The sequence below is a fragment of the Mustela lutreola genome, chromosome 6 (assembly GCF_030435805.1).
Source record: "Mustela lutreola isolate mMusLut2 chromosome 6, mMusLut2.pri, whole genome shotgun sequence".
In the NCBI taxonomy this organism is placed as follows: domain Eukaryota; kingdom Metazoa; phylum Chordata; class Mammalia; order Carnivora; family Mustelidae; genus Mustela; species Mustela lutreola.
Genome location: NC_081295.1, coordinates 71,278,034 through 72,431,466, shown reverse-complemented (window position 1 = coordinate 72,431,466; position 1,153,433 = coordinate 71,278,034). Strand labels below are relative to the sequence as shown.

Genomic DNA, 1,153,433 nt, shown 5'->3' with positions numbered 1-1,153,433 from the left:
TGACTCTTGCCCTGGGGAGAGGGGAAGATAACCGCATTCATTGGTACACTCACAGTTACAGCAGCTGAACATTATAACTCCCAGTGCAGAGAGTCCCCAGTCAATCAGTGTGTCTGCAGCCCTGGCAGGCATCTGGCATGACTCTTGGCCCCACCCACCAACAAAAGCCTCTCAGGGGACTACAGAGAGTGAGTGCTTTGTGGTCCAGTATGACCATAGCCCGGGCAAATGGGCTGAAGGGAGGCATTTGATCTGATTGTTGACACCATCCAACTAAAATCCCTTGGTGGCCCCAAACTGGTCCCTTAACAGCACAGGGACCAAACCCTGAAAAAAGGCAAAGTGGGCCAATTGCTGTTCCATGGACTGAAGGCAAACAAGGCTCAGCCATAACAGTAGGGCACACACAACTGACATAAGAGATACCCCTTAAGCACTTGGTTCTGGTGAACAGGGGACATTACACCAAAGGACACCACAGGAACTCTTCTTCAAAAAGCTACTATTTTCAAGATTAGAAGATTTAACTGTTTTCCTAATACATAGGAACAATCACAGAGGGTTAGACAAAATGAGGACACAGAGAAATATGTCTCAAATGAAAGAATTTGAAGTGGCAGTCATAAAGACATTCACTGTGCCTGAGAAAAGAGTGGAGCATCCCAGTGAGACCTTCAACAAAGAGACAGAAAATATAAAAAAGAACACGTTGAGATGAAGAACTCAATAACTGAAATTAAAAATGCATTAAAAAGAATCAGTAGTAGACTGGAGGAGGCAGAAGAACTGGTCAGCAAGCTAGAAGACGAGTATTGGAAAGCAACCAAGCTGAAAGACAAAAACAAACAAACAATTAAAAACCAGAAAAGAATAATAAAAAATGAGAATAGGTTAAGGGAACTCAGCAACATCAACAAGAGTAATAAAATTTGCATTATAGGGATTCCAGAAGGAGAAGAGAAAGAAAAAGGGACAGAAAATTTAATTTGAAAAAATTTTAGCTGAAAACTTCCCTAATCTGGGGACAGAAACAGACATCCAGATCCAGGAGGCAGAGAGAGTCTCCAACAAAATCATCCTAAGGTTGTCTATGCTAAGACAAATAATAATCAAAATGGCAAAATGTAGTGATAGAGAATTTTAAAAGCAGCAAGAGAAAATAGTTACATGTAGGGGAAATCCTACAGGGCTATCAGCTGATTTTTCAGCAGAAACTTTCTTGGTCAGAACAAAGTGGTATAATATATTCAAAGTGGCAAAAGGAAAAAGCCTACAAACCAAGAATACTCTATCCAGCAAGGCTATCATTCAAAATGGAAGGAAAGATAGAGTTCCCCAGACAAACAAAATTTAAAACCATTAAAACAGTCTTATAGGAAACATTAAAGGGAATTCTTTGAGGGGAAAGAAATTTTCAGGCTTAAGAAAATTAGGAAAGGAAAAGAATTCACAGGCAAATACAAACATAATAAAAGTACTAGATAAATCACTTATAAAACCAGTACAGAGGTTAAAGCACAAAAGCAGTGAAGCCAGTTATATTAATAAATATTAGTCAAGGAATTCACAATGAATGTGAAGCATGATATATGCAGAGAATTCGGATGGGTGGAGAAAAATTTTAGTGCTTTTAGAATGGGTCCAAACATAAGCAGCTATCAATTTAATATAGACTGCCAGATGTATAAGCTATTATATCCAAGCCTAATGGTAACCGACAAATGAAAAACTAGTAGTAGGTATGCAAAAAAGAAAAAAAAAGAGAGAAAAGAATCCAAGTATATCACTGAAGAAAGTCAGCAAACCACAAGTGAAGAGAGCAAGAGAAGAAAGGGATGGAGAACTGTAAAAACCATAAAACAAGTAACAAAACAGCAATAAGTACATGTCTGTCAGTAATTACTTTGAATGTAAATGGTTTAAATATTCCAATCAAAGGACATAGGGTCAAACTATGGAAAGAACCTAGATGTCCATCAACAGATGAATGGATCAAGAAGATGTGGTATATATACACAATGGAATACTATGCAGCCATCAAAAGAAATGAAATCTTGCCATTTGCGACAACATGGATGGAACTAGAGCGTATCATGCTTAGCGAAATAAGTCAAGCGGAGAAAGACAATTATCATATGATCTCCCTGATATGAGGAAGTGGTGATGCAACATGGGGGCTTAAGTGGGTAGGAGAAGAATCAATGAAACAAGATGGGATTGGGAGGGAGACAAACCATAAGTGACTCTTAATCTCACAAAACAAACTGAGGGTTGCTGGGGGGAGGGAGGTTGGGAGAAGGGGGTGGGATTATGGACATTGGGGAGGGTATGTGCTTTGGTGAGTGCTGTGAAGTGTGTAAACCTAGTGATTCACAGACCTGTACCCCTGGGGATAAAAATATATGTTTATAAAAAATAAAAAATTCAAAAAAAAATTCAAAAAAAAAAAAAGGACATAGGGTGACTAAATTGATAAAAAACCTAGATGCATTTGTGTTTTCTCTACAAGAGATTTATTTCAGGCCTAAAGACACATGCAAACTGAAAGAGAAAGGGTGGGAAAATTCATGCAAATGAAAGCAAAAGGAAATTTGTGGTAGCAATATTTATATTGAACAAAAGAGACATTATAACAAAGCCTATAGCAAGAGACAAAAAGCACTACATAATGATAAAGGGAATAATCCAACAGGAGTATATGATAAGTGTAAATATGCACTCAACATGGGATCATCTAAATACATAAATCAAATCTTAACAGACATAAAGGGAAAAATTGACGGTAATACAATGACAGTAGGGGACTTCAACAGCATACTTACAACAATGGATATATCATCCAGAAAGAAAATCAAGGAAACAGTGGCTTTATTTTTTTATTCTCAAAGATTTCATTTATTCATTTATTTGAGAGAGAATGAGAGACATAGAGAGTGCAAGTGAAGGGAGAAGTGGAGAGAAGGGGACAAGCAGACTCTGGGCTGAGTGTGTAGCCCAATGTGGGGCCCAATTTCATGATCCCCAGATCATGACCTGAGCCAAAACCAAGAGCTGGATGCCCAACCAACCGAGCCACCTAGGTTCCCTGAAACAGTGGCTTTAAGTGACACATTGAATTAGACTGAGCTAACAGATATATTCAGAACTTTCCATCCAAAAACACATTGTGTAGAATACACAGTCTTTTCAAGTGCACATGAAACATTCTCCAGAACAGATCACATGTTAGGTCACAAAACAAATCTCAATAAATTAAAAAACACAGAAATCATATCATATGTCTTCTCTGACCACAATAGAATGAAACTAGAAATCAGTCACAAGGAAAAACCTGGATAGAGCATGAACACATGGAAGCTAAGTAGCATGCTGCTAAACAATGAATGAATCAACTAAGAAATCAAAGAAGAAATAAAATATATGGAGAAAAATGAAAATGAAAACCCAGTGGTGCAAAATCTTTGGGATAGTACAAATTCTGCTCTAAGAGGGAAGATGATAGTAATGCAAGAAGCAAGAAAATTCTCAAACAACAGGAAGAAATGGGATAGAGACTAAAAGAATAATAGAACAGATCAATGAAATCAGGAACTAGTTTTTTGCTGAGATAAATAAAATGGATAAACCTTCAGTTAGACCCATCAAAAAATAGAGGACTCAAAGAAATCAGAAATTTAGGAGGAGAGGGGAGCCTGGGTGACTCAGTCAGTTAAGTGCCTGCCTTTGGCTCAGGTTATGATCTCAGGGTCCTGGGATTGAGCCCCACATTGGGCTCCCTGCTCAGCGGGGAGTCTGCTTCTCCCTCTGCCCCTTCCTCTTGTTTGTACTCTCTCCCTCTCTCTCTCAAATAAATAAAATCTTTTAAAAAAATTTTAAAAAAGATTTTATTTATTCATTTGACAGACAGAGAGGGAGCATAAGCAGGGGGAGCAGCAGACAGAGGTAGAGGGAGAAGCAGGCTTCCTGCTGAGCATGTTCCCTGTAGAGGGAACATGATGTGGGTCTCGATCGCAGGACCCTGGGGTCGTGACCTGAGCCAAAGGCAGATGTTCAACTGACTGAGCTGCACAGGCACCCCTCAAATAAATAAAATCTTTAAAAAAAAAAAAAAGAAATGTAGGAGGAGAAATGACAATTGACACGACAAAAATATAAAGGATTAAAGAGATTATGAGAAACTGTATGCCAACAAATTAGACAAACTAAAAGAAAGATAAATTCTTAGAAACATATAACTTGCCAAAACTGAAGTAAGAAGAAATAGGAAATTTGAACAGACTGATTACTAGCAGTTACATTGAATCATTAATGAGAAAAACTCCCAATAAATAAAAGTCCAGGACTAGGGGACTTCGCAAGTGAAATTCTACTGAGGAAGAGTTAATACCTATTCTTCTCAATTAAAAAAAAAAATAGAAGAGGAAGGAGACCTTCCAAATTCTTTTTTTTTTTTTAAGATTTTTAATTTATTTATTTGACAGACAGAGATCACAAGTAGGCAGAGAGGCAGGCAGAGAGAGGAAGGGAAGGAGGCTCTCTGCTGAGCAGAGAGCCGGATGCGGGGCTCAATCCCAGGACCTTGGGATCACAACTCGAGCTGAAGGCAGAGGCTTTAACCCACTGAGCCACCCAGGCACCTCGAGCTTCCAAATTCTTTAGACAAGACCAGCATTATCCTGATACCAGAACCAGATAAAAAACAGTACAGAAAATAGTAAGTACAGGTCAACATCTCTGATGAACACAGATGCAAATATCCCTAACAAAATATTGGCAAACAGAATCCAACAATACATAAAAAAAAAATCATTCATCATGATCAAGTGGGATTTATAAATCCCACTTGATGCAAGGTAATTCAATATTTGCAAATCAATTAGTGTGATACATCACATTAACAAGAGACATGATAAAAATGATATGATCATCTCAGTTGATGCAGAAAAAGCATTTGACAAAGTACAACATCCATTCATGGTAACAACTCTCAGCAAGGTAGGTTTAGAGGGAACATACCTCAATATGATAAAGGCCATATATGTGAAATTCAACTAACATCATACTCAGTGGTGAAAAACCAAAAATTTTCAAAATCAAGAAAAAGATAAGGATATTCACTCTCACCATTTTATTCAGTATTATATGGGATGCCCTCACCACAGCAGTCAGACCAGAAAAAGAAATAAAGGGCATCCAAATTGGTAAAGAAGAAGTAAAACTTTTACTATTTGATAGTATAAATAGAAAACTCTAAATATTCCACCAAAAAACTACTAGAACTATAATTCAATTCAGTAGAGTTGCAGGATACAAAATTAATATTAATAAATCTATTGTATTTATATACACCAATAATGAAATAGCAGAAAGAGAAACTAAGAAAGCAATCCTATTTAAAATTGCATCTAGAAGAAGAAAATGTTTAGGAATAAACTTAACCAAGGAGGTGAATGACCTTTAGTCCCCAAACTGTAAAATACTCGTGAAAGAAATTTAAGATGACCCCCAAAATGGAAAGAAATTCTGTACTAATGGACCAAAAGTGCCAACATTGTTAAAATGTTTGTATTAACCAAAGCAATCTACAGATTTAATGCAATTCCCATCAAAATACCAACATTTTTCACAAAACTAGAACAAAGAATCCTAAAATTTGTAAAGCACAAAAGACCTTGAGTACCCAAAGCAAACTTTAAAAAGAGGAACAAAGTTGAAGGTATTGCAGTTTCAGATGTCGAGATATACTACAAAGTTGCAGTAATGAAAACGGCATGGTACTGGAATAAAAATACACACAGACACATCAAAAGAACAGAATAGAATCCAGAAATAAACCCACCTGTTTACGGTCAGTCTATGGCAAAAGAGGCAAGAATACACAATGAGAAAGACTGTCTCTTCAACAAAGGGTGTTGGGAAAACGGGGTACCTCTATGCCAAATAATAAAACTGGACATCTTTCTTATACCATACACAAAAATAAACTCAAAGTGGATCAAAGTGGATTAAAGAGACTCCTAGAAGAAAGCATAGGCAGCCTGTGGCTTGTCTTTTTCTTTTCTTAAGGGTGCCTTTAAAGCCCTGTTATGTTAATATGTGTATCTATAAGCAATATATGGAGGGATAATTTGGCCTTTTTGGTTTTGTTAAGTTAGAACCTGAATCTACATCCATTTTAGCATCTCAATTATTTCACTCCTCATTACCTTACAGAAACTCTTCTCCTGGTCCTAATTCATTATTTTTAATGACTGTATGCCATTCTTTGGTATGCATTCCTTTATTGATGAGTTTTCAATTTATTTTTTTCTCCACAATAGGTTTATTTTTTTCCTCCACAATAGCCAGTGAAGCCACAACCATATTCATATCTGTATATGTATATTCTGAGAAGTTGTGCCTTTCTTTCTATAACTTGGAGCTCAGGAGTTTGAAATTTGTCTCAAAGACAGTAGATAATTTTTATTTTGATAGATATTGCTGAATTGATTTCTGAAAAGGATATGATAAATTCACTTTTCTACTAGGTGGTTGAACATCCTTTATCCCTTATTCACATGAGTCAGGAAGATGTCCATTTAAAAATGTTTGCCAGTCAGAAAAGTAAAATATGCCTGGACATTTGAATTTCTATGATGACTATGAAATTTGGGCATTTTTAAAAAAAGATTTTATTTATTTATTTGACAGAGAGACCTCACAGTAGACAGAGAGGCAGGTGGGGGGTGGGTTGGGGAGCAGGCTCCCTGCTGAGCAGAGAGCCCAATGAGGGACTTGATCCCAGGACCCCAAGATCATGACCCAAGCTGAAGGCATCGGCTTAACCCACTGAGCCACCCAGGCACCCAAATTTGGGCATTTTTCATGTCTGCTGTTTGTCTGGATTTGTTTACCTTTTAACTTCTATTTAAACCTTCATGCATATTTCCATTGGTTGTTTGCCTTATTCTTTTCAGAATAAGTGTGTTTGGATATTACACATATTATTTTTTACCATTTGAATTACAAATATCTCTTCCAGTCATATTGTCTGACTATTGGTTTTGCTTTTGGTGTTCCTGGCTGTAAGAATTTTTAAATTTTATAGCTCTTGGTCTTGCTTAAGAAAATCTTCATCTCTACACTCATGTAGTTCCTTAAAATACTTGTATTCTCTCATAATACATTTTTAAAATCTTTTTCTAATATTTTGAGGTGGGTAGTAAGTTCCTTTGTTTGTGCATTTCTCCTTTAATAATAAAGTAGTGCCATGGAAGTAGTGACATCCCACGAGGAGATGCTTAGAGCATAGACCTTGGTTTCTGAAAACCACTGACGTCTGGAAGGAACAAAAGGCCCTTGGTGAAATGTCTGATTATAGATTGTGACCAGGAAAATACAATCAAGTCCTGATTATTGTATGGTATAATAAAGTGAGAAGTTGTTCAGAAACTAATGAGCTCATATCAAAAGACGGGAATCACATTGAAGTCTCTCCCACTGATCTAATTTGAAAAAAAAAAAGAGAGAACAAATAGCAATGATCATAAATGCTTATAAAATATTTGAATAAAAAATTTCCATGAGTCAATAGATATATTCCAAAAAAGAAAGAAAAGACACAGAGAGAGAAACTAATATAGGGGGAAAAAGGTAGATTTAAAAAGCACCAATATGGTATCTGATTTAAGCAGAAAGATAAAGGGAAGCGAAAACCTGTGGCCCATAGATAGTTGGGGAGGACGATAGTTTCTCAGTGATAAAGTATCACTCCATAGGTTTCTTACTAATTATGAAGGGGAAAATGTACCTTTATTATAGAAAGATCTGGCTGTCACTATTCCATCCAAGTAGGCAGTTTTAGCATTTGCTAATTATAGGACCACTTGACAGTTTCGATTTCTTCTGCTATGCAATGTAAAGTATATAAATCATTACTAATACAGTAGTCTTGACAAAAATATTTCTTCTGAATAAAGCACATGCTTAACTTATAGTTTACAATTATTGGAATTAGAGAAACAAGTTAAATGCATCATTTTGAAATAATTAGATGAATCCATAATTTGGATTCTCAAAGCCAACTGTCTGGACTTTGTAAGAAAGTCAAAGTCAAGAAAAAAGAAAAATTGCTCCCTAAAAGAGTAGGAAGACTCTCTGGATTAAAAGTGATTTCAGATCTTGCCATTTGCAACAACGTGGATGGAACTAAAGGGTATTATGCTTAGCGAAATAAGTCAATCAGAGAAAGATCTCCCAGATATGAGGAAGTTGATATGCAATGTTGGGGGTTTGGAGGGTAGGAAAAGAGTAAATGAAACAAGACTGGATCTGGGAAGGGGGGAGAGAAACCATGAGAAATTCTTTTGTTTTTTTTTTTAAAGATTTTATTTATTTATCAGAGGGGGGGGGGGAGAGCTAGCACAGGCCGACAGAATGGCAGGCAGAGGCAGAGGGAGAAGCAGGCTCCTCGCTGAGCAAGGAGCCCGATGTGGGAGCCCGATCCCAGGACACAGAGATCATGACCTGAGCCGAAGGCAGCTCTTAACCAACTGAGCCACCCAGGTGTCCCCCATGAGAATTCTTAATCTCATAAAAGAAACCGAAGGTTGCCAGGGGAAAGGGGGTAAGGAGAGGGTGGTGGGGTTATGAACACTGGGGAAGGTACATGCTATGGTGAGTGCTGTGAAGTGTGTAAACCTGGCGATTCACAGATCTGTACCCCTGGGGCTAATAATACATTATGTATTAATAAGAAAAAATCAAAAAATTATAAAAAAATAAAAAATAAAAGTGATTTCAGAGACATAAGAATCTTTCTTGCAATATATGAATTTTTAAATGGATATTGGAGTTTTAAAAAAATGATGAAATATTTTTTAAGTGTAATTGGGGAAATCTGGGTAACAACCTAATGAGATGACATTGAAATTATTAGTTTTTTCCATTGTGATAGTAGAAGAACGTTCTTATTAGGGTATGTGAGCTGAAATGTTTTAAACGTAGGTTTTACAAAATGTACAAAAATGTGGGTTTTAAATGCTACCAAAGTCTTCATATAGAATGAAAATCTTTTAAGTACTACTTACTATTCTTCATTATGCCACCTGGTGCTCAACAACAACAACAATATACTGTTTTTGTTACCAACAAAATAACTAAACATATACATATAAGAGAGAATTATTTAAAAAAATTGGTTATCCTGATACTATTATATTATATGCTGCTATGGCACACACTACTTAAAATGCATGAGTCTTTCTAACACATATGTCTAGATAGAAGTCAGGCAAGTCAGCTGTTTTCTACCATTTAGATGTCATTATGTTGCAATCACTTAAATAAAGATTTATTTGCATAATCTGCAAAAATAATTTATTCTAAAATGTTTCTTGAAGTGTGTGTATATATATACACGCATACACACAGACACAGGATGTGTTTTATATAAGTATGTGTATTATGTAATATATATCATATTTTTATAAAAGAATATGGTCTGAAAATGTACTTGAATTTGCTATTTTGTACCTGATATGCATTGCAGGAATTTCAAGGATAGAAAAAAATATATATATTATCTTGAGTAACTCTCTCCACTTCTTACTCTATCTTTCCTTTGGCAAAAAGAACCATCTGATGGCAAGTGGCAAGTGTGGAATACCATTGCTCCATATTGCTGGTTGTTAAAAGTCACTCACCTATGTGGATTCTATCTTTGCAACACACTAAGTGTTTGAAGTATCCTGCGTCCAGCTGTCTGGGTAGGATTGTCTATTCCCATAGATTTAAATTATCCTTTGGAGGGGTGTCTCAAAACCTGCAGTTAGGTGTGAGCATCAGGAAGCCCATGGAGTTATATGTTTAAAATGAATCCTCCAATCTAGCATTGCGAACAGCAATGCTGGTATTTTGATATCCATCTCTTTGATACCTTCTTCTATTTCTGAATTGTTTAGCTCTTGAAGAGAGAGAGAAAATTTAATTTAGTGCCCACACCACAATGTTCAACACTTAGTAGTGCATAGATATTGTGTATTTTAAGCATGTATGATCATAGCCAAAGGGAAGCCAGAATAGTGCTGTTTATTTGCATTTTAATTTGACTCCAGAATTGTTTATGTTGGGCCCTTTGGTCCAATGCTAATTTAAATCACTTTCAATAGACATTAATTTCTTCCCTTGGTGCTTTACAACCCTAAATAATAAAAGAGATCATAATTTACTTTCAAGTCCATATTTATTCTACAGGTATGATTTTTTAGCTTCATGAGGGCTTGGAAGACTGATAAATGGTAGCAATATGGTAGTTTTAGAAACATTTGGATGGCAACTTAGTTTTAAATCCCAGTTCTGCCTTAGAGCGATTCTGTGAGTAGGTTATGTTTACTTCATCTCTATATCTCAGTTTACTTATGTGTAAAATAAGAATTGTAGTAGTATATACCTCATAGAGTAGTTGGAAGGATTAAATGAGCTAAGGCATATGCAGTGCTGACTGTGTAAGTGCCCTATAATCCTAAAGAATTTTGCACCTATTGGGGTGCCTACGTGGCTCAGTTGGTTAAGTGTCTGCCTTTGGCTAAGGTCATGGTCCCAGTGTCCTGGGATTGAGCCCCACATCAGGCTCCTGGCTCAGCAGGGAGTCTGCTTCTCCCTCTCCCTCAGCCTCTCCCCTTGCTCATGCTCTCTCTCTCTCTCTGTCTGTCTCTGTCTCAAATAAATAAATAAAATCCTTAAAAAATTGTTTAAAAATATGTAGCACCTGTTATGCACACATATTTGATAAGTAGCTAAAGAAGTGGTTGGGAAAGTTGGGAGTTCATTCTTGCTATAATTGTGGTGAATGATGGTCCATTTTCAAAGCTTATGATGAAACCCGAGGATAGACTTATTCTAAAATCAGGACAGGCAACAGTCATGACCTTTATCCTAGAGAACTGAAAACAAGTAGAACGACACTCTGTAAAAGATAAAGACATCAAAATAACAAGGACAGATTTCTGTGAAGAAGGAAAAAGAGAAGAGTTAAATGATCAGTTATGGGTGAGGAGAAAAGTTCAAAAGAAGAAATCTCCAAAAAAGGAACTAAAAAAAAAAGTGATTATTCTGAATTGATCCAACCACCAATATGCTAATTGAATAGCATCTGAAAGACTGTAAATTGAAGTATGTGTTTTTTCTGACCATTATTTACATAGACATTTCTCAACTTAATGGGAGCAACAATAGGCAACTGGAAAATGTCAATTAGCCAGCATGCCCAGCTGGATCGTCCTTGATGTTCATGATGAAAGCTTCATCTATGGAGAGACTTTATATTTTATTCTAGATACCAGACTGATGACAGAGATAAGACATGCATATTCTTTGGAGTTTGTAGTTTCCTATATAATTATTATTATGATAATAATTATTATTATTCTTTGATTGGTACTTCTTAGATTTGGAGAGAAAAAGTTTGGTGAGAAAAACATTAATGTGCACATGTATTAAGATTCAGCTGCTAACTTTCATATTTAAAAAATGATTCTTTACATTTAAGCTATATTCCTTCAGGTGTGATCTGTTGAATCTATAGCATCATTAGTGGTATTTAAATGTCTCTAGGCCTGACAGTTCACTTGGACTAATGCAGAGCACAATGAGCAGTAGTTTCTAAGAAGTTAGTAGTTTACATAGCAAATTTGCTTAATTTTAGTTTATAATAATCTAACATTTGGGAAAGATTAATTTATTTGGATATTATAATGACATTTCTTAGGAAAACATGCTTATTTTTGGAGACATAAGGATGCGATATACAGGAGTCTGATATATATAACCATGGATGGAGTTAACATTGAAAGTTTTAAGTACTTTTTTTTCAGAATTGGGATTTCTATTTTCTTTCTCTGTAGCAAGCTAACCTTGAGATATGTGTGAAAAGTAAAGGGTGGTTGGCAAAATATAATGTTATAATGTGAAGGGAAATCTGATGAAAGTATAATTGATTCAGAGATCTTTTTGTTGAACAAATGAAACCAAAGATATTTTTCCCCCAATATCACAAACTAATTGCATTTCTTTCTGATTTCCTTGGAGACACACATAGAATAAAATGTAATAAATACTGCACTTGTGTGTTTACTTACCAGAATGTTCTCCTCAGAAAAAGTAATGATACCCTTTCATTGACATCATCCAAGTGATAATATACTTTTGTTTCTATCATTGGAGTAATAATAACCTTTCAACCACATCACCACACAGTGCTTCTTTCTTTTATTGTACATAATGCATAAAAATAAAAAGCCTATATTATTTCTTAAGGAGAAAGATTGTTATTTAAATAAATTCACAGACATCTAAAAACTATAGTTCCTTTTTAACAAGTACTAAAATTTCTATAGATACTTGTAACTTTGTACAAGAATTTGTACAATACTCTTTCAATTATCACATTGAAATCACATTCAGATCTCTGCTATTACACATCTCAAAAATATGACTTAAAATGAGCTTTAGTTGTTTATATCAAAATTATAAGGAACTGGATTTTTTTTTGACCAAATACTTTTTAAGCTGTTTCAAAGTCTGACTCGCATGAAATATTATTGATAAGTAAATTGTAGGTTACTAGAAGATAGATATCATGTTCAAGTTTTATGTTGATGGATAAATTCAATGTAATTTGATAAGGGTTGACACTACACATAGTGAAAATTTTAAATTTTCTTTTAGGTTGTTTTAATCACTTAAATTAACTCATAGTTTTAAGGTAAAACAATATGTGTCTAATGGAGTCCTTTATGAGTTGATGCCTATCATAATAAATTGTATACAGTATAAAGTAAATTATAACTTTGATATCTTTACTTAGTATTTCTTAAGAATAAACAAATTCTTTCTGGTTTTGCTGAATTTTGCTTCACTTTATCATAAATTATAAAACTGTGATTTTTCATGGATGAAGGAAACTCATATAGCATTACTCTATATAATAAGAAAAGCAAACCACATATTAAATACTTCAAATAAAAAACTCTTTTTAATAGTCATAAACTAAACAGAATGCTTCCTCATGCAGGCAAGAAACTCAGAAAACAGGCTAAGGGAACTTTATAGCAATTAGTTTTAAAAATTTACGTTATTAAATATATGTTTAATAAATAGGTGCCTGTTTCTGGTCTTAGTCTGTACCCTAAAATGCTGCATCTGAGCTGGATAACACTGGTTTGAAGGCACATTTACAAACGGAGGACAGCTATATTACCATCGTTTCTGGATTTCTGCTACTGCAGATACTCTCTGGGTTAAAGTCTAAAGTGCCTGTTGGATTTCATTGGAAGAAAGGTAACCCAGCTAAAGCTTTTTCCAAAATTCATATTTATTTAGGAGAGCAAGAAAATAACCTCAAGACTGGTTTTAGTTGTTTTAGAGGTCAGCTTTTGGTTTTCTTTTGGAAGCAGAAGGATTGTTCACCACATTGGTGCTATTAGTGCTGGAATGACAGTGTTATTTATTTGGTGTGACTTAACATGCCAGGTCCCTTTTGGGGACTACTAAAAGTGATGTGTTATTTTCAGCAGTGATTAACATTTTTTTTTTTTTTGGTAGTAGCTTTATTGACATAGAATTCACCCACTTACGGTGTAAAATGCAACGTCTTCTACATATTCAGAGTACGTAACCATTGCTGCAATTAATTTTAGAACATTTTCATCACCCCAGAAGGAAATCCCCTTCTCCTTTACTTCCTACTTCCTCTCAGCTACCGTCCTACTGCCCCAGTGTTAGGCGACTACTAATTTACCTTCTTTTTTTATGGATTTGCCTATTCTGGACATTTCAAAATCACAATCAGATAATCAATCAACCAATTTGTGATTAGTTTCTTTCTCTTAGCATAATGTTTTCAAGGTCATCCACATTGTAGTATGTATCAGTACTTCATTGCTTTTTTAAAAAATTATTTTCAAATTTTTTTCCAAAGTTCTCACATATTTATTAATGAACCAACCCACTGGTGCAGAAACATAGTAATATAGAAAAATCATTTCCCCAATAAAACATATCAATTGTTCAGGTAGTAGTGATATTTATAGAGTGATAGGATATAAGCACTTGACCTTCATGAAGCATCAGTATATATGTGTGCCATTTCATGTGTGAGCCCTTATAGACCCAGCTTGGTTCTTATCCAATGCCTCTTTATGGAGTTGTGACTGATTTTACTATAGCTTTTCATCTAAATCTATTGAGGAATGGGGTGATTCTATTTTTGTTTCTTGGCAAGAAATCATTTTACCCTGAAAGTCTTTTGAGAAGACATGGCAAAGAACAGTCAATTTCACACACTATGTTGGCAGAGAAAAGGTTTAATGCCTTTTTATACCAAATAAGATTTTCTTATACAGGTTTACATATTATTGTTCATCAGTTGAAGGGCAGTTAAGTTGTTTCCATCCTTTGACTATTATGAATAATGCTGCTATGAGCATTCCTGTACAGTTTTTAAGTGGGTATATATTTTTACTTAAGAGTGGAATTGCTAGATTATATGGTAACTCTATGAATAATCATTTGAGGATTTGCCAGACTGTTTTCCAAAGAGGTTGTGCCATTTTATATTCCTACTAGTGGTGTATGGATGTTCTGATTTCTATGCTACCTTGCCAACACTTATATTGTCTGTCTTTTTGGTTGTGGTCATCCTAGTGTGGGTAAAGGGTATCTTATTGTGACTTTGATATGTATTGCCCTGATGATGTTGAACAACTTCTTGATGCTTTTTGGCCATTTGTATATTTTCTTGGAAAAGTATCTATTCAGGACCTTTGCTTGTTTAAGCAATTATTAGTATTTTTATTATTTTAAAAATTCTTTAGGGGCACCTGGGTGGCTCAGTGGGTAAAAGCCTCTGCCTTCAGCTCAGGTCATGGTCCCAGGGTCCTGGGATTGAGCCCCGCATCGGGCTCTCTGCTCAGCAGGGAGCCTGCTTTCCCCCTCTCTCTCTGTCTGCCTCTCTGCCTACTTGTGATCTCTGTCTGTCAAATAAATAAAAATTAAAAAAAAATTCTTTATATATTATCAATTTTTCTTTCAGCAGTTTATTAAAATGAATACCTGGGGCGCCTGGGTGGCTCAGTGGGTTAGGGCTTCTGCCTTCCACTCAGGTCATGATCCCGCTTTCCTGGGATCAAGCCCAGCATAGGGCTCTCTGCTTGGCAGGGAGCCTGCTTCCCTTCCTCTCTCTCTGCCTGCCACTCTGCCTACTTGTAATCTATGTCTGTCAAATGGATAAATAATTAAAAAAAAATACCTTAAGTGTGTGTGTGTGTGTGTCTATTATTAGCGAAACATATATAACTTTTGGTCAACACGACATAGAGAAACTAATTTGATTTTTCTTTCAATTATTCTGGAGTCTGTTTGACTACCAAACTTTGTGGATTTTAATATGTTACCCAGAGCACAGCTTATAAAATAAAGGATGTATTGATTGGAAATTAAATTCAGAAAAATAAATTATCTGTTGTGGGTCTTAGAAAGATATAATATGAGAGAAAAAGTAAATTTTCATAGAATTATATATTTTTCTAATGCTTTAAGTTTTTTTAAGAGGAATAAAAAATTTTAGCATTTGAGCGGTCTTCTTTCAAATATTTTTCAGAATCCTTCCCTTGTATATATTATTACTTTTAGGCCATAAATTAAATTTAAAAGAATATAAGTATTTTTATATTTCAACAAAAACAATCACCTCCACTCCCCACTTCCTTATCTTCAATTGAACAAGTAAGGGAAAGAGTAAAATTCATGGTTGCCCCATTTATGTGGCTGATCTGGCCCATGTGGCCCAGATAGTATAAGCCTAACTTATATGGAAGGGCAATTAAGAACAACAGAAGCTTGGAGAGGAAACCAGCTGCCACAACTATGTCCAAGTATGAAGTATTCCTGCATGTGTACCTGAAGGAAATGGACAAGACAGCAGAGTGGTCATGATGGGACCCAGGTTCCCTGGCATTTGAAAGAAGGGTGAAAGGTACTAATGATCCTTTCCTTTGGGTATCTTTCCTTGGGTGAGGGATGTAGTATGAAATTCATCTTAAGTAACTGGACAAAAAGAATGTGTAGCTCAACAGATGCCTGACTTCCCTTTTATGAAAGGAAGATTATGAAAGGTAGATTATGAAAGGTATAATTGAAAGTTATTTCAACTTGCAACCTCACCAGACTGTATGAATTTCTTTTAGGACCTTGTATATTTTGATCAGATAACAAGATTTTACCATGGAAACAAAAATGAAATGAAAAAACTGAACAGACTGAACTTGGTTATACACAGGGAATCAGCATTTAAAGTATAATCCCAGGGGTGCATGGGTGGCTCAGTCAATAGAGCTTCTGAGTCTTGATTTTTGCTTAGGTCATGGTCTTAGGGTTGTAGGATAGAGACCCATGTGGGTGGGGCACTGCATGCAAGAGAGTGTGCTTAGGATTTTTTCTCTCTCTCTCTGTCTCCCTCTTCCCCTCTCCCCATCCCACTCATATGCACGTACTCTCTTGTTCTCTAAACAAAAAATAAATTAATTAGTTAAGTATAATCTCTATTTGAAGTGGTCTTTGAAATAGAGCAGGGTATGAGTGTATGGTATAATTTGAAGATAAAATAAATTCACGTGTAACTCTTGTTCAGTGACAGATGAAATTCTAAATACTGACAAGTGCGACAAACAAGAACATGCTGACTGTAAGTCATGATCCAAGAGCTGGACATAGGGATAACACTGGTGACTCATTTGAGTAATAGCTTTTTACACCAGGTGCCAGCAGCAGTGTCTTCTGAGCTGCTCTTTCTCCTACCCACCCTTCTTTACTTTAGCCAATAGACATGCAAGTGGAATTTTGCTGTTTAACATACCAAGCTCTATGACAAGATGAGTCACAATCTAGTGATGTGAAGGTGGAGAAGACCATGTATTAGGCCAGGAGAGATGCAAACTGTTCATACAGAGGAAAAAAAGCAAAAAGGAAGTAAGAAGGAAAGAAGGATTAAGAGAAATAAAATCTAGGGGCACCTGGGTGGCTCAGTGGGTTAGGGCCTCTGCCTTCCGCTCGGGTCATGATCCCAGAGGCCTGGGATCGAGTCCCGCATCGGGCTCTCTGCTTGGAGGTGAGCCTGCTTCCTCCTTTCTCTCCCTGCCTGCCTCTCTGCCTACTTGTGATCTCTGTCTGTCAAATAAATAAATAGATAAATCTTTAAAAAAAAAGAGAGAGAGAAATAGAACCTTAAGGGTAAGAACTTTATATTTACAAATATGCTTTCCTTTAGCTGTGGCTTTTGCAAGTGTGTGCCTGTATTTTGTGGTCTTCGTAAATCATGGCTATTTAACCACAAGTTTAAAGTTATTAAATTACCAACAGCCAATCCCCTAAAACTTATGTGCATGAAAAGATGTAAAAATAAAATAAAACAAAGAAATTTCCTGTTTAAAATTTAATGCTGATGTGATTAAAAACATATATCAACAGCTTAAAGGCTATCAGACTTCATAATCAAGGAGTAGGCTTGTTATAATACAAACAAGCTTCATTGTCATTTCTGGGTGCAGATTTAATTTATTCTTATTTTTTTAAAAGCCGAAAATGGTAGGAGGTGATTCATTTATTTGGATGGAAAACTACATCTGGGTCAGAGTTAATAGCCTTCTAAAAGTAAAGTATTATTTGAGAAGGCTTGTGGGTATGCCTGGAGCTTTTTACTTTTATATCATTTGCTAATAAGCTAGTTATCTGGAAGCTATTAAATTAGAATATTTGATTTTACTGAGATTAAAAAGAAATATTGGACTCATAATAATTGGTACAGAAAGCTTCCGTTACATTCTGCGACTTTTTAAAATCCAATGTCATGGTTTGTTTCTTCTGTTACAGGGTTTTTTTGTATTGTTTTGCTTTGTTTTACTTTAGGAAATATTTCTCTATTTGTATGTAAAATAAAATAAGTATGACAATTGAATAAGATACTATTCTTAGCTGATGTTTTACAAGGCTTCAAACTTTAGAACTATGACTGATTTAAAGAATTTCATGGTTAATATTTGTGCTGTATAAATTCACCAGTTTTTACTAGCGGCTAGTAAATTCCCAAAGTCTATCTTTGAAGGATAATTTGTTATACTCAAAGCATTTTTTCTTCTGACTCTAATGGGAACATAGGTATAGTGTAGGAAAATGTGAGACTATTTGCAAACTACTCCCAAACAAACTAAAATTGAGAAAAAAAAATTAGAAATGAGAGAAATGTCATAGCCAACACTTGTATTTGGCAAGTGTTATAAGGTTTTTAGATTGTAATTTTTAATATTTGGTTTTTCCTTTGTTTTCCTTTTTAAATTCTTCTTTCCCTTCTCAATTCTTTGTTTCTTTTCTTTTTTTATTCTATCAAAATTACTTTTTGCTACAAATAAGATATTTCCACTCTGGAAAGAATTTTGGAATGTCAGTGATCTTCCATATAGTTTTGCAGGCTCAAGATGTGTGTGTGTTTGTGTGTGTGTATTAGATAAGTTTTTATTCTAAGAAAATATGAAATATAAATTTGAATTTATTATCTTTCTCTTTGCTTAACACTTTATATAAATTCTACATAGTTTGTAAATAAAGCTGCTGTAAATAGTTCAGAATCTCTGTGGTCATATTCTTTCCTTAAAATTTTATACTAGAAATCTCTTTATTGACTTATTTTAACTTGAAATATAGTCACATGTAGACCTCCCTATAATACTTTTTTTTTTTTAAGATTTTTATTTATTTGAGAGAGAGAGCAGGGAGGAGGGGAAGAGGGAGAGGGAAAGGCAGTCTCCCCGCTGAGCAGGGAAACCGATGCAGGACTCAATCCCAGGACCCTGGGATCATGACCTGAGCCAAAGGCAGAGGCTTAACCAACTGAGCCACCCAGGTGCCCCCTATAATACCTTTCTCAAGGTTCCAGCTTTGGGACTGCAAATATAAAGATATCATAATTAATTTCTCCAAGTGGTTATTAAACATAGTCTTCAAAGATCACCTTCACCGGGAGTAATTGATTTATGAATGAGATTTTTAAAATTTCACTGATGAGATTATTGCTTAGAGATCTTGGAAATCATTTTTCCACTGCAATGATATTAAAAGAATGGGACTTGGTCCAAGAATGATCCTGAAACTGGTTTATCTATCTCATAATGAAGCTGAGGTATAGAAATCTGGACCTTAACTTCAATGTATTATTTGCAAGAAAAAAAATGGGTTGAACACTTTTGATTCTCTGCTTTACCAGGGTTCTACTCTGCCTCTGTTATCTGATTCTGACTCCTAGCCACACAACTCCATGCGGACAGAACCAGGCATTGCTCAGATCAGGTTCACCACAATTTCATGCTAATTTTAACTGAGTTCATAGCTCTTCCTTTTAAATGTGTCTCTTACTGGGTCTCTAGCTAAATATTCCCAAGAGTAGCTGCCAAGGAGGTTTTATCTTTCCCCTTATTTTTCTAATTCCATATTCCCCCTTTCCTCAGGCTTCATCCTATTCCTCACAAATGATTATTCTTCCTACTTAATCTGAAAACATTCAGAGATTCAGGGCACTTTTTCAGCTTGTCAGTTTGTGATTTGCTTCAGTTTTAGAGAAAGAGATGATTCTATTATAAAACCAACTTGGCTCTTTGTCCTTGACCTAGCTCTTTCTGTTTCAGAATGGGTATTATTCTTATAGATATTCTTTTCTAGTCTAGAATCTTACACCCTGCTTAACATACGCATTTATTCTCGCCTCCCTCTCTTGCTACTGTCTTCTTTCCTTCTTTCCCTTTATTGCAAAACATCTTCAATGTTGCTTTCATCTCTATGTGACCTTAAATTCATTTAATTGTTTTCTTTTCTTCCCATTCTATTGTCAGCTCTAACTGGCATATATTCATTCTCAATCTACTTAATTCTTTAATACATTTCACCCCTGAAAATTGCTCTTTCTCAATTTCTTTTTTTTTTTTTTTAAGATTTATTTATTTATTTATTTGACAGGCAGAGATCACAAGTAGGCAGAGAGGCAGGCAGACAGAGAGAGGAGGAAGCAGGCTCCCTGCCAAGCAGAGAGCCCAATGCGGGGCTCGATCCTAGGACCTTGGGATCATGACCTGAGCCAAAGCAGAGGCTTTAACCCACTGAGCTACTCAGGTGCCCCTCTTTCTCAATTTCTAGGAAAGCTCTGCAATACTCAAATTCTTCTTCTCTTCCTATCTTTTAAATGCTGTCTTTTTCAAATATTCTTATTCACTCCTCTTCTCTTGGTATTAAATACTTACTACATGTCAGGGATCTCATATCCTCCAGGAATGCAACTCTCCCTTCTGTGTAAAATAATCTTAAAGTAACAATTTCTTCCTCTTTTCAAAGGGTTTTTGCTTAGATAATTATATTTAATCCCCAGTACAAATCTGTGCGGTAGATCTTACACTCATTTTACAGACTATAAGATTTATATTTTTCAGCTTTAAACTACCTGGCCACATTCCAAAACTTAACTAGCTATATATGGCACTTAGGCATTCAATACAAAGCAGTAACATATTCAGGATTAAAATTATAATCTTTTTCCTGTCCAGTGTCCTCCCTCCCCAACATCCCTGTTGGAATTAAAAATATAACTACTAGCCAAGTCATTTAGTTCAAAATCTGGAGTTATGTTCCCTTTCAAATAGTTGGGGCTTCCAATGGGATTAATCTGGATCATCATCTCTTCATCCCAACTATGATTCATTTCTACCCACAGGACTCCTGACATTATCTGTGGGTTTTCTGCACCAAACGGTTCTCCCATTCTCTGTGGACTCAACTGAGTGTCCTACAATCTAATTCAATTAAAACACTAAGTACCTGGAGTTAATGCAGATCTCACAGATTAAGGGCCCAGTCCCACAAGATTGTCCCTCCACTACAAATGACAATCATATGTAAAGGGTTCTCAGGTTACTCACATTTTTCTTCAACATGACTACAGATAAAAGGTTCTTACAAGTCCCTCCTCAGGTTGTTATAATGGCTCACAGAACTCAGGAAAACACTTTACTAATTATTACCAGTTTATTATGAAGGATATATGTATATATGTATGTGTGCATGTGCGCGCACACACACACACAACCCTGGCAGGAAAAACAGCAGAGAACACAGCTGCTGGTTGTTAGGTAAGAAGATGTTTACTCTTCCTCCTCCACTGTTGCTCCCATACTCCAACACCAAAGAAGAAGGTGCTATCAAGGAGGAAGTGATATTCCAGTATATAATACTCTATATTCCTGGGATATAAAGGATATTTTAAAGAATACAAATGAATGGCCAGATAAAGAGGCACACAGAGTAGGGTCCCCAAGGAGTTTGGGATGCCCCACCCTCCTGGCATGTGTATACATTCACCAATGTGGAAGTGCTCTAAACCCTTCCATTTAGAGTTTTTATGAGGACTCCATTGCATAGGTATTATTGATTAAATCATTGCCATTGGTGCTTGAATCATTTTCCAGTCCCTCATCCTTTTGAAGAGAGGTCAGGGAATGGGGCTGAAGGTAGTTTCCAACCCTCTAATCATATTGTTGGTTACTCTGGCAACCAGCCACCATTCTGAAGCTATTTAGGGGCCCACTAAGAGTCATCAAGAGTCTTTCTTCACATGAATACAGATATCATTGAAAGGGGCTTATTATAAATCACAGGATACCCCTCTCACACTAGCATTCAGGAAATTCCAAGGATTTTAGGAGCTCTGTTCCAGGAACCAGGGATGCAGAATAAAGATGTATTTCTCATTGCCCCACATGATCACAGTGGCCTTTTCTGTTACCTATCAACTCATCCTTTAAAAGCTCATTCAAACATTTATTCCTTCATGCTATCCTAACATTCCCAGGAATGGCTCATAACTCTCTTCTGTGGCACTTGTTTGCCCCCGTCCTGATATTGCTGAACAATGTGGCTGTCAGAGCTCAAGATCTTGGGTCAGCCAGGCCTGCTCCAATCCTCATGGTGCTACCTACAAGCCAGATGACTTTGTTGCAAGTCACTTAACTTTCTGAAGCTTCATTGTTCCATAGTGGTGGACAATGTCAATAATAACAATGTCTCATTTGTGTGATGTTTAAAATTATTAAATGAGATATTGCACATAGCTGGGACACCATAATTGCTCCAAAAGTTACTGGCTAACTCATCTGCTATAGCATAATATTATGAAAATATGCCCAATGTGAGATTTGAAAATCTAGTTACCAGTTTTGTACCCTTTGGCTTTATAGTACTATGACCTGGTCATGATAGCTAAACTCATAGTACTTTTATTACCTGTGCTACAAAGTGGGATGGGTTATGATGTAAATAAATATTTGTGGGATGATACCAATTTTTCTGTAAGGATATTCATAAGCTAAGATTATTGGTAAAATATAAACAATGACTAAAATGAACACTTGAACAGAGGAATCAGGTTTTATATATCTTCACATTTTGTTCATTAGATGAACAAACATCAGTTACATAAACAAACATGAATAATAGAGCAACTTATACATAAAAAGCCTTGATTGTTGATCAAATTAACCTTGATATCAGTTCTCCATTTCTCAAATACAGATACTTTCCAAATTCTGTTGATTAAGAAAAAACCTCTTATCTTTATTATTTTCCCCTGTAACCCAAAGCCACTGTCCTCATCAGGCCCTGGTCTCCTTTGAGAATAAACTGTTAAGTACCGCCTACTTGGCTGCCTTGCCTCCAGCCTTTAACTCTATTCATCCATTCATTACCAGGATGTAGAAAAATCCTCCTTAAACACTCATTTGGCCATATCATTCCCTTGTTCAAGAACCTTCAATGGCTTGTTGTTTTCCTAGCAGAACAAAGCTAAACTTCTCCCCTGAATTTTAAAATCCTCCATCTGTTTCTGCTCTTCCTAGGCAATATTATTTTCCATTATTCCTTAACAAGCTTCCACTGCCCTACTGAGACAGGTATATTTTTTGTCTCTAGTAAACTAGGCCCTGAAGATAAAAATTTGCATAAAATATTCAGTAGCATGTTCCGTATTTTTCTCTTACTTCTATGCTCCTATGCATGCCATTTAAGTCTCCTGGAATGCCTTCTTCTCTCCCATCACTTACATAAATCTACCCAAACTCTATGAGCCAACAAATGTTTTTACTTCTCTATTAATCTTCCCCCCTTTTTAAAATAGCATTATGTAGTCTTTTAAAATAGTCTGAACTAGATGATTTAGTCACATGGTATATGAAGCCTCTGTTCCTCAGTGACTACCCATTTCTCTGCTCCCAGACACATTTTATGTATAAATAATATTATATATGGACACCCCTCATCTCTTTTCCACTCCTCTTTTGAGTACAAATAACAAAGGGAATGTTAAAGCTGTCCCTAAAGGGGTCATATTCTAACAGAAACATGAATGAAACAATTGAGCATGTTGGATGAAGATCTGGAGAAGGAATATCCCAGGTAAAACAAACCACAATTGTGAAAAGTCCTTCATGTGACAGCAAGCTTGCTGTGCTCTTGGAGAAGCAGGGTGGCCAGTGTGGTCTGCTGAGGAGACTGCAGATGAGGTCATGGGAGTGGGGCTGCCAGGGAGGTATATGGCTAAAAAAGGAGAGTGACCTAAGCCATGGTAAAGAGTTTAGCAGTTATTCTCAACTTATTGAAAATCTTTTGTAGGATTTCGAGCAGACCATGCTATGAACTATTCACATTTTAAAATGACTGTTATGGATAGTCTGTTGAGATTTGACAACAGACAAGTACAGAAGAAGCAGGGAAGCTATTTATTGGTTTCAGCTGAAAGGAAGCTGTAAAAATACTTTCTTAAATGGGTTTTGATATTGCAAATCAACTGAAATTCCAGAAGACATTAATGACATTACTATGTATTGAAACCTAAAAGACACAGGCAAAGTGGAACTTGGGGATTAATTCATAATAATAAAAGCATCTATTTAAAGTGTTGAAAGTGAACTGAACATTTAGCTAAGCAAGAGTCAGATTAAGAAAGTAGGATAACATAATTTAGGTGGGAAGGACGGAGAAAGAAATAAGTAGGAATTAAATATAAAGAAAAGAAGACTAAAAACTGGTTCCCAGAAAGGACAAGTGAGAAGGAGAAAATTGGAAAGCTTGAAGAAGACACATTAACTCCTGTTACAGGTAACTTTTGTGAGGCTTGCCCACCTTACAATTCCACCTTTTCTAGGATTGGCCTCCACCATACAGTGATCAATTCTTGGTGGCCTTGTCCGTGGCTTGTGCTGCCTTTCATTGAGCAAGGACTAGAAAACTCCCCTGGGCCATTTATGTTTTTTTCTCCCCTCCTGGAAATTTAGCATTTAAAATTATGAGAGGTATGGGGCACTTGGCTCAGTCTGTGGAACATAACTCTTGATCTTGGGATAATGAATTTGAGCCCCATATTGGGCATAGAGTTTACTTTAAAAAACTTAAACATAAAATCTTAAAAAAAAATACAGTTTTGAGAGAGACTGAGCATTATGCTTTCCCCATTTTTATTTTCATAATAGCCTTTTTCTTTTACAAAAAAGAAAGACATATACCTCATTCAGTGATGAACTGCGCCAATGTGTAAAAACCACCAAAGTGCCAAGCAAAGTACTTCAGAAATATTAATGCTGGTTTTGAGAAAGTAAATACCTAATAATTGGATAACAAATGCTCTTGCAAATCAGGGAATTACTTTTTCATTGAACTAAACAAAATTTAAGGAAAATCTAATAGAATTTCCATTCATAAATCATTAAAAATAATTTTTAAAGATATATCAGTAAGTCATTTTTGTCATATAACCAATAATGAGTTCAAAGAAATAGATAACTTCACTGTACCAAAACTCCTTCTTAGACCAGTTAGGAATGTATGTGAATAAGCTTTCTCAGCACTTATATCTATGCAAATGAAAATAGGGATAATATGAAAGTTGAGCCCTATCTCATTTGACTAATAATAACACTCATCACTGAATTTATTAAATAATAAAATAATAAATAATAATAATAATAACATAATAACTAATAAAATGGAAAAAAATACAGAAAACCTTTAGTCTCATCCCTTTCACTAAGAAATGCAATTTTAATTAAAGTTTACATTTTATGATTGGTAATTGCCCAAACTTGTAAATTTGTTGTTTAAATCAATTGAGAGCAACTAGTAATTATATGGTTATGATTAAAAAAATCGTTTAACACTTAGAAACCCAGAGTCATGGGGGGCCTGGGTGGCTTAGTGGGTTAAAGCCTCTACCTTCAGCTCAGGTCATGATCTCAGGGTCCTGGGATCGAGCTCCCACATCGGGCTCTCCACTCAGCAGAGAGCCTGCTTCCTCCTCCTTCTCTTTCTCTCTGCTTGACTCTCTGCCTACTTGTGATCTCTGTCAAATAAATAAATAAAATCTTTAAAAGAATAAAATATTTTAAAAAAACCCCAAAGTCAAAGAAAATTAAACATTAAACTTATAAGCGTAGTTTTCTTGTAAAAAATATTAAAAGCTAATAGAAGATGCTTTAGCATAAAAATATATATCACCTTGGTATAAAATTTTATGGGATTAAGTGAAATAACAAAATGGAAAAAAAGGAATAATGTAAAATGTTTTACTTAGCTTTTAAAAAAAATGGTTTGTGGCAGGTGTCATATCATGATGGTATTTAGATTTCCTGGATACCTTTTAAAGTGATAGAATGATTTCATTTTTCAAGTTCCATATTTACAGTATATACCTACAATTATCTTTTTGTAATTACTTGATTTACAATGTAAAATCTTAATTTTCAATTTAAAAACTCTTTACAAATATCACATCATGATGTTGTACACCTGAAACTAATGTTACATATCAAGTGTATCTTATAAAAACGTTTTTATGGAGATATGTAAGCCAAAGTTTGATGACCTCTCTTTTAGAGAGAAGACCTAACCCTGGAACCTATGCTACAGAGGTCCGGGGAATGCCTCTTCCTTTCACAAAGTAAGTTACATCTACAATGAAAAGAGCCTTAACAGGTGCCAGATTTTTATACTGTCCAGGTTAAGGACCTATAAACATTGAGCTTGGACCCTCAATAGGCTACTTGCTTTCTGTATATTGGACAGGTCAATATTTATTGATTCCTCAGTTTCTTTGCTGAAAGGTGAGAAAAAATACAATGCCTATCTCAAAAGCTGTTGAAGTTCTTTGTGTGATGGGTTTTGCTATCATCATGCTGGTATCAATATAGCAATTTCCACTATGTCCTGTTTTATTTTTTTAAGATTTTTTTTTTTAAAATTTTTAAGTAATCCCACCCATCCAGCGTGGGTCTGAACTCACAACCCTGAACTAACAACATGTTACTTAGCTTGAAGGAATCCAGTGCCTGACATGCAGGAAGAATCTGAAATATCAGTGGTTAATATAATGAAAAAATGGGCTCTGATTAAGGTTAGAGAAGGGAATGTTAGAATATTTTAAATAAGTAATTGAAAAAGTAATTGTGAAAAACTGAATTAGATTTGTCTTTAAGAAAATATACTTTGCTAACTTCTACCTGTAGAAAGTAGGAAGCCTGAACAGACCAACAATTATAGAACAGACTCCTACTTGAAAAGATACTGGGATTTGATTAATTTGATAAACAAGTTCTTTTAACTTGTATAAGATGTTTATGTTTTTAAAAACTGGCTCCCAAAACAGGACAAGGTAGGAGTGGGGGTTCAGTTGATGGAGCGTTTAACTCTTGATCTTGGGGTTGTGAGTTCAGACCCACGCTGGATGGGTGGAATTACTTAAAAATTAAAAAAAAAAATCTTAAAAAAATAAAACAGGACATAGTGGAAATTGCTATATTGATACCAGCATGATACTGATAGCAAAACCCATCACACAAAGAACTCATTTACACATGCACACAAACACAACAAATCCTACTTATAAAATATGATTTAAAAATCAAAGTTTACTTTAGGAATACAACCGTACTGACATGATAGAGAAACTGGTGTTCTCATGGGACTAAGAAAAACAGAAAGCCAAATACTTATATTGAGAACTTCTGATGTGAGAAATAGCAACATATACGATATTCCTGGATAGGAAAGCTCAATTTTCCTTAAGTTAATCCTAAAATGGAGTGTAATTCAAATACAATTTCAGTGTAATCATGATTTCAAATTTTATCTGAATTAAATTTATCAATATATGCAAAGAAATGAGCATATTTGGACCCTCTTGGTGGAAGTGCTATTTGCTACAGTATTTTGAGGAGGGTAATATGGCATTACATATATGTAGGTGAATAACGTGCACAGTCTTTGATCTAGCAGTGAGGTAGATGTTAACTGATTGGTAGGGATCTTAGTAAGGGAAGAAAGCAAATGAAAACTATGTTTAATGTCATCTCATTTTGCTAAAAATCCATATTTATATATTTAAATGTATTTGGATATACAGAGGAAAATATCTCAAAAGATACACATCCGAATGTTAACTCAGACATTGAGAATGCTTTATTACCTATTGCATACAGTTCTATAACATTAATTCTGTTTTTTGTTCTTTTTTTAACAACAAGAACACAATTTTTGATAATTGAAATAAGTCAGGTCTTGGGGAAAATCAGAGATAGGTTGACAGTGGCTATTGGATAAACATGTTACTTAGCTTGGAATTACAGTCAGAGAGATATAGATCAATAGAGATAAGTCAAAGTCAGAAAAATTAGCTTCTCACAGCCTCTTTCCATGTAGTAATTAGAGACAGATCTGTGTTAGAAACTGATTCACTCTCACTTCATGTAAACCATACTATACTTTCTGCAGTCAAATATTTAGACCTAAGTATAAGACTTCATATTGGTCTCTTTTAATGTTACCTGGTCAATTAAAACGATTCTCCTTGCCTTAATCCAGATGGTTTGGGAACTTTGGGTAAATCAAATCAACGTATTTTTCTTTCTAGTTTTACGACAAAATTTATATTTATCTATATTATTGCTGAAATGGTTTCACTATGTAGAACTAAGAACAGAATATACTTGGAGTTTTAGTGTTAAAAGTCTTGTTTCTTTGGGTAATTACTTGACCATATGGTAATTGTTTTTCAATTTTTTGAGGAACCCCCATAACTATTTCTCACAATGGCTATACCAATTAACATTCCCACCAACAGTATCTGAGTGTTCCTTTTTTTCCATATCCTTGCCAATACTTGTTATTTCTTGTCTTTCTTGATACTAGCCATTCTGACTGGTATGAGGTGACATCTCATTATGTTTTTGATTTGCTTTTCCCTGATCATTAGTGGTACTGATCATTTTTTTTTTTTTAAGATTTTATTTATTTATTTGACAGAGAGAGATCACAAGTAGGCAGAGAGGCAGGCAGAGAGAGAGAGGAGGAGGAACAGGCTCCCTGCTGAGCCAAGAGCCCAATGTGGGACTCGATCCCAGGATCCTGAGATCATGACCCGAGCCGAAGAGCCGAAAGCAGAGGCTTAACACGCTGAGCCACCCAGGCGATCAGTGGTACTGATCATCTTTTCATGTGTCTGTTGGTCATCTGTATGTCTTCTTTGGAAAAATATCTATCAGTTCCTCTATTCATTTTTTAATCAGATTGTTCTTTTGGTGTTGAGATGTAGAAGTTCTTTTCTATATATTGGATATTAATCCCATCAGTAGACAAATGGATGAGGAAGATGTGAGATACACATACATAATACGTATTATGTTGTTATAACAAAGGATGAGATTGTGTCATTTGTGACAACATGGATGGACCTAGAGGGTGTTATGCCAAGTGAAATAAGTCAGACAGAGAAAGACGTATAGCATATGATTTCCCTCATATGTGGAATCTAAAAAAACTCAAATGAATAAACAAGCAAAAAGCAGAATCCGAGATAATCCAGAGAACAAACATGGTTGCCAGAAGGGAGGGTGGTGGGGGGGAATAGATAAAATGGATGAAGAGGAGTGGGAGATACAGGCTTCCATTTATGGAATAAAAAGTCAGAAATAAAAGGCAAACATAAAGAATACAGTCAGTGATAGCATTGTATGGTGACAGACGGCAGCTATACTTGTGGTGAACATAGCATAATGTATAAACTTGTCAAATCGCTATACCATACACCTGAAATTAATGTAACATTATGTGTCAACTGTACTCATATAATAAGAAAAAAATTCTTGTTTCAATTATATTTTTAAAGGAAAGTCACACTTATGCAAAACTGTGATGTCAGCCATTTACCCTTGAGATTTTCCCACATTACAGTCTTTCCTTTTGTTGCTTTACCTTCTAGTCATATGATAAAATAAAATGCTCTGTTTCCATCCAGAAGCATTGTCCTCTCCATTCTTCCCCAATTTTTCCCCATAGCTATTCCACAGCCCTTAGGTATGGACCTCACCTTCGGTCGGTCAAATTGCTCTCCCATCGATCATTGATATACCTTTCATTTGTTTTCTTTTTTCTTTTTCCGATACAGGCAGCTGTCCTTAGTTTTCACATGGAATATGATAAACACTTTTCTTTTAACACTTTACATGTTATCTCTCCCAGGAGGTCTAAATTTGAACAAAGAATTTAACTGCAAATCTTTCCATAGAGATATTCCAAATAAAAAATAAGATCTGTATAAACCAAAGGACTTGGGAAAATAGCCTAAAACACCCCAGCAAATACTAAATTTATTTGAAGCCCCATGGTTTATAATTTAAGCATTGTTGAGTTCTACCTCATAATATATGTTTATTTTAATATGAAATTATGGTTTCAAATATAAAATAAAATGAAGCATTTATTCCACAAAATCTTTAATAAAATTGACTCACCATCCCCAAGATGTATTCTGTTAATACCATCACTTCCTTCCACACCACCTTCCCAAAGCAGAGTATTCACTACTTTCGTTTCATGTGCATTTGTGTTGGGAGTACATGTGTGTGTGTAAGTAGGGTATTATTTTGTATCATTAATTGGTAAGGAAAGATCGCCTTCCCAATGTCTCTTAGGGGCCCCCAATGCTTATGTGTAGGAGTTATATGCAAAGAAAGCAAAATGTATGTTTAAGCTCCTTCCTAAGATTCTGTGCACTTTGAAAGCTGCATTTCAAAGAAGCCATTTCAGTGTCTTAGGAAATTAGTCACTGGAAGGAATTGATGCAGATTTAAAAGAAATGGAAGTTCCCAGAGAGTGCTAATGCTCTGCTAGAATGAGCTTCAGTAGGCAGGTAAATCAGTCATACAAAATGAAGTTATGTATGCACCTATTAAAGATTACCTTCTTGCTAAATAAATGAAAAATTTTATGACAGATACATTGCTTGTAATTGAAAGTCCCTGATTGCGGGGGCGTAATGACAACTGAAACTTGCGACAACCTGTTTGAATGAATTCCTTTTATAAAAATATTGAAAACACAGATTAAGAAAGGGCATTTTACTTTCTTCCAAATGTTTAAAATCACAGAGATAAAAGGAACAAAATAAATCTTTTAGTACTAAGTCATCTCAGAGAGTAGTCTTGTTTTTGTTAATACAAATACAATTCTTTCAAAGCATTATTTTAAATAATTTAGCGTGTGTGATCTAAATAATTTATAGTTATGAGTTAGATAACAGATGTTTACTGGGGAACCATTTATGTGAAACAAAAAAGGGATATCTTTTTGGATAAAGGTTAGGGGGCACATACAGGGTAAAGTCAGAAGATGTAAGTGAAAATCAAAAGGAAAATCCACTTTGAACAAAATTGAGGGACTTTGATAAAGCTCGAGGGTTTTAAATGACTAACAGAAATAGTTTGCTGGTAGAACTGGCACTCAGAAAGCTTAAAATGCTGGCTGTGAATGTCTCGCTGAGCAGAAGGCTGTCTTTCCATGGAATCATTAGAACAAAGCAAAAGAAGGAATCCGTGTCTTAAGAATTAGTTCAAATGTGTTGGATGGCTGATGGCTGAGGTACCAGCAGTCACTGGTGATAGCTGCAGTTCTCTTGTCCTTTTAAGTTCTATGGTCCATATTATATTGGCCATTTCATCACCATATTTGGTTTCCTTCTCATTCCTTGTTTTTCCCCTCATTCTTTTATTTTTTCCTTGTTAAGCCCATAGGAGTGAAGGGAAGTGGCAGAGCTGTCCTCAGCACAAACTTTGCTGAGGCAATCTTCTGTCACGTGGCACCTGAAACTCAAAAGGAGACCATTACATGTCTAACTTCTGCTTACTCTGTGCTGGTGCCAAGCCAGCTCCAGTCAAGAGCCTTTGTAAATAACGGCAATAAAACTTCTCAGCAAAGAACTTCATGGCTTTCTTACATGTTATATTTATTTCTCTAGAAACAATTCCTCCTCACTTATAAGATTTCCCTGTCCCAGCATGTCCTCTTTTCACCAAATCTTCCTCTGGTTGAGTGACAATGAGTTCACATGAGGCAGTAAGTCACCTTTGACCCCTCATTTCACTTCATTTTGTCACAAGTGACAGGTGTTTAAGTCAAACTATTTCCCTTTTTCTGCAGGACAGGTGACCTTGAGTTTGTGGAAGGTGAATTTTTCTATGCAAACACTAGTGCGGAAGTAAATGATTCTCTCAAGATTTCCTTCCTCAATACTTCACGTGGGCCTAATGCTGTGGCTTCGGTATAATTTGTCATCTTCAGTGCAGCTGGGCTTAATGTTTAGGTGAATGTTTTCCTTTTTCCTTGGTTGGTTCTCTCTTTGCTCATTCAAGTGAAGCTTGTGCCTTTTCCTCTTATTTTTTTCTTTTCTGATTCGTACACTTGCCATGAGTGAAAGGGAGTGCAGGAGGTGAATGGTTGTTTGAAAGATTTTCCTAAAGGATTTTAGTAATATCTTCAATGATAGTGATTTTATGTGTCTACAGACAGTTAAGGTAAGTGAATTAGGTATTTTGATTTGTTTTTGCCTTATAACGTGTGCTATTGAATTCTTCCCCACATCTTTGGAGCTTTCTGGTTTTACGTGAATTTGGTTTCTAAAGGCCAACACTAGGGGTCACCCTTCCTTATTTTAAGGTTTTAGTCATTGCCTAGAACCCACTGACAGCCCATTAATCTCAGAGGAAAGTAAGCAATTTTGTAAAGGAAAGGGAAACTCTTTTGGCTCTAATGTTAGTAATTTTGCTTTTTTGTTCTTCCTCTGTCATGGAGCCCAGATTTTTAACAGAGTTTTGTGAATGAGAGAATGCTATTGAGTTTTTTCCCGCAACAAATACTTTTTTGAGCAGAAGAATGAACTCAGTTGATTTGAATTAGGACCGTAGAGACAATAAACATTTTAGGCATAGTATTTAAGGTTTCACTTGAAATCATTAAATTTAAAAATGAGTTCTAAATTTGATACTTTACTTATGACAATAATTTTGCTTAATAAAACAGTAAAAATATCTTTATAAAACAAAATGAAAAATGGGAGGAGTTAGGTAATTAATGATTATGCATATCCTAACTGTAGGTTTCTAAAAATTACATAAGAATGAAATTGTAGAGAAAAGTACACACTGAATTGTATCATGTTGCTTGGTCACGCTTTCTTAAGTCTGTGTGTCTGACTGAGGGAGTACTTCCATCTACAACAATGCTAAGATTGTGTCGATTTGCAATCGGTGGTTCATAGATTCAGTTTTGAGGATAGGTCTTACAGTTTTGTTAGGAAGCTTATATCTCTCAGTACCTATTTCTTCTCAGTTGGAATATTTCACACATAATGTGACTCTAAAAAAGATTGCGTAGCATCGGAGAGAGTACTTCTTCTTCCTGGAACTTTGTTTAACAACCTTTTTCTTTCCTTTATAACTCTTATCTCTGCCTGCTTTCCCTTACGTTTCTTCCTGGTTGTGAACTGACTCCCACTGATCTTTCATTTCAGACGTCTAGCTAATAAAGATAATATGTTCCATTATTAAATGTGTATTATGTGCTAGGCATGAAGTCTTCACATCTTTATGTTATAGGTCGAGAAGCAGAGAGGCTCAGCGGTGTAAGAGGGCTGGAAGTCAGCTCTGAACTTGGGCTAACTGACTGGCTGCAGAAAACATCTCCTAAGCTTTAGACTGTGCCAAATTTGCCCGCTGACCACAAGACTGTGTTATCAGTCACACATACAGAAATACACAAAGAGCACCTAGTGACCCAGTAGGTGGCACATATAAGATTACCTGTAACCCTCTGAAGATAGTGAGGCCATTTCAAAGAAATAATTCCAGCTGGGGGATCCTGGACCTAGTAGTGGGATGAATAGGTCAGCTAGCTATTTGAGGACAATGGAGATCACACCACACCCTAGGCTTTTTCCAAATCAACTTAGAAGAACTAGTCTGTCTGGTTCAGGTGTTGACAAGAGGGATAGCTTCCATAGCAATAACCAGGTGCAGATTCTGTTGCTTGTTTGCAGCGATGGTCCAGTGTGTTGAACAGGAAGAAGGGAGTGGTTAAATGAAGATTTAATGACATTTCATTGGTTTTTTAGCTATTTTTTTCCCTCTGGGTAGGCTTTCCCAAATCCAGAGGAAGAACAAATGTCTCCTTCCTCTGGGGTCCTATAGTAATGTGTGCATATATATATTTACTGTAATTTTCTCATTACCTCATAATTATGTCTTTAGTTTCCTATTCCTGCACTTAATCTAACTCACTAAAGCTGAGACAACGTCTTATTCTTTCGACATTCCTGACGTGTTTCCTAATGTCAGACGTATGAGTAACTCAAAACAATGGGTATGAAGAAATGAACTCCCCATTTTTAAAGGACTCTTTGCCACGTTTTGCAACATGAAACTAAAGTATTGCTGAACACTAAAAGGTGGTTTGGGGTTGGGGTGCGTGTGAGCAAGCAAATGCAGCAGGCTCTGGGTAATTGGGAGAGAGACAAGGAGAGAGAGCAAACCCAAATTAAGTTTTCAGAAAGGAAAGGGAAGTGATGAAGCCCGTCCCATTCCTGGACCAAGGTAGCTATTCTGTTAATTTCTAGATGTCAGTCTCTATATTGTACTTGGAAGGTTAAAATAATCTTTTGCCAAATTGAGTTTGATATAAGTGATGAAATTTTCCTCACTTCATTTTCAGAGTTGACTGAAACTCGCTGTGGGGGCTGAGGAAGCATGGCTTTGCAATCTGATACCTATGGAGGCACTTCTGTCACTGTATCCACACGCGCTGCTTCTGTTCTTTTGCACTGATCCACCCATGAAATCGGCCCATTTACCATATTTGCCACAAAATTTCCTCTCACACTCAGTATTTTTTAGTTTAGAAATTCTCTTCAGGACTGATGAGGCCATCAGGACCAGTCACATGGCCACTCTATTTTGGCTGTACTCTCTCCAGCAAACCCATCCTATTTCTCTCCTCTTTCCTCTAACTCTTTCTCTCTGCCTTGTGTGGCCTTGGCACTAGCAGGTGGAGCAAAGAGAAGAACTGAACAAGAAAAAACTTGATATGGCTAATGTTTCCACGAGCTGGCAGTGAGTTCCCTGGGACCTGATGTGGTTTCAAACTACCTTTTCCCTAGAAGGCACTTTTCGGGGTTCCTCATAGACTTCCTACCTTTCACGTCACATTGCTGAGGGTCCCACACCTGTAGTTTCCTTGTGAGGGAGAGTTCATTGCTCACCTTTATATTTAAACCAGCAAAACTCTCTAAATGGTTTCTTTTTTTTTTTTTTTTTAAAGATTTTATTTATTTATTTGACACAGAGAGAGAGGCAAGTAGACAGAGAGGCAGAGAGAGAGAGAGGGAAGCAGGCTCCCTGCTGAGCAGAGAGCCCGACGTGGGACTCGATCCCAGGACCCTGAGATCATGACCCGAGCCGAAGGCAGCGGCCTAACCCACTGAGCCACCCAGGCACCCCTCTCTAAATGGTTTCTTTAAAGGCATCCTCTGTTTTTGACGTAAAGACCAAAGAATCCCCAATTCCCTTTCCCTTGGGTTGAGGAGAAGTGCAGATAACCAACTCTCCAAACATTCACCACTAAGTTTCTCCAACTCTTTTATACACTCAGTATGGGTGAGGAAAGACCCCCCCCCCAAAAAAAAAAAAAAAAAAAACAATTCCTCTCAGCACTTTCTGCAAATCTCCTTTTGGAGAGGTAGTCTTGCACCTGACTTTGATAGGTCGTCTCAGGGCCTTGGCAAAAAATTGAGATTAAGACAGTTTGGTTAACAGCCTATTAATCAAGTTATGGCTTGTGCTAATATGCTGAAAAAGAACTAAACCTCCACGTGGTTGAAATGCTTGCCCAGTGTTACTATCCTATAAATGGAACAATCTACTTATTTTTATTGTGGTACAATATGCATAATGTAAAATTTGTCATTCTAACCATTTTTAAGTGTAAAATTCAGTGGCATTAAGTATATTCACATTATTGTGTATTGAATATACTTCCAATCAAGGTCTTTCTACTCCCAGGGTGTGTGCATGTTTTGTGACCAGAGATTTTTGTTCTGTTTATGTCTTGCTAGACTTCATGAGAAGTTCATGAGGCTCTTCAAATACCCTCTCCTTCTTTCTCCAATCCTTCTCTTATATTCAAGCATCTCCTCTATATCTAATGGGTTTTCTTGTGTAAATATTTCACTTTTAAGTTCTACTCAAAACCTGGATTCATTCAAAAATTCTTATCGAGTCCCAAGTACTGGTTGAGGCACTGGCGTTAAAACAATGAATGTGACAGATAAAAATGTCGGACCTCCCAGAATTTCATTCTATCACACTTCTTGTGCAAATCCTTTGACTCAATAACTGTACTTCTAGAAATTTATCGTATAGGGAAGTTTGCTTGAGTGCACCAAGTTTTATGTAAGATGCTATTGATTGTGGTACTGTTAGTCATGTGAAAAGTTAGAAACAAGCTAAAAGTTAATCAATATAGAATTGGCTGTATAAGTTATGATATTCATTGTGTAAAAGTTTCCTGTACCAATTAAAAATAACAGGGTAGGTTGGAGTCTGTATGTTTAGGCATAAAAGATTATTTATCAATGTATATACATATTTGCATAGGGGAAATTCTGGCAGCATATACATAAAAACGGTTTCCTCTGGAGGTGGAATTATGACAGCCTGTTCTTTCCTTGTATACTCCTATGTGATATGACCATGTTTCAAAGGGTGCATTTTGTTTGTATCATCAGTTTTAGAAATGTACAACCTTATTAGTAATACTAAAAATTCAATTTAACTACATGAAATATCATTGTTGTCTTTTAGATCGATTTGAAAAAGGAAAAGAAGAAATAGCAATGTTGGCAAAGGTGTGGAGAGATAGACACTCTAGTACATGGGTGTCCTGTTGACATCACTTTTTCTAGGGAGCAGTCCTTAGGCAGGGTTCCTTAAGACAGCCAAGCTAGCTTGTGGCTTTAGGCAATAGTGCCCCCTAGCGGTTGCCATTGTCTGGTCAGGCGAACTTGCTGAGTTCCAAGGCACTGAAAGCAGGAACTTAGGTAGGAGTCTAGGCCTGGAGTCCCTGCGTGGGCCATGCTTGACCATCCACTAAGCCACCAGTCTGTCCACCCCCAATTCCTGCCTGTTATCTGAGAAAAAGGCCAGTGATATGAAAGGAGAGAACTATGTTATCAGGCATCCAATGTGGAAGAGCAAGCCTCTAGAAAGGGAGAACTTTTCTTGTTGGCTAAATGAAAAAAGCACCAGTATTCAGAGATCCAGGAATGGGCAGTGTGTGGGCAGCTGAGGGGCTGTGGGAAAGAGAGGGAAGACTGGAAGACTGGAGGACAACTACCAGGGTACCACGGAACTGGCTATAGCTCCCTCCACTCCTCTAGGCCAGCTGTTACAGGAAGAATAGTTAGGAGAGTAAAACTCCCTCCTAACTTGTGTTATCACACTATATTAGACAGATTTGTATTTGCAACAGGGAGGCCAGTGTAAAAGATCCACATATCAAAGGCCAAAAAACATATCTGTTTACCTAAAACCTCCACTTCCAGAAATTCATGCTAAGGAGAAGTACTTGGTATCCCCACAGATTTAAGCACAAAAATGATCATTACAAATAGCAGAAACTGTCTAAAATCCAATGCTAAGGGATCACTGAACTATATTTATATCTTTATCGTGGGACTGGATCCTGGGTAGCCTTAATAATCACCATGAAGAATACTTATTGTCAAGGTAAAATATTAAAATATTTTTATTAGGCAAAAACGTCAGGTGACAGTGTGCCTGGGTGGCTCAGTGGGTTAAAGCCTCTGCCTTCAGCTCAGATCATGATCTCAGGGTCCTGGGATCAAATCCCGCATCAGGCTCTCTGCTCAACAGGGAGCCTGCTTCCTCCTCTCTCTCTCTGCCTGCCTCTCTGCCTACTTGTGATCTCTGTCTATCAAATAAATAAATAAAATCTTTTTTTTTTTATTTTTTTTTTTTAAAGATTTTATTTATTTATTTGACAGAGAGATTACAAGTAGGCAGAGAGAGAGAGGAGGAAGCAGGCTCCCTGCTGAGCAGAGAGCCCGATGCGGGACTCGATCCCAGGACCCTGAGATCATGACCTGAGCCGAAGGCAGCGGCTTAACCCACTGAGCCACCCAGGCGCCCAATAAATAAAATCTTAAAAAAAAAAAGTCAGGTGACAAAATAATACATAACCAATTTTTTTTAAAAAGATTTTATTTATTTATTTGACAGAGAGATCACAAGTAGGCAGAGAGGGAGAGAGAGAGAGAGGAGGAAGCTGGCTCCCCGCTGAGCAGAGAGCCCGACGTGGGACTCGATCCCAGGACCTTGAGATCATGACCTGAGCCGAAGGCAGCGGCTTAACCCACTGAGCCACCCAGGTGCCCCAATACATAACCAATTTTGTAAGAAATATAAAAAGCATGTGTATATCCATCTAATTGAGAGGATACTGTATATATACCAAAATGTTAACAATGGTTTCCCTGGATAGATGGGATTTTTAAATGATTGATAATTTCTTCTTTATACTTTTATGTGTTTCCAATTTTTAAAAATAGACATATATTACCTTTATGGTTAGAAAATATTTAATCTCGGGAAGTATCGATATATGTACAATTCACATGCTTCTTTTCATGCAGTTGTCCTCATAATAGTTTTTACTGGTGTAATTTAAGAGTCAGTGACTTTAGAGCCTAGTATGTGTCTTTGAGATTATCTCCTTATTATTTAATCAGAAAGAATGAAATGATATATGTCATATGTTTTACAAAATGTATTTTAGTCTTTTGTTTTTTAACTAAGAAGAGTGGCATGTGTAGGCTGGGGAAGTATTCTTCTCTATAAAATGGAACTAATGCCACTATCTATCCTGTTGGTTCTTTGAGAAGTAAATGGAATTGATTCATGGTAAAGGCTTGGCTCATAGTTAATGCTTTGTAATTATTACCTACCAAGAAACAATAATATAATAGACAGGATACCCTGTATGCTATATGATATTCTAAAAGCATGTCTTTTAGAATATTGTCTCTTCCATTGCTTTTAGTGTTTAGCCCTGGTCATGTGTGCAGAGTTTCAGAGTTATATTCTTAGTGTTCCTCCAACTGGTTGGGTAGAGATGGATGAACAATGTGTCCACCATTTAATGATTATTATTTCCCATCTTTCTTTCTCCATCAGATAAATCTGTTACCAAAATCCATATGGATGCAAGGCTATTAAATTCTGTTTGGCTCTACATTTGACTTCATTTTAATCAGTAGCTGAAGGAAAGTAGCATCTTCTTGGCAAAAGATTCTAAGATCTGTTGATTTTTGTTCTTTAATGAGCTTGCTTCTTGACGCATCAAACTTTGCTCAAATTCATCAACTGAGTAAACAACGTAGAAAGCACTTCTGAGTGGCTCTATATTCTGGGATTCACAGAGTGAGTAACATTGGGGGACAGAGAAATTAAGGAAGAGATGAGCAAATACAAAAGGCAGATATAACTTCATATTCACAGTAGAGCTTTCTCAAATCCACACAGATGCTTAGGAAATTCGGAGGAAAGCTGAGTTTTAACTGTTAATAATTTTATATTTTTTCAGTATTGTAATATTTCTAAATAAATAAATGATAAGGCTCCTATGTATTTTTAATCACATCTTACTAAACAGAAATTAGCAGAAAATAAAAAGGATCTTTAAAAGCATTCAGCTGGGTTTTTGTTTTGTTTTGTTTTGTTTGGTTTGGTTTGGTTTTAGTTTTGGTTTTAGATGAGTGAATTGATTTTTACAATCTTAGTATAAAGGATGATTTTTGTAGTTATTTTTTGTAATTCTTCCCTGTCAGTGAGAACTATGGATTGGGCAAGCCAGACTTCTTACAGTAGCACAAATGTACAAAGTTAAATGCATTTACTGAAGTATAAAACACATACCTCTATATAATTACAAGCCTATTAAACCACAGGTAGAAACACCTAATTTCAATGAAATAAGTTACTAATTTTGAGTAGTTTGTCATGGGAATTAGAATGAACAACTTTTCAGGCTATGAATTATTTATCAACAAGAAATAATCATCGAATGATCCTTTGCCATTATTATGCTTATGGGGTCAGAATTTAAAAAATAAACAATATTTGAGGTATCAAAAAAAAGTAGCAAGCTTGATTTAAATCAGTTCTACAAAGAATTCAGGACTTTTGTCTTTCATGATTTCTGATTTAGCAACTTTTGCAAATCAAAAACACAGATAAATAGAGTGCTGGCTTGTCAACTTCAACGTTACTGGACTATTCAAGCAGTCAGTCCATATTCTGAAACCATGTATAAACATTAGCTTACTGATTTTTTTAATGCACATTTATTCTGCCAACTGGAACTCATGTAATTATCTCTAGAAATCTCACTGGTCTAACTTCAGATTTTGATTTGCAAAATATAAAGCAAGCTTTTCTGGGAACTTAAGAAAATAAGAAATATTAACTAATTGATCTCAATCAAATTACATGTTGGTACTATTTCTAAAAATATGATGGGTGAGATACCCTAAATGAACCTCCCAAACAAAATAATTACAATGCTTTTTAAAGTATTTAAATATCTTGAGATATATTGCTTAGCTGGCCCAAAGGAAAGGAATTTAAAAAGGACAAATAAAAAGTGAAGCCAAAAACACCTCGAGGTAATGAAGAGCCAAAATTGCTTTTACACCAAAAGATCTAAAGCCTACGCTTGGAAGGATAAATGGATTATAGACAATGGGATACAAAGGCTAGAACCCATGCAGGATTCACATTTTTCTTAGAGACATTTGCGCATGGCTGAAACCCTTGTGTAAGGATCTAGGGTAAAGAGAAAGGAACCTGCATGGCCGAAGGGAACAGTGAGGGCATTTTCCTATTTCCTATCTCAACCTTTGTTCTGGGAAGAAGGAAAAAAATAATATGAGAATTTGTATCCAAAAACCAACCCTCCAACAGATTTAAGGTGCAGATTCATATCATGTTGGTCTAAAACATTTAAATGGAGAATGTAGTTTTAAATTGTTTAGGGTTGGTAGTGCCTCCAGGCAATTTCCAAACACAAATACAATTTCTTTCTAGAGAAAAAAAAACTTCAAACAGGTCCTCAAAGAGTTTTCTCATATCAAGTTTACAGAAATATGAGGGCAAAGTTAAAAAAAAAACTCAATCTCTCTCTCTCTCTCTGTCTCTCTCTCTCTGACACACACACACACACACACACACACACGAGACCAGAGGAGAGACCCAGATGAAACAACAGACTTCACCATCAGATTCAATACTTCAGACTTTGTTAAATATGCATCTTAAAATAGTAAGGGTAACTGGGAAATTGTATACAGATAGAGGAGAAGGAAAAATATGATGAAGAAAGCCAAACTCTAATCTCGAAGAATATAAGAAACTAGTGAAAGCAAGAAAAGAAAACAGGAAAAAAAAAATTCATGTCACTCTCATACTGTTGGTGAGAATGCAGGTTGGTACAGCTACTCTAGAAAATAGTATGGAGGTTCCTCAAAAGTTGGAAGTAGATCTACTCTATGACCCAACAATGGCACTACTCAGTATTTACCCCAAAGAAACAGATGTGATCCAAAGGGACACCTGCACCTCAATGTTTATAGCAATATCCACAATAGCCAAACTATGGAAAGAGCCCAGATGTCCATCAACAGATGAATGAATAAAGAAAAAGTGTGAGATCTATATCTATTTCTATATCTATATCTGTATCTATATCTATATCTATACATAACACACATACTGGAATATTATTCAGCCATCAAAAAATGAAATCTTGCTATTTGTAATGACATGCATGGACTAGAGGGTATTTTGCTGAGTGAAATAAGTCAATCAGAGAAAGAAAATTATGTGATCTCAATTGTATGTGGAACTTAAAAAACAAAACAGAGGATCTAGTGGAAGGGAGGGAAAAATAAAATAAGACAAAATCAGAAAAGGAAAAAAACCATAAGAGACTTAATCATAGGAAACAAACTGAGAGTAGCTGGAATTGATGGACATTAAGGAGGACATGGGATATAATGAACATTGAGTGTTATATAAGACTGATGAATCACTGATCTCTACCTCTTAATAATACACTGTATGTTAATTAATTGAATTTAAATGTAAAAAATTCAGGTAAATAGCAGCATATAGAAAGTTGATATAAATTAATCCAAACATAGAAGTAATCACAACAAATATAAACTTGTTAAACTCTAATCATATATCTTCCAAACTAACAGGAGAATGTAATGAGGTTCATTGATTCTAATTCAAAAGAAGCCTAGAAATTCATGAGGAAAAAAGAAACAGAAAAAGTAAACAGGATCATAAAAATACTTAAGGAGGTCATGCAAGTCAATCCAACACAGTTAAAATCACAATAAATATAAATGATTGGACCAAATTTATAGTTAACACAAAAAATACAGAGTGAGAGTAAAAATTAAAATGTCTGCTGCTTATATGAGATAACTTAATACTATAAAGACACACAATTTAAAAAATGAGAAAATGGTAGCACCCCCCCCCCCAAATGAAAGAAAGCTATGTTATTTTCAGAAAAGATAGGCTTTTAAAGCGAAAAGCATTAGATATGAAAAAGGTACAAAATGTTATTGAAGGGGTGTGGATGAGATACCCTCAAAGATGCCACTTTGGAATAAAGATTATTTTGACTTAAAAGTAATAAAAACCAAAGAGATTCAGGAAACATTCTCTACCTCCCCTGTAACTGCCTCAATTTACATTGGAAAGGAGAGTCTGTACCAGGAAGAAAGCACCTTGTTTTTCCAAACATTTCAATTTTCTTTCACCTTCCTGCTAATGAGCTTTCTCCTCTTTCCTCCCCTTCGTGTCCTTAACTCCCCCACCCTCCAACTTTAGCTCATATAAGCTTCCTGTAGCCTCATTGTCTTTGGAATTTCATGGCTGTGTGGATTCCCTATATGTACGCTTGTTAAATTTGATTTTCTCCTGTTAATCTGTTTCATATCAATTTGATTCTAAGTTTGGCTAGAAGGACCATAGGGCAAAGGAAGATCTTCCTGCACTATAAAACAAAAACATTAAAATAGTAAATGAACAAATGTCTTATTAGAAGATTTAAAAACTGATTCCTCCAGGAATTGATAGTTTAAGGAGAAAAAATGAATAGTAAAGATACATCATATTAATTCATTTGATCTAACAAATACAGAATGACACTCCCCCGGTATCCTTACAATGACTTGGACAAACTCAGTATTGGCTATTTTATCATTCTTCACTGGTGTGCATTACATCTATTACATATCTTTTCCATATATAAGACATATATGTGAATATGTATTTCTAGGCTTTTTTTCTGTGTTTATGCCTGCCTTGAGATAATACTGACAATATTATTATGATTTAAATAAAAACAATGGTAGCGCAATATCCCCATGTTGTTTTTCTTCTTCAAAACTTTATTTTTATTGGTAAAACCATTGGTTTTCCATATGAAATTTAGAAGTAGAAAAATCAAGTTCCATGATCAGGATGTTGTTTGGAATTGCACTTAAAATATGGATTATTTTTTAGTGCTCCTGAAATAACATATATAATATAAGAAATAATTTTTATTATATTTTATAGTAGATGATTACTGATGCTACTTTTTTATAAGTGTTTTATTATTTCTAACAATATGACCCTAGATTCCTTCTGATTTTCTAATTAACCATATTTTCTAAACATATAGCTAGTTTTATCTTCCCATTCATACTCTTGTGACTCCAATTTTTTTCTTTTTTTGTCTTATTGAAATGGTTGAAGCCTCCAGTATGATGTTCAATAGAATAGTAATAACAGGCTTCTTTGTTCTCCTTCTGATTTCAAAGTCAATATTTTATTATGTTTCCTAAGAATTTTTGTAAGTCTTCTTTCTCCTGTATGTAGTAATTCTCTTCCTATTCTATTTTTTTCTGTGTGTGTTTTTAAAAACCATCAATGTTGGGATACCTGGGTAGCTCAGTGGGTTAAGGACCTGCCTTTGACTCAGGTCATGATCCCGGTGTCTTGGGGTTGAGCCCCATGTTGGGCTTCCTGCTCAGTGGGGAGTCTGCTTCTCCTTCTCCTATTACCCCCTCCATGCTTGTGCTCTCTCGCTATCTCTGTCTCTCTCAAATAAATAAATGAAATCTTAAAAAAATAAAAATTAAAAAGTTAAAACCATCAACGTTGAATTTGGTCAAATGTATTTCTCTATTGAGGTTGTCTTATGGGTTTATTCTTTTAATTTGAATCAATGGTATCCTCCATTAATATTTTATTTTCATAAGACTCCTTTCCCAGGATCTAATAATTCTTTTTAAAGTCTATTTTCTTTCTTTCTTTTTAAACCATTAATGTGGAACTTGGTCGAATGTATTTTTCTATTGAGATTGTCATTTGTGTTTACTCCTTTGATTTGAGACAAGGTTATCTTACATTAATATTTAATTATCTTTATGGTAAAGTCAAACCGAATATATGTGTGTATGTGTTTAAGATACTGCTTAGAATTTTTGAAAAAAATTTTTTTGCAGACATGCTTGTGAACAATATTGATACTTAATTTTCCTTTTTCCTAACTGTCTTGGACGAGTCTTAGTATCAGGACTACACTCTTAAAGTAGTTGGAAGGTATTCTATCTTAAAAATGTTTTGTTCCTTGAATTTTTACCGGAAGTCACCTTGTTGGGTGGAAAATGAATAGGTAAATGTGTATGTGTGTGTGTGTGTGTGTGTACACATATATGTGTGTGTATATATATATTTTCTTCTTATAAAATAAAGTTCTTTGTTACTGGTTTCTTCAGTTTTTCTACTTATTATTGAGTTATTATAGCAAAGACGGCTATTTCTTGTGTTCAGATAAGAAGTGATAGTTATTTTAAAAAATATTTTATTTATTCCTGAGAAACACAGAGAGAGAGAGAAAGAGGGAGAAGCAGGCTCCCCACAGATCACCTAGGATCACAACCCAACTCAAAGGCAGATGCTTCACCTACTAAGCCACCCAGATACCCCAAAAGTGATGAATATTTTAAAGGGAGAAGAAAAAAATTAACTTGAGGAAAATTAGTTGGGTGCCTATTTCCATATATTTAATAGTCTAAGTAATTATATCAAAAATTTTTATAGACTTTTATAGACTTTCTTTTGTGTTTTATGCTTGTTCTATTTCTGATAGGGTATCATTAAAAAAGTATGATGTTTGTGGGTTTTAAGATTTCTGTTTATAATTAAAGCAGATTTTGCATTTTATATTTTAGGCCTGTATAGTTACATGCATACAATTTCATTATTTTTTTTCTTATAAGATTCTTTTATGATTGTATGACAACCTTCTTTATTCCTATTAATGTTTTTTGCTTACAATTCTATTTTCACTGATCACAATATCAATATTGCTTCAACATCTTTGTATCTGTTATTATTTGTGATACAATTTTTTTATCCCTTTATTTTCAAACTTTCTGTGTTGCTTTGTAGCCTAGAATACAGATCAACATCTATGTGTTCATATATATATATATATATTTCATTTTCTTGTATGGATTTAGAAGTTAATTTTTTGTTTAATTCTAAATTAAATAAGTACAATTTTTTATTCAAATCTATTTTCCTTTTAGTATTTTTCTTTTCCCACCACAAAATAATAAAGATCTTAGCATGATTTGCTCATTGAACAATCTCTGAAACTTCCTTATCTTGTTAATTTAGCAAAGAATTTTAATTCCCCACTTTAAAACACAAAATTATTGGGACGCCTGGGTGACTCAGTTGGTTAAGCAGCTGCCTTCAGCTCAGGTCATGATCCCAGCATGGTGGGATCGAGTCCCACATCAGACTCCTTGCTCAGCAGGGAGCCTGCTTTTCTCCCTCTGCCTCTGCCTGCCATTCTGTCTGCCTGTGCTCGCTCTCTCCCCCACTCTCTCTCTGATAAATAAATAAAATCTTTAAAAACAAAAAACAAAACCCCCCCCCCCAAAACCCACAAAATTATTATTTTTCAAGTGTAGGTAATTGAAATTGATACAGTATTTTATCAATTTCAATGCTGACCATTTTTTTCTATTTTCTCTACCTTTCCTCCTTGTTCACTTTTCTTTTGATAATATACATGGTTTGAATTTCAGAATATGGCTAGAGTAGATAAATGAACTTAGATACTGTATGTCTGGAAACGCCTTAATTTCACCCTCACTCTTGAGTAACAGTTTGATTAAGTTGACAGTTTTCTAATTCTTTTTCTTCTTTCTGTCCTCAGCTATAATTATTCCACAGAATTTTGAAATGCATTGTTGCAGATGAGAAGTATGTCTTCTCTCTGACTGTCATTTGTAATTTGTCCTTTTTGCTCTGGTAGTTTTCAAGAGTGTCACCTTATCCCTGACGTTCTGCAGTGTCAGTACATTCAGTCTATGTATGGAAGTTATCAACAAATCAGAGTGTACTTTTGGTCTGAAGGCTCATGCTTTTTTCCATTTTGGAGAATTCTGAAGTACTTATCTCTTCAAATATTATGTGTTAGTTTCCCCGATTGGACAAGTGGTTTAAGCCTTTCAGTGTCTTCTATATTCTTCACTGCATTGTCATTTTTATTCCTCCTTTTCAAAATTGTGTTCTTGATGAGTTCCTTCCTTTATGTTTATTTTCCTAATCACTCCATAGTTGTTTCCATTTCTATTTTAATCACACATATTGCATTTTATTTTAATGACATTATTTTTTCATTTTTGTATGTTTAAATGATCTTTTTATATTCACAATGTATTTCTTAAGGATTTCTATGTTTTGCAATTTGTTAAGTTTAAAGGGAACTAGGTCTCCTTTTTCTGTTGCAAATATTCAACATATTTATTTTAAAACTCTTGTCCCAATTTTTAAAAGGAGACTGAAATTAATTGGAATGAATTTACATTCTAATTGCTGATGTCCTTGGCTGTCTTTTAATGTTATTTTTCTTTATGTGTTTGGGAATTTTCACTGGCTCTCCCCATCTCTCTTTTCCTCCTCCCTCCCTTACTTCCTCTCTTCTCTTTTTCCCACTTAGTCACACCACCCTGCCAAGCATGTTTTCATTTACTTCTAGCAGGTTCTCTGATCCTCTATTTCAGAAGCAGGTCAGATAATGACAATTAGTAGTTCATGGCCGATGGTGATATTGACAATATCAGATCTATTCACAAAGCCAGTGATTAGTTTGGTTCAACTTCCTGGAACAAGGTTGCATTTATTCTGCTTATTTTTCTAGTTCTAAAATATCAGCTTCTCACATGTTTCACATTTATATTCTATTTCTGGTCAATGGGAATATTTATTTTGAATTTGAAAGTGGCTATCTCATTTTGGATCTCTATGCTTTGTCATTGCCATGCATGAGGGAAGTTTATGAAAGTGTACCCTTTGTACTTTTTCGACCTGTGTGTTTATTCAACTTAATATTCATTTTTTTTTTTTATCATTCTTTCCTGTCCTGACCCATATTCTGTCTTCTTGGGATTTTAATCATTTTTGAAAGTTGGCTACAGGTCTTCCAAGCTCCTTTTAAATTTGTTACACATCTGGCTATTGAATTATGAGCCACTACCACCCTCTTAACAGTCCTTCCTATAGTGTTAAAGCTGCTATTCTACCCACTGCCCCCGGCCCCAACCAGTCCTTTGCACTTCACTTTGTGCCATGTTCTTTTCTTCTCTTGTGCTTTTTGCTATGTTCTGCATGTTCTCTGAAATGTAGCATTTAAAATTTTTTTCTATTAATCACCAAACTATTTTGATCTTATTTTAAGGACTTTCTGTTTTAGCCGCCTGACACAGGGCCCTTGATTTTATGGGATGTGTTCTTGTTAAGTGTGACTAGATCACATCTCTGTTATTAGTGTGACTAGATCACATCTCTGTTATTCTAACCTTGGCTCATCCATATGTTCTTGGAATTACTCTAAATGCGGAGGTTTGCTTTTTGCAAACGCACATGACTCTCCTCTTGCAGGCATTTTACATGTTGTAGTAGCTTGCTTGGCCCAAATTCAGCACATACCAAAAGTACTCGAGTGTCTATGTCTCCAGATGCAGTTCTCAAAAACACTGGATGAGGTGATAGGGAGCTTTGACAGGTTCCTTGCTTCTCATTTGGGATGACTCTGAAGCATGTTCCCTCTCCTCTAGTGCGTTAGTTAAGATTTGGTTTCTTAGAAGGATTTTGTTTGCCCATAGTGGTAATTTACTTGTATTGCATCTTTTGTTGTCTTTTTTTTTCCTCTCTACTCCTCTGTAAGTATTGATCTGAATCACTTCCCAGACAAATTACTTATATTCTAACCCTTCTGCCTGGGTTTGCTTCTGGGATAATTCAAATTCAGATATCAACTATCTTGTCTACATGTCTATGTTCATCCATTTCTATTTGATCTCATAGCAGATATTGGCAGCACATTTTGACTATCTCTTCGAATGTTTTAGTTTGCCCTTTATACACATGTCTGCTTTTTGTATATACTGAACTATTTACCTACTCCTTAAAAGAAATCCTCTTATTTTTGCAAAATGTAAAGGATCCTAGCAGTGATATTTAGTAAAATTCCCCCTTACCAACCCCTAGGGCCTGATGAAGAGTCTCTCTTTGACCAAACTTTAGTCAGGCTCCTTTGAATCCTTTTCCCAAATGGGCCTTCACTTAGACGTTTGTGTTCTTTACATTGTCCAATTTTAGCAAGAATTATACTAAGTTCACTTAGCCAAAGCCCCTCTATCCTTGATATCTGATTAGGTTTTTTAGCCTCGCCATCCCCCAGGGGAAGTCTGATCATCCTGGCCTGACTTGAACAAAAATTCCGTTAGGTCAGTTCAGTTAGAATCCTCCCTTATGTAACCCTCATGTTTCCTCTTAGTAATTTTCCATCCAGAGGACCCCCCCCTTCCCACTGTTTGTTATTCCTGCTATTTACTTTCCTTTGTTGTATTTAGAACTGAGCCCAGTTTTATACTGAGGTTTTTTTCTCTATATTGCAATAGTCCTGAATAAAACCTACTGTCTAGCTCTGGTTTTCTCTGAAATTCTTTGAAAGGGCTCTTCATTTTGGTCTTTCTTATTTTTCTTTCAAAACACTGCAAAGCTCCTAAAAAGCAAAAAAAGCTAAATTCACAGTATGGTCTTTGCAACCAATGTTGCAGTTTGGAGCAGGCATAGGCAAGTTTTTAAAGTTCTCTTCCACAATGGATTTTGTGAGTTGGTTGACTTTTTGTCAGCAAAGGTATAATTTCACGGTGTGTTTAGGGGATAGAAGACTAAACCTGTTCAATTAACTTGAGAAATTAAAAGAATAGAGGGCGGATGGTATGATTGAATGCTTGGCTTATAGGATTCAGAGGCAGTGGAAACTTATAGGATTACTATTTCTCTTTCTCCTCCTTATCTTGTATAGTGATAGGACAGTTGTTTAATGAGTAAAATGATAAATCTTTGTGAATGTGTTCTGCAGACATAACTAACTTTTATAATGCCACAACTGGCAGGAACTTTCCAGTTTCCTCTGTTTTGTTTTGTGTTGGTCTCTGCTTTTTCTATTTCTTTTGGCAGGGAAGTCATATTGATTTCTGCCATAGAAAGAAGGCTAGATACTGTCACTAACTGCACTACAAGGCAATATTATCTCAATAATCAGCTAGCTGAATGGATATCCTTCAAAGGCAAAGATGCCACCAAGCAAATTCAAAAGCATTTAAACCCAACTTACTTTTAATCATTCCCCAGTCTGCAATAGGCAAATATTGACACTGGCCACTAAAGTCTGTAAGGCAAAGAGAATAATTTCCATGACTTTTGAAAAAAAAAAAAAATCCCTGGAATAACTTCGTCAATTGTTGATTCTTTTTATCTCTTTGAATTTGCTTATTGTTTTAGATTTTGTCCTTCACTCAGGCAATTTTACAGAAAAGAGGCTTTCATTTGCATATTCTGTTGAAGAATTCAAAGCATGTTTCCTTGGAAACTTCCTTGTCTGGAACAGTTATTTACATAAACAATGTTTTCATCAAAGTTAATGTTTCCAAAGGAAGGAAGATATTAATAGTTTGTCCCAGTTAAAGCATGAATTAAAATTAAAATATTTTTATACCAAGGTTCATCATGATTAGCAAAATTTGGTTACCTTCATCAGCAACATAAAATAATTTAAGAAAAAATAACTTTCCAAGTTAAATATTAGGTTACATGTTCTCTGCCTTATGTAATGATATCCCCCTACTCAATTCAGGACTGGTAGGTGAAAGTTAATTGAAATACTTGTTTAGTTTAAAGTGGATATAAGAAAAAAAAGTAGATACATATTTTAACATTTCCCTTTAAATTAAAACAAGTGGGGAGCCTGGGTGGCATAGTCAGTTAAGTGTTTTGATTTTGGTTCAGGTCATGATCTCAGGGTCAGGAGATTGAGTCCTACCTTGAGCTCTGCACTTAGCTTGGAGTCTGCTTAAGATTCTCTTTCCCTCTCCCTCTGTCTCTCCTGCTCACACTTTCTCTCTCTCAAATAAACAAATCTTCAAAATATAAAATAAAATAAAATAAACAAGTGAATTTGTATTCATTTGGTAATCTGTTGATGGAGATCCAAGACTTTTACTTTTCATGGGTCTGCTGAGAGAAGTTTTACTTTTTCTTTCTTATATAAATACGCCTATAACGTGCTCTGTGCTTTCCAATTTTAGTTCCTTACACTTAGAATGAGAGCTCATGTACTTGCAAAAAAATTGAGTACAAATGCCTTCTAGATTTTTTTTCAAGTCTGTCAACTTTTTACAGTTTTCTTGTCTATACTTCATACAGCACAAAATTTATGTTAGTGACTCACAATTATGAAACCTTTCAAAGTATTTAACTTACTTTACATGGCAAACACTTCATCAGTCATATTTCATCGATTTGCATAAATTTTAATTACATAATTGTAGTAACAAGTACAACTGGCATAAACAACTTAGGAAATCCAAGTGAATCTTGGTAAGCATACAGCAAGCTACTGTTGAGAGTATATGCACTTAAAGAAATTTGCTGATTACTACAGGGGAGAAAAACTTTCATACCCTTTTACATTCTGAGCCTAGACCTAAGAATTAAACTGACATAGATTAACAGTAAAAGAGCACACACATTTTATGTAATACTTTTACATGAACATAGGAGTTTTCAAAAGAAAAATGAAAGCTTAAACAAGCTGTTAGGCCCAAGTCTTATATACCTTTTTAAATAAGAAAAGTAATTTGGGAAACATGACATGACAATGGGGCTAGAGCTAAGGGCAGGTAGGACAGAAATATGACCCAGGAAATTCGTGGGGGAAATTAATGGAAGAAAAGGGTTTTCTAGTAGGTTCTTAAGTAGGTCTTTTTTTTTTTTTTTTTTTGGAAGATTTTTTTTATTTATTTGAGAGAGAAAGAAAGTGAGTGAGCAGAGGGAGGGACAGAAGGAGAAGGGAAAAATCTCAAACAGACTCCTCACTGGACAGGAAGCCAGACACTGGGCTTGATCCCATAACCCTGAGATGATGACCTGGGCAGAACTCAAGAGTCAGGCACTTAACCAACTGAGCTACCCAGGCGTCCCTATGTAGGTCATTTTTTTCATTCAACTCCTAGTCTCTGGTGACAGGACTGTTTTTCTCTTCCCATCACAAAGAGGGCATCTTTCTCATGGGAGATTTTTTGACCTGCTTTTATAGAAAGTGGGAGGTTAGCGAGCCCTTCCTTTAGTGCTGTTTCTCAAGTGCTTTAACTCACAAAAATCAATATGCCACAGTGGCATGTTTTGAGGTGGTGTGTTCTGAACCCCTTCTGTACTTAGGGGTACTGAGCTCTGTACTTTGTCCTGGTGATACAAGAGTGAATAAAACAGATGAGAATCCCTGTCAGCCTGAAGAGATTGATATTAGTAAGTAAATAAATATATAGTTTAGTAAATAACTATTGCCTCTCTTATGACAAATCGGGATGTTCTCTGCCTGAATACCTTCACACATTCACAACATGCCTATAGTCCTTTCCCTGCCTGAGATCCCTGATGTTGAAATTAAAAGTTATTGCAATGGTCCTTCCCATATTCAATGGATTCAAAGGACTCTTCTCCATTTTAACTCTCTGAAGCTGAAAAAGATGATCTAGCTGAAGATGTGACCAGTCTTTTCATTTGCCTTCTCCCTTCACCATGACCTTTTTCTTTTTCTTTTTTTTTTTTTTTTGGCATTTTGAGCAATATAGGTAGGTATGTTGGTTAATGCTTTTCTCCAGCATGAGGTCTTTGAACAGAAGTATAAGGGGACTTAAAGAACCGTTGACAGCATTCATGGACATTAGTTGGTATTTTTATAGTAGGAATAGCGAGAATAATTTACTCTTTTGAGTCAGTCAAGTGGTCTGAATCTTCCTCATGTATTTATTACATTATGATTTTTGAGCATGAGAAAATAATTAAGCATGCTATCATTATTTTTTTCTGACTGGTACACTGAAAATATTTTCTTCTATGAAATGTAAATGCTGCTTTTACCTTCCTTTTATATATTAATATTATTATTATTATTTTTTTAAATTTCTTTTCAGCGTAACAGTATTCATTGTTTTTGCACCACACCCAGTGCTCCATGCAATCCATGCCCTCTCTAATACCCACCACCTGGTTCCCCCAACCTGGTTCCCCCAACCACCCCCGGCCCCTTCAAAACCCTCAGATTGTTTTTCAGAGTCCATAGTCTTATTTTATCAAAAAGATTTTTTTTTTTTTTTTTTTTTTTTAAGAGAGTGTGTGCATGCACAAGTGGAGGGATGGGCCAGAGGGAAAGGGAGAGACAGAATCTTAAGCAGGCTCCAAACTCAGAATGTAGCCCAAGGTTGGGTTTGATCTCACAACCCTGAGATCATGCCTTGGGAGAAAACAAGAGTTGGATATTCAACCAATCAAGCCATATTTTAAAAATAAGGAATATATTCACTTATTACTGTTTTTGTCAGGGCTACAAACCAACTTTCTAAAATTTTTATTTTCAATAACTTGTTTTTTAAATCTATTCAGTACTTTTTCTTTTATAGCATATTATGTCATAATACTCCATAGTACTTCAGAAATAAGATATAAAGAAATTTTAAAAAATTATATTTGGTCTATTTTACCTTATGAAGAAACAAGAGGACTGGGACTCTTTTGAAATAAACAGAAACACTAAACATATATAATGTGGCAATGTATCCATTAGAATACTCCCCCTCTGTCAGTAAATAGAACACTATTTTTCAACTTTACCTTTTCTTATTTTTCTTTTTACCAAAACAAACTCAGCTGAATTTGTGTTTTCTTATGGAGCAGTTTTAGGCACAGCAGAGTCAGTTTATGGATGGGAATTAAGTGGTGGAGTGAGTTTAGGTCCAAAAGAAACAGATATAACATGCTGGCTGAGGTTGCTTGATTTTTTTGGTGGGTTTGGGGAATGATTTCGGCCAGTTTTAATTTTCCTGGCTCTCAGAAAGTAGTTTTGACAATGTTTTCCAGTTGGAGCTAAACTTTTTATTCATTCTTTCAGTGTTTACTAAACACTAAGAGGCAGGCATGAGTCTAAGCATTTAGGATATCCCCGTGAATAAAACAGTCAAGATTCTTGGCCTCTCAAAGTTCACCTTCTAGCTGGAAAGATATAAACATTAAAAAACAAACGTTAGAAGTAAATAAACAATAGTGTGTTAGATGATAAGCAGTATGGAGAAGGAAGTAAAGGAGAGTAAGAAGGGTTGGTAGTTTGGGGAACCCTAGATTGAGAGTAAGTCCCATTTGGAAGGTGGTGTATGAGCAAAACTCTGAAAGAGGTGGGGGGTAAGTATGGTGTGGAGAGGAAACTGCCAGAGTTTCTGAGTACAGATCTACCTGGGATGATGGAGGGTAGCAAGGGAACCAGGAGGCAGAGCTGAATGACCGAAGGAAGTATTAGATAGAAGTCAGAGCAGTAGAGTCCTATGATCTCAGCATTTCAAAAGGATCTCTCTGGTTGCTGTGCTGAGAATAAAGTGTATGTGGCCAAAGAATGAAGTGGAAAGAACAGTTGGGAGGCTGTGAGAAATAAAAGAGATGAGAAATGATGGTGATCCAAACCCTAGGTTTTTACACGGTGGAATTCTGAATATATTTTGAAGGCAGAACCCTCAAAATTTTTATCATTTTTTTAAGAAGCATTCTGTTTTGTTTTCTGTATGTTAATTTTGTATCCTGCAACTTTTTATAAAAATGTTATAAAATAACCAAGTCACGGGCATATATGTACAGGATAGGAAATATAGTCAATAATATTGTAATAACTTCATATGATGACATTTGGTAACTGGACAAAGATAGGGAACATTTTGTAATGTATAAAAATACCAAATCCCTATGATGTACACCTGAAACTAATAAAGATATTGTATGCCGATTATATGCCAATTTAAAAAAGTATTCTCTTTCTTGCATAGGATGGAAATCATATCTTGAAAAGGTTGTTAATGCTTAGTAGTATTTCTAGACACAATTTATTACTCTTCCTTAACATGAAAAAGATTTGGAAGCTTATGTGGCTTATGCTCACACACAGACATGTCATTTTTTTTAAAAATATTTATTTATTTATTTATTTGACAGACAGAGATCACAAGTAGGCAGAGAGGCAGACAGAGAGAAAGAGAGAGAGAGGAGGAAGCAGGCTCCCTGCAGAGTAGAGAGCCAGATGCAGGACTCGATCCCAGGACCCTGAGATCATGACCTGAGCCGAAGGCAGAGGCTTAACCCACTGAGCCACCCAGGCACCCATCATTTTGTAAGTGGGAATGATAAATGATTAGAGATGTATTTCACAGACTACACATGGATTAGTTTTTAAGATGAACTTGGCTCTCCCATTATATATAATTTCTCAGCACCCTAAGCATAAACATATCTACTAGAGAAATACTGTACTTCATTTTAAATTATAACTTAAAATTTATATTCAAAATAAACATCAGAGTTTAAAAAGTTGATATATATGCATAAAAATGTGTGATATATGTACATATCACACATATATTTTATGTTTTTAAAACGGACCTTCCTAAACAAATAATAACTTTATTTCTTCTCTTTTATCACCAACTTATTCGAAATGAGGAGGCTGACATTTTGAAGGTACTGCAGATGATCTTACATTTTTCCCTTTTCTCTAAGTGCCAGTTCTGGTCAGATATTGAAAAACAAATCAAGTATCACCAACCTATTTAACATTGTTGTCAAAATCATTCAACTTCACATATAGCTGCTCTCTAGATCTTTGACTCACAATTATGAGATGGTATCTAGTGTTTTCTTTTTCATTTTTTTTACCCTAATCTCTATTTTAGCAGCTTATTTTCTTTCCAAACAATTGAAAATTATGTCATAAGCAGCTTATTGCCTTCTACTGACATAAAGACATATTGAAAATTTTCTGAGCTTGTAAAAAGTGATGTGATAATGGAAAAACAGAAATGGAAATGATTAAAGTGAATATAAAAATAGAGAGTGGATACACCATAGTGATAAAATCCAGTCATCCTAGATAGAAATCTGACCATATCAAACATCTTTCACATCAGCTTGAGTTTGACAGCCTGAGTCTTAAAGACAGTTAAAAAATGTGTTGAGGATTTCAGAATTTCTTCAGTTTGAGTACTGATAAGCTTGCTTCTTCTAGCAAAACCAATATTCTCTTTATTGGAATTCAGGCAATTAGCTCTTCATGGACAACGTAGCCTTAAAATGATGACAGAAACAAAGAAAAAAAAAAGATCTTGCAGTAAATATTCTGTTTGGTTCCATGCACTTAGAAGATAGTCTTAATGTTTTATTTAGATCAATTTTTTGTCAGACACCACTCACAAATTTCTCTCTTTCGCCAGATCTTTCCCCTGAATATCTGCCTGTATATCTGTCTGCTTACAATTAATGAATTTCCAACTGGACTCCCAATCTGGTCTTCCCTCACCTTTCTCTACCCAAACTCCATTAAAGTCATATATGTCTTAATTGATAGCACTTAATCTTTTTAATTTCTCTTGCCCCTAAATTTGGATTTATTCCCAATTCCCCTTTCCTTTATCCCACATCCAGTTACCAGGAAACTGTTTGCATAATTTCAAAGTATATAATCACTTCTCTGTTTGAGACTAGATTGCAACTAGACTACACGTGAGGAGTCGACTTCTTAATGGACTTGCTACTTCCTTTCTTGCTTTTTTACATTTTATTTCCATTGCAACAACCTAATGATGCATTTAAAACATAACTTTCATATCATTTCTTTGCTGGAAACCTCCCCATTGGTTCACTTCTTTGATTGGATAAGAAGCTGAAGTTCTTATAATGGCTCATAAATACCTACATGATCTGGCCTACTCTTAGGTCTCTTACACAGTAATAATATTCAAGATCTACCATGAGATGGAGCACTAGCAAACCTAGATTTAGATGGAGACCCTGAGGGGCTCACCGTAGGAGTGAGTAAAAATCAGAGGAGTCTGGACAAAATATAATCTAGATCCTACTTAGTTCAGCCTCTGATTAGATTATGATGATAACTACCCCACCCAATGCTACTTGGTAAACAAAGAGAAGAGAAAAAACACTTTTGGAGGAACTCAGTGTTATCTGAAGCCACTCCTTTTTTTTTTTTTTTTTTTTTTAAACACAGAGTTTGTGCTCCTTCACTAACACTAGGCGTGTTATAAGATAGGATCATATGATCATAAGAGAAAAAAGTAGTCAATAGAAGGATATTCATAATTGATCCAGTTTTAAAGTTAGCAGATAGGAACACTAACATAACTACAAATAATATGTTCAATAAACTAGAGGAAAATGTGTGACAAGATGAAAAGTTAGAGAATATTACTGTAGAATTAGAAATTGAGAAAAATGGTATTTTGGACTAAAATTAAGATAGGATTCAATGAAAATAATCTGATTTGAATCCTTGAAAGAGAAAGAACAACTGAGATATATAGTACACGTGGATGCAGTCTGGAGTTTTAGCAGGAGAGAAAATATGTGGCAGAGGCAATATTCGACTAGATAATGAGTTTTCCAAAACTGATGGAAAACTTAAGAAAAAGACTCAAAGAGTCTACTGAAGAAAAAGAAAGAGTCTACTGAAAATCTCTAGCAGAATAGATACAAAGAAAACATGGCCAGGCATATCACAGCAAAACCATGAGAACTGAAGACAAAGAAGGAATCTCAAAAGCAGCAAAAGTAAAAAAGATACTTCATGTTCAAAGACTTACAGCTAATTGCTCAGTGGAAATGTGGGAAGTCAGAAATCAATAGAATGGTATCTTAAAAATGCCAGGTAGGAGGGAAAATGCCTACATGAATTTTATATCAAACAAAATAATCCTCAAGGTAGACAAATTAATAATATTTTTTTTTAGTATATGTGCTGCCGAAGCGAGCGCAATTAATAACATTTTTAAGTCAACAAGGAGTGAAAAGGTCCTACCAGCCTATCTGAATGAACAGAAATACTTGGAAGTAAAAGAATTAGAAATATGGAAATTCAGGAGGTAAAATAAGTGGGTAAGTTCCAACATACACTGTTAATACAAAATAAAAGTAATGATTAATGATGCTTAGAAATGTGAAGAATTAAAATATACAATAATAAAAAATATAAGAGGGGATAATAATCAACTTATATGGTTAACATTTCGACTTTTTTAATCTCTTTCTCTGGAGCTACAAGCTAGAGGACTTCCAACAAATTGATACTGACAATTTTACCAAATATTTTACCATTGGTTGATACAGTCCTCTATCTTTTTCACTTCTAATATCAGTTTCCTTCCTATTGCCTAATCACTAAGTCAATGAATGCCACTTTGGGGGAGGATGAATTCCTGTCTCCTCAAAGGACCTTCTAGATAGACTAAGAATCAAATTAACATGAGACAGATAAACAGGAGAAAATAAAAATTAGTAGTGTACATATAAGGAATCCACTTAGGCATGGAAATTCCAAAGACAGTGAAGCCCATTGATGCCTATATAAGCTAAGGAGATGGTAGGAATCTGGGAATACAAAGGGGAGAAAGACCATTAACAGTAAAATGAGAGCAGATGTTTGGAAAGCAAAGGTTGCCTTATCATTATGCAGGTTAATTTCTTAGGTAAAGAGGAATCTGTTAATTGCTCTTTCCCTGGTACAGGCATGCAGTTGTGGAGGAAGGGGAGAGTTGAGGAGTCTTTCCTGCACCTGCTGGATTTTGATTGCTTTTAAGTCAAAAATAGTGTTGATGCCCAAGTGACCCATGTTGGGACAGCCTACCTTTTGGCCCCTATACCCTACATACAAGGTATTTTTTAATGGAAGCATCCCACTTCAAATTACTAATATCTATGTCAAGATAATAGCAGACATTAAATACAATTAATAAACAAAATATATGCAAAACAAAATTTTGTTGGATTTATGTAACTGAAAGGTTTTTTTTTTGCTTAAGTAAGATCCAATACAAGAACTTTCAATTGATAATTCGTCTTGTATCTAGTGATTCATGACCGCAGGCTCCTTTCATCTTATGTTTCTAACACCCTTTAGAACTTCAAAGTCCTCTGCATTTAGTTGGCAAATAGAAAAAAAGAGTGCGCATAAAGCAGAGCTGTTTCTCAGCCCGAGGAGACATCACTTTGACTCACATTACATTGCTGTCACTGCCTAAAGGTGGCAAAGAATTGGAATTGAGGACTTTGGATAGACAATAGACTTCCCATAGTGACTCCTACATTAGTAAAGACAGATCATACATTTTCCTTGACATTTAACCAGTTCTATCACAGAAGACTTTTGAATGGATAACTAACAGAGGGATTATGAATTTATAAACAAAGCTGATCTCCTATAAGTGTAACTTTATGCCACTTTCATAATTCAATAAACTTGATGAGGTATCCATGCCATGGGGATGGAAATGCTATATATTTTGTGCCATTATGAGAAAATTCAGTTAAATGACTTGTCTAGGAGTATCTATCACTAAAATGTTAGCTATATGTTGAATACAATAATCAATTACATATTTGTCAGAAAATACATACATTTTACCTGAAAGAAATATTTTGGTCTTTAAACCTATCTACAATTTATTTAATTTAATGAGTTAGAGATACCAGAAATAAAGAAAAGGTACTGGTGAGAGTGTTTTATATGTGGATCTCATGTGACTCCTCCTTGAATTCTGCCTGCAAAGCAAAAGAATCCTTATTATACAAACTTTTAAGATTTAAATTAGCCTTTCAAAACTCACTCCTCTTAAATATGGGATGGTATACAACAAATAAAAATGTGCATAATTAAGGAGATTGTGCAGAAATGCTTAATTTCTCAAAATCACTCATACTTTATCACTAAAAGAAACAAATGATAATTATGGTCCTCTCATCTGTGACCCAAGCCCATACCTCCAGAGGAGAGAGATGACTATTTTGACAATGTAAATTCAAACTTACAGGCTATTTGCATATATTAGATACATGCTGCGGTATCAAGTCCAATTAATTGGGGAACATATTTTCTGAGATGCAATAACAATATAGTACTCAGAAATGTGTCTTACAGCATTAAATCTAAATTAAATATCAACTCTTGATTATTCATACTAACCATTTAATAAAGAAGAACTACTTTTTAGATTTTAATTTACAAATAGAAACATTTAAAACAATTACATTCATCCATGAATATATTTATTTCAGCTCAGAATAAAATGAGATGGCTGTTTAGAAACTGCTCAATCTTATATACTGAGCTTATGCCTCCTATTAATTTGCTCAACCCATTTAGCTTTAATGAAAACCTCTCACCAGCTATCCATTTTCAATATCCTTATTAAATTAGTGCTGAAAAATTGTGTCTATAAAGCACGAGTTCATTCACTTGAATTGAGTTCTTGCTCAAAAGGCACCTTCCAGTATGACATAATAAAGACACCATTAAAAAGTTTTAAACATCATATTAAATGCTAATTAGATCTGATCAAATACATATTAAATTTTTATTGTGGTTCATTTTGTCCTTGATTTATTATTGAATATAGCAGTTGCATTTTTTTATAATTGGTGGTGAATGAATTGATTTAAACTTTATAATAATCATTAAGACTGCAATCAACCTGTTGATTTTTCTTTTGTTTGACACAGGATTTTAATTTGGAGTTCACAATGGAGTTTTCTGAAAAGACACAGTGGATAAAGACCTACCTGTGAGGTATGCATTTATGTATTTATCTGTATATTTATTTATTGAACAAATTTGACATATAACATTATATAAATTTAAGTGTATAGCCTATTATATTGATACACTTATATACTGTAATGACCGTTATAGCAATATCTATCAAATTACATAATTGTAGTGCAATATTATCTATATTCATTATGCTGTGCATTAGATTTTTATTGTTCATATATTATTCATTGCAAGTTTGTACCCTTAAGCCCTATCAATCTTAGATTAAGATTTACATATAAAGTATATGTAAAAGTATATGTAAGTATATGTAAGTATCACTTATATTACATATAAGTTATAGTATATAGTATTTGTTTTCTCTGTCTGACTTACCTTACTTAGTATAATGTGCTCAAGGTCCATCATGTTGTCACAAATAACAAAATATCATTCTTCCTTATGGTTGAATATCTATCTCTCTCTCTCTCTATATATATATAATATGTTATATATAACATATTTTTAATCTATTCATCCGGTGACAGGTGTTCGGGTTGTTTTCATATTTGACTCTTGTGAATAATGCAATGTAATTGGGAGTGCATATTCCTTGTTGAAATCTTTTGGGTTTATACCCATAAGTGCATTGCTGGATCATATGATAGAGCTATTTTTAATTTTTTGAGGTAATACCATATTGTTTTTGATAGCTGTTAGACCACTTAACATTCTCACCAACAGTGTATAAAAATTGCCTTTTTGACCACATCCTTGCCAATATTTGTTGTCTCTTGTCTTTTTGATGATAGCCATTTAACAGGTGTGAGGTGATATCTCATTATAATTTTGATTTGCATTTCCTTGTTGATCATTGAAGTTGAACATCTTTTCATGAGCCTGATGGTCATTTTGATGACCTCTTTGGAAAAATGTCTATTTAATCATATAATTTCACTCATGTGGAGTTTAATAAACAAAATAGAGGATCATAGGGGAAGTGAGAGTAAAATAAACAATATGAAATCAGAGAAAAAAGCCACAAGAGACTCTTAGCTATAGGAAACAAACTGAGGGTTGCTGCAGGGAAGATGTGTCGGGGGATGGGGTAACTGGGTGATGGGCATTAAGGAGGCACTAGATATAATGAGCACTTGGTATTATATGATGAATCACTAAACTTTACCTCTGAAACTAATAATACACTATATGTTGATCATTGAATTTGAATTATTCAGTTCAATATTGAATTATTGAATTATTGAATTTAAATAAAATAAAAAATGCCCAAGACCATACTATAATTTTCAAGAAATATAAAGAAAAGTTTAAAACTTGCTATGTTAGGGGTACCTGGGTGGCTAGGTGGGTTGGGCCTCTGCCTTAGGCTCTGGTCATGATCCCAGGGTCCTGGGATCGAGCCCCGCATTGGGCTCTCTGCCCAGCAGGGAGTCTGCTTCCTCCTCTTTCTCTGCCTGCCTCTCTGCCTACTTGTGATTTCTGTCCGTCAAATAAATAAATAAATAAATAAATAAATCTTTAAAATTTGCTGTATTAATACTTAATAAGCAGTGATTCACAAAAGAAATGTCAACTTAGTTCTTCGGCCTACCTTTTAATCAGATTTTTTGGGTTTTATGTTGTATGAGTTTTTAAATATGATTTGGATGTTAACTCTTTTTTTCCCCCCAGGAGAGGTAAAAAGTGAAAAGTGTCTTCATTCAACATATTAAATAAACTCTTTTATTTAAACAACATATACCAGGAGAAAGCGCGAATGCAGTCCCCCACTACCACAAATTATGCAGTCGAGTTTCCCACATTTGGGGAAATCACAGGGGTCAGCACATCCAGAGTGCAATGGATAAGCCTCACCCTGGGAAAACCACCTTCGTGATCATGATACCTCCCCTGCCAGGTAAGTATCTGGATGTTAACTCTATATGATAAGCGGTTTGCAAAGCTTTTCTCACATTCTGTAGATTGTCTTTTCATTTTGTTAATTTTTAAAAAACTAAGTAATTGGTTTATTATAAAAGAATATAACTCAGGAACAGCTAGATGGAAGAGACGCGGACAGCAAGGTATGTGTTTGTTAATTTTGCTATGCAAAAGCTTTTGAGTTTGATGAGTCCCATTGTTGATATTTGCTTTTATTTGTGCTTTTGGCGTCATGTTTAAAAATCACTGCCAAGACCAGTAACAATGAGTTCTTTCCTGTGTGTGTGTGTGTGTGAGTGTGTGTATGTGTGTATGTGTGATATTTGTTTTGTCCTCAAGGCTAACACTGGAAAACAATGTGTGCATTTCATTACCGGAATTAAAAAAAAAAATTGATCATTTGTAAAAATTACACAGTACTTGAGGGCAATGACTCTGTCTTAAAATTTTTTTTATACCTAGACTATAGCTAAATAGTTCCATAGCTCACAGCTTTACTAAGGAAATGAGGGGAAAGCAGGGAGATAGAAATGGAATCTCATTTATCACCAGAACCAGGGCGACAAATGAGAAATGCCTTGTAGTGGCCTGTCACAAAATCAATCTCCTCTATGAACATAGACTATCTTTCTGTTTGTTTTCCTTAATTTATCTCAGATTACTTTTCAGAATGTAGGACTGGCTTATTTTATCTTGAATGTCTTCCCAAGTATTTATGTTCTTTAATGCCTATATAAATATATTTTCTTCCTTTCTTCTTTCCTTTCTTCCTTCCTTTTCTTTTAAGTTTTATTTATTTATTTATATTTTATTATTTTTTAAAAATATTTTATTTATTTATTGGACACACAGAGAAATCACAAGTAGGCAGAGAAGCAGACAGAGACAGATGGGGAAGCAGGCTCTCTGCTGAACAGAGGTGCTCTCAGGACCCTGAGATCATGACCTGAGACGAAGGCAGAGGCTTAATCCACTGAGCCACCCAGGCGCCCTTAAGTTTTATTTAAATTCTACTTGGTTAACATACAGTGTAATATCTGTTTCAGGAGTAGAATTTAGTGATTCATCACTTATATACAACACCCAGTGCATAAATGTATTTTTGAAAGTTTTCTTTTCACAATTGCTTGTTGTTAATATAGAAAAATGGAACTGACTTTTTATATTGACTTTGTATTCTATGACTTTGTTAAATTCACTTAATTATTATAATAGTTTGTTTTCTTAATTTAAATTTCTGTATATAGTGATGAAATCTGTGAATAAACATAATTTTACCTCATTTTCTTATCTTTATTTAAAATCTTTTTTTCTTGCCTTATTATACCTCCTAAGACTCCCAGTAAAATTTTGGGTAGAAGGCATCTTTGCCTTATTTCACATATTAAGTGAAAGCATTTGATATTTTACAAAAACAGTTATGGTTTATTGTATGTATCCTTCATCAGTTGAAGTTGTCTTTTATTTATAGTTGCTGTGGATTTTTATTATGAATGGGCGTTACATTTGGTCAGTTGTTTTTTCTACATCTATATGATTTTCTGCATCTATGATTATATGGCTTAATTTGTTAATGTGGAATTACATGGATAAATGTTCAAATATTAAACCAACTTTGCATTCTTGTATTAAACCCCAGTTAGTCAGGACATATTATCTTTGTGTATATTCCAGGATTAGGTTTGCTAATATTTTGTTAAGGATTTTTGTACCCATATTCATGAAAGATACTGTTCTATACTTTTCTTTGCTTTTAATGTGCATGTTCCAGCAAGGCTTTGGAAACCCTGCACCCCAAAGTGCGTAAGACTGCATGAATTCTGTTTCACACTCTTCTTTCACTACTACTTTTCAATAAAATTCAAGGAGTTGTGGGACAAATTGTCTAGCACATGAACTTATTTTTTGCATCTTGGGTGCTTCCAGATTTCAGTCCTCTCTGCCAGCATAAACTGTTCTTAAAAGCTAAGCTGGTTTCTCCTCACTTCTGCAATCTTACCATCTATGACAGACCCACTTATTGCCTATTTGTACCCAGACAAGTCATGTGCCTTTCAGACCTAGAAGCTGTCTTGGCTTGCTACTTCTCTATGTATGTATAGTTCATTTCTTGCTGGGATTCTGCTTCTCAAATCTTCCATGAATCTGTCAACCTTTGATAGTCTCATAAAATATTCGGTACAGGTTTATTATCTTTCACCTTTTCTTGTTGCTACCATGAAAACTATATATTGTTTGACATCCTTCTACATCCTACTCAGAAGCAGAAATTCTTTCAAATATCTTATATTGTGTTTCCTGTTTGCTCAGATACAGAATTATTCTTATCTGTTTGTTGATAAACCAGTGTTTTTTTCCCACTAAACCTTTTCACCATTCAGTCCTGCAGGGGTCCAGCATCTGGTTATGACCATAGTCATGTCTCTTATTTTCATCTGTGCCTTAAAATCTAAGACTTTCACTCATTAAAATCAATAAATATGTCATGAAAACTCATCATTAGGTCTTAGCAGGTTGCCAGTGTTTTCTTTTTTCCTTTCTTCTCTTACTCACTCTCTTAGCAACCATTGGGAATTACCTTACCCTTGCCAGCTAAACTCTGCTTATAGATGCTTGTTTTCTATACGTTATGCAAGTGCTCTGTGGTTGGACAGTATTGAGTGTGCTATACTGATGGAAAACATAAGTCACTTCTTAGGCTTTCAGTAGTTTTTAACCTTTAACTCACACAATATGGAAATACTAATTTTCCTCCTCCTCCCATATTCATGAAAGATACTGTTCTACACTTTTCTTTGCTTTTAATGTGCATGTTCCAGCAAGGCTTTGGAAACCCTGCACCCCACTAGTACTTTTAGTCTCCTTTTATGACACTTAACATGTTCTGTCCTGTATCATTCTGTATTATGGCTAGTTTGCATGCTTGTCCTACCTGCACTACAAGAATAAAAGTTCAATGAAGGAAGAGATTTTTCCTACATTCTTTAGATCAGTGTGCATGCCTGACACCATACACTGTACGCACTTCTCCCTCAATGGAGGAACTGGTGTGTGGAGAGTGTAATAATGTGGATAATTTTCACAAAGAAAAAGCAAAAACATTTCTGTCAGCCAGGTAAAATACTGAAGCTTTTTTCCCCCCATAAGAATAAATCACGTGGCAAGAAGACACTTACCTCGGAGTCATGTTTTTTTTAATACCATGGTTGCCAGATTTACTAAATAATAGTATAATAATAAACATACAGTTAAATTTGAATTTCAGATAACAAAGAATAATGTTTTAATATAACTATGTCTCAAATTGCAATATTTGCTCACATTTAACTAGGTGTCCCTCTTTTACTTGGCAGTTCTATTCCAATTTACTAGATATCCAGAGTACCTTTGTTGAACACTTCCTAAGTATAGCTTCCTTGGACTATAACAAAGATCTCCCCTTGAATCCCACTTCTCTTAAAAGGATGGTTTCCTCCGTATTCTTCTTCCTATTTCCCAAGGTGACAATTAGCAAATTGACAAAACTAAGCTGTGTTATAAGTGAATAATAGGGAGTTAATTTTGGAATGTTCAACTCTCATGAAACATGTGCCCAAGATAATTGTGGTGTTTTAGAGTCAGTATCATAATCCACAATATTCTATTAATGGAAATTTCAAACCAAGACAGGTATTTTTAAAAAGCAAAGGAGAAGTTTGTTGTCTTCAAAACAACCTAGTAACATGGCTGTTAATGACACCTATGTTAGGAGGAGCACTTCCTCCTTTTTGGGCTCAGTAACATATAGACTTTGTAATTATTGGCTACCTGGTCTTAATAAAATTAAAAACTTTTTTGAGGGGGAGTGTTGTTATTTAAAAATATTTTAAAGAATTTTCTTGGAATTCTTTAAAATTTCAAATGATCCCTTGCAGTCTAGGTTCTAAAAATTAAGTGAAAATTTATTATAAAAACTCAATTGAAGCCAGTAACTAAACCCACACAATTATTCACATGACCAGTGTTTTTTTTCTCTCCAGATTATATATACTTATTTAATAGCAAATTTCCTCATTATTAAATTAAGCAGAAAATCAGAACATAAGATACAATACAATTAGAATCAAGAAGAAATAAACTGCTATCTAACAGGTGAATTTTTGCATTTGGACCTAAAGTGAACCTTTTCATTTAGCAATTTAGATTTAGGTTAATTCTCTCTGAAAGTATTATTATTACAAGAGAGGATAAAAAAAGAAATTAAATATTTTCAAGTAAAATAAAAAGAATTTTTATGAGTGTTTTTTTTTTCATTTAGCAATTTAGATTTAGGTTAATTCTCTCTGAAAGTATTATTATTACAAGAGAGGATAAAAAAGAAATTATAAAATATTTTCAAGTAAAATAAAAAGAATTTTTATGAGTGTTTTAAGAACACAGTTTATTTTTATGGGCTAATAGAGATTCCAAATTATAGCAAAAACAATTTTTACATTGAATATAAGGAAATACTTGTATTTGGAATCTATAAACCAGCAAAGATAGCTGTGGATACTTTTCAGAAGAACATTAATAGTCATCACTCTGGCATGGATATCTTCTTGATGATTTTGTACATTATAAAGCCTCACCTGTGATTCATTTCTTTACAACAAATCCAATGTTAGAGTTAAAAGGGATTATTTTTCCTGTGATCCTCAACCATGTCTTCCCTACTCAACATATTTGATGGAAATGGTGAAAGGTCCCTAGTGGCTGCAAGTTCAGCATCTTTTTAAATTTTATTATTATTACTATTGTTTAGGGCATATATTTGAGCTTATTAGAAACTGACAATTCTCTTTTTTCTTTTCTTTTCTTTTTTTTTGGGGGGGGGAGTAGAATTCAGTGGTTCGTCATTAGCATACAACACTCAGTGCTCATGATAACAAGCGCTCTTCTTAATAACCATCACCTGTCTAGCCCATTCTCCACTCACCTCCCTCTGTCAACCCTCTGTTTATTCTCCATCATTGTCTCTTATAGCTTGTATCCCTCTCTCCATGTTTTCTTTTCTCCCTCTCTATATGTTCATCTGTTTTCTTTCTTAAATTCCACTTATGAGTGAGGAGATCATATGTATTTCTCTTTCTCTGATTGATTTATTTCATTTAGCATAATACACTATAGCTCCATCCACATCTTTGCAAATGGCAAGATTTCATACCTTTTTGATGGTTGAGTAACATTCCATTGTGCACACTCTCCCTCCCCCCCCACACACACATCTTTTTTCACCGTTAACCAGTTGATGCACATTTGGACATTTGGGCTTTCTCCATAGAGAGAGCTATTGTTGCTTATGTTGCTATAAACATTGAAATGCATGTACCCCTTCAAATCAGTATTTTTGTATCCTCTGCGTAAATAACTAGTAGCGCAATTGCTGGATCATAGAGTAGTTCTATTTTTAACGTTTTGAAGAAACTCCATACTGTTCTGCAGAGTGACAGCACCAGTTTGCATTTGCACCAACAGTGCAAAATTACCGCCTTTCTCTGCATCCTCACCAACACCTGTTGATTCTTATGTCATTCATTTTAGCTATCCTGACAGGTATGAAATCATATCTCATTGGGGTTTGATTTATGTTTTCCTGATGATGAGTGATACTGAGCATCTTCTTATGTGTCTGTTAGACATTTAAATGTCTTTTTTGGAAAGTGTCTATTCATGTCTTCTGCCCATTTCTTAACTGAGTTATTCGTTTTTGGGGGGGGTGAGTTTGATTAAGTTCTTTATAAATTTTGGATACTGACCCTTTATCAGATATGCTATTTGCAACTATTTTTTCCCATTCCTTAAGCTGCCTTTTAGTTTTATTGATTGTTTTCTTTGCTGTGCAAAAGTTTTTATATCTTGATGAAGTCCCAATAGTTTATTTTTGCTTTTGTTTCCCTTGTCTGTGGTGATGGGTCTATTGGGAAGTTGCTGCAGCCAAGGTCAAAGAGGTTGCTGCCTGTGTTGTCCTCTAGGATTTTTATGGTTTTCTGTCACATTTAGGTCTTTCTTCCATTTTGAATCTATTTTTGTATGTGGTTTAAGAAAGTGGTCCAGTTTCATTCTTCTGCATGTTGCTGTCTAGTGTTCCCAACACCATTTGTTAAAGAGACTGTCTTTTTTTCCCATTGGATATTCTTTTTTGCTTTGTCAAAATTAGTTGACCATAGAGTTGAGGGTCCATTTCTGGATTCTTTATTCTATTACTTTGATCTATATGTCTGTTTTTGTGCCAGTGGTATACTGTCTTTATGACTATAGCTTTGTAATATAGCTTGAAATCTGGAATTGTGATGCCTCTGGTTTTGTTTTTCTTTTTTCTTTTTCTTTCTTTCTTTCTTTTTTCTTTTAAGATTTTATTTATTTATTTATTTGACACACAGAGAGAGATCACAAGTAGGCAGAGAGGAAGGCAGAGAGAGAGAGAGGAGGAAGCAGGCTCCCTGATGAGCAGAAAACCCAACACGGGGCTCCATCCCAGGACCCTGAGATCATGACCTGAGCCGAAGGCAAAAGCTTTAATCCACTGAGCCACCCAGGCACCCCTTGTTTTTCTTTTTTAAAGATTTTATTTATTTATTTGAAAGAGAGAGTGAGTGTGCACACATGTGTGCACAAGCAGCGGGAGAGTTAGTGAGAGAGAGAAGGAGGCAGAGGTAGACGGAGAAGCAGGCTCCTGGCTGAGCAAGGAGACCAATGTGGGACTTGATCCCAGGACCCTGGGATCATCTCCTAAACGAAGGCAAAGGCTTTACCAACTCAGCCACCTATGTACCCTGTTTTTCTTTTTCAGGATTGCTTTGGCTATTTGGGTCTTTTGTGGATCCATACAAATTTTAGGATAGTTTGTTCTAGATCTGTGAAAAGTGCTGTGATATTTTAATGGGGATTAAATTAAATGTGTAGATTGCTTTGGGTAGTATAAACATTTTAACAGTGTTTCTTCTAATCCATGAACATGGAATGCCTTTCCTTTTTTTTGTGTGTCCTCTTCAATTTCTTTCATAAATGTCCTATAGTTTATAGGTCTTTTGCTTCTTTAGCTAGATTTAATCTTAAGTATCTTATTGTTTTTGGTCAATTGCAAATGGGATCAATTGTTTCATTTCTTTTTCTGTGGCTTTGTTCTTGGTATATAGAAATGCAGCAGAATTTTGCACATTGATTTTATAACCTGTGACTTTGCTGAATTCATGAATTAGTTCTAGCAATTTTTTTGTGGATTCTTTCAGGTTTTCTACATAAAGTATCATGTCTGCAAATAGTGAAAGTCTGAGTTCTTCCTGGCCAATTTGGATGACTTTTATTTCTTTTTGTTGTCTGATTTCTGAGGCTATGACTTCCAATACTATGTTAAATAGTAATGGTAAGAGTGGACATATTTGTCTTATTCCTGACCATAGGGGAAAAGCTCTCAGTATTTCCCCACAGAGGATGACATTAATTGTGAGTCTTTCATATATGGCCTTTATGATGTTGAGGTATGTTTCATCTATCTCTACTTTGTTGGGGGCAAGTTCATCAACTTAGTGAAAGACTGAGAAACTACAGAGAGGCATGGCTAGTTTGATTGAGTTCTCTAAAAATTCTGATATCAGGGCGCCTGGGTGGCTCAGTGGGTTAAGCCGCTGCCTTCGGCTCAGGTCATGATCTCAGGGTCCTGGGATCGAGTCCCGCATCAGGCTCTCTGCTCAGCGGGGAGCCTGCTTCCTCCTCTCTCTCTCTGCCTGCCTCTCTGCCTACTTGTGATTTCTCTCTGTCAAATAAATAAATAAAATCCTAAAAAAAAAAAAAAATTCTGATATCATTTTCCTCCCTTAAGGATCTTGTTTTTGGGGCACGTGGGTGGCTCAGTGGGTTAAAGCCTCTGCCTTTGGTTCAGGTCATGATCCTAGTGTCCTGGGATCAAGCCCCATGTCGGGCTCTGCTCCATAGGGAGCCTGCTTCCTCCTCTCTCTGCCTGCCTCTCTACTTACTTGTGATCTCTGTCAAATAAAAAAATAAAATCTTAAAAAAAAAAAGGATCTTGTTTCTAATGTAATTTTTTTTAATGAAGCAATTGAGTTGTCTGACAATGTCTAGAAAATTAGGCAAGAAGTTAGAATTGGAACCCATGTCTTTCATTTTCAAATGTAGAGCACTTACTAATGTATCATGTTTTAATGCACCCCTCTTAAAATTATCTTAGTGTCAGTAATGATTTATCACTTCAGTTCACAAATACCTATGGATTCTTTAACCTCTTTTAAAAAAACAAACAAACCTGATTTACCTTAACTCTTATAAAACAGAAGGTCTCTGGCAGAGAAATACTCAAATATGAATTGCCGAGTTATTCTGAGTTTGAAGCTTCCTGACAAACCTGGAGGTGTCAATACAGTTTTAACAGTCTTTAAGCAGATTTTATCTTCTTTTATCATTTTAGGTTTTGAACATACTATTAGAATGTTTAATCAAAGATGAAAAATGTCAGAGTTTTGCCCTAATGACTAATTTTGATGAACTCATCCAACCAGTCTGGTTTGCATTTCCATACTGTGGTTTCACTAATTTCATAAATTCAGACAGTACTATAACTAGAAGGATAATTTTAGGGGACAGCAGACAGCGAGGATTACATTACTTTTCTGGTGCTAAGCACAAGTAGGTGACAAGAGGCATCCTTACACAGCTGCAATCTGTCAGTGCCTGCTGCAGGTACCTGCTTCTTGAATGAATCTCTAGGAGCTTCAATTCACAAGCAATTGAGTTGGATCAAAATAAATCTTCTTTTCATTCATATACCCACCATGTGAATTCTCTCATGTCCTTCAGTTTAATGTCTGAGCTTTGAATGATACTGTTATGTCTTTAACTTTATTTTTATCTCCTAAATTTGTATGTACGTAAATGCTTATCAGATTCTTTTAGTAGAGATTCATTTATTAAAATAAAAAATCAGTGAATGCTTATTATGTGCTAGACACCCTCGGTCTTGGGCACAGAGCAGTCAATAAGACAAAATCTTTGTTCTCATGAAACTTATAGTCTGGTTGAAGCTTAGAATTTTATACCTTAGTTGGTAAAGATTTTAGGTACACACACATGCACACATATATCACATATATATTTCTATAAACATATATATGCATGTCTACATACATGTGGATGTATATATATATATATATGTGTGTTTGGTGATACATGCTATGAAAAATAAAGTGAGTAAGGGGACAGAGAAATTCACAAGGGTACTATTTTAATTGGTCAGAGAAAGCTTCCCTGATGAAGTAGCACTTCAGCAGAAATCTAGATTAAGTGAAGGAGTAAGCCAGGGTGATATTCAAAGGAAGAGTATTTCAGGCCAAGAGAGGAGCTTGCTTTGTCTGAATTGCGGTTTAGAAAGTAGAGTGTGGCTAGAATAGTGTGAGTGTAGACTATGAAGAGATGAAGTATGAGATGTGAAGAGCCAGGTCATTTGGGGCCTTTTTTGGCCTTAATAATGTTTTTGGGTTTTATTCTTATTCATTGGCCATATACTGTAAGGTTTTGCATTGAGGAAGAACATAATCTGGTTTATGTTTTAAAAAATGTAATGTATGTGGTATAAAGAATAGACTGTAGTGTAATTAGCATAGAATCAGAAAGACAAATTCGGAGGCTGTCAAAATAATACAGGCAAAAAATGATGGTACTTGGACCGATACAAGATCTGTAGAGGAGTCAGATCTTCAGTGTATTTCCAAGATAGAACCAATAGGCTCTGCTGATGTCTTGGGGATGAAATCCAAGAGGAAGAAGAACTAAGACAACTTCATGATTTTAGCCCAAGATTCCCAAAGAACAGACATAGTCATTTTATTGAGAGGTAAAAATAGTATTAGGTAAGTAATGATTTCTAGAACCTTTCTTAGTAGATTAACAGTTCCTGCTGGATGTAAGTAAAAATGCTTCCAAAAGACTGAATTGGTTGAATACCTCTTTATGTTAATTCCTGAGTATTTTTCACCCTTGCTAATGAAACCTCAGGTTGGCAGCCAAGATAAAAATGATTGGTGGAGCCATTAGGGGAATATTTACAGAGGCTAACAACTATCTTGTTTGACAGGTAGAAACAAGGACTACTTAAGTGGTTTTAGGGGCTGGGAGTGACCTAAAAAAAAAAAAAAAAAAAAGAGGAATGTCAATCTTACCACAGAATTCATTACTTCATTATCTATTTGCTAATATGAAAGAAATTGGAGAGGTTCCCCACCTTCTGTAGTAGGATTTTATATCAATACTAAATTTTTAAATGCTAGAAATTAAATCAGTTTATTTTTTACTTTTTAATTAGCAGGAGAATATTTGTTGTTCATTCAGTCCTGAAAGTAGAAAGGAGAAATCTAGGAATAGTAGATATATTGGTGATAATCAGACTGACAGAAAAATAATTATTAGACAAACAGCATGACTAGAAAAAGATACTTAACAGAAAATTAAAAATAATGTGTAAAATTATTCTTCAAATTTGTAAAATGGACTTTTTCTCATCTGGATGTATGCTTTTAGATATGTATGTCTGCATTTCATAAAATCCAGGACATTTTTTTTCCCCCTAGGGGAAGAGATGATTTTCAAATGGATGTAGTAATTTTAAAAATACAATAGTGTACCAAAATTCAAACATTTCCAGTTTTGATACAATATTTTGTGTACTATGTTAATATCCTACATGAGGGGCTCTAATAGCAATCTCTTATTTTTCTGAAAGAATGGTGTTATGCTATCAGATATTTGAAAACAAATCTACCACTTATTTAAGAAAAAAAGCCACAAATCAAGAATTTCTAGCTTCCTAAAAGCAGGAATGTCTCCAAATTTTTTTTTTAATGTTATTTTAAACTCAATTGTGAAATCTCTAATTTTTCACTGAGAATTTATCACTTATTCAGTTCACATTGTTACCAGAAAGCAGTACTGTTCTCTTTAAGCTACAAACGATTATTTCTTTTGCAGCACGTGGAATGCCCTGTTGCTTTTGAAACCTTTACCATGATTCCTAGCCATATTCCTCATTGCTTTCGTGATCAGGCTTTCCAGTGTTTCCTTTCCATTCACTGAATGGATGACAGTTTTTAGCTTTATGCTGCAGTCCTTGGTGATTGCAGCAAAGGTGGGTGATTTTTGCAGTAGTATAACCTGTTTTTTAATGTTCTCATCTCTACTCTTCATTTCCCTCAAATATCCTAGACATTTTTACCTCCCAGGACTTACCCATCTCTTAATATTCAGTCCCAAATTCCAGTTTCTGTCCACATTCTCTTCTCATTGAGCCCCTCCAGCATACCTTTTCTTGCCTTCCCTGGGATCTCCCACATTTGGACCTTTTATTTTTCCTTCTTTGCCTGATCCTGCCTTCAAGTGCATTCTTAGTGCAGATATCTTGGTGATTATTCATGGTCTTTCAAATACTTTTATCTTATATCAAATTCTTCTTGCACCCTATTTGCTGGGTGAACCAACCATATGCCTTAGGAATCCTGGTTATAAGAAACAGAAATTTCTGGATCACTACAGCAGAAAATAATTTATTGAAAGAATACTGAATAGCTTACAAATTAGTGGGAAGATAGGCGGACAGAAAATGGGTGGGCACTGGTGGAGACTCTAAAATGAGCTCTCAAACAAGAGCAGGTTACAGGGACATCTGATTAGGATGCTGATGGGGTTCAGGACATGCTATCCCAAAATATGCAAGATGGCAAACAAATACCTTAAACTGAAGAAGACTGAGAAACAGGGAGGTCTTTCTGAACCTTCTACCTATTGCCTTTCTTTCCTGAAAACAGGAGATAAATTTTACATGTGAAAGGTACCCTCCCTGTAGCAGAAGAGAGACATTTTATCACCAGAGAGAATTTAGGCTGGCAAGACATCTGTATAACAAAACTTGTTAAACTAAGTCTTTTCTTCCTAGTTACATCTTCACCATTTACTACCCTTAGGCCAATCTCTTTTGACCTGTGAATTCATCACAAATTTATTGTTTCTTTGTTTAAAAGGTATAAAAGCTTCCTGCTTTGTTAATTTCTTCAGGTCTTCATTCTCTTGTGAAGGATCCCACCTGATGTAGGAAGGCTCCCAAGGGATGTAGGATGTCAGGATTCAAAGCCAATGTCCAAGAAAGAATTCTTGAGATGTCTTTGGTGCAAAAAAGTGATTTTATAAAAGCATGGAGACAGGAGGAGGAGTCAAGATGGCGGAGAAGTAGCAGGCTGAGACTACTTCAGCTACCAGGAGATCAGCTAGATAGCTTATCAAAAAATTGCAAACACCTGCAAATCCATCAGCAGATCGAAGAGAAGAAGAACAGCAATTCTGGAAACAGAAAAACAACCACTTTCTGAAAGGTAGGACTGGCGGAGACGTGAATCCAAAGTGACGGGAAGATAGACCCCGGGGGGAGGGGCCGGCTCCCGGCAAGCGTCGGAGCAATGGAGCACAAAATCAGGACTTTTAAAAGTCTGTTCCGCTGAGGGACATCGCTCCAGAGGCTAAACCGGGGTGAAACCCATGCGGGGTCAGCGTGGCCTCAGGTCCCGCAGGGTCAGAGAAGGATCGGGGGTGTCTGAGTGTCGCAGAGGTTGCGGGTATTGGAACAGGAAAGCCGGCTACAGAGACAGAGCCGACAGTAAGCTCACAGCTCGGTGTTACCTTGAACGGGTCGCAGGCTCGGTGAGCTCGGAGCGCGGCCGGAGGTCAGGCAGACGGGAGTAACTGGGCGCTGTTCTCTGAGGGCGCACTGAGGAGTGGGGCCCTGGGCTCGGCTCCTCTGGGCCGGAGACCAGGAGGCCGCCATTTGTATTCCCGTCCTCCGTAACTCTATGGAAAGCGCTCAGGGAACAAAAGCTCCTGAAAGCAAACCTGAGCGGATTACTCACCCTGGCCCCTGGTAAGGGCGGTGCAATTCCGCCTGGGGCAAAGACACTTGAGAATCACTATACCAGGTCCCTCCCCCAGAAGATCAACAAAAAATCCAGCCAAGACCAAGTTCACCTACTAAGGAGTGCAGTTTCAATACCAAGGAGAGCAGCAGAATTCCAGAGGAGGAGAAAGCAAAGCACGGAACTCATGGCTTTCTCCCTGTGATTTTTTTTAGTCTTGTAGTTAATTTAATTTTTTTTTCATTTTTTGTTTTTTTTCTCGCCTTCTGGTAAAATTTTTTTTTAACTTTTACCCTTTTCTTTTTTAACGTTTTTTAACTAGTTTATCTAATATATATATTTTTTCTTTTTTATATTTTTCATTATTCGTTTTCGTTTTTTTTAAATTCTTTTCTTTTCTTTTTTTTTTCTTTTTTTCTTTTTTTTACTTTCTCCCTTTTTGAACCTCTTTTTATTCCCTTTCTCCCCCCTCATGATTTGGGATCTCTTCTAATTTGGTTAAAGCATATTTTCCTGGGGTTGTTGCCACCCTTTTAGTATTTTACTTGCTCCTTCATATACTCTTATCTGGATAAAATGACAAGACAGAAAAATTCACCACAAAAAAAAGAACAAGAGGCAGTACTGAAGGTTAGGGACCTAATCAATACAGACATTGGTAATATGTCAGATCTAGAGTTCAGAATGACAATTCTCAAGGTTCTAGCCGGGCTCAAAAAAGGCATGGAAGATATTAGAGAAACCCTCTCGGGAGACATAAAAGCCCTTTCTGGAGAAATAAAGGAACTAAAATCGAACCAAGTTGAAATTAAAAAAGCTATTAATGAGCTACAATAAAAAATGGAGGCTCTCACTGCTAGGATAAATGAGGCAGAAGAAAGAATTAGTGATATAGAAGACCAAATGACAGAGAATAAAGAAGCTGAGCAAAAGAGGGACAAACAGCTACTGGACCATGAGGGGAGAATTCGAGAGATAAGTGACACCATAAGACAAAACAACATTAGAAAAATTGGGATACCAGAAGAAGAAGAAAGAGAGAGGGGAGCAGAAGGTATACTGGAGAGAATTATTGGGGAGAATTTCCCCAATATGGCAAAGGGAATGAGCATCAAAATTCAGGAGGTTCAGAGAACACCCCTCAAAATCAATAAGAATAGGCCCACACCCCGTCACCTAATAGTAAAATTTACAAGTCTCAGTGACAAAGAGAAAATCCTGAAAGCAGCCCGGGAAAAGAAGTCTGTAACATACAATGGTAAAAATATTAGATTGGCAGCTGACTTATCCACAGAGACCTGGCAGGCCAGAAAGAGCTGGCATGATATTTTCAGAGCACTAAACGAGAAAAACATGCAGCCAAGAATACTATATCCAGCTAGGCTATCATTGAAAATAGAGGGAGAGATTAAAAGCTTCCAGGACAAACAAACACTGAAAGAATTTGCAAACACCAAACCAGCTCTACAGGAAATATTGAAAGGGGTCCTCTAAGCAAAGAGAGAGCCTACAAGTGGTAGATCAGAAAGGAACAGAGACCATATACAGTAACAGTCACCTTACAGGCAATACAATGGCACTAACTTCATATCTCTCAATAGTTACCCTGAATGTTAATGGGCTAAATGCCCCTGTCAAAAGACACAGGGTATCAGAATGGATAAAAAAACAAAACCCATCTATATGTTGCCTCCAAGAAACTCATTTTAAGCCCGAAGACACCTCCAGATTTAAAGTGAGGGGGTGGAAAAGAATTTACCATGCTAATGGACATCAGAAGAAAGCAGGAGTGGCAATCCTTGTATCAGATCAATTAGATTTTAAGCCAAAGACTATAATAAGAGATGAGGAAGGACACTATATCATATTCAAAGGGTCTGTCCAACAAGAAGATTTAACAATTTTAAATATCTATGCCCCCAACGTGGGAGCAGCCAACTATATAAACCAATTAATAACAAAATCAAAGAAACACATCAACAATAATACAATAATAGTAGGGGACTTTAACACTCCCCTCACTGAAATGGACAGATCATCCAAGCAAAAGATCAGCAAGGAAATAAAGGCCTTAAAGGACACACTGGACCAGATGGACATCACAGATATATTCAGAACATTTCATCCCAAAGCAACAGAATACACATTCTTCTCTAGTGCACATGGAACATTCTCCAGAATAGATCACATCCTCGATCCCAAATCAGGACTCAACCGGTATCAAAAGATTGGGATCATTCCCTGCATATTTTCAGACCACAATGCTCTAAAGCTAGAACTCAACCACAAAAGAAAGTTTGGAAAGAACCCAAATACATGGAGACTAAACAGCATCCTTCTAAAGAATGAATAGGTCAACCGGGAAATTAAAGAAGAATTGAAAAAAATCACGGAAACAAATTATAATGAAAATACAACAGTTCAAAATCTGTGGGACACAACAAAGGCAGTCCTGAGAGGAAAATATATAGTGGTACAAGCCTTTCTCAATAAACAAGAAAGGTCTCAGGTACACAACCTAACCCTACACCTAAAGGAGCTGGAGAAAGAACAAGAAAGAAACCCTAAGCCCAGCAGGAGAAGAGAAATCATACAGATCAGAGCAGAAATCAATGAAATAGAAACCAAAAAAGCAATAGAACAAATCAACGAAACTAGGAGCTGGTTCTTTGAAAGAATTAATAAAATTGATTAAACCCCTGGCCCGACTTATCAAAAAGAAAAGAGAAAGGACCCAAATAAATAAAATCATGAATGAAAGAGGAGAGATAACAACTAACACCAAAGAAATACAAACTATTATAAAAACATACTATGAGCAACTCTACGCCAACAAATTTGACAATCTGGAAGAAATGGATGCATTCCTAGAAACATATAAACTACCACAACTGAACCAGGAAGAAATAGAAAGCCTGAACAGACCCATAACCAGTAAGGAGATTGAAACAGTCATTAACAATCTCCAAACAAACAAAAACCCAGGGCCAGACGGCTTCCCGGGGGAATTCTACCAAACATTTAAAGAAGAACTAATTCCTGTTCTCCTGAAACTGTTCCAAAAAATAGAAATGGAAGGAAAACTTCCAAACTCATTTTATGAGGCCATCATCACCTTGATCCCAAAACCAGACAAGGATCCCATCAAAAAAGAGAGCTATAGACCAATATCCTTGATGAACACAGATGCGAAAATACTCAACAAAATACTAGCCAATAGGATTCAACAGTACATTAAAAGGATTATTCACCACGACCAAGTGGTATTTATTCCAGGGCTCCAAGGTTGGTTCAACATCCACAAATCAGTCAATGTGATACAACACATCAATAAAAGAAAGAACAAGAACCATATGATACTCTCAATAGATGCTGAAAAAGCATTTGACAAATTATAGCATCCCTTCCTGATCAATACTCTTCAAAGTGTAGGGATAGAGGGCACATACCTCAATATCATCAAAGCCATCTATGAAAAACCCACCGCAGATATCATTCTCAATGGAGAAAAACTGAAAGCTTTTCCGCTAAAGTCAGGAACACGGCAGGGATGTCCATTATCACCACTGCTATTCAACATAGTACTAGAGGTCCTAGCCTCAGCAATCAGACAACAAAAGGAAATTAAAGGCATCCAAATCGGCAAAGAAGAAGTCAAATTATCACTCTTCGCAGATGATATGATACTATATGTGGAAAACTCAAAAGACTCCACTCCAAAACTGCTAGAACTTGTATAGGAATTCAGTAAAGTGTCAGGATATAAAATCGATGCACAGAAATCAGTTGCATTTCTCTACACCAACAGCAAGACAGAAGAAAGAGAAATTAAGGAGTCAATCCCATTTACAATTGCACCCAAAACCATAAGATACCTAGGAATAAACCTAACCAAAGAGGCACAGAATCTATACTCAGAAAACTATAAAGTACTCATGAAAGAAATTGAGGAAGACACAGAGAAATGGAAAAATGTTCCATGCTCCTGGATTGGAAGAATAAATATTGTGAAAATGTCTATGCTACCTAAAGCAATCTACACATTTAATGCAATTCCTATCAAAGTACCATCCATCTTTTTCAAAGAAATGGAACAAATAATCTAAAATTTATATGGAACCAGAAAAGACCTCGAATAGCCAAAGCGATATTGAAAAAGAAAGCCAAAGTTGGTGGCATCACAATTCCGATTTCAAGCTCTATTTCAAAGCTGTCATCATCCAGACAGCATGGTACTGGCACAAAAACAGACACATAGATCAATGGAACAGAATAGAGAGCCCAGAAATAGACCCTCAACTCTACAGTCAACTAATCTTCGACAAAGCAGGAAAGACTGTCCAATGGAAAAAAGACAGCCTCTTCAATAAATGGTGCTGGGAAAATTGGACAGCCACATGCAGAAAAATGAAATTGGACCATTTCCTTACACCACACACAAAAATAGACTCAAAATGGATGAAAGACCTCAATGTGCGAAAGGAATCCATCAAAATCCTTGAGAAGAACACGGGCAGCAACCTCTTCGACCTCAGCCACAGCAACATCTTCCTAAGAACAATGCCAAAGGCAAGGGAAGCAAGGTCAAAAATGAACTATTGGGATTTCATCAAGATCAAAAGCTTTTGCACAGCAAAGAAACAGTTAACAAAATCAAAAGACAACTGACAGAATGGGAGAAGATATTTGCAAACGACATATCAGATAAAGGACTAGAGTCCAGAATCTATAAAGAACTTAGCAAACTCAACACCCAAAGAACAAATAATCCAATCAAGAAATGGGCAGAGGACATGAACAGACATTTCTGCAAGGAAGACATCCAGATGGCCAACAGACACATGAAAAAGTGCTCCATATCACTTGGCATCAGGGAAATACAAATCAAAACCACAGTGAGATATCACCTCACACCAGTCAGAATGGCTAAAATCAACAAGTCAGGAAATGACAGATGCTGGCGAGGATGCGGAGAAAGGGGAACCCTCCTACACTGTTGGTGGGAATGCAAGCTGGTGCAGCCACTCTGGAAAACAGCATGGAGGTTCCTCAAAATGTTGAAAATAGAACTGCCCTATGACCCAGCAATTGCACTACTGGGTATTTACCCTAAAGATACAAACGTAGTGATCCAAAGGGGCACGTGCACCCGAATGTTTATAGCAGCAATGTCCACAATAGCCAAAGTATGGAAAGAACCTAGATGTCCATCAACAGATGAATGGATCAAGAAGATGTGGTATATATACACAATGGAATACTATGCAGCCATCAAAAGAAATGAAATCTTGCCATTTGCGACAACATGGATGGAACTAGAGCGTATCATGCTTAGCGAAATAAGTCAAGCAGAGAAAGACAACTATCATATGATCTCCCTGATATGAGGAAGTGGTGATGCAACATGGGGGCTTAAGTGGGTAGAAGAAGAATCAATGAAACAAGATGGAATTGGGAGGGAGACAAACCATAAGTGACTCTTAATCTCACAAAAGAAACTGAGGGTTGCTGCGGGGAGGGGGGTTGGGAGAAGGGGGTGGGATTATGGACATTGGGGAGGGTATGTGCTTTGGTGAGTGCTGTGAAGTGTGTAAACCTGGTGATTCACAGACCTGTACCCCTGGGGATAAAAATATATGTTTATAAAAAATAAAAAATTAAAAAAAAAAAAAAGCATGGAGACAGGACCCTTGATAAGGAGGAGTTGCCCTGGGGTCAGGAAGAATGGCGCATTATAAACGTTTAAGTTGGGAGGGGATTTGGATAGCTTTAAGTCTCTAAGGAATTTTGAAAGCAAAGTTTCCAGGACCTTGAGGGAGCTAGTTATTGTTGGGAAAAGGTCATTTATTATTGTCTAATAAAACCTGAGTCATGAGACCCTTCATATGTATACCAGTGGGTCATATGCTTGAGGGATGATTGCTGAAATGTATCTTGGGGGATAGAGTTAAAGGAGATTTATAGAAATAAAGGATCCTGGAGGTTGGGCTAAAATTGCCTTTTGCCCTTAGCAAAATATTAACATCGAGGCAGCTGAGTTCCTTAAGGAATGCCTCTGTGCCTATTTCAAGGACTTGTCAAAGGGCTATAAGTAGTAAGGAAATATTATCATTTTTCTTCTGTCTTTGTTTCCTACATCATCATGTACATGTACAAATTTAGTAATGTAAAAATTTAATAAAATTTGAATGCTTTCCTCCTATTAATCTCTTTGTTAGTGTAAATTTCGGACCCAGCCAGACCTTAAGCCAGCCAGACCAGACCTTAAGGTGGTTGAAGATAATTTTTCCTCCCCAACAATGTTGACTTTGAAACTGCCAGCCACACTGATGTGACTGCCTCCGAATAGTGCTGCTATAGTACCCCAATATTGATACTGGTGGATTATCAGAGGTGTGTTGCTGCTATTCACAATTTCTAACCTGGATTTAAGCCTTTGCATCACTTACTCAAGATTCAAAGTCTCAGATGGAAGAGTATGTTAGAATTGATATAGTTTTGAGTAGTATTAGAGCTGGGGTCCTGACCTAATGGCCAAGAAAGAATTCTTGAGACATTTTTGGAGCAAAAAGGTGATTTTATTAAGCCACAGGGACAGGACCCATGGGCAGAAAGAGCTGTTGCACTAGGGTTGTGAGGAATGGTTGATTATATACATAGGAGTTGGGGGAGGTGAGGATAAAGGGAGGTGTCTCAGGACAAAGAGGGCTTTTCATATGCTCAGAATACTGCAGGCTCATTATCTTCAAGGTTGTTTTTCCTTCTAGTAAGGGATTAACAATAAGACAGTTGGGAGCTTCCTGGAGAAATGTTATATTCTGTCTATTTCAAGTATTTGTCAGTAGGCTGAAGGTTATAAGAAAATTTAATTTTATTTAAATTCCCTTCTGCCTTTGTTTCCCACATCAGAGTGACCCTGGTTCAAATGTTTATATTCTGATTTTAAGAGTGGTAAATACGAAGCTCTTTCTTTCATCTTTATCTTTTGTAGTGGGAGGTGAGGCAGGACATCCTATCAACTACACAAAATGAGAATTTTCTCCCAAATAGTAAATAAAAGTGTTTGGAAGCCAGATGACCAAGACCTGAAGTACCAAGTTAATGTTAATCCAATTGACTTCCTCATTGCACCTGTATATGGGCAACTGAGCACTGTTCCTAAATAATACTGATTCCTTATCATTTCTTTCTTCTGTTTTCCATGACAGTGTTGCATATTTTCTCCTTCTAGTCCTTTCTTCTCTTATTCTCAGGAGTTGTTGTCATTGTTTTCTTTAGAGAGAAAAGTAGAAGTTCAAGAAAGTTCCTTTCAGTGTCCTGCCACCATGCCAACAAATTAATCTTGTTATATTCATATTTTCTTTCTTCCTTCATCTCAGTTGTTAATCTTCCTACCTGTGCTCTAAATTCCCTACCTCTATCTCTCCTTTTTCCACTTTTGCGGGTTCTCCATTTGGTTGATTATTCCCCCTGCTATCAACTTTTCCTTTTTTTTTTTTTTTTTTAACTTATTGTAACATTTAGTACTTATATGACATTTAGTACTTCAAATTATTAACATTAAAAAGAAAAAGTTTTCTTTAACCTATATGACTTAAGCTACTTCTATATCTTACTCAAAGATGTTTGAAAGCTTTTCTATAGTTGTCCTGAAAGAATGCCTTCTTATGGGTGGTTATTTCTGGAACAATTTTGCTGGAATCAGATGCAAAATTGAATTGAGCAGTTTGCAGAATTATAAGGTAAATAAACATACAGACTTTCTAAGTAACCTGATATGATTTGGATGTTAATAAGGAAGGAATAGGACCTGGGACTTTGTTGACTAAAAAGGAGTGTTTTAGATACTCCCTTGCCAATGAAGAGCTCCTTTTTTCTTGTTCCAAGAAGACCAGCCTCTTCTTTCTTCAGTCCCTTATAATATTCTCATCTATGTCAGTTGCTGGAAATGGAATATGAATTTCCTCGCCCTCTATTGATTTTCTGTTGCTGTCATAACAAATAACTTCAAATTTAGTGGCTTAAGACAATATAAATGTATTGTCTTACATTTTTCTAGGTTGGAAGTTTAAGCTGGGTCTTGCTAAGTTAAAATAAAAGTTTTCAGTAGGTTCTAGGAGGGAATCTATTTCTTTGCTTCGCCCAGCTTCTAGAGGCTGCTTACCTTTCTTGGTTCATGGTCTATTTCCTCCATCTTTAAAAGAAGCAATGGGGTCAAATCCTTCTCACATTCCAGCACACTGACCTCCTCTTCTTCCACTCACTTCCACTTTTAAAGAACTTTGTGATTACATTGAATTCACTGGAATAACTGAGAACTATCTTGTCAATATCCTTAACTTAATTATATCTGAAAAATCTTTTTCCATTTAAAGCAACATATGCATGAGTTTCTGGGAATTAGGACAGGGCACCATTCGTCATCATTATCCTAATAATGACAAGACCACAGCATCCACCTCAAATACTCAACTGCTTATTGCCCCAGGACCCATAACTATGGTCATTTATTAGCAGGCTTCAGGGTGGTAGGTAGAAAGAACAGGGAGGAAATAGCTCATTTACAAAAAAAGGCAAGTTTTTTATATACATATTGTAGATACCTAAGGGATAGATTTGGGAATTCATTATAGTGTTAAATGAAGGAGGACAAAATGTAACACTAGATTGGACCAATTTTTTGAAGTGGATAACTTACTAGATATTCTAGATTTTATATGTTAACTTGAGCAGCAGGTAATAGCTTTAATAATTCGTTTTGCTGGTGATGGAAACTTTCACTGAGAGTTGATATCCATATCTTCCCTAGTATAATGTAAAGGAAGGAATGTAAAAGTCTAAGCAAATAGGAGTGTTGGAATATTTATCATGCATGACAGTATATTGCCTTTCCATTATATATTCTAAAGAGACCAACGGATTCTTGCTTAACTAAGGTATTGAACACCAGTGTCCTTGACAGCCCTGTGGTGACTGTCTTCTGTAGTCTAGTCATGACCACAGAAGATGCTGCCAGTGAGTTGGTTCCCTGATTTTATTAGGGATGATGGGATCCAGAGTGACAGAAGCTAAGCGTCAAAGCTTAAATAGGATCAAAAATAACGTATGTACTTTTACAGCAATGGGCAGTAGGAATGAGGTGGTAATATGAATATTTTGACCCACAGGAATCTCTGGAGAAAGATATTTTTAAAAAATGATGTCTATCAAAGATGCATTTAACTCATTATTGATGCAAAAACAGTATGCTAAAGCTGATACAAAAAATTGTAGGGTAGATAGAATTATTTATAGCTATAGAAAGAAAAAATGCTAGATTAAGATTTCTAAATGACATAAAATTTTAATGCCCTACCCGGTATATAAAGTTTTTCTATGGTATAAAAATCATTTGCATTTCTATAGGACAAAATTAATCTGCATTGCTATAGAAACAGAATCATCTGCATCATTACGAGTTTTCTCCTCACCAACTGGTACACTTACAGAGTTGTAAAATACTATAATCAAACCTACATGTCCCTAGGGGTTAGATAATCCTAGTTAGATAAACCTGCTACATAATACTCTACTGTGACATTGAAAGGACATGCAATCATCCAATTGCTTATTTCCAAGTTTTGGATTTTTGTTTTTCTTAACAGTTCTTTCTTTTTGTACACATATTCCTTTCCCCCCTGGCCACAGTCAATAACTGATGCTTTTTGTCACTTATATAAAAAGATTTAACTTGCATAAAGTCATATACAATCTATTCTTTGGATCTTTTGCTTAGTATAAAATTATTGGGCTATATATCTTTTAGTATCTATCACAAGTTCATTATTTTAGTTGTTGTTGAGTCATATTCTATTACATGGATATACTAAAATTTGTTTATCCATTTATCTACCAATGGGCTTCTTGTGTCCTTCAGTTTATAGCTATTTTGAATGAAGCTATTAAGAATCTTCTAACACAATCCTTTCTGTGAACATATGTTTTCATCCCAATTGGGTAAATACAATGGATGGAATCAATAAGTTGTATGGTATGTGCACAACTTATAAAAAAGAAATTCTCAAAGTGGTTAAATCACTTTATATTCCTACCAGTGGTATATCAGAGTTTCAGGGGCTTCCCATCCTTACAACACTTGTTATTGTCAATCTTGTTTTAGCCATAATAATGGGTAAGTAGTATGTCTTAGTTCAGGCTGCTAGAAGAAAAATACCATAGTTTAGATTGAACAACAAACATGCTATTTCTTATCATTCTAGAGGATAGCAAGTCCAAGATCGAAGCGCTAGAAGATTTAGTGTCTGGTTAGGACCTGATTCCTGGTTTATAGATGCTATGTTCTTATTGTACTTCATATGACAGGATGAGAGTAAGAGAAATCTGGGTCTTTTATAAGGGCAGTAATCCCATTGCTTCATCATCATGACCCAATTAGCTCTCAAAGTCCCCACTTCCAAATACCATCTTATTAGAGATTAAGTTTTAGCATATAAATTTTGAGGGATATAAACATCCAGTCTTCAGTATAATAGTAACTTATTATGGTTTTAATTTTCATTTAGCTAATTATTAATCACATTGAGCCTTTTTCCATGTATTTATTGGTCATTAATATGTATTCTTTTGTGGGACACTTGATTAGGTCTTTTGTCTGTTTTAGGGAAGAGGTGTTTTGTCTTGTAGTGTAATACCCTCTAATTATCTTTCTTTTCTTGTGATTGGTTGTGTGTGATATGTTATGAGGAAAATATAGGAATATAAGATTTATATATATATAAATATATATTATATATAAATATATATTATATAAATATATATATTATATATATAAATATATAAATATATATAAATCTTATATGTATATATATGTATATATACATATAAATCTTATATATAAATATATATAAATATATAAATAAATATATAAAAATATATATATAAATCTTATATGTATATATATACATATATATATACTTTAAAGATATATATATATACACTTTAAAGATTTTATTTATTTGACATACAGAGAGAGATCACAAGTTGGCAGAGAGGCAGGCAGAGAGAGAGGGGGAAGCAGGCTCCCCACCAAGCAGAGAGACCAATGCGGGACTCAATCCCAGGACCCTGAGATCATGACCTGAGCCGAAGATAGAGGCTTAACCCACTGAGCCACCCAGGTGCTCTATATTTATTTTTAATATGTATTAATACACAAAGGTTTTTTTTCTTTCATTTAAAAACATACTTCAACCCTACTTTGATGAACTATGTGTTATTATGAATTTAATTATTTAGTAATGTTTAGATTTGATGAAGAACAAAAAAAGATCAGTCTGAATAAATCATTTCTTATTAAAAGTTCTATTTTCTCTATGCTATGTTGTAGATGAATGAATGAGCTGTATATCTCAGCTATTAGTAAGAAAACTTGTATAAATTCAAGGTAATATTAATAATTTTAACTCATGCATTTTAAATATAATCTAAGGGTTTAAAATACATAATTTATACAAAGAGCTGAGAATATGGCTTGATTTATTTTTATAGCAATAAAGTATATTTTTGAAGATTGAATAACTTATAGATGATATTGAACTGAATTCTAAGTAAATAAAACACACTACAATAAAAGTATAAACTTTTGAAATTGAATGTAATACTAATAGAGATATGAAAAATTCACATAGGAAAGTATAGTTGAAATTATTTGTAGAAAAAGATATAAATATTAAAAACCTTATGTAAATGTAGGAGATATATTTGGAAAAAAGAGAAATTGCTCATTTGACTGAAGAAGGATTTGTTTAACTTTGATCATTCATTAATTTATTCAATATACAAACATTTATCGAGATTAGCAACTACAGTATAAAACATTGTTATGTGTTAAGGATATAAATTATATAAGACCTCTAATCTCAGTGAAGTCACATGTTTGTAAATATCATATTTTTATACTATGTTATAGGTGATAATATGAATATATAGCATATATACTTTTTTTTGCTTTTTTTATTGTGTTATGTTAGTCATTGTATCAAAAACGGATGATATATTTTATGGTGAGCACATATACTCTTAATGATAGATATGTGATCTATATATTTTATAACATTACTAATAGCTCTGCTAATATTATTAATTATATAAGCCTAATATCAATATTTTCTAGCTTAAAAATAATGTTTTATTGTATTTATATATTTTATATCAAATAAACAACCTAGCAACTCTAACAACAGAAAAAGATTGTCATGAAGGTTGCCATTGTACAAATCAGTGAGAAAACAGAACATAGGTTGTCCCTCTGAGTTTGCTCCTTTCTCTTGGGCTTCACTTTAATCTGAGAAAGCAAAACTCTACCTAGTTAAAAGCTTAAAAGAAAACAGTTCCTGAGGGGAGCAAAAGAGATCACGAATGGGAGACTAAAGAGAGTCAGATGCAAAGTTTCTGTGCTGAAACTGTGCCTTTGTAAGACTCATGAGTTCCAACCAATATTATTGATTCCCACTGCATGTTACCCATATGGCCCTTTTTCCTTTATCTTGCCCACCCTAATTATTGATGCCTTTCTTTGCCTTCATAAAATGTCAAGTTCCCTCCCCAGTGAAAGTGGGGCTCAGGAGTTCCTTTCCAGAACATTTGAGAACATAATAACTACTGTGTCCCCTGGTTCTTCAGTGTATACCTTAAAGGTAGCTGTAATAAACTAATTCTATATGAAGAATTACAACTGAGGATTAAATGAACCAAAGATCAAATTTAAATATTGTATATCTATTCTAAATCATCATCATCAGTAGCTTTGTATTGTTTTCATGAATTCGTAAGCATTGGCAGAATAAAACAACTAGAATTAGGCAGTTACTGCTGGTCTTGTACTTGTGCTATTTATTTTTTGGAGAATGTTTAACTTACTCTCATATTTAAATGTGTCACTCTGAAGGAAGTGATTCTTTCCTTCTCCCTCTCAAACCTCAGCATTATCATCACCACATGCTATCGTGACTGATCCGTATATCCTTTTTGATGATGTTAGAACTCATTCCACTTAGAGTGGTACTGTTTCCTCTTTGTAGCAAACCACAGAATCTTTTCTGATGTCTCTGAAACAAACAAATACATGAATGAACAGAAAAGATTCTCATGATAGTTTTCTAGAATTTTGTCTCTTATTGGTTTCTGTGTGGAAGAATATATATATATACATATATATATATATACATACATATACATATACATATATATACGTATATATGTATGTATATGTATGTATATATATATATATGTATATATATATATATTCTTCATGTGAAAGACATGGTAAAGGCACAGTGCTGGTCCATGCATTAAATTTCCAGACTTTCAAACTGCAGGGATTTAATAAATGGGAACTGACTATAATGGAATAATGAGACTAATTTTTTATGGAATGAATGAATTTTCATAACTTGAGCAGCATTTTCCAAAGCAAACCCCTATAATAACCTATGGGATGATTCATGGAAATATGAAGGGTTTTGTGGCTTAAATAATGCCATATAATAAACATAAACTATATCTTAGGTTGTAGATTTAATGCACTTAAACATAATAATCTCTCTCATATTTTCTATTGAAGAAATCTGCTTGACAAAGTAGTTCCCAAGTTTATTTGAAAGGTGGTTTAGTGCATTGGTAAAGAACGTCTACAATCAGATGACTCAAGATCAGATCCTGATTGCATTTGCTTCTTTGGAGAGTTTAGACCACTTATTTAATCTTTCTGTTTCTCGGTTCCATCATGTACAAGATGGAGTTAGTAATAATAACTGCCTCATAGGGTTCTTATGAGGATTGAATGAATTAATATATATCAGGTTTTTTGAGTAATATTGACACAAGTGCTCTAAAAAGATCTGTGATTTTAATTTGAGTTTGATATCCTTTTCTCATGTAGTACCCACTAGTAAGTAGTAGCCTGTGGCTAATAATGTACTTATCATTCACTGACTAATTCCCAAATGTTGGTTATGTGTTAAATGTTGTCTTGGTCAGTGTGGGCTGCTATAACAAAATACTAGAGTGGCTTAAACAGTAAACATTTATTTCTCATGTTATGGATATTAGAAAATCCAAGATCATGGTGCTGGCAGATTCCAGGCCTTGTGAGAGCCCATTTCATGGCTTATAGATTGCTGTCTGCTTAGATCTTCATGCAGTAGAGAGCAGAGAGTGAAGATGCAAACTTCTGTGTCTCTTCTTACAAGGGCCTAACTACTCTCTCCAAAGGCCCCATCTTGTAATATCATCAGATTAAAGTTTTAGGATTTCAGCATATGAATTTTAGGGGGGAGCAAAAACATTCAGTCTATAACAGCAGTACTACTAATATTTATTTTTATTTTAAAGATAAACTGAGGCTGCTTAATCACTTCAATCAATCAACAAATATTTACTTAGCAAGATATAGGTATCAGATCTTTATCTGTGGGTAAGAGGCACACACAGGTTAGAAAACTTATTCTATCTGATTCTGATGCTTGTGCCAGCAGTGGCTGGAAGTAACAGTCTTCTTGTATTTATTTAAGATAATGGAGAAGTTGAGCATGACTATCTGAGAGTGCCTGGGTGGCTCAGGTGGTTAAGCAACTGTCTATGGTTCAGGTCAGATCTCCAGGTCCTGGGATCACACCCTAAATTGGGCTCCTGGCTCAGAGGGGAGTCTGCTTCCTTCTGCCCTCCCCTTTGTTCTTGGTCACTCTCTTTCAAGTGAATAAATAAAATCATATATATATATATATATATATATATATTTTCTCACCAAGATCTCAACTTCAGAAGAAGAATCTATTGTGTTGAGAATTTTCACATGTGAGTGCTCCTAGGGATGGTTTTTCATGGCTGACGGCATCATGGGTAAGTGTCTGACCCAAGAAGGGATGATCAGTTACCTAATGAGTTCTACCAAACACGAATAATGGTGATTAAGTAAATAATTCCACACTTGCTTTTAGGGCACTTGAATATCAGACATACTAGGAGGGAATTTTTAATCTCATTAATGTGGGATGGAGAGATGGTTTATTGCTAACTCACCATAATGGTTAAGTCCTAGTTGGTAGAACAATAAGTATCAGGTGCATCTGATTTTCTGCTAGAACTGATACTGTACTGATAGTATCTGTGAGGTCTGGCTTGTGGCTGTTCATATTTTCCTTTCTTCCCTTATATCTTTCTAGAACAGAAAAATTTCGACTAGCCAAGAAGGTGCAAAAAAATGCTGCTAGCACTTTCTCAGTTCTAACTTTCACAAGTATCAGTATTCACATATGGAAAGGACCCTTGTTTCCTACTAGAGAAAGAAGGTGGAATTTTAGTTATGGGTAGGAGTTTTTTGAGAGAAAGAAGAGAGAAAATTATTCTATTAATTTTGAGCTAATTATCCTTTAAGAGGGAATTAAACATGGCAAAAAGCATTATAAAGAGATATGATTTCCTCCGTCCCTTTAAAAGAACTGTGTGTTATTCAGGGAAAGAGATTGTGACCAAATTTGATGGAATTGTTTGTGCAGGTGCAATGAGTTCAGGGGCCCTGCAGAGCACAGTCTTTGCCCACAGACAAAGTATAGCCCAAAGTTAGTGAAAAAGTTATTTCTACATATGCATGGAACACAACATCCTTCTAGTCCTTTAGAGGCCTACAGCCTGGGGCATTGGAGTTTTCATGACTAGAAGCAGTGATTCTTTTTCAAGGGCTTCCACAGTTAGGGAGGAAGGACTTTTGTGAGCCTAAAGGAGAGCCGAAGAGGAGTATAAATGTGACATGATGACTGTAGCTGACAGACTGGTTTCTAAGTATAATTGAAACATGCTTTGAGTACTTCCAGAAAAAAATTTAAAAACTTGGAGAACAAGTTGAGGGGAGCTTATTTCATGCTTAGGCAGAGAGGAGAGAAGATGATGACTCATAATTAAATATCTCTCCATTTTTAAAAATCACAGTCTGCTAAGGCTTGGGAATACTGGTTATAATTAAAATAAATCCCTATCAACTGAGATAATATTGGTATATCCTAAAAGATCCCTTCCAATCTGAGAGAGCTTAACACACACAATTATATGGTATACTACCTACAAGAAGTAAGTACAGACAGCAGTAGTGAGGATTATTTTCTATTAAATTAATTTGAGGATAGAAAAGACAGAGTTATTTTGTTATTTTTATTTTTGGTTAATTCAAACCAGAAAGGCCTGAAATCAAAGAATTAAACAACAATCGAAAAATCCCATGATAGAAATTCTTTCCTAAAACTAAATAGTTGAATTTTGCACAATTTAACAAATTATTAATAATTACTATTAAAAATGTATGTACTTCTTTTTTCTAAAGATTTTGTTTATTTATTTATTTATTTATGTGAGAGAGAAAGAATGAGAGAGAGAGAATCTGAAACAGAACCCACTCTGAGCACAGAGACCGATGGAGGTCTTGGTCACATGACTGGGGGATCAGGACCTGAGCCAGAGTCAGATGCTTAACCCACTGAGCCACTGAGGAGCCCCTGCACTTCTTTTTATTCAACTTTTTATTTTGGAAAAAAATTATAGACTTGGGGGGTTCTTGAATGGCTCAGTGGGTGGAACATATTACTCTTGATCTCAGGGTTGTTTGTTTGAGTCCCACATGGATATAGAGATCACTTAAAAATTTTTTAAAATCTTAAAAAAATTTTAGACTCAGCAGAAGTTGCAAAAATAGTACAGAGAAGGTCCATGTACGCATCATCCAGCTTCTGTCAATGGTGACATCTTGCACAATATATTATCCAAATCAGAATACTGATATTAGCAAAATATAATTAACTAGACCAATCACATCAACTACCATAAACCACAAAAACTCACCAAAGATGAAATAGATAATGTGAATTGATCTGTAATTTGAAAGCTCTGGAAAACAACATTCAAGGTGGTTTCACAGGACAATTCTACCAGTTCTATATTAAGAAGAAATAATATCAGATCTACACAATCTCTTCTAGAAAAGGGAAAAGGAAGCAATACTTCCCAACACTTTTGGGGGACTAACATAACCCTATCACCAAAACCAGATGAAGATTGCAGAAAAAAGCAAGCTAATTTCTCATGAACATAGACACAAAAATATTTTAACAAAATATTCATGAATCGAATCCAGCAATATATTGAAAAAATTATACAAAATGACCAAGTAGATTTTATTCCAATTATGCAAAACTAGTTCAACACATCAAACTCATTAATGTATCTATATGTTAAAAATTATAAAACCATGATGAAAGAAATAAAGAAGATCTAAAGAAATGGAGAGGGAAACTATGTTCATGGATTGGAAAGCTCAACATAATGAAGATGTCAATTCTGCACAAACTGGTTAAATACAATTCCTATCAAATTTTCAGCAAGATTTTTTTCTTGTAAACATAGACAAATAGATCTTAAAATAAATATGCAAAGGCAAAGGAACTAGAATAGCCCAAGCGGTTTTGAAAAAGAAGAATGAAGCTAGAGGAATCACACTACCTAATCTTAAATATATATATATATATATATTTCTATGTCTCTACTTAATATTCTCAATCTTTCTCGCTTTTGAATATATAAAAAACAATTATAATGATGAATGTGTTTTCATGTTCTGTCTGCTAATTCTAACATCTGGTTCAGTTCTGGGTCAGTTACAATTGATTGCTTTTTCTCCAAACATAATTTCCAGCTTCTTTGGATGCTTGTTGACTTTTTTTTTTTAGTCTAATGACAGGAAATATAAATCTTACTTTGTTGAGTGCTATATACTTTTGCATTTCTAGAAATATTCTTGGCCTTTATTCTCAGTGAAGTTAAGTTACTTGAAAAGAATTTAATTCATACTGGTCTTGTTTTTACAATTTGTTTTTCAGGACAAGAGCAGCATTTAACCTAGTACTAATCTTACTCCATTACTAAATCAAGACCCTTCTGAGTACTCTACACAATGTGCCTTGAACTATGAGGTTTCCCACTCTGGCTGGTAAGAGCTGTCAGTATTTCTGGTCCTGGGTGAGCACCAGGGACTGCTCTATCTAGTTCAGGTGTTTTTGTTTTTGTTTTTGTTTTTTCTCAGCCATAGGTAGTCTCCTCACATCCATGCACCAGTGAATGCTTGTCTGTATCCTGGAGGCAAACCCTCAATAGTTCCAGGGGTTCATTCTCTAAGAAGCTATCTTCTCACTGGTGCTCTTTCCTTTGATTCTTGTCACCTTGGTCTTTCTGGATTTCCAGTACAGTTTTCTCTACCTAGGGAGTCTGCCATTCTCTTACTCTGTAACCCCTGCTTGCACAAAAGCCTGGACATCCTTTCAAGTTAGTAAGCTGGAGCAGTAGTAGAACTCACCTCATTTGTGTCCCATCTTGCTGGGATGACCATCCTTCATCTGACATATTGAAAATATTGTTTTATATATTTTATTTGCCTTTTTTAGTTGTTTCAAGTAGGAGGGTAAATTCAGTGCTATTTGGGAGCTATTTGGCTCCTTTTGGGCCAGATGTGAAATCCCACCATTTCTACTTTAGTTCTATTTTATTCTGGACATTTAAATTTCTTGACTTCTCTTCCTTCTTCCATTCTAGTAACTTCCTTTTGCTACAATCAGAGTAATTCTTTTAAAATACACAGTTGGTCAAATACGAAAAACTTCATGGCTTCTCAAAGCATTTAACATGAAGAATAAAATCGAATAAAAGCTTAGTAAAGTTTACAGGGCTTCTTTTAAAATCTGGCCTGAAGGGGCACTTGGTGGCTCAGTGGGTTAAAACCTCTGCCTTCAACTCAGGTCGTTATCCCAGAATCCTGGGATTTAGCCTCATGTTGGGCTCTCTGCTCAGAAGGGAGCCTGCTTCCTCCTTTCTCTGCCTGCCTCTCTGCCTGCTTGTGATCTCTGTTTGTCAAATAAATAAGTAAATAAACAAATAAATATCTTAATAAATAAATAAATTTTAAAAATCTGGCCTTAAGCCATCTAACCCAACATTTTCTAGTATTTCCTTTCAGACCTTATACTCCCATCATGTTCATTGTGGAGCTCTTCAAAGGTGTGGATAGTCTTGTGTCTTTAGATAGTCACTACTTCCTTGCACTTTTCTCCTAGCTGTCTCCTACTTATCCTTTCTCATTTAAAATATATTGTCCCTAGGTTTAACCCAGCACCTAGCACATAACAGGCCCACAATACAAACTTCCTTTAGCATATTGTTATTTAGGATTGGTGTGGGGAGGATGGAGGTGAAAATAGAAATTGATCTGGGGTATTTGTGACTTTAAAAAAAATCAAATGAATTCTAAATAAAATTATGTTACTAATGCTTATATTCTCATCATCTTTCTATTTCTGCTGAATAGTTAGGAATATGACTGTTTCAACAGCTCAAGTTTGCAATGGAGTTTATCCACCTGCTCCCTTTTCTCATCACTCCTACTGAGTTTTTTGGCCTTTCTCCAGCGCTCTCTGTTTAGTGCCAGATTTTACCCCATTCAAGGTTGGCGTGCTTATTCAATTTTATTCCAGGAAAGGCCCTTCTACTCCTTTCCCAGGCCAGCTGGCATCTTCTTAAAATCCTTTCCAATATCCATGGCCTATCTCATGTTCCAGGTTCCTCTTGCCTTGGCTTTTTCTCATAACACACCAGATTCTCTAATGAGGCAAAGGCTATTTGTCTTGACTGGTGGTGGGCAGAATTCCTAGTCCTATTACAAGCCACCAAGCAGAAATTATTTAACTAGGAAGAAAAGATGGCATTTAAAATTTTTAAAAAATGGTTAGAATATAAAAATAAAAAACAAAATCTTTTTTTCTATACTTTAGATAAAGTTTCTCAAAAGAATATTTTCATAAAAAACTACAATGTTAATTATTGACATATAGACTGTTTTTTGGAACATAACTCAAAGGCATTTTTTAAATTTGAATTACTTTAAAGTAAATGTACAATGATATTTTTGGAAAAGTAATTTTCCCTGCTTTTAATTTTTGAGAACTTCTTGAATATAGACTCAGTTAATATTTGAATCATATATTCTTTTGTCATAAAATATTAAGTACAGGTAGTGCAAAGCACAATGCTTGATTTGGGTACACATATGCATCAACAATGCACATTAGTTTCTCCCTTTCTGTATGTGTGTATATGAATAAATAACTAAAAGGAGAACAGTGTGGAGATTCCTCAAGAAATTAAAAATAGAGCTTCCCTATGACCCTGCAATTGCACTACTGGGTATTTATCCCAAAGATACAGATGTAGTGAAAAGAAGGGCCATCTATACCCCAATGTTTATAGCAGCAATGGCCATAGTTGCCAAACTGTGGAAAGAACCAAGATGTCCTTCAACAGACGAATGGATAAGGAAGATGTGGTCCATATACACTATGGAGTATTATGCCTCCATCAGAAAGGATGAATACCCAACTTTCGTAGCAATATGGATGGGACTGGAAGAGATTATGCTGAGTGAAATAAGTCAAGCAGAGAGAGTCAATTATCATATGGTTTCACTTATTTGTGGAGCATAACAAATAGCATGGAGGACAAGGGGAGATGGAGAGGAGAAGGGAGTTGAGGAAAATTGGAGGGGGAGGTGAACCATGAGAGACTATGGACTCTGAAAAACAATCTCAGGGTTTTGAAGGGGCGGCGGAGTGGGGGAGGCTGGAGGAACCAGGTGGTGGGTATTAGAGAGGGCACAGATTGCATGGAATACTGGGTGTGGTGTAAAAACAATGAATACTGTTATGCTGAAAAGAAATTTAAAAAAGGCCACTTATTGGTTCAGAGGTGAACTATAAAATTTTAGAACATCTACAATGTCTAGCAATGTTATGTAACTATTATATATATATATATTTTAACGTTGCAGAACTGATATATAAATTAAAATGTGGCTTCCTTTATATCCTGTTGTTTCTTTGTTTGTATCCTGGGGATACAGAATTGGGTTAATATTTATCTTCATCACTTACTCTCCATCAGTGACTCTTGCAAACCTTATTTATTAGTTTGTTTTTGTTTGCAAGCATGATACAACAGATATCAGTTAACCTAGGACCCAAACTAGAACATCTAATGATCTGGTTCTTGACATTTCTGCACACTACCTGTCATCACCTTCTAATTATTACTATTATCTTGGATCATACATGGATATTATCTTGCTTTTAAAAATATATCTTAGTTATAACTGAGTAGTTTTTATCAAGCAGATTGTTTTGTTTTACATTTTCAAAAAATGTTTTATTTATTTATTTGACAGAGAGAGAGATCATAAGTAGGCAGTGAGACAAGCAGAGATGGAAAGGGAAGCAGGTTCCCTGCTCAGCAGAGAGCCTGATGTGGGGCTCGACCCCAGGATCCTGAGACCGTGACCTGAGCCAAAGTCAGAGGCTTAACCCACTGAGCCACCCAGGTGCCCCTGTTTTCCTTTTTTTTTTTTTTTACATTTAATTGTTTTACATTTTTAGCTTAGAAAAATATATTACGCAGTATTTTAACTTTTTGTACTTACTTTTCTCATCTAAGTTTAGATTGCTTACTTTCATTAGTGTTGTTGTATGTAATGTTTATTTATTCATTATTTGACATTATTATATTTTATAAATATATAAGAATTTAGTCATTTACTTATTTGTCAATATATTTTTGACTGTCTTTAAACTTTTGCTATTACAAACATTAATGATATAAACATTCTGCATATAAATCCGGTTTACCTTTGGAAGAGTTTCTCTTTGGTACAAAATTATCTGAGTTAAGTGTAAGTTTTCTAGAAGTTGTAGAAAAATACAACATTTTTAGACTGAATTTTGTTATTATATAAACTTACATATCCTAGACAAATTCTATTTATTATGATGTACATGTGTATAGAAATATAATAAAAGTAGTATATATGCATGTTTAAAAGTATTAACTTTTTTAAAAAGTTAATTTTGGGGGGAATTTCAAATTTGCTGTCCAAAGATTAAATTCAATCTACAAATGTTTTTCTTTGTTGTCTTATTTAAAAGATATATCCCTTTTCCTAATTTAAAAAAAAAGCTAAGTGCTCTGTTGTGTCTCACTTGTATATCAGTTAATGTGAACACAACATCCATTTCTGTATGGGACAATATTTCTTTTGTTCAGCTCAAAAAGTAAGGTAAGAGTTGTGACTAGATTTGACAAGTTGGGAAACCTAGGAAGCATTGTCTGAATTTCATTTTCTCATATCTGAGAGCACAGAAGTTTAAACAGGCAATTTGGAATAAATACATCAACTAGTATCTGTTCAGTGTTGGTATTATTCAACATTACTTTCAATGACCTGAAAAAAATGAGATTATCTTTTTGTCCTAAATCTTCTCATTCAAATCATTTATTTTATAACTCCTTTTTACAAAATAAAACCCCACTAAACTTTTTCCCACGACCAAGTAGGACAATGGCTAGTGCTTCCTGAAAATACCAAACAGATGACTCAGAGTCATTTTTTTTAGGACTGACTTTGTGCTCTGAAATTTTTAAGATTGCATTTGTAACTTATTACTTTACCACAAGGGTGCACTAAGAAGCCCTCATAAACACAAGAATCAGCTATTTAATTTGCTATAACTCATTTGTCCAGAACAGTAAAATGTTTCTAATGATTCACATAAAGCTGTTTATACTCTAAGAACTTTCCTACATTGTTAGAAATACTGTGCAGAGGAGCAAAAAATGAATTCTCTTCACAAAGAAAATACCAATAAATAAGAATTTCTTTATTATAGTTTATTATTGTCTTTAAAACTGTTTCATAAATTTTTTCAGACATTAAAATGAATTAAAATCATTAAAATGATTTTTTATTTCTTTGGCAGTTGAAAAGATAGTTACATTCTTTCTAAAAGAGTTTTAATTACTTGGGAGAAATAGTGATAAGATCTTAGTATATATTCTGATTATGAACTGTAAAAGTTTCATATATTATATTAGAATTTTACCAATTTTTCTTTATTACTTAGATTAAATAAAATTGTATGTTGAGATTTTATGAACCTTACATAAATCAAGAGACACTTTATATACTGTATATACCAACCTGGACTACTAGAAGTGAGTTTTGTTTTCTTACACAAATAAAAAGCAAATAATAAATGAACAATAGTGCTCCATATCTATTTATGTTTATATACCAGTAACATATCATATTACCTTTGTCATCTCCTTGACAAAAAGTAGCAATCATTTTGCTTTTTGATACGTTTTGCAATTTTCAGCATATAGGTCTACCACATCACATCTCTTAATTTCCAGAGAGCATTATTAGCTGCCTATTACATGTCAGGCACTCTGATAGATCTCGGGGAATCAAGGTTAATAACAATAGCAGATACAAAGGCTTCTTTAAGGCATTCACTGTTATTAGGAAAGTGGTGGAGATGGAGTTATTAGAAAGGAGTGTGAAGGGTCAAACCTTTCTTCAGTATTCATTCTAGAGTTTGCATTAGCAACAATCAGAATGAATCTCTTTGAAAGTGGTGATGCAACATGGAGGCTTAAGTGGGTAGAAGAATAAATGAAACAAGATGGGATTGGGAGGGAGACAAACCATAAGTGACTCTTAATCTCACAAAACAAACTGAGGGTTGCCGGGGGGAGGGGGTTGGGGAGAAGGGGGTGGGATTATGGACATTGGGGAGGGTATGTGATTTGGTGAGTGCTGTGAAGTGTGTAAACCTGGTGATTCACAGACCTGGGGATAAAAATATATGTTTATAAAAAATATATGTTTATAAAAAATAAAAAATTAAAAAAAAAAAAAAAAAAGAAAGGGACACTGTCTCATATCATGTTTTTAGGTTGGGTAGTAAAAGAAGCTCTAAGCTGGGAGGCAGTTTTCGGTTTTTGTCTCAGCTTGCTCAATGAAACTTTGGGAACTTCAAAAGATCTAGTTTTCACATTTGTAAAATACAAGAATTAGAGTAAATGTTCTTTCAATTTTCCTTGAACTTTAACATGCTGTGATTCTACTTATGTGACTGCATAATTAAGAGATTTATTCTACTTAAATGCAAAAGAAACTGGATTGCAAACTGAACATTTTGTGGCATCAGGACAATAAATATATTGTAGACTTTTGATTTTGAACATAAAGACATTATTCATTTTTATGGTTTAATTCAGCTGTAGGCGCCTTGTGAACATGATAGGCACAAAATGACCCTTACATACAAAATAATCCTTTGAATGCAACATTCCAGTTTACTGCTATTCATCACTGTAAATTTCTTAGTAGACTAATTGGCTTGATAATTGGAAATATGGAATATCATTTCAAGAAATATTTTATATTGAAGATTCAATATTGTGGGATTTTACTGAGGACTTCTTTATTTTCTGTTACATCTGTCATCACCTTTAATTCACAGTTGAAAATTATTGGTTTCTTATGAAAGATATCAAACATATAAAATTGACAGAATGACATAATAAATTCCCATATATTCATCACACAATTTTTCTTTTTTTTAGTTAGCTGCAATTGTAATTGACATATAATGCTACATTAGTTTCAGGTCTACAACATAATGATTCAACAACACTATTCCTTATGCTATGCTTACCACAAGCATAGCTACCAGCTGTCACCATACAAATGTTATTAAAATACCATTGATTATATTCCTTATGCTGTACCTTTTATTCCCATGACTTACTCGTTCCATAACTGGAAGCCTCATAGGTCTGATTCTGCTTTTTGTTTGTTCATTCATTTGTTTTGCTTTTTTAGATTTCATCTAAAAGTGAAATCATGGTATTTTTCTGAGTTATCTCACTTAGCATAATACCTTTTGGACCCATCCATATTATTGCAAATGGCAAGATCTTATCATTTTTATGGCTGAGTAATATTCCTCTCTCTGTGTGTATGTGTGTGTGTGTGTGTGTGTGTGTGTGTGTGTGTGTGTTGCATCTTCTTTATCCGTTTATCTATCAATGGATAGTTGGACTGCTTCCATATCTTGACTATTGTTAATAATGCTGGAATAAACATAAGGGTGCATGTATCTTTTTGGAATAGTGTTTTTGTTTTCTTTGTGTAAATATTCAGTAGTAGAATTGTTGGATCATATGGTATTTCTGTTTTTAATTTTTGAGGCACCCTCCCCATACTATTTTCCACAGTGGCTATACCAGTTTGCATTTCCATCAATAGTGCACCAGGCTTCCTTTTCCTCCATGTTCTCACCAACAATTATTGTTTCTTGTGTTTTTGATTCAAGTGATTCTGATAGGTGTAAGGTGATTTCTCTCTGGTTTTGATTTGCATTTCTCTGATGATTAGCAATGTTGAATATGTTTTCATGTGTCTATTGGCCATCTCTGTATGTTCTTTGGAAAAATGTCTATTCAGGTCCTCTGCCCATTTTTAATTATATCATTTGGAGGATTTTTTTTTTTTTTTGGTGTTGAGTTGTATAAATTCTTTATGTATTTTGAATATTAACCCCTTATTTGCTATATAGCTTACAAATATCTCCTCTCATTCAGTAGGTTGCAGTTTTTGTTTTGTTGATGATTTTCTTCACTGTGCAAAAGCTTTTTAGCTAATAGTTTGTTTTTGCTTTTGTTTTCCTTGCCTTAAGAGATATAATATTACTATGACTAATGTCAAAAAAATTACTGCCTGTGTCTTCTTTTAGAAGTTTTATGTTTTCAGTTCTCACATTTAGGTCTTTAATCTAATTTGACTTTAGTTTTATGTACAGTTTAAGAAAAAGGATCCAGTTTTATTCTTTTGCATGTAGCTGTTCAGTTTTCCTAGCACCATTTATTGAAGAGACTGTCTTTTCCCCATTGTGTATCTTGCCTCCTTTACCATGGGTTAATTGACCGTTTAAATGGTGATTTATTTCTAGGCTCTCTGTTGTTTCATTGTTCTATGTGTCTATTTTTGTGCCAGTACCATACTGTTCTGATTGCTATAATTTTGAAGTATATCTTAAAATCTGGAATTGTGATACCTCCAGTTTTGTTCTTTCTTGAGTGCTTTGGCTATTTAGGGTCTTTGGTGGTCCCATGCAAATTATAGGATTATTTGTTCCAGTTTTATGAAAAATGCTTCTGGTATTTTGACAGGGATTTTATTGAATCTGTAGATTCTTTGGGTAGTATGGACATTTTAACAATATTAATTCTTCCAATCCAAGAGCATGAACTATCTTCTCACTTTTTGTGTCATCTTCAATTTATTTCATCAATGTTTTATAGTTTTCAGAGTACACATTTTTCACTTTCCTGGTTAAATTTATTCCTAGATATTTCATTCTTTTTGGTAGAATTTTAATTGCAATTATTTTCTTAATTTCTCTTTCTTAAAAACAACCTGAGGGTTTTGAAGGGGTGGGGGGTGGGAGGTTGGGGGAGCCAGGTGGTGGGTATTAAGGAGGGCATGTGTTGCATGGAGCACTGGGTGTGGTGCAAAAATAATGAATACTGTTAGGCTGAAAAGAAAAAAAATTTCTCTTTCTGCTATTTCATTTTTAGTGTATGGGAACACTTCCAATTTCTGTGCATTAGTTTTTTATTCTGCAAGTTTACTGAATTCATTTGTTACTTTGTATCTATCTATATATAGATCTATTATCTATCTATCTATCTATCTATCATCACCATCATCATCATCTATCATCAGTAGAGCCTTTAGAGTTTTCTATTTATAGTATCATGTCATCTGCAAATAGTTACAGTTTAACTTCTTTCTTTCCAATATGGATGCTTTTTATTTCTTTTTCTTGTTTGATTGCTGTGGTTAAGACTCAAGTACTTTGCTTGAATGAAAGTGTTTAGAGTGACCATCCTTGTATTATTCCTGATCCTAAAGGGAAAGTTCTCAGTTTTCCACCACTATGATGTTAGCTGTAGGTTTTTCATATATGACCTTTATTATGTTGAGATATGTTCCCTCTAAACCCACTTTGTTAGGAGCTTTTATCATTATCATGCAGTTTTTTAAAAAAGATTTATTTATTTAGAGAGAGAGGGAGAAAGAAAGAGCATAGGAGGAGGGGCAGAAGGAAATTCAGAGAAAGAGTCTTTTTTTTTTTTTAAAGGATTTTATTTATTTATTTGACAGACAGAGATCACAAGTAAGCAGAGAGGCAGGCAGAGAGAGATGAAAGAAGGCTCCCTTCTGAGCAGAGAGCCCAATTCGAGGCTTGAGTCCAGAACCCTGGGATCATGACCTGAGCAGAAGGCAGAGGCTTTAACCCACTGAGGCACCCAGATGCCCTTGCAGAGAAAGAATGTTGAGCAGACTCTTCACTGAGTGCAAAGCCTGACACCAGTCTCAGTTCCATGACTCTGAGAGCACAGCCCCAGACAAAACCAAGAATCAGAGGCTCAACTGACTGAGACAGCCAGGTCCCCCTGTCATCCAGTTTTAACAATAGTCAGTCCATGACAAATATTCATCACTATGTGCTATCCACTGCTGATTATTTTCAAGGAAATCCCAATATTGCATCATGTCATCTGTAAATATAATGATAAAGCAATCTAACCCACTTATAAATCAAGTTTAGGCTTTTTCCTACTTCTTCAGTTGTTTGTTTTTGACTTCTCTTCTCCCTTATGGCCATTGCTGTGAGAATAGTGTAAGCATGGTAGGGATTTGGGATTCTGGGATGTCTGCGTATGTGTTTTATTAATTAAAGTGCATTAGTATTATTTAAACTTGATCCCAGATGTACCATTTTCATCTTAATATGGATTGCTGCTGAGCCTGCCTGTCTTTATGGCTTAGTGGACCGAATCAAACACAGTTTATGAGAGGCAGTTCTATATATATGGTCACTTTGTTTTATATTGTCAAATGTTTCAGATTACCTGGTGATAGTTCACCATGAGCTATTCTTCAAAAAGTGCATAATTCTTCACGCAAATGGCACTACCTTGTTCCATTACCCCAGCTGCGTGTAGTGCGATTCAGCTACTGGGGCTTGCTATGAATTTCTCACTAACTTTTTCAATCACTGAGACTTCAATTTTGTTATAAGATCTACTAACCTGTATAGCCTAAGCAGCAGGTTTATTAGATCATAGCCTGAACCTGTTTCATATCCATTTTGTGCTCCAGCTCTAGTCAAAGATAGCAGGATTTATGGTATTCAGGATACAGACCAGATCGGTATTCCTATGTGAGGAATGTGCTGCCTTCAGAAACTTAAAAAGTTGAAGCAGCACTGTATTTCCTACTTTGTACTTCAGCTTGCAAGATGCGATAATTTGTCATTTAATCTGGAGAAAGTATCCTGCCATTCCCCTGACCACTGGATCTCCTAATATTTTACTGATATACCAGATACCTAAATCTTCATAGATGTTTTCTTCCTTTCATTTGGAGCTCATGTGTCTTGCCAAGGCTTGCAGTGTGCCAAGCACCTTTTGCTTATCCTGCCTGATCGCATATCACTGATATAATGGATCAGTTCTGGAGTATGCCCATATGATTCAGGTCTCCTTGGACTGAATAATAATATGGAGCTAGGAAGTAAACTTAAATTTAAGGCAAACTGTGATTGGTTTTTTTGTTGTTGGATATTACTTATGACTGCAAACCTTTTCTGTTTCTTTTTCCTGATTGGAATAAAAAAATACACACACAAAGAGTCACTCACACATTCTCTCAATCTACTACAGATCATGTACTTGAGGGCTTATTAATGTGCTGGAGTAAAAATAACATGACAAATGGGCTACTATTTGGTTGAGTTAGCAGCAATGTATAGTCATTCTCCAGGATATGTGTTTTTTGTAGGAGCCAAATAATGATATAAATGGATATAATGTGATAGGGACCACTACTCTATCATCTACCATCTTCTACACCACTCCATCTCCAGGATGCAATATTTTCTTTGATTTTCTATTTTATCTAGGAGGTGAGAAGGGTGGAGAATACAGATCCCAAGTCTTCCTTTTGGTAATCCCCACTATAATAGCTCTTAACCTAAAGACCAAGGAACCAATGCAAGGATTACTCCATCTGCTAAGAATACCTATCCCAATTACATATTCAGGGATCATGTGGGTATGTGTGTCTAGTGAAACCACTATAAACTAGATTTTAGCCAAAATGCCATTTATTACCTCATCTGCGCCCAAGTCATTTGCCCCTCCCTCTAAAAGGGCCATAGTGATTCTTTGTATCTTTAGAGATCAATGTCAATGCAGATTCTGTGTCTCATAGTCTCACAATATCTGGTTATTCTTAGTGTACAGAGACTTTAGACTTAAGAAGATAGTCATAGTTCCCGCTGAAGAATGATGGTAATGATGGAAATCATTACCATCTATATTTCCTATGGCATTGCAGGTTCCTAACTCCTGGTAAACTAATTTGTGTCTTTTCATATTTATTTGGTATTGATTCTTAGCAACCAAATTGCAGGCTGAGTGGTAAGTATATGACTTGCTAGATAGTTTCAAATTTCCCTCCATAATGATTGTATTACTTTTCTTTCACACAGCAGTATTTGAGAACACCTGTTTCTCTATAGCTTCCCCAGAAGTAAGTACTAAATTTGGGATTTTTGCTAATATGATAGGTGAAAAATATCTCAGTGTGATTTTAGTTTGCATTCTTTTTTTATCACAAGTGTGACTGAATATTTTTTTCATATCATTAGGTGCTATTTGCAGTTCTTTTACTGTGAACTCTGTTCTTAATTCCCGGAAATTATTGTAGAATTTGTGGACTTTTTCCTTCACAATTTTAGAAGCACTGTATATATTTGTGATGTTAACTGTTTTCTTTGATAGATGTTTGAGCTTTTTTCCCCACTTTGTCATTTTATTTTTTTTCAGTCATGCATGTTTTATGTAATAAAAATGAAAACTTTTCATCCTTGTAGCTTTCAGTTTCTAAATCATAGCAGAAAAGTTTCCCTCACACCTAGGTCACATTGCAATTCACCTATGGTTTCATTAATTAATTGCTGCTGGGAATTGATCCATTTGGAATTTGCCACCATGTATGGTATGAGGAATGGATACAATGTTATTTTCCCTATCCAGATCTCCCAATACCAATAATTAAAAAGTCTTGCTGTGTAATAATTTTTCATATGTAATTAAATCTTTAAAAAAATAAAAAATAAAACAAAAAAATTAAAAAAAAACAAAAAAAATTCTGTGCCATTGATATGTTTGCCTATTTGCACATTAAGACCTTAATTATAGAAACTGTATAATGTATATTGATATATGGGAGTGCTTCTAGACATTAATCTGTTTTCAGGGATTTCATGTCTATTCTTATTTATTTATTCCTCCAAATGAACTTTATAATAATGTTACCTAGCTCAAGAAAAAATATTCTTGATATTTGTGTAGAGTTTACATTAAATTTACAAATTAACTTAGGGAGTACTGATGTCTTCATGGCACTTAGTCTTTTTGTCCACATATACTTTTGTGTTTTTGGTGATTTCAGTGTGTAGGTTTTATATATTTCTTGGTAAGTTTACTTCTTGATTTATAGGTATATGCACATGCATAAGTCTATAAATATATTTATGTATATAATTTGTTAATCTAAATATGCATGTTTGCTATCATAGATGGGGTTTTAGCCAGGTTTATTTTTATATATGAAGTCTAAAATTTTGATATTGATTTTATAACCTATGTTAGCAAACTGTCTAAACATTTGTAGTAGTTTCTCCATTATTTTTTTGTGTTATCCAGAAATATAATTATTTGATTTGTAAATAGAATTTACCTCATTCTTTCCAAGTAGTTTGGCTTTAATTGCTTCCTTGTATTTAGTTTATTTGGCTAAAATTTCCAACAAAATTTTAAATAGTAATGGATATACTGGGAAATTTTGTCTTTTAAATTTACAGGAACAGTTCTAATATTTTTCCATTAGCTAAGATATAGACTTTGGATTGAGGTAGATACATTTTATTAAGTTAGGAGGTACCAATTAATTCTAGTTTTTTTTTTTTTTTAAAGAATGTATCAAACTTATAATATATTGTTTCTTAATGTATGGAAATGAACTTCATTTTTCTCCTTAGTTCAGAAGATATGGGGATTATATAAAATGAAATAAACCCCATTTGCTTATGCTGTATTATTTTTTAATATATCACATATATTTTTTCAATTTTTTTGCTAATATTTTAGGTGCTTTTTCTTCAGTATTTGTAAGTGAGTTTGAGTTGTAGTATTTTTGTTTGTTTGTTTCTGATCATTGCTTGGTTTGGGAATCAATGTTATACTTCTTTCAAAATGTAATTTAGAAGTTTTCTTTCTTTATCTTTCCTCTGGAGTAGCTGTGTTGGAATAATCTTATTTTACTTTTTTTTATTTTTTTATTTTCTATTTTTTAAAGATTTTATTTATTTATTTGACAGAGATCACAAGCAGGCAGAGAGGGGGGGGGGAGGAGGAAGCAGGCTCCCCGCCCAGCAGAGAGCCCCATGTGGGGCTTGATCCCAGGATGCTGGGATCACGACCTGAGCCAAAGGCAGAGGCTTAACCCACTGAGCCACCCAGGCGCCCTGGAATAATCTTATTTTAAAGGATTAGTATAATTCCCTGTTTGTTTGTTTTTTATTTGTTTGTTCTTTAATTGGTCCCAGTTGAACTGTAACAATTTTCTCTTTTTATTTTTGACAAATGGTATGTTTAATCTTTCTATTTCTACTGGGGTCAATTTTGTTAAGTTTTACTTTTGGGATAAAATTATCCTTTTCATCTAGAGCAAATAACATTTGCATAGAATTATGCCAAGTACTCTATTTTTGGCATTCCTAGTTTTCATGATATTTCCTGTCTTTCCTATGTCCTTTTTTCTACCTTTCTTTCTTTGGTTATTTCAGCTAATGGATTTTGTTAATAATTTCAAAAGTCTGGGCTTTGAGTGTGTTAGCTCTACTTTTTTGTTTCACTGTTTTTTTTTTTTTCTTTAATTATTTTATTAATTCCTTTCTCACTTTTGGTTTATGTTATGGTTCTCTCTCTAACTTTTTTTAGCTGGATTTAAAAAATTCAATTATTTTTAATGGTAGTTTTATTGATTTAAGTACATAATACCAGCAATTGGCCTATGATAACTGTCTTAATTATATTTCATATATTTTTATTCTGCTATATCCTGTCTTTACTATTATTATTTTCAAAAATTTTGGGTTTTTTTGAATTATGATCAAAGAGTGGTGATTGTATTATTTCTACTTTTTGGAATTTGTTGAGGTTTCTTTGTGGTATATAACGTTCTACATTCTTATTTATTTTTTTCTACTTTGTCTCGAATTGATAGAGGTATGTTAAAATTTCTTACTGGTAGTTTATTTCTATTTCTCAAATCTGTGGATGCCACTTCTTGAAAGTTTTTGTTGTATTACTTTTTTCATAAATATTAATAATTGTACATCTTCATTGTGAATTGTAAACTTTATTAAATATTTTACTTTGCCTCCATTAGTGTTTTTGTTTTGAATTCTACATTGTTAAGACCATCTGTCTTCTTATTATTTTCATTTTCCTGATGTACCTTTGTCTTCCCCCATGTTTTTCTTTAACTTTTCTGATACACTTTTGTAAGGAATGACTTCAGAATGTAGCATTATGTTGGATTTTGTTTTGTTAACAAATTTGAATAATTTGAAAAAGAAAAGTAAGCCCACTTTTATCAATGCAATTAATATGATTATCTTCAATTCTATAATCTTAGTTTTCATTATTTCATTTATTTTTAAATCATTGCCCATTGGTATTTCAATATGAATATTAAAGAATTTAGTTTATTTGTTTCCTAGGGTTACTGTAACATGCTATCACAAATTTAGCAACTTAAAACAACAGAAATTTATTCTTTCATAGTTCTGGAGGCCCAACATCCAAACTGAGAAAGGCTATACTTCCTCCAGAGGCTCCAAGAAAGATCTCATTTCTTGCTTTTTCCAGCTTTTGGTTGCAATTGGCATTCCTTAGTTACATTGGACCAGTGTTGGCCTCCATGGCCAATTACCTAAAACTCTTCTGTCTGTTCTCCTTCGTGTTTCTCCTACAAAAATTTTGTCATTGGATTTAGGTAATCTTCGGATTATCCAAGATGATCTCATCCCAAGGTCCTCAACTTAATTATATCTGCAGAACCCTTTTTCCAAGGAAGGTATAACATATACAGTCTCCTAGGATGTGATAGGAATACATTTGAGTTAATTTTTCACCTTCTATAATTTTTGTTATGATAAATTATCTAGCCATCTAACTTGAACAGTCATCAACATTTTGACTTACTTAACTATTCTCTGATTATTTTTACTAAAGTGTTTTAAAGTGAATCCCAAAGTCATGTCGTTTCAACTCCTAAATGCCAATATTCATCTCAAAAAAGAGGGAGACATTTTCTTACATAACCATAGTGCCATTATGACATCCTGCATAATTATAATTTTTACTACGATCTAATACCTAGCTCAAATTTCATCAATTATCTAGAAATATCTTTGTGATTAGTTGAAATTAAAATCTAAGAAAAGTATTTTCGCTGAATTTGGTTATGTGTTTTAGATTATTTGTGAGATGGGATTGGGAGGGAGACAAACCATAAGTGACTCTTAATCTCACAAAACAAACTGAGGGTTGCTGGGGGGAGGGGGTTTGGGAGAAGGGGGTGGGATTATGGACATTGGGGAGGGTATGTGCTTTGGTGAGTGCTGTGAAGTGTGTAAACCTGGTGATTCACAGACCTGTACCCCTGGGGATAAAAATATATGTTTATAAAAAATTAAAAAAATTTAAAAAAATTATAGATTATTTGTGATATAGAATAATCTTATCTCCTTTAGTTTTTTATGCCATTGACTTATTGAAGAAACCAGGTCAGGTGTCCTGAGGAATTCTAGAATTTGCACATTTCTTCCTGTGGTGTCATTTAGCTTGCTTATCCATCTGCAGTATTTTCTATAGACTGGAATTTAAATGTAGAAGTTTATAATCAGGTTCAAATTGTTTTTGTGTGCCAATTTTGGACTACATAAGTTAGTCTTTCCACATATAGTATAAAATAGCTATAGGGTATCTATCCTTTTACAGGTTTGTAACTATACTGTTTTCTCTAAAACCATAAGTGAATTTTAGTTCTACAAGTAAATGTATACTTAAGGCATCTTCTAAACATCACGCTAATGAGTTCTGATTTTTTTAGGTTGCCTGAAACATTACTTCTTTTTAATTTTCTTTTTTTTTAAACTTTATTTTTATTAACATATAATGTATTATTAGCCCCAGGGGTACAGGACTTACACACTTCATAGCACTCACCATAGCACATACCCGCCCCAATGTCCATAACCCAACCACCCTCTCTTTACCACCCTCCCCACTGGCAACCCCAATTTCTATTGTGAGATTAAGAGTCTCCTATGGTTTATCTCCCTCCCGATCCCATCTTGTTTCATTTTTTCCTTCCCTCCCCCTCAAACTCTCCACTTTGCCTCTCAAATTCCTCTTTTCAGGGAGATCATTTGATAATTGTTCTTCCCTGATTGACTTATTTCACTCAGCATAATACCTTCTAGTTCCATCCATGTCATTGCAAATGGCAAGATTTCATTTCTTTTGATGTCTGCATAGTATTCCATTGTATATATACCACTTCTTCTTTATCCATTCATCTGTTGATGGACATTTAGGCTCTTTCTATAGTTTGGCTATTTGGACATTGCTGCGATAAACATTTGGGTGCATGTGCCCCTTTGGATTACTACATGTGTATCTTTAGGGTAAATGCCCAGTAGTGCAATTGCTGGGTCATAGGGTAGCTCTATTTTCAACTTTTTGAGGAACCTCCATGCTGTTTTTCAGAGTGGCTGCACCAGCTTACATTCTCACCAACAGTGTAGGAGGGTTCCCCTGTCTGTGCATCCTAGCCAGCATTTGTTGTTTCCTGATTTGTTAATTTTAGCCATTCTAACTGGTGTGAGGTGGAATCTCATTGTGGTTTTGATTTGTATTTCCCTGATGCCGAATGATGTGGAGCACTTTTTCATGTGTCTGTTGGCCATCTGGATGTCTTCTTTGTAGAACTGTCTGTTCATGTCCTCTGACCATTTCTTGATTGGTTGATTGGATTATTTGTTCTTTGGGTGTTGAGTTTGATAAGCTCTTTATAGATTTTGGATACTAGCCCTTTGTCTGATATGTCATTTGCAAATATCTTCTCCCATTCTTTCAGTTATCTTTTGGTTTTGTTGACTGTTTCCTTTACTGTGCAAAAGCTTTCGATCTTGATGAAGTCCCAATAGTTCATTTTTGCCCTTGCTTCCCTTGCCTTTGGCAATATTTCTAGGAAGAAGTTGCTGTGGCTGAGGTCAAAGAGGTTGCTGCCTGTGTTCTCCTCCAGGATTTTGATGGATTCCTTTCTCACATTGAAGTCTTTCATCCATTTGGAGTCTGTTTTCATGTGTGGCATAAGGAAATGGTCCAGTTTCATTTTTCTGCATGTGGCTCTCCAATTTTCCCAACACCATTTGTTGAAGAGACTGTCTTTTTTCCATTGGGCATTCTTTCCTGCTTTGTCAAAGATTAGTTGAACGTAGAGTTGAGGGCCTTTTTATGGGCTTTCTATTCTGTCCCATTGATCTATATGTTTTTGTACCAGTACCATACTGTCTTGAAGATAACTGCTTTGTAATAGAGCTTGAAGTCTGGAATTGTGATGTCACCAACTTTGGCTTTCTTTTTCAACATTCCTCTGGATATTTGAGGTCTTTCCTGGTTCCATATAAATTTTAGGATTATTTGTTCCATTTCTTTGAAAAAAAAAAAAAAAGGATGGTATTTTGATAGGGATTACATTAAATGTGTAGATTGCCTAAGGTAGCATAGACATTTTCACAATATTTGTTCTTTCAATCCATGAGCATGGAACAATTTTACATTTCTTTCTGTCTTCCTCAATTTCTTTCATGAGTACTTTATAGTTTTCTGAGTAGAGATCCTTTGTCTCTTTGGTCAGGTTTATTCCTAGGTAACTTATGGTTTTGGTGCAATTGTAGATGCGATTGACTCCTTAATTTTTCTTTCTTCTGTCTTGCTCTTGGTGTATAGAAATGCAAGTGATTTCTGTGCATTGATTATATATCCTGACACTTTACTGAATTCCCGTACAAGTTCTAGCAGATTTGGAATGGAGTCTTTTGGGTTTTCCACATAAAATGTCTTATCATCTGCAAACAGTGATAGTTTGACTTCTTTTTTGCCGATTCGGATGACTTTTATTTCTTTTTCTTGTCTGATTGCCAAGGCTAGGACTTCTAGTATGGTGTTGAATAGCAGTGGTGATAATGGGCATCCCTGCCATGTTCCTGGCCTTAGTGTAAAAGCTCTCAGTTTTCCCCATTGAGAATGATATTTTGAGGTATGTACCCTCTATCCCTACACATTGAAGAATTTTGATCAAGAAAGGATGCTGTACTTTGTCAAATGCTTTTTAGCATCTATTGAAAGTATCATATGGTTCTTGTTCTTTTTTTAATTAATATATTATATCACTTTGATTGGTTTGTGGATGTTGAACCAACCTTGCAGCCCTGGAATAAATCCCACTGGTAATGATGAATAATCCTTTTAATGTACTATTGGATCCTCTTGGCTAGTTATTTTGGTGAGAATTGTTGCATCTGGGTTCATCAAGGATATTGGTCTGTAATTCTCTTTTTTGATGGGGTCTTTGGTTTTGGGATCAAGGTAATGCTGACCTCATAAAATGAGTTTGGAAGTTTTTCTTCCATTTCTATTTTTTTGGGACAGTTTCAGGAGAATAGGTATTAATTCTTTAAATGTTTGTTAGAATTCCCCTGGGAAGCCATCTGACCCTAGGCTCTTGAGATTTTTGATGACTGCTTCAATCTCCTTACTGGTTATGGGTCTGTTCAGGTTTTCTAGTTCTTCCTGGTTCAGTTGTGGTGGTTTATATGTCTCTATTTGCATCCATTTCTTCCAGATTGTCAAATTTGCTGGCATATAGTTGCTCATAATTTGTTCTTATAATTGTTTGTATTTCTTCGATGTTGGCTGTGATCTCTCCTCTTTCATTCATGATTTTATTTATTTGGGTCCTTTTTCTTTTTCATAACTCTGGCCAGGGGTTTATCAATCTTATTAATTCTTTCAAAGAACCAGCTCCTAGTTTAATTGTTCTACTGTTCTTTTGGTTTCTAGTTCATTGATTTCTGCTCTGATCTTTATGATTTCTCTTCTCCTGCTAGGTTTAGGCTTTCTTTGCTGTTCTTTCTCCAGTCCTTTAGGTGTAGGGTTAGGTTGTATATTTGAGACCTTTCTTGTTTCTTGAGAAAGGCTTGTATCAGTATATATTTTCCTCTTGGGAATACCTTTGCTGTGTCCCACAGATTTTGAACCGTTGTGTTTTCATTATCATTTGTTTCCATGGATTTTTAAAATTCTTCTTTAATTTCCTGGTTGACCCATTCACTCTTTAGTAGGATTCTCTTTAGCCTCCATATATTTAGTTTTTTCCCCAAATTTCCTCTTTTGATTGAGTTCTAGCTTCAGAGCATTGTGGTCTGAATATATGCAGGAAATGTTCCCAATCTTTTGGTACCAGTTGAGACCTGATTTGTGACCCAGGATGTGATCTATTCTGGAGACTGCTCCATGTGCACTAGAGAAGAGAAGAATGTGTATTCTGTTGCTTTGAGATGGAATGTTCTGAATATATCTGTGATGTCTATTTAGTCCAGTGTGTCATTAAGGCCTTTATTTCCTTGTTGATCTTTTGCTTGGATGATCTGTCCATTTCAGTGAGGGGGCTCTTAAAATCCCCTACTATTATTGTATTATTGTCAATGTGTTTCTTTGATTTTTTTATTAATTGGTTTATATAGTTGGCTGCTCCCATGTTAGTGGCATAGATATTTAAAATTGTAGATCTTGTTGGACAGACCCTTTGAGTATGATATAGTATCCTTCCGCATCTCTTATATAGTCTTTGGCCTAAAATCTAATTGATCTGATATAAGGATTGCCACCCCAGCTTTCTTTTGATGCCCATTAGCATGGTAAATTGTTTTCCACCCCCATACTTTAGATCTGGAGGTGTCTTTGGGCCTAAAATGAGTTTCTTGTAGACAGTGTATTGATGGGGTTTTATCCATTCTGATACCCTGTGTCTTTTTATTGGGGCATTTAGCCCATTTATGTTCAGGGCAAGTATTGAAAGATATGAATGTAGTGGCGTTTTATTGCCTGTAAGGTGACTGTTACTTTATATTGTCTCTATTCCTTTCTAGTCTGCTACTATTAGGCCCTCTCTTTGCTTAGAGGACCCCTTTAAATATTTCCTGTAGAGCTGGTTTGGTGTTTGCAAATTCTTTCAGATTTTTTTTGTCCTGGAAGCTTTTTAATCTCTCCATCTGTTTTCAATGATAGCCTATCTGGATATAGTATTCTTCACTGCATGTTTTTCTCATTTAGTGCTCTGAATATATCATGCCAGTTCTTTCTGGCCTGCCAGGTCTCTGTGGATAAGTCTGCTGCCAATCTAATATTTTTACCATTGTATGTTACAGACTTCTTGTCCTGGGCTGCTTTTAGGATTTTCTTTTTGTCACTAAGACTTGTAAGTTTTATTATTAGATAATGGGGTTTGGACCTATTTTTATTGATTTTGAGGAGGGCTCTCTGTGCCTCCTGGATTCATGCTTGTTCCCTTTGCCCTATTAGGGAAATTCTGTACAATAATTCGCTCCAATATACCTTCTGTCCCGCTCTATCTTTCTTCTTCTTTTGGAATCCCAATTATTTTAATATTATTTCGTCTTATGGTATAACTTATCTCTCAAATTCTCCCCTCGTGGTCAAGTAGTTGTTTGTCTCTCTTTTACTCAGCTTCTTTATTCTCCATCATTTGGTCTTCTATATCACTAATTCTCTCTTCTGCTTCTTTTATTCTAGCAGTAAGAGCCTCCATTTTTTATTGCACCCCATTAATATCTTTTTTGATTTGAGTTTGGTTAGATTTTAGTTCTCTTATTTCTCCAAAAAGAGCCTTTATTTCTCCAGACAGCGTTTCTCTAATATCTTCCATGCCTTTTTTGAGCCCAGCTAGTGCCTTGAGAATCATCATTCTTAACTTAGATCTGACATATTACCAATGCCCACATTGATTAGGTCACTAGCCTTTGATACTGCCTCTTTTCTTTTTCATGGTGAATTTTTCTGCTTTGTTATTTTATCCAGATAAGAATATATGAATGAGAAATTAAAATACTAAAAGGGTGGCAAAGATCCCAGGAAAATGTACGCTAATCAAATCAGAAGAGACCCCAAATTGTGGGGAGAAGATGGGGGTAAAAAGAAATTAAAAAAAAAAAAATATATATATATATATATATAGGACTGGTGAATAGATCAGAGCCACCCTCTTGATTTTGGTTGTATTTTGATCTCTTAGAAGAAACAACCTCCCAAAATTTTAAAGAAAGAAATATATATATTTGTGTGTGTATATATATATACACACACAAAAATAAGGGTAAACATGATGAAGGGATGGAATATGACTGTAAAGATGAAAATTTAAAAAAAATTCTAAAAAAGGAATTGATAAGATAATTTGTTGGGAAAAGAAAGAAAAAAAGTAGAGAGATTTTGCTCAGGCCTGAGACTAGAGCAAAGCCCTGTGCTAGATTTAGGGTATATTTTGATCTATTAGAAGAAATTGTATCCCAAAATTTTTTAGAAGAAAATACCCTATATGTATGCAAAAGATAAAGTTAGATACAATAAAGTATAAAATATGACTATAATAATGAAGGTTTAAAAAGATCTTTTAGAAAGGTATTGTTTGAGTTATGAACATTGGGGAGGGTATGTGCTATGGTGAGTGCTATGAAGTGTGTAAACCCAGCAATTCACAGACCTGTACCCTGGGGCTAATAATACATTATATGTTAAGAAAAGAAAAAAAAAAGAAAAAGAAAGGTATTGTTAAGAAAAACTAGTTAAAAAACATTAAAAGAGGAAAAATTTTAAAAATTAGAATTGGAAAACATTTTTTTTAATTTAATTAACTTTGCAAGATTAAAGAATCATGGGGAGAGAGCCATGAATTCCCTGCTTTGCTTTCCCCTCCTCTGGAATTCTGCAGTTCTCCTTGATAAGTAAGCTTGGTCTTGGCTGGATGTTCTTGCTGATCTTTTGGGGGAGGGGCCTGTTGTAGTAATTCTCAAATGTCTTTGCCCAAGACGGAATAGTGCCACACTTGCCAAGGGCCAGGCTAAGTAATCTGCTCATATTTGCTCTCAGGAGCTTTTATTCCCTCAACACTTTCTGTAGAGGTCTGGAAGATGGGAATGAAAATGGTGGCATCCCAATCTTCAGCCCAAGGAGCCGAGAGCTTGGGGCCCCACTCCTCAGTGCACCCTTGGAGAGAAGCCCTCAATCACTACCATCTCCCTGGTCTCTGGCCACACTCCAAGTTCACCCAGCCTGTGACCAAACATTTCTGTCTCTGGCACACAGCCCCATTTGGAATCTCCAAACTCCTGCTGCTCTGCTCTTCTGGCGGGTGAAGGTGGGTCTCCCCAGATATGCTACCTGTGGGGTCCCTGCTCAAAGAGCAGTGGTCTAACTCTGCTGCAGATCACAGTTTAAGGTAACTGTGAGCTGAGAGCTTACTCCTTGGTTCAGTCTCTGTAGCTGGCTTCCCCGCTCTGATACCTACGAGCTCTGCTACACTCAGACACCCACAATCCTTCTGTAATCCTGTGGGACCTGAGACCACACTGTCCCCATGAGGACTCCATCCCCACTTAGCCTCTGGAGTGATGTCCCTCAGTGGAGCAGACTTTTATAAAAGTTCATTTTGTGCTCTGTTGCTCCACTGCTTGCCGGGAGTCGGACCCTCCCCTGTGGTCTATCTTCCCGTTGTTTTGGATTCATTTCTCCACAGGTCCTACCTTTCAGAAAGTGGTCGATTTTCTGTTCCTAGAATTGCTGCTCTTCTCTTTGATTTCCTGTTGGGTTTATAGGTGTTTGGAATGGTTTGATAACTATCTAGCTGAACTCCTGTGACCTGATGTCATCTCAGTCTGTTACTCCTCCACCATCTTGACTCTGAGTACCTGAGTAGCCACCTTTAAAAAAAAATAAGATGCTGGAAACAAGGCATTTGGCAGGCACGTGTGTTACAGTAAGGATTAATGGAGTACATGACACTGTTGTGGCCCTGAAGTGTTACTTTAATGGATTCTTTCAGAAGTACTTATGTAAGTAATATTCTCTGGGTTCTAAATATTTCTAATAGTTGGATGCTTTTGTGCTTATATGTGCAGTATGTTTCTATGTATTTTTGGTAGTTTGCCTGAATATAAAACTCATTGGGTTATATTTTCTTTTATTTCTTTCTTTTTCTCAAATATGTTTCTTTGTTGTTTTCTGACATAAAATGCTGGGTGTCAAAAATCTAACAGCAGTCTAATTTGCTTTCCCTTTAAATATTTTGATGTTTTTGCCTAGACGCTTAACTCTTCTCTCTCCCATCAACCTCCCTCTTTTCTTAAAATTTAATAGTTTACCTAAATGGATCTGGGAATTTCCTTTTCTGGATCATTTATCCACATATACAGTGTGCCCAACAGTATATTTTCAACTTCTCTTTTACCAGGAAAGTGTTTTGAATTGTGTTTTTAATATTTGTTCTGTTTCATGCTCTTAATTTTCATATGTTGGATCTTGACTATCTTCCAATGATACATATCATTTTATTTTAAATATCTTTTTGTCTTCATTTTATTTTGATTTTTAAACATCAGTCCTTCTCTATCATCTCTTTAAGTCATCATTCTTGCTGGTGGGCACATCCCTTCTAGTTTAGTCTTATTTCCAAAGTGATTTTTTCTTTTATTTATAATTCTAAGTTTTGTCAGCAATCTTTCAAGCAATATTTTTGTCCAGTAATCACATCTGTAACTATGTGTAATTATTAAGCTATTAATTCATAGCTTATAATAATTTCTTAATTTCTTTGGACTAATTTAAGTAAGTGTTTTTAGAAATGTTTTTCTACTGCACTTTCATTGTCTACAGGGACATAAATTTAACTTTAATCTCAGTTTTATTACAATAATTTCATCTGTGATTTGACTACAATTATTTTCATTGCTCATGCTTGAGATTACTTTTCTTGTATTATTAGGAAAGAAGAAGGATAATATTATATTTCCTAGCTTTATGGTTCTAGACCTCCCTCTTCTGTTAGTTTAGTGAAGTGTTAAAAAACACGTATTGATACTCTCTGAGATATTATACTTTTTTCCTCCTCTTCAACATTAAATGATAATTTTTTTCTCTGTCCATCCCACTTCTTTCCCATGTTCTGAAAATTTGGATTCTGTCCCACAGAAGGTTTTAGAAGAAGCTTTGATTGTTGTATTTTTTTGGCTTGTTTGTTTGTTTTTAAATAGAGTTCAAAGGACTCAGACTACTCCAATACCATGTGACCTTACTATGTTTTCCTACATTGTACTCACAAACTGGACCCTGTCAAATCCTTTTCCAAATCAGTTACTGTTCCTGTATTTTTTTTTTCCAAACCTTCCAGAGCTTGGTGATTTGAGGGTTCTCTAACTCGCATGCCTCACAGAAGTCCCTATGCTTTTCCTTTGCTTCCTCCTGCATATTTAAGCAGCAGGACTATTTGGGTTTTGTTCCTGAGGTATACATTTTTACCCATTAACATTTTAGGTTCATGAGGTAAACGTTTTACCCAGTACTGATGTAGAGGTTTTCCATAGTTTTTGATTTTGCTGCTCTGAGTGCCCATCTCTTTTTATGGGAACATTAACAAAGATTCAAAACTACCTGTATTAGTTTGCCTGTAATGTATCATAGACTGCATGGTATAGTTTTGGAGGCCAGAAGTCCTGGAAGTAAATTCAAAGGGTTAAAAGTGGGAGAATCTTTATGTTTGTCTATTTAGCTGAACTCCTTGCACAGAAAGGACCAACAGATTATTGCAGAGTTCTGTAGGTAATTGGAAATGACTGGAAAGTGATGATGCAAAAAACTTTTGGTAACCTTGAAAGTTAGGCAGAAGAACCAGACCATCTGAGGAAAGAAAGTGAAAGCTGATCAAGGCTTTTAAGACATACAGCAAAATCAAGATTAATCTATCTGCAGTATGGTTGATAGATTCAAAATAAGGTGAAAATTGTAGATTATTTTACAGTTTGTAAATATGCTTACATACATTTTCCAAATGCAGATGGAAAGTTAAAAAATGAAGTCTTATTTAGCTTTGATAATTCTGAAGGAGGTTTTCACAAATGTTATTTCATCTACTCCCTGCAAAAACACTTTAATGGATTTGCTAATGTTCATATATTACAAATGAAAAAATTAAACCCTGGGAATGAAATAATTGCTTCAATAACATATATTTCACAAATGTTAAAGTTAAGATTTGACTTAAGGTCTCTCTGACATCAAAGTTTATGTTCTGTCCACTATCATGCTGTAGTGGTCACTACAGGAGGTCACTATGTATCAGAGGTGTTATAAGATATATATTAGAGACTTGGCAATGAGAAGGTAGAGGATAAGCACGAGAAATTTGAGGAAGGAGAGTGAGTTAGTGGATAATCATATATTTTTCAGGTCAGGGATTACATCTAGTCATTTTTCCATCTCCTGTGTTCAGCATAAAGTGGCAACAGACTGGCCTATTTTTAATTTCTATGGGAATGGAATAGGAGAACTTAAGATGGCAGAGTAGTAGGGGGACCCTGGGCTTGTCTCTCCCTTGAACACAGCTAGATCAACCTCAAATCATATTGAACAACTAGGAAATTGATCTGAGGATTAAGAAAAGAATCTGCACAATCGGGAGAAAACATGGCAGATGCAAGGTTTGGAGATGTGACTTGGAAGAGAGAAAGGCTATAGTGCTATGTAGGAGAGAGAACACTTTTCACACAGAGAAGTCCGGGAGAGAGGGAGAAATTGGGAGAGAATGGTGTGGCAGTGCATAGGGTTCCAGAAAGATGCCATAGTGTGGGGGTCCCCTGGGTCACACAGGGAGAGAATGTCCCTATTCCTGGAGTACATTTGGAAGAGAATATATTGCCTCTTTAAGGACAGAAGACTCTCCGGGTGCCATTGAGTGGTTGTTCAACAGCAGGGGATAGAAGCACAATAATAGGGAAGATAACTTGGTCACAGCTTTTTGATGTGCTTCATCATAGACTTTGGGCACTCATGAAGGCATGCTACTTTTTTCCAGGACAGAAAGATTCCAGGTGCAGTGCTGTGAGGCTCTCCTGCAGGAAAGCCTTGGAAACAGAGGAGGAGATTGTTCATTTTTCTGTGATGGCCTCCTGAAGAGTGGGGGTTACAAGTTCCCCTCCAGCATGGTAGTACTTTGGAGAGAAACACAGACATCCAGTAGAGGACAGAGTCACTTACACCAAATTCTCCACCTCTGTGATAGACAGATGCATCTTTATTAAGGCAGACTTGACTGTAAGCCAATGCAGTCGACTTTTCCCTGGAAAGGACAACACAGGCCTTCTACATACATCAAGACTACTAATCATAGAGTACTCCAAAATATCAGCTTCATTCTAGTGGAAATGGGACCAGGATTGTTTTTGTTTTTAATTTCTATTTATTTTTTGAAACATTTTAAATTTATTTATTTATTCATTTATTTATTTATTTATTTTTGACATCAGGCTTATAGTTTTTTGTTCATTTGTTGGCTTGTTTATTTGTTTACTTTTCTTTTTTCTTTTTCTTTCTTTTTTTTGTTCAGGCCCCCCCCCCCCCTCTTTCTTTTTTCCTTGGAATCAAGCATATACTTTTTTGTTTGTCATTTGTCTGTTTGCTTTCTTGTGCCTTTTTTCTTGGATCAGGACTTTCTTGTTGTTGTTCTTTAGGCTTTTTAAACAAACAAATCAAAACAAACCTAGTTAAAGGTCCAAACACTTCTCACTGTTAGCAAGGAAGAACTCTGCAGAGGACAAATGTGTGAGAAAGAGCAGCCAAAACACAGCAGCAGAGTGCACACAGCATACACTAGAAACAATTTCTGAGGTGCCAGGCTCTGGATAGTGTCTAACTCCTTCTCAATATAGGAGCTGGAAACATAACACGCTTTCATAGCACACAAAAGACAGAAACCTAGGCATGATGATAAGCTAGAGGAGTTCTCCCTCAGAAAAGAGAAAGAAGAAATCACAGCCAGGAATTTGATCAAAACAAATATAAACAATATATCTGAACAAGAATTGAGGATAGTAGTCATAAGAAATACTAGGTGGGCTTGAAAAAAGAAAGAAATATAGAAGAATCCAAAGAAACCCTGGCTGAAGAAATAAAAGACATAAAAACTAATCACTTGAAATAAAAAATGCTGTTAGTGAGATGCAAAATCGACTGGGTATAATCACAACGAGGATAGAAGGAGCAGAAGAACAGGTGATATAACAGGTGATATAAGAGATAAGATTATGGAAAATAATGAAGCTTAAAAGAAGAAGGAAAGAAAACTATTGGATCATGAATATAGACTTACGGAACTCAGCAGTTCCACAAAGCACAATAATATCTATATCATAGGAGTTCCATAAGATGAAGAGAAGGAAAAAGGAGCAGAAGGTCTAGTCACATGAATTATAGCTAATAATGTGTGGAGGACACAAAAACTCAAGTCTAAGAGGCACAGAAAACTCCCCTCAAAAATAAACAAAAACAGGTCAACACCAAGACATAACATAGTGAAACTTGCAAAATACAAAGAAAAAGACAATTCTGAAGGCAGGTAGGGACACAAGTTCCTTAACCAATAAGGGTACAAACATAAGGTTACCTGCAGACTTGTCCAATAAAATGGCAGGCCAAAAGAATGTGGCATGATATATTCATTGTACTAAATGGGAAAAATATGCAGCCAAGAATACTTGATCCAACAAGGCTGTCATGCAAAAGAGAAGAAGAGATAAAGAGTTTTCAAGACAAGAGAAACTAAAGGAGTTTGTGAACACTTAACCAGTTCTGCAAGAAATATTAGAGGGGACTCTTTAAGTAGGAAAGAGAGGCCCAAAGCAACAAAGACTAGAAAGGAACAGAGACAATCTATAGGAACAGTGACTTTACAGGTAATACAATGCACTAAATTAATATCTATTAATAATTACACTGAACGTAAATAGACTAAATGTTCTAATAAAAAAATTAGGATATCAGAATGGATTTAAAAAAAAGGCCCATTGATATGCTGCTTATGAGAGACTCATTTAAACCCAAAGTCACCTCCAGATTGAAAGTGAGGGGGTGGAGAGAAATCTATCATGCTAATGGACATCTAAAGAAAGATGGACATGCTTATATCAGATAAACTTGTTTTTAAACCAAAGACTGCAATAAGAGATGAAGAAGGGCACTTTAGCATAATAAAGGGGTGTATTTAACAAGAAGACTTAAAAATTATAAATATTTATGCCCCCAACTTTGGAGCAACCAAATATATAAATTAATATACAGCAAACTTAAACTCATTGGTAATAATATAGTAATAGTAGGGGACTATAACACCTCACTCACAGCTATGGACAGATAATCTAAGCAGAAGACCAACAAGGAAACAAGGGCTTTAAATGACTCACTGGATCAGATGAACTTAACAGATATATTCAGAGCATTTTATCCTAAGGCAATAGAATGCATATACTTTTTGAGTGCACATGGAACATTCTCCAGAATAAATCACATAGAGTCACCAATCAGTCTTCAACCAGTACAAAAACATTGAGATGATACCATGCATATTTTCAGACCACAACACCATGGAACTTGAAGTCAGCCACAAGAAAAAATTTGGAGAGACCACAAGTACAGGAAGTTAAAGAATATCCTACTAAAGAATTAATGGGTTAACAGGAAAAGTAGAGAAGAAATTTTTAAAAATGTGGAAGCAAATGGAAATGAAAACAGAACAGTCCAAAATCTTTGGGATGCTGCAAAGGCAGTGATAAGAGAAAAGCAAGAAAAGTCTCAAATACAACTTTACAACTAAAGGACCTGGAAAAAGAACAGAAGATAAAGCTGAAAACCAGTAGAAGGAGGGAAATAATTAAGATTAGAGCAAAAAGAAGTGATATAGAAATAAAAATAAAACCAGTAGAACAACAAAACTTGGAGATTGTTCTTTGAAAGAATTAACAAAATTGATAAATCACTAGCCAGACTTATCAAAAAGAAAAGAGAAAGGACCTGAATAAATAAAATCATGAATGAAGGAGGAGAGATTACAACCAACATCACAGAAAAAGAAACAATTATGGGATTATGAGCAATTTTATGCCAACAAATTAGGCAATCAAAAAGAAATGGATAGGGTGCCTGGGTGGCTCAGTGGGCTAAGCCTCTGCCTTCAGCTCAGGTCATGATCTCAGGGTTCTGGGATCGAGTCCCACATCAGGCTCTCTGCTCAGCGGGGAACCTGCTTCCTCCTCTCTCTCTCTCTTCCTGCCTCTCTGCCTATTTGTGATCTCTGTCTGTCAAATAAATAAAATTAAAAAAAAAAGAAATGGATAAATTTCTAGGAAAGTAATCTACTAAAACTGAAACAGGAAGACATAGAAAATCTGAACATACCCATAACCAATAAAGAAAATGAATTTGTAATAAAAAATCTCCCAACAAACAAGAGTCTAGGGCTGGAAAGCTTCCCAGGGGAATTCTACCTAACACTTAAAGAATAATTAATACCTATTCTTCTGAAGCTGTTCCAAAAAATAGATATGTGAGGAAAACTTTCAAACTCATTCTATGAGGTCACCATTACCTTAATCCCAAAACCAGACAAAAACCCCACCAAAAAGAATTACAGACCAATATCCCTGATGAACGTGGATGCAAAAATTCTCAATGAGATATACCTAATCAAAACCAACAGTACATTTAAAGGATTATTAAAGTGGGATTTATTCCTGGGCTTCATGTGTGGTTCAATATCTGTGGACCAATCAGTATGATACATCCCATTAATGAAAGAAAGTTTACGGTCCATATGATGCCCTCAATAGATGCAGAAAAATCATTTCACAAAATATAGCGTCCTTTCTTGAAAAAACCCTTAAGAAAATAGGGATAGAAAGAACATACCTCAATATCATAAAGGCCATATATAGAAGATCCACAGCTAACATCATCCTCAATGAGGAAAAACTGAGAGTTTTTCCCTTAACGTCAAGAATACAACAGATGTCCACTCTGAGAGTCAACAGAGAACTGTAAAAAGTCCTAGCCTCAGCACTCAGACAACAAAAAGAAATAAAAGGCATCCCAATCAGCAAGACAGAAGTTGAATTTTCACTCTTTGCAGATGATATAGATGATACTCTGTAGAAAATCTGAGAGACTCCACCAAAAAATTACTAGAATTCATGAATTCAGCAAAGTAGCAGGATATAAAATCGACATTCAGAAACCTATTGCATTTCTACATACCAGTAATGAACCCGCACAAAGAGAAATCAAGGAATCGATTCCATTTACAATTACACCTAAAACCATAAGATACCTAGGAATAAATCTAACCAAAGAGGTAAAAGATCTGTGTTCTAAAAACTATAGAACACTATGAAAGAAATTGAAGAAGACACAAAGAAATGGAAAAATAGTCTATGCTCATGGATTAGAAGAACAAATATTGTTAAAATGTTTATACTTCCAAAAGCAATCTACACATTCAAAGCAATCCCAATCAAAATAATACCAGCATTTTACACAGAGCTAGAACAAACAGTTCTAAAATTTGTATGGAATTTTAGAAAAGATAAGACCCTGAAGAACCAAAGTAATGTTCAAACAGAAAAGCAAAGTGGGAGGTATCACATTCCCAGACTTCAAGCTGTATTACAAAGCACTAGTCATCCAGATAGTATGGTATTGACATAAAAACAGACAGATCAATGGAACTGAATAGAGAACCTAGTAATGGACCTATAGTTAGATGGTCAACTAATCTTTGACAAAACAGGAAAGAATATCCAATGGAAAAATGACAGTCTCTTCAATAAATGGTTTTGGGAAAACCGGAACAGCTACATGCAGAAGAATGAAACTAGACCACTTCCTACACCATATACAGAAATAAATTCAAAATAGATGAAAGATAGGTAGCCATCAAAATGTAAGATGGGAAACCAACAAGACCCTAGAGGAGAAAACAGGAAACAACCTATTTGACCTCCGCTACAGCAGCTTCTCACTAGACATGGCTCTGGTGGCCAGGTAAACAAAAATGAACTATTCAAACTTCATCAAGATAGAAACAGTCAACAAAGGAAACAGTCAGTAAAACTAAAAACCAACCTATGGAATGGGAGAAGATAATTGCAAATAACATATCAGAAAAAACGTTATTATCCCAAATCTATAAGGAACTCATCAAAATCAATACCCAAAAGACTAATAATCCAGTTAAGAAATGGGCAGAAGATATGAACAGACATTTCTCCAAAGAAGACATACAAATGGCCAAAAGACACATGAAAAAGTGCTAAACATCACTCATTGTCAGGGAAATACAAGTCAAAACCACAATGAGAGACCAACTCACACTGGTCAGAATGGCTAAAATTAATAACTCGGCAAAGAACAGATGTTGGCAAGGATGCAGAGAAAGGAGAACCCTCTTACACAATTGGTGAGAATACAAATTGGTATAGCCACTATGGAAAACAGTATAAAGGTTCCTCAAAAAGCTAGAAATGAAATTACCCTACAACCCAGCAATTGCAGAACTAGGTATTTATGCAAAAGATACAAACTTAGTGACTTGAAGGGGCACACGTATATACATATTCCATATGTATACATACATAATGGATATTACTCAGCTATGAAAAAGAATGAAAATATTGCCATTTGCTACAACTTGAATGGAAGTGTAGTATATTATGCTAAATGGAATAAGTCAGAGAATGACACATATCAGTGTGGAACTTAAGAAACAAAACAGATGAACATAGGGAAGGGAAGGAAAAATAAAACAAGATAAAAATAGAGAGGGAGGCAAATCACAAGAGACTCTACAGTTTTTTTGTTTTTGTTTTTGTTTTTAAAGATTTTATTTATTTATTTGAGAGACAGAGAGCATAGAGGGAGAGTGGGAGGGAGGAGCAGAATCCCTCCTGAGCACAGAGCCTGATAAGGGGCTTAATCCCAGGACCCTGAGATCATGACTTGAACAGAAGGCAGATGCTTAACAGATTGAGCCACACAGGTGCCCCCAAGAGACTCTATAGGTAAGAGAACAGACTGAGGGTTGCTGGAGGCATGGCAGGTGGGGAATGGGCTAGAAGGGTGATAGGTACAAAATAGGCCAATTGTTGGATGAGCACTGGGTGTTACATGCAAGTGATGAACCACTAAATTCTACTCCTGAAACCAGTGCTACACTATATGTTAACCTACTGGAATTAAAACAAAACAAACCAAACAAACAAAAAAAAAACCCAAAAAAGTAGGTATAAGAAATTGAAAAAAAAATTTCTATGGGAATGCAATACTAAACCTTAGTATTATGCAAGTCAAAACAGCACTCTTTAATTTTGTGCTTCCCCCACTAGAGTAAAAGTAAATGGTGAAAAAAGTAATAGTATAATTATCTATAGATATATTTGTCTTATATGTTAAAGAGAAGCTTATTTCTTTAGTCATTTTTCTTTTTAGTGGTCAGTTATCTCCTACTTACTATAGTCAGAGAGAAGTTTAAGGAAAGAAAGAAAATTGAGAGAAGAAAAAGAGGATGAATAGTTACTGATTAAGTCTTTCTTTTGAGGGAGCTAGAATTTAACTCAATAGCAGTTCAACACTGCCATTTTACCTCCACCTTCTCTCTGGTTTATTTTCTGGTCTTTAATGTTTCTGAATTTAGCGTGGTTTTTGGTCCTCTTTTAGTTGCATCAAGTTATGGATAATGAAAGATGTTCCTGTATTGTCTGCACAAAATAGGGAAGAGAAACAAGGGATGCCAATGACAATGAAAACTTTGGCAGAGTGAGTAGTTTCTCACATATACTATTTTGAATTTTTTTGGGGGGGTTGTTTTTTAAAGATTTTATTTATTTGTTTATTTAGAGACTGTGTGTGAGCAGGGGGATGGGTAGGGTGAAAAGCAGAGAGAATCTCAAGAGACTCCATGCTGTGTGTAGAGCCTGATGCAGGGCTTGATCTCACGACCCTGAGATCATGACATGAGCTGAAATCATGAGTCTGACAGTTAATTGGTTGAACCACTCATGTCCCTGTAATTATGATTTTTTTAAAAAAAATTTATTTAAATTCAATTTAGTTAGCATATATTGTATTATTAGTCTCAGGGGTAGAATTTAGTAATTCATTAGTTGCATATAACATCGAATGCTCAGCATATTGCATGCCCTCCTTAATGCCCATCACCCAATTACCCATCCCTTCACCCACCTCCCCTCCAGCAACGCTTAGTTTGTTTCCTATGGTTAAGAGTCTTAAGGTTTGCGTCCCTGTCTGTCTTTATTTTATTTTATTTTTCCTTGTCTTTCCCTATATTTTTCTGTTTTCCTAATTATGTTTTAAATAAGTTAAGAATGAAGTATTTGTGTTAAAGCATTATGTTAATATTTGTTAAATTATGTTATTATGTTGAAATAATGGAATCACATTAAAACATCAGGCATATATTTTAGCCTCATTACTAGTATTGAATGTTATTTTAAAACTCATTTTGATTCACGTTATAAAATTATGAATTTCATAAAAGCAAACTTTAAACAAAATTAAATGTATTACATTTATTTTAACAAATAACAAATTAATACATAGGAATTAAGGGAGGTTGCATTAAAAAAATTTTTTAACTTAAAGAACATTGGTTAGAGTTCCCATTCCAGTAACATTAAATTTTATTAAAGCAATTCTCCTGTTGACAGCCATTGTAACTGGATTTTTTTTTTTAAGTCAGCTTTATCATAAGCCTCTTTTATTTTTTTAAAGATTTTATTTATTTATTTAACAGAGAGAGATCACAAGTAGGCAGAGAGGCAAGGAGAGAGAGAGGGGAGAAGCAGGCTTGCCACTGAGCAGAGAGCCCGATGTGGGGCTCAATCCCAGGACCCTGGGATCATGACCTGAGCTGAAGGCAGAGGCTTTAATCCACTGAGCCACCCAGGCACCCCTGTAACTGGATTAAAAAAAAAACAAAAACAAACTTTTTAAAGATAGTAAAAGGAATTAAAAACATCAGAAACTCTATAAGACACAGTTTTAAAAGAAAGGAAGTAAACAAAATGATCCTCTTTATTTTTTGGTTTTCCCCACAGAGGATGCTTCCCAGTTTCCTAGGATATACCAAGTAATAGAATTCAATACAAATGTAATCTTATGGACTGAAAAGACAGAGGTTGAAAAAGACAGGAGTAGATAGTGAAGGGAAAATTCTTATAAAGGGAGAAACTCAGAGAAAGGATGCCCACCCCCAAATTCTGCATGGACAGTTCTGCATACATATCATCTTCAACTCTTTAGATGTTTCCTAAAATATGCATATGATAAGCAAGGCTCCAAAGAACCAAGAGGTAAGCAGAAGCTGGGAGATCTAGGAAATGAGAAGAGATTTCAACAGCTGTCTCTTGCTCAGGAAACAGAATTTGCCATTTAAATGTTGCTAAATTCTAGTTTCCAGAACTCTGAGACAATGCATTTCTGTTGTTTAAGCCACTCATTTTGTGTCTTTTGTTATGGCAGTATTAGCAATGAGGAAATCATATGCAGCAACATATAGCAAAGGTAATGAATCCTGACCAAGTACAGTTCATTCCATAATGTAAGGCTGGAAAGGTTGGAAAGCAACTTTGAAATCAATCATTGTAATTTTAACACATTAACAGAAAAAAGTAGGAAAGAAATAGGATCATCTAAGGATACATAAAAATTATGTGAGGAGATTAAACATTGATTCATGATTTAAACAAACAAACAAACAAACAAAAACTCCCCCAAAACTAGGAATACAGAAAGATATCCCTAACCTGATGAGGACATATATGAAAATCCTACAATTAACATCATATATAATGGTAAAAGATTGAAAAATCTGTCTAAAATTGGGGAGAGTCTTATTACTGTCACTGCTTTTCTTTTCACCATTGAAATTAAAGTCCTGGCTACTAAAATAAAGCCAGAAGAAAAGAAAAGCAGTAAGATTAGAAAGGAAGAAATAAAACTTTTATTGGAAAATGACATGAATACTTCAAAAATCCTATGCATTTTACATAAGAAAACGAAAAACAAACAAAAAAAAGCCTACTAGAACCAATGAATAAATTTAGTATGGTTACATAAACTCTTCCAGAATATTGAAGAGGAAGGAATATTTTCCAATTTATTCTTTGAGGCCAGCATTTTGTCTGACACCAAAAGCACACAAATGCACTACAAGGAAAGAAAATTGTAGACTAATGCCCTTTCTGAACACAGATGTAAGATTTATTGACAGAATTTTAGCCAATGAAATGCAATACATACAAATGATAAATATTATGCCCAACTGTAATTTGTTCCAGTGATATAAATCTGATTTAACATTTGAAAATCAAAGATATGATTCACTACATGAACAAATAAGTATAAAAACTATATAATCATCTCAATAAATGCAGAAAAAATCTTTGATAAAACTTTTAGTAAAATCTATTCCTGTTAGAAACATTTCACAAACTAGGAATAGAAGGTATATTATTATTCTTCGGAAAAACATAACCAATAAGATTATCCATCTATCTATCTCTTATCTATCTATCATCTATCTTTCTGGGGAAAAGGAGGGAAATGAAGATGAGGGAGAGAGGGAAGGGGAAGGGAGAGAAAAGAAGACATTTATTTTGGAAAAATTAACTCATGCAATTGTAGGGGATGGCAAGTTTGAAATCTGCAGAGCAGTCTGGTAGGCTAAAAACCTAGGGGAGAGTTGATATTGCAGTCTTGAGTCTGAAGGCAGTCTGGGGGCAGAATTCCTTTTTCTCTGGAGGTCTTACATCTTTTCTTTTAAGGCCTTTAATTGATTAGATGGTACCCCCACACACACATTAAAGAGGATGATCTGTCTACTCCGGTAACTACTAATGTCTACTGATTTAAATGTGAATCACGTCTAAAAAATATCTTCATAATAACTTCGAGGCTGGTGTTTGACCAAAATCCTGGCACAACAGCCACACATCAAATTAATGCACAGGAGGGAAAATCCTTAACTTGATGAAAGTCTTTTATAAAAAACCCTCAGTGAACCTCATACTTGATGGTGGAAGATTAAATGCTATCCTCCTAAAATGAAAAAAATGGTAAGGATATTCAATCCCACCACTACTAATCAACATTACACTCCAGGTTTTAGCCAGTACAATATGGTAAGTAAGTAAGTAAGTAAATAAATAAATAAATAAATAAAAGAAATTCAGATTTAAAGGAAAGTAATTTTATTTGTATTAAGTATAATTATCTTGGTCGAATGTTTTATGGAACCATAACCAAATTACTATAACTAATAAGTGAGTTTAGCAATGTGGCAGGATAAAAGATCTGTATCTAAAAATTAATTATGTTTCTACATACACACAATGCAAAAAAAGAATATTAAATAAAAGAATACTATTTATAATGTTATCTAAAATATGAAATAGGGTTTAATCTGACAAAAAAGGGCAAGACCAAAAAAGAGAAAGACTAGAAAACCCTGCTGAGTAAAATGAGAGAATGAAAAAAATGAAGAGGTACACTTGTGTTCATGGGTTGGAAGATTATTTTTTGGATGTCAAGTCTCTACAAGTTGATCTGTATATGCAATGAATTATATTCATTTATATATTGTCTCAGGTTGCTTTAGCTCTGCAATAAGACTTGCTTAAGCCTAAAGTATTTATTTCCTGACTCTTTACAGAAAGTTTGTTGATCTCTGCTCTCTTTTGTTTTCCAAAACAGATGGCCTTGGATCTTTTTTTGGCCCCATCTCTGTCACTTTCCATTCTTGCACTCCACCCATGATGAAATTGTTACAGATCATGTCATGTACTATGCTGTCTTTTATCTGTGGCGCTTTACGTGTTGTACCTGCAATATTCTTCAATCACCGTACCTCCTATTTGACTGACTTATCTCTCTCTCCTTCTCTCTTTTTTCCCCCCTCCAAGTCCCACTTTTAGATACTGCTTCCTTTAGAAAAGTTCTGAAATCTTAGAGAGTTGCCCTGACCAAATCCTCCTATTGAGCTCTGTACATTTTCTAACATAATAGTTAACATACTGTAAATAATTGCTTCTGTCTTCTCTGAAAGATTGTAAGCTGCGTGAGAAGAATAATGTCTAAGTTTTTTATTGGAAACAGCACATAATATCTGTTGAGTGAAAATTATTGAATGAACTAATAAATAAATGACAACTTAGGAATGAGATAGCTTTGGACCTGGATAGCATGGTCAAAGAAAGCTTTTATAAATATCACAATGGCATTGGTAATTGTTCCCTACCAGAAGTCCATGGCATTTTTCCTGGTTAGTCTAAATTCTAATTTGAGACACACAATTACAGCTTGATGACTCTAACATTTAAAAAAAAAAATCATGGAGTCATATTACAAAGAATTCCTCTATAAGCATTTATGAAATTAACCTTTCCTTCAGCATAGTGTTGATAGAATTCTGTCTAGAACATAACTGAAATGAGGCTCTTCTAGTACTATGATTTTATTTTAAGTGAAAATAAAAAGTAGTCTATTGACTGATATGCTAACGTGGGATGTGAATTCCCTGGGCTCGTTTCCCAGACCAATCACTAACTTATTTGTATAAAGAGTGCACACTTTTATCTGTAACCCAGGATCTTCCTATTTAAAGTATGAGACAGTTGCTATCTCCATAATTCCTTAATATGGTTGTTGAGAGGATTGACATCTCTTTACTATTTTAAAATAAAAGATTAAGACAGTTTCTAAGTGTTGCTCATGGAGGAAGAAGCACAGCCCTGTTTGCTAGTGGAGTGGTAGATCACAGCAGCTAGGCCACAAAGAAGACAGAAAATTACATTTCTGTCATGTAAAAAAAACCATATTGATATTCAAGGTAAACAAATGAATTGAAGTTGCTTTAAAGTAAAAATGAAATTGAAATTAGTGTGTGATGAAGATAACCATATGGTATTGACAAGTGAGACTGATTTGCCAAAGGTTTACCAGTGAAAGTTACAAGTGGAGTCCTGAATGCAAATTATTAGTTGAAATAGACAATTACTAGTTAACAATTAGAGAATTTGATCCAGGACAGCTACATTTTGATTGCATTTTGACTGAGACAAGATGGCTCTAATAATAAATGTTTGGTAGTTTGGATTAAATGCACTAGGAACAATTCCAGGAAGCTAGAAGTTACAGTGAAATGTCTCAACAACGAAGGGGTGATATTTGAAAAGAAGATACAGGCTCATTATTGAGATTTCTAGAAGTTGTAAAGGAGTGGTAGACAGAAGTACTCATTTTTAGTTAAGGATCTATGTCATATCAGTATATTAGAATATAAAGAAATAGTAAACATAGATTGCAATATGAAGTTGTAAGTTGACTAGAAAGAATACAAAGTGACATCAGTCATGTTGTCCCAGAAAAATAATGTCTTAAAATCTTTCTCCATTTTTTGCACAGTGCTTTTGGCCCCCACCTGTGTGAGAGAAAAGGGGATGTGAAGAAGAAGCTGCCATCATCCCCACAGAACATTTTTAACTCTGCAGCTGAAAGTGACAGCTTATGGAAAATTGGTGGAGATACAATAGAATAAAGTCACATTTTTTTTTCTTTCAGAAGTTAGGGTATACAAACTAAGATATAGAAGTTTTACAAAGCCTACCGATCTAAATCTTAGAGGAGAGGTGAGCAGAAACTGTTGAGTTAGAGTGGAAAAAAAAAAAAACAGATAAAGAATGAACACATCATAGGATTACTGATGTTCTTTGTTCTCTTTAGGTCATTACCCAGTTTTCAGAGGTGAACCATAGACTGTGTTAGAAAGTAAGCAAAACAATAGAAATGAGTGAAAAACCACCACCAAAATCCTTTCCCTCCAAACCTCTATACAAATATTTACGAAGAAAAATACTTGAGAGCAAGGGCAGAACTGAAGCTAATAAATATAAATTAAGAAATCATTTGGGAAAAGATTTATGACATTTATACAACTCATGAAGTATTTTTAGAGGGAATTTTAGAGGGAAGCATTTTTAGAAGAAAAATAAAAAACTCTTCAGTGTTGGTTTTAGGGGATCAATTGTTTACCAATCAAACTTATTTATCAGTTGAGCTGTTTTCCTAAAAGATGTTATCATAAATGACAATAATAATAATGTTAAAAAGCCTTCTGATATGTGAAAAGTCAATTTATTAAACATGATTCCACCGTCATTGACTAATGAAAGCACTGTCCATGGGTGTTGAATAACAGAAGTAAGTTCTGGCTCTTTGTTAGGCACTAGAGATTCTGGAGAATCTCAGGTGGCAGACAGTCTTTGCTCTTAAGCTGCTTATAATACAGTGAAAAAGAGATATAGAAACAAAAAATAAACAACAATGTACTTTTGGAGATGTGTGCATGGTACATACATGAAATATTGATGAAAGAGCTCTTATGTCTCACATTCTCAGAATGGATGCTCAGTTTGGAGGACAGAGAGAGACCTTACCTGTTTTGTTCAACACTATATTTCCAGTTCCTAAAATAGTGACTGGAACGGAATAACACTAAAACTTTTTTTAAAAGAATGAAAAGAAATTGTCAGCTCTGCAGTGTTAAGCTAAATTTCTCTGTGGAGGTGATGTGTAAACTGATTCTTTAGAAAAGGCAGGGGCACTTGGGTGGCTCAGTGGGTTAAGCCTCTGCCTTCAGCTCAGGTCATGATCTCAGGGTCATGGGATCAAGCCCCGCATCAGGTTCCCCTTAGGGAGCCTGCTTCCCCCTCTCTCTCTGTCTGCTTCTCTGCCTACTTGTGATCTCTCTCTGTCAAATAAATTAAAAAAAAAAAATCTTAAAGGAAAAAAAAAAAAGAAAAGGCAGAGAAACAGCATACCAATATGCCCAAGGCACAGAAGGATAAAGCAGCTTGATTGTCTGGTCAATAGCCAGTAGTGGCTGCCAGACTGTCCAAAGAGATGAATTCTCTAAAAGCTCAAGAGCCTGGAGAGATGAGCAGGAGTCATTGCCTTAGATGGATCAAAATATGAATATTTGACATGGAAATTTACTGAGATAATGGAAGACAATCACTTGCCTGAAATTTGCTTCCTGAAGGAAATGATTTTCAACCTTTCCAAAAATATAAAAATCTTTGAAGGGGTACCTCAATCAGGACAGAGAAATTTCTGAGACATGGAGATGTCAGGAGAGTTTGGGAGGTGAAGTCTAGATTGCCTTTGGACATGGGGAGACAGGCCAGGATAAATAGCTTTTAAGATTCGGACTTGTCAATATCATGGTATAGTTAGTCACTTACTGTTCAAGAATTCTCTCCCATTATCACCCATTATCACCCAGTCTTTAATAAGAATCATGTCCAAAGGTATAGCCTAGTCTTGAGTGACTGGAATATTAAGACAGTACCTTGAGATACCATCATGGATATCCAATGTCCAAGGCAATTAGATTTTATTTTATTATTTTTAAAAAATATTTATTTATTTGGCAGAGATCACAAATAGGCAGAGAGGCAGGCAGAGAGAGAGAGGGAAGTAGGCTCCCTGCTGAGCAGAGAGCCCGATGCGGGGCTCGATCCCAGGACCCTGAGACCATGACCTGGGCCAAAGGCAGAGGCTTTAACCCACTGAGCCACTCAGGTGCCCTGGCAATTGGATTTTAAATAAGACATTTAGCACAGTGCTCAAATACACAAGTCATGCATATATGGCCTTTATTTCTTCTACTCTATATTGAGTATCCATTTTTCTCTCACTGCTTTATATCAGTGAGCCTCTCCTTTAGTGTTTGTCTTTTTCTTTTCCTTTGTAAAAAACATTTATTGCTCTCCTTCCTGTATCCTAAAATGTTTATCCACATTCTGTCCAATAAGCCACATTTATTAATTGTATTAAAAATCTGAGGATTATCACTAGCAAGGTATCTAATGTCAACATAACTCTGTGTATTTATTTTCTATGCTTGAAGCTGTGTTTTCGTTCATCTCACAAAATCATGGCCAACACTTATGGCCCACCACATGCTCTACCTAGTCCTTAAAATCACTTCAACCCTACCAAGTCTGTCAAACTACTTTTACCATTAGATTAGTGCCACTCATTAGGTTTTGATGCATGGTTCTAGTGTGTCAGCTATGGTGTCATGGATAGATTATAAATGCCTTGACCATAAGACTTTTGTGTATATTTGTATCCCATATAGTACTAAATTCAAAGCCAAGCAGATGATAGATATTTACTAAGAGCTTGTGGTTGCTGACTTAAAGAAAGGCCACATGTGTGTGGAGAATTCTTGAGTCTCTGGACCGTACTAGTACTTGGATCTATCTGAACAGGGAGTAGTAAACTGATTATTCAATGCCGGATGGTGCACCTTCTATTTCATTTTCTTATCAGACATCTTTATGACCTTCCTTTTATCATTCTACTATTTTCCTTCTGCCATCAAGGATTTGTTCATTCTGTATCTACAGAATCTTTATGATTAGAAAATAACATGAGGTAAACATGGAAAGAATTTGTTGCTTATCACCAAATAAGAGATATTGCTCATCACTAGTAATGTGATACAGCAAGCCCTTAATCACTGGAACATTCTGGGTATATTACTGAGCACAACAAAAATGGAAGAGTTACACCACACACATATGACTTTACAAATTTATTTTCAGAATTGATGAAGCAGTAACCATAAATAGCTGATTATATTTTGCTCTGTTATATATAAATAAAATAACTAAGTATAGACTTATCTTCAGTGTCTTAGTTAGCCATATGGTTATCAGATATCTAAGGATCTTTGCTGTTATATAAATAAAGAATGGAATAGTGCTTAGTTGAACTTTTCCTTTTATGCTGTATAAATGTAGAAAAAATAGGCAAGAACACTGGAAAACTCATTAATGATATCAATATTGCACAAAAATTCTATATAATCAACTGGACTGTTGCTATAGAATTGTAATCCCTCTCAAAGTCCTTATTACCCAGCTTTCTGAATACAGAAGTTTTCTAAGTTATTCTAAACAGCAAAGGAGAATCATGTACACAATTGACAATGTAATTAACTGAATTACGGTAGTATTTTTCTAATGAGTAACTTAGAATATTAGAAAGGCAAGATGGTGTATTTTCTGTATTTGTTCTGCAGAGTTCTGTTTTTGCTTCTAATGAGCATAACAAAAGATTTTTTCTGAGTTGTGACAGGGAAGGGAAGACACTCATTTTTCTTTAAGAATATATGTGATTGTTATTGCCCGAGAAATTGCCTAAAGGCCCTCTTCTCTATTATACACTTTCTCATAAACAAAACAAGATAAAACAAAATAACAACAATAGCAATGACAAGAACAACAACAAGATAGTCTCTCAAAAGCCATGGAGAGTTCTGAACAAATAAAGACCTTCCCTTGAGCTTTGCTGGGTTCCTGGGGTCTACTGCCTCAGCTTTAACCCCTCAATACCCTTCAACTGTTTTTTGTCCTAAAATTGAAGAGTTGAAAATTGATAATACTAGGAAGACTACTTGGAAATGCTTGGTAAGTGACCAAGTATGCAGTCATATGCTTTTAAAATGCTATTTAAAGTTGACTAGATGTGATAAGGAGAGGCCTAACTTTAAAAGGAAAAAGATTCCATATAACATATACAGACTTGTATGCTACTTTTCTTTCTTTCCTTCTTTCTTTCTTTTTTTTTTTTTTAAAGATTTTATTTAGAAGGATGTCTGGGTATCTCAGTCATTTAAGCATCTGCCTTCAATTCAGGTCAGGATCCCAGGGTCCTGGGATTGAGCCCCACATTGTGCTCCCTGGTCAGCGGGGAGCCTGTTTCTCCCTCTGCCTGCCACCCCCCCACTTGTGCTCCCTCTCTTTCTCTCTCTCTGACAAATAAATAAATAAAATCTTTTAAAAAAGGATTTTATCTAGAGAGAGAGAGGGATCATGAGCCAGAGGTGATGGGCAAAGGGAGAGGGAGAAAGAGAATCCCAAGCAGACTCCCTGCTGAGCATTCAACCTGACATGGGGCTTCATTTCATGACCCTAAGATCATGACCTGAGCTGAAATCTTAACCAACTGAGCCATGCAGGTGTCCCCATGCTACTGGTTTTGATTGTTGTTGTTGTTGTTTTTTTTTTTTTTTTTTTTTTTTTTTTACCATGGCACATGTGATGAAGTGATGCTTAGATGGATACTTTTTGTGTGGCACACTTAATGCATGCTTTGTAACTGTTAACAGTTAATTCTTCAGTTAGTTATAGACTGATCCTGTTTTTGAAGAATTACAATCGCATTACCTCTGATTGGCTCTAATTTGTGGATATATATATTTTTTAAGCCAGAAAAAATGCTTTTGGAAATGAGGACCACAGTCTGTGAGAAACATGTTGGTGCTAATAATGTATGGTTACTTCCTCCACCTGTCTTAGTCTTTCCTCAGGAAGTGGGACACAACAACCTTGAGGACAATCTGATTCTCTAGTGAGAGTAACAGGTAACTGTCTCTAAGCCTCAGCACTGTTATAGGATGTCACTCAGTTGGTTTATGTACTCACATTTTCATTTACCCATTCTTTGAGAGTCCATATAATCTGGCTAGAGTGACTGCTTTCACTACCACTGAGAAGCTCCTATAGTACTATAAAAGCATGTCCACCATATCTACCTTTAGGATATTAATTCAAACTTATTTTTATCACTAGTATTCACTCTTATCCTCATCTCCAAACACTGCCACAGATAGCTCTAAAAGTGCACAGAGTTGGCAGAGATTTTCTTTATTGATTTCAGCATGGGTGACCAACAATGTGTAATTGTATTTTTCAGTAATTACTGCATTTCAATTTATCCTAATAGACTTTTTCACTGAGGTTACAAAGAAGAGGGTAATCAAATATATGAATTTTAAAAAAATTCTTTGCCAAAATGTATCTTTGGCAGTCATGGAGGTGGGCTGTTTGAATAGCTCTTCCAGAGAGAACTTGTTCAGGGGCCCCTGGATGGCTCAGTTAATTAAGCAATCAGCTCTTGGTCTAGGCTGAGGTCAGGACCTCAGGGTTGGGAGACTGAGCCTACATCCAGCTTGGCGCTCAGCACAGGGTCTGCTTGAGGTTCTTTCCCTCTCCCTTTCCACCTCCCTCTTGCACATGCAGACACATGTTCTCAAATAAGTAAGTCTTAAAAAAGAGAGAGAGAGAACTTGTTCAACTGCAGTTAGCACAGTGAGCTGATAATCTATATAGCTGTCTGTATCTTCAGTCTCTTTCAGCCTTTGGTCCAACTGCATGGTATTCTCAGCCAGCTCAGAGTCATGACTGAAAATGACTGGTCCTGGCATATCTGCCCAATACTCCACTAAGGAATATCTTTGCACATAGCTCTCTGTTGACTGGCTAAGATTTTGTCAGATCTGTATTACTGTTAGAAGTTTTCCCTGCCTAATACTTCTTTTTGCTCCCTTTTCCTCTCATTGTGATTTCAAGTTTTTCTCTGTGACATCCACTTCCTTCAACTCTTATCTTTTATAGGCATTACTGTTCAATAAAACTTTTCGTCTCAGAATCTGTTTTCCAAAGTACCCAACAAACATAGTATTTTAAGTAGCTTGTTAAATGCTTGAAAAACTGCTGTAGTTTATAATCTAATTTTCGTTTTACTCTCTTGATTAATTCCCAAAGAAGCAGAGCTTGAGATAAGGGTTTATGTCCAGCCAGCATATTTTGCTAAGTCATTCCATCAGTGGAGCAGCAGATAGCATGAAACAGATAATTCAAGGGTAGTTGCTATGAGCTACTAGGGCTGAGTTCCATTAAAGACCTGTTGAGGAGTCTGTTCAAACCCTGCAGAATTGTCTCCTGGAGGAAGGGGAAAAGGGAGTAATTTTCTTTAGCCCCATCTTTCATCAGTCAAAGGTTGGCCTTGAGTGTTAACTCCCTGTCCTGTCAGGTTTGCCTGTGTAACAGAAATGCTGAGTGTATTCCTGCTGGCAATCCAGCAGTGGGATCACAGAAAATCATCCCCTTGATAGGAAGAGAGAGAGAGATGTGAAGTAACTGAGTCAGGATGCTCTCATTTGCACCACTGCACAGCTGGTAACTACAGATACGACTGCAATAAAAGGGTGAGTTAAGTGGCTGTGAGGTGTGGTAAAGGTGCCCAATACACCCCTCTAACAGCTTCATTGCTAACTAAGTTAGGTTACATTTCTCCCATCTTAAAGGCTTGTGGCGATTTTTCATCCTTAAACATCTATTTTTTAAAGAAATTCTGAAATTAATAAAATTATTAAGGATACCATAATAGAACCCTACATACGCAGCTTTAACAACTGCCAATATTCAGCTACTCTTATTTCATCAATCCCTTCCCTCACTTTTTATCCTGGTACATTTTTTTAAATAATTTTTTCAATTTATTTATTTTCAGAAAAACAGTATTCGTTATTTTTTCACCACACCCAGTGCTTCATGCAATCCGTGCCCTCTCTAATACCCACCACCTGGTATCCCAACCTCCCACACCCCCGCCACTTCAAACCCCTCAGATTGTTTTTCAGAGTCCATAGTCTCTCATGGTTCACCTCCCCCTCCAATTTACCCCAGCTCTCTTCTCCTCTCTAACACCCCTTGTCCTCCATGATATTTGTTATGCTCCACAAATAAGTGAAACCAATGATAATTGATTCTCTCTGCTTGACTTATTTCACTCAGCATAATCTCTTCCAGTTCTGTCCATGTTGCTATACAAAAGTTGGGTATTCATCCTTTCTGATGGAGGCATAATACTCCATAGTGTATATGGACCACATCTTCCTTATCCATTCGTCTGTTGAAGGGCATCTTGGTTCTTTCCACAGTTTGGTGACCGTGACCATTGCTGCTATAAACATTGGGGTACAAATGGCCCTTCTTTTCACGACATCTGTATCCTTGGGGTAAATACCCAGGAGTGGTACATTTTGAAGCAAATCCAAGATAACATATTAGTTTTCATCCACAGTAAATTGAATATATATCTCTGCTAGAAAAGAACTTTTAAGTTAATCATGATATCATTGTTATATTTAACCAAATAAACTTAACATCCCATCCATGCTCATTTTCACCCGACAGTTTCCAAATATGTTCTAAAGTTGATTTATTTGAATTGGGATCTTGACATTGCATTTGGCTGAATGCCTCCTAAGTCTTTAAAAAATATGTTACATATCATTTATTTTTTGAAGTAACTAGATCATATGGCCTGTGGAATTTCCCACTCTATTCCTTTGACTGATAATAATTTCATGGTATTGTATAACATTCTTCCACACTAGAATTTTTTTTTTTTTTTTAGATTTTATTTATTTGAGAAAGAGTGAATGAAAGAGAGAGAGCAAGCAAGAGCAGGAGCAGGGGTTGGGGAGAAGGAACAGAAGGAGAGGGAGAAGCAGACTTCTTGCTCAGCAGGGAGCCTGACATGGGGCTTGATCCCCAGATTCTGGGATCACAACCCGAGCTGAAGGCAGCTGCTTAACTGACTGAGCCACCCAGGCACCCCTCACACTAGGGTTCTTAACTGGGTGTCCCAGATCCATAGAATTAAAAAAGTTTATGAATGTGTGCTGGGAAAAAAAAAAGACAGACATCTTTATATTTCTTAATGCCTCTAACAGAAACTTAACTTTTTCTTCGTCTTGAATATAAGCAACAAACCACAAAAGTATTAACACGACTATATAGGTTTTTATTTCTATCATCATAAATAGATGTTTTTATGTCCGTATCATATTACATTTGTTATAGAGACCTTGAAATATTATTTTCCTTCATCATAACTTTTAAAATTTTACTGTGATTATGATACATCCCATTAGATTCCAAATAACCACAATCATCTGGTCCACAAATATGGCTGGACTACTCAGCAGCAAACCTGGACCTAGTAATTATTCAAGGACCACACAGTGATTTCATGAGTTCTGGACAGGCCATATGCATATTCTAAACTCTCAGTTTGTGTTACAAGAATTGGGTAGCCTTTTCAGGTCATGATCTCAGGGTCCTGGGATCAAGCCCCGCATCAGGCTCTCTGCTCGCAGGAGGCTGCTTCCCCCTCTCTCTCTCCCTGCCTGCCTCTCTGCCCACTTCTGGTCTCTATCAAATAAATAAATAAAATCTTAAAAAAAAAAAACAATTGGGTAGACTTTTATAATCAAATGGGAGCACAAGCCACGCCTATAGACCACATAAGTTAAAAAAACTCTTCCCATTGATGTAAATACATTTGCTATTTAATGTAGCTTATTATGAGTATAAACAGATTGTATAGTGGATTATTCATTTGTTCTAAGTTCTATGAGTAACAAGATTCTTTTTTCTACTACTCTTTGAAAAGGGTACTTACCCATATTATGAAATAAAAACATTTTACATACTGAAAAATTATAGTTAAAACTTGATTTCAAGGAAGGCTGTTTACCTATGTGAGAGAATTCTTAGAAGTGTTCATGTTGAAGTGGATTCTGATGTATTTCTTTGACAGTTCTAACTCGGTTGCAGATCCTCGTCTCTGACACTTGGAGTTGAAGAAAATAAAGGACAGTGAAAAAGTATTGTTTGTTAGACATAATTCCTTTTTACTATTTTATTTGAAGTTTGTGGAAGTTCTTAAGTTGTTGAGAATGATTCATCAAATTTTAGGTGACAAACATTAGGGATTCACATTGTGTTTAAGTCTTTCTTTTCATGTAATTATTAGGTGAATAATATTAGATGAAGTAAGATTATGGCTAATTTTTAACAAATGCTGGTAATGGTATACTGCATAAGTGCATCACATTACCTGATATATTTCTTGATGGATCACTTTAAGTATTTTAAATTTTACTTAAAAAATTAGGTTTTTAAAGTTATAATTTACTAGTATTTATCAATGTTAATGTTCATAAGTTATTGAGTTCCTATCTGCAATATTACAAAATTTAGAATCCAAATAATTAGTGGATAATTAAATGGAAATTTAAATTTAATGAATACATAATATTATATATCCAATAATTAAATGGAAATTTAAATTTCCACTTAAAAAACATAAATTTTTTTTTTAAATTAAAGATTTTATTTATTTATTTGACAGAGAGAGATCACAAGTAGACAGAGAGGCAGGCAGAGAAAGAGAGGGAAACAGGCTCCCTGCTGAGCAGAGAGCCTGATGTGGGACTCGACCCGAGAACCCTGAGATCATGACCTGAGCCTAAGGCAGCGGCTTGACCCACTGAGCCACCCAGGCGCCCAAAAAAACATAAATTGTTATTATAATAATATTTGGAGGAAATAATGCAGTTTGTTTTGAGTTAAGGAATTCTTTCTCCCCATGCACTTTGTCAAAGTCAGTTATTTCACATTGAGGTACTAAGATTTGTAGTCATGTAAAATAGTGGTTCTTGAATTTTAGCCTATATCAGAATTACCTGAATTTAAAATTCAGATTGCCAGGGCTCCAGAATTTCTGATTCAATAAATCTGGAATTGGATTCAGAAATATGTCTTTCTAAGAAATTCTTAGAAATCTTAGTGGATGCTGATGGTCCAAGAATCACATTTATTTTATTTTTATTTATTTATTTTTAAGGATTTTATTTGTTTGTTTGTTTATTTATTTATTTATTTATTTGACAGAGTAAGAGAGCAAAAGCAGGAGGAGGAGTAGAGAGAGAAGGAGAACCAGACTCCCTTGCTGAGCAATGTGGGACTTGCTCCCAGGACCCTGGGATCATGACCTGAGCTCAATGCAGACACTTAAAACAACTGAGCCACCATTGTACCCCCAAGAACCACATTTTAAAACTACTACCATGATATATATGAATTTATTCAATCATTAGTTCAACCCCTCAAAACAAATTTGAGTACCTACTGTGTACCAAAATCTGGGGATAAAAAAGTAGAGAAACTACATTTTCTTTTGTTTAAAATATTTCATTAAAGTATAATTGACATACAATATTAGATTAGCTTCTGGTGTACAACATAGTGATTTAACAATTACATACATTATGAATGTTCATCACAATAATCATAGTTACTGTCTGTCACTGTAAAAACTTATTTTTTTTCAAAATTTTATTTATTTATTTGAGAGTGAGAGAGAGCATGAGAGGGAAGAAGGTCAGAGGGAGAAGCAGACTCCCCACAGAGCTGGGAGTCGATGCAGAACTCCAGGACTCCAGGATCATGACCTGACCCTAAGGCAGTGGCTTGACCACCTGAGCCACCCAGGTGCCCTGTACAAATTTATTTTATTATTAACTATATTCCTTGTGCTGTACTTTCTATCCCTGTGACTCATTTATTTTATAACTGGAAGTTTGTACCTCTTTTTTTTTTTTAAGATTTTATTTATTTATTTGACAGAGATCACAAGTAGGCAGAGAGGCAGGCAGAGAGAGAGAGAGGGAAGCAGGCACCCTGTTGAGCAGAGAGCCCGATACGGGACTCGATCCCAGGACCCTGAGATCATGACCTGAGCCGAAGGCAGCGGCTTAAGCCACTAAGCCACCCAGGCGCCCAGGTTTGTACCTTTTAATCCCCTTTGCCTATTTTCCCTATATTCCTCTCCACTTCCCCTTTGCCAACTACTAGTTTGTTCTCCCTATTTATGAGTTTGTTTCTTTGTTGTTTGTTCTTTTTAAATTTTTTAGATTCTACATATTAATGCGATCATATGGTATTTGTCTTTCTCTATCTGATTTATTTTCCTTAGCACAGTATCCCCTAGGTATTCCTTTTTAGCAGCTGAGTAACTTTCCATTGTGTGTATATGTCCCATCTTCTTTATTCATTCATCTATCGATGGACACTTAGACAGCTTTCATATTTTGGCTATTGTAAACAATGTTGTATTAAATATATGGTCGCATATGTCTATTTGAATAAGTGTTTTCATTTTTTTCAGGTAATTACCCAGAGAATTACTGGATCATATGGTACGTCTATTTTCAGTTTTTTGAGGAACCTCATTTTTCAAAGGTTTTGAGGAAAACCTATATTTTCTAGAGTAGCTGTATTACTTTACATTTCCACCAACATGCATGAGTGTTGCTTTTCCTTCATGTCCTGACCAACATTTCTTGTCTTCTTGATACTAGCCATCCCATTGTAGTTTTGCTTTGCATTTCCCTGAGGATTAGTGATATTGAGCACATTTTCATGTGTCTCTTGGTTGCTTGTATATCTCTTTGGGAAAATGTCTATTGAGGACCTCTGCCCATTTTTAAAATCAGATTATTTGAGCTTTTTTGGTGTGGACCTATTTGAGTTCTTTATGTAATTAAGATGTCATGACAGTCATGACATCCATGGCTTATTAGATACATCATTTGCAAATATCTTCTCCTGTTCATCTGGTTGCCTTTTTGTCTTATTGATGGTTTCCTTTGCTGTGCAAAAGATTTCTAGTTTGGTGTAGTCCCAGTTGTTTATTTTTGCTTTGTTTCCCTTGCTTGGGGAGACATATCCCAAAAAACACTGCCAAGATTGATGTTCAAAGGATTATTTCCTTTGTTTTCTTTTAGGAGTTTCATGATTTCAGGCTTTGCATTTAGGTCTTAAATCCATTTTCAGTTTATTTTTGTGTATGGTATAAGAAATAGGTTCAGTTTCATTCTTTTGCATGTAGCTGTCCAGTTTTTCCTGAACCGTTTATTGAAGACATTGTCTTTTCCCCATTATATATTCTTTATTATAGATTATTTGCCTTCTTTATTATAGATTAATTGACCATATAAATATGGGTTTATTTCTGGGCTTACAGAAGGTACCTTTTCTTCACTAGAGGGAATTATTCTAAATGAGTGTCTAAGTTAACTTTATATCACAAAATAATTGACAGTTTTCAGCTTCTACTGCAATTTCACATGTCTACATCAATTTTACATCACTCATTTTTTTCCCCATGGGAAATGAATCAGTATTTTGTTTATAAAATTAAACAATTAGACTTAAAATGTAGTAGATTAAATATAAAGCTATGTCACTAAATATAAAAAGCAAGTAGGTCTGAAGATTTTATATTTATAAACAGATTGGGATATTATATTAGTTTTCTAGGGCTGTTATAATAAAATACCATTCATTGGGTAGCTTAAGCAAAAACATTTCTAACAGTTTTGGAGGTTGGAAATAGAATTGCTGGCAGGGTTGGTTTCTGGTAAGGTTATTCTTCTTGGCTAGTAGATGGCCATCTTCCCACTGTGTCCTCACATGGCCTTTTCTAGTGTCTGAGCATTCTTGGGTTTTTCTCTTACAAGGACACCAGTCATATTAGATTAAAAACCTCACATCATCAGCCTTATTTTAACTAAATCACCTCCTTGAAAGTCTTGTCTCCAAATGCAGTCATATGGATTAAGGCCCATCCATCTGACCACATTTAACCTTAATTATCTTTTTATATTACTTTGTATTTTTTTAAAGACTTATTTATTTATTTTAGATTGACAGAGACAGAAGGCATGGGGGGAAGGGCAGAGGTAGAGGGAAAGAGAGAATCCTTTGTGCTGAACATGGAGCCTGATGCAGGGATCAATCTCATGACCCTGAGATCATGACCTACGCCCAAATCAAGAGTTAGATGCTTAACCAACTCAGCCACACAGTTGTCCCCTTAATTATCTTTTAAAGGCTCTACCTACAAATATAGGTTACATTCTGAGGTACTGGGATTTGGGATTTCAACATAAGAATTTTGGGTGAACACATTTCATCCCATACAGATATTCACAGATATGAGAAAACATACCTTTAAGGATACAACTTTAAAACTGTCCCCTGACTTATACCTAAAACATCACCATTCTTTTTCTCATAATCAGTCTTTCTATAAGCATATATTGAGAGACTATAACATTTCCAGAACTCTTATAGGAGCAAAGGGAGGAAGCTTACTTTGCTTTCAGTTTTGAAGGTTATTTCTAAATGTCTGTGTGTAAACACATCTATTTGCAAATTGTGATGCATAAGCCTTTAGAAATAGTATTTGGTTAAATTTCCTAGAAGAATTAAAAAAGTCCATTTAATTTTTTATTATTTTTTTAAAGATTTATTTATTTGAGAGAGGGAGAGAATGAGTGAGCACAGAGGGGAGAGGCAGAAGGAGATGGAGAAAGATTCTTAAACAGACTCTGCAGGGAGCCAGTGGGGCTCAATCTCATGACCCTGAGATTATGACCTGAGCTTAAATCAAAAGCCAGATGCTCAACCAGCTATGCCACCCAGGTACCCCTAGTCCATTTAATTTATAATGTGGTTGAACTACTATATAGCTCAAACACAAACTAATGCAAATTCTAAAGAACTAAATATAATTCAGATTTTCTTTTCTTCTTAAAAATTTTATACAAGATATCCATAGCAATAATGTGGAGAACAGTTTGGTAACTATATGGTCCTGTCAGATTGATTAGGTGACTCAAAGGAAGGTTCTTTTATGAAAGAACTAGTTATGCTGGTATGGGCAGTGTTGAGGAAATAAACAAGGTATCTTGGGATTCTCAGAACCTAGCCATTATCTATGTATAGATCCAAAGGGTCAAAGAAAAGAACTCCTGTAATGGGAGCCTAGTGAGAAATAGAATCGTTTTGGAAGTGACACACAGTGGGAGCTGTAGATAGTGGGTGGGTTGGTGGGAGGGAAAGTTACTCTCAGAAACAACCCAAAATAAGGAAGGAGTAAGGAAAAAAAAATCTCAGTTTCTCTTTCTTTTTCACTATTCTCTTGAGGGTGTCTTCCTTTGTTCAAATCTGACAGTAAACGAGATGAAAAGGGAACTTCAATAATGTAATCCACTGGGATTAGGACAGAAAGAGAATAGATGTGGTGGTGGTCGCGGGGCGGGGGGCGGGGGGGTGTAGCCCAGGGGAAAACAGCAAATTACCAGCATAGAGAGATTGCATTGGAACTGAGATTGTTGCTAGAACAGTCGTTCAGGTATGTTATTTACAGACAAGAATACTTGTATGTTAAGCACTGTTATGAAATGAAGTTTATATTTTGCCTCTGATATCAAATCACAGAGAAGACTAAGTGACATGAAAAAATTGCAGAGCCATAAAGAGTAAGAAATAATCATGAACTAAGTAATTAACCAAAATTGGAGGCCCAGGCTGAGAGAGAAATCACAGGGTGGGGAGCTGTTGCAAATACATATTTTATCAAAAATCAATTTGAGCCAACTGACCAGTTTATTTAATGGTGACTTTTTTTTTTTTTCTTTTTGACCCTCTGCTCAGCGTCATGGTAATTCCATGGTTGATAGGAGGTGCTTTTACCAGTCCATACAATCTGTTTCTTTGAGAAGGCTTTGACAGCAAGATCTTGGCAGTATTCCCAAATGACAAAGTCTTTGGTGGCAAAGTCTTTCTATCTTTGGAAAGAGTTGTACAGTTTTTGAAACTGTTAAAGTAGCTGAGTGGTACTTGGATTCAGTATAACTGGATAGTATTTTAAAAATATTTTATGTGAGCATAAATATATGAAGTGATAAGGTGAATGAGTCCTAGAAGAATGATAGGAAATTATGAAGTATGAAAACCCACAAAACAGCAAAAACTATAAAGTTTTATAAGATATTTTTATATCATTTATTAAAATAATTGGAATAATTATAAATAAAAAATCTACCATCTGATCAATTTATTCCCATCACTGCATAGTTTCTTGGCTTTCTGAAATGCAACATATGAATGACAAGAAAATTAATCTTTTAAATAGTTTCTAAAACTTTATTTCCTCAGACTAATATTTCTAAATTCAATCTATCTGAACTTACAAAACCTGAAACTCATTATTTCTTTAGTTATCAGTGGCACAAAATATCCATCACTACTGGAAATAATTAGCTTGCTTAATTGCTGGATTTAATGCTATTCGTTAATTAACTGTTTATCATCTCTTACATTTGTAGTAATTAAAAATTTCTTAATCTCACAAAACAAACTGAGGGTTGCCGGGGGGAGGGGGTTGGGGAGAAGGGGGTGGGATTATGGACATTGGGGAGGGTATGTGATTTGGTGAGTGCTGTGAAGTGTGTAAACCTGGTGATTCACAGACCTGGGGATAAAAATATATGTATATAAAAAATATATGTTTATAAAAAATAAAAAATAAAAAAAAATAAAAAAAAAATTTTTTTATATTGTTAAATTTTAAATTGGAAAAGGTCTGATATTCTGGGAAAATAATACAATGATTAATCCCATTGATTAATCTTGAAGTTAGATTTCATGGATTTGAGCCTACTTATCTGCTAGCTGTTTACCTTGACCAAGTTATTGAATGTCTATAAGCCTTAGTTTCTTAATCTAGAAAATGAGGAGTAATAATGGTATTTACCTCCAAGAATTATTATGATGAATAAATGAAAATGGATTACTGATTAGTCAATAATTTAAAAATTTGAATTACTACTAATACATATAACATATATTATAGATATTAAAAATATCTAGGAAATAATATAAATAAATAATAAATAATAAAATAAATAATGTTTAGTTGTTTATGTTTCAAACTTATGTTATATAAACTTGATATTTATGGAACTTAATATTATCATCACAGTACAATATACAACATTCTCATACTTTAGAATGTGATATGGTTACACAATTCAGTGCATGATATTCCTAAGAAAAATAGTAAACTAAATATTTAAAAAACTTATTATTTCTCCTTTGCAATTATTGATCTTTAAAGTTATTATTGGTGACTTTTTTATATTGATGACTTTTGATAAAGTTTTAATATTGCGTAGTCCATCTCTATATCAAAACATAATAACAATAATTTGAGTGAATTTTTGGAGGGGAAAAACCCCATAAATGTTAGAGGAATTGCCCCTAATAAAATTCGAGATATTCTAACATATTAACATCTCCACTTGGTCTTTCCATCATTCATGAAGCACGTGGTATATGTACATATAATCTCCAAGATAGAGCAAAAATCATATGGCCTTTCAACAACAATAAAGTGAATTTAAAAGACATTATTATTATTTCTGTTTATAAAAATATCTAAAAAATGAAAATAAATTATTAGGGTAATTGATAATTTATTTTTTATCACATAAAAATAGAAAAGGACTAAAGCCATTTGTGTCTAATGCCATATTTTAAAAGCAGAATTTCTAGCGAAAGACATTTCTAGAGACCAGAAATCCATATCAATAGATAATATGACTTGGTTTGTGTACCACATTATACTGCAATTTTTATTCTTTATGTTACATGTCACACAAAAAAATTCCAGTGAAAGTGACTTAAGGGCCCATTTTTTTGCTTTTTCCTTTCCGTTGTCAGTTCATTTGAGCTTTTCTCATATTGATAAAATAGCGGCAGCAATTCCAGTCTTTGAAACCACACATCCTGCAGAAATAGAAGTGTTTTTTTTCTCAAGGATTTAAATGAAAGTCCTAAAATTTACTTTTTAGAATTTAATTTCTGGCTGGATTGGCTAAGGTCACATCCATTTGAACCAGTCACTATGCAGGAGAATGGAAGTATACCTACTGGCTTAGGTCAACAAACTGCTACTTCCCCAAATTTAACTTTCCCCAGAACACATGAGCCACATGGTGGAATGGTATATCTACCATTCCAATTGAAATTAATGAATTTAGGGAAAATAAAGAAGCCAATAGGTACCAACTAGATGACTAACAAATGTACTACAATCACTTTTATCAAAATCAGAAAAAGAATCACAAAAATCACAGAAACTAATCTTGAGGCTTTTGTATATACAGCTATACATCTTAAATTATGTCTAGAAATAAATAAAACCACATCTAAGGAAAATACCCATGGATATTCCCCATAATTGCTTGACATTTTTTTCTCACATAGAACCTCTAATCTGAGAGGTTTTACCTACTTTTCTATGTAAAATTTGAAGTTTATGGATCTGGATTTCTAAGAGTCTTAAATGACTGTGGTTGTGTGTATTGGGTAATGTGTCCCAAATGAGGGCGTTACCAGGGATGAGAACTGAACACTGGTTTTGAAAATGTACCTTAGCTCTTCATGACATCTGGAAGACACTTGTCATGCGGTTCCATTATGCTCAGTTCAGACAATTTTTCTTCTGGAAGCATGGATGATATTGCATTTTTCCCCCCTAAAGATTTTACTTATTTATTTGACAGAGAGAAAGAGATCATAAGTAGGCAGAGGCAGGCAGAGAGAGAGAGGGAAGCAGGCTCCCCGCTGAGCAGAGCCTGATGTGGGGCTTGATCCCAGGACCCTGATATCATGACCTGAGTCAAAGGCAGAGGCTTAACCCACTGAGCCATCCAGGTGCCCCTGCATTTCTTGATCTGGTTGAATACTGAATGATTTAAGTATGCCAAAGTACAATGTATATCCGGGTTGTACATGGTTTTATCTCTCCCCCTACTTCTCTGATATCAGCAAATAGTCCCACCTCTTTCCTTCAAATAGACTTCCAGAACTGACTACTGAGTCTGAGGAGGCAAAGAGTTAACATTCTCTTCTGTCTTTTTGGTTTTAGCAAATCACCCTGGATGAGCTGAGGCAAAACTCCAAGTAGAATGAGCTTAGAGAACATTAAGTCAGTATTACAGCACAAGCTCAGAATGGCTTGTGTTAAAAGTTGACAGTTCCTTTAAATTCTTTAGGGACTGCAAAAGGCAATTTTGTTTACAGTTCAAATAAGTGAAATAAGAGCCCGAACCAAACCTTTTAAGGTTTTAGAGCCAAAATTCTTCAGTATTTTTTATGCATTTTTATCCACATGTCACAACTACACAGAGCAAATAAACATGGGTATATGTCTGTCTTGGAGGAATTAGAAGGATTAGGGATAAGGAAACATTGTTTAGCCTGGAAAAGATTTTCAGGAAGGACACCTCCATAGTGTACATATCTTCAGGCCAAACCATGCTTAAATTCCCCAGAAAGATTATAGTTCTAATATTTCTTAAAACTCTTGAGAAGAGCAGGCTCAACCCACAATTTGATAGTTGAGATACTGTATACTGTATGTTAATGAAGCCACTGCTTATTCAGGCCTTTCAGGAATTTATTTGCACAAAGGACAAAGACTTAGATGTGGTTTGTACTTGGTTAGGATGGGAACCTGACACCACGCAGAGACAGACCCATGGACTCTTTCTATAAAGGACTCCATGAACCAAAGGAAGCTCCAGCCATGTTGATTAAATACTCTGGTTTAAAATGTGACAGAGAGAGAGAGAGAGAAAGAGACATTTCACTTGTTTATTTTAGCTGAGCAACACAGCATGACACATACAGAATAATAATTGAAGAGACCTCAGTGTCATTTTGTTCTCTAGTGGGTTTATAGCTTTGAAAGCCATAAGAGAAGTTGTTCTTATTCTGAAATAATATTTTCATGGAGGGTACAGAGAGCAGCCCCTACAGTGCCTTGGTAGATAGCAAACTTCAGGGAAATGTTGAAGTAAGACCAGAAAGTCACTTGTTAGCATTTATGAGGTAACAGATGGTGGGGCACTGGGTGGGGGTGGTGAGTATTTTTCATTGACAGAGAGGATCATGATCCAGAGGTATTTGAAGTATTGCCATTAGTAAGATTATTTCATATTGGAAGAGATGCAGACAAAAGCCCAGTTCTGAGCTCTGTGATCTTAAAAAAGTAAACAAACAAAAAGAACAAAACAAAGATGATTCATGAATCTCAAGGCAAAGAATGGTATATTCCACTTATGCTATGTATTTCAAGAGCTATCCCCACATTGTTTTCATTTTAATTATTTCTGACTTCAGTCATGTAAATAATAGTAAGTTTCTTTAAGTTTGAGGTTAGTTTGATCACCGGAGACATGGAGAATTAAATCAATTAGGAAAGACTCAGAGGTCCCTTTTATGTTATGAGAAGCTAGCATTACATTTGGAAATCTTTAGAGTGTAATTCTTTAGATTGCTTAAAGTCAGTAGATTTCAGAAATACTTACTTGTGAGGAAAACTTGTAATGTCTTTGATGGATGGCATGAATGACTTCTCTATCATTGCCCTAATTCTGAAATATTTTTTAATGATTTTAAGTAAAAAAAAATTTATAAAGTAAATTTCAAGTATGTACGTTATACTATATAGCTTTTCATATAGCTCTTATTCTGTTTATAGTAGAAATAATAGTTTCAGGTATTCAACCAAGAACCTTATACGGAGCAACAGACATTGAAGTAAAATGGATCATATTTCCTATGAAATTGCTAAAAGAAAAAATAAACCTATGCAGCTTTAATAATATTATTTTAGAGTATGGAACTAGCTGTCAGAGTTGGACTGGTTCATTCAGGCTCTACAATTTTTCTTCTTTCACAATTGTTGTCTCCACCAGCTTTATTCTAAAACTGGTTTAAATACAAGGGAAGGAAGAGTAAAGATCACTTATTCAGTAGATCGAGGCTCAAAATCATCACCATGAGCACTAATCCAGCTCCCACTTCTTTATTCCTGAAAACTGAGATTTTGGCTTGCTTCTGTTGGTAGGGTGCATGAATTAATTAAATGAATTCATTATCTTTATGGGTAGAAACATGTTCTATGAAATTCTCTACTTTGGTAATATCATTAAGAATTCCAATTAAGGAAGTTTGTTATTGTCATTAACTCTGTTCTCTACTTCATATTCTTCATGTAATTGTTCATCAAATCCTATGCTTTTTACCTCAAAAGCCAGTCTCATCTGATTATCTCAATTCTTATTTTCCTACTCTGAGAATTCCATTATCTTTTATCCAGTCATTTGGTATTGTCTCTTCTGGGTTTCCATTGCTGTTGAGTCTCCATTTTTAGTTTGCCGTTCAAACACTCCCAGAAGCATTGAAATTAATATGTGCAATGGCAAAGAGTCACAACCCAGATGTCAGACTACCTGCATTAAGATTCTAGCTCTTCCTTTTCAGCCTGACCTTGGGCAAGTTGCTTAACTACTCTGTTCCTTGGTTTCCTAGTCTATAAAATGGGGACAGTAGTTCCTAGTTGCAAGGAATAGGAAAGAAAATTTACAGGAGGCACTTAGAAGACAGCATTCTATAATGCTGACGATCATAAAACATGGTTTTGATCTGCACCCTTTGATGACTCTTTTTTTAGCCAGCTGAGTATATCTGCCCCATGGCATACAGGAATTTTCACAACGATTCCAGGGTACCTTTCCAGGCTTGTCTCTATGCCTGTGAACATACTCTATCTGCTCTGAAATGTATGCTATTTTATAGACGTATACAATATGTTCCAACCACATATTTTCTCATTTTCTCTTTCTAAAATGATCTTGCATTTTTTTTTCTTTTTTTGATCTTGCATTACTTATTAGTCCAAAAAGCCCCATTTGTATTTCAAGGCCACACTCAAATTCACCTCTCCTTGTAGCTTTTTCTGACCCTTGCTTTTTGCAATGGATATCATTTGTGTTTGGTCTATATCCCCCTCGGTTCTGCCATTTCTTTCTATGTACAATAGCCTGATTTCCAATGGTCATTTTTGGGCCTAATGGCAGCCTTTGGGCTGTTGGACTTATTTTGTCACCCTGCTAGTCAGTTTACCTCACAAAATAAGAACTGGGAAGAAGAGATGAGGTATAGAAATACCTGGGAATTAACATTCATTGGGAGCAGCCCCTAATTACTAAGTATCATACAATGCTATGTAATGTGGGGATGTGCTTTGCTGGAATAATCTTGAGGTATGTGTTTTACTGTGTTTCCTGGAGATTCTATCACAGATAGCTTAATAGTGTACCCTCTGAATGCTGTGCTCCTTTCTGTAAAAAAAAAACGTTTGCATTCTAACTCTTGGCTCAGGATCTATTCTTAGAGGAGCTCACAGTAATACACTCCTTCATGTACTTTCCATAGCACTTTATACATGCTCTTTCTGTTCTTTAGAGTATTTTTTTATAAAAGGTTTTTTAGTTTTTATCTGTTTTGCCACTTCCCCTGGACAGTGAGATGTTCTAGCAAAGGGTCATATCACATTTATCTTTGTATTTGTGCATTTGTCTTGGGCTGGACTTGGCCCCTCATTGACCTTCAATAAATTTTTCACTACCAAAATGAACCGGAATTATCCTTTATGTCATCAAAGTCCCTTAATCACTCTTCTTATCCTCTGGCTCCTCTAGGCTTATGGAGTATTTGATCCTGCTTCCATCTTAAACTTCCCTTCAGGGACTTAAATCTTGTCCCTAAAACTCAAACTCATGACTTTCCTTCTAATTGATCACTGTTCTGTTTTTTTCTTTTCTCTGTTTCTGATTTCCTGGCTTGTCTTTTCTGAAGAAAAAGAGAGGGAGAAAGGAATTAAGAAGGAAGAGCGAAAGGAAGTGAGAGAGAAAAAGTAAAAGATAGGGAGAAAAGCAGGGAACAAAATGAAAGGTGGGGCTGGGAGAGAGAGAGAAGAAAGATGAGGAAGGGAGGAAGAAGTACAATGACAGGAAAAATTGAAATGGAGATGAGTGTTTAAAGTTCATGTGAGATACTTTTGCTCTTTTCAGTAAGGTAGAAGATGAAATCAACTGATGAAATCAAGAAACATGAAAACATATGTTTGAATAGAATGAAGAAGTCTTCAAAACCAATGGGAAGATTAGTAGTTGGGTAATCACTGATGAGTCAAAGCATTGGCATTTCTTCAATCTATTGATGATTACAGAGCACCTATTACGTACATATCCCATACATAACAAACAGAGTGAGACCATGGCATCTGGGAACTAATGCAACCTTATTACCATTTATTGGTCTTTTCGTTCTCATTTTTTGGCCAAGCTACCTCAAAATGTATATGAATGATACCATTAACCTAAAATATGAAAATACTCAAAAACAATATAAAAGTGTTACTAAATTAATGATTTAAGCCTTGAAAGAAGCATCCTTTTGTAATGTATAGTCACTATCAGTGTCAGAATTCATTACTTTACTATTTTGTTGTCCAATGAAGAAAAAAGTACCTCTGGCAATATCTCTTTCTTTATTATCTTTGTGATCCAGAAAGTAGGTTATTGAGTCATTGTCCCAAAGCAGGAAAAAAAAAATGTCTGCTGATTTCTGCTCTGAGCTTTACAATATATTCTAAAGTAAAGTGTAATTTTATAACTAGAGTCTTCTGACCCAGTTTCAGAATCCTAAGAAATTTTAAGCCTATGGCTAAAGTCTTAATCTAATGAGTCAGGTTTAAAATTCAATCATAATGTTACATTCTTCTTTCATATGACATTTCCTTAGCACTTTATCACTTTTCTCCAAAAGATAAGCAATATTGTATGTGAAAATTACTATACACTTTGGACCTTATGAGAAAGTTAATTATGCAATTATAAACAATGCCCGTAATGGGTAAGAAGGTGAATTTGGCATCTGACAGACCTGAAATACATTGAAATATAATTTTTTTCCTGTCAGTTATTAGCTGTGACCTCAGAGAATCTATTTAACCTCACTGTATTTTAGTTTCTCTTCAAAAATGGGGAAAATAATGTAAGAATTTAATGAATTAAAAGATAAAAAGCTCAGGGGCATGTGGGTGGCTCAGTTATTAAGCATCTGCCTTCGGCTCAGGTCATGATCCCAGGGTGCTGGGATTGAGCCCCACATCGGGCTCCCTGCTCATTGGGAAGCCTGCTTCTCCCTCTCCCACTCCACCTTCTTGTGTTCCTGCTCTCGCTTGCTCTCTTTCTGTCAAATAAGTAAAATCTTAAAGAAAAATAAAAAATAAAAAGATAGAAAGCTCATGAAACATTGCCTGGCATTGAGAAGAATTGTTCTTTTATATTAAATTCATATTGAATGGTTGCCTTTCTGTTTGTTTGTTTGTTTAAGCTATTCATTATACATTATACAGCTATCCATTATACCATTGTCTTATATACAGGGAATTCCCTACCTAAAAACCCTGGGGAAGATGGAGTTGATTTTCTCTGTAGAAGTTGATTGGCAGGTATTTATGATGCTCTCATGTCCAGCCTCCTTTCCACGTACTTAGGCTTGGAAACCAAATGCATGTACCTATACTTTGAATTATGGGATAATGATGCAAAGAAATATACAAGGAAGTGAATGTGTTTGGTGGAAGGCAGAGATAACTATAGCAGTAATAACCACCTTCCAGATGCAGCAGTGATAGTGTGGAGAGTCCTGGATGTGACATTCAGAATTGTTAATGGTGCTTCCAGTGGCTTGGAATGCTCAACAGTGGCAAGAGCAGCATGAGGAGTGGCCAGCTCAGAGGGGATGATCTGGCTGCTGCCCTTGGTGTGTGGCCTCTGTCTGGAACACCTTCTGAAACATTCTTTTCTCTTGAATCAGCCAGTGTCATTCTTTGTTGCTTTCAGTGATGATCCCTGACTAATATAAAATTAGGACCAGAAACGGTTGCAATCAGTAAGCCCAAGGGGAGAATGGCCTAGGCAGGGAGGAGAACATGAGCACAGGCACGTTAAGAAATCTGGGATTTGTGAACTGGCCTAAAGGCAGAAGAATTCTAGTAAATATTAAAGGATAGAACGTTGATAGCCAATGGCATGTGGTACCTGAGCCACTAATTAAATAATCCCCTGGGGTCATCTACTGTAGAATAACGATTCAAAGTAAGGCTATGAGAGACCAATAGCTGTTACAGTTGAGTATGAAAGGAAGTTCAATGAATATGAGAATTTTTTTTTTCTAAATTCAAGGACTCCTTAAAAAGGGCTGGTTTGCTCAAATTTCAAAATTCTTGGCTTAAGGCTATAAATAAAACACTGTAAATAAGAGATCGTCTTTGCCCATGTTAAACAAGAAAAACGTTACCTTTTGTTGCACAGAGCTTTGGGAGAGTGACTGGAATCTAATAAGCACATAATATAAATTAGTAATTATTATTATTGCTTATATTGAAATTATCACCTCCATATTAATTGTTTGACCATAGAAAATTCATGTAACTAATTTATGAAACCACCAAAAAAAAGGAAGGAGGAAAAATTAGTATGTCTAGAATAGTTTGAAGTAGAATTGCAAAAAGGAAAACAGATGGGCAATATCCAGGAAGAAAATTTTGCTCAGTATTGCCCATCTGCTACTCTTTGCTTGCATGCTTTGCAGTAATATAAATTTTCAAACAGCCAAGCAATATAATCCTCAATCTACTTTAATTTATGTTTGCAGCTCATTGGCTGCTGGCAAGGGGATGGTTAGATTCAGATTTGATGATAAAGCCATATAGTTCCCATATTTATCCCATGAGAGACAAAGCTGTACAAAAGATTAAAATTAGTAGGAGGCAATTATTCTCCTTATTAATCAATTCTAGACACATTTGGCAGCTTGTCTCCAGCAACAGAAGTGCAAGTCAAATAAAGGTGGTGAGACTCTTTCCAGCAATGTTATTTTAATTGAAAGCATCAAGCTCTTTTTTGGTAAGCCATAACCCACTTTACCTAGGAAAGTGTTAAGATTAGTATTTTTCATATGAAAATTACATAGTTTTCTAAAAGCACCATCAGTATTCATTATCTTATAATTTAAAGTATGCTTATTCACACTAAAAATAAACAGAAGATTATTTGAGTCAGGAACTAAAATACAATGCATTATTTTTTCTCCTCATGGGAGAAAAGTTGATACAATTTTGACTTTTAATAAATGGCCATTCACATAGATCCAGATCAGATGTCAGATGATGGGTTTTTAAGGCTAAAGGCAGGACTAAAATAAAGTTTCCATACTTAGCAAGTAGCTACCAGTTTACACAGAAATAAAGATGGTAAGGGATAAAGTCTACATATTACTAGAGCAGATGATCATTTCTCTGTTTTAATCAGTCAATTCAAGCACTAAGTTTTTAAAAGAGTTATTTTTACTTACTTTTAATATAGAAGAGGAAAGTAGATCAAAGGCATTTCCTTTCCTTTCTCTTGATGATTCTTGGTATTTGTAGGGATAGGTATGCTCTAACACAGCCAATAGCAACTTTAAACTCTCAAGGTCTTACAACAGCAAATGTTTATATGCCTCATGTCCACCATTATCCCATTCTAAGACCCAGGTTGATGGTATCAGCTTCTCCAGAACATTGCTAGTCCTCATGACATAGTGGGGTAAAGTATGGTGAAGCAAGCAGAGTGAGATATCCTATTTCATATTTCACTGGCCAAAGTAAGTCACATGACAAGCCAGTATTCAACACAGTGAGGAAGTGTAATCCCCCACCCCTCCACCCCCGGCAGGTAGATGAATATTTTTGCAGTACTTATCACAAATATAACCGGAAGAAGCCTTCTCAAATCCCTGCAGGCTGCTACCTGAAATGTGCAAGGGGAGAAGAATTTTAGTTATAAGTTGGTCCTTTCTCTAATATTCCCATATTAGAGAGAGAAAGGATCAAATAAGTAAAAAAAGCTAAAATTGATTTTTTATCCTAAATATAATCTCTAGCCATTCCTAAATTACTCTGGTTAAGGTATTTTGAGGATATGTGTCCTGATAAGAACAGGGTGCTTGAATTTGTAAAGGCCTTTTACTTACTAATTTAAATTAAGAGAGTCTATCAATTCATTTTGTTTCTCATTACCTCTTTTGACATAAATATTCTTTCAGTTGAAAATTTCTATAGTACTCCACTAGTTATAATGAATCTGTAAGTAGTTTGTTGTTCTTTATATATTGCCTTTTATAATTTTTGCCTGCATGTAGATCATGGAAAAATTTTGATCTCTACTAAATTATGATAGGATATAAAGTAAAATAGGTTGGTGGCAAATTTGGATTCTAAGGGATATTATTTGATACTTAAGATGTAAATTTCAACTCTTTTTCTTCAGAGGATCACTGTTTCAGGGAACATCCTATATTCTCAAAACTGTAAGTCGAGTTTAAAGATGTATTTTACATTTTATATAAGGGATTTAAGTTTACCTGATGCAGAAGTTATATTAAAAAAACTGAAAAGAACACATTTTCTTTAAAATGGTAGAAATGGTTTTAAGGTATGCTTTATAAAAATTTATATATAAATTGTACATATATATAGATATATTTATAAATGTGAATTGATTATTCTTTGAAATCTTTCCATTACTTCTGTGACTCTCCTTAATTATGCATTTAAATATCCACTTTCCCTCGGACTCTTTGTAAGAAGAGGTGGGTCCCACTTTTGCTTGCCTCCTTGTTCCTACATGAAAGACAGATTAACACTCCTGCCCTCAGTCTTCACTCTCTCCTTCATGTGAGGAGGGAGTGAATAATCTGGTTGGTAAACTGGGGGGTAGGAATACGAATTGGGCTTGTGAAGCGGAGGCTTTCCTATTCTTGGGATTTGCCTGCACCTCATAAGTAAATCTTATTTGGGTAGGTTCTGTAGGGGTGGGGTGCTTGTAGTTCCCAAGGATTGACTGTAAGTAGAATAAATGTCTAATTCTGGGGTCTGGTGTTAAGTTCTCATGGATACGTAGTTGAGCAATGTTCTCCGATACTGTCGTCATGTACACTGATTTTCTGTTTCTCCTCTGCCTGACTTCCTTGTCTTTTAATTGATTCTGAACTCAGGCAAGGAAAGCATTGCTCTTCTTCACACCCTAACCATCTATCCTCCTTTTAGCCATCCCCGTACTTTGTTCCTTGCCACAGATGTACAGCTCTTCAATACCTGGTTATTTTGTCCAACTTTCATGTTCCTCCTCTCCTGACTGAAGTGAGATTTCTGGAGGTGAGGCTGTGCATCTACAATTTCAGAAAACTGCATGTATTTTTTGGTGTGCTCCCAGGTTAATGAAGATTTTGGCTTACATCAGTTATATTGATTGCATATATCCTTCAAGTTCATATATGTAGTTTTACTTATAATTTTTGAAATAAACATTTGCAATTACTAATGCAGGCTATTCATCTTTTTTTATCTCCCACCACCTTTTATCCTCACTTATCCTAAGAGCTGAAAATTATCTTGTTGATTTTTGGTGTTTGAATTTTAAAGTACATTAGGTAAAAATCACTACAAAAATTATTGATGACTATTTGCATATTATTTCAAAAAGCCTTATATTGTATAAAAACATATTTACTAGAACAGGAAAGTTCTTCATTGTTAATTTTGCATCCTTATATGTAATGATTGGGGACAGTTTGGTACAAGTAGATTTAAATTTATTTTCCTCATTTTAATTTTAAAAATATATATTGCTTAGTAACTTTTTAAACTTAATAAATCTTGGCGAAATTTCCATGCCTATGACTTTATCTCTTTTTGATAGTGGCTTAGGATTCTATAGGATCCTAACATTTTATCCAACCATTTCCCAATAGATAGACTTGAGGTTTCTGATGATATACCATTGTGAATACTCCTGCAACAATCAACCTTGTACCCATTATCTTGTTGTTAACTTGTGCGAGGTTAGGCTTTTTTCTCTAATACTATCTATGAACTCCTGAAAAACCTCATATTCTTTGAGATAGAGCAGTTAAGTTTCCAGGGCATAAAATAGGGTTTTGAGAGACCACTTAATACCTATGGGCCTTTGAAACCAGAGCGCCAACAAAAACAAGTTGGTACTTGGGGAGATTGTGTGGACTTCCCTGCCAAGAGAGCTCTGTGTGCCTGCAGGCTGACACAATGGATATCAAAAATGTAAAAAAAAAAAAAAAAAAAAAAAAAAAAATCACTAAATGGAAATGCAGGAGCATTACCTTTATAGACGAAGTGGTGCTATGAGCTGGATGAGTGCCACGAAGGTGAGCACAGGTGGCAGGAAAAACTGCCATCAGGTGAGTGAAATAGGACTGAGGGTGAGCCATCATAGGAAAAGCCTGGGTGCAGGCACTGAGTTTTGATTTTCTAAAAAAAAGAGCTGAATGGGAGTCCTGGTACTACTGTATTAGCCCAGCTGTGACTCTTTTTCTCCTCAAAGTTTTTATTTCTACTCGTGCTTTCCAAGCTTCCTTTGCCTGGAAAAAATAACGTATAAACCTACACAACTTCTGTTTGATATTTGCATTCATCCCCTTATTTATGAATCAAGAATGAGTAATTCATATTCAAGAAACATGGGCTGAGGTAAAACAGACTGTGTTTATGAACCATATGTTTCTGCAAGTGGAATAATTGGGTCAAAGGCAATACATGCTTTGCGAGGATTCTGACAAATTGTTCCCAAAAGGATGATAATAATTTACTATCACACAGTATAAGGATGTCAGTTTTTCTTATTTTTTTTTTGTATTTTCACAAGCACTAGGTATGATTGAGCTTTAAATTTTTTTGATCAACTTACTTTACCCATCCAAATTGAACCAGATTTCCTTATTGTTTTCATTTAGATTTCTAGATAACTATTGAATAAATTTTTCATCAAATTTTAAAAAATGTGAATCTTTGTTCTAGTGATTTATTTGTTGATATTCTTTGCCTAGTTTTATACTGGGTTATTTGCTTTCTCAGTAGTGGTTCATAGAGACTTTTTAAAAGCAATGTATATAAACCATGTACCCATTAAACATTTTGAAAAAAATTCTCAGTCCTTTGTTTATAATTTAACTTTATATGTGGTTTCTTTCTACATGAAATTTTCACATTTTTCTATGATCAATTCTAATTTCTCTCTTGTGGTTCTAAACCTTCTAACTTGTTTAGGAAGAACTTTCAAACTCCCATATTACTACCACATTCTCTCATACTTTTATTTATACTTTTCAAGTGCTTTTGTGTTGTTAAAATTTTAAACCATATGGTACTTACTTTTATGTAAGGTATGCAGTAGCAACCTAATTTCAATTTTTCCCCTCAACTGATAGTGGTCACAGTGCCATCCCTTCTCCACTAATTCATGAACATTTGTAAATCTAAGTATACATTATTAAATTGATCTATTTCCTCATTGCTGCAGTGTTTAATCGTCCCTGCTACTGGTGATGGTGGTCATGGTGGTGGTCATTCTTCTCCTCTCCCTTCCCCTTCTCTTTCTTCTTTTTTCCAGTTTCCAAAAGTTTTTTTTTTAAGATTTTATTTTATTTTATTTTATTTTAAAGATCTTATTTATTTATTTGACAGAGAGAGAGAGAGAGATCACAATAGGCAGAGAGACAGGCAGAGAGAGAGAAGGGGAAGCAGGCTCCCCGCTGAGCAGAGAACCTGATGTAGGGCTCGATCCCAGAACTCTGAGATCATGACCTGGGCCAAAGGCAGAGGCTTAACCCACTGAGCCACCCAGGCGCCCCAGGTTTTATTTTTTTAAGTAATCTTTACACCCCAAGTAGAGCTTGAACTTACAACTCTGATATTAAGAGTCACATGCTCTACTAACTGAGCCAAAAGTTTTTCTTTTTCTTTTTTTTTTTTTTTTTCATAAATTTGCTTTAGAAAAGGATCATTGATCCTGTTACTTTCAGATTAGTGGAATGAAGAGCTTTATCTAGGGACATATCAAGTGGTGTCCAAGGAGGCAGATGCTTTGTCTACCTCTTATTTATGCCTCCAGTCTTAAGGACAGACATGTAGTCAACCAATTCTTAAGACTTAAATCATTGGCTGATTTCTTCTTCAGGACTTTTTACTGAATCACTACCACGAATGATGTCTGTGTCAACTTAAATACAAAAGTCCTCCAAAATGGAACCTGGCTTAGAATCTGCTAGATTAGTCACCCAACTTCACTGCATCCAAGCTGTCCCACACCATGGCCACACCAGTCCTTAGTTCCAACCAGCTCCAGGAAGAATAAGGTTAATATAATATCGCTCCAGAGACCCAAAAGAACATCAGAGTTACAAGATGGCATCCCTTTTGCATTCAGACCTTAATGATCTCTTCTATCAGATCTTTGTGCCCTCTGTCTTGTTTGATTGTGATGAAGCTGATGGGGGCTAGATGAGAGCTGTGCTGCTATGCCAGAGCCCAGTCTTGGAAATTTTTTTTTTTTTTAATCAAATTTTTGTTTTGGAGACTTGTAAGCTTCTTTTCCTTAAAAGAATCTTGGAGTGACAAAGACACTTTTCTTGGCCAAACTTTGGTCAGGACTAAGCTCTGACTTTGGGCATCCATTACCATCTCTGCAGAGTTGGGTTTTAGCAAGTCTCCTGCTAAGTCAGGGTAGAGAGACCTCCTATGCCTAATATTTAATCCCCCAGGGTATTTGATCAAATTCCTTTCCTCCAATGCTCAAACCTCAGTATCTGATCACCCTGGCCTTCAGCAAGAATCCTGTTAAGTTTGTTTATCCAGAATCTCCCTACTCATGATGTCTCTTCTTAGAAATTTCCTATCCATTTTCCACCTTGCAGCTATAAATCCACATGTCCTTGTGGTATTCAGAGGTGAGGCCAAAATATCTTAGCTGCTGCAAAAACAAATAAAGCCTTTTATAAAAAGATTTATTTAATTTAGAGAGAGAGACAGAGCATGTGCGTGCATGCATGTGGGGGAAGGGCAGAAGGAGCGGGAGAGAAAGTCTTAAGCAGACTCTGCACTGAGCGCTGTGCCTGACACAGCTTGATCTCATGATCCAGAGATCAAGACCTGAGTGGAAACCAAGAGTCAGGTGCTTAGCCTACTGAGCCTATAAGGAACTCCTTGAATAAATTCTTAATTTCCATCTTTAACATTACCAGAATATTTTTTTTAACGAGTATCAGATTTCATAAATAATTCTTGAATTCTAGCTAGCATTAACTTTGAGAAGAATTTATATATTTTAAGTTTGATTCTTTCTTCAAGAAACATGATCTGTATGTCTCTATCAATAGATTCTGAGGACTTGCTTTTTCTTTTTCTAAACATCAATTAGAAGTCTTTTATTGGAGGGCATCTGGCTGGCTCAGCTGGTAGAGCATGTGACTCTCCATCTTGGGTTGTGAGTTCAAGTCCCACATTGGGTGGGGAGATTATGTAAAAATAAAATCCTCAAAAAAACAGAAGCCTTTTATTTTATCTTTTATAGTTTTAGGAAGGATATATGCCTACACATGCACACACAGGTAAGTAGTTTTAAGATTTAGAAACATCAGAAGTATTAAAAACTTAAAAAACACATAATTTAAAACTTCAATTATTTGAATTTTTAAAACATATTTTATTGATTGATTGATTGATTGATCTATTTATTTGAGAGAGCGCTCACACATATGAGTGGGGGGTAGGGCAGAGGATGAGAGAGAAGGACAAGCAGACTCAGAACCTCATGTGGGGCTTGATCTCAGGACTCTGTGATGGTGACCCAATCCAAAACTAAGAGTTGACACTAAACCGACCAAGTCACCCAGGTGCCCCTTGAATTTCTTTACATTTATTTTGCGAATTTAAATAATACGTTTTAAATTCTTTTCAGTCAATGTTTCCCATCTTCAATGAGAAAGACTAGAACAAAATTAAAAATGTATGATTCAGAAAGTTAAATGCATATACTGGAAATGAAATAAATACTTTCAAGTTCGGGGGAGGGTCGATTTGTAGAATCTATACCTCAAAAGTTATCAAAGCTTAAAGCTGCACCAAGACATTTGAATACTTTGTCTATGGATTTAGTATAATTTACGTGAGATGTCACTTAAATGTAAATTCCTTACTAAAAGGTCAATATGTCATTGTAGATACATGGGAAAAGCTTTTATTGGCATTGTATCTTGAAAATAAGACTAAATTTTAAAAATGGAATATCTCTCTTTATTTTATCTAATAAAAAAAGTATCATTTTTAATTGCTCTTATTTTGGGCCTACTAAGGAATGAATCGATAGTGTTTTCCTAGAAGTTTTCTGACAAAGTTATATAAAAGAATGATATGAAATCAATTTTTTCACATTCGACATTTAAATTCTATGCAGAGTTGGACACAGAATTCTAAAGCAGAACACTTTTGCTAATGCATCCAAGCTCTGTTTGCTAAACATTTCAATCTTAAAACTATTTTGTTTAAAGTCTTCATTTTATTACCGTGCTTCCTTCTCTTCTCTTCTTTAAATTGCTAATTTTGAGTAGTCTGGTTTGTGACTTGTGTTGTTCCCCAAATCACTTTAACGGACTTCATGCAGTGTTACAAATTTTGCATGATTTTCATTTTCATACTGCAGTTGATTTACATTGTATTTTTATTGTATTATTTGAAGTCATATCTGATAATCAGTAAGAGAATGACTGACAAATAATTTAGTTTGACATGTAGGGGTAGATATTTCACTTGAGTCCAGGAACTAATTTTAAAATTCAGCTATTAAAATGGACTATTTGGGGGCACCTGGGTGGCTCAGTGGGTTGAGCCTCTGCCTTCGGCTCAGGTTATGATCTCAGGGTCCTGGGATCGAGCCCTGAGTCAGGCTCTCTGCTCATCTGGGAGCCTGCTTTCCCCTCTCTCTCTGCCTGCCTCTCTGTCTACTTATGATCTCTCTCTGTCAAATAAATAAATAAAAATATTTAAAAAATAAATAAAATGGACTATTTTAATGTCACAGTTACCTAATAATGACTATATTTTTCTCTACCTAACCTCACAATTGTGGGGACTCAGAAAATTTCTACATAGATCAGCATCATACCCTTTTATCATGCAAATATTATTTCCTCATGCATTTTCAGTCAACTTCCTTTTCTGTTATGTATTAGGTATCTTCCCAAGTTAGGACCTATGGATATATTCTATTCTTTTACCTGGTGTGTATATTTCACAGCTTTAACTAGTCCTCTGTTGGTGGAAATTAAGGAAACTTCTAATTTTTCAATAGCACAGTGAAAATCATACATAGGCTTTTTTCTAGTGATATGAGAAAATTTCTCTCAAACAAGTTGCAAGTGGATTTGCTGGGCTGAGAAGACAGCTATTTTACACTTTCATATATTTTATTGTACTTCTCAGTGTATTGACCAATGATATACTTTCGTGGACAGTATATGAGCTCCCTCAATCACGCTTTGTCCAACACTTGAATGTTTCAACTTCTTTTCTGCCAACATGATGGATGAAAACTGGCATTTCATTGCTATTTTAATTTGTGTCCGCCACTAACTGACAAGGTTGTGTGTCTTTTGTGTGGGTACTGCTATTTGCATTTCCCCTAGCTAATACCCTCAGCATATTTTTTACCTTTTCTTTCCCGTTAAGTTGTTCAACTTTCTCTTTGTCACTTAGAAATACCTTCTATATTCTATTTTTTTAAAACAATATATTTTTAAAAATTTTTATTTATTTATTTGACAGACAGAGATCACAAGTAGGCAGAGACAGGCAGTGAGAGGGGGAAGCAGGCTCCCTGCTGAACAGAGAGCCTGACTTGCGGCTTTATCCCAGGACCTGAGACCATGACCTGAGCCGAAGGCAGAGGCTTAACCCACTGAGCCACCCAGGCGTCCCTACCTTCTATATTCTAGGTACTAAACTTTGATCGCATCTACATTAACATGTATTTTCTACTTTTCTGTTGCTTATCTGTTAATTTTATTCATTTAATGTTGATATTGTTTATGGCTTTTGAATTTGGGGATGTTAAGAAGGCTTCCTTATCTCTGACTGTAGTTCCTTCTAATGTCTTTCTGATTTTATTTTTAACAGTTTTTTTTAAATTTCTTTTCAACGTAACAGTATTCAAAAAAAAAAAAATGGTTTTTGCACCACACCCAGTGCTCCATGCAATCCATGCCCTCTCTAATACCCACCACCTAGTTCCCCCAACCTCCCACCCCCCGCCCCTTCAAAACCCTCAGATTGTTTTTCAGAGTCCACAGTCTCATGGTTCACCTCCCCTTCCAATTTCCCTCAACTCCCTTCTCCTCTCCATCTCCCTATTTTTAACAGTTTTACAAGCTTCTTCATCCCCTGGAAATTTGACTTTGCAAAAAGTGTGGAGCAAGGAAACCCTGTGGACTCTACCTTTAAATTATGTCCAGAATCTTTTCCTTCTTTCCTCCTCTACTATTACTCTGGTTCAAGCACCATCACAAGCTCTGGATTTATTTCTGCAGTGGATTGCCAATTGATCACCTCATGCCAACACCTGCTCTTGACAGTCTATTTTCAGCACAGCAACTAGAGTCACCTTTTAAAAATGTAATATAGCAATAGCTGCTCTTTTTACTCCAAGTAAAACCAATGTCTTTAAAATGACTACAGTGCTCTGGCTCTATCATTCCCAACTTGTCTCTCTCCACTTTGCCTGCCTCTTCTTCAGTCCCTTGCCACCAGAGTGCACTGGCTGCACTTTTTACACCACCCTCAGATTACACACATGATCTGTGTTCTACAGATAATAGTGGCTTGCCCTGGCCCATGGGGCTGGAGCTAAGCTGTTGGTGTGGCAACTGCTTCCTTTAGGTTGATGTCCCCACCATGCCTGCTACTCTTCATGCCTCTCCACTATATGGGTACAACCTCTCTCTTACCTACTGTTTTGAGGTTCCGTATTGCACTGACCTTTAAGACAATGGGCACTAGCTATCCGTTTTATTAGGCTCCCGCATGTGCAACTCAGAAGTGTGAGGGGCTGATTCCTACATGATGAAATTTGACAAAAGGGGGATGGGAGAAAGTAGATGAATTCTCCCTTTTCTCTTGTGTTGGAGGCAGAATAGGTTCATGTGATGTCTCTGGAAACATCTTGTATAACTGAGCAATCAGGGTGCCAGACAGTCATGTCTAGATCGGTAACACTCTGCCTTAGTTTGTTCTATCTCATCCTCTGTTTTACTCCATTTTCCCGGTGCTCCTTCTTCCCTGCGATTGTACTTCCCAATAAAATGCTAGCAAAACGTGTTTCCTTTACAGTCTGTTTTCTAGAGACACAAGACTAAGACAAGTCTCATTTCAAATCTCACTTTTGCATTGAGGTCTACCCCAGCCCGTCATTCACAGCCCTAGCCCCACATCTCCCTGACTGCTGCATTTATTACTACCTAACAAGTGATTCACTTAATCATCATGGTTATTATTTTCATCTGTTCTCCTTCCCCAGAATAAAAGCTTTATTATTATCATTAATATTTTTTATCTTCTTTCCTTCTCCAGAGAAACAGTCTTAAGGCTATAGAGAAACAAACATCGCTGTCTGTTTTATGGACAGCATCATCTCCAACACTAAAGCACACTAAGCACACAATAAGGCCTTCAGTCAGTATCAGTTGAATGAATGAAAGAATGAATGGTGGCATTAATGCTATTGACTAAATGTAACCATCATCACACGACAATGAATTTGTACTTGTCTCTGCTTCTTTATATTATTAGTTGCAGGTTAAAGGCCTGATGTGGTTGAAGCACCTGGGGGCAGTGCTTAGCAGTCTTGTCCTCATCAGTTTCTAGAAAGCTTGTTGTCTTCTCTTTTGGGCAACTAGGCTCCTCCTACTAGGAATCAAATAATGGTGGATTCCCAAAAGAACAAGTCAAAAAGGAGAGGGAGGGAGAGAAAAAAAAAAGATAAACATTCCTTACAGAATTGCATTACATTTATAAATGAATTAGGAGTGCTTCATTATAATATTGAATAGTCTTCTCCAAGGGTAAGCTAGGGGCCTTGGTGGTTCAGTGGTAGAATTCTTACCCATCAAGAGCATATTAAAACCCTTTATTATTTTGGTCTTCTTTTTAGGTTATTCTGACTTTTGAAAATATTGTTTCACATATCAGTTGTACACATTTCTCCTTACATTTATTTCTAGATAAAATTTTTCAGAACTAGTTTGAATAGATTCACATTTTCTAATTGATTGTTTTGGGTATATACCACAACTATGTTTATTTCCACAGTATTTTTATATGTATCTTCCTTGCTTTGTCATCATTTGTCATTTTTTACATTTAATCATTAAATTTATTTGGGATTTTATGTACAGCATTTAGTGAAGATATAACTAAATTTTACTTTTTCCAAGTGCTTATCAATTGTCTAGATCTTTATAGCTGGGTATTCCTTTTTTTCTTCTCATTAATGCAATGCAAATGAGCATTCATTAAATTATTTTGTATGCTTACACTTGCTTCTGGGCTAGTGTTATGTCTTTTTTTTTTTTTTTTAAGATTTTATGTATTTATTTGACAGAGATCACAAGTAGGCATAGAGGCAGGCAGAGGGAGAGGGGGAAGCAGGCTCCCTGCTGAGCAGAGAGCCTGATTCGGGGCTCAATCCCAGGACCCTGGGATCATGACCTGAGCCAAAGGCAGAGGCTTTAACCCACTAAGTCACCCAGGTGCCCCTGGGCTAGTTATGTCTTATTATTCCATTCATCCTCATTCCTCAACTGTATGGAGAAATATATTCCCTTGATGGTGTGGTGTCGATATGGGATGGCTGAAGTGCCTTCAGAAGAACTAAAAATAACCAACTGGGTATTTCCAAGGGCAGTTACCTCAACATATCTGACTGGCACCTGGCAGCCTTCCTGTATTTCCTATCTCAGTTATTAATACAGCCAGACAGCCAGTTGCTCTGACCTAAAACTTAAGAATAATCCTTAAATCCTTATATCCGGTTGGTAAGCAAGTTTTGCTAATTTACTCTCTCAAATGTCTTCAAAACATTTTCTCTCTTCCCTACTGACACTGCATTCATTGGAGTACTGTGTTCTGTCACATGCTTAAGTGTCACCTCCTCAGAGAGGGTTTCCTGACACCCTATTTAAAGAAAACTTCACTTAACAATTACCATTATATCACCTGGTTTGTTTTCTTCATAAGTGCTGAAACAATTTGTAATGACTCATTTGAAGCTTTTTTCTTAATTACTGTGTGTTTCTCCACTACAATCTAAGTGCCATGACAGCAAGAACTTACCTTCTTGTATTCTGTGGTAGACAGGGTATCTAGTTTCCAGATTACAGTAAGCATAATATAATAATTTATTATAAGAATGAATGAATGACATGATTCCCTCTTGTTATAAGGTTCATTTCCTTCCATTTTCCTTATTTATCTTACCAACCATCCACACTGATAAGATTTTTTTAAATTAAAAACAGAGATCTGATCATGTTGCTTTCCGGCTTAAAATTTTTCAAAATTTTCAGTGTCTTAAGAACAAGATAGACATTAATTTTCTCAGCCTATAAAGAGCGATAGAATTATCTTAATCTATTTTAAATGAAGTTTTGAGTAGAACTGAATGTCCAATATTAGGTCAAAATTATAAAATTCATATTTGGTCTTACATTCTGCATTTTATTTTATTTTTTTAAAGAGAATTTTTTAAAAGATTTTATTTATTTGATACAGAGGGAGAGAGGTTACAAGTAGGCAAAGACACAGGCAGAGAGAGACAGGAGGAAGCAGACTCTCTGCTGATCAGAGAGCCTGATGTGGGGCTCGATCCCACCATCCTGGGATCATGATTTAAACTGAAGGCAGAGGCTTTAACCCATTGAGCCACCCAGGCACCCCTCATTCTGCATTTTAAAAAATCTGATTCTTTTTTTTCTGTATTTTTAAATTTTTTATTGTTATTTTTTAAATTTTGTTTTATTTTTTTCAGTGTCTCAAAAATTCATTCTTTGTAGATTTTTAATTAAAAAAATAAATTTGTATAGATTATATCTAGCCTTTCTTCATAGATGTTTTTGACTTAATATTTCCCATATATTAAATTCTATTTTTTCAATTTCCATGTTTTTTTTTCTATTTTTTAACTTTGTTATTCTTTTTCTATATTTTAGAATCTTAACAGTTAAACAATATGCTTTTCCAGGTAGAGTTATAGAAAGCCCATATCCTGTGGGTTTAGTTTCTCTCATGCTCTTCTCCCTTCTACAGATCACATGTTTGTGTGTGGCAGTTATCCAGGAACTTACATTTTAATATCTTTTCCTCTTTAAATGGAAATAATTTAAAAATCATTCATAATTGGCATTAAAATGATGTCTTGGCCATGTTGTTCATTTTTAATAGCTTTCTATGTTATTTTGGCCCTATAATATATTGGGAGTTTTTTAAAACTATGAAGTTCATAAAACTATGAAATATTAAAACTTCATAGTTTTAGAACTATGAAAGTGCTTAGGTGACTCAATTGGTTAAAATCCAACTCTTGGTTTTGGCTCAAATCATGATCTCAGGGTAGTGAGATCAAGCCCTGTGTCAGCACTCAGCAGAATGTCTGCTTGAGATTCTCTCCTTCTCACTCTGTCCCTCCCCCTAGTCTCTGTCCCTCTTTTCCTCTGCAATTAAAAAACAAAAACAAACAAACAAACAAACCAACAAAAAACCCCACAAGCTACGAAGTTTAATGATATGAATTAATTCCTAGTAAGGTGAACCATAAAATATTATTTCTAAGTTTTTTCTCTTTTTAGAGTTTTTAAAAAATGTATTTATTTGACAGAGAGAGATAGCATGAGCTGGAGGGGCAGAGAGAGAGGGAGAGAAATCTCCAGCAGACTCTGTGCTGAGCATGAAGCCTGACTCGAGACTGGATCTCCCACAACCTTGATATCACCACCTAATCCAAAACCAAGAGTCAGATGCTTAAAAGGTAAATACAGATAGTGTTATAGGCTGAATGTTTATATCTCCTCAAAATTCGTATGATGAAACCTGATCCCTAATGTGGTAATATTTGGAGGTGGCACATTTGGGAGGTGATTGGCTCATAAGAGTAGAGTCCTCATTAATGAGATTATTGCCCTTGGAAAAGAGACTCCATAGAGTGTTTTTGCCTGTCTGTCATGGAACCTGTTAGGCAGGAGTTGACTTTCACCTGACACTGAGGCTGCCAGAAGCTTGATCTTAGACTTCCAGGATACCAGAACTGTGAAAAATAAATTTCTGTTGTTTATAAGTCACCCAGTCTATAGTAATTTGTTATAGCAACCCAAATGGACAAGACACACAAATACAGTAATATAAAATAAACAAATTGAAGCAAAGAGAGAAAAAATAATAAAAAAAAAATAGAATGAGAAGTGATCTGAGAAGTAGAGAGGAGACAGAAGATTGTTGAAGAAATTACTTAAATTTTCCCCAATTTTAAGAAAACTGTAAGTTAACAGTTCTAAGAATCTTTAAGCAAGATAAATATCAAAGAACTTATATGAAGGAACATAATAAAATTTATGCAAATTAAGGATTACCCAATAATCTTTGTGGGGGGCTTTTAAAGCATTTAATAGGAATTCATGATCAAACAAAGATGATTCTATTTTTAAAAGAATAAATTCACATACTGTACAGAAGCAGGATAGTTGAAAACTTCCAAAATAGAAACCTGTTTCATACGGCCTTGAAATTCCACATGCTTTGGTTGAAATCAGGAAGCATGATTCACCTATTTGGGTGTGAAAATCTGATGTTGCAGTGAACCATCAGGTATGTTGTTGAATGATTTCAGCCACTACCATTTAGTGATTTTTAGATCAGGGTCTCTTCTGCATATTCTGTTATGGTAAGCACTACACAGTAATCTTAAATTCAGACAGAATAGAAATGGAGAAAGATAAGAATAACTGCAGACTTCTTGTTAAGAATTCTATAGTCCAGAAGACAATGAAACACCTTTAAAATGTTACAGGGGAAACAACTTCTCAAGCTACATTTCTCTATGAAGAATAAAGGCTAAGTAAAACTTTTTCAGCAAATAAAAGTTAAGATGAATTTCTCACCAAAAGATAATTTATTATTATAGAAAATAAGAACTATTGTGGGGATTATAACATATAGAATGATGATATATAAACAATAACAGTAAAAGGGTAGACAGAGAAAAATGAATGTACTTTTTAACATTCTTACATTATATATGAAGTAATATAATGTGAAGGTATGATAAGTTAGAATCATATGTTATATGCATATACCTATAATACAGGTATGTGTATATTATAACAATGTATGTTATTATTTATAATATTGTATATGTATATAGTACATACATGTATACATATTATATGCAGTATATATTTACAATAGTGCAGATAAAAACATAATGCTAAAAAGTAATTATTCAAAAATAAGCAGAAAAAAAGAAAAAAGAGTAAAAATAGGTAGAACAAATAGAAAACATATAAAAAGAACTATATTCGACCCAATTATATCAATAATTCTATTAAGTATAAAGTGGCTAAGCCAGAACTCTATGATAGAGCTTTCAGTACAGGAAAACTGTCCCATCTAAATATAGTTTATGTTGTCCACAATGGCTTTTAAATGCTTGAACTGTGGCTATAGTGACTAAAGACCTGTTTTTAATTTTATTTGATTTTAATTTATTTAAACTTAAATTTAAACAGCCATATGTGGCCAGTAATTACTGCATTGAACAGTATATTTCTAAACATTCCAAAAAGATGACAAAAGTTATCAGTCTAGATGAAAAAGCAAGACTCAGTTATATGTTGGCTATGAGAGATATCATTTACATATAAAGACTCAGACTGAAAAATAAAGAATAGGGGCACCTGGGGGGCTCAGTGGGTTAAGCTTCTGCCTTCAGCCCAGGTCATGATCTCAGGGTCCTGGGATCCAGCCCCACAGCAGGCTCTCTGCTCAACAGGGAGCCTGCTTCTGCCTCTCTCTCTCTGCCTGCCTCTCTTCCTACTTGTGATCTCTTTTTCTGTGTCAAATAAGTAAATAAAATCTTTAAAAAAAAAAAAGAAAAATAAAGAATGGAAAAAATATGCCAAGAGAACCTTATCAGAAATATAGAATGAACATAGGAATAATATGAAATTGACTTTAGCAGAAAAAAATTAATAAAGAGACATTTAATAGTGATAAAAGATAAGTTTTTGAAGAAGACATTAACAGTACTAATGTATTCATACTGATAGCAGAACTTTATAGTATGTGAAGCAAAATCTTACAGAACTGTGGTATGATATTGTGACTTACGAGAAATATATATCTGGTCACTAGATGATCACAGTATATTTCTCACATATATTTGGTCTTGTCCATGGTTCCTCGATCACAACTCCTAAAATCCTTGGCAGTTCTTATGATAAGACAATAAAGTCTTATAAAATATGACAATAAATGTGCCTTGTTATTAATAAAGGTGACCTTTAGAGCCCACCCAAGGATGATAACTGGTTGCCAGGAGGATCAACCATGTGATTAATGGATTGGGACTTTCAGTCCCATCTTCCCTGCCCCCCAACCTCTGGGGAGGGGAAAGTAGTTGGAGGCTGAATCAGTCAATAATCAATGATTTAGCCATTTGTGACTATGTGAGGAAGTCTCTATAAAAAGCCATGAGGACAGCATTTTGGTCCCTTTCTGAAGACCTTCCATGGTTGGGGAACCATAACACTCACATCACACATCCCACATACCACCGTCAAGCCAGGCTTCATGTTCGATGAGGACAGAAGGTCTTTTGTTTGGGACCTTGTTTTATGTATCTCTTTAGCAGGCTTTTGATTTACATCCTTTAAAATATCTTTTAATTATCTGGTAAATGTGTTTCCTTGACTTCCTTGAATTCTGTGACCTGCTTTAGCAAGTTAATCTAAAAGGGAAGTCATTGGAATCTACAATCTGTGGCTAGTAGGTCAGAAGCACAGCGACAGCTTGGAGTTTGCATCTGGTATCTGAAGGGTGGTTCTAGGGTTGGGAGGAAGTCTTGTAGGACTGAACCCTTAACCTGTGGAATCCTATGCTATCACCATAGAGTATCAGAATTGAGTTGAATTGAGTTGAATTTTTTGCCTGATGTTGTACATGGGGGAATCCCTGCTTACACTGGAATTGGGTCTAGGTACTCTAAAAGAGGTGGTTTTAAAATATACCCACACATTTTTGATACTTAATCCTTTAAAAGGTGGAGGCTAATTGCCCATCTCTTAAGTGGGATCTGTATTTTTTAACCTGCTTCTAATGAATAACATTTATCAGAAGGGATAGTATGTGACTTATACTGCTAGGTCATAAGTGGTAATATAGATTGCTCCTTGTCTGTCTCTCTCAGACAACATGCTTTAGGGTAAGCCAGCTGCCATAGCATAAGCAGCCCTATGGTGAAACATATGTGGCAAAGAGCTGAAGCATTTTGCTGACAACCATTTAAAAAATTTAGTCCAGCCCATTATAGCCTGTTGGTAACTATAGTCCTGACTAATGTCTTGCTGGCAACCTCAAAAGAGACCCACCCAAGTGAAGAGAACCATCCAAATAAATTATTCTGATTTCCTGATTCATAGTAATTTAAAAATACTAAGTGTTTAGTATTTTAAGCTTCTAAATGTGGGGAATGATTTGTGGGGAATGAAACAATGATTTGTTATGAAGCAATAGATAACTAATATAAGACTTGAAAGGTAAAATAGAAATATCAAAAATTATAGCTGGAGATTTCAACATTCATCTCTTAGTAATTGATAAGACAAATAAACAGCTAAAGAATAAGTATAAAGAACAATGCTATCAAATAATTTTAGTTAATTGACCTTTATGGACTATTCCATCTAAGAATAACAAGATATAATCATTTTCAATTGAATATGGAACTTTCATTAAGATAGATCACATGCTAGAATAAAAAGCAAGTTGCAATGCATTTAAAAATATTGAAATTAGGGACGCCTGGGTGGCTCAGTTGGTTAAGCAGCTGCCTTCGGCTCAGGTCATGATCCCAGCGTCCTGGGATCGAGTCCCACATCGGGCTCCTTGCTCAGCAGGGAGCCTGCTTCTGCCTCTGCCTGCCATTCTGTCTTCCTGTGCTCGCTCTCCCTCTCTCTCTCTGATAAATAAATAAAATCTTAAAAAAAATATTGAAATCATACTGAATATCTTCTCTGCCCATAGGAAAACTAAATTAGAAATGAATAGCAATAAGATACCTAGTAAGACCTAAGAAATTTGGAGATTAACAACTGTCTTAATCCATTCTGACTGCTATAACAAAATACTATAGACTGGATGGCTTATAAAGAAGACAAATTTATTTGTCAAGATTTGGAGACAGAAATGCAAGATCAAGGTGCTGGCACATTTTAACACCTGATGAGAACCCACTTCCTGGTTCATACGGGTCCTATTTTTCTGTGTCCTTACATAGCAGAAAAAGGAAAGGGAGCTCTTTAGAATCTCGTATGACAGCACTAATCCCATTTATAAGGCTCCGTCCTCATGAACTAATTGCCTCCCAAAGGCCCCACCTTCTAATATTACTTTGGGCATTAGGATTTCAACATGAATTGTGGGGAGACACAACTATTGAGACCATAGCAACAACACACTTCAAAATAACACACAGGTCAAATAAGCCACACACAAAAAAGAAAAAATTTTGCATTAATTTTTTTAAATTCCAAATTGTGGGATACAATAATAGCTACCTAAATTATATAAGAAGATAGGTCTCTAATCAATGAGTTAAACTTCTAGTATTAAAAGTTAAAGTATGAAGTAAACCTAAAATAAGTAGAAGGAAGAGAATTTTAAAGATACAAGGATCAATCAATATAAACAAAAATCAGACAAATAATAGAAGGAAATAAATATAGAAAGAATAGAATAATGAATAGAATAATAAAATAGAATGAATAAAGAAGAAATAGAAGAATAAATAAAAATGACAGATACCTATAAAAAAAACCTGATGTAAAAAAAATAGAGGAGACACAAATTACAGTATCAGGAAAAAGAGGTCATCAGTGCCAATCATAAAGACATTAAAAGGATAATAAAGAAATATTATGAATAACTTTATGCCAACAAATTTAACAACTTAGATAAAATGAATTCCTTAAAAATTACAAGTCACCAAACTGATATAAGATAGAAAATCAGAATCATTCTATATCTACTTAAAACATTGACTTTGTAATAAAAAAAATTCCCTCAAAAGAGAACTATGGGCCCAGATGATTTCACCAGTGAGTTCTGTCAAATATTTATGGAAAAAATCATACAAATTCTACACAAACTCTTTCAGAAGGACCATATTCCAACTAATTATATAAGGCCAGCATTACTTTGATATCAGAATCAGATAGAAATATGATAGCTAAATATTAGTAAATGAAAACTAGAAACCTATAAAAGGGATACTATATCATGACATATCATGTTTTATGCCAGGACTGGGAGATTGATTAACAGTAAAAAATAAGTCACTGTGATTCATCATATCACCCAAATAAAGAAATAAAGTATTTATTTATTTATTTATATACAATAAAGCATTGCCCAAATTTATTATGCATTTGTTATGAAAACTCTCAGCAAAAGAAGGGAACTTCCTGAAATTTTATAATAAGATGTATTGAAAACCTCATCATAATTATCATCATCATAGACATCATCATAATAGTCAGTGAATTACTGATTTCCCCTCTGATCAAAAACTAGGCAAAAATGTCTACTTTTACCACTGCTATTCAACATTTTTTTTTAGTTTTTTTAAAAAAATTAACATATGACATATTATTTGCTTCAGAGCTACAGGTCTGTGATTCATCAGTCTTACACGATTCACAGCACTCATCATAGCACAAACCCTCCCCAATATCTGCTATTCAACTTTTTATTGCAAGTCATAGTGAGTGCAATATGACAAGAAAAAAATGTAAAAGCATACAGATTAAAATGGAAGAAGTAACACTGCCTTTGTAGATAACATGATCCTATACATGAGATATACTGAAGAATCTACCTATAGCCTATTTGAAGTGACTTTAACAATTTTGCAGAATCCAATGTATAATACTCAAATCACTTGTACTACTATTAGCATATTAAATTTAATGTGAAACATTAAATTAAAAAATACAGTTTATAATAGCAAAACACAAAACACTTAAGAGGTAAATTTTAAGGTAAATTTTAACACATACACGTTGAACACTACAGAGCAGTGCTTAGAATAAAGATATAAATAAATGAAGACAGGCTGTATTAATGGATTGGAAGACTCACTGTTGCTAAAATATCAGTCCCCTCAAAATTAATCTGTAGATTCAATGAAAAGTCCCTCCTACATTATTTTTTGGGGGTAGAAATTGATGAGCTGACTGAAAAATGTATATGGAAATGTAAAGGACTTAGAATAGTCCAAAGAGTTTTGTTTTGCAAAACAAAATTGTAGGGTTTACTTTACCTAACTTTGAAGCTACTATAAAGCTACAATAATAAATACTGTGATATTGGCATAAATAAATATATTATTTAGAGTCCAGCAATAGACCCACATATGATCAACTTCTGAAAAAGGGACAAGGTAATCAGATGGGGTAATAATGATTTCTCCACAGGTGGTGCTGAAATGAATGGGTATCTGCATGGAAAAAAAGAGTCCTTACCTGAAGTACTTTACTTCATAGCAAACACCAAAATTTACTGAAATAAATCATAAACCCAAATGTAGTAGCTATGATTATAAAATCTCAAGGAAAGAATAGAGAGGATGGTGTTCACCGTTTTGGCCCAGGCAAAGATTTCTGAAAAATGGGACACAAAAGGTATTAAGCATAAATGAAAAAAAAAAATCTTCATAAATTGGACTTAATCAAAATGAAACAGTTCTTTTCTTTGAAAGCAGTTGTTGGTTTGTAAACCAGTGCCGATGGATAGGGGTCAAGGAGAGACAGAAGAAAGTCAGGGTACTCCAAGACTGGTAGGTAGTAAGTTTAATGAGCAAGGGAACTTCCATGAGGCTTGTCTTAGGAGGCCTTAAGAAGAGCTCTATAGCCAGTTGTCAGAATCTTGAGTCTGTATAGAGGTCAGGCATTCCTAGGTTCAGGCATATGTTTGTTGATCCTAGGTTCAGGCATATGTTTTCAACAATACTACTGTCCAGATGTTCTCAACAATACTACTATCTCAAGGCTGTGTCCTTGAGGCAGCTGTAGTTTTGGGAGGGCAGGCAGGCAGAATGCATATTCCAAGGACAGAGGAGGAGCCTCTGGTTTCCTGAATCCATCCCACAGGTCAGCTGGAAGTCATGTCCTCTTGATGACCTCCTCCAGCATGAGTCAAGAAATTGAAAAGTCAACCCACAGCCTGAGAACAATAGGCACTATATAAAGTGTATTAGACAAAGAATTTTTCTCCAGAATATATATTAAAATCTTACAACCTAACAATAATATAACAAATGAGCGAAAGATCTGAACAGACATTTCATTAAAAAAGTAATATAAATGCCCAATAAGGACATCAAAACATTTTCAGCCTCATCAGAGAAAAGCAAGTGGCAGTGCCAGTAAGGTATCACAGTGCAACCTAGAGAAGATAAAATTAAATAGCATCAGTGGTTGGTACACATGCAGAACATCTGGAACTCTCAAATCTTACTGGGGGAGTTTAAACTGATAGAACCATACTGTAATAGTTCATACTTCATAGTTTCTCACATACTCACCAAGTACCCCAATAATATCACTCTTAGGAATTAAGAAATACAAACATATGTCCTTTCAAACACTGCATTCAAATATTCATGGCAGCTTTATTCTTCATAGCTCAAAACAGGAACAATTCAAATTCCGCTCAGGTGAATGTATAAACAACTTATGATAATCCATGTAATAGACAATATTTGGCAATGAAAAGGAACATACTACTGACAAGAGCAACAGCATCGCCATACCTCCAAAATACTGTGCTAAGTGACGAAAAGACCTTTCTTTTCTTATTCCATTTATATGAAATTTCTGAATAGCTAAAACAATCTATAGTGGCAGAAATCAGAGCAGTGGCTACCTGTCTGTGTGGGAGGCTGTAGAAATTATTGCAAAAGGGCAGAAACATTGGGCAAGTGACAGGCTTAATTGGGGCCATTGTCAAATGCGAGTTTACATTTTTAAAAATGTTTTTAAAAGATTTTATTTATTTGAGAGAGAGGGAGAGATAGTGTGGGTGGGGAGGGGAGAAGCCAGAGGAAGAGGGTGGGAGAGAATCTCAAGCAACCCCACTGAGTACAGAGCCAAACATCAGGCTCAATCTCACCATCCAGAGATCATGACCTACACCTAAACTAAGAGTCTGACACTTAACTGACTTGAGCCACCCAGGAGGCCTGGGAGTTTACATATTTTAAACATATCAAATGGGTGCATTTATTTTGTGTAAATTGTACCTTAATTAGGTTGAAGAAAAATTGCTCTGATATTACTGGTTTTGTATCTTAATTTTTGTTAAATAATTTTACAATTTTTCCCCTATGTTGAATCACAAGCAGAGTTGATAGCAGAGATCATAGTCTTATTCTCAAGACTTGAGCCAGACTCCATTTTGCAATTTCCACCCAAAAAAAAAAAAAAAACCACCAAAAAACAAAAACCCCACCAAAATAAAACAACAACAAAAAACTATTATAGAGTTTCTTAGAACTAATATTAACAGAACTAAAGAAGATGGATAATATTGAGAGCTATCCATTTCCTTGGGCGTCATTTGACCAGATGTTCTCAATCAGTCCTGGTAGGAACAATACCTCCTTTATTTTGCTGAAAGGAAATTCATAGATAATATCACTTACTTTCAATATAGTATTTAAAAACTCAATATAATGGCTTAAGTATAAAATAAAAGAGGAAAAAAAGTAATCTATATAAAACAAGGTATATCTCAATACATAAATGTTTGGATAAAACTTACATTTAGTAGTTTGCCTATATTTAGTAGGCAAAATAGAAGCCTGAACCTATTCCTAGAGTCACCATCAATGCAACAGATGTGTATTGATACTGTCTGGGGGACACTACCATGAACAGACATAGTGTCAATGATGTGATTTTTCTGAGATGGTAAACACCTCCTGGTAAAGTTCAGAAACACAAAGTATAAGATTTCCTCCACTTACATAGTAGTTGCATCCTGGAAAAAAACAAACAAACAAACAAACCTGCAAAACATTTTAGGTGCAGCATAGACTTAAATTAGGCTTCAGATATAATTTTTCACCTACATGAATGCCCAGTGGCCCATTCGGAAGTCCCTGGTTAGTAGCATTGTCCCACTAAGTATGGGACAACTAACTCTGGGACCTCATAGTACACTGATGTCATTAGTACTCCCAATCACCGAGTAAGCCAGCAGACAGCCTGCAAATCCCATAAAGACCCAGTAAGAAGTTTTCAGGCACAATGGGAACCTCCGATCATAAAAGAAAAAAAACAATAAAAAAGCTAGCAAGGAGCTGTCATTGGAAGCTGGGGTGGCAGGAAAATTCTGAGGTAAAGAGAAGCAGTTTGGAGCCTGAGAAGAAATGCTGGCTAAGGCCTTTATCCTATTTTAACAAAAGTCCCCTGACTGAACTGAAAACCTTACTTTTAATTTAACCTTTACGTTGGTCATAAGCATTGCAGTGGAGCAATGGAGATTTAAAAATTTTGTTCCACCTTGGTTGTCCTGCCCTCAGTCTATCAAGCAGTAGGTCAGTGCCCTGGCCTGACTTACAGAGGCCCGGAACGGCCTTCAGCCCCCTGGTAACTTCACAGCACCCCAGGGCCTTTGGGACGGGGCTGTGTCTAGCGTTGGGTCACCTGGGTACACAGTGCCCGCACACAGCTTTGCCAGGCCTTCTCAGGAGGTCCATCCACTTGGCTTCGGTCAAGTTCCCAGCTGTGCAGACTTCCCACAAATAATGTTTTCCATGTGTAGAGACTTTACGGATCACAAAGTGCTTTCCTATCAGTTACCTCCTTTAATTTAAAAAACAAGTTCAGCTAACAGATCAAGCTAAGGAATGATCCCTTCTCCGAGGGAAGGACGGCTATAGGAAGGGCTGTTTCACCGAGGACCCTTTAAGGGCCTGCGCCTCGACGGCTGCGGGACGAGGGCCTGGGAAAGAGGAGGGAAGGGGAGTGTCCTCTTTCTGCCCCCACCCTCCCGCGGCTGCAGAGCCAAAGCCGGGGGGGGGGGGGGGGGGGCTGTTTCCTCCTCTTAGCCCGCAGCTGCTGCTCACAAGCCCGGGCCGGGGGACTGGGCAGCAGCGGCTCCTCGGGCTCTCGAGACTTGGATCCGCTCAGGGCCACCGCAATGCCAGGAGCGGCCGGGGTCCTCCTGGTCCTGCTGCTCAGCGGGGGCCTCGGGGGCGGCCAGGCGCAGCGCCAGCAGCAGCAGCAGCAGCAGCAGCAGCAGCAGCAGCAGCAGCGCCAGCGGCAGTCCCAGGCACATCAGCAAAGAGGTACAGTCGAGGAACGGGCTCTAGGTTCCATCCTATGCGGGGCTCGGGGCCCCTCACTGGTCCCTTCTTCCAGCAGTCCCGGGGCAGGGACCGATTTCTGGCTCTGCTCTCGGGTAACTAGGGCGAGAGGCGCTGAGCCGGATGCCAGGACACTTTCAACTCCCTGAGTACATCGTGGTGGGTGTGTTGGGGGGATTGCCTACCTCCCCTCAAAGAACATGAAGCCCTTTTTCATTGTTCATTCGTTCTGAGAGAACTTGCTATCGCTTTTACATACTGCCAACTGATTTCCGAAATCTTCCAAAGTGGCAAACTTTTTAACCTCTTGAAAAATCAAAAGTTTTTCCAAATCCGATTCCATCCCTGCAGAGAAATGTTTCCCAAGCTGTGGCTCATCTTGGAACTTTATGGAGGGCAGCTGAGACTTTTTTTTTAAGGACTTTGTTTCTAACTATTTGAACAGAGTTTGTAAAGTAGTTAAGTAAGTGGGTTTTTTTCTTTCATGCCAGTGGGACCTCCTCATCTTTTTCCGACTCATCCTATCTCAGGTATCCTTTTTTTTTTTTTTTTTTTTTAATAGTGAAATTTCTCCTCTGACTTAAATACAGGCAAGACTTTTATGTCATGTTGACTTTAATTAAGACCACAGTGACCAGATACATACTTCAGGGGACTTTGGAAAATGGTTTTATGTAATGTAACTCAAATTACTCTCTTCAGAGTGCTGTAGTGTTTTTATGCATATAATTTCTGATGCTCTTGGGAGTCTTTGAAGAGTTATTTTATGATCATGAATTTTGAAAGAAGCACATGTACAGCGTTTTAAAACATAATTTATAATACATCATTTTAGCAAACATTTTTATGAGTCGGAAAACATGTATTAAAGTAAAAAATATTTAAGGTTTGGTTTCAAATATCAAAATATTTACCCTAAGAGTACAGAGTCTGGAGGTTAGCAGCTTTTGAAAGTTTTGATGAGACTGAATCTGTCAAAGTTTTGAAATACATGTATCCCTCTTTAGTAAACTGGAATAAAGTTATGTCTAACCATTTTGATAGTTTTTATATCTAACATTTCTAGCAGTACTATTTTATCTTGAAAGGAGTACAATCTTCTTGCTACAATAATAACTCCATAATTAAAATTCCTAGATTAAAAATGACCGTAAGTTCACTATATAACTTTTTTCTTCTATTTTTGCTTTTCCTTCTCTGTGAGGTAAAATGGGGTCAGTGTGGCTTAATTAATAGAATTTATGAGAGTGAGTTTGAGAATATCTCTGGCTGCTGATTTTTAAAAAATAACTGCTTTAAAATATTAGCCTTGCTTAGTTACATGATATCTTTTAACAATACGTATTTATTTAATACTGTTAAGCAGCTGGGAGCAAAGAAAAGCCAGGATCAACCCTTCTGTTCCCTTGGAGTGGAGCAGAAGCTGAAAGCATGCAGAAGACGGATCAAGTGGGTCACTGAGAAATTTCCTAGTGTGCTGCGCAGCCCTCTCGTTCTCTCTTCTTCCCCTACTCCATTTCTAACTCTACTCCTCTCTTTTCTCTTTCCCTCTTCTCATCTCTGTCTCTCAGTCTCTTTCTCTCTCTGTATTATATAAGATAAAATTAACTCTGATTTCTGTAGCTAAGGTCAATGCAGAAAGGGAAGTTTATACTGCCGTTCTGTTCAGAGATCACTTGAATGATATATACAATAAGGAATTCTGAGCAAAATAGTTACAACATAGAATCTACTATAGACTGCTATCTCCTGCATCCTAGAACCTATTAATCTATTATTATAGATCGTTTGTGATATATTTCAAGTTTGGCTCAGGGATAAATGGTTGAAAATTGCTAATATTAAAAGTACATATAAGATATGTTTTATAATACCTTAAATTTATATAGTTTCCTAATTTTAAAATGCCTTGAGCTTATTTCACCTTCAACTATTATTATTATTGGACAAATTTTAAACTGGAGGCTTGGAGTAGTTGTGACTTAAATTCATGAAGCTGATAATAACTTAATTTTTAACAGCTAAAGACACCTCTAGTGTTGTTTATATGCTAAAGTTCCCTTTTTTATGGTACCAAGATTTCTTTCATTTATTGTGGGGGCCATGTTTTCTTTTTAACGTGGTTCTGATAAAGCACACTCTAAGTGAAAATCACTGGATCTGAGTATGACTGACCAAGTTTTTGGCTATCACCAACTTTTCTCTTTTTGATTATACTAATGTTGACTTTCTTGGCCAAGCATTGATTGTTTAGAATGAGTTCTTTTTTCCCTTATAGTATGGTGCCATTTTATTAAGAATATTGACAGGGGCGCCTGGGTGGCTCAGTGTGATAAAGCCTCTGCCTTCAGCTCAGGTCATGGTCCCGGGTCCTGGGATGGAGCCCCACATCGAGCCTCGCATTGGGCTCTCTGCTCGGGGGGTAGCCTGCTTCCCTTCCTCTCTCTCTACCTGCCTCTCTGCCTACTTGTGATCTCTGTCTGTCAAATAAATAAATAAAATCTTAAAAAAAAAATATCGGCAGAAGCAATCATTCTTAAATGTTGTAATTGAGTTAGAAATTTAACCAGATTTTTTTTGTTTTTAATTTTTTCTTTAAAATCTTGTGTAGTTTCTCTAGCTCAATGAGTTGTACGAATAGCATTGATTCAGTAAAAATGATATTCTAAGGAAATTTTTTAACTAGGTATGATTGACAGAATAAAATGATGTAGTCAAAGTGGTTCTGTGTTTCAGCAAGGCAGTAGATAAAATCTTTTCCTGATATTCTTATGAATAATTTGTGGAAGTGGGAATCTAATGGTAGGTAAATTGCAGCTGATTGGAAGTTTCTGAAGAATATTGCCTAGTGGTTTAAGGTTAATTTGGAAAGATGTCTCTGGGAGTGTGATGGAGGTTTTGTTATGTTCATTTATCCCGGTGATAGCCTGATGGAAAACATAAAATCCAAGCTTATCAGAACTGCTGGTGGTCCAAAATTGATTCATGTGGCTAAACTGGTTAGTAACAGATTCAGGAATTTTGGAGGTCTATATAGCCTGGACCATGAACAGAACCTATGGAGAACTGGTTTTGTTAATTTGTATGCAGACATTAAATAACTTCATTTACCCTCTTCCGAAAATGTTTTGTTTCCATTATAAATACAGGGATGAGTACAAAAACAGGAGGAGAAAGGGCAGTCTGAATTACAGCAAGTTCAATATGAGCCTATAGTGTGACATGGTGACAGAAAAATGAACTCATAAAAAGACTCATAGAAACAGAGAGAGCTGTTGTTCTAGAACACATTGGAGTGCTTCATTGACAAACATAGGTCAATTCAGAGGAGGAAGAAGAGAGTAGTTAGAAGTCTGGAAAGATTTCCAGAGGAGGACTATCTCAACTGAAAACTATTCATTTGGAAAAAGACAGACTTAGGAAATCACAAGTGATATCCTGAAATTTGGGGATGGCTGTTTTGTGGAAGAGAGGATAAGATGTTCTTTCTAAATCCTGAACTCAGATCCACAGGAGCATATGACAAAGGGGAAGGTTTGAATTAAATAAAACGAGAAGAAACCTTCTCTTTCTTCTTGCCCCTCCCCGTTCTGAGCTGTTCAGAAATTGTGTGTTGGAGCACCTAACTTCTAGAAATGTCCATGTGTGATCACAGGTGCGACTGGTCAGGGATGAGTTAGGATAAAATGCCTTTACAGAGACATAGTTAAAACTCATTAAGTGGGGCGCCTGGGTGGCTCAGTGGATTAAGCCGCTGCCTTCGGCTCAGGTCATGATCTCAATGTCCTGGTTTCAAGCCCCGCATCAGGCTCTTTGCTCAGCGGGGAGCCTGCTTCTCTCTCTCTCTCTCTGCCTGACTCTCTGCCTACTTGTGATCTCTCTCTGTGTCAAATAAATAAATAAAATCTTAAAAAAAAAACAAAAACTCATCAAGTAAGTTTCCAGTACTTCCTTAAGCCCCCAATTCTAGTATTACAGTCTATTGTTTTTGGAGTGCATACTTGCATTTGAACTTCTGAATTCTTAAAGATGTCAAGAAAATATGAAATGTATATAAATGTGTTTTTAGATACCTTCTGGGATTTAAAATAAAAACATGTTTGAGATGATCCTCACTCATTTTTGGCAAGAACACTTAAAATTTTCATATGGAATTTTTACATCACATTAATTGCATGGTTCTGAAACATCCTATGCTATAAAATATGAGAATGCTTCATGAATTACCTGAGACTTATTAATTTTTTTTGTATCACTTTTGCTACATATGTAAGTTTTGTACATATGTTTGCTTAGTCACTACAGACTGGCCTAATAGTTTAGTAAAAATGGTTCATAACAGAAAAAATGTAGGGTTAAGAATAAGAACATACTCAACATTAACAATTATATTATAGATGTGGTAGAAGTTTTTTAAAAGATATAAATTTTATATTATATATTTTATCTCACATGTCAGTGTATCCAAATTGCTGATTGGTCTTATTCCTAAAAGTTTTCTATCCTAGGATTTCATGCAAAGTAATGAACCAAATCTCCATCAAGAATTGCTAGGAATTATGAAAAAAACTGCACATGCTTTGCCAATTTGTCCCTAATTCATTCTGAAATATGGGATAACAGTCTCCTATACTTTAGTAACCACAGTTTTACCAATAATAACCAAATAGTTTATAGCTCTTTGGGATATACGAACTATGACTCTGTAAAGAAAGCACGAGTCTATATATTTATGGCAGAGACTTAGTTAAATTGGAAGAAGAATTTCTGAACTAGTATGACTTAGAGTTTTTATACCATTCAATTATATTACAATAGTGATATCTCAAAAAAGTTTACTTTTTGGTAGATTTCACATATTTGTATTTTCTTAGTCCCCATTTATTTAAAGCAGATCATTGTCACTATTTTTCTGTTCATACATTTAATAAATTCTGATTATTAATTGACAAAGACTGTTGTGATAGACTTTTCAACTTGTACCTTGGAGACCAGATTATTGTTCCTCCTTTTAATCCAAACAGATTTAGCATTAAATGATTAAAAAAAAATTCACTGAAACTTTGAGCTTTCACATCTTTCATAATCTGCTTCAGAATTATGGGGCCTGAATTCTGGACTACCAGCAAAGTAGAATTGGCACAATAGGAACAGTTAACCTTGACCTAACCCATGCAGAGCAAGATGAGTGGGGTGGCTGGCTGTCTGAATTAGACAGTGCAAATGCATGCTTGATTTCAGTCAGCATAACTATTTAGTAGGATTCTACTGTGTGGGTGTAGTATGGCTGGAAGTTTCCAAGTAGGGTAATAATAATAATAATAATAACAACAAATAATAACTCCAAGTCACCTGTGTAGGTTGCAATAGGTTCTTTTTTCACAGCTGGAGATTAGGAAAAAGGTCGGGAAGAAACTTGTCACTGATCAGACAAATTGTTTAGGCTTCCAATGTACAACATTGGGGTTTAGGAGCATGAGTTTAAACTGGGTAAGTAGGTAGGAACTTAGGCAGAAGTCCAGTTGTGGGGATTGAGAAAACAAAGTAGAGGTTAGAGAAAGACAAAATCAGAGTGTCACATGGCTCTTGAGACTCATGCTGGGCTCCGTGTATACCAGTCAGACAGAAAGAGGATGGGTTCTTCACTGTACCAATTGCTAAGATGGAGTTCAGGAAGTTGTGCAGGAAGTTGGTGGGCATAGGACTATGTGTAATGGAATATGGTTAATGAATGACTGTGTTCAGTAAGTAAAACAGAAAAAAAAATCCCTGCTTTTCTGGAGTTTATATTCTAGTTGGGGTGGAGATAGAGACAAATATGAATATAGAGTGAATAAGTAATGTATGAATACCTATATTTTTAGAATGTAGTGAGTGATGCACAAACATATATACCAGGGTAAGAGGGGTTGGGGGTCTAGGAATAGAGAGAGATTGGTTGCTATTTTAAATAGAATGATAAGGGTTGACCTCCTTGAGAAGGTCACATGTGAGCAAACCCTTGAAGGTGAAGTGGGAGTGATCCATACAGACACCAGGTGAAAGAGCTGATGCCCTTAGTGCAGGGAGCAGGTTTATAAAGGTCTACAGGTGAGCGCAATGCAAAGGGTCAGGAAAACACTCGGGAGCTGGATCATTGTAAAGAATTTGCCTTTTAGTTGGAGGGAGATGGGTGGAATTGGAGAGTTTTGAGCAGAGTTAAATGAATGAATGAAATAATAGCTAATATTTCTTTTCCCAGAGGGGCTTTAATCCACTTCACTAGACCAATAATCCAAATGTAGTATCAATTGAGCTCCATTTCCTCCCCCATACATCTCATTCTTAGAGTATAGCTCAGTGACTCCATTCGAGAGTATTATACCTCAGCAGTCTATCACTGGGAAACACAAAGGTGTTTTGTAAATTTTTCTTTTTTCTTTTTTTCTTTTTGGCATCTCCATCCTATTATGATTAAAAGAATTTCAGTATCAGGTGCCTGCATGGCCTAGTCAGTTAAGTGTCTGACTCTTGGTTTTGGCTGCGGTCATGATCTTGGGGTGGTGAGATTGAGCCCCTCAATTCCCCCCATCAAGCCCTGCAGAGTCTGCTTGAGGTTCTGTTTGTCCCTCTTCCCCCACCTTATGCACATGTGTTCTCTCTCTCAAATATTAAAAAACAAACAAACAAACAAAACAACTAATTTTAGTACCTTAAAACAACTGAAGTAAAGGGAATTTCTACATATCCCTTAATTTGCCCAGTGTTCTTAGAAATATGCCATTTCTTTCTTTCCTTTCTTTTTTTTTTTTTTTTTTTTAAGATTTTATTTATTTATTTGAGAGAGAAAGAGAGCATGAGCAGGGGGTTGGGGCAGAGGGAGAGGGAGAAGCAGGCTCTCTACTGAGCTGGGAGCCCATTGTGGGACTTAATCCCAGAACCCTGGGATCATGACCAGAGCCAAAGGCAGACACTAAAATGACTAAGCCTCCCAGGTGTCCCTAAGTCATAGATTTCTTAGAGTAATTTTAACTAATGTGGATGTTAAAAACAAAAATATGTATATCTTGGAATTCTCTTTTATTATTTTTAGTATCAGAGCTAAAGTTTAGATATTATTTTTTTTAATTTCTTTTCAACTTAACAATTCATTGTTTTTTTTCCTTTTTTTAAAGTTTTTTTTTAAATTTTTTAATTTCTTTTTTTTTTTTAAAGATTTTATTTATTTATTTAACAGACAGAGATCAGAAGCAGGCAGAGAGGCAGGCAGAGAGAGAGAAGGGGGAAGCAGGCTCCCTGCTGAGCAGAGAGCCCGATGTGGGGCTCCATCCCAGGACCCTGAGATCATGACCTGAGCCGAAGGCAGAGGCTTTAACCCACTGAGCCACCCAGGCGCCCCTAAATTTTTTAATTTCTTTTCAGCGTAACAGTATTCATTGTTTTTGCACAACATCCAGTGCTCCATGCAATCTGCGCCCTCCCTAATACCCACCACCCGGCTCACCCAACCTCCCAAACCCTGCCCCTTCAAAACCCATAGGTTGTTTTTCAGAGTCCACAGTCTCTCATGGTTCATCTCCCCTTCAATTTCCCTCAACTCCCTTCTTCTCTCCATCTCCCTATGTCCTCCATGTTATTTGTTATGCTCCACAAATAAGTGAAACCATATGATAATTGACTCTCTGTGCTTGACTTATTTCACTCAGCATAATCTCTTCCAGTCCCGTCCATGTTGATACAAAAGTTGGGTATTCATCCTTTCTGTTGGAGGCATAATACTCCATAGTGTATATGGACCACATCTTCCTTATCCATTCGTCCATTGAAGGGCATCTTGATTCTTTCCACAGTTTGGCAACCGTGGCCATTGCTGCTATAAACATTGGGGTATGACCCAATGATGTACTGTTCTAATGACTTCTTTTATAAAATGAACTTTGAAATGTTACCTATTTTTACAATCAGAAACTTATTCTATGTTCTGTTTCAATTTTTATAACTTATTTAAGGACTGCTGTAAGTCTTGCAGTAACCTTTGGAGTAAAGTAATACAGTTTTGGCCTGACTACATTCTTTTAGTTAGAACAAGAGTTAGGTGGAGAAAATTGCATAGCTTCTCTCTCTCTTTTCTTCCCTCTCTTCCTCCCTTCCTCTTTTAATATCCTGCTTATGAATAAAATGAGGTTTTCAAAGAGATAATTCTAACAAATACAACTTTTAAGAAGATATGGAAGACAAAATTTCACTTAAATCTTACCAAAAGCCAGATAATCACAATCTCATTATAGCTTTGAGGCATAACCTAAATTTACATGGTGAGTTAATGCTAGACATTTGCTTGTCACAGATATATGATATGGGTAATAAAACAGTGTTTTTTCTGGTCATCTTGAATGTGGATTTTAACATGGAAATCTGATGCTATTTGGTTTTTATTCAGACAAGTGACTTTTAGAAAAAGATCATATAGTGTGTTAGAGGTTATTATTCATAGCACTGGCTTTCTGTGACAGTCATAATCTAGTTCAAATAGCAAGTTAATCTATGCAAATAAAGAATGACTGAGACCTGAGGAACTATTTAGTGCCTGGCACTTAGGAAAAGCACTTTGCATAACGTTAACAAAGGCTTTCTATGTAAGGTCCTCTTAGTTGACCAACAAGCTGTGCTTCTCTGCAAGTTTCTTTTATACAACAGCATCTTGAGCACCAGATGCTTTAGACTGTTTAATAGTATCTAGCTCGTTGTGGGCATTAACACATGGATTTACCTAGTAGAGTTGTCTAGTAGGTTAATATAATTATCTTCATTTTATAGAAGGAAAATAGATGCCTTGCAACTTGTCAAGGAAAAACAGAAAGTCCAGTGCAAGCTTTCGAATTAGAAATTAGGATGGGGTGCCCGGCTCGCTTAGTTGGAAGTGTACAACCCTTGATCTCGGGTTGTGGGCTTGAGCCCTAGGTTGGGTGCAGAGATTACTTAAATATATTTAAAAAACAAGAAAGTAGATAAGTTTCTGCTCCCAATTTTTTGGATCCTACATCGTCAACTCTTTTAGACTTTTAAATGCTTTCTTATCTTTTATAAAACACCTTGAAATAATCATACCTCCATTTCTGAGTTCAGTTAGTCTAATTAGAAAACAGAGTCACTGGGTATTGTGAAAGAACAAGAAAAGTGTTGTCTTTAATGGTCTTTTTCATTTAAATACACACAAAACTAGGGCGCCTGGGTGGCTCAGTGGGTTAAGCCGCTGCCTTCGGCTCAGGTCATGATCTCAGGGTCCTGGGATCGAGTCCCGCATCGGGCTCTCTGCTCAGCAGGGAGTCTGCTTCCTCCTCTCTCTGCCTGCCTCTCTGCTTACTTGTGATTTCTCTCTGTCAAATAAATAAATAAAATCTTTAAAAAAAAAAAAATAAAAAAAATAAATACACACAAAACTACGCAGAAACACACCCATAATGCTTACAATTTTGCATAAATGTAAAAATATTTGTCAAATTTTAGTTTTAAATTCTTAGAATTTTGATTATTGGACACTGGACTATAAGAAAGTATTAACTGATTATGGCTTTCCTGAAGTCACCTTATATACATAATTCAGTGAGCTAGAAACATAATGATATTTATTATAAAATGAATCCTTTAAAAAAGGTCTATATATATGTGTGTATGTGTATATTTATATTTCAGTGAATGAAATGAACATGAACCAAACATGTATACCTGATTCAGAGAAGAATTAATATCAAAATTCCTTTTGAAAGAAAGTAGAGCACTGGCATTTCTGTAAAAAAATCTAAAGAGTTCAATCTGAAATTGAACTTCTCTGTTAGAAAATTTTGCAAACTTCCTACAATGTAGGTGTATGTGTGGCAACAATGAGTGTATATGTATGTATCATTTACAGTTTAGAACTCACAGTACCTAGTTAATGTATTTAGTATATTTATATTAGTATATTTAATATACAAAGACATTTAGCCATTTGATTTGTTTTCTTAAATCAGATTTTCAGTTTCATAAAAAATCTTGGATAAAGGAATCTAAGAATTAAATTTGCAGAGAAGTCTAGTTGCCTTTAATAAAAGATTATGAACTACAGAATAAATTATAAATGGGATCATTATATTTTTTTAGTCCAGTAGCTGTACCATTGAAACTCTAAGGTGTACTACATTTTAAGTTGCTTGCAACATATAAAGTTCTATTCTAAAGGGGAAATAAGGTTAGTAGAGTTTGCCACATCGAATATATTTTTTCTAAAGCCTGTATAGCTACCTCAATTTTCTGGCTTATTGCCTGCTATGCCTTTTTCAATTACCGAATAAAGCTGAGAGTATGAAACAGAACATGAAGTAGAACAATTGTCATTTCAGGGAGCTACTTTATCTCATTGGTTTGTTGTGAGGAGTATATAAAACAATGAATATAAAACATGGAGCATCTATTAGGGCCTAAAAAAGGTGAGTTTTCAAGATGCTTCAAGAAAACTGAACTAAGTTTAAAAACTGTCTTGGTGTCAAGAAATTCTGTCTTAAAGCAGCACTTTTCCTCCAACACTGTGTTATACCAAACTCAGCTGAGGCTGTGTATGAAGGAATTTGCTTAAATACTGGAAAACACAAATGTATGAATTCAGTTTTATTTGGAATTTCTGTTGTAATGTTTTGCCAGTCTGAACTTTATAGCTTAGCATGCAGAAACTACCTATCAAGATATACCTCTTTATAACTTTAATTGTCATATGCATTCCTCTGCTTTGGAGAGAACTTTGAATAGTAGAAAAAGTGTCTTTGGGAGATGGCAAGAATGGGATTCATAGTCATGTTACTCCTCTTTTATTGAGATCAAAACCCCAAATCAATGGAGCTTAAATTTCCAGTTAAAGTAGAATTAAATTAGATAATACATGTAAAAATAGTTGGCAGCTAATCAGTAAATATTAGGTCTTCTTTTTCTTTATTGCTTGATCATAAAGCTCAAAAGTGATGTTTGCAGTACATATGAGAGCAGTTTTGCTTAAGAGGGGTGAAACATTCTAGAATCTTCCTTGAGTAGACCCTAAAAGACTATAGATAGCAAGCTATGTCATTGAAGAGAGATGGAAGAATTCTACCAAGGTCACACAACAAATCAGTAACAGAGATAGGAAGAAACACAAGGTCCTATATTTAGCTAATAGTTATGTTGGTAGCTCAATGTGAGAAGTGATTTAGACATGTAACAGGATAGAAATCTTAGCAATACTTTGTGGCTATTTATATTTTAAATATGATATAATTAACATTTTTTCCTAGGAATCGCTCATTTTTGGACATGCATTTATTAGGGTTTGGTAAACTATTTTTTAGAGAAGGGTTTTAATGTGTAATAGGTAAGAAAATTGTATGGTCCATAGTAAGTGCTGTATAAAGATTATTTATTATTTTCAGCGGATGAAATACGTGTCATCACTGACATCTGCCTGAGTAGAGAGGGTAATTCAGTATCTTTGACACACAATGAAAGTTAATGTCGGATGGTCTTCAATGGAAAGTATAATTGAGTTATAGAAAATCTCTCAAAATAGACCCTCTTTATTTGGACTCTTTCTGTTCACTAAGGTAAAAAAAAAAAATAGTCTTGGAACACATTATTTAATACCAATCTAGATTGGGAAAAGTTTTAGTGTGTCTTCTTGCACATTAAATCTAATGGTGAAATTCTAAGAAACCAAAGCCCAAACCAAAAACTACTTCAGGAAATCGCATAACCGCAACAGATCTCTAGGGAGACCTGCTTTTATAAACTTGGTAATGTCAGATTATGAAAAAGCTTTAGACAAAAACATTTCTTATAGGCCCTTTGGCTCTTCAAAAAATTTCAATCATGCTTAACATGTAATACAACCATCCGGCTTTTCAATTTAGCACATTAGAAAAATCACTAGATTTCCAACTAGAACTCTAGGATACAAGTTTTGCCATTAGCTCTTCAGAAAGATATCACCTTAAAGAGCAGATAAGTCTTCTGACTATTCTGAAGTTCAATTCTCCATCCAAAAAAATATGTTTAACGTTCAATTATATCTCCTGGAGATGTTATAAGAGTTAATTAAAATATACAATATGAATAACATTATTAATAATTCTGTTCATTATTAGAGTAAATTATAGGTTTGGCCGAAGACACTGATGGTTTGTGAAGTTCTGCTTCACCTCCTTCCTTGGATTTTTTTTTTCCCCCTTCCTAGTGGCTCTTAACTGTATTTAGTTCTTCTGTATTGAGAATCATGACACATTTTCCTCCTTTCTTTTTTTTTTTTTTGTTATATACCTCCCAGTAACAGAAAAAGTTAATTCATATGGAAGGGAAATATTTTAAAATGCATATCCTATCTTTATTGATTTTGCACATAAATATACTTTATATGCAGACAATATTACATTTAAAAATTCACCCGAGCACCTGGGTAGCTCAGTCAGTTAAGCATCTGCCTTCAGCTCAAGTCATGATCCGGCATCCTGGAATGGAGGCTGCCCTGCCCCTCCCTCTTCTCCCTCTGCCCCTCCCCATGCTCATAATTTCTCTCTCGCATGCACTTTCTCAAATAAATAAATAAAATCTTAAAAAAATTCAAAATTCATTTTCATTCTTGTAAAAGATATTTTTTGTCAGTTTCAAAAACTGATTTTATTCAAGGGTTCCTGATTCGATGCTACCTAAGATAAGCTAAGAAAGTGATGCTGTCCTACAGTTCATTATCCATTTAGGGTTTGAAAGCTTTAGCTATAATTTTGGACAAAACATTGCTCTTTGAGGCCATTTTCCATATACTAGGAGATCCATGATTTTTTTTAATTAACCCATGACTATGTTTGGACTATTCCAAATATAATTCCATGAATTAAGTTAAATTTGGTTCAAGTATATAATGAATCTAGCCTGTTTATGATTTTCATTTATGTACTAAGTGAAAAACCACTCATATTCAGACAAACTTCATGAACAATTGCTATTGCAGAAAGCTAGGAGGGCATTTAACCAGTTAGTTTCTCTTTTATGATTTTAAGCTCTTTAATAATTAGAAATTAATAATGTTAAGTTACACACTGATAGGACTGTTTGTCTTTTATTTTTAGCTATTGCTTTATCTCCAGTGTCCAGTCTGGCATATGGTGGGCATTTAATTAAATAATTGTAAAATGAATGAAGAAGCCACTCTTTGGTTAGACCCAAAGGGTGCCTTTTTAAAAAATTTCACATGTACTGTTTTTCTTAATGCTTTTATATCTTAGTATTTTTATAAGTTATACATTTCCATAAATACTGAAACACAGTGGCACAGATAACAGGGTATTGTTGCCAATGACACTTAAGTGACAAATATAATATTTTAGAAGCATTTTAGAATGCTTTATCTTGCTTTTAAGATGTACTTTTCCCCCTAAGGGTATTTCAGGAAGAGCTGAGCAATTTTTGAGCTTTGGATGAGGAATGAATATTTCTAGCTTAGGAGTTTTCTGATGTGAGAACCTTTTGAACAAGACTTATAATAGAGAAGATTAAGATATAAGTTCTACTTCAACAAATGGTATTTGGAAAAACTGGTCAGCTATATACAAAAGAATGAAATTGGATGACTTTCTTAATACCCTACACAGAAATAAGCTCAGAGTGGATTAAAGATCTAAATGTGAGACCTGAAACCATAAAAATCCTAGAAGAGAACACAGGCAGTAATTTCTTCAAGATTGACTATAGTAACATTTTTCTAGATTTGAGTCCTGAGGCAAGGAAAATGAAAGCAAAAATAAACTATTGGGAGTTCATCAAAATCAAAAGCTTCTGTGCAGTGAAGGAAACAATCAAGGATACTAAAAGGGAACCTACTGAATGAGAGGAGATATTTGCAAATGATTTATCCGATAAAGGGTTAGTATTCAAAATATATAAAGAACTTACACAACTCAATGTCCCCAAACCAAATAATCCCATTTGAGAATGGGCAGATGACATGAACAGACGTTTCTCCAAAGAAGACATACAGATGGTCAGCAGACACATGAGAAGGTGTTCAACATCACTTATCAGGAAATGCAAATCAAAACTATGATGAGATATTCCCTTATACCTACCAGAATGGCTAAAATAAAAAAACACAAGAAACAAAAAGCACTGGAGAGGATGAGGAGAAAAAGGAACCCTCTTGTGCTATTGGTAGGAATGCAAACTCATACAGCCACTAAGCAAAAACAGTATGGAGGTTCCTCAGAAAGTTAAAAATAGAACTACCCTATGCTCTTGTAATTGCATTGCTGGGTATTTACCACTAAAATACAAAACCACTAATGTAAAGGGTACATGTACCCTATGGACATGCATGAGAAAGAAAAAGAGGCAAACCAAGAAGCACTCTTAGCTATAGAGAATAAACTGGTGGTTACCAGAAAGGAGGTGGGAGGGGCATAGGTGAAATAGGTGATGGGGATTAAGGAGTGCACTTGTGATGAGCACTGGGCAATGTATGAAATTGTTAAAACTCTATATAACACACCTGAAACTAATATAACACTGTATGTTAACCATATTGGAATTAAAATAATACCTTAATAAAATAAAAAAAAATTGTTTCCCAAAAATGATGTAAGTTCTAGGGATAGACTAGAGAACACTCACACAGGGAGGCTTGGTTAACATGTTTCCATTTTTCTTTGTCTCCTTTTAGCAAACACTGCAATCCTTTATATTTTAGGGGGAAAAAAAGCTTTTGAAAAACTATTCACTAGGCCTCCACAATATGTCAAATAATGTATGTGCTGTGCCCTTAAATGTGATTTCTTTCTTGGAGTTATTAAAAGTCAAAATGATGACATACTTAATAAAAGATATTTGTAGTCCAAGAAAATTGTCAGCCCGTATTCTTATTTTAGGAATGGAACTCTAAGGCCAGGTGGAGCTGATTTTGTTTCTTAGAACCTTATCCTTATTGTGTAGGACAGAGATTGACATGTAGAGTGATCACAGTAAGAATCAATGATGTATAGAAAGGATGAATACCCATCTTTTGTATCAACATGGACAGACTGGAGGAGATTATGCCGAGTGAAATAAGTCCAGCAGAGAAAGTCAATTATCATATGGTTTCACTTACTTGTGGAGCATAAAGAATAACATGGAGGACATTGGGAGAAGGAAAGGAAAAGTGAATTGGGGGAGATAGGGGAGAGGAAGCATGAGAGACTGTGGATTCTGAGAAACAAACTGAGGATTTTGGAAGGGAGGGGAGTGGGGGCATGGGTGAGCCTAGTGGTGGGTTTTGGAACACTGGGTATGGTGCATAAACAATGAATCTTGGAACACTGAAAAAAGTAAAATAAAGAATCAATGATGGAATAATAGAAGAGCTAACTTTCAGGAGGGAACACATACTGATGGGTATTGGGAAAAAATGGAGATAGTTAAGATATGATGCTATCAAAAGTAGACAGTTAAAATTTTTACTCAAGATAGAATTTACTTTGGGAGGGAGACAAACCATAAGTGACTCTTAATCTCACAAAATAAGCTGAGGGTTGCTGGGGGGGGGAAGGGAGGTTGGGGGAAAGGGGGTAGGGTTATGGACATTGGGGAGGGTATGTGCTATGGTGAGTGCTGTGAAGTGTGTAAACCTGGTGATTCATATACCTGTACCCTGGGGGATAAAAATATATGTTTATAAAAAATAAAAAATTATTTAAAAAATCAATTAAAAATCAATTAAAAAAAGATAGAATTTACTAAGACATGGAAGAAAGGTGTAAGATCATGGAATGCTAAAATATAATGTTCCAATTAAATGGTTAAATGTAAGTGATGCTTCCAGAAGTTTACCTCCTATCATTTTAAATAGATTATAAAAAGTAATATTCAAGGCTTCCCACCTGTTTCTTTTATAACTCCTCCGTATTTTCCAAGCTCGTTGCTTGGAAAGAATTATCTCTACTTTTTCTAGATTAGTCCATCTTTTGTGAGAAAGATAATTATCTCCCACTGTGCCTTTACTAAGTTGTTTGAGCTATCAAGAAAACTTCCTTTTTCCTTAGCACATCTTAGGTTTCGATGTCCTATCTCTTCTTTTTCTACTTTTAAAATGGAGTTAACATTGGGGCGCCTAGGTGGCTCAGTGGGTTAAAGCCTCTGCCTTCGGCTCAGGTCATGATCCCAGGGTTCTGGGATTGAGCTCTGCTCCACAGAGAGCCTGCTTCCTCCTCTCTCTTCCTGCCTGCCTCTCTGCCTACTTGTGATCTGTCAAATAAATAAATAAAATCTTAAAAAAAAAAAATGGAGTTAACAGTTCATTTCGTCTAGGTCCTCACTGGTGAATTTACGGTGTCTGATCATTTCTGTTGTTAAAACCTCCCAGATCATTATGTATAGTATAAAAAGTTATGTCATTTACTTGATTTGTCATTTTTCTTATGTGTTTATGTGCTGATAGGATGGGACAGGTGGAATTTGTGTTGAAATCGTATGTTTTCTTCTTTTTTAACACCAATTGCGGCACCTTGGGATTGAATTCTGTGTGAACTCACTAGGCCACAGCAACATTTTTCAACTGGGAATTTACTTAAAAATCCTAGGAATGTGGCATACTCTTTAATTTTTATTCTCTTGGTATGTGTTCTTCATGGATAAAGAGATGGTAAAATGATTGAAAAGATAACAGGAATCAATTAATAAAGAAGCTCTGCAGTCAACTGTAGAATTATTGTCATATTAACAAGTTTCTTTCAAATTAAATATTCCCCCTAACCTAGGAATTAATATTAAACAATTTTTGTGTTCAGAGCTCAGCTAATACAACTTTCAGATAGAGCAGATCCTATAAAGCAAATGTATTTAAGTAACTACATAATACAGTCATGATTTCCATGGAGAGAGAAAATCAAATCCTATCTGATGGTCTTAATTGCAGCCTCCTTTCCACCATGCCATTATCATACGTTTTACATTTGTGTAGCACTTGGTGTCTAGGATGTTTTATCATCACTTCTATGTCTCTACACAAAGCTTTTGAGTATCATGTTGTATAAATGAGTATACTGCCATGGTTGGAGGGAAGGGGAATCAATACTTAAAATGATAAATTAAAAAAAGAGAGAGAATCCCACATTTTCTAAATCCCAGACTTGCATTTCAATTCTATATACATTTTTGTTCTAATATGAAATGTAACAAATTTTTTTAAAGGGAGAAAACTAATATGAAAATTGTAGCATTATGATATTTATGGATGGTAGGGGTATGATTTTTGAAAATAGAATCTGTGAATAATCCATGACCTGTTTTTTTTTATTATTTAGTCCAGAAATGATGTTTTCTCATGTTCTCCAGAGGAAAACCTGAATTATTTTATCTATGTACTTAAGATATTACTCACTCCTTCCTCTACTTAATTGACGTGTTTAATTCATTTTTATATTCCATTTATAAATATGACCAGACACAAATTAGGACATGCATATTGTATTGTTTTATATTAACACACACATATTTTCTATCTTTCACAGTGGCTTCGTGTATGGTTTCATATATTAGGGAATTATAAATTGAATTTATGATAATTTGCTTAGTAAAATATTGATGTTAAAATCTAATGTTACTTTGAATATTGCTTTAAGGGCTATGGGAGACTTACAGTGAAATCATCATTTCACCAAGATTTCTTTCTAATAAGTCATTCACCATTACTGGAATTGTATTTTGTGCATTATATTCCATTGACGTAATTTTAAACTTCCATTCTTCTTCACTATAAATGGAATTTCATTATATCTGACTCCACAATAAGTGGGTTACAGTATCGTTGACATTTAGTAGAATTACAGATCTTAGTGTCTTTTTATACTCTGCATTAAAATGTATTATGTGCTCCTTCAATTCAATTTCAAAGAGAGTACTATTGATTTACATAGTTGTTGTATAGAAGACTTCTGTGAAACTCCATCGCTTGATTTCATTGTAGGCTTTTTTTAATTCTAAAATTATTTGAAAATATTTTTTAGTGTGTTTGCAACTATTGGATAAAAATGAGATAAAACTTAAGAGATTATAAATATGCTTGTGTGAGTTTTCTCTATTCTCTTTAGCAGTAAGTCTTTATGAAACCTTTGTGGATCTTAAGCTGTAGCTTTCTTTTGCAACTTCCTTTTATTTTATACTTTATTATGAAAGCCCTTGTAGAAAATTAAGCATTATACGCAGTGCTTAGAATGCCTTTCTCTTTAAAGAGTGAAATGAAAATATTTCTTTTGTCTCAAGCTCAGGGGCAGAAACCTAGTGGGAATAAGCTTTTTTATCTGGAAACTTGTTTGGGACATTTGATGGAGGGGGCTACTGTGGAGGCTGGGGAAGGAGGGGTGCTGAAGGAGGTAACAAAGACAAGGGACTTCAGTTCTAGGAGGGCACACACTGGGATTGCCTCATCTCTCCCTAGATCTCAGAAGTAGGCATCCAGCTGCAGGTAACCCCTTTTTTGGCTCAGAGGGGCCCTTAAAGGACCAGACCCAAAGGGGGAAAAATTGCCCTAGAAGAGTCAGAAATTTTAGTTCTAGAAGCATGTCAAGGGTCTGAGACCCAGGAATGAGTAATGCCTGGGCCACATCCACTCTGTCTACTTTGGTAAGAGGAACATTCAAAATTCATCCAGGTCCAGATCCCCCAGTAGGTCTGCACTTGGACCTTACCACTCCTTCCCCTTTCTCCTCTTCCTGCTCTTTTCTGTTCTGGGAGAAAAGGGTCACAGAGTTAGTAATGACCTCAAGATACAGCTTTGTATTTCATCATTATGCCACCCACAGCTTTAATTTTTCAGCTTGGTTTGGGGGCATCCTGTTTGTAACTTACAGTAACAGACTTGGAATAGAAATGCCCTTGACAACAATCTTAATGAGCATTTTTAATTCCACAATAAAGTAATTCAGAGAATTGTTTTCCTTTGTATCTATCTCCCAAGATAAGAGTATCTGGAGGCCAAATTTCCTGCTGAGTTCTTCGGCATTATTGCTGGGTCAGAAACGAGGCATTTTAACATGAAACATGTTGTTCTGCATCTGGAAGCCAGAATATAATAAGCATTGTTAATTTAGTTAAAAGACAGCTGTTTAAGATTAGCCTTCTTGTATATGTGTGGGAGTTAAACAGAATAAGGTCTCTTTCTCAATATGTATGTTTTTCTTTCACTTATATGCAAATTTTAATTGATGAAGGAATTAAGGAACCAAATGAAATAATAAAGAATTTTATAATTTTTGTTGGAAATTAGTTGACCAGTATGCTTCTGAATGGCAATATAAGTTCCAGCTACTAGATAATTTTGAAAATCTTCTATGCTATATGACTTGTATTCTGGGTCATAATTTCCAATAGTATAAACTACTAAGCCAGATAAAGCAACTCTATTTCCAAGATCTACCTTCATGGTAACTATTATTTAAAACCCTGGCCTCATTGATGCCTTTCAGTGAAAGCACTGTTGTGTTTCAAAATATGTATTTTGATCATTGTCTAGGTTCTGCACAGTTCTGTAGATGCATGTAATGAGATTTCTTTGGGAAATATGGTTTGTATTTGAGTTTAAACCTCTTATTTTATTTAGCTTTCATAAGCTTTAATCATTTTTCTGATTTTTTTCATTGATTTTTTTCATCGAAGTAGTACTAATTTTGTGTCAGGCATTTTATTCGCTTTGTTTCCACAATTCCTGAGATCTCTGAAGACTGGTATTATTGCAGGTATGAGTCTATAGTTGAGGAAATCAGGCCTGTCTGATCGTAAGGTATTTACATAATGACATAAAGTTATCATGTCTTTTTTTTAAACAACTGTTTTGAGACATAATTTACATACAGTAGAATTCCCATGGAAGTATAGGGATCAATAAGTGTGTCAAATGTATATGCCCATGTGACTAGCATTCTGATCAAGAAATAGAACATCTCTGCTTTCTCAGAAAGGCCCCACTTGCTCTTTGGAATCTCCTCCTACCCCCACAACCCCTTATCTGATTAGTTTCATCTGTTCTAGAAATTCCTCTGTATGAATCATCAACTATGTACTTTTTTGTGTCTGCTTTTTTTCTCTCAGCCTAATGTCTGAAAAAATCATCCATGTTTTTGTTCAAATTTTTGTTCTTTTTAATTGCCAAGAGTTTCCAATGTATGAATGGATCTCAATTTTTAATTTAGATGTTGATGACATTCAAACAGTTATCAGTTTTTAGATATTATGCATGAATTTGCTATATGCAAGTTATGTACATTTCTTTCTATGAACATATGTTTTTATTTCTCATTTTATCTAGGAGCAGAATTCCTGAGTTGCATGGTAAATATACATTTAATTTTATAAGGAATGGGAAAATATTTTTCCAGAGATGTTGTATCACTTTACTTTCTCAAAACAAAGTCATGATTTTGATCTAGTGAGAACAAACCAAGTGTAAATATTGGGCAAGCTAATTTGGGTTGAAGAATGATACTATAATTGATCATTTTTCTTTCTACTCCTTTCTCTTTTAGAGAACTACAAAAAATAAGAATTGAAGAGCTTTTCTATATGGGAAGATTTTATTCTTTAAGAGGGTTTATGGCAGATTTGAGATTTTTTCTTTTCTTTTCTTTTTTTTATGATTTTGTTTATTTATTTGACAGAGCAAGTAGGGGGAGCAGCAGAGGAAGAGGGAGAAGCAGGCTCCCTGCTAAGCTGGAAGTCTGATTCAGGGCTCAATCGCAGGACTCTAGGATCATGACCTGAGTGGAAGGCAGAAAATTAACTAACTGAGCCACCCACTTGCCCCCAGATTTAAGATTTCTATAAAAATTCTACATAGACATAGGAGACAACAGATACACTTTGTTCACCTTTTAAAGCAGGATTAGTTACTTGTTAATTATTTTACAGTATTATGGTCATGGGTAAAGCAATAATAATAATGTGAAAAGAAAAATCCCAATTTATTCATTAGAAAAGAATGTGTTGAACATGTCCTATGAGTAAGAAAAGGTTTTCTATACTGTACATACAGAGATGAGCACAACATAATTTTTTTCCCCTGTAAGAATTGTGTAAGTAGGAAAAAAAAAAGAATTTTCTATACTGTACATACAGAGATGAGCACAACATAATTTTTTTCCCCTGTAAGAATTGTGTAAGTAGGAAAAAAAAAAAGAATTGTGTAAGTAGAAAAGTAAATGTTTGTATACAGGGAGATTAATAAAGGCAGTATATAGATGGTGAGACAATCTCACAGAAGTGGTAAGTTGAGCTGAGCCTAACAGAGGAGCAGAATATTTTTTAATCACATTATTTTATTTTTTATTAAAATATAATTGACATACAATACGTTAGTTTCAGGTGTACAAAGTAGTGATTTAAAAATTTTCTAAATTATGCAGAGCTCACCAGGAAAAGTGTAGTTACCGTCTATCATCATACATAGTTATTACAGCATTGCCAACTATATTCTCTATGCTGTATTTTACTCTCCATTACTTAGTTATTTTATGCCTGTAAGTTTGTGCCTCTTAACCCCGTTCACCTATGTTGCCCATCTTGCTTTCTCCTCCCTCTTGCAACCACCAATTTGTTCTCTGTATTTATGAGTCTATTTCTATGTTTTTGTTTGCTTATTTACTCATTTATTTGTTTTTTACATGCCACAAGTAGATGAAATCATATGTTATTTGTCTTTGACTTACTTCACTTAGCAGAACACCCTCTAGGTCCATCTACATTGTTGAGATTGTATTCTAGTTTATGGCTGAGTGATATTTCATTGTATATATACCATGTGTATATTTTCTTTATCATTCATCTATTAATGGACACTTAAGTTGCTTTTTCTGGGCAAATACCCATCAGTGAAATTACTGAACTGTGGTTGGTTTTTTTTTTAAATTTTTTTGAAGAACTACAGTTCTGTTATCTGCAGTGGCTACTCCAGTTTACATTACCACCAACAGTACACCAGGGTTCCCTTTTCCTTGCATCCATACCAACACTTTTTATTTTTTGTCTCTTTGATACTAGCTTTTTTGACTAGTGTGAGGCAGTATCTCATTGTGGTTTTGATTTGCACTTCCCTGATGATTAGTGATGCTGAGCATCTTTTCATGTGTCAGTGGGCCATTGCTGTGTATTCTTTGGAAAAATGCATATTAAGATTATTTTCCCATTTTTCATAGATTTATTTATTTATTTTGGTGTTGAATTATGTAAGTTATGTATTTTGGATATTAACTCTGTATGGAATATATAATTTGCAAATATCTTCTTTCATTTAGTCAGTTGCCTTTTGATACTGTTGATGGTTTTGTGTAAAAGCTTTTCATGTTGATGGAGTCCCAATAGATTATTTTGCTTTTGTTTCCCTTGCCTGAAGAGACTTAGCTAGAAAAAAAAATGATGCTAAGACCAATGTCCAAGTGATTATTTTTCTTTTAGGATATTTGTGGTTTAATTTTTAATCCATTTAAGTTTATTTTTGTGTATGGTGTAAGAAACTTGTCCAGTTCCATTCTATTGCATATAGTTGTCCAATTTTCCAAGCACTATTTATTGAAGAGACTGTCTTTTCCTCATTATATATCCCTGACTCCTTTGTCATAGATTAATTGGCCATATAAGCATGAATTTAGTTCTGAGCTCTCTATTGTGTTCTATTGATATGTGTGTCTGTTTGGATCCAGTACCATACCATTTTGATAACTTAGCTTTGTTGTATACTTAAAATCTTGGATTGTATTACCTTCAGCTTTCTCAAGATGCTTTCTTTCTCTGAGATTCTTTTTCAAGATTGCTTTGGCTATTTGGGGTCTTTGTGGTTTATATACATTTTTGGATTATATTTTCTATTTTTGTGAAAAGTACTGTTGTTATTTTAATAGAGATTTCTTGACTCTGAAGATTGCTTTGGGTATTATGGACATTCTAATGATATTAAATCATCTAATCCATGAGCATTGGTGTATGTTTTCATTTGTGTCATCTTCAATTTCTTTCATCAATTTCTTGAAGTTTTCAGTGCATAGGTCTTTTACTTTGGTTAAATTTTATTCTTTTTGATGAGATTATAAATGAGATTCTTTTTAAAATTTATTTTTGTTACTTCATTTTTAATGTATAGAAATGCAACAGATTTCTTCAAATTAATTTTGTATCCTGAAACTTTACCAAATTGATTTATTCTAATAGTTTTTTGGTGGAGTTGCTAGGGTTTTCTATATATAGGTTTCTCTCTATATATAACATTCTACATATGTTATGTCATCTGTAAATAGTGTTAGTTTTACTATTTTTTAAAATCACTTTGGATGTCTTCTATTTCTTTTCTTGTCTGGTTGCTGTAACTAGGACTTTGAGTACTATGTTGAATGAAAGTGGCAAGAAAAGACCACTTTTTTCTTTCTTTTTTTAAGATTTTATTTATTTATTTGATAGACAGAGATTACAAGTAGTCAGAGAGGCAGGCAGAGACAGAGGAGGAAGTAGGCTCCCTACTGAGCGGAGAGCCCCATGCGATGTGGGACTCAATCCCAGGACCCTAAGACCATGACCTGAGCTGAAGGCAGAGGCTTTAACCCACTGAGCCACCCTTAAACCACTTATTTCTGATCTTGTTTCTTATCATATAGGAAAAACTTTCAGCTTTTCACCATTAAGTAAGATGGTAGCTGGGTTTGTCATATGTGGCCTTTATTATGTTCAGGTATGTTTCCTCTAAACTCACTTTGTTGAGAGGAGAGAATAATTTGTCTGGGCAGATATGGAAAAGAACAATTCAAGAGAGGAAGGCATGGGCCATGGGAATGGCTGATTAGAGAAGCAGGAAAGTTTTAACAGGGTTGATGAACTGAGAGAACAGAGATTAAGTTTAGGCTTACTATTAGTGAACAAAGAGGTTAGTTTCTGATGATAAAAGGGAAACTCAAAATTTTGAAAATCTATCCTTCCAAGAGATTATGAACACTAAATTGGAGTTGCCTAGTGAGTACTGAAAGGAAATGCAGAGAATAATCATTGGTTTTGATGAAGTTTGTAAGCTATGAAAAAGGTCATGACTATGTTAGCATTTCTCAGTAGCCGGAGACCCTCATTTTTTATTTAAAGGATATATATATATTTTATTTAAGAGAGAGAGTTTGCATGTGAATTGGGGGAGGGACGGAGGAAGCCAAATGAAGAGGGAGAGAGAATCTCAAGCAGACTCCCCACGGAGTGCAGAGCCCATTGTGGGGCTTGATTTCACAACCCTGAGATGATGACCCGGGCTGAAATTGGATGCTTAATTGACTCAGTCACCCAGGAACCCCCAGTAGCTGGGCACTTTTTTAACGTCCAAATTTCGTATTTTCAGTAACTTTTCTAATTTGATTACTTCGGCCAGAAAACAAGCTACTCTATCACTGATTTAACTATTTTTCAAAATTATTTATTTCACTGGTGTATGTTTTCTCTAAATAAGACACATTTGTGTGTGCATGTGTGTGTGTGTGTGTGTGTGTGTGTGTGTGTAAAAGAGGTTAGTTTTACTCCCTAGAAATCCTAAGACTTTTTATATTGGATGTAAATCTATATAAACTTGAGCTATCTCTTTACTTGTTATTTAAGTGATATTAATAATTTGGTTTTACTTATTAACTTGACATATTCTAATACAAAATTCCTTTTAAAATTGTATACTTGTAACTTATAGAAAAATAGTGACTAAAGCTACTATTCCCTTTGGAATCTGATTTGTGGGTATTGTCTACACTATATTTTATAACTGTAGTATTAAAGCAATCAGAGTTAAGCTCTCAGAGCAGATTAGAGGTACTTACTAGCAATAAAATATAGTAAAAACATGCAAGTCATAAATATATTTTTATGTAATGGAATTATCTCAGCACATTGTTAATCTAAATTAAGTGAGTTTATAATTGAGGTTTGTATGCAAGAAAAGAGAAAATTTATCTGTTATGCAGACTACCTATGTTTTTAATATCGCAGATAAAGTCTTAAGTATCTTCTGAGAATAAGTGTGGGATGCCATTAAATGCAGCTCTCCTCTTCTGCTAGAGTAAAAATATATGGCAAACCTAACCCCAAATTTAGAGAAATAAAAAAAGGATTGTGGGGAAATGGAAAAGAAAAAATTAGAAGAGAAGAGGAAAGCTAATTTTCTCATCCTTTTTCCCCCAAGGTTGTTAACCAAAATAATTTCTAATTGAATAGTTGTGGAAAAATAGAAAGGTGGTTTATTTGTATTTAAAAAAATTATCCCTGTATGGCTCAAGGTTTGATTGAGTTAACTGTCATGACTCCTAATAGCCACAAAGTTTGGAGATGCTATATTAATTTGACATCTCAAATCAATGGCTTGTGCTCATTGGCCTCCTAGTGTAAACAGGGAGATGAATGGTGCATAAATAGTATTTAGGTGCATTTGATTTTACATTTTAGAAAATATATACACGTTTCTTAGAAAATTGGAAGTTCAAATTAGCAAATAAAACGTGAAGTGAGCAAAAAAGAAATACTACTTAAGAGGTGACCTGTAGGGGCACCTGGGTGGCTCAGTGGGTTAAGCCTCTGCCTTCATTTTTTTTTTTTTTCAGCTCAGGTCATGGTCTCAGGGTCCTGGGATTGAGCCCTACATCGGGCTCTCTCCTCAGCGGGGAGCCTGCTTCGGTTCTCTCTGCCTGTCTCTCTGCTTGTGATCTCTGTCTGTCAAATAAATAAATAAAAATCTTGAAAAAAAAAAAAGTGACCTGTATAATTTAACTGTGTAATCCTCTAATATATGTATGTAATATTTGCTTCAGTTCAGTATAGCTTCGGGCCCCAATCCCTCCCAGCCCAGTCTCAAGGATACCTGTTTTTTTATTTGTTTGTTTATTTGTTTGTTTTGTTTTGTTTTTTAAAAGATTTTATTTGTTTATTTGACAGAGAGAGAGATCACAAGTAGACAGAGGTACAGGCAGAAAGAGGGAGAAGCAGGGTCCCCTCTGAGCAGGGATCCCAATGTTGGGCTTGATCCCAGAACGCTGAGATCATGACCTGGGCTGAAGGCAGAAGCTTTAACCTACTGAGCCACCCAGGTGCCCTGAGGATGCCTAGTTTTGAAATAGCTGTGCGCATCTCAAAAGAGGAATTTGCTTCATTTCTAATTTATTTTACTGTCTTGATTTTAAAGATATACTATCTATCTAAGTAGACAACAAAGCCAGCATTCCTGAACACCTCCATTTCGATGAATCTTAATTCTTTTACTCAAGAGTTAAGGTAAATACAGCAAATTCTCTAAAACAAATAGGATTGAACATGGGTTAGTCATTTTTTATTTCATTACTATTGAATCTAAATATGTTTTCATTTATAATATCCAAAATGCATTCTTAAATTTGGTAGGATATTCATATTGTATAGGATTTTACAAAGTTCTAAATTCAATAGGAAACTCATATGGTACTTTTCAAATGAAAAGCAAATTTTTTTTTTACAATAAACAACAAAAATATTTCTCCCCAAATGTTTTTACACCTTGTGTAAATTACTGATTTTTGAGTAACAGTGAAAACACTTGAAACCATTAGTTAGACCCATTTATGAATGGGGTAGCAGTTTGTTGCTAGACTCTACTCTATAGTAGAGATAAGGCATAGATGGGAGAATAGTTAGACTAATTTGAAATGCTTTGCTTCACGTGAAACTTTGCCAGAATGCCATTGCTATGTATTCAGTATTTGGGCAAGTGCTGAAAATCAACATCTATTTGCTTTTGTCAAACATTTTGTATACATTCTACTCAGACTCACAGGAAGAAGACAGAATAATGGGGAAAAAATACTGGTTTTCTTAAAAAACCTACAAAAACACATACATACATACTTATATACATACATTCTTATATATACATATTTTCCCTTTTTTAATTGCTCATCTGCTTTTTAGATTAGTCTGTGGTTGACTTTGAAGAGCTTGTGGGAGTAGAGGGTAAGAGCTAAGGAAAAATTCTACCCAGAGAATTTGTGATTCTCTTAGTATTTTGTGGAACAGCATGAGCGATCTCCTCCAATTGTGCAGAGTAAGTACAGCCCACTGAACACTGCTTAACAGCAGTTTACCACAAGCCAGTTATAATGTCAGAAGCATCAGAACCTTTTCTTTTCTTCTATATTTGAATAATGATAAATGCCTTCATGCTGTGTGAGAACTATTGAAGTGTGTTTCTCTGCAGGTAAACTTGGCAGTGTCTTATATAACTCTACTCGAAGGGAGTATTACTTAAACAGTATGAAATACATTGTCTGACAAGAGTTGTATTACAATTTGGAATAATGTTTATGCAAGTGGATAGTCTTCCAGTTATTTGTCGTTAAAAAAAAAAAAATGGACCTCTGAGGCCACAATAATAAAACCCAAGTCTTTATTTGGATATTTGTAGTGAAAACTATAATTATTCTTTGTGGGAGAATAAAGCTCAATTATTAGGCCGTAGTCCATCAAATAGGTATGATGAGAGATAACTTCCTTGCTCTTTATTTCTGAAATAAAAGGCATAAAATAATAAGTCACTGTTGTTTTCAAATGTCTAAATATAATTTTCATCAAAATTGAGTATGTACCTGATGGTTGATTATTTGCCTTTGGCTGCTGTTATTTATTTTCTAATTGCTATGCCATTCTTTGCTGTTAGCTTGTCACTATCCAGCTCTCCTGATGGCTATAGTCCTACTTCAAATGAAAATTTTCAGTAGGGGTTTTATGTTTCTAGCTGGTCAGTGCAAATAGCCAGGTAACCAAAAAGCATCTTTAGCTAGTAGGAGTATGGGAATGGAAGCCAAATATTTAAAGTCCTTAGTAAATTTTGAAAAGAATTTAATTCTATTGATTCATATTCTCATTCACTTAGTTTCTAGGCACTTGAGAATAAATGTAGTAATCAGAGAGAACACTAAGTGTAAATACCAATTTTAGCAACTGAAAAAAATTGTATTTGAATCACAGTTTCTGATACATGAATACTTCATTAGTTATATGACCGCTTGTAAAATGGAATATGAAATGCCCTTATAATTGGGAATGGCAATTGAGTACTGAAATCTGAAAAATCTCACCACTCGGATCATGCTTCAGTAAAAAACCTGGTATTTCAAGTTTTGCTCATTTTGTGATTTCTTTATTATCCAAAGATTGCGTTTAAGTTAGAATCTTGTTGCATACAACCCCATGATCCTTTTTTTATAGGGCAACGGGGGTGTGTGTGGGGGTTCCAGTTGTTTGGACATTTAGTCTAAGAGGCATCACACTACTCTGCCAAGCTGCTGTCCACAGTGGCTGGAGGGTCAGGCATAGCTTTTCCATCCAACTGCTTTTGCATCCCAACTGTCAGGTAAAAATGGAAACCCGTTGGTCCTTAAACTGGATAGTTTCTCTATTTTAATACAAATGATTTCAGTTAAGTCACAGTGAAGATGGTAAGATTAGATCTGATGGGGTGGAGTATTGGGAAGTAGAAATTTTTAAACCTTAGATTTAAGATAGGTGAGGAGTGTTGACCACTCCTCTAACCCAATTTCCTTATGTTTACTATTATCTCTTCTCTACTTCAACCCACCTAATTCTTGTTCTTTCTTTCTTTCATTTTCCTTGCTTTGGATTTCTTTACTTTACTTTATTCCATAGTGTCTCATTATTTCTCCTTACCCTTTTCTTTCCAGAAACAGAACATGAAGTGAAGTCTCCTATTAAAAAAAAAAATCTGGCAATAGAATAGTATATGCTTATTACTTACTTGTATAATTAGAACTTCATACAAACAAAAACAGAGAAAAATTTCCATCATTCCACACCAGAAATGAATCAAATAATTTGAAGAATAATAATTATATGGAAGAAAATTTATTTTACTTTACTTTTTTTAGATATTTAAGATTTTGTTTTATGTTCTCAATTTAAAAGTAGTTTTATTTTTTTATTTTAGTTTCTTCTATACTCCTTTTCCATGCTATGAAAGCTAAATTGAATTTTATTTGCTTTATATATGGCCTATTAACCTTTGTGGAGAAAGAGACTTCCCTCACTTTCTTTAGGATTTGTATATTTTTATATTTGTTTCTGGTTGTAAGGAAAACGAGAAGAGCTTGACATCAACATTAGTTCTTCCTCATAGAATTTTGATTGCACCAAAACCCTTTTACAGAATGTGTATTATGTTGAATATTATGTCATTTGCACACATCTATCTCTTTATTTTACTCCCTATCCCTATAAATTCCTGGTTGTTGTTGTTTTTTAAATCTCAGTATCCCTCATCTGTCCTCCTTATTCCCTTCCCTTTAACCTCATTGTTACAAAGTGCTATGAGTCAACCCAGAGTTAGTTTAGTTATTTTCTTGTGAGTGAGAGTGAGCAAAAGTAATTATTTTCCCTAACTCAATGATGTTTCCCAAAAAACCCATCATTACTGTTAATTTTCTAAAGTTATAATTCAGTTTAGGGAAGTAGGAGTTCTGTATTTGATTCTAGAAATATTGGAAACATATGTTTTGAGATCTAAGTAAAGTTGCTAGAAGGGATATATATATAAACACACATGCACACACATATATCCATTCTAGTAATAGTTGTGTTTAACTGAAAATTTAATTTATTTCATCATAAAATATATATTGGAGTCAATAAAAGAGAGAATGTTGGAATTTGCACATTTATCATCTCCTTTTCTAGCTCTGCTCCAATAAGCACAATCTAGAAAAGAACTGTTACCCAACCCATTGGCCACTCACAAACCTAGTAGTCATCCTAATCTTCATTTCTTTCATTCTTATCACACCCAGCATTCCCTTGTAACAGGTGTAAAATTCAGTGTTGTGGGAAAAAAAAAAAGCAAATTTTGTATTTCTAGTATAGAACTCGACCTGTGACCCTGAGCCTCTTGTTTGCTTATGGTAACTGACTAGGAGTTTTCAGGTAATTTGAGTTAAATTTAGTAATTTGGGTGACACTTATTTTCATTTAAAATTGAGTCATTTCAAGGTTCAGCCTTCCTGATCTTTCTCCTGATATGGAATCTAAATGTAGGGGGAAACGTGCAACATCATGGTATCAGGACAGGAGGTGAGCATTTTGGATCCTGATTGACTTGTGTCAACTAGACAGTAGATTACAGTTGCTTCAACTGGTAGAGATTAGGAATCCCTCCTAGTACAGATTCAGTTCTCCCACAGTTAACTTCAGTGTTAGCTTCAACCATATAGTCCATCTGGTCCATGATTTTCTCCTTTGCTGGTCCCTTTGCACTGCGTTCTGGTTATCTTCAGCAGATGCATGGATTTGCACTCTTTTTTCTTCAATAATGGGCTCACAAGAATGTTGGGAGTTTCCTTCATCCCCTTTTGAGAACCATGGAGCTCTTGGGGGTTGTTACTCAGTTTCTCTGCTTGTGCCTATTTGTACATGAGTCATATGCAGTAAACTCTTCTGTTATCTACAGGTAGCAATTTTGAATGTTCTGTGTTTTATTTTTGTTTTTTAATTTCAAGATTGATTTTATTTATTTATGTCTTTATTTATTTATTTGAGAGTGTGTGTGAACGGGGGGAGGGACAGAGGGAGAGGAAGACAAACAGGCTCCTTGCTGACTGGGGAGCATGGTGTGGGGCTTATTCCCAGGACCCTGAAATCATGACCTGAGCTGACTGATACCAGGAGTCGGATGCTTAACCAACTGAGCCACTCAGGTGCCCCTGGGTATTCTGTTTTAAACTTCAATGTACAACTGATGTCAGTCCATCCTGGTACTAATAATGCTCATATTACTACTACTACTGCTGTCATCCAACAAGTTACATAGTAACTGATATTTGCCATGTCCTATGATAAATGTCAGAAATATATTATTTTACATAATTCTCAGAACAATATGATGATGTAGATAATATTGTCCTCATTTTGTAGATGAGGAACTGGGGCCATAATATCAAATGACTCACCCAAGGTTGTACTTATTAACTGGCAGACCCAGGTAATCTGACACGAGGGTATGCATTTCTAAACCACAACCTCTGCAGAGGACTCCTGTATGTCTGACTTTCCTCTTCTCACCTCTAACAGTTCTTTTGTCCTCTGTGGGCTAAAGCTGGACTAGTCTAAGGATGGTGCTGGCAGATGGAGGAACTCATTCAGTGGAAAACATGTTCTGTCAGCTCTTAAATACACCGCTGATGCTCACCTGAATTCTGACTTCTAAGATTCAAAAACCATAGATTTGGGGTCTATATTTGTTGTTCTCTTTCTCCCCTGACCCTAATCTCAGGCTTCCCACAATAAAAGGACACCATCGTATAGTCTAGGATTCAACCAGTGTTGGTCACATGGAAGAAAAACAGAACACATTAATGTTTTAAGTTGTTCACTGTCTACCTCACACTTATGAAAGAAATCCATTCAGTCTTATTTGCTGCAAATCTGTTAGATGAACCTTATGAAACTGATACTGCTGTGGGTTAAGAATGGTGAATAACAGCAATTTCATATGGTTCAGCCTAATGTTGCATCATCAATTTCCTTATAGGCTCTCAATCATTACAATGATCCAGGCCGCCATCACCTCACAGCTAGAAGTGATCACAGCTGTCTTTTAATGGATCTTCCGGCTTCCCAATTTACCTTCTCCCATTTGTCTATTATTCTTCAGCTAGAGTAAGCTTTATAAATTATAATAGCACTGAGCCACTCCTCTGTATAAAATGCTGTCATGGCATCTGATTGACTTTAGTATAAAACTCCAGCTCCATTAATGTGGTCTGTAAGTCTTGTAGCCATATATGTCCCAGTTGGTCTCTGACAGCTCCGGCTTACACCTGCTGCCCCTGCCTAATTATTAAAGAACCCCTTTTTTATTCTCCAAAGTGGTCTGTTTTGGTTGATGAATTATATGATCACCTTTATTTATAAGGTACCTCATGATCTGGCATCTGCATTTCTCTCCAGCCTCATCTCTCACCACTTTTAAAAGTCATAATCTAAGTTGTAGACATCCGGAACTCCTTTGATTTAGGGAGAATGTCATACTGCCTCTCAGTCTCAACTTGGGCCCATGATGGTGTTGCTGTCTACAGCGTTCTTCAGTTAACTCCCTAATTCATGTCAGTTTGTCACACAATTGCATTTATATGCTTCCTGCAAGAAGCACTTCCTCATCTCTAGACCAGCTTGCATTACCCTGTTTTTCTGTACTCATATTTGCTCTGTACCTCCCCAATCAAATCCTCTTCCCACTTAACTGTGTTTTTATATAACTTTTGTGCTTCCTTTCAGACTATTAGTCCTGGCAAGCCAGGACAATCCGTTTATTCACAACTGTATTCCCAGCGCTTAATAAGTATTTATTGTGTCATAGTGTTGCTGAAACTATACATGTATATATTGAATGGGTTTATGAGACAAAATTAATTTTTATGTGAATAGACAGATGTTGAGCAAGTAGGAAGCACTATAACAAGGAGAAGAGAAAGGAAGACCAGAAAAGGACCAAGTCTTGAGTTTCCAGAAAAGAACAAATGGAAAAAAACCTGAGAGGCTTTGAACTGACAGTTTGGATGGACACCTACATTCCATTTCTGATCATCTGATCCTGGCTTTGCAGGGCTGTTCCCACTGATCTTAGCAGGAGCATTTCAAAAGCTTCCTGGAACCCAGTATATTTTTCTTACCATGTTCAAACTAGAACATCTTAAATAGTCACATAATTTTTCAGTAAGCACAAAAGGTAATTATGTTTGCATTTGAGGAAGTACTGGACTAAGATAATTTCCTCTTTTAAAAGTTGGTGATAGTTATGTTAAACAAAAGCAAAACAGTTTCTGAAATGGTGACTAAAAGTAGGGCTGTCTAAATCCAGCTTATAGCACTCACTTAATATGAAAGTGGGAAGCTATTTGTAAGCTATTGTTGTAAGCTACTGTTTGCAAGCCCTTGTCATGGATTGCACCGTGTCCTCCAAAAGATATGTGAAGTTCTAATCTCCAGTACCTATGAATGTGAGCTTATTTGGAAGTTGGGTCTCTGCAAATGTAGTTAAGGTGAGAGCAGGCTGGGTTAGGGTAGGCCCTAATCTAGTATGACTGGTGTCTTTGTAGGAAGAGAAGGGAGAGAGATACAGGGAGGAAGTTGTGTGAAGATGGAGGTAGAGATTGCAATGATGCCTCTTCAAGCCGAACAGGACCAAGGCCTGCCAGCTACCATAGGTTGAGAAGAAAGAGGTGTGGCATAGATTCTCCTTCACACATCTAGAAGAGATCAACTCTTCTCTGAGATCTCGATTTTGGACTTCGAAGCCTCCGGAACTATGAGTAAATTTCTGTTGTTTTAAACCACCCAGTTTATGGTAATTTAAGTAGCTCTAGGAAACTATATAGTTACTCTAAAAAGAAAAATAAGTATATTCAACGTATTTGATATGGAGAGATTGGAGCTCGAAATGGTAGAATGATTACGGAAATAATTATTTAGGGTTTAAATGCTTTGCTGTGCTTTCTTACTGCTCTCAGTCTCACTGCTGATTCTTTCAATAACATGATTACAGGTGTCTTCTAGTGGTCTGATCAGTGGCAGGCCATGCTGTAGGAATGCATGACCCCTCAAATCTCAGTAGACATGTATATTACAGAGGTGTAGTCCTCAAGCACGCGATGCCCAGTAAAGGTCTATCTGGAGACTCAGAGTTCCTGTTTTCCTCTTGTGAGGTCTCTAACTGAGCAGGTGGCTTTCGACAGTTGCAGCCTCAGAGCTAATAGGAGGGTGGAATGGGCCCTCCAGTTCTTCAGTGCTTCAGCTAGGGAGTCCTATCTACATTTTATTATCACCAAATATTTAGAGGCCCCTCCAAAGTGAGGGGGCTGAGAAGTATAGAGGACCCGAGGGATGTTTGGTATGAACTCTTTCCATGTATTTGCTTTTAAAAATATATATATTTTACTTATTTATTTGACAGAGCAGGAGCAGGGGGAGCTACAGGGAGAAGCAAGCTCTCCACTGAGCAAATAGCCCCATGCAAGACTTAATCCCAGCACCCTGGGATCATGACCTGAGCTGAAGGCTGACACTTACCTGACTGAGCCATCCAGGAACCCCTATCTCTGCATAATTGTAATGGCAAAAGAAAGTTTTCTTCCCAATCTGTTACAATTACATGATCTTTTCAAAGATTCTAGCTCCTCCCTTATTTTGGTTTCTCTTTCCCCCTAGTAATAGTCTATTAAAAATTTCTTTTCATATATATATAGCTATTACACAAGTCCTTCACGTCCACAGTGTTGTTTGTCTAGACCAGAACCACTGACAACAGCAATAAAATTCTCCTCCATCCAAAACCATTTCTTTTTCCCTTTTTTTTTAATAAAAGATTTTTTATTTTATTTGCAAGGGAGGAGGGAGGGCTTGGGTGGAGGAGGGGCTGAGGGGAAGCAGACCCTTCACTGAGCAGGAAGCCAGTCCAGGGCTCCATCCCAGCATCCTGAGATCATGACCCCGGCTGAAGGCAGATGCTTTACTGATGGAGCCACCCAGGCGCCCTCCCCCCAAACCATTTCTTATGCAAATGTTCGTTAATGTTCAGTTCTAATATGTTTGAACTGCTTAAGGAGAAGGATGACAGTAGAGGAGGAAATAAGAAGAAGAAAAAAAATGAAGAAAACGTAAAGAGAAGGAGAACAGAAAGCCGGAAGGGGAGGCATCCACTGAAGTTTTTAGAATAAAAGAAACAGCCTGACATTTTAATTGTATTATTTTGTCTATCAACTGAATTATCAGTTACCAAAATTCAAGAAAATATACCCCAGGAGGAAAAAATTCCCTTAAATAACAAACTAAAACTTTACCTAACATTCTCCTTAATCTCTTACATAAAAATCTATATCCCTCCATTAGGTATGTTTAAGAGCTGAATGCACAGGTGGCTAGAGTGCCCCTCTAATTCCCCCCAGACTTCTAGGTGGAGCTCATACAGATGGGTTATTTCCCTGCACGTGGATGTTTATCTAGCTCTAATACAAGCCAGCCACCCTTTCACACCAATCTGATTACAATTGCTCTTTACAGGATTATATCCTTTTTTAGAGAAGAAAATCATTTAACCAGAAATAGCATCAAAAAGCCTTTCACAGAATACATATGCTTTAAGTCCTGTATTCTTAAGATATTTATATGTGTTTGCAAAAGCAATATAGGAATATATTTTAATTTTAAAAATATCAACCCCAGTGTCTAAGGATGGATGAGAGGATAAACAAAATGTGGCATATACATACAATGGAATATTATTTAATCTCAAAAAGGAAGGACATTCTGACACATGCTATACCGTGCATGGACCTTAAACTTTTGGTGAATAAAATAAGCCAGTTACAAAAGACAAATACTGTATAATTCCACTTGCATGAGGTACCTAAAGTAGTTAAATGAAGTGCTAGAAAATAAAATGGGCTGCCTGGGGAGGGGAGTAGGAGGAATAGGCCGTTATCATTTGATGGGTACAGAATTTCAGCTTTTGAAGATAAAAAGAGTTCTGGAGATAGGTAGTGGTGACGGTTGCATAACAATATGAATGTACTTGAGGCTACTGAACTGTGCATTTCAAAATGGTCAGCATAGTGGGGCACCTGGGTGGCTCAATCAGTTAAGCATCCTACTCTTGGCTTTGGCTCAGGTCATGATCTCAGGGTCGTGAGATTGGGCTCTTCACTGGGCATGGAGCCTGCTTAAGATTTTCACTCTCCCCCTCATCTCCTCATTGCCCCCCTAACCCCACTACCACCTTGCATGTGTGCCTGCTCTTTCTTTCTTAAAAAGTATCAAAATGGCTAGGACCGTAAATTTTATGTTATGTTGTATTTTACAATTAAAAGAATTCAAACATAACATTCTTACCTTTGTGTTCTACCCAAAGAAGATCACTGTTTTTATTCTTCAGTTATAAGGTCTTTAAAAAATATATTTATAACAATATATATTCTCATATGGCGGTATATATATATATATTTTTTTTTTAAATTAGTTTTGTTTTTCACACAGTCCTGTTTTGTGCATCTTTGTTCTAACAATGTTTAAGTCCTATTCTGAGAGATGGGACAGGAAACCTTCCCTGGGCCCCAAATGAAGAAGCCTCTCATTCTCTTCTTTACTCTCTTTATGGTCTTAATTCTTTTGGAACAAGACTCTGTATCAGTCCTCCACTACTGAGCCATTGTGGTGGAATTTTTCATGGTCCAACAGATCTAGGATTTCTACCTATTACTTCTACCATTTCAGTATTGCTTCTCCTACAATTCTCTTTTATGCTGAAGATTATGCATCTCTCTGTTTATCTAATTTGTCTATCTGGGGAAGCGATGGAATGTTGGACTTCAAAGATAAAATTGGATTTTAATAACACTTCAGCTGTTTTAGGTTTGAATCTGTTCTGAGTTTCTTTAAAAAAGCTTTTTGGTGGTAGTGGGACTAGGATTAGAGTACAAATATTAGCTCTCTTTTAGGTGTCTGATCTATAGATATGAGCAGTTTACAGTTTCAAGGATCAGAACATACCATACCCCAAATTTATATCCCCAGAGGTTACTCAAATATTTATGTTATACTTTAATAGTAATATGATTTGTTCTGAGCATATGGAGTGAACCCAAGAGGTAGAATTGGAAAGAGAAGTTTCAAAACTCAAATGCTTTAATAGACTCTCAAGTTTGACTTGACAAGCTTTGACAGCTTATATCTTGTTTCTTTTTTCAACATAGGGAAATCCAGAATAACAGTGAGATGTTCATGACTAACCATTATTTAATATGAACATTGTGTCTTGATTAATGCAAGATACTATAGACCATACTTTTGAGTATTTATGCTCCTTTTAAAAATCAGTTACCTTTTCTCAGATAAATAATTCAGGAAGTCTGAACTTTCTTTTCTGTCCCTCCTTTTTTTTTGAAGTCTATAAAGACCACTTTGCCAATGAGAGATATTTAGTATCATAGTCAAGTTCAGAGTTGATAAGGTATTTTAATATTCAACAGATAGAATGTTGTAGTATTATTGGTAAGACTGTGAAACAAATCCTAGTACACTTTAGCTCTGCTAACAAAGATGAAATGGAGAATTAAATATGTATATGCAGAGTCTGATTAAGGTTGACATCCAGTTTGAATATATTCATTCTCTAAGGTATGGTTTTGGGTAAAAAAATCATCAACCAAGCCTAACATAGTGAAGTTGAAAGCAGTAGAACACAAAGATCTGGTGGATTGTAAGGGACTGAGAATATTCTATGGGTAGTGGGACTGTTTCCTCATTGGCAAACATACCAGCATTCCTCCTCTCTCCTCGACTCCTCACAAGCAGTGGCCTTTAAGTTTATTTATTTTTTGTAAGAAATGCATTTAAATTGTGACCAGTTCTTTTTCTCTCTCTAATATATACACACACACACCGAAAATGTTATAAAATGTCTTCAAGTAATACTTAGACTTACTACATTCAATGCATTCCAGTATTTCTACTCTGTATTCTTTATTTTTAGTACCAGATTTAACCTACTAAATTGATTTCAATATTCACTCACAGATCGTAATAATAATTTAAAAAATCTTCTTCAGTGTGATTCATTTCATATGTTTGACTTCATTAGGGCAATAATTGAATGTGTGTTGACTGAGTAATGGATCCTTTCATATTTACTCGTGTAGACAAGTAAACTGCTTCTTTGAGCTGAAATCTTTCTTCAGATTTGCTTGAAATCCTTCAAAATAGATTCACCTCATTACTTCTTTACTAAATGTTCATGTCTGTACATGTTAATGCAAAGGGGAAAAAAGCTCTTAAAAATAGAACTGTTACAATGCCATCCAAAGGATCATTTTTAAGTATGTGCTTATTATCCTAGTGGAGATTAGTAGTCTTCATTTTTATTTATCTGTTGACCTTCTAGGAAAAAGGTGAATAAGCTATAAGATTGTATTAACAAAAAGACTCCTGAAGGATTGAGAATTCATAACTATTACCAGTTTTTTAAAAAGGTTTTATTTATTTATTTAACAGAGAGATCACAAGTAGGCAGAGAGGCAGACAGAGATAGAGAGAGAGGGAAGCAGGCTCCCTGCTGAGCAGAGTGCCTGATGGATGCAGGGCTGGATCCCAGGACGCTGGGATCATGACCTGAGCTGAAGGCAGAGGCTTCACCTACTGAGCCACCCAGGTGCCCCACTATCACAAATTTTAATAATTGAAATAGTAGTGCTCCTTCTTCCTGGACAACTTTGCTAATTCTTTTCTGCATTATTTTTTATTATCAGTAGTTTGTTTTCTTCCAGAAATATGAAGACAGTAAAATAAGGTCAACATTCTCTCCTATGGGCTCAAGAATGTGGTAAAATCAGTCTAATGATGTATAATTTATAGTCTTATCTAAGCCCATAGATTTAGACATCTCCATCAGTAACTCTAAAATCCTTATTCCTATATTGGAACTCTTCTGTGAACTTCAGCTCCTAATTTTCAACTGTCCTTTGGATATCCTTAATCATATTTCCCTGCCAGGATATATAAGTTAACATTTGTCTACACTTAACAATTAAGCATTCTCTCTCTGAAGTTCCTTATTCTGCGTAGGTTTCCAGTTCTTTTCTGAAAAAAATGGTCTTCTTTTACTTCCATATTGTTTCAAATTCAATTATACAAGCCCTCATGAATACCTTAAAGTTGAATAAATGAATGAAATTAAGATGACATTTGATTTTAACACTGCCACTCTGCTCTTTAGAAACCATGTGGGTATTGGCAACAACAAGGAGACAAATAACACCAATTAATAATTCTTCAGTTAAAAAATGTAAATGTCAGGGATGCCTGGGTGGCTCAGTTGGTTAAACGGCTGCCTTCGGCTCAGGCCATGATCCCAGCGTCCTGGGATCGAGTCCCACATCGGGGTCCTTGCTCGGCAGGGAGCCTGCTTCTCCCTCTGCCTCTGCCTACAATTCCGCCTGCCTGTGCTCGTGCTCTCTCTCTCTCCCTCTAACAAACAAATAAATAAAAATCTTAAAAAAAAATGTAAATGTCATTGTACTCATTTTCTTTCAAATGATTTTCTTAAAAATTATTTTTTCTAAAATCCATTTTGACTTTTACTCCTGTATCTGACTTATTTTGACTTTCAAGCCTCTTTGTGACTCTAGTTTTTATGCACTTTAAACAAATAAAAATTACTTTAATGAACTGTTATTTTCAAACCGTTATTTTCCAAATAGTGCACTTGGACTGTTATTGTAAAATCTATTCTTATTCTTTTCAATATTGCTTTATTTAAGAAAAAATAGCAATTACTATATTTTTTCCTAAGCTGACTTAAATGCACCAGTGATTTTTTTTTTATTGTAATATAAGGACACAAGTCAATGACTATTTTTTTAAACTGTCCTAACTGGAGGCGCCTGGGTGGCACAGTAAGTGTCCGACCCTTGGTTTTTGCTCAGGTCATGATCTCAGGGTTTATTTGAGTGTCTCCCCGCCCCCCGCCCCGCCAATACCCCCTACCGCTTTGTTCTCTCTCTCTCTCTCCCTCATGCACTCACTCTCCCTAAAAAAATCCCTGAAGCATTTTTATTTTACAAAATTATACTTAAATATTCCTCCATCTTTTATTATAAAAATAACCTTCACAGTAATAGCAAAAAGAACAAGATTAGGTCATTCCTCATAACGTATTATAAAAGCTTGGCCTCTTCTGTGTGGTCCCCTTGAGTGATATTCTCACAAGTGGAGCTCTGTGTCATTCGTTGATGCTCTCTGCAAAAATGCTCTCTGCATTTTTTGCCTATGTGAAATCTTCAATAGGAGTGACTAAGCCTTATGCAAATCTCTCTCGTTGTTGTTCCTTCCAGTAGTGATGCCTTGAAGCCTGAGAATCAATCACTCCACAAGTATTTATTGAGAGCTTACTGGTACTCAGGCGTTGAGCTGTTAACTGAAGAGAATACCAAAACTGGGATATAATCCCTGCCTCAAGGGCTTACACTCAAGACAAGACTTACATCCATTACAGAAGAATATAAGAATAAATTATTAAATTCTAAATTTCACTGTAGAGACAATGAGTGAAAACAATTGAGAAAAAGGAGGAAGCAGTGTAGGACATGGATGATAGAGGAAAGTTGCCCTTAAGTGAGGCTGGAACCAGGGTGTGAGTACTTGGTGACAGCTTGTGGAATCTGACAAGGATCTCCTGGATCCTTGTGGGAAAGCCAGGATCCGCTAGAATTAAGATTTCTGACTTCAGAGCCAGACTGCCTATGTTTTAATTATAGCTTTGGCATTTGCACACTATATGATTTTAAGCAAGTAATGAAAACTCTGTGCCTCAGTTCCTTGACCTGTAAATATGAAGATGATGGTTATAATAAAAATCATATGAGTACCTGTCCTGTAGAGTTTTTGTGAGGATCAGATGAAATTATAGGAAAAAAGAATTGTAGGATCAAATGAAATTACGGGAATTGTAGAAAGAAAGTAATTACTTTCTTTCTCGGGGAGGGAGGCGCAAAGGGAGAAGAGAGAAGCTTAAGCAAGTCTCCATGCCTGATGCAGAGCTTCACCCATGACCCTAAGATGAGGACTTGAGCCCAAATCAAGTTGGACACAACTGACTGAGCCACCTAGGCGCTCCTATGATTATTTTTAAGTAATGTTTTATGAGGTCCTTAGAGTGCGAGGGTCAGTTTACATGGCTTATTTAATCGTTACTACAATCTTATGAAGAAAGTTTTGTTGTCCCAGGTTTCAAACAAAGGAACACTTAGGTTATAGAAGCTGTCACCAGTTAGCACATGGAGGAGATGGTATGCAGATGTTGGGTTTTTATATCTAGCTCACAAACTGAACAGTTCACAACCACATCTCCCTCCCCTAACATGTATAAATGCTTGGATTCCATCAAAATAAGGAAAGATCAAGGCAGTGGACATTCAAGTTTCCAACACAACTCCTCAGAGTATGTTCTTTTTGGTAGTCCTCTTCCTACCCCAGTTGGTTTTTGTTTCTGTTTGTTTGTTTGTAAAAATTACTGTTTGAGTTTTGTATGTATCATAAAGAAAGCAAGGAAGGTACTGGGAGTGCCAACATTTCAGGATAAGCAGCAGAAGAAGAGCCAGAAGCAAAAAGAAGAGAATTCTGTGATCTGGACTCTGAAACCATTCCATGTCTGGTAGTCTTATTCTCAGTGAATGACCCCTGCTACCTGCTCCAGAAACCTCAGAATGAACCCACTCTTTTCTTTCCATCTGTACTGCTTGTTACCTCTTCAGAGTCCAAATATCACAATTTTCCACTTGTACTTTCACTACAGATTATTAACTTGTCTTCTTGCTGCTTAACCTTTTTATTTTGAGAATCCTCCACTCTATACTAAGTTCAGAGTTATTTTTCAAAAAACTAAAGGTGTGCAACTTTTAATGTCTCTACTCCATTCAGATCCTTTGCATGCTCATCACCTAGTCTATAAAAGGCTTTCCTCCGCAATTTGGCTTGGCAAACTCTCCTTTGTCAACACTCAACAAAAATGGGTACACTTCTACCCTCTTGATATTAACAATTTTCTTTTTTGTTCCTGTCTCTGTATCTTATCCTGTCTTTATCTTGATGTGTCATGATTTATCTTCCTCACTAGAGGTAAGCACCAAGAGATCAACCATTTTTTTTTTTCACTTCTGTATCCTTATGCTTAGTACACAGCAGCTACTTAATAAAGATGTCTTGAATGAAAGCATGAATCGATTTACAACATCCTCTTCTTCAACTGACTTTGAGTTTTATAAGGTTTGCAACTGCTCATGATTCATTTATTTATTTTTTGGTAATCAACAGAATATTTAATACCCAGTACAAACTTAAGCATATGGATAAACAAAAGATTAAATGCATAAAGATTTTAGAGGGAGGCAGAAAGAAAGATTTCAGGAAGCCCACCCATGGATGAGAAAGCAAATGGATATTGTAGTTACAAGGAAGTGAGTTCGGAGTGCAGGACATAATCAAAAGCAGAGAAGAACAGTAGGGTTAATAAAAAAGCAATGATCAAGCAGATTGAGTAGAAACCGGAATAGGTATCTCTCCACTATCTTATTGACCAACGCCTACTTCTCACAGGCTAATTAGCTCAAGCACCACCTCCTCTGAGAAACAGGTGTTTCTCCTAAGCAGATTGTGTTGTCTCTCCTGGTTCTGCTCTGAGCAAGACCCATCATGGCCTTCTAAGACTTCTCGTCCCCGTTCTTGCCCATTCTCATCTGTTCTCCTCACAGCAGCCTGAGCTGGTTGTCACTCCCCTATTTTAAAGTTTATAATGGTCTACCATTGTTTTTATAATTAAGACCAAAAAAGGCCTTCATCATTCTGGCATGTGATGGGTTGTGCCACTATTTTTCAGGTGATATGTTGTTCATACTGGATTCCTTTGATTTTCTGAATATGTTCCATTCTCTCCACTGCTTTAAAAAGCCCTTATCTCTGAGGCTTCCTAGTCTTTGGAAGATTACCCCCACCTCCCCTACTCATTTTTTCAAACTTCAGTTGAAATACCATGTCCTTAGAGAAATCTCATTAGATTGCCACCTATCCCCTCACTAGATCACATTCCCTTGTTAGGGTACTGTTGTTTCCTATGCTTTTCCATTTTTAGCACTCATCATGTATTATAGCTGTTGACTTTTTGAGTGGGTTGATTAGTGCTTCTTTTTTCTCTGCTGTAAGCTTTAAGAGGGCAAGCATATTTCTCTTTTCCTTACCATCACACTCTTGAATCCTTAGCAGACTGTTTTGGCACTGGCAGACACCTAAGAAGCATTTGTTGGAATGAATGGATATTGAGCAAGGGAATAAACAGATAATGTATTTATGAATGAATAAAGGATATATCACATTTTTGCGGCAAATATTTTGGTTATCTGCCTGGCTAAAACTAAGAGTGTATTCTTATCCTGAGATATGACTTGGCAGCTATAGAATCAAAAAGAGTATGTTAGATATGCAGAACACGATCATATATATAATATATGTTACTGTATACATATAAAAATATAATGTATATATATTTATAGTATAAATATTAATGAGATATGTGTAATATTTCTAGAAGTACTGGACCACATATTCTATAAAGAAGTCAAGAGCAATGTCATCAAACAAGCTTGGGGCTTTTAAGATAAATTGTCTTGCTTTCTTTGGGCAATGGTGGAAAATAAGGCTTGCTGGAGTGAAGAAAGGGAATAGAAAGCTTTCAGAATAAGGAAGAACAATTTAGATTAAATGAATTTATCTCAAACTTGGAACAAACACTGACTTAAAGTCTACTAGTTCCCAACCATATAATATGAGATGCTAGGGAAGTTGAGGTAATGAGGTGGGAGAGATTTATTGTGAGCTCTTGAAAAGCAAAATACATAATCAAAATTTGTGTTAGGAAGATTAATCTGAAAGCTTTTGAAAGATGCACCTAAGATAGGTAGTAGATTTGTTGAATGAATGAATGAATGAATGAACAAAATGAAATTAATTGAAAAAGTAGCCCTGCTTTTTTATGAACATTCTGTGCATTCTTTTTTTTTTTTTTTAAGATTTTATTTATTTTATTTGGCAGACAGAGATCACAAGTAGGCAGAAAGGCAGGCAGAGAGAGAGAAAGGAGGAAGCAGGCTCCCTGCTGAGCAGAGAGCCCGATGCAGGCTCGATCCCAGGACCCTGGGATCATGACCTGAGCCAAAGGCAGAGGCTTTAACCCACTGAGCCACCCAGGCGCCCCAACATTCTGTGCATTCTTATTTAGCTTGATTCTCTTGACTGTGAAATTTGACTTTGTATTTCACTAATTATTTGGTTCTGTAATGTTTTATTTATTTATTTTTTATTATTTTTATTTTTTTTTTTTTGAGGATTTTATTTATTTATTTGACAGAAAGAGACACAATGAGAGAATGAGAGAGGGAACACAAAGCAGGGGGAGTAAGAGAGGGCGAAGCAGGCTTCCTGCTGAACAGGAACCCGATGCAGGGCTCGATCCCAAGACCCGGGGATCATGACCTGAGCCAAAGGCAGTTGCTTAATGACTGAGCCACCCGGGTGCCCCTCTAATTTTTTTTTAAAGAGATTTTTAAAATACAGTTTTCAAGATTCAGAAACCAAAAAATGACGTGCTAAGCAAATAGATGAGTTTAGAACAGAAAAAAAAAAGAGTTGGTAAATATATAAGTGAGAAACGTAATAAGGAGCTTCATTAACAAGGCACACCATTAAATGCGAACGTATTCTTATATGTTTGTGTAGGTGGTACTTTTATTCTGTGTGCCTGACATGCTATCATCTCCTGTATTTTTCAAATACACCATGCTACCAGGGGTCATCACCTTGTCAACATATTCCTCTGTCACCAAGCAGTTCAGAGGTAGAAGATGAAGGGGGCCAATGTTGGTCTCTGTTCATCTGAGCTTGAAAAGAACATCTCTTTTCAGAGAAAACTGAAAATTTAGCTATGCTGAAAGTGTTCTACCACACAAGAACAGCAAAACACAATCTCATTAAAACAAGCTCAGAAAACAATTCCAAGATACGTGTTTAAAAGCAAACCAAACAACTGAAGCACAAATAGTGTGACCTTCTCTTGACTTCTGCTTTCTCATCTTATTCAAGATCTGTTTTGGACATTAAGCTTTGTTCATAGCCATAACTTTTGTGGTTATTCACCCATCTCATCTATTATTTTTTCCCTTTCTATTTTTTATTGAATTATTTTAAGAGAAACTTGAAAAAATCTTGATCAGCAAAGGTTTTCACTCAGGTGCTTTTAAAATAACTGTATGTCTCCAGTAGCATTTAGAAGTATCTATACTATTGTCATTTAAATTGCTGCTTTATTGAGATTTCACTGAACTACAGAAATCCTTTTCTTCAGTTTAAAAGGAAAAGTAAAAAAAGATGGACAGCATTGAAAACCATTGAATAAATTATTATTCTTTTAATTTAGTTTTTTAAATTATGAATTGACTCATTTAAATTGATTCTAAATTTGTGTATGTGTGTGTTTGAATACTGTTGTTATGAAGATTAAAACTTTTTTTTTTTTTAAGATTTTATTTATTTATTTGACAGAGAAAAATCACAAGTAGATGGAGAGGCAGGCAGAGAGAGAGGGGGAATCAGGCTCCCTGCTGAGCAGAGAGCCCGATGCGGGACTCGATCCCAGGACCCTGAGATCATGACCTGAGCCGAAGGCAGCGGCTTAACCCACTGAGCCACCCAGGCGCCCGAAGATTAAAACTTTTGTTTCCCAGTTGTGTATATTGGGAATGCCAGATTTCTGTAGTTGATGCTTTTGTGGAATAAATAATATAGTTTCAGTAGAATTCTGTAGAGATATGTTTTAATGGGATTGTTCATATTGAGTGTTATTTTAGATGACATTTAAAATATCACATATTTTTTTACCCATGTATTACAGGGCATATTGAGCAATTATACATCACTAATTCTTTGCTTCTCTTACAGTTTTTTAAGATTCTTTTTATCACTGCTTTGGTTGTATTAAGCCCAAGTACTTACCAAAGGGGAACTCACTTGGGTGGCAAGGCATGGAGTTGAGGGAATGTTCTGGAGACCTTTGGACAATGTGCTGGCTAGGCTGTCGTTGATGTGGAAGAGTGCCTTCTGTGGAAGCTTTCCTCAGCCTTGCTCTACAGGACTCTCATTGCGTTGCATTTCTACATACTCTAATATATATGTATTTTTTTCTTTAAAAACATAGGCTGTGTACTTTTTAAGGTACCTAGATCTTATTACTGTGTGATCAGAGAATACGTCTTGGGCAACTTCTGCTTTTTGGAAATAACTCTGATTTTCTTTGAGGGCTTGCATAGAATACATTTTTCCAAACGGCCGGGAGACAATGAGAGTTTCAAAAGTTTTTTCTAGTCACTAGTGTATCAAAAAACAAACAAACGAACAAACAAACACAATATTGGAAATCATATTAGAAAGGAACCACCAAATTCTACTTATGAATAATGTTGAAGAATACTAGGAGTGCAACTATATGACATAGATGAAGAAGAGAAGGAGAAACAAGTCTACCTTGTCAGAGTACCTATTGCACAGATGCAAAGAAAATCTCGGATAGTCAGATGGGGGCATCTGGTGAAAAAAGAGCCATTGATGTTCACAAAGATTTGGGGAGACCACTTATATATTTATGATGGCAAACTCATTCAGTACATATTAGTATGATGAAATGAAGATTTCGAAAGCTTTTCAAAGGTTAGAGTGATACGTCTATTGTGATGCAATTTAGTAGTGATATGTCAAAACTCTTGTAATTTGTTTCCCCGAAATTGATCATTTCATACTGCATAGGAACCAGTATTTATAATTCTCAGGGGCTCAGTGAACAGGAAATTCATTAGGTGTCTATCTGTGGTAGGATCACAAAAAAGCTGATGGAATGTTTGATGATTTTTATAGGCATGGTTCTCAAACAGTGGTGTGTGGTTCACCTGAGTCCAAATCATCAAGGATGTTGAACAATGCACATTCAAGGGGCTCTACCCAGATTAAAGGAATTAATCACAATCTGGATTTGAGTACAGAAATGTGCATTTTTACCAGAATCCTTAATGCACACCCAAAGTTTGCAAACCACTGATCTAAAGTAAGAAAGGTGATGGCCCTCGTTTATCTTCTGTTTGCTAAGTTAAATATGGAAAACATAAACTTCCCATGCCGTACTTCAGAGGGATATGGGAAAGCAGGTTACCTTTTGAGAAAAGAGTAGACATGGCAGTGAGGGGCATAACATCCTGTCATTTCATGTCATTAAGGGATGGCTGGATGGCAAGTATTTATCATGTATCAGAGCAGGCTGAACAAAGATGCATCCACGGTCTTGAAATACCTAAGAGAATACCAGTATGAAGTATATTCATAAATGTGTCTCACTTACCTAAAAGACTTGATTAAAAATGCATTTTAGAAGATTTAATTGTGCCTTTTCCTCTAGTGACCATCTGTTAGAATTTTGAATACCTAGTCCTATGAAAAATTTATGTCAGTAAGATATATTTGTTATAGCAAGCTTCTCATTCCTGGACTTTTTAATCAGCATCACTGTTATTAGCCTGACCAACCAGCTTGCCTACTAATCCATCTGATCCATGTCACACTCCTGCAGCTGCGAGTGGGAACAGCTGCTGTTCTTATTTCATTCTCCTTCTGGCTGTCATGACATCCAGGTACTAATAACTGGGGATAGGCATTTAACTAAAAGCAGTTGTTACAGTAGCTTGAGCTTAAATCTCTACTCATTTTCCACAAAATGAAGTTAAAATTAAATGTCAATATCAATAGCGACACGTAAATTAAATATTTGGGGTTGGTAATTTTTTTATTAAAGAGTTTAATTTATTTTAAAGAGAGAGCGTGGAGAGAGGCGCAGAAGGGGAAGGACAGAAAAAGAGAGAGAATCTCAAGCAAACTCTGCTGAATGAAGAGAGAGAAAAGGGGCTTGATCTCACGACTCTGAGATCTCAGGATTCTGGGATCATAACCTGAGCTGAAACTGAGAGTCGGGCACTTAACTGACTGAGCCACCCAGGTGCACATGGAGTCAGTAATTTTTAATCATGGTTGTTTTTTAAGTGACTAATTTGGATTACTGAGAGCTTTGTGTATACATAATCACTTGTGGGGCAATTTAGGTTATTTAGTTTTAAGATGGCCCCCAAGGATTCCGAAACCAGGGATACAGTCCTATATACAGTTAACAGAACAGCAAAGGGGTGGGAAGGGTGTTATAGAGGCCTCCCCTGACCCTAGTCGTAGTCAAAAATCTACATAAAACCTTTGATTCCTCAAAAACTTAACTACAAGTAGCCTACTGTTGACCAGAAGCCTTACCAATAACAAATAGTTGATTCATACATACTTTGTATGTTACATGTAATATATATTATAAAGTAAGCTAGAAAAAACAAACCATTAAGATAATCATAAGGAAGAGAAAATACATTTACAGTACTGTATGTATATTGAGAAAAGTAGCATGTAGGTCCACTGGTCAGCGCAGGGGATGCTGCGGCTCGAAGAACAGCAGCATTGGTGGGGAGGTGGGGGGCTGGCCCTGGGATAGCCATGTTCTGTATCCTAGGTAGCCATGGCTCAGCAGTGGTGGCTTCTGGGCAGCCCTCGAGTGGGGATGGCATGCTGCAGATGCAGGGTAGCTGCCTCCGTCTACATGGAGGTGAACACCTGGCCTGTGGCCATCTAGTTTTGGCTACCTGTGAGTGCATTGTCCCTGAAGAAACCATGGGACCAAGACACCAGCATAGGGAGGGGTCCAGGCCTGGCCTGGGAGGGACCCAAGGCCATGGCTGTCCTTGAAGAGCCCTGGAGCCTGGTGCACAGAGGAGTGGTGGGGGGACTGGCAGGGGTAAGGATGGGCACATGGGGCTCCCTGAACAGTGCTGTTCCTCTGGGCACCTTTTAACACTTCAGCCTAGCTTCCTGTCCCTGCCCCCAGCTTGACCTGACCATCCTATTGGGACATCAGGTGACTGGGAGCCCTGGGCCTCCAGAGGCTGCTGACATCTTTGGTGGGGCCTCCCCAGTACTCAGAGAGCAGCAGGCATGACCTCTGAACTAGTAGCCATGGAGACTGGGGTGGGAGTTTTAAGTAAATGCCTTATGACCTTTGCTATCAATTCTTAAAAAAGAAGGCTTGTAAGTTGACCCACCCAGTTAAACCCATGGTTGTTCAAGGGTCAACTGTAATTACTTCGCCTTGACTATGAGTGGGACCTTTGAATATGATGGGATGTCAATCCCTTGATTAGGTTACGTTTTTTGACAAAGTAGAAGGGAAATTTCAGATATAAATCAGGTGCCTAATTAGATTACTTTGAATTCAAAGGGAGATTATCCTGAGTGGACCTGGCTTAATCAGGTGAGCTCAAAAAGAGCATCTAGGGGCGCCTGGGTGGCTCAGTGGGTTAAAGCCTCTGCCTTCAGCTCAGGTCATAATCCCAGGGTGCTGGGATCAAGCCCCACATTGGGCTCTCTGCTCAGCAGGAGCCTGCTTCCTCCTCTCTCTCTGCCTGCCTCTCCACCTACTTGTGATCTCTGCCTGTCAAACAAATAAAAAAAAAAAAGAAAAAAAAAAAGAGCATCTAGAGTTCAGAAGAATTCTCATGCTAGACTTGAAGAAGCAAATAGCCATGTTGTGAGAGGGTGCCATGCCAAGGAACTTTGGGGGCCTCCAGGAGCTGAGAGCAGCCCTTGGGTGATAACAAGCAAGAAAGCATAGCTGGGCCAGTGCCGGGTTTGCAGTCTCTGAGCCCCTGAGCAGAAGACCAATCTATGCCAACTCCGAGCCTGCAGAAACTGTATTATAATAAATGCATTTTCTTTTAAGTAATTGAGTTTGTGGCAATTTGTTACGCAACAGTAGAAACCAAATATATCGAGATTACAAAATATTATCACCAACCAAAAATACATTACTCGAACACTGGATATTTTCTCTCAAAATACATGCAACTCCAGTTTATATAGCCTGTAATTATTGGTTAAAAAGAGGATCAGATGATAACAGATCCGACAAGTTTGAGTGATCATAGGGTTTTTTTGTTTTTTTGTTTGCTTGTTTTTACTTTTCCTCCAAATCAGCATCCAGTTTGGACATTGCCCACTTTTAATTTTAATTCTCATATTGTTACTTTCTGAAAGTTGAGATTTTTTTTGTTGATAATTCTGTTAACATTTGGTAGGTATGCCTCTTTGGATTCCAAAAGTAAATTATTTAAGAAGATTGGGAGACATACTTTTTAACTGTAGATAAAAAAGGAAAATAGAATGATGATTTATATTTTCTTCCTAATTATAGCCATTAAATATAAATTTAATGATCTGTACCTTCTGTGGCTTATTAAATTGTTTGGAAAATAAACTGTTATATCATACATAGCTTTTCTCATGCAGGCCCATAGGCTTTGTTTATTAATGTTCACCAGCTTGGATTAGGTATTATCCTGTGCCAAATAGAATGCTAGATATGGGAATATAAGATGAATAAGATTCCAAATCTATAGAATGTTTTAGTATAGTGTGAGGGAGAGAATCATAAAGAAATAGTGTGGCAAAGTATTTTAGCTATTGGTTTGCATATTTTTTTTTCCTTATGATTCATTTGGATTTTCTGAGCTTCTAATGGAAGCTTGATTTAACCCTTTCATTAAAATTAATTGCTCTTTCTTTATGTCTCTATCTGTAAGAAAAGCATTAAATAAACAGTGGAATCTGATAACATTGTTCTATCCATGAGATGCTGAGTGAAGAACAGTATTTTACACTTGTATATCCAATATACAATCCCAATTTTATATTTTGTACTCATATATATGACATATAAAAAAGTTGGCAGGCACCTGGGTGGCACAGTAAATTAAAGCCTCTGCCTTCAGCTCAAGTCATGATCTCAGGGTCCTGGGATCGAGCCCCACATCGGGCTCTCTGCTCAGGTAGGGAGCCTGCTTCCCTTCCTCTCTCTCTGCTTGCCTCTCTGCCTATTTGTGATCTCAGTCTGTCAAATAAATAAATAAAATCTTTTTTAAAAAGAGTTAGTGGGGCGGCTGGGTGGCTCAGTGGGTTAAGCCCCTGCTTTCGGCTCAAGTCATGATCTTGGGGTCCTGGGATGGAGTCCCACATCGGGCTCTCTGCTCAGCAGGGAGCCTGCTTCCCTCTCTCTCTCTGCCTGCCTCTCTGTCTACTTCTGATCTCTCTCTGTCAAATAAATAAATAAAATCTTTAAAAATAAATAAATAAATAAATAAATAAATAAATAAGAGTTAAGCATCTTGAGAAAAATATATTTAAAAAAAAATTTGGAAGTAAGTTACTCATGAGGTGAATGAAGGGTTAAAACCCCTAATGAGATTGTAGGTAATTAAAAAGATTATATTTTCCTACATAATAAGCATGTATTACTTTTAAAATAAAAATAAACATTTTTTTCCAAAAAAAGATGAGTGAATTCGAAGTGAGGAAATTAGACCATGGTTCTTACATATTTTTAAAAATGTATTGAGAGAGGGAGTGTGTATGTTTGAGAGCCCAGGAGGAAGGGGTGGTGAGATGGGTGAAGAGCAGAGGGAGAGAAAGTCTCAAGCAGACTCCACAGTCTCACAACTCGGAGATCACGCCCAGAGCTAAAACCAAGAGTCAGTTGCTTTAACTCTCTGAGCCGCTACATGCGTGTATGTATATCAATTACATATATATATGTAGTATGTACAAATATTACACATATGTATAATATATGTACACATATATATGTATTTGGTTCAACTTGATTGTGAAGGAACAGAGAGAGGAATTGTGGGAGGTGGGGGGAGATGCTGACAGGAAAAACTTTGAGAAGTTAGGCTTAAATATCATCGTGGTTTGGGCAGAATGAAGAAATTGCCGGGAGAGGGTGAAGTGCAAAGGAGAAAATAAATAGCCCAGGAAGATTTTCCCTGAAGCAGGAATGACTCAGATTTGAACAGGTGACAGGTTTACTTGAGAAGAAGAGAGAAGACCTCTTTTGTAACTGTAGGAGAGGACATGAGAGTTGATGTAGCCATAAAAACACAGAGATGAGAGGGTGGGAGTTTTAAGGGGTCCATGCATGTGGCCTAAATTCTTGCTTTGGATTAGGAAGCCGGGTCATTAGCTAAACTAGAGAAGGATAGGACAGGAACAGTCTTGGGGAGGTGAAGGCTGGGAAAATCTAAATACATAACCAGAAAGGGGTTTAATGTCACCTTGGTGATCAGACTTGTGTTTGGATAGGATGGTCACTCTGAGGTTGGGCTACCATGAACTGGTCTTGAAACTCTACAGGATTACCAATTTCTCTCTTCATATGCGGAGGTTATACTGGTTCTGTAAAATACCTTTGTCACTTTCCAATGTATACTTCTGGATTATCTTTCTAAAACACAGACTTATTTGTTTTATTCCTTCATCTGACCCAGTCTGTCTGCTCTCATACTCGGCACACCACTGGCTCTTTCCATACATACAGTGTGCATGTGTTTCAGTCATCCCAAATCTGAACATTAGTGTGAAATTACAAAATTATGGAAATTAGAAATTTGGTATTTCCCAGGGCACACTCCAGATCTGGGATGAATATAGTGAGAATTTTTTAATGTTTTTAAGAAGTAATAATTAATCTTATTTGGTTCTCATGATAACCCCAGTGAGGGCTTTCTTACTTTAATATCATTAAAAATATGAAGAAAAGGTTACTTAATTTCTCAAGGTCACACAGTTCCCAGTGGGAGAGCTGGAACTCAAAACTAGACGAGGCCGAAGGGTCTTTTTTCCCCCCTCTTGTCTCCTCTTGTTCATTATCTTAGGGCAAACCTGTTGCTCTCTCAATTAAAGTGAAGCAGAGGGAAGAGCGTTTCAAATTGCTTGATGAATTAACCCTGTGGGAGGTCAGAAGAATGCCAGATAACTCACAGGGACAAAGAACACAAGTATCAAAATCAGAAAAAAACAAAATTGAAGAAGGGTGGGAACAGAGGAAGGAGAGATGAAGAGACAGGGAAGACAGGACGGAAGAGAAATATTTGATGAGCTTGTAAAGAACTTTTTTTTTTGGCTACTGAATGTATGTATATTTAGATACATTTACTTAAAAAAAAAATCCAACATGATACATTCAGTACTTTAAAATAGGGTAATTATTTTTGCTTTCATTTTAAATGCTTACGTCTTACTGTAAAGTTTTAAAATTTTTATAGATGCAGGTGAAATGCTCAGTTTTCACGAAAATAATCACATCTTTAAACTTAAGGGCATATATTTTATGTGACAGCCTAACATTTACCACCTAGTGTTAAAGATGAACCAATTTGGGGAAAATTAAAAATTCTTTTGGTGTGTTTGAGGGTTTTAGACAGCCAACAAAAATGTGAACCTTTATTGTTTTATTTCTGATGATTTCTGAAATATTTTGAGTCTAAATGAATATGTGTGAATGCTACATGGAGAATTTAGGGAATTCAAAATATCACAAAAAATATTTTTTATGTGCTTAAAATATATCAGGTATTGTATACGATGCTTAAAGTTCCAAGACAATGATTGCTGAACTCAAGAAACATTTTTTAGACAGGTGGAGAAATGAATAAAATGAAGTATGGCATGATACGGGCTTATTCCTCTAGTGAATGTGGGGTGCACGGAGAAAATGATACACTGGACTGCAGCCAGGGGAGAAGCTCTGGGATTGGCACAGGCTTGGCAGGAGGGAGAAAGGGCATTGAGAAAGGGCATTTCCCAGTGCTCTGGGAAAGAGCACTCACTTGACCCATCAGTTTTGAAGCAACTCCTCACTAAGGAGCCAGGAAAGGAGAACACATGATAGGAAGATGGGTGAGGAGCGAGGCAGAGCAGTGCCTCAGAGGAGGCCCTGGGTGGACTTTATTTACAGTGTTTCTCCATCTACACTCTACTAATACTAGAAGTACCATAAGTCTTATGGACATTTTGCTTACTTAACTTTTAGTGGCAAGTTCTTAGTTTTCCAGTCAGTGACATGTTAAGCACCATTGTTAGAAACTGATTTAGGGGAGTTACAGGGCCATGTTTCCTGGGGATGAATACCCTTCTCTCACTTATTAGCTTTATGACCTTAGGCAAGTTACATAATCTCTGAGCCTTGACTAAATTGGGGTCGCAGAACCTTCCTTTTAAGAGTATCGTAAAGGGGGCGCCTGGGTGGCTCAGTGGGTTAAAGCCTCTGCCTTCGGCTCAGGTCATGATCCCGTGGTCCTGGGATCGAGCCTTGCATCGGGCTCTCTGCTCAGCAGGGATCCTGATTCCTCCCTCTCTCTCTGTCTGCCTCTCTGACTCCTTGTGATCTCTCTGTCTGTCAAATAAATAAATAAAATCTTAAAAAAAAATATCGTGAAGATTACATATACATATACATGTATGTATACATACATACTATTATTTTCCATATATACCTACACTCACTGACATATAGATATGTAGATATATGCATGTGAGGTGCTCAGCAGAGGCCCTAGCACCAAGTAAGCACTGAGTAAATATTAGATATTATGATTTAGTTTACTTGAAACACTCACATGGTATAGCACCAAGGACATGGAAAATAACATAAACTTCAGCTATTGAAATTTTGTCAGACTATTGGGTATTTATGATAGAGAAGAAAAAGAGGGATCTAATAGTATAATATTTGAAGTTCAGAAGATGGTCTCAACCATAATGCGACTCTATTATTATTATTATTATTATTATTATTATTATTTTGGTCTGTGTGAAGTTTCACTGATGGCTATTTCCACAGAGCCAGTAAAAAGCATTGACTGTGGAATCAGACAAGTATGAATTTGAACTGTAGTTTTTTTCCCTTCTACTAGCTGTTGACCTTGTGCAAGTGCCTTCAACTCTCTATTTTTTTAATGCTGTGAAAAAGGGATTCTTTCCTCACAAGATTGTCAAGGGGATTAGATGTGATAACAGGTGACTAGTAGCACTGGGTCAAGAAAAGTCCTCAATGAATGGTAACTGTTATTAAAAGGAAGATACTACAGGAAACATGGTGCCATTTTCAAATCAAAATCCTGGCTCAGTGTTAGGGCCAATATCCTCTGAAAGAAATCTCCCTCCAGCATGATGTTTAAAATTAAAAGTCTTCATTTATAATGCGTAATAAAGGAGTTATGAAGTTATCAACATATCAAGCACATCCATCGAAGTATAGCTTGAGTCTGAGTTACAAAGTGATCTATTGTGATCTGAGCGAGAGATGCAAGCCCCTAGGCATTGGTTGTAGGATAAATTCTTTTGGTATTTTCAATCTCTGTCATCAAAGTTAGGTCTCCTTTACAGAGGGAAAACTTTCTCATTGTCCCCAAAGCTCTCCACATGCTATGAAGAGGCTGTTTGTCCATTTTGACTTTACTGTTTTAAAAATCCTTTATTCTTTTAATTTTTTAATTTAATTTAATTTTTTAAAAATTTTTAATTTTTTATAAACATATATTTTTATCCCCAGGGGTACAGGTCTGTGAATCGCCAGGTTTACACAGTTCACAGCACTCACCAAAGCACATACCCTCCCCAATGTCCATAATCCCACCCCCTTCTCCCAAACCCCCTCCCCCCAGCAACCCTCAGTTTGTTTTGTGAGATTAAGAGTCACTTATGGTTGGTCTCCCTCCCAATCCCATCTTGAGAAGAATCTTTTAATTTTTTTTTTAAGATTCCATGTTTTATAAGCAATATCAAGCCTCACAACTATTTAAAAAAAAAAAACACTTCAATTCCTAACAATTATTATTTTCTGAATTGGAATATGAAAGACTTTCTTCATATGGAAAATATTTCCTTATAGTGCATTATATTTTAATAGCTCTTGAAAATTCACCTGAGTGGTCTAGTGTTTATGGTAACCTGGATATTAGCTAACAATAATAGAAATTAATTCCATACATTGCCAACAACAAATATCTTTTGAGCATCTACCATAAATAAGGCACTGTATTAGATGGTCAAGATTCAAATATGAGAAGAGATCATTTCAGCTCTTGAAAATCTTAGTTTACTGAGATAATAGGCTTCATTACAAGTAACTGTAGTTGAATTTAACAAAATTAAATTTTGCGTATTCAGAGGGCAATTCAGACCTTCTGTAAAAGAAAGAGGATCGCTCTTTTATATTAATAGTAATAATAATTATTAACATTGTTGAATACCTTCTATGTACTATCCTAGATACTTTATGCCTAGAATTTAAAAGGATAGGTAGTTTTTCTTATATTGGTCTTCAGTTGTACATGCAGAAATGCAAATTTAGCCTTTGTTCACCTTCTGCCCAGAGAGTGTAGAGGAGGTCTGATTTAGCCACTTGTTGACCAGGGGCTGCAATCAGTTCATCAGGACTCTGCTCTCTCTCCTCTTTATTTACCTTATTTTTTTTTATTAAAGTACAGTTGACCTACAGTGTTACACTAGCTGCAGGTATACAACATAATGATATAGCAATTCTACCCACCATGCAATTCTGTCACCAGTGTTACTACATTATTGAGTATATTCCCTATGCCATGTACTCCCCCTGATTTATTTATTTTATAACTAGAAGTTTGTACCTTATAATCCCCATCACCTTATTTCACTCACCCCAACATCTGCCCCCTCTGGCAACCACCATTTTGTTCCTCATAGTTGATCCTGTTTCTGTTTTTGCTTTGTTTTGTTTCTTAGATTCCACATATAATTGAAATCAAATGGTGTTTGTCTTTCTCTGATATAACTCAGCATAGTAACCTCTGGGCCCATCCATGTGTCAAAAATGGCAAGATCTCATTTTTTATGGCTAAGTAGTATTCCACTGTTATATGTATACACCACATCTTTATCCATCTATCAATGGACACTTGGGTTGCTTCCCTGTCTTGGCCATTTTAAATAATGCTACAATAAAAATAGGGGTGCATACATCTTTTTGAATGTATTTTCTAAAGAATTTATTTGAGAGAGAGAGCACGAGAGGGGTGAGGGAGAAGCAGAGGGAGAAGCAGGCTCTCTGCCGAGCAGGGACCCCGACGCAGGGCTTGATACCAGGGCTCTAGGATCATGACCTGAGGTAAAGGCAGACGCTTAACCAATTGAGCCACCCAGGTGCCCGTTTTTGTTTTGTTTTGTTTTTCTTTTGGGTAAATACTCAAATAGTGAAATTACTGGATCATATAGTATTTCTATTTTTAATTTTTTGGGTAACCTTCATACTGTTTTCTGCAGTGGCTATCACAATTTGCATTTCTACCAACAGTGTACAAGGGTTCCTTTTTCTCCATGTCCACACTATTGTTATTATTTGTTTGTTTTTATTTGTTATTATTATATGTATTTGTTATTTGTTATTATTATATGTATACTATATGTATTAATAATACACATTGTTATTATTAGAATCTTTGATTCTAGCTATTTTGATGGGTGTAAAGGGGTATCTCACTGTGATTTTGACTTGTATATCCCTGATGATTAGTAATGTTGAGCATCTTCTCATGTCTCTATTTTCCATCTATATGTCTTCTTTGGAAAAATGTCTATTCAAGGGTTCTGCCTTTTTTTTAATGGGATTATTTGTTTTGTTTGTTTGTTTATTTGTTTTCCCTTTCAAGTTATTTGTTTTTTTGGTGTTTGTTATAAAAGTTATAAAAGATATTAACCCTTTATTGGATACTTCATTTGCAAATATCTTCTTCCATTCAGTAGATTGACTTTGTTTTTGCTTTTATTTCCCTTGCCTCAGAAGACATATTCAAAAAATGTTGCTAAGGCAGATGTCTAAACAATTACTGCCTATGTTTTCTTTAAGCAGTTTTATGATTTCAGGTCTTAGATTAGGTCTTTAACTCATTTTGAGTTTATTTTTTTTGTAATGTAAGAAAGTGGTCCAGTTTCATTTTTTTGCATGTGGCTGTCCAGTTTTCCCAGCACTATTTATCGAAGAGACTGTCCTTTCCCTCCTGTATATTCTTGCCTCCCTTGTCATAAATTGTGATCTATTAAGGATCTCTCCACAAGGCACCTAAGCAGGCCCTTTCGGGGTTAGATAGTCTTTAGGACTTTAAATCTCAAAAGAAAGGTCTCCTACCTCTAAGGTAGCCATTAATCACTGAAGATCCTGCATGGGTTATGTGTCCAAACCTGTCATCAGGGACAACAAACCTTGGGTAGCTTAGGTCACATTTCCCTGAATATCACATAGGTAAAACTGCTTGATGTGGGTTCCATAGCTAATAAGTGACAGCTAGAGTTGGAAGCTATGCTCCTTCCAAATGATCATCCTTCTGCTTGAAGTACCTTTCAATTGAAACTGCTTCCTAGTTTGTTTCTTTAATTTTGTGTGAAAAGATATTACCATCATTTTTAAGTAAAAGCAATAAAAAAAAAGTCCTATAACATTTTCTTCCCACAATGAAATTAGCTTTTACATAGAGTGGATTTCATTAGTAGATGTAATCTCGAGGGAGAAAAACAGTTTCTTTAAAATATTAGGATATCTTTTATTATTTAATGTCTCCTGGATTCTAGCATAATTGACAGCCTATGTGGTAATGCATCCTATTCTCCAGATAGGCTCCTTGCAAAAAAACCACAGCAAACCTGTGGCTGTATTGTGTAGTCTGCACATAGGAGTGTGTGTGCACACAGATGTGTATGTTTTATGTGTGTCAGTGTATGTGTGGTGTGTGGGAGTGGGTGTGTGTGTGTGTGAGAGAGAGAGAGAGGGAGAGTGAGGCAAGAAGAGGGAAAGCATATGTTAGCTTTTTAATGTACTATGATCATTTTGTTGAATGTTTCTTTTTCTATCTTCCAAACTAATAAAGGAGCACTTTTGGGTGTGCTATTTAAAGGAGATGAGCCTTGTTTCTTTTCTGAGGGCACTTTTAAAAGGAGCTCATTTCTTAGATGTTTCTAGTCAAAATGACAACTCTGTGAAATACATTTGCATTATCTTAGGTGTATTTATTGGCAGTATCCTTTAAATGTTGAGTCTCAGCTGATTTTTTTTCCTGATCTTCAGGAAGTTCAGGGACCAGATTAAATCCTGCAGGTTTTTGTGTTAGTGTTGTGCTAAATACCATGTTTCATCTCTTCTGCTTCAGTTCTGTAGGGATGTTAGATCACTGTTGTTTGAAGGTACGTTTGAATTTAATGTCTGTCTCCTTGGCCAGTGGATTATTTCCTAATTTTAAAAAAATGTGGCGTGTGCATTGGAGAAGGTACTTATTCTGAGTGTCAGGGTGTTGTCATTATTAGTAGGAGAACACATCTCTCAAAGACAGAAAATATGAGCCTCATAACAATGCCTTATAATATGACTCTCAAAGGTGGCTCTTATTTTAGCTGTTATGAAACAGGAAGAAACATCACAGATATTAAAGTGTAATATCTACAGTCACTGTAGCATACTATTAAATAAAATGAAGACATGAATATTTAAATTAGGATTTGTTTTTATACTATATTATTTCAGGAAGAAATTGCAAGCTCTGGAAATTCTTTGTGCCTTGGTGGAAGAAGAATCTGGTTTTTATAGCTCTTTAAAGGAATATCTGCATCAGCAGGAGATTGCCAACTGTCATCATATTTGATTTTATTTAATATTTCTTAAGTACACAGCAGTTGTTTTTATGAAGGAGGGGTTTGTTGACATTTACATTACTGATTCTTTGATTTAGTTTTTACTCTGAGAGCTGACCTGTCATATGAGATAAATCTATACTACAGCAAAGCTCTGTTGTAAAAAAGTACACAGCCAGATAGAACCCATTTGAATGAAAAAGCTAACAAAATTATAGAAGGAGATCTATTTATGATCTTTTAAAACAATCCTTTGGCTTAAGGCAGAGAACTATTCTACCACCAAATACTGGATTGCATGAAATGAGTCTGTGCGCATTCCAGCTTAATTTTCTTTATCATTCTAAGTACTCTACACATGAATTTAAATTTCAGCCCTGTTAACATGCATTCTTCAGTGTGTCAGGAGAGGAAGATTATGATTTATGAGCTGGATAAACCTATAAGACACAGGTGGGAGCAAGGAAATTACTAAGTGTAAGAATCACTTCACAAGGAAATACTAAATAATAAAATCACTATTGAAAACCTTCACACACATCTTTTTACCCACAGTAATACGAACTGTCTTGAAAGAGAAAAAGTTCAATGCAGTAATTATTGGACTCATTCTATTTAAGGTAGTGATAAATCTTGTTTGTAGTGTTTTATGTAAGAACTGAGGGCTAATAAAAGTGAAGTCTTACATAATATTTACTCTCTATACCAGGAAATATTATGAACTCTTTACATATAATTAATTAATTTTCTCACTGACTGCTATTGTTATCCTTAATTTACACAAGAAAGCAGAGATAGAGGTTAAGTAACACACTGAGCCCACACCGCTGGTAAGTGGCAGAGCCAGGATTTGGGCACATAAAAAGGCTTTAGAATCTGGGTCCTTTGCCACTAGTCTATATGGCTGTGGCAAGTGTGTTATAGAAAATTATATAGAGAGGACAGTCCTAGTTTCATTAAAATTCAAAATCAAAAAGTGAACCTATGTGGAAGCACTCAAAATTAGGAATATTTTTTTCAATAGAATAAAATTAATAGAAAATAAAATGTGATCGTTTCATCCTTATACTACTTTTACCACTCCAATTATGGGCTTTTGGATTCCGTTTGGGCTTCTAAATACAGTTTTTATTAAAATAAAAAGATTTATTTTATTTCTCTCTGGCAATTTTGTCCAATTTGAGGAATAAAAATAGAGCTGCCTATCATAGACTAAAGAATTTTAAGCTTTCGTGTTACAGAAACATTTAAAATGCCTCTATTTCTTGGAGGAGAGCAACGCAATGAGGATAGGATGGAAGCAGAGTGCTTAATCAGTAGATCTAAATAGATTCTAGTGTGTAAAAGTTTCGGTAAAGTTTTTTAGGCAAAAAGTAAAAATAATGTCTCAGCTGATCAAAACACCCGAATGCATATGATTCAATATATAATATATTATCATAAATTTCTGCCACCCTTATAAAAAATTCACACAATTTGGAATGTGGGGAGCAAAAACTGTCAAAAATGCACAGTGCTATATACCATGGTATATATAAAGCCATGAGTACATGGCATCTCAATTTTACTCGGGGGCAATTTTAAACACTATATTTATAATTAAATAAATATATTATGCAGTAGAATAAAATTCATTTGAATTTGTAAAAGATCCAGTCTGACTCCTCAAAGAAATTTCAGAGTTGTGGCTCATAAATGGATGCTATACCACCAGACCCCAGGGTATATTCAATTTATTCTTTTCTACCTTTAGAGATGTTTGGGGGGAAAAATAGTTTGAGAAACACTGAGTTAATGCAGCTTCCCATAGATACTCTGTAGATTGGTAGTAACTTTTTGATGCTTACTGTGAACCTAAGAGTGGTCATGCTGGTTATTTTTATATACCTTTTATGTACTAGTCTATGTTAATCAGAGAGGATAGATTGACGAATAATGTGATTAGTGAAGGAAAACAAAGAACAGTTAATATAGAATAAACACAAATTAAAGTTACATGATATTGTACACAGCATAGGATTGAAAAGCATGAGTGCCTAGTAAATTTTTTCATCTTGGTAATTACTGTTTTATGGATTTTTATTCTCTGCCTGTAAAGATAACACAATGTTATAATATTGTCATCTTTTATTTCTAGTCTGTCCTGTTGTTCAAATTCATGTTCAGACCCCAAGTAATGTTTCAGAAGGCCATGAAGAAGATTTTTTTTTTTTTTTTTAAGGAACACTGACACGGAATGATGACAGGGATGGACTTTATGTGTGACTGAGCATGTGTGGAGGGAAGAGAAATGCAAAGTAAATGCTCTGTAAGACACAATGAATAAAAATATCGGAGCAGTGTAACCCTTCCACAAGTTAAAGGTTGCACTTTCATTCTATCTGTGGTCTGAGTAGAATATCTAGGTGGGGACACAATTCCTCAGGCTGCTTTTCTGTTTTTGATTGTGGCACCAAAGGACTGGCCAGGGAGAGAAATGATTTGCCTTCATGGTGTCGGTCTTATTAAATTGGAAAATTTTTCCAAACGTTCACTCAAATTGTTGAGTGTTTTTTACAAATAGTTATTAGATGCAAGGCACAAGGCTAATTGCTGGTTGAATATAAAAGGATTTGGACTCGAGTCCAAATTATTTCTTGAATAAAATTCTTTATTTTGTGTCCATTGATAAGCCATTAAGTCCTATAGGTTTATATTTGGAATTCCCTTTTGTCTGAAATTTACTGCACCACGCTTTAAGGGATTATTTCAAGTCCCCTACTGGTATTTGATACACTGTGTCTTCTGTCTTTATGTCATTCAATTGATTTCAAATGTATATTTCCATTATATATATTTTTTCCTGGTTGAAATATTTATCTTTTAAAAAATTTATTCTGTGGCAGCTGCTTCACTATAATTATTCCCTTTATCCAGACCTCCCAGTAAAGTCAGTGTCTTCTCAAAGTTATGGTTACTTATGAATATGTGAAAGGCATTGTTTTTTTTGGTAAGAAGTGTAGAATAATACCTTTTCTCTTGTTTTTAATACTCTCCTCAGTGTTGCCCAGTGTTTTAATAATCTTATTGGCTGTCTCAGGTTACTTAGATCTGTTGTCTTTATGGATTCGTTTACACAATATCAACAAGGTTCCTGAGAGCTCATAGCTCAATTTCCATTAAGTATAGTATTTTTCCTAGATTGTACTACTTCATGCCAATTTCCTGCCTATGCTATTGAGAGTTTTTCCTGAAATGTATTTCCTTCTGTGTGTTTGACCATCAAGAAGATATGTGTCATCTGCAAATCTGAGGTTTCACTTAAAAATTTTCTTAGCCCATGCAGGGGATAATTTACTTTATTTTGACTTGGTTCTTTTTATCCCTTTCCCTGTTTTCTATTCCTAATCCATTTTATTGCTTTTTATATTAAATTAAAATAATTAAAAATTTAAATTTTAAAAATTACCAAGCATTCCTTTTTTCTCATTACAAAATATTATAGACCTATACTGAAATTTGGAAATTTCATAAAGGCAGAAATAAGTAATCTCACTAGTCAAGAACAACGTCTGCTAGTATTTAGCATGCATTATCTTTTTATTTGCAGGTATACATTTTTACTTATTTGTAATCACTCCTTATCTACCATTTTAAGTATGTATTTCTTTATGGCTTTCAATCTCTCATCTATATTCTTTTATTATCTGAATGTGACTTTTATTCCAAGACTATCAAGTATTCTTAATCCAGGTGAATTAAAAAAAAAAATCTTTGGAGTACTTAATTTATGAACAGATCCCCTTCCAAAACTTCCAGTTTTTCTGTTACACAATTGTCAGTAGGTTTCAGCCAGATCAGGCTTGGGATAGTTTCACCTTGGTTAAGTTACTTAACTATGTTTATAAGGAATTCAATTTATTATAAAGTTTAAAAATGCTTACTTATTATTAAAAAAAAAATCAATGCTAAATGTCAAAGCAGTGTTTCCAAATAATTATAGCTGTTCATGTGTTTTGATTTTCATTTTTCAGCAGCTGATCTTCCTGATCTATAACACATTTTTTTTTAAAGATTTATTTATTTATTTATTTGATGGACAGAGAGCACAAGTAGGCAGAGAGGCAGGCAGAGAGAGAGGGGCAAGCAGGCCCCCCACTGAGCAGAGAGCCCGATGCGGGGCTCGATCTCAGGACCCTGAGATCATGACCTGAGCTGAAGGCAGAGGCTTAAACCACTGAGCCACTCAGGTGCCCCTCTATAACACATTTTTGCATGACTTCTGGATGGTATTGTTAACGTCTCTAGGTTTCTTAAAGCAAAATTCTTATAACTATCATTTTTATGTTAATGTATTTTTATACATTTATTTTGAAAACAGAAGAATAATAGGTTTCTGGGTGCCCATGGGGTTAATATTATTATGAAGTAAAATATTATGTGCACAGTTGAAGCTCATTGTGTTCCTCACAATCACATCCTTCCTCCTTCCTGCAGAGGAAACCAGTTTTAATTTGTAATATGTGGTCATGAATTATTTTAAATAATTGTTATGGTAATTGCGTTTATTCTGCACCTTCACCCCCCACCCCCGTTATTATCCTTATAATAGATTTTATAACCTGGAAATATGGATGTGCTTTAAGTTTTATCATCACCTGCCTGTGGCCCCAGCAAGTTCTACGATGTTGTACTGTATTCATTCATTCATTCATTCATTCATTCATCTTTGCTTTTTTTTAACTTTTTTTTTAATTTGAACATAGCAGGTTGACACATGATGCTTCATTAATTTCAGGTGTACAACATAGTAATCCAACAGCTAGATATATTTTTGCTTTGATCACTCTAAGCGTAAGAGGTTATATGTATTTTCATTCATTTAATTGTATCAAGGAATACCAAAACATTAAATAATACTGAAAAGCTTATGACAAAAAGTTGCAATTCCTCTATCCCTCCTTCACTCTAAGAGGAGTGACTGATCTATCTTAGCTCGTCCTTCTAGCATTTATCTCCAGATTTTTAAATCATATAACAGCGATATCTTAATTTTAAAATTTTAGATACACTGTTTCCTTTCTTCTTATGGGATATGAAGATTGAACTCTCATCTAGCCCATATGCACACTTCTTCCTCTATCTGTCAACATGTATTTATATTTTGAAGTGTTTAATGTTGTCATTAAAGCTGTATGAATATTACTCATACCTGATCTCTGTGGTGCCCTACGCCTATGTTTTCTTTCTTGTACATTTTTCCCCTAATAGGAATAATTGCCTTTTTAAAAAGAATTCTTAGTTTGCCAAATATGTTTCTCTAATTCTAAACCATGATCTTTGACAGAATTGTAAAACCCCTTGCAATACACTAAATCACACTTGGGACCATATTAGTTGATTTTTTAATTTTTTTTTTTTAAATAATCATCCTGGAACTCTTCACTTCCACATTTTTGTGGATAACACCCTCTGTAGTGTTCCTAGAAAAAGTGAATGAAAAGTAACTCACATGTCTGAAGATGTCTTAATGCTTCCCCTTTTAAATATTATCTGGCTCCAGACTTGATTAGAAAGCGTTTCTCCTCAGAATTTTGAAGGTATTGCTTTGAGGCTCCCAACTCACTTCAGCCACCCTGGCATTTTTCGTACACCTGAACATTCAGATTTCCACTTCAGATCTTTTTCACTGACTGGTTCTCTACCTGGTGTGCTTCTCCTCAATATAGTTGCATTACTAACATCCTTTCCTTCCTTAAAAACTGCAAAAATGTACCATTTTCAATGATTCTCCTTTATACCTTTACTTTATTATATTTTATTTTATTTTAAAATTATTTATTTATTAGAGAGCAGGGGGTAGAGCAGAGGGAGAGGGACAAGCAGACTCTGATTGTGGAGCCTGATGCAGGCCTTAGTCCCACCACCCTGAGATCATGACCTGAGCAGAAATCAAGTGTCCAGAAGCTTAACTGACTGAGCCACCCAGCACCCCCTCCCTTTATTGCTTTAATTAATTTTACCATTGCTCCTGCCCCCTGGCATTCTTGAGCTCCCTAAATAAGTTGCAGTATTTCTTCTCTTCTTATCATCTCCAAATCAAATATTTTACTAATGAAGATATTGGATACACCTTTTTGTTGTGTCTGTCTACACTCTCCCTGCTGCTCCTCATACCCTGACAAAATGTAGACTCTTAAAGGGTATAGATTTGTATCTTACATTTAAAAAAAGGGGGCGGGGGACATATATAAGGCAACCAGATGTATCCCTAAACATCTGGAAAAGTATAAGGTACATGGTAGGAATTTTAAAAAAAAGTTGTTGAATGGTTTTCTGATTTCCCGTGTTAAAGGTGAGATGACATGCTAGTTTTTCCCTTCCTACATTTGTGATCACATTTTTTCCCTCTATAAGCTCTTACAATCTCATTCTGATCTACAGTCTTCTGCAATTTGATGATGATAATGCCTTGTGCTGTAAGTTTTATGACTCTGGAAACTCATACCTTTTATTCATGGGTTTTAAGTTTCATTACTAATTATTTAACAATTTAGTATCAATCTATGGGTCTTATTTGGATATCAGACTGATTCTCTAAATTTTTATCTTTTTTCTAATATTTTCATTTCCTTTTTCTTTTTATTCTATTTTTTCTACCTAGGAGATTTCCTCACCTTTATCTTAAAATATTTTTGTTAGTCTAACTTTATTTTTGGTAACTTGTCTGTGCTTTGAATACCCTTTTAAACATTGTGATATTACCCCCTTCTTCTTTCATTCATACCTAATGTCCTAGTTCTCTGGTGTTATAGAAGAGTTGTTAAAGTTTTTATCCTGTCTTTGTTTCCTCTGAGCTCCATTCCCCTTTTCTGATTTGTTTTCTTTCATGGTAGATGTAAAACGTCTGGGGAAACTTGGCTGTCCAATTACATTTATCTGAGATGCTAAAATTGTTAGATCTGTGGGTGTCAGAAAATCTTAACTCACTCAAATATGATCAAGTTGTCATTTAAATGGGAGACTTCCAAGTAGTGTATCTGTAGAGTAATCTATGGATATGCATTTTCAAGTTTCTTACCTGCTCGCATTCCTATTTGGAAATAGTGTAAGGGTTAAGAGTTAGAATGGCCATCATCACATCATCAGCGTGTAGGTGTATGCTTTTTTGTTTTCAATATGGAACCCTACTTTCACCCCTATCTTTTACTGCATAGAGAGTGAAGACTTTCGGGTTCAGTTTCTCTGAAGAATAAATTCCTGGTCTCCTGCCAGGTCAGCAATGGTGTAGCAGCTAGATTTTAGGAGGTTGGTGAGGGCATCTGAAGACCTATCTCATTGTTAAAGACGGATTTTGCAGCTTTGGTTCTTAGTCATGCTTTATAAATTATTTGATGCCTCAAATTTCAGAGACTTTCTGGGGCTCAGCAGCTCAAACTATTCTTTTTTGCTCTGATTTCCTCCTCCCCCTTACAAATACATCATTGCCCCAGCTTTCTCTACTCTGGGCCAGTACCACTCATTCCATCTACCATATTTCCATCCTCTATGAATTAGTCGACATTTCTTTTCTGTTGTCATCTTCTGTCTAGTTATCCAGTGGCAATATATTTTTTATTACTTTACTCTTACTTTAAAATGTTTCATAAGCAAGTAGGATTTAAGGGTGTATGTGACCATCTGTCATCAAAGTTCCAAGTTTTCATGCTTTAATGTGACGCACAAAAGGATATATTACTTTCATCCCATTACTTTTGAAAGATTGTGAATCTGAGCCCTATGTTTTCAATCAAATTACATACAAATAGTGTTAAACTGTTTAATTCCACGTGTGTTACACTACTTTGGAGAAGTATATGGTGACTTCACAGATTTTTCAGTGGCAGGGCTATTGTGAGGATTGTGAAGAGGAAGCTCTGAGTTATTCTTCAGCTCCATAGAGATAAAGACAATGAAAGTTGGTCTAAGTACATGAAGAGTTTCGTTGCAAGTTGAATCGTGTTTTTTACTTTACTAAGCAAGTAAAATTTGTTGTTAGCATGTGTTTATAAAGGCAAAGAGTCTTGAGTGATTTAGTCCAAGTGTTCAAATTTGTGTAATAATGACCTCTGGGTCCTAAAGAGGTCTCTGAATCCAAATCAAACCCACAATAATTTCTAAAACATTGTGTATTTATTTAACTGGTGGCAGATAAAACATTGTGTATTTATTTAACTGATGGCAGAGGTAAAATGCAAATAAAAATTATTTCAAGGTCAATGGCTCTATTTCCCCTTATTTGAAAGCGGACTCTTCTGAAATGGCAAAGAAAAAGCTTTTCAGCTATCTCTCCTATTGATGAAAGGGCAACAAACAAATACCTATTTTTCATGCTTCTCAATAAAATAAACTGACAATGAGAGATTATGTTAATTACTTATATATCTTTGTTGTCATTAAATCATTATTTTTTGGGAAAAAAAAAAGTACATGGTTGCGTTGGGGAGAAGACTACTGACCTGAGAAACAGAAACAGCTTAGTTTGTTCTGGTACAGTTCTTTCACTAACTGGTGTTTTTAGTCTCCAGAGTATGATCACAGATAAGTGCAGGACTAGATAATTTTGAAAACCCCCTCGTCCTATTCTCCCCCTCTTTCGCTGTTGTTGCCTTTCTCCGCTTCTTGATACTAAGATACAGTTGCTGCTTTCAACTGGCTCACATTCTAGGAGTGAAAATATTGGTACACGTTATTGACAAACATACAAGTAATGTCACATGATCATATTGTTACTACTGTAAAAAGGTGTGTAGAAAACACGGAGGTAATGTGGATTATTTTAAAAACCATTGTATTTCTTACCTAGTAAGGTACTAACCACTTCAAATGTAACCGAAATGTAACTGGAATCCATGTCTCAAATGACTGAGATCCTTCACATCTGGTTATCTTTAGACCCTGGGTTGTGTAAAATTCAGGGAGTATTTTCCACTGAGTGCTTTGTTTACTGTTATAAAATCTTAAACTGTTACATCAAAGGAACACTTTCATCAAAAGAACCTCAGCAAAACCTCAAAACAACCAAACATTTCACTCGTCTGTTTAAACTATCAGCAGAGGCAGCACTGTTATCCCCGCTTATAAACTAACTAGTCCCATCATCGTGGCCCTTCTGAGTATCCTTTCCCCAGGGCCCCAGTTCTGCAAATCACTAATGAACCCTGGCAAAGAAAGAGTTTAGAAAGAGGCAAGCCATAGCATTTTCACTGACAAAACATTTACTGAAGTGCTATTTGTGTGAAGCCCTGGGAAATTCATCATCTGAAAAGTCTGAATTACCATCCATGAAGAAAGTAACCCACTTGGGGGACGTACCTTCCGCATTCTCCTAGATTAATTTAAGCCAACATGCAGATGTTTGATATGCTTCTCGCATGGCATTCCACAAGGTTGTGTTTTTCCTTTTGAGGTTTGAATATGCTGATTACCTTTAATAAGCAGTGTCATTCAGTGCACTTAAAAAAAATAATTTTTTTTTTTTTTTTTTTTTTTTTTTTTTTTTTTTTTTTTTTTTTTGGTGGAGTAAGTAGTGGGAAAGAGCAGTCATTAGAGACTCGCATCTGGAATTGTTGATCGAAAGGGAATCAAGAGAGTCGAGCCCTGTATTTTTAAAACGGGAGTGATCTCCATTATTACTAAAAGAATCTGCAGGTTATAGGATACCTGACATGGGAAAGGAATGCTTGAAGAGTAGCCAATGATGTTGAACTTGCTGTATTTTCCAACTGACTTGTTTTTCTTACGAAGGCAGCATTTTAGTGAAATTGTGTTTGCTTTTCTTTCGGAGGGGTTCTAATTGAAGTTTGAAGGTTCATTACACAGTGCCTGGGAATATGTTGTCAAATATAATTCACCTCTCCCCTAGTGGATGTTGGCATAATTTTTTAGGACGGGGACTCCAGCGTACTCAGCTGTCCTCCTATTCTGCTCCACTTTCATTCATCGAAGAGAGAATTTCTGCCATGTTTCAAATCTCTACTTTCAAGTGTCAGCACACTGAAGCAAATATGAAAAAGTTGGTTTGAAGCTAATAGATGAATATTGGCATTCAGACAACATATGATAGGCTAAAACTTCTGTCTCCTTCAATTATATAACCTTAAGGGTTTCACAGACATATCCCCCCAAATCAAAGAACATGCTACTTCTTCAAAGTCATCTACATTTAAGTTTAATCAGAAAAATAAAAATCAGGGGTGCCTGGGAGGCCCAGTTGGTTAAGCATCTGCCTTCGACTCAGGACATGATCCTGGGATCCTGGGATGGAGCCTTGCAATGGGCTCCCTGCTCAGTGGGAAGCCTGCTTCTCCCACTCCCTCTGCTGCTCTGCCTGTTTGTGCTCTCTCGCTCTGTCAAATAAATAAATAAAAATCTTGAAAAAAAAAAAGAAAAAGAAAAATCAGCAATGTTTGCTCCTACACTTCCCACGTAGCAAGATATTTCTGGTTTTATTTGGGAAATTGAATATACGTGGGGTAGGCTCGGATTGCCCAGTGAAGGGGTCTACTTCAGCGTGAGTACTGTTTTTATTAACAGATTTTATAAACTGGCTTGGTAGTTTCTAGTTCTGTGGCAAGAGCAGTCTATCATGATAAACCTGTAACATAAATGTATAGGATACATTCTTATTTCAAGAGTCTCGAAGAGGAGTCCCCTCATGAACAATTTATATCCGAGGATCATAAAATGGAAGTTCAGCAGTAGCACAAGCAAGTACAGTGAATGGTGTGTCGTTAAGTTCCTTTAAATCATGAAAAAAATATAGTTTCAGAGATGTATTAATCTTACTCCAAATATATATATTTCTGTAAATAACAATAGGAAGGAAGAGGTTCTATTTTTTAGCAGTCCTGAGCTGACCGTTTATTAGGAAACTAGGCAAAAGGAGGACAATGGTCTCTGCTCAGAGTGAAGTATTTTGCTGTTAGACACTCGGCAGCAATGATAGCTGAGCTCTATCACTGTATTCTCTTGTGCATGTTTGATGAAACTCCTTAAATGCTAATATATATTTTGGAAAGCACAAACTCTGTTATATTATGTTGTATTTAGAAGAAAATTGGTCAGAGGATATGAATCAGATTTGGTAACATGGTCATCAACCAAACTATTCTGTTTATTTAATTATTCAGAACAGGGGTGCCTGGGTGGCTTAGTGGGTTAAGCCTCTGCCTTTGGCTCAGGTCATGATCCCAGGGTCCTGGGGTTGAGCCCCACATCAGGTTCTCTGCTGAGCAGAAAACCTGCTTCTCCCTCTCTATCTGCTTGCCTCTCTGCCTACTTCTGCCTACTTGTGATTTCTCTCTCCATCAAATAAATCTTTAAAAAATCTTAATTATTCAAAATAGGTAATGATGTGAAAGAAAATTGAGATTTGTCCATTTTTATTATACTCCCATCTTATTTCTTGTATATTTGAATACCTTCACTTTATTCTTCTTTCAGCTCAGATGGGCTATGCTCTAAGGGGCTAAGGAAATGAGAGGTAATCTAGAGTGAATGGATTTCAGAGTTTGAGTGTCTGTAAATAAGCAGTTATCAATGGCATTACATTAATGATAACATTTTTTTAAAAGATTTTATTTATTTATTTGACAGAGAGATCACAAGTAGGCAGAGAAGCAGGCAGAGAGGCGGGGGAAGCAGGCTCCCCACTGAGCAGAGAGCCCGATGCAGGGCTCGATTCCAGGACCCTGAGATCATGACCTGAGTCAAACCCAGAGGCTTAACCCACTGAGCCACCCAGGTGCCCCAATGATAACATTTTAAGAATTGTATTTAAGCAGTTTTAGGGCACCTGGGTGGCTCAGTGGTTTAAAACCTGTGCCTTCAGCTTAGGTCGTGATCTCAGGGTCCTGGGATTGAGCCCTACATTGGGCTCTCTGCTCAGCAGGGATTCTGCTTCCTCCTCTCTCTCTGCCTGCCTCTCTGCCTATTTGTGATCTCTGTCTGTCAAATAAATAAATAAAATCTTAAAAGAAAAAAGAATGTATTTAAATAGTTTAAAAATATCTCCTGGTGAGTTACATTTATTTTAAAATGTTTAAAAACGAATCATTGAAATGTTTCCCACTCTTATTCTACCCTTAGATAGCAATATGTGAAACCATCTAAAGTCATTCTTTATTCTGGTTTTCCCTTCAAGGGTAGTTAACAAAATAATGTAAGAAGTCCTATACTTCTAGTACCATAGTTCCTCTTTTCTGTTGAAATATAGGTAGCTATTTAGAAGATTAGATACGTAAACCAATCTTTTTTTTTTTTTTTTTTAATGCTTAAGACAATCTGACTAATCTAAAATACTTCTTAGTAGTATTAATTGTCAGTAAGGAACATTGAGATCCACAGGTAAACTTATAATAGAAAATTTATTCTTTTAGTAAATTTCTGATACTAAATAGAAGAGATCAGACCTAGATTTTTTTTAAAAAGGCTTTTCAATTAATAGACTTCACATTGGGTACGACCTGGTATCTGAAATTCAAATGTTTTGATGTACTTTTTGGCTAAGCAGTGGTCTAAGTAATCGGCCACAGATTTAAAAATGTGACTGTCTTAATATTCTGTGTTAGTAGAAGTTCAGAGGTTTGATGCTCGTTTAAGTGCAATCGAATCTGAGTTAAATGATTTTTGGAAAATGCACATTTTGTCTACAATTTTTACCTTCTATGAACTTCTGGAAGACTCCTCTGTTGTTCTTGGTTAACAAAGAGACCCTTCAACTTAAAAAAAAAAAAAAAAAAGCTAAAACAATACATCAGGACAAAGTTGGAAACAAAGAAAAATAATTTGAACTCAAGGGATTTTCCTTAGCAAAGTCTTAGGAATATGCTAGCTCTTTTTAAGAAAAGAATTGTATATAAAGTCCATTTAGCTGAATAGATTGAAAAATCCTTATTATTTTGATTAATGATTCAATTGTTATATCCATGCTAAATGTTCATAAAAAGGCATTCATTCACATTTTAAAATGAGGGTAAATTAAGTGAAAAGTAGGTCAGTGTGCTGAGAAATAAGCTTTTCTTTATCAAATAGTTAATTCTGTATTCTTTTAAAGGAGAAAAGATCAGCTCAGCATATAAGGTACTTGTGATAATGAAAGTACTATATACAGGAAAACCGCTTTTGTTTTCAATCTAGAATCGATTAATTAAATTTTATTGTAGATGTATTGCATAAAACACCTTTTAAGGGCAAAAATATTTTTCATTACATTCCTAGTTAAGGTTCAAATTTGAATGACTAACTCAAGTGTAGGTGAGGAAGTTGTTCAGGCTTTACACAGATTGTTAGAGAAGTAACAAGGTGGTTATGAATACCATCTAAAAATGTACCCAGGACATTAATTCTCAATCTATTTTTGCCGCTACAAGCTTTCAGGCCTAGGCCTTGTGCTGAGACACAAAGCAGCCTCAGGGAAGATTAGTTACCATCTCCGCCCAATGGGGTTTGTCTGACTGCTAATTAACACATACAGTCAAGTTCTGTACTATTCCCAAAGACTTACAAAATCAAACACTGATGAAAAGAGAATATTAACTAAATCGATTTTTAAAGAAAAAGGAAATGCATTTTTTTAAAGGTACAAACGAAAAACCTAACAACAGTCAGTATCAATTGTTTCATTAAATATTCGTTGAGTAAGATGTCTGTGTGGACCCTGTTAGGTTGATCTCAGGTGCTTTGCAGGAGTGCTCACGTGCTGTAGGTCACGTTCAGAGACACACTCCTGACCACTTTTCATGCTACTTATTCCTGTCCGAGACTGTACTGAGGAGACCACCAGAATGTGTACTGACCTGTAATTGAGGAGTATATTTGCCAGACATTTTAAAATTCTCCCTGCTCAAGATTGTAGGGGGATCCCTGTCAATCAAGAGCACGAGGTGTGCCTGGGTTCCCAGCGAGAAGACCCCATTCTCTCCCTAGGGAAGCACAGATTTTACTGCTCAGTGGCTCAGACATGTTAGTCTGAGCTTCGCACGTCAGGTTATTTGTAAATTACTCAATCTCTAAAGATAAAACATTCCTAGTCCCAGGTTCATCATTGCTCAAGGACAACATCCCATACCTTGTGCAAAATCGGTCCTAAACTGTGAGGACCAGTTTTGCTCTTCAAGGATTTGCATTAAAGATACCTTCATTTGGGGTGCCTGGGTGTTTCAGTGGGTTAAAGCCTCTGCCTTTGGCTCAGGTCATGATCCCAGGGTCCTGGGATCGAGCCCCACATCGGGCTCTCTACTCTGCGGGGAGCCTGCTTCCTCCACTCTCTCTTTTCCTGCCTCTCGCCTACTTGTGATCTCTGTCAAATAAATAAATAAATAAAATTTTAAAAAAGATATCATTCATTCTAGTTTCATTCTAAAGCTGAAATATGTTTATTCACTCAAACAGAACGATCTCAATATAAGACAACTATTAAGGAAAGGCTTTTCCTCCAGTGTGGGAATAGCTGCCATGCTGACTGGTCTTTATAAAGACTAAAGTGAAGTTGTAGCAACACAGATGTCCTGAATGGGATTGTCTGTTCTGGGCAACTAGGGCTTAGTGAATATATTAGGGTTGAAAGCATGTTCATGTTATCCTTCCATTCATTTATACATTTAACAAGTATTTTGGACTGCTTTTATGTGCCAACCACTGTTCTAACCAGTAGAGAAAAAAAACAGAGTAGATATTTCTCTGTTTTTGTGATTCTTTCATTTTAGCAGGGATAGGTACTGGCGTGGGGGGGGCAGGGGAAGACAATGGAAAGGAAACAAATCAATTAAGTAATTTCATATAGTGATAATGAATGGGAAGAAAGTGAAACAGGTATCTTGATAGTTCATGGGGGTGGGCATCACTTTGGTGGTCAGGGAAGGCCTTGCTGGAAGAGATAATATCTTACCTGATGTCCAGCTGGGGGACTGTCCAGCTACGAGAGATCTGAGATGCAGGGTATTCCAAATGGATGAAAAATTCAGAATTCCTCAGAAAATGGATGAAAAATTCAGAAGTCCTAAGATGTAAATGAAAGTCTCATGTGGGGATAACTTCTCCGGTTGGAGGAACAGAAACAAAGCCATCAAGACTAATATGACCCAGGGTAAGGGTGGTGTGAGATAAAATCAGAAGACATGCAAGGGCCATACTGTGTCGGATCTTGTAAATTGTGGGGATTTGTTTGAATTTTATTCTGAGTGCAGGAAAAACCACTAGATGATTTTGAATCTAATTCTTTTTCAATATTTTGTTGCCCTGCTATTTGGAAAAAATGGATTGTAGGAAGAATTGGAGGCCGGCAGTTATTCTAGTAAAGACACCACAGAAGACTTGGCCAAATTTGATTTCTATAATTCCCAAACCCTGAAAGAGAGTACTAGGCCTTCTTCCTCAGTTGTTCCTATTCATTATGGGCCAAGACTCCTAAGCAGATACAATTTGAGAACAATTACTGTTAATTCTGGTTACACTTTGGTCAATTGAATAGGATTAATATAACTATAGGGCGGATGACAGAGGGGAAATCATTTTTTTTTTAACTTCTTTAGTCTCCATATGATGACAATACCACTTGGTGATAATCACATTTATACAGCTCAGTAGAAATTTTGAAATCTTAGGTTACCACTGACAGTTCAATTTCTAAAGGCAATTCACATGAATTCCCAGTTCCTTGATAATGTATTTCAACTGTTATATTACAGCTTTCTGTATAGTTTTAGACTTGGGTTAATATTTTCTGTATTTTAAAGGAAATTAATATTTTATATGCAGAAGCCATAATACTGTTGCTATTTATATAAAATAAGGAAAATTAAAAATACTCTACACATGGAAGACATCATATACTTTGGAAATAACTGATTCAGATGGGTTCAGATCTAATGCCGGGTGAAGATCAACATCAAATACCGTGATAGCTGATAGTTATTTTGAGGTCTCAAAGGAGATAATAAACATCTATGAGAAAACAGAATATGGGTAGGTGGTGGTGGAAATAATTCTTATTTCAGGACTAAATTAATTGAGTAAATTAAAGATTCTGGCTTTTAGAGGGAGAAATACATTATTTTCTTTAAAATGTCTAAGTTACAAACTGCAAATCACCAGCATTATTATGATTACAAATTATCAAATTTTATATTAAAATTGAAATAATCTTCTAAACCCCATGCCATATTTTAGCCACAAGACTTTTTGTTTTAATTCTTTTTTTTAAATATTTATTTGTTTGACAGAAAGAGAGACAGCAAGAGGGAACACAAGTTGGGGAGTGGGAGAGGGAGAAGCAGGCTTCCCGGTGAGCAGGGAGCTGGATGTGGGGCTCAATCCCAGGAACTTGGGATCATGACCTGAGCTGAAGGCAATTGTTCAACCACTGAGCCACCCAGGCATCCCTAATAATCAGTTAAAAGAATGCACACTTATAGTTACTCTTATTATGCTCCATAGTATTTTTAAAGATTTCTGCTGGGATAAAATGGAATCTGAGTTCAAGATGTAAAGGTAGAAATTAAAGTGTGTGAAGGTCCTTCAAATATTCTGTCACTTTTAATAGTTCTCTTCTATATTACTTGACTTACCAATGTTAAAAGTCTGCAAGAGTCTTTCAGCTGCCTTTGATTTTCCTAACCCCTTGTGGGCACAGTTAAAAAGATGACTTATTTGGGTCTTTATAACTGACATTGGATAAGGTTCAAAGTTTTAAGTGATATAAAAACAGTTTAAGAATAAATAATATATTTTTAAAAATTCTCATAGCAGTTTTTTCTTTAAAATTGATTCCTGAATGGCAACATACAAGCTTGCATTATAGAATAGAATATGCAGTTGTTGGAAATCATGTTTTGCCTTATTCTGCTAATTTGTTTCTCTTGTCAGGATGCTTTTACTTAAAACATGTTTTGTGATTAGTGCTAAAATTATCATCTCCAAGTTGATCCTTCCCCGTTGGTTTGTCTACACTACCTGTCTTCTGGTGAAATGAATTAAATTCTAATTGGAATGACTGTAGCCTATAGCCATGAACACTGATAGCTATGTGTCTCTAAAGAGAAGCACTAACCTTTGTTGGCATGTCTCTTGAAGTAAGATTCATTTGCAGTAGGGTTGGTTTTATTGGTGGCTGTGTGGGAAGTTTAGAATAGGGGCCCAACCTACTCCTTCTGATCCTGGCATGTGATACCCTCTTTCCCCTTTAATTAGCTTCAGAGGTTATGTGTGACCATGGCTTTGACAATCAGGAAGAGCTCATCTCTTTTGCCCTCCTATGCCTGGCGTTGAAAAGGCACAGTGAAGACTGGAGGAAAAATGTTAATTTTCTTACAGAGAGGAAATATTTCAAACATTTTGTTATCAACATTTATAATTTAACATAATAGTTGAACTGATAATATAAAATTGAATACATTATTTTAGCAGATAATATTAATATTTTTAATATGCTTGGTGTTGTCTTAGATACCTATCTTACCTAAATGCAGTAGGATACTTGCCCTCAAGAAATTATGTTGTCTTATTATGGACTGAGATAAGAAATGAATGTTGTCACAGGAAAAAATGTTTAATTTAATACTAATATAGAGAACTTAGGCAAACAAGTGATGTGACAGTACAGAGGAGGATGAAAATCATTGTGAGGTGAGTAAAGACAGAGAGCATTCTAGAAGAAGTGGCACTTGGAGGATGTGTGGGGATTAAATAGAGAGAGAGTAGAGAAAAGACAGGCAGGTCTTCCAGGCAGAGTGTCTAGAAGCAGAGCCTGTAGAAGAGATTTTAGTGTCAGCAATTTCCTGAGGGGGTGCTCTCAGGAGAAACTTGTGACAGCAAAGAAGCAGCAAAGTGTAGAAGAAGAAACTGGACGAAGGTGTCCTGTCAGGAGAGACTGAGCCTCAGCCCAGTACATGGTGTGGTCTGGAGAGAGATCTGCACCACACAAGGGTTTCCTCTGTAAGGATTGGGGTGTCAGGTCAGTCAGTTACTCTCTACCACCAGAGGTGTGGGGATAGAATGAGTGGTATAACTTGTGTGTCCTTGGGCAACATGAATTTCACCCATAGAGGCAGTTCTCTAGAATGGAAGGTTGCCACCAGAAGCCAATAGTAGTCAGCCCTTGGGAAAGGGGTCTGGGCATGGCACCAGCAGGATTTCCTACACTGGGGAAATAATTGTTAGGTGTGAGAGATGAAGCTAGCTTGCTGGGGAATATCCCTTCATGCAGAGTTGTCGTGACTTGTAGTTAGTATTACCTTATTAAGCATTAGCTGTTGCTTGTTCATGTTTTGAAAACAATGACATGGCTTTAAAAAACATCACTTTGTAAAAGATCCCTATCATTCCTTTCTCTGCTAATAAGACAGTAGATTGATTAAGAACATTAGGTTTTGAGTCAGACAGATCTGGCCTCAGACCCTAGCGTTGCCCTTGCTGTATAAATGACTGTGTGAGTTCCTGAACCAATCTCAGATTGCATGTGCAAAATGTGAGTAATCATGTATGCTTCATAATAGTTGATTAAGGGCTTTAATCCTTGGGAACCATTCAACACGATGCCTGGTGTATAGTAAGTGTTCAATGAATGGTGTTTAGTAGTTTAAATAAGTCAAACTTTTATTCTTTCAATATAGAGTATTTGAGGCTATTGTTGATTATTTTGGGGGGGGGGTTATTGACAAAGATGGGACAGGGCGAGACATGTGATATGCCTTGGGCACACTTGTGTTTGTAGGATTTGAGAGTGAGTCTGTTTTTAAATTTTATGTCCCAGAGCACTAGCCCTGAAACATCATCGGAAAGTAAATCTTTATGCTGAATTAGAAATAAAAAATGATACTGGAAATGAAGTTTTATAGATATGTTAGAGCATCCATAAAATCCATTACAAAGGGAAATATATTAATAATGAAATGATTTTGGTAATACCTTGAGAATAGCTCTAATCCCAAATGATCTCTATGTCTGTGCCTCTTGTAAAGGCTTTTCAATATTCCCTGAAAAGTATTGGTATTGTTTTAGTAATGCTATCGGTATTTCAATTTAATTTTCATATCCTTTTATTCTTGAGATGTTAAATTTCATATCCTTTTATTCTTGAGATGTGAAATTTCAACTGCAAGTGTTGAAAATATATGGAAAAATAACAAATTACAAATTAATCAATTTGTTTTTTAATATTAAAGCAGTTACTAAAAATTACTACATTACAATGGAAAAAAGTAGTTTCTGAAGCTGGTAATTCAATAATTACTGCACTAATAGCTGAAGTCATTTTTATGTGTGGTAATCCTAAATCAAAGTCTTCATAGGATGCTCCAGACCTCTTAATAGTTTGACTCAGATGCTAATGAATTCAGGACATTAGAGCTCATTTGAGAGCAGGATTCATGATTCCTTTACTGTTCAGTACTCCTACCTCTCAAAGACATAGCCACATTCAAAAAAGGACACTGATAACAGAGTTTGACATTCTGTATAATTTTTCCTCTGCCTATCCTTGAATCAAAAAGAACAGGAAGCTATTTTTAAAATAGAAGCTTGATTAGAAACATATTATTTTCTGCCTTTTTCTTTACATGATTTTCTTCAAAAGGCCTTTAAAAACTCCACTGATGATTAAAATATTGAAAGTATAACAGTATTTAGAGTATGACTTTTAAATACTTCCTGGAGGGGTGCCTGGGTGGTTCAGTTGCTTAACGGTCCAACTCTTGATTTTGGCTCAGGTTATGTTCTCAGGGTTGTGAGATCGAGCCCTGGGTCTAGCTCTGTGCTCAGCCTGGAATCAGGCTTGAGATTCTCTCCCCCTCCTTCTCCCTCCCCCTCTACTCCTTCTCCTGGTCTCTCAATCTCTCTCTCTCTTTCTCTTGCTCTCTCTAAAAGAAATACAATCTTTAGAAAAATTACTTCTTATAACTATAAACGTCTCTACCTCTGTGACTTAATATTTGGTCTAATTGTCCTTAGGCAATGTTCGTTATAAGAGTTTGCTGGATTTCTCATAGGAATTTGAGGTTGAAGGAGGGAGAAAATATAGGTGGGTAGATGAAGAAGATAGATTTTTCAGTCTACTGGAGGACTTTGTTCAGACAAGGGACAGTTCATGTGTAGCATTAACCCTATTATTTTACCTGTCTCCAAAAATAACCACTACAAATGGTCACCAGTCATGGGACTAGATGGAGTTCTTGCTTTGTGGTGGCAGTTCTGTGGGACCATATAGTTGATGGTCCCTTCCCCAGGAGTCTTGAGAATTGCCTTCTAGCACAAATACAGACTCATATGTCAAGTAAATGCATTTTCCTCCTTCTACACCTTTTTTTTTAAAAAAGATATTATTTATTTATTTTTAATTATTTATTAACAAGAGAGACAGCAAGAGAGGGAATGCAAGCAGGGGCAGTGGGAGAGGGAGAAGCAGGCTTCCCCATGACCGGGAGCCCGATCTGGGGCTCAAGCCCAGGACCCCAGGACCATGGCCTGAGCTGAAGGCAGACGCTTAATGCCCCCATTCTTCATTGCTTTTAAAGCTTTTCACATGCACCATTTAAAAGGTCTAAATATATCACACAGTAGTAGCCCAATCAAAGTAAGTGGTCAGACACCAACATGCTGTACACAGTACATCAGCTGGCCTGTCCTGTAATCCAGGGTATTCCATTTATGCCCAGTCAACCAGCTGGCCTTCTAGTTGCTTTATAAAACATAGAGTTGATGGTCAAAGAGCTCACAATAGGACAAAACTGCTCCTGCATTCTACTGAAATTGTTGCTTGAAATCATACCATATTTGCTATTAGTTACTAGCATCCAGTTTCTTTCAAAAGATGTTTTTATAACTTATGAAAAAGTCAATTCTGTATGTAGATAGTATTTTAAACCCCAGTATCCATACCTCTTGGGGTGTATATCAGCATGCCAGGAGACAGTCAAAACTGCAAGATAAATGTGACACTGTCTTGTGGAATATAAATTCTACTTAAAGCTTTTGATGAAACATGTGGTAAGAAAAACACTGATTTGCACTAAAATATATTCAAATATACAGTGAGATGGAACTGAAAGTTCACATGTAGTTTACAAATAAAGCCCCAAAAGTTAATATTTTCTGGAGGTACTCATTGACATTTTCTTTTTGTTAGTACTATTGATACCTGGAAAAAGTTTGAAAAGTACTGCTTTAGACTGTCATTGATTTTGAGAGAAATATTTACAGAATAAGTCAATTAGAAAATCCAGTGGAAATGAGCCTGTAGATTCACTGACCAATCCATCCATCCTTCCATTCATCCATGCAATATTTATCAAGTCACTCCTATGGACTAAATATTTTGTTATTAACTTTGAATATAAAAATTAATCAAATAATTATATCTGCATTATGATACTTACAATCTATGAAAAACAATTTAAAAATAAATAAAATATGGTGAGCTAAGTACAACAATAAATTAAACAAGATAGAGGAACATATGACAGAAAAACAACAGATACTTTGAAGAGTTAGGGAAGACTTCCCAGAGAAAGTCACAAAAAAATCTGAGATTTTTCTCCCTCCTTCAACCTCAAATTCCCATGAGAAATCCAGCAAACTTTTATAATGAATATTGCCTAAGGACAATTAGATCAAATTAGAATTTGTAGTATGGTTAGGAATGGGTGGATCGGGGAGAATGTTTTAGGCAAATAACTTAGTGTTTCAGTTTATAGGGAAGTTCTAGGTGAGAAAGTGTACAAACTCTTCCAGGGACTAAAAGAAGTTTGGAATGTTTGGGATTTAAATGTGGAGACAATGATGGAAGAGAAGGAAAATTCAGGAATCAAGAGTAAAGAGAATGGGGGAACGTTGAATCATAAGCAAGAATCTGATCATGAACCACTTTGTAAGCCTTACTAAGGAGTTTCAGGAAATCCCTCTGGAGATAATGAGGAAAATGAATCAAATGGATCAGGACAAGAAAATTCATTAAAAAGCTATTGAGGTAATTGAAGGGATTATGATAATGACCTGAACTAGGAAGGCGACAGTGAAGATGGATGGACATGAATGGACTGATGGACTTTGTTAGTAGTTTCATTCAAAAGAACTTGGTAATAGATTAGATGTAAAATACAAGGAAGAAAAGGATAAGCATGAAACTCTAATTTTCAAGTTGGTTAAAAGAAACACAGATTTTGAGGAAAAAAAACAAGAGTTTCCACTTGGATATGTTTTTCTTTTCATTTCTGGTGCCTGATAGATACACACATTCAAGTGTCTAAGCAGCAGTTGAATATTTAGAGTCAAAGCTCCAGGGAGAACTCTAGGTGGTGATTATGATTTGGGAAATTTTCACAAAGTAGTCATTGAAACCCAAGGAAATGAGTGATACTGCCCAGACAAGTTTGTAGGATGAAAAGAAGGTATAGTAGAAACACTGTGAAAGACATCAACAGGAGAGGAAGAGATGCTTTGTGTAAGGATATACTGAACATTTTGATTTTTCTGTTTGAGAAATACATTTTCCCCATGTTTCAAGCTATTTACATTGGTATCTTACTAATGAAGAATGAATCATGTGAATACTATTGACATTCATGAGGATTGTGTCTTGGGACCTTCAAATCTGTAAATAATATCTTGGTACATTTGAATCCCAAGATATTCTGAAAATCTTAACTTCATGGGTTTGTGTTGCAAGATATTCTTCAAATATAACACGTATTAAACTGATCCATACGATACCTTTGTGAGCCAATAGAATATATGGCCACAGATTATTATTCTTGTTCTCCAAACTAGGGTTACCAGATGATAGAGTTACCAAATTGAAGACATAACCCATAACTGGCTATTTTTTGCTCTTTGGATATATTCACAGATGCATTCTATTTTGGCAATATCTGTAATGAATATCTTTCTGTCTTACAACCTTTTTCTTTATGATAATCCTTATTTAGAAAGAACTTTACCTGGTTAACTTTCAGCCTCTTAATTTTTTTTGAAAGTCATATTTTTAAACTATATGAACCAAATTTTATATATGATAAATCCTGACTCATTAGCTTCAATACTGCTCTCAGCCTCTGTTGCTTTAGAGGAATGATTATATATATATACTTTACATTTCATTTGAATTAGGTTTCTGTTGAGACAAGTATTTTCTGAATGTGTCCTCATTTCACAAAATTAATTTATTTTCAAACTCTGTCTAATTTTACCACTGTTTCGATAGTTTTATAGCAGGGGAAAATGTATTGAAACAATTTAAAGACTTTTAAAATTTTTTCCTTTTTGTCAGATAATATGGTTGATTCATTCCCTAGCTATATTGGAACCACTGCAAAATCAACATTTTACTTTTAAATAAATCCAAATGTATATATTCTGGTTAAACACTCTTAGCAGTTTCAGTTAACTTTCCTTTAAAGGGAACTTCTATTTAATAAATACACTATTAAATAATTATTTCCTGAGTTATTCTGTAAGAGGGGATGAGTATGAAGTGGCAAACTGGCAGTAAAATAAGTATCCTAAATGTCCACCAGATTCACTGACTAGCTAACTGACTCACGTTAACCAATTTTGAGATTCAAAGCAAGGCCTGAGAAGAATTACCAATGAATGTTTGTAATGAATTATTGGAGTTGGATTGTAAATATTTGAAACTTCACATATTAAGTCCGTGTATGTCAAGTATCCAATTATTTTTTCAGCAGGTTGTTTTTTTTTTTTTTTCTGACCACCTATCCTGTGCCTTAGTCACAGATACTGAACAAAAAACAAACTTGTCCTTTCTTTAAGGGTACTGCTCAGTTTGGCGGGGGAGGGGAGAACTAATCAGTCAAACTAACATCAGGATAATTTAATATGAGGTAAGGCAAGGAACAGGGTTCTTGATAGTGTGTCTCCAAGGAATTAAGACCCTGTGACAAACAGCAGTCAGAAGATACTCTCTGAGAAAGTGATTCTTGCAAGAATGAGTAGGAGCTGGGTAGCAGAGTTGGGTGGGCAGTGAGGGTTGGGGAAGATGTTCTGAGAGAGAGAGAGATCACATAACCATAGTTTTTTTCTCCTGTACTCAGAGTGGGCATGGAGCCCTTAAAGATCTGAAAATGTCATTGTGACGGGGACACAAAGGTGAGGAAAAGAGAGTTGGAATTGTGGCAGATGTCAAATCATGCAAGGCTTTAAGGATTGTACTAAGGATTTGGAGCATTATACAAATTATGTAGCATTGATTACTTGTCAGGGTTTGACCAACTTATTTTGAAAAGGGCCAGAAAGTAAATCTATTTTTGCAGCTCTTGGAGTCAGCTGCGGTAGGGAAGAAGCAGTCGTAGACAACAGGTGTGTGAATGGGTGTGGCAGTGTTCCAATAAAGTTTTATTCAAAAAACAAGTATGGGCAGTACCTTGCATACTCCCTGATTAGATAAATCCTGAAGTTACTGCCTTATTTCCAAGTTTCTCCATTTGAACTGGTGCAAGGATATTTTGGGGACTTTAACAGTGCCTAGTCAGCAAGCATCAATGTACTTCATACATTGAAAACTGGGTTAAGAAAAAAATTGGACTCCTTTGATTTTCCTTTGAAGTCATGTCATAAGAAGAAAGCAGCAGGCTGGTTCATCTGCCAAGAGAAAGAGCATAAAAGACAAAATGAAATGCCAGAAACTGGATTACTGGAGGGAATGAGTGCTAAGAAAATGTTAAAGAGGTTTCTTGAAAAGCAAGGATCACTTGGGAGGTGAACTTGTTCAAAGCATGCATTAACTCACCTCTTGCAAGAACAAACTGTATTACAAGGCTCTGCTCCAGCTTGTCTGATATACAGCACCTGTGGTCTCTGTAGACAACAGGCTCTGTACTTGAAAAGGATTGAGTTTAGTGCTCATGCTGTAGAGAATGATATACTATCATGAAAGTGTTCGGATGAAATCTGGAAAAGCTAAAGGGACTTTTAAAAAGTGAATTTGGCTCCAACTCATAATCACGGTATTAACTTATTTGAGTAATTTCCTAAAAGTTTTTTTTATGCTGAACTGACCAGTTTTCTACAATTTTTATCCAAGTCATATAGGGTATTTAAAAATTTTGGAATTAGTCTGCCGGACACAATTTCAAGAAGGTATTTATTACTCAGGATGGGCTAGGTCATGCTGCATTAACAAGCAAACCCCAAAGCTCAGTGTCTGTAAACAACCAGCATTTTTTGCCCCCACTCACAATACATGTTCATTGTAGTCAGTGGGGGGCTCTACTAATCATAGTCACTGATGGAGCAGTCATCAATTCAATGTTGGGGGGCAATGATAGAAGGAAAGTGATAGCTCTGGAGCAATTAAATGCTTGGTCTAAAGCGACATATGTTCGTTTTTTTCCTCACAATGCAGTAGTCAGAACTAGTGAAAGGCCTCCATTCAACCAGCATGGGCCAGGATATTCAGCCTTACCATCCCTGGGCCAGAAAGCAGAAAATCAGGAATATTTGGCAACTTTGACTGTCACCGACATTCTTATATTTGCATGTGTAATTATTTCATTGATGCTTGTTTTGTCAGCTTAATGGGGTGGGCTATATAAGAGCAGGGACTATGATGGGTTTTCCTCATTTTCCTCTATCTTGTGTCTGAAGTAGTGCCTGGCCCAATGAGGGGCTCAAAAAATATTTAAGTGGGTGAAGCAGTCTATCGAGTTTAGTTCTTAGATAATAGAGTTTGCAAGACAAAGTGCCCCTTCTTGTTGTCAAACTCATCAGGAATGTTCTGTGTAATATTACCCTTCAAGGAGATAGAAAATCACAATTGAAAATAATATCCCCAAATCTCTCTCTCTCCCTCTCTCTTTTTTTTTTCCCTCTCTCTCTTTTTTTTTTTTTTTAAGATTTTATTTATTTGAGGGAGAGAGAGAGCAAACGAGAGAGAGAAAGAGAGTATGAGCAGTAGGGAGAAGTAGACTCCCTGCTGAGCAGGGAGCTAACTCGGGGTTTGATCCCAGAACCCTGGGATCATGACCTGAGCTGAAGGAGACACTCAACTGACTGAACCACCCAGGCGTCGCCCAAATGTATTTCTTTTCTTTTTTTTTTTTTTTTAATATATATTTATTTATTTGAGGGAGGGATTACAATTAGGCAGAGAGACAGGCAGACAGAGAGAGGGGGAAAGCAGGCTCCCTGCCGGGCAGGGAGCCCGATATGGGGCTCGATCTCAGGACCCCGAGATCATGACCTGAGTCGAAGGCAGAGGCTTAACCCACTGAGCCACCCAAGTGCCCTTCCCAAATGTATTTTTAAAACAGATACAGTTTAGAAGGAACTAAGACACATTTTTTAAATGGTCACCTATTTCTTATTGTAATAGGAGAGGCTTTTCTCATGCTGCATATTTAACCTTAGAGGTTTACTCTATTGGTTCATGCTAATCTAAATTAGTCTGCTGTAATAAACAACCACCCACATTTTCATGGTTTAATACAATAGGGAGTTTATGTCTCTCGTACTACTTGTCTGATTTTGATTATTAGGGAGGTAGGCAAAGGGGCCGTGCTCCATATAGCCAGATGAGGACTGAAATGAATGGCTGCTCCACTATATGGAACGTTTCTTGTCACTTTGCCTGAGGCAGGGACATCTAGAGAGTCCCATGCATTTTTTTCCTATGCCCCTTCTGTCTAACGTGTGACAGTCACTGGCCAGACTCTATCACCTGGCCTTATCTAATGCAAGGTATCTCAGTGCTGCAGGAGAGCAGGTGGGATGTTTGGAGGGCTCCACTTTTACTAACACACAGATAATCTGGACAGACGTAGTTGAAAAAGGTCTAAATATTTATATATAGAAGAGCCCCTTTGCAACTATGGCAGTTTTAACCTGAATGTGGAGCTCACTAGGAAACAAAGGGTATGTTGAGATAAAGTAGCTCAGTCATGGTTTGCAAAAAGTATGCATATAACTCATTTGATGATGAAATGAAAGGAAGAATGTCAAAGATGAGACAGATTGCATTCTTAGTGTCATGTCTGGACCTAATAAATGTAGGCTGTCACTTCTGTTATGGTACAAAACAATGAAAGACTGTTTGCTATTAGGAGAAACATTTAATGACTTGATGTCAACAATCATTTCTGATATCAAGTATTAGAACAGTGTAGGAGAAAAATGATTATTTTGCTTTTCTGGATTGGTATCATATACACTAACATTTGGTATGTATTTTAAAATATTTTGCTAGTTGTCCTGTAAACACCTTGACTTTTTGTACTATATGCCACTTGAAATAATAATACTCCACATGTAATGAATAGGTTGCTGATAATAACTTGCCAGGTTCTAGACATTAATACTGAATGAAAGAGGTTCTCTTTAGGATTTAATTTTCTTTGTGGCAAAGAAAGTCCTGGGTTTTGTTTTGCTTTGTCTTTTTTTTTTTTTTTTTAATTTTTTTAAGGTTTTTTTTTTTTTTTTTTTTTTTAAGAGGGACATTTCTCATGGAATAATGGGTCATATCAGGTTACAGTGAGGAAAGTTTTGTTTACTGAGCTGTCCACATATCAGTTAAAGGAATTTCACATCTATAAATAAATAAGCTTATTTTTCCATGGTGCCAGAGAGATAATGAAACTTTTATATAAAAATATTTCTACCAGCTGAAATATCACGATTGTTATTCTCGTACTCTGCAGATACTTACAGAACTGTGTGTCTGTTTTAGAATACTGGGGTAGGTGTTTTAATTTTTCTTACATCTTGAGAACTACTTACAACAATAGATTTGATTTTAATGTGTATATCTTAAGATGTCTTTGAACCAATACTAATAAAATGAACATAACTCTAGGAAACCAGTCATTGGAAAATGTAGGATTTTAATTTAAATTTAAATTGGTGCAAGATAGTATTCAAAAGGTCTTAGTACTTATCTTTCCAATTATGGTTGTGATTACCACTTGGTCCAAACCAAGCTGCCTACTACCCTTTTCCATATTTCCTGACCAGATGGCCAAGTCAGAAACCTGGAGCCATCTTCTCATTCTTTTTGTCCCTCATTGTCATAGGTAGTTAGTCCTATAGTTTTCAGTCCCTAAATACCTCCTGAGTCCCTTCCCTCTGCCCTAGTGTTTCTTCATTAATTCAGGCTATTGTAAGCCTATTGTAAAGTCAAGCCATTCCATCTCCCTAGGGTGATCTTTCTATAATCTACAGCTGGTAATATTCCTCTAACTGAAATCTGAAATGGCCCCCCATCAGCCAGGATACAGTTCAAACTCCTGCAAGTTGGATCTCAGTCCTCTCATGATCTCACCCTTGTCTGCCTTCTTGCCTCATTTCCTGTTGCTTGTCTACACACCATCTGAACCTGAGACATTAAAAATGACTCCGTTTTCACCCAAATACCACATTCTCTCTTGTTGGCTCTCCTTTGTAAATACTGTTTTACTATCTTCAATACAGAAACACAACCCCCAGCTCTCAGTTCATCAACTTCTCCTCATCTCTTAGTTGCCATCTTCTCATTCTTTTTGTCCCTCATTGTCATAGGTAGTTAGTCCTACCTACCTACCTACCTCCTTTCAGGAGCCATTCTGTAGTTCCTGGTCAATTAGGCAGTTGATCTCTCTAGTCTCGGCATAGTCTAGTCTTCCAACATGGCATTTGTCATATATTATCAAAATTGCTGTTTTATTTCTTCACTGCATTGCTCCTTGAGGATACCAACTGTGTCTTCTTTGTTTATTCATTTTTTTATACAGAGAAAAATTTTTAAATGCAGACAAAAGAAATGATAAAATAAATACCCACATTCCCATCTCCTGAAATAACAACTTTTGCCATGCCATTTTTTCTTACTAAAGAAATAAAATACAACTAATCCCTATTTCTATCCTAAATCCTAATCCTCTTCTGCCCTTCTTACAAGCAAATAACATCATGGGTTTCTTGTCATTTTGTTTTCCATTAAAAATACCTTTACATACATATTATGTATCTATAGCCAATATTGTATGTAGTGCATATTTTTCCAATTAAAATTTTTATAACTTTTATAAGCTGCTACTTGCAATTGTATTTTGATATTTCCTTGACATGTATAGATTTCACAGACATAATATTGAGTGAATATACCAAGAGATAGAATGCTAAAATTTGATTTCTATCCATTTTAAGAGTGAAAATGGGATATCACTATTACCTTCATTTGCCATTTGATTAATAGTGTGATCAAGCTTTTTCCCATTGGCCAGTCAGATGTTTCTGGCTGAACATGGTATTAATGTTTTTCTCCAGAGAATGAAAGGGTGAAATTCCATAGGCTTGAAGAAGTGGGGCTGTTACAAGATCCATAGGCAGGCAGCTTAGTCAGAGCCCACTTTACTGTGAAAGAGTGGCAGCAGGAGAAGACAAGGAGGGAAGATGATGCGAAGAAGCTTGGAGTTTATTTTCCAATGATGGGAATTTATTAATGGGTTTTAACTAGGGGAGCAGTTGCTTCAGAGCTGTGTTTCACAACAAGGAGCTTGTGAAGGATACTTTAGAGGTCAGGGCAGCAGGGATGAGAACTGGAGTGGGAAAACAACTGAGAAAAACACTGCAGTGGACCAGACAAGAAATGGTGATGGTCTGAAATGAGGAGAAAAAGTGGAGACGTGGCCTGTGCTTGCCATTTATTTGGGAAATTGAATTTTAGGGATTTGGGTTAGATCAAGTATAAAGGTTGGTATTTCATGCTCATAGTATAAATATTAATTATATGTACTTAAGGTATACCACTGATATTAGTTATTTTTCCTTCATTAAACTGAAAAGTAAGGTAATCAGACCCCTATTAAACCTTGTCCTGTGCTTGTATACTCAGTGCTAGCACATAAAAAGCAAGCAGTGAATAAATATAATGGCCATCTAGACATGACTACCTGTGTTTTGTGGAGTGTGGTTATTCTTGCCAACTCTACCCTTTCCCTTGCTATCTTTCAGTCATTCTTACTTCCCCATGCCCCAGGTGTGAATCAGCCATCACATCTTTTTGTTGTGTTTCCTGCTGTGATGCTGGTGCAATTCAGAGCTACTAGCAAATTTTCATGTTTTATTTAAGGGGATCTCTTCCTGTTCATCAGGCAGTCATGTTCTTGCCATGGTATCATCACTGTGTATCACCGATTTGACTAATGCCTCCTTTTTCATAGCAGATGTTTCACAACTTATCTCTCCCCATAGGGATGCACTTACATGTATTTAGGCATGAAGATCATGAAAGCATCCAGCTTTGAACTCCCTCTGCTACTCTCCCTTTCTCTAAATTTCTCCTTTTTTTTTTTTTTTCTTTCAAAATGTCGTCACTTTCTGGACACTTTTAAAGGGAAAAAAAAAGTGTCTTACAAATTCTGCAGGATCCAAATAACAAGTTTCTCATAGTAAAAGGCAATTTTTCTATGGATGAAACAAAGTTTCTTTGTAGAGATGAGAATTTAAATGGATTTTTTTTGCAATGGGAAAGGGAGATATTTTTCACCAGTCTTATTGGTTTCCTTCTGGACTTCTCTAATTTAATTTTGATAGTCATTTTTGATGGCAACAGATACAGTTTAATTAAATTTTACTCCATTCCTCAGTTTCCCTGGGGGAGTACCTGTGGGTGTGTTTTTATTACAAAACAACGTAAGTTGCCTATCTATACCTTGGGAATCACTTGACTGCATTGCATTAGGACAGAAAATAAAGGTTCATGAATATTTAAAAGTTTACTACTATCACTTTCTTACTCTTCTGTGTAGACCTACAAATTAATTAGTTGGTAGATCTGAAATATGTGTTTTTTATTATGTATTCAAAGGCTATATTATTTTTTAGTCCTCTGATATAAATCTTAATACAGTATCTTATAAGCATAGCTTAAAAAAAAACTCTTGTTCTTAGCCTGTCTCATTCTTTTTAGATTTATGTCCACGATGTGCATGGTTCTGAATGTGGAATGGGTCTCTGTGAAGAAAAGTGGGTCAGATGGTTTGCTTGTGCAGATTGGGGAGAAACTGATAGCTTCCCAGGCTCTTTTGAAGGGCGCTGTTTTAAAATACGGATTAGTCAAGGTTTACGGTGCTGTTACCAGCCTGAACACTTCAAACCACTATGCAATTTTCAAGTAGTCAGTGCTTATGGCAAAATTCTGGTCCTTTGATGTCAGGACAGGAATAGACATTTTGTTGGAAAGTGAGGCAAAAATAGAGAAAAAAACATTGTATGATTCTTTTGTTTTTTGGAGGGGATTAACTTTCATAAGAATTTTTTACTCCTTTAAGATCTAGAAATCTCAGCAAAATGGCAAACCAAAACAAAACAAAACTTCAGAACCCACTTAAGGATCTGATATTAAGCTTCTAATGTTTAAAATAAAATGATATTTGGAAATATTTTAAATAGTATAATATGAGGAATCCCCCCAGTATACATTACTCATTTCAATAATTACCACTCATCACCTAATTGTTTTTCTCATCTGTAACCCCACTGGATTCTTTGAAGCAGTCTTGGATATTATATCATGTAATCTTCAATCTGCTAATATGTAAGTATGCCTTTCTAAAGACAAGGATTCTTTTTATAAAAACATAATTCCAATACTGTTGTACACTAAAAAATAAATAATTATTTCATATCATCACATAGTAAAGATCTAGTATCTTTACTAGATAAATTAGATAAACATGCCTATTTAATAGAGTAGCTGAAATTCTTATATGAAGAAGAGCTTTCCAACATTAACTTTTTTTTTTCACCCTCACATAGAGTTCACATAGGAAAACAGGTCAAATACTTGATACTTTCTCTTTATTACACAGGTTTTAGAAATGATGAGTTGGTTGACTAGTATTCTTTAATTGGTGACCAATTGCTTTTTGTATCTTAAAGAACTCATGGGTTTTTAGCATACATGTTTCAGTGGATTACAGTTACTCTTCTTTTCAGTGCTCAAATTGTCCCATCTTTTTGTCTTTTTGTGGTAGGAGTGTCTTCAGTGTGGTTTCCTAATCTTTTTAAATCAGTCTTCCTTGATATTCTCTAAACTTTCTGTTATACTAAGATATTGCTGGATTGTCTTGCCTATTTCTTGCTCTAGTCTTAGAAATAGTCATTTCTTTGAGGAATCCTGGTTCCTTTAGAGGGAAACGATACTTAAGAGATTCACTCCAACTGGACCTGTAGAGCTGTTGACTGTTAATCACGTCTTTCAGGGGATTATATGAGAAATGTATATTTTTTAATAGAGAAAATCCCTAATGAACTTCTGCTGATATATACATTTACAATTATAGGACTTAGAGTTAACTTCTTTAAATTTTATATTTATATCTCTTGTCTCAACCACTGAAACTTTTTTATTCCTAATAACTTATTTGCTTTCATGTTCTCTCCTCATATATACAGTTTCAGAATTATACCCAAATTATCCTATATAATGTAGTTCTGAAATGAGTTTTTAAAATATTCTAGTTACTATTTTGTGTTTCTGAAACATCCTTCTAGCCATATACAGTCAAATTACTTTTTTCCTTTTCTTTTCTTTCTTTCTTTTTTTTTTAGAGAGAGCATGTGAGCCTGGGATGGGGTGGGGGCAGGGCAGGGGGTGGGATGTGGGGACAGTGGGAAGAGGGAGAGGGAGAGAAAGAATCTTAAGCAGGCTCCATGCCCAGCACCAAGTTTTGCTCAGGGCTTGATTTACAACCCTGAGATCATGATCTAAGCCCAAATCAAGAATCAGATGCTTAACTGGCTGAGATACCCAGGCACTCCAGAAATTACTTTTATTTTAAATTTATTTTTTAATTTTTTAATTTTTAATTTATTTTTATTGTTTTTTTAAGTAGTCTCCTTACCCAACATGGGACTTGAACTCATGACTCTGAGATTAAGAATCCCATGTTCTTCTGACTGAGCCAGACAGGTACCACCATGTATAGTCAACTTAACTTAAAAAAAAAATCCACTTGAAAAAGTCATTCTGTGGTTAAATCACAGACTCAAATTACAACTTTGTTTCATATGACTTTTGCTTTAAGAAATTTTTAGATTTTCTGCATTGTATAATGATACAAAACATAGTTCCAAAGTCAAATCCAGAGTAGAGTATATTCAGAGAAGATTAGACTCCCTTTCTGTCCATGCATTCTGTTTTTTCTCCCTGATGTGTTGCCTTTTTAAAAAATATATATTTGCATTATCTTTTTCAGTTTTTAGGAATATATAAAAATTGGTTATTCAAACAATCCATTTAAAGTTTTTTTTCTAGTTTTCTGCTGCTATAAGTCATCTTATCATTTTTAAATATTTTATGTGTTTATACATATATTTTATATTTATATATTTATTATATATTTAAAATATTTAAATATATTTTATCTACTATATTATGTTTTATTACATATTAATATATATTATATATTTATGTATTATTTATATTTATTATATAGTATATATATTTTTTATGTTTTATATATTTTCTGTGTACTTGTCAGTGTATCTTTAGGAGAGGTTTCTTGAAGTGTGACAAGTCAGAAAAGGGGTAAACATGAATGTAAATTAGCTAAATATTGTCAAATTCCTTCTATGAGGAAGAGTATTCTCTAGTTGTAAGACCAATTAATGAGAGTATATGTTTCTCACCCCACCCCATAGATTATTCAGCAAATCATGTGCCCAAACTTTATATTCCAAAGCTTCTTTGAGGTTATATCTAGTAGCTGGTTGGGAAGAGGAAAAGGGGAAACTCAGTATGATGGGAAGAGTCCTGGGTCACAATGAAAGACCTAGGTTCAGTTCCTGGCCTGTCAGTGACTACTTATTTGACCTTAGACAACTTAGCCAAGTTTTTTATTTGCCCTATAGATCTGTGATGAAGACTGAATCAGAAGACATTTATAGAATATGTGACAGAAGACCTTACCATGTAGTTACTCAGCATGTAGTTTTAAAAATGTAAAGCAATAGAGATTTTTAATATACTTGGGGGTGGGGTACCTCGGTGGCTCAGTTGGTTGGGCGACTGCCTTCAGCTCAGCTTATGGTCCCGGAGTCCTGGGATTGAGTCCCACATCAGGCTCCCAGCTCCATGGGGAGTCTGCTTCTCCCTCTGACCTCCCCTCTCATGCTCTCTCACTCTGTCTCTCACTCTCAAATAAATAAATAAAATTTAAAATACTTGGAAATTTTTCTTTTTTCTTAAAGTCAAAGGAAATTAGTTTTTATTTTTAGCTTTTAAAAAAACATTTACAGAATTATCAGTATTATCTATTGAATGTTTGGGGAAATTTCTAAAAGTCCCTTGGTGAGAACAGATAAGGGGATATTTCTTACTGGCCAATGATGTTTGGATTGTTACCACCTAGACACCATGATGACCTCTGGCATCACCTCCAAGGCCACAAATCCATGTGCAAACATTAATTATAATAGTTGATATGTATTTTGTTCAAACCTCATGCCAAGCACTTTTCCTGCATTAATAATTATATAGTTATAATTATCACAAAACTGTAGTATCAGGGTTCTTATTATCCCCTTTTTATCTGATAAGTACACTGGGGTAAGAAAGACTCAGTACCTGCCCAAGATCATATAGCTGTTATGGTTCAGTCAATATTTGAAATTGGAGCTGTGTGTGTGTGTGTGTGTGTGTGTGTTTTGTATATTTGGGTTTGAGGGAAGAAAATATTCAATGCCATAAATAGAGACCAGTTCAGTGCCTAATAGGTAGTGTGGCTATATATCCTCATTTGCCTGGGACTGTGCCAGTTGATTCTTGATACTTTGATATAATTGCAATAGCACCAACTTTCATTCTCAGATGTCACTGTACTGGTGGGTAAAAAGAGGCTCTCTTTTCAGGCAAGTAACAAAGTGATTTAATATTATAGTAGTTCAAAGTGTTTAATGGGAGCATCTTCTTTCCTAAATTAAAGAAAGTCCATTGAAAACACCATCCTCCTGCTGTGTGGTCTGCTGACTTCTTTATTGTAGCTAGGAATTGATCCAACCTGCATTTGTAGTAAACATCCCCTTAGAGCTCCAGTCCCTCGTGGGGCTCAGTGTGGGGTTGTAGAGAAGAAAAAGAACAGGCTGCTCTCAACACTGGTCTCTGATTCCCTCCATTTTAACAATCCACATGTTCCCAGGCTTAGACCTGTGCCTGGCACTAACTGATCACGTAATGTTTTTTGACTGATCAATGACCCTTACTTGGTCTCTTACCATTGTGAAAGAAGTCAAGAAAGGTAGTTTAACCAGAGTACTCACTTCAGTTGAGGACTCACCTAAACATGTACTTCCATATTACTTCATTCTCTTGTTTCAGAAAGAAATGGCACTGACTACAACTGGAAGCTATGTATGCAACTTTTATCACTACACTTTTTTTAAGGGGGGGACGGGTAGGGGTGGAGGGAGAGGGAGAGAGAGAACATTTAATAGGCTCCACGCTCAGTGCAGAGACCAGCATGGGGCTCGGTCTCATGATCCTGAGGTCGTGATGTGAGCCAAAATTAAGTTAGCCCCTTATCCTATTGAGCCACCCAGGTGCCCCCTACGTTTGTTTCTTAACAGAAAAGTCAGGAACCTGGGCTAAAGGGTCTATCTACCTAAGTCATTGCTTGGCTTTATTTTATTTATACTGTAATTTTTTTATTTATGCAGGTATTGTTGAGCTGTTGATCTGATCATCAGCCCCTGAGATTTTAGTCTATTTAGAGGGCACCATGGAAGCACAAGTGAGAGACTTTTAAGAGTAGACATAACCATGCAAACTTAATGGAGAAGGTTAAAATGTCCACTTGATGTTAATAAAATAAGCTTAGCAATGCCAAAAGGAACACAGAGGCTGTGGAGATGTGATCTAGGATAAATAACATTTAATTTTCTCTATAAAATATATTTTCAGTAAAAAAATAAAACACAGGTAAAATATTTATTTGGGTAAATGTTTTACTAAGGAAATTTTATTTCTTAAGAAAAACCTGCTAAGCCAGTATGAGACTAAGGCATTGGACTAATGTGTACATAAATGCTACCATGGACATGAGAAGGGCTCAGGTGGTAGGGAGCCTAGTCCTACGTAAGCATTACCTAGACAATGAAATAGTCAGTTGTTGGGGTTCTCATATGTTCTTACAATTTAGACTGAATTAAGAGCTTTCTTTTTTTTCTTTTTGAAATCATGGGATAGAGAAATTTTGTTCTTCACATTTATTTTCTATGTTGATGGAGATTGAATTTCATCTGAGATGAGCCAAACAAATTGAGACTGAGACATTTGATGTAGAAAACTTAGAAATTTCTTGGGGGGAGGAGTCAAGATGGCGGAGAAGTAGCAAGCTGAGACTGCTTCAGCTAGCCGGAGATCAGCTAGATAGCTTATCTAAAGATTGCAAACACCTGAAAATCCATCGGCAGATCGAAGAGAAGAAGAACAGCAATTCTGGAAACAGAAAAACAACCACTTTCTGAAAGGTAGGACCGGCGGAGAAGTGAATCCAAAGCGACGGGAAGATAGACCCCGGGGGGAGGGGCCGGCTCCCGGTAAGCGGCGGAGCAACCGCGCACAAAATCAGGACTTTTAAAAGTCTGTTCCGCTGAGGGACATCGCTCCAGAGGCTAAACCGGGGCGAAGCCCACGCGGGGTCAGCGTGGCCTCAGGTCCCGCAGGGTCACAGAAGGATCGGGGGTGTCTGAGTGTCGCAGAGCTTGCGGGTATTGGAACGGGAAAGCCGGCTACAGAGACAGAGCTGACAGTAAGCTCGCAGCTCCGTGTTACCTTGAACCGGTCGCAGGCTCGGTGAGCTCGGAGCGCGGCCGGAGGTCAGGCAGACGGGAGTAACTGGGCGCTGTTCTCTGAGGGCGCACTGAGGAGTGGGGCCCTGGGCTCTTGGCTCCTCCGGGCCGGAGACCAGGAGGCCGCCATTTGTATTCCCGTCCTCCGGAACTCTACGGAAAGCGCTCAGGGAACAAAAGCTCCTGAAAGCAAACCCGAGCGGATTACTCACCCCGGCCCCCGGTAAGGGCGGTGTAATTCCGCCTGGGGCAAAGACACTTGAGAATCACTACAACAGGCCCCTCCCCCAGAAGATCAACAAGAAATCCAGCCGAGACCAAGTTCACCTACCAAGGAGTGCGGTTTCAATACCAAGGAGAGCAGCAGAATTCCAGAGGAGGAGAAAGCCAAGCACGGAACTCATGGCTTTTTTCCTGTGATTTTTTTTAGTCTTGCAGTTAATTTAATTTTTTCTTTTTCATTTTTTTTTTTCTCGCCTTTGGGTAAAATTTTTTTTTAACTGTTACCTTTTTCTTTTTTAACGATTTTTTACTAGTTTATCTAATATATATATATATATATTTTACATTTTTCTTAGGTGTTTTCTTTTTTTAAAAATTCTTTTCTTTTCTTTTTTTTTTTTCTTTTTCTTTTCTTTTTGTTTTTTTTTCTTTCTTCCTTTTTGAACCTGTTTTTATCCCCTTTCTCCCCACTCACGATTTTGGATCTCTTCTAATTTGGTTAAAGCATATTTTCCTGGGGTTGTTGCCACCCTTTTAGAATTTTACTTGCCCCTTCATTTACTCTTATCTGGACAAAATGACAAGACGTAAAAATTCAACACAAAAAAAAGAACAAGAGGCAGTACCGAAGGCTAGGGACCTAATCAATACAGACATCGGTAATATGTCAGATCTAGAGTTCAGAATGACAATTCTCAAGGTTCTAGCCGGGCTCGAAAAAGGCATGGAAGATATTAGAGAAACCCTCTCGAGAGATATAAAAGCCCTTTCTGGAGAAATAAAAGAACTAAAATCTAACCAAGGTGAAATCAAAAAAGCTATTAATGAGGTGCAATAAAAAATGGAGGCTCTAACTGCTAGGATAAATGAGGCAGAAGAAAGAATTAGTGATATAGAAGACCAAATGACAGAGAATAAAGAAGCTGAGCAAAAGAGGGACAAACAGCTACTGGACCACGAGGGGAGAATTCGAGAGATAAGTGACACCATAAGACGAAACAACATTAGAATAATTGGGATTCCAGAAGAAGAAGAAAGTGAGAGGGGAGCAGAAGGTATACTGGAGAGAATTATTGGGGAGAATTTCCCCAATATGGCAAAGGGAACGAGCATCAAAATTCAGGAGGTTCAGAGAATGCCCCTCAAAATCAATAAGAATAGGCCCACACCCCGTCACCTAATAGTAAAATTTACAAGTCTCAGTGACAAAGAGAAAATCCTGAAAGCAGCCCGGGAAAAGAAGTCTGTAACATACAATGGTAAAAATATTAGATTGGCAGCTGACTTATCCACAGAGACCTGGCAGGCCAGAAAGAGCTGGCATGATATTTTCAGAGCACTAAACGAGAAAAACATGCAGCCAAGAATACTATATCCAGCTAGGCTATCATTGAAAATAGAAGGAGAGATTAAAAGCTTCCAGGACAAACAACAACTGAAAGAATTTGCAAATACCAAACCAGCTCTACAGGAAATATTGAAAGGGGTCCTCTAAGCAAAGAGAGAGCCTACAAGTGGTAGATCAGAAAGGAACAGAGACCATATACAGTAACAGTCACCTTACAGGCAATACAATGGCACTAAATTCATATCTCTCAATAGTTACCCTGAATGTGAATGGGCTAAATGCCCCTGTCAAAAGACACAGGGTATCAGAATGGATAAAAAAACAAAACCCATCTATATGTTGCCTCCAAGAAACACATTTTAAGCCTGAAGACACCTCCAGATTTAAAGTGAGGGGGTGGAAAAGAATTTACCATGCTAATGGACATCAGAAGAAAGCAGGAGTGGCAATCCTTATATCAGATCAATTAGATTTTAAGCCAAAGACTATAATAAGAGATGAGGAAGGACACTATATCATACTCAAAGGGTCTGTCCAACAAGAAGATCTAACAATTTTAAATATCTATGCCCCCAATGTGGGAGCAGCCAACTATATAAACCAATTAATAACAAAATCAAAGAAACACATCAACAATAATACAATAATAGTAGGGGACTTTAACACTCCCCTCACTGAAATGGACAGGTCATCCAAGCAAAAGATCAGCAAGGAAATAAAGGCCTTAAATGACACACTGGACCAGATGGACATCACAGATATATTCAGAATATTTCATCCCAAAGCAACAGAATACACATTCTTCTCTAGTGCACATGGAACATTCCCCAGAATAGATCACATCCTCGGTCCTAAATCAGGACTCAACCGGTATCAAAAGATTGGGATCATTCCCTGCATATTTTCAGACCACAATGCTCTAAAGCTAGAACTCAACCACAAAAGGAAGTTTGGAAAGAACCCAAATACATGGAGACTAAACAGTATCCTTCTAAAGAATGAATGGGTCAACCGGGAAATTAAAGAAGAATTGAAAAAAATCATGGAAACAAATGATAATGAAAATACAACGGTTCAAAATCTGTGGGACACAACAAAGGCAGTCCTGAGAGGAAAATATATAGCGGTACAAGCCTTTCTCAAGAAACAAGAAAGGTCTCAGGTACACAACCTAACCCTACACCTAAAGGAGCTGGAGAAAGAACAAGAAAGAAACCCTAAGCCCAGCAGGAGAAGAGAAATCATAAAGATCAGAGCAGAAATCAATGAAATAGAAACCAAAAAAACAATAGAACAAATCAACGAAAGTAGGAGCTGGTTCTTTGAAAGAATTAATAAAATTGATAAACCCCTGGCCCGACTTATCAAAAAGAAAAGAGAAAGGACCCAAATAAATAAAATCATGAATGAAAGAGGAGAAATCACAACTAACACCAAAGAAATACAAACTATTATAAGAACATACTATGAGCAACTCTACGGCAATAAATTTGACAATCTGGAAGAAATGGTTGCATTCCTAGAAACATATAAACTACCACAACTGAACCAGGAAGAAATAGAAAGCCTGAACAGACCCATAACCAGTAAGGAGATTGAAACAGTCATTAAAAATCTCCAAACAAACAAAAGCCCAGGGCCAGACGGCTTCCCAGGGGAATTCTACCAAACATTTAAAGAAGAACTAATTCCTATTCTCCTGAAACTGTTCCAAAAAATAGAAATGGAAGGAAAACTTCCAAACTCATTTTATGAGGCCAGCATCACCTTGATCCCAAAACCAGACAAGGATCCCACCAAAAAAGAGAGCTATAGACCGATATCCTTGATGAACACAGATGCGAAAATACTCAACAAAATACTAGCCAATAGGATTCAACAGTACATTAAAAGGATTATTCACCACGACCAAGTGGGATTTATTCCAGGGCTGCAAGGTTGGTTCAACATCCGCAAATCAGTCAATGTGATACAACACATCAATAAAAGAAAGAACAAGAACCATATGATACTCTCAATAGATGCTGAAAAAGCATTTGACAAAGTACAACATCCCTTCCTGATCAAAACTCTTCAAAGTGTAGGGATAGAGGGCACATACCTCAATATCATCAAAGCCATCTATGAAAAACCCACCGCAAATATCATTCTCAATGGAGAAAAACTGAAAGCTTTTCCGCTAAGGTCAGGAACACGGCAGGGATGTCCATTATCACCACTGCTATTCAACATCGTACTAGAGGTCCTAGCCTCAGCAATCAGACAACAAAAGGAAATTAAAGGCATCCAAATCGGCAAAGAAGAAGTCAAATTATCACTCTTCGCAGATGATATGATACTATATGTGGAAAACCCAAAAGACTCCACTCCAAAACTGCTAGAACTTATACAGGAATTCAGTAAAGTGTCAGGATATAAAATCAATGCACAGAAATCAGTTGCATTTCTCTACACCAACAGCAAGACAGAAGAAAGAGATATTAAGGAGTCAATCCCATTTACAATTGCATCCAAAACCATAAGATACCTAGGAATAAACCTAACCAAAGAGACACAGAATCTATACTCAGAAAACTATAAAGTACTCATGAAAGAAATTGAGGAAGACACAAAGAAATGGAAAAATGTTCCATGCTCCTGGATTGGAAGAATAAATATTGTGAAAATGTCTATGCTACCTAAAGCAATCTACACATTTAATGCAATTCCTATCAAAGTACCATCCATATTTTTCAAAGAAATGGAACAAATAATGCTAAAATTTATATGGAACCAGAAAAGACCTCGAATAGCCAAAGGGATATTGAAAAAGAAAGCCAACGTTGGTTGCATCACAATTCCGGATTTCAAGCTCTATTACAAAGCTGTCATCATCAAGACAGCATGGTACTGGCACAAAAACAGACACATAGATCAATGGAACAGAATAGAGAGCCCAGAAATAGACCCTCAAATCTATGGTCATCTAATCTTCGACAAAGCAGGAAAGAATGTCCAATGGAAAAAAGACAGCCTTTTCAATAAATGGTGCTGGGAAAATTGGACAGCCACATGCAGAAAAATGAAATTGGACCATTTCCTTACACCACACACAAAAATAGACTCAAAATGGATGAAGGACCTCAATGTGCGAAAGGAATCCATCAAAATCCTTGAGGAGAACACGGGCAGCAACCTCTTCGACCTCTGCCGCAGCAACATCTTCCTAGGAACAACGCAAAAGGCAAGGGAAGCAAGGGAAAAAATGAACTACTGGGATTTCATCAAGATCAAAAGCTTTTGCACAGCAAAGGAAACAGTTAACAAAATCAAAAGACAACTGACAGAATGGGAGAAGATATTTGCAAACGACATATCAGATAAAGGACTAGTGTCCAGAATCTATAAAGAACTTAGCAAACTCAACACCCAAAGAACAAATAATCCAATCAAGAAATGGGCAGAAGACATGAACAGACATTTCTGCAAAGAAGACATCCAGATGGCCAACAGACACATGAAAAAGTGCTCCATATCACTCGGCATCAGGGAAATACAAATCAAAACCACAATGAGATATCACCTCACACCAGTCAGAATGGCTAAAATCAACAAGTCAGGAAATGACAGATGCTGGCGAGGATGTGGAGAAAGGGGAACCCTCCTACACTGTTGGTGGGAATGCAAGCTGGTGCAGCCACTCTGGAAAACAGCATGGAGGTTCCTCAAAATGTTGAAAATAGAACTGCCCTATGACCCAGCAATTGCACTATTGGGTATTTACCCTAAAGATACAAATGTAGTGATCCAAAGGGACACATGCACCCGAATGTTTATAGCAGCAATGTCCACAATAGCCAAACTATGGAAAGAACCTAGATGTCCATCAACAGATGAATGGATCAAGAAGATGTGGTATATATACACAATGGAATACTATGCAGCCATCAAAAGAAATGAAATCTTGCCATTTGCAACAACATGGATGGAACTAGAGCGTATCATGCTTAGCGAAATAAGTCAAGCAGAGAAAGACAACTATCATATGATCTCCCTGATATGAGGAAGTGGTGATGCAACATGGAGGCTTAAGTGGGTAGAAGAATAAATGAAACAGGATGGGATTGGGAGGGAGACAAACCATAAGTGACTCTTAATCTCACAAAACAAACTGAGGGTTGCCGGGGGGAGGGGGTTTGGGAGAAGGGGATGGGATTATGGACATTGGGGAGGGTATGTGATTTGGTGTGTGCTGTGAAGTGTGTAAACCTGGTGATTCACAGACCTGTACCCCTGGGGATAAAAATATATGTTTATAAAAAATAAAAATTTAAAAAAAAAAAAAAAAAAAAGAAAACTTAGAAATTTCTTCAGGCTAAAATTGTTCATTTAAACAAGTCTATTAGATTCAATTTAAATTAATGGGGTACTGAATAAAAATGAAGTTATCCTTTCCTAGCAATTAAGTGAGAAAAAAGGACAAAATTATTTTATGATGTAATATATATTGAGTTTCGAGAACAGCAAAGAACTATTTGTCTTCATGAAAACATGTCTAGAGAATGGCGATGGTGGTAGTATCTGGATTCAGGTTGCTTAAAAATCATGATTCTCCAGAAGTTTGGATTCTGTTTGCATCTGGTTTCTCTAATTCTATAATATGTAGTTGAACATGCTTATTGATTTTCCAATTTAAAAAAGGTAAACAAATGACTGAAAATAGGGCTCCATCCTCCAAAGTTCAAACAACTGAATGGTAGTAAAGCACACACATGTGAAACATTTGTTCTTACATTATAAAAATTATAAAAACCAAGATAAAGTATGAGGATGGAGAAATGCAGGGGGCATCATGTGAGCTTTTGTTTTCATTTGTTTTGTTTTTTCTTAAGTGTAATCAGGCATGATGCCATTTATGCTCAGTATATAAAACATCAGTTTATAAAATAGGATTCAAATAGCTTGCCTGGGCTATGTAAGCATAGGCCTTTGAATTTGCACGGAAATACTTGATTTACATTTTTCAGCCAGGCTGCTAGAGAGCAAGACATTTTCTTCTCATGCCTCAAGTGCTCTATTAAATCTGTGCCTTGCAGAGCCATCCTGAGGATTGCAGAGAATAGATACCAAGGGCTTGGCACATAGTAAGTGCTTGTAAACTGTAACATACCGTGCTTGAGTTCACATCAGGCTTTGTTGATATTTACAAAAGCCAGTTTTCTAGATAATTTGATGACTAGAACTAAGAGTAGTTGTAAATCTATATTGTTTAAACATGTTCTCTCTTTATTATGGCGCCTGTTAAAACCGAACACAAAGCTCTAGCAGCAGCCAGGATATCTCACATAACTGTCTCAGAGTTCTGTTTACAGGGCTTCCACCACATACAGTATGTGGTGAGATTTTTCTGTTTTTCAGGTCCTTGGCCTGGTGCTGTTTTAGAAAAAAAATATTATCCTCTTTGGTATTTCTTATTGGCTCCCCGAAGGAAGCAATTATTTTAATTATTGATGATTTAACGGGGGACCATTTTATTCTAACTCCTAGGAATAAAACAACAACAAATGAGATGCTTGGGAAACATCTCATAAATGTGTCTAACGAAGAAAACATACATCTTCAACTATGAATATGCATTTAGAGCCTGGCTGCACGCCAGCACTCCTAACCAGTTGTTCTGTGCTTCAACTTCCTGTTACAGTAGAGCCTGGAAATGGAAGCTCTGGGTCCACCAGCTAGAGGTAATGGCACCCCATAGAGTTTTGCGTCTTGGAAGAAGTGGACTTCTTTGTGGTGCAGCGATGAAATATTTATCAGTTTGCCTTAAGCCAAGCACGTAGGAAAAGACTAGTTTGTATTTTTTTGTTTTGTTTTCAAGTAGGCTCCTTCAACTCATGTCTCTTGCCTGAATCAGAGAGCTTGTTGTTCATGGAAAAGCTTTAAGCTGAAATACTTTCATTGTGTGAATGTTTATTACCTTAAAAAAATGAGCTAAAAATGTTTTTGGGCTGCAAGTGATAACGTGTCAATATGCCGTAAGTCACAATATTATATATTGTTTATATAATGAAGAGGATCTTTCAACCAGCATGCATCCCTACATTTAAAATTATAAAGACTACCTACCCACAGCTTAGAATGTAGGTATTATTTATTTATTTTTTAACCATTATAAAGGGGACAATTCCATTTTATTTCCTTAGTGTTGCACAGAAGAGTGTGATCCAATCAATTTAAACAAGTATAAACATAGAGATGATCATTTAGGTTGAATTTTGATTCAGAGGTAATCCTTAGGATTTGGGGTATTGCACAATCTGTCCCATGAAAGGGGGAAAAAAAAATCACCTTCTTGGGATTTTTATTATTATTTTTTTCCCTGAGAAGAGCATCCTGCTGGGAAGCTTATTTTATTCTCCTAGATTTGTTTCCTTTTATTTTATTTTTATCCCCCTGACAGTGATGACTGGCTTACAAATAGAAATTTGCATCAACTAACACAGTCCCTTTTCCTTCTACTGTTGATTTCAAAATTGTTCTGCAGTTCCGAAATATGAAACACTATTGCTATTTTTTTTTTAAAACTTGTGCTCCCCAAAATGTAAATGGAAGAAACTGCTACAATCTATTATGGAAGCAAAAACATTTTCATATTTGCCTTACAGATTTTTTCCAAATAAAATACAGTCATGTTTGTAACAGCACATAAAAACTCCGTTTAGAATTCCCCACAATAAATGGAAGAAGATAAAGCAATCTTCTTCTTATATTAAACAGTGAAGTAAAAAACATGATTAAAAAAAACCTCTTCCTGTTTTGTTAGGATATGAAAGTCTGTAATAGTTGCTAACTTTAAAAAAATTCTTTAGGTGAAACTTATGGTTGGCAGTGAAATCTATTATAGAACAATGTAAAATGATATTGGAATTACATATGTAATTAAATGATGAGCTATTTGGGAAAAGTGACCATTCGAATTTTAATTTTCTTAAGTATTTCCTTTGAGCTCATGAGGTCTATACATGTGTTTAATTTCCAGTGAACTCAAAATTCTGGAATTAGGCTCTGTTGAGTATTACCGTGGGAAATACATTCATAGTCTAGTAATTTTCTTTTATGTCCACATTATTTTAAATCAGAGCATAGATTTGCTACTGTGTTTTATGGACAGAGCACATTTATTTGTGCATTTCTTAGCTCTTTTAATATTATAGCACATAGTCGAAGATAATTGATAGGATCAACTGGTAAAAAATTATAATATAGTGATGGAGTCTTGGCATTTATAGATTTGGGATTTACAGTTACATCTCTTTCAGTTTCAGAAATTTGTGAGAAATCTCAAAGGTGTCTAAGGCAGTTTGAAATTTATAGGCACAGAAATCTGTGCTCTGACTTCAGTCAGTTAGCATCCAGTAAATTAGTCCAGCTGACTACCCAGTACCAACATTGCAATATTGCGTATTAAAAATTGTTTGCACCTGGCAAGGTATTGGCATACTTATCATTTTTGATAAAAATCTTTTTTTTTTTTTTTTTTACCAGTTCTGGGTATGTGGGTATGGGACTCAGAAATTGGCATTTAAAGAGAAGTATATACACATACAACCATACAGCATGTTTTTGTATTTAAATTTAGATAAAATGTCTGTGTTCTGTAGTACCCCATTACCTTAACTGTGTAGTGGAGAGAATGAAGAGTTGAATTCCTGATTAGCTAGGTCAGAGTAGGAAGACACAACTATGTATTTCTTTTGTGTGATGACATTTCAGCTTTCCCTTTGTCCTTTCTGTTTTCACTTCTTACTGATGGTTTTATTGTAGATACTTCACTTACATCATCTCATTGAATATAGTAGTATAAAGAGAAAAACCAACCATAACTGAAACTGAGTCCAATTCTCACTTATGAACAGGGCTATCCAAAAGAAGAATGGAAATTTCATTTAAGAGAGCTGAGTTTTTTAAGTAAAAATATTTTGAGCATCATCTGCCAAATATATCATGGGCCTTATTTAATTTCTCTACTTGTCAGTGAGAACATCCCTGAGACACATCATGAAATCTTTCTGTGGATGAAATCACTTAACCCCAGCAGTGAGTGCCACAGATTGTTAATTTTAAATCACAACAACCACATTTCTATGCACATACATTGATCATGCTACAAACATTCTGACTAGAAGGCTGAAGAAAAAATAGAAAAAGCCCCTCTTTTTTCCATATGGAAATGTCACTGACCAGCAGAAATTGGAAAAATATCCATCAAGAATTTAGATGTAATGTAGATAGGTTCTGACTTCACAAGAGTGAACAGTTATTTCTCACAAATTTCAGTAACATTGTCTTGACAGTGGTTCCTGGGGCCTCTGTGTTGCTAGGCAACTCAAAAGGGGATGGGGAATTTACACTCAAATTTACGTGTATATGTTAGATTTTATACATATTATATTGGGAATGTATTATACACATCATTAAAGGCTAGTTGTACATTTCCATTCTGTCTTTTGTGTGGGCTCCTCAGTAAATGCATGAAAGACACTCTATCTGAATCTTGGCTCTCCCTTTTTTGAAAATTAACATAAACCTAATATATGCATTGTTCTAGTAGACTATTGTGGCTACATGGAGGAAAATAGGTAGCCTTTTTTGATGTAGGATGAAGAATTTTTCTTTTAATACAAGCTTTACTCTCTCTGTGTGTGTGTGTGTGTGTGTGTGTGAAAGAGAAAGAAGCAATGTTTCCAAAACAAGAAATCTATGAAAGAAAAGAATAGTCTCTGAGTTCTAACTGATTCTTTTCATTTAATTACAATAATTAACAGATACAGAAGAAAACTGCATAGGCAACTTAAATCCAGTAAATTATTAAAGGTCCAAACTGTGGATATTTAAACTAAAGAGTAAACTAAAGAGTAACTGTAATCAATTTGGGCTTTTTGAAAAATACTGTATGATCTTAAGAAACTGGTGGTATAATTTTAAGTGGTTGGGACAATTATACTTGAAAATTGGAGTGGTTTTGAGAACTGCATTTTAAGAGTTAATGTTATATCAATGCCACAAACCACAGAATTACATATCTGTAACAAAAGAGCTTAAGGAATAATGCATAATGGATTGTGATGGCTGAAACTGCTGAAAATTGATGGTCTAAATCAAAAGGAGGATTAGGAATCTTTGTGGGATGATTACACATCTGTAATTTTGTGGGAAGAGCAGGTAAGAAGAGCCAGGAATACTAGGGACTTTTATTTCAAGTAGGACTCCAAGGATTTGGGGGTATATATCATTTATTAACTTGGTTTCCGATTAGCTAAATGGTCCAAATTTGTGAAAGAAGATATTTTTAGTTTATCACACCAGGATTATGGAACCACTCCTGGACAGTAGGACAGAGTTTACATTCTCCATGCTAAAGGAATGCTAGATGGATAGAATCTGATACATTTAGTGTCTGATACACTTTGAGTTCCTTACAGTAGTTTGGATCAATATTTAATTGAATGTTTTTGTTTGTTTGTATTATTCCCATTTGATTGAATGTATATAGTTTTATCTTTGAAACTGGAGATAAAGCTGAATGTAAGTTTTGTATATTTTATCAAGATTATTTGTTTAATTTGCATTTATTAAAAGAATCTAATGTAATATCTAATATAATCTACTCTGTAGAAATTTAGAGATAATTAAAAAGTATCTTAATGGGTATAGTTTTCTGAGCAGAGAGAATGAAAGGCCTGTAAAAGTTTATCACACCAAATTGCATATAGTCAATAGAAGTTATTTTGTGGTCTACCCACAAAAATAACTTTTCATTGATAATATATGTCAGATTACATATTATTAAAGATAATTTTATTATACATAGCATAATATTATATATACTACAATAATTTTATTACACATAGCATAATACTATATATACTTAAGATTTCTGTAGGATGAAATTGAGGGGTGTTAATAAGAGCTAGATATTTAGTAGAGAAATCCCATGATTGCTTAGATTTGTTAATCTTCAGTGACATATTCAATTACTTAAAGATCTGTGAATCTCAGAATTCATTATAAATAATATGGTTTAGCATTTTTTGTTATTTAATAATTGAAATCTGAGTCTCCTTTGGCTGAGTTTTTGGGCCCTATCTTTGTTTTTCATGCAACTTTGAACTTAGTTTTCTTAAAAATTGAATTCAGATACTATTTTCCTAATTATATGCTATCATCCTATTTTATTGATTATTCTCTTCTTAATTAGCCAATTTTTATGTCAGTTATGACCAGTTTTTACATAAAAATCATTTACATGGTTTAATATCTCTCTATCAACCAAAATAAATCATAATTAGTACACTTAGTATATACCAATATATTTTTTTTATGGATGGCTAAATATCACACTTTTTTCTTTACTGGTTATAGATTTTTGATAGATATATAGCCAAATCATACTCTTCTCTTAATTTCCATTTATTCTTTCTATTAATCTGTATATGAATTCATTCTTTGCTAATAATATGAAAGTGAACAAAACAGATAAGTCCTTTATCTTTATGTAGCTTGTAAATCTAATGCAGTAGGCTGTCAATCAATAATTAAATAATGTAATTATATATATGATAAGTGCTCTGAAGGAAATAAACAGGGCAATGCAATAGAAGGAGTTGTGTCAGGTTATTTTAGACGAGAAAGCTGTTTGTAGAGGTGACAGTCCCCCTGAAATTAGAAGGATGAAAAAGAGATGGGCATGTCAAGAGTTGGGGAAATAAGTTCATCAGGCAGAATGATGAACATGTGGCTAGGCACACTGGTAAGAAGGTGGTGAGTTCCAGAATTGGCTAAGATGGACAGGTATAAAAGAAGTCACCGAGGAAGTCGAAGACCTGAACGCTGGAGTATGTCACAGGTGTAGATTTCATGGTTATCCAAGGAGAGGTAGGAAAGAAGATGGTGAACCAGCAACCATGACTATAATCCCTGACTGGAAAGTGGTTTTATGAATGTGATGGGGGATATAGTAGATGGTATAGCCTGATGATAGAAGCTTCAAATTAGCTGAGCTTTTTGGAGGGTGGGAACTTATTTGGTAGTAGCATAAAGCCTCACAGCCAAAAAACCCCACAAAGTCCACATGCAACCCATTTCAAAGTCTTGAAGAGTTTTAGAAAATTCAGTTTCCAAATCAGAGGTGTGATGATAGTGGCCATTTCCTTTCAAACAAAAGCATGTCTCAGTACTCACTGACTCACAAGCACATGTGTTTCTGGGTAATTTAGCAAGAATGTAGCTCTGTGAAAGCAGGGATCATGTTTGTTTTGTGGACTGTGCATTAGTCTGGGACTAACATTGTCTTCTCAGTAAATATAAATTGGCTTAAGTAAATGGACTAAATCATAATCTCAGTTTCTTGTTTCTCTTGCTTTCATTTTAATTTGCAAATTGGGAGCAATGTAATTTTCCTCTTTTGTGGCCTTATTTCTCTCTGTTACATGCTATTATACTACAATGCTCATATTTTCAATACTTTCTAATTATTGCCTAGTTTTAAATACTATTAATTAATAACCTGTTGACACTTCATAACATTCTGTTAATTGGCATTTAACACATTTCCCACTAAATGTATTTCAAGATATATTTATAGATAGTGCTTATAGACACCAATTCATCGTAGTTTCAATTTATGGGATCTAAATTTTCAAGTAAAACCTCAAAGAATTATCAAATTCCCCACAAACAATCAAAATATGTGTAAAACATCCTCTGAGTTTTCAGACATTTGTTTTGGAAAGGAAAAAAAATCTATACTGGAGGAAAATTTTACTTTATTTTGTTTTGAATGAAAACTTTTCTATATGTTGTGATTTTGCTGTTCTTTTTATGTAAAAATGGTATTTTTTTCCCAGTTTATTCTCAGTGATTATGCTGGAGCTGAGGTTAGATTTGTTAAGGCAGTGATTTTAAGGACTCTCTCTCTTTTCTCTCCATCCTTTCTTCCCTTGCCTAGTCCCTCTCCTCTCCTTCCCTCTTCTTCCTTTCCTTTTCTTTCTTTGTTTCTTTCTTTCTTCTTTCTTTCCATATAACTCTCACACATTTCCTAAGAGGAAGGATGGGTAATGATTAGATTACTCTAATATCTAATCCTTAAAATTTTGAAAACAAGTTTATTAACATCATCTATTGTGCTTTGTTTACTAAGATGTGATATAAAAAAAAAAACTTGCTTATCTTGTCGAATTTTAATACTAATATTTCACCAAACTGATAGATATTGGTAATTTTTTTTCCTTTCACCACTTTCCAATATTTTTAGTAATTTAATAGTAATTATCTAGTTTTAATCAAATTCTAGTTCCTATGCTAAATTACAATATTATTATTTTGGAAACATTTTTAATTTGCTCTAGAGGTCTATAGATTGAGCCAAAGAAGTATAAACTCAGAGTAAAAATATAAATAAAACAGACACACACACACACACACACACACAAAAAATTTTTGTTTCTCTGCCTTTTTGTATATTTATTTCACTACCTATTAACTCTTTTATTATTAACTCTATTTCACTACCTATTAACTCTTTTATTATTTCTTGTTTGGGAAGATAATATTTTCAGGTATTCCCTATTTTTATACTTTTGTTCAGAAATCAGTTTGACATTTATTGTATTTTTAAGGAAAGTATATGTTAAGTATGATGTAATTATCCCCAGGTTTTGGTAATAAAAAATTAAGAACTCTAAGATTGAAAAGCAATCATCAATGTCTCTTATAGCAAAGTCTACTGGTAGACATTCATCATAGGGTTATGTTAAATAAATATATAAATCTATAATTAAATAACATTGTGGGGCATCTTGGTGCTCAGTTGGTTAAGTACCTGGCTTTTTTTTTTTTTTTTTTTGGTCAGGGCTGGCATGATCTCAGGGTCCTGCCTGGGGAAGGAGCCTGTTAAGATTCTCCCTCTTCCTTTCTGCCCCTCCCCCTTACGCACTCTCTCTTTAAACAAACAAACAAACAACATTGGAAGCAAACCTCACAGACTAGATAAGAACCAACTTGTAAAATCTTTAAAATTCTTCAGTTCTTCAATGAGAACCAGAGACATGTCATTTGTCATTGTTATCACAGGAAATGTTATTGTTTGCTGCATTATGCTTCTGTACAATTTTAGAGTGCTATTTTGAATTGCTTTTCGTTAGAGTGTAGTATCTTTTTACCATTTGTGTCAATAGATATTTTAAGGAAGAAATGAGTGATAATCTTAACTTTATTTTGTTTTGTCTGGATCTTCGAGATTGGGCACTAGCCTATGAGATCTCTCATCTCTCCTCTGTATTCCTAATCTCTGATGAACCCTACTTCACTGAGCTATCCACACCATAAGCCGCTCCATGCAGCCCTCCTTTAATCACTTTCCAAATCAGCCACTACATTCTGGATGTGTTGCATCTGACATTGTTCTAAAACCCATCTGCTTCTTTCCAGTTCTACAACCAGTACCTTCATTCAGAGTCTAAATATTTCTTCCTGTGATTTTTGAACAACTTCTTACATCCGTCATCTGCCACCTTCTCCTTGCTCCTCCCCTTCTCTTATCACTCTTGCTTCATTCCCCTGTTGCAATCCCCTGAACTCCAATCTAAAATGTATGTTGAAGTGTTCCATAAGGTCTGCCTCCCCTTTACAATCTGGTGTTTGCTCATCAGGACAGTGTAATCCTTGACACTTCTCCCACTGACACACTGTCCTCCTGGCAGACTGAATAGCTCCTTAGAGTTATTTTGCAGTGAACTTGCCATATGTTTTGTCTTCCTCTCTGCTCTTGAACTTCCCAGTACTTGCATGCATAATATGTCCTCACCTTTTAAGAATTTCCTAAAATTTTCCCTGAAATTTGAATCCCTCAACAGTCCCCACTTTGGGCGACCGAGTCTTTGCCTTTCTATCATGTCCTACATGAATATTATCACTGAGGACTTCAAGTGTGTGTTTCCCATCACGGGCCTGAGTAGCGTGCCGACGGCTGAGAGGAAGCAGTCTAGTGGAAGGAACCCAAGGAAACTTGTCTCTGAGATCTCTGCTGGCAGATCAGTGTTTTACTTAGATGATATTTATGAAAATATAAATAACCATTTATATTTACAAATTATAGGGAAGTTCATTTATATTATTATAGGGAAGTTCAGAGAGATGACTGGGGAAAAGCAGAGATGAGGGATCCTAGGCCTCTCTTAGTACTACTATTGCTGTTTCCTACACTGTGGAGTGAGCTCCGGGCAATAGGGACTATGTCTGTCCCCTGTGTCCCCTGAGTACCACATAGTGTTTGGCAAATAGATTGCATGCCATGTACATAGTAGGTTTTTAATACATATTAAGTGAATCGGGGATTCTAGATGATATCAACGCATCCAATGTTAAATGGCTTTTAAAAAGTAATTCCTCTGTGGCATTGAAACCTATTTAAAAGACAAATGAAACTTTTTTTTTTCTCCCCAAATGACATGTCTGATCTATGCTTTTTGATGAAGATGTGTGGCCTCAAATGGGAGTAAACCAAACCACTGCCATGTACACATAAATAATCACAAGTAGCTGGTCTAGCATTTTATTCCTTAATGGAGGTTTAGTGAAAGGAACCTCTGTGGCCAGTGCTCTTCTGATGAAGGAATAAGTTAGATATGTTAAAAGCCCGCTTTCTCCATTTTAGGCTGCCATTTTTTTTTCCCCTAAGAGCCACAACACATTAGGCATACCTCAGATGTCTTTTTGAAATGCAAGAACACAAATGTATTGTCAGTAAAATGGTCTGTGTTGATTAGTTTGTCTTTGGGGTGCAGTTGCCTCATCACTGATGGAGATGCTGCTGGTGTTTCCTGCAACCTGCTATGGTATGCGGGCTTTATTGGCTTCCCAGCAGTAATGCTGACACCGATTGTCAGATTTTATGGGCAGTTTTAAACCTAATGAAATACATCCTTGAGAAACTTCCTTCACCATTTTAGTATCTGCACGGTGCGAAAGAAAAGAACAAACATTCACAACACAGGATAGTTCAGGACTGCAGTCGCAGGAGATGATGACAACATGCTTATTTTGCTTTTGCACATGGTGTCATTAACTGCACCATGGGACACTGATGCTGCCTCATACCCTGGTATTAATCTTTGTGCCAAAGCTTGCAGAAGCCCTGCGTGCTTCCACTGACGTAAGTGTTGCTGTCTGTCTTTTTGATCTTAAGATTACGCCTTCAGGATAAAAGGTAATGTGAGCCTGCTGAACTTAAAAAAAAAAAAAAAAAGAAAAGAAAAAAAAATTAAAGTTAGTGAAAGGCAAGAGGTGTTCATTTTTTTCCAGTACTGAAAATGAGGAGTATAAAGCCACACAGGAGACAAGAGATCTATCACTGTTGGGTAATTTACATACATTATCCAATTTAATCATAACCCTGGGAGAGTTGAAATATCGTTAGTCCTATTATATCAATGAGAGACTGAGAGGTGTGCTGGTATTTGATCCCACGTCTACAAGAATCCAAAGATACATCCTTAATTAGTACTTTAAATAGCTATCAAAGCACTTGTTTTACTAAATTTTTATTCTTTATTAAACCTAGATACAAAAAAAAAAAAATCCCTATTTTCTACAAGCAAAGAGATGCTGGCAAAAATGTATGTTGAAGAATGTATAATCCTTCCATTTTTTTTTTCTACCTCTTTACATATTCCTGAAATGGTGGTATAGTCAGGATCTATGTATTGCCAGGAACTTTGGCAGGATGGTGAATTACTTTTTGGATAGATTCATTTGTAAGAATTTTCCAAATGATTCACACAGAATCAACTAAATCTTCTGGAAAACATTTTAGAGACCACAAACACACATTGTACCCAGGATGTAGTGTGCTTATAACAGTGTGGTCTGTGATTTTCCTTTAAGCATACAAAATCAAAGACCTAGATTAAAAAAAAAAAAAAAAAAAGGCTGATTTTAGCACTTTCACTATAAAACAGATACTTTCCTATAAGAGAGTATCTTCATTCATATTGAACATACCAGTATCTTTACCAAGTACAATTAAAAAAAAAAAAGAAAAAAGAAAAAAACCAAGCCATTGGGCCCTCCTCTGGTGGTGATGGGAAACTGATCTCCCTTGAGGGTCTTTAGAGAGGGTAGATGCTGTCTACCTCGAGAAAGACTTAATATAAAAAATGTTTATAAAATGCTTGAGCCACCTAGAAATAAATTAACGATCTTCCCACCCAGACCACAGTCTCTCAAGCAGTTAGTAATAATTTCTCTTTTTGTTCTTCTAACCACTTTGGAATTAAGGCTCAGACTCTTTAAAAACTGACTATTATGTTGAGTTTTCCAAAAACCTCAAAATTTTGACAAATGTTACACATTCTCTTCTAATTAAAATAGCTATTTTAAGAAGTGAAAATGTGCTTAATTCAAAAATCTGGGTTGAAAATAGATATTTGAACAAGTTCAGAAAAATGAAGAAATAATTTTTTTGAAAAAGTGTGAAGTCATTAATTAAATATTTGACCTTTTGTGGCTTCTCAAATGTCCATTTTCAAAATGATAGAAGCAGATAGAAGGAAAAGATATGAATGTCCTTTCAGGGCAAGAGGAGAAAAGTAATTTAAATTGCCTTGATACATGTTCATAGATTGTAAATGAGGACTTCTTAAAATTTAAACCCTTGAATATGATATCTAGGCTCAGAGTGAGTCTTTATATATACAATGCAATTCTGACTGCCTGCCAGCTGTGTTCGGATTTCAGAAGATGACCTTCCCTATAAGCTTTATATGTAACTCATAAAATGCATGGCTCTGGAGAACAATTATCACGACAGGGAGTGTGCTTTCTTGATTATATTGGTGGGGTCCTGTTTCCTACTTCTGTTTTTGAAGGATATTAAAGGTAAGATTAAAAATGTTCCAGTTGTTCTGCTTGCCCGATGGTAACAGTGGAGGAGACGAAATTGATTCTAGTTTATGGCTCCGTGTTTCAAAGTCATTCAGCAGCACCTGTTGGCCGGCAGCTGTTGGAGATTATTGCCAGTTTCCTTGTCAGAAACAGTGTGGCAACAATAATAAATCAGATTTAAACTGGTTACTGAAGGAGTTTGTTTAAAAGACTTAAAAGTCTTTTTTATAGCTGAAGATGTTAATTCTAAGTGGTGAACCAGAATGAACCCGCATATATCTTGGTACCAACTTATATTTTCTAAATCTGGATAGTGATCACACATGCAGTGAAGCCAGGACAGTTTTCTTCCAGAAATACAACAACATCGAAAGCCTCCCTGCCAAACAGGGTTGAAAAGTTGGGAAGGGTTAGGATATTTCTTTATTTTTTTCTTTATTTTTTTTTTTTTCTCTTTGGTTCAGGTAAAACGGAGGATACAGCTCTGGTAATTAGAATTTCATATAGCAAATGTTCACATACACTGTGGATTTGAGGAATCAATTTTCACTAATCTAGAAAATTCTCTTCTCAAGAGAGAAGAGATTTAAAAACTTTCATGATCTATTTAAGTTCAATGTGTCTTTCAATGAATAGGGAAAAGTGACTCTCAGGTCATAATGTGGAATTGATTCCTCTCTTCCTAGCATATTATGATATTTCACATTAAGGCAAACTAGAAACATTCATGGGTGAAGAGGGAGGAGGGGAAATGTTTTTTACTTTATTATTTTCATGGTAATACATAGTTTATGGAACCCATCATTCCTGGTTGTCTAAATATGTGTTTTCCCTGAAGTAAAACCTCAAAAAATTCAGATGTTTTCGGGTTCTTTTGGGGAGGTGAATGATCTAGAGTTCAAGCAAGCATTATATGACTTTTTATTTAGTATACTTATTTCCTTTATCTTTACCTATACATACAGGTACATCCATATCTATATATTCAAATGGTTATTTTTGATATTCAGGTTTTATTTTTGAGAAAAGTAGGTTTATTATTGATCTTCTCTATCTAACTGGAGAATAGCTCACCTTGCTCATTTTTACTTTGCAAACCTCCTTGCTATTCTTTTTACCTCCCTCCTACTCTTTATCTTTCACTAACAGAGCCTTCAGCTATTAAGGCATATTGGTCTGTTTTCAGAAGAGTAACTGAAATTAACCACATACATCATTTTGGTTGCAACTTGGTATGCACTTGGTTTGCAACATCAAGTCTCTGATCTTTCAGTAAAGGGAATAAGAGATGCTACACACACTCTTCATGAGGAGAAGCCTTTAATTTGGGAAACTTGAGGATACCGCCATCCCCTTTCCACGTGAAATTACTGTGACTTGTCTTTTGTGTCTTTTCAAATATTCATAGAGTTACTTTAGGCTCCATCTCACAGGGAAGAGTTGCATTCTGTGCACCTGTGGCTTGTCCATCATTGAGTCTTTCCACGCATAGAGAGTGACCCTACTGAGCTTAATGTCAAGACTGAGCAAAGAAAAGACATTCACAGAGATTATTCTTAATATCTCCTATTCTAAGATCACCTGTTTCTCCTATAGCTGCTTACTCCAGGACTTTTAGGGTCAGTAGGAATGTTTTTCAACAATTTTTTTAAAGATTAATTTATTTATTTGAGAGAGATAAAGAGCATGAGGAGGGGGAAGGCAAAAAGGAGAGAAGAAGATTCTCTGCTGTGTGTAGAAAACCCACCCCCTGCCACACCACAGCCACGCCCAGGCCAAAGCGGAGACTCCATTCTGACCCTGAGCTTACCACCTGAGCCGTCTCTTAATTGACTGAGCCATCCAGGAGCCCCAAATATGGTTCCTTTTTAAAAATGTTTTTGATAGGGATGCCTGGTTGGCTCAGTCAGTTCAGTACCTGCCTTCCACTCAGGTCATGATCCCAGGGTCCTGGAATCGAGTCCCACATAGGGACTTGCTCAGCAGGGAGCCTGCTCTCCTCTACCTGCTGCTTCCCCTGCCTGTGCTCTCTTTCTCTCTGACAAATAAATAAAATCTCAAAAAAATGTGTTTTGGGTATATTTGTTACACATGCCTGGTAATTTAAGTGGTAAAGGGAGAAAGATGAGTAAACAGAATTTAAGTGTGCTAAGGTTCTTTTACCATTCTTTCTCCACCCCCCCAATAAATTTTAATTTGGTAACATACAAAAATTGTAAAAACCAGAGTAGGTTCGGGGCACCAGGGTGACTCAGTCAGTTAAGCATCTAACTCTTGATTTTGGCTCTGGTCGTGAGTGATCTCAGGGTGGTGAGATGAAGCCAAGAGTCCAGCTCCATGCTCAGTGGGGAGTCTCCTGTCTCCTTGAGAGTCTCTCTCTCCCTCTGCCCCTTCCCCAACTTGGGTATGCTCTTTCTCTTAAAAAAATTTTTTTTCCCAATAAAGACTAGGTTTAATGTTATTGGATACAGAAAATTTATTGCAAGGAGATAAATAAGACAATAGATTTCCCTACTATTGCTTATTTTCTTTATTCTGTTGTTCCTTTCTACCCATAACCTGCTTGTAAATTCTCAAGATTAATTTTAGTCATTTCATGCAATTTTGTACTGTACCTTGTCTTTCTGCAGAGCAAAGATAATACTGTGGTTCAAAACTCAGCTTTCCACAGCCCTTAGGGAATATGTTTTTATTATTTTTCAGCAAGAACACTTAAAATTTGTGGAGCTATATTTTGTACTTTCTTGCATTCTTAAATACAGATAGATAATAAATTTATCTATCTCTTTAGCTCATTCACTATTATTATTCTGATTTGAGTATGATGATCAGACTGCACACTGTTGGTTTATTTAGAATGTTTACCTCTGTCTACACATAATCCTAAACTCCTGTATAATCATCACCCTTAATTTGATTCTTCAAAACTGTCTTAATTTGGAGTTAAAATCAGTAAAATTGGTACAATTATTTATGAAAAAAAGGATTCTTCAGTGGATATAATACACATTTATTTACACAATAAGGAGACTTCATTTGTTTTGGGAATACTTCCTGTTTCTTAACTATCTACTGGAAATGGTCAGTTACCATTTTTATATGTCTCTAAGTTACTATACTTTCATTAGAGATAATGGACTTTTGTCCTAGCAGAAAGATACAGTGGAAATAATGTTTGCCCACTGAAGAATACACTGTAATGCTTGGTTGGTTGGTTGGTTGGTTGGTTTTTTTCATTCATCAAGATGATTGTTCATAAAGAAAATATAAATATTCCATTGACAAAGTTATGTATTTAAGTTTATTAAATGAAATAAATGACAGTGAAAAAGTTATTTTCAAACCTGCTGTGCTTGGCCCTACTAATTATGTTTTTGCCTATAGAATATAGATTTTGGAGAATTTATTTAGAATCAGTGATACACATGCTATTTTTGTGTGATAAAATATTAAATGTTTTCCTTAAATAAGAAAGTACTGTAATTCTCCTTTCCCCTTCAATGTAAACAGAGCACACTCATTCTTTAAAGAGCAGCAAATTCCCATTTCTTCTAGAAGTATTATTTATAACCATCGGGCTATGGTATAAAATTCACTTTTAAAGTTAAAGCAAATATGGCCAAATGTCTCTGGTCTTTCAACTTTTCTCTGTGATTGGCAATTTATTAAATAAGATTTTGATAAATAGAAAAATGTGGTAGCAAATAACTAGGTAGCTCTTAAGGTAGTCAAGGAAGATTCGGTGGAAGAACCCAGAGCTGCCTGTTGCAGGAGTCAGAAGAATGCTGCTATAGCTGGAGGATAGAAGATATGGGTTAGCAGAATAGAATGTCCCTATTCTAGACAACAAATTGTCAGAAATGTGGACAGAGCCCTGAGCATGTAGGGTTTAGGAAATCAGGAGAGACATTTGGATCTTCTTCTAAGTAGGGTTTAAGTAAAGATGGGGCACACTTTCAACTTATATTTTTGAAAAATATCTTTGACTGCCATATGGGTAATTTATTATTCAGGTACAAATTTTGAGGTAGGGAGAACAAACTCTAGTAATCCAGGTGTGATGATGGTTTACATAGGGTAGGTTTCAAGGAACCTACCCTTCATAGGGTAGGTTTCTGCTACCCTACCTACATATGGTAGCAGACATGTTATGAGATAGTTTAGCAGGTGGAGTCATCGTACTTACTGGTGAGTTGAATGGAGGTGATGAGAAAAAAGGGAGATGGTTAATATGGTTAGGGAAGGAGAATTAAGGATAGATCTTAGATTTTGGTCTTGAGCAGTTATGTAGCTGGTGATATCATTGAATATGAGAGAATAGATTGGGAGGAGAGTAAGATTTTTAGGGAGGAAAGGCCAGAGAATAAAGAATTCTGCCTCAGCTATATTGAATTTGAGATATCTTCTAGGCATCTACATAGGGCAAAGTCCTTGAGAAGGTGGGAGAAGTTGTGATACAGATTTTACAGACCACATGGGGAGAACTTGCTCTTTGATACGAAGAGCATGGTTTCATCTCTAGCAACTGGAGGGAAACTAGTGTCTGGGACCAGATGCTGGTAGATTGGTAGATTAGTGTTGTGAACATGAGAGGGTTTCTGTCTCTTTGTTTCTAAGTGCCTGAAAGAGTATGAGGCAAGGCCAACAGTGAAAATAAGGTAGGGGAGAGGAGTATCTTGTGCACTTGAAGAACAAGAAAATATGGATACCTCATTATCTTACATTTGGCTACTGTGTGCTTTGTACCCTGGCCTGGACAACCTAGTGGAAGCTGGAGCTGTATTTATCCCCTCCGCACTTTTACCATGTCAGTGGGCAGGTCTAGTTCTAGGTTCTGCCATTTGTGGTTCATTATTCATGCATACGCCAATATTTGCTGTGTCAACTTCTTGAGTAGCAGAAACTGCATATAATCATTGTGACCTTGAGTTTTTCATCATTCCATCATCTGGATTTCAGTTACATCAGAAGAGTCCATATATGGGCTGCCTGGGTGGCTTAGCGGGTTAGGCCTCTGCCTTCAGCTCAGGTCATGGAGTCCCGCATCGGGCTCTCTGCTAGGCAGAGAGTATCACAGTCAGCATTCAGCAAGCAGTTAATATTGCCCGGAGCTACTGCCCCGCCCCTCTGCTTGCCCCTCTGCCTACTTGTGATCTCTCTCTGTCAAATAAATAAAATCTTTAAAAAAAAAAAAAAAAGAAGAAGAAGAAGAAGAGTTCATATATAAGTGCTACCTGCCAATGAGATGTTCCATCAGGGATACTGAGATTCTCTGAAGTTATATTTTTGGAGCACAAAGCAGAAAAAAATGCCCTTAGTTCTGTGCACACTTAACTAAGTAGTTGGCCATGGGAAAATTATTTAGCCTCCCACCTTTAAAAGAAGGAATATAAAAATCTTACTATGAAAAACTAAGGATGTAAGGCTTATAAGATGATAAGTATTCAATATTGTCATTAGACTCTATCCAAGTACAAATATATCAGGTATTATTTTCTGTTGGGGAGAATTATGAAGCCATAATTCTTTGAAATATAACTCAGGAATCTATTCAAATAAGAAATTACATACAATTTATTCCAAAGTAACTTTTTAAAATAACTGAGAACAACTATACTGAACTCAATATATAGATAATTTATCCATAAAAATGTAAACATATTAAGTAAGGGTATATACTTACCAATATAGAGGTTGAAAGCGTACATGACAATATCTGAAAGTACAAATCAAGAACACAAATGTTAAGTTATTTTGATCATATTAAATCTCCAGGGTTCTCCCTCAAAAACATATAGGTAAGTTTAGGCTGATCAGAATTACCAGTGTCTTTGCCCTGAGATCATCAAAGTCCAGTCTAAGAATCACTGGTGACAAATGGAAGCATAAGAGAGCCAGAAAAAGGACCTTACTTATGTATATCAAGAAAAGGAAATAAATACTACCTAAATCAGTATTTGCTTCTCCCTATAGTTTATCTTTGTTACAGATTGTGAATATATTTTTTAAAAATATATTGCTCAATGTAATGATATTCATAAGTGTTTCACTATGAACACTTTAGATATGTAGTATGAAATATCCCATCTTTGATAATTATTTTTATTCACCATATTCTTGCTAACTCTAACTTGATTAAGAAATTTAATGCCCTAACACTCTGGAATTTGAAATGTTCTTTAAAAAAAAAATTTTAGTATGTTGTCTAAGGATGGTATCACTTTTAATAAGCAGAGTATTCCTTATTGCTCCTAAATAAATCACTTCTTTTTATGTAGTCTGCACAAGGAATGAGAACTGATGCATAAAAATACAGCCTTTTACTTTGCAAGGTTGTTTATGCATCCTGGGCCTGCTTATTTTTGCAATTGTGTGCATTGAAAAATCACCATTTGTGTTTTGTAGTCTGGCTTTTGACTAGAGTGGAAATTGGGATTGGAGACAATGGGAAGTGTGATGTGCAATGTATGACCCTGCATCCAATGGAGAAAAACCACCAGTCTTGTCTACGCTTCAGTCGGCACGAGGTTTTCTCTCAGTTTGTTTAGAAGAACCAGATCCTGTCATTTGCATGGCATACAGTATTTGACAGAAAAATTTTCTTTTGCCCTGTATCACTTGAATGCTGAATGCCACAGAACTTCCGTCTTGCTGAAGAATAGTTTGAGGTATCCTCTGTGACAATGATAACAGTAAAACTAAATACAACTTTAAATTATTATGCATATTAGGCTAAGAGCTATTATCTGAATGCCAAAGGGAGCCAAGAAAAGTCTCTATGATTCAGATTATACAGAAAAACATTTTAAAGACAGGTATATAATACAAACCACTTTGGAAAACTCTTTGGCATTAGCTACTAAGTGAATATAAGCATACTCTTTTCATGCTGTTCAGCCTGAAGGCATATACTCAAGAGAAATGTATTCTCCTCTGCATCAAATACACATCCAAGAATGCTTATAGCAGCCCAGTTCAATCTAAAGCATGGAACATACCAATGGCATCATAGTATGGTAAAGTATTCTGTGGTATAGTCATATAAGGAATACCATAACGCAGTAAAAAAGAACAAACAGCTCCTATATCTGACAGAATGAGTAAATCCTCAAATATATTATTAAGCAAAAGAAATTTGACATAAAAGAGTACATACTGCATGATTCTGTATATGACTCAAAAGATACAATTTATCATGTTAGAAGTTAGGATAATAGTTATCTTTGGAGAGGGTAGAGATAGGAGTGGTCGAGAGGGTGGATTCTTGGGTATGGGAAGTACCTTCTCTTGACCTGGGTAATGATTATAAAGGCTTTTATTTATGATAGTACACGATAATATTATGATAATATACTATATGGTACACTAATATTTTTATTTGTGATAAATGAAATTATATGAAGATAAATGTATGCATTTTCCTCTGTATATTGTACATACAAAATACATGCCATATTTAATATACATAACTTACCTATTACATATGTAACATACATACTATGTTGATATTTAAATGTACTAATTTTAAAATATTTTTAAAAAGAAGGAAAATCTCAGGCAATAAAAAAGAGTCCATTTTCTCTTCACTGGAGATAAATAAACCAATTATATATAAGTCATATGGAGAATTTATGTATCTGTTAAAATAAACTACACTCCATTTAGATTTTTTTAATGGATTACAAAACAGAACTTAGTTACATTTTAGTCTCTTTAGGAATTAAAACGGAAATTTATTTTCTTTTCCTGAACAGTCATCAAGTATATTAACCATAAGCAAATTTAACATAATTTAACATTATTTTAAGGATTCTATAACTCAAGTCAGTTGAATTTTTCTTGGTTTTCATTAGTTCAACATTTCAACTTTAAGTTAAACTATTTTATTTTGCCCTTCCTATATGTGACACACTATGGTTTCTATATGATCAATGTTTCTAATATGGCCTCCCAGTTAGAAAATTTTGGACATAAGAGTACTATTGATTGTAGCAAGTGAGTAAGTATGTAAGTTTATAGATTACCTACCTACTACTCAAAAAGTGCATTATTAAAGGTAGAAGACTGGTATAAATGTGCCTGGCACCTGACAACTGAACTTAGTAATATAAATTCTAGCAAAATGTTAATGTTCAAATGCATGATATATTAATTTTTAAAAACTATTTTTTATAATCCCTTGGGATGCATCATCAGGGAGGATGATAAAGGAGATACCAAGAGCTGCCACTTACTAGGCATATGTGCCATGTGCCAGGCACATGATCCCACTATTTTTGTTTGTTTGTTTGTTTTTAAAGATTTTATTTATTTATTTGACAGAGAGAGAGATCATAAGTAGGCAGAGAGACAGACAGAGATGAGGAGAAGCAGGCTCCCTGCTGAGCAGAGAGCCCGATGTGGGACTCGATCCCAGGCCCCTGGGATTAATACCTGAGCCGAAGGCAGAGGCTTAACCCACTGAGCCACCCAGGCGCCCTCCATGATCCCATTATTGATAATACATTTGCTACCCATGTTTCTAAAAAGAGATAATTCAAACAAGATTTTTTTTTCTGCCTTAGAATGGATAAAACCATTATTTAACCTAGTAATGATCATCTTTTACATTGCTTTAAGAAGCATATACCATAACTCTCAGGGGGTTGAAAATGCCAGGAAATTAATTTTAAATTAAACAGGAAAGTTAAATAATATTAACAAGCTTGAAGTAAAAGTTAATAATATTAACAAGCTTGAAGTAAAACATTTAAAATAAATGTTAAAATTAAAATGTTTAAAATAAAAATAAAAACATTTTTATCCACCCATTCCTAATTCCCTCCCAGTCATGTTCCTTTTAGGTGTCTAATGTTAATATTTTTAAATTTTATCTTCTGATACTCTAGATAGGCTTTGATTCATATTTCTCAATTTGTTAATTTTAGGTACCATCAATTAACAGTCTGTTTTTCTAAATTACAATTTAGTTTTCTTACATCTGATCTTCATTGACTATCCTAATATAGCTATATCACAATTTTATTTTATTTTTTTAAAGATTTTATTTATTTATTTGACAGAGAGAGATCACAAGTAGGCAGAGAGGCAGGCAGAGAGAGAGGAGGAAGCAGGCTCCTTGTTGAGCAGAGAGCCCAATGCGGGGCTCGATCCCAGAAGCCTGGGATCATGACCTGAGCCGAAGGCAGAGGCCCTAACCCACTGAGCCACCCAGGTGCCCCCTCTCACAATTTTATTTTTATTTTTTAAAATATTCTGTTTACTTATTTATTTGAGAAAAATGGAGTGTGAGCAAAGGAAAGGGCAGAGTGGGAGAGAGAGAATGACTCCCAAGCAGACTCCATGCTCAGAGATTATGACCTGAACTAAAACCAAGAGTATGATGCTTAACTGACTCAACCAGATGTCCCATCATCAGTTTTTATGTCTTTTGATGTAATATTCAATGTTAAAATACCTACTGTTCCTGTCTTGAGAACTATCTATGTCCTGTCTTGATAGCTTATTTTTCATGTTTGTTTCCTGACTTTCTAATTCTTCTTGCACTTCTTGTACTATTATATCGTATCCCCCAAACATATTTCAGTATATTATTCTAAATATCCCCACTTTTTTTTTTTTTTAAGCTGTCTCTGCCCAAAGTCCTCTGTGTTTTGTTGAATTTGGGGTAATTGTTCCCTAGGCTTACTGTAGTGTTTTCCTACATTTAATTCACAACTTCCTTTTTTTTTGGTTTTTTTTTCATTTGGCTGGAGCACATCCTCAAGTAGTTTCTGAAGAAATGTTGAATGGGCAATAAATTTTCTGAGTTTTTTAAATTTTGAATAATTGTATAAAATGCTAGTCACTTTTAGTTTATATACTTAGTCCTATACTTAGTCCTTCAAGTTTGGATAATTTTTCTCTCTGTGTGTGTTTTACTATAAATTCTACCTCCATTCTATTTTTTTTTTTTTTTTTTGAAGCTTGTATTTATCAAATTTGGTCTTCTTGTATTCTTGATCTATGTCATCTTTCCCCATTCTAATTTTACCCTATTTTTCTTTTGTTTCTCTTTTATAAGCAATATCTCAACTCTATCTTTTGAAAGTTGTATTAAAACTTTATTTTAGAAATATTTGTAAGAGTCCATTCTTATATTACTCTATTCTTCTTCTCTTTTTAAATTTCTTCAAGAATGTAATTGGAGATTTCTTCCTTTAAGAAAAAAATGCTATCATCAGTCATTTGTATTATCTTTTGTCTTTCAAATTTTTCTCCTCTTAAATCTTGGTTCTTCTTTTCTATGAGATACATTTCATTATAAAAAAAAAAAACCTGCATATATTTATTCTCTTTCTCTTTTTTAAAAGATTATTTATTTATTTATTTGAGGGAGAGGAGAAAGCAAGCAAGAGAGCAGGGGGGCACAGAAGGAAAGGGAGTAGTAGTAGGCTCAGCAAGGAGCCTGACTTAGGGCTCCATCCCAGGACCCTAGGATCATGACCTGAGCAGAAGGCAGATGCTCCCCCAACTGAGTCACCCAGGTACCCTGCATATCTTTATTCTCTATTAATATTTCACTGTGGATCTAAAATGATGTGATTAAGGAGTTGATTGAGATGATTGAGGAGCTGACTGAGAGGGGTGTGAGGAAGGACAACAGGTTGATTAGGTAGGGAGCCAGCTGTTTTTGCTAGGGCAGTGTCAAAAGCAAGAATGTGTAGATTTTTTTTTTTTTTTTTTACCCTCTGGTATTATGGGGTTTCTTGAGAGAAGTAACCTCCATACCTTTCCATGGGGCATAGATGGCTACAAGGATTCGGGGTTACAGGTGTTCTTGACCACAAATGGAAGAAGTATTCACCTATGTAGAAAATTTTTATTTCTTTTTCTTAAATTTTGTCTTTTAATAGAATAACATTTTATGAATAACTTTTATTTCACATAAGTGATCCATTAAAGAAAACTTCACAGTTTTAATTCCCTTGGTAACTCTCTGAAGTTTTGCCTTTTGGTTGTGTATTTCACTGGATAGTAGGCTGAAATCCCAGGATTTGGGGAAAATCCCAGTTTTAAAATTATAGTCCATTTGATTATGTAGAGACCTGCTTGTGATAGGGCAGCATCTCACGCACTGAGCAAAATGTTGAATTATTGAGCATGTTGTATTTATTCCAAAATATTTCATCTTTGAATTGACTACTCTTCTATGCTGACTTTTCTTTGCACGAAAGTTAAAATAATTTGGGAAAGGCAAATTATTCAGATGCTGAAATCACGGTGTCATTGATTTCAAGTAGATTATAGGCTGGTAGAATTGGATATATGTTTTATGTAACATAGCTTATTTCTTAATATTATACAGTTCATACATGAAATTCTGGAAATAAAAATGTTTAAGTGCTGAGAAGCACTTTTTTCCCCTCCTTTTGGTACAAATACACATGTATGTATATATAGTGTAGTTAGTTCTGTACCCAGAAGAATTAGCCGGAGCTTTGGAGAGAAAAGGTAAGAGGAAGAATGCCCTGAGCATCTCTTTGAATAGCTCAGGCAAGAACAAGTGTTATTATCCCAGGAGGAAACTGTAAGTGACTTTTTTGTAATTGGAAGTGTGTCCTGCCCTGATAAGAACTTGTGGATAAGGAAACAAGAGACCAGTAAATAGCCAAAAGGAAGAAAGAAAAGCTTGCTGTGTTCCTCCACTTAAATACATGTCATTTCTCTGGGGACTGCAGGTTTTACAAAGAGATGAGGACCAATTTGGGATGCTACTTACCTCTGTTTCCAAAAGAAAAACTTTCCTTGAGAATATGGTTATAAGTAGGCCATGGACCAAAAATAGGCCATAAGGCATGCCAGGCAGCTTTATGAACTTCAAGGTTCTAGGAAATTTCATCCATTGGAGAGTTCCTCAGTGTTTTAAACAGTTTTAGAAAGTAAACAACAGTAAAAATTAACCATGCTAGTAGAAATCTCTTCTGTAAGAAATGACTCGATGGGAGAGCCCATGTAGTTCTGATGCTGTTTTGTTGTCTGGATGGTTTGCTCTGGCTATTTTCTTCTCGATTTTTAGTATATAAATAAAATTTTGCAAGGCTGATAAAAGAAAATAAAGTAAGCTTTCGGGAGGCTTACTTTAAGATAGCATCATACATTTTTGAGGTTTTTAAGACTGAGATTCTATTTTGTTTTACTTAAAAGGAATGCTATAATATTGCACATTTTTGCTTATTCATGAAACTCAGAAGAAATTCTGTCCATTGACAAGCTCTCATTGTGTATTCATCACCACACTAAACCCTCATTTACTCTAAAATTAAGTGTTCAGTGATATGCATGTTATAAATTCATTCTCAGTTGTACAATTTTCTTGGTGCCTTGGAAATTGAACTTTAATCACTTAGCCAGACTCAAGCAAAAATAGTACTTTGACATACATTGTCAGCATGTTCTTAGATTTTGATAAATGTGGGCAAAATCAATAGATAGATACAGGGGGAGAGTCCAAATAAAATCATCATACTTCAGAAGCTTTTCTTAACATAACTCAGTGCTGTAAACTTTTCCTTTGAATAATAAAACAGTTTTGATGATAGGAAAGCATCAACCCCACTTTCTATTCAATGAATACGTTTTTGCTGGAGGTAAAATAATAACAAAATAAATATAATCACTGACTTTAAAACTCTGATGCACTTAAAGGCAATGTGGGCCCTAAAATTATTTAGTGCATCTAGTTTAGATATGTGGGAATGCTGGATCCAATGCCGATATCAGATTGGCACTTTTAATTTGAATATTTTCTATAATTGGAGTCCTATCCATCCAGTTTCTTTCTTCTCTCATAGATATACTTTTAACTTACACCTTATCAGCTCTTTCCTTTCAGAATTTCACTTTGCTTAATTCTTCCCCTTTTTAAAGATTAAAAAACAAAAATATATACATTGCTCTCCTTTGCATCCATGTCCACACTTGCTGCCTCATATCCACTCTCTCCTCAACTGGTGACAATCTGCCTTCTCTCTATAAAGATCTTCTCATTAAGTTCACCCTTAATTTCTGAATCCAGTGAAGATTTTTTCCTGTGTTCCTTGAATTCTTTGTGGCATTTGTCATGTCTGAGCACTTCTTTTTTGGAGGACTCTTTCCCATTGACTTCCGAGATGACATTTACTTTGAATTCTCTTCTGACCTCTTACGTCAATCCTTCTGGGTAATCTTTAGAAGTTCCCCTGTGTAATTCTTCCATATTGAAGTTCTTCTGAATTCCAAACTTTAGCTGCTTTTCAGTTCCGCAGGCTTTCTCTGTGCATCTGCAAACATCCCCTTGGCATCCGTTCCAAGTGTACTTGGGAGATTCTCAGGTCTAGACCTTCAACCTGACCTGTTGTAGAGTACTCTTTAATCATGGTTATGTCTTGCTTGCATTGCTAGACTAGCACTCAGGTTTGCTTTTTTTCCCTAGTTTTACCAACCTCATTCAGTTATTCCTTTAATCTCCCTGCCTTTTAACATAAATTATATTGTTGTATTTATATTAGATTGTATTATGTATTTGATTTTGCTTATTTGCTTGTAATTCATGTACTTCATTATTAGCTCACTAAGTAACAATTCTATATCACTATTATTTTTGTCCTTGTCTTTCACTTCATATCATAGTACTGTTATAAATGCTTAATAATTTTCTTTTTGTGACTAGGTACATGAATAAATATAGTCCAGCAGTTCCAAAGCTAAATGATAATGACCAAATGAGAACTACACTTTCAGTTTGGAAGGGTGTTTTAGCAGCTACTTTAGCAACAGCCTGGGAGAAGTTCTCCATCTCTTCCTTGCATTTGCAAAGCTGATCTGTATTTAAAACAGGGTAATTCAGAAATTTAATATAGAATTTAAATACAACCTTAGTGTTGGGTCTACTAAAGAACTATATTATATACTGAGTACATGAGATAAAAAAGTTAAATGATGTGTAAAAACATTTAGGAAGCATGATAAGTTACTAGTTTCTAGAGGAAATATAGTATGCCTAAGGCATAGATTCAATAAATTAGTGTATAGTTATAGATTTGTCTAAATAAATTCATGTTAGGTCTTGATAGAAATGAGATAGCCAAACTTCTTTCCATTTTTTTATTAGGCAGAAGTATTCTTGAAGCCCATTGAAATGAAGTCCAGGGCTATGCGGAATACTTTGTTCTGACTTGTGAAAATTTAAAAAGTAATTTAGTGCTAAATAGTTTCAGGATTCAAAATGTATAGAAATAAGTATTGCAATGACAGCAGTTCTCATTACACATAATGAGGGCTCATATCTGAGTGAATCTGTTGAAGGGTCTAGTTTGAATCATTAGGAAAAGGGAGAACTGAGGTGTTATAGAATGTGAAAAATCAACGAAATGTGCACCTCTGCTATTTTTACATAAAATAGACCTTTCCCTTCCACTTACAAAAAAGCCATTTTTTTCCTCACTCCTGGATTGCTTATTTATCTGTATGAAGTTATTATTAATTTATTATTGATTTCCAAGAAAAGTACACATATCCATGCACATTGTCTTTACATTTAAAAGTGTGTATTCAGACTTACTACGATATAATAGAAGCTTAAAATATGAATGTTATTTTTATGAAGGACTTTTTAAAAAACAGTGATCTGAAAACATTATTGTTCTTTCTTAAAGCTGGAGAGACTGCATTTTGCTATAATAGAGCTACAATTACTCTTTTCATCAACAGCTTCGTTAGTAGGTCAAGGAGAAATCATCCCTAACAAGAAGAGTCCATGGAGAAAAGAGACTAACCATATCAGAATTGAAATTAAATTGAAAAAATTTAAATCAAGGAAACTATTTTTGCCTCTTTTTGGTATGATGTGCAAATTCATGCATTTTAAATGGGAAATGGGAAATTTCATAGCCGCCGAACACCACTGATGTGTGCTCTGTGGGCAGGGTGGATGCAGGTACAATATACTTGTGGCAGCCTTTGCTCATTTAAGGAAATTACATTTGAAACATTCTGACTACATTATAGAGCCACAAGAAACTTTACAGTGATTTCCTTTTAGTGGAACAAAGTACATGCTCTTTTTCAGTCCAGAATCATTTTCCAGTCTTGCTACACTTAACAGGCGGTGCAGATCCAGTTATAGAAAGGAATTTGCTGTGCACACACCTGCACACACACACACATGCAAAATTTTATTAATACCTGTGTACTTCTTTGTGTGTGTTACACTTACTAGAATTTGTGCTTTAATATGAATATTTACTTCATTGATAAAATACCCTTCACTTACTCTCACTGTATATGGGTTCAGGATTTCATATTTGATATGATACAGAATAGAATGATGGGTTATGTGAAAATGAGATCATGATATCAATGATCTTTCTATGATACAGAATGAAATAGGGGCTTTGAGCAGATAGAAAAAGTACTTATAATAATTAAATACATTCATATTATATCGACTAAATTGGTTGAATTTCGATTTCCTTGCTAAGTTACATAACATTTTAATTAACCCAAAGACATTGTCAGGTTGCAAGTAGTACAGTGATATTTTGCATTAAGACACTTGCATAGATGTACACTAAATTGAGCCTAACAGCAAGGATGAATGTAGCAGACATACATTTAGATACCAACTCCAAGAGTAGAGCTGTTTACAAGCAATTAGTGTATGTGTATTTTATTAGAGAAAGGAGAATTTATTTATGAGTGGGGGTGCATTAACTCTTTCAGACATAAGGGTTCTAGTTCCCAAAAAGCTGCATTCATGTAGACAACACTTTAAGCCAGTTTTTAGCTTCCAGATGTTTTCTGATGTTGGAAAGTGAAACACTAGGGTTTGAAGTGGTTCTGGGGACACAGCCTTTCCTGTCAGGGATTCTAGCAGATGCTGATATAATTTAATATTCGTGGAAGACAGAGCAAATATAGAATAGCATCAAATTGATTTTTCAGAGTTTTCAAGCCAGATGTCCCTTGGCATTTACATGGAAGAAGTCTACTCTGTACCACGTTGCATATTTTCGTGTTCAAGTTCTCAGCCATAGTATGTAGTCATTGGTGTTTTGACAGCCATCTGCTTAGGCCTTACTTTCTCTATTCAGCCATAGCTAAAATTGAACATTTTTCAAAGTGGAAAATTCCAGGTAGTTTTGATTATAAGAGAACAGAAAGCTAGTATTCAATATTAGAAATAAAAAAGTGGTATGTATCTTTTGCTTAGTAATAACTCCTGTATTGAAAGAGAATGTGTTACAGCTATGCAAAAACAAATAAGCACTTTGGAAGCAGATACCCTAGTTCTTATCAATAGAGTTTATTTTAATTTTGTACAAGGCTCTAGCTAGACACCGACAGAGTTACAGAAATGAGTAACTCCAGAGTGATTATTAGCCCAAGGTGGCCTCATCTTGTACATAGCAAGAACTCTATAAATATTTGCTGAATGAATGATAAGTTAATATGTTAGAATCCGTATATAATAGTTTGTAGAAATTTTTACCAATAGCTGATAGGTTTTAATATGTGGAGTTGTACAAACACACACAGATGTATGTGTGATAGGTTTGTTTATATAGTGCAGGTGAATGAAAGAGTTTGATGAGAACTTTTGAGCACTGACTTGTACCTTTGAACACCATATGCTAGGCATTCTGAATTTTCAAAACTAGTATGTAATATTTTGTTCTAATGTCATGAGTATATCTACATAAAACCAAATAAAATTTTAAAAATCTTTGAAATGATTAATTTTGTGATATAAATTAATTGATAAGGAGTAGGGAAGGATGGGGAAATTTTTTTAATCAAGAGGATGGATTTTTCACTGATTTTGAAGGTAATATTACATTGAGAACTATGGATAATAAATCAGATAAGGCAATTAACGTAACCTGGGTATGTTTTTCCCCCAGTTTTACTGAGATTAATTGATATACAGTACCCCATGTTTCTGGTGTATGGGATAATGATTTGACTTATACATATTGTGAATTGATTACCACAATATGTTTAGTAGATGCAAAAAAAAAAAAAAGAAAAAAATATGGCTTTTTACTTATGATGAGAACTCATAGGATTTACTCTGTTAACAGCTTTCACCTACACTGTGTAGCAGCGTTAACTATAGTCCTCATCCTTAGTACTAATCCAATCTTAGAGAGGTAGTGCTGTCAGATTAAGATAATGAAATCTTTGACTAGAACCTGAAGTTGTAACTGAGAATAATGAGACAAATTCAGAATAGATTTAGATAGGGAAGGGGGTTAGGGCCAAATTATGGGCTACTTGGAATACCTAGATGAAACATTTGTATTTAACTGAAGAGTCAAGTGAGAGATATCAGGGGATCCAGAGAGGGCCAAGAACGGAAAGAAAGTGGATTTGAATTTTGAGATTGTCGCCAGCTCAGTATAGATTAAGGTCTACAGTATCTTCAGACCTTCATCTGACCATAATGCACAGGAATCTAACAAATAATGATCTTTTCTACCTTGATTAAAAATGGGGCTTTAAACTGTATCAATACTGATCGAAGATAATGTGAATTTAAAGCAGTTTTGAAAAACAAGGATTAAACCTGATAATTAGAAGTTGAAAGAGAAGGATTTATCTCAGCTCCCTCTACAACAATAGGCACGCACACATTCACATACAAAATACCATGTATTACTCACATTTTAAATGACATACATTTCTATTGCTCTTCGCAGTGTAATTTTTTCTGATTCATATTGAAAACCAGACTTTTATGTTGTATTCATGCATTAATTGATCTATTTATCAAACATTTCCTGAACGCTTTCTTGAGTCCATCATTATATTAAGCAGATATATTATTAAACAAGTTTTCAATTTAGTTTAGAGAAAGACAGTAAACAAATATTATTACGAGTGTCTAGAAATCCTAAGGCCCTAAATCCATCTATCAGTTTCATAAGCATGATTTACAAGCCTGCTTCATTACTGACAGGGTAGACAAAATATATATCGCTAAAGAGTAACACTTTGCTGGGCATGCTTGCAGTCGCCAAGAAAATATATAGCATTTTGAAAATGTTGTTTATATTTCTTGTTTCAACATGTTTGGGACTAGTTAATGTTTACAGTTTTGTGAGTGAATAAATCTATATACTGAAAACATTTCATTCAATAAGTTGACCTTTTTGAGTTTTGAATAAATTTTGGAGCCTGAGGGAAAAAATATGGTCCTTAAATTTAATTTTCTATGTGTGTCTAAGTTGAAGCGCCTTGTATTATCAACTCTTTATTATTATTGTCATATTTTCAATAAATGAATTACCTTTTGAAATATTCTATGCTTCCCAGTAACTTCTAGCCATCACCCAATCTGGTGACAATCTCGAGATTCAGTGTTAATAATGAAAAACAACCAACCTTTGGCTGTCTTGACATGACTGAATCCACCAAATATATATTTCCTTTCCAAAATAATCCAGGATATATTATCTAGATATGATTTTAGATGATACAGTATGTTGTTTACATTTATCAGTAGTAAAAAATGGATAAAATATTATTAGATTAAAGGAGAGAACAATAACTTAGAGAAATGAGCAGATACCAATCGGAAGTTTCATCGATAAAACTGAAGAGCAATTTACTTTGAAAGCAAAAATCTCATGACACTAAAATGAGATGACGAAAAAATTACACTATGTGCAAGTGTGGAGAAAAAAATAGCTTGTGATACTGTAGTGATCTGAGAGCTCATTATGCATCAGCCATGAAGAGTGCTAACTACCATGCAATTAAAATACTAGAGTATAAATAAGAGTGTATCATGTGTGGTGGCATATAAAAACTCAGAAGTGGATGGAATTTTAGTAGAGTGATCCTCTTGAAAAAGGAAACTGATTAGGCATATTTAATTAGAGAACGGTTACGTAGCCACCTTCTATAGTATCTTTTTAACAAGAATGTCTCATTTTGGATATTATGCTTATAATAAGATTGATACTCCAAAGACCAGTCTACCCCAGATGCTTGTAGGGATGCTCTCCTTCAACCTCAATATTCTATATCCCAGAGCCCATCAATTTCCCTCTGTCAATTTGCCCGTCAGGATTGGGAACTGAGTAAGTTTTGATGTAGACAACTAGTAACCACTGCAAGTTATAATGAGTCATAGTAATACCTCTCTTCTCTATTTGTGTCCCCAACTCACTGATTCCAGTGAAGACGAAACACTTTTTTAAAGATCTGGAATTAGTGGCAATGGTGTTTATTCTTGGGGGAACTCTAATGAAAATTAGAAACTTTAAAGGTGACTAAACTTATTACAGAACGTAAACTTGATGATGAGGAGCTGTTTTCTTACTGCCTGTTAATAATTGGAAAAAAGAGACATGTTCCCAAATAGATGAGTTGTGAGAAAAACTGGGGGTGGGGGAGGGGGAAATACCCCCCAAAATCAAGGGAAATTTTTTTGAAATCTTTAGTGAGTGGTAGAAAGCAGTTTTTCAGAAATTTTTGAATTTTTGAAAATCTCAAGTTGACGTTTAGGAATGGCATGATCACTTTTTTCTTAGACCAACCCATTGTAGAGTTTTCTTGCTTCTACCTATTGACTCAGAAGTGCTAGCCTGCTGAAGACAACCTCTGACTCAAGGCTAGAATATGAGTTTTTCTTTCTGCAAGCTGCTGACTCAGAATCAGATCCTTTCCTAATACCCTTATCTTTAATTTCATCATCTCCAAACCCAGATTCCAGGTCTTTATCTAGGTATGCAAGATAAAGATTAGCTTAATCTGATTTCTCTGGGCTCACTTCCACCGTTCTCTTAGCTTCATCTCTGGACTTGACTTCCCGCCAGACTGCCTTTGAATATCTCTGAAATTTTCTTCTTGTTGCCTGCTGTCACCACCTACTTCTGTTTTTTTTATTTATCATATCCAATATGGAAATGTTTCTAATAAACCTAGTGCAGAAATTCTATCATATAATTCTCTTACAGTGGTTTGAAGCTCTGAAGAGAGGTGTCATGCCTGTGTTTTTTATTCTTGTATAAATACTGCCTATCTGAGTGCCTTATGCAGTTGGAGGCATTCAATGAATATGTGTTACATACAGTTAAAGAACTGGAATTGAGTTTGAAAATTCCCTTACCTAGGGAATTAATTATCATTACTGATCTTCCATTATTTTATCTATAAAACTGAGTTTATATTGCCTATCCTATATCTTAGAGTTTCTTGAGATTAAGGAGATAAATGAAATTATTTAGTAATGGACAGTGCTACACATATATTATGATCAGTGAATTGCACGGCTCAAACAAACATTAATGGTACATGCCCCGTGACAAAGGCGCATGGTTTTTGTTTTTGTTTTAGATCAGATGTTCTAGAACAAATATACTAACTCCATGCAGAATTTCTAAGAAAGAAGTTCAAATTGGTATGACTAAATCAATTCACAGAATCTCATTCACTAGTAAGACTCATTAATTTTAGGAATATAAACTGAGCACCCATTTGGTGTCAATAATTCTAGTTGTCTCTGAAAATAAAAAAGATTAAGAAGTTTTAGTCTTTGTCTTCAAGGAACTTAGCATTTAGTGGTCATTGAATGTTGATAAAATAGTAAAAAAATTTTTGTGACAAAACCTCCTTTTATCTGAGAGTTTCTATGTGCTTGGTAAATAAGAAGTATTATTAGCAACACTATGCTAAATGACTGTAAAATGCTGATTTTTCACTTCAAGTATTTACAAGAGCAAACAGAGTATTTGTGAGTTTTCCTGCATATTTATGTGTGTGTTCAAACAGCTGCTAGAGAACAAAGTGTTTTGCTATAAACACTGTCAAACCTCACTTCAAAAAAAATTTGTCTATAAAACAAGTATTTCCATAGATATACTGAAGCTGCGTAGAATTTGCTTTTAAAGCATAAAACAGAATTAGATGCTTGAGTCAGCTGTGGAGCATTTTTTTATGCAACTCTCATTCTAATTCTTCACCCTGCAAAGCAGGCTGAGACCTGACACAATTTGAAAGTGATAATGCAGTATGAAACGTACAGGGGCAGTCCAGCGGTAGGTCTAACATTAACATTGTATTTATTAGAACAGTACATTTTTATCCTCCAAAATTTTGTTTTGTTTTGTTTTTGTTATTGTTGTTTTAATAGGAAAGTATTGGGGGGGATGGGTGGGTGGAGATAGGGTTTTGGGAAATACATCAATCAATCAATGTAACTCCTAAACCAAAAATTTACCCATTGAACCAACCTAATCCCAGTGAGAATTCAAGGTGACTTATAACAAAACACAAAAGACGGTTTTGTGTATTTTCTAAAACAGAAGCTGAGAAACTACCCAGAAGTAGGGATTTGAGTTTAGGAAAACAATTAACAAAATAAACTTTAAAGGAATATTGGTTTTAGCCCTTGATGCTAACGTTATCTCTCTGTTGTCAAATCACCAAAACGATGAAAGAACTAAATCTGTGTGGGTGTTTTGTTTTGCTTTGCTTTGTTTTGGGGTTTTTAACCCCCCTTTGGTATATTGTTTGTTTTGCTTTTTTCATGATTTATTCTTCTTATATTTTGACAAAATGAAGTTTTTCACTTCTTCAGAAGAGGCACGCCTTGTATGCCCTAAATTCTAAGGTGGATTTTTTCCTTGGGCAGTATTTTGGAACACCTTTATGCATCTGGCCCTTGCTGGATTCTGAGAATATGATGATAAACAACGTAAACAGAGCAAACATAGCTTCTTCTGTCAGGGAGCTTCTGTTCCAGGAAGAGAGATAGACCTTGGATAAATAATCATTACATAACATTACAAAATATGATCAGAGCTAGAGAGGAAAAGTAAGGCATAGTCAGGGATTTTAATGGGGATTTGAAAAGGGTTAGCAAAGATCTCAGAGGAAGTACGCTATCAGGAGGAAAGACTCATGAAAGACAGGAGGTATGAAGAGTAGAGGAAAGTTAAGGAGCAGGGATATCCCGGCTAAGTCCTGAGGGAGGAAAAAGCAGAACCTTGTCTAGAGACTGACTAAAGACAGTTTTCCTTGAATGTAGTAAGAGGAGATTGTAAACCAGGATAATTTTGACTTTTAAACCTAAATTATAATCCATTAAAATATTTTTAAGAGCAGTGACTTAATCACATTTGCACCTTTAGAAAATCCAGTTTGTTAAAAAAGGGTCAAAAAAAGACAGAGGGTAATAAACAGGAGTCCACTTGAGAGGTTCTTGCTGAAGTCCAGATGTTAAAAATGCTGTAACGTGGCCCCAAGTGTTGGTAGTGGCACTAGAGAGCAGATCTATCGGAAATTAATTTTGGAGTTCCAGTAGTATTTGGTGGTGGTGTGGCGGCCACAATGAATGGTTCGGAGCTTTCTGTATAAGGCACCAGGTAGGTAAAGTAGAATGTGCTCAGCAAGAGAGAATTTAGGAGTAGCCAGTTGGGGGCAGGGCCAGGTGGGGGAGGCATGCTGTGGGCATCCTGGTAGTGCTGGAGCATAAGAAATCATGAGCTCTGCTTTGGGAAAAGTTTGAGATGTTTGTGAGATGTCCAAGGAAGGTATCAACCAGCATTTGGATAAGGAAGCCTGGAGCTTCAAAAAGGTATCTGGCCTGGAGATAAAACTTGGGAGTGGTTGACTTTGCAGATAGTATGTAAATGGCCTCCAAGCCGATGAGATTATTTCGGGAGGAGGACAAAATGAGAAAAGGATACAGGATCAAGCCCTGAGGAACTCTTATACATATTAATAAAAACAAATAAAAAAAACAAAGCAAATGAATGTTAATGCTTCTTAAGAGCATTTTTTAATCTATTTTGGGGCGCCTGGTGGCTCAGTGGGTTAAAGCCTCTGCTTTCAGCTCAGGTCCTGATCCCAAGGTCCTGGGATTGAGCACCGCATCTGGCTCTATGCTTGGCAGGGAGCCTGCTTCCCTCTCTTTCTCTGCCTGCCTCTCTGTCTACTTGTGATCTCTCTCCTCTGTCAAATAAATAAATAAAATCTTAAAAAAAAATCAAATAAAATATCTGTTTCATCATTGGAGATAAGAAATTGTCTAGCAGTCCTTAAAGAGCAGGGTCCATGAGGAAGAGCATCTTTCCTGCTGCCATTGTATGCATCAAAGCTTACATGAGCCCCTTCTGATATTTTTGTTTGAGGGATGCAAATGCAAGCCTATGCCCCTTGCATAGCAATTAGCTTCGAGATTTATCATATTTTTATTTTTACATTTTGAATGGTTAACCGCAGATAGACACAAAATTTTCGATTTGTTTTCAATGGTACAAACACCTCTATTAATGGGTAATTGCCAATTTGAGGCCCTCCATTTCATTTTCAGTGACTTAAAAGTGTTTTTGCATTTCCTTTTTTTGCCTTTTTGCTTCTCATTTTGAGTTTGCAGGCAGACCTGCCAAAGAGACATCTAGTTTATAGGTTTGGTTTTGTAAGCCAGGCAGAGGAGAGCAGATACTGAACATATGTTCCGCTGATATTGATGAAGTGAAGTTGGAAGAAGTTGGAAGCAGTCTATTTCTCCCCAACTGCCACCCCCTCAAGGAATATTTTGGGTATCCTTATGGTAGAACATTCTAAATAAGTATCCTAGCTATAATAATTATTTTTCATTATAGGATTTTGAAAACCTTTAGGATGAGTCAGGATTGTTCTACAAGTAGAACACTAAAAAACAAAACAAAGTAGTTTGTAGATTCTAATTTTACATGGATAGTGGATAAGACTTCCATGCAAAGTGAAAGGACTAGAAATTTTATGATCAGAGCAGTCCACTGAATACTCAATAAGGATGGAAACGGGAGTACAGGAACCTGTATTTTGGGGACATGAATTAAAAATGAGATAAAGAATCTTTTCAATCTAGCCTGAGAATGATGGTTTGCTAAATGTGATTTTGTTGTTGTTGTTGTTCTGTATTTTAAGAAGTCTTTATTGATCAGAAGTAGTGTGCTCAATTTTCATTTACCAGGAATCGGATAGGTAGAGTTGGTTTTGAAAAAAACTATTTGGAGGAGTTTGAAGAAGTTTGGGTACAAATGCCTTACCATTGTCATAGAGACACATTGTTATGCCCCTTCCTGGTGTATCTGTTAGTGTTCTTACCAGAGATCTGGGTTACCATGGCAGTTATTATCTTGTGTATGTACAAGCTTTAGGTTATGACAAATTAATGATATGATCCTATTTTTATAAGATAAATGATACCCTTATGAGGAATTTAATAAAATCTTACAGTGCTTGTCAGGGCCAAGTTCATAATGGCCCTCATAGTCCTTAGTCTAGTAAGAATATTTGCTACATAGAGTGATATTGTTACTCTACAAGCAAAACAGGCTTAAGAGCCATTGGAGTACATATGGTTACATTTGGTTTATTTTATTTCCAATGATAATGAAAATACTTACATTTTCATTTTAATCTCTCTAGACAGAAGGGTGTACATAATTTTTAAAATTCATTCCACATAGGATCATGTACTCTTTTCTTATTTAAAAAGAAGAAAAGAGACCAAACCAACTCAGAAGTCTCCAAAAATATTCTTTTATTTTGGAAGCTGGAAAGGGCAGAACTAAGCAACAGTACAAGACAAATTTGAAAGGCCTATAAATGTGAGTCTGGACTAGAATACATGCTCTCCTTGTTTCTTCTTTTCTTTTTTTTTTCTCCCCCCACCCCACCGCCCCAACCACTGGATTTAGCATTATTATTTTTTTTTTTTCCAGCTTACAAACATTGCTGTGTCTGGATGGCTATTAGTTCAAATTGGACTGATTTTCTAGTTCTCTAAAACTCTTCATCTGCATCACATATCAAGAGCATTGAGTTACTTCCTGCAGTGCACAGCTGGAAATCATTCTCTTAGGCAACATTTTGTTTTATCCCATTTTTGTTTTATACCAGTGTGTTCCCACACACCCACATAGCTCAGAATTTCAACAGACAAGTATCTCCTTTTCTTCCTTGATGCCTCTTAGAACATTTTAAATTGGCAGGTTCTCTTTTGTCTTTCAAATACTGAACCACTTGCAAACAGCTCTGTTTGCTTGCATGAATATTTTTAACAAAGCTCTACAGACCTGAAAGACTTAAATGGAAAGTTAGAGACATTCAGTTTCCTCTTACTCTTCAAGAGGTGATAGGGGCTTGGCATGAACAAGCAGGAGAAATACAATGCACCAAGATTAAGATGATTAAAAGGGGAAGGAGAGAGAGACACGTACGTAATGGATTGTTGTAAACAATATGTGATGATTTTTTAAAGTTATTAAGAAATTGACTATATTATATTAAAGAGAAGTCATTGACTGGACGACTTTTCCATACCAAATTTCTACGTACCACCTGTTATTAATTATGTTGGTGAGGGTCTTTGCAAACTTAACTATAGATGTTAACAAGAGGCATGATTTGAGAAATTAAAATACATATATTATGAATGCCAAAATATAAATATATATATTAATATCTCTGAGTAGTAATAACAAACTGTAATATGCAAGGCACAGACAATGAAGGCAACTACTGCACCATATTCATTTAGTTTAATATTTAGGCTGATGAAAAAATATAATAGAAATTATTTTTGCCAGACTGTATTAGAAAGATTTCCTTTAGAAACATGAGTTAGGTTATCATCATTTTAAAGTGATGGTTTACCAAACTTTACACAGTTCAAGGTAATCAAAAAGGAACACACAAAGAAGAAAAAACAAACAAGAAAAAACCTTCCATTGTGAAGCAGAATTTTTAAAGTGATCACTTCACATTATGATCATTGTATAAGCATTGGGTCTTTGTGTAAATAATTGTGATGGCTGTCACTACTATTGTTCCTTCACATTTTGTCCTAAAGATGTTTAAGTGAAGCGACTGCCTATGTATCTATTTAGTTAGTTATGATAAAATTACCCTCTTGATCTTTGTATATGTGCACACTTGCATGTGTCTGTGTATGTGTGTATTTATGTGCATTTGTGGGTGAAGGAGAATGTATAAACATAATGTAGGGCCTTTGTATCCATGTGGCTTCTTGACCAGAAGCAGCAGAAATCTCCAACACTGTTTTACTTAGGCTCAAATGTATTTATCACATAACTTGCAGAATTGTTGGAACGTTCTCAATACAAGGCTTGAGAGATGGTGTTTATCAAGGCCATTTCCAGGTTTCACTGCCTAAATGATCTAGTCAGGGTCTTCTTACAGACATTGCCCTTAACGCCTTCCTTCTCTGCCACCACTGATACTTTTATCTCGGTCACTATTATCTTATTTTTCTTATTCCCCAACCCTGTTCTTCAAGGGCTCGATATGTAAAGCCCCAGGCTGAAGCCCTGTGCACGTGCCTCCAGCACATGCCCCAGCTGCTAAAGGAAGGGAAAAAGAAAGATCTTCTCTACTTCCACTTCCTTATCAGGATACCTTATCTGCATACCCTCTGTACTAAATACAGTGGCAGTTACCTAGGAATGGAAATAGAGGCTGGATTTGGTCAGGCAAGCAATGATAGATACTCAGTATTTTCCAATCACTTGGGTTCTTTGCATTATTTCACTGAGCTAGAGTGCCAAAACAGAGTCTTTACATTTCTACCAAATCAAGGAGCTGATCAATTTAATGGCTTTGGTTTGCGAGATTTCTTTCTAGAAAGATTACACATATCTGTATCTGTTTCTTTTTATTCTATAAATTTGGATTTGAGCGTTGTTACAGTCCAGTGTTCTCTCTACACTCAATGATGTTATAGAGTAGAAATCTATTTTGTAAAGGATATTAAAGTTTCAGTATGATGAGTGTTGTAATAAAATAGCAACTAAGTACTGTGTAGACACCAAGAAGGAAACTAATTCTTTGTGGCAAAGTCAGGAAACACGTCCACAGAGCAGGGATATTTGAGCTGGGTCATGAAAGATGAGTGGGTAGCCCTTGTACAGAAAAAGATATTGTAGAAGGGGCGAGATAATGGATGACATCATGCATGGCAAAGAATTTTCAAAGCACCCGATATAGTTGTAAACAGTAAAGTGTCAGTACACTTGACATGTACAAATAAGTTTAGAGAGGTAGGTTAGGGGCTGACTATAAATGTCTAGAGGACTAAGGAGTGGCTCCTCTACTCTAGGCAACATAGAGGTCTTGAAAAAAAAAAGTGATGTGATCAGACTTAATTTTTAGAAAGATAATTTTCATGACACCATGGAAGATAAACAGAAGTGGAGTTATACAGAAAGACTAGTTACTGGGCCACTACTGTAGTAGAGGTAAGATCGGATAGGCAATCCTTATATAAAAGTATAGACAGATGAGGAGAGAGAATGTTAAACTGGAGACAAAAAAAAAAGTAAAAAATAAATTGGAAGCAGAAATCTTAGCATGGGGAGAAGTAAGACATCTTTGTTCTCAAAGTACCCTTTAACATTTTCTGGTTTCTGTGAAATAACATTAAAGCTGGCTTATGTTCACCTTTTGAGTAAGAATGCCAGAAAACTGGGGGATAAAGATAACTGAATCAGTTAGTAATATTTTCATGGTTGGGCTTCATGGAGTCAGCCAGTAATAGAGATGAGCATGTAGAATGGGTGGATGATTTGAATTTTTTTTTTTTAAGATTTTATTTATTAATTTGATAGCAAGCGAGAGAGGGAACACAAGCAAGGGGAGTGTGAGAGGGAGAAGCAGGCTTCCTGCTGAGCAGGGAGCCCAATGCGGTTCTCAATCCCAGGACCCTGGGATAGTAACCTGAGCCGAAGGCAGATGCTTAATGGCTGAGTCAACAAGGCGCTCCTGAAATTCTTTTTTTTTTTTTTTTAAGATTTTATTCATTTATTCATTTTTTTGACAGAGGGAGGACGAGAGCACAGCAGGGGGAGTGGCAGGCAGAGGGAGAGACAGAAGCAGGTTTTCTGCTGAGCGGGGATGTGGGACTTGATCCCAGCATCCTTGGGATCATGACCTGAACCAAAGACAGACACTTAACTGACTGAGTCACCCAGGTGCCCCGATTTGAACTTTATATAAAAAAAGAAGATACAACTGACTAGAGGAACTGATTCATAAGTAGCAGTTAGAAGCCAGGAAGACGATACTTTTCCTCTTCCAGTGGTTCTTGGGATCCACCAGGGAGAGCTACAGGGTGTCACTGTCAGAGGAAATCAAGGCTTCAATTACAATAAGAAGGCTGAAGAAGTGTTTTCTTAAAACAGAGAAATTTGGGAATAAGTGTCAGGATTTACAAAACCAAGATGGAAGTTGGTCTGTAAGGATACATATGGACGGGAAAAGGACAACTGGATAGCACCAGACTGAGGAATGGGTGTAGGAGGTGGAAGGAATTTTCCTTTAGAGCAGGGAGGGGAGTGAGGCCAGTGGGTTTCATTAATTTCAATTCATTTGGAATTACAGTAACTGAGTCTGAAAATTAGCAGTGACATTTAGATTCTGGGAATTATTTTCTTCATTCATAAGATTAAATTCTTATGAGGCTTCTTTGAACTGAATTCTTTTTGCTACCAGATAACAGCCTTCCAGCTCGTCACTAGAGAAATGTCACCGACAGCCACAGAAACCAGTCTGAACCATGCCACACAGCAGATCGCTTACTAGCATGTTGAAGACATTCCTCTCCAGCTCACTTGTAGTTCTTCAAAAGACAACATTATGTATTAAATATGATTCAAAGTCAAAGTTCTTCATTTTTATGAACTAAAAGCTGGAAGGATTGGAAATCTGTACAAGGAAAACAGTCACCTGCTGACTGCTGGCCTGCTGGGGTCTTGGAGAGGCTTTCAGCTGTTTGGCTGATACTATGCTTTGCTCTTGCTTGTTTCCACTGATTCTGACAGGGATTGAAAAGATAGCTTTCCTCTGTGGTATCCAGAAAACATTGCCACATTTGATTTAAGAGATGTCAATTTAAAATGTTATTGTTACTGGTATTGACAATTTATAAAAGACAAAAGATTATATAAATCATATATATACATATATGTACATCTACATATATGTGTATATGTATAGACAGTTCTATATAGATATTTACATATACACATATATAGGCACATGTAATACTTCTATAGATTCTTTGCCAAATTTTATTGAAATTTCCTCATATACAGAGAAGTTGAAAGAATCATATAGTAAACAGTCATATACTCAGCATCTAAGATTCTAAAATTAGTATCTCGCTGTATTTGCTTTATTATACATCTATCTATCTGTACATAACTGTCCGTCTTATATTTTGATTCCTTGCAAACGTCGTGCCTCAAGTCTTCATCATGAATATCATTAACTAGAATTCAGTATTGGTTTACTTTATTTTTTAAGCTAAAACTTAAACAGTGAAATGAATAAGTCCTTGCTGGGTGTTGCATGCACTGATTGAGAGTAACCTTCAATAAGCTTTAACAGATGTGCACACTTGTATAATATATTACCATCACCCCAGAAATGGTCTTAATGCCTCTTTCCATCAGTCACTACCCCTCAAATCAACCAGGTTTCTCTATTTTATTTTCCCATTAGATTAGATTTATCTGTTCCAAAAAGTCAAATAAATGAATAATAGAATATGTACTCTTTTTTGGTAAAACTTCTTTTGTTTGGCATAATGCTTTTGAGAGTCATGGTGTTGTTTTATGTATCAGTAATTTGCGCTACTTTAATGCTGAATAGTAGTCCCATTTTGTGAATAAACCACAGATTTTGTATCAGTTCTCCCATTGATAAAAACCTGAGCTGTTTCCAGACTTGGTTATTATAATAAGAACTTCCATGAACATTTTGCATATGTCTTTTTCATGGACATGTACTGTTATTTCTAAGTGTGGAATGTGGGGTCAAGAGATAGGTCTTGGTTTAAATTTATTAAAAAAACAAAAACAAAAACAAAAAATTTTTCTTTTCTAATGTAGTACTAATTTACACTCCCAATAGCAATGAAGTGGTGTTCCATTTGCTCCACAAACTTTCAAACCTTCGAAGTTGTCAGTCTTTTTAATAATCTGCCACTTACTGTGAAACATAAGAACCTTGGAAATATATAGGTCTACTTACCATGATCTCTCCATCCATCATAACTTTATCAGTTATAACGTTCATAACTTTCATCAGTTATAACTTTTATAACTTTCATATGGTTTATCATCATAACTTTCATCAGTATTACATTAACATACATTGTAATGTAACCCTCACTACCCCCTTCAATATTATAATTTTTTCTTTAAACATTAAAATGTACTTAAAGACTTAGGAAAAAAGTCACTTTATATTCAAGTTTGTTTACACTATTTTTTCTCTCATCTCCCATTTACTATTAATCTCATGCTATAATTTTTTTTTAAATATTCTAGATACTACATTTTTCAGTTCTGGAAAAAAAATATATACATATACATATATACATATACATATATATATATACCATATATATATATATATATATATATATATATATATATATTGGTTTCTATTCCTCCACTGGGATTTCCTATTTGTCTTTTCATTATAACCTTTGTGTGCCTTTGATCATAGGTTTAAAGGAGCTTAAAAATATTTGTATGCTAACTCCAACATTGGGTTGATATCAGTGTTGGTCTTTATTCATTGCTTTTCTTTAAATATGGGTAGTATTTTATTGTTTCTTTTTATGTATAATATTTTTTAAAAAATACTGTCTGGACATTTGTGAATGATACATTGTAAAAACTCAAAAGATTCTGTTATGTTTTTCTGAAGAATAGTCCTCCATTTTTTATTTTTGTGTTATATCAGTTAGCTAACTTGTGTGGATTCAAACATTAAACTGTAGTCTCCCCTGTGGAATGCAGCTAATGTAGATCTGTGTTTTGTACTTTTAGCCCAACTTGGAGTATAGGCTGAGCCAAATTCAGTTCTCGTATTAGTGAAGGATTTGGGAAGAGATTATATACATGTTTTTGGTTACTTTATATGGTTTTCTCTTTTCCAGCATTTTTTTCTCAGTTTATAGCAGCTATTGTTGTTCTTAGTTCTGTTCTTTGGTTTTTCAAGATTGTTTAGAAAAAGATAGATGAGAGGAACTGTGAAATTCTAGTTGAGTTTTCACCACTGTGCCTGGTGCAGTCTGAAACACATTCAATATCTTCCTTTTTCTAAGCATATGTATCCCTCCCACCTTACCTGTTTTGAGTAGTTCTCCATTGTTTTCAGGTATTGGGGGTTTTTAAAAAAATATATTTTCTTCAGAATTCATAGCTACAATCTGTGAAGGGTTTGATTCACTGGGAGCCACTCCACAATTATTAAAAATAGAACCTCTATATGTAGGTTTTAAAAGTGCTTCTGCCCTCTGAAACCAGGGTGTGGGATTTTGAGGTTACAAATCAGCACAATTATGTGTATGTGTATGAACACACCACAGTATTTAGACTAGCAAATATAGTATAAAAACATCCAAGTAAAAATTTGGTGAGTTTTCTAAATATTTGCCATATTGTAAAAATTTTCTATTCTTCACATGCTATGATTTAGCTTTTTCTAGATTATTTATTAAATGTCTACATTATATAACAGAATATTATTTTCTGTATAGTGATCATATTCTAATCTCTAATAAAATATATAATAATATTGGGAGAATAAATGTTACATTTTTTCTTTTTTTTTTTCAAAGATTTGTTTATTTATTTGACAGAGAGACAGTGAGAGAGGGAACACAAGTTGTGGGAGTGGGAGAGGGAGAAGCAGGCTTCCTGTTGAGCAGGAAGGTTGGTGCAGAGCTCCATCCCAGGACCAGGATCATGACCTGAGTTGAAGGCAGAGGCTTTATGACTGAGCCACCCAGGTGCCCCTAAATGTTATTTGTTTTTGTTCAGACTTTTTTCGTTATGCCACAAATCCAACTAAATTTACTTAGTTTAGATACTATTCAGAAAGAAAATGTCAGTCATAATCGTATGGGTAATGATGACTGGCTTTTATGTCATTAACATTACATGACCTCAAATTGAATTAAGAGGCTCTAAGTCAATACTCTATAAATGTTCACTGTCTATTTGTAGTTCATTTACACTCACAGTGTTTACATAATCTTAACCAAGCCACCCACATTGAATATAGCAATAAATATTGCTCTGCTGCTTTTGAAAGGGAAAAAATAGGTACAGCTTAATAGATTTAACATATAATGAAAATGGGCTGCAATCTATAATACAACCTGCTGAAGATTCAATAAAAAACTCAACTATTGACTGACTCTTCAAATTGGTTGTTAGCAACTAATTGGATACCTTCCCTGACCAATACAAATTACTGATTTTTAAAAAAAAAATAAACAGCAATATAGCTGATAAAATTTCAAAAGGCAACTGTTCTTGGCCACAAAGCAGGGCAATTAAATTGAAAAGCTTAATTTTCAGTACATGATCAATAAGTTTAACAAGTCAATGGAAAGAACTGAAAGATAATAAATGTAAATTTTATTAATATCTTTGTTTATGAGTAGAAAAGTCTATGAAGCAACAAAGGGGTGGCAACGGGGCAAGTTGTTTCTTCTATTAAATATGTAAGCTGATAAGCTGAGGGCCAGGTTTTGGCTCTTCTTCATGCCCTGAGAAGAATAAGTCTTCTATGTTAAAGGGCTGAATTCAGATCTTAGTTATCAATCTTACTAATTCTTATTTTTGTGTAAATTGTTTATCTTCTCTGAACTGCAATTTCTTCATTTGTAAAATGAGACTGATAAGATCTACACAATGGGGTGACTGAGCAATTAAGTCCTATCACTTAATGAACATGAAATAGCTTGAATCGGTGTTACTTCTCTACCTGTGATTCTTTTATACCTATGTCATTTTGCTCACATTTTATTCAGTGTGGTAATTGGGACGTAATCCAATTCTATATTTTCAGACATCACAATCACAATATACAGTAGAAAATTTTCATCTGCCTTCTTTCCTTTCTGGTCCCCTCCCATGATTACTCAGAACCGAGAATGTGCAGGTCGAGCCAGCTCAAATCAGGCCCCACACAGGCTGCACCAAAGCAGGGCATGGGGAGTCTTACACATACCCGTGAAACAGAGAAACAGACTCAAGGTCAGGGTCAAAGATGGAACTAGGCAGAGTTGAGGAAGGAAGGAGACAAAGATCACAGAACAAAACTGACAGTGTCCTGGGGCATTAGAATTGGATGGCCACTGCTTGAGATGCCTTTTGTATAAATAAACTGGCTTTGGAGGACTTACAGAAGTGGTTGAACTACCTAAACTTACTCTGCAGGCCAGCAAGACCAGAAGTTTTGACCTGAAAACAGGATGCCTGACATATGTCTTCCTTCTATTTTTCAATTTTGTTCTACACTGTACACTAAAAGCCTGGAAAAAAATCCCACTAAAACAAGTTACTAACAGTGACAAATAGGCAGTGGGTTGTTTTGATGTATATGTGAACCATTATATATACTCTGTGTAATCTATATGTGTCTAGATCTGCAGCCCTATCTGTATCTGTATATCTTTATACCTGAATCTGTATCTGTCTCTAAAAATCACCTAATCTAACTGGTTAAAACAACTATAGGGGCATAGTTGGCTCAGTGGGATAAGCCTCTGCCTTTGGCTCAGGTCATGATCTCAGGGTCCTAGGATCGAGCCCCACAGTGGGCTCTCTGCTCAGCGGGAAGCCTGCTTCTCCACCCTCCTCCCCCACCTCTGCCTGCCTTTCTGCCTACTTGTGATCTCTGTCAAATAAATAAATAAAATCTTAAAAAAAAAAAAAACAACTATAAAGTCAATGACTCCATTAGTCATTCAAAATTCACATAAGTTTTCAGAAAGAAGTCCATACTCCTATGCTGTTCCCTCTGCCTACTGTGTTCACTCTTCTCTTCTTCCTTTTCTCTACCAGATAAACTACTATTTCCCCTTTGAGATTCAGCTCAGATCTCTTCTCGCAATAAGCCTATCTTAATAGTGTTTTCATTCTCAAATCTTTTATGGTATCGAGTATATCATGCTCAGTGCATATTTGGTGAAATAATAATTGTACAGTTAAATGCAAAATGGTGATGAATGACAAGAGAAAGACAGACAAACTTTATTTAATTGTGTATCTCTTTCCAATCTAGAGAATAAAATAATGCTTTGGGAATGATCAAATTATTTTAAAATTTGTAATGTGGTGAACTTCACAAAATTGAGGTAGTTTCCAATAAGCCTCCTATATAAGTAAAACTAAAAAATAAAGATAATAAATAACATTTGTATTTATAGTACTTTACCATTTAGAAACCACTCTACATTTCCTCATGAAATATGTAACAGTATCTTTATGAATGGCTAATATTTTTCTGACCTGTGATCCTCTGATCATATTAGCTGTATTCATGTCACATTGGTAGAATGTCTTATTGAGTGGGGTCAGAGCATACAGATGAGGAAAATGAGGGGGTTGGAGAAATAAACTTATCAGGAAGAATGAATACGATAGTGACTGCAGCTGAGTAAAAAGGTAAGTTCTGTCTCTAATGTCAAGAGAAACAAAAGTAAAAATGAACTATTGCAACCTTAGCACAGCAAAGGAAACAGTTTTCAAAAAACTGAAAAACAACTTACAGAATGGGGGAAGATATTTGCAAATGACATAAAGATAAAGGGTTAGTATCCAAGATCTGTAAAGACCTTCTCAAACTCACACCCAAAAGCAAATAATCCAGTCAAGAAATGGGCAGAAGACATGAATGGACACTTCTCCAAAAAAGACATATAAATGACGAAGAGACACATGAAAAAAATGCTCCACATCACTTGCCATCAGGGAAGTGCAAATCAAAACCACAATGAGATATTACCTTATACCAATTAGAATGGCCAACGCTAATAAGACAAGGAACAACAGATGTTGGCAAGGATGTGGAGAAAGGGGAACACTCTTACACTGTTGGTGGGAATGCAAGCTGGTACAACCACTTTGGAAAACAGTATGGAGGTTCCTCAAGACATTTATAAAAGAGTTACCCTATGACCCAGCAATTTCACTACTGGTTACTTATCCCAAAGACACAAATGTAGTGAAAAGAAGGGGCACATGCAACCCAATGTTCATAGCAGCACTGTCCACAATAGTTAAACTGTGGAAGGAGCCAAAATGTCTTTCAACAGATGAATGGGGAAAGATGATGTGGTTCATAAATACAATGGAGTATTACTCAGCCTGCAGAAAGGATGAATGTCTACCATTTGCACTGACATGGATGGAACTGGAGGAGATTTGTTAAGTGAAATAAGTCAAGCAGAGAAAGACACTTATTATATGGTTTCACTAATATGTGAAATATAAGGAATAATGCAGAGAACCATAGGAGAAGGGAGGGAAAATTGAATGGGAAGAAATCACAGAGAGAGACAAACCATAAGAGACTCAAGTCAAATTATCTTTAATCTCAAATGTACTTTCTCCAAGACAAGTTTTTCAGTTAGAGAGGCTTCTGATAAATGTATTTAATATATTGTTATTGAAAAGAGATCCATAAAATACAAATACTAGTCATGTATGAAGCAAAATTGACATTGAGTTGTAGAAAGTAAAGACCCAAGTTCACATGGAATGAAAAGATTTCTCAAGTCTACACCAAGTGGGTCTCTGTGATTTTATCTGAGCAGGCTTAAACTTCTATTGTATCTAAGAAATAAGTATTAGTATGATCATAGACTACTATACTTATTGTTTCTGATAATATATTGCCATATAATATGGCCTTATAGCACAGAAGACAGTAAAGAATGGTTTTCCAAAATCTTTTCATCATTTGCTCTTTTCTCCAGTTTGGATATAAAGAAATTATAACAACCACTTAATGCTAAATAATAATTGGAGCATAAAAATGACTACAAAAACATAAATGCAACTTGTACAAAATCTTTACATATGATTATAGTTTACTACTAGATATAAAATAGCTGAGATGGATGAAGGATCTTTTGCTGATAACATAAACAAGTTTTTTCTTTAGGTTTTTCTTTAAATGTGTGTTAGAGATAGGACTTTCTTCCTAATTAAGTATTAGAGGTTAAAAATTAAGATAAGTTTAGATTTTATATTTAAGACCCAAAAAGAAATGTTCATTTGAGAACACATGCTATTTGTATAGAATATTTAATTAAGTCAAATATTCAATTTTTGAATACTGATTATTTAATTTTTAATTAATGTTCTGAAAAATATTCTATCTTAGCTTCATCTTAAAATGCAGCAAAATCATAACCATGTTGTTTCTGGCCCACAAATCTTTCATTTGTCCTTCTTTTCCAGGTTTATTCCCTGCTGTCCTGAATCTTGCTTCTAATGCACTTATCACCACAAATGCAACATGTGGAGAAAAAGGACCTGAAATGTATTGCAAATTGGTAGAGCATGTCCCTGGGCAGCCGGTGAGGAACCCCCAGTGTCGAATCTGCAATCAAAACAGCAGCAATCCAAACCGTATGTATTTTAGTATGTATTTGCATGATACTGGCTAGGCTCTGTAATTGAGAGATTTTGAGTTGAAGTATCATTAAAGTCAAGGGTCTGTGGTCTCCCAAATTTCTAGAATTTTTCTTCCATTGGGAAATGCTTTATACTCTTCTCTGACATTGTCAGAGTTCTTTATATGTACCATTGTCAGAGTTCTTTATATGTACCAGGTGCATTGCTTGAGGAAAGTTTTCTAGCTGAAGACCTGTGTCAGTCATTAAGTTTACTGCCTCCAGAATAGTATGTGGATGTGTTGTTAATCCAAGCTTTAGTCATTCATGGATCACTTATGTGCTAGGTACTCCAGTGAAGATCCAGCAGGAATAAGGTGTGGTCCTTCCCTTCAGTTAATGAAGACATGGGCAAAAAGTGTAAAGTAAAGAATCAGTATAGGGGCCTGAAGGAGAGACAGAAGTGTCACAAATTCAGACCTGGTACAAATGAAAGCTAACTAAAAGAAGGGTTTTGTGCAGAGGTTGGAATCAGATTATGGAGGTTCTTAAACACCACAAGAGGAGTGTTTTAGGACAGGTGTCATACAAAGCCCTCTTGCTGGCTTCTGTGAACTACACGAATATCTCAGATTCATTTATGTATTTATTCAGCAAGCATTTGAACACCTGCTACTAGCAATGCATTGTATTGACGCATCATGGTAAATCATACATAGCCTTTGACTTAACAGACTTAGAGGGGAAATAGGAGAAGCAGAAAAGTAAAGTGAGTGTTAGGGGAACACGAGGGAGGTTATTTAACTATTCCTGGGAGAAAGTGACCCATGTACTGAAAAAATAAGAGTAAGATGAAAAGTATAACAGAAAAAGCATGTGCAAGTCTTGGAGGTATGGAAGAGCAGGATACATTCAGTTAATTATGAGTAATTTGATTTAACAGGTAAAGAACTTATATAGAGAAGGAAAGGATGGTGTGCAAGAATTCTAGAGATAGAGATTGATTTGGAGATACACATTGGGAAATTATCAAATATATATATTGGGAAGGTTAGTAATGTAAATACGTGATGTCAATGAGGTGAGTTATAATGGGGATAAAACTTCACAAGTATATTGTTTTAAAATTTGCTTAGTTTCCTTCTCTTTTTAAATTGCGAAACATAATAAAATGAAGGAAGCTTTCTCTCACAATCTACATTTTTTAAATCTCAAAACAAAGTTGGAAGGTATTGTGCATTCTTTATCAGAACGGGTTAAAGGGAAGAATGCATAGTCTCCTCTCTATTGTATAATTTAGAGATGCTGAAAATATTTTATTTGGAGAATTGGGGGCCTTTGTGATTAAAGTTGGTGGTCCTGTGTATCAGAATATTAAAACAAAAAGGTTAAGAAAAAGATGGTGACCATCAGAAAACTTCTTGCCTTTTAACAGCTCTGGTTATTTCTATGATGTCGATTATTATGATATGGGCATAGGAGTGGGGAGCGATGGAACACATCTTACCTGTCTGCTTATTTCTGTATAGAACAATAAGGATAAAGAACCCAAGTCAAAGCCCTGTGGAAATATCAAAAGCTAAGGGAGGCAGGTTAAGTGGAATCTAGAAAGTCAATAAAGAGAAACAGAATCCAAGGAAGGAAGTCAGAAGATTCAAGTACCATGCATGTGAGGAAGGAAAGAATTATCAGGAAGAATGAGTAAACCTCAATGTTAACTGCTTCCAAGAAATTGAGTAAGAAAAGTGCAATATAGATTTTCCTTGATTTTGACAATATGGGAACCTTGTTAAAGCAGTCAGTGGATTGATGGTGGCAAGTCACACCGCAGAGTTGATAAATGAGTGGTAAAGAGGAATGAAAGGATTATAGGAAGATTCCCTCAAATATCCTTGATGTGAAAGAGAATGGAGGACTTCGACAGAGGAAAATGTCGTATATTGAAGGTTTTCAGAGTCAGGAAGCATTTGAGCAAATTTCAGTGCCAAAAGGAAAGGCCAGGAAAGTTGAGGATAAAGTTGAGGATAAAGGTGGGGGTGGTAGTTCTCTAGAGGTAAAAACAGATGAGTCACTAAACAGGTGGAAAGCCTTAAATTAGGAGACACACACCTTTTAACTGATCAAATCAGAAAGAGGGAGGATGAGTAGAAGAAAATAGAAGGAAGTATTTAGGAGGGAATTCTTATTTAATGCTCTTGATTTTCTGATTAAGATATGTGTCTGGGTCTTCTGTTAAAGAAAGAAGTAAAATTTTTTTAACTGCTTTCAGGGAATAGGAGAATTGCTGAGCCATGATGAGAATAACATAAGAATTCCATATGGGGTAAAATGGAGGAATCAAATATTTGTACTGAGCCTCATGGAGTCTTATATACGTAGTGGTTACATATTATAAGTGATGTAGGATTTCCGAGAAGGAAAATATTAATGGGAACTGAAGTATCAAGAGAAGTTTCCAAGAAGGTGGTGAGACTTAGTTGGGCATTAAAAAGACTAATTGCCTGAGATTAGAGGGAAAGGTATTCCAGGAAAGAAGAAAGACAAGAAACTATGAACAGTAACGAGACAGAATAGAAAGCAGATGCAGAGACTGGGGTGGAAAATAATTGAATGGAGACTCTTGGCTGGAAAAATGGATGAGATGCATTTGCGAAACTGAGTCCAAGAGCGACTCTGTCACTTCCCCCTTCAGTCTTGTGTCTCAGTTGGAAGACATCTGCATTTAGGCAAGCCCATCCCATAGCTTTATATTGAGACAAAGGTGAACAGAATATTTTAGTAACTAAGTAAGCTGTAAAGGAGATAGTTTTTCTGTTTCCTCATTTTTATTTACCTAAAGTGTTCTTTAAACTTATAGTCTGGATTTACTTTGTGTGATTAATTTTAAGGTACCAACTTCAGTACATTTCAATTTCCTGTTTTGAAACTAGAAATTTAGAAAGAACAATACCCTGTAAGATTAAGCAACTAGCAATAAACTACATGAATATATTTTAGGAGAAGTTGGAGCAACAGATGATAAAGTTTTACAAATTCATTGAACAGCTAGAACAAATCTGGCAGGCCTGTACTCAATTGCCATAAAGAGAAAAGGAAACTTGAACTTCCTGTTAATAGATTGTGCTTCCCAATTAAAAACTAGCAGTTTGAAAGATTTACCTCATCAATGATTCCTTTGCCAATTTTCTGATGCAGTTAGCCCTTAGATTGACTTGTGTAGCTATCCCTGTTGAGGATGTTATAAGTTTCTATCTCATTCTAAACAAGGGAGGTATGCCAACAATTAATCAGTATTTGCAAATTAATTATGATTAAACTTTCATAATGGGGATTATAGTTAATTGTTGATTCATCTCCCAGTCTTCATTTTCGTGACTAATTCTCATTTCAATCTGACCTGAGGTGGCAGATATCAAAATTTCCAATTATATAGCTTCTCTCAGAATTACCTAAGAGCCACAAATTTGATTTGGAAATGTGGTTTTGTGTGTGTGTTTTTCGATCACATATTAAACCCACAGTCTATAAAGAAGATTCCTGAGGATGTTTGGGGAATGTTTGCTGTGATATTTATTTTTCTTCAGAAGCAATGTCAGAAATATTTCACTCGTGGTTCTGACTTCTAATGTGCCAATTTCAGCACCACTGATACCACAAGGGCATTTATCTGATATTTGGTTTTGCTTATGGTATTTGCTGTCGTTATGAAGACCTGACACCTTTCCTAGCTTCAACAGAACAAGTGCCAATTATTAAATACATTCAGCAGTTTTACTTTTCAATAATGAGATAGGATGCCCCATCTCAGTGGACTGCGAATATGAGAAGACTTGATACAAAGCAAAATCCATCCAGTTGCTTAGCTGAACTAAATAATTTATCAATAAAAATAGAATATTTTTGTCTTGTCCTGTGCTCTCACATTCCCATAAGTAACTCAAGGACATAAGACTCTATGAATTTAATTAAAAAAGTCATAATAGGCTATTGTAATAAAACTAATATGGTCAAAGTATTTGCTCTAAAAATGGCAGATTTAGTGAATATGCAGTTTTGAATAAAAATTTTTCTTTTGAAGATTATTTCATTTATTACGAAATAAATTCCTGTTGCATTGAGGACTTCATTTTGCTTGGTTTTGTTGTTCTTTTCAAATTTTTTATTAAATGCATTTCAGCTCTAATTAAGATTCAGAACAGTGTACATTTTGAACAGATGTATAATTTATTTTATGTATATGCATAATGGTTAGAATATTAATAGCTGTAATGTTCCTCTGGTAACCATGTTAGTTTAGAGTTCTCATCCAAGGTATGTTTACTGATCCATGGAAAAATGAGAAAGTGAGAAATTCTGAATTTTTAATGACAACAATGAACACATTTTAAAGGACTGTTCTTCATTTAGAAATTATGTTTCTTTAAAGCTTCTGTTGGTTTCAGTTTTTCATTATTTGGTAAAGTAATAGTGTCAGTGTATTAAATGACAGTGAAGTTTACTGTGGTTACTGAAGTTTACTGTGACTTGCATCATTGAAGAGCCGGGACTCTCATCAATTCCACACATCTCTCATCTACATTTTTTCAGTTGTTTTTTCTGAAAATTAATCTGGGAATCACTGCTTTGGAGTGGAGTTTTGTTCCCCCTATTTCAGAAATTGCACACACAATTTAAATGAGATGCCATGGTTAAATACCAAATGGTGGAGCCAGGAGTAACATCTAGCTCCGTATCTTCCAACTCTCCATATTCCAGATCTCATGCTTTTTTCATCACCGTTATCATCAGAGTACATGTCTACATTACTACATGATGTAGGTAAAGGGAGGGTTCATGATTATTGCTTGTAGTGATATTGTTTGATCATTATTTGAAATATTCCTTCCATTTACAAGAAAGATTGTGTTCTAATCTAGAAGGTTACTTTTAGGCCATTAATTTGAAACATCTCCCCAGAGAAGTAGTGTTAAAAAGTTCTCAAGACTGACACCCCAAGGCATATGTAATCCGTAATGTACAGAAGTGTAGCAGGGAAGCTAGCCTCCAGTTTGTGTACATTTCTGTGGTTAAATATATTGGCTTTCAAGTGAGAATTTAGGAAGTTAAGTAGTTTAGTGCAGCCCTTGGGATAGAAATAAGAACATCTCCATCCACCTCCAATCCTGCCATCTTCACCTGTGAATGAGCTGGGCCTATTTAGAAGAAAGGAAGAAAAAACCCAAAAATCTAAAATGGAATTTTTGTGTTACTTGGAAAATGAGAACAGATTTCAGACAAGAACCCATGACTAAGAACCAAAACAGAATGAGGACTTTGGCACTTTAGGGGTATTGGCTGCTGTTGTGAGAGGCACAATGCTAAGTTGGAGGAAATGTGAGGTTTGAGGAGTGTGAGAAGGAAAGGGATGTCAAGAAAAGACTGCAGGAGTGGGGTGGGGCGGGGTGGTGTGATTGTCCATCCTCCTGTCATCTGTCTCCAGTCTTCCTTTTAATTTGCAGACTGAGTTCTGTTCTCATATACCTGGAGTAAAGGTGAGGGAAGATCCACATTCTGTTGGTAGGACAGAGTTTCGTGTGCTATTCTCTGTTCTCCATTGAGTTAGTGATGATAGGGATGGGCAAATGCTAGATGGGAGGTTTGGAGTATCTTTCATTTTATATAAATATATATTTAAATATATACTTATTTATGAGAGAGACAGCATACAATGTGAGCAGCGGGAGGAGCCAAGGGAGAAGGAGAGAGAAGATCTCAAGCAGGCTCCTGGCTGAACATGGGAGCCCCATGTGGGGCTTGATCTCACAGCCCTGAGATCATGACCTGAGCCAAAAGCAAGAGTTGGATGCTCAACAGACTGAACCACCAGGCACCCCATCTTTCATTATATTTTTAAATAGTGGTTAGAAGTTGGCCAGTAAAGGACTGACTACAAAAAGTCTCATAGGATGGATTTGACAGCATTTTATATTAAACCCATATAACCCCAGAGTGCCCAAGTCTTGGTAATAATGAATGTGTCAGAAGGATAGATCTTCAAGTACCTTTCAACCACAATTTAGGGTTTTTTGTTTTGTTCACAAAGTGGATGGCTTACTAGAGCTGCCTCAGACAGTATAGAGCTTTGCTTCTTTGAATGACTGACACATCCATTAGATCTCAATATTATTTCTTCACACTTAATTTCTGTAGTAATCTTTAAAGTTCCCTATTTGAATTGATGACCAGAGTGTTGAGCACTTCTTCTCTTACAGCCTAACTATTAAGGCATTTCATGCTACCTTATAGAGTGCTGTGGAAAAGTTGGCATTAATGAAATCTGTTGAAGATGTGAATTGCTCTCTTTTTATGTTATTTTGATGTTTGATATTCACATGATGATGCTTTCAACTTAGTTTTTATTTTTTTTTCTTTAAAGAAATAGCTATACATTCATTATATGATTTTTTTTTTTTTTTGTCCTTTCACATATTGCTGCTGATTCAAAAGAGAGACACCCGATTACAAATGCTATTGATGGAAAGAACACTTGGTGGCAGAGTCCCAGTATTAAGAATGGAATTGAATACCACTATGTGACAATTACACTGGATTTACAGCAGGTATAGTGCCTTTCTTTTTTTATTGTTTTTAAATCATTTTCCACTTTTAAAGTTGTATCTTGGATTTACTATTTGTTTAGTTAGTGTCTCTTGGGTGAAAGGATACTTTTCTTATTGCCCTCTGTTATTAATATGAGGCACAAAGGGGCCTCTTCCTTTAGGATATTGTTATTTAGAAATAGTTGACATTTATTTCTAAAGCACAAGGAAAATGAGTTCCCATGAAGTGTTTAGAACTGAATTAGGAGCTGATTCTGTTTTGACTAATGAGAGTGAATGATGAAAATATAGATCAACAAAATTTTACATAAAGAAAATATATTGGTGCCATTTTTAACTTTTAAAATAACACAGCGCTCCTGCTCTGCTCATGGTGTGTGCTCTGAAAGGTTCTTGGATAACAGAGCTCTTGAGTAAATTGCCTCTCATTACTGAGAGTTGAACAAGCTGTGACAGTTGATTCTTAAATTAAACTTGGGCCACTAAACGAGGTAACAAGCCTTGTAGTTGTACAAAATTGATGTTGAAGTTATTAGAGTTTGTGTGGCAGAGGCCTGGGTGCCTTCTACACTTAATCTCTTTTTTCTTTCCATTCACAATAAGTGAGGTCACGTTGAACTTACTAATCAAGAATTACCATCACCCCAAATTATTTAGGCTTGAAAATTGGATAGAATCTGGTAAAATGTTGCCATATTTTGCTGTTATTCCAAACACGAAAGCTAATTTAATTGACTGAGGGCTGAGACTGGGGGCGTTTAACTTGGATGACTTCTGTATCATCCTGTTTCTCCTTCCCTGGAATCAGTGTAGGAAAGGCTCTCAGTTACTCCTCCCATACCCAGTGGAGTCAGAGCAGCAAAACATTGTGAGTTAGTGAAGGTGGAATGGCTAAGATAATTAGTGATAGATACTTTGTATAGGTTGTAGATGTTGAGAATCCACTGGTGGTCACAGTGAAGGGAGGCACCAGCCAATGGGCTTAGTCACATTTCCAGGGGACCAGATAGCCACCAATCACTTCACATATGGATGCTTTTTGTCATCAACAGGAGTATAATCTCCCCCCCCACCTTCGCCCTCCCTGCTAGAGTTTGAGTCCATTTTTTGCCAGGGTAGACACACTCAGGAACTAAAAATTGCTGTTTGGTGAGTCTCAAAGGAAACCCTCCTCTCATCCATCTAGGACAACTCAGGACCTTACCAAGGTGACAGGAGAACTCAGGGCTGCAGCTAAATTGCCAGCTGGCAAGGATTCATGTCTACTCATTCTAACAGTTAATGTCAGCCCTGAGTTAATGGCATTTCTCAGGAAGTCTGAGTACTATCAAGGAATAACAGGGCAAACTACAACACTGATCAATCATGCATTAGGTCAATGAAGAGTTGTGCATGAATACCCTCAGGATCCTACCCTCAAAATGCACTTCATCCCTCTTCTGATAAAGACAACTTGGCCCTTTATCAGTCACCATGCTTCTCCTTGTTCATTTGGTTATTGAAATTCAGCCTTCCGAATCAGAAGTAAGTCTGCTGTCTGTTGCTTTGTGTCATGTTCTGGGATAGGGAATTAATAAATAGTGATGGTCAATTTCTCTAGTTAACTCTCAACTTACTCTTTAAATGCACATGGAGCACATATCCACATATCTATATATTTTTAGCATTTTTGTTTTTAAAATTTCTTATTTAAATTCAATTTAATTAATATAGTCTGTAATATTAGCTTCAGACATAGAAATTTAGTGATAAATAAGTTGTATACAACACATAGTACTCATTACTTCAAGTGCCCTCCTTACTGCCCATCATGCAGTTGCTCCAACCCCCCCACTCCCCTCTAGCAACCCTCCATTTGTTCCCTATAATTAAGAGTCTCATGATTTGCCTCCTTCTCTGTTTTCATCTTACCTTATTTTTCTTTCTCTTCCCCATACTATATTCATCTGTCCTACTTCTTAAATTCCACATGATTGAAATCTTATGGTATTTGTCTTTTTCTGACTGACTTATTTCACTTAGCATAATACCCTCTAGTTCAGTCCATGTCATGGCAAATGGCAAGATTTCCTTTTTTTTTTTTTTTTTAAAGGTTGAGTAATATTCCTGTGTGTGTGTGTGTGTGTGTGTGTACGTGTGTGTGTGTGTGTGTGTGTGTGTGTGTGATGTGTATCTCCACTCATCTGTTGACGGATATCCGGGCTCTTTCCATATTTTGGTTATTGTGGATAATGCTGCTATAATATTGGGGTGCACATACCCCTTCAAATCATTATGTTTGTATCCTTTAGATATATACCCAATAGTACAATTGCTGGGTCATAGGGTAGCTCTAATTTTAACATTTTGAGGAATCTCCATACTGTTCTTTAGAGTGGCTATACCAGTTCGCATTCCCATCAAGGGGGTCCCCCTTTTTCCACATCCTTGCCAATATCTTTTGTTTCCTAGCTTGTTAATTTTAGCCATTCTGACAGGTGTGAGATGATATCTCATTGTGGTTTTGATTTATGTTTCCCTGATGGTAAGTGATGTCGAGTGTGTTTTCATGTGTCTGTTGTCCATTTGTATATCTTTGGAGAACTGTCTGTTAATATCTTCTGCCCATTTCTTGGCTGGATTTTGTTGTTATTGTTTTGAGTATTGAGTTTGCTAAGTTCATTATAGGTTTTGGACACTAGCCCTTTATCTGATAAGACATTTGGAAATGTCTCCCAGTCCATAGGTTACCTTTAAGTTTTGTTGACTATTTCCTTTGCTGTGCAGAGGCTTTTTATCTTGCTGAACTCCTAAGAGTTAATTTTTGCTCTCATTTCTCTTGCCTTTGGAGATGTGTCTAGCAAGAAGTTGCTTCTACCAAGGTCACAGAGGTTGCTGCCTGTGCTCTTCTCTAGAATTTTGATGGTTTCCTGTCTCACATTTAGGTCTTTCATCCATTTTAATTCTATTTTAGTATATGGTATAAGGAAATGGTCCAGTTTCATTCTTCTCCATATGACTGTCCAATTTTCCCAACACCATTTGTTGAATTGACTTTTTCCAATTAGATATTCTTTCTTGCTTTGTTGAAGATGAGTTGACCATAAAGTTGAGGGTCCATTTTTGATTTCTCTATTCTGTTCCATTGAGCTATGTATCTGTTTTTGTGTCAGTACCGTACTGTTTTGATGATTACAGCTTTGTTTTTTATTTTTTTAATCCCCCCATTGACTATCTTATCCTATTTATTTATTATTTTTTTAAAATTTTTTTATTATGTTATGTTAGTCACCATACAATACATCATTAGTTTTTGTTGTAGTATTCCATGATTCATTGTTTGCTTACAACACCCAATGTTCCACTCAATCCGCACCCTCCTTAATACCCATCACTGGGCTCACGCATTCCCCCAACCTTCTTCCTTCTAAAACTCAGTTTCCCAGAGCCCATAGTCTTTCATGATTCATCTCCCACTCTGATTTCTCCTCCTTCATTTCCCCCCTTTTTTTGATGTCCTCCATGCTATTTCTTAGGTTTCACAAATAAGTGAAACCATATGGTAATCGACTTTCTGTTTGAATTATTTCACTAAACATAATCTCCTCCAGTCCCATCCAAGTTGATGCAAAAGTTGTGATATAACTTAAAGTCTGGATTGGTGATTCCTCTAGCTTTGGTTTTCTTTTTCAACATTGCTTTGGCTATTTGGGGTCTATTCTGGTTCCATACAAATTTTGGGATTGTTTGTTGCAGCTCTGTGAAAAACGTTGCTGGTATTTTGATAGGGATTGCATTGAATGTGTGGATTGCTTTGGGTAGTTGAGACATTTTAACAATATTTGTTCTTCCAATTCATGAGCATGGAATGCTCTTCCATTTGTTTGTGTCTTCCTCAATTTCTTTTGTATGTATTCTATAGTTTTCAGAGTATAGATCTTTTTTACCTTTTTGATTAGGTTTATTCCTAGGTATCTTATTTTTGGTGCAGTTATAAATGGAATCAACTCCCTTATGTCTCTTTCTATTCCCTATGTCGCTATGTATAGAAATGCAACTCACTTCCATGCATTGATATTATATCCTGCCACTTTGCTGAATTCAATGAATGAGTTCTAACAATATGTTGGTGGGGACTTTCAGGTTTCTACATAGAGTGTCATGTCGTCTGCAAAGAATGAAAGTTTTGACTTCCTCCTTGCTGGTTTGGATGACTTTAATTTCTTTTTGTTGTCTAATTGTTGAGCCAGGACTTCTAGTATTGTATTGAACAACAGTGGTGAGAGTGGACATCCCTGTTGTATTCATGACCTTAGGAGAAAAGTTCTCAGTTCTTCCTCATTGAGGATGATATTTGCTGTGGATTTTTTCGTGTATGGCTTTTATGCTATTGAGGTATGTTCCTCTATCCCTACATGGCAGAGAGTTTTTATCAAGAAAAGATGCTGTATTCTGTCAAATACTTTTTTGCATCTATTGAGAGTATCATATGGTTCTTGTCCTTTCTTTTATTGATGTAGCATATTACATTGATAGATTTGCAGATGTTGTACCACCCTTGCAGCCCAGGAATAAATCCTACTTGGTCATGTGTGAGTAATCTTTTTAATGTGCTGTTGATTCTTATTAACTATATCTTGGTGAGAATCTATGCTCATTAGGGATACTGGTCTATAATTTTCATTTTTAGTGGATTCTTTGGTTTTGGAACTAAGGTAATTAATGCTGACCTCATAGAATGAGTTTGGAAGTTTTCTTTTCATCTCTGTTTTCTGAAATAGTTCCGGAAGAATAGGTATTCATTCTTCTTTCAGTGCTTCAAACCTATCAATATTAATTCAACAGATCAGAGTCTACCTGAAAGCCCATTTTACACTGAAGCCATTTTATATTTTCCTAGGTTTGCTTTGCATTCCCCACTCATGCATTCTCAAATAGTATCTAAAGAGTTATGTGGATATTTTTTCCTACTCACTCTTCCTCCTGTTTAGTTTAATAGCCTTAAGATGAGTGAATAATCCAAGACATCTTTTATAGTTCAGTCTTCATAGCAAGTTGTAGGTTTCTATTTATAAGACAGTACTATCTAACTCCAAAGTCTAGAATACACCTAGTGTAAGTGGTACATCTCCTATATCTCAGGGTGTCACTGCTGCCCAGTGTCCTCATTTGCTTGGGCCCCTGCCTACTTCCTGCAAATCAACCTACTGTGTGTTCAAGAGAAAGGCAGCCCAATTTGCAAAACAATAAATCTTTATTTTTACTTGACTCACAATTTTAATTTAGTCAGTGTTTTGATGATGTAAAACATTAAGAAGGTTTTATGATTTTTTTTCTTTTTCTTTTTCTTTTTAAGATTTTATTTATTTATTTGACAGACAGATCACAAGTAGGCAGAGAGGCAGGCAGAGAGAGAGGAGAAAGCAGGCTCCCTGCTGAACAAAGAGCCCGATGTGGGGCTTGATCCCAGGACCCTGGGATCATGACCTGAGCCGAAGGCAGAGGCTTTAACCCACTGAGCCACCCAGGTGCCCCGGTTTTATGATATTTTTATAATGGAATTCCTCAAGGAGGAAGAGCTTGAAACCTCTTATTTTGTCTTAGGCTTTGGAGTAACAAACTGGAATGTGTTCCTAGAAATTTTTTAGCTAAGGACAAAGTTGCAGGCAAGCATATTTCAGTGCATTGACAATACAGAAAATGTAGACATCCTTATTATTTATTTACTTCTCACAAAAATCTTAAAAGGGCAGCTGGAATTATGATCCTTATTTAATAGTTAAAGAACACTTATGCTTAGAAAAGTCAAGTGACTTGGCCTTTTTACAAAGCCTATTTCGGGTGGGGCTGAGAGTTCAGCCTAGAGTGTTTGAATCAAGATCCTGAACTATACCACCACAGTATGATATCTTGACTTCTGTGAGAGAGTGCAACCAACAACTATTTTGTTGTAAAACAGGAGACCAGAGTTTTCATTTTCTTGTATATTTTAGTATGCTTCTAAAATGGCATAACTTCTGTCTTTTCCACCTATGGCATGAAAGATTAATAGGTTATTCAGCATAAAATGAGCTATTACTCTACCGGGAGTCAAGGACAGCAGTTTTATAATGAATAGGTAAATATCACTAAATGTTTGTTTGTTGTTGATTCAGCAAAGAGTTGACCACTCCTTAGTTCTCCCTTTCATTTTGAGCTGTATGATTTCAGCCAGTGCCAGTTTTGTTATTGTTGATATATGCTTGGCTCCTCTGTGAAATCGTTTTATTTTATTTTATTTTATTTTGAATATTCATTCATATATTCACTCATTCATTTAAATTCAAGTTAGTTAACATATAGTACTGGTTTCAGAAGAAAATTAAGTGATTCATCACTTACATATAACAACCAGTGCTCATCCCAACAAGTCCCCTCCTTAATGCCCATCATCCATTTAGTGCATACCCCCTATTTTCTTCCCCTCCAACAGCCCTCACTTTGTTCTCTATAGTTAAACTTCTCTTACGGTTTGCCTCCCTCTCTGCTATTATCTCATTTTATTATACCTTCTTTTCCCCATGCTCATCTGTTTTGTTTCTGAAACAAAGGGGGCATGTACCCCTTCGAGTCAGCATTTTTATATCGTTTGGATATATACCCAGTAGTACAATTGCTAGGGCATAAGGTAGCTATATTTTTTAACCTTCTGCAGAAACTCCATACTGATTTTTTGAGTGGCTGAACCACTTTGCATTCCCACCAACAGTTCAAGAGGGTTGCCCTTTCTCCACATCCTTGCCAACAACTGTTGTTTTCTGAGTTTTTGATTTTAGCCAACTATCAGGTGAGGTGGTATCTCATTGTGGTTTTGATTTGTATTTCCCTAATGATGAGTGATGGTGAGCATTTTTTCATGTGTCTCATAGTCGTTTGTAGGTCCTCCTTGCAGAAATGTCTGTTTGTGTCTTCTGCCCATTTCTTCACTGGATTATTTTTGGGAAGTTGATTTTGATGAGTTCTTTACAGATTCTGGATAGCAGCCCTTATCTGATACATCATCTTCAAATAACTTTTCCCATTCCATACGTTGCCTTTCAGTTCTATTGTTTCCTCTGCTGTGCAGAAGCTTTTTATCTTGATGAAGTGCTAATAGTTCATTTTTGCTTTATTTCCCTGCCTCCGGAGATGTATCTAGTGAGAAGCTGCTGCAGCGGAGGTCACAGAGGTTGCTGCCTATGTTCTCCTCTAGGATTTTGATGGTTTCCTGTCTTGCATTTAGGTCTTTCATCCATTTCAAATTTGTTCTTGAGTATAGTATAAGAAAGTGGTCCAGTTTCATTCTTCTGCATGTGGCTGTTCAGTTTTCCCAAAACCATTTGTTGAAGAGACTGTCTTTTTTTCAACTGGATAGTCTTTCCTGCTTTTTGGAAGATTAGTTGACCATAGAGTTGAGGATTCATTTCTGGGTTCTTTATTCTGTTTCACTTATCTATGTGTCTGGTTTTGTGCCAGTACTATGCTGTCTTGATTATTACAGCTTTGTAATACAGCTTCAAGTCTGGGATTGCAGTATCTCTCACTTTGCTTTTCTTTTTCAAGATTGCTTTGGCTATTTTGGGGTCTTTTGTGGTTCCACACAAATTTAAGGATTGTTGGCTCTAGTTCTGTGAAAAGTGCTGGTGTTATTTTGATTGGGATTGCACTGAATGTGTAGATTGCTTTGGGTAATAGAGTTTAACAATATTTGTTCTTCCAATTAATAAGCATGGAATGCTTTTCCATTTCTTTGTGTCCTCTTCAATTTCTTTCATAAGTGTTCTATCATTTTCAGAATATAAATCTTTTACCTCTTTGATTAGGTTTATTCCTAGGTATTTTATGGTTTTGGTGCAATTATAAGTGGGATCAATTGCTTCATTTCTGTTTCTGCTGCTTCATTATTGGTGTATAAAAATGCAACAGATTTCTGTACATTAATTTATATCCTGCAACTTTGCTGAATTAATATATCAGTTACAGTTTTGATGGAGGCTCTTGGGTTTTCTACACAGAGTATCATGTTGTCTACAAAAAGTGAAAGTTTGACTTCTTCCTTGCTGGTTTGGATGCATTTTATTTCTTTTTGCTGTCTGAATGATGAGGCTAGGACTTCCAGCACTATGTTGAACAATAGTGGTGAAAGCAGACATCCCTGTCATGTTCCGGACCTTAGGGGAAAAGCTCTCAGTTTTTCCCCATTGAGGGTGATATTTGTTGTAGGTCTTTTGTATATGTTCTTTGTGATGGTGAGGTATGTTCCTTCTGTCCCTACTTTTTTTTTTTTTTTGAGAGTTTTTATGAAGAAAATATGCCACATTCTGTCAAATATTTTTTCTGTATCTACTGAGAGGATCATATGGTTCTTATACTTTCTTTTATTAATGCGTTATATTACATTGATTGATTTGCATAGATTGAACCACTCCCCAAGCCCAGGAATGACCCACTTGATCATGGTGAATAATACTTTTAATATATTGTTGAAATTGATTAGCTAGTATCTTGAGAAATTTTGCATTGGTATTCAGGGATAATGATCTGTAATTCTCCTTTTTTTTTTTTTTAAGATTTTTAAATTTTATTTATTTATTTGACAGACAGAGATCACAAATAGGCAGAGAGGCAGGCAGAGAGAGAGGAGGAAGCAGGTTCCCCCACTGAGGAGAGAGCTTGATGCAGGGCTCTATCCCAGGACCCTAGGATCATGACCTGAGCCGAAGGCAGAGGCTTTAACCCACTGAACCACCCAGGTGCCCCTGTAATTCTCCTTTTTAGTGAGGTCTTTAGTTTTGGAATCAGGGTAATGCTAGGCTCATAGAATGGGCTTGAGACTTTTACTTCCATTTCCATTTTTTGCAACAGTTTCAAAAGAATAGGTATTAATTCTTATAATTCTTCTTTAAATGTTGTTAGAGTTTCCCTGGGAAACAACAACATTGTTGGTTGGGAGATTTTTGATTACTGATTTAATTTCTTTGCTGCTTATGGGTCTGTTCAGATTTTCTGTTTCATCTTGTTTTAGTTTTAGTTGTTCATATGTTTCTAGTAATTTATCCATTTCTTCTAGATTGCCCTGTTTGTTGGAACATAATTGTTCATAATACTCTCCTATAATTGTTTGTATTTCTGTGTTGTTTGTTGTGATCTCTCCTCTTTCATTCATGATTTTATTTGGGCCCTTTCTCTTTTCTTTTTGATAAGTCTGGCAGGGATTTACTAATTTTGTTAATTCTTTCAAAGAACCAACTCCTAGCTTTGTTGATCTGTTCTACTGTTTTTGGTTTTTTTTTAAATTTCTGTATCTTTTATTTCTGTTCTAGTCTTAATTATTTCCCTTCTTCTGCTGGTTTTAGGCTTTATTTACTGTTCTTTTTCCAGCTGTTTTAGGTGTAAGCTTAGGTTGTGTATTTGAGACTTTTCTTGCTTCTTGAGGAAGGCTTGTATTGCTATATATGCCCCTCCTATCAACACTTTCTTGCATCTCAAAGGTATTGGACTGTCCTGTTTTCATTTTCATTTGCTTCCATATATATTTTTTAAATTTCTTTACTTTCTAGGTTGACCCATTCATGTATCTGTGGCCTTTCCTAATTTTTTCTTGTAGTTGACTTCAAGTTTCATAGCATTGTGGTCTGAAAATATGCATGGTATGATCATAGTGTTTTTGTACCGGTTAAGACCTGATTTGTGAGACAGTATGTGATTTTTCTGGAGAATGTTCCATTTGTACTCAAAAAGAACATGTATTTTGCTGCTTTTGACTACATCTGTTAAGTCTATCTAGTGTAGTGTGTCATTCAAAACCATTGTTTCGTTTTTGATCTTTTGCTTAGATGATTTTCCATTGCTGTGAATGGGGTGTTAAAGTCCCCTACTATTATTATAGCATTATCAATGGGTTTCTTTAAGTTTGTTATCAATTGATTTATATATTTTTCTGCTCTCAAGTTGGCATAAGTATTTACAATTGCTAAATCTTCTTGTTAGATAAACCCCTTTATTATGATATAGTACCCTTCTTCATCTCTTATTATAGTCTTTGGTTTAAAATCCAGTTTGTCTGATATAAGTATGGCTGCTCCAGATTTTTTTTGTTTTGTTTTAATGTCCATGAACATGAAAGATGGTTCTCCACCCCTCACTTTGAATTAGACATGTTTTGGGGTCTAAAATGTATCTCTTGTAAGCAGCATATCAATGGGTCTTGTGTGTTTAATGCATTCTGATACTCTATTTTAATTGGAACATTTAGTTCATTTACATTCAGAGTAATTATTGATAGGTATTAATTTAGTGCCATTGTATTACCTGTGAAACTGCTGTTCCTGTAGATTGTCTCTGTTCCTTTATAGTCTTTGTTGTTTTAGGCTTCTCTTTCCTACTCAGAGTCCCCTCTAATATTTTCTGCAGAGGCTGGTTAAGTGTTCTCAAACTCCTTTAGTTTTTTTTTTTTTTTTTGTCTTAGAAACTATCTCTCCTTCCATTCTACATGATAGCCTTGCTGGATAAAGTATTCTTGGCTACCTATTTTTCCCATTTAGCACATTGAATATATCATACCACATTCTTGTCCTGCCATCCTCCTTGGACAAGTCTGCTGGTAACCATATGTTTGTACTCTTATAGGTTAAGGACCTTTGTCCCTACCTGCTCACAGAATTATCTCTTTATCTTTGTATTTTGCAAGTTTCACTGTATGTCCTGGTGTTGGCCTATTTATGCTGATTTTTGAGGGGAGGTCTCTATGCCTCTTAGATTTGAGTGCCTGTTTCCTTCCCCCAGATTAGGGATTTTCTCAGCTATAATTTGTACAAATAGACCTCCGGCTTCTTTTTCCCCACTTTTCTTCTGGAACTCTTACGATACAGATATTATTGTATTTGTGGAATTGCTGAGTTCTCTAAGTCTATATGATCTAATAGTTTCCTTTCCTTCTTCTTTTAAGCTTTATTATTTTCCAAAATCTTATCTCTTATATTACCTGTTTGTTCCTCTGCTCCTTCCATCCTCATTGTAATTACATCCAATTAATTTTGCATCTCACTTACAGTATTTTTTATTTTAGGCTGACTAGTTTTTAGGTCTTTTATCTCTACAGCCAGGTTTCTCTGGGTTTTCTATGCTTCTTTCAAACCCAGATAGTATTCTTATGGCTTTAATTCTAAATTCTTGTTCAGTTATATTGCTTATATCTCTTTGAGCAAATCCCTAGCTGTGAGAATTCCTCCATCTTGTCATTATGTCTAGGTTTCTGGCTTTTGTGTGCTGTGAAAGTTTGTTATGTTTCCTGCTCTTATAGTAATACTATTTTAAGAAGGGGTCCTACACTGTCCAGGGCCTGGCACTTCAGGAAGTATGTCTGGTGTATGCTGTGTGCACTCTACTGCTGTGTTTTGGCTGCTCTTTCTCACAGTCTGTCCTTTGCAGAATCCTCATTCCTTGTAGTGGGGAGTGTTTAGACCTTTAACTAGGTGTGCTTTGATTTCTTTGTTATGATAAGCAGGGTTTAAAAGAAAGAAAGAAAGAAAGAAAGAAAGAAAGAAAGAAAGAAAGAAAGAAAGAAAGAAGCAGTAGCAACAGCAGCCTGATCTGAGAAAAGGAAAAGGAACAAAAAGAATGAACAAATGGACAAGCAAAAAACTTTAAGTCTGATTCCAAAGAAAAACAAAGAAAGGAGGAAAAAATAAAACAACAAAAAAAAAGAAGCATGACCCAAAAAAAGAGAAAAAGAAACAAGCCAACGTATGAGCAAGAAACTATAAGCTTGATTCCAAAGGGAGAAAAAAAAATAATTAAAAAGGATAAAATACAAAATACCAATAGAAAGCAAACAAGCAAGCAAGCTGGTCCTAGTTCCACCAAAACTGAAGCCAATGCTTTGGAGCATCAGTAGACTTGGTACATTCAGCGGTACCTGTGTTGGTCTTCTGGGGATGAGGCCTGCTGAAGTGCCTCATAGTCAGAGGTAAATATGGTAAATATGCCCTTGCTGGGCATAGGGGGATGGGGTTTGATATAAGTGACTCCAGCCTCCCCTGGAGGTGTTATGTTTTCTCTGAATTCCAGCTATGCAGCCCTGAGGGGTGGTGGTGATGGAGGAAGATGGCATCACCCTGCCCTCTCATTGCCAGGGCGGGGAACTTGTGGCCAGGGAGGGGAACTTGAAATGACCAGTGCTCAGGAGGCCCTCATAGAAAAGCAAACAGTCTTCCTTCCCCTGTCCGAGGCTTTTGTCAGCTCCCTGCCATCAGGCACATTATTGGCTCATCATCCAGTGCCACAGTTCTCTTGTGTTTTCTTTCCAAATGATGCCTAAGATTCCAAACAATAAATCTGAAAGGACCTAGCAAGGTGTAGACACACTCCCTTCCCCCAGCAATGTACCAGACACTGTTCTGTCCCAGAAAAGCAGGCACATGGTCACCCAGGTGCTTGATCTATGGTGATGCATAGCAAAAAGCTGCAACTAGGTTATCTGCCTTTTGCGTGTGCCTCTGTCCCCCACTGTAGAACTGTCACTCAGTGCCACCTGGCAGGTTTTTTTGTCCTTGGAGAGCAAAATACCCTCTTCCAAATGTACTCCAGAAAGGGAAAAATTCTTTCCCAGTGTGACCTGGGGATCCCCACACCATGGTGTCTTGCAGGAACCCTATGTGCTGCTCTGTCTCCCGCTTTCTCCCTCTATCCCTGACTTCTCCCCAAGGAAATGGCTCCCTCCTTACCCTCATAGCACCGCAGCTTTTCTTTTCCCCAATGTACATCCCTGAACCTCACATCTGACACATTCTCTCCCTCTAGTTGTACAGACTGTGTTCTTAATCTTCAGATTAGTTTCCTAGCTGTTCAAAATGATTTGATACTGATTTGGTTGGGTTTGGAGGATGAGGCAAGCCCTGGGTCCCCCTACTACTATGCTGTCTTAAGCTGACCGAAAACACTTCTTAATAAAATTACTATTTTAAAAATAAACAGCCACCATTGAATTTTCTTGATCAAATCTTTATAGATTACACTGGGAAATTCCTTTTACATTTTAACATTCTAGATGAGCTCTAAAAAAGAAAAATAATAATAATTTATTGAGAAGATAATGGCTATTTATTTTATACATAGGTTGTTTTCAGATTTTTATTACTGAGGGATTATTAACTTTTCCCAATTCTGTTATTTACTCACAGTCTATCTTGAGCAAATGATTTAATCATGCTGTGCCCCAATTCCTAGATTAGCATAATAAATATTACAATATCATGACAAGAAATTTGAAGTGATGCTAACAGCAAAATAGCAGTTTTGTGTATTGTGAGGTCCTGGTATCAGCATAAACTTGAAAAGAAACTTAACTGCACCAATTTGTATGCAAAAATCCATATATGGCAAAGAAAAACATACAATAATTTAGAAGACAATAATGAGGACTTGAAGTTTAATAGGTTATCCAAAATATCCACTTTTAGCTCCTTTTCAACCAGATTTTTTACTGCAATATGTTTTATATCTGATCTCAGTTTATGACTTAAAAAAAAAAACTGGCCATTTTCTCTCCCTTTGATTTATTTAGGAAGAAAGCTGATTATTAGAAAGAAAGTGGCAAGTCGGATCCGCTACAGAGGGGCACCTTTATGAAAGACTTTGTTAGCATAAATTGAGGTCATTTTCATTCCTGGGTAATCCAGGTATGTCATGAAATTAGTTATGCCCGTGTGTAGGAACCTCCTTCTCTTTAAAAAACAATTCACTTCTTTTCCTGGTCCATCCCCCAAAACTAAAAATGCATTTATCCAGAAAGATTGTTTTACAGCTACAGAGATCTTGACCTAAATATTTTACTCATTTATTTTATAGAGACCTATTTAGTGAGTTATATTAACAATGTTAAATGAGGCTGGGAAGGAGGTTGAATTAGCATTTCTATGCAAATACCGTTCTTTTCTAATCCATGTGAGTAGCATAGAAACATATTCTCTAAACTGTTAATGAAATGCTTGAACACTTTTGTAATAATAAAGCATGAAATATATTGAAGTATTTCAATACTTTCCATTTTTTCATATATTCAGTATTTGTTGTTTAAACATAAGAAGGATGGGGACCCTGGGTGGCTCAGTCAGTTAAGCAGCCAACTCTTGATTTTGACTCAAGAGTTGTGATCTCAGGGTCCTGGGATTGAGCCCTGTACTAGGCTCCCTGCTTAACAGGGAGTTTGCTTGGGGATGCTGCCCCTCCCCTGCTCATGCTATTTCTCTCTCTCTCTCAAGTAAAATAAAAAGAAATCTTTCAAAAAAGAGACATAATAAAGATTATCAGATTTTCAACCTCAAAGGAAAATGTTATTCTTTAATTGCATATTCTTTCCTGACGCTCTTCTTTCTCATTCCTGTTAAAAGAATCTGTTGTTCTGTAGCTTAGAGAACATTAGCTCTGCCTATTAAAGCATGCAAGAAAGAAAAAGTGTGATAGATATAGTTCATAGTTCATTATTCAGGAGGTTGAAAAGTGTGTAAATGATGTACAGTTAATAGCTCATTATCTAAATAAGCAAAGAAACGTACACATATCATATCTTAAAAAAACATACAAAATTTAAATAGTGTTAAATATTGTTAAATAGTGTTGAAATTGCTTCTGTTCAATACAGTCTATTTGACGTAAGTTTTTCCTCCTGGAGACAGATCTCTACAAAGGCATTAGCCCACAGAATGGTCATCAGATGTTTATTTCCCACTGTATACATCCACTCCATTTTGAGTCCTTGAAGTCAGAGGTTTCTGTTTATTTCCTTGTGGGGGTTGGCATTTAGCAGGAACTCAGGAGATTTGATGAAAGAATTGTCCATGTCTCTTCTTCAAATCACTGAAGTTTTTCTTAGTGGTGTTTGGGTCAGTGCTAAACTGATGAATACAAAACTAACTGTAGAAGAGATTGTAATCTATGCATTCAAGATGTTCTACTTGGATACATCTTGTTTAGAATAACAGAAAATAATTAAAATCACTGTTCTTAACTTACTTCAGTTTTTTTTTTTCCTTTTAAGATCATTGATTCAATGTCACAAGTAGGATCTATGGTTAATTAGAAAATGTATTCTTCTACTAAATAAATTTATGCTGACCTTTTAATCATTAATGAAGGTGACAACCATCTTTAGTGTCTATATATTGTAGTACATTAGTTATAATTGTCTTTGCTTTAGTCTACGTTCAACACTATAGTCACATTGATCTTATTAGTGCAAAATCAGGTTTTATTACTTCTTGCACTAAAGCCTCTAATTTCTTTCCATCCCACCTAGTGAGAAAAGCATAATGACTCATGAGGATTTATAGGATCTTTACTTTACCCCATTTCATCTTTGGACTCATCTCCCCTCTTCAGTTGCACTGCTGGTGGTTCTATCAGGTCTTAAGGGTTTCTTTGTACTAATTGTTCCTGCCTTGGGGCCTTTGCACTTACAGTACCTCTGTCTGGAATAATTTTCCCCAATTTACATGTAATCTTTTTCCTCACATTCTTTCAGTTATTATTCAGGTGCCATCTTCTTAGTGAGAACCTCTCTGATAATACTATTTAAAATTGCAAACTCCTCTCCACTTCCTAGCCCACTTCCTTGATGTATTTTTCTCCTCCATAAAATATATTGCAGCCTAACTTACTATGCATATGTTACTATTGATGTTTAATGTTGTTTACCTCACCTTCCTAAATAGCATATATGGTCAGTAGTTTTGCACTACTGAGGATGTGTTAGAATGTGGATTCTGTAGTTGTTGGCTGTGGTGTTATAAATATGTCAGTGAGTTATGTATGTCTTTGAAAATATATATTGAGACTGTTTTGTTAGGAACACACAAACTTAGGATTGAAGTTGAATTGGTCATTTCCCATATTATTGCTAGCAATAATTCTACCCTTAAGGTTGACTTTTGTAACTTTAGTAGGCTTCCTTCCTGTTAGTATTAACATAATATAGTTATTTCCATCCCTCTTGATATCTTTATATTTAAGGAGTATCTTTTGTGAGCATGGTGTAGTTGAATTATTTAACCAGTTCGACAATCATTGTCTTTAAGTTGGATATATAATTTATTTGTGTTTAATGTTATTACAGATATTTGGGCTCAAAGTGCCATATTCCTATTTTTTTAATTGGGATAATTTGATGGATTATGAAAAAAGTAAGAAAGAATATTTAAGATTGGGATCATCTTGGAAAAACTGGGATGCATGAGTTTATCAACTAAAGCAGTCCTAAACAAAGTAGGTACAATCCAAAGCAAATAGCACCGTATCCTTTATGGAATCTATCCTGAAAAATATATAAATAAAATAATTTTATGATGCATTTGAAAAATGTTAATTGAACAATTGCTACTTGACACTCACTGTTTTTAGCTAGGACATCCAGCCATGAAAGAGACAGAAAACCTTGTTTTTCAGGATTTTACATTCTAATTTGAGGGTGGGGGGGCTATGGTATTTTCCTGGGGTGAGAGGAGAGACATGGAAAATTAGGTATATAATTTAATAGTGAAAGTGTTATAGAACAAGAAGAGCAGGATAATATAATAGAAAGTGATAAAAGTAGCTACTTTGTGTGTTCTGTCTATGCATTTTTCAGAAAGTGATATTTGAGCTGAGAATTGAATAATAAAAAGTGCCAGTCATGAAAAAAGTAAAGGTCTATATCAGGCAGGAATAAACTTGGTGTGATGAGGAATGGAAAGAAGGCCTGTGTGGCTGGAACACAGTGAACAAGAGCAAAAGTTATGAGATGATGTCCCCAAGGTATCTAGATGTAGTTAGTTCCTGGAGGGAGACGTCAGTCCTGATAATGAGTTAGATTTAATTCTGAGTATAATAGGAGACCTAGAATGAGATTTACGTCAGGAATAATATGATTTCATTTATCTTGATAAAAATGTTATTCTGCCGGGTAAATGGAGGATGATTGCGGTGAAACAAGTGGGAGGTGATGTGGCAGATAGGAAAGCACTGAGGTGCTCTAGCTGAGGAGACAAAGGAGACCTGGACGCTTGTGGTGTAAGGAGGGATGGACAGAAGTCCTAGGTTGAGATTTACAGCAGAGGTTGATATGGCCAGAGTTGATGGCATAGAGAGAGTGGGGCGGAGATGTTGACGCCTAGGACTTTGGCCTGAACAAATGTACTCTACTAAGATTGTATGGACAGAAGGAGGAGCAAGATGGGGATGCTATGTAGTAAGTAAGGGCTCTTTAACATGCTTTGTTTGAAAGGTACCTTATCCCTCAAAGTGGAAACATGAAAAGAAAATTGGATTTATAAGTCTAGAGTTTAGTGGAGAGACCAGAAGTAATGATATGAATTTGGATATCCCTGGGAAAGAAATTAAACACAACACTAAGGCCTTGTTTAAGATCACCTAGAAAGAAAGTGTAGAGTTAGAAGGATGTGCTAAAATGAATCATGGGCACTTCCGATATAGAGGTGACTGGACTTCAGAGGAGAGGATGGGAAAGTCGGAGGAGCGCAGATAAAATCTACCCAGAATGAGGGAGTGATCAGCGGTGGTGGTGTGAGCGGGATGAGTTAAGGAACTTAGAAATTGGAAATATCAGAATATAGAAAAAAAAAACCCAAACACTAAATTTCAACAAATGACAGTCTTTTAAGAGATCCTTAATAAAAGGTGGATGACTCCAAACACAGATTTATTTTGGAAACTCCCACCACAGCAACACCTTTTAGTGTTCAGTTTATTTATTTAAATAAGCACATATTGATACTGTAATTTTTGAATTACGGCAACGGCTAATAAAACTGTACAGAAAAAAATTGTAGCATCCTTTACTTATTAGCCAGATTGTGTCTAAATATATAATTTATATGTATATGTATATGTAATATATAATCCCTGTCAAAATACCTCAGTTTTGCTTGCTTTTACAAGTATTTTAATGTGGCTTTTCAGCCAAGTGTGCTGTCAGCAGGTTATGGTAGATTAATCTCAAATTAGCTGAAACAATAAACTGAACTGAAGAAAAATCGGCCTTCTAATGTACTACAGTCAAGGAAATCCAAGTCCAAAACACTAATGAGCAGTTACCTCTCTGCATTGGGTTATTATGATTATATTAATTTAATAAGTCAGTTTGGGAATCAAAGATGAATAATCTTCAAAATACAGAGTAAATACTTAATTTAGCTGTCTGCCTTCATAGAGTTCACTTTTTCTGTCCAAAAATCTTACAGTAGTGGGCTGGAATATGTGATTTTCTTGCAATACTATTTAAATACTATATGCAGTTTTGTTGCATCCTCCTTCTCACTGCCACCTATTCTCCATTAATTCATTTCACATGCTAAGCTTTTTCATTCATCAATGTTGAGAATAATTTATTTAATTAATAGTTCTGAAACTGTGGCAATATTTATAAAATGAGGAAAATCAAGAAATGGAGTAATAAGGAAGTAAAAAGATGGGGCACCTGGGTGGCTCAGTGGGTTAAGCCTCTGCCTTCAGCTCATGATCTCAGGGTCCAGGGACAGAGCCCCACATGGGGCTCTTTGCTCAGCAGGGAGCCTGCTTCCCCCTGCCTCTATGCCTGCTTCTCTGTCTACTTGTGATTTCTCTCTGTCAAATAAATAAATAAATAATCTTAAAAAAAAAAGATTTTCCACTGATTTTAGAATACACTCGATCATTAAAACTAGCCATAAAATAAGTTCTAACCTAAGATTACCATTTACTTTATTTTTTATAGTATGTATAATTGAGGCTTCACACAATTTTTTTCATAAATTATATGACATCCTAATGTCATGATTAGCATGGCCCCACCTGCCATTAGGGGACTTCAAGTAGCCCTGCCACCATTTTATTAATGTAACTAGATAAATATGGGCATGTACCAGAAACAGAGGAGAAGACATTGAGTAGGTGTGTGTCTTAGTCCATTTGGACTGCTATAACAAAAGGTTACAGACTGGGTAGCTTATAAACAACAGAAATTTATTTCTCACAGTTTCGGTGGCTTGGAAGTCCGAGACTTCTCATTGTAGCCTTATGTGGAAGAAGGGGCTAGGGAGCTCTGCGGGATCTCTTTTCTAGGGCACAAGTTCTAATCATATGGGCTCTGACTTCATGAGCTAATCACATCCAAACTCTCCACTTCATAATGCTATCACCATGGGAATTAGGATTTCAGTGTATGAGTTTGGTAGAAAGGTATGGACACAAACAGACTACAGCAGTGTGTTATTCTATTGGATTATGGAATATAGAATACCCTCTGTGATACATAGTACCCTAATATCTTTCTTTTAAGAGAACCTCCTGGGGCTTCCTAATTCATCCCTGAAGTTTTGATACGTTAGAAAAGTTCCCTTTCTGAAAGCTATTGTTTTCATTTACATCATTGTATTCTTTGGCAATCAACATAATGTTTTTCACTTTCTTTAAGAAGAGACTCTGTGTTCCTGAGTTACGTTTCATTAAAGATTATCTTTTTTTTTTTTTTTTCCCCTTAAGCTCAAGTAGTATTTAACACTTTGGACCATATTTTCCTTTACAATTAGCCTCTCAGACAGAAGCTATGGTTCATTTTTCTTAAATTTCAGTAAAATCCACATAACATGAAATTTATCATTTTGACCATTTTTATGTTTATAGTTCATCACCCCTATCCAGCTCCGAACTTTTTTCATCTTACGTAATTGAAATTCTGACCTATTAAATAATAGCTTCCCATTTGCCCCTCCCCCCAGCCCCTGGCAACCACTATCCTACTTTCAGTCTCTATGAATTTGACTACATATGTCCTATCATTGGTATCATGCAATATTTCTCTTTTTAAAAAATATTTGTCTTTTTTTAACTGGCTCTTTCATATAGCATAACATCCTCATGGTCCATTCATCTTGTAGCAAGTGTCAGAATTCCCTTCCTTTTTAGGGCTGAATAATATTTCCTTGTTGTATATACCACATTTTCTTATTCATTCATCTGTCCATGGACACTTGGGTTGCTTCCACATTTGGGGTATTGCAAATAATGATGCTACGAACATAGGTGTATGAAAATCTATTTCAGTCTCTACTTTTATGACTTTTGGTGTATATACACAGAATTGGAATTGCTAAATCATACCCAAGTTCCATTTGTAATTTTTTTGAGGAACTACTATAGTTTTCCATAGTAGCTCACAATTTTACATTCCCGCCAACAGTGCATAAAGATTCCAATTTTTATGTCCCCTTGCAAAGACTTGTTATTTTCCATCCCCCCTCTTTTTTTTTTTTTTTTGATAGATGACATCCTAATGGGTGTGAGTGGCAATGGTTCAGATTTTCTTTTATAATAACTTAAGACCATATGCTGTCAGAAAGAATAGCAGTAATGAGTGCCCATGTAACATTTGAGAATCTAGAAACATGACAGGTACAAGAATTACATGAAAGGAAGTTAAATCCTGAATAATTTTGCTCAGCTTGCTAAAATGACTCATCAACAAAAGGCCAGGGATAACTAGAAGATTCAGGAAATACACAGTTTTACTTATTATTGGTATAAATTATGGTTTTTATAATATAAATCACGTAAATATATAGAACACTTGTGTCTAGAAATACAACACAGGTACTTTTGTCTCTAGGGATTAATTACTGACACTTTTTGACGATCAAAAAGGGTTGTCCTGCGCACTGGGCAAAATGATTTATATGAATCATCTTTTTTTTTTTTTTAACTCTGTGAGAAAGATGCTGTTACAGATGAGAACATTTTGTATCAAGGAGATTTAACAACTTAATCTGCCAAGTAATAGAGCCAGAGTCCAAATTCAGTTCTTCCTGATTTCAGAGGCTGCTGTATATACTCCAAATAGACATTCATGCAACTTAACAAACTCCTTACCTGAACCTTGCAGTAATTAAAAGCATCAGGACTTGTCTGTATATAGTATATACATTGGCATATATAATGGCATGTGTACATGCCAATAATTGTGATAATCTTACTAAAAACAAAAACACATTAATATAAAGAGTGTTAACTTTAAAAAATGCCACCTTTACATTAAATTTAAGCATTTATCAAAAGTACTACTAACCTCTGATATATATGTAGAGATATAACTTGAAATATTGAATTGACTATTTAAGTGTCTGTGTTTTTAATTTTTTCAAATGTTTTGGAAGGAGTTGTCACATTATTAAATGCTATTTATTGGTCATCTTAAGTACTTTTAATGAATCATACATAATATGTGGGTCTTTGATAAGAAAATTCTTTGGGCAATTAAAATTACAGTAGAGTAAACATTCTTCAAGAAGACTTGAGAAAAATCATCATTGATTCAACTTGGTCAAAGTAATTTCTAGAAGTTTAGATTCTTATTTCTTCACTTTTAGTATGATTCATAGACTTTCCTAAGGAAGGGCTTTTAAACTTTTCTTTGGTAATTACAGTAAAAGTCTGCCTCAGTGTGTTCATATCAATATAACTTATTTTTGCTTTATTTTTTAAATTTCATTTTATTTTTTCAGTGTTCCAGTATTCAGTGTTTATGCACCACACCCAGTGCTCCATGCAAATGTGCCCTCCTTAATACCCACCCCCAGTGTCACCCAACCCCTCACCCTCCTCCCCTCCAAAACCCTCAGTTTGTTTCTCAGAGTCCACAGTCTCTCATGGTTTTTCTCCTCCCTCCTATTTCCCCCAATTCGCTTTTCCTTTCCTTCTGCTAATGTCCTCCCGTTATTCCTTATGCTACACAAGTAAGTGAAACCATATAACAATTAACTTCCCCTTATTTCACTCAGCATAATCTCCTCCAGACCAGTCTATGTTGATACAAAAGTTGGGTATTCATCTTTTCTGATGGAGGCATAATATTCCTTGTATATATGAGCCTTATCTTCTCTATCCATTGTCTGTTGAAGGGCATCTTGGCTCTTTCCACAGTTTGGCGATTGTGGCCATTGCTGCTATGAACATTGGGGTACATGTGGCCTTTCTTTTCACTGCATCTGTATCTTTGGAGCAAATACCCAGCAGTGCAATTGCAGGATCATAGGGAAGCTCTATTTTTAATTTTTTAAGGAATTTCCACACTGTTTTCCAAAGTGGCTGCACCAACTTGTATTCCCACCAACAATGTAAGAGGATTCCCCTTTCTCCACATCCTCTCTGACACTTGCTGTTTCTTGTCTTATTAATTTTGGCCATTCTAACTGTGTAAGGTGGTATCTCAATGTGGTTTTGATTTGAATCTCCCTGATAGCTAGTGATGATGAACATTTTTTCATGTGTCTGTTAGCTATTTATATGTCTTCTTTGGAGAAGTGTCTGCTCATGTCTTCTGCCCATTTTTTGACATCATTATCTGCTTTTTGGGTGTTGAGTTTGAGGAGTTCTTTACAGATCTTGAAAAGCAACCCTTTGTCTATAGGGTCATTTGTGAATATCTTCTCCCATTCTGTGGGTTGCCTCTTTGTTTTGTTGACTGTTTCCTTTGCTGTGCAGAAGCTTTTTATCTTGATGAAGTTCCAAAAGTTCATTTTCACTTTTGTTTCCTTTGCCTTTGGAGACGTATCTTGAAAGAAGTTGCTGTGGCCGATGTCGAAGAGGTTACTGCCTATGTTCCCGTTAGGATTTTGATGCATTCCTGTCGCACATTGAGGTCTTTCATCCATTTTGAGTTTATCTTTGTGTGTAGTATAAGAGAATGGTTGAGTTTCTTTCTTTTATACATAGCTGTCTAATTTTCCATATAATTTTTAAAGTACTTAATACATAAAGACATTAAATAGAATTCCATACTCTAAATTTTACAAAAAGAAACATTTCTGAAGACATAGAAAATAAATATAACATTTTAAACACAAGAAATAACACGTTTTTATATTGTTCTCAAAGGTAAAAAATGAAAGTTAAGGTGCTAAAACAACTTGTTGGAAAAAATGAAATATTACTAACTTGTTTAATCTGTATGTCAAATATCTGGGGTTTTTCAAAGTCTCATATCAGTTGGAATTTCTTAAAAACATAGAACCTTGACAAAATAACATTTTGTGCTTGAAATGAAATTTGTACTGCAAGATTGGAGTAAAAGACATCATTTCATATTGTACTATTTAAGTGTAGAAATTTATGAGTTCTTGGTAATTCCTTTACACATTTTCATTACTTTTTGAACATCTGTGTGGTGACTGGCATACAATAGGTGCCGAATAAATAGCTGTTGAATTGATGGACAGCTTTGCTGAATTTGCCTCTTTCTTTTTTTTCTTTCTTCTTCTTCTTCTTTTTTTTTTGAATTTGCCTATTTCTGAGGTTTTTTCTTTGTGTTGCTATAATACTACTTTCTTAATTAGATTATTTCTTTCCTCTATAGTTATGTAAATTATTCCTCACTCAGGAATAGCGTAAGTGGCTAATCCAACCTCCTACACTTAACTTTTCAGTAATCTAAATTTTATAAATATTCAATAAACTTAGGATGGAATATCTTTACTTTTCCAGTAGGAGCCTGTCTTGTAAAAGATTCAGTTTCAACAAAAAACACTTGTAACTTGGGTACTGAGTTTAAGAAGTTTTTATAGATTTTGGATACTAGCCTTTTATCTGATAAGACGTTTGCAAATACCTTCTCCCATTCCATCAGGTTGCCTCTTGCTATTCAAAAGCTTTTTATCTTGACGGAAGTCCCAATAGTTCACTTTTGCTTTTGTCTCTCTTGCCATAAGAGATACTGAACTCTAGGAAACAAACAGGGTTGCTGGAGGGGAAGTGGGTGGGAGGAGGGGTTAACTGGGTGATGAGCATTAAGGAGAGCACTTGATTGAATGAGCACTGGCTATTATATGCCACTGATGAGTCACTAAGTTCTACCACTAAAACTAATTTAAAATAACCACTTGTATCTATTGATTACATAATATGGGGATTCTTTTTTAAGAATGCAAGTTATAGCAGATGATATTGTAAATTGTAAAAATAAGATTCTTATGTAAAGTCCTAAATTTAGCTATATTGTCAGTTTCCTAAGAATAATCTTTGAACCTGTCAGAGATTGGCTAGCTTTAATTCCCTTGATTTTCATTTAAAAATCCAGTTCCAAAATAATTTGTGAATGACATTCTGCTATAAAAGTGTAATTCATCAAACATCTTTTTCTTTATCTCTTAAAATCATCACTTTTTACCATGTCCAGTATGGTTTAAAATGTGTATTTTTAAATTTAATGGCTTTTCTATTGAACTTTCATATTTTTTTTTTCATACACATCTTGGGATTTTTACCTAGATTTCATAGCAAGTATAGCTATATTTATGGATTCTCTTCTCATGAACTAACTTTTTGATTGGTATTATGCTTTATTGTCTTATAAAGGTTTGTTAACAGCATTAATATTTGGGTTTATTTCCTTCCATTTCTCTTCTCCCCCCCCCCCCACACCAACACCTAAGCACACATACAAATAGATATGCACTTTTAAAAATTTTTATTTATATTCCAGTTAACATACAATGTAATATCAGTTTCAGATACAACATAGTGATTCAGCACTTCCCATATAACCCCCAGTGCTCATCACTAGTGCACTCCTTAATCCCTATCACCTATTTCTCCCATCTTCCCACCACCCTCCATCCGTTCTGGCAACCATCAGTTTGTCCTCTATAGTTTATAGTCTGTTTCTTGGTTTACCTCTCTCTCTCTCTTTTTTTTTTTTCTTCTTTGCTCATTTGTTTTGTTTCTTAAATTCTACATATGAGTGAAATCATATGGTATTTGTCCTTCTATGACTGACTTATTTTGCTTAGCATTATCCTCTCTAGCTCCATTCATGTTGTTGCAGATGGCAAGATTTCATTTTTTTTTTTTTTTGTAGCTGAGGATTATTCTAGTTTATATATATGCCACGTCTTCTTTATCCATTCGTCAGTCAAGGGACATTTGAGCTCTTTCTATAGTTTGGCTATTGTTGGTAATGCTGCTATAAACATTAGGTACATGTATCTCTTTGAATTGGCATTTTTTTCCCTTTGGTTAAATATCTAATAGTACAATTGCTGGGCTGTAAGGTAGATCTATTTTTAACTTTTTGAAGAACCTCCATACTGTTTTCTAGAGTGGTAGCATCAGTTTGCATTCCCACCAACAGTGCGGGAGCATTCCCATTCCTCCACATCCTCACCAACATTTAATGTTTCTTGTGTTGTTGATTTTAATGTTTCTTGTGTTGTTGATAGGGGTGAGGTGGTATCTCATTGTAGTTTTTGTTTTTTTTAATTAATTAATTTATTTTCAGAAAACAGTATTCATTATTTTTTCACCACACCCAGTGCTCCATGCAATCCGTGCCCTCTATAATACCCACCACCTGGTACCCCAACCTCCCACCCCCCCGCCACTTCAAACCCCTCAGATTGTTTTTCAGAGTCCATAGTCTCTCATGATTCACCTCCCCTTCCAATTTACCCCAACTCCCTTCTCCTCTCTAACACCCCTTGTCCTCCATGATATTTGTTATGCTCCACAAATAAGTTAAACCATATGATAATTGACTCTCTCTGCTTGACTTATTTCACTCAGCATAATCTCTTCCAGTCCTGTCCATGTTGTTACAAAAGTTGGGTATTCATCTTTTCTGATGGAGGCATAATACTCCATAGTGTATATGGACCACATCTTCCTTATCCATTCGTCCGTTGAAGGGCATCTTGGTTCTTTCCATAGTTTGGCGACCGTGGCCATTGCTGCTATAAACATTGGGTTACAGATGGCCCTTCTTTTCACGACATCTGTATCTTTGGGGTAGTCTCTTCGATATCAACCACAGCAACTTCTTTCAAGATATGTCTGCAAAGGCAAAGGAAACAAAAGCGAAAATAAACTTTTGGGACTTCATCAAAATCAAAAGCTTCTGCACAGCAAAGGAAACAGTCAAGAAAACAAAGAGGCAACCCACGGAATGGGAGAAGATATTTGCAAATGACAGTACAGACAAAAGGTTGATATCCAGGATCTATAATGAACTCCTCAAACTCAACACACATGAAACAGGCAAACATATCAAACAATGGGCAGAATATATGAACAGACACTTCTCCAATTAAGACATACAAATGGCTAGCAGACACATGAAAAAATGTTCATCATCACTAGCCCTCAGGGAGATTCAAATTAAAACCACATTGAGATATCACCTTACACCAGTTAGAATGGCCAAAATTAACAAAACAGGAAACAACATGTGTTGGAGAGGATGTGGAGAAAGGGGAACCCTCTTACACTGTTGGTGGGAATGCAAGTTGGTGCAGCCTCTTTGGAGAACAGTGTGGAGATTCCTCAAGAAATTAAAAATAGAACTTCCCTATGACCCTCTCATTGTAGTTTTGATTTGTTTTTCTATGATGATGAGTGATGTTGAATATATTTTCATGTGTCAGTTGGCCATCGGTATGTCTTCGTTGGAAAAATATCTCTTCATTTCTTCTGCCCATTTTGTAATTCGATTATTTGGGTTTTGGGGGGTATTGAGTTTTATAAGTTCTTTATATATTCTGGATACTACACATGCATTTTAAATTGGTAGCATACTGTAGATAAGGTTGTCCTTTTCAACCATGTTTTGTTAACTGGATATTATGAACATCTTCCTCATGTAATTATGTGGTCTTTGAAATTTAGTTATTTAAAAATTAGATCTCAGACATCTGGTCTCATAGATTATGTTCCTGCTTCCAGACCTCCTTGGGGTTGTGGACTCCCTAAAATGTAAAGGTAATATAAGGGAGACAGAACACCTAGCAGGATCTCAGGAAATACCATCTACTTTATAGTACTTCCATGTATCATAGGAGCAAGTAATGTGCCCTTTCAAAACAAGGTATAAATCAATAATTAAATAAATTTAAAGATGTATTCTATTATTGCATTATTTACTATCCCTTTTCTTCATTCTATTCATTACAATAATAAAACCAAACCAATCCCAAAAATTCAAAATCAAATACGCTATTGGCTGGTGAATTATAAGGATAGATGGGAGTGAAGACTTTACCCTCAATTAGAAGATACTTCCTGTCTAATATATTTTTTCTTCTCTCTCTTTCAGTTAAAAGTTTCAAATAGATCCTCTTTCTGCTTGATAGGCAGTGTTCTTTCCCTTTCAAGATGATATGAAAACAAACAACTTATATCTTGTGTATCAGCTAGGAAATAGATGAAAGTTTTGCTACTGATTATAATAACTAATATTTAATGAGTGCTTAACATGAGCTGGACATTGCTCTAGCACTTCATGGATGCTATGTTTTGTAGTCCTCACAACTTTGTGATGGGTTGTATTATTATTTCTGTTGTCCAGGTGGCAAAGAAAAAAAAAAAAAAGAGGCATGGAAAGGTTATGAAATTTTTACAAGTTGCCAGAGCCCATTTATTGCTATACTGAATCTGTCTTTCAACAATTCCACATAAACATCTAATGAGGCATCCCATATTGTATACCTCAGAACAGCAGTCTTGATGATTTAATCTAGTTATTGAAATAAATAAATAAATAAATAAATATAAATAAGATCTCTGGGAATTATCTTGGATTATTTTCCCTTCATACCTCTTATTCAAGTTCAGCAAACCTGACCTACAAAATATATCTTGAACCTGACCATTTATTATCTGCCCCTCTCCCTTACTATTCTAAGCCACCATCATCTTTTACTAAGATTAGAACAGCCCCCTGAATAGTCTTTTTGCTTTCACATCTCTTCTCATAGCCTAACTACCAAACAGAAGCCACAATAATCTTTGAAAAATATACATTGGATTTTTTCATCCCTCTGCTCAAAATCCTTCCATGGCTTCCTGACATACCTAGACTAATGTCCATACTTTGTGCCGCACCCTGCAGAGCTTGCAGGACCTGGCCCTTTTGTACTTCCCCAACACCATAGCTAGTCACTGTTATGCCCCAATAATGGGTCCATGATTAAAGGAGCGAGACTGATGTAAAGCGAAGGTCAAGCAAAGCTTTATTTTGCGCCAAGCATCAAGAATCTAACGGAACGTTCAGGGACGCACCTCTTACAAGAGAGGGCAACCCTTCTCTGTTTTACAGTCTAGCTTTTAAGGGCAAAGGCCATGCGGTTGGGCCTGGCCACGCACAGGTGACCAATGAAATTGTAACACACCCGGGAAACTCCACAGTGATGCTAGGTGACCAATTGAGTTACAATTTACGCTAGTAGACATTTGAACCAGCCTATTACACCTTGATTGGGATTGGTGCCAAAAGGGCTCCCAAAGGGCTGGAGGGAGGGGCATACTCCTTGGTAGCCAGGGAGACAGTATGCATCCCCTCACTGATCGATGTCTCCACCTGGCCTGACCCACCCTTGTATCTGGGTTTTGTTACCTGGAGCTGGTTTCCAGGACTTGTTTTTAAGTGAATGCCCTGGGGGAAGGGGAGCAGGGACAGTTTAAGGGTTAAACAACAAGGTTTTTGTTTAACCTCAATGGAAGCCTCTTGCTAAAATTTAAAAATATAAAATAGGTCCTTACAGTCACAATCTGTTGATCCTGTTTCATTCTCACCATATTGTCCTTGAGATGAACCAAATTCATCCTTATGCCTGGCTCTCTGTACTTGCCATTTCTTCTGCCTTCAGTGCCCTTTCCAAGATCTTGACATAGTGCCATCTCTCATGTCACTAAGGTTTCTGCAAAGGTCACCTTCTCAGAAAACCCTTCCCTGATAACCATCTATTGTAGAAACCTCTACCTAGAACTGTATTATTTATTCTCTTACTTGTCTGGTATAGTGGGATCCTGGCAAGTGTTTAACAACCGGCTCTCCAGAACGTAAAGATAAACAGCCATGATTTATAGTGATAGCCAATTTCTATGATATAAAAACTCCAATCAGGACTGATTTCAAGTTTCCAATATGCTGTCATATTGAACAAGGAATTGGGAAGAAATCCATACAGTCAGCTTTTTTTTTTTTTTAAATTGAAATGTATTTGACATATAACATTGTGAAAATTTAAGGTATACAACATGTTAGGCTGACACATTTCTATCTGGTAATATGATTGCCACTTAAGTGATAATTAGCACCTCTATCACATTATGTAATTATCATTAATTTTTAGTGGCTAGAATAATTCAATTCTAGTCTCTTAACAAGTTTGATAATTATAATGCAATATTATTGTCTCAATTTGCCATACTGTTCATTAGATCTCTAGGATTTATTTACTACTCATTGCAGGTTTGTACCTTAAGGCATCTGTCCTATCCACCCCACCCCCATTCCTTGGTAACCATTATTTTATTCTCTGTTTTTAGGAGTTTGGCCTTTTTAGATTCTATATAAGTGATATCATAACTTGTGCTATTTTTCTCTGTATGACTTTTTTCAACATAATCTGCTCAAGGTTCATCCATGTTGTTGCAAATGACACGACATCCTTATTTCTCATGGCTGAACAACGTACAGTGTGTATATGTATATACATATGCATTCATGCATTGACGGGCACTTAGGTTGTTTCTATTTGCTTATTGTGGATAAGCCTACAGTAAACATGGGAGTGCAGATATTTCTTGAATATCTTATTTTCAGTTCTTCTGGGTATATTCTCAGAAGTGGAATTGCTGGGTCATATGGTAGATCTATTTTAATTTTCTGAGGAACCTCCACACTATTTTTCATTGTAGCTGAACCAATTTACATTCCCACCAGTAGTACAGTCTAGCTTTTAGACTAGACTGTTTCCTTTTCTCCACATCCTCACCAACAGCTGACTTTTGAAAGCCAGTGTAGGCTGGCTTCAGCACATCACGGGTGTATTGCCTGCTTTTCAGAATATAATCCCCAGGAGAAAGCTATGTTGTTATATTAACCTCTGTATTTTAACACTTAGTTTAAAGGCTGGCAGAATAAGTAGTGTGTTACTCAATAAGATATGTAGAATACATGAATCAATGAACTAATTAATGTAACACTTGGTGGGCCTTTAAAATATGTATGGATGTACAGAATTTTAGAATCTATAATAGGAATCTTAGGGGAAAAGGTGAGAGTAATGCTAGTCGAAGCAAATTTGACTACGGGTATAATTGACCTTCCCATCCTTAATCAAGGAACTCCTCCCCACCCCCATTTGAATATTCTCTCTAAAGCTTTCTGAAGAGATTACTGAGAATGTAGACATTTAAATGTATTCTATTCCTATTTAAATAATTGCATTTATGTTTAGGCTGCAAAAATTATTCTGAAATTTTTCCAGTATGTTGTATACCTTAAACATTTGATGCGTGTCTAAACTGTTGTTTATGTCAAGAATATCTACAATTTAAATTTTGACCTTCTTTTGATTGTGTTATAATTTTAAAGTGACCTAGACACACAAAAAATTAGATTCAAGAATTTCAGTAGTGATAGGACTATTCTTCACTTCTATTGGTAATGATACTTGATAGTATATTGTGCTGACAGGGGCAGACAATGAGAGAAGAGCCTCCTCCACACAAAATGTGTGTAAAGTCTGCTTCCAAAAAGTGACTGTATTTACTACCTCTGTTTATGGCCACCTAATTGCAAGACCATTCTTATACTCCCTGCGATAAGGAAGGAGGCCTCGTTCTTCATACCTCTTGTAGTGCTTTGCTAACAGCTACAGTTACTTTGCAACAATCCACAGCATGTTTGGGCTTAACAGAATCTTGGGTTCATGATCAAACACTTCATTAAACTGTTGTTTATAGTGTCTCTATTTACAGTTATTCCTTCATATTTGCTTATGGTGGAATTGTTTAGATATTCTGTTGTCATCATTCTCTGCTGTGTAGATGGATTCAATTTATAGTGTTAGATTTTACCACTGATGACCTTGAAGCTTTACCAATTGATGTTGAGTAATGCTAGTCAGTCACACTGTTCAAGAAGCCCTATGGGTTATCTCGTATGCCTTGGGTATCACATGAATCTTGGGTTCATGATTCCACGTTGGTGAAATACTATGTCTGTTTCCCACAGATATATCATTCTTTGTGATTTATTTCTGGATATTGTGATTAAATATTCTATTGGACAGTGATTTCAAAATCAGAATAGAATGATAACACTTTGTTGTACTTCAAATGGAAATGTGTATGGGTTTTTTCTAGTGAAGGATCCTATTTAAATTAATCATGTTAAGAGCTAATAGGCTTCTCACAGGAGGACATTAGTTCTATAAAGTATCTGAAATTATTTGCTCTTTTTTTTGGACAACTGTGACCATGACTTTTTGTGATATTTGTAACCTGCCTACTTGGAAGGATTTCAATGTTAAAAAATTATCCTATGTCACTTTTTAATCATTCCTTTTCCTTTTTGTACTGTGAGCCCTATTTTGATTAGTTTTGATATTTTTCCAGTGGAAAGGGGTTTGTTTTCTTTTTAAGAGAGCTTTTTATTTTGGTGTAACCAATTAATTAGTCCTACATGGAGAGCTTTGGAAAGTCCATAAGCAGTCAAACTTGACTCCAGGACAAAACATTTATTGGTGAGGGCAGCATAGAGAAGACAATAAAATCTTCTATGCACTCTGTGGGTTGTTGTGGATCTTCTTGGAGTTTTAGAAATCCAGCTCTCAGCACTCCATAAGTCTTTTTTGAGTTGACATCAGCAAAGTTATACCATGATTTGGGTGCATATCTCACTCAAAAAGAATCAGCATAAATCTAGGCAGAATAGAAAAAATGAAGAATTTGCAGTATGGTTGTTATAAGAATTTTATTATATGTCCTCTTAAAATGGTAGCCTTTCAGACATATTTATCATAACTTTTTGGCACTCAGTCTTTAGAAAATGTCTACATAGTTATATGAGTGTCATCTCCTACCCTTAGTTTTAAATCACAGCCAGAATGACATCAGGCTCCACAGATTTCTCATTTTTCATTTCATTTACACTCTTCACACTTCACTGGCAAGTGAGGTCACCTCTTTAAAATTTGGGGTAAAGGCCAGCTTGACAAACTTTGGCAAAATGTTCTCTTTTGCAAATTCTCATTTCAGAGGGAGAATATGTGATTCAGGCATATTTTAGATTGTTCTCTCTCTCTTTTTTTTTTTTTTCTAGTTTTATTTTATTTTTTTCAGTGTTCCAAAATTCATTGCTTTGCACCACACCCAGTGCTCCATGTGATACGTGCCCTCCTTAATACCCACCACCAGGCTCACCCAACCCCCAACCCCTCTCACCCCCCAAACCTCCATTTGTTTCTCAGAGTCCACGGTCTCTCATGGTTTTTCTCCCCCTCCGATTTCCCCCAACTCACTTCTGCTCTCCATCTCCCAATGCCCTCCATGTTATTCCTTATGCTCCACAAATAAGTGAAACCATATTATAATTGACTCTCTCTGCTTAACTTATTTCACTCAGCATACTCTCTTCCAGTCCTGTCCATGTTGATACAAAAGTTGGGTATTCATCCTTTCTGATGGAGGCATAATACTCCATAGTATATATGGACTATATCTCCTTTATCCATTTGTCCATTGAAGCACATATTGGTTCTTCCCACAGTTTGGTGACTGTGGCCATTGCTGCTATAAACATTGGGGTGGCCCTTCTTTTCACTACATCTCTTTCAGATTGTTTGCTTGTTAATATTGTCACACCTCTCTGTCAGTGATGAGGGGTGTGTCATCTGTACATACTAATGTCATAAAATGGTTAGGTAGGTTCACCCTGTAGGTCCTTGCAGAAATCACTGCAGAGGTCCCTGGAATTATTTCAGAATTGGCATGCTATTTTTGATTGCCTGTTCAATTGATTCAAAACTGAGAGTCTATTACATGTAAGGCATTAAAAGACATTTATAAACTGTTCTGTAGTTTCTACTATTAGCAACGTATAACTTAGTTTTAAAACAAGAGCAAGATTTCTTCTTTACAAAGCAAGATTAAATTGTTATTAGAAATAGTAAGTTGTTATTTTGAAATATTTTGAAATGGGACTTGAGAATGTAGCTAGATTAAAAGTTGAGCTGTGGGAAATATCTGTATTAAATGAGTTACTTGAAATATTCTTAGACATAGAAAGTATTATGCAAAAAGCAAATCAGGCAAACTGGATTTATAAACTTGCTTTATAATTTCCTAATCATGTGAAGTAGAACAAGTTACTTAGTGACTTGGTTTCCCATAGCTGCCATAACAGATTACCACAGATAGAGTGCTTAAAACACCACCAATATATTAATTTTATAATTTAATAGGTTAGAAGTCTGAAATAACCCTTGCTAGGTTAAAATCTAGGTGTGGATAGGGTTGCATTGATTTCTGGAGGCTCCAGAGAAGAAATCATTTCCTTGATTTTTCCAGCTTCTACAGGCCACCTACATTCCTTGACTCATGGTCCTTTCCGCCATCAGCAGAGGCAGAAATGGGTTGAGTCCTTCTCGTGTTCGATTACTCTGACCTCTTTTGCTTTCTTCTTCTATTTTTAAGGACTCTTGTGATTACATTTGGCCCAGTCAGATTATCCAGATTATATTGCCATCTCAAGGTCTTTAACTATATCATATTTGCAGGTATTTTCTTTCCACATTAGAAATTAAGATATGGACATCTTTGAGGGGTCATTATTCTCACTACGATACATACCCTCTCTCATTTTTTTTTTTTTTTGAGACTTTATTTATTTGAGAAAGAGAGAGAGAGTGAGCTCAAGAGAGAAAACACAGGTGGGGAGGAGAGGGAGAGGAAGAAGCAGACTCCCTGCTGAGCAGGGAGCCCAACATGGGGCTCCATCCTGGGACTCCAGGATCATGACCTGAGCCAAAGGTGGATACTTAACTGACTGAGCCACCCAGCATTTATACACCCTCTCATTTTAATTTCCTAATCTGTTCCTACCTATCTTGTAGGGCTCTTGATCGCAGAAACAAAGTTCTGCATGCTGAAGTGCCTTGCAAATGCTAGGCTTTAAATAAAATGTAACTTTCCCCAAGGAAAAGATTTTTAAGAAGTAGAACATGGGGTCATTCTTTTGTTAAGGAAACTTGAATTAAAAAGAACCACAGCAGGTAGACCCATACAGAGTTTGGAGAGAAATTCAGGACATGCTATCTTCTGAAAACACTTTCTGTCTTCACTCCCTCTCCTATTGTTTACTTTCCATTTTGGGTGAAGAGCTGTATTAGGACACATTTTTTTTTTGATCCCTAAATTATAAATAGTGTCAATACCTTTTTTTTCCCCCCAGAGATAAAGAGAGTTCGCCAAGGGGGGAGAACAGAAGTCAAAAACTGTAGAGACTTCAAAGAAGATGAAGATAAAGAAAAAAAACATGAATTTTTCAACTAGGTTTCTGGTAACTCTTCTGAAAATGATTAAAGTAGGTGGGCTGCCAGGTGTTAACTAGAGAAGGGATAATAATGTTATAAACAACAGAGGGTACAGACTACACTTAAGAAAGTCCCTAAAGAAAAGTAAGAAAGTGGGACAGTATATCAACATGGGAATAGTTCTTTCTATTTCATTTGTAATAGCTAAAATTGAATAAGTGTTAAGTGACTCTGATCTGTTGAAAGAATTCATGAACCAAGATCAGAAAGTTTTATTCTGTCTTTGATTTGTTATTCTACACTGCTAAGTTATATTTCTAACTCTTCTCATCAATACAAATCTTTGCTATTATTCCCCAAATGCTTTGAACTAGAGTGATTCATTCATGTCTGCAATGTCATAAATTGGAGAATGTGTAGATTCTTCTCACCCTGCTAACTATAGAAGCACAAAAACAAAGGCAATGCTCGGTATTTCTCAAGGGTGAATAATTTTTAGAAGACAAGCTTTAAACTGTCACATTTCTTATTGTCTGTGATTCACACCAATATTGTGCTCTGTGATGGCTTCATTGAAAGGACTGTCATGTTCGATGGGGGACCCAGCCTACCTGCTCTTTTACCAGTAGCTGGTGTGAAAGCGATGCTGTGCCAATGGCTTGTTCACAGGAGGCAGGTCAATCTTTGAAACCATAGATTGTTTCAGATAAGAGAAAAATATGTGAGGAGAGAAGAGATGTGAAGGGCAGTGCTAAAGAGAAAGAAAATGCTTGTCTGAGTTTTACCTGCAGCTAACATTGTTAAAAATGATATCAACTTAATGAAGCATGAAGTAGTAAAGGCATTAATAAGCTGGGGGAGGACCTTAATTCATTCCAATTTGGGTTCCATTCACTCATGTTACTAGTTTTCTTAAGACTGAACTAAAATTTTGATTCCTTCTAGGCCTCTAATGCCCTTTAGAGTTGATAATTAATTTGAAAGAATTATTAAGATATATTTATTGAGCTTAGGATGTAGTGTAGTCACAGTATAAAGCAGAGTTCACATTTATCAAGATAATAAAGAAAGCGCATTAAAGATTTGCTCAGTAGGAACAAGCACTAAATTACCGGTAGTGCTAAAAACCACTGTGTAGAAGATAATCATTTGTTTATTAAAATATGATGCAATAATAACATTTTAAATTCTGATTATTAAAATTTCCCAACATACTCCCAAAACGTTATAGAAGAAAGAATATCATAGACCCAGGTGTACCTGATACCCACCTGTAAGAATTAACCTATAGCCTTTCCTGTGGCAATTCTACAAGAATCCTATCCTGCCCTGCAGATTCTTTAGAAGCAAATTCCGTATATATCATTCTCTCTATAAATATTTTAATATGTACCTCTGAAGGATGCAACTCTTCTGTAAATAAAACCATTGTCACATCTAAAATTTAGCACTATTACTACTACTTTAATACTGACAAATATCCCTTCAGTATTCAGATTCATCACAGTTACTTCCAAGTTTGTTTTAACAGTTGTTTGGTCGAATTAGGGTGTGCGTGAAGTCACATACTGCATTCAGTACATCTCTAGGGGCTCTCTTAATCTATAACCTCATTAGTTTTTATTTCCTTGCAATTTTTTCTTCTTTTTAAAACTGAAGTACAATGAACATCCAGTGTTGCATTAGTTCCAGGTGTACAATATAGTGATTCAGCAATTCTTCACATTACTCAGTGCTCATCGAGATAAGTGTACTTTTGATCACCTTTCTCTATTTTACACATCCCCCTCTTACCTCTCCTCTAGCAACCACCAGTTTGTTTGTCTCATTTTCTTTGTCTGTTTTGTTTCTTAACTTCCATGTATGAGTGAAATCACATGGCATTCCTTTTTTTTTTTTTTTGACTGACTTATTTGGATTAACATTATCATCTCTAATTCCACCCATGTTGTTGGAAATGGCAAGATCTCATATTTTTTTGTGACTGAATTATACTCCAGTGTGTGCGTATGTGTGTGTATGTGAGAGAGAGCTTCTTTATCCATTCATCAATGGATGGATTCTTGAGTCCCTTTTATATCTTGGCTATTGTAAATAACACTGCATTAAACATGGTATTTTCATTTTCAAATGATCTTTTTGAATTAGTGTTTTCATTTTCTTTGGGTAAATCCTCAGTAGTGGTATTACTAGATCATATGGTAATTCTATATTTAATTTTTTAGGAATTTCCATACTGTTTTCCACAGTGACATATTAATTTGCATTTTCACCACCAGTGCATGAGGGTGTGTTTTTCTCTACATTCTCCCCATTTATTATTTCCCATGTGTTTGATTTTAGCCATTTTGATAGGTGTGAGGAGATACTTCATTGTTGTTTTGACTTATATTTCCCTGAGAATTAGTGATGTTGAGCATCTTTTCAAGTGTCTGTTGGCCATCTGTATGTCTGGAAAAATATCTAATCAGGTCTTTAGCCCATTTTAAATTGTATCGTTATTATTATGGTTAGTGTTGAATTGTAGAAATTCTTTATATATTTCGGATATTAACCGCTTACTGGATGTATCATTTACAAATATCTTCTATTCAGTAGGTTGCTTTTTTATTTTGTTCATAGTTTCTTTGCTGACCAAAGTTGTGGGGGGTTTTTTGTTTGTTTGTTTGTTTGTGAAATCACAACTGTTTAATTTTGCTTTTCTTTTCCTTCCTTGGGAGACCTATCTAGAAAAATATTTCTGCAGCTGATATCACAAATCACTACCTATGTTTTCTTCTAGCAGTTTTATGGTTTCAGGTCTCAGATTTAGGTCTTTAATACTTTTTTTTGTTGTTGTTTGTTTGTTTGTTTGTTTGTTTTGTGTGTGACACAAGAAAGTGGTCCAGTTTCATTGTTTTGCATGTGACTGTCCAGTTTTCCCAGTACCATGTGTTGAAGAGACTTTCCCCCCTTTGTATATTTTTGCCTCCTGTGTCCTAGTTTAATTGACCATATGTGTGTGGGTTTATTTTGGGCTCTCCATTCTAATTTATTGATCTATATGTCTATTTTTGTGCTGTTAACATACTGGTTCAATTACTATAGCTTTGTAGTATGTCTTAAAATCTGGGATAATGATACCTGCAGTTCTGCTCTTTCTCAAGATTACTTTGGCTCTGGGTTGTTTGTGGTTCCATGAAAATTTTAGGATTATTCATTTCAATTCTGTGAAAAATGCTATTGATGTTTAAGTAGGGATTGCATTAAATCTGTGGATTGCCTTGGATAGTATGGACCTTTTAACAATATTTGTTCTTCTAATCCATGAACATAGAATGTCTTTCCATTTGTTTTGTCATTCTTTCCTAGTAAATAGCAGTATCCTATATAACTACAATTTTCTCCACATAGCTTTTCTCATTTAATAATATATCCCCCCGTTTAGTACTCTTACATCTCAGGTTTTCTTGGCTTTTCTTGCTTATTAATTTTTCCAAGTCAACTTTAAATCAACTTGTCCAGTTCTAGGGAGAAAAGAAAAAATGTATTTAATGAAAAAAAAAAGAAATTTCTTAATAATTATATGTAAATTTAGTAAGAGCTAAAAAGTAACTCATTATTTTCCAGAGCTAAAAGTTGAGGTTTTCCTTTTTGGAGAAAGAGGAAGAGAAGTCCTTCAAGTAGTTGCCCACGAATGGTTAAGCATTGAATAAAACCCCTTTAAAAACAATTTCAACATACAATTGAACATTTTATCTTCAAAGGATTATTCTTAGTCATTTAGTTAGATTGTTGTTTCTTAGAAATTTAGAATGGTAGTGTAATTCATTTTAAAATGAATAAATGTAAGTTTAATGTTAGTATATTTAAAAACCTATTTCAGTTGAGTACCCAGGCTTTCTGTTTCTGTCATGATGCCGGAAGCACTTACCCCAAGTTGAAATTACACATTCGCTTACCTAGAATTCATTAATTTGACACTCAGCAATTATAGTATACACTGGGTGGGAGGGTGAGTGGAATAAATAGGCTCTATAGGACCACTGAGTGACAATTACAAATCATTTTAGTACGTAAAACGACTGTAAATGAATTTGTCTCAAAGAAAGTATAAGCAGGCCAGGGGGGCATCCTTCTGGACTTCATCACATTACTCTAGGTTTCGTGAAGTTTGTGCAAATTTATAAGAGACATAAACTTACCCAGAAAGTAATAATTACTGGTATTTCTAGGTTAAATTTTTTTCTTTAAGTTTAGAGCAACACTTAAAACCTTTGCTTTTTGGAATTTGATTTAAGCAAGGTCTAGTAATAGTATTATCAAAATCTATAGAATAATCTCTTCAGAACATTTTTAATATTATAATAAGCTACTTCTCTGTGATTGCCTAGAAGTTTTTGCTGGAGAGTAAGGACTCGGTTTCCCATCGTATGATGACAGTGGGTTTTTTGAGTGAATCCTATATGGTACTCAAACTTTTGATGAATTCCCTGGATTCAGCCCCACTTTTTTTTACCCCTTCTGTTCATACCAGCCTCTGTGGGTGGTCTTCTCCAGGGCTACATCAGACCTCTTTTGAGGTCTCAGGTCAAAGAGCAGAAAGTCATATGAACTGCATTTATCCACTCAAACACAGAGACATGTGTTCCTATCTATAAACCTTCCCAGATTATTCTAATGGATACTAAGCCTGGAAACACCTGATTCTTAGGATTTTTCTGGTTCTGAAATTGTGTAGCTCTCAATGCTTTCTGAAAGCCAATATACCTGTATAGATAAATGAGAGAACCTGACAGACTCATTAGTAGAACTAAGAATACAGATGAGTTTTTAAAATATATTAAAGTTGACATCACACCATTTAGAAATGCTAAAATCCATAACATTGGCAAGAGCAGATGCTAGAATATGGCAAAACCTACTCAAAATTAGGCAGTTTTGTTAAGTGAACAACTGCTATAGGAAGTACACAGACAACAATGTGGGAGGGAGGCAGGGGGCAACAGTGAGCTGATGTAAGATAACCACATGCTGTCTTCTTGAGAGATTAGGAAAGAAAAAATGGAAGAGAGTAATTTAGTCAAGTCCTACTAGAAGGGTGAAGTGTCAACCTCCATGGAGAGGGACCTGTATTAATATTTTTATAGGTTTCATGGGGATCAGGCCTCTAGGAAGCTGAAATTCTATGGCCTTGTTACATTATTAAGGAGCCATGCTTTGACCTAGCTCTCTTACCTGCATACCAGTGACATTCAAAAGTCTCAGTAAAATTCACGAAATGTAGTGCTTTTTGGTAGCATTTTCCTAGATCTGTGATTCTTCTGAACACAAAGCAGCTGGGATACAGTGGATTCCGGAGAGTCATTGCAAAGAATTTTCAAAATAAAAATCCAGACCTAACAATTCCTGTGTTAGAGATTAGTTGTACATGTCAGACTTATCCATGTGGGTTATAGGTGAGCTGAGATATTCAGATAGTCTCAGATATACTCAGATATTTTGAGATAGCCAGAGTTACTAGATTGCTCACTTCAGTCTGCGAGGTTTCCTCTTTTACCCTAGTGCTATTCCAATGTCATCTTACTCAGCCGTGATTATAAAAAGCATTGCTACATGTGGTGGTCATATATGACTTGTTAGTTTGGGACTGAAGGATTCTTCAGAAAGATTTTGTCCTCCAATTCTTCTCTATGAGATCAAGTTCTTAATACTCTGTGCATGATAAAAGGGACATCTAATTTAATGCTGCATCGGCAAAGTAATTACATGATATTTTGCTAGGTGACATATGAATGGAATATGAAATAAAAAGCGGTTAACTCTGTTACAGTAAAATATCAAATATTTGATATTATTTCAAAAGTTATTTGAATTTTTTTAAGGCATGAAGTTTGTAAAAAAATGCCCACTACAAAAAGAAAAATGTTGGGGTATTGTGTGTTGCAATATAAGGTTCATCAAAGCCCAGCTGTCGTAACATTTTTGTACTTCTTATAATGAGGCATTTGCTTTCCTTGTTGTACAGCACAGATTAGGGTTTTGTTCATCTGGAAAAAAAGGTTTTATAATTACTGATTTTTGATGAGTCTTTATATGAAAACACAAGACATAGTTAATAGAAGTGACTTAGGTACATGAGAGAATTATTCTATGAGAGTCATTAAAATTTTGTTGTACTTAGAACATCACTGTTAAAATTTTATGCAGCATTCTCTTATGCCTTCAAAGAATACTTCTATTCATTGTGTTTTCAATAATGCTGTCTACCACATTTCAAAAAGTTTATTCAAAATATTACATGCCAACTAATTTAATCAATTTTGCATGAAATGTGAAAGAGTCCATAGAAAATAAATGAAAGAGGGATATTGTTTTGAAATGGGGCTCTTCTCTAATATTCTCTACGGTAGTGCCCACTTTTCCATGTCACTTAATGCTGGCTGTTATATTGAATTATGGAGAGAATCTGTGGGGTTTCTAGTATAACTTTGTTTCATGGATTTCATCTATTATTCCAGAGCCACCACAGAAGTTCCGAAGTCATAAATCCACATTGTAGCTCAAAGAAAATTTGGCCTCTTCCTATATTTGCTTGCTGAACTGCTTTCTGGACAAAGTTCTTTATCAGTTACCTCAGTGTGTATTTATTTTTATATTGTGTACCTCTGATACCTAAATATGCCTTTTTACTTCTCTTTTTGTATTCTATTAAAAATACCTTTGTGCAATTTTTATTTTCTGGATGGAAACTCACTAATTTAAAATATTTATATAGATTCTTTTCCAAAAACCATGCAGTGTTTTGTTTTCATCATCTTATTATGTCTTCCATGGTTTTGATGTTGGAAAATAAACACTGTGAAACAAAGGGTAAAAGAGTTTAAGTAATTTTCTCGGCTCATAGAGACATACAGTATGATGAACATCACCCAATGTCTTGGTTCCTGCCAGTGAGAAAAGATGCTGGTGTTGACTGGGAATCAAGATATAACAGGAAAAAATGTGTTACACTAACAGAAGTAGCATGGTAATGTGTTGCAGAGACTGATTATGCAACTAAATGTAATTAATATTAAATGCCCACTGTTTCAAAAGAGTTATTGTAAGGATTGTAACATCTTCAAAGATATAAAGCTATAATATCTGCTCTTTAGGAGCTCACAATTAAGTTGTACTTCTTTTTCTTAATCATTTTACAAACCTTGCCACAAATAGTTTAGGATTACCAGAAATTGAGATCAGGGCTTTATGTCTATGGTAGAAAGAACTATCTCCATGTTATATCAGATTAACCCAATTGGTATGTTCTTCAATGAATTTATATATAAAAGATTCCACATACTTCAGTTGTTGAATATGGAGTGTCTAAGAGAAATAATTCCTTATGAATAAAATAAAAAATGCAGAAACAACAAATATTTTGGATAAGGATGAAAAGACTATGTTCCATCTTACTCCTACTCTTGTTCTTTCTCTGGTAGAGAATTTGGTTTTAATTTTTCTTTATTTTAAAAGTAACTTTATTGGAGCACCTGGGTAGCTTAGTGGGTTAAGCCTCTGCCTTTGGCTCAGGTCATGATCTCACGGTCCTGGGATCGAGCCCCGCATCGGGCTCTCTGCTCAGCAGGGAGCCTGCTTCCCCCTGTCTCTCTGCCTGCCTCTCTGCCTACTTGTGCTCTCTCTCTCTCTCTCTGTCAAATAAATAAATAAATTAAATCTTTAAAAATAACTGTATCAAAAACTAAGAGATATATTTTCATACATTAATATAGCTAGATATTGGGTGGAAAGTCAAATCTCTCCTCCTCCTGGAGTCCTTATTCTCAAACCTCAGAGGTGGTAATAGCTTTAACATGTACATGCATATTCTTCCCCAAAATATCAAAGCACATACACACATACATAGATATGTGTGTCTATTTGCACTTACACTTACCTGTGTTCCTTTGTGAATATAAATTCATAATATTTTCCACCTGGACTGATGGTCAATAAAACAGAACCATCAAAGCCCGACCAATCCAAGCAGATGTCTTGGTGGTTCCTCACTATACTGAGGTTCAGAAGATGGGCTCAGAGGAGAGGAGGCTTTTGGGAGGCTTGGGCAACAGTGAATTACCAACAAGTACAGAAGTTTTACTTCAGAATTTTAATAAATAGTTTTTCCACAGCTGTGCTTAAAAGGCCAATACCAGCCCTATTTTCAATCATTTGATAGTTCATGTTTCCCCTCACAGTGCACCTGTGCTCGTGTTCCTGTAAAGATCACAAAAGCCCAGCATCAGAGTTATTTGTGTTGCCCCTTCTCTACCAGGTTTTTCATATTTTAAAGTTTGGTCCCTTGGAGTTGACCATGGACCATGGAGTTGACCATGGACTACATGAATTAATGAAGATCTCATGTCAAAACTATGAAGCAGTTGAAGTTTATTTCTAGAACATTCCTTTCACAATTCCCTCTGTTGTCCAGTGGGTCCTTTAGTCAAATTTTAGTGGGTCCATCCTCCCACTCAACCATTCCAGTGATTTTAATTATGCATAGCTTAATGTTTTTAGGCACCCCATATTTCATAGTACTTAATAAACAAAAACATATCATGTTGCTTTATTATTAGTGTACTTTTTATGTGTCTCTTCATTACAATATATTATCAACCCATGGATGGTAGGGCTATAATTTAAACTGGTTTATATCTATCTTTCTACCCAGGGCATTGCATATAAATGTCACTTGATAATGTTTGTGCATTATTCCTTCAGACTACATTGGTTATGCACTATCACAAAGCATCTAGAATGTTTACTTTTTATGCCATCATATTTAAGTAGATTTCAAAACAAAGGATTTTGCACATTCCACTCAATTGTCACTCTGTTGATACATAGTAACTTCATGTCTTTCTCTTTATTTTTTTTTAAATACATATTTACTTCTTGTACAGAAAGTGTAATCAACCTTCACTTAATATGGTCTAGTTTCAATCTGTTGTCTGCAGATCTTAAAATTTCTTCTCCATTATTTTTTCTTTTGGGGGTTGTAGAATAGTTGGCATTTGTTGAGTATTTACAAGTCCTTTGCCAGGTACTTTGCACATATTATCTCACTTAGTACTGTACTTATTACTTATCTTAATTTGGAGAAAAGGAAGCTAATGTTAGAAAAGTAAAATCATCTGTTCAAGGTCACATAAATGCTAAGACTACAATTTGAATACAGGACTGTGCCTCTAAAGCTCTGTGTTTTTTGTTTTTTGGGGTTTTTTTCTTCATAAGAGCACTTAATTCTACCTACATGGTACTTTTCTGAGGATTAGGTGATATAAATGAATATATTTTCTAAACTCTCACTTATCTGCACATGGAGTTTCTAACTCATACTTTATACTTTCTAACACAGTAAGGTGAATAAATTAGTGTGTAATGAATGCTTTAGGTGATCATGATTATAATGGAATTTTAAAAATCAGATGAAATGATGTCAATGATTTGTTAGAGACCTAAAATCTAATCTTAACCCATTTCCTTTAAAGCCATTGCTGTCAAGATGAAACATCTCGTTTTAGCAAAAGGTATTAAACATGAACATGCAACAGTAAAATCATTTCAGGGAACATAATAGGGTTATGGAATAAAATCTGAAATAAAATCTACTGTAGCATTAAGCCTTATTATTTGCTAAAAAATGGTGAGAATCCTATGGAATTCAGAGTTGCCTGTTGTTGTCGTCACTTTTCCCCAGGTCTTCCAGATTGCATATGTGATTGTGAAAGCAGCGAACTCCCCCCGGCCTGGAAACTGGATTTTGGAACGCTCGCTTGATAATGTTGAATATAAGCCCTGGCAATATCATGCTGTGACAGACACTGAGTGTCTAACTCTCTACAATATTTATCCCCGCACTGGACCACCATCTTATGCCAAAGACGATGAGGTCATCTGTACTTCCTTTTATTCCAAGATACACCCCTTGGAAAACGGAGAGGTAAGAGGAGAAAACTCACCATAAGTACATTTAAGTAGGCCTGTCAGAAAGATGTGAATATATTAGTAATTAATGTCAGGGAGATTTTAAAATAGGATTTAGCAGAAGTACGCTTAAATGAGTTATTAAATAAAAAGGAAAAACCCAAGGTGATTGGAATTTTAACTACCTTCATGCAATATGTGTCTCCCAAACCCAATCAAGTTCAGAAAAGTGGAAATGGGTTTGAGTAAGAAAGTCAATGATTAATTTCACATAAAGAGACTTTTTTTGACAGTGAGATTACTAATAATTGGATAAAGACGAGACTTTCACAGAAGCCTTAGATCTGTGTGTACTCTGGTCTCAAGAGGGGGACAAAAGAGGTGAAATTTAGGGAGAAATATAGTTGATATGAAGGGTCTAAATGAAAGGGAATTCTGTTGGGTTTTGCATGTTTTTTGGTTCTCATCACTTAAGGCTAGAGTTGGGCTGTTGTTTGTTTGTTTGTGGTCAGACTTCTTATTACATGCTTAATTCAAAAGTGTTCAGCTTCTCTGTAGTGTCTCGGACCCTTCAGTTAAGATTTTACATTTATTCAAACCATGACGTCACGTGTTACCATCTGTGTGATCTTGAGCCAGTGACTGTGATCCCCTGTGCCTCAGTTTCATCTCCTAGAAATTGGGAAAAATAATAACAGCTCTTATTTCATATGATCATTAAGAAAATTAAATGAATTATTACATTTGAAGCAGTACAACAGTGTTGACAGATCTGTACTAAATGTTCTGTAACTATTAACTATTTTTATAGTTAAATAATGAGAAGAATAACCATTATTGTTCATGGAGTAGGAGTCAGTTACTCCTCTCAAATTCCTAAAACTTGACTTAGTGATTCTCTTGGATTCCCTAGTATTTCCCTAATTTGTCTCCCTTTAATAGGTGTACTCTGGCTACTTTTGTCCTACATGCTTATATACATCTCAATTTATGCTCAAATCTGGTTGTTGCTCCTCACGTATACACTGGAAGCTAGTATCATTTTTTATATTCATATTTCCAATAAACCCATATTCATATTCTATTAGGCCCACGTCAGCCAGTCGAGGGTTATCTTTTTCAACACTTTACAGAAAAGTTAGATTTTTGACATAAATTGATCACACTCCCTTTTGGCACTATTATTCTATGAATGTATACTAGTGCCTCACTGTATTTCAAATTCCATGTTCAAAAATATCAGTTTCGGGAAAGAAAAATTCCAAATGGTGCTCTCAGCAGAAATTTCAATCTGCCAAATGACAAGGAGTCAAATGCAGTGAGTCAAACAGCTGTTCAACCTGCTTTGTGCCCAGAGGCATCCGGGTCCTGGCCAGATTGGCCTGAGTATATGGGAGTAGGGAGGAAGTGCAGAGATAATATATTTGAGTTGAATTTTTATTATTTTTCCCCCGGATCTAGTGCTTACCAGAACTAATAATTATCTAATATTTATAAAGCTATTTTTTTTACCTTGAAAAAATGGTCCAATTCAAGAATTGGCTAAACAATATAAAATGTACCTACATGGATATATAATCTACAAGTTTACATGCATATCCCCAAAGCATGCTCTCCCTACATTGATGGTGGTTCTCCATCCTTTAGACCATGTCAGCCTGCAACATGGAACAAATACATTGTTTGCTTAGCTGGCTATATTGTTTTCACTTCTAGACACTCACTAGAAACCACTTGGCAATGGTGGCTATTAGGAACAAGTTACTCAAATTTCTCCATGACATTTAAGTCTATTTCTTTCTCATAAGAATGTGGATTTTAGGAAAAGAAAGTAATTCAAAATATTTAAAATGCAGTGGTAGTATTTAAGAGTAAGAATTAAATTCAGACCTCTCCTAAAATACCTGCCTCAATATATACAGCTTCCTCTGTGAAATATGTTATTTTTTGGAATAAATGGATCCAGGGAAGGTAGGTGAGATATATTCTTCCAGCTCACTGATAAAAAAACTGAGATAAGAATCCAGGTATCTAGGCCCCCTGACCTTCCAGATTGATGTTTCTTACATACTCTAGAAAGACTGGAAGTTGATTTCTTTTTTCTTTTTTTTTTTTTAAGTTGGTAATTGATAAACTCATGAGGTTAGAGGAGATAGAGATGCTGGATCCAGGACAAGTAGAAAGAGTCCTAATTCTGATTTGGACTAATTCACAATATAGAAGAACACATATGAGATTAGAAAACTGGGTTCTGGTCTTACATCTAGTTTTTGTTGGATCTCAGGCTGGTCACTTAATCTTTCTGAGACTGGATTTCTTTAATACATGAATTAGTTTAATATATAAATTGTCCTACGACATCTTTGTGTATTTAATATGGTTTTGGAAATCATCTACAATATAGCATGTGGAAATATTCTAAAATTTTTGGATGTTGGCCTCCAATATTTCCCAGATCAGTGACTGTGAAATAAATCTTACTATTATTAACTTTTCCTTGCAAAATGATGCTTTTTAGATACCACCTGAACCTGAAATATAATTATTAGTGCTTATGTTCAAAACTTCCCAGAGAAGTGAAGTCATACTCAAGTAAGAAAAGCAAACATACAAATTACAAAATTTGTAAATGCAAAATATATATGTATGTGTGTGTGTGTGTGTGTGTATACACACACACTTATAAATCCTACAGCAGAAATATTTACAGAGAGTGACAAAATCCCCCAGGTGAGCCAGGGGAAGATCACTTCCTAGAATATAGGTAAGCCAGAAACAATTTCTGGTATCTCACAATTTGAAGGCCAGTATGCAAATTTATTTTCAAAATGGAGTACGGGTTAAACTAGGCATATAACAGAGTTTACCTCCAATGTTGATGGATATTTTTATTAGGTATAGAATCGTAGGGTTGCAGCTTTTTCTCTTGTAGCACATTTGGTCATTCTCTGGTTCCCATTGTTAATATTAGAAAAGTTAGCTGTTGCATAATTATCTATTTTCTGTTTTCTTTGATTACTTTAAAGATTTTTATCTTTGTTTTTCAGTAGTTTTATTATGATGCTCCATATATGCACTTCCCAATACAATAGTCACTAGCCATGTGGAGTTATTTAATTTAGATTTCATTAACTCAAATAAAATAAAAACTCAGGTCCTCAGTTGCACAACCACATGTCAGGTGCTCAATAGCCTGATGTGACTAGCAGCTACCACACTGAATTATGCAAAATAGAACATTTCCTTCCTTGTACAAAGTTTTGAGCAGCACAGATATAGATACCTTTTTATAACTGCATTAAGATTTATTTGGTTGGTATATTTGCAAAGTTACATCTTTTATTAGCTCAGGATATAATTCAACCATTAACTCTCCAAATACTTTTCCTTTCCATTCTGTCCCCTCTATAAATACAGTTAGTAATTTGGAACTTCTCACTGTATATCTTACATTGTCTTTTGTATGCACTCATCCTTTTGGCCTTTGTTCTTCATTTTAGATATTTTCTAAATATCTGGTTTATTTCCAGTTCACTAATTCTCTCTTTAGCTATATAAATTTGGTATTAAAACTATTAATGAGATTCTTAATTTCATTTATTACATTTATCAGTTCCAGGATTTATCTTTTTGTTTGTTTTGTTTTGTTTATTTTTCAGATTTTTATTTATTTATTTGACAGAAAGAGAGGCAGCAAGAGAGGAAATACAAGCAGGGGGAGTGGGAGAGCAAGAAGCAGGCTTCCTGCTGAGCAGGGGACCCGGTGTGGGGTATGAGGGGCTCAATCCCAGGACCGTGGGATCATGACCTGAGCCAAAGACAGAAGCTTAACAACTGAGCCAACGCAGGTGCCCCATAGAATTTATCTTTTTTTTTTTTTTTTTTAAGATTTTATTTATTTATTTGACAGACAGAGATTACAAGTAGGCAGAGAGGCAGGCAGAGAGAGGAGGAAGCAGGCTCCCTACTGAGCAGAGAGCCTGATATGGGGCTTGATCCCAGGACTCTGGGATCATGACCTGAGCCAAAGGCAGCGGCTTAATCCGCTGAGCCACCTAGGTGCCCCTAGAATTTATCTTTGTTTCATTTTCAAATAGTTTAGCATCTAGTTTTATATTGAAGTATTATATATTTATATATATTTAACAAGACTATATTTACACTTTTAGTATTCTATCTTTATCTCATTGAGCATAAAGTGACAATTATTTAAGAGTTTTTATTTGATAATTCTAATATCTGGCCTCTGTGAATGTATGTTATCTGATCTGATTTTTTTTTTTTATGATTCTTACATCCTCAAGTTTCTGATTATTTTTGCATAACAGAAGGTATATTTTAAAATGTATATGTAGAAATAATTTGAGGCCTAAGATATTGTGAGGATTTTCTGATGCTTCTGCCAGGCAATGGCAGTACAGATGACCTTAATAAATATCAGATGATTTTACTTACGTGTGGAATTTAAGAAATAAAACAGATGAACATAAGGGAAGGGAAGGAAAAATTAGTCAGAATCAGGGAAGGAGACAAACCATAAGAGACTTTTAAGTCTGGGGAACACACTGAGAGTTGCTGGAGGGGAGGTGGGTGGGGGATGGGCTAAGTGGGTGATGGACATTAAGGATGGACTTGATATAATGAGCACTGGGTGTTATATGCAGCTAATGAATCACTAAATTCTACTTCTGAAACTAATCATACACTATAAGTTAATTAAATTGAATTTAAATAAAAAATGTAAAAAAATACAGTTTTAGTGAGTAAAATTCCTAGGACATAGATGATTCAAAGCTGTGCTGTAACCCTGTAACAGCTGCTTTAATTCCAATTTACTTAAGGCTTCCTGTTTTTGGAGTCTAAACCAAAGTATGTGGGATTTACCAAAGTCCCACCCATACAAGTCCTGTCTTTCTAGTACACTAAGGCCGACAAAATGCTGCTTACTCTCTCAGCCATGGCTTCTAGACAGGGAAATGCCCACCAGATAGAAGCTGTCACAATATGCCAATTACCTCTTTAGACGTCTTTCTTCTTGATATTGAAAAGGTGATTTTGTACCCTCTTGATAACTCCCTAATGACTTTAAGTCAATGTTTTGACATTTTTCTTCACTTGGTCTAGCTGTTATCATTGGGTGTATTAACCCTAATTACAGACTCTACCATAAAAAGAAACATAGTCTCATACGCGTTTTTTAAACAAATATTTTGGAATCATTTTAGATTTACATAAATGTAAGAGGAGTGTAGAGAATCCCCATGTCTACTTTACCCTGCTCCACAAATGTTCATGCCTTACAAAGCTACCATGTATCTGTCAAAACCAAGAAATTAAAATTGATACATTACCTTGATACACTGATACATGATTTCATTCATGTTATCATTAGTGTCTTTTTTGTTTTCTGGGATCCAGTTTGGGATATCCAGCTGAATTTAGTCATTGTATCTTCTTATTCTCCCCTGATATATGAAAATTTCCTAATCTTCCCTTATGTTCCCCTATCACTTTTTATAAAAATTATTTTTATTAGCATGTAATGTATTATTTGCCCCAGGGGTACAGGTCTGTGAATCATCAGGCTTACACATTTCACAACACTCACCATTGCACATACCCTCCCCAGTGTCCATAACCTAACCACCCTCTCCCTACTCCCCTACCCACCCAGCAACCCTCAGTTGTTTTATGAGATTAAGAGTCTTTTATGGTTTGTCTCCCTCCTGATCCCATCCCTATCATTTTTAAGAAGACTGGTCAAGTGTTTTCTGACGTATTATTCATTTTGCATTCTCTCATGTTTTCTCATGATTAAACTTGGCTTCTGGGGAAGAATATCACAGAGGTGAAACAGCTTTTTCACTGTATCATGCCTCTTTCTTTTTATTTGTACATCCTTTGTCTATTTCCTTTTTATTGACTTATGAGTCTTACTGTGATTTTGTTTTGTTTTGTTTTTGTTTTTTTGTTTTGTCTTTTTGAAAGAGAAAGGTGGGGAGGGGCAGAGGGAGAGAGAGCATCTTAAGCATCTCCATGCCCAGTGAGGAACATGATGCAGGGCTCAGTCTCAGGTCCTTTGAAATCATGACCTGAGCCAAAATCAAGAACAAGACACTTAACTAACTGAGCCATCCAGGTGCCCCAGTCTTATTGTGCTTTTAGGTAGATTTTTTTTATTAGTGTCTAAATATTCGCTATGACTGGAAATACATTTTTTTGATTAAGTATTGGTGATCATTTGCTTCCAGTCCTTCACAGTACCCTTTAAATATAAATTTAAGTCAGAGAATAAGAGAAGTAAGAACAAAGTATTTTTAAGACCCACCCATGAAACAAGGCATTATAAAATAAACATATCTCAATTTTATCACACTAATTAAGTAATAATGTTTATGTTATAGGTATAGAATATTTATAGAAAATAGTTTCCTATAACAAATATCAAATCTGTGGAGTCTAAGGCTTATTACATTGTTACTTGTCTGTAGAATTTTGGGGATGTGTCAAAATGTTTAGAAAATTTTAGAATATTATACTACAGATGAAAAGTCCATCATTTGAGACCTGAATAGTACCTTAGGTAAATTCTTCATTGGTCTATTAAAATCCTTTAATAATATCTTTGAGTATCATAGCCCTCAACTTCAGCTTCTTCTGTATCTATACTTTAATACTGCTCTTTGTCCATGTCATTATTAGAAACTATTTGACTTTTCCTTCTGATCTCTTGAATTTTAGCAACATCGTCTCTGCTTATTTCTTTGACTTGATTTGTTTTTCCAGCAACCCCCACTCTTTCCCTCCACTCTCTGGCTCAGTCCCTTCTCTGTCCTCTACTTCACATTTCCTGAAAGAGATAAAAAAATGTTGATCATGTGGATTCACCAGAAGGATGCTTTAGGGCATATATTCTGTCCCCTAGACAACTAGATTCAACTACTTCCAAAGAAGAGATTAGTCCTGCTGTCTAGCATCCTGGGCTTGAACCCAGAGGGAGAAGAGTTCACTCTGAGCTATGAGATGATCAAGTCTCAGGGCCTGCCAAAAGAGAGATAATAGAGGACAATGGAGGTATACTAATTTGACCCAGTATATTGTTACCCAAACTATAAACAGAAGGCTTTGAGCAAAAGCCTTTAAGGATTTTTATTTTAGAAAAATTGTTTATCAGTAAAGCCAAGAGAGGGCTTAGAAGGCAGTGCCTTGCCTTGTTTTGAGAATGATCCTGCGCTTCCTAATAGGAGTTGTAAGGTATGAAGCAACAGACTCCAGGGGCCCTCCATTACTCCATTACTTTGAGGCCAAAGAGAAAAACTTTGGTGGGAACATCTACATAGGTATACCTCTCCAGGAGTGCAAGAGGGAGTCAATTCCATCAAGAGCTATTCACTGTTGCTTTTGAGACCTGTTAATAAGAACCACCACTTAGAGACACTGCTAAAGACCACGCTTGCAGCACTTGTTCCCCCCAACCTTGGCTTTACTTGGACATCATCACGGGGGACATTTGCAAGAGCTATTTCTTGGTTCAGGCTTTATAATTCAGTAGATTTGGGAAGGGTTTAAGAAACTGTAGGTATTTTTTAAACAAGTAGTCCTGGTGATTTTGGTGTTCTTCCTCCTCACTTATTATTGTTCAGCTATTTCCAGCCTTCCCAAACCTTGGAGAAGAACTGATCATCAGCTATTTATGGAAATAGTATCAGTCATTCTAGCTGCAATACTTCTAACGAAAGAGACTTGTGTTTTTCTTTCAGGAAACATGATTGGCTTTGCCTGACTGAGTCTCTGGGTGGGTTCGAGGTGGGTAAATAAAATTTGAGCTAGTTAGGTTGTGGATGGCTGAAGAAGTGGCTGAAAGAGGAGAATCACATAACTACTATTGACAAGGATAGGGCACTACTTTAGGAGACCTAGGATTAAAATCATCATAAATTATTTTCTTTTCTATGAGATTCTCCCCTTTCTCTAGCTGGGATTATTCCTTTTAATTTCTTGGGGTTGTCAGTAGACTGCTAACTGAATATGCATGGTTACCATAGTAATTTTTGCTTCAATTTCCTCATACAGAGGAAAAGTTATTTACATATGATTTCCTCTCCTTACCAGTCTTCTGGACTGCAACTCAAATGGAACTTAGATTAACTTTGATTCTGCTTTTGAAACATGGCAGGCTTACATAAAAATCCCTGAGAAACCATCATTATTTCTTCAAGACACTTTTTTTTCCCCTGTAAACTATATGTAGAGCTTTGATACAATTCTGATTTCCTATGTGACAGAATTTTATATACACAGACAGAATATTTTTCTTCCTCTTTTCATCACCTGACATTATGGTGGTTCTTAGAACTGCAAATATTGGAGGATGAAGAAATGAACTCAATCACGTACTTAAAACTGTTTCTGAGATCTTTCTTTGATGTAGTATTGTTGAGACTATAGCATGATTGTCTGACTCAGTTTTTGTGAAAATGAGAAACAAGCCTTTCACAATTATCCTTAGAGTTGTTTCTTTTTGGAAAAGCATCCAGATACCACTAATTTGTTATGAATAGAAATTTAGGGAAGTACTTATTTAGGGTTTCAGACTCCCTTTCTCTAAAAATAATTCTTGTATTGACCAACATGATGCCAGTTAGTATCTTGAACAACATGAGAAAGTACCTTATTACAGTGAGGTTCACCTGGCATCTTCCAAAACAGCAAGTTTCAACTCTAGTTAGAATACACAGAGTACTTGAAATATTTTGCAATTACACACACATAAAGTTCATAATTCATTTAAAAAACAGACCTTTGTAATAAAGATTAAATTGAGACAACTGTGTTCTTCCTGTTGATCAGTTTATAGTCTCCCCTAGAAGTGTTGTGCTTAGAAGGTATTAGTAATTCCTTGTCAAGTTAATACACTATTATTGAAAATCATGAAGGCCAGAGAAAGCAAGCAAGAATGGAATCTTGAGGAGGTAACACCAATACTTCATGGCAAGTTATATCAGTGTTATGGAAGAGAATATATCAAGATGTGTTAAAATGAATAAACAGAAGAAATTTATCCTTCTGTTAAGCTAGGTTCGGTAACACAGGGTTGTAGTAGAAGGTGCTAAAGTACAGCTTGTTGTCTTTTAGGGTATTCACTAGATTTGGCTTTCAGATACAGCTTTGCCATTGATTAAACATGGCGCTCAGACAGTGAGTATCCAGTGTGTCCCAGCCAGTTCCCCTGATATAGTAAAGATCAAAGTAGGTCCTTTATGGTACTGCCTCCTTTGTCTGCAGATTATGAGTCCAAGTTCTCTCCTTCAACCATTAATACTGGCTTAAGCTCATCCCTGGTTGTGATGTGTCTGAGCTGGCTTAGCTGGATTAAGACTAGGGTGCATGGAAGTAGCAGAGCCCTCCTCTGCTGTTTTGTATGATCAGCACTGTGGGCAGGGGTTGGTAACTAAACAGGAATGAAAGAATAAGCAGTGCAATATCCATGAGCTTGCTGGAGTTGAAAGAGACAGAAGAATAGATGAAGGTCTCAGGTGCTGACATGGGTTAGTCAGGGGCCTGGGAGCTTATGATAAAAATAGCTAACATTGATCGCACGCTTGTTTTATGGCAGGCACTACTCCAAGTAAACTCCAAGGGTTTATAAGTAAAAATTCATATGTGCTAATACTTATCTCATTTTATAGTTGAGGGAAATGTGGTATAGAGAAGTCAAATAATTCTCCTAGGCTTCCAAGCTAGTAATTTTTGGAGCTATGATTTGAATCCAGTGTATCCTCTGAGAACAAGAAAGGCACAAGAACAAAAATTTTCTTCTGTGTCTGGGGTTTTCTTGGCAAATCTGGGCACTGCAAACCCAAGAGGCCACCTCCTAGCAGACTCTGCTTCTCTCTACATGAGTTTGCACAGACCTGGGATTGGGCTGCTGCCTTGATTTTAGTTTGGAGGGATTTAATCTTTTAATATTTTATGTTATAAAAAAATTCTGCACTCTCCTTTTTATCTTTTTGATAGTAACTTACTTTAAAGAGTAGACTTTTTTGAAATTTGCATTCTTAGTTTTGTAATCTTTTTTTAATCTTGCTTAATTTTTTAACCATTTTAATGATTTTTAATTTCTAGTTTTAAGAGTTTTATCTTGGTATATTTACATTTATCATATATTGTTTTTCTTTTTTAAACTTTATTCCAGTAAAATTTCTTTTATATTATCTCTTATACACACACACACACACACCCCTACACCTGTAATTATTGTTTTTAGAATTTGATGGTTTCCGGGGCATCTGGGTGGCTCACTTGGTTAAGCAGCTACCTTCGGCTCAGGTGATGATCCTGAAGTCCTGGGATTGAGCTGCACATCTGGCTCCTTGCTCTGCAGGGAGCCTGCTTCTCTCGCTATCCCTCTGCCTAGTATTTTCTCTCTCTCTCCCTCTCTTTCTCTCTCTCTCTCTGTCAAATAAATAAATAAAATCTTTAAAAAAAAATTTGATGGGTTCCAATTGTATTATATACTTGTCAGAATTCTTTTCTTGTTTTTCATTTTTTTTTAAATCTGGCTTTTATACCTCAAGTAACTTTTTAAAATAATTTCATCAGTTTTATTGTAGTTTATATTTTATTTGTAACTTCTTAATTTTTTAAAAGATTTTGTTTACTTATTTCACAGAGAGAGAGAGAGAGAGAGAGCACAAGCTCAGGGAGCACAGGCAAAGGGAGCAACAGGCTCCCTCAGCAGGGAGCCTGATGCAGGACTGGATTCCAGGACCCTGGGATCATGACCTGAGCCAAAGGCAGATACTTAACCAACTGAGCCACCCAGGCATTCCTGTAACTATACTTCAAAGTATTTTACATTATTTTTGATCATTTTATTTTGAGGTTATTTTGAGCTTATTTTGTACTTCTATTATTTAAATACTATTCTGGGTGTCTTCATTTAGTTGTTTTGGTACATTGTGTTCACATGGCCCACAGGAAGTGAGATCATACAGACTACAATAAGGGAAACTACACTAAGAGGGGCCTTGTATCTCTTATCCCCCAGTTTAGATCGTTAGTAGCCCTTTTAGCTGTCTGAAAGGAGTTCCTCTAGAACTTAGAGTTTCCCTTTAAAGCTGAACCTCAAAATACTGATAGCAATACAGAAGACCCAGTGACCAATAGAACTTCTCAAGATAATACTATAAATTTATACACATGACTGTGAAAATTCTCCAGGATCTTAAGACAAGTTACTCTAAAATTTTACTGTATGAAATCTCTAAATAGTGAATAAATATTTTAAACACATAAGGAAGATGGTACAGGTTTTACTAAGAGAAGAATCCTCAAAACATATCTGGTTTGATTTCAATAAGAATCACATTTCAGGAGACCTAATAGAAACTATATTAAGACAGTTTTAGAAAAAAAATATTAATTATAATTTCTATACATGATGGCATTAGCTATTTCATATAACTTGCTTCCAGGTGTGGTTATAGACTAAGTGTTCTAGACTGTGTCCCAGAGACTACCCTATATTAAATAGGTCAGTGACAAATAGGTAAGGTAAGATACTCACCAGAGTATCTTAGGGACATAATTCACTGATTGTACATGGGTGTCTTAGTTCAGGCTGCTATAACAAAAACACCATAGACCGGGTGGCTTAAACAGCAAACATTTTTCAATTCTGGGGATAAGAAGTTCAAGATCAAGGTGCCAGGATGTTTGAGTCCTGCTGAGAACTCACCTCCAATTTCCTCACTTGCTAGAGAAGCCAGAGAAAGAAGCTTTTTAGTGTCTCTTCTTATAAAGAAAGGCACTAATCCTACATTATGAGAGCTCCACCCCTGATGACCTAACTATCCTCCAAAGGCCCTATCTCCAAATGCTGTCACATTAGGGTTAGGGTTTTAACATATGAGACACAAATAGCTCATAACAGTGCGTTACTCTCACAAACAACAGAGTATTTCAAGCATCATACAGGTGTTTGTTTTCAGTCACATGCTTTAATGCCCCATCAAAAGCCCTCTGAATATAAGAAACTTTTACTTATTTTTCCATTTCTGTAAGAAAATTCACAGTGCTATACTAGATAGACTTGAGATCCATCATAATAAGTTACTTTTTAAAATAAAATTCTCAAATATCCTAATACAGTAATCCTTTTCTGAAGCCTTTAAAATTGACTATTAACATCAATAATAGAATTATTTTTTTTTTGAAAATAGTTACCAATTTCATCCACATTATAAAAGAGGTAATAGAAAACAGGGTTTTAAATAACTTTGAAGCAATTCATTTCACCAAAGTATAGATAATTGTTTCAAATATTACATTTGGCAGAGATACAGCAATTCCCCATCATACAGGTAATTGTATTAAAAATATTAAGGAAAAGACCAGGTGAATTATTTTTTGGGTTCATCAAAACTTTCAAAAATTTTTGTTCTTCTTTTATTTTGATTCATGATAATTCTTTAAAACTGTTACTTTTATTATCAGTTAGGTAAATCCTATCTGAACTTAATTGACATTATGTATCTCATTGTTAGAAAAAACCTTAAATTAGCTAACCTCTTAGTCTTTTGGACATTTCAAAACTTTGTTAGTTTCGGGATGCCTGGGTGGCTTAGTTAGTTAGGTGGACATTTCTAAAACTTTGTTAGTTTTGGGATGCCTGGGTGGCTTAGTTAGTTAGGTGGACATTTCTAAAACTTTGTTAGTTTTGGGATGCCTGGGTGGCTCAGTCGGTTAAGCCGCTGCCTTCGGCTCAGGTCATGATCCCAGCGTCCTGGGATCGAGTCCCACATCGGGCTCCTTGCTCAGCAGGGAGCCTGCTTCTCCCCCTGCCTCTGCCTGCCACTCTGCCTGCCTGTGCCCTATTTCTCTGACAAATAAATAAATAAAATCTTTAAAAAACAAAAAATCAACTTTGTTAGTTTTGATCACCTTATATTTTAGACAAGTCATATTTTTTGTATGAAAAACAGTATTTTCATACACTCCATTTTTGGTCAGTGCTAAAATCATTATCATGTAAGGAAATTCGCAAAGGATGGAATAAGATTTAATATTATACAGAACTTATAGCCTATACATGTACTAGTTATTTTATTCCATGTAAATATTATGGAGATATAAGTGCATGAGTATTTAATTATGGTAGCACATTATAGAAAAGCTGGGTGAACCAAGTTCCACTTGTTATATTAATTGCAACTTATCATAGGAAACACCTATGTTAAAGTTCTCTGAGCTGAAAATTATAAATGTTGTCAGTTATTTGAGCCTCATTTCTGAGGCATATTGAGATTATAAAATTATGTAGTAGGAATAATATTTATTGTGTACCAAAAGAGGGAAAAATAACTATTAAATGTGCTGGACTTTAGAGGAAGCACTTAAGAGCACTGAAACTCATCTGTGTCTTTTAAAACCAGGAGTGAAGTCCTGAGCAAACATTCCGTGGTGGAATAGCAGGTCATGATCGATTTGATGATGTCATAGGGGCTGAGTTTTTCAGTTAAAATGTAACCTCCATGGAAAGGAAGAGGATTAGTGGGTTAACTATTATTACTGTTACAAGCAATGTTGACTGTAATAATTTTGTATATAGTACTTCATTGATTACAAAGCATGTGTCAAACACTCTGCCATCTCACCTTCACCAAAGCCTTGAGGACGCTTGAAGCCAAGTATTGTTTTATTCTCATTTTGCAGGTGGAGGTTAAATAACTTGTTTATGGTGGTATAGTGGTGAATGTTCAACATTAATCTCTGGTCCAGGTCCAGTTCAAATCTTCTGGTGGCAAATCTCATAATCACTTCATTTCCTAAACTGAACCCTGGGGTCCAATAAGACATCTTCTAAATATGTATTTGCCATTGGTCAGAAGGGCTGTGTGACACTGTAGATAATTAAGTGCCATCCCCCATCTTTACTGAGAAGAATCTAAGGGTATATCAGAAAATCACTCTCACATGGGAAAGATAATCTATTATTATCTTTATTGCAGAAGTATACTTGAAAATCCAACAAAGGATATTGAAGCTAATAGAATAAGCTCCGAAACTATTTCTACGCTAGAGCCATCATCAAAAGTCCTTGAGACAAATAACCCAGGAGTGGAATGGTTATGATTGCACTTTACAAGCAAACCTAAATAGATACCAGGAGCTGCTTTATCAGGTCCCCTGCTGTGAAATAAAAACAGGAGGAAAATCTACAAAGCATTCTAGCCTGAGGATGTGTACTATTTTGTATCATGGCAGACTGACTGCAGCCAAATATGTATTTTCATTGAAAATATGTAAATGAATAACTTTGCTGAATTTTGCTACCTGGGACTCACATAAGACATGCAATTTAAATTCTAATCATGGGTAGCAAAAGTCCTGTGATACTCATTTTGCAAAGGAGAATGGTAACCTTGGCAAGATTACAAGTTAGAAAATTATATTCCCCTTGTGTAAATTTGCTCTTCAGCTTCCTTCAGTAAGAATTATTTATTTTCTTATTCAACAGATAAGTGCCTTCTAAAACCAAGCCTACTATTAGGTTGAGCTATGTGGAATTGCCAATATTTGATTATTTTTAGACAATAAATATGCAGTTTCATATGGCTTAAACTAATATAGGCCAAAGCATGAGTAGAAATATTTGCAGAAGTTTAAATTGTCCTCAGCATAACCTCACCTGTACACATTATTTTAGCAAAAGCATTAAAGGGAAATTGAGTCTCTTCAGCGAAATTAAAGTTTATAAGTATAAAATTTATACTAATTGTTTTTTGAAGATTTTTCCTTACTTTGTTAGCGATATGGGGAATATTAAGCTAAAAATGGGTCATCCTATGTTTGTTTCTTAAATTTTGGTGGAGGGGAGAATAGCAAATAGCATTTTCATATGAATAATCAGGCATTATCTAGGAGCCATGGAGAACTATGTGGAAGTTGAAGGTATATTAGTTACAAGTAAGAAGTTTGGGAACCGAGTTGTTTTGGCTCCTAGAGTGTACAGCATATATGCACATGTCTGTGTTTTTACATCTGTACATTCCAGTACCCTTATATGTGCTGCATTATCAGATGGGTAGACAGTAGTTGTATTAGAAGTGCTAGCTGCCACTTTCTTAGAGGCATTTCAAGTATTTTTTTAATTTAAATTCAATTAGCCAACACATACTACACCATTAGTTTCAGATGTAGTGTTCAGTGATTCGTCAGTTGCATATATACCCAGTGCTCATCATATCACGTGCTCTCCTTAATGCCCACCATCCAGTTACCCCATCCCCTCACTCCCCTCTCCTCCAGCAACTCTCAGCTTGTTTCCCAGAATCAAGGTTCTCTCATGGTTTGTCTTCCTCCCTGATTTCTTCTCATTCAGTTTTCTGTCCCTTCCCCTATGGTTCTCTGCACTATTTCTTATATTCTGCATATGAGTGAAACCACATTTCAAATATTTTTAAACTTGACATCCAGTTTATAGCAGTTATTCACTATTTTGTTCAGGATGAATTACCTTATTGCAAGACTATTGGTGAAAATTATGTTAAGGGGGGAAGATCTTTTATTGGTTTTTTTTTTTTTTTTTGAAGAGAAAAATCAAAGTAATGATTTAATTTTGCTATTTCTTATCTTTACATTTGTTCTATCAGTGGATGAAAAACATTGTGTTCTTCCTTCTTATGATTTGTTATGCTCATTCCATTTATCTTATAATAAGATAAACTCCGGTGTTGAATTAGCTGTGATACAGTGGCTCACACATTAATCACTCCTAAGTAAATGCATTACTAAAAAGATAGCACATCAAAAATATGGCTGGAATACAGTTTCAGTTCAACCACCAAATGACTTGGTATTACAAAGAAATGTTATGAGTTTATGTAACCAATCAGTAGTGCTCTGGATTTAGCTTCCCCCCCCCCCCCTTAACAAACACTGAGCACCACCTGTGTAGCACCACCTATCTCAGGTGCAGGGGACAAAGGACATTATATTTGGGAGGGATAAGATAGATTAATAAATCAGGGAAAACATCTTAACGTCTTGGACAAGGTTGTAAAGGCATGTCTATGAGAGAAAAGCCTTGGTTACTGGGGATGGATTTAAAAGAGGGAGGAAGGAAGAGACAGGGACAGAGAGCTATTGAGAGAGTAAGAAAATGGCAGGGACCTGGTTGGGGAATGTGAAGGTTGCCACACAGGAAATGTGAAAGCAAGTGATGGGATACCCATTGTGTTCAAAACAGTTGCTTGATTCACCATGATTTTTTTAGTTATTTAGTTACTGCATATCTGAATAGGTTGAGTAGAGAGGCTATCTGTACAGAGCTATAAAACAGTTTCAGAATGAGAAAATTCAATTTCATTTTATTTATTTTGGGGGGGGTGAAAGGAGAGGGCAGAGAGAGAGAGAGAGAGAATCTTAAGCAGGCTCCACGGATCATGACCTGTGTTGAAATTGACAGCCTAGTGCTTAACCAACTGAGCCACCCAAGAAAATTCAATTTTAAACTACACTTAGGAAAAGACTCAAACACCTGCCTTGCAGAAACATTTCACAGCAACAGCTTTTAGGGGAACAGAATTCCTCCCTGTATGATCTTTATGACTAAGTGCTTGTTAAAATTAATAAATAAATAAATAAGGGTGTTTATCAGCACAAGGAATAAAAGTATTTTGGTTTTTTGGTTTGTTTTTGTCTTTGCTATAGTTTGTAAGACATATCTTGTTTTTTAATACTCTCTTCTGACAAGTCTCATGTCATGGGAGATTTACTTTGTAGCATAAGGAACCTGTTACTAGAGTTGCAATGTGTAGTCCTTTATTTTTTCCTAGTGTTTTGGTCAGTCTTTCTATTGAGGTAGCTTTGTAAGAATTCCCCAGGACAAGCACGGGGTAATACTTGTTTCTATATTACCATCACAGATGGAGTGGGCTACCTGGTAGAATATGGGTTCCATTGCTAAAAAAAAAACAAAAAACAAAAAAAAACATACACATTTTCCTTGAGACAATGACTAGATGAAAGCATTAGAGAACTGATGGAAAAGAGAGAAGGGGCAGAACTATAGAAAGAAAAGCCAAGAGCAAAGTAACCCATTTTGTCAGCAGTTACATTATGTTGTCTGGGTGCTGGGACCTAGTCTCAACTAGTTCATTCCATTAAGTAGCTGATGCTTGCTAACAAGGCTGAACTACTTATGTGGATGATGTTAAAAATAGGCAAGCAACAGATAAAAGCACCTCTCTGTGACCACAGAAAGGGTATCTCAAGTTGGACAGTGGATTGCAAATGATGTTCTCTGGAAGCTAAATCATTAATTAGGACAGTAGCAAAATGAGGACAAATGGTGTCCTGGACAACATAATGTGTGTAGACCCATTTTCTTACCCACAGAGCCATGCAGCTGAAATTTGTCAAGGCTCACTAGTATCTTCTAAGCTCCCCAGGGTGGGGAGCCCCAGATTGCAATCACCCTCAGCCCTGCCCTCGTTAAGGCCCTATATTAGGACTGAGAGGAGAGATGATTCTGGGCATTTTATCCCTAATTCTGGAAAAATTGCACAGTTGGTGCCTAACTTTCATTTCTAAAAATAGCACAGATAATTTTTCAGCCCAATGAAATTTTTATTTAAAGAGGAAACAAAGGTAAACTATAGAGAGGAGCTAATGTCAGTGCCTCTGGTGATACTAAAATTTCTTTTACAATAATAAAAGAAATAGTATCTTTAGGCCCTTAAGGTTTCAAAATTGGAAACATCAAATAATGACAAAAAGGAGATATCTATCTATCTATATATATATATTCACACACACATATGTGTATATGTATGTGTGTATATATATGGGAGAGGGAACTGTAAAGCACAAGATAAATGCAAATCAAGGTTGAAAAGATACAAAGCAATTAGGTCAAGAACAATCAGTAGAATCTGTGCCAAACTAAACAATACTTTGATATTCTGTTGTGGAACAAGGACTTGGGATTATTTTGAAAAATCACATCACTACGACTCCGTCCAGAACTCCCAGCTGCAGAAAGAGAAGTAAACAAGTCATCCCGTTGGAAGACTGCAAGGTTAAAGAACAAGCAAAGACGGAAGCCTCAGTGACATTCTTGTTGCTTCCCAGTGACATGATTATAGCTCATATAATTCCCTAAAGGAAAACTACAATAGGATGTTTCTAGAGATAGGAATACAAATACCATTTGCTTGTATGTTTTAGAATATGATAACAAGAATGAAGATTAGCTAAAGGAGGTTGTCTGTATTTGCTTTCAGAAAGTATTTCTATATCCTATATGCAGTCATTTGACACAGAATTTTTCCTACTGCCTTTTCATAGATTATCATGTGGCTGAAGGATGCTGTTTACTAGGCATTGCTAAAAGCTAGGTATTGAGTCCCTTGAGGGAGGGGACAGTGACTGACTTCTTTTTGCATTTCTCTACTCCTCAGCTTCCATCCCTTAAACATATGTGTAAAGTCTTCCATGCCTATAGCCAAATCAGATCATTCTTGCCTGGGAGTAGAAAGTGGGACTTGAATTACCTAGTATGACTATCCCGATGAATCAGCCAGCTAGCCTTCAAATTCGTGACAGAAAGGTAACACTTAGCGTTTCGTAGGTCTTTTCATGTGTCATTTATGCATATGCTGGGGCGACAGCGAACCCTCAGGAAAATCAAGGACAAAAAGGCAGTCAGTTTTTTTGGATTCAAATGTAAATATTCATGTAAGAACATGAATGACAAAATGTATATGCACCATAATAATTTTTATTTAGTCCCTCTCATCTCTTGGGATACCTAAGAGATACATACTGTTTCAATTCAAAATAACACATAAGCAAAATGCTACAGGGGGGAACAAAATCTTATCTCAAATTCTGTGAATTCATTACTCAAATCAAGAAACAATTTTGTATCCCCAGTCCATCATTTAAGAGATCACTTTGCAAAAAACAGTGAGAGAACCACTGTCCTTATAACAACGAACAAAACCAAATTGGTGTCTCCACTTTGATTTCTCTTTTGAAATTAATCTCCAGTTTGATTTTCTTTTGCCTCTGGTGTCCTAGAGGGTCATTTGGTAGCATCTGGATAATTTTATGTTAACATCTGGAATTGAGATTTTTTTTATTTGTCTGATGCATATAGAATACTTCTGTAAGAAATGTATTTTCCCCAGCTGCTGTTTATTCATTTCAAAGAGACATGGTTAAGTGAGTGTAACAGCCTCTAAAATTCCTGAGGAAACACAAAGCATGTTTAATACAAAGTCCTGCCAGTCTGTTCTCTTTCCTACCAGCTTTTCCCATGGCAGAAGTGGTGGAGATCGGCATGGAGGGAAGAATTTTGAATGGTAACAGGTGGTGGAGTTGAGTGCATGGACCTTGGAAGTCAGGCCTGCTTTGGAACTGTTGGACTGTTAGTCAGTGGCTGTGTAACCTTGGGCAAAATCTTTGAAATTAGTTACTAGATCTCAAAATGGAGAAGTATAAATACATGCCTTCCAACATAGGTCATACTAATGAAACAATTTACATCAAATATCTGGCTCAAGGTAGGACTTAATAAATGGCAACTCTTACTATCATTTATTTTAATGTGTTATGGACAGAATGCAACTTCTTTTCCTGACTTTCTAAGGCTTTTATTATGTGACTGGCACTTTGGTGATTTGTATAAGGCTTTTCAGAGCTGCAGCTGAATCTTGTCTTTTAAAAAACTTACTCTTTGAGCGGAAGGAGACGAAGGACTCAAGCTGGCTAAAGACATTGTAGTGGAAGCCAGAGAAAACTTCCTTTGTGAGCTTCTCTAGCAAAGACTGTGAAGTGTGTGTGTGAAGAAACTTGACTGTTCAAGCCTTTGGAATTCACAAACATTTAAAATAGTATCTATAAGTTTCAGCTCTTGTTGTGGCGGGAATAGAAGAGTTCATTGCCATAAGTGAAATGTTCCAAATGTTGTGAAACTCTTCTTGGAAGAGGCTAAATGACTTGGTTTTATCCCCCACCCCCAAGTTATTCACCTTCAAAAATAAAATTTGTAATATTTAGTTAGAGGAATATACTGAAGGTTCTGAATACAGCTTTGAACAGTTCCAGAATCTCTTGCATGTTGTTGGGATATGTGTAGAACTGATGCAATTAATGCAAAGGGTTTTTCATTTACATAATTTTACAACTTTTGATATTTTTGTTTAAAAAATTAACTTCATTTTACATTCACAGATTAGGCATTTTTCAAGGCAACATGAGTTAACAGTTTCAGAGAAATGATTTTAATAACATGGATTTCACATATTGAATCTGAAAACCCAACAATTTTCTTAAGTATATACTTTCCTGTGTTCTTAAAGAAATTGAGGGTTTGTAGATCGTCTCATTCTTTTCTCTTTCCCCAATACTTAGCAGGGTTGGTATTCAATAGTACTAGATAATACTATGTGAAAGAATGAATGAATGAAGAGATGTTAAAGTAAATGAATTTATTACTGTTATTTATACAAGAAATATCCCCTTTTGCCTCCACTTATTCCCAGGAAAATGATCAAGGTGGCATACATAAGAAAATATGTAAAACTGACAAAAATGAAAATTTAACTGAACAGCAAATTAAAGAGAAATGCATATTTACTGCTCATCTGGATTAAGTTACTGTAGTTTAACTCTTAATTTAATTTGGAATTTTTAGACAATTAGGACAAAAAAAGGAAAATGTTAAATTATGTAGTTTCCTTGTCTAACAAAAGAGAGCATCCAAATTTGCAGAACAGACATTTTCTTGGCAGAGAATTCTCAGAGAAAATTTTAATGAAATCCGTATGTAAAAACTTCAGATAGCAAAAAGTACAAGATTTTCAAGGATAAAACTAGCACAGAGAATAATATCACTTGTTTATTTCTACCACATAAGAAAACTAAGGATATAAACTTAAAATTTTCACTCAATGATGATCTGAGTCTCTTAGCAACTAAGATAATATGATTTAATTCCATAACTTTGTGATAATATAACTCAGGAAGGAGCCTGGAGGATGGATGGGTAGTTTGTCCATCTTGATGTCCCTCTCAAATGTCAATGCAAAGGCAAATCCACAGGACTGAATTACTTACAGGGACTTAAGCATCAGTATTCCTTGTTGCTGTGTAGTCTTCCAGGTGATTACCATAGAGAATGTATTTCTAACCAAATGAAGAGCTAGCTCATCGCCATGCAGAAGTGCATTGTTGGGAGACCTGTCGTTCGAACATTTTACCCAACATTCATTTTAAGTAACAATAGCTAACATTTAATGATCACTTGCCACATGCCTGATACCATTCTAAGTGCTTTGATTCTCTTAGCCCATCAAACTTTCACAACAAATACATGTAGGATATATTATCAGTGTTCCTGTTTTATGAATAAGGAAACCGATGAGCAGTATTACTTTGCTCAAGATTATATAGTAATAAATGGCAAAGCCAAAATTTTAAAAGCACAGCCTGAACACTCAGCCATAGGCATGAACTTACCCTCAACTTGCCTATGAATTTATATCAGCTTGTGGACTCTGCAGAATGGATACTTTACACAGTTTCATGGAGTACAGAAGGACATGAACAATGATAACAGGAGCAGTAACTAAAATCTGCTTGCTTTAACCATTAAAGAACATCAGTGTGACTTCCTGCCAAGTATCCGATTGTGAGGAAATTGTATTGTGATGAGCAGGCTAAAGTGAAGATAGTAATAAATCATTTGAAGTAGGTGAATGAATGGATTAACCTTTCGCATGGAATCAGATGGGAAAATAGAGCTCATTTTATGGAACTGGTTGTGGTCTACGGGAGAGGGCATTGGAATAGACAAATGGATGAAATCAGGGTTTAATTCCCCACTCTACCTCTCATATTCTCTTCGACTTCCTAGGTTCTACTTTGAATATACCTTCTTAGAGACTTGGTTTTTTTAACCTGTAACTTGGTTTAAAATTCTTGCTCTCTCTGTCCCCCACCCCCAACTTTGTTGTGATGCCAAATAAAATACTGTAAGTGCATACCCCAGTGGATTCTAAAGCAGTCTACAGATGCCCAGTGTTCACACATACTTGCCGTGGGTGAAAGACATGCATCCAATTAATGTACAAGCTGTACCGAGTTATTTTAGTTCAATTAAAAAGACAAGTAGCTTATCTATAGGCCAATTTCATGGCATTTCAAGTTGGAATTTTGTCTGTTATAAATCTGTTCTTAACTACTCTCATTCAGTCTTTGAGGAAACTTTAATAGACTGGAATATATTCAAGAGTAGATAGGGTCAAAATCTCTCTAAGAGTAAAAAGCTAAGAAGAAACTTTTGAAAGCCATGAGGAGTACCTTATTGTTTTTAACCATGTCCCTCAAGAATGGAAGTGAAGCCAGGACCGGTAGTAATGCTGATGGGTCGTTGCTCCTAATGGACAATGTGTAAGAGTGAGCGACCCAGTTGAAATTTCTTAAGGGAACAAAAAGTCTTATAAACACTTAAAGTTTTGTTTTAATATTTTTGAATAACACTTAAGAAAGAAATGGTATAAAATTATATAAAGTAATTATATGAGGAGAATTGCACCATGATGAGTAGGCCAAAATGGAAGACAAGAGTCCTTTTTCTCCCTCTGTTCTTTCCACTGCTGACGACTACTAATAGTTTGGTGTGTATCTTTTCTTCTAGGTATTATTTTTAGTGCATGTATGAGAAAGTGTATAGAAGTGTATTATGTAGTCTGATTTTTCTCACAAATAGAATTATCCTATACATAGTATTTATGATGTTGCGGTATTTTCCCCCACTTCGGTATTAGTAGATTTACATTGTTTTTATTTTAATTGTCATGTGCTACTTCACTGAAATGTGGGTGTCCTAGAATTTATCTAATCATATCCTCACTCTTGGCCTCTTAAGCTATTTCTAGCTTTTCATGATTATAGGCAATTCTATAATGGACCTCTTGTATAAACATGTTTATGTTCTCCCATGAATATTTCTGCAACTAAGTCTGGTAAGATGAATCTTAGGTCAAAGGACATATACATATTTAAAATATAATTTCCAGTATCTATATACTAATGTCATAAACAAGTTTTATTTATAACCAGAAACTGTCACATTCATAAGGAAAACAAATATGTTGAGAACATTTTTTTAAAGTTGTCAGAGCAGATTTCAGGATGTTCCAAGCCTCAGTCTCTCAGATGTATATTTTGGTGCATTCAAGGAAAACAAACAAACAAACAAAACAAAAGAAATTAAATAAATATCCAAAATCACATTCTGTCTACCTCTCTATCCTCAAGAATCTCTGTATAAGAGTCATCTTTGATACAGTAAGGTTAGATTGAAAATTGAGTTTTTTAAAAATGTTTGAGGATTTCTGAACACAGTGAGGATTCACAATGTAATCATTTGTAAAATTTTAATAGTTATTATTCAAAAAGAAAAAAAAGAGAAAGTCAGATTCAAACGAAATAAAACAAGTAAGCTTTGCTGCACGGAATATTGCCATGCATAAAAATTGACACAATTGGACTAATGAATTTTTGAACTTACAGGATTTTAGGAGAATCAAAGTGAGTAAAAATGTGCAATTACTGTATAAATAAAAATGTATGGGATTTTAGATTAAAAAATCTAAAAAGTGAAATAGTTTTACAATGTTTACTAAAAGTTAATAATTAATATGTTACAAAGCATTTGACTTTAGATATGATCTATTTGTGCTTAGAAGTCAGAACCTTCTTTACAGGTGACTTCACTTCTGTCTTCAGAGCTATTTTGTTTAAAGGCTTATTTATCCTCCGTCAAGTGATCCTTCTAAAGCTTTCCAGTCTATCTGTTCCAGTTGGGTTGGGAAATCTTCCAGGAAATTATTATCCTCCGGAGTCTTTTGCTATTGCATTTGCTGTGACTTAGAACACAGGCAAACTACACAGGAAAAGTAGAAGTGAGCATTCTAGAATACAAAGGTGCCTAATGTCTTCTCATGCCACTTCCTTATTGCCTTTAATAAAAATTTGTTTCTAAATTGCAAGGATTTTTTTTTTTTAAACCACATAAATCGGTGTGCTCCTTCAGGGGGACTTTTCTAGAAGACTTTTTGAATACTGAAATGATTAACAATATCTGAAGCAAAATTGCACACAATGTCTGGTGTGGCAATTGTGGGTGGGAATACTAGAGGCCCCCGCTAAGTGCAAGACAAAGACCGCCTTCCCCATTGTCCCTCACCATGATGGTGGGCCTGGGATGTGTTTTCAGAAATAATTACTTGCAGAGCACTTATAAAAACACATGAATCACCCTCTTCACTATGCTTGTTCCCTTTTGGGGAAGTTTGTCTAGGAGGCTGTTAAATTGGGAGATTTACCAATCTAGTAAGAAAAATATTTACTCCTTTTTTGAAGACCTCAGAATCTTTTGCAAATAACGCTTTTGATTTTTATTACAAACCCCCTTGATGCTGTTGTTTACAATGCATTTTTTTACTTAATTTGTTAGTTTAATTTAGCATGAGTCACTCCTATGTGTTAACAACTTTCTCTTCCAATTATATCTAGTGATATCATTGGGTTTTCAGTGACGTGCTTGCCGCTCCAAAGATTTCCCTGAAGTTTGCACATAAGAACTAGCTGAACCCCATGATACATGGAGGTAAAAGCTGGACTCTGGAAGGAAGTGCTAACAAGTAACCTCAAAGCCGGAAACTATATACTTTAGAAAAAATAAAACCATCTTGTTAGTGACTCTTGAGATAAGATTAGAACCTCTAATACCGTTATAAATGGGTTTTAAGAAAATTGTATTGGAGCCTCTGCAAACTTCGGAAAAGGCCATGGAACAAAGAAATTATAAGGCAGCAGCAAATTGTAAATAATATATTTTGAAGTTATAATTAAAACTAACCAAAGTCAATTTTCTGAGGCATTGAGCTATTAAAGATTTATGAGTTGCCTAAAATCTCAAATCTTTCCTGAGGTAATCGCTTCAGTGGACATAAAGGAAAGGTATCTTATTTGCTGCTTCACTGCTTAAACCAACATGAAAAAAACACATTTGTGATTATTACTCATTATGAGGATGTTTATTGCAATAACAGCCCTGAAAATTTTGTGAGAAAAGATCACTAAATGTTGTTTTAAAACTAAAACTTACAATTAGCAAAACTGTGTTCAGAAATCCTCAAACATTTTAAAAAAACTCAATTTTCAATCTAACCTTACTGTAACAAAGATGACTCTTATACAGAGATTCTTGAGGATAGAGAGGTAGACAGAATGTGATTTTGGATATTTATTTAATTTATGTAGGTAAATATCCTACAGAAACTTTAGGCTTCCCTCTATATAGATCTTTCATCCTATCAACTGATCATTTTAAAATGATTAATCGAATATTGAAGGGAATCTTTTTTTTCTAATCACATTTGTGCAACCAACATTCAAAATAGGATTTTTGGAAAAATCTTATATCAGAATTTATTCCATTTGTCAAATGCTCCTGCACCAATGTAGACTTCTGAGTTTCTGGATTTCTTTCTGGGGAGCTTCAGTGTGTAAATGTGCTCATTATCCTAAACACAGCCTTATTAATTCTTGCGGCCCAAGGTGAAAATTCAGGGAAATAGAACCCAGAATGCCTTCATACTATTCTTTGCTTCATGCCTTTGGAAATCTGTGGGAGGCTCTACAGCACTAGACAGAACACTGGGAAATAGGATTATATATAAAGTTTACCACCAGATTTTTTCCAAATGGTGCTTATGTGAGCATTTGTAACTTGTATTTTTATGAAGATTGAATGCTCTCCGGGTTTGCTGGCTGTGCTGAGTGGGTGTCTGTAGCACATTCATTCCCCGACCCGGGTTGGTATAGTCCAACTTCCCCACATAGCCCCACCACATGCATTTACTGTGGGTCTTGAATTCTGGGCTCTGTCGCTTTCTACCTGTTTGCTCATGGGCAAGTTCACTAACCTCTCTGAGCCTGTTTCCTCATCTGCAAACATGAAGAACAGTAATATGTTCTCGATACTTACAATTAAATGAGATAAACCTGAACAATAAAATCAGCATAGAAGTGCCATATTTAAAAAATATTGCAGCTTAAAGCCATCTAATTCATGTGATGTTTCTTGAAATAATAGTTACATTTTGGTTCCTGGTCAAGATCCAAAAGCTTAGGCCTGAACTGTCAGATGGCAGACCTGATTGTCAGATGACAAAGCTCGGCCAGTGGTTATGAATTTTGAAACCAGAGGCACTGATCATCTTTGTTCTGGACTATCATTTCAAGGCTATTATTTATCAAGTGAACTGCCTTAGCAAGTGAAGTTAGTGTCTCCCTGTGAATCAAAGCTCGGGTTTGCATATAGTCTTGGAAGATACAGATGGTATCTCCCCTGGAGTGTGTGGAGGGGGGACACATGTGCTTTCTGTGGAAAGTAAAAGATTTCTTTACACCAGAGTTTCCTCATCTGTAACACAACCCCCTGGAGTGCACATATCCACGGATCCTGGATCCTTGATTTATGTCTCTGCAGGAGGGAGTCTCTGAACCTCCCATACCAAATATACTAATCCTGTGAAGTGAGGAATACAGTCATTTGACCCTGTTATAAGAGTGTCATATGTTTTGCCAGTAGCCATAAAATTATGTCAGGCTGATTTGTTATCTTGAAAATCAGGTAATATTTCTGACCCTTCCTAGTCTTTTTTTTTTTTTTTTTTAAATAGCTTTGAGGCACCTGGGTGGCTCAATTGATTAAGTGTCTGGCTTCAGCTTAGGTCATGATCCTTGGGTCCTGTGATCGAACTCCACATAGGGTTCCCTGCTCAGGGGGAGTCTGCTTCTCTCTCTTCCCCTGGCCTCCCCCCACCCTCGCCTTTACTCTCTCTTGAACACACTCTCTCTGTCAAGTAAAATATTTAAAAAATAGCTTTATTAAGACATACTTCATATACCACAAAATTCAGAAATCTAAAGTATATGGTTCAGTAGCATTTAGTATATTCATGGAATTGTGCAACCATCATCATGATCCAATTTTAGAACTTTTTGGACATCCCCAAAAGAAACCCCATATCCATCAACAGTCATTTCCCATTGCCTGCCTTCCCTCCCTCTCTCAGCTGCCTTGGGCTGATGTTTGAGGGTAGGAGGGGAGGGTGGAAGCAGGATCATGGTTAAGAGGGCTTTGTAGCACTTAGCGAAGGTGAGAGGTGTCTGTAGAGAAGATCTATTTTAGAAGTACAGCCAATAGGATTTCCTGACCAACAGCATCTGCCAGAAGGATTTGCTGATGGATTTTCCATGCCATGTGAGCGAATGAGTAAAGGATGAGTTGGCCATTTTTCGTCTCAGCAGCTGGAAGGATTAAGTTGCCATGCAGTGAATTGGGGAAGACTGTGGGTGTAGCAAGTTTTGAAGGGGAGGAAAAAGAGTTATGCTTAAATGAGATTAAGCTGAAAATGTCTGTTAGACATTACACTAAGGTTGAAGAGACCATAAATAGTATCCTAGAGCTCAGATGAGAAATACTGCTTAAAGATATGAATTTGGGAATTTAGAGCCCTGAGACTGCATGAGATCACCCAGGAAGTACAAGAAGAGAAATACTCCTAGGACTGAGTCCAGGGGCACTTGACCCTGGAGAGGTCAGACGGATGAGGTAAAACTAGTCACATCAAAGAGCAAACACACAGTTTTGGATAGATATTCTTGTGAGAACTTTGCAAGTGTTACAGATTCTCTTTGATGCCGGATGTGGAAATAATTTTCCAGGAAATGTTCGCTCAGAACTTGATGTGATTTATATAATAGGCAACTGACTATTTGCTAATTCCATTTGCTTCCTAAGAGAAAGAAAAAATAATGATAAACAATTATAGGAGAAGGGGCTTCAGACCCATCAAGAACTTGACCAGGGTTTTCCAGGTAGGGTGAAGAGAAGGCCAAGCTCTGGTATATATCAAGCAAAAGCAAACAAAGGACTGTATACTGTTTTATGGGTCTTAATGGACATATAACTTCATTTATGATATTATAAAAGCCTTGCTAATTGAATTTTACATATTGAAAAGAAAATGAAGTACCCACCGCTTCATTCATATCCCTTGCCTCCTACTATACATGCCAGAACTCCAGAAACACTTTATTTTTATGTAAAACTAAGGTGATATCTTATGGGTTGCCAAACCTCTGGGTGAAACTTAAAAAAAAAAAAACAGTCAGTCATCAATGTTTATTATTATGTTGATGTTTGATGTCATAGAAATGATAAATCATAATTAGCATTTCAATTTGTCAAACAGATGTTCATTGAAAACCAAACACAACCTATTCTGCAAGCTGGAAGGACATTTTAGATGACCCATAATTGTTCTGCTTCTGGAGTTAAAAAGAAACACAATTTATTAACATAATCCATTCAGTGGTGTGTAAAGATAGGGTGTATTACTTTATAAATTTGAGATTTTGCACTGAAATGATAATGTGTTGAAATTGATTTCACCAGTTGTATTTTAATTCTATTAATGACTGAAAACAACAGCAGGCAAGATTATTAATTAGACTTAGGTTTCAAGTATTTTCATATTTTCCCCAGGTTTGTTTGCATTTTAACTCTAAATCTTTTCTCGTAAGTGACATTGACATAGTAAAATCCTGTCCATAGTGTATGATTATTTGTCTTCAGTGGGCTGCAAGGATTTGATTTTATGAGTGAAAGGATTTCTCAAGTAAACTATCTCTGGTCCCCAGTTCCTTTCCCAAATCTTTAATATTTCCTAATACTTCTCTGTGGTTGATCCTAAAGTATATTGCAGCTGACAGGAGTCCTGGAATTCTGGGTGGTAGAGGAAGTACGTGGGCAGGCTCTGTAGCTATACCTTATTCTATTTCCAGCTTGCATTTTCTATTTTTATTATTTTAATTTCTGTGACCTATTTTCCTTTCCCTCAGTGATCTTTGTTTTTGAAATAGTCTTCCTCTTACCACTTAAGGCAATTCTCAGGAATAATGAAAAATATGAGGAGTATTAAAATGGCTAGAGATAAAGCAATATTGCTATAAGTAGTGTACTGCAGAATAATCATTTTGAGAAGGAACAATACTCAGTTGGAGTTATAAATTCTGGGATGCTTATTTTTGAATTGCTCACTAATTTGTTGACCCACATATGTATTTGCATTTTTCCTTGAAAAAGAAATAAGATTTTTGGTGGCATATATGTATTTCTCTATTATTGTGTAACTTGATATGATGTTTATGTCTTAAGAGAATTTTTTCCTTTTGCTTTGTCAGTATCATGTTGTTTGTTAAATATACCACTGGAAGGAAATAGGAATTAAAAAATGGGAGAGAAGAAAGTCAGGTGTATACAACACCTGGTGAATTAGAATTGAGAATAAGTTGAATTTTTATTTAAAAAATACTTTAGAGACTCAGTAAAAGAATTTTAAAGAAAGAGGGATATAGATGTAGCAGTAAGATGAAGGAGTATTTTAAGACCAAAAACATTACTGGAGGATAGAAGGTCATGAGATACATTAAATCATGTATAGTTATACTAAGAAGAAAAGGCAAAAAATAGAAAAGAAGGTGAATTATCAGAAATGAAGTTAGAGAAGGGACAGAATATTGATCAGATTTTCAGAAGAACTTACAAAGAAATCCATTCCATACTAACACTAGTCATAGGTCAAGATTTTTCAAAACCAGCTTTCTAGGGGTATAATCTAGTACACTGTGAATAAAGGTGGGCTTTGGCACATGACCATTGTGGTCTCTGGCCCTGTGCTACAGAGTGAGATGATTGGAAATAGAAGTCTATACATCCTCTTTCCACGAGGTAATCAGCCCCTTGTGAATTCATATAAATAGGAATTTAGATCTTCTAACTGTGTTTCCAATGGTGCTGCCATAGCCAGACCTTTAATAAGGAATGACGTCTCCTATTAATGTGTCTATGGCTTTAATTCACAACTTATCAGACTTAAAGATACTGAGAAATGGCCCGGATGCTGAAAGTGGTAGGATATGGGAGGCCTCAGGAAAAGATGAAGGGCAGGAAAGTCTGAGATGAGTGAGACGTGGAGAGATTGAAACCTTTGTGCTCTGACCCATAAATATTCACTGGAGTTACATTCTACCTTCTTTTCCAAGGAACCACATTCACAGTGTTACAACAACAAAAGGCAACATGGACAGTCATGACATACACTTATTGTTAACATTGTATAGATGTCATTATTATAAACTATCTTCAAAAGGGATTGTTAGCTTCTTATTGTGGAAATAAACATAGCAAAAGGGAAGAAGAAATGAAACCATCTTCTTGCCATTACTCATTGGAGCCAGCTTAGAATGAAAACAAACCCAAACACTCTTAAGCCCAGCAGCAACATTTATAACAATTTTCCCAATTTAACTCCTTTTTTTTTTTTTTTTGTTAAGGAGAAACAGTTGTATTTTTGTCATTAATAGCAAAGGGAGCAGTGCCTAAACAGCCTATTATAAATTCTTCTGGGAAACCGTATTACAAATAATTGAAAACAAACCTGATTCAGTGAACTTGGCAGCAAATGTATAACAGAAAGCAATTCAGCCCTGGCCCCTGGATGATTGATTAAATGTTTGATTCCCTTTACCTTTCATTCACACTGTGTTTGTCAAGAGGAAAGAAAAAAGGGAATGTTGTGAACCAAAATCCGCTTTAGACAAATAACTTACAATAATGATCAATGACCTCGTATCAGCTGTTTATTCATTTTTCTCCAGCTTTAATGTTTCTAATATTCACGAGTCTGCATGAACTCCTGCAGAAAATGAGAACCTGGCTTTCAGCATGTCCCCACCCCCTGCCAGCTAACCGGCATCACGAGCTGTATCTGAGCTTCTTTGAGGCCAGGGCCCTGCAGCTTCCTGTGGTCAGTTATTAGTGTGAGTCCAGCAAAGGAACAAGAACACTGTGTACTCAGTAAATCTACAGAAAACTTCATTGCCTGGTTGTGTGGGAGGAGAGGTCCCTTGGTGCGCTCTGTTTCTTTGAAGGGACTGGAGATCTGTTGGTGCTGTACAGATGTCAGGGGTGTCCAGAGCCAGTATCCTATAAACCCAGTAAATAAGTGATTACGATCCAACTCTACAGACTAATGGGAAGAAGCTGAACTCAGGAGCCTGTAGACACAGATTGTGTTTGTGGGGCTTTTGCTCCAGAAAGCATTCAACCTTTACCCTGAGCCTCCTGGATGAAGCCCTTTTTGAAAACCTTGATTTTTTTGAATGTTCTGTGCACATCATGGTGTGTGCTGCGAGCCCGGTGACTCCCAGGAGATCTTCAGTATGATGTCAGATTTCCAGAGTGTCTCTTCCCATAGCCCATCCTTTTCTTCGTCTTTGTCTTCTCACAAACAACTGCCCCCGTGTCAGGGGTTCCGCAGCCTTTTCTAACTGAACCTTTGTGTTGGTACCTGCTCACCTACAGTGTCGTCAGTGACCATTGTGTCAGCAGATGGAAATACAGGCCATCCCCAGAGCCACAGCCCAGCCCGGAGCTGGAGGGGATGTGACCTGGCAGCCGTCTGATCTTTCTTTGTCTTTGTCCCTGGTGTGAAATTGGTTATAAGTAAGAAGGCAAAATTCAGGCACATGTCCTACTCTTCTTGATGCCTAATCTCCCACAGATGGGTATCCTTAGCATTTCCAAAATCATCTTTCCATTGTAGGAGGGAACCTTGCCACCACTGCTTACATTGTCTGAGGCTGTCCAGGTGGGTAATAGGTAATTTCTGTAAAGGGTGCAACACATCCTGCTTAGCAGAGATACACAGAACCATCTGTATTATTTTTTCTTACTTTCTCAAGAGTAACAACAACGGGCCTTAATGGTTTTTCCTATGTGCTAGGCATTTTTCTCTTTAGGTTCTATGGATTATCTCTTTTAATTCACCAAACAGCATGTGAAGTTAGTGTTTGCCTTTTACATAGGAAACAGAGACACACAGATGACAGTGCCTAAATTCATAAAAGTAGTCAGTAACAGAGCCAGAATTTGAATCCAGGTCATCTGTCCCCAACATTAAAGTCTTTTTTTTTTTTTTTTTTAAGATTTTATTTATTTATTTGACAGAGAGAGAACACAAGTAGGCAAAGAGGCAGGCAGAGAGAGAGGAGGAAGCAAGCTCCCTGCTGAGCAGAGAGCCCGATGTGGGACTCGATCCCAGGACCCTGAGATCATGACCTGAGCCAAAGGCAGCGGCTTAACCCACTGAGCCACCCAGGCGCTCCCCAACATTAAAGTCTTAAACTGTAATTACCTATCTGAAAACACACAGAGACACACATATACACACACACAATTGTGTATACCAAGCATCAGGCACAAGCTTAGCCAAAATTAGGAAAACATACATGTACAGACATCCTTACCATCTTATACACAGACTCATTGGTACTCAGAATTATAAACCCACTGAAATAAAAATCCCCCAGTTATGGAAAGAAGAAATTTTGTTCTGCAAAAAAAAAATCTTAATTTTTTTTGTTTATTATTTTACTCTTTGTGCAATGGAAAATCAGAGGGGAAACCTGTAGTTTCCTCTTACACAACTAAGCTAGAGGGCATAATTAGATTATAGAACACATGATTTCACTTGAAAGCCTAGAAACTTGACCAACCATGGACGTACAATTTCACTCTAAAGGTAAAATGAAATGAAGCAGGACAAGAGTTTGAGAGAGAGACAGAGAAGGAGTGAGAGAGGGAGAGAGAGGGGGTGAGAGCGACAGAAAAGTAAAGGTATGGATGGGGAAGAAGACAACAAAAAATTACTAACGTGAAAGCAAAAGGAAGATGAGAGAGGAAGGTGGCAAAGAAGGGAGCAGTTAGAGAATGAGCCCGCCCCTAAATTGGTAAGAGTAGGGAAGGGATAGGCAAGTGTCCAAGGGTGAAGGCGCGTGGGCAGCTACCACAGGGAGTCCAGTTTGCAGACATATATGTGAGGGATGTTAGAAATACAGGTAGCCTAGGGGACATGCTCAATCCTGAGAATCTTGTATCTATGTTCAGACTCTTCTCTTAAGTATTAGTGTGACTCCATAATCTAAAGCTGTTTCTAGCTTGTTGTTTGAGGTAGCACCTTTCAGAACGATAATCTAGTTGAGGTCATCAATGATCACCCTAGAATGCTGCTTTTTTATGGGAGAAAAAAATCGAAATAATGTATTTATACACCTTTCATTTATGTACTTGCAACACACACACACACACACACACACACACACACACACGCACACACACACACAATTGCTCTCTGAGAAACCCTTGAGTCAGAGAATAAGAATGGAGGGGAGAGACTGAATTTCTTTGTCAAGCACGCATCTAGGTTTTGTTCCAATCTAATGACACAGGATCTGGCGCAGTATTTAGACTTCCCGGTCCAAGATTTTATTTTAATTTTAAACAAGTGTTCCCACACGAGGTCTGAGTACAAAACAGGAAAATGTTGCTTAAGTTTTCCTTTGTGCTATTATATGTCTTTCAAGTGTACTGATTGTTCTGTCCTACCAATGTGGGTCACCGTACTCTCAGTTGCTTTTTTTTTTTTTTTCTGTCTGGGACTTTCTCTGAGAGCTCGCCACAATAAATAAAAGCATGTTAGTTTCACAGATATTTGTTTTTGTTAGTAAACATGTTATTTTCCCTTTCTTCCTATAATCTGAGGTTTCAGTTTTTCCAACTTAGTAGATTTTACTATAAACTACAAACTAATTATTTTGCACACCAGTCAATGGTTTTTACTTACTCAAATACTTAAATACTAAACCTGTCAAACCAATTTCATTTATTATGATGTTAGTAAGACCTTGGGGATTGTTAGTTCTTTTCTGGATAATTGATGCTTTAGACTTCAGCTCTCAGACATGTTCTGGTTCTGGTTTTAAGCTTTGCATCTGTTTACCAGGAGGATCTCTCTTGCTATGGTTCAACGCCAGGGAATGTTAACGAGGTCTAAGACTAGCCTTAGCTTAGTGACCCTTTGTCCTTAGGCGAATTCAGGAGGTGGGGCCTCCAATCTGGTGATGGGCCCGATCTGGTGGTGGTGGGTCCTGAGTGGGGCCCTGGAGCATGGTACACAGGCTACCTCAGAAAGTCCAGAGTGGATAAAACTACTAGGATAAATTTGATCCAAATTTATAAAGAAAAGCCAAGAGCTGGGAAAATCAAACAGTAGAGATAATTCCAGAAGACCAGGAGGACAAAAAAGAGAAAATAGAATTAGGATCCTTGTGTCAGTCACAGATCAGACCAGAATGGAAGAAAAAGAAAATAAGAGAATGGAGAGAGGTGCATGGAAAAGTTCTGTCTGCAGGGGTGAGCGTCTTGTTGCTAGGAGTCTGCAAATAGTGGCTCGATGACTGGCTGTTATTTCTTCAACAAGTGCTCACACAGCCCCTACTCTGTGCCATGTTTGAGCTGCAGAGTTCCACCAACAGTGTTAGACTAGAACTGGAACAAACCCTAGCTCTATGAAGTTAGCCCTACTCATTAGAAGGTTCATATCTGTTTTATCTTCTTAAAGAGATAATAATAACATCAACTTCAAAAACAGCTGTTGCAAGCTTTAAGTGACTTACTACTCTATGAGTTGGTATACACAGATCACAGGCAAGAGTGTCCGTATTCAGTAAGGACAGAGTAATAACTATTATTTTTGTGTGCAAGGTACTATATATTGCAAAGACATTTCTGAAATAGCTATGAACTTGGAACAGATGACTAATGAAACTATTCTCTTAGTCTCTCTCGGGTTGAGCCACACCCCAAACAAAATTTGGAGCAAAGCAAATGTTAGAGGAAAGTTAGAGAACTTTCCTTCTGGTGACTTTCCCTCATGGCCTGCTCTGAAGTGACTCCTCTTAGATTCTTTCCTGGCTATGAATTTCAGATGCTGTGTGTGTCCCTATATAGTCTGTGTTTGACAGCACAAAGATTTAGTAATGGCATGTGCCTTTGAGAAAATTTAAATGAGAAGCTTTCAAAAGAGATTGAGAAAACCTATTTTGACAGTTCTTCTTTTATCCTTGCAAATATTAACTATTTCAACTAGAAAAAGAAAAACACAAGTAATAAAAAATTTTTAACTTGGAGTAGTTTTAAAAGTTATTATTTGAAAAGAATTATAAATTTTTAAAATAGATGTACAATGAGCACCCCCATGTCAAGGTTCTTTCAGAGCAAACAAAAAAGGGTGGGAGGAGTTATATTTATATTTAGTAATAGTTTTCTCTCTTTGAAAATTTTGGTGACTTAGTTGTCATTATTCCTTTTATACATCATGACCAGTGGGAATGGTATCAGGATCTTTCATTCAGTTATGATGGATTATAGTTCACCCATCTGAGCATGTTTCAGATGAAAGTAACTGAAGCTCATTTTGAGAAAGTGGACTAGAGATAAATGTTTTGTTGGATTGCTTTGAGTTGTACAAAGCAAGAAGACCACCAGAAACTTTTTTTAAAAAAGGACCACACCAGTTTTGAGACTTTGAGAAAATTGAAACTCCTAAAGCAGCGACTCTGCTTCAATTTTTTATTTTTCTAAGAAAGTTTACCCTTCTATGTCCGTAGGAGTCAGATGGTGCTGCAACATAAGATGTGCTGTGGATGGAAAGGATACAATGATACAACGTGAGAGAGAGAGAGATGAGAGGGAGAAACCAGTAGAGAAGCTATGCAAACCTTTGGAGTAAAAAATTTTAACTAATTTCACAAGGAGAGAAAAAAATAAAAAGAGGATAAATACTCTTTGGAGAGAATTGATTTTATTATTATGCTATAACTTATTCATGACTATTGTTTTAATAGTGAAGAATCTGTTTAGATGTCATAGAATTATGAAAGCTTTTATCCCGAAATGACAAATGCAAGAAATATAATTCCAAGAAGAAGGAGAAGGAAAAAAAAAAAGGAAGAAACAAAAACAGTCTATGTTTTAGGGGCATTTAGAAGCAAGCAGGTGTCAAAAGCAAAATATTGTCTTACAGAAAAGTGAAAGACCGGTTAAGATTAAGTCAAGGGTAGAATAGTCAATGATATAGTCATATTTGTTAAATGGTTCATTAAGCTGACATTTCCCTGTACTGAAATAGGTTAGTTGAGGAAGTTAAAGTCACACACAGTCCTTGACATTTTATATATTAGAATATTACTTTTCAAGTACCTCAGTGGTCATTAACCATGGAGAGTTGTTGTTTTGCTTAGGTTTGTAAAACGTGAAACTTCTAATGGTATGGGCTACTTATTAAGGACCTTCCAAACTAACTCACTGCATTGTACTTTGCATGGAAAAAGCCTTTGCAGTTCTTTTAAGTAAAAATATTGAGATACCTGAAGGGATGCACACCTTTATACAAGTATATCCTATTATTTTTCTCTTCAGTGATGGCTCTACTAGTATCTTAAATAATTGTCCATTGACTTATCCAAATATTAGGGCTACAGAGACACTCATATATCTTTTTAGATACTTGGACTATTGCAGCTCTAGTGAGATTTATTCAGTTATGGTAAGCAAAATTCACACTAGAATTCTTGATGTATATACAATAAATGGATCTTAAAATATAGGTAAAACACATACAAAATCAATATTTAATGACATACATAACACTCAGTTTGTGACTCTTTGAGGAGTTAACTCATTTCAAGTTCTATCATAGTCTCTAATATTTGGGCTTTGTTATTGATTTATTCATTCAGTAAGTAATTATTGAGAATCTACTATGTACTACTCACTATGTTCAAGGCTGAAACTACATTGGAAATAAGACAGTTCCCATTCTCATTTTACTTACAGTATAGTAGCAGACACAAACAAGTAAAAAAGGCAGTGATAATAGGGAAGAGTCCCAGGAGCTCAGAGAACCCACAGTAGAGGCTCCTAGACAGGACATGGAGGTGTTGGTGGAAAGTCTTCAGCTGAGACCTGAAAGGTGTGTAAAGTTCTATCTGTGTAAACAGGGAGCAATGAGGAGACAGAAAAGGATCTTGAAAAAGGAGCCCAGAGATGAGATAGACCATGGCGCAAAAGGCGAAGTGAAAATGACTCAGTGATTTGGTATTTAGTAAGTAGCCAATAAGTATTTTCAAATAAATGACTAAGTGAATGAATGAGAAATACTGAAATATGAAGAGGCAGACCAAAGATAAAGCTTTGTAAGCATATGTTATAAGCCTTCAAAGTACTTCATTTTCTGGATGTACAAATGAGCAATGTTTGAATTAATAAAAATAATCATAAAAGTGCCAGCTCTTAGTTGGAGCAAATAACAAAATATGGGGTAAAGGAAACTGGAAAGTGGACTTCAATAAACTGTGTCTGATAGAACTAGAAAAAAATGGACTGGAAAAACATTGATTCCATAATGCCCCATTTCCTCATTAAGTCTCTAAAGATTCTTGATAGGAATGTCTCTAGTCTGAAATGTTTGAATGTTTTATTAATTTGTATTATAAATGATATATTATGCCTCATAATTATCTATCTAAAGTATTTTTATTAGCTAGGCTTTAATCTTCATATCTTCATATATTTTCATATTTTTAAGACTTTAAAAATAATGCATTGATTTGAAAAGGCTTTAAAAAACTGCAGTGAAACTTTTTGAGAAGGTAAGCAAGGTTATATGTAAGTGATGAATCAATAAATTCTATACCTAAATCAATTTTATCATATGTCAACTAACTAGAGTTTAAGTAAAAACTTAAAGAAAGATAAGGAAGGGTATTTTTAAGTATCTATTCAGTACTGTATAATAAAACCAAACAATTTGTAAAGATGATTATACAGTTTAGTAAAAAAAAAAGTTTCTACTAGAAACAAGGTACTGTGTAACTTTGAATTCTTATTGATTATTACTGCATGTCTGTGGAGTTTAAGGAATTTATGATTTTAAGATAGTTTATTGTCTTTCATGTACTCTTTGTAAATAATAGTACATCAGCTTTATAAGTTGGACACTGAGATAGCCAGATACAATTTGCACAAACCAGTGGATAAGGACTACCTTGCTCTGGCTAACAAAATTGAGTTAAGTAGATCTTAAGTTTAAATACATTGTCTTGGGGCGCCTGGGTGGCTCAGTGGTTAAATCCTCTGCCTTCGGCTCAGGTCATGATCTCAGGGTCCTGGGATCGAGCCCCACATTGGACTCTCTGCTCAGCGGGGAACCTGCTTCCTCCTCTCTCTCTGCCTGCCTCTCTGCCTACCTGTGATCTCTGCCTGTCAAATAAATAAATAAAATATTTAAAATAAATAAATACATACATACATACATACATACATTGTCTTATGATTTAGAAAAAGCACTTATGTATTTTCCTCAGCTGAGAATAATAATCTGTCAAAATGAAATTTTGGTGTAATAGAGAATAAAGTTAACTAATGTTTAACTAATATTAAAAAATGTAGTAGACCTAGGTATAAGGAAATCATGGATCAAAGCAGTTAATTTCCTAATTTTCTCTAAATCAACTTAGCTCAAAATGCTTGGGCAGAACATGATACAAAGGATTACTGACTTTAATTTCATTTTGTGGAAATAGCGTACTCAAAGATTTATTCATCCGATGTGAGAAAAATCTGACCATTTTATGAAATTGCTTTTTAGGTAGAAAGCTAGTTGAATTTGCTAAATATTTAGGATTTATGTAAGTTTCATGAATTCAGAAATTTTTACATAGCACTTATTTTTTTGCTAGATACTCTCCTATATGCTGGGGATTATATCAATTAACAAGATTTCTAAATTCTTGGGATTTATGATCCAAAGAATGGAGAGAAATAATCATTATGATAAATAGGCAAAGCATAATCATGGTGAGTTAGAAGAAAATTACTAAGGAGAACATTGAAGCAGGTAGGAGGAATAGTACAAGTCAGGCAGAGGTTTGCACTGTAATTAGATAGTCACTGAAAGACCCACCAAGAAGACCTCATTGAAGCAAGGTTGGAAAGAGATGAGAAACCAAGCATTGCAGTATCGGGGAAGAGAACATTCCAGGCAAGTGAACGAACCCCTTGAGAGAAAATCCTGTCTGGAATGTACTAGCCAAGATGGCAGTCTGGCCAGGGCAATGTAAATAGAGAAACAGCAGGAAAAGAGCTCTCGAAGTTAATGTTTTCTTTGGCAGTGTTTCAGGGTGGAAATGGCATCGAGGTAATTTAGGATCTCATAGTTCATTGCAAAAATTTTGGCTTTTATTGGTCATGAAATAGAAAGGCATCGGAAAGTTTTAAGGAAAGGTGTGAGTAGAATTATATTTTCAAAGGCGTTTTCTGAGAGCTCCCTGAAATGGATGCTGACCTCAAGAATCTGCAAGACAGTTGTTGGGGCACCAGGTGAAGAGGCGTCACTGAAAGCTTTTGCTCCCGTTCAGGAAATGATGACTTATGTGCAGTCTGCTAATGATGAATGTGATTATGGCATGGGACTCAAGTTGGGAATGGACCTCCTTTGCGGTGGTTCACACTATTTGCAGTTAGTTGCTGGCCAGCTTTTGCTTCTAGGATGTGATCTGTTGAAGAGGAAACTCTGCCGAAATTGCTAGAGATCATGTGGCAAACAGCAGTGAAGAGAATACAGACCAACTTTGCAGCATAGTGCGAGCTGGCTCTGGTGCACAGTATTTTACATCATTAATATTAAACTTGTGATTTTTGTTTTTAGACAATACAGGGAATAAGTCAATGGAAACATTTACTAAAGACTAAAGACTAAAAGCAAAAACAAAAATAAAAAAACAAACCTCAGCTTCAATGGCTGCAAATACACTGTACAGAAATAAGAGTGGTGGTAGGGAAAACTGCTGGGAAGTTACCGTGGTGCCTGGGGTGGCGGGGATGAGGGAAGGTGATGAATGTTTATTCCAATATGGTTTTAGGGAAGGTGGTAAGAAGCGTTTGGATGCTGGATATATTTTGAGGGTAAAGCCAAGAGGATTTAGACAAATTGGTAGCCCAAAGACAGAAAACAGAAGCAGTCAAACAGGACTGCAACTTGGAGTCCTGAGTAGAGGAAAGGATGAATTTTTTTTCTTTTCTTTTCTTTTAATTTAGATTAAATTAGCCAACATACCGTAAGTACATCATCAGTTTTTGGTGTAGGGCTCAGTGATACATTAGTTGCATATAACACCCAGGGCTCATCACATCACATGCCCTCCTTAATGCCCATCACCCAGTTTCCCTATACCCCCACCACCTCCCTTTCCACAACCCTCAATTTTTCTCCCAGAGTCCAGAGTCTCTCATGGTTTGTCTCCCTCTCTGATTTCTTCCCATTCAGTTTTCCTTCCCTTCCCCTATGATCCTCTGTGCTATTCCTTATCTTTTCTTTTTAATTTAAATTCAATCAGCCAACTTACAGTACATCATTAGTCTCAGATAAAGAATTCAGTAATTCATCAGTTGTATGTAACACCCAGTGCTCATCCCATCATATGCCTTCTTAATGCCCATCGTGCAGTGACCCCACCCCCCCACTCATCTTCCCTCCAGCAGCCCTCAGATGGTTTTCCTATAGTTGAATCTTGTATGGTTTGTCTCTCTCTCTGAAGACTTCCTATTCCGTTTTCCCTCCTTTCCCCTATGATCCTCTGCCCTGTTTCTTACATTCAGTGAGGTTAGGAAGATTGTGGGGATGAAGATCACGAACTCAGTTTGAGATACCAATTTGGCAGCCACATCAGTATACTGGATTTTGCATCCTGACCTTCAGAGGAGAGGTTAGGCCATGAGATACAGGTGTGGGCAACATCAGTATAGATGGTATGTATGTATATATGTGTGTGTGTATTTTTGCCATGGGTGTGTTTTACTTTCATTAATCATAAACAGTTATAGATGATATTTACTTTGGTGAGTTTTGATGGGATCTACTTACTAAGTGATGGGATCTCACTTACTAAGTGATTAAGTGTGGGTAGGACAAGAAAAAAAGGCCAAAAACTCGATACTGTGAAACTCCAATATTAGAAAGTCTAGAAAGTCGGAGAGGAAAGGAGGGAGGTAGTAAGAAGTGAGGGAGAGTGAGAAAGGTAGCGGAGGGATCGGAAGACAGGACAGCGTGGTGTCCTGGAAATCATGGGAGTAACCCATTGTTTTAAATGCTACAAACAGATCAAGTATGGTGAAGACTGAAAATTGATCACTTGGGGGTTTCTGTTGACCACCCAGAGCCAGAACCAGAGCCTTTACTCTGCACTGGAAACACAGTGACGAATTATTGCACTATCTCCTTTTCCTAAGATTCACACAGCTCACCCCCTTTCTCCAAATATATGCTTTTTTTTTCCTCACCGGATAAAATAAAAGTGATTAGGCTCCCTTTTCCAAGTTAATAAAATCTTATTCTCCATCTCTAAAACATTATACACATACACACACACACACATATACGTATATATATGTGTATATACGTTTATATGTGTATATATACACATATATACATTTATATATATATACTTTTTTAAAATTCGGGAGGTTTTTTCTTTTATTAGTTTTTTTGAACAATTATATTGGATGATTAAGAATTTGCAGCAAGATACTTTGCTTTTTTAAAATTTAATTAATTTATTTTTTATTGTGTAATGTTAGTCACCATACTGTATACCACTAGTTTTTGATGTAGTGTTCATAATTCAATTTTTACATATAACACATGTGCTCCAAGCAATCTGTGCCCTCCTTAATACCCATCACCAGGCTCACCCATTCCCCCGACCCCCTTCTCTTCTAAAACTCTCCATTTATTTCTTGGAGTCTGTAGTCTCTCATGGTTCCTCTCCCACTCCGATTCCCCCCCTTCATGTTTCTCCTCTTCTAATGTCCTCCATGCTATTCCTTATGCTCCACAAATAAGTGAAACCATATGATATTTGACTTTCTCTGTTTGACTTACCTTGCTCAGCATAATATCATCTAGTCCCATCCAAGCTGATACAAAAATTGGGTATTCATCCTTTCTGATGGCTGAGTAATAGTCCATTGTGTATCCATACATCTGTGAAGGGCAGATCTAAATCTAAAGCAGATGCAGTAATATAAATAGAGAAACATAATAATAAGGGACAATTATCCATACTAGAAAATTGTTTATTTGCTGTGAAAACTATTTTTAAGTTGTATTCTAATCATGAAAATAAAAGCACCATAGAGGCACAGAGATCTGATCCATCTGCAAAGGAGATGTGATTTAAATAGTATGCTTACAACTAATAAAAACAGAATTATTTGGATGGGTAGAGTATAATATTGATTTAGACATTTGGTTATAAAAAAGATATTTCTCATGAGTTTTTACTTTCTTTTTATTTATCTGTGAAAACTAATTTCAAAGAAGAGTGTAATTTTAAAATCTAAAGCCGGCTGTTAATCAGGCTGATATTTTCAGCTGGAATGAATTCCTTTGACAGCATGAACATATACTCTCCAACATGTCTGTAATGGAAATCATTTCAGAAGACACCACACCACCACAGACTTCCCACGGCCTCTCAGCAAGGCAGTGGTGGTCTTAAGGACTGACACTTTTCATCTTTTTGAAGAGAGACACCCTCCAGTTGTTACCCTCCCCCAGGAGATCAGGAAGTATGTGAAGCTGTCCAGTGGACTTGGAAAGTGCCAGTGGACATAACCTATCTAATATTAGGATTTATTTTGAAGGAGAGTGGGAAAAATGACGGAAGAAAGCTGCACACAACATGACCAAACAGCTGGTTTTATATTCCAGAAACAGCTTGGGACTAACTCTACTCACAAGATCTCTTGGCAGAAGAAATTGATGAAAATACCAAAGCTGTGAGGAGAAGTGTTCTTTTGCTGAATCCTTTATGTCACTATCATAGGGTGAATAGGTTTATTAACCTAAATGAGAACACGTGCATAGGGTGAATTAGGTTTATTAACCTAAATGAGAACACGTGCATAATTTTTAAAGTTCCTGTATGTTTAAATGAGGAACTTACTGATTCCATGTACAGTACAGATATGGCTCCCACAGCATCCACACCAAATAAAACCTTAATAATTTTCAGAAACACGAATCCTGACATGTGATGATGTTTTCCTTTCTTTCAAACAGCGCTTTCAGAAGCAATGAAGGGAGAGCTTGATAAGATATAAAAGTAAGCATGAATCCAAGGGCATGGGCGATTTCCTGGATGCCAGAATCTCTAAAGGGAACTCATTTTAATTGCTTCATCCATCTATTTGTTCTATCTTTGCATTTAATTGATACATTCTTAAGTCATAGAGACAACTTAATTTTAAACATATTTCTGGCTCACCTGCTAGATACCAGAACTGTGGAATATGCAAGACCTACTTAAGTCTTCTAGAATTTCCTACATTAGAGGGAGGGTATTTGGTATAGTGAGATTCAGTGTTTTAGAATACTTTGCTTTCTGTCATTCTCAAATGTGTTAAGTGAATTTATTCTCTACTAAATATCCAAGGTAGACTCAGTTAGCTGGGACATTTCATATTTTTATCCTGAACCACTTTGAATTTATTCTTTGTGGCATCAGAATTAGTTTCTCATCTCAGAGTTTGCTATATTTATTTTTCTAGTGATTTGGTAGTTTATTGGCAGTCAGTTTGTAAAATCTCTCAGGGATTATCTAAATGCAGGATGTTAGGAATGGAAACACATTATCATTGCCTCTCCTGTCAAAAAACATAATTAACACACATGATTTATCGTCTTGAAAAAGTAGATGAGAATTCCATTGGGTGACCTCAAGTCACAGTTGTTCAGTGCAGGTACAGACTGTCGTGTTCTGGGAGAGCCCTCAGCTTAGCACACATTCTTCTCTGGTATTCCTGTCTCGTTAGCCTCCTGTAAGTGTGTGTGTCTGGCTGTGTGTGTGCGTGTGTGTATCTGTCTCTCTTTCTCTCTTTCTCCATGTATATGTTTTCTGCCTAAAACCTGCCAGTTTCAAGGTTTTTTTAAGCATTTTGATTTATCACATAGGGAGTACTTCATTTACAAGGAGAGAAAAAGTAAAAATACTATACTTCTTCCTTTGAGTATATCAAGAGTTTCCTCATTCCTTTTTATCATGCACATAATTCATTATATAGATGTATAACTTATTTAATCATTCATTATTGACAGATATTAGATTGTTTCTAGTCTTTTGCTATTACCAAAAAATCCCATCGGATTCTATATAATATATGTAGGATATTTCCAAGAAGTAGAATTTCTAGGTCAAAATTCTAGGCATTTGTAATGTTGATAACTTTGCTGAGTTCACCTTCAAAATGGTTTGTGCCACTCATACCTGGGAGTGTCTGAGAATGCCTGGATCTCCTAAGTCTTGCCATAAGGGAATATTACAAGTATTTTGAGGTTTTGACAGCATTAAAAAATGAAAAAAGTTTATTACTGTATTTTAAATGAGCAGTTGTGGAGCTCCTGGTGGCTCGGTTGGTTAAGTGTCTGCCTTCAGCTCAGGTCACGATCCCAGAGTCCTGGGATTGAGCCCTGAGTCAGGCTTCCTGCTCAGGGAGGAGTCTGCTTCTCCCTCTCCCTCTGCCCACCTCCCAACTCATGCTCGCTTGCTCTCTCTCAAATAAAATCTTTAAAAAAACTTAAATGAGCAGGCCTATTATTATGAGTGAGGTTCACTGTCTTATTGAAAGCTTAACAGCCACTAATGAGTAGTCCCTTTATATTTTCTGTGTTTTTGTGTTAGTTGCTGGTCTTTTTTGCTATTTTTGATTTATAGAAACTCTTCAGGTATTAGGAAAATAACTTCTTTATAACAGAAGTACTTTGGGTTCTATCAACTTTCCCTCATCAGAAATTCTCTGTACTCATGAGATAACTGTGAGAGAATATGGGCTTTGTGCATCTCCAGAGGGTAGTTCTTTGCTAATTTCTCCATTTCTTACATGATTAGATTTTTATTTCTTCTGGTGTTAATTGTCCTAAATTATCCTCCTGAAAAATTTACCTTTCAATTCAGGTTTCAATGCACTTTCATAGAGTATATTTTTTCATAGAAGATGTTGAATCTTTGGTAATTTTTTTTGTCTTCTTAATCTATCAACTTCTGAAAACCAAATAACAAAAAAACAACCTTTTGAAATCTCTCACTGTGATTGTGGATTTGTCTAGTTTTCTTCTATGTGTCAATTTTTGCTATATATGTTTAAGGCTGTGTAATTAGATACTTTCAACCTTAGAAGTACTTTAATTTCCTGTATTATCTGAAATTTTGTAACTTATTCGAAAACCAAGTTTTCCGGTTTCCCACTATATACCAGATTCTTAAATAATTTTAGGGCATAACATTTTTCAGAAAAAGAAAGATTGACCTAGGATTTTTTGGAAATCCTAGCAAAATCAAGTAGAGGCAATGCCTTAGAACAAAAGAATATAGGGAATTGCAGTATATAGAGAATGCCTAAAATATAAACAAATGACTTGCTTATACATCTATTAGAAAATCCATAAACTTCCTCAATTACTTCACTATATTCCAGTGAGTAAATATCAACCAGCATCTGCCTAATTGGGAGGCATGAAGCTTAATTTTATTTTCCCAAGAAAAATCAGAAAAAGCCAGATATTTCATTTTTGGTAACCTTAATTGTTAAATTGTTTCCCGTATTGTGTAGATTCACATCTCTTTGATCAATGGGAGACCAAGTGCTGATGACCCCTCTCCTGAACTGTTAGAATTTACCTCTGCTCGCTACATTCGCCTGCGATTTCAGAGGATCCGGACCTTGAATGCTGATTTGATGATGTTTGCCCACAAAGACCCAAGAGAAATTGACCCGATTGTCACCCGAAGAGTAAGTTATGATGAATCCTATTGCAGCCTGTAAGTGATATTGGTAATTGTTAAGTAACATTTAAAAGTCCCTTTCAGTGATTCGTAGGAGTGGCTGTTACCAGACACCTATTGAACATAACCTCCCTTTGTTCAAAGTCAACCTCTGCCCTTTTCCGATATGGAACATTTATCTAACACTTCTAAACTTTAATTTCCTCATTTGTAAAATGAGCATGACAGTACCTAGTTCATCATCTTATTTTTGATGACCAAGTTTGTTATTTTCACTTGAGGGGATCTGAACTCCTATCACAATTGGCACTGGGGGTTTACTACGAAAGGTTCTATGACTTTGAAATATTTTAGACTGCAGTCTTTACTAAGAAATGTATTTTCTATCATAACTCAGTACACACATATGCACATACACATCTCAGTATGTCTTACACTTTAATGTGAATAGAATTAGCTGGTGATATTGTGGAAATGAACATTCTGACTTGGTAGGTCTAGGGCAGAATTGAAAAACAGGAATTCTAACAAGTTTTAGGTGATGTAAGTGTTGCTGTTCTGTGAACCATTTTGCCCAATCAAATAATTTAACTTTATGTTTCATTAATGAATTGCAACCCATAATTGTAAAAAGTGCTACTGTGGGGGCAAACCGATCATGTACCCTATTTTATTGTCTTTTATAAATAGGAGATCAGGGGGAAGAAAGGTGATGGCATCCCTTTTAATAGATCTTTGAAAACAGGAGCTAAATGCTGTTTTCCAGGGTTAACCTAAAATTTGTGGATTATGCCATAGGTGATCAGTCCAGGTTACTAAAGTAATAGTTGCCTTTTTTCCTACCTAGCGCTCACCACATCCCTAGTTTATGTCCCATTCCTGAGAAGCTGCTGTACAACTAAGACGTTATAATTCAGCTATAAATCCATAAAGCAAATCCATGCTAAGAGAATATCTACTTTATGACTAGAGGTGAAAGCTGAAATCAGATTATAGAGAGAAATAGAGATTGTGAGACAAAGCACTTAATTCTAGAATGATGCACTTAGTTCTAAAAGGTCTGACTATTCCACCAGTTACAAATGGCTGAACAAGCAGACTGAATATCAAAGGGCACCACTTTTCACAGTTCATGAATACCCCTTATGTATATTTTCTTCTCATTACTTAACTTACCCACACCTAACCACTCCATCATCCCAAAAATAACTTTTAAAGTTTGAATATCCCCGTACAACACACATTGGATGTTTTAGTGCCCTGCATTTTCCGAACCTGAAATAACTTTACCTTGCACTACATTTCAGCATATTGTAAATAATCTTATGCAGAAATATTATTTTACTGCAATGTTTAGATTCTTTACATGTTTAAAAAATCACCTTTAATTATCATTTTGACATGATTTAAAAATATACACTGAGGAAGACTGAGTAATTTTGAAGTGCAATTTAATCTTTTCCGACAGTATATCTAATGGAGGAAAAAAAACCAATGTAAATAAATATGTTCCTTTTATCATCTTTTGCAGAAGGCAGAGTGGGGGTTGGGATGCACATCTATTATTTATAACTTCATTGTACATGAGCCTTTAAAATAGTGCAATAAAATGCAACATATAAATAAGCTTTTTGAAAGTGCTCAAGTTCAGTAAACACTACATATAAATTTAAATATATAAAAATAGGATATTGAATTTCAGCTCTTCATGACTCAAAAGTGAAGCATTAGGCATTTATATTTAAAGAAAATTTCCCAGTTTTAAAAGCATCTGCCAAATTCTATATCAGCTTTCTGACCAAATATCCCTATTCGTATCTATATTATTAAGAGAAGAATTTAGTGAAAAGCAGACTTTTACATTCCTAAACTTCTGGCAAGTTTCATTTCAAGTTCCAGGTCTAAGTATATCAAAAAACAAAAGTGACAAAAAATATTATAAAAGATACTCTATATAAACAACAAAAATAAATAGGAAAAAAAGAAGTAAATGGAAAAAGGAAATTTGTAGCTAGGGAACTCAGATTTGTATTCACCTATTTATTCTTGCTGGGTTTTGTAATGTGAATAATTGGAATAATAGAACTATTTACCACTCACATGGTTATTTGGATTCTATAAGATAATGTACTCTCATGATTACAAAATATTATATGCATATTAATTAAAATTTGTATATAGTCCAATACTATCATTGTAAATTATCTTTAAAGATAGGTGGGTAGATTAAAATAATTAAAAACATAACCTTATGTTAATTTCAAATAGGAAAGTAATCACATGGACTAATTTTAACATAATAATGAAAAAAATAGCAAGTGTCCCTCCCATGTAGTTTACTCCTTATGTTATGTTAAATCAGTCCTGCAGTTCATTACATTTTATTTCCTCTTAATATAGTTAAGAAACGTTTTGTTTTGAGCATGATTTCCTCTAAGTATGTTGAGTTTCTTCAAATACATCGCGTAAGACAGTCCGCATATGATTAATGAAACACTGAGCTTCCTATAATGGCAATAAAGGGAGTTTTCTTTCACAAAAGTGCATAAAACAACTTTTATGAAGAGTAATTGCCCTGACCAACCCCCACCCCGCCATAAAAACTCGCTCTCAATAATAAATACTCCAGCACAGACTTTGTATGTCTGTGGGAAGGAAATTTCTCAAATGTCCCCCACCACATGTAAATCAGAGGCGGTCTTTCTCTGGGCTCTGATCACAGGGCAAGGAGTTAATTTGACACTTTTGTGAGCCCTCCATTGTTCCTGTTGTTCCTTCTGCTTCAAACTAAGGATGAAAGCAGAAAGTAATGTTTTTAAGCGAATGTTCCCTTTTGTTACTTACACCTTGCAGTCATCTTAACAGGATTTCTCTCTGGATTGCTTTTTGCAGTATTACTACTCGGTCAAGGATATTTCGGTCGGAGGGATGTGCATCTGCTATGGTCATGCCAGGGCTTGTCCGCTTGATCCGGTGACAAATGTATGTATATTTATAGGATACTTAGCAAGATGAAACTCTCAACTGTCAAATGCTTCGTGAGCCGCTTTGCTGTGAATGGGTGTCAGATCCTCACTTAGACGGTGTAACAGAAAGCCATGCCAGGGTGAAATAGAGCCAGCAGTTAGGATGATAGACTTTGAAGTCAGCCACCACAGTATCAGAAAACGGATTAGTTGGGATTTTTTTGTTGTGGTGGTTTTTTTTTCCCCAAAAAAAGCCTCCCAAACTGGTCTATTTTGAAACCTTTCTAGTGATGACAGCCTGCTGTATGATTTAGCTTTAGAGAATGCCTGCCATCAGTCAACCTGACCATTTCTTTTAAAAAGTTTTCATCAAAGAAACTAATGCAAACAAATGAAAACTGCGCATGGAAGTAAATAGGAACGGCCGCGGTATCGGAGGCTGCAGTAGGGCCTGGGCAACAGGGTGCGGAACTGAAGAGGATCTTTAAGAGAGTGATGAAACCACCGGGTCGGAAAATGCTAGATTGTTTTCGGCTTGAATTTTTCATTAATGCCCTCGTATTAAATAAGCACCACCTAAAAAGAAGATGAACGGATATCTCTTTTTCTCAGTCATAAACTGGTAAAATACAAAATCATCTATTGTATATTATAGGGAAGAAACATATTCAGTAGTAAGATCAGTGAGCATAATTACTTATGTATGGATTTTTTTTTTTTTTCCTTTAAAACCAGGATACAAATGGTATTTCTCTCAAAGCTGGCTTTCTGACTAATGCGTCATAATGTTACTTCCTAGGGGAGGCTCAAATGCCCGAGCCTATTCTTTGGGGCAGGTTATGGTGCAGCTTTCTGCAAGCTGTGGGTGTTTTCTCTCATGTGTTCCTCAAGCTATGAGAGCCCACAAGGCAACCTTGCAGTCCCTGTTCCACACGATGCATTGGACTCTACTCACGATGCATTGGACTCTACTCAGAGCACACACAGGCAGGAGATTTAGTCCTGGGACATTAGATTGCTATTCGACCTGTGGCCTTTAGTGCCTAAGAATCTATCTCTTCTTCCCACACCCTTGAATGCTAACAGTACTTTGCCTTAAAGTGGACACATCCAAACCAGAAACGCTATAGATCTCAGGAATCAGAGAAGGGAGTTCAGTCTTCAAGACAGTCATCAGTTGGGCCTGTGCTATCTTCCAGACCTGAGTCCAGTGACTCCAGAACTAGTCTGGACCTCCTCAGGCTGGTGTTAACCGAATATATCCACTCCTTAGGCTGGTACTTCTTCCTTTCCAGATGGACAGGAGTTTCACATTTTGGCACCTGTGCTCAGAAAAGTTCTCTCTTCTCTTCCTTCTACCTTCTAGGGAAAGCCCTTCATTAATGGTTCCAAAAATACTAAAATTTTTTCCCCCAATTTTTGACTAGAAATCCCGCTGTGAGTGTGAGCATAATACATGTGGAGACAGCTGTGATCAGTGCTGTCCAGGATTCCATCAGAAACCTTGGCGAGCTGGGACTTTTCTGACTAAAACAGAATGTGAAGGTATGATCCCTAGAATTCAATGTCTGTTCTTCCTTTTCTGGGACACAGGTAATATAAGCATGTGGTGATTTTAGGTAAGTGCATGTTTCCAGTTAATGTATTTTACCAAGGCAATAGCTGGTAGGTCTTTTATCCTATGGTTTTACTCAGTTTTGTTTTGTTTAATTTGATAAAAATTACTAAACACCTAGCCTTTACCACTGTGTGGGAATTACGAGAAATAGATAAAAGCATAATGAAAGCATACTTTTTACAAAACTACACTTACTGTCATCAGGGTAAATCTTAAGCTTATAGCATTATATGAACACACACACACACACACACACACACACACACACACACTCAGAGTTGACCTCAAATAATGTGGAGGTTAGGGATGACAACCCCGCACACAGTCAGAAATCTGGGTATAACTTCTGATTCTCCAGAAACTTAATAATTACTAATTATTATCTGCTGTTGATCAAAAGCTTTACCAATAACAATCAATTAACAACCATTGCTTTACCAATAACAGTCAATTAACATGTTATTATGGTAAGAACATGTGTTTTTACCATAATACCTAACTTTTTCATATTTTTTGTATTCCTAGGCTACATGGAACATTTTTAAGTTTTTTTTAAAATTTTTTATTTTTTATAAACATGTATTTTTATCCCCAGGGGTACAGGTCTGTGAATCAGCACTCACCAAAGCACATACCCTCCCCAATGTCCATAACCCCACCCGCCCTTCTCCTAACCCCCCTCCCCTAGCAAACCTCAGTTTGTTTTGTAAGATTAAGAGTCACTTATGGTTTGTCTCCCTCCCAATCCCATCTTGTTTCACTGATTCTTCTCCTACCCACTTAAGCCCCCATGTTGCATCACCACTTCCTCATATCAGGGAGATCATATGATAGTTGTCTTTCTCTGCTTGACTTATTTCGCTAAGCATGATATGCTCTAGTTCCATCCATGTTGTCGCAAATGGCAAGATTTCATTTCTTTTGATGGCTGCATAGTATTCCATTGTGTATATATACCACATCTTCTTGATGCACTCATCTGTTGATGGACATCTAGGTTCTTTCCATACTTAGGCTATTGTGGACATTGCTGCTATAAACATTCGGGTGCACGTGCCCCTTTGGATCACTACGTTTGTATCTTTAGGGTAAATACCCAGTAGTGCAATTGCTGGGTCATAGGGCAGTTCTATTTTCAACATTTTGAGGAACCTCCATGCTGTTTTCCAGAGTGGCTGCACCAGCTTGCATTCCCACCAACAGTGTAGGAGGGTTCCCCTTTCTCCGCATCCTCGCCAGCATCTGTCATTTCCTGACTTGTTGATTTTAGCCATTCTGACTGGTGTGAGGTGATATCTCAGTGTGGTTTTGATTTGTATTTCCCTGATGCCGAGTGATATGGAGCACTTTTTCATGTGTCTGTTGGCCATCTGGATGTCTTCTTTGCAGAAATGTCTGTTCATGTCCTCTGCCCATTTCTTGATTGGCTTATTTGTTCTTTGGGTGTTGAGTTTGCTAAGTTCTTTATAGATTTTGGACACTAGTCCCTTATCTGATATGTCGTTTGCAAATATCTTCTCCCATTCTTTCAGTTGTCTTTTGATTTTGTTAACTGTTTCCTTTGCTGTGCAAAAGCTTTTGATCTTGATGAAATCCCAATAGTTCATTTTTGCCCTTGCTTCCCTTGCCTTTGGCGATGTTCCTAGGAAGATGTTGCTGCAGTTGAGGTCGAAGAGTTTGCTGCCTGTGTTCTCCTCAAGGATTTTGATGGATTCCTTTCACACATTGAGGTCCTTCATCCATTTTGAGTCTATTTTTGTGTGTGGTGTAAGGAAATGGTCCAATTTAATTTTTCTGCATGTGGCTGTCCAATTTTCCCAATACCATTTATTGAAGAGGCTGTCTTTTTTCCATTGGACATTCTTTCCTGCTTTGTCGAAGATAAGTTGACCATAGAGTTGAGGGTCTATTTCTGGGCTCTCTATTCTGTTCCATTGATCTATGTGTCTGTTTTTGTGCCAGTACCATGCTATCTTGATGATGACAGCTTTGTAATAGAGCTTGAAGTCCAGAATTGTGATGCCACCAACTTTGGCTTTCTTTTTCAATATCCCTTTGGCTATTCGAGGTCTTTTCTGGTTCCATATAAATTTTAGAATTATTTGTTCCAGTTCTTTGAAAAAGATGGATGGTACTTTGATAGGAATTGCATTAAATGTGTAGATTGCTTTAGGTAGCATAGACATTTTCACAATATTTATTCTTCCAATCCATGAGCATGGAACATTTTTCCATTTCTTTGTGTCTTCCTCAATTTCTTTCATGAGTACTTTATAGTTTTCTGAGTATAGATTCTGTGCCTCTTTGGTTAGGTTTATTCCTAGGTATCTTATGGTTTGGGGTGCAATTGTAAATGGGATTGACTCCTTAATTTCTCTTTCTTCTGTCTTGTTGTTGGTGTAGAGAAATGCAACTTATTTCTGTGCATTGATTTTATATCCTGACACTTTACTGAATTCCTGTATAAGTTCTAGCAGTTTTGGAGTGGAGTCTTTTGGGTTTTCCACATATAGTATCATATCATCTGCAAAGAGTGATAATTTGACTTCTTTGCCGATTTGGATGCCTTTAATTTCCTTTTGTTGTCTGATTGCTGAGGCTAGGACTTCTAGTACTATGTTGAATAGCAGTGGTGATAATGGACATCCCTGCCGTGTTCCTGACCTTAGCGGAAAAGCTTTCAGTTTTTCTCCATTGAGAATGATATTTGCAGTGGGTTTTTCATAGATGGCTTTGATGATATTGAGGTATGTTCCCTCTATCCCTACACTTTGAAGAGTTTTGATCAGGAAGGGATGCTGAACTTTGTCAAATGCTTTTTAAGCATCTATTGAGAGTATCATATGGTTCTTGTTCTTTCTTTTATTGATGTGTTGTATCACATTGACTGATTTGCGGATGTTGAACCAGCCTTGCAGCCCTGGAATAAATCCCACTTGGTCGTGGTGAATAATCCTTTTAATGTACTGTTGAATCCTATTGGCTAGTATTTTGGTGAGAATTTTCGCATCTGTGTTCATCAAGGATATTGGTCTATAGCTCTCTTTTTTGATGGGATCCTTGTCTGGTTTTGGGATCAAGGTGATGCCGGCCTCATAAAATGAGTTTGGAAGTTTTCCTTCCATTTCTATTTTTTGGAACAGTTTCAGGAGAATAGGAATTAGTTCCTCTTTAAATGTTTGGTAGAATTCCCCCGGGAAGCCATCTGGCCCTGGGCTTTTGTTTGTTTGGAGATTTTTAATGACTGTTTCAATCTTCTTACTGGTTATGGGTTTGTTCAGGCTTTCTACTTCTTCCTGGTTCAGTTGTGGTAGTTTATATGTTTCTAGGAATGCATCCATTTCTTCCAGATTGTCAAATTTGTTGGCGTAGAGTTGCTCATAGTATGTTCTTATAATAGTTTGTATTTCTTTGGTGTTAGTTGTGATCTCTCCTCTTTCATTCATGATTTTATTTATTTGGGTCCTTTCTCTTTTCTTTTTGATAAGTCGGGCCAGGGGTTTATCAATTTTATTAATTCTTTCAAAGAACCAGCTTTTAGTTTCGTTGATTTGCTCTATTGTCTTTTTGGTTTCTATTTCATTGATTTCTGCTCTGATCTTTATGATTTCTCTTCTTCTGCTGGGCTTAGGGTTTCTTTCTTGTTCTTTCTCCAGCTCCTTTAGATGTAGGGTTAGGTTGTGTACCTGAGACCTTTCTTGTTTCTTGAGAAAGGCTTGTACCGCTATATATTTTCCTCTCAGGACTGCCTTTGTTGTGTCCCACAGATTTTGAACTGTTGTATTTTCATTATCATTTGTTTCCATGATTTTTTTCAATTCTTCTTTAATTTCCCGGTTGACCCATTTATTCTTTAGAAGGATGCTGTTTAGTCTCCATGTATTTGGGTTCTTTCCAAACTTCCTCTTGTGGTTGAGTTCTAGCTTCAGAGCATTGTGGTCTGAAAATATGCAGGGAATGATCCCAATCTTTTGATACCGGTTGAGTCCTGATTTAGGACCGAGGATGTGATCTATTCTGGAGAATGTTCCATGTGCACTAGAGAAGAATGTGTATTCTGTTGCTTTGGGATGAAATATTCTGAATATATCTGTGATGTCCATCTGGTCCAGTGTGTCATTTAAGGCCTTTATTTCCTTGCTGATCTTTTGCTTGGATGACCTGTCCATTTCAGTGAGGGGAGTGTTAAAGTCCCCTACTATTATTGTATTATTGTTGATGTGTTTCTTTGATTTTGTTATTAATTGGTTTATATAGTTGGCTGCTCCCACGTTGGGGGCATAGATATTTAAAATTGTTAGATCTTCTTGTTGGACAGTCCCTTTGAGTATGATATAGTGTCCTTCCTCATCTCTTATTATACTCTTTGACTTAAAATCTAATTGATCTGATATAAGGATTGCCACTCCTGCTTTCTTCTGATGTCCATTAGTGGTAAATTCTTTTCCATCCCCTCACTTTAAATCTGGAGGTGTCTTCAGGCTTAAAATGAGTTTCTTGGAGGCAACATATAGATGGGTTTTGTTTTTTTATCCATTCTGATACCCTGTGTCTTTTGACAGGGGCATTTAGCCCATTCACATTCAGGGTAACTATTGAGAGATATGAATTTAGTGCCATTGTATTGCCTGTAAGGTGACTGTTACTGTATATGGTCTCTGTTCCTTTCTGATCTACCACTTGTAGGCTCTCTCTTTGCTTAGAGGACCCCTTTCAATATTTCCTGTAGAGCTGGTTTGGTATTTGCAAATTCTTTCAGTTGTTGTTTGTCCTGGAAGCTTTTAATCTCTCCTTCTATTTTCAATGATAGCCTAGCTGGATATAGTATTCTTGGCTGCATGTTTTTCTCGTTTAGTGCTCTGAAAATATCATGCCAGCTCTTTCTGGCCTGCCAGGTCTCTGTGGATAAGTCAGCTGCCAATCTAATATTTTTACCATTGTATGTTACAGACTTCTTTTCCCGGGCTGCTTTCAGGATTTTCTCTTTGTCACTGAGACTTGTAAATTTTACTATTAGGTGACAGGGTGTGGGCCTATTCTTATTGATTTTGAGGGGCGTTCTCTGAACCTCCTGAATTTTGATTCTCGTTCCCTTTGTCATATTGGGGAAATTCTCCCCAATAATTCTCTCCAGTATACCTTCTGCTCCCCTCTCTCTTTCTTCTTCTTCTGGAATCCCAGTTATTCCAATGTTGTTTCGTCTTATGGTGTCACTTATCTCTCGAATTCTCCCCTCGTGGTCCAGTAGCTGTTTGTCCCTCTTTTGCTCAGCTTCTTTATTCTCTGTCATTTGGTCTTCTATATCACTAATTCTTTCTTCTGCCTCATTTATCCTGGCAGTGAGAGCCTCCATTTTTTATTGCACCTCATTAATAGCTTTTTTGATTTCAACTTTGTTAGACTTTAGTTCTTTTATTTCTCCAGAAAGGGCTTTTATATCTCCTGAGAGGGTTTCTCTAATATCTTACATGCCTTTTTCAAGCCCGGCTAGAACCTTGAGAATTGTCATTCTGAACTCTATATCTGACATATTACCAATGTCTGTATTGATTAGGTGCCTAGCCTTCGGTACTGCCTCTTGTTCTTTTTTTTGTGTTGAATTTTTCCGTCTTGTCATTTTGTCCAGATAAGAGTATATGAAGGAGCAAGTAAAATACTAAAAGGGTGGCAACAACCCCAGGAAAATATGCTTTAACCAAACAGAAGAGATCCCAAATTGTGAGGGGGGAGAAAGGGGATAAAAAGAGGTTCAAAAAGGAAGAATTTTTAAAAAAAGAAAAATAAATAAAATAAAAGAATTTAAAAAAATAAAACGAATAAAGAAAGATATAAAAAGGAAAAAATATATATATTAGATAAACTAGTTAAAAACGTTAGAAAAAGAAAGGGGTAAGAGTTAAAAAAAATTTTAGCAGAAGAAGAGAAAAAAAGGAAAAAAAATTAAATTAACTGCAAGACTAAAAAAATCACAGGAAAAAAAAAAAAAAAGTAAATCACAAGGAGAAAGCCATGAAATCTGTGTTTTGCTTTCTCCTCCTCTGGAATTCTGTTTCTTTCCTTGGTATTGAAACTGCACTCCTTGATAGGTGAACTTGGTCTTGGCTGGATTTCTTGTTAATCTTCTGGGGGAGGGCCTGGTGTAGTGATTCTCAAGTGTCTTTGCCCCAGGCAGAATTGCATCGCCCTTACCAGGGGCCGGACTGAGTAATCCGCTTGGGTTTGCTTTCAGGAGCTTTTGTTCCCTGAGCGCTTTCTGTAGAGTTCTGGAGGACAGGAATACAAATGGCGGCCTCCTGGTCTCTGGCCTGGAGGAGCCCAGAGCCCAGGGCCCCACTCCTCAGTGCGCCCTCAGTGAACAGCTCCCAGTAACTCCCGTCTCCCTGACCTCCGGTCGTGCTCCGAGCTCACCGAGCCTGCGACCGGTTCAAGGTAACCCTTAGCTGCGAGCTCACTGTCGGCTCTGTCTCTGTAGCCGGCTTTCCCGTTCCAATACCCGCAAGCTCTGCGACACTCAGACACCCCCGATCCTTCTGTGACCCTGCGGGACCTGAGACCACGCTGACCCCACGTGGGGTTCGCCCCGGTTTAGCCTCTGGAGTGATGTCCCTCAGCGGAACAGACTTTTAAAAGTCCTGATTTTGTGCTCCATTGCTCCGCCGCTTGCCGGGAGCCGGCCCCTCCCCCCGGGGTCTATCTTCCCTTCACTTTGGATTCACTTCTCCGCCGGTCCTACCTTTCAGAAAGTGGTTGTTTTTCTGTTTCCAGAATTGCTGTTCTTCTTCTCTTCAATCTGCTGATGGATTTGCAGGTGTTTGCACTCTTTAGATAAGGTATCTAGTTGATCTCCTGCTAGCTGATGTAGTCTCAGCCTGCTACTTCTCCGCCATCTTGACTCCTCCTCCGCATTTTTAAGTTTTTTAAATGGTCAAAAATCCCCCCCAATTTTTCCAATATATTTATTGAGAAAAGTCTGTGTATACGTAGATCCACACAGCTCAAAAATCCATGTTGTTTAAGGATCAACTATGTACTCACATACACACACTCCACTAGAAATGCAAATAAACAAAACCTACACTATATAGAGACTAATTTTCTTTTTTTTTTTAAAGATTTTATTTATTTGACAGATGGAGATCACAAGTAGACAGAGAGGCAGTCAGAGAGAGAGGAGTAAGCAGGCTTCCCACCAAGCAGATAGCCCAATGCAGGGCTCGATCCCAGGACCCCGGGACCACGACCCAAGCCGAAGGCAGAGGCTTAACCCACTGAGTCACCCAGGCGCCCCAAATTTTCTAATACATTTATATGTTTGTAAAATGGTTCTGAAACCAGCAGAGCTCCAGATTCTTCTGCCTTCTCCCTTTGTAGCTCGTTCCCTATTAAACAGCTCTAGCATATCAATCATCTAACGGAGGAAGAAACAGAGGGGAGAGATTACACCTTTCCAACTAGAACTATATCATTACCTAAAAGACAAAACCAAAACACTCTGATTCATTAGTTATACTTATTAAAGTATACTGATAAATTATACTTATTAAAGTCTTCCCATTAGCTGGGAAGAATATGAGACTAGAAGGTAACAGAGAAGGCAAAAAATCAAATTTATAGAAAAATATTTATTTTAATAATAACAATTAATATTTTAAATGTACGATTTCTCATTAATAATAATATAAGATACTAATATTAGAAATGACACCAATGATAATCATTAGCATAAACTAGGCTGTAGCAATTATGGGATGGTGACAACCAAGAAAAAAAGCCAGTGATGAAATACAGTAAAACAACTGGCTGTGAAAACACATGTCAACAAACACTCATTCACACTTGAATGTTAGCACTTTTGAAGACAATTGCATATGTCCAGTTTTTTCAGAAGGGAAATACTCAAGAAGTATAGCAGATGACTTTGTAGCCTAAAATTGTCAACTGGCCGAACGTGGTGATATGTATGCTAGAGACACCTGCGTTCTGGAGATCTGCTCAGGCCAATATGAGACCTAAAAACAAAGACTTGTGCTGAGCTGTACATCAAAATAACCACGATGCCCAATTCAGTTGAATTCAAATATTAATATTTTATTGAGTCCTAGCTACATTTTTTTTTTACTTTCATAAGTATATATTGCCCCCAAACAGGCTTGGTAGACATTTTAACCTAATACCAACTTTTTATATTATTTAAAAGAATTTTATCATGTATCCTGTGTCAGATATGGTAGGTTCTTAAAACTATTGAATTATAGGAAACATTCATCATAAAATCCCCCCAATCATAAAATATTTTCTTTTGAATTTTTTAGATTCTGCATATACTAATATACTATCAATGTCTTGAGTCCCTCCATTTTCTGTACTCACCTTTTTTGCCCTTTTATAGAAAAGATTTACTTACTTATTTTAGAGATGGGGAGGGGCAGAGGGAGAGAGAGAATTGCAAGGAGACTTCGTGCTGGGCACTGAACCTGATTCAGGGCTCCATCTCACAACCTTGAGATCATGACCTGAGCCAAAACCAAGAGATGGTACTTAACCAACTGAGCCACCCAGGTGTTCCCTTTTTTTTTTTTTTTTTTTTTTTGCCTTTTGATTTGTGTCTGCCTGGTTGTGAAGATGTTTTGTTAGAAATCACCCATGGTTACTGAGTTATAGCTGTAGAAATGGGCCACCACCCCCCACTGTGGTAAAAGGGGCATCCAGAGTCCCAGCTTTTGTTTTCTTTGCATATCCCCTACCCCATTCCTGACCATCCTTCAGGTTCTCCAAAGCTGCTCCCAGTGAAAGCAGACATTCATTCCTAAGAGTGAACTTAAGTGCAATGCCACTCATGTTCTCAGACTTCTTTGAATTTAATTATATTTCTCTTCTTCTGATGAATATCAGCAATCACAAATGGGAGTAGCATTTGAGGGCAGGGGTTCTTCCTTTTGCCCCTGACATTCTCCCACACAGTTTTAATTTTGTAAAGTGATCTGCAAAATCCTTTAGTATACTCCACTTATGTATGTGTGTTTACACAAGGAAACAAAAAGTTTAGCTTAAATTTGTGAGGAATAGGGATGGGTAAAGCAATACAAAAGCACATCACCACTAATTACTATATATATAATTTTAAATAGTGGAATTATGAAACAATCATCTTTTCTCATTGAACAGATGGAAGGCGGTATTTCCAAATTAAAAAAAAAAAAAAAAGTTTTTCTTTTTGTCCACAAATGGGACACAAGAATCCAAACCATAGAACCTTGCATAAATATCATGTTTTTGGCAATGTATACATTCCTAAAAGCTTATATGAAAATTTTCTTTTCCAAGTTGAATTGTGTTCCAATCACCTTAAGATGTAGAAAACCCCTTCTGTAACATGACAAATCCTTCTATGAAATGAATAATTACCTACTAATTCATTTGAGTTTAATTTGGATTTTCATCAATTTGGCTTACTTAAGGCAGGATATATCTCTAAAAAGCAAAGAATATTTCTTCCCTTGCTAAGCCTATACTAAAGACCATTTCTATCATGTGTCTTAGTTATTCTGTGAAATAGCAAACTGCTGATGGCAGAGTGGAAAATTGCTCTTTGTGACTGGGAACCATCCGTGTTCTCTAAGGCTATACATAGGGAACTTTGCAGGTGCAGTGCCTTTAAAAGATCCATGGGAGCTGTAGGCAGAGGGCCCTGGCATGGAATTTGAAAAGCAGGGCTCCCCAAGCATCCGTGTTTTACCTACTTAGCTCACAGTTATAAATACTAAATCTACATAATGTGTGAATCAATTTGCATTCCTCTATATTTCCCTTTACTTACACTGGAAGCAGAAATCTTGTCTGTTTCTTGCAATATATTTTTACAACAGGATTTGTAAGAATTCTTGTTATTGTCCTAAAGGTATAAAACTGCTTATAATACCTAGAGATTTATATTTATGACTATAGGTTCCCTAGAAGAAAGTTTGAAAACTTTCCATCAGTATAGCAAGAATCCTATATTCTAAACCAAAGTTTAGATTTAGGATTTTTAGACCAGGGAAAGTATTTGCTACAAACAAGACAAGGAGATAGTATTCTTACTATATTAAGATGTCTTCTATAGCAATAAGAAAGAATTAAAAAAAGAGAGAGAGAATTCAATAAACCGGTTAAAAATGAGCAAGGATTCAAACAGGAAAAGAAAAGATTTAAAACCATCTAAAGAGATTCTCACACTTACTCATAATAAAAGAAGTACCAAATAAAACAATGAAAATACTCTTTTCAATTTGGCAAAAGTTATCATTCATTCACTTAACAAATACCTGAATGCTTACTATGTCCAGGAACAAATAAAGAGGGTTGATAATACATAGTGTTGGTGAGGCTACGGTTGAATTTTTATCATATCTGTTGGAAGGAAAGTAATCTGACATCACATTTTTGGAGGGAAATTTTTCAAGTTAATTGAAGTTGAAATTTGACTTGAAATTACACTTGTAGGAATTTAGCCTAGAGATGTGGTTGTATAGTAGCAGGACTATTTCCTGTGCGCCAGCCATTCCACTGGGTGTTTGCGCTCTCACAACATCCAGAAAATGGAAGCATAAAAATGTCACCAAGTGGGGCACCTGGGTGGCTCAGTGGGTTAAGTCTCTGCCTTTGGCTCAGGTCATGATCCCAGATTCTGGGATTGAGCCGCATGTTGGGCACTCTGCATGTTGGGCTCTTTACCCAGGGGGGAGCCTATTTCTCCCTCTCCCTTTGCCTGCCACTCCCCCTGCTTGTGCTCTCTCTCTTTCTCTCTGTCAAATAAATAAATAAATCTTAAAAAAAAAAAAATGACACCAGGATTTAAATTTTCTTCTCAGAGTCGCACAGCTGGCAAATGGGAATCGGTATGACATTAGAACCCCCAGTCCTCCCCCACCTCCTTGGGCTCCTATTACCTACTCAGTGTTACTTGTAAAAGAGGAATCTGGAAACAATATAATTACCCATTAAGAGGGTATTAAACACCCCATTCAAGAACTACCCTGTGTAGCCATGGAGGAAACATGCTAATAGAGAAAGAGCTATACTTTTTACTATTACTAAAATTTGGGAATAGTTCAGAACAGTTTACAAATGTTTCCCTTTGTGGGGTGGGAGAGACTAAGCTATGTGCCCCACACATAAATCTGTATATACACATGCGCCCCTCCACACATGTATGTGGAAGTCATGTAAGAACACCTGAGAAACTCAGCATCTGTGGAAGGAGAGTCTACATATCTTTTTCCCTAGTACCCATCCTAAAATAAATTTTACCCATTTATTTTAAAGCCTTACCCAATTCCTTCTGGGGGGATAATTTTTTCACATCTCTGAACTCTTATAATATGACATGAAACAGAGAAGGAGGAAGAAGAGAAGGGGATTGGAAGACAAGAAGGATCAAGGGGGAAGGGTATTGGAAAAATCAATTAAGAACTTATTTACAAGGCATTGTGTTAATGATTCTACAGGCATTTTCTCACTTAATGCTTTTAAATATTCCAATCTGGTAATTACTGTTGGCCTCTGCATGTTTCTGGAAACGGAGCCTTAGTGAAATTAAGAAGTTCCCTATATCACATGACTAAGTACCGGATAGCCATGACTGGTGCTACACAGTGGGATCTCAGGCACTAAGCAAACTGGCTCTCATTTTGCCCTGGTTCCTTGGCACTTATGATAGAGTTCATCTCTCTTATCAGATAGAACTTGAAGGAATTTGCCAGTGTTAGCCCTGTAGACTCAGGAGCCTGAATTCAGAGTGAGGTTGGCAAGACTGATTTGGTTACCTTCTATAATTAGTTCACTTCTGTCTCCGTCCCTAGTAGATGAAAAGAGGTGAATATGAGCCCCTAACTGAGAAAGCTATTTTGAGAATTAAAATCTATGGCAATAGATATAAAAGACTTAAAACAGAATGTAGAATATAAAAAAAAAAAAATCCCAAGTTTTAGTTATTATCAGAAGTGTAAAAAAGCAAATGTGTCTTAAGTGTCCTTTTTTACCCATAGGATCTAACACTGAAATTCACATATAATAATTACCCATTGCAGATTACCTGGATTTTAATCATTCAGTTCCATAGGTCAATAATTTCTTATTTGTTATAATAGGAAATTACTGGGTGAACCATGAGGAATTTCAGTTTTTTAAGATAAAGTCAATCAAATATTGGCAATTTCATATGATTCAGCTCAATTTATAGGTTTTAATTATCTCAAGTTCTATTAAAAGGCATGAATTTATCAATACATTCAATAAACCCAAATACTTTCTGGATACTTTTGTAATATATATATATATATATATATATATATATATATATATATATACACACTAATGCAACATAATTTCTCATAGAATATAAAAATGTTATATAACAGAAAATGATTTTTCAGTAAATATGAAACTGAAATTAATGTTTATGAATTTATTTTTCCCTAATGCAGCATGCAATTGTCATGGGAAAGCTGAAGAATGCTACTATGATGAAAATGTTGCCAGAAGAAATCTGAGTTTAAATATACATGGAAAGTACATTGGAGGGGGTGTGTGTATTAACTGCACTCAAAACACTGCTGGTATAAACTGTGAGACATGCATTGATGGTTTCTTCAGACCCAAAGGGGTAAAGTATGCTTTTTCTTTCACAAAGTGTTATTTTTGGCCTTTTCATATAGAGATGTATTATATAGAAAAATAATTTTGAAAGCTTTTCTTAACAGTTTGACTGCAAATCTGAGAGGTGACTAGGAATGTTTCAGAATGGAAACTGGATAAATCTTTGAGGATGTGGAGTAAAACATTTCTATCTCTCTAGAAAGTTCTGTTGTGCCCCATTCCTGTCAATCCTCACCCCTTGGCAAGCTGATTGTTATAACGTTCAATTAGTTTTGCCTCTTAGTGAATTTCATAAAAATGAAATCATAAAATGAATACAATTTTGTTTTCTTTCTTTCACTCAGTATAACATTTAAAGAGTTATCCATAGTGGGTGCATCTGTAGTTCTTTTTTTTTTTTTTTTAAATAGTACTGAGCTTATTATTCATTTGCGTGAATGTACTACAATTTTTAATCCATTCTGTTGGTAGGTATTTGTGTCATTTTCAGTTTCTGGCTAGCTCCTATAAAACACTGCTTATATTAAATAAAATATGACCACAGAAAGATATATTTTATTTAAGCATGTTTGTGGTCAAGTTTTACTTACCTTGCTTGCATAACTATCTAGGGATAGAATACTTGTTTTATAGGATATTAATATATCTTTATATGACTTTATAAGAAACTGCCAACATTTTGCCAAATTAGTAACAGTATTTTACCTATTCACCAAAAATGTGTGAGTTCCAGTTCTTCCATATAATTTCTGATATTTGGTATTGGACTGTCTTTTTTGTTAGCAATTCTAGTGGGTACAACACGTGTGGCGAGTGGGTATTTGGCAATCATTAAGTCATTCCCATCAATGCTTGGTGCTACCACAGATCTTCTATTATAACCTTACAGCTGATCCCATTTTGCATGTAATTTCCTGTTAAGTGCTTATTGTCTATTCTTATATCTTGTCTTATGAACTTTCCCTTCAATCCAAAGTATTTTTTTTTATTCCAGAAACATTATAATTTTAGCTTTCAGATCTATGCCCCATCTCAAGTAGATCTTTGGATGTGGTATAAAACAGTGATTAAGATCTACATGGTTAATGTTGTTCCAGAACCATTTTTTAAGTTCTTTGTTTTCCTCTTTCTTTTCCTCCCTCCCTTCCTTCCCTCTCTCTCCTTCTCTCTCTCTCTCTCCATTTCTTTCTTTCTTTTATTCTTCTTTCTTTATTTCTGAGACAGAGAGAACAAGCAGGGGAAGAAGCAGGCTCCCATTGGGCTAAGAGACTAATGCAGGACTCTATTCCAGGGTCCTGGGATCATGACCTGAGCTGAAGGCAGACACTTAACCCACTGAGTCACCCAGGCATCCTCCTGCCTTTTTTTTTTTTTTTTAAGATTTTATTTACTTAGTCATTCATTTATTTATTTAAGATTTCATTTTTATTTATTTGTTTGTTTATTTTAAAAGATTTTATATTCTTTTTCTCCTTTAAATTGCTTTGAGGCAGGGCACCTGTGCTCACTTGCTCTCTCAAATAAATAAGTAAAATCTTGAGAAATAAATAAATTGTTTTGTGGCATTTGTTGCAAATCATGTGGTTTGATCACGTGGGTCAGTTTCTGGAGCCCTAGATCTGTCCCATGACAGATCTATGTCCCATGTTTGTCCATCCTTGTATTAATAGCATGGTATCTTGACTGATTTACCTTGAATAAGTCTTGAATTCAGAAACATAAATACACTAACTTTAGTCTTCCTTTTGAAGATTATTTCGGATCACAATTTCTTTTTATATTCATGTACAAATCAATGACAGAAATATTAGTTGAGAGTCTTATATAGAATTTAAATTCAAGTATGGAGAGAACACTAATATTGAGTCTTGTAATCAATGAGCATAGTATGTCTCTCCGATTATTTATATGTCCTTTAAATATTCAAAGCAGTGTTTTTAGTACAGAGATCTTGCATGTCTTTTGTTAGTTCTCAGTGTATTATAAAAAATAATTTTAAAATTGTTTAATGTTATTATTATCAAGATTTTCAAATATTGATGTTATATCCCATACCTGAGTTCCTTTATTTGTCCTAGTAGCTTTACGCTAGATTATTTAGAGGCTTGCTTTACGCTGTATTAGGACAGATTAACAGTAAACTCAAGGTGGTTGTCTAATATTGGCTAACTTGGTAGACAACTCCAATCTCTGTTTGATTTATGGGATACAGACGGGAAAACTCTACTTCATCATTGAGCTTTCCAGCTGTTACTTTTCGCTGTATTATTTGGAGTCTACTGAATGGATGTAAGATTAAGGGATCAGTTAAGCATTTGAAGGGTTTTGATATACAGATTCTGGTGCTTCCCATCTTTGAACATAGATCTCAACTAATTTTTTTTTTTCAAACTCAAATTTGTCTAGGTTCTGCCTGCTTTTGATTAATATTCCAGGCCCTTAAATATTTTACTTCCATTATTTTATCCAGAATTAATAATTGTTATCTGAGAGTAGATTAGACCATACAAAACTCTGCCATGATCAAACCTGGAGACTTCATATTTTTATTACAAGAAATTAAGTGAATTGGAGCCTAAATTATGGGGTTTTAATACTTATAAAAATAATTTTGCTACACTATATGTTAAAAATTTAAATCACTCAAGTGCCAAATATTTGGGTAGAAGTCCATTTCTTTTTTTTTTTTTAAGTTTTATTTATTTATTTGAGAGAAAGATAGAGCTCCTGAGCAGAAGAAGGGGCAGAGGGAATATGAGAGAAGCAGACTCCCCACTGAGCATGGAGCCAACACAAGACTGATGATATCATGACCTGACCTGAAATCAAGAGTTGGACGTTCAACCGACTGAGCCTCCCAAGGGCCCCAAAAGTCCATTTCATTCTTAAAGATAAAAAAAGAAAAATTTTTTGCATTGAGGTTTTCAGATAAATAATATCTCTATAATATTTTGAAATTTATTGTTCTGAAATTTGATTTAAGATTTACTTACTAAATCCATATACTTAATATTTAAATCAAATATATATAATGCATTGTTTATTTTGAGTAATCTAAATTATTTTAATAAAAATTTAATAAAATTATTTTAATAAATTTAAAAATCATGTGCAAAGTTGATATATTTATAGGATCTCATGTTAGAAGGTTTCCTGGTCAGCAATCTGGCAAGTTTCCCCAATTACCACAAAGAGAGATAATCAATTAGGGGACTTTGATTTACCCAAGCTTATCACTGGAATCATAAATCATATTTATTACAGCCAAGGTTTCATTGAAAAGAATTTTTTTCTTTAACCCACAGAGGGTTTTTCTTTTTTTCATTTTTTGTTTTCATGTCTTAGTGTTTTTTTTTTTTTTTTTTTTCTAGTGGGAGAGCCCTTCTGCCATCCTTACTCTGAAACTGTTACTCATACTTCAAGCTTCAGTCTAAATGTCACTTCTGTGAAACATTGTTGACTTCCTTGTGTTGTGTTATTGTGCCCTAATGCTCTGTTTGTATGTCTGTTTTATCATGCACATTCTACTTAATTAGTGTCTTCCAAGCTTGTTATTCCTGTATGCTTATTTAAAGCAGACACCAGGCATTACCTATCTGTGCTTTGTGCAGTTCTTACTTCATAATGGGGAATGAATAAATGTATCTTTAAAATGATGATTTTAAAACTGATCTATGAATATAGTTGATTGATATTCTATCAGAAACGTAAATAACTCCAGTTATAACACTTTGATTTATATTAGTAAACAAGTTTCCATTTCTAAATTAAGCATAGATATATACATATGTCTGGCTACGTTTTATGGGGTAAGTATATATATTTATGTGAATAGACTTATTTATATGTAGAGAGAGACAGAGAGAGAGCATGTGCACAGTATTTAGGTATACCCTAGGCAAATGCTTTTTTTTTTTCCTTCTTACCCTATTGCGTCTAGAAACCAAGTGTTGTAATTACAGCATATTTTCACAGTCTAGGTTTGTTTAATTAAAATATTTTAGCATTAAAATTAGTTGTCTTGAATAATAAATCTGAGGAATCTTATCAGAACATTTATTTGTTCTTCCTTTTAATTTTAGCTTAAGAATGTTACTATTGTTTTTACTGATATCTTCATATCACAAGGAAGTAGAGAAGTTAAATGAGGCCATGTAGTCAGCACCCACACTGAGATACGAGCTCACATTTTTCTAATTGTGGAGACGGTACATTGTGTGCCCTTGGCTGACGCTGCCTCTCAGGAAGCCAAATGGTTAATTTCCCTACTTAATATTATCTTTTTTTTCAGCACTAAATTTCTGTTTAGTCAGTCACATCATAATCAACATGAACAAACTTCCTAAAAAGTAAATTTGGGGAAATTACTAATTTTGAACTGTGGTATAAGAAAAGAAAAACATACACAAAAAACAATCAGAAGGATTTTGTTAAGGAATATATATATTAGAGACTATCAAAATTTTTTTGTTTATTATAATGATACCATGATTATAAAAAAAAAGATGCATCCTGAAATGTCTAAGGATTAAAGTACTCTATCTGAAGTTTTCTTTAAAATTCAGCAAAGAACGAAAAATCATGAACCTCACATGGCCGAATCTTGATAATTCCTGAATATAGGTAGCAAATAAATACAAGTGTATTTTACTATCTGTTTTAGGTTGGTGGCTCTATTTAGAAGAAGGGATTTTAGAAATTGCAAATATATATTGAAGATAATTTCCTATACTGTTTTCTCCATATAATTTATTATTATGTATTATTAAATTTATTTTGTCCTTAAAAGTTTGCCAAATTAAAAAATACTTGTGTTTTTATTACATTTGACTAAGAGCCCTTTACTATTCTTGTTAGGTATCTCCAAATTATCCAAGACCATGCCAGCCATGCCATTGTGATCCAATTGGTTCCTTAAATGAAGTCTGTGTGAAGGATGAAAAACACGTGCGACGAGGTAAGAGCAAGAACAAAGAACTGTTGTTCTGATAAAAGGACAATGAAAAGCCAGATATGATTATTTTTAGGGTAATATTTTACAGTAAATTTTACTTAATAATTTTATTCTCATTTCTATCAATGTTCCCTCCAGGAAGCAGTTTTTTATTCATCTCAATAATTATTTTTCTGTAAATTAATTACAATTAATTATGCTCTAAAAGCAAAAAGAGTTGAATAATTTATTTTGCATTATAAGCATATGTGTGTATATTCATATATACATATTTATATAGCTATGCTTATCTATCTTCTGATTAATCAGAAATCTGTGATATATGTAGTTTTTTAGCATCTTGTTATTTATTGAATTGTTTATTGTAGTTTCTGTGGTTTCTAGTGTGAAGAGACAGCATTCACTGAGGGATGTGTGTGTTGCAGGGGAGGAGAGAACAGACTTCATACACTGAGATGTAGTCCATGTACAGAAAGCAAAACGTGTACATAAAGGACTAAAAATAGGTAGTTGTCATAAGTTAATGAAGGGAAAGAAGCTGATAGAAATTTAAGCCAAATACTTTCTTTGAGGATTGAACTCATGATGAAGTCCAAACATTGAAGAATCAAATGCCAAAATAACTCCTTGATAAAAAAATGTCAAGGAGCTATGTCCACGAGAGTTGCTTGCCAAAGTTAAGTAGAACATTAGGACATATCTGAAACAGTTTTTTTATATCGCTAAGAGTGGATTCTTCTCTTGGGAAAAACTAAAATAAATCATGGTTACAATATAGGGTTTTTCCTCCAGTGGCTTCCCAGTTAAAACACTGGCAATGTTTCTTTGGCATGGTGTAGCTTACCTGCTTTCTTTATAAAATGATAAGATTATCAACCTAAGCCCTACAGTCTTAAATCTTAAAAGATTAAAACTCTGATTATTTTAAATCTCAAATGGTGAATTATTAAGGTCGTTTTTCATTTTATAGCTCCTTATCTTTTTGTAGTAACAACTAAATCATGTTATTTTCAGTAATATCTTTTAACTTTTTTCTGTACTTTTTTTTTTTTACTTTTTTTACTTTGTAAAGAAGTATATTATTTTCCGAAATCCTGATAAAATATTGAAAGGTAGAAAAATAAGCATACAATGCAGTGGTAATTCATTATAAATACTCTTATTAACATGTTTATGCTAATTTCACATGAGTTTTTCCCCAAACTATTGAGTGTTTTTCTGAAATCTGGTTTTAACACCTGAATCATCATTATGTGGACATACCATAATTTATTTACCCACTCAACTTTATATAGCTATATAGATTGTTTCTTATTTTGTTTATTGTAACCAATGTTTTAGTGAGGATTTTTGTGTATAAATATTTTTCAATTATTATAAAAACCATACATAGTAAAAACAAATTTTAACAGTAGGGAAGAGAATAAAATAAATAACAATAGTATCCTCTTCAATTTATTCATCCCCCGATCTCATTTTCAAATTTAACCAAATTGGGCCATTTCTCCTATTAAGTTCTGGAAAAACACATCTTACAGACAATATCTAAATAATATTCTTAGTACTTTCATCACCATTAAATATTGCCCACTGACTCTCCATCTTAAAAAGAAATGTTTCATTCATTCATTCAATAATCCTTTTCTCTACTATTTAATCATTTTTCTTAAGTACGGAATATTTATAATGTTAAATAAAACGTTTAAGTTATGATTTTATGATCCACTAAATTTAGACTCCTCTTTTGAGGTCCTACTATGTGCAAGTCCCTATACTCTTCACTGGTCTTCCAACTCACTTGACAATGTCTGCCAATTGCATCTTTATCTTTTCAAAAATCGTAGTTATATTTAATTTGAGACCTAATTCTTCTAATTTTAAAATTGAAATGTAAGAATCAATATTTATAATTAGATATATATTACTCAATATAGACCTGCGTTACCAAATTAGACACATTTCCCATGATACATTTTTATCTTCATGTTTAGCTTGGTGATTTCTTAGGAAAGAGTCTAAGTTACAGTGTAATGCTTTGGACTTCTTAGTATGAGTAACCAGATAGTGGGAAACGGTATTTTATGACATTAACTTGATTACTAAAAAACTGATTACTTTTGGTATAAAGTGATGTTCCGCCCCAAAGATTTGTAAGGGTGCTTTAAATATGAAAAACAACTGTATGTTAAATTTGTTATAAACATTCCAGATTTTGTGTCTCACTATTGTTAAGATTATTTTATAAATGAACCTTTAAAATGTTTTATATAATCACCTATTACAACTTAAAAAACTTTAGCTATAAGACATTATGCCAAGATTGTTTTAATATTTTAATTGAATTTTTGATAGGCCTTTAGAATTCTAAAACTCTCATCTATCCCAAGATCAGACAAATGTATTCATTTTCTTAATTCTTATTATTTCACTTTTTTATACTTAGTTCCTTAATCAGTATGGAATTTATTTGGCATATTTTATAAAGAAAGTTTCTAGCTATATTTTGTTTTTCTAGTAGTCTCTTTTAAATTAATCTATATTTAATACAATTTTTTTCATTAAACATATTAAGTGTATTTATTTTATATTCTGTATCTTTTAGCAGCATTCTCTGTTACCTATATAAGCCTAATCCTGGGGGCTGATTTTTCTGCTAATTTATTCATTGGGGCCCTATTTTCTTGTGTGTTTGATGATTTTGTGTGTGTGTTTGTGAGTACACACACATGCACATACTCATGCATGTCTGTGTAAAGGTTCTAGATTATCCTTTCAGGATCCTTGAGTTTGTATAATCTCTGATACTATCTTCTAACTTGAGTAGTACCTACAACTTTTCTTTCGTTCCATAAAGACATGCTCAGTTAATCGGTCAGTCAAATCCAGGAAAGGATACTGGCTAAGAGATAACTTATTTCTTTAGAATCTCCTCTCTCTCTCTCTCTCTTTTAAATTTTGTAGTTTGTTGTAATTTTGTAATAAGGAGTTTCCTTATATTCAACCAGCACAGCCATTCTGTCTGTCTGTCTATCTCTCTTTCTGTCTGTAACTTTATCCTGTGTTGTCCTATGTTCTGAACAAGAGGGGATGTTTGGGCATCTAGTTCACAATATTACAACGTTACAACATACAGGATTTTTACAAATGTTAAGATAGACATTGTCATTATATGGAATAAATTTACACTTAGTCTTAATGGGGATTTTAACATGAGAAGTAAATGTTAATTTCTTGGAATGCTTTTCAGCCTTTATTGAAATTACTAGATTTCTTTTTCATTTGATTTATGAATATAATATGTTAAAATATATTATTAATATGAAACAATATTTAAATTAACAGAATAAAATCTTCTTGGTCCTTATGGAAAATCCTTTTAATGTACTTTAGGATTCAGTTTGGTGTTTATATTATTTAGGATTTGTTCATATGAATTCATATGTAAATTTGTTTTGCCTGTGACATCTGCCAGCTGTGCTATCTTGGCAAACAAATTAATTTCTCTGTGCCTTAGTTTTCTCATCTGTAAAATGGGAAACATTATAGTACTTTTCTCATTTTGAGGTTTTGAGTATTAACTAAATTAAACCATGTATCATATATAGTGCTAAGCATAATACCTCGCATAAAATGAGTGCCATTTAATTATAAGCTGTTATTAGGCTTATTTAGGGCTACCTTAGTTAGATTTTGATACTAAGTTTTACTAGCTTCATAAACTAAATTACATAGCCCTCCATGTTTTAGATACTCTGTTAGAGTTTAAAACTTTGAAAACACTGTAAAAACTAACTACTACTAAAATACTTTTATGATAATCTTTGACCATTTGTCCTCTTTTGATATCTTTGATTATTTTTAAGTTCTTTTTTACCTTATTTTCTTTGTTTATTTTTCAAATATTCCTTCTTTCCTGTGGTATTCATTTGTTTTTTCTCTTCTTATAATTACATGGATTAAATTTTAATTTCTTCACATTTTTAATGTATTTAACCTTTGGTTACTGTTTTTTTCTATATCTCATAAACATTAAGTTCTTTTCTCACTGCTGTTTTATAAATAATTAGAAAACTATTTAATCACAGTTGAAGTCTTTATTTCTCTTTCACTCAAGAGTTAAAAGGGGAAATATTATTCATTTTTAGAATGGTGGAATTTTGTATAAGACTTTATTATCATGGTTGATATTCCATATTACCTCAATCCTAATTTATAATGACTTTTATTACAAATACAGAAATAGTAATACAGTAACAGTCACCTTACAGGCAATACAATGGCACTAAATTCATATCTCTCAATAGTTACCCTGAATGTGAATGGGCTAAATGCCCCTGTCAAAAGACACAGGGTATCAGAATGGATAAAAAAACAAAACCCATCTATATGTTGCCTCCAAGAAACACATTTTAAGCCTGAAGACACCTCCAGATTTAAAGTGAGGGGGTGGAAAAGAATTTACCATGCTAATGGACATCAGAAGAAAGCAGGAGTGGCAATCCTTATATCAGATCAATTAGATTTTAAGCCAAAGACTATAATAAGAGATGAGGAAGGACACTATATCATACTCAAAGGGTCTGTCCAACAAGAAGATCTAACAATTTTAAATATCTATGCCCCCAATGTGGGAGCAGCCAACTATATAAACCAATTAATAACAAAATCAAAGAAACACATCAACAATAATACAATAATAGTAGGGGACTTTAACACTCCCCTCACTGAAATGGACAGGTCATCCAAGCAAAAGATCAGCAAGGAAATAAAGGCCTTAAATGACACACTGGACCAGATGGACATCACAGATATATTCAGAATATTTCATCCCAAAGCAACAGAATACACATTCTTCTCTAGTGCACATGGAACATTCCCCAGAATAGATCACATCCTCGGTCCTAAATCAGGACTCAACCGGTATCAAAAGATTGGGATCATTCCCTGCATATTTTCAGACCACAATGCTCTAAAGCTAGAACTCAACCACAAAAGGAAGTTTGGAAAGAACCCAAATACATGGAGACTAAACAGTATCCTTCTAAAGAATGAATGGGTCAACCGGGAAATTAAAGAAGAATTGAAAAAAATCATGGAAACAAATGATAATGAAAATACAACAGTTCAAAATCTGTGGGACACAACAAAGGCAGTCCTGAGAGGAAAATATATAGCGGTACAAGCCTTTCTCAAGAAACAAGAAAGGTCTCAGGTACACAACCTAACCCTACACCTAAAGGAGCTGGAGAAAGAACAAGAAAGAAACCCTAAGCCCAGCAGGAGAAGAGAAATCATAAAGATCAGAGCAGAAATCAATGAAATAGAAACCAAAAAAACAATAGAACAAATCAACGAAACTAGGAGCTGGTTCTTTGAAAGAATTAATAAAATTGATAAACCCCTGGCCCGACTTATCAAAAAGAAAAGAGAAAGGACCCAAATAAATAAAATCATGAATGAAAGAGGAGAGATCACAACTAACACCAAAGAAATACAAACTATTATAAGAACATACTATGAGCAACTCTACGGCAATAAATTTGACAATCTGGAAGAAATGGATGCATTCCTAGAAACATATAAACTACCACAACTGAACCAGGAAGAAATAGAAAGCCTGAACAGACCCATAACCAGTAAGGAGATTGAAACAGTCATTAAAAATCTCCAAACAAACAAAAGCCCAGGGCCAGACGGCTTCCCGGGGGAATTCTACCAAACATTTAAAGAAGAACTGATTCCTATTCTCCTGAAACTGTTCCAAAAAATAGAAATAGTAATTTATGTTAAGAAAAGTAGACATAGATTACTTATGCTTTGAGAAATTGAGCATTTTTGTAGATTAATGAGCTAGAATAAGTATATATATACAATATGATGTGTAATTCAACAATAGTAGATGATTCATGTTTTTCTATGTCTTCTTTTTCTAATTCATCTATAAATATTAGAAAGGAGTAGGTTAATGTTATTCTCAGTCACTGATTTTTGGCCACTTTCTCTTTGAGCCCTCAAATCTTTTGTTGTCTATCTATATATTTTTGTACTTAAAATTAGTGTTCTTATGGAGTATGAATATAATATCTTTAGTCATGTTTTTTATTTTATTGTCATCATTGTAAAATGAGGTCTTGTCCAGATGAATCTATTTTTTTTAAAGATTTTATTTATTTATTTGAGAGAGAGAGAGAGAGCACTAACACAGGGTTGAAGGGGAGAGGGGCAGAAGGAGAAGGAGAAGCAGACACCCCACTGAGCAGGGATCCTGCCCTGGGGCTCAATCCCAGATCCCTAGGATCATGACCCCAGTCAAAGGAAAACAATTAACCTACTAAACCACCCAGGAGCCCCTTAGTGAATCTGTTTTCAATGGATTCTACTTTGCTCATTGCTAATATTACAACTCTATATGCTCTCCTAATGTAGATTTACATTCCTTTTTTTAAAAAACTTTCTTACCATTTTGCATATCTCTTCTAAACATTATACACACGTAGTTTTTGTTTTGTTTTTTATTTAAATTATTTTTATTAACATATAATGTATTATTTGTCCCAGGGATACAGGTCTATGAATCATTAGGCTTACACATTTCACAGCACTCACCATATTACACACCATCCCCAATGTCCATAACCTAACTACCCTCTCCCTATCCCCTTACCCCCAGCAACCCTCAGTTTTTTTTGTGAGATTAAGAGTCTCTTATGGTTTGTCTCCCTCCTGATCCCATCTTATTTCATTTTTTTCCTTCCCTACTCCCCATCAACCCTGCTCTGCCTCTCAAATTCCTCATATCAGAGAGATCATATGATAATTGTTTTTCTCTGATTGACTTATTTCGCTCAGCATAACACCCTCTACTTCCATCCATGTCATTGCAAATGACAAGATTTCATTTCATTTCATGCCTGCATACTATTCCATTGTATATATATACCACATCTTCTTTATCCATTCATCTGTTGATGGACATCTAGGTTCTTTCCGTAGTTTGACATCAAGGTTCTTTCCATACTTTCCATAGTTGTGGACATTGCTGCTATGAACAGTCAGGTACATGTGCCTTTCAGGTCACTACATTTGTATCTTTAGGGTAAATACCCAGTAGTGCAAAGGCTGTGTTGTAGGGTAACTCAATCTTCAACTTTTTGAGGAACTTCTATGCCATTTTCGAGAGTGGCTGCACCAGCTTGCATTCCCACCAACTGCGTAGAAGGGTTCCTCTTTCTCCCCATCCTCTCCAAAATCTGTCATTTCCTGACTCGTCAAAATTTTAGCCATTCTGACTGGTGTTAAGTGGAATCTCATTGTGGTTTTGATTTGTATTTTTCTGATGCCAAGTGATATGGAGCACTTTTTCATATGTCCGTTGCCCATCTGGATGTCTTCTTTGCAGAAATGTCTGTTCATGTCCTTTTCCCATTTCTTGATTGGATTATTTGTTCTTTGGGTTTTGAATTTGGTAAGTTCTTTCTAGATTTTGAATACTCACCCTTTATCTGATATGTCACTTGCTAATATCTTCTATTCTGTCAGTTATCTTTTGCTTTTGTTGACTGTTTCATTTGCTTTGCAAAAGCTTTTGATCTTGATGAAGTCCCAGTAGTTCATTTTTGACCTTGCTTCTTTTGCCTTTGGTGATGTGTCTAGGAAGAACTTGCTGCAGCTGAGGTAGAAGAGGTTGCTACCTGTGTTCTTATCAAAGATTTTCATGGATTCCTGTTTCACATTGACCTCTTTCATCCATTTTGAGTCCATTTTTGTGTATGGTGTAAGAAAATGGTCCAGTTTCATTCTTCTCCTTGTGGCTGTCAGATTTTCCCAACACCATTTGTTGAAGAGACTTTTTTCCATTGGACATTATTTCCTGCTTTGTCAAAGATTAGTTGACCATAGAGTAGAGGGTCTATTCCTGGGCACTCTATTCTGTTCCACTAATCTATGGGTCTATTTTTGTGTCAGTACCATACTGCCTTGATGATGGCAGTTTTGTAACAGAGCTTAAAGTCTAGAATTGTGATGCCACCAACTTTGGCTTTCTTTTTCAACATTCCTCTGGCTATTCAAGGTCTTTTCTGGTTTCATATAAATTTTAGTATTATTTGTTCCACTTCTTTGAAAAAAATGGATGGGATTTTGATAGGGATTATATTAAATGTGTAGATTGCTTTAAGTAGCATAAACATTTTCACAATATTTATTCTTCCAATTCAGGAGCATGGAATGTTTTTCCATTTCTTCATGTCTTCCTCAATTTCTTTCATGAGTACTTTACAGTTTTCTGCGTAGAGATTCTTTGGCTCTTTCCTTAGGTTTATCCCTAGGTATCTCATGCTTTGGGGTGCAATTGTAAATGGTATCAATTCTTTAATTTCTCTTTCTTCTATCTTGCTGTTGGTGTATAGAAATGCAACTGATTTATGTGCATTGACTTTATATCCTGACACTTTACTGAATTCCTCTATGAGTTCTAGCAGTTTTGGAGTGGAGTCTTTTGAGTTTTCCACATAAAGTATCATATCATCAGCAAAGAGTGATAGTTTGACTTCTTCTTTACTGATTTGGATGTCTTTAATTTCTTTTTCTTGTCTGATTGCCAAGGCTAGGACTTCTAGTATGATGTTGAATAGCACTGGTGATAGTGGACATCCCTGCCATGTTCTTGACCTTAGGGGAAAAGCTCTCAGTTTTCCTCCATTTAGAATGATACTTGCTGTGGGTTTTCATAGATGGCTTTGATGATATGGAGGTATGTACCCTCTATCCCTACACTTCAAAGAGTTTTGATCAGGAAAGGATGCTGTACTTTGTTAAATGCTTTTTCAGCATCTATTGTGAGTATCATACGGTTCTTGTTCTTTCTTTTAATAATGTATTGTATCACTTTCATTGATTTGCGGATGTTGAACCAACCGTGCAACCCAGGAATAAATCCATTTGGCCGAGGTGAATAATCCTTTTAATGTACTGTTGGAACCTATTGGCTAGAATTTTGGTGAGAATTTTTGCATCCATGTTCGTTAAGGATATTGGTCTGTAATTCTCCTTTTTGGTGTGGTCTTTGTATGGTTTTGGGATCAAGGTAATGCTAGCCTCGTAAATGAGTTTGGAAGTTTTCCTTCCATTCTATTTTTTGGAACAGTTTCAAGAGAATAGGTATTAATTCTTCTTTAAATGTTTGGTCAAATTCCTCCAGGAAGCTCTCTGACCCTGGGCTCAGTTGGGAGATTTTTGATGACTGTTGCAATCTCCTTACTGGTTATGACTCTGTTCCGGTTTTCTATTTTTTCCTGGTTCAGTTTTGGTGTTTATATGTCTCTAGGAATGCATCCATTTTTCCCAGATTGTCAAATTTGCTGGCATAGAGTTGCTTATAATATGTTCTTATAATTGTTTGTATTTCTTTGGTGTTGGGTGTGATCTCTCCTCTTTCATTCATGATTTTATTTTGGTGTTTTCTCTTTTCCTTTATGATAATCCGGTCAGGAGTTTATCAATCTTATTAATTCTTTCAAAGAACCAGCTCCTAGTTTCGTTGATTTGTTCTACTGTTCTTTTGGTTTCTAGTTCATGGATTTCTGCCCTGATCTTTATGATTTCTCTTTTCCTGCTGAATTTAGGCTTTCTTTGCTGTTCTTTCTCCAGCTCCTTTAGGTGTAGGGTTAGGTTGTATACTTGAGACCTTTCTTGTTTTTTGAAGAAGGCTTGCATCACTAGATACTTTCCTCCACTTTGCTGTATCCCAAAGATTTCGAACAGTTGTGTTTTCATTTTCATTGTTTCCATGAATTTTTTTAATTCTTCTTTAATTTTCTGGTTGACCCATTCATTCTTTAGTAGGATGCTCTTTAGCCTCCATGTATTTGAGTTCTTTCTAACTTTCCTTTGTGATTGAGTTCTAGCTTCAGAGCATTGTGGTTTGAAAATATTCAGGGAATGATCCCAGTTGAGACTTGATTTGTTACACAGGATGTGATATATTTTGGAGAATGTTCCATGTGCACTAGAGAAGAATGTGTATTCTGTTGCTTTGGGATGGAATGTTCTGAATGTATCTGTGATATCCACCTGGTCCAGTGTGTCATTTAAAGCCTTTATTTCCTTGTTGATATTTTGCTTGGATGATCTTTCCATTTCAGTGAATGGGTTAGTGTCCCCTGCTATTATTGTATTATTGTTATGTTATTGTTATGTTATGGTATTACTTATGTTATGTTATGTTTCTTTGTTTTTCTTATTAATTGGTTTATATCATTGGCTGCTCACATGTTAGGGACTTAGATACTTAAAATTGTTAGCTCTTCTTGTTGGATGGACCCTTTAAGTATGATATAGTGTTCTTCCTCATCTCTTATCATAGTCTTTGGCTTAAAATCCAACTTATCTGATAATAAGGATTGCCACCCCCCCTTTCTTTTGTTGTCCATTAGCATGTAAATTGCTTTCCACCCCCTTATTTTAAATCTGGAGGTGTCTTTGGGTCTAAAATGAGTTTCGGGGCACCTAGGTGGCTCAGTGGGTTAAAGCCTCTGCCTTCAGCTCAGGTCATGATCCCAGGGTCCTGGGATCAAGCCCCACATTGGGCTCTCTGCTTGGTGGGGAGCCTGCTTCCACCTCTCTCTCTGCCTGCCTCTCTGCCTACTTGTGATCTCTGTCTGTCAAATAAATAAATAAAATCTTTTTAAAAAATAGATAAAATGAGTTTCTTGTAGACAGCATATTGATGGGTCTTATTTTTTTTTATCCATTCCGATGCCCTGTGTTTTTTAATTGGGACATTTAGCCCATTTACATTCAGGATAACTTTTGAAAGATATGAACTTAGTGACACTGTATTGCCTGTAAGGTGACTGTCTGTTACTGTATATTATCTCTGCTCATTACTGGTCTACTACTTTTAGGCACTCTCTTTGTTTAGAGGATCCCTTTCAGTATTTCCTGTAGGGCTCGTTTGGTGTTTGCAAATTCTTTTAATTTTTGTTTGTCCTGGAAGCTTTTTATTTCTCCATCTATTTTCAATGACAGCCTAGATGGATATGCTCTTATCTGCATATTTTTCTCATTTAATGCTATGAATATATCATGCCAGTTCTTTCTGGACTGCCAGGTCTCTCTGGATAAGTCTACTGCCAATCTAACATTTCTACCATTGTATGTTACAGACTTCTTGTCCTGAGCTGCTTTCAGGATTTTCTCTTTTTCACTGACTTCTAAGTTTTACTATTAGATCACAGGGTATGGACCTATTTTTATTGATTTTGAGGGCAATTCTCTGTGCCTCCTGGATTTTGATGCATATTCCTTTTACTATATTAGGGAAATTCTCTGCTATAAGTCGCTACAATATACCTCTTCCCCTCTCTCTCTTTCTTCTTCTGGGATCCCAATTATTCTAATATTATTTCATCTTATGGTATTACTTATCTCTTGAATTCTCTCCTCTTATGATCCAGTAGTTGTTTTTCTCCCTTGCTCAGCTTCTTCATTTTCTGTCATTTGGTCTTCTATATCACTAATTCTCTTTTCTGCCTCATATATCTTAGCAGTAAGACCCTCCATTTTTTATTGAACCTCATTAATAGCTTTTTTTATTTCAACTTGGTTAGATTTTAGTTCTTTTTTTCCCACCAGAAAGGATTTTATTTCTCCAGAAGGGAATACTCTAATATCTTCCATACCTTCTTTGAGCCCAGCTAGCACCTTGATAATCATCATTCTAAGCTCTAGTTCTGACATATTACCAATGTCTGTACTGATTATTTCCTAGCCATCAGTACTGCCTCTTGTTCTTTTTTTGTGGTGAGTTTTTCCACCTTGTCATTTTATCCAGATAATAATATATGCATGATAGAATAAAATACTGAAAGGGTAGCAAAGACCCCAGAAAAATGTACACTAACCAAATCAGAAGAGACCCAAAGCTGGGGGGAGAAATAAGGGGGAAAATGAAATAAAAATTATATATATACATATATATGTATATGTATATATATATTAGACTGGTGAATAGATCAGAGCCACCCACTTGATTTTGGGTGTATTTTGGTCTTTTAGAAGAAACTACCTTCCAAAATTTTAAGGAAAGAAAAATGTATATATACACAAAAATAAGGGTAAACATGATGAAGGGATGGAATACGATTATAAAGATGAAAATTTTTTTAAAATTCTATAAAAGGAATTGATAAGATAAGTTGGTAGGAAAAAGAAAAAAAAATGAGGAGAGACTGTGATCAGGTTGGAGACTGGAACAAAGCCATGCACTAGATTTAGGGTATATTTTGATCTATTAGAAGAAATTGTATCCCAAAATTTTAAAGAGAAAAAATCTTAATGTATATAAAATATAAGGTTAAATACAATGAAGGGATAAAATATGGCTTTAACAATGACGATTTTGAGAGATTTTTGAAGATTTTGAAAGATTTTTTTTAAAAAGTTATTGTTAAGATAAACTAGTTTAAAAACGTTGAAAGAGGAAAGAGGAAAAGTAAAATATATATATATATAAAATAAGAAAAAAATAAAATTAAAAAATTTAACTTTGCAAGACTAAAGTTTCATGGGGAAAAAGCCATGAATTCTTTATGTTGCTTTCCCCTAGCTGTGGAGTTCTGCTGTTTTCATAGATCAGTGCACTTGGTCTTGGCTGGATTTTCTTGTGATTCTCAAATGTCTTTGCCCGAAGTGGTATTGCACCACCTCTGCCAGGGGCCAGGCTAAAGCAATCTGCTCAAGTTTGCTTTCAGGATCTTTTGTTCTCTGAATGCTCTCCATACTGCTTTGGATAATGGGAATGAGAATGGTGGCCTCCTAATCTCTGGCCCATAGGAGCCAAGAGCTTGTGGCCCCACTCCTCAGGACACCCTCAGAGAAAAACCAGTCAGTCCCTCCCATCTCTGTGGTCTCTTGCCGTGCTCCGAGCTCACTCGTCCTGTGACTGAATGTTTTTATTTCTGGCACATGGCCCCGTTTGGTGTCTTCAATCCCAGCAGATCCTTGCCATGCACTCCCTTGCCTCTCCCCATGCAGGAGAAAGGAGGAGGTCTCTCCGGATCTGCCACTTGTGGGGTCCCTGCTCAAAGAGCAGTGGTCTGATTGTGACTTAAATCACAGCTTAAGGTAACCCCAAGCTGAGAGCTCACTCCTTGGCTCTGTCTCTGTAGTCAGCTTCCCTTGCTCCAATACCTGGGAGCTCTGACTACACTCAGACACTTTTTGTGTCTTTCTGTGACCCCATGGATCCTGAGAGCACACTGTCCCCACAAGAGTTCCACCCTCACTTACCCGCTGGAGAAATGTCCTTCAGTGAAGTGGACTTCTAAAAGTTCTCCACACATAGTTTTAACAGAAGCAGTAAGACCACGAACATATGGCATAAGATTAGCATGTGGGTTTGACAGTCTTCTTCCCATTCTGCTGTGTCTTTCCCCTTGTGATGCTTCTTTCTTCCCTCCTTTCCTTTCTTGTGTGGGCTATATTTTGCTGTTTTGCTCTTACACTCTTCCAGATTTTGAAAGTCAATAACTTTACTTATTCATCTGCATTTGCCATTTTTTTAATCAAAGAGAAGAATAGAAATTGTATTTTGATGGTTTAAAAAGGAAAAGTAAATTTAAACTGCTTTCATTTTTCTCTATATCTTGTTCTCAAAATATCTATTCCCACAAATTGTCAGTCTTTTTGTTGTTCTTATACCCAGTGATGTCATATTTAGATGATTGTTGTTTAATGTTGGGCTTAAGCAGTGTATTTTTACCCACCAGGCACTTTTTCCATCTCATGGTAGTCTAAACTATGAAGCAACATGTATCACAGGTCGCTGCTTATTCTTTGAGTATCATTAATCAGCTATGAAAATAAGTCCTTGATCATTGTGACAGTTTTTCTGTGGCCTCAATTTTGGTAGGAGCTTCAAGATTTTATCTTTCTTTTTTCATTCTTTATATTTGTAAAGATATGTAAGAGATGCTGTGGTAGAGACTTGTAGTCAACTTTTAATTAAACCTTATATCCTTTGGGTTTAACTTTTCTTTATTAGTTTTTGTGTCAAAAAAGAATTATAAATGTTACTATCATGAAAACTTTAGGAATTTGTGTGTGTTAATATGTGGTTAATATGTGGTTGTTGTTGTTAATATGTGGTTAATATGTTAATATGTTGTTAATATGTAGTTCGTCTTCGCATAGGTTTGGCACCTGGGTCTTGTCATTGCAAACCTGGCTTCACAGGCGTGAGCTGTGACCGCTGTGCCCGAGGCTACACTGGCTACCCAGAATGCAAGCCTTGTAACTGCAGTGGTGCAGGGAGCACAAATGAAGACCCTTGTTTTGGACACTGTCACTGCAAGGTGTGTTGTGTTTGCTGGTAATGTCTGCTATCAAGACAGAAGGTCCTTTTCCCTTTCTTTTCTGTTCTCTTATGTCTGTTTGACATTAGGTCAATTGTAACAGCTTCTCCTATAAATATCCCCTATCTATCCTACCATTGGCCCTCCTCTTAAGTGTCATTACAACCAGGATGTCCAGACATCCACCATTTGTCTAATTCTACCAGCTCAAGAAGGACCAGTCACTCTAGGAAGAGGTGTTACTTCATAGCAAAAACCCCTTTCCCTCATTACTCGACTAGTCTGTGAATTGAAAAATAGCATTATAAACAGCAGCGATATACTCAAACCTTCCATAGCTTTGCATCTACCTCTGAAAATAATTCTGCCAAGGGTTACATTCTGGCGTTTTAGGTAATCTTTTGAAGTTTAGACCCAGATTTTCTGAAAATACTATATTCAGATTCTTCTGTTTTATTACTGAAAATGTAAGAAACCTAGTGGAATTGATTAAAGTCTCAATTTTTCCTCCTAAGAGTACTTTCAGAAATATGACTTTATTTGTTGTACATACTCAGCTAATAGCTCATCATGTGAACACTGAGGGAGGCATTACAACCACAGCTTGTATGCATAGAGGAAACAGAGGCATGCACAAGTCTAAAATGACAGAACTGATTTCATTTAGCTGTGCTAATCAGTTCCAAAACACTGGGGTTAAGCTGTGTTATCTACATTAGTTGACAGAATACACTGAAAAAGTTAGAATGCCATACTGATATAAAAATGAATGTTACTTTTTTTTTCCTTTGCTCTCAATCATGGTTGGAACCTTTTTAAGAACCTTTATTAAATCATTAGTCTTATCTAGGAAGCTGTAAATTACATGAAATGATATACTTCCATTTGTTATATGTGTATGTGCATATAAAATTAAAGTATAACACAAGAGGTAAATATTAGTATTAATGTGAAGTGTATATTGATTGGGACAAGAATGTCTGACATAACAGGCTAAATATTATAATAGTTACATAATAGGTGTATGCTGTATCATGGGTCATTTAGGTGTTTTTTCTGCCTACTGAAACTACACAATTCCTGTCTCTGTAAACTGGCAGAAAGTCCATAATCTATAGTAAAAGCTGTCATATACTGGAACATAGTAAATTTCCTAGATATAGGACATTTTATTCCAATATTATTTGAAATAACAGACCAAAACTGTGTTGCCATCTGTGTATGATCACTTGTTTAAGGAGACCTCTGCTCTTCACTCTGTGTCTCTTTTTGGACAATCCTACAGACTTAGTTCATCTTCTCTGATATTTACCAAAATGTTGCTTGTGTGCATTTTATTTCTCTTACAAAACTCCACGGAAATCTCTGAGTTTTATCACTTGTTCAAATAAAGGACAGGCAAAGCTGAGCTTAGAATGGAAGGGAAATCTCTGTAGTCTCTAGAATGCAGGACATCAAATGGGAAAAAAGAAAAGGAATGTTTTTATATACCTACTGTTCATACACTGGAAATGTCTAGTATTTGCAAGGAAAGAGTAACAGGGAGGGAAAGACGCAGGCCTCATTTTTTTCCTTTCTTTGGTAAATGTAGAGAGAAAGGCTAGAAGAAGAGCTATAGCCACTAGGAGGACTCAGATCAGAGGGAGAGCTCCTTGAGCCACTGCCTGCACTCTGCTAGCTCTCTGTCTGCCTCTGTCTTATACTGAGCAATTACAGTCCCAGTTAAGAACCATCCCTTTTGAGGTGCCTGGGTGGCTTAGTGGTTAAATGGCTGCCTTGGGCTTGGGTCATGATCCCAGGACACTGGGAATGAGTCCCACATCAGGCTTCCTGCTCAGTGGGGAGCCTGCTTCTCCCCCTTCCACTCACTCTACTTCTGTTCTCTCACCATGTCTCTCTCTGTCAAATAAATAAATAAAAATATATTAAAAAAGAAGAACTATCCCTGTTACAAACACATCTGAAGCTCTACACAGATAGTTAAAAGACAATAAACAGCAATTAAGAAATCATAAAAGAATAAATAAGTAAGTAGCATCATTAAAAGAGTTGCCTTTCAACTGTGTGACATTTTAAATAGATGACTATAACCGCTTAGATAAAACTTAATGTTTTTTTTTTTCTTTTAGGATAAAAACTTGCAGAAAACGGATTTCAATAGACATCCACATAGTTTTAAAAATCACTAATTATATGCATACAGAAAATGAATTATATCATAATATACATACATATAATGTACTATAATTAAGTACCTATAATCTCTTGTTTAAAAGAATAATAAATACACAGTATTCCAACAAAATATGCATGTAATTTAAATACTGAACAGACATTTATTAATGTAGAGAGAAATGTGGTAGGCCATTCTTTTTTACAAAAACATGATGAGACATAGGTGTGTCTGCTGGTTATTTGAAACAATATGGATCTATCAAAATGGTATTTAACAAGTAATACTTCATTGAGAAGCTAAAATACTGGAGACTTAAATTCAAATAAAATGGTATCAATATAAATGCTCGTTTCCAAAATGCGTATTTTTTTTTAAAGATTTTTTATTTTATTTATTTGACAGAGAGAGATCACAAGTAGGCAGAGAGGCAGGCAGAGAGAGAGGAGGAAGCAGGCTCCCTGCCGAGCAGAGAGCCCGATGTGGGACTCGATCCCAGGACCTGAGATCATGACCTGAGCCGAAGGCAGCGGCTTAACCCACTGAGCCACCCAGGAGCCCCCAAAATGCGTATTAACCAGTATACACGTACACGTTTTTTTGGTCACATTATAACATGTAATTTTTTTAAAATAATTTTCATTAGGAAGAAATTTTGTCCTTACTGACGTATGTAGATACTTTAAGAAAGCACTTGGTTATGAAGTCTTGGGCCTATATATACTTCTATTATAAATTTTAAGTGGGTAACATTCTATCAAGATATACTGAGAAAAGGGACACCACTTCTTTCACTTCCAATACAAGTATGCTGGATGAAATAGAGTAAATTTGTAATTCTGTTGATTCAGGAAAGAGAAGGAAATTTCTATATGTCAGACCCAAAAGAGAAACCCAAGTTAACAAGCATAAGCCCAAGCAGAGCTGAACAACGAAGGTCATGGGGTGGGGAAGTAGGATGCTGGTCCTAATCTACAAATGGAAATAAGGTTGGATGTTTTAATGGCCTCTCTAGGACTTGACATTGAGTTTTGGACTCAAGGAAGGAAATTAAAATTGAGTTCAGTTATGTTTAGACTCTAGAATTGTCCCCTTACAGTGAAAATTCCACCTGCAAGCTGGCGGTGGCAACAGAAATTTTCTTTCTCCTTTTGAGCTCTAGGTGGGGAAAAATTAGTGTGCAGTGAGGAAGCAAACACCCAAACCTGTGTGCCACATGGGAATGGGGTCAGTTTTATTCTCCCTTTATGTTAGAATTCTTCAACATGTCAGGCAAGTGGTATTCCCACAGGAAAGAAGGTGCTGCCTCAACTGATGATGAACTTGCCATAAAGCAGTACACTGCACGATAGAAAAATAACTACAAAACAAAATCAGGAGGCACAGAAGTCAAAATATTTGTACACCAAGAACTAGAAGAATAAGATAGTTTGCAAGAATTCATATAAACAGTAAAGTATATACTTTTATTGTATTAATCATAAAATACATGAAAATGTATAATCATAAAACATGTGAAGGTAAAAGAATAAAAAAGAATGAGAAAACAGTACAAAATAGGGTCCTATATTAAAATAAATAAGCAGCTTTGGAAAAGAAGTCAATATCATTTACTTCTAGAAATAAAAACTGTATATGGTTGAAATTTAAAATTCAGTGAATTTTAGAAGATTAGAAACTGCTTAATAGAGTATTAGAAATGCAGACTTGAGGATAACACCTATTCATTGACGTAGGAAGTAAAGACATGAAAACATGAGATGCTAAGTGGTTTGGCTCATAGAAGGATAAAATTTAACAAAAGTAACACGAGTTTCCAAAGAAGAGACTAGATGAACAGATGAGAAAGAATATCCAAAAATGATGAAAAGAAGAATTGTCAAGAATTAAAGAAAATTCAATATTTTCTATTTGAAGAAGATAAAAAAGAAATCTACTACCTAAGCTCCCAGTAGGCAACTTGCCCACGAGTCAAGATTGAGAGAAAAAGTCTTATATGTGTTAGATATGTTTTTATTGCATATATCATATCATAATATGTGCAAGAGACAAATATCATGATGTGTGTTTGCCATTGTCAGTCCAACTGTATTGAAAACACTCAAAACACTGTACTGAAAACTGTATTGAAAACACTGATGTACATTCTTTAGCAAGGTGAATATTGAAACCAGAAGAGCATTCCAGTGACTTGAAGAATGCAAGAATCTGTCTATAAAAAACAATATGTCAGTGATAACCAATTAGAAAGTAGAATGAAAATATTGCGAATAGGAACAAAAACTATATGATACTTAGAAATAAGTATTTTTAAGTGGAGATACTTTTCAAGAAGATTATTGAAGAATATAGGATAAAACTTTAAATGGGGAGATAGCAAATAATATCAAATCCTGGTGAAAACCAAGAGAAATGCTGCTGTCATTTGGGTAAATTAGTAATATGACCTGTGGAGTACAGTAGGGTATCTGGTATCATTAAGATAATGAAGTGTGTCACCCAGCAACTCCACATCTAGACATTCACGCTAAAGAAACTTGCACACTGTGCAGAAAGAAGCAAAGAAAAGATGTCCACCATATACATAATTGTTTTAAAAATTAGAAAAAAATTGAAATATCCATGTATCAGTAAGAAAAATGAAGTGCAATACACTCATGAAATATGATAAAAGAGCTGTTCCAGTGAAAATAGGTCCTCATGCCTAAGCATTGATAAATCTCAGAAACTTCAGGTGAGGTGAGGAAAACCAATGTCATTGTGCTGTCATTTGTGTGACATTATAAGACATAAAACAGTTTCATAGTGTGTGGACACACACTTACATAAATTAAAGATTTTTAAATACACTGATATGTAGAATTTCAGAGACTAGTTAACTCTAGAGAAAAGGGGAAGGGACTAGGATAGACATAAAGTAAAATTCAAATGTGCCTAAATATTCTTTTAAAATATATCTGAAACACACATGAGAAATGTTAATATTTTTCAACCTCTAGGTTATGAGTAGTGGATAAATGTCATGTGTACTTTTCTGGTGTTTTAAAATAATTCCTAATTTAAAATTTCTTTAATCAAAGAAAAAAAGATTTCCTGATTTGAAAAGAGGTAAATGAAATTAGTATGTATCAACTGCTATCAATTTTACAGATATTCTGTTATATCTGTTATATCTTGTTTACTCAATGATATTAGTGAACATCATCCTCATTATATTTCAAAATATGAAAACAATGTTAGCTCAAGACATGAAAATACTTACTAATTTTTATACATTATTAACATTTTTGAAATTCCTCTATCTTCTTGTGAGTTACAAGAGGGAAACATTCCCAGATATATAAGTCAGTTGAATGTAAATGCTGGTTGGACTTTTGGTATTTATTTTAAGTACCATATGCTAAAAATTGGGCTTTTGAAGTTTGGTGTCATGTTATCCATTCAAAGGCCATTGGATTACAGTCTCTGATACATAATATAAACTGACCTTGATCTAGGTTGTAACATGTGCTTTTATTTTATCAAAGTCTTATAACAAAAAGATAAATAGTGAAGTAAAAGATTAGAAATCAAAGTGTGTATTTTCGCGTGCTTTGCTTTGGGTTTTCTACTGCACTTTCCATTAAGTCCTTACTGGCCAACCAGCTTATGTGATCTGACCTTGGGTTATCTTCCCAGAATGTTCTGGAGCTTCAGTCCCTGTCTTTTTGCCTGAATTACATTCCTTGGGGGTACCAAGCTCTTTCTGGAATTTCAGAGTCTATTTAGAAGGGTGGGAAAACCTTACCCCTGGCCCTGGCCCTTTGCATGCTAGGCAGTTTTCAAGGTTCATCTTCACTTTCTTAGCAAAGCTGGGATCCTGGTTCCCCTGATAGAAATAATTCTCCTGCAGTAATCACTTGTAACGTCTTTGTCTTTTCCTTTATTATCTTCTTACAACTTGCAATCTATTTAATGTCAGCCTCACTTCTGTTATTTTTTCCATCAATCAATAAGAAGCTGACAGTGACTCATACATAAAAAAGAAGGAAGAAAGAAAATGAAACAGTTGCAGAGATTTGAAAGTTACTAAGATTGGTTGATACCTATTTCTTAATCTATAAAATGATGATATTAAATCTTTCTTGCCTAACTCTCAATAGATGTAATTATAACATCGAAGCCTTTTGAAAGTATAAGGGATCATCATAAATACGTAGTAATCACTTTTTCTGTTTATTTATATTTCTTTTTATGAGTAGAAGTAAGTTTCTACTCTTTTCCTCTAATGGGATTTGCATGGTGTGTGCTTAGATTTTTATTGGTTTTGTATTTCCCTTTCCTATTTATATATAGCAGTGATCACCACATTAACTTGTTAGGCTGGAACCCTGGGCATTTCTACAAAAGGTGTTCAATTTATATGTTTGATCTTGAATCTAAATTACAGATGTAAATTTCCTAGCATTAGAAGTGCATTCCAGAGTTTGTTTCCTGAAGCAGCGACAGTTGAGAAATACCATGTTATTCAATTTTTAATGTTAAAGGCTAAATAAACTTGTGTGAAGTGAGAACTAATTTTCTTCTATTTTTCTTCTTGCTTCTAACCACCAACTACTTATTATTTAGCCACGGAACAGTGTATTTAAAGAGTAAGCGCTCCACAAATACTGCTAATTAGCTAATTATCCTTCTTTTGTTAACTTCTTTTAATACTTGGATGCGTTAGAATGAAGGCCATAACAGAGGAAAATCTATAATTGACTACAAACGCCCCCCAAAAAACAGGCATGACTACAGCATTTCTGGAGCAATTATCACAAAAAATAACTTAAATGTCACTGGAGATACTCCGGGTAACTTTGTCAATAGAATTCCCAGTTGACTAACAATCACGGTTAAACATGTACCACTGGAGTTGTACCTAATTTATAAGAAAGCGACTTCCTGAGAATGGCTACAGGGAAACGATCGTGACTCTATTTCTCTAGAGAGAGCCTTTGCCGAGGGAACTCTAGCAAAAAGAAAATTGGTGTCAACCCAACAGTGTCTGACTCTAAGAAAAAAGAACCTAGTAAGGTTTTTCTAATTAAGCTTTGTTTTTAGAGAAAAAACTGCCGAAGGAGAAAGGCCAGTTATCATAAATATTTTGTAGGGTAGACCACAACATACCTACTTATGTACTCAGCTAAATATGTGCAATAGGATATGTATCTTAAGCATGCATGTCTCCAGAAGGGGATGAAAATTGGCTCTAATAGGGGTGAAAATACCGTTTTCATTTTATGCATATGGACACAGTGCACCTGGACACAAGAGTATACCCGTGGAACAAAGATTTCATGGTGAGGATGGTATGAAAATAAAATAGTAATTAAAGAGGCTCCTTAAGGGCTTGAAAATAAAAATCAGGCTGGGAGACACTGGTCTAAAGAGAAGAGGCACTGTTTATCATCAGCCTATCTTCATCAGATTTGATGAATGAGTGAGTAAAAATAGCAAGTAAGGTAATAGTAAACAATAACATAGGTTTTATCAATAATTTGATACTGACAGCATAGTAAATTAAACTGCTCAAGGAACTTACCCATAAAGCAGAAGATTCACTCTCAATCTGAGCATCAAAAATCCAAATCAGAAAGATCTTCCAAAAATGAATCAGGAATATAATCATAGCCACTTCATGTATGGCATTGTTGATGAACCACAAAGAAGTTTTGAAAAAGTAGTTACGTACCTTAGAACCCATAAAAAGAATTGAGAAGAAAGCTGCCAAGATGTTCTATATGATCAAGTTACTAGAAGGTGGGGAACTAGTCTCCCTAGAAGTTTCAGTAGAAGTCCTGGAACACTATGCCTTTGTGTTTGAATTGTGCCACTCTAAAAATACATTAAATACCAAACTGTGATGTCTTCCCTGTTTTTTTTTTTTTCTTTAAGATTTTATTTGTTAGAGAGAGCGCAAGCACAGGCAGACAGAGTGGCAGGCTAGAGGCAGAGGGAGAAGCAGGCTCCCTGCCGAGCAAGGAGCCTGATGTCGGACTCCATCCCAGGACGCTGGGATCATGACCTGAGCCGAAGGCAGCCGCTTAACCAACTGAGCCACCCAGGCATGCCTTCCCTGTTTTGAAGCTAATATCAATTTAAAGAAAACTTTGGAAACACAATCCTTAAATAAGAAATTACTTAGATATACTCTCAAGGAAGATTGGAAAAGGAGGAAGGAAGTAGAACAGGCAATAACTAATTTATTCTCTGCAAGTTGAGGCATGACCAGAAAGCAGAGCTCTAGTGATCTAAAAAGATTTTATCCTCAATTCATGTTCCTGTCAGCTTTGAAAGGCCCTTTTAATTAAGCCATGAGGACAGATACATAAGTTGGTACTGTATCCAGCATATTTACTATTTAGTTTTGGCTTATTATTTGTCTATTGTAGAAACTGAGAACAATCAGAACCAAGCACTTTTCAATCCAATGAACCCAGCTACCACCCACTCAAGAAAAAAATGTGGAGCAGACTCAGATCTAAATAAGTAGGAGTCTAGCAACTTAAAGCTGTGGCATGAAGCTGACATCCTATGCAGTCATGTGTAAGGTCTATGGGGATCTTACAGAAGTTGATCGTTACTTGTGAGGAGGGTTGAAGTAAGCATGGTGGTGTAAAATAGGATTAGATTGAAGACCTATAAAGAGTTCTAAAATGTTTTGGTTTGAAGATTTGTCACAACAAAGTAAAACTATCACTTTGGGTAGCCTGTTTTTCTAGGTATAAACATCCTATAATCTTTACTATGGTGTTGGGGGCCCCCAAGACCACACTCATTATCAGTGATTCACTAGAAGGACTTGGAGAATTCTGAAAAGTTTCTGTACTCACCCTAATGGTTTATTACAGCAAAAAATATATAGATTAAAATCAGCAAAGACAGAGGTGCATAGGAAAGAGTCTAGAAGAAACCAAATGCAGACTTCCAGTTATCTTCTCTCAACGGAATCATACGGAAAGTATTTATTTCTCCCAGAAACAATGTATGACAATACTTACGAGTTATTCCAACCAAGGAAACTCACCCAAGTCTTGCTATTCTGGATTTTTATTGGGAGGTCAGTCATTGAGGTATGAAGCTCTTATATGACTGACCCAGTCACCTGTTCCCCCAGAGATCAAACTGATACATTGTGACTCAGGGCCCCAGGTAGACAAAACTATGTATTCACCATAAATGGTATTGTAAGCTGATAAATGTGTTGCAATGTCATGGGGAAACAAAACTAGACTTTCACCATAAATGGGATTATTAGCATAAACTGTCTGATGTGACCCCTGACCCCAGGTATACAAAGACCCTTTTATCAAGCAGAATATTCCAAGGTCTTATAGGTTATCTCCCAGGAGCTAGTCAAGCAATGGTCTTTTCAGTTTAGAATATGCAGGGTTTGAGCACTCCAGGCCTGTTGAATTAACACTTCACTGCACCATATGGTGATGAAAGAGTACCAGCGTCTTGTCTTTCTTAGACATTTTACCTCTTCCCACCAACTTAGGTGCATGAAGTATAGTTCATTTGATTTACCTCCTGCTGAATGACCTATAATGATTTACCAATTCCTGAGAGAAAAGATCAATATCTCAGAGTAGCCTTGAAAGTTCATTATGTGAGGGCAAAGACACCGGAAGCCAAGGACCAAGTGCAGACCCTAGCACACAAGAACTATTCAGTGTGTCTGTTTTGAAAAAATAAATGATGAATGAATCATCTACCCTTTGAATTAGTTCTTGTTTCCAATCTCTTTGCTAACCATGGGTCTCTCATTTTATCTCCTCCAACAGATTGAATTTTTAAACCGTTCTTCAAAATTACAAAAGGGCAAACGATGCCACTCCTGTCACAAAGCCTCCTTAGGTCTTTGTAGCACAACTAGTCCTTCCTCTTCTGTGTTCCCATAATATAACTGATTTCTCAGAGGCACAATCCTGTTCCACCAAGCATTATAGTGGATTGTAAATGTATCATTTTACCTGGCTCTAGATGTTGACTTTTAAAGACAGAGACCTTGACTTGTGCATCTTTAGAGTCCCTAGAATTCCTACTCTATTGTGTTGCTTCAGGTTATTAATTAATTGAATATTGAAATTATTTAATCCTATTTTTTCAAGGTTATATTACCAGACAAAAACAGAGATAAGGAAAATGTAATGTCTAAAAATTTCAAATTGTTGAACTCAGTCTGAATCTCAGAAAAGTAGTATTACAGGTTCAAAATTAGAGTAAATGAAAAGTAGATTAGACCAAGTGCGTAAGAGCACAGTCTACAGAACAGCTATAGTGTGTCCTCAGTGGGATAAGCTAAATTACACTTATAGAGATGTTTCATCTTTCCTGCCTATATACCCTTCTGAGGACTCCCAACTTCAGAGCTTTGGGGAATTATTTGCACCATAGGTCTGAAATTAGTTTGATTAGTTTTGCTGACATTTATCATATGAAAATATCTGGAATCTACTTTAGAAATAAAAATTAGCAAGAATGTCTGTGGCAATAATTCAATTTGTGTATTTATCAAGTTGCTAAAAATTGACATTTGAAATGGGCCAGGAGACAGCCCTTTGTTTAGGTTCCCAACAATATAGAAGTGACTATGGTCTCTTAAGTAGGTCATAGAAATTAAGAGTCAAAAAGTTAATTTCAAATAAATTATTCTCTCAGATATAAGCAGAAACCTCTTTAGTTATTCTTACAAATTTTTTTATTTTTTCACACTCTTGTTCTTTCTCCTATTTTTTTTTCCTATGTTCTCAGATCTTATCAACCCTCTATCCTCTGCCCAATCTTGGTTTACTAAAAAAAATAATTATATTAAACATCTACTATGTGCATAGCTCTTTGCTGTGGATGAAAAACACAACCACCAAGAAATTTATTTAAACTTAGTAAAATATTGTTTATCTAGTGCTTAGTGTTATATCTAGTGCTCAGGAACTTCAGCATTTTCTGGTAGTGTAACAGTAAGTAAGGCAAGGCTTCTACCTCTGAATAGATTATGGGGTATAACTAGGATATACCTAGAGAGAACAAGCTCAGAAGATACAGCTATGTGGGTTTTTTGGGTGGTTATAATAGAGCAATGTACAAAGGACTATGGAGCACAGCTGAGAGAGAAGTTCTCTAAGGAGAAGGAAAGTTTCAGAATTAAGGTAATGAAGGAACTCAAGGAAGAGAAAAAATGTGGAGCAAATCCAGGTGTAGGGAATACTGAGAATCTCTTCCTACAAAGCAAGGAGTCTTCATTTAGAAGTTACTAGTTAAGATTCACTGTTCTTTAAATTGAGAAACTGCAGCCTTCCCAGTTTTTCATTAGATAATCAGCTTTCCCTGGCCCGAGTCCACAGTATAGGCCCATCTATAAACAAAGGATTTTTCAGTATGTTGGGACTAGGATTAATGATACCAATCTGGAGAGCAGTCACCGCATGAGATTTATATTTCCCATATTATTACTATATGATTAACTGGCGACACCAATGTATTAAAGAAACACTGTGAAAATTAACCAAGAAAACCTTTCCTTTTTTCCTGCTTGGTTGCATCAAGGAAATCTATGGCCGTTTACTCCAGTTTCTCTCCCTGTCAGGTTCTCATGGTTGCCCCAAGTGTATGTTTTTTTAATATGTAATATGGACAGTATTTTGTCCTCTGTATATTATCAACATGCTGTTGCACATCCATTAGTTTAATTCTCTAATTTTATCATATATCATGTGTTCAAAGAGGAAGTAGTTCAACAACAGAGGTTGTGAAGCAGCCTGTGCCCATTTTAGTCAGTGAAACTCACTGCTGTATTTATCATGGCGTTTACACCACACTCTTGATATACATGAAGATCAAATTGTAGCTTTTACGACAGTAGATCAGTATCCAATATCCTTTCCTGTCAGTGTGGCTAGAAAGGAGATAGCTTAACATGGAGATTTTGAGCAGATTAAGAAAAAAAATCCTATCTTTTAAATATGGTTGAAGGGTAAAATGAAGAATATCCAGTTTATAATTTCCTTTCATGGAACTAAATATAGATGGTTCTTTATCTTGAAGGGTATCTCTGTTTTTATTTGTAGGAGAATGTTGAAGGTGGGGACTGCAGTCGCTGTAAAGCCGGCTTCTTCAATTTGCAAGAGGATAATCATAAAGGTTGTGATGAGTGTTTCTGTTCTGGGGTTTCAGACAGATGTCAGAGCTCGTACTGGACCTACGGCCATGTAAGCAATAGCCTTTTCATTCTGTATGCTGCTCAGTAGAATAGAACCTCCTTGCTATTGTTCTTTTGTAAGAAATTTTTTTAAAAAATGGTTTTCTGGTAGTAAGTTCCTACTTACCATTATCATGAAGAAGGTATTGAATTTTCTTTCAAATGCTATTTGTGTATCTTTGATCAAAGACTTAAAGGTTTTGTTTGTAGCCACATGGAGGCTGGAACCTCTTAGAAATAGTAAATATTCGTCTTTTCAGTGTCCATGATTACTTTGAGAAGCAGTAATGGGATTAATGTGATTATAACCCCAAAGGCATAGGATTCAATTGAGAAAGCATCAGATAGGCTTTGCAGAATTATGTATTCCATTCATCAATGTTTTGGGTATACAAATTAAGAAGGATTGCTCCCCATTGCCTTTTCAACTCTGCACAGACTGTGGTTTGTGTCCTGATAGAGGATGTGCGAGAGGAAAATGGGACCCTCAGGGAATTTCAAATAGCCGGAATGGCAGCTCTTAAGACTACAGAGTAGCCAGATGCAAGCTGGAGAAAGAGAAGCCTAGAGGAGAATGAGAAACTCTACCGCTAGGGTTGCGAATGCTAAGTTAGATTCTTATACTTGGAGAAGTATAAGAATATACTGGGATATTTTATCAGGGGAGTGATAGGACCAGGGTTGTACTTTACAAATATCACATTTGCAGTAAACTACCTTCTAAACACCCCTTCAACTTTAATCAGATAAGGAATACTTAACATAGCTACAGTATTCTTTTATGCCTGTATTGCTTTTATGTCAAGTCTAAAATACCATGAGTGATTTCTGATTGTCCTCTCATGTCTAAATCGGAATCTGTACACTATTAAATGTATTTGCTTTCAGAGCAGATTGCATAGAACCGATAGCAATTAGGCATCTAGCCCACTTCCCCTCCTGTTTGTAAAGTTTCACCCCACGCTCTAGACTGTTCCATTAACATCAAACTTTCATGGCCAGCAGAAGAGCAGAACTGACATTTAGCCTTGTTTCTTAGCAGTTAGGTCCAAATGATATTTGTGTTTCAGTAAGCCTTCTGGAAAGACCTTCCTCTGAATCTCACTGTGCTTAGAATCCCTGAAGGATGATGTTGGGAAGAGAAGAGAAGGAAGTAACACATTTCTTAAGGTCTAGTCCCAGCTGTTCCACAATTTTGAGAGATGGAGAATCAAATGACCTCTACCTGAAAAAAAAATTTAAAAATATGTTATCCACATATTCTCATCATCACTATTCTGCTCCCCATCACCTACAACACCAAGCCACTCACACATATCTAAGTGGGACCCTGGTAGCCACAAACCTCTGTATTTTTTTTTTAAGATTTTATTTATTTATTTGACAGAGAGAGAGAAATCACAAGAAGGCAGAGAGGCAGGCAGAGAGAGAGGAGGAAGCAGGCTCCCTGCCGAGCAGAGAGCCCGATGCGGGGCTCCATCCCAGGACCCTGAGATCATGACCTGAACTGAAGGCAGAGGCTTAACCCACTGAGCCACCCAGGCACCCCATATCTTATGTTTTGTCCCAACTAGGTAGGGCAGTCTAAATTAGAATTGTAGCTGTATGCTCTCCCTCGGCCGGAATGTAAAGACGGAAGAGCAAATCATCATGTGTTCCTAATTTTTCCTTTAAGGCTCCTTCCTTTTCTGGGCCAAAGATCTAGGCTATGAATTCCTATAGCACTTCAAACCCCACGGGAAGGATGAGGTATAGTATTGTGAGCTGTGGCCATAGCAACAGGCTAGTGGATTCGAATGTCCTTAAGCCTCAAAACTGAAATTTAATTAAATGAAAGGGGTAGAAAAACAATGCAAAGCTACCTTTCAGGCACTTGCATATTTTATCTCTTTTCTTCCTATGTTTTACAAATACATGTGTAAAACCTTTTGTAATTATTTTTCTCATAAGCAATAGGAAATTATTAGTGGAATGAAAAATATGCAGTTTAGAGCCCAGCTATCTGATAATTTATATAACAGTATAATCCTTGTGTAACTTTGAACACATTTCCATTTTTAAAAAAGAAGTATTTGGAGTCATAACTTCTTAAAAAGCATTGGATCGGGGTGCCTGGGTGTCTCAGTGGGTTAAGCCGCTGCCTTCGGCTCAGGTCATGATCTCAGGGTCCTGGGATCGAGCCCCTCATTGGGCTCTTTGCTCAGCGGGGAGCCTGCTTCCTCCTCTCTCTCTCTCTGCCTGCCTCTCTGTCTACTTGTGATCTCTTCTGTCAAATAAATAAATAAAATCTTTAAAAAAATAAAAAGCATTGGATCAATAAAAGCCCATGGTTACATAGTACTATCCAAAGTCCTAGAATCAACAAGAACACAATGAGACTCTATGATGAGTACATATGATAAGTTTCACATTTTCCACAGCTCTCCTATTTTTGTAAACTTGAATAGTTTTTTTGTTCTTGTTGTTGTTGTGTTGTTGTTTTAAGTTCCAAAGATTGGACGCTATACAGAATAGGAAAGAGAAAAAAGTGGACGTGGTTTTTGGTTTTGTTTTTCTTAAGTAAGATGATCGTGTGTTTTCTTAAAGATACAAGACATGCGTGGCTGGTACCTGACAGACATCTCTGGCCATGTTCAAGTGGCTCCCCAGCAGGATGACTTAGACCTGCCTCAGCAGATCAGCATCCGCAGTGAGGAAGCCCACCGTGCCTTGCCGCAGGGTCACTACTGGAGTGCACCAGCTCCGTACCTGGGAAACAAAGTAAGTCCGTGCGGTGCCAGCTTCTTGCTGCTTTGCTTTAGCCAATCAATACAGAGAATGGGCTTTATTAAGTATTTTTTTTAAGATTTTATTTATTCATTTATTTGTCAGTGAGAGAGAGAGTAGGCAGAGTGGCAGGCAGAGGCAAGGAGAGCAGCAGGCTCCTCGCCAAGCTAGGAGCCTGATGCAGAACTTGATCCCAGGACTCTGGGATCATAACCTGAGCTGAAGGCAGCAGCTTAACCAACTGAGCCACCCAGGTGTTCCTGAAGTATTTTTTTAAATAAAGGTCGCAACAAATTCATGGTGCATCAGGCAGCCAGAAGCAACTAAATCAGTTGAAGTTGGATGTTTCCCCCAGGCCCACTGGGGGAAGTATGTATACCAAAAGTGAATGGTCTATAGCATCTTTAATATACAACTTTACACAGTTGGTGTTCTATGCTAACTTTTTTAGGGGGACAGTGGGGGGAGGTAGTGTCTAAGTCATTTTTATGCTTTTTGAATGACTGAATATACTGAGGAAGACTCTAGGATATTTTTGCAAAAGCTTGACGATGCTTTTGTGAAACAAATGATGAATATTGGAAGGAACTGTGTTGTGTTTACTTGAAATAGCTGTTTTTTCTAGAGTTGTCCTTGGTAGGATACTTACTGAAGTTTTCCTCCTCTGTTTCTATTTTATTTCAAAGCTGATATTCAAGACAGCTAATTTTTCTACCTTGTATGAATGTTAATTGGAAATTAAATTTATTAGATAACTAACTTAATACTGGCCATGATGCTTATGCAAACAACATATTTTCTGGAGCTCAAAAAGAAAACTACGCTAAAAGAAGTGCCAGATTGAAAGCATCTTTGTTTTTAAAGCCCACTGAGACATACGTTAAAATATACACAGATAAACAAATGCAGCAGCCTCAGAAATGCAGGTCGTTTTTGTTTTTATGGTTGTTTTTTTTTTTTTCTTTTGTGGACGAACTCTACCTAGGTAGAGGCCTTTGCTTTTATCATATTATTTTATTTTGCCTAAGAGTTTGTCAGAAACCATATTTGGTATAGTAATTCTGAATGGTCTGCTTGTTCTGCAAAAGTTAGTACCTTATCAGCTGATAGTTAAATTACCTACTCACACCAGAAATTGTAATGGTGACAGAAAACTCCCTTAGCAACTTGATGCTATGTAAGCCTCCGAGTTTCACCTATAAGAACACAGTGATGTTTTTGATGAAATCTTCATTGACAAAACAAGCAAAATATATTTATTGTTAGTGGTTCTCTTGCACAGAGTATGAGTATCGAGAAAGAAAAACTTAGTAGTTCACATATTCAGTGAATGGGAACTGGTGGTTTTAGCTGATTAAAAAAAAGAATTTAGCTAGTGGCCAGCTTCTTATTTTTAGCAGACTTCTAAATGCTATTATGAAAAATGTGTTAATGAATAAAACATGTTTTTCAATGAATATGTACTTTAAAAGAGACAGTGTATATGGCATAAAATTCTACAGCTGTAATAAAAATCCGATTAAACTTGTATTTGTAAGGCCTTTTACAATGAGAACTCATTCTATCCTGTTCTATTTTTGAAACTCCTGTATTCCTAACAAGAATAAAATAACATAAAACAGCTTAAAATTGCTAGAAAAAAAAAGATAAATATACAAACTGTTAAATATTTTGCCCCTGTTTTGAGGAGTTCAGAGAAGAGCCTTGGGTCAAAATTGGAAGTATTTCAAAGGCCTTATTTTTTCTTACAGTGGTGAAATTTATTTAAGAACAGCTTATAATAGAACATTCTTTATGGCTTTTTCCATATTTTTTATTCGGTCATATGCTTTTTCTTTCTGTTGGCTGAAAATCAAACTGACATAAGGAGAGCAAGCAAATCGGATACTAAATAGCACCAGAGCAAAGAATTTGGACATCCTGTTCCTAGTTGTTGGTGCCCAAAGATAACTTCCTTTATCCTAGCTGAACTATTTCTTAGAACCACCCACAATGAAGCACTTCCAATTCCCCCACAGATCATTTCCACATCAAAAAACCGTATTTGCCTGTGCTTTGACTTCCACTCAGTGAACAAAATAATGGTAACAGGGTGTGCAAATTGTTTGAATATGGAAGACATTTTTTAATGTAATGTGGAAGCCCTTGGTGGTTTACTGTCAGATATTTCAGTATGAATGAAACAATTTGCCTTAATAACTGAACCATATAAATTTTTGATACTACAATAATACTGCAAGCTCTCACAAATTACCTCAGTGCATCTTAACTGCCATGTCACATCACGTAAATTGTAGTCATGATGACATGCTTAGTGTGGTTGATTTAATATCTTGCTAAGGAAATGGAAAATTGTAGGGCCTTGTTTATAAATTCAATAAAGCCACTTTCCTAAACAGTTGAGGCTAAATTCTTTACCAGTAATTGCTGTTCAAATCAGAGCCATTGCCAGAATCTGACAGAAATAGTATATCAAGAAACTGGTGCATCTGCTTTGATACTGAATTTCATTTACATCCATGACCAGGAGGCTGTGGGTATATCATCCCTCCTCCGCTTTTTTAGTGTTAATTCCTAAGTCAAAAAATATTTATGGCATGCTATTAGCTTTGCTAAATATTTGTATAACCAATTTTCAAACATTTTCCAAATCACTTAGTTATAAAGCTACTTAAAACAGAAGGGAGATGGGCTGCTATATTCTAGTATAATGAAGTTGCCACATGGCATCCTTCCTTTTTTCAGAAACCTAACTCCAAATAATGGAACTGCTCCCACATGGGATACACTTTGCTGACATAGAGGTCCAGCCCAATTGTGATAAAACTCAAGCACACTTGCCAATTTAGCGAAGGAAGATTTCTTATCCTAAGAAACATTTTTACTGGCTGCAGACTCTTTCTGGGATCATGAGGCACACAGAACTGGATGTCAGTATGTGGAGGGATAGTCCATGAGGCCTGGAAGAACACAGTACACTTTTATACTGCCAATCTAAATATTTCCACTATCTCAGTTATGAATTAATTCCTCAACAGCAATCTTGAAAATGTTGGGTTTTTTTTTTTCCCCCTCACATGTGGGTCATTATTTAGCACAATTGGCACAATCCAGTGTTAATTCCCCCTCACCCCTCACTCAATAGAGTCAAAGAGGATTTAGTCAGGCACCCACAGGGTTGTATACTATGCAGCATTTCATTTTCAAAATGCTTGGCAAGAGTTAATGCCTGGTTGTAGGGCATCGGTTTAAGCTTGGGACTAGGCAGGAATGGAAGGAACTAGAGAACGGCATCCTGCTGATTTGCTACAGGCTACAGCAACTATTCAGAAACAGGGTATTTCGGAGTTGGAATAATTTACTGCTTTAGTAAACTAAGTGCTATTGGAACATCGAAATAGTCATTTACTTAAGGTTACCCTAGTGGTCTGAAATAGTTAATGCAGCTTCCAAAAACAATTCTCTTCACATCTGTAAAATTCCCTGAGAATCTGGCTTGGACTGTCTACTATTCCCACATTACCATTAAGGTTTACAGTTCTGTCTCGGAGCATTATTAAATTAATCTTATGTGATTTGTTCTTTACAGAACAATGCTTATTTTCTACAACATTACGTCGCCTTTTTCTGTTTCTAGCTTAGGGAAGCTTGTAAATGGTTTCATGTCGTTGCCAAGAGTACCTAAAGCCTAGCTTAAGATGCACATTATGAGCCTGCTGACAAAATAGCATCTGGCTTCTAAAAGTAATCTCTGGTGCTTCTCTGTTGTGCTTGCTTGACTTTCAGTTCTGTCGCTCAGATCTCAAATTGAAGCTGTGGATTTGAAGGAGATTGATGTTTGAGATTCACAGGACAGGGTGGTTCTTCTTGGCACATAAAAGGAGCTCAACAAATACTTTGTGATTGATGCTCTGTGCTTAACAACAACAATGGAAGTAGTTTTGATTAGTTTGTTCAGAAATGACTCTTGACTTAGGATTTATGTCAGGGTTGAGAAATGACTTCAAGCATGATGAAAATAATTAGAAACTGATAAGCATGATCCCCTCTCCTCTCAACAGCAGAATGTGTATTTGTGACTTAGAATTATTCAAAAGTAAAGGTCAAATCCGATCTCCCATCCTTAACTTCCTCCAGTTCAGCCTTGGATTACCAAATGGATTAATTGAGAAGATACTGTGTAGGTAGAGAATGGCATGGCCAAAAAGGTAAATAGGACAAATCAATTGTGATTGAATTTTTATTTCATAAATCAGATCTCATTAAGAATGATTTGGCAGTAGAGAAGTGTCAAGAAGATTTGCTGCCTAGAACTAACCAAATGAAGTGTTAGGGGTATATAAAGAAATATATTTATTTTCAAAAAGGGGCACCTGGGTGGCTCAGTGTGTTAAGCCTCTGCCTTGGGCTTAGGTCATGATCCCAGGATCCTGGGATCAAGCCCCGCATCGGGCTCTCTGCTCAGCTGGGAACCTGCTTCCCTCTCTCTCTGCCTGCCTCTCTGCCTACTTGTGATCTCCGTCTGTCAAATAAATAAATAAAATCTTCAAAAAAAAAAAAAAAAAGCCGAGAACTCACTTGTTGCCCGTAGCTATGGTAAAGTCTGCTATGCAAAATTATGCTACCTACAAGGACTCAAGGTCTCACAAACTTACCTAACCTTATCATAACAGTATCTTGATATTTTTCCTGATTAAATGGATAAAGCACTAATTTTAGAATTCAAATTTTGGCATAAAAGAGCATTTTAATATTCATATGGGTTATTTTGTTTGCAGCACCTTATAACAAAGTGCAGTGGGGACAAAGATCAGTGTTTACAACTGAGCAACTGAATATGTACCAGATAGGGAAGCATTCAGTTTAACAGCAAGGAGTTTACTTAACAGTAATATCAGCCTCAGTTAACTTTGGGATATGGTTGCCAACAAAAGTAGTCCAGGTCAAGAGAGGTAATGGTTATATAGATTCTGCACAAAAGATGTCAACTAAAATATTCAACTTGTGCATTTATGCATCTATCTTAAGATACATGACCAAGGTTATCAGCTGATAAGCCAAGATATCCCAAGTAGTATGACACTCAAGACTGGAATCCAGATGTGTTAAGCCCTTTTCTACTAGGTTTTTTTTTTTTTTTTTTAAATGTTTATGAGTACTTGTAAAGCGTTTGGCTTTGGCATAGAAATGTTTAAGCAGCTTATCCAAAGGGAAGCATAAGGAATGAAACAATAAAGATATGAGTTTATATAAATGCAAATTAATGAAATAGAAAACAGATATCTGTTTTTTTTATTTTTATTTATTTTTTTTAAAGATTTTATTTATTTCTTTGTCAGAGAGAGAGAAAGAGTGCACAAGCAGGCGAAGTGGCAGGGAGAGGCAGAGAGAGAAGCAGGCTCCCTGCTGTGCAAGGAGGCCATTGTGGGACTCGATCCCAGGACACTGGGATCATGACCTGAGCCGAAGGCAGCGGCTTAACCCACTGAGCCACCCAGGAGCCCCCAAAAAGTTGTTTTTAGAGGAATTACAAAGCTCTAGCATAATTTATAGGGAAAAAAAGTGGGTAAAGATATACATAAATGATTTTAGAAATGTAAATATGGACATAACTAAAATTACTTCATAAAATAATAATAATAAAGAAAATCATGAAAACTTTACACACAATAAATTTAGTTATTTATAAAAATAAAAAATTTCTAGAAAAATAAAAATTAATAAACCTGGTTCAAGGGGAAAATCCTAGAAGTAATATCAATATTAAAACAAGTGAATTAATAGTCAAGGAAATCTTCCCAATAAGAGACCACCAGGTCTATTTTGTTTATGGGTAATTTCAATCACTATTCAAACCTAAAAAAAAAAAAAGAATCAATCTTATACAAGTTTTCTAGAGTACAGAATCATGGGGATTACTCCTTGAGCAATTTTATGCTTGATATCAAGCCTTCAAGAGAGTTATGAAAAAGAATCCCTATCCAAAGTCACTCATGCAAATAGATCCTAAACAAAGCATAACCAGTCTGAATTTGTAATATATAAAAATGGCAAAACAAAATTGACCACATTGCCTTTGTCATAAGAGTTCAGGTTGGTTAAATATCAGAAAATCAGTTTAAGTAATTGGCCATATTGGCTGACTAAAGAGAGAGAAAAGTAAAATGATTGATCTCAGTAGATGCAGAAAAAGAAATAGGCAAAATTAAATGATTCATGAGGTTTTAAAAAAAATTTCAGGGGCACCTGGGTGGCTTAGTAGGTTAAAGCCTCTGCCTTCGGCTCAGGTCATGATCCCAGGGTCCTGGGATCAAGCCCCACATTGAGATCTCTGCTCGGTGGGGAGGCTGCTTCCTCGTCTCTCTCTCTCTGCCTACTTGTGATCTCTGTCTGTGATAAATAAAATCTTTTCTAAAAATTTTTTAAAAATAAATAAAAATGAAGAAAATTTAAAAATTGCAAAGATTGGAAAGGCACTTCTTTAGCTGATGAAGAGTATCTACACAAAAAGAAATAGCAAATATTTAATATAAAATGCTGTACAACTTCTTTAAGATCACAAACATGAAACAATTTTCACTACGATCACTTTTTTTTAACATTGTACTGGAAGACCTAGATGGTTCAGCAAGATAGGAAATAAGAGATATATGGAGATTAGAAGGGAAGAAATAAAACCACCATTTGTAGATGATAGGATTATCTGTTTTATGAACTCAAAAGATAAAAAATAGAAGATAAAATATTTAATAAATGAATCAAAAGGGGAACTGTATACAAAATTAATTTATGAAAGCCCATTGTATTTCTTTACATCAGCAAAAAAAGTTCAAAATACTTTTATAATCAGTCCTTTATAATAGCAAAAAATATTAAAAGTACCAATGATTAAATTTATACGGAAAAGCAAAGGAAGAAGAATAATTCGAGAAAATTCTAAAACAAAAACTGGAGATGGATTTTTAATCAAAACTTTTCTGATATAAAGACTTAGGACTTATTTTAAAGACAGAAGAAGACAAAAGGCAATTCGTGTGAAAAAAAAAGATAAAAAATGCAAAATAGATAAAATGGAACTGAGAAGAGAGCCTAAATGACTCAGTCAGTTAAGCATCAGGTCATGATCTCAGGGTTGTAGGATCAAGCCCTAAGTGGGGCTCTGGCTCTCTCTTTCTTGCCTTCTCCCTATACTTTTCCTCCCCTTTGCTTTTGCCCAGCCCCTGCCCAAATAAATAAATAAACCTGAAAGAAAGAAAGAAAGAAAGAAAGAAAGAAAGAAAGAAAGAAAGAAAGAAAGAAAGAGAAAGAAAGAAAACTGAGAAAAAAAGCCCAAAATTATCCCATGGATACTTGATTTTTGACAAAACAGACTTTGCAGGTGATATTGATACAATAGGGCATGTAATAAGTGCTATTCATGCATTGGTTATCTAAAAACAGAAGAAAAAAAATTTGCATCCCTACATTATACATAAAAATAAATTCTGATTGAAGCAAAGACTGTAATTTCAAAAATCATTCTAAAAATGCTTATCAAAAATAATACATTGGATTTTTTTGCTTCTGACAATAACTAAATAGTAGAATATCAATTTACCTACCTGCCTTAAATAAGAAAACTTAAGAAAAAGTGTGAAACAAAAATTTTAAGACACTAGACAACAAATTGTATGGGGTCTGTGGTCTCTCAGAAAAGAGAAACAAATGAAGTAAAGCTTACAACTGTCTCAGATTATTGCATGGGTGCAGTTCCAAGTGTATGGAGGGAAAACCCAATTATCAGGATTTGAAAGGTAGAGATTGGAGGTTATGAAGGTTAGAAATCATGGAACAGGATATTGGAGAAAAGGGATATGGGGAGAGAGAGGGAAAGAGACAAACAAACCAACAGATATCCAGAGAGAGACGTGGAGAGAGACAGCTGTAAAGCTATAAGCAAGACCTCCAGCCTGGCTAAGTATTGAGATGGGAGGGAGAAGATCCCTGAAGGCTGGTGAAAGAAATACCAATAAGTAACAAACGGAAACAATTCTTGGAACTAACACAGAGGTGGTAATAGTTCATTTTTCCACCACCTAATATGGACTTATCTTCATAATGGGAAGGATGTCAGGTAATGTGCTGAGAGACTGTTGTCTTAGTAGAAGGGTTAAATTAGCCCGGGGATTACAGACTGTTCTAAATTCACCCTAACACATCTCGAAAGCAAACCTTAAAAGAAATCAACTTGTCCCAAGTAAATTAACTGCATGTCAGAACAAAGTCCAATATTACTTAATTACAACAAAATCCAACACCCAACAATGTAAAATTCAGCATGTCTGGCATCAAATCAAAAATTACCAAGCATGTGAACAAGCCAGAGCAGTTGAACCATAACCAGGAAGAAAATCAGTCAATGAAAACAGATCTTAAAATGATAAGAAATCATGCCAAAGCATATATGAATTGAATTAAATGAAAAAAAAAAAAAAGGGGGGAAGACAGAGAATCTTAAAAGCAGTCAAAGGAAAATAAGTACAACATGTATAGAAGAACAAAGATAAGAAAAATAGAAGATTCTTGTCAGCCAGAATGTGAACTAGAATATAGTACACAGCTTTTTAAAGTATCAGAGGGAAAAGAAACAACAACACACAAAAAAGTCAATCCAGAATTCTTTAGTAGGCCAAAATATTCTCAAAAAGGTAGGCGAACAAAGAGTTTTTCAGAGAAATAAAGGCTTAACTACTTTTTTTCACCAACTATACATAGTTAGAAGAAATGTAGAAAGTTCTTCTGGTGAAAGGAATATGATGCCAGAGGGAAATTTGTTCCTACGATATGAAATTAAGAGTATCCAAACAGTATAAAATAATGTTTTCTCCACTGATTGCTGCCTAACACAGGACCTCAGGCTAGTCATCTCTTTAGCCCTGGGCTTAACACAGTGGTTACTGAATAATAACAAGACACACAGACTTAAAATAGAATTTCAAGTACCCTTTATATACAGTTTTCATTGAAATTATGAAAAGAAAAAAAAAAGAAATTATGAAAAGACTATGCTATAATAAGAATGTAAATGTTCTCCCTTCTTCAACCTCCATTCCCCATCTCAAAACCAAAGAAAGCAAAATCAACACCAATTTGAAAGAGTTTCAATCAAATCTTAATGTAAAACTACAATTTTTTCCTCCATTTTTATTAATAACACTTTATGGGTATTCTGTGTGGAGCTCAGTGAAAAAGCACAGGAACTGATGAATTGTTGGTTTTGATACAGGAGCTCAAGTTGGTAGGGAAGGATGAAAGACAGATACGTGTTAAGAAGAAGATGTCATAAAGACACAGAAAGGATGGCCATCTAGAAACCAAGGACAAAAACCTGGAACAGGTTCTTCCATCGCAGCCCTTGGAAAAGACCATCCTGCTGACTCCTTGATCATTGGCTAGCAAACTCCTACATTATTTTCTTTCTGCCTTTTCATGAGAATTGATTGAAGGGGATTAATTAAGTAAGGAGAAGTCACGGTCAGTTATTTTTAGTGTTTTGGTCCTTATGCCTTTTACAGATCTGATTCAAATTCCAGATATCTACCTTATTAGTCTTATGATCTGGACACATTCCATAATTTAGTTGAGTCCTTCATTATCTACCAAATGAGAGTTCCAGCCTTAGAATTGGGCAAAGCCCTCTAAAATGCCCTTAGCACCCAAAAGCTGTTCAATAAATGCCAATTTCCTCAGGACTTTCTATAACTGTGCACGGTAGGAATTTATATCAAAGATAGTCTGTATCAATTAAAGATGTTTGTTGAAGAGCACTCTATCCCCTATTTCCTACTGTCTGACGGAGTATCTAGTGGTGGTAAGGGACAAGATACCATTAAAGATAAAAATGCACAATCACAGAGAGTTAATTTTAGCAAATAAGTAGATTATATGAATTAAGCAGTGGGTTTGCAGCTGTGAAGAAATTTGATCAGTTAACTAGATTTTTGAGAAGCCTGCAGAATGTTTTATACTTTATCTTGAATGTACCAAAATAAAGCTAAAAATCATCACTTCATGTCATTCCAAGCAAATGACTTGATAAGTGTCTCACTATTCCTGCTTCACTGAAGGCCTAGTATGTAAAGGAATTTGCGATTTCTGCCCATCAGTAACTGATTAGAGAAGTAAATTTTATAAGCATGATAAACACAATCAACAGCCTGCAGCTATAATATTATTAAGGTGATCATTAAGATAGATCCCAATTCAATAATATTGGTGTCCTTATGAAAAGGGAAAATTTAGAGACAGACCCTCGTACAGGGAGAATGTCTATGGGAGCATGAAGACAGCCAGATACGATCCAGAGAGGGAAACATAAAACAGAGGCCTCTCCCTCAGCCCCAGGAGGAACCAACCCTGCCAACACCTTGACTTAAGACTGAAATCCTCCAGAACCGTGAGATAATGAATTTCCATTATTTAGGACACTCCATGTGTTCTACATTCATATGGCAGTGCTAGCAAAAGTATACAACTGATAAGATACCAATTCTTTTTTTAAAATTCCACATTTCCTTCTTATAATTTGCAGAGACAGAAGGCTAATCTAATATCTAAAGAGGTTATTGAAATTGATGAGAAAAGCCAATAGTCCAACAGAAAAATGGGCAACAGATACAGTGTATAGAAAAGGGAATATATGCTATATGACTTAAACGTAATAGAGTGATATTTGCTAATTATTACTGCATGAAAATGGAAAGATATGAAACAGTGTTTAACCTGACTCAGTATGATAACTACACCAGGAAATCATTTGTCATCCATTTTAGAAAAGAGGAAAAAAAAATGGATAGCACAGAATTACTGAGACTTTAAAAAGACAAAGATCCTGGGGCGCTTGGGTGGCTCAGTCGATTAAGTGTCTGACTCTTGGTTTCAGCTCAGGCCCTGGTTTCAGGGTCCTGGGATTGAGCCCTAACTCAGGTTCTGCTCGCAGCTCAGAGTCTGCTTGAGATTCTCTTTCTCTCTTTCTCCCTCTGTCCCTCCTGCTCATGCTCTCTCTCTCTCTCTCAAATAAATAAATAAATCTTTAAAACAAAAGGGGGCAAAGATCCTTATATATTGGTAGTGAGGATATACATAGATGCAATCCAAGAAAACCAACTTAGAAATCTTTGCCAGAGTTACAAATGTACATGTGCTTGCATATTTCCCTTCTGGAAATTTATCCTACAAGTGTATATAAACATAAGAAATGCAAAGTCATTCATTCATAAATGTTTTTGGTGCCCATAAAAAATGTCTTTCATTGAGAGACAAATTAAATAAGTTTGAGTAACCAAATGCTATAAAATTTTAAATAAGGAAAGAAATTCTAAATAGGCTAATATGGAATGATCCAAAATATATTGTTAAGTAATTTAGCCTGAAAGTAGAATAGTACATATATGCTCACCTTTTGTGCAAAAACTAGTGGAGAACAAGAATATATATTTACAATTATAAGGTTAGCTGTTTAGAGTCACAACTAGCATTTAAATTGAGGGGAGTTTGCCTCTAGAGAGTGTCTATGCCTTCAGTGAACAGATTATCAAAGATGTAAAATAAGGTATTTTAAGTAGAACAGCCTTTATTTTTAATTTGATCTGTTATAAACTATTGCTTCTCTATTGTAGACTTTGTTGTAAAAATTACTGCTTTAATGTGATCATTTAAATAAGTATTAAGTGTCCCAATCTAAAAATGGGTTGACAAGCTTAATTAATCACAAGGATTGGAATAGTACACTTATCTTTCCAGATACTTTCAGGAAATTCCATTATTGTCAGCAGTGCCTACCATAGAAGCATAAAGTTCACATTTTTATTCCTGAGGTTTTCTCATCACTTCCAGCAGTAGAAGTTGAGTCAAGCAGGTGCTGTCTTACTTTACTTTGTTGGAAGCTCTTCTATTACCCAGGTCTCTGATTCCATTTACTTGAAATCCAACATTTGCCACATGGAAAAAGGAGCTATGTGATAAGACCCCAATCTGAAATGTGATGAATTATTAAACAAGTAGTTTGTTGGGTGATTGAAAATTACCTGCAAAAGAGTGCTTATCTCCTTGAGGCACGTCAAAAGCTAATGGAATTGAGCCAATTAGACTGACTGTCTCTTCAATGAGTTGTGACCTCTCGATGGTAATAACTTATTATGATGATAAATGAACCCATCTCTCCAACTGAAGCCTGAGTACACACTTCAGCAGTTTCCTTGAATCATGAGGCCATTACCTTTCAACTTGAGATCGACAGCAGTGACAACCGCAGGAGCAGAGAGCATGCATGACTAGACACAGATGATTGTTTTACTCAGATGAATATATTTACAACTATTTCCAAAGAAATGGGAACTCTTGTATGTTGAGTGCTCACACCTGAAATATTTACCAAATGATGTTTCCCTTATTAAGAAGAAGAACTACTTCCTGGCTACCTCATCATTTTGAGATAACAGGTTTTGCTTCCTCCCCCTACCATCCCACCCCCCATCCCGTTTTTGTTTGCTGCTTTCAGTGTTTGAATTCCTTATTCTTGTTGGTCTCCTGATGGAGTAAAATTTTGGAATAAAAATATTTTCTTTCATTGAAGATGCTTGTAATATACACACAAGCATATATATTTTAAATTTAGGAGTATGTATCTTTAATTAATTTAATCTTATTAAATTCCACAGCTTATATTTCATGTAGGCTGGGAGAATCGCTCAGACTCCTTTATTTGTAGACAAGTTTTGTAAAAATTGTTGGTTTAGGAATCATGTAAGTATAAATAGTTTAATTTCTCATTTTTTATTTTTAATAAATACCAAAAGTTCTTTAAGCAGTTATTGAAGCTTGATATGAATTTTCTTTTTCTGCTGTAGTGATATTTTGGTTTGAAAAGAGTTAGCGGAGAAAGTGTTATTGCATCTATAACAAAATACGATATTCCAGTCCTCATAAGTATTAGACAGGTGTGAGCTGCCAACTTCCCCCCAAAAAATCTGTTGACCAAACAAAATTAAGTTTATGAAGGTACTACAGTAAGGGGAACACCAGCCACCTTGACAGAGTGTTAGTAGTGTCTTAGAGGGTAAACATCTGAGGAGGATATTCACTGGTTTTAAGGGAAAGGTTGGGTAATTTCAACGTGATTTTTTCACAGAAGGCAACTGGGCAGAGTTTATGATACCATAGCCTCGGCTTTGTCAAAAATGAGTGAGAGTGAGACCAGAGTCCTGAAGTAATTGTTGAAGAGCGTTTAGTTAGTCTATGAGCGAGCCAGCTTGGGTGGATCGCAGCCTGTGAACCAGGTTTTCTTGGAGCTTGTTTGGAGAATGGTTTAAAATAGGGGTTTGGAATTATGCTTATTCCCAGCACTAACACAAGAATAGGGGGTTGTGTTGGCTTTCATTCTCAGAGAAAGGATCTGTGTGAGCATAATGTAGTTGACTTGTTTTCTTCTGTGCCATTTGCTTCTCCTTGTATAAAGTAGAAATAGTAATACCCACTTCACAGAGTTGTTCAAGACAGTGCCTTGTGATAAATAAGAAGCACTCGGTATTAGCGATTATCCTTAACTCCAGAAGGACCTAATTGGAAGTCAGACAGTATTTTATTGAAATTTTAGAAAGGCTATACACACATAGGAAGGAAGGAGAGAAGGAAGGAAAAAGAAGAAAGGAGACATGAAAGAAAAAAGAAAGAAAGAAAGAGAGCAGGAAAGGGAAAGGTAGAAAGAATCTCTTCATATTTATTTAATTTTTAGTGTATTTTAATTTAGAAACTAACTGTCTATTAGGATATCTCTCTTTTAGTCCAAATTTATCAAGAGGTAGTCTGATCTTTGAGTAAATGTCTTTTCTCCAGTTTTCATCTGGGGCTGGGTACGAAGTGATCATCAGCCTCGGTGTTCGGGAAGTAAGTCCTTTATGATGAAATAGCACTGGAAATAGCCGACAACCAAAAAGCTTTATAGGCCATTGAAGGTCCCTGGAGCCATTTGCTGCTTTAAGCTTATTTTTACTCATCATCACAGGAAAAGAAATAAGCAGGGCATTGTTCTTCTTATATCAAATAGTTTTAAATGGAGATGTGATGATTTTGTATAAAAGTCAAAATGCTTTATTTTGTTTTTACTTTCAAAACAAGGAGAGAGATACAATTTGATTATGTTAATATCCAATCATGATTCTGCTCTTGATCCCAAACTCTTTCAAAACTTTACACAGGAAACATTGGAGCAAATTTACTGTATGTCATTCTCTAGCAGATATTTGGAGGATGACGGGTGGAATGAGTGTTTGAAACAAGAAACCATCTTCGGTTGTGCCAAACACGTGAATTCTCTGTGGGCAGGTAGATCCCATAAGACGTAGCAGGAATGGCTTTGATTGCATGTGCCTGACATGCAGTGCCGTCTTTTCACTTAAAGCAGATATGTCAGGTTAGAAAGTTCAGACTCACCAATATGCTAGCCTTGTCTGAGGTCTAGTTATGGCCACAGTAGTCTCTCAAGTCTGGTGCCCCTCTACATCACGTCACCTCTTTATAGCAAACGGATTATTGACCCCCTCCCCATTCCAGATTCACTCAGTCAGAAGACCTGGGGGAGATGGGTGGAAATCTACGCTTTAATAACCTCCCCAAGTGACTCTTGACCCATAAAATTTTGAGGGCCACTCTTTTATGACTCCTTTGAGAAACTACTAATGATATGCTAAGCATCTCTAGAGGGTTCCTGAACTTAAAATTCCCAACATTTAAAACAAAACAACAAAAAAGAATCATGTGGCATGCCTTAGTCTGAATTCAGACGTTGACTTTCTTGCTCAGTAGTTTAACCTATACAAGGAAACCTTAAAATAACCCCTTCTTTTGTCACCACAAAATATGTAAATCTGAATCTATTTATCAACCTCATTACAAACAGAAACACACCTATAATACATACAACAATACACACTCACATAGGAAAAAGTGAATCTTAGAAGCCGTTTTTTTTTTTTTTTTTTTTTTAATAGGAAATCTAAGCTGTACTGCCATTAATATTTGAAATAAGGACACTGGACAGGACCAGAATATAACATGGGGGTTGAGGACACTTTAAGATTCTAGAAGAGGTTCCAGCTCTCCCTGAATATGGATTAACAGCTTTGCCATGAGAGCTCAGCTAGCCCAGTAGACAGTATAACCACAGGCAGACCCTTCCCTTCACTGGGCCTCCATTCTTCACTGGTGAATTCGGGGGAGCAAAGGTTATAGGACCTTAGCAGCAGAAACTGTTTTTCAGACACAGTCTTAATCAGAACATGCAAAAACAAGAACAATGGTTTAGGTGGGTGACAGGACAGTGCTGGGTGTGGTAGGATAGGCAGGATAGGCAATGGTTTTGATGGCAATGGTGTTGCTGGCAGAATTTGTTCTGGTTATAGGGAGTGACAGGGCTAGGAGCTCTGTCTCTATTGACCTCATCTGCAGTTTCCCCTGAAGAAACCTAGGATTTGGAGAAACATGGTACAAAACCTCCTGCAGATTTAAGTTTATGATTCTAACACCAAGGAGAATCATGCAATCAGCTGACTCCTAACAATGACATAGTAACTCTATAAAGTATAATAAGGTGACTACATGACATTAATTGAAAAGAAACAAATGTTTCTCAGCTGAGCTATTGTCCATATCCAGATGCACTGATGATACATAAGCCCAGACATAGAAAATCTGAGATGTGTCAGAGCAAAGCTACTAAAATGATTCAAGACACTGAGCAGTTGCTGCTCGGCCCACATCATTTCCTACCTAGATTAAAAAAAAAGCCATAGAACTTTCATTCTACCTCAAGCTTCCCCAATCTAATACTTAACTCACATGCCAGATCGAGGTAGATCTTTATGAAACTCCAATTTGATTGCCTCAGTTTCCTGTTTAAAAAATCCTGTTTCCTTAAGGATTAAGTGAAAGCTCTAAGACCAGTCCGGACTTGTAGCTCAGGAGGAAACCTGGGGTCCAGCTAATAAAATGCCCATACGTATCCCATACTCTCTTGTACTTTCCTATTTCACGGTTTTTATTTTTTATTTTTGTCTGAAATTCGCTTCTCCTGTTTTTCTGAGTGACTAACTTCTATTCATCCTTCAAAATGCAGCCCAAGCATCGACTTCTGTAAGAAACTTCTCTCAGTACCCCTTCTACTACTACTGGCTGAATCAGGCCTTTCCTGAGTTCTTCCCCTGAGACTTCTGACCACTGGACATGAGAAATAGTCCTCCCTAAAGTGTAGTTTCCTGGGGGAAACTAGATCCTGTTCCCTTATGGCTAATGATGATGAACATTTTTTTCAGCCACTTTGGTAAACAGTGTGGGGTTCCTCAAAAAGTTAAAAATAGAGCTACCCTGTGACCCAGCAATTGCACTACTGGGTATTTATCCCAAAAATACAGATGTAGTAAAAAGAAGGGCCACAAGCACCCCAATGTTCATAGCAGCAATGTCCACAATAGCCAAACTGTCGAAAGAGCCAAGATGCCCTTCAGTAGGTGAATGGATAAAGAAGATGTGGTCCATATATACAATGAAATATTACTCAGCCATCAGAAAGGATGAATACTCAACTTTTGCAACAATGTAGATAGGACTGGAGGAGATTATGCTGAGTGAAATAAGGCAAGCAGAGAAAGTCAATTATCATATGGTTTCACTTACTTGTGGAGCATAAGGAATAGCATGGAGGACATTAGGAGAAGGAAGGGAAAAATGAAGAGGGTGGGTATTGGAGGGGGAGACAAACCATGAGAGACTGTGGACTCTGAGGAACAAACTGAGGGTTTTAGAGGGAAGGGGTCAGGGGGGATGTGTGAACCCAGTAGTGGGTATTAAGGAGGGCACACATTACATGGAGCACTGGGTGTTATACATAAACAATGAATCTTGGAATACTACATCAGAAACTAATGATGACTAACATAACACAATAAAAAATAATAATTTTTAGGGGCGCCTGGGTGGCTCAGTGGGTTAAAGCCTCTGCCTTCGGCTCAGGTCATGATCCCAGGCTCCTGGGATCGAGCCCCACGTTGGGCTCTCTGCTCTGCGGGGAGCCTTCTTCCTTCCCTCTCTCTCTCTGCCTGACTCTCTGCCTACTTGTGATCTCTCTCTCTCTCTCTCAAATAAATAAAATCTTTAAAATAATAATAATAATAATAATAATAAATTTTAAAAAGTATAAAAATTTAAAAAAATAATCTGTTCCCTTTTGTCCCTGTAGAGCCTAGCAGAATGCTCTGGATAGCACAGGAGCTTAAAAATTCCCTGTTGGGTGAAAAAACGCATGCTCTGAGCGGATAGTAATTTCAGAATTGCCTGTCTGAGATTAAAAAAAAGATCTGGATCATGTAAGGTCATGTCCATTCAGCACCAGGAGAAGGGCCCAAATAGTCTGCCAAATTCTTTTCCAGCTCTCAAATTTTATGAGCCTAAGCAATATTGTTTGGGTAATAGTCTTCTTCTTTGTGAATTGGGAGGAAGTTAAGATGTTTTGAATATTTACATGGAAACAAAGAATTTCAGAACTGGAAAGAATTTAGGCAATATTCTGTGAAGTGGTTTTCACACTGTGTTCTGTGTGGTCCTTCTAGTGCTAGGGCAGGAGGTATGAGAGAAAAGATAAAGAACTCCTTTTCCTCTCAAACCAGAGTGCCTTAATCTGTTTTGCACATTGAGAATACCTGGAATGGAATATGGAAACTGAGATCCTGAGGGATTAAGTCACTTAGACAAAGACATAGAGACCAGGCTGACATTAAGTTTATGACCCCCTGATTTGCACTGTAGATCTCTTTCCATTTTTTCTTTGCAAGGCAGAGAAAAGAGTAGGCTATTTACTTTACAGTCAAGGTACATTAAAATCATGACTCTTGTTTTCAGACAACAATTTAGAGTTCATGCCTTCAAATTAAAGAAGTTTGTTAACCAAGTTTAATTTGCTTTCACTGGGGAAGTAGCTGCCTTTCAAGATAATAAAATAAGCACATATAATAATATTTGGTCAGCTGCAGCTTTTAATTTAAACGTTTGACTTAGTACAGTTTAGTCTTCTGGATTCCAAAATGTTCTCTGCAAGAGAAATGCACGCATTTTAAAGCATGTCAAATGTTTATTGGGGTGTCCTACGTCTGGCTGTCTTTCTAGCTCTCTGCATCACCTGAGCAGACATGACTTTGCTTTGGCATGTTTCCCAGTAGACTTGTTCCTTTCATAATCTAAAATTTTTAGAAGAAATGACAAATATAAGAGAGTCTACGTTCTTTACTATCTCCATAGTTTTGTCTTTCCTAGAATGTCATGTAGTTGGAGACACGTGGTACGTAGCCTTTTCACATTGGTTTGTTCCACTTGGTAATATACATCTAAGGTTCCTCCATGTCTTTTCATGGCTTGATAGCTCATTTCTTTTTAGTGTTGAATAATATTCTATTTTCTGGATAGTAGTAGTTTATTTATCTATTCACCTACTAAAGAACATCTTGATAGCTTTCCAAGTTTGGATGACGATGCATAAAGCTGTTATAAATACTTGCATGCAGGTTTTTATGTGAACATAAATTTTAGTGAGGATCTAAGTTTCCAACTCCTTTGGGTCATTTGGAAAGAGAATGTTTAACTATATAAGAAATGGCCCAAGTGCCCTTCTAATGTGGCAGGACCATTTTGCATTCTCACTAAAAATAAATGAGAGTTCCTAATGCCCCACATCTCTATCAGGATTTGGTGTTGTTAGTGTTTTGGACTTTGACCATTCAAAGAGGGGTGTAGTGGTATCGCCTTGCTTTAATTTGTGATTCCCTAATGATGTATGACATTGAGCATCTTTTCATATACTTATTTACCATCTGTATGCAATATTGGGTGAAGTGTCCATATTTTTAAAACTAGATTGTTAATATTCTTATTGTAGGGATTTAAGAGTTCTCTGTGCATTTTGATTACAAATTCTCTGTCAGTTATGTTTTTTGCAAATATTTTCTCCCAAACTATGGCTCATCTTGTCTTTCTCTTGATAGTGTCTTTTTCAGAGAACAATATTTTGAATTTTAACAAAGTCTAACTTAAACAAATTTACTTTCACACGTCACACCTTTGGTATTATATCTAAAAAGTTATCACCAAACCTGAAGTCACCTCATTTCTCCCATACTGTCTTCTAGGTTTTTATGACTTTGAATTTCACATGATTTATTTTGAGATCTATCATTTATTTTTAGTTAATTTTTGTGAAGGGTGTAAGGTCTATATCTAAATATCTAGATTTTTCTTCTTCTTTTTTTCTTTTGCATTTGTATATCCAGTTGGTCCAGCACCATTTGTTGAAAAGATTTCTCCATTGAACTTTGCTTCTTTTTTTCTTTTTTAAGATTTTATTTTATTTATTTGACACAGAGAGATAGCAAGAACAGGAACACAAGCAAGGGGAGTGGGAGAGGGAGAAGCAGGCATCCCACCCAGCAGGGTGCCTGATGTGGGGCTTGCTCCCAGCACGCTGGGATCATGACCTGAGCTGAAGGCAGACACTTAACAACTGAGCCACCAAGGTGCCCCTACCTTTGCTTCTTCATTAAAAATCAAATGACTGTATTTGTGTGGGTCTGTTCCTTAGCCCTCTATTCTCTTCCACTGATCTATTTGTCTATTATTTGGTTGACACTATACTGTCTAGATTACTGTAGCTTTATAAACAGTCTTAAAGATTGGTAATGGCAGCCCTTCATCTTTAGTCTCCTTCAGTATGGTCTTGGCCTATTCTGGGTCTTTGACTCTCCATATAACTTTAATATTAATATGTTGATATGTACAAAATAACTTGCTAGGATTTTGATTTGGGATTGCACTGAATCAATTCGCCAAGTTAAGAATGGATATCTTAACAACATTGAATATTTCTGTGCATGAACCTGGGATATATTCTGAATTAGTTCTTCATTGATTTCTTTCATCAGTGTTGTGGTTTTCCTCAAACTCTTGTACATATTTTGTTACATTTGTCCCTAAGCATTTTGAATTTTTTTTTGGGGGGGGGGGCGAATGTAAATGATACTGTGCTTTGAATTTCAAATACATTTTCATTGCTAGTGTATAGGAAAACAATTGACTTTTGTACCATTTTCTTCTTTAGACGATGGGATCAAATGACTTAGAAATTAAATATATTGCTCTAGCTGCAGCGACTATCTTGAAAATTCTCCACTTTGTTGTGAGAAACAACACCTGTGCATCTCAAGGTTATGGGTAACATGCTGCCTACAAAGCCCTTGCAAGGCTTATCATCTAAAAGAAGGAATAAGGTCCCAAGAAACTATTCAAGTCAAAGTTTTTAAGTTCTAGTGAATTCATACAGCATTATATGTAGTGTGTGAGCTATAAATGTAACCTACTACCAAACTTCAGACTTAGACATTCCCCTGTATCTAGAAGTTTTTGTTTGCTTGTTTTTAAATTCTAAAAGAAGAAACTAGAGATAATGTTTATCCATTCTATGGCACATAAATGTGTTTCTGGGGATGCTAGGATGCTGAGGGGTATATCTTCAGACCAGACAAAATATATTTCTGAAGGTTGTATGGTATAATAGCAAATGTGATGGTGTCATTGTAGATAATGCTGCTATAAACATTGGGGTTCATGTATCCCTTTGAGTTAGTATTTTTGTAATTTGGGGGTAAATACCTAGTAGTGCAATTGCTGGGTAGTTGAGTAGTTTGTTTGTTTGTTTAATTTTTGAGGAACCTCAATAATATTTTCCCCAGTGGCTGTACCGTTTTGCATTCCCACCAACAGAGCAAGCGGGTTCCCCTTTCTCCATATCCTTGCCAACACTTGATTTTCTTGTGTTGTTGACTTTAGCCATTCTGACAGGTATGAGGTGATATCTCATTGTGGTTTTGATTTGTATTTTTCTGACGATCGGTGATGTTGATAACTTCTCATGTGTATGTTGGCCATCTGTATGTCTCCTTTGGAAAATGTCTATTCATGTCTCCTACCCATTCTTTAATTGTATTCTTCATTTTTGGAGTATTGAGTTTTATATGTTCTTTTTATATTTTGAATACTAACCCATTCTTAGCTGTGTCATTTGCAAATATCTGCTGCTGTTCCATAGGTTACCTTTTAGTTTTATTGATTGTTTCTTTCACTGTGCAGAGCTTTTCATATTGATGAAGTCCCAATAGCCACATTATGGAAACAGCCCAAGTGTCTATTAACTGATGAATGGAAAAAGAAAATGTGACATATAGATCCAGTAGAATATTATTGAGCCATAAAAAAGAATGAAATCTGGGGGTGCCCGGGTGGCTCAGTTGGTTAAGTGTTTGCCTTTGGCTCAGGTCCTGGAGTCCCAGGATCAAACCCAATATCGGGCTCACTGCTCAGTGGGAAATCTCCTTCACCCTCTCTCTCTAACCCTGATCCTTCTCTCTCTCACTCTACACATACATTCTCTCTTGAATAAATCTTAAAAAGAAAAAAAAAAGAATGAAATCTTGTCATTTACAATGACATGGATGGAGCTAGAGAGTATTATGCTAAGTAAAATTTTTAGAACCTAACATTTTAGAACATAGCATTTACTAACTATAAGATTGTAAAGAAATTCTTTCACCTTATTTTTTTTGCCACTTTAGCTATATAATGAAGATTTTAAATGCTACTTCATAGAATTATCATGATGATTTCATTTAATAATATAAAACATCTGGTATGTAACAGGAACTGGACAATTCTTTACCCCATTTCTTCACTTGATATTTCCAGGAAAACAAATAACTTGACTCAGTATCCAAAATTATACAGTGAATTTCAGTTGACTAAATCTGGAGGAAGAGGTTCTGTCACTTTATTCCCCCCCGCTTTATGTTTTCAAAACTACCTATGAAAGAAATAGAACCATTGACTACCAACAAATTGCAGCCTCCTGATCAGTACAAGCAAGGGCAATAATGGTGGTCTATACCCTGCTGTGCAGGACAAACATGAACTCGATGTATGACAGAAATCATGAGTCAGAAAGCAAATTCTCTGTAACAAATTATAAATAAGCACAAAACAACTAGGAAACAGTCTCTGGTTAGAAAACTACTGTAATCTACAGTTAGATTGTATGGAATAAGCATCATTTTAGAGATGGCAACTTTATTGTTGATATTTTATGAAAACTATTCTCCTTTGTTTTCATGTCAGTTTGAGGATAGAAGACTATCCTAGAGGGCAAAACATGCCTTTCATACATTAAGATTGCCTAGAGCATATTCTGGTACATTATATAAATATTAAGTAATCCCTATAATTAAAATGATGTTCCTTGGAATGAGGATGGAAACACATGCTTATCTGAATAGCCTTAAGCTAATTTTGGTAAGTAGATTTTTACTTTTCTAGAATATGTAATGAATGATGCTGTGTTACAAGTAAGTATTAATTAATGGTTGAAATACAAAAGACAATTGGGGGGGTTATGTAATAATCTACATTACAACGAAAGGTATTTCTCATGATAAAGGCTAGTCAGGCTTGAATCATGGAAGTATATATGAGATCCACTTTTATTCTTGATGGAAATTATTTTCCCAATACAGTGAATAGTAACTTAATAAGTAATAAAAGAATACCAATATTAAAGTGCAATCTTAACATTTTATTTACAAGGCATGAATTTGGTTGAACAATTAGAAAATAAAGTTTTTGAGAATACTTGGAAGACATTGTTATTATCAGAAACACATAATATACCTAAATATGAACTAAGTCCTTAATTTTGAAATTAGATTTTGAAGCAAGAAAATAAGTACTCTTAAAATACAGGTAATACAGGAGCACCTGGTGGCTCAGTGGATTAAGCCTCTGCCTTCAGCTCAGGGCATGATCTCAGGGTCCTGGGATCTAGCTCCACATTGGGCTCTCTATTCAGCGGGAAGCCTGCTTCCTTCTCCTCTCTCGGCCTGCCTCTGCCGAATTGTGAGCTCTCTGTTAAATAAATAAAATCTTAAAAAAAAAAAATACAGATAATACAAAGAGTGTGATTTGGATACAAAATATGTATTTTTAGAATCTTATATCCTTAAGTTACTTTTTTTCATATACAAATCCCAACATCTGGTTTCTATATCCAGTCTATTAGGTTTGTAATTATGTCAATTATATGAATGCTAAGTCATTTGGTCAATCTTAGGAGGGTTTTTTTTTGGCAATTACCTACTCTTCTTGGTGTTAAATTCATCCTTCCTTTAAGTTAGAGAAATGAATGTCAATAAACTACCTGTAGTAAGACACCACAGTAAAATGGGTAACTCTGTGTTGTTTTACCCATGAATCTTTCTCCTATAAATGGTGTTTGCCATAGAGAACATCAGTTACCGAGTTGTGAGTAAATTCAAATCTTTCTCCTTTTAAAATACTCTATTCCTATTAAAACGTAAGATGTTTCATCCTTCGAAACCAGATTGCGAACAGATCTGGTTGGATTCTTTTTTAGTATTTCTCATAGAGAAAAAGGAAAACAAATTTAAATATCAGTTTCTAAGAAACTATAGGATGTGATCTCTTCTAGACTCTCATTCATGAACAAGTACCAGCTTCCTCTTTTGAGCTCGGGGTAATTCAGCCTCTAACTGAAGAGGTGGTTCTGAAGCTCAGATACAAATGAATCCTGTGAATTTTCACAAAATATTTCTCAAAGTCCCTTGAGAAAAATAAACTCAGGCCAGTAGCCAGCATTTTGTGTTTCAGGAGACTACATATAAACCTAATACAGGCAAGAAGCATCTTTCATAATTTGCTTCTTAGAAGTGTACAAAGGTGGAAATAATGGTCACTTATAAACCAGCCAACATTATCCCAAAGCCAAAAGCTTTTGGTTCACATCACCAGAAATCATAGTTGTTGTTTTCAATCAGTAACACCAAATTTTTATTGTGAAGGGGTCATGACATTTTCTAATATAAGTGTAGAAACTATGAGTAATGAATCAAGGCTTAAAGCCTTGAAACATAAAGTGTAAACTAGATTAAGATGGATAATATCCACAAAATCATTATTGCAGATGACATTAAGAATAAGCTTGTTATTACCACAGATGGCATAGCAATTAAATCAATATATCAAAATACAACCATACTCTTATAAGTAATGTAATAATGACATTCATTTGAAATGTCTTATTTTATCATGAAAAAGATTCATTTGTGCAGTGTTTTTCCTCCCCTCAACTTTAATCTTCTTGGTAAGAGGGACAGCGTTTCATTTGTCTAGTGGTAACCCTCCCTTTTAATCCTGCCTTTGACATAATAGCTATTCAGCCATATTTACTGTATTCGTTTGAATTTTATAAATCTGAGTTTAAAATGCTCATTATATATACAACATACTGGTGCAAATTATAAAGCCATTTTTGAAAACCGGATAAAGCATATTAAGTTGTTAAAATTCTAGAGGAAGAAATGTGATTAGATGTGAACTACCTCTACAATATAAAATAGTGATAGGCTCCAAGTTAAAATAATGATTATCTCATTTTTCAGTACATTTATAAATGTCTATTATATTCTGTACTTTCTAAAAATTGATTATAATAAAGAGATCCTGGCAATTATAAAATTATCATCTCATCATAGGTAAAATAAATGAGAGAATTATGGCGATTCAAATAAAGAAAGCATTTAAGTTAGAAAAAAGAAGAACTTTTACTTCTAAAACATCTTAGTGTTCATTTTCTGTATTTTGCGTTAAATTTTAATTTGTAGATGTTTAAATTTAGATATATGTATAAAACTCTAATCATCTTTATTAAACAGTAGTTATTTATTGTTAAATATTTATATGTAAAGACAAAAATTTATAACTTAATAGAAGTGAAAAAAGTACCTATGTAGAGTAGCAATTTGCCAATTATTCCTTCAAGAATTTCTAGTTTTCAAGAATTTCAAGAAATTCAACAATTTCTAGTTTAATTGCTAGTTTTCATGAGTTTAGGGTAAGATACTCTAATAATGCCTTAAATCATTCATGTAAAAATATGTGGCTAAAAAAAATACTCTAATTTAGGAGTCTTCAAGAACCCAGGAAGTGTGTAATCCAAATAAGTGTTTATAGTAGGAACATTAGAATTTCAATATACATATTTTATTTAATCTAAAAAATATTCAATGTATAGATTGTTGCTAACACATTCCCTTGAGGAGGTACCATTCTGAAGATGTTCTGAAGGAAAAATTAGCATTTACAAGGTGAGAGGATTTGTAGTAATAACATCACTTGCTCATTAACTGAAATATTATGACATATTTTACTATAATTTTGCTCAGCTAAGCTGGTTTATAAGTTATGTTTCCTATTTTTTTTTAACTAATGAAGACTCAACAAATAAATGCATGTTTTTTGTTTGTTTTTTTATTTTGGTTTTGGGAGGGGGCAAGGGGAAGAGAGAGAGAATCTTAAGCAGGCCCCATGCTCAGTGCAGAGTCTGATGTGGGGCTTGATCTCACAACCCTGAGATCATGATCCTGAGCCAAAATCAAGAGTCAGATGCTTAATCGACGGGGCCACCCAGGCACCCCAATCATGGGTTTAATATGTATCGCTTAAAAAGAAAGACTACAGTGAAGATAATTTAATATATATCCCTTAAAAGAAAAACTACATGAACATAAAAGTAAAAAGCAAGAATATACTCATGCTTATCATGGCTCTGTATAAGAGCTGTTCTGCTTCACAAAATGAAGAACAAGTAAGGACAACATCAAACCTGATAAAAAGTTGGTCAATGAGGGGGAACTTGCCTTGCAAAATCAGTTTTTATTTTACAGAAACAAACTTGAAAACATTTGTTCAGAAAGTCTCTATCATTTTGTGGCTCAAATTCATGTTTATTTATCATCCATGAATACACTCTTCTGCACTTTGGAACTAGAGAATGGAATTTTCTAACCTGTTTTTAAAGTCTGATTAACACTAAGTGTTAAATGGAACTTAGAAACAGAGCTTAAAATTTCAGTATGGACTCTGAAAAACAATCTGAGGGGTTTGAAGTGGCGGAGGTGTGGGAGGTTGCGGTACCAGGTGGTGGGTATTATAGAGGGCACGGATTGCGTGGAGCACTGGGTGTGGTGAAAAAATAATGAATACTGTTTTTCTGAAAGTAAATAAATTGGAAAAAAAATAAGAAAAAAAATTTCAGGACTTACTAATATCTCTAAATAGTAAGCCAACATTTTCAAAAATAGAAGGACATTTTTTAATTATGTTGCTCTTTCTAAAAGAGTATTACATTGTTGAGTAAAGAGGAGTTTTATATAAAAATTAAGTAGTTTAAAATAGTGTTTCATTTATTTCTCATACTTTAAGTTTTTATCTTCGTTTTTAAAAAAATATTTATTGTCACAGCATATTATATAATATATAAATACATAATGTATAGATACAACATGTACTATAAATGTGCACTCTCATATATAAAAAATTTATTGATAAAATTGTAAAACCAAAAGTCTGGTAACCCCTGATCTAAGTAACTGAGCAGTGTAGTAAATCCAGTCATGAGAAAAATCTTTGAAATAGATGAAGTTTATGTTTCATGCATAATTAACATTATTCCAACTGTGGCTCTTATTCTCCTGGTGGTCATCTGGGATTCTCTTATTGCTCTTAATTTTACCATTATATAGTCTTAAGTGCTCAAAATAGACATTTAAGGAAAGTACTGTTGCAAACTACCATTTGATGACTGATGTATGTATTCATTGATGTCTACTATTTGTCAGGAACATTCCAGTCTGTGAGCACTGAATATGACAGACAAAAGTTCTGCCCTCCTGGAACAGTTCCTTCTAGTTAGAAGAGAAAAAAAGTGGGTTAGAAGAGTGCATAAAGTATAATCAGATGATTATAAATGTTAAGGAGAAAAATAGAGCATGGGAGGGAATAGAGAGTGACAGCAGGTGGATGGTGCTATATAACTTTAGGTAAGATATTTATTCAAAGAACTGAAGATGATATAGGAGCAAATATATGGATAGCTTGGGTAAGAAGGTCTTAGGGCAAGAGGAAAGCAACTACAAATGTGCTAAGATATGAGGGTGCTTAGTATGTCAAAAACATTCAGTATGTGACGAGTGAGGGGGAGAGTAGAAGGAGATGGGGAGGAGGAAGATATTGTAGAACTTTAGACCATTGTAATTTTTCTCATATTTTTCTCACAGGGAAATGGGAAGCCACTGGGGTACTTTAAGCACAAAAGTTTGTTTATCTAACTTGTGTTTTAGCAGAATGAACATGATTGTTACATTGATAACAACTAGAAGGGGGCAGGTTCAGAAATTGGGAGACCAGGGGCTTTGCAATCATTGGGTTAAGCAGATAGATTGCTTAGGCTAGAGTGGTATCAGTGAAGCTAATGAAGGGTAATTTGACTGTGGATGTATTTATAGCTAAAGCCAAAAAACATTTTAACAGTTTGGCTGTGGAATATTAAAAAATGAGAGAGAGAGAGAGAGCTAAGGGTGGCTTCAAAGTTATCGACCTAAACAACTGAAAGAATAGAGTTGCCACTTACTTAGTTAGAGAAGGCTGAGAAGAGCAAATTTTGATGAAGATCAAGAGCTCAGCCTTGCTAGTTTATTGTTTAAAATGCCTTTTAAACATACAAGTTGATATGTTAAGAAACAGGGGTCTGTGCTTAATGCCTACAAGTCTGAAGTTCAGTAGCTACTAGGAGAGATCTGAACTGAAAATTAAAAAGAAATTATCAGAACAGATGTCATTTAAGCCAGGAGACTAGATGTGATAACCAAGAAAATGAGTAAGGGAAGATAAGACAGACCTGAGGACTGAGCCTTGCAGGCCTCCAACACTTAGAGGTTAGAGAAGTGAGGACGAACGAGGATGGAGACAAAAAAGGAGTAGCCAGAAAGGTAGAAGGAACACCAGAAGAATGATATATTGAAAGCCAATTAATCATAGGGCTCAACTTTGTCAACTACTGTAGTCAGTCAAATAAAATAAGGAATGAGAACTGACCATGGGTTCTAGCAATGAATGTAACTGGTGAACTTGAAAAGTGTATTTTCAGTAGAGTGATGGGGATAAAAAATTTGGTTGGTATAGCTTTATGAGAGAACAAGGAGGAAGACCTGAAGACATCAAGCACAGACCCCTGTTTCTAGGAAGAAAATAAGGACACATATGTTTGTATATGAACTGAAGTGGTGCTAGAAAGCACTGGAATTTTTTGTTGGCATTTACATTCTTTAAAAAAAAAAAATAGGGGCACCTGGGTGGCTCAGTGGGTTAAAGCCTCTGTCTTCAGCTCAGGTATGATCCCAGGGTCCTGGAATTGAGCCCCACATCGGGCTCTCTGCTCAGCAGGGAGCCTGCTTCCTCCTCTCTCTCTCTCTCTCTCTGCCTGCCTCTCTGCCTACTTGTGATCTGTATTTGTCAAATAAACAAACAAACAAACAAACCGAAGAGAGTTGGGCGTGAGGCTATGGAAGGAGAGTTTGGAGTTTGAAGAAGAAAAAAGAAAAAAGAAAGCATCCAGGATCATAGGAGAGAAAATGTACCATGCAGTGTTTCTTCAAATGTGTCCATCTCAACAGTTGCAGGTACAGAGAAACAGAGAAACAGATTTAACTCTAGTGTGGATTAGGCAAGAGAGTTTGGTGAAACTAGAGAGGGGCAAAGGAGTCGAGGCTACATACAAAAGAGAGATTAAAATTACTGACAATGAACTTCGATATGGTGATGGAAAAGCCTCAGGCTATAACAATTTCTCATTTTTCTTTTCTTCTCATGTTATTAATATTTTAGATATTTGTTTTGTGGGAGTATACAAAGTATTAGAAAGTATCTAGCATCTGGGGCACCTGGGTAGGTTAGTCAGTTGAGCATCCAGCTCTGGACTTTGGCTCATGTCATAATCTCATGGTCATGGGATAGAGTCATGTGTCTAGCTCAGTGCTCATCAGGAGTCTGTTTGAGATTCTTTTTCTCCCTCTCCTTCCGCCCCTCCCCCCACTCTTCTGCACATGCATGCTCTCTCTCTCTCAAGTAAATAGGTGATTTTTTAAACTAAGGTTTTGAGAAAGAGCAAGCAAGAGAGAGAGAGAAAGAGAGCACAAGTAGGGTGAGGGAAAGAGGAAGAAGTAGACTCCTCACTGAGCAGAGAGTCCAATGTGGTACTTTATCCCTGGACTCCAGGATCATGGCGTGAGCTGAAGGCAGGTGCTTAATCGACTGAGCCACCCAGGCACTCCAAATAGATGAATCTAAGAAAGCAAGCAAGCAAGTAAGCAAGCAAGCAAGAAAGAAAGAAAGAAAAGTTAAAGGTAAGGGAAAGGGAAAGGAAAGGAAGAAAAGATTTAGTATAGTTTGGCCCCAGACCCCAAGTATCAGTAGCACTTGACCAAAATTAAAAGAACAGTATGTAATTCTTAACAGTTTTTTAACCTCATTGCACTTTTTCCTTCTTTGAAGTAGACTTTTTTTATATGCTCCAAAAATAAGGATAGTTTATATAATTTTAAAATGTATATATGAACACAAAACCAAACTAGTCATCTAATTATTTGCTATATTCAGTATAAAACACTCCAACAAGTAAAACACAGGTTAGTGTTTGGAAATTATACTTTATTAGACACACAAGAATTTTTATCAGTCATTTAAATAGTTGTCTTATCTCTTAGATATTTTAATAATAGTAATAACTGACCAATAATGAAATGGATCAATAATAATAAAAAACTCCTAACAAAGTTTAAGACCCGATGGCTTCAGAGGTTATTACTATGAAACTTTAAAGAAGAGTTAATACCTATTCTAGTCAAAACATTCCAAAGGATAGAAGGGTGGTTAAATATTTACAAATTAATCAACGTGATACATCACATCAGTAAGAGCATAAAAACCATGCCATCATTTCAGTAGATGCAAAAAAGCATTCGACAAAGTACAATATCCATTCATGATGAAAACTCTCAACAAAATAAGTTTGAAGGGAGCATATATAAACATTATGAAGGCCATGCATGAAAAACCCACAGCTAACATCATACTCAATGGTGAAAAACTAAGAGCTGTTCCCCTGAGGTTAAAAACAAGACAGGGATGTCCACTCTCACCACTTCTATTCAACGTACTACTGGAAGTCCTAGCCACAACAATCAGACAAGTAAAAGAAATAAAAGGCATCCAAATTGGTAAAGAAGAAGCAAAACTTTTACTATTTGCAGATATGATACCATATATAAAAAACCCCTAAAGACTCCACCAAAAACTACCAGAACTGATAAATGAATTCAGTTAGATCACAGGATGAAAAATCAATAAGCAGAAATCTGTTGCATTCCTATACAGTAATAATGAAGTAGCAGAAAGAGAAATTAAGAAAACAGTCCCATTTACAATTGCACTAAAATAATAAAATATCTACCAATAAACTTAACCAATGTGGTGAAAGCCCTGTACTCCAAAAATTATAAAACACTGATGAAGGAAGTTGAAGATGACACAAACAAATGGAGAGACATTCCATACTCATGAATTGAAGGAACAAATACTGTTAAAATGTCCATACTACCCAAAACAAATCTACAGATTTGATGTAACCCCTATCAAAATACCAACAGCATTTTCCACAGAAATAGAACAAATAATCTCAAAATTTGTATGGAACCACAAATGTCCCTGAATAGCCAAAGTGGGCTTGAAAAAGAATAAAACTGGAGGTATCCCAATCCCAGATTTCAAAATACACTATAAACTGTACTAATCGAAACAGTGATGGTACTGACAAAAATAGACATATCAATGGAGCAGAATAGAAAACCCAGATATAAACCCACGCTTATATAGTTAACTAATCTTTGACAAAGGAGGCAAAGGTATGAAATGGAAAAAAGACACTCTTCAAAAAATGGTATTGGGAATAGTGGACATCTACATTGAAAAGAATGAAATTGGACCAGTTTCTTATACCATACACAAAAATAAGATAAAAATGGCTTAAAGATCTCAGTGTGAGACCTGGGACCATAAAAATTGTAGAAGAGTAGTCATTTCTCTAACATTGGCCATAGCAAAATTTTTCTAGATCTATCTCCTCAGGCTAGGGAAACAAAAGTAAAAATACATTTATTGGTACTACATCAAAATAAAAAGCTTCTGTGCAAAAAAAGGAAACAATCAAAACTAAAAGTCAGCCTACACAATGCAAAAGATATTTGCAAATGACACATCTAATAAAGGATTAGTATCCAAAATCTATAAAGAGCCTATCCAACTCAATAGCAAAAAAAAAAAAAAAAAGCAAAAAACAAAAAAAACCCTAAATAATCCCATTTAAAAATGGGCAGAAGACATGAACAGATATTTCACCAAAAAAGACATACATATGGCTAACAAACACATGAAAAGCTGCTCAATGTCATTGATCATCAGGGAAATGCAGGTGAAAACTGTAGTGAGATATGCCCTCACCCCTGTCAGAATGGCTAAAATCAAAAACACAAGAAACAAGTGTTGACAAGGCTCTGGAGGAAAAGGAACCCTGTGCACCTTTGGTGGGAATGCAAACTGGTGCAGCCAATGTGGAAAACAGTAGGAAGATTCCTCAAAAAATTAAAAATAGAAGTATCATGTGATCCAATAGTTCCACAAGGGGGTGTTTATTTACCCAAATAATACAAAACACTAATTTAAAATAATATACACACCCCTATGTTTATAGAAGCATTTTTTTTAATATAATAGCCAGTATATGGAAGCAAATCAAGTATCCATCAACAGATGAGTGGATAAAGAAGATATAGTATATATGTAATGGAATATTACTCAGCCATAAAAAAGAATGAAATCTTCCCATTTGTAACAACATAGATAGAGCTAGGAAGTATAACGTTAAGTGAAATATGTCAGTCGGATAAAAGCAAATACATGATTTCACTTGTATGTGGAATTTAAGAAACAAAAGAAACCAAAAAAAGAGACAAATAAAAAGGTAGACTCTAGCTATAGAGAACAAACTGATGGTTACCAGAGGGGAGGCAGGTGGGGAAATGGGTGAAAAAGGTGAAAGGGGTTAAGTATGCATTTATCATGATGAGCACTGAGTAATGTGTAGAATTGTTGAATCATTATATTGTATATCTAAAGCTAATAGAACACTATGTTATCTATACTGGAATTAAAATAAATTTAAAATAAATAAATGGTAAAATAATAATAGTAATTGAAATATATCAAGTATTAACATGTATATCTGGAATGTATTAAGTATTCATATACATACCTGGCACCATGCTGATTGTTTTACCTGAGTTATCTGATTGGATCTTCACACAGTGCTCTGAATTATGTATTATCATTATTCCTATTATATAGCAAACAATATTAAGATGTGCTTAGTATTGGGAGAATGGAGCAATGTTTTGCAGTATTATAGTATGGCTATTCACTTTTCATCTGTATATGTTGACATCGAGTTGTTTCTAGCTACTAACGTAACACTGTAGAGCACATCCTTTTTTTTCCAGGCATAAACACATTTTATCCCTTTGTCCTATAGTTCCTGAAACTGCTCATGCACTTTCTTCAAATCTTAACTTTTACTCTGATGATTAAAATTGAGAGGCTAGACTTTCTTTTAAAATGAAAAGCAAACCAACAGAAAATATGCCATCCAAATACTGTTTAGTGCATCTTAAACATAAAATAATTCAGTTGCTTAAAGAAAATTATCAACATCTGAAGTGCCATGCATTAAACATTAGTGACATTTACTTACAAAGGAATAGATTTCATCTACCTCTATATAGTTGCCATTTCTGTATCAGTACAATATATACAAAGTTCCAAATACATAGTACAAAAATGATATAGAAGGAATAGCGGTCACTAAGTTCCAGTGATTGAAAGTGTATCATACAATGTTCTTTCCTTTCAGCACAATAACCTGAGAAATATAGCTGTCTATTTAAAGGAGACATTTTCTTGTTTGGCAGAATATTATGATCGCAGAGTATATGTACAATATGGTCTTAATTTGTGTCTATCTGTGCTAGGCTTGGGAAAATCACTTTAAGTTTTACTTAATTTATTTTGGAGTTTAACTCTTACTTTTGACATGATTTATATTCTAGGGAAATCGCAGCTTCTTCCTGCTTGAAATTCAGGAAAATGATATTGGATACATAAACCAAGTATATGCTCTTATTATAGCTGTGTCTGCTAGGGCTACAGTCCTTTTGTTAAAAACCTGCCAAAGTTTTCAATGCAAGCTTTCCTTTTCTAGGTGTTATGATTTAATCTGGTAGCTTCTATTGCTCCCTAAAAACTGTGCAGACCTGGAACCATAATCTGTATATGCAAGTATGCAAATCTATATATGCAAGTTTCTTTTTCCTTCTCCTTACTTCTCCTCCCTAAAATATTTTATTTTTATTATTCAAAATTATTGTCACTACAACTGATTGCAAATTGTAAATCTGGGTCTGTTTGTAGAGCTGGTGGGTAGGGTCTCCTTTGGAATTTCTTTTTATTGACATATTGGTTTGCTGGATAATGATCCCTTTAAACATGTCTATGTCCTCATCCTCAGAACCTATAAATATGTGACTTTACATAACAAAAACAACCTCACAAATGTGATTAACTTTGAGGACCCAAAAGTTATCCTGGATTGTCCAGATGAGCCCAATCTAATCACGTAAGGCCCTAAAAGTAGAAGAGGAAGGCAGAAAAGGGAGTCAGAGTGATGTGACAGTGGAAGAAGAGGAAGAACAGATTCAAATCCTGAAAGGGACTTTGTCCATCATCGTTGTCTTTGAAGATGGAGGAGTCCATGAGCCAAGAAATGTGAATGAGCTCTAGAAGCTAGGAATGGGCATTGACCAATGCCCAGTAAAGTGATGGGAACATCAGTTCTACAACTACAAGAACTGAATCTGCCAACAATTTGAATGAGCAAGAAAATGGAATCTCCCCTAGAGCATCCAGAAACAAATGTAGCCCTGCTGACACCAGGATTTTAACCATTATACCTTAGTGAGACCTAGAACTGTGAGATAACTTTGTGTAACTTCCAGCTGCTCAGCTTAGTATGAAAGCAATAAGAAACAATTACAGTATCGATGGATACATGTATCTTTGGATAGAGGAAAGTGGGAGTTATTTTTGATAAGACCAGGAGGAGACAATGAGATGAAAATAATAATAATAATAATAGAGATGTCATGGGATGTGTCCCTTTTCTCCTATCCCCTCCTTGTAGGGCCTTGAGAATCTGGTGTGAAGCCTCACTTCAACAGGGATAAAGGCAGAGGACTGGAAGTGAGGGTGATATTTTTGTTAAAGATGTTGTGAGAAAGATTGTGACACAGGGTGAAGGTAAGCCACTCTCCCCCATCTGACTGAGGGCCAAAGGCAGCTTTGTGTGAAGCTGTGTCTCGACTCTGGCTCCTGACAGCCACATCACACAGATTTATTGATGAGGGACTAAACTGGATTTACTTTTGAGGTGTAAAGGGGCCTAAGAATTTTTCTTACTGGATATCAGTGTCAGGGAGTCTTCATGTCTGTCCATGGATTTGTGAGGCCAGGGAGTATGTGCATTGTGTTAAAGACTATCATTAGAGTAGCCTCAAGTAATTAATGTCCAAATATTAAGCCATTTTAAATGAGGTATACATAATTCTGCACATACAAATCGAAACCCCAAAAGTGAATCATCCATCATAATAATTCTACCAGTCTAGCTATTTGTTATCATTGAGAAGACACCCAGAGCCCACCTGGTTTTGCTGACCTTTATGAGTTTTTCACTTATATCACAGAGTCAGGGTGTTGAAAATAAAACAAAAAAGTGGGAGGTAACTTGAAAGAAGAATGTGTAGTGGTATTTCTTCTCCATACACATGTTACACAGATCTTGCTCAACCTAGGATAGGGTTATGTCCTGTTAAACCTATTTTGAGTAGAAAATATCATCAGTCAAAAATGCATTTAAGACTCCTAACCTATGGAACATCATGCTTAGTCTATTAGCTTAGCCTAAGTCCTACCTTAAACATGTTTAGAACTCTTACATTAACCTACAGCTGGACAAAATCATGGAACACAAAGCCTATTTTATAATAAAGTATTAAATATTTCATGTAATTTGTTGAATAAAAATGAAAGGAAAAAACAGAATGGCTGCATGAGTACGGAGTAGTTGTGTTGGTTGTTTAATTGTAATCATGTGGCTTAGTGGGGCCTGTGACTCCCTGTTCTACCCAACATCATGAAGAGAGTATTTTACCACATATCACTAGCCCAGAAAAAAGATCAAAATTCAAAATATAAAATGCAGTTTCTACTGAATGCATGCATATCCCTTTTGTACCATTGCAAAGTCAAAAACTGTCAAAAGACAAACCATCGTAACTCAGGGGCTATCTGTATTGGGGCTCTATTTTGTAGTAAGAACTCCATTGACATGGATATAGTTTAAATTGGATCAGTAGACTTCATTAAAGCAACAGACTGTTTACTTAAGAGAGTACATTTATGAGTAGTTGGAAAATCAAAACTGCATTTTTATAATTAAGCTATATTGATGTGAATAAGTTAAAATTCATATGCTCATTGTTAATTGCTTATGTACTTTCATGCAATGTACATGCAATTCAAAAGTGAATGTACTTTATGTAAATTGACTTTTTTTATTTAGGAAACTCAATTACATAGAATGTATTTTAAATATTCAAGCATTAAACCACCTAGGTCATATACTAGGAAGCATAAAACTCATCATTGATTCTGTGTCTTTATGAAATTAAATGCATGGGAAAAAATTGCCAGTCAACTCAACTGAATTAATCTCAGGCTCATTTGTAGCCCACTACAGATTGTGGCCTATGTATTTGAGTGAACAAAATGCAATAAATTAAGTTAGTCTTATTCTAGTTTATTATAGACATAAATGTGTGACTTAAAAGAACTGGAAGTAAAGTCTTAAACATGTCTCTGAAATGTTAAAAAGACAATTTCATAATTTCAACCTTTATAAGAACTTACTGACTCATGTGAAAATGTTTCACATTCACTTTTGAATGTTCAAACTGATGTGAATGACGAGCAAGAAAATTCCAGGGACTAGGAAGCTTAGAACTAACTGAATTAGAATAAAAGAATCATTATGTGTTTCAGTGTGTTGAGTTTGTGGACAAAAACATGGGTTCTTTCCAATTGTTGTGCTACTAGAACATCTGTAGTTTGGGGTTGTTTTGCTTTGATTTCTCAAGCTGTGATGAGAAACCAATGAGCTTTAACAAGATGACTCAAAGATCCTCTGTGCTCTTTTCCCCTCACTTGTTGTGTATGTGAGCACCTCTGCAAAAGAGCAAACCTTGCTTCTCCTCACCTTTTTCACCTATTGACAAGATACCACACTTCCCTAAATTTCTATTTTTATTTTTAAAAAATAGAGATTTTGTAAATTCTACCAAGAGAGAAATACATATTTCTCTTCACTATATCCTTGGATTTGTATTTGCTTTAAAAAGGGCCAAGACTAACATGGAGCCATATGTAAAACTAAGCTTATTAAATTACCTAGTAATAATAAAATTATAGCAGAATTTTATTTGGTCAAGAAAAATGATAACATTTTCTTGAATGTCAGGTGTCTAAAAATAAGACATTAGGAAAAGTTAATAAAATGATGAATGTGCTTGCCTGATGATTATGATACACTTTAATATTTCTTCAATTCTCATTAGCTAAATATAATGTAACTCTAAAAATGTCTACTATGATACTGATTTGTTAAAAATTTATATCCAACATATCTTGCATAAAGAATACTTTGCTTGGATATTCCTTCTCATTTTTAAACTTTTTAATATATTTAAAATATATTGTCAAATTTGACCACTTTTTTGGAAATAGTGAAATTCCTTGGCTGTTTTAGGTTAATTATTTTATTCTTTTTTTAAAATTATTTTATTCTTTTAAAAATTATTTGATTCTTATTTTTAAGTAAGTAAATAACATGATTAAACAGGGAGGCAATTTTTTCTTACTAGTATATTTTCTTAGAATAGGTTGCTAATTAGAAGTGCTCCTATTTTCATCTTATAGCTATGAAACTATTCAAACCATTAGGTCTCCCCCAGCAGTTTTTTGTTATTATTGAAGATTATAATAACATATCATGAATTTCTTCTTGCATTTGAATATTCATATTACTGGATACTTTTTATTGCTATGCAAGCAAACAGTTGTAGTAGCAATAGACTTTGATGCATTCCTCAGTCTCTGAAATGTGAGGAAAGAAGAGGTAAACATTTAGCAAATAAATTGTACTAAGATTAAAAAACAAATAATAGTACTCTCATAATCTTATATTTATAAATAGGGTCTATGCCAAAGGAATATTTTAAAAATTAGTCTCATGAGGGAGAGACCAGATACACACACTCAGGCACACACACACACATTTTTCAAACATTCTCAAACCAGAAAATATTTAGTTTTTATTCTGTGACCACAGCATGGTCAAGTGTAAATTAAAAAAAAATAAATTAGACCACTTAAAAACTTGAGAACATGTTATAAAATAACTATTCTGGCCACAAAAAATTAAGCTTAGACAACTATTATTCTGGCAACAAATTATCAGAAAGCCAAAACTCTGAGGTGAAGCAAAAGCTCCTTTTCAGGGGTTAATCTAAAGTCTAAATGCTGAGATGCCTGAGTGGCTCAGTCAGTTAGTGTCTGCCTTTAGCTCAGGTCATAATCCCGGGGTCCTGGGATCTAGCCCTGCATCAGGCTCCTTGCTCACTAGAGAGCTTGCTTCTCCCTCTCCCTCTGCTGCTCCCCCTGCTTGTGCTCCCATGCTCTCTCTGACAAATAAATAGAATCTTAAAGAAATAAATAAATAAAGTCCCAAATACTTTCATTATAAAGTGAGAAGTGTAGGAAGAAAAATAGAAAGAGAAATTAAGTAACAATTCTCTCTCTCCCCTCATCTCCCACCCAAGAATAATTATTTTATTCATATTTGTTCATCTCTAGATCTTTGAAATATGTCAGTTTTAAAATACATGGGTTATATATTGAGTAAATGTTTAGTGAATGAATGAATTTAAAGAAGAAATTTGACTCAGAAAAGCATTTGTGCAAAGCCATTCTATTCCATGCTTATAAAAATAATGTATAAAACGATGACACAATTATAGCTCCAAAGAAAGATCATTTAAGAAAAGCAAAGTTTTAGAACCACATAGCTTTTGACTGGAGGTAGCTGAACTTATTAAACTAGCCAATGGTGCTTAACCCATATTTGAGAGAATTAAGATCTTCTAAGAGTTTTCCAGTTATTTTTTGCTGAGTGACAGACCACCTCAAACTTTATAGTGCATGTTAACTATTTTAATATGCCTACAAATGTTACAGTAAGAAATTTGGACAGGGCATTGCAAGGATAGGTACTCTTTCCTCAGTAATATCTTGGGACCCAACAGAGTCAACTTGAATGGTTGTGGGGGAGTTGAAGAAGCTGGAGGCTTCTTCATGTACACATCAAATGCCTGGAATACAATAACTCAAAGGTTGAGTCACCTGAGACAGACAACCAGACATTGCATGCATGAACAGTACATGCAGTTTGGGTTTCCTCCAAGTATGGTGGCTTCAGGTAATTGGCAGTGTGGGGCTCCAATAGAAAATGTCCCCAGATAACCAGGCAAAAGCTCAATGGTCTTTAATGACCTTACTTCAGAAGTTGCACACAATAATTCACAGGTTAAACCTACCTAGATTCAAGACAGGAGATAAAGACCCCAATGACACTCAATAGGATGACTGTCAAATAATTTGGGACCTTGCTTTAAAATCATTATAACAAAATAAAATAGAACAGAAAACATGTTGTTCTAAGCAATAGTATCTAAAAATCCATGGAGTCATAGAAGTGAAAGCCAACACCCAGAATCTCTGCCATTATTTGCAATTTGGCCTTGGACAGATGGTATATAATCTCTGGCCATGTTTTCTTAATGGTAAAATAAGTGCTTTGGGGATTAAAAAAAATTAAGTCTTTTGATAGGTTAGAAAATAAATGAAGTTAGTAAGATTTCCAGTTAATTTCTGTATATATGATTACTTTCAGAAATACTGCTTAAATTCTAAAGTGATACAAGGTTGTTTATCTTATTGAACTACAGCTTATTTGTTATTGAATAAATGACTACTGAAAATCAAATGGTGATGCATGTAGGTTTTTTATTATGCACTTTTAGTGAATTTCTAAGAAATAGCTAATATTTTAAAATGTATAATTTCTAAGCATTACATGAGTAACCTAAATGGTATGATTTAGGAGATGAAGGTCAATATTTTTATGTCTCAGGAGCCAGAGCATGGATTGACTCAAGGAGATGATTTTCATCTACTTCAGTTGGCAGGGCGGTGGGGAGGGGGTGGGTAGGAGGTCCTGGTAAATGGACCTAAAAGCTTTTGAAGTTTTGCTGTTGCCATTTACAAAGTATACGAACTACTGCCTATTTAATTGAAAATATTTTATATTAGTTTAATAGCTGGAGAGAACCTTCCATTTTAACACAAGTTTTATGCATTTCTACATACCAAGATATAAATGGTAGCTCAATGAGAAAAACTGATGAAGAGCTTGAAAATTAATGAGACATAAAAGCTTTTGACTCTGACCTTGAGATGCAGTTTGGTATTTAGGATGTTAAATTACTTGCCTTCTTTTAAATGGAGAAACAGCTGGTCTGTGTGGGAGGGATGTTCAGTTATGATTGAGAAGAAAAAGAAACAACAGAAATGTTAAAAACCTTTTAGAAATAGTATATAAAATGAAATACACACTACAAAATTCAATACAATATGTTAAAGTTCACAGAATGCATGGATGTTGCCCCCCCCACCAAGAAGCATATAGTTGTTGAGTTTATATAAAATACATGAAGAAAATAAGTGTCCAAAGCTGCATAAATATGACACCCCCATGAGAGTATGAGAAAGTGTTTCATGTTGTGATTGATAGGACTGCTTTTATGGCCCTCTTTGAACTCTTAGCAGGAACTTTGGAGTGTCCTGAGGGTCTGTCTCCTTTATATGGCAGGAACTCTGTTTTCTTAGAAAATAGTAAAGAACACTGTCTGTATTCCCTTTGTTCCTATAGTTTATGGGAATTGGGGATCGTAGTAGAAAAATTATAAACTTTCTCATATAGCTTGTGAAAAATGCTCAGCTTCATTTTGAAATCTTGGCCATTGTTTTTCCTTGACTTAATGGTATAGTTTCCTTTTCTTTCTGTCTTTTTTTTGGGGGGGGGGTGCTTTTTTTGTTTGTTTTATTGTTTTTAGTCAGGGAGGCCATAGTCTGACCTGCCTTTAGTAGTAAATGCCCCATGAAACTTATAGAATTTGGTGAGGACAATTTATTCTAGTGATTTATCTACTAGAAACAAAAAAAAGAATGAAGGGAAGAAAAACCTAAAATACCATGTAATGTGTTTACTTGAGTGCAATAGTTTATGCATATTAGAGGGTTTCCATACTGAAGCAAGAAGTCATAAATGTCTAGTTGAAATTGTATGATCTGATAGACACGAGATTTCTGTTGTCATTTAGGACAAGGGATTTTAGAACTAAAGGTATCAAATAATAAAAGTGTGAATATATGTAGTCTCTAGAATGTGTTAATAAATAGTACATTGTATAAATCTTAACACAATAAAATAAGCAGGGAAAGTGTTGGAATTTTCACAGTAGAGATGAGTAGACGTAGAATAGAGCTCACGGAGACAAATATTTGTTCAAAGTCATACTTCCATGAGATTCCCATGAGCTGAGACATCATGTCAGCTCTCTTTACTTCCATAGTCTATACTTTGGATTTGACTTCATTCTTAAGGAACAAATACTTTAAAAATTATACATCTGGGGGCGCCTGGGTGGCTCAGTGGGTTAAAGCCTCTGCCTTCGGTTCAGGTCATGATCCCAGGGTCCTGGGATTGAGCCCCACATCAGGCTCTCTGCTCAGCGGGGAGCCTGCTTCCTTCTCACTCTCTGTCTGCTTCTTTGCCTACTTGTGATCTCTGTCTGTCAAATAAATAAAATCTTTAAAAAAAAATTATACATCTGGTTTGTGCAAGGCTGGCTAACACTCAGGTCTGATCCCCTTTTCACTGTGTTTTCTCAGTATTCCTCTTTCAGAAACCCCAACAAAAATATTTTAAGGCATTCTTTATGAAACACACTTTCTAATATTTTTCAGGCGCTTACATCACAAATATTTGACTTCTTTTAGATATTCCAGATAGCAATGCTGATTCTATTAGTCATTCCATCTGATAAAATTAATTTAAGAATAAATAATATCAAAAGGGTAACTATCATGTATTTTGGGTTAACTCTTATTTTCTCTATTTTTACATTTCTGTTTTAATAGAATATATATATATATGAATATTTATACACACACATCCACATACATATATATGTAATTTTTTCTCACTTTACACAAATGGTTACATGACATACATATTATAAAAGCACATTATAGTTGTTTTACTTAATATAATCAAGATAATTCCATATTAATTGAATAAAGATTTTCTTTGTGTGTGTATGTATGTTTGTGTGGTATAAATTTATTTGATTGGTTGGTTATTTGTTTTTTGTTGAATGGATGCACCCAAGTTTGTTCAGCTGTTTTGGAAGAAGCTAAACATTGACTTTCATGTTAGGCTTTGAGGTTCAAATCCTGGCTTTACCACCTGTCAGCTTTATAACCTTAAGCAAGTTAGGGAATCCATCAATGCTTCAGTTTTTCTCAACTTTAAGGTGAATGTGATAATAGTAATATACCTGTTACATCAGGCTGTGTGCATATTGTTTGGGGGATTAAAAGAGTTAATGTATATAAAAGCACTTTGCAGAGTGGCATCTCCATCATTACCCTTATTAATATGTCTGTTAGCAATCACTATTAATGGACATTGGTCTATTTTCAATATTTTTCTACAAACATTGTTGCAGTGAATAATCATGTGCCTAGCTATATCCCATATGTGCAAGTAGAGCTGTTGGATAAATTTTCAGAGCTAAAATTGTTATGTCAGAGTGTACATGCATTTGTAATTTAAATAGACATTACCAAATTGAACCCATAGATTTTGTACCTACAACCACAAATGCACGAAAGTACTTGTTTCCCTAATCCCCTCACTAATAGAGTACACTAAAGATCTCGGACTTGGAGATCTTTACTAGTCTGATGGGGAAAAAATAAGTGTTTTAGAAAAGTTTACCTTGTTTTCTTATTATTATTAATAAAGATAGTATATTTTCAGGTTTCAGCAACCAGAGTATTTTTCTTTTCTGCACAAATACTTCGATTCAAATTAGCAAACCTATTTTGAATTTAGTGAGTTCTCACAGTAATTAGGAGGGAAAATGAAATAATGTTTCGTGAAATTCTGCATGCTGGGTATAGAACATGGAGAATAGGTTTTATATGGTTCCTCTAGTGAATTCCTTATAAAAACCCTTGAAGATGGTATTTTCATTCTCTTTTTGACATAGCACAGAGTGACTCCAGAATTAAATTAATTTGCTCAATGTCACACTGTAAATATATGGACCAAGATTCTCTAATAGGTCAGTCTTAGTCTCTAAGAGTTAATCTTATTCTGAAGCACATGGTCTTTGCATTATAGACACCTTGCACACTGAGAGTGAGTGAGAATGTGTGAAGTGTGTGTGTGTGTGTGTGTGTGTGTGTGTGTGTGTGTTTGAGAGATGTCTTGAGGGGGAAGTATTTTAAAAAGTAAGCATAAATCAAGAATACATCGCAGTATCACCAAAGTAACAGTGTAACTGTAAAACTTAAACTCTTAAGGCCTCAATTTCCACATGTCTACAATATAATAACAATAATCATAAACATACACTATAAGATTTTTGGAGATTCAATAAAATGATGCAACAATGCTATTTCAATTCTAAAGTTCAATATAAATATTAACTGGATTTTTGTATGGCTCAGTCCCCTTAAATTTTGAAACATACCATATTTTTATGTTATCTGTATCTTGCTTTAAAAAAGTGGCAAATGTTTTTATCTTCAAGCTTAAAACATCCAGATCATATTGATGTGTCCCAATGATATGGTGGTAGTCAGAGGAACTTGCTCTGAATAGTTGAAAAATTTTGGAGATTGTTTTTCAAAATGGCAACAAAAACAAAACAATGGTAGCAACTAACCTTTACTAAACATTGATAAAATATCAAACACTATTCTAGATTGTTTATTTGAGTTCTCACAACACCCATATGAGTCATTTACTATTGCATCCGCTCCATTTTCCCGATGGCAGACTTGATACAAAGAAAGATTAAATAATTTGCTCTACCTAGTTACACAAAGCTAGTAAGTGGAGATCTGACTACTCCCTGCTTCCGCAAGAAGACTAGCTCTAGAATCTGTACTCTTTCACACTATACCATTCCGAATCTCTGATACGTCTCTGCAAGTACTATTCTCTTAATGACATATGTTGCCCTGTCACTTAAGTATTTTATCTCTAAAACTACAGAGCAAGGAACAGAGATATGTAAAGCTAATTACTATATTGGTACTGTACAATAGAAATTGAAAAGAGTTACCCTGATACTTAATTAACCAACTGTTAGTAAATTAGCTGTGAAATTTAACATGGTGGAATTGTAAATTGCTGGTGATATCAAATCTAATCCAAACTCTTAGAAGATGTCGGCATTCTTTCTCCAACACCCAGACAGTTGGACCTCTATTCATATATCTATAGAGATATGGACACCCTACAAAGCTCATTCCATTTTCAAGAGTTCTAGATATTAGAAGTTAATTTTTATGCGGGATCAAAAAATATCCCCCCCAACTTCCTTGTATGGACTTCAATTTTATGTGACAAACAGAGCAAGTTTTCTTTTTATTATACAAAATAGACCCTTAGACATTCGAAGAAAACAATCATGATTTCTCTATGTCTTCTATTTTTAAGGTTAAAGATCTCCATTTCCTTTCTAAACCTCTTGTTCTGCTTTTTGAGCCATCAGCATCCTGGTCACACCTCTTTGGGTGATCTCTAATTTGTCAACTTCTCCCTTAAACGGTGGTGTCAAGAATGTGCTCTGACTAGTTATAAGCATTTGGCTCATTGCTTCCTGGAATCTGTATGCTGGGTGTCTTTTTAATACCGAGAGTACATTGTTTGCCAATATATCAGAACATAATCGAAAATGTATTTGTAACTTATAAAATATGTATTAGTGGGTGCTGGAATTTACACTATTATCCTAGCATATAGAATCTGGTGAAAAGTAATGACATATAGTTGCTGTATGTGTGTAAATGTCTAAATGACTTAAATATTGATTTTTCCTTCCAACTTCAGATCAAACTTCTCAAATGCTAAAAGGCCTTATTTTAAAATAAACACACTTAAGAGTTTGCCAGTCAGCAGTACGGTAAGTTCCTGCAGTAGGCTCAAATCACCAGAAAACTCAAATAGACATATTTCTTTTGGTCTGTTTTTAGGACTGACAAAAATAAGAATAGAGAAACCAATAAAGGCCTATTCAAATAACAACTGGCAAGTTATCTCATGAGGGTAGTACAAATTTGTCCTGATTTTTTATGCCTTCTCCATCTATAATACATTGAAATGATATATGGTGTTGAATTTGATTAAAATTCAGATGATATTTATGCAATATCTACTGTCTGTAAGATGCTTATGCAAAGTACCATAGGGAAACATTAAAACATGAATAAGGTCTGAATCCTGCCAACAGTGTGATCTCTTCTAGAAACCCTAGGACTGCAAAGTGCATTTAGAATCATGAAATACATATCATTATGATTATATTTTTAGTGTGAAGTTTGTATGTATTTTCATTTTGAAAATTATCCTTATTAAAAGAGTATGATTTACATTATTTATTGACTATATACTATGTGCTAGGTACCAAGTGAGAACTTTGTGTATATTTCCTCATTTCACCCTAAGATCAAATTTCACAGGTAGGTGTAATTCAGCTCATTTTAGGGAAAATTAGTGGAGACTCTGAAACCACAAATTCCCAAGGGCCATACAACATTTAAAGGCAGAACCAGAATCCAAAACCAGGTCTGAAAAATCTTCAGGCATGAACTTGATCTTTTGTGTGATTTATATCTGATTTCCCCATTAACAGACATGTTAGATAACTAATGCAAATCTTTATCTGTTCATTCTGGAGGATGACACTTGAATATATTTTATTAGGCTATTGGTTCTCCTCTGGGGTGTGACTTAGTTTCCATTGCATCTTTGGGAATCTTTTCTTTCCAAATTCATAACCAGCTTCTACTGCTGTAATAAAGAATCACCTGCCAAGTTCATGAATAAGGGAAAAGAGGTAAGGAAGAGTGGTAGATCAATTTTGAATGAAAAATTGTATTCCAGGACTAGCATTCTGGCATCTGCCCTTGTGGGAAGTTGACTGTTATTTCAAAATAACCTCTGTTGAACTAACATAACCTGGAATTAATTGAGCTTATTTAAGCATACAGCCCTTCCAACCATATTTAATGTTCCTGAAAGTATAAATATTGAGCATTGCCTATGGAAAGATAGAAATTCTGTTTATAACAGAATTCTGTTTATTCCTGCTTTTGCAATTAGAAGGGAAAGGCTATACAATAGCCATATACTATGCAAAGTTAATAATATTCTTACAGGACAAAATGCTTAAGCACTAAGAGAGAGTTAGCTAAACTTTGAATTGAAATAGAAAATAGCATTATTGATCTCCTTTTTACAGTGTTCTTACAAGTTTTTTTTTACCAGAATTTGTGTGCTTAAGTGTATAAAATATGTTTATTCATTTATGTGAAAATAGTAAGCCTGTTTCTCTTTAACTTAATGGAACTTGGATTAAAATGTATGTTGTTATTTTAACCAACATTCATGTTGTATGTCATAAGCATGCAGTTTTCTGTTTTCTTGGCAGAGAACTTTAAAAAAATATTAAGTTCCTAGTCAGTAAGAAACTTACATATAAAAAAAAACATAATTTACAGCTTATTTGACTAGATCAATGCATAATTATGGATTACATGTATTTTTTGTACTGAATATTTACACATAAATTAATCCAACCCATAGCAAGAGTACTAATGGAACATTCCATCCAAACTTAAGTAAGTAAACAGAAGACAAGCAGCTGTTGCAAAGATTCTGTTTTTGAGTCTGGGCCTGATAACAAAAAATAGTTTGGAGAATTTGGCTGCTACCATTTACTACATCTGTTGAGATGGTGTTATTTCAACTCAACACTTATCAGTGCATGTCACAAAGTAACGAGTAGTTCTCTCAGTCAGAAAACCTAGAGGAAACACTAAATCTTCATTTGTTTACGGGATACCATACTCCATCATCTTCTATATGATGGTTAGCAAATCTTTTTATGGAGTGTTTATATTTTTAAGTGTTCCCAAATGGATTTAAGTGTTTGTAGAAATATGTGAAGTTGGGGGGGGGGAGGAGGGAATAGTCTGTTTGTTATATTTAAAAACTTGATCTGTTTAATTATGGCCCTCTTGTTATATAAGTACCACTAACAGTCTGGCTTTCAGTTACAGCCAGAAACATTCTTACCCGATCAAACTCTTACAGTTCCATTTGCTTTGAATCATAACTGAGTATAGAGAATGTAAAATTGGGCCTTACTTTGTTATACGGAAGACATGAAGCTTATGCTGAAGAGAGGTTGACATTTTATTTTATACAAATTCATATAAGAAGCTCATACTGGTTTCTCCACTAAGCAGTTAGGAGACTGGGCTTCAGGAACATTGACTAGTCAGTTGGTGTCACACTCAGAGAATATCTCTGATGGGTGCCTGTCATAAAACTGTTCTTGGCACAGTCACATTGATCATTTTCATCCCTATTTTGGATACTGAAGAAATTTAGCTGATAACAAAATACAAAGGAATGCAAAATTATCGAGTTGGATGTGGCCATGCTAAAGGTCTAAAGGTGAAATAATCAGAAGGAGGACGCGTTGGAGCTGGTGAGGCAGGGAAGAGAAGGAGAAGAGTGGGGAGGAGAAGAAGGGGAGGAAAAAAAAGAAGGAGATTGATAAAAGGAAAGAAGGAGGCAGGAAATCCAGGCAGATAGGAAGAAATGAAGGAAGGGAGGAATAAAGGCAGGCAGGCAGGCAGGAAAATCCTCAAGATTTTCCTCTTTGTATCTCCTAGACTACCTAACTTGACCTTCCCAGCCAATGTTTCCAGAATGCATTGTTTCTGTTTGACCCTCAAAATTCGTACTCCTTTTTCTATGCATTAAGGTGATGTGAATTTAGGACCTCCTATGTAAATTCTGCCCGTTCTCTAATTTAACATCCCCTTACACACGTTCTAATTAACAAACTTTGAAACAAGAGAAACATGCTCTTATCTCAATGTTATAAATGTACAGAAAAATATAACAAAACATGAAGTTCTGTTTTGATGTTAAAGGAGAGCTCCATGAACAGAGGCATCAATAAACACTTTGGAGGGAGGGACACATTTTCAGAGTTTAAGGCTATGGAGCTTCAAAATCTAGAAAGATGAACCACTCGCCATGTTTGTGATGCTAAATTGAAATTAACATATACGTTTCATTTATCCTGCTCCATATTACAAAGACTTTTCCTCTCTGATTTTTGTACATCCCTCCTGAAATATTTGCTCTGGTTAGTGAAAGTAAATGTTAAATTTTACACCCCATTTAATGGAATAAGAGAGATGATGTTCTAATAGCAGACAACCCAATAACCCAATCCTATTTTAAGAAAAAATTTCCCCCCATATATAGTGTCCACCATAGATCACCCACCCTTCACCCTTCAATTCATATTTCTTGAGATTGGGGGTAGGGGAGGCTACAACATAGGTAGCCTAATACTAAATACTGATGTAAAGCTTAGCTTTATGAATTACCTTTAGCCTTTTCCACTCATGAGGGAGAACTTTCCTGCCTCATTAAATCTTTAATGCAATGTGCTGCATGCACACTACATTATTATGTGTGACATTAGGTTATATATCGCATAGTAACTGTAATGTTACTTGCAAACAAGCTGTTTCTTTCCCCTGAAGGTAGAATTAAAACAGGTACTCCTGGGAAAAGCTACTTATGTTGCTCTTTTCTTAATGGGGTGAATTTGAGGATCAGGAGAATGAAGGACTTAGAATTAACCATCGCTGGGAGTGAATGACTCCTTTTCCTTGCAGTGCCTCTCAATTTGATAACTGAATCTTCTTTTTTTTTTTTTAAAGATTTATTTATTTATTTATTTGACAGACAGAGAGGCAGGCAGAGAGAGAGAGAGAGAGAGAGAGAGAAGCAGGCTTCCTGCGGAGCAGAGAGCCCGATGCGGGGCTCGATCCCAGGACCCTGAGATCATGACCCGAGCCGAAGGCAGCAGCCCAAACCACTGGGCCACCCAGGCGCCCCGATAACTGAATCTTCTTGAAGAGAATTTTGCTTAATGGATATAAAGAAAGGTGGAAAAAAAAAAAAGAAAAGAGGGGTGCCTGGGTGGCTCAGTGGGTTAAGCTGCTGCCTCCGGCTCAGGTCATGATCTCAGGGTCTTGGGATCGAGTCCCGCATCGGGCTCTCTGCTTAGCAGGGAGCCTGCTTCTCTCTCTCTCTCTCTGCCTGCCTCTCCGTCTACTTGTGATTTCTCTCTGTCAAATAAATAAATAAAATCTTAAAAAAAAAAAAAAGAAAGAAAAAAGCCCCCCAAAACAAAAAATACAACACTAGGTCTTTGGAGACCTTCATAAAATGAACTATTCTCATTAAATTCACTTTCTCTTTGTATTGAAAAGGAACACAACTTCATCTCTGATAAATATAATCTATCCAGTAAACGGGAGAATTTCTAAATGTGAGCTGGAATTACACTTACTTCTGTCTGTGGAAAACTGTATTTCTCTGGCCAATAGAAGAGTGGCAGTTTTGTTCCTCAGTAGCAAGAGAAAATGAAATGTTCTATTGGCAATACAAGCAGTGCTCTAGTGTTGGCCCCAAAATGGATGAATTTGAAATTCTCAAAGATAAAATTTATAAGTTGAGTCTACAGAGACCAAAATTGTGGAAAATTGAAGTTATACATGATACACGTAACTTACCAATGTCATGGGATGTGTTGTTAGAACGCATTCTCCAGCATTAATGGATGATACAGTTGATGCAGAGCTGTCCCTGTTTTAGAGTCCTTTAACTCTCTTATTTGCTGTGGTTGCCCCTGAATCTTTGAGAATACCACTGAGAAACCCTTTTTTCCTCCTCAGTCTTCTGACCAGTGGGACACTAGCCAACCAGAGAAGGAAAAGCAGCATTTTTTTTAAAGATTTTATTTATTTGACAGTCAGAGAACACAAGTAGGCAGAGAGGGAGGCAGAGAATGAGAGAGGGAAGCAGGCTCCCCGTGGAGCAGAGAGCCCGATGTGGGGCTTGATCCCAGGACTCTGGGATCATGACCTGTGCCGAAGGCAGAAGTTTAACCCACTGAGCCACCCAGGCACCCCAAGAAAAGCAGCATTTGAATAGTCAGAGAGCTGTAGGAGTGAGAAATTTCAGCAAGAAAATGAGTTGAAGCAAATCAAAGTAGGAGAATGGGTAGGTACAAACAGGGGTAAGTCGGATCCCAAAACTTCAATTTGTGGTACGGTACTCTTACTATCTTTGTTTTGTTATTGTTGTTGTTGTTTTGCAGTGTCTCCTAGACCAATTGAATATGCCACAATAGTGAGGGCCAAACAACTTAACAAATATTTGCATTATAACAACTGAGCAACCACCTAAAAAGATAATGCACAAAACTTCAAGCAATATAATAATTTTTCCCCCCCATAAATAACTAGGATGACTTACTAAAGGGGATTTGTGTACCCACCGGGTAATACACAATTTGTTAAACCTAGAAACAAGTTTGCTATCTTTAATTCCTGTTTTGCATTGATTTTTGTACAATATTTGGTTTTTATCACAGCATCCACTGAAGACTTCCCTTGACAAAGATACAGCATGGCTGAAAGTGCAAAAACAGAGCTTGATGTTTTGAGAATATCACTGAAAGGAATATAAAGTTTTCCCATGTTAAAACTGTGAAGTACCTCAAGCTAGTTGTTTGTGTGGTATCCAACAGATACATAGTATTGCTTATGTTTCCTTTAAATATTGACAGTATCCCACAGTGCCTTTGTGAGTTTACTGCAGTGCCGTGGGCCACCTCTGCACAGAGCTTGTGAAAAGGGGCTAGATAGATCCTAGAGAGTATTGAAACTCTGTAGAAACTTGAATGAAATGTAGAAACTTGAATGAAGTGGTCCCAGGACCACTAGAGGTCCTCCATTAGGGGAGGCAATAACAGAAGTAATGAGTGAGGTCAGAAAATTGAATTCAAACACTTAGTGACTACTTTCACTACTAACTGTGATGTAGTAGTGAAAATAGAAAGTTAGACAAGAAATATTTCACTAGAATAAGATTGAGACTAATTTGATACAAATAACACAGAGAAAACAATATTATGTTGTACCTATGGTTTCTAATTTGAAATAGAGAAAGAAAACAATTGACCTGACCTGGTCATGGAAGTTGGGAAAATAATCAAGTTTGTTTTCTGGGAAGATCCAGATAATAAGATTAACTGGGTATGTTGAGTGTTTCAGACATTATTAAAAAATCACTCAGTATAAAATTGTCATAGGCTGAACTGTATTCCTGCCCCTGAATTCATATGTGGATGTCCTAACCCTTAGAATCTTGGGATGTGACTATTTGGAGAAAGGATTTTTAAAGAGGTAATTAAATTGAAATGAGGTGGGGTGCCTGGGTAGCTCAGTGGGTTAAAGCCTCTGCCTTCAGCTCAGATCATGATCCCAGGGTCCTGGGATCGATCCCCACATCGGGCTTTCTGCTCAGTGAAGAGACTGCTTCCTCCTCCTCTTTCTCTCTGCCTGCCTCTCTGCCTACTTGTGATCTCTGTCTGTCAAATAAATAAAATAAAAATGTTTTTTAAAAAATAAATAAAAATAAATTGAAATGAGGTATTTAGGGTAGGTACAATTCAATATGACTGGTATCCTTTTAAAAAGAAGGAACTAGAACACAGATGAACACAAAAAGAAGACCATGTGAGGACACAGGATAAGGATGGCCATCTATAAGCCAAGAGGAGAGATTACAGACGAAACCACTCCTCTGACGCCTTGATCTCAGATTTCTGTTGTTTAAGGACCCAGTCGGTGTTTTATTATGGGAGCCTGAGTAAACTAACACAGACACAGCACAGCACAGGATAGAAGATACAGATTGAGGAACCAGGTATAAACATAGTTAAATCTAATGGAGGGGGCACCTGGGTGGCTCAGCTGGTTAAGCGTCTGCCTTCCACTCAGCTCATGATCTCTGGGTCTTGGGATGGAGTCCCATGTTGGGCTCCCAGCCCACTTCTCCATCTGCCTGTTGTTCCCCACCTGCTTGTGCTCTCTTCTGCCTCTTTCTCTCTCTCTCAAATAAATAAATAAAATCTTAAAAATCCACTAGAGGAAAAAATAGTCAATAAGAAACAGTAACCAAAAGAGTAAGAGTCTTGGAGACATCCATACATGGAGTATAGAATTAGAAAGAAAAATGTATCTACAAATGAGACAGTGATACAACCCAGTCAGAGGAAGGAGTATCACAGAAGTTTGGTGCAATTGAAGACAAAGGAGTTGAGAATTTTAAGAGTGATTACATGCCACATACAAATAAAGACTAAAACTGAACCAAAGGTCCATTCGTGGTTGCTAGATAGAGCTGATAAACGACCTTTCAAGAAACTCTTTTAATGGAGTATTAGGGGTATAAGGATGCAGTAGGTAAAATAAGAAAGGTTGGATGGGTAAGGATAAAGAAAATGAATGCAATATCCTATATCTGAGTTTGACAGTGAAAATAATAAATAACCATAGATCATAGATAATACTTAGGAGAGACAATAAAATTGGTTGATGATTGGCATTTCTGTGTACATTGGATTTGATGGAGAGATTGAGGATTGGGATAAAAAAAGGATTATAGGAGAGTAGGAAAGCAAGGACACAGAAGAGCCAAGTGAAGGTGATATCTGTCATATGGAGTGGTGGATAGATGGAGAAGAGGCAGAGACTTCTTCATCCAAAGCTATAGGAAAGGACGGTTTATACTCTGAATAATCTCAATGGTTTTTTCCCCCAAATACCAATATCCCTTGGAAAAGAAGATGCTGTCTTATAGTTGACTCATTACAAAGACTTTCATATAATGGTGTGTACTTGTTGGGAAGGACAACTTCTAAACTGTGGGATAGCATCTTAAGCAATCCTTTTTGAAAGTAACTTAAATAAGGAGTTGACTAAGCTGCCATATAGAAATGGCCATATGCCAGGGTGGCCAGTTGGTTAAGCATCTGTGTTTGGCTCAGGACATGATCCCAGGGTCCTGGAACTGAGTCTCTGCATTGGGCTCCCTGCTCAGTGGTGAGTCTGTTTATCCCTCGCCCACTGATCGATCCTCCCTCCTGCTCGTGCTTTCATTCTGTTTCAAATAAATAAATAAATATCTTAAACAAAAGAAAAAGAAATGGCCATAAATATATAGCTTTAAAGTGAATGAAAAAGACAATGATTCTAATACTATGGAAATTGATATTTGTGACTCGGAGAAAAAAACAAAGCTGATAACATCATCATACCTCTTGTTTAAATGGTCTGCTTCCACATAACGTAGGTGGAAGGAAAATGGATTCACTCATGCAAATTTTTAGATGATTCAAAACTGGTTCTAACAGTACTGAAGTATAGGTATCAAAGCGTTGGGGAAAATTTGCTTTAAGAAATGTGAGTGAAAAGTCAAGTTTTCATTTTTATTACTATTATTATCATAAGCCCTCAGAAGAACAGGTTGAATTAATTCTACTCCTTAGTTCTTGTTTTATATTATGATTGACCTGCCAAAGGGCCCTTTCTTTTTCTGTATTTGTTTCTTTTTCCCATTTCCATCCTCATTCCTCCCTTATTATTTTATATGTTATTTGACTTTATAATTATTATGAGTAGGTATAGAAACAACATAAACAAATGAAATGTTGTAACAAATCAAACATTTTTCTATTTCATCTAAAGCCTTAAAAGCTTGAATATTCTGGGGCTCCTGTATAATCTCAGTTGGTTTTATGTTTGACTCTTGATTTTGGCTCAGGTCATGATCTCAGGGTCATGGGATCAAGTCCCCAGTCCACCAAGCTCAATGCAGAGTCCCCTGAGATTCTCTCTCTTCCTCTCCGTCTACCCCTCCCTTGCGCATGTGTGTGCATGCTTTTGTGCTCTCTCTCAAACAAATAAATAAATCTTTAAAAAATGAAAAAAGCTTGGATATTCAAATTACACTCAGTTTGGCACTTATGAGCAAAATAGGCATTACCTTTCATTCTGAGTTCCTCACATTTGTGTAACTTTAAATTAAGAAATTATGAATTAAAATGGATCTTTTTTCCTTTTCTTTTAGGGAAACACATTCCCCTAAATAAATAAATAAATAAATAAATAAATAAAAGCATGTTGTCCAAATTTTAAATGATCAAAATATATTTGGAAGCTCAAAAGTTTTTGCAACATTATAAATCTACATCCTGGTGTTTTTCCCAAACTCCAACCCTAAGTTCTACAAAATATTTTTATAAATGAAGAAAATTCTAAATAGTTCAGTCTTTGAAATCTATAAAGCATTCTTTCCTGCTTCCTGTCTAGACTTTTCTCATTGAGAAAATGGTCTGGCTGATTTTGAACAAGTAGGCAAGGTAATATTTAGGATGCTTATCTTAATAGAACCCAAAACCTGTTATACAGATTCAACCTTCATTACTCACAATACTGCCAAGTGCTATAGTCCAGGCAGATATTTATTATTTTATATATGAAAAGACATTAGAGGAGTGCTATTTCTCAGTGGAACAGGGAATAAAAGTTTTCTGAATACCAGTTCCTACTAGAGCTCCTTGTAATGAGCTCTTAGAAGACATTGCAGAGCTGCAATTTGGAAACCCTGTTTAATCAGCCATGGCAAGTTATGTGCCATTCCCCACGGAACAACTCTAAGAGGAATCCGGGTTCCTCCTCCTCCATCCCGTGCATCGCTGGGAATTGCTTTGTGGTCAGGGTCCACAGTAAGAGGCCATGGAGAGCCAACGGCTGCTGAGCTGGGGCTGTGTGTGTCAGCATGGAGGAAACAGCAGAATACAAATCATCAGCTTTGTTTTATGAATGTCTTTATTTACAATGCTGGAGTGGAATTTTTAAAAAAAGGACTGCAGTATTTGCATCAAATCTGTCACTCAAGCTCCAGTGTTGATTCCTGTCCTATAAATGATCTTGCTTTCCTATTTTTTTTTTTCCCTTTCTGCAAGGTTACTGTCAATGTCAAAGATGTAAACCTCAAGCATCCATTATATGGGACTTGGCATGCATAGTGGAAGAAAAGAAGTTTGTTTAATGAAAAGGGATAATAACATTCATTCCAACAAAGTATATTTGATTGCACAGGGAAAAGCGTATCTTCCTTGGGAGTTTTGATTGAATTGTATCATAATATAAAATTTGCTGCTACTCTTGTTTTGCTCTGACCCACAGCATTTCCAAGTTTAGCTTATAGTCTATGGAAAGTTACTGTCAAATGGAGTGATGTCTTTGTTGAAAGTGTTCATACCAACAGAAAGTGAGTGACCCTCAGGGATGGGTAGAAATCTCCCAATTTTGACAAAGATCCTTCTCTGCTTGGGAATTGTAAAGCTTAAGTTATAGACGAGGAAAATGACAGGAGGGGCTGTTTTTGGTTTCATGGAGCTTAACCTATTTCAGCAAGCCTGCAATACTGGGAAAAACAATACATGAATTTATATTTATGTCAGGCTTGCTGTTGATGGGTAAGGTTCGTATAAAGGTTACTGCTAAAGAAATGTCTATCATTCTCACTCTGCACTCTTGTAATTTCTGTTTCTTCCAAATTCTACCCTCTAGAACAATAAAATGATTTTAAAATAATAAGTAAAATATGAGTTAATAGCCCATCTCCTATCTTGTAATGATTATGCATCTCCTCTGTTGTAGCTTACAGCAGCTGGAGGACAATTGACATTTACCATATCATATGACTTTGAAGAAGAAGAAGAAGATACAGAACGTGTACTCCAGATTGTGGTTATCTTAGAGGTAAAGTATGGAGCAGATCATTTATGTTCAGCTGTTTAACACTCTTAAGTTATCCCTTACCTGACTGGTTTTGACATTAATTTACATGTGACATAGAGAATCTTTTATCTTGGGAAATTTTTTAATGCCCATGTTATGTTTCACCCTGAGATATATCTAAAAGATTGAGCATATTCATTAGGTTCCAATGTTAAAGTAGACCCTCAGACCAGATTTAGAATTTAAAATAAAAACATACTGACCATATTCTTAAGATTAGAAGTATGATCAAGTGTTTAGCCAAATGCTGATTTACATAGTTCAATTCTTTTCATCTTTCCTTGCTTCCAAATAGATTTTATAATCTACTTCTTTGTTTATATTAGGCAGAGGCAAATGGAAACTATTTATTTAGGTATAGTTAAATCTTGACTTCAAAACTCTTAATTTAGATAAGAAAGACATAGGAGAACTGCTTTCAGGATTTGGGGGCCATGGACAATTTCAGAATGCTGAAGGCCTAAAGATATCTTAGAGGCTCTCTGCCCCTTTTCTCATACTCTTCCTCCAACACTCACACAGTCTCAAAGGCACACACTTACATGCACATTTGTGATTCCAAATGGATTAATGTTGATTTAGTACCATGCCTTGTTGTTCTTTGCCTTGAACATTTCACGCATATAAATCAGTGACAGAATTCTTCCCATAACATACATATTTCCAATATTAGGTGAAAAGATCTGGGTGATACATATTACTACATATATATGTATGCAAGTGTGTGTGTCTATGAAACTAGAAGTGTGTCTAGGAATTCCTTCAAGATAAAAGGGATTCTCTAAATGTAAAATGTTGTGAAGTTCTATATTATTAGTATAAATGAACTCAGAGAAGAAGGATAACCTAAAAGTCATAGGTCAGTCCGTACATTCCATGTAAGGATGCGTTATCTTCTTGGGAACACTAGAGTCCAGAGCTTTTCAGGTTTGTTTTTGTTTTCCCATAGAGAAAAGTTATTTCAAATGAAAGCTTATGACACTACACTGTGGTAAGTTTTCTTTCCTATTTTTCTATACAACCCACATTCACCATAAAAAATAATATATTTGAAATATGCAGTTACTGTGCACTTGCGTAAAATCAAAGTATTTGTAATCACACGTTTATGTATGAGTTCCAAGAATCTTTCAGTTAATGGTGGAAGCAAGGTCATGCATAACAAATCTTATACTTGGTCCTTCATCTGGTTAAGGCTAACAGTTAATTTGCCTTCTCTTACTTCCAAGTATGCCAGAAATATACTGAATGAAAGGAAAGCCAGCCTGGAATTAAAAATCTACTGAGGATAAGTCACTAAGTGGCACATCCAAATATGCATACTCTTTACCCTTTAAACCTTTTACACTTTTGCCCTTTTGTACTTTATTTTTCCCTTTAGGGAAATGACTTGAGAATTGGCACAGCCCAAGATGAGGCGTATCTGCAACCGTATGAAGAACATACTCATGTATTGTCACTTAAAGAAGAATTGTTTACCATTCATGGCACAAATTCCCCAGTCAGTAGAAGAGAGTTGATGACAGTGCTTGCGAATTTGAAGAGAGTCCTCATACAAATCACGTACAGCCTTGGGATGGATGCCATCTTCAGGTAAACTCAAGAACTACATCTCCCAGTGTTGGCACAATTCCTTTAGACCAAACAGGCCTTCGGTAAGAGTGACTTTGAAGTCTGTAGGTTTCCTTCAGATGTAGATAAGAGTCGAGCACTAGTTTTCTGAAAGGCGTTTCTAGTAAAACTTTAAAATTGAAATACACAAAAGGAATGTGTTTTTGGAATGTGTCTTTTCTAGTATTGACAATTCCTTCACAGTTTGGCCAGAGAGTGTGATGAAAAATAATCCACATTCTGAGAAATTCTATGCTGGAAATTAAAATCTCCATTATGATGACTCAGATTGTGGGAAACTAAAGACGTATAACTCCAGGGTAGTCATATTTAGAAAGTAGTTTGTAAAGTATTTTCTTCCATGAATTGATTAACATGTATCTAGCTTAATAGTATATACTTTGTAATAAGAAATCTCAACACTTTCCTCTAAATAATCACAAGTCTCTTTATAAAAGGCTGAGATGGCTGTGTGATGTAAAGGAACAAGTATGAGCTTTGGAGCCAACCTAACTAGGAATTCAGTGAGCTGAATTGCTTATTTTATGTGTGACCTTTGGCAAGTGATTGGTCCTTGCGGAAACTTGGTTCCTTCAAGTGTAAAGTGGAGATTATAGTGTCTACCTTTCAGGGTCGTTGTGAAAATTATATGTGGTAATTATGGAAAGTGCTCATTAACTGGAATTGGTTGTTTTCCATTCTTTTCTTTAAAGAGAGAACTTCTGACTGGAACCAAACATTCTCATATCCGACTAACTGTAGGCTGCTATGCTTTCCATTTTAAAAACAGTGATGTATTTATCCAATGAACTGTGAACTTCAACTATGTCTGAATGAGCTGTTTTCCTGAATACACACAAGATAGCATGCCAACTTCCCCCCAGATGAGATTGAGTTAGATGATGAAACATAACCCAAAACTGACAACATGACATAATTAGAATCAAAGGAATGTCTCCAATACTGGTTTACCTACAGGAGGGTATGTTTTTTGTTTTTTGTTTTTAATACTGATGCTTCCCCACTCCCATCATTTGCTCATGCTGCTGCCTAGTTTGTCTTTCACTTGTACCATTTCAACTAAATGTAATCATCATTAACATCTCCCAAAGGAGAGGACTGCAGATTCATAAACAGAACTATTGTCAAACAGTGTACCTCTTTTGCATAGGCAATTCTGCTGGAAGCTGGGTTAAAATGCCATGAAGATGTGAAGCAGCACTTAGGAATTAATTATGTTTTCTCCCATTTAGTAAATAGAGATTGTCATGATGTTTAAACAGTACAGAGAGATGAGTCCTCTGGCTTTCAATGTGAATGACAACCAAATTGACAAAAAGCAGCTAGGGGGCTTATTTATTTTTGTCAGCCTTGCTTCTCAGACTAGTTAATCCAAAGGCATTTCCTCCTGATTTATATCAGGTAATTTCAGTGTCTACCGATCAAAATCATCAGCTTCATTGGATGCCTTGCGAAGTGTATGAGTGGCATGTTCACAGAGCAAGGGTACGGGAACAACACTGGAGCTAATCCATACTAGTAGGTGGCTGCTTTCTGCAGCCTACGTTACCTAGAGCACTGTCCTTCTAGAAGGAAAACCCAAAATCAGATTTGAAATGCCTACCCATTTCAGGTAAACAGTCAGCCTAAATCCCCACTCCATGAACTTGCTGTATTTTATTTCTCTTTGATCTCCAAGTGGATTGAGTCATATTTGTGAAACATCACTTGAATTGATTTCAACTTGTCTTGCACAGTAGGCTTCAGACCTAGCATCCAGTTTGTATGTAAGCACAAGTAAATTGAAGCCATCCCCACAAAACTTGGTGTTTTTGTGATATTTAAGGAAGATTTATTTCCCTGGTAGTTCTCAGCACAGGGGACTTCCCTTCCTCCAGCTGTGTGGTTAGATGCAGATGAATAGTTGAAGGAGAACTAGCCTGTGGGTCAGGATTTTGACTTCTGTTTTCAATTCAGCTATTTAATAGTTGTAAACATAAGTGTAGCTTTGACCTCTTTGAATTTCAATCACCTCGTCTGTGAAATACAGAGGAGGACAATTGCCTTGCCAACTTCCAAAGGTCACCAGGAGAATAGAATTAGAGGGCTGCAAAGGCATTTTGCTAATGGTGAATGGACGCACAAATTGTAAGCATTTCTCTCTGACCTTAGTCACTGCAAGCAGTACCATTTTCTCCAAGTACCATTAAGACTTTGGAGACATGGAGAATAAAGCATACAGTGATAGCTCCAAAATGGTGACAATTTTTACTGTCATTCTTTTCCAGAATGCTGAGAGGCTCATACAATAAAATTAATTGATTTCTTTCTTCTTGCCCTCATTGGTAAGATGAAAATAAGAACAGAAAAATTTCATCTTTCTGTTAGAAATAGAAATTAACCTAACCAAATCATACATCTTTCTCCTCTAAATTGTCTAAACATTAGCTTTAGTAGCACCCTTGATATTTAACTCAAGCCAAGGAATCTGTTCAGCTTTTCTTAAATATCTCAGGTGTTAGATCTGTGGTTTTTTCTTTTCTTTTACTTTATGGCAGACATTAGTTCAATTCATCAAAATTTCCAGTCCCCTCCCTTTTTATTTTATTTTATTATTTACTTATCTACTTTTAAAATCTTCATTGAAGTGTAGTTGACATATATTATCATTAGTTTCAGTTGTATGACATAGTGATTCAGCAATGATATACATTACAAAATGTTCACATTAAGCATAGTTACCATCTCTCACCATACAAAGTTATTGCCATAATATTAACCATATGCCCGATGCTATACTTTTCATCCCCATGACCTATTGATGTTATAACCAGAAGTTTGTACCTCAGTTCCCTTCACTTACTTTGCCTATCCCCTACTTCCCTCCACTCTGGCAATCACCTATTGGTGCTCTGTAATTATGAGCCAGTTTCCATCTTTGTTGTTGTCAATTGTTGATTTGTCCCTTTGCTCTGTGTTGCAGATTCCACATATAAGTGAGATTATATGGTATTTATCTTTCTCTGTCTGACTTTTTTAATTTAGCATAATATCCCCTTGGGCTTCCTATGCTGTAACAAATGGTAAGATCCCATTATTTGTTATGGCTGAGTAGTATTCCATTGTGTATCTATTACCACATCTTCTTTATCCATTCATCTGTTGTTAGACACGTAGTTTGTTTGCATATATTGACTGTAGTAAATAATGCTATAATAAACATAAGATTTTTACATCTTTTTAAATTAGTGTTTTTATTTTCCTTGGGTAAATACCCAGATCCAAACAACTCCTTTCGTAGTATTATATTTCCCTAACCTCTGAGGGTGGATATGGTCATATGACTTGGTTTAGACAATGGTACGTGAGTGGGAGTGAGTTCCCCCTGCCGCCTTCCTCCCTCTGCCCCGGACACACACACAAGAAAAGCATTGAATTGCTAGTATGAGACTCTCTGGAGCTTATCCACCTACCAGAAGATAAAAATTACCTGAAGTATTGACAGCATATAGAGGTCAGCCGCCCTTAACCATCACTCACTCAGAACTGTGGAGGATTTTGCAAGAGTAAACTTTTTGTTTTCTGTTAAGACACTAAGAATATGGAGTTGTTACCACAGCATAATTGAGCCCCCGTCATAACTTTATCATGATACACTTTATGTGTTTTTATTGTTTGAAAGTGAATTCAGAATTGTTTCAAGGCAAGATATCTTCATATGACTTCATATGAGTAAATGTGTGTTGAGGGGTTGTACCAAAAACATTACACAGAATTTATGTAATAAATAATCTAGAAAAACTCTTATAAATAAAGGAGCCTCTTGATGATTATAGTAATAGTGTTGATAGAAGCATAGTATACATCTACCTTTTGAAATTAATGATACAGGTATCATTTTTTGAGGAAATTATACTGATAAAGCCATTAAAATTAAAAAAAAATTATGCAACTCACTAGGTATTGGGCTCTTGGTAAAGGGTTTAAACCCACCTGTGTTTCCCTGCTATTGTCTTGGACTACCAGCCAAATCAATTCTGTAAATAATGGATTCATTCAGTCTGCCAGCGTGCCAGCATTTACTCAGTGCCTTTTACATATATCTAAGTCTCAGTCTCCTCCTCTGTATAATAGCAGAAGCAATGTCTAACTTTCAAGATTGAAGGCTAGGTGAGAAAATCATGTACCAAAAACACCTGACACACTATTTAGCAATATGTTGTGAGACAATGTAGGATCACAAGATGCTCATTGGTTTTGTAGTCATGCTTGGGTTTGATTCTGTTCTGCACTGTTGGTTAACTGTGTTATCTTAGACACAACCCTTCTCTGAGTCTCAGATTCTTCGTTTGTAAATGGAGACAATAACACAATTACCACACTGCATTCGCTCATAGTTAAATGAGATGTCTGTCAAGCCCCATTATGGCAGACACTCAGTAAGCAGTAATTATTATGATTTGGTTGTTCTAAGCTAAGCAAAGAGGATATGATGGTGGATAAATGATCACTGAATTAAGAAAAGGCATACTCCATAATGGAAAGCAGATATGTGCATTTACAGTAGTATAATAAATACTACATTAGAACTGTGCCCAGTACATACTGGTAGAGCTAAGAAGGAAGAGATGAATTATCATATTATCATAATATAATGTCTGTGAATGGCTTCAGTGGGATCCAATCCTGTCAGTTATTTCCCTTACTTGATGGGGAGCTAAAAATGATGGTAGGAATGTCTAGGTCTTGCTCAGATGGCCCACTCAGATATTGCCTGGGCCACTAAATGGTTTTTTGCCTTTTAAGGAGTGGAGTAATATTTATCAGTTCCCCCTGAGTGGTGCTTGATGGAACTTCCACAAGGTAGAGACTATGGGAAGTTCTGAGTCATCATCTTAGGTTTTGACAGAAATGAAATAGAATAAAGCACCTGAAACAGCAATAAAATTTTCCTCTGGTGGCTCGCCCAAAGTTACATTTATTTAAGTAGAATTAAATGGATGCCTTTAATAGAAAAAAAAAAAAAAGATGGGGAAAAATTATTTAAAAGAATTTTATGATCATAGTTTCATAGTTCTTACTGCTTCAAAGAATAATTTGTTTTATATATTATTGTTACTATTATTTTAGTAAAGCTTAACCTATCTAACTCTGGTGGAAATATAATGAAACAAAAATACTGAGAATGATTTTTAGGTCAGTAACAGAATAATGTTTCTGATATGATTCTAATATTTTCAGTACAAGCTTATATAATTGTGTCTTTTCTCTTCATCATTTTATCCATATTTCCAAGTCATAAGAATAAAGGGAAAGAGCCAACTAAAGCATGTGACTAAGTTGACAAATCTTTGATAGTCCGTGCACTTCTAAAATTTAGTACCTTATTCCTACCAGCATTATGTATTTAAATGAATGCAGCCTGGTATCAAGAAAAGAACATGTCCATATTGAAGGGGGGGAAAAACCTGCAGCCTTCTTTATGAGTAACACTTAAAACTGTTAAACACATTAAAATCCCATTTACCAACAGCAGAACCTGATGAACGTTGGATCTGCTCAGTGAATGCTAATGTGGGATATTGCTGGGAAAGATGTTTGAATGTTGAAATTTCTCATAGCTCAAAATGGTTACACAGATTAAGGAGAGGAACATCTGTTGTTCAAAAGACAAATGAAATTTGGCAATTCATTGGAAATATTTTTGTTTTTGTTCTGTTATATTTTAAATTCTCCCTTAAAGTAATCTATTAGTCACTTTTCTATTTTAAAACATTCCAATACTCAATTTTATATTGAAAATCCTAGGACTGTATATACAATTGACCAGTCTACTGTTTAGAAAATTGTGGCAGTACTTTATGTGATAGTAAACTAGTATAGCAATCCTGAAATCATCTAATTCTGAAATTAAAGTGATCAGAAATCTAAGTGAATCTTGTGACAGTCCATTAATTGCAGGCAATAAGATGTCACAATTTGTTCTGTTGTGTTCTGACCTCTGACCTCAAGTTCTAACTCTAACATTTTTCTATTTATTTATTTATTTTTGCCAGATCAAATGAGTAATTTGTCTTTTACTTCTCTGACTTTATTTATCTGAAGGGTTGATATTAGGCTTTAGTCTATCATTTATTTGGGAGTATGTTAGTATTTTATAAAACAACTACATTCCATTCACCTATTCATTAACCTACCCATTCATCTATCCATCTATCAACTATCCATCTATCCATTCATCCAACAAACAAAAATGTATTGAGCATGTATTGAGATGATCTGGTGAGGTATACAGATGATCCAACAGGGTCTTTATGAGAAGTAGCTCATAAGCTCATGTCGACACAAGCGAGTACTCTCCTTAGTAATTCAAACCATATGTTGAGTGGTACTTATACAGTAGAATATTACTCAGCCATAAAAAGGAATGATACCCTGATACATGCTACAACAAGGATGAACTTTGAAAACATACTAACAGAGAGAAGCCAGACACAAAAGGTCATGCATTGTATGACTCCAATTATATGAAATATCCAGAATTATCCATGTTAAATCCATGGAGACAGAAAGCAGACTTGTGGTTTACCAGGGTTACCTTTCTACCAGAAAGGCCAGAATAGAAAGTGCCTGCTTAATAGGTATAGGGTTTTCCCACGGGCCAGTGAAAATGCTTGAAACCAAATGAAGTTTATGGGTATACAACACTATGAATGTACTAAATGAACATGTTAAAATGGTTAATTTTATGTTATATGAATTTCACCCCAGTGGAAAAAAACAAAGAAGAATTTCCAGTGATACTTCTTGTACAAGTTTACTTGGTGGTGCTTAGAAAATGACCATTTAGGGATTTTCCCAAAAATCTCTACATAACCTGAGTACTGTAAGAGAGTGATTTTTAACACTTAACATTTTAGGACCTTCTACTAGGTTGTCCAGATTATACCCCCAAAGAAGAAAGCATTGAAGAAGTAGTGTTCAATGAATTAATCTGTGGCTAAAGATAAGTCTCTTACCTTTAGTAGATACCAGTTAGTACTCAGCACCCAAGAAGATTCCATCCAATTGCCTTGATTTTTCTTTTCAACTTCTTGGTTATGTCTGAGGTCATACACATTCCAAGGTACCATCAACTGTCTGGTATTAGTAAAATGAGAGTAAACACAATAATTATTTTAATGTATTTTTTTTTTAAATTTTAAGTAGACTCCATGCCCAATGTGGGGCTTGAAGTCACAACCCTGAGATTAAAAATCTCATGCTCTATTGACTGAGTCAGCCAGGTGCCCCAAAACAGTAATATTTTTAGAAATTTATTAGCTGAAAAGTTTATAATTTGGTTAAAGGTTGTTACTTTTGAAGATTCATTAAATGAGCCTATTAGCTTTGTTGTCTGGATTGATTACAGCATAGATTTCCAAATCTCTGAAGTTCCTTGATAAACATGAATCACTGATTAATAAAAATCTACTACCACTCTTTTGGAAAGCAACTGAAAATGCAAGAGTTGGTTTCATCTTTCTTACAGTTAAAAGAAGGCACATAATGTTGTGTTAGGGGAGGTTATCAATAATTTTAAGAAATAATACTTACCACTAGTCAATAGCCATCAATTAATTTTGTACCCTTGAAGTTTACTTAAAATTTGTTTTAATGTATTAAAATGGCAAAAAGCTAGATTTGGAGATTCAAGTAGTATTTCTTTTAGTACTCCTGTAGATATTTTCTATACCCTCTCAACAGTCAACAAGAATAATGTTAATAAAATGCCTACTATTTAATAGTCACCTACTATGTGTTATATGTTAAATCAAGAACTTTATATTCATTCATTATATATTCATTGTATTTCATTTAATTTCTAAATCAAGTTTATGATGTATGAACTCTTATATAATCTTCACTACATAGCAGAGAATACTGAGACCTAGAGAAATTAATAATTTTTTCTAGTCTAACAGGACTGGTAAATGTCAGAGACAGGATATGAGTCTTGGTCGGTCTGACTCCTGAGTCTGTGTTGTTAATAATGAAGCTTTTAAAATTTCTTTTATGAAAAAGAAATGGAAAAAAGCCAATAAGACAACAATAACATTTATTTAAATTTTTAGTTCATATTAAGTTTTCATATTTTTGGAAGGAAATATATATGGGAAGTACATATACATATAATGTACATAAATGCCACATATATAAATAAAAAGCAAATATAATGACATTTTTCAATTTGGCCAAACCAGCTTTTCCCCCAAATAATGAGTGACTCCAAATCACTCTGCTAAAATCACTGGATTATACAAAAGTGCTGATGAAATGAAACCCACAGATACAGAGAACAATGCCTTTAGTTGAGGCCAAAAACAAATTTAAGAAAAATAGCACGTGAAAGTTTCACTTTGCATATAACACCCAGTGCTCCAGTTGTATGAAAATGAGAATCTTGGAACACTATATCAAAAACGAATGATGTACTGTATGGTGACTAATTTTTTTTTTTTTAAAGAAACTTTAACTATCAGTATGCAGATTTGTTTCTGAGAAAAAAGAAGTCAGACTAGCTTCCTTCTTTTCTTCCATCTTACCTTCCAATTTATTTGTTTATTTATTTTTAAAATTTTATTTATTTGACAGAAAGACAGCCAGAGAGGAAACACAAGCAGGGGGAGAAGCAGACAGAGGGAGAAGCAGGCTTCCCGCTGAGCAGGGAGCCTGATGTGAGACTCCATTCTAGGACCCCGGGATGATGACCTGAGCCAAAGGCAGAAGCTTAACCAACTGAGCCATCCAGGCGCCCCTTTCCTTCCAGTTTAATAAAAGCTCGCGCTGGATAATTAATATTGTCTTCTTTCGATTTTTCTAGTTTAAATATTAAAGTGAGTCGAGGGGCGCCTGGGTGGCTCAGTGGGTTAAGCCGCTGCCTTCGGCTCAGGTCATGGTCTCGGGGTCCTGGGATCAAGTCCCGCATCCGGCTCTCTGCTCAGCAGGGAGCCTGCTTCCCTCTCTCTCTGCCTGCCTCTCTATCTACCTGTGATCTCTCTCTGTCGAATAAATAAATAAAATCTTTAAAAAAAATAAATAAATAAAGTGAGTCGAACCATCATGTGAATGTTTTCTGTTTTAAAAACACCTTCAACTGTGTTATTTTAAACTATCTCCTCCCAAAAAGGAAATCAAAACACATCCAGAACTCAAGACGTGAGCAGGAATATTCTTGTACCTTTTCAGCATTTGAGAGTGGGAGTGCTGGCAAGCACTTTGCGCTGGACAGACTTAAGGAATGACCAGAGCTTCAAGTTATGGATATTTTTGGGCTGTCTTTCTCAACACAAACAGTTTACCTATGTTTCCATTCTTATTTCTCTAGGAGTCCTCAAGCTATGTACCCTCTCTTTTCCTTCCCACTATAGGTTGGGCTCGGTGGGCCTTGAATCTGCGGTGCCCTATCCTACTGACGGAAGCCTCGCCACAGCTGTGGAAGTTTGTCAGTGTCCTCCTGGATACACGGGCTCCTCTTGCGAAGTAAGTTTGCAGGAATAAATTCTCAACACATTCCAAGTTCCTCGCACATTGCTTTCAATACACTGTTTTATAAGTAGTTTAGCTGTTCCATCAGTGATTGCACAAATAAATGATAGTGTTTTCCTTAAAGAAGAAACTTGAGTGTCTGCCAAAAATCATGGCTTTCAAATCGAGTACTGCTCACATTATGTCATCTTGAAATGATGTTTCTGTTTTGGATATTTTTACCTTACGACAGCTGAAAATCTGATCTTTTCCTGAGTGTTTATTTCCTATTTAATTGGTTGATAAAATAAGATGAATGATAGCAGAATCATATTTAATATTTCAAAATAATTTCCCTTCATTTCTATCTCCATACTTACCAGGAATTCGCACTGTTTTTCCCCTTGCCTCCAGTTTTTAATCTTGTGTATCACACTCCTTCTCTACTTTATTTCTAAGAACACCAAACTGCAAGCAATTGAAGGATGCTATCTTTAAAATGCCAAGAATATAATATATGGAAGAAATACTTTGATCTGGAAATTTTCCTACATGGCTTTGATTTGCTTAGCACCTGAAATTTGAGATATTTGTTGCTGCCCCAATATTCTAGTTTTGTAGTAAGATTAACATTTCTTATTTAATACCACAATGTTTCATTTTAAAGTAATCATTTTCCTATACTTATATGTATTTTTTTTCAGTAGTTTGAAATTGGCTTTACTTAAAACCTGGTCAAAAAATTTTTCTGATAGAGGACATGGCTTGCAGATAAATAGAAGCTTAAATTCTTTAAAAATGGTGCCTTTAAGGAATCATTTGAGTGTACCAAGATGTTCCACTTCAACACACTATCCCATTAAACCATTTATAGAAATACTCTAGGCATTGCTCTGTTAGTTCTTTTGTGCTCTAAAATAATGCATGCCTTTAGAGGATATACAGGATTTAGAGTCATATTCATGACAAATGTGTTTTTTTTAACGAGGATCAGATTCACCTATCTAGAAATAAAACTAAATGAAATTCATTGACATACTCGATTTTACAAAATTCATCTAAAGAAGAGAAAAATAACTGTGGAAATAAATTTGTTCTGTCAACCTAAATTTGATTTTACATTTAAAATACATGCTGTATTTGATGAAACATATTCTTTTATTAAGAGCCTACCAGTTTTTATTCAAGCCAGAAAGCTCCCTTTGAACCTTTAAGTTCCTATTTCAATTGTAATAATAAATACCTTGATTCTATTCTTCCTTTAATACTTATTCCTAGATTCATTATTCCGTGTACTCTTCTTCATCTTTATGAGTGCCAAACGTCCATTAATATAAAACTGAATATTAGAATTGTTCAGTTGGCTATGTTTTTTGCTTATTCGTTCCTCTCTTCAAAGGTATTTATTGTGAATCTTTAGTAAATTCTGTACTAGATGCTGAGGGGATTATCTGGAAGGTTACATCATAATCCCTGTCCTTAGAGAACTAACCATCTATTTAGAGAGCCAGAACAAACACCTATGAAAAATTGGATCTCAGCACTATATAATTAAAGGACCGGTAAGTGGTACAGAACGTAAGTGCAATAATCATTCAAAGAGATGAGCAGTTCCAGTACAGCGCAGTGTCACTGAAAGTATCCCTGCGTGCAAAAACCTCAAATTGGATGCTAAATTAATGGTAACAATTAGATAGAAAGAGAGAAGCATGAAAGAGTCAAAGAAACAGAGGAGGGAAAGTGAAAGCTTCCTGTGATTCTTACACAATAATTGTTTGATAAATAAAGGTGTTTGGAAGCCCATAAAGGAATTTAGTTGAATCAGGAGAAAGTGAATTCTGGAGCTCCAGGATTTCTCTCTTTTTCATTTTTTTCCACTAACAATTCCTTCCTTTCCTCATCAAAAGGTCCAATTTTTAGACTTGCTATTATTCATTCCTATCCTTTCCTGATTTTATTTGCTTTTTATTGAGTTCATAAGGCCAGTCACACTAGCTTTGCTATCACCAATATCCACAAACCACTTAAGAGCTGAGTAAACTACAAAGACTAGAATGTCATAATTCTTGGTTGCCAAAAAACAGGTCAAACCTCTCATTATAATATCATTCTCTTTTACTTTATTTGGGGCCAAAATGTTGATTCAAAATCTTGTTTTCTCATTTCTACCCAACTTCTCATAAATCACTCCACAGTTTAATCTTTCAAATATTTTCTGACTTTCCTGGTACCGTCATAATTCATTTTATTTCACAGGTGAGACAGGTGAGCAAATCAAAGCAAAATGGGATACTGAAAAAGAAGTACTTTAATTCAAATCTTAGCTTTCTTTTCTATAAGATGGGAATAATATTAACTATGTCATGGAAGTGTTAATATATTTTTTAACTGATACTGATAATCATATATTTTGATACCATCAAGACCCTTGATATGAATGATAAGGTGATGAATAATACAGATATGGTCCCTGCCCTCAAGGACATTACCTTGAGTGGTGGCTATATAATATGCCAGAGAACAAATTTAAATAAATGTAATAAATGCCATGAAGAAAATTCACAAGGTATCTTGATACAACTACTAAGGAAGGGTGTTAGAGGAGTAGATGAGAAGGGCTACTTTATGAAAGGTTGTCAGGAGAGGCTCTCTGAAGTGGAAGTATATAATCTGAGTGTTGAAGAATGAGAAAGTCAGCTTTGTAGAAGAAGCTGGAAGTGTATGAGGAGGGAGTGGAAAGGAGCTTTTTGGAGTCCACAAGGACGTGAAAGATGGCAAAGATGCCTAAACCTTAGTAAGAAAGGGAGTGAGTGATATGAGGCATGATTGGAAGAACCAGACCATTCAGAGCTTGGCCTGCATTATAACAATGTAGGATTTTATTCTAAGTGCAATAGAAATTGATGAGAATATTTTAAGGTAGGTAGTTGCATGATCTGTGTTTTATTATATGAAGAAGTTTTTATGGCTCCAGTCTGAAGAACACAAAATAGGAAGGCACGAATGAGAGGAAGAATAGTTCATATGCTACTGTGATAGAGCACGCTATTATGGTAGACTATACTGTTGTGGTTGATTGTAGGCTAATGGCAGAGGATGGAGAAGGATATGGGTTTACTCTGTATATAGTTTGGTGGTAGAATCAGTAGGATTTGTTGATACTTTACATACCAAGGGAGAGTTTAAAGAACTGAGGAGTTTGGGTGCCTGGGTGGCTCAGTGGGTTAAGCCGCTGCCTTCGGCTCAGGTCATGATCTCAGGGTCCTGGGATCGAGTCCCGCATCGGGCTCTCTGCTCAGCAGGGAGCCTGCTTCCTCCTCTCTCTCTCTCTGCCTGCCTCTCTGCCTACTTGTGATCTCCGTCTGTCAAATAAATAAATAAAATCTTTAAAAAAAAAAAAAAAAAAAAAAAAAAAAAAAAAAAAAAGAACTGAGGAGTTTAAGAATGAGTCATAAATTACCAGCTTGAACAATTGGATATGATGTCATTTACTGAGCTGGGGAAGACTGGGGAGGAATAGCTGTGGGGAGAGGACAGAATCAATAGTCCATCTTAGAAATACAGGGTTTGAGAAGTGTAAAGTATAGATGTGAATGTACAGTTAGAATATGCAGGTCTTGAATTTGAAATACCTTTCGGGTCTAGAGATACGTATTTGGAAGCGAGCATCAACCATGGGACTGAAAAAATTACCTAGGAGACAGTGTGATGAGAAAGAGAAAGTGATCAAGAGAAAAGCTTCTCGGAATTCCTGACAGTGAGAAGTTGGGTTAAAGCGGAGGAGCAAGCAAAGAGCTATGGCGGAAGTGGAACTGTGATATCGTGGAAATTGAGGGAAGAGGGCATTTGAAGGCAAGGGGAATCAGTTAAGCCATGTGTTGATGAGAGGTCAGGCAATCATAGAATTGTCCACTGGCTTTGGCTACCAAGGATGTGGTAATATAGCCAAAGTGTTTTAACTGAGTGGTGACAGCACAAGACAGAGCAGAATGAAATGATGCATGAGAGTGAAGTAAGGAAGAAAAGACCTTTTTATTAGTTACACTAAAAAGAAAAAGAAAAACAGGTGGGTAACTGGAATATTAGGTGGGATATTAAGGAAATAATTTCATCACATTAGGGAAGTAATATTGTCACTCTAGTTAGTTAATTTTTAATGGGGATACTGGATCATATTTTTGAGCTGATAGTAGTGATCTGGTAGAAAAGAAAGCTATTATTGTTGCAACCCAGAGAGAGAGAATACTAGAAAGACAACAGATAATGGAATGCAGATTACAAGTATGGTAATACTCCTTTGAGAGGAGTAAGAATCTCACATGCCCCACCCCATTGTTCTAGAGGGGAATATGGAGAATGGAGATACAAATGGAGATATTGTTGATGCTTTTGGACTCAATGGGGATATATATGAGTAGTACATTTGCAGAGTATACAGAAAACTTATGAATGACAATTCAATGAATCTATGTCCTAAAACAGTTAATCAGTTATCTCCCTGTTATCAACACCCTTAATTTCTACCCTTTCTGGGTCTGCTGCTTCACCAGTTTTTAGAAATACATATTACAGAAGGATATTTCTTCTACAACGAAGCTAGGGTGACAAGGACTTTAATGAGGAGAAATTATAAGAAAGGGATAGAAAATCAATACCTTTTTTGTACTAACCAAATTGAGAGGAAAGTCATTTTTGCTTCCCTTTCAGATGTGAAGTATCAGCAGACCCTTTTTTTATGTGTTTGTTATTGATGTTCAAATTTAAGAGTCTTCATACCCTGAGGCAGAAAGAACATTTCCAACAGTACACAACACAATTTTCTATACTTTATTACTTTAGTGGTTTTTCTCATTTCCATTTTCAACTGGAAAAAAAGGGGTGTCTTTTCATGATATATTACATTATGGTTAACCATCCCGTAATATAATAAATAACCCACAAAATGCAGTTCTAACTTGAGGGAGACCACAAGCTTCTAGAGGGCAGTTGTGTTTGCCTCCCCCCCCCCATTTTGCATCCCGTACAGTTCATATCAACCCCCATGGAAGGGAAACTTCATCAAGGTTGATGGTGGATCTAGAGTTGGCACTGACACCAAGTTCTAAGACCCAAATATTTCTTTGAATCAGAATTCCATTTTTGTATGATACAGTATTCCACACTTTAAAAAGGGAATGATGAGTATAACTAGAGTTCTGATAGAATAATGCAATAAAATATCAAGGGAATATGTGGTAAATAAATCCTGAATTATTTAATGTCATTTGGAGAAAACGTACTAGGATGTGGGGAATTGAGAAGGAAAGAGGTGAATTCTTCATGTGTAGAAGTCAGCTGTGTATGTGATCATGTTGTGGGGAGCACTACCTTTCTTCCAAATGATTGCCAGGTGACCAAGTTTAGGGCAGTTCTATGTGGGTAAAGGAACACATTCCAGGAAAATTGACATTGATTGGGTTGACATTAGGTGTTATCTTCGGCTGAGGTTCTCTAAAGTCCTTTTGTGTCTGCTGCCTTTTTTCAGTAATTTTTCTCCTATTTTCCTATCTGTGCTTTTTACTTTGAGACTGTCACATTTCAATTCTTTATATCTCTTCTTTATTTTACTATTTCAGAAAAGATACCAAGTTAATGCTTCCTCTAATCTCATACCTGCCAGTAACACGAAGGTCAGTAACAAGTCCCAAATGTCAGATCTAGCTCTGTAACAATGTTTCAATAATGGCAACACTTTGGTGAGCATGTTTGCTGAATGTGCTACTAAAAAGGACAAAAAAACAAAATTAAAAAAAATCCCTAAGACTTGGAACCTTACCTTTCTTCCAGTCTTGCTGGCCTCAGCACAGACGAGTGAATGGAACTATTTTTGGTGGCATCTGTGAACCATGTCAGTGCTTCGGTCATGCCGAATCCTGTGATGACATCACTGGGGAATGCCTGGTAAGTGCTTTCTCCTCTGGGTATGCTGACTGGCAAGGCTAAAATCAATTTAGTAGGCCCTGCAATTCAACTGTTAACTCTTGAGTTAAGAAGTGACTCAACAGGGGTCTTTATATTGAACTGAGTTGACAGCTGACAATGCTCCTTCATATGTGGTCTCCCGGACTAAAAAGTATTAGGAAATATTTATCCATAGTAGTCTAAGAATTGAATTAGAATTAGATATATTATAATAAAATATAATGGACTGGGATACCTATCTACCATGAAGATATATGGCTTCAATCCCTTCCATAAATCGATCAAAGATAGTCTCTATTTCTATAACAGGAAATGATTTGTATCCCCATATCAAAATATAAAATATAATTTTTATAATAGACATAATTCAGTTTTTTCCACAGTGAAAAAAATGAGGGTATGCTGTGTGTTTTTTTATTTTAAAATTTCAACAATTAAGTAAAGACAAAGTATCATATATAGATTAAGAAATAATAAATATATGTGGTACATAGTCACCAGAGTCTCTTGTCCTTGCTACAATTAAGTCTAAACTTTTCAGCAGAAGAAAATCTCTGCAAAGGCCAGCACTTCCCATCCTGCTAAGAACCTCTAGATTGGAGAATGTACGCTACATAGACCATTCTGGTGAACTCAAGGGCATGTTCGTTTCATAATGTCTGACATGGCATGAAGCTTAAAGCGACACTTCTCATTTCATCAGTCTTGCAGAAACACAATTTGAAACAGTGCCAATTTAGGAGGATATCATATTCTCATTTCCCTGTAGAATTTAAGGCAGACTCTGTTATCTCTATTTCTTAATATTTTCTCTTCCTCTTGCCCAGTTTTACCCCCTTTCTCGTCCACTTAAAAGCTTCTGGGAAAAACCCCAAATGAAAATTCAGGGCTTTTGTTTCGATGCAATTTGGCATTTAAGTTTATTGATGCTCTTTCTGTTTTCTCTCTACAAGATTTTGTTTAATTGCATTGCAGTATAAAGCATGGTAGCCTTAATTTTTGGATCAGTAGATTTTCCTACTAGAAAAATAGAGAGACTAAGCAATTTTCATTTTAATTATACCACACGTCTTTTAAAATGTACCATGGGAAAAATGTTGAGTTACCTTTAAATGGTTTGCTAACATGCTTTAGGTACTATTCAGCCCAAAGCTGATATGGATTTGCTTTATTTAAATCTAAAAAGACAAACTAAACAGATCACAATACCAGACTTAAAATGTTTCCAATAGTCCTATTTCATGTTGAGTTGATGAAGAGTAAATCAGATCATGCTGTTGGTCCATTTGGTTATGTGATATTTCTGAGAATGGAAGCCCCCCCCCCTTTTTTTTTAGAATAAAATAGTTTCATTCAGCATAATTTGGGGAGGAAAAAAGGAGGGAGCAACAATTTTCTGAGATCTTTTGTTGAAACCTTGTTTATTGACTCCGTTTCATGGAGAAAAAAATAGGAGTCCACCTTCAAATAACAGAGGGAATCCTAGGGAAACAATAGAGATCTTGCAATAGAAGTAGAATCTGGTGTTTTCTCATTTTTCCATTATGGCTGGTTAATATGTGATCATGTAAGAAGATACTTAGGGAGAATTTCAAATGCCTTTTATCTGAAATTATGTTGATAATGAAGTAAGTGCTAATACCCTACTAGTATTTGAGCATATTGTTTTGAGCATATTGTTTTTGAGCATATTGTTTCTAATATGATTCACAGAGAAAAATATTTGTTGTGCATTAAAGATATTTTTAATGTTTACTTAACATGCATTTTATCTCCTTTTTTATTATGTATTTTTCCCCTAGCATTAAACAGAGAATTAATGAAATTTACAGATAAACTGCTTTACGGTTAGCTTGGTCTGAAATATAATTAGAAATGAACTGAAATTCTTATTTTGATATCCGATCAAAATCTAGACCTCTGTTATAGTGTGGACCTATATCAAAAGGTCATTTAACTCAAAGTACATTTGAAGTGACCCAGGAAACATTCAAAGCCACGTGGGAAGATTGTATACTTGCCCCTTCTCATTGTTATTGTTGTAAGTGCTGTGAATGGAAATTTGGAAAGCATTTTAGATCAGGACACCTGTGAAAATATCCAGCCCATCAGAGAATACTTCTCATCTTTTTTCAGTTCCGATTTCCACTGTGCTGTTGTCTAATGCTGTTTCATAGGCTCACTTGCAAAAACACTCAAGTGTGAAGACTAATTTTATGATGTCCTCTAGAAGAAATAGGACATCAGTAAATATAAGCAACCTGTAGATGTTCTTTTTCTTTTATATCAGTAGTTAAAGAAAAGAAGGCTGTCTGCATTATGCAAGATTTTCAGCGGAATTTCAGAAATACCCCTTGAAACATGGTTAAGACAATCAGTTTCATAATCTTGTTTTTTAAAACGCCTAAATCTTCGAAAGTTATAATTTGATCATGACAATATGCAAAGAATATTGCAAAAAATACACATTTTTTTTTTTAAAGATTTTATTTATTTATTTGAGAGAGAGACAGGGAGAGAGAGCATGAGTGAGGAGAAGGGCAGAGAGAGAAGCAGACTCCCCGTGGAGCTGGGAGCCCGATGCGGGACTCGATCCCGGGACTCCGAGATCATGACCTAAGCCGAAGGCAGTTGTCCAACCAACTGAGCCACCCAGGCGTCCCACACATTTTTTTTTTAGTAATAGCCAACCTTAGTTAAGCTTGAAGACTGAAAGGAATTAATACAAAGATGAAGTCAAAGAGGACAAAGCATTTCTTCACATTGGTCTGTGTTCTGTACACTCCATCTGAATACGTGCTATTTAGAAGTTAGCCTCTGCTCTCTTTGAAAAAAGGCTTGCTATATGTATTTGAGAGAGAAATTAAGTACCTTAAAGAAAAACCTATTTTCAAGTATCAGCAGATACTAAAGAAATATCTATTCACTTGTAGTTGATGAAATTGTCATGGGATTTCAGAGCTTGAAAACTTAATAAATCATAGGATTTAACTCCCTCATTTTACAGAATGTGAGCGATTCAGAGCACTAAATGATTGGATTTTGATTTAATATCTTCTGCTCAATAAAGAAGTTGTCCCTCTCCCCAAGGAATTTAACAAGTTCCATTTAAAACCATGTATTTATTTGGATGTTTTTATTATCCATTAATTAAATGTAATTAAAATGAGCTTCTTTAAAAAATACACTGATGTAATAATATTTCAGACCTTTCATTAAATTAGGTTGGTCTTTCCAGTGGTCATCCAGATTGATAAATAATTTGCTTTATCCTTAAAGGGAATTTACATTTTCAGTATTTCTTCTGCATATTTAATTAATGGTCATAAAGATAAAGATTTTGTACCCCTAAGCTCTGATGAACTCTTTTTAACATGAGAAAAATATTTTAATTTTATATGGTTATAAAAATAAAAATGTATTTCAGTCATAATAAATCCATATTGGACCATTTTTAAAAGCAATTATATACATTTTATTGTGCCATTGGAGGGGAAACAAGTTAGGTCTACATGGTGCCAAAACATAAAAATTTATTAAATTGTGCTATTGAAAGCTTTATAGATGATTCCAGTGTTTGGTTAACTGGATTGTTCACCCTTATACCAGCCTTTTGTAAACACAGCCTGAGTTGATAAGTATACTTTAACTAATATGAAGAAATCTAGATATAAATTACTGTAATTTGATTTTTTTTTGTAAAGGACATTTGACCCAAAATTACTACTTTGTAGAAAAATGCCATTTCACTTAAAAAAAAAAAAAAGTTCTGGAGAAATTATGTGCCTGTGGTTTCATTACATATTGATGTGTTTAAAAATCTTTCAGTATTCTCATTGTTTAGTTAGGAGCCAAGCAGGCCCCTTATAGATGTAATATGTTAGTGTATTGTCCAAATCATCAGAGCCCACTGAGGTCCAAATTAATCTCTGAGATAAGAGCATCATTGTCCCAGAGGATTTGTACGAGTAGCCACTGTTCTCATTAAATCTACAGTTTTAAACTGAACAATTGGCTTTTACCTAGAATCAGCTACAATATCTATTAAACATATATTATTAGGACTCTGTAACTATGCACTTTTACACACATATGCACAATCACATGTATTTTCTGTGAAAAAAATTTTAAACTAACAGAAAAAGGAAATAAGATTTGTATAATGAAAAAAATAATGAGGAACTTAAGTTGTTTTTTGTTAAGTATGCATATGCTGAAACTGACATGCAGTTTATAAGCTACATATTAGATTAATTTTTAATGCTATTTCCCAGCTGCAAAATTGACTATTTAATGTGGAAAACTATTCTTCCTAACAGGGAATAGACTAATAACTCTGTAGATCTATTTTTGGTAATATGTTGATGCTTAAGACTGAAATAATAATCTTTGATGTGCATTTCTTCCTCAGAACTGTAAGAATCACACAGGTGGCCCATACTGCAATAAATGTCTCCCTGGTTACTATGGTGATCCTAGTAAAGGAACCTCTGAAGACTGTCAGCCCTGTGCCTGTCCACTCAATATTCCATCCAATAAGTGAGTAACCAACTTACCTCTCTAATGATTTGGGCATCCAGTTCTGCAAGCGCATTTTTGATATAGAATATTTCTTTCTCTCATCACACATAAATAAATAATAAATGTATGCATGAATTTCTCTGGAAGGTAATATGAGTTTTTCTAAATATAAAATATTTAAAGTTACTGCTAGTTATTCGGCTGAATTTTTAATATCTTAGTTCTGGTTCTGGTGATTTAATAACTAAGCGACAGAACTCAAATAGAATTTCTAAAATAACTGTAAAGGACAGACCTATTTTATACAAATGTATATACATGCCTACATGTACACACATACACACACACACACATACACATATCTTCATACAATAATAAAAAGACCACTAGTAATGGGCAGCTGGCTGACTCAGTGGTAGAAGAATGTGACTCTTGATCTTGGGGTTATGAGTTTGAGACCCACATTGGGTATAGAGTTTACTTAAGTAATTTTGGGGGCACCTGGTTGGCTCAATTGGTTAAGCGTCTGCCTTCAGTTCAGGTCATGATCCCAGGGTCCTGGTACTGAACCCTGCATTGGCTCCCTACTCTGTGGGGAGCCTGCTTCTCCCTCTCCCTCTCCCTCCTGTTCCCCGTGTTTGTGCTTTCTCTGCGTCAAATAAATAAATAAAATATTTAAGGTGAATACATAAATAAATGAGTAATTTAAAAAAATCACTAATACATTTACTGCTCATCTGGGTCCCAATATCACACTGTTTATTTATGAATGTCAGGCAAGTCATAAACTTCTAGAAAAAGTAAAAGAGATCAATCTAGCTAACCTTTCAACACCCATCCTATTCCTTTTTTATCACATGGATTATCACATTATTTATCACATTATCATATGCTATTATACAGATATGGTATATATGTATGATATATATATATATCAGTTTATCTCACTAATTATAGTGGTAATGACTATATTTGAATTATATGAATATCAGCATATGGGTGATATAGGTACCTTATTTTGCATAAACTAAACCTTAAAAAAGATTAATGAAACTTCATACAATTTTTCCAGTCATCTAGTTTTTATTCTTTATTTTTTAAAAAATTTCTAACTATTCACCTAGAACAATAATCTTGGAATCTTGGAGAAGACTGTTAAGAGTGTGTATTTTGTCTATCTCTTCCCCTTACTTCTTAAGGGAATACTTTCTTCCAGCTTCTCTAATTCACATTCCCTCGGAGTGACCACCCTTAAACCACTACCTAAGTAAAACCCTGCCTCATAAATGTTATTATTTTAATGGGGCATAATATGTTGAACAAAAACTAGCCTTTCTGAACTAGTAAAAAATTGTAAATAATGATAATTTTAGGAGAAAGGGATCTTTTTGGAGACTCTTCTTAAGGATAAACTTAGTGCTTCCTCTGCCTTCCGCTCAGGTCATGATCCCCTCAGGCTTTCTGCTCAGCAGGAGTCTGCCCTCTCCTTCTCGGCCTCCCCCTAGTCATGCTCTCTTGCACGCACATACTCTCTCTCTCTAATAAATAATTTTTTTAAGTCTTTAAAAAATAGGTAAACTTAGTGCTTAATAATGTCTATATTATATTAGGCACTTTCCAGCTATTTCTAAATTTTGTGATAATACTTGAAGAACTTAAATTTTTAGTGATTTTTAAAATTAAATCTATCAGCTATTGTCTTTTAATGTAAAGGAGTTATCCAGTTAGTTATATTCTGAACGAGGTCTTACCCAAGACACTGCCAGTGAAAATGGTCTTTTTTTATAGTCAATGAGTAACCTAAGCTAAAGACAAAATTATTCTGTCCCTAAGTTCAAAAGTCCTCATTGGAAATTACGGTTCCTAGTTTTCATCCCATTTGAAATTTTTATCGTCCTCTCCAACAAATCTGTTCCTTCAGAAGGAAAAAAAGAACTAACATTTAATAAGAGAAAATATTAATAACATAAATAATAATAATATAATAATAATATTTTATTAAAACAGACTACTAGGGATGCCTGGGTGGCTCAGTTGATTACACATCCACCTTCGGCTCAGGTCATGATCTCAGGGTCCTGGGATTGAGCCCCATATGGGGCTCCCTGCTCAGCGGGGAGTCTGCTTTTTCCTCCCTCTATCCTTCCCTCTGCTCATGTTTGCTCTCTCTGTCTCTGTCTCTCTCAAATAAATGAATAAAATCCTTAAAAATAAAATAAAACAGGCTACTATATTCTAGATATAGCAACATAAGTCCAATAAGGTGAATATTACCCCATTTAACAGATTAAGAAAAATTCTTCAAGTGGAAAAATAGCATTCTGGAACCAATTTTGGAGCTAAAATTCCTTGATACAAATTTTGAGTTCTATACTTTCTGGCTGTGTGACTCCAAGAAAGCTACTTAAACTCTTTGCGTCTCAGTTCTTTCAACATTAGTTGTGATAATAGGACCTTCTTAAAGGGTTGTTGTGAGAATTATGTAAATTAAAATTCACCAAGCACTTGAAACAATGATTGGAAATGATGAGTCCAATCCAAGGACTGATTATTATTAATTTGCTCAGTCCTAATATTAAAGTATCAGAGTTAGAACTTTAAGTTTCAAGTCAATGTGTTTTCCAGTCCTCTGCAGTCTACATTGAGAACTTCCTTGAAGAGCACACTGAATTTTAAGTGATACCGATAAAAGCAATTAAATGGAAAATTGGGTCAATATATGTTAGTGATCAAAATATTTCCAGAGTTCAGGGCATGAGCCTGGATGGACACAAAACTGAAGATCCTTTGGCAACAAAAGGTGTCAGAAAAAGAAGCTAATAGGAAATATACGGGAAAATAACAAATATAGAACAAATTAAATTTCTTCATAATCTATGGTTAGTCAGTCCAGTGTTAGCCATAATATGGCGCAACTCGTGCTTGCTGGTGTACTTGAGAAAGGGTTAGGCCACAGAATGGAGAACCTGCTCATTCACTGTGGCTGAGAGAATTCTCCAGAACCATCCAATATACGCAAAACTCAGTGTTCAACACTCACTTTCACTGAGGAAAACAGAGGGACCGCATTAGGGCTCTCACTTCTTTTGCACTCCTTCCTTCTCAGGCAAAATGTCACAGTCACCAGCAGAGCTATCAATCCAGCAGAGCTGCCATTGACTGTACAGTGTCAATCCTAGCATAATACATTTGGAGAATTATGTAATTGATAGGATACGTAGATCTAATGGACTTATCCTCAAGTCTGACCAATATTACTATAAATGCAGAGGGACCATTAGAGAACTTTGCTTGGGTAATTATAGGCATTCATGGCCCATCCTTCTCTGTTTGCTGTGCTTCTACTTTAATTTTAATAATGGGTTCTAATTGTGTTCCTGAAAGGAAAGAGGATGTCCACATCACCATCCAGCAGCAACAAAGGGATTAGGTCCTAGTTCCGAGGATGGTATTTCCTCAAGTATATATATTCCAATTTTGTATAATTATGTAGATCTTGATTTTAAAAAAATAGACAACTCCATAATATCTGTGACACCAAGTATTTAAAGATCCTGCAATTTTTGAGATGTCTCACTTATATTAAATAATTATTAAATAATAATTTTATCTCTAGAACAGAAAATAGAGTAGCAACCAGTTTTAAATTCCAGCTTCAAATACCGCTTTTTTTTCTTCCAGGTAGAAAGAGGAGACAGTGATAATCCACTTAGTTTAAAAATGCTAGTTTTGGGGACACCTGGGTGGCTCAGGTGGTTAAGCAGCGGCCTTTAGCTCGGGTCATGATCCCAGCGTCCTGGGATCGAGTCCCACATGGGGCTCCTTGCTTGGCAGGGAGCCTGCTTCTTCCTCTGCCTCTGCCTGCCCTGCCATTCTGTCTGCCTCTGCTCACTCTCTCCCTCTCTCTCTCTGACAAATAAATAAAATCTTAAAAAAACAAAAAAAAAGGTAGTTTTGGGTTTAAAGTTATAAAGACTTTTAAATTTAAAACAACGTGAAACAATAAGATTGTTTAGCTGTGCAATTGTGATTAGAAAAATCCTCCGTAATCTAATGACCTGAAATGCTTTATTTTGAAATCACTAAATAATGAGACAGGGAAACTCTCCATTTAAAAAAAATTTTTTTCAAAAAGTCATTACTATTATAATCTGAGTTGAAAACTCTGAGGAATAAATTGAATGTTCACAAATAATCCAGAAGGTGGGATTCAAATTTTCACAGGTTATTAAAAAAAAAAAATCAGCTAAAAATCGCTGCAACCTTCATCTAGAAGTATAAAGCTTAGTGATAGTTTTGCTTTGGTGATTTATCTATTTAATCCCTTATCATAAATCTTATAGATCACAAGCATTTTGGCTCCAAATTTCTTAGATAATATTGCTAAATAAATCAAATATGTAGGGAGATAAAGATAAATTGGTATAATTATTATGATATATGAATACAGACAAGCATATAATATTTAAATTATACGTATATATCAACTTCATCAACTATTCACAGTGTCCACTGTTTGCTTAGGCCTCTCATCTAGGTGATGTATATATTTTAGTTATAGATTGTAACTAGGTAGTGAAATTTATCTCTAGAGAAGCAAATAAATATGCAAATATTTCAAATGTTTTATACTCATTAATTTCCAGTATTGCATAACTTATAAATTAAATATAATATGAAAGAGACACATGAATGTCTGCCCTTGAACACTCAGAATGTGTTTGAGTAGATAATATCACTGAAATCATTTGTATAGTAAAATTCAAGATATTCTTTCCACAAGACGGGACAGAGGGTAGGCCCTCAATAGTGGCCTATTTACTAATACCATTTTGAATACCACTTCTTTGTGTGCATCAGGAATGCTAGAATTTCAATTTTTAAGAGAATGGAACACTCCTAGAACTGACTTCGAATTATTGCTGGTGTAATTAGTACTTTTAAAAAAAAGATGTATATTTATTTATTTAACAGAGAGAGGCACAGCAAGAGAGGGAACAAAGCAGGGGGAGTGGGAGGACAAGCAGCCCCTCCCCGCTCCACCCCCCCCCACCCCCGCCCCGCCATTGTTCAGGGAGCCCCAGGGGCAGCTAGATCCCAGGGTTCTGGGATCCTGACCTGAGCAGAAGGCAGACGCTTACCTACTGAGCCATCCAGGTGCCCCATGTAATTAGTACTCTTAATAGAGAAATAAAACTGTTCCAAGACAGAAGGAAAATTAAAGAAAATACTCAGCAACATTCTTTAGAAATCTTTGGGTGTGTTAGATGTTTCAGAGCACTTTTGTACACATTGTTTTATGTCGCCGTGAGCAATTATGATGTATTTTACCAGTCCATCGTATGAGAAGGGAGAGCTAAACTCCAGAGAAATTAAATGCCTTGATCATGATCATTACAGCTTGCTTGTGGCAGAACCAATATTAGAACCCATATATTCTGATTCACCTCTCCGTGCTTCTTCCAAGGGGGCTATAGAAATAAAAACAATTACAGAGACATTGAAGAGAAGCAAGAAAAGAAAAGAAAAGAAAATGCTCACAACTTCATGTTAGACACACTGCAAATATTCATCATAGGAAACGATCCCAGGGTTTGGCAACAGTTATGCTAACACAAATGTAAGGGATTAGGCATGATGAGATAATGCAGGTTTAATTAACAAGTAATGAAATACCTTAAAATGGAAACAAATCAGCATATTTTGCCAAGAACAATCTAAAGTGTTATTAAATGGCAACTACAGTTTATTGTGGCACTTTGTGACATGCTTGCTTTCATACTTGATCAGTGTGAAAGGCTTTACTAGGTCGATCATATTCTTTCGTTTTGCCAAATGAGAAACTCAAGTTCAGAGGAAAGAGACCATCCAAAGACATAGAAAATAACCCAGTTCTGTCTACGGCCATACCACCCTGAACGCGCCCGATCTCGTCTGATCTCGGAAGCTAAGCAGGGTCGGGCCTGGTTAGTAGTTGGATGGGAAAATAACCCAGTTCTAATGACAAAATTCAGGGATGGACATTAAATCAGATTTCATATCATCTGATTATGATATATGAATACAGAATAAAATTATTAAATTAAAGGTAATTAAAGAAATACATGTGTTTGCTCAATGGTTCTCCTGAGAATAAAGACAGAGATCATTGACCTGAAAGAAGAAAGCCTTACAGAGATACTTCAGAATTTCATGGAGTCCAAACCACAGTCACCATATAAAGGAGTTTTCCCTTTGTTTTTCTCCCTTCCCTCTGTGTCCTCTACTCCTTGGGCAGCTGTGACTGGTCATTCTCACTGCCCTTCCTTCACCTTCCAAGACACACAGCATCTTCTTCCTTCTGGGTTCTCTTTCCCTGACCCGAATGTTCCAGGTTGCAGTTGGTTAGCAGGAGTCCTGCTCCCCTATTGTACACACAAACGTAGAAGACGCCCTGATTTTATGACCCTGATTTTATAGTGCTGGAAATTTCATGCTGGTGGCGAAAGGGGTGCTTTCTTCATATCACATCACAGTCCCAAGAGGTGGTGCAGTTCCCTCTTGCATTAGCTGTGTGAAAGCTCAAAGCTATATGTTGACTGCCACTTTCAAAAGAACATACCTAATGATATGTATATATTTTGTGCTTTAAATATACCCTTGATTTTATCTAATTTTTGTGTTTGTTCTCTTGAACCATAAAGTACCATTTTATCTTAATGTACATATTTTGACAGGTAGAATTAAATTCTTTTTGGAACAAGGCCAGTTGTATTTTTATGTATATATCCACGTGTGTTAACACAAACACCTGTATTTGCATAGATATTCATATATATATATATATATACATACATAAACATACACAGATTACATACCTATAAATGGATCATTATAAATCTAAGAATCTACAAGTGGAGAAAGACAGCTATCATATGATCTCCCTGATATGAGGAAGTGGTGATGCAACATGGGGGCTTAAGTGGGTAGGAGAAGAATCAATGAAACAAGATGGGATTGGGAGGGAGACAAACCATAAGTGACTCTTAATCTCACAAAACAAACTGAGGGTTGCTGGGGGGCGGGGGGTTGGGAGAAGGGGGGTGGGATTATGGACATTGGGGAGGGTATGTGCTTTGGTGAGTGCTGTGAAGTATGTAAACCTGGCGATTCACAGACCTGTACCCCTGGGGATAAAAATACATTATATGTTTATAAAAAATTAAAAATTAAAAAAAAATCCAAGAATCTATGTTCAGCCATTAAAAAGAACTATTTCCATGTGCAGGTCCTTATTAGGTAGTCGACCAGTAGCTTCTCATCCTCCTCCTATTTGTGGAAAACGCCTGCTGTTCTTAGATCCCATGTGTCTTCTGTGGCATGAAGTGGATAGTTCAGGAAGCAGAACACAATCTCTCTTCTGATGTAGAGCTAGCCAGCTAGAGTGAAGTGACATAATCTTGGAATCACTGGAAGTCAACAATGATCTTACAGTTCCCTCTTTCTGTCACAGAATAGTTAGCTTCATCTTTTGGCCAAAATCAGTGTCAAGTTGCTTGCTACCTTTGCCAAAATAAATTCTGTAGACATTTTCTGTTGTACATGTTTAATTCCCATTTTCTTTTTATTTTTGTTGTTGAATGTCCTCTTCCCTATAGTAGTAACTGTAATTATAGCGGCAAGGGAGGAGACCTTCAGTTTATGTTGTTTAAAGAATATTGAATCACAAATACATAATTTATGAGGGTGTTTTATTAAGATGCATCATGTCAAGTGATGTATTACCAAAAGTTTAAACTTATTTAATTCTTACCAGTAGAATGAATGCTGGCTGGTTACAGGGAAAGGAGAATGTCAAATTAGAAATGAGAAGTCCAATATATATTTATAAAAAATAAAAAGCTAAAAAAAAAAAGAAAAGAAATGAGAAGTCCTAGATTCCACACTAAAGGCTTCTGGATATTAGCTATGACCTTGGGCAAGACAAATGATGCCTGCCCCAACCTGCTTATAATATTTTTGTGCAAATGTGATAAAATTATTAATAAAAGTCCTCTGAAAATGTAGAGAGCTAGTCAAATCCAGTATATTGTTATTCCTTATTTTTTTTTCCTGAAAAATTACTGATTTTTGTCAGTAGGTGCATTTTACTTTACTCCTGTTGGTTTTAACTGACACATGAGTATATTTAAGAATTTGAAATCTATTTTATAGTTTTAAAGTGTCAGAAACCCTGTCAAGCACCTTTGACATGACTTATGGTAAACTGATTTAGGATTTTAAAAAATAATTGGTATGGTTTTCTTTCAATCACTGGAGTCCCATATGAGTGAGAGACCTGGGGCTTTCAGTTAGAGTCATTTTGTCCCTAGACAATGAGACAGTTATAGAATGCCAATTTTAAAATAAGACATACATGTATTCCAGAGATTTGTCAAAAATCCAGTCTCCTCTTTTATGTCTGGAAACAATAGCAAATCACGGGGTGAGGAGGGGAAAAAAAATCTATTTCCATTTTTACATGGGCCTTGTTTTCTCCTATCCAGTCATTCACCTGCCAAGAAAATCACTCCTGGGGAGGTCCTTTTGGGGGCAGGTACCAGGCTGCTGTCCAAAAGATAGCCCTCCTCTCCCTGAGCACAATCTGGTTGACTCAGTTCCATTGCTTGTGGCAGCCTCCCCAACCCCTTAACATGGTGTTCTTTTTCCGGGTGATATTTGTAATTCAAGGTAGCCCAACCCAGGCTTCCCCCCAGCATTACCTCAACAGATTCATTTTGACTTTTCCACTAAGTTGAAATGTTTTAAATGATAGAAGTCCTTGGTTCTAATAGTTTGCTACTATCAAAAAAAAAAAAAAAGTGATTATTAAATCTTTGCAGGACTGCTCTGAATTAAGCCAGAGGAGTAATATTCAGAAATGGTACCTGTGATCTGACCTGCACAAAAGTCAAGGAGGGATTCCAAAGGCATTCGAGTGTCAGGAGCAGAACAAGATCAGGACTTGCAGCGTTTAATTTGCTGTTCGCTCATTAACATTCATTTAGCATCAAGCAAGCCTCTATTGAATTGTCCTGTCATATATAAAACAGAAAAGTAAGTCTATTTAGGGAAAATATAATGGGAGAGAGACTAATGGGGAACATTTTATATTAAATTGGTAGAGCAGCAGAACTCACAGAATTCAGAAGCTTTGATGGCCTTTCAGAGAGCGAGCATGTCAGTCTTGGGGTAGGAGTTCACGCGTGAGGGGTGCCTCTCACAAGGCAAAGAAGTATGTCTAGGCTCGTACATGTTTTTGAAGGCTGGCATGTAATTCTGTAATCACTCTGCTGGATCCTAATGTGGTCTTCAGATCCATTACTTCAGACCCAAACTGGAAATATGTACAAAGAGAGTGATCAACTTCAGAACACCAGAAGATGTGTGATGGCAAGGTTTTGGGGGATGGCTTAGTTGATTGTATTTTTAAGCAGAATCTGCATGCTTTGTCTCTTCTGAAAACTTTTTGAAGGATTTCACCTGACTTAATAGCATCCCCATGGGTCCACACAGGCAGCCTCTTATGCATACGCACGTATGCTTGCATATGTACCCGCACACCCACACACACCTCCACACACAGTACCAGGACTGAAAGTAGGAGACCCATCACAACCACCACTACCACCACTACTTCCAAGATCGCATACTGAGTTTTTCAGGATCTCTAACAGAATTTTCTGAGCTGCTTCAAGTTCAGAAGGATTTTGGCTAGAAAGAAATTAGATGATGCCATGTCTTGCCAGGCCTGGGCAATCCATACGAAACGACTCTATAGTGCCACTTGCTCCTGATGATCACAGACCCAGAACAGTTAAAAGTCAGTTAATAACATGCCACAAGGCTCCTGCTCTCCACTGGGCTATATTCCCGTCTGCAGAAATAGCAATGTCATTTCATCCTCGATTGGCCAGGCCCTCATCTCCATCTGTGAGACAAGAATGACCAGCCTGTGTACCCTTTGTCACAGCAGTCCTGGAGACGCAGAGATGAAAACATGCTGCTAATGACTTTGTGTATATGCTTCTTCCTTGTCTCTGTTGTTCCCCGACAACATCAACACAGCTTTAGCCCAACGTGCCATTTAGACCGAAGTCTCGGAATGATCTGTGATGCTTGCCCTGTTGGGTACTCAGGACCACGCTGTGAGAGGTAAGCATGGACTGCACCGTCTTTCACGAGGATTTCTACCTTGGGAGGTATAAAACCACAGGCATTATCATCCTTCGCACTATTTCAGAAACGCCGCCACACTTGGCGAGGTGAAATAAAGTTTCTCACTGTACTTGTCAAACACATGCATCTTATTTTTATAGTTTATTTATTCTCTAGAAATTGCTCTATAAATCTCCATTCACTCAGAGAGTGTTTGATGAATGTTTTAATCTTAAAGGTTAAGCATTAACCTACAATCTTTCTAGAAAGTACTGCTCAAGTGGAAAGTCATGCACTTTAAGATTTATCTCACTGTCCATGTTGGCACCATTTATTTTTCATAATTAGTTTTTTGTTCTTAAAATGTGGCTTAAATGTGTAGTTCATAGTTCAGCAAGGGGTTCATAATTTACCTTAAATGTATTTGAAAATAGAAAGAAAACGTGATTTATTATCATGATGTCTAGCCTCTTCTAATTAATTCTAAGCCTGTATTTTAATTCCTGTTGATTTTACTAGGTTGTTTTGCAGTGGAACCAGGAATATTATTGTATGTAATTTGTGTGGGTTTTTTTTTCCCTTGAACTATTTTTGAAGGAAACGTTCTTCTGTATTTCAGTCCCAGTATAAAAATGGTACAAAATTCTCCCATAGTATCATTGACAAGTACACCAACATCTTTCCAGTTTTAGCCCTGGGAGTCATCCCTTTTGCTGCCATTACTGGGGGATGCGGGAAGCAGAGGAGGTGACCTGACCTGCTTTTACCGATGATCACCAAGGCAGACACCACAGAGGGCTATTGCTGCCTCTCCTTTCCTGTCCTCTTGTCCCCCTAGTTCAGCCAGGGTGCATAAAGTTAATGAAGCAGGACCCAATCACCAGAAGAAAGAATAGAGTTTAGCCAATAGCTAGCCATCTGTGGACATGGTGCCAGGGACGGTTCCTAGCAGTAGCAAGCATGAGTGAGCATGGCAACATCTGTAAATGAGTAAAGGAAGAATAGAACTGAAACAGGGAGGATTTATATGCAACTGAGGAACTGGAGGTCTTTGTATTAATAAGAAAAGAAAAGAAAAACCTGGAGGGTACGTGTATATTACTTGTATGTTACTTAGTATAATCGTAGGACACATCATTGCCGAAGACAGACTTACATCAAATGCCTAACCCCCTGACTCACTACAAGCAGTTTTTTTTTTTTTGTTTTGTTTTGTTTTGTTTTTAGCAACTGGAAAATGATAGCTGCTCTGTCACACAATGCCATTAAATCACTTATCTAGGTAAGCATAGTTTCTGATGTATTTATGCTTCGTGCTCTGTATTTTCGGTACATGGTAGACAACCCTTTTTGAACCAGGTACAGCTGAACGTTCTGCATTTATTTAACAAAACATCAGTTTAGCAACTATCATGTGCCAGGCATGGGGCTTGAAGTAGGATACAAACAGATGCCTTGTACTGTCCTTACCTTCAAGCAGCTCACATCGCTAAAGTGAACGAGAATGATGGAAGGTATTCTGGAGACAATTCTAATCTGAATAATCAAAGTTGCTGAGGAAAGAAATACCTGACAGTGAGCATGATTTTCTGTTTAAAATTTTTATTAAGCGGCTTTAAAAAAAAAAAAAAATGGAAACGGAGATATGCCGCTTCTAAAATGGCATATCTTCTCTCCAGTTCAAGTTTTTCGGTCAAAAATCATCTTAAATTATTACTATATGGAAGATGGAATATTGTTTTTTTTCTAGCCAGAATTTGGAATAGGGTTTTCCAGGAATATTTAGGGTTTATCATTTCTGTGTATTTATATGAGCTCAGAAGTCCATGATTAGAGGAATTCAAAATATTAGGGGAGACATTTTTGAGGATGCGCAGGGTGAGGTGGAAGGCGAGGCAAGTACAGCTCAGAGGAAGAAGAGGAGCCTGGTTGCATTGAAACTCTTGTAATCAAAACTATTCTGCAAGTGATTGGTATAATCAGTCTGTGCACATCATCTACATAAAATCAGCATTGGAAAAGTAGAGCAGTGTTTCCCAAACTGTAGATGTTTTTGAAATAGAGTTCTGTGATCACATAAGTATATGAAGTATCTCTTAGCATGTTAAAAGTTTTGACATGTCCTGGATGGAAGACATCTGTTTAATTTCTTTAACTCAGCATTTTATTTTCTTTTCTTGAAGTGGAGTTGACACCCAGCCTTAATCAGATTCAGGTATACAACGTAGTGATTGGACCACTCTACACATTATGCTAGAACTCAGCATTTTCTAATCTTGTGTGACTATATATATATATATATGCATCTCAGACTCAACTCAGGTGGTGGACAGGAATTATAACTTTATATTCTTTATCTCAATTTAATTTCTATTTTGAGACCAAATCTCTATATGTGGGAGCTGTGAGAGCTTAGAAACATAATTTCAGTCAGGTATACTTTAAATTCACTCAATGTTATATGTCAGTTATATCTCAATTTAAAAATTTTGGGGTTTTTTTTTTCCTCCCCATCTCTCAGGCTTGAACCAAATTCTAACAAGCTTAGTTAGAACCAAGAAACCTGAATGCTTGAGTGAGTGAGTGATTATGTGTATGATACTGTTTGTGTGTCTGTGAATGTATATGTGACTGTGAGTGTATGTGTGTCTGTAGCTATGAGTGTGTCTGTGTGTTGCTATGAGTGTGTGTACAACTATGAGTAAGTTTGGCTGAGTGTGTGGTATGTCTCAGTGAGAATCTGTGTCTGTGAGTGTGTGTGTCTGTGTGACTATGTGTGTGGCTCTGTGTGAGTGTGGATGTATGGCTCTGTAAGTGTATGTGTGGCTGTGAGATTGTGTGAGTATGTGGCTCTGTGTGTATGTATCAGTGTATTGTGGGGGGCAATGTACAGATGGTGGTCCAAACATCCAAGGATGTTTCTGCCAACCTCTTCCTTTTTCTGGTCCTCCCAACTGCCTTTCCCTTCAAGTTGAATAACTCTGCACTACTTCCACTAGTAGGGGTGTGGGACTCATTCTGCTGCCTTCACTCTTCTGGGACCCACCAACACTCTACTCATCTCTTCTCCAACTGCCTTTTCTAACTTCATCCCATTTTCTGTTGAGGATGCATTGCAGCAAGAGGGGCCAAATTCATAGAAATTGTGACTTCTGAATCCCAAAGTCCAGAAGATTCCTGGACTTTCTGCTTTCATCCTTGTCAGATCTTTTCACTCAGTCATGTAGCACATGATGGTCTTGCTGCTAGAAATGAGGGAATAGAAACAATCATGAAAAAGAGGACGGCAAAACAAGATATGACAAAATATTAACTTTTTTTTTTTTTTTAGTTAACTCACAATGTTACGTTAGTTTCAGGTGTACAACATAATGATTCAGCAACTCTATAGGTTATCCTATGCTCACCACAAGTGAAGCTCTGATCCGTCACCATACAATGCTATCACAGTACCATTGACTGTATTCCCTATGCTGTGTCTTTCATCCCTGTGACTTATTCATTCCATAACTGGAAGTCTGTATTTTCCTCTCCCTTTCAACCTCCAGCCCCCACCCCTGAGGGCAACATCTGTGCTTATAGTGTCTGATTCTGCTTTTTTTTTTTTTTTTTTTAATTTATTTAAGATACTGACTGATAGTCTGTAACATGTAGAACACTAGTTACACTTTTCAGAAACTTTTTCTTGGGGCCCAAGCACCCATACTTTCAGATATTGCGGCTTTCCTCTGGGGAGTATTTTAAATAAAAGAGAAATGGAGAGAGAATGAGAGAATGAGGTATTCATCATGGCACTTTTCTAAGATTCTGGGCATCTGTCACTGTCAAGGAGGAGAAAAGATAGAAAAACAAAGAAAATACCTTGAAGGGTGAAAAAGGATGAGTATTGGAGCATCAGGAAAAATTTAAAAGAACATGGAGAAAAAGTGAGCTAAATGCTAGTCACATTTGCTCTACTGGTCACTAAGCTACTTCCAGAATCTTATTCTGAAAGTATATATCATATATATCATACTCAGCAATATATCATACTTAATGGAGAGACACTTAAAAAGACTGTGGCAGGGTGCTTAAGTGGCACAATCAGTTGAGCATCTGACTCTTGGTCTCAGCTCAATCATGATCTCAGGGTTGTGGGATCAAGCCCCATATGGGCGGGCTCTGAGCTCAGTGGGGAGTCTTGAGATTCTCTCCCCCACCTTCTTACACCTTCCCTCCCTCCACACACAAAATAAATAAATAAATCTTAAGGAAAAAGAATGTGGCAAGTTGACCCAGTAGGATATATTGGACCACGTGAAACTTAATGAGGTACAGGGACCCCCAAAGCCCTGTCCCCTCCCTAGCTGGCAAATTTTTAACAGCTCCTCATGTAAGGAGAGAGAGGTCAAAGTTAAGACTCCTTTCACAATGCCACTGAGAGTGCAGAAGGTATTGGAACCTAATTGCTTGTAATTCAGAAAATTCACCTATAGTTTTATCCATATGATTCATATTCTAGGTCAGAAAAAATTCTTATTGCTTTTTAAGTTTCAGTTCCAAAATCCTATTTAGATATTCTCTGCTTCATAAATTCCTGACTTTGAATTGAGTCTAATTGCTGTAGTACCACGATACTGCTGAGAATTTCTACTCATGCCTGAGTCTCCTTGAGCCCTTGAGTCTCGGACATGGAGTGTATAGTCACAGAAATAGAAAAAGCAAGATGGTCACACTTAACTCAGTAATATCATTAGCAACATTGTGACTCCAAGTAAGGTTTCCAAAGTCTGCTCCTATGTGGTTGTACAGGTTGTAGAATGCACAAAAGTACTCAGCCGAGAGGGAGTTTAGGAGCTTACGTCCCGGGCTGCTCAGTATGTCCACTCTCTCTTCGTTTTTCTGCATATGCTCAAAGAGGACCCTTTTCTTCTCCTAATTTGCAGAAAGGAACCACATAAGCAGACAAACCCACCCAGTCTTTAACTGATTCAGTCACAGGGGAAGTAGTAAGAATGCATACCTATTGCATAGCCACTCCAGCCACCCTCCTCTGTGCCTTCACCAATACTGTTCCCTCTGCAGCCCTTCCAGCTCTCCACGTGAGACTCATCCTGCTCAAGTTTTCCAGTTCAACTCTATCATCCTGAAAGGGTCCTTAATGATTCCTAATCTGAATTGGTTGCCCTTTTCTGTGCTTCTATGAGGATGTTGGCATATCTGCAGTAGCTCCCTGCTACATTTTTAAGTACGTCTTTCTTCTCCATGGGCAGCAGCATCAAGATTGTGCCTTATTTATATTAGCCTGATGAAATGTTCCATAGGTATTTGAGTAAGGGCAGGAGAGGAAAAGAGTGAGAGCTTTTCTAGTATGCTCATAGATATCGAAGTACTGTGTTTAGTCTATAGATACTGACTGAGACTGTAGGCCACATACTTTAGCCAAAAGTTATTGAAAAAAATGATGCAGCGGAGGAAAAGAAATCTTGCCAGTGTTGCTCTGCACTTCTCATTGCCATTTCTCTTCACTTTTGCTCTCTTCCCTCTCCCTCTGCTCTCCATCTGTCATCTCTCACTCTCTAATATTGTTCCTGATTCATCAACAGAAAGTATCATATTACATAATGGCATGTGACTCTAGAATCTCATCTACATTAAAGGTTCTCTTTCTAAAATATTGCAGTTTGGTATGAAAAAAGTTAGCATATGTGGAAAGAAACAGTGACTTTGTATTGTCAGGATGTCCACCTGTAGCAAGGAATCCAATAAACTGCTAAGAAGTGTCCTCATTCTGCCTTACATATGAAAGTGGGAGACCCTGAGATTTCAAATTACAATTAGTTTTTGTAGAGTGAAAAACTGAGAGGCTGGCAAGGGTTAAAGGGCTATTATTCACACTAATTTTAATTAAGTGACTCCAACTTGATCAGATATAAAACACTTATTAACAAAAGTATATGATTAGCAGTATTATAGTCCCTGACCCTAGAATTACATTTTAATTTCTACCGACACATTTTTATGTCTCTCAAACTACTATACTATGTATGGAAACACACATGCATATACATACCAGTAATAGAACTTGAATGCACACTTTTTATAGAGCAGCATATGAATTATCTATCATGTATATTCAGTATGCTTTCCTACATGTTCTATAACAAAAAGGAAAAGATGCTTCTTCCATTAGTCTACTTGATTGTTATAATTTTCTCATGAAAAAAGGGTTCCTTTTTATTGTGGAAGAATTGGGGGCTTACTAATTGGTATCCATGTTGAGAAAAATTCCCAGATCTTATTATATAATGCCATCTCTCCTGAGGGCAGTAAGTCATTTTGAGGAAACTGAGCTGAAAATAATGGGGTTTTGTTGGCTGCGATAATGATCATTGTATATCGTTATTCTAGTGGAGCAAAGTCTGTCTGTTAATGGTAAACAAAATGAGATGAGAGTATATGTGGATGTGATCATAAGCTCTGCATATCAAGTAAGGCAAGGAGAATTGGATTAAAATTCAAAAGTGTCTTCCTATTTTCTTTATGGAATACCACTTCTGAAGAGATTGTGGGGAAATTATATACACTAAAATGTTAGTTCATATTTTACAGTAGATAATTAATAAGCAATTATATTTGTGGGTGATGTATTCTTCCAAACAATATTTATACTATGGCTTTTGCAATTTATACAATATTTTGTGAATATAATTAAAACTAGTAATCTCATTTTTAAAAATTATGGTAAAAGGTTAATCCTCTAAAAAAAAAACAATTATTATGGCACTTTTAAGTGTTCTAGAAAACTCAGAGTCATTGACTTTGGCCCATAGTTGTGATGTTATTAAAATGCCCTCACATGATGTAATGGATTTAAATAATTTCTATTTTGAATGGTAGAGAGCATTTCTCTACACAGTGGCTTATATATCTGCAAATCGATGAGCATAAAAGTAGTGTACTATTGAAATGATATTCTCCCACATTGTTTTTGTTCCCCTTCAATTTTGATCTTTGCCGCAAAAGACTTTTTATTTTGCTAAGATGGCACAGATGACAGAGCCAGCCTGACTGTAAGACTAGAAAGGCCCTGTTTTGCTTCTCCTTTGGCAAGTGTGGTTTAATATGAAGCGTGAACAAATGTAACTGAAACAGAAGACAGAGCAGAATATAAATAGATGCCTCCTGAAACCCTGTATCTGTGCATCTGTGACATTAAGTAGCATTTTGAAACAACATATGGATAAAGGGAAATTTAATACTACAATTTTAAAAATCATCTCTGCTATGCCTCATAAATAAACAATTTTTTTTCCCAATAATATGTAAAATAGCATTTAGTCCTTAAAAAAAAAGAGAGAGAGGGAGAGAGAGAGACCTAGAGTTTGTTAATACGAGTTGTGGGCACAATTAAGCATCACCTTACAGCTTGTTACCCCAAGATGCTGGCATACCTGCTTCTTGGGAAAGGCTCTTCAGTGAAAATCTGCCTCTTTATGGAAATGCAAATATATACAAACCTATTATTAACACAGACATACCCACAGCCCCATCTGAATAATAATGAGACTCTTTGGAGTCACAATTTTCTATTTAATAAATTCTGAGTTCTCACTGCTGAATTTCCTTGCAAGTCTGTTTCCTCATAACAAGCTTTTGTTACAGCAACAACAAAAAATGTGAACCTTACATATTTGTACAGAAAACAACCAATTGGAGTAGATATATATGATGTGTTGCACTACAAAGGCTTTCCAACATGGACCTGGATTCCTCCGGAGTGCCAACAGCAGATTTCTTATTATGCTTTGGTCTCGTCTTCGGTGCCAGTGACAAGATTTTTTTTTTTTTTTTTTTCCTGGCTGAAATCTAATTACTAGTGGGGCTGGCAGGATTTCATCTTGTATCTACACTACAGTTATAGAAAAACATTTTTTAATCACCTTGCATTCGAGAGAAGGAACACTTAAAAGGAAAGCTTATCATCCTGGGAGAGGGTAGCGTGAAAAATATACAAACATTGCCCCCAGTGGGTTTTGTGAGTTCCTCCCAGATACTCACTGATGAAATTTTTCCCCGTAGGTGTGCAGAAGGCTATTTTGGACAACCTTCTGTACCCGGAGGATCATGTCAGCCATGCCAGTGCAATGACAACCTTGACTTCTCCATCCCTGGCAGCTGTGACAGCTTGTCTGGGTCCTGTCTGATATGTAAGCCAGGTACAACAGGCCGCTTCTGTGAGCTCTGTGCTGATGGGTATTTTGGAGACGCCGTGGATGCAAAGAACTGTCAGCGTAAGTCCTGAACTACTGACGCCCCTGACAGAATTGATGCATTGCACCTCAAAGCAGCTGATGAGTTCTTGATTGGGGATTGGAGGGAAGGAGATGAGGTGGATACATGTATCATAGAACCAGAGCCTGTATACAGAGTCTGCACCTTTTAAAATATTTCTTTGTACGAGTAGAGTCCATCCTTTGAAAATCGCTGCCTTGTCAAAGGGTTGTTGTTTTTTAAATGACGCACACATTTTTGTAGATGTGTGCAATGAAGATTAGTAAAACAAACTTATGCCCACAATAGGAGAGAAGACTAGAAATTAGGTAAGCCCCATTTATCCTTATTGTGTATCTCAGTGATAATCATTTTCTTAAAATGAATTTATCTGTCCCTGTGATTGCTTTGGTACCTGTTTATAGGTGTTCATCTGTTATGCTTTCACATGTGAACTTTACATTCTTGCATTTCATAATAGGTGTAAAATTCTGCCCATATTTCTATGCAGTGGCATTTGTAATTGTTGAATAATTGACCTTCACCTTAGGACTATTCACAGAATGCTATTTCCGCATTTCCTTTCACAAAATTGGCTATTGTAGGGCCTCACCCATATTAATCAGTACATTTCTCCTGTCACCTCCTCCTCCTTAGCTGTCTTATTTGACACTGCATATAATTTACTAATGCTTCATATTAGCAGTAATGGGAAAAGGAAAGCTTTCTGTGCAGAATCCAGTGGAAGGTGAGTCCATGTCTGCACCTGAGCATTTTTATACCATCCTTGACTTCACCTGCTGCCATAATCTGTAGGTAGGTCAGGTTATAATATCCACAGTTCACTTCTGCCCACTTCATTATATAAGAAGGGGTTCTTCCAGTCATTCAGTTGGGACCTAGGAGCTGCAAAATTATAGAAACCACTGTAGTGTCTTGTTATTGTCCCTGCTCTAAGCACCAAAGACCAGGTAGGAGACCCCATTTCAATAACAAATGTGCCTTTCTTCTCACAGGTTGGGAAGATGAGTGCCAGATTTTTGTACTTTAAAAATGACAGTTTGTTAAATTAAAAACAAATCACTCTCACTCTCATACTCTGGTCTCTTCAGATCAAGTAAATATTTCACCTTTTATTAAAAAGCCACAAACAAAATCCATAAATCGCTCTCTAGAACAATAAGCATTGATGACTATCACCTATAAATTGGAATTTTTTTTAAAGCAAAATTTCCAACAGGCACAGTAGTGCCTTTAAACATTGTAGGTTTTCTTGTGTAAAATCATAGGAAGCTTAAGAAATTCTCCCATTCAAAGACATCATCTAAGATCTACAGTTTCTAGCTACGTACCCTGGACAAGACCGTTGGCCTCATGAAGATTCAGTTTCCTCATTTACATAAAAGGTCATGATTTTGTGCGGGGGGGTGGGGGGGTGTGGATTAAAGGATCTAGCCACAGGGAGTACCCAGTGCCCTGCCGCAGGGGTCAGGGCGGCTGGGAGGCTCACACATGGTAGCTCCTTTGGCAGTAGTGCTCGTGGTAGTTGTATCTGTGTTTGGCTCATTTTAGGGCTCTTTTTCTATCTTCCAGTAGTTCCCTCAATAAAGTTGAGGAGATCTTTCCACTCATTTTATTGTGGTAAACTGGGGATCTATGGAATAAGAACATGTAGGAGAATATGGTATAAAAACATTCTTAAACTATCACCAATTTTATACCACTTGCTGTGAAGTACATATAGAAATGATTAGGGTTTTTAATGTTCTTCAGCCTAAGAAATATATTATCTATTTTTATAATTTTTCATATATTTTATAGCTCATCTGTGCATAGGTAGTAAACCCTCAAGAAGAGAAAATTCATGATAAATCGTTATTTTAGTTTTCTTTAGGTTGGTTCATGGAAAGTATACCACTACAAAGAAATACATTTTTTCTTTTTAAATATATATGTTATAGTTTGGGTCATATATTTCACTTAAAAATGCCAGTGCTTCTATTTTTAACTTTTTGAGAAACCTCCATACTGTTTTCCAGAGTGTCTTTACCAGCTTGCATTCCCACCAACAGTGTGAGACGGTTCCCCTTTCTCCGCATCCTCATTAACATTTGTTGTTTCCTGTGTTGTTGATTTTAACCATTCTGACTGGTGTGAGGTGATATATCATTGTAGTTTTGATTTGTGCTTATCTGATGCTGAGTGTATTAAGAATCTTTTCATGTGTCTGTTAGCTATCTGGATGTCTTCTTTGGAAAAATGACTATTCATGTCTTCTGCCCATTTCTCAACTGGGTTAAGAAACTGGGTTATTTATTTTTGGGGGTATTGAATTTGATAAATTCTTTATAGACTTTGGATCTAACCCTTTATCAGATATATCATTTGCAAATATCTTTTCCTATTTCATAGGTTGCCTTTCAGTTTTGTCAATTGTTTCCTTCACTGTGCAGAAGCTATTTATATCTTGATGAGGTCCCTATAGTTCTTTTGTTTCCCTTGCCTCTGGAGATGTATCTAGTGAGAAGATGCTATGGCCAACATCAAAGAGATTCCTGTCTGTGTTGTCCTCGAAGATTTTGATGGTTTCATGTCTCAGTTTAGGTCTTTCATCCTTTTTTAATTTATTTTTGTGTATGGTGTGAGAAAGTGGCCCCATTTCATTTTTCTGCATGTTTCTGTCTAGTTTCCCCAACACCATTTGTTGAAGAGACTGGCTTTTTTCCCTTGTATATTTTTTCCTGTTTTGTTGAAGATGAGTAAACCATATAGTTGTGGGTCCATTTCTGGGTTTCCTATTCTGTTCCATAGATCTGTGGATCTGTTCCAAAGATCAATGTGTCTATTTTTGTGCCAGTACCATACCGTCTTGATGATTATTACAGCTTTATAATACAACTTGGAGTCCAGAATTGTGATGCTTCCAGCTTTGCTTTGCTTTTTTTAAGATGGCTTTGGCTCTTTGGGGTCTTTTGTGTTCCATAAAAATGTAAGGATTGTTTGTTTTAGCTCTGTGGAAAAAAATATGCATTAAATGTATATATTTTTAGGCAGTGTATCTATTTTTTAATATATTTAGCTGTTCATTTTTTGCTATATTTAGCAATATTTGTTCTCTCATTCCATGAGCATGGAATGTTTTTCCATTCTTTGTGTCATCTTCAATTTCTTTCCTAAGAGTTTGATAGCGTTCAGAGTATAGATCTTTTACCTCTTTGGTTAGGTTTATTCCTAGGTATCTTTTGACTTAGGGTATAATTGTCAATGGGATTGATTCCTTGATTTCTCTTTCTGCCATTTCATTAGTGGTGTACAGAAATGCAACAGATTTCTGTACATTGATTTTGTATCCTATAACTGCTTTTGTTATTTTATTTATTTATTTTTATTTATTTATTTATTTATTTATTTGACAGAGATTACAAGTAGGCAGAGAGGCAGGCAGAGAGAGAGGGGGAAGCAGGCTCCCCACTGAGCAGAGAGCCTGATGTGGGGCTCAATCCCAGGACCCTGGGATCATGACCTGAGCCGAAGACAGAGGCTTTAAACACACTGAGCCACCCAGGCGCCCCCTGCTTTTGTTATTTCTAAGATGATATCAATTTATGGTAAATTTAATCCTATATTCTTCATTCTAAGAAAAAAATAACTTCTAGATTATGTGGAATCTTAAAAATTGAACTATAGTATATATGAGATTCACATAAAGAAATTAAAATTATATTTTAAAAGGAAGTATGGGGAAAGATGGCAGCTACACTTGTAGTGAACATAGTGTAATGTATAAACTTGTTGAACTACTACGGTGTTCACCTGAAACTAATGTAACATTGCATGTCAACTACTCTCATTTAAAAAAAAATTAATTTAAAAAAGAAATTTAAAGTATATTCAACATTTCTACTATCAAATGAAATAGATATTTACAGAAAATATTGTGTTAGCTTTTTCTCACATCCCTGCTATTGAGTATGCTTTAGGGTTATTCCCTAGGGAAAATCACAGCTGCTGCTAAGGCCAGTCCCTCAATGGGTACCAAATTTGTATCAAGTTAGCAGAAACTGAAGGCAAAATTGCTGGGAGAAAAATTCAGCCATTTTTAGGAAAGCAGTAAAACTAAGCCCAACCTTGAGTCAGATGAACAGGAAAATAGCATAGGCCAATGGAATAGCTATTTATAATGTATTTTTAAGTTGTGCTCAAAATCAAAGTATCCAGAGACATGAGGCATTGCACAAAATTTACCAAAACCACCTATGAATATTCTAAATTCCTGTGTCGTCTCCCCTTGTGTCAGTGCGTTTATAGGTACCACTGAAAATACACTTGTAGGTACAGAGTGAGCCATTAATTATGTTCTGTTTGTGAAAATACCATTTAATTTTTAGACCGATTTATTATATATCTCAGAATAGCATCAAACAACTTCATAACACAGAAATGACAAAAGAGTACTTAAACCAAATGTATTGAAAATAGTATATAAGTTGCAAAACAAAGTGACTTTTAAAAATTATAATGGTATTTTCCTAATAGACTTAACACAGTGTTTTCATCTTATACTCTTTTTAACTGGATATATTTGACATATAACATTGTGTAAATCTAAGGTATACACATGTAACTTTGATATACCTATATATTACAATATTACAATATGATTGCCACTGTAGCAATATTTATTCTATTACACAATATATACAATATACACAATATTGTCTATATTCCTTATACTGTGTATTGGAGCACTATAGCTTATTTACTACTTATTATTTACTACTTGCAAGTGTGAACCCTTAAACAATAGCAGTTTTATGCCCCACCATCCATCCCTTGGTAAACTACCATTTTATTACCTGTTCTTTATGGGTTTGATTTTTTTTCAGATTTCATGTATAGGTGGTATCATGCAGTAGCTGGCTTTCTTTGTCTGACTTATTTCACTTAGTATAATGTGGTCAAGGTCCATCCATGTTGTTGAAAATGGCAGAATATTCTTCTTTGTCGAGACTGAATAATGCTCCATTTATATACACCATACATTTTTCTTTTTTTTTTAATCCTTTCATCCTTGATGGACATTATTTCCAGATCTTGACTATTGTAAATAGTACTGCAGTAAACATGAGAGTGTATATATCTCTTTGAAATTCTGTTTTCATTTCCTTTAAGTGTACATCCTGTAGTAGGATTGCTGGATTGTATGGTATTTCTAGCTTGAATTTTTTAAGGAAACTCCACCTTGTTTTCCCAAGTGGTTGGACCAATTTACATTCCCACCAACAGTGTGCAAGAGTACCCTTTTCATCACATTCTTGCCAGCATCTGTTGTTTCTTGTCTTCTTGATAACAGCCATTCTAATAGGTATCGGGTGATATCTCATTGTGGTGTTGATTTGCATTTTTTTGGCGGTTAGTGATGTTGAATCTCTTTTCCTGTGTCTGCTGGCCACATTGATGTCCTCTTTGGAAAAAAGATCTGCTTAGTTCCTCTGTCTTACATACTTTTCTAATCTTAAAGGTGTGTGTGTTTGTTCATATATGTGTGTCTACATACACACACAATAGATATAAAATAATACAGATTATATAAACATTTATAAATTCACTCTCAAAATTGGGATAATAATGATTACAGTAATGTTTTAACAACATATTATATGCCAGGCATTATGATATAGCTTTACATGTATCATCATCAAAACTGAATTCCAGCATTACCATCTGGGGGATATTATTATTTAGTAAGCTTCTTAATACTCCAGGAAGTGTTTTCCCAACCACAGATCACTCTTGTTTTTTGCAGCTTGTCGCTGTCATGTCAACAGCTCCTTCTCTGAGCGTTGTGATGCCAGGACGGGACAGTGTGAGTGCAAACCTAACGTGCAGGGACGGCGGTGTGATGAGTGTAAGGTAAGGAGCAGGAGCTGATGAAGAATCACTTCCTCCTGGAAAATGTTCATGAGGCTTCAACGATGTGCGTAGTAAACATATGGAGAGAGGAGTTCAGGATCATGCAATTCTATATGTACCAGCACTGGGATCATCGAAAGGTTTTTTCCAAAATAGAAAAAAAAATCGCTGAACTTTAGCTTTTGACCTTCAATGTATCTTTCCTTGGCAGTGAATATGTGGAGTATTTGTGCAATTCAGATGTTTTTGAAACAAATAGCGCATCATGTTAGTCCCAGTCTATGGTGAGTAAAACACTCTTTGCTCTTATGCTGGCAGAAGGAAATGCATCACACCCTTTGTTTTTAGCAAATTCTACTTAACTGAAATTTCCAGTAGAGAAGCTAATCCACATATTTTTAGAGACATTGTTTTTTCTAAAAGGAAATAAAAGAGTCCAAATATGTTGCTCTCTGTTCTTGAACATATCACCCTGCCTTCCGGATGGCAAGCACCTTCAATCCCTCCACGAGGGTGACGGAGCCACACTACCTCTTTCTTATAAATATGTATTTTGGTGATAAATGCTGTTCAACAAAACAAGCACTTCTCAGATGGCAAAGTGGCCTCTCTGTAGGCAGTTTGAGAATATCATCTGCGTCAATCTCTTGAATAATATCAAATGCTCTTTTGTTCCTTTGTTTCTATTTTCTGTTGGCTTTTAAAGCCCAGTATGTGGTGGGAGCCAGAGAAGCAATTCTGTGTGCTATGTGACTGCAATCCCGTTGGCTCTGTGACGCCGTGGTGTGATGGGACAGGAAGATGTGCCTGTAAATCTGGCTTCGTAGGGCGACAGTGCCACCTCAGCATGCAGGCACAGCGGCAGGAGGAGCGGTCACAGAGAGCGCAGCGGGTGCTGGGGCCTCCTCAGAGGTGGGCTGTCAGCAGCTCCAGCGGGTGCCCTCGGGGAGCCTATCGGGCCCCCGCTCCGGTAATCCCCGAGGCAGTGCATGGCTCATGCCTCCGCATGTCGTGTTCTGTGTGCTGTAGCGGACCTTCCCCGATGGCCTTGTTCCCAGTCGTGGTTGCTCAGTGTGCCAGCTGTAAATGTAAACACTAGGCAGTTCCTGCTTCCAGCCTTGCCTTTGGAAGGAGTTATATTGGTGTATTTTTTTTAAATATTTTATTTATTTATTTGACAGAGAGATCACAAGTAGGCAGAGAGGTAGGGGGGGGGGGCGGAGCAGGCTCCCTGACAAGCAGAGAGCCCAATGTGGGGCTCTATCCCAGGTCCCTGAGATCATGACCTGAGACGAAAGCAGAGGCTTTAACCCACTGAGCCACCCACGCACCCCTATTGGTGTATTTTTAAAAGTATATTCAAGTTTCATAAAAGTCCCAACTAACCATGGATCTGGAGAAATGAAAGCTTATTTGTAGAAGCCTATGATCTTAGAAGTGGGAGGACTTGCAGGCATCATTTGGAGCAAATTGACTTCTATGAATGAACAAATGAAGGGATATCTAGCAGAGAAAGTGATTTTCCCAAGAAAATGTAGCCCACTGCTCTGTTATTCTGGTAACATTTCATCATAATTGATGGCTTTGAGACTTTTCCACATCATAAGTTTGCCCATAGTTACCACAAGTCACACATTTTCACATCCTACAAATATACCACATACATAAAGTAAGGAAGCATGTTTTCTACTACAGAAGTTTAGCACCTCACCGCCCCCATCTTAAAAGGCAAAAGAAAGCAAATACTGAAAGGAAGAGAGAAAGGGAGGAAGGGGAGGGAAAGGAGGAGGAAGGAGGAACACTAGGTCCAGGACCCTGCTGCAGAGTTACAGGACACAAGACTTGCCAGAAAAGAATGACAGCCTGTAGGGGGAGCAGTAGGTAACGGATAGAAGGTGAGAGTAATGGAAAAAGCAAAGGAATAGAAAAGGGGGGAAAAAAGCACATTATTTTTAGGTTCTTTGTTGATATTTTAAGAACACTAGTTCTGACACCAGACTGCCTCAGGTCCAATCCCAGTCTTACCACATCCTAGCTGTAAGACTGTTCCTTCCCTCTTTCTGTACACAAACCCATTGTGTAGGGTTTTTGTCAGTTGGATCCTTCAAGAAGCAGATGTGAAGAGATTTGGGGAGGAAATGCCTATAAAAGATGAAGGAGGAGAGAGCATGACGAGCAGGGAGACTTCTCCTGTGGTGCAGGCCAGATGGAAGTGAAAGGAGAAAAGGAAGGATTCTTCCAAAATGCCAAATGCTTGCCTGGCCGAAGGGGAGTGCCCGAGCACCCTTTAGCCATTAGAGAGGCATCCTGGATTGGGCAGGAAGGCTCTAGTAATTTATTGTCATCAGTCTTTGACTGGGAGAAGCATGTCCTGGGGTGAGCTCTCCAGTGGATCCACAAGAGAAAAACTGGAGGATGTCAGCCCACCGTGTTCCCACTGCCGATTAAATTACTTGACCTTTCTGGGCCTCAGTTTCCTCACTCTGTTGAAAGGTGATGGAAATAACTACTTCCCGGGATTGTCTGGAGGATTAAATGAATTCATGTTTGCAAAGGGCTTCAGAACACTGCTTGGCACCCAGCAGGCGCAATACATAAGTGCTCATTGTCATTATTACCCCAAGTGAAAATAATTTCTGGGAGACCATCAGACTTCTCATTGACACCGGTTAGGGACTGTTTCTCATTAATCTCGGTTACTGACTAGGAACGTCTACTTTTTTAATTTGTTTACTACAAAAATTTTCCCTAGTCTCTGAATTAAATTTTTGTACATTAAATTCATTAAAATTTTGTTGATGAAATTTGTTTCTATAGTGTAACTTAGCTCTTCAAAGTTACATTATTTAAATATTTGAAAAGTATGGTAGAGATATTTTTTCTTACTTTTTTTACATAATGAACTTTGAAATTTTCTTAATAACTATGACTTGAAAGTTTATTTAATACTGTATAGATATATCCATTAAAGATATATAGATATGCCAAGTGAAAAAAAATTTAAGAAATAAAGATGAACTTAACGTATTTTCTCTACAATTCAGATATCTAAGTTAAGAAAATTTAGGAAATATATGCAAAATACTTTGCATAAGAAATGCAAATATATTTATGATTTGAATTTTTAAAAACAATTTTAATGTAGTATGTTCTAGTCTTTTTTTCTATGTACATATGTTTCTAGTTGTGTGTGCCTGAATGGTATGTGTGTCGTTAGAGGTATATAATTGGAATAAAAGTGTGTATATAATTTTGTATTCTGCTTTTTGAAATTTTGCATAATGCTATGTCCTAAGCATATTCCTCTCATTAAAACTGTTTCAAAACAGGATTTTAATGTTGGCATATTATTTTATGGCATGAATGCTATAAATTTAATTTAATTCATTCAACTTTCTAACACTGAGAAGTTACTCTCATAAATAATACTGTAATGGGCATGCTCATACTTTAACCCATTTTCTCAATTTCTGATTATTTCTCTAGGTCAGGTATAATATTATAAATAAAAAGCATATATGTCTTAATCTTTCCTTATATAGTGAAATTTAATTTCAAAATTGTATGTTAAGCCATTTGTTACAACTGATACTTTCTTCATTTATTTTTTAAATTTTGTTTCAGTATCAGTAGAGTTAACATATAGTGTTACATTAGTTTCAGGTGTACAATATAGTGATTCCACAAACACACTTTCTTCTTCAATAATATGATGACATCTGAATTTGAACTGGAAATAAAAATAAAGCCAGCAGTAAATACAAAGATTAAATGATTATTAAACTCTATCAACCCATTTTATACTTAAAAACCAAAACTGTTCTTAGCTATACTCATTTTAAGAGAGTAATTTTCAGTGTGATTTTGTTTTCTAGAACTGTTTTTCATACTGTTAACAATAATGGCAAGAATATATAATGAGCCTTATTTGTTTCTCTTTGGGTGGCTCCCATTATATAGCAAGATTTATTCATACCAGGAAGTAACTGTTAAGTCTAATAATCCCAAATAGGAATTATTTTTTTACAAAGAAGTAATTACCAAGACTAATTTCCCAGATTAAAATACCATAATAATGTGACACACTTCATATTTTAAAATACAACCCTGTTGTACTTTAAGTAGGATATGCACTTTCCATTTTTCTAGTAGAGGTAATTTTTAATCCATCCACACTTTCTAACATCGTCACTATAGGTCAGATAACATGTACTTCAAGCCAAAGCTGGTAATGAAAACCGATCATAGAAAGTTATTTGTTATGCATAGATAAGAGATATGCCTAAGAATAACTCAACAGAGAATAAAAGTTTTCTTTCATCTACCTAATCTGGTGCTTTGATGTGTGCCCTCTCAAATCAATTTTAGTTGTTAAAATGAAACCCTAGTACCTAGATGTTCGTAAACCAATTATTTTGTCAGCATAGGCATAAATCTCTAAGTTATATCTATAATGTAAGCCCTAGAATGATAATTAGAAGTATTTATGGAGAGATGACAAAAATTAGATCAAATATTAGAGGAAAAACATTAATTTTAACTGTAGGCTTCTGGTCAATAATATCGAAAACATTTTTAACAAGCAGAAGGAGTTCATAAGGTCTCAAATTAATCAATTCAGATTATTAGGAATGAAACAAGTAAATGTTTCACTTAAAATATAAGTAACACCCCCTAGATTAGTTCCCCACATTGCTGTTAAAATCTTGGAAAATATAGGAAAGACTGGTGAAAACATAGCCGACAGGAAGGATAGTTTACCCTAATTCTGCTATAAACTCTGATAAAATTTTAAAATAATCATACTCTTCTTTTTGGATTTTGTAGAAAAGGATCCATTAGTCAAATTACAACCTCATTGTCCTAACATCAGTGAAGAACCTCAACAATCCATAGGTTCCTCTTTCCTACCTTACGTTTTCGTGTTGTGCATCTTGTTTCATAATGAGTTAATTAATTTAAGTTTAATTTTTCTCTTTCCTTTTCTATGCCAGCCTGAAACCTTTGGCCTACAATCGGGGAGGGGGTGTGTTCCCTGCAATTGCAATTCTTTTGGGTCGAAATCATTCGACTGTGAAGAAAGCGGTCAGTGTTGGTGCCAACCTGGAGTGACAGGAAAGAAATGTGACCGCTGTGCTCGTGGCTATTTCAACTTCCAAGAAGGAGGCTGCACAGGTCTGTAAATAAAACTAAGCCCTACGCGTTCATTCTCTGGTTTTGGCATTTTGGCAACTGTAGCAATTCATTCTTCTGCATTCCCAGAGTTGAAAGCAAAGGCACCTTGACAACAAATACATGATCCAAAATATTTAAACTAATAAGTAATGTATATTTATTTTAAATAAGCTAAAAGTATATTGCAGTGTGAAACATTGCCCTATAAATAACAGCTTGCAAGTACTCAGAAAATCCATCAGCAGGTCTCAATTCTGCTGTATGCCTCCCTGTCTGTGATCGCCAGTCACTCACTTAACGGCTGCTATAGCCTAAAAGTCAAATATTCAGTTTTTCTTTTGCCAGCGTTCTCTTAGTTTAAACTTCACTCTCAAGTTAATGCAGTTCAATGTTCCCTTTCCCTATTGCAAAACTGTTACAAGGATCAGAGAAGTGAATACCATTTTCAGGTACAAAAAATACATTTTCATCTACTTTCATGTTCCTTGAAATCTATGATGGTCCAAGAAAGAAACAAATTAGTGCTAGGTATTTGCTAGTTCTTGGGGAAATGCAAGAAGATTTGTAACCATGATTTCCCACAAGAAGTGTTCTCATGTTCTTCCCACAAATCATGAATTAAGAAAATAGGAATTAGCATACTACGGATGAAAGTGAAGATTGAACATTAACCTTGATTTATATGCCACTAATTTGGAATTGACTCTTATTCCAACATTCACTAGGTATCACCTTTGCCCACTAAACTCACTGATTCAACACTGATGATACTCCTCTCAGTACCATGATAAATGCATGGTAAGATTTTAAAAACATTATTGACCATTGTAGCAAATTAATGTAAGAAGTGGCAGGATAATATCTCACATTGTTTTATATTTTATTTTATTTTTTTAAGATTTTATTTATTTATTTGACAGAGAGAGAGTGAGAGATCACAAGCAGGCAGAGAGGCAGGCAAAGAGAGTGGAGGAAGCAGGCTCCCCACTGAACAAAGAGCCTGATGTGGGGCTCCATCCTAGGACCTTGAGACCATGACCTAAGCTGAAGGCAGAGGCTTAGCCCACTGAGCCACCCAGGCACCCCTTTTGAATTGTTTTTAAAACCATACCTTTTGGATATTCTCAACCACTTTCAATATATACTTTGTATCATAAAGATAAGCCATTATGTTATTCTGAAAGTTATAACTGTAGATCTAAGAATCTATATATGATCTCTAAGTCAATATCTGTATATACTAGAAATTAAAATGCTGTATTTTAAAATATATTGTTCTTTTTTTAAAGATTTTGTTTATTTATTTATTTGAGAGAGAGAGCCTGAGCAGGAGGAGGAGCAGAGGGGAAAGAAAATGGGGAGAGGGGAGAATCTCAAGCAGCCTCTGAGCTGAGCACAGAGCCTGAGGCAGGGCTCAATCCCAGGGCTCTGAGACCACAACCCTAGCTGAATCCAAGAGTTGGACCCCCAACCAACTGAGCCAACCAGGCGCCCCTAAAATTTACTGTTCTTTAAATCCAACTCTTACTAACGTGTTCAGTTAATGTGATTTAATGTAATGATACCGTGCATTCAAATACATTCACTACCAGAAACTGTAAGACAGAGAACATTATCCAAAATCATGAAATGGGGATAACATTAAAAATGCAAACTTAGTAGCATTCAAATCCAGAGAAATAAGATAGAAAATAGCCCCAAACAGACAGGATAGCATTCTGGTTGAAGATATGACTTCCACCAAATAGCTTGGATTGGTTTAGTGGCTCCCTGGGTAACTAGTTATGTGACCTCAGCTGAGTGACTGGGTCCTGCTGTCTCTCTACAAAATTCATCTATTTAATCAAGAAAACAATGACATCTAGCTCATGCTTTGTTTGTTTTTTTTTTTTGTTGTTGTTTTTTTTTTTTTTTTTTTTTAGAATTAGTTGAGTTAATGGCTTTAAAATATGTAGAGTACTGCCTGGCATGTAGGCATCATGTAAGTGTTTATCACTATTATGATTATTATCAGTATTTAATAGTATTCTGAATTGTGGCAAACATTCTGTTTGGGCAGGGAAAAACTAGCTAATCATTCAAATCTTCTCCCTACTAAGTTTTATGATTCCTCTGAGGAACTGCTTAAAGAATTTCTTTTTGCTGGTAATGAATAGAACCGTCCCAAGACTTTTTTTAGCACATAAATTTGAACATAATGTTAACTATTTTTCTTCTTGATAAATGGTATATACAAACTAAGTCCTTTGGCACGAAATAATCAACAACAATAATAATAACAAAAACAACAGCTAACCTTTATTTGGTGTTTATGTCCAGTATTATACTAAACATTTTTCATAGCTGATATAGAATGCTGTGAACAATGATAATTGTGATCCCTTAAAAACTGAACTTACGGGGCGCCTGGGTGGCTCAGTGGTTTGGGCTGCTGCCTTCAGCTCAGGTCATGATCTCAGGGTCCTGGGATAGAGCCCCGCATCGGGCTCTCTGCTCCGCAGGAAGCCTGCTTCCCTCTCTCTCTCTCTCTCTCTCTCTCTCTCTGCCTGCCTCTCTGCCTACTTGTGATCTCTGTCTGTCAAATAAATAAATAAAATCTTAAAAACAAAAAACTGAACTTACTCAAATATTCTAAATGTATTTCATTTAAAGATTTAATCATCATATAATCAATGCAAAGGTTTCTTAAAATATTCGTTTCTTCTGTCTTAAACCGAGAATCTATGGTATTTCTCCCTTTCACTTTAGTTTGAAACACTGCACTAAAACATACTTACTGAGTCAACTGTAGCTAATAAGTGGCATACAATGCTCATCTTAGGTGAGTGTAAAGCGCTTCTGAAACAATTTTTTTCAAATCTTAGTTTTGCATTCTTTGAAAATTTGTACTCTTCATATCACATAGCTAAGAAAATGAAAAATCTATTGAAAAGAACAGGCTGGTGGTAAACAAAACTCAAAAATATCTTCATATACACACACAAGCACACACACACACATAACTCATCTGTTTTAAATTTTTACAATATCCTGATGTATGGCAATTATAACTATATACCTGATACACTGAGTTTCAGAGGGCTGTTGCGCTTACTGGTTTTTATTGCAAAAGAGAGTCATCAGCAGGAAGGAAATATTAATCTATACAGCATAGAAAAATTACTTTTTAACTTAGAATAACTATAGAAACAAAAATTTAAACTTTATAGTATCTAGATACAGTTAGCATAGAATCTGATATTCCATTTCTTTCTTTCTTTAAACTTAGTTGAAAAACCAAGAATATGTTACTTTTTGAAATTATTAAAAACAATACCATATAATTTTATTGATCAACTGTTCTGTGGAAAATACTGTGATATACAAAATAAATGAGGATTCTTACCCATGATACAGAAAATAAAACAGCACAAATTCCCATATAAACTCAGTACTTTCTATCAGATTTTTACTATTTTACTATTCTTTCCATCCATGAAGCTTGTGCCTGTTCCCATCTGGGAAATAATTGTGACCCAAAGACTGGTCAGTGTATTTGCCCTCCCAATACCATTGGAGAGAAATGTTCTAGATGTGCACCTAATACCTGGGGCCACAGCATCACCACTGGTTGTAAGGTGAGTTAATTGATTGCTTTATTTTATCCAATCATATTTTAAGAAATTTATTTTGTTAAAGCTTTATAGGCAGGCATTTCAAAGCCAATACTATATTTTAAAACAGTATAGAACTATCAGCAAAGGGTGATTGCAGTCACTATCTCACATTTTACCTGTGGGAGATATGATGAAGTAAGTACACATTTATGAATCTTCATTCATGATTCTTACCAAAAAAGAGGGAAAATTATAATAAAACCAGAAATAGCAATAACTTCATACCTAAGCCAGTGAACTATCTGCAAAGTACAAGGAAATTAGGAACTAATTAGTGGAATTTGCCAAAAATCTATAGTAATTGCCTCCCCCAGTTAGGACTAGGTTTTAATTTTTTTTTTTAATTTTATTTTTTTTCAGTGTTCCAAAATTCATTGTTTATGCACCAGACCCAGCACTCCAGGCAATACGTGTTAGATAGGTTTCAGTTTTTAAGAAGCAGTTGAGAGGATTCTGTGGAGTCCTATTAACAGCCTTGAGCTTGAAAGACTCCTCATTTTGCCCATGGGCATACCATAGAACGTGGCATGACCAGATTCCGTAATGTTATGTTACGTATATAAGGGCTGTTGCAGTTATATCGGTGAGAGATGATCAAAGTGTGGACCCCGTCAATGAGTCTCCATGAAGATGGAGTGGGCTATATTACTGCTGGGCTGACTTGATAAACTCATAGATCTGCAAGCTAAGAAAGAGACAGTTTTTAAGGGCGAGTCCTGGGATTTGCTTTTCAGGAAATTAGATGACATTATTTATTGCGAGAAGGATTATAGGAGACTCAAGTTTAGGTAGGAAAGTTGATGAGTTCAGGATTTTTGTCAGTGTTTTATGAAATACTAATTAAATACAACTCACTTATTTAAAGTGGTGAGTTTTGATCAGTGATTATAGTTGTAGAACCATGTCTTGTGTCCCCTTATAGTCCACTTCCCCTTACCCCTCAATCAGCACCAGGACACTACTGCTTCTCCTTCTATCGCTGTAGTTCTGTAACTTCTACAAATAAATAGAAATTGAGCCATATTCCATGTTGTTGTTCAGGTTTTGTCTTGTTTGCTCTGGGGAGTATTATTTTTGGTCTGGCTTCCTTTACTTCGTATAATGCCTTTGTGATTTATCCACATGGTTGCATATTATTAGTAGCTTATTATTTTTAATTGGTATTTTTAATTTTAATTACATTAGCTGAGATGCTGTGGCTTATGTATTTACCATTTAAAGGGCATTTGGGTCATTTCCAGTGTGAGGTTATTACGAGTAAGTTTGCTATGAACACAGTGGATAAGTCAAAAGTATAGGTGTAGATGTACGATTTCATTTCTCATCACAAGAATACTTCACATCCCTCCCGACACTTCATTGGGGTGTTTATTTACATCATTGCATTGCTTTAATGTCCAATGATATTGAGAATAATTTTATTTATTTTCCATTTATATATCTTCTTGGGGGAAATATCTATACAAATCTTTTCTATTTTGGGTCATTAGTTTTCTCAGTAATATGCTGTAAGTGTCCTTTATGTATCCTAGATATAAGTCTTTTAACATATATATGGTCTATAACTGTTTTTTCCCACTAGATAGCTTGCATTTTATTTCCTCTATAGTATCTTCATCTAATTTTTATGAAGACTAGTTTTTATTGTCTTTTCCTTTCATGGCATGCTTTTTATTTTCTAAGAAGTACATATTTGCTTAAGTCAATATCTAAAGATACTTTTCTTCAAGTTTTAGAGTTTTGGCTTTTACATTTAGGTCCACATTTCATTTTAAGTGTTAATTTTTCTGTTATGGTTTGAGGTAATGGTTATAATTCATTTTTTAATGGATATCCAATTTTTCTAATATCATTTTTTAAAAACTGTTCTTCCCCATTGAATTACTTCAATCAAAATAAAATGACTGTATATGTCCTTCAGACATTTCTGAACTCTATTCTGTTTTGTTGACCTATGTCTGTCCTTGGACTAACACAGTACTGTCTACATCACTGCAGCTTTCTAGCACAGTGTGAAATGAGGTGGTGTAAACTCTCCAATTGTTTTTCATTTCCCGTATCTTTTGAGTACATTGGATCTGTTGCATTTCCATATAAATTTTAAAGTAGCTTATCAATTTCTTTATTAAAAGCCTTCTAGGATTTGATTGGGATTACACTGAATCTACAGGTTGCATTGGGAAGAATGAACATTTAAGAATATTGCATCTTACAATGTATGAATATGATGTACTTTTTAATTTAGTTGCCTATAATTTTTTTCTTAACAATGTTTTATAGGTTTTGGTGTGTAAGTTTTATACATGTTCTGTTAAATTTATCATTGTGCTTCATATTTTTTTTTTTTACAAAATGTTATTTGTTTCATTAAAAATGCAATTATTTTTATGTTTAACTTTTTATACTGCAACATTGCTATACTTATTCTAGTTATTTTTGGTAGATTCATTAGGACTTTCTATGTAGACAATCATACCATCTGCAAACTGAGTTTTACTTCTTCCTTTCCAACCTGTATAAATGTTGTTTCACTTTCTTGACCTATTGCAGTAAAATGTTGACTTGCACAGACAGGAGCAAATAACCTTGCCTTATTCTTTACGTGAAGTAGAAGGCATTCAGTCTTTTACAATTCAGAATGTTGGTATGTTGTTAGCTGTGTTTTATTTACAGATGCTCTTTATCAGTTTGAGGCTATTCCTCCTATTCCTAGCTATTAATTTTATCAAGAATATATGTCCAATTTTAACAAAGTGCATTTTCTACATCTATTAAGATGATCACATAATTTTTTTCTTTTTCAGCTGTTAATATGGTAAATCACATTATTTGCTTTTCAAATGTTGACCCAACTTACAATCCTCAGATAAATCCTGCTTGATCATGAGGGATTATCTACTTTAAATTATTTTAGATTATGTTTGCTAGCATTTGGTAAATGATCTCTGGGTCTCTGTTCATAAGGAATATTGTTTCATAGTTTGGGGCTTTTTTGGTAGTTTAATGTATAATTTTGTTATTGGGGTACAGCTGGCCTCAAGAAATAGATTGGGAAACTTTCTCATAGTTTATGAAGGAGTTTGCATAATTAGTGAAAAACAATAAAAACAAAAATACTTGAGAGAAAAGACAATGAGACCAAAAACTGGTTCTTTGAAATTATTCATTAAATTGGTAATACTCTAAGAAGATTGATCAAGAAAGTTAAAAGGGAGGAAAGAAATAATCAAAATCAGGACTAAAAGAAGGGACATCATAAGGATCCTGCATACATTAAAAGAATAATATGAAAATAATATGAGCAACTTTAATTAATAAATTTGATAACTACACAAAATAAAAATTCTTTCTTTTGTTTAGAGTTTAATTTTCTCTTGTGTTCCAGGTTTCTTAAGATGAAAGCTTAGATTGTTGATTTGAGATCTCTCTTTTTTTCTTTATTGGTTTATGTTAGTCACTATACAGTGCATCATCAGTTTTTGATGTAGTGTTCCAAGACTCATTGTTTACATGTAACACACAGTGCTCCAGGCAATACGTGCCCTCCTTAATACCCATCACCAGGCTCACCCATTCCCCACCCCCTCCCCTCTAAAACTCTGTTTGTTTCTCAGAGTCCACAGTCTCTCATGGTTCATCTCCCTTTCCGATTTCCCCCCCGCTTCTCTCTTTACTAATACAAGCATTTCATGTTATAAATGTCCTCCCAGGCACTAATTTAGTGGCATCCCACACATTTTGATATGTCGTTTGAATTTCCATTGTTAAAATATTCTTACTTATTTTATTATTTATTTGTGATTCATTCATTAGAAGTATGCTATATCTTTCTGTTATATCTATATTATAATACATATAACATATTTGGTATAATTTCAGTTTTTTGAATTTCTAGAGATTTGTTGTATGTCTTAAAATAGTGTCCACTTTGGTTAATGTACTAGCAAATAATGTGTATACTGGTATCATTGGATGAAATCTATAAAAGTCAATTATCCTTAATAATTTTTATGTGTACATATTCTATCAATAACTGAGAGTTTTAATGCTTATGATTTGTCTCTTTTTTTCTTGAGTCCACTCAGGTTTTGATTCATGTATTTTGGAGTGATAATATTACTAGGTGGATACTCATTTAGGATTATTGTATCTGTTTGAAAACTTGTTGCCTTTATGAATATAAAATGTCCCTCTTTATCCAAGTAATGTTTCTTCTGAAAATTTTTTTCTGATAATCATATAGCCATGATTCCATCTTTGTTTTTTTTTTTAGAGAGTTTTTTTATGATGTTCAGTTAGCCACCATCTACTACCTCATCAGTTTTTGATGTAGTGCTCAGCGATTCGTTAGTGGTGTGTAACACCCAGTGCTCATCACATGTGTCCTCCTTAACACCCGTCTTTCTTTTGATTGGTATTTGTCTGGTTTACATTTTTCCAAACTATCATTAATTCCATCTCTTTTCTAATATTTTAATGTTTCTTTTATATAGAATATATTTAAATCTTTGTTGTTGCTCCGATCTTAATTGGATTATTTAACCTTTCCATTTAATGTAAATATCAATATCATTGGGTTAAGTCTACATTTCACTGCTCAGTTTGCCTTATCTGCTCTTGCATTCTTTTTTTAATCTCCACATTTGACTTATTAACTCTAAGTATTTTATGTCTTTTGTCTTTGTCTAGTGATGTACATCTTAACTTTTCATAATGTATCCTAAAATACTAATATACACTTTATATTTAGCATCTTAAAACTTTATAAGAGTAGACCTCTAATTTCCATTTTTTATCCTTTGTTACTCCCTTTCTTGTCCTTTGTCATACACTTTACTCCTCTATATTATATATCCTACACTATAATCTTAGGATTTTGGTTTAAATAGTCAGTTATCTTTTTAAAAGGCAAGAATGCTGCTTTTCTGTTTTTCCACACGTACTAATTCCCATGCTCTTCATTCCTTTGTTACAGACAAATTACTATTTCATATCATGTTTTTTTTCTTTCATTAGCTACATCCTAATTATTGCTATTATAACTTCTAGTATTTCAGGTCTACTGACAATGATTATTTCAATTTTGTGTGTTCAAAAACATTTTTCCTTCATTTTTCAAAGATATTTTTTCTAGGTTTAAAATCCTAATTCCTGGTTTCCAGCAATTTAATTATGCTGTCTTTTTGTGGTTTACTTGTTTATTTCTCATGTGGTGAGTTGCACCTGTTAGATCTGTGGGAACACAGTTTTTACTAAATTTGGAAAATTTCCAGCCATTACATCTCCAAACACTTTGCTGTTCTTTTCCTCCATGTCTCCTTCTGGAACTCATTATGTGTATGTTGGTCCACTTTATATTTTTCCACAGCTAACTGAGATTGTGTTTATTTTTTTCATTATTACTTTTTCTGTATTCTTCATTTTTGATAGTTTCTATTGTTAAGTGTCCAAGTCTACTAATATTTTTTCCTGTGGTATCTAATCTGTTTTTAATATAATTGGTTATATTTTTTTTCATTTCACATTTTTTATCTGTAAAATTTCTATTGGATATTTTTATATCTTTCATTTCTCTCCTTATATTTACATTTCCATTTATTCTCTAGAATATTTAATAATATTTATAAATATTAGCTTTTACAATGATTGTCCACTAATTCCACAATTTTTTTTTATTTTAATACTATTCCTAATGGTTGATTTTTCTTCTGATTATCAATCATATTTTTTACTTCTCTCCATGCCTGATAATTTTGACTTAGATGCCAGATGTACATTTTTCACTGTTGCATATTGGTTTTCACTTTATTCCTTTAAAAAGTATTGAACTTTACCTTGGCAAACAGGTTAATTACTCACTGATGCTTGGACCTTTTTAGGCTTTGCTTTTAAGTTTTTGGTTTAGTTGAGTTTTGTTTTGTTTTGTTTTAGAGAGGGTCTAGAGCAGGCTTTAATCCAAGGGTCATTTAGTTCCACTACTAAGGGGCTAAGTGCATTACTATATCTTTCTACTCTGGCTGTTGGGAATAGGAATTATTTCAAGCTTTCTGTGAGTTCTAGGAATTTTTTCAGCTTATGGCTTTCCAATTTCTTTTCCCCCTCATCCACATAGACTCTTATCTCATGATACACAGATCGGTACTCAGCCAAAGATTTAAAGGGCCTTCTGCAGATTTCTGGAATACTCTCTGTGTATGACTTTCTCATTTTTAGGAAAATATTCTATTGGCCCCATCGATTCTATCTCAGCTTCTCCAAACTCTTGGTTACAGCCTAGAAAATTTTTCCTGCCCTGCTTCATTTGCTTTCCTTCTCTAGAAATCACAGTCCTGTGCTTCCTGGCATCCACTGTCTGATAATAGTTGTTTCTTAGTTTTCATTTTTTAGCTTTTGGTTTTGTAGTTTGACGGCTTAAAAAAAGAAGATAAACCATGTAAGTGCTTTAAAAACTAAAAGACTGTTTAAAAAGAAGGAATGTTTTCTCATATTAAATGCAAGACAGGCACGTATTGCATGGAGCACTGGGTGTGATGCATAAACAATGAATCTTGGACCTTTTTAAATTAAAATTTAAAATAAATTAAAAATTAAAACAAGACAGAGGTCAAATAAGATTAGGGTTGACTGTCCATTAAGAGCACTAAATAAGGTCATTTTGATGTTAGTGAGAGTCATTCTAATCAGTCACATTGGGCTGAGAAATATTAGAACATGATGACCAAATTTGGTCTGTTTGACTCCATGGTAGTGCCCTATAGAGCTGTAAATTATTTCTTTTTTCTGCTGACTTAACACACATGCAGACTCTAATCATCTTTACATATATGATAAAGCATTTGAATGCACTGGTCCAGAATACATAATCTAGAGAAAAATAAGAATATTGATGATTGTTCAAGGAGGTTCAAAGATATGACTTCATTTAGTCATACGATTAAATAAAAACTATACAGGACACATTTTTTTTAGTGCCAATGGCACTGTTAAGTTTCAAGTACATTTTTGGAAACAAAACAAAAACTTCTCAAGAGTTCCAAAGCTTTTTGTGAGTATGAGCAGTGCTGTCAGTTTCTATGACTGACTTTTTGCATGTTCAACTATGAATCCAAACATCTATCCTATCCCTTGGACTCATGAATAAACCCTAAAGAAACTTAAGAGGGTTCCATTCTATCCACAAAATCCTGTGATGTGGCCAAACTCTAATAATCTCCTGAAATTAAAGCTGATGCCTTTTTTAAAAGATTTTATTTATTTATTTGACCGAGAAAGATCACAAGTAGGCAGAGAGCCAGGCAGAGAGAGGCGGGTGGAAAGCAGGCTCCTTGCTGAGCAGAGAGCCCAATGTAGGGCTTGATCCCAGGACCCTGAGATCATGACCTGAGCTGAAGGCAGAGGCTTTAATGCACTGAGCCACCCAGGCACCTCAAAGATGATATCTAATCAGGATATAAATCAAAATGGAATATAGACCAAGTTTCCTTTAAAAAAGTAGTTCTGTGTTTGATACCATTATTTTTACTGGTCGTTGAATAAACATTATGTTGATTGAAGTTGATTGAAAATTTTTGATTACCTTGAACCACTGTTAAAAATCTGAATTTCTGAATAGCTACACACTTCATCATTATTAACAATTACAAAAAAACTCATAGAGTCCTCACAAATATTTATGAGCATGTATTCTACTACTGAAAAATTTGGATGATTATAATCTAAATGAACAGTGATTTGAGATTTATAGCTTCTTTTTCTTTGTGTCATGGGTAATTTCTCTGTGCTGAAGTGTGAGCATACACATCATTTGAGCTTTCACTGGAATAGAATACAAAGCCTGCCATCTTTCACTAGCAGGGGAGTAGTGCATAAATCCTCTATTGCTAAACAAACATTACATCTAATTATGATTTAAGTTTGATGTTGGCTATAGTGCTATCTAAACATATGGTTAATGGTCCCTTTTATTCTCCACTATAACTTCCTGAATAAACTTCCTGATTTGAAAAGGCCCCAATGTCTACTTGGACTGTCATCTAGTCTTTAAGAATTAGTGCTTTGGTGTTATATAATAAATTGGGTAGCAGACATTTCATATTTTAGTTAAAGGATAAGAATGTCTCATGAGACATTTTAAAATGTATTGCATGACTATAATTTCCATAACATATCATACTTTTCTATTTCTGATTGTGGCCCATTTTCTTTAAGTGAGTCAAGGAAAAGTCATTTAGGTGAAAGAACTAATTATTCTTATTTTTTAAAGATTTTATTTATTTATTTATTTTAAAGCGAGAGAGTGAGAGAGCATCGGTAGGGAGAGGGACAAGCAGACTCTACACTGAGCATGAAGCCTGACACAGGGCTCCATCCCATAACCTCTGAGATCATGACCTGAACCAAAATCAAAAGTCAGTGCTTAACTGACTGGGCCACAGAGGCACCCCTCATTATTCTTATTTTGAAATCTCATTCTCCATCTGATGTTTCTATAAGGATGAGTTACTTATGGTGACAGCAGTGGGTTATACTATGCTTAGGCAACTATGTCCATGTTCATAATTTAATAAATAATCACATTTTGGATTTGGGGGTTAAAATAACTTAGAGTAGCATTTTTTTTTCCCCACTGGATAGCACTGAAGAAATAAAAATACTTAATGATAAAGACACCAAAAATAATAAGGCCTAGTGACTATTTTAATGTCAGAATCTGTGAAGGTATTTCAGCAAACATTTGGACAGGAAAGAGAGGATAGATGGAAACTGGTGATTGTACATCACATCCTAGAAAGAGTCTTCTCATACATAGACTACTGTTGGCAAAAACAGAAGCAGGAATATCCCCGGTAGTAGTGGATATAGGGATTATGCTGAGCAATGAAAGTGTGAGAACTGCAAAGGGATATCCAGCCAGACTTGGATCTGGGAATCTGGCAAGTTGTAATGCATGGAAGTCTGCTATAGAGCTACACAGATAGAGATCTGAGAAGGATAATATAACTGTACCAAAAAGAATCCAGTCATTCATGACAAACAAACACCGCATGGTGGAAAACTCGGACACAAAGAGAGATGGCACCCACGTGGATACCAAGTCAGGACTTCCTTGGAAGACAGAAGCCGTAACAGTTATTTAAAAAGGGAAAGTATTGGGGCACCTGGGTGGCTCCATAGGTTAAGCCTCTGCCTTCGGCTCAGGTCATGAACTCAGGGTCCTGGGATTGAGTCCCGCAACGGGCTCTCTGCTCAGTGGGAAGCCTGCTTTCCCCTCTTTCTCTGCCTGCCTCTCTGCCTAGTGGTGACTCTCTTTCTGTCAAATAAATAAATTAATTAAAAAATAAATAAAAAGGAAAAGTAGAATATAAAGAATTGTTAACTGGTTAAAGGTGCTTAGTTACTCAAAAAGCATAAAAGAAGGATATAGGGAGACCTGAAGTAACAGGTATAAAAGAGTAGCTACTATTTTTAGGCTGAGTGAGGGTGAACAGAGTTTGTGGACAAGGACTGGTCTGTAGATGCTGTCCACCATTGCTGTAGGATGTGAGCATCCTGGAGATGCTTGTCAATGTCAGAGCACGTGTGCAGACCAAAGCTTCTCAGAAAGCTGCCAGTGGGGAGAGACTGGCCAGCTGAGATTCTCTTTGGACTACTTGGCTCTCATACTAAAAAGTAAAATAATAATAATGACAATGGTAATGACGAACCAGAAACTAGAACAGAAGACCTCAACGGCCTTATTAGGTCTCCCCTGGACCCACTCTTGACTAAGCTTAACATTTTGCTACCTAATCACAGAGAAATATCTACAGGGACCAAGGAGAGTATCATCAAGCAGGACAAGGAAGGAGGGAATTTAGAGCTCAGAGACAGTAGATTGATCCTTGCTACTGCTGATCTCTAAAAATTATTTATTCCAAGATCCTAAATGGCATTTTAAAATGTGCTTGGCATTTTCATTAAATCGTAATGAGAGATGAGCTCTGTAAATCAAGAGCAGAAAGACTTAAAGAATATAGGACGAAAAGACACACAGAGGAGCACAAATTGAAACTGAGGGAGGTGAAATAGATTATTGAAATTCAGCTAAAAATGCAGTAGTGTAATTAAAAATGCATTGGTGGCAAATACATACAATGGAATTTTCACTGTGGAAAATGCGCACTCTAAAATGGTCAACAGGTCTGAGTGGCAAGTAGGAAAACGGCTGCAGAGAACATGAGGATATCACGGACTGGGCAGACAGACCAAAGCGGTGTAGTTTGAGAATTGTAGGTGATCCTGAAGAAGCAAATGGGAAAGTGAGAACAGAAGCAAAAACCAAAAATAAAATTAAAGGAAAAAATACTGTTGTTCTCAAACTGAAAGAACTCATCAGATTCCAGTATATTAGTAAAAAGAGACTCAAACTTTTAAAAATACTAGCAAAATTTTGAATTATGTAAATAAAGAGAATCATCCTATGCAGACCTAGGAAGAAGAAAATAAGTTACCAGCTAAGCACCTCAAATCTGGCTTGTCTGCAAAATAAAATGCCAGAAACCAACATTCTAGCTAGATGTCACTTTCGTGAGTTCTCTTGCCTTCCCCAAATCTAGTTTGGCGCTCTTGGTATGTTCTCGGAGACTTCTGCACTTCTCCTATTATATAATTCTTATTTCGTTTTGCTGTATATGTATTTACTCACTTGTCTCCCTCTGTTAGACTCTGAGAAAAGTCTCTTTACAGCTTAAATTCTGTAAAAATGAGATCATAAGGTAAAATGACTCTGGTCTAAAGTTCAGTCTTCAAAACAAAAAGTGGTTGAGGAAAACCCTATCTACCTCCTCCTTGCCACAAAGACAGGAAAAAAACACGCATTCTCTCTCTTATTCAATAGGATTATGGTTTATGGACCCTCATCTATTTTAGTAAATGCAGGAAGCAGTTTTAATGTTATGTTCAGTGGTGTTTCCCAAGTGACTAAACTAGCACAGTAAAAAGCATGTAACAGACACATGATGAATATGTGTTTAATGGAAGCATAGAAACATTCAAATTAAAATTTTAAGCTATTTCCCATGAAGTGGTGTTAATGGTTGCTGTTTTTATCTCCTCCATAGGCTTGTAACTGCAGCACAGTAGGATCCTTGGATTTCCAGTGTAATATAAACACGGGCCAATGCAGCTGTCACCCCAAGTTCTCTGGTGCCAGATGTACAGAGTGCAACCGAGGTCACTGGAATTACCCTCACTGCAGTCCCTGCGAGTGCTTCCTGCCTGGGACTGATGACAGGACCTGTGACTCAGAGACTAAAAAGTGCTCCTGTATTGATCAGACTGGGCAGTGCACCTGTAAGGTGTGGTTGTTAAAATACACTAAAGGAAAAACCTTCCCTGGGTTCTCTTTCCATTGGCCACTTTTGACTTCACTCGGTGGTCATGACTCACGCTTCACTACATTAAAGAAATAGATAAACAAAAATTCATTGCCAGACACAGTTTTTATTCATATATGTTCATTTGCGTACAGATAAGCACCACTCTCTAAGAACTTACTTTCAACCCAAATCCAACTTCATTTCCAGTCAATAGAGATGATATATTTTTAATGATAAAGTGGAATTTTTCTTTACATATTTGCTTTGCTTAAACAGGAATAATTTGGGAAGGAAAAAAATGAATGTTCTCTTAAGCATCATCAGAGAAAAATCACAGCTAGATAATAGGACTTCTAAAAAACCATTTCTCTTCAAATTAATCCATAATCACTGTACACTGAAAAATATATTTACTGCTGTGGAAGTTCAGTAAAATTTCATCACATATAAACACTGACATAACAAACAGTGACTACGTGCAAAATTCAGCTCATTAATATTGTTAAATGATGTAGAAAAACAGCCAATTAAAAAGGATAAGAGGGATTTTTCCCCCTTAGATATTTCTAAAAATCAGTCCCAGGATAAATGCAGTGAATACTGTGTCAGAGGTATCTTTTCATGAAAAAAGTCTATGCTAGAGGGACGGAGGACATAGGAAAATGAAATCCAGAAAGTGATTATTAAAATAGTCTTCCAAATTTAGGGAAATGGCAGCATTTGCCATTGAAGCCTCCAGACAAAACACAAAGTCCAATGCTGTATTATTACATATTATAATTATAAATCGTATTTAATTTGCACTTGGTGTGCATATATACACTGTAGAATGATAGTTCTATAAGCCTATATTTTAACACCCTGCCTGTTTTTTACAACTTTGTATCACACCACTGGGAATCAATGTCTCTGTTTTGCTTTTGAAATTCTCCTGACTCTTTCCTATTGTTCACAGAGGATATTAGGAAATGTGTTGTTTAGATCTTAAAACCAATACACAGTAGCCTCTGCAATGTATTTATGTATAAACAAAGCCCTTTTTAGACTTCTGAAATCCTAACAATGAAATTGACTTAACTACATGTGCCATTTGAGATGTGAGTCTCCTACTCAGTGTTTCTTTTTGGTTAATTAAGAAGAAGCATTACTCATTCTCAAGCTTATTTTTCTCATAATCTCATTATGGACCCTGAGGAACTCTGCTCTCCCTTCAGGTGAATGTAGAAGGCATCCACTGTGATAGGTGCCGGCCGGGCAAATTTGGACTTGATGCCAAGAACCCACTTGGCTGCAGCAACTGCTATTGCTTCGGGGTTACTACCCAGTGTTCCGAAGCAAAAGGACTGATCCGCACGTGGGTGAGTAAGGAACCGCTGAGCCATGTAATGGTACAATGTCAGTTCCTGCTTGTATCTTTCAGCCAGGCACTGAGGGATAGGATGCAATAGGAAAACAACTACATAAGCCTTTCCCCATGTGCACATTTAGAACTGGGGCCTGTGACATTAGACAGTTGGGATAAATGCCTTTTTTTTTAAAGTCCTAAAAATAACTCACTTATTGTTGATAAGGAAGTAGATGCCAAGGGAGAAAGGGAGATGTTGCAACTGAGGCATTATAGTCTAGGGTTGGGCGGAAGCTGCATCCCGGAGAGTGAGGGCCCCCGAGCATGAATGCGGGCAGGTGCTAAGGCAGTCACGAAAACCAGAACTTGTTGCACCTTCCCTCAAACCTGCCTTAGAGAATCACAGTCTTTTAGGGGGGCAGCGTGTTCATTCCTACTTTTGTTTTTCTCTAACTCTTCCCACTTTTAAGTTCTATCTTTTATTAGTGTAAAAGACCAATTTTCACAGATGTTGTAGTTCTTACTGTGCAAACAAGGCAGAAAGACTCATCCTCTACCCTGGTGGTTCATGTGGTACGAGTTTTGTTTCTCATCAGAACACCTCCTCAGATCAAGAATGGGGCTACAGAGAGACACACGGTCCCTAACTTAGTTTTCAAGGAGTGCAAAGGATTGGAGCTTAGCCCCCTGCTGTGTTTTGATGCCCATGTAGGTGACTCTGCAGCCTGAGCAGACCATTCTGCCCCTGGTAGATGAGGCCCTGCAGCACACCACTACCAAAGGCATTGTTTTTCAACACCCAGAGATTGTGGCACACATGGACCTGGTGAGACAGGAACTCCGTTTGGAACCTTATTATTGGAAACTTCCAGAACAGTTTGAAGGAAAGAAGGTAAGGACGAGAACTTTGAAGTCGTAGGAGAACAAAGTAAGATGTGTTTTTGGAATCACGCCATTTGGGGCTTTATCTGACATCTCACTCCTCATTTTATTTTGGTAGTTGATGGCCTATGGCGGCAAACTCAAGTACGCAATCTATTTTGAGGCTCGGGAAGAGACAGGTTTTTCTACCTATAATCCTCAAGTTATCATTCGAGGTGGTACCCCGACGCATGCTAGAATTATCGTCAGGCACATGGCTGCTCCTCTAATTGGCCAACTGACACGGCATGAAATCGAAATGACAGAGGTGAGCTTATTAGTTGGGTGCAAGGATGCCAGTGGTTTTGCGTTTAGTTTCATCAAAGTGGTTTCTTTTCCTATTAACAGAAAGAATGGAAATATTATGGCGATGATCCTCGAATCAGTAGAACGGTGACCCGTGAAGACTTCTTGGATATTATATATGATATTCATTATATTCTTATCAAGGCAACCTATGGAAACATCATGAGACAAAGCAGGTAAACTGTAATAGAATCAAAGTTCAATTCTTATTTTAAAGTCTATAGGTAAGATCAGTAAGACACCTGATGGAAAGATTTAGAAGTGTTTGGTTTGGGAGTGTGATGATAGAGGACAAGTCAAGGATGGCTTCCAGGTCACCTGGCAGAAGAAACTACCAATTCCCACCATCGTAAAATAGGATGAGAAGCAAGTTTAAGGGGGGAGAAAACATCAAAATCACCTTTGACCTGGTGAGTTTTAGGTGCCAGTCAGAAATTCAGAAGAAAAAGCCCTGCAGAGTAAGATAGATAACTGTTGTGCTATAAACAGATGACAAGATTGCTGAGAAAGTAACCCCCTTCAACCTTCAGGGGAGCCAGGCAGGGTCAAGTTGGGCTCGTCTTTTCCAACAGTGAGCATTCTCAAGGTTCATCCCAGTGTGCTCTACAATATTGTCCCTTTCACTGTGCATCATTATGTGGAAAGATTGGAAGTCACACCAAATGAAGAAGAACAGAAGAATAGTAATAACAAATGTGATGTCATGGAAGCCAAAGGATAAGAATATTACAAAGGACTCTAGTTTTGTCTAACCCAAAGAGGCCAATTAAAATGAAGCTTTTGAGACTGACACTTGGGATTACAATGGTGCCATTCGTCATACCAATTTCTTTAGAATACTGGAGCAAATTTCAAAGTTTTAAGCTGTGAATGAGATGCAGTGACACTAAGAGTATGGGTATAGACTATTATTTTCCATGAACAAAAATGTAAAAGGGAGGAATGAGATAATAAGGAGTAAACATGTTCACAAACCCTGAGGGAAAGGGGTTTATAGCAAGATATACATTAAAAAGAATAGGATAAAGAAAAAGTAGATAATGGAGAAGCCAGATTTCAACATGAGCACACATGATCATTTTCTAGAGTGGAAGGGACAATTTAGCCAATGAGTTAAAATGAGGAATTGCTCACATGTAGCTAAATTTCCTTTATTGGAAGCAGAAAGTTAGGTTCCGACACAGGGTCTCACTTTCTCTGGCATGTCAGTTTCTCTATCATTTCCTGCTTGAAAACAGTATTATGTAATAAATTTGTAGATCAGTTTAGAAAAAAATAAAACAAAGCAATTGTGAAGTCCCTTATTGGCAATCAGTGAATATATAAATCCCATATTTTGGATATTTAGACTACACGAAACATAGATTTTTGTTCTTTGTTGCAAAAGCTCCATATCGTTCTTCTGATTGCACCATAAGTAGGGACTTTGGGTAAAAGAATAAATCAAAAATCAAAATTCACTTTCAAATTTGTATCTCTTTCATGCCTTTTTCCTATTTCTCACTTCTAAGATTATTTTATGTGAAATAATTTAAAAATAAAGGCATGCATCAAAAATATACTGTCAGCAATATCATTAATTATATAAAAATATCAAGTATAAATCAGGTGGCAGAAGCCAAGGCATGTTTGTATGTCCTGGGAGACAGCAGATAAATTTGTGAGGGTGGAAATAAATAATTATTTTGCAAATTCTTCCATACCACAGTGAGTTTGGTAGCACGTGGAACATTTGGTTAGTGGAACTGATAGAAAATATATTGTCTTCCGTTTTTCATTTTACTTTCTTTGCTTCCCTCATACTGATTCCATTTTATGGGGGAAAGACCACCTTTATTTTGGTCTTCCCCCACCCAGCCCCGTAAGTCCTTTCTCTTATATGATTCATAGACCTCCCTAAATAAAATTCTTTGGTTTAAGAGGTCATTTTGTGAAGCTTAAGGATCAATCAATAAATAAATCACTTGTTCAAAGCTTAATAAAAATTAAAGCAATTGTCTATCAACAATAAAAATAAAGAAAGCAATGGATCAGCACTTAATTTTCTAATGCAGTAGAATTGTGACAATATATAGTCAAATATAGTGAAATATATATATTATATATAGTTAATATATAGTCATATATGTGCATATATATGCATATATATAGTCAACATATAAAAAATATACATAGTCAATATATAGTGAAAAATATATTTGAATCTTCCCTCTAAGATAGTTAGAACATAACCCTGCATCTTTGTTCAGTTACAAATAAAATAGTCTCAGAAGCAGAGCGTTTGAGAGTTTTACATGTAGTTTGAGACTTAAATAATGTCAATGCTGACATTGCCTTTTTTTCTTCACTTTTGTCTTCTCTTACATTCATTTCAAGGACGTAACAACTTTGCATTTCAGTATTCACTTAAATAGAAGCCTGAGTTAGCCCAAATCCCTGATTCAAGCAAAATAATTGCTCTTTTATCCCCTGAGAAAAACCAGGTGCATTGCAGAAATATCTGTTGTTGACACACAATTCAAGTTTTACTCAGTTTTTTAAATACTCACTAGCTTGTTGTGTGCGTGCGTGTGGGAGAGAAGGGAAGATGATGTTAGCAACTCCTCATGTTATGAAATACCACACGATGCCAACAGAGAGGACTCAGGAACAAACCTCAAGTGACCTTCTCACTCCCACAGAGAATCCAGGGGGACAGGAAGGTAGAGTCTTCCTTACGGGAGGGGCGTGGTTTGTTTATAGATCAAACAGCTTTGTGAACTAGAAGGAGGGGAGAGTGAAATCTGAATTTTAATTGAACATGTGTTTCATAAAGGCTGGCTGATCTTCAGAGTGCAGATTACAATCAACGAAGTCAGGGTGTGCATTCATAATTCATTGTCAATAAAACCTACCTATGCTTGTTATAAAGTTTATGATTCAAGCTCCTCAAGCTATTGGAGGTGACTTTTGGTGAAGAAAAACTATTCATTTTCTCATTTAAAAGTTTATTTGCAGAACATTTCATGTTACCAGTTAGTCAGTCATGAAATAGTCTGAGTTTATGGACCGCATATATTTTTTAATACTTCATTTCAAGTGAACGTAAAAGGTATCAACATTTTCACTAGGAATATATTTTTTTCAACTATAAGGACCTTCCTACCAATAGGAAGGGTGAGTAAAGTTAGTTGAAGGATTTATTTAATAAAATGAACAAAGTCACTAATCTGAAAGCTTCCTTTTCCTTTATCCAGTAAGATCAATATTACTGGATTATCTTCAATCGTTGTTTTCTTTACGGTTTTCTGAAGTTCTTGAAAGGACAGCCAGACTCAAGAGGAAGAAATCGGGCTAGTTGTAAATTAAAAGCAATTTCACTAGTGACCACGGGAGATATTCTAATGGGGAATGACCTTGGTTTGTCTGTTTGAAGGAATATAAATGTCTAATTAATTGCCCATGTCTACCTGAAGCCACTCACATTTTAAAATGTGGGGGAAAAGATCCTTATAATAACTTCTCCACAGGATATCAGACATCTAATTTACTAAACTCCTTATGATTTATGTGAATATTTTGCTAATGTGTAATCCCAGCCTTTAAGGAAGGCAAGATGCAGGGATATGATGTTGCGTGTGAGTCCCTGGATTTAGGCAACTTGAAAACCATAAGACAGGCTTGAGGTTATTGTCAAAAACCCGAGAAGACTGTTTTTGTAGGATTGGGTATTTACGACATGAGCTTAATTTACTGGTGTGATAATCTAAGTATACTCACTGTTTGCAGGATTTCTGAGATCTCGATGGAGGTAGCCGAACAAGGAGGCATAACAGCGGTGATGCCTCCAGCTCGCTTGATAGAAAGATGTGATTGTCCCCCAGGCTATTCTGGTTTGTCTTGTGAGGTAAGCTGACTACTGCTAACCTGCATAAGCTCAACTCACCTAACCAGCCAAACAGAAATAACTTTCAGAACTATTCTGGGTGCAATCAGTTTTCCTTGTTCATTGCATATCCTTAACCTATTTTTTTTTTTTTTAACTTCCACTCACAGCATGAAACACCATGAGATGAGTATGGTGTTATTGTGACCTAGAAGTAGGAATCACATCTGAAGGGTAATATTTGATGAAAATTAAAAGATTTGTAAAAATACAGAGCAGTCAAGAAATAAGAATGTTTTCATAAGGCACCTTTATTATATCTGAGCCATTTTCTCACCACCTCTTCTGAATGGCTAAAGACATTTAAGCTGCAGTGATTATTAGATAGGATTATATTGGGTTTTGAAAGATTGTTTTTATATGGAACATGACAAAACACAGGCACTGAATAGCAGACTGTTCCCTTCAACATAAGCTTCTCAGAAGGACATGTACTGTTCCCACAATGCCACTATCATCCAGTCATTATATATTTTTTTAAATTGCTTTTGCTCTCTGAGAGTTTCCCCTGATTATCTTTAAAACTGGCATATTTTCTAGATCTTTATCCTCTGGAAGTCTATTTGACTTTTGCAAATATTAAGTATTAATAGGAAGAATATAATATAGGGGAAAGAAGAATAGATGGGAAACTGGCCTGAGTTGGAATCTTGACTTCACTCTCTACCAGGACTGAGACCTTGCACGATTTGCTAAACCTCTTTGGGCTTCAGCTGGTAAACCTCCAAGTCCCTTACTGCCACCACACTCACCCGTCTCCTGCAGACCTGAAGTCCTCCCCAAAGTGCAACAACCAAAAGCAAAGGAAGGGTAACCAAGATCTTCTCCAGCCCTGCAGCGGAGATGCCTTCCTGGTAGGCACATTGATTGAGGCCCATGGCATAGCTGGTTAGATATGCTTAATACCTCTCCCACCAGCAGCTGATGAATCATATGAAGACAAAATGAGCTATGGCCCTAGAGCACTATTACAGTAGTAGTCAATGCTGGTTGATGTTAATAGTATTATTATGGAATAATTAGTTATATATCCATGCACTGATTTCTTTATAGAAAACAGTATGCATCTTTTGTAAACAGGATTTGACGAGTTTTATTGAGTATGGCTCATAAGGCAGGTGATGGCACCAGCTCAAAACTAAAGTAACTTAAAAATAATATAAATTTCTTGAGATGTAGCGTGCTATAATGAAAAGAAAATGAGTTTGGTTTCGGTGAATCCTCTCTAGCTCCATAGCTGGGACAGGGCATTCAGGGTTTGTTACTGGCCCTTAGGATTTTTACTTGTAGAATCATCATGAGGATTGATTTAAATGAGAACATGTATTGCATGGAGCACTGGGTGTTATACATAAACAATGAATCCTGGAACACTACATCAGAAACTAATGACGTGCTGTATGGTGACTAACATAACATAATAAAAAATAATAATTAAAACAAATATGTGTGTGAAAGCTCTATTATAAACTGAAATGCTATTCAACTTCATTACCGTTATATAAATTCCATGTTGTTCAGAGAAAAATTTCAAAAGAACAACTGCAAATATCTTTGAAACATACTTGGAATAATTTTATAACTTTGTGGCTGCTCCAAAAGGCAATATTCATATGACTGTGTCTTTTTTTGATGTAATAAATAATCAAATAATCTACCTCATTTTGAAATCCTAACTCCTACCTATACATATAGGCACTTGTACACATACATATCACAGTTAGATGCATAACAAACCAAAATACACATATGCACACACAGTGTAGATGTAAACAATGAGACCGTGAATATGGCTGCCTTTCCAAAGAGCATGAAAGAGTTAAAGGAAGAAGACAGAAAGAATTGAGATTTTTCTACACAAGTGGAATTTTTTCCCAAGAAGCATATGGCTATACCTTTGGTTTACTGTTTGACCTTGGTCAATTCTTTAATTGTTATAGGCCTTCGTTGCTCTATAGTTATTTAATCTATAAAATAACAGGTTGGGTTTGAAGTTCTAAAATTCTCTGGTTCTGCTATATTATTTAGCTATGAAAGGTATTAAGTAAGTAGTCAAGATTGATCTTTAACCATCTTGAAGAGAAAGCTATACTGCAGCTATATTTTTTTCTGCATGTATTTAAAAAGAACACTGTTCATTTACAAATAAAATACGAGTAGAGTAGCAAAGTTAATGCAGTCTACCTTCCATTCCAGATTGTAAATGTTAAAAACTCTTTTTGCTGTGATTGGTAGGCTTTTTCAATAGCATATTCTAAAACATGCTTTTCCATTAATCTTAGTAATTTTCCATCATTATATGAAAATACATATTAGCACAAATAAAGAAACTTATAAATGAAGAAGATTAAGAAAACTAGGAACACATACAAACCAACATCTGCATTGGTGGCTTCACCTATGTCCTGTGAATTTCACTTAAGCTCCTATTTACAGACAATAATTACAGTAATATCCTAGTGTTGAGATTATGGGGATAAAGGCCTATCTCTCATAATAAGGTGCCTGAGGTGTTTTCCACATCCCATTGCTTCTAATCCATTATACATCTTATTTATAATTCATCTTGATTCTAAAGTGTAATTACCCAAGCATAAAATCTAATCATTGAAGCAACAGCTAAGGACAGTTCTGAAATAATACCTCCCATTCCAGTAACATATGCTTTGGGTCTTGAATACACAAAGCAATTCCTTTACAATATTTTTGCCAAATGTATGGTATTCTAGAGACATTTGTATTTACAAGCTCTTCATTTCCTGTTTTCACCCAAAATGTGGTTGCAAATAAATAGAATTAAGTGTTAGTTATGGCCAATAATAGCCAATTTGAAGACACTTACCCTTTGCCTGTTACCTGTCATCTCATGATGCTTTGGCATCCTGTTCATTGAGAATGTTAGTTCTAGAAATACGCGTTTATTACAACCTATGATTTAAAGTAAAGATCAGATTACCTTTATAAGTCAAATAAAGAATCAGTGTCCTTACCACATTTGTTGGTGTGGGAGCCACTGAGATTATAGCCAGTTCTCACCATTGTCTGAGTTCACATGATTGTCCAACTGACTTAAACTGACCTAAACTCAGGTTAGGTTGTATGTAGAACTGGAAATAGCAGTGAGTATGTGGTTCTCTACAATTAGATCATGTTGATCAAATACTTGCGGATGATCTCTAGATCATATGTTTGCAGTTCAACCTCTCTCTCCTCACCCTCATGTTGTAACAGGGCTTCTGGCTCACCGTTGAATGGCTGTTGTCTACTGGGTCATCACTGAGAAGCTGTAACTTTTGGCTACTAAAAAATAATTTTTTACATCTCCCCAAAATGTACACCTATTATCAAGTCATAAAACTCAAAAGACAAAATAGTGAAAATAGACATTTTTTCTTCCATATGCACATTTTGCTTGGGATACCTCTTACCAGTTTTATTATACATGGAAGACCCAAAGATTGCTTTCATGTGCATAAAAATATTAAGGCACATGGTATGGATAAGTAGGCAGACATGGATATTCTGTTACCCAATGCAATGTAAAACAATTACTGCTGTTTTTATTTTTAGTCTGTCTTCAATGACTGTTTAAAAAATTATCTGGAATAGAGGCATCTCTGTTGATTTATTGTATGTGAAGCTCCGAACATACATTACCTTCTTTAATCCTCACAACAAGCTTATAAAAGAAAAAACCAACTTACCGTTTACTGAATGCTTACTGTATCCTGCAAAACACCAAGCACTGAGTACGTATTATGATCCCCATGTTATGGATGAGGAAATGGAAGCCCAGGCAAGATACAGAACCTGCCCACAACCACACAACTAGAAAACAGCAAAACTGCAATTTGAGCACGATTAAGTCTGTTTCAAAAAACCTAGATGCACTTACATCCTTAACTCTAATGTTCTACAACATCTTCATATCCCAGTTGAGGAAACTGAAGCCCGCAGTATTCAACTACCTGCATAAAATCATATTAGTAAGCGATGAACAAGAATAAAACTGAGGATTGTGAAACCCACATGAAGATATAAGATAGGGTTACCACAGGCAACAGGCACAAGTGTTGTTCTTGTTAAAGTCTGAGGAGAGAGGTGGGAGATGTTGTGTAACTCTGCGCCTGGACCTGTGGGTTCTCTATTCTCTTTGTCTCCATCCTCTCACATTGTTATGCAAATGAGACTTGAACATTTTGATGAAATGCCATATTATGAAAATAAAGATAGAAGGCCAGCAGAAGACAATGAATAACTCTATGAATAACTCTAGCACAAAGAAAGATAACTTTGTAAAAGTTTGAGTTAGGAAAAAAGGAACAGTGTTTATTTGTTTTTTTAAAATTCTCCATTTGTTTCAGGAAGGATTGTAGATAGGACTTGAAAAAATGCTATTATCTTTCCTCTTTTTATTCTGACTCAAGCATGATTATTTCATAAATGTTGCCTCAGTTCACTGAGAACATTTGATATTGAAAGACTCAAAAATACCAAAAAGTGGAAAGAATAAATACAAAACAGATCTAAGAAAGGAGGGCATTAAGATGAAATAAATATATCCAATTCCTTTAAAGAGTGTTTTAAGGTTCTAACTCTTGTATTGTCTCTTACTTTGCCAACTTAGGAATCTGCTCTACAGTGTTAGCACTAAAAGATTCACAAATCGTCGGAGTTAATACACCTGCTCATTTTTCGGGTGGTGAAAACCACATTCTCAATGATGCCATGCAACTCGCCTGTATCCCTTAGAAAAAAAGTTAACTTGTAAAATCAAGGCTTCCGTATTCATTTGTGTCACAGTCTGTGTCACAGCCCTTTAAAAGGCACACATTACCAGCAGAGTGAGGCATGTACCAGTGATTCTCCATTCTGACTGCTTATTACACCCATCTAGGAGTTTTGAAACAAACCCTGAACCTACTCTCTACCCATTTAGTGAGAATTTCTAGAGGTGGTGGTACCTGCGTGGCTCATTCAGTTGAGCATATGACTCCTGGCTTCCGCTCAGGTAGTGATCTCACAGGAGGCTCCTCACTGGATGGGGAGTCTGCTTGAGATTCTCTCTCTCTCCCTCTGCCCCTCCCCACTCTCTCTCTCTCAAATAAATAAATAAAATCTTTTGAAAAAATTAAAAGTTTAAAAAAAAAAGAATTTCTTTTAAAACTCCTCGGATGATTTTATGTGCATGAAGGTTGGGAAACACAGAGACAGGTCTAGAAGCTTCCGTGCAGAGCTCCACTGGGAGCTCAGGCTCAGACTCCTATCACAGGTGCTTTTCTGCTTCATCCTACTCTCTTTCCTGAGAAGAGTCATGGTAATAAGGGTAATTGAGTGTGTTAGAGTAAACTTCACCTGCCCACTGACCTTCAGATTTCAGTTTATAGCACTGAATTATATGTAATTCCTCAATGAAAATTCCTATTTCTGAACTTTATTCTTCCTCTGAGCCTTGTTTTAAACTTCTGTTTGAGGTATAAAATGGAGCTACAAAAACTCTTTGTGTGATTTTCACGTTTACACACACAGACACAGACACATAGACACACATGCACACCAAAGCAAATACACCAGTAAGATAACAATAATTATATAGGTATCCAAGGATGAAATCCAGGTAAAGAAAATCCAGTTTTATTCTTTAATCAGCTTATTAAAGAACTGGAGCAAATCATACTATGAAATATCTCTAAATATACTTTGAATGGTTTCTTCAGTTTCTTAAATAATTTCTCAGCCATAATTTCTAGACCTTATTTGGTAACAATAGAGCGATATGAACCTTGATTTTAAATAATATGAATAAATATTAAAATATATGTTGAAGTCCACCATAAGACAAATGAGACTCAAAGTATTTTGAATACTCTCCCTGACTTTCTTTATCAGCTTGCTCAAAGCTGGGATATTATTTAATCTCATTAAAATTTCTTGTAGGTTGTGATAAAAGCACAATTGAATGCTAAATTGAGGTACTTTTGCAGTATCTAAATCAAAATAAGCGAGGGAAGACTGACTATTGATCTTTTTCTTTTTCCAAGGAGCCTTTTTGCAAATACAACTCTGGAGGACCTAGGCCACAACCAAAAGAAAACAGAGGCATTAGGAAGTTCATAGTGCATATGGTTTTTTCCTGCTTACTCAGCGATCATTCTTCCATCAATGGGAATAAGATATGCTATTTAAAAAAAAAAAAAAAATTCCTACATAGTCAAGATGTTAAAACAGACCCTTTATAAACTTCATTAGGATCTGAGGAACTAAGTCTTACTTCTCACTCATAAATCAAATAATGTCTAATAAATGCAGTAGCTTTGCAGATCAAGAGGACTGAGCTTGGAACCCAAGACCACTTTCATTACCTCTTCAGGGGCTACAGGCTTCCTTCCTGAAAGCCAGAGATTTTTTTTTATACATTTGCATAATAAACCCGAATGAAGATGGGAGTCTTGATTCTGCATATGTCAGCTTTGCTAGCAGTTTTCTGTTTGCTCTAGGATTTTTATTGCAAAATGAAAAAAATAGATCAGGGAAAGATAAATTTTATTGGTGGCCTAATATTCCCAAGACATGAGGATTTTAAGTTTCTTGCTTTTATTGTCTTTAAATTATATCAATATAAAAAATGCAACCATGACACTTTACTATTTATTTAATACTTCTCTGAGTCTCATTGGACATTAGCTAGTTATCCATCAAGCATAGCAGAAGCAGATTTTAAGTTGTCAAGGACATTGGAATTCTCTCTTTAGTCCAAATGACAATTTTATTAAAAAACAAACCTCTTTCTCAAGAAAAAGACTATTTGAAGCTTTTTCAGATTGAGTGGTATATGTAAATGACAGTTCTCCTTTGCCAAGATCTGAGGTCTAGGATGCCTTCTGTATACGTTAAGAACCACACAGAAATACACATTAGGAATCAAAACTGGCCCTTGTGTTTAGAAGTGATGTTGCCTTTAATTCAGGTAGGGGGAAAGAAGTCCTTTTTCACCACCAAGGAACCCAAGTATTGCTAAACCAAGATTCATCATTAGACTGTCCTAATTGCTTTCCTTTTCTTTTAGACATGCATGCCAGGATTTTATCGCCTGCAGTCTGAGCTGGGTAGCCACACTCCTAGACCAACTCTGGGCACCTGCGTTCCATGTCAGTGTAATGGACACAGCACCCTGTGTGATCCTGAAACCTCCAAATGCCAGGTATTTACCTGTGTCTTTCTTGAATAAGGTCCATGTGCTCATTTATCTTTACACATGCTCAGAGACCATGTGCAGAGGCGAAAGATCTAAGTGACAGGGAACTTGTGTGTGTGTGTGTGTGTGTGTGTGTGTGTGTGTGTGAAATAAAACATGGGAAAAAAGACATTAACCATATTATACATTTTTTAAAGTAATTAAAAATTGATCATTGGAAAAGCCACTGCTCATGTCAAGAAATAAAATATTAATAGCAGTTTAGGAGAGCACCTGAGGACACTACGATTTATTTAAAAATCATATGAGGGTTTTTTTTCTGATTACATACAAAAATAAACTTACTAAAAATTTGGAAATGATAAAAAAATTTTGAAAAGATAAAAGTCACCCAAAATTCAACTGAACATTTAATATTTTAGGTATTAGAGTTCTATGAATTTTATGCATGTGTTTATACACAAGATTTATATAATACCATAGGTGCTGTTTTATGTTCCACTTTTTAAATGTACCTATTCTGAATGTGTTAGGTTGCTTGATGTTCTTTGAAATGGTTAGTCTTTGATTAGATAGCCCATAATTTAACCACTTCCCATAGAAGTGGTTCCAAGCTACTCTTGTTTTTTTTGTTGTTGTTGTTATATTCATGCTAATAGCCTGCCCTCTAACACTGCTAACCTACCTTGAAATAGTCAGGACTCCAAGAAATTTAGGTTTGCCATGTCACCAGACAGAGTTCCCCAGACTCTAATCCTCACACAGGTCTGGACACCAGATTTGCTAAACCCGTTTCCCATCTCTGCTCATCTACTGAAACCCCTCCAGTGAGGCTTCTGGAACTCAAAGTGGAAACTCAGCAAATTCCACTACATATTCTCCCTCTTCCTTTAGTGTTCTCTTCATTTTGCTGTCCCCGACATACTGCTCCCCCTAGAGCCTTCCAAGGGGTAGCTCTTGCCTCACACTCTGCATTTACCTGAGTCTGAAAGGAAGCAGGAGTCCTTACTCCTCACCACCATTTCCCTGTCATCTTCCTTCTCCCCCATTACAACACGTGGCTTTGAATCACATGCCCCTATCTATTTGCCCACCACACCTGCTCATCCCTGTTCTCTACTAACCCTCAGGGCATCCACCTCATTCATTCCTTGAAGATTTTTCCTCTTTATCATTGCCATTCTCTCTAGCACTATTCTTATCATAATCCTTGGTGATTTTAGTGTTCATGACATTAACTCTTCCATACCCTTAACTCTGCTTCTTGTCCTCACTCCTTAGTGCTGCTCCTGAACTTGTCACTACAAGAAAGTGCAATGCCTCCACAGTCCCAGGTCAACTGTCTTCTTCTTCAGCCATCATCTGTTTTCTCTCCAGTTCACTTCTTCTTGATACATCAGTTCCAACCTTTTTGGTGTCACCGTTGGTGCTCACGGCTTTTCATTGCTCCTTGGCTCCCTCAGGTCCTCCCTTTCTCAACCAGTTTAATATTCATGACCCCTCTTTAGTATCACTTCCTTATAATGTTCATTTCTCTTGCAACTCCTTTACTTGTTTTCATTCAGTTAATTCTAATACTCATTACATCCTCCGGCTCCATACCTGTGCCTTCTAAGCTGAATGTGGCTGCTGAGAAACAGGTAACTATGCTGTCTAGTCTCACCATAAATCGATGATTGCTCACTTCAGATTGACCCTTTGTGCTACTCTGCAATCATATCACTCTACTTCAGTCCATTCCCTCTCCCACATTTCTGGATGATTATTTCATACCTTCTCCTTCAAGCCCTCAAACCCCTCCCCCAACCCTTTTCCAGCCTTACTCTCAATAGATGGTCATGCTTTCATTTCATTGAAAGATTAAAAGTAGTTGAAAGAGAACTAATAGAATCCCCCATTACCACATGTACCCACCATTCTGCATCTGCGTGCAGTTACTCTGACTCTTCATCATTTTGGATGAACTTTTCTTGTTTCTAGACCACATCTGCGCTTATGCTCTGGATCCCAGCCCTTTCTCTCGCTCAAGGACATCATTCTGCCCATCCCTATTTCCTCTTCTCTCTTGCATCATCACTTTTTGTTTCTTCTGCTATCTTAAAAAAAATAATTAAAATGTGGAAACAAACAAACAAACAAAACAAAAATAGAGGCACCTGGGTGGCACAGTTGGTTGAGCAACAGACTCTTGGATTTTGCTCAGGTTAAAATCTCATGGGTCATGGGATTGAGCCATGTGTCTGGCTCCATGCTCAGTGGAGAATCTGATGAAAGATTCTCTCCATCTGCCTCTCCCACCATGTACATGTATGTGCACATGCTCTCTCTATCTCTAAAATAAGTGGATGAATTTTTAAATATTTAATTTATTTATTTTAGAGATAGAGCATGTACAGGGAGAGGGGCAGAAGGAGAGCAAGAGAGAATCTTAAGCAGATTCCAGAGTGAGCATGGAACCCCACTCAGGGCTTAATCCCGGGACCTGAGATCATTACTTGAGCCAAAATAGAGTTGGATATTAAATCATTTGAGTCACCCAGGCATCCCATAAATGGACGGATCTTTAAAAACATAAAAAAAAAAAAAAAAGAATAAAAGCAAACTCTCTTGACTTCATTTTCCCTATTAACTTCTACTACTTTATTCCTCTCCTTATATACAGTGAGGAGTTATTTATACTCCTTCTATAGTTTCCTCCATTCTCTCTTGAATTACTAAAATCAGGCTTTTACCCCTGCCACTGTACTAACCAGTTAACTAATAGTCAGATATCAGTCTTCATCTTTCTTGATCAATCAGCAGCATTTGCTACTTTAAATCATCCATTCTTTTTTTTTTTTTAAGATTTTATTTATTTATTTGACAGACAGTTCACAAGTAGGCAGAGAGGCAGGCAGAGTGAGAGAGGGAAGCAGGTTCCCTGCTGAGCAGAGAGCCCAATGCGGGGCTTGATCCCAGGACCCTGAGATCACGACCCGAGCCAAAGGCAGAGGCTTTAACCCACTGAGCCACCTAGGCACCCCTAAATCAGCCATTCTTCTTAAAACTTTTTGTTCACTTGACTTCCCTGGACATGCTCTTCCAGGATTTCTAAATCAGGTGACTACTCCTTCTGTCTTCATTGCTATGTTTTCCTCCATACCTGAGATCTACATACTGGGGGTCCTAAGATTTAATCCTTGAAACAGTTTGCTTCTCTAACTTATACTCATTTGCAAGGTTATCTTACCCAAGCACATGCCTTTCAGTACCTACACTGAGAAACCATGGTATTTACCATTGTTTCTGTGATTAAATTTTAGACCAGGTATTTAATCTCTCTAGAATTTATCCTGGTATGAGGCAGTATCTTTCTTCAGATATATATTACTTTTTAAAAATTTTCATTTTTACTTATTTTATTTAAATGCAATTTGTTAACATAAGTATATCATTAATTTCAGATGTAGAGTTCAGTAATTCATCAATAGCATATAACTCCTTACATCATGTGCCCTCCTTAATTCCCATTACCTATTACTTTAGAGAAACGTTCATGTATTAACATTTCCTTTTCTCCTTAATACATCATGGTATCTGAATTTATACAAATATGTTTTATCCATATTAAGATATGCTTAAAGAATCATCTATTCTGAGCTATTTACCTTCTAGCTCTTATTAGGGTGCTCTGATCAAGTTCATTTTATACAAGTCATAATATCTGGCAAAGTAGGGGTGCTTGGCTCAGTCTGTTAAGCATCTGCCTTTGGCTCAGGTCATGATCCCCAGGTCCTGGAATCAGGCCCCACATGGGGCTCCCTGCTCAGTGGGAGTCTGCTTCTCCCTTTGCCTCTCCCCTCCCCTCCTCCCCCTACTCATACTCTCTCTCTCTCTCTCAAATAAATAAAATCTTTTTTAAAAAATATGGCAAACTAAGGCGTTTCTTCTTTTTCTAATTTCTTGACTAGATGTAATTACATATCCTTCCAGACAACATTCTGATTCACAGTTTCAATCTCTTCACCAAAAAATGTTACTGGAATTTTTATTGGAATGGCATTAAACCTATATGTAAAGAATTGCTGTTTTTACACTAATCAGTTATCTTCCCTCAACCTTGGAGTATAATATTCTTCTCCATTCAAACCATTTTGTGTCTCAGAGTATACTGTTTTTATTATTACCTATATAAATTACACATTTCTTATATTAAACTTATTTCTATATATCTTACATTTTTACTTCAATGGTGAATGTTACATTTTTTTCTGTTTCGATATATTTACTAACTTGTCATTACTGATAAACATTAGCAGAATTGATTTTTGATATCCAACCACTTTTTTAGTTTTAGAAATTTCTCAGTTGATTCTTTCAGTTATTTTTATATTTATAATAATGTTATTTACAGATAGTTATAATTGTGCTTTTCCTTGCCAGAAGGTATACCTGATATAATAGGTTATGTTTTTGCCTTAAGTCTTCTAAAAATGTTAAATAGGAGGGTAATTAGTTTCCTATTTTATTCCTAATTTTAATATGAATGCCTCAAGTCTTTTGTCACAAAGTATGATGCTAGTGGTTAGCTGAAGATAATTATTCTTTATCATGTTTAGAAAACTTCCTTTTATTCCTGACTTAAGGATACTCCCTTTCAGTCAAGATAGGATATTAAAACTGATTATGGGCTTGTGAGGAGTAGAATAAAGGTAAAGACGCATTAAAGATATGCATTTTAGATATGAGCATATATTTCTTTTTACCTTAAACAGAATGATGAATGATATTATTGACTAGATGAATAACTGAATAATATTAACTATCCTTGAATTCTTGAAACAATTACTATATGCTCAGTGTAGTAGTCTCTCTCTAATCTGTTGGCTTGTAAAATTCAATAAATAATTTCAAGAAAGGGGATTAATTTATATATCTTAAGTGAGAATTAAATGCATTGTTCTTCCTTCTTATGTAATCTTCACTGGTATTTTTTAACAGGTTATGTTTAATTCATACGATTTTTGTTGTTGTTTTAAGATTTATTTATTTTGACGAGAAAAAGAGAAAGCGTGAGTGAGGGAGAGAGAAAGAAAGAATATCAAACAGACTTCATGCTGAGTGTAAAGCCTGACACAGCACTCGATCTCAACACCCTGAGATCATGACTGGAGCCAAAATCAAGAGTTGGACCCTTAGCTGACTGAGCCACCCAGGCACTCCCATATGATTAATTTTAAAACATTCATAAAGGATACAGTTTAACTTCATCTTTTAGGATAAAAATTGTTTATACTGTCCTCTTTATAACAATTGGTTATTATAGCTATTTTTGTGCTACAGATTTTTTTTTTTGAGATATCCCCAGATGAAGTAAAAAATAAATACATGTGCACATCAGACATGCACAGATAGTATAAGTTGCTATGCTCTGAATTCTTATATTTTCCTTCAGGGAGCACGTAACTTTAGAATTTAGGCAACTTTGTTCATCTTTGTAATAGCCCCAGGAGGCATACAGGAAATAGCTATTATTACTCTGATGCTATAACTGAGGGAACCTGAAGCATAGTGATTTCTTTGCTATGTGTAGTATGGATCCCAGTTTAATATGAACACCATTACACAGAGCAATGCCCTCAACTTTGGGTCAAGTGATCATAAGCATGACTGTGTGGTCAGACTGCTTTGGTCCCAATCCTCATTTCATTTTTTACGGGCTGTGGGAGACCAGTTAGTTATGTCACATCAGTGGGGTCTTAGTTTCTTCATTTATATATATATATTTTTTTATTTTTTATAAACATATGCATGGATGGAACTAGAGCGTATCATGCTTAGCGAAATAAGTCAAGCAGAGAAAGACAACTATCATATGATCTCCCTGATATGAGGAAGTGGTGATGCAACATGGGGGCTTAAGTGGGTACGAGAAGAATAAATGAAACAAGATGGGATTGGGAGGGAGACAAACCATAAGTTTCTTCATTTATAAAATGAAGATAATAATCGTAGCTACTCAGAGTTCTTGTAAGGATTCGATGAAATATTGTATAAAGGGTATGGAACACTACTTAGTGCATGGCAAGCTCCAGAAAAGTGATAGTGATGACGATGATGATGAAGATAGTAATTATCCTACCTGTTATCTACCATTTATAGTCCAAGAATCAATCGGGTGATAATTAATCAAAACATGTAAAAATCACTATCAGTGCTATGCTAGAATTCCTCACTTTTTTTCTCATATCGTTCTTCAAAAATATGGAGTAGAGAAGAATAACACTATAGAAAACTTTACAGTCTAAGTGTTTCACCTTTTAAATAAAATCCACATCACTTAATAACTATTCTCTTCATAATTCCTAATGATACTTATCAGAGAACTGTTGTTTCACTCTAGGCATTAATATATCCTACACATAAATATGTTACTACTAATAGCCCAGTACTATTGTCCCGTAAGGAAAATTTTCCTTAAGGAAACTTTTAAGGAAAGTGGAAGAGCAAAACCTATGTGGTATTGAACCCCAAGCCAGGGGGAAGCGGAGGTGAAGAAACAACTGCCATTCAGGATCCACACATACACCTAGTAGATAATCTCAGGTAGTAGGAAGGTAGATAGGTAGATAGATGATAGATAGATAGATGGATGGATAGATGTACAGATGGGTAGATAGAAAGATAATGTTTCCAAGTTAATATAACACACACATCTGTATCTGTCTATATCTATATCTACAACTCTCTGTATATATAAACACTATACCCCTGTGGTTAGTATTATTTTTGCAAAATTTTAAAGGGAATGTTGAATTCTCCTCAAGCTCAGATAACTTTTTGCAGACCAAATAATTTGTGAAAATATTATTTTCATTCTATCATTTCTTTTTTTTAAATGAAAAGGAAAAAACAATCCTTGTTGACCAGCTCTGTTGTCTGAAACCACCAGCTTCTGTGATTAAGTAGTTAGCCCTATATTTGGTAAACAGACTCATAACTAAAATCTACTGTTTTTAAGGTACTTTATAAACCATACCTTACTGAATTTATCTAAAAATCTGACTAAAATAGGGATTGTTAGCATTGTATTACAACTCTGAAAATTAATGCTTAGAAAATTTAAGTAACCTACAGAGCCTTAGCTAAAATGTATTAGAATCAGGTTTCAAATCCACTATAAAATGCTATCTACAGAGTGTGAGAGAGAATAAATACACTGTTATCTGATTAAATGATTTAATTTTGAAGGCTTAGGTGAATTCTATCTTAGAGTACTGATAGAATCTGCAGCATGGAAAATATTTGCAAAAATCATGAAATATGAAATTTACCATAGGATGAAATGCCACTCCAGGTTTATAAAGGAAAGTAAAATGTAGCAAGCATTGATTTTTTTTTTTTTGCAAGCACTGATTATGATCTCCAGTAAAACTTAAAGATTGCTTACTTAATATCTAAGTGTAGAAAAAACAAGTGCTCATTAGAAATCAGTATAGGTTCACTCAAAATAAACATATGAGACTTATTGCTAGGGTTACTGTATGTAAAATATCTGAGATCCTTCCTGAATCCCATTATGATATTAAATTCATCAGAAAGTGTGATATATCATATCTCAAATTCAGCAAAAATAATAATAGTCCCCAAATGTTCCACCCTATTTACATATGTGCCAGGCCTAAAGCTGATCCCTGTAGATAGATTTTTTTTCTCATTTATTCTTATAGGAAACTTATGTGGTAAATATAATTGTTCCCTCTTTTACAGTTGATAAACTAATGCTGACAGAAATTAAATAATTTGCTCAAGTCATAAGCCAGTAAAGATCAGATCTATGATCCAAACTCTGGTTTGTTTAAATAGGCATTTGATAGAATGTTTCTTGATATTTTCACAAACAAGTTTGAAGAGATGGGCCAGATAGTAACTTGTTAACAAATTTGATGACTGTAGAAGGTTCTCTGCACTGAAGAATGTGTGCTGGGTTGTAGATTCACATCTCCAATGATGAGATACAGGCGTTGTGTTTCAGCCAGCCCTGTTCAAAATCGTGATCAGTGATTTGGATGAGATGTATCAAAGAAAGCTGGAAGTGTTACCTAATGTATTAGGTGGTGGTCAAGAAGCTGAAAGAGGGGTGCCTGGGTGGCTCAGTGGGTTAAGCCACTGCTTTTGGCTCAGATCATGATCTCAGGGTCCTGGGATCGAGTCCCGCATCGGCTCTCTGCTCAGCAGGGAGCCTGCTTTCTCCTCTCTCTCTCTCTGCCTGCCTCTCTGCCTACTTGTGATCTCTCTCTGTCAAATAAATAAATAAAATCTTAAAAAAAAAAAAAAGCTGAAAGAGCCTGACAGGTAGACATATGAACCACAATTAACAATTAATATAAAATATTCTGAACTTAGGTAGGTTCATTTCATTCTTCTTGTTCATTCATTCTTGTGGCACTTATAAATATTTCCAATGTGCAGGAATTGCAGTAGCTGACGAAAAGATACTGAGATGAAGAAGGCAGAGGACTTGCCCTCTAGGAGCTTATATTCTAGTGTTTAGGGAAAGAGCAGAGGAAATGATGTGTAGTAACAATTCCTGTGAAATAGGAGTTTTTACTTGACTGGGGAGTCATGTATACAAGATCCAGATCAGGGAAGGGAGTACAGTCACTGTATTTTCAGATCACAGGAAGAGACTTTAATATCTATTTTAAGAGAAATTCTGAGTGATCAAGATTATTAAATGTTTAACTTGAAAAGATTTAGGAAGTAATTGTATTTCGTAGATATTTGAGGACTTTCCTTGAGAAATGGGAATTAGATTTAATCTTCGTAGCTTCCCAGGGCAGAACTTGGATCATTGACTGAAAGTAAGAATGAGATGTGTTTTCATTCAACATGAAGAAAAACTTCATAGCTTCTAATTGTACAAGATGAAAAGGGCTGCCTTATAAGTATCCATTCATTCAATAATGTATTGAAAAAAAAGTGGGTAGGCATCCCTTTAAAGAAAGAGAGCTAAGTTAAGCAACTTCTCCGCTCATATCTAAGGTACTATATAATATTAATGTTATATTATTTTGATTTAGTAGAGGAATATATACCACCAGTTTTCCCATGTGCAAAAAACCCCTACCAATATCATATATTCTAATCTATTATTGAAAAGGTACTAGAAAGTATACTACCACTCTTGAGAATATAATTAAACTTCTTATCAGACATCTAAAATACAGGATATTTTCCTAGAGATTAATTTCTGTACAAGGTGAATATTGTGCTTCAAAGTAGTCAGGAAAGTCATATGAAAGGTCTCTGTCAAAAAGTTTCAAAAATAGCATCATGATTTATGTGTTGTGTTTGTGGACCTAAACAGAACATTTGATTTTGTTAACCAAGTTTAGTATGTCAGCAACTCTGTAAAAGATTGACTGTCAAGGCTAAAATATTTACTCGATCTATGAAGAAATTATATAGAGTTGCAGGTGTAAGAGCAGCAAACCATATTTTTGTATCTCTGTATTTCTGAATAATGATCAACATTGTTGTTAAGTGTTTTGAGTCAATTATTAATGTTATGTTAGGTTATGTAAAATAATTCATTATGCAGTGTGTTTATTTTTAAATGCAAAATGCTGGGACATCTGGGTGGCTCAGCCAGTTAAGCCACTGCCTTCAGCTCAGGTCATGATCCCAGTGTCCTGTAATCGAGTCCCACATCGGGCTCCTTGCTCAGTAGGGAGCCTGCTTCTCTCTCTGCCTCTGCCTGCTTGTGCATTCTCTCTCTCTCTCTCTCTCTCTCTCTGACAAATAAATAAATAAAATCTTTAAATGCAAAATGCTGATAATTATATAAGATCCTGCCTATTCTTTGGGGACATAGTTATTCACTTAAGTGTAACATATGTTCTTAAAACACTCTCCAGCTAACTCACAATTTGACACTTTGCTGAATGATTTAGACTGGAATTTATGGGTAATTTATCTCAGAACCATTATCTCTTGCCATACTGTTCTTAAATATGGAATGGCTATTTTATTGCTAAAATACTGGTTCTTTTGGATGGCCGAACAAAAGAAGATCATGGTACTTATACAACCAATCCTAATTCAGAATACAACAAATTATCTTGTTCTATTAATCACATTTCTATAAAGTTATTAGACTGAGACTTGGCCTTTTTCATCTTAAGGAGACTGACCAGTTTGATCTATATTTCCTATATTGTACATTCAGCCATGCAGAATAGTCATCAAATAACTACCATGATTCAGTCTAGTGTTAAGCTAGGAGCATTTAGCCCAGACTTGGGACATCAGGGAAAGTTTATCAGAGAAAACAACATTTAAAATGAGAGCTGGGGTGCCTGGGTGGCTCAGTGGGTTGAGCCGCTGCCTTCGGCTCAGGTCATGATCTCAGAGTCCTGAGATCGAGTCCCACATCGGGCTCCCTGCTCGGCGGGGAGCCTGCTTCCCTCTCTCTCTCTCTCTGCCTGCCTCTCCATCTACTTGTGATTTCTCTCTGTCAAATAAATAAATAAAATCTTTAAAAAAATAATAATAAAAAATAATAATAAAATGAGAGCTGACTTGAGTAGCTGCTAACCAGGTAAGTGGAGGGCTTTGCATTTAAGAAGTCCCAGAGGAAAGAGAGAGCATGAAATATGAGAATTTCAAATGGTCCTCTATGGCTTTCACACAGCATACGAAGGTGGCAGTGGCTAAAGGTAAGGCTGGAGGGGTAAGCAAGCAGATGAGAAAGGTATTTCTTGCCATGTTGGAAAGTGTATAATTCATCCTGAGGGCAATGGAGAACTAGTGCAGACTTTCCAGCAAGAGAAAGGCATGGTTTGAAAAGTTCTGTAGGATGATCATTTTGATTGCAGTGTGGGGAAATCATTGCATTAAAAAAAATAAAATTAGAAGCAGGATCTTTAGCTAAATTCTGTTCCAGTAAGCCAGGTAAAAATGAGACTAGCCCGATAAAAAATAGTAGGGACAAGGAAGTAAACAAACAGAGAGTAATAGAATCATGGAACACACTGATCAAATAGGCTCTCTGGGATGAGAGAGGCCTTTCGATAGCTGGCTTGGGCAATTGAGCAAGTGATAGTGACCCCAGATGAAATGGACAATACAGAAGTATTAGCAGGTTTAAAGAGAGATGAGCTTAATCTTTGACATTTCAAATTCAAGGTGCTTTTGTTATGAAGTAAGATCTATCCAGGAAGCATTTGGAAATGTAAGTCTAGAACTCATTAGAGACATCTGGCCTGAATATATAAAATTTAGAGATTTTGGCAAATAGGTGATAACCAAAAGTCATAGTAATGGGTGAGATCACCAATGTAGAGTGTGTAGAGAAAAGGTGAGAAAAGAAAAAAAAAAAGAAGTGAGAGCCAAAGTAGAATCAAGAACCCAATCTTACTACACAGGAAGGGAAGAAAGAGTCCATGAAGGAGCATAAGAAACAGTAGCCGAAGAGTTAGGAGAAAAATCAGCAGACCATACCATTAAAGAAACCATAGGAAGAGAAAATTCGAAGAGTAGCCAGAAATATTAGCTGCTGCAGAAAATTCATGTATCATAAGGACTTACTATTATCAGTAAATTTGGATTTATCAACAAAGACCTTATCAGTGAGCCTGGAGTCAGGGTAACATGAGAAGACTTTTTTAAAGTGGGGAGTGCTGAAGGGAGATAAGGAAATAGAAATCAGGAATGTAAACAATGCTTTTTAAAATGCTTATCAAAGATAGGATGGAAATTTCCAGAGATCTGAGGCCCCAGAGATATTTTTGAGCTAGAGAAGTCTGGGCCAACCTCAAATGCTAATAGGAAAAATGAGCAAAGAAGGGAAAAATGCAGATGCTGATGAAAAGGGGGAGGCAGAAAGGCAAGAGATCCAGTTTAGGAAGAGAATCGCTTCAGACAAAGGACAAACACCACTTCCTGTGGACAGAAATAAATGTTAAAAGGATGGAAAGTACTGCGAGCCAGATGGCAAGTCTTTCACAGGAATCTGAGGGAACACTCGAATGAGTGCTTCCTCTTCTCTGAAAATAGGGTACTGTCGTCTGCTGAGAGGTGGAGATTGAGCGTATTTGAAGTAAATAGCCTATTATATAAGAAACTGGATTCATTTTACATTATTATAAAAGACATCTGTAAGTGGTATAATGCATTTTCAAATATAGCCCCCAAATGTAAAAACCAAAACAATGGCCTAAAATTCATCATGGTAATGTCATGATTTCACCCTATGCAAGAGCAGAAACTCTGAAAAAAAGAGTCAAGAGAAGTCCTAAAAAAATTTCTAATTCCAGTGTGGAGGAACTGACATCAGTTACTGTGTGTTACGATGACCACACATACAGTACCAAACTTTGGCCATTAGAACACACATGAAAAGTAAATATGTGCTTCTCTTTTGAATGAAGCCAAAAGCCCAGCATAGGGGATGTGGACAAAGTTCAATATGGAGCCTACAGGCGTCTCTGTAGCTCCCGCTGAGTTGCTCAGATCAGTTCCATAACATAGACAGCTATTTTATTACTGACTTTTTTGCTTCTCAACTTTTCTTCTGAGATTCTTTATAAGAAGTCATTTTTATAAACCACTCCAAACCCTGTGTTATAAAAATCAAGCATAGTCCTCCTTTTTCCTCCATTTCCTCAACTCCCCAAGTCAAGTATCACATTTCCTCTACATAACAGTCAGTATTGCATTCCTGCTGCCTTGTTTCTTATTTGGCATTTTTTTAAATAATTTTCCCAAAGTAGAAGTAAATTAGTATAGAGTCGGATGTCATTTTACCTTTTTCTCTTGCTTGATTCCTCTCAGTGCCTGACATATAGCTCTCCCTAAGTGCTCATTGCATGAATTATTGCAATGTGTTAAGTATAATTTTGCTTTATGAGAACTTTAATTACAAAACCACACAGTATTCTGAAACTATTCTCATTTCCTTTTGGAAATGTTAAAGCACATAGCCCAAGTGCCTCTTGCTATGCAAACATGAAAAAGAAAATTTTGACCTGGGATGCCTGGTTTCAGATTGGGTCCACTCTATTTATAAAAAGTTATCAAAATATGGCAAGAATTAGATGGATAACATTAGTAGTAGTAACATTAGTATAGTAACTGGGGTGACCTTTGTTCTGTTTTGTTTTGTTTTGCCTCTTGTTGCCTCTTAAAACATATATGCTTGGTTTGGTTTCAGAAAGTCCATTGACAGGCACTCACCAAGGTCCCAGGATTTTTAGTACTTATCTAGCACCATTCTAGAAGAAACATAAATGGCCAGATGATGTAATAAATTATAGAAATGTGTGAAGTAGGGACACCTGGGTTCCTCAGTTGGTTAAGCGACTGCCTGTGACTCAGGTCATAATCCTGGAGTCCCAGGATCAAGTTCCACATCAGGCTCCCTGCTCAGCAGGGAGTCTGCTTCTCCCTCTCACCCTCTCCTTGGACCTGTTCTCTCTTTCTTATTCTGTCTCAAATAAATAAGTAAAATCTTTAAAACAATGTGTGAAGTATGTTCCCCAGATTACAGTAAGAGAAAAATTTACACAGAGATTGATACAGAAAAAAAAAAAGGAAATTCTTATTGTCAGTATAGCTACGACATCCTGGTATTGTTTTCTTTTAGGGAAGAACTTCTTTAAAAATATGTATACCAAGAGTCGCTGATTAAATGTCTGACTCTTGATTTCAGCTCAGGTTATGATCCCAGGGTCATGATCTCAGGGTTGTGAGATCGAGGCCTGAAACAGGGCCTGTGCTGGGCATGGAGAATGCTTAAGATTCTCTCTCTCCTTCTGCCCCCTCCCAACACCCCGTGGCCCCACACACACCCTCTCCCTCTCTCTCTAAAGTATATATATATCAAGAACTCCTTCAATGATATGTGTGTGTTCACAGGAGAACACATACTTATAGGTGAAGAGCTGTATGACAAATTACATTCTAACTCTCAGTAAATAAAAACAAACTTCTCTCTTTTCCTTTACAGAATTGTCAACATCACACTGCTGGTGACTTCTGTGAACGATGTGCTCTTGGATATTATGGAATTGTCAGGGGATTGCCAAATGACTGTCAGCAATGTGCTTGCCCTCTAATTTCTTCCAGCAACAAGTAAGATTAAGAAATATTACCAAATTTCCCAATCAGTAGTACCATCTGTGTAGCACACAGGCTTCTAGGATTTAACTATTTTTTTTCATATAGACGAAATCTCTGTTTAAGATAAACATTATTTTAAACAATTTAAAAACATGACAAAGTGAGCATATAATGCTCTGTGGTTTGTTTTTCCATTAGAAAATAATGGAAATAGCTACTGTCCCAAGTAATTAATATTAATTAAAAAGTAAATAATAATATTGGCATAATTTATGTTTATGCAATAAGTGATACATATGTACACATGTTTGTAATTTTACACACTTTTATAAGTATCTTGTATTTACATATGGTTCTGACACAAACTCAACTATGAAGGATTGTTTAGGTGCATATTATGTGACTTTGGGGACTCCTTCCACTTGCTTTGTGTGTTTAATTCACAATATGTAAAGAATTATTAAGAAAATAATTGAAAAAAATAGCTAAAGGAAGGTGACTTATTTTTACACTCCAAAATAAGCCCATATTTCCCAGAATCACAGTCCCATTCTGTTAAGACAGTCTGAGCTTGGTACCATGGAAACACAGCCATAAGGGGAAACAAAAACCAGAATATCTTATTTCAGTGCTGTCTGCACATTTTGCACTGGTTTATCTATTGAAGAAAACCCTTGTTGCAAAGTCTGTCTATACTTGAAAGTATAAGTGATTTATAGACTTCAGTCTCTACCTGGTAGGGCAGTTTTTTCCTCTAAGAATTTACTTTTGAAAAGAATATAGGGCACTTTGTTCAGAATTAGAATCCTGGACTCCTTTTCTTGAGTATATGAGAGCCACAAAGCAATTGAGATCGATGATTCCCCCCTGCTGACTCAGTTTTTTAATTTTCCCCTTCATCATTGGCTTTATATACATTCTGAAAACATTTTCATGTAAATTCTCCCTTTCTTCTGAAAGCTCTTTTTTTTTTCTGCTTATGAGAATCAAAGGTATTTTTGTCAAATATGAATTTTTAGGCAAATGGGATAGAGACGAGGATAAAATACATGTTCTTTTGGTTCATGCAAGCACCGAGTGGTAGGTGTATGAAAAATAACATTATTTCTATTTTCCTTTCCCTAAACTCCCTCTGATGACTAGATTTAAACAAGAGAATGTTATTTATTATATTGTTATTAAAATGTGAGTCATTGGATTAGAAAGATTCAGTAATTAACTGATAATTTCTTTGATAACAATGAAGCATAACATCTGTTGAAAAGGCTCACAATAAAATGTGTCTTAAGAGAAGTCAACCTAAATGTAAAGGGACTTCAAAGGTACAAATACCACACTTAATTTTGAAATTCAGGAACATATTGAATGAAGTAGTAGCATTTATAATAGATCGTAAACAGTAGATTAAAAAGGCTTTTACTAGTGGAGATAGCAGGAAGTTACATGAACAAAAGCTTAGAAAATAGAAAACACAGTTCTTCACGTTTAAGAACTAATAAGTAAGAGTTTGGAGCATGGAGTTCAAATAGATGAAAATGAGCAGATCAAATGAACAGGAGAATGGAGGCCATGTTTTAGAAATCCTTGAATACCCATCTAAGAAATTGCTATTTAATTCTCTCTGTAATGAGGAAACACTGCAAGTTTTTAGTTAGAACAAACAAACAAAAAGGTTAATGTGGCCAGAGCCACACTTTAGGAAGACTATTAGGAGAGAGCCGTGTAAAATGAATTAAAACAGTCAAAGAAAAAAAAACAAAGAGTGTGATTAATATAAGCTATTGCACAAACTTAGGCAAAAGATAATGAGAATATAAAGGTAGGTGGTAGTAACAGGAAGGGAGAAGAGGGGACAGGTGTGAGAGCACTATTGAATGCAGCTCTCCAGGAGTGCTAACTAATTAGACATGAGGAGTTCAGGCCAGGCAGGAATTGAAGCCAAAGGTTGTTAGCCAGGTTGACCTCAAAAATGGTAGTGCGATCAACTGAAAGAGGGAAACCAAGCAAGAGCTGCTCCAGAGGATAGACAATTTATGTTCCAAATAGGTTAAAATTGATATGAAAGATCTGTCCAAATGGAAATATGCAAATAGCTGCAGAAAATGGAAATAGAATTGGAAGGGCAGATGAAGGAAGAGATATGTTAATAAATGAATTAAAATTGAATAAGATTTCCCGGGGTTATGTCTCCCAAGGGGATTGTGTGGAAAGAAGGAAAGACAGAATTCCTTACACTAGAGAAACGAGAAAAGAAAGATGAGCCAGGATGGGAACTGTAAGGGAGGCAAGGGAATGGAGACCACATGGCTAAGGATACCCCCAGGGAGAAAAGCAGCTGCTCTCAGAGAAGTCTGAGTACACAGGGGAGCCATGACCTGTGAGGGTCACAGAAGAGTTTTGACAGTCAATCCAGGAAAACAGACGTTATGTTACAAGGATGGCAGTTTATAGCTTTCAGGGTTTTCAAGAAGGAAAAAGAAAGAGTGCTACCTTGATTGGTTAGTAGGATTAATAGAAAGGTGTGTTTTCATTTTTGTTTTCTGTGATTTGTATAATTTAAGTACATTTTTATGGAAAGGACCCTCTAAGAATCAAAATACCAAATCCAAGTGGCTAGTTCAATGGTTTTCAAACTTTCTTAACTGCAACCATTGTAAGAAATCATTTTTTAATATCCTAAGTTGGTACATGCAAAACTTCTGTGTATATAATATAAATGTTTATAAATATGTATATATCCTATAACTTTTATTCAATTTAATTCTCCCACATTATTAGAAGAAATTTTATTCCAAACCTACTAGAGTGATTTCATGACCACTCATATGACCACCTAAAGCTTGGCACATCAGTTAACAAAGCAAAGACTTGTGTGTGCTCAGAAGGGAAGAGTTAAAATACAAAGCAAAGAAACAAGCCAGGGCAAAGAAGAGAGGCCCTTCTTCCCAAGATACAAAAGTAAATTTGGACTATGGAGGAAGCTGAGATACCCTCTTCAGTGACTTGGGTCTGGGTAGCCAATGAAAAGTAAGGAGTAAGTCATGGTTAGTGATGACTAACTCCCTTCCCCACATTCGTTTTTCAGTATTTCTTACCATGACAAACTGTCAACTACCATGACAGTGCAGTGTGGCTCAGGGTTTTCTGCCACCTACTCAAGGAAACATTAGATACTTTTCAACAGAGTAGAAGAAACTGTAAGCCCTCTGCAGTCTGACCGCCTTTCCCCTTCAATGCCCTCTCTTCCCTTCTACAGTGATGTCACGTCGGAGTACCCTGCTCTTTCCCAAACACGCCAGCCATCTTTTGCCAGACAAAGACAAGAAACTGTGCGGTTTCATTTACATTGGGAATTTTTTTTTTAAATATGGTCTCATAGAAACTGACTGTGGATGGTGGTTACCAGGGTGTGAGGAGTGGGGGAAATTGGAAAGGCTGGTAAAAGGATACAAATTTCCAGTTATAAGATGAATGAGTTTTTTTTTTTTTTTAAGATTTTATTTATTTATTTGACAGAGAGAAAGAGAGATCACAAGTAGGCAGAGAGGCAGGCAGCAAGAGGGGGGGGAAGCAGGCTCCCTGCTGAGCAGAGAGCCCGATGCGGGGCTCAATCCCAGGACCTGAGACCATGACCTGAGCCAAAGGCAGAGGCTTAACCCACTGAGCCACCCAAACATCCCAAGATGAATGAGTTCTAAAGATCTAATATATAATATGGTAGTTGATAATATTTACTATATTGAAATATATTATATTGAAACTTGCTAAGCAAATAGAACCTGTGTTCTCACCCCCCAAAAAAGGCAGGTATGCAGGGGTGATAGATGCATTAATTAATTTGTACATCTATGTATATCAAATCATCCCATGCACACTTTAGTTATAATTTTGTTTGCCAGTTACACTCTGATAAAGTTGAGCAAAACATAGTAGGTGCATAATATCAAGCAGTGCAAGTGCCTCCACGGAAAATAAAGCAGCCTCAGTGAACTGAGAGTGGCTGGGGTACCCTGTTAGCCAGGGGCCTCATGAAGAGCTTTGTAAACAAATGCTTATGCAGAGACTAAGGGAGTAATGGGGAGAGCCACATGACTGCCTGGACAAAGAGTAGTCCACCAGAGGAAAAAGCATGTGAGTACACTGTCCTGGAGACTGGCCCATGCTTGGCAGACAACATGGATCCAGGGCAGCTGGTGCAGAAGGAATGGTGTTGGGAGAAGCATGACCAAGATATGTTTCAGGGACTCTCCAGTGGCTAATGAAATGTCCTAACTGCTAACAGTCTTCCAATAGCAAGGGGTGCCTGGGAACAGGGATATGCAGTGATGTTAGTGATGGCAACAGGAGCAGCAGTTTCAGGTAGAGTGGACGGGGAATGTGAGGGAAAGGAGACAGCTGTGGCTTACGGCCAAACAAATGGAAGTACAGAATGATCATGGTTGAGACAGGGAAAATTATGGAAAGGTCAGTGGGATTGTTTTAGAGGGGGGAAACTCAGTTTTAGATCTGTTAGGGTAGATGCAAAAGTTTTCAGCCTGAATGAGATCATTGAGGGGAGAGAGGGCAGGACAGGTTAGGAGAAATCTGAAGACTGAAGTGTAGGGCACATAAAGAGGTCAAGGGCATGATGTATATTCAGCAAAGGAGACTGAAAAAGAACAACCAGTGAACTGGGATAAAGACAAGAAGAAGGTGGACTCCAGGAAGCCATTTCTTCTCTATAGTATCCACAGGAACAACACAAACTAGTGGACTTTAAATCTCAGAAACTCTCTTGAGGCAAATTTGGAGTTAGCAGACATAAGGAAATGTCTAAGATGGCTGCCAACAGAAAAGCACAGGATTTCTGAGTGGCCCTGCAGATAATATGGGAATGGAGAGTAGATGAGGGAGTTGTGAGCCGAAACAATCAACTCTAACTTAAAGTAACTTGTGATCCCTACGCCCTCCTTCATAAGTCCTTACATGTGATTTAAGGAAAGGATTCAATATACCATAATATCATAATTCAGAAAAGTTTATATCTACTCTTCAAGGAGAATTATAACATTCTTGCGTAGTAATTGAGACAGATATATTACTATAAAGGATTATAATTTAATTAGGTTGGCTCTCTAGAGTTTCACTTGAAATGTCTAAAACTTGTTTCCAAGTGCCTATATATATATACATATATATATGTGAGTTCAAAATGTGATATATGAGTGTGTGTATGCGCACGTATGTATGTGTGTGTACAGATTCTCTCAGCATCAAGCTTTAACTGAGAGAGCTAAAAGCTTGCCAGAATGTGTCAATTATATATTTGTGGATCTATTTTGCAAAGGCAAAAAATAAATTTGTTGGATAATGAGTTTGTGAGTAGTAGATCAATTTGTTCACGTACCTCACAAAGGTTAGAGTTTATTACTCATTCATGTACTATTGATTCCATGCACTAGAAGACAGTTAAAATAGGGTCATTATGGCCCCTGACTGATAGGATTTGTGGTCCTGGTCTATACACAACATACCTTTTTCAACATCAACTTCTTTAGCAGACCAACACAAAGAAAAAGAGTGTTTGCAGTGTCGCAGTGCTACCATCTTGCAACAAATATATTCTTTTTCTTCCTTCCAAGTTTCTGATGCATCATACAGTTTTATCTAGTGGGAATTCTGTACTTACATTTGAAAGAAGTTTGTAACAACCTAAAATTACATGTTAGTACAGGTTAGTTTTCAAGTCTTGCTAATTGTTTCTTTTGTAGAGAAAGATGCTCAGAAAACCTGGCAAAGCCTGGCTGGCTGTGGTCTATCAGTGCCAGAGTGATAACAGGGCAAGTTATATAAGACCTACTTAGTAGAAAAGATCATAAAATTGTCAGAAAATCTTATTCATTTTCATGTAGAGAGCTCTCCCATCATTCCTCACACAAAATCACATTCCTTTGTGTTTAAAATAAATTTAATTTTAAATCCATATGTAAATTAGAAAAAGCACTCTTACTTTATGTGAAATATTTATTCACAGTTCATGCGTTGAAGGGCTAGTGGCAATTTGGGCTGAGTTTTCAGAAATAAATTATATAGCTTCTAGGACCAGTTTTTTTAATTGAAAAATAGTAATACTTATTCTGCTATGAAACAATGTATGTGAATGCTACTCTTATTTTTCTTACAATTCATGAAAAACAGGACACTTGCCGGATGTTTAATATTTTTATGGTTGCCATATAATGATTAAAATTTCAAAATGTTTACATAGTGTGAGGCATTGCACATTCATTAAGAAACGACCATATTTATTTGTCAACTATTATTGGTAATATTTTGTTGTGATACCCTACTCTTGACTAGAAATGTATACATAAGAATAAATAACTACCCCCAAATAAGTTCCAATCATCTGGATAATGGACAAAATTACTTAAATGTATAAAATTAATAGGTTAAAAGATTTTTTTACCATGGTTTTTTTTTTCTTTCCAACTCAGTTTTAGCCCTTCTTGTGTCATGCAAGGCCTCGATGATTACCGTTGCACCGCTTGCCCCCAGGGATACGAAGGCCAGTACTGTGAACGGTATGCAGTCATGAAACCAAGAGATCATCTAATAAAGGATCACAGTAGAAATGTAGTCATTATTTTCATAATTTATTTTAATTTTCTCCAGTAGTTCATATGCTTTCCACACTTATTTTTTATTTTTATATCTGTAGAAACTTTCTCCGAAGATAGTCATTTATTTCCACCGTATATATATATACACATGTATGTATATATATAAAAATGTGCTTTGGTATTCATGGTTAGGCTAATATTCATTTCATGCCCTTGTAAATACCAGAAGGATGATGACTAAAAGCATCCCTGGACACCAAGGCTGTTATCTGAAGTAATTTATGAAAAAAAATGTTCAGTAGTATACTACATTTATCTATGTAAGCATGTAAATATCTCTGTTCCCACTATCTATGAATACAGGTATATAGAAAAGACTGGAAGGGTACAGTGAAATGACAGTTACTGTCTTAAGCCAAAGTGATTATAGAAAATGTATTTTTTTTCATATCCATTAATGTTTAATCAATAGGAGTTGACGGTTCATATAGCTTATAGATGAACAGGGCATATATTATCAAATATGAATGTCTTGAATTATTTTCGCAGTTCTCAAATGTTGTTACAGCTTTACTTTCATCATCTCCAACATATAAATGATCAAATTATATTTTCCTGAAAAATTGCTTTTATTCAGCTAATTAAACCAAAGGTCTTGGTTAAATTTTTATTGTAACTTTCCAAATGAATTTGTTCCACTTCTGAGAGCTTCTTAAATCATTTGAATCACCTTATGACCTGCCTAAGCTCATCAGCTCAGGTCTAAAATTGCTTACATGTTTTGAGTGTCCCTGTAATGTAGGAAACCCCTCCCCATGTTTTATCTTTGTTACTTTTGTAATTAACTCTTTGAGCATTTAATCAATCTCAGTCTGCTTAGAATAGAATTCTTTCACCTGCAAATGTTAAGAAATAATTTAAGTAGACTTATTTAAATGGTCGAGCATTTATAATCTTACATTGAAAATAAAATAACAACTAAAACCACAAATGTGTAAAAGCTTAGTTACGGATAACTTTTTTTTTTTTTGGCATTGCCTTTTCTTTTCTTCCTTTTTTTTTTTTTTTTTAAGAATTTATTTATTTATTTGACAGAGAGAGATCACAAGTAGGCAGAGAGGCAGGCAGAGAGAGAGAGGAGGAAGCAGACTCCCTGCTGAGCAGAAAGCCTGATGCGGGACTCGATCCCAGGACCCTGGGATCATGACCTGAGCCGAAGGCAGTGGCTTAACCCACTGAGCCACCCAGGCACCCCTGCATTGCCTTTTCTTACCAGCACAAGATATATTAATTTTCACAATTATTTGTGCAAATTTCCACTGAAGATAGTTCAGGATTATCTGCCTAATGTTTGTAATTTTTGGCTTCAGCCTCCTACTGTCTCTCAACTTCCTCCCATGCTTGTCTCTGGAACAAAAACTGTGGGTGTTGATTATAGTTAGCTGACTGTATATGTAATTTATTGTCCAAACCGGGATATTCTAAGGAGAGATAGGAAGTGTTTTAATAATTAAACTAGGACAACAGGTAATTTGGGACCATTCTAGGCAACCCAGAGCATATGGTCCTGCTAGAATCTTGTTATTACCAGGTTTCCAGTAACATAACCCACAGTGATATATACTTAGGTGAATGGATGTATGAATGAGTGGAAGAGTCAATGAATTGATTTCGTATTGGGTTCATCCAGTTGGATTTTCTTTCTAATATCTCAAATTAATGTTACATAATTTATTTCCATAACATTAACCCACTTCAAGATGGAATCTCCATCTTGAGGATGATATGATAGAAAGACCAGTAAAGTTAAATAGAAAATCTAATAGTTTATTGCCACTTAGCTTCTTTTTGTTCAAAATTAGTGGGTTGAATTATTTGGTCATTTTGATCTTTAAAATGTATGAGTCTAGGAAAGCCCAGGTGTCAATATATAATTTTATTTATTTATAATTTTTAAAAAAGAAGACTTCAAAGCAATGTTTATGATCTAGAGTAGTGGAAGGCAGAGTGACCCACAGAATTTGGCCCATTACCTGATTCTGTATGGCACTATAAGCTAACAATGGTTGTTACAGGCAAACATTTACAATCAGTGTGATGATAGGAAGCACTAAACTTGACACTTTAATAAGAACTTCCTTCTTGTTAATAGATTTATTTTACATTAACACATTACTATTACAGAGTAATTTGTACTCAAATATTGTTGTTCTTGTTGTTATTATTATTAATAATTTGAATTCCATCTTGATTTCCATCAGCAAAAAAAAAAAAAAAAAATGCTTAGAAATGTATTTATTCCTCACCGAATGGTTTTGATTTTGCATCTTGATCTGGAAAAGTATAAAATCAGTACTGGCTAATTCTTTACAGGAAAAGTGTACTGGCTCCTGATCTGTTGACTCTCGGTATCACTTTGGTTCCATCCATCACAACACAAACACAATTGAGAGACGTGACATATTATTAATCTCCTGCTTTTTCACTGTTTAAATTCAGATGTGCCCCTGGCTATACTGGTAGCCCCAGCAGCCCTGGAGGTTCCTGCCAAGAATGTGAGTGTGACCCCCACGGCTCGTTGCCTGGCCCCTGTGACCCCATCACAGGGCTCTGCACATGCCGCCCCGGAGCCACAGGGCCGAAGTGTGACGGCTGCAAGCATTGGCATGCACGCGAGGGCATGGAGTGTGTGTGTACGTACGCTAACTTCGCCATTCATTCTGGGGGCCCTTTTCCACTTCGGTCTCGATTCCAAGAAGAACTACTGACTCTTTTATTTTTTCTTTTTCTGCAATAGCTAATGCTACTCGTCATTCTTCCTGACACTATCTATCTACCTTATGCTGTTTGCCTGCTGTTTTTGTCTCTGTCCCATGGAGTCCAGAAGAGCTGAGAAAATCCTCAGCATGCTTTAGTCAGTGCACAGAAGACCTACGACCAAGCTTCTAGAGGCATATTTTATTTTATTTTCTCCAGCTCAGAGTTTGCAGTTTTACGCAGGGTTGGCATAGGCTCTGTGACAGATTAAAGACCTGGATTCATTCAATTTTTCAGAATCCTCCTGAATTTGTAATCCACTGGACAGGCACTTTAGGCCTTGAATTACAACTGACTTTTCTTTCCTAGCTTGTAGGGAAATCCACGGGCATACTGCTTCATAACTTTCTTTTGAACTGCAGATCCTGAAAGCAGTGACAGTGAACTCAAGTATTTTTACTCACAGGTGCAATAAACAGAAAACAGTGTGCTTTTTTTTTTTCTTTGAAACTGCTGCTGCTGGCTTTAGTAATCCCATAGGCCATATAGAAAGTACATTGAGTATCAGTAGTTAAATATAATTAGATAATATAAATTCTAATCTAAAATTAGGTTATTTATAAATTTAGGAGGGACTGTTACATTCTTTTTGTCTTGAGGGAATTTATATTAGTGGTCTTAATTCTTTTTTAAAAAAATAGAAATATAAAATATTTGAGTAGCTTTGATTTTAATACTTACCTACTTTAGTGTATTTATGCATGCCAATATTTCTAATTTTCACATCTTATGTGTGTGTTAATCTTAATAGCATTTTAATTAGAATTTTTGTTTGTGTTCCAATTTTATAAGAGTAACCTCAAAAACTAAGGCTGGCCAGCATGGATGTGTGAATGGATGGGTTTGAAGTATAATCAACATACAAAGTTATATTAGTTTCAGGTGTACAACATAGTGATTCAACAATTCTTGCAATTTCTCAATGGTCACCGTAAGTGGAGTCACCATCTGTCACCAAATGACTATATTCCCAATGCTATACTTTTCATACCCATGACTTATTTATTTTATAACTAGAAATTTTACCTCTTAACCTATTTCACATTTCACACAACCCCTACCACCTCCTTTCTGGCAATTATTAGCTTATTCTCTGTATTTAAGTGTCTAGTTTTTCATTTTTTTGTTTTGTTTTTTAGGTTCCACTTACAAGTGAAGTCATATCATCATTTGTCTGACACATATCACGCAATACTCTCCAAGTCCATCCATGTTGTTGCACATGGCAAGATTTCATTCTTCTTTATGGCTGAGTAGTATTCCGCTGTATATATATACCACACCTTCTTTACACATTCATCTAAAATGGACATCTGAGTTGCTTCCATAACTTGGCCATTGTAAATAATGCAATAAACATGGAGGTGCATTTACCTTTTTGAATTAGTATTTATATTTTCTTTGTTTAAATACCTAGTAGTGGAATTGCTGGATTGTATGGTATCTCTACTTCTAATTTTTTGAGGAAACTCCATACTGTTTCCACAGCAGTTACACCAATTTACATTCTTACGAACAATGAACAATTCCTTTTTCTCCACATCCTTGCCAACACTTATTTCTTGTCTTTTCAATTCTAGCCATTCTAATAGGTGAAAGTGGATAGATCTTGCATCATGGTTTTGATTTGCATTTCCCTAATGACCAGTGATGTTGCACGTCTTTTCATGTGTCTGTTGGCCATCTGCAGGTCTTCATTGGGAAAATGTCTATACAGGTCCTCTGTCCATTTTTAATTAAATTATTTGGGAATTTTGATGTTGAGTTGTAGAAGTTTTTTGTATATTTTGGGTATTAACTCCTTATCAGGTATATCACTTGCAAATATCTTCTCCCACTCAGTAGGTTCTCTTAGTTTTGTTGGTGGTTTCCTTTGCTGTACAAAAGCTTTTTATTCTGGTGTAATCCCAAAAGTTTATTTTTGCTTTTATTTCCCTTGCTTGAGAAGACATAGCTAATAAAATATTCCTAAGGCCAATGTCAAAGAAGTACTGCCTGTGTTTTCCTCAAGGATTTTTATGATTTGAGGTCTCACATGTAGGTCTTTAATCCACTTTTTGTTGCTTTTTATATGGTCTAAGAAAATGGTCTAGTTTTATTCTCTTCCATGTAGCTGTTCAGTTTTACCAATATCATTTGTTGAAGATACTGTCTTTTCCCCACTGTATAGTCTTGCCTCCTTTGTTGTTGATTAATTCACCATATAAGCCTGGGGTTTTCTTTGAGACTCTTTATTCTGTTCTTCCTTCTCAATATTGCTTGGGCTATTTGGAGTCTTTTGTGGTTCCATGAAAATGTTAGTATCATTTGTTCTATTTCTGTGAAAAATGCTATTGGTATTTTGATAAGGATTGCATCCAATCCATAGATTGTTTTCGGTAGTACAGACATTTTAACAGTATTAATTCTTCCCATCCATAGCCATGGGATGTTTCTTTGTGTCACCTTAAATTTCTTTCATCAATGTTTTATAGATTTTAGAGTACAGGCCTTTTACCTCCTTAAGTTTAATTCCAAGTATTTTATTATTTTTGGTGCAGTTGTGAATGAGGTAGTCTTCTTAATTTCTCTTTCTTCTACTCCATTATTAGTGCATAGAAATGCAACATATTTCTATATATTAATTTTGTACCCTGCAACATTACTGAGTTTATTTATCAGCTGTAGAAGTTTTTTGGTGGAGTCTTTAGGGTTTTCTATGTATATAGCATCATGCCATCTGCAAATAGTGACAGTTTTAGTTCCTTCTTACCAATTACTACCTTTTGTTTTCTTTGTGTCTGATTGCCATGGCTAGGATTTCCCATAGGATGCTGAATAAAAGTGGTGAGCATGGACATCCTTGTCTGTTCCTGATATTAGGGGAAAAGTTCTCAGTTTTTCACCATTGGGAATGAGAACCTGTGGGTTCTTCATGTATGACTTTTATTATGTTGAGGCATATTCTCTCTAAATAAACTTCATTGAGAATTTTTATTATGAATGAATATTGTATTTGTCAAACACTTTTCCTACATCTATCAGAATGATCCTGGTTTTTGTTTTCCTTTATCTTATAATGTGATGTAGTATTCTGATTCATTTGTGAATATTAAACCACACTTGTATACTTGGAATAAATCCTGCTTGATTCTGGTGAATGATATTTTAAATTTATTATTGTATTTGGTTTGCTAATATTTTGTTGAGAATTTTTACATCTATGTTCATCAGAGATATTGGCCTTTTTTTCTTTTCTTTGTAGTATTTTTGGTTTTGGTATCAGGGTAATAACCATTGGCCTCATAGAATAAATCTGGAAGTTTTCTTTTCACTTTTTTTTTTTTTAATACTTTGAAGCAAGTAAGCATTAACTCTTCTTTAAATGTTTGGTAGAATTCATCTGTGAAGCCATCTGGCCTTAGACATTTGTTTTTTGGGAGGTTTTTTGATTACAGATTCAATTTCATTACTAGCAATCAGTTAATCAGATTTTCTATTTCTTCCTGATTTAGTTTGGGAAGCTTATATGTTTCTAGGAATTTATCATTTTCTTCTAGGTTGTCCAATTTGTTGACATATACTTTTTCATAATATTCTAATTCCTTGTATTTCTTCAGAGTCCTTCATTTCTGCTTTTGTTTATTTATTTGGGTTCTTTTTTTTTTTTTTTTTTTCCTTGATGAATCTGGCTAAAGGTTTATCAATTTTGTTTATCTTTTCAAAGAACCAGTTCTTGATTTCATTGATAATTTCTGTTGTTTTTTCTTTGTCTTATTTCTGTTCTAATCTTTATTATTTTCTTTCTTCTACTACCTTTGGGCTTTGTTTTTTCTTCTTTTTATAGTTCTTTTTTAATCTTTTGTAACATTTGTTTTATTACTCTAGCTACATTTTCTTTCTTTTTACTTAAATTCAATTAGCTAACATATAGTACATCATTAGATATAAAATTCAATAATTCATCAGTTGCATATAACACCCCATGCTTCTCACATCATGTGCCCTCCTTCATGCCCATCACTCAATTACCCCATCCCCTAACCCACCTCCCCTCCAGCAACACTCAGTTTATTTTCTATAGTTAAAAGTCTCTCAGGTTTTTCTCCCTTTCTGAGGACTTCCCTTTCATTTTTCCCTCCTTTCGCTTATGATCTTCTGTGCTGTTTCTTATATTCCACATATGAGCAGAACCATATGATGATAGCCTTTCTCTGACTGACTTATTTCACTCAGTGTAATACACTCCATTTCCATCTACATGGATGCAAATTGTAAGCATTTGTCCTTTCTGATGGCTAAGTACTATTACATATATATGTATATATATGTGTACAGTATATGTATATATATATATGTACAGTATATATATATATGTACAGTATATAGTATATATACTGAGTAATAGTACTCAGTATATAGTATATAGTATATATACTTTCTGATGGCTGAGTACTATTACATATATATGTACTATTACATATATATGTAATATACACTTCTTTATCCATTTATCTGTCGGTAGACATCTCAGCTCTTTCCAAACTTTTCTATTGTGGACATTGCTGCTGTGAACATTGGGGTGTAGGTGTCCCTTCAGATCACTACATTTGTATCTTTGTAGTAAATACCTAGTGGTGCAATTGCTGGATCGTAGGGTAGCTCTACTTTTAAATTCCTGAGGAAATCCATACTGTTTTCCAGAGTGGCTGTACCAGCTTATATTCCCACCAACAGTGTAAGAGGGTACCCCTTTCTCTGCAACCTTGCCAAAATTTGTTATTTCCTCAGTTGTTCATTTTAGCCATTCTAACTGGTGTGAGGTGATATCTCATTGTAGTTTTGGTTTATATTTCCCTGATGCCAAGTGATGTGAGGCATTTTTTCATGTGTTGGCCATCTGGATGTCTTCTTTGGAGAAATGTATGTTCATGTCTTCTAGCCATTTCTTGACTGTATTATTTGTTTTTTTGGGTGTTGAATTTGATAAGTACTCTGCAGATCTTGGATACTAGCCCTTTATTTGATACATCATTTGCGAAACATCTTCTCCCATTCTGTAGGTTGCCTTTCAGTTTTGTTGAATTTCTTTTGCTATGCAGAAGGGTTTTTTTTTTTTCTTTCTTTCTTTTTTTTTTTTTGAAGAGTTTATTTATTTATTTTGACAGAGGGACCAAGCACAAGCAGTGGGGAGCAAGAGAGGGAGAAGAAGTACATTCCCCACTGAGTGGAGTGTGTGATGTGGGGCATAATCCCAGGTCCCTGGGATCATGACCAGAGCCAAAGGCAGACGCTTAACCAGCTGAACCACCCGTGTGTCCCTGTGTAGCTTTTTATCTTGATGAAGTCCCAATAGTTCATTTTTTTTTTTAAGATTTTATTTATTTATTTGGCAGAGAGAAATCACAAGCAGACAGAGAGGCAGGCAGAGAGAGAGAGAGGGAAGCAGGCTCCCTGCCGAGCAGAGAGCCCGATGCGGGACTCGATCCCAGGACCCTGAGATCATGACCCGAGCCGAAGGCAGTGGCTTAACCCACTGAGCCACCCAGGCGCCCCCCAATAGTTCATTTTTTAACCTTGTCTTTGAAGACATGTCTAGCAAAAGAGTTGCTGTGGCAGAGGACAAAGAGGTTGCTGCCTGTGTTTTCCTCTAGAATTTGTAGGATTTGTAGATTGCTACAAGTATCATAGACATCTTGAAAGTATTTTGGTCTTCCAATCCATGAGCATGGAATGTTTTTCCATTTCTTTGTGTCTTCCTTAATTTCTTTCTTGAGTACTCTATAGTTTTCTACTTATAGATCTCTTGCCTCTTTGGTTAGATTTATTTCTAGCTATCTTATGGGTTTTGGGGGCAATTGCAAATGGGATCAACTCCTTAATTTTTATTTCTTCTTTCTCCCTCTTGGTATATAGAAATGCAACTGATTTCTGTGCACTGATTTTATATCCTGACACTTTACTGAATTCCTATATGAGTTCTAGCATTTTGGGGGTAGAGTCTTTGGGTCTGCCACATAGAGTATCATGTCATCTATAAGAAGTAAGAGTTTGACTTCTTTGCTGATTCAAATGCTTTTCATTTCTTTTTGTTGCCTGATTGCTGATGCTAGAACTTCTAGTACTATGTTGAACAGCAGTGCTGATAGTGGACATACCTGCCATGTTCCTGACCTTAGGGGAAAAGCTCTATTTTTCCCCATTGAGAATGATATTCACTGTGGGTTTTTCATAGCCTTGATGATACTGAGATATGTACCCTCTATTTCTACACTGTGAATAGTTTAAATCAAGAAAGGATGCCATACTTTGTCAAATGCTTTTTCTGCATCTATTAAGAGCATCATATGGTTCTTCTCCTTTCCTTTATTAATCTAGTGTATCACATTCATTGATTTGTGAATGTTGAACCAAACTTGCATCCCACTTGGTCATGGTGAATAATCCTTTCAATGTATTCTTGGATACCGTCTTGTTAGTATTTTGGTGAGAATTTTTGCGTCCATGTTCATCAGGAATATTGATCTGTAATTCTCCTTTTTAGTAGGGTTTTTCTCGGTCTTGAGATCAAGGTAATGCTGGCCTCATAAAAAGAGCTTAGAAGTTTTCCTTCCATTTTTGATTTCTTGGAGAGTTTAAGAAAAATAGGTATTAATTCTTCTTTAAACGTTTGGTAGAATTCCCCCAGGAAGCCTTCTGGCCCTGGGCTCGTGTTTGTTGGGAGATTTTTTTTTTTATTACTGCTTCAGTTTCCTTGGTGGTTATGGATCTGTTCAGGTTTTCTCTTTCTGGTTCAGGTTTGATAGTTTATATGTCTCTAGGAATGTGTCCATTTCTTCCAGATTGCCTAATTTGTTGGCATGTACTTGCTCATAATATGTTCTTACAATTGTTTGTATTTCTTCCGTGTTGGTTGTGATCTCTTGTCTTCCATTCATGATTTTATTTGGGTCCTTTCTCTTTTCTTTTTGATAAGTCTGGCTAGTGGTTTATCAATCTTCTTAATTCTTTCAAAGAACAAACTCCTAGTTTCATTGATCTGTTCTACTGTTCTTTTGGTTACTATTTCATTGATTTCTGCATTAATCTTTATTATTTCTCTTCTGCTTAGTTTAGACTTTGTTTGCTGTTCTTTCTCCAGCTCCTTTAGGTGTTAGGTTAGGTTGTTTGAGACCTTTCTTATTACTTGAGAAAGGTTTGTAGTGCTATATACTTCCCTCTTAGGACCACCTTTGCTGCATTCCAAAGGTTTTGAACTATTGTGTTTTCATTTTCATTTGTTTCCATGAATTTTTTTAATTCTTTAATTTCCTGGTCGATCCATTCTTTCTTTAATAGGTTGCTCTTTAACCTTCATATATTTGAGTTCTTCCCATATTTCCTTTTGTGATTTAGTTCAAGTTTCAAAGCACTGTTGTCTGAAAATATTCAGGGAATAATCCCAATCTTTTGGTACCAGTTGAGACCTGATTTATGACCCAATATTTTGGAGAATGTTCCACATGCACTCAAGAAGAAAGTGCATTCTGTTGTTTTAGGATAGAATGCTCTGTATATATCTGTGAAGTCTATCTGGTTAAGTGTGTTATTCAAATCCCTTGTTTCCTTGTTGATCATCTGCTTAGATGATCTGTTCATTGTAGTGAATTGGGTGTTAAAGTCCCCGACTATTTTATTATCATCAATGTATTTCTTTAAATTTGTTATTAATTGGCTTATATAATTAGTGGCTCCCAAGTTAGGAGCATACATTTTTATAATTGTTAAATCTTGTTGTGTAGACCTTTTAAGTATGAGATAGTGTCCCTCTTCATTCCTTATTATATCTTTGGTTTAAAATCTAATTTGACTGAAAAAAAAAGTTGCTACCCCAGCTTTATTTTGATGTTCATTAGCATGATAAATAGTTCTCTACACACTCATTTTCAATCTGGAGGTGTCTCTGGGTCAAAAATAAGTCTCTTGTAGACAGAATATGGATGGTCTTGCTTTTTTATCCAATCTGATACCTTGTGTCTTTTGACTGGAACATTTAGCCCATTTACTTTCAGAGTAACTATTGAAAGGTAGGAATTTAGTGCCTGTAAAGTCCTTGTTTCTGTAATTGTCTCTGTTTCTTTCTGGTCTGTATTACTTTAGAGCTCTCTCTTTGCTTACAGGATGTCCTTTAATATTTTTATAGGGTTGGTTTCATGATCACAAATTCTTTCAGTTTCTGTTTTTCCTGGAAACTACTTATCTCTCCTTCCATTCTGAATGACAACCTTTATGGATAAAGTATTCTGGGCTACATGTTTTTCTCATTTAATACCCTGAATATATCAGGCCAGCCCTTTCTGACCAGCTAGGTCTCTGTGTATAGTTCTGCTGCAGTCTAATGTTCCTACCCTTGTACTTTAAGGACCTCTTGTCTCAAGTTGCTTTCAGGATTTTCTCTTTATCTCTGAAATTTGCAAACTTCTCTATTAAATGTCAGGGTGTTGACCTATTTTATTGATTTTGAGGGGGGTTCTCTGTGCCTCCTGGACTTGAATACCTATTCCTTCCCCAGATTAGGTACATTCTCAGTTATGATTTGGTCAAATATATATTCTGTCCCTCTCTCCCTTTCTTCTTCCTCTGGGACCCCAATAATTCTAATATTGTTTCTCTTTATGGTATCACCAATTTCTCAAAGCCTTCCCTCATAGTCCATTAGTTGTTTTCCTCAGCTTCCTTCCTTTCCATCATTTTGTCTTCTATGTCACTGATTCTGTCTTCTTCCTCATTTACCCTAGCTGTTAGAGCATCCATTTTTGGACTCTGTTTCCATAAAAGCATTTTTAATTTGGCCTGATTAGATCTTATTTCTGCACTAAGAGATTCTCTAATGTTTTTTCTACTTTGTTTTTAAAGCCCAGCCAGTAACTTTATAATCATTTATCTGAATTCTAGATCTGACATTTTATTTATATCCATATCGATTAGATTGATGGCAGACAGTATTACCTCTGGTTCTTTCTTTTTTGTGGATTTCTCCTTCTAATCATTTTGTCCAGAGACTAGATGAATGAGAGAACAAAATAAAACTATATTCACACACTAGACAAATCTGAAGAGGTCAGAAGCCAAAAAAAGGAAAAAAAAAAAAAAAAAAGAAAGAAAGAAAAGAAAAAGGAAAATGTGGGGAGTAAAAGAATATAATCTCACAGGTGGAAAAAACAGGGTGATACACTTGATCCTGGGTGTATTTTGGTTTGTTTGTTAGAAGACACTAAACTCCAAAACTGTAAAGAAAGAACTTATATATATACAAAAATGAGTATAGTGAAAGGAAGCCAGAAATTAAAAATATATCTGTAAAGTGTAAATATCAAAATGGGGGTGCCTGAGTGGCTCAGTGGGTTAAGCCTCTGCCTTCTGCTCAGGTCATGATCTCAGGGTCCTGGGATTGAGCCCCGCATTGGGCTCTCTGCTCAGCAGGGAGCCTGCTTCCTCCTCTCTCTCTCTCTCTCTCTCTCTCTACCTGCCTCTCTGCCTGCTTGTGATCTCTGTCAAATAAATAAATAAGATTCTAAAAACAAACAAACAAATAAATAAATATCAAAATGAAGATTAAAAAAAGTCTTAAAAACAAAAAGTTGATAAGAAGCTAGTTGAAACTAGTTGAAAGAAGGAGAGAACTAGTTGAAAAGGAAAAAAGAAACTAGTTGGAAAGGAAAAACAAAAAAAGAAAAAATTTAAACTAAGAGAATAAATATTCATGAGAAAAAAATCTCAAATTCTGTATACTACTTTTGCCTAGCACAGGAGATTTTCAGTTCCATGTGATCCATAAACTTGATATTTTGCCTGATGTTCATGCTGGTCTTCTGTGGGAGAGGCCTGGTGCACTGATTCTCAGGTATCTTTTCCTGGGCAGATTTGCACCTCTGTCCCCCTTACCAGGGAGCCAAGCTCAGTGTAAGCTGCTTTGGGTTGCTCTATGGGGCTTTTGTTCCTTGAAGGGTTTCACAATGCTTGCAAAAAGTGGTCGCTTTTCTATTTGTAGAATTGCAGCAGTTCTTTTTTAGTTCTCAGGTTGAATTTACAGGAATTCAGAATGATTTGATAGATATCTACCTCAATCCAAGAGACCAGATAAATGCAGGTCCCCTACTTTCCACCATCTTCCCTCTATTCTACTTCTTTTAGTTCTTTTCACTGTAAAGAACTGTTGCTTATTTGAAATTTTTCTTGTTTCCGAAGGTAAGCCTTTATTGCTATAAACTTCCCTCTGAGAACTGCTTTCACTGTATTCCAAGGATTTTGTACCATCTGTTTTCATGTTTATGTGTCTCCATGTATGATTTTTTTTCCTCTTTGATTTCTTAATTGATCAGTTCATTATTTAGTAGCATATTGTTTAGTCTCCATGTATTAAGGCTGGTTTTTAAAATGTGCCAGAAAAAGTGAAAACTGGGTATGTATGCTAATAAGGGTTTTAAGCCATTTTTTCAATATATTTCTATCATCTTTAATAAAAATATATCACATTAAAGTAAAAGTAAATTTCAAGGTTGAGGGGAGAGAAAGATTAAATGTAATACATGATATACATGTGCATTGTCATATTCATTTATTGGTTATATGCATATACATTCTTTTAATATTATATATTTTAATGATAATTATAGTGTACTTCTAATACAATCAAATTAGTTTTATTATTATTTTCAAGTTATATTATTGACATTGATGTATTTAACTAGATAATATATCGATGCTCCAAATACAAACACTAATGTAAACAGTCCTTGAATTTTAAATCATTGATTTTCTTAATTATCTAGAAGTAAACTTGAAATACAAACACCACGTTTGATGTGCATCACCAAAAAAATACAATAACACATTAAAGACTGTGAGAGATAAAATAATGGGATTACCTTCTGACCATTTATTTTAAAGGGAGTTCTCATTCTTCCCGTCAACAACAGTGGCTCTAAGTTCTTATTTTGTTGATGAGTAATGCTTTATATATGTTTAAATAGCTTTATAAGAAAACTCATTTTAAAAAATTTTTAAAGCTATTTATTCTCCTTCACATCAGTGAAATTTAAACCTCCCAGAGTCCTAGGTGGTAGCAAAGGTGCCAGTCCTTCAGTGACAGACTTATTCCAGCCTTATAATGTTCATTTGGATTTTTCTTGTTCCACAGAGAAATGTACATCCCATTGCTATACATGATATTCAGGTCAGTTGCTATATTCAGGAAATTTTAATATTCTTCTGTAGGATTAAATAATGGATTTTTTTTCCTATACAAAAGAAGTGCTAAGTTATGGGGATTTTTTATATGTGTACATTTTTTCTTAAGTGTTTATAATTACTTTATAAATATTTCTTTTATATTTTTAAGATATTTATAAGAAATATTTTATTTTGTGAATACTATGTAGATTTTCTTCTGAAACATTAGTGATTTCTATTTCTAGTAATGTTTACTCTTTACCCTTTATTAGATTAACTGTTAGAATTCTTGCATAGATTATCTTTAGACTTCTCTCCTTTTCTCATATTGTAAAATTTCTCCTGTTTCAGAAAAATATGCCATATTTCTACTATATTGACCTGTCCCAGGACTCAGTTTCTACTTCTAGCTTTGAAATAAGATAATTAATCAAGGACATAACTGACTTATCTTCAAATCTCTTTTTAAGATCTTTCTATATCCTGAAGCTAAATAAGAGCAAAATATGAAAGAATGATTCACCTGGCCTGTTTGATCTGCAGTCTGTTTTAACACATGTAACTATAGTAGAATTGTGTAAGGCCTGTCAGTGGGTGTGGATGAGGGTAGTTTGGGTAGATGAGCCTGGTTTTGGTAAGAGAATATGTATGTGTAGTAAGAGAAATGTCTTCTGAGAAAAATCTCTTCTGAGCTTAAAGCACATGTTACATTGACAAATTAAAGAAATAAATTGGTGCTGGTTGGTAATATGGTGCTGACTATAAAAATTAAAATATTTGTTCTATTATGTCATAATTTAGCATGCTGGTTAGTAGCATCGATTATATAGTTAATTTTCTCTCTTTTATTAATTCTCTAGAAAACATGACTTAATTTGGCCCACATTGTGAATTTGTATATTTTTAAAAATTTTTTAAAAACACAATAAATGGTGTAAGCATGATCATTTCATTATCTCAAGAGAGCTGCATACCTGAGGAAAGAATCTATATACCTCCTGTAAAGCTAGTTACACAGTTAATTTATTTAATAGAGGATATGAAATTGTGCTTTAGAGATTGTGCAGTAAGAGCAAATGCAGAAATTATGGAAGAGTTTCTCCAGAGCACCTAAAAGACTTATAGCTGCCATGGACAATTGCCAGTGAGCAAGCTAGGATTTAATGAGACCCCAAATGGTAGATTTCTTGTGAGACATGGCCTTTTACACATGGAATTTCCATTACTGTCATGAGGAATTTATACAAATAATCTATGCCCTTAATAGGTAATGTTTAGACAGTTGAGCCAAATTCAACCCACCAAGGTTATCAACCTCCCCAATCCGAATCAGTGCCTGCCTAACCAATACATCTGTCTTCAGATTCTAGGCATTCTCCAAAGCCCCTTTTACCACACCTGTTTCATCATAATAGTGATTCCTTAAATGTTCATCTATATTGAGAGCTTACCATTTATCAGACACTATATTAAGCACTTTATATGCTTTTATATGATTATAACGTCCCTATACACTATTGTTGCCACTGTGTGATAACAAAACTGAATTAAGTGATTTAAGTCACTGTATCTTATAGTGACTTTTCCATAGAGCTATGATTTGAACCTGGATGTGCCTTGCAAATCTTACTTTCTTTTACACTGACTGCCAATGCAAGACACCTAAAGCAGACATGGTTTCCCCAGTATATTCAGTATTAATTAACTCAGCTCTTTATTCATTTACTTTTTGTGCTTAAAGCCCATGCTACCTCAATAAAAAATAAAGATAAAATAGGCTAAAAGATGAAAAATTTAAAATTATATAATGTTAATAGGTACATACTTTCCCCCTACTAACTGTTGAGACTCTTTCCTCTAAGATTTAAAATATTATGGTGGTTATATGGGAGTCATTATAGATTTTTATACATCAGATATTGTCAAGTAGAGTCCTACTTTCTATGTAAGTGAAAAACACACTAGCTGGGTGCTCAGGTTTCTTTCTAAATCATTTTATTTTTTTCTAATAGGAATACTTTGGGGTAACTCTCTGTGTCTTCTTCCCTTCCAATTGTTGGTGAGTTCTGAAGAGATATTTTTGTTGGACTTTCCAAAGCAGGATGGACTTCTCCTTAGTACGTTAGGTTAATACAAATTCAATGTCCTCTTCCAACCTTCATTCACAATTTACATATCATTTTATAAAATGAGAACAATCACCTGTCTTTCTGAAATTTGAGAATGAGCAAGAAAGACTTTATTTATTTAACAGTAAATTTCTGTATGGTGAATCACAAAACTTGGATTTGTTCATGTCCTATTTTCTACAGATCAGTAGTTAGTACAAAACAACTCATGTAATGTTTAAAATAGATTATGAGTGGCATAGTAAAATATATTACTCTTACATAGAACAGAAATTAAAATTAGGGGCTGTTGGCAAAATGTTATTCCATGAAGAGTACCTGAAATAGCATTTTGTAAATATCAAATTGATACTTCCTATTTTTATTCATTGCCTATGAGATAATAAGAATATAAGAGCTTAATTGCTTATAGTCACCTTTATCTATAATATAACATTTGTGGTAAGGTTTTGCTTGCCAGTGTTGCAAAATCAGTTATGAAGTGTGTTTTTTACCTGCAACCTAGCTAAATGTGATAGTGCAATCTAATTTGTAAAATATGCACTTTTCAGCCACTTGGTGAAAGTTAATATCTGAAGTTTTATCCTACCTTGACACTGATCTGCAGAGATGGCCAATATTATTGTTTTTAGTATCTAGTTGCCAGCAAGTGTCTTTTTTTTAATTTTTAAAAATTTTTAAATTTTTAAATTAATTAGTTAATTTATTTTTAGCCAGCAAGTATCTTATCACAATAATGCAGTGACCCTTGTATATTATCACTAGAACACTGTTGTATTCTTATAAATCAAAGATGATTGCTAATGGCAATTATTGCTCCCTATAAATGAGAGCAGGAACAAAATAGTGCAATGGGGCTGATCACAGTAAAGAAAATGAGACTTTCCATAATAGAAGATGACGATAAAGCAACAGTGGACCTCCAGGTGCTATTTAATGAGCTGTGGCTTTGCTTCTGGGACATGGAATCACCCTTCATCTTTACCTCTTAAATGCCACTCTCTTTCTGCCCCTATATAATCCCCAAATGCTACTTCCTATCCAAAGCCCAGTTAATCTACTCTATTTTTTTGCAACTCCAAGCTGTGGCATGTTAACCAAATCTGGATGTCCAGAATCTATAAAAGCAACTTCTATTCACCCTGTTTGCACTTTATCTGCATCTGTTTTGTTAGTAAAAGATGCTTTGAGCTTTTTGTCAACCTTCTTAGCATAGGTCCAGGATTATAAAATTGTAGAACAGCAACCATCATTCTGATTCTAGGTAATTTCCTAGTTATTGGCACTCAGTCACAGTGATTTGATTATCATGTTGAGAAAGCCATTCTCATAATGAAAGAAAGAGTTGAGCTGTTTTGTTTTCTGTCATGCTCTATTTTAAGAGTAAACTCCATTATATATATATATATATTTTTATTGACATGTAATGCATTATTTGTTTCAGGGGTACAGGTCTGTGATTCATCAGTCTTACACAATTCACAGTGCTCATCATAGCATATACCCTCCCCCCATGTCCATCACGCAGCCACTCCATCCCTCCTATTCCCCTCCACTCCAGCAACCTTCAGTTTGTTTCCTGAGATTAAGAGTCTCTTATGGTTTGTCTCCCTCTCTGGTTTTATCCCGTTTCATTTCTTCATCTCTTCCCCCATGATCCTTTGCCTTGTTTCTCAAATTCCGCATATCAGTGAGATCATATGATAATTGTCTTTCTCTGACTGACTTATTTTGCTTAGCATAATACCCTCTAGTTCCATCCGTGACATTGCAAATGGCAAGATTTCATTTTTTTGGTGCCTGCATCATATTTGATTGCATTTTCTTTATCTGTTTATCTGTTGTTGGACATCTAGGCTCTTTCCATAGTTTGGCAATTGTGGGCATTGCTTCTATGTATATTGAGGTGCACATGCCCCTTTGGATCACTACATTTGTATCTTTGTGGTAAAAACCCAATAGTACAATTGCTGGGTCATAGGGTAGCTCTATTTTCAACTTTTTGAGAACTCTTTATACTGTTTTCAGAGTGGATGCACCAACTTGCATTCCCACCAATAGTGTAAAAGAGTTCCCCTTTCTCTGCATACTTGCCAACACCTGTCGTATCCTGACTTGTTCATTTTAACCATTCTGACTGGTGTGAGGTATGAGGTGGTATGTCATTGTGGTTTTGATTTGTATTTCTCTGACCCCCAGTGATGTTGAGTACTTTTTCATGTGTCTGTTGGCCATTTGGATGTCTTTTTTGCAGAGATGTCTGTTCATGTCTTCTGCCCATTTCTTGACTGGATTATTTGTTCTTTGAATATTGAGTTTGATGAGTTCTTAATAGATTTTGGATACTAGCCCTTCATCTGATATGTCATTTCCAAATATCTTCTCCCATTCTGTATATTGTCTTTCCTTGGCTTTGCAAAGTTTTTATCTTGGTGAAGTCCCGATAGTTAATATTTGCCCTTGCTTCCCTTGCCTTTGGTAATGTAGGAAGACGTTGCTGCAGCTGAAGTCAAAGAGGTTGCTACCTGTTTTCTCCTCAAAGATTTTGATGGATTCCTGTCTCATGTTTAGGTGTTTCATCCATTTTGAGTCTGTTTCTTTGTGTGGCATAAGGAAATTGTCCAGTTTCACTCTTCTGCATGTGGCTGTCTAATGGTCCCAACACCATTTGTTGAAGAGACTATCTTTTTTCTTTTGGACATTCTTTCCTACTTTGTTGAAGATTAGTTGACCATATATTTGAGGGCCCTTTTCTGGGCTCTCTATTTTGTTCCATTGATCTACGTGTCTATTTTTGTGCCAGTACCATTCTGTCTTGATGGTTACAGCGTTGTAATAAACCTTGAGGTCTGGAATTGTGATGCCACCAGCTTTGGTTTTCTTTTTCAACATTCCTCTAGCTATTTGGGCTCTCTTGTGGCTCCATACAAATTTTAGGATTATTCCATTTCTGTGAAAAAAAGTTGATGGTATTTTGCTAGAGATTTTATTTAAATGTGTAGATTGGTCTAGGTAGCACGACATTTTCACAATATTTGTTCTTCCAATCCATAAGCATGGAACATTTTTCTGTTACTTTGTGTCTTCCTCAATTTCTTACATGAATATTCTATAGTTTTTTTGAGTTCATATTCTTTGCCTTTTTGGTAAGATTTGTTCTTAGATATTTTATGGTGTTGGGTGCATTTATAAATGAGATAGATTCCTTAATTTCTCTTTCTTTGTCTTATTGTTGGTGTTATCAATCTTATTAATTCTTTCAAAGAACCAGGTCCTAGTTTCATATATATATATATATATATATATATATATATATATATATACACACACACATACAAAAATAAGGTTAAATACAATGAAGGGATAGAATACAAAAATGAAAATTAAAATGATTTTATAATCATTAAATGAAATATAAAAATGAAAATTAAAAATGATTTTTAAAAAGAATTGATAAGAAGTTGGTTGAGAGAGGAAAGAAAAAAAAATCTAAAAAATAAAGAACTAGAGAAATAAATAAAGAAAATTTTTAAAAAATCAATTTTGAAAGACTAAAGAATCATCGAGAAAAAGCCATGAGTTCTATGTGTTGTACCTCCCTAGTACTGGAGTTTTGCTGTTCTCATTGATAGGTAAATTTGGTCTTGGCTGGATGTTCCTGCTGACCTTCTGTTGGAGGGGCCTATTACACTGATTCTCCAATGTCTTTGCCTCAGGTAGAATTGCACTGCCCTTGCCAGGGACCAGGCTAAGTAATCTGCTAGGAGTTGCTCCTTGGTAGCTTTTGTTTGCTGAAAGCTTTCTGTATAGCTTTCGAGAACAAGAATGGAAATGGCAGCTTCCTGATCTATGGCTCCAGAGGAGCTGAGAGTTCAGGGCCCCATCTTCAATGTTCCGCCAGAGAAAAGCAGTCAATCAGTCCCTTCTCCCTGGTCTCCAGCCACACTTCATGCTCACTTGGCCTGTGACTGAGCATTTCTGTCTCTGGCCCACGACCTCATTTGGAGTCTCTAAACCCAGCAGATTCCTGCAGTGTGCTCCGGTGCTGCTCCTCCCGGGGAAGAAAGGGGACTCTTCCAGATCTGCCACTTGTTGAGTCCCTGCTCCAAGAGCAGGGGCCTGACTGTACAATGGGTCACAGTTATGGCAACCCTGAGCTGAGAGCCCACTCTTTGGCTCAGTCTTTGCAGCTGACTTTCCCACTCTGATACCTGGGAGTTCTCCCACATTCAAGGCACCATCATTCTTTTTGTGACCCTGAATGTCCTGAGACCACCATGTCCCAGTGAGGATTCCACCCCTCACTTCACCATTGGAGCAATGTCCCTCCACCAGACCAGACATCAGAAGTTCCAACTTTGTGCTCCCCTACTCTATCCCTTGTCTATAGGCAGCTGATGGAGACTCCCTCCCCCACAGTCTATCTTCCTGTATATTGCCTCAGATCATTTCTCCATCTGTCCTACCTTCTAGGAAGTGTTCGTTTTTCTGTTCATAGAGTTACTGCTATCCTTTTCTTTGATCTCTTGTTGAGTTTGGAAATGTTCATAATGGTTTGATAACTAGCTGAATTCCAGGGCCACATGAAATATAGGTCTCCTACTCCTCTGCCATCTTTGAGCCCAAGAGTAAACTCCATTTGATTACAGTTTTTACTCTGTGAGATCCAAGATTCATTGACCTAAAGAGCAATAGAATCATAAGATCTTCAAGTCAAAGGAAGTCTAAGTAAGATAGTGTAATTGCCTTTTCTGTGGTATCCTTGAAGCAGGCCATCTTCTGATGCCAGGAGCATGCTGTCATGATGTGTCTCCAGAAGGTTCAAATCCTTGGCTGGCCACATACACGTTGTGTGATGTCATTTAGTCAACTCTTCTAAACTTCATTCATCATCTGTAAAATGGAAAAAAAATACTATATACATGTATGTGAAGTACCTAAACAAATAGATGCTCAGTAAATTCTAGGCATTATTAGCATCGTGGTTAGTATTTGACCACTTTTTACCAAAAACATATTTTGTACAGCTCATCTGTTTCTGATGAAATATTTGTTAGGCTGACACGGTTTTCTGTAATTCTGTCTCATTCTAGGCTCTTCAACTCACTGATAACCCCTTTTAGGACCACCTTATATTTTCTCCTAAGTTTTCACATGGCAGTATTTATAGACTCATTTATACAATTATTTTGACTATTTTACTCATCTTTTAAATTATCTACTGTTCAGTAGATAATATAATGGAGGCAAGAAAGAACATATTGCCTGCTATGTAATGAATATTATATAGATAAAAGTTACTATTCCAGTATTATTATATTATAGTGCTTACGAAAAAGCTACCCTTTTTTTGAACAGTTATGCCATACTTAAACATATTGAACTTGTGTTTTATACATATCTATATATACATACAGGTATAAACAACACACACTTATGTACAGCATTTAACATATATATTAAATAAAATTTATACAAAATATTTTAAAATTAAGTTAAAATAAAAAATTTATATTATGTAACCTATATAAATATATAAATATATTTATTATAAATGTTTATATTATGTATTCTATATAATTATACTTACATATTACATGATATATTAAATATACAAATTATATATAATATATAAACAACTTGATACATGAACAGGTTCATCAGCTTCATCTAAAGCGTACAGAATACCTTTCCCTTTACTCAGAAAAAATAGGCAAAAAAAAGCCTTCTTAATCAGTTTCAAACCAAATTTTTATTTTAGAAGATATTTCTACACAATAATAAGCCCTAAATATATCCCAATCTAAAAGTTTCTTCTTGAATGGGATAAAGAAAGGAGAGAAATATAAAATCCATATCCTAAGAATTATGAATGGCCTTCATATAAAAGAGTTAAAATAAACATGAATATAAGTACACAAATTTTGTCTTTTGTTAGAAATGAATATTTACTCATTTATCCCTATTTTATTAGAGCAGACAACTTATGTATCTTTACCTAAAATTGGTTAATGGGTTTGGCCTTTTCAAAAACACTCAATGCACTCATTTCAGCATCAGCTTCTTTGGTGTGGGCGTAGTGTGTGACTTTTTTTGTGACAGTAAGCCAGTAGTTATTATGCATGAGGGACTCTGGTAGAAATGCAGTATTTTGTACTAATTGCTAACAGAAAGATCTGTAATATCAGCTGCATGATTTGTCCTTTACATGTGCCTAGCTATAACAATCTGAATTTAGTACTGCATTTGTTAATATTAGACACAAATTTATCCTGACACTTTTATAGGCAAAGCCTCAGAAACATTTAGTCATGTAAAATATAATCATAGTCTTGAAATATTTGCTTTTGTTCCCATGCCGATTAGCCAGGATCTCACTTTATAACCTTATCTCTTGCTGAATAGAATGGTTGGACGAGGTTCTTTGGGGGTCCTGGTTATAAGATAGGTATTAATTTTCACTGAGCAGTTACCGCATCCTTATCAAAGAATAACTGTTTACATAATGTGAATATTCTATGTCTCTGTACACTCTTCAAATCTTCCCTCTCATAGTAAATTAAATGTGGTTTTAATTTGCATCTGCGTTTTTGCCAGACAGTCCCAACTTTTTTTTGTTTTTAAGATTTTATTTATTTTACAGACAGAGATCACAAGTAGGCAGAGAGGCAGGCAGAGAGAGAGGAGGAAGCAGGCTCCCTGCTGAGCAGAGAGCCCGATGTGGGGCTCGATCCCAGGACCCTGAGATCATGACCTGAGCTGAAGGCAGAGGCTTTAACCCACTGATCCACCCACATGCCCCAAGTCCAGACTTTTTGAGGACAAATAAAAGTAGCCTGTGGTATAAGTAAAATATTTTGTGTCAGAATAAAATAGCAAGCCATTATATAAAAGGCACATTTCCCCATGTGTTTATTGTCTAACTGCATGAACTAAACTTACACAGAAGCTTTGGAAAAATCCTCATGGCTGTCATATCCATAAGTCTTTCTGACCCACTTGGACAGATGTTAGTGTATTACTTGGAGCATACTATAAAACTTACCTTTCACTTAGGGAAATGTGCTTCTACTTTGTTCATCAAAAAGCAAATACAGAGACCATGAGACATGGGACAATAATAGACCTTTGGACACAGAGACATAAAATGGGATGTATGAGTCCTTGAAAGAGCAATTAAATACTTTTTTATTTCAACAACTGAAGATGAGGAACCAAAACAGATGGGCAGGGGATAGAATGAACAAGAGAAAAGTCAGTATTCATCATGCTTCTTGGCATTCTAGCTCACCAATTTACTCTGTAGTGTATTACAGTAAATCAGATCTAGTTCTGCATTCCAGTGCTTGATTTATTCTTATATGAAGTAAAAACTTCGAAAACATTTCCCTGGAAATTTCTGGAGCCACCAGTGAGGAACCTCTAGCCACACTATTATCAGTGACCTGATTCAATTTCTTTTTGGAAATAGGTAGGTTATAAATTATAAATACCTTAGAGAAAGGGCTAGCAAAGGATTCCTGAAGAACACACTGCCCTAAAAACCATGGTGAGACATCCTATTATGAAATATCTCTCAAGATCTTGAAAGTAAAAACAGCATATTTTTTGCTTATATCCTGGGAACATCTGCCCAAAATCCATCTTCACTAGAAGTTGAATGGAACTTTATAACAATGATAAACTTGCCCTCAGTGGGGAGGAACCTTTGTATCCTTCCTACCTTTTAATAAAATTAAGAAGAGTTACTAATACTTGTTCTTAGGCTGTGAATTGCTACCTGTCATTTTGATCTGAATGATCTGAATTTGAACTCTAAATCATATTTGCAAAATTTGGGAAAGTGCATTAGTTATGTATTGCTGCCACTCCAAAATTCAATAGCTTAAAACAACAACTGGATATATCCTCGTTTCTGTAGGTTGACAGTTTGGGCTGGACTCCAATGGATAGTTCTTTTGTTACCATGCCTGGGGAGTCTCAAATAGCCCCACTCACATGATGGGGCCTCAGCTGGAATGGTCAGGTCTCCTTTCTCTTGCTCACAGCTGCCTCTCTTCCTCAAGAAGACTCATCTGGGATTATTCATAAGGCAGCAGGGTTCCAAGAATGTGAAAGCAGAAAATGTTGAACCCCTTGAAGCTGAGGCTCAAGAGTCATACAGTACTCCTCTGAGACACTCCTTGGGTCAAAGTGTGTCAAAATCCAACCCAGATTTAAGGGATGGGAAACAGACTCTACCTCTTAATGAGAGAACAGGAAGGAAGGGGTGTTGCTTTTAATCCTCCCCAGAACTGACCATTGCCTTTATCTGGTCAGTAACCCATCTGTGCTTCTTTCTTGATGATAACATTTTGTAACTTTTTTCTTCCCCTCCCTTCCTCCATTCCAATAACTCTTTCCTGGTTCAAAACTAAATTACCTCAAAACAAACAAACGAAGAACCTGAATTACTTTTTACAGGTATCATAACAGCCGTATCTTGATATTAGTCAGACTCTGCCTCTCCAGTCACATGACTATTTTCTCTTACCATTGTTTTTATTCTGTTCTCCTGTTCCTCACCTATCAGTGTTGTTCTCCAGTTCCTTTCTCATGATCACTTCCTCCCATTTAGACACTTCCTGTTTGACCATTCTTCTCTCACTCCCTCCCTTTCCCTTGCTACCTCTCTTTTTTCTCTCCTTCTAGTACTCTGTTCTACTCCAAAATAGTTTTTGTTCTTCTTTCACAAAGATAGCAGTAAGCACGTATTTTTTTATTATGCTTACTCTGTGCGAGACACTATCCTAAACACTGTGACCAAAGGTGTTTAAGGTCTCTTCTCTGGTGTGGAAGAAGCAGTATATAAATACAGTAATACGATAGCTCAACACACATGAGTGTTAAGATAACAAGACCAAGGGAATGCAGTAGTGACTGGTGGAGACAGTCATTTCTGAGTCATCGTGGCCTTCCTCTATGAGGAAGTGACACTTGAGCCCTTGATCTGAACATCCAGGAGCCACATAGGGGAAGGTGCAGGGAGAAGTGTCCAAGGCAGTGGAGACAATGAGCAAAATGACACCTTTCTTCTTTAGGATTGAGCATCCCTAAAGCTTATCATCTGCAATGGTGGTTCAAAACCCTAGCTGTATGATAGAACCATCTGTAAAAATCCTGATGCCTTGGCCTTACCCCAGATCCAATAAATCAGATGCTCTGAAGGTGGGGGTGGGAAGTACCTGGTGGTTATCTGTATTTTATAAATCCCCACAGGATATTAATGTACAGACAGAACTGAGACCAACCAACCTGCAGCAGTGCTTCTCAAATATTAACATGTGTAGGTCACATGAGAATCTTTGTAAAATGCAGATTCTGAGCCACAAGCTCTGGAGTGGGCCCAAGATTGTGCACATCTAAGAAACTCCCAGGTGATGGAAACGCTGCCAATCTCAGTACCCCCGAACTGTGTCATACAGACAGAAGTATTAGTGTTCACCTGAGACAAAAAAGCACATTCTCAGAGAATCAGAAGCCAGCCAACTCAGTTGCCCCTTGAATCAGAAACACTGGGGGTATAACTATCTCCTGCAATTTAAGAAAATTCTCCAGATGATTATGAGACCCACTAACGTTGAGAGCCAGACTGTGTCTTGATGTTTAGACAGACTCAGTTCAACACCTAATTGTGTTGCACGTTGTGTTCCCTGTAATTGTGTTAAATCTTCTCAAGCACTCGCATTGAACTGGGAGCAGGAAGGCACAATGCTCTGTTGTCTTTACTGAGTTTCCATGCAGAGCAAATTCCCTTTCATTCCCGTTAGCAGAAGAGGAAGAGAATACAGCTCTAGTTCCACATTTGGGCTCCTGCCTCCAAAGCCTCTTTGTTCACTCAGCTGGCGAAGCTCCTGCAGGTGACACTCTACAGTTGCAGGTAGCACCTGTGCAGGGCTGATTTACTGAAAGCCCTGCTGGGGCAGTTGAACCCCTGCGTAGGGATCTTGTAACTCACTTCTAACTGCTGTCCTATCAAAAAATCACCCACTGTACTACTTCTCTTTGTTTGCAAGCTTTAGTTAATGGCTTCCTCACCATTAGGCAGCTCAGGGGAGTGCTATTGAGAGGACTAATTGAATTCTTGCCAATTTGGGGCATGGTCCAAAGCTACTCCAAGTCTTGGTATTTGCCATGTTATGCATTTACCTCTCTTCTCATGTGCATAGTTTTGATACCTCCTTCTGCTGAATATATGCCAGAAATTAAAACTGTCTACATGAATACATATCATAAATATGGTAGCTTGTGCTCCTTGGCATGGAGAAGCTACACCTCATTGCTCTGTTGCAAAGAGTTAGGAAAAAAAAAAAAAGAACTAAAAACTTCAAACTGAATATGTACATATTTAAAATCCAGAAGAATTCGTGTACTTTTATTTTAGAAATTCTATTGTTTATGAAATTAATCTAATAGTGAAAAAAAACTATCAATTTTTTTTCTCTCTACTGACTCTACCAACAGTCCTCTTCCACCACACCAAGCTTGAATACTCGCTTTTCCTAATTATCGAGAAGATTATACATAGAGCATTAGCACTTCTGGCTACTTAAGGAATAACATTTTCCTGGCCCTTAGCAATTATTTATCCACAAGACTGAATGAGGTTAATTAGCAAAGCAGGAATTTGTGGGAGTGCGTGTAATGATGGGCAATAACGTGTTGAAAGGCTAAAGAGGAAAAGTTGGCAAGTAAGTCAGTAAGTAAATAAATCCATACATAACATGAGCCAAAAAACACAAATTATAAAAAGAAAAGTTCTTTCTTTTGACTTTTTTTTTTTTATAAAATAATTCTTTTCAGTAGATGTCAAGTGGAAAAGTTGTACAAATTTGGGATAGGCGGCATCCATGGTACGTGAAACACTTGAAGACCCAGTTGCTATAAATGCTCTCCAGGGCACTCCAGGGGAGCACAGTATATTTGAATACAGTTTTAGACACAAGAGCATGTTTTATTCTCTAGTTACAGATGTCCTCTAGATTGCTTATGTGGGAATTGCTGAAGCATTTCTAATGTTCTGTCCCGTGTCTTACCTCTCGTACTTCTGCAATATGCTTGTCCCCCTCAAAATCCATCTGCTTCTCCTCTTTGGTTCCTCAGCTTATGTCCCTGTCCTTATCTCAGCTTCTGGTCAAAGGCATGTCTTCTCGTCTGTTGGTCGTTTCCTCTTTTTTCAACCATCATCTATTTGAAAGTATTAATTATCTAAGATGGGTAGTGTCATCTCTCACGGAATTATACGTGGGCCATAAAATATTTCATAGCTGAGATCTTTGAATATCTGCTAGGCATGCTTAATGGAAATAAATATTCCTTGTTGTTTCCCTTTCACAGTTTGTGGAGATGAATGCACGGGCCTTCTTCTTGGTGACTTGGCTCGCCTGGAGCAGATGGCCATGAGTATCAACCTCACTGGCCCACTACCTGCCCCATACAAAATGCTGTATGGTCTTGAAAATATGACTCAAGAACTAAAGGTAGGTTGGAGCAGTAACATCAAGAGCCCAGGAAAAGATGACAGAAACTTCCCAAGGGGCAGTGGCCAGAATTGCAAATGTTCTTCCCATTGCCCCAAATCAAAGCAAGCAGCCAGGAGGAAATTCAGAGACTTTCTAAACGAGTGTTTTTGAAATTTGAGTATTATGCTATAACAGATTGCTATTAAGGGAAAGAGGCTTATGTGCCCTCAGTGCTTGGCCTAAATCAGCTTTATTATGTTATTTAAATATGTACCAACATAAAATCAGGTATAGTTCCCTATACTTATAGCTCTATAAAATCAAAACACATTAATCCTCACAAAAGCCTAAAACACCAATAAAATTAAAATTAAAAACATTAATATAAAATAACAGATGATTTTTGTTGAGAGCAAATTGCTGCTTGCAACAGGAATATGCCCCTAACTACTTCCACACAGGTTCTTTCATCAGTGTGTATGTTACATGTAACCCCTACCATTCCACGGTATGAACTACAGAGCCCCTCGCAAGGGGTCCTTGGCATCACTTGAGAAGGCCACATGATTTACATGTTCAATCCACCACACAACAGACATGCGTGAGGAGGCGGGTTTTGAGATCAGGTGACCAGATCCATCTCTCAGGAGCCCAGCCTGACTTCCAGAAATGCTTACATTAACATTTAAGCTTCCTGTCAAAATGAAAACTCAAGATTAAAATTTTGTACTAGAGAGCTAGGAGACCTTTGAAAACACTTCACTGAGAACTAATTTGAAAAACACTGTTCTAAAACATTCTTAAAACTTTTGGTAGTGGGTGGGAGTGGAGGAAATGTTAAGGAAATTGAGATTTCATCTGATGAAAAAAGATGGAAAGTGACTCCAAATACACCATCGGTCAATGATCACGTAGTTTTGAGAAGTCCTGGAGAATTTCGGTATTGTGCTTGATTCCCTGGAAGTTTTACAGCTCCTAGGCTCCTCAGTCTATGTGGTTATAGCAATAATTTAAGAATCAGGAGAATCGGGGCACCTGGGTGGCTCAGTGGGTTGGGCCACTGCCTTCGGCTCAGGTCATGATCTCAGGGTCCTGGGATCGAGTCCCACATCGGGCTCTCTGCTCAGTGGGGAGCCTGCTTTTTTCCCTCTCTCTCTCTCTCTGCCTGCCTCTCCATCTACTTGTGATCTCTCTCTGTTAAATAAATAAATAAAATCTTTAAAAATCTTTAAAAAATCTTTAAAAGTCTTTAAAAAAAAGAATCAGGAGAATCATCATGTGTTTTACACATTTTTGACTTACCATATTGTACAAAGATTGGAGAAACAGGTAATATTCAGTTACCACGGGATGCATTATGAATGAGAGTGTAATTTGTGTTGGAGCTTGAAGGATAGACACAATTTAATAGGCAGAGAAATGTTGGCAAGGACGGTTTATTCACTAGACACTGGAAGACACTCTTCTAGGAAGTATATTCTATAATCTGAACCATGGCCTTCAAGGCAAGTATTATTAGTCCTATTTTCCAGAAGAGGAAGCCAATAATGATGACAGCAAAAATAACTAACACTCATTGATTAGTATCTCTGTTCAAAGCAATTAACTGACTAAAGCCTCACATGAATTATCATACATAAATCTTATAGAAACTCCAAGAGGTAGGAAAGAAGTACTGTATCATCCATGTTTTTTTCAGGTAGGGAAACCGAAATATAGAAAAGTTACATATGGAACCCAGGATCACACAGCTATTCAATGCAGAGCCAGGATTTGAGTAGGGAAAGGTACTATGACTCTAGGGCCGGGAGAATGAAACTACCTTTGTCAAGCTCAGAGAGAGAGAAAGTAACTTGCCTGGAAAGGCCCAGCCCAGCTTCCCTGGCCCTGGGCTTGTACTCTTGCCATGGAGTCTAAGAGAGTGTGTGAGCCAAAGTAGAACTGTGAATTCACAGGACTTGTCTATCAGACATGAGAAGGCAGGCAGGCTAGTAAAAGATAAGGCTAGAAACTTGAGTGGGGTAGGGTGATGTGAAGGACAACCTTGAAAGCCACAATCTTCTCTAAGCACAGACAAAGCCATGGTCTCAAAGATACCAAAGATCCATTTGCTGTTGAATCTGAGTGACCACTGTCCCTTTGGTCATTATAGCTTAGCTAACCTGTGTTCTTCCCTCCTTCTCCATAAGATTCACTAGAACACAGAGGAATCTTGAGTTTACCTTGTAGTAACAGGAGTTTTAATAAGGAAGATACTGACTGGATGTTTTTCTTAGTCCCCCCTTATTCATTCTTTCATTTACTCATGGTCAGCAATGGCTCACAAGCAGATGATCCTCCTTCTGACTTACCATCAGGTCAGTCGTAGCCTCATGTATGCCACAGTGCCTCACTATGTAAGCATTTCATCATCTCACATCATCACAAGAGGGGTGCCTATAGTCCAGTAGAATATTTTGAGAGAGGGAGAAAGTATAGTCACATGATTTTTATTATAGCATATCTTTATAATTGCTCTATTTTATCACTGTTAATCTCTTATGGGTCTAATTTATGAATTAAACTTTATCCTAGGCTCATATGTATAAGAAAAAAACAGTATATCAGGGTTCAATAGGATCAGTTTCAGGCATCTACTGGGGGTCCTGGAACATAACCCTCCAGGGATGAGGGGGAACTGCTATACATGGGGGAATTACAAAGAAAGGAAATTGAACTAGAAGAGAAAATACTTCAGTAGGACATAAACAATTTTGAAAATACTACCTAAGCACCGGATGAAGTAGTGAAAGGCCCTAATGGAAGAGCTTTTCATCTGTGACCACCACCTGAGCCAAGAGACACATGTGTCTTCTACCTTCTGAGTGCTGGCTGAGTGTTGGTCAAAACCACCTTGATTTTCCTTCCGTTCCAGTCTTCCTTGAATCTGGGTTTGTGTCCTTCTTTTACAATTTACTTAATACCTGGGTACTTGGGATCCTATCTTAATATTTTAAAAATAGTAAGCAAGTTATTTTACCTCCTTGTTTGTTTCCTTTCTCTGTGTCTGTGCTATCTGGTTCCAGCCTGAGATCACTGAGAAAAGAGTTGAGGTTCTGAGCTCATTGCAACAAGGCAGACACTGCCCACCATGGGGCATGTGGGCATGTCTCCAAAGGTCATAGAAAAGACTGAGTATTTGGGTTTGTGCTGGGTGTTCTGGGGTAGCTGTAAAGAAGCAGGGGTTTGGGCTGGATTGGGTGCTATTAGGAAGTGGGGGTAGTGGATGATTCTAGTGAATCTTACAGGTTAGCTAAGCTATAATGACCAAAGGGACAGTGGTCACTCAGATTCAACAGCAAATGGATCTTTGGTATCTTTGAGACCATGGCTTTGTCTGTGCTTAGAGAAGATTGTGGCGTGATCTTATTTTCTTTCATAGATCCCTGTCACAGGGTGACCTTGTCTAATGTTACTGTTCTGTGACATTGACTATGTTCAACAAGGAAAATGGCCCCTCTGTGAGTGCCTGGCCAGGCCCCCTCCTCTCTTTCTTTTCTGTAAACTGTATCTCTGTTCATTGAAATGGGAACCTTGAACAATTGGGCAGAGTTCATCTTGACTCTACCCCTTCCTGGCCATGTGATCTTGTGCAGGTTTTAACTTTCTTTGAACCACAGTCTCCTCAGACACGAAACAAAATAACATTTACCTCATAGAACTGTTTTAAGAATTAAGTGTGTGTGTGTTGGGGGGGACCCTGGCACATACTAATTTCTCAGTAAATGACTACAACTTGCATTGCTTGCCAAGATATTCTGCATAGCACTGGAGATATATAGATATAGATACATATATCTATGTATCTTTTCTAGTTGAACCAGTTTCCTTATCTTTTCTTGGAAGATAAGAAGAAGAAATACTTTATATATAAAGGAAAACTGTTGTGTTAAATGTGCAACCCTATGATCACTGCAAAACCATTTACTAAAATGTATATGGGATGAAATCTTTTTCAGCACCTGCTCTCACCTCAGCGGGCCCCAGAGAGGCTCATTCAATTGGCAGAAGGCAATCTGAACATGCTCGTGTCGGAAATGAATGAGCTTCTGACCAGGGTAAGTTGGGAGGGTCATGAATCTCCTTACAGCAGATAGATCATGTGTATTAAGGAAAATTACATCAAATTTCTGAAGTGCAAATTTTGTTGTTTCTAATTCCCAATTTGGGGGAGAAGTAGATGTATCTTAACCTGATACTTCTGCCTCAAAGAAAATCCTGAAGCTCAGTAGCATCAACAGAAGTTGTGATTCTTGGGCAGTGTCAAGGACAAGGGCTAAAAATATCAGTGACAGTGTATTTTGAAAATTCTATCCAGTCACACATAAAAGTTTTTATCAGTTTTGAATTCCAACAACACTGTCTTTGACTATGTAAGGAAAAAGAAAAGCAAATGAAAATACTTAAAGGCGCTTTGATCTTATCATGGGATATTTGCATTTGTATAGAAATACAGTTGAAATCAGTATTCCTGACAAAAGAGGAAATCTTTATTGTGAAAATCCAAAGTATTTAAGACACTTTGAAAAGTTAGAATGTAAAATCCCTGTTACATTTATCGACTTTTTAAGGAATTGGGTGTTTTAAACTTTAAAAAACCTGAAGAAGGTCATTTCTTTTTGCTGTTAGAGAATGAAGAAAACAACACAAAGTCCGCCATCTTGTGGCCAGAAAAATGTATGAGCAGAAAACAGGCCTGTAATTTAGGGATCCAGTTTGATTATTTAAGAGCTTTAAATGATGAAGAATATTGAAGCTAGAATGTCCTTACATATTATCTAGTTCATTTCTTTGTTTATTTGTTCAAGAATAAATACCTCAGGTCGTGACAATGAAAAGAATTACCACTGGCCATATAATTAACTAAACTCAGAGACCTAAGTAGAACCCAGTCTCCAGGGGCACCTGGGTGGCTCTGTCAGTTAAACATCTGCCTTTGGCTCAGGTCATGATCACATGACCTGGGTCCTGGGATTGAGCCCCATGTCAGGCTCCATGATCAGTGGGGAGTCTGTTGGAGACTCTCTCTCTCTCTCCCTCTGCTCCCCCTACTCGCAACTCGCGCACAGGGACTCTCTTTCTCTGTCTTAAGTAAATATATATATATATTTTTAAGATTTTATTTGTTTCTCAGTGGGAGAGAAAGCACAAGCAGGGGGAGAAGCACGCAGGGGGAGAAGCAGGCTTCCCACTGAGCAGGGAGCCAGATGTAGACTCGATCCCTAGACCCTAGAATCATGACCTGAGCTGAAGGCAGACACTTGGCCGAGTGAACCACCCATACATATGTATGTAGATGTGTGGAGGGTAATATGGGACAACTGCATGCAAATATGTAATCAAACATGAAATAAAATAAAGGAACAAGAAATGTACCTGAGAAACATAAATGGAATGATTTAATCTCTTTAAGGGTAATTAGGGAAAATTCCATGGACCAGGAAGCGTTTCATTTATTCATTCATTTTATTAATACTTATTGGGCAGATACCATGTTCTTGGTACTCTGTCAAAATGACAGACACTGGGAATAGAGGCATAGGAAAAACTGACACAAGCATTGCTCTCAGTGATTTGATTATAGCTTAATTATTTAAACCTAGAAACAAGAGCTATTTTACTAGGAATTTCAGACCTTTATAATGTCTTAGCCTATATCTTTTTTATCTTCTCAGCAGAAACTCCCATACTGAATAAATTTTTAAAAATAGGCTTCCTGTATTAGAGAAGTTGAAGGTTATAAGAAAAGTTGATTGGAAAGTACAGATGGTTCCCATATACCCCCTAACCCTATATATACATAGCTTCCCCATTATTAACACCCTCACCCCAGAGTGGTATGCTTATTACAACAAAGCTACACTGACAATCATTGTCATTCAAAGTTCATAGTGTACTTTTTGATTCATTCATGGTGTTTTACATTCTTTAGGTTTTGAGAAATGTTTACTGACATGTGTACACCATTATAGTATCATACAGAGTAGTTTCACTGCCCTAAAAATGCACTATGCTCCACCTACTCAAATCTCTCTCCTCTCAAACCCCTGGAAAAGGGATCTTTTTACGGTTCTATAGTTTTGCCTTTTCCAAAGTACCACATAGTTGGAATCACACAGTATGTAGCCTTTTCACATGGGCTTCTTATACTAGGTAATATCCATTTAAGTTTCCTCTATATCTTTTCATGGTTTTATTACTCATTTCTTTTTTAGTACTGACTGATATTTTCCGTTGTCTGATTGTACCACAGTTTATTTATCCATTCATCTGCTAAAGGACATCCTGGTTGCTTCCAAGTTTTGGCAACATGAGTAAAGCTACTATAAACATTTGAGTACATAAGTTTTCAATTCATTTTTGTAAGTAACAAGGAGCTCAATCAGTGAATCATAAAGTAAAAGCATGTTTCGTTTTGTAAGAAATCACCAGACTGTCCTCCAAAGTGGGCAGTGCCATTTTGCCTCTCACCAGCAATGAATACGAATTCCAGTTGCTCCACAACCTCACTAGCGTTTGGTGTTGTCACTGCTTTGAATTTTTGCCATTCTGTTATGTGTGTAGTTGTAGCTCCTTGTTTTAATTTATAGTTCTCTAATGATATATGATACCAAACATCTTCTTATTGGAACCCTCATGAATGGAATTAGTGCCTTTACAAAAGGAACACTTATAGAAAAAAAGATTCTTTTCTGCCTCCTGACCTTATGAGGACACAGTGAAAAATGATACTAGGAAGTGAGTTCTCACCAGACATCAGACCCATGGGGGACTTGATCTTGTGCTTTCCCCCAAATTACAGAACTATGAGAAATAAACTTTAGTTGTGATAAGCCACCTAGTGTATAATATTTGGTTATGGCAGCCCAGATGGACTAAGACAAGTCTTTTCTCATTTCCTTTTTATTTGCATTGTTTGTTTTCTTGTTATTTAACTTTAAGAGGTCTTTGTCTATTTTGGATCATAGCTCTTTATCAGATATGTCCTTCATAAATATTTTTCCCCAGTCAGTGGCTTGCTTTCTCATTCTCATATCTCTCACAGTGCAGAAGTTTATAATTTTAATGAAGTCTAGTTTATCAATTGTTTCTTTCATGTATTTGACTTTGGTGTTATATCTAAAAGTTGTCACCATTTTTAAGGTCATATAGATTTTCTTCTATGTTATCTTCTAGGTGTTTTATAGTTTTATATTTTACATTTAGGTCCAGCATCCAATTTCAGTTAATTTCAGTACTATGTTTAAATAAATTTGTTATTTTAGAATTATTTTAGATTTGCAGAAAAGTTTTAAAGGTAATATAGATATTTCATCTATACTCCATACTCAGTTTCCCCTATTAATTTCTTGGTACAGTGTATCTGTCACAACTAATGAATTAGTATTGATCCATTATTATTAATAAAAACTGTACTTTATTCAGATTTCTTCAGTTTTCACTTAACACTTAAAATCTGTATTATTCCAGAATCTCATTCCAGGATACTGCATCACATTTTATGTCATCATGCCTTTTAGGCTATGGACTGAGATTTAGACTTCCTTGTTTTTGACGATTTGGTAGTTTTGACTAGCTCATGTATTTTGTAGGATGTCCCTCATTGGGGTTTGTCTCATGTTTTTGTGGTAAGTATAGAGTTATGGGTTTTTGTGGGAAAGGCTAAAGAGGATAAAGTATCATTTTTATCATTTTATCATTTTTATTACATCAAATTAAGAACCCATGTAATCAGTGTGTCTTATTATCTTGATTACCTGCTAAGGTAATGTTTACCAGATTTGTCCACTGTAAATTTACCCTTTTTCTAAGACCATTTTTATCTGTGCATTCTTCAGATTTTATAACACAAAAAGCCTAGAAATAAGACTATTGAAAGCAAAGATCTCTTCAATGAAGTGGGGATGAGGAGGAAATGAAAATCCTCATTTATCAATTAAACTTGTCTCTATCACATTTATAATTAGAAACATAAATATCATGGAAACTTTAAATACTCAAATCAGCATGATCAATTCTTCCCTTGTGGTCAAGCTGCATGAAAATCAAAAGGTGAATTGATACATATGGAATCATCACAGAAGGCTACATTACGGAAATCTCCAATAGTATTATCCTGAGACCACCAGTACCTTTATCTCATGGCCTTGAATGATCCAACATTGGATGTGGTGGCCATGACTTTCATGGCTACATTAGAGGAGACATTGCCTTAAATTAGGAGCCCATATAGGAATTACTTAGGGCCGGGTCTCACTTCCAAAGGTTGTGATGTAATTGTTCTGAGAGGGGCAGTAAGTGCAGTGGGATTTTCAAGAGCTCTTCCAATGATTCTGATGTCAGCCAAGGTTGAAAACTGTGAGCTTATACTCACCTGATAATTTCAGCTACCATTCTGCAGGAGAGTTCTTTCACTGGTACAGCCAGTATTTTTTTATTATTAATTATTTTTATTTACATATAATGTATTATTCGCCCCAGGGGTACAGGTCTGTAAAATGTCAAGCTTCTCCATTTCACAGCACTCATCATATCACATACTCTCCCCAGTGTCCATAACCCAACCACCCTCTCCCTACCCACTTCACCCAGCAATCCTCAGTTTGTTTTGTGAGACTAAGAGTCTCTTATGGTTTTTCTCCCTCCCAACCCCATCTTGTTTCATTTTTTCCTTCCCTACCCCCCAAGCCCCCCAACCCCGCCTCTCAAATTCCTCAAATCAGAGAGGTCATATGATAATTGTCTTTACCTGATTGACTTATTTCACTAAGCATAATACCCTCTAGTTTCATCCACGCCATTGCAAACAGCAAGATTTCATTTCTTTTGATGGTTGCATAGTATTCCATTGTATATATGTACGACTGCTTCTTTATCCATTCATCTGTTGATGAACATCTTGGTTCTTTCCATAGTTTGACTATTGTGGACATTGCTGCTATAAACATTCGGGTGCACATGTCCCTTCAGATCACTACATTTGTATCTTTACGGTAAATACCCAGTATTGTGATTGTTGTAGAGTAGTTCTATTTTCTACTTTTTGAGGAACCTCCATGCTGTTTTCCGGAGTGGCTGTATTCCCACCAGGAGTGTAGGAGGGTTCCCCTTTCTCCCCTTTTTCCCCATCATTTCCTGACTTGTTAATTTTAGACATTCTGACAGGTGTGAGGTGATATCTCATTGTGGTTTTGATTTGTATTTCTCTGATGCCAAATGATGTGGAGCACTTTTCCATGTGTCTGTTGGCCATGTGGATGTCTTCTTTGCAGAAATGTCTGTTCATGTCCTCTTCCCATTTCTTGATTGGATTATTTGTTCTTTGGGTGTTGAGTTTGATAAGTTCTTTATAGATTTTGGATACTAGCCCTTTATCTGATATGTCGTTTGAAAATACCTTCTCCCATTCTGTCAGTTGTCTTTGGTTTTGTTGACTATTTCCGTTGCTGTGCAGAAACTTTTGATCTTGATGAAGTCCCAATAGTTCATTTTTGCTCTTGCTTCTCTTGCCTTTGGCAATGTGTCTAGGAAGAAGTTGCTGCAGCTGAGGTTGAAGAGGTTGCTGCCCGTGTTCTCCTCAAGGATTTTGATGGATTCCTTTCTCACATTGAAGTCTTTCATCCATTTGGAGTCTATTTTTGTGTATGGTATACGGAAGTGGTCCAGTTTCATTCTTTTCCATGCAGCTATCCAATTTTCCCAATATCATTTCTTGAAGACACTGGTTTTGTTTTGTTTTGTTTTTTCCATTGGACATTCTTTCCTGCTTTGCAAAGATTAGTTGACTATAGAGTTGAGGGTCTATTTCTGGGCTCTCTATTCTGTTCCATTAATCTGTGTGTCTGTTTTTGTGCCAGTACCATACTGTCTTATTGACCGTTTTGTAATAGAGCTTGAGGTCCAGAATTGTGGTGCCACCAACTTTGGCTTTCTTTTTCAACATTCCTCTGTCTATTTGGGGTCTTTTCCAGTTCCACATAAATTTTAGGTGTTTTTTTCCATTTCTTTGGGGGGGTGGTGGTGGTATTTTGATAGGTATTTTATTAAATGTGTAGATTGCTTTAGGTAGCATAGACATTTTTACAATACTTGTTTTTCCAGTCCATGAGTATGGAACGTTTTCCATTTCTTTGTGTCTCCTCAATTTGTTTCATGAGTACTTTATAGTTTTCTGAGTACAGATTCTTTGCCTCTTTAGTTAGGTTTATACCTAGGTATCTTGTGGTTTTTGGTGCAGTTGTAAATGGGATTGACTTTTTAATTTCTCTTTTCTCTGTCTTGTTGTTGATGTAAAGAAATGCAACTGATTTCTGTGCATTGATTTTATATACTGACACTTTACTGAATTCCTGTATGAGTTCTAGCAGTTTTGGAGTGAAGTTTTTTGAGTTTTCCACATAAAGTATCATATCATCTACAAAGAGTAATAGTTTGACTTCTTCTTTGTCGATTCAAATGCCTTTTATTTCTTTTGTTGTCTAATTGCTGAGGCTAGGACTTCTAGTATCATTTTGAATAGCACTGATAATAGTGGACATCCCTGCCGTGTGTGTTCCTGACATTAGGGGAATAGCTTTCAGTTTTTCCCCCTTGATAATAATATTAGCTGTGGGTTTTTCATAGATGGCTTTGATAATATGGAGGTATGTACCGTCTATCCCTACACTTTGAAGAGTTTTGATCAAGAAATTGTGCTGTACTTTGTCAAGTGCTTTTTCAGCATCTATTGAGAGTATCATATGGTTCTTGTTCTTTCTTTTACTAATGTATTCTATCACATTCATTGATTTGCAGATGTTGAACCAACTTTGCAGCTTTCCTTGCAGGAATAAAGCATTCCTTGCAGGAATAAATCTTACTTGGTCATGGTGAATAATCCTTTTTATGTACTGTTGGGTCCTATTGGCTAAGATTTGGGTGAGAATTTTCACATCCATGTTCATCAAGGATATTGATCTGTAATTCTCCTTTTTTGGTGGGGTCTTTGTCAGATTTTGGGATCAAGGTAATGCTGGTCTCAAAAAATGGGTTTGGAAGTTTTCCTTCCATTTCTATTTTTTTTGGAACAGTTTCAGGAGAATAGGCATTCATTCTTCTTTAAAAGTTTGATAGAATTCCCCTGGGAAGTCATCTGGCCCTGGGCTCTTGTTTGTTGGGAGATTTTTGATGACTGCTTCAATCTCCTTACTCGTTATGTCTCTGTTCAGGTTTTCTATTTCTTCCTGGTTCAGTTGTTATAGTTTATATTCCTCTAGGAATGCATCCATTTCTTCCAGATTGTCAAATTTGCTGGCATATAGTTACTCATAATGTGTTCTTATAATTGTTTGTATTTCTTTGGTTTTGGTTGTCGTCTCTCCTCTTTCATTTATGATTTTATTTATTTGGGTCCTTTCTCTTTTATTTTCAATAAGTCTGGCCAGGGGCTTATCAATCTTACCAATTCTTTCAAAGAACCAGCTCCTAGTTTCGTTAATTTGTTCTATTATTCTTTTGGTTTCTATTTCATTGATTTCTGCTCTGATCTTTATGATTTCTCTTCTCCTGCTGGGTTTAGGCTTTCTTTGCTGTTCTTTCTCTAGCTCCTTTAGGTGTAGGGTTAAGTTGTGTACTTGAGATCTTTCTTGTTTCTTGAGAAATGCTTTCATCACTATATACTTTCCTCTCAGGACTGCCTTTGCTGTGTCCCAAAGATTTTGAACAATTGTGTTTTCATTTTCACTTTTTCCATGAATTTTTTCAATTCTTCTTTAATTTCTTGGTTGACCCATTATTCTTTAGTAGGATGCTTTTTAGCCTCCAAGTATTTGAATTCTTTCCAACTTTCCTCTTGTAATTGAGTTTTAGCTTCAGAGTATTGTAGTCTGAAAATACGCAAGGAATGATCCCAATCTTTTGGTACCTGTTGAGACCTGATTTATGACCCAGGGTGTGATCTATTCTGGAAAATATTCCATGTGCACTAGAGAAGAATGTGTATTCTGTTGCTTTGGGATGGAATATTCTGAATATATCTGTGATATCCATCTGGTACAGTGTGTCATTTAAAGCCTTTATTTCTTTGTTGATCTTTTGATTGGATGACGTGTCCATTTCAATGAGGGGGTTAGAGTCCCCTACTATTACTTTATTATTGTCAATGTGTTTCTTTGATTTTATTATTAATTGGTTTATATAATTGGCTGCTCCCATGTTAGGGGCATAGATATTTAAAATTGTTAAATCTTCTTTTTGGACGGACCCTTTAATCATGTTATAGGGTCCTTCCTCATCTCTTATTATAGTCTTTGGCTTAAAGTCTAATTGATCTGATATAAGGATTGCCACCCCAGCTTTCTTTTGATGTCGTTAGCATGATAAATTGTTTTCCACCCCCTCACTTTAAATCTGGAGGTGTCATTGCATCTAAAATGAATTTCTTGTAGATAGCGTATCAGTGGGTCTTGTTTTGTTTTGTTTTATCCGTTCTGATATCCCATGTCTTCTGACTGGAGCATTTAGCCCATTTACATTTAGGGTAACTATTGAAAGGTACAAATTTAGTGCCATTGTATCCCATAAGGTGAATATTACTGTATATTGTCTCTGTTCCTTTCTGATCTACTACTTTTAGGCTCTCTCTTTGCTTAGAGGACCCCTTTCAATATTTCTTGTAGGGCTGGCTTGGTGTTTTGCAAATTCTTTCAGTTTTTGTTTGTCCTGGAAGCTTTTTATCTCTCCTTCTATTTTCAATGACAGCCTAGCTGGATGTGTTCTTGGCTGAATATTTTTCTCATTTAATGCTTTGAATATATCATGCCAGTTCTTTCTGGCCTGCCAGGTCCCTATAGATAAGTCTGCTGCTAACCTAACATTTCTACCGTTGTATTTTACAGACTTCTTGTCCCGAGATGCTTTCAGGATTTTCTCTTTGTCACTACAATTTGTAAGTTTTACTATTATATGACAGGGTGTGGACCTATTTTTATTGATTTTGAGGGCAATTCTCTGTGCTGCTTGGATTTTGATGTGTGTTCCTTTTACTGTATTAGGGAAATTCTCTTCTATATATATATATATATATACACACACACACACACAAAAATAAGGGTAAACACAATGAAGGAATGGACTATGACTGTAAATATGAAAATTTCAAAAAAAATTTTTTTAAAGGAATGGATAAGATGGTTAGAAAAAGAAAAAAGAGAGAGAGAAGAGAATGTGACCCGGCTGGAGACCAGAACAAAGCCATGTGCTAGATTTAGGGTATATTTTGATCTATTAGAAGAAATTGTATACTAAAATTTTAAAGAAAATAAAATCTATATGTATACAAAAAATAAGGTTAACTATAATGAAGGGATAAAATACGGGTATAACAATGAAGACTTAGATTTTTTTTAAAAAGTTACTGTTAAGTTAAACTAGTTAAAAATATTATTAAAAGAGGAAAGAGGAAATTTTTAAAAAATGGAATGAGAAAAAATAAAATTTAAAAAGTTAACTTTGCAAGACTAAAGGATCATGGGGAAAAAGTCATGAATTCTATGCATTGCTTTCCCTTAGCTCTGGAGTTCTGTTCTTGTTGATTGGTGAATTTGGTCTTGGCTGGGTGTTCTTGCTGATCTTCTGGGGGAGGGGACTGTTGCCACAGGTCTCAAATGTCTTTGCCCAAGGCAGAATGCACCACCCTTGCCAGGGGCCAGGCTAAAGCATCTGCTCGGGTTCACTCTTACGAGCTTTTGTTCCCTGAATGCTTTCTGTAGACCTCTAGAGAACAGGAATGAAAATGGCAGCTTCCCAATCTCCAGCCTGGAGGAGCCCAGAGTTTGCAGCCCTACTTCTCATTGTGCCATCAGAGAAAAGCAGTCAATCCCTCCCATCTCCCTGGTCACCGGCTGCACTCCAAGCTCACTCAGCTTGTGACTGAGTATTTCTATTTCTGGCGCACAGCCCTGTTTGGAGTCTCCAAACCCAGCAGATTCCTGCCACAAGCTCCTGCACCACTCCTCCCAGAGAAGGAAGTAGGGGGTCTCTCTGATCTGCCACTTGCAGGGTCCCTGCTCAAAGAGCAGTTCTTTGACTGTACCTTGGATCTGGTTTAAGGTAACCCCAACCTGAGAGCTCCATCTCTGTAGTCAGCTTCCCTGCTCTGATAGCAGGGAGTTCTGCCACACTCAGACACCTCCGATCCTTCTGCAACCCTGTGGGACCTGAAACCACACTCTCCCCACAAGGATTCCAACCCCACTTAGCCTTTGGAGCGATGTCCCTCAGAGGCGCAGATTTCTAAAAGTTCTGATTTTGTGCCCTGCTGCTCCACTGCATGCTGGGAGCCAGCCCCTCCCCCTCCCCACGGTCTATCTTCCTGTCATTTCTGATTGACTTCTCCACATGTTCTACCTTCCAGAAAGTCGTCAGTTTTCTGTTCGTAGGATTCCTGCTCTTATTCTCTTCTATCTCCTGTTGAGTTTTCAGGTGTTCAGAATGGTTTGATAACTATCTAACTGAACTCCTGGGACCTGATGTCATTTCAGTCTGCTACTCCTCTGCCATGTTGCCTCCTTCCACATAAAACTTTTTTTCACAAAGTGTTATGAATAGTTGTGAAAGCACTCTCTTATTGGGGAAATCATCTTTTAAAATAGCTTAGAATATGCTGATCCTTGAAGAGCTTTATGACTTCTGAATAATTAAAACTTTATGTTTTGGTGGTTGAATAGACTGATCCTTGGTCCAGCTGATGGTAGAACGCAGGGAGACCATCCAGTCTTTTTGATGCTTTTTCTTTTCTTCTTTGTTTGTTAACTAGTTGCTTTATGAATAATGCATTCGTTAGATTTGTTAAAGCATTTGGTCAGTCTTATCCTACATAGCTGGTGTAGGAGCTTGCCCTTTCTCCTACAAGTGCTTTTATATTTTATGCTCATTTTTTTTCTTAGAGCAGTCTAGTTCTCTAATACTATCATAAAGAGAATCACATTCCTCCCTGAACTAACACTTAACATGCATTTTGTATAATTTATAGTGCAAATATTACATAGGCAAAATATTACATAATCATATATCTCTTTCAGTGTATTTTGATTTATTGCCATCTGATTTCCCTCTTGAAATGTAAGTTTCTTGAACATAGGAATTAAATTCAGCATATTTGAACTGTCCTACAATGTGGGTAACTACTGAGATGCTTTTTGATGCCAACTCCACATACCTCCATAGCTACTGTTCTTAGTTCTCTCTTCTGTTTCACAGCCAAAGTTTTTGAAAGCCTTGGAGACAGTTCTGCATTCACTTCTCACTCCACTGCAATTTAAATTTTCTCTCCAAGCTTGCTACTAAAGCTATTTCTAGATGATAACCAATGACAAGTTGGTCATTAAATCCAATGAAAACTTTAATTTACTTGAACCCACTTTAGCAGTTGTCATTTTTGACCCTTCCTTCCTTCTTGACCTATTCTCCTCTAGTTTACTCTTAATTCTCTGTCCTTTTATTCTCAGGCTCTTATTCTGCCCATCCCTTAAGAATTGGTTTTCTTGGGGTGCAGTCATCAATCTGCATATTTTCTCACTTGTAAATTCTTTCTTTGGGCTTTAATTGCCGTGTATATGCTGATTATTCAGAAATCTATATTTTCTTTTTTAAGTATTTTATTTATTTATTTGACACAGAGAGAGATTGTAAGTAGGCAGAGAGGCAGACAGAGATAAGGGAAAGCAGGTTCCCTGCTGAACAGGGAGCCCAAATGTGGGGCTCGATCCCAGTACCCTGAAACCATGACCTGAGCTGAAAGCAGAGGCTTAACCCACTGAGATACCCAGGTGCCCCCCAAATCTATATTTTCAAGACAGACATTATTCTGCTTCAGTCCCAAAAACCTAGCTGCTGATTGGACATCTCAAATTAAACTCATCATCTTCCTCTTAAAACCCATTCTTTCTCCTGTTTAGAGCATCTCAGTAATTTGTCCTCCAATATGTAGTCAATTTCCGCCCCCCCAAAATTATTAAGTTACCCTTTACTCTACCTTCATTTTCAACTGAATCCAGTTCAGTTTCCTTGCATGATCTCTCTTTATAAGCCATTTCCAACTCCAACCAATTATTAATCATATGACAGAGTAAACTCTCCAAATCATGGATCTCATCATGTCACTCTCCTTTAGATTCTACAACAGCTCTCCATTTTGTTTAGCATGACATATGATGCTCTTCCATTGTGATCTGATTCTTGCTTAACTGCCCAGCCTCATCTTTCTGGTTATCTGGACCCTGATGCATTTAACATATAAGCCAGAAAGCTAGAAATTTTTCTTGGTCCTTTATCTTCCTCATGGGCCTCCCACTTATTCAACCCATTACCAAATGCAGAGGATTGCTCTTCTTGTACAGATCTCCTCTCCACTACCCAACTCTCATTCCAGCTCCATAATCTTTAGTTTGAAATGGCCACAGTGGCTTTCTAGCTACTACTTCTGCTTTTACTCTTGTTTTCCTTCCACTCTGTTCTCTACAGTGTAGCCAGAATACACTTTTGCTATTCCAGATTGGAAGATGTCACCTGAGTGCTTAAACTCATCCTCCCAACTTTTCATTGCTCTTAGGTTAAAGCCTCAAATCCTCTTGCTGGCTGCGTCTCCTACTGTGCTTCTGGCCATCTGCATTCCAGCCATACTGCCCTTCAGTTACCTCATCTCACCACAGCCTTTCCACATGTTTTTTTAGCCTTTGAAGTAAATCACCTTCTCCTGTATCTTGTTAACTTCTATTCATTCCAGTTTACCTTTCAAACCTCAATTATGGAACCCTGCCCTCTGAGAGACATTTTAGGTGTCTTATACTACTGTCTCACACTACTGTACTTTTTATTCAGTTTGTAATTATAAATTTATTTTCATGATCACTCAACAAATACTTCTCTACTCTATCAGACTATAGGCTTGAAAAGCGCAGGAGGTATGTCCTTTAATTTTTTAATTTTTCTCATCACAGTATCACCGATGTCATGCACACAGTAGTTCAGTAATTTGTTTAATTAATTAACTGTAAATAATTTAATAGCATTTGAACAACTAGATGACAAGTAGAAAAACTCAAAATAAGCACTGGTTTTTTTAATGTCTCAAAAATACACTAAAATCAGGCATGTATTTATAATTATATTCAGTTGGATGTTTTACTTCTTTGATAATCATCTCCTAAATGTTTATCCATAAGGTAAGAATAATATGTAATAAACTGAACTATATAAAATATCAGAATTCAGCTATATTTGCATTGTCTTTTACTGCCTATTTAAAATCAAATTTAAATCAAATTATTTTGGAAATGATTAACTACTTTTTAAATGACTTAAGTGCCAACAATATTGTATGTTTACCTTATTTATAGTGTTAAGAAGTTTAAGTTGTCAGCAATGTTTTTTATTTCTGCTATTATATTTTAAAAGAGAGATAAAGAGAATATCAAGCACATCACACTTGTTCAGTTTGGAACTCTTAAAACTAACACCTGAACTATTTAGGGAGAAATTGTATAGAAGTCACTTATTACCATTCCAGAGAGCCACCTGGCTTCTCCCTATCGCTTTCTTTGTGTATTGCCTAATAGCTTGCCCGAGGAGTACTTCACTGACACTTAGATATACAAAACTGGTAGTTTTTGAAGACGACCCTTGAGAATATCATATAAATGATTAGATCTGAACTTTAATTTTAGCAGGAAGCCATATAAGTCTGCAAATGCAAAAGCGAATGGCATCTAAGCAATGTTGTCTATTCACTAGTTAGTTTTGCCCCATTAAATTCTAGTTTTAACATAAAGAAAGCAGAAAATGAAAGACACTAGTAATATCCAACCAAGAAAATTATGTGCAGATTTCAAGAGGCACAGTGAGAATTGCTTGAGCTAAAGCAAGAAAGTAGCAGCTACATTGTTCAGAAGTAAATTAATGCATGCCTAATGGTAATGCATGCTGTCTAATATAAATACTCCAAAAAAAAAAAAGGAAAAATAAAAATAGAAGGAAAAAATACCTAGCTTAGTGAACTTGAATTTAAAAAAAGATAATCAAAGGTAAAAGAGATACACAAGGTACTGCTTAAGGCGTCAGTTAGAAAGAAACACTGGAAAGATTGTAGAACTGAGGTAAGAGGATTTAAAAATAAGAAAATCAAAGATAGAGAATGAACGGAAGATTGTACAACATAGTAGGATAAATGAGAAGACATTTGTCAAATATTCAAAGGACAAGATAATAGTGAACAGGAGGGAATATGATTAAGGCATAGAATGGCATTTTAATAAGATGCAAGGAGAGCCAAACTGAATCAGACAGAGAGCTCCTCTCAATGTAGTAGTTAGCATTCATCTGTAACATTATCAATAGCCTGTCCTGGGTGAAACTGATTGTCATGAATTTCACCATGATACTGCTATCTATCACCACTCTGCATAGGTGATCGTGCATTTGTCATAGGCTTCCTTTATGGAGTCTCTCATGGGTGGTTTTGACAAGGGTGACTCTTCAATTTAATTACTGTGTAATAAGACATGACTTTTAAAAATGTCTGTATATGATGTTCTGCCATGGGTTTTTAAATATGTTAATTTACTAAAGCCTTAAGGTGATATACTTCAAGTACTACCTGAGCTCAAGCAGCGTCCCTCCTCCCATCCAGAAGGCTCAACTTTTTCATGTATTTTCCTCGTCTTCCCAGATATTAGCATAATATAAGTTAGTGCTAGAAATGGACAAAATATAAAGCTGAGAGAAAATTTGTGTTTTGCCCCCAATTCCCTCTCTGTATGAGTTCAGAGGAGGCACTTACCCTCTCCATAACTACTCTTTCGTCAGTATAATAATAGGGATTATGCCCTCTGTGTATCTTTAAAGGCAGGAAGAGTAAATGAGACACAAGAGAATATTACAAGCCCTTCTGAACACACATATCAATCCAGGGTGTGGTTGAGCCTGACATTATCGCTCACCTTTTAGAGAGCTAATACCATGAGTCAATGCCTTTTTTTTTTTACCAGGAACCTCACATTTCCTCTGCTTCTGGAGCACCGCCGAGAGGGGCGGCTCTTCTTATCTCTGCAGGGGAAGGCTACCTTCTCCCCCAGTAAGCACTGTGCTGGCCCTAAAGAGTTCTGCCTCATCCCAACCCCAACCCTGCCTGCACCCACATGCTCTTTGGTGTGTAACTGCAGGTTAGTCTTTAATGACCATGAGGCCAGTGACAAGAAAGAAGTGTAGTTGGGACTGAGGATCTGGTGCCTAAACAAGCTTCCCATTAGGCTCTGAAAAGCACCCAGAAACTGCCCAGCTATCCGCATTCAACTGGCAAACCTAGCACCTGGCAGAAGGCCAGTTTGCATGGTATTGGGAAGGCATAGAGATTTGTTTGTTTGTTTGTTTCCTCCAACAGATGTTGGAACTTCAAAGGGATTTGTAGATAATTCAATATACCAGCGAATCACTCAATATCTACTTTGCCTGGCACTCTGAGGAATGAATGAATAAATAAATAAATAAGACCTAGCCTCAGCCCCAAGGACAGAGATAGGTAGACATGGAAAAACACCAAATAAAGTAATTACTCAACATCATCATGAATGGTGGTAATGACCGTTGTTTTTAAAAATCTAAGAAAGGGTCCTACCCAGTGGCTAGCAGACCCAGTGCGGAGCTGCCTGGTTGCACCAAGCAGGTTACCCTTCAGACCGTCCAGCAACAGGATTGACATTGACCCCAGCGAGACAATGGAGTCACCAAAGAGAAGGTTGAGTCTGAAAAGGGAGAAAGATGTCTTTCCTATAGATGTCTTTCCTATAGCAGGCCAAAAATTAATTTATTCTGGCAAAGTCCTCCATGATGATACTGGTCTAAAAGTATATCAAATTGATGAAGAATCCTGGAGGTGCTTATGGTGCCAACACCTAAAGCTGTCACAGCACAGTACCAGCTACAGCCCAGCCATCACATCCTGCCATGGCACCACTGTTAGCTCCTCCCTGGTGTGGGCTGTTGCTTGGGGTCCCACCCATGCCCCTGCTTCAACTCCTTCTCCCACACCTGCACCTCTCGGGACAGTGAAACAAGAAAACCCTACAGAAAAACCAGCAGAAGCACCAGTGGCTATAAGCCCACCATCAACAGAGGGTACATCAGGAGAGTCTTCTTGGCCAAACTGTTTGAAGACGCAACAGGTGTGTGTGTGTCACAAGGCAGTCTTGTAAGAACATGGTAACCAAGATCATATCCATGGGTCATGAAGGCCAGCAAATGATTGCTGCTCTGAGAGTCTGTTCTAACTACCCTGACAGAGTAGTGGAGCCTCTTTCTATGGGAATCCTGGAGATAGAGAAAGTCAGACTGTGGTTGATTCCCTCCTCAGCAGCTAGCACGAGGGCTGGCTCCCCAGTCTTCAGTGGCTGCAGCTGCAGCGACTCTACAACAAGTTCTGGAGAAGACCATTTGAATTCCTATGGATCAGCCTCAGTTTCAACAGATGAGACAAATGACTCAAAAGAATCCTTCCCTGCCTCTAGCATTGTGGCAAGAGGCCAAGAACATTCTCAACTCCTGCAACAGATTAGTCAAACCCAGGAACATTTGATTCTGGTGTTAAATGGACCAGGTTAAGAAGTAGGTGGGTCAAGGAGCTGGGGGAGCCCAGATGGGAGGCGACAGTGGTCGAGTTGCAGTAGGTGGAATTGAGTCTGTGAGCTACACTCAATGAGCACCTCCAGACTAAGAAGCCACAGAAAGATTAAAGGCACTCGGATTTCCTGAAGGACTTGTGCTACGAACATAGTTTGCTTCTGAGAAGAATGAGAACTTGGCTGTCAATTTTCTTCTACACCAAAACGTTGATGAAGCTGGAAAGGGACTTTTTTTTCTCTGATGTTTCACAGCAGGTCACCACACTGCATTTACTGGTTGTCTCTGATGACTTGGGCTCCTGTGCATGATAGCTGGTATAAGGTAGGAGATGGGTGAGGGTGGGGTACAAGGCAGGGGTAAATACGTACACATCTGCTGCAGTTAGCAGATGCCACAGATCTATGCAGTGTGTAAAATTCATACAAATCAAAGTCAGATTTTGCAGGTCTCTATTTCTTCTATAAAATGTTTGGAAACTTCTCCTAGGTTTCACTTTTTTTTTTTTTTTTTTTTTTTTAGTGTATCGAATCCAAAAATTAAGTGTAATGCCCTGCTTCCCATTTCTTTGACTAAACATTGATTTCAGAATGTTATGTTGGGTGCCTGGGTTGCTCACTAAGTGTCAGACTCTAGGTCTCAGCTGAGATCATGATCTTGTGGGTCGTGAGATCAAGCTCTGCATCTGGCTCTCCAATGGGCAGGGAGTCTGCTTGAGGTTCTCTTCCCTGCTCATGTTCTCTCTCTCTCTCTCTCAAATAAATCTTTAAAAAAAAAAAAAATTGGTACCTAGAATCTCCAATCTCTATTTTGGAGCAACGCTGGATAATAGCTTTGTGAAGTTAAAAAAAACTATTGGAGCTACTATAAACAGAAATGCCAAATTATTGATAGTTCCTGCTGCTTCAAATATGTATAAAATTAATATGTAAGAAAGCCTATTCTTTCAAGTTAAATGCCTAGGGGGCAGGGAAGGGGAACATCTTAAAATGAAAATACTGCTATTTGATCATTGAATTTGAGACCCTTCTAACATGATTGGAGGAACTGCAAAAATAGGGATATCTTCCTGTTTACATTTTTGTTTTGTTTTTTATTTTGTTTTGAGGGAAAAAATTGGTAGGTGTTTAATTACTGTTTGCTTCATTGTTGTGATGCAGTGAAAGTTTTAAAATCATTGCGTGTTTGCTTTGGAAGTATCCCTTTGTGAGATTTAGCACTTTGGGGACAACAGAGAAATGCGGCATTCACTCTCCTTCCCTTGGGTTTCTGATGTTTGTAAATGTTTTTCCTCATTAGATAAGAATGTATGACCATTGATGTCATCAGGATGATACTACTTTCAAAAAGAGAAGGAAGGCAGAAGTATAATACAAAATCTTTTATTGCACTGGAAAGACTGGTGAAGTCTTTGGAAGAATTGGAAGATGCAGCTAGGAAAGTTCTTTGAAAGATATATAATCACGATATCTCATGGCATATTAAAAGAAAAATTTTAATAGGAAAGAAAGAAAATGGAAAAAATATAATAAAGCATAAGCCAAAATAATCAAGGATGGCTTCACTGAGAAGGTTGAGTTGGAACTGACTCTTGAAGGCTGGATTAATTTTGGTTAATTGGAGAGGAGTTAAGGAACAACATTATAAACAGGGAATATTCATAGAAAGGCAGGCAATAGGAATGGTAATAAGGGACACCTTGTTGGCTCAGTTGGTTAAGTGTCTCCTTTCAGCTCAGGTTAGGATCCCAGGATCCTGGGATTCTGTCCCACATCAGGCTCCTTGCTCACCGGGGAGCCAGCTTCTCCTCTACCCGCTGCTCTCCCTGTTTATACTCTCTCACTCTCTTTCTCTGGCAGATAAATAAATAAAATCTTAAAAAAAGAGAGAGAATGGTAATAAGATTAGCAAGATTCATTAGGTAATTGCTTAATCACTTATTGAACATTCATTGAATATTTTCTCTCAGGCATCACACTAGGACACTAGGAGCTGGATATAAAGTGATGAGCAAAACAGATGAAGTTCCTGCTCTCCTACAGATTACCCTTTAGTGAGGGAGGTAACCAATAAATAAGGGAGTCCTAAGTAATTCTAAAATGCATGGCACTATGACGAAAATGTTCTTTGGAAAGTCTGGAATCCTGGCTAGGCCCTAGAAATGACCACAGCTAGAAGGGACACTGAAGCTGAAAGATGACAGAAGACAAGGAACCAGCCATTGAAAGGACACAGGGGAAGTTGATTCCAGGTAAAGACAGCAGGATCCCAGCCTAAGAAAGGAAGAGTTTAGCATATTTTTACATACTAAACAGAAGCGGGGGGGGGGGGGGGGTGGGGGGGTGGTTGATTGCATAGTGTCTTCGTGATAACTTTTCTAACTTGATTCTTACCATGGATCATTTAGAATTCTTGACCTCTTACTATTGCAGTGTTCCTATAATCAGTACCAAATTTATTAATGATGACTCTTATATATTGTTGTATAAATTCATTAAGGAAGAAGAATTAAAGGCATGACCAGTTCATGATCATCCAGAATTTAAAAGAGGCAGTGCCTCAATATACATTTATTTTAAAAAATTAAATGCTTTTGGCTATGCATCAGAATTTGTAGCCTTTCTCATGTGAATATGTAAGTTATGATCTTTTAGTAGTATAAGATATTGATAAAGCAAGGAATACATTTTAAGTTAAATTATAATGCACACCATGTGTGGCAATACAGTACTGGTAATACATTAATAATTTAAGATAATAAAAGTGACCATAATGTAGATCAAATCCCTTAGTATAGTCTCTGCTATGTGAAAATAGGAGTGGTCTTGTAGAGTACAGTCAATTCAGTCTAGATAAACATCTATAATAGCTTAGAAGTCCAATATCTTAAGCAGCTGACTTTAGTAATTTTCAAATAACATTTGAAAATGTATATGCATGTGGAATGTATATATAAAAAGTTACTTGACCAATTGGTTAGCACCCTCCAAATAATTTCGGATATTTACTGCAGACTGTTAAGAGAGATTTTTAAAACTTCCCATGGATCTTACCCTTTCATCTTTTTATTTGTGATGGTAACACTCACAGGTTGAGAAACTAGTTGATGATGGTTGGCCTTTATAGTCTACCTTTCATGTAAAATCTTGAAAGTGGTCAGGAACTAAACCTTTTACTGCCCCCTGGGAAATCACAAAAGGCAGTATAATTTCTATAGCATCTCTTACGATGTTCTGTGTTGGCCAGACATTTAGTTCTATTTTAATTTCTATCTAAAATCCACTTATGTGTAAGAAAAAATTTAGAATCTCTGGGCATGTCTAGAAGGCAAACACTCTGTACGGGATTATAGAGAATTAATACTCTGCCAATTTGGACCTTTCTCAAATTATTTTAAGGCAATTTGTAATTCTTTGATCCATTATCTATAGTTAGATTATCTCTATCTTTTTAGTAAAAAAAAAAAAAAAAGAAGTCCTATTAGCATATGCACATGCTTCGAGAGAGAAACTGTATACCTACTTCAAGGTGCTCTAAACCTTGTATCTTTTAAGAAACTGAATGTTATACATGCCCCTTTTATTTAACTAAATATAGCATATCTTAACTATAAACACGTTAAATGGATTCCTTTGTGTTATGTGGCATCTTCAATGTGAAGGAAGGTGCAAATGCGTGGGTACATTCTTCAGGAGGTGAAGCTATTTGTGAAGTTGTTTCACTTTGTTGACCATGATGTGTGGTACTGTGATTAACAGCCATCTTTTCTGGTGATGATGTATGGGAAGAGTTAGCCTTTATTCTTCTTTAATGTTTTCCTGGCATCTTTAGAGTGTTATAAAATAAGCATTTACTACTTAGTAGCTAAGCATTTCTCCTCTGTGTTTCTTTAATTAACGTATTGATCTAGACTGCATCTATAGGATCAAGCTTATTGAGACAGACTGCCTGGTCCTCCTCCAGAGATCATTGCTATGCTCCACACTTTTTCAGTAAATAAAATATAGACAAAACTGCAACATGTGGAGGCTAAAAAATCCATTAAAGACTTTTGGCAACTCTACCTCAAAGATACTTCAAAAATAATTGTGTTTTATCGCTTCTTCTGTGTCATTGCATAGAGCAAGGGTTCTAAAAAGACCCAGTACAGCTCTCTGATTTCCATTTAATGGAAGAAGTAATAAAGTTTAATTGTATACTTGAGCACGGGGTGTCATTTCCAGTATATCTGATCAATAATTCATCGATTGCCTTTGGCTCAGAGTTATATTTGAAAGAAAATGTAGCTAGTGGGAGCTTATCTCGCTGTAGCTTCATCATCTCAATTAATTATGCTTTTCCTGAATTTGGATCATTAGGCTACCAAAGTGACAGCAGATGGCGAGCAAACTGGACAGGATGCTGAGAGGACCAACAAGCGAGCAGACTCCTTAGGAGAATTCATTAAGGAGCTTGCCCAGGATGCAGAAGGTATTAGAATCCTTCAATTTAATCATTATGTCTCCCACCAGAAAAATGAAAAAGGGATTACACAGGACTGGAATTTCTCTAGTAAGAAATGCCATTTCTCAATCTGAGGGTAAGGTCAGGTTTTGAAAAATATTTTGGTTGGGATCGTCAAGATCATGGTCTGCGGAGCATCTACAATTTACAGTGTTAAATAAGGGACAACAGGTAGTGAGTTAGTCATTATGACGCCAGGGTCTTGGTGAATTGAATGCAGTCCCTTGGGAATGCCTTAATTTTTGAGCAATGGCTATTATGAATAGATAATCAAAAACTTATGCTTTGCTGTTGTTTGTATTCAAAACTACTAGAAAGATTAATTTTTTAAAAAGCTAATTTTATCATTTTACTCAGTATATTAAGGCAGCACTTTAGTTTCTCAAAATGGCTTTTAAAATACTTGGTTTCAATGAAAATCTGTTGCTTAGAGTCTGGACTTGTTATATTACCAGAAGCTTCACTGCATTTAATCCATAATTCTAAAGGAATTAGTGCTTGGCATCTACCGATATGATGGAGGATCAAAGTAGAAGCCATTTGGGGGCTAAACCCCAGATTAAGAACTATTTAAGGAAGATATTTTTAAAAAGACTCTAAATCATAAGTTTCTATTATTAAACAGTAAACAAACATGCAGGTTTAAAAAGTAGGAAAAATGCTTTGGGCTTTTTCTTTTAAAAATATTTTGATTACTCTATAGTGTTACGTGTTTTAGATATTTTGCTTGGAAATATAACCAAATAAATCAGGATGTGAGATAACCTTCAAGGCATATCCTGACAGGTAATTCTTAGGGATCACTAGCCAGGAAGAGAGAGAAACTCCCAAAGATGCCCCACTGCAGGAAGCAACAGAGTTTTAATCTGAGGCGAAACATATCAGGATCTGAAACAGAAGTTACACCTACTACAAAATTCTTAATTAACTCATTGTGGTTTATCCTCTGCTATATGGAGTTTTTTGTGCTTTCCCCAGTTTTATTTCCCATTAATGTGACTTGAAATGTTCTCCACACAGCCCTCACAGAAAAAATCCCATTACGGGTAAAACAATTTCTGCCTGGATCCGTGAAGGCAGTGGTCAAAACCCAAGTAATTTTCCTTTTCCTTCTACCTCAGTCTCTACTTATAGCCTCAGTACTTATAGCCAATCCTGGAAACTTATTTTGAAATTATTTCAATCAAATATCCATGCTTGGGGGAGGAGTCAAGATGGCGGAGAAGTAGCAGGCTGAGATGACATTAGGTAGCTGGAGATCAACTAGATAGCTTATCAATCCATTGCAAACATCTACAAATCCAACAGGAGACTGAAGAGAAAAACAGCAACAATTCTAGAAACAGAAAATCGACCACTTTCTGAAAGGTAGGACCAGCAGAGAAGTGAATCTAAAGCAAAGGAAGATAGATCGCGGGGGGAGGGGCCAGCTCCCGGCAAGCGGCGGAGCAATGGAGCACAAAATCAGGACTTTTAAATGTCTGCTCCATTGAGGGACATCACTCCAGAGGCTAAATTGGGGTGAAGCCCATGCGGGGTCAGCATGGCCCCAGGTCCCACGGGATCACAGAAGGATTGGGGGTGTCTGAGTGTCACAGAGCTTGCAGGTATTAGATCAGGAAAGCAGCTGCAGAGACAGAGCTGAGGAGTGAGCTCTCAACTCGGGGTTACCTTGAACTGGTCACAGGCTGGGTGAGCTTGGAGTGCAGCCAGAGACCAGGTACATGGGAGTGATTGAGTGCTTGTCTTTGAGAGCACACTGAAGAGTGGGACCCCAAGCTCTCGGCTCCTCTGGGCCAGCGATTGGGAGGCTGCCATTTTCATTCCTGTCCTCTGGACGCTACAGAAAGCGTTCAGGGAAGAAAAACAACTGGAAGCAAACCCGAGCAGATAACTTAGCCAGGCCCCTGGTAAGGGCGGTGCCATTCTGCCTGGGACAAGGAACCTTGAGAATCACTACAACAGGCCCCTCCCCCAGAAGATCAACAAGAAATCCAGCCAAGACCAAGTTCACGTACCAAGGAGAACAGCAGAATCCCAGAGGAGGAGAAAGCAAAGCATGGAGTTCATGGCTTTCTCCCCATGATTCCTTAGTCTTGCAGTTAATTTAAATTTTTTTAATTTAATTTTTTTTCTTCTTCTAAATTTTTTTTAACTTTTACCCTTTCCTCTTTTAACATTTTTTAGCTAGATTATCTTAACAATACCTTTCATTAAAAAAATAATAATCTTTTTTGAACCTTCATTATTATAGTCATATTTTATCCTTTATTGTATCTAACTTTATTTTTTGTATACACATAGGGTTTTTTCTTCTAAAAAATTTGGGGTACAACTTCTAATAGATCAAAATCTGCCCTAAATCTAGCTCTGGACTTATTCTAGTCTCCAGCCTGAGCAAAATTTCTCCACTTTCTTTTTCTTTATTCTCCCAACCAACTTACTTTAACAACTCCTTTTTTTTTAGAAATTAAAAAAATTTTTTTTTCATCTTTATAGGCATATTCCATCCCTTCATTGTGTTTACCCTCATATATATATTTCATTCATTAAAATTTTGGGAGGTAGTTTCTTCTAAGAGACCAAAATACTCCCAAAATTAAATGGGTGACCCTGTTCTAGTCACCAATCTAATAAATACATATTTTTTCTTTTTTATATTTTTTAAAATTTGCGCTTTTTTTAAAATTTTTTTTCTGAACTTCTTTTTATCCCCTTTGTCCTCCCCATGATTTGGGGTCTCTCCTGATTTGGCTAAAGTGCATTTTCCTAAGGACTTTGCCACCATTTTAGTATTTTACTGGCTCCTTCATATATTCTTATCTGGACAAAATGACAAGGCAGAAAAACTCACCACAAAAAAGAAGAACAAGAGGCAGTACCGAAGGCTAGGGACCTAATCAATACAGACATTGGTAATATGTCACATCTAGAGTTCAGAATGACGATTCTCAAGGTTCTAGCCAGGCTCAAAAAAGGCATGGAAGATATTAGAGAAACGCTCTTGGGAGATATAAAAGCCCTTTCTGGAAAAATAAAAGAACTAAAATCTAACCAAGTTGAAATAAAAAAAAGCTATTAATGAGGTGCAATAAAAAGTGGAGACTCTTACTGCTAGGATAAATGAGGCAGAAGAAAGAATTAGCGATATAGAAGACCAAATGACAGAGAATAAAGAAGCTGAGCAAAAGAGGGACAAACAGCTACTGGACCATGAGGGGAGAATTCGAGAGATGAGTGACACCATAAGACGAAACAACATTAGAATAATTGGGATTCCAGAAGAAGAAGAGAGAGGTGAGCAGAAGGCATATTGAAGAGAATTATTGAAGAGAATTTCCCTAATATGGCAAAGGGAACAAGCATCAAAATTGAGAAGGTGCAGAGAACCCCCCTCAAAATCAATAAGAATTGGTCCACACCGCGTCAACTAACAGTAAAATTTACAAGTCTTAGTGACAAAGAGAAAATCCTGAAAGAAGCCCAGAAAAAGAAGTCTGTAACATACAATGGTAAAAATATTAGATTGGCAGCTGACTTATCCACAGAGACCTGGCAGGCCAGAAAGAACTGGCATGATATATTCAGAGCACTAAACGAGAAAAACAGGCAGCCAAGAATACTATATCCAGCAAGGCTATCATTGAAAATAGAAGGAGAGATAAAAAGCTTCCAGGACAAACAACAACTGAAAGAATTTGCAAACACCAAACCAGCTCTACAGGAAATATAGAAAGGGGTCCTCCAAGTAAAAAGAGACCCTAAAAGCAGTAGATCAGAAAGGAACAGACAATATACAGTATACACCTTACCGGCAATACAATGGAACTAAACTCATATCTCTCAATAGTTACCCTGAATATTAACGGGCTAAATGCCCCAATCAAAACACACAGGGTATCAGAATGGAAAAAATAAAACCCATGAATATGCTGCCTACAAGAAACTCATTTTAGACCCAAAGACACCTCCAGATTTTAAATGAGGGGTTGGAAAACAATTTACCATGCTAATGGACATCAGAAGAAGGCTGGGGTGGCAATCCTTATATCAGATCAATTAGACTTTAAGCCAAAGACTATAAGAAGAGATTAGGAAGGACACTATATCATACTCAAAGGATCTGTCTAACAAGAAAATCTAATAATTTTAAATATTTATGCCCCTAACGTGGGAGCAGCCAAATATATAAACCAATTAATAACAAAATCAAAGAAACACATCAACAATAATACAATAATAATAGGGGACTTTAACACTCCCCTCACTGAAATGGACAGATCATCCAAGCAAAAGATCAAAAAGGAAATAAAGGCTTTAAATGACACACTAGACCAGATGGACATCACAGATATATTCAGAACATTTCATCCCAAAGCAACAGAATACACATTCTTCTCTAATGTACATGGAACATTCTCCAGAACAGATCACATCCTGGGTCACAAATCAGGTCTCAACTGGTATCAAAAGATTGGGATCATTCCCTGCATATTTTCAGACCACAATGCTCTGAAGCTAGAACTCAATCACAAGAAGAAATTTGGAAAGAACCCAAATACATGGAGACTAAACAGCATCCTTTTAAAGAATGAATGGGTCAACCAAGAAATTAAAGAAGAATTGAAAAAATTCATGGAAACAAATGATAAAGAAAACACAACTGTTCAAAATCTGTGGGACACAGCAAAGGCAGCCCTGAGAGGATAATATATAGCAGTACAAGCCTTTCTCAAGAAACAAGAAAGGTCTCAAATACACAACCTAACCCTACACCTAAAGGAGCTAGAGAAAGAACAACAAAGAAAGCCTAAACCCAGCAGGAGGAAAGAAATCATAAAGATCAGAGCAGAAATCAATTAAATAGAAACCAAAAAAAAAAAAAAAAAAACAATAGAACAAATCAACGAAACTAGGAGCTGGTTCTTTGAAAGAATTAATAAGATTGATAAACCCCTGGCCAGACTTATTGAAAAGCAAAGAGAAAGAACCCAAATAAAGAAAATCATGAATAAAAGAGGAGAGATCACAACTAACACCAAAGAAATACAAACAATTATAAGAACATATTATGAACAACTCTATGGCAACAAATTTGACAATCTGGAAGAATTGGATGCATTCCTGGAAACATATAAACTACCACAACTGAACCAGGAAGAAACAGAAAACCTGAACAGACCTGTAACCAGTAAGGATATTGAAACAGTCATCAAAAATCTCCAAACAAACAAAAGCCCAGGGCCAGACGGCTTCCCAGGGGAATTCTACCAAACATTTAAAGAATAATTGATATCTATTCTCCTGAAACTGTTCCAAAAAATAGAAATGGAAGGAAAACTTCCAAACTCATTTTATGAGGCCAGCATCACCTTGATCCCAAAACCAGACAAGGATCCCATCAAAAAAGAGAGCTATAGACCAATATCCTTGATGAACACAGATGCGAAAATTCTCACCAAAATACTAGCCAATAGGATTCAACAATACATTAAAAGGATTATTCACCACGACCAAGTGGGATTTATTCCAGGGCTGCAAGGTTGGTTCAGCTTCTGCAAATCAATCATTGTGATACAACACATTAATAAAAAAAAGAACAAGAACCATATGATACTCTCCATAGATGCTGAAAAAGCATTTGACAAAGTACAGCATCCCTTCCTGATCAAAACTCTTCAAAGTGTAGGGATAGAGGGCACATACCTCAATATCATCAAAGCCATCTATGAAAAATCCACTGCAATACCATTCTCAATGGAGAAAAACTGAAAGCTTTTCCACTAAGTTCAGGAACATGGCAGGGATGTCCTTTATCACCACTGCTATTCAACATAGTACAAGAAGTCCTAGCAATCAGCCTCAGCAATCAGACAACAAAAAGAAATTAAAGGCATCCAAATCAGCAAAGAAGAAGTCAAACTATCACTTTTTGAAGATGATATGATATTACATGTGGAAAACCCAAAAGGCTCCACTCCAAAACTGCTAGAACTTGTACAGGAATTCAGTAAAGTGTCAGGATATAAAATCAATGCACAGAAATCAGTTGCATTTCTCTACACCAACAGAAAGACAGAAGAAAGAGAAATTAAGGAGTCAATCCCATTTACAGTTGCACCCAAACCATAAGATAACTAGGAATAAACCTAACCAAAGAGGCAAAGAATCTATACTCAGAAAACTATAAAGTACTCATGAAAGAAATTGAGGAAGACACAAGGAAATGGAAAAAGCTTCCATACTCCTGGATTGGAAGAATAAATATTGTGAAAATGTCTACGCTGCCTAAAGCAATCTACACATTTAATGCAATCCCCATCAAAATCCCATCCATTTTTTTCAAAGAAATGGAACAAATAATCCTAAAATTTATATGGAACCAGAAAAGACCTCAAATAGCCAAAGGAATATTGAAAAAGAAAGCCAAAGTTGGTGGCATCACAATTCTGGACCTCAGGCTCTATTACAAAGCTGTCATCATCAAGACAGTATGGTACTGCCACAAAAACAGACACAGAGATCAGTGGAACCGAATAGAGAGCCCAGAAATAGACCCTCAACTCTATGGTCAACTAATCTTCAACAAAGCAGGAAAGAATATCCAATGGAAAAAAAGACAGTCTGTTCAACAAATGGTGTTGGGAAAATTGGACAGCCACATGCAGAAAAATGAAATTGGACCATTTCCTTATACCACACATGAAAATAGACTCAAAGTGGATGAAGGACCTCAATGTGAGAAAGGAATCCATCAAAATCCTTAAGGAGAACACAGGCAGCAACCTTTGGCCTCAGCCGCAGCAACTTCTTCCTGGGAACATCACCAAAGGCAAGGGAAGCAAGGGCAAAAATGAACTATTGGGATTTCATCATGATCAAAATCTTTTGCACAGCAATGGAAACAGTTAACAAAACCAAAAGACATCTGACAGAATGGGAGAAGATATTTGCAAATGGCATATCAGATAAAGGGCTGGTATCCAAAATCTATAAAGAACCTGTCAAACTCAATACCCAAAGAACAAATAATCCAATCAAGAAATGGGCAGAGGACATGAACAGACATTTCTGCAAAGAAGACATCCACGTGGCCAACAGACACATGAAAAAGTGCTCCACATCACTTGGCATCAGAGAAATACAAATCAAAACCACAATGTGATACCATCTCACACCCATCAGAATGGCTAAAATTAACAAGTCAGGAAATGACAGGTGCTGGCGAGGATGTGGAGAAAGGGGAACCCTTCTACACTATTGGTGGCAATGCAAGCTGGTGCAACCACTCTGGAAAACAGCATGGAGGTTCCTCAAAAAGTTGAAAATAGAACTACCCTATGACCCAGCAATTGCACTACTGGGTATTTACCCTAAAGATACAAATGTAATGATCTGAAGGGGCACGTGCACCCAAATGTTTACAGCAGCAATGTCCACAATAGCCAAACTATGGAAAGAACCTAGATGTCCAGCAACAGATGAATGGATAAAGAAGATGTGGTATATTTACACAATGGAATCCTATGCAGCCATCAAAAGAGATAAAATCTTGCCATTTGTAACAACGTGGATGGAACTAGAGGGTATTATGCTTAGCGAAATAAGTCAATCAGAGAAAGACAACTATCATATGATCTCCCTGATATGAGGAAGTGGAGATGCAATGTGGCGCGTTTGGGGGGGGGTAGGAGAAGAATCAATGAAACAAGATGGGATTGGGAGGGAGACAAACCATAAGTGACTCTTAATCTCACAAAACAAACTTAGGGTTTCTGGGGGGAGTGGGGAGGAAGAAGGGGGGTGGATTATGGACATTGGGGAGGGTATGTGCTATGGTGAGTGCTGTGAAGTGTGTAAACCTGGCAATTCACAGACCTGTATCCCTAGGGATAAAAATACATTGTATGTTTATAAAAAATTTTTTTAAAAAGTATCCATGATTAAGGATAAATGCTGGGCCATGTTTTCCATAGACTCCAGCGTCAACACTGCTCATTGGTTCACTCTGCCATGTACCCACTATCCAGTCTGTGCACTGCACAAAGGCACCAGGAGTGGCAGGTGGAGATGGGATTTCATCCAGGTTTTACTCTCCATCCACAGTCCATTCATCAGAGAAAAGGGTTAGGTATCATCAAAGGTGTCTCCCTTTTCTAAATTATGCATCTGTCAGGCAGCCTGGTTGTGTCTGTCCAGACAGGATAACTTTTTCCTAATTTATATGAAAGTCCATGTGGGATAGCTGTGCTCCTGTACCAGGGAGAAATGTGGACATTGTTCCCTTCTTCCGGCAGCTACTGATGTAAATGGTAACACACATGATATGCATAGCCCTTTATAAAAGAACTTTAGCAAAACTAATCCAACTGTTAAAATTTCCTGAATGTTTAAATCTGAATGTGCCAGAGGCAAATGAAACCCTGACTGAGATGTTTATATGTATTACAAGTCTTGGCAGTTCAGGAGATTTTTCTAAAAGAAAACTCCCCAAAAGTCATGAGTGGGTTATACAACATAACTCACCCATTTTTTTTCTCTTAGAACTATACTAATTGGAGATAGTATCAGTACTTTTAGGTTTTATTAGTGGCAATAAATTGCTGTGGGAAAAATGAATGTGTTTGCCTGCCACTTATCTAGTTTTATTTTTAAATAGATGGGATACCTTACTCCCTCTATCTTCCATTATAAGTAATGATCTCTTCATAGATTATCAAGGTCTATTAATCTAAGGCATTCTAATCTCCCTATAATTTTGAAAATCTACTTTGGTATGACTCCAGATTAGATCACAAATACTCTATATTTTGTTCCATGAACTCATAGAATTAAGGAGTGAACACACACACACATACACACACACACGTATGTATACATAAAACAACTCATAACATTATCATATGTACTAAGGTATACTAGGACTTAATAAATGCTAGACATCTTCTTTCCTGTTTCTCAGGTCATAGTAGTATTTGTCATTCATGATGAATTTATCCATCAGAGGATATTTTTTTGGTTCAGTATGAAAAACAACTTTGTTTCTTCTGATGGATTAATGTATTTGTATGTTACAGATACTGTATATGTCTTAAGTGTCCCTTTTAAATTCTCTTCTATGCTTTGGTTACTGAGATACTATTAATATGTCTTTGGATTTACATTATTTTTTATCTTTACTTCATTTCCTTTTATGTTAATTTTATCTTGTTTTTAAAGATATTTCAAAACTACTTAAAATTTTCTCTGAAATAAAGTAGAAATAAGTAAATTTCAGAGCTATATTAATGTCATAATTATTTTCAATTCTGATGAACATGTACTGAGCTGATAGTGTATACCTTTGAATCTAAAAGACTGACATGTTCATCTTCAGTTTAAAAATATTCAGAGAATTTCCAAATTAATATAAAAGTAGGGGAGCAATCACATCTCTTCTACTAAAATGATGCTTTCTTTTTTAATGCAGTATCATTTTGCTAACATCATTTTTGTGTGACTTAATAATTTCTTCTAGTTGCTTACATAGTGCTTTCATTTTTGAAAACATGATGCTTATGTTTCAAAAGATATAGCCATCTTATTCTTTTCCTTTCCTTTCCTCTCTCTTATTCTTTTTCTAGCAAGTTCTTCTCTGCAGAAGTTTAGTTTTGAGAATAGACCACAAGTGAGTCTGTATCTCTCACATTACCCCCTTAGAACTATGCAGGCCCAGGACCTAATTCAATCAAATTTCAAAAAATATCTCTAATCAAAGTTCTTTTATATACTCACTTTATAAAAGAAAAAAATAACATGTAGGCCCAGGACCTATATTCAATCAAATTTCAAAAAATATTTCTAATCAAAACTCATTTATATATTCGCTTAATAAAAAAAAAAAAACCCTACACCTTTAACAATTTGAAAAGTGGGATTTATGAATGCAAATGAGGTCAGTGGTTAGTTAAATGATACAATTAGTTAAATTCAACATACTTCTACCACCTCTCCTGAAATTTAAGAAGTATAAACCTTACATTTTAATAATTAGCATTCTGCCATAGTTCTCACAAAGTCTACTGGATCAAGGAGCTTTCCAGTTAATCAGTCCATCATCACTGTTGTTCCTTAAGATACACAATGCAGCCTAAGTGATAACTTAGCAACTGTAGTGGTGAAATCTTGAGAAGGTTCTTTGGTATGTGTCAGAGTAGGACTATTAAAGAGTTGACAAAGAGCAAACTAGCCTCCCTAACTTCTAGGAATATGGCACCTGAGCAAAAATTTCTACCACAGGGCTATGAGTGGCCATGTTTTTTCTCTAAAACAGCTTATTTAAATTGTTCTGCAGATTGGATTATGACTGTCAGAATAAGAGGTTGACGGCAGCAACTTTCTAACCAAATACCTTAATCATGAAAAGAGAATTTGAAACATGCATTTTGGGAAGGGTAAAATTCAAGATTGAAACCCAATTCCTTCTTCTTAACCATGATTTTCAAACTCTAGTGTAGAGAAGAAGTCACTGGAGGGCTTGTTAAACCAAGGATTGCTAGACCCTTACCCCTAGAATTTTTAGGTCAATAGGTCTGAGGTAGGGCCTGAGAATCTCCATTGCTAGTAAGTTCCCTGGTGAGGCTGATGCTACTTATTTGGGGACCATAGTTCAGAACCACTGTGTCACACCCTTCATGGCAGCTCTGTTCACCTGTTAAAAGAACCTGGAATAACTACCCTTGGAACAGCTCCAACCAGTGCTAATCAGAAAAGTTTCTCCAAGAGTAGAAGTGAATTTTCAGTATTCCTTATGCCATGAATGACATCTTAGGATATAGCATGGAATAATAAAAAATGTCTCTTGGCCAACACAGGGCCTTATTCTAAGGACATTCACGGGTGATATTACAGAGATAAGGGATTGACACACGAGAGTTTGAGAAAACACCTCCCTTCACCTCGTTAAGTTAATGCATCATAAAGCACAATTCTGGAGAAGCTGGCCTAAAACCAATGGTAGAATTGCATAAATGTTTCAACTCACCAGTTTTTCTGACTTTTATTTGAAATAGGATTCTTTTTTCAAATGAAACTTGCTCAGAATGCTAACCTATCAGATAGATACTTGACAGAATAGACATTGTTTGTAGAATACCTGAAGCACCCAGAGAATCCTTAAATTCTGAAGAGTCCAGTTTGAAGCTTTCTTTACTCAATGCATAATAAACACAGACTCTTACAATGAATGTTCTGGCTAGAAGGTAGCTTTGAGCCCTAATGTAGAACCCTCATCCCAAGTCCAGTGCTTCCTCCCTCATTCCTTTAAACAGAAACATAGAACGGCGTGGAGGAGCGAGGGCAGGTTCGTTTTCAGAGACCTCATCACTGAGAGGTTTTTCTGTGCTCAGTATTTGCAAACTGACTGAATATGATTGTGTCTTAGCAGTAGCACAGACCTTGTGTTTTCATCTTCCAAGTGGTAGGCTTTGCGTCTCATTGTTTACTTCTTACTTGAAGAAGGTTTGGGCCATTTCTTTATTAGCGTGTTTTTCCTTGTGAGATAGAAACACCATGCTTCAATTACTGTGGCCCACAAAAGAAATATAATTGGACAAATATGTCACCTTTCCCTGTTTGTTAGGGATCGTTATTAACTACCTCTCTGTTCCCAGCAGGAACACCCGTGGCAAACTACATTTCATTTGGAGATCGTGGGGAAGAGCAGATGCTTGCTGCCATTTTTGCGTGTGGCACTTCTGTTTACTAATTTACAAAATTTGTCTTACCCCCTGCAGCTGTAAATGAAAAAGCTGTAAGACTAAATGAAACTCTCGGAACTCAAGACAAGGCCTTTGAGAGAAATTTGCAAGCGCTTCAGAAAGAGATTGATCAGATGATGGCAGAACTGAGAAGGAAAAATCTAGACAAACAAAAGGAAGTTGCTGAAGATGAGTTAGTGTGAGTAGATGCTTTATTGTTTTTTCATTTGATACAGTGAGCTTTCCAGATTGCTAACAGTTTTCTAAAATTTTCATCACACTTTTGAGTACAAGAGACTTCATTATTTTTCACTTAGTTATTATTTATCTTATTCTAAAATGGATTAAAAGCATGTTTTCCTATATTTAAACAATTAAATGAATGATCTTTTCTGGTGCTATCCCTTCCATAACTAGGACTTGCTTTATTAATCGCTTGCGTTAGGGACTTGTAAACCATCAATAGTTTTTTGTTGTTGTTGTTTTAATGAAAATATCTCTGGATAAATAAAGTTGTAAATTTGGCAATCCATTTTGTGCATTTTGTCATTTTAGGAAATGCTGAATAGAAGAGTCCTCAAATAATAAATGCCTACTACTTTGAATTTAGGGCTGAAAATTTGAGATTGGGAATAATAATTGTGATTATACTAATGCAGATGAATTATGTGACCATATATTCAGTAAAAAATAGCTGTGTACTTTTATAGTCACCTAACTTCAAAGTGATGATATTAATACTTAAATAATATATATGTTATGAATAGTATCAGCAACACTTGAGAACTTGTTACACATATAAATTATTTTTATAAAGATTTTATTTCTTTATTTGACGGAGAGTGAGCGTATAGCAGGAGGAGCAGAAGGAAGAGGGAGAAGGAGAAGCAGCCTTCCTGTGAGCAGGGAGCCAGATGTGGGGCTCTATCCTGAGTTGCTGGGATCATGACCCAGCCAAAGGCAGACACTTAACCACTGAGCCACTCAGGTGCCCCTACACATACAAATTATTAAACTCCATCCCAGACCTACCGAATCCAGAGATTTGGGGATGGGACCAAGCAATCTGTTTTGGTAAGCATGTTGGGGATTGTGATGCCGGTTAGCTTGAGAACTACTGTTATCCAAGTGTTTGGTCTTTTTTTAAAGGCTCAGAATATTATCGCTTTAGGAAAACCATTAAGTTAAAATCAGGAAACTCCCAGATCACTTAGCTGAAAGAAAACAGAAAAGTAGATCAGCATCATGATATTGTATTAGCACATCAAGAATGGTTCTGTTCACAATTTCTAAACAAATATATCAATGTTCATACCTTATATTCAAAGTAATGGAGAAAATATATCACTGTGGTAACACTGGGGGATTTGGGGGCAGGGGTATGTGAAGTGGATCATAAAATTTACTTTATCAGTCAGATTATGAGAAAAACGTGACTCTTTCAAATTTAAAATGCTATATTACTAATACATTTTAAATGTGTATATTTTTGTGCTTTAATATTAATTATAAATGGTCTTACCACTTTTCAGGTATCCATTTTCATCTTGATTTAGTATAGTCAACCTGCTTTAAATCCTCTTATTTTTCTGTTCTTTGAATGCTAACATCTTTTTGTAACACAGTTTTAATACCAATAAACCGTGAGGCAATGACAAGGGCTTATTGTCTGTTATTGGGCTGGGCTGCTTGCAGAGCTGCCGAAGGCCTTCTGAAGAAAGTGAAGAAGTTATTTGGAGAGTCCCGAGGGAAAAACGAGGAAATGGAGAAGGGTCTCCAGATGATATTGGCAGACTACAAAGACAGAGTTGATGATGCTTGGGACCTGCTGAGAGAAGCCATGGAGAAAATCAGAGAGGCTAATCGCTTATCTGCAGCCAACCAGAAAAACATGACTGCTTTGGAGGTGAGTCTTAGGGATTCTCACCTGAATCTGTAGGGATGGGGTAGAGGATTGGGGGTTGAACATGGCTGATTAGTCAAGTTGATGCACATTTACCCAAATCAAGAACAACTCTGAAAGGAGACTTCTAAAGAGCAGAACAGGTAAAGATCTCTTTTTTTCAAGAAAATTCAATGACCATTTCTATAGAATCAGATAAAATTTAGATAACAAAATCTTAAAGATTCTGAGGACAGTGTGATATAATGGGACCTACATCTTAATGACAACTTGTCACTTTCTAGAAATACATCTTGGGCAAGGGAACTGAATTCTCAAAGCTTCAGTCTTCAGGCTACCCAAAGAGTGCATTATGCTAGAGCACACCCAAGGTATCTCTGAGTACTGATTTCATATGATTTGGTAGCCCACACACCATTGTTTAAACATTTAGCTGCCATCGGTCACAAAAGTGCCAAGTATTCCCTAATGGAATCTGGCACATGGACAGTCCAGGGTTTGGGAAGATTTTGGTTCTCTTTTTCTTTGCAGTGTGTTCTATGCAAATGAAATTTTCAAAGGGACCACCATGAACAGATCAAGTCAGTGATTTTCCCCTCTTTTTCCTTACAGACAAGAGTAATTCTCTCCTCGAGAAATGACGGGCAGCTTCTGCCTTTTTTAGATAACTGAGGAGACTGGAACTAAAATAGATTCTTCCTTTTCTTCTTCCCTTCCTCCCTCCCTTCTTTCTGTCCTTAATACTTGACGTGGCAAATTGAGCACTTTTCCCGAGTAAATTCAGCACATTTCACGGTACAACCTGTATTTGGTATTGAAACAACAGCAACAATTTCTCTCCAGGAACAAACCTACCCTGGCTGTTTTCAAAGTGTTTAACCCCAAAAGATCTGAAAACAGCAGCAGACCTCCATCTCTTCTAGTGTATCATCTCACCCTCAACTATAAATGAACACCCTCTGGCATTTATTATGCTCAAAAATGTTATTGAATGGCAGTTGAATAGAACAAATCTGGATTTCTTTTCATCTCCTCATTTCTTTCCATTTTCCTTTAGATTAAAAAGTAAAAGATTAAAGATTTTATTTATTTATTTGCTGGGAGGAGGGTTAGAGGGAAGGGGGAGAAGCAAGCTCCTGGGTGATCAGAGAGCCGGATGTGGGACTCTATCCCAGGACCCTGAGATCATGACCTGAGCTAAAGGCAGATGCTGAACGGACTGCACCACCCAGGCACCCTGATGAGTTAACTTTTTTAAGTGTTTTTTCCTAGTCCCTCTTCTGGGATTTATCTTTGTCATTCTGATGGAAGATTAAGGAGGTTCACTTTTTTCTTGACTGAAGTACCTAATCTTAACCAATTTGGAGTTGACTGACATGCTGGAAATATTAAAGAAAAAGTACTATCTTGTAAGGCAGGATGCTGGGCTACTGTCATGTCCCAAGCACCGGCATGATTCATCCTGCTCAGTGACACACCAGTGGTGTAACTTACCCAGAGGTGCACCTCTCCATTTTATGGCAACAGTTTAAGAAATTAAAATTACCTGTGTGGAAAGCATAATAAGCATTTGGGAAGTATTTCAAGAAGAATTATAGTGGCTCAGTAAATGGTCCTTTCAGCTACTCCTTCCTTTTAGTGATGTTTAAAACCAGGAGCCATCATTCTTGGGCGCCCCTAGAGATGCCTGGAGCTTATGTAGTCAGTGTTGCAAAGGATTCTAAGCAGTTCTTTCTGTATTTTCATTTTGTGTGTCATGCTTAACTAAAGGCTTGTTAAAAACTTACTGGAGTAAATAGAAAAACTGACTAAATGACCATGAGTAAGACACAGCTTACTTAAGATTGCAAGGGCTGATTAGGTTGCTTACCAAGGTTCCTAGTAGACCAGCTAGCTGAGAATCACCTGAAAAGTGTGTTCAAAGGCAGGTTCCCTGAGCTCCTACAGAATGTGTCTTTTGGTTAGTCTGGGCTGTAGGCCAGGGTTCATATTCTAAAACTCTCCATAGGTTAATCCATTGTGCATACTCGTTTGAGAGTAACTGATACAGCTTATTATTCAGTCAAATGATGGTTACAGTGTATTTTGAATAGATAAATGCTTTGTGCCTGTGTTCATAAAGAAGGTACCATTGTTAAGGCCCAGCTCAAAAGTTATTTTTTTTTTTATTTTAAGGAAATAAGCTTTTTTTTCTTTAATTAAAAAGGCTTATTAAGCCCCTACAAGTTCAAGAAATATGTCAAACACAAAAATTGATTATATCAAAGACTGGTCCTTATGGTGTGGTCCTTAGAACTGTAAGGTGAACATCCGCTAGAAACTTGTTAAAAATGAAAATTCTTGAGCTCCATCCCAAACCTACCAACTCAGAAACTGGGAGTGGAGCCCAGCAACTTGTGTTAAAAATCCTTCCAGACATTTGGATGTAGCCTTAAGTTTGAGAGCAGGTGATATAAATAATAAGTCACCATCTCTGATGGCTTCAGGTGATTTGTATTTAGTGAGAGGTACACATAAGTTAGTCACTGTTTATGCGCTACAGTAATTATCATAGAGGTAAGCAAAGGAAGGGAACCTAAATCACTTGTGGGTTAAGGAGAGCTTCACAGAGGACATGATAAATGTGCTGAGTATTGAAGAAAAAGCACTACTTAGTTAAAGTAGAATAAAGAAGAACATCCCCGAAACATGGAAAACCATTTGTAAAGACATGGGGGGTGGGGAAAGAAAACATAAGACAGTTGGGAGGAAATTCAGTGGATTGATAGGACTAGAATGAAGACTTCATGGGAACAAATCAGGGATAGAGAGCCAGAGAAGACAGACAAGGTCCAGAACATGAGTCATGAAAGACCAAGCACATTCTGAGATCAAGTTAAGGTATTTGGGTCTTATCCTGAAAACTATCATTAACAATTGAAATATTGGGGTCATGGATTAGTTACATTTTGGAAAATGTGTGAGTGGTTTATATAAACTGGAGAATTAGTTTTGTGTGAAATAGTGTGGTTTAAGGTTAGGAAAGTAGGCAGTAATAATATTAAATATTTGTCATACCTAACACAGCAAGGTGCTGTTGGTAACCATGATGTTTGACATTGACTAGGAATGATTCCTGGCCTCATATACTGTACAATTCAGGCAGTTGAACCTTTCACAGTACATAATACTGTGATTAATATGGGCTAGGAGCATCTGCAGAAGAGTCACAAAAATGATGGCATCATAGCAATGACTAAGAGAAATGTTGGAGTCACATGAGCCCAAATGCAGAACTCTGGAAGCGCATGGTGATCCCACACAATGTCAAAGACAGCCATAGAATTCATTGCTCAGCTCCAGAAGTGTGTAGCAGAAGATGGCTCTGGAAATAGCATTTGGATTATAGAAGACTTTGAATGCAGCCTTCCAGAGGGGCACTGGCTTAGAGGGGAAATTCCAGAGATGCAGAAAGGGCACAGGGGACTGTGCGCCTGGTGGACCTTGAGATTATGAGCCATTCAGTTTTGTGAGGTAACATGTGCTCAAGAGTCAGTCCCCAAATCGATCATCAGAAGGTTGCCAAAGGAAGGATTCAGAGAAAGTAGTTAGTTACTAGATAGGCAGGGAAATAAACTTCTGTGTAATCTTAATCCTTCTACCACACCCAGAAAGGTTTTAGATTTAGAGAGCTCTGGAATGAATTAAGATCTGATTAGAAGTTAAAAGTAGAAATATTATCAACTTTGATCTTAAGTGGAAAGACTTAATATTTATGCTTATAGCATACTTTGGGAGAAGAATTCCCTTTATCCATGGGCTCCCTGTTTGTTCCTTGAAGCTTCCTACCTTAGGTATTTCTTATCTTAAATCAATCTCTATCCATTCCCTCTCTTGATTTACATTTGTGGCACTCCGAATTATTTTTAAAATATTAGTGTATAAATTTACTCATTCATTTACTCCCTCCTCCAGGCAAGCCATGAGGAACACTTCTTTCCTGCCCACTGTACCCTCGGGGCCAAGAATAGTGTCTGGCACAAAGACAGAACAGATTTTTTTTCCAGTGAATAAATTGCCATAAAGAAAAAAAAAAAGTTGCATCAGTACTTTCATTAATATTTGGGAGCTCCAAAGAGTTCGGAGCTATATTCCATTAGTGTCTAATTTGAAAATTAGCCACCTCTGAAATCTCCCTAGTCTCTGGATTATCATTTCTGCTTTAGGATGATAAAGAACACATTTTTACCTCTGCCTAACAGTTGGTTCCCTAAAGTGACTCAAATAGAGCTTTTAGGAAGATTCTCATTCACTACTTAATTGAAATCAGAATGAATTGAATTGAAATTAGCTCTTCACCTAACTTATATGTGGAAATATTCTCTCCCTCCGATTGGTACAACATTTTAAATTAGCTTGATTCATGAATACAAACAAGTCAAGTTGAAAAGATTATCAAGTGTCAGAATATAGCATGACTTTAAATCAGTTCATATAAAAGCTAGGGGCTAATATTGATAGTCAGGGGAAAGAATGTTAAACCCATGGAAGATAAGATACGACTTGTGAACAGCAACACCAGGAGGACCCTACCTACCTGTGTTGTCCATGAATAAGAACGGCATAGTGAGATTTGCTCTGAGTTAGCCAGGGATGGGGCTAGCTGAATGATCCAAGTGTCACCAATGGAGAAAGTCCCAGGAATGGAGTCTAATTTCATTTATTCATTCAGAAATGTTTACGGAGGAAACTTTTCTAGGTCCTGAAGGTACAGTGATACACATAGACTGTCTTTATGGCATTTCTATTATAGTGAGGGAGAGAGTCACTAGACCAATGAGTATATAATATGCATGTAAAGTCTGGAGCATGGATTACTATGTATACTAAATGATATGTTCAGTGAGCTAGCATGGTGTATTCAGTATGTTATGCTTCTTCGGTTATGTACAGTTCAACAGGCTGTGCATTTCCACTGGTTCCTATCCTGTACATGCATCTTATGATGAATTGGTGTCCCTGATTTTCATCAAGTAACAGTGCTTTCAGCAACTCCTAGAAGAAGCAATCAAGATGGTTCAATCCACAGAAAAAATAAAATAATATTATCTATGTTTCTATAGTTTGTGCCACCCTATAGAATAGAATTCAGATAAATGAGTGCTAAGGCAAAGAACAAAATAAAGTATAAGTTAGCAATCGTGTTGTGCTTACTGTGTGCTAGGCAGTGTTCTAAGCCTGTTCTTCTCAGCTTTTGCTGTGATCACCTAAAGTTCTTGTTAAAATGTAGATTGGTAGTTCTTGAAAAGACAGATCGTGTATTTCTAATACCCTTCCAGGTATTGCTGCTCCTGCTGGTCAATGGGCCACACTGGAGAAAGGAGAGACTAAGCATTTTACATGAAGCTAAATAACTTGCCCCAGTTTTGCATATCTCATGGATGGACAGAGCTGGGATGTGGTCTCAGGCAGGCTAATGCAGGCATCTAGTTTATAATCACTGTGCTGCGGCATGTAGAAAATAATTGGGATGAGGATGACTGCTATTTTAGAGAGGTGGTCAGAGAAGTGACCAGGAACAGAGTGTGGAGGAAGAAACAAGACAGAGGACTGGGGGAGAGCTCATGGGGAAAGGAACTGCCACCACAAGGGTCACAAGTCAGACCCAGATGTGTGTGCTCATAGCTTATTGAGGTGGTTGGTGAAGAGACAGGAAAAGAAGGTATGAAATCAGTGTCCCAGTGCAAATAAGTCAAGTGATTTCCGTAAGAGGAGAGACCGTGCTTTGATACACCAAGACCCAGCTTTATCATTAGCTAAACCAGGGCCCAAACCTCTACTGCATAGTTAGTGTGACCTTGAGCAAATCATTTGTTCAGTTTCCTATTATTTGAAAAGGTGTTAAACACAGGACCTCACGAGTTATTGTAGAATTTAATGATAAATAATCTGGCACATCTTGAGATATAAATGAATATAAAACTAACGTTATTATCTATATAAAAACATAAAATGACAGTGTTTTAAAATGGATGCTGTTAAATGCACAAGTGATTGAGAAAAGGAGTGAGATGTATCAAGGGGAAAAAAAAAAGAGAGAGAAAGAGAGAAGAGACAAAGGTACACTCCAAAAGAAAAATAACAATATTTCTCTCTCACTGATTTTACCCTTCTAGGCTAGGAATGAGTTCCATGTAGTTTTGAGACAAGCTCTCAGCATCAAGGAAAAATCAGAGCTTGCTCTCTTTTTATGGAACAGTCCATTAAATTTATTCTTCCATGTGTTCGTTTCTCTTTTTTTGAAAAGCACTTCCCTTAAGTTCCCTTAAAAGTCTCACTTCTTCCAATTTTTACAGAACTCCCCTAGACTAAATCTGCTTATGTTTATGCTCACAAAGTACTCATTTGGACCTTGATTCTGGAATGTAATGTCTAGTTCCAGTGTAATTCAGGGTGCTACCACATGCTCAGGAATTTATATTTGGCGCTTACACTGAAGTTTAAAATGGGTGTCCATCTTGCTTCAGAAATAGTTCTTCATTCCTCAACTAACATCACATAACTTTTCTTCTCTTCGATGACTTTCTCACACTGGGAGGAAGAAAGTATCTAGATAGGGATATAAATAAAATAATTCTTGAAGGACCAGCCAGGTAGTTGATATCATTCTCATCCAGCCTCATTGTCAACCCAACATGCCTTGTTTGCAAATCCTGTATTTAGTCCCCTCAAGGAAGTCAGAGGAAGGAATACTGGGCCGGATAGGGTTTCATCCAAAGAGCATTTTGATGTTTTGTTCATACTGTACTACAGAAAAAGAAGGAGGCTATTGAACGTGGCAAACAACAAACTGAGAACACTTTAAAAGAAGGCAATGACATACTTGATGAAGCCAACCGTCTTGCAGGCGAAATCAACTCAGTCATAGATGTGAGTATTTCATAAAAGCCAAAGTTAAAGAAAATAATAATGGCATAAGCTTTCATAAGTGGGAAGCAGTGATAAATCTCAGCAACATAACCAAATACTTTTTTTTTCCTTGTGGGTGTCAGATCGTTTCTGCTTGATTGCATTGTGACCGTGCGAGCTCTTGGCAACAGTTAAAAATCCACATTGTTCTCCCAACAGACATGACTGCCTGTGTGAGAGTACTCACAACACTCCTAGAAACCTTTATTTTTTCTCCATAGTGATGAAGGGCATTTCTTGTTCCCAGGATAGCTCTTAAAATCTGCTTCAATATTTATATAACATTGGTTAAAAGAGAAATGTAAACCTGTAAGCAGACTTTCAGTACAGTGCGTAATGCAGTAGACACTGTACTATATGGCAATAGAAACACATATGGCCTAAAAAATTCTAATGACTATCATTTATGCATTTATACCTACGAAGAAGCATTTTCTTAGAAAAAGATAGTTAGGTTCTTCTTGGTGTAAATTGGCTCCATGTATTTCCTAATCTCTCTCATTAAATAACAGCTTTTATTCTCTATTCTCTTTTTGCTATATTAGTAAAATTGAAGTTTCATTAAAAAAAGTATGTGTAATTATATCTCAGAGAAATTTGTAACGGAGAGGAAGCTTGGATTCACTTACTTAAAATGCCCTCTCTTCTTATATATCAGTATGTTGAAGACATTCAAACTAAATTGCCACCCATGTCTGAAGAGCTTAAAGATAAAATTGATGACCTTGCCCAGGAAATAAAGGACAGGAACCTGGCTGAGAAAGTGTCCCGGGCTGAGAGCCATGCGGCTCAGTTGAATGACTCATCTGCCGTCCTTGATGGGTATGTCATTTGTTGTTGAAAATGTCTGTGTATCTTGACACTTGTCCAAAAGTTGTGATGAGCAGAAATGGTAGAGCATTTCTTTCAAATCTTGATTTCTCTAATTAGGAACATACAAGCTACATGGCCTTTCTGTGGGAGAGCCTAATTAGGAGGGTCTGGGCAAAGCTCCACTGAAGGCAGCATCAAAAGTCTGAGTTAAAAGTGGATTCAAATAAGGCTGGGTAGGGGGAGGGAACATAGCCCTAGGCTATACTAAGAAAAAATACTTTCTGTTCTTTATTAAAGAGAGCACAACGGTTGCTTTGTTAGCGCTTTAAATAATAATGTATAAACACCCATTCTGCTTCAAATTCTAGTTTTATATTTTTAATGAAATCAAAACTATCACTAAAATAGTGGCTTCTGACAATGTGCTCCCATAAATAGCGTTTAAGTCTTTTTTTTTTTTTTCTCTTTCAAATTCCAGGGAAACACTACATATTCCCCTGTGAAGTAACAGCTCACTATAGCTGAGACTCTTAATGGGTCAGAGGAGGGAGGGTCAAGTGGCAAAGTGTGTTTGACCTATAAATCGCCTTCTAGGTATAACTGGTATGCTTCCGCTACAATTTTGGGATTGTCATAATAAATATCAGTCCTATAAACCCCAAGAATAATTGCCTCAGATCTGTTATTTAATATATAACATGTATAAAGGTTCTATTCCAGGACTCAATATCACTGATACAAAGGAGAATATTGATGTTTGAAGACCCTGGCCACAATTTGGGCACAATTCATTTTATAGTAAACTTTTGCCAATTGAGCATGTAAGCTAAAAGTCCACAGATGCAGGCTCCAGGTCCTTAGTCAGGGATGTGTTGGCTATGTAATCTGAGACAAGCCATTTAACCTTCTGAGATTCATTTGTCTTCATCTGGGCAGTACACCGCCCCTAAAGAGATTGTGTGAAGTTCATTCCAGTACTACGGTACAGGTGCTCTCAAACATATAGCATGCTTTACAGATGACCTAAAGGCTCATCTCCCTGCTCACAGTTGCCTTGTACATGTGGTTGCAGAAATTTCTGAAGGACATTATGGGTGTTTAAAAATATATTGGTTGTATTTCATAGCTGAATTATTTAGGAATATGAGTTTAAATCGAAAACTATAATACAATAAGTAGCTACCTCATTATGACTTGGAATCATGGTGATCTTGGCTGTGATCATTTGGAAATCATATTGGTTATAAGTGGAATGTTCTTCATTTGAGTACCAACTGCTCTGATGTTCTTTTTTGGGGGCAATCCCAACAGAATCCTTGATGAGGCTAAAAACATCTCCTTCAATGCCACTGCAGCCTTCAATGCCTACAGCCATATTAAGGATTCTATTGATGAAGCCGAGAAAATTGCCCAAGAAGCTAAAGGTCTTGCGCATGAAGCTACAAAACTGGTAAGAACTGAATAGTGTTATGTACTAAGAATGCAGGTCAATTCTTTTGAAATAAGGGTCTGAAAAAAATTGCTCAAATTTAAATGAGCTCAGGAAAAATCCCAGCAAACTAGAATATTTACTTTGAATTCTTTTCAGAGGCTCCTTTAAAATCGTATCCAAAATAACTTTCAGTGTGCTGTGATGCTAGAACTCTTTTCTCTGTTTCTTGCTGCTTTGCACTACTCATGAGGGTCTTGAAATTATTGCAGCTGCCCCCACAGTTTTTTGCCACCAACTCACAGAAGAAAAACAGTCCAACATAAGACTCTGGACAGGGACATTTATTGCTATTGTTCCAAACATCATAAAAAAGAAAGTGCCCTGAAAATTAACACCACTGCTTATACTCACCCACAAATTAGTTACATGCGAAGCTCCACTAGGAAGCATACATTTTACAAAACACGTGAGATCCTATGCTTCTGAACTATTTATACCATTTGTATCAATTGGAACTGGGTACCTTCAAAGGACCATTTGGCTGCTGTCATTCTTCAAAATACATTTGGAAATAATACTTCAGAATTCAGGGGCTCTGAGTATAACACTGTATCTGAGTATCTTTAGTACTGAAAAATCTTCATTCCTTCCATGTAGAGCAACATTTTGTTAATAAGTTATGTGATACACCCTCATAATACTATTTGAGGCTAAAAAATATTTCATGGGAAGAACATGCTGAGTTAAAATGTTCTGAACTAAATGTTCTGAACTCCTTTGGTCTTCGCATCAGAATTTCAGGGGGAAAAAAAACTAGATTGGACCTTTGTGGATGAAGTATACATAAATAATTAGTGTTAAAGAAACAGATTAATGTTTTCTCTGCTTTGGTATGGGTCACAAAGGGTTTATTTTTTTTGCGATCTCTGGGATAATAAAGATATTTACCACACTCTTAAAAAGTTTATAGTGTGGTCATAGTGAAAAAGTCATATTCCATCAGCAGTTACTACTGTTTTGGTTCCTCTGGAATAAGTGATAATACCATATGTTGGGTTTATTTCTTATTCAAAAGTGTGATACAGTTTTTGCAGAAACTTCCTTATGCCTGGTTATCTTTTCAAAATGAACTTATTTTTCAAATCTAAATTCTTTATCTTCTCATCTTCTGTTTTAAAGACTGAGATCTCCAAGTTCATCATTTTTATGTGACCTCTGCTTTATTGTAGGACCATTTTTAGTGTCTAGCACTGTACCTGGCAGATAGTAGGCACTCATGAGGGAATGAATGAATGAATGTTATTCTAAGTAATATCTTTCAACTCTATCTATAATCATTTGTACCAGTCAAAACCTCACTATTGTTGCTGCTTCATCTTCATAAGCTTCTAACATTTTTTGTTACAGAGCTGTTTAATAATACTGGCACTTTATATGTAGAATGCTTTCATTTTTATACAGGCAGAAAATGTTCTCTTTCCATAACACTGATGCTTATACATGACAGTCTAGTCAGGCTCAAGCAAAGAGCTGGGATGAACTGTAAGACATTGCCATATGTCCTCTTGTTATCATCATTCCTTCTCTTTTTTCCGTATACCACATAAAAAATAATTAAATATCTGAAAAAGTAAAAACTAAATCCTAAAGAGAGTCACTTATTGACTAAATGGCTATCTGCAAACTCAAAGACTTGATTTGTCCCAGAAAGTTTATTGGACTGAACAGAAAGTTTGTTGAAACTTTCTGAACAGAATAAATAAAGTTTTAATTTTAATGTACTAATAATATAGTTCTGTTTTACTTAATAAATATATTTGCTAGTCATTAAGTTGACTGGCAAATGTATATATTAAGTTGAGCAATTACATCACTAGGACTAGCATTCTGTATATGTAATATCTGGTATTACTGCTGGATAAACGCAGAACAATGAGACTAAGTTCATTATTTATGCATGAAAGAATTCAAGGATTAAAATACAGAAGATTCCTGTACTGATTTGAGTCTCTCCCTAAAAAGAAGGAAAAATGTTTTCAGTGGGTCAGAAAGAAATGACAAAGAAACAAAGCAGGAATTTACATGAGGAGAGATAAGACCTGTTAGACAAACAATAAAACAGCAATTACTATTGGGAAGAAAATGGATGTGAAATAATGTGAGAAGAAAAAAAAAGTATTGAGAATAACCTAAGGACAAAAACAAATGAATGGTAGAAATAACCTCAAAGTATAATTGACAGCATTTTTAAAGCAACTTCCAATTTTAAAAATCTGCTTAAGTTTACCTATTTATAATCACACACACACGAAATCAAGAAGGTCTTTGAAAGGAAAATATGAGTGAGAGAAAGTCGGTCATTTAGCTAAGTAATAAGCAGGTGGAGGTTTTATACAATTAAAGACTGTTGTAGAGCATTCCTCTATAAAGAGTAACAGGTATGTGTCTTGCATATATCATTTATTTAAATATCGAAATAAAGTGTTTTGGAAATGTAGACATTATGAAGAAACAAATGCTATTTTTCTGTGAGTGTCAGGTGGAATAAATACTATAAAGCATTTGTTTTCCGACACACAATCTCCAAGATAACGTCTCATTTAGTACTTCTCATTGGTGGGTTCAAGGAAAGGAGAAGGGAAATGTGTCACTTTAGAAAAGAAAATAGGAAGATTATTTTATTCTAATCTTAATTGCTTTGGGGCTATAAAGAGTCCTCTGATGCTAAAACAACAGAAAATTAAAACTTTTTAAAAAAAATTTCTAGATATGTGAACTTAAAACCTATGTTATCAGCCAGATCAGGTTTTAGAAGTAGGCAGACAAATAGATTTCTTACGCTATTGGATGCTTGGAATCACCAGCAGAGGCAACAGGCTTCTGGCACATGAGAGGTCCTTTGCATTTTCTACTAGAAAGATCTTAGGTACCGTGCACTCGAATCTGGTGCCTTCCAATAACAAACAGCAACAACAGTGAAAAGAAGGATTATATAGAGTGAATTCCATAGTTCTTGTTCTCGAAGATCTCTCTCTCTCTCTCTTTCTCTCTCACACACACACACACACACTCACCAGCAATATTCACTAATACCCGCTAGCCCAGGTTCCCCCTTCTCAATGAGTGTCAGTGTTCAGTCTGATCTTCACCAGAATGAGCATTAGAAATAGAAGAATTTATACTAGGTTTCAACTCCAGTACACTGTGTTCTTTCTTTTTAGTCTCCAAATTCAAGTTCTGTTACTTGCTACAATTACTCATCATTTGAGGGAGCCATAATTCTAAAAATCTTTAGTGTGGTATTTTCCAGATATTTCTAAAAAAATAATATAAAATACAGAAGAAAATGAAAGCAATTTGTAAGTGACATTTTTTTTTTCATAGAAACAAGAAGAGTGAGGTAGTAAAAAACAGTGCTGTATAAGCAAGATGTAGGCTTTAGATAAACTACAGAGATGAGGGAGAAGTCTAAAAAATATATATTTTATAGAAGGAAGTATACCTAGGAATTAAGTAAGTTTAAAGCCTTGATTCTAATAAATACAGGAACTGCTGTTGTAAGTGATTTTTTAGTGTTTATTCCTTTAACATGAAGAGAGTAGAAATCCATAGAAACCTCAAAAGAAGTTTTTTTTATTGCTTTTAGGGTCAAGAGTCTAAGGAATGAACTAGATTTTTGTAAATTTACTCTTATGTGGCAGATCAGTGGGGACAAAAACCCTAATAGGAAGCAAGGACACTAGATAGGAAAGCCAGAGATTTCTGACAATATGCAGCCTGAGTTGATTCAGGTCGATCCTGATGTTAGAAATTCATATAAATGCTAAATAAATTATAACTCCCCAAATTTAATGCATACTTCCTATAAGAAAGAAGAAACAAAAGAAAATCTAAAAGTACAGAGGGAGGTTAAAATAAAATGGCACAGTCTAAAGCTGCCACTTTAGTGGCTCAATGAATTTGGAACGTAAATATGCATCATAGTATCTAGAGGCTGGGATTTTAAAGACAAGGCAGGGAGAGAAGATACCACAGAAATCACCTTGAACCTCTAAGAGAAGTCTCTAATTGAAGTATACAGAAGCATGAGACTCTAGAACGATTTTCGTCATTGATGAGCTTTCATACCTTGCAGCCCAGAAACATTCTGGAAGCTTGTTTCTTTTCATGCTTCCAGTTGTGAAAAAATGTCTCGTAAGATGCTAAAGTCACAAGCCTATGGATTGAAGTCCAAATTTATACCATCCATATGGTACAAGACTTTACAAGCTGAGAAATTAATGGCAGAGATACTAGTCTTTTTTTTCTTTTTTTTTTTCAAAGATTTTATTTATTTATTTGAGAGAGAGAGAAAGAGAGACAGAGTGAAAGAGCATGAGAGGGGAGGTCAGAGGGAGAAGCAGACTTCCCACTGAGCTGGGAGTCCAATGCAGGACTCGATCCCAGGACTCCGGGATCATGACCTGAGCCGAAGGCAGAGGCCCAACCAACTGAGCCACCCAGGGACCCAGGGATACTAGTCTTGGCTCTTGAAGCCTCTAGGGCATCTGGGAAGAAACAGAGAACTACTCTGTTCTGATATACTATAAATAATCAAGTAGAAGTGAGGGTAGACCGGCAAAGTACTTAACATGATCCTGAGATTACTGAAAAATCTGAAAGAGAATTTGAAATTATTTAAATTATTAAAATGTTAAGGAATAGAAAAGATGGATGGAAGAGGGACTAAAGACTATGGAAATTTGTAAAAGAAGCAAATACAGTTTCTAAAAATGAAAAATATAGGAATTAAAATTAAAAATTGAAGGGGAAGGCCAAATAGCATATTAGTAACAGATGAAAAGAGAATAAGTTAGAGTTGACTTGTCCAGAATGTAACAAACATGGTAAAATATAAAAGTATTTTAGGAGGCAAGGAATGCACATTGCAAAAATGTAAGTCTATGAGGAGTTCCAGAAATTGAAAGAGTGAAAATAGGGAATAGTAATGGTCAAAGAGATACTGAAAGTTTTCAAATATTGGTGAAAAACATGATTCCCCAAAGTAAGGAAAACCATCACATTAAATAAAAATAAGTCTGCACATGAAAAGATAACTTTTAAACTTACAGAAACCAAAAAGAAAAAGAAAACAAAATCTTAAAATAATCTAGAGAGAAAATGCAGATTATCTACAAAGCAATAAGATTTTACAGTTAGCATACTTCCCACTGAAGTCACAATGGAAGCACTAATATGCTTATGGTGTATTATATAATTATATGATATGCCACTCAACTCAGAATTCTGAGGACAAAATAATGGCATCTTCAGAGAAAAACTCAGGGTTTACCAACTATAGACTCCCATTGAGCTACTATAAAATACACTTCAAAAGGAATGTCAACAAAAGCAAGGAAATTGGAGATTAAGGAGACAAAGTGAACAGAGAAATAGTAAATTTGTACAACTTAAGCATAGTGAAAATTATAATGAAGATAATTACTAAATGTGTGTAATTGTTTTAAATAGTTGAGCCAAAAGAACAAGAGAGCAACAACAGGAAAATGGACAGATGGTCAGAGTTAGAAGTTTTTAAACTCTGAAATTTTGGGAGGAGAGTTAAAGAAAAAAACTGATTAGATTTAAACTTTGTTAAGTATATGTATTAAACATTGAGGATAATCATAGAGGAGTAAAAATAACAATGTTAATCAAAGTTTTCCAGAGAAACAACCAATATGATATATATATATATATATATATATATATATATATATATATATATATATATATGTAGAGAGTTTTTGAAATTTGTTTTAAGGAATTGACTCACACCACTGTGGGGCTGTCAAGTGTGAGTTCTGCAGGACAAGCCAGCAGGATGGAGAACCAAGGAAGAATTGATGTATCAAGTTCAGAGACAGTCTGGAAGCACAATTCTTCACAATTTCAGTCTTTTCTCCTAAGGCCATCAACTGATTAGAAGAGGTCCACTTACATTATGGAAAGTACTCTGCTTTACTCAAAGTCTACTGATTTAAATGGTAATTACATCTAAGTAATACTTGCTTGACCAAAACGTGTAGACATAGCCTCGCCAAACTGACACACACATTTAACCATAACAAACAGCTATACTTTCCAAATAAGCAAAGAGAAAAAAATGTGGAGAGTGGAATTTTCTATCAATCCTATAAAAGGCAAAAAAAAAAAAAAAAAATAGAAAAACAGAAGCCAAAAAAAAGGTAAATATAAAACATGAAATATAAAATTTAATCAAAATACAGCAGACAGAGTAATTATGACTAGCTGCCTCAAGAAATAAGCCCTGAAAAATCAGTTGCTTACCACAATCCAAATTTCTGTCTCATATCCTACCCAGTGTGTCAGAAAACCCTTCTCTGTCTCATAGCTACACCATACCGTGGAGCCTCTGAGGCAGGAAAGAGAAAGACAAAAGAGACATGCCTGCTCTTCCCTGCCTTGGCCTGGACCGTATCTGGTCTGTTGATCAAGAATAGTCACATACCTCCATCTAACTGTAAGAGAGACTGGGAAAAATAGGCACATAGAATTTTTTTTTTTTAATTTTTTTTTTAAATTTTTTATTTTTTATAAACACATAGAATTTTTGATGAGCATTAACTGTCTCTGTTTCAAGTTACCTTCATAATAAATGCAAACATTAAAATTACTAGTTAGATGACAATAATATTTATATTGGTTTAAAAATGTTGGACAAATGCAACCATCAATATATGGTGTATATAAAATATACCACTAACTCTAAGGATACAGAGGACTGAAAAAGAAGGGAGGCCAAGAGATAAACCAGGCTAACACTAATCAGAAGAAAGCTGGTATACTAATATTAAATAATAAAAATAGGCTTTATATATTTTTTTAAAAGAATTATGAGAGATACCATCATCACAATTTAATAAAAGGATCAAGTTAGCAGGAAGATTTAAAAAAAAAAATTGAACCCACAGAGATGTAACTACAAAGCCTAAGAATGAATAAAGGCAAATATCAGAATGAGGAAATCAACATATCTATAATAATAAAGGAAAATTTTGTCATTTCTCTCTTAAAAATTGGTAGGTCAAGTGAAGAGATATAAGGGTGCAGATATGGAAAGTACACTACACAAGTCTCCGTTAATGGTCTTCTAGAACTCTGTATCGAATAGATAATTCTATATGCCCCATTAGATAAAAGAATCATGAATCTTCAAAAAAAAAAAAAGAGCACCATGAACTAGATCACAAAGCAAGTATAAGTAAATCCCAACACTCCAATAGCACCTAGATTGTAGTCTCTGATTGCAGTGCAATAAAATTTAAAAAATTATGCTTATTGTTCCCCAAAATGTTTTAAATAAAAATCACACTTTAAAGTAATTCATGGGTCAAAGAAAAATATAGCTTGAAATTACAAGAACAAAATATGTTGTAACAAAATGGAAATGAAACTACACATCACATCCAGTGGCACTAAAAAGGCAAGTGGAAGTTTGAAATGCAGTTATTAGGAAAGGGTGAGAACTGAACCCAATTATCTAAAGTTTCTGCTCAAGAAGTTCAAAATAATATAGAAAGAAAGGAATAAAAATAAAAGCAGAAATTAACAGCCTAAGGAAAATATTATTAGGAAGCTGATTCTTAGAGTAAGAAGGAAGAACAGGACTAAGTAAGCAGAGTTCAGGCATTACTTACACATATGGACAGGATTAGGAATGAAGAGTGGGACATAATAAGAGAGATAATATAGATTTAATATGGGTATATTCAAATATATGAGCAACTTTTTAAAAATAAATTTGAGTGCTTGATGAAGTAGAAAATAAATTTAAATGTACTCAGAAAGAGTAAACCTGAGTAGAAGTCTAGTCATTCAATGAGTTGAGTCAGTTGTTAATCTACCCATAACAAAATAATAATGCCTACCAAAATTTCAAGGATTCAATATCCAAAACATTCTACAGAACAGAAAAACAAATATTCCCTGGCTTATTTTATGAGTCTGATATAATCTTGATGTCAGAATGCTGTACGAGACAGGATCAGAAAGCAAAACTGTAAGTCAATCAAAAATAGAGATATGAAACTTTAAATAAAATATTATCAAACCAAGTCCAAATCTATATTTTTAAAGATTTTGACAAATGCATAAAAACTTAATATTATTCAAATATGGATGATGGGGATACAGGTATCTATATTAATTTCTATTCCTATCAGTATAATTAAATTATTTCCTACTTAAGTATCTTAACTAAAATGAAAGAGGAAATTGAACATCAGTTCTGCAGGAGGAGCTGCCCTGAAAAATATAAAGAAAGTGGTTCTTAAAGGTTCCCAGAAATGAAAGAAGCAACCCTCACCCTTCACACCAACAAGAGGTCCTACATTTCTCCCTTTCTTTTAAAATTCATGATGCATGCATATTTTATTTCCTTTTAAATTGAAAAGAGAAGCAGGAAATTTCAAGCAACAATCAATCCCCTGACCTAACTTTGCTCACCTCTAAACTCACACTCCCAGGGACAATCATTGCTAAATCTTCCAACGATTTCTTCTCCTTCTCTCTCTCTTGGTATTATCATTATCATGCTATCATGTGATTTATTACTTTAGGGCATTATCTGTTTTCATTCTCATGACTGACTTTCATCCTCTGCCTAACCTGTGGTTTTTGAGCTGGGCTATCTTCAGGTTCTACGTGCCTCCTTCCTGGCTTCTCCACTCCTGAGTCAGTTGAGGACCCAGTGACTGCAGTCGGTCGAAAGGGAGTAAATGTCTAATGACCCATGCTGATGTGGTGAGGGAGGCATGTCTATCCTGCTAAAGTGAAGATTCCTCTGCTAAAGTCACACACTTTCTCTTACCTCCTTTTCTTTACATCATATTTTGAATTCCCTCCATCTCCCCTGCACAGTTTTTCCTTTTATCTAGTCTCTTCGTACTGTTTTCTGAAAACAGTATCCTTTGCTCAGAATTCAGGTGTTAATTTTTTTTTTCTTTTTCAAAATTTTATTTAAATTCAAGGTTGTTCACCTATGGCGTAGTTTTCGCCTCAGAGGTAGAACTGAGTGAAAGTTCAGATTTTAAACGAAGTAATTTCTATGTCTGAGGAGTCTTTTGTTCTCTTCCTCGATTTTACTTCCTCGTGGGAGGGGTATGATTGAGGGTCTCCCCTCACCCATGCAGCAGTTGGAAGAGTCAGAAGAAGTCATTCCCAATGGGTGAGATACACCAGGCCACATGGTGTGGCTAGCAGTAAGCAGGCCAGTTCCCATGCCCCGATGTGCAAATCTTTGGGTCAGACGCAGTCCTCACAGCCCCAAGATCCCTGGGCTTTGGAAGCTTCCTAGTTTCTCTGATTGCCCTCTGCTGTGCACGGTGAACTCCCACGCTATTTCACTGTGATGTTTCGGTTTTTTCCTACTTGCTTTTTCCAGAAAACAATGTTTCCAGAATTAAAATGTAAGCTGATAGTAGACCCCCTAGTGGACAGAAACGTGTAGCACCACAGCTGGCCCCCTGAGTATTTTGCTCTTCACTATTTCTCACCCAGTATCCCATGATTTTCATACAGGTAACACCTGATACACAGGAGCTACTCACTAAATGCAGGTTGTCAACCCTCCCATCTCCAAACACTAATGTCAGAAATCTAGAATGGCCAGAGTGCGTCGGAGTTTCAGAATTCACAAGATATTGGTATGGTCATGAGATGTAGGAAAGTTGAAGAGAGGAGACTATTGCAAAGGAAAAATAAAATTACTTTCTTTCCCTATTTAGTTTGAGATAATGTCTGAATAACTGTTTGAATGTACATGTCATGTGGGACTTTTTTTAATGGGTTGGAATTAGGTTCTACTGGTGTGCTAGAATTTCTCAATCAGGCTGGGGAAAAAGATAGCAGGATACAATTTGGGAATTAGAAGATCTGCCTTCAAATTGAGTGCTTTGTAGGATCTATTCTGACCCACCCCCTGACTTGATTCTTATGGTAAATATAGTCCATAGAGCCCATATCCTTTCATGTGATTTAATATTTTATCTCCAAATATGTAAGATCATTGCTTACTCCTCATTGACCTACTTATGGTAATTATAAGAGGTACTCATGAGCTACTTAGCCACATTTTACATTTTCTCTTTAAATTTTTAAAAATTGTTACCATATATTTAATGTGTAATGTGTAAATAGCATTACAAAACACAACACACAGAGTAGCCAGAGATAATTAGAATTCTTACCTGTCCACAAACTAGCAATAATCATTACATGTTTTCATTTGTTATGATAGTAAAAATAATGCATTGATTTTTACCTAGATAATTTATTTTCCTTTATTAAATGTTTTCCTTTCTTTCCTACTATTATTCTGTCCTTTAATATTATTAATATTATTCCTAATAATTTCTTCTTATTTATTAGTTTTTGAGTCCTTATAGTAGCAAGATTCCTTGACATTATTGCTATTGGTGTATAAATCATAAGGGTAAACACTATGAATCTTGAAATAGTATGGTTAAACATTAAGGGATTTCTAATGAGTATTTGTTTAGAAATGTGGTCATATCTTCTCTTCAGTCTGTCTTATTTAGTATTTGCTTTGTATAATTGGATGAACCAAAATACATAAAGAATAGTTGTGAGGTCATTTTTGAGTTTTTATTTCCTCCATAAAGGACTGTGCAAATATTAGCAGAGTACATATTGCATTCCAAAGGCTCAATAAAATGTGGTGTTAGTCAAGTCATACACTTTAAATCACATTTTTTTGTGATTTTGTATTTTATTGTATCAGCCACTGTTTTCAAGTCATTCACATAGTCATTTTAACTTCTTATTAATACCTACAATCATTGGGGGTGCCTGGGTGACTCAGTCGGTTAAGTGTCTTCCTTTGGCTCTGGTCATGATCCCAGGGTTCTGGGATAGAGCCTCATGTCAGGTTCCCTGCTCAGCAGGGAGTCTGCTTCTCCCTCTGCTTCTGCCATTCCCCCCACTTGTGCTCTCTGGTTCTATCTCTCTGTCAAATGAATAAATAAAATCTTTTAAAAACATACCTACAATAATTGGAATTTAAATTTTATATCCGTGTAGTATTAATGGGAAAATAGCATAAGCTCGTAATTGATATGACAATTAAATCTGCCGATAAGATTGGTGAACATATTTTCTCCATCAGCAGTTCAGCAACTTATCTAACAACTGAGTGATTCACACAATAGCAAATACGAAAAAGTCAGTGAGAATCAAAGTCACCTAGAAAACTATTGAGTCAGTATGTAAAATGAGTGTTCATTAAGCTACCCTGATTTTAGTGATTCTCTATGTATATGATATGCTCATTGGAGTCTATAATTTTAAAAAAATAGATTAGAAACAAAAAAACAAACTTCTGTTTTATGACCCAGTTTTAGACATATTAAAAATTCAGGGCATAAAATGTTAAAAATCAAAGGGTTTGTATCATCAGTCCAAAACATGGCAACTCCTTGGGGGGATGCTATGAGGCAACGTATGTGAGAATTATTTTCATTCAAGACAGTTGTGCTCTCAGACTCACCTTTTAGGATTTCCACCTATAAGTGCAGTTATCAAGAGGTAAAATGGCCATGCTGGATTGGACTTTGGACATTAACTGGAAAAAAAAAAAAATTAGGTCCTCTGAGCATGTTCTCCAACTCCATAGATGCTTCTCTATTGCCTTGACTCCAAATCAAGATTTCTTCTACTTTCTGTTCATTCTGCCCCCATCAGCTTGTTCACTTCCTGCCTCCTTGCAGTAGGCTAGTAGTACCCACAGGTGCTGGGGCAGTGACTGTCAGGCTGTAACTGGTGACAATCTATTCTCACTTAGTCATATATTTTTAAATTCTCTCTTGATTGTCCTACTCGGTGTTCTCATCAAGCTGAAATTTCCTAATCACAAATTCTAAACTTGAAATTTTGAAGATTCCTATTTCATGCCAGTCTCCTCTGTATGCTCACTGGCTGTCAGACTTCTGCAGAGATTCATCTAATCTCGTTCCCATTTTAGGGCACAGTGTGCGAACTACAGAGTGTGTCAGGATCTACGGCCTTTCCACAGATTTTGGACCAAGGCCATCTCCCTGGGTTGTTTGTTCCTTGCTTTTTATTTACTATTTCATTTTAATATCCTGTAGTATTTTAAAAATATAGGTCCTATTAAAATAGCTTTAAAATCAATGAATAGTGATTTCCTTATTTTAAAATAATGATTTTTAAATTGTCACAAAAGCAGTTCTTAGCTGTTACAGAAAAGTGGAAAATACAAGCAAAAGGAGAAAATATAAAATGTGCATAAGCCCACCAAACACAAATTTTCACTTTTATAATACTGTTTATCTGCACAAACTTTTTCCTGTGCAAACAGCTTTTTTGCAAATGGATAATTTTTACATAACTGTTTTGTAGCTTAACATATAATTGTATCTAATTATTATCACATGTACATTTTTTCAGTATTCTCAAAAATTACATCTTTTACAATGTGTATAGGATTAGATTCCACCATTTCTTCTGAAAATTTGTTTTATGAGAGTAAGAAATTTCTCCCTGATTTTTAACAACAGTCTAACATACCTGAATATAAATTTCTTCTGATAAACACCTCATACAAACACATTACATCTAATCACCAGCCCCTATATGTGTCCCTGCACATTCTGAACCATTTTCTTTATTAAAAAATATTTAAACTTAAAATCTTTTAGCTTATGTAATATCTTTGCACAGTATCTCCTTTAGAGATACGCAGGACTTATCTTTTAAAATAAATTATTTCGTAAAGAGGGAATAGTGGAATAAGTCATAAACCATGCTGATAAATTTTCAATTACATATCTAACAAATAAAAACAAAAGCAAAAAGAAATATTCTACATCTGTCCTTAGAGCCCAGTCTTTCAAATGAATTCAGAAATTCTGTCTCTGATAAACTAGTTATTTGAGGACCATTTAGAAAAGTAATAAAAGTATAATATATAAGGTAATATAAACAATAAGTTCTGTAATGCCTTTTTTTTTTAAGATTTTATTTATTTATTTGACAGAGCACACAAGCAGGGGGAGCAGCAGACAGAGGGAGAGGGAGTGAAGATGTAGGCTCCCCACAGAGCAGGAAGTCCTGATGCAGGACTTGATCCCAGGACTCTGGGATCAAGACTTGAGCCAAAGGCAGACATTTGACCAACTGAGCCACCTGGGTGCTCCTAAACAATAGCTTTTAAATTTGCTTTTTTATATAATAAATCACTGGGAAACAGGTAAACAAACCATCCTGATAAGCTTAACTTCAGGTCTCATATTCACATCTTCTTCTCCTAATAGATCTTCCTCTGACAATAAAACACTGTCATATTTCCATGCTCCATTATGGTAGCAACCAATTTCTTTTCTTTTTTTAATTTAATTTTTTTTCAGTGTTCCAAGATTCATTGTTTATGCAGCACACCCAGTGCTCCATGCAATACATGCCTTTCTTAATTCCCACCACCAGAATCACCCATTCCTCCATCTCCTTCCCCTCTAAAACCCTCAGTTTGTTTCTCAGAGTCCACAGGCTCTCACAGTTCATCTCCCCTCTGATCTCCCCCACTTCACTTTTCCTATCCTTCTCCTAATGTCCTCCATGTTATTCCTTATGTTCCACAAGTGAAACCGTATGATAATTGACTCTCTCTGCTTGACTTATTTCACTTAACATAATCTCTTCCAGTCCCGTCCATGTTGATACAAAAGTTGGGTATTCATCCTTTCTGATGGCTGAGTAATATTCCATTGTATATATGGACTACATCTTCTTTATCCATTTGTCTGTTGAAGGGTATCTTGGCTCTTTCCACAGTTTGGCTATTGTGGACATTGCTGCTGTGAACACTGGGGTGCATGTGCCCCTTCTTTTCACTGCATCTGTGTCTTTGGGGTAAATTCCCAGTAGTGCTATTGCAGGGTCATAGGGGAGCCCTACTTTTTATTTTTTGAGGAATCTCCACACTGTTTCCCAAAATGGCTGCACCAACTTGCATTCCCACTGACAGTGTAAGAGGGTTCCCTTTTCTCCACATCCTCTCTAACATTTGTTGTTTCCTGGCTTGTTAATCTTTGCCATTCTAACTAGTATAAGGTGATATCTCAGTGTGGTTTTGATTTGAATTTCCCTGATGGCTTATGATGATGAACATTTTTTCATTTGTCTGCTAGCCATTTGTATGTCTTCATTGGAGAAGTGTCTGTTCATGTCTTCTGCCCACTTTTTGACACGATTATCTGTTCTTGGGGTGTTGAGTTTGAGGAGTTCTTTATAGATCTTGGATATTAGCCCTTTGTATGTACTGTCACTTGAAAATATCTTCTCCCATTCCGTGGGATTGTTTTGTCTGTTCTTCACGGTTCAGTGGGGAAGGCAGACTATCTCCATCTTTGGATAATCAGAGCTTACTTGTGCTTAAGACAGCTAAAAACTTTTGTTGGCTAAATCAATCAATTCCTTCATCTATTAATCAGTGACATACTTTAACAAGAGTTACTGTGAATATATAGCAAATAGTAGAAAGGTGAGTCTAACATGTACTAAAAGCTCATTAAATGCCAAGCCCTCTGTAAAATCTTTGTAGACTTTAACATTTCATTTTTTTCTGTATCTTTCCTTCTCAAAAAATATCTTAAATTATATCATATTTTCTATAAATAATTAAGTAATAAAAACCTACAGCAGCCTATGTATAATATTTTATTGTGTATGATATATTTTCATAAACATTTTAAAATAATTTATATATACACATATATACACGGAAAGAACTTAATAGTTATAAAAATACAGTTTCTAAAAAGCAAGAAACAACATATCTTGCAATTCTAAGAACCTCATTTATATTTCACATATGCCATAGACACAGCTCAGAAACTCAGATGCGATGCTTATGAATATGTATGAAGTATAATTAGCTTGGAAAGTGCTGCTTCATCACCTGTCCTGATATTGTTGATGTGCTTCGGTGACTTACTAAGCAAAGCTGGAAAGGAACTCTGCAAATTCCAATGAGTTGAAACAGTTCCATTCATCCATAACGTGTTAGTAGTTTTCATTCTGTTATCATATAAAAGGCTGGTCTTTTAAACCTGGGTTGTGGATATACTGTTTATGACTGACAGTTATATGTCATCAGCCCTATACTTCAATATTTTGGATGCCTCTTGGAACGCTGAAAACCTGTCTATTCCTCCACATCCCTTGAACGCAAACCTCTCATTTCCACTGCCCTCGCCTGAAATGACAACTCTCTTTTTTCTAGCTTATACGATTATAATAGTATAATGAGTATCTCCTTTTTCTCCCACACACCTGCCCATTCATCTTCCTGGACTAAAGCACTGTCCATACAGTCTTACTCAGAAGCTTTCAATGGTTCCATATTTTATATTGCCCAGTGTTTTTAGCCTGACATTCAAGTTTTCCAGAAATTGACTCTAACCTACATAATAGCCTTAGTTCTTCATACTGCCCTTCATAAACTGTACAGTCCTTTACAACTGAAATACTTGTTCTGTTCTCCACGCATCAAAATTTCCTGCCTCCTTAGGGCACTGTGTGGCTCAGTCTGTTGAGCATCCGACTCTTGATTTCAACTTGGGTCATGATCTCAGGGTCCTGGGATCAAGTCCCATGTCAGACTCCACGCTTGGTGGGGAGTCTGCTAGAGGAATCTCTCCCTCTCCCTTTGCCCCTCCCACAACTTGTGCTCTCTGGCTTTCTCTCTCTCAAATAAATAATAAATAAATCTTAAGAAAAATTTTCTTGCATCCTTGCCTTTCCTTTCCTTACCCGAGCAAGAAATGGTTGAACAAAAATCCAGGAAGAGGGGCACCTGGGTGGCTCAGTGGGTTGGGGCCTCTGCCTTCGGCTCATCATGATCCCAGGATCCTGGGATCAAGCCCCACATCAGGCTCTCTGCTCCGTGGGGAGCCTGATTCCACCTCTTTCTCTCTGCCTGCCTCTCCACCTACTTGAGATCTCTGCCTGTCGTATAATAAATAAAATCTTAAAAAAAAAATCCAGGAAGAAATCACTGACTTCCTGAAAAGTAGGAAAGACTAGATGCTTGGGAGCAAAAGAAAGGACATTCGTAAATGCAAAAAGATGGGAAATTAGAAGCAGGAAGTCTGTCAGGAGATGGACTTCAGGTAGGGGTCATTCATGTTGTAGTATAAAGGTACCAAGGTCCAATGGAAGATCAATAAGTTGGTAATCAGACTAATCAGAAAAAAGTCAATATCCAGTATCCAGTATCAGGAATAAAAGAGGTAAAGGCAGTACAATTTCTGTATACAATAAAGAATTTTAAAAGGTAGAGAATTATTAATGACTTTATGCCAGAAATTCAACAATTTGAATGAAATGGACAGCCTTTGAAAATTTCCAAATACCAAAACTCACAAAAAAATAACTTGAATGCCCATTAAAGAATTGAATTTGTGCTTAAAAAACCTTTGTGTATACACACACACACATTCAGCCCCAGTCAATTTCATTGGTGAATTCCATGAAACATTTAAGAAAGAAGTAATAAATTCTTCAGAGAATTGAAGAGAAGAAAATATGTCCCACCTCATTCTATCATTCTATGAGGCCTGTATCACTCTAATACAAATGGAAGATATTATGAAAGAAAATTATAGATCCATATCCCTCGGAGATGTGAAAATTCTTGACAAAATCATTACAGATCAAATCTAACCATTTATTAAGATAAGCTACAAACTAGGGGAATGTATTTGCAAATTACATGTCTGATAAAGGATTTGTATCCAAATTATGCACAAATACCTTTTAAAATTTAGTAACCACAAACAAATAAAAATTGGGCAAAAGATTTAAACAGATGGAAAATAAGTACATGAAGAGGTGCTCAAGATTGTCACAAGGAAACTGCAAATTAAAACCAAAATGTTACACACACCTATTAGCAAGTATAAATTTTAAAAGACTGACTACATCAAGTACTGCAAGAATGTAGGAAAACATAATTCCCCTACACTGCTGGGGGGGAATTGAAAGTAGCACAAATAATTTAGAAAACAAGCTGGTAGTTTCTTAAAAAACGTAAACATACTACTATATCATCTAGCCACTCCACTTCTAGGTGTTCACTCCAGTAGAAAATGAAGGCATATGTTTATCTAAAGATTTATACATACATACACCTTCAACTCAGTTTCAAATGGTCAGTGCTGGAGGTGACCCAAATGTCCATCAAGAGGTGAATGAGTAGATTGGGACATATCCATTTAATTAAAAAAGGACCACATATTGATAACAAGCACAATGTGGACAAAGGTTGAAATAATTATGCTGAGTGAAAAAAAAAAAGACAAAAAAGAGAACTAGATGAGCCCATTTATATAAGATTTTCTAAAATGCAAATTAATATTGATGGAAAGAGGAGCAGTGTTTGCGTAGAGATACAAGGAAGGGTGGAAGGGAGAAATTAAAAAGAAATGAAGAGTTCCTCGATCTTGATTGTCTTGATGGTCTCATGGGTGTCTATATGTCAAAACTTACCAAATTATAAATTTTAAATATGTGAAGCTTACTTATACCTCAATAAAACTGTTGGAAAGTGTAAAAAGGCAGATTAAAAAAATTAAGATTGGCCACCATTGTCCATAGTGCTGCAATTTCCCTGCATCAGACTTCAGCCTCTCTCCATGTTGTCTGACCCTTTTTCCTCTTTTCCCCTCACTTCATTTGATTATTTTTTTCCTTGCATCAAATCAACTTTCTCTCCCTCCTTTACCCCCATGACTCATTTTGCATATCCAAGATTAGCTTTAAAACTGTGGTTGTTAAATGCTTGCCAGTTTATATTCTTATAGAAAGACATTCACATCTCAAGGCTGTGGGGAAAGCTGTTCTTTCTTCCTTCCCTCCCTCCCTTCCTTGCCCATCTTTGCCTAATTTCACCTGGTACTCTGAGTGACCCGTATCACTGTAGTGACTCAGGATCATCAATACCAACATTAATTATTTTACTGCAATAACATTGGCATCTACTGAAATCTACTTGACCCCTATCCGAATTGATCTGGACTCCTGAGCTTTACAATTTTTTCTCACCTGATTGCTTCTCCTTCCTCATTGTAAGATTGTCAGCTATCACTTCTGCTGTTTTCAAGTGCCTATTTAGAGATCTTTGCCCTTCCGTCTTTGTAACTTCCTTCTTCTGATTGGTTTTGATCCAGAAAACCTGTAACCAAGAGAGTAAGAATGGTGTTTAGATTTGGAACAGCTAGAACCTGAGTAGATAACTAAGGCTTGTTTGTTTGTTTGTTTGTTTTTAGTAAGGTACACTGCATTTGTGCCACTTATACTGATATTCTCCCCCCCCCTTTTTTTTAAGATAAATGACACTTTGTGTTGTTAGTATATCTAATTTCCAAAGGAAACTGTAGGAATAAAAATTTCTTGTTCTCAGTTGAAGAAACTGTCCTTTTTCCATAGAATGATTTTCCAGGGTAGTCATCTCTTTTTGCAAATGCTAGCTATATATGCACAATGTCCCTTTTTATTTATGTAGATGTTTCCAATATGTCCTTTTGTAGATATCTTAATATTACATAATCAATCTGTTCTGTGAACAGTAGAGCTGTTAGTATAACACCTGAAAGTAAATTTCACCACAACAGTCACAGATTTTATGATCTTTCCTAGTTTAATGCACAAATAATGTGACTGATAAAAAATAATATGACAGAGGCTTCGCAGGTGTCATTTGGAGAGTTATGTCTGGGATAACCTGAATTCAGCTTTATAACTTGAACAGTAGGTTTAGCATTCTCTAGCTCTTCTTGCACCTGAAATAATTTTTCCAATTTAAACTTAACACATAAGATCCTATTTGATTTATCTCTCGGTATCAATGTATTATGTGATGATTGCTGGAAAGCAAACACTATTAAAATGGATCACGGGACATTAAGTTAAATGATCGCTTTCCCATATCATTCTTCTATCTTTGTGTCACCTTTTTTAATCCAAACCCCAACAGATGCACCTTTGCTAGAAGATGATTTTAGCTCTGAGGTTGTTATTTGCCTTCATACTTGGAGACATGTTTTCAAAAGGAGCGATGTTCTTCCTCATTGGAAGAGGACAGTAACTGCTCCTCTACTTATCACACAACTCAAGTAAAATGTGCTTAGGGATAAAGTCAGTAGATGTGTTCAGTTCTTAATTTGCTTGACTGTTCTCCAGCATTCAATACTGACCAACTCTGTCTTTGCAACACTGCCAGTCATCATGCTTTGAGCCACTTCTGTATCTCTTGGCTTCCATGATATCAAGCTTTCCTGCATTCTCCTTGCCCTCTAGAGTCTCAGTTATCTTGCCAGTGCCTCTTTCTCTACCTGCTCCTTAAACGTTGAGATTCCTAAGGTTTCTGTTCTAGTTCTTCTTCTTTCCCAATAAACAGTCTCCCAATAAATAGTCACCAGTATGTGCTGATAATTTATAGCTACATCTGTAGCCCAGAATGCTTTCCTGAAGGTAAGCTCTTTACACCAGCTGCCCACCAGATATATCTGCTCCATAATTCTGTGGGTTTTGATATGTGACACTTCTTTTTCCGTCCACAGGCAACAGGTCCTCAAGGTTCACTAAGGGAAGGTGCCAAAGGCTCTCTTCAGAAAAGCTTTTGGGTCCTTAATGAAGCCAAGAAGTTGGCAAATGCCGTAAAAGGTTAGTGTCACCTCACTTTGTTATTATTTTCACAACTGATTGTCGTCTATTTGGTAGGATATTTTATTACACTATTGGAAAATTGGAATCATTTCACTAGGGTTTTTATGATGCTTTTAATTATTGGGATTTAATGCAAGTAAACTATTTCACCAGTTTTATGACATTTTGTCATCACATCTCATTTTGCATTGGGTAATATTTCATAATTTTTAGACCTAATTTATATAACATCATTTCACTTAGAGCTAAAGTACAGTGACTTTAAATTAAAGTATAATGAGTTTTTAAGGGTACCAAACTCCACTTGTTTTGGCTTCAGAAATGACAGTCACAAAGTAATGAATTAGGCAGATATAGTATAAATGTCCTTATGAAATTTTCAATTTGTTAGTGGTCACATTTCCTGAAAAGTTTTCACACTTTTTAAATACATTTTTCTTGTATATTCTTCCTAATTCAATCATCAAAGTGCATAAAATATCTACTCTAATCCATTACAGGTTTTGCATTAAAAATGTATTACTCACTATAGCTGCTCTGTAGGTGTTATTATATTTATTATTTCATTCAAATATCTCCTATTCTCTCTGCAGCCTCACCCCTTACCATTTTCTGGCTTGCATCCATCTCCCCAAACTTCCTAATATATTCATGGTCCTTCCAAAACATACTACTACTATTCCAAGCCTCCATATTTCAGAGTGTTAACCCTTCTCTTTGGAATGCCTCTCCATCTTTCATTCTTTTTGATATAATTACCTTTTAGCAGACCTTCAGGGTTAAGCTCAGATATCATCTTCTCCAGGAACTGAACTACATGCCCTTTCTCACTGCCTGCCTTTCTCACAGACTTGTCCAACTGCAAGCCTGTACTTAGATTCCATCTTCTGGAGGACAGACACACGGTCTTCTTCTTCTTCTTCTTTTTTTTTTTTTTTAAGATTTTATTTATTTATTTGACAGACAGAGATCACAAGGAGGCAGAGAGAGGAAGGGAAGCAGGCTCCCTACTGAGCAGAGAACCTGATGCGCTCGATCCCAGGACACTGGGATCATGACCTGAGCCAAAGGCAGAGGCTTTAACCCACTAGCCACCTAGGCGCCCATGGTCTTCTTTTTAGCTTTGTTTTTCTAGGGTCTAATTTCACAAGGACTGGCTCAAATCAGGCAAGAAGCGTATTTTTGAGAAGAATGGAATGATATGGGTCTTTACTAACTTCAGAAAGAAAAGAAGTTTTATAAACATTTATATTTGTCATGCTTTATCTGTGGTTTCTAATAGAGGCTGATGGGAAATTACTACTACCGTTGTCCATGTGATGGTATTTGGATAGTAAAATGCTTTGGACTGTGTGTCACAGGAGGAAAAAAAAAAAAACCTTGTGTACACAATTTTGTGCAGGAGCTTGCTCTTATTCTGAACTGAAGTCACTGTAGAGTCAAAACCTATCTTCCTCCTGGGCAAGTTGAGTTGATCCCATTACTTTGGGGCCACTCCTTCCCATCTGGTATCTTTGCCCAGAGCTAGGAAGGATTAAGGTGAGGTGAGTGAGGTTAGGTTGTACAAGCACAGGGTTAGTCCTGTTTTATTTAAAAGTTTACTATTTTGTTCATCATTGATCTTTTTTTTAATCCATTTTAATTTTTTTTAAATACTGCATTAAAATATTTTTGATTATTGTTTCGGTGCCCCTTTAAATTTTATACCTGAGGTGAAGGCCTGAGTCACCTCACCTCACTCCTTGCTCTGCCCTCACCTCTGTTTCCCCCAAAATACTGGCATTATAAAAATGGAGAAAGAATTCTATTTTCAGAGATTTTTTTTTTCCCCAAGAAAAAAAGAAATCTAAAGACAGTACTAGTGGAAAGGGTTAGGAGACAGAAACATTCATTAGTTTAAATGTCTTTTTTTGTACTTCAGGTAGTACATTTGAAGTAATGAAAACCCACAAACTACTCAAGTAATAATTTCTCCAAAAATCCAAGCCAAGGCTCTGACGGAGATGGGAATGTTTTCTTGCTACATTATGACATTCCCCTGATTTGTGGCCAATTACACAAGTTATAAAATGGCTGTTAATCAGGGAAATGCCATATATTACCACCAGGATCTGCTGAAATAGGCCCTACAGAGCAAAACTCTTGACAGCAGCTATTAAAATAGAGATTTAGTCATTTCCCTTTCTTTGGTGCCTGGAGTTAGAAGGAATAAAAATGGTGAGGCCAGTCTTCCCTCCATATTTCTAATTTGTTATTTGGTTCAATTCAGTATAATCCGGTGAGTTCAAGCTTTAGTCATGAATGACTTAGTGCTGCTCCCTGCCAGTTTTATACTGTCTTTGCCTTGAGGGAGTCTGAACTTGCCAGGAGCAATTTGTTTTGCTTTTTAATTTTTGAGCATACATTTGTTAAAAGTCAATTTGCCCTTGTATGCTGTTGAAATTTGAAACCAGTCTGCATTGCACTGATTAAATGTCTATGGAGGTAAAAATCATTTCCTTGATGGATATGGAACTTGGGACAAATAGATGATCAAGAGAATTAGAAGATGAATTAATACCAGCAGGTGAATTAATGCTCCTTTGCCATTGACAAGAGAGCTTGTCAGTCAAACGGCCAGTTGGGGTTCTCATGGAATGTGTACAAGGCAAGGAATGAAGCAGAGGTTGGTATATTAGAAACCTGAGAATACTAAGATTATACAGTTTTACACCTTTATATAGAATAACTTCTCAATATTATTTGCTTCCCAATTTAGCCCTAATTTCTATCTTCACCCCAATAAGTGAAATCATTCAATTCCCTATGACCCTGCAATTTCACTTAGGAACAAATAGATAATGTTTCTATAAACTGGATGACACTTCTAAGAAATAGTAAGATCAGTTTCTAAACCCGAAGACATCGACTCAGTGAATTGCATGACATGAAGTACAGTCCAGCACGAAGAACGATAGCAAAATTATTCCACATATTATCTTTTATCAAATTAATCAGTGCTTTTTTTCTATACTGGGGTATTCTAAACACTCGATCATTCAGTCCAGGCAAGTGTATGAGAAAGATTCTGCCTTCATGAATGTTGTTAATACAGTAGCATTGATTAACCTGGTAAGATTCTGTTGTTATTTTAGATTAGAAAAATAAATAAATAAACAGGAATACTGCAATGTTAAAACAAAGTATGATGCAAGAGTTAAATTTTGCCCAAAGCCTTCTTTCATTATTAAAGATAGACTCCTTTTGACTTCACATACTACCGTTTGCCAGAATCAGCCTTTATGAAGATTGGCATGTGAAAGACAAACAAAATCTATTTCATGGACAAGAAATAATGTTGGACTAAATGAATGAAATCAAGCTTGGATCTCCAAGCTGACCGTAGTCTGGAGAACAAAAGAATCTTTCCCCACAGATATTGCTGATTCCTCACACAGAGCTGTACTACCTCCTTTGGAGTGTGAATCAAGAAATTGAAAATAATAAAACCAGATTGGAGTTGGTTTAGGAGTTAAAATGGAAAGTGACAAAGTAGTGGCAAACATACAAAGGTAGAAACTATTGGACCATACAGTACTTGTCAAGTTCTTTTAGAATACCTTGCTGGCCAAAGCACAATGAGTCTACAGACCCACAGTCAGGCTTCAGAGCTTATCCCAGTGGAACCATAAGTGGGTTTCAATGTCTGTCCATTTTGGTTTCTCGTTACATTTGTTGAGGAGAGGATTCCCCTCTATTCTGGTGTCTTAAGTCTTTGGAGATCCTGCTCCAGAGAAGCCCCCTCTCCCTCCTCTCCTCAGACTTCTCACTATGAGCATCTCTCTAGAGGAAGGAAGAGTATATTCAGTAACAGCTGATGGTTACTGAGGGCCTATCAAGCACTGTCCCCATGAGGAACAAGACTAAATTTGGTCATTTGGGATCAGGACAAGGTTTCTCAGAAACATGCCTCCCTATAAACCTGCTGACTAAGTGATCTCAGAGATTCCCATGCACCGCCACTCTAGTGCATGTGTCTGGGCAGAAAAGTCAGTGAGAGATAGGACACATCCCAAACTTGTGACAGCAATGGGAGAAAGGGAAGCTTGGGAATAAAGTCATGAAATAAGGCTAGGAATACAAAAGAGTGGCAAAACTGGGCATAGCAGTCTCTTCAAGTCAATTGACGGGAGGCTGGGGACAGAATCCAGTCCTCACTTTTGCCTGGCCTCCTTCCTTAAGCAGCACTCCTTCCTTCAGCAAGGTCCCAGGTTCCTGCCCTGGGTTGTGGGGTTGACTTAGGGGACAGACTCTTTGGAAATTTAAAGATCTGGAAATATTAAGCAGGTAAAGGACTACATAGGTGGGTGAAAAATTATAATAAAGTGACTTGAGGGAAATTGTACCTCTTATGTTCTTAAACTATCCAAAAATGACAATATATAATATAATACAATAAAATTGAAAATTGTGTAAAGCAAACACATATTACATAATTTAAGTTTGGCCACCTCGCATGTCTAAAACAAAATCATTTGCTTTGAAGAAACACCAAGAATCTGAATGCACCACATTTGTATAGTGGGACCAACACTTTAACCCACATTAGTCTGGCTACAAAGCTAATGCTTTTACCCTCTGCTGGGCAAAACCACGGGGCTTCAGCCATAGTCCAGAAGGTAGCACAGTGATGGTCATGATCCTAACACAAGATTGGTAAACGAATAAGTGGTTGAATAACCAAGTGTAGCCGAAATCTCTCATTATCAAGAAGGTCACAATCAAGATACTTTATGTGACTTCATGCCAATCCTTTGCCTATTTCAAACCTTCTGCTTCAGAACTACACAGAGAAATGCTGCAGAGTTTAATCTGTTCTCTAGTTCAGAAGGTGCCTCGACAACAAAACACGAAATATATTTGTAACAAATGGAAGTTATGTGAATTAAATTCTTCTTTTACAAAGAAATCCTAAACAGAGGATATTCCTTCATTTTTTGGTAAGAAGCAAATCCGAAGTGGTAAAGATTCCATCAGAGTATTAATTCATAATAAGACAAATGTCACAGTATTCAAGGAGTTCACTACAAAATATTATCTGAATGGCAATTTGGCAGGAGACCCATTTAACCAGACCCATTTAACAGCCTTTCTATCAATTTCACCCTTGTGAATGAGAGATTCTTTCAAGGTATTTGTTTTGTGCCTAAACAAAAAATAAAAATTATATTTGAAGAACTTAACTAGATGAGTTTCATTTTTTAAAGATATTGTTTATTTATTTATTTATTTATTTGAGAGACAGAGATAGTGAGAGAGAGCACAACCAGGGGGAGCAGTCAGCAGAGGGAGAAACAGTCTCCCCACTGAGCAAGGAGCCCAATGCAAGGCTCGATCCCAGGACCCCAAGATCATGACCTGAGTTGAAAGCAGACCCTTAACCAACTGAGCCACCCAGGCGTCCCTAGATGAGTTTCAATAGTCAAAGAGAATGTTTCATTAAAATCTATAAAAAGCATTCTTATATTTAGTTGAAACCTGTTTCAGCATCATTGAAAACTGGTAAATACAGCAGCGCAATCCTCAAGCCAGTGTGAATTATTTTGCTACCATTTACTGCCTGTTGTAAATCCAGCACTTTCTCATACATCCACAGATTTGTTTCTCCTATCAGTCATTGAAGGGAGGCACTATCTTTATCTTACACATGTAAAAAGGGAAAGAAATGGCATGTGAACCCACCTTGTTTTCCACCTCTGAGTCTTACGAGGAGTCCATTGCACCACACCACAGTTTTAACGACAAGAATTTTGTACAAGAAGACATTATTGATGATGAAAGAAGTGGCACAACAGCTTTATTTTGAGATATTACATAACATAGTTCAAAGTTACCAGCTCTGATTTAACTGAACTGTAATTCATAATCAGCATGGCATGGTAAATGAGTAAATATGTGCTCTGAGTAGCAGTGACTTACAACCTTGGTGAGTTTCAGTTTGAGTATGTCTATCCTGCACAGTCAATGCATGGGAAACAAGAGGAACTGATACCGCCAGGAATGTTCACAGTCGGCCCTTACTGCGCTGCTTCTTACTCTCAACTGTACGAGCTCTGTATCTGCCGAACCCATTGACATTTGTGTTCTAATATGTGAGGACAGGATGGGAAAGGGAGAACCAAAGTGGAAAAAGTGTGTATGTGTAGCTTTTAAAATTTGGTGGGTGTGATACCTGGAGAGAAGTTAAAGAGAATGTCTTAACTACAGCTACTAGGTATGAGAGCTGAAGAAGTGAGAGGAAATCCTATAAAATGTTGCTATGAATTATAAATCGGATCCTTCTCTTGTTCTCCAAAATTTACAACTAAAGGATCAGGTTGGATGTTCTTTAACTATTAATAATTCTGTTTCTTTGGTCATGTTACAGTTCAAACTAGGCCAAATGCCGTCTCCCTTACATGTCAGCTATAGATACACTGGGCCTCATATCTCTTTTCATTTAAAGCCGAGTTTGGAGGACTGCTTTTTTGAGCTATTCATTGCAATAATTTCCCAAGTTTTCCATTTTGAAATCCATGGTAGGTTTCTGTACACGCCTTCTATTCACCTAATTCTATTGACAAAGCTATGAAGTGTTGAGATTTGGCTTTGTGAAATTCCAGAAACTACTTCAGAAAAAAATCATCACAGTGTGGGAGAGGATTCATCAAGAAGGAATCCAAATCTAATAGGTGAAACCTAGAAATCCGAGTGTGGGCAGAATATTCACATTCTGATCTCCAAGTACAGAGAGCAGAGGATCAAAATTACTGCTTTGGAACTTGAAAGACAGAAGCAACAATGTTCTTCAGATCAATCTTTCCTCTGAATAATTAGCCTGACTGTTCAGCCAGTATTTGCGATTTGAATGCATGAAATAATATAAACCAAGTGATGCTCTTTAAATTAATGTTTTTTTCACTGTACATGAAGATCTTGCTTGCCAGACCAGTTTGAATGCTTCATTATTTAAAAAATCAAATCCAATCAAGAAGCTAAGAAATAAAATTTATACTGTTCCCTTTCCTTAATTGATGAAGACGTCCAAGATAATATCAAAAGAACAGCCCTTTATTCTCAAGGAATTCATATAGCGATCACAGTCATAATCAGACTGGCTTTCCCTCTGAAAGTAGACTTTCAATAACCTATCCAAAGATTTTATTTTAGTACAAACACTGAGAATAACAGAAATATTAGAAGAAAGATGAATCATGATTGACAGAGGAGAAAATCTAATTACTTGGAAAATATATTTTGAGGCACTTAGAACTGAAAATAATAACATCTTAGTGACTGAAATGGACATATTGATGTTTTTGAACCATGCTTTGCTAGGATATTTTATGCTTTGTTTTTCAATGATGTCAGGTCTTTGGCATGGAGCTTAAAGGCAGATGTGTTAAACTGTAGTATGTGCTTACATTACTATTGTTTAACAGTGCTTTAATCTGTCTGCCTATAAAAGCCTTCTATGAAATGAAGTGGGTCATTAATTAATATGTTCAGTCCTCTTTTTCACATCCAGAATACTGATAGCTAAGAATACTTCATCCATCTTCCTTTCCCTTTGCTATTCTTTCTGGATGAAGGCCGATAAAGGCAGGGATGCTTCTCTAGCTGACAGTGGTCTGCTCAGTTCCCCTGAGAAGCCAGGTGCGCTGCCTCTGGGGGAATATGCGGACAAGCAAATTGAGACCACTCTGGCTCCGTTGTGTGAGACCTAGTCTCTCCTGCTGCCCAAGCTGGGTACCAGGAAAGTGATGAGAACAAGTCTTAGTGTTGACAATACCAAGTTGCCCCAGTTCTGGTTGCTTTAGACGTTTGTTAATTGATTGATTGACCGATCAATCAATCAATCAGTCACTCTTTTAAATAAGAGAATAGAACTATCTGCCCAGAAGAAGCAATTTAATGAGCCCAACCACCATGGTGGTGCTCACGCCACCATGAATTCCCTTGCTTGTTCTGTTCCTGGTTTTTACCTGCTGTAAGTACCATCAGGGTTCTCTCGTATGTTCTTCTCCACCTGCCCACCGCCATATCCCACCCTGACAAACTTTTGTCTCTGTATCACCATATGTATTGTGTCCCTTGTTTGTTTTCATGAAAAAGATCTTAAGAATCTTTTTTTTTTCATATCTGTACCTCCAATTAAAGATCTCATGAACAGGGATGCCTGGGTGGCTCAGTTGGTTGGGCAGCTGCCTTGGGCTCAGGTCATGATCCCAGAGTCCTGGGATCGAGTCCCACATGGGGCTCCTTGCTCGGCAGGGAGCCTGCTTCTCCCTCTGCCTCTGTCTGCCACTCTGTCTGCCTGTGTTCGCTCTCTCTCCCTCTCTCTCTCTGATAAATAAATAAAATCTTTAAAAAAAAAAACTCATGAACATTCTGGAAGATACACATTGATGTAGTGTCACAGGTATATCTGTTTTGGCAATGTTAAAAACTAGTGGAATACAGCTGAAAAATTTATACTTGTAATATTGAATTATCTCCAATAGGTGATTTTTTTTTAACATTAAAGAAATCATGCTAAGGTAGCAAGAAAAAAAAACCTCTGAAAAGCCTATTTGAGAGCAATTTCTAAAATATTGTTCTCTATATATAACAAAAAAACATTTTATCAGAAATGCACTGAAGTTTTTTCATTCATTTTCAACTATGTATTAATGCGATATTTACCATAGTTGGAAGATTCTACTTAACAATCATATCTATTTGAGATTTTTAAAAGCTAATCCTGTGATCCATTTTGGTGATAAAATTTTTAAAATAAGTAACATTAATGCGAATAATGCCAAGAGTACATCATTACAAATGCAGTAAGAGATTGATTCTTTTGCAGTTTTTTTTCTCCATAAAAAAAAAACATAAAATTAAGTCAAATACATAACAGACACCAAGAGGAAAACATAGCTATTGAACTTGTTGAAGAGTGAAATGGTCATTTCATAAACACCTGTTTTATATTATGGTCTGAGATGTATGTAGTGATAGATGCTAATAAATTAAAGGAATTAAATCAATTCTCCCGCATTTTGTAAAACTTACATTAAAATAATCTGAAATTATGTATCCATATCAGAGATGTGTAAACTCTGAGATGATTAAAATTGTTTCATTCTTTTTTGTTTTCCCTTCACAGAAAATGATGACTATCTGAATGGCTTAATAACCAGATTAGAAAATGCAGATGTTAGAAATGAGGATCTCCTGAGAGCTTTGAATGACACTTTGGGGAAGCTGTCAGCCATTCCAAATGGTAAGCATTTGGGACACTGCTAACTGTGTCAGTTGACCTGAACTATTAAAGAATGTTCTAACGTTTATCATCTTTTCTGACATTACACTTGGACTGTTGTCAGGAAATTAGATATTGGTTTTCTTACTTGTGAGTTTTTCTTTGTGAGAATGAGAAACTAAGTCATACTCTCTGTCCTCGGATTTATCTTATGCTTTGTTATCCTAGAGACATCCATTGGTAGATGTTGCAAAAAGGAAAATATAACCATCTTATATACTTTTCTTACATGTGTCAGCCCAGGAAATCTTCTTTCTAGTAAGATTCTTCTTATTATTATAAATAATATTATTTGTAATCTCATGTTAATGGGAAAGTATAGAATCGCATGGGTACCGTTCTCTACAATATTGTTCTATTACAAACTCACAGGTGATTATAATACCTACACGACAGAGGAGAGCCTTTCCCACTTCATTCTTTACTTCTTTTTCTTGTTGTTGTTGTTGTTGAGTATGGTTGACACACAATGTTACATTATTTTCAAGTACTGAACATAGTGATTCAACAAGTCTATAAGATTATGCTATACTTAAGCTCAGTTGTAGCTCCCATCTGTCCTGATATGACACTATTACAGGATCATTGACTATATTCCTTATGCTGTGATTTATTTCTATGATTTACTCATTCTGTAACTGGAAGCCTGTATCTCCCAACCCTTCCTTCACCCATTCTGCCCCTCTCCCCACAGCCCTCCCCTCTGGCAACCATTAGCACATCTTTCTTGGCAAAGTTCAGTTCCTTAAATGTTTCATCTTTGAAAACATTAACAGCTGAACCATGTCTGTAATATCTTCTTACCTATTATAAGTACTTGAAGTTATTGTTTGGTATTAGTTCCTGAAAGTACTATCCTTTATATTTTCATAATGTGATATGATAATAACAAAATCTGCTAATGTTTATTGAGTGTTTACTCAATATGCGTGTTAAGTGTATGTAATCCTTATAGTAATCCTACAAAATTAATAGTGTTCTTCCCATTTTACAGGGAACAAGCTGAGACACAGTATCATGCTAAGGGAAATAAGTCAGTCAGAGAAAGAAAAATACCATGTGATTCACTCATATGTGAAATTTAAGAAATGAAAGAGAATGCTGAAGGCCATTGTTAAAAGTGGCATGTATGAGATTTGAACTCCACAGTTTAACTTCAGAGCCTGTGGCTTTAACTATTAATCTACACATACTAGTAGGCACCTATATGTTCAGTATATGTCTTTATACAAATTATGATCAAGTAAATTAAAGCATACATTTATATAATATAACACTGGAAATATTAATGATTTTTACTTTTTTTAATATTTAAAAAAAAACCTAACTGTCCAGGATTGCTTGTCATCTCCTTCAGTAGTAAGGACGTAATAGAAAATTTCCAATGCTGAAAACTAATATAAGTACATAGACACATGGTCTAAAATACCCAGCAGAGTCTCTACCTTTAAGTTGAAGTACATTCATTCATCATTCACCTTTTGGAATGTTCAAGTTAAATCTTAAATCTATTTTTGATGAAACTATGACTTGGGGATAAATTTCTCTCTGTAATGTGTTTGGCAGCAAATTACAGTATACCCTTATACAATGAACATTTAGAATAATCACTTTGCTATCTTAGGAACTAATCAGGTATTCATAGCAAAGGTCCCTGAGAAAATTTAATTTAGCTAAAAAATTACTTCATTTGCTATAATCAAGTGAGACAAAGTTCAGCCTTTCCGTCTGTGCTTGTGTCCCCGAAGTGGGCCAGCCACAGCCTCCCTTTGACTGGCACAGAGTAAGCCACTAACTCTGGACCCTTTGCTTTGTTCCCCATACCCTCCCCTGCTAACAGACACAGCTGCTAAACTGCAAGCCATTAAGGACAAAGCAAGACAAGCCAACGACACTGCAAAAGACGTATTGGCACAGATTAAAGATCTCCACCAGAACCTTGATGGCCTGAAGAAAAACTACAATCAATTAGCAGACAGCGTAGCCAAAACAAATGCTGTGTTAAAAGATCCTTCGAAGAACAGTAAGATCTCCTTTTTCACTTTGATTATGTCCCGTGCTTCTTCATACTATAAAAGGACCCTAGACTCCTAACTCTTAGGAGGAGGAGGAGACCCCACAGTGATGTTGTCTGCTCTCCTCATGGACTGGGCTCAGGAATGGAGTGGCTGCACCTCCAGAGCTAGAATCCAGGTCCCCAGGCCCCCTCTAGTGCTTTCTTCATCCACATTTTGTCCAGGAATTCTCAAAGTCTGCACGATTTTTGGTATAGGGGTGCCACATACTTTTTTTTTTTAATCCTTCAGTGTAATTGAAAATACAGCTGTGCTTGTGAAATTACATTCTCTGAGTTTGTGAAGTTCCATGGAACATAGAGGTCAAGGAGCACACTTACCAGCAGGCCCGTTAGAACAGGATATTAAAATGTTATCAACCGGAAACGCACTAAAATTCAAAAATATTAATATTTTATTATTTAAATGTAAATATTTAAATTATTTAAATATTTTCAGGAAATTAAAGTATCTAGTTTATCAAGAATATTTCTTCACATCTTTTGTATATTTCATTCAATTATATCAAGTTAATAAGGATTTACTGAGAAAATATGGTAGAACTTAATATAATGATAATTTAAATTATTAACTGTAGTCAATAAGCATTATGATTTTTATCTTTTTTCCATCTTATGCAGTGATGCAACAATATCTTAGTATGTGATTTCACCAAAGGAGATGCTTGATTTTTTTGTACTTGTCACTCTGAAGAGACTAGCCCTCTGTTTATATACCAACATTTCCATTGGGTATCCAAATGTTGCTAGGATGTAATAACAGAAACAGTTATGGACATTAGATGTTCTGTAATTCGGGTGCTGATTTTTCAGCACCATTGCCTCAAAAGCTAACGATGCTACAAAATAATAAATACTACTAGCATGATTCGTTAAAGAGCAAGGAAAAGTGAAAACATATATAACATGCATTTCAGGACTAGGGAGGATTTATACTTTGCCATTTCTTAAAAAAAGAAAGGCCATACAATCTTTTTTTTTTTCATTTTTTCTTATATAAACTCAGAAATAGCTGCTGTCTGTCGTTCAAAGATTCCATCCAAATAAATGGTTCCAATGCATGCCAGATCACAATATGTATGCCCCCCAAGTGAAAATAAGTTTTAAAATAAATATCATTCTCTTATTTTACAATTGAAAACACTACTTCATTCAATTTCATATTGATTCTCAACTAATAGTGGTCTCTTTATAATATTTTTCTCTAACTTTTTGATCTTACACTCCATCTAGAGATAGTTACCTGTAATAATAATTAAACTGGGTCTGTTTTCTATCTTATTAGAAATCTTAGTACAGTTTCTTTCAGTATGAACAATAGCCTGCTAACTGACATGTGTTTGTGGATTTTTAGTTAATCACAGTTGTTTGACTTAAAATAGGATGCATTGGTAATTAGCACCTATTGTGAAAAGTACCAGTTTTTGATAATCACTGCTTTATAAAACTCATAAAACTATTTCCTCATGAATTTTCTCATTTCTTTTTGTTTTGCTTCCATATGAAATTACCTGCAGAAATCAGTATGTATATGTTTACCGGCATACTTTTCCGTAACTTTAAGCTTGACTGCCTATTGCAAATGCTTCAGCTTTGCATGTTACCGTGTTTGGGTATTGCTTTAACCTTCTAGAGCTATTCTTTATTTATGTCACATATTATTTATGTCACAGTATTAATACTATATATATTTTTTAAAGTTTTTTTTTTTTTTTTTTACAAAAAGTTCGCTATGGATGTATTTGATATAAAATGCTTTCAATTATGTTATAGAAATCAATGAAATACCTGTATGGTACCAATAGAAAAGTGGAAAATAGAATTCTTCTACAGACTGAATCGAATTGTTATTCTTCTGAGAACACAGATTCAGCCACTGAAGTTCAAAAGACCTTTGCAGTAGGATTAAAATAGATTAAGTATATGTTGTTGTATCGCTTCCTCCCCCACCCCATGCTCATTTCCCTCCCTCTTATGAATAATTATTCTCAACTTCTAGAGAATTATACCTGGAGAAGCACAAAATAAAACTAATAAAATTAGATCTTACCAAATGAGCAATTATTGGGATATAATAATATTCTCTCTTAAATATCTCATAGTTTAAATTCAAAGTCAAAAATTAAATCAGAATGGAAAATAATAATAGTAAAATCCAACATATTGAAACCTGAGAAATACAACCAAGGCTGTCTTCAGTGGAATATGGGTGTGATTATATTACTAAAACCAGCACTGAAATAAGCAATTTAGGTAATCAACCCTATAAATGAGACAAAATAAAAATAAGATGAAAAAAAATGGATGAATTAGAAGATGGAAAATAACACACTTGATAAATACAAGAGGTGAATCCTTAGGAGTGTAAAGATAAAATATTTTTAATGCTTGGCAGACTTAACCCAAGAATAATAAAACACAAATGGACAAAGTTCTAAAGGAGCTATAATTAGATACAGGGGGGAAATGTAACACATAAGAAAGTACTTGTCAAAATATGCTAAGGAATTTTAGAACCTAAAAGTGATTGATAATTTTCTAGAAAAACATTGAATTATCATAATCTATCTTCAAAAGTGATTTTAAATTCTATACACTCAAATAACTATAAAATAAAGTCACAAACTTTTAAAAAGCATTATTTAAGAAAGTATCAGACTCAGTATCACAGAGGTTTTATTTTTAAAACCGCCAAGAAGATAATTTCCAAAAGACTTCAACTTCTCCAGAAGATAGAAGGTGGGGGGGGAAGAGGAGGGAGGTAGGAAACCTTTGGATTTCATTTGGAAACATTTGATAAGAATATGAGAGCTTTCAAAGGAAAGAATGCATTCTCGGATGAAGCTGAAATAGTCTGCTTTACCCTTTTCCTTTTTCCCATGAATCCAATTCTAAATAATTTTTTTCTTAATTCTAGGATAATTTGTAGAATACCAGGGTAATATTGGGGAATTAAAGGAAGGAAAAAATGGACAAATGGTTTATTAAGAGTATACAGAACAAAAGGGTATGCTTTTATGTCTGCTGAATATCCAGTTATGTAGCAAGAGCTTTGACCCCAGGAACCTGCGTATCAGGCTTTGATCTAGGAACTCTTTTAATTAAATTTAATAATACACTTATATCCTTTTAAACACCCTTATAGTATTTTTCATATTTATAAGCATGAGTTCAAAATACTCAATTCAAAGCCTAGTTTAAAAATAATAATTTCCGGGGCTCCTGGGTAGGTCATTCAATTAAGCAACTGGCTCTTGATTTTGGCTCAGGTCATGATCTCAGGTCTCTGTGAGTTCAAGCCCTGCCTCGGGCTCTGCTCTGGGTACAGAGCCTGCTTAAGATTCTCTCTCTCTCTCTCCCATTCATGCTACCTGTGTGTGCCAAATAAGTAAGTAAATAATATGCAAGCAAGCAAGCTTCGAAAATCATAATGTCCTTCCTTTTGAGCACCTTTGATTCCTTCATGAGGATTAGTTCTCCGTAGTTCACTGACCACCAGAGTGCTGATTGTTCATAGCTGAGCAAAGCGCTCAGCCTTGGTCCTTAAGCAGTTTCCCTTTTTCATCAGAGTCACAATGACAGAAATCAGAACAATACATGCTCAATCAGATAATAAATGGCGTAGTTTAGGTAAGATGACCAGCATCCTTGAGATAGAGTAATTGGTTTCCATGTGTCATTTGCCCTCCTATGAAAAGCTCATGCTGAAAGTCTGTGGATCAATGATAACCTTCAGTTATTTTAGGGTTAAACCCCTTTGAAAATCATTGATATTCAAACTTTTTTTTGAACCCATAAGAATGGCCATTTAATATGGTTCAGCCTAATATAGAGATTAGGATAGTCCGTTCTTCTTCAAAATGAAAATGAACTGCAGCATGAAAGATTTAATTAAAGTTTAACATTGGCCTTCAGTCTAAGGGTTGTTCAACACCGAAATGTTTTCAGAAGACATTTTGATAGCTTCCCTCTATAAGACATACAAAGATAGACCGTGAGAAAAAGAAAGAAAATCAATTTGGGGTGAGAACCCTGATTTAAATACAGTTCTGGCTTGGACAGATGAAGTGACATTTTAAAACACGTTCATTCCTTGATTCTGTGACTAAACTTCTATAAAGGTAAGCTTTGGACCTGAAGCTAGAAATTAATCATTGAATTAAGGTCATCGTATTCTTTACCTTCCATGCTAACGTTCATCTTAATCACAAAACCAGAGTGTTGGTCCTCCGTCTCTAACACCTTCCGTTTGGCTTGCCTGAGTCCCAACTGAAATTTTCCATTTGCCATCACACACTGCGCTTCTGCAATCATGGCCCTGCTTTATCATGTGGATAAGATGAGAGCCTTTCAATTATTTAATGAAGCATACTACTATTTTCATGTCTCTGTGTGTGTGTGTGTGTGTGTGTGTGTGTGTGTGTGTGGTATGCACTCATTTTTTCAATGCAGTTGCAGATGCCGATGCCACTGTGAAAAATCTAGAACAAGAAGCTGATCGTCTGATAGATAAACTCAAACCCATCAAGGAACTTGAGGATAACCTAAAGAAAAACATCTCTGAGATAAAGGAACTGATAAACCAAGCCCGGAAACAGGCTAATTCTGTAAGCTCTTTTTATTTTCAGTATCAGTGATTGATTGTAATTCGGGGTATTATTCCCAGACAGAATGACCTCCCCACAATGTATCCTGTTGACTGATCGCTGGTTATTTTCCTTTAACCTGAAGCAATTTGATGGGGAGGGGAGGAAAAAACGTTGTTGTTGTTTTTTTTTCCCATAAATTTCAAAAGACAAAACTCATAAGAGAGAAGAACTTTCTAGAAGATAGCAACCTGGTGAACCCAGGTAGAATTGCTAAATACCAATGTGAAACTTTATCTAAACTAATAAATTTCATCCCATGGTGACTTTAGAAATAGAAGGGAAAAAATAACAGTTTATATTGTCAGGTTTAAATGCAAATCTTTTTATATATCCAAGTTTTCTGTCTCGAAAGTTCCATTTTCTGAGCAACTTTGAAACTAGAATGACCAAAAATGCCCTTTCTTAATCCATCAACTTATAATTTTTTGAGTAGTGGCCAGGAATATGAGACCCAAGGAGCAGTATATCATTTCTTCTCCTTATACATAGCTGATACCTCTAAACAAGGTTAAGACAATAAGTTCAAGGTGCACTTTAAAAAGGAATGCATGCCTGACTAAGGAGAAATTTAGAAAATGATAAATTCATCAAGATGATGTACAGAAGCTCAAAGTGAAAGAAGCAGATAGGGTTGAGAACACATATATATTGAGTTACAATCTGAAAACCAAGTGGGCAGTATGATGACATACACTTACTGTACATATGAAGCACAAAGTGAAAAGAAATAGATGTTAGTTTGAGGTTTGGGATTTTAGCTAAGATTTAGCCTGTGTAGAAAAAGCATCTCCTACATTCAAGGCAACTTCTACTTACATAGTTTATAACACCATAGAAGAAATAAGACATGTACATAAATAACTCCAAGGTAATGCCAAATAGTGTTACATTGCCTGACCGATGGGAAATGCTATAAAGTTCTGAAAGAAAAGAATTCCTCTAATAGCGGCCAGAAGATTTCCCAAAGATAAGAATTTGAGCCAGGCCTTGAGTGGGTGGGAAAGGGCTTGATTTGGATGGGGAGAGTAAGGAAGGAGAGCATTCTGAGAATGACCAAGGCAGACAGAAAAGGAAGTTTCGGGCTCGTCTCATGAGCGAGTGGTCTAGTTTTCCAGGATGACTGGTCGAGAGAACATTGAACTGGAAAGGTCCTTGGAGGCCAGGTCCTTGGAGGCCAGGTCTTGTTAGGCCTTGGATGGTGAAGTAAGCAATTTCATTTAGCCAGAATGGTTCCTGAGATGAACCTTATTGGTGAGGAGAAGCTGAAAGTTCTCAAACAAGAAATGTAATATTTTCAGAGCTGTGTTTTTTTAATATGAATTTGGAAGTTGTTTGGGGTATAAATGTGAGGAAACTAGGAACAAGGCAACTTCAATAAGAGTCCCACCTGTAACAGGTGGAAGTAGCAAGAGAAAGGGAGAGCTTGTGATATCACTCCTATCGTTTGCAATGTTAATTTAAAAAAAACAGTAATAGTGGGGCGCCTGGGTGGTTCAGTGGGTTAAAGCCTCTGCCTTCAGCTTGGGTCATGGTCTCAGGGTCCTGGGATCGAGGCCTATATCAGGCTCTCTGCTCAGCAGGGAGCCTGCTTCCTCCTCTCTCTCTCCCTGACTCTCTGCCTACTTGTGATCTCTGTCAAATAAATAAATAAAATCTTTAAAAAAAAGAAAAAACAATAATAATAAATATTCTCTGGAAAACCACACACTTAGCCTTATTTTCTTAGTCATCGTGTGGGAAAATCTGGTCATTCTTATTATTTCTTCTTGTAAAGAAATCTAAAAATATGCCATATATTCCTCAGTTTTCTGTGCTCCCTCCCCCAGGGAGAAAGAGAAAATTCTGGCATGTTAAATACATAAAACCTGTCTCAAAACATAAAATGAAAGACAGATATAAAGAAATGATACCAAAAAGTAACCCTTGTCCATGCCTTTCAAGGAAACTTTCAATCATTCTTTTGAAAAGGAAGTTAAAACAAAGTGTCTTATTTTTTATAAGATGTTAGAAATATGTAAGCAAGGTAATTTTTTTTTCAAGTGAGTTTTGTACTAACTTAAGATGACATTTGCCTGATTTTATAAATGTATTTGTAGCCTGGCAGTAGTGTCTGGATGTGGCCTTGACACATATTCAATATGACCAAGAAATTAAAGACATTTCTTTGAAAGTAGCTTTCTTTAGTTTGTTGACTCTGAAATGGAGCAGATGATACTCTTTTTAAACAAATGACCTAGTTACGGGATGAGAGAAATGCAGTGAAAATCCAATAGATATAATAATGGGATCCTCAATAATGTTTAATTGAGTTCATAATGATTCATTGGTAGTGTTGTATGAGGAATGCCTTAGAGATAACCAAGGCTTAGTGATTTTTGTTTAGAAGTCTACAAAGGGCGCACATTAGAAATAACAGTAATTGATAGAACAAAACATTCTAAGACATGTTTGTGTTTCAGAAGTTATTCCCTTTTCATGAGAGGGAAATGTCCTAGCAGCTTCTTCAGGAGAAATTTATAAATACTGCATTTTGATTTACCTGTTTTAATTTGTTTAAGAATCAGTAATTAGAAATCAAAACACAAGGTATTTAAAAGGAGAGATTAGTAGGTATGGACTGGTGACCAACAGTGCGGGCTGCTTGAATTTTTTAAGTACTGAGGATATATTCAAAACCACAAGCCAGAAAACAGAAAATCCAGAGAGTTTTTCAAATAAATGTGTAAGAATTGAGCAATAGGCTACTTTACAAGATCAACTGCTGGCATTTAGATCATAACAACGTCATTTTGTTCAGAGAACCCTATTTTTTAGATATGTAAAGTATGCCATAAAGTAGATTAATTTTAACTCCTACTGCCATTAAATACCCTTCGTTTTAAAATCGCTACTCTCTTAGACTTTCAATTCTCAGATACGGTTTCATCAGTTCAGTTTGGCTTCAGTACTCAGTGCTCTATCATCCACATTTTGGTAATCCCCTTTTCAACACACCATCATGTAGGTCCCTATCACTTCTACCAAGTGTATCCAAGCAAGGGCAGAAACCAATCCTGTTACCGAAGAGTCATGTATTCCACCTACATTCATTATTTCTTCTCTAAAGAGCAACCAGGGAGTATTATTATATTATATTATTTTTCTTTTTTAAGATTTCATTTATTTACTGGAGAGAGAGAGAGAGCAACAGAGATAGTGAAAGAGAGCACAAGTGGAGAGGAGAGTGTGAAGCAGGTTCCCCACTGAACAAGGAGCCTGATATGGGGCTTGATCACAAGACCCTGGGATCATGGCCTGAGCCAAAGGCAGATGCTTAACCAACTGAGCCATCCAGGCGCCCCACACTGTATTCTTTAAACAAAAATAAATTAGTTGTGAAAGTTAGTTGTGATTAAATTAGCCATAATACAGCTCAATGGCCAAGCCCATAAAGCATTTGTGAAATAAAGATAAAACAGACCCCACACACAGTTCCTTTTGATTACTAAGCCAGCCCCACTAGGAATTTACATATGATTTCCTATAGCTCCTATAGCTCAATGTACTACTCGGCTCCGCTCATGAATTCCAGGCAGACCTTGACTTCTTCTCCTTGATCATCTTGTGATGTCAGTGATGTTTATATCCTGCTTCAGATACTGAATTTGCTCAGTGTCAAGGCCTTTCCTGATGATGGTTTTGGTTTACTTGATGCCAATTCCTAAAACTCACCATATCCTATACCTTTTCCTGAACATTAAAAACATCTGAAAGCAGCATTTCCCCTGTCTGCCCCCCACCATATTATCTTTCTCTTGCTTTGCTCTATAACTTTTTTTTTAAGATTTTATTTATTTATTTGACAGACAGAGATCACAAGTAGGCAGAGAGAGAGAGAGAGAGGAGGAAGCAGGCTTCCCACTGAGCAGAGAGCCCGATGCAGGGCTTGATCCCAGGACCCCGAGATCATGACCGGAGCCTAATGCAGAGGCCCAACCCACTGAGCCACCCAGGCACCCCTGCTCTACAACTTTTATCTCTAGGCCCTTGGATAACCCTTTGTATAGCTGCTATGCTACCATGTAACACGTTCTGCCAACCTTCACTGCACATGCAGTCTAGAGTATGAACATCCAGAGTACAAGTTGCACATTTCCAGCAACTCATTTTGATTCACCGACTCTCAGCACCTTATGTGGAAGGAAAATCCCATCGTTTGTCGAGTAAAGTACTAACTTCCTGGTGGGGAACCACACTTACCAGGAAGACTGTCTCCCCCAGAATGCAGAGCAAACACTATGGGTACCAGAGTTATAGTCTGGGTTCCAACCTTAGTAGGAAGACAAGGACAAGGAAAACAGTCTACGGTAGACTTTGAGGTTATTCTAGCCCTGGGCCACCATCCTGGGCTCCATTGGGCTGGCCCCTGTTTCTTTCCAGTGCGTGTTTCCTTTGCAGAGGATGCAATTCGGTTAGCAGATGAGGTGATGAAACAATAATGTACAAATGCATGACATCTGCAGAGTCTGCGGGAAAGGCAACAGATCTGCTGCATTCCCAGAAGCTTTCAAACACATATGAATTTACATATTCATCAGAACCATAAACCCCTCCTTAGCTTTCTTTTTAAAACTTAACCTGTTTTTCAAAACAGAGGATCATAGGGGAAAGGAGGGAAAAATAAAATAAGATGAAATCAGGGAGGGAGATTAACCATAAGAGACTCTTAATTATAGGAAACAAACTGAGGGTTGCTGGAGGGGAGGTGGGTGGGGGATGGGGTTACTGGGTGACAGGCATTAAGGGGGGCACATGATGTAGTGATCATTAGGTGTTATATGCAACTGATGACTCCCTAAACTCTGCCTCTGAAAATAATAATACACTATATGTTAACTCATTGAATTTAAATTTAAAAAAGGTTTTTTCATCCAGCACCTCTTCAATGTAGTCTATACCACCCTTGGGGAGGAGTCCAGGGGCTGCCTATACCCATTCCCTAATGAGACTTTTGGAGATGCTTCCTGTGTCACCATAATATAGAGACTGGCTGTCTTGTCTGGAGTCTGCGGTACCCTTCATGGGAGGAGCAATAAAACCAGTAGATTTTCTTCCAAGTACAAAAGCTATTTGAGTAGCACAGAGTGCTAGAAAATTCACTGCTAGTGAGAACCAAGAGGAGGCTTCCTGAAGCTGAGCTTATAAATCAGTGGCAAAGGAAAGTTTTGCATCTTTCCCTGCCTCTGCTTCCTCCTTTGAGCACATTCATGGAGCAAAGCAGCAGCTTCTTCCCGAGTTCAAGCTATGCTGAAAAATGCCCCTGTGATTGTAAACCTGAAGCAAAGGAAATTAAATCATATAATCAACTAGTGTTATTTGTGGTTGAAGAAAGGCTCCCTAAATGTAAGTAAGAATCTATATGAACAGTTTCATTTCTGTTCACATAGGAATTCCTTTCTTAGCAATTTATAGTAATTTTAAAAATACTAGTCAGAAGAAAAAGGAGCTGTTAAATACATTAGTAGGGATAACCATTGAAAATTATTTCCATTTCATTTCCTGGCAACTTAATAAAAAGGTATAATTTATTCTCAAATGTATGTCCTGAGTGGCATGATTAATAGTCTTCGTATTGTCAGAACATCTAGAACAAAATCTATTTGGCCTTTTCCAACTGTAAGAACATGAGAGGGTAGGTAATTTCCTCTTGAAAACAGAAAGAAAAATGGTGTCCTACTTTAAGTGATACCAGAATCACCAAAATTTGAATTGTAAAATTTCATCAAACAACCTTAATGAAGATCATTATCATTAGCGTCATATAAAATCACCTTTTGGAAATGTCCCCACATTCATAAAAGAGGAAGGTATGAAGGTAAGAATTTGTTAGTTGTATGCTTCGAAAAAGAGTAGCATGGTAACAAGATATGGGACTGTGAACAGCTTATTGTCAAAATCCTGGCGGGAAGCTGATTGTCCGTGCCCTCCTTAATGAGTATAATGGTGTCTGCAATGGGCATTTAATGATTCTATTTGATGATAAAAAAATAACTTCAAAGAAGAGATGATGATGGTTTTGGGGTTGTTTGGGAAGTACTTCAAACTTGCTGAAAGATTTAGTCTTGGTTCTTTGTACCTTGTTTTCCTTGAAGATCAAAGTATCTGTGTCTTCCGGAGGTGACTGCATTCGAACATACAAGCCGGAAATCAAGAAAGGAAGCTACAATAATATCATTGTCAACGTAAAGACAGCTGTTGCTGACAACCTCCTTTTTTATCTTGGAAGTGCCAAATTTGTAAGTTTGATGTTCAGCTTCTTCAGTCTCCTGGATATGTGAATACACAGAGGTTAATCTTCATAGTAAGGGAAATGTATAGAACCTAATAACGTGGTCCCAAAATTGTGTGATGTAGCCTTTCAGATTTGAAAACCTCTGACTCTTACCTCACAAAGTTCTGAAGTGTCAAATTAAGTTAGAAGAAAAATGAATATTTAAAAGAAAACTGCTTGCAGTATTTAGGCACATCTGCTTTCATTTATGAGTAGTCAAGCATTTACTTAGAATTATGTTTTCAGATCTGGCTATTTAAGAAGGAGGACTAAGAGGAATAAAGCTTTGTTTTAAAAAGTCTCTAAGAAATTACAATGAACTTTCATGTTGAATGAAATTGCAAATAGTGTACTTCTTTCCTACCACCGAAAAGTCTTTTGACTCATGCTGAATTTATGACTCAAACTGAAAAACCAGAAGTTGTTATCTACCAATACTGACCCCCAAAAGTTTTCATTCCTTTTATTTGGACACTTGACTCATTATGCACGAGAATCTTCCAAAATGAATAAAATTTTCAACAGACCAGTCATTACTTAAGTCAATACTTGTCATTCATTTGAGACACTTTAGGTAACCTTGGGCTAAAGAAAAAAAAAAAAATCACAGCTGACCCCTTAAAAATGTCAGTGTCCTTGGTAAAAACAATAATGAATTCTACCTCCAAATATTTTCTTTTGTCTCTTCCACAAGAACCAGAATGAGAAAAGACTTTTGTTTCAAAAGTAAAATTGGTTAAATTAACACATATGCCTCAGCAGTATGGACACTTGTGTTGCCTTAGAGATGCAATAATAAAACATTACTTAATCATACCTAATAATAGATTGTATTGTTTGGGAATTTTTATTGTGAAGCTTCTAATTATTTCACATATCTATAAATATCACCTTTTGAAAAGAACTCTGTTGGCTTCCTTGGGCTATCTGATATCTGATATCTGTTGCTTTTGTGTTTCTCTGAACCAGATTGACTTTCTGGCTATAGAAATGCGTAAAGGCAAAGTAAGCTTCCTCTGGGATGTTGGATCTGGAGTTGGACGTGTAGAGTATCCAGATTTGACTATTGATGACTCTTATTGGTATCGTATTGAGGCATCAAGGTAACTAACTCAATAAACATTATAAGACAGTTAAATGACAGAATTTGGAAGTAGCTTCCCAATTTATAGGAAAATCTTCTTTCCATTTCAAGGAGGTCGCTACGTATGCATGTGTACAAATTATATATATTATACGTACATGTACAAATGTGTTTTAATGGGTGTCTTTGTAGTATGCTTGAAACCTACACACCTCACACGTATTGATCTGAGTGTCTCGTCCATTTTGGACTATTCAGCTGGTTGTGTCATAGTCGTGCTGTCATAATACTCTCAGACATGCTATCTCCCCTGAAGAAGGAGCCCTAAGACTGGCCTTATTGCGCACAAGCTAGAGTGTGAGGGCTGCCACTCATGCTTAGCTCCTCTTCTGGTCTACACAGCAATCTTGCCTACAGGCAGGTGCATATCTAAATGCTGGCACAAATATATAAGGTGTTGTATCCACACTACTTAAAATGGTTACGGGATATTGATTCATTCTGTCTGAAGCTTTGATTCTATTAACTTCTAGCAGTGTGTAGACACCATAGAGAACCCATTCCTGTCCTCAATCCTTTCCCCTTATTTCCTCCTCTTCTTTACCTAATTCTCAACACCTATGAACCCCGAAGCAGCTAGCAATTAAGAGAGTGTGTATAGTTAAGGGCTGGGTCCAGAGCTGGATAGAGCAGTTGTTGAATACAGATGATGGTACAGAGAGTTTTACTCTGTGTTTGTATACGCTTACATTTTTTCATCATAAAAGCTTAAAAAGAAACTTAGTAAGAAGCAATATTTTTAGTTCCTTTTTAAGATCTTCAGTAAAGAAATGTGAGCGAGAGAGAGAGAGAGAGAGAGAGAGAGTGTGTGTGTGTGTGTGTAGAGAAAGAGAGAGAAAGCAGCAGACAACATGCTTCCATGCCTGAGAGTAGGGGAGGGATTAAGTACTTTTGTGACTTTAAGAACATTTATATTCACAAGGGTCTATTCTTTGATCAGAAGAGATACATTCTGGTAAGATGAGGAAGAACCTTATTTGACAAATTCATTCTCTTGTTTCCATGTGCTTCAGTTCATACTGCACCATCAGAGACAAAAAGATTACCTAAATGAGGCAGCGGAGAGAGACAGAGACACTCAAGTTTTGTTATGACTGCCTGTCCCAGAAGACAGACCAGTTTTTCATATTTCACAACTCACAGACATCAATCACTTCAGAAAATGAAATGAAATAATAATAGCTTCCAAAATCCTATTAATTGAATGTAATACTGCAGTTCTTCCATACATTTGGTATACACAGCTATGAAGACGAGATGTTATGCCGTCTACACTGAGATGGGATGCCAGCAGTAAAAGATGCACAATTCCAGGAAGACCACTTCAGCAAATTTGGAGCCAGGATATAACAAGGGATTTTAGGAGAAATGATGCAGCTTATCATGCAGAAGGGTGACTCATTTGGGGTTCACTTACTGAATTAAATTAGACAAAATGCTCAAGGAAGTAGTACCAGCTTGTTTAAAGAGCATGTGCTGGTAAACAGTAAATTGTTTTGCAAGCCAATGGGAACAGGCCTTCTGTTTAAGCAGGGGCCATTCCATATGCTCATCGCTGCTGTGTCATTTCACCTGGACTCAACTGTGCAGGATCAGACTCTCCTGTGGCTGACCAGTTCTGGCCAGATCTGCCAGGAAACAGCCAGCAAAGATCAGGCTCTTGGTCTGATTTGCAACTTAAATGAATCCAGATCTTTGGAAGCTCAACACCCAATTAACTCTTAGATATTCTGCCACATATCCCTACATTTCATACCTTTAAAAACTAAAGTTACTGTAAACGTGATATGTGTTTTATGTTCTGCATTTTCTTTTGCTTCATTTCAACACGTGCCCCTCAAGAACTGGGAGGAATGGGACCATTTCGGTGAGAGCCCTGGATGGACCCAAAGCCAGCATCGTGCCTAGTACCTACTATGCAGCATCTCCTCCGGGGTACACCATTCTTGATGTGGACGCCAATGCGATGCTGTTCGTTGGTGGCTTGACTGGGAAACTGAAGGTAGTGTGTTCTTTCCCATGCTTGTTTATTTCATCTCTGTCTACAGTTACTGATATAATTGCTCTGGGGGAAGGCATGATAAAGCTCTCCAAAAACTCAGCAACTTTTTACTTAATTTGTTTATGAAAACATACATTTCTTTTGAGTAAGGATTTTTTGTTTTGTTTTGTTTTTGTTTGTTTGTTTGTTTAATTAATTTTTTATTTTTTTATAAACATATATTTTTATCCCCAGGGGTACAGGTCTGTGAATCACCAGGTTTACACACTTCACAGCACTCACCAAAGCACATACCCTCCCCAATGTCCATAATCCCACCCCCTTCTCCCAAACCCCCTCCCCCCAGCAACCCTCAGCATGGAGGTTCCTCAAAATGTTGAAAATAGAACTGCCCTATGACCCAGCAATTGCACTATTGGGTATTTACCCTAAAGATACAAACGTAGTGATCCAAAGGGGCACATGCACCCAAATGTTTATAGCAGCAATGTCCACAATAACCAAACTATGGAAAGAACCTAGATGTCCAGCAACAGATGAATGGATCAAGAAGATGTGGTATATATACACAATGGAATACTATGCAGCCATCAAAAGAAATGAAATCTTGCCATTTGCGACAACATGGATGGAACTAGAGCGTATCATGCTTAGCGAAATAAATCAAGCAGAGAAAGACAACTATCATATGATCTCCCTGATTTGAGGAAGTGGTGATGCAACATGGGGGCTTAAGTGGGTAGGAGAAGAATAAATGAAACAAGATGGGATTGGGAGGGAGACAAACCATAAGTGACTCTTAATCTCACAAAACAAACTGAGTAAGGATATTTTTCTTCTTTCAATATCCAATCTGCAAACACAATGTTTTTAAGCCTGTGTGTATTTACTTAAACAGTTGTTTTGCCCTTATCTGTGGCACTAGTTTTTTCATAGTCTTCTTTTAGTTGCCTCAAGAGCAAAGTGTTTTTTAAATATACCCCGTTTTCTGAATCAGTTTATGATTTATTGATATGAAGTGCTATAAAGTTCAGACTCACATCTAATTAAAAGATTTATGAATACCTTGGGAAATACCACAGGAATCATAAGCTTTCAAATCATGGTCTGATTTTTAAAGTTTTCAAGTTGCTCTTCTCCTTATTCTTCTAGAGCAATGCACTTAATATTCATAATTGCTTCATGACAGGTCCTTGTGCATTTCAAATTGCTAAGTGCCTGCATTTTAAAGGAGCTCATGTTGATTAAATGAAATTAGGTGTTGGAAAAGGACCTGTAGGTGAGATGCGAGAGCACAACCAAATACGACGGATAATCCTGGGCTTGTCAGAATCATCCTGGGATGAGATTAGTCAGAAAATGTGAAAAGCCACGGTGACCCCAAATTTATGAGAACTCAACCTTCATATACAGTGAGGTTGTTTTGTTTGCTTTGTGTATGAGATGTGACTCTAAACTCTTGGAATTGATTCTACAATTACACACTAAAACCATCCACATTTCTTAGAACCGCATATCAATATACAATGGTACATGGTAATATATAGTCATATTGCCAACTTTCTCTCCTCCCTAGGAAGATAAATATAGGGGTAGCACAGAGTAATGTGAAAACCATGAATTTTGAAATCAAATCCAAGTTGAATTCCCTGTTCTCTCACATAATAAAACATGACCTTAGACAAGTCACTTAGCCCTTTGGGCTTCAGTTTTCTCAACTAGAAAAGGGAGTTAAACTATCTACCTTGCTTTGGGGACACCTGGGGTGCCTCAGTTGAGCATCTGACTCTTATTTTCAACTCATATCATGATCTCAGGTCCTGAGATAGAGCCCCTGCATGGCAGGCTCTGTGTTCAGCAGAGAATCTGCTTGTCCTTCTGCCCCTCCCCCGTTAGTGTGCGCTCAGGCGCTCTCTCTCTTTCTCTCTCAAATAAATAAAATCTTTTAAAAAATACATCTACCTTGGGCGCCTGGGTGGCTCAGTGGATTAAGCCGCTGCCTTTGGCTCAGGTCATGATCTCAGGGTCCTGGGATCGAGTCCCGCATCGGGTTCTCTGCTCTGTGGGGAGCCTGCTTGCCTCTCTCTCTGCCTGCCTTTCTGCCTACTTGTGATCTCTGTCTGTCAAATAAATAAATAAAATCTTAAAACAAACAAACAAACAAACAAACAAACAAAAAAATACATCTACCTTGCCATGAAGGATATAATAAATTACCCTTATAACATAGTATAACCCTATGGTATGCCAAGTAATATAAGTAATTTACATGAATTAACTTACAACTCCGAAAGGTAAATAGTATCCTCCTTGTTTTACAGTTAAGAAATCTGAGTCCCAGAAGAGTTAAATGGCTTGACCAAGGTCACACAGCAGTTAGTGGCAGAACTGGGATTTGAACACAGGTTAGCAGGCACAAAAGCCTCCACTCTTAGTCACCACGTTTCCCTGCCACTGTGAGTGGTGAGAGATTATGTGCATAAAACGTACAACAAATGCCTAAGACATGGTAGTTACATCTTAAATCGCATCTCAAATAATTCTTATTATAATTCAGTTGTCACCAGATGTAAAGAAACTCTCTTCTGCTAGTCTCGGGGTAAAAGAGCAGATGCCTGCAATCTACAGAAAATCTTCATCATTTTGGCCAAGAGTGTCAAGGCTCCTGCTGCATCAGAATAGAAACCAGAAGCTGAAAACAAGTAACTAAATCAACATGCTGATGAAAATTCAAAGGAGCAGGAGAAGATCCTAAGTCTAGTTTTTAGGATGCGAGAAGGAAAAGCAAAAAGCCAAGAGAATCCACAAGTAGAGTAATCAACCTCTGGAAAACTAAGAGACTCTAGCTGATAATGGAGAATTCCAAGGGCCATTCTGACTTGTAAATATCAGTGGCTTCCTATAAGGCAGGAAGATTCCTCAAACACAGCAATAGAAAGATGCACATGTTGAGTAACTACAAACATTAAGCTGTTCAAGGATCATTTCCCCACATTTCTTCCAGACCCAAGTTGTCAATTCATTTTCTTAACCCTTGATTACTCAGATAATTGTGGCCTTTGGGAAAGCATTTCTAACGTTATAGGTACCAGAATATAGAATTTATCAGTAATGTGTCAGTGCCAAAAGAAATAGTTGTTTAAATTACAGCAAGTTTCTCTAGAGTGGACAAAGTCATTCCCCTCCTTCATGACTGTGTTATATATCAAGCTTAAGACCTTTCCCTGTGAAAGTGACACTGGAGCTGTCATTCAACAAATATTTATTGAGCCCTAATAGGCTCTGTGCTGTGTATATCTGCAGACAATCACAATACGGTCCCTTCTCTTACAAATTCACTGTTTCCCTGCATTAGAAACCTGCTTGGGTATAGGAGGAAATGAAAAATTGGGGACAGCACTATCCTTAAATTATCTACATATTAGCTTTTTTCCCTCTGTGTAGTCAATATGTGTGCCTTCTCAGGATCTTTGAAGAGATGTCTCCCTAATGGTACATGAAGACTAGCATTAATTAAATGCCTAGGCACCGGCTGTGGTTCCATAAATAAATAACCCAATTTAATACTAATAATCCCAACCCCAAGACAAGAAGATAGAACCTCAGAGTGGATAAGCAGCTCACCTCAAGTCAGAAGCTAGGAAGTGTTTATCTACAAATGGTATTACCAGGGGTAGCACATAAATAACCAGGGTCTGTGAGGATGGAATATAGTTAAAAGATGAATAGATGCAAACCAAGAATATCACAAAGAGTAGACAATAAGTGCCCCAGATTTCACGGCTAGTAACTCTCCTGGATGCTCTAAAACTCCTTGTGAAATTGTAAATTCTAACAAATACCACGTTTCTCTCTGCAGAAGGCAGACGCCGTACGCGTGATTACGTTCACGGGCTGTATGGGAGAAACGTACTTCGACAGCAAACCTATAGGCTTGTGGAATTTCCGAGAAAAAGAAGGTGACTGCAAAGGATGTACTGTCAGGTGAGCTGAAATGAGAACTCCCCTAAGGTCTGGCCTGTGCCTCACAAAATCTTTAATTTTGTTGTGCAATATTCTATTATCGTGCGGATGGTCTGGAGTGGAAAGGATGGGACTATGTCTGGGGGGTGATCTACCATGAAGTTGATAAAAGGTCAGATCCTTTCACCCATTTGTACAGGAACTTTCCAAGGCCCTGGGAGGTACCCTGGCAGTAGTTTCAGTGTTTCTGTAAGATCTTCAAGGAAAGGTATTTTCTACTCAATCAGTTGAAACTACGCTCTCTTTCCATCCCAATTTCCCTCCATATCCAGAACCAGGAGGTCTTTCATGGCTGTAGCTCTGCTGTCATCATAATTTCTTTTTTTCTTAAAGAGAGTTTTCCTTGAACTGATTAACCTTCAGGTATCACGGAGCCTGGATTCACTCCATTTATGTTTATTAAAAAATATAGAAGCCTAGAGCAAGTTTTATCTCCGACGGAATTTTCCAAATGCCACATAGGGTCTTGGCAGGGTTTCAGGGGGAAACCCACTGGACTCAAAGATCCTGCTTAAGTGGAGAAGGATAAGAAGGGACCAAGATAGGCCAGGAGAAAGGGCCCTAATACACATCATCAATTACTACCTACAGGTTAGAGTTTAGCAATCTAAAATACTTAACAAGCAGACCAACCTGAAGAGAGGATATAATACAATTAGCTAGAAGGGAAAGGTTTCTCAGCATAAAAAAACTTGAGCCCAGCTAATCAACCAAGCCTATTAAAACTCTAAAATTTAAATTAAATATCTGAATGCTTAATAGACACACCTAGCAACTCCAAATCATTAGATGCTACATGGGTCATATTTTTTATTTCCAATTTAAAGAGCACATGCACATTGCCAGGGCCCCAGATTCCCCATCAAGGTTGCAGAGAACACTTTACTTCCAGTTTAACTTCCAACACTTTACTTCTGTCATCATGGACTTCTCAATGCAGCATTGAGGACAGTTTAAAAGCCTAACCCATTCATAGTTTAGAGAGGTTTGGTGAATAATCTTCAACAAAATCTAATATGGAATGTTTTCTATAAAATGTTTTCAATACAACAAGGACAATGAAGTTCATTCACATTAATATCCCCCTACTCAGAAATTAATGCCAACTTTTCCCTCAATATTTATTTGGTAAATTCATAAAAAGGATTTTCAAAAACTTATCATGAACAAAATATCTAAGGATTTAAATGTCCACTCAGCAGTGCATATAATGTATTAGGTCTATCACAGGCTAATTATAAATTCTGCACAGATCTTATACCTTAGTATCTAGAGTATCATATGAATTAATATAATTATAATAGCATATATGTGTGCGCACACACACACATGCACACATTTGTAGGATGTTTTTCAGGTGTCAGAGATTCACACCTAGGACTTCCTGATACAGAGATAAATACAGTCCAGGGCTAGCAATCAAGTAATTTACAGAGAGAAAAAAACAAACCCTAAAATAGTTAAAATACAAGGGAAAATTAAAAATCCCTTTAAAAAAGACACTCTCAAGGGTGCCTGGGTGACTTAGTGGTTAAGCGTCTGCCTTCTGCTCAGGTCATGATCCCAGCGTCCTGGGATTGAGAAGCCTGCTTCTCCCTCTCCCACTCCACCTGCTTATATTCTCTCTTTCACTGTGTCTCTCTCTGCCAACTAAATAAGTAAAATCTTAGGGGAAAAAAAGGCACTCTCAGTATACTATGATTATTCACATAGGGTTAGATCCGCTTCATATAGGAGGTAGCTTTTGAGGTGGACGTTACCATGGAGTAAGACTCCAAAGGAGGGGCTAGCAGATAAAAGGTGAAGGGAATTCTAGTCCCAGGGACCAGTGAGAGCAAAGGTAAGAAGGCTAGAAAGCCAGAGTATTTTAGAAAGGGACAAGTAAAATCTGTTCTGCTTCATAGAGGTGAGTTCACTTGGGCAGGATTGGCGAAGGGGAGAATGATGTCAGTAGGTATGGAAGTCAGGTCGGTTTTTATATAGTTCTTTGCAGTGTGTAAAGGTTTTGCACCACTGAACAAAGGCACCTGATTGTAAAGTCTACTGACATAACTGAGTATACCAAGCTCAAGCCTGCACACACTGCCTCTTCATCCATGAACTTGCCCTTGGTTTGGACAAGTTCCTTGTCTTAGAAGTTCATTGCTCAGTTCTCCCCCAGACATTGTGCATTTTACCACCTCTGTCACTCAGCACTGTCAACCCTTCCTTAACCTCCTTGCTATCAAGTTACCTTCACCTATACCTTTGAAGGTAAAGTTCTATATTTACTGAAAAAATTCTTTAATTTAAATTTTATAGCATATCTTTTTAAATTATGCTGCTATTTTGACCAAGACTATAATTGTTTTTGTGAGTGCTCTGATTATAAAGTTGCATAAGTTTTGAGTGACCACCACCAACACTGTTTTCCCATAAGCCTTGGTATATATGTATAGGAATAATTTTTATAGAACTCCTGGTGTTTGTTAGGTGGTGTTCAAGAGAACACATAGCACATTGTTACATAAAGACCCATCATTCCAGTTTTAGAGCAGAAATGACTATATGTGGGGGACGTAAAAGAGAAGATTGTAAGACATAGACTAAGAACATGTAGATCTTAGACTGTCCATTTTAGAAATTTGCAGTTATTCAGCAATCAGAATAAAGGACAGAATTGTTGTTATGCTTTAAAAAGAGTTATCTGCCAGGACAATAAAAAAGAAGTATATCTTATTTTTTCTTAAACTTCTAAAAATCACATTAAAATTAAAATAGAAAAAAAATTGTTGCAAGTTTAATGTATTTAGCTCAACATTGAAACAATGATGAAATGTACTACATAAACCCCAATATCCATCTAGCTCAGTAGTTAACAAGCTACATGTGGAAGAGTGTGGCTGTTCCAAATAACATAATTAATCCTTAATAACTTGACCAGACATCAAGTTTCAAAAGAGAAACAAAAGGCAATTTTGGCAAATGTTAATTATAAAAATTATAAATGTATATTGGCAAATGTATTCAAACATGAATAAGAACACTCTAATATAATGTTAGAAGTTGAGATATTATAAACTACACCTGGAAGAAGTAATTTTTTTTTCCATATCTCAAAGTCACCAAGTTAAATCCAGATGTACTTGGGTTTGGCCAATGAGTTAAGGGAAGTAGACTGATCTAACACCTGTGTATTTAGCTGGTCCCAGCACAAAACCCTTCCCTGAAAATTTGCCTTTTGCTTGAAAAGAAGAATTTTATAAAGGGCTGAAGTAGGAATAGGCCATAGCAATCATTCATGGATCTAACTCTTTTATCTCAAGGTGACACCCAAAAGGCTAGGTGGCTTGCAGCAGGGTCTCAGTGAGATTCCACATCAGACCTCAGGGTACCTGCCATCTACTTGGCTATTCTTTTATTCATGTTGAAGGAATTAACAGATTAAGGACATAAAGACATCAAGTTATAAACATCCCAGAATTCTTATACCAAAACAATTGTGTGGTGAGATTTTGTGTTTTTTGGTTTGTTTAAATTATAAATAACAGGGGTGCCTGCGTGGCTCAATTGGTTAAGCAATTTCTTTGGCTCAGGTCATGATCTTGGAGTCCCAGGATCAAGTCCTTATCAGGCTCCTGCTCAGCAGGGAATCTACTTCTCCCTCTGGCACTCTTCCCTCTCATTCTCTCTCTCTTTCTCTCAAATAATTTAAGTCTTTAAAAAAATTAAAATTAAAATAAATTAAAAGTAATAGTGCATTGGGTCAAAGCATCCAGAAAACTCTCAACAGTGACTTCCACAACCATCTTCAGGGCTGTCAATGATAGTGTGACAGCATATAATGCAAAACCTTAGTATTTGAGAACTTCTCCTTAGTAGACTCTACACAACATTATCTTCTCTCTAATGAAGTGACCCAGAAATTAATGGATTTATCATAATAATGAAGAAAGGCCAAATCATAGTCACTTTACTCACTACCAGTTATACAGTTAATAGCCTGATTTAGTTCCTCAAACTTTCAGTTAGCACTTTGCAGGAATATTGAAAAACATTTTTTAAGTTTAATATGTTAGAAAAATATTCTGACATCATCTGATCTTATTCCAAATTATATATAACTTAAAATTACAAAGATCTGACCATGCGTGATGTAAAATAAGACTCTTCCCTTCTTTTTTTGTCTTCAGTTTTATTTCTCTCTGATCCAGGAACAGAGAGAAAGCCAACTTGTCTAAGATGTGGAACAGTTTTTCCTTCATGAACCTGTTAATGTTCATACACTGTCATTTTTCTCATTTAGCAAAGATATCACGCAAATGATATTCTAGGCTCTTGTTATCTTACAAAGACATTGTTATAATATTTCTCCATATCTCCTCTCTACCCTTAACATAACACTCCAATTTCAGAGATTCAAATATATGCTAACATTCAGATTTTTAAAGTTTTAAAAACTCTCCACAATTTGAGACTTATTCTGTAATTACATCATTGTGTAGATTGATTGATAGATCATAGGTAACTGCATTTGAAAAAGAAATGTTCTTAAATGTTATTTTTCAAGATTTTTCTTAGATAGTTCTTATTCAACCAACACTGATTGAACATACAGTCTCTGTGAGGCAATCTACTATACTAAAATCTCCTTCATTCTATGTAACCATAATCTATTATGAGCCATGTGCCCTCCTTGTGCTGAGTTTGTGCCTGACATAGACCCTGGCTCATAATCTCTAGTGGGTCTTATAGAGCTTCCAATCTATTAAAGAACAATAGATAACCACTGAAACAGATAAAGGCATCCTTTATTGTCATAATCTAATTTGTCCCAGAAAAATCTATTGAACAGCAAGTAATCAGGGGGTAGGGATCTTTATTCCACTTAGGTGTTTTTTTGTTTTGTTTTTATCCCTATAACTCGAAGTTTGTATCTTTTGACCACCTTCACTCATTGCACCCAAGCCCCCCTCATTATGTTATGTATATGCGAAATGTAATAAGACAGTCTCAGTCCATCCAAAACCCCACCACTTCACACCACTAAGGCATACTTAAATACCAGAGTAACTACCCATCAAGTATTTTGGTAGAATATAAAGCATTTAAAACATCAGTGACTTAGTTATTGAACATCAAATAAATCCAGGTAAGAGATGATTGCTACTTGGTCTAGAATGATGGCAGAGAGAAATGGAAGGATGGAAGAACTATTTGGGATAGTTCCTGTCCTCTAACAGCTCACAATCAAATCTCAGAAGATAATGTGATGTGTTTAGTATTGATGGATAAAGCAGACATTGGTTCATGTGAAATGTCTCTCTTCAGTCCTCAGGTAGAAGATAGTGAAGGGACTATTCAGTTTGATGGAGAAGGGTACGCATTGGTCAGCCGCCCCATTCGCTGGTACCCCAACATCTCAACTGTCATGTTCAAGTTCAGGACATTTTCTTCAAGTGCTCTCCTTATGTACCTTGCCACACGAGACCTGGTAAAGACATACATGGCTGATCTTCCATAATTAAAAATGTTTGCCTCTTTTCCATAGGATTCTAGTACAATTATCAGTTATTGTTAAATTATCAATTATTATTAAGAGGATTCTAGGATGCTGTGTGATAGCCAAGAGTAGGTGATGCAATGAAAATTGATAAATTCAATTACAGATGCAATTTAATTATTATTTATTTTCAGTGCAGCTCCCCATATAATCCTTTAAGAGAAGCACCCAGTAGAGTTTCCTTCAGTATGGAATCATGCAGCAGCAAAACTACTCCCTTAGTCTTCCTCTAAAGACTTAAGTTGAAAGATGGTTCTAAATATCCTCATTGTTTTTTCCAGGTCAATATTTCTTAGTAAATTCTTCCAGAGAATGTACCTTTTAGTTGACTTAATATGTTTTTAAAGGAACCTCCTTTATTCTCCTGTTGTATAAAGATATATCCTAGTAATGTGGCTGTGACAATTTGCACTATAATGTCATACCCATAAACATTCACAAAGTAGTAACACCAATTCTGTTTCCAAAATGGATGTCATTTATGGATCAGCATATTCAGTAACTTAGCAATAAGGCCCTGCTATAAACCACACACACAAAAAGTAAATACCCATATTTCTCTGTGTATTGAATCACTGGTATGTTTTTACTCTATTAATAGAAAGATTTCATGAGTGTGGAGCTCACTGATGGGCATGTAAAAGTCAGCTATGATCTGGGCTCAGGAATGGCTTCCATTGTCAGCAAGCAAAACCATAATGATGGGAAGTGGAAATCCTTCACTCTGTCAAGAATTCAGAAACAAGGTGAGTTTCTATAGGAATAGTGCGCTGTGAACCTTAATCATGCTATCCAACACTCTGTGTACCTAATCATGAGGAGGACCTTGTCTGTAATTTAGGTACTCACGAATTCTGCGAAAAATGGATCCCATCATTTCTTTAGCTTAGATTATAGGTGACTTGGGTTACACATGACTGATTGAAGAGCAGAATGGTTCTCTGTCATTTTCTTTAGAAACTGAGAGCTTAATTTGAAAGCATAAAACTGTCCTACAACTTGTAAAATTATATCCTGTACTAGGTTTGAAAAGGTTGTGTGCTTTGCTTTCCATCTTGTTTTACCAAGATGTCGCCTTTAGAATGGCCCACTCATCGAATTTGTAGGGGTGGTAACGCAGCAACTAGGTCTTTGCTTTTTAAAAAAAATGCCAAACTTTTTTATGTGTGCAAGTAAGGAATTGGATAAAAATAATGTAACATTTTTACAGTCCAGGAACTCATTAAAATATACTCACAAACATTACTTCATTTGCTGATATAAGCAGGTATTTTGTTCTGGTGTTAGAGAAAAGGAAACATAGGCTCTAACTTACATGAGGTCAAAAACGTATGTGTGTCAGCTCTCATAACCAAGGCAGAAATCCAAATCTGTTAGGTCTTAGTGTGCTGCTACTGTTATTTCAGTATAATTCCCCTAATTCTGTACACTATACCATTACCAGTATCTGCAAATGAAATTTGATCCTTCTGTTTATAAAATTAAACCTAATTAGTTTTGACCAGACCAGTGTGACATCTCATGAGAATTTCAGTTTAACATTGCACCACCGGTCCCTTTCTGCATTTAACAATTAGCCAGTAAACACCCACCTACTATTGCACCACACCTGAGTGAGGTCTGTGACAAGTCATTCCCTTCAAGGAACGTGTCATCTACTGGGGAGATAGATAAGTACATAACTCAATGGTGAGAGGATAGAAAGCAAATGGCCATGTCAGAATGGGTACAGTAGGCTAGGAATCTCAGGACACAGATGTTGAAGTCACACCCAGAGTTCAGCTCCCTGAGGAAAGGCCCTGAGGCACAAGCAAGAGTTGAGGGCTTCACTGGATGGACAGCACGTTTGAACTTTTGAAGGGGCTGAAAGTTGTGTGAAAGCCAGGAGGCCTCAGAGAACATCATCCGTCATTTTCCAATTGATCTTCCTTGGAACGTGGAGGCTTGGAGAAACTCTTCCCACTTTAACAAAAACCAGTTAGCGCTTATAAAAGCTGAGTACTGCCTTATACATTGTTGCCACATAAGGGAGACACAGGCAGGTTTGCCTGGGAAATGCTCTACAGAATAGTTAAGAAGAACGTTTAACTCCATTTGACCAAACATTTCCCAAACTTTACAGTCTCCAAAATCTCTCTCTTCCTGCAAGACCAGCATTCTGCTGAACACACTTTGGGAAATGCTTTAATTCATGCTGAGGTGTGAGAATTTCTCATCCTTTTCTGGGTCCTTCTAACCTGATTCAGAATCAAATTGACATGAGATAGATGAACAGAACAAAATCAAATTTAATTTTGTGCAGGCAGGGAATACACACACACACGGAAATTCAAAAGACAGTCACACAAAATGAGGTATATAGGTCATTCTGAGCTAAGAAGAGGGTAGTGGTCTGGGACTTCAAAGGGAAGAATGCAATTTGTAGGAAGATAAAAACAACAAAAGAGGATAAATGTTTGGTAAATAAATGTTGGTTGAGCCATTCAATGGACAAAGGGGCTTTGGTCAAACAGGCCTTGCTAAGTTTTTCCCAGTCTACCATTGTTCACAATATACTGTAGTTATCTGTTATCTATGGTGATAGTGCTCTTCCTAGGGCAGGTCCTCTACCTAAATTCTTTTTAGGCATTGGCTGGGAACGTAAAAGGGCTCTTCCCCAATACTGGGGTTTTTTTGTTTGTTTGTTTTATAACTTTTTAGTTTTTTTATTAACATATAACATATTATTAGCCCCAGGGGTACAGATCTGTGAATCGCCAGGTTTACACTCTTCACATCACTCACCATAGCACATACCCTCCACAGTGTCCATAACCCAACTATCCTCTCCCAACCCCCCAACCCCCGGCAACCCTCAGTTTGTTTCATGAGATTAAGAGTCTCTTATGGTTTGTCTCCCTCCTGATCCCATCTTGTTTCATTTATTCCTTTCTACCCCCCAACCCCCCCAACATTGCCTCTCAATTTCCTTATATCAGGGAGATCATATGATAATTGTCTTTCTCTGATTGACTTATTTCACTCAGCATAATACCCTCTAGTTCATCCACATATTCGCAAATGGCAAGATTTCATTTCTTTTGATGGCTGCATAGTATTCCAGTGTGTGTGTGTGTGTGTGTGTGTGTGTGTGTGTGTGTATAAAACATCTTCTTTATATATTCATCTGTTGGTGGTGGACATCTAGGTTCTTTCCATACCCAATACTGGATTTTGATGGCTTTTTTTTTTCCTTACAAGTTTTTTTTAAATTCCAGCTATTTAACATACAGTTATTTATATTTATTAGTTTCAGGTGTAGAACTTAGTAATTTATCACTTACATCAATACCCCGGGGCTCATCACAGCAAGTGCCCTCCTTAATACCCATCATTTATTTAACCCATCCCTCCACCACTTCCCCTCTAGTAACCATCAGATTGTTCTGTATAGTTAAGAGTTTATTTCTTGGTTTGTGTCTTTCCCCCTCCCTGCCATGTTCATTCGTTTCTTGAATTCCACATGTGAGTGAAATCATATGGTATTTGTCTTTCTCTGACAGACTCATTTAGCTTAAGCATAATCCTCACTAGCTCCATCCATGTCATCGCAAATGGTTTTGACTGATTTTTAACTCAAACTAATCTTCATGTCAGAGTGGTCCATCTTGGGGTAGCCTTCCCCTGGCCTCTATAGTTACTACAAGTAAATCCATAGCCTAACAGGATGAATGTTGTCAAAAGAATTATTGAATGAGACTAAAGATAATAGAGGCCAGTTCATAAGGGGTCTTGTGAACTTAGCTAATAAGTTTCAACTTTATCCTGAAGCCTGTGGGGAACTACTAACAGTTTTAATCAAGGATGTGACAAGATCAGATTGGTACTTTAGTAAAGTTTCCTCAGAAAACCTTGGAAGGTAGATTTATGACAATTTCAAGGGTTACTGCAGTCTGTAGTAAACCAAGTGAAGAGTGAGGAGAAGGAAACCATGAGAATGGAGAATAAAGAGTAGAATGGAAAGACATTAAGCATTTTACAATCAAAGAGCTTTGTGATATATTCAGTGTGGAGGACAAATGTTTTAAATGGGGATGTCAAGAATAATTCCTTCCTTTCCTTAAATAACAAAAATATTTTAGTGTAATCACATGGTATTGAAAATAAAAAAGAACAGAATATGTATTCTGGAAAAGATGCTGAGTTCTATTTTGGACATATTGTAGTAAAGCACCCTTAATATCTTTAGCAGCATAGGCAAGCTGTGTAATTGGCAGGCGATCAGTTGTGTATACCTGAGGTTTAGCAGAGGTGTAGGAGAGATGGACAGTTCAGAATCATTATCATGCCATTAGTAGTTCGAGCTGAATAGAGATGAGAAGAACCAAGCAGTCATTTCTAGAGCGAGGTGATCCAAAGCCCTGCAGCAAACAGCAGTATTGAAGGGGTATAGTAAAGGTAGATCCCACAAAGGAGGCTGTAAAGAAATAATCAGAAAAAGGAGAAACGAGGAAGCTAAATTTTCAGAAGATCAAACCGAAGGCAGATTGACCAGTTAGGTTCAAGAATAGTCCAAGCAGGAGATGAATGATGGCTTGAAATAAGAGTTATAATGGGCTTTGACACTAGGGAAATGCCAGAATAAATCCACAAGGTGATACCACCATACAGTTACTAAAATGCCAACAGTTAAAAAGACTGAACATACCCAGGGCTGGCAAGTATATGGAGCAAATGGAATTCTTACACTCTGCTGATGAGGATGGAAAATGTATAGCCACACTGGAAAATAGGTTAGCAGTTTCTTAATAGGTTAAATATATGTATGAACCAGCCATTCCACTTGTAAGCATTCACCCAAGACACATGAAGCATCTATCGATACAAAGATTTGTACCAGGATGTCCACAGCGTCTTTATTCATGACATTCAAAAAAACAACGAAGTAACTAAAACATCAATTAACAGGTTAGTAGATAGATTATATGTTGTCACAATGAAATATTATTTAGCAATAAAAATTAATGAGCTCTTAATATGTACACAACATGGATGACTAGCAAAAAAAATCTTAGCCAAAGAAGGCAGACGTAAAGGAATACCTTTATGTCAAGTATATAGAAAACATAAATGAACCAAGATTCACAGAAAGCAGATGGAGGCTACAGAGGATGAGGTTATGTAGGGAGGCACAGGAAGGAGGGATGACAAGAATTAGAAGACTTTTGGGATGATGCATAGGTTTAGTATTTTGACTATGGTGCTGGTCTCATGGATGTATACATATCTAAAAATTCATTAAATTATATACTTTAAACATAAGCAACTTATAGTATGTCAATCACAGTTTGATAAAACCTTTTAAAAATAGGGTAGATATCAGTGTTAGTTAGGAGATGAAATTAGTGCGGTTGACTGATTAAATGTGGAATGGTGAGGGGACAGGCAGGATGAGTCTCTAATGTAGGAGTCTGGGTGGGCGTCATATTGTCACCAAATAAATCATATGGATTCGGGAGTAGAAAGATAATCATTTTGACCTAGAATATGTTTAGTTTGAAGTACTGAGAAGGTATACAGATGATGCTTTCTCATCTGTAGAATGTGGGTTTCTAAGCAAAAGTCAGGTCCAGGCATATATATTTCTGAATTGACAACATATAGTAAGTAGATATAAAATGGAGGTTACCTGGATGGCTAAAACTCGGCAAGTGGCCAAATGAAGACACATTAGGGAATAGAACACTTCAGAAGTGTTCAAGGACATTAGTCACAGAGAAGGAAATTGAGAATGAGGCTGGAAAGGTACAAGAAGCCAGAGAGCCTGGCATTATGGAAGCCAAAAGAGGACATTTCCTGAAGGAAGGAATTGTGAACAATATCAAATACTGCATAGCAGGGATGAAGATAAAGACCAAAAGACCCCACTGGGTTTGGATGTGGGGAGGTCCCTGCAGATTTGAGCAAGATTAGTTGCTTGGAGCAATAGGATAGGAATTCAAATAAGCCTCCAGCCATGCGACCCTTCCTCCTTTTTAGTGCCCAGGTTAGTTGTTTTATATGAGTTGTTCTTAGGGGCGTTATAGAAGCACTGTCCCTGGAAATTCAGAAACATTCCATCGGGGGCATTGGGCATCTTCCCAGACAGTCAGTCAGTAGATCGATGGCCACCACGTGGGTGCACCGTATCCCTCAAGTGCACCAATATGGACACAAGATGGAGAACGATCATTCGATTTTCACTGAGCTGAGAGAATAAAAAGGAATTACCAAAGTCACAATTCACTTACGACAACTCAGCATTGATTAGAAAATACTTGCTAAGACCCTACTCTTTGTCTAGTATTTAATAAAACCCTTATTTCCCTGCTTACCCATAAATGATGTCTGAGCTCATCAACTCTGAAATGTGAACAGCTATTCTGTAAGGGGAAGAAATAGGGCAGGAAATAAGAGCAACTGTTAGCATTTCACAGCAGAACCCACTTCGTTGCTCTCGAAGGAGAGAGTCAACAGTTAACTCAGTAAAAATATGCCATCCTGTGTCTCTCTGCTGGAGCTAACACTTGGGCCAGTGAGTTTCAATTCAAGGTATTTCTGCTCTTTAATCAGTTTTTCTTAGAATGGTTTCTAAAAATGCATATATTCACTCAGGGAAAAGGGAGAGAACTACCTCCAGTCACTGGCTTGCCTGTGATAGAGAGCAGAATCTCATTTTCACAGACGCCATTAAAATATGCACCAGATCTGTAGAAAGAGGCTATTTTCATGTTCCACTCAACAGCTCCATATGAAAACTTCTTTGCTGATCTGGATAAAAAGGAGTATGTTGAAAAAGTCTTAAAAATGGTTTTATAATTTTTTTTTAATTTTAGCCACTGGTCTGATCAAAAACATATGTGCATATAAAATTAATATAAGTATTAAAGTAATTAAATTTTTAAATCTTGACTTGCTGAGTATTTTTTAATTGGACAATTATTTAACAACTTTTTTTTGTTGTTTGTTTTTACAAAGCTCTACTTTGAGGATTTGAGGTATTCATTGGTTTGGTATTTTATTTTGATCATTTATTAATAAGATAATTATGTTTGATTTTATTGAAGATACTTTCTACAGATTACAGTGGAATTTTAGAGTTTGATATTTTTCTTTGTCTTTCAAAGAACACTATTCTAAAAGATGATGTGTTAATAAAGGGGAAAAATAATGCTCCATGGTCAAATAAATTTGGGAAATACTTATTGCTCTATATCCCCCTGTTGGAGCATTACATTGAATATTGGTATGTTGAAAGATCTGGCTAGTCTTAAAATTAAAATACATATTTAATTTTGCCTCACCCAATGTTTATCATATTTATTTGAACCAGTAACATCCAGGAATCTAGTGTTCCAAAGAATAAACATTTAGAAATACCCTCATAATACACTGGTTCAAATAGCCATTTTCAGACCCTTGCTAATTCAGATCCAATACCAGGCAAAGATTTAGAGACCAAATCTGTCATGTTAATGAACTGATGCCTCAATATTCATCGAGGGTCCAAAATATATAAAGCAGTTAAAGGCTGGGCCTAAGCAAATATTATGCTGAGAAAGCACATAGTTCAGAAAGAGCCTAGCCTGACTCTTAAAAATGAAGGGGAGAAAATCAATGAGATAAGGGCTTCCTTTCTGCTTTCTGAACAAAACAGTTTAAACAAGGAAATGCCTCTCTTCTTTCCTTTGCCTGACTGTTATTTTTATGCCCTTTTTGTGGCTAGTTTAATAATTTATTTTATCAATGTCATTGTTTCTGCAGCTATTAAACAGATGTGTATAGTACAGATGCTTGAAAACATCCATGTCAATTTGAGAATGAAAATAAATTTATCTTGAAGTAACAGTGATTATACAGATGTGGTTGGTCTTTCTCAAGTAAGCATTTTCTTTCTTTTACAGCCAACATATCAATTGTAGATATAGATTCTAACCAGGAGGAGAACATAGCAACTTCATCTTCTGGAAACAACTTTGGTCTTGACTTGAAAGCAGATGACAAAATATATTTTGGTGGTCTGCCAACACTGAGAAACTTGAGGTAATTTAGTGTATATTTAGAGCTCAGGATTAAGTTTTAATTAAATGGCCACTCTGCTCACCAGAGTTCTGAAGTTTAATTACAGCAGGAATGTCACATAACCTTTAGTTGAAGAAAGGCTTAATTAAAAAAAAATCATGTTACATGTTAGAACAACACCAGGATTTAGAATCCCAAGGATTAATTTGATATTTTTGTTGAAGAGATGGATGGAAATCACTGTTTCCCTCATAGTCACCTGATGAAAAGAATTATAAAAGTAATTAAAGGTGGAAACTAGAGTTGAATGTGCATCTTGTAATTGTCATTCTCTTTGCACAGTCGCTGGAGGTAATGGCACACTGACACTACTTAGTGTTCTAAAAATCAGTCAGTGTTCCAGGATACTGTGAGTATAACCTATTTTATTGCTGAGCATTAACATGCTAATGGTATGTTGGAGCTTTCCCATATGCCTAATGCTAAGGCTATATTAGGTATTCTCGCACCCATGCCAACATTTTTTTTTAATTTCACATATGTTTTATAGATAGCAGGATGGGGAGATAAAATTAACTCATAGTTTAATTCAAAAAATAAATGTAAGTAACTAAAAAATCTCAGAAAATGTTTCATCTGGTATTTGTATTAATTTACAGCTTGTTGTAAAACATCTCATAAGAAATAAAAGTTATAAAGCACTTGATGCTCAATAAATGTTAATTGAATTTAACTAGAATGGAATGAATTGATATGAGTAAGAATTTGCTGCAAATACAGACTACCATGTTTTAAGTTTTTGTTTAGTTTAGTTAGTTTGTTTTTAGTGGTTAGAAAAATCCTATCTTGGTGTTTCTACTCTAAAAAGACACACCACAATTGGAGGGAATGTCATAATAATTGAGAAGTATGGTAGTCAGTTTTCCTATTTTCCAAATGAGTGGAGGAATTTTAACCTCATTTTATGACAGCTAGCATACTTGGTGGTTCTCCTATTTTCCAAATGAGCAGAGGAATTTTAACCTCATTTTATGACAGCTAGCATACAAACAGTTTTACTCTTCTCCCTGTCCCTAAACCCATAGACCAGGCAACTAATTACCAGTCTTTCCAGGTTTACATTAATAAGCTTCATGAGGTAGATAAACTGATTCTACATTCATCCACACTATAACGTACTAGGAATGTAAACTTAAAGTGTCTGGTTGGAAAAATCATTGCAGAGCAAATATATTTGAATAGTGACATAGTGATTGCTCAAAAATCTATGTATTCAGTCAACAAGTGTTTGTTGAACATTTATTCTGTGCCCATCGGAGGGATCCAACAGTGCCTTAAGTCTAAGATCTATTTTGCAATATCATTAAGTAAATTCCCTATAAGTGAATTAAATATAGCCAAAATAAAGCTATCAAGGTATTGCTTTATGTATTCTAGTGATGACTTGGTTTTAATTACCATAAGGTGATATTTAGGAATTATCTATAAAGGTGTGTATGTTGACTACGTGGAGGTGGGTTTATGTATTGGTTTTCAGACTACTTAGCTAATGAGTCTGTCACTAAGATGTTTTTACTTGCATAGTTCAGCATTTTATAATATTTCTATGGCATGGCACATTATTCCAATAGAGTCTTTACACATATATCTGTGATTAAGCAAAGAGCCACGTATTCATAGTTTGCTGTTATTTTGCCCACAAACATGATCTTAATATGGTGAAGTTCAAAAGATGAGGCAAACAGAAATTGTTTTTATATCTATTACGTTTAAGCTCCTTGAGAGGCAATGCTCATCAGCTACTCAAGAATACTACGGCATAGCAACATGTGCATTTTCTCATTCATAAACTAGATTAAAATTAGTGTTTTTCAAAACGAAAATTAAAATTAGTGTTTTTCAAAATGAAAATTTTCCCAAGAGAATAGTATGGATAATGGTCATTGGATTCTCATTTCACTATGATCAAGGGCCTATGTCTATCTTCTGTTCTGTTGATTTTGTTACATTCCCTTTTAATTCTCCCCTGTGAGATATTTTTTTAAAAGACTTATGATTAAAATTTATTGTTTTACTAAACAAAAATGCAATTATGATTAAATTGTGTTTTGTTTTGTTTTGTTTTTCTCTCCCCTTTGACCTAGTATGAAAGCAAGGTAAAATTTAAATTATGCATGCCTTCCTCAAGTGCATGGGTTGGGTAAATGTGGCTTCTTAGATAAAAGCAGTGGAGAAGAAGAGCAACACCTGTGCAGCTTCATTCCTAGTACATTTCATGAGCAAGTAATGCATTCTGAGAGTCCTCATGCTGTCCTTTACTTACAAAGATGCTGCTGCTCACCCACCACCAACTGAGCTGCAATTACACTTGTTTCACCAGCCACAGCCACGAGGACAGATTTCGCTCTGCTTTTCTCAGTGGCCCGCGCACAGTGCCCCCCTGGCGCCAATATGCAACAGCACACACGCAAAGGGCAGCTGGTCAGGTTTAGGGGCACAGCGTAGTTCCGTGGAACAGAACAAAGTATCCTGATGGGTTGAATCCTGGACCCCGATCTCTGTAGCCCCATGCTTTCTGCTGAACTACCAGCCTGTGCTCCCAAATGCTCACCACTGCCTTGCTGCTTTTTGCCAGCCTGCAAATACGCACACGTTTACAGGGTCCTTGCATCACTTTGCAAAGCTGCTTATCTATCGTTGTGTTTATTTAGAATGAGCTATGAAGTCAGATAAAAAGGAACCTCTGGAACTATTGTGCCTAAAACAAGTGTTTGCCTTAATGGTGAAGAGATTTGTGGATAGGCTCCCCAGCTTCCCAGGAGCATTGTAATTTCTGTTTGCAGCAAAGCATTAACATGAAAGTTATGAATAGCAGGCCTCTGTAAGCGGCTGATCAAACCCCAGAGATGTGCAGGGATGACATTCTGGCTAGAGCCTGGTGCTTTGGTATTTCAGAGCCTAACTATGTCATCCTTCTGGAAAGGAGCTAATACAGCTGAACTTATCCAAGAAACTTTTCAAGCAAAGGCCAGACTTCTAATACCAGAACATAGAATATTCAGAAATGAAAGTATATACAAAAAAATAATCCAAGTTGTTCTATCACCTTGTAGCAATGAGCCCAGTCCTGCTGTTTGCTAAGATGGCTCCAAGGCAAAGGCTGGCTTTCAGTGGAAGAATATAAATGTATATATAAATATAAAAGAATATAAAACTCTGGAGTGACACTGTGTCACTTTGTAGGCAAACAGAGGAAACAGGCCTGTGGTTACCATTAGGAGGCTGATCTCCATATGTGATTGCTTATCCCCTGTGCTTTTCCTAGCATCGAGCCGCTAAATCATCATGTTTTGAAACAGTTCCTTGTATGTCCATGCAACAGTGGAGTACAGAACTTTGAGAAGTGACTTACTTTATTGATAAGACCTCTGGAAAAAATGGTAATAAATCGCTCATCCTCTAGAGGAGAATGAACACTTAGAATGAAATTCACCCAATCCTTTCACTTTATAAATAAGATTCTAAGCAAGATCCTCACTCACCCTCCACCTGGGTATCTTCTTCATAACAACCAACTGACTGAGCAGAAGGAGAAGACCTTGGGAATAAAGGGAAATGATCCAAGAAAATGAAGCAGTTCCAGAGACAGAAAAAAGAAGCAGAACAGATACCTGGCTTGACATAAATCACCTGCTACACTTGCCAGGGTTTGAGTTCCTTTCTCACCTGTTTTTCCTCTTGCCCTGTGTTCTATATTGAGGCAAAAAAAGGGAATCCTGTCATCATGGGATCATGAGGAGACAATTAATCATTATCCAAATAATTATCTTTATGTTGGTTGGACGGGTTTTATAGATGCTTATTAACAGAAAAAAAAAGTATTATTTTTTAACCCAATAGACTTGTACTATTATTCAATAGGGTAGCCATCAGCCACAGTGTTCAGTTTCAATTAAATACAATTAAATAACAGTGTTCAGCTTCTCATTGGCATAAGCTTCATTTCAAGTGCCAATAACCACATGTGACTAGTAACTACTAATTTGGAGAATGCAGAAGGGAATATTTCCATCTCCACAGAAAGTTCTCTTGGACAGGACTACTCTCAACTAGCCAAAGAACTATCATCACTGACATTATGCTAGCTACTGTTTATTGAGCACTTACTGGGTGCTAGTGTGTTTGCCTTTTCCTAAGAACTAAAGAATAAAAAGTAAACAATCAAATGTGATTTGGGTATTAAAGCCATTTTCAATCTTATTGGGAAAAATATATGTTCTGTACCTTTGGTCGCTTCATTTTGTTATTGCACCTCTATAAAATAAGGACTCTGGGGTCAGTCTGTAAATCCAGCGTTGAAGTATTTTTCTGGATGGTGTAATCCAAAAGGATGTTTCCTAGGCTTTGTTTTAGTTAAAAGCTTTAAAGAGAAATACAATATTATCTTAATCTGCAGCTGCCCCTTGTCCCCCTAAAAAAGTCTGAATGACAAAAATACTTTCTTAAAATAAATGAGTCCAGATTTTTCCCCTAAATTTTGAGCAAGGTTTTGTTTTGTTTTGTTTTTAACTTTTTTTTGGTATGTAGTTTTATTATGCTGCCTATACAATTGTCTACTCTTTGGTACCAAAAAAACCCACAAAAAACAAAAACCCTTTCATTACGCATATGAAACATTTAAGAAATCCGTTAATTCCTGTACCTTGAATTTAAATTCTGTGCTGAGAATTTAAAAAGAGAGCAGGAAGAACTATATAAAGATTCTTTCTGCAGGATGGGGGTAACATGCACTTAATCTAACCAGTACATAATAGAAGCCGAGTTTGCTGGGTACATGTGTGCCCATGTGCATGGTTTGAGATATGTGTGTATACTGTGTGGCCGTTTGCTGTATATGGCTTTTGTCCCATAGTCACAAACACTGTACTGCCATTTCTCTCATAATGTTGCTTTTGTTTTTCATGTAACTTTTCAACAGACCAGAAGTAAATTTGAAGAAATATTCTGGCTGCCTCAAGGATATTGAAATTTCAAGAACTCCATATAATATACTCAGTAGCCCTGATTACGTTGGTGTTACCAAAGGATGTTCACTAGAGGTTAGTTTGTTTTTAATGGCTTCCTAACACTTTTGTCTCTGATTTCATCTGCTTAGTTTGGGGACTCTTACAGGGAGCAGTCCCTTGTTAATATATTTTAAATTCCTACCGATCCTAGTCCTAGCTATGCTTAAATAACAAAGCAAGATTGAAGCACTTCTATAAATTACCAAAATCGCATAAATGTAGGAAATGGTGTGATAAAGACCCAATATTGTGAACCAATTTCCCACATGTGTAATACTCCATAGCATGCATTTTTAATTTAATCTCTCTTCTGGTTCTCTCTTCATTTCCAATATTACTTTTCCTTTTTCCTCATTTCTGTCATCTCTTTTAGATTGATTTTATCTTTGTGGCTTACATGTAACTTTATTAGCGGCCTCCAATTTTTTTCCAGTTTTACCACATTCCACATCCGCATTACACAAATAACAAATAGCCATTTACACCATAAACATTAGTGTATAACATCTTGTCTAGTTTGAAAGTTTGAAAGTCAAACCTCCTTTTCTTTGAAAATGGTATGGATTAGGAACCATCTACAAAGAACATCGTTGATAGGACCGCAAAGTTCCCTGCTGTCAGGTATCTTCAGTAACTTTTCTTTGTTCCTGAAGCAGCTCCTGAGTTCCATTTAATTCCTCTGCCCTGACTCTTCACTGGGAGCTGACTCACAAGAGAGAGAAACACACGTCCAGCTCCACTCTCTTAAAATGTCCATAAGTAAGAGCCAACAGTCGTCAGGAAATACTAGGAAGAAGTTTATGGGCATCCTAAAAGTTTGGGGTTTTTTTTAATGTTAAATATATCATGTTTATACATTTTAGATTACCCTGATATGACAGAACTATCCATTTTAGTGTTTTCGCCAACTGGAATCACTGTAAGAATCCCTGTAGAATGCAGGGAAATGAAGGGAGAATGAGGAGATAGAAAAAGTGAATCCATCCCTGAGACATCAGGGGTAAAGACTGAAACTGAACATTCAGGGTCTTCATAGTTAGAATCTTCAATTTAGAATCAGCCATAGAGATCCGCTGTGAGAAGCTTGGGGATAAGAAATAGGGAAATACAGAACTGAAACTAAGGATCCACACCGGCTTCTTTAAGAAAGTTTTACCGAGACTTTTAATCTTCTGAAGCCTAACTTTTATCCATGTCCAAAAGATATATGCATGAGGATGGAAAACTGTCCAGAAAATGAATAGCCTGTATGTGTGAAAATGGTAATTCTGTAAAGGCACTTTTCAGTCACCAGGAATTATTTTACAACTGAAATATGAGGCAGAAATGATGTGGATAAATATTGAAAAGTCTGCACAGTAGTTTTATCTGAACTATCCAAAAGTCTATGATTTGAAAATTGGAAAAGAAAATAGATGATACATTTTACAGCACTTATATCATTTAACGGGGCCTGGAAGACTGGGGGGGGGGGGGGGATATGTCCTCTGTGAGAGGATGCCTTGCTTTTTACTCAAGCAAAATCCAGGACTTTTAAAGTGAGCATTTGAAGCCCTCAAAATGCCCGGCAACATGGGCTTGCTTAACTGAATCCTAGCGCATCCCTGCAATGGAATGTCCTCCTGCCATTAAATATGATGAGATGATCTGTTTTCTGAGAGAGATAGCTACTACATATGCAGTGAAAGAAAGACTTTACCAAAGAATGTGCCTGTCAGGATTCTGTTTAAATATGGAGGGGAGGAGAGAGTAAGAGGGCAAGGTTATGAAAAATAAATGAATGAATGCCTGCGTAATGAACAGATGAATGAATGAATGAATGAATGATAAAAGCTATATGCTTCTACATAGCTTCAAGATGGGATGAGTTTTGCTTTCTCTCCATAAACAATTGGTTGATAGATGGTATCCAAGGAATTATGAGAGTGTTTTCCACAGAGATTTAGAAAGATAGATTTAGACCAAAAGAAAATGTTGTCTGTCAGTGACAGTTGTTTGTATTTTAAATCAAAAGTGCTCAAATAAAAGCAGAGATCAGGGGCATCTGGGTGGCTCAGTGGGTTGAGCGTCCAGGTCACGATCTCAGGGTTCTGGAATGGAGCCCCGCATTGGGCTCTGTGCTCAGTGGGAAGCCTGCTTGAGGATTCTCTCCCTCTCCCTCTGCCCTTCCCCTGCTTGCTTGCGCTCTCTCAAATAAATAACTCTTAAAAAAAATAAAAAAGAGGCCAGAATTTTTATTTCAACCCAATCTGCTCAGAAAGTTCAGTTACACCTGGAAGTATGTCTTCAGTTGCTCCCAAGCTCTCCATGTAACTGAGTTTCATGCTTTCCCAATGTATTTCATGGTGACACTGAATGCCTGGAGGAGGGTAAGTGAGACAGAGAAATTAACTTAAATTTTCATTTCTGATCTTTTCTTCTGTTTTTCCCTTTTACCCACAGAATGTTTACACAGTCAGCTTTCCCAAGCCTGGTTTCGTAGAGCTGGCTCCTGTGCCCATTGACTTAGGGACAGAAATCAACCTGTCGTTCAGCACCAAGAATGAGTCTGGGATCATCCTCTTGGGAAGCGGAGGGACGCCAGTACAACCTCGGAGGAAACGAAGGCAAACTGGACAGGTACCCTCAGACCTCGCTGATGTTGCATTTTCCCTAGTACTCATATAAAACAGTAATTTTATAAGGAGTCTGGTGAGACATTTAGGTTGTATAAATTGCCTTTGTATTTTTAGATCTGCATCATTTATTTCCACTCTCGTCTTTTTTACGGCAGTTCTCTCCACGAGGATTTTCCTTATTGGTCGGCGCTAGGTGTGCGGATACTTGTATTTGCACCTATATTTCATATGGGCTCAGCATATCTATGTTTAAGGAGAGAAAGCTTAAAATAAATTCAGATTATAATACTCTTCTCTTGTCTGAGAATTACTTACTGCATCTGTAGATATTCTGCGAAGGTCCCTTAAATTCTAATTTGAATTCCTTCTTAGGATCAATTTCTCAGTTTTGCTAGCCAACGTGATGCAGTCTATTGAAGTCTGACCCACTCCAGCCTCTCTGGACACAGAGAAAATGAACTTGGGGTAGGAGAAGGCAAATAGAGCCCAACCCATGCAAGCAGAGACAGTAGCCTAGGCTCGGGTTCACGCATGACCTGAAGAGAAAGCCCACAGAGTAAGGTGTGAACTTCAATTTTCATACCCCATAGCCATTTGGTTCTGTTAAAAGCAATCTCTAAGGCATCATCACTCTTTACTGCCTTGATATTCCTCCAGCACTTTCGATCTTATGTTTTTAAGTATATGCGTTATTCCATTCAATCTTGTTTTTCTGAGTGAAAGAGTTTATAGAAATTATCTAGGCTGCCATTACCAAAGAATGGAATGCTTTACAAATATGTCCTTAAATATGCATGCATCCTTATAAACCAGGCTTTGTTTTTTGTGATTTTATGTGTTTTAAAAATCACATTTATCCTTTAAAACCAAGTAGTCAGTAATATGGTTAACCCTTCAACAATGTGGGAATTAAGGACACCAACCCCCTCACTAGGTCAGAAATCCACATATAACTCTTGACTCCCCAGTGACTTAACCGCAAAGAGCCTCCTATTCACTGGAAGCCTTGCCCATAATATACTCACTAGAGTAACATATATTTTTTTATGTTATATCTATTATATACTGTGTTGTACACCGTACTCTAAAAGTAAGCTCGAGAAAAGAAAATGTTATTAACATCATAAAAAAGAGAAATACATTTACAATACCATGCTGTATTTATCTAAAAAAAAAAATCCACATATAAGTGGGTCCACACAGTTCAAAGCCATGTTATCCAAAGTATTATATAATAAATCTTATTCTTCTCCCCCCAAAAATAAAGCCTAAACAAAATAAATTTCAAAGATGTATAACCATGAGTAACTTGGGTTATCTCAGAAATAAAGAGTATTTCATTAATAGAAAATCGAAAAACTATATAAACATCTCAATAGCTGCTAAAAAAAAAACTATTTGGCAAAAATTAATACTCATTCCTGATTTAAAACAAAAAAACATATAACTACATGGATGGATATTAGAAATTGAAGAGAAATGAGGGAAAAAAATGTACTACACACTGTATGATGCCATTTTTACAGACTTCTAATACAAGTAACAACAAACAGGCGCTATTGGCCAGCTCAGTCGCTAGAGCACATGACTCTTAATCTCAGGATTTTAAGTTTGAGCCCCACTTTGGGTGTAGAGATTACTTAAAATCTTCTTAAAAAGTAACACTAAACAACATATTGTTTACAGATATATATGTGAGTTTTCAAAAACAATTTTTAAAAAGCAAGGGAATGATAAACATAAAATCCATGTTAGTGGTTACCACTGAGATGGTGAAGCTGGGGGATGGTTTGGGGAGGAAACTCACAGGAGATGCAATGGGTTGTTTCTTAAATTGAATGTAGTTTTACTGGTATTCATTTAATTGTACAGTTGTGAACATGGCTTCATGATTTACATGTATGTCTCTTGTATTTTGAGGAATGTATCAAATAGTCATAATAAAAATGTCCTTTAAAGTAGGGAGGGAGGAAAAAGTGTTATTTTCTCTCATTTTTTAATACACATAATAAGCACTGAATACCCATAATATTTAAACTTCCTCTTAAATACCTTCTCTTTAAATCCTGAAAAACAAAATTATTTTCTATTATAAATGATAAGCTAGTTATAAATAAAAGGACCAGATCAAACATTCTGAAGTAGATTTTCACTAAAGGTTATGTGTTTCCTAGGTCATTGTCAGATGGTTAAGCACCACCTACTGTCTCCAAATTTCTCCTCCTAGACACTAAGAAAATGGACTTAAATCACCAGCTTTCAGGATTGGTCTTAAAATAGACCCATTAAAACAATTAAAAAAAATATTAAGCGGGGCGCCTGGGTGGCTCAGTGGGTTAAGCCGCTGCCTTCGGCTCAGGTCATGATCTCAGGGTCCTGGGATCGAGTCCCACATCGGGCTCTCTGCTCAGCAGGGAGCCTGCTTCCTCCTCTCTCTCTGCCTGCCTCTCTGCCTGCTTGTGATCTCTGTCTGTCAAATAAATAAATAAAATCTTTAAAAAAAAATATTAAGCACTGTAATGCAAAGTAAATTGGAAATAATACGTTAATGTTTCAACATTTTAATGATAATAAATACTCTTTTTTTTTTTTTTTTAAATCTCAGAGTCAGTGCTATTTTTAAAAGGAAACAGTGTTAAATAGTTCCTGTCTGTTGTAGAACCAGTGTTGGTTACATTGACATATTTGCTTTTCCAAAGCTAACGTTTTGATGCCATGGGGTTATATGTGACTGTTCTGCCAAAGAAGTTCATCATCTCGAACAATCAGTCCAGCTCAGAAAATCTTAATGGAGTGAGTAGTTTGCAGTTAGTTGCCCCTTTGGTGGACAGTGAGCGCTAGTCCAGATTCTCTGGACCTTCTGTGTTGGACACACAGCTGCTTAGATGATTCAGTAAGTCATCGATAATATTCTGATGTTGGACTGAAATGGTCTCCACCAGCTCAGGTGACCCAGGGAGGACGGAGAGATCATTGTACAGCACGTGCTCTCCCGCTCCACAAGAAAGGGAGCACGCATGGCTTCGGCTTTGGGGATGAGGACTGCATTCAGGCTCCCTGGGGTTCATAATCTGATCTCAAAACCATCCTGGTTGCTATAGTAATGGTAGCAAGAGGAAAGCAGTCATGTTTGTGGATGAAAAATTGTCTTCCTTCTCTCTAAGTGTGGGAGACAGGTTACACGTGGGTGATAGCAATCTATTCAACCAGCTCCGAGAACAAATTGGAGTCTAAACACTCAGAATGCCAGGAGATGGGGAGTCAGATCTGAGGTCTGGACGCGAGCTGTCCGCTTCCGAATAGAAGGCAGAGAGGAGGTATTGACACCCTCTGTTTCCAGTGGGTTTGGTGAGTTAGAGACCCCCGTGCAAGCACAGCCATTACCTGCAGCGTAGCAGATCTGCTTTGCAGAGACCTCTGTATCACACATCTGCTTTCCACATCCTCTAACAAGTAAAAATGGTCAATAACTCAAAAGCTATTTCCAGCTCTAAGAAAATATTGGGTCTTAAGGTCCCAGGTAAGATCTCCGAGCCAAGGAACCTGCAGTTCTGTCCGGGAACCTGTAAGGCTGTCCCGGTTGAGACCCGTCCTTAACCTTCCATGACCCTTTGCTCTTGCAGGCCTATTACACGATATTCCTGAACAAGGGCCGTCTGGAAGTGCATCTCTCCACAGGGACACGGACGATGAGGAAAATTGTCATCAAACCCGAGCCAAGTCTGTTTCACGACGGGAGAGAACATTCCGTTCATGTGGAGAGAACGAAAGGGTAACAACGGCTCTAGACAACTTGTCCTGACTCCCATCCACTCCCCTGCTCACACGACTCTCTGGACCTTTGCGCGTGTGGTCCTACGGTGCATTGCAGAGCTGTTGAGCAGCGTAATGTCATCTTCTTGACATTTCATACTTCCGGGAACCTCATTTAACTTGGCCCCTAGGAATTCTCTTCACGTTTTTATTCTGTGCAGTTCTCCACTCTCGCTTTGGAGAAACCGACTGCATCTTCTGAAGCTGTAGATAAGAAAAATCCCTCCCTCCGCACCTCTCAAATATTCTCCTCTCAAATAAGGTATGTGCAGAGTGAGGCCCACGGAGGAGCTCAGCTGGAACTGGCCGCCTTTGGCAGCTGCTATTTCGTTCAGGTTCCAAAGCAGTTATGGCAGCTGCTTAGAAACCTGTCACAGAGCCAGAGTGTGGCAGGCAGCTGCAGGACCTCCTGAGAGCTGCTGAGTGCATGCCTCATCCGTGCACCCTCCTCCCCAGACCAAGGGGTGCTGGGGTCCCTGCAGAGTGGCTTCAGGAGGGAACAGAGCCCCAGAGAAAGACGGGAACAGGCTGCTGTCCCACCTCCCCGGTGCATGGAGGCTGCCTCTCTGAGGGACCAAGAGAGCACTTGCTTTCCAGCCCTGAGTCACAAAATTGGCAGTACCCGCATCATAAACTGCTCTCTCCTTTCTCCAGAATTCTGGGGCACTTAATATTTCCTTTATTGGGAAAGTCGTCTGTAATTTCATCAAAATGTTGTATGGCAACTCAGGTAATTAATTTAGAAGGACAGTTAGAGAAAAGGAAAACAGAAGCCCAGAGACTTCAGCCCTTGAAGCCTTGAGCAAGCCATTTTATTAGACTGAAGACATAGAAAAGACCTGGAAATCAAATGTGAGAAACCTCAAGACACAGAGGATATTTTTTAAAGAACAACAGTAAGAATGTGTAGCAATTGTTCAGTGAGCAGATGCTATTCTATATAGACCTATATTTTCTAATTATCCTCTTGTGTGTAGAACAGTTTAGATAAGTAATAAGAAGGTTTTATCTTGTAAGTGAATGATAAAGCTTTCCTTGGCTCTTTTTTTTTTTTTTTTTTTTTAATAGAGAGCATTAGGTGGTGGGCTGAATTGATACTAAGCTTTCTTGCAGAATGTCTACTAAGTGAGATGTTTAGAAACCTTGATTAAGAAAAATAAGGGATGGATGTTTGGACAAACTAAGAACTTTTTCTAACCTAATAGCCAGATATTGTGGTCATGGTCTCTGAGAAGGAATGCAGACTGAATTTTCTCATCTGAATCTTAGAGACCTCTCTAAACTATTGTTTTACGTGTCTCCCAGACTAGGTTTCAGGTTCTTTGCAAAACGTAAATCCTTCTCATTGTCAGAAGGACTTTGTAAATCTTTAAAATTTAGAGAATCTTGATAAACAAGTGCAGATTTGAGAAATATGGTTGACAAAAAGAAGTCATCCAGAATAATGTTATTTTGTAGAGAAAGTATTCTGCCATTCCCCACTGCATTACGATGTTGTGCTAAGGTGTCCTTTTAACAGGTGTCTCTTCAGGAAGGGCATTTTATTATGCCAACTTCACAGCTGTTGGCCATTAATCCAACCTTTATTTGATTAAGTTCGGTGCATAGTACATCCCTGAAAACTGGTCATTCGGTTAATTGACCATATAAACAAACAGTTTTGCCATTCAATGCTAATTAAAGGATAATGCATTGGACATATTAGTGAGTAGTCACTGAACTCTGTGGCAAAGCAAGAACACATTTGCTACCATAATGTCTCGTTCAAAACTCTGAGGTCAAAACACAATCATCACCTATCCTTTAAGCAAGCGGTTCAATTAACTGAGTAACCAGAGATCGCTAATGACCCTAAGAACATCACCTAGAAACATTTTTAAATGCTCCATGCCTATTCTGTGTCAAACACTAGACACTTTCCCTGTGTCAAACACTAGACACTTTCTTTTAACACCTCCATCTGTGCTCGCCGACTACCTACTCTTACCCTTTTGTGTGACTTCAAAGATTGTATTATTTCGCGTTGATTATGATACTCTTGTTAATTTGGAAATACTTGCTTTCTTCCAACACTATTCAGATCATAAATGTCAATTATCACTTCTTTTCCTAAAATCCTGGATAAGACAGTAATTTGAATACCACCTTATAAAATGATTGGATTTTTATCAAACGTGGAGGCAAACATTTCAAGATTGTTCTTGCCCTATTCTCTCTCCCTCTCCCTCTCTTTACCCTCCTTCCCCCTCCACCATCTCCCCATTTCTACCCCTTCCTCTGCAAAAATCTCACTTAAGTCACTTTGATGTCTAATTCTATGATAATCCAGTGATCCCTGCTTTCTATAACTGTTTTGCCCTCTGACCCTTCTGACCCTGATTCCACCTAAATGGCCAGTACAGGACAAAAGCATTAACCCCTACGAGTCTGGAGTAGATGCATATGCAGGTATTCTCCTCTGTGAGAGCATTCTTCATACAGGTACAGAATTAGGCTGAAAGCCACAAAGTTAGATCAAATATTCCAGGAATAATTTGGGATTTCCAGAATGGGGATCATTATTTGGACACTGCAACCCAAGTATTTTTTACCATCCGAAATATGTTCAATCAAGATAAAATTACAAGGGTCCCTGGGTGGCTCAGGCAGTTAAGCATCTGCGTCTTGATTTCAGCTCAAGTCATGATCTCAAGGTCATGAGATGAAGCCCTGGCTCGGACTCCGTGCTCAGTGGGGAGTCTGCTTGGGATTCTCTTTCCCTTTCTCTCTCGCTCCACTCCTCCCCCTTATGCACACTCACACAGACTCATGTGCACACTCACTCTCTCAAATAAATCTTTTTTTTTAAATTGCAGATTTTGTTCTTCATGTAAATTACAAGTGTCTAGGCACCTACTTCTCTTAACATCTTCTTGCACATATATAACCCAATTGGTGGTCATTTGAAAACAAACACTTAGACCCATATTTCAAACAAACAAGAAACCGAATATTAGTAATGAGATGTTTAATCATGAAACTCCAAGAATCAACTGTTGAAGTTGTAAGAAGATATAGCTAACTCGTCATAATACTAATAGTAATGTTTCTTATAGTGCTTTTTGCATATAATAGGTCCTCAGTAAAGAGTTACAGAATGAATACTTAAAAAAGAGGAAATACACCAGAATCATAATGAACACATTAATAATGTTCCTCTTTACAAAAGAACTAAATGCATAATCTAGTTTGATGCTCCTAGAATGTAAAATACAAGCAGGATTTAGCTATAGTCTTCCAGCAATGCCTTTATTAAGTAATATAGCTTCCGTGCAATTCTTTAATTAATGTTTTCCATGGCTTAAAGTAGGTATTTTTATCCTCGTTTTATAAATGAATGAAGTGAGATTGAGCAAGATTAAAAAACTGGCCCAGGTCACACAGTTAGTAAGCTTCTACACTAATATTTAGTTCCAGTATCTTCCTTCTGAAAGCTCATTCTCATTCTCTATCTCCCCTACTGTGATCTAGTAAGAAAGGACCACTGTAATGGTCCTTGGGGCAGAACCTGATCGGAGAGTCTACATCAGAACCATGAGGGTCTCTGGCTCTCTAAAACCTAATCGAGATCAGAGATTTGCTCTTCCTGAAATTCTTTAATAGTGGCTCAAACCCCTCATTAAAACTCTTAAACATTGCTATGTCAGGTTAGTAAGAAATTGCTTTTAGGGAAAAAAAAAAAAAAAAAGGTGTTGGGGTTGCAGGGCTGCTTCTCAGTGAGTCACACATGCCCAGAAGTGAGTGTTTTTCTGAAAGTCCCCTAAACCACTCACATTCTTAGCAATAAAGTTTGAACCTTCTTATTTTTGCCAACACACTCTTCCAGAGTCTGGTAAAAAACCAATATGCCATTTTCCCCCATGTCCTTTGAAAATAAATCCAACCTGCTCCCTCTATACCCCCTGAACAATGACATTTTGAGCACCGATGACATCCTTTTTCTTCTTCTTCTTCTTCATTCTTTTACATCTGAACCCTCTCAAAGTGGACCAATTGCTCAGGGCCATTTCAGAACATCTTTGCCCTAGTTTACTATTTGTAGTTCCACATGTGGTTTTTTGTTTTTACAAAATCAAGTGAGATGACATTTTAGGACTGAGTTTTCCATCTAAGTACTTTGGTTTTCTGCCCAGATATGTAGTAAGTTTTCAGTAATCCATTCGTGATCCTCAGGCTAGTGACTAATACTTACTAATAGCCTCGTGCTCTTGCGTGGGACTGAAATTCAAAATCTTCCAGAACAAAAGAAAAAATGCCTTTGGTCATTTTCATCATCAGAACTCTTTGTCTGCCTTGATTCTTTGCCCCAGGATCCAAGGATTGTTGTGAATAAGTAGCATGAGATTCTCAATGACTAGTGTATGACTTATCTCTCCTAAGCAAATTAGGGAAATGAATGAAACACTCACTAAGGAAAATCATTGCAAGGAACAAGTAGCATGATGCTCTTGCCGGCCTCTTCTATTCCAAAAGCTAGCAGCTGGGGCTGGATGCCTGGATGGCTCAGTAGATTAAGTGTTTGCCTTTAGCTCAAGTCTTGATTGCAGGGCCTGGGATCTGCCCCATCTCAGTGTCCCCTCTCAGTGGGGAGTGTGCTTCTCCCTTTCCCTCTGCCCCTCCCCCCACCCCTGCTTGTGTGCTCCAGCCATACTCTCCCTCTCTCTTAAAAAAAAAAAAAGCAGCTATGTTTTTTATAAAATGCCCTGTAAGTATTTGCTGTGGTGTCCTGCGATCCAAACTCTCGGGAGCAGAGTTTGTCCCCCAGCAAGGAGATAATAGCTAGCACAAACCAAGAAATAAAGAACCAAAGAGCATATGCCCCCCCTGCTGTGCTAAACCCACTGAGCCTTATCAGATTCCACATAACCACACTGTACGGAAATCTCAGCTCTATGGGCTTCTGTGTGGGGCTGCTATCACCAACAGAACCAAGGGTGGGCTTTGCAGGCCCACCATCGCCTTCTTAGTCACCTCTCAGGAAGGTCTGACGAAGGAGGCAGAGGGACTAGATGCTGAGAAACAGTATCTTTAGCTTAGGGTAGAATTCCTAATTCTCAAAGGTTGGCTCCCTTAAAAGCTCCTAGAGGAAGTGGGGGAGGGGTAGCAGGAAAGATTTGATTTTCCAAGGATACCGGAGTTTTGTGCTTAATTCTGCTTATTTTCATTGTTTATCAGCATCTTTACGGTTCAAGTCGATGAAGACAGAAGGCATATGCAAAACCTGACAGTAGAACAGGCAATCGAAGTTAAAAAGCTTTTCGTTGGGGGTGCCCCACCTGAGTTTCAGCCTCCCCCACTCAGGAATATTCCTTCTTTTGAAGGCTGTGTATGGAACCTTGTTATAAACTCTGTGTAAGTACATCTGTTGGCTACTTTTCTTTTTTTTTTTTTTTTGTATGAGGATCAGTCTACACTCTATCTAAAACCAAGGCAAGGTGGGGAAACAATGAAGAAATTCTAATTAGAAAAATAATAAAAAGTACCTAATTTTAATTCTTTCCCACTAGCCCCATGGACTTTGCACAGCCTGTATCCTTCAAAAATGCGGACATTGGTCGTTGTGCCCACCAGAAGCCCCGCGAGGAGGAGGAGGGGGCCGTTCCCGCTGAAATAGTGACACAGCCAGAGCCAGTGCCCACCCCCGCCTTCCCTATCCCCACCCCCACTGTGGCACATGTAAGTGTTTATATCCTATTGCTTTCTAATTCTAACCTGTATTTTTAGTTGTTTTCAGAGAGAAGATGATTCAGGATAGCTGGTATGGTCTACTTCTAGAATCAGAGGGAGGGTCACTGGTCTATGAAAACCTGTCCTCCTCACATCGTTCTTGGATTACTTTTATTTACATATTTGTTCTGCTTAAATTTCCCTCCCTATAAAATGGAATGTGTTTTCAGCTGAAAAGTTAGCATAGCACAGAAATGTCTACGTAATCAAAAACAAGAACCATGTGTAATATCAACGCATGGAGGCAGCCATATTGATTTTCAGTCCCTTTTATTCACATTTTAAATAGTAGATCTCATAGCATGTATATCATTTGGTATTCTGTTTTTTAAAACTGGCAATACATAATTAGATATCATACAAATGTGTGTGTCTGATTATGATGCTGACGGGCCATGTCCACAGAGCCAGAGAGGGTCTCACAGGACCAGCCAAGAGGGTCCTTGGCTTCTTGAAGGACAGAAATCAAACATGAGCCAGCAGGCAGTGAGAGCAGAGTTTATTGGAGATACAGAGAAAGCAGATATATTCGGAGCATCGGGGAGACTCAAAAAGGAAAGGAGTATGAGTCTCATTTGTTCAGGCGTGGGGGTTTTTTTACTGAGAATTGTGGTCCAATGTACATGTTCTGTCCTCTCAGGCATCCAGGAACTGGTTAGAACAAAGACAAAGGCCCAAGTGTTTCTCCTTGGAGCCAGCAGGCCCTGGCGTCAAGGTGTCTAGGCTGGTGATCTGCAATACAAAAATGATAGCTTTGTCTGGTCGTTCCCACCTGGTCCTTCCTTAAATGTTATCTGTTCTAAAGAAATGATTAACTCTTTGTCGCTTACAAGGAGGACACAGACTATTTGCATCCTGAGGCACACGCAGAGTGGTTGGGGTCACAGTTCTTAGCGAGAAGAGAGGAGCAAAGGAGCAGAAAGGAACAAAAAGCAGATTTTTATAGAATCCTTCAGTTTCCCTAACTCAAGGACGTCTGTGTCTGTGTGAGTGTGTGTATGTGTGACACACACAAAGAGACACACAGGTTATTTCATTGTATGGGAGGTCATCATTTCATTGATGAGAACATGGGTCCCTGAGTAGACAGTCTGGGTAGCAATGCCTGCACTCCAGTCTACCATGTGTATGAATTTGGGGAAGCTACTTCGCCAGTCTATTCCTCAATTTCCTCATCTGTGCAATATTAATAACATGTGAGTCTAAGAGTTAACATGAAGACTTAAAAATAATGTTGGTTAAATGCCTAGTATATAGAAAACATTTAATAAATGGCATAATTGCTATATAGTGATGATCATAATGACTGCTTCTAAGCGCTTACTATGTGCCAGCCACCGCCTAAACAATTGGCATTCAACATTATATGTAATTGTCATAATGGCTCTGGGAATGATACAACATCCCATCTTTAGTTGAGTTGATAAGAATTACCTGGCCTCAGTCACCCACCTACCCACACAGCCAGTAAACGGCAGGATGGGAATCCTAATGGATTTTCATCCATTAGGTCTAACTATACAGTCTGGCTTCATGTGACTGCACCGCTCTGTCTTTACAATTTATTCTATTTTTTCCTCATCATGGGCCATTTAGAGTGCTTCTAGAAAACATATTCTGGTAAGTGCCTCCCTATACCAAACTTTCTTGTTGTTTATGTTCTTAAAATAGATTCTTGGATGGATAATTATAAGACTAAATGATGAACATACCTAAGGTTCTTAAATCGTATATCTGAATTGCTTTTTCCAGCATTTCCATCAATTTACATTTTCTCCACCAATATATCCAAGGGGGTGGATCTCTCTATCTACTGAACGGCACATGCATCCTATGTATCATGCTTGCCAATGGGTGAGCAGAGCATGCTGTCTTGAGCAAAGAATTTGAAAACCCTTGAACATCTCATTTTCTTCCTTAGTTTCCATGATGGAACTGGTTGTTCTGTAGAGTAGTCTGTGCCTTGTCACTAGAAATATTTTGAGCTTATGGCTTCTCTAGCATTTCTTCCAGGATTTGAAAATAGTGAAGTCCTTACACTTTCAGTGAGCACGGCATAACATAAAGACTTGTCAAATCCCTATGTTGTCCACCTGAAACTAACATGACATTGTATGTCAATGATACTTCAATTAAGAAAGAAAAAAAATAGCAAAATATTTTCCCCCAGGGTAAATAGTCAATAATCTCGGCATTCTTCATGTGACCTAATTTCTTTTTTTTTTTTACATTTTTTTAAAGATTTTATTTATTTATTTGAGAGAGAGAGAGTGCAAGAGAGAGAGCACAAGTAGAGGGAGTGGTAGAGGGAGAAGGAGAAGCAGACTCCTTGCTGAGCCGGGAGCCTAGTGGGGGACTCAATCAGAGGACCCTGTGATCATGACCTGAGCTGAAGGCAAACACTTAACCAACTGAGCCATCCAGGAACACAATATTTTATTTTATTTTTAAAAAGATTTTATTTATTTGAGAAAGAGAGACAGAGAGAGCATGGGTGGGAGGGTAGGAGCAGAGGGAGATGGAGAACTAGACTTCCCCCTTGAGCAGGGAGCCCAACATGGGGCTCGATCCTAGGATGCTGAGATCATGCCCTGAGCTGAAGGCAGATGCTTAACTGACTGAGCCACCCAGGCACCCCCTCATGTGACCTGACTTCTAATTCCCATATGTGCACTGATCAATATTCTTAAGTTTGAAATATATCTTTCAAAATGCGGCACCTAGAATAGACTATATTCTTCAAAGTGCCCAGTTCAGGGGACAGCAATACCTCTCGTTCCATTCGTCTGTCCTCATACTTTATACCTGAAAATACTTCAATGTTGTTTTTTTTTTTTAAGATTTTATTTATTTATTTGACAGGCAGAAATCTCAAGTAGGCAGAGAGGCAGGCAGAGAGAGAGTGGGGGAAGCAAGCTCCCCGCTGAACCAGAGAGCCTGATGTGGGGCTTGATCCCAGGACCTTGAGATGATGACATGAGCTGAAGGCAGAGGCTTAACACACTGAGCCACCCAGGCACCCCTACTTCAATGTTTTAAACTGATGGATCCCGCTATTAGCTCATCATCAGGTCCCCTATTCAGTCAACCACAATCTTGGGGGCCTTTAAACCACTCGAACTTCTCTCGAGTCAGGTGTCTAAGCCAGACCATCTTGCCTTGGTCCAGTTAATTGGTGGAGAAGCCTGCGGATCCCCGGTGATCACCTTTCTTTTCTAAGGGCCCACACAAACTTTGTTTTATAGGGAATCTCAAGCATATCTATCTCTCCGTGGTTTCTCAAGATCACATCTTTTCCCTTTTTCTGAAAATAAAGATACTTTCCCATCTGGGACTGGAGATTTTACTCATTTAAGTTTTCCTGTAACCTTCTGTTCTAATTCCAATTTCCATTTTCTCTCAGCAGTGTATGTTTTAACTTCTCCGAAACAGAGCATGCACTTAGACAAGACAAAAGCAAAAGAGAAATGGAGTGACGGTCCTGAGGGCTCGTGTACAAAGACTCAGAGAACATCAGGGCTAGGAGAGAATTGAAGATTCTGACTCTTAATTTACACATGGGAAAACAAAGCCCTAGAACATACCTCATGGGCTGTGATCACACACATTTTTGATAGTTGGCACAAAAACCCAGGTATCTAAATTCCAACAGCTATCTCCCCTTCTCTTGCACATTATAGTTATTTATGCCATGTGGTTATAATTACATTTCTTAGAATTTCCATCCCTATTGAGTTACATTTTTATAGTTTCAGATTCTGGAACTATACATATCTTTTAATTTGATTCCTTTCTCTTATTTTAGTTCTTTGTGTGGAGAGAAGTGTCTGCTTTTTAAAGGTGACTAAAAGTTAGAGGTTTGACAATTTATAACAAATAATCTTTTAAGAGCCTCCTAAATGAAAAAATGAATACGATATCATCATTGCTAGCAAGGGAGAGATGGAGAAGCAGATCTGAGGAATCAGACATTAATGTAAATGACAGAGTGAGCAAGTATGTGTGGAGGTCAGTCAGGAAAAGTGTGGAGTGTGGGTTACAAACTCACCCCACTAGCTTTCGAGATTGAAAATTGGAAACATGGCAGGGTGTCCCCTTAAACTCTATTCAAACAACATGATTAGTGGTACCTAGAAGTGTAAAAACAGGTCTATAAGATGCAAAATTTAATATGTCATCACAGTCTTGTACATAAAATCTTTCCGTTTAAACAATACAAAATGATGATGACATACGACATTACGTGACATGGAGAAAACAGGATATAAAACCATACACAATGCATAATCACATCTACATCAATAGATAGAAAAACGCATTAAAAAACCCTTGCAAGAAATATATCAGATGCTAGCAGCAGATGGAGTATGGACTAGAGATGATTCTCATCATCTAAAAAAAATTCTTACATGTATTTTGTTTTCGTAACTTTTTAAAAAAGATAAATGGAAAGGCTTTCAACCTTTATTCCTCTGCAGCATCCCATTGGATAGCTGATTTCCCCTCTGAGCAAGTGCGATGTGGCGAATGGCCCCCCTCAACCCCTCCAAGTTGGGGACCACTAAGGACGCATACTGAGCCTTTACTCCAGTGATCTGAGAACTGCGCCTGCCAGCCTGCCCTACCCTAGCCCACCTACTTTTACGCAGTGGACTCTGACAGGTTACCTGTCCTCTCTAAATGTAAGATGACCCATTGAAAAGTAAGGAGGATGCTCTCTACCTGCAAGGATTATTCTGAGGGAATAAATGATACAAAGCACCCAGCACGTTGCATGGCTCACAGTAACACCCCATCATTCTTCTGCGGGACTAGTTAGCCTGTCACACTTTCAGTGGGAGAACAAATGCCAGGAAAAGAAGAGTGAGGATTCCATGTTTCAACCATTTCAGACTCCAGTAGGATATGGCTATTATATCTCAAGTGTCACATCATTTTCCATTCTCACCATCTTCTTCCTTTTTAAAAAAAAAAAAAAAAAAGATTTTATTTATTTATTTGACAGGCAGAGATCACATGTAGGCAGAGAGGCAGGCAGAGAGAGAGAGGAGGAGGAAGCAGGCTCCCCGTGGAGTAGAGAGCCCGATGCAGGGCTGGATCCCAGGACCCTGGTATCATGACCTGAGCCGAAGGCAGAGGCTTTAACCCACTGAGCCACCCAGATGCCCATTCTTCCCTTTTTAAAATCAGAATGTAGACTGTAAGAATGTAGTTAAGAACCCAAGCTTCCAAGTTAATCCCAGACATAGGAACTATCCTCTCTTTGTTCTAGCAGAGCAGACAGGAACCATTCCCTATTCTCAGTTCCTTTCTTCTCCTTTACACCATCACATCCCTCCCCGCCAACGTCTTACACCATGAGCACAGCATTCGCTAGACCCCAGCGCCCTTTCAGAGTTCCCTGAGAAAGCCCCGCCCTGTGAAATGGACCATGTCAGCCCCATCATAATATATGCCAGAATGTCATTCATCAGACGACGTTGTATGTACCTTATCTCATTTGATAGTGTGGTAGCCCGTCTTTCCTTTATGCTTTCTCTTCTTCCTTGGCCCATTTAGAGCTGCATTAAATATGCCTACATATTGTATTTGTGGAGATTTCTCAGGGAGGATGGTGGGTGTGGTTAGAGAGGACTGTAGACGTCTACAGTCACCACCTGCAGATGTATATGGTGTTTAGACCAACTCTTTAGAGCCAGCATGGCCCATGCGGATGTATACGGTGAACTGGCTCTATTTTTTTTACTTGATGCTCATTGGAAAGTTGAATTTTGAACCTTGATATCTGAAATGTGAACACTAAAAATAGCCATGAAGAGTTGTTGCTGTGAACGGCTTTGGAGAGTTGAGGGAAAGAAGCAGCAGAGAAGGAAAGAATAGACCAAACGAAAGCTATTTCTCTAACAGCTTTAATACTACAACTTTAAAAGCTAAGCACAGTCCATGCCAAAGGATGAATCAGTTGGATACTGATACGTATTTAAAGGGAAAACCCCTATTTTCCATACCACAAGAAATCTCTGTTCGGGTGTTCATGTGTAAGGATTACTGCAAATGCCCAATATTTACCAGAAGAGCTAGCATGCAGGGTGGTAACATAATTCACTTTCTCAATAAACAGCTTGAGCAGGGATTTTATATTTCAGAACATTAAAGTCAGTGCTGTAAAAAGTGTCTTCCACTTAGTATTCATCCATAAAAAGGAACATCACAAAGAAACCTCCAACATCTCAGATGTGATTTTAGTCCACATTTGTTAGAGGGATTACTGACTCGTGAAAGAAGAAAATGATGCAGTTTTTATGATCATTCATCACTCGTTGCTTTCAAGAACAAAGATGCCAGTTTTGATAAATGCAATTTAAATCCCTGTTCTCACCAATCTGAACTCAAGGAACGCTTGCCTACCAGCCACAGGCTACCCTGACGCCAGTAACTCACGTCCAAATATCAGCCAACAAACAGCAGTTGGAAATGACCACTGCTTTATTTTGACCTGACATGGAGTAACTGTGAGGTGAAAAAGTTTTCACTGTTATCCATTTGCCTACGTGCGGATTCCCTCTCCCACTATGTCACTGCTCTGATCAGCACGCGCGCACTGCCACCATCAGACTCCGCCTCCATCCCCCAGCACTTCCCATCTGCCTACAACTTGTCCTGGGACAAGCAACACACCATGTCCTCCAGATCACATTTTTCCCCTTATGCACTAGCAGTGCTTCAAAGAGTCACCACAAGGTGGCAAGATTGTAACGTCTTGAGATTGATGAGCCTGTGATTTTTTTTTTTTTATTGTTGTTTTAATACATTTCAAAGACAACTGTTTCCAAAATAATGCAGGTAAAGTATCACCTCCATAGAGATGATGCCTTCCCTCAAGCTCACATTAGCTTGAAGGAGGAATTTGTCTTGCAACCATCATTCTTTCTAAAATCTTCCTTGGAAGGGCACATGCTTGGCTCAGTTGGTTAAGCATCAGACTCTTGATTTTTGACTCAGCTGGTGATCTTGGGGTGGTGAGATTGAGGCATGCCCCCCCCCAAAAGACTCTTGTTTACCAGAGAGTCTGCTTGTCCCTCTCCCTCCCTGTGCTTGCACTCTCTTAAATAAACATATAAAATCTTTTTAAAAATTTAAAAAACAAAAATTTTCCTTGGAATTATCTCATTAGAAGACCCCTCTTCTTGGGGCGCCTGGGTGGCTCAGTGGGTTAAAGCCTCTGTCTTCGGCTCAGGTCATGATCTCAGGGTCCTGGGATCAAGCCCTGCATCTGGCTCTCTGCTCAGCAGGGAGCCTGCTTCCTCCTCCCTCTCTCTCTGCCTGCCTCTCTGCCTACTTGTGATCTCTGCCTGTCAAATAAATAAATAAAATCTTTAAAAAAAAAAAAAAAGAGAGAGAGAAGAAGAAGAAGACCCTCTTCTCATATCCCTCTTCCTTAGCTTGGATTTTGCTAAGAAGCAGATTGAAAAAATAAGATCACCTTATTCGTGTGCAAAGCACAGGGCACTTTCTGTTCCATCTTACAAATTCCCTTTAAGATATTAGAGGGGAGAAAAAGATGCTTGAGCAGCAGGAGGAGCAGCTGGACCTTGTGAGGGGCACTAGGGAGTAGGGGGGAAAGTAGCCCCAGGCAAACCACAGGGGTCTGTGTCCCAAGTCAGGCCTGGTTTCAGACTCACCCTGGGGAAAGTGAGGCAGAGCAGGCAAGATCCAGTCCTTTTTGTCTTTAACCAAGTGAGAGGAGAGGGCTACACCTGCACCAAAAACATGACCAGAAATGAGGCTGGGAAATGGTCTTCCCATTTAAATCCAAAAATGCATACGTACAAAATTCTCCTCTCCTAGCATTTCTCAGTCCTCTTCCAACTGCGTATTTTATGAAGGAAGGTGATAGATGATTTATTCAAGAAATATCCTTAATATTCATCCTATTGCAAATTGATAGAAAACCTCAATTTGGGTGTCCTTAACATACAATGGACTTAGCATATAGGATTTAAACTTCGAGGTTACTGAATAGAGTGACCCGTTTGTTACCACTCTCTTCCACAACACTGGACGGTCTGAGGACACTGTTTTTTTAGCCACCACTTCTACCTGCTGCTCAAGGTCTAATTGTTACAAAAATGAGGCTGGGGCCCCTCAGGGAGGTAGGCTTTTTCCTCAATTTCCAGTGGCCATGTTATGTAGTGCTTCTTAACCTCACAAAGTCTTTCCTCATCAAAGATTTTCCTAAAATAATGTAAGTAGAGTCGTCAGCCTCTTGAAGATCTGACAGGTTGTGACAGAAAACTGCTGATCGGCTCAGGACCTATGTTGGAAATCTCTGTCCAGCCCATCAGCAAGCAAGCTTCTCGTGGCGTTGGGGCCTCAGAGCCCAAAATACATAAAGACCAAAGTTCTCCATGACCTACAGCTACTGCCAATAAAATACCTAATCTCTGTAATTCCACCTGGATCATTAAAAATTCTATTAGAAAAGTTCTATTAATATTTATATGTAGTAACAAGACAGGTGACCACAACGTTTAACAATAACAACCTGCTGGTGGCTTTCTTTTCAGCCACATGTCATGGTTCCCTAATTCCTCAGCATCCACTGACCTTTCCAATTTCCCAGATTTCAGAGCTGACAGGTTAGAGATGTTTTAGCCAAATTTTGCTCCGGAGGGACTCACAGCAGGGAGGATTCTCTTAGAGATTTCAGGCCACTAATGTGGGTGCCAGGAAATAGGGTAAGAGGCTGATAAATGATCCCAATTCTATTAATGACATCATTGCCAGCTGAGACATTAAGCTACCAAAGCCTTTCCATTTGGGCTCTTTTTACAGGCAGTGTAATAAGAAAGGGGCCACATGTTGATTCCAAGAGAGGCCATTCAGCTGTGTGAATAAATAGCATTTTCCTGATCTACCCACTGGGTTTTTGCATATCCGTGTGAATTTCTACCACAGTCTGCTCTTTATAACTGACCATCTCCTGGGGAAGCAAGAAGGGAAATACTTCCATGAAGACCAATTTTATAGCATTTCAAACACTTAAAGCCTTTTACCTGCTGTGGCAGAGTGCTCCGTCTGACTAAGCTCCAGAGAAAAGAGAGCAAGGCCTTTCCTCATCAAGTAAGAATGTCCTGTGCACTGATGATTCATCTCATCTTCTATTTGAGAACATTCTGCATCAAAAGCCTGCCTTGGGCGATTTGGGAACCTCTGCTGAGTCAGCGCTCACTGGGGCACTGGCCCATTCTGAGCTATTAAGTGCAGATCTTAAAAACAGATGTGTTGTTTGAGAGTATGCAGGTTATTTATTTTCTCATGTATGGCGTGTTCTCAAAGCCTGCAGAAGCAGCCTGTACTTCAAGTGCTTTTGTGAAAACAGAAAACAGAGGAAGGAATTACAACTTCAGTCATTTGAGGAGCCTTGATTATCTACTGAGCTAAGGGTAATGCTGGCCAAAGACAGTCCAAACAACCAGGACTGGCTATGTCATTTGCAGGGCCGGGAGCAAAATGAAAATACAGGGCCCCTTTTTCAAAAAAGTATTAAGAAACTCAAGATGGTGACAGCAGAGCATTAAACCAAGTAAGCCAGCCCTGCGCCAAACTCTCCCTCCTAAGAACCCCAGGAAGTGGATCTTTGAACAGTGACAGTTCAAATGGTATATGGTAGGTTACATTAAAAATGTACTGGGTTGCCTAGCAACTGGCTCAGGGCCCGAACGGCCTGACTTGCAAGTTTAGATACACCATCTTGAAAGTCTAAATTCATGGAAGCCTTCTAGTAGAGTGATAATTTTCGAGAAAAAGTAATACAGTGGGAGAGAGAAATGGGGAGGGCCAGAAGGAGCACATTTTTCTCCTCTTCTAATTTGGTGGCTAGTTTGTCATTTTCCCCATCCCATCTTCGAAGAGTATAACTCTTCGTAAGTAAAGTAAACCTGAAAAAGAAATTCCAGTTTTTTTCATAAACATCAACAGTTTTTTTTTTTTTTTTTTTCCCTTAGAGGGTAATGAAAACATGAACTGTTTCATAAATATTTTGGGGCACATTGATTTGGCAAGTCAAGGGCGCAGTATAAGAAGATGGATTCCCACTCACTGAACATTTCACAGGAACTGCCTACTATGTAGTAAAGTACCGAGATATGTAAGAGACCAGTTTTCCTCTTAAGGAGCTTCAGTAAGATTACACAAGAACATTAAGCGAAAATAGAAGAAACACTTAGATAACAGGATTAAATTTTTAAAGAGCGGAGTCCATAATCTCCTCTTTCTCTCCTGGGTAATTTTGCAGGGTCCTTGTGGAACAGAATCAGAACCAGCTCTTTTGATAGGGAGCAAGCAGTTTGGGCTTTCAAGAAATAGCCACATTGCAATTGCCTTTGATGACACCAAAGTTAAAAATCGGTATGTATTCTTCCGAGATATTGGGAAAGAACTGATAAACGCAAGGACTGAGAATATGCGCTGATTCAAGTTTTAATCAACTATGCATTTTCATTAACGTGGTAAGCCTTTTAATTCACAGAGTACAGTAGAGAATCCAATTCTATTGGCCTGAGCCCAAGGAGCTCGGTTTTGGAAATCAGCAGAAAAAGTGGATTTGGAAATCACCTGGAAAGTCCTCCTCTCAGAGAATGTTTTACTGGCCTTTATGAAAATTCACCCACGGAGGCAACTTAATCTCAGAATAAGAATGCTTTTGTTTCTCTGTTTCATTTTGCACGCTTTCATTTCCCAGCCTCACAATCGAGTTTGAAGTGCGAACTGAAGCTGAATCTGGCCTGCTTTTTTATATGGCTCGGATCAATCACGCGGATTTTGCTACCGTTCAGCTGAGAAATGGATTTCCCTATTTCAGTTATGACTTGGGAAGTGGGGACACCAACACCATGATCCCCACCAAAATCAACGACGGTCAGTGGCACAAGGTAATAATAGCCCATGGGAGGTCAGCAGTGTCCCCTGAGGGGGAAGCTGGGTGGCATCCTTTGGCATTCCCCTGGTGCAGATACAATTTTGCCAGGGCCGATCCTGACTCCGATGCTACTCTTATGCTGCTGAGGCTAAAAATAAAGCTGGTGCACAGACAACAGCCCAACCTTGGGAAGTGTAATCGGACCTGGACAGGTTTATGTTCAGTCACTCACAGGCTTCATCATGGTACCACAAGATGCCATTATTGCTATACAGCTGTGGTTCCCAAACATCTGTCCCTCTCCACCGCAGCACACACCCCCACCCCCACCCCACCCCACCCCGCCCCGACCAGGTCGTTGAAGACATTTTTGCTACTCTCAGTGAGAAATGGGAGACGATGGAGCATGTTAATCTTAAAGCTCTATGTCTTCCATGTAAAGGAGTAATATTTACTCCGAGATTACATTTTCTTCCTTTTGAGGTGCTAAAATTGCCTCTCTTTTGTGAAATAATATTTGACAAACTTAAAAGCTGGTAAACAAAAATGGGCACTAATACTTGGGTTCCCCTCCCCCATCATACCCCATACTGGTCTGTGAAAACCAAGAGTCTGAAAATCTGCTGGATCAGGTTTAAAGGGCTCTAGGGCTGCATTTCCACCAATAGCCATTTGGAACAACTTTTGAAACACTGGCCTTACACCCAGAAACTGGTACTATTATGGGCACAGAAGGCTCATCTGCCAGCTTACTGTCCTCTTTGGCATGAATGCAAATAGATAATATACTGCCTGATGAAAACGAAAACTCAGAATTTCTTTCTGCACCTGTGATCGCCTATTCAGTAAAGCTTCCCTCGGCAGACCAATGAAATGTTTAATTTTGAGAGTTTGATATTATTAGGTGGTGGATTTTATATATTAACATACTGTGCCTTGGCATATCCTATAGAAAGGCAGAGAACCTGAAAAAATACAATAAAAATGGAAAGTCAATCAACTTGTTATCATGGAAATAAGAAACGGAATCTTCCTGTTTGTCTGGGAACTTATAAGTGGCAAATACAGATCTTCATGAAGGAGCTCTCATTAAGGCTCATTCTCCTCTCTGGCTAATAGAATAAACAGGACACTTGAAAAACTGACATATTGTTGGTCCACAATGCCTGTGGGATTAAGAAAGGAGGGATTCATTTTTGAAGATTTGTTTTTTTTTTTTTTTTTTTTTTTTTTTTTTTTTTTTTTTTTTTTTTTTAATTTTTTATAAACATATATTTTTTATATACATATATTTTTATCCCCAGGTCTGTGAATCACCAGGTTTACACACTTCACAGCACTCACCAAATCACATACCCTCCCCAATGTCCATAATCCCACCCCCTTCTCCCCAACCCCCTCCCCCCGGCAACCCTCAGTTTGTTTTGTGAGATTAAGAGTCACTTATGGTTTGTCTCCCTCCCAATCCCATCTTGTTTCATTTATTCTTCTACCCACTTAAGCCTCCATGTTGCATCACCACTTCCTCATATCAGGGAGATCATATGATAGTTGTCTTTCTCTGCTTGACTTATTTCGCTAAGCATGATACGCTCTAGTTCCATCCATGCAGCCATCAAAAGAAATGAAATCTTGCCATTTGAAGATTTGTTTTTTAACAATTGCTTCCCAAACCAGAATAGGTAAATGTAAAATGAGGTCTTAATTATTCTAAGCCTGATGTAGATTCATTTTAAACCATTGTTGTACTCCAGCATTAGACTGGGTCACCCGTTCCTTTCCCTAAACTCAGATTCAAGTTTTTTTTTTTTTTTTTACACCCAAGCCAGTCTTGACAGCCCCGATTTTGCCCTGCACCCAAAGAGAATTCACCCCACTACTGAAATTTCAGCATCAGGGAGCTGGCCATCTTCCTCCCTCCCTTTGTACTGATTGAGACTGCTGTGGAAACGGCTGTGCAGCCTTGATGTACTCCTTCCATTCTGAGGGAGAAGTGCCTATTAAGGCAGAGGGATGTAGCAGGTCTGAAATTGTATGGGGCGGGGGGGGGGGCGGAGAGCAGGCTTCGCTCAAACGAATGCATGTTTAAAACCAGACATGATTTTTGCAACCCACTTAATTCAAGACAGGGCTCCCAATCGGCAAGGCTCCTGGCAACACGCATGCCTCCTGATACATGGGCTCCCTTGGCAACCTCTCAAAAAGTCTTTAATCTAAAACTCACCCAGGATGATTTTGTACCCTTTTGGAGATGGTAGTCATGGAAAAGACAGAGTATGGAATAGTCTGTAAAAACTGGTTTAATTTCACTTATGGTTTTCACACATATTGGGTACTTAGTAAATTCTTTCATTTTTTTTTTCCCCTGACAAAGATCCAAAAAGTTCCTACATTTACACTCTGCGTAATTGAAATTTATCCATGATTGGCTTTAAGGACTCCTCTTCTTTTTGTAGATTAAGATCATGCGAATTAAACAAGAAGGAATTATTTATGTGGATGATGCCTCCAACAGAACCGTCAGCCCCAAGAAAGCGGATATCCTGGATGTTGTAGGAATGCTGTATGTTGGTGGGCTACCCATCAATTACACTACCCGAAGAATTGGTCCAGTAAGAGTCTAATTTATTCATTGTGTGTGTGTGGATTAAATAACTACTTGGGTCATGTATGTATGTTCAATTATTAGATCATATTGGCCCCTGACCACTTAGAGGTGAATAGGAAATCGTCTTTTCGGAGAAGTGACAGGTTTCCTAGACAGATTTGACTAGGAGAGGTAATATCACCAAAGAGTGTGGACCCTAGGTTTGAACACCTACTTAATTATTAACTAGCTGTGTGGTCTGCAGCAAGTTATTTAATCTTCCTTTGACACAGTTCCTTCTTTTGTAAACTAGGATAATAGTACCAAACAAACAAGGTTACTCTAAAGATTAAATGGGGTATTACACTGAAAGTGTTTGGAGGAGTACAAAGCATATAGAAACACTAGAAAACAAGGAAGATAATGATGATAATATTGTTTCAGGACTAGAGATTTCACAAATATTGAGAGATGCGGTTACTTAAACTGCATTTGTCCAGTATTGCACTGCAGTGTTTAGAGTACAGTACAGGATTCAAAATTTAAAGTTCACACGTTATAAACCAGTGTTCACAATGTGTTTTGTCGGACTATGTGTCCTGGTTTCCTTTGGAGAGCATGATTTTAAGAAACAAAGGGGAATCAGTGTTTTTGGAGAATATATTAAAAAGAAATGTATTACATTTCTATACTCAGATCATGTGATAATGCAGCACTGTTCTTCATCAAAGACCTCTGTTCATCATAGTTGTAATTCTCAGCCTTTGGCTCCCCTTGTGGGTAATCAGGAATATGTTCCTTTCTTACTTTTTGGATATGCTACCCAGGCCTATCAAAATAAGAGTCTCTGGAGAGTGGCAAGAGTGATTATCATGTGTCCCTAAAACCAGATGAAATAGAGTGGAGCACAGTATGATTGCATTATTTTTATGGCCCTTAAACTCTAAATGCTTCATGCAAACTTACAAGCTCTAAGTGCATGTGCTTTTTCTTAGAAAAGAGTTCACTGTTTTCATTAGATTTTCCTAAGGAAGAAGCACTAAGCCGAACTTAATGCTCCTTCCCAAATGGAATTGGAAATTAGATTATGACAAAATGTATATTTAGTAAGGTTACTAAACTATTAATAGAAACATATGGGGCTAATTAAAATTTTATTTAATTGTATAGTTGACACATAATGTTACATTAGTTTCAGGTACACATGTATTTCGACAAATTTATGCATTATGCTATGCTCCCAACAAGTATAGAACCATCTGGCACTATACAACGCTATTGTGATATCATTGACTATATTCCCTATGCCATACCTTTTATTCCCATGACTTCTTCATTCCATTTATGGAAGTCTATACTTTCTGCTCTTCTTCACACATTTTGCCCATCCTCCAACCTCCACCCCTCTGGCAACCATCAATTTGTTCTCTATTATTATGAGTCTGTTTCTGCTTTTTGTTTGTTCATTCATTTATTTGTTTGGGGTTCTTTGTTTCTTTTTAGATCTTACATATAAGTGAAATCATATGATATTTGTTTTCTCTACTTTATTTCTTTTAGATAGTACCCTCTGGCTCCATCCATGTTGCATAAATGGCAAGATCTCGTTCTTTTTATGGCTCAGTAATATTCCATTATATTTAAATACCATCTTCTTTATTCATCTATAATAGACTTAGCTTGCTTTCCTATCTTGGCAGTTGTAAATAATTCTGCAAAAAACATAGTGTGTGTGCTTGCCATCTGTATGTCTTCTTTGGAAGACTATCTACCCATATCCTCTGCCCATTTTTAATTGGATTATTCTTGGTGTTGAGTTGCATAAATTCTTGATACATTTTGGATATAAACCCCTTATTGGCTATATCATTTACAAGTATCTTCACCCATTCAATAGGTTGCCTTGTCATTTTCTTGATGGTTTCCTTTGCTGTGCAAAAGCTTTTTATTTTGGTGTAGTCCTAATAGTTTATTTTTGTTTTTGTTTCCCTTGCTTAAGGAGACATATCTAGAAAGATACTGCAGTGGCTGATGTCAGAGAAATTACTGCTTCTAGGTGTTATATGGTTTCAGGTCTCACACTGAGGTCTTTAATCCATTTGAAGTATATTCATGTGTATGGTGTTATGTGGTCCAGTCTCATTCTTTTACATGTTGCTGTCCAGCTTTCCCAGTAACCTTTTTAAAGAGGCAGTTTTTTCCCCATGGTATATTCTTGCTTGTTTTAGATTAAATGACCATATAAGTGTGGGATTATTTCTGGAATATCTGTTCTTTTCCATTGAACTATGTGTCTACTTTTGTGCCAGTGTCATACTGCTCTGATTACTAAAATTTTGTAGTATCCTTGAAATCTAGAATTGGTACCTACAGCTTTGCTCTTCCTTCTTAAGAATGCTTTGGCTATTTGGAGTCTTTTGTGGTCCCATACAGTAAATTTTTAGTATTATTTGTCCTACTTTTGTGAAAAGTGACAGGGATTGCCTTGAATCTGTAGATACTTTAACAGTATTTATTTAACAGTGTTAATTCTTCAATCCATGAACACAGAATATCTTTCCATTTGTTTGTGTCATCTTTAGTTTCTTTTATCAGTGCATTACGGTTTTTAGAGTACAGGTCTTTTACCTCATCAGTTAAGTTTATTCCTAGGTATTTTATTCTTTTTATTGCAGTTGTAAGTGGAATTATTTTCTAAATTCTCTTTCTGCTACTTTTTTATTAGTATATAAAAATGCAATTAATCTCTGGGTATTAATTTTGTATCTTGTAATTTTACTGTATTCATTTCTTCTAATAATTTTTTTGGCTGAGTCTTTAAGGGTTTGGGTTTTTTTGTTTGTTTGTTTGTTTTTGTTTTTTTTGTTTTTTTTATGGGATGTGATTTGCAAGTAATGACAGTTTAACAGTTTAGCTTCTTCCTTACCAATTTGGACACCTTTTATTTCTTGCCTGATTGCAGTGGCTAGGATACTCAGTACTATGTCGAATAAAAGTGTCAAGAATGGACATCCTGGTCTTGAACCTGATCTTAGAGAAAAGCTCTCGGTTTTTCACCCTATGTACCTTAATTCTGGGTTTTTCATATATGACCTTTATTATGTTATGTTGAGGTATGTTCCCTCCTAACCCACCTTGTTAAGAGTTTTTATTAACAGATGTTGAATTTTATCAAGTGTTTTTTCTGCATCTATTGAGAGGATTAAATGATTTTTATTCTCCATTGTGTTAAAGGTAGTATATGTTGGTTTTTGAATGGTTTTGAACCACTCTTGCATCCCTAGAATAAGTCCTATTTGATTGTATTTTTAATATGCCATGAAATGTGGATTGTTAATGTTTTGTTGAGGATTTTTTGCTTTTATGTTCATCAGAGATAATTGGCCTATAGTTCTCCTTTTTTCTGTGGCATATTTGTCTGGTTTAGGTATTTGTCTGGTAATGCTGGCCTCATAGAATGTATTTGAAAACGTTCCTTCCTCTTATACTATTTAGAATAGTTTGAGAGGAATTATATATTAATTATATATCTTCTGTATATTATATTAACTCTCCTTTAAATGTTTGGTAGTATTCACCTGCGAAGCCACCTGGTCTAAGACTTTGTTTGTTGGTAGCTTTTGATTACACATTCAATTTTCTTACTAGCAATTGGTCTCTCCAGATTGTCTGTTTCTTCTTAATTCAGTTTTGGAAGATTGTCTACTTCTCAGAATTTGCCCATTTCTCTAAATTGTCCAATATGTTTGCATATAATTGCATTTTCTTTTTGCATATAATTTTTCATAGTAGTCTCTTATAATCCTCTGTATTTCTGTGGTATCAATTGTTCTGTCTCATTTCTGATTTTATTTAGGTACTCTTTTTTTCTTGGTGAGTCCAGTTAAAGGTTTATCAGTTTTATTTACCTTTTCAAAAAAATCAGCTCTTGGTTTCATTGATTTTTTTTTTTAAGATTTTATTTATTTATTTGGCAGAGAGAGCACAAGCAGGGGGAGCAACAGGTAGGGAGAGGGAGAGAAGTAGACTCCCTGCTGAGTAAGGAGCCTGATGCAGGGCTTTATCCCAGGACCCTGGGATTATGACCTGAGCAGAAGGCAGATACTTAACTGACTGAGACACCCAGGCACCCCATGATCTTTTCTATTGTTTTGTCTCTTTCATTTATTCCTGCTCAGATCTTTATCACTTCCTTTCTTCTCTTCACTTTTGTTCTTATTTGTTCTTTATCTAGTTATTTTATACATAAGGTTAGATTTTTTACTTGAGATTATTTTTCGTGAGGTAGGCCTATCAATTGCTATAAATTTCCCCCTTAGAACTGATTTTGCTGTGTCCATTGTATTTTCATTTTCTTTTTTTTTTTTAAGATTTTTTATTTATTTATTTGACAGAGATCACAAGTAAGCAGAAAGGCAGGCAGAGAGAGAGGGGGAAGCAGGCTCCCTGCTGAAACAGAGAGCCCGATGTGGGGCTCGATCCCAGGATCCTGGGATCATGACCTGAGCCAAAGGCAGAGGCTTAACCCACTGAGCCACCCAGGCACCCCTTCATTTTCATTTTTAATACCTTCAGTAACCTGATAGTTGTTTAGTTGCAAGCTGTTTAGTGTCCACATTTTTTTTTTCAATTTTTTCTTGTGACGTTTTTTTAGCTTTATACCATGTGACCAGAAAAGATGCAAATGATGTCAGTCTCCAATCATATTTTGTGGCATAACATGTGATCTATCCTAGAGAATATTTCATTTGCTCTTAAAGAGAGTGTGTATTCTGTTGTTTTGAGATGGAATGTTCTGTGTATATTTGTTATGTCCATCTGATCTAGTGTGTCCTTCAAAGACACTATTTCCCTATTTTCATCCTGGATGATGTATTTGTTGATATAAGTGGGGTATGAAAATCTCCTGCTATTATTGTATTGCTGTCAATTCTCCTTTTATGTACTTAGATGCTATGATATTGGGTGAATATATATATTTACAATTGTTATATCCTTTTGCTGGGTTGATCCCTTATCATTGTGTGATGTCCTTCTTTGTCTCTTGTTAGTCTTTGTTTTAAAGTCTGTATTGTTTAATTATAGATACCCCTGCCCTGGCTTTTTTTTCCTCTTCTATTTGCACCATATAGCTCTTTCCATCTCTTCACTTTCAGTCTGTAAGTGTTTCTAGGTTTGAAGTGAGTGTCTTGTATAAAACAAATAGATGGGTCTTGCTTTTTTTTACCCATTTTGCCACTCTCTGTCTTTTGATTGGAGCATTTAGGTCATTTATATTAACATAATTAAATATGTACTTAATGCCATTTTGTTAATTGCTTTCTCATTGTTTCCATAATTCTCTATTTCTTTCTTCTATTGCACTCTTTGTGATTGACGACTCTTTGTAGTGTCATGGCTGGCTTTCTCTTTATATTTTTGTGTATCTATTATATATTTGGGGTTTGTGGTTACCATGAGGTTCACATGTAATATTAAAGTACATAACAGTCTCTATTGATCACCATTTAAAGTCAAACACATTCTAAAGGAAAATATTTACTCCCTCCTCCACACTTTATGTCTATGCTGTCATATTTTACCTGTTTTTATTCATAGTTTTCTTACATCTAATTATGCCCTTACCCTTCAAAGAAGTCCATTTAACGTTTCTTACAAGGCCACTTCAGTGATGATGAACTCTTTTTTCTCTCCTTCAATTCTGAATGATAATCTTGCTGGGTAGAGTATTATTATAAGTTATAAGTTTTATTTTTCTTTCCACACTTTGAATATATCATGTCACTCCCTTCTAGCTTGCAAAATTTCTACTAAAAAATCAGCAGATAAGACTCGTAAGATTTTTCTAGTACATAATTTTGCTTCTCTCTTGCTCCTCTTAAAAATTCTTTCTTTATCTTTAATCTCTGGCATTTTAATTATTGTTTAGAACTATCTGTGTTTCTAGAACCTGGAAGTCTATTTCCTTTCCTTGGTTAAGGAAGCTTTCTGCCACCCCTATAATGCAAATGTTTATTTGCTTAATGTCGTCCAAGAGATCCTTAACCTATCCTATTTTTTAAAAATTCTTTTTCCTTTTTTCTGTTAGCCTAGGTGTTTTCCATTACCATCTTCCAAATTACTGATCTGCTCTTCTGCCTCTGTTTATCTCCTGTTAATCCCTCTAATGTATTTTTCATTTCAGTTATTATATTCTTCAAAATTGATTTGGTCCTTTTTATATTTTCCATCTCTGTTGAAGTTTTCACTGAGTTCTTCTCCACTCTTCTCTCCAGTCCAGTGAGTATCTTTACGATCATTAGTTAAAACTCTTCATTAGGCATCTTGCTTATCTCTGTTTCATGTAGTTCTTTTTCTGAAGTTTTGCCTTGTTCTTTTGTTTGGAACATATTTCTTTTTCCCCATTTTGCTTGACTTTGTGTTTCAGAACAGCTACTTCTCCTAAATTGTAAGGAATGGTCTTATGTATGGTCATCCCCTGTGCAGACTGTGTGTTCCTGGTGACTCTTGCTGGCTGGCATGGGCTTAGGGGTCACAAGGCACTCTGTGCTGGAGCTGAACTGGGTATGTGCTGGGGTAGTCCTGAGGTTCCTATTCTGATAGGACAACTGAAGCCAAAGTATGTATGATCCAGGAGTTCCCAGGGCTCTCTGTGCTGAGGACACCCTGGCAGGACAGCTAAAGCAGGTATAAGCTGGGGGACTTTCTGCAGAGGGGGCCGTCCTAGGGTGGCTAGAGCTGAAGTTGGATACAGGCTGGAGAGTCCTGGGGTGCTCCCCATGGGGGGGGTCCGCTGGTGGAACAGCTGGAAGTGAGTCAAGCATGGCCTGGTGGTTCCTGGGGCACTCAGTGCAGGGAGCACCCTGGTGGTGCTCAGTCAGGCATCAGTCAGAAGATCTTGGAGTGGTCTGTCCTGGGGGTGCCCTAGCATGCCATCTGGAGCTGAGGTAGTACAGGCCTGGAGTGTTTCAATATGCTTTGCTCCTGTGTAATCTTGGTTTGACTGCTGGAGCTAGAGGGAGCACTGACCAGTGGTAGCACTGACCAGGTGTGTATTACCCTGGGGTCGTCTCGGTGGGACAGCTGGAGCTGGTGTAATCTATGGGCCTGGGGCTTCATGGAGGCTCCTGCTGTCCTCCATGCTATCAACATGGAAGGGGAACAGGAGCACCGGGGTGGCTCAGTTGTTAAGCATCCGCCTTCAGGGTGCTGGGATCAAGCCCCACATCAGGCTCCCTGCTCGGTGGGAAGCCTGCTTCTCCCTTTCCCTCCATATCTCACTCTGTCAAATAAGTAGATAAATTCTTTTAAAAATTTTAAAAAAGGGTAGAGGGGAACATAAACTATGGCTCTCACTAGACCAGACCACTGACCCAGAGAGTTCCAGCAGCTCCCTAGCCATTTGGCAGCATTCTGGAGCTGAACCTTTTAGGTACTAGTTGCTCTTTTTCTGTAGAGGAATCTGTTCTCAGTCCCTCAGCACTATCCCTCACCACTGCTATTCATAGTGTCGGGGGTAGAGGTTCCCTTCATTGCTATGTCTCTTGCCATTCTCTTTACCTTTCGTTGTGCTATGCGGTCAGCCTTCGATTCTTCTACGGGAGGAATTGCTTCATAAGCAGTTATAGATTTAGTGGGTCCATGGAAGTGAGTTCAGGATCTTCCTACATCACACCATCTTGGACCAGATCCAGCATAAGAGACTAATTAAAAGTTATGATATTCACATGGAGCACATAGTTCTGCAAACCAGAGGTCACATTAGAGACACAGTGTACACTATTTAGAATATCAGAACAATCTAGACACAGGAAAGATAAATCCTAGTGGAAAAGCACAGCACAGGATTCTCTGCACTTTTTGAGGGGAGCTTGGGGTGATAGTACAGCTCCAGGTAGTTTGGGGGCTACCTTAAGACAACTAACTGGCCAATGATTGCAAGCACACAGCATCCCCACAAATTGCTGAGTTCCATATAAAGGCAAAGATCTGGTAAAACCTGATATTTGGTTTTTTCTGACCTGAATATTTAGGTGACCTACAGCATTGATGGCTGCATCAGGAATTTTCAGATGGTGGAGGCCCCTGCTGACCTCGAACAGCCAACCTCCAGCTTCCATGTTGGAACATGTTTTGCTAATGCTCAGAAAGGAACATATTTTGATGGAACAGGTTTTGCCAAAGCAGGTAAGGCACTCCCATTTTTTTCCTGTTGAATATTGAGTATGTACCAATATTAACTTCTTGCTTATAGGGGAAAATAAAAGCCCTGGGTTTCTTAAATTAGTATACCTAAATCAGAAATAAAAATGTATAGAAGTAATAAAAATGTCAAACATTAAGGTATCTTATTCTTAGGCAAACTAAGAAAAAAGAAAGTAAAAGGCTATTTGGGAAGTTTATTTCATCTTCTTCCCTAGAGATCAATATCAAAATAAATTTAGTTCTACAATAAGGTCTATATGTTTACACATGTAATTTATCTACTTTCCAGTTTTCCCTGTCTACCTTTCTGAAAATGAGATAGCATTTTTCTTTCTTCCTCTCTTCAATTCTTTGTGAGTCTTCATGTCATAATCACCCACTCATACACCCAATACACACATACTAGTGTCTATGTCTCATTGATGGTGATGATGGCTCGTCCTTTTCCCCTGACTCTAAGGATCTGCCCCTTCTAGTGAGCATTTCCAGGCCAAGTCTGGATCTCTGATATTAAATGCACAATTTGGAAAAGAGGAAAGAAAATAAATTCTATATAATAACCAAAAAAGGCATTAACATAGCCTATTTAGTCCTATGGTTACCATAGATACATGCATTTATTTTTAGAAAAGAATTAATGCACACATAATATATAGAAGTTATAATGGGAAATGGAAGTAAATAAGGTATTGTTCCTTCCTTCAAAAATATCCTATCAATAGTTAAGTATTGGTCTGTTCAGAAATCATAAGAAGTCAAATAAAAAATATTTAAAACTATAAAAGACATACAAGCAATTTTCTGTGGATATTTAGAAGCAAAATTAATCTTGGTTGGGGAAATCAGGAATTACATTTGAGTTAGGCTTTAAAAGTGAGATGAATACTCACATGCAAAAGTTTTCAGAGATGGAGGGGCAGGGCCCTCGAACAAAGAGTAAAAGTGGGACATTTCACCTATAGCAGAAGCAGAAAAGAAATTTAAAAAGGATATGTTAAACATTAAAACACTGGGAGTAATGATGAGTCCAATATTGCACGTGCAGTGAAAATCCAGTCTTCCCCAAGATTTCTGCAAAGTCACAGATGGCTGGTATTCTCTTAGTCAAATTTGATGGCAAGGTTCAGTGGTTGATATACTGACTTGCCATTCTGCCTGGGCTCTTTTGGTTCTGGATCAAACTGGACCAGAAAATGAGGAGCCTCCCCAATTTCCAACAACTCCTGCCATCCCCTCAACGGAGAGTGTAATACAATTTATATAAGACTTGGACAGTTAGAAAAGTTTATGTCACTGGAAAGATACAACTTCAATTAAACTTTTAAAAACTTTTTAGCTACCTAATCACTGTGGCTTTTGCTGGCCACTTCACTCTCTCTGTCTTCAGCTGAACTGCTTCATGTTGTTCCTTACTTCTCCCTTTCAGGGATTAAAAACAAGCACTTTCTGTTTTATTTTGCAGAACAATTGCTTCTTTTTCTCTTGAAATCTGCTCCAAATCCACCTGTGCACATTGCAAAGCCATCAAGGTTCTGAGTAGAACAACAAGTTTTTCACATAAGTGACACTACCCTTCACAAGAGACAACTGTGGTTACACACAGCACTTATTTCTTGCCTAATAAATAGAGGACATGCAGAAAGTTTCCATGAATTCTTCCCTAGCACCCATGCAATTCATGTGGTCTAGCCTGCTCTTAATGAATGATTTTGTTTCTAAGAGGCAGGTCTTAAATATTCTCTAAAAGGTTAAATAATGTATCAAATATAGGAAATTATAGAAAAATCTTGCCTGGATGAACTGGAAACATCTATTTGTGTCCCAGATTCTATTCCTTCAAAACTGTGCTTGTAATTCCTTTCTTTATTAATAAAATGGGAAAGTTTGAACCCTTTCAGATTACTATGGCATAGTAATCTTAGAGTGACCTGGTAAAATCTTACTGAATAATCACTGAAATGCTAGACTTAATCTAACAGTAGGACTTCTATCATAACCATATAGTGCTATGAGATTCTTTGAGTTAATCTCAGTGTGGGTTCACCCATTTATTTATTCAACAACTATGTATTAAACCTCCCCGTGTGCCAGATACTTTGGTAGGCACAAAAATAAAATTGCCCTCCCAGAACTTACATGCCAGGAGGGAAGGCAACCAAGAAAATAAGCAATAACTATAAAGTGTGTCATATGATACAGTAGTTGGAAGTATGGGCCATAACAGAGTCTGAAACTTATTATAATTGACTGACATCTGAACTGATGAAATCTAAACCACGGCTTTGTACGAATTTGAATTAACAATCCCTAAACTATAATTCATGATTTTAAAAAAAAAATCTTCATTTTACAGTTGGTGCATTCAAAGTAGGATTGGACCTTCTTGTAGAATTTGAATTCCGCACAACTAGAACCACTGGAGTTCTTCTGGGAATCAGCAGTCAGAAAATGGATGGAATGGGTATTGAAATGATTGATGAAAAGGTGAGTGTCAGTTTTCGAACTGTTCCTGATTTCCTCACAATAGTGTTGTTCATATGTAAGAACCTCTTTGTGAAGCCCTACTGTGTTCTTTGTTGGGAGAAACTAGATTATATCTCTCCATCCTTCTAGATTATCTCTAATGTGTGTTTTCAGCGTACTTACTCTGTAGACCAGTGTAAACTCTTGATGTGCTAATTCTACAGTAAGCCAACTGTGTTAACGAATAATGGGCCAGATGGTTTTAGATCTCTGGCTCTTACTGTGTTGTTAAAGGTACATGAATACCCTGTATGTAAAACTATAGATTCCAATGGAAAAAAAGAGGAGAGGCCTGCATTGTCTAAAATCAGTCTTTGCCTCTACTAACCCAGTAGGCACTTCTAAGAAGTCAAGGTGGTCAACTGACATACCACTTTCTCAGTGGTTATTGAAAAGCATCTTGATACCATTTCAAACAAAGTGCAGATTTATACTAAATTTATATTAGTATAATAAATTTTGTCAATTTGCTCACAATGGGTAAGCTAATTCTAAACACATCTCCAGTCCCTGGCTGCCTTTGAACAGCATCCTGCAACGAAATGACCAGTGGATATACTTTGTACAGGCAGCAGGTAAAGAGGCAGACAAAGCAAGAAGTTACCCAAGTTTTCTCTCTGGCTCTTAAATAGGAATCATACTACATCTCTGGTCATATTTCCACTCATATAGTGTTGTGGCCTCCCAAGAAGAAAGACCACATGGTAACCTCAAATATGCTTTCTGTTGCCTCCTCTCCCCCTCCTGTCTTTAAACCATCATCAGAGGCAAAACAGAAAAAGGTGAAGGCGGGAGGCTAATAGCTTTGCAGATTTTCAAACACGTTCACTACATCTTAGAGTAAGCTTCATTTCATCGCCTGCTTACAACCACTGTTATTATCAATTTGTTGGGGTAACAAGTTCCAATACGATGCATGTGTATTTCTCACCAAGTCCTGCTATTACAAACTCTACCCAATGTAGTAAAATCTTAATCTTTACGTTACATTTAATTTACAAACTTTTCACCTATTGCAGTTTGCCATCTTCTTTTTAAAACCCTTGTGTTTTTCTTTTACCTTGTCAAATGTGTTGCCAGACTGAGTGTTTTTAATGTTTCAATATGTTTCTTTCCTTCATCAGCTTCAAAAGAATTCTGTCATCTCAAATTTCAGGGACTGTGCCATGTTACTGAAAACAGATTTTTCTCATTTAGACATGAACTTCCAATCTAAATTTTTCATTGTTAAGAATTTAACTGGCCTCCTGGCTCAAAGTCTTTGGCACTGTGACATGAAGCCTGCCCAGGAAAGTAATTGATGTTATTCTCAATCCTGCATATAAAATGGAATCCATGAAGGAAAAAAGAATATATGCAATTAAAACATCAAAAGCTTACATTTTAAAAAAAATAATCCTCTAAAATGAATTTGTAAATCGAATGAATGAATCACTCTAAACATCTTTTAAGAAATTTTGTAAGGTTCATTAAGAACCCTCACACTCTATAAAGATCTATGGTAGGATTTGTCCCTGTGCATATGAGGTCCTTTTTTTTTTTTTTTGGTCAGCTAGCCTCAAATTATATGTCACATTTTCTGAAAGCAGAATTATTATGAGTCTCACACATCTTGCCTATTGCTCCCAACAATGCCCAGAAGCAAAAAACATAATTTGTGACTCCTGGTTATTAAATTTGTATTTTAACTTCAGCCAACATTTTTTTTTTTAATTTTTAAAATGCCCCAGATATATTCATTTCTAACTCTTCCGGGTGATGACTCTCCTAGAAACATAACAATTTTTGCTATGTGAACCATCATGACATCATGATAACTTTCTGATGATACCCTCTGTGACTGTTTGATTTCCTACTTTCTAGCTTATGTTTCATGTGGACAATGGTGCCGGCCGATTCACTGCTGTCTATGATGCTGGGATCCCAGGGCATTTGTGTGATGGAAAGTGGCATAAAGTCACAGCCAACAAGATCAAACACCGCATTGAGCTTACAGTAGATGGGAATCAAGTGGAAGCCCAGAGCCCAAACCAAGCCTCTACATCAGCTGATACAAATGACCCTGTGTTTGTTGGTGGTTTCCCAGGTGAGTCTTATCTACTCCATCAAGAATTTCTTTGCTGTTACTGGATTTAAAATGTTTATTTTTCTGTAAATATGTCCAAGAATGTGTGCTTAAGTATACTTCCTAGCTTTAGAATCTACTCCCATAAATAACACCTCACCTGAAATTTCCAGTGCGTAAAATGAGCATATTACTTATATAAACCACATGGGACTGAACTTTACATGATAGCCCCCAAAGTTTCATTCATGGGGAGATGGGGGCTAGAGGAAATGAATTTGGCTTATAAAAGATATGAGGCATTTAAGAGCAATGAAGGCCAGAGTTGGTGTTCTTTCTGATTTTTTTAAAATTAATATACCAAAGGAATCATAAAATGTAATGGAACTTATTTCCTCAAGTTCTGGAAATCATTGGGTTAAACCAGCTAATTTCCCCCTTAGGTTATTATAGAGTTTATATTACAAAGAAACCCAAGCAATAAATCTGCATTCAAAATCCCTAACCAGCACATGAATTATAACATCAAAACCACAGAGAGTTACCAAAAGTGACCATAAACAAGAGTGCCCGACTTGATGAGAAATAACCCAACTGCCTCTTTACAAATACAGCAATAACACATTCTTGGAATGGTCATTCAGCATTTTGGCAAGAGAAAAATGGTTTCTCTTTACATAAATTCCCATTTATGTAAAGCTCCTCTGCTTAACAAAACAAGCAAAATGTATATTCAGAGGTGGTTAATGGAGAAAAAGATACAGGAGCAATGGGGATCAGTTCACAACTCCTTTTTCCAAAATTGCTTCTAAGTTTGAAAAGAACCTACTTCCGCTTCAATCAGGATAACCCCCAAATATTATGAAAGAGACAGTGTATTTCTCCATTCATGGTCTATGAAATGGGATCCTAGTTAGCACCTGCAAGGCCTGCTGAAAGAATGGAGTGTCTTCTTAGCAACAAAAACAAAATCTGTGTGAGTTTTCAACCAACTTAACATTTGGGGATGTATTTTTACAATGTAAAAAACTAATAAAGTCACCATTAAAAGCCCATATCCTAATTCAGTAAAGTATTTGATCAATTGAATTCTTTCATTAAATCCCACACAGCTATAAATTTATTGATTCCAAACCAAATTGCTATCTTAAAATACATAATTCTACAGGTCTCCAGATTTCAGAACACATAACTACAGAAATGCTATAGGTTTAACTGTGAGCAAAGCTAAGAACAAAATCACTAACTTTACCTAAAATGTCCAGCTAACAGCTGACTTTAAAACATTCCCTTAAAAATTTTCAGGGAAGATGGCAGAAAGGACTCTAAGCTCACCTTGTCCCACAGACACACTCGATAACATACACATCAGTGTAAATAACCCAGAAAATGAACTGAAGACAGGAAGAAAAAACTCCATAACTAAGTGTAGAGAAGAGGCCACACTGAAGACATAGGAAGGGCACAACCCTAGTGAGGAGCTGGGTTTGCCATTGGCAGAAGGGAGAGAGGGAGCTGCAGGTGTGGAGAAAGGAGAGAGGAGACTATCACACTGGAGAGTCTGCACAGGGAAGACAAATCCTTATAATACCTGGCTTTGAAAATCAGAGAGGCCAAATTTTGTCACTTCTTAACAACCACCAGTAGGATGTAAAGCCTGGAATGTTAAAAATCAGCAGACCTGACTCTGAGAGAGCCAGAAGGATGGTAAGAAGTCCCCACCCATAAAGAGAGAGCACAAGAAAGAGCCTGTGGGGAGAAAAAAAAAAAAAAAAACCAGCAAGGGCGCCTGGGTGGCTCAGTGGTTTAAGCCTCTGCCTTCAGCTCAGGTCATGATCTCAGGGTCCTGGGATCGAGTTCAGCATCGGGCTCTCTGCTCAGCGGGGAGCCTGCTTCCCCCTCTCTCTCTGCCTGCCTCTCTGCCTGCTTGTGATCTCTCTCTGTCTATCAAATAAATAAATTAAAATCTTAAAAAAAAAAAAAAAAAAAAAGCAAAGAAACAGCAATTTAAAACACACCTGGGACATAGAAGAGGGAGTTATTTACTGTTCCAGAGAGACAGAGATTGCTGGGAGACTATTCCAGGAACAAAGAAGCCAACGGATGCCGTTTCCCTCCCCTGCCTCCCACCACAAACACACAGCCATCAGCAGGAACCAGGGCAGACCCAACATTCATTACCTAACTTGCTTACACTAAGCCCCAAACACTCCAGCCTGGCCTGTTTCAGTCTTGGCTCTGTGACCTCCCTACCTCCAAAGACCAGCACAAACATTGCCAACACTGCATTTCCCAACCTCATGCTTTGCAGGGCCTCCATGCCAGCAGCAGTGGCCAGTCACAGAGGGCATATGTGGCATGTTAAAACTGTGCACCCCTGCTTACCTGCATTTGGCAGATTGGCCTGGTCACAGCCACAGAGGCACATTCCCTCTGTCAGGTGACCAGCTCTGCCTTGTTAAAAGGGCATACTCACCCACTACTTTTGAGAGCAAGAGACTTAGCTGACTTTCCTAACACAGAGATACAGAGAGTTAGACAAAATAAGGAGACAGAGGGAAATGTCCAAATGAAAGAATAGGACAAAATTACAGCAAGAGACCTAAGTGAAATATAGATAATATGCCTGATAGAGAATTTACAGTAATGATCATAAATGTACTCACTGGACTTGAGAGAACAGTGGAGAACATCAATGAGACTCTTAACAAAGATTTTTTTAAAAAGAACCAATCAGACATGAAGAACACAATAATTGAAATTAAAAGTACCCTAGATGTAATAAATAGCAGATTAGCAGAAGCGGAAGAACACATCTGCAAACTGGAGGACCGAGTAATGGAAAGTAATCAACCTAAGCAGGTGAGAGAAAAAGAAATTATGCAAAATGAGAATAGACTTAGAGAACTCAGTGACTCCATCAAGAGTAAGGACATTTGCATTATAAGGCTCTCAGAAGAAGAACAGAGATAACAGGGGGCAGAACACTTATTTGATGAAATAATAGTTGAAAACTTTCCAAACCTGGGGAAAGAAACAGAAATTCAGACCAGGAAGTACAAAGATCCTCAACAAAATCAACCCAACGGGTCCACATCAAAACACATAGTGATAAAAAGAGAAATTTAAAAGAAGCATGAGAAAAGAAAATAGTTATATACAAAAGGAAATCCCATAAGGCTATCAGATTTTTCAGCAGGAACTTTGCAAGCCAGAAGGCAGTGAATAATATATTCAAAGTGCTAAAAGGAAAGAAATCTGCATCGAAGAATTTTCTATCCAGTAAGGCTATTATTCAGAATAGGAGAGAGTTTCCCAGACAAACACAGGTTAAAGGAGTTCCTGACCACAAAATCAGCCTCCAAGAAATGTTAAATGGGACTCTGAGTGGAAGGGAAAGACCATAAATAAGAGTAAGAAAAGTAGGAAGTACAAAGCAGTAAAAATATGTGTATCTGTAAAAATCAGTCAAGGGACTCACAAAATAAAAAGATGTGAAGTATGACACCATATGCCTAAAATGTAGGGAGGAGAGGAATAAAAAATGGGTTTAAACTTAAGTGACTATCAATTTAATATAGATTGCCATATGCAGATGTTATGTACAAGCCTATGGTAATCAAATAAAATACCAGTAATAGATATGCAAAACAAAAAAAGAAAGGAATCCAAGTATATCACTAAAGAAAGCCACCTTATGATGAGAAAAGAGAACAGAAAGAAATGAACAGAGATCTGTAAAAACAAATAACAAAATAGCAATAAATACATACCTATTAGATAATAATTACTTTGAATGTGAATGGACTAAATGCTCCAATCAAAAGACATTGGGTAATAGGATGGATTAAAAAAAAAAAAAAAAGATAAAAAAAACAATATTTATATGCTGTCTATAAGAAATTCATCTGAAATCTAGGGACACCTGCAGATCAAAAGTAAGGGGATGGAGAAACATTTTTCATGCAAACGGATGTGAAAAGAAAGCTAGGGTCGCAATACTTCTATCAGACAAAATAGACTTTAAAACAAAGACTGTAAAAAGAGACAAAGAAGGGCGCTATATGATACTAAAGGGACAATCCAAAAATAAGGTACAACAATAGTAAATATTTATACACCCAAATACATTAAAAATTAATAACAAATATAAAGGAAATAATATTAATGCAGTAACAGTGGGGCGCACTTTAACATTCCACTTACATCAATGGACAGGTTGTCTAAGTAGAAAATCAACAAGGAAAAAGTGGCTTTGAATGACATAGGGGACCTGGTGGATTTAACAGATATAATCAGAACATCCCATCCCAGAACAGTAGGATACGCATTCTTTACAAGTGCACATAGAACATTCTCTAGAATAGATCACATATTAGGCCACAAAACAAGTCTCAACAAATTTAGAAAGATCCCAGTCATATCATGCATCTTTTCTGACCAAAATGCACTGAAACTAGAAATCAACCACAAGAAAAAGTCTGAGAAGACCACAAATACATGGAGGTTAAATAGCGTGCTATTAAACAATTAATAGATCAACCAAGAAATTAAACAAGAAATAAAAAAAATACATGGAGACAAGTGAAAATGAAAACACAATTGTCCAGAATCTTTGGGATACGGATACAATCTCTGGGATACAATGGTCCTAAAAAGGAAGTATATAGCAATATAGTCCTGTCTCAAGAATCAAGAAAAATCTCAAATAAACAACATAACCTTAAACGTAAAGGAACTTGAAAAAGAACAACAAACCCAAAACCAGCAGAAGAAGTGATAAAGATTATCATAGAAATAAATGAAACAGAAACTTAAAAATATATATATATATATATAACAGATCAATGAAACCAAAGCTGGTTCTTTGAAAATTAATAAACCATCAGATTTTTAAAGAAGACTCAAAATCAGAAATGATGTTTATACCACAGAGATACCAAGGATTCTAAGAGAATATTATGAAAAACTATATCCCAACAATTGGACAACCTAGAGGAAATGGATAAATTCCTAGAAACATAGAACCTCCCAAAACCGAGTCAGGAAGAAATAGAAAATTTGAACAGACCAATTACTAGGAATAAAATTGAATGAGTAACCAAAACACTCCCAACAAACAGAAGTCCAGGACCAGATAGCTTCACAAGTGAATTCTACCAAACATTTAAACATTTAAAGAGTTAATGCCTACTCTCCTCAAACTATTCCAAAAAACAAAAAACAAAAAAACTATTCCAAAAAAAAGAAGAGGAAGAAAAACTTCCAAATTCATGCTATGAGGCCAGAATTACCAAAACCAGAATAAGACTCTACCAAAAAAGAGAACTGCAGGCCAGTATTGCTGATGAAAATAGATGAAAAAATCTTCAGCAAAATACTAGGCATCTGAATGCAACAATACATTTTTTTAAAAATCACCTCTATAGAGTTTATTCCTGGGATGCAATTTTGACGTAATAACCACAAGTCAACTGGTATAACACATTACATCAACAAGAGAAAGGATAAAAACTGTAGAATCATTTCAATAGGTGCAGAAAAAACATTTGACAAAGTACAACATCCATGTATGATAAAAATCCTCAACAAATAGGTTTAACCGCAACATAATAAAGGCCATATGTAAAAACCCCACAGCTAACATCATGCTCAATGGTGAAAAACTGAGAGCTTTCCACTAAGGTAAAAAACAAGACAAGAATGTCCACTCTCATCACTTTTATTCAACATGGTACTAAAAGTCCTAGCCATAGCAATCAGGTAAGATAAAAGGAATGAAAGCAATCCAAATTGATAAGGAAAAAGTAAAATTTTCACTATCTGCAGATGACATGATACCTATATATAGAAAACCATAAACTCTGCCAAAAAACTACTAGAATGGATAAGGAATTCAGTAAGGTCACAATACAAAATCAATGTACAGAAATCCATTGCATTTCTGTACGCTAATAATGAAGTGGCCAAAAGAGAAAACGAGAAAACAACCCCATTTATAGTTGCACAAAAAATCAAATACCTAGGAATAAATTTAACCAATGAGGTGAAAGACCTATATTCTGAAAACTACAAAACATTAAGAAATTGAAAATGACATAAACAGATGTAAAGATATCCCATGCTCATAAATTGGAAACACAAATATTGTTAAAACCTCCATAATACCCAAAGCAATCTTCTGATTTAATGCAATCCCCATCAAAATGCCAACTGCATTTTTCACAGAACTCATACAATCCTTCAAATTTATATAAAACCACAAAAGATTCCAAATAGTGAAAGCAATCTTGAAAAAGAAACACAAAGCTGGAGGTATCACAATTTCAGATTTCAAGTCATATTACAAAGTTACAGTAATCCAAACAACATGATACTGGCACAAAAATAGACCCACTGATCAAAGGAATAGAATAGAAAGCTTAGAAATAAACCCACCTTTTTATGGTCAATTAATATTTAACAAAGGAGGCCAGAACATGTAATAGGTATGTGTGTATATACATATTACATATATATTACATATATATCATATACACTGGAATATTACTCAGCCATTAAAAAAGAACGAAATCCTGCCATTTGCAGCAACATGGATAGATCTAGATAGTATAATGCTAAATAAGCCAACCAGAGAAAGAGGACCATATAATTCCACTCATATGTAGAATTTAAGAAACAAAACAAATGCACAAAAGAAGGGAAAAAAGATAAGTCAAAAAGCAAAAACGCAGATTCTTAAATATAGAGAACAAACAGATGGTTATCAGAGAGGAGGTGGTGGGGGGATGGGCAAAATAGATGAACAGGATTAAGGGTACACTTATCTCGATGAGCACCAAGTTGTATATGGGATTCTTGAATCACTAGGTTGTACACCTGGAAACAATGCAACACTATATGTTTACACTAGAGATTAAAAATTTTGTAAATTTTTAAATTTTTAAAAAATTCCGTTAACAAAGAGGCGCCTGAGTGGCTCAGTCTTTAAGGGTCTCCTTCTACTAAGGTCATGATCCCAGGGTCCTGGGATGGAGGCCCACATAGGGCTTGGTGCTTGGAGGGAAGCCTGTTTCTCCTTCTACCCCTCTCCCTCCTCATGTTCCCTCTCCCACTGTGTCTCTCTCTGTCAAATAAAAAAATAAAATCTTTTAAAAATTACCTTTAACATAGAAGCTACAATTTAAAACTGAGCCCATTTCTCATTTTTTTCAGATGGCCTCAACCAGTTCGGTCTGACAACCAGTGTTAGGTTTCGAGGTTGCATCCGATCTCTGAGGCTCACCAAAGGCACGGGCAAGCCACTGGAGGTCAATTTTGCCAAGGCCCTGGAGCTGTGGGGTGTTCAACCTGTATCATGCCCGGTCAACTAGACAAATAGGTTTAAGTCCAAGAAAGGTCCTTCAAGTATATCAAGTAAAACAAATGTATCTTACCTATATCTGCTATTAAAACTAATTTGTGCATGTGTATTGAATTCTTTCTGTACTCAGATGGTGCTAATTCAGATCCCAGACTGAATTTAAATTCAAGTTTCCTCAAGCCCATAAATATTAAACCGATTGTTTCACTCTAAATAATTGCTTGTTGTGTGTGATTTTAGAAATGAAAGACAAATTAATGAATTTGCAGCATGACTTGGAATCATCTCAAGAAGAGCTCAGATGTTATTTGTGAAGGCAACTTTTTTGTTTATTTTTACTAACTCCTATTAATACATCTACCATCCTTTTTCATGTACGTCAGTCTTGGCTTTCTGTTCAGGCCACTAAAAACAATAGTAGATTTGGCATGTTTGATTGGGAGGAAATCAGCTCTTTTACTCCCTATGTTTGAGAAGGCATTAGCAAATCATTTCCCTGAGGCAAGTTCATTAACAGGAGTTTAACTAGCCAGATGAGTGAATACTTTTTTATGCCGAGCATATATTTAGAGAGTATAGATCAGATTCAGGCCAGAGAGCTTAATTACTTGATTTTCTTGTTTGATAATGATTTATAGGCTTTGGGGAGACCCCAGAACCAAGTTCCAGAATGATAATTAAGCACACATTTGATACTACAGTGTTGACACTCTGGGCTCTTCTAGTTTGCGGTGAATATCACAATATACATAATCACAGAGGAATAATACTGATATGCATTTTTACCTACCAGGAAACAATAAACCGAAAATGTAATAGCAATACCTCCCTGAGTCTTTTTGAGTTATAATATAACCTGACAAATTCATTTCCATAAAAATGTCTTTTTTGTTCTTCTTTGATCCACTGTTTAAATCATCTTCAAAAAGGTCTATGAGAAGACCACTCTAGATTTTATTCATCAGCTTAAGAAGGAAGTGTTTCATTTGCCCCCTTCAGTAGAAATAGTTGGAGTCTAACAATGCCAATCCTTTAAAGGAACAGTTCACATGGTAGCTTCAGCAGAAGAATAATAATCGTTTCTGACAGTGCTATCTATGAGGCAAAAGAAGGTGTTGTTTCTAACGGAGGAGATATCTAACACACTCTTAGCATTTCATCATTGACCAGTTGCTTGTTACCGTTTGCCTACACAGCCTCATTCTAGAGCAAGTGATTCTCAACCATGGCTCCATTTTGGAATTACCTGGGAAGCTTGATTTGATCTAGGATGTAGCCTGGGCATGAGGATTTTTAAAAGTCTTCCCAGGCAATCCTAAAGTGCCATCAGGAATGAGAACCACTGTTCTAAAGAGGAAAATTATCCACTATGCCTCAAGTTGTAAAGTCATCTGAGAAGCCATTATTGACTGGTTTGGCCATTTTTTTCACACACAAAAATAATATTGAATCAAGTTAATGCCTTTTGAGCCATCTTTAAACAATAAAACTCTTTGAAAACCAAGGTGTTTTGAAACTGAAGGTGTTACTTCTGCACTGAACATTGATAAGATTTGGGCTTATCTGGAAAATAAGTGGATAAAAAGAAATAAAGATGCTAAGTTCCTAAATTAAAAGTTAATGCCTTTCTTTCCTGGAGCCTGAACAGAAAGAAATATAACAAATTTGAAATAAAGGTACCTAATTTATACTCCTGTGAGAGTCAAGCTCTGCTAAAGTCAATTTGTATATGAATACCTTAGAATGGTAGAGTCCACGGGGCGCCTGGGTGGCACAGTTGGTGGGATGACCAACTCTTGGTTTCAGCTCAAGTAGTGGTCTCAGGATCTTGGAATTGGGGTCTATGTCAAGCTTTGCACTCAGCATTGATTCTGCTGGGGTTCTTTCTCCCTCTTCCCCTTCCCCTATCCCCTGCACGCTCCTATGCACTTACACTTTCTTTAAAAAAAAAAAAAAATGGTGGAGTTGGAAGCGCCCTTTGAAATCAATAAATACAGTGATTCTTAACTTTGCTAGACATTGAAATTGCCTTGGGTACATAAGAAAAGAATCAAATCTGGATATCACTCCAGACCTTAAATCTCTGGATAAGGCCCTGGTACTGGCATTTTTCTAAACATCTCTAGCTGATTCCAATGTGTGAGCAAGGCTGAGAACTCGGGTTTCTACTGCCTCCATATTTTATGGGGAGGGACTGGAGGAAACCTACGGAGAACTGATGGTGTACTCAAAGTCCCACATTAGTTAAGTATGCCAAAACAGTCCTAAGAAAGCTAATCTGGACCCAAGCAGAATTTATGGAATCAGGTTTTGGCTATATGTGTCCCATACGAAATCCCTATTCCAAAATGGATCATGAATTTGTATGGACAAAGTTTATCCAAATTCTGCGATGAGAAATAAGGAAATTTTAGGAACAGGAAAAATTTCTCTAACATATTTTAAATAAATTTTCTACCTCAATAATCAGATTCTTAGCCCAAAACAAAATGTTTCTTTCACCCAATCTTATCCCCTCAATAATTTCCTCACCTCCTTCTACCCACAGCAATCATGAAGAGAGCAGAATACTTTTCATTTATTTTTCAAACACCCACTCCTACCAGGTTGCCAGCCTTCTTCTTTAAGAAGGTGCTTTGCACTTCAAAAGAAAAACATTTAGGAGGGGAGTTTTATTGAGGTTACCATGGTGAACACGGCTGACAAAGGAAAATAAGGAACTGAGCAGATTTCAGCCCCAAAGCACTAGAACACTGCCAGACACTTAAAGCTTCAATTAGTGGTTTTAAAAAATCATAACTATTTTCTCCTTCTTTGATTTAGCCTATTATCTCTAACTATAGAACTCTCCTAGATTTTCTGCTTAACAACTTAAGAATGGAAAATCTCAATTTTATGTTAATTATTTGCTGAAATATTTGGGAATGAACTGGTATCTACAATTATTATGGAAACAAAGCAATAATTTTCACAAGTGCTGAAGATAGTCTTTCACTACCACTTGCAAAAGATACGACTTCTTCTTGATGCAACTTTATCTCTGTTTTTCAATGTCTTCTAACCTTTGTTGAATCAAGAAAGGTACAAACTTAATGTACTGTCCTCATTTGCTTGACCGAGATTAGTGCATCTTCAGATCCAGCAGGTACCTGCAGGGAAAGAATGCCTCAGGCCGGGCCTGGAATTCTCTTATTTTGGAATCTTGATAATGCACGTTAGTTAGTGCATTTGTGCCAGATACCCAAGTGAGCAGGAAATTTGTGTCCATTGTCAAAATGAGAGCGTTGTGACACAGTGAACTGTGGTCCCCCTTCTCCAAACTCATTTGTTGAAGTTCTAGCCCACAGTACCTGAAAATGTGACTGTATTTGCAGGTGGGGCTTGAAAGGGGTCATTAAGGTACAATGAAGTCATGTGGGTGGGCCCTGCTCCAACATGACAGATGTCCTTATAAGAAGGGAAGAGATATGGGGTGCCTGGGTGGCTCAGTGGGTTAAAGCCTCTGCCTTTGGCTCAGGTCATGATCTCAGGATCCTGGGATCAAGCCTCGAGTCAAGCTCTCTGCTCTGCAGGGAGCCTGCTTCCTCCCTACTCTCTCTCTCTGCCTGCCTCTCTGCCTACTTGTGATCTCTCTCTCTCTCTCCTTCTCTGTGTCAAATAAATAAAATCTTAAAAAAAAAAAAAAAGAAGAAGAAGAAGAAGAAGATGAAGAAGGGAAGAGACACAGGGAAAAGACCATGTGAAAACCCAGAGAGAAGATGGCCCTCTAAGCCCAGAATAGAGGCCTCTAGAAGAAACCAACCCTGCCAACATCTTGAACTCAGATATCTAGCCTCTAGAATTATGAGAAAATAAATGTCTGTTATTGAAGCTCCCTATTTTGTGGTACTTCCCTATGGCAGTCCCAGCAAACTAACACAGAGCTTTTCTGCATACATACATACATACATACAGCATCAGAATATTCTGTTTCCTTCAGAATGACCTGTACATCAGAGAAACCAATTATTTTGAAGAGTGACCATTATCACTTACGTAAATGAAAAGAAAAAAAATTGAGATTAAAAAAAAATAAAAGTCATAACATACTTAAACAGAGGAAGTTGTTGTTATATGTGCCTAGGGATATTAGGAATAGCTACATAGTAATTATAAATCAAAGAAATAATGTTCTTCTCAATAATACCACTTATTGAACTTTTCAGCAGAATGGATTCTCTGGAGAGCTTTTCTGGTTTGTATATTCAAGTTTATAGAGAACTACTAATTTACCCTTGGACAAATCAAAGCCCTGCTTTATTTCAGAAAGTTGTCTCTCTGGAGTTCAGCCCCCTGCAGGGACATAGCTAATAATATAAAAGGTGGTAGAAGTGGAGGTGGTGAGAAGTAATTAGATTCTGATATATTTTGAAGATGGATTAGTGTTTCCTGCAGGATTGTCTATGGAGTATGAGATAATAAAGTATGGATAAGTTCTGATCATCCGAAAGAATAAAGTAGCCATTATTCAGAGATGGGGGCTGTAGTTGAAGTGGACTTTTTACAGAAAGGAACACCAGGTGATCAGTTTTAGATATATTAATTTTAAACTATCCACTAGGTATCTTAAGGACATTGTACCATAGGCAGTTGGATAATGAGTCTGGAGTTCAGAAAACAGGTCTGAACTGTAGATAGAACATGGGAGTCATCAGAATATTGATGTTATTTGTAGCCACATGACTGAATGAGATCACCAAGGGAGTGAGTGTAGACAGATGACTATAGACACGCCAAAATTATGTGTATTAAGAGTATGGGTATCATAAAAATTACTCAGAACTTAAAACTAGGAAAAAGAAAGTATTGTTCTTTCAGTGCATTACTGGGCTTGACTTTCTATTGACTGGACTATTTTACAACTCTGTCTGGTTAAAGGTATCCTATAGGTTTTTGTCTCAAAGAAATGTAAATAAATTGTCTGGTTGAAGGTAACAATTTTTTTCTAACTGAATAATCTTATCCTAATATCCCTTTATGTGTGTGCGTGTATGTATAAATTCTCAAATGTGCTTTAGACGTGTTCATCATCTTATTTCTTCCCTCATTGAGTTAAATAAAATCTTTGACATGTGTTCACATTATATTTGCCTGAGAGTCATAAATATTTAACCTTTTGAAAATTTTACTTCAGCAGGGCAGAAGGGGAGGAGGAGGAACCAGCTGAATATGTCCTGCTTAAATCAAAACCAAAAATCAAGTCACACAATTTGTTCACTTGAAAGTGAATTTTCTCAATTCCCTAACCCTATGTTTTCATTGCTACATTTCTTGGGAAGTAATTACTTTAGATACTTAAATAATATTAAGAGAGGAAAAAAAAGCTTAAGAAAAGAAATACAGGGGTACCTACATGGCTCAGTTGGTTAAGCATCTGCCTGCAGCTCTGATCTCAGGGTCCAGGGATCGAGCCCTACCTCAGGCTCCCTGCTTCTGCTTCTCCCCTTGCATTTCCTCTGGCTCTCTGGCTCTTTGGCTGTCTGGCGCTCCCGCTCGCTCTCTCTCTCTCTCTCTCTCTCTGTCAAATAAATAAATAAAATTAAAAGAAAAAAACAGTTAACATCTTCTTATTTCACTTTTTATTGATAATTTCTCTCTCCTGCTAGTTCAGCCTCTGATTTTTACACACACACACACACACACACACACACACACACACACACATCCAGTCTTACCTATTTAATAATGTTGGAGCCAGGAACAGATTCTTTGTGGCCAGATACACTATTGACTTTAAAATTCCTTTATAGAGGCTCTCTGCTCAGCAGCAAGCCTGCTTCCTCCCTCTCACTCTGCCTGCCTCTCTACCTCCTTGTGATCTCTCTCTGTCAAATAAATAAATAAAATCTTAAAAAAAAATAAAATTCTTTTCTAGAAGTATGGCCTAAACTTTTGATTCTCAAACTCTTGTATATAACACCTAATCATAAAAACATGCATATAATCTTTTAATCATTTTGTTACTTTTGAACTACATAAGATAAATCAAACACTTAAATTAGATCAGTACATTAAAATCCCTTTAGACAATTATACAATATTTTCTAATAAAGCCTGTTATCTTACCTATAATAGAAATCAAACTGACCGGTAAAAATCACAAAAGAAGTATTGGAATAGACTGACTGAATTTGAAGAGTATGTTTTGAATTAACTGACTTAAGCTATGCACCAACCCCAGAATTCATCAAAGGTACTCTAATAGGCACTTTAGAGAAATGGGCAAATCAGCTCTAAAACTAAAATATCAGGGAGGCCTGGGTGCCTCAGTTGGTTGAGTGCCCAAATCTAGATTTCAGCTCATGTCATGATCTCAGGGTCCTGGGATCGAGACCTATGTTGGGTTCTTTGCTCAGTGGGGCATCTGCTTGAGATTCTCTCCCTCTCCCTCTGCCTCTGCCCGTTCACCACTCTCATGCTAACAAGCAGGGGGAACAGGAAAGGGAGAAGCAGACTCTGTGCTAAGCAGAGAGCCCAATGTGGAACTCAATCCCAGGACCACAGGATCATGACCTGAGCTGTAAGCAGATGCTTGACCGACTGAATCACCCAGGTACCCCCCAAATAAATAAAACTTTTTTAAAAAAAAAACAAAATATCAGGGCACCTGGGTGGCTCAGAGGGTTAAGACCTCTGCTTTCAGCTCAGGTCATGATACCAGGGTCCTGGGATCGAGCCCCAGGTCAGGCTCTCTGCTTGGCAGGGAGCCTGCTTCCTCCTCTTTCTCTGCCTGCCTCTCTGCCTGCTTGTGATCTCTCTCTGTCAAATAAATAAATAAAATTTATAAAAAAAAAACAAAAAACAAAAAACTGAAATATCAACATTAAATACTGCTGACTGTAGACGGAGTAAGACATGCCACATATACAAAACAGGATGAATAAGAAAAACACATAATATCAAGTATGAGCCCCAAATCAAAACTGACCAAACGATGCTACAAATTTCAGGTGACAGTATTTCATCGAGATGTATTTTGCATTAAAAACTCTATAGAGTATTTTCAGGGTTAAAACTGTCAGGATTTATTTAATTAAATAAATGATGGTCATGAGTCTTCTAAGAGGTATCAAATAAACCCAGCCAGCCTTTCTATATTAAACAGATGGAGATGGAAGAAGAGAAGGAGAGAAAAGAGAAGGACTGAGACTTTTCTCATTTTGAAGGCAATGCCCACTTTAAATATATAGTAAAAGTAAATTTATTGGTAAATTCCTTTTGTTGGATTGTAATATACAGAATTCATATTAATATATTTTTTAATTTTTTATTTTTTATAAACATATATTTTTATCCCCAGGGGTACAGGTCTGTGAATCACCAGGTTTACACACTTCACAGCACTCACCAAAGCACATACCCTCCCCAATGTCCATAATCCCACCCCCCTTCTCCCAAACCCCCTCCCCCCAGCAACCCTCAGTTTGTTTTGTGAGATTAAGAGTCACTTATGATTTGTCTCCCTCCCAATCCCATCTTGTTTCATTTATTCTTCTCCTACCCACTTAAGCCCCCATGTTGCATCACCACTTCCTCATATCAGGGAGATCATATGATAGTTGTCTTTCTCTGCTTGACTTATTTCACTAAGCATGATACGCTCTAGTTCCATCCATGTTGTCGCAAATGGCAAGATTTCATTTCTTTTGATGGCTGCATAGTATTCCATTGTGTATATATACCACATCTTCTTGATCCATTCATCTGTTGATGGACATCTAGGTTCTTTCCATAGTTTGGCTATTGTGGACATTGCTGCTATAAACATTCGGGTGCATGTGCCCCTTTGGATCACTACGTTTGTATCTTTAGGGTAAACACCCAATAGTGCAATTGCTGGGTCGAATACCCAAAGGGATATTGAAAAAGAAAGCCAACATTGGTGGCATCACAATTCCGGACTTCAAGCTCTATATTAATATTTTGATTAAAATTTCAGCAGTGTTATGGCATCATAAATGGATCAAAGCCATATGCTCTAATGTTTGCGATTTTTATATTTTTGTAGTATAAAACATCAATTGGTTCATTTTAACATTTTCATTATTTATTTCTCAATTACAATTAAAAAAAGTTTTCAACTACTACATGCAGTCACTTCTTAAAAGTTGAAAAATATTATTACTGCACATAATTTAGTGCTGGTAAGTAAATAGTGAATTAGACAAAATTTAACAATTTATTTTTTCTTACAAATTGGTTTCTAATTTATTAGAGATAATTATGATATACCATATATAATTTTTTATCAGATAACATAAATTAAGAATCTGATGAGGAAAATTTGCACAAATTAATTTCATTACAGTCACAACATCAAGGTGCCCAGCATCTCATAATGGGTAGTAAATCTACTGAATAACTGAAAACTTAAAGTAGGTATTATCAGAAACAATAATGTGAGGATAAGGGGCACCTGGGTGGCTCAGTGGGTTAAGCTGCTGCCTTTGGCTCAGGTCATGATCTCAGGGTCCTGGGATCGAGTCCTGCATCAAGCTTTCTGCTCAGCAGGGAGCCTGCTTCCCTCTCTCTCTCTCTCTCTCTGCCTGCCTCTCTGCTACTTGTGATCTCTCTCTGTAAAATAAATAAATAAAATCTTTAAAAAAAATAATGTGAGGATAAAAGAAAGGGGATTAATACGGAATTTGTTTCAAGGAGATTAAAATAACAAATTTATTAAAAATTATGTAATAATCTGGGGTGCCTGGGTGGCTCAGTGGGTTAAAGCCTCTGCCTTCGGCTCAGGTCATGATCCCAGGGTGCTGGGATCAAGGCCCACATCGGGCTCTCTGCTCAGCAGGGAGCCTGCTTCCTCCTCTCTCTGCCTGCCTCTCTGCCTACTTGTGATCTCTTTCTGTTAAATAAATAAATAAAATCTTTAAAAAAATTATGTAATAATCTAAATAATATTGGTTTAAACCAATGTAATGTATATAATTACACTGAATTCCTAAACCATGCCAGAATATTATATTTAAAAGTATAAGATAATAAATAGCTTCACAAATGTGATTGTTCTGACTCTACTAGGTACCAATGGGTTCAAGTGTGTCCAGAAGCTCATCTCTGAAAAGGTACAGTAATGATAAAGAAGAGTCATAGGAGAACAAAGCTCTTGAATAAATATCTGAACAAAATCACAACAGGAACCAGAGATATCAGGATCCAGATATTAAAATCAAAGGAGCCTCTTTAAATTAAACATTGTCAAAATCCCTTTTCCTTAGAAGACTATGGAGAATAGACACCTATAAAATAAAAAGACAAAGAACTATTTGTTTAAATCAACCTTTCAACTGAGAATAAATTGTTCCCATGCTCATGGATTGGAAGAAGTAATATTGTTAAAATGTCTGTTCTAGCCAAAGCAAATTATAGATTTAAAGCAATCCCTATGAAGTTATCAATAGCATTTTTCATAGAAATAGAACAAACAGTCCTAAAATTTACTGTATGGAATCACAAAAAAAGCCCAAATAGCCAAAGTTATCTTGAGAAAGAACAAAGCTGGAAGCTCTCAGATTTCAAGATACACTATAAAGCTATAGTATTCAAAACAGCGTGGTACCAACACAAAAATAGATCAATGGAATACAACAGAAAACCCAGAAATAAACCCACTCTTACATGGTCAATTAATCTATGACAAAGAAGGTAAGAATATACAATGGGGATAAGATAATTTCTTAATAAGTGGTGCTGGGAAAACTGGATGGCTACATGGAAAAGAATGAAACTGGACAGCTTACACAATACAAAAATAAAAGTAAGTCCTGAGATCATAAAACTCCTAGAAGAAAACATAGGCAGTAATTTCTTTGACACCAGGAACAATTTTCTAGTTGTTTCCTCAGGCAAGGGAAATAAAAGAAAAAACTACTGGGACTACACCAAAATAAAAGCTTTTGCACATCAAGGAAAAAAAAAGTCAACCTACTGAATCAGAGAAAATATTTGCAAATGACATATCAGCAAAGGGTTACTATCTTAGATATATTAAGAACTTCTACAACTTGACACCAAATAAAAACCCAAATAACCCAATTAAAAAATGGTCAGAGGACCTGAATAGACACTCTTCCAAAAGAACCATACAAATGGCCAACAGACAAATGGGAACATTCTCAGCACCACTAATCACCAGGGAAATACAAATTAAAATCATAGTGAGATACCACATTATACCCATCAGAATAGCTATAATCAAAAAGACAAGAAGTAACAAATATTGGTGAGAATGTGGAGAAAAAGGAACCCTTGTGCACTATTGGTGAGAATGTAAATTTGTACAGCCACTATGGAAATTAGTATGGAGGTTCCTTAAGAAATTAAAAATAGGGGCGCCTGGGTGGCTCAGTGGGTTAAAGCCTCTGCCTTCGGCTCAGGTCATGATCTCAGGGTCCTGGGATCAAGGTCCCTGCTGAGCAGAGAGCCTGCTTCCTCCTCTCTCTGCCTGCCTCTCTGCCTACTTGTGATCTCTGTCCATCAAATAAATAAATAAAAATCTTAAAAAAAAAAAAAGAAATTAAAAATAGAACTATCACATGATCCAGTAATTCCACTACTGCGTATTTACCCAAAGAAAAAAGAAAGAACTAATTAGAAAAGATATATGTACTTCTATGTTCACTGCAACATTTTTATAATAACCAAGATACCGAAACAGCCCAAGCGGCCATTGATAGAAGAATGGATAAAGAAGTTACGGCATATATATATATACAATGGGATATTACTCAGCCATTAAAAAGAATGAGATCTTGCCATCTGTGACAATATGGGTGGACCTAAAGGGTATTATGTTAACTGAAATAAATACAAAGCAGAAACAGATCCAAATACAGAGAACAAATTACTGGTTGTCAGGGGTTGGAGGGGTGGGAAGAGAGTGGGAGATGCAGGTTTCCAGTTATGGAATGACTAAGTCATAGGGATAAAAGGCACAGCAGAGAGAATATAGTCAATGGTATTGTAAGAGCATTGTATGGTGACAGATGATGGTAGCTACAGTTGTGGTGAGCGTAACACAGAGTTGTCCATTCACTATGTTGTGCACCTGAAACTAATGTAACGTTATGTCTTAACTATACTTTTATAAAAAAAGAAATGTTAGGGGCACCTGGGTGGCTCAGTCAATTAAGTATCTGTCTTCAGCTCAGATCATGATCCTGGGGTCCTGATATCAAGCCCCGTATTGGGATCCCTGCTCAGCGGGGAGTCTGCTTCTCCCTCTCCCTCTGCTGCCTCCCCTGCATGCACTTTCTCTCTCCAACAAATAAATAAAAATCTGAAAAAAAATTTTTTTAAATAAATAAGAAAATTTTTAAAAAAGAGTAAGTTATTTCTTAGCATCCATTTCACACACTTTTGGTCCAATTATTATAAATGTACCACACAACAAACTAATGAAAGTTTATGCAACAACTGTAAAAACTCATACATAACAAAATATTGGGGAAAATAATATTCTATTTTGTGTAGGTTTTTAAAGTCATTCCAAAGGTAAAAGGAAAGTACATTTATTGAACTTATGGAGCTGTAAAAGACATGTATTCCAGATTTATTCCCCTTGATTTTGAAAAGAAGTCCCTACATTTTGGGGGGGCCTATCCCTTCCACTACCTCTGCATCAGAAACGGGTGCCAACAATTTCATCAGGAAATCCTATCTCATCCTCTGACCTACAGTGACTGGCATACTAAGGGATCCAATTAGAACCGGTGAGTTTTCTGTGAGGCTTCTGTGAAAAGATATACCCCTCTTCCAAGTTAATGCATAGTGTGCATAAGGACGTGACAGCTGGGATGGTTGCGTCCAATTTGCTACTAAGTGGAGAGCACCCACATCTGCCAAGGGACGTCAGGATGGAACCCCAGGATGAAGCTGGTATTGCAAAAGGCAGAGTAGATGGGGTCCCTGGGTGGCTCTGTGGGTTAAAGCCTCTGTCTTCAGCTCAGGTCATGATCCTAGAGTTCTGGGATTGAGCCCCACATCAGGCTCTCTGCTCAGCAGGGAGCCTGCTTCCTCCTTTTTCTCTCTCGGCCTGCCTCTCTGCCTACTTGTGATCTCTCTCTGTCAAATAAATAAAATCTTTAAAAAAAAAAAAAAGGCAGAGTAGAGAAATCATGTCTTCGGTGAGTTAACTTCAGCTGAAGACTGTCACACTCTGGCCTATTCAGTTACGTACACTAGGATAATTTATTATTATTATTATTGTTAAAGCCAATATTAGAGTTTTTCTCTCACTTGGAACATTCAAGTCTTACTGACAGACATGCTAACTATATGCTACCCTATATATACATTCTCCAAGTTAATCCTCTCAACAGCTTTTCTGGCATCACTGTTATCATCCCCATTTTAGATATGAAATAACAGAGGCTTTAAACAATTAAGGGACTTGTCCAAAGTCACCCAGGCAGGAAGTCTGGAACCATGAATTTTAAACTGAAAACATTCACATAAGGCTCAATACTTTCTGAAAGGAAAGTCTTAGATTATTATTTTTCTTATATTATTATTTATTATATTTATTATATTATTATTATTTATTACTTATATTATATAACATATTATTTTTAATAAGTGGAATTTGAAGATTAAGTTTAAGAAGTAGTTATTGTGAGCCCAGTGCTGTTCTCTTTGAGAGGAGAGGTAAAGCTATCATTCCTGAATTTCTTCCCACAAATATTTTAAAATCCTAGAATATATAGTCACTATTGAGATGAGAAACATATATCTTTTCCAACTTTCTCAAGTATATTAAGACTGTCGAGCCAGCCAAATCAGAACAAGGGTATTTATTACCACAGTATCAGGGTTTTTCATGGAACGTAAGGAAAGAACAAAAGCCTGACCTCATAAGGACGTGTGATCAAGGACAGATAACCATCGGGTTCTACCCCAGCTCTTTCACCTGCATCTGTTTCCCATCATGTTGCTGCTCCAGTCTCCTCTCTCCAGATGGAATCCTCTGTTAGGACGGCATGTAAATAGACAACTTCCAATTACAAAGTTATTTTCAAGGAACCCACAGAGAAGGACTAGCTGTTCTCCATCCAAATGTTAAATTCTTAAAAAGAAAGTATGATGGGCTGGTCAGGAATAAAGTGTTGACCTCTTGTGATCAAATCAATATGACTATGGAAAGGATTGGTTAGTACAAACATATCTGTGTAGTAACAATACTCCTTAGTGGTCCAGAGGTAGGAGCAATTATGGAGCAAAGGATTACACCAGAAACCCCAAAATCTGTTCCACTATAGCACAGAAGCAAGACAAAACCAGAAAAAGTCAGTGCTAAATTTGGGGTACACAGAATTTCAGGAGAGAAGGGACCTTGTGGGGTTATCAAGAGAGACTTTGAGTCCCTGGCAGGACTTTAAGATTCTAATTCTCATCCCATTTCTGATCATCAACTATGATTCCACACCCAGTTTGTGTGTAAGGATTTTTTCTACATCAGCTAATAATTCTCAGAGACCATCTGGTTCTCCTATGATTTTATGCAATTTTGACTTTGTCTACCTGGAGATAGCATCAGATCCCACAGGCTAAGGGCTCAGTCCTTAGACAACAAACTGTCCCTCCAACTTTAGGTGCCAATCATAAGTACAGGATGTCACCTGTGCTTCTGACCAACTGGCTATAGATCAGAGGTTCCAATGACCCTCTCCTTAGGTTTTGTTAACATGTTTGAGTCACTCAGAGAACTTAGGAATATTTTGCTTACTAGATTACTTTTTTATTATGAGAAGATGTAACTCAAGAATATCCAGATGGAAGCGATACATGGGACAAGGTATGGGGTAAGGTTGTGGAGGCTTTACGTCTTCTCTAAATGGGCCACTCTCCACCAATCTCCAAGTAATTGCCAACCTGGAAGCTCTCTGAACATGACATTACATAGGCATGTATGATTAATCATCAGTCATCCGTGACTGATTCACCATCCAGCCCCCACTCCTTTCTGGAAGTCCAGGGGTGGGGATGGGTGGGGTTGGGGGACTGAAACTTCCAATCTTCTAAGCACAAGCTTTGCTTTGGTCTCTTGGCAAGCAACCCCTCATTAGGTTACCTAAACGCTTTGAAAAGTCACCTAATTAACATAATAAAGGACACCTTTCCTGTACCTATCACTTGGGAAATTCCAATGGTTTCAGAAGTTCGGTGCCAGAAATCAGAGGAACACCAAATGTATATTTCTTCTTATAAATCACAATATCACAGATTTGAACTTGGCCATGAGGGATTTGGGATGGAGAAGGAAAAGTAATACTAATAAGGAAACCCGAAACCTATATCACATTTTAATAAAATATTTATCAACAGAAGCTACATTGAAAAGAAATAAATTGTCATGTTGAAACTAGAGATTCTCTGATATTCCCAAAGAGATTTTTAAGAATTATGTGATGTTTCTTAGACTCTTTCCAGAAGGACAGCTGATAAATGAATTTCTAAAGTAGGTACCGGTTTTGAAATGAAAGTTTTATCACTGCAACTAAAAAATACTTAGTCATTGATTAAATGATAATGAGTTTTTTAAATCCTTGTTCTTTCTTCCCCTGCTTCTAAACAACCTCATCTGCTTGATAAATCAATCTAAATTGCTCCATAATTTAAAGGCCTAGTGTCTACTCAAAACGTTTGCTTTCTGTGTTTATTGTAGCCCACATAGTGCAAATATGAAAAAAAATCTAATTTTCTTAATGGAAGGGCTATAATTGACTCACCTAATGTATTTCTGAAAGATTAATAAAGGTACTTTTCCTCATGGCAATAACCACAGACCTTAAATAAAAATGTTTCTCAAGAGCAAATAGTAATCCCAGTGACCTCTTTCTCATTATCTGCAAGCCCTTTATAAACTCACACAAGACACTGGATGCACAGTCATCTCTATTGAACTAAACTAGATTGTTTTCCCTCTCAAATGAAATAAAAGTTGTAAAACTTATATAATGACTTTTATTTATTCTCTCTAAACCCAATATCTCAGAAGTGAGAATTTTCAAATCCTAAAGTGAGATACTAATATTCATAGCATATTAAGTTATAAAATACCTTTTATTTTTAACTGTCTTTTCCCATTTTCTCTGCCTTACTACGCTCACTCCCCTCAAAAAAAAAAAAAAAAAAAAGAATCAAAGCTTAATAAATGTCAGATTAAGATCAATAGACATGGCTACTAAAAATAAGAAAAAGAAACAAATGAACAACAACAAAATGGACAAAAAGCAGACTCATAAAGGACAACAAACTAATGGTTACCAGTTGGGAGATGGGGGGAATGGGTAAAATAGGTGAAGAGCACACTTTAAGTGATGAGCACTCAGTAATGTAAAAAACTGTCGAATCACTATGTTATACGCCTGAAACTAATGTATGTTGTATGTTAATTAGACTGGAACTAAATAAAAGAAAAGTTTATTATTATTCCTCTTTCATCTAACACCGAATACTGCATCTTATATGTAATCCATTGGCTAGGTGCTGGAGACATGCGGAACAAGACAAGGGGAGTCCTTTATCTCTTCCATTCTTGTGGGAGAGAGAGGTAAGTAGGGCAGTAAAATAAATAAATAAACAAACCTTGCAATAAGTGCTGAAAAGGAAACAAGAAACTAAACCAGAGAGAAACAATGGGAAGCAACTTTAGAATAAGTATTCAGGGAAGGCTCTTTTGAGCAGGTGATCCTTATGCTAATATTTAAAAATGTGAAGAGAGAATTATGTAAACTGCATATGCAAATGTGTGAGGAGGCAGAGCATCATGTTGGAAGGCAGTCCAAGCAGAAGGACTAGAAAGTGCAAAGATCCTGAGGTAGCTCAGATATCTTCTAGGGCTGGGAAGCAAATCAGTATGGCGAGAAGATAGCAAGCCAGTAGAATGATAGCATGAACTGAGTTCTGACAGTGACAGAGCCACATCAAGCAGGGTGTTATAGGCCACAGTTATGAATTTGGATACTGGTTTAGGAATGATGCAAAGTCACTGAGGACATTAAACATAGGGTCTGATTCTATTTCCGCTGCTGCTCTCTGGAGATACGATTAGAGGGGCCCTGGAGTAGACAAAAGAGGATCTTGCAGTAATTCTGACAAAAAGGCAATGGTGGTTTGAAGTAAAGTTTGTTTATAGAAACAGAGAAGAGGATATATTCCAGAAAGTTCTGAAGAAGCAGTTGGTCTTACAGATAGACTGGGTACATGGAAGGTGTCTGAGGGAGTAGGGAGGGAGGGAGTATCTAAAAACAACTTTTAGGTTTCTGATTTGAATGATCATGTAGACAACCAGCTGTCATTTCCTAGAATGAGGAAGACTAGGGAGGGTAACAATTAGATTGCTGTTGGCTAAAGAAAACCCAGTAATTTGCTTTAAATCTTATGAAAATATGTTATCTGATATAACCAAGAAGTAAGCTGGGCAGGATCCAGATGGTGTCCTTTAAAGCTCCAAGTTTACTTCTCCGCGGTCCTCTTAGCTCTCTCCTGTTCCTTACATAGGATCTATACTCAGCCACAAAATCTGTAGCAGTTTTAGGCATCAGCATTTAGAGAGATGGGAGTGGCCATCTCAATCATTGTCTCCTTCCTAGCAGTGAAGAAAGATTTTTCTGGGAGATTTACATTAGTCCCTACGCAGGTGTTATCTGCAGAATACGACCACCTGAACCCAGCTGTATGCAAGGAGAAAGTGATCTCCGTATCATTTTGTATTGATCAGGATATTTCCCTGAGATTGAGGACAGAATCCGTCTCCAAATTAAGTGAGGAAGGTGCAAATAATAAAATAAAATCAGAACCTAGTAATTTACCTAAATGTGTTGCAAATGTATGTTCACCCAAAACCTACCTAAGAATGTTTATACCAGCTTTATTCATAATTGTCAAAAATTAGAAGTAATCAAGGTATCTTTCGATGAACCAAAAAACTGTGGCATAGCCATATAATGAAATACTATTTGTCAAGGAAGGAAATGGGATCTCAAGCTATGGAAAGACAGGAAGGAATGTAAATGGTTAACATTTCTTAGTGAAAGAAGCCAGATCCTAACTATGTGACATTCTGGAAAAGGTAAAACTATATAGACATTAAATAGATCGGTGGTTCTATTTTTAGCTTTTTGAGGAACCTCCATATTGTCTTCCATAGTGGCTGCACCAGTCTGCATTCCCACCAACAGTGCAAGAGCCTTCCCTTTTCCCCACACCCTTGTCAACACCTGTTGCTTCTTGTGTTGTTGATTTCTGCCATTCTGTCAGGTATGTGGTGATATGTCATAGTATTTTTGATTCGTATTTCCCTGATGATCAGTGATGTTGAGCATCTTCTCACGTGTCTGTTGGCTATCAGTATGCCTTCTTTGGAAAAATGTCTATTTGTGTCTTCTGCCCATTTTTTAATTGGGTTATTTTTTGTTGAGGTGTTGAGTTTTGTAAACTTTTTATTTATTTTGGATACTAACTCTTTATTGGATACATCATTTGCAAATATCTTTTCCCATTCTGTAGACTGCCTTTTAGTTTTATTGATTGTTTCCTTCACTACACAGAAACTTTTTATTTTGATGAAGTCTCAATAGTTTATTTTTGCTTTTGTTTCCCTTGCCAGATGAGACCTATCTAAAGATTGCTATGGCCAATTTCAACAAGATTACTACCTGGGTTCTATTTTAGTATTTTTATGGTTTAAGGTCTCCCATTTAAGCCTTTAATCTATTTTGAATTTATTTTTGTGTATGGTATAATAAAGTGGTCCAGTTTTGTGGAGTTTTTTTGTTTGTTTTTTGTTTATTTATTTATTTATTTTGCCTGTTGCTGTCCAGTTTTCCCAACACCATTTATCAAAGAGACTGTCTTTTCCCCACTGGATATACTCTCTTGCTTTGTCAAAGCAACACACACACACACACACACACACAGGAATAAAATAGAATGAAATCTTGTCATTTGTAATGACATGGATGGAGCTAAATGAAATAAGTTAGTCAGGGGAAGACAGACACCATATGATTTCACTCATATGTGGAATTTAAGAAACAAAGCAAAGGAGCAAAAGGAAAAAAGAGAGAAAGAGAGAGAGGCAAACCAAGAAACACACTCTTAACTATAGAGAACAAACTAGTGGTTACCAGAGGGGAGGTGGGGAAGGATGGGTTAAATAGGTGCTGGGGATTAAGGGACAAAACAAGCTGTGATGAGCACTGGGTGTTGTATGGAAGTGTCAAAGCACTATATCATTCACCTGAAATGAATATTACACTATATATTAACTAAAGAATTTAAATAAAAACTTTAAAAAAAAACCTCAGTGGTTGCCAGGGAGTCAGGGAGGGAGAGATGAATAGGTGGCATGCTAGGGATTTTTAGTGCAGTAAATCTATCATTTGATACCATAATGGTGGATACATGACATTATCCATTGGCTAGAGCCAACCATGTACTGCACAAATGCAAACAGTAATGCACACTATGGACTTCCATTAATAATAACTTATCACTTTTGGTCCAATTATTATAAATGTACCACACAAGATCTTAATTGTAGGGAAATACTGTGGGTAAGTGGGGGGTCAAAGGAGGACTGTATGGAAACTCTCTGTGCCTGCTTAGTCTTTCACAAAACCTTAAATTACTTGAAAAATCATCTAGTGAAGTAAAATAAAATCAGAGTTTTGCCAGCAACACATATAAGATGAGCAGAGTTGCACAGGTGGCTAATAGTGTCTATAATGGAGGAGGGAAAGAACTCCTGTTTGTTTTCATACATATTGAATTTGAGATGGGAAGCATCACATGAATATGTTAAGTAGACAGTTGGATGTGTGAATCTGACAATAAAAGGAGAGATCTGGGTGAGATATGATGAACCTGGGAGGCAAGGACTCAAGAATCCATGGAGATCAGCAAGATCTAAGGAAAGAGAGAGGGTTCCTATGACCAGGTTTAAAGAATCGACCATACTTAGAGGTTGGACATATAGGAACTGATATCAACAAAGGAGAATGAGAAGGAACAGAAAACGAGATTCTCAGGAAGATGTGATATCAGAAGAGATAAGATAGGAGAGTGTTTCAAGATACAGGTAGTGTTGATGTGTTTTTCAAAGATAAACTGAGTAGACAACTTGGTGACCCTGACAAGTGATGCTTCTGTAGACTGGTAGAGGAAGAACAGGTTTGAACAGTGAATTGAAAACAAATTAAAGAGAGAATTCTAGTCAATTAATTTTTTCCTATTTTTCTGTAAAGAGATTATTCTGTGTTAGCCCTGTGTCTTGCATATAAATTTGTCCCACTCACCAAAGGAGTAAAATGAAATAAGAACATTAAATTATGTGAACATATATATGTTGACACAATTCTGATAAAAGATGCTGGCACACTGAACAAGCTTATACCACTCCATAAAAGGCACTGGTTCTCAGAGAGGTACAGCTCCAGTATCTGAGGTCAGTTGGAATTATTCAAATATAACCATATGTCAGAGTTATTTCAGAGTTTCTTTTAGAAGTGAAGGAAACATTATGGCTTGGTGAGATAGAAAAGAAACCTACCTAAAATGCTGAAGACCAGAGTTTGCTTTTCACCACTTAGATGTTTGATTTTAGGTAAATCATTTAAACTCTTTGAGCCTCATTTGCCTCATGCACAAATAATAATACCCCTCTTCTGTGCTCGACCCAAAGGTTTTGATTTTTTTCACAATTTACCTCTACTTTTCTTATATGATATTGAACAAATACTTTTCCCTAGTGGTTCTTCAATTATACTTCTTATTTTTATTCTTTTTTTTAAGATTCTTCTTTAAAAAAAATTTTTTTTTTCTTTAAGGGAGAGAGAGAGAAAATGCCCACGTGAACAGGGTTGGGGAGGATCAGAGGCAGAAGAAGAGAGAATCTTAAGCAGGTTCCACACCTAGTGCAGAGCCCAATGCAGGGCTTGATCTCACAATCCTGATTAAAGTTAATTATTTAACCTGAAAGATATTCAGCCTGAAGTCTAAATTTGATTCATTTAAAAAAAAGTCTAAATGAACTTAGAATGCCTCATCTTTATCTTTTCCATCTTTTTTCTTTCTTTTTTTTTTTTTTTTGAATATTGTATTTATTTACTCGACAGAGAGTGAGCATGCACGAGCAGGAGGAATGGGAGCAGGAGAAACAGGCTCCCCACTGAGCAGGGAGCCAGATGAGATGTGGAACTGGATACCAGGACCCTGGGATCACGACCTGAGAGACGTTTAACCAACTGAGCCACCTAAGCACCCACATCTTTTCCATCTTATGTTTGTTGTTTTTTTTTTTTTTTTAATTTTTTATTTTTTATAAACATATATTTTTATCCCCAGGGGTACAGGTCTGTGAATCACCAGGTTTACACACTTCACAGCACTCACCAAATCACATACCCTCCCCAATGTCCATAATCCCACCCCCTTCTCCCAAACCCCCTCCCCCCCGGCAACCCTCAGTTTGTTTTGTGAGATTAAGAGTCACTTATGGTTTGTCTCCCTCCCAATCCCATCTTGTTTCATTTATTCTTCTTCTACCCACTTAAGCCTCCATGTTGCATCACCACTTCCTCATATCAGGGAGATCATATGATAGTTGTCTTTCTCCGCTTGACTTATTTCGCTAAGCATGATACGCTCTAGTTCCATCCATGTTGTTGCAAATGGCAAGATTTCATTTCTTTTGATGGCTGCATAGTATTCCATTGTGTATATATACCACATCTTCTTGATCCATTCATCTGTTGATGGGCATCTAGGTTCTTTCCATAGTTTGGCTATTGTGGACATTGCTGCTATAAACATTCGGGTGCATGTGCCCCTTTGGATCACTACATTTGTATATTTAGGGTAAATACCCAATAGTGCAATTGCTGGGTCATAGGGCAGTTCTATTTTCAACATTTTGAGGAACCTCCATGCTGTTTTCCAGAGTGGCTGCACCAGCTTGCATTCCCACCAACAGTGTAGGAGGGTTCCCCTTTCTCCGCATCCTCGCCAGCATCTGTCATTTCCTGACTTGTTGATTTTAGCCATTCTGACTGGTGTGAGGTGATATCTCATTGTGGTTTTGATTTGTATTTCCCTGATGCCGAGTGATATGGAGCACTTTTTCATGTGTCGGTTCGCCATCTGGATGTCTTCTTTGCAGAAATGTCTGTTCATGTCCTCTGCCCATTTCTTGATTGGATTATTTGTTCTTTGGGTGTTGAGTTTGCTAAGTTCTTTATAGATTCTGGACACTAGTCCTTTATCTGATATGTCGTTTGCAAATATCTTCTCCCATTCTGTCAGTTGTCTTTTGATTTTGTTAACTGTTTCCTTTGCTGTGCAAAAGCTTTTGATCTTGATGAAATCCCAGTAGTTCATTTTTTCCCTTGCTTCCCTTGCCTTTTGCGTTGTTCCTAGGAAGATGTTGCTGCGGCAGAGGTTGCTGCCCGTGTTCTCCTCAAGGATTTTGATGGATTCCTTTCGTACATTGAGGTCCTTCATCCATTTTGAGTCTATTTTTGTGTGTGGTGTAAGGGAATGGTCCAATTTCATTTTTCAGCATGTGGCTGTCCAATTGTCCCAGCACCATTTATTGAAAAGGCTGTCTTTTTTCCATTGGACATTCTTTCCTGCTTTGTCGAAGATTAGTTGACCATAGAGTTGAGGGTCTATTTCTGGGCTCTCTATTCTGTTCCATTGATCTATGTGTCTGTTTTTGTGCCAGTACCATGCTGTCTTGATGATGACAGCTTTGTAATAGAGCTTGAAGTCCGGAATTGTGATGCCACCAACGTTGGCTTTCTTTTTCAATATCCCTTTGGCTATTCGAGGTCTTTTCTGGTTCCATATAAATTTTAGCATTATTTGTTCCATTTCTTTGAAAAAGATGGATGGTACTTTGATAGGAATTGCATTAAATGTGTAGATTGCTTTAGGTAGCATAGACATTTTCACAATATTTATTCTTCCAATCCAGGAGCATGGAACATTTTTCCATTTCTTTGTGTCTTCCTCAATTTCTTTCATGAGTACTTTATAGTTTTCCGAGTATAGATTCTGTGTCTCTTTGGTTAGGTTTATTCCTAGGTATCTTATGGTTTTGGATGCAATTGTAAATGGGATTGACTCCTTAATATCTCTTTCTTCTGTCTTGCTGTTGGTGTAGAGAAATGCAACTGATTTCTGTGCATTGATTTTATATCCTGACACTTTACTGAATTCCTGTATAAGTTCTAGCAGTTTTGGAGTGGAGTCTTTTGGGTTTTCCACATATAGTATCATATCATCTGCGAAGAGTGATAATTTGACTTCTTCTTTGCCGATTTGGATGCCTTTAATTTCCTTTTGTTGTCTGATTGCTGAGGCTAGGACCTCTAGTACGATGTTGAAAAGCAGTGGTGATAATGGACATCCCTGCCGTGTTCCTGACCTTAGCGGAAAAGCTTTCAGTTTTTCTCCATTGAGAATGATATTTGCGGTGGGTTTTTCATAGATGGCTTTGATGATATTGAGGTATGTGCCCTCTATCCCTACACTTTGAAGAGTTTTGATCAGGAAGGGATGTTGTACTTTGTCAAATGCTTTTTCAGCATCTATTGAGAGTATCATATGGTTCTTGTTCTTTCTTTTATTGATGTGTTGTATCACATTGACTGATTTGCGGATGTTGAACCAACCTTGCAGCCCTGGAATAAATCCCACTTGGTCGTGGTGAATAATCTTTTTAATGTACTGTTGAATCCGATTGGCTAGTATTTTGTTGAGTATTTTCGCATCTGTGTTCATCAAGGATATCGGTCTATAGCTCTCTTTTTTGGTGGGATCCTTGTCTGGTTTTGGGATCAAGGTGATGCTGGCCTCATAAAATGAGTTTGGAAGTTTTCCTTCCATTTCTATTTTTTGGAACAGTTTCAGGAGAATAGGAATTAGTTCTTCTTTAAATGTTTGGTAGAATTCCCCCGGGAAGCCGTCTGGCCCTGGGCTTTTGTTTGTTTGGAGATTTTTAATGACTGTTTCAATCTCCTTACTGCTTATGGGTCTGTTCAGGCTTTCTATTTCTTCATGGTTCAGTTGTGGTAGTTTATATGTTTCTAGGAATGCATCCATTTCTTCCAGATTGTCAAATTTATTGCCGTAGAGTTGCTCATAGTATGTTCTTTGGTGTTAGTTGTGATCTCTCCTCTTTCATTCATGATTTTATTTATTTGGGTCCTTTCTCTTTTCTTTTTGATAAGTCGGGCCAGGGGTTTATCAATTTTATTAATTCTTTCAAAGAACCAGCTCCTAGTTTCGTTGATTTGTTCTATTGTTTTTTTGGTTTCTATTTCATTGATTTCTGCTCTGATCTTTATGATTTCTCTTCTCCTGCTGGGCTTAGGGTTTCTTTCTTGTTCTTTCTCCAGCTCCTTTAGGTGTAGGGTTAGGTTGTGTACCTGAGACCTTTCTTGTTTCTTGAGAAAGGCTTGTACCGCTATATATTTTCCTCTCAGGACTGCCTTTGTTGTGTCCCACAGATTTTGAACCGTTGTATTTTCATTATCATTTGTTTCCATGATTTTTTTCAATTCTTCTTTAATTTCCCGGTTGACCCATTCATTCTTTAGAAGGATACTGTTTAGTCTCCATGTATTTGGGTTCTTTCCAAACTTCCTTTTGTGGTTGAGTTCTAGCTTTAGAGCATTGTGGTCTGAAAATATGCAGGGAATGATCCCAATCTTTTGATACCGGTTGAGTCCTGATTTAGGACCGAGGATGTGATCTATTCTGGAGAATGTTCCATGTGCACTAGAGAAGAATGTGTATTCTGTTGCTTTGGGATGAAATATTCTGAATATATCTGTGATGTCCATCTGGTCCAATGTGTCATTTAAGGCCTTTATTTCCTTGCTGATCTTTTGCTTGGATGACCTGTCCATTTCAGTGAGGGGAGTGTTAAAGTCCCCTACTATTATTGTATTGTTGTTGATGTGTTTCTTTGATTTTGTTATTAATTGGTTTATATAGTTGGCTGCTCCCACGTTGGGGGCATAGATATTTAAAATTGTTAAATCTTCTTGTTGGACAGACCCTTTGAGTATGATATAGTGTCCTTCCTCATCTCTTATTACAGTCTTTGGCTTAAAATCTAATTGATCTGATATAAGGATTGCCACTCCTGCTTTCTTCTGATGTCCATTAGCATGGTAAATTCTTTTCCACCCCCTCACTTTAAATCTGGAGGTGTCTTCGGGCTTAAAATGTGTTTCTTGGAGGCAACATATAGATGGGTTTTGTTTTTTTATCCATTCTGATACCCTGTGTCTTTTGACAGGGGCATTTAGCCCATTCACATTCAGGGTAACTATTGAGAGATATGAATTTAGGGCCATTGTATTGCCTGTAAGGTGACTGTTACTGTATATGGTCTCTGTTCCTTTCTGATCTACCACTTGTAGGCTCTCTCTTTGCTTAGAGGACCCCTTTCAATATTTCCTGTAGAGCTGGTTTGGTATTTGCAAATTCTTTCAGTTGTTGTTTGTCCTGGAAGCTTTTAATCTCTCCTTCTATTTTCAATGATAGCCTAGCTGGATATAGTATTCTTGGCTGCATGTTTTTCTCGTTTAGTGCTCTGAAAATATCATGCCAGCTCTTTCTGGCCTGCCAGGTCTCTGTGGATAAGTCAGCTGCCAATCTAATATTTTTACCATTGTATGTTACAGACTTCTTTTCCCGGGCTGCTTTCAGGATTTTCTCTTTGTCATTGAGACTTGTAAATTTTACTATTAGGTGACGGGGTGTGGGCCTATTCTTATTGATTTTGAGGGGCATTCTCTGAACCTCCTGAATTTTGATGCTCGTTCCCTTTGCCATATTGGGGAAATTCTCCCCAATAATTCTCTCCAGTATACCTTCTGCTCCCCTCTCACTTTCTTCTTCTTCTGGAATCCCAATTATTCTAATGTTGTTTCGTCTTATGGTGTCACTTATCTCTCGAATTCTCCCCTCGTGGTCCAGTAGCTGTTTGTCCCTCTTTTGCTCAGCTTCTTTATTCTCTGTCATTTGGTCTTCTATATCACTAATTCTTTCTTCTGCCTCATTTATCCTAGCAGTTAGAGCCTCCATTTTTGATTGCACCTCATTAATAGCTTTTTTGATTTCACCTTGGTTAGATTTTAGTTCTTTTATTTCTCCAGAAAGGGCTTTTATATCTCTCGAGAGGGTTTCTCTAATATCTTCCATGCCTTTTTCGAGCCCGGCTAGAACCTTGAGAATTGTCATTCTGAACTCTAGATCTGACATATTACCGATGTCTGTATTGATTAGGTCCCTAGCCTTTGGTACTGCCTCTTGTTCTTTTTTTTATGTTTGTTTTTTTTTAATAGTGTGTCATTTCAAAAAACAAAACAAAACAAAATAGTGTGTCAGTTCTACTTTATTTCCAAACTCACCAAAATTGGGTTTGGGTTTTTTTTTTTTTTTAATTGTTGTTTCGGGTTTTTTAAACCTTTTATTATTTTTTTAAATTTATTTTAGAGAGGAGCCTCTGGAGGGGAGGAGTCAAGATGGCGGAGAAGTAGCAAGCTGAGACTGCTTCAGCTAGCCGGAGATCAGCTAGATAGCTTATCTAAAGATTGCAAACACCTGAAAATCCATCGGCAGATCGAAGAGAAGAAGAACAGCAATTCTGGAAACAGAAAAACAACCACTTTCTGAAAGGTAGGACCGGCGGAGAAGTGAATCCAAAGCGACGGGAAGATAGACCCCGGGGGGAGGGGCCGGCTCCCGGCAAGCGGCGGAGCAACCGCGCACAAAATCAGGACTTTTAAAAGTCTGTTCCGCTGAGGGACATCGCTCCAGAGGCTAAACCGGGGCGAAGCCCACGCGGGGTCAGCGTGGCCTCAGGTCCCGCAGGGTCACAGAAGGATCGGGGGTGTCTGAGTGTCGCAGAGCTTGCGGGTATTGGAACGGGAAAGCCGGCTACAGAGACAGAGCCGACAGTAAGCTCGCAGCTCGGTGTTACCTTGAACCGGTCGCAGGCTCGGTGAGCTCGGAGCGCGGCCGGAGGTCAGGCAGACGGGAGTAACTGGGCGCTGTTCTCTGAGGGCGCACTGAGGAGTGGGGCCCTGGGCTCTCGGCTCCTCCGGGCCGGAGACCAGGAGGCCGTCATTTGTATTCCCGTCCTCTGGAACTCTACGGAAAGCGCTCAGGGAACAAAAGCTCCTGAAAGCAAACCCGAGCGGATTACTCACCCCGGCCCCGGGTAAAGGCGGTGTAATTCCGCCTGGGGCAAAGACACTTGAGAATCACTACACCAGGCCCCTCCCCCAGAAGATCAACAAGAAATCCAGCCGAGACCAAGTTCACCTACCAAGGAGTGCGGTTTCAATACCAAGGAGAGCAGCAGAATTCCAGAGGAGGAGAAAGCCAAGCACGGAACTCATGGCTTTTTTCCTGTGATTTTTTTTAGTCTTGCAGTTAATTTAATTTTTTCTTTTTCATTTTTTTTTTTTTCTCGCCTTCAGGTAAAAATTTTTTTTTTTAACTGTTACCTTTTTCTTTTTTAACGATTTTTTAATAGTTTATCTAATATATATATATATTTTTTTACATTTTTCTTAGGTGCTTTCTTTTTTAAAAAAAATTCTTTTCTTTTCTTTTCTTTTTTTTTTTTTTCTTTTTTCTTTCTTCCTTTTTGAACCTCTTTTTATCCCCTTTCTCCCCACTCACGATTTTGGATCTCTTCTAATTTGGCTAAAGCATATTTTCCTGGGGTTGTTGCCACCCTTTTAGTATTTTACTTGCCCCTTCATTTACTCTTATCTGGACAAAATGACAAGACGTAAAAATTCACCACAAAAAAAAGAACAAGAGGCAGTACCGAAGGCTAGGGACCTAATCAATACAGACATCGGTAATATGTAAGATCTAGAGTTCAGAATGACAATTCTCAAGGTTCTAGCAGGGCTCGAAAAAGGCATGGAAGATATTAGAGAAACCCTCTCGAGAGATATAAAAGCCCTTTCTGGAGAAATAAAAGAACTAAAATCTAACCAAGTTGAAATCAAAAAAGCTATTAATGAGGTGCAATCAAAAATGGAGGCTCTCACTGCTAGGATAAATGAGGCAGAAGAAAGAATTAGTGATATAGAAGACCAAATGACAGAGAATAAAGAAGCTGATCAAAAGAGGGACAAACAGCTACTGGACCACGAGGGGAGAATTCGAGAAATAAGTGACACCATAAGACGAAACAACATTAGAATAATTGGGATTCCAGAAGAAGAAGAAAGTGAGAGGGGAGCAGAAGGTATACTGGAGAGAATTATTGGGGAGAATTTCCCCAATATGGCAAAGGGAACGAGCATCAAAATTCAGGAGGTTCAGAGAATGCCCCTCAAAATCAATAAGAATAGGCCCACACCCCGTCACCTAATAGTAAAATTTACAAGTCTCAATGACAAAGAGAAAATCCTGAAAGCAGCCCGGGAAAAGAAGTCTGTAACATACAATGGTAAAAATATTAGATTGGCAGCTGACTTATCCACAGAGACCTGGCAGGCCAGAAAGAGCTGGCATGATATTTTCAGAGCACTAAACGAGAAAAACATGCAGCCAAGAATACTATATCCAGCTAGGCTATCATTGAAAATAGAAGGAGAGATTAAAAGCTTCCAGGACAAACAACAACTGAAAGAATTTGCAAATACCAAACCAGCTCTACAGGAAATATTGAAAGGGGTCCTCTAAGCAAAGAGAGAGCCTACAAGTGGTAGATCAGAAAGGAACAGAGACCATATACAGTAACAGTCACCTTACAGGCAATACAATGGCCCTAAATTCATATCTCTCAATAGTTACCCTGAATGTGAATGGGCTAAATGCCCCTGTCAAAAGACACAGGGTATCAGAATGGATAAAAAAACAAAACCCATCTATATGTTGCCTCCAAGAAACACATTTTAAGCCCGAAGACACCTCCAGATTTAAAGTGAGGGGGTGGAAAAGAATTTACCATGCTAATGGACATCAGAAGAAAGCAGGAGTGGCAATCCTTATATCAGATCAATTAGATTTTAAGCCAAAGACTGTAATAAGAGATGAGGAAGGACACTATATCATACTCAAAGGGTCTGTCCAACAAGAAGATTTAACAATTTTAAATATCTATGCCCCCAACGTGGGAGCAGCCAACTATATAAACCAATTAATAACAAAATCAAAGAAACACATCAACAACAATACAATAATAGTAGGGGACTTTAACACTCCCCTCACTGAAATGGACAGGTCATCCAAGCAAAAGATCAGCAAGGAAATAAAGGCCTTAAATGACACATTGGACCAGATGGACATCACAGATATATTCAGAATATTTCATCCCAAAGCAACAGAATACACATTCTTCTCTAGTGCACATGGAACATTCTCCAGAATAGATCACATCCTCGGTCCTAAATCAGGACTCAACCGGTATCAAAAGATTGGGATCATTCCCTGCATATTTTCAGACCACAATGCTCTAAAGCTAGAACTCAACCACAAAAGGAAGTTTGGAAAGAACCCAAATACATGGAGACTAAACAGTATCCTTCTAAAGAATGAATGGGTCAACCGGGAAATTAAAGAAGAATTGAAAAAAATCATGGAAACAAATGATAATGAAAATACAACGGTTCAAAATCTGTGGGACACAACAAAGGCAGTCCTGAGAGGAAAATATATAGCGGTACAAGCCTTTCTCAAGAAACAAGAAAGGTCTCAGGTACACAACCTAACCCTACACCTAAAGGAGCTGGAGAAGGAACAAGAAAGAAACCCTAAGCCCAGCAGGAGAAGAGAAATCATAAAGATCAGAGCAGAAATCAATGAAATAGAAACCAAAAAAACAATAGAACAAATCAACGAAACTAGGAGCTGGTTCTTTGAAAGAATTAATAAAATTGATAAACCCCTGGCCCGACTTATCAAAAAGAAAAGAGAAAGGACCCAAATAAATAAAATCATGAATGAAAGAGGAGAGATCACAACTAACACCAAAGAAATACAAACTATTATAAGAACATACTATGAGCAACTCTACGGCAATAAATTTGACAATCTGGAAGAAATGGATGCATTCCTAGAAACATATAAACTACCACAACTGAACCATGAAGAAATAGAAAGCCTGAACAGACCCATAACCAATAAGGAGATTGAAACAGTCATTAAAAATCCCCAAACAAACAAAAGCCCAGGGCCAGACGGCTTCCCGGGGGAATTCTACCAAACATTTAAAGAAGAACTAATTCCTATTCTCCTGAAACTGTTCCAAAAAATAGAAATGGAAGGAAAACTTCCAAACTCATTTTATGAGGCCAGCATCACCTTGATCCCAAAACCAGACAAGGATCCCACCAAAAAAGAGAGCTATAGACCGATATCCTTGATGAACACAGATGCGAAAATACTCAACAAAATACTAGCCAATCGGATTCAACAGTACATTAAAAAGATTATTCACCACGACCAAGTGGGATTTATTCCAGGGCTGCAAGGTTGGTTCAACATCCGCAAATCAGTCAATGTGATACAACACATCAATAAAAGAAAGAACAAGAACCATATGATACTCTCAATAGATGCTGAAAAAGCATTTGACAAAGTACAACATCCCTTCCTGATCAAAACTCTTCAAAGTGTAGGGATAGAGGGCACATACCTCAATATCATCAAAGCCATCTATGAAAAACCCACCGCAAATATCATTCTCAATGGAGAAAAACTGAAAGCTTTTCCGCTAAGGTCAGGAACACGGCAGGGATGTCCATTATCACCACTGCTATTCAACATCGTACTAGAGGTCCTAGCCTCAGCAATCAGACAACAAAAGGAAATTAAAGGCATCCAAATCGGCAAAGAAGAAGTCAAATTATCACTCTTCGCAGATGATATGATACTATATGTGGAAAACCCAAAAGACTCCACTCCAAAACTGCTAGAACTTATACAGGAATTCAGTAAAGTGTCAGGATATAAAATCAATGCACAGAAATCAGTTGCATTTCTCTACACCAACAGCAAGACAGAAGAAAGAGATATTAAGGAGTCAATCCCATTTACAATTGCATCCAAAACCATAAGATACCTAGGAATAAACCTAACCAAAGAGACACAGAATCTATACTCAGAAAACTATAAAGTACTCATGAAAGAAATTGAGGAAGACACAAAGAAATGGAAAAATGTTCCATGCTCCTGGATTGGAAGAATAAATATTGTGAAAATGTCTATGCTACCTAAAGCAATCTACACATTTAATGCAATTCCTATCAAAGTACCATCCATCTTTTTCAAAGAAATGGAACAAATAATTCTAAAATTTATATGGAACCAGAAAAGACCTCGAATAGCCAAAGGGATATTGAAAAAGAAAGCCAACGTTGGTGGCATCACAATTCCGGACTTCAAGCTCTATTACAAAGCTGTCATCATCAAGACAGCATGGTACTGGCACAAAAACAGACACATAGATCAATGGAACAGAATAGAGAGCCCAGAAATAGACCCTCAACTCTATGGTCAACTAATCTTCGACAAAGCAGGAAAGAATGTCCAATGGAAAAAAGACAGCCTTTTCAATAAATGGTGCTGGGAAAATTGGACAGCCACATGCAGAAAAATGAAATTGGACCATTCCCTTACACCACACACAAAAATAGACTCAAAATGGATGAAGGACCTCAATGTACGAAAGGAATCCATCAAAATCCTTGAGGAGAACACGGGCAGCAACCTCTTCGACCTCTGCCGCAGCAACATCTTCCTAGGAACAACGCAAAAGGCAAGGGAAGCAAGGGAAAAAATGAACTACTGGGATTTCATCAAGATCAAAAGCTTTTGCACAGCAAAGGAAACAGTTAACAAAATCAAAAGACAACTGACAGAATGGGAGAAGATATTTGCAAACGACATATCAGATAAAGGACTAGTGTCCAGAATCTATAAAGAACTTAGCAAACTCAACACCCAAAGAACAAATAATCCAATCAAGAAATGGGCAGAAGACATGAACAGACATTTCTGCAAAGAAGACATCCAGATGGCGAACAGACACATGAAAAAGTGCTCCATATCACTCGGCATCAGGGAAATACAAATCAAAACCACAATGAGATATCACCTCACACCAGTCAGAATGGCTAAAATCAACAAGTCAGGAAATGACAGATGCTGGCGAGGATGCGGAGAAAGGGGAACCCTCCTACACTGTTGGTGGGAATGCAAGCTGGTGCAGCCACTCTGGAAAACAGCATGGAGGTTCCTCAAAATGTTGAAAATAGAACTGCCCTATGACCCAGCAATTGCACTATTGGGTATTTACCCTAAAGATACAAATGTAGTGATCCAAAGGGACACATGCACCCGAATGTTTATAGCAGCAATGTCCACAATAGCCAAACTATGGAAAGAACCTAGATGCCCATCAACAGATGAATGGATCAAGAAGATGTGGTATATATACACAATGGAATACTATGCAGCCATCAAAAGAAATGAAATCTTGCCATTTGCAACAACGTGGATGGAACTAGAGCGTATCATGCTTAGCGAAATAAGTCAAGCAGAGAAAGACAACTATCATATGATCTCCCTGATATAAGGAAGTGGTGATGCAACATGGAGGCTTAAGTGGGTAGAAGAATAAATGAAACAAGATGGGATTGGGAGGGAGACAAACCATAAGTGACTCTTAATCTCACAAAACAAACTGAGGGTTGCCGGGGGGAAGGGGTTGGGGAGAAGGGGGTGGGATTATGGACATTGGGGAGGGTATGTGATTTGGTGAGTGCTGTGAAGTGTGTAAACCCGGTGATTCACAGACCTGGGGATAAAAATATATGTATATAAAAAATATATGTTTATAAAAAATAAAAAATTAAAAAAAAAATTTATTTTAGAGAGGAGAGAGCAAACACACATGCATATGAGTTGCGGGAGGGGCAGAAGGCATCCCAAGCAGAATCCACACTGAGTGCGAAGTTCAACTTGGGGCTGGATCCCCTGCCCCAGCAGATCAGGACCTGAGTTGAAACCAAGAGTCCCACTCTCAACCAACTGAAACACCCAGGCACCTGGGTTGGTTGTTTGTTTTGTTTTGTTTTGTAAATACCTCAGTTTTAAAACTTTTCTTTGCTTACCATTTCTTTCTGGATTCTACCTCTTCCTTCTGATTTCTTTGGTTTTTCTTATTGAGCAATATTATTTAAGTAGCTCATTCAGTAAGAGTCAACCTCTTTGTTTTTAAGTTTGCTTCCCTCTTAACATTGAATGCTAGAAGTTTAAGTTAACATTTTTTCCTCAGCACTTTGAAGATATAGTTACACCATCCTCCTTTATCAATTGTCACTGATTCCAAGTCTACTTTTATTCTGATTGGAATTCTTATAAATTTTAAATTCTTATAAATTTTCTTTCTTTTTTCTCTGGTAGTTTTAAAAATTGTTTCTTTCTTTCTTTTTTTTTTTTTTTTTTTAATGATAATCTGTGGTTTCACTACAGTGTATTTAGTGATGGTTTTGGTTTTCCTTGTGCTGTTCCTAACTCAAAGGACTGTTAAGGTATTGGAAAACTTTCTTGCAATTTGGGGAAATTCTCTAACATGTATCTTTATTGCCTTTTTCTAAATTCTTCTATTCTCTCCATTTGAATTTTGCTTATTAAACTATAATCTTTCATTTTATTTTCCATAGCTCAACCTGTCTTTCCTACTTCTATGGACATATCCAGGCTTTTGAGAACCTACAACTTACAAAATCTGGGAGTTTTTTAAAGGATGGCTATAAGGGATGTCTGGGTGGCTCAGTGAGTTAAGCATCTGACTCTTGGTTTTGGCTCAGGCCATGATCTCAGGGTCATGGGCTAGAGGCCCACATTGGCTTTGTGCTCAGCAGGGAGTCTGCTCTAAGATTCTCTCCCTCTGTCCCCTCCCCTGCTTGCATTCTCTCTCTCAAAAAAATCAATAAATCTTTAAAAAAGTAATAAAGGAAGAATACAAAATATGAATAGAAAATTAGACATGAAATGAATTTTTTAATGAGAAAGATAAAATACAAATTACAAATTGTAACAAGTATATTGGAATAAATGCTATAAATAAAACATACTCTAAAAATCTATAGTTTGTATATTAACTGATGGAGTACCTCCATAATACCTGTTTTCTCCTTCATTTTTGGATACATATTCTTCTATGACAATAATTATATCATATTTTTTTCAATTGAGGAAGTAGATATTTTGGGCTTGAAAGACAGCAATATATTCCACCCCAAAATAGTCCACTTCGGTACATTCATTATTCTGAATTAAAGTTATTTAAGAAATAGCCAGTGTAAGAACTGATACTCTGACTCTCCTTTTTTTCCTTAAAAGCAGGAAATAAATCTCCCTTTTGAGGGTACCCTTCTTATACCACCAGAGTAAAGGGCATTCTTCTCACCAGAGAGAGGGAATCCACGGCTGAAAAAAGTCTATAAACAGAACTGTTGCTTCACTAGTTTGCTACCCTAAGCCCAATCCCCATTGTTTTGCCAATTTTTCATAAATGTATTGTTTCTCTGCCCCAAAAGTATGAAAGCTGCCTGCTTTGGTCATTTTAGGGAGTCTCATGTTTTTATGGGCTCCTGTATGTATGCAATTAAATTTGGGGATTTTTCCCCTGTTACTCTATTTTTATGTCAATTTAATTATTAGACTGGCCAAAGAACCTAAAAGAGAAGATTTTGTTCCTACTGTTTGTTCTCTAGTTTGAGTCTTATTATTGATAATTTGTCTTTAAAAAGGTATCCTTTAAGGGCCACAATTCATCATTGGTAATATCTGTGTTTAAGATTACTATCAAATTTGGGGAAAACCTCTAGGAAGTTACTTTCATATATAAACTATATAAACACCTTCTGACTCTAGATGTATAAAACCTCATTCTTGGTTTGGGGCCTGAGAAGATGCCGGAATAGGAGGACACTAAGTGCACCTTGCCTCATAAATATACCTAGATAACTTCCACAACAATGCAACTAACCCAGGAAATACCCAAGAACTGGAAGGAGAGACTCTCCACATTTAAACCAAGAGAGGAGATCACATGGAAAATGATAGGAAAGGCAGAAACTCAGGAATCAAACTCCCTGTAAGATTAACCACAAATAGGAGGACTACCACAACATGGAGAAGGGAGAGAAACAGACACCATACCAAGCACCCAAGACAATAAGAACCTACACTGGGAAAACAAGTTCCCATAACTCTGGCTTTGCAAACAAGTGGGCCTTAAGGTCGTGAGTTTTTACAATCACTGGGGCCTAAATCTGGTACTTTGAAAATCATCAGGATGGGCTCTGGGAGACTGGAGGGTGATAGGAAACTGAGTCCTTGCCATTAAAGAGGTAGCATAACAAACAACCTCACTGAGATATAGCACAGAAACCCAGTTTGAGAAGTGCCTGGGATAAACCAGAAAGTGTATTTATTAATCTCAGAATGTGCACTGGAGGAATAGTGATCCTTAGGAGACCTTTCCAAGAACAACAGAGTTCATGGTCACCATGTCTCTTCCTCCAACCCCCAACTCCCCATCCCTAGTCTAGATACTAGGACACCTACAGAAACCAGCGAACACTTCCCACCTAGCTTACTAACACCACATCCCCTGCTCAAACACTCTCCTATGGATTTGCCTCATCCAACCTGACCCACTGTTCAGGAGTTCCTCCTAAGTGGTGTCTGATGTGTCTCATTCTTTAAGCAGCCCCAGTAGTGGCCAGCACCACTCCAAAAGTGACTCTCACCTTGGGGAAAGAGGAAGATAACCACACACACTGGCTCAACTCTAGCCCTAACAGTCGTCTGGGGGCATGTATATAATTTGACTACCAGTCCCACCCACCAATAAAAACCTCACAGGGGGAAGAATAAAGACCCCTGTTGTTTGGAGTCACAGACAGACTGAGGACAGACATTGGATCCGTGGGCCCTCCCCACCAATGAAAGTCTCTCAAGGAACAATACAGCAAGAGTGCCTTGCAGTTGAGTATAAGTGCATTTCCAACAAAGAGACTGAGGGCAGGCATCTGGTCTGACCCAATTACAAACCAAGGTGGCCCCAGATTGACCCCTTAATAGCACAAAAAACAAACCATGCCCATAAGAAACAAAGAGGGCCATTGCAGCTGACTGGACTAAAGGCAAGTGCAAGTAAACCACAATAATAGTGCATATGCAACACATGCAGGAGATACCCCTCAAGCTCCAGGGTCTGGTGAAGAGGCAACATTGCACTACAGGAGCTCTTCTTCATAAGGCCACTACTATTAAGACCAGGAAACATAGCTGACTTTCCCAATACACAGAAACAAACACAGTGAGCTGGACAAAATAAGGAGACAGAGGAATTATTCCCAATTGAAGGAAAAAAAAAAGACAAAAATCATACTAGAGCTAAATGAAGTGGAAATAAACCATATGCTTGATACAGAATTCAAAGTAATGGTCATAAAAATACTGGGCTTGAGAAAATATTGGAGGATCTCAGTGAAATCTTCAACAAAGAGATAGAAAATATTAAAAAGAACCAATCAGAGATAAAGAATTAAATAACTGAAATTAAAAATACAGTAAAGGGAATAAATAGTAGACTAGAGGAAGCAGAAAAATGGATGAGATAACTGGGAAGACAGAGTAATAGAAAGCAACTAAGAGAAGCACCTGGATGGCTCAGTGGGTTAAGCCTCTACCTTTGGCTCAGGTCATGATCTCAGGGTCTTGGGATCGACCCCTGCATCAGACTCCCTGTTCAGCTTCTGCTCCTACCGCCCCAGCTCTGTCTGCCTCTCTGCCTAATTGTGATCTCTGTCTGTCAAATAAATAAATAAAGTCTTAAAAAAAAAAAAGAAAAGAAAAGAAAGGAAAGCCACGAAGATGAGCTGCAAATAGAAAAAATAATAGAATAGGTTATGGGAACTCAGAGACATCACCAGGCATAATAACATTTGCATCACAGGGATTCCAGAAAGAAAAGAGAAAAGGTGACAGAAAATTTATTTGAGCAAGTAATAGCTGAAAACTTCCTTAAACTGAGGGGAATAAAGCAAACCACCCAAATCCAAGAAGCACAGATAGTGTTCAACAAAATTAACCCAAGGAGATCATACCAAGACATACAGTAATTTAAATGGCAAAAAGTAGTGACAAAGAGAGAATTTTTAAAGTAGTAGGAGAAAATAGTTACAACAGAAACTCCCTAGGCTATCAGCTAATTTCCAGCAGCAACATTGTAGGCTAGGAGGGAGTGGCATGATATTTTCAATGTGCTGAAAGGAAAAAAAACCTCCAACCAGCAATGTTATATCCAGCAAGACTATCATTCAGAATAGCAGGAGAGATAAGTAATTTTCCAGACAAACAAAAGTTGGATTTATCACTACCAAACCAGGCTTATAAGAAACATTAAAGCGGACTCTTTGGATGAAAATAAGAGGTCATAATCAGGAGCAAAAAAAATTAAGAAAAGCAAAAAAAATTAAGAAAGGAAAAAAATTCACAGGTACATACAAATATCATAAAAGTAGTAGATTAATCACTTATAAAACTTATGGAGAGGCACCTGGATGGTTCAGTCAGTTAACCATCTGACTCTTGACTTTGGCTCAGGTAGTGATCTCAAGGTCATAGATTGAGCCCTATGTTGGGTTCCCTGCTGGGTGTGGAGCCTGCTTAAGATTCTCTCTCTTCCTCTCCCTCTGCTCCCCACCAATGCTTATGCTCTAAAAAACAAAACAAAACAAAACAAAAAACTGGTAAGGTGGTCAAAGTACAAAAGCAGGAAAATCAATTATAATATTCAAGGAATTCACAAAATAAATGGATATAAAATATGACATCATTGCATGCAGTATGGAGGAAGGAGTAAATATTTAGTCCTTTTGGAATTGGTTCAAACTTAAGCACACATCATCCTAATATAGACTGCTATAAGCATTGGATGTTACATATAAGCTTAATGTTAACCACAAAACAAAAACCTTTAACAGAGATGCAAGCAATAAATAGAAAGGAATCTAAGCACATCGCTAAAGAAAGCCATCAAACCACAAGGGAAGAGAACAAGAGAAGAAAGAAACAGATAAGGAAACAAACAACTAAGTAACAAAATGGCAATAAGTATATACCTACCAATAATTAATTTGAATGTAAATGAGCTAAATTCTTCAATCAAAAGACATAGGGTGACTAACTGGCTAAAAAGCAAGATCCATGTGTTTTGTGTTTTTTTTTTTTTTTAAGATTTTATTTATTTATTTGAGAGAGAGAGAGCATGAGCTGGGAGAGGGGCAAAGAGAGAAGGAGAAGCAGACTCCCTGCTGAGCAAGGAGCCCACTGCAGTGCTCAATCCTAGGACCTCAGATCATGACCTAAGTCAAAGGCAGACACTTAACTGACTGAGCCACTCAGAAGCCCCAAAACTCGTTTATATGTTGCCGAGAAAAGATTCATTTCAGACCTAAAGATGCCTGGAGATTGAAAGTGAAGGGATGGAGAAACATTTTTCATGCAAATGAAAATGTAAAGAAAGCTGGGATAGCAATACTTACATCAGAAAAAAATAGATACTAAAACAAAGATTGTTGACAAGAGACAAAGAAGTAAACTACATAATCATAAAGGGAACAACCTAACAATAAAATATAGCAATTATAAATATTTATGCACCCGACATATAAACATCCAAATACATAGTGAAACTATTAATAGACATAAAGGATGAAATCAGCAGTAATACAATAAAACTAGAGGACGTTAACAACACACTTACATCAATGGATAGGTCATCAAGTTAGAAAATCAACAAGGAAACAGTGACTTTGAATGACACATTGGACCAGATGGATCTAAGAAATATATTCAAAACATTTCATCCCAATACATTAGAATACACATTCTTTTCAAGTGCACATGGAACAGTCTCCAAAATAGATCACATGTTAGGCCACAAAATAGGTCTCAACAAATTCAAAGACTGAAATTATGGCATACACCTTTTCCAACCACACTGATAATGAAACTAGAAATCAATCACAAGGCAAAAATCTGGAAATAGGACCAATACATGGAGATTAAATAACATGCTACCAAACAATGAATGGATCAACCAAGAAATCAAACAGGAAATCAAAAAAAAAAATACATGGAGACAAATGAAAATTAAAATACAATTGCCCAAAATATTTGGATGGAACAAAGGCAGTTCTAAGAGAGAAGTTCGTAGCAATCAGGTATGAAAAATTATATGACAACAAATTGGACAACCTAGAAAAAAATGTATAAACTACTAGAAATATAGAGCCTACCAAAACTGAAGCTCTAAGAAATAGAAATTTAAAGGCTGATTACAAGCAAAGAAATTGAATCAGTAATTTAAAAACTCCCAACAAAACAAAGGTTCAGGCTCAGATGGCTTCACAGGTGAATTGTACCAAACATTTAAAGAAAGGTTAATACTCTTGTTCTTAAACTATTCTAAAAATAAAAAAGGAAGAAAAACTTCTAAATTCATTCTATGAGGGCAGCATTACACTGATACCAAAACCAGATAAAGACACCACAAGAAAAGAGAACTATAGGCAATATCTCTGATGAATGTAGATACAAAAATCCTCAACAAAATATTAGCAAGCCAAAACCCAAAAAACATTTTAAAAAATCATTCACCACAATCAAGAGGGATTTGTTACCAGGATGCAAGTGGTTCAATATTCCCAAATCAGTCAACATGGTACATCTCATCCAAGAGAAAAGATAAAAGCCATATGATCATTTCAACAGATGCAGAAAAAGCATTTGACAAAGTACAACTCCATTTTTGATAAAAATTCTCAACAAAGTAGGTTTAGAGCGAGCATACCTCAACATAATAAAGGCCATATATGAAAAACCCACACCTAACAACATACTCAGTGAGAAATAGAGAACTTTCCCACTAAGGTCCAGAAGAAGGATGTCTGTTCTCACCACTTCTATTCAACATACTACTGGAAGTCCTAGCCACAATAATCAGACAGGAAAGAGGAATAAAAGATATCCAAGTTTATAAGGAAAATGTACAACTTTCACTATATGTAAATGACATGATACTTCATATAGATAATCCTAAACAAAAAAAAAAAAAAAAAAAAAGGAAAGAAAATCCTAAAGACCAACAAAAGCTGCTGGAACTGATAAAGGAATCCAGTAAAGTTGCAGGATACAAAATCAATGTACATTGCATTTCCACACTAATAATGAAGCAGCCAAAATAAAAAGTAAAAAAACAACCCCACTTAAAACTGCACCAAAAATAATAAAATATCTAGGAATAAACTTAACCCAAGAAGGTGAAAGACCTGTATTCCAAAAACTATGAAACACTGATGAAAGAAATTGAAGATGATGCAAAGAAATGGAAAGATGTTCCATGCTCATGGGTTGGGAAAAAAAAACATACTGTTTAAATGTCTATATTATCCAGAGCAATCTACAGAGTTAAGGCAATCCCTATCAAAATACCAACAGCATTTTCCACAGAACTCTGAACAAACAATTCTAAAATTCATATGAAACCACAAAATACCCTGAATAGCCAAAGCAATCTTGAAAAAGAAACATAAAACTGAAGGTATCACAATTCCAGACTTTATTACAAAGCTTCAGTAATGAAAAGTCAGAGAAAGATGAATACCATATGATTTCACTCCTGTAGAATTTAAGAAACTAACAAAGCAAAAAGAGAAAAGAAAAAAAAAAAAAAAACAACAAAAAGAACCCAGACCTTAAATACAGAAAAATGGTTTTCAAGGGAAGGTGGGGGGGGTGGAATAGGTGAAGTAGCTGAACGGGGTTGATGAGCCCTGAGTAATGTATAGAATTAGTACATCATTATACAATGTACATCTGAAACTAATAAAACACAGTATGTTAATTATGCTTGAATAAGAATACAAGAAACGGAAACCTTGTTTTAGTGCCTCAGTAACAGGGGCTATAGGACATTTTCCTATCATAAAAAACCACTAGCCTTGCCTTTCTGTGACACGATGCCTGGTATTTTGTCCTAGTGGTAGTAAAGTATTCCTAGAAGCTGTTCCTTCCTTAAGATCCTCATAGTAATGTAGCAACACAGAGAAGCTACTGTACACCACATAAATACATCCCACCAAACACAAACCAAATATCCCCAAGTCAACTTTCCCACAGATATACATAGCCGTCCCAGTGCTACCCAACATGCAGAATGCGGGACAGGGATGCAGAAGAATGGAAAGACACAACAGTCTTAACCAATTATAGTTTAAAATCCCACTTTTGCTAATTTTATATAAACCTGTAACAATGTAAACAGATAGCTAAGAAGAGACATATTTCTCCCATGCAAGGAGAGAGATTACAGTACCATTATTTCATGATAAATTTGGTAGAGTTTATGTATTTCCCATTTCTTTATCTCCTTCCATCATATTCTAATTTCTTCACTTCTCATTTGCATTTCATCAGTTTTCTTTTTGTTGGAGTTAAGGTACCATTTATCCCATTGCTTCACTTTTTCATTTCAATTTCTCACTTCAATTTTTCATTTAAGTTTTTTTCAATTTTTTAATTTCTAAAATTTCCATTTTGTTGTTCTCATACTTTCTCCTAATTTTTATTTACCTTTTAAGGATTTATTTATTTATTTATTTATTTATTTGAGAGAGAACATGAGAGCAGGGAAAGGGGAACAGGGAGAGAGAGAAAGAGAATCCCAAGCTGACTCCAAGCTTAGCTCAGGAGCTCAAGGACCTCAGGAGCTCTCAGGACCCCAAGATCATGAACTGAGTCAAAACCATGAGTCATATGCTTAACTAAGTCACCCAGGCACCCCATTCCCTTAATTTTTAAAAAACAGTATCCTATGGTCATCTTATACATTCAATTTCTTCTTCTGTATTTCTAAGCATTTAAAGATATTTATATTTTAATTTATTCCAAGTTTCCCTAATATCTATAATTCCTTGAGTGGGAATGCTCCCAATTTCTGTGCCACTTAACATCAGGACAGTAAAGTACCTTAAGTGTTTTTAGTTTTGGACTATGTGCCCATCATGAGAGTCTTATGTGCCCTGGCTTATTGGAGGCATCCCCATGAGGCAGTTCTGTTTATCTTTGTGAACAGAGCTCAGAGCTCACTCTACCACATATGTTGCCTGAAGCCTCAGGCCATCTCTGCACTGGTATTGCAACCCATTCCCCTTGTTGCAAATAGATACGGCACAATTTGACCATTTCAGCAAATAGAAGATTTGAGGGGTAAATGCTGCTATCTTCCTATAGATGGAGGTAGGTAGCAGCTGATACCACATGTGACCGCAAACATACACCACATGTATGTAACCTCAATAACTGATGGTGTGTCACAAAGAAAGCAAGTCCTGAACCAAATTCTGCTCACCAGCCCACCCACAAAAAGAAGGAAAACATTTATTAGCTAGGAAGTACAAAAATAGTTATATGCTTGTGGTCTTTGCTTTGTAGCACCTTGCATGAAAAGCTTGCTTTAATAGAGAAACAATATTTTCATGGCAAAACCACCTAGACTTATAGTCAGATGAGATGACTAGATCCCATGAACTGCTGGAACTTAAACTGATGGGCTGTAGACGTCAAGGACTACAATAATTGTAGAAGTCTCCTGAGCTATCTGAAGTTTTATACTTTGAACCTTCACAATGTTCCTAATCAAACACGTCGGTCTTGAACATGGCTCATTTTGCCAATTAAGAAATTATTTCTAACACCGCTTAAACTAATAACCCTTCTGGTAAATAATTTGATACTATTTGAAATGCTAAGCACCCACAGGTAACAGTACGGATTCTTGATAAAGGTCTTCAAATACGGACAAGCCATACCCATCTCTGTATTTGTTGACTTCAGTCTTCATATTGCAGAATAGGACCTAGAAATGGTCACCAGCACCTCCTAGGATCACATTGCAAGAGCATCCTGACTACTTTCAGCCTGAGAATTCCAATGTTCAACACTCCTCTTAAATGTGGTATAAAGTACCAAGTAACCTGGTGTAAGGCAAACATAATCAAGGAAAACATGACTCTTAAAGCACAGAGATAGACATTCTAATTCTGTTTACATGATTGCAAAGATTTCCAGCAGCTATTTGGCTGATGTTAACATTTTAATCACCCATTGTGTTCTTACACATGTGTACAGTGTTCGAGGTAGAGTTCCTCCATACTGTACTTCTTTGATTCATCTTTCATACCTAAATTCCAGGTTTCATGTATTCTTTTTACATTTAATCTTACAACTTTCCCTACATAATATCCATGGAGTTTTGGCTTTTTTTTTTTTTTTTAGAATATTCATTCTGCCATCTGGGTGAACAGATGGATGGATGGATAAAACATCTAACATTACTCCACTCAGTAGACCATGTTTTACAGTCAGCAATGCTGTCCTAAAATTATTTCAAGCTCTGGATCCTGCTTCTATTATTTCCCTGTCATTGCCCCACTTTCTCTCTTTTTGGATATTAAAAGTAGTCACCACAAGCAGCCAAGAAAACTGCAATGAAGAGAAAAGCTTACCATGAAGAAATAGTAATTTATGAAGTGGTGCCCTAGTGGCCTGGATTATTACAGACTCCCAGGGAGCCTACCTCCCTTTGGGGCAGCAGCATATGCAGTAGGAGAAGCTGATTCAATGCATTTCTGATTCTGCATCCTCTCCTGATACAGGGTGTGCTATAACCAACTCTGCTAAGGGATCAAGTTTCATGGAACATGTAATGATATCACAGCAGGACCTGAGCAAACAACAAATATTAGAGGTAGCTAGGGAAAGCAAACAATTATGGAAAGTTAAGAATCAGAGAGAGTTCCTAAGGCAGAAAATTCTTCCTGTTTCAGGCTTGAGTCTAGGGAAACATAAATACAATGATTATTGTACAGCTGTCCAACAGTAATGGACTTTGGTCACTACCAGCCTGGGAATATGTGTACCAGGCAATCTTAAAAGTAATTCAGTTGATTATTAGTCCCTGAACTCATCCTATCATTCTAGGTTAAATAATAATAGTAATAATAATAATTTCAAGTCTTGCATGCAGTAAGCTTTTAAAAAATTTTTACACTCTAATTCCTAGAAAAATAAAATGTGATAAGGGATACAGTATCAGATTACCCATCACTCAGAAGCTCTTGAGGGATTAGTGTTATTTTGTTGGGTATCTGAGACCAGTTTCTATTAAATGAATTATCCCCCTAGAGATAAGTTTAACAGGTGTTAAAGACTTCATTTTCTTATTCAGTGATGTTTTCTTGAAACTTTAAGGTCTCTTGTGTTTGTATTGAAACTCTAAAATTAGTTATATTTCCTAATTGCCCTAAATAAAAATTAGCTATAAAACCTACTAGAGTGCTCTTTTTGCAGTCTTTATTCCTATGGATGTCCCGTCTATATCTCCAAAACCTTCCTACTCCAAATTTTCCTTTCATTTTCTTTTCATTTCATATTTACTTTTTCATATAATGAAGATCTGTTTGTTAGTTTCTGGTGATATTTATTCCATACTTTCTCTTAATAAAGTGAACATTCAGAATGAGAAATCACTACAGATTTTAAAAATGCTCACAAAACCAAATGTTGTAAAGAATACAACATTATTATTAACTGGCAATAAGGTTATCATTTCTTTTTTAGTTTTCTTCATTTTGATTGCCTTTTTCTTTCATAAAATCTATGCATAGCTTAAAATTGACCATGTTTTTAGGTGCTGATGCACTATTTGTCAATTGTCTATTTGTCTATTGCTACACGCTGACCAACTCCCTCAAGGTTCCTAGTTCATGTCTGAAAGATGCTAGTCGAATTCTCTTCTAAGCAAAAAGGAAATCACTTCTTCTGCCTTCATTCTGGATTATGTTCTTCATCCTCTTTAGGAGTAGTGAAAGCAAAGAAGCTGAAAAATCAATCCTTGTGTGCAGATCAGAGGAGCCCAAATCAAATAGAACGTGAAGCTCCAGTTCTGATGGCCTTGTTGCTATCCCTCCCCAGGTGCTGTATTACACAGTGAGAACATGGTGCTTGAGCCATGGGACCTCCTGCTGTGGCAAACATCTGCACCTGCAGGTTTCTTATCAGGGTAGTAATGACTATAGCTGCACTGTTTTGTGGGCATGGGAATATATCAGAGCAGGGTACATGGAGGTGGGATCTTTAGCTCAGAAGATGACAGACCAGCCAATCTACCACATCTGCCAAAGAAGAGGTCCCTTTCCTCAGTAGATGATGAAGTATAGGTTCTGATTTGATTTCAATTGACTAGAGTCCTATTAAAAAGACTAGATTTCAGTTTTCCTGTGTTAAGACTAAATGCCTTTTTCTTTTGTGTTGTTAAGAAATATACGCAGAAGACAAATAAATACGAAAACTGTGCTGACCTAAATAACTATTTGCCTCGTCTTCTACAGATGTAATTTGAAGGAGCTGATAAAGAAACTAGAGTCCCTTAAAGGCCTCCGTGTAATTACAAAGGAAACACTACAGAAAGCTAAAATGGCAAATATATTTAAGGTAATTCCCTGTGAATAGACTTTGGCCGCCACCATCCATTTTATTATTGCTTTTCTAAATTGCTTTCTTGCTGTTCTCTACCAGAGCCTCAGATCAATCTCTGGGTATTGTTGTGAGGGCTTGTCCAAAGTAATGACACCTGGCACAGAGCTGTAATTGTTTTATGTGCAGGGCATGTTAGGCTGTGCACTAAGTCTTTTTCTTCATTAAGAGACTTTGAATCTCATAGTTGGCTCTAAGCACAAAAGAGGGCACCTTGCAGCAAATATTTTAGTTTAAATAGAATTTTCTCCAGAAAGCAGGGAGCACAGGGTCACCCTCACTCAGAGAATGAGAGGTGGTAGGGAGATATCTAGAGCACAGTGTGAGTTATCAATATATTACCTCTGAGCGCCAAATCCACACGTCCTTCCATGCTCTGCAATAACAGAGACGATTTCTGCAGCTCTCTCTCCATTGCCAGCTGGCCCAGCGTTTGTCAAGAGAGTGATGCTGGACAAGGCAGATGCTTCTCTGCCTGGTTTACAGTCCTGAGTTTGTAGGGCTCCTGCAGTGTGTGTGATTTTCTCAGCAACACCTGTAGGACAGCAGCAAGTGACCTCTTTACTGGCACACCCCCCTCAGACCCTCAGACATGTCCATGATCGTTGGTCTCACTGAGGCTGGATTTTCAGCACCTCCCCCTGCCCCAGGCAGTTTCCTAGGGGAGAGCCTTAGCACCTCTCCAAGAACAGCTTCCCCGCACATACCCCTGGATAGACTTCACAGAAGAGGGTTGGCAGACATGGCTTCTCCCCTTAAACAGCTCTCCCAGACCACTACAGTCTACAGAGTTCTGAGGCATAGCACCACTGCCATGAGGACGGCTTCTCCCAGCACTCCAGAGAAAATACGTCTAACGAACTTCACATACCCACTGAGCCATGACAGCACCCTCTCCAGGAATGTCTGCATCTCTATCCTGGGAAACATGGCATTCCGCTGGGGTGCTCCACCTCAATGCGAGGGGTGATGCTACTGCTACCATCTGCTATTCTTGTATTTCTTAGCATTCTCTTGGCTCGGGTTTGCCAATCCCCCATTACTGAAATCCCCTGTTAATTCTTTATGTTGAATTTTCTCTATTCAATTTGTTTTCTGTTTCCTGTTGGACTCTGGCTGATACAGTCCCTTGGAGGGGCTCTCAGTGTATTATAGAAAGAAGAGTAGCTTCACCCCTGGCATTTCTGTCCCATGTACCCATCTTCCTAACAACACCCTTGCTTCCATCGACTGCCCTCAGCAAATGGTGATAACTGGCCTACACCCATTGAATGCTAGCCTTCTAGAGACTCCTACCTCCCTCACTCCAAGTTTCCCCACATCTCTGCCATCTTAGACACATCTACGGTGGGTAAAAAGAATCACTTTAATTTCTACATGAAATGTACTTAGGTAAAACCTGTACTCTGACCTTTAAAAAATTCACAACTTGATATTTTATAGCAGATACTTGAATAGAACTCTGACTTGATCAATATTGCAAATTGCCAAGTTAGTGAAAGTCCTGGGAAATCATGCCGAGAAACAGCAGAAATCTGTTCATAATGTGAAGGTCAGTCAAGAATTTCTGAATTGCATTGGACAGTATCACAATCAAAGTAACCTGATCTTGACACTGTAATCCATCTCTGCCCTAGCTCACAGAAAATCAGTGCTCATTATGTCATTTTCCACTGCATGACCAGAACAGTGACAAATTGACTTCCCATGATGACTATAAATAAAAGAAATACATGGTAAAACTCTAGTCTAACAGTCTAGAGATAAGTAAGACATTACAGTTAGAGGTTCTGGGAAAAAAAAAAACTACGATTATGTCTTTGGTCTGATACCCCTAGTGGCCTTTATCTTCTTGGCCCAAATAAAAATATACTCTGATTATTTCTATAGTTATAGGTAACTTTTTTGTTAGCTTCAGGTGTACATCACCATGATTTGATATTTTTATACATTACAAAATGATTCCCACAATAAGTCTAGTTACCATCTGTCACCATACATAGTTATTGCATTGTTGTTGACAATGGGAAACATGGTGTATATTACATGCTGTATATTACATCCTTACGACTTATTTATTTTATGAAGTTTGTAACTCTTCATCTCCTTTACCCATTTTGTCTGCGTCCCAACCCCTCTCTACTTGGGCAAACAGTAGTCAGTTGCTGGTATCTATGAGTCTGTCTCTGTTTTCTTTTTTCTTTTTTTTTAATTTTCATATTTAAGTGAAATAATAAAGTATTTGTCTTTCTATGTATCACTTAATTTCACTTAGCAAAGTACCCTCCAGGTCCATTTATGTTGTCACAGATAACAAGATTCCATCCTTTTTTTATGGCTGAGTAATATTCCATGGTATATGCTGTACCATCTCTTTATCCATTCATCCACCAATATACACTTATGTTACTCCCATATCTAGGCTAGCTATTGTAAGTAATGATGCAATAAATGTGGGGGTGCATGTATGCTTCATATTTCAGGTCACTTCAATCTTAGCTAAAAAAATCATCTGAAAAATTAAAATCTAGGCATAAAATATGAAGCAAACAATGGATTTTTGTCCAAAAGCAGAAATACATGACCAGATTCTGTTCCCCAAGCATGCCACAAAAGGTGCAGAGTAGAGCTGGGTGTTTATATTTGAAATTAATTCATTTAAGAGTATGGCACAAGATCTGGTTCCTGAAGTCTACACAGATACTATACTGAGGCTTGGCCTTGACAGTATTTAGAAAAAAAAGTTTCATTTTTAAGTCTGTTATATTCTTATTGATCCCCAATTCAATTCACCTCAGGCACGTCGGGCTCTTCACACTTCTCTCCCTGCCCAAGGGCCCACAAGGAGGCATCCCACCTGACACAATTGCGAAGGGCACAATTTATAGAAGATTCACTTGAGTGCCCCTGGAATGGCAGAGGAACTAAAGCAGTCTCACACAGGGGATAATGGTAATGGAAGGCAAAGAAGAAAAATCTAGAAATTACCCATTCAGACACATACTTCCATGGAAGGCGACAGATTCCCCCTCCTATTAACCATCTACTTCCCTATATCTAGGACTTCATTTCTACAAATCCCTTTGAATAGGGCTGTTCAGTTGGCAAATCTAATCCCCTCTCCTTCCAGATAGCAGTATTGAGAAGCAGCCATTTTGTCATCCTCCCAGCAGAAACCATTTCTACAAGAAGGGAGAAGGAAAAAACTGTGTGAATGGGGGCAGCAACTCACAAAAACAATAGCCCCTGAACAAAGGGGTACCCGTTCCTGTCTTTGTTCCTTCTCCCTGCTTTCTCAAAAATCCGCTGTCCTTCATACCACAGCTTGCTGGCCCTCTGGTCCAAACAACCTAGTATCTGTACCTCTTAAAGAGTAACTTCCCATTTCTCCCTCTCCCCATTCCCTGGCAATCACCATTCTCCTTTGTCTCAATACATTTGACTATTCTAGGGCTCTTAACACTTTCAGATTCCACCTCATACAGGGGGAAGGAGCCAGTGAGTGCTGGTATTTTTGTGGCTGTCTTACCACAGTGCCTTCAGGCTCATCCATGTTGTGTCATGTGTCGGAATCTCCTTTGTTTTTAAGGCTGAATAATATTGCCTTTCATATGTGTACCGTATTTTGTTCATCCATTCATCTGTTCACGGACACGTTGGTTGCTTCCACCTTTTGGCTCTTGTCATCAATGCCACAGTGAACATGGGAGCACAGATCTCTCTTCACGACTCTGTTTTTGATTCTTTGGGGTATATGCCTCCAAGTGGCACTGGTGCTTCATAGTGTTTGTTGTATTCTTTGGCAAAACTATAATTATGATGAAATCTTGACCTTCTTTCACTTCCTAATTTAATCCTGCACTCATGCAGCTGTTCTTGACTGCCAAAAAATAACCCCATCAATGTCTCTCAATTCATGATGAAACATTAACATGAATAACCATCATGGTTTGCTCAGGATGATCCCAGTTTTAGCACTGACAGTCTAGGTCCCAGGAATCCCCTGAGACCTGGGCAAACTGGGACAGTGGGTCATCCAAACAGAAAAGGACTCCTTAGGGACCTTGCGATCCCACAGTACCTCTTTCGTCCATTCACTTTCCTGCTCTGCTGTTGACTATTTCACAACTACACACTCACACTGCCTAAACTTCCAACACTTCCTCTCTCTCCTCACTTTCAACTGATGACCTGGGTTCCCACTGCTTCACTAGAACCTTTCCTAGGTTCTAGGAAAGAACCTATCATCCAGAAAAGAACTTCCCAGATTTCTACCACCACCACCTTCCCACTGGCCAGCATCTGCACTCACATCCATTAACTTCTCTCCTAGTATTCCCAAGGAATACTTGTTCCTCCATCCATGAACTTCTCCACAGCCAGTCCCTCTCCAACTACATCCGATTCCTTCCCATCTAGCCATTTTGTGAACTATATCCCATTCTTTCTGTTAGAAGATAAACCGAAGCACATTAAAAATTTTGGGAATTTTTGAGCAAACATTGATTCTAGCTGAGCAGCATCATACTGGCAATGGAAAAGCACTCTTGAGGAGAGCCAGGGGCAAAGATTTTATAGAGAACACAATCAAAGCAAGGAGATTATTTGATTGGTTATAGTTTAAACTACAACATTATTTGGGAAAGCCTGGTTAGCTGCTTGTGAGTGGTTGTTATTCACCCTGAGGCATTTATAGGAAGTGACTCTGGTTTAGGTTTTGGCTTGCTTACATAGGCTACCAAGGTAGTAAAGTTGCCTTGGTCTTATGACCTCTTCATTTGCTTGCTTTAAAACTTCTCAGTTCATTGCTGGAAAATATGTCTCCAACAATTCTCCCCCTACCTGTACCATCAATTTCTCTGTTACTGGGTCATTTCCTTCCTGTTATTTCTCCCATGTTTAAAAAACAAAAGAAAAAAAAATACTTTCTCTTGGCCCACTTCTCTTTCCCATGACTCTTATCTTCTTTACAAGCAAAATTCTCTGAACGTATTTTCACATATCTCCTCTAATTCTTCTCCTCTTCATCTCTCTTAAACCATCTTCAACCCAGCTTTCCTCCCTGCCTGCTATTAAATCTCTTCTTGTCAAGATCACCAACGATCTCCATGTTGATAAGTTCAATGATTAACTGTCAGTTCTCCTGTTAACATTTGATAGGTTACATCTGATAGGGTAACATAGTTGTTACACTTTTTCATATGGCTTTAGGGTGCCTCTCCCTGAATTTCTTCCATCTGTTTCATTTTTCCTTGACTTCTTAAAAGCTGAAGTGTTCTGGGTCTATTTTTGGCGCTCATCTCTTTTCAACCATACTCAGTTCCTTTGGTGATCACACTCAGTCTCCTGGCTATAAAGATGCTGATGACTCAAATTTACACCTTCAGGCCAGACCTCGCTCCTGAATTTCAGATTCACATGTCTTAACTGCCTAACATCTCCTCTTGGAAGATAACAGAAGTCTCGAAAATAACATATTCCAAACTCAAACATGATTTCTACCACTTTATTCCCCTACTTTCTCTCCCTGAAGTCTTCCCTGTGTTAAATGATGGCAAATGTATCATCCCCAGATTCCCAAGCCATAATTTTTGGAAGCACTCTTAAATCTTTTATTTCTATCATGCTTCATATTCAACCCATCAGAAAATGCTGTTTGTTCTACCTTCATAATATACCCACAGTTGCATTTTGCTTGTGAATTTCTGCCATTCTGTATGTGACAGCTGTAACACTTGCCTGGCACTTCCTCTTGGCAGTTTCTCTCCTTCAGCTTCAGTATTTTCAAATAATAGAAAAAGAAAGAAAGCTAATAAATAAAAGGGCATGGTGTGGGTGTGAAATTCTAATTGCTTCTTAGAATGTCTTTGTTTTCAAGGAAGTTAGAAACTTAGAAACACAAACACGTAATAGAAAGAAAAATTAGAAGCAGAGTAAGACAACAGATCTTATACAACGGTTGAATAATGTGTTCTGTACGGAGTCTATCACATTCAGTGTTTAATGAATGTTCACTGACACAAATAATACTCTCTTATATTCATATAGTGCCTTACCATGTGCAGTGCTGTTATATGCATGTCATAAACCTGTTTACTTTTTACAACAACCCTATCATTCAGTCGGCCCTGAAGTCCTTGTGGGCAGAAATCACTTTGTACCCACGAAGGCTAGCAGTCCTTGTGGGCAGAAACCACTTTGTACCCACGAAGGCTAGCACAGGGCCTGGCACATGGTGGTTGCCCAGGAAATGTCTGTTGAGTAGGTGGACTCATTGGCATGGGCCAATTATCCTCATGTCACAGATGAAAAAAATAAGATCTGATGACTTGCTCAATATCATGGAACTAATGAGCAATCTTCTAATTCCTAAGTCAGTGTTCTCCCAAATATTAGATTTAAAGTTTCTTAAAATTTTGGTTTCCTGTTCTTTATAACAGAATAAACTTTTTTTTTTTCAGAATATACTTTTAAGAGGATTTTTAATTGCCTAGTATTATGTTCTTTCACTACTTTCCAGCTTAATCTAAGTAAATATCAGTTTTCTATTATTTTCAGTCACAGATAAACCTAAGAAAACAATAATACAGGTATAGGCTCCCTGGTGACTCAGAGAGTCATAAAGTGTCCATTTACTGCTCTCAGGAATATCCTACTTTATTTAGGTTAGGCATATTGATTATGCTAAAGCGATAGTATTCTCAGAAAACATACATACTCTGTATAGAACTATCTATTTGGGGAGTGGGAGTTAGAATAGGAATCATATAACAATGTTAACTCTGAGTTTCCAAATGCTCCCCCCACCAACTAGCTCACTTCTACCAAATTATTCTCTTTAATGGTTACTCCTGAGTCACCCTGTCACCAAACTCTGACATCTTGTTTCATTCACATGGAAGCATCTAACTAAATATATCTAGATGTGTCATGTGGGGTATGGTATTTCCTCTCCAATTACATATGTATCTTATTGACAAGCATCATTTCCAGATCCCCACCTCCCTCTGATGTCTTCTACATATTGAGTTCCCAGCCACCAGGCCTAGCTTTATTTATCCTGTCCATTTTGCTCCCCAAAGCCTCCCCTTTCTTTCAGTACTCTAAGGCAGTCTTACTCTTCATTTTCATAAAGCCAAACCTCTCAATGGCAGCAAATAATTAAGTTAGAAACCTACCCCCATGCCAACTTGTTTATAACAACAGTGGTATCACCCACTTCTAATACTATTACTTCTCCTTCTCACAGTACTCATAAAATCTATCCAAAAATACCTGAAATACTGCTTTTTAATTCACAGTCACATGGTACAGACTTTAGGAAACATAAGAGAAGAGTGACAGGAAATTTCAGACAAAATGGGATAATGAGGATGATTATCAAGCTCCATTTTAGGGAGCCAGGGCACAGAGCTGGTCTTCAATGGCCATTATATGATGTTTTCTGATTATGACCAATCTAAAGGCAGCTTTGGAATAATCAAGGAACAGTTATGCCCTATAGGTTAAGTCATCTTTGCAAGAGAAAAGAACATAAAAACTAAGAAAGTGTAATTTCTAAGGAGAAATTTATAATACCTTAATTTTCTTTAGATTTTATATAATCTTAGACTACTTTTTAACAGATAGTAGACCAGAAAATGTCTTTTACCTTCTCTCTTAACATGAACTGATTTTTTTTTAAAAAAACTTAATAATTTAAGGATTCTCATGTATCTTAATGAAGTAGGAAAAGAGCTGGTGGTTCTAAGTTTTTGTCAAATCCAAAATTTACTAGTGACTGTGAATAAATTACTTTGCCTCTTTAAGCCTAATTTTCCTTGTCTATAAATGAGTATAACATTCCTAAGACTATTGTGAGGAATAAATGAAATCATACATGAAAGTATTTCAAAAAATATGAAGGGGCAAACATCTGATAAATGTTATCATTCAATTCCAGCAAAAGAGCAGAGTAGAAAAACCTGTCAGTGAGGGAGCAGACAACAACACATACTCTTGGGAAACCCATTTCCCAAACAGCAAATTTATTCTTGTTTCTAGTCACCATACTGATTTTTCACTTTTTTTTTTTTTTTTTTTTAAGTAAGCTCTACACCCAGTGAGTTCAAACCAAGATCATGAACCACATGCTCTACTGACTGACCCAGGCAGGTGCCCCTGATTTTTCATTTCTTAAGAAGGAGATATCTTCAAAGATAATCTGTGGAGATTTATGGGGCTCTGGAAAATGATACTACTGTGGTAAGTTTAAGAAAAATAAATGCAAATGCTGACACTTAAGTGGACTCATTATATTGCATTTTGTTAGAGTTAATTAAAGAAAAAGAAACAAAAAATTTGATGTAAAAATGTAGGGTTTTTACAGAAAATTAATATCTTCCTCTATGTAAAAATAGGTAACTAATTTTCTTTTTTTTTTTTTAAGATTTATTTATTTTATTTTAAAGGGGAGAGGGGCATAGGGAGAGGGAGGGAATCTGAAGCAGACTCTATGCTGAGTGCAGAGCCTGGGGTTTGATCTCATGACCCTGAGATCACAACCTGAGAAAAACCTGAGTCAGATGCTTAAGTGGCTGCACCACCCAGGAGCCCCTAGACAACTAATTTTCTGAGATAAACTATATTATATTTTCCTACACATGTTCCAATCATTTCTAACCTAGAGTTCCCAATCACCTGTCACTTTTGTATTTTAATCTGCATGGGGGAGCCTCTGCATGTCCCCAGTCTGCTTCCACCCTCTATGCTTTCCATTTGCTTGATCATTTAAATGGCATCCACGTGCTGTCAGCTCCAGTCCAGATCTCTCTTGATGGACAGACTTTATTATCCAACTGCCACTCATGACCCCCACTTGGATGTCTAACAGGACTCAAACTTAACATGTCCCTGATCTTTGCCTTCAGTCCTACTTACTCAGTTTTCCCCATCTTTGCTAAAGACTATTCCATTCCCCCTCCGATTACACAAAACATATTGGAGTTGCACTTCCATATCCATTCGGCAGGAAATCTTACTGGCCCCACCTTTTAAAGCATATCCAGAATTTTACCACTGCTCACCAATCCCACAGGTACCACTTTGATTTGAGCCAACAATATCTCTTGCCTGGGTTGTTACAACAGCCTTCTCACTTGTGTCTCTACTTTCATCCTTGTTATCCCTATCCCCACCCTAACTCTGGATTTATTTTCAAAACAGCGACAGAGTGATTCTTTCAAAAACCTGCTTCAGTGCATTTTTAAAAAGTAGCCTCCATATCTGGTGTGGAGCTTAATGTGGGACTTGAACTCACAACACTGAGATCAAGACCTGAGCTGAGATCCTAAGGTGAAATCAAGAGCCAGTCACCCAACCAACTAGCCACCCAAGCGCCCCTTTAGTACATCTTATGCCTTTGCTCAAAACCCTTCACGACTAACCCTCTTTATCCAAAGAAATACCTTATAAAATTGGCTCCACTATTATTTCTCTGACCTCATTATCCTACTACTCTGCTCTGGCCTATTTTGCCTCAGCTGCACTGGCTTCTTGCCATTCCACAAACATGCCACGTACATCCCTTTTCATGGTCTTTATACTGGTTTGTCTATCTGCCTGGAGAATGCCCTTTCATATATCCATATGTCTAACTCTTTCACATTACTCATTTTTTCACTGACTCTCATATTGACCACCTCATTTAAAATTATAATTCTCCCATTCCTTTTTTCCTCTCTCTAAATACAAAGCACTTATAATTCCAACATGCTATTTATTATTTATTTTCTATCTCCCTCTGTTAGAATATAAAGACCATTAAGGGCAATGTCCAAAGTAGGGTGCCCAGTACTCCATAGGTATTTGTTGAATGAATGACTTTGATTTCTTGGTTATGAAGACTCTTGAAAGTTGAGTGTGTACTGTGTTAGTTTCTTACTGCTACCTTAACAAATTACCATAAACTTAGTCGCAGAAGACAACACACATTTATTCTCTTAGTCAGAAGTCTAAAATCAAGTTGTCAGCACAGATGTGTTCTTCTGGAGGGTTCAGGGAGAAGCTGGTTCCATGCCTTTTTTCTGGCTTCTTGATGTTGCCTATAATCTTTGGCTCCTAGTCCCTTCCTTATCACTCCAACCTCTTGCTTCTGTTTTCACATCTGCCACTTGCTTCCATCTCCTGCCTCCTTTCATCAAGACTCCTGTGATACCTTAGGGCAACCCAGATTATCCAGGATAATCTCCCCATCTCAAGATCCTTAATTTAATCACTTCTGCAAAGTCTTTTTTGCTATATAAAGGAACATTCATAAATCCTGAGGATTGGGATTGGACATCTTTGAGAGGTCATACTTCAACCTTCAAGCACATGAGGAAGATGCTTTCCTGGGTTGGTATGTGAAGCAGAGCATTATCAGCCAACCGCTGAAGAGACATGATAAAACTGCTGTATTTCCAGTATATCAGGCACAATAAGGGATAGCCAAACAGAAGCTCAGGCTTGTTTTCAGATAACTTGAAAGCCAGACAATATGATCTCTACTTGAATAGGCATATACTAGGGATGCCTGCACAGCTCAGTCATTAAGTGTCTGCCTTCTACTCAGGTCATGATCCAAGGTCCTGGGATCGAGCCCCATTGGCTCCTGGCCTCTTCCGCTCCCTCTGCCGCTCCCCCTGCTTGTGTTCCCTCTCTTACTGTCTGTCAAATAAATAAAAGCTTAAAAAAAAAAAAAAAGAATAGGCGTATACTAGAGATGGGAAGGCAACCCAGCAGAAGAGGGCTAGAGAAGTTTTGAGTTAAGAGGTAACACACAAGGCTGAGAACTTAGTCAGGGGTAAGACATAACAACTCTCCTAAACCACATTCAGGTTTCTGGACCTGGTTCCAAGAGAAACTGGAGACCCCTCAGGGGACTTACACAAGGAAGTGGCCTGATCAGATTTACATTTTATTTATTTATTTATTTATTTATTTATTTTAAAGATTTTATTTATTTATTTGACAGAGAGAGATCACAAGTAGTTAGAGAGGCAGGCAGAGAGAGAGAGAGGAGGAAGCAGGCTCCCTGCCAAGCAGAGAGCCCGATGCGGGACTCGGGACTCGATCCCAGGACCCTGAGATCATGACCTGAGCCGAAGGCAGCGGCCTAACCCACTGAGCCACCCAGGTGCCCCAGATTTACATTTTAAAGTCTAAGAAAAGAAAAAAAAGAAAGTGAGAGTGACTCAAGCAAGGATGGAGGAATTGTGTTGTAGTCAACGTGCGTTAGCAAAGAGCAGACTGAGAGCGGGCAAGGGTAGAGGAAGGCGGGAGCCAAGGGGAGAATGACAGTATTGATGTGCTGAGAGCAGCTCATCTCCTAGAGTGTCTGGCTCCCTGTCACCAGGAATCTGACAGCACACGAGGAGGAGGATAAAAGGGAACACTGGCCATACTCTTGGGGCTGCAGCTGTCCTCTCTGTGAAAACATAGGCACATTCACTCTCCTTAAATGAAACATGGGAAGAAGCTGTCTGCAGCCTTCTCCAGAGGGCATTGTTGGAGTATGAAAAAGAACCACTTAAAAATAACAAGACCGCCATTGTCAACAAATGAAATTCTGCAGATAATCTCATTAGATATTATCAAGGCCCAGAGAGCCCAGGTTTCAGAGCTTTCCAACAGATTTGGACTGCCACAGCTTTTAAGTCGCACATGATTAGACCCCCTCAAAAAATAAATAAAATAAAATAAAAGATAATCTAATTCTCCAAAAGCAAAGGGTAAGCGTAAATCAAGGATAGGAAAAAGAAACATGTCTACATGACCAAGCCTTGTCGGAATGGAGGGGAACTGAAGAATCACTTACCTGACATTCTTTCTTTTTGATGCCCCATAAACTCAGGCTGGGCTGAGTGCATTTAATCCTATGGAAAAGAAGTACTTTTGTTTCATTTCAGCAAAGTACATTAAAGGAGGCACTTAGAATGGCTGACATAAGATGAATTTAGCAATTTTCAGAACTAAGAAGGATTAGATGTCTTTGGCAGACTAGACAAGATTCATTACTTGCCACCCTCATACGAAAAAGATTTTACCTCCCCATTACCCACCCTGATTTTGAAAAACCTCCCCTTTCTCTGCTCAGTCCCCATGATGGGATAAGGAAACCCTAAGTGTCCCAAATACAACCTCAGTTAGGTGTGGAGACTAACAAGAGGATGCTTGCTCTAAATTCTAAAGTCCCAGGAAAAAACAAAACAAAACAAAACTGTCCATCTCAAATCGTGTCCACTCTTGGTCCAATTAGACATGGCAAGTCTCACACCACAAACATGCCTCAGGGAAGGGAAACTGGAGATTCAATAGGGATCCTAAAGTGTGTCCAACTTACCTTTTCCTTCTCTCTCTCTCTCTTGTTCCCTACCCATGGCCACAACACATCACTTGCTATTCCTTTTTCTGGGCTTCCTCATGATTTCCTCAGAATGGAATGCCCTTTTTCTAAGATCTACCTGTTGGAAAAAGAAATCAGACACAGGCCTCAAGAACTTGATTTGGGAACTGGTCAGAATACATGCTCAGACTCCCAGATCTTAAATTAGATTTTAGTATGGGAAGCTGAAAGGACATGGATCTTAGTAAAGGTTACAAGATGATGTCCACTTGGGGATGTTCAGAGTGGGGCTTCTCTGGTATATGTTAGTTCCTTACCAGAAAACACATGTGGATATTGACATATGTCTCATGGAAGCCTGGTATTAGGGAAGTTTGAGTCTTTTAAATCCCAGCCAGGCATTTGGAAATCATAGCATTACTGCCTTAAAAAGATCACCAGTGATATATTGTTGAATTAGTCCCAGCTGACATAATATCTCATAAATAGAGTCACAGAATGCTCACTGGCTGTGAACGATCTCTTATCTCCAGAGCTACAAGCCCTTGAAGGTACTAAGCATGACCGTCTTGGCCTGCCAGGCACCATCTCATGAGGATGTCTCTTCTCTCTCCTCTGAAGTGACATAGGACTTAAACACTGTGGTTTTACCTCCCAGATTGGTTTGTAAACATTGTGCCCTATGTTGAGTGGTATGCACTCTGTCATCAGTTTCAATCCCAATGCAGCTGCTTCACTGAACTTGCTGGAGAAAGCTCCTCACTGACAAAACTGGGGACAAAAATATCACCCTCTTAGAGGGACTGTGAAAATTAAACAGCAATGTTTATAAAACACCTGACACATGGCCTGGTATGAAGGAAGTACCCAACAAATGCTAATCACATCCTTATTTCCTGCAGGAGCACTCTGTATCCTATTGACATTTGAGTATGTTGTCTGTATCTACGTATGAAAATAATAAATGAATTAAATAGAAAAATGGCTATGTGAGGACAATGCCTCCCATCACCTGACCCAGAAACCTGCCAAATGCCTAATGGGGTGACACGGACCTCTTCCGTGATGACAACTTTAAACACGACAAAGATACCAGCTTCTTTAAGCTAATTATGCCTTGGTTGTGGCTAAACCTGCCTGTCTTCTTTGAAGCCTTTTCAGTATCCTACTTACATGTGCGTAAACTCGAGGTGTTTATGAGCCCCCAACATTCACTCATCACCTACCATTTGCCAATTACTGCATTAAACACTGCAGATACCAGATGAGCAAAAGAAGCCTGTGTTCTAACGTGCTGACAGTCTCATTCCTGGATGCATTATCTACTTTAACACTTAGCTTAATGCTCGCCGCACGTTCACCAATCCACAACTCATACAACATAATGATTTGTAAGGTTTTCACCTCTTGGTCTTCACATTCTCGAGCTGGACAATCATGATCTCTTCCACGGGGGATGCTGCCACTACAAACCCAAGTGCAGACTTGCTCTGCTTTCATTAAAACAGCATCTTCCCCACTGCCATCAACATAGCTGATGTTCACTAGATAATGTGTACAAATAAATTTACACAGTGCATTCACAGAAATGGTCACACTTACTGTACCTGGACTTCGCATAAGAGCGGATTTACCAAAGCTCCGTGGAGTATAGTCTCTGCTGGGTTTGGGGTTTTTTTTCTGTATTTGATAAGCCTACCTTTTGCTCAGTTTGCTTTTTGGCCACAAAAAGATCCCTGGGTCTTTGTCTTCATGGAACAATCTTCAGAGTGTCTGCCAAGTTTCTACTGTAGGTTCAGACCCAAAGCAATATATTTTACTTTTTAAATGTGAATTAATGTTTCTCCTAAATCTTTGTCTTTGTACTTACCATCCTTGGAGGTCATCTACTACCTTTGCACCCATTCAGAGATATGCAAGTTCTTCTAACGGTTTGAGGTCAGATGCCAAAGGATCCTCAATCTGGAATGATCGTATGTTGTCCTGAGGCTGAGAGTTTGTTTTATTATTTTTTAATTTACTAACCACATATCTCTGGAATCTTAGTCATTGTATTTCTCTACCTAGAAAAGTTCATTTTCCTTATTCTTTCTTATTACCTCCATAATTCCCTAATCAAATGAAGGACAGTTCCATAAAAATTGCATTCAGATATACCCCACATTTAAATACATGTTGTTTTTTATAAGTTTGAGAAACCACATTTACATCTCAAATATATATACTACTCTCCAAATACTCAAGTGCTTCTTAACCCACATTTGGCCTAATTTTCAGGTGATGTCACCAGTCCAGTGCAAAATCAGGTCTGCAGTGAAATACCATATCCATTCTGCTGTGTCAGTGCCCATGCCACACTGGTGATTAAAATTTGAGAATCACTCCTATGCCCATGAGTTTATTTGTATGTATTTTTGATATAGGATGTACCAGTTTTAAATATTATGTAACTTTATAGAAAATGACAGATAATCAGGAAACCTCAAGTTGAATGCAAAATAGCTGAAAAGGAATTCCTAAAAAAGGAAATCCTCTTTAGCAATTCCTACACTCAAATCAACAAGTTAAAGGAGATGGAGAGGATCATCATTATTCTAAACACTATCTTCCCAAGGATGGACAATCTATATTTCTAAGGAAGCTGTCTTTATTAAATAATGGCCTCTCAGTTCAAAAGAACTCAAGAACACTTAGATAAACAATATGAAAAAAACAGGAAGATTTCTTGTTTTAAAAAAAAATCAAATTATTCAAACCCAAACTAAGGAAAATATTTCCCACTGGTGATAATGATAACGCTGATGCCAATGACATTTGTATTACTTACTATGGGTCAGGTGCCCTTCTATAATATTTATATTAAATATTTACTACACACTTATTTTCATTTAATACAAAAATGTGATAAATTTAAGTATCCTATGTAAATAGATTAAATATTATAGATCCACATACCTATTTCTATAATAGAGGAACAAAGAATATATAGAGCTACCTTTCCTGATTTTGCGAATTCACAATATATGACACATAATTAGATATAATTACCCACAAAAGGTAAATTAAAGCAGTGAAATACAACTTCTTCAACCATGAAATTAATGAAAGTTAAAGAAAATAGTGGTAGGGAGAAGACATTGAGATTATCAATTGACTGCCATTGATAGAAGTATATAAATAAGTACAACTTTCCTAAAAATCTGTTTGACAATATATACAAGAACCTCAAATATTTTTATACTCTTTTCTCAGTAATCATTTTCCGGCATACTTCTCAGAAATTGACAAAATGAATTACTGTAACAACTGAGCTAACAAATCTGTATATGAGTCAAATTGTTCCAAACCGTTTGCTTTCAACAATTATGAAGAAGGACCAATTAGCTGGTAGATCACAAATAATTTTGGTAAAGATTACAGTGATTTTTTAGCATATAATGAACTTTAAAGGAGTTTTAAAAACTGTATCACTGCTATAACTAAGTTTTAAAATTCTGATTTACATGTGTATGTTAATTTTCTCAATGCCTACATATTTATCTATATATATACATAAATAAAATTGAAAAATAGAATTGAGTTAAATTTATTAAGAGTAAGTTATATCTACCTATTGACAGTTAAGAAAAAACTAAGAACTTTCTCTAAGAACCCCATTTTCAATAAAATTGAAATTTTGTATTTATTAACTATTAATTTGTAATAATTTGTTATTTGATGAACTTTTACTTCAAAATATACTTACTGTGCTGCAGAGAAATGTAATTAATCTATGCCACTGAATATATTACATTAAGGTAAATTTCTAAGGAGGAAGTACAATGGAAATAGGAAAAAAGCAATGATGCAGAATTTCTTGGTATTAACGAAGAGCTTTTATGTATTTTTTTAAAAAACAGATAACTGTATCAAATCACTATGGCATTAAATTTTACCTGAAACATGATAAAGTATTAGAATTCCTTCACAGTTATTTAAGCTTATGATAAAAATTTTAGTTTCCTATGTAAAAATATGTAGTACTTTGTAAAAATCATTTTAGAGGGTGAGTAAAAACTTGAACAGAATTATATATCACTCAACACATTCTGTTTCTCAAAAATTAAGATTTGGAAATGAAGCTTATAACACTTGTCTTCATCTTGTTTCAGATAGCATCATGTTTTCCAATTTATCTAACATATATTTCCCAGGTTTTGCTATACAGATTATAGTGGGCAGAGCAACTACTCTTACTACATGCAGCAACACAGAAAAGCAGTGAGAGAGAGAATGATCTCTTCCAACCAAGGGTATTTTCAAAGAGCTGCTAACATGGGACAAACTCAGTATATCAAATCATCAGCCTCTTGGACACCAGCTTCCAAACAAGCGTATTTTAAAAGCATCTGCTTTAAAGAATCAGACCTATAGATACAGTGAACAAACTGCTGGCTGCTGGCAAGGGCGGGGGGGGTGTAGGTGGGAGAGGGACACAACGGGGGAGGGTGAGTGGGAGACCCAGGCTTCCACTGCTGAAACGAATAACTCATGGGAATAAAAGTAGAGCATAGAGAATACAGTCAGTGATATAACAGCATTCAGTGGTAACAGATGTTAGTGACAGCTATGGTAAGCATAGTATAAGGTGTAGAGATATGGAATCCCTATGCTGTACACATGCAACAAATGTAACACTACATATCAACTATATGAAAAAAATAATGTTAAAACAATCATTGCCTTTCAATTTAGGAAAAAGCCTTACATTTAAAAATCACAAAAACAAAATTAATGGCATCTCTTAAGGACAAACAACGTTCTTAGGGATTTTTTCACATTTATCATGGTCAGTTTTCTTCAAAAGTTACTCAATTATTTTGAGTATTATTTTAGATAATAGGAGGCAAGATGTTCTTGAATTAGCTACAGAAAGAAATATGGATAATATGAAGTATCAGGAATTACATGTGAAAACTATTTTATGATCAAGGCCCTCCCCTCCACTCCGCCCAGACAAAATACGAAAGGAAAAGAAAAAAAAGAAAAGAAAACCGCAATAAACCTTATTGTTTTGACCCTTCCCCAACAATCCCAACTAAATTCATAGCTTCTGGTACATCTTGGCCTATTGCAATGGGCTTCTGTCTTCCCATCATTCCAACACAACTTGCTTTCTAGAAGGTCAGCCAGCCCTGCACGTGTAAACTTCAGCTTTAATGGTTTCTACTTGGTCTTTGTCTGGTTCACTTCTCTCAATTATTTGACATAACTGACCATTTCTTGTGAAGTCTGTTGTCTTCCCTGACCTCTAATTTTTACTCTTCTGGATTGAACCATCCCTTCTAAGTCATCTCTTCTATTTTGCATCCCTGAAGTGGTGGGATACTTCAAAGTTGTTCTTAGTCCTCTCATGGCCCTACATGTCCGCGGGATGATTCCTTCTGCTCCAATGGCTTTAACCATCACCCCCAAGCAAATATGTTTTAAATATATATCTCTCAGGGAAATATTTCTTAAAAGAGGCCTCATTTCTCTTTAAGCTTTTCATACATCTCAAGTTCAACATATCCTCATTGTCTCTCCCTACCACACTCATAATCCTCCTTTCTCTCTTGCCCCAATCCCTTCATTCCAAACCAGTACTTCCCATCCTGGGGTACAATGCAAAATACTATCATCTTCTCCCAAGATTCTTTTTTTTTTTTTTTTAAGATTTTATTCATTTGAAAGAGAGAAAGAACATGAGAGCACAAGCAGAGAGGCTGAGGAAGAAGGAGAAACAGACTCTGCATGGAACAGGGAGTCCATTTGCTGAGAATATGTTCCCTATCACCAGCCCATATTAATGGTATCCACAAATCTAAATATGGTGTTCTGTGGTCATGCATCAGATGATTGATTTTTACATCACTGACATATAAAGCACAGTGTAGCAGATAGCAAGCACTGATACGTTTGGAAAGAAAAGGAGGAAATAGGGAACCAATGGAGAACCTTTTTTTTTTTTTGAACCTTTGAAATATTCCTTATAATAACATTTTCTAAGGAACTCATGGTATATTTTAAGGCATTATCTAATAATGTCTAATAATTTAAGAATAAAGAATATTAATCCCTTCCCCATTTTTAACCTGAAGACAAGCTTGAAGATGAAAGAGGCATGTCCTAGAATGTGTTCCCAGGTTCTTGGACAAAAGGTGGTGCATAATCTCTCAATAGTTAATTCTTCCTATTCTCAGAATTTTCTCTTGCCTAAAAGAAACTGGGTGATACAAGCAACCAAAGTTAAGATGCCCTAAGAGTTCTCATATTGAAATGAGAGTTTTAAAGACACATGTAATGATTAAATCACTTCCTTTTTGTGAAAGACTACTCGGGTGAAAGATAGAAAACGTTAACTTATCTGTTCAGAACTGGGCCACTCTCTGCGACTGTCCTTATGCCCTTCAGTCCAGGGTTAAGTTCTTTGTTCACTTTGGCCCTGGCTGAAGGGGAATGGGACTTAAGGTAGAGATCACACGAAAGCCGCCATTTTGTAAAAGCTATAGGAGATGCCACAAGAACTGAGATGTTCACATGCAACAAGGGGTGAACATCAAAAGAAGAGTAAAGACAGTGGAGAGTAGACTGCTTTCTCTGAAGCTTATAAGAGTTCCTTTGGTTGAGAAATCAAGACTTGAAATCTCAAGATAAAAAGCTCGCTTTTGACAACGTCAGTGAGTACTGGCTTTCTCTGGAAATACCAGAGAAGTGGCTTTTCTGGCAACCAATCTGTTTTTCTTATTACCGTACGCAGCTATGTGTGAAAATAGCTCATGAAACCCTTCTCAGAAATATTAAGGAGTTTAAGAAATAGATACATGGAGGGAGAGGAATTCTAATGTTTTATGTAATACCCTTTGTATCAGAGACAAGTTACACCATGTAATGCTTCAGGTTAGAAGTGAAAAAGAAGCTGGATGCCAAGTCCAGATTCTAAGATGTCAGGCCAAGTGAAATGGAAGGAAAATTACTATTGCTCGATTAACTATAAAATTTGAGAAATCACAAATTCAGAAAAAGCAAAACAGTGGAGTGGGACCTCTGTCAGCAGGAGCAGCTAACACCAACTGCAGATGCCCAGGATTATCCTTTGGGCAAGCAAGGTATCAGGTAAGAAAAGAAACTAGGTAAGAATTTGTTTTCTTCTGGGACCTGGCCTAAGGGGAAAGGATTCTCTCTGCATCTCAAACCAGTTTGTTTTCCTCTTGGACTTCCTGGTCCGAGATGCAGAGAGAATTCGGTCTCCCAGACCAGGTTACTTTAAATGAGACAAGTTCTATTTAAAATTGCTTTCACCTTTAACTAGAGAAAACTTATTATGGAATTACTTTTTGCCCTTTACAGTATCACAGATACCCTGACAAAATATTACAGCCAGTGATTTCTAGGTGGAAAAGTAATGTGGCTTTGAAGCCAACATCCCCGAATGAGATAGCAAATTATATTGTATCTGATAATACTGATTGCTATACTCCTAATAAAACTAGTCATGCTGCTGGGCCCACTGGGCCCTTTATATGAATTGATTCTGTAAGCTGCCAAGAAGTAAATATTCCTATTATTTTCATTACACAAAGTAGAAAACGAGACCTAAGTGACTTATCTTAGGTCACATTAGCTAACCCAGGTGGTCTGGCTCCAGTACCCATGTCACCTCTTAATGTATTATATAATTGCATAAATTCCAAAAACTATTTAGCCCAGCATTCAAGGCCCTCAGTACACCACCTGCTTCTGCTAGCTAATGTCGCATTTGTTTGCTCCCTTGCGTCGCAGAATTTTAAGATTTGTCCCATACTCACTCTTGGATTTCTCTCTCATTCTCTCTCAACCTGGCTATAATCTGTCTTCCACCCTATCACTTTACTGAAACTGCTCATCAAGTTGGCAGTGACCTCTACATAGTAAATCCAGGGGGTCAATTCCCAGCCATCTCCTCAGGTCAGTTGTAAGTAGGATCTGACGTGACAATTTCTCTCCTCTGTTTGGTTGCCTTTCTTCTCTTGGTCACTGGTACCTCACAATCTCTTCATTATCTCAAAGGTCATTTCTTTTCAGTGTCTTTGCTGGTTCCTTCTCCTCTTCCTAACCTCTAACATCAGACATCTCCAAGGCTCACCTCTTGGTGATTTTCTTTACTATGTCCACATTTTCTCCCTTGGTGATCTCAGGCAGGCTCATGGTTAAAGTTAAAAGTCCATGTAGATGCCACTGACCCCTGCCCAGACCACTTTCCTACCATCTGCACAAATAACTGCTTATTCAACATTGCCACTTGGATGCCCAACAGGCATCTCAAATTCAACACACCCATGATGGAACTCCTGAATCCTGACTCCCTCAGAATACCCAATTTGTCTTCATCTTCCCTATTTCTGTTTTGGAAGCTCCATACTTCCAATTGCTCAAGTAAAAAATGTTGTGAATTGTCTTGATTCACAATGCATTTTCTTTCTCTCATACCAGAAACCCTACAGACTCAACCTTTAATAAAACTATATCCAGAATCTGACCACCACTTATCACTCCATAGCTAGTACCCTTACCAATGGTGCCCGGTTTCATTCTCAACAATGTCTTAAACAATGAATTATAGTTGTCCTAGCACAAAGTGTTGATCTCATCACCCATCCCTATCCCAATGTCACCTCTCTGATCTCATCCATTAATCTTCCTTGCTTCACTCCACTCCAGCCCTACTGGTACCCTTGCTAACCTTCAGTAAGCCAAGACGACAACTGCTTTGGGGCCTTTGTTCTAGTTATTCCCTCTGTCTAGAATGCTCGACTCCCAGATCACCACATGACAATTTTCTCACTTCCTTCAAGTCTTTACTAAAGGTTCAATGAGAGACGGTTTACTCCAACAGGGAACCTTTCCCTCCACTTGGAATCTCTCTGCATCTCAAACCAGTTTGTTTTCATCTGTTCATCTCTTGTCTGTATCTACTCCACTTATATCCTTCCAACATATTAGATAATTCTGCCTATTAATTCATTTTTACTTATTATTTTGTTCACTGATGTATCTCAAGGGTAGAACATATCTGGCACATATCTGTAAATGCCCAGCAAATGCTTGCTGAATGAAGAAACAACCACATACACACTAACGACAGATGTCACTATGCCTTCTTAATCTTTTTTTCTTTGCTGGTTCATGGTCTTTCCTCTTGTCTTGATCCTTCCGCTTGAGATAATCGTCAAAATGTCTCATCTTTGGTTCAAAAAAAAAATCCCTCACCTCTCTCCCTCCCCATTCACAGGTTAAGAATAGAAGCAGACTAATAAATGTAACACAGAAACTCTTAAATATTACTTACAATTTTCCAAAAACAGTGATTAAACTGAGAGATCCGTGATGTTCCTACCGAACTGCCTTTAAATGCCTGGCACTGAGTCTCAACCATTTACCTCTGAACTCGGGTTCACTTGTAAACTTCCCAAAGTTTAGATGCAAAGGAATCCCTGACCAATACTGCCACCTACCGATCAAGAGGATGAGCAATCAGTATGAGAGAGAACATGAAATCCAGTTTAACAAAAATTAGGAAAAGAAAATCATGAAAAAGTTCATGAAGTCAGTAAAATAAATCGCTTTTCCCAAAGAGTGCTAGCAGGGAGTCTATGTTGAACTCTACAGCAGCAGTGAATAAAGATTATAAATAATTATAACCCATTTCAGAAAAGAGGAAACATCTTTGAGATATTAACAGGGCAACGCATCTTCTATCATAAACGAGCTCTTCAACTTTTCAACAGTAACTCTCTTAAGAATTAAAATGTCTGAAACTCTTAACAAATATATTTGTTGCTTTTATGGTTTCTCACATACAAACAAAAATTAATCCACCACAAGATTTAAAGTTCATTAAGAAAAAAAAATTAATAGAAAAAACATTTGGGTTAATTCCAGGCTATTTATATTTGAAGCTCTACACTAATAAGTTTCTCCTCTTTAGAAATGTAGAGAGACCTCTTTCTTGATTGTGTAAAAGCAACATTGTTCAAGATCAAGGATTATGGATCATGAGTTCTAGGGACTTAAAATGTAATGGCATCTTTGTATTTATTTACCAAAATCTGGCATTCTTTTCATCATCAAAAGCCTCTGTGTCTGCCCCCACCCCACCACTGCCATCACCAATACACATACTGGGGGAATAGAAAATGGTAAAAAGTTAGTTGACATATGCTTTAGAAAATCATTTATCTAAGAATTTTTTTTTTTTAAATTTTATTCATTTATCAGAGAGAGAGAGGGGAGAGAGCGAGCACAGGCAGACAGAAAGGCAGGCAGAGGCAGAGGGAGAAGCAGGCTCCCCGCCGAGCAAGAAGCCTGATGTGGGACTCGATCCCGGGACGCCGGGATCATGACCCGAGCCGAAGGCAGCTGCTTAACCAACTGAGCCACCCAGGCGTCCCAAAAGTCATTTATCTAAATCATTATATTCACTCTTCTTTTTTTGAAGTTGTGCAACCCTATAATGTATTAAGCAGTTAATTTCATGTTTATATCATTCATTGCTTTCATTAACTTAAACTATTACTAAAACATTTTAGGAAATTAATATATATTGTCAAAATCAAAAACAGAAGACAATGTGTTTTTGAAAAATCCTAAAGAACAAAAGTTTGCCTAAGGAAAAAACTAAGGCGGGAAACAGTTTTTTATCTTGCACATGTCTTCCCAATTTAAACATCACACAGGAGCAACAGGAACAATAAATGAAGTGGCTTTTAACAAAAACACAAATACAAACAAAAATGTGGTACATTCATAAACATAGAGGATTAAAAGTAATAATTCCAAGAGAAGATACTTTAGAAAAATGCTTTTAATTATAAAATTTTTTTAAATAAAAAAGCAATGGCACAAATCACAACAATGTTATTTAAGTGATCATATCCACAGGCTGCTCCTATAATTACAGGCTAAAAATTTACGACTGTTCTCATTAACAGCATTTTCCCTCCTAACTGGAATGACATCAAGAGCTTCCGAGAATGTGTAATTTTCCCTAAAATACTACTAAAAGTATCATAAACACAGTGTGTGCAACACTCATTTACATCACCTTTTATTTACTACACGCTAAACTCATAAAATATTGAACATTTCTCACTTCTTTTCTCTTATTTACGGTTCAGAGGCTCATCTCTTGTCACAATATGGTTTGTGCATTAAAATCCCTGGGAATAGTACTTTCCACAGCATTTTAATAAATTTACTCTGATTATCTAAAGTACACAAACAAAAACTTGTTCATATGACTGTGTCATACCCAGAAAAAAATAATGCTTCCTGCAGCCTTCTTTAGGAATTAAAAAGAAAAAAATAATCCCTCTTTCAGTAGAATGCATTCTTAATCATTTCCGGATTATACTATCATGCATATTTATACGAATAGGACCATAGGTAAAGCCAGCTAAGACTTCATAAATTTCACTTAGGAGAACACAGCATACATGAAGTGATTTGGCTTTCACTCTTTTGTTACCCATAATCCAGTTATTCCACATGGATATATTTTATTTATTCTTCATATAGAAGTATTTAAGAGTTCCGTAATGGCGTTTCTGACAGTTTGATTTGCTTGATCGCAGATACGGTTCTGCACACATACGTCAGATGAACTGAAAACAATGCAAATCACTTCATGCGATACAGCAGGGAGAAGTGGGATGTTATTGTTTGAACAAATGATTCAAAGGGAGGAATATTAATATCCGATGGTGACAGGAATACTGTTGCATTCGGTCTATTTTAAGATGCATTGTCTTCACGACTTGCCAAATACCTGGTATTTGTGATCTTTTCGGTTAAAAAGCAAACCTAGTTGGGGAAAGGCAGACGTGAGGAGGAGAAAAAGGAGAGGAAGCATGTATTACCATGTATATGATTTTAGGGAAAAAAAAAAAAAGTGAGAGGGAAGAGAGTATGTTTTCACCTAAAACAAACTGTCATATCCGGGTACCTTTCACAGAGTCTAAGAGCCGCCAAGCTAATTAACCCCTTTTCCTCTGACTCTAGAGATCTTTTGTTTGCTCATCGTATTATTAATGAATGTAATTCTGGCAGCAACACAAATCTGTAACTTCTTAAGGTTCAGAGTGTCACTATTCGTCCGTTGGGTACATGTGAACAATAGAAGAGTCCTGCCCTTTCTTTTATTTGCTCGCTTGCCCCAGCAAGGAGCCTCGGGAGGTCCTCGTGGTTCTCTGCAGCTTCAGTCTCCTACGATGGCTTAGACTTGATGACCCACTCGGCATTGGGGTTGAGCTGATACAAGTCCTTCATGTAAGTGTCGTCGTCAAGGCAGCGTTCTCCTATCAAAGAGACACTGGATGAGGCAGAAACGGTGCAGAGGCTGGGATGCAATATTAAACTTACTCCTCATGGCTTAACTCTGAAATCCTAGACTTCAAAATAGGTCTCATCCTTTCCCATCTCCCAGAACATTATAAGACTTGGTCAAAATACTGCAAAAGTCAGTTTCATAGGCTTTCTCTAAAGGAATGGGTTTCGAATTAATTTAGGAAGTTGAAAATACTTTGTGTGAAGGGCTTATGCACCTTTATTAAGAGCGGCAACAGTCTGGGGTCTAAGTAAGAAACAATACTTCATTCCCAATATCTAAGAGTAAAAATGCAAGATCAAATAAATATATATACGTGTGTGTGTGTGTGTGTGTGTGTGTGTATTTAAATAAACTTTGCTAACAGAGTTGACATTTCCAGGCTTCTAACAGAGTTGCAGTTTATTTTTTATTTATTTTTTTATTGACATATAATGTATTATTAGCCCCAGGGGTACAGGTCTGTGAATCGCCAGGTTTACACACTTCACAGCACTCACCGGCAGTTTATTTTAAGAGTAAGCCTTCATATGCCCATGTTCAAGTTTCAGTATTTACTAACACTTTTGTGTCCCAGGCAACAACTCCACAAAACTTAAAATCTTAAAATATTTTCAATTATTATTTTGAATTAAACACTATTTCATTTATTTAAGTTTCATCTGTACCATTTTCAAGGCCCAAAATAAAGAGAAAATATTACTTCAAATTTTAATAGAGGTGAGTACAACAGACTGGTAACTGGAAATGGGCATCTGAAATACAAGGCATGGTAAGAATCAATCCATTCATTCTATTTCTATTCCCGAAGTTACCAATGTGCTTGTATTCGTATGTGTGTATATCTGTGTTGGTCTTTGTGCGAGTGTGCGTTATTTAGAAGGCAATCAACAGTGGCAAAAATAACTTCTGCTTTCACTAAAAATATCTAGTACTGAGCCATAATAAAAATGTAATCCTAGCCTTAAATAAGCTCAGCTACTTCCTTTATTAAGATGTGATGTAAGCATATAAAAAAGAAAGAACTTTTGAAAAAGTTCATTACCATTCTAGAAGCTCCTACTATTTTAAGGCAATTTGCCCTTGCTGAGGTTTAACACAGATGGGCATTTGTATGGAGGAGCTCATATAGAGTTTGAAAAGTCGGACCACTGAACAAATCCAGAAAATTCATCGACTATCTAAAGCATGCTATATTTAGCTTCTGATTTTTTTTTTCTCTTCAAAGATATAAATAATAACCATTGGCAATGTCAAATCAGCATATGTAACACAGAGAGAAACAAAATGTGCTTACCAATATTTCCTCCAATTTCATACAAAAAAATTTCTCCTTTCTTAAGAGTCTGGGCAATCCCACTATTAGGGACAAAACAAACTGATTAGTTGTATCATCAAGCAGCTTGCAAGTAAATCACTTTAATGTGCTTGGGGAATTCTGGCTTGTATGGGAAATTCATAAGTTAGACACACTGTAATTATCTAACGTTTGTATTTTCCCATCTGTTAAGTGTGCCAAATAGGTAATAAAAATGTCACACCTGTAAATTAAAATAAACAAATGGACTCATACATTTGAGTGCAAAATAATACATCAGCATCTAAATTTGTAAAATCAAAAAGAAAAGTAACATAATGTTGTAGCTGCCAATAAAATTATCAATTTGAGGGCGCCTGGGTGGCTCAGTGGGTTAAGCTGCTGCCTTCGGCTCAGGTCATGATCTCAGGGTCCTGGGATCGAGCCCCGCATCGGGCTCTCTGCTCAGCAGGGAGCCTGCTTCCCTCTCTCTCTCTCTCTCTCTCTGCCTGCCTCTCTGCCTATCTGTGATCTCTCTCTGTCAAATAAATAAATAAAATCTTAAAAAAAAAAAATTATCAATTTGATCAACTACCTTGCATAGGGGCCAGAAAGAGCCCCTAAAACTACAAAAAGTAATATTTCCACCTCGGTTTTCACACTGCATTTATTCAGTAAGTATTTATCATGGGTTTGCTGACCACTGCCCCAGTGTACAAGATGAATGTAAAGAATAGGACCTGGCTCAGAACCCTTCCGGTGCCGGCCATTCAGGTACAGGGGTTCCACATACTCAAAGTAGGAAGCAAACAGTCACTTTGAAGGTTTTATAAGGAAGAGATGCATTTACAGAGTTACGATCTTCAAAGAATAAACTCTTCTAGAACTTTGGGTTCAAATAATAAAAATCAGTAAAATTCAGTGGTTTTCAAAATGCTGTATACAAATTACCTGAGAAACCTGCTAAAAATTCAGACCCAGAGCTCTAGAAACTGATTTTGTATGTCTAGATCAAGCCAAAGAATCATCTTTTCAAATGCTCGTAGGCAGACTGTGATGCACAGAAGGGTTTGTGAACCACTTCTGTAAGGCCCCGAAGACCTGGAACTGTGAAGGGAAAAGCAGATCTGACTTTTATTCAAACCATTACATATGGCACAGTAAAAGCTCTCCTAACCCACCGATCCCATGACTCTTCCAGGTTATCCAACTCAACTACTCTGCTGTCTGGAACATGATAGACACTTGGGGCTGCACACGCCCCCATAGTTAAAAGCCACCTGCCGAGTTGTATGCTAACCAAGAGACAGCTCCCTTTATTCCAAACCGGTGTATGCTTGTTTTTAAAATTAAATAATAATTATTTTATTTGTAATATGGCACATAATGCAATAAACTTTGAATATAAAAAGAGTGATTATTTCTAAGAAAAGTAAGCTGAATGTTTTGGGAGACTTGTGTGGGGGGTAGAAATGAATTAAATATTGCTCTCAGATTATTTCTCCAGTATCTGTGCTCTTGTTCTACTTTAAACACACACACACACACACACAAAAAAAAAAAAAACAAAAAAAAAAACAAAAAAAAACTGGATTTCCTGGGAAATACAAGCTTTGCATAATGCTAATGAACAAATCCATAATTAAAGAAATGGCAATAGCCTTTTTAAAAACTGGTGAGTAAATGTGAAATTTATTATATATTCACTTTATGTCATTCATGTGTTCTTGTCTTTGGTGGAGAAAGTAGGGGAGGGAAAGGATGAGGGACGGAGGGCTTCCAACTGCCCCTGGGCTGATGGAATGTGAGTGGGGGGAAGAAGAGAATGTGGTGGGAGAGAACATTATATATAAACACTTATGGAGAACTTCACTTATATGGCCCAAATAGATAGTGCTAATGCACTTCATGGTCATTTTCCTGGTTCATTATGACAAGATTATAATGCAAGTCCTGTTATGGTGCACTCTTACAAATAAAAAGCTTGAGACTTAAAGAGATTATAAATCTAGCTTAAAAAGAACCAGGAAAAGCTGGGGCACCTGGGTGGCTTAGTGGGTTAAAGCCTCTGCCTTCAGCTCAGGTCATGATCCCAGAGTCCTGGGATCCAGCCCTGCATTGGGCTCTCTGCTCGGAAGAGAGCCTGCTTCCCTTCCTCTCTCTCTGCCTGCCTCTCTGCCTACTTGTGATCTCTGTCTGTCAAATAAATAATAAATATAATCTTTGAAAGAAAGAAAGAAAGAGGAAAAGCTAAAATCCAGAAAAGCTGGATCCAAATCCTCTGCCTTCAGCATCCCCAAGCATAGAGAAAGGAGCTGAGGAATGTTTGGGGGTGGGGTGTAAACAGTGGATAGAGAGGTTTACCAGATTTCCCTCTGGGTAGAGCAGGATAGGGCAAAGGGAGGAGGTAGAAAAACAGATTCCATTCCAGGGGGCAGCAAATGCTTACTTAATAACAGCACCCTGAGCAGAAAATCTAAATATGCAGAGGACAATTGTCACAAACCTGGTGCTTTCTACAGCAATCATGCTATACCCTAAATATTATAGTCACAGTCGACTCCATAGTCACCTCTTCCATCATCCGCAAGGACAGCAATAAACGTAGACTCAACTGAACACTTGGGTCCTTAGAGCAAATGCTGTGTAAATTAACTATATCTAGGCTGAAAGACCTGCTTAGGCATCTGAAGTCCGGCCAGACGATCTTCAGGTAAGAAGATCTGGGAGAAAATGGGCAGTCATCCCTGGTGAGCAGATTGGCAAGAGTTGGTATCTACTATGTCACAGCAGGAAGCAGAGAGGAAGTGGATTGATTTCATGAAGCAGAGACACCCTTTAGGGAGCAAAGACCTGTAACTGCTTCAGGGCTTTATTTCCTAAAATTCCATCTCCTCTGAGACTCTGCTCCAATGGCCCCAGATCCGTGACGTTTGCTAGACCCTGGCTTGTAAGGAGGGTGTTTAAAGGGCAGCCTTTGGTATTGGAAACCACCACACATTTGGAATTTAGCACCACCACCTATCAAATGCATGACCTTGCAAAGTCTCGGTTTTCTTCTCAGTAAAACAGGAGTAGTACTAGTGCTTACTTCGCAGTACTGTTGAGAGGGGAGTTGGTGCTGGCTTACCGAAAGCTCAGATACGACCAATAAGCTTCTTTTCTATTTCCCCACCATCTGTTACTGCTCAGGCTCATCTCTTCTCCCAATTTATAAACCCTGAGGGAAGAGACTTTAAAATACATCTTTATACCCCTTCTGACATCTAGCAGAGGACCTTAAACAGAGCAGAGGCATATTAAATACTCATGGTACTGTATTCACACTGGAGAGGTTTTGGCAGAAAACTTCACTGATGTCCTTGAACATTACAATGCAGACGTGACATTCTATAGAAGACTAATTCATAAGCTAAGAGGCCAGTGCCCCACATATCCCTTTTGAAAAGTTTAGATTAATTTTCAATGAGCAGAAATGAGGGGAGAAATCATTAAGATAATAACTCCAGTTTAAAAAATAATAAGAATTACTAGTTTCCGATGTAGTATAACACCCAGTGCTCCATGCAATATGTACTGCATGGAGACTAACATAGCATGATAAAAAAAAAATTAGAAAATAAGAATTAGAAGGATAAAAACTGAAAACCCAATATACTTGTTAAACCTCTAAAATTTAAGAAAAGCTCTTGTAAGATGTCAAAGAAAGCACATGCTCTAATATCATCAGAGGAATGCCAAAGGCTACCAGAAGACTCCTCCTACCCCAGCAGCACCAGAACAGACGAGAAGGCTCGGTTGTCCCTAACAGGGACAGTGTGCTCTGTGTCCAGAAGACCTCAAAGCTCCGGGGACTGCCTGTCCTCTCTTGATTCTTCAGACCTTGCTTTTCAATTTCAGCATCTCTTTCTATTCATTATATTTCAGAAAAAGTTGTATTTTGTTTGTTGGTTTTTATCCCACTGTATCTTATTTAGTGATTTTCCTAACAGTCCCCACAGAGTAACTAACCTCCCGTCCACACCTTCTGGAAAGAATATCGAGTGCTCTCATATGCCAAGCCTATTGCAGGCACAGTGAAGGCAAGCTCGGACAGCCTGAGCCCAACAGGCTCAACTTGCCCACCAACTACCTCACATGAACCCAGCTCATCGTTCCAACTGTCTAATTACTAAGTCTGTTCTTCTTTTCTGTGGGGAAGACAAAACGGTGAAGTACCTCCCATCATCCCTAGTTGTGTGTGTGTGTGCACGCATGTGTGCATGTGCATGTGTGTGTTAGAGGGGGAAGGGAGACCGCGCACGTGAGTGTGTGAGTTATACTATGCAATGATTAAAACAAAACAGGCCTCTACCTTTCTTGGCTGAGAAACCTGGCAAGTACATCACTGGCTTTCAGTTCTTCTGTTAGCTGTATTGCCATGGAAACTTTCGAAAGATGGGGAGCTTGCACTCGAATCACTCCCTCAGGAACGTCAGCCTGCAAAGCAATGATGACACTGGAACAAAGCTGGCAGCAGCTGGGACATGTAGCTCCGTACAAGGCATTATATGGGAAGTGTGCTTAACTGCTACGCATTTCACTTCACTACATAAAAACCTTAACTACTGTATAATGCAATTTGCTAAATTACATCAAACCTCAAATATCCTCTTAATGGTGATAGGGGAACTTTATAATGCCTATGCAGTAATGCTTAATTATTTTTAAAGATGTAAAGAATGACAGCAATAACCATTACTGCCATATTAAGTGCTGATTTCTGAGTATTATCTACTAGAGAGTGCTTCTTCATTTAGCAATTTATGAAATTGAATCAGAAAGAAGTTACTTTGTGTGCTACTGCAATGTATGCATTTAAAAAAAAATCTTCCCATGCACTGACCAAATCTCACAGAAATTTCTTTTATTGAGAGTCCTTGAAAAAAACATGCTTTTCTATCCATCTGTAGCATGTCTGCTTCTGGCTTGGCTATGAGGCTTACACTGTGACCACACACTTTGAACTTCAGATGACCAATTCCAAATCTTATGCCTATAGATGTTAAGAACTGTTTAGGTGTTTGGTGAGATGTCCGTGAAAGACTTTGAGAACTGCAATATCAAAATATCATCTAGGGCATTTGAAATATCAGGTTTAATTAATTCCTAATCATTCCACTACAATAAATAGTAATTTATTATTTACAACTATAGGTCATGAACAGACCTTAGGACAAAGAGCATGCACAAATTCTGCTTAAAGTGAATAATACTATAAAACTCTGTTTCATTAAACTGAAATTTACCAAGTATTGACTGAGAATCAAGCATTGGGCTAGGTCTGCTTACCTGGGAGATAAGTAAGACAGAAGTCTTTTAGTACCCACTATTATTTTGTGCTCACAATACTTTATTTATTTATTTTTGTAATGTACATGATCTTGAATTGCTTTTACCCCTACCCCAACATAAAGCATGGATATACCATGAATAGAATTAAGGTGATTTCTCTCGAAGTTCAATAAGAATAACATGACTTTAGAATCAGATCACATCAAAAGGGAGGTGGCTCTGAGAGAGTTACACTTTCTTCTCAGTAACCTGTGGAATGTAGTGCAGGAGTAACAAAGAAACGATACTCATCCAAGACCACACAAGGAAGTGTGGGATCGTTTAAAACCATGGTTTTGCTCCCCAAAGTGCACAAGCACCTCTTAAATCTGTGGAGACATGGAAGAGGGCCTCACACCCATGTGTGAGACTCTGCTGTCCTCCCCTAAGCCCTCAGGGAAGGGCCACAGGAGCATTCCCTCCAGCCAAAGACCGACAATGCTTTCAGGAATGCCCGCTGGCCATCCTGGTGGAAGAGGGACCCCGTTTCTAACGTCCTTTAACTTCCCTTCCTGGGGGTTATGTGCTCAACCCTATCCCTGAAGGACGTCCCAATCCCAGCCCATTCCCAGACCCCTCAACACCTGCTTCCCTCCCATTCAGCCGGCGCCTGGGCTTGCTTTGCTGACTTTCCATTTTGGGGGCATATATCTTGGTCTGATAACAGTCTAGTCTCTCACCTCTGCCTCTCCCCTACGATGCAAATCTAACTTCCCTTTTTCTTTGATTCTGTGACAATTTATTTTCATTTGTAACACTGAAAAATTAGCTGCTTCTTACAATGGATGGGGCACCTTCAGGTGGTCGTGTGCCATTTTTTTCCTTTCACAAGCCGGTATTAAATCAATGGTGTATCTTCTAACTCGGGGATCACTCTCCATGCCCTGTTGCCTTGGGTTCCATCACTAACCTAGATCCCACTGTGCTCATTCTACCTGCTGGCCTGGTCTCACCTATTTGTTTCTTCCTAGGAGATGGAAAACAAGAAGCTGGCAGAAAACATAAATGTTGGAGCAGGATTGTAATATCAACAGTTGAAGCACCAAGTCTGTGTCCATAAAATCCTAATCCACCTTGTCCACTCAATTAAGATACAATTATTGGTATTTTGGATCCTATTAGTCTATTATTACATTATGGAGGGCCCTGAATGGCAGGCTAGGGTTTGCGGACACCCAAATACTTCACACTCATTTAAGAATGAGAACTACTTAAGTCATAGAACCAGGTTTCCTTACATACACATTTTCTTTGGCAAGAAAAAAAAAAAAAGTGACAAAAACTGTCTCCCATAATTACATCTTCTCCAGCCCTAAAATATCAAAAAGGCAGGCAATTCTAGGTTGACATTTAAAGTGAGGTAAGAGTTGGAGCGCCTGGGTGGCTCAGTCATTAAGCATCTGCCTTCAGCTCAGGTCATGATCCCGGGATCCTGGGATCGAGCCCTGCATTGGGCTTTCTGCTCCATGGGAAGCCTGCCTCTCCGTCTCCCACTTTCCCTGCTTGTGTTCTTTCTCTCACTGTGTCTCTCTCTGTCAAATAAATAAAAATTTTAAAAATCTTTAAAAAAAAATAAAGTGAAGTAAGAGGATAATAATTAAGTTTTTGCATTTAGAATGTCCCCAAGAAATGAGTTACAAAACCCAACTGATCTGGAAAAAATACACTGCCAGAGAATTCAGGGACATGATAACCTATCTCTGCTCCCTGCCTTCCCCCACCACACTGTTCCTGCACTATGTTCTATGGTTTGGATTAAAAAGGCCAACTGAAATTTGCTATGAACACCCAGCATTTCCTATCTTTATGAATGTTCTACTCCTCTCCTGTGATGTCTTCTAGTCCAACTCAAATGTATCAAACTCCATAGAACCTGCCATGATCCACAGAGTCAAAAAGAATTTCCTCCTTCCCCTGAAACTTGCTTATAATGGGATTCTACTACACGACACCTGCATGCTAGTTACATACACACAGCTGAGTCACAGCTGGAGACTCGTCTGTGATGGGATTCTACTACACGACACCTGTATGCTAGTCACATACCACACAGCTGAGTCACAGCTGGAGACTCGTCTGTCATGGGATTCTACTACATGACACGTGCATGCTCGTTACACACCACACAGCTGAGTCACAGCTGGAGACTCGTCTGTAATGGGACTCTACTACACGACACCTGTATGCTAGTCACATACCACACAGCTGAGTCACAGCTGGAGACTCGTCTGTCATGGGATTCTACTACATGACACCTGCATGCTCGTTACACACCACACAGCTGAGTCACAGCTGGAGACTCATCTGTCATGGGATTCTACTACACGACACCTGCATGCTAGTTACACACCACACAGCTGAGTCACAGCTGGAGACTCGTCTGTGATGGGATTCTACTACACGACACCTGCATGCTAGTTACACACCACACAGCTGAGTCACAGCCAGAGCCAGCCAGCAAACATTTATTGAGTAGATGTATTTCTCAAGAATACCTCTAAGACGGCGATGCCAACACGGTAGTTATTTCTCTAGAATAAAATAACATACACCAATGTGTATCTCCTAAACAGCAGAAAAGGCTGCTGTTTAGGAACATTTTCTAAAAGAAACAAGTAGCCTCCATCTATCACATGGTATTTCCTCTCCTACTGAAAAAAGAGAGGAAGGAAGGAATTAAAGGTGTTACAAGAAATACTTCAGTCATGTACTCCCACCCACAGGGAGTCACCAGTCACCTGCTTGAGGATGCTGCCACTTTTCCCACAAGTCCCCCAAGAAGAACTGAAGGCCTCCAGGACTGTGGCCGTGGCCTACAGCTTCTAAGTGAGTTCAGAGATCGTGCTTGAGAGAGCACGACCATGCTTCTCCCTAAAACACCACACTGAGGTCGGCGTAGTGTTGGGGATTACACCCACGTGCACTCCACGTGACCCAGGAATCCAGAGTCTCTCTGATAGGGTTTGGAAGGAATAGGTTCAGGGACAAGCTTCTGAGGACACTCAAGAGTTCTCATGGGTGTGTGACGTGTCATGGGATCGCCGTATCGTGGCTCTTGCCAGCAGATGGGGACAAGCATGGGGGCCAAGTTCCTTCTGGCTGTGAAACTACACTTTCTCACACCTTCCCCTCAGTGAGTAGGGGGTGAAGCTAGGCCAATTCTGGATCAGCTTTAGCCCTTCCCAAACTATGAACTATACTGCTATTTTGACTCCTTTCCCATAGAACTGGAGTATCAGTGCCTGTGGAAACCTTTCCTCTGGGCCAACAATGGCAGAGTGCCTTTCCAGGTTGACTGGCCACATTCCCTGACGACTAAGGAGACTGTTCTAGTGGGGAAGGTGTGTGTGCGATTATGTCTGTGGATGTGGGTTCATGTGAGCATACAGACAGGAATGATTCTTGAGTGTTCATTTCTGTTGTAACGCTATGCCATCCAAATTCTCGCAATAGTGCACACATAGGAGGGTGTGACTCACCTTGAATCTGCCATGCCCTTCACTGTTGGAGAATTGTGTCTAACTGACAGAATGATTAAAGACGGAGAGTTTAGAAGTTGTTTCTGGAAAATTTTCCAGAAATCTTGACAAGGGTGGCCAAATGATATTTGCTAAAGACAATAAACAAGAAATGATGCCAAAACTCCAATTTAAATGGTGTATGACAACCACCATTAAGCATCAGAATCATGCTGTATCAAATACTCTAGCTATTAGTATACTGATTACACTGAGCTGCCAAGCTTTGAAGAGAAACAACATGCTTGATCATTAAGCCACTCTGTTCTTAACTTGAGCTATAGTAATAACTGAATCTGTGAATAGTATAATCTTTGTAAACTTCCTATTTCATTTTTTTTTTTTTAACTTAACAGCTGTGACTCTCTTATTTTTTTAATGTATTTATTTTTGGCGTGCTGGTGAGCTGAAGTTAAGTGATATACAGCAAGACTGGAGAAGAGAAATATTTCACTAACACACCATCAAAATTAGTCACAAAGGATTTTACAACTTGCAAAATAATAATCTCTTATGTGTACAAAAACTGTTATAATGGAGAAAATAATCTCATAGGGTCCTCCGATGTTTTATATATTGAACTAAAGTATATTTTTAAAATAAGATTTTATTTCTTATTATTATTTGGTCAAATAGAAAATGATTTTAGTATTTATTTGTAACATGTAGATGAAATACCACATTGCTTGTATTTTTGCACTCTAGATTAGAAATTCGAGGTCAGACCTTTAAAAGTGATATTATTCCTTCTTTTTGTCATTAAAAGCTAAGTTAAATGTAAAGCTTACATTTTTAATGCTACAGAAAAATCTTTTATCATCAAAAGGGCCAACTGGAAATACAACTTTCTTAAGAAAAAGAATATAACACAGGGATGCCTGGGTGGCTCAGTGGATTAAAGCCTCTGCCTTCGGCTCAGGTCATGATCCCAGGGTCCTGGGATCGAGTCCCGCATCAGGCTCTCTGCTCAGTGGGGAGCCTGCTTTCTCCTCTCTCTGTCTGCCTCTCTGCCTCCTTGTGATTTCTGTCTGTAAAATAAATAAATAAATCTTTAAAAAAAAAAAGAATATAACACATATTTTAGGAAATTAAACAAGGACATTTTAGCAAGGTATCTTAAACTAAAATGGCATATTCATCACCTTAGTCTGATTGGAGATGGAAATATCGAAGGCATTCTCCACTATCTTGAACTGCCTAAGTCCTGATTATAACTGGCTCTTTATCATTCAAATGCTTAAACTTTTATCCAACTCAGATTCAAAGACTTTTAAAGAAGAACCTGAAATAATTTAATTTACAATGAAATTAAGTTGATATTTTTCTCTTTTAATTGGTATTTTTTGCACTATAAAAAAAAATCACAGAATATCTTAAAAAGAAACAAGATTTTGTGCTTGATATTATAATTTGATTTTCCATGTGAGTCCCCAAGTAGATCCAGACACTGTTTCCAGACCTAAAGCAGATGCTTTAAACAATACCTACAATGATGCTCTGAGCTCAGAGCTGTTAAGTGAAACCAGAGATGGAATTCTAGACAGAGTTGTGACCAAAGCCATGCACCTCTAGCTATAAGCAACACAGACTCAACATTACACTGCTGCCAACTCTGGGATTCTTCTGGAGAAGAATGGCAGAAAGCAGCAGCAACAGATTTCTTTTCCATGCCCCAAACCCTAAATGTTAAAATGTTATAAGATCATCTCGGACTTTTAGCAAGTCATGTAAGCTCTCTAAAAATTGAGTTCCTCAACTCATCCTGGGTTAAAACTGAAGTTGACCACAGAGGGAACATTCCCTCCACAAATGAAGGAAAATGTGAGAAACTCGGTTTATTTTGTAAAATCTCTTTCTCATAAATGTACAGCTTCCCAGGGTGCCTGGGTGGTACATCAGTTGAGCGCCCAGCTCTTGGTTTGGGCTCAGGTCATGATCTTGATCTCATGGTGGTGAGATCAAGCCCCATGTTCTGTTCTGTGCTGGGTGCAGTCTGCTTGGGATACTCTCTTCCTCTCCCTCTGACCCTCCTGGTCATGCTCTCTCTCTCTCTCTCAAATAAATAAATGAACCTTTAAAAAAGTACCACTTCCCTTTACTTTGAAAGATGAGCCTGAATGACGGAATGACGGTAGAAAAAATCATACAGATTGAAGTCCACAATGAACTTGAAACCTGCATGATTCAGCAATTTATAACCAGCTGCTCATCAAAGCTACCCTAGACCCTTATTGGGCAGAGATGTGATTTGAGGTAATTATGGGGGAAATGATGGAATGTCTGTGATATCCTTAAAAATACTAAAAGGAAACAAGTTATGGGAGACAGAATGGGATGAGATTAGAAAAACAGGTTTGATCATTGGTGATGGGTTTATGGGGTTCATACACTACTCTGTTTTCATGTATAGATAAGAAAAATTCCATGATACAATTAAATATATGTTTATACACACATACATACCAAATGGTGGGGGATCATACTTACAGTTTTTATACAAGGTTTTGCTCTGAGAGATTCTGACTCAATGGGTTCAGGGAGTGGCCCAGTCATGTTTTATAAAAAATACTTCTACCAATGACTCTATAGCAAACTTTGGATAAGACAGCATTAATCTGGTCTTACACCTCATTTTATAGAGGAAAGAAAGGCCCAGAGAGATAAAATGATTTGTCATTAATGTCTCACTGATGGCAGAGCTAGAACCAGATCCTCAAGCCACACGACTTCTGGTAGATGATGTGGTGTGTATGCATGGGTACACGGGCTTGTGTGTGTGTTTGTATGCGTAATAGCAATCCCAACTGCAAGTTGAAGGCTATCACAAAATGGTTATTTTTTTGTTGTTTTCACCAAGTGCTTCCTCCTGCTGCAATTGATGCGTCTTTAGTACTCAAGAAAGTCACATTTGTATCAAGCAATTAATACACTGTAGTCATTAAAAGCATTTGCCTTATTAAGTAGATTATATCCCTTTCAACCTGGTTCAAACTATTAATTTATCTAGTCAAGCAAGTCTCAAAAGCATGAATCCTGATTATGTATAGTTAGGAATAACAGCCTGCAGAATGCTTTAAAAAATATTACCTTGGTGAATTTTCATGATCTACAATCTCTTGTCTTCAATGCCTGGCAATCTGGCTTCTTCCATCAATAGTTACTGACAATGCTTTGGAGAAAGTCAGAAGTGACCTTTCAAATGCAAAATTCACTGGACCTCTGTCCAATGTTTACCTTCCTCAACCTCTCTCTGGCATGGGGTACTACTAACCAAACTCATTTACCTCCCTGGTCTCCCACCCTGGGCTTCTAAAGACGCTATACTCTTCCACTTTCTCTGACTTATTATGTCTTGCCTCTTTTACCAGCTCCTCTCCCATGGCCCACCACTAAAATATTGGTGTCTGTGGCTTCATGGACAATCTCTATGCTAAGTATCAAAAGCACACCTCCAGCTCTGGCTGCCTTCTGAGCTTCAGGCCCACGTAGCCAAAGTATCACGCCGGCAAGTCAATTACAAATGTCCAAAACTGACTTTCTCATCAAAGCCTGTTCCTTTTCCTTAACACTTTCAAGGATAAAATCACCCAAGTTAAAATCAGTGAGTCATTCTAGATTTCTCCCCATTCTACATTCTTCATATCCACATTTGAAGATCCACATCTGGTGGGTCCTCGTGGCTCGCATTTAACACTGCCTTCCGGTGCCATTGCTGGGTGTTGGCAGGGCCCTGGACTGTTTCAAGCTATCTATTGAACACATGTTAGTAATGGCAGAATACATGTTCACTCTATTACTCCACACTAGCCCAGGACTGGGGTATACACCCTTTTCAGAGTTTTTCTGTCCCCCGTAAGGAAATAGAGGCTAAGAGTAAAGAGACCAGATTTAAGGTCCTCCAGATTTGGTTTCAAATTCCAGCTCCCCACTTCTTATCCAGATAACCTTCAATAAGTTATTTAAGATTGGTGATCCTCACTTTCCTCATCTCTAAAGAATGAGACAATAATACCGTATACTTCAATTAAACTGCTGTAAATATTAAATAAGATGATGTTTGCAAAATGCTTAGCACCATGCCTGACCTCAGGACAATTATCACCCCTTGGGAATATGGCAATATTCATGGATTTGTAGCTTTTCTTTAACATACTAGGAATATCTTCCAATGTCAATATATACATTTATATTTCTGTGATATTTTACTACACAGACATGCTATAAAATATGTAACTGATCGTATCCTTTTGGGACTATTTCTAATTCTGGCCAGAATAAAGAATATGGCAATGAACTTAAGCATAACTCTTTGCACATCGTATTATTCCCTTTGAAGGGATTTTTGAATACAACGAGGAGCATGGTTTTCAGGCCTTGGCCAGATGCTAACTGCTCTCCGGAGGGATCCTACCAATTTATGCACTCCCATCAGCAATGAAATTAGCTGGCATCTCCCATGTAACCTCCTATTTTTCAGTGCTCCAAACTTTCCTTCATCTGATAGCGCAGCAATTTTTAAATTTTAAAATGCAAATATAAAAATTTTTAATTTTAAAATGCGCCTGGATGGCTCAGTCGGTTAAGCACCTGCCTTCGGCTCATGTCATGATCCCAAGGTCAGGGGATCGAGTCCGGCATCAGGCAGCTTGCTCAGGAGAAGCCTGTTTCTCCCTCTGCCTGCTGCTCCCCCTGCTTGTGGGCTTGCTCTCTCTCTCTCTCTCTGACAAATAAATAAATAAAACCCTTAAAAATGCAAGAAATAATCCTGTAGCTCCTAGGGTCAAGACTTGCCTCAACATAGAAGCCTGCCTCCCCCTAGAGACCCACTCTGGCCTTCCTTCTGCCCCTGTCACTCCATGCACCTCAATGGCCCCTATGACCTCATTTTCCCACCAAACACCCTCAAACATCCCTACTTTCTTTTCTAATACAAATCTCACACTCAACACACCCTAATTGAAGGAGCAACTCTGTCCTTCCAATTTCTTGAGCCAAAAACCTTGGAGCCACTTTTTACTTCTTTCTCTTACAACTTGTATCATTTCCACTTGAAGGAATTCCAATGGCTCTAACTTCAAAAGACACAGAACCTGAACACGTCGCCTCCACTGCTAATATCCTGGTCTCACTTGGTTTAAGACATTAAGAATATCCTGGTCCCTCCTCTTTTATGGTCTCCCCATCTATGCTGGCTCTCCTAGAGTCTATTCTCAACCCAGTAGTCTAAGGGAGCATTTTAAAACATAGATTTTCAAACCCTTGCTCAAATCTTGCAATGGTCCCACTTCGCTCAGGATCAATTCAAATTCCTAAAAGATGGCCTACAAACACTACATCCCTATGTAATTCATTGGTCCATGGTCCCTGTGATTTCATCTCATACTCCCGCCTCCCTTGCCAGCTCCACTCGGGTCACAGAGCACTCCTTGCTGGTCCTCAAATACCCTAAGCAAGCTTCTGCAAGCTTCAAAGGCTTTGGACAGACTACTCCTTCTGTGCTTCCTGAGAAAAACATCTAACACAGCTCTCTATCCCTCCTTCATGTCTTCATACAAATGATACCTAGACTACCCAACTGAATATTGCAAGGGGCTCCTTCTCTCAATCTTCTTTGTTTGTGCTATCTTTATTATTTTAGAGCACTTACCACATACTAACATACTAGGTAATTTACTCATCAATTCTTAGTTACAGAATTTAAGCTGCACAAGAACAGCAGTATTCATCTATTTAGTTTAATAACACCTTTCAGGTGCCTAGAGCAGTGCCTGGCACATGATAGTCATACACTAAATAGCTGTTTAGCAAATGAATAAAATATCCCAGGAAGTCTTGTGCTCCATAATTTCATGCTACATATTCAAAGGATTTGGGGGGCAGCAGGAGTAAGGAAACACAAACTACCAAGACAGAATGGGATTGGGCAGCTAATCAACAAAGTAGATGGCCCATGTTCCATCCAATAACATCATTGTTTTTCTATAATCGCTTTCTGTGCATTGTTATTCTCCCTAACAAAATGACAGTACCTTGAACAAAATTATGGCAAGTGACTAAAATTTTTCAACCAAAATGACAGGTCTAATGAACCACCATCATAGGTCATGATTACCTAGGGGCTACCATTCTGTCAGGAGGCCTCCTCAGCCAATGAGACTTCTCTATTCAATTTGCTGCTTACATAATACCTACACGTTCTTCACACCTCAGTTCTGCTTCCCAGGGAAGCCTCTCTCATGCCCACTCCCTATTTTGTAGTCCAGGGTACCCCAGGCTACAGGACTTACTCCCTGAGTAATACTTAATACATGAGTAAATCCAGGTTTAAATTCCAGGCCTTAAAATGGCAATGTGGCCTCTAACTAGTACAGAAATAATTCTCAGACCAAGTCTTATCTAATTAACTCAAAGTACAAACTAATGAAATCCAAGTTAACACTAATTCTCTGTAGATAACAAAATCATGTCAAACGTCTCATATCCAAAATACAATTTTTTTAATTATTCTGTCTATGGTTTCATTATTTAAAAGTACAGCAGCATAAATGTTTCCTCAGATAGATAATGTACCTCAGAGAATCATGTTATAAAAGACAGGGCTATAAAGTCACCTAAGTTAATATGAATAAGCAGAGCTACAAAGCAAGATGACACATATGTATAATGGTTTTAGAAGAAATAAACTGTTCTAAGTTAAACAAAAATGGTACACCAAAAATCCTTTCTAACCCATGACAATACCAAGCCCTTTCTCAAAAAAATATAACACAATTTAAAATTCCCCTTTATTAAACTTTATGTTCTTAAAGGTACTTAAAATGAACCAAAAATATTCATGCCAAAAGTACATTATTTTGTAATGGTGAGAATCATAATATAGAATATGTATATATATAAGAAACATATCTATCCACATTTAAAGAATATGTATTTATAGTTATAGATATATAGACATATTTATATTTATATTCTATATTTATAGAATGTATATATTTTTAAGTTATAAATTATTATATATATATTTTTTGTACAATTACTAGTTTTCTAAGTAGGCCAAAGCCAAAAAAACCCAAAAATCAAAAAACAAAAACCACAAGCTGATAACTGCACTTCCACATTATTCCACAAGATGTCAGCATGTAACCGGATAACCTCAATGGTGGTGTGGCTAGAGGGGGTTGTCTCCACCATAAACAGAACAATAGAAAACCTTTCATTTCAGGATCTTAAGTTAGAGCTTTGGTAAATGTGTTCCATATATGTGTTTTCACACATATTTTATTATTTTAAACCTATTCCTTATATTCCTACAGCAGGTTGTAAATGGTGGTATGTAGGTATTTCCTTTTAAAACATCTTAATTTTCTTCATTCCAACATAAATCTCACCAAATTCTTCACATGATCCGATGAGGAACCGTTTCCATACTTACTGAAACCCACAAAGGATGCTAGACATAACCAACCACTGACCTATATGCTGATCTGAGTTTGTTATTTTTCCCCATTTTACAGATGAGAAAATGGAAGAAAAAAGATCAGTGGTTCACACAGGGACTCTTTACTGCGTAGAGATTACACATTCGGTGGGCACCTGGAGTCTCCACAGAGTCCTTTGTGTGTGTGTGTGGGAGGGTGTGTGTTGAGACACTCTGGTCTTGTTATTTTCCTTTATTCCCCATTAACAGCTCTTATGCTGAGTCACCAACACCTGAGCAACTGTTACTACTGATTGTTCATAGGAGCACAGTTACCCTTGTTGAGGCCTTTAACTTAGAATTAGCAAAGGGCCCAGTAAGTGTGTAGAAAGTTCTACTACAGAAACATACGAAACTCTTTCTCGTGCACATGATCGTAAAAACAATACTGAAATCTGCATAAATACATATCTTCAAGTTTTTCTTACATCGCTTGTATTCTTATCTTGCTTTTCATATTTCTCTCGGTCATAAGCCATTTTCTTCAGCAATTTCTTCATGGCTTTTTTGTCTTTTCTATGATTTTCACTGTTTTGCTTCCTCACTTGGTTGACAATAAACTTGGGAATCTACGGAGAAATAAAATTAAGTTTGGGGAGAAAAGAGAAGTGGTTCCATTATGAACTACGGAAATAATTATCTATGTTTTAAATGTGGAGAAAAGGTTTTGTCCGTATCATAAGACTAGGCTATTTTACATGCACTATTCATTAAATATGCAAAAAAATGCATCATATTATTCATTCACTATGAGTACAGAGCATGTACACGAAGTAATTTACCTCCCACTGTGTAAGTGAGGTTCAAAAAGAGGCTTGGTAAAGTTCAAGGATGTAGTGGCCACTTTCTATTCTTTATATGCCAAGATAAGAGACTGCCTGAGGTTTCGGGCATTAGGGTCACCACCTTGTCTGCTGGTCCCTTTAGCAGCCACCTGCCAACAACCCAGCTTTTAGCTAACTTGCAGTCCCTTCTACAAACCAGCTAGCCTCACCTCAAAAGGGAAAGAAAAACTCACCAATAAAAGCCAACGGGGTTCTAGCAATAATCTAGGAAAAATTGATCCTCAGAAATTACATTAGCAAAAATATTTTAGGAGTTAGCAAATTGAAACAATGAAATAATACTGTTATTTTAAAAACTGAGATTTAGGGTGCCTGGGTGGTTCAGTGGGTTAAGCCGCTGCCTTCGGCTCAGGTCATGATCTCAGGGTCCCACATCGGGCTCTCTGCTCAGCAGGGAGCCTGCTTCCCTCTCTCTCTCTCTCTGCCTGCCTCTCCATCTACTTGTGATTTCTCTCTGTCAAATAAATAAATAAAATCTTTAAAAAAAAAACTGAGGTTTAATAAGTGGACATTATTTTAATTCCAATGTCGTTAACTTACAGTGTTATATTTATTTCCCGTGCATGGACATCCTTTTTTTTTTTTTTTTTAATGATACTTGCAATCACCTCTATTGGCTTGCTTTTTTAGAAAATCTAAACCTAAAATGACTTTAGAAACTAGATATCACCACTCATTAACAGAACTTAAAAATATATACTTACTGTCCACAGGACTTGTTGACACTTAATCAATAAGTGCATGATATTAGCTGTCCCAGCTGCCATGACGAATTCTCGCTGCTCGTTGGACTTCAAACCCAGTGTGTGACACATGAAGAGATTCGGGGCCATGACCATGGCTACATTCATGGTTGTCATCTTATTTTTCTCTCTATTGTCTATTACTCTTTGGAGAAATTCAAGCAGGGCCTGAAACAGAAAGGACTCTTCTAGATTTGTGTTTTCGTGAAGATAAGAGATGGAAACACTGCCGTGTATGGGATTTTTTACTTAGTTAAAAACAAGTAAGTTGTGCATAATAACCACAGTCGGCTCGCTACGTTCTGTGGGCCTCAGCATCAAAGCTTCTCTATTTGGTTAGCACTCTGAGGTGGTGTTTTGTTCTGTGAAGGGTTACGGCACAGGAGAATGAGGCAGACAGGACACCCACCTGACCCAGGCAGTGGGGAGAGGAATGGAGAAGCGTCAAACACAGGGCCTACGAGAGCCATGGAGCACTGAAAAGCAGTTTCAGATATCCTACAAATATTCACTTGCTTCAGGAAGTGCTTCACTTTTGTCTTCAGGGGTTAAAAAAATCCCCTTAGAAAGGCTCATTTAACCTCAGTTTCATTTGCTGTAAGGTACTCAATAGCTAGCTGACAAGAAATCTAGAAAGAATGGAGACTGTCATGTGGAGGGATGAGGGGGTGAACAGAGACCAAGGAAGAGTTTTTTGAAAACTGAATGTGTACATAAAAAGGAACTTTTCGCCAGAACAGGCTGTTTTATGCTCATTTTGACACCACTCACCTCCCACCGCTATTGCCAACACTCCTGGGTCCTCTGAGCCTGCCCTCCGTAATAGCCACAGGCAACTTAGATCACTATCCTCCTGACAGGACCTAGGGCTTTAAGTTCTTCTTTTGCCTTCTTCCTTGAATTAATTTTGGTCTAGACCAGTAACAACAACAATATAAGTATTCGATGTTCTCTAGCGGTGAGGCCTGGTTTTAAGCATATCATAGACATCATCTCACTTAATCCTAACCGGAGAGAGAAGCTATAATTATCTCCCTTTTACAGATGAGGAAACAAGGTGTAAGAGAATTTAAGTAATATACCAGAGATCATAGAGCTGGCAAATGGTGGAGAAGGTCTCTCTGGCTTTTGCTTCTGAATTTTTTTTAATTTTTTATTTCTTTTCAGCGTAACAGTATTCATTGTTTTTGCACCACACCCAGTGCTCCATGCAATCCGTGCCCTCTCTAATACCCACCACCTGGTTCCCCCAACCTCCCACCCCCTGCCCCTTCAAACCCTCAGATTGCTTTTCAGAGTCCATAGTCTCTCATGGTTCACCTCCCCTTCCCATTTCCCTCAACTCCTAACTACACAAAGAATCGGGGTTCCTGGGTGGCTCAGTGGGTTAAGCCTCTGTCTTCAACTCAGGCCATGATCTCAGGGTCCTGGGATCGAGTCCCGCATCAGGGTCTCTGCTGATGAGGGAGTCTGCTTCCCCCTCTCTCTCTGCTTGCCTCTCTGCCTACTTGTGATCTCTGTCAAATAAATAAGTAAAATCTTAAAAAAAAAAAAAAAAAAACTACAAAAAGAATCATGTTTTCATATTTAGCTTAAAATCCCAATCAGAAAGAGGCCAAATAAATGATATCGAAGTGGAAAAAGAAAGAAACAAAAAGAAGCTGTTCATCTCTCCCAAGATTTGGCGGGGTGGGGGTGGAAATTCCTATGTTAACAGGCGGATCTTAAATCAAGTTTAGCTGCTATATAGACTTCAAAAATTTGAAACAAACTAAAGGCACTCAGTATCTAACCATAAGATTTATGTATCTAATATCTGGTACAGCTCTCAGAAAGCTACACTGTAATCCAAGCATAAGGTTATATAGTAACAATACCTTCTCAAATGAGGACAAAAGATTAATTGGTGAGGGTTGGGGGAAAAAATTTAATTTTGTTCCAGAGACTAGAATAATTAGTCAGGGAGCAGTGTATCTCTTTCTTTACAAAGCATAAATTTTAGAGATTAGGTAATAAACCACCTTAATCGTGGTGCACATATGCAGTAAGATTATTTAAACCATTACCATCAGAATATTCAAATGTGTGTATTTCTGTGTATGTAGATTATGAAATTTAAAAAATGTTAACCTGGCCCTTACTGAAAGCACTTCATCTTCAGATAGATTTTCTCTTTACCTGAAATAGAAGAACTGACCTTTTTCAAAAAATATCCAGGCACATGGGTAGCTCAGTCAGTTAAGCGTCCAACTGCTGACTTCAGCTCAAGGTCATAAGATTGAGCCCCCACATTGGGCTCCACAAGGGGACATGGAGCCTAGTTTATGATTCTCTCTCTCCCTCTCAAAAAAAAAAAAAAAAAAAAGTATCACTAGTCTCTATTACATAAGTCTCACTGGATCTATTCCCTGAAAAACAGTCTGATTCCCAACACAGTCATTTATTAGCTAGGAGAGATCTTAGGGTAAACTTCTGACAACTCTGTCCTTTAAATTCTTCCTACTCATAAAACAGGAATACTAATCTTCCAGCCTGCCAGGACTGAGCAAGACAATGTGTACAGCTATCTTCCTAAAAATATAAATAAATAAATAAACAAATACCAATAGTTATATTAACGCAGATCTGCTGATACTGGTCTTCGTTGTTCCTCCAAGTAAAAAGTATCCAAATATACAATAATACAAGGTCAAAAAGATTCCCCCCCCCCCAAGCAGTTTGTCTAGACATCTGTCTCTTTAGGCTTAAAGTAGGACATGGTGCCTCCTAACCCTTCAGTGTGCCGTAGTTACAGTCTACAAAGTTTATACACCTGATCCCGTTCCTCCAAACAGCAAATGCAAGAGTGGCATTAGGCTCGTAAAAAACTGGAGAAGTTTGCATTAAGCTTCCTGAAATTATCTTGTGACAGAGTTTTCCTTCACTTTGAACTAAATGTAAGTGGTTTATTTTCTTGTACATATGGCATTTCTGTTTCAATGTTTCTGTTCTTAGAGTCCTAGTTTGAAACATCCATCAAGGCCAGCTAATTAAGCTCTTAAATAAAGCTTAATTATTAAATTTTTTTTGCATGTTCCAATATTTTATCCTAAATGAGTATTTCCTTCTTGATGCATACAATTATACTCCTAGGAACCTTATATGAAAAAATTAAAGCTATTCTAAAATTTTAAAAAGTATCTCTTTCAACAGAATTTTCAAAAGAGTGTGCCAGGGACTCTGAAGGCAAATTCCAAAACTGAGTCGTAGACCAGCCTTGCCCCAATAGAAACCATGTTGGAATAAGTGTTTCCTCTCACACATATTTGAACTCATTGGAATACAGACATGTTTTAAGTAAATCATGTGTCTTTCAATGCCTGCCTTATACTGGTCAGTCACAGAGCCATCACAGACAGGTACCTCTATGTGAATAAGAAAAAGATGGATTAAATTTCTCTTTCAGGGCTCTGTGTCAGGGCAGAGTGACAAGAAGACTAGAAATCAGTCCCCACGCTGTCCTATTTCAGCCACAATCTACCCTTACACAGCCAACTCTGGTCACACAATGTTCAAATGTAACCCTTTCTGGTGCTGGCCTCTCTCTTCAAAACACCTCCAACTAATGCACAGCCTTCTCAGCATGTAACAATCGGTGAAGCAAAAGAACTTTTTTTCCCCTGACTTAGTAAAGGGAATAACTCTTTGGAAGTTCTCCTGTAGAAATGCAGGGATTTTACTCCAGTAATCCTCATAAACTCTTTCATCCAGAAAAGTTCAGTATTAACATTCAATTCCTTGGGCCGAAAGAACTATCACCCAGTTTCAGTTCAAAGAGTCTTAATGAGGTACAGGAAAAACTTCCAAGATTTAACAACTGGCTTTGTTTTCTCGACATGAAATTTCTTGGCATGATTTTTCATTTTAAATAGAAAGAAATATAGAGGGTAGAGGGGCAAGGGTTCTGCCCCTGGCTATATAAAAACAATTTTTTGAGGTAATGACAAAACTTAAGGTAACTACTCTTTCTAAATTATATTTTAGAAGTTTCCTTTTTCTTTCATAAGTTTATAACTAAACCTTTACAACTACTCTGTAAACTTTTGATGTTAAGAAAATAAATCAATATGGAACAATCCACTGATTATTATAAAAGCCTCCAATAATGCTTATAATAAATGGTATTAAATCATATAGACCAAATCACTTTGAAATGCTGATGTAAATCAAAAACTCAGGGCAGCCATTAGAGAAAGTACTAGAACTTCTTTGAGTCAGTCTATCTTTTGGCTAACCAAACATTTCAAAAATCATCATTTTTACTTATTTCAAACTCTACTGCTTAGCACTACAAATGTAACATCTTTAGGCAACAGTAGGTTTTATTAGATGAGCCTTACAACTTTCTTTTTTAAACATCCATTTCTAACTTACATGTTAATTAAATTAAATTTGGAAAACATAGAAAAATAAAAAGGAGAAACCAAAAGCACCCAAATTTCCATCAAAAAAAATAAAAATAAAAATGAACCTCCCTCATTGGTTTCGGTAGAGGCATTCCAGCAAAAATTAAACACCTGATAATACTATTAACATGACTAGTCGAGTACATACACTAGTGAAGAGTTAAAAACTTCCACCATTTATCTTTAAAAGTCAGTCTTTCCTTTAGACACTTAACTAGGAACACTTCCATGAAAACATCACCTTGTTTTACCACAAATAATGAGAAATTACTCCTCTGAGTTCTGAGGGATATTTAACGTAAATGAATCTGCTGACCTTAAGTGTGTCTCTGTTTGCATCAGGCAGGAGGATGACAAGAAGGTTCAAAGCCTGTAGTTGTTGCTTCCTGGTTGGAAGATCTGCAGACAGATTAAATAAATCGGAACTCTTTTCTTTACCAAACATTTTTTTTTTACTTCCTTTTTTCATTTTGTAAGAAAAAAGTTATTTGGCATAAACATCCCTGTGAAATTTAAGACACAACAACTGAGCAGCGAGCATTCTTGAGAGCGTGTTTAAGAGAGATCAGGAGAAGCAGCTGCTGCGTTAGAGCTTCCTCTCAGAATGCTCACTTCCAACTGTGATCATATGACGAGCGGCCTTATGTTTGCAGACACACAACAGTGCTTTGGAAATAATTTTAACTTCTGCGTGATAATTATTCCCCAATGAAGAGACACAGAAAGTTAGCCCTTCCACGGTATGGTGTGAAGGTGCCTCTGTAACAGTGAAGGTTGTTTCTTCATCGGTGAGTGGACAAATCACATGCTAAGAGTCCACTGATTCCAATAGGAAGAAGTAAAATGGAGCCTGGAACACAGTAAGTGGTAGATAAATATCTATGGGATGAATTAAAAAACCAACCAGTGATGACTGAGTCAAAGAGGTACACGATGATCATTGATAGTTATCACTTTTAGTAACCATCGACATGGAAGTAATACTCATGGATATTTGGAATCGTTCTGGTACCTTATTCCTAAGGAGTGGATTTGTCCTTGAATCCATATCCAAAGAATGTATGCAAAAGAGCATAACTTAACCATTACAAATATTTTAAACACAAGATGATTTTAGTCATGTCTCCCCAAGAAATTCTGAAGACACATGAGAATCATCTTGATATTACATGCTTTAGATAAACAATGGAGTATTACTCAGAATATGCTGGAAATAATGGAATATTACTAAGTCATAAAAATAGAAATCTTGCCATTTGTGACAACACGAATGGGTCTTGAGAGCATTATACTAAGTAAAGCAAGACAAACACAAATATATGATTTCACTTATATGTGGGATTATAGAAAAACAACAACAACAAAAATCAGCTTATAGATACAGGACAATTAGTGGAAGCTAGGGTTAGGAGGGGTGTGGGCAAAATAGGTGAAGGGCATCAAAAGGTACAAATTTCCAGTTATAAAATAGTGAAGTCATGGGGACATAAGGTACAGCATGGCGACTACAGTTGACAATATATTGCATATTTGAAAGTTGCTAAGAGAGTAGATCTTAAAAATTCTCATCACAAGAGAAAAAAATTCTGTAAATATACATTGTGATGGATGTTAACCAGACTTACAGTGATGATCACTTCACAATACATAAAAATATTGAACCATTATGTTGTACAGAATGTTGTAGGTCAATTATATCTCAATAAAAAAAATTTGGAAGGACCCAGAAGAGTTCTGGTGGACACTGTAGCTCACCATAATCATCAATAGTGGTACCTTTTCCCTCTCAAGGTGTCCCAGTTGGGAAGTTAAAGATATAGTCATTAGAATGTAGCGATGGCATTTTTCCTTTTTTGATGGTCTCTGGGACTAAAAGGAATAATTACACCAGTATGCAAACCTTATAAGATCTCTGTGTTCACTGGAAAAGAATCAAGAACTATTTGATACATTAATTTGGAGCTTGCACAATACCACAAAATGGCAAGGTAGAAGAAGTCTGTACCCCTCCTCCAAGGAGGCAGCCAAATAATTTCTTCCACATTTCTGCATGACAATTTCAGAACTTCATTTTTTGGGAAATAATCACAGACTCTGCTCATCTCCTTGTGCGTTTATGATAACTGTTAATCCACAGCTTCTCCAGTAAGTGTTGCTTTTAACACTTGGCAAGAAAAATGTATCAGATCTTACGTGACTCATTCTATTAGACAAGAAATGCGAAGTTCCAGGTTTTAACAAGAAAATATAGTGCAGGGCTCAATGGGCATGCAATTAATCTGTCCCTGAGGAGAACATCCTGTCATCTGTTTATTCAGAGATGTATATTTGTAAAGGAAAAGGACAACAATGTATGGCATTTGAGCTGCCATTGACAGAGAGTCAACATGTCTCTCCGAATGTATCCAGTTATACTTTCTGTGAGGCAAAGTGTCATTAAAACAATTAACATGGATGGCACCAGCACAGCGGCTGCCTCAAAGAGAGACGGCACTTACTCTGGACGGCCTGAAAGGCTTTGAGATATTCTACACTGAGCAGCGGTTGGGGCAGCTCCCGGATGAAGAGCTTCAGCAGGCTGGCGGCATCATGCTGTTTGACACTTTCCCAATTAAAAGTCCCTTCATAAAACTTTGCTTCCAGTTCTTGGCAAAGATTCTGAAAGGCAGAAAAAAAAAAAAAGGCAAGAAAGAAAAGCTACCAGTAAGTGCATTTTTTTTTTTTCCCTGCTGAGAGTGTGATACACTTCCCACTTTCCAAGAGATTCTACTCTGTAGAAAAGAATCCAAAAGTACTAAAGGCCAACACTTCTCTGTCACTCAGAAAAATACTACTCGGCCAAGTACACTTTTTCCGTGACAAAAGATAGCCAAGGCCACAGAATTCAAAAACTGCATACATTTTCCTGCATCTGCAACAGACCTTAAGCGGTCAAGGTTTAATCAGGAAAAGATTAGTTAAAATCATCATTCTGTGTGGGAGCTTTACTTCAGATGCTGTAAGTTTTCCTTTGATTTTAAAAATCATCTTTTAAGGGTGCCTCGGTAGCTCAGTGGGTTAAAGCCTCTGCCTTCAGCTCAGGTCATGATCTCAGGGTCCTAGGATCAAGCCCCGCATTAGGCTCTCTGCTCAGTGGGGAGCCTGCTTCCCCCCTCTCCCTTTCTGCCTGCCTTTCTGCCTATCTGTGATCTCTGTCTGTCAAATAAATAAATAAAATCTTTTTTAAAAATAAATAAATAAATTATGTTTTTAAAAGTCTGTTTTAAATTATTTAGAAGTACATGACATAACAAAATACATAATCAATCTCTGGGCCTAACGTAGGGGGCTACCTCTTGGTTAGTCACCTCTGGGAAATGGAAAACCAAATTCTAAAGCAAATGAGGCCTGAAAATACATCAGTACCTGTCTTGGGTGCCTGAGCCGTACGTGGCACAGCCATCCGGCCACCAGCTGCAGAGAACAGTGGGAGTCCCCGCAGAATCAGAAATACCTAGTTTGTCTACCTCAAGGACTCTACAAGATCTGCCAGACAAATTATTAGTAATCAATTTAGTTTCATAATTACTATTTTCCAGGGACCTTTTCACTGTGGCTTAAACCCTATTAGGTGAGAAATCCTTTCACGTTTCTGTCACTCCCTTATGTTGAACTCTTCTCCCAAAGACGGTTCTTTGTTTTTCTTGGGAGATGAATTTATTACACTTTCTCTTCCCTACACAACTCCATCCCTCTCCTCCAGTTATTTCTGTAATGGGTGAAATACATAAAGAAGGGGGTAGGGGAAAGAGAGGTGAAGGGAGAGAGGAAGGAAAGAAAGGAGAGAGGGGAGGAAGGGAAGGAGGAGGAGGAATGGGAAGAGGGAGAAAGAGGAAACAGGAAAGGGAGAGGGAAGAAGGGAGGGGAAAGGAAGCGGGGGAGGGGAAAAAGGAAAGAGACGGGGAAGGAGAGAAAAGAGTACAAAGAATTTGGTGGGGCAGAGGAGAAAGACAACCAAAAATTTTGCATATTATCTTTAAATTATGTATAATGGATCGGCTGCTGCATAATTTGGGATGTGACAACAGGCCAGGTTGAAGAGTTGAGCCAATGGAATCCACTTAATTGACCTTCTTAGAAATTACATTTAGCTGAACTCAAGCTTCTGCCAGCTATCCAGTCAAAAGTGTAAAATATGCTTTCTTTTTTTTCTTTCTCTCTCTTTTTTTTTTAAGATTTTGTTTATTTATTTGACAGACAGAGATCACAAGCAGGCAGAGAGGCAGGCAGAGAGAGAGGGAAGCAGGCTCCTGGCCAAGCAGAGGGCCCGATGTAGGGCTCGATCCCAGGATTCTGGGATCATAACCTGAGCTGAAGGCAGAGGCTTTAACCCACTTTAACCCAGGCGCCCCTAAAATATGCTTTCTGTTTACCACTGTGTACTCAAGTAAACGTGTTTATGACTCTTAGGTGTTGGCCCTTACAGTCTGCTAATCAGTGCTGTGACCAGTGGACTCAGAAGGGGTATTATTGTCCATGTGGGTACTATGAAGTCACGTGACCAGCTTCTGAGGGATTCATTCTCAAATGCGCCTCTCTACAGGACTTACCTCAGAATCCCACATGACACCTGTGTTTGACTGTTGGTAAAATCGCCCTAAATGTTAAGAAGTGGAGTGAGACAATGGCAGCTTATCAAACTCATGTGGGCCCCAAAAGGGTTTCAGGGACCTCTGTGTACTGAACACCGAACCCAGGGGACACAAGCTGAATGAACTGTGTGAGCAGTCACTCCATGCAGTGAGAGCCTAGTAGGCGGGAACTAGCATTCCACAACGAGGAAACTCATCAAAATAAGCAGGTGCTGTAAATTGTGCAAGGTCTCGATAGAATTCCAATCCTGGCAGCCCCACGGCCACAGTCACAAGCCCGGAGCGTGTGCACCCACCAACAGTCTGTTCTCTCATCCAGCTCTAAAAATGTCATACAGAATAGGTCTTAAGGAAATGAACAGAAAAAATCTCTTTGCCCTGTCCTATTTTCAAGTGGATTTGCAAATTCAAGAAAACAATAGGTTGGACAAAGGCAATCATTTGCGCCCCCTCAGTTGAGTTTAGAGAGTCAGAAGCTGAATTTAGAGGCTTCAGAGGCTGTTAATGGCAGCTAACCAAAGCCTTCTCCTAGATACGTTCTCCAGATAGAGCTACAGTTCCAAGCGTGAGGCCCCTGTAAAATGCAAATCCCCCGGGACACTTATGTATTATGCATCCTCTGAAGGGTAATTCTACCTTTGCTGTGCATTTACTGGATGCTTTATTCCCTAGAGCAGGAGCTGGGCGCCAGGGAGAAAGGAGGAAGATACCAGCATCCCAAGACAGCGGGAACAAAATGCCAGCTTGCCAGAAAAGGTGGCAGCAGGAGAGAGAACGGGAAGTCTGGGCATCGCCTTGCCTCTTTCACAAGCCAGACTCGGGCTACCCTGCAGTGGGTGTGACAGGAACTGTGAAAGTCAGGAAAAGAATTGAGGCAAAGTCTCATTTCCTCAGTTCCCACAGACTGGTATATGGAGACGAAAGTCACATCCTCCTCTTCTGCTCACCTGGTAGAGTTTCTCATCCACATTTTTTTTTAATTCAATTGCTATTAATCACACTGACTAAATCTACTACCAGTCCCCTATTAATATTTTTACTCATTGTGTTCTCTTTTCACCAGAAGGATGGAACTACTCTTGGCTTTGGCTTGTTGACTTTTGTTCCTGTTTTACCTCTGCACAGCAGAGAGATTAAAATCATTTGCTTCTACACCATAATAGTATTATAGCTAATACAGTGATTTTGAAGAAAAATGAAAACTTACAACCATCAGCAAAGATTCCAAAAAAAACTAAATGTAAACTGAAGGTTTAGAGGTTTTATCTTTATATTGTACCTACTTGACTAACAGTGGGGGAAGAAGGGGGTGGGGAGAAGAAGTTAGCTTTTAAAATGAGAAAGCGTAATTGAACAAAGGGTGACATGAGTAGAACCAAGAGATTACCTTGATTCTACCAGCGGCTCCAGGTATTCTCAAGAGGCCTTCAGTTTCCAAACCTCCCTCTTCAATTCGGGAAATCAGCTGTGTATAAACAGAAGAACATTCTGACTTGAGGATTCCTAACAGGTACAATTCCAAATTGAACATCTGCTTCACATAGAGATAAATGATGACAATGATGGGTAAGCGGGCTTTCATGAAGTTTTGAATGCTACTGCACTAGCACTAGCCTTTCAACCAGAAAGTCTCAAAACTTTACTTCTAATTGAGAAGAAGTGGGGTCTTATTCTCCTTTGTTACAGAAGTGTAATCATTTCACACAACAGCTGCTGTACTCCAGACAAATGGAGACTGAAGTTGTTCACTGCTTAAAAGCAACTAAGATCATCCGTGTCTTCTGGCTTTTCCAGAAACAGACATTCTGCAATCAAATAAATCTTGTGAAATTCCATTATTTGCACATTTACATCTCATTTTTAGTTTGTTTAAAAGATTTGTTTATGGTACGAAGGAGGGGGAAAAAAAACTGTTTGTAAATATTCATTTTTAAGCTTTACAGTTTTTAGTGGTAAACCAAGACAAAAAATAGTTCTTGTTGAGGGCTTCTGAATCATTTCTGATGCCCAATGAATATACACAGATCTATCTCTAGAACTCCACTAAAATACCAAAGATTTTTTTTTTTTAAATAATGCAGAAACCCACAAAAATAGGCAAATGAAGAAATTACAATGACATACTATTGGAAGCTAGGAAGATGATAAAAAAAAAAAGTGGTTAGTTTCTTGGCCGAGTGATCTTCCAATTGAAATATGTATTCCCTGGGAAATGCACACAGGCTTTATAGGGGGTACTCTGCTATTTTAAGGAAATCAATTTCTTTGTGCTCAGGCTAAATATAAGGCAATTACTAGCATTGCATAGGTTTTCCTTCCTACCACCCATCCCCATTCACCACAGCCTTCTACTTTATAAAAGACAGACCTACTCTTCACTCATCCCCAAACTTACTATAATCTCTCTGCACACCCTAAGACATAAAATCTTCCAGAGTGCCAACGGATGTAAAATTTTATTTTATTTTTTTTCAGGGAAACCTCCTTTAATGATTTACCAAGGCTCTATAAACTACATAGAGCTGTTTCTTCCATGCTTATAAAAGTGTCTATTAGGAGCAAAGCAAGGTATCATAAAATGAGGTCTTTTGACCTTTGTCTAGATGTTCTGAAATCAGATATATTGTAGCGTGGAGACACTGGAAGCGAGGCAATTTTTCTTTAATGACCTCATCTCTCCTATCCCCGGATTAAGGCCAAAGAATGCACGGATCTTCAGGGAGTCAGGTAAGACTACGTGAAGAGTAGTTTCAAAATTCTCCTGAGGATTTATTATTAGATAAAGTAAGAACCATCTCTGACCAGTCAAAGCAGTGCATGATTTTTAAAAATTCAACTGGAATGTTTTCCAAGACTACATTTTTCAAGGTACACTAGATAATGAACCCACAGCTAAAAACCTTACAAAAGTTATTTTAGATTAGATGGGCATTACTCAATAAAGGATTTAAGACTAAACTTAACAAATAATGCCATGCAAAATTTATTCAATGTCTGAGCAATTTTCATTTTTATTTCATCTTATAAAATGTTTAAAACATTCCATTAGCAAAAAATAAAATTCTTTGCTGGCTACTAGAGCAAATTAGTTTTTCACAATAGTTCATGCCTTTCATTTTCATCAAATACACAGGATAAATGGAGATTTCTAAACAACTGAATAAGAGTAAGATCTGAGTCTTTATATTCAAGTTCTTTTTATTCCTCTCAAATGTGGAATACTAGCATCCAATAGAGAAATGTATATATAATGCCTGAAAGAATGTCATGTGGTTTTTCATATTTCTCACTTAAAAATAATATTTTTGGCCACCACATTATATTTCATTATTAAAATATAAATAAGAAATACTTTATAGCTCTTTTATTTTCAAGACTTAAAAATGGAAAATAACTATATAGTTCTATATATTTTAATCATGCTCCTTTTTAGTAATTTATCTTACATGACACATTGCATAATGTATCAGTAATGTTCACAACATCTCCTAAGAAGGATTATATGCTTATATGAATTTATGAACTGAAAATGAAGTCAGAAGTTTTTGACACAAAGTATCTTTGATTTGGCTGATTAGTCTGACAGTGAGAATAGAATTTGCTAATTTGTTAGAAATTTTCTATAGATAGAAATTTAAAGTACTTTATTTTCCTGACGTTTTCTAAGAATATGGTTTAAACAATGTGCCTCTGAGCAAAAACAAAACAAACAAGAAAACAACACATATAATTCACAGATCTGAGATAAGCTTTGTTAAAACACTTTTTTGGGTATAATTCTTAATAAATGAGTATAATCCTCTAAAAACTGGTGATAAACCTTTTTGCAAATGAGCGATTTCCAGTTCTTTGTTTTGTACAAAACTGAGAAATACCTAATTGAGGTGACAGTTGCTCATCGAAAAAGTATTTTTCAATGCTAGATCACTGTCATTTTTTTGCTTATCATTCAGAGGGGATGCATACAGATGAGTGTTATCTGATAGTAAACTCTTTACACCCTCTTTTATTTTTTGTGTGAAAAAGAGTCTTTAAGGCTGTTACCAAACAACTTCACACTAGTTGGAAGCCCAAGTCTTCTGAATATTGAAGAGACCAAAAAGGTAAAATAACTACACAAACAAAACAATTTCAAGAGAAAATGACATGGGACTGCGTGCAGCCCTCAGCTTGACCAAGAGACATCTCTGAATTTTTGTGGAGACCAAAACGTACTCTTCACTGATGTGATGGTGAATTTGATAAAGTCAAGCATGACACATCATTGGTTTTTGATCAAAAGCCAGTCTAGATGTGGCTGTGAAGGTATTTTTTTTTTTTTTAGATGTAATTAACATTTAAATCAGTACATTTTGAGTAAAGCAAATTACTCTATATGACGTGGGCGGTTTCATCCAGTGGGTTGGCGGCCTTAGCAGCAAAGACTGAGGTTTCCCAAAAAAAGTGGCAATTCTGCTTCAAGACTGCAACACGGAAAACCCACAGGATTTTCCAACCTACAGATTTTGGACTCAATACTGCAGTATCAGCTCTTGCCCAAGTTTCCAGCCTCTGGACTGCTCTATTTCAGACTTGTCAGCCCCCACAATCACATAAGCCAATTCTTTAGAATGAATCTCTTTCTATGAACATGTGTGAGCGTGTGTGCACAAGCATGTGCGCGTACACACGCACACACACACACATCCTTCTTACTGATTCTGTTTCTTTGGAGAATCCTTACCCACTTGGAAAAGATGCTGATGAGATCCTTGTCTTGCACAGTCATCTGTGGTAGTGTATATTTTACTTAATTTACTTAATTTAAGTAAATTACGTTTCCATTTTACTTAATTTACTTAAATTAATATGAATATCTGACCCACATTTGTCAGCACTTCCCTCCTCACAGGCACGGCTGACAACTATCCGTACAGACACAAGTTCTATAGGCAGTGGCCGGCAGAAGCTGGTGAGAAGAACAAACTCAGCAGAATGAAGCTTATCAGGAGAAACAGTGAGATACATGTTTGGAAGCGATGGTGATCATGAGAAATAATGGGGCCTGAGATTAATAGGTAAGAGAGCTGAGCGTGGGTTTGGAATAGTGGAAGAATCAGTCCCAAGGAGCTTGGGCTTTGTATTGAATGAGTTGGTTGAGCCAGTTGATGGGAAAGTTCCCACTGCCACTCTTCCTATCCCCAGAGCTTCCAGAAAGTGTGACATGCTGGGGTTGCTACAAAAAAATCTATAACTCGGGTAGTCCATGACTGATCTGCCTACCTTCCTCACTGCGCATTCCTGGCTTTCGTCATGTGTAATCTGGGTTTCTCAACAAGGATGGCTCAGAGATTAGACTGAAATTTTTATATTGCCACAGATAAACCCCTTATGAATAACTGAGTGTTGATGACACCAGTGACTTGATAGTTTAGCAATCACTTTCTTATTCTACTTTATGGTTTCTTTGCCTACTTTGGAAGTAGGCATTGGTAAATTAAATTGGACATCCTCACTGTAAATATGAAAGCTTGGGAAACACACACAGGCATGAAATATTCATGAGGGTTCAATTCCCTAGAAATTTATAAGCAGTTCCCGCTCCCGTGTATTATAGAACTGAAATCTCAATTATACAAAGCTAGCTAATATAAGACAGGAAAATGATGCCAGGTAATCACAGTTATAGTAATAACACAGAAAACATCACCATAAAATAAAAATTATGAGCCCTTGAAACAAATTTGTTTCCTGAATAGAAAATCAAAGTACAAAATAAAAGAGCACATCAATTGGAAAACTATATTATAATATTATGAATGCCAAAAAAGAAAAAGCTTCTATTAGTTCAAGTATGTTCTCTCTGTGCTGACCGATTTAGGCCTACTTACTTTTTGAAATATCAAGGGTATTCGAGTTCCTGGTACTTTCCTCTGATCTTGTTCTAACAACACTGTCAATGGAATACAAAAAAGGCCGGAATCTGCAACAAAAAATAAAACTTCTTAACTTCCATCCATCTATAAAATATTAATGCAAAAATAATAAGGCATCAGATTTCTGATACTGTCATTCAAACAAATAACTATTTATTGAGCACCTATTAAGTGAATGACACTGTCTAGCTATTAAGTCCACACATCGCCATAGGAAAATCTTGACCCTGTCTTATATAGCAATCTAGCAAGGAAAGACAGTTAAGTAAATGATTGCAACGAATCACCAAAATGATTAAAAAAGTTATACTGTCATGTAAGAGAAATAATGCCATGGGAGTATGTGAAATATACAAATAACTTACTAAAGGTAACAAATTAAAAGTTTTGGCTAAAGCAAATATTACTTACTCATCTCTTTCATATGTAACTGACATTTAACATTCTATATATAATACAGCAAAACAGAAATGTTTGCTCTTCGAGAAATCAGTCAACCTCATGATCTTGTTTTACAAGAGTTTTTCTTTAGAAAGTACAGACACACACACACAAAAAAATTGTGATGAATTTTTGTCTTTCAGTCTCTGCAGTTTATCTCAATATATGAATAAAAAGAAGGTCTGTTCTCACTGTAAAAAACAAAAAAGAAAGAAAGTACAGACACTTGGTAGTTCTTAAATTGTGATTTGTAGCTTCATATATTTGGGAACAACTCCAGAAGAACTGAAAGGTAATAATGTAAAATTTTTCTAAATTAAATCCTATACACCATAGCTTCTGCTTAGTACCTCCTACCCCACCCCCATCCCTGAAGGAACAATTAGCACAGAAGTGTAACACAGGTCATCAGGGGAGATGTAAATTATTTGTGACTAGGAAACGGGGCTTGAAAACTGACACTCAATAGAGATGCCAATCAAGAGAATACCAGTAACCTAATAATTTGTAGCTTAAGAATTGTCCAAAAAAATGTAATCTTCAAAAATGTCAAGAGTCTAGTTTATGAGATGAATATATTAGAGGAGCTACAAAAATATTTAAGAAATGGAAAGAAAATCTATTCTGTTAATAGTTATACTGTAAATGAGAATGGCTTAATACTTCTCTACTAAGAAGCAATTCTAAAACACAAAAAGCCTCTCTAAGCCATTTTAAAAGTCCTAAGCACTGAGTCACAGCTATTTAAATTATATTTCTATTTTATATTTGGAAAAGGTTTTGTGACAAGCTTCTGAAAAAACATCTAAAGTCTTTCATTATCCATAATGGTTTTGCGGAAAATAAGAAGCACCATTTAACTCAGAAATTCACCATCCCATGCCTTAAGCTATAATACTCAAGAGGAGCTGAGCACAGAATGAGGTCTTCTGGGGCCCAGCATGGGAGAGAGGACCTTGAGGGAAGGTATACGTCAGTCCTACAGAGATTTTGCCTCTATAACTTAAATCAGGTGAATATGTGTCTTTATTAATGTTACCATAGCAACTCAGTAATCCTCATTCTTGGTGTTTCTTTAGGAGAGAACTTAAAAGTTAAATAAGAAGCCAGAGATTCCTAAAGAGTTACACTTTGTTAAATTAATAGATAATTATCTGGATTTCTAGACCAATAAAATCTTGGATGAAAACTAAGAGGTGTCTGTTTTCTGTAAGATTATAAAAAATAAAGTCTGTCTATGTAATGGGTATAGCAAGTTGCTTACAAAAAAAAAAAAAACTGCATATATCCATGAGGAGTACAATTTGGTGGTATTATGTGCCACAATGGCATTATTTTCTTAATAGACTGAAGAAGGTTTTTGCAAAATAGTTGTAAGTAGAATGTAAATGAGCAAAGAGACAGGCTACTAACTACTCTATGTACTTCCCATCAAATAAATAAGCAAAAGCAATGAACTAGGATCAACTATCTTAAAGTCATTTTTCAAGATCTGATTTTGGAAAAAAAGAAGTTTATGTACCAAAAGTATCTCTTACATGTAGTTTTCAAAGGAGAGTGCATTTGAGTTAAGATTCCTTAATACAAAAAAAAAGAAGAAGAAGAAGAAGAAGAATTTTTAATTCAGAATTTCCTTCCAAGGTAATTAAATACTTTATTATCTCTTTATTTTTTTATAGTCTAAGAGAACAGTCCACGTTTATCAAGTTACAAAATTTTTGAAGGCAATGTTTTAAATTCTGAATTTTAGAAGTATTCAAGTATTGGTTTATTTTGTAGGTATTCCCCCCGCCAAGAATACTGCTCAGAAGCCAAGTTCATCTTTGCTTCTTTTGAAGTAAATCCAATGGTTTTTCATTTCAAAATTACCTTTTGTTTTGATTTTCACAGCTTTTTGTTGCTTCAGTTCAATACCCAATACATCATAGAGGGCAGTCAGCTCAATGAGGGCTAAACGGCAAACTTTCTTCATGTCCTGGGGTGCTAGGTCACCAATCCGGGTGATGCCTGTTTTGTCTTTTGGACATCTGAAATTCTAAAATAAGTACCATTAATAGAGTAAGGATTTATAGGGTCTAACCCCATTTTTAGTGAAAGAAAACAAAACCATTACTATCGAAAGAAGCTGTATTCAGAGTAGTGACTATGAAAGCCCTGGCAAAATCACTTCAGTCCGAATGAGGAGCCATCTTGTCATGTTGATGATCCTTAAGGCTGAGGGGAGTCAGTACATGAAGTCCAACAGACAAAGGGACCAGCTGTGGACCAGGCGTACTAATACCGGTGACTGAGAGCACAACAGAGACAGTAAAACTGAAGGAGAAAAAGAACTCTAGTTACTGACCTTTGACAATAAAGAAAGATTAGGAGTCAAGAGAAACCATGAGGAGGAAGAGGAATAGTAACCATGAGTGAGTACTTAGAATGTGCAAAGTACACTTTACCTATGCTACTGTCAAAAATATGTAAAATATGATATGAAATATTGAATATTTATAACATAATATATATTATAACGTTGTCATAAAACCCCAGAAGGTCTGTATAGCATTGGGGTGGCAGGAAGAATGGAAGGAATAGTAACAGCATGGCCCTTAAAGCCAGAATGCCTACCAGTCATCTTGCTACCAACCAGCTACTAACAATCTGGTAATTGATTAACTACTCTTTCTACAAAATGGCAGAAGGGGAAGGGTGAGGAAGAAGGAGCCGGGCATAACCAGAGGGGAGAAGAATGAAGGCAGAACAGATGGTGGAGAGCAGGGAGAAGGTGGGGAAGAAGGCCACCTAATTCAGAGGACTATTGTGGGGTTTAATGCCTGGCACTACCCTAGTACCTTTATAGGGTTGCTATTATTACTACTTGCACTACTAAATAAAGAGACTTAGAGATACGACTACCACAGGCAAGTAAAGTGGTATTTTGTTGTTTTCTGCCAATATTTGCCAATATTTCTGCCAATTTATTGTTTTCACCAATATTATCTACTACCTATTCAGCCACTTTTAATATTAAATACATTAAATATAAAGAAACAAACCATAAAGTAAAAACATGAATTTCTCTAAGACACTAAATACAAATTATAGTCCCACTGTATTTACTGTGATCATTCTCTAATGGCTTGATTAAAAAAGGGTTATAAAGGCTATATCTTTTGGGTTTACCCTTGACTTCCTCATTTAATGGTCAAGGATGTTTAACTGGTTCCCTTTTACTCCCTTTACTTTGCTCATTTTTTCACCATATGATTAACACTTCCTGGTCTAAAATCTAGTACAAAAGACATGTCTTCAAGCAGCCTTTCTCAAAGTCAGATCCAGGGAACCAAGAAGTTACATAATACCCTTTCAAGGAGCCTATGAGGTCAAAACTATTAATAATTAATCCTAAGACATTATTTGCCTTTTTCACTCCCATTCTCTCATGATTGCACACTGGAGTTTTCCAACAGATTGAAAACAACAGTTTTTCAACAGATTGAATACAGGTGTAGATGTGAGAATCCAACTGACTTCTACTAAAGTAAGATGCTAGGAATGTTGAAATGTAAAACCATGGCACATTAATAATTTGTTTTAGAAAATAGGGCTATTTTTCATTAAAAATGTTATTTATGCTAACTGTAATACTGTACTTCAAGTGGATTAATAATTTTTTAATTTCTCAATTTCAATTTCCAATATGGTAAATACCCATAGGTATAAGTGATATAAACAAAACCTCTACTCCCACTATCTCTGTTGTTTACTTATCACAAGAAATAATTTCTTAGTCTACATATTCATGTTCCATAGTTCAAGAACACAGGCCAGTGACAAACTTCCATGGAACTCAATCCAAAGAAATTCTTCACATTCCAAAATCACAGAAAGCAGTCTTCTTCCTTTCCTCAAAATCATTCATGAAATCCTAATTTCTATACAACTATGAGCATGCTTTCTTTCTTGGTTCAGCTACAAAACACTTCCACAGAGCTGGACGACCAGAGAGACAACAGAGGCCCCAACAGCAGGAAATCAGATTCTTGGCCAGAACGCTGTGTATCCAGGGTTTTGTCGAAGTGCTGGAAGCCGTGGTAGTTACTGCCCTCAATACCAACATCCTTCCTGACTGGTGAAACAAAAGCTTTGTGAAGTCCTCCATGCTTTTTAAGAAGCTAACAGGGTTTTGAGACCAAATTGTTTAAGTATCATTGTTTTAGAGCATTTCCTAAAGCCTACAAATTTTGGTAACTGAGCAGCTAAATCCTTTCCAGCAAACTCCACTCAAAGAGAGAACCTCTTTACATAGTTCTTTACAGAAACTTCTTCTATAGAATCTGCTATAGCTTCAAAAAGAGTTCACTATAGGAGAAAATAGGTCTTTCTTAACTTTTTGCAGTATGTTTTTTTTCCTGATGAGAATATGAAATAAAACAGCAATAAACATCATTAAACATCCAGTCTAAGTGAATTTCCAGTGTGTTAATGGGGCAGCGCATGGGGTTGAGAACTTGGAGCCGGAGCACAGGTGGCCCATCCTGTCTCCATCACTTATGAGCTACGTGGCCTTTGGCAAATTACATCACCCCTGTGCCTCCTCAGCCACGTTACCTGTAAAATGGGAATAACAACAGAATCCATTCAGAAAGGGTTAAGTGTTACTACTACTTTTCTTCACAGAGCTTTTCAATAATTTCAAGACCTCATGCTTTCCTCTTCTCCTAAATATTACTGTAAGGTACGGGAAAAAACAGCACTCTTATTTGATAAATGGTCTTTTGTCATATCCTGCAAAAGTCCCCACAGATGAGAATTATTATAGCACATTCTCAGTGGGGAATTGAGACTTACTAATAGACTAAATATGGCCACACAGCCAGTGACAAAATAAGGATGCAAATTCAGTTATTCTAGATGCTAAATTCAGCAATAACCATTCAGCTCTGCTCCATTTTCTCTCTCCACCACAGCACACAGGGAGGAATCTGGATTTCTCAGTAGTGCTAGAGGAACAGGAGCCCCTCAAAGAGAAAAGCCAGGTCTTAATCATTTCCGTAGCCATACTGGACCACAGGCCTGGTGCACTGCAGGTGTTCTGACCCAGGCTACTCAATGAGCAAAGACATACACCCTACAGGGAGGAAAACCCAGAATCAAGCTCAGTGAGGTATGGAGCCACTGGCTGGATGGTTCCCCACTGAGCCTTGCATTCAAAATCACACAAGACTTTTCACATTTTCTTCAGGTCTGGCCCCCGAGTTCTGCCCATTGCATTGTTTTCTAAATGGCTGAACCAATCTTATTTACCAAACTTTTTTTTTTTTTTAAGTTCTAAATGTTTTATTAAAATCCGTCACTATTGATCTCATAAACCAAACATATGTAATATAATTCTTTAAAGCATTAGCCAAGGTAAATGTTTAGAGAAACCTAAAATAATATTAGTTCAAACATTTGATTTCCCTAGCAATCTCTGTCATGAGCTTTATTTATTTATTTATTTAACATTGTGCTTTAATGAAAGGAGTTAGTTCTTTATCCCAATGTTTAATTCATAGCAGCAGCTTTTAAATATTTATGAAGTTTCCTGTCATTTTTGTTTAGTTAATAGACTGGATGGTTCAGTTCATTGGCTAAGAGAAGGCAATGCAATTTCAGCAAAAGAAAGCCTCTTTGCCTTTTGAAAAATGTGCTTCAAGAACGAAGTGAAATAAAATTTTTCAGAAATTATAAGGTCATCAGTTCCCATGTGTTACCATAAATTAACCAGGTTGCTCTCCCAGACCGCACCCCTCTTTTGCGGCTCTCACAATACAAAGGGCCCCTTAGGTACTTCATCAGTAATGAGGGACCCTGATGGACTTGACTTTAATATGTTAAGTCACTTCTAGCCTCAACTTGGAAAGCAAGAGAATCTATTCCCACCTGATCAATTTCCACAGATGACTTTTTTTTTTGATCTGCTAGAAAATGCATTTCTTACCTAAGATTTTTCTACGTGTAAAATGTGATTTTTTGACAGTATTTCATTCATTGTTATTTCCAGAGGATGAATACTTTTCTAGACAAATGAGCTTTTGAATTTACCTTTTTATATTTATTGCATTTTTTTTTTTTAATGGAGAGCAAAGAGCCATAGTTTAGCCTTTTCTTGACAACTAAGGACCACAGCCTAAACATCTATTTTGGTACTGTGTACAAATGTGTGTTTGCTATTGATTTTCAGTGTCTTCATTCAATCCCGAAACACCACCTTTTCAACACTGTCCTTCAGCTTCCTCCAGAGGTGTTCTGTTCCCTAGCAAACTGCCAACGTGGGTCCGCATGCCTAGTTTTTGGCCTTTCATAGCCATGAAACGGTGTTACCAGAAAACCAAAGTCATTATAGAACAAGAATTTACTTGAATTAAACATAATTCAGTAAGAATCCAAAAGATACTAAATGAAGACTTAAGACTTAAGAATTAAATATAGGATATAGACTTAACCAGTTGTAATTTTAAAACTATGATCTTAAAAATTTCTGCATTAAACCCTTAATGTTCAGTCTCCAAAGCAGGATGAAAGAGTATTATTAAATTTCTCTTGTATACGATGGACCCAACAATTCAAAATCTTATTTATATAATATCTCAAGCTATCCTGAGCAAGTTGTCAGCAGCACCAATAGAGTCACTAAACTCACACCTAAATTAAATGCATTTATACCTTCAGGGCACATTAAGTGGAGTCAACATGGTCTTCCAGAAAAAACTCCAGATCCAAAAGCTGAGTCACCTGAGTCATCTAAGCCAAGCCTTAGCATCCCATATAGAGTCTAACCTGTTTCCCTGTATGAGAAATAGGAATTGAAATATCTACCTCATAGAGATCATTTGATAAATAAATACAGAGCATATTTTCTGAGATACAGTAGGTACCTAAAACACAGTAAGTAGTGGCTACATTTTCAAACTGAAGCCCCTTAAAGGTTATGAAACCTGAGCTCCACATTTAAGAGAAATTTGAATCTGCTGTGAGAGATCGTAAAGAATTAACAAAGACTACCCGATGCTGTAAGAAAAAAGGAAATGAATGAAAAAAATGAAGTCAACAGAGAACAATGTATTTCATAAAGCTTATTGCTTATTTACAGAAGCAGGGGAGCATAGAGTAGAAATGGAATTTAAGGTTTATCTGCTTAGACACCTGCCTCAGAGCGATAAATATAAATATTCATTCCATCAACCATGCTGAGGACTTGTGAAAAGCTTACACACCCATGCCTTCCAGAAGACATATGGATAAATGGTTGTATAGATGAACAGATGCATATATGCAGAAATAAATACAAGAATACATTGACAATAATTATCGAAAGCATGGCATCCTAACAGCTTAAAGTATTGTAAGATATATTGTATTTGATGTAAATTCACAGCCAGAGAAAAACTAATAATAAACTTAGATGCTGAACTCGACCCCAAAAGATGGGGTAAGATTCATTGGTAAATAGAGAACAACAGAGAGGTAAAAAAAATGGTAAGGTCATTTCAAGCTTGGGGTACAACATGAATGAAGTCTAGAAGAGAGGTCAGCATAAATGTTAAGAGAATGAAATAAGAGAGTAAGTCTTAAGTCTCTGAAACAGATAGCAACTTAGACTTCATTCCACTTTTGAATCAACTTAAAAGTCAACAAAGTCTTCATTTTTTTTTTTTTTAAATTAGACTCTCCTATCTTTCCCTTACAACCCCTTCCATCTGTTGAGATACAGACTGTCACTATTCTGAGAGTCTGGGACTGTAGGTCATCTCTTCAAGTCAAATGGTATGTATTCCTCTACTTTTCCCATTAGGTATATAAATAGATTCCTAATAATATATGGTAAAACTTGGAAACAACATAGATGTCTACCATTAGGGAAATGGTTTAATAAATTTTGATGCAGCTTCACAATGGAATATGATGTATCTATAAAAAAGAATGAGAAACATTTCTATATATTACTATGGAGTGATCTCCAGAATATACTAAGTCAAAATAAAAAACTTCTAGGTTGAGAAAAGTGTGACTGTGGGCTACCATTTACCTAAGAATAAAAGCATAAACCATAAGATTCAAACAAAAAGGAGTTTACCTAGAAGGTAAACTTACCTGTGAGGTGAGAAAGAGAACAGAGAGTAAGGGCTCAAAGACAGAAGCCAGACTTAATACATCTTGGTTTTAAATCCCACTTCTGAACCACAAAAATATTTTACATGTTTACAAACAAAGTTGAATTTCAAAAAAAGCAATGCCTAAAAATTGAAAATAAAATGAAACCATTAAGGCAACCCAGTATTCAGTTGGTAGCTTAACCATATGGAGAAGTATTATCCTATGCAAGATCAAGCACAGTAATTTTATTCTTACAGGCCTTTTGGGATATATCTCAAGGACACAAACAACTGACGAAAAGAAAAACATGTTTAAGCTGTTTTTCTAGTAAGGATACTGTTGATAGCAGGGGTAGTATTGTTATTCGGAGAATACTGGGCATTAACTGAGGATGTAACACACAAGTAATTATATGTGTTCTAATTATATCGCCTGGGGTATCTGGAGAATGACTATTCTCAGCATGGAAGAAAGAACATACAGATGTACTTCTTGCCTCGGGAAAGACTTTCAGCAATGACCAACCCATGGAAAAGGAACAGTCCTAGATTCCTGATCATAGTTACAAAAGTATGCTTTTATTTAATGGAACCACGGTCTCTTGGAGAGACAGATGATTCTAGATCTAGAGCAGAAATTGTAGCAGCTACACATGGGAAATTGTGTCTAGGCTACATCTATGAGCTAAATTCTATTTATGCAAGAAAATTAAAATACAACAACACTAACTGCTCACTAGTGAAAGACGCTAAGGAATCAAAACAATTAACACTGAAAAATAAACACAGTTTTGAGAAACTTTTTCTTAAAATAAATATTCAAGTTAATAAATGAATAAAATAAGAAATGAAAACATCATCTTGTCAATATTAATAAATGAATGGATCAAGCATTAATTAGCAGTGGCTGCCAATTTCACGAAAAGAGAAAGATGATCAGATATTTTGTGTCTCTTGATACATGATCACATATGAAGAGATCCTGATTAAAAAGAAAGAAAGAAAACACACTGAACCTGATAAATCTATAGTCAAACAATGTAAAAGAAACAGAAGACCATGAGGAATTATAGGGGAAGATTCTCTACAACTCAATCATCAGGTTTCTTCAACAAATAAATTTTGAGGGACAAAGAGGGAGAATAACAAATGGAGAAAGAGAGGGAAGGAGGGAGAGACTGAAAGTCTCAAAAGACATATCGACCAACTGCAATGCATAAACCTTATTTGGATCCGGATTCAAACAAATCTGAAAAAAAAAAATGAAATTTGTGATACAATTTGAAATTTAAACACTGACTGGATACTGAAAGTTAAGAATTGTTAGCATTTTTTAGGTACAGTAAGGGGAATCTGGGCACATTTTTTAAAACCCCTCTTTCAGAACTACATACTGAAGTATTTATAGATGACAATATATAATTCAGAGATGTGTTTCAAAATAACACAAAATGGAGCACTGTTTGGGGGTACAGAGAGGTGAGGACTAGCCATGGATTAATGAATGTTGGGGCAAGTGGGAAAGTACTGGAAAGTTCATTACACAATTTTGTTTTGTTTTTGCAGTGTGAATTTCTACAAAATAAATAAATACATGGAATTTTTTAGAAGACTTTATTTATTTGACAGAGATACAAGGAGAGAAGGAACACAAGCAGGGAGAGTGGACTCCTGCTGAGCAGGGAGCCCGATGCGGGGCTCCATCCCAGAACCCTGGGATCATGACCTGAGCCGAAGGCAGAAGCCCAATGACTGAGCCACCCCAGGCGCCCCTAAATACATGTATTTTTTTTTTTAATGTAAGACATGTTTTGTAGTAACAAGAACACTTAGTACACGGAGCTTGGTTTCTAAATACTATCTGCTACTAAAAGAAACCAGGGCTCCTTGAAGAAATGGATTCCCTCAAGTCAGGGAGAAGAAAAGTACAAAGCGAGCCTGGGAACATCTTCTACAAGAAAGCAAAGAAGTAAAAGAACGAAGCCATGTTAAAATGATACAGGAACCAACCTGAAGGGCTCCCACATACAGATGTACTTAGACAAATTTTAAAGAGAAACAATAATGATTTATAAAACACTGAAAAAAGGTAGCCCTCCGTCCACAGTGATATTCAAAAACAAAAAGAGAAAAGGAAGGGCAATCAACAATTACAGAAGATTGCCAACCACCCAAAATAGAAGGAATAAGAAAATTAGGAATAAAAGAACAAGAAAATAGGAAAAAATAGGAATAAGAAATAGGATAGGAAAGAGAATAGGAAAAAAAGGAATAAGAAAATTCTCAAACACGAGTTTAATTACTACTTCAGGCAAGAATCACAAATGTATGGTGATACTAGTGGGCAATGGGTTGTTGCTGACAATTAGAATATCCGCCCAGTCCTAAGGATCACAAATCAGTATTAACTGCACAGAGGGAAAGTTATCTTTCTAACAGGGATATCTGGTGAACATCTCCCTAACTGAGAGGTCAAATTTCCATCACCAATAAAGGGGCCGTGTGACTCCATGACCCTCTTCTGATGATGCAATCAGACATCAACCTTATCTTGCAGCAGTTTGGCCAAAAATGTGTAGCTTGAATCCAGTCATGAGTAAGAAAGTCAGAAATTTTATTTCCACTCTTCAAAATATTAAAGAAAAAGCAGGGGATGTGATCTAAATTCAAGGAAACCAGAAAGATACGAACTCAAATGCAACATTGGACCCCCTATTTGAATTCCAGATGGGTCTGGAGAAGATGGAAGCTATACACGACAATATTGTGGCAAATGGGAACATTTTAATAGACCATATGTAAAATATAATTATTTTTTTGGTGTTCAATTTCTTAAGTATTATAGCAATGTTCGTATGTCTTTGCTAAGCTTAAAACAAAAAAAAAAAAAAAAAAAAAATAGAAAATGTTGGGAAAGCGTGCCTGGCTAGCCCAGTGGGTAGACCATGGGACTCTAGTAGGTCATGAGTTTAAACCCCATATTGGGCACAAGGCTTACTTTAAAAAAAAAACATAGTGAGTGGTGCCTGCGTGACTCAGTTGAGTGTCCAACTTCTGGTTTCAGCTCAGCTCATGATTTCAGGACCGGGAAATGAAGCCCCACCCGTGGCTCTGAGCTCAGCAGGGAATCTGCTTGAGTTTCTCTCTCCTCCCTCTCCCTCTGCCTTCCCTCAACATTCTAATAAATCAATCAGTCTTTTTAAAAAAAAGTGAGTATGTAGCTGACAACACAACATATAAACAGATAGATGCAGGAGGAGAAAAGCAAAGGTTGTAAAATATTCATTGTTAAATGGGTCTACGTGACCCCTGCAGGGGTGTTTGCTGTACTCTTCTTCCAGCTTCTCTGTGAATCTGAAATTTCCAAAATAAAAAGCTGATGAGTGAAATCTGAATAGTGTACTACATACAGATAACGGAGCATCACAGTCTTTGCTCTTCTGGGCCTTCTCCTTGGAGCTCTCTTTCTGATTGACGGCTTGCTCTGCAAACGATACATCCAGGTTGATATCGGTTTCAGAGGCAGGTGCCTCTTCAGCAACCAGGGGTATCAGCTCTTTTTTACCCACAACTAGGCTAGATGCCTGGTCTGGGACAACAAAAAACAAAAAAACAAAAACAAAAAGGTTCAATTAATATATTTTATTTCTTTTTTTTACTTCTTTACTTCTTTAAATCAACTACATAAAAACCTTTGGGGAAGATATTATTTACTATGGTCAATAATTAGTGGTTATTTTAAAGGCAAACATTTACCCCAAGAATCCTACCAATGGTGGATGGAGGATATAGGAGGTATAGAAGCCATAGTTCAATTATGGAATCTGTGAGGTCACAGTGCTTAAATTGGGTGAAAGTCCAACATGGATAGATGATCTCAAACTCTGAATGAGAAGCCTCACAAAAATTTAGTAGACTTAATTGTTGTTTTATTTTACAATGGGAGATTAAAAGCAAAAGCAAAAAAAAAAAAAAAAAAAAGTGGGGAGAGGGGATTTCAAGGAAGTTAGTTTTACTCTCTCTTAGAACTAGTAATACACCATTTCATTTTCTCACAGGGAAATACATTATTGGAATAGACTTCTTCCACACCCTGTGTTTCTTTTCTGGAATGTTATTTACCTATCAGAGGAAGAATTCCAAAATAAGAGTCAGTGCCAAACACTTGCCACAGAGGGAGTCAGGTCTGGAAGTACCTGGTACAGGAACCAATAGGTTTTGTACCCAATTATATCAAAGACTATTGAGGTTCTCACAACTATAAACCTAGTCAAATAAATTCTGGATATTTACATCAACATTTCAAAGGTATATAATAAGTTCAACATTTTTTGTCTGTTGTTAATCTTCTAGGAAAGAATTAACCCTAGAAGTCCTTGTTGCCTAAAACACTAGCTTTAGAGCTTTGGAGAAAATAGTTCTAATTGACACAATTTGTTAATAAGTTTTTGGTTTAAACATAACTCACATTAGAAAAACCTTGGAACCAATGACAGGATTACTGGGTTTTTTTTGTTGTTGTTGTTTTTCTCATTGCAGACTTTTAATTCATGGTGAGCAGCTCTGAATTACAAAATAAACTTACATAGTGCATTTACACACTTCTGCACTAACACAGCAAGGTGCCAGAAGGTCAAGTTATTTTAAAAATTCAATAAAGGCATGCCATATATGTGTATATGTGTGTGTGAGTGTGTGTGTGTGTGTGTGTTATTAACACTGCTTCCTTCAGAAAAATCTGTTTATAGTCATTTAAATTTTAAAAATATGTTTCTGTTTCACCCAATAGAAAATTAGGAATAAACATAACTCTAGCCTCATTAATTCTGTTTGATAAGCAGGGCAGGCTTCTGGGCATGTGACTGACTTGTGAAGTCTCAGGCCTCAACCCTCCTGGGTTTAACACTCTGCTGTTGCCACCTTGGAATCTGAACAAGAAGTCCCACATTTTCAGTTTTCACTGGGCCCTGCAGACTACCTCAGATGCCTGGTAGCATCTCCTAGTTAAGAGTAAGTAAACACATACCAATGTCAATTCCAAAAATAAGAATAAATGTGATGCTCTTTGATGGTAATTACCTACTGCTGCCATCTTTGGCACATTTGTATATTATTTATGTTGCTATTCCAATAGCCTGTGACATTTCTTTTAATTAGAATAACTAAACCATTTTACAATTAATTTTTAAAGTATTAACTTAAATGTCAAAGCGCAATTTTAGTTTTTCTTCTCCACCACCTTCCACTGCTGTATGTTTTACTGTGAATATGTATGTTGGTTTCCTAGGAAACCAGTCTGAGGGGGGAAAAAAATGATTAGCCATTTTCTTAAATTAGAAGCTACCTTTCCAGAAGTAGTGTGTTTATGGACAAGAATTTTTAAACTACTCTTTATTCTCCCTCAATACTGCCATATCACCACTGCTCCACATAGAAAATATCCTGTGTTGGTTGCTGGAGGGGAGGGGTAGAGGGGTGGTATGTAGTATGGTATGTGCTGTAATGAGGACTGGATATCATAGAAGACTGATGAATCACAGACCTGTGACCCTGTTTAAAAAAAAAAAAAAAGCTCTGTGCTAATTTCAAAGCTGAGTAGAGAAATTATAATTAAGGTAAAATATATTTACAATATATGAATTTCCTCCCAACTATGGCAAATATTTAAAACAAAAATCAAAAAACCTAGAGTATAAAAGCCTGAGTTCAAATGGTAGATCAAGTAAAGGTAGACAGTAGGAAAAAGAGTTTCATTTGTAGGCACTGCTGCAAGAAACAGATGGTGAACTGACTAATAAAAATATCTATGAATCAATGATCTACTCTCATAGAGAAAAGTTAACAGAGAATTCTGACATAAACCTTTCGACTCTTAAAGTCCTTAAGTGTAAATAGCATAACTTCTTTATTCTCCTTTGGTGTTGAAGTGAACAATAGCCCTGGGTTATAAATATTTTACACAACCCTTAGAGTTTTTCAACTGTTCAAAATATTCCAAAGTGCCTTTATTTTTATTTTATTTTTTTAGTGCCTTTATTTTTAAAAAGAATTATCCCTCTTTCACTGAAATCAAGAAATCAAGAGAAAATAAGTAAATATACATACTAAGATGAAAATTTGAAAAATTATTTGGGTATTATTAATGTTTCTAATTGTATGTATAAAAACAGTGGGCCATTGGCATAGAGTTTTATAATTTAATAAAAATAATAGTACTTAGCCAATTAATTAATTTGAAATGGGACAACCCTTACAACATTAAGACTTCTATGACTTTTTCATGAGAATAAATCTCTTTCATTGAACATATATAAAAACCCAAGTGTAGGAAACAGACATAGCCATGTCTGTGTCCATACACATACATGCACATGATTATTTACTTATTTCTAAAGGCAAGGGTACAGGAGAGAAGTTATTAGAAAAGCATGGTAGGAAAAATAGAGATACTGATGTTCCAAGACTCCAAGACATCCCATGTAATCTTGGACTAACCCGATAGTGAGGAGAAGGCAGGAAACACTTCCTAGTCCTCCCCAAGTCTGCCTTACACTCCTCCCCTACTACCTCTAATTCCAATACAACACTATGAATGGCGTGGGCACTCCAGGTGCCAGGTCTGAAGATCATAAACGAAACAAAAGGACAAGTCCCTGAGCCAACATCTGGCAAACACAGACCACCTCTGTTAACAGTTTTTAAATAACACAGTACAGATTAAATTTTTAAGCTTCACTTGGAATACTTTTTTTTTTTTTTTTTTGCAAATAAGGGAGAAAGCTAAAAATTCTTTCTTGATTAAGTGCTAATGAAGTCTTAATACTTGTTTTCACCCATGCCATGAATTTCTAATTCGTTTCAGAAATAATAGGTATAGAAGAGAAAAAGTATGATAAGAATGATAAGGAATTGGGTGGGGTTATGGACATTGGGGAGGGTATGTGCTTTGTTGAGTGCTGTGAAGTGTGTAAACCTGGCGTTTCACACCTGTACCCCTGGGGATAAAAATATATGTTTATAAAAAATTTAAGAATTTAAAAAAAAAAGAAAAAGGAATGATAAGGAATTGCTCCCAAAATTATTTTTTAAGTTTTTATAAACTTTCTAAAAAGGAATCCACTTATGAATTAAGAACTTATCGATTTCAGGGCGCCTGGGTGGCTCAGTGAACCGGTTAAGCCTCTGCCTTCAGCTCAGGTCATGATCCCAGAGTCCTGGGATTGAGCCCCACATGGGGCTCTCTGCTCAGCAGGGTGCCTGCTTCCTCCTTCTCTCTCTCTGCCTCCCTCTCTACCTACTTATGATCTCTGTCAAATAAATAAATAAAATCTTTAAAAAAAAAAAAAAAAAGAAGAACTTAGCGATTTCAGAATGAAACTCCAAATTCTTTGGCTCCACTCAGTAGCTGTATGGCCTTGGGAAAGGCACTTAATATCTCTAAATCTCCATATCCTCATCTGTAAAATGGGTTCAGAACAGTATCTACTATGCGGGGTTCTTGAGTAAATTAAATTAGGTAAAATAAACATCTTCACAAAGTACCTGGCACATGGTAAACAGTTGGAGAAATTGATTAGGCATAGAGATGTTTATACAGAGATGCACAAACATTTAAAAAAAAAAAATAAAAGGCCCACTATATTTCCAGCCTTATGTAATTATCTACTTGGGAACTTTGTATTAGAATTTTAATAAAATTTGCTTCCTAGAATCAAAGGTGAATGTTTTAAAAGGTTGTATCTGCTTGTTATGCTAATAAACAGGAAAATACAAGAGAACAGGTCCAACATACCATCTTTTCCTTGATATTTATTTTCATTTGTTCTGACTGACTGTGTGTCGATGCCATCTGGAACCTAAAGATAGAAAGTGGGCCAGTGAGTCATCTCCAACTCACAACCGGAGAAATGGTATTGTACATAATTCCATTACCAGCCTTCGGAGTATAAGAAACATACTCAGAATTGTAACCACCACAGAAAAAAAAAGTACTATATTTATAATCAACAAGCGATCATCCAACAAATATTAGGTTGCCCCCAATTTGTAGAGACATAATACTAACCCCTATAAGGAACATGAAAAACACTAAGAGTCTTTGCCATGGGTGTGTCTGGGTGGCTCACTGGGTTAACTGGCTGACTCCTGATTTCAGCTCACGTGTTATCTCAGGGTCCTGGGGTCAAGCCTAACTTCAGGCTGTCAGGCTCTGTGGTCAGCGGGAAATCTGCTTGGGGATTCTTACTTTCCCTCCGCCTCTCTCCCCACACTCTAATAAGTCTTTTTTTTAAAAAAAAAAAAAAAGTTTCCTTGCCATCAAGCACACCACTATTTAGTTGAGTGGTAACGACAAACTTAAAAAAACTGCTAATATCTAGTAACAGAGTAAATAAAGAAATTGTGGTCTATCCATACAATGAAATATTATTCAGCAATAAAAAGAACTGAAGTACTGATACAAACTGTAATGTGGATGAACCTTGAAAACACTAGACTAAGTAAAAGGAACCAATCACAAGACAGGATTCCTTCTCTACAGAATGTCCAGGATAAGCAACTGAGATAGAGATATAAAGTAGACTAGTGGTTGCTTAGGGGTGAGGAGGGCAATACATGAATGACTGCTAATGGGTTTCTTTGGGGAATAATGAAAAAGTGCTAAAACTGACTGAGGTGATGGTTATAAATCTGTGAATATACCAAAAATCGCTGAACTATAGATTTTAAATGGGTGAATTAGATGGTATTTGGATTATATTTTGATAATGCTGTTATAAAACAAAATTACAAGTTGACATGTAGGAAATAAAATCAAAATTCTTCAAATTAAAAAAAAAAAGCCACTAATAAATGTGAGCTAAATTAAAACTAAATTACCAAGCAGGTAATATGAGCTCAGATAGTCAAAGAAACTCTTTTTTGAAGGGGTTGGGGCAGTGACACCTGAAAATAAAATTGTAGACCTCCAAGGGTTTATAGATACAGGAGAACATGGCTGGCTCCCCTCGCCAGGAAGTGCGGCCAGGTAATACTTCCTCCTTCCAAGTAAGTCTTCAGAAGGAATTCAGGAATCAGGAAAGGCAGTCTAGTTCAATCATACACAGAGGTAAGTTTGAAATAATTATTTTTTAAATAATCACTCTATTGGATTTTCATCTCCAGTCAAATGAAGTGTTTGAAAGGATGACAAAAGCCTTCATTTCACCTCATGCCGTTGACCAGGAAAGACTCTCCCCTTCACCGGCAGCCTATGAAGAGTCTAGAAAAGCATGAGCCCACTAGTGCAGCTCGTAGAGGACAGTGTATAGTGACTACTCAATCACAAAAGTGGCATGAGGGTCGTGATGCTACTTCAGCTCCCCTCAAGACAGAGCAAATACCGTCCTCCTCTCTCTGCCCATAAGCCTGTGGAAGGCCAGCCCTCCACAGCACAATGAACACAGTGAGCAGAGCTAATCTTCCATACGAACACGTATTTTGGAGCATGTGGTCAGAAGTTCTCCTTAGCAAATGAAGATACCAGTGCCGACAGTATTCCTTTCTGTATAATATTTCCTCATGTCAGCAAGGGCTTTGTGAGGAAGCATTTTTTTTTTTAAGATTTTATTTATGTATTTAACAGACAGAGATCACAAGTAGGCAGATAGGCAGGCAGAGAGAGGAGGAAGCAGGCTCCCCGATAAGCAGAGAGCCCGATGCGGGGCTCGATCCCAGGACCCTGGAATCATGACCTGAGCTGAAGGCAGAGGCTTTAACCCACTGAGCTACCCAGGCACCCTGTGAGGAAGCATTTTAAAATGGAAGAGCCAAATGTGTACTTCTTTGAGAACAGAAGAACTGCAAGTGAAGATGTCTGGCCCCTGTTTCCTTGAGGAATGGGAGACATATCTCTAATGGGTGGCAGTGTTCTGATTAAAGGCATGCAGTGTACGCAAATTAACGTGATTTTAATTTACTTGTGCTGTTTCTCTCTTAATGGTGCCATCAGATGATACAATCCACCCATTACCTAGGAATCAAACCATGTGGCTTAGATATTACCGAGAATTTGCTGTAAACTGCTGCTTCTAGCCGTGAGTAGCAACATCCTCTTGGAGACTGGCAGGAATCCCACAGCAGACATTTTACTTAGACTCAGTTCTCTCCCCCTCCCCCTTTTTGCTTCCTCTTAACTCCCTTAGGGAGGGTTCTTTAATTGGGAAGGAAATGTCATAATACTGTATTTCCTTACCATTCATTTTCCTACATCTGGAAACCTAGTCCAGTCCTTCAACCCCAGTGGCTGTCCCAAATAACCACTGGGCGGTATGCAAGTGTTTAACTGCCTCACAGCAGTGAGAGACCTGCCTCGAGCAATCCAGTGACCCCAAAACTCCTATCAAATAGACTGGAGTTGATCCAAAATTGCCTATGCAAACAGAGTAGCAATCTGAAGCCATTAAGGATTTCTCAGAAGAATAAAATGATTACAGAAAGAAAACCTCTACATGGCAGAAAGATACTTTAAATACAAGGTAGTTTTCTTTTTTAAGAATCATATGATTTTTGGTACCCTTCATTTGTAGTATAAATAGGATATCTTGTTCAGATAACTTAATATCAGAATCATATAGGGAAACCCAAATACAACAGGACACGCAGTGGTTAAAGGCACCTACTTCGAAGTCACACAGATTTGGGTTTACTATCTACGGGACATTGAGCAAGTTACTTAAAGTCTATGAGCCTCAGCCGTAGACCGGAAATGGTAATACCTCACTCGCAGGACAGCTGTAAGGATTAAATGAAATAAGCAAGCAAAGTAGTTAGCACAGTAAGTGTTCAGTTGTGGTGGCAGGAATTAGTACTACTATCGTCACCGTTCAAGATTCCTTTTGTTTGTTCTCATTCCAAAACCCTCCTGGATCTTCTAGGCCAGGACTATTCAGTACACCTGAGAATAATCCAGAATGTAAATCCAATTTAACCTTAAGAATATCACTTAATTCAGCTAACTTTTTTTTTAGAAGATTTTTCTGATAAAGGAAGAGATGATATTAATTTACATTTTGTATAAGCTCCTTGCGTCCTCATAGACGAGTACAAAACAACCCACCAAGGGGTTGTTCTAAGCAACCGAGGTCTCTCACTTTCACCATGCCCGCCCTGTTATCTCTTCATCCATCAGCCCCACAGTCTCCTCATGGATTCCAACAGCTTCCATTATAAATTAATCATCCTGACAAATATTTACTCAAATCTCCTACATGCTAGGCACTATGTTAAGGACTCGACACAAAGGGGAAGTTATTTCATATTTCAGGGTTCCTGCTTTCTAATTATACTGCAGTTAGCTCCCTCACCAACCCCCCCCCCCACACACATACACACATACACATGCACACATACTTCAGTTCATCCCCAAATGAGTCTCAGGAAAGGCAAATATTCAAACAGGAGTTAATAACTAAGGAAGAATCCCTTGCCTCCTACTTTTCTGTAGTAGTCAGGACAACTAACACAAGGATTATCACACTGAATTTTAACTTGTTTAATTTTCTGCCCCAACAGTGTAACTTCTAGAAGACAGGGACTAGGTCTCTCTCGATCCCTGCCAGCACAGAGCTTTAGTGCCTGGTATAGGAGTGCTCATTAAGTTTTTAATTATCTGAATGAAAATGGATTGGTCTAACCGGCTCAAAGCCTTTATTCCTTTGCTTTAACATCAAAAAACAACAAAAAAAAAAACCTACTTTTTCTTTTGACTCTCTCTGTTGAGCAAATATGTCTCTGACGTCAGGAATCTGGTACTGTTTGTTTTTTTTCCTCAAGGTCTGGGAGACTGTCTCTACTCGTTTCTGAACAGCAGCGGCCTGGGTCCGAGTCAGTGTTGACAAAAACACCATGCTTTCTTGGGAATCCCCAGCAGACTCTCCGAAGAGATCGGACAAACCAGCTTCCTTAAGCCACTCTTCTTCCAGTTCTCCCTCTAAAGGCAGTAGAGAAAAATGGGGTTTAAAAATCACAAGATATGAAAACTTTCACATTTCTTAAGCTTTCCAAACATGCTTGCTGACATCCTTCTACTGAAGTCAAAATGCAGTGCTAAGAATCATTATCTGAAATTGAACAACAGCCATCAACTCCAGCCACAAAGATATCAAATTTTAGATCCATTTCGTGTATACTCAATTAAAAGTTTTAAATGACTTCACAAGTGATTAACCTCTATAACATCCCTGCTGATTAACCAGGGCAAGATAGTACTGCTCCCTTTCTAGAGATGAGCAAGCAATGAAAAGATAACTTACTTCCATCAAGTTACAGAAGGAAGTCAATGCTGGAGATACCCATTAAAGCCTTGTTTCTTGGCTTAAATTCAGCACTGCCCTAGAGTCCAACAGTAATTGATGGAAAGGCCTGTTTTCTCTGTTCACTGTAGCTGACATGGACTATTGCAAAGAAGTAAAGAGTATCTAGACATCAGGGACTAATCAATTTCAAATTAAGTTTTTAATGCCCATAGTAAGCACATCAGATTCACATTTTTTACAAATTAAAAAAGAAAATCACACTATTTTAAACAAAAAAATATAGCTTATTATTGGAAACTAATTACATAATAATTCAAAACACTGAAAGCAGAAAGTAAACAGTAAAGCAAATATTATATAAGATCTATGAAAATTACAGAAAAACAGAAAGATAACAAGAATAGATTCCCTCCAAGCACTAAGTTTATAGAGGAAAGTGAAACACCTATGACCTGAGACCTCAAAGACCTTCATCTACACACCACTTCTCCAGGTTGATAGCCACGTGACTTTGGACAAGTCACTCAGCCTCTCTGTTCTCCCATCTGTAACATAAAGAATAACTGTCCTGGCTGCCGTGTAACCTTGAACGAGAGAACGTTCCAAGGGAAGAGCTTTGCGGAGCTCTATTACAGCCTGTATATCCTTCCACATTGTATAAACTCCTTGAGGGCAGAAGTCTAGTATATCCTCAGTTTTAAGAAACATAAGGTAGTGTCAGGCATTCTGCACGCTGGGTAATAAAAACTGTTTACGGACAATAAAAAGCCAGCCATTATTATGAATACGATTAAGGTAGAATGCCGTATACATGTATGAAAACAACCTGCTGGGGCGGGGGTAGAAAAAAAGCAGATATTGACATGCTAGGTAAAGAAAACAAGATCTAAATACAGAGGCACTTGACCCATTAAAAAGTAGAGGTAAAATTCAAACCATTTAAAGTCAAACAAAAGGCATGGGCCTTCTTTATAATCACATTATGAATAACAATCTATAAATTGATTTTCTTCTTGGAAAATTATGAAATAGATAATGACACACAGCTATGTATCAGACCTGAATGCTATTTTCTGGGGAATATTTTCTCCTTATTCAGCAGACCACAGCTACACTGCTTCCATCCTGAAACTCTGAGAACAAGCATTTGGGCCATGCACTGATTATCACAAGTAAGCTCAACTTTACAGGAAAATTAGAAAGACTCAGAGTAAAATGAAGAACCCAAACAAAAGAATGATTTGACTATAACTTTATAAATCTAAGAGACATTAAATTATCTTGACAAAGTCCCAAAAGTTCATTTTTGCTTTTGTGTCAGAGATAACCCATGGAATGGGAGAAGATATTTGCAAATGACGCTACAGACAAAGGGCTGATATCCAAGATCTATACTGAACTCCTCAAACTCATACCCAAAAAACAGATAATCACATCAAAAAATGGGCAGAAAACATGAGCAGACACTTCTCCAAAGAAGACATGCAAATGGCTAACAGACACATGAAAAAATGTTCATCATCACTAGCTACCAGGGAGATTCAAATCAAAACCACATTGAGATACAACCTTACGCCAGTTAGAATGGCCAAAATTAATAAGACAGGAAACAACAAGTGTTGGAGAGGATCTGGAGAAAGGGGAACCCTCTTACACTGTTGGTGGGAATGCAAGTTGGTGCAGCCACTTTGGAAAACAGTGTGGAGATTCCTTAAGAAATTCAAAATAGAGCTACCCTATGACCCTGCAATTGTACTACTGGGTATTTACCTCAAACATACAGATGCAATAAAAAGAAAGGCCATATGTACCCCAATGTTCATAGCTGCAGTGGCAACAATCGCCAAACTGTGGAAAGAGCCAAGATGCCCTTCAATAGACAATGGATAGAGAAGATATGGTTCATATATACAAGGGAATATTACGCCTCCATCAGAAAAGATGAATACCCAACTTTTGTATCAACATGGACGGGTCTGGAGGAGATTATGCTAAGTGAAGTAAATCAAGCAGAGAAAGTCAATTATCATATGGTTTCACTTATTTGCAGAGCATAAGGAATAACATGGAGGACGTTAGGAGAAGGAAAGGAAAAGTGAGTTGGGGGAAATCAGAGGGGGAGATGAACCATGAGAGACCGTGGACTCTGAGAAACAAACCAAGGGTTTTGGAAGGGAGGGGCGTGGGGAGATGGGTGACCATGGTGGTGGGTATTAAGTAGGGCACGGATTGCACAGAGCACTGGGTGTTCTGCATAAACAATAAATCTTGGAACACTGAAAAAATGAAATAAAATTGAGAAAAAAAAAAAGAAACATTGAATTAAGAAACATCTCCAATTTTTCTTTTTAAAGTATTATTGGTATTTTTTTTAAAAAGAAATGTCACAGCAAGGGGAAAAAAAATCTATGTATGTAGATTCTCTTTAACAGTTCAGTGCTAGGTCATTTACATAAGAAGTCCTCTGCTGAAAAGGAGATCAGTATTAGTGGGTTAATAGGCACTGACTCTTTTTTTGGGCATGCTGATCAACTGACACCCCAAAAACATACTTACAAACATATGGGTGGCACAAGGCAGAGAAAGAAAGATAAAATGGGATGCCTAATTGGCTTGGTCAGTAGAGCAGGCAACTCTTGATCTCAGGGTCGTGAGTTCAAGCCCCATGCCGAGCATGGAGCCTACTTAAAATAAAAATTTAAAAAAAAAAAAATTTTTTTTAAGAAGAAAGCAAATATAATAGATGCCAGAATTGGTCATCAAAAATTTAGTGACTGCTTGAATTTACGAAATTGAAAAAAAAAGTATAAATTTTAAGGGGGAAAAATGTTTTATATGTTTCTTCTATAATTCCAAATATAGTAATAGAGATTGTGGGAAATATAGCTAGAAAGAAACTGGAGACAATTTATGGAACAAACAGAAGAAAAAAGCAAATATGGAGGCTGAAAATGCTAATGGCATACACTGTCCAAATCTATACCCACAGGCTAGCTGGATAAATCCGCAGCATTATATCCAGTCTGGGGTACAAAATGACCAGGGCTGAGAAAGGTCCAAAAACCACCAGAGGGACTGGTAGGCAAATCTTCTTTTCCTTCTGGAAGGACGTGGTGAGGAACAAGATAAGCATCTTCAAACATTTGCAAGGTTATCCCATAAAAACAGAACTGGCTTGTTCTGATCTTCCAAAAGCCAAAATGTCCAAGGTAGAGGATGAGAGATTGTGAATCAATGAGATAAAGTACATCAAGACAACTCAAGGCGACTGACCAACAGAAAAACAGCATCACTGCAAAGTAGTGAGATTTCCAGTCACATTTATACTCACTAGAGAACAATCAACCTTGTGGCTAGAATACCACAGAATGAAGGTTAGATCACTTCAAAGACCAAGTCGAATCCTAGGGGGTCTATGAAACGGTAAGTCTAGCCAACAAGATTCTAGCATCTCTCAGACCATGTGAATTTATTTACTCATGCTACATAAACGTGGCTGCTGCATCCATAGATCTGTTGCAAACAAGTAATTTACAAGCTGAAACAACTCGCATTATCTTATTTTGGTTGTCCTTTCTTTAATTTTTGTTGAGGCTACCGTCCTCTTTATCCCCATGTAGCATCTCCCAGAAACATGCACACAAACCAAATTTTATTTTAGTTACTACCATCAGGTTCTTTGACAACGACCACTTCTTGATCTTGTCTGTTTTCACTTGATTTCTCGATATTTTCTATTTCCATCCAATAGGGCTCCATAGATAGTTCATCCAAAGAATCCTGAGAGCTTGATCGGTCAAATGGCGGTTTTTCGCGAACTTTGGTGATTTCCTGGTTCATGGTGTACTGACCATATTTGCGGCTGTAAATTCAAAAGGAGACATGGTTCATTTTAATATATGAGGAAGTAGTACAAATTCTAAGACATCAGGGTACTGACTTAACAATTTGGAAACTCCATAAGTTCCCCTTAATAAAACCAAAGAGATATGTATTTTGAAGCTATTTACCTAGAGATACCAATAATTATAATATGCCTGCAGAATGAACAAAAATTTTCACTAGCCAAAAAAAAAAAAAAATAGCAGTGTGATAAACCATTTTTCCTTTCCATTTCATGTAAATTATTTTAAGATTTCTTTAAACCTATAACTGTTCTTAGAAAGCAACTGGTTAAATCTTGATTACAGCCCATTAGTTAATTGAGATTTTTTTAATACAGCATTTATATTTGTCATTTATATCTACAAACAAACTCAGTGAGCCCTTACATAACAAATATCTGCAATCAATAAATGAAATACTATTTGAATTTCTTTTTATTTTTGGAACCAAAACATAAATAGGAGAATGTCATATTACATTTGCTGTTATATCCTACTATAGAAAGCGACTCTTAACCTTTATTTGAAAATGTGCCCAAAGCTGATATGTATTTTAAAATATGGCAAAACATTATCGGGAGAAAACATTTATGGAAATTCTGAATAAATAGCTAATAAATACTGATCCCAAATACTATCTGTGAAGAAAAGGATAAATTGAATAAGTGAAAGTATTTTTATGACTTGAAGTTAACTACATTTTTTATAAGTCACATCCCAAATACTAAAATGAATTAAAAGATGCTACAATAAATAAGCTTATATATGTGTGTGTGTGTGTGTGTGTGTGTGTGTGTGTGTGTGTATAAAATCCCCATATACAATAGAAATACTAAATTTTTGTTCTAATCCTTTTTTATATTGAGATGGGGAGCCTATTTAAAAAAAGAAAATTTTGAGTATGGCACTTCCTCTTTGTATTCAATTTCTTTTTTTAAGATTTTATTTATTTATTTGACAGACAGAGATCACAAGAAGGCAGAGAAGCAGGCAGAGAGAGAGGAGGAAGCAGGCTCCCTGCTGAGCACAGAGCCTGATGTGGGGCTTGATCCCAGAACCCTGGGATCATGACCTGAGTGAGCCGAAGGCAGAGGCTTTAATCACTGAGCCACACAGGTACACGCACACCCCCTTTTTTTAAAATATAATCTGAAAGGCGTCTGAGTGGCTCAGTTAGTTAAGCATCTGCCTTCAGTTCAGGTCATGATCCCAAGGCCCTGAGACTGAGGCCCATACGGGACTCCCTGCTCACCAGGGAAGTCTCCTCCCTCTCTCTTTGCCCTCCCTGCTCCTCTTCTCTCTCTCTCAAATACATAAATATTTTTTTTTTAAAGAAAATATAATTTGAGTGGGGACAATAATCAGGGAACTAGAGTTTTGTTATTCTAATTTCAAATTGCTCTTTTATCTCCCAGGAGGATGTTAGGAAATAATACTCTGCTACACGGGTTTTCCTACTACGCATATAAAAATAAAAAATACCATAAAACAACATTCTTTAATACTATGTGAACATTTTCCACATTCAAACTGGCCTTTCCCATAATTATTTAAAACAGAAGGATTTAATACTACATAACGGAGAGGGTCACTAAATTTTGGTCATTTCTACCTGTTTAATTCCAACTGGTTTCTTAGAGAAAGCAAAACACTTGCTTGTTGCTACAAATGAATACAATATAACTGACTACTGAACTGTAATATGCTAACAGGCCGGTTTTGTTCCTTTGAAGATGGTTCTCTCTGCCCTACTTAAGAACTTTAATAATGCAGGTTGCACGAGTGAACAATCGCTCTATCTCCCCCGTAGAAGTCTAGGGTGGTGATGGGTTGGCGTTAGGAGTAGGGCCAGCAGGAGGAAGTCTATAAACATATTAGTGTGTTTCTCTTTCCTTCAGTCTCCATTGTCCATTGTTTGCCTCCCCCATCCCTTAATTCAAGGGACACTTCCTCCCTCCCTACCCAAACCATCCTGTTTACATCCCTATATCCCATCCTGGTCCTTTGGCCTTGCCCCACTGGCCACCCCTTCAGCGTTGTCATTTTAGTGACTCTTAAATTAGACTCTTAATTTATCAGACTTAATAAATTAGACTCTTAGACTCTTAAATTAAAATGTGAATGGGAAAGCTATCTCTCTCTTAAAAACAAAAACTTCAGAGGTGGCTGGGTGGCTCTGTGGGTTAAAGCCTCTGCCTTCAGCTCAGGTCATGATCTCAGGGTCCTGGGATCAAGCCCCACATCAGGCTCTGTGCTCAGCAGGAGGCCTGCTTCCTCCTCTCTCTCTCAGCCTGCCTCTCTGCCTACTTGTGATCTCTGTCTGTCAAATAAATAAATAAAATCTTAAAAAAAAAAAAAACTTAAAAAAAAGAACATAAATTTTATTTTTATTCCTGTGATAGCAGTTCAACCTATCCACACGTTCTATTCCTTAATCCTGCTTTACCAGGATCGTTAAACTAATTGACAGAATGTCTACCAGATTCAATTTTGGTTTATTTTCTTTCAACTATGTAGATGCCCCATCCTTGTTTTTGTCTTCTTTCCCATTATAATATAAGACTGTGGTCGACCTAATTCCTATCTCCTGCAACCCTCAATTCCGTGGGCAACCACAATAAATACTGTGGAATGTGTGAAGTGTAATGACCGATGCCAAATAATTTGGTTTATCTGTTCACAGAAAAGAGGTGCAGTTGAACTAAAAGTACATTAAGCTTCTCACTTCTGAAGGAATGTGTTTATTCTGGCAAGAATTTTCCTGTAAATTTCCATTAAGATAGCATGTGCAGAAAAATGCAAGGGCATTGAGCAACAGCATTGTTACGTAAATATACCTTCTATATCAAGCCCTGCTTTCAAAACAGGCAGAAAGCAAAAACCTAATCGCCTAGTGCTAATGAATAGACTCAATATTTTTACTTTAATAAGATTCAAAGCTGAATAGGTTTTTTATAATAACCTGATGATACAGAGTCATGGAATGGAGGATTTTTTTTTTCTTTTTTGGATCATTGGTAAATGTTGGAAGAAAATGTTTTCTTTTTTAAACATTAAGAGTATGGGGTTGGAGAGAGGAGGCAAGCATTCAGTGGTAGACTGCCCTCCTTAGCGTGCCATAGATGTTACATTTCCTCTAAAAATGTAGCTGAACGTTTTAAAATTACAGTTTACATCAATAAACCGGTTGTGTCACTTCTTTTCTTAGAATGTACTCTACTTTTGAACTCCAGACAGACAATGGCTAAAAGTGTGGCTCTTCTTAAAACTGTCCTGGTTCGAAGCCCGTTAACTCATTCCTTTCTTCTGTTTCTAGGACTACGTTATCTGATACCACATCCATTCTCCAAACTGGGTTCAAGATCATAAAGTAACATCTGCTAGACATAATGAAGTGCAGAGCAGAAATATTTTTACATTTCCAAAAGACCCAAGCCAACACGTGGTGCTGAAATTAAAGAAACACGCAGTTTGTACCACAGGCAACTACCAATCACCCTCTCCTGACTTACTGGCAAACAACTGTGCTATGTCAGGCTTCCTTACGTGCCCTCCAGAATCCCACGTGCCAATCATCCTACGGCCACTCTTCAGAGACTCACATTTCTCACCTTTGACAGCTCTAACCATAGAACCAGACACCGTCACCTGAAAGAAGCGGCTTCCAGCAGGCTGCAAACTTGTGCCCTGTGCTGCGAGCATCCCCACAAGTCACAATATTTTCGCCATGTCTTTTTTTCCTGGGTACTAACATTATTAGCTAACTGACACTTACGGGCCTGCGTGGAACGAATGTCCCGTCTTTTTCCTCTTGCTCGCATGTTCTTACACTGGGTTTATAAAAAGTGGGGTTTTGTTCTATTTTCCTGAAGTATATTTTTCTGTGATATTTTTCCCCCCGTCAGTGAATTTCAAACATAGCGCTACTATTCCTGCCTCTTTTTTATTTTGTCATAGAGAATGTTAAATTGGTCTGACACAGTTTGTTCTTTTTGGGGAGGTGGACAGTGCCATCCATTAGACTGTGGTCTGCTGGAAAAAAAAACAGGCTGATTGATGATTAATCCTAGGACCAGTGCAGGAAAATGACACGCAGTTCTATGGGGCTGGGAGTCTTAAGTACCAATGACCCAGGTTCTACTTAACTATCTCTATGATTTTGGAAAATCATGTGACTTTTCTAACCCAGACTTTTCCTACCCATAGAATGGGAAGAACACCAGTAGCCTTGACTGCTATGTGTCGTGAGTTACCAAGTGAGAATTCCTCCCGAAACGCCTCCTAGGTAACCATGACGAGGGCTTGCAACCTAGTACCACTGTTAACATGTAAAACCGCTACCTATAAATAACCACCCCTCCCATAGTTTAATAAGGTCACCTTTGCCCTTACTTCTAAGGTTCAGAAAAATTACTTAATCTTTAGGACAGAAATTCTTGAACGTACTGGTCTCAGGACTCTTTTATACACTTACAAATTTTCGAGGACCTGCTAGGAGCTTCTGTTTTTATAGGTTATGTCTAATGAGGTGTACACTATTAGCTATTAAAGTTGGAAAGAATAAGTAAAATACTAATTCATTTAATGAGAATAATCAACATCTTAACATAAATAACTTCTGGGAGGTGGGGGGAGAAAACTATTTTACATACAAAAAAAAAGTAGTGAGATGAGTGGTATTGTTTTATATTTTTTGAAACTGTCTTTAATGTCAGGCTTAATAGAAGACATCTGGATTCTCACATCTGCTCCTGCAGTCAATTTTTTGTGATACTGTGCATCACGTAGTCTCTGGGAAACTCCACTGTGTTCTCACGAGAGAATGAGATTGAAAAAGGCCAATACAGTCTTTGTGTTATTATGAAAGCAGTTCTGATCTCCTAAACCCCTAAAAGCGTCTTGAAACCCCCAGGTGTTCCAGGACCACACTTTGAAAACCACCGTTCTAGGATTTCTCAAAAACAACACCTAATGGATCTCAAAAAGCACTTTTCAATTCTATGGGCAATGCTCCAGAAAGCCTTACTGAAAGAAAGAGCCATGCTTTCCTGGTGACTCTTGACCTACCTCTTTGTTTATTTTAGTTTAGTTTTACAGCCTTTCATCAAAACTGGGACTTAGTCCAATGATATAACCATATTTAATTTATATTTCAATGACAAAAAATAGAACATCATTTAAAAACCCCTGCCTTGCCAAAGTCTTTCATCATTTGCTTTTATTTATCATGTATAAGGGGCAGAAATTCTCTCTAATCTTCCCTCTGCACCAGTGCATTTGAAAATATGCATTTACCTTAACACTCCTTTGTCATCCAAACCTTTTCCTCAACCATCTCAAGGCAAATTTATTTGAAAACTAGGATGTTTCTTTGAACTCATATTTAATTATGTGGTCCAATCTCTACTTTCCGTACACCCCCCCCCAACCCCATCAAGAGTCCTGTTGCTATACCCATCCATCTGTGTCCTGTTCTGACCCTTCCAGAGACATTTTTATGGCCCAAAGTCTGCTTTCTTCAAGTCCTTTGATGCTAGGATTCAGTTGTGTTTGTTTTACTTCCTTACAAGATCCTCTCTAAAAGAACTACACTTTCTTTCATGTTCCTTATCCCAACATTCATTTCCAATGCACAGAAAGAAGTGACTGCATTGGGAGACACAAAACAGAAGAGTAAGGTTTATTTTTGTTCCATTTCTTGTTCTGTTTTGAATGCACCAAAAACAACAATAAAAGTTCTTACACCATAACTTACCATTAACCATAATGACCAGGATATTTTAGATAAAGCCATATTTATTGAAGCATAAACTTTAGAATGTTAACGGACCCTAGGGATTTAGACCTATCCCATCATTTTCTAGAGGAGGTAATGAGGCCCCAGGGTAAAATTTTCCCCAAAGTCACCGAGTAAAGTGACAGTAGAGCCAAGATTAGTGTCCTTAGTGTCCTTACTTCTTCTTCGGTAGTCATTTTATTATAGCCAAATAGAACAGAGAATTTACTTTTTTTTTTTTTTTTTTTTTTTTTTTTTTGCATCAGGCGCTCCAATCTTCCTCTTTGTACAGCACACAGCAAAACCCAAAAGTGATCATGTTGCCACAGTCTATAATTAACATTTTTAAAAGACCAGTGTACTTATCTAGAGAAAAAAAAAAAGCATTTAACAATCAAACCATCTCTCTTTAAAACCAAGAGACATCTTTGCCAAGGCACTTGCTAGAATATGCTTTGTGTCACTCTGGGATGTGACTTCAAGTACACCTGTTTTTAAAGCACTCTGTTTTGAAGAAGTTGGAAATTTTTCAAAAATGTTTAACTCACTGTGCTTCTCCATTTATATTATCTCTGGGTTAAAAAAAAACGAAAACCCTGTTTCTACTGTGTGGATTTTTCTTTCAAGGGGCCAGTGGCATTAAAGAGGTAATCACTGCCATCAGGAGATGGTGAAGCTATTAATACTCTGTAATGGCCATGTCCATCAGAATACACTGAATTTGAATGACTATGAAGAGCTGCAGCCTATGAATGACCCAAGTCATTTTTTATCCTAGGACGTGAATGCCTACTATTGTTTAGCTGAAGCAGTAATTATTAAAAGTGGTGCTGACATCCAGGAAGAAAGAATACTGAGTATGCCCATAGGCAGTAAGAAGTTGATTAGAAAGCACTACCCCATGGCCTCTCCCCACACCCAGGCAGCCTTCAGAACCCAAGGGATCCCACATCTCTTCTACCCATCCCAACTGCTATAGTTTTAATAATCTATTGAAGTCAAATTTCAGATTTCAAGTAAATTTACTTTTCCCCTTTGTATATATTACCCCTTTCCTTTGGAGGGGGGGTGGGGTTAAAATTCATCATTATTTCTTTCAGCATTCTTTTTCTTTAAACAGAGGAGTCGGTATCTGTACAGCACATTTTAGTCTCCACAGAGCATCCTCCACATTCCAAGACACAGCAAAACAAGGAGTAAAAGGCACGGATTACCCTCTATTGACACAAACGTTGCCTAAGCAGAGCTGAGGAGAGAAGCCCCCTCAGGCACCCTGTGAAGAGCTAGTTTTCAGAACTTGGCTTTATCACTTTTACAGAAAACTAGGGCAAAACCAACTCATGCGCGAACCATGCTAAAGGAACAGGGATACAGGCAGCTGCCACCAGCCCGTCTGGTGGAAAGGAGTGAAGACACAGGAGCGAAAGGCTTGTGGGAAGGTCAGGGGTCAGCCAAGGCATATAGGAAGAACCCCTTTGGTTTCTCCGTACAGACACAGGCAGGGTACACAAAGGGGAACTCACAGGCCGTGGTTACAGACACAGGCCTTTCCTCTTTCAGATCTGGTTCTGTGTGGAAGTGAGATCCCCTGGGTTCCTGAGTTCCCCAAGTATCTTTCAGGAGGCACGTCCTCTTCCTCACTCAGAGGGACAACTCAACAAGTAACCAAATGGGAGGCGCAGAATCTCAACGCCAAAATCATTTTCGCAGACAAGGATAGAGAGATTTGCTGTGGGGCTTGGACATAAAACGTCAAGATTTTGGAACAATGGCGCACAGCACATCAAACTGAGTTTCATGTCTACACTTCATTCAGTGATCTACCGGCATGGCTTCCATCTACCCACAACATCTCTACTCCAGGACGCTTTCCTTTTCCTGTTCTAGTTAGCAGTAGAGCCACCTGGAGATTCGCCCCCAGAATCCACTCTCACTCTGGTCTTTTTTCCACTTGTTGTTTCTCAGTGTCCTATCTCGGTACCTTTCTCCCTGGGGGGTGGAATGAAAGCATTTCCTTGCTTCTTAAGTCTCCCCACAGCCCTTACCACATCCTGCACTAGGATGCTCATTCCTCGCGTGTCTACCACTACACCGTGGGTTTCTTAGGGCGATAATTTGTGTTTTGTTTTGTTCACCTGAGTATCCCTAAATTCTGCAAACTGCTTGCCCTAGTAGAGGCTTATAAATTGTTTAATTATTAATTAACTGTTCAGTTACTGCTGCTGCCTTTAAAACCACCACCTCCTTTTAATTTCTAAGGTGGTTTTTATTTAATTGCACAAAGCTACAAAGGAGCAAGACAGGAACATGAAAGGTAGATGGTGAAGAAATTAGTCATTAGGAAACCCTAAAAGGCAATTAATAAGTAATTATTCTATGCCTCTGTAGTTCTTGAGTGTTTTGTTAGAAAGGAGGCTTCCTTATGAGGGAATAGAGGTTACAAAATAAAGAGCTGATTTCATATTAAACTGTACCTGATATTAAATCATAAATAAGCACTGGTTTACATTTTTTATTAAGCTCACATCTCCTACTTCTATCCTGTCAACTCGATCTCTCAAGCAAGTTTTAAAATATTTGTTGAATGCCTAATATATGTCAGGTATTTTATCAGAGATGTCTGTTCAAGCAAGCTACTCAAACATTTGTCACGAGATAGATTATAAATGACACCAACACCAAATAAGGGTGGAATTTTCCAGTTCCTCACTAAGCTTGTGGCCCAGACAACTCTCCAGCATGAGCTTCTGGGTCATGACCTTGGCTTTAGCCCAGTACTGAACACGCCTCAGGTCGTGTGGTTCACCATTCCTTCTTCAGACAGAAACTCACTTCCTCTCGGTCACTGCTATCAGCTCACCTCCATCTCATGTCCCCCACCACTCCCCAAACAAACATTTCTGTATAAACCAATAATTTGAGGTCACCTCCATAGCCCATCCTGGGTATCCCTCCCTCTCTCTCCTGCTCTGTCCCTCACAGTCCTCGTGGGTTTCCTGGAAACCCACTCACCAGCCTTTCTGTAACGCTATCTGTTCCTGAGATGGAGCCCAGCTTCCTCCTCGCTACTGTCTAATACCTGGTTCTTACCATACAACAGTCATTGATTTTAACAGTAGTTATCAGCATCCCCAAGTTTTTGTCAGACTTTTATCCATTTATTTTTATGACTCTTAACAAATTGAAGTTTTTGCCTTTTCTGCCTCAAAGTTGTGCTCCTCTTCTCTTTCTGAAGAATCCTTCAAGCTCTCAACACATTCCCAAAGGTGAAATGAAGAAGAGGATTCACTGACAAAGGTCAAAAGTCCTCTCATCCTCCCTGATACTCTTGAACTTGTCATTCAAAAGCTCCCTAGCAAGCCTTGTACCGGACTAGAATCTCATCATTACGCTGTACCAATGTGCCTTAAACATACATTAACACATGCAGATAAACTTACACCAATGTGCAACGGTCATATACGAAATTTAACAATGTACTTTGGAATCTGGGATCCGGGAGAGATGTTCAACCATTGGCCAGTTGACAGACTACAATTTCCCAATATCATAGAGTAGGCTGCTCTTGATATACAGTGCCTATCATCACACAGGTACTAACAAAGTATTTGTTGCTATAATGCCGAACTATGAACTTTAGTAGTTTGAATTTAATGTTGGAATAGAAAGGAATATAATACTGGTTTTACTTACTGCCTAAGGGCAAACCTCTTGCCTTTCATAAGACTTTTATATACATATTAACATCAACTTCCTATGCTAATAAAAACATGGGCACAAGGCATAGTAGGATTTAGAAAAAGAAAAAAACATGTTGGACAAGGGATAGCTGGAGTTAAAAAAAAAAAACACCTTTTGATGATAACTAAAGACAAATACAGGAGCATATTCTGGAAGAAATGTGGGCATTATTATTAAACTCTTCTTGCTTCTTTCTGATTTGATTTATTTATTTTTGAGGGAGAGAGAAAGAGAAAAAAAAAAACACACAAGGTCACATGAGCTGGGGTGGCGTACAGAGGGAGGGGGGAGGGAGAGAGAATCTTTAGCAGACTCCACACCCTGTACACAGCCCTACACAGGACTCAATCTCATGACCCTGAGATCATGACCTGAGCAGAAATCAAGAGTTAGATGCTTCACCAACTGAGCCACCAGGTTCCCCTCTTTGTGATCATTTATTGAAATAAGATAGAGAAATCATCTCATATTTCAGTGAGGCTATAAAAATATAAAACCAACCCTCCCCAGCTGGCAGAAGAAAGGCCACAGACACTGGAAGAACATGTTAAAAGTGAAAGGATCTCTTTGTGTTTGTGCTATATACGATAAACAAGAAGAGGATATTTATACATTATTTCACAAGAACATTAATGAATAGTAATGAAATAACTGAAAACAGCAGCAAGAATATGGCAAATACTTGGATAAGAGAAAAGAAATCTGCTTCACGTAGGCTACAACGTGCAATTTTATGGAGAGTTCTGAATGACCTTCAGATGCCATAATGTTCTGCAGATAAGTACTGAAGGCCAGGAAGTATTTTTATAAGCCAGGTGCTAAAAGTCAGCTCTGCTGAGGAGATGGAGGGGGTGGAGAAATAATTTCCAGCTAATCAAATAATTTAGCCAAGCTTAGAAACAATCCATCCATACTGTTTTCACTACAGATCTTCTGCAATCAGTTACGAAGTAGAGTATGTGAATGTTAAGGGGCAATTTTTTCCTCTTTAAATGAGATTATCTAAGACCCCTTTTTTCCTAATAGATTTTAGAATCTCAGCTGACCCAACACAAGACATGTGAGTGCAGGAAACCTGAAAGACACATGAGAAATAAGAACATAGGGAACTACAGGGCAATTCGAATTGTAAAATACTGCTTGCGGAGGGGCACTTTCAGCCTAACATCTGAAGAAAAACAAAACAAAATAAAAATCCCACTAACAAACATTAAGTATTTTCAGTAAAAGCAACTGAGCTCTGTTTGCAGGTCAGGAACAGAGCTCAGGGGGCAGTGAGACCTAATGCGACCATGAGGGATAGGTAAGGGTTTTACAAGAAGAAATTAAGGGAACCTTCAGGGGGTAAGCAGAGGAAATGCAGAAGGTAAAGAAAAAAAAAATTAATATGAATACATAACAAATGCTATTCCTTAACATTACCTCATCATCCAGCAGAGCTATGGACCCACTGAGCTCTGGTAAATGCCACCCAGAGGCACATCAAATTCTCAGAGGGTTAAATCCTCCAAACTGCAAGTATATGAATCTGGCCTAATTTAATTGCTGTCTTGAAAGGAATCTGAGTCTCCTGCTCATCATCCGGCTTAGGCTAGCCTACGTCTTACTTAGCGCTTGTGTGGGGCAGCAAAATTCCCACTTAACCAAAAGCAAAATGGCATCTGGTTCCAAAATTCCGCTTCATGCAGGAATTTGAAACGGGCCAAGAAGTCCACAAGAAGTTAATGCCCTTGAGAGTTCCCTCCCTGGTCATAACCAAGGCTCCTGGCACTCTGTAGAAACTGATACTAAATCAATGTTCAGCACGAGGACTCCCACCTCTGGTCTTCCACTGCCATCTCTCCTGCTCTCTTCTACCCTACCCATTGCTCTAGTCCTGGGTTCTCCTTTCTGCATATTTCCTACAAAAAAACAATCCAGGTTGACTGATTTCTATTTTTTTTTTTCCAAAAGGCTACCTGCTGGACCACCTCTGTGAACCCTGCATTCTGCACTACCCAAGGCTTCCAGGACCTCACATCCCAGCTGGCCTTGTACCAAGGATGCCAGAAAAGAGCGGTGGAAGATAGAACTCTTGTCTCAGGAAGGTAACTCTGTAGAAGAGATTAGCCAATGAGCTACTGAACAAATAGAGCCTCTAGACACCAGAACAGAGTCTGAGTAAATTCTAGAAGGAGAATATGAAAGGATTAAGGGGGTGTTGTTCCCACCGGAGCAGAAGGCAGTATTTGTGCAGTGAACACCGAAACACTCAGGATGAATGATGGCATCAAAGATGAACTTCCTTTAGTATCGGCCAGGTTAAGCCTCCAGAAAGACTTAAGTTGTCAGATAATTTATATTAAAGAACCAAGACTAAGAACTGTTTTCTGTTTTCTTTTACTTTTTTATTTTTTTATCCAGGTGTTTGAGGGCCAACTATTAAAGGTTCCCATCTCCTGGTGCCTTGGCTGCACAGTCAGTTAAGCACCTGACTCTTGGTTTCGGCTCAGGTGGTGATCTCAGGGTTGTGAGACTGGGCCCCATGTTGAGCTCTGCACTCAGTGTGGAGTCTGCTTGAGATTCTCCTCTTCCTAGCCCTCTCCCACTCCTACACACGCTCTCGCTCTCTCTAAAAGTTAACAAATTTTATTTAAAAAAAAAATAGGTTCCCACTTCATAAACAACTTCAGTTATTTGCTGAAGCAAGTTCTATAAAGTAAAATGCATAGGTTTTTATAAGAAACACTTGTGAAGCACTATGCATATGCCAACCATCCTAATACAAGAACGTTAATTTCAGGGGCACCTGTGTGGTTCAGTCAGTTAAGCATCTGCCTTCAGTTCAGGTCATGATCCTGGGGTCCTGGGATGGAGAGCCATACTGAACTCTCTACTCAGTGGAGAGTCTGTTTCTCTCTTTCCGTCTGCTGCTCTCCCCTCCCCTATTGCTCATGTTCTCTCTCTCAAATAAATAAAATCTTAAAAAAAAAAAAAAAAGAATGTTAATTTCTTAATCCAATAGCTTTATGAATAAAAAGTTTCCCTGAACAACAATGCTTACATTTATTAATTGATCTTCCTTCATTACGGATATCAGAATTCTGCACTTATGTTTTATTTTTAAAAATCCCTGTGACTGGGTGCCTGGGTGGCTCAGTGGGTTAAGCCTCTGCCTTTGGCTCAGGTCATGATCAGGGTCCTGGGATCAAGCCTTGCATCGGGCTCTCTGCTCAGCAGAGAGCCTCCTTCCCCCTCTCTCTCTGCCTGCCTCTCTGCCTACCTGTGATCTCTCTCTCCGTCAAATAAATAAGTAAAATCTTTAAAAAAAATAAAATCACTGTGACTGTAACTTAATAATGATATCAATCCACATGATGAAGTGCATTTTCCATTTCAAGTAGTAAAGTAATACTAAGAAGAACAGTGCAACAGGAACAAAGTCGTACTTCAGTGTTTTGGTAGAATGATACTCCAGAGCTTGGGTTCCTGCTTATTAATAATAAACCGATCGCAACATTGTGATCCACACATTCGCTCAACAAATACCAACTGCCCATTGACTGCAAGGCACTATTCATGTGGGTACCAAAGAAACGCAGGACTTCCCCTCCGATCCTTGAGAGACACGCATTCTGAAAGTGGACATGAATCGCATAGCCAAATAAGACAAGGCAGCACTGGCCTCGTGCTGAGTGGTGTTGCTAGTAGGTTGCGTTGTGGTGCTCACTTCCAGTGAAACAAAGACCCAGATGCCAGAAAGTGTAAGAAATCTTTGCAGCACAGTGAGCGTAGGTAAGCAGGAAGATTGAAATCTCTTGCTATACCTCATTTTAATTTTATAAAGCTCTCCCCAGAGCCAACCATGTCTTCCTGTTATTTAATTCGAATTTACTTCCCTCTAATTTAAGCCCATTTCCTCTGAGCAAATAAAGGATTAATCAGTGTCCTCTCTGTATTAACCCCTTTGCTGGGAATAGTTTTCAGTCCTTACTATATACATTGATGAGACCACCAAATAGCATTCCTTTACTTTTTCTGCCTACAGTTTAAACATCCATGTCTTAGAAATATACCCCATCGCACGCATATTTGAGAGCACCTGAACAGTGAAAAACTACCCACAGATAACTCGATTTCATTCTAAAAATTTCCCGTTGGGCCTTTTGCGGATTTGGCTTTTGCCCTGCAACTGAAACCTCCAAACTGATGTTGATTTTCGGAACAAGAACCTTTTTAGGCCCATGTGGGTGGTCCTTGGCACAGATACCAAAGTTAAAAACCTAATCATAAATGTTTTCTCCTCACCGAGGCAAGTGAGCACTGTTATTAATTGCTTTCCATGGTTCTGCTTTTTTAAAAAAAGCCTTTGCTGATCATTTGCATTAATATTATGCTAATAAAAGGGAATGCTAACTAATTCAGTCTCTTTAGTAATAACTAAAGATCAGAGAGAGAAAGGTAATTTGCATATTTTCATGATTGGAGCGAATTGGCATTTAAATACTCATAACCATTTTTGAAGAGAAATAATAATACACGTAGGGCCAGCCTGAGCAGGAATAATTTCTCCAGTGGAACCATCGAAAACCCAAGTATTTCAGGATACATTCTGCTTGACTATCAGATGACAAGGATGAGCCTTCAAACAGAGGGCAACCATCTGCATCATAAATACATTTCAGTTCCTCTCTGCAGAAGGAATTCATTTACTGTTGAAGGCCATTCACTTCCACTTCTGACTGCTTATTCCTCAAAAAGCTCCCAAGTATCATGAGAACAATGATTCAAAGAAGATCTTTCCATCTGCACTGCATTAGGCTGCAAGACAGCCCCTACGGCAGAAACAGCTTTTGCATAATTCATTGTGCCATTTTAAACCCTAATCAGGGACTTGCAATAAGCTATGGAGAGAGGAGAAAAGACAAACACATTCACTGGCTACTTCCTAAGCATTTGCCCAGTCCTCACTTCAGGATACCGCTCTGTGACTCAGGGTGTGCGTGAGTGTGTGTGTGTGTGTGTGTGTGTGTGTGTGTGTACTTCACCTTACGCCCAGTAGGTTCTCACTCCCTCCTGAAGAGCTGTCATCACTCCTAGGTCATATTAATGTCCCAAGAAAGAATATTTCTTAGGTTATTATCACAGGACAGTTTAGGAAAGAAGATTCTACCAGCAGACAGAAGTTGGCCTCTCTCCAGCTCGGCTGTTCTTTGTGTGAGCCTGACAGATAACTCACTCTACAACGTGAAGAATAATATCTCACATCTCTTCCAATTTTAAAAATTAGATAACTCTAATCTGATTTTCCACATGTAAAGCCTTAATTGAACCTGCCACTTTGCCTTAGTGTTTCATTTTCCAAACCAGGGCAAAATGAGGTGGTGGGGAAGGGCCTCTCTGGGTCCCCCACTTACCCATCAGCCACAGACGCGTCTCTTTGATTTGAGATCCATTTAAGAATGCACTAGAAAAAGTATTTTATGACTACAGAAAATTAGAAAAACAACTGCCTTAGGCATCTCAAGTCTTAAAAACACTTTTATAGAATCCTTAAGCTTTAAACACTGAAAAATTAATTAGGCAGAAGTTTTTAATGATGGTATGCAACGTACATGATTTTGATCCAGCACAAGTAGTGAGAAACTATGTAGGCAGTAGAGGTGAGGACATGGATTGCAAGTTTTATAATAAAATTTATCACTTTCCATTTATTACTCCACAGACAATGGTAAAAAAAAAAATAAACTTTGAGTTTTCATGGATAGGTGACACTAATATACAGATGAAATATGGTAAAGTCCCTGAGATTTAGTTTAACAGTTCAGTAAAGAATCAAGAGAACACTCTCAAAAGACATTACAACTTAAAAACTGAGTTTAGTAGAAGTATATTTAAATGAAATTTTTTTTTAACATAAGCTCTATGCCCAACATGGGGCTTGAACTCAAGCCCCCAAGATCAAGCATCATATGTCCTACCAGCTGAGCCAGAAAGGTAACCATGATTTTATTTTTAACTAAATAACTCATAATGATTGAAATTTTGATCCTAAACTTTAAATACTTGACTGAATCTTAGGAAGCACAGTTGGAGGGTGGTAGGAAACCTTCTCATATTATTTTAAATGTTACAAATTCTTATACAAGCATTGCTACCCAGCTAAAATAAAGGCAAGCCACAAAATTAATTTAAAAATTTTCTAGCGGCCACATTAAAAAAAGAAAAGAGAGGGGCACCTGGGTGGCTCAATTGGTTAGGCATCTAACTCAATTTCAGCTCAGGTCATGATCTCAGGGTCATGGGATAGAGCCCCACAACAGGCTCTGTGCTCAGAGAGGACTCTGCTTGTCCCTCTCCCTCTGCCCCTCCCCCTGCCTACTCACTCTCTCCCTCACTCTCTCTAAAATAAATAAAATCTTTAAAAAAAAAAAAGAAAAGTAAAAAGAATCAGGCAAGTGTAATAGTATACTTAATTTAACAAAATATACCCTAAATATTATCACTACAACATGATCATAATCAATATTAAAATTATTAATGAGATCTTTTATTCTTTTTTCATTCCAAGTTTTCAAAATCCTGTAACTTCCATTTGCATTCAATTTGAACTAGCCATATTTCAAGAGCTCAACAGTCACAGGTGGCTGGTGACGAGCTTCTTGACATCGAGGCTACAGAATGAATGAGACAGCAGGTAGGTTCTCTTTGTATCGCCAAATATAGACAAATGATGTAATTCCCCCTCTTTCCTACATGCAAAAATCAATGACTGCTTGTCTATAGACCATTCATTTTTTCATGGACTCAGAGAATATTTAGTGAAAAACTACTTTACTCCACACTATGCTAAGATATTAGAGTTCAGATACAGTATCTCAGACACAGTAGATCTAGAATTTAGTAGGCAACAAAGACCTAAGCAATGGGATCTCCAGAAACAATTGCAAGTGAGAACTGCTACGGAAACACAGATTGCCAAAGTCTTAAGCCCTAGGTTGGTGACTTGGTAAATGCTTCACGCCAGAGTGATGAGAGTTGGATCCTGAAGGCTAAATGGAACTTTGCTAGGGAGAACAGGACAAGAAAGACATTCAAGGCAGTGGTAACCACATCAGCAAAGCAAACAAAGACTATCCAGTGAGGCTGGGAAACTGAATAGACCGAATCAGACAGACTCACTGACATGCAGGGAGTTGCAACTCGTTGGAAGGGTTGGGGGCGTGTGTTAGGCACTGGGGGGCAAAAGGCTACAGCCAAATTGTGTTGGACATTGCCTGTCCTCTAGAGACACATGAAATGCAATGGTAGAAGGTTTTTAAACAAGCAAATGTAACTACCAAATTAATGCTTAGAAAACTAAGTTTAAGAAGTAAAATACAGAGGCACCTGTGTGGCTCAGTGGGTTAAAGCCTCTGCCTTCGGCTCAGGTCATGATCCCAGGGTCCTGGGATGGAGCCCCGCATCGGGCTCTCTGCTCAGCGGGGAGCCTGCTTCCTCCTCTCTCTCTGCCTGCCTACCTGTAATCTCTGTCTGTCAAATGCATGGATAAATCTTTAAAAAAAAGAAGTAAAATACACAGAGACAGCCTGATGTTACAATGCTCTGGACTCCAGGGGTCCCTGGGAGATGGTAAGGATTTGATTCTAGCGGTATGGGTAGAAAGAGAAGTGAAAGGACAAAGTTAAGAAGTTTCTTCCAAGGAGACTCAAAGTTAACATAAGTGGATGAAGGCAACAGAAGACATCAGGATGATCATATAGTTTGTTCTCTGACACGCAGTGGACAGCTGTCACTCACTGGGAGAGGGATGACAGAGCAAAGGGCAGGCTGGGCAGAACATGTGTTCAGTTTGGATGTGCTGGATTTGAAATGCAAGAGACGCTTCGCCGGCTTCAGGATTTGTATGGCTCACACCCATGTTCTAGGAGTTTCACTTGCCTTCACAGTCTTACTCACTGGTCCTTTGGTACAAAGCATGTTCCCAGATCCAGCAGCATTGGCAGTAAGCTTGTCAGGAAGGCAGAATCTCAGACCCCACTCCAGACCTGCTGAATCCCAATCTGCATTTTACCAAAACTGCCAGGCAATTTCCATGCATATCAAGTTAGAAAAAAACTGCTGGAATATCTTGAAAAATTGAGATCAGGAGCTCATGAAAGAGGGACTGACCACTGACCAAAGGGAGGATCGTTTTAGAAGTCAGCAGCACATACCTGAGTTGAACCACGGGGGTGAAAGGGAGTGTACAGAAAACAGAGAACTTTAAATAGGACAGAAGCTGTGTGCTGAGGAGGAGGCCACATGTTTGGAATGAAAACAATCAACATAAAGGAAAACAATGGTCCATTTAATAAAAACTGAACCTTCACGAGGAAGAGGAAGAAGAGAAAAAGGAAACAAAACCATTAAAAATAATGAAAGAACCACAATGGTGAATCCCCATTAAAGCTATGAAGAACTTCTATTTATGATTAAGAAGAAATCATATTAATGTTCCTTAATATTCAAAAATACTGAACAAATTTGTTGAAAAACAAATCTGATGTGAGTGGAGGCAGAATTCAATGGAAACGTTGGGGTCACCTTTTGCTGGGATAGAGGTGACCCGAGAGAGTGACAGAATCAGGAGGCCGGGATTCCGGGCAGGGTTCACTTGATCCCACCACACCAGGCAAACATCTCACCCCCAAACATCTGCCCTGCCCCACCCCCTCTCCCGACCCCACCCCCCAACATGCCTGTCTCCTCAGCCTGATAATGAGGGGGACTGAGAACAAGACCGTCTCCTCTAAAGAGATTTCCGGCTGCGACTGCCTATTACTTAAACTAGTAGGAAGGTGAGACTTATTTATGTCCTCCAAACACTCCCTAACAAGAGCATGAAGAATATTCCATTCCCCACCCTCAGCCCGCCCCAACTACCTCATCCCACCATCTCACCCAGCGAACAACTTTCCTGAAGTTTTGTCCAGACTCCAGCAGCTGTGCAGAGCTGATTTCAAGTCCACCCAGCGCTCTTCTGTGTCTTGTTTCCCAGGTGACACTGACGTCGCTGCCTGGTGTTGCCACAGACACACACCCAGAATGCTAAGGCCTTGCAACCAAGAGCCCCTCCCAAGACCCGTGCCAGCCACTGCTCCTCTCAATGCCTCACTATGGCCAAATGATTAAAAACCACCGTGTGCAATTACCATCCCATGTATATCAAGCCTTAACTTTTTATATAGATATATATATATATACATATAGATAATTATTATATACAATATATATTTTATATATTTATAATTTATTATATTATAGAATATATAATAATTATATATTTCTATATTACATCTAGAAACATATAAATATATATATATTTTAATAAGTAAATACTTTAAATATATAAGTAATTTAATAAGTAAATACTTAAATATAATAAGTAAATACATATAAATATATATATATATATTTTAATAAGTAAATACTTTAATTTGGTTTTCCTGCAGGTCACAGAAGCAAAGCTAGGAACAGCAAGCTATGCTTTTATGTGGGAGCCAGTGCCCATGAATACAAATACGGCAGAAGATGAAAGTGCAGCAGACGCAGACAGGCTGCTCTTCCAAGCAGCAACAGCAGCCCCTGCCTGAAGGGCCCAAGAGGGCACGACGCCTGCTCCTGGGCAACTTGGAACAAACACTCACTGTAAACCCGACCTCTCCTTCTGAAGTGGGCGCAATTTGTCTTCTCATCCTCTTGCCTTCGATTAGGCCCCAGTATGGATCTGAAGACATGTTTTGTTCCTTCAGTGCAAATACCCTTCCCATGAGAACCAGAAAAGCCACCGCAGCATCTCGTCCTGTAGGAAGCTCTGCTCCCGCAGCCCGGGGGCCTCAGCGGGTCTCCTTCGGCTAACACCCAATCCACACAGAAAGCCTTGGGTTTCACAGCACAGGGGTTCACGGGCATACCCGCCCAGCCTCAGGTCCCAAAACGCAGCTGGTTTGGTTAATGTCAGGGCACCCACACCCGACACCCACACTGAAACAAGACTCATATGTCTCTTCCTCCAGCCTTCATCCATCCGCATTCTTCCAATCCCAAGGGGCACAAGAAGCACTTTTAACCGCCAACTTTGAATTCCAACACATCTCGGCTCCTACAGAGACACTTAAAAGGGTCCAAATCTGCCGGGAAAGAGGGGATAATTCTCACGCTGTATTTCAAATGTAATATTAAACATTCTCTACCCGTCCTGCATAGTTGCTCCAGGAGAAGAATAAAAAAGGAGTGTTTGATAATTCGCCAGGAGCAATGATCTCAACAGTAAGACTATGAGGGGGTCACTAGTATTCTCATCCCCATCTCAGGGTTAGAGAAACTGGAGCTTAGTGAAATCAGTCAACTTGACCACGAAAACCAGGCTACAACCCCCGTAGGGCCCCCAGGACCCACCCACGCTCTTGGGCTCTAAGTCTCTACATGATTAAAGCCTCTCAAACCTGTCCTCAAAAAGGGCAATTCAAACTGTAGTGGAATTTGGAGCAGGAACGACCCTAGCAATCACTAGGTCAAATCATTCTCAAATCTATCAAGCCTCGGGGTCAGCACAGGAGAGGAACAGCAGCAATCCCCTATAATTATCAATGTCCTTACACACCTACACAATATAAAAATGATCCATTCCCTGTCTAACATGGGATTTTCTTTTTTAATATTTCTAAACATTTTATTTATTTATTTGAGAGAGCGAATAAGCAGAGAGGAGAGGGAAAAGCAGGCTCCTTGCTCAGCAGGGAGCCTGTTGCAGGACTCCATGCCAGGGTCCCGGGATCCTGACCTGAGCAGAAGGCAGACGCTTAACTGACTGAGCCACCCAACCACCCCAACAGAGGCTCTGTTAAGAGACAAAGACAAAGAACTGAGTTCACATCCTTTGCTTCCAGGCCTCATAGGTCCAGCCCTTAAGGATTCAAACATGAATATGGCAGAGCAGGAAAACTGGGTGATGTGTCCAGTGGCATACACATGGTTAATAGCAGTGCCAAATCTCTAAGAAGGTTTCTTGATTCTCAGTCAGTAAGTAAATAGCATAACCAAGTACCTTCCATTAGGACAGATGGTATTATGACAGAGAAAACACATTACTCTTCAACTTTATCACTAGGGCAATAAAGATGGGCAATAAATACTCTTTTATTGATACTTATTTTCCCTCTGTGAACTTTGACAGCCCAACCCACTGATCCTTTGGCTGGTCTAAAGACCAACTAACTACAATGATAGTACTTCACATATAATCTCCAACATCTTCCTACTTACTGAAACATACTCGTCTGAAAAGGAAATAAAAGCTGTTCACACTAAAACTAAAACTTCAGCAGTCCCCACACTGGGAGCCCACAGGCTAGACCTGGCTGGTGAAGGTATTTTGTTTGGTCAGCAAGGTGTTTCCAACATTGTTAGATTCATTTACCACATCTTTCTCTTGTAGCGTTTTCTCTGGGTAGGCAGCAGGTGCTGTGAGGCTGGCCCCTTTGATCAAGGGATATGCTTCCAGCTTGACAGAGTTCCCACTAGTGCTACCAGGAGGTTATGCTATCTGCCGGTCCCTGTGGTTATCTGGCTCGCGGTCTCCATTTTACTGCATTAATATTAAGGCACTGAAATAACGGGACCCCATTATTTCAAAGCCATCATGGGTGACGGATATACGAATTCTGCATCAAAATGGGGCTCATTCTATCAAGAAGAAAGGGACCGCAGCAAGGTGAGGGGGAAGATGAACTGGAGACTGGGTATTGTGATTCTCGTCCTTCCTCCATGAGTACAGTACAGTATCGCTCTGATCAATGCACCCAACCTTGACGGATCATGGTTATTTCCTCATTTGTAAAATCGGAAAGTTGGAATGGCTACTTAAGATTTCCACCCCCCTCTAAAAACATCCTGTGAGAGGTCTCTGATTCTGATCGTGTACAAATAAATGAATTTTTCCCAGAAGGAGGGGTATTAATAAAAGGGGCACCGTGAAAGATTGTAGGAGCCCCATAAACTGGAGTTTGATATGTTATATCATTTTCCATGTGATCTTAGGCAAAATTATCTAAAACTCTGAGAGCCAAAGCTTCCTCCCCTTCATTCATCTACTCAAAGTGATTTATTGAGCATCAACTACATATTAGGTACCTTCTAAATGCTGGAAATTCCATGGTGAACAAAATCAAGTCTCCACTCTCACAAAGCTTACATTCTGGTGTTAAGGAGACAGAAAAGAAACAAAAATATTTATAACCTATCAGCAAGGGATTGGGGGGGGAGGGGAATGCGATGCAAATAAATTAAGTGGGATAAGAAGGTGAGGGAGGGGAGGGTGCATGTTAGAGATGGGAAAAGAAGACTTCTCTGATGAGACACATGACCAGAGACTTGAATGGAGTTGGGGTAGGGGATAATTAGCCATATAGATATTTGGGGATAGATTGTTCCAGATAAAACACACAGGGGTTACTAAAATGTAATGATGTGACAAGCAGAACTCTTAACAGAGCATCTCTTCCCCTTCTAAAGGGGCATAGTCTTCAGGACCTGCTCCACCCTTTATATTAGCACCAAACATATGAAAGCAAAGCAGGTCAAGGACGAGAAAGCCTCCCCTCTAATTCCATGTTTAACCACTGACAACCTATGCCTGTTAAAGCCTGTTTTTTGACAGCCAAGTCAGAAAGCCAAATCATTCAACTGCATTTTGCAGAAAATCCCTTCATAATAAAGTATATTCCCAAATACATACAGGTAGTAAATATTTAAGATCTGCTCTCCTTAAAGGACGGGTGGCAGAGTGTAGAGGTTAAGTGCACAGTCTCCTTATCAGAAAAGCTTGGATCACATCCCAGCTCCCTGTTTGCTACCTGTATGACCTTGCTCAAGTTACTCAGCCTCCCTAAATCTCAATTTTTTTCACTGTAAATTGGGGCCCCACATCACTACCTCCTTTCAAAGTCAGAGTGAGACTTGAATGAGCTTATGTCCACAAAACACAAGAAACTTTCTCGGCTTAAAGAATAGGGCTCTATAATGTGTACCTATTTCTTTTTTTTTTTTTTTTTTTTTTTTTAAAGATTTTATTTATTTATTTGACAGAGAGAAATCACAAGTAGATGGAGAGGCAGGCAGAGAGAGAGAGAGAGAGAGAGAGGGAAGCAGGCTCCCTGCTGAGCAGAGAGCCCGATGCGGGACTCGATCCCAGGACCCTGAGATCATGACCTGAGCCGAAGGCAGCGGCTTAACGCACTGAGCCACCCAGGCGCCCTTAATTTTTTTTTTTTTTTTTTTTTTTAAAGATTTTATTTATTTATTTGACAGAGAGAAATCACAAGTAGATGGAGAGGCAGGCAGAGAGAGAGAGAGAGAGGGAAGCAGGCTCCCTGCTGAGCAGAGAGCCCGATGCGGGACTCGATCCCAGGACCCTGAGATCATGACCTGAGCCGAAGGCAGCGGCTTAACGCACTGAGCCACCCAGGCGCCCTGTGTACCTATTTCTAACAGAGTTTTTGATTATAAGCTACCGATGTCAGCTCTGATTAAATCCAAGATAATTTTATGAAAAACCTACTGGGAGGTCCCCAGAACATCCTGCAGCCAAGAATCATGCCCCCAAATCAGGCCACAGACTGGTCCAAGGTCACAGTGGAGGATTAGGCGACGCAGCTCACACTGCCAATACCCACTAGACCCTGTCCCACATTTCAGTGAAAGGAGAGCCCTGCCTCCCACCTGGCAGAGCTCAGAAAGGAGTTCCCTAAATCAGAATGGATGCTCCCACGTTGAGCGGCCAAAAGAATGGCAGGTGTTCAAGTACACCACTATCACATTCTCACTGAACCCCTTTGGAGCACCCACTAGTTTGTTCACACCGCTTCCCTCACCAAGGAAGCCCCCAGCACCCCCATCCTAGAGGATCGCTGCCCTGGGAAGCCTTCCAACCCAACTTCGGTACCTGCTTCCTCTCTTCCCCGGCTAATTCTCTTACAAGGTACCTCATTATAAACTGATTTACACCTGGACTATAAATACTCATCTACAAACAGACACAAATCCTTTTGGGAGCACACGGGGTAGAGATTAAAAACAAATGCACATGTAGTCATAAATAACACTAGCTGGTGCACTAGTCATTTCGTGTGTGTGTGTGTATCTCAATGCACAAAAGAGGTTATAACTCCTTGTTGACAAGAAACACCATCCTTTCCTCCTAGACCTGTTGGAAGTCTTATTTCCTGTTCTTTGCCATGCTGAATATTTCCTCCCTTAAGTCTGAGAGGAAGAACAGTCTTTATTCTGAGGGTCAAAAACCTAATTTACACACAAATCTTCTTTTATTAAGAAACATAGATTCGAGGGACTCGTGGGTGGCTCAGTGGGTTAAGCCTCTGCCTTCAGTTCAGGTCATGATCCCGGGTCCTGGGATCCAGTCCTACAAAAGGCTCCCTGCTCATCAGGGAGCCTGCTTCTCCCTCTCCCTCGCACTCCTCTTCCTTGTGCTTGTGAGCTCCCTGACCCCCAACAAATAAATAAAATCTTTAAAAAGAAAAAAGAGAAATAGACTCAAACTCCCATACAAAATGGAGAAATTAATCAGTGTCAATAAATTTCAGAAAATAATGAAACACTCAAAAATTGTAATAATCATTTTTAAAAAATCATTTTTACTCCTTAGTTTCAGATTTTAAAAAAACACTATCTCCCACTCTGAAAAGTGGGAATCCCACACTGCCCCAATTTTACCAAGGGGGAAAAAAAAAAAAAAGCTTTTCCCCCTCATAGAATAACATCCCCATCTTGTGGGCACTATTGTTTAATGTTTTCAAAAGTCATGGTGACATCTTTAGAGCTATGATGTCTCTATAGTTTTCAGGGGTAAATAAAATTAACTACAACCCCTATTTGGTCTATAAACCAGATGTTCCCTAAGACTTTAATAAATGCTTTCTGTATAGAGCACTTATAAATTTAAAATAACTAAAAACCTGCAATACTGAGTCAGGTATCAACCAGGTCTACAGAAAAAGAAATATATATTTAGATCCACAGACACCTAAGGAAGAAGTCTTCCTGTGAAAGGGGTCTCTTCTTCCAGTAAGTCACAAACACATTCAGGAAAACTCTCTTGAGATCCAGAGTGGTTTGCACAGTATTGGCTACTATCATCAGGTCAGGGTCTGCTAAGCAGAAGGCAATATATATGTGAAGGTCAAAGAGAAACTGACAAGAACCCAGTGGTTCCCAGCAGGCTGCTGGCCAAGGATTAGAGACTGATCATGTCTGCCCAGGCTCCTAGCCAAGAGGAGGAAGGTCACCAGGCATCCTGAAATATGTGTGTGCAAAAGAGGCAAAAAACAAGAAGGGAGAGGCAGGTAGAGAGACAACGGAACACCGGAAAAGCAAGAGGAGGAAGTATCATTGGTATGCTTTCTTCCAGGGGAAAAAAGGACATGCACATCTGTTAAAAAAGAAGTGCACACAGAGAATGAGAAAAGAGGCGATGAGCAGTTCCCATCTCTCTTCTCTTGCTGGCTTTCACATCCACCCCTGGGAATTTGAGCACAGGGGCAACACGCAGACACCACAGACATTTGAAGTCCCCTAGTCACTACCTACCATCCTTTTGGAATTATCATACAACAAGTTTATTTGGTGGTGTTACATTCATTATTCCTCATTCAAGTAGTCCTTTTCTAGAGCTAGAGGGAATTTTGCTTTTCAGGGCAAGACATGATTGCAACACACTGCTTTTCACCATCATCTATTTGAGAACAACCTTTTTGTTATTGAACAAAGTTGTCGCTGCAGGATAGAGCAGGTGGGCACTATCAATGTAGCAGCCTCAACCCTCAACCTTAAACCGTCAGTTATCCAAATATTCACCCCAAACTACGGAAAAGCATTTTACAGATTCAAACTGTCGGTTTATCCAAATATTCACCCCAAACTACGGAAAAACATTTTACAAATTCAAACTGTCGGTTTATCCAAATATTCACCCCAAACTATAGAAAAACATTTTACAGATTCAACAGGTTTTGTCATCTCCAAATTCTCTTCTAACGCTCTTTGGAAACCCTAAGAACAGTCAGTACAGGAGCAATCTGGCTTTTATTCAGTCTCCAGACCCTGGCCTCCAGACCCTTTGGTCTGCCATTCAGGAGTTGGAAGCTGAGACCCTGCGAGCTCTGCTCCAGCTTCTCTCCCCACTCTGGACTCAACCTACATCTTCCTTCAAAGACCTTACTCTGTTCAACAGCACTTGCCAAGCCCATCTGACTCAGGCACCTTTCCTTTCCCAAGTGCCTTGTGTGCACACTCCTCATCCTATCTCACACTCCCTACATTCCGTGACATCCACCACGAATACATGATACAATCCCAGATTCTGATAGGAGTCCTGTCCTGAGACAGTCCAGTGCTATGGGGACAAGTGCAGCCTTGAATCCAACAACCCTATCACTTGCTGCATAGAGAGCCTTGGGCAAACTGTCTAACCTCTTGGAGCATCCCTTCCCTTACCTGTAAAATTAAGCAAAATATCTACCTTGCATGGCTTATGAGAACTGGAAATAATATACGCAAAGGGCCAAATATTACACAATAGAGACCCAAGGGGCGTCTGGGTGGTACAGTTGGTTAAGCATCCGACTCCAGGTTTCGGCTCAGGTCACGTATCTCACGGTCATGAGATGAAGCCCACACTGGGCTCTGTGCTTGAGATTCTGTCTCTCTCTCCTTCAGCCCTTCTCAGTTGTGCTTGCTCTCTTTATTAAATAAATTATTTAAATCAATCAATCAATCAATCAGTCCTTGGGGGAAACAAAAAGATACTCATTCAACCAAGATCAGGATTCAAAAAGGAAACAACACTGAGGACCTCAAGTGCAGAGAAATACAGCCATCACAAGAGGGGCTGTGGTACCAGCTCTAAGTCCTTAGGGAGCAGGGGCAGTGTCCTTCTCTCCCTCCGTGAACTTAGGGTACCATCCACTGTGCTTCACATTTATTTTTAATTTATTTATTTGACAGGGAGAGAAAGAACACAAGCAGGGGGAGCAGGAGAGGGAGAAGCAGGCTCCCAGCTGAGCAGAGAGCTGGATGAGGGGCTCCATCCCAGGACCTTGGAAAATGACCAGAGCCTAAACCAAGAGGCAGATGCTTAACTGCCTGAGCCATCAGGTGCCCCCACTGTGCTTCACATTTAATGGCACTTTTTAAAAAAACAACAGAAAAATATGACTAGAATAATATGCACCAAAACATTAACATAATTATCCTCAGGCGCTGGCGTTAGAGGCAATTTATTTACTCATTTTTTAAATTTGTGCTTTCCTCTATTAACTCAATTTTCTAGAGTGAGCAATATTACAAAAGTCATGCTCAGTGTATTCAGTATCTCACCATAAATTTGGAGCCCCAACCCCCTTACACATAGCATATAGAAGTTGTATCAATTGTTTCCATTTTCACTCGATTTTAAATCTATCTATCCTTTCAAACTTCATCTAATTTTTCTCCTCAAGCACCTACATTAAACAACTGGACTCAAATAGTTGTTATGAAATTTGACTCCAGGAGGGCCTGGGTGGCTCAGTCAGTTAAGCGTCTGCCTTCAGCTCAGGTCATGATCTTGGGGTCCTGGCATCCAGGGACCATCATCCCCACCTGCTCAGTGGGGAGCCTGCTTCCTCCTCTCCCTCTGCCCCTTCCCTGCTCATGCTCTTTATCTCTTTCAAAGCAATAAAATCTTTAAAAAATTTCGAGTCCAAAATATCCCCTCAGAATTTCACTTGTGATCACAGCAACCATTGGGTATCAAGTTCAAACTTTCTCTAGTTTCAAACCAAGTTAAAAAAAAAAAAAAAAGCCCATGGTCCCTGAATGGGTAAAAAATATGTGGTTTATATATACACAAAGAATAGAATACTACTTAGCCAAAAAAAATAATGAAATCTTGCCATTTTTAACAACATGGATAGATCTAGAGAGTATAATGCTAAATGAAATAAGCCAGAGAAAGACAAATGCCATGATTTCACTCATGAGATTAAAGAAACAAAACAGAAAAAAGAGACAACCCAAAAAGCAGACTCCTAACTACAGGGAACAAACGGATGGTTTTTCCCAGAGAGGAGGAGGGTGGGGGCAGGGGGAGGCTGGGGGAAATGGGTGATGGAGATGAAGAAGGGCACTTGCTGTGATGAGCACTGGCTGTCTAGGGAAGTGCTGAGTCACTGTATTAGAAACCTGAACGCTTGTGCACTGTTGCTGGGAATGCAAATTGGTGCAGCCACTGTGAAACACTATACAGAGGTTCCTCAAAAATTTACAAATGGAGGGGCGCCCGGATGGCTCAGTAGGTTAAAGCCCCTGCCTTCAGCACAGGTCATGATTTCAGGGTCCTGGGATCGAGTCCCACGTCGGGCTCTCTGCTCAGCGGGAAGCCTGCTTCCTCCTCTCTCTCTCTCTCTGCCTGCCTCTCTGCCTCCTTATGATCTCTCTCTGTCAAATAAATAAATAAATAAAATCTTTAAAAAAATAAATACATAAATAAATAAATAAATAAAAATTTACAGATGGAACTACCCTGTAATCTAGTGATCTCACTATTGGGTATCTTTCCATAGAATAAGAAAACAGTAATCCTAAAGGATATGTGCATTGCTATGTTTATACAGTAGCCAAACTATGGAAGCAGTCCCAACATCCAGTGAGAGACGGATGAATAAAGAAGCTGTTCTCTACATATACAAGGGAATATTATTCAGCCATAAAAAATAAAATCCTGCCATTGCAACAACATGGATATCTTGAGAAACTATAAATGCTAAGCAAAATAAGTCACTCAGAGAAAGACAAATACCATATGATATCATTCATATGTGGAATTTAAAAAACAAGTGAACAAGAGGCAGGGGGACATACCAAGAAACAAAAACAAAAACCCAGACTCTGAATGACAAGGAACAAACTGAGAGGAGGTGGGTTGGGGAATGGGTAAACTGCGTGACAGGGATGGAGAGTACACTTATCTTGATAAGCACTGAGTAATACATGGAATTCCTGAATCGCTACATTGTATACTTGAAAATAATATAATGTTGTATGTTACCAATACTGGAATTAAAATTAAAAATATAAATTAAAGGGCCAGCTGAGGGGCTCAGTAAGTTAAGTGTCCAACGGTTGATTTTGGCTCAGGTCATTATCTCGGGGTCATGAGATCAAGCCCCACATCGGGCTGGCTCTGTGCTCACAGCGGTCTGCTTGAGATTTTCTTTCCTCTCTCCTTCTGCCCCTCCCCCTGTTCACTTTCTCTCTCTCTTAAATAAAATCCTTAAAAAAGATATAAATTTTAAAGAAAAGGAAATAAACCCAAGAAATCCCACACTGTATTTTAAAGGAGGTCTCATTATTTTGACATTTATATTTTTTCTTATGGCAGGTATCTATAGTCACTTGTAGTTTTACTATTTTATGTATTCTTTCATATATTATTCAAGTTTACAAGTGGAAGATAGAGAAATTCTCCTTTTCAAACTGAAGTGGCAATAGTGGGCCTATTGAAATAGAAAGGAAGATTGCATATCATGGGTAACTTTCTTCCTGCCTTCCAGTAGAGGACCTTCACAATAATGACTGATGGTACCATGTCATAATGTAAAAAAAAATAAACTTCCAAAAAAAAAGGGATACACACTGGAGGGTAGCTAAATTATTTTAAAAACTTCCTCCACCATGTACTTCATATTAAAAGGAGAATCATCCAGATGAAGCTAAAAAAATGAGTGTGAAGCCGTAACTCCTATATTTTAATGCCCTCCCCTCCCCCACTCCTCTGCTGTAGGCTGCCAAACCAATACACACTCCTCCCCCCTCACCCCATCTGCCTACAGCAGCAGGAAACACTCTCTCCCCAAGGACCCATCATGTGCTTCCCCTCCAGATAGATCTCAACCTCTTCAGGACTTCCTGGATTCACTTGAAGTGGCTGCTTTCCACTCAATTCCAATCCTGATGCTGTCACTTTTCAAGATTTCCCAGTACAGAAAACCTACCTCTTCAAATCATAACATTCACAGAGCCACAGTGTTTCAGAGATGGCAGAAGTTAGAAACCCTGAAACCTCTCTAGTTAAGTGGTTCTCAAACTTAACAGACTTGCTCTTAAGAGAATACATATTTTATCATCTCTGCCTTTACTGTACTAGAGAGAAATTTTGATCATAAAATTAATAAGATACATGTGTATGTGCATATGCCCTTTTATCATAATATTAAGGAAAAATAAATTTAAAACATGATGTATTCCAGTAAGTGGATGTCCAGATATTAAAAGACATGTGGAAGTATCAACTGCTTAGATCTGCTTATAATGAGTGAGTTTAGATTGGAGGGAAAAAAACAAGATCAGAAAAATTTCCCCTTTAAAAAAAAAAAAGGCAGAAAATAAGAGTTCAAAAGGATCAGTGGCACATGGAATTAAACACTTGAGTTAAGCATAAATGAGAGGGGCCCGGGAGGCTCAGTCAGTTAAGCATCTGAATCTTGATTTTGACTCAGGTCATGATCTCAGGGTTGTGAGACTGAGCCCCTCGTGGGGATCCTTCCTCGGTGCAGAGCCTTCTTGACCCTCTCCCCCTTCTCCTCTGCTCTCTCTCAAATGGATAAATAAAATCTTAAAAAAAAAAAAAAAAAAAAAAGATAAGCAGAAATGAAACATTTTTACAGGACATTCTTCAGGAATGCCAACTGGGTCATTCTAAAGGCATGAAGGCCACCAGACCATTCTGTGTTCCGCAGGACTGTCCTGAAACCGCAGGATATCTACCACAAGGGCAGCCTGACCTACAGACCATGAGATAGTAAAAACAGCCCCACCCATTTCCCAAATGCCCTTTAGAGGGCAATACTGCCCCCACTGAGAAGCACAGACACACTTCCACTCTCTTCACCCTCATTCCTCTGGGAGAACACAGAGGCCCTGTGAGGCTAAGTGATTACACTCACAGCAGGTGACTCACAATGACACAGCCGGTTTCAGAAACTAGTATCACACTCAAGGCATCCACACTTGTTCCCCTCCCCTCTTTCTCCTGCCGCTGGCTCAGATTTTTCACCCCTACACTCTGCCAGTCATCAGCCTGAGCATTTCAACAACTGTGTCACTCTGCCCCCACATCTCACACATCCCCGCCCACCCCCAAATTCTGTATGCTGACTTGTCCCCACTGTACATCATGTCTCATTCCCGTGGTCACAGCCTAAGCTTTACTAACTCAGATCACAAAGATTTCTAATTCAGCGTTCCCCATCTTGAAGCAGAGCTAACCTCCTGGCAGTCTCTGGGACCTTCCAGCTCCCGGCCAGCTCATTAAGTCAGCTCCCCCACCTCCCTCTCAGCACCGAGGAGAACCCATTCCAAGGGCTCCCTCTGCCCAGCCAGGCAGATGTACCTTCAGTCTTATTTTAATGCCCCACTTACCCTGTGGGCTTTTTCCTTTCCTTACTTCATAAAAATGGGAAGTATGTTAAAGTCCACATCTAAGCAGATCTGCGATCCTTCATATTCATCAACTTCAATATACCTCTATTCAAAGCAGGGTGTTCTTACTGATGGCTTGAAAATTTCTTTCAATGGCTGCCCCAAATCTGCTGTAATCCCTGATCTAATCCCCCTACAGAGTCAATGCCTACTCTTTGCCCAGTAATCAGGCAATAAATTACGAGGATGCCCCCTGCCGATGTCTCTGTTCATGCCCTATATCCAAGAGAAATGCCCTCTTGACGAAAAAGGAGTTTTAGATTTCCTTCAGAATCTGGTTCCTGTTAATATCCTCAAGGAAGCCTTCAAGCTCTGGCCCATATGGATCTCGGAATTCTTCAATTACTGATAATGACAGATTATTTGCAGAGATGAATGCCATCTTTAGATGACCTAGTCAAATCACTGTATTGTTCAGATGAAGAAACTGGGATCCATGGAGGTTAGGAAACAGTCTCCTGTCCTAGAGCTGGTGGTTTTCAGACAGGCTGCAGCTCCATTCTGTCCCTTCCTGCCCACTTTCTTTCAAATACACCTATGAGTAACATTTACGCAACTCTCCCCATCTTCCCTGCACAGCCCCCCCACAAAAAAAATTTAAAAAACTTTTTTTGTTTAAAAACATGCTTTTGGATAAATTTAAGATTTATTTTACTTTGCTTCATACTGTCATTCATTCAGTACTTAAAATGGAAATGTGTTTGTTACATATTTTCATACTACATGGAAATTGCATGCAAATATCCAGTTCCTATTTTCCCTTGTTCATTTCATTTTGTTTTTTTTGTTTGTTTTGTTAAGTCAAAACCACCTCCAGTTTGCTTTCAAGGATAATATAGCCATGCCAAGTGATCTTAAATGGAGCACCCAAATAAGTATCTCAAATAAAGTTTTTTTTTTTTTAAAGTTTTATAACATTTTGGTTTCCAACCAGGTTTATTTTACATTTGTTTTTCCTGTATTTTATAACTATATAGGAAGGATGAAGTACAGAAAATCATAATATTGAATCTGAAATCATTTCTTAAAGGTCCGCGGTGTGGTTTGCTTGCCTTAACCACTATTTAATTAGTCAGCAGTGATTCACACAGCTCAGGATAGCTGTCTCTTTGCAATTTCTCAGCCCTCAGTCATTTGGGTGATAAATGCCTTAAATGACTGGATTATTTCCATTCTTTCCAAAAACTTCTTTTCACCATTTGCTTTTTTAAAATTAATGTGCCATCCGTGGATTCGTTTTAATGGTATCTGAAGATAACCACAGCCAAAACCCAGAAGAACAACCCATTTCAGACATGCCAGTAAATATCACTCTCCTGAGTGCACTTCGTCAGCCTTAAAAATCTGATGTTTCGATCCTTTGAAGAACTTCTATCCTTCGAAGTTATTTTATGCTCTATTTTAAACACAATCAAAATGTGGAAAGAGAAAGTGATAGTCTCCCGAAGCCACTCAAATGAATGACAAAATAGGAAAAGGTTTCAAAGATACTGGCTCAAATTTCATTTTCTTAATCTCCAGACCCACAGAGTAATTCACACTCACTCCTCTCTTTGAAAGAGGTTTTTAGTCCCTGATCTGTTTTTAGCTTCTTCTCAACCCTGCTTCAAGCTTTACATCTCTCCATCATTAAGGAAATGCACCTTATTGAAGTATTTTATAAACTGTCTAAAAATTTTCAATTACCTATTTTTATCTGCATTGAGAAGTGTTCAACAAAATTCTCATTACAACCATCTGATATGGAAGCAAACTAGTGTCAGATGCTAACTAAGCAGGTGATACTCATGAAAATCTGTAAAACATGTCTCTGACACAAAGCAGTGAGGCCACAAGCTGCCTGCCTAGCTCTATTATTACGTGTAATCTTGAATATGTCACTTACCTCTCTGACCTACTTCTTTCCTTATAAATCAAGGGGGTAGCGAATGTGAACATCAAATTTATTTAAGTTTCCAAACCCTACGGTGCTAGGAAATTACCAAACAAATCAACATTTTTCTGTTACATGCCTAAATGAAGAAAATGTAGTTTTCTTAAGTACACACACACACACACAGTTGGCCTCTCATGAGAGCTCAACTATGACTCTCTTTTATGTATAACATCAGCACATCCTTGCATATTAACTGTGGTCAATTGAATCTATAAATAATCCCTTTCATTTTCATAAGGTGTCACTTCTACTTTTCATTTTTTAAATGTTGACAAAATTGCTAGTAAAAGAGCAAAATAGCCAAGAGGGAATAACAATCACAATGACGCCAGTAGTTTGCCCTTACTGAGCTCTCACTGTCAGCTGAACTGGCTCAGCATTTGCATGGTGTTTTTACATTTCCTTCTCACAACAACCTTACTCTTCTGATTTGCCAGTTGAGGAACAGAGGGACAAAGTGGTTAAGGAACTGGACAAGGTTATACCCTATGCAGAAGACCTGGATCTGGCCATCATCTTCTGCTCATGCAGGCGGTGAACCCCTGCACCTTCCAACCTCGAAATTAAAGAGGCTGAGGGACAATACGAAGGTTAGTTCAGTCTGACACGGGCTACGGGTCCCTGGAACTCAACGTCCACATCTACAATGAGAATGGATGTTGGAGCAGCTTTAGCACTCCACTACCTGGTGGTGTAATCTGGACAACTCCATGTAAGTATTTACCACAGACATCCAAAAAGATTGGCATTTCTCTCAGGAGCTTCTCTCCCAGCATAGCTACCTGCTGCTCTTTTCCTTAATTTATACAAATGGATCTATAATCAAGGAAGCAGCCTTAGTTCCCAGACCTAAGAGATATGAGAAAGTATTTCAGAAGGAATGAGAAACAGAGACTTGTTTTTTCCATACCTCTTGTTTCTTTTATGCTATGGTCATCGATCCCCTTCCCCATGTCCTGAGGACTACCTGTACTGCCAATCAATTGCTCTCAATGCCAGTCCAACTCCCACTCCAAGTTTAACCGACAGCTACCCACACCACCCTATGCCACTCCACTCTGCTTGTGCTTGCCCCACCACTGAAGAAGCAATCAGATCCCATCTAAGGACTGACCAATAAGGGGCCAGAGATTTTTTTTTTTTTTTTGAGAGAGAGAGAACACATTGCGCACATGCACAAGCAAGTGGGGGAGGGAAGGGGTGGGAGGAAGGAGAGAGCCCAACATGGGAACCAATCTCATAACCCTGAGATCATGACCTGAGCCAAAATCAAGAGTAATAGATGTTTAACCGACTCAGCCACCCCAGCGTCCTGCCAGAGACCATTTTTAATGGCAGCTCTCATTTCTGGTACAAGTATAAAACAGATCGACCCAAAAAACCCTGGTTGATACCATTGAGGTCAGGCACTTGATGTAGTATATCAAGCATGAGGCTCTGATTCTCTCCTGGCTACAGTCCAGAGGGTGTTGTTGAATGGTGAGAAACATGGGAGAGAATGGAGCGAGCAGATGAGGCCAAGCTTCCTCACACCTGACACGGTCGGTCAGTGTTTCTGTGGCAGACGGGAAATACAGCTATGGCAATTGTAGTCAATGTTTACTTACACATGAAAGTGATAAGTACTGTTCATTCTGCTTTCTGACCACCTATAAGTTTTCAATCACACACATACACACACACACACACACACACACACACACACACACACACACACCATGAGCTGCAGAGGAACCAACAGGTCAAATACTACTTCTAGAAACTACAGCACGGAGTCAGTCATCCATTAAATACAGCTTAAGGTACTCCTTGAATCTTCACAAGTGTGTGAAACCACCAAACTACCCCCAATCAACCAGCGACTCAAAAAAAAAAATTGTATGCATGCCATGAACCTGCTTATCACGTCCTTGCCATCTCCCAAGTCAGAGCTCATGTTAAAAATAGTCCTTAATGATCTTTTATGAAGATGGACTCATCTGTGTGGTTCCAAATAAGTACTATACTTTGTAGAATTTCAATATTAGACTGTTGCAGTAATATTCCTTTTTTCTTTTTTTTAAGATTTTATTTACTATTTGAGACAGAGAAAGAGAGAATGAGCAGGAGCAAGGGCAGAGGGACAAGCAGACTCCCTGCAGAACAGGGAGCCTGACATGGGGTTCGATCCCAGGTCCCTGAGATCATGACCTGAGCTGAAGTCAGACATTTAACTGAGCCACCCAGGTGCCTCTGTTGCAGTAATACTTTTCGGAATGCCTGAAAAATAAAAGGCATGCAGCAGGCACTTTACTTAAAAACACTCATCAGGGATTCCAGGTTCTGTTTCTTCCATCACCAGCTGTGTGTGAGTAACCTTGACTGCCATTAAACATTCATCACTTGGGGTGCCGGGGTGGCTCAGTCATTAAGCATCTGCCTTCGGCTCATGTCATGATCCCAGGGTCCTGAGATTGAGCCCCGAATCGGGCTCCCTGTTCAGCGGGAGGCCTGCTTCTCCCTCTCCCACTCACCCTGTTTATGTTCCTTCTCTTGCTGTCCTCCTTCTCTGTCAAATAAATAAATAAAATCTTTAAAAAATAAAATAAACATTCAATAGCAACTGTAGGTTCTGTTCTTGGTTCCATTACCAGCTGATTGTGGGTTCCATTACCAGCTGATTGTGGGTTCCCTCCGACCACCATTTTAGCTCTTCCAACCTCTGTCTGCTCATGTGGAAAAAGAGTTAAGCCAAATGACATTTCAAGTCCCCAGGATTGAAACGTAAAAGCATCATCCTTGAAAATCATTTAAGAAACAGTTATTTATCTGAAAACAGATGAAGAACTGCTTGTGCATTTTTTTAATTCAAAAGTGGTGGGGGTTGGGGAGAGTACCTGGTGGCTCAGTCAGTTGGGTATCCAACTCTTGAGCTCAGCTCAAGTGTTGAACTCAGGGTCATGGGTTTGGGCCCTGTGTTGGGCTCCACACTAGGCATGGAATCTACTTGAAAAATTTTTTAAAAAGGAAAATAGAATATTCAGAGGCAATAATACCATTGAATTTTTGTATCTCTGAACCAAATAAGTAAATCACAAGGCCAGATCTGAAACTCTATTAAGAGATTGTCAAGGTCCTAGTGCCAAAGGTTGAATTTAAATAGTTACTTTCACTAGCCAAAATATTTATCACCTTTTTTATTCATAAAAGTCATACTCACTTTTAATTATGTGTAGCTAGTTTTAGCTGTTCTGGTGAACTCTTAGTTTCACTAAGCATAACAACTTAAAAATTCTGGCTCTAAGAGAAATAAGGCGCTGTTTTAAAGCACTTAGAGCTTACCTCTTCGTTAGATTAGACGTATGTGGCTATTCTTCAAACTCTTAGAGCCAGCCTAAAATCAAATGTTGAGTGTGAGTGCTTGGGGAGTATTCGTTGACAGACAAAAAAATAGCAATGATGAAAACACTGTTCAGAATCTTGTTACTAATAAGAGAGAGAGGCTCTCTGGTTCTTTCCCTGGACACACATTCCCCATCTTCTGGTCTCTTCCCAATGCCATTCAGGATTTGCTTCTTCCTAGGACCATGATTCTTTGTCCTTGCAAAAACCTTTGCTCCCAAACTCCAAAACTCCATCAAAGCTAGGAGTAATTTTAATGTGAGAAGGGAAAAAGGCATACAAGATAGCAGTAACTTAAGGATAAAACATAAAACTTCTGTATGTGGAGCGCCTGAGTGGCTCAGTCAGGCTGTCTTTGGCTCAGATCATGATCCCAGGTCCCTGGGTTGAGCCCCCACCCAGGGCTCTCTGCTCAGTGGGGACTCTGCCCTTTCCCCTCCCACTCATACCTGTGCATGCACTCTCTCTGAAATAAATAAAAACAAAACAAAAACTTGTGTAGGAGTACTATCCAGATTTTGTTTACCAATTACGTTTCACATTCCCACAAAGTAGAATTAAGCCCATGGAGATAAGAATATGAAAAGGTCATCTGTGTATACCAGAGCACTAGGCTCCCCATGGAGGAGGGAAGGCATTCCCAAGGGTGGGAGAAGGCAGAATCAAACTATGTCCCACTGAACCCCAGGGATCCATATAGGTGGGCCCTTTCCCATCTCTCCAGCAATGTTTACACAAAGCACGAAATAAAATTCCATCTTACTTCTCTGGGCACGTATTTGAACCTAAATATATCATTGGCTGAAAAGCTGCAGTTCTCTATCAACCTTTCTTCTAAATCCAGGGTGACGCATGTGTGCTGAAGAAAAACTGTACAGGTAGAGGTGTTGCTCACACACATCCAAGGTGCTCAACAGAGGCCCAGCAAGAGGCTGGAGTCACTGATGAAACTCCTGCAACCTACACATCTTCTGATCACCTGCTCTGCACTAGTCTCTTTTCTAGGCACTGGAGATACAGCAGTGAACACAACAGACAAAAATCCCTGTCCCTGTGTAGCAAATACACTACAGTTTGGAAAATGAAACACCTATAAAAAGGAACCTGGGGAAACACCGTGGAAACTTTAATATGGACTGCGTAGTAGACCATAATTATCGCTGGTGTGACCATAGTCTAGTATAGTGGTTTCCAAACTTGTCTGCACATTGACGTGCTGGGAGATTCAACCAGTCCATCAATCAGTCAATCCGGATGCCACTGACCTATCCAAGAATTGCAATTTAATTAGTCTGGAGTATGGCTTGGGTTTTGGAATTTTAAACTTCTTTAAATTAAACCTCTGAATCCAGATGTCAGATTTATGTGTATTCATTTGCCACTTTAAAACATTTCTAAGAGCTGACATATTTCACCAGAAAAGTGGGGGAAACGGAATCAGTCATCGTGTTCATTAGGTTGTCTTAGAGAAGCTATTGTTCCTGAGTACAAGATTCAGCAGTTCCCAAGCAGAAAACTACTTCCAGAGGCCAGGACAGTTCAGAATTCACCAAGTGAATTGTTCATTTGAGCTTCCTACAATCATTTTACTATAAACTCCTTTTGTTTCAGCACTTGTTTTATAATGTTTTTAAAAGTTTTAGTTCAAAACCATCCCATCTTTGAAGGAACAGTGCCTCACTGATGTTATTCTGAGTATCAACTGCTTCCGTAGAAGGCTGGAGGCACAGAATACATTTGGATTTTATCTATACTGATCCAAAAAACACACTTCAAAGTACATTTTTAAACAAATCTTTACATTTAATCTGCCCTAATTTGCCTCTTTCTCCTAAAGATGTAACGAAATGTTCCAATTAATATTATAGAATCAGTCCATTCTCGTGCCATCTGTCATCTGGACAGCTATTATTCATAAGGGAAACTGTCATTATAATTCATTATTTATATCTTACCAACTTGATTTTTTTTCTTGGCAAGAACATAAAAAGGAATAGTGAGAAATATAGCTGGAAAAGCAGACTGGAGCCCTGATTAAGAGACAGCCACACTTAAGCATGTGCTCATCTATAAAGTGCTGACTAAGAACCTACTATGCATCCAGCCATGTAGATAACATCAGGAACAAGCCAAACAGGTTCCCCAGTGTGGTCATGCTAGGAATACAGACAAGCATGCATGACACAGTCAAGAATGTTGCTTCGGGGCACCTGGGTGGCTCAGCCTCTGCCTTCGGCTCGGCTCAGGTCATGGTCTCAGGGTCCTGGGATGGAGCCCTGCATCGGGATCTCTGCTCAGCAGGGAGCCTGCTTCCCTTCCTCTCTCTCTGTCTGCCTCTCTGCCTACTTGTGATCTCTGTCTGTCAAATAAATAAATAAAATCTTAAAAAAAAAAAAAAAGGAATGTTGCTTCTGAAAAGTTAATAGGATGATCAGAATTAAAATAAACTAGACTAGGCTTGCATCAAAAGTGTAGAATGTACACAATAAAAGGAGATTCTTTCTGGAAACTAAATTTAGTGGTATCATCCTCCTGGCCCAGCTGCTTTCCATTTCACTTTTCTTCTCCCTACAGTCCTAGTTCCATGTGTCCGTAAATTACTACAACCTAGTGGCTTAAGATCTATTCTTTCATAATGGTGGAAGCGAGGCATTCAAACTGGGGATCACTGGCACCAAGGTGACAATGAAGCTGTACTCCCTCCAGATCCATTCCTTGCCTTCTCCCAGCATCTGTTGGTAGCAGCATTCCCTGGCTCTTGGCTCAGGATGCATGACTTCAGTGGGGACCTGCATTTTCACGTGCCTTCTGGGCGTGTCTGTGAAGTTGCCCTCTTCTGTCTTTTCTAAAGATGACTGTGATTGCATTTGGGGCCCGCCTGGATAACCCAGAGCATCCTTCCATCTCAAAATCCTTAAATGAATTGCATCTCCAAAGACCCTTTTTCCAAATGAGGTTACATTCACTGATTCTGAGAATTAGGGCCTTAAGTCTTTAGGAGTCTTTATCAGAGGGCCACAACCCACATAGAAAGATAAAGAGAGAAAAAGGACAAGGGGAGAAAAGCCAGCTTGACTATAAAACAGAGCATTTACACTGTGCTCTGCTCCAAACACATCTGAAGAGTTCTCAGGCTTCTATACAGGTCCCGAAATGCAAGTCTATTTGCTCCTCTATTACATCCGTGTATTTATAGGGATAATTTAGTTAAATGAGATGGGAAAGGACCATATACACTAAAAGTAATATTTACCATTTTTCTCTCTTCTGCCTCCTTAGTCATAACCTCAAATATCTTGGCAAAACAGCTCCTTTAAGTTTCACTTACCCATTTCAGGACTCTGGCTTGTTTCTTTACTATATTCAGTATGGGGAGAAAGAGCCCAAAAATGTTCAGCAAGGCACCCCACACAGAGCTGGTTCTTTGGAATCTTTAGAACCATAGTTCTGGTGGAACTCTGCAGCCAGAACTTACCTAGTCTCTAGAATAAGAAAAGTGACATGGGCATTCATGCTGGGGACATTCAGTTATAGCCACTCTTTTATAACTACAGAAGTCTTGGCTGCAGATATTTAAGTCTAAGGTCAGGGGAGCCCGGCTGGCTCAGTTGGTAGAACACAGGACTCTTGATCTCAGGGTTGTGAGTTTGAGTCCCATGGTGGGGGGTAGAGATTACTTTAAAAAGGAAAAAAAGTCTAAGGCCAAAATCATATGGACAAGAAGAGTAGAAGAGGGAAACCTCCCAGATTTCCAGGAAAAAAAAAAAAAGATTACAGTCAAATCACCAAGGAGGTATTACGCCTTTTGTACTTTAGCAATTCCACAGCTTGGAGGCTAGGCCAAATCTTTGCTTTCCTGACCAAGCCATTTGACTAGAACAATAGCACAGACCAACTTAATCCTGCCCTGCCTCATTATCTGGTCACCCAGATACGGAAAAATTGTTATTCTAGAATCCACTAAGTCAGTGATCCTTAGCTAAAATTCTCATTCAGAAGTATTTAAGATTAATACATAAGGTCGAACCCGAAAAATGAAAACATTTTGATGTAAAATATTTCATATAAATCAATAATAGCATGTATACAAGCCCCATCTCCTTTCTTCCCACTCCAGACCTGCACCCATACATAAATGCTTAGCCTCTCAAGCAGGAATAAAGACACACCTCATATCCTAGGACACCATTACAAATATATCTCCACTTTATTTAAACTAATAACATTTTTTGCTTTCATAAAAAGAATAAACAAAACATTTTGCTGTTGCATTGGCTGAAAATACAGCCACAAGAAAGCAAATGCAAAATGAATAGTAAACTAAAACCCACAGTTTACTCAAGGGTTACCTCATGTAGGGTAAGCACCATGGGACAGTCTAAAGACATTAAAAAAAAAATTTTAATTTCACTCTCTTGTGCTCTAAGAGTATGGTGAGCAATCTCAGGGGTTACATAATCTATATATGATAATGAATTATCATTTGTCAGCTGGCCTCAGACAGCCGATGTGACAGGCAGCTAACGACCTAATGGGTACTGTGTCTCCTCCACTATCTCATCATGCAGTATCTTTTCACGGCACTGCATTCTCTTACAGAACTCATTGTAACTTACTAAATTTAAAATGCAACAATTGTGCCCATAGAACACACTGAAATTACAGAATCACATAATTTTTGAAAGGCAGGGCCCCTGGAGATCATATGAAAGCAGACACTCCATCAATCCCTATCATACTTTCTGGACCAAAGTCCTTCTGTCCCTCCTGTCCCCTCCCCAGGTCTGGCTGAAGCGAGGCAAGGACAATGTTGGTGTAAGTATGAAGTCCTGTCAGATCACCACCAAGAGAACCCCAGCTTTGGAATATGAAGCAACCTGTCCAATTTCTCTTAGCTGAGCTAGAATACAGGACTACCGATGCACACTTGTCTCATTTCCATGTGGCCTTGGGCTACTTCCCTTTGGCCTTGGGCTACTTCCCTTTCTGGCCCAGTCCCCAAAGCAACAGAGGAGGTCTAGGAACCAAACAGCAGCACAAGAGGAGTGAGACTAGATCTGCCACCAACACAGGGTGCAAATGAAATCTCCTGGACAACCGCATGTTGTTATGTGTGGATAGCAGTGGAAATACGGATCGCTGACGCCGGTGTTTGAGAGTCAGATTCTTTCATATTTGGGTAACACATTAAGCTGACACCTTAGGGACACAAAGAAAGATGATTGTACCTGCAAATACTGTCACATAACCAGCAATAGTGGATTGATTGTACAGTGTGTACAGGGCATGTCTCACATTAGCGAGATGTGGAGATGTGGGGATAGAGAAAACATCACGTCCAATGCTTTTATGGTTAACATTCTAGACACATACAAGAAATGTACACCTGTAGCGAAGAACACAAGGGACTACACAATAAAACACAAAAGAGAATGTGGTGTTCTTGAAGACCTCGCTCGCATAAATCATTTTAGCAAAAAAAAACATACTCATAATAACACATTTTTATCAAAGGACATAGCTCGATAATATTACTATCTCCCATTGGCTGTTTCTATCTCTCTCTCTCCTGCCTCTGTGTCCCCTTTCCTTTGTTTTTCCTTTTTCCTATGGCTTAAAGTAGTTATTTCCAGTCTTGCATGCTCCAGGAAAAAGAAAAAAATCACTTTGGGGTGAAGGGAATCAACACAAGAGTTGCAAACTTTTTATTTGCCAAAGAACAGCATTTTCAAAAACGCTTTCACTAGCTGCACGCCAGCAGAAACACTTAATCACATAAATGAAGGTGATCGCATTCATTTCAGTATAAGCCACCAATATAAGAGCCTTTCATATTTGGTAAGAAGTGTGAATCATAGGGGCATCTGGGTGGTGCAGTTGGTTAAGCGTCCAGCTCTTGGTTTCAGCCCAGGTCGTTATCTCAGGGTGATGGGATTGAGCCCGCAAGGGGCTCTGAGCTCAGCACAGAGTCTGCTTAAGACTCTCTCACCCTTTCCCCTCAGCCCCTCCCCCCTCAAATCAATCAATCAATCTTAAAAAGAAATACATAAAAAGAAGTGTATATCACAGAGCAAGGAAGACACCACATAACAAACTGGAGAGAGAAACACTAAGGGATCAAAAAAGTAATGAAGACCAGGCTGGGGATGACAAAGGGGCTCCCTGCTTCAGGTTCTCCCCAGGGCCAGCCCAGTTTACGTTTAACAACACCATACAAAGAAGCAAGGTGTATCTCTGTCTTGGAAGCCAGGAGTGGATGAGGGGAAGGAGGACCGCACCAAGAATCTTAAAAACAATGTTGGGAGAATTGGGAAGTAATACAGAGGTGTTACCATGGGAGGGGCTTTGCTCAGAATGCAATGCTGAGAAAACACCGGTGAAAAAATGACTTTTTAAAGTGTGGATTGGAAAGTGCAGGAGCTAGAGGCCAAGAAAGAGGCATTGACAGTGTGAGATGGTTGAAGTACAGATTAGGGCTGGAGCAGCTAATAAATAAAGTGCCTATCTGAAAAATTTTGTGGGGCAGGGGCATAACAAAGCTCAATAAGGGGCTCCTTGAGCAGGCCTGGGGAGGGAGAGGTCAGTGATGACTCAGATGTCACAAGTGGAGAAAATGCAGGCCAGCAACAGGACTGCCAGTAGCACAGAGGAAGTAAGAGAGGAGGAAATGATGCATAAGATAGCTAAGAACCACTATAAATAGCTCCATGTCTGTGGTCTCTCCAGCAAGAATGCATGTGTGAAAGAGTCTGCATTCTACATCTTGGTTAAAATTTAACTGGGAAAATAACAACCTATTAATGATACAAACTGTTGCTTTCCACAAACTGTTGCTTTAGCATGGATATCTAGGAATGTGCCTGTAGGGGAAAAAAAAAATACCAAGGGAAAGTTAAGCTCAGTAGTGCCTAGCCATGGAGCAGCGGTATAAAGGACCTTTCATTTTCTTCTTTGCGCTTTTATTTCTCCAAATTTCCTCTAATGGGACCGCTATTTTGCTGGTAGAATTTTTGGAACTTCTTAACTAAATAGGTTAGAATGCTGTGTGTTCATTTGTAAGTTTCTTGGACACACACACACATACACGACGTGTCCACCTACTTTAGATATCATAGAGCTTTTAGCACACTGGGAGCACTTGAGAACAGCACGAATACACCCACAGACCTTAACGGTCTGCCATCTGGTAACTCTCACATACGCCACAGGTATCAGAAGTACGCCAATTCACCACCATACTTCAGCCACGCAAATCACTAAAGCCAAGAGATTTCTGCCCACTATGTAAGTTATTTAACCTAAAGTCTGACACTCCCAAGGACCAATCTCAGAAAGAATTTTTCACTGAGATCTGTTTAAAAAAAAAAAAAAATCCTTCTAGAATTATGTAAGATATCAGCCCTTAAGATTTTCTAGTCTTAAATAAGGCACCCCATGGTGATAAAGAAGTGAAATGGATATTTACAAAGAAAATTGGGCAAATCCAACATGCAGGGTCACTGAAACAGACAGCGGTCATTATTCCTCCCCCAAACCCCGCCCGTGGACTACGACCATGCAACAGTGATTAAGACAACAGGCTCTGGAAACCAGACTGCCAGCATTCTAAGCCTAACTCTACTACTTTCCTAGTGTGTTGCTTTGAGCAAATCTCTTAACCTCCATGCCTCAGTATCCTCAACTGTAAACAGAGACCATGATGACCCACCTTCATGATATTGTGAAATATACAGGAGTCAAAATTCATATACAGGACATTGTAAAGCACACACTACAGTACTAGGCAGTGACAGGACACTGTACAGAAGTTAACCAGTGTCTTTTCACCCTAGAGCGAGGTGCTAAAAAAGCCTCAACTTTCTCAAAACATATACTTAGATGCAACCAAAGACTGTGCAAATGATGTTGGAAATCATTGGACAGTTTTGCTGTATTCAAAAATACAAAGTTACTTTTTTCCTTCCCACTTCCTCTTATTTTTCCTCCCGACCTACATACAGCGATGAACACATCTGATACTGGAGTTCCGCAAAATTAACGGCATCCCAAGAGTAAGAGGCCTGGATGGGTTCTTTTTTTTTTTCCTCCAGCTATATCATGCTCCTCCCTGCTCAAGCCCTCCTCTAGGACACCAAGGAAAATTCTTTACTCAAAAACCCAATGTGTTGACAACGACTTTTAAAATCAAAAGCAAGTTGACTCACTGTAAAAGGAAAAAGTCTATAGTAAAGGAAAATTAAATAAATGTATATTTCACAAAAGGCTCTAATAACTAGATCTCCCGTCGTGCAACCCAGTCTCTAGGAGCCCACACTCTGATTATTTCCTCAAGTCACCTATTGGGATAAAAAATCTTTTCTCAGCAGGGCCATCCACTTAGGGACGAAGTGTCAGCACAAACTGAAATACATACTTCCATGAGAGCCAACTCCTCCCAACCCCCAGCTGTGCACATGCACGTGAGCGGACACACACACACACACACACAGTGTTAACTGCTGTTTCCCTGGACCATGGTGTCCCCTATATTTGCCCTCTGCAGACTGGGTTGCTCATCTTCCAGATGAGAACTTGTCTTTTCCCAGTCATTCACACAAGCTTTCTGAGAATTCTACTTTCTATTATTAGGGACCCCTAGAAAGCCCACCCCCGCCCAGTCTGGGCAATGACTTTAGCTTCTACCTTAGCACGCTAAAAGTAATATGCCAGGCCAAAGTTTCCCCCGTTGGGTAAGCTGGCACATGCCAGAGGCGTATCCAAAATTCTCTTGGCTCCTCATACAAAACTAACTTCTTTCAAGCTTGGCCTTTTCTCTGAGATACCAAGAAAGCCAACCACCTGGATATTCCAGCAAAATATGGCCTGAGAACTTCCCAAATTCTCAGATTTTCAACCTTAAGTATTTATAACAAACTTCTGGTTTTCTCCAGATTCCCATTTCTTTCAGAAGTCAGGGGAGTTGTCTTGTCAACTTTCACTAAATCATCTCCCTTAAAAAAAAAAAAAAAAGATTTTTAAGATTATATTTATTTACTTGAGAAAGAGAAGCATGAATGGGGGAGCATGGAAGGGGCAGAGGAAGCAGGAGAAACAGACTCCCCAACGTGGGACTTGATCCCAGGACCTTGGAATCATGACCTGAGCTGAAGGCAGGTGCTTAACTGACCGAGCCACCCAGGTGCCCCCAAAAAACATTCTTTCTAAGCACATGGTTTCATCACTTCAAGATGCAAGTGCTAAGGGCATATTATGCTCAATTGTTTGGCATTGGCTTCTCTATATCATACCCTCAGGACTTGCAACTCTAGTTCACAGGTCTTGGAGAAACTGTAAACTACCACAGTTCCCCAGCTTCCCTATTACTGGGAATGGTAGAAATTACAAATGCCAACTCTGGATATGCAAAGGTCTGAGTGTCTACTGACAGAGTTTGCAGCTGAAACCTCTCTCCCAGGGAGTTAAGAAAGCACTTCCTGCCTGTCTGGCACTGACAAGCCCTACTCTCTTTCCTCGAATATAGGACAGTGTTCCTCAGGACACCCCAGGCACAGGTTCAAAGTCCACAGAGTAGGCCAGGCCTAAGGATGTTTCTTTCGTTCTCTTTTCTGAGCTCAGGAAGGAGGCAGACAAGCATTTTGTGCTGGGAAGGCAGACTTCTCTATAGGAAATGAACTCGTAGGTAGGAACTGACATTCATAGGAAAAACCACCCTTCCTTCTAACCTCCATCTTTACCTGTGCTGACCATCTCGTGTGTGGTCACGTAGCTTACGGTGCTACATTCACACTAGGACAGATGGAGAAGGCTCTCTCGGATAGCCAAAGAAGTTCAGTAGGGACCAAACGTTTTTCTTTCATTGCAGTGAGTTTATGTGTTTTACCTAATTTACTCTTCATACCACCACTGAGGCACAGAGGTCACAACTTGCCCAAGGTCATATAAGTAGGAAGTGATGGATTCAAGACATGAAACAATGCTGTCACACAATCCAGAACTCCCTCGTTTCACCACAGTGCCATTACATTATACCTGTCTCAGCTCAGTAGATCCAAAGATCCATGGCCAGTTGGGTATTCAAAGTGGGAAGGTCACAAGCTAACACTGGTCAAAAGAAATCCCAGTTCTTCAGTCAAGATTGAGTCTTGAGGCTTGCCACAAATTGGCCTCAACCTCCCCTTCCAGCCGTCCCTTCCACCTCTCTCCAGCATCCTGTTCTCTAGCCAAATTATAAGCCTCATACAATCAACACCCACCTTAGTACCGAAGCGGAAACTTTCCTCTAACCTACAGTCCTTTTAGCAGGACTTAGAATCAAATTGACAGGAGACAGATTAACAGGAGAAAATCAGATTTAATAGGTGTGTATCCACACAGGCCTGAAAGTCTGAAGACAATGAGGGAACAGGATGCTTATAGGAGCTAAGGAGAGGAGTAGGGACCTGAGGATACAAAGGGAGAAAGCTCATTAGCAAGAAGGGGAAAGGAGATGTTTGGAAAAACAAGGTTGCCCTAATATGCAGATGAGTTCCTTAGGTAAACGGGAGTTTGTTAATTGCTTTCTCCCTGGCACAGGCTCTTCTTTCCAAAGTAAATTTAGGCAGCCAAAGGGGAGGTAGAAAGCTTTTCCTGCATCTACAGGGTTTGGGTTACTTTTAATTCAAAATAATCTATGCCAAAGTGTCCCATCTTAAGTCTAGCTGCCCTCGATCCCTACAGGAAGCTCCTTTGCCTCAGAATGCTCTTTCCCCGAAACCAAATCCTACCTAAACCACTCTAACAAGGTGAAACTTGAAACTTGAAACTTGCTCTGATCCTCTTAGTTGAATGTAAGATGTCCTTCCTCTGAAAGTACCCATAACAAGACTGGGTTTTCGTGACCTCTACTACAGTGATCGGGACTTCCTGCCCCGTAGCACGCATATGTGATAGGGCATGTCGTCCTTAGAGATTTGCAAACTCCCTGCAGGGGGTTAGCTCTGAATAGCACGGTGTGCATGTAGCATAAGACAGAATGCAAAGCACCCATTTGATCAACTTCAAGGAGTTGGGACAGCACAGTTTGCTTGCTTGTTTGCCTGTGTTCTAAAGATGTCCCCTTATTAACAACCGCTGCACTAGGTAATGAAAACAAACGTAGCTACTACTGCTGATGAGGATCTCATCTTGCGGAGATTCAGGAGACTAAGGCGAAGTGCACAGCATCTCGATACTGTCCGATATAGGGGTGCCTGGGTGGCTCAGTGGGTTAAAGCCTCTGCCTTTGGCTCAGGTCATGATCCCAGGGTCCTAGGATGGAGCCCTGCATCCCGCTCTTTGCTCAGCAAGGAGCCTGCTTCCCTTCCCGCCCCTTTGCCTACTTGTGATCTCTGTCTGTCAAATAAATAAATAAAATCTTTAAAAAAAAATACTGTCCGATATAAAAATCTTTTTTTCTTTCTACCTCCTTGAAGATCTCAGTGTCACAAGACCAAAAAGAGGTAGATTCTCAGTACTTCCTTAACATCCAAAAACAGATGTGCTGTTCTTCTATGTCTGGAATTTACAGAGCAAGCAGAACCAGAGCGGCTGATGCTACGTTTCCCACTGCTGCCCCCTTCCCAGCCGAGCCTCTGAGGCCTCTTCAGCAGCTTTGGGATGAATGAAAGACGAGAAATCTGACAGCTGCAACTCAAGGATTCTCCTCTCTGATGAAGAGGAGAGTGGCCCAGAGGAAGCAGAAATCATGTTCTTGCATTTGAAAAACATCACCGTAAGACTTGGAGGAAAGCCTGAGGATGGTGCACGTTATTTTGCCAGAGATGCCCTCTTTTGGCACAGTTTCAGAAATCACTGCAAGTGTAAAGGCAAACAAAGCACATACATATAGAAATCTTTCTGGTTCTCCGTGTCATCCCTCAGAAAAACTACACGTTTCCATTTGCTTCTCATGGGGACTTAAGAAAACAGAATCCCTGGAAAAACAATTCTTGCCAGACTCCCTCACTCCCAGTGTCCCCGCCTTCAAATTTCCATTTTGATTTCTGGACCTAGCAGAGGTTCAACTATTTAAGTCAACTTGTCATTTAAGTTTAAAAGGGGACTAGTTAGTGTCTGTTTTTAAAATGATTACATAAATTGGGGCACCTGTCTGGCTCAGTTGGTAGAGCATGGGACTCTTGATCTCAGGGTCCTGAGTACAAGCCCCATATTGGGCCTAGAGTTTACTAGAAACAAACCAACGAACTCACAGAAATTTAAATTATGAATCTAATGCTAGTAACCAGAAAACATGATTGCTTTACCCAAACAGTCCATTTGTAACATTTTATTCATCATGAAATCAATACAATTTCCTGTGCATGTAAATCCACATGTACACGTGTATACAAAATAATTTGCATGGAAATTATAAATGAAAATAAGCCAAATGACTTGTTCATAAAGTACAAATATCATCCTCACATATGTGCAGTTTCTAAAGTGGCACATGCTGTTAAAATGGATAAAACCACTGCTGAACTAAATACATGCTTACCAGATAGAATCCTACAAAGGTGATACATACTTGAAATAAAAAGTCTTAAATATCTGACATGGCTGATGCCAAAATGGGATATATTTACCTTAGTGTCAAGTAATCTATCCCTACATACAATATGTAAATTCCCCAAATAAAAAATGATTCATGTTTCAAATACAATAAAACATGACGACAAATCAGACAGAAAAGAAACAGTTGATTGTTTACATTGCTCTCAAGGACAATTTTAGAATCTATAGATAAGGCTCATTTTCAAACAAGTTAATACTATCCTTGTTCACTTTTTATCGGAGATGTAACGCAAATAAAATATTAAATAGCATAAATTCACCTTGAAAATATTGACGCATGGGAAAGAGGATACATATCTACAGTTAAGCACTAGGTAGATTTGTAGCATTTACTATTCCTCTCCAAAAGAAGGAAAACATTTCCTCCTATGATTTCATACATGTCACAATTTAGAAGATTAATTAGGGATCAAATCAATCTTATATGCTTTCACAACATTTGGAAGTTTTCTTAAAATCTCCAAAACTGTAAATTCACTTATCATTTATTCAATATAAACTACTTTTGAGTTACTGGAAAAAAAGATGCCAGTGATATGCAAAAACACAGTGGAAAAATCACTTTGCACTTTCAACATCTGTGTATTGGACGCCATGTAAGCTGTTCTTTGATGAGTTATGTAAGACGTGTTCTATTACAACACAAACCCCTCACAATTTAACAGGCTGTTCAATCATGACTTTAGTTCACTAAGAAAAAACGAGTTGGGGAAGAAGTAGGGAGAACGTGAGGTGGAGGCAAGGCAGTGAATGACGGAGAAATGGTCACCTACAGTACAAAGATACCAACACTTTCCTTACGCCGGCTGATAAAGGACTGCCCAGACTTTGGCCCCAGCCCTTATCAGCTGAGGCCCTAGGAACCCTGGCAATTCCACTCAAAGAGCCAGCAGATGGGGATGGGGGCAGGGAGACCTTGAACAAAGCAGACCCCTTGCTCTAGCCATCACTTTGCAATAATCTCTCTCCACCCTACAATGAGTTCTGTGAACTTGCCAGTTTGCTCAGTAAGCTGGCTTTTCCTATGAAATTCACCTTTTCAATAATTCCTTCAAGATGCTTGGATTTATTGGGCTATCCGGTGGAAACTGGAAGACTGGCTTTCTCCAGCCTTTCAAACTCACTGGCCAAGGGTTCTCAGGTCAAAATCTAATAAGAGACATTTTTCATCTCAGGGCTATCAATTAAAAAACAAAAGAAGGTACATCAGAGCGGGTGCTTCCCTGGCCGCATACCCAGGAAGCATAATGGACCAGGCGTCAACTACCCACCGCACACAACAGCAGCAAACAATGGTCTCTGGCAAACGGCTCAACCATGTACTCCCCGCCCCCTCCCCCGGCCCTGCCATAGTCTGCTTTGAGGCCCAGAAGGCTGCCAAGTGGCCACATACATGCCTCCCTGTGGCCAAGAGCTCCAGTAACTTCTACGAGCACCAGCATGATGCTTTTGCTGCTGGTCAGCCTACAGCTGCCTTCCTGGATCCTTGGCCGGTCCTGCAGCCTGCCTCCAGTGCCTCGGGGGCCCCAGACACAGCCTCGGGGCTGACACAGCCTGACACCCTGTAAGGGGACAAGAGCCACTGTCCTTCACTTCCACAACTGCTCTCCTCTTCCAGGCTCTAGGCCTACTTTCTTGTTCTTGACCCTGAAGACCCTGAAGGCCCACTTCTCTTCCCTCAACTGAGACCACTCAGCCCACCAGCCTCACAGGAGGGCTGGGCCGCCCCGGCTTTTTTATCAATTTTCTTTGTATATCGTGAAAGGTTTACTCTTTACAAAATGCAGGCTCTCTTCCCTCCTTCTCCCCAGGGTGGCAGGTTAGGAGGGGGTGAAGCCGGCCTCAGGAGGCCCCCTTCTCAAAAGCACTCCATCATGCATGGGCTCCTCAGCGGCACACAATTCCCTTCTTCCTTCCCTCTCTGTTCCTCCCATACTTGGATCTGCACACTGGGCGCTTAGGTAAGACCATCCTGTGCAAACCATTTGCCTGGGTGCAGAGAGAGAATGTGATGTCAAGTTGCTCAAAAAAGCACAGACTGCTTGTAGACAAATAGGAAAGCAGGCAGACATCCCCCAAAGAACTCTCCCTGGTCAAGCGACCTGGGGATGGCATCCTAGGAAAGTGCAAGCACTCTGAGAGGACACAGAATTCTGCTTTTGCTAAGATTAGCGATTTGTGGCAGCAGGACATTTACAGGAACATGTCATGCGGGGACACCTTGGCCTGGAAATCAGCTATTTATAAAACAGGTCTAGGTTTAGGACCAAGGATTAGGCAGTCCCAAACCTGCAGCTTTCTGGCAAGTTTCACATTACTTTGCCTACAAAGGAGAAGCTCCAGAGAGGGCTGTGGGGAGGTGATCATTTGGTTAATAGTTATAAGCTGAGAAAACCTGTTTGCTATGAAAAATAACCATGGCTAAGAGATAGTTACAAGCATATGTTCCCCAGCCAGCCAACCCTCACTCACCACGGTTTTAATTATCTTCAGTAATTGAATCAAAAGTGCTTTTGAAACACCAAATAGGACATTTTATTTGGAGACTTTTGAGTCTGTGGTAGGTCAAGGCTTTAATGTCCTTGCAGCCCCTTGAAGTATTTGAATGCCTTGAATTGTTTCTTAGCAACTGTGAGAAATTCCACACTTTCACAGCTAGAGAGAATGCTCATTCGGATTTCAGAGGAAATTTCTCATGCAATAGAAAGGATCCTAAGACCATCTAGATGGCTGGGGAGACTGACAGACAACATGGACTCCCAGCTGTCTCACTATCCTATTTCTGAGGCAAAGGAAAAACTGATTATTCTGCTTTTCTAGAAAACTAGAGCCACCTAGGAGCGCTTAGGAGGCTCAGTCAGTTAAGCATCGGCCTTTGACTCAGGTCATGATCTCAGGGTCCTGGGATCAAGCCCCAACAAGCTTCCTTGTTGAGCCTGCATCTCCCTCGAGCTCTGTGCATGTTCTCTCGCTCTTTCTCAAATAAATAAACAAATAAATAATCTTAAAAAAAAAAAAAAAGTACAAGGACCTAATGGCAAAGACCATGGAGGTGGTGGTAGTGGTGTTTTCACAGAGGCATGTCTTGTTACTGTGTCATCCTGCCTCTGGGAGATTCTCAAGAGCACCTGAAGACGGTTTCGGGTTTAAAAACACCCGCTGAGAGAGAAAAGAGCCCCCCTTTCCCCCTCCCCCCTGCTTCCCCACCCAGGGCTTTCTCCTCTACTCTATCTACAGGAACCTTCCTTCCCCCATGAGCCCCTGTGGCTCCTACTACATCCCTAGCATGCCCAGGCTACTGCTTTAAAAGACCTAGATCAAGTCTGCCATGGAAGAAATCCTTCCCGAGAATGAAGGCCTCACAGTCATTCAGACACACATGCCTTAAGAGAGAAAAATGAGAACTGCACTTACTCTAAGCCTCTCAGTAGAAAGACAATGACCAGGCTTCACCCTGGAACTGGTCTGCGTACCAACTGTGTGATCTGAGACTAGTTATTCTACATACATGAGCTGCCTTTTGTAAGAAAAGGATAATAATTCTCACCTTATGAGGATTAAACAAATTCCATTTTAAAGGGCTCTGCACATAGAGTACTCAATAAATATTTGCTTTTCTTTTCCTCTGTGATTTAATTTGCCCCAGTTACATGAATAGCTGACCAGAAAATGCCAAGAGACACCTCAAGGCCACACAAAATTATTTACTAAATGGAAGAATTTAGTAAAACTATTTATTTACTCCTTCATTGAAGCAGAGGGTATCTGAGGGCCTGAAAGTAGCTTCAATGATCTCCCGAAGTAACTATTTTATTGTTAGAATTGCTAAAGTCAGAATTGCTTTAGACTCCAGATTGGCATAACCTTATCTCAATACCAAAAAGGAAAGGGTTTTTGCTATAAACACGCACACAAACTACTAATCAAATGTTCTACTAGAATTTAACTTCCCCTGTCTATGCTTCTAGAAACCACATTCCGTGTACAAAAGTTGGAGATAAGTCATCTCTCCGAATGGCCGAGTGGTAAAGACGCCGGCGCCAGCCTGCCTACGTCCGAATCCCAGCTCTGCCACTACCAGTTACCTTATCACTTGTAAACTGGGGCTAATCCTGCCTACTGCTTGGGTTGTTATGAGGAGTCAATGAATTAAGCTAGCCTCTCTAACTTACTGGTAGTAATCCTGACATGAAGAAAACCAATGTTCTGCAAGAAAACACGGAGATGGTCCTATTCCTTGGAATGGAAAAAGCAACATATGAGGGTCTTGGATAGACCCTCATATGTTGCTTTTTCCAAAATGTAACATGCAGTAAACCTCCAATACATAATTAACAAATCATGTTACATGGAACATGCTTAAAACACTGTTCAACGAAAATCAAATGATTAGTAGGGTTAAGTGCTATTTCTAGGCAGTGACACGGCACATACACCCTGCGGTGACACTGGATATGTTTTCCAAGATGGCCACATCATACTACAAATGTAACTCAAGATATTTCCCCAACATATGTGTTTAAAATGACGTACTGGGTTTGGAGGCATACATACACATTTTCCCCATCAACACATAAACTAAAAAATGCCGTATTTAAAAACTTGCATTCTGTAAAGCTTGTATATTAAGAAACAAGAAACCAGAGTGCCTGGGTGGCTCAGTGGGTTAAAGCCTCTGTCTTTGGCTCAGGTCATGATCCCAGGGTCCTGGGACTGAGCCCCACATCAGGCTCTCTGCTCAGCAGGGAGCCTGCTTCTCTACCTGCCTCTCTGCCTACTTGTGATCTCTCTCTCTGGCAAATAAATAAATTTAAAAAAAAAAAGAAAGAAAGAAAGAAAAGAAAAGAAAAGAAACAAAGCCTTCTTACTATGGAAACATGTTCACCACGGAGAGATTCTGCAGGGTATGACTGTGTTGGTAAAATGAGCTGTGTCCAGCAGAAGCATGATTTAAAGAAGTCTCCTTCTCCTCCTCCTCTCCTTCCTTTTTCCCCCTCCTCCCCCTCCTACAAAAAAGCCCAAAATGTATAACTAGTTCCAGGGGTGCCTGGGTGGTTCAGTAGGTTAAGCATCAGACCCTTGATCTCAAGGGTCATGAGTTCAAGCCCTGCACTGGGCTCCTTGCTAGGTGTGGAGCCTATTTAAAAAAAAAAAAAAATGTCTCCATATTACTAATTCCAAAATATACAATTTTTAACCTTTTTCTACATATAAAGAGATAGCAATATTTTGAGATTTCAACAATTGTGTTCCCTAGAACACTGGTAATAAGTGTTGTCCAAAAGAGAAAGAACTAGGTCAAATAAATTTGGAATATGCTTCTTGCTACAAATGTTTTAGGAATTCGTAATACATGCTAAGTAAGATATTACACGCTATAAGACATCCCATAGCAAACGTGGCTTACGCCAAAATATTACCACCACAAACCCTTCTTATTTTTTCTAAGTTTTTATTTATTTATTCATTTATTTAGAGAGAGAGTGCGCATGCATGAGTGGGGGAGAGGGGAGGTGGGAGAGATAATTCCAAGCTGACTCCCCACTGAGCATGGAGCCTCACTGGGGCTTCAATTCCACATGCCTGAGACCAGGACCTGAGCTGAAATCAAGAGCCAGATGCCCAACCGACTCAGACACACAAACCTTTTCTAAATGGAACACCTAGTGTCTAGATTCTGTACATAATTTCAGAAACAGAGAGCTAACACTTTGGCTTATTTATTGAAGAAATCTGCTTTACGCAGATTAACGAAGTATTAGTCTCTACTGAAATGTGTAAAAAGCTATTAGAACGGGCTTTTCGTTTTAAGGACACCTAACGCGGACTCGGCTTTCAAGTTTCAAGCTGCAAAGTAAGCTGAAAAGGGATTAGTCTCTTTCTTTCGCCTGAAAAAATGGAAATGATACAATTTCAATCCATCATCTAGGGACGGGAAAGTGGGTGAAAATGTATTTATCCAAAACGATTCTAAAATCTTAGGAATTCAGTGACCTGACAAATAAAGCATTACCATTAGTTGTATAGACAAGTAATTTGAATGTATGCAGTAGGTTCTCACAAAAACAGGAGCAGCCCTAAGTAGAAGATATGGGAGTATTTTTAAAGAAAGAGAAACATTGTCTAATCTTAAAGCACTGTTTAAAAAATCTTTTTCCTTAAGAGAAACACACTCCACACTCTGAGTTCATAAGGTGTCCTGGCCACTTATCTTCCTCCTTGCTTTGAAGAAAGTGTGGCCAGAGGCCAAGAAAGTTTAGTAATACATTAGTAAAGCAAAAGTCTCTAAACAGGAAAATAAATCCTACAGTGATGCTGTTTGGTTATGTTAAGTCTCGATGTTCGGAGTTATTGGACAGCCAAATGTAACTAACATACTGGGACTAGAAAAAACAAGTGGCTCCAACACTAGCAATTAATTTCAATAGCGCCTCTGGGAGGTTTTCCGTACGTACAATGTGATCTCAAAAATGTTATGTACTCCAAAACACTGCATCTGAGCCCAACAGCCCCTTGGAGAAAATATCATTGGATATAAACAAACAAGGGCCTTTGGCAACTCTGGCCATATGGAAGAGAGAGAACACATTCTTTACAAGGATGCAAAGGACATTTCTCAGCACTATATTCCTCTCAAATTCAAATTCACTTGTGCCTAAAATCAAATTCAAATTTGGATCCTATTTTGAAACTCAGTTTTTGAGAATCGAGTTTTTTGTTCTTGTGTAAAGAAGAAAAGCCTGTATAATAAATTGTCCCCCACACAATAAAATCTAACCCTCCCAGAATATCAAATATCAGTCAATTCACAAATATAGTTGAATGCCTATCACATACAGACCACTGGATCCATCTAGTGCTTCCTATAAGGAAAATTAAGTTCCCCCTTAAGGCATTCACAGTCTATGAATATAAAAAGATTCTCTAAAATAAACTTACCTAACAAGGCAAGGCAGAAGGATAAATACACAAAGAATGTGTATATACTAGTGAAGAATTATAAAAAGTCAAGCTCTAGGGGACAGAGATTTCTGTGTAAGAGTAGTAGGCAATAAGACCAAAAGAGAGGGAGGGCCAGGAACAGACTGGGATGTTATCGGAGTGGTTTACTCTCAAAGATGGCCTCCCTGCATGCAAGCCATTGCCCCCCTAAGAGGTAACGCTTATTCTTCCATGCTCTTGGACCACAGCTGGCCTAGGATTAACCGGTCAATAATATATGGCCATATGGCACTGCGTAATTTCCAAGATTAGGCTCTAAGAAGCCCGGCAGGTTCCCCCTTCATGTCCTGGAAGGCTTACTCTGGGTAAGCCGGCAAGAGTGTAGGAAGTCAGATTCGCCTACTACCCCTGCCAGGAGAGGAAACCCACGCTAGTCATGCAGAGGAGAGGCTCACAGAGAAATAACCCACCAGCCCAGGTACCAAACCTGTATGTGAAGAAACCTCTGGTGACGTCCACCCTCAGCCCACCCCGCTTAGCAAACTTCAAATGCCTATTAAATTTATTTTAAGTTACTAAATTTTAGGGTGGTATATTATAGAGCAACAGACAACTGAAACAACCACCTTGATTTTTAGGAGAGAGGTCACAAATCAGTGGTGCTGGAGTCAGATCCAACCTACCAGCAGGATTTTGCGGGGGGCTCAGTATTTTTTTTTTTTATTTCTAACTAAATTTTCTACCCAAACCCACATTTTTCTGAGGCATGTACTTTCTAGTCATCCTCTTCATTCGATTATTATATAACCGGCCAACCCTCTCTTCTCTTTTTATTTATGTGGGGCGCCTGGGTGGCTCAGTGGGTTAAGCCGCTGCCTTTGGCTCAGGTCATGATCTCAGAGTCCTGGGATTGAGTCCCGCATCGGGCTCTGTGCTCAGTGGGGAGCCTGCTTCCTCCTATCTCTCTGCCTGCCTCTCTGCCTGCTTGTGATCTCTCTCTGTCAAATAAATAAATAAAATCTTAAAAAAATATATATTTTATTTATGTATTTATTTATTGGGCAGAGGAAAGCGGAGAGAGAGGGGGGCAAGTAAACTCTGAGCTGAGGGCATTTCCCAATGCAGGACTTGATCCTACAATCCTGAGATCATGACCTGAGCCAAAATCAAGAGTCAGATGCTTAACCAACTGTATCACCCAGGGCCCCACCCCATTAATTCTTAAGTATATAAATCTTGGAATTCTTAAGTATATAAATCTCACCTTAAAAATCCAGAGCAAAGCATTAATACACTTAATATGATAACCTAAACACATCCATTTTGATAACATTATGTAATTAAACTATAACATGGAATGACTCAAAAGAATTTTAGTCTGCAAATATTAAAATATACATATATACTCATTTTCAATAAATTTTAACAGTTAACAGTGGTTGTTTTAAGAAAATGGAACACTATATAAATTTACTTCTACCTTGACCCAAATAACTTCTATCAGATGGTGGATTGCATCCTTGACCATATTATTTGGATCAGAGAGAAATAACAGACACACACTTAGTAACTCTAGTAGAAACATTAATTATAGACAAAGTTGATCGAGTTACATGTTTCTAGACCACCTATAAATAGCCCAAGTTCCTTTCAACTTTCACTTGCCAATTTACCTTTTCTTACTCAAACCAAATCTCAATTATTCAACAACAAATTATTTTAAAGTTTTATACTTCACACCAGAACTTCCTAAATAGGATACTGAAAAAAAAATTATTTTAGAATCCATTTGAATTATATCAGAAATTCCCTCAGAGCAGGAATTCTTTTTTTTTCTTTGAGATTTTATTTATTTGACAGAGAGAGATCACAAGTAGGCAGAGAGAGGGGGAAGCAGGTTCCCTGCTGAGCAGAGAGCCCGATGCAGGACTCTATCCCAGGACCCTGAGATCATGACCTGAGCCGAAGGCAAAGGTCCAACCCACTGAGCCACCAAAGCACCCCCAGAGCAGGAATTCTTACATTTATTTTATTCCAGGCTTATCATTTACACCACCCAAAAAAGACCTTCACAGCTTAGCTAAAATATCTATTAAAATGTTTAAAATAATTCAAAATTTAACATATTAACATACTAACATATAACATATTAACATATCCTAATACCTTTCTAAGTCACCTGAATCTTTCTAGGTAAGATTTCAATTTTATGCTTATCAGTATCATTCCTATGACTTTCCTCAGATGATATCTGATAGACAGTAAGATGCAGAGATAAACCAGATCCCTACAGCCCCATCACCCAAACCAAAACATACATGTTAATAAGAATCCAATATCCTACCACGTAATTCCAGTTTCATAGCAGCATGACATCAATCCATTTCCCACTTAATCATATTTTCTTCTCACCTGATTCAACTAGGATCACAAGAACATATATCAATTTCCACCTTCCTAACTCTTCCAAAATAAATGACAAATGGAAACAAGAGCATAATCCCTAACCGAAGACAGGCACATGCATAGGAGATGTGGAAAGTTTTTTTTTGCAGGGATGTGTGAAGCTCCTGTGGGCCTTGCAAGGCACACTGTCCTAGACTAAGACAAACCCACAGGCAGAAAATAAAGACGTAAGTAAAATTTAAAAATGCAAGTCTCACTTCTCAATTCATAAAGGTCCTGAGAGGCACCAAAGAAAATATTGAGCAAAAAAAAAAGAAAAAGAAAAAAAAAAGAAAATATTGAGCAGTAACCACCAACTTAGTTGAAGATTTTATTTGAGTTTGAAAAATGTATCTGGGAACCTGTTGTTGGAAGCTCAGAACATATTTTCCCCATGGCAACAATGCTACAAATAAATAGTGCGTTGAGTTGTGTGGCTAGTGAAAAGAAATCTACTAAACAATGAAATGCCACAATTGGAGAACTTACAGCCTGTGCAATTTAAATATCATTTATGCTATCGTTTCCCCATGGAAAACAGCTTCTGCCTTTCTAACGGGTATCCGTCTCTCCCCTCCCACCAGTTCACCCTCCCATTTCTTCCTTTAATATCGCTACTTCCACCAAAAAGTCCCCAGTCTCTTAGAGGTGGAACCAAAACCATCTGCTCTTGTGAGCCTTGGGTAAGCAGGAGCTGTCGAGTTTTTAGCAATTGGAAATGCAGGTGCAGGGAGGGGTTGGAGAACTGCTGAAGAAGACAGTTTCTGGCCTAGGGCGCAAGGCCCAGTAGGCATTGAAAGTAAATTTATTATGTATGACACAGATGAAGAGAACAACCAGCAGAACAGTTTTCAAATTTGTGTGCTAAATGGGAAAGGGGATGGGGAATTGAGGCGGGGGGAACACATTCCCCACCCCCAGATCTGTACCATGGATATCATACCCTCAAGAGACCTGCTCCATGAAACATCACTTACTTTTTTTTTTTTTAAAGATTTATTTATTTATTTGGGGGTGCCTAGTGGCTTGGTCATTAAGCATCTGCCTTCAGCTCAGTTATGATCCCAGGATCCTGGGATCAAGTCTCTCATCAAGATCCCTGCTCAGTGGGAAGCCTGTTTCTACTTCTCCCACTCCCCCTGCTTGTGTTCTCTCTCTCTCGCTGTGTCTCTCTCTGTCAAATAAATAACTAAAATCTTTTAAAAATATAGGTATTTGCTTGAGAAAGAGAGAGAAAGCAAGCACATGGTGGAGAGGGATAGAGGAAGATGGAGAGAGAAACTCAGACTCCATGCTGAGCGTGGAGGCTGATGTGGGGCTGGATCCCATGACTCTGAGATCATGACTGGAGCGGACACCAAGAGTCAGAGGCTTAACCGACTGTGCCAAAGAGGTGCCCCCATCTGTTATGAAATCATCAGTTGTTCATAAGATATTGTTTTAGGAAGGATTAAAGTAATATTCCTCATCTACTTTTTTAAAACTCTCAAAAGCCTCATAGTTGATCTTTATAATTAACCCTGTGAAGAAGACAGAACATTATTACACCCATTTCACAGAGGAGGAGACAGTGAAAGGTAGGATGCCCTCGACAGCTTAGTAAAGATGCCGTATCCCTTCTGAGATCTGCCCTCCCCACAGAACCTGCTTCACTAAAAAGACCCTCAGGGGTCAAACCATAAGAATCATAGACTTCCTGAGGCAGCTCAAGAAAATGAACCCCGCACTTCGAGTCCCCTTTCAAAACTTTGAAACTAGGAAATAGAGAGATGATCAGTTTGCTATGAGACACAAGTTGATAGAGGGCAACAAGGCTGGGCATCCATTAGGATCTGAGCTCGAGTTTAAAATGATGAGATAATAAAGCAGCAGATAGAAAAGCACAAGAGAATGTCCAGAGAGAGTGAGCAGACATACCACATGACCCCTCAGTGAGAGAAAAAGACAGGCAAAGCCGCCTCTCCCCAGGACCCAGCTGCCTGTAATAAACCTCATTTCCCTAAGGACACTGAAGGGTTCTCTACGAAACACCAAACAGCATGAGCAAAGGAGATGATGTCTCGCATTCTCTCTCAGCACAGAAATTCAGATACTTAGTGCACTTGAGTTTGGAAGAGATTCCAGATGTAGTAACTGACCACACCGGTCTCCATGGTTTCTGTTTACTTCTTGCAAAAAGCGGGACAAACTTGGCGGGCTCACAGCAACAAACATAGTAGTCAAAAGAATGTGTCTTCCAGATTATCCAGACATCATCCCTTCTGCCCCATCTACCCTAATTCACTCCCAACACCTTTATCCGTCCCCACGCTCCTCAAGTAGGGAGATTCGTGCTTTATCTCCTATCGAAAGAGCAAAGAAGTCAAGAAATACCAATACCCGCTAAAACCTTACAGCAATTTCTTCTCAGTATTTGTTTGAAAGGAAGCATCTAGATCAGAAGTCATCTAGAGTAGAGAGTTCAGGAGAGAATTGCATCACACCTAGTCTAGTGCCCCCCTGTCCCCAAACCAAGCATGGAGAAGGTGCTGCTGACCTCCCCTCACCCTACCCCTGCCCCACCACCCTCACAGCCTGGAGGCCTCAAGTTTCTGCTGTTCCAAGCTCTCTCCCAGGGACACCACTAGGGTGACAAGCAGAAAGGCTTCTCAGGACGCTTGGGCAGAGCTGGATGAAAGAAAGGCAGGAGAGAAACATGAAAGAAGGCAGCAAAAGGAATTAAGACATCACGAATCCATGACCACGGAGCACAGAGAGCCCCCCACTTTTGACAATGCAGGCTCAGCCCTCTAAGATGCAGGTCTTTTTTCTCATGTGTGAATGCTACTCATGTGTGCAGATGACAAGGAATTTAAAGAGGAAAAAAAATAATAATTCATTTTGGAGGTCCAATTGCTAAAACAACTAAAGCCTAATGGGCACGCAATCTGGTAGCGATTAAGTCCATCATTAATCACATCAATTTTGGTGAGGTCATTTTGGGGCAATACTCCTGAAAGCAAGACAAATACCAAGAACTTAAAACATAAAAAGAACGTAAGTCTTTATTTTATAAAAGATTTTATTTATTTGAGAAAGAGAGAGCTAGGGAGGAGCAGGAGAGGGACAAGCAGACTCCCCGCTGAGTGCAGAGCCTGATGCGACGTAAGGGGCTGGATGCCAGGACCCTCTGATATCATGACCTGAGCTGAAATCAAGAGTTAGCCGCTCAACCAACTGAGCCACCCAGGGGCCCCAAGAACATAAACCTTTCAATAAGCACAAGCCCCACTCAGAAAAGAGAGACAAGAGTAGACGGTGCAGGTAGACAGGGAAATAAGTGTCTCATGGAAAACAAAAGGTTTTTGGCAGGGCTTGGGTTTTTTGTTGGGTTTTGTTTGTCTTGGTTTTTGTTTTGCAAGTGGTTAGGGGAGAGGTTCTTGAGATTTAGAAATTCTCATATTTGAAAGACATAAACCTAATATAAGTCCCATGAAGATCATTTGGGACAGGCCCAAAGAAATCACAGACTTCACAAATGAGGGCAATTAAAAAGCAACTATCGGGGGCGCCTGGGTGGTTCAGTGGGTTAAAGCCTCTGCCTTCAGCTCATGTCATGATCCCAGGGTCCTGGGATTAAGCCCCGCCTCGGGCTCTCTGCTTAGCAGGGAGCCTGCCTCCTCTCTCTCTCTCTCTCTCTCTCTCTCTCTCTCTCTGCCTACCACTCTGCCTACTTGTGATCTGTCAAACAAATAAATATTAAAAAACAACAACAACAACAAAAACCTTTAAAAGGCAACTATCACATAACTTTAAATAAAGGTGAGAGCAGCCCTTTGGAGTATGAGGTGTGTCTTCTAACAATTCAAGAGAAAATTATAGATAAGGCTTCTAAACTACACAGTAAAGAAGTTTTCAGAAAGTACTCTAATGTCATGAAATGGATAACTAGATTGATCTAGAAGTAGTTATCCATATGGTCAGGTAGAAAATGCATTTGGGGGCACCTAGGTGGCTCTGTCAGTTAAGCCTTAGGCTGAGGTCATGGTCCTAGGGTCCTGGGATTGAGTCCCCCATCAGGCTCCCTGCTCAGCAGTGAACACTCTTCTCCCTCTGCTTCTGCCTCTGCGGCTCCCCCTACTTGTGCTCTCTCACTCTCTCTCAGTCAAATAAATAATTTTTTTAAAAAAAGGCAATTGGAATGCCCTAAAAGCTAAAGTGAGAAAAAAATAAGAAATGTTATTTCACTTACTACATAACTGCACTATCAAAATTCTTGACCATCCTTTTCTTCACCAAAAATTACACATAATTTTAGATAGTTCACAAACATAGATGAGAAAAACTTTATTTATGATACAGTACATAATTTTTTTGAGTGCCGTGTACTCACATAAAAACTTGGAATGCATCAAGAAAGACAACCACGTTCTTCCCTTAACACTTCTTTAAGGAGAAAAAAATTTCCAAGTTGTAAGTCCAAAACTGAGCTTCGTATCTTACCAGCCCAACCTCTTTCCACTATAGAAGCCTTCCCAATCTAAATAAAATGGGAGTTGCATAGGCCAAACCTTGCTACAATTTTTATTCCCATTGGCTCATGTACCAAAACCATCAGGAAATCCCAAAAGCTCTACCTTCAGAATATTTCACTGCCCACCAGACCTACTACCCAAACTAAAACCTTGATCAAGGCTACCATCACCTTACCCTCCTGAGTCACGTGCCTACTTCTATAAGTACACAATCTACACAACAGCCAGAGACACTCTTCAAAACCAAAACATGCTCTCTCCCTCCCGTGATCACTAGCCTCCCCGATCACTGGCTTCCCATCTCACTTTTTGCAAAAATTAAATTCCGCAAGTGGTCTACAAAACCGTCAGATAGATCTACCTGCCCCACCAAGTTTTCTCCTACTCAGAGCCACTGACTCCCAACCATTCCAGCTAAGCAAAGCTCTTTGCTCCTCTGGGGGCTTGCTCTAGGGCTTACTGCAGGCTCATCGCTTCTATAACTCCTCCATGGCTCTACCTTAAAAGCTCTTCCCCCAACTCTTGTCCCCAGATATCTGGCAAGGCTCACCTGCTGCTAAGGCCTTCACTTTCTTACTCTGTGCCCCACTCCACCACCACAAACAGATGTTTGTCTGATTTTTCTTCCCCCATTACAGCCCCAGCTCTTGGACAACTGCCTGACACACAGTAAGAGCTTAGTAGTTATATGTGGAATGACTGAGTGACCAAATGATTACATTATGACATAATTGTATAAAACCACGAAATGGGTAGAATTTGAAAAAGTCTAAAATTAAACAAAGCATGTGAAGATGGCTACCCTCTTCCACTGGGCACACCAGGCAGTAGTTCTTAGAGGAGGAGGAAGGAAGTTTGGGACCGCAAGGAGTCTAGCTGCCTAAAGAAGACCCGCCCACATTCCATGTTGCCATAAAAGTCAGTGTTTACAGACCTCTGTGGGGCCCGTCAATACCCCAAGGCAGGTTCACTCAAAGCTGCTGTCACTAGTTCCAATTCTCAATAGTGCTACACATCAAAAGGACATTTCCAAGGTCTTTCGAACATCAGAGGCCTGAACTTTTACATTATGGTTAATTTTCAGTTATGCCAATTTCAGTTAAGCACATAAATCATGCCCATGTTTCAGAACCCATGACAAAACGATACTGGTGAAAATGCTTCTGAAATGAGGAAGAATGCTTTATTATGCCACAAAGCTCCATCATTACCTTACCTAATGTTAAAGAGAGTAACACCTGGCTATAAAAGCAGACACTGTTCTGTGAGCTTTACAGGGAAAGACCCACCTGGCCCTCCAATGATGGGAGTACTATTAATTTCGGTTTATAGGTAGAGAGTTAAAGAACCCCTCCGGGGCCATACTGCTAATGAGCTAGAGAGCTCATATGTGAACCCAGCCAGGTTGGCTCCCAGCCTGGGGTTTCAGAGCCTAGTCACCATGACCCACTGCCCCTTGGTTCTGCCCAATTCCAATGGTCAGCAAATGGGGTCAACAAAACAAGACCTTACACGATGAATGCCATATCTTTGTCCACGGAAGACATAAAGTACCTGGAATGTCAACTGGAGTTAAGAGTTTCAATAAGAAAATACCATCTGACATTAATAGTTATCAAATATTGATGAAAACCTGAGATAAAGCAAGTAAGTATTTTTCAAAAAGTCAGGGCAGAGCTGCCTGGGTGGCTCAGTGGGTTAAGCCTCTACCTTCAGCTCAGGTCATGATCTCAGGGTCCTGGAATAAGTCCCACATCAAGCTCTCTGCTCAGCAGGGAGCTGCTCTCTCCGCTCCACCCCTCCCACCCCTACTTGTGATCTCTGTCAGATACATAAATAAAATCTTTAAAAAAAAAAAAAAAAAGGTCAAAAGAGGGTGTGCCTGGGTGGTTCAGTGGGGTAAGCAGCTGTTTTCAGCTCAGGTCATGATCCCATGGTGGGTCCTGGGATCCAGCGGCACGCCAGGCTCCCTCCTGGGTAGGGAGTCTGCTTCTCCCTCTCCTTCTCCCTCCCGCCTTGTGCTCTTACTCTCTCTGTCAAATAAATAAATAAAATCTTAAAAAAAAAAAAAAAAAGTGAAAGTAGGGGCACCTGGGTGGCTCAGTGGGTTAAGCCTCTGCCTTCGGCTCAGGTCATGATCCCAGGGTTCTGGGATTGAGCCCCACGATCAGTCTCTCTGCTCAGCAGGGAGCCTCCTTCCCCCTCTTTCTCTGCCTGCCTGTGATCATTCTCTCTCTGTCAAATAAATAAATAAAATATTTTTTTTTATAAGTCAAAGGAGAATAATAAACGTAGACAAAATGCAGTTTTAAAAACTGCTTTGCTAAAGCAAACAGTAAGAAACCTGCTTGAAAATTAACAAGTAAATACTCATAAGTACAGCTAGTCATAAAGAGTGGCTTCCTTTGGAAATATCTGTGTATAAGTCAGTCAGAACAACTAATGTTAGCATATTTCTTCAAATCCTAATGTTTTAAGGAAGAAATAGAACAAAAAACTGAAAACAGGATTCTGTAAATATTTGAGAGACTCTAACCAGGAGGAGGAGGAATTCCTTAATCAGTCATCCAGTGAATGTATCCTGATAAAGAGGGATAATGGAACGGAATGGAATGGAAGGAATTTTAGAGTAAGAGATTACTTACAAAAATACTAATTCCCTACTACCCCAGCTTCTCCAAAGACCAAAATTAAAGTAAAAAAGACTTGATTAGGCAAAGCTAAAAATCAAACACATTCTATAAATATCCTAAATCATATACATAGCCCTTTATACTTTTCAGGTGACATATATGAGTTCATCTTATTGAACAAAACATTCGATTAAATTGTTCAGAGTTCCTATTATTTGGAAAAGACCTAATCTTGCAATAAGCCAAATTAGACTCCCAAGCTCCCTGCACCAACTGTTGAACGGGTGGGAGAGAACAGGGTCTACCTTGGCCTCTTTTTGAGTTTTGTCTGTTTTGGTTTGGTTTGCATTTGAAGAGCTTTTTAAAATAGACATCCCAACCATCAACCCTGCCCCTCAGAGCTTCCCAGTGCTTAAGGCACCAGGTGACCAATCTGATCAGAGTGAAAGCCCTGTGGGCCTGGCTCCCCTTTTTCGGGGTCACTCCTGACCCCATCCCATCCTTGAATCGCTCCCTGCCTCCATCCAACCCCCTCCTCCTCCACTAGTAGTATCTCAACGCTTCCAGGCCCCAAATAACACTGAGCTAAATTATTACAGACCTAATGATAAATTCCATTAAAAAGACTGTCCCTTCCCCCTTTTTCCTGCCTTTCCCCCCAGCCATCACACCAGGCCTCCCCTCTTCTTCAGCCAATATAAGGAACTGGCTGGCTGGCTGGCTGGTTCAGGAGTGTTTGGGACTCTTGATTTCAGGGTTGCGAATTCAAGCTCCACACTGGGCATGGAGACTACTAAAGAAGAAAAAGAAAAAAAAGTCCCCACAACTCTAATTCAGTGGTGAAGGTTTGGGGCCAGTATGGACAAGCAATATGGCAGCCCACAGGGGAAGCTGGTGGGAACAGACCTGGTGCTGTGGCCCCAGGAGGAACATTCACAGCACCTTCAGCTGCGGGTATACCCCGCTGCCTTAGCACCTCCAGATTCTGCTTCAGCATAGTCTGAGAGTATTCTGTCTGGTCTTTGTCCTCTCAACCCACTCAACTACAGGCCACAACAACAGACTGCAAAACTCCAAATATAGAATAAAGCCTCCAAAACTGAATATGCAGTCCCCTGGCAAAGACCTAGAACCATCGGCCTTGCAACACCCTAATAATTCCTGGGGCTTGAGGACTCAAGGGGAAAATGAGAGGTTTGGATTCTATGTCCTGAAGTTTCTTCCTACTCTCAAAACCAAGAACCAAAATTTGGCTCAAATACCTAGGCCAGTCCAGAGTAAAGTCAATGCAGAATGAACTAGGTTTGTACTATTCTGGCAATTATGACTCTGATGTGGACTCCCAGTTAGAGAAGACACAAGGCTGGTGTTACAGGCTGCTTACTGCTAAAAGATCACTAATACACTGGTGAACCACAGAAAAAAATGAAAGTACTCAATGATCTCACACAAAACACTAAAAGTGACAGAAAATAAAATGGGAACACATCTAAAGCACAAGTAGCAATTCCCTTTTCTCTCCAAAAATGAATTCAGTCAATGGAATACATACTGTGGCAGCTATGTGAGGAAAAGTTCTGGTCAGCCTGAGAATCTAATAGAGTACTACAGCCATTCCTTTGATTTTTATTCCCTTCCCCCACTTCTGAGGGTTTTTAAACAAATGAAAGAAGGCATTATTTCAGCTGTAGGCATAAGCATAAGTCATATAAGAACAAAGAAGGTTTTATTATCACACTTAACATCAAGGAGGAAATATGCTTACCGACAACTAATTGAGGTTATGCTACATTACCAGGTTAAGCATTCACTTTTTGCAAGCTTCTAAGCCAATATTTACTATTTATATCGAAGTCTGGAGGTAAAAATGTTCAGCTAGGAAGAAGGTCATTAAGAAGAAAAAAAAAAAAAAAAAGCCCTTGAAAAATCAGAACAAAGTACACAGAGAGAAAGGTTCTCTTTTTGCCTCAGTGGTCTATAGAACACTTGCCCTTCTGCGTCTAAAGTGAGTCAACATTAACCACATTTCACTCTGGCCCCAGCGAACTACCTCCTGATTAAAACAAACAAACAAACAAATAAACAATCAAAAAAAGCTCCTTTTTGAAAGTTCTGCCCCATGCTCACAAATACACAAAAGAATGTGAAACACACTGCCACAGGCCAGTGTCTTGGGCTTTTTGCCTAAGAAGTTTGCTTTCAGGGAGAAGAGGGAGGGGGGAAATCCTGCACTCTAACAACAGACTCTACAATGAACAGCCTCGTTACTTGTTGGCACACTTCCCCAACCAGCAGTTCCAACGGCTGTGCCTTGAGCCCATTCAAGAATTCCATGTCACAGAAGTGTTTCAAACACAGTCATTTGATCTTTCAACATTTGCAAATGCACCTGCTAAGCAGCAAGCCTGACAGCCCCAGCCCCAGTTCCTTCCCATCCATCTTCACCAGGAGTCATAGGGGCTACTGGAGGCGTGGACTAGAGGAGACGCAAAGTACACAAACCCCCCGGGGCCAAACACTTCTTCCGCAGCAGGACGTTAGGCTTTCCTTTCTCCCGGCACCAACTTCCCTGTCACTTTTCTTCCTGGAGCAGGTAGGAGGTTTTGTTTTGCACCGGAGCTTTCCAACGCCGGGGCTTACCTTGCGGTGGCTTCCTCCCCTCCCTTGCCATGGTCCCCCCCCACGGCCTGGTCCTTGCCGCTGGGGTGGTAGGCAGTGAGGACAACTCCCTGGGAACTGGAGAGCCAGTTCATGGTGACAGAAGGGGCATAATTTCTGCGATCCTGACACGGAGACGGGGAATGAAGTTCCTCCGGGCTGCTCCGCTCATTAGCATTGGCCGGCTCCGCCTCCCGAGGCCGGTGACTGGCAGGGGAGGGGCGGGGCCTCGCCGGTGAAGGGCGGGCTGGCCGGCTCTCCAATGAGAGCAGCTGTGACTCAGAGTATTGTTTCAACCCGGGGCAATTCCAGTCCCAGCGGCTTTAGGCTTTAGTCGAGGAAGGGTGGGGGCGCGGTGGAGGGGGGGGGGTATTGAATTTGCCCCCAGCCCTGAATCATTCCGATGAAACTGCCGGGTTGTGAACTCCGCTCATCGATGCGAGTACAAGCCTTCTTGGTCAGTCAACAATGAGTTACTACAGAGCCATCCCCCCCTCCCCTTCCCAATTTCTGTTTCCATCTGATAATTTCTGCCACTTCATGTACCATGAGTAAGGGCATTTCTTAACCCCTTCATGTTCAGTGTCAAAATGAACCTAAGCAAAAACCAATGAGCCGGGAGCAGAAGTGTGCAATACAGGTAACAAGCAAAGCTTTACCTCTGCGTCTGGTTTAAAATGTCCACATGGAATGATTGTGCATCCTGGAACGTCATCTTCTTTCACATAAAAAGCCAATGCCAACTTTACCCCTTGCTTTTGTCAACAGACCCTTCAAGGCTAGAAAGAAACATCTACCAATACTCTTAAATGTTACGGCTGAGAATAGCAGCCGTTCTTAGCATTTGTTGAGCACTACCATATGCCAGGCCCTCTGTGACATGTGATTCACGAGTCCTGTCCCTTCAATTCATTTCAATTAACACACTCTCTCTCTCTCTCTCTCACACACACACACACACACACACACACACCCTACACACCCTATCACCTAAGAAAAGTAAAGCTGAGGGGTCAGGTTAAGTAAAGTTCTCTTGGCTAAGAAAACACGTTTGTTCTGTGCCACAGGCTGTCTTTGAACAGAACTCTAGACTAAATTCCCTTCCTTTTAACCAGCATGCTGTTCTTTATTTTGTAGATTAGGAAACAAGCTCAAAAGTTATGAAACATACAAGGGATGTTCCTGTTCTTTCTCCCCCTCAAAAATATGGCTACTCTCTTCTCCATACCCAGGAGCCTGAACTGGATTGTTGCTGATCTTGGTGATCTATTAGTCCGTGTATCTAAGATTTCCTCATAAGCAAGTTCTCAACATCATCATTCCATAAATGTTGTTTACACTTTTTTCATTATTTAAAGTCATCGTGAGAAATAAGTACTTTATTCTTACTTATACAGTCTTAAAGTATTTTTTAAAAATTTTAAACCCTCACTTCCCTGTCTACAGTGAACTCTTACTTACAGAAGTCTTCTTAAAAAGCAAGGGGAGGGGGGACACAAAGTATATCTGCATCCCTCCCCCTCCACAACCTTTGCATTTCCACCTCCGAAGGCTCTACCTGCGGTCTTCGTTCTGTCTTCATTGTCTGAGTCCCTTCTGGGCCCTTATAGTTAGGTCTTAGTTCTAATATTACAACAGCCCTTTTAGCAACTTCTTTGCCTTCTCTTCTAAATTATTTTGCACATTACAGTTGACCCTTGAATGATATAGATTTGAACTGCAAAGATCTACCTATAAGTGAAATCTTTTCTATAAATACAGTAAATGTATTTTCTCTTTCTTATGACTTTTTTAGTCTTTTTTATTCAAATAGAGTTGGCTCTTCCCTATGATTTTTTTTTTTTTTTTTTTTTTTAAAGAGAGCAAGTAAGTGAGAGTGAGCAAGAGTGGGTGGAGGGCAGAAGGAGAAGGAAACGAACACTCTTAAGCAGGCTCCACACCCAGAGCAGAGCCCAGCATGGGCCTTGATTTCATGACCCTGAGATCATAACCTGAGCTGAAACCAAGAGTTGGATGCTTAACTGACTGACCCATGCAGGTGCCCTTTCCTCATAATTCTCTTAATTTTATTTTCCCTGGCTTACTTTATTGTAAAAATATGGTATATAATGCATAGAACATAAAGTATGTGTTAATCAACTATGTTATTGGTAAGGATTCAAGTCAACGGGAAGCTGGTAGTAGTTACGTTTTAGAGGAGTCAAAGTTATATGGGAGTCTCTGATTGCAAGGAAGAGGGTGTGGGATCAGCATCCCTAACGGCCACCCACCTCTAGTTGTTCAAGGCTCAACTGTATTATCACATACAAGCACAGCCCTGATGGTGTCTCTCCTTGCTTAAGAGCTTTCCCTGGCTTCCCTTGGCTAACAGAACCAGTTCCAAACTTTTTGAGCAGACCACTAAACATTCCTGCTACCTTATCCACATACATCCTTCCCATCTCATCTGTCTGACACCATTCCCTCTGTTCCCACTGTCATTTTTTTTCTCTTCCTTCCATACCTAACAGAATCCTTCCACATAGTAGGCCTTTTTTTTTTTTTAAGATTTTATTCATTTATTTGACAGTGAGAGAGATCACAAGTAGGCAGAGAGAGAAGGGGAAGCAGACTTCCTGCTGGACAGAGAGCCTGATGCGGAGCTCGATACTGGGACCCTGAGACCATGACCTGAGCTGAAGGCAGCGGCTTAACCCACTGGGCCACCCAGGTGCCCCATAGTAGGTCTTTAATGAATGTTGACTGAATAAAAAACTGAATTTCTTGTGTCTTTAAGAAGATTACTGGGACTCTTGGTGGCTTAGTTGGTTGTGCATCTGACTCTTGGTTTAAGCTCAGATCATGGTCTCAGGGTTGTGGGACTGAACCACAGGGCTCCGACTTAGTGGGAAGTCCACTTTGAATCCTCTCTCTCCCTCACCCTCTTTCTCTGCCCCTCCACCAAAGCTCACTTGCTCTCACACTCTCAAAATTTTTTTTTTAAAAAGAAAGATTACTAAACATTTTAGTCAAAATTGGTAATACTGAGGCACCTGTGTGCCTCAATCAGTTAAGCATCCAACTCTTGATCTCAGCTCAGGTCTTGATCTCCGGGTCATGAGTTCAAGCCCTATGTTGGTCTTCACACTGAGTGTGGAACCTAGTAGAAAAAATGGTAATATTAAACAGTTGATTGGGAATACTAAACAGAGTAAACCTATGATGAAATATTGAAGAGTTAAAGCAAAAAGAAAACTGCAGGAAGAGAAGTGAAAGGTAAGTCAATTAGAACATATGAGTTTTGTTTTTTTAATGTCCTTATGTATGTAAAATATAACATGAAATATAATTTATAATAATGATTAATACCCCCACAGTCACCATTCTTTTTTTAATCTGTCTTTCCTCAAATACTAAAATGGATAAATCATCACTTTCTACAATTACTGGTAGTAGGCCATACATTCTATCTTTAGAAATACTTTTCTTGTCTGTTTTTCTTGCCACCCCACTCCTTCCTTGCCCTTAATTCCCTGGACCTCCTTTTTATCTTCTTCCTTCATTTTTTCTGTTTTTCTTTCTTCCTTTGTTATATCATCAAGCTGTCAGTCACACATACTCACTGGTAGCCATGAGCATTACCATTTCTCAAGAAAAATTCATGATAGAATCTTTGCCCAGTTTTAACCAAAATGATGATTAAGTTCTGTCTTTGTCTAATAACATTCTCTTCACTGGTTTAATTGCAAATAAATCACAATATGCACATTAACATATAACTATTTCATAAATTCAGAATAATACTTGGGTTACTAATACCCATGGTTTTTTAAATTTTTATGAGGCAGAAAATGTGACACAAGTTGATTTACATAGTTTCGTGCATAAGACTGAATCCTATTAATTTAATTGCCATGTACATGTAAATCCTCTTGGCTCTTTTTTTCATCCCACTAAGCCCTGTCATTACTAGTCTAAGGATATTGCTTGTCACAGGCAGACAGTGATAGAGTTGTGCGTGTGCGCAGGCGCACACACACGCATACCATGCCCTAGTGCACATGGCCTCAAATACAGGCTGAAGTAGATATAAAATGATTTTCAGATTTTCTTACGACCATCACAGAAGCAAAACTCACTACCAATATGTCCCCTTGAAAATGCTTTTCTTATTTCATACCTTAAGCCCTTCCAAGTTTTAACCAGAGTCCTCCCGTATACCCCATCACCCTTCCTGCTAGAAGCAGATTTTATGGAAAAAAAAAAAAAGACTATTTTCCTCCCTTCCACAATCACTTTAAACAAACATTGAGAACCTAATGTCCTTGAAGATGTTAATATTCCAGGCTATTGATTGCATGCCAAACACTTTCCTGTTATGAAACATCTTACCAAGTAATTAATAACATCAAGACAGTTTAAACATTCATTTCATTCATTCTCTTTAAATGGGACATACTAGATGGCATAAGGAGGAAGAAGGAAGCTGTGACTTTTCAAACCAAATAGGTTGTTAAAAATAGGGTAGAGATAGTACCGTAGCCTCTGACAATTTGACAGTTATGTTAAAAAAATAATGGAAAGAAAAGTTATTATATTCAGTGATTGTAATATGAAAAAGTTTACTAACTCGTTTTCATATTTTGATTTAGGGGCCTTTTTAGTAGTATGGAATTAAAACTGAAATACAATCAACATATTTGGGACACCTGGGTTGCTCAGTCAGTTAATCGGCTGCCTTCAGCTAGGGTCATGATCCCAGGGTCCTGGAATCGAGTCCTGCATCGGTCTCCTTTCTTAGCGGAGAGTCTACTTCTTTCTCTCCCTCTGCCTGCCACTCTGCCTGCTTGTGCTCTGTTTGTCAAATAAATAAATAAAATGTTTTTTAAAAGATTTTTAAAAAGAATCAACATATTTATCAATAAAAAAATTGATCAAAATTTTCTGTCATTTCTATTGCTTTAAATGGAATTAACTAAGGAGAATGTGTACCCTCAAACACTGTCAGATTATTGAAAGCCTATAAACAGACACAAGGCCATGTAAAAACTGACCTTTCAATTGGCCAAGTAAAACTCAATTTATAATAATATAATAAGAACTTGGATAAATTAATCAACTGTGAAGTTAAAGTTTTATGTAAGTGATAAAAATCAGATTTACACGCTAGCACAGACCAATTAAGAGAGTGTTCCAATCTCCCCTGCCTGATGTTTTATTAAGCCTTTGTATGAATAGTTCTTGTGAGCTTACAAGAAAGTCAATTCTGGGGGTGCCTGGGTGGCTCAGTGTGTTAAAGCCTCATGTCATGATGTCAGAGTCCTGGGATGGAGCCCTGCATAGAGCCCCACATCGGGCTCTCTACTCAGTGGGGAGCCTGCTTCCTCCTCTCTCTTTACCTGCTTCTCTGCCTACTTGTGATCTCCATCTGTCAAATAAATAAATAAAATCTTTAAAAAATAAAAAATAGGGGCGTCTGGGTGGCTCAGTGGATTAAGCCGCTGCCTTCGGCTCAGGTCATGATCTCAGGGTCCTGGGATTGAGCTCCGCATCAGGCTCTCTGCTCAGCAGGGAGCCTGCTTCCCCCTCTGTCTCTGCCTGCCTCTCTACCTACTTGTGATCTCGCTGTCAAATAAAATAAATAAAATCTTAAAAAAAATAAAAAATAAAAAAATAAAAATAAATAAAAAATTTAAAAAAACACCTATTATCAAAACTTGCCTAATCTGGAAATTAGCCAAGAAAAGAAGATGTAATGAACCTAACTTTTCCTTTCGTTTTTCTCTTATTTGCTGAATACAGTAAGACCCACACTGCATATACTTCCAACAGGAAGTATGAAGTCAGGAAGACTGGAGTATATTCTCTGGAGGGAAGTATGTTCTGGATAGGTAGTATTTTGATTGTGAATAAAGAATCAATTTGAAACATCTGGAACTGTATCAATACCCAGGCTTGCCTTAATACAAAAGCCTTGAAGTAGATAAAGTAAAAGAAGCCAGTGTGACTGGGGAAGACCTGATGAAGTGGAATATCTGAGGAACTCAGGTGATTTGTGGCTTGGAGAAAAATGAGGAAGTAGAAGCTGTAGTTCTACTGGGAAAAAGAAATGGCGGTTATCCACTCCATAATGAAAGCGGATCTTCTAATATGTTAGTATAACTACTCCAGAAACTACTCTATTTTTCTTGACCAAAATACTTGATAAAACTGCACAGATATAGGTCATCAAAGAAGAATTTCTATTTTGTGAGCCATTGGGGAAATTGCTAAGGCTAGAAAGGACTTCAAGAATGATGAAGCATAATTTTCCTGGGTGGGGGAAAAAAATCCCAAACCCTGGTACTTTACTTGCAGATGGAGCACCTGAAATGTTGAGCAACACCCCTGGGTTTTGCTTCTCTGGTGAAGAAATTAGATTCAAATGTCAAGATAGAAATTAGATTTACATGTTGTCTGCAAGTGAGCCCCTGAGGGCAAAAGCAAGGCCTGTAGAAACAGGCAGGTTCTCATAGTGATAAGAGTTTGGACCTTAAGCACTGTCTTTTCAGAAAGGGGTGTAAAGAAACAGTAGAAAAACATCAGTATGCTTTTGATTACACAGAGCTTCCCTAGTTTTCCAGAGGATGTTGACATATGTCTAATTCTATTTCCTGGAGAAGTTTTAGTTTTTAAGAGAAAAGAATAACCCTCGAAATAATTTTAAAGAGGTATTTAATCAGGGAGTTAGGCTCATTTAACAATAATTCTAGCTGGCCAGTTGAATGAGTAAATCTTTTCATTTTTAAAGATGTAGATAAGCAGAGTTGTTTTAGACAAACAGCTATCATGCTAGCAGAGATCAGAAATTGAAATACTAGAGAAATTTTTGAATGCCATAAATGAATGCTGGTGTAGAAAGGATCTACTACTCAATTTTGCCACATGCAAAAATCTCAGGAGAACCCTTTTTCAAGTTTGCCTCTACTTGGATGAATGGGACAGTAACAAACAGTCTTTGACTTCCTAACATGACTTCAACTCAGGGCCTTAGAAGATTCTAGATAGGCCTGCCTTAACATAGGCTGGTGTCTAGCAAGTTATATGAATTCTAACTTTCTCTGCTACTACTACATCTACGTACCTCTGGGAATCAGCATTTTCAGGAATTTCAAAATGAAATAAATTACATAAAATAAATTATATATATAAATGTATAGATATATACATTTATAAAATACACAAATATATATTAATTTTATATATATATATATATATATATAAATTATAAAAGAAAATGCACATATTACTTTGTGGAAAAACAGCCTTTCATTAAAATTATGTTGGGAAGAATTTACTTTGTTTTCCATTTGACCGTTTTATTCCTTGGAAATAATCATTAATATTTTTTTTGTTTTTCAAATGAGTGAGTCACGGTTCCTGGTTTTAAAAAAATTATACCATATTCTCTCAATTCTAAGACACAGATTTTAACAGTTTTGATATCAACCAGGCTATTTCATATGGTGGCAACACTTTTATTTCCCAAAACTCTACTACCTTGACTTGTTTTACAATAAATGGCAATCTAGTATCATGAAAATATTCAGTCTCTGCAAATTTTTGTATAACATACTTACTTCATTGGGTATTATATATGTGCTTCCTTGGTTACAATTTACTTATTTCATTGGAAATTTCTGTGTGAAAGAATAAATTTCTAGTGAAAGAAGTAAATTATATGCAAATTTTTAGTATAATTGTTTGTACTGATTTTTTTTTTTGAGTTAGAGTCCATAGATTTCAACACATTCTCAATATGCCTCCACAAAAAATGGAGAACCATTTTCACCCCAATGCCCCATACCTCACTCTGAGAAAGTTCTCCTTACATTAGATCTTGGCTCTGAACTCTTTGTGTTCCTGAAATAGTTTCTGTGAGTTTTCCTGGAGTTTGTTTGTATTCATTCTATTTAATAATTTGGCTAGCTAGTTTGTTACAAAACCTCAAAGAACATAGCTATACTCACAAGAAGTGTGGTCTCCTGAAATTTTAAAACCTAAAATTATAGGGTTGATGTTGTCTAGAGGTTATCTATTTCTCATCCAAATGACTTCTTTTATAGAAGCAGCTGCTCTAAGGAAAGGAAGGTTACACAAAAGCTGGTCAGGCAGATGGTAACAGAGCCAAGACTCAAAGATTTGAGGAAGACAACAAATCCTGGCACCAGGATACTTCCTTGCAGTCCAAATGGCTCAAGTTCAGAGACTGCCTCAATACATAGTCCCTGGCTCAAAGTGTCTATTGTAAGAACTGATGTCTAGCTCTTTTGAATCATTTCTAAATAATGTCTCCAAAATGCCTACCTTACCCATCCCCCCCAAAAACCCCCATAATGTTCTCTACTATTCAATTTTAGTGAAAAAATTTGAATTTCACTACTTAGGGCAGGAAATACATTCTTTTCCATCAACCTATCTTCCCACTATGCTTCATTTTTTAACATTTCTTTAAAAATACGTAAGATACCTATTTTCCTTTCCTGATAATAAAATTATATGTTTAATATCAGATGTCAAATTCCTACAAGTAAGGTTAAGTAACAACAAAAACCATAAAAGTTCTTTCAGGCATCATTCTTTCACAACAAAATAACCACAAACAGTGTAGAGTAGAAATATTTGCAAGGAACAGCTTTTATCACAAATTGGCATGAGACAGAAGAAAAGCAGGAAGAGAAGTGCCTCTGTGTGACAATGTTAGATTATTTTTTCAGCGTTTCCGCACACACACGGTTATCACATTGCCTCTTTCTCTTAAATGAAATTAGTTTTTCAAAATGTTTCCGACGGTGAATATAACTTGCTGAGTTTTTTAGTTTAAATCTCACTCTGATGTTCTGGATACTTATACCACTATAAATGATCAAGGATTCGAATCAAAGCAGTAGGTCCCCATTTTTGGTCATGAAAATGAGACCTATATCAGCATATCCCTTACTGTGTGTCCTCCCCTGCAAAAACGAATGCTTGTCTTTCCTGCAAAGATCATCAAATGGTGAAGCAATGACTAAGTTGCTTAGAGAAAACAAAGGGACAAGGGCAGAGCCCTCTAGGAATTGCTTTCTTTCAAGAGAGACTATGCTCTCAGTATTGCCTGCACTCTGAGCATTCACATATTGGAGAGATATAGAGAGAAGCTGGATAGTGTTGCCATCAAGCATAACAAAAATACTTGCAAAGATTTTCAATCCAGAGCAAACTTTCTAGCACCTTGATGTGATCTGCAGGCACAAAAGGAGCCCTTGAGATTCCTTGAATGTCCCAAGAGCACATATATGGCCTGCTGGGCCCTTGGAGGGATACTAGTAGGTTGCCTCTCAAAGAGCAAAATTTTCCAAAAGCCTGTGGTTTCACCACTGAAGTCACATGTGGGGTCATACTGTATGGCCACTGGCTCACTTCAAACAAATAACCTGAGGGAGGTTTAGGTGAGTCAGACACAACCCAGCTCCAGGAGGGTATCTTTAGTTAGGATGGACAAATACATACGTATTTGTAATAGAAAGCATTACATAATAACTTCAAAAGTAAATACACACACACACACACACACACACACACACACGAATGCCAAGAGAACGGCTAGAACAACTAAAAGGAGGTATACAATTCCGAGATCTATGAAGATTTTAAGGAAGAGGCATGACCCAAGTAATATGTATGTGTGATTTTCTTCCCCCCAAGCTTTCACTATTAAACATTTATTATTTTACAACTAGAGAACTTGCTAGTAAGTAGCCATCGAGTAATAGCCACCCGTTAGGTCTGTAATCAGGCAGGGTTGGGCAGGACTTTCCACCGGGGAAGGGAGAACAAAAGCAGAGAATCTCAGAATCCCGCTGACTGCTTCCCCAAGTCAAGGCATGTTCACAGCCCCAGAGCTAGGAGGAATGCAAATCAGGGAAGGGGAGACAGGAGAGGAGGAAGGAACCTACAAAAATATAAATCCGTGCCAGATGTTTAAAGACTTCTAGCGCCTTGCAAGTATGTAGTCTCTATTCCACAAACAGCAAGGGATAATCAGACTACTGAGCGAGATAGTAACATAATCGGCTCTACCAGGAGAAAGAACACTCCAGTGGCTGTAAATAGCATGGAAGGCAGGAAAAAGATGAACAGAGATCTGTGCTCAGACCCTATCAATGAGGAGGTGCTGTAATATTCCTATAGAATTACAGCGGAGGCAGCCCTGTGTGTTCTTCATCTACATTCACAGTCCATACTGGAACGCAGCAGTAGCAACGCACACAGACGGGACAATACAATCTTCAAGAACCTGGTAGATGTGTGCAGGCAGGAGCAGAGAAGGGAGGAGTCCAAAGTTACCCACCATCGCTAACCCTGGTGAATTAAGAGATCTAACAAATGGTTAAAAATAACTAGGAGGACCTGGGTGGCTTGGGGATTGAGCCTCTGGCTCTTGATTTGGCACAGGTCATGATCTCAGGGTCATGGGATAGCCCTGCACTCAGCCTGGAATTGGCTTGTTCCTCTCCCTCCCCACACTTCTGCTCCTGAGTGCCCGCTTTCTATCTTAAAAAAAAAAAAAAAAAAAGAAAAAGAAATAAAGAAGAAAGAAATCTAGGGGCGCCTGGGTGGCTCAGTGGGTTAAGCCACTGCCTTCAGCTCAGGTCATGATCCTGGGGTCCTGGGATCAAGTCCCGCATGGGGCTCTCTGCTCAGCAGGGGGCCTGCTTCCCTTCATCTCTCTCTGCCTGCCTCTCTGCCTGCTTGTGATCTCTGTCAAATAATTAAATAAAATCTTTAAAAAAAAAAAAAAAAAGGAAGAAGAAAGAAATCTAAAACAAATACAAAACAAAACAAAACTCAAAGACAGGCTCTCATCTGTTCCCACAATAGGAAAGCCAAAAGAAACATTTGGCCATGAAGCACCTGGAGATAGCAGGTAGGTCAAGAAAAAAAATGATGGAAACTTTGTTTCCATACTTAAAGTTTGGGATTCCCTAGCCAGCCCTCCCCAAGAGAACCAGTAGTCCCCAGAGTTTCTTCCTGTGTCTGCCTCCTTATGGAGCGTAGCCTTTACTCATTTCACAGTGGCCCTGGGCGTCCACTTAGAATACTTAAGCTTGAGAACTGTTTCAGACAATAAATATTTTTAATCAGGATAAAGGACTGAAAAGAAAAGTAAGAAGAAAGATGAGAAAGGTGAATTTATTGAGCACATGTCAAGTTCCAGATGCCACTGGCTCAACTCTTTAAATTTGCTTCTCTCTCTCAGTCCCCCATTTTCCATACAGGGTCTCCAAGCTTTTAAAATCCATCAGTGCAGTGCCCACACCGGCCGGCCAGCCAGCCCTGGAACAGTCTGGAAGCAGACCAGGCTCATTCAGAAACCCAACTGCAATTTCAAACAACAGGCACCCACTCATCTCCTCTTCATTTAACTTTTAAGATATTTTATTCCTGAAATAAGACTATTTCCTTGTTATTTGATCCATTTGCAACCTAATTAAAAATGTGATTGCCAAATAGGAAAGAGAAATGCTGAGGTGAAGAAAAGAAAACCCTGTAATTGAAAATACTCAGACAAAACTGAGAAAGCATAAAAGCAATTTCCACAGCTCCTCTGTGATTCCAGCCTGGATTAGGCCTGGAGGTCTAATATCCACTCTCTGGTTGGTCTATCATAGGACAGAGATGATAACTTGCTTTTGGCTTTGTACCAAGCCCTAAGGTTTTAGAATTGATCTTTAATTTCAATGCATCATTTCATTCTAGCCAAACAAAAGAAAAATATGAATTGATTTATGGATCACAGTATTTTTCAACATTTGGTTTATACCATCTTGAACCAATTTTCTGTGAACAATGAGACAAGGAAAACATCTGCTCCCAAAAATGTTAGGCTAGGTGATATAATATCCTTTTCCCTCTTCCTTTTCCTCTTCTTTAAATAGAAACCCATCCTTGTTTACAGGATGAGGGCAAGAGGTAAATTCCTTTCCAAAAAGGATGTAGTTGAGCGACATTGTTATTAAGGTATTGTGTAAAATTGTTACACGTGCTGCCTCCAGAAATTTATTAACAAAAAAGTAGCTAAGCTCCCGCCTACGTCAATAGTTACCTGTGAGAAGCCTAATAGAGCTAGGGGAATAATGGAAATTCAAAGGCCCCAGGGAGGTCTTTCTCTTAACTCATTCATGCTGCTAAGCCTCTGTTTCTAAACCTGTAAAATGGAAATTACACATTCTTACCTGACAGAGCTGTCCCGAGGTACAAATAGGCTGATGGAAAAGGTAGAGAGAAAAAAGGAAAGGCATTCAACTAAATTTCTTCATTGAATGCCTTTAGTGCAAAACCTTAATATGAATACTTTATTCCCATATACAAATGAGAACACTGCAACCTGAAGATTAATGTCAGGCCAAACTCTTTGCTCAGGTTTAAAAATAAATAAATAAAAGAGAAAAAAGGCAGAACCAGGATTCACAATAAAATCCCTCTGATATAAAAGCCATGCTTTCCCCCATTAGCCTATCCTTGTATAAAGCAACAGATGCATTATGAAGGTGAAAAAAAAAAATATATATATATATATTATATATGGCATTTGTTTTAACCAGTGCTTTGCAAACTAATGAATGGTGAGTCAAAAACGGATAGAGTTCTTAGATATGAAAAACGATAATATACATATATTATAAACACCACTAACTCTAAGTTGCATCCGAATTTCAGAGATATTTAAATGTTCATGAAATACACATTTTAGAATCAATAAAATACAGAAATAGAATAATCAAGTAGAACTAATTTTTTTTTAATTTCACCAAAAGTTCACAAATTTGGTTCTTTAAAGATCAATCAGGTATTTCAAATTTTTAATAAATGATTCTGATACAGTCATGTAGTCATGAATTTATATATTTATTTAACTACATAGTTGTGCTTAGCACTGTCTCAACCCTCAAAGACATATTACCAAAAAATAACAATCGGGTTGCTAAACATGTTATCCGAAAATAGCAATGTTACCTAAAATAGCAATCGAGAAAGTGCTTAGGGTATGGAAGTAGAAGATTGCAAAGGTGGGGAGGAACACAAAGCAAGAGAGTCGCCAGCTCTTTCAGGGACAAAACAAGTCCTCAGTTTCTTCCTGGGGAGCACGAAGGCTAAGTTACTTGCAAGCAGTTACCTTCTTATCTCTCTGAAAATACCTGGCTTCAGAGGCAAAGTTCTCATCTTTAGTATGAAAACCCCCCTCTGGATATATGTGGTCATCTGTTTATCTTTCTTCATCTTTAAAAAGGCTCACGGCCTTCCAGAGTGACACAGAAGTCCCAGCAGTGGGGCATGGTTTCATTGGAACCTGCCCAGGCCTGGATTCTTTCAGACTTCACATTTCCCCACCTGTACCTATTATATTCCCTGGCTTGTTTGATGGGCTCCAGGAAAGACTCTGGGACTGTCCTTTGGCTGACTTCTACTTCAGCATTTTTGCAAGCCAGTCCTACTGGAAGAGCTTCTGGGTTCTCTAGGAGTGCACATGAGCCTCCCAGGGAAGTCCTAGAAACTGTCTGAGGTGCCCTGGGATCACTTGGCAAGGACATGGCTCACTTCCTTTTAGATTTCTGGTTTATGCCAAAGACTGAACTTACTGTAGCCTGAAAGATTTCAGAAATAAACATTCATTTTTCAACAGCAAAGCCACTTACCTGTCCCATTGATTGGTACTGTAAACTTTATATTCATTAGTAAAAGAGGAAATTTCCTAAATACCTGTTGAGTAGAGTGTGAAATTCCCCCTTAATTCTCCACTTCCTGGATTCACGTGAGGGTCACTAGATTGACCCCAGAATATCACTCATGGCATAAATACTGTCAGTTCATTTGTTTATTGTTCTATGAGGATGTGTTCCTTCGCTACTCATCAGTTTATTCATTCAGCAAATACTATGGGCCGCACCTACTAGGGCGAGCTACTGTAACTGTAGATGGTAATAAACTGAAGAATGAGATAATGAACTTGTGAAAAGCTAATGGGCCCCCATTCTTAGATCCACCAATTGGAAAAAAAAAAAACAAGAAACATTTATTAAATGCCAATTATATGCTACCCTGCTCTATTTCATTTGTATGATCTCAGATAGCCTCACTTCTTTGCTTCTCTTTGACAAATGAAAAAAACAGAAAGATGAGTCAGAAAGATTAAGCAGTTTATGAGAGAGAGAACTAGTGGGGTTCACATCTGAACCCAGGTCTCCTGACTTCAAATCAATCATACAGTCTTTTTACTAAGTCATGTTGCTCACGGCATCTGGCGAAAGGAATATTTGGGTGCTGTTAGAAGTTCTCATCTCAAGCAGATTTGCATTTTGTTGGTTTGAGCATTGCTGCATCATTAGTGGAAACTGAGAGCACAAATTACTAGCAGCTGAGCACAGTACTAGAGCTATAATACTCGGAAGACTATGATGTCATTCAGCTCTCATATTTATTTTCATTTGACAAAAGAAATACCATAGATCCATATTTTAATCACACAAGTGTGAGCTAATCTTATCCTTTCCAGGGAAAGTGAATTTATTAATATTTCTCTGACTTTGTCTATATGTAAAGTTATACTATAGTCCTTGGAACCTCGTAACAATGAATCCTGGTTCATAACAAAGGATTGTTCCAAAGGTGACTTACACTGACACAGATAATAGTTCCAATCACGAAACCCCCTTGGATTAGAGTCAGCTCTGTAGCAAAACCCTGGTTACTTGCTTACTTTCCTTTCCTCTCTGTACCCTATTCTACTCTAAGATGGAGTGGAGGCGATTTTTCCTGACATTTTAGTTAAGTGTGTACTATAAGACATATACATAGCCTAGCATATTAAAAAGTAAAAGCCTTCGTTTCTCACAGGGAAGAACTAGGAGGTATTAATGTAGATCTCCTTTGGACAGTCAGTAGAGAGGCTGAATTACTGAAATAGGACTAGTGCAGCGGTATATGGTAATTTCAGCTAGAACATGCTCCCAAAAAGGATGTCTGGCCCTCGAGTCTGCCACTCATCCTCTTAACATTGAAGTTATTTATTTTCCTGACAACTCCCTCCCCTACACACACACACACACACACACGCACACACGTCCTATACACTTATAGGTCCTTGAAGTACTCTCAATATATGATACTCTCGGGGTGCCTGGGTGGTTCAGTGGGTTAAAGCCTCTGCCTTCGGCTCAGGTCATGATCCCAGGGTCCTGGGACCGAGCCCCGCATTAGGCTCTCTACTCAGCAGGGAGCCTGCTTCATCCTCTCTCTCTCTGCCTGCCTCTCTGCCTACTTGTGATCTCTGTCAAATAAATAAATAAATAAAATGTTAAAATATATATATATGATACTCTCAAAATTTGGACAGAGACACTCATTAGTATTTACTAACTGGATATGCTGAAGCACCCCAGCTAAAACCACTGACCCAGCCAAGGACACGAGTAAAAGCTTCAGCAGTCCGGCTTCCCCACAGACAGGCTGGAGGCATCAGTATGAAGGCTAAGAATGGCATTCTAACCACATGCTGTAGATTTTGATCCCTGCTACAACAGTTGCTTGGCTGATAAAATAAATGCTGGAAGTCTGTGGTAAAAAATAAGGTCTTATATTGAATCAGTCATTGTTAATACAACCCTATATCACCCATGAAGCCATGCCAACTATGCATTGTGAAATGGGAAAGGGAAAAAAAAATCATCATTTCGTTGTATCCTTTTACCTTCCTTTTCCCAAAGAAAGCAGAATCACTATCACACCAGAATTGACTAATTTGTCAATAGTCTCAGCCAGTCTTTATCTTCCTGAGCTTTGGGATGTGTGATAAAAACGCAGGGAGAGAACAAAGTCCGTAATTCCCCACAGCACAGCATTAAACCACCACTAGCGTCACTAATCAACAACCATAATTAAGCCTAATTATAAATTACAAGTATCTAATTTTAGAAGACCTTTGCTTTATAAATCCTAGACATTAGAGGCATTATTAACTTAGCTACTTGAAATGATTCCAGGACCAGATACCTTTCGTGCATTCTTTCCTCACGTATCTAGAACCAGTCCTGTAATTGGCATCCTTTACCTCGGGCTTTCAGGGGTCAGCAACAGTGACCATTTGGTAAGAGTGGAGCATCTCTGAGAAGCTAATTGTATGCTACCACAGATCTCTCTTCCTCTTACACCTGAGACATCCCTTTGGGTTTTAGATTTTTTTTTTTTAAGATTTTATTTATTTATTTGTCAGAGAGAGAGAGAGTGACCTTACAAGCAGGGAGAATAGCAGACAGAGGGAGAAGCAGGCTCCTTGCTGGGCAAGGAGCCTTACACGAGATTTGATCCTAGGACCTCAGGATCATGACTTGAGCCGAAGGCAGATGCTTAACCGAATGAGCCTCCCAGGCATCCCATTTTGGATTACCTTTTAATAATCTTGAGCCCCTGATTTTTGGTACGAATAGTCCCAGGAAATGTGGTATATCCAAGCTCTATCAGGTTAACAAAGAGCTGACAAAGGGAGGACCCTGACATGAGAAAAGTGTCAGAAAAGGAGGAGACAAGCCTTTTGCAGACCATACCTAAGTGCATGGCAGAGTCTCGAATCCATGTAAGCCCTTGCTCCTAGCTTTGAACCACTACCACTTATATTTTGGCTGGGTTTGAACACTTCTAGTTAGAATTGAGACAACTAAAGTTGTATCTTTGCCAGGTAAAAGTACTGGGGTAAGAGAGGAAGGAGAACCCATGACAGGTATTCAGCATAAAATGCCCAGTGATGTCCCGCTGAGTTTTTGGACTTGGAAAATAAAGGGTTACATGGCATATGGGGACCTCTGTTCTCCTTCCGGCCCCAACCTCTCAGGGCTGTGGTTTGTCAGTGCAGGACTTCCCCTGACCGTGTGACGGACCGCACTCCCACACTGGCAGGTTACGTCGAAACGATGATGCCTTATCAACTGATTCAAGACAGTGTCCCCCAAATCCCCGACCTCTAGAGCTACTGGATGGCAAGAGTGACAAGCAGCCAGAAAGGTTTGCTCCTGTGGCCTTCTACTCCTCCAAAGGCCTTTGGAGGAAAACGCGGATCATTAAAGGGAGCTGCAAGGTAGCAGCTTTAGCAAAGCTACTGCCGCTAACTCTTTTTTCTAGAACGTGGGTGGTGATGGTGCTATTAACCATTCCTGACAATCCCAGGATGCTGAACAGGATGCATATAACAAGTACAATGGCTAGATGGCCTTGCTGTTGAGAGAAAGGTGGCACAGCAGGGACGTGCTTTGGGAAAAACAAAACAAAACGAAAGAAAAAAACACACACAAAAAACTAGTAACAGGGGTTCATCTTCCTATTTACTATTTAAAGTTAACTTTTCTCAAAGCCTAGCAGCAGCATGTATCATGTGGCTGTGACTTGATCCTGACGTCTCTCATAAAGGCAGCTATCACAGCACCTGCCATTCCCACTACATTGCCCCCAGCTTCTAGAAAAGGGGTAGCCAATCCTGGGCAGCCCTGCTCTCTACCATCCACCTCCAGCCAGAACGATGGATTAATCCGGGGGTATCTGTGTTTAAAAGAACAGTGGCTTCAGGGGATCTTAGAGAACGTAGGCCCCCAGAACCCTCCCACCTCTAGTGCTTCTGTGATAATATAAATCCTCTATATAGCACCATTTATTATGTCTGCTTACTGCGTGCGAGGCACCACACTAAGTGCTCTTCACAACTCACCTACTTTTTTTTTTTAAGATTTTATTTATTTATTTGAGAGGCAGAGATCACAAGTAGGCAGAGAGGCAGACAGAGGGGGAAGCAGGCTCCCCACTGAGCAGAGGGCCTGATGTGGGGCTCGATCCCAGGACCCTGAGATCACGACCCGAGCTGAAGGCAGAGGCTTTAACCCACTGAGCCACCCAGGCACCCCTCACCTACTTTATTTTTTATAGCAGTGTATGGTATCATCTCCACTTTATGGATTTTAAAAAAAAAACAACAACTAAGACTTGAAGGCAGGTTTACAAAGTTTCTGTCTTGCTTATGCCTTTGAAAGTCTTTTTAGTTAAAACATATACCTGTTTAAAAATTTTACACAAATTCATAGAGGGCAAACCAAACAAAATCCTATACAACCAGACTGAAAAGAAAATGAGATAGTTATTTTTATAAGCGCTCTATTTTATCAACTGATGGCTTCACTTTTTACTCTGCTTTTTAAACTGCCAAATCAAGTGAGTGGATTCATTATTTTAAACACAATGTTGCATAAATCTTGATGATTCCCCTGACAAACTTCTAAAAAGATGTACGGCTGGGATGCATTGGTATTAGAATCAGAAGCAGCTGTAAGGGAACTAATCTGTATGTGGGGCTCTGTGTTAAAAATGCCTTAGCCAGGGGTGACTCCGCTTCAGAGGGAAATGTTTCTCATCTACCTGTCATTTCCATCATGCATTAATATGAAAAGGCAATATTTTTACCAGTTATCATAAAGAGGTGAACTTTTAGCTTTAATTTGGTTGCCACCTGCTGGCTAAAAGACAAAAATCCTCCCTCTACAACAAAACCAGCTTGGTAACTGAGGATAAGTGTAATATAACAAATGAACTCTCTATCAACTGCCAATCAAGTCTGGGTGACATCAGGTTATTTTCTAAAGGGAAACTAGTATTTAGTGTTCATGGTGCATGAGACGCTAGAGATCTATTATTACATTTAAACAGCCCCCAACCATGTGGCTGGTCTAAGTATCAATGCCACTCTTTCAGAGAAAACAGCAGACTCTGGACTGCACAACCGAAGAGTGGTAATGAATTCAAAGCCAGGTCTCGCTCAGACATCAGCTTTTCTTCATCAACCCACGATCTTTCCATTATGCTGTGATTCTCCTCTACGGCTGCCTCCAAGGAATCCCATACTATATACAAAGAAAATTCTGATGAGTTGATGCTTAGAAACAGAGCTACAACTCACTGCCTAGAGTCACAAAACCTTTGTGCTGTTTCACAGTTTGAGAAGAGACAACCCAGATAAACATTTTGTAAACTTGGCAGGGAGACCCAACAATGATTAGTCCAAGTAAGGGAGAATGACTTGTACTGTGAGAGCCATCAATAAAAGCAACTTCAGGGGAGCAGAAAAAATAGTGGATTCTATTTCTACTTTTCTAGAAAAGATTTTATTTTATTTTTTTAAAAGATTTTATTTATTTTATTTGACAGGTAGAGATTGCAAGTAGGCAGAGAGGCAGGCAGAGAGAGAGGGAGGAGGAAGCAGGCTCCCTGCTGAGCAGAGAACCTGATGTGGGGCTCAATCCCAGCACCCTGGGATCATGACCTGAGCCGAAGGCAGAGGCTTTAACCCACTGAGCCACCCAGATGCCCCGAAAAGATTTTATTTTTAAGTAATCTCTATCCCCAGTGTAGAACTTGAACTCATAATCCAGAGATCAAGAGTCACATACTCTACCAACTGAGCCAGCTGGGTGCCCCCAAAAATAATCAATTGGGAATTATAATTTCAAATATTCAATCCTTCAGCCAAAAAAAAAATTTTTTTTAAAGGAGGGTTGGGTATTTTTCATTAATCCATTTAGGAAACAGTCATCAACACATCCATCTCCTTGGTACCACCTGTGCTGGGTGCCAGTGGGACACACATACAGCCTACCTCCCAGCCTCAGGGAGCTCATGATCCAGTTGGCCAAACACCAATATAAAGAGAACTTGTGTACTCCAAGCCGCTTTCTCGAGCCCCTTTTTCATCTACCATCTCATTCCTCTCTGAGAAGCACTAGGCACTATCTTTAAAAACAACAATGGCTAGTGTTTTGAGTGCTGGTTCTAGGCAGAGCTCTAACTTCACAAATGTTAGCCAACTTAATCTTCATATAATGGCATGTGATAACTGCTATCTTTGACCTCTCTTTTACTGATGCAAGGGGACAACTGGCCTAAAATCACAAAGATCTCTTCAGTAACACAATAGTGTTCAAACCCAGGCACTTTATTCCATAATTTATAAAGACAAGGCTATACAGCCTCTAAGAGATGGAGGATAGTCCTCGTTTCAAGAATAGGAACATAAAATTCAGGCAACTTATCAGATGTCATACAGGTAAGCAGTCAGCAATGGAACTTGCTCTCCAATCATTGGTCGAGTTCTCAACTACTACCATCCTGTTCTCCTGAAAACAGGAATAAGGATACAACAAGCATGGAGAAGATTCATCCACACCAACTAGAGTAGTTCAAGGTCAGGTTTTGGGAACAGAATCGGTAATGGTGATGGAGTGGGCCTATTCCAAGTGAGGCTGCTTGGAGGCCATGAGTGATTTCCCACTAGGCTGTGAACTCCTCCTCTATCTTGGTAGCTCTAAAGGGCCTGACCCAAAGTCACATTCTGTGGGGAGAAATGATTAACTAGACATCTCAGATAGACCCTATGCTTTAAGGAAGCACGTGAATTCCCATTACATGTTTTATCAAACTAGAATATTCACCAACTGATCACCAACTTAGGGGGAAAATTTCAAAGTCAGCTTTACATTCTGGAATCAATTGGGAAAAATACAAGAATTACAATCTACTCCAAACATCACTCCAGAAGTAACACCTACACAAAATCATTATTCTTGGATAAAATATTACTTACAAGTTTTGGAAGGAATAATATTATTTAATAGCCATTTCTCACATTCATCTAATACTGCTATAATTAGAAAATACAGTTATAACTAGTATTTACCACAAACCAAAATGCTGACACTGAAAGCACTATGTATATAACGAGATACACAAATTTGGAAAATAACCTGTACAGAATTAGAAAGGCAAAGCCATGGCTAATTGTCACTGACAAGTAGACCTAAAGAAATTTGTTTCTTCTTCTTCTTCTTTTTTTTTTTTTTTTCCTTTTTAAGTAGGCTCCATGCTCAACATGGGGCTTGAACCCATGACCCCAAGATCAAGAGTCACATGCTCTAAGTCAGCCAGGCACCCCTCTTCTTTGATTCATTTTATTCAATTTCTCATGGAATTAATATTTATAAAGCTCCATGTTTTCTTCCACTCCCTGCCTTTAAGAAGGCTATGGGGGAGCGTGGGGGAAGAAAAATGCAAGTGGAGAAAAGAACAATATACTCTGGTAAATGTAGGTGATTCCATAGAGAATTTTACAAGTGAGTTATCATTTTCATTGTTCTAAAAATCTTTATAATCATTGCCAATAGCTTGAAGGTAGATATATCATGCTCTGTCCCTAAGCTAAATAAACTGTATTTGTTTTAAGCACTAATGTCACATTTCAAGAAAAATGTGTACCTAGAGATGACGATTGGGATGGTATAAAAATCCCAAATGTATGAGAAAAAGGAAGCAGGGCTGCTAGTCCTCAAAAGGAAAAAAATATTCAGAAACAATAATAGCAAACTTTTTTTTTTTTTTTTACTGAATGTGTATTATAGACCAGGCATTGTGTTAAAGAGTTTACATACATTATCTCATTTATTTCTTACAGCTACTCTACTAGATATTATTTTACAAGGAAACCAAGAATTAGAAACATTCACCCAAGATCACAAGCTGACACATGGAGTAGGTAAAACCTCTCTATAGGTCTGCCTTACATTAAAACCTAACATCTAGTTCAATCTGCTATAGTGACTAAAATTTGAGAGACAATGTCCCAGCCTCTCTTTTAGAGGATGTTGTTCTTGTACCACTGTGGCCATCACCTGGGAACTATGACTTTAGGTCAATCATCACCTCAATACATGACTGTCGTCATCTATGGGAGTTTGGGTGATTTGCTAAAATCTCCTATAGCTCAAATTCTGTAACCTGAAATATTGGAAAATATATTGAACAGAGAATGTATTTTGTATTGGTATAAATGGCAGAACTAGAAGGAATGGGATGATTCAGTGACTGACTAGAATATATCGGTGTTTCTGGTACACCTCAAGAATAAAATGGAGAATCCCAACATTAGAGAATATGCAAATGAAAATACAAATCTCAAACTTATTCAGTGTTGAATACAACCACACTATAGCAGTACAGAATTTTCTTTCCTAACAATGGTAAAGTAGAACCACAAGTAGACCTGGAATTCAACTATTATAAAATTCTAAAATTATATTTTGTATTTTCTATTTATTTATTTACTTATTTATAATTTATTTATCTATTTAAATAGAATTTACTATTCTATTTATTCTGTATTTCTATGTATATTTCTATTATTCTATATTTTTACTCTATTCAAGGTAGTGTCTTTTCTTTTTAAGATTTTATTTTTAAGTAATCTTTACATCCACCATGAGGCTAGAATTAATCACAATAGTTCATACTCCATAGACCAAGTCAGCCAGGAGTCCCAAGGCAGTGTCTTTCTTTTCTTTTCTTAGGTTCAACTTTGTTTTTACGTATCATCCTTTTCATATATTACCACATTTGGTGTGCTAGCACTTTGTTAAAGACTTTTGCATCTAGTTTCACAAGTAAAATTGGAAAATATGCTGTGGTAGACAAAATAATACCCTCCTCCCAAAGATGTCCAAAATCTAGTCCTTGAAATCTGTGAATATGTTACATTACACAGGAAAGGGATATTAAAGCTATGGGTAGAATTAAGGTTGCTAATCAGCTGACCTTAAAATAGGGAGTATATATCCTCAATTCTAGGTGGGCCCACTGGAATCATAAAGGTCTTAAAAGTGAAAGAAGAAGACATAATAGGAGGTCAGAATGATGCAATAGGATACAAATTCAACTGTTATTGTTGACTCTAAAGATGGGAGAGGGGACCAAGAGCCAAGGCATGCTCGCAGTCTTTTAGAAGCTAGTAAATGCAAAGATTCTCCCAAGAACTTTTGAAAAGAAATGCAACCTTACTAACACAATTTTAGACCAGTGAGAACAGAATTGGATTTCTAATCTAAAGACTGTAAGTCCACTTGTCTTAAGCCACCAACTTTATTGTAATCTGTTACAGCTACAATAGAAAACTATTACATGAGCTTGGGTGGAATTCCACCAAGAAAAGCAAATAATCATATTATTGTATTAGTTTCTTATAATATCCTTCTCGGTGTTTGATACCAAGGTTCTTGTGATCTCTCAAAGAATTTGAAAAATACTCATTTTTTCTTAAGTGTTTTGTAAAATTCATCACTGAAGCTATCTGGGCCAAGGGTGTTCTTTGTGTGAAGGTTTTGCTTGTTTTGTTTTTTTAGGTAAGCTATATACCTAACAAAGGGTTTGAACTCTCAACCTAAGAATTGGCTTAAAAAATTCTTAGGTTATATTTTTAGAAATTTAGTTCAAATAATTTTCAAATACATTTATATTAAGTTGTTCATAAGATCCCTTTATCTAATGTCCTTACAATTTATGGTCATGTCATTTCTTTTTCTTGATACTGTTTTTTGTGCTCTTTTCTTAATCTTAGTATTGCAAAGAAGTTACTACATCTCATTTGTCCCTTTAAAGAATCTACTTTAGGATATATAATTGTTCTTTACTGGATGTTATTCTTTGTGTCATTAAATTTATAATGCTAACTTTATTTTTTCTTCTATGGCTAAATTTTCTAGCCTTTTTCTAGTTTCTCACCTTAGATGCCTAGCTCACTGATTTTCAGCATTTCTTCTATTCTAGCATATACATATCAAGCTATCCATTTCCTTCTAAATAGGACTTAAGTTTGCCTATATCTCTGCCTACTTGTGATCTCTATCAAATAAATAAATAAAATCCTAAAAAAAAAAAGTTAAAAGGAAAAGATACATAGCAATTAAAATGACAAAAAGTGCTGATAAAGAATTTTAAAAACAGGATGAGTAAAGAAAAACAGTTACATACAAGAGAAATCCCATAAGGTTATCAGCAGATTTTTCACCAGAAACTTTCCAGGCCAGGGTAAAGTGGCAGAATATATCTGAAGTGCTGAAAGAAAAAGGCTTCAACCAAGAATACTCTATAGAACAAGGCTATCATTCAGAATAGGAGAGATAGTGTTTCCCAGACAAACAAAACTTAAATGAATTTATCACCACTAACTGAATCTTATAGGAAATGTTAAAGGGGCTCTGAGTGGAAAGGAAAGACCAAAAGCAGCAGAAAAATAAAAAGCACAAAAGCAGTAAAATTTTTTATAAAAATCAAGGATACACACACACACACACACACACACACACACACACGTAAAGTATAACACCATCTACTGAAGATGTGAGGGAGAGGAGTAAAATTTTAATTCTTTTAGAATGGGCTCAAACTTAGGTGACCATCAACTTAATATAGACTGCTATATGCACAAGATGTTACATATAAACCTAATAGTAACCACAATTTAAAAGCTAGTAATAGATACGCAAAAAAAAAAAAAAAAAAAAAAAAAAAGGAGAAAAGAATCCACATGTATTATTCAAGAAAACCACCAAACTGTGAGAGAAGAGAGCAAGAAAAGAACAGCAAATGACATAAACAACCATATAACAAAACGGCAGTAAGTACATACCTACCAATAATCACTTTTAATATAAATGGACTAAACACTCTAATCAAAAAACATAAAGTGATGAAATGGATAAAAAAGCACGACTTAGGGTGCCTAGCTGGCTTAGTTGGTAGAACATGTGACTCTTGATCTCACAGTCATGAGTTGGAGGCCCAGGCTGGGTGGAGATATTACTTAAAAAAAATTTTTTTTAAAGCAAGACCTATATGCTTGCTTTTAAAAAAGCAAGACCAATATGCTGGCTACAAGGGACTCACTTCAGACATAACACATGAAGATGATTGAAAATAAAGACATGAGAAAGCATTTATCATACAAATGACAGTGAAAAGAAAGCTTGGGTGGCAATACCTGTATCAGCTAAAAAAAGACTTTAAAGACTGTAACAAGGGACAAAGTAGAACACACATATTCATAAAGAAAACATAAAGAAGATATAACTATAAATATTTATGCACCCAACATGGGAGCACCCAAATACATAAAGCAGTTAATAATAAACATAAAAGAAGTATTCAATAGTAATACGATGATGGTAGGGAACTTTAACACCCAAGTTATATCAATGGGTAGATCATACACACAGAAAATCAAGAAGGAAACAGTAGCTTTGAATAACATTGGACCAGATGGATCTAACACATGTATTCCAAACATCCCTTCTTTTTTCAAGTACGCATGGACTATATATTCTTTTCAAGAACACATGCAACTTTCACCAGAATACATTATGTTAGGCCACAAAACAGGCCTCATTAAATTCAAGATTGAAATCATTTCATGTATCTTTTCCAGCCACAATACCATGAACTTAGAAATCAATAAGTAAAAACATAAAAAGACCACAAATACATAAAGGTTAATTAACATGTTACTAAACAGTGAATGGATCAATTAAGAAATCAAGCAGAAAATTTAAAAATACATGGAAATAGATGAAAATAAAAACACAGTGGTCTGCAATCTTGGAGAAGCAGCAAAGGCAGTACTAAGAGAGAAGCTTATAGCAGTATAAGTCTACCTCAAGAAGTAGAAAAAAATCTCAAAAACCCTAACTTTATACCCCAAGGAGGCTAGAAAAAGAATAAGCAAAACCTAAAGCCAGTAGACAGAAGGAAATAATAAAGATGAGAGCGTAAGTACTGGAATAGAAACTTAAAACAAAACAAAACACCAAACGTAAAACAGATCATTGAAACCAGGAGCCGGTTATTTGAAAAGGTTAACAAAATTGATAATCCTTTATCCAGACTCATCAAAAAGAAAAAAAAAAAAGAGAGAGTGAGAGAGAAACTCAAATATCAGAAATTAAAGAGGAAAAATAACAAACTCTCACTACAGAAATACAAAGAATTGAAAGAGAATATTAAAAAATTATACAGCAAAAAATTGGACAACCCCCCAAAAATGTTTAAATCCTCAGAAACATATAACCTTCCATAACTGAAACAGGAATAAAATTTATAGACCAATTACCAGCAATTAAATTGAATTAGTAAACAAAAAATTTCCAACACACTAAAGTCCAAGACCAGATGGCTCCACAGGTGAATTCTGCCAAGTATTTACAGGGTTAATACTTATTATTCTCAAAGTATTCAAAAAAACAGAAGGAAAGCTTCCAAATTCATTCTATGAGGCCAGCATTACCTGGATACCAAAACCAGATAAAGATACCTCAAAAAAGAAAACTATATCCCTGATGAACATAGGTTAAAAAAAATCCTCAACAAAATATTAGCAAACCAAATCCAATGATACATTAAAAAAAAAACTTGACCACAATCAAGTGGAATTTATTCTTGGGATGCAAGTTTGGTTCAGTATTTGCCAATCAATCAGTGTGATGTATCACATCAATAAGGGAAAAGATAAACACCATATGATCACTTCAATAGATGAAAAAATAGCATTTGACAAAGTACAACATCCATTCATAATAATAACCCTCAAACAAATTGCTTAGAGAGAACATACCTCAACATAATAAAGGCTGTATATGAAAAACCACAACTCACAGCATACCCAATGGTGAAAAAGTAAAAAGCTTTTCCACTAAGACCAGAAACAAGATCAGGATGTCTACTCTCACCTTTATTTAACACAGTACTAGACATCCTAGCCACAGCAATCAGACAAGAAAAAGAAATAAAAAGCATACAAATTGGTAAGGAAGAAGTTAAACTTTCACCATTCATAGATGACATAGTATCGCATATAGGAAAAACTAAAGACTCTGCCAAAAAATTACTAGAACTGATAAAGGAATTTAGTAAGGTCACAGGATCCAATATGAATATACAGAAATCAGTTGCATTCCTATATACTAAAAATGAAGTAACAGAAAAAAAAAAAAAAACATTTCATTACAATTGCACCAAAAATAATAAATACCTAGGAATAAACTTAACCAAGGTAGTGAATGACCTGTACTCTGAAAGTCATAAAACACTGAAGAAAGAAACTGAAGATGATACAAACTAAAGGAAATTCATTTGTATCAAACATCAAAATTTATACAAATGAAAATTAAAATTTATACAAATAAAAATACAATGCAAAAAACTTCTGAACAGCAAGGGAAACAATTTTTAAAAAGACAATCTACTGAATGGGAGAACATTTTTTTTTTAAGATTTTATTTATTTATTTGTCAGAGAAAGAGAGCAAGAGCGAGCACAGGCAGACAGAGTGGCGGGCAGAGTCAGAGGGAGAAGCAGGCTCCCTGCGGAGCAAGGAGCCCGATGTGGGACTGGATCCCAGGACGCTGGGATCATGACCTGAGCAGAAAGCACTGCTTAACCAACTGAGCCACCCAGGCATCCCTGGGAGAACATATTTAAATGATATATTTGATAAAGGGTTATATATATATATATATATAAATATATAAAAAATATAAAAAATATATAAATATATATATATATATATACATATATAAATATATAAAAAAACTTCTACAACTCAATGTCAAACAAAAGAAATAACCCAAGTAAAAATGAGAATACATGAGCAGACATTTCTTCAAAGACCTATAGATGGCCAGCAGACACATGAAAATATGCTCAATATCAATAATCATCAGGGAAATGCAAATCAAAGCCACAGTGAGATATCACCTCACACCTTGTCAGAATGGTTAAGACCAAAAACAAAAGAAACAACCAGTGTCGGCAAGGATGTGGAGAAAAAGGAATACTCGTGTGCTGTTGGTATAGCCACTGCAGAAAACAGCAAGGAGGCACCTCAGTAAATTAAAAATAGAGTTACCATATGATCCAGTAATGGGCATTTGCCTAAAGAACATGAAAGCACTAATTCAAAAAGATCTATGTACCCCTATGTTTAATACAGCCCTATTTATAATAGCCGAAGTATGGAAACAACCAAGTGTCTTTTGATAGATGACTGGATAAAGAAGATGTGGTATGTGCACAATGGAATGTTATTCAGCCACACACAAAAAAGGATGAAACCTTGTCACTTGCAATATCATAGATGGATCTAGACAATATAATGTTAAGTGAAATAAGTCAGAGAAAGACAAATACCATGATTTCACTCATATTTGGAATTTAAGAAACAAAACAAAGAAAAAAAGAATCCAACCCCCCCCCCCGACTCATAAATATAGAAAACAAACAGGTGATGACCAGAGGGTAGGTGAATAGGAGAGGCAGTGGAATAGGGAAAGAGGATTAAGAGCACATTTATTGTGATGAACACTGAGTAATGTATAGAATTGCAGAATCACTGTATAGTACACTGGAAACTAATATAACTCTGTATGCTAATGATATTGGAAATTTAAAAATAAATGCATAGCAAAAATAATTTTTTTAAAAAACCTGTTATACTTCTATACACAGGTAGTGAACTGCCAGAAAGAGAATTAAGAAACAATCCCATTTACAGTTACACCTGAAAATAAAATACCTAGAAATAAATTTAACCAAGGAGATGAAAGATCTGTACTCTGAAAACTATAAGACACTGATGAAGTAAACTGAAGACAACACAAATGGAAAGACATGCCATGCTCGTGAACTGGAAAAATTAACACTGTGAAATATCCAAAACAAATATCTAAAATATCTAAAACAATCTACAGATTCAACATAATTCCTATAAAATTCAAATAGTAGTATTCACAGAACTAGAAGAAATAACCCTAGAATTTGGGTAGAACCCCAGAACAGCCGAAGCAATCTTGAGAAAGAAGAACAAAGCTGGAGGTATCACAATCTCAGCTTTTTTTTTTTTTTTAAGATTTTATTTATTCATTTGACAGACAGAGATCACAAGTAGGCAGAGAGAGAGAGAAGAGAGGAGGAAGCAGGCTCCCCGCTAAGCAGAGAGCCCAATGCAGGGCTCGATCCCAGGACCCTGGGATCATGACCTGAGCTGAAGGCAGAGGCTTTAACCCACTGAGACACCCAGGCGCCCCACAATCTCAGCTTTTAAGATATCCTTCAAAGCTATAGCAACCAAAATACTGTATAACCAGTACAAAAATAGACTGATCAATGAAACAGGATAGATAGCCCAGAAATAAACCCATGCTTATACAGACAATTAATCCCTGACAAAGGGGGCAGAATATATTATGGGGAAAAGACGGTCTCCCTTACAAATGGTGTTGGGAAACCTGGACAGCTACATGCCAAAAAATGAAGCCAAACCACTTTCTTACATCATACACAAAAATTACCTCAAAATGGGTTAAAGATCTAAATATGACACCTGAAACCATAAAACTCCAAGAAGAAAACATAGGCAGTAATCTCTTAGACATTGGTCTTGGCAAAATTTTTATGGATTTCTCCTCAGAATTTTTTTAAAATTTCTCCTCAGAAAAAGAGAAAAAGAAAACAAAAGCAAAAATAAACTATGGGGACTCTACCAAAATAAAAAAGACTTTTGCACAGCAAAGGAAACAGTCAACAAAATGAAAAAACAACCTACTGAATAGGAGGTTATGTATTTGCAAATAGGTATTTGCAAATAGATATTTGCAAGGCCTATCCAATCTGGTGTTAATACAAAAAACGTATACAACTCAACATAAAAAATCAAAACCAAAACAAATACTCTAATTGAAGAATGAGCAGAGGACCCTAATATTTTTTCAGAGGATGTACAGATGGCAAACAGACACATAAAAAGATGCCCAATGTCACTCATTATCAGAGAAATGCAAATCAAACCCACAATATTACCTAATACTGCTCAGAATGACTAGTGTCAAAAAGACAGGAAATAACAAGTGTTGGTGAGAATGTAGAGAAAAGGGAAGCCATGTGCACTATTGGTGGGAATATAAATTGGTGCAACCACTGGGGAAATAGTCTGGAGAGTCCTCAAAAAACTGAAAATAGAAATATCTACCAATCAGCAATTCCACTACTGAATATTTACCCAAAGAAAGCAAAAACACTAATTCAAGAAGACATTTGCATCCCTATGTTTAGTGCAGCATATTTAAAATAACCAGACTATAGAAGCAACCTAAGTGTCCCTTGGGAGATAGATGGTGTGTGTGTGTATACACACACACACACACACACACACACAGGAATATTATTCAGCCATAAAGAAAGAGCTCTTGCCCTTTGCAACAACATGGATGGAACTAAAAGGTGTTGCGCTAAGTGAAACAAGACAGAGAAAGACAAATACCATATGATTTCACTTATATGTGAAATCTAAAAAAAACAGAAATGGATTCATAAATACAGAGAACAAGCAGGTGGCTGCAGGGAGTGGGGATTGGAACTGACAAAATGAGCAAAAGAGATTAATTTGTACAAACTTTCAGTTATAAAATAAGTCACAGAGATGAAAATACAGTGTGGGGAAAAAGTTAATACTATTGTAATAATGTGTTATGGTAACAAAGTTTATGGTGTTGATCATCACATAATGTATAGAATTGTCCAATTACTACAGTGTACAACTGAAACTAATATGTTGTATGTCCACTACCCTCCAACAATAATTTTAAATGTTAAAAAAATTGTGATACTGTAACACAATTCTTTCTTTACTGATGCTTTCAATAATAAAACCTAATGGTGGTTTTTATCACCTCCAAAATCTCAGGCTAATGACAAGCACAAGCAGTTCTTCAAGATCTCTGCAACTGTCATGTGATATGAAATATCTGTGATATTAGTGAAAAAGTAAGATTCTGTTAATGCTATAGTGGTTTACTGCCTATACTCTTACTGAAAGGAAATGTTCAAGATCAATGAGACATTAGTGAAAACGAATTTGCAATATTTTTTTCTGCTCCAATTCACAGGGACACTGAATTCTCTTAAGAGGTTCATGTTTCTGGACCATAAGCTTAGAACCTCTGCTTCAGATTGTCACATCAAAGGTGGACCTTTCAGAAGGTGCTTTAATGGTGTTCTCACTTCTAGGCCACTAATTCCTGCTTATGCAATTCTCATTCTTGTATTTTCTCCCCCCTTTCCTCATTCTTGCTAGTTCTCATTCTTCAGTTTATAATAAAAACAAATGCATAATCTTCCCCATCCCTCAAGCATCCTTTTCCCCAACTTCACTATTTTAGTAAATTCTGTAATATTTTTTAAGAAATAGGACTGTTTTCCTTCCTCAATCCATATAGCAATGTATTTCTATTATTGCATTTATCATATTATGTTTGGCCTTATGGATATTGGTGTACTAGTCTTACCTACATTATTAAATGATAAGTTAGTATAAAGCTTTACTCAGCTTTGTATTTAATGCAGTATGAATATGTGTTCAATAAATGTTTGTGGACTTTGTAGCCAAAGAGCCTTACCTTCTAAAATTTTTTATCTTTACACACTAATTGAGTAAATGGGGGGAAAAAACTGCCTCTGACATTTCCTTTTTATTGTCCTATTTCTTTCTTGAATTACCTAAATCTAGATGAGATCCTGATTTTATTCATATTATCTAATTTAGATGGATATCTAAATTTTAAGTGGAAACCACCTAAATGCCCATTTATAGAAAAATGGACAAACTATGGTATTTTAATACAATCAATATTTTTTTAAAATTAGTTTTTGATATACAAACAACATAAGTACCTTTCAAAAGCATCATATTAAGAAAAAAAACAGGAGGAGTCAAGATGGTGGAGAAGTAGCAGGCTGAGACTACTTCAGCTACCAGGAGATCAGCTAGATAGCTTATCTAAAAATTGCAAACACCTGCAAATCCATCGGCAGATCGAAGAGAAGAAGAACACCAATTCTGGAAACAGAAAAACAACCACTTTCTGAAAGGTAGGACTGGCGGAGACGTGAATCCAAAGCGACCCGAAGATAGACCCTGGGGGGAGGGGCCGGCTCCCGGCAAGCGGCGGAGCAATGGCGCACAAAATCAGGACTTTTAAAAGTCTGTTCCGCTGAGGGACATCGCTCCAGAGGCTAAACCGGGGTGAAGCCCACGCGGGGTCAGCATGGCCTCAGGTCCTGCAGGGTCACAGAAGGATCGGGGGTGTCTGAGTGTCGCAGAGCTTGCGGGTATTGGAACAGGAAAGCTGGCTACAGAGACAGAGCTGACAGTAAACTCACAGCTCGGTGTTACCTTGAACCAGCTTGGTGAGCTCGGAGCACGACCGGAGGTCAGGCAGTTCTCTGAGGGCACACTGAGGAGTGGGGCCCCGGGCTCTCGGCTCCTCCGGGCGGGAGACCAGGAGGCCGCCATTTGTATTCCCGTCCTCCGGAACTCTACGGAAAGCGCTCAGGTAACAAAAGCTCCTGAAAGCAAACCCGAGCGGATTACTCACCCTGGCCCCGGGTAAGGGCGGTGTAATTCCGCCTGGGGCAAAGACACTTGAGAATCACTACACCAGGCCCCTCCCCCAGAAGATCAACAAGAAATCCAGCCGAGACCAAGCTCACCTACCAAGGAGTGCGGTTTCAATACCAAGGAGAGCAACAGAATTCCAGAGGAGGAGAAAGCAAAGCACGGAACTCAAGGCTTTCTCCCTGTGATTTTTTTTAGTCTTGCAGTTAATTTAATTTTTTTTCATTTTCATTTTTTTTTTTCTCGCCTTCTGGTAAATTTTTTTTTAACTTTTACTCTTTTCTTTTTGTTTTTTAACTAGTTTATCTAATATATATATTTTTTTCTTTTTTATATTTTTATTTGTTTTCTGTTTTTTTAAATTCTTTACTTTTCTTTTTTCTTTTTTTTTTCTTTCTCCCTTTTTGAACCTCTTTTTATTCCCTTTCTCCCCCCTCACGATTTGGGATCTCTTCTGATTTGGTTAAAGCATATTTTCCTGGGGTTGTTGCCACCCTTTTAGTATTTTACTTGCTCCTTCATATACTCTTATCTAGATAAAATGACAAGATGGAAAAATTCACCACAAAAAAAAGAATAAGAGGGCGAAGGCTAGGGACCTAATCAATACAGACATTGGTAATATGTCAGATCTAGAGTTCAGAATGACAATTCTCAAGGTTCTAGCCGGGCTCGAAAAAGGCATGGAAGATATTAGAGAAACCCTCTCGGGAGATATAAAAGCCCTTTCTGGAGAAATAAAAGAACTAAAATCTAACCAAGTTGAAATCAAAAAAGCTATTAATGAGGTGCAATCAAAAATGGAGGCTCTCGCTGCTCAGATAAATGAGGCAGAAGAAAGAATTAGTGATATAGAAGACCAAATGACAGAGAATAAAGAAGCTGAGCAAAAAGGGACAAACAGCTACTGGACCATGGGAGAATTCGAGAGATAAGTGACACCATAAGACGAAACAACATTAGAATAATTGGGATTCCAGAAGAAGAAGAAAGAGAGGGGAGCAGAAGGTATACTGGAGAGAATTATTGGGGAGAATTTCCCCAATATGGCAAAGGGAACGAGCATCAAAATTCAGGAGGTTCAGAGAATGCCCCTCAAAATCAATAAGAATAGGCCCACACCCCGTCACCTAATAGTAAAATTTACAAGTCTCAGTGACAAAGAGAAAATCCTGAAAGCAGCCAGGGAAAAGAAGTCTGTAACATACAATGGTAAAAATATTAGATTGACAGCTGACTTATCCACAGAGACCTGGCAGGCCAGAAAGAGCTGGCATGATATTTTCAGAGCACTAAACGAGAAAAACATGCAGCCAAGAATACTATATCCAGCTAGGCTATCATTGAAAATAGAAGGAGAGATTAAAAGCTTCCAGGACAAACAAAAACTGAAAGAATTTGCAAACACCAAACCAGCTCTACAGCAAATACTGAAAGGTGTCCTCTAAGCAAAGAGAGATCCTACAAGTGGTAGATCAGAAAGGAACAGAGACCATATACAGTAACAGTCACCTTACAGGCAATACAATGGCACTAAATTCATATCTCTCAATAGTTACCCTGAATGTTAATGGGCTAAATGCCCCTGTCAAAAGACACAGGGTATCAGAATGGATAAAAAAACAAAACCCATCTATATGTTGCCTCCAAGAAACTCATTTTAAGCCCGAAGACACATCCAGATTTAAAGTGAGGGGGTGGAAAAGAATTTACCATGCTAATGGACATCAGAAGAAAGCAGGAGTGGCAATCCTTATACCAGATCAATTAGATTTTAAGCCAAAGACTATAAGAAGAGATTAGGAAGGACACTATATCATACTCAAAGGGTCTTCCCAACAAGAAGATCTAACAATTTTAAATATCTATGCCCCCAACATGGGAGCAGCCAACTATATAAACCAATTAATAACAAAATCAAAGAAACACATAAACAATAATACAACAATAGTAGGGGACTTTAACACTCCCCTCACTGAAATGGACAGATCATCCAAGCAAAAGATCAGCAAGGAAATAAAGGCCTTAAACGACACACTGGACCAGATGGACATCAGAGATATATTCAGAACTTTTCATCCCAAAGCAACAGAATACACATTTTTCTCTAGTGCACATGGAGCATTCTCCAGAATAGATCACATCCTCGGTCCTAAATCAGGACTCAACCGGTATCAAAAGATTGGGATCATTCCCTGCATATTTTCAGACCACAATGCTCTGAAGCTAGAACTCAAACACAAAAGGAAGTTTGGAAAGAACCCAAATACATGGAGACTAAACAGCATCCTTCTAAAGAATGAATGGGTCAACCAGGAAATTAAAGAAGAATTGAAAAAAATCATGGAAACAAATGATAATGAAAATACAATGGTTCAAAATCTGTGGGACACAACAAAGGCAGTCCTGAGAGGAAAATATATAGCGGTACAAGCCTTTCTCAAGAAACAAGAAAGGTCTCAGGTACACAACCTAACCCTACACCTAAAGGAGCTGGAGAAAGAACAAGAAAGAAACCCTAAGCCCAGCAGGAGAAGAGAAATCATAAAGATCAGAGCAGAAATCAATGAAATAGAAACAAAAAAACAAACAAACAAAAAAAAAAAACAATAGAACAAATCAACGAAACTAGGAGCTGGTTCTTTGAAAGAATTAATAAAATTGATAAACCCCTGGCCCGACTTATCAAAAAGAAAAGAGAAAGGACCCAAATAAATAAAATCATGAATGAAAGAGAAGAGATCACAACTAACACCAAAGAAATACAAACTATTATAAGAACATACTATGAGCAACTCTACGCCAACAAATTTGACAATCTGGAAGAAATGGATGCATTCCTAGAAACATATAAACTACCACAACTGAACCAGGAAGAAATAGAAAGCCTGAACAGACCCATAACCAGTAAGGAGATTGAAACAGTCATTAAAAATCTCCAAACAAACAAAAGCCCAGGGCCAGACGGCTTCCCGGGGGATTTCTACCAAACATTTAAAGAAGAACTAATTCCTATTCTCCTGAAACTGTTCCAAAAAATAGAAATGGAAGGAAAACTTCCAAACTCATTTTATGAGGCCAGCATCACCTTGATCCCAAAATCAGACAAGGATCCCATCAAAAAAGAGAGCTATAGACCAATATCCTTGATGAACACAGATGCGAAAATACTCAACAAAATACTAGCCAATAGGATTCAACAGTACATTAAAAGGATTATTCACCATGACTAAGGGGGATTTATTCCAGGGCTGCAAGGTTGGTTCAACACCCACAAATCAGTCAATGTGATACAACACATCAATAAAAGAAAGAACAAGAACCATATGATACTCTCAATAGATGCTGAAAAAGCATTTGACAAAGTACAGCATCCCTTCCTGATCAAAACACTTCAAAGTGTAGGGATCGAGGGCACATACCTCAATATTATCAAAGCCATCTATGAAAAACCCACCGCAAATATCATTCTCAATGGAGAAAAACTGAAAGCTTTTCCGCTAAGGTCAGGAACACGGCAGGGATGTCCATTATCACCACTGCTATTCAACATAGTACTAGAGGTCCTAGCCTCAGCAATCAGACAACAAAAGGAAATTATAGGCATCCAAATCGGCAAAGAAGAAGTCAAATTATCACTCTTCGCAGATGATATGATACTATATGTGGAAAACCCAAAAGACTCCACTCCCAAACTGCTAGAACTTATACAGGAATTCAGTAAAGTGTCAGGATATAAAATCAATGCACAGAAATCAGTTGCATTTCTCTACACCAACAACAAGACAGAAGAAAGAGAAATTAAGGGGTCAATCCCATTTACAATTGCACCCCAAACCGTAAGATACCTAGGAATAAACCTAACCAAAGAGGCACAGAATCTATACTCAGAAAACTATAAAGTACTCATGAAAGAAATTGAGGAAGACACAGAGAAATGGAAAAATGTTCCATGCTCCTGGATTGGAAGAATAAATATTGTGAAAATGTCTATGCTACCTAAAGCAATCTACACATTTAATGCAATTCCTATCAAAGTACCATCCATCTTTTTCAAAGAAATGGAACAAATAATGCTAAAATTTATATGGAACCAGAAAAGACCTCGAATAGCCAAAGCGATATTGAAAAAGAAAGCCAAAGTTGGTGGCATCACAATTCCGGATTTCAAGCTCTATTACAAAGCTGTCATCATCAAGACAGCATGGTACTGGCACAAAAACAGACACATAGATCAATGGAACAGAATAGAGAGCCCAGATATAGACCCTCAACTCTACAGTCAACTAATCTTCGACAAAGCAGGAAGAATCCAATGGAAAAAAGACAGCTTCTTCAACAAATGGTGCTGGGAAAATTGGATAGCCACATGCAGAAAAATGAAATTGGACCATTTCCTTACACCACACATGAAAATAGACTCAAAATGGATGAAGGACCTCAATGTGCGAAAGGAATCCATCAAAATCCTTGAGGAGAACACAGGCAGCAACCTCTTCGACCTCAGCCGCAGCAACATCTTCCTAGGAACAACGCCAAAGGCAAGGGAAGCAAGGGCAAAAATGAACTATTGGGATTTCATCAAGATCAAAAGCTTTTGCACAGCAAAGGAAATGGTTAACAAAATCAAAAGACAACTGACAGAATGGGAGAAGATATTTGCAAACGACATATCAGATAAAGGACTAGTGTCCAGAATCTATAAAGAACTTAGCAAACTCAACACCCAAAGAACAAACAATCCAATCAAGAAATGGGCAGAGGACATGAACAGACATTTCTGCAAAGAAGACATCCAGATGGCCAACAGACACATGAAAAAGTGCTCCATATCACTCGGCATTAGGGAAATACAAATCAAAACCACAATGAGATATCACCTCACACCAGTCAGAATGGCTAAAATCAACAAGTCAGGAAATGACAGATGCTGGCGAGGATGCGGAGAAAGGGGAACCCTCCTACACTGTTGGTGGGAATGCAAGCTGGTGCAGCCACTCTGGAAAACAGCATGGAGGTTCCTCAAAATGTTGAAAATAGAACTGCCCTATGACCCAGCAATTGCACTACTGGGTATTTACCCTAAAGATACAAATGTAGTGATCCAAAGGGGCACGTGCACCCGAATGTTTATAGCAGCAATGTCCACAATAGCCAAACTATGGAAAGAACCTAGATGTCCATCAACGGATGAATGGATCAAGAAGATGTGGTATATATACACAATGGAATACTATGCAGCCATCAAAAGAAATGAAATCTTGCCATTTGCGAGAACATGGATGGAACTAGAGCGTATCATGCTTAGCGAAATAAGTCAAGCAGAGAAAGACAACTATCATATGATCTCCCTGATATGAGGAAGTGGTGATGCAACATTGGGGCTTAAGTGGGTAGAAGAGGAATCAATGAAACAAGATGGAATTGGGAGGGAGGCAAACCATAAGTGACTCTTAATCTCACAAAACAAACTGAGGGTTGCTGGGGGGAGGGGGGTTTGAAGAAGGGGGTTGGATTATGGACATTGGGGAGGGTATGTGCTTTGGTGAGTGCTGTGAAGTGTGTAAACCTGGTGATTCACAGATCTGTACCCCTGGGGATAAAAATATATGTTTATAAAAAATAAAAAATTAAAAAAAAAAAAAGAAAAAGAAAAAAACCCAGATACCCCAAAAGATAGCCAGACACAAAGGCATGTATGCATTTCATTTTAAATCAAGTTCATTAATGGACAAAATAATCCATGCTGATCGAAATCAGAATAGTGGGAGTGGCAGGATCTGACTGAAAAGAGCATAGGGCACCTTTTGGGATGATGGGCTTGACTTTATCTTAATCTGAGCGGATGATTACACAGGTGCATACATCTGTATTCATTCATCAAGCTGCATACTTAATATGCTTCCATTTGCCATTGGTAAATTATACCTCAAAAGTTAAAGGAAAAACTATCTGCAGTATTTGTAAGAAAATGTACTAGGCACTAGTCCATGCACTGATGATAGAGCAATAAACAAACCTGTGTGATAAAGAAGAGAAAAAATGAACAATACATTGTAATTTTAAACTTCTTTGGCCAGAGTAAAATACACAGCTAACGTAACTTGAATGACAACCTTTCGAAAGGAGTCCTTGTTGATTTCCTATTTTTATTACAGCTTAATGTTTTTATTAGCACATTTTCTTAATATGCAAGTAGTAAATGCTGATTTCAGAAAATATAGAAATTCCAAATAAGCATAAATAATATTATTTGCCATAAAGAATATTATTTGCCCATAATCCCACCACAAAGATTATTCTTTTTTTATAATGGCTAAATAAATTATTTATTCTATTATGGGCTACGTGCAAGTTAACAAGGAGTTCCTAACCATAAATTCCAGGATCCCTTTAACACTGAAATTTTCCATTCTGATCAATTCATCTCTCATTAAAGAAGAAACTCAATTGGGACAGATATTATGTATAGCTTTTCACAACAAATAAAGGAAATAAGGATCTATGCACATTTACAAAATAAATTTCAATCACATTAAAAAATACACTAAGTTGGCTGCAACATTCTTGGCTTTGAGGATCCTTGATTTTAGTCACTGGTTTTGGAGATTTTCAGTACGTAAAGTGCTTATACCCAGCCTTATAGAGACAATGGGGCAAAAACAGAGTCAGTCTTAAGAATAAAGTGCTTCCATAGGTCCCCATGGCATGCAGCAGTAGCATTTCCCAGTCAGGAGTGGGAAGAAAGTCAGGCATTCTCTGGTCAGTGTATTTAGAAAACAAGCTAGAGTCACCTTGGGTGGCTCAGTCAGTTAAGGATCCAACCCTTGATTTTGGCTCAGGTCATGATCTCAGGGTTGAGATCAAATCATGCTTTGGAATCCATGCTTGTTGTGGAGCCTGCTTAAGATTCTCTCTCTCCCTTCCCCTCCCCAAAATCAATTTTTAAAAAATAAATAAAAAATAGGAAACAGGCTATGTCATTTCTTACCCTAGGAAAATTTACACAGTACAGTGACACTCCCAGATGTCCTACCACGGGAAGCAAAAACCTTCTTTTGTTAAACATTTCCAAACGTATTTGGACTTCCACCACGGCAAGGCCACTGCCACTCCCTGTAGACACCTTGGTGTCCCACGAAAGCCACACCTTGGAACACGCCATTTCCAGAGTGGGGACACGCTACTCTCCTTCAGAATCCTAGCTGGTAAACGCATTTTCATCCTTCATACTGCTCAGCTTTCTGCCTAGTGAGGGAGACAGGGCCAAACCTTCCTTTAGACTTCCATCTTCTGGTATAATTGACATCATCACGGGCCTTTCCGCAATAGATTATATTTTGTCTTTTAAGGGAGAGGTCTTTTAAGGGAGATGGGCAGATGGGTTCTTCACAAATATTAGCTCAACAAATGGTAATTGAATAGTAGATTACAACACCAGCTCTTTTCACAGAAGGGAATCAAAATGAAATAACTGTTAGATTAAGGTACCTCTATTCTTATTTCAGGAACTGATTTGTGGAGGCAGAATTCCTACAAAAAGTATCCTTCGGAATGGCTCCAGATTCCTCCATTTTTCATCCAGTGGGAATGCAAATGGTTTTAATGGCACTAAAGTGTATGCATAAAAATGGTTTTTAAAAAAAGCAATCAATTTTATATTCCATATAACTTGCCACAATTTATAAAAAGCAAATGGAAATATGAAGTATTTAGACTCTCCCCCCTCTGATTGTTGGGCAAGGAACACCATTAACTACATTTAAAAAAAACAAAAAACAAAAAAACCAATTTCTTTGGAGAAACCAGAAATTTTAAGATGTGTTGAGCTGACATTGAAAACAAAACTGAGGGTAACAACAAACAAAACCAGAAGTGAAAAAGTCATATAAGCAAAGATAGGAATTTTTTATTATGTAATTAAAACACAAAGAGCCCGTTAACTAGAGAAAACAAAGAATCACTTCTACAAATGAAAACCCCATTAGTCCCACTTAAGTTGCCAGGGACAGCTTACAGCTCACAAGTGACTATAAAGTAAGTCCACTGGCTTTACAATAAAACACATTCTGATACCCCAGAAGAACTGTCTATGCGAGAGATTTTTATGTGGCTCATAAGCCTATTCCAAAGGATATTCCAGTAGAGCGGTTGCTGGCGGACTTTGATCCAGGACATGCTTGTAATAACAGGACCCCAAGGCATTTTCTCATAACTTTTCTTCAAAGGGGACAACACTTCTGGTTTGTTTTAGAATAATCTATGGTAACTTTATAGCCAAGCTACTTCTTTATTCTAGAATCTTAATCAAAATCTCCAGTATTTATAAGATATGCAGAAAAATCCACTACGTTTAAACTTTAATCCGTTATTCACATGACTTATAAACACACAGATCAGACACACTCTGGTACTTTTACTTTTGCTATCCCTAAAAATAAAAGACTTTTGAAATGGGCTTAACTAAGACTTTCCAGGAAGGTAACATGTAACTATAATGAAAAGTGATCAGTGAAGAAATACAATTCGTCCCATACAATGTACCAACACTCCTAGATGCTTTCCCAGAAACAGTTAAAGCTTTGCAGGTAAACAGTATTAACAACCACTTTGTAGAACACAAACAATTCTAAAATTTTCTGTTCATATTTTGTAGCTATTTTCTTAAACGTGAAAAGACAAAGAAAATGATAAAGAAAAATGATAATCTATTTACTTTCATGATTTTGCAGGAAACAGTAAGTTTAGTATATTCTCTCACCTTTTTTTATTGAAACCAAGGCCAAGAATTTATGTACTTTTTAGTCATTCCCCCACAATCTGCTATAGGCTACATACTGAATTAATGGATTTATCTTTTCCCTTACTTTTTGCAGATTGATAATCCAGGTTTATAAATGAGGAGAAACCAGTTCATCTAGAAAAACTAAGGATAGCCAAGTGGCCATCAGCTGCTTCCTCTTTGCCCCACTGAGCAATTAACAAGCCTCTGAGCTCCAGGACACTAACTGAAATTACTACCTCTCATCTCTGTTTCTTGCTCTGACCCCTCGAAGGCTATCCAGAGATGTAAACTTTGCAGGTATCTAAATAAATAATGAGACGAGTATTTATCAATTCTGCATGACCTTTCACGCTCGTTCCCTCATCATGGGGACACAACCTTCCTCAAATGACTCCAGGATCAAGTGCCATTTTATTGCTGCTCCGTGATCTGCTCCTAAAGCCTAGTGTTGAGATGCTGACACACGGACTCCTCAAATACAACCTCCTTCCTGCTCATTTCTCTGCCTGGTGCCATGACCTTCTCTCCATGGTGTTCTAAACTTGAGTTTTTGACTCATCTCTCTGTGGATTTCTTGGAGTTGACAGTTTGTTTTGGACTGTGGTCCTGGCCCATCCCTCCCAGTTTGGTCAACTTGCCCCGAGCTTTGACTCCTGACGTGCCAGATGTCCAATACCAATCAGCCTGTTTTCTAGCTGACTCAATTCCTGACGCTGGTGCCTCCAGCCTGTCACTCTCATTGTGACTTCTAGACAGAATAACCCATAAAATAATGAGCACACATTTATTTTGCGGTAATGTTCCACGCTGCTTTGGCAGGTGGGAGAAGGAGGAACCAAAGATTCAGACATCATGATAAGGACTCCGATTCCAGAAGTGACATATACCAAGGGGAAGACTACACCTTCTTAGCAAAATGTGAACCATGCAGGAGATTCGATAGAACTCTAATATTTGACATACTGAATAAGGTTGATCATCAAAATATCAGTAAAGGCAAACGTGAATTGGTATCAGAACACTGTATATTATTTAAAGTACACAAAATTAGGGCACCTGGCTGGCGCAGTCGCTTAAGCATCAGACTTTTGATTTCAGTGAGGTCTTGACCTCAGGGTCCTGGGATGGAGCCCCAAGTACCTGGGCTCCCTGCTCAGCAGGGAGTCTGCTTGTCTCCCTCTCCCTCTCCCCTGCTTTAATAAATAAATCTTAAAAAAAATACAAAATTAGTAAATTGAGTGCAAGTTTGGTCGTTCTCAACAAAGCTTTTTGTTTTCTTCATACAATCACAGCTTTAAAAGAATCTCTGAATATCACGGGGCAATGGTGGAGACATCACCAAATGGCATGGATAGTCTCTACCATTTCATGCCAAACGTGTATACGACACTTCTCCCAACCCCACATACAGCCCACTGGCAGAACCAGAATGCTGGAAACCTGCAGGCTTCTGTCTAGGTTGGTGAAGCTCCCTTTTTACTATCTGAGTTACATATGATATGACCAAGAGCTAGTAAGCTATTCAGACTAGTTGGACTTGTTATTTTAATTAAGGAATCGAACTACATATTATTCAAACTGGTGAAATAGAAGTTCAGAAAGAATGGCTTCTATTAAAAACCAAACCCAATGCCTTGGGAATCCTATACAAAGGCAGCATCCCAAGAAAAATGCTGGTGCATTAGGTAAGAGGGAGAAAGCTATTAAAAAAAAAAAGAAGAAATAGAGGGAAAGGGATAGAAATCTAGAATTCTAGAATTCTACATTAAGAAGAGATTCTAAGCTCTAGTATCATAAGATTCTTGGTTCTATAAAACACACGTCAAAATACACAACACCCATATGTTTCTATACGATTACACACCAGGTTGTAAATAGGGATTTCCTGTTTTTGCAGTATTTTGAAAGCAGTCATGAGAGCAAGAGGAGAGAAAAAAGGCTATGAGAAAAAAGTTACACAATAAACAACACTATGTATAAAAAGAATCACAAAAGGATGGTCCTTAAACTATTAATAGTAGTTATCTTGGAACAATTTTAGCTTCCAAACATTTCTTTATGTATTTAAACATTTTATGAGAGCTTTACATAATCACAAGAAAAAAGAGGCTATTTTTCATTTTGGAATTTTTGTTCTTTTGGTTTTTTTTTTTTTACTATCAAAAAAAGAGAAGAGACCGTAAGACTAATTTTAGGGGGAAAAAATCAATAATGATACATTGCATGAAAATTACTTTTGGTCTTTACTGACCTCTTCTTACAGCAGAGAGAAGGGACCACACCTCTACCACCCACTTCCCATCAGCCAAAATTCATTCTTCAAGGAACCAAGTGATCTGTTGTTTTAAACCTCTTCCATTCTCAGTTGGCAATACTTGGCCTCAGCTCCACATTTTCTAATATATATGTGTTTGTGTGTAGATCTCTCAGAGCCCTACTTGTAATTTCCAAGTCAGTTTGCCCTCTGGTGGATTTTCAGTATTTAACCTTGAGACAGTGTTTCATTCAAGCAATCTGTATTAGATATTACCGTTTATTTGTAAGCCTCTGACAACCCAATAGATAGGGAACATCACATAGGAAGGTGTTAATTGCAAGGGTTAGGCGACATTAATTCCAATGATGAATTCCCACATAAGGGAAAAAAAATCCTAGGCAAATCTTATTATTTTTTTTAAAGATTTTATTTATTTGAGAGAACACACATGAGAGAGCACCGCAGGGATGGGGAGCATGGAGACAGACGGAGAGGGAGAGGCAGGTTTCCTGCTAAGCAGGGAGCCCAATGCAGGGCTTTGATCCTAGGACCCTAGGAACATGACCCAAGCAGAAAGCAGACATTTAACCAATGAAGTCACCCAGGCACCCCACCTTAGCAAATCTTATTTTTATTTTTAAGTTCATCTAAAAGAAAAAGCTAATAGGGAACAAATTCTCAAAGAAAAATTATAATTTTGTAAAGAAAGACAAATACCATATGATTTCACTCATATGTGAAATCTACAGATGAACAAAGGAAAAAAAGAGACAACCCCCCTGCAAAAAAACAAAAAACAAAAAACAAAAAAACAGTTTCTTTAAGTACAGAGAACTGGTGGTTGCCAGAAAGGAAGTGGGAGAGCTAAGGAGGAAATAAATAAAAGGGACTAATAAGAGTGCACCTATCTTTATGAGCACTGAGAAATACATAGAATTGTTGAGTCACTATATTGTACATCTGAAACTAATGTAACACTATGTCAAATAAAAGAATTTTTTTTAAAAATCAAAACTTTATTATAATGCAAACTAATAATTCAGCAAGATCTGGGACTAGAGAGAAGAACCCAGCTCCTCTTACTATGTTATGTTCTGGCAACTCTTTGGAGTTCTTGGGAAGTGACCATTCATGTATCCTAGAACACTTTTTTCCTAACATTTTCCCTTTTCCAATAAATCTCAATCCTTAGATTTCAGTGCTACTTAAAAACAAACAAACAAAAAAATACAAAACCACACCTTTTTCACAGTATTGTTTCTTCTCTAATTATTTCTTAGGCAGGTAACCTAGCAGTTCCCATTTACACATATGATGTATATCAAATCCTATACCTAAGATTAACCTATATACAGGGGGGAGTTCAGGCTCACAGGAAACTACCAAACTTGTGTTTCTATGTTACAGATATAAGTGGTCAAACTGGAAGTTGGACATATCTGGAACCCCCTGGATTCTACATGAGAGCAGGTGGAATGTGTCCAAGATAGGGAGACGAGTCCTCCAATCCTCTGTTTTTACTAATAGCTCAATTAATCAAAATCTTACTTAGGAGCAGATTCTGCAAATTCAGGTTTACCGGGCTAGAGTTCCATCACCTTGGTTGTGATTCTAGAGCTGTTTGATTCTAAATTTCCCCAAAGGGCATCTGAGAAATGAAAATGGAGTATTCTTGAGCAATGCTGGACTGACATCAATTTTCCTAGTCCACTGCAAAAACACATCCAGGCACTTGGAGTTAAAAGGATCGCAACTGAGAAGAAACCTTCCTGATAGGGTGCTTTCACTCACACCAGACTGTAATGGAAGCCATTTCATTAAGAGGCTCCTGGCGGTAGAAACTGGAGTGTCTCTCAGTGCTGCTGCTTGGCTTATGCAAGAGTCTTGACAGACGCTGATCAGGCATGGCTGTCCTCAGCCTGTCTTAATAATTCATTTGGTTTTACTTTCACTTACACGAAAACACACACCACACAAGTGTATTATTAAAAGTCACTGCTATATTTAATATTAACATCAAGAGTATGTATTCTAGGCCCAACAAAAAATACAGTTATTTCTCACTGGGAAGAAAATATGGTTAACTCCACATACCTTTTCTCCTGGAAGTAATAATGAGATTATTCAGACGCCACACAGTCTGTAACGCATGAAACCAGAACTTTCAGTCTCAGTGTCAAAAGTAGAAGTCAAATACAAAAATAACTAATACAGCAGGATTACACAGTTTGCAAATTCTCTGCTTTCCATTATTCTTCCCCATATCAAGTGACTGTAAAGACAGGCAACAGGGTGGGGGAGGGGAGGAATTCTGAACTTGGGCACCAGGAATCCTGGATTCTAGTCCTGACTCTAATACTAACCTGTCAGAGGACCACGGACACGTGCCTTAATTTCTCTCCTTACTTTCCTTACAAGGGGAAAGGGAAGAAAGGTGACCCAAGAACTTCTAAAACCTCTTCCAGTCTAACCCCCTCCAATTCTAGCTTCTGTGTTGAAGACCATGACCCAACCTATAATAATACTTCCCTACGTTAAACTTTGTTTTTCTTACTTGACACTTTTATTTGGAATTTTTGTTATCATTGTCCATCATCCTCATTAGAGAGGCCAGGGGGAAGACCACTCTGTTACAGGACTGACCAAACATCTACTCTTACTTTCTTCCCCCAGTTTTACTCAAATAATCAACACACAGTATCATATTAGTTTTAAGACACACAGTATAATGATCTGATAGATGTATACATTGTGAAATCAATACCACAAGTTTAGTTAACATCCATCACCTCACAGTTATATTTTTTCTCGCAATGAGAACTTTTGAGATTTACTCTCTTAGCAGCTTCCCAGTAGACCACACAGTACTGTTCCCTATAGTCACTGTGCTATACTGCACATCCCAAGACTAATTTATCTTATGCTTGGATGTTTGTACCTTTTGACCACTTTCACCCATTTCCTCCACCCCCAGCAATCACCTCTGAAGTACTCTAATTTTTTTTTTTTTTTTTTTTAAGAATTCTCACATAAGGGGCACCTGGGTGGCTCAGTGGGTTAAGCCTCTGCCTTCAGCTTAGGTCATGACCTCGGGGTCCTGGGATGGAGCCCCACATCGGGCTCTCTGCTCAGCAGGGATCCTGCCTCCCTCCCCTCTCTCTGCCTGTCTCTCTGCCTATTTGTGACCTCTCTCTCTCTCTCGAGTAAATAAATAAAATCTAAAAAAAAAAAAAAAAAAAGAATTCTCACATAAGGGAGATCATATAGGCACTTTGAAGAAATAGAGAACTGAGGAAGGAGAGATGGAGAATGACCAACTTCCGGGTGCAGTGAAATTTGTGGTTCGTTGATACAGTTGACAAAGGATGTTATTAGACTTTTCAGAATTACAAATGAGGTTAGAAGTACTATTTGATATGAAACAGATTCTATTTCACAATAATTAACAAGGGGAAAACGAAGCATGCTAAATCACATCAGAAATTTCCTTGGGCTCCGCAAGGAAGAATGTGAGTCGCTTTTATTGCTTTTCCTATAAAAGGAGGAAGAGCCTTAGTCATTTGCAATTAATTACTCACTGAATTTTCTGAGCCGTGATCATCTTTCCTTTTGAGCTTTCATCTAAGTATCTCTAAGAACTTTTGAATATTAATTATACCAACAGTGTCCTGAAATAATTTGGGGCTGTGATTAAAATTACATGCCCTACATTTGGTTACTCTCTTCAGGTGAAGCTTACAAAAAAAAAAAAAAAATCTTAGAAGGTTAGAGCTTAGACAAATGTTAATACCCATCAGGCCCCACTTCATGTTTATAGAAGAGGTTCTAAGATTACAGATGTTAAGGGGCATGCCGGATTTCATCTTGCTAGCCACAAAGCAGACTCAGCATACAATAAACCACATCCTCTTCTCCAAGGCCTCACTTGAGCTTGTGCCACAATAACAATAACTCATTTTTTACCCGTTCACCTGAGTTATTAAAAAAAATTAACTTCCAGATAACTTTCTTAGAGACAAGGCCAGCATGTAGGTGGGAATGGTCTGGGAGCCTAAACATATTTTTCCTTCCTGAAATGTTTGATATTTGTCTTACCTTTTCAAAATGAAGGTAATTACCATGAGGCCAATTATCTCCATGTGCTGAGTTGCATATAATTTTGGAGTTAGAGGAGATAAATTATGTTTGAGCCCAAGAAAGCAGCCTCCAAACATCAAAAAGTCTGCTTGATCTGGCTGGTAACATGACAACTGGGTTCAAGCATTAGGCTACCTGTTAGGGGTCATGATAACTGGTGAAGTAGATTTGGTATTTTTTTTTTTTAAAGTGACCGATAGTCCCCAAGGTTCTCTGGGAAGAAGAGGCCACTGGGGTGGGAGGTAAGGACACGAGAGTATAACTGAGAGAGAAATAGGGCATCACTTAAAGCATATCTAAAAAATATTCCAATTAATGGGGCCCTCGGGTGGCTTAATTGGTTAAGTGACCAACTCTGGGTTTCTGCTCAGGTCATACCTCAGGGTCATGACCTTGGGGTCTGAACTTGAGCCCCACATCCGGCTCTGCTCAGTGCAGAGTCTGCTTGAGACTCCTTCTCTCTTCCTCTCACTCTGTTTGCCCCCTTCCCCTCTGTCCTTCTCTCTCACATAAATTAAATCTTAAAAACAACAACAAAAATGCTTTCCTGGAAAGAAGAAAAATAGAACTAAAGGCATGCCTCATGAGTGTCTTTGCTCTTCACAATTGCATAAACCAGTAAGGGCTGAGGGCTTGGGCCAAAGATAGTCCAGTTATTTTGAAGCATGTTTAAGAGTTACCTTACTGAGTACTTACCATGTGCCTAACATTTACTACCATTTGTATTAGCTCATTTAATTCTCCCAACAGTTCTGTGAGGGGGATTCAGTTATTATCCCCACTTCATAGATGAGAAAACTGTGGCTTAATGAGATAGAGTATCAAGTACAGGGGCACATGGTTACTGAATTGGAGGAGTCGGGTCTGAATCTTAATATCCCAGCTTTGAATATCATGTGGTCTTCTTTGAGGTAAGTGTGCCATTTGAGTGCCAGACTTATGCCATGGTGTGGACTAGCTGGAATAATTTATTAGATTTGAAAGAGAGAAAGAGAGTAAGCAAGCAGGTTGGGGGTGGGGTGGTGGGAAAGTCAAGCAGACTGAGCTGAGCATAGTGACCAACATGAGGCTTGACTCCATGACCTTGAAATCATGAGCCAAGATGAAATAAAGAGTCAGTTGTTTAACTGACTGAGCCACCTGGGCACCCCTCCAGGGAAGCTGTTTCTAAAACTAACATACACTAGTGTACCCCTTCCCAATGTTTTATTTGAAGGTACAAGGCTGAAACTCATATTTCTGTCCACCATTATTTCTCATTTCTTCATAGAAATCCAGAAAATGTGGTAAGATGGTATCGACCTGGGTCACATAAGAGAATCTAACCTGAATAGTTCATTCTTTGTTTTTACCCTTGTAATTTCTTTCCTTTGTTTTCCATCTTGTGCTTTATTCTATCCCATGAGGCTCTGCAACACCTCAAAGAAAGCATAGATGATCAAAGGAGAAACAAAATAAATTTGGTAATATTAATATTCAGGCTAATAATTTAGTACAAGTTAAAAATATAAACTAATAGAGGCCAAAGTCTAAAAGCTTCATGACCCCACAAAAGATCTCTAGAAATAAATATGTACCTTTCTGGCTATTTTCTTGTGTCTTGTATAATGTCACAAGCCTGTGTTCCCGGTAACATATATTGTAATGTCCAAAATAGCATAGAAATTCATTTTATAGAGTTCACAGGAGTAGTTCTTGACTATACCTGCTTTTTCAGATATTCAGTTTAATTTAATTTTGCTACAGTAGAGCCAGAGTTACTTAATCGAAATAATGCCAGATTGGTTTGGTTAATGTTCTGCCAAAAATAGAGAACTGGTTTTCTGTTAGATTTATCAAAATTCTACTCCAAAGATAAGGCAGAGTTTTGTACTGGCAAAATATCAGGTCAGGTGTTCCTTCTGTTAGTTCTCGGTAGTCTGAAATCCGCAGTGATTCACTTCAGAAAATGAATTCTACCGCAATTAGAAATAAGGGTTGCAGGTGTCCTATAAATGTCTTCTATCTCTTTTGTTCTCGTGCGCCATCTAGTGTTGTTAAAGGGAATATTCAGCTAAATTTTTATCCTTGCTGGGAAGATGAAAGCCTTAGTGTGGAAAGAGACCATTTAGTCCAAAGCCCTGCCCTCGTTTTCTGCATGAGGCATTCACCCTCCTCTATGGAAGTGAAACGCAGATAATTGCTGATATATATGGGATTCGATTGTATTCTAGAATAGTGGGGGACACAGCATCCTGTTGACTGACTTTATTGTTCATAATCATATGAACAGCTTCAGTGGCACACAACTGAGATTACACAATATTCGGAATAGAAACTTAAGCATTACAGTGCGTTTGGAGACAAATAACTCTAATTTGGGGAAGGTCGTACACTTCACTCAGACTCAGTTCCATCACCTGTAAAATATACATCATTATATCTATCATCACATCTATCTCAGGGGGCTATTATAGAGAAAGAAAAATGGGTGCAGTCCCTAGTAGAATTTATGATTCATTGATGTAGTCAGCTAGTGGCAACCATTTTTTTAAGATTGTATTTATGAGAGAGAGAAAGAGGAACCAAGAAAGAGGGACAAGCAGACTCTGTGCTAAGTACAGAGCCTGGTGAGGGTTCAATCTCATTGCCCTGAGATCATAACCTGAGCTGAAATCAAGAGTCGGAGGATTAACTGAAGCACCCAGGTGCCCCCAAGTGGCAGCCATTTTTTAAAGATTTTATTCATTTATTTGACAGACAGAGAGATATCACAAGTAGGCAGCAGGAGGGTGGGGGGGGAAGCAGGCTCCCTGGGGAGCAGAGAGCCCAACACAGGGCTTGGCCAGAACCCTGAGATCATGACCTGAGCCAAAGGCAGAAGCCCAACCCACTGAGCCCCCCAGGCCCCCCAGTGGCAGCCATTTTTAATATTGTATGAGTATCCCTATAAAATGGGCTTCTCAGAAGCCAATATTTCACTGGATCAGCTCCCATCTTGGCAAGTCAAATTTGGATCTGTAGAATAACTAGAGGATCCTTTCTACTAGCAATCTGCCTCTGGTGGTATACTCCGTATAGTGTAATGTGTGAGATTAGTGTTCTAGTGCTAAGGTAGGTCTAAACCCCACCTTCACCTATTGGCCAAGTGACCTCAGACTTTCCACTTGACTTCTCTGTGGTAATGTTTTAACACATGTCATATAGTGATGAGGATAATACCTATCTCATTTTTATTTGTGAGGATTAAATGTGTTGCTATATGTACCTGACATATAGCAAATGTTTTATAATTTCTGTTAAGAACTAGCTATAACTTAAAACAAGTCATTTATTTGGTACAACTGCTATAACACTGTCGTAGAACTGATATTTAACTAAACCTAAATTTTCAAAAAAAGATTAATATAGAGGTTGATTTCCTTCATCTGAAATAATTAGGAACATTTCTATATTTTAGGTGCTTCCAATATTATTGTTTAAAAATGTCCTCTTGAAAGATCTGTTTGATAGAAGGATTTCTGGGTTGGGTTGTTTTTTTTCTTTTTTTGGTTGGTTTTGAAGGATGTGACTTATATAATAATAATTTCCCAGGGCACCAGGTGGCTCAGTTGTTAATCGCTGCCTTAGGCTCAGGTCATGATCCCAGGGTCCTGGGATTGAGCCCGGCATCAGGCTCCCTGCTCAGAGGGAAGCCTGCTTCTCCCTCTGTCACTCCCCTTACTAGTATTCCCTCTCTCTCTGTCTCTCTCTCTCCCAAATAAATAAACAAATCTTTAAAAATAATAATTTCCCCCAATTTCTTCCTCTATGCAATATAAGTACACCGAATGCTTATGGCTATTGTTTACTCAATCCCCAGGACAGTGCTTCCAGGGGAAGGGCATGACCATTTTCCAGAATGTACTGATAAGCAACTAAAGCCTTTAGAGAAATTTAGTAACTTACCCAAGTTAACAGAGCTAGTGTGTATGGAAAACAAACAAAACAAAACAAATGAAAAAAACCCAGCCAGAATCCCGATCCAGGAATGTTTATAACTACTATGTAAAACGGCCTTTCTACTTAAAAATGGTTGAAACCGGTTTCCGTTAATACTTCAAAGTGAAATAATCCCCTGATCTAAAGCAAATTGTTTTACTTCTCCAAGTCCCTGCTTCCCTCCCATATAGGATGACAATGATTAGATTAGGTGGTCCAAAATACTGGAAACACCAGAATTTAAAGCATATTTTTACTTAATACATCTGGCTGATGAATTTAGAAATGTATTTATTTAAAATTTAAAAATACATCTACTCATAATTTTTCTGTTGTATTGTCTAATTAATTGGTGTTCTAAAATTTAACAATTATCAGTATCAGTTCAACAGAAGTTTAAATTTGATATTATTTAATTCAGAATTCAAAAAGTATAAGGATATCTGTTCTTATGCATAAGGCATATTAACTCTGTATTTAGTCATTTCGATAATATCCAAATTTTCTATAAGCCCAGAATTTTAAAACACCAATTATCCCACATGATCTGACTTGCTAAAATCTACAATGTATTGGGGCGTCTGGGTGGCTCAGTGGGTTAAGCCGCTGCCTTCATCTCAGGTCATGATCTCAGGGTCCTGGGATCGAGTCCTGCATCGGGCTCTCTGCTCAGCAGGGAGCCTCTCTCTCTCTCTCTGCCTGCCTCTCTGTCTACTTGTGATCTCTCTCTCTCTCTGTTAAATAAATAAATAAATAAATCTTTTAAAAAAAATCTACAATGTATTAAATCTGTCTGAAAGATATAAAATATGATAAAACTGGTTTGTTGACTTATTTCACATATTCTCTCATTTTATAGTATATAAATATTTAATGGTAAACATGTCACCTCTTTAATCATTGGCCAGTCTCAATCTCTGTATTTTGGTAAACACAAAACAATGGGGAAATCTGCCACAAGCCAACCTGAATATTAGCAGAAGAAAACATTACCTGCTGGCATTTTGTTTTTATTTTCAAGTCAGCCAAATATTAATAATAGAAAGAAAAAATACTTAATTAGTGAAACTTAAATTCTTCTTTTCATTTATTTAAAAAAAATTTTTTTAAGTAAGCTCCACACCCAACGTGCGCAGCTTGAACTCACAGCCCCAAGCTCAAGAGTCCCATGCTCTACCTACTGGGCCAGCCAGGTGCCCTGAAACCTGACATTCTTTAACACTCAGTTAGTATATGTTCAATAGTTGGAAAGGGGCTACTTGCTCTTATTGTACTGACATGAGAGCACTAATCTCAGACTAAGCCCCCATAAATCATCCCATACAGCCAAGCCTATTCAGTGGCCTGGCCAAGCATGTAAAATCAGTAGTGGTTCATAAGAAAAAGGAACTGAGCCTATGACAAATTAACAGGTTATTGCAGCAATTATATTTGGTGTAGACGGAAGGAAAGGGAGGACTCTCCCCATCCCTGACCATCAACTGTGAGCTCTACAGTTGATACATAATACTCTCTGCATCCTCTTCGCAGCACTCACAACTCTGACATGTTTATACAGGCTGTCTCTTTCCCACCAAAATTCAGATTCCCGGACATCAGGAAATATCCGGTCTTCTCACTCCCGTGTCTTATTGTCTCCAGGAGGACCTGACACATTAAAGATGCTCAAAACACAGTTACTGAGTAATGAATGAAAGCAAGCAAGTGGTTAAACAATGACCTTCTGTTTCTACACATTCTTTTTTAACCCTTGCTATTAGTTGTTGTCCTTTCCATGGCTCCACCATGGAAATTTCCTCTTGCCTTGGTTAACAACAATGCCTTCGTCTCAACACTCTTCCCAGCCAAGGACAGCCAGGGATTATTTGGAGTTGAACTATGAGAACTCCTCCTGAGCCCGAGCTCTAAGGATGTCTGCACTTGAACAACACAACTTTCCTTCTGGGTGAGAGACACTTGAGAACAGTTCCACCTCTCTTTGTGAAACTTCTGAGGTGTTTTTCATAGACTAGGTGCTTTCACTGAATAATGTTAACTTTGCACTCTCCAGCATGTCCAGAGTTACAAGATTCTATACATATGAAGAGACTTGCCTCTTAGAAGCACCATCTTTCATGAAGTGATGTATATTGTAGCCACCATTCTGACCCATGACTTGGGTAAGATGTCCTCCTACATGGGATCGTTGCTTTCTAAATGACAAGCCAACATCCAACAGACAAGCTGACATCCAACCCACAGCTACCTGTAGACCTCTCTGCTCCATCCCAAACCTCCACAAATCTGTAGTAGTTCTGGCAAGGCCCCATGCAAACTGCACATGAAGGCACCAGGCTTACCATCAGGCCTTCCATATTCCTTTCCCCTTTAGTTAGTTCCACTTGGAAGTAGGCGTCATGTGGCCAAACCTGGGGAGAGGGCAGTGACTACACTAGGTGCTCTAACATGGTTGTAAGGCCAACCTTCACCTCATGCTTTGGGAGTTGGTAAGCATAAACTGCACAACACATCAGATCCCTTCCAATGGAGGCATAAGCAATCAGACAAATGGTAACCTTGTTGGTATCATAGAAGTATCATTGGGGACCTGGGTCTGTTATACTAATTTTAAGCCCAGCCATGTCCTGTTGTCTTCAAAACTGCACTTGCTGTCATTTGAATCAGGCCCTTTTTTATTGACAACCCAGACAAGCCCGAAACCTATGCCCCCAGCAGAACAAACCTACAGACCTTCCAGAGCTCTATGGGAGAAGACCATACTCCATGCACAGGCACAAGAGTACCTAAGAAGCTTTTTGAATCACAGATCCCTGGTCTAGCTTCATATAGAAAATTTTGATTCAGGAAAATTGAGGTCAAGCCAGAGAATCTGTACTCTTTCAAAATTTATTCACTACCCCCTACTTCTACCCAACCATTCAAGCAACTGCCTCATGGTTTCTGAAAAACACTCATTTTGGGAATCCGCTGACTGACCTAGCCTGCACTCCTATGAGCAATTCGAAAAGCAACACTATCTAAGTCATTTTGCTCTCAGAACAAGGGGAGCGCTCCTTCTTTCACTCACTCATTTGCACATCAGGCACCAGGCTAAAAATACACAGGGAAATAAAGATGAAAAAGATACAGTTCCTGGGGGCAGGGCTAACTTCACTACTGTGGGGTCCAGGACAAAATGCAGGGTCCCTTGTTCAGAAAGTAGTAAGCATTTCAAGACAGTGACAGCAGAGCATTAAACCAAGCATCTAAATGTGCACAAAGCATATTCATATTGGGAACCCCTGGACGTAAAGGGCCTTCCTAACAGCAGTGCAGAAAAAAACTACTCATTTTGCTCTTAAAATGAGAGCTCTGAGCTCTGCCTAGGTCACTGGCCTTGTCTGTGTGTAGGGCAGGAATCTGGAACATTCCCACCTGAGAAATGACATTCAAACAGACAAAAAGTGATGAGATTACTGAAAAACACTCATCATCATGAAAGAGTCTCCATTTCAATAAATTCTTGTAGTTGAATGAGTAGCCCTAACACTTCCAAAGAAGGAGCTTAAAATAACCACAGAATAATGAATTTTTATTCTCTATTACTTTCAGGTTTTCCTGGGTGCTGCTATTTTCTAGAAGCTACAAAAATTAGTACTTAGGAATAAAGGCCCCTCTTTTTTTTTTTTTTAAGATTTTATTTATTTATTTGACAGAGAGACACAGCAAGAGGGGGAACACAAGCAGGGGGAGTGGGAGATGGAGAAGCAGACTTCCCGCAAACAGGGAGCCCAATGTGGGACTCAATCCCAGGACCCTGGGACCATGACCTGAGCCGAAAGCAGACGCTTAATGACTGAGCCACCCACGTGCCCTTTAGGGCCCTAAAGGCCCCTCTTTGTAGAGCTGACAGAGGCATAAGTAAGTGATATTCATGAGTTTATGAAAAGGAAAAAAATTACAAGTCTTCATTTCTACTTTGCTTGCAATATCTTCCCAATATCCTTTCTAATCTTCTAAGGAAATGCCAAAAAAAAAAAAAAAGAAGTGAAAATTTTCATTCAAGACAGCCAGTTTGAAACTTGATTTAATTCAAATGCACTAAGTAAATGAGCTCTTCCATACTTTAGAACATTAGCCTTGTTAAGTCATTTGTCAAACTCATATTCTGACATTTCACGTGAGTAACCATCATGATTTCATAATATAGAATTATGTAGTTTAAGACATTGACGACTGTTTTGTTGTAAGGATTTGGGGATCTATAAACCCAAATCTAGGTATTTTTATTCCTATCCTTTTAAAGGTCAGAGAGAGGGCAGAAAAAAGTGCAGACCAAAAGCATGACCAAAAATGCCTGTCCCTTCATAAACACAGTACTTCAAAGCTCTTTGTACGGCTCATGACGGTTGAGGTTACTACATTAGCTGTCAAAGTGCCAAAGACTCGGTTCTTCTACATTTACTATTTCATGGTTGCTTTGCTTTATTTGCATTCTGACATAATACTCAGCTTCAGAACATTACAAATAGCAATCAACAGAATTAAAATGAACACAGCTTTATAGCATACTGAAATTGTGGCTAAGGGGGAAGAAGTTCTCTGAGCAAAAGCACATATGGAGGAATGGGGCTCTGTGTTGTTTTAAAGACACCTACCCAGATGTTAAAGAATGTGTTCCCCCTGAACACAGAGGAGGAAGAGTCAGGAAAGGAGACTTTCCATGCCATTTCCAGCAGATACTTGTATACTTCAACTTGCTATCGTGAACCCTTAGGTCACGGAATAGGAGTTGTTCATGCCCCTATTCAAAATGAAACCTCACTTTCAAGAAAAGAGGTAAAGGGAATCATCAAATACTGACTTAAAATTAATTTTACTCAGGGAAAGAAAATTTACAAACTCACACATCAAGTTTGCTAAGGAAAAGAAAAAATTATCTACTGAATTGAACACAGTGTACTTTTTGGACTTTTTTTTTTTAAGTCTACTGATAAATGTAACGTACATACACAAAACCAGATTCCAGTTTAGAGTTTTTAAAACTGAGAATATAACGAAATCTGTATCTCACTGTTATTTCAAGCTTTTTAGTCAAAACCTCTTAGATACACCTTAATCCGCAAAGCCCATAGAATAGTTTCAAAAGCATGTTGACTAAATAAGTTTTCTTCAAAATCATTCTTTTTAAAATACAGACCACAGACCAATGCTGGGGATTCTTTTTTTTTTTTTTTTTAAGATTTATTTATTTATTTGACAGAGAGAAATCACAAGTAGATGGAGAGGCAGGCAGAGAGAGAGAGAGAGAGAGAGGGAAACAGGCTCCCTGCCGAGCAGAGAGCCCGATGCGGGACTCGATCCCAGGACCCTGAGATCATGACCTGAGCCGAAGGCAGCGGCTTAACCCACTGAGCCACCCAGGCGCCCAATGCTGGGGATTCTGACTTGGTAAATCTAGGGTGAGACTCAAGCTTTTTTTTTTTTAAATAAAATGTTTTTAAATTCACTACATGATTCTGAAACAGAGAGCTAAGTCTCAGGACTCTTGTTCTAAACCAATGGTTCTCAAAGTCTGGCCTCCAGACCAGCAGCATCAGCAACATCTGGGAGCTTGTCGGTAAGGTCCCTTCAGGATCACCACCCAGACCTACTGAATTAGAACCTTACTGGGGGAGGGGCGCACACTGCAGCTCAGCAAGCCCTCCAGGTGATTCTGATTCATGTTCAAGTTTGAAAATTGCTGTTTAATTAAAAAATGAGGCCACATCATTTGTCTTGTAATGCCTAAAACAAAGCAACCAGACCTTTCAGCAGGTTTTCTTTTTATAGTTTCTTTATTCAACACACAAATCAAAATAAATCTCAGAAATGTATTTCTCCCTAAAAGAACCTAACAGCTGCTACTTTGGACATGTTTCTATAAGTAATCACGCTGACCACCTTGAGCTCAGCCTCCAGCTCCTTCCCTGGGTTAGGACAGAGGTCAGCAAACTTTCGCTGTAAAGACCCAAAGAGTAAAGGTTTTCAGCCCAGCAGGCCACATGGTCTCTATCATAGCCACTCAGCTCTGCCGTTCACCATGCATAAATAACGGGTGTGGCTGTGTTCCAATAAAACTTTACTTACAAAAACAGCTGTCACGTCAGATTTGGCCCAAAGGCTATAGTTTGCTGACCCCTGAGTTTAAGAAATAATGGCAGAGTAGTTGGGGGAAGTGGACTGTGGAGAGGAATGAAACATACCATCCCTCACCCAAGAATGCATATTCTCTCATGAGCACACACTTAGCCAATCTGGAAGCTATTCCAGGTGAAGGAGAGCAGGCTAGAAAGAAAAACTGGTGTGTCTCATTTGTTTATTTATAACTTATTCTCACAGAAATACTAATTAGGTGCATTCTAGGTGCCTGGCACCAAACATCAAAGCCCTACCCCCATAAACCCAAGTCCAACAGAAGAAAAAATAGAAATTGGAAAACAATGCCATGTGAGATAGCCACACAATGAAATATTATTCAGTGTTCCAAAGAATGAGCTATTATGTCATGAAAAGGCAACAGGAAAACAAATACATATTACTACCTGAATGAAGCCACTTTGGAAAGACTACATACTGTAGGATTCTAACTATAGGGCATTGTGAAAAAGGCAAACGATGGAGACAGTAAAATGATCAGTGTTGCCAGGGATTAGGGCAGAGGGCAGATGAATCAACAGAGCACAGTGCACTTTAAGGGCAGTGAAACTACTGTGTAAGATAGTATACTGGGAGATACATGCATCCTAGATTTGTCCAAACCTACAGAATGTAGGAAACCCAGAGTGAACCCTAAAGTCAACTATGGACTCTGGGTGATGATGATGTGCCAATGGAGGTTCAACAATTGTAACAGATGTCTTCCTCTGGTGAGGGATGTAGATAATGGGAGAGGCTATGCCTGTGTGGGAGCAGAGAGTACCTGGGAAACGTCTGGACTTTGTTTTGTATTTAGAAGTGCCAGAGATTTTTTAAGAAGTCCATTAAAAAACAATATTCTCTACCATAGAGTGAAAAAGAGATCTGATCGGAATATCAGTAGAGGGATAGTAGGATGTAAAAATAACGCCAGTGAGACATCTGATATGATAGTGTCGTTCTAATCATGACGGTTTGATTCCATTAAGTCACAACCTGACCCATTAATCCATGGACCTCAGCTCATGGTTTCAGGGCTCAGTGTACTAATTGCATAATGAGCGCACAAGGCTGAAGAAAGAAGCCTGGTCCAAAGACCCCCCAAACTGTGTAATAACAGTAATAATGACCCCAACCGGCATCCCCCTTTTCTCCCATCATGGCCTCTCTCTTTGTAGGTATCTTGCCATTAGGCTGTACATTCATAGAGGGCAAGTCCATACTTTATTCATCCTTGTGACTCCAAGAACTAATGTATCAGGCACATGGAAGGCACACAATAAATACTGTATTATAACAGGAAATGAATAAATTGCCGTTTATTGAGTGGCCACTAAAAAATGCTTTAAAATGGATCAGATTGCTCTGGGAATATATAAGGGGTGACTGACAATCCCTGAAGGAGCTATGAAACAGACAGTAGCAGGTCTGGGCCTCTGGGAAGGAACAGGATTATGCCACTTGAAGAACAAGGAGAAACATATTCCAGGTAGAGGGAATGGCAAGTGCAGAGGCAAAAAGCTGAAGACTAAACACTGAGGAAATGAAGAGAAAATCAATATAGTTGGACCACAGGGTAAACCAGTGAGGAAAAGGAGATTAAAAAAAAAATTAAAAAAAAAAAAAGATGATGAAGGAAAATTGAGATGTACCTTATGTCTGAGAAATTCCGAGATTATCCAAACATACGGCATGGTACCATATAATCTGGAAATTGTTATGATCAAATACTTGAAAGTAGAAAGCCCCAATAAATCACTCTCACTGTAGCACAGAGGCCCGAATCGGGGGTGATTGCTGGAGCATGCTTAATGGACCCAGTGAAAGAAGTTGACCACAAAACAGTGACCAGTGGGATGGGTAGCAGGAAAAAAAAAAAAAATTGAGAGGCTTTTCTGATTTTGCAAAGCTATTCTTTCCTATTAGATGGGGAAGAAAGAGCGAAGGAAGATTTCTCCCCTGTCTCACTTGGGAGACTTTAGAACAGGTAAGATCCTTACCTGAGTCAGGAGACAGAGCAGGAGAAGCAAGCAAGCTTGGAATAAGACCCTATTCTTTTGTGGATTTGTTGAACTTCAGACATTTGGGGAAAGATAAAGTGTAGTCGCAAATGTTTGTTTAACAGTGTAACTTATATGAAACCACTCTGAAAACTTGAAAACACAATGCAAACTACTAATATTTTTAACAGTAACCAATATGTGATGCACCTGTAAAAGGTAATGCATGTCAAAACCAGAGTAGGGGTGAAATGGTCACATTTTTAGGGAGCCACAGAAGACGACGGCCAGATTGCCCCCCTACCAATAAGTACCCCTGGGAAGTGAAGGCCTATCAACACATACCTAGAAAAATAAATGTCTGGTCTTCTCAGCTGCAAGATTACTCTTGGCCCAGGCCACTGCAGGCCAGGCCTCCCTCCCAAAATCACTGGACTAATGTTAGTGAAAATAGTCCAGAAACAGCTAGAAAGTTCTAGTACCATCTTCTCAAAAGCAGGGACAGTAAACAGCACAATTTACATCTAAATTCAAAGGGTCAAATTCGGCTTTCCTAATCCCAAGGGATGTCAAGGAATTGATTTGAGACAAGGGAGGGGATGGTTTATTTTTAAGATTATTTATTGAACAAGGGGGAGGGCCAAAAAGAGAGAAGAGAAGGGGAGGTAGGGAGTGAGGGGGGTGGGGAGAGAGAGACTGATTCTCCTACAGACTCTCCCCTGAGCTTGGAGCCCAACACTGGGCTTGATCTCATGACCCTGAGATCACCATTTGAGATGAAACCAAGAGTGGGACACTTTAACAACCGAGCCACCCTGGCACCCTGGGAGGGAATGGTTTATTAAGACAGCATTCACTGCAGATCATAGAGCCCCAGCATCTGGGGTACAGTGAAATATTTAATGAAAAAAGAAGGGACTGACTCTATGGCACAGAAACTGTTTCATTCAGATTAGACTAGACATTTTCTAGTTTACTTAAACCTACAGCTGTTTTATCAGAATACCCAGAATAAACTAGTTTCCTAAAAATAATATACTGGCTTCAAAAAGGATTCAGGCAATAGATAACAAAAATATTCCATGTCAAATTGAGTGGCAAGATTGTGGAATATTTCATTTCTTTTGGGAGCAGGTCCCCGTATTTCCCAAGTTTTCTATAGGACACCTACCAAATATATTATAGGGATTAAGCTTCGGTGGTAGGATTATGATTTCATACTTTTGGGAACATTTCTGTGTATTTTTTAGGTTTTCTATGGCAAAAATACATCACTTCTGTCATCAGAAATAAAATGTAATTTGCAGAGGAAAGAAAGTCATTCATGCCGGCTTCTTCCTCCTTGCCTCCTTAGTTCAAGCTACTTGTGACACCTCCTGTCTGTGACATAAATTCCAGCTTTCTCTCTGGCCCTACGGTGCCTTCTCCATTTAGCAGCCATAGTGTTCCTTTAAAATGTAGAGTCCTCCAGTAGGTTCGCTGCACAGAGAATTCAGTCTCTGCAAGACCCATGCACCTGGCCCTGGCCTATCCCTCCCTCTGATTTTATCTCCTAATTTACTCCTCCCCCCACACCTGTCCCTAATTCCTATCCACTCCTACCCCTGTCTACCACCACACCTTTCCCTAACCCTCTCTCTCCCCAATGCCTTTCTCCTCCCAGCCATACTGTTTTACATCTGTCTCTAGAACAAACCAAGCAACCAGGAACAGGTCCGCAGACTTCACCTCCATACTCGTCCCAAATCAAAGGCTGTCTCTTCAGAGAGGGCTTCCCTGAGTGCCCTCCCGGGAGACACATTCCATACTATTTCTTGTTCTGCTCTTCACAGCACTTACAAGGACCTGGTATTATTTTATTTATGGTCTCCCTCCCCATTTGAACCACCATCCTCTCCCTTTATAAACCCCTTGAGAACTGGAACCTTATTCATCTTGTTCAAACATCTGTCCTGAATATTTCCACAGAGCTCGTCCTATAGATGCACAATGAACTTTGGTAAGGGGGTAGGGGTTATCAGCTGGCAAGATTTTATCTGCACGTTGCCTTCAAGCTTATTTTATGCTGTATTTGAGGAAGTGATTAAGATGGCACATTTTCTTTCTCAGCACACCATGACATCACTGTTGCTAGACTGTTGTGATATATGGAAGTAGAAGCAGAAAATGAGGGTTATCATTCTTCTTTCCTATGCTTTTCCCAGGGGCTACTTGGAACTGAACTAAGAGATTCGCCAGGTTAACTCTGCAATCTTTTTTTTTTAACATGTGATCTAACCAAGACATTCAAACACAATAGCTCAAGAAACTTCAAGATAAAGGAGGGAGTGGAATGTAGATACCTGTATATTCCCCAAAATGCAGATATTCAGATAAAAACTGGATTTGTACTCTTATCTTCCCAATGCTAAGCTACTCAGCAGAAAACAATGTCACAGAGAAACAAAACCAGACCTATCCTCACACCTTAGGATGTCTTTGTATTCCCAAATTAAGTTCCTGCCAGTGACAACCTGAAAGTTGCTGGCAGGCCTAAAAGCTAACTATGCCCTTGAAAAAGGCCCAGAATTCCTGGGATTTGGTACATAAATATATGAAGTCTAGAACTAGTTTGATGTCTCGCTTCTTGTCTGGATTCCAGTTAATATTGAGAAATACTAGTTCTGTATGGGTACATGGGTACAGTTATCTTCTCCTTAAGTTGCTGAAACCCAAGCTAAAAGTTGTCCTAAATAATGGAAAACACATTTATCAAATCAAAAGCAATCAGTGACTGACCCCTTTCATGGCCCTCAAAGATAGTTGATGAGCTCTTTTTAAACTGCCACAGAAAATCTGACAGGAGGGATAGCTGAGAAAGTTCCATAAAATTATTAAAATGAAAACATTTCTGATCATGTGGCTCCTCTATTGAAAACATGAGATTTATCCTGATCTAGGTTTTGAGAATCAACATGTTGCAGCTGAAGTGGGTTCGAATCCTAAACACTACTTGAGCCTGTCTCCAAAACAGGGGCAGAAATGGAGAAGCAGATAGAAGTTCTTATTTAATGAAGGAAAAGACTGGAACACACACCTACTAGGACTGAAGTACTAGCACTATTCGATTGTTAAGAGGAAAAATGAAATTCATTCCATTTCAAGTGCTTCCTTCACAGACTGAGGGAGTTTGTGACAGCCCACCTGTTTCCTATCTGATATGGAAGAGCCGTGAGACAGGGACAGGTTAGTAACAGATAATAAAAGGGCAGGATGGCCCCACCACCACTCTCAACTCTTCTAAAGGGGAACATAATGACTGGCACTGGGATCCACAGGGGAGAAGAAACCGAATGGCCTACCTAAAATCCAAATGTAGAATAACTTTGTTTCCTGTTTTCTTCTTCCAACTGATCATTAAGACACTGTTCCAGGTGATGACTGACAGTAGTCCTGAGTATTAGAACTTTCTAACTAGAACCAGAATGATCACTGCTAATTAGGCAGGGGACAAAAACACCTCTCAGAAACACCAAGAACGAGAAGAGGCGGGCCTCCGATGACAGTTTCTCTCAATAAAATCCTGGGTCTTTTGGAGCTTCGGAAAAGGGCGCTTCTTACGTCAACTCCACGGAGGGACACCCGGACTGGTGCTCAGCTAGTGTGAATCTACAAACATGAGAGGCCAGACTATTACCCTCAGAGTCCCTGGATACCTTTTGTCTTGCCGCAGGTCAGCTGTGAGTTCAGAACTTCAGGGTGTCAGGACTGTATAGAGCTGGGAAGTTTACACCAGAAAAGGGAGGAAGAGATGGATTTCTCCCAGTTCCCAGGCTCATAATGGGACTTTATAGAACTCTGTGCCTTCTGTAGAACAAAGCCTGTTAACTCAAGGCAGTTGGTTCCAGTCCCTACACAATAAACTCGAAATAGGAAGGTGTAGGTCTGGGCGGCCTAGCTCCCACACACTGTCGTACTAGAGGTTGTTCACTTGTTCAGAGTTAAATGGGCCCACAAGGGAATGCATCACACACACCTGTTGTTAAAACGGAAGGTGGCTTTAGGGGAGGATGAAATAGGTGCAGGAAATTAAGGCACTCATCGTGATGAGCACTGAGCCCTTTGTAGAAGTGTTGAATCACTATACTGTACACCTGAAACCTAACACTGTATTTTAATCATACTTGAACGTAAAAACTTAATTAAAAATTACTGACTAAACATCACCCCCTACTAAAGAAGGCCTTAAAAGCAATAATCTGTCCAGAAATTCTAACTTTTTTCCAAATATTTCCATATCTTTTTCCTTCCTCTATGTTTGGGTCCTTTGCTGTCATAGAGAAACAGCATACTGTTTTTAAGTGAGTTATTAATAAATTTATCTCTAAATTGAGGAAGTAAATTTAACAGCTGATTAGAAAGAAAACATTTCTCTGCCCCATTTGATTTCCATCACTATGTTATGGAATACTTGTGGACCTCCTCTTGCTTAGTAGGTTGGGGTTAATTGAGAAAAGTGACCCTTTCTCTCAAAACCTCCAGTTTAATTAACAGTAATGGAAACTGTAGCCACCATTCCATGACATTTTGGACAGTTTCTTTGGTAGTGCAGGGCTTACATTTATTTGAATGCTCTCTTTATGTTCTGAAAACTTTTTTCTTTTACATGAAGATCCATCTAAAGATGTTGACTCCAGCTTTCACCAAAAATATAATTTGCAACCACGAAGTTGATTTACATGTTTTTTACTCTTTAGCTGATGCCTCTGTGGAGAAGCTATCCTGTTCAACACCCAAGGACATGAGGGGTGCTAATTTTTTTTTTTTTTCTTTAAACTTGTGGACTCCTATTGATCTCTCAGGAGTAAAACCCTGAACATTTTGTTTTTACAAATAACCTGATACCTGTAGAATGAACGTTTCCTTTCCAGTCCGCTGAAGTTCAATGCTGAGCAAGGTTGATGCTGAATTTTAATATGACTCTCCCTCGGCTATAAGTGAAATTTAGAAATTTCACTTACATTTTCATTTTAAAAAGGCTGCCAATTACAACATCCACTTGCCTATATGTATCTGCCTGGAATATGCCAGATTTTTTTTTTTTTTTGTACTTTTAACCTCATTTTGTAAACAGAGACCCAAATTTTACCAAGCAAGTGGGGGACAGGGATAAAAATAACAAGAGGTAATAAAGAACACTGACGTTTATTTCAACTTCATCCTCCAAGGATTTTTAAAATCACACAAAAAGTCCTTTTTCTCAGTCTTCGTTAAAAGCAAACCTGCAATGTGAGAGCAAGGCTAACAGTTACAAAACCCTTCCCAGCTGCGGATTTCAGAGCTAGCAAAAGCACTGAAAAGAGAAAAGCATGCAAAGGAACCCCCCTTACCTGAAGTGAAAGCAGTACACCAGCTTGGTGACTACTGTAACCATCTTTCCCAAGTCAAGAGCCGGCAATGCCAGAGTGCCAAGAAGTGAAAAAGGACGCGAGGTTTGTTTTGGAGCGGCTGCCAGAATCTTGCCAGGTCCTTTCTCCCGGGACACACCTCCCCTCTCTGGCTCCGAAGACAAGCGGCTCTCGCTCGCCCTTCACGGTTAACCACAAGCCCGTCGTTTGTGCTCCATCATCCAGCAGCTGCTGGAAGCACCGGGCTGCAGCGTGCACGCCGGGGTGCTGAGAGGAGCCCCGCGCGGAGCAGGCGGAATGCAGCCCGGGAGAGCCCAGGGCTGCGCGGCCGCAGCTGACGATCCTAAAGCCGTATGTTACTGGGCAGAGAGCAGCTTTCCAGGAACGAGGACCAGCTGCGGCACAGCCCCGGCGCTTCCCCGAGCCCAGGGCAAGCCGGAGCAGGCGGAGAGCTCAGGAAGCCGCCCGGCTACTGAGCATGCTCGGCTGGTCCCCGGCGCGGCGAGGGCCTTTCAACCGGTGACTTCTCTTCCTGATTTGAGAAGGGGAGAAGGCAGAAGTGTGCAGGGGTGAGATTGAGTGGAGGTGATTTCGTCAACGTGGAGATGACCTGCTCCCAACCCCCCCCCCAAAAAAAAAGAGATATATTGCATTGCAATTAGCAAATATTATCGATTAGATTGATAAAGATGTTTGGAAGCTATCAGTACTGTTTAGTCTTTCTGCACAGTTAAGCTGTCTCTGGGGTCAAGTATGTAGTGTAGGCAGTGAAAGGATTTTAAACCTAGAAAATCACTATCACTCAAAGGTTTGGAATGAAATTGCCTGCATTTGAAAGTCTGAGTAAGCAATGTGTCATAAATCAGTTGATATGTACACAATGAAATCTGCCTAAAGACAATGACCTTCTTAAGAAAAACATTTTATAAGGTGTGCAATTTTTGAGGTTTAAATGTTAATTTATATCATAATAACTTACATTTTGAAGTTTAAACCTTTCAGATGGCAAGCTTCAGATACCAGGGAGTGTTGCTTGTTGCTTATTCACGACTGTAAACACAAATCCTTTTTCAGGGTTTGGTAAATGACAAGTACTCCATAAATGCTTGCTAGAAGATGAGTTGTGGGTTAATCTGTAAATGGCACAGGCAGGCTGACGTCCTTGAATTTGATATGAACTCTTAAACTTCTCAGCTTCGTGTTTCGGGCAGAGCAAGTATTTGAAAATAGGAATACACGTAACGTCTGTTTTATAAGTGTCCAACACATAAGCAAATTAGTTTTAAAAATGATTTTCATTTTCTTGTTGTTGTTTTGTGTGTGTCCCTTTTCTTCTTTTTCCAGCCCTCTAAGATAACTCTTAGGCAGCTGAGCCAAACCCAGAGCATGTTCTCTCTGCTACTGTTGAAACCAGGGACATTGACTCTCCGTGGTTTGCAGATAACAGAATTATTTCATTTTGAAAAACTTTAAGCCAGTCATTCCTGCCAAGTCTGTGGAGGGTGAATCCAAGAGGCACTCATGGCTCAAAGCTGGGCCTGTGAAAATCCAGACAGAACACATGGGTGAGCTGAGAGTCAGGTGTTTCTGAAATCCTTACCAGGTATTACCTCGGCCCATTGATACAATCCCTTAGGCAGGAAAATTCCCTCTCTGTTACTCCCCCTTCCTCTATCCTTTGACCACCTTTTCTTAAGTTAAGAGTCCGTGTCTCCTGAGTGCTTCTTGAGTCCAGAACATTTCCTAGCTCCCCTCTCCTATGTCTCTCCAGTGCAAACTTTTATAACCAGGCTTCCTGGATTGTCCTCAGCTAAATCATGCCTCACCTACCACCAGTGGTGAATTTTTTTTTTTTTTTTAGATTTTATTTATTTATTTGACAGAGAGAGATCACAAGCAGGCAGAGAGAGAGGAGGAAGCAGGCTCCCCGCTAAGCAGAGAGCCTGATGTAGGAGCCGATCCCAGGACTCTAAGATCATGACCTGAGCCGAAGGCAGAGGCTTAACCCACTGAGCCACCCAGGAGCCCCCAGCGGTGAATTCTTTAAGGACTGAAATAATGCTGGCTATTGGCATCTATACAGTTGTCTACATTTGCACAATTACTGGTTTTACATGTTTTCAGATTGGTTGAGGCACCCTAGGGAGTCCTTCTAATTGTACTGATCAATTATAAAATTGGTGGAGTTAATTTAGGGATATTTCCTAAAAGTGATTCCAGAACGAAAAATAATTTTTTCAATCAAGCCAAAGACTTCATAGCTGGAAAAGCAGATGTAGGCCTATTTGTGCAGACCCGATAAATATAGATAACTAGGGTAGAGTAGTTTGGTCTTTAATTCCTGCTTCTCTACCCCAAATAGTAATAGAGATGGAGGCATATCTATCCTTACCACGGGTCCTATGGATACACACATTTTATTTCATAGCAAAAACTCCTTATACCGTCTTTCTCATTAATGCCCTACATTTTTTTTCTTTTTGCTATTCATCATTTTGCAGTGAATCTTGTTCTCAAAAACTACCCAACCAGCCCCTCTGTTTTAGTCCCTTACTCTTCAATTCTTTTTCCATACTTCCCCTAAATTCTCTTCCTAAAATTCCTTTATCATTACAGTGAATTTTGTTAGGTGTCTTGGTAAGTCCTCCCAGGTTTCTCCTAGTAGATCCCCAATTATGATTATTTATTCATTCGTAAATAGTCCATTTGCCCAGTAATACCTTGACTGGTCTAACTGGTCTAATTTCCCACACCTTCACCATTCATTGGTTAAGAGATGGGTATGTAACCCAATTTTAAGCCATAAAGATGCTAAGAAAGTTTGCAACAGATGTCAGAAGTGTTTTTCTTTTCTCATAAGTGAGAATTATGAAAAACACTAATGTCTCATTTTCAAACAGGTTAAGCATGCAGCCCTTAATGTTACTGGGAACCATTCTTTTACCTTGAAAAGATTGTACTTGTAAAGAACCAATGCTGGGGGCGCCTGGGTGGCTCAGTGGGTTGAGCCTCTGCCTTCGGCTCAGGTCATGATCTCGGGGGTCCTGGGATCGAGCCCCCCATCGGGCTCTCTGCTCGGCGGGGAGCCTGCTTCCCCCTCTCTCTCCGTCTGTCTCTCTGCCTACTTGTGATCTCTGTCAAATACATAACTAAAATCTTAAAAAAAAAAAAAAAGAACAAATGCTCTACAAAGCAAAAGGCAGAGATGAAAAACCTAGGTCCTTGATGAATATCATTAAACTGATCCACCTACACAAATGTCTTCCTTACCTCACCTCTTGGAACGTGAGCCAATAAAATCTGTTGAAAGGCACTTTAAATAGTCAAAAGCCTCCTGCCTGAGATAAACTTTTTTTTTTTTTAATTTCTTATTCAAAATCCTAAAATGATTAAGAAATAACTAAATTTCTTAGCATAGCATTTGGAGAATGTTCTCCTGGTCCCATTCACATTTGTACATTTGTTTCCCATTATTTTCGGGTAGGCATTTTACATTTAAACTACTAGCTCTAACCATGTCATTTGCTGTCCCAGAGCACAGCCTGTCTTCGTCCTCCATTTTCTCCTACCAGTAACCAACTCTTCCTTCAAGGTCCAGATTAAAAGATGCTTTATCTGAAGTGGATTTTCAGAATTAATATTTCAACCTTCTATATTTTCATACATGTCACGTGTACCTCTGTGTGTAACTGTGGGTCCCTCAAGAAGCCGAGCCAAGATGAGATTAAATGTGCAACAACTTTATTAAGGAAAATATCTGAAAAAACAAAATAGGAAGAGAGCTGGACAAGACGGGGAGCCATCAGACTACAATCAAGTCTGACCCTGAGTGGAGAGAGAAGGAAGGGAGGAAGCTGGATGCAGTGTAGTTCTGTGGAAAGTTCAGGGAGGCTGTTGATGAATCCACAAGCCAAAGTCTTCCCTTGAAGGGATCCAGCTTCTCCCAGAAGTGAGCTGCTTCAATATCATTGCCACCATCGGTGGTTGCCTAGGAGAAGCCTGTGGGATATGGGGCTTCAACAAAAGAGCTATGTGACTGTCAGGGCATAGGAGCTGTGGCCTTAGTCACCTATGCTCTTTGTGTCTGGAAGGGTAGAAGGCACTTTCCCATGGCTGCCATGCTTTTCATTTATCGCTCATTCGATCTTGTCCTACATTCTATCTGTCATGTAGATGAGTCTCTTCACTAGATTATAAATTTAAGGGAAGGAATTGGGTCCACCTTTGTCCCATTATATGTTTCACATAGTAGGATCCCAGCAGTTTGTTACTCTGTTACTCAAGCTGAATTCTAGAATATGTGGCCTCAAACTTCTGTAATAATAACTCCTTACAAAAGTAATAGGGAAGGGGGCGCCTGGGTGGCTCAGTCAGTAAGCATCTGCCCTCGGGTCAGATCATGGTCTCGGGGTCCTGGGATCGAGTTCAGTGTCAGGCTCCCTGCTGAGAGAGGGAGCCTCCTTCTGCCTCTGCCTCCTCTGGTGCTCTCTCTCCTCTCTCTCAAATGAAATAAAAAAATAATAGAGAGAATGCTCCCCTAAAGTCTATGAGAATTTGCTTCCAGGAGATATTAAATACTATTCCATGACTAATACTTTTAAAGAGAATGAACAGTCTCAGTCCCCTGGCTACTAAACCCTGCAGGTCCACAAGTCTTCACACAGAAGTCCTACTCTGAAACTTAAGGGCCACAAGGCAGGGAAGTTGGGTACCTGCTGACTAATGCCCCATTTTTCACAAACTCAATCCCCAAGGCCCGTGGATTCCTGAACTTTTAGGTTATATTTATAATGTGCTTGGGTTCTTGACTGGGAAAATAAATTCCTCTGCCAGGTTACACTTTGTACTAATTCCTCAACTTTCATTTTTAGGTGATATGAGAGTGGGTCTTTCAGGTACCTTTTCCAGGTAAAAATAAGTTAAAAGTGATTCACTAAAGGGGGGAAAGATTAGAAAAATCTGTGATTACTTAAGGTAATTAAGTATTATAATTAAGCAAAGAGGAAAACATGTAAATATAGGTATTTTGGGGGCGCCTGGGTGGCTCAGTGGTTTAAGCCGCTGCCTTCGGCTCGGGTCATGATCTCAGGGTCCTGGGATCGGGTCCCGCATCGGGCTCTCTGCTCGGCGGAGAGCCTGCTTCCCTCTCTCTCTCTCTGCCTGTTTCTCCATCTACTTGTGATTTCTCTCTGTCAAATAAATAAATAAAATCTTTAAATATAGGTATTTTGGCATATTGTTACACTCCATGTTAATAGTGTCCTATGTATTGTTGTTAATTAGGGTCAACCAATTTACTTATGGTTAAGATAATAGTAATAATAATAATAATTAATAATAATACTTATAAGTCAGGGTCCAGTAAGGAGGCAGAAACCTCAATAATTTGAAAAGAGAGAGCTTACTATAAAGAATTATTATTGATTTTCAAGGAAAACTATTACAATGGAATAAAGAGCACTTTAAAGAATATCCTGTAGGAGACTAGGGCAGGCTGCTCTGGAACAATGATTATTTGGAGTTAAAAGTAATCAAAACCCTGCAAATGCAGGAAAAGCTCTCTTGCCTCCCCATAACTGTCTGAATTTACATAGAAAAAGAGAGTTTGCACCAGGAGCTATTAACAAAGACTTCCCTTTACCTAAAAAACTTATCTGCATAATAGGACAACTTGTTTTTCCAAATACCTACTTTCACCTTCCTGCTAATGAGATTTCTCTTCTTTGTATCCTCAAACCACCCGCCCCCACTTAGCCCATACAAGCTTCCTGTTGCCTCTTTGTCTTTGGAATGTCATGTCTATGTGTATTTCCCATATGTATACCCATTAAATGTGATTTTCTCCTTTTAATCTGTCTCATGTCAATTTGATTCTAAGTCCACCTAGGCGGACCATAGGTCAGAGGGAAATTTTCCACCCTGACAACCCCTAGGCTGAGGGGGTACCCAAGGAAGGAGGTCCTCCCTGAGACAGGGACCCAGCCTTTTTAGGATAGCTGTTGCCCACTGGAGGGTAGAGGAGTTTGCTGCTCTTCCAAAGGCCACAGTTAGTCCACACCAGCGAGATGAGGCTGACGGGCATGAACCATAGGGGCTGGGATTCCCATGCTGGAAGCTTCCTGCAGCAGTGCCAATGGGCTAAGCCTTGTATAAGGATCTCAGCATTGTGCACTGGGATACTGACATTTGCTGGGAGGCTGTGTCCAGACGCTGCTGTTGAACAAAGTGAGACAGATACCAGCTGAACTTACCAGAAAAGTCACCTGTAAGAGGTACGGTTGAACTCTCTGAGCACCCACACAATCCAAGTAAATCCATAGGGTGAGGATGCGCCACTGAACTTCCTGATCTCGGGCTAGCTGGAGAGCTTGCAGAACTCATCCGGGAGACATTGCCTGGAGATGGCGAGCTGCCCCTGGATGATGGAGAACCTGCTCCTATGAACGCAGAACTCACCTGCTAACTCCTGGGGGTTACCGCTGTACTTACTGCTGGAAAGCCTAGTGAGATACTTTGGGAACATACTGCAAAGGTTTTTATGGGAATGTTGCTGAAACCCATGAGCTCCCCTTAAATGCTCTGCATGCCAGCCTAACACTGGAGAGCAAGAACACTGGAACACTTGCTTCCAGGAATCCACAACCCAAGAAGGGACCTCCCTACCTCCTGCAGTGTCCCTCCAGCACCCTCTACTGACAAAGCTTAACAGATAGCAAGAGACAAATGTTCCGGTGTCACAAGCAGGCAATGAAGGATGGATTGGGAGCTGAGAGATAATAAATTAATAACTGACTGGCACGGTGCTTTTGTCAAAATCACTACTTTATATTGAGATTATCTCTTTATTCATTTATCTCTTCCACAGGCAGCTGATGGGTGTCTCAAAGGTAAGGATAATTTTTATATTTTATGTGTAGCATTGTGCCTGGCACATATTGTGTGTTTAACAAACATTTGTCAAAATGTAGTACTGCATATATAAATATTACATCCTGCAATAAAAGACTCACTTTGTCTGACAAGCATTGGGTCTACCCAAATTTAATTGGCATGAAGGGAGACCATTACTTTCATTATTTGGAATAATGCAATAGTGTTAACTGACACATTGCTCACCTGTAAAGTCACCATTTTCTAAAAATGAAATTTTTGTAGTCCCTAGGAATTTTGTTTGGCATTTACTGACTGGAAATCCTCCTCCATGAATCACTAGAGAGAAAGAAACTTCTTCTCTTTATAGGCAGATTATTCTATACAGAAACTTACTGAGAAAATGAGAAAAGTAATTATACTTGTAAGCTACATGATGTCCACCTTACATAGACACTAGTAAAATGGAAAAATAAAAATAAAATGATTCAAATATATAACAAGTTCATTGTGCTTAGGTATGCATCAACAAGATCCATTTTTGGTGATGTTCTAATTAAGAGACTAATTTTGTCTTATGTTGAAGATAGTATCTGTACTCAATGAATCTGGGAGTTGAATTGAGAGATGAATTTGCTTAGTTAATATCAAGTAGTAAATCAGTGCCTCCTATAAAACAGGGACCAAAATATAACTAAGGTATAGACTTAGCTATTGTAGTAATGGGACCCGATGGAACCTCAAAAATACAATGACTCAGAAAAGGTATAAATCAATTTCTTTCTGGTTTTTATGGGGTAGACTTTGTTCCATAAAGCCTTCCAGGACTCAGGTTCCTTCTTTCTTGTTGTTTGACCATTCCTTAGAGTATGGTCTTGTCCCCATGGTAGAAAATGGATCAGTGGCAAAAGTCAGACCATGCTTTTCTATCACACTGGCTTAGGGATTAAATGAGAGACACAGCAGCTGTTTATCACGAGTCCATCCAAAAAGATGATTTTGTAAATCATTTCTGCAAGGTGAGTGTTTTTATTCAGTTCAATGACAAAGCAAAGACATCTTCAGTTTCCCAGAGCAGTCACTTTTTAAAAATTTGAACAAAGATATGCTGTGTTTATATTGTCTTGAGCAGTGTCTCTTGGTTCTAGCCACCTAAAACAGAAAAGAAAGTAGAGGATAATAATTGATATATTATAATAGATACATATTATATATCTATTATAATAATAATTTCTAATTCCCTTGGAGAGAAATGATGTTGATGTTATACTTCCACTCAATTCCCTTGACTAGAGACTCACATGGTCCTAACTCTTCAAGGCAGGATGGGAAAGGTAGCCTCTAGCTGATTGGGGTTTGTCTTAAAAGAGAGGGCAGAAGAGAGAAAGAAATTTAGCAATCTCTACTACACTGAAATCTTTATTCTGATAATATTAAAATTGTTGCTTAGTGTTAAATACTTCTCATTTTAGAAACATGTTGAATACTTCTGTAATATTAGCTATTCTGAATATGTTAAATGCTTAGAGAATTGAGGTCAGCCTTTATAGTTCCTATTACCATATTTCATTAAATTAATATATATAGTCCACTAAAAAATATAAATCATTCACCTTTACACAATAAATTGTAGAAATGTGCCAGGAAATAAACAAGCATATTAAAAAATAAATTTTTTAAAATTGGATATTTCTAAAGAAACATAGCAGACTAGGAGCAGAGGTACAAAATTTAACTTGAAAGACAAAAATTATTTAACAACAGCAAAAAGTACACCAATATGGAGGAATGGGCTATAACATCATTCACTAATGTTTAAAAATTGTCATCCAGGGGAAAACAAAAGATATTAAGAACTAATAGGAACAAAGATACAATGTAAAAGTGTTTTAAAATCTCACTCTGATACAGTTAGTTTGAGTGAAAAAGTAATGACAGGAATAACCACAATTGAAGAAGCAGCATAAAATATTATACGATGATAGTTTAGAGACCTATGCAAACAAATGTGAAAACTTGAAATAGATGATTTTCTAGAAAGGTTAAAAAACAATAATTAATGACCCCAGAAAAGAGACAAGACCTAACAGATGAACAACCACACGAGAAACTCAGAAATTAATCAGACAAACTCCAAACCAAAAATGGTCCCATGGATAATAATATGTTTCAAGCTTTCAGTATGCAAAGAATTTCAGTGTTATTTAAATTGTTTCAGATACAGAGAAAGAAGGAAGTCCTCTGCATTATTCAAGGTTCTCCAGAGAAATAGAATCAACAGGATGTATGTATTAGTCAGCTCAGGCTGCCATAATTAGATACCATGGACTAGATGATTAACTAGAGCCTGGAAATCAGAAATCAGGGTCCCAGCACAGTCAGGCTCCGGTAAGAGCCCTCTTCTTGATTTACAGATAGCTGCCATCTTGCTGTGTTTTTATATAATGGAGAACAATGATGGAGAGAGTAAGCTTTTTGATGTTCCTTCCTTAAGGCCACCAATCTCATCATGATAACCCCACCCTCATGACCTTAATCTAAATCCTGTTACTTCCCGAAAGCCTCATCCCAAATGTCATCATAATGAGGGCTAGGGAGGGTTGGGTGGGGCATACAATTCAGTCCATAGCAATGTACATGGGGAGGGGGTGAGAGAGGAGAGAGAGAAAATGTTAATGCCAAAATCCTACACAAAATATTAATATATAGAATTTAAGAGAACAGTAATGGTGTAAAATAATATAACCAAGTGGAGTTCATTGAATGAATGCAAAAACAGATCAAAAATAGAAAATATATTTAATCCCATTTATAGGTCAAAGGATAAAAAGAAAACAAATATGATGATCTTAATAAAAGCTTAGTAGGACCATTTTTTTCTGGCGGGAAAAACAGAAAAGGGGGTCTTAGGCGCCTGAGAATATCGAGGAATCCCTGAAATGACAGAGCTGGAAAATGAGACTCCCTAATTATGTGTCTAGTTTAATACAAACCAAGTTCACACCTGATCTATGTACAAAACAGATAAAAAGAAACACAGCAAGGGCTGTGATGATATAAAATAGCACCCAATCTCCAGACTGGCCCAAGAGTGGTGTGTGCATAGGGCAGACCGTATAGCATCGCTTAGATTTGAAAACTGAACTCACAGTAGAACCATAGCCCACGGATTGCAATAGAGCTTTCAATCTGATGTTGACCAATTCCAGTCAACATAGTCCACAGGATTTTAAGAGGACCCAGAGTCTCACAGCATAATGTTCAAAATACCCATGATCCAACACAAATTTATAAAGGGTGCCAGGAAAAGATACGTAAAGGATAATATGTAAAAGACACATAAAGGAAAAGATACATAAAAGATAATCATCAGGGATGCCTGGGTAGCTCAGAAGGTTAAGTGCCTTCCGCTCAGGTCATGATCCTAGAATCCTGGTATTGAGTCCCACATCAGGCTCCTTGCTCAGCGGGGAGCCTGTTTCTCCCTCTTCCTGCTGCTCCTCCTGCCTGTGCTCCCTCTCCCCCTCTCTCTCTGACAAATAAACAAAATCTTGAAAAAAAAAAAATAATCATCAGATGCCAACCCCAAGACAATGAGATATTGGAATTAATGGACAAAGACTACTACTCAGGGATAAAACCAACAAGCATAGTGAAGTATGCAACAATGTGATGAATTTCAACTGCATATGTTAAGTGAAATAAGCCAACTCAACGGAGTGGGATCTGTGTGATCCCAGTTATACGGCAGTCTGGAAATGCAAAACTACAGAGATGGTGAACAGATCAGTTTTTGTCAGTGGTCATCAGTAGGGAGTGGGATCCTCCACAAGAGAAGGGCACAGTGCAATTTTTTGAGAAATGGAACTGTTCTGTGTGACTCCATGACTCTATGCATTTACCAAAGCTCAGAACTAGAAAGCAAATTGTGTGAGTTCACACTTTGTATATTAAAAAAAATTTCAAAATATTTTTAAATATTGCTCTGTTTTCTCTACCCAAAGAATAATTTAACTGTAATGATCCCACCTGTCTTACATGCGAATATTGTCCAGAATGTTCATATCGTGTTGTTTTTACAGCTACAAACTGATCACTGCATTTAGTGTTTTATATACTCAATTTTTAATGATTTACCAAAATGTAAAAACTTTTTTTTTCCTTCTCACATCTTATTGCCTTCTGCAATTACTATTCTTCTGAAATACTTTCCTTAAATAATTCATTCAACAACTTTTGTTAACAGTAAATTCCCTCAGGTTTTGTTTATCTTAATAGCCCTTCATTTTGACCTTACATTTGAATAATAGATTGAATCTAGCTTCTCAGTTTTTTTTCTCTGAACATTCTGAATATATTATTCCACCATCTTTTTGCTCCTAATGATGCTGTTTGTAAGTTGGTTTTTGGTGCCTCAGTGCTTAACATCTTCTTGTTTCTGACCTTAACTGATTACTTGTTTGACTTACAAAGGGTGGATTCCTATGTACGTTGAATTTGGAAAACTTCCTTATATACATCATTTAAAACCTTGCCTCTCTTATATTCTCTGTAGTGTCTTCTCATGGAATACCAGCTACGCATATATTAAACATTCTCATTCTCTGTGTCTATTCACTACTCTTTCACAGCATCTCTTTTTTAATTGTGTTGCTTCTGGGATAGTTTTCTCAGCAGAATCTACCAACTTGCCAAATCTCTTTCTATACTCATAAATCTTTTGTTTAATCCATTTAGTCATTGTTAAATTCCAGTGACTATTTCTTTTCTACAAACTTGGTTTTTTTCTTTATAAAAATTTTTTTTCATTTATTTATTTATTTAAAGATTTTTTTTTAATAATTATAAACATATATTTTTATCCCCAGGGGTACAGGTGTGTGAATCACCAGGTTTACACACTTCACAGCACTCACCAAAGCACATACCCTCCCCAATGTCCATAATCCCACCCCCTTCTCCCGAACCCCCTCCCCCCAGCAACCCTCAGTTTGTTTTGTGAGATTAAGAGTCACTTATGGTTTGTCTCCCTCCCAATCCCATCTTGTTTCATTTATTCTTCTCGTACCCACTTAAGCCCCCATGTTGCATCACAACTTCCTCATATCAGGGAGATCAAAAAAAAAAAAAATTGTTTGGCAATTTTCATAGTGACTTGTATAGTTTTCTCATGTTCTTGTTTGTTTAGTTTATAATATCTTAATTATTCAAACATACCTAATTTATGCTATGTACCCAATAATCCTATTCTTGGGGGTAGGGTCTAGTCATCTTTTTCTCTGCTAATGTCTTTCATGGTAGATTGTGTCCATGTGTGTTTTACAATTTTAGATTGTGAGCTTATCTTCCCAGGACTTTATGAATGGTAATCCTTGTGACTTGATCTGAGGTATCTCGGGTTTATAACTAGTCTAGAATGAATATTTATGTTGATTTATTGGTATATAGTTACCAGGCAACAGATGGTGGTAATTCACATCTCAAACTTGTGTGATCGGGTTCATGATTATAAATTTTCAAGGGATTGTCCATTTTTTTCAACTAGAGACTTAGTTGAGTTTTTCTTGTCATCTACCTGTGATGGGAATGGGTAATTTTTAGTCCACCCTTTCCCATATGCGTATATGAGTTCTAACTCCTTATCCTTCTGTAGGACCAATTCCCTACATGCTATTTCAGTATGGATTTATGCTCAGTTAATTTCCAAGCCTCTAGTTTATCAAGAGTATAAAGGGTATGGGGATTGAGTATCAAACTTGAGTAGCAACTCACACTTACTTTTTTTGTGGTCAGTTTCCTTCATATTTTTATCCTTTGAAGATTTTCCTCTTTCTTGTGAATATTGTTGTGTGTATCAAAATGATGTTTGCTATATTTATCATTTCTATTATATTTTATAGGAAAGATTTTCAGTTTATCTTTGCTACCTTAATTTTTGGGAAGACTTTTTTTATATGATATTAAAATACATTAATTTTCTCACATCTTTCAATCTTCTCAAAATATTTTGATATTAATTTTGAAGATATTTTAATGGTTTTGGTTAAAGATGAAACTATATAACATGACCAATAAATAGTTAATGTTAAAAGACTAAAATGCTGAAATTAGGTTAATAAACAAAATGGTAATCTTTTGCAGCTGATTTCTTTTAAAGAAAACTGTGAACACTGAGATGATTAGGAAGGGATAATTGTGTAAATAACTTGAATTCTTCTCAGGCAAAATTTTTCATTATGTGAGTCTAATTCTAGGAAGAAAATTGAAAATTGACATAGAAGTTTGAAAGTCCAGTGTGCTAAATTAATGGTCCTGGATGTTTGCTATGCATCATCAATTCTTAGAGTCATAAAAATGATTTAGTTAAATTGTTGGCAGGGCTTCAAGGAAATGAGTAAATGCTTTTATGACTGATGGTAATATAAATGGGTACCACTTTTTCAAAGAGCAAAAGGGCAATATGTAACAAGATCTTAAAAATATATTTATATTATTAGACAAAAGTATGCTACCTCTGATTATATAGCTTTCTTCCATTTTTATCCATTCATTCCTTTCTTCCTTTGTTCATTGGCCAATAGTGTTTAGGGAGCCAATTATGTGTAAAATATTATGATTATTTGGTGAATAGAAAGATAATCTAGACATGATTCTTTCCTTCGGGAAACCACAGGCCTAATTATCTAACAGACTTCATCTCCTACCTTACACTCATACCCTGCCCCCAAGGAGAAGCATTACATACAAAGATATTAAAGGCTTGATAATTTATAATAGCAAATTTTTTCTGTATAAGTTGCTCTATCACTACAAAGCAATACAATAAAAACATGAATAATGAATGTGTGGAATTCTGTTTCTTCTATGAGGGAGTAATAGAGTCAAATTAACTTCCAGCCATAAATATCTAAATAGTTGAAGATTATAGGGGAAAACTATTTTTGAACATTGGAAAACTGCCAACAGAGGACTGTAAATTCCAACCTGAAAAAAACTGGTGTTAAATTTACCATCACCTGTACTTTCTGCCAGAGGTAATTCTCTTAGCATAGGTAAGGGAAATTTTAAAAGGTCTGACAATCATTCTGAGTTGGGTAGACCAAGGTTGATGGTCTAAGAGGATGAACTGAATAGAATTCATGGACAGCTTACCCTAAAAAAGAAGGTTCACACACAAAAAAATCTCCAGAAGTCTACAATAGGGAAACCTTGAGTCTTTATCTGAATACCAAGTTGTCCAAACATAGGGGGAATGGGCCTAAAGCCAGAAAAAAATAGCTTTCAAGAAAAAAGCAATTATTGAGAATTTGAAAGACAGACAATCCTCAGAGACAGAGTCAGAAATTATTGAAGTACTGAATGGAGAGTTCTCATTGAAAACATGAGACTAGAAGGGCTATCCCTTAGAAGTAGAGCAAAATTGTTCTGAGAATAAAGTTTACTCTAAACTTAAAAGAGCTTAAAAACAAATCCCACAAGGAATAAACTTATCTAATGGAAATTTGACTGCTTTCCAGAAACTAATCAAATGTTGTTTGAAAAGTACAAAAAATCTAGTAGTCAATGATATAAAATTCATAACATTCAACATTTTCTCAAAATTCGCTAGATGTGAAGAGGGAAAATGTAACCCTTAACCATGAGAAAGTCAGTCACTAGAAATAGAAAAGAAATGACAGAGATGACAGAATTTGCAGAAAATGATATTAAAGCATTATTGCAAATATGATACAAATGTTCAAATATGTGAAAGAAAGTAGGATTATGAGGAGGAAAGAAACTGAAAGTATAGAAAAACAATGAAATTCCTAGAGATGAGAAACACAATCTTTGAATTGAAAATACAAAGGATGGAATGAACAGCATATTTGACTTTGCAAAAATAAAAGATTAGTGAAATGAAGGACCTAGTGACAATCTATTAAAAATGGAGTACTGGGGTGGAGAGGAGGGTGAGAATGAAGTACGGAAAGATAAAAGAAAATAATAATCAGAGCACAGTGACATGAGGAAAACTATTGGTCTAACATTTATGCATTTTGAGTCCCAGAAAGGGCAGGATAAATAACAACAAAAAAATCAACAAAAATTTCCAAATTTGATGAAAACTATAAATCCACAAATCTAAGAAATCCAACAGACTCCAAATAGAAAAAAATAAATCAAACCATATAATACTATAATCAAATTGCTAAGAACCAGTGATAATGAGAAAATCTTAAAAGCAGCCAGAAAAAAAAGGCATGTTACATATAAAGGAATGATGATTAGAATTTCTGCAGACTTCTTGCCTAAAAACAATGTAAACCAGAAGATGATGAAGGGACATCTTAAAGAGCAGGAGAAGAAGAGGATACTGTCATCTTAGAATTCTTTACTCAGCGAAAAGTGTTTTCAGAAATAAAGGCAAAACTGCCTTCTGCTCAGGTCATGGTCCTGGGGTCCCGGGAGTGAGCCCCTCGTTGGGCTCCCCTGAGCAGGAAGACTTCTTTTCGCTCTGCCCCTTACCCTGCTCGTGCTCAATCTCTCTTGCTTACTCTCAAATAAATAAAATCTCAAAAAAAGGGGGGGGGGCAAGGTAAAGTCTTTTTTACATGAGCAAAAGCTAAGAGAATTTATTGCCTGCAGAACCTCATTATAAAAAAATGTTAAAGGAAGTTCTTCAGGTAGAAGGGGAATCATGCTGGACAGAAATTTGGATCTATACAAAGGAGTAAGAACACCAGAGATTGTAAAAGTGTGAGTAAATATAAAACACATTTCCACATTTAAAAAAAGAATCTAAAAAAAAATTGATGGTCTAAATAAAAAATAATATTGTGGGATTAATAATATATGTAGAAGTAAAATGTATGTAACCGTACTTTCCTACAAGGGCTAAAAAGGCAAGATGGAAGTATACTATAAGAAATTGTTATTTGGAGGTATACTGTGACTAACTCTAGAACAAATACTTGAAAATACATTAGTGTTAATAGATCAATAGAAAAATAAAATGGAATCTTGAAAATTATTATATTAATCCAATAAGGAAAAGAGGTAAAAAGAAATGAAGATCAGATAAGACAAATAGAAAACAAAGGGCAAAATGGTAGATTTAAACCAATGTATTGATAATTTCTATAAATGTAAATGGCCTAACACTCCACTAAAAAGCAGAAATTATTTGATTAAATAAAAAAGAAGTCAATTACATGCTGAGTGTGAGAAAAACTTGCTCTAAGTATAAAGACAAATGACACTTCTCTTTTTCCTTTTAAAGATTTTATTTATTTATTTGAGAGAGAGAGAGAGAGTGAGTGCCTGCACACACACAAGTTGGGGGGGGGGCAGAGGGAGAAGCAGACTCCTTGCTGAGGAAGAAGCCTGATGCAGGGCTCCATCCCAGGACTCTGAGATCATGACCTGAACTGAAGGGTCTTAACCTTAACTGACTTAACTTAACTGACTGAGCCACCCAGGTGCCCCACAAATGACACTTCTACCAGGTAAAAAGTGAAATGATGAAGAGAAATATATCATGCTAACATTTTTCAAAAGAAAGAAGAGATATTTTTCTTTTTTTAATAGATTTTATTTATTTATTTGACAGAGAGAGACAGTGAGAGAGGGAACACAAGCAGAGGGAGTGGTAGAGGGAGAAGCAGGCTTCCTGCTAAGCAGGGAGCCCAATGTGGGGCTTGATCCCAGGACTCTGGGATCTTGATCTGAGCAGAAGGTAGACCCTTAAAGACTGAGCCACCCAGGCACCCCCTAGAGATATTTTTCTATTAGGTAGATTGCAGAGCATGGAATATAATAACCAAGGATAAAGGTGGTTATTTCTTAATGATAAAGAGAAATATTTTTATGTTTATCAAGAACATATAAAATTTTTGATATATTCATTTAAATACAGAACTTCAAAATGCACAAAACAAAAATTGATAAACCTGAAAGAAAAAATACAAAACAACAGCTATACTTCTCTTCCACAGTTGAGAGTACATAGACAGATGGTCATAGGATACAGAATACTTGAACAATGCTATCAGCCAACTACACTCGACAAATAGAATACACATTCTTTTCAAGGGCAAATGGGACAGTCACCAAAATAGATTATATTCTGGGCCATATAACAAGTTAGTTCCTTCCTTCCTTCCTTCCTTCCTTTCAACTTATTTGTTTATTTGAGAGGGAAGGAGGTAGAGAGAGAACATGAGGGTGTAGAGTGACTTGTCAGGGGGTAGAGTGGTGTAGGGGGGCTAAGGTGGGTTGGAGGGGCAGAAGCAGACTTCTGGTAGAACAAGGAGCTAGACATGGGGCTTGATCCCTGGACCCCGGGATCATGAACTCAGGCAAAGTAATAAATTATGGTATCTAAAATCAAAGATATTAAACTGGAAATCAATAATTGAAATACACAGATAGAATTTAAAAACACATTTCTAAAATTCTAACCCATGAAACAAAAAGAAGTCACAAAGATAATGAGAAAATTTTTTGAACAAAGTAAAAATTAAGATCAACATCAAAATTTATAGAATGTAGTGAAAGTAGTGCTTAGAAGAAAACTCAGAACATTATATGTTTACAGTGGAAGAAAAGAAAGATCTGAAATCAATTATCTAAAACACCACCTTAAGAAACTAGAAGAAGAGCAAATTAAATCTAAAATAAAGAGAAGTAAAGAAGCAATACGAATAAAAGCAGAAATCAATAAAATAAAAATGAAGACAACACAGAAAATCAATGAGACCATTATTTTTTTAAAAGATCAATAGAATTGCAAACTTCTAGATACATTATTTAGGAAAATAAAGGAGAGATGACAGAAATTGTCAATATTCAGAATGAGAGACACCATTACATGTGCTACAGATATTAAAAAGGCAGTAAGGAAATATGATGAAAAATATAACACCAATAAATTTGATAACGAAGATGAAGTAAATTTGTTCATTGAAAGCAGCTAACAAAACCTACTCAAGAAAACATAGATTACATGAAAAGCCCTACAGATGTTGAAGGAATAAAATTCATAGTTGATAACGTCCCATAAAGAAAATTCGAGGTTCAGAAGTTTCTTGTTGAATTTCATCAGGCATTTAAGATACAAATAATCTAATTGTAGCAAACACTTCCAGAAATTAAAAGAGGGAGGAATGCTTCTTAACTCATTTTATGATACCATCATTATCCTGAGACTAAAATTAGACAAAGACATTATGAAAAAAGAAGACATTTTAATATCCCTCATGAACATAGACTCAGAAACATTAGTAGAATACTTGCAAAAAAAATTTAGCAATGTTTCAAAAGGCCATCATGATGCATCCCTGAAAGTATGGTTTAGCACTCAAAACTCAACTTCACCACATTAACAAACTAAAAACAAACAAAACTGTCATTTATATACACCAAGAAATTCTTTGTTTTCTTTTATTTGATTTTATTTCATTTATTTGGGGGAGAGAGAGCATGAACAGAGGTGGGGGGGGCGGGGAAGGAGGGAACAAGCAGATTCCCCACTGAGCAGGGAGAAGGGAGCAGGTTGTAGGACCTAGGCCCCTGGGATCATGACCTGAGCTGAAGGCAGATGCTTAACGGACTAAGCCATCCAGGCGCCCTAAGAAAGTCTTCATTTAAACCACTATTGTTCCTTTTATATTTTTGATGACATGGAATGCTTTGGGAAAAATGGACAGACTTCAGCATGGTATAAAATGTCCAATGGTGTTTGTGTAAAAACCAGAAATGTGTATTGAATACATTAAGTACTCACAAAATTCAATAGAACACTATTTTTATTAATAAAATTCATGTGATTTTTAAATCAGTAGAACTTAAATACAGATGATAGCAATAGCTAAATCAAGAAAGGAGATGATACACTGCCCTCAACATCACAATGACCTATTATGACTCCTTTTTTTTTAAAGTATGCTATCTGATTTCTTTTCCATCTTTTTTATTTGGCTAAAATGATAACATAAATATAACTGATTTCTGGACACTTACAAAATTAGCAAATTTCTGTAATTATTCATTATAGTTTTTTTTTTTAAACTCCTCTAAGTGAAATGAGATAATTATTTTAATAAAGTGCTTTATTGCTATGATTCCAAAGATAAATTGCCCTCAGAACTGGAGTGACCTAAGGTCATCAGTCAAGAATTTTTCTGCACTGAGGCAGAAACTTCTAGAGATGGGGTACTGGGTAGCTTACAAAACAATTTAGGGTGTCCTTATTCTATCTCACATCATGTGTAATGTCAGAGAACGAGAGTGAATTTCACAAAGGCATTAGGGTCACAATCTCTTCAGCCCCTTGAGAACTATTACCTAGAATGTGACATGTAAACAAAACATTAATTTCAACAAAGCACTGACTTGAGATGACTCATATCCTCTAGTAATTAAAAGAATTCTTACCGTTTAAGAAAAAACACACAGTTGTAGCATTTGGGGAGAAATTTTATTGATGTTACCTTTTTTAGGTGGGAATCTATGTATGAAACATTGAGTTGTACATCATTATCACTATTTTATTATTATTACCACTTGAGGAACTACGCTTTTAAGTTGGGTATCAAGATGCAAGCTAACTAGATTCTCCCTAGTTGGTGTTTGAATCGGCGGTGGAGATACAACAGGTAGGAAAGAAAGCATAATGAGTTGCTTCAGATACAGAGGACCATGAGTTCCTGCTAAAATGCTTTATTAGTATCTGTTTGCAGAAGCATATATCTCCCTTCATAAATACTTTCCAGATGATTCCTCTTGGTCGTAATCTAAAATATGCCCGTTTCAAGAAAAAATGTGAATGGGGTACATCTTAACTAAAAATGATATCATACTGCCATTTATTAAGAACCTAAAATGTAAAGCAGGCTTCATATACAATGTATAACTACCACAGCATCCTCGCAAAGCAGATAAATGACCTTCCTTGCAGCAGAATGCAAATACTTCATCCATTCTGCATCTTGAGTCTTATTACAGTCTCTGCCTCCACATATCTAACTTGCTGTCCATTCTGTAACTTTGTCCCTGTATTTCGCAGTCAGTTTCCTCTCTCCTGACTCAAAACACTGGCCTGGCATCTTAGTTATGTCTTGACTTATTTGTAGGCTCCCTTCAGTTACCCCTCCCAGTGCAGGCTTGGCCTTTGCTGGACTTTTCCCAATCACAAGTAGTATTCATTCAATAAGCTGGAGGACAGGTCCGTCATCTGTTTAAGAAAAGTCAGCTCCACTCCTCCATTCCATGTGGCTCAGCAGCTATCTCTCACTTACCTGGAGAAATATTAGAGGCCTGTCCCCTGGAGAGAAGGTTTCTGGACTGGAGACACCCAAGCACAGCTAAGAAGAAGGAGTGATAGAGTCCAGGTCTGGCTCCGCACTCAGCAAGGAGTCTGCCTGTCTCTCTCCCTCTGCCCTTCCCCGTGCTAATCACAAGTAGTACTGGCCATCCAGTTTACTGATTTGGCCTTAAAAGCAGGCCAATTAGAAGATATAATAAGATTGGATTCCGAGACCTGGTTATTTTATTCTCCACTCCTGGAGTGTTGAAAGCCAGGCCTTTGTTCATAAGGCAGGAAGTGCAATGGCTTCCTTCAGGAAAACTTCCTGGCTCCAGGAAAAGTCGTAAAAATACCATCATTGTAGGCTCCATCATTAAAAGGCCCAGTCAGATCTCATGACAGGTGAAGTTCACAATTCGTAAGCCCCACACATGGACCCAGAGCTTCTAATCATCCCTCTCTCACCAACATGCACAGACAAGCAAGTGTTAACAAATCTGATATGAAAGATAAAGACAAAGGGGTGCCTGGGTGGTTCAGTGGGTTAAAGCCTCTACCTTCGGCTCAGGTCATGATTCCAGGGTCCTGGGATCGAGCCCCGCATCGGGCTCTCTGCTCAGCGGGGAGCCTGCTTCTTCCTCTCTCTCCCTGCCTGCCTCTCTGCCTTCTTGTGATCTCTGTCTTCAAATAAATAAATAAAATCTTTAAAAAAAAAAGAAAGAAGGAAAGATAAAGATAAAAGAAGTAAGAAAGGGGAGAAAAGAGAAAAACAGAAACCACTTAAGAGACATATATGTTAAATAGGAAGAAAAAACCCTATCATTAATATCATCAACTGTGAATAACCTTTAGGTAGTTATAATAATGTACAACACTGAATATCAATCCAAAAATATCAAGTCAAAATTAGGATACAAGAGATTTGGGGTGGAGGGGATGGCACAGGCATATATATGAGTAGGGAGCAGAGAAAGGAAGCCAAGTCCTCATCCCTTCCAGCGGGAAGTCAATAGGAAATGCCTAAAATTGAAGAATAGCAAAGAGGGCGCCTGGGTGGTCAGTGGGTTAAGCCGCTGCCTTCGGCTCAGGTCATGATCTCAGGGTCCTGGGATCGAGTCCCGCATCGGGCTCTCTGCTCAGCAGGGAGTCTGCTTCCCTTCCTCTCTCTCTGCCTGCCTCTCTGTCTACTGTGATCTCTGTCTGTCAAATAAACAAATAAAATCTTAAAAAAAAAAAAAAAGAAAAAGAAAAATAGCAAAGAGTAGCAATATACCATATTCGCTGGGAGATAAATACCTAAATAATCAGTTAAAATTGGTGGTGGTAGCTGCCTTTAGGGAAATGACAGAAGGATGAATAGGGGACAGCTACTGGCCTTCATAACAAACCTCATGAAAACTTTTGTCACTTTCTGTACATGTATCACTTCAACATATTTTTAAATTAAAAACAGAGGACAAAAGAAAATAAATAGCAGCCAAAAGTTATATATTAGTAAGAGAATATTTTTAGAAGTCTATGCAAATGTGATGTAGGCTTGACTTAAGATCATGCTGGAGGTCATCTCAGAAATGGACAGATGAGGGGCCTGCCTCAGAAGAGTCTGCCTTTGGTTCAGGTCATGATGCCAAGATCCTGGGATCAAGTTCCACACCAGGCTCTCTGCTCAGCCAGGAGCCTGCTTCTTCCTCTTCTTCTGCCCTCCCCTGCTTGTGCTCTCCCTCTCTCACAAATAAATAAATAAAATCTTAAGGGAAAAAAAAAAACAGATGAGCTATCAATTGATTTCTAAATTTTATACTATTGCAATCAGAAAAGATTTCGATGGATAACTATTTAAAAGTCATAGCACCTGAAAATCACTTAAATGTGGTTGTCTCTCTAGCTGGGGAGAAGGAAGCATCCAGGATGATTACTCGGTAGCTGGCTTGAGCAGCTGGGTGGCTGGAGGTACCATTTGCTGAAGGAGAGGATCGAGAGGGAGAAGCAGATTTTAGGAGAGAAAATAATGAGTTTGTTTCTTAGGAACTGTTTAATTTCCTTATAAATTTTCAAAAAAAAAAAAGAAAAAAAAAGGTAGGGCTACAAAGTTGTTGGATATGAAGTTCTAGAGTTTAAGACCCACAATTAAGCTAGAAATAGAGGCAGGAAAATTACTGACAAAAAATGATAAGGCAATGGGTGTGTATTTTGTTTTCTTGGCTACTGTCTCTTCCTCTTCCTCAGAGGATCTGTGAGGACACTCAGGCCTTTTGGTTGGGACTCACTCTGCCCTATACCTACCACAATCATGGGACCCAGACTGACTGTCCAAGTACCCCATCCCTCTGGCCACAGTACTTGGTTCAGGGTGAGCGTGTGCCAAAGTGAATTCATCAGAACTCTCTTGGGAAGAGCAGGAATAGATACAAGAAGAATGTAGGTCTCTTCCCTTCTAGAATCCTGGGCCTGTATGTCTGGAGCTGCCAGTGACTCTCCTGGCTGTTAAGAAAGCCTGGCTGAGAATGAAGACAACATTGTGGAAACCAGGGCCAAAGAATGGAGAAAACAGTTTCTTGCTATCACTAGTCACCCTCCTGGATAAAGCTAAGTTTCATCCTTGGAAATCCCCAGGCATGTGAGCTGACAATTTCCCTTCCTAAGAAGGTTTGGGTTGCCCCTGACAGTGTCTTGCCTTGGGGGCAGGAGTCGGTAAGGTTGCTATATAAGAACGTGAGGGGTAAAGTAGAAACATTATCGAGAAGAGCACCCTGAAAACCTTGGAACCGAATGGACGAGAAGTTGCCAGGGAAGACAGAATAGACACTGCTGGGTAGATGACGAAGAAGGTAAGGCAATTCCATGAAAGTCAAGAGAAGACTGGTTATTTTTTTGTTTTGTTTTGTTTTGTTTTTTTAAAAGATTTTATTTATTTATCTGAGAGAGAGAAAGCAGGAGCAGGGGAGGGACTGAGTGGGAGGGAGAGACAAGCAGACACCCTGCTGAGTGAGGAGCCAGATATGGGGCTCCATACCAGGAGATACCATACCGAGATTATGAACAGAGCTGAAGTTAGACACTTACCCAACTGAGCCTCTCAGGAACCGCAGAGAAGACAGTGTTCTAAGAAGCCGAGAGAGATCAACAGTATTAAATACTGCCCACAGTCAAATCAACACCTTGAAAAATTAGCTTTGGCACCATGGAACTGCCTTGAAGATGTTGATGAGAACAGTTTCGGTAACATGGAATCTGATGGAAATGGTTTGAGGTATGTGTAGGAGATAGAGAAATTGAGACAATGAATAGAGACAACTCATTTAAGAAGTAGATTTGTAGAAGAGAGATAACATAGATGCTAGCAAGAGACAGGTCTAAGCAGTGTTTCTTCTTGTTGTTTTTTTGTTTTAAGAAAAGAGAAGCATGAATATAATTAAATAGTGATGGGACAAACCTAATAAGAAGAGAGATATTGAAGTAAAGGGTTCTAATAATTTGTGATGAGAAATCCATGAAACATCAGGAGAAGTGTGCTCAGGAGCAAAAGTAGAAGGGGCATTTAGATAAGAAGTCATGGAAGGGTACAAAGAAGTTAATTTTATAGGTTTGGTGAGAGAGTTCCTATCTTATGAATTTGTTTTCTTCATGAAGTAAGGCAGGGTTAGCTGCTGAGAACGAGGAGGGGTAGAACATCTGATTAAGGCAGACAAGATCTGAAATAGTCACTGGGCTAACAAGAATTGTTGGCAGGATTGTTGGTGGGGTTGAGCCTAGATAGCTTGAGTCATGAATTTAAAGAAGTAGGCTCTGCTGTGTCAAAGGAGTTGCTCCAACAATGGGGGGCAGTCAGGGTGCCAAGGTTGACATAGAATGATAGTCACTGATTTTCTACAACTTGGGGGAAGCAGAATGACTTCCTTGGGCATGGAGTTTCCTTCTTTAGAAAACAACCCATCTATTTTTCTTTTCTTAAATCTGAGGTTATGTCAGAAAGAATCAATGCAGCCTATTGGTTAAACAATGGGATAGAAAGTGGAAGGATAAATTTTACATCAGGAATAATGAAAATAGGTATCAGACAGTGAGCAATTTATTTTATGATTCATTAACTCATTTAGTCTTTATAACAACTCTAGAAAGTAGGTTTATTGAGCCCATTTTATGGCCGAAGAAACCAAGACTGAGAATTAGTGGGTTGCCTAAAGTTTCTCAGCAGAAAAATGGCCAACAGACTGTTGCATCCTAATAGAAAAAGCACAGTGTCTGGTATCAGACACATATGTAAATCCAGTTACCTCACGTTCTTTTCCCCATGGAAGAGCTACATTTGTCATTGTGTTTGGTCCCAAATACACTTTGGGCCTTGGCCTCCCCCTTCATAGGACCCCTCAGATCACAAACTTCTGTGAAGGAGGGCATGGTCACTGCTTCTGTCACTGGCGATCCGTGAGGCACTCAGTGCTGACATGGTAGGATGCAGAATCCTAAACATCAGCTCTGGGGACTGACACTTTTCATCCTTGGGTAAACACTTCACATCTCTTTTTTTTTAATATCCTTGAGACAAATGCTGATGCCACTGGATGCCATCAAGTTTTGTGCTTTGTGTCGCTGACACTGCTTCCCGGTGCATTGAAGACTGAGGATGTGGAAGCACTCAGGAAACAGAAAAGACAAATTAATCAGTTTGTTAAAACCTTCCTCTCAGATAAAAAGAAAGTGGTATCAAATACCCATATCTTTTCCTAGTCTTCTGCATTCATGGCATTCATCAGTAATTCGTTGTTGCACGTGGCATGATGGCAACATTTTGCAGTAGTAAACAGTGTATATTACTCTTATATTCATGAGTGTATATATCTATATTTATAACCACGTAAGTCTAGACGTGAGTAAAGCAATATCTAAATTTTCTAAATGATGACTAGATGGACATTAAATGCAGGAATTGCAAAATAGTATTGTTCTTGTAAAAGTATTTAATGAGTTTATTAATTTTTACCAAAATAATCTAAGACTCATTTAAACAATTCACATTGAAATTTGTATTGTTGTCATTTTGTTCTGCATTTTAGTTTGTATAGACCATTCTGAGTACTTTAGAACAGAACATTTTTATAAAGGTTTTATTTATTTATTTATTTGAGAGAGAGAGAGAGAACTCGAGCTGGGGGAGGGGCAGAGAGAGGGACAAAGGGAAAGAGAGATGCAAACTCCTGACTGAACAGGAAGCCTATCATAGGGCTCAATCTCATCACCCTGAGATCCTGACCTGAACTGAAATCAAGAGTTGGATGCTCAACCAACTGAGCCACTCCGGCACCCCCATTTAAATAAACTTTTATTTTACATTTTTAATGAAAATACATTCAAATTAAGTTCTCTTTGAATATAATTGCATTTTATTTCTTAAACCTTTAGGTTAGTGAGAATGAGTTCATGCTGAGATCATAAGAGAAATAAAAAATGCCAAAGTAGAGCTCAGGGGGAAAAAGCTGAAAAACATAAAGAAATAGAAAATGTTCAAAGAGATAGCTTGCCTAGGTTTTTAAAAACTGGAAACAAAAGTGAAATTTATATTGATCATGACCCACATAAAATTTGCAAACAGGACATTATAAATTCTTTATTAGATTCAGATTTAATTGTTGACCAAAATAATGCAAATGAATTAAAATGTTTTTTTTTTAATTTAAAAAATATATTTTATTTATTTGAGAGAGAAAAAGCATGCGAGAGAGCACAGCAGGCAGGCGGAGCAGCAGGCAGAGGGAAAGGGAGAAGCTGACTTCCTGCTGAGCAGGGAGCCTGATGCGGGACTGAATCACAGGACCCTGAGATCATGACCTGAGCTGAAGACCAGCGGCTTAACCAATTGAGCCACCCAGGTGCCCCTAAAATTATTTTTACTAGACTAACAACTTGAACAAATCAAATGAAATCCTTGCAATTTTATATAAATTAGTGAAGATAGTACTCTAAGAAACAGTGAAAATCATTATATAATGGATAGACATTTACACAATGAAAATATTTCATAAAATTTTCTTTAATAACATTTACATTTTTTTTTAAAGATTTTATTTATTTATTCGACAGAGAGAGATCACAAGTAGGCAGAGAGGAAGGCAGAGAGAGAGGAGGAAGCAGGCTCCCCGCTGAGCAGAGAGCCCGATGCGGGACTCGATCCCAGGACCCTGAGATCATGACCTGAGCCGAAGGCAGCGGCTTAACCCACTGAGCCACCCAGGCGCCCTAATAACATTTACATTTTGTAAAATTTTTGTTTCATTCCCAAACATATAGACTACACATTTTATTAATAACTTTATTGGCGATTCCTCAGCTGAGCAGTTTCTAATTAAAAATAGTCTAAGAGCTACAATGACCTGATATGACATTACTGCTAATAGAACACAAATTATGAGAAAATCCTGATTTTAATAACCAAATGGATATTTTTTTTCTGGAATGGAGGCAATAAATAAATTACATAGAATACTTAATAATGATTAATGAGTAATGAAATGTTTTCATTTTGTTACTCACTCAAATATTTCCAGCAATCAACAAAGCACCCAAACTTGTCTAATAATAATAAAATTACATTTTCTTGAAAGCTTCTTCTCTTTCAGTTATATAAAATCATGGTTCACATATTTTGAAAAACTTTGTCAAGATATTTTTATCAAGATAGGGAGTAAATATACTGAGCTTAACAGTTTGATAACTTGATTTTAACATTTAAATTAGTTACATTGTATAAGGGTCTTCATTTACACTATTTCCACAGATAGTTGAATATTTAGCCTTGGGCTAGGGACCGTTCCACAGTTATTAAGTCAGAATCCATTAACTTAACCACATTAATTTAACCATCATTAATTTAACCAAGGGATTCAGGAGAACTACCCAATAACCACCCTTAATACCGCACCAGGATCATTTGGAAAGCAACAATGCAAGCAAATTAACCTAGGAGATTCAGCTAGGGTAAAAGAAATCAGAAAGGAAGAACGCATATAAGATGATCTCACAATCACTGGCTCACATCAAAACCTTCATGAAACACTGAATCAAGTTGACAGGACTCATTATAATTTTCACCTGGAAAAGGTTTGGGCAAATTATTTTTAGATCATATGCAAATCTGGAGTGGCAATAAGTTGCTTATTTATTTTTGTTATTATTTCCCCTTCCCCCACAAAAAGAAAAGAGGGGTGCCAGGATGTGGAAGCAATTGTTCGAGGGCATGCTAGATGTGTCTTAGTGGAATCATCTTCTCATTGAAAAATACCCCAACCTCATCCTATCTGTAATGGAAATAGAGTATTTCTTTAGTGCCTATAATGGAAAAAAATTACAGCTGTCAAAAATGATAGCCTGGACTACTCTTATAAAGCATTTCCTTAAAGCTGTAAATCACCAGCGTTAGCACAATGTCATAAATTTTCTTCTCATTCCTTTTCTATTCTTCTCCCTGTTTACATTCCCCCTCCTCTTTATTTCTTTTTATTCTCCTTATGAATGTTTATCCATGCTGTCATTTTGAGTAATACTTCTCATTAAAAATTTAAACTTATTCCTCACATTTTGAACGCATTAGCCCTCAAAAATTTGGGGTCCTTGTGATATAGTAATTTCTGTTTGGATTTAAAACATGTTCAGGGGAAGGATACTTTCAGTTCTGGCATTTGAGAGAGTTTTTACCATGATTAAAACACGTGTGATGATATTTATTAGGATTTTTATATCAACATGAAAAAATAAGAACAAGGAAAACAAAAGAGCAGCCTCAGTGGAGAGCACTGGTTTAGGTCAAATAGACCTCAATTTGTGTGACATTGGACATTGGCTTAATCTTCATACGACTGAATCTTCTCATCTGCCAAGTGGGTCTAATAATGCTCCAATCTCATAAAGATGTGAGAATCAAGGAAAATTATCTGTGTAATGTACTTAGAACTGTGTGAGCTGCATCTGACCTTCTTTTATAAAATAAAGGAGTACCTACCCACAATAGAAAACGTAGATAAAATAGTCTTCTTCCCTTTTCTCGGCCATCCCCCACTCCATTAATAGTCTCTCATATGTCCTGTCCCCAGATTAGTTTGGGAACCAGTGTATATGCAGTCCTTTCTAAAACTACACAGAATGATCCCATACCCTTAAACCCCATCTTGTACTTTCGTCACTTAATATTTTATCTTGAATGTCTTTCTCCATCAACACCTATACGTCAACCTCATTCTTCATAATAACCATGTCATGTTGCACTCCATAAATGTACTGTAAGTCATGTAACTGATCTCTTTTGCATTTTTTGTTTTTGTGATTGTTTGTGAGGAAAAGTCCTAGCAGTAGAGTTTCTGAATTAGTTCCTGTGTGTTTTTTACTTAAGTGAAGTATTTTGCTGAACTACCCTCCCAAAAAATTTGCACTAATTTACTTATTGATATTTTATGTATTTGGATACAGTCCTGAAGACATGTATATAAATATGTTGTTTGAAATAGGTTTTTAATAACTAAATGTACTGGGGATATAGTTTATGTTTTCGCAGGGTCCACGACCCTTTTTGATCATTTCAGAAAAATGTGGTTGATGTGCATTCAAGAAAATGGTCATGTGCATGCATGTTAGAGGAAACCCGTCTATGGTAAGCTGAACAGTAGTTCCCAAAGATGACCATATCCTCTCCTTGATTTTCACCTAATGAAACTTGTCTCTCTCTCTTGGACTTTTGACATCCCCAAAGAAGATACTGAATTTGTGTTGTGTTAAGCACTGTTTATGGTCATTTGTTATAGCAGCAATAGAAAACTAATAGACCATACATGTATCCTAGATCAGGCTCCAGCTATGTGGGAACTTGCAGTGTTAGAATAGATCAGGGCATAGTGTTAGAAAGCAAAATAAAACAAAATCCTTTAATACACAAAGCAGTAGAAACGTGAGCAGGCCACTCCACTTCACCAGTCCTCCCACTGGCATAGCCCTAAGCATCTCGATGGAATCTCCAGTGTTCCAAGAAGCAGATTAAAAACTACTTCTTTAGAAAATTAAATAAGCTTTCCTCCATAATTTGAGAATGTATATATAAATCATATCTTTAAAAAAAACATTTATTTTTCAATTAGTAAGTATTTATTGCTGGGTACTTCAGAGTAGCTACTATGCTAGACCCCAGGACACAGCTCTGAACAAGACAGACTTAGTCCTGCCCGCACAGTATAGTAGTAAAGGTAGCCAGTTTCAATGTAATGTGACAAATGTTTTGATGGGGAAAGACTAGGGAGCTGTGTGGATGCATAGAAGAGGCACTGTCGGTAGTCTGATATAAGGAAGCTGTAACATTTGGGGAAGGGACAAACAAACAAACTGAGAACAAGCAGAGTTACCCAGCCAAAAAAGGAGCCTGTGTAGCTGCAGAGGAAGGTGTGGGGTAAGATAAGAGGCATGGCATGTGGAAAATCATTCTTTTAGAAGGTACAGCATTTCTAAAGATATAAAAGTGAGAGAGTGGGATGAATTTGGAAAACTACAGGTAGTTCAGCATGGATGAAACATAGAATACCATGGAAAAATGGAAGTAAATGAGGCTGAAGCTCTTGAGGGGTCTTGCCGTTCAATCTCTAGTCCAGGCAGAGACACCCCAATAAATCTAGGAGGGAGATCCATTCAAATTTAGGAGATTTACCCTGGCCAGAATATGGAGGACAGATGAGAAGGCGTAACAATGGAGGTTATTGCAGGCATCAGGGCCAGAGCCGTAATGGCAATGGGCATAGACCTAGGAAGATGAACTGAGTTATTTAGGTCACCTGCCTGACAGGGCCTGGTGATGGGTGGATATGTGGGGGATGTGGCAAGAAGAGAGAGAGGACTGTAGAAAGATACTCAAATTCCTGGTTTGACAAAAAAGCCAGGAAGCTTCCGTCCTTAAGTGCTGAATTTGAGGACCAGTAAGGTTTGTCTTGGAGAGGTCTAGTAAATGGATGCATAAATAGATCTTGAGCCCCAGAAAGTAATTTGGGAAGGAGCTAGAGACTTGTGAGTTACTACTTTATACTTGTTAAGTGTTAAGTAAAGTGAAGGGAGTGAATAAAATCTCCCAGGGAGAGGGTATGCGATGGGAAGAAGGTTTAGGACAGGATCCCAAGGAAAACAAATCTTAAGCAAGGAATGAAAGAAGAGAAGTCCACCAAGAGGCTGAAGAGTTGCTGTCAGGGAAGGAGAAAGAAAGGCAACCAAGTGTGAGAAAGTGGTCAGCCTTGCTGATGCAATGCCATGCAAGGTGTAAGTGAAATTGTTGCTAAAAATGTCTCTTGATTGTACGACTGAAGAGGGTCTTAGGCTTCATTAGAATAGTTCAGTAGTGTGATGATTGCAACAGATTGAAAAGTGACTGGGAACATGAAATCCAGACCCACATAGAAGGAGGATCCTCACATGAGAGAAGGAAACCTGTCCCATTGCAGAAGAAAGAAAAGATGGATGCATGTGTGTTTTTATAAAGAGAACCTTTAGGCATGTCTTCAAGTATTAGAGAATGATTTTTTGATACCTAAATTATAAGAAAGAGCAATTAGAACTCTTGAGTTGTCTCCCAAAACAGAAACAGGATGAATGAGCAAACTAAGGAGGAACTTGCCAATAATTATAGATACTCAAAGTGGAAGGCTGGTGTTAGTAAATTGTTAGTTCTTGGTCATCTGTATGATTGAAGTGGAGACAATAGCTACTTTAATAAAGAGTAAAGAATAAAATGGAGGGTAGGGGAGGGTAGGAAAGAATTAACCACATGCTTTCAAATATTCTCTTCTGTCCTTGATATTCAACTCTGTAAACTACAGCAAATCTATTATATATTGAGTACTGCCCCTCAATTCCTTTTTACTAGAGTACTGTCCAATTGATGTTGGTAAAAATTTCATACTGTAGACTCAGCTTCCAGATCCAGAGGCAGTTCCAAATATATCAGACCTAGGAACTGCACTGCCTCCAGAGGGGAGAATGGAATGAGTTTTTTGACCAATGCCTAGTTTTCAACGTGTCTGAATTGAGCCATGTTGGTTCCTGAATGGCCATGACTCTCCTCTTAATTGACATATGCGCCCATTACAACTAAGCATCTTTTCATTTGTTACTGAGCACTTGCTATGTTTCAGGCATCACGTTAGGTGAAGAATATATAATAATGAATGTACATTCCATAAAGTTAGAGTTTTGTCTGAAAATAGTTCACTAATGTATTCCTAGCACCTAAAACAGTACCTGGCACAATTCAAGTCTCAATAAATATTTGTTCAATGAATGACAGACTCTGTTTTTAAGTTTCTTGAATCTAATGTATAAGACAAACATACAATAATGACCATTTCAGGATAATGTTGCAAGTACAGTTATGGAAAATTGCACAGGAAGCACACAGAGAAGGGGCACCTTCATTGGCCTGGAATATTTGATTTGTTTTCTGATTCCCAATCAGCATTAAAGTTCAGCCTGACCTCAAATCTGTCAATATTTGCCATTCTTCTCTACTTGTAAAGCTGAACCATATCACTCTACCCCAAACCACTGGCTGGGATTCTAGTTCAATCAAGTTACTTCCACCATGATGACCTTGAATGGATATTTCTCTTGACAAGAGGTAGAAATTACATCTAGCAGGCCATAGTTTTTAGAGAGGTATATGTCAGTCACAATTGTATCTTATTAAACACTGTGCCTTGAACAGCTAGACAAGGTCTTGGAGGCCAAGGCATGCTGCCAAGACAGTGTCTCTAGGACTGTCTATACTTCTGCCCCCTATGCTGGCCGCCTTAGAATCCCAGTATGACTCACAAGGTGTTCAAGCAAGTTCTCTGGGAATTAACAACCCAGATGTTAGCCTAGATCATTCCCTCTCCCAAACGTATTACTACAGTACAGAAATGTCATCACAGAGAGTCGGAGAGAAGTATGCTGGAAAGCGCATGACTCTGAGCCCCAGAAAGCTTCTTTGCTTCTTTTGTATAATTTTGGGCAAGTCACTTAAATTCTCTGATTATCCATCTCTCTTTCCTTTTTTAATTTTTTCCCTATTTTTAAAAAGATTTTATTTTTAAATTTCTACACCCAACATGGGGCTCATACAACCCTGAGATTAAGAGTTGTATGCTCTACTGATTAAGCCAGCCAGATGTCCCCCATATTTTTCTCTGTTTTTACATATCAGATTCACAGAAAATTTGCAAAATAATGCAAAATGTTCCATATACCCTTTATCTAGATTCCCCCAATGTTAACAGTTTCTAGTTTCTTTACCCTTTTCTCAGTCTCTGTGTGTGTACTTGTATATGCACATACCATACATATCCAATTTTTCTGAAATGGTTAAGAATAATTTGCAGGTACTATGCTCTCTTTCCCATAAATACTTTAGTGAGTATTTTCTACAAACAGGGAATACTTTGTTTTCAAACAAGGAATTCTTTAATTACAGCACAATGATCAAAATCAGTTAATAGCTGATTAACAGTGAAACACTAGTTATTATATAATCTATGGACCTTATTGAGATTTTGTCAGTTGTCTCGGTAATGTTCTATATAACAAAAGAAAATCCCATATTATATCCCTTATTTATTTTTTAAAGTGAAGCATAATTGAGATCTAACATGATAGTAGTTTCAGAGGTACAGCATAATGATTCAACATTTGTACATATTGTGAAACATTCACCACATTAACTATTTACCATCTGTCACCACACACATTTACAACATTATTTCTTGTGATGAGAAATTTAAGATATATTTTCTTAGAAGCTTTCAAATTTGTGACACAATATTATTGACTATAGTCACCATGTTGTACATTACATCTCCATGACTTTCTTACTTTACAATTGGAAGTTTGTACCTCTTGATCTTCAACCATTTCCTCCACCCATCAACTCTCCTTCTCTCTGGCGATAACCAATCTTTCTCTGCATGTATGGGTGTTGTTTTGTTTGTTCTTTTTTTTTTTTTTTTTTTTTTTTTTAAGATTCTAGATAGAAGTGAAACATGGTACTTGTCTTTCTTTGACTTATTTCACTTAGCAGAGTAACCTCAAGTCCCTCCATGGTGTGACAAAAGGAAAGATCTCATCATTTTCTATAGCTGATATTTATATATCTATATAGCTATATTTATATATCTATACAGCTATATATCTTCTATAGCTGATAAATATAGTGATATTTAATTGTATGTATATCATATCTTCTTTTTAAAAAATATTTATTTATTTGACAGACAGAGATCACAAGTAGGCAGAGAGGCAGGCAGAGAGAGGGGTAAGCAGGATCCCTGCTGAGCAGACAGCCCGATGTGGGGCTTGATCCCAGAACCCTGGGATCATGACCTGAGCCAAAGGCAGAGGCTTTAACCCACTAAGCCACCCAAGCACCCCCTGTATATCATATCTTCTTTATCCATTCAACTATCAATGGACAGTTGGATTGTTTCCATATCTTGGCTATTGTAAAAATATGGCAATAAACATGGAGAGCATAGATCTCAGATTACTGTTTTTGTTTTCTTCAGATAAATGCCCAGAAGTCGAATTGCTAGGCAATATTGTTATTCATATTTTTAATTTGTTGAGGAAACTCCATACTGTTTGCCATAGAGACCACATCAACTTACATCCCCCTTAATAGTACATGAAGGGAACTCCCTTTTCTCTACATCTTCATAACACTTTTTATTTCTTCTTGTTTTGATAATAGCCATTCCAGATGTGGGGTGATATCTCATTATGTTTTCAATTTGCATTTCCCTAGTGATTAGTGATGTTAAGCATTTTTTATGTGTCTGTTGGTCATCTGTATGTCTTCTCTCAGAATATGTCTATTCAGATCCTCTGCGAATTTTTTAATCAGATATCTTTTTAAAAAAATATTGAGTTGTATGAGTTCTTCATATATTTTGAAAATTAACCCCTTGTTGGATATATGATTTGCAGATACCTTTTCCCATTCAGTGGGTTGTCTTTATTTTGTTGATGGCTTCCTTCTTTGTGAAGAACCTTTTTAGGCTGATGCAGTCCCATTTGTTTTAGGCTGATGTAGTCCCATCTGCTTTTTCTGGAGCCAGATCCAACAAAATATCATTAAGACCAATGTCAAGGAGGGGCGCCTGGGTGGCTCAGTGGGTTAAAGCCTCTGCCTTCGGCTCAGGTCATGATCCCAGGGTCCTGGGATTGAGCCCCGCATCAGGCTCTCTGCTCAGCAGGGAGCCTGCTTCCTCCTCTCTCTCTCTCTGCCTGCCTCTCTGCCTACTTGTGATCTCTGTATGTCAAATAAATAAAAAATCTTAAAAAAAAAAAACCAACAATGTCAAGGAGATTACCACTTAACTTTTCTTCTAGGAGATTTATGATTTCAGGTCTTACACTCAAGTCTTTATTCCATTTTGAGTTAATTTTTGTATAAGGTGTTAGATAGTGATCTAGTTTTTTTTTCTTTGAAACTTGGTGGCTGTCCAATTTTCCCAAAATGATTCATTAAAGAGAACTTCTTTCCCCCATTGTGTTTTGTTGGCCCCTTTGTTGTAAATTCATTGACCATATATTCATGGGTTTCTTTCTGGGCTCCCTATTCTGTTCCATTAATCTATGTATCTGCTTTTGTGTAAATACCACACTGTTTTGAATACTGTATCTTTTTAGTATAGTTTTAAACCAGTGAATGTGATGCCTCCAGCTCCCCTCCTCCCTGTCCCTGCCCAGGACTGCTTTCACTATCTGGGACCTACATCAGTTCCACACAAATTTTAGATTGTTACATTTCTGTGAGAAATGCCATTGGATGTTTGATAGAAATTGCATTGAATCTGTAGATTGCTTTGGGTAATATCAACACTTTAACAATATTAATTATTTCAAATAATCTTTTCAGTATCTTTCCATTTATGTGTGTCTTCAAATTCTTTCCTCAGTGTCTTGTAGTATACCAGCCTTTCAGTGTACAGGTCTTTCACCAACTTGGTTAAATTTATTCCAAGATATTTTATTCTTTTTGATGCAATTATAAAGGGGATTTGTTTTCTTAATTTCTCCTTCTGATAATTCATTGTTGGGGTATAAAAATACAATAGATTTTGTGCCCTACAACTTTACTGAATTCATTGATTAGTTCTAACTAATTTTGTTGAAGTCCTCAGGGTTTTCTAGATTAAAAATCTTGTCTTCACAAATAATGACAATTTTACTCCTTCTTTTTCAATTTAGATCTCTTTTGCTTCTTTTCCCTGCCAGATTGCCCACATCGTGTCTTTTAAATCTCTTTTAATCTGGAAACATTTCTGAGTATTTCTTTGAATTTTATGAAATTGGTATTTTTGAAAAATAGAGCCCAGTTATTTTATAGAATGTGTCTAAATTTTGGGTTTGACTCTTATAACCTTAAGATTAAATCCAGATTATTCATTTATGGCAGGAATGCCATAGATGTGGTGCTGGTTTCTTCCTGGTGCATTATAAAGGAAGTGCATGCTATTAATTAGTCCCATTAGTAGTAATGTTAACTTGGATCTCTTGTCTAAGGTGGTATCTGCCAGTTTTCTGTATTTTAATTATATTATACCCTTTGCAATTAAAGAATGATCTTGTGGGGATATCTTTTCCTCCTTAAACTAGATGAATCAATTATTTTTATGATGGCTGGCAATAGCAATTTAAAAATCCTTTTCAATCCTTCTAGATTTATGAGTTGGCTTTCTCTTGCGAAGAAGAGTTTTGCTTTTTTCCCCAGTTTGCTTGCTTGCTTGTTTGTTGATTTTACTCATGGAATCTTATTTTATTAAGAGTGTATAACCCCAGGGTGCCTGGATGCCTCAGTGGGTGAAGTGGCTGCCTTCAGGTCATGAGCCCAGGGTCCTGGGATCGAGCCCTGCATCACCGTCTCTCTTCTCCCTCTCTCCTTCTGCCACTCCCCCTATTTATGTTCACTCTCTCTCTCTCTGTCAAATAAATAAATAAATAAATAAATAATTTTTTTTTTTTTAGGAGTGTATAATCCTTAAATCTGCTATCTTTATTTTGATACTCAAATTGTCCTGGATTTTGACAGTGGGAGCCCCTTCAGGCTCATTCTTGTGTCTTGCTGATATCCCCATCCTCTTTTGGTTACTTTCTTATATTTTGGCACCACAAAACGTTTCAGGCTTATCTTATTCTTTCTCTGATCCAGTCCTTAATCAACCATTCCCTCAAAGAACATTGTTTTCTTTTAGTGAAGAATCGTATTTAGAAAACAAGATCTGGGCAGTGCCTGGATGGCTCAGTCAGTGAAGCTTCTGCCTTTTGCATGAGTCATGATATCAGGCCCCTGGGATCAAGCCCCACATTGGGCTCCCTATTCAGCAGGAGTCTGCTTCTCCCTCTCCCCCGTTTCTGCTCTTTCTCTCTCTCACTCAAATAAAATAAAATCTCAAAAAAAAAAAAAAAAAGAAAGAAAGAAAGAAAGAAAACAAGATCTGGTGCTAAGTGTTCTCATTGCTATTATAGTTTTGTTGCTTCTAGTCATCTTAGGGGATAGAACTGGGAGATATACACATACGCATCACACACACACACATGCATGCACAGTTTATCATATCATATATACATACAGTGTGCATTTATATGCACAAGACATGCACATATACATATACAGACCCATACATAGCTATACCCATTCATATCTATTTATATCCCCATGAGTTCACACTAATATCTACAGTTCCAGTTCCACACATCAGGTTTTCTTCTATCATTTCCCTTCTGTATTTATTGTTATCTTCTACAACAGTGAGAAATCTGGCTTTTACTATAAAAAGTATGTGTGTGTGTGTATACATATGTCTACATCAGGGTTTCTTCTATCATTTCCCTTCTGTATTTATTGTTATCTTCTACAACAGTGAGAAATCTGGCTTTTACTATAAAAAGTGTGTGTGTGTGTGTGTGTGTGTGTGTGTATGTATTTAATCCTAGAATATATAAAAAGTATTTCAGAATTACTAACCTATGTTTCTGGGGAAAAAAGCAGCAACTCTGGTCACTAATTAGAGTTTAATATCTTGCATGTTTATTTTTATATATGAAGTTTATTGATACATTTTATTGAGATTGAGTTCCACTTATGAATTTGCATAGGGGACTGACATTTCATAATGGTGAGACTTACCATCCAAGAATAAGATTGTTTCTCCACTTGTTCAAGTTTACATTTACATCTTTCTTTTTTTTTTTAATTTTTTAAAGATTTTATTTATTTACTTGACAGAGATCACAAGTAGGCAGAGAGAGAGAGAGGGAGAAGCAGGCTCCCTGCTGAGCAGAGAGCCCAATGAGGGGCTCAACCCCAGGAACCTGAGGCTTTAACCCACTGAGCCACCCAGGCACACCTACATTTATGTCTTTCAAGAGTGTTTAAAATTTTGCTCATATAGGTTTTGAACATGTATTTTTAACTAGAGGGTATTAAGCTGAGCGAAAGAAGTCAATCAGAGAAAGACAATTATCATATGATCTCTCCAATATGAAGAATTTGCAAGGCAAGGCAGGGGGTTGTAGCATTAGGGAAGGAAAAAAAATGAAACAAGATGGGATCGGGAGGGAGACAAACCATAAGAGACTTTTAATCTCACAAAACAAACTGAGGGTTTCTGGGGGTTGGGGGGTAGGGATAGGGTGGTGGGATTATGGATACTGAGGAGGGTATGTGCTATGGTGAATGCTATGAAATGTGTAAGCCTGACGATTCACACACCTGTACCCTGGGGCAAATAATACATTATATGTTAATAAATAATTTAAAAAATTTATTCTTAAGTATTTTATCTTCTTTGTTGCTATTGTAAAAGAGGTTTCCCTAATAATACCTTCTCTTCCTGACTGTCATTTTTATAAATAATTGTTATTGATTTCCATGTGTTAATTTTATAGCCTGCTAAATTTTTTGATTGTTTATCATTAGTTGTCTAGGGTTTTCTGGTTATAGGATTGTAACACATGCAAATAGAGATAACTTTTTTTCTTCTTCAATTCTTATACCTCTGATTTCTCTCATCTAATTGCTTGACTGACATTGCTGGCACAATGTTGGTAGCAGTGGAAACAGTAGCCAACTTCTCTTTGTTCCTCTTCTGTAGTGTTCGCCTTAAGTAAGATGCTAGCTTTGGGACCAAGGAATGTATATTTTATCATATTAAGAAGGTATTTATCAAATCCCATTTTTTTAGTGGTTTTCAAGAGCTTTTCTTTTCTTTTCTTTTTTTGACATCTATGGACATAATGATATAATTTTTCCTCTTAAAAATTTTGAATGGCACATTATACTAATAAATTCTCTACTTTTGAAACAACCTTGTATTCCCCAGATAAATTTTACTTGGTTGTGTTGTATTTTTAAAACGTGTTTTAGATTCTTTTTGCTAATATCTAGAACTTGTGTATCAATATTCATAAGTCATATTGGGTTGCAATTTTCTCTCTTTGTACTGTCTTTCTTAAGGTTAAGTGTTAATGTTAAACTTGCTTCATAAAAAATTAGGCTGTTTTCCTTCATTTTATTTTTTTTAAGATTTTTATTTATTTGGCAGAGAGAGAGAGAGATCAAAAGTAGGCAGAGAGAAGAGGGGAAGCAGGCTCCCTGAGGAGCATAGACCCCGGTACAGGGTTCAATCCCAGGACCCTGAGATCATGGCCTGAGCCAAAGGCAGAGGCTTAACGCACTGAGCCACCCAGGTGCCCCTGTTTTCCTTCATTTTCAACGCTCTGTAACATGTAACAATGGAGCATTGGGATTATGTGATCTCTGAAGTTTTGGTGGTGTTTTTCAGCTCTCTAGCACAAAATGAGATCTGTTATAATATTTGCTTCCAGAGAGTTATGAAATCAATTGTTTTTGATGAACTTGGAAATGCTTTGCAAATAGCACATCACTAGCCATATGTTAATTATTATAATATGGGTAAGAACAAAGTGTAATGCAGAATGGGTAACTGAATCTGGCTCAGGTGGGAAAGAGATAGATACTTAAGAAGGTTTCATAGAAATTGTGTTTTAGTTCAGTTTTGAAATAGGATTTTGTTGGATTAAGAAGTAAATAGTCTAGGCAAAAGAAAGACCATAACTAAAGACATTGAGTTTTATGACTGCAAAATTTACCAATTTTATGATATATAGTGGTGATAACAACAGTTGACACTTTTACATATCGTTTCTTTGATTCTAAGTAGGAGATAAGGTGGGTGTTATCTCAGTCTTAAGGTCACAGAGAGCAATGATTTTATGAGTAAGTGACAGAACCTAGCATAGGTAGTGGCACAGAATATGTGTTTAATAAATATTTGGAGCATTTTCTGATGATACGAAACTACAGTAGAATTCTCTGGGGTTTTTTTGTAGTTCCTTCTGTTCCTCTATTATTATACATTTCATAATAAAACATTTATTACCCACATGTAGTATTGTTTTATAATACTATATTGTCCATTCATTATTTCATTTATGTTTACTTTATATTTACAACTAACCTATAGCTCGGCTAGCTAGCTAGGCTACATATTTGCTAGTTAAACTTCTTATTTACAAAAACCCAATTTTCATTCTTGTATTCTATTTCCATCAAGTAGCTCATGAGTTTCAAGGGAAGCTGACACTCTTCTTCAACTGCCCTATTCTCCAACGGTGAGCTCAGATTGTCTTATGCCAAACAATGTATCCCATTGCTCTGGCCACAGTGATTGGTTCAAGACACAATGTGAGCCAATAAGACTAGAGATTTCTGGGAAAGAAACATCCTTGCTCTGTCCCACCGTGTCTAACAAGGAAGAACAACCAAATAGGAAACATGAGGTGAAACCTGACAAGAATGGAGCCTCTACAAGGGAGCAGATGAGAAAATAGAGAACAGTAAACTAAATGTTAAGCTACAATTTTTTTTTAAAGATTTTATTTATTTATTTGACAGAGAGAGATCACAGTAGGAGAGAGGAAGGGAAGAGATCACAGAGAGAGAGGAAAGGAAGCAGGCCCCCTGCTGAGCAGAGAGCCGGATGTGGGACTCAATCCCAGGACCCTGAGATCATGACCTGAGCTGAAGGCAGCAGCTTAACCCACTGAGTCACCCAGGCGCCCTTAAGCTACAATTTTAAGCTTACCTGAAGCCAGCATAGTTTTAGATTTTTCAAATATGTAAGTGAATAAATAATAATTTCCTTTGTGACCAGAACTCATTTGTAGGAAAAGTATCAATTGATAACCATGAAAAGGAATTCACATGACCAATCCAAATGACAAAGTCAAAACTTTGTACCACTTATCCAACCCTTTTCATTAAATAAGTTGGAACACACACACAAAAATGAACATTTTAATTTAAACTTTCATAAAATTATCAAATCAGATTCTGTTTGGATTTTATAAGTGATCAGAAAAATACCCAAGTCTTTGTATTTCATTATATTTCATTTATACAAATACATTCTGTAAAAATTGAAGTGTGTTTAAGCCTGGCTTCATAGGGCCAAGCAATATATTTGTCCTCATAGCAAAGGAGAATCACATGATGATGACTGAGCTTCCCATGATGATGATGAATTTCACCTATGTTTATTTTAAACAATATGACATATAATCTACCTTGTTTGTGTCATGATATTTTGAAGCTGTATTTGGAACAGAAATTCCAAAGAATTAGAATCTTCAGTGAGTCGATAAAACTAGTAAGTTTTCAAATTATGACAGACCCCTGTGAATTGTCTTTTTATTATAATAGTTTGATCATTCATTATTAACTTTAGATTCACAGGCAACATTAGAAATGCTCTTTGAAAGAGGCTACCTGAGACTTAACTTCATATGCCCAGTCACTAAGTATTTCCATTTGAAAATCCTATTTTCATCAACCTCATAAATTTAGTCATTAAAGAACTTCATTAAGTATGTGCAATGTCTTGTGCAGGCTCTCAACATCATTTTCCATGGGGTACAATTAACAGGGAAATGGAGAGGCATAACTGTTGGTCAGGATGTGGGGGCACAGTCACCTTCATGTGTTGTTAATGACAGTGCAAATTGACATTGATGTGCCATTTGGCTACGTCAAGCAAAATTGAAAATAGACTTTGATTATATCAAATTTTTATTTTAGGCATTTACTCATTTAGTAAGAAGTTATGTTTAATAACTATTTAAATTTACTTTTCCTTGATTTTCCTTGATTTCTAATATGGTTGGATATCTTTTCATAGGCATATTGGCTTTCTTTCTTTCTTTTTTTTTTTCTTAACTTCCAGTTCATATTCTTTTTTTTTTTTTTTAAGATTTTATTTATTTATTTGACATAGAGAGACACAGCAAGAGAGGGAACACAAGCGGGGGGGAGTGGGAGAGGGAGAAGCAGGCTCCTGCCGAGCAGGGATCCCAACGTGGGGCCCGATCCCAGGACCCTGGGACAATGACCCGAGCTGAAGGCAGAGGCCCAATGACTGAGCCACCCAGGTGCCCCGAGTTTATACTTTTTGTTCATTTTTTGTTAGGTTACTTTGTCTTTCTTTCTTTCTTTCTTTCTTTCTTTCTTTCTTTCTTTCTTTCTTTCTTTCTTTCAAGTATGTCCAGTGTGGAGCCCAGTGCAGGGCTTGAACTCACAACCTTGAGATCAGACCTGACCTGAGCTGAGCTCATCAGTAAAATGCTTAACCAACTAAGCCACCCAGGTGTCCCTGAGTTACTTATATTTTCTTACTCAAATGTACAAATGTTTTCTATATTCAGATACTATTCTTTTGTATTTTTATAAACTACAAGTAACTTCACATTGTATTATTTATGTTACTAGATACGTCTCCAGAGGCAAGGGAAACAAAAAGAAAACTGAACTATTGGAACCTCATTAAGATAAAAAAGTTTCTGGGGTGACTGAGGGGGCTCAGTCCATTAAGCATCTACTTTTGGCTCAGGTCATGACCGTGGGGGTCCTAGGATTGATCCCTCCATGGGGCTCCCTGCTCAAAGGAAAACCTGCTTCTCTCTTCCCCTCTGCCACTCCCCCTATTGTCCTCTCTCGCTTGTGCACTCTCTCTCTCAAATAAATAAATACAATATATTTTTTAAAAAAGATAAGTTCCTGCATACCACAGGAAACAATCAACAAAACTAAAAAGCAGCCCATGGAATGGGAAGAGATATTTGCAAATGACATATCAGTAAAGGGGCTAGTATCCCAAATCCATAAAGAATTTATCAAAATCAACAATCCCAAAATAAAACATCCAGTTAAAAAATGGGTAGAAGACATGAACAGACATTTCTCCAAAGAAAACATACAAATGGCTGACAGACCCATGAAAAAATGCTCAACATCACTCATCAAGGAAATACAAATCAAAGCCACAATGAGATACCACCTCACACTGGTCAGAATGGCTAAAATTAACAACTCAGGAAACAACAAATGTTGGTGAGGATGTGGAGAAAGTGGAACTCTCTCACACCATTAGTGGGAATGTATTTTTTTATATTATTTTTTTTAATAAAGATATTTATTTATTTATTTGACAGACAGAGATCACAAGTAGGCAGAGAGGCAGGCAGAAAGAGAGAGGAGGAAGCAGGCTCCCCACTGAGCAGAGAGCCTGATGCAGGGCTTGATCCCAGGACCCTGAGACCATGACCTGAGCCGAAGGCAGAGGCTTTAACCCACTGAGCCACCCAGGCGCCCCCATTAGTGGGAATGTAAACTGGTGCAGCCACTCTGGAAAACAGCGTGGAGGTTCCTCAAAAAGTTAAAAATAGAACTACCTTATGGCCCAGCAATTCTACTGCTAGGTATTTATCCAAAGGATACAAAAGTGTTGATTTGAAGGGGCACATGCACCACAATGTTTATAAAGGCACTATCCACTATAACCAAAACATGAAAAAGGCCCAGATGTCCATTAACTGATGAATAGAAAAAGAAGATGTGGTATATATAAAGAGTGAAATATTACTCAGCCATCAAAAATGAAATCTTGCCATTTGCAACAATATGGATGGAACTAGATGTATTATGCTGAATGAAATAAGTCAGTCAGCGAAAGACAAATGCCATATAATTTCACTTATATGTGGAATTTAAGGGAAAAAAAAGATAAACATAGGGGAAATGAAGGAAAAATAAAATAAGATAAAGACAGAGAAGGAAGCAAACCATAAGAAACTCTTAAATATAAGGAACAAACTGAGGGTTGCTGAAGGGAAGGTATGTGGGGGGATAGAGTAATTTTTTAGTGCCTTTTAAATATACTTCAGTATAGTTTTATAAGTTTTACACATAATTGTTTAGTTTTATTCCTGATAACTTAAGATTTTATTATTATATTATATTATTTATTTTGAGGATGGGGGAGGAGAAGTAGAGGGATAGGAAGGAGGAAAATCTTAAGCTGTCTTCATGCCTAGTGCAGAGCCTGATGTGGGGCTCTATCTAACAACACTGAGATCACAACCTAAGCAGAAATGAAGAGTTGGATGCGTAACTAACTAAGCCACTCAGGTACCCTGATTTTATTGCTATTTAAAAAAAGATCTTTATTTGAAATATTTTCTAATTGGCTCTTAGAGCCAATTCATAAAATTCATAGAGCAAAAAAATTCATAAAATTTCATAAAATTCATAAAAATTCATAGAGCCAAAATTCGTTAAAAATGAATTTTTTTAAAGATTTTATTTATTTATTTGACAGAGAGAGATCACAGGTAGGCAAAGAGGCAAGCAGAGAGAGAGAGGAGGAAGCAGGCTCCCTGCTGAGCAGAGAGCCCGATGCGGGACTCGATCCCAGGACCCTGAGATCATGACCTGAGCCGAAGGCAGCGGCTTAACCCACTGAGCCACCCAGGCGCCCAAAAAATGATTTTTTTTAATGTTTATCTTCTTTCCTACAACTTTGCAGTATTCTTTCAGGGGTTCTAATGGAGCTTTGTGGCTCCTAAAAATGAAAAGTTTTCATTCACTTCAGGTTCTTGGGGGATATCCCAAATGACACACCCTGGGTGATTGGAATGGGAGAAGGTAGATTAACCCTTTCATGGGACTGAGACAGGGAGGCAAGCCAAGGTCTTTAGAAGGTCCTGTACCTACAGAAACACTTACAATGACGGCCCATTGACCGCCCATTCTAGGTAGAGTGAAGCTGTTGATAAGCAATTAGATTTGTCCCAAATCTACCGGTGACTTTTGCTAACCTAGACTGTCAAAGGCAGCTTGTTCATAGTTCTGCTCTTGGTGCTAACATCCTCCTTTATGACTGGAATTTTCCATGGTGGCTGAGATCCACTGCCGGCTTTGGCAAAAGTCTTCCTGGCATTTTCCAAAGACCAGAAGCAGGCATTAATCTACTTGGGAAAGAATAATCTTGCCCAAAAACCTGGTACCGAAGGATGGAATAAAGAAGGGGTGAGCAGTAGTCACTCACTGGATCAAATAAATTTAACAATTCCACAGTGGAAGGATGACACACCTTGGGTTAGAAAGCCCACCTTGGTCCTTGTATCTGTCTATAAGCAAGTACTTGTGTCAGCGCACTTATCAACAATGTCAAAAATGGTATGTTGTATTCAGTGCTTACCATATTGTACCATTCTGGTAGTATTTTTCAGGAAGTTTTAAAAAGCACCAAATACTAATTTTTCTGCCTAGTGCCAGCCCTCATTCTATTAGCATCTTAGTCACCTTATTACAGTACTTTCCTAGAAAGAGATGCCTATAATTTACAACCAGGTACCACAGACACCCTCATTACAAGACTTGCTGACTACCTCGGATTGCTAGAAAAGAAACTGCAAGTCCAACCCGATAGCGCCGATATAAATCTTAATTTACTAAAATTCTTTTTTAGTGTCAAATAAAAGACTGACGATATCTGATCTAAAAAGACTGTAAGAGCAAATTAAGAAAATGTTATAAAACATTTTGGAGGAAAGCAAAGACGGTAGTTATTACAATGGGATCAAATATATTTGCCAGTCTCCTCTGGAAACAAGCAGTTAAAACCTAAATTATTGCATGTTGCATCACCACGGGGGGGTACGAGAAGAATAAATGAAACAAGATGGGATTGGGAGGGAGACAAACCATAAGTGACTCTTAATCTCACAAAACAAACTGAGGGTTGCTGGGGGGAGAGGGTTTGGGAGAAGGGGGTGGGATTATGGACATTGGGGAGGGCATGTGCTTTGGTGAGTGCTGTGAAGTGTGTAAACCTGGTGATTCACAGACCTGTACCCCTGGGGATAAAAATATGTTTATAAAAAATAAAAAATTATTAAAAAAAAAAACCTAAATTATTCTCAGAGCTAATTTAAGTTCTCAAACCATTCAAGATATAGAATGATACACGGTGGTGAAAGCCACGGTGACCATAAAAATAGTTACATAATATGGTATGCCATCCCTCGTCCAATTCCTATGCAGTTTTTTCCATGACTCCGTTAATCCAATTGGAAGCTGATAGCTCGTAATACACTGTTACTAAAGTGCTCCTCACAGTCTGAAAACATGGTATTAGTCATCCAGGGGAAGATCAAGAGGCCTTTAAAGGGAAGAGAAAGAGGAGCTAGGTTTCCAGATTACACATTTCTGTGATTTTTTTTTTTTTTAAAGCGTGGCCAGCACAGTTCCACATTTAACAGTTGCTGATACTAGACACTCATGAAAGGACAAAAAAGAAAAAAAAAAAAAAGAGAGAGAGAGAGAAGTCAAATTTCAGTCATAGCTCCAAGACAGAAGTTACATTTTTTATATGAAAGAATATATAAACACCAACACATTGTATATGACTGAACAATGTACACACGGCCTTTGCGTATACTGGCCTGGATGACAAACCCTGGGCTTTCTATACACTTTCTCCTTTGGTTCATCTTGAGTTCCAGCAAACTGGACTGGGTTCCATTCCTATTCCCACTTAGGCTTTGCTCATTTACAGTGCTCTGAAAAATGTAATACATGATGGAAAATGAGTTTTCATAAGCAACTTTAAGATTGCTCGGCAACCAGTACGTTCATACCAGACCATGGCGGAGAACATATTCTCCCCGATACCAAGATAGGGTCTGGTTTGTATATTTCCGTCTGTTACTATGGAACTGATGGGTTACTTTTTTTTTTTATTTTTTTATTTTTTTTATTTTTTTTAAAGATTTTATTTATTTATTTGACAGAGAGAGATCACAAGTAGGCAGAGAGGCAGGCAGAGAGAGAGAGGAGGAAACAGGCTCCCTGCTGAGCAGAGAGCCCGATGTGGGACTCGATCCCAGGACCCTGAGATCATGACCTGAGCCAAAGGCAGCGGCTTAACCCACTGAGCCACCCAGGCGCCCCTGATGGGTTACTTTAATCCTCTGAATACTCAGTGCAATCAAACAGTTGATTACCAGAGAATTGTGTACATCAGATCTAGTGATAACCACGGAGGGAAGCATGTTCTTTACCTCTAACACTTCTTTTTGTGAATGGATCTTTCTATCCCTCATAATAACTTAAAACTCAGCCTGATTGGGGCACCTGAATATCTCAGTTGGTTAAGCATGACTCTCAGTTTTGGCTCAGGTCATGATTTCAGGGTCCTGAGATCATTCCCCACATGGGGTTCCATGGTCAGTGAGGAGCCTGCCTCTCTCCCTCTTCCTTTGTCCCTCCCCTCACTCCTGCATGTGCAAGCTCTCTCTCTCTCATGGGCTCTCTCTAAAAAATAAATTAATAAATCTTAAAAAAAGAAAAAACTTCAGCCTGATTGGGAGTTATAATATCTGCAGATGGTACTATTTTTCCCTTGTAAATGGAAAGGAGAGAGATCTACATTGTCTAGTACAGCCACCATTAGTTTAAATTTAAAATAATTAAAATTAAATTTAAAAAAATCCAGTGCCTAGATCTCTGTAGGTATATTCGAGAGCTCAATAATCCCATGTAGCTAGTGCCTATTGTACAGCTCAGCACTGATCTAGAAATGTTCATAGAACATGGAAATGGAAATTTTTGTCATTGCAGAAAGTTGTTGGAACAAACACTCTAAAACATACATACAGCATTTCCTTTCCAGCAGCAAAATTTGGCCATCCATGAGGAGAGATTCAATGTCTTCTGACGAAGTGAAGATTTTGCAAAGCCATTTAGAGAGTTTAGGGTGATAACCAGTAGGAACATGTGAGGAGAACAAAGGATAATTGTTCTCCAAGTAACAACATGGATTTTATTTTGATTGCTGGTATATATTCTCCATGATGAGAACCTGACTGGTATATCGGGCATTTTGAGAGGCTCTGTGGAGATAAGGTGAGGAAGAAAAGAGAGACCTAGTCATTGGCAACAGATAGGGACAAGAGCCAAGATGTCTAACAAGGGGATGAGTAAGCATCTGTGGTGAGTGACAAAGAGCTCTCTTCACCACCTCCTCCCAAAATCTCGTATAAAATACACATTACTCACCAATACCTTGGGAGTTGAAAATGTTTTTCTGAGTTTGCTCTAACATGAGTCTGGTGAGGGTGTAATGTGTCCAATTATGTTCAGCTTAAACATTTTATTCTCTTGCTACTGGGTATCCTCTTTCTCCAAGGGCAATCTGTGGACGTCTTTTCCTTTTGACACTAAAGACTTTGGCTGGATCAGTACATCGATCAATCCCACCGCAGGTGTGCCGGTGTTGAACATGTTCCCAAAGTCTTCCAACATGCAACTAATTTGAAATGAACTTGTTTTTTTCTTCTCATTTAACAAATATTTATGTGCACATGATATGTCTGATACGTCCCCAACCCTATTCTAGTTGCTGGCTATAGGACATTGAACCAGCCATATCCCTGCCATCAAACAGCTTAAATCTCCTCTTCTTTGGGCTGTCATCTACTCAACAACAGTTAAAAACATAACAAGTGCTAAGTATGTTGCTTTACCAGTGCTTCATTTGATCCCTTCTAGTGCCAAGCATGACAATCCCAAGACCTAGCAAAATATTTGTGGTCTGGTTAGAGGAAAGGAGAGATAGCTGTGTAACTGGTGTCCTGTACCCGCAGACATTTGATCTATATTGGTTGTTAAAGGCTACTCCAAAAGTAGGATGAAATGAAATTCCTCTAAATTGGAATTGGTTTACTGATTATCTTAATTTAGATCTCAATGATAGAAATAATTTTGTTGTAATAAATGAAGCATTGATATGCACTGTAAAAATATCATTTTAGTAGGCATATACTAAATAGTGTAAAAATGAAAATTTTGGAATTGGAGGAGTACAGCAAAATTAGGACTATAGTCAAATACAGACTGTGTAGGAGTAGAGGAAAATAGACATGTATTAAAAGTATAAAAATGACAATTTTTGTGTTGGAGGAGTTAGTTGGAGGAGTTAGTAAAATAGGGCTTTTGGTGGGAGAATAAATAAGTTCAGACTTTCTGAAAGGCAATTTGGAGATATTTTTCAGTAATTTAAAGACATTTATACCATATGACCTAATAATTTCACTTATAGTGACCCAATTTAACAAAATACTGTGAAGGCAAGTGAAGGTCTACCTATTTACTCAATGTGAGAGAGAATTATATAGAACTTAAGCATCAAAAAAAAAAAAAAAAAAAAGAACTTAAGCATTGATAATAAAGAAATGGCTGTTGGAGCACTTGGGTGGCCCAGTCAGTTAAGCGACTGCCTTCAGCTCAGCTCAGGATCCCTGGGTCTTTGGATCTAGCCCTTTGTTGGGCTCCCTTCTTGGCAGGGGGTCTGCTTCTCCCTCTCCTTCTCTCCCCCACCCCACTCAGGTTCTCTCTCTAACTCAAATAAATAAAATTTAAAAAAATAAATGGCTATATAAGTTTGTATTCACCTATATTACACACACATACACACACACACACACCAAATTCTGAATTGATATTATGAATTATCTTTTTTTTCTTCCTTCAACCTTTTATATTTTCCTATTTTTAACAATAAATAATATACTACAATGATAATTTCTAAGAGTGCTAATATATAAGAGATATACAGGAATAAAAAGTGATAATGAGCTCAGTTTTAAATAACTATGATACCAGCTAGATTAACAAACTGATACTTTGTGCAGGTTTAATTTAAGGTAATTGTGGAGTAATATTTTCAATTCCTTCCTGTTTGAATTATTGGTCATATGGGAGAGAGTGAATATTCTTCATCACGAGGAGACACAGTTCGTAATTAACTGTGTTTTTAAGGATGCTTTGGTCCTCTTGTTACTGAAGTACCAGAATATTTAGATAGGATAAAAGAAAATCTAAAAGAAATCACTAAGCTAAGTAAACCATAATACCTGGAAAATTTGTAACTTTATTGTCCTCTATTAAAAATGTGAAACATTCTCACATTTTTACATCTTTTATGAAGCCTTTTTTATGTAGTAGAAAATTTCCATAGAAGAATTACATTATCTTCATATGAACCAAACTTTCCACCCTTTTCTGAGATTTTACCACAACCATATCTATGATGCTCTTGTTACAGATTTATTTACCTAGCAATTCAGGTTTCCAAGGTTTACGGAGCAACAACTTTAGGAAATGCCTTTGTTTTTCCTTAAGATGTTTGTCATAAAATTCTCTATCTCATAGTATATATGTTTGTATTTCTTTATATAAATGAATTTATTTATTTATTTACTTACTTACTTACTTACTTATGGTGAGGAAGAGAGGAGGGAAAGGGCAGAGGGAGAGAGAGAATCTTAAGCAGACTCCATGGCCAGTGCAGAACCTGACATGGAGCTCAATCTCATGACATTGAAACCCTGACCCTGAGATCATGACCCTGAACTCATGACCTGAGCTTAAATCAAGAGTCAGGTGCTTAACCAGCTGAGCCATGCAGGTGCCCCATTTTCATTTCTGTAGAATAATCCTCATAGATTTATTTTTTTATTGTATTATGTTAGTCCCTATAGATTTAGAGTGATAGCAAACAGCTTTTGAAATTATCAATTCAGCTGCTAGGGTACATTGGCTTTACAAAGCCAATTAAATCGTAGATCAGAGTAATCTTTACACTAGAACTATGAAAATAGTCCTTATTTATGTATATTTTGGGATCTTTATCAGCAAAGGTAAAGATATTGTTCATTCATTTGGAAAATAATTCTTTAAAGTAAAACATTATTAAAAGAATATGCAAATTGATTTACATTATACCACTGTGGTGTAATAACTGTAAAGGATGTTTATGGAAAGGTTATGCATGACATAAAAGTATTACCTTTTAAAAAATATTTAAGTAATTTCTGGGTAGGATTTCACCTTCTTATGATTCTGTGAGGGACACTGGAAAAGTATGTTATGTGGGCATGACTCTTGGTCTTTGAATTAATATACAGTTCAAAGCAATAAAAGCTAAAGTGGATATTTAGTTGCTGTGTCTGATATACAATATATTTAAGCTAAAATATGTATTCTAACTATATTTTTAATTTTTGTTGTGTCATCAAATTGATAATGGTAATCATTTTAATGAGTAAGAGAAGAAAACCACAGATTATTCTTGTGATCAAGAGGAAAAAAAATAAAGAGAAGGATTCACACAATAGTAATTACCTGAGCAGATGGATTCCTAATCCTAGAAATAAACATGCTAATTAAGCTACACTACAGAATGACAAGATATTATGGTCTTCGGAGTCTGGAGAGATTGTTATTCTAATTTACTAGTGTAACTTAATTCTCAATATATTAAAAAGTACTTTATCAACCAAATCTTTTTTTAATTATCAAATTTACTTAGGCAGTTTTAATGTTTCTGCAAATTTCTTCCACGTGTGAGTTTCTATAGGGTCAGACTTTCTCATCAGTGATTCACTGTTTGATATTTGTATTTTTCATAGAGCAGGATTGAGTTTTGTTATATATATAAGAAGATACTCTTTTCTGCATGCTGTTGTTGGGGTTTTAATTGAAGAATCAAAGATCATAATGCTGACCTGTTCATAGCTATCCTATGCTGCCTTCCTTTAAAGATGAAAGTCTCTATTAATAATAGGAATTTATAATCGTTTGATTTAGATGAGCTACATATTTTGTTACTTCTATGACTAAATATTTTGGAAGAGAATAATGGGAAGATTGAGAATAATGTATGGAAGACAAAACTTTGTGGAAATAAGTAAATATGAGAAAGAAGCAAGGAAGAAAGTATCATTATATTCATATTTACATATGCATGAATTGGTTTGAATTATCTAACCAGTAACTGATCAACACAAAGTTGTTTTTGGAAGGTTGTCTGGAATATATATAATTAGCTTGACATTTTTCATTAGTTGGATGCAAATCTTTATGGAAGACATAGATCTTTTGTTAAAAGATTTTATTTTTAGGTAATCCTACACCCAACGTGGAGCTCACAACCACAACCCCAAGATCAAGAGTCACATGCGCTCCAAATGAACCAGCTAGGCAACCCAAGAGAAATAGATTTTAGAGTAAAAAGAGTCATCTAGGAAAAAATTCCAGAGCTGGTTTAATTTAGTTTTTAATTGTTTCCCAAAATGTTAGTATGTGGAAATATATGGATGGAGGGGAAGTGGTGTATGTTATTTCCCTATCCTTTTTCCTATATTTATATTTTAGTTGTAAACATGGTGTGCACTTCTTCTATATCAAAAGGTATTTTAACTACATTTAAAAGTGGTAAATATTTAAAACAATTAAGTAAGTGTAACTCGCCTCAGTTTTAATCTAATTCAACAAGCATTTATTGAATAAACATAGGACTGGCAGTACAGAGCTATATAACCTTAAAAAATATCTGGTCCAACCACTTAGACCTTTTACTTCAACTGTGGCCCATGGACCAACAGCACAGGCATTTTCCAGGAATTATTAGATATACAGAATTTTAGGGGCACCTGGGTGGCTCAGTCAGTTAAGTGCCCAGCTCTTCATTTTGGCTCAGGTCATGATCTCAGGATCCTGGGATCCAGCCCTGCACTAGGCTCCATGCTCAGCTTGAGGATTTTCTCCCTTTTCCTCTGTCTCTCCCTCTATAAGCTCTCCCACTCTCTCTCTCTCTGTCTTTCTAAAATAAATAAATAAATCTTTAAAAAAAAGGAAAAAAAGATATACAGAATTTTCGGCTCCATCCCAGCCCTTCTGCATAAACCAAAATCTGCATAGTAACAAGATTTCCAGGTGATTCAAATGCATACTAAATTCTGAGAAGCACTTTGTCATAAGAACACAATCTGAGGAAAGAAATAGACACGAATATTTTTTAAAAGGTAATAACTTTACAAGCAATGTGCTACCAGAGAAACAAAGACAGTGCGACAGTAATAGAATCTAATTCTGCTTATAGAGATTTGTAATCATTTTAACTCCACTTTCTTCTATGTTATACCTTCCACAGGATACATCAGCATTTTCTAAGTGTGTCCCTGGGTCAAATACATCTGAGATGCCCTGTTCATAATAGTATGTTAAAGATTCTGAGAGGTCCCAAAATAAATGTCTGTTTTACGTAAACCCAGGAGTCCACAATATACTTAAACAAGCAACTTTCTAGTACCACCTTGCGTGGTACTATTAACATACTACAGAACTAGTGTTTTATGGAGAGCACTTTGGTAAACACTGCCTTTTATGAATTGGCAACATTTGGCTTATGAATACCTGCTCTCCATTAACATCTCTTTTTCTTTTTATAGTTATCAAGGATCTAGAATAAATTCAATCTTGAATATAGGTGTGAACAAAAAATACAATTTAACTCCAACACAATGTATATAATAATATAGAAATTCTGAGGCAAATTAATTCAGCTGTTCTGTTAAAACTCATCCAGATCTGGATAGATAAAGTTGTCTTTGAACAAACAGTATGCAAAAGCCTGGCCTCCACATATCATTGAAATTAAGCCGGATCCTGCAAGTAATGAAAGGGGAGTTTTGGTTAACTACCAATAATGAATAATTCATTGGTGAGATTATGAATAAGAACAATTGTCATGACTAAAATAATGTTCCTGAAACTGACACAGCATTTGAAAGAGGGTAGTTTATAGATTCAGCTAAGAGACAGTAGGTATATATTCTGTGCTGATAAATTGTTGAAATTCAAAACTTCCTTCAGGGAATAGATGCGTGGTTCTGTCAAATTAATAGTAAGGAGCTCTTAAAACTCAGAAATTCAAAGGCAATGGAGTCAAAGCACATGCCAACAGTTTTACAATTCTCAATTCTTTTAGCTCTTCAGACCTGCCATTTGTTTGAGTTGTTGTATTTAAAAATATTTCATAAAGTATTTTCTCTCTAATTATAAAAGGAAGATATGCTCTCCTCTAATTTGGAAAATACTTTTTAGTGTAGAAAAGATTTTGAATACAGAAGTCTACCTACCTGGGCTGTTTGGTTGTATGAGAACACCTTTAGCTCTGACTTCATTGGCCCAATGCTTCTTCTTTTTTTAAAATATTCATCCAGCCTAACAGGGCTTTCATAAATCTGTTATTCCTTGTGTGGTAACAGTATAACTCCCATGAAAGGTAAAGGTCCCTGGGGTAAGAGCCCCTAGTGGATCAGAGGCTTGGCAAGACTGCACAATTTCCTCACGCAAACGTGTACATCCAGTGTGAAACCAGGAGATAAAATTTCCAATATGTCTAGTCACTATTATTTTGTATCTAAATTTTTTGACTCAAAGAAAATCAAAGTTTACCTCAAACATTATTTGGCAACCCCTTTTTTGTACAATCTAACCCTAGATCTTAAAGCCGAAATAGTGACCAAACTATTTTAGCAAATTGTAGTGGCCACTCCAGTATGCCAACACCAACTCTCCTTGTCATCAAGGTGGCATGTGCTAGGTGACTGAATTGCCTAGGGCTTAGTAAATTTTGGGTATTGTGAGGAAAATCCAAGGGATAAGTTGTTTTCATTTCTACTTATACTGGTAACCTGTCTTTCAGGTATCTTCTTTCTGATTCATTAAAAATGTGCATTTTGGAAAGCATCATGCAAAATAAAATATCAGTACATTCTACATGTGTTTCCTGTATGAACCAAACAATATTAGAGAAGAGTACACACTAAGACTTATGTATATGTAAGGGAAGTAGAACATTAACCTGTAGTGAAGGGAGCTAATGAGTAATATAAATAATACTGACCTATTAAACAGATAACTTTCAGGAAAACAATGTGGTGAAATGTTGCCTTTCCATTTCTCATCATTAAGCTTGACAATACTTAAATAAAAACTATTGCAAAATTTACTGAAAAGGGGAAATGTAAAAATATCCGTGGTCAATACCTAGCTTAAGCTAAAGAAAAAGCTTTAGAAAAGTCCACTTCAACTTGGTTAGTTTTGTTACTAGATGTATAATTGATGAATTCAGTTGTTCCACTTGTGGGGAGAAAAAAGTAAATGAAATTAAATAGTGCTACCATAAAATAGTAACATTATTCATGTTGAAAGAGAACCAAAAGAATATGCCACAAACATATATTGTGTTTTATTCCCTATAATTGTAGAATTAAAATATATTTTATTTTATTTTATTTTTATTTATTTGAGCAGTCTTCTAGTCCAATTACCTGACTCACATAAAAATATTTTGATGCTCCCACTTTACATATAAATTTTATGCTGAGCATAATATATACACATACGTGTATAATATATTTGGATATCACGTGTCTATACCTAAAGAAGCCCACCAATGTGATGTCAAGGGGAATTCCAACATAACTGGAAAAGAAAAAAAAAAAAAGAAGGTGTTGTTCATTTTTTAAAATGCATTATTTTTTACACATGAAGAAATATTTGTTTTGTCAGATCATATCCACATGACAAAGAGAAATTTTTTTCACATTCATGAAATCAGCTAACCCCAAAGCTATACTTAGATCATAGTTTACAAAGTCATTTATTAAATAAGATACCTGAAACTCCTCCTCTAGGAGATGTTAGGATGTTATGAATTGTCAGGTTCTTGGGTCAACTCACAGAATTGATTTGAGTGTTATATAACAGATAATCCTAAGGTCATCCCGAATTCTCAACACCTGACTTTCTCTGGAGTTCTGAGCCACTTCACTCTGAACTCTATTTAGCTGTATTTATTAAGTATTTTCTATGTGCCATGTGTTAGACAATTACCTTGTAACTTTTCTGGGTCTGGAACCTATACCTTGTCTCAACCTTGAAGATTCAGCCACCCTATGCCTCAGAGCCCTTTTGCAAATATCCCATGGCCGTCTTTCATGTAAACTTAGTCCCAAAGTAAAATAGAGAAACTGAGATATGGGGTTTAGTAGTTCTGAAAGTTACTAAAGGGGAGTGTGTGTCTGGGGACAAGGAGATTGATGTACGAGAATTCTCTAATAATAGTGATGCTAGGATGTAATAATTCATTGGGAAATTGTGTATTCTTAAATTGAAGACTGATTAAGTCATAAGTAGACCACAGTACTGAAAAAAAAAAGAGTAATTTAAGTTGCTAATAAATAAAAGTAACATTTAATTTTAGCTTGTGGTTGATTCCCACCCATCATTTGACTAGTACCTTTTTTTTTTTTAAATAATGGAAGATAGGAAGGGAGAAAAGTTATGACAGAAGAGTAAGTTTTGAATAGATGGATGAAAGAATGGATTAAACTGTCATTTACTGAGTAATTATGATCTGCTTAGACACTATGTCAGACAATTTCTCATTCTCATGGAAATGTCCCTAGGTCTCCCTGCTCCATAGAGGAGGCAACTAATGTGAATGATGCTGTGACTTCCCTTAAGACTACACACTTCATAAAAAGGTAGGATTGGAATTTGAATCCATTTTCCTTTGACTCCAAAGATCGCAGGAAGAAATAAAACCCCTTGTTTAAGAACATAGTATTCTTGGGTAAAATAACTATTGTTGGAAAGTTCGCAAGCCTGCCAGTATGGGTTTCCTTGGGGGTCCAGTTCCCAGTCTTTGGTCAATTTCTGCCTCAAGGAAGGTTCTGGAAGAAAAGTATTCCGAACGGAGGCAAACTGTGTACAAGCTGATGACAAGTCGAACATGAGAGAAGAATAGGAAACATCTACATTCAGTACAGTTTTGAATCAGAAGATGCAGCCAATCAAAACCTCTCCCAGGAAGTATAGAACTTAGCTGGGGAGAAGGGTGGGGAGGGAGGGAAGAACTAGCATCAGTTTTGATGATTAAGCCATCAGAGGACACTATGCTAACAAATTTTACTCTTGTGAAGCAGTTTAGGTACAAAATCAGATTTAACATATTTTCTTTGTTTATTTTATTTTGCTTACCAGCGGAAGTGATGACAACATGGAGAATAGTAACTGAAACAGCATAATCCCAGACCCATTCTTCTACAACTAGAACGAAGAGCAATCCGCAAACAAAGTAGGTGACTTGTGTTGAGACTAGAAGAACTGCAAATAGAATAAGGAATATAATTATTTGGGACTTAGAGAAACTAACAGTTCTGAAACACAATTAGTAAGATTGTGCAAAGAAATTTTGGTAAGAATTTCCAAAATATCCCATCTCTTAACAACCCCCAAATTCGGATAAGAACTTTTTAACATAGTCTGTCCCTTAATAATCCTTTGACTCACAGAAAAATTACAGTATATAATTTGTTTCACATTCTCTGTATTTACCATTTTTAAAAAATTTTATTTTTTCAGTGTTCCAAGATTCATTGTTTATGTACTTATCAATTTAAAGGTAAAATACAATAAAGAAAAGTTACTATGTAACCAATACATGCTGGTCTGTAATTGGATTTGCAACTCTCTATTTAAGCTATATTAAAAACTAATGAAAAATTCAGTTCTGAATTTTCAGAAATGAAAAAAGAAATGTAAGAATTCAATGACTTTTAACATTTCTTTGGTCCCAATTATTGCCTTTCTTGGAAACGAGTTCCTTTGTGTCTTTATAACAAAACGGCATGTTCAGATAGTCATCTGGGACACATAATGAATAACCCTGGATGACAGGAAGCCTCAAAAATGAGTTGTGTGGATGGAGACACTCTTCTAAATCCACTCAGTTGTCTCAGAGTGGTCTCCACAACATGTATCAAGAGCTAGTAACTTACAGGTAAGGACCACAAATCTCTAAGAGCCTTGAACATGTGAAGGGTCAATGTTTAACGTCTTGGCTTTGATATGGATCTTTAAGACTATTGTGGTTTCAAAGGAGAGACCCATCAAACATGTGCAAGATATGTATGTGGCATACTATCAAGGTCCCTTTGCAATGACTTGCCTTTCTGTAAAAATTACCTTTCTTTTTTTAATAATAATGCAGCAAATGATTAGTATGTTCTTATAATTTAAGGATCAACGAAGCTAGACATGCAAACTCTCCATTTTTCAAAGCAAGAGGTAAAATAATAATATTCTATCCTTTTGTGCATAAATAATTTTATTAACCAGCAAACCAGTGATTGTTTTGTGCTGAGCTAGGCACTAACAAGTGAGCAAGTCCCAAGTGCCATCCTTTTGAAAAGCCTTACAGTTACTGCTCCTCAATTTGATTTAATTTTACTTACCGGGTTTCAAAAAGTTGGAGGGAGAATTCATACCAACTTCTTTTTTATCATATGGGAAGAAAGTTCGGTTCAGCATGTCCTGTTCCCTAAAATTGAAGCTGTGGAAGGAACTCCATTGCTGTTTCATACTGACACCACCTCTTCCCAACACGTTTCTACTTCTACCTCTATCAGTGGCTCACAGAGCCTCCAGATTATTATAGGGAAATGGAGATGCCTGTTTTATCAGGATTGACAGATTTTATAGGTTAACTCACAGCTGCTTGAAGACATTGATTTTAGTCTTGAACAAGCTGTATTTGCATATATTGATGAAAAAGGCTTATGCTTTGTTTATAATATGAAAGAAAGCATGATTTAAAAGACATAATACAAAATTTAAAGTCAGGATACCAGTGTTATAGTCTTGCCTTTGAGCTTAGGAGTTATAAAACCTTGAGTACAATTTTAACCTCTGGGTCAGTCTTGTTTTTTTCTCTATAATTGGGAAGTGGAGTGCTTTCTTATCTACCTCAAGAAATTGTTGGGAGGATTTTAATTTGAAATGAAAGCAATTTGTAGCCTATTTTCTGCCATGCAAAGGAAAGATATTAGTAATCAAAATGTCTTAACTAGACTTAAACTTTCCAGTGTCCTTGCTAAACCTATTCTCCTGGGTGATGAAAATCATTGAAACAGACAAGAAACTTGACCCTAACTACATGCCCAAGGCTCTGAGATTACTCTTACACTTTATCTCTGAGATTAAAGTCTAAATTCTCAAAGTAACAACTTTGAAGAGTTATGGCAGTTATCTCCCCAAGCCCAAAATTAAAGATCTAATGGGCTAAGGCTTTATTGATATCTTTGTACAAATGTTAGTGTTTTGTGAGAGGAGAGAAGAATATAAACTGTGCCAGACATCCTGGGATCTTCACTAATCTCCACTATGTAAAAACACAGGCTTTCCAATAAGCTATGTCATTCCTATCTTTCATGGACTGACCCAAAGGCAAGAATTAAATAGTAACAGTTGAGTTTTCAATCCCCTCCCAAAAAACACACATATAGCTCTTACTTAACTCTTTACTGTGACTATTCCCTTATCAACTGTGGACAGTTTTGATAGAAAATAAGTTAATTCTATCTTCAATAGGAAAGCACATAAAGAGAAACTTAAGATGGACTGTTAGACCTCTTGTGTCTCATTAGAATGAAAGTCTCTTTTTCCTAACATATTCCTTGTCTATCTAAAATTCAATTGATAATAGTACCAAACAAGGTTACCCATTTGAGAAGGTTGTTCTAAAGCTTTTTAATTTGAATTCAGTAATTTTAACTGACCAAGATTCCTGTGCAAGTCATATTCAAAAATCTGGTTTCTCTGGCTTGAGGCAATTTTTGCACATTTGCATATTTGTTCCAAAAAAACGTCCAGTGGTTTTCTAAAGAATTGTAATGTTTATAAAATCCACAATTTATTTAAAAAAAGAGTAGGAAGAAATTTGATAGACTGTTAAGAATAATTTATTTAGAAAGTAAGTTTGTGATTGAATTTCTTCTTTTTCTACTCTCTACTTGTGGGTATTTTATAAGCTTTCATTAATTTATGTGTATTATTTTATAATGGAAATAACATTAAAATCTCATTTTTTTAAAGATGGGATGAACTCCCCATGAATCCCCCCCAAACAAGTATGTTTGACATATATTCAATACAAGTAGCTGTTATTATTAACATATAAGACTTATGAATACAGTAGGTATTAATTAATAATTATTTTTAACCAATATTATGAATTTTAAAGAGATAAATTTTTTCTTAGTATACTCTCACATATTACTTTTCCTTTGGAACATTTCCCCCCTACTTTGGAAAGAAAAATCAAACTAAGCAGAAATGTACAAAGCAGAAAATGAAAGTCCTCTGTCATCCCAGCTGGGAGATAACAGTTTGTTGCATAATTCTCCAGATTTCTTACCACTGACACCATGTATTTTACTCCGTTCTACAAAAATGAATAATTACACTACACAAACACTATCGTCATCTTCATTTTCCATGCCATATCTCATGAGAATTTTTCTATATCAATATATTAAATCGGTCTTCTTTGAAAAATATTTAATGTATAAAAAATATACATACAAGATCACCAAACAGAAATTCCTATAATAATTCTATTCATTTATTCCACTATTCCATTCTATCCCATCTTTCAGGAATAGCCACTTTAAAATTTGGGATGGCATTTTTCCACATTAATTTTTGAAGTCAGATATAAGATACAGATGGCTGAGAAAAAGGCTTAATATGTTGTAAATTTTTACAAAACAAAAAATATTTTGTTTTTTTGAGGCATTTAACTCGCTAATTGACAAAGATTGGAAATTAAAACCAATTACCTTTATAATTTGTGTTGTGCCATGAGGGGTTTGTTTTGAAATCAAATGGTGCCAGGACATCCAGCTCATATACCCTGAAGATGTTACAAATGAGAATAGTTTACTCTGGGGGAGGCAGTTCATAACTTCCCACATTAAGGCTTTGAATATTGCTCTTCACATGATAAGTCATTAGCTTTAGCCACATTGTGGCACATGTAGAAGCTGGCAGCCAAATAATCTTTTTAACTCTGTTGTCTTATTTGTCTAGTGAAGTTCCCTGGGGGGGGGGGTAGTTAGCCCTTAGCTATCATTTTGAAAGTCCTTTCCATCAAACACAGGAAGAGGACGTAACCCAATCCTGTGGCAAGAGCATCAGCCCGGGAAATCATCCAGACCCAGGTTCTAAACCTGATGGTGTTGTGAAACTGGGAATTCGGGCAAGTCAGTTCCATTAGAAGCTGAACTTTCATGTCTTCTCTGTAAATTGAAAAGGTTAATCTCTGAGATCTCTTTCGGTTGTAAAATCTGAGTCTATAAATATACACCCTCTATGGTGCCTGTTTTTAGTTGTGTGCAGCTGGTCAATCAGTTAGCTGCCTCCTGGAGCTTTAAGGCCCAAGAACTTAAAATTCCTCTCCTCTGACTCACGTTAACTACAAATCCCTGAAATCAGGCTCAGAGAGCCCTGAAGAGTCTTAGCTCTTCCCTGCTCCAGGCATGGCTTCACTGTCTCCAGTCCCAGGAAGAGCTGAGGCTGTATGTGAGCACAGATGCTTTCTCAGTGGGTTTGCCTGCAAGCATGCTGAAAAACATTATTCCCATTGCAAAACTTGGTATAATTATTTTTGGTTACTAATCTGCATATTGAAATCAAAGGGTCCTAACTCCTTTCTTGCACCATAAAATTAAACTATATAAACACTCAACTTCTGAGAAATTATTTGTAAATCTACATAATGTATTTCAAGACAATCAATTTATTGGCGACCTAAATTTGTAGAGGCAAAATGCAACCATAGCAAGACAAAAAAACAAAAAAACAAAAAAAAAAACGCTCTGAAAAAAATGCTTCACATTTACATAGAAACAATACTGAAAATACACATTTTACTTTGTCTTTATAGTAACTCTCTTTTGATCAATTACTTCCATTTGACAAATGAAGACAATTAAGAGAAGCTCTATGGTTTAGTTAAAATCTTTCCAGAAAGTAAGAACCTGGGCTAGAAGATAGGTCTCCTGATTTGGGTCCAAGAGGTATTTCCAGTACATATCAGAAAATATTTAAATTGGATGTAGATTATCTCTAAATCCCCTTCTCATTCAAATCTGCTCTGTTTCAATACCAGCTCAGGGAGTAAGAGCTTCACTTTCTTTCCATCACTATCTTCCGAAGAAGAGGAGCAGTCCTGTCTGGTCCTATCCAACCACATCATTTCATGGTTGTGGCTTTCATCATTTTGAAGATGACACATTTGCTATCTTTCCTTTAAAAAGATGTGAAAACATACCATTTTAAAAATATTGTACCGTCTATTCCATAAAGGCACATTGGGTGTCAAATATAATCTCCTTTCAGATTCACTCTTAGCTTTTTAATTCTGTTGGAAGGCAACTTACTTGAGCATCATGCCACACGTGCCCAGAACTGCGTAGTACATGGTGTAGAAGAGGATCACACACACAAGAAGATTCTGCAAAACAAGCTGCAGAGAACACAAGCATGAGCTCCAAGAGTCTAGGCTTTCTCATACTGTTATTGGTAATGAGTCTGACAAACAAGAGACCATGGCTGCCCAGTCCATGGTGTTGGCTGGCTTTGTTTTGCTTGGAGACCCATGGGGTGGGAAGGACTTCAAAGTCCACAAGGAAAGTTTCTCTGACTGGAAAGGCTAGCGTGGTCCACATTTGCACCAAGGATTAATGCAGTAGAAAAATCCATATCACTTGCCTTCCTTCTCCCACAACACACTTCCTACATGCTAACATTTACAATTGAATTTGACAAAATGATCATAATTACAGCTATCATAATAGTCCAAATAGGAGAACAGCTGAGAAATTTTGAAAAGTATGAACAAAAAAGTACATAATAACACAGTAATCACGGAACCTGTGTGCAAGAGTTTACAGAGCTATTGACTAAAACACAATAGATGGTCCTAAAATGGCCTCTGCCACATATGAGACTTTGGAAGAAAGCATTGTAGATTAATGGGGACCAGATGGATTACTTAACAAACCGTGTTGTGAAAATTGTCTAACTTTTAAACAGAAAAACCTCATTAGATTCCAGTCCTGTACCAGACACCAAAATAAACTTGAAATGGATTAAAGGCTTAAATGCCAAGAGGTAAAATGGGATAAAATATTTGCAATATATATTAGGAGCAAAGGATTGATATCCACAATACATAAACACATACAAATAAAAAAAAGACTCACAAACCAAGAGAAAAATGGACAAAGTATATGAATAGGCAGTACACATGAATAAACATTTAAAAAGCCAATAAACAATTGAAATTGTCTGAACCTCACTATTAATCTTCTGAAATATATTCTTATGAATATAATAAAAATGTCAGCATTTCACATGGAAATATTCCAGTGTATTCTTTTCTCTTTTTATATTTTCAAAAGTCTTCTTGTTTGGTCAATACTTAAACACTTTAGCATTATTCGTTTTCTCTGAATGACCAATTCACCAAATTTATCAAATCTTTTAATTGGCCTGGGCACAGAGGAGCCCTCCACTAGATGCAAGAAGAGAAGAGAGTTAGCACAGAGCACTCCACAACCATTTGGCTGAATGGACCAAGTTTACAGACTTACCAAAACTTACTTCTTCCTTTTTTTTTTTTTTTTTTTGGCCTTATGGAGCTTATATTTTTTTCTCTTATTTTTTTAAAAAAAATTTATTATGTTATGTTAGTCACCATATAGTACATCATTAGTTTTTGATGTAGTGTTCCATGATCCATGGTTTGCTATAACACCCAGGGCTCCATGTAATACGTGCCCTTCTTAATACCCACCACCAGGCTCACCTAACACCCCATTGCCCCTTCCCCTCTAAAACCCTCAGATCAGACGAACCATGAGAGACAATGGACTCCAGAAAACAAACTACTTTTTTCAACTATTTAAAAATGGGTGAATTGTCTGGCCTAAGCGAACCAGAGGAGATCAGGACTAACAGGTTCTAACACCTTCAGGATTCCAGCCCCCCAACCCCTACACACCCCTGTTGTCCCTAGCCGCTCCTACTCTTTGCCTGTAGTCTTCCCAAGTCTCTTCTCCTTTTGCCCATCAAGCTCATCCCCCTTTTGCCCTTTGGTATCTCTCACTCCAGGTTCCCTTCCTCTTGACCCTTTGTCTCTTCCTAGCCTTATTCTTTTATTTATCCATTTATTTTATTTTATTTTATTATTTTTAGTTGAAATATATTTGACATATAATATTGTGTAAATTTAATGTGTACCACATGCTGATTTGATACATTTATATACTATAATTGGGTGCCATTCTAGTGATAGTTTGCACTTCACCCTGTCTCATAATTATATCTTTTTGAGGTTGGAACAATTAAGATCTAGTCTGTTAGCAAATTTGATGATTATAATACAATATTGTTGTCTATATTTTCTTATTCTGTGCACTCAATATCTAGAACTTATTACTGGTTGCAAATTTGAACCCTTAACACCTCAATCTGTCTTTAAGATCTGCATAGCCTTGTCATTTCATGATGGCTGACACAATCCTTTTTAAAGGAATAAGTAAAAGGATGATATCTTCTCATAGCTCTTTTTCTTTTGTTAGAGAATAAAAATCTTTCCTAGAAACCCCCATCAGATGTCCCAATATGTCTCATTGACCATGACTTGGGGTCATGTGCTCACATCTTTAACAATCACAGACAAAGAGTAAAGGGGTCTACCATGGTGGATTTAGAACATTGGGACTTTGCTCCCAGGGCTTGGCACCGACTGCTATAATAAAAATTATTAGCAATTATTAGCAAGGAAGGAAAAAGGGGAGTGGGGTCTACTACAAGGTAGGCAACTCATGATGTCTTCCAGGTGGTGGAATCAATATGGAAACATTGATTTGTAGAGAAGATTATTTAAAGGTCAAGAGAATATGTGAAAGTTTTACCTGAGTTGAAGGTTCAACTTCCATGCCCACATTTTTTTTTTTAAGATTTTATTTATTTATTTGACAGAGAGAGAGATCACAAGTAGGCAGAAAGAGAGAGGAGGAAGAAGACTCTCCGCTGAGCAGAGAGCCCGATGCAGGGCTTGATTCCAGAACCCTGAGATCATGACCTGAGCTGAAGGCAGCGGCTTTACCCACTGAGCCACCCAGACGCCCCTTCCATACCCACATTTAATGTGCCCAAATTCCCAACTGTAGGGAAAGAATCTGCCAATGGAAAATGGGTGTGTGGTAGGGAACAACACTGGTGTTTGTACAGCCTTAAAAGCTTCTTAAGGGTAATGTGTCTTTGGGATTGCTTTACTCTTTATTCTACATATTAACATCAATTTGTTTTTCTTTTAATTTGAGCATTAATATCCTCTAGCTGAAATATTTCTAGATGATTCCTATATTTTAATTCAATCTAAAATAAGATAAATAATATATAGTTTCTATACTAATATACAAACATGAAATTATTTTTCTTTCTATGTTAATATCAAAATTTAAATATTTTAAAATATACTCACTTGCTTTAAAATTTTACTTTTGTAATCCAAACAGACAATTGTGATACATATGTATAAGACATTTGTACCTATTATTTTAAAAATGAAATCATAATTTGTGGGAAAACATATTTATTGACAAATTTTACATATAGGTGAGTCTACTTTTCCCCCAAATTTACAAAACACTATACATAAATAAAATTACACATTATAAAGTTATTTTAAAAGAAATGCTTTGAAAAGCAAGGCCTAGCGGTGCGCGCCGCCTACCCCTGCCGGGCGCCCGTTCCGCCTCGGTTCCCCGTGGCACGGGCGCGCTGCGTGCGGCTGGCTTCCTCCCTCACGGCCCCCCTCCCGGTCGTTTGCGGGCGCGCGCACCTCCTCAGGCAGGTGGGCCCCAGGGTCAGGAGGGAAAGTCCCAGCGAAAGTCGATTGGCTGACGTGGTGGCCGCGCGTCCGGCCTCAGAAACTCTGGGCGAGCGCGCAGAGTCAGCTCTCCAGGAGTGCCAGGCGCATCTCAGGTCTTCATTTCCTTGTGAAGGTTCCCATATCACATAAAACTTACATTAAATGGGAGGAGTCAAGATGGCGGAGAAGTAGCAAGCTGAGACTGCTTCAGCTAGCCGGAGATCAGCTAGATAGCTTATCTAAAGATTGCAAACACCTGAAAATCCATCGGCAGATCGAAGAGAAGAAGAACAGCAATTCTGGAAACAGAAAAACAACCACTTTCTGAAAGGTAGGACCGGCGGAGAAGTGAATCCAAAGCGACGGGAAGATAGACCCCGGGGGGAGGGGCAGGCTCCCGGCAAGCGGCGGAGCAACCGTGCACAAAATCAGGACTTTTAAAAGTCTGTTCCGCTGAGGGACATCGCTCCAGAGGCTAAACCGGAGCGAAGCCCACGCGGGGTCAGCGTGGCCTCAGGTCCCGCAGGGTCACAGAAGGATCGGGGGTGTCTGAGTGTCGCAGAGCTTGCGGGTATTGGAACGGGAAAGCCGGCTACAGAGACAGAGCCGACAGTAAGCTCGCAGCTCGGTGTTACCTTGAACCGGT

The 1,153,433-nt window shown here is 36.9% G+C and overlaps 3 protein-coding genes, 1 non-coding gene and 1 pseudogene across 20 annotated transcripts; 2 read left to right on the top strand and 3 right to left on the bottom strand.

Moving 5' to 3' along the window:
* Positions 1–61,552: 61,552 nt before the first annotated feature.
* On the bottom strand, positions 61,553–61,716 carry LOC131835009 (U1 spliceosomal RNA). Its single transcript, XR_009355087.1, has one exon. It is a non-coding gene; the product is annotated as a U1 spliceosomal RNA (small nuclear RNA).
* A 119,067-nt stretch (positions 61,717–180,783) lies between these two features.
* LAMA2 (laminin subunit alpha 2) lies at positions 180,784–826,146 on the top strand. 3 transcript variants are annotated; one of them, XM_059177583.1, is made up of 64 exons: positions 180,784–181,041; positions 331,897–332,067; positions 338,538–338,650; positions 382,703–382,945; positions 428,654–428,833; positions 431,719–431,808; positions 433,220–433,337; positions 445,875–446,053; positions 450,904–451,003; positions 465,194–465,354; positions 477,622–477,762; positions 480,339–480,512; positions 535,800–535,901; positions 537,322–537,533; positions 546,962–547,073; positions 552,674–552,727; positions 552,885–552,998; positions 557,431–557,558; positions 567,627–567,713; positions 575,778–575,989; positions 581,776–581,882; positions 586,877–587,057; positions 590,538–590,674; positions 601,813–602,049; positions 603,285–603,428; positions 604,128–604,307; positions 604,416–604,604; positions 604,685–604,818; positions 608,411–608,528; positions 615,634–615,768; positions 629,753–629,877; positions 636,342–636,428; positions 638,967–639,160; positions 663,980–664,122; positions 668,103–668,201; positions 689,151–689,262; positions 701,070–701,232; positions 702,729–702,939; positions 709,729–709,845; positions 710,543–710,706; positions 712,009–712,147; positions 731,791–731,893; positions 741,063–741,179; positions 743,059–743,241; positions 747,745–747,899; positions 754,073–754,216; positions 755,221–755,354; positions 757,238–757,397; positions 761,257–761,381; positions 766,731–766,893; positions 767,564–767,708; positions 774,885–775,023; positions 779,981–780,101; positions 782,511–782,687; positions 786,310–786,458; positions 791,714–791,890; positions 792,046–792,214; positions 802,563–802,675; positions 803,010–803,199; positions 805,643–805,798; positions 813,807–813,960; positions 816,332–816,462; positions 818,365–818,587; positions 825,782–826,146. In XM_059177583.1, exons 1-64 carry the CDS (start codon positions 180,894–180,896, stop codon positions 825,937–825,939), a joined length of 9,441 nt encoding a protein of 3,146 aa, XP_059033566.1. In that variant the 5' UTR covers positions 180,784–180,893; the 3' UTR covers positions 825,940–826,146. The 3 variants fall into 3 exon arrangements, with proteins under 3 accessions (XP_059033566.1, XP_059033568.1, XP_059033567.1); XM_059177585.1 differs by lacking the exon at positions 552,674–552,727; XM_059177584.1 differs by lacking the exons at positions 779,981–780,101; positions 782,511–782,687; positions 786,310–786,458; ... (7 more) ...; positions 818,365–818,587; positions 825,782–826,146 and adding an exon at positions 777,147–779,413.
* On the top strand, positions 683,754–685,036 carry LOC131833273 (UV excision repair protein RAD23 homolog B-like; annotated as a pseudogene).
* ARHGAP18 (Rho GTPase activating protein 18) lies at positions 792,519–1,088,004 on the bottom strand. 15 transcript variants are annotated; one of them, XR_009354647.1, is made up of 17 exons: positions 1,022,527–1,022,732; positions 954,157–954,350; positions 949,928–950,163; positions 945,988–946,051; positions 941,606–941,784; positions 931,942–932,107; positions 929,587–929,678; positions 925,104–925,181; positions 921,584–921,743; positions 919,402–919,484; positions 914,602–914,808; positions 913,481–913,621; positions 883,003–883,123; positions 882,478–882,535; positions 838,826–838,941; positions 831,322–837,255; positions 792,519–797,223 (listed from the first exon to the last, which is right to left on the bottom strand). XR_009354647.1 is itself a non-coding variant. In XM_059177588.1 (15 exons), the coding sequence occupies exons 1-15, from the start codon at positions 1,087,603–1,087,605 to the stop codon at positions 895,267–895,269; spliced, it is 1,923 nt and encodes a 640-aa protein (XP_059033571.1). In that variant the 5' UTR covers positions 1,087,606–1,088,004; the 3' UTR covers positions 893,849–895,266. The 15 variants fall into 15 exon arrangements, 8 of the variants coding, with proteins under 8 accessions (XP_059033571.1, XP_059033570.1, XP_059033569.1 ...); XR_009354650.1 differs by having other exon boundaries at positions 792,519–792,997; XR_009354648.1 differs by lacking the exon at positions 838,826–838,941 and having other exon boundaries at positions 831,322–831,484; positions 882,474–882,535.
* Positions 1,088,005–1,142,422: 54,418 nt separating this feature from the next.
* On the bottom strand, positions 1,142,423–1,151,849 carry TMEM244 (transmembrane protein 244). The gene is given in 5 exon segments (XM_059179290.1): positions 1,142,423–1,142,481; positions 1,144,042–1,144,167; positions 1,147,683–1,147,785; positions 1,149,314–1,149,370; positions 1,151,826–1,151,849. Coding segments are annotated over 5 exon segments (369 nt in total).
* Between the last annotated feature and the right edge of the window lie 1,584 nt (positions 1,151,850–1,153,433).

What these genes read in the sequence shown, in the direction of transcription:
- LAMA2 (XM_059177583.1), top strand. Translation starts at nt 180,894, where the DNA reads ATGCCAGGAGCGGCCGGGGTCCTCCTGGTCCTGCTGCTCAGCGGGGGC. An exon ending in TTACACTGGATTTACAGCAG is followed by an intron (nt 338,651 to 382,702) that starts GTATAGTGCCTT and finishes ACTTTTCCCCAG; the next exon opens with GTCTTCCAGATTGCATATGT. An exon ending in GGGATGGATGCCATCTTCAG is followed by an intron (nt 537,534 to 546,961) that starts GTAAACTCAAGA and finishes TTCCCACTATAG; the next exon opens with GTTGGGCTCGGTGGGCCTTG.
- ARHGAP18 (XM_059177586.1), bottom strand. Translation starts at nt 1,022,639, where the DNA reads ATGAACTGGCTCTCCAGTTCCCAGGGAGTTGTCCTCACTGCCTACCAC. An exon ending in ACTGTGATGCTCCGTTATCT is followed by an intron (nt 932,108 to 941,605) that starts GTATGTAGTACA and finishes TACTTATTTTAG; the next exon opens with AATTTCAGATGTCCAAAAGA. An exon ending in TGAAATTGGAGGAAATATTG is followed by an intron (nt 895,359 to 896,684) that starts GTAAGCACATTT and finishes TCTCTTTGATAG; the next exon opens with GAGAACGCTGCCTTGACGAC.